At 33.4% G+C, this 1,153,433-nt stretch overlaps 5 protein-coding genes, 2 long non-coding RNA genes and 1 pseudogene across 9 annotated transcripts; 5 read left to right on the top strand and 3 right to left on the bottom strand.

The window, feature by feature from the left end:
• Positions 1 to 229,459: 229,459 nt before the first annotated feature.
• On the top strand, positions 229,460 to 230,678 carry LOC118204231 (uncharacterized; annotated as a pseudogene).
• A 21,390-nt stretch (positions 230,679 to 252,068) lies between these two features.
• On the top strand, positions 252,069 to 782,316 carry LOC118197425 (puratrophin-1-like; the record flags this gene model as incomplete). The annotated part of the gene is made up of 28 exons (XM_085817830.1): positions 252,069 to 252,176; positions 355,093 to 355,128; positions 474,762 to 475,083; positions 477,477 to 477,812; positions 489,894 to 490,076; positions 513,420 to 513,540; positions 531,289 to 531,388; positions 537,635 to 537,733; positions 541,711 to 541,827; positions 561,372 to 561,619; positions 563,591 to 563,729; positions 622,632 to 622,754; positions 716,165 to 716,395; positions 722,368 to 722,571; positions 724,857 to 725,378; positions 731,279 to 731,484; positions 735,811 to 735,999; positions 736,787 to 736,862; positions 741,631 to 741,804; positions 744,108 to 744,197; positions 746,251 to 746,394; positions 751,449 to 751,526; positions 752,285 to 752,464; positions 757,860 to 758,037; positions 767,963 to 768,079; positions 768,201 to 768,407; positions 777,478 to 777,650; positions 780,970 to 782,316. Coding segments are annotated over 28 exons (4,722 nt in total), but the record flags the coding sequence as incomplete, so codon positions are not given.
• Positions 782,317 to 813,300: 30,984 nt separating this feature from the next.
• Positions 813,301 to 985,952, top strand: LOC118196786 (fasciculation and elongation protein zeta-2-like). The gene is made up of 9 exons (XM_085816970.1): positions 813,301 to 813,387; positions 915,829 to 916,222; positions 925,817 to 925,925; positions 929,357 to 929,503; positions 948,225 to 948,321; positions 949,643 to 949,881; positions 967,514 to 967,589; positions 972,640 to 972,705; positions 977,195 to 985,952. Exons 2-9 carry the CDS (start codon positions 915,912 to 915,914, stop codon positions 977,209 to 977,211), a joined length of 1,062 nt encoding a protein of 353 aa, XP_085673096.1. The 5' UTR covers positions 813,301 to 813,387; positions 915,829 to 915,911; the 3' UTR covers positions 977,212 to 985,952.
• Positions 821,917 to 833,610, top strand: LOC146997201 (uncharacterized). The gene is made up of 2 exons (XM_085816969.1): positions 821,917 to 822,437; positions 830,419 to 833,610. Exons 1-2 carry the CDS (start codon positions 822,186 to 822,188, stop codon positions 830,539 to 830,541), a joined length of 375 nt encoding a protein of 124 aa, XP_085673095.1. The 5' UTR covers positions 821,917 to 822,185; the 3' UTR covers positions 830,542 to 833,610.
• On the bottom strand, positions 841,800 to 915,452 carry LOC146997200 (THAP domain-containing protein 1-like). Of its 2 annotated transcripts, XR_015041193.1 has the most exons (3): positions 915,187 to 915,452; positions 913,259 to 913,654; positions 841,800 to 843,433 (listed from the first exon to the last, which is right to left on the bottom strand). XR_015041193.1 is itself a non-coding variant. In XM_085816968.1 (2 exons), exons 1-2 carry the CDS (start codon positions 915,255 to 915,257, stop codon positions 913,411 to 913,413), a joined length of 315 nt encoding a protein of 104 aa, XP_085673094.1. In that variant the 5' UTR covers positions 915,258 to 915,452; the 3' UTR covers positions 913,077 to 913,410. The 2 variants fall into 2 exon arrangements, 1 of the variants encoding a protein (XP_085673094.1); XM_085816968.1 differs by lacking the exon at positions 841,800 to 843,433 and having other exon boundaries at positions 913,077 to 913,654.
• A 20,918-nt stretch (positions 985,953 to 1,006,870) lies between the features above and the next one.
• LOC118196788 (serine-arginine protein 55-like) lies at positions 1,006,871 to 1,043,601 on the top strand. 2 transcript variants are annotated; one of them, XM_035368253.2, is made up of 8 exons: positions 1,006,871 to 1,007,027; positions 1,007,206 to 1,007,336; positions 1,009,967 to 1,010,037; positions 1,028,563 to 1,028,679; positions 1,028,782 to 1,028,851; positions 1,033,664 to 1,033,737; positions 1,035,525 to 1,035,638; positions 1,041,364 to 1,043,601. In XM_035368253.2, the coding sequence occupies exons 2-8, from the start codon at positions 1,007,214 to 1,007,216 to the stop codon at positions 1,041,725 to 1,041,727; spliced, it is 933 nt and encodes a 310-aa protein (XP_035224144.1). In that variant the 5' UTR covers positions 1,006,871 to 1,007,027; positions 1,007,206 to 1,007,213; the 3' UTR covers positions 1,041,728 to 1,043,601. The 2 variants fall into 2 exon arrangements, with proteins under 2 accessions (XP_035224144.1, XP_035224143.1); XM_035368252.2 differs by having other exon boundaries at positions 1,028,779 to 1,028,851.
• LOC146997199 (uncharacterized) lies at positions 1,016,529 to 1,017,081 on the bottom strand. The gene is made up of 3 exons (XR_015041192.1): positions 1,016,898 to 1,017,081; positions 1,016,718 to 1,016,775; positions 1,016,529 to 1,016,607 (listed from the first exon to the last, which is right to left on the bottom strand). It is a non-coding gene; the product is annotated as an uncharacterized LOC146997199 (long non-coding RNA).
• A 1,575-nt stretch (positions 1,043,602 to 1,045,176) lies between the features above and the next one.
• Positions 1,045,177 to 1,153,017, bottom strand: LOC146997198 (uncharacterized). Its single transcript, XR_015041006.1, has 4 exons — positions 1,152,783 to 1,153,017; positions 1,090,953 to 1,091,059; positions 1,056,662 to 1,057,011; positions 1,045,177 to 1,045,310 (listed from the first exon to the last, which is right to left on the bottom strand). It is a non-coding gene; the product is annotated as an uncharacterized LOC146997198 (long non-coding RNA).
• Positions 1,153,018 to 1,153,433: the final 416 nt, after the last annotated feature.

Raw genomic sequence — 1,153,433 nt, 5'->3', positions numbered from 1 at the left:
TAACAAACTCAAGGATTTCAAAGCGAGCAATGGAAACGTTGTGCAGAAAAAACATTTTTATCTCCAGCGCGTGAGTCTCTGTATCGGAAATTCTAAAGATATGCTCGTTTTAAAACTATTTTGCGATATTGCTGTTGCACTGGATCTTATGGTTTAAGTGCGAGGAACATGATATTTAATAAAGAAAGGTAACACACAAAATGTTAAAAAACGCCCCTTTGGACGTAATTTAAAATCTGAAACATTTCAGATTTTTTTTTTTTTTTTAATTTTTGAAGTATCATCTGATTACGAACAGAATTTTCTTTGTGATTAATTGTTTGCTTTCATCCAGTGACCAAATCTATCAAAACAAATGATCCGATCTCGCGGATGAAAAACAAACGATCCTGGAAAACTATATTGATTCAAATCCAAATATACAACGCGTCTGCAAACTTTCAGATTTACTTTTTCTTGAATTCCACTAAATTTGCCAAATGATAGTTCACAGCGTCTACGGCATATGGCAACTTGCGTTTGCGAAAATAATCGTCGTTTATGTTAATGTCATGCATATTGGGATGAAACATGATTTATAACACTAAGCGGTAAAAAAAGTGAAATTTACGTTTAATTTCTTTTTCTTTTACTTTGAATTTACGCTATAAATATTAAATTTATTCTTCAGTTAAATTTACGTTGTTCTTTCCCGTGTTTTATTAATTGTTTTCGGAGATATAGTGAATTGAAGTTAATTGTGGACTCGTGTCCGGTATTACCACTGTTAATTAGGAGTTGATGATGCATAGATTCGGTTAATAATTGTTAAAATTTGATGATATACATATATGGTAAACTGAACTAAATATTATCCTTCTATTGAATATTCCACTTACACTGCGGGGGAAAACAGGGGGGGGGCAGTTCTGTATCTCCTCCTGTTCTACTGAGCCGATTGACAAAATTTAAATTGCGTTTTTCATGTCTCGAAAACGCGACTTAGGATATATATCCGTATAATGCATATATAGCATTGTTCTAACGTAGGTATTTTGACAAAAAATCGGACTTTTTCTGAAATAACATGCCAATTTTTTTCCATATTTTGATTCTACGATTCAAATTATGCCCAGATATCAAATTTTGTAAAATTTGGTGCGAAATTTACGGAGAAATTCAAAAATTTATCTTGACACAATTTTTTCAGTTTTCGCCAAGAATAATTCACTTGGCGAACTTCTTAAAATGTGGCAACCAATTTTCCTTTCCCTTCCCTTATGCCGGAGCGAAAAAAAGTGACCTTGTTCCCACCTTCTTTATTGTGGACGAGGGGGGAAATCACTTCGTTTCTACTTCCAAATAAATTTAGAAAAGTATCTAAACCACATTGGATGTTTTATCGCTTTCAGCAAATATGCCAAATTTCAAAACGCACCAATATATAAATTCACGTATATCTTCGGAAATTTTGAATAAAAAAACTCTAGTTTTTTCCATGTATGCTTAGAAATACGTCTACTTTAAGATGATGGTAATAATTTTATAGATTATAATTCAAATTTTTTTTTCAAAAATTTATCAAAATTATTTAAAAATACAAATTTTAAAAATAAATCATAAAAAATGGGTGAATTATTTTGGAATGAACCTAAATTTCGCAATGTGAAAGGAAGGATCAAATACGTTTAATAAAAAAGAGAGATTAATAAATATATACCAAAATCAATTAACATTGAGGAGCTAAAATTTTGAAATCTAATTTTTTAAAACCTATTCGTGCGATTTTTACAAAACTTGTTAGTTTGACGTAATTTGAGTCGTAGAATTGAAATATGGGAAAAAATGGTATGTTATTTTAGAAAAAGTCTGAGTTTGTGTCAAAATACCTATATTTGAATAATGCTATATATAAATCTAATACATATACTAAATCGCGCTTTCGAGACATGAGAAACGCAATTTGAATTTCGTGAATCGGTCCGGTTGAACGGGAGATATAGAACTGTCCCTTTTTTTGCGCAGTGTACATTACCATCGCATTTTACCGCAATGTTTTTCAGTTAACGTTTGCTTACTCTTTTGGCGCTTTATTGGAATATTTTGAAATTAACTTTTCTGTCTGCGTATTTGACAACGCTTCCACATCCTGACTTCGCAACAGAACAGAAACGAAACTATTTTTTTTTTTAACGTTTTAATGGACTGTACAGTGTAAATCTTACCCCTTTTTCGTTGTGTAAGTAATTATCTTTATTTTTAAACTCTTGGTGGAGTTTTTATGCTGCCATGTAAATCTTCTTTTGATCTGACACGTGATCTTGGCTGACATTTGGACAAAATGTTACCATTCGACTTAGAAAGCAGTAGATAAAGGGAGTTGGGATGGTTGTAATATTCCTGAGTTATAGAAATTAGATTGGTACCTGATATTATCGAGCATGACAGCGGTTATGGAAGAATTTGAAAAAGATGTTACGATCATTATTTCCTAGAATCAATCGTCTGTAAAAGATGCAGACGACTTTTACTGATTTGATTATTTTTATAAATTTTACAGAGAAAGTAATATTTTTCCCTTTTGATTGAAAATTCTGAACTCTTCCAAGAAATTCTGAATTCTAAATCTAAACGACCATTCTATTTTTTAACAAAAATTTTGATTATAAGAAAAATTTATATATAAAAATTAATTCTAAGTAATTTTAAATTCTAATTCTAATCAAATATTTGAAATTCTAAACAAAACAAATCTGGAAAAAAAATCTGACTGTAAATAATTCTTTATGTTAATTCTAATTTTAAAGCACAAATTCCCCATTCTAAAGGAAAATTCCAAAACAAAATTTGACTGGAAACAATTCCGAATTTTAATGTTAAGGAAAAGTTGTAATTTTAAGCAAAAGTTCTAATTTAAAACCAAAATCCTAAAAAAAAAAAAAAAAAAAAAAAAAAAAAAAAAAAAAAACTGATTGTAAACAATTCTAAATTCTAATTCTAGACAAGGATTCTAAATTCTAAACAAAAAACTATATAAAAAAATTTTATTGTTTAAAAAAAATCTGATTCTAAACAGTATTAAATATTTCTATGAAAAAATTGTAATTTTAAGCAAAATTTCTAATTTTTAATTTAAGCAAAAATTCTAAATTCTAGGCAAGGATTCTATATGCTAATTCTAAGCAAAAATTCTAATTTTGAACAAAAATTTTAAAGCAGAATTTCCGCTTTTGAACAAAAATTTTAAAATAAGATCTAAACAATCCTAAATTTTAATTCTAAGCAAATAATTCTAGTTTTAAAGAAATATTTTAATTGTAAACAAAATTTCTGAAAAAAAAGTCTGTTTCTAAAAAATGCTAAATTCTAATTCTAAGCAAAGTTTTTAAATTCTAAACTAGAGTTGGGCGTAATAATTAATTACATTACGATGTTAATTGCATTATAAATTGTATAATTACAGTATAATTGTAATTCCATATAATTCAATTGCAATACAATTGCACAATGTGTAATTACAATGTTTTTGTTTTGTTTATTACGTGCTCCGCCCTCAGGCACTACTCGGAAAGGGAGGGATGCCCCGAGAGGTCTTTTTAAGGGAAACTGGCTCGTATCCACGTTACACATAGGGAAAACCACAAAAACGCCCATGCAGCCAGGGTGTTCGCCGGGACTCGAACCCCGGACCGAACTACCAGTGTTCAGCGGCTTTTACCGCTCGGCCGCTGGTGGGCCTTGTAATTACAATTGCATTACAGTTACTATCTACTACAATCTCAGCTATAATTATACTTTACATATATACCTTAACTAGGATTCCAATCTAATTACAAATAAATTTGTTAGTACTCGCGTTTTGTTACACCTTCAGGGATGCTCATTATTTTTACTTATGATAAAAAATATTGCCCTTAGGAAAACAAAATCTGAAGACAAGATCACACCTTTGGAATTTGTGGACGAAATGAATGCATGTAATTTAGACTCAGCTTTCGCGAAATGCGCAAAATATAAGATCTTAATTAAACATATATGTGCCCTGGCAATTTCTCAGATGGTTGTCATTTGAAAAAGGCCTAAGATCTTTAATTTATCATTAAAAGTTGAGCTATCTTTTGTTAATTGAACAAAGTTGGTGATTCATTGTAGTTAATTTTATCGTTAAAACTATAACTGATGCAGCTATAACTGCAATTATAACATAATGGTATTTAGAATACAGGTATAACTATCTATAATTTCTAGCTTAGTAACCGAATAGTTTTAGCTTAGACCGAGTAAAGTCTTTATTTGAATAATGGTAGATCGATTCGGGTTTGAATTCCGGCGAATAACGTACAAGATGTTTTGGTATCTTCATGGCTTTCATTCCACAAACACAAGCCAATTTTTCTTAAAAGTCCTCCACGAAGACATCCTTACCCTCATATGCTTTGTTGCGATGAATGAAGTAAACAATCAAATTCTATTTTTGCTTATCAAATGTTCATGTATTTAATTTTATCCGAAATATTTCCTGCTTAAGCATCAAGATATACTTTAAATATTTATTCCAAATATGCTTTGTCGTCTTCAGCGACTTCTTAATAATACTGTTGTGTGCGTAAGAGTTCCTAACAATCTGAATGCATACAGGACCGATGATAGCTTGATAAAATTTATTTAAAAAAAAAAAATCACAGTTTTGGAACTTTCCACAACAAATACTCGCGCAGCTTTTCGCAGTATCACAGAGCACAATCATTAGTTACACTTCAAACTACTAAGAATGTTATGCCCAAAGCAATGCAAAGTGCATTTAAAGAGCGAAGCTTAGTTTCCCGGCAAGTTTCGCTTCTTTAGATTTTTAAAGCTAAATTGCCAAAAATTTCAGCAGTTTCATATGTAATTTCACTAAAATTTATTTATATATGTTATAAAGCCCTATTTCATAGTTAATAACATTACCATAAGCTGAATTTCACTCAATAATTATGCAGGATTATTTCGGATAGGAAACAATTCCATTTTTCCGCGTGCAACTCTCCTCTTTAGAAACTTTAATCTTTTTAATATATAATGCTTGTTTATTTGTGCCTAAAGCTGAGAAAACTGGTTCGGGCAGATGCATCCATCAATAAAAAATAATATGTTTTAACTATTTACTGAAAATATTTGTTTTTGTTTAATAAATGTCTATTTTCGAGTTAATATCATTACTGCAAGTTGGAGCTCACTAAATTATTATGCATGATGGTCTCGAATGGAACATAAGACAATTTTTCCTCATAGAATTTCCATCAGCGTCTAGCAATAGGTTGGCTAATACATTATTTCCTCCCCCCCCCCCTCTTGTTTAAATTTCGCCAGATGGGCTGGAGGGATAGGCCTTTCTTGGTTTCCTCCACTGTAATGTGAAAATCAGCAAATTTCTCTTGGAAAGTCCTCCACAAAAGTATTTCTCTCCTTAGGCAGACAGCCTTTGTGCGCTTTGCCATAATCTATATATCCTAACCTTCTGCAAGAACGGTCATTCACAGACAATTAAAAATTATGCTTGTTTACTGAAGAAATAAATGAGCCTAAATAGATTGTAATATCAATGAACATTTTTAATGACAGAGATTAACTTAAACATAGTTGCATACAGCAGAGAAAAAGGGCGAAGAAGTAAGAATGATATACATATACATACATACGTAATAAACAGTTACGTCATCATTCACCGCGCGGATAAACGCGAACGGCGCATGCGTCAGGAGAAGCTCTCTCAAGCTAAACGTCGTATTATAATTTATGATACAACAATCCCCCTTTCGACATTTGGCGGCTGAAAAAAAAAATAAACATTAATCATTTACAGTTATTCCAATCAATTTACAGCACTTAGAATGTTTCGAAGCAGTCAATGTTTTTGTCAGTACATCAGCAGGCATTTTCTCTGTTGGCACACATATTTAATGTCTATTTCATTTCTTTCATAAATTTCACGAATGAAATGATGTCTAATATCTATGTGTTTAGTGCGTGAGTGATAAACAGCATTTTTCATAAGCTTCTGTGCACCTTGATTATCACAATATATAACGGTTGGATAATCAGCAGTAAAATTTAATTCTTTAAGAAAACGACGTAAATAAACTGCTTCTTTGGCACTTTCTGAAAGACTGATGTACTCTGCTTCAGTACTTGATAATGCAACAGTTTGTTGCTTTCGTGATTCCCATGTTATCGGATTTCCAGCTAGCTTGAATAGGTAACCTGTATACGATTTTCTAGTATTAACATCAGACGCCCAGTCGGCATCGGTATATCCAATAAGTGCTTTTCCAGTCTTTCGAAATTTTAAACAATATTTTTTAGTTCCTTTTAAGTATCGAAGAACGCGCTTTGCAGCCAACCAGTGTAATTTTCCAGGATTGTTATTAACTTGGCTCAGGTGACTGACGGCATATGCAATATCCGGCCTAGTAAACACAGAAAGATACATAAGCGAACCAATTAGACGGCGATAAGGTGCATTGTTCATTTCTTCCTTTTCAGTTTCAGAAGGACACATTTCTTTACTTAATTTTACACTAGTATCTAAAGGAGTTGCTACTGGTTTTGCATCTTGCATATTAAACCTTCGTAGAATATTATCAACATATTTCTGCTGAGATAAACTAATAGAATTATTATTTACATCTTGATTAAATTCTATTCCAAGACAATAATGAAGTTTGCCTAAATCTTTAACATGAAATTCTTTAGAAAGATAACCTTTAAGTTCAGCATATAAATCACAGCTATTTGTTGCTATTATTAAGTCATCCACATACAAAATTAGAATTAACTCACCTTGAGATGTTTTCATCCTGTATACACACTTATCTGATTGTAATGGTTGTAATCCAAAGTTTTTGAGTTTTTTGTCTAATTTTTCATACCACTGTCGTCCACTTTGTTTCAAACCATAAAGAGACTTTTGCAAAGCATAAACATAATCAGGATTATTTTGGTCTTCAAAACCTTTAGCTTGTTCCATGAAAATTTCTTCTTTTAAATCTCCGTTAACATAAGCCATAACAAAATCTAGTTGATATAACATAAGGTCTTGTTCAGCACTGTATGCAATCACAGTTCTTATAGAACTTGCTCTGGCTACTGGAGCAAAGGTTTCATTAAAATCAATTCCAGGTTCCTGTGCAAATCCTCTAGCAACCAATCGAGCTTTTCTCTTTTGAACTGTTCCATCTGCATTATATTTCGTTCTAAGAACCCAGCGACATCCTATTACCTTTTTGTTCTGTGGTCGCTTTACTAATTTCCATGCACCATTTTTAACAAGTGCTTCATACTCACTTTGCATAGCCTTATGCCATTCTTCAGCATAACTTCCATTTAATGCTTCTTCTAATGTTGGATTTGTATCTTCTTCAGAAATTTGTGCTTCTTCCTTTTCTATGTTTATATTGTGGTACTCCTTTTTTGGTCTTCCTGGCTTCCCAGTCTTGACTTTCTTTGGACGACCTGGCCCCCTTTTAATCTGCATTTCAGGTATTGCTTCGGAATCAGAATCTTCATTATCAGATGATTCAGCAGATGCTTCTGCCATATTTGAGGGGTCTTCTGTTATTTCATCAGCCGATATTTGCTTTACATTCAGAGGTTCTTCCTTCTTTTTATCAGGAATATTTTCGAGAAATAAAACTTCTAAATCTTTATCATAATTAGTACAGTTTTCAAATTCATTAATGAATCTAACATCTCGGCTTATAACAATTTTTCTGGAATTTTTATTCCACAGCCTGTATGCTTTCGATTCATTTGAGTATCCTACAAATATATGTTCTTCTGATCGAGGATCGAATTTCCCTTTAGACCTTTTATTAAGTACAAAACATTTTTGTCCGAATACTTTGAAGTGAGATACAGTTGGCTTGATGCCAAAAAATAACTCATAAGGTGTTTTGTTTACTCCCAGGCTTCGATTCGGGCAACGATTACGAATATAAACAGCACAGTTCAAGGCTTCAGCCCAAAAGGATTGGGGAAGATTACTTTGTAGTAACAAACATCTGGCCATTTAAGTAAAAGTGCGGTTCATGCGTTCAGCTCTCAAATTCTGTTGAGGAGTCATTGGTGCAGAAAATTCTCGTTTAATCCCGCATTCTTGAATATATTTATTAAATTCTTCTCCGCGATATTCGAGGCCGTTATCAGTCCGAAGGATTTTCATTTTCTTTCCTAGACGATTTTCGACCGCAGCTTTGTATTTAATGAATGCATTTTTCACTTCGTCTTTAGTTTTAAGAAAACTGACTTCGACATAACGCGATTTGTGGTCTATGAAAGTAACAAAATAACGCGAACCAGCATGGGATGGGACTCTCATAGGTCCACACAAATCTGAGTGAATCAAGTTCAGTAATTCATCACTATGAAATTTTGATTTTTTTTGAAAAGGTTGCACAGTTTGTTTACCTCGGATACAGACTTTGCAGTCTTTTAGAGATTCAGTGTTATTAAAATTTAAATTTCTAACCATGTTATCAGACTTAAGTCTTTTCAAATCAGACTCATTTAAATGACCTAATTTAAGATGCCACTTTACAAAATCACTTACCTGTATTGCAGCTGTTTCAGTGCTTGGATGTATATAATAAAGATCACCATGACGAATAGCCTGCACTAGTATAGATCCATTTGGTTCTATTATTCTAGCATGTCGTTCTGTAAAAATCACTGAACGATTATTTGCAGTAGCTTTAGATGTTGACAGCAAATTACATTTTAATTCCGGAACACATAACACATTTTTGAGCGTAAGTTTAATTGTCTTATTTCCGTTAGGTACTGTTATAAGGACAGTTCCAATTCCTGTAATTTTTGCTGTTTTGTTAACTGCTAACTTTATGCTTGAATTCGCTCGAGGGTGAAATTCTGAAAATAACCTTCTGTCATTGCACATGTGAGATGTACAGCCACTATCTAAGCACCATGAGGAGGTCTTCTGATAAGCATTGTTTACTGCTAAACTAATCTGCTCTTCATAATTAGAAGCCATCATAGAACCTTGATTTCCCTTATTTGATTGCGCATATTTTCTATCAGCTATTTTCTTTCTGCATTCAGATGCCTTGTGCCCAATTTTCGAGCAGTAATTACACTTCAAGTTTCGAAAATTTCTTTAAGCTGGAAAATTTTTGTTTGAATTTACCTTCCATTTTTCATTTTTCTTCTGTTCTTGATTTCTTCTTTTATAATCAGTATAGTATGCATTCTGTGAATCTTGAGACGTTTTCTCTTTTCTTGCTTCCCATTCTTCTAACATTTTGATTTTCGGGACTAGGTAACTGATCTCTTGATTCGATGGCGCATCTAAAATTTTCAAAATTTTCTGGAATACTATAGAGCAGAAGAATCGATAATAAATCATCAGCTATGTCAATTTCCATTTGTTTAAGCTTATCAACTAGTTCGAAGAAATTATTCAAATGTTCAGACATCGTTTCGCTTTCCACCATTTTTCTAAATAAAAGCTGTTTTAATAATGTAGCCTTCTTCGCAGGTCCTTTTGATTCATATACGGCTTTGAGTTTATTCTACACAGCATTTGATGTCACACAACAATGCTTTATATGACACAGTTCACTAGGATTAATAGCAAGAATTATATCTGCGCGAGCTTTTTGATCAGCTTGGAGCCATATCTTTTCGTCTTCGGTTCCTTCAGCAGGTTTTAGCACTTTACCGGTCACATAATCCCAATGGTCGTTTTTAATCAATACTGCTTCTATTTGTAATCTCCAACTGTCAAAATTATCTTTTCCGAGCTTTTCTATAGTAGTCAAATGCGACATAATGTAATACAGTCTCTCACAGCCAAAAAAAAAAAAACAAGATTGAGCGCTATAAAAATAGGCTTAACTGAACGCTGATCAGTTCTTACCGTTGATTAGACATAACAGTTCTTGCACTGAATTAAGCTTAAGAGTTCAATGCTCGAAAACTTCAAAATGTTCATTTTAAAATAGGTATTTTGCTAATAAGGCACAGTTGAAACGTTCCTGGGCCCATAACCATTGAAGAAATAAATGAGCCTAAATAGATAGTAATATCAATGAACATTTTTAATGACAGAGATTAACTTAAACATAGTTGCATACAGCAGAGAAAAAGGGCGAAGAAGTAAGAATGATATACATATACATACATACGTAATAAACAGTTACGTCATCATTCACCGCGCGGATAAACGCGAACGGCGCATGCGTCAGGAGAAGCTCTCTTAAGCTAAACGTCGTATTATAATTTATGATACAACATTTACTTTTACCTAAAGCTGTGGAAAATAGATTGTACAGGTGAAATCACTCGTAAATAAATATTTTTAATATCAGTTTATAGAAAATGTGTGTTGTAATTAATAAAGAACTAATTCTCCCACAATACCTTTATAGAAGATTTTTTATAATTTATGGCAATTATGTAGGATGATAATGGATCAGAGTCATGTTTCCATCATATAAGGTAGAAAAAAGGAATACAAATGAGGAGACTAACTGAAATTTTCGTGATTTATTTCCTTTGAAACATAAAAAGTCACCTTAACAAATCCTTCACAAAGGCATCTCATTCCATATGTGCACAGTTTTGTTTGCTTTCCCTTAATCAAATGCACGTATATGTCCTTGAACATTATTAATACATATGTTTGTTTAACAGAGTTATGCGTATTTAGTTCCAATATATTCAAAAGCCAAAACTAGTTCCTATAAATACATCCCGCTTTAACAATCTCTTTTTCCAAAAATTTACTGAAAATATGTGTAGTATTAAATAAAGGATTAATTAATAATTTATGCTGCTATTACAAGTTGCAGTATATGCAGAAATTAAGCAGGATGATTCCTGATTGAACATAATAATTTTCTTATATACGATCGTCGCTTTGTATTATTTAAAAACTCGCTATCCAAAATGGTCAACCATTTTGGATAGTGAGTTTTTAAAATGGTCAACCGTTTTGGATTTACTGTCATTGACTGCAATTTTTAATTACGATCACGATTCCACTAGACTATGTAAAAAAATTACCAGGAGTAGTTACTTTCCTAATTAGGCATCTATAATACCTACTGCAATAGATTATCTAACTGCAAATACATTGTAATTGTAATTAGATTTCCAAATTATTATATAATTGTAATTAGAATACTTTGTAATTATAATTGAATTTCCCAATTATAACGTAATATCATAATTATTATAATTACGATGCAATTCTACAATGTACAGTACAACTTTAATTATAATGTAATTGAAATTACATTGTAATTATAATTAATTAGATTTCACAGTTAGAATGTAATTATAATTTCTTTGTAATTGCAACTGCACAATCTAATGACAGTTACAATGTAATTGCAATTACATTTTGTTCATGTAATTCTATTTGTAATTGCAATTACATTTTGCCCATCTCTGTTCTAAACAAATATTCCAAAAATAAATCTGATGGTAAACATTTAATATATTAATGCTAACAAAAATTTGAAATTTAAACGGAAACTTTAAAACAAAAATTTCAAGTTCTAAACAAAAATTGCATTGAAAAAAGGTCTGGACTTGGACATCGTCCTCGGTGTTCATTCCAGAGAAGCAGGAAGTGAATAATTAATTTCCACAAGGCTAAAAGAAGAAACCGAAAGGATGTAAGATCTTTGAAGAATCGTAGGTGGGAAATTATTTCATCTCAAGGCTGATTTTAAACGCCGCATTTGTAATATTTGGAGCTATTAATCCAGTTACACTTACGGCGGATCTCGGAACGAGGTTATCAAATGTAATCGGAAAATTCTACTGCAGGTATCAAGTTCTCAAAACCAACTAAGGCGCCAACTTTTTATAATACTTTATTTACATTGCAAAGAAAAAGCATTTTTAAGGGGGGGGGGAGATCACAGAGCCAGTTTTCGTGACCAAGCAATTGTTGAAAACCAAATGCTCTTTTTTTTTTTTTTTTTGCTTGCAGATGACCTTTTTAAATATGTATGAACACATTTCAAATAAAATTTTCTAGCCGAAATTTAAAGTTCGTTATTATTTCTCCGAAAGCTAATGAAAAACATTTTTGTGTGTTTGTATGAAAATATATTTGCTTGTTTATTTGCGTGTTGGTACGTATGTATGTTTGTATGGTTCTTTGCATGTCTGCTTGTTTGTATGTTTGTTTGCATGTGATCACAAATGTTTGTTTATTTGTCTGTTCGCATGTATAAAGGTGTATGCATATCACTGTTATACTGTTTGCATGTATGTATGTTTATTTGTATGTTTGTATGTATGTATGTTTTTTGTATGAATGCATGCCAGTTTGTGTGTTTTTTCCTTCGTATGTACGAATTTGTGTTTGTTTATTTGTTTGTATGTATGTACATTTGTTTGCTCGCAAGTATGCTTGTTTTTTTTTGCACTTGCTTGTATGTTTGTCATTATGTTTATTTGTATATGTTACGTTTTGCTTGTATATTTATATATTTGTTTGTTTGTATGTATATGCGTTGTGAGTATGCGTGCTTTTCTTTTGTGTGGAAGTATATTTTCTGTATGTATATACATATGTTTGATTGCTTATTTGTACGTATGCTTTGATGTATATATTTTTTGTTTGCACGTATGTATGTTTATTTGCATGAATGTGTGTGTACGTATCCAAATGATCAGAAGGTTGTTGATGCTTGTTCCTTGATCTATTCCACCAAGATATTTTACTGTACATTTATTTACCATTTATTTACAAGTCGTATGCCACCTGGCATGTTTACAAGCGTTATGCCTCCTGGCATGTACATGATAGACATATTCTGCCACCTGGCATGTGAATTGATACATCATATTAGTTTTCTGCCACCTGACAGATACGATGCAATTACCTCAATTAGCGGTAATACGCCCGACATTTTGGCGTGTCCGCTTCCCTTACGTTCTGTAACGCAACTAACTTTTTGTGCGGTGCGCCCTCTGGGCACAAATCACCGCAATCACCGAGGAGGCCAAAACATCCTCCCCCCCCCGATGAATTACATTCATCTTAATACAATCTTCAATATATGCAAACATGTAAATGAAAAATATAGAAAATGAAAACTTACAAGAACCTTCAAAAAGTATAAAATTACATATTACACTTACCAATCTTCTAGCAAAACATCTTATATCTTACTATATTGAAACGTTAACTATGAGGGTTAAACTAGAACAAACAAATAAAATTATTAGTACAATAAGAAATGAAAATAATAATAAAACATATTCAATATAAACCAAACGCTTAAGGTAATGTTCTTCAACTGGTAAAAGACACAGTTTGGTAATAGGACGTTTAATGTCCCCGTGCACAGTTTTTAGTCTAACCACTCGGACATTATTGTCTCTTCCAGGAAACACTTCTATTACTCGCCCGAGTTTCCAACGTAATGAAGGCATATTATCTTCTTTAATGAGAACCAAGTCATTTAGACGAATATTTCTGCTAGGCTGTCTCCATTTGCTACGCTGCTGTAGTTGGCACAGGTACTCTTTAGACCTCCGTTTCCAAAACCCTTGGAACATCTGCTGTGTTAGTTGCCATCTTTGCAATGGAGACACTCGTACTTCGGTTAAATCTTGTTCCGGAACAGCTGTTAAAGAAGTCCCTATAATAAAGTGTCCAGGAGTCAAAGCTGTCAAATCATTGGGATCACTGGAGACCGGTGTTATTGGCCTCGAATTTAAGCATGCTTCAATTTGTGCAATTAGAGTTAGAAACTCTTCATAAGTCAAAATTTGAGTTCCAACACATTTCTTTAGATGCAGCTTCATAGATCTAACAGCTGCCTCCCATATACCACCATGATGTGGAGCAGCTGGCGGGTTGAATATCCACCTTATGTTTTCATTTGCTAACCACCTTTGAAATTCTGAAGCCTTCCGTAACTCATAGGCGGTAAGCATACCAGATTGCTTTTCACGAGCGGATTTACAGTTGTTCACGAAGCGCAGAACATAAGCCATTATTCCCAGTACTTTGGTTAAATTTCCGTACAGTTTAAGATTTAGTAACGGTTCTGTAGACTCCACAAGTGTTTTCAAAGTAACACATTTTCGTTCTTCACTAACGTTTTGCAAGTCAGCTTCGGTATTCATTTCGTTTATGTGATGTCGAATATCTACTTCTGAAAGCCAGGGTAGCCCAGAAAACCAATCACTATCATTAATTAGAGCTTCAGCATCCATGCCCCTCGTAAGTTTATCAGCAGGGTTTGTCTTCCCACTGCAAAAGTACCAGTTGTTTAAAATTGTTTTCTCCTTGATTTCTACCACACGATTTCTAACAAATTGTTTCCACTCGTTGGCAGATCCCTTGATCCAGTGAATGCAAATTTGGGAATCAGTCCAGTAAAATATATTTCCCTTATCCAACTGCGGAAATATCGATTGCAAATACGAACCTAATCTTGAAGAAATTAATGTTCCCAAAAGTTCAAACCTAGGGATGTTACCCTTTTTGATGGAGCCAAACGGGATTTCGACACTATGAAACTTGTTTTACATTTATTTTTCTTCTTAAATCTAAAATATGCTACGGCACCATAACACTTGGGACTGGCATCAGAAAATATGTGAACTTCTATTAACTTCCAACACATATCACTGAAATACTGCCTGGGAATTTCGAAAAACTTTATTTTTTCAACTTCTTTTAACCATTCCTGAAATATGAATTCTGTATCAAGGGGAACACTTTCGTCCCATTGAATACCCTTTTCCCACATAGTTTGCATTAAGAGTTTAATTCGAACAGTAAATGGATTCATAATTCCTAAGGGATCAAACAGCATACCACATGCTGCTAAAATGATGCGTTTAGTTACTTTGAGATTTTGTAACTTCTCAAACTGAGATACATCTATTTTCAAATTATCATTGACATTGTAGTAGATAAGACCTAAAACTTTCAACGGTACCAAAGAGTCTTCAGATGTTTCACGAGAGTCAATTGCAAGTTTCCATAGTTCATTCAGCTCAGGTGAGTTTGAAACCCATCTACGTAAATTCATACTGGCCTCGCTAAGAATGAAAATCATGTCCTTGCTTAAATGTAAGGCCTTTGCTACATTAACTGTCCCAGAAATTAAATCATATACGTAAAGCTCTTTTAACATACTGCATGCCTCTTCGTAGGCATCTTCATACTTTTTTAAATGCAGTCTTACTGTAGCTGTTAATAAATAAGGTGAGCACTTGACCCCGAAAGGAACTCGATTGTGTTGAAGAACTTGTAAGTTGGAATTACTGTGATCGAGATTTGACCCTTCTTCATTTATCCACAAAAACTTTAAAAAATCCCTATCTTCTTTAGCTAAGCCTACCTCTAAAAATGCACTCTGAATGTCGGCACAAAACGCAATTGAATGTACCCTGAGTTTAATGATAATCTTTAGCAAATCAGGATTTAAATTAGGTCCGCTTTCCAAACAATCATTAAGTGATAAATTTCCCTTACTTTTAGAAGAAGCGTCAAAAACTATTAGAACCTTTGTAGAATCCTTCTGCTTGCGCACTACCGCGTGATGAGGCATGTAATACCCCGTTTTCAAACTACTATTTAAATACGTATCTACCCGTTCCACTATACCATCTCTCAAGTGTTCATTAATTATCTCATTATATTTTAAATATAGCTCGCTATTTTTCTGAAACTTATTATTTAAAAATTGTAAACGCTGTTTCGCGATTTCATAATTGTTATTTAAACCTTCAACACCCTCTTTCCACAATAATCGAGTTTCATACCTTTTATTCTTGTAAGTTGTATTTCGTTCAAATGACTCTAAAATTTCTTTATCTAATAGAGATATTTCTTTATCCGAACTTATCCCAATTGCTTCTAATTCCCATAATTTTTTAACTCTTTCATAATCTAAGTCCTCATTTACAACGGTTATATGATTAACTCTTGCGTCCTTACACTTTGATCCTTCGTCCTTGCCTTGAATCACAAAACCGAAAGTGCTTTCTGTTGCGACTAATTTTTTACAAAGCTTCACGTTTCGTTCTCCTAAAATTTCCCAAATATAATCCGAACCTATTAATACTTGAATTTCGTCATTTGTACCAGCATCTGCTAATTCTATTCCCTTCTCAAACGCTATCTGTCGTATCCACCGAGAAGGAACTTTTACTTGCCCTAGTGTTATAGAATCAATGACTATTGCGTTAATTTTTATCTTTTTATTGGGATGGTTTACATTTTGCAGTACGATTTCTACGATGTCATACAAGCGCTCTTTTGCATCTTTGCATCCAAATGTGAAAATGATAAGCGCTTTATTAATAATTTTCAACCCCAGTGAATCAACCACTTCTCGTAAGATGAATGACTTTGTTGACCCTGAATCTAGCATACAACGTAATACCTTTTCGTTCCCCCCTTTACACCTAACTGCTGCCGAAAACGTCTGTAAAAGAACGGAAGTCGGTAGTTTAATTTTGTTATTATTTTCATTACATAAGAGCGAAAGAGAAGCTTCAGGGATTGGCGTTTGTTTTGTCTGATTGGAAGTATCCGTCTCTAAATCTTTCGATGCGGCGTCACATATTAACGAATTATGTAAACCTTGGACATTGCACAGTCTGCATTTTTCATCTTTATGAGCACAGAAACGCCTTGGATGCCCTTTCGAAAAGCAAATAAAACATAAACCTCGATCCATTAATGCCTTTCGGCGAGCCTTTAAATCAAGTGCGCAATCATGATTCATATGACAAGCAGATAAACAAAATATGCAGACATTTTGATTCTCTTTCTTAGGCGGGGTAGAGAACTTTCGATTTGGATTAAAATGTGAATTTTGAAAGTATTTAGAGGGAGTTTCACTTTGACTAGTTAATACCGAAGCACCTTGCTTATTCGTACTGTAATCATTTCTTTTAGAATGCATGTAAGATTTATTTTGATAACCTTGATGGGAACTTTTGTTTCGTATTGGTGTTTCATTTACATCAAAATTCTTAGAACGCGCTAACATCATTGATGTTTCCCTACATTCCACTTCAGTTTTCAAGAACGTTAGTAGTTCATTAACATCGAAATTTTGTTTATCACTTCTTTTCCTAGTGAATTCTAGAGTTAAATTCTCGGGTATTAACTTTAACAAAATAGGGGATAATAAATGTCCATAAGAACCACTAGTAACATTTAAAGAATTTAAATTCCTTATTTGTATTTCTATATCGTCATAAAGCTTCCTCAAAGAAGCCGTATTTCCGGAATATTTTACAGGTTCTAAACTCAACAATTTATTCATATGCGCATTAATTAGCAGGTCATCTCTGCCGAACCGGTTTTTTAGTATATCAACAGCCACCGTATAGTTTTCACTAGTAAATGTTAATCCACTAATAGCATTTAAAGCTAAACCTCCCAAAAGCGATTTTAAATAACAAAACTTGTCAACCGAACTGAGACTTTCGTTTTGGTGAATGGAATTACTAAACTGATTCCAGAATTCAAGCCAAGAACAAGGATCACCGTAATATTTTGTAATCGTTAATTTTGGCAATTTTAAAATATTAACTTCACAAGTTTTCAACTTCGGAGATATAGTTTCCTCACTAGAATTTCTATATTCAACTTTACACGCGTTTTTTCTTAATTTTTCCTGAATTTTACATTTAAAACTTATAATTCTTTCCTGATATTCCCGCGCGGAAATTACTTCTGTTTCTAACTCCTGTTCCGTAATTATAAGTTTTTCAATCTCAGAATCGTATTGTTTCAACAACTGCGATTTTTCAAGTAACATTTCGAGTAATTCTTTTAATTTCTCATCCGCGGTTTCACCCTCTTCTAACAATGCAGAATCTATTTTACTCATCAACTTGGTAGTTAAGTTACGCGTCACCGTACGCAACTTCTTTGCCTTATTCATAGCCTCCATTTTACCATTAGATTTTATCAACTATAATAATCACCAAGATTTTTATTCAACAATTCTATTCAAAACTGGAAAAAGGGCCTACCTCGAATTTCTTCGCGTTAAATCCTGGCTTTTCAGTCATGAACTCACTAATTTTCTTCGTCCATTCTTCATCTCCACAAATCAAGTCCGGTGTTACCAGAAAAAATGTACGTATCCAAATGATCAGAAGGTTGTTGATGCTTGTTCCTTGATCTATTGCACCAAGATATTTTACTGTACATTTATTTACAATTTATTTACAAGTCGTATGCCACCTGGCATGTTTACAAGCGTTATGCCTCCTGGCATGTACATGATAGACATATTCTGCCACCTGGCATGTGAATTGATACATCATATTAGTTTTCTGCCACCTGACAGATACTATGCAATTACCTCAATTAGCGGTAATACGCCCGACATTTTGGCGTGTCCGCTTCCCTTACGTTCTGTAACGCAACTAACTTTTTGTGCGGTGCGCCCTCTGGGCACAAATCACCGCAATCACCGAGGAGGCCAAAACAGTGTGCATGTTTATAAGTTTGTTCGTGTGGCTTTTTTATGTTTGTTTATTTATTTGTATGTACGCATGTATATAAATATGTTTATTAGTTTGTAATTATACGTTTGTTTGTATGTTTGAATGTATGTAAGTGTACTTCGTTTACACATATGTATGTATATATGTATAAATGTGTGTATCTGTTATATAATACATTATAGAACAAATTTTTTAACTTCAGCTAAAACGTTTTTCTGTAATATTCTGATTGCATTAAGCAAATTGTTAATCGCGATAAGTGTATTGTAATTGTAAATGTCGCGATGTGAGTCGATGTGCACAGAAGGGAGGAACTTCAGCAATTCGATAATAATATCCGAATGATAGCATTAACCGGCGTCTACGTTAACTGGAAACGTGGCGTTATGCGATTTGTTATACGTTTCCGGATATTTACTAACAATCCAAGAACCAGGTGACAGCTTGCTGCTTATTATAATTTCAAACATAAAATTCCTTGCTTCGAATAGGACGTTGTGTAACATTTATACAAGGAAGAAAAGCTTGCTTGTTTATTTATTTATTTATTTATTATTATTATTTCTTTAAAGAACAATAGAACATCCTTTGGATATGGAGTGATCAACTTCAAATTCACAAAACAAACATTCGTAACAAATCACATGATTTTTACCATTCATCTGTTTATTACTGTTTCTTGAAATTTGTTTGTTCGACTGCATGCACATTTGTTCGTTAGTATGCATATGTGTATGCTTGTTCTTTTTTTTTTTTTTTTTTTTTTTACTTTTTAAGCTCGTATGTTTGTTTGTATGTATATTTGCAGGTATATATATATAAATGCGGTCGAATAATCAACCCAGAGCAACAACCACCTTGTTTCATAATTCCAAACAAGAGTCCTTGCTCGGATTATGATATTGTGTAAGGCTTATACAAAAAACATTTTTTATTGTTATAATTTCTTCCAAGAGCAATGGAAGCTCTTTTGAATAAGGAATGATCTATGTTTGCGGAAGGAAATTAAAATGTTTCAAAAGAGTTACCATACATTTAAGCAAATGGGCTCAAGGTGATAGAACTATTAATATCAGACAGGTAACAGGAAATGTAAACTGGTGTTATCATCCTACGCTTTTCTAGGGAGATTGTTGGTTTCGGCTTCGCGATCCAGACGTAGGTGGACAGGACAAGCGATAGCGAGCAAGGTCGAAATTAGACTGAACAAGGCAATATTTTATGTTCCAGTTAGGTTTTGGAAAGAAATAGCTTATTTGTGAAGGTAGAAAGTTGATTTAAAAGATTTAGAAAAATATTTTTATTTTTTTGGGCTATTGAAATTGCATTTTAACCAGAAAGAAAAATTCTATGACACAAAATTTTAAATCATGCTGTACACCATGCATTATATTCTGCATTAAACCAGATCGTTCGGACTATAGAAATGAGTTCATAAAAATACGTAAATACGCCATACCATACATCAGAACTTTCATGCTGTCACTAAAAGTATTACGTCGGACAGTTCACACTGTAGCTGTTCGAATATGACCTTTAATGCTGTGACTAAAAATATTGCTCCGTGCGTACGGGTTCATAATAGACTGAATGCAAACAGATCCGATGATAAAATTTATTTCACCAAAAGAAATATTTTACAGTTCTGGAACTTTCCGCAAAATTACTTGTACAGCTGTTCTCAGTATCGCAGATTTCAATCAGTAGTTACACTTCGAACTACTAAGATCGTTAAACACAACGCAATGAAAGCGCGTCAAAAAGGCGAAGCTCTCACTCAGTGGTTTGAAGTCTCATCTCAGTGGTTTGAAGTGAGCTCTTAACTAACAACTGAGAACTGATGCTCTGTTCGGGCATATATAGTTTTCTTCCGGCCGCCGAGAAATCTCTAGTACCTTCCAGTTCTCGAAATTATTGGAAGGCACTTACGGTTACATATAAGGGCCGGATATGATTACAGTTGCATGTTGGGGTCCATTACAGTTATTCAATTACAATACCAGTTACAGTTATACAGGAATAAGACCAAAATGCCATCAAATGATCCCCAAAGCTGGCGACATTTGGCCATTTTTCATAAATATGGCGATAAAAATCAATCGCCAAAACCATTACCAGCTTGGCGATATCTCACCAATTTACCTTAATGGCAGACTTGCTCCAGTAATCTTATTTTTCCGGCAAAGCCTTGTCACTTTCAAGCATTTCACGTTGCATTACAGAAAATATATTATAATTCCAAGTGTAATTTTGCTATAATTGTTTATATATATGCAAAATTCGTAACAATATCAAATTAGAATATTGACACAGCCGTACTCATCCCATTAAACTGTAAAATCGTGCCGTACACTCTACATTAAACTAGATATCCAAATAGATCGTTCACAATATGACATACCGTACATTAAAATACATTAAATACACTGTACAATAAATCGTAACACTCAGACTATGAATAGATGTATTAAATTACACCATTCAAGTTATAATATACCTTAAATCAGACGATTCGCGTTATAACACCGTACGTACATCTTACATTAAAATGCGCAAGTAAACTGTGCATTAAATTCCATCGTTTGCATGATAACTGAAAAGTTAGTGTACATTTATTGTAAAATCAGTGTATCAATAAGACTATTTTTACCATGATACCATTCATACATTGTACATTAAATGCACTGCACATTAAAGTACACTAACGCTCTTTCATTAAATCAGACCGTTCACGCTATGATCGTAGGTAAAATTAAAATTTATAATTTTTTCAATATGAAACTCTACATTAAATATACCGCACATTAAATCAGACCGTTCATACCGTGACGGCAAGGTTAAATTAGATTACTTGCAATATTACTCTGTACATACAGTATACATTAAAAAAGTCGTACATTAAATCACACCGTCTATATTGTGACCGTACCTTAAATCAGATTATTTGCACTCTGCTACCATACATATACTGTACATTAAATAAATACATTAAAATATACACTGGTGTGCAAAAATTAAGGACGAAGTCGAAAAATTAGCATATCAGCTGAACGAAGAGGCAGAGCGGACAGAAAGACCAATCAGGAGATTAAGTAAGGTGATCTACGGTAGCACATGCGCAGATATGCAGGTAGACGTAATGGGGGAGTGTCTGAGTAGTATAAAGCATGTTGTCGGTGTAAGATCAGTATTTCTGGCAAAGATATTGCACGCCGTATAGCAGTTAAAATCACACCGAGTTGCTGCCTCAGCGAGAAATGGCGAATAATTAATCTGTTAGATGACATCTGGATGCTTTTACCCGAGGTCGAATCATTGGGAAGTTGGAGGAAAGCCGCAGTGTGACAAGTGTGGCTGCAAAGTTCGGAATTGCTCACAGCATCGTTTCACGACTTTGGAAACAATTTCAAACTACAGGAACAGCTATCCGGGGGTTTAGTAGTGGTCGTCCACGAGGAACCACACCCGCAGATGACCCGTATATTGCCTTACAAGCCAGAAGAAACAGGCGGCAGACAGCGGGAGAAATCGCTAGACACACGACACAGGCGACTGGATGACCGATATCGCGTATTACCGTGGCCAGAAGACTGCACGGTGGTGGTCTGTTTGCACGACGCCCTGTACGGTGTGTACCTCTAACGCCTGCCCATCGGAGAAGGCGTTCTCTGTGGTGCCGGGAACACCGGAATTGGAGAGACAATGAATGGGGACGAGTACTCTTTACAGATGAGAGCAGATTCAGTCTGAGTAGCGATTCTCATCGCATACTCATCTGGAGAGAGCGGGGAAGCCATAATCATCCCTCGAACATCATTGAAAGGGACAGGTATGGAGGTGGCGGTGTTCTCGTTTGGGGAGGCATCATGCTTGGTAGTCGTACAGACCTCCACATCTTCGACGCAGGTTCAGTCAACGGGACCCGTTATTGTAACGAGACTCTTCTTCCATATGTGCGTCTTTAGAGGCGCTATGGGTCCGCAGTTCCTTTTCATGGACGACAATGCACCATGTCATCGCACAGTAGCTGCCGAACAGCTCTTAGAGAGTGAGGATATTGAACGTATGGATTGGCCGGCACGATCTCCGGATCTCAATCCCATCGAGCATGTATGGGATTCTAGGCAGACGCTTGGCAGCTCGTACCTTACCACCAGTAACGATTCCGGAGCTTCGACTGGCGCTGCAAGACGAATGGGCAGCAATGCCTCAACAACTCATTGACACCCTCATTCTCAGCATGGGCAGACGCTGTGAAACCTGCCTAGCCGTCAGGGAAGATCATATCCCCTATTAAAGACCGGATGTTTCTTGCTGGGCACCCATCACAGGGATGTTTCGGCCTTCAGTCGCATTGCGCTCCATGCTACTTTTTCAATAAAGCTTCTTTTTATCCCTCTGATTTCTCTTTTAGTAAGTATTGCTTACATTACTCATGTCCTTACGTATTGGGGATCTTACGGTTAAATGTGTTGATTTGGAAAGCTTTCGTACAAAGTTATATTGAAAAAACCGTCTCGTCCTTAATTTTTGCACACCAGTGTATAATCAATAATACATTAAATCATATCGTTCACAAGATGACCGAAACTATTAAATGCCACCAATCGTATTGTAACTGTTCATATATGGCCGTTCATGCTATGACCAAAACTATTAAATCAGACTATTCACGCTATGAACGTATGCTTAATGAGACTATTTGCTCTATGACACCGTACATACACTGTACATTAAATACACCTCACATTTAAATCCGTAAATGCACCGTATTACTAAATCAGACCGATCGCATGATGACATCATACATACAACGTACATTAAAATACGTAAATGCACCTTTCATTAAATCCCACTCATCGCATTAAAACGTCACTTACCTCAAATCACACTGTTTGCACTATGATACTGTAATCACATATTAACGGACAATACATAAAAAGACGTAAATACAACGTACATTAAACCAGACCTTTCAGGCTGTAACTGTACGCAAAATTAGATTACTTGCAATGATATAGTGCATACATTGTACATTAAATACATTCTGCATTAAAATTGGTTAATATTCGTGCATTAAATCAGGGCAATCAAACAATAACTGTACGTTAAACCAGACTATTTGCACTATATACCACACATTGTATATTTAATAACTGCACATTAAAAATACCTAAATAAACCGTAAAATAAATCAGATTTTTCACACCATGAACGTACGTTAAATTAGACCATATATTGGACATTAAATCCGATTTTGCACTGTATGACACTTTACATTAATATACGTATTGTATATTCTCTGTATAATAAATCAAACGATTAACATAATGACCGTTCACTTTTTTTGAACAGAAATATTAAATCGGATCGTACGCTGTACATTACACCAGATTATTAACGATATGACATCGTACATTAAAAATACTTATTTTTTCCCGCCAGCGTTGCTTACTACTAAGGCCAGAAGCGGTGGTCTTTTCTTTATGGAGGTACTTAATAAGTTAACAAATTTGTTAACTTAAAATCATTTGAAATCATTTGGCGACATTTTTATCCGGTCCCTGTATCACCGTAATAGATATAAGTAATTGAATAACTGTAATCGATATTCTGTGCAGCTGTAATCGATATTCTGTGCAGCTGTAACCGTAATTCGGCTCTCACATGTCTTCAAGTAATTTCGAGAAACAGAAAATACTAGAAATATCTCAGCGGCCCGGGAAAACTATATAAGATCGGAGAGAACATCTGCACTCAGTTGTTATTGTGAGTTGTTAATTCCGAGCGACTTCGGAGTATTGAAAGCTTCGCCTTTTAGATTGTATTGCATTGTGTTTAACACTCTTAGTAGTTTGAAGGGTACCTACTGATTGTACTGTGTGATACTATGAACACCTGTACGGCTATTTCTGTGGAAAATTCCAGAACACTGAAGTGTTTCATTTGGGAAAATAAATTTCTTCAACCTATCAATGGACCTGTGTGCATTCAATCTAATGCTATGCATACTTGCATAGTGATTGTGAGCGCAAAGAGGAGTAAAGAATATTTTTTTATATATATTTTTAAATTAGCTAATACATTTTTGCAGAAAAATTAAGAAAGAAACTTAAGCATTTAGAAATTGAAAATGAGTAGAAAACTAATGCTATTTATAGTAGTTTACAGAATTTTTTAAGTTGGTAATTAATTAAACAGTTTTAATAGAGGTAACACATGCAGTGTGCACATAACATTTTTGTAATCTTTTTTAGACCATACTTTGCATGAAAACTACCATAAAACGTTATAAAACAGATTAGTTAATTAATGGTTTTTATTGGTTAACTATATAAGTTTAAAATTCTATCAACTGTTATACCTAGCATTATTTTTCTAATTTTTAGTTTTTGAATTTTTTTTGTTATATTTTTAGCAAAAATTTATTAGTTAATTAAAAAAATGAAATAAAAAAGTTAAAATATTCCTCATTCCTTCTCGAGTTTACAAATCATTATGCAAATATGAATTTATAACTTTTCAATCCTTAAATACGCGTAGCCTAAGCGTTTTAAGCAGAGCATAATTTTACAAAAAACTGAAAAAATACAATTTCGTATTTCCTAAATTTATTTTTTAAGGTGAGCAATGCAAAAATTCTTTTCTACTTAAAGGTCATAATGGTAGATTTAACCAGGTCATAATGTGTGTGTGTGTGATTATGGCAAAGCCTCGAGTGCTACCTGCCTTAAGGGAGGGATGCCTTCGTGGAGGACTTTCTAAGAGAAACTGGCTCGTATACACGTTACACATGGGGAAAACCACGGAAACGCCCATGCAGCCAGCCCGTTCAGGGGATTCGAACCACGGACCGAACTACCAGTGTTCAGCGACTTTCCCGCTCGGCCGCTGGTGGGCCCCAGGTCATAATGAGTTCAGTTTTTAGTCCGAGCGTCTCTGTGCGGAATATTAAATTATCTTCCAGCTGGTAAGTGGACGTGGCAACCACTTACACCATAACAGCACGTATATGGGTGAAAGAAAATGCGATAATTCCTGATAGGCTTAATCACATCAGTGCTCTCTTTAACAAAAGTCGTAAGTTAAGCAATCTACGGTGAGTGAATATAGTGAAGTATCTAACAAAAAATATCCGAAATTGTCTGATTTTAATGAGATTGGATTATGATATTAATTTGCTTTCCCCTGTTTCCCGAACATGGTAGGTTTGCATGTGATGGCACATCCAAAAAAAAAAAAAAAAAAAAAAAAAAAAAAATCATTATTCCAAATTGTTCAGCTCAAATGAGTTCGGATAAAGGTGCTCTATTGTAATGCGCGGTACTGAATTTCCTTTTTCTTTCTATTCCTCGAACGCGGTCCGCAAGCATATGAAATTTTTCGAGTTCGAATAATGGCGTTGTAGTAATGACGCGGTAATGATTTTCCTTTTTGTCCGATGCCTTGAACACGGTGCGTAAGCATACGATTGACTATCCGAAATTTCTCGACTTTACTGAATTCGAATAAAAGTTCTGTACTGTAATCTGCAGTACTGATTTTCTTTTCTTCTTATTCCTTGAAGTGTGATCATATGATGTGCCATCCAAAAAAAAATCGTTATCTGAAATTTCTAGGCCCCATTGGGTTCAGATAAAGGCGGTCTACTGAAGGGCAAAATACTGAATTTTCTTTTTTCTCTTTATTATGCGAATATTTCTTTTTTTTATGTCTTAAAATTATTATGCGAGACTGTTTGGCTCGTTTGAGTTCGGATGAAGGCTTTCTACTGACCTGAAGTATTAGTATTCCTTCTTTCCCTTTTCTAACATGGGGGGGGGGAAGCAGACGATGGAGTAAGCGAAAATATTTTTTCGAAACTGCTCGGCTCAAGTAAGTTTGTATAGAGGCGTTCTATTGTAGTGCACAGTACTGATTTTCTTTTCCTCTTTTCTCGAATATGGAGCATGAGCACATGGTGGAGTTTCCGACAAAAAATCCTTATCCGAAATAACTCCGCTTCTTTAAGTTCGGGTAAAGACGTTCTTTTGCAATGTCTGATTTTCCTCCATCCGCGTATGTTGCAAGTTACACAATATCACACGGTGCGTGAACATGGAGTGTCCGAAAAAAGATTCAGAAATTTCTGTACTTTAATGAGTTCGGATAAAAATGTTGTAATATCATGCACAGTTTAAATTTTCTTTTCCCCTTCTTCTTTAAATATGGAGCGTGAGCGTACGATGTACGTGAATATATGATGCGAGAATGAGCACACGAAAAGAAATCACTATCCGAAATATCACGGTTTCAATGAGTTTGGATAAAGGCTTTCTACTAAACTGCACGCCACCGGACGGTATAGTCGTTAGAGAGCTTACTGTGGTCCCGAAGACCCCGGGTTCAAATCCCGGAGTAGACAGGGACGTTTATAAATGTATAGTATTTTTACGGCATGGGAGCACTCTAAATATATGGCGAGCCGAAATTCCTCTTGCGTTGTTTGGTGTTAGGGAAGAGGGTCGGGAGATCCTCGGACTCCCGGGATACTGTCCCTCAAAATTGGGGTGGAAGTAGAAGTCCAACCTTCTCGAGACTCTGGCAACCATTCTTCCACGAATTACGTAGACAAACAAACTGCACGGTATTGATGTTCCTTTTCTAATCTTTTTTAATATTTTCGAAAATGGTGCTTGAGAATACGATGAAGAAACCCCAGAAAACATTATCCGAAATTTTTTGACTTGAGCTCGGATAATTGCTAGTAGATTTTTCTCGAATTTTTATTCGATTTGACCACCGTGCATCGCATAACTATATTTTTTTAGTATAGTTGCTATTTTTATTCTTCAAGAGTTCTGATCGATTTTTGTTTGGAATATGATATTTCTGATTATATCCGTTGCTTCCCATTTTACCGTCACGTGATCATTTCAAGTTCAGAAATCGAATGCCCGAGGAACTCAGATTTAGGTGAATTCCACCAACCCTTCCCCTCTTTTCTCCGGATAATCACTTTAGGTACGGTTTTGGTTTATCAGATACTATAATTCAGTTCAGTAGCAATTTATGTTGCTCTTGATATCTAAACAACCGGATACTTAAAGCTGATGCTACTTCAGTTGTTTAGTTTTTTTTCTCTTCTTGTCTCGAGTTACAAATTAAAAATTTCCTAAGTGCTGATCTTACGTGTAACAAGTGTATTTCTTATATTAAGGATTCATAGCTCAAAGCTGATACTTGAGATAAATTCATTTTGTTTAATTTTTGCCCTTGTTTCAATTGCATGTTTTCAAGGTGAGAGCCTTTTGTTTTATAGTTTTTTTGGCTGTATGGCTTAATGATTGTTTTAAGACTCGAGTTTCAGATTTTGGTATTCTCTAATTTGTGTGTTTTATCGAATTCTTTGACTGTTATTGCCTGAAGTTGAGATTTTGTTCTCTAGAATCATCTCATAGAACGAGTATCTTCTCATCTCGTACAATAAATAACTTCGAATTATTAAATCACTGAATAGAATAAATATATTTAGCACAGAGGATAAATATGTTCTGTCATAGAATAAATACCTTCAGCACATAGATTCATAGAATCATCTCGTAGAAGAAATATAACCTTCAGCATATAGAATCGCGGAATCATCTTATGCATAACTATAATGTCATAGAACAAACATCTTATCATCTCGGAGAATCATCTTGTAGAATAAATGTAATAGATGCACCTCACAGAAAAAATACCTCATCATCTCACAGAATAAATGTCAGATCATCTCACTGAATCACTTAATAGAACAAATACCTTCAGCGCATAGAATCTTAAAGTCAAATCATAGCATAAATATTGTTACGTACGGGTTCGCAATAGACTGAATGCACACAAAAACCGATGAAAGCTTGATATAATTTATTTCTCAAAAGAAACATTTTGCAATTCTGGAACTTTTCACAAAAATGCTCGTAAAGTTCCTCTCAGTATCGCAGAGCACAACCGATAGTTACACTTCAACCTAAGAACTTGAAACACATTACAATCAAAAGTGCAATTAAAGGTGAAGCTCGCACGAGGTACTCGCTTTCTCAGTACTCCGAATTCGACTTTGAACTGATCAACTGAGAACAAATACTCTCTCTAGTCTTATATAATTTTCCTCCGTCTGCCCAGATATTTCCAGTACCTCCGATATTACGAAATTGCTGAAAAGCATACACAATTGCAGTTACATATAGGACCGGACACAGTTAGAGTTCCATATAGGAATCAGATCAATTACAGTTATACAGGGATCGGACCAAAATGTTAGCCACTTTCGGCGATATTTTTCCAAATCTGGCCACAAACTTTAGTCTTTAAAACCATCGCCAGCTTGGCTCTAGGCATTTACCGTACTAAATAGACCTGCCGCTATAGCCTTATTTTTCCGGCACAGCTTCCCTTTCTCGAGACATACCATATCTCTAAAATTACTCCCTCCCCCCGGGGGTCGATACATAAATAAAAATTCGTAACATTGCCCCTTCCGAAGACCTGCATATCCCAAGCAGTAAGTACAATCCTCTGAAAGGAACCCATACCAAAATAATAATTTAGTTAAATAACATGCAAAAAATCAAATGCTAAATTCATAAATAAATTCACGAATTTACAAATTTAAACACATCTATGACCACGGCCTTAGTATACATTTAAATTGTATAGACTCTATAGACTATAGGGACTACCTATTGTGGTCATGCTGAGGGTCGTGTAGTGAACGAATATAGGTTTCGAATTTCATAAATTCTGAATTTCATGAATCCGATTTACGGCGTGATCATCCTTGGGATATCATCGTATCAATTCTACGCTGTGCGAAACTGTTACCCTGTTTAGGATTGCGTAAGGAACGCTCTATTGTGACTGTACTTTAGAAGGAAGTCTTTGCCTTCAAATCGAATTCCATAACCACATCTTGTCGCCTTCGTAGAATAGACGTCCTGTAGCTCTCGTGCCATAGCAGACTCGCACTCATACTAAATTATGCATCACTTCAAACCGTGCAGAAGATTCTGAATGTTCTCCTCAGGCAATAACGGCTGATCCTGAGGATGACGAAAAAACAGACCGCAAGGCAGACTAAGGTCACGACGACCAAAGAGCATCTCGGATGTGGAATAGCCGGAAGTCTCGTAGACAGTACTGCGATAGGCCAATAAGAACAAAGGAAAGTTCTGGTCCCAGACCTCTTGATTTCTAAAAACCATCAGCTAGAGGTTACTAAGGATGGTTCTATTAAACCTCTCTACCATGCCGTCTGACTGGGAATATAAAGGAGTCGTTTGAATTTTACTTATGCCGAGTAGTTTAGACAGTTCTTTAATTACACCCAAGCAGTACGGCAACGTCTTTACGATGTGCAAACTCGTCGCGGATGTCGTTGCAAAAAAGTTGCAATACGTCGTCTTTAAGACACCCAGATGTCCGCGAAACTCCACTGTTTTGCAATCGGGGCAAAAACGTCTTTATTACGTATACTCAAGTATAAATAAATTTATTCGCGTTTCACAGTAAAAAATATAACCATTAACTTCTATATCTCCAAGATATGCAAATGAAAGACAGTATAAAGTAGTTAATAAATGTGACAAAAATATACCTAAATCTAATAACCTCCCATATTCATACCTAAAATAAAATAATAACCCAAAAAACAACATATATGACAGTACTATTTAAGAAAAAAATCTGATGTGTACACCACGTGACTTCCTTGTACAGAATATTAAATTATACGCATTTTTCTTGCATTTCATTTAAACTTATTGGATTGAATTAAATCTACTTCACCGACAGCGCATAAACCACAATAGAATAAATGCATTCTTTAAAATTCACTCAAGTATTTGTTTACCATAACGACACTCTGGCGCTAGATTCACTTAACAGTATTATATTTCGTTCATATTATAACTCATAATGCACAAAATTTATATCATTTAAAGAATAGAATTATCTAATCGTTGCCACATATTCTATTCAACTACAATAATAAATAATAAAGCTAGAATGATGTATAAAAGAAATTAAGCAAATAAAACAAAAAAGAAACAGTTTTTCACAGACGATTAAGTATTTCTCATTCAATTAATTCAGTTCTCACTTCGCGAAAAGGCAAAAATACATAAAAAACCGAAATATCTATATTAAAAAATTACGAAGTAAATCTTAAACACTTATTTCCTCGAAAAAATTCCAGAAAGGATTAAGCATGATTTAATTGGCAATAATAAATGAAGGCGTTATCATTGTTGTTGCAAAGCTAAGTTTCTCCAGATTGGCAACAAATCCACTAGTCTGCTGTTTCAAATATAAACAATCAATGGCCGCCATAAAAAAAAGGCTTAGCGGCACTTAAACAACTTTAAAATTGTTGATAATTCTAAAAATATTGCATACAGATTTACTAAAGGCATAAAAACCTTAACCGGAAGATAAAAACAACATAATTCAATCATTTTTAAAGCAAAAAATGAACAATTTACAAACATATAAGAGTAAGATACTCTTCATAATATCGTTGAAACGGCAATAATCAACGCAAAATCTAGTTGAACCAATTTTCTTTCTCATCAGGATGATGTGAGAGGGCCACGGATTTGCTGAAGGCACAATAACGTTGCTTTCTTGTGATATGTTTTAGATTCCCTCCTACGTCCTATTTAGCAATTGGCAGACGTTGTGGATTTTTCTCAGTTGGTAGGTGATCTCCAGTATTAATTCTATGCTGTGTAAAACAGTTGCTACCTAGGTCAGAAGATGAGCGGGAGAAAACTTCTTTAAATTCTTGAGTGACATGTTTTGCAGCTTTTCTTTGCTTAGTTGCGCATTCTACAATTATTCTGATGTTGGGCTCTCCAAAGACAAAAACTCTGGAGGGCTATGGATTCGTTTAACGCAAGTCACCGTTTTGATATTCTGTTACAACACTGTATCAGAAATTTGTTTTCATATACGGATCCATGAAGTAAAAATTATGTTTTTGAATTTGCTTTGATATTGTGATGAGCTATTATTTGATGGACAGACTAAACTTCTTTAAGTTTAATTCTGAAGAGATTTATGTTCTCAGAAGCAAAACTCAGTTTGTTATTTTTAAATTCCAAGGAAAAACTGTTTCTTCTTAGAATTTCTAAATCGAGTGTGCAAGGATCCGTAACATCTGCTACATATACTGTCTGATGGCATTCTGCACTTCTCAACGCAATGTTAACGTTTACCATTCCATTGATGTCAATTTTATCACCGGACGCAGTCTGCAGGATAAAGCAAGGCGCGTTCAGAGAAGTTTACCTTCCAATCGTTCAGCCAGATCTTTTTGGATGAGGGTAATATTGGTTCTAATATCGAAGATCATATTGCAATGAACTCCACTTATATGTGGCATGACAGATTCCATTACTGTCGCCACACATTGCAGAAATCTGTAGAGCTTTAAAATGGGGCTTCTTAATATCTGGATGTCTGTGACACGCGAGATGGCCACTAATTAGTTTCTCTCCTCTTTGTTAGAAGCGGTCATAGCTTTCGCGGTGCTAACGCAGTACTTCTCGCCGAAGCGCAGCTCTAGCCTCTGCTTTTCGGGCAAAGTTGGAAGAATATCCGCTGCATCTGCTCTCAGGGAAGCGGCAAGATCATAGGCCTTAGTTTCGTATTCCCATCCATTTGCGTTGTCCACTATAGAGAACTGAAGCTTGTATATCTGTCAGGAAGTCTTCCCATCACACGAGGATGGCTTTACAGACGGTCGAGAAAACATAGGTATGAATTTGAAAACGTCAGAATGGTGTTTAGTTGTTAGTATGAATTTCTTTAGGTTGTCACTTTCTTTGGCAAAACCAGAAACTTTGTCATCAATTTGTTTTTCGACAGCAGAAAGTCTTTTTTCGTTCTGTTGCTCTACAGCAAAAACTCTTTCTTTGGTTTGTTGTTCGACTGCTGAATTGCTTTCTCCAATTGTTTGTTCGGCAGCAGAAACTCTGTCTCCAATTTCTCCAACTTTATTTTCAACTGTGTTTTTCTCCTTTCCTTAGCCTCGAATTTGTTTCCTACTATGGCAGTAATTTGTCTCTCATTTCCTCTTGACAATCTTTCAATCTTTTCTTGAACTGACTTCACGGCCCCTTTCATCTCTTCATGTCCTGTTTTCATCTGTTCTTGAACTAACTCCACGACCCCTTCCCTCTTTTCTTGAACTGCTCTCATCTTATTTTTAACTAAATTAAAAGCACATTCCAGCTTTTCTTGCAATGCAGCAAAGGAATATAGCTGTTTTATTTGCTCCTCAATCGCTCTTATCATCGACACTCAGTTCTACTTATGAGACCAATAGTTGCTGCGTGTGTGCGGTTTCGTAATGGATTAAATGCATATAAAACCGATGATAGCTTGATAACATTTATTTTCCCAAAAGAAACACTTTGCAGTTCTGGAACTTTCCCCCCAAATTACTCGTACAGTTCTTCTCAGTACGACAGAGCACAATCAGTAGTTACCACTTAAAACTACTAAAAAATTTAAAGACAATATAAAATGCCTCAAATGCCTAAATCGCACAGTGATCTCTCAACACATAATTAAGCTCTGAAATCAACTCTGAACTAAACTAATACTTTTTCCGGTCTTAAATACTTTTCCCCTGGCCACGGAGAAATTCCATTACCTTCAACTCCTCAGCATTGCTGAAGGCATACAGTTACAGAAGTGAAATACATAGATTACAAATAGTACACAGAGGCAAATATTGCAAATAGTATATAAAGGCTATATGCGATACAAATGGTCGCCAGGTTTGGCGACTTTCGGCGATTTTTGGCTAGATTTGAATACAGAAATTAGTCAGTAAAACTATCGGCAGCTTGGTATTAGCTCACCAAAAGATTTGCCCCCGTAACCTTCTTTTTAAAGCTTGAGGCCTTTCATGCTATATTATACATGAGATGCTACAGTTTACATTTCACTAAATTTATTTTCGTGTATACAAAATTCGTAGCAATATTTTATGGAAAATTAAATTGAAATGCATAGATATTAAAAGTTGTTTCCTTATTTAATTAATCTTAAAATTTTATAGACGCATTCTGTTACATTAGCTGCACATTAACAACAATTTTTTACAATAACTATAACATTTTTTCTCATTAATGTGCACATATTAATAACAATATTTTAGAACAGTAACAATGAGTTTTGATCATTGATTAATAACAAATCTTTGAAATAATTAAAAAAAGTTCGGGTTATTAATCTGCAAAGATTAACAAATTTTACTAATATTTTAAGAGTAATTACAATAATTTTGGATAATTAATCTGTATAAATTAACAACAATTTTTTAGAATAATTTGGTAATTAATCTGCATAGTTTGGCACTAATTCTTTTACCATAATTTGGGTCATTAATCTGCACATATTGACAACTGTTTTTTATGATGGTTTTTGGTCATTAAGCTGCAGATATTAACAACAATTTTTTATGACAATTGTAACAAATTTTGATCTTTAATTTGCGCATATTAACAACAATGTTTTACAGCATTTTTTAAATGACATAGTTTTTGTTCACAAATGAAGATTTCTTTTAAAATAATAAATATTTTTTAACACTTGAGTTGTCAGTTTAGCAAAACGAAACAATGATTTTGTTAAGCTGACATACGATAAATAGAAATTCCGCACTAATAAGAAAAAATTTGCACTAAGATTTAGAAGCAATCATCGGTAAAGATCGTGGCAGAAGGTGACTCGAATAACCCCAAACTGGTGTTCTCAGCTTTGACAGACGTCGGTTGTACAGTTGCAAGCTAGCAGGCAATAAAACCCGAACACATTCACAATTATAAATCAAATTTATAAATCAAAATTTCGAAAAAAAGAAAAAAAGTCTGATTTTAAAACAATTCCAAAATTTAATTCTAAGAAAGAATTCTAATTTTAAGCCAAAATTTTGAATTCTAAATAAAAATTCTAAAAATAGTGAATATAAAGAATTCAAAGTTTAAATTCCAAGCAAAAAAAATTTGAATGAAAAAAAAATCTAAACTTGATTCAGATCCCAAACAAAAATTATATAAAAAAAAATTATTCAAACTAAGAAGGAATTAAATTAGAGTTATATGCAGATTAACACGGATTAAATACGCATTTTGATATTTTCCTCTGTTTTCAGATACTGAATTAGTATTTCTCTGTGTTAACAATTAGTTCGTATAAATTTTGGGAATAAACATGTCAGAAGAGCAAAATTTTATGTCAGAAGAACAGAGAAGACTAATTTTAAGACTTTACTAAGACTGCATTAAATGCATTATGCTTAGTCTGTTCAGTCGTTCATATAGATGTATCTTGTGATAATATGATCCTTTAGTTCCTTAATGAGTATCCAATCAGATCTCCTAATCAGTTCCTCCAATCAGGATCAAGATCCTTTCTTTTTCTGATTTTTTTCGTTGTTCTTTGAGAAAGATTTTTCGCCAGACTTTCTTGTTCAGACGGTGAGAGAAAAGAAACATTTGAATGCAAAAATAATATATATGATGACTGATCATGCCATCATCATCATCGTCTTATGATCAATCAAACATATATGATCATAGCATTCCTTATCATTGAATTCCTCAATAAAAACGAAAGCAAAATAAAATCAAACAATTGAATCTTGAGCTTATATCAAGCTCTATCTAATTTAGAATTTTAACTTATCCTAACTTTTGCCTTGCATTAATTTTGCGGTATATAACTTATTTTTATGACACTTATTTTTGTAATGCATATAATGCACGGACGCTTGTAACGTTTAAAAATAATATGTTATTGAATGTTTGCTTTTCCAAAGATAACATATACTGCATATCACGCGTAAGCGTCAACAGATGGCGTTATAAGAAAGCCGCCATATGTGTGTGTGTGTGTGTGTGTGATTATGGCAAAGCCTCGAGGGCTATCTGCCTAAGGGAAGGGATGCCTTAGTGGAGGACTTTCTAAGGGAAACTGGCTCGTATACACGTTACACATGGGGAAAACCACGAAAACGCCCATGCAGCCAGCCCGTTCGCGGGATTCGAACCTCGGACCGAACTACCAGTGTTCAGCGAATTTACCCCTCGGCCGCTGGTGAGCCCCAAAGCCGCCATATGAGGGAGCAAATTTGAGAAGCGCCAGATGAAGAGCGAAAATGAATGTGCAATTCATGAGTTTGTACAGTTGCGCGCCTCCTACCTGCACGCAACAAAGTGGTGACTTCTGAAACTGGCAATTAGACAGAGTCCTGAGAAGGGTTTAAGTCCTTTTTTATTCAACTTTAGAAATTACAAATGCGTGCTCTTGACGCTCACAAACTACGCCGACCCGGCGGTAAAATAAAAATAAGAAACTAAAAAGAGATAATAACAAGCGACTAACTACGAGGCTCTCTAAACGTAACTAATCTCACCGCGTTTTACAATACCGCTGATAATTCAGCAAACTCTGAATATCACGTTGAAAGATTAACAATTGGCCGAGGCAAGCACACAGGCCGAAACGCGTGGTTCTTCAATTTCTAACTACCTCCGCGCTCGTGAAGTAAGAAAAGCACACTTCGAACTCGTTTCCTTTCTATTTAACTTAGAATACTTCCGCTGATAAATTTGAATCCTTGCGCGTTCTACTAAAAATTTACATACTCTGGCATTGGCAGTTCCAGGGGAAAGTAAGGCTTGACAAGAAAGATAGTTTAAACTTAAAATAAATGTTAGTTAAAATAAATATAAACCCTACAAGTTGACTGCAAGCATATAGCTAAATGTAAATGTATAAATAATTAGTTCATTAATAAGCTTAGTTTAATAATAATGTGAGCCGTTCTGATCAGTAAAGTTACATCACTCAGCTAATATATTTTCAGAAGTGAGATTACTGTTTACCGAATGATACCTACTTACCCTCCAGAGCAATGAGCGTCGAAGAAGAAGCAAGTTTCGATTTGAAATTCGAATGCTTTCTTGAAGTGTAGAATATTTGTATTGAATTATTTATGATAATTATTTGTATTGAATTATTTATAATAATACTAACATTTAACGATTTTCAATAGTGAACCGACTGAATGTTTGATACATACAGGAAGCAGTATTAGTCTAATAAAGTTTTCAGTAGTATCGAAAACTGCGACTGTTGATACAGCCAGAAAGAAATAAAAATGTTTGGAATCTGAAATGTGAATCCCGCATTTGCGATGACGCTGGGTAAAGATAATGTTTTACTTGGAATATACGGAGTCAAAACAGCCGTGAATTTGTTTATTGTAAATGACGACGCACAACCATATGGCCTAATTTACCGGAAAAGATAATAAACGATAAACTATTGGATTACGGGAAAAGAAAAGACACGTTTAACCTAATGTATGCTAATAAAATTAAATTCGCGCAATTGAAAAATGAAGTAGTGTAAACAGGCTAATTATATGCTAAGAATTCAACGGAATAAAAAGCAATACGATAAATTTTGTGCGTGCCGTAACCCCCATACAAGTAATGGACTGATCTTATTTCGAAACAAGCATGGAAGTCCAGATTCAGGATTAAATTTAATGATGGTAGAATGGTAGTTCCAGTTATGAACATAAGACATAAAAACATCAGGTTAAACGGAAACCACTGTATTAGCAGAAAATAGATATACCAAAAGACTGGGAATTAAAGGAAATAAACATGCCTAATGTAAACAAAAATGAAGAAACGAGACTATGTATATACTATTTCTCAAAAGATTCAACTAGTGATGACAGATGATATAAAATTTGACGAGACAACTACAAATAGCGAAAGAACGCATATTTTAAGGTTATTAAATGAGTTTAGGGATTGCTTTTTTCTTAATTTAAATGAATTGAAATGAAATAGGTTGCACAGATATGATAAAAATGGATATTAAAGAAATTGAGAGTAAACCTGTATTTTCGCGCTCCGACAAAACGAATGCAGCTGAACTTAATGTGATACAAGAAATTGTCAAGGAATGGAATGATAATGGGATAATTTCCAAAACTAGATCCTTTTATGCTAGTTCAGCTATTACTAGCAAAAAAGAATAACGAAGATATAACAATAAGCCTATAAAGATAAAATAATTCCCTTTGCCTCGAATAGATGAGCTTTTAGAATGTTTAGGAGGATATCAAATTTTTACTGCTATGAATTTTGCCCATGCATATTTACAAATACCGCTAAGTGATGAAGATAACTTAAAAACAGCGTTCAGTATCCCAGACGAAACAGGACAATTCGAAAGGATGATGTTCGGATTAGCAAATGTTCCTGCCGAGTTTAAGTGCCAAATGTCACATGTCCTAGGCCCCACATTGAATATTAAGGTATTGTGTTATTTGGATGGCATTCTTATTCTTGCAAAATATTGCGAAAAGATTATCTTGAAATTAAAGACATATGGGAATGCCGAAAAAAGGCAAATTTAAACTCGAAATTATCGAATATTATTTAATTATCGAAATGCGAATCTAGGAGAAAAGAAGCTTACTTTTTGAGTTTTATTATAAACGAAGAAGGTATCAAACCAAGCTCTAGCAAAATAGAAGCCATAACAGAGTGTCCAGAACCAAAGAATCTATATGATGTTGTTGGGTCTAACTGGATTTCTCAGATGATTTGGGCCGAAGCAGTGAAAAGCGATCTATTGCCTATACTGACAGAAGAGTCAAGACTTCGACTGGAAGCAGGAATAAAAGAAGCTTTTTGAACTATTGAAAAAACAACTGACTAAAAAGCCCATTCTCAATCGCATGCAGATACTGAAGTCCACTGTGATACAAGTGCTTAAGGTTTGAATAGAATTCTAATGCAACGTGTTGAAGATGGAAAATGGCATTTTGTTTACTTTGTTAGTAAGAAAATGACAGAAGCAGAAAGTACCATTCTAACGATTTGGAGTTAATAGCAATCATATAGACCTGGGGCAGACTAACACAATCGTAATTGGCCTAAGATTTGCAATTATTACCCACTGCTAAGCTCTTATGTATATGGATGCGAAATAAACTACGAATCCACAAATAGCTCGCTGCTGTAGAATACGCTTATGATTATTTCAAAAATATAACTTTGAGATAAAAACATAGGCCAGGAAAACAACTGACTCACGTTGATGCTTTGAGTAATGGTCCAGTATCGGAAGCTGATGACACGATGATCTTTTAGAATGTTTAGGAAGTAGCGGAAACTATATATAGTATAGCGGAAACTTTTGAAGATTGTTTATTATTAATTAGTCTTAAATTAAATATAATTTATTTTTAACAGTTATTGTTAATATTTTAATTACATTTGATTATGGATTATATTAAACGAGATTAAATAGTTACTCTAAGCAAAATTAGTTAATTTAAACGAGACAGCATCCGATTTCCAAATTCTACTGGTGCAGAACCGTCTAGCCTTAAACTCCCGTAACCGCAGATCCTGTTGTTTCTATTCTGGCAGACCATATACTACACTCTCCCTCTAATCCCCCTTTCATAATGTATTTTTTCTGGCAATACCGCGACACGCAGACGAAGTAAGCACTATTGACTTTTCAGGTGAAAGTGGCAAAAGGTGTATTTGAACGCCACGACCTTGAACTTGCAATGCGAAAGTCGGGGTCAGTGATCCGTTACCGTTTTCTCCTTAAAGGGCGGTCGATATTTTTGTTCGAATCGCGATCGTTATTTCAAGCTCTCATATTTCAAAGACCGATGTCCGTCTGTGTGTAATATTGGCTATTCTGCAACCGTAGCCGCTTCAATGCGTGGGAGTTGTTGATTGGTTGCGCCTGAAGTAGGTAGTAGAGTGCCGGAACTAAACACAGAGCTTCCTAAAGAAATTGTTCTAGGTGAATATCTGTGGGTATTTCTCGGAATGTTTTAACTGCTGGAGGTACAAGCGCATGATAGATTTTATGCTTGGGAGCTTCAGGAACAACTACATAGATTTTGATAGAATCTCTGTGTGTTATGTATATGTATATATATATATATGAAGGGATGGTATGAACCTACATATATACGTATTGTGTTATGCACATGCATGTGTATGTAAATATTCATGGATTTTTATGTCCGCACGTACTATGGAAAAATTATTTGAAACATTCATAATTAAAAAATGAAAAAACCGTTAGAACAATACGCAACTATCAAATTAATAATGCGATCAAAACATGTAAAAATGTGTAAATAAAACATGAAAACGCAAATGTAAATAAAAGAAGTATATCTCAATTACAAAAATACTACAAAAATGTTCAATTAAATTATCTTTTCACATTTAAAATGTTTTTTAATTTTAATTTAGTTTAATTTTAATTTAATTTTTATTTTTATTTATTCTGGCCGATTTTATATTAGGCCAGAATAATTTTAAAAGCTATAATAAACTGACGACTCAGTACATTATACTTTGTAACTAACAATGAATGGGGTTTTTTCCCTTAATTCTAAGGGCAGGCGTGTTTGTCTGCATTTGCCATGTTTAAGAGAATAATAAATATTAGGCAGGTGAAAAACGGAAGTTATGGCATGTCTGGATAGTGCAACCAACTATTAAATCAAATAAGCAATTAAATTCACTTCTAAAATTTCTAGCTAAAAGTCATGAAAAAGAAAATAAGATAGAGATAAAGATCAAAATCTTCACGCAAACGAGCTGTTGCGTGTGTGTTGTTGTTGCTTATGCTCACTTGTCTAACGTAGTCAGCCCAAGCCCTCAAAACTCCTCGTGGCAAAGAACGTAGATTACGCCTGTCTTTGGCAACAGCCTTCAGCACCTAACAGATGATAGTGCGATTTGGCTCAGTTCCGCCCCCAATTTTGATGGAGATAAGCGATAAGCAACGGAGGACGTGGGCACTGTCGCTTTACCAAAAGGTTAATCGGTATAGCACCACGTCCACCTATATCTAGAGCCTAAAGAGGAATCACAAGACGCCACGCACCAGGCGCCCAAACCCAGAGCCAAATTCAACCCGGGGGCAATCCAACAGACCAAATGCCCACGAAAGACAGACAACAGCCCAGGCCCCACATTTATTAAATAAAATAACAAAAGCATGCAGGGCCAAAAAGGGCGAGTTTTGACAATAAGCAAAAATTTTACAAAGGTGTAATACACACAAATATAGAATATACATAAGCTAAAGTACAGTCTGATGTTGATCAGCCCAATAATATACAATGAGTAAAATATAGACAGTAGAATTAGACTTAATGACAATATAACATAAAAATAGAGAACATAGTGACATAATGAATGTAAATGATTACAGCAATACACAGAGGATATACCAAAATAAATAAAAATAAAAGAATACAATATCCATCAGTGTGTGACTGGAAGTACTGATACATGGGAAATGCGTAAAGCATTCAGAATTCGACTTAATTCAGAAGACTAACAACTGGATCGTGATACATTGCATAGCCAAGTACATATATTTGACAAAGCAACATATTGAAAGTCAGTGTAATAAACTAGATATTCGCTATGACAAAGTCATTTTACAATACCGCAGGTAGTGATGTGATACAGAAGAAGTAGGTAGCGTACAATATAATTTGATCTCGGTACGCATTCAATCCCTATAGTACAACAATAGTTAGGAAAAAGGAATATGTTATACAAAATATATTTAGCATGCAACTGTGTTTAAGATATACAAAGGTCGATACATTGGTTACTACCAATTATGGTACAGGATTCGTACCAAACTTAGTAACAGAATGCAATAGCGGTACAATACAATTTATCACGTGGTATTATGGGAAAAACATGCAATAAGGCTAATTATACGATTATGAGGAATAAAAATAACATATTTAGCCTGCATAAAAGTTAACGGATATAGGATACCATACAATACTATACAATATTACAATACAATACAATACAAAAAAAATTAACATATTTAACCTGTACTAAAAGCCAACTGATATAAGATACTATACAATACTATACAATACCACAATACAATACGATACAGTAGATGCCTCACGGGAAGGGGAAAGGGATGAGACCCTTGGACTCCCCCCTCTCCCTTCCACCAAACCACACGAGAGGACTTTCGGCTCGCCGCATATTTAGAGTGCCGCCATGCCACACCGACACTATGCATTTACAAATACCCATGCCTTCTCCGGGATTTGAACTCGGGCCATTGGGCACGGCAATCAGCGACGCTAACTACTATACCGGTTGGGTGGCAAAACGAGCTCTAATTACGACTTAAGAAAATAGATGGCTCTTAGTAAAAGCTTAGAAACTAGAAAAACGATACTATTATATACATTTATACATCGGTACTGTTTACATTTTTATAAATCTTCCAGTCTCAGCCATCCAACTTTACCCTCCTTATTAAAGGTTTCGGATAAATCCTGCTTATCTCCTATACTAAAAGATTAAACTTTGAAATTAATGCCTGCCTTTTTTGAGATAAAAATTAATAAATTCAGAAGGAGCTTGGTCATCCTTGAGTGTGCTAATTAGTAAGGAGATTTCACTTTTAATATCTTGAATGTATGAATAAATATTCCCTATCCTCTTAATAAAAGTATTTTCTATTAACGTTTTTTGAAACATTGGAGTTTAATACATTAACACAGTAGAAGTGAACTTAAATTCTCTTCCTTTGTCAAAAATCTTAATGGTGTGATGATTAATACTTTGAAAGTTAAGAAAATCTATAATATTGTTACGAAATGCCCAGCCGCGGTAAGTCCCCGCAAAGCAGGTTTAGGATTGCTAGATATGGCGCAAATCCATTTGGAGACAAAATTGGCGATATGCCAAATTTTGTTGTTTTGGGCAATTTTGTTGCCATTTGGCGACAAAATTGACGATGTGCCATAGACGGATGGAAAACATTCTGGAACGAATTCATACCAGTTTAGCCAAGAATGATTTCGAAAGCAGCCCAAAAGCTATATAAACCCCGCATGTAGGCGGAGTAGCAGTCGATCGCGAGTCTATCGAGTGTCTGGTAATCTGTGGATTTATCTTCAGTGTACTGCCGAGTTGGTGCATCGAGAATGTACATCGTTGAGGCTATCGTCGAGTGCATCGCGAGTTGTAGCGTGAAAAGCCTCGAGAGTACGTTGAGTTCTGAGAACGACCGAACAGTCTGAAGCTGTACTCTAGTGCTTTGCTGTGAAGCTGTCTTCACCGTTATAGCCTGAAAACTGCATTGCTAAGGTGTCGGCGTGCTCACATCACGAATGAGGCTGGTTGACTTACAAAATTAGGGCACTCCTCACGTATTGATACAACGGTTAGCTTACAAAGGAGCCCGCACTCTCACGTGTCTGTCGAAATTGGTTGACTTACAAAAGATTCTGTCATTCTTCGCGTCTTAATAAAAAAGATGGATAGCTTACAAAAGGTGGCGGCGCTTTCGCTTTACAATCAAGTTGGTTAAATTTTAAAATGTTATGGAACTCCTCACATCTTCATAAAAATGGTTAGCCACAAAAGGTGTCGGCACCGTCACATCTCGATCAAGGTTTGTTGACTTATAAAAAGTGTCGGTACTCCTTACATCTTGATCAACAACGGTTAAACTTACAGAGGGTGGCCACACTCTCACGTCTCGACCAAGATTGATTTACTTATAAAAGCTTCCTGCTCTCCTTACGTTTACGTTTTAATCAACAACTATTAACTTAGTCAATTCCAGTTTTTCAAACTCTAACTGGTTAGTGTATTGGGGGAATACCTGTTCGATTCTGTAGTGAAGTCTCTGGTGTCCCATGCACTTTTACCTGTTTATTTCTTGATCAACCACAGTTGACTTACAAAAGGGCAAGTTACTCTTTACGTTTAGATGATCAATGGTTAACTTACAGAAAGTGCCGGTACTTTCAATTCGGCGACTCTTCAACACGATTTTCATAGGATGGTCCGCGAATGTTGACGAAGACTGTATTGTACTGATCTTCATAAGCGTGCCGCACGCCTTTACGTTTTCGTGGTGGTAAACTTATTATAGTGGCGAAAAATTGTCAACAAAAAGGTGCCGGCACAGTTATGCAAGTTGGCCAGATACTGTTGTCGCACAAAGTATACCTACTTCTGTTACGAATCCATTTCAAAGAAATTCTTTTAGCTATCTCGATTTCTAAAATAACTTACAAAATGGAATGTGGTGACCTATTGATGCGAGATCCAGAGCTCGGCGACTTCGTGAGCAAAATAAAACATATATTTATCTATCTTATCAAACACATACATCAATCTGTATGAACACATATATTTGTTCAGCACCAAAAGTAATCGTTTATTTCAGTGAAGGTTTCAGTTATTGGTCAGTGAAGGTGTGGTTCAATTTATGTTTGACTTATCTTTAGCTAAATCTGGGCGCTATTATTTTTATTTTACTTTTTGCTTGCAGAATGGGTGAAGCTGCACCCATTCCGTTCGACACAAACGACATCGAAAAAAACCCACGCGTTTACCCGTTACATGAAAACCGTTTAGGAAAATTTCGCTTTGTTAACCTATTTCATTACACAATGGAAGCGGTATATTAAAAGCTGCGTTTCTTTCTGAAGAAAAGTGGCGCAAATGCGATGCATTTGACCTCTGCTTGAGTGGACGGGCGAACATGAGATGCATTTCCTAGAAAACTGGGTAGATGATGTGTTTCCTAAAATTAACTTCCTTTTTTTATCTCTGCTTTTAAATAATTGAAAAAAAAAACTATTTATTTGTATACATGTATATGTGTACGTATGCATGTATGTATGTATGTATGTATGTTTATGTGCATGTATGTACATGTATATGCGATCGTATGTATGAAGTTATGTATGTATATTTATGGACATGTAAAAATATCTGTATATATGTTAGTGCAAGTGCGTGTATTTAGGTATATATGTGAGCATGTATTAATGCATGTATATTATGGAGTGTGTCTTTGTATGCATGTCTTGTATGCATGTACATTTGTTTGTATGTTTTTATGAATGTTTATGCACTGAAATAAATTAAAAGAGTTTACATATTTTATCGAATTGCATGAAAAGAACTGAGCTGAAGGAAAAACCACTGCTTCTAGATAAAAATGCAAATCTTGAACGGCAAATACCTAAGCGTACACGTGTGTGTAGGCCGAGTCAGCAGAAAAAAAAAAGCTTTATAAGAGCGTGGAAGGGTAAGAGGAATTCCGTTCGCTAGCACACCTCGGCGAATTTCTTGGTGTTATCTTTCAGCAATCGGTTAAATTCACATCGGAACAGTAAAAATGTGTAACCACCAAACGTTTAGATGGTGGAATGAGGTGGCGAATAGTGGGAAGGCTAGAGGCAGGCCAATCACAAGTCCAAATATGCAAAGAGTTTAATTTAACGCCCAGCCTCGTGTGTAGCCTATGGAAACAGTTCCTGGATACTGGATCCAAGGAGAGAAAGCCTGGGCAAGGTCGTCCAAGAGCCACGACGGCCAGAGAAGATCGCTATTTGTCCATTTTAGCGAGGTGTGACAGAGGGGATACAGCTTCTCAGCCCTCTCGGAGCCTGTATGCAGCCACAGGAACCCGTGTAACAAGGGTGACTGTTTCCAAAACACTGAATGAGAGAGGGTTGTTTTCCAGAAGGCGGGCTGTTTGCGTCCCTCTGAAGTCTACAGACAGGAGAGTCCGATTAGCATGGTGCAAGCAGCATAGTGATTGGAGTACGGAGCAATGGGCAACCGTTCTGTTCACTGGCGAGTTCCGTTTTAGCATAAACACCGATTCTCGCCATACTTTCATAGGGAGAGAGCCAGGGGCCCGCTACCTACCCTCCAATATCCGCGAAATCAACAATTAAGGCGATGACAGTGTAATGGTATGGGCAGGCATCATGTTGGAGGGCCGCACACCTCTCCACGTCTTTGACAGAGGCTCTGTGACTGATGTGAGGCATAGGGATGTGGTCTTGGAGCCCTACGTTCGCCTTTTCCGGGGTCAGTGGACCCCGAGTTCATCTTACAGGACGATAACGTGAGGCCACATAGAGCTCTTCTGGTCGACGAATTTGGCGAGAGTGAGGATATTCGCCGGATGGATTCGCCAGCCAGGTCTCCAGTACTCAGCCATATAGAGCATGTCCGGGATGCTCTGGAGAGGGCAATTGCAGCTCGCAACCTCCCTCCGAGAACCATTTAGGAACTGAAAACAGCGTTGCTGAATGAGGGGGACCAATTGCCACAGGCACTGATAAACTGTCTTATTTCCAGTATGACATCACGCTGTGAGGCCTGTATGGCTGTAAGAGGGGACCATATCCCTATTAACCCATTTCTTTTGTGTCTTCTGCAACCGCTGTTTCAGACCTTCAGACTCCCATGAATGTTACACACGGACATGTGTGTCTATTATAACTGTTGAATGTTTATTTTTATTTATTTATTTATTTATTTATTTATTTATTTTTTTTTTTTTTTTTTTTTTATTTTTTTATTTTTTTTTTTTTTTGTATTATAGCAACCTATGTTCCCACCAAATTTTATTAAAATCTGTCCAGTTGTTCTGGAGATTGTAGATCAAATATGAAAATTCTCGTAATTTATTTCACCAGTGTATTATGCTTGCATGTATATACGTGGGTATAGTATATGTATGTATGTGTGTTTGTATAAATATATGTATGTGTGAATGTATAAATATAGGTCTCTTCTTGCAGCATTATGCGCAAAAAATTTTTAAGACCAAATAGGTCTTACGTCTCATTGCTAGTTAGCTTTACAATTTCTGTTTCAATTATATGTATAAATATATGTATGTTTATATGTATAAATATATGTATGTTTGTATGCATGTTAGTACGTATGTATGTTTGTTTGTATATGGATGCGTATGTATTTATGTATGTATATGTATAGAATAGTATGGTTTTATGAATGTTTGTATGCATGTTTGCATATATGTTATCTGTATGTTCGCATGTATATTTGTATGCAATTTTGCATGTATGTTTGTATGTATATATAAATATAATTGAATATATATATAAGGTGAAAAGATACTTAAATCAAAATTATAAATTAGCAATAGTTCTTAATTCTCCCTCTCTATTCTAAAAATCGTAATAACTTTTGTGGACTGCGTCATTTTTAGATCATTCCATAACGTATGCCTTGTTTAACTCTGATGACGTTGCTAATTCGAACCTAAAATTTTTAGAACTGAAACTTTCTAACCTAAAACAAAACCTTCTCTTGGTGAGCCCTCCATATTGGACAAATGTGCACTTTTTCGAACTTTTTTTTGTTATTGGACAAATGTGCACCGGCCCAAATTTGCCTTCAGAACTGGTTTTCTCTGGATCAGCCGATTGTCCTGGGTCAACACATCTCGGTCCCTGGCTAACACCCATTATCAGTTTTTCCTTGTTTTCTTGAAGAGATTGAACTCTGCTGCTCATCTTGGTTGCAGGAGAGCTCAGCTCTCCTGCATCCAAGATGCTACTTCGTTCCCTATGCTTTGTGCCGCTACTAACTACGCCGTTATCTAAAGTGTAATACTCTATATAAAACTGTAGAGTTGCTTATTGCGCCCACGATCATGTGTGACAAAGAATATATTTCGATAATTAGTTCGTGTCCAGCAATAAAAATTATGTTCCATTCGATCACGTCTGTCTACCGGCGTTAAAGGTAAACCCTCTGAGAAGGCCTTCGTCCTAAGGACAAACCAAGCTGTCTACCGTGGTAAGAAAATTGCGGTTACATTTGTCTTCGAGTGTCATCTTTCTAACTACGCAGTAAAGTTTCTCCAAATTATAACGAAGAGAACTACCGCCAGTCCGTTGCAGCTTTCTCTTATACGTTGAAGTGGGTGTGTGACCTCTTTTCTCAAGATTCGCAACCCTTCTTTTACCACGGAAAACACACTGAATTCTGTTTTATTTTGTAGTCTATTGCATTCTGTTCCAGTAATTCTTTTTCTTATGTTCTGTACGTTATTCTGTAAGGATTTATTTTTAGCTTATCAGTTATTTTATTATAAACAGCTTTACTGTCTTTCTCCTTTTCCGTTTTCCTGCCAGAATGCAAATTTTAGTTCGAGCTTAATTGGTTTAAGTAGAAAGAGAGAGTATTTAAAGAAAGTTTTTAGACCTGTTAATCAGAGCCTGTTCCGTCTTCTGAACGCCACATTTCTAGTTCAATTTCTTCAGTAGCACTCTGCTTATGGCGTTGCCGCATTTCTTGCCATTAGGATTGCCACGCCGGCTTAGATTTGAGCCAGCTTGAGAGTTAATTATTCGATATAGCCTTTGACTAACGTACGATTTAACTCAGCTTTAATTTGAGTTTACTTCTTTTGCGTTACGCTGTAAATGCTGGTTGGTTCTGTCAGCACAAGAAGCACCGTCTGTTAACTCACTGAGTTGTAATAAAAGTGACTTTTAGATCCTTCTAACGTTCTCTATCTGATTACTGGACATAACGATAAGTAGCTTAGCTTTCAGACTGAGTCTCGAATTAATTTATGCTTCTAAAGAAGGTGAGACTCTACAATTCTAACATATTTTATCCTGTTATATATTGTATTTTTGGTCTCGTCCTCCTAGGCTTGGTTCTTTTAGCTGTATCTTCATCGTAGTAGCTGCATATTTATATGAACTGACTGAATAAATAAATGGATAAAGAGATAGCTAAGTAGAGATAAGTTGCTGACGTTGCTAAATAAAAGAGACATTATTTGACATTAATTAATTTATTATTTACATCCCTCTCATACTAACTGAAGTTTCTCATACTTTTCTTTTTTCTAGCCCTTACCTCTCGTACATTTGCTTTTCGAACCAAACCCAAGAACTCACTTTTTACGGTTGCCAAAACTACATATAAAATACAATATTGCCAATGAATCCATTTTCCTTAAAAAAATACTAAATTCATAAATAACTTTCATTTATCCAGTGAATACAAATAACATTTAAATGTTAAGAATGATTTAACAACAAATTTTATAAAATATAAATTATCGGTTTTTTCCAGTTGCTACGTCATTTTTCCCAGAAATCTTTCTTCTCTCACAAAGAAAAAATTCCCAGAACAGTTTTCACTTAGAAAGAACAGTACAATTCCCTCCGGTTTATAATTATTTGACTCTTGTAGAAAAATTGAAACCAAATTTTAAACTGAAGCCACCCAAGATGTGCCTCTCCTCCCGGGAACAGGAAGGGGGACAAAACTGTAAAGCCAGAGGGCAATAAAAAGGGTTCATATTGAGAATCAAAAGTAACATTAAAAAATACAAAACATTAACAGTGCATATATCAAAATTTATTTTCCTAGAATTACAATAATATAAAAAAAAGCATTATAATACCACTACAATTTCTTGACATTTCGGCAATGAACATTTCCTTTCCTGCAGTTCAATAATAAGAAACAAAAGTATTATAATACCAATCCTAACAACTTTCCTGCTTTCGGGTTTCTTTTAATAAGCGCACGTTGCATCACTCCAAATTCTGCATCAGTTTTGTAAAATTATTCCTATTGCATTTATGGGTTATATGTATTATCGCAAAATATTTTGATGAAGATGTTAAACTGATTCATGCGGTTATTTCACAAAATACTAATATGAGGAATTTTCTCACCTTTTTACTCAGGCAGTGTCTATCTGGAGCAAAGTTTCTTGAAGTTGCTATTAATACTTTTGCCTCATCTCCAATCTCAAACTGTATTTTGTTAGACCTCAAGCTATTAAAATGAACATATTATTGCTGCTTGGTTTCCTAATTCTCTTTAGCGAATTTTTCTACCTCCTGTAACCTATTTCTAAGCGAAATTAAATATTCCGTTACTAACTCCTCAACTCATTGTGGTAATACAATCTTATGTACCCAACTTGGTTTAAGTTTCGCCCAAATGTCCAACTGGTACTCGAACGTATGTTAACAAAAATGGTGAGACTTCGGTATTTGAGTAGGGTACCTGTCGATAAACCCATAAAAAATATGGTAACTGCTTATCCCAACTACGTCCTTGCGTATTTATCACTTGATGCAACATTTTCTATGGCAAACACTAGCCGTTTGAAACTTTGGCTATTACTAAGGCAGGAAGCGGTGGTCATTTTAATATGGAGGCAGCTGCGGCCACAATTGCTTTCTTTGGAGGGATAGACAGTTTACATGTATCTCTTCTCCGGGATTCGAACTCGGGCCCTTTGGTACGACAATCAGAATCACTAACCACTTTCTTGTCTGGACGGCTGGCGTGAAGCAATATTGATTTCATCGTTTCAATACATCTTTCCACCAATCTGTTTGATCACGGATAACCTGATAATTTTGGTGAGGGCTCTAATCGACTTTTGGTTTTCGGATTCGTCCCATTATCTATAGCGATCATTCTAGGAACTCCAGTTCGCATGGAAATATGAGTGAAGACATCACATGTGGCTTTCGAGGTCACTGCTTTGAGTGGCATAGCCTCATGACATCTACTGCATTTGATCGACTATACGTAATATATACTGGTGCCCTCGTGAGGATTTTGGCTCAGTCGGCACTAAAATGTCCACGTTTACTACTTGGAACGGAAGTTCTGCCCTTCCTGCTGTTGTAATGGGCGCCCTTTCTTTCATTTTAATTCACTTCAGTACAGGCTTTGCATCACTTCCGGACCTTTCTCGCCAAGCCTTCTGACCAAAATGGATACTCTGCCTTGTCTTTTTTGCTGTGAAGTGTCCATCACCCTTGTAAGCTTTCGTGAGGCAGCATCACAATTTCTTTCCTACGGCATCCAGGCACCACTAATTCACTGCAGCGCTGCCCATTGATATTTCCGATATGATATGAAATCCTCCAGTCTAACCCAGAATGAGTAATAGGCGCCTTTTTCGAGACGTGTTTTTCAAAGAACCATATTCCGCTTGTTAATGCTGGGCTTGAGGATAGGGGCTGGTTACCAACCGAGATATTTCTCACTGCCTCCCACTTCTACTTCTACCTTGTTTTACATCCTTTGCGACGGCGTAATTCCGGCTTTTTCCGGCCCAAATTCGCCTTCAGAACTGGTTTTCTCTGGATCAGCCAATTGTCCTGAGTCAACATTCCTCGGTCTCTGGCCAACACCCATTATCAGTTTTTCCTTGTTTTCTCCCCGATTAAGTATCTCTTTATTCCCTGAGAAGTCTAAAATCTCGAGTAGTCACTAGCGCACATTCGTTAAAATTACGCACCACTGCTGCATGTGCATTTATTTACTTTGTACTTCTTCCGATCCTGTTCTCCTGACCAGATACTTATGGTTAAATGTCTCTTAGGTCCTAATCACATTATGTTACGGCTACGCGGGACTTGACGTCGAAAGGGACAATTCTCAAAACTCGCACAATTCCAAGAATCACACGTAGCTAGGTTACCATTCTCACTTACTACAAAGTCTTGAACGCCAATCAGTAATCGATTATCGCTCAAATTGGGATCACGTGATCATTCAGAAGCAGAACTTTCTTCTGATTGGTTGTCTCTACCCGGAACCCGAGACATTTTCGGTGAGGTTTGAAAAAATCCCGCGTAGCTGCAACATCATTTCCGTAACTAGGCGGGACTTCGCTTCCAGCGGGGCTCTTTTTTCTAGAAATCCTCCCATTCAAACCAGTGCTACCAGAATTTCGTTTCTCAGAAAAGTCACGTCTAGCAGGGACTGTAGCCATATGTGATAACCTCTTTAGGAACATCCCAGCGCCGGGAATCAGTATAAAACCAAACACATGGCTATCGGACTGAGTTCAGTTCAACCAGACAAGGATGATCAGCCTCCCGCCGTGTCAAAAAGAGGGACAAAAAAGTACGCAAATGCAAGCGAGTAAAAAACCACAGCCTGAGTATCCGAGTAATAAAAGACGTTAAGAAAAGGAAATAAAATAAAATCATCAGCGACATCCAGCGTAAATGTCGTAATGTTATCCAGCGTATGTGTAAAACCTGATAATGAAATAAACTAGATCTTGACGGCAAAAAAGGAGAGGAAGAACTTAAATAAATTAACAAACAAAATGCGAGTTAGTAATAATAATTAAAAAAACAAAGAAATAATCAGAGGGACAAAATAACATAGAAATACATGTGAATAACAGTACAAACGCTATAAAATTGACAAAAAGAAAACAAATATATAAACTCAGGCAACGGACATTGAGCCACTGCAAAGCCGAAACCTCAGGAATTCAAAACAGCACACCATAATTGTCGTGTTTTTATCAATCACTCTTACAGTGCTTCTCTCGATATTAAAATAAAATCTTTAAAATGTCAACTGGATTGGATAAAATACTGTTAAAGTTTGAAAATGAATTTTTAATATGATCAGTTAAAGCTAAATTTTCCATGAAGTGCCGCGAGTTGTCCATTACTACAGGAGTGGAATATAGTTGGTTTGTCTGGAGATTAAAACAGGAGAGGTATTCCGGGAAGCGCCCATGTGCAGCAAGGAATTGATTTGCATCTCTGTCATTTATAATACTTTTACGCTTTTATAGGACTTTGCACTTTGTTAAATAATCTTTTCTTCTATCAGAGTTTACTCAATTCTTCAGGAAGGAATTGATTTGCCGCAATGTCATTTATAAAACTTTTACGTTTTCGCAGGACTTTGCACTTTGTTAAATAATCCTTTCTTCTACAGAGTTTTCCCAATTCTTCAGCAGGGAATTGATTTGCAACTATGTCATTTATAATACTTTTATGCTTTCACGGAATTTTCACTTTGTTAAATAATCTTTTCTTCTATCAGAGTTTTTCCAGTTCTTTTCCCATTTCTTACAGCAATAATTTTTGATGTCACGCAGCAAAACGTTTTTTGATTCCTTACTACAGGAGATTGCTGAAAGACCTCCTCGAGAGGTCTGTTTGGAAAGAGCGACCGCCCTCTCATTGCCTTCACTACCGACATGGGCCTTCACTACCGACAAGACCGACCCAGCCAAGATTTACACTGTAAATTTGTTGTAAATCCAACATTAAAAACCTTACATCATTAACCGTAGAATTATTGTTTTGGGGACTATTTAAAGCTTTCAATAAGGATAGACAGATGACAGGTGACAGCAGGGCCGGACACCCGGACGGCTTACAATGACTACTCGGGTGCTGTCCGGACCCCGCAACTATCTGTAGCTGAAACTTTAAATAGACATAAATATAGTAGTTTACAAATAGACCTGATCGTGTAATCGCACAATGCGTCAATGTACATAATGCAACACATGCTGAGCATATATGCTAGCGAGGTACTCACTTTGCCACGTATGTTACAGAAACTGGCATGTGCGGCACCTATGCAGGGCTGCAGAGCTCCTGTCCCAGTACTTCTAAGTGATCCATGATCTTTTTGATTTTGTCCATAAGTCGTGGTTGTTTTAGCACGAATCTTTTAAAGGCGGCCACATTATTCGACGGGAGTTTAACGTGCCATTGTGTGGTGAGTTGACACTCCGTCAGGTAGTGGTAGGGGGCCCCGATTTTTCCGCAGACACATAGGTCTGTGGAGGTTATATTTCTCTCTGCGAAGTAGGTCGGAAACGGCCCATGTCCTGTGATGAATCTTGTTAAGAAGGGCGCAAATATGAGTCGTTCCGTGTCCACTTTTCGTATGAATTCGAAAGTTCGCCGACTCTGTGGCGACGTGTTCCATTCCTGCTGCCACTGCCAAGTCTGCCGCTTGAAAAGTGACTTTGGTAAAGGTGGGTCTATTTGCACCGCATCCCGATCCTGTGTTGCCTCTTTTGCCAGGGTATCTGCGCGTTCGTTGCCCTGGGCACCAACGTGCGCTTTTACCCAAGAGATTTCAATTTTTTGGACCGGACTCGTATTTCTTAGTGTCTCCTGAATTTGGGACACGAGTGGGGAGGTGTGGCGTGGGTCGTTGATGGCGTACAGTGCCGATAGGCTATCAGTATAGATTGTAAAATCTTCTGCTGTGGTAGTTTGTGCCCATTCTATTGCTTTAAGCAAAGCAAGGGCTTCCGCTTGGAAGACCGAATTGTGTGGAGACATATGGCACTTCCAGGTTTGCACTTCAGTGCCATTATGGAAAACTGTATATGCGCTGCCGACTGCATTGTCCATTTTCGACCCATCCGTGTAAATCATGAAGCCCGGGCCCTCTATGGATAGTGGTAATTCAGGGGCGAAGTGAGTCACAACAGGCGAAGTGAGGCGGGCGAAGTCAGGGACGAAGTGAGTCCTTTCCCGTAATCTGAAGGGTGCGTTTTAAGTTTTGAACTTTTAAACTCGAAGTCTGCAGGGTCATAGCTGAGCTCCCCAAATCGTGCTTTTCTATGCAGTTGGGAAACCATTGTAATAAGGATAGACAGGGACAGGGACAGGGAAAAGTGGACGGAGCACCAGAACTTCGTCAGTGACTTTTACAGGTGTTGCTCCGCCGCACTACTGTACCCCGCTGGGCTTTTAGTTGGCCCGCATCGGATGCTAGCCTACCAAGACATTTACATAGTAATTTTACATTAATACTAGACTTACATACTGAATATACAATTACAAAGACACAGTATACAATTATTACAAAGAAATTGACCTATCAACAAAAGTTGAATTATGGCAGATTGAAATAACATAATTATGGCAGATTGAAATAACAATTACTTCGAACATACATACAAACTTTCATTGTACATTGTACTTCATACAAACAATATATTTACATTAGTATATCTAGTTACATCGAATTAAAATAAACATCATTTTAAGGAGCTAATTGAAGTTTTTTTTTTTTTTTTTTTTTTCCTGCATTTTATCATACTTAGTTGAATTACTAAGGCGAATTCTCTTATTAATACATTTCCTTTCATTTTTTTAACTTGTTACACACAAATGCATCAGCACTAAAGTCTTACATTATTATTTTTGTAAATTAATGTATCATAAATACAGAAAATATACATTAGAAAATCACATAATACTTACATTTACACTAATATATCTAATAGAGTCGTATATTATTTACATTATATTTTAATTAATGATTTAATTATTACACTAATACAGTCCAAATTCTTAATGTAACTATTTTATAAAAACTATTTATACCATATTTAGCCTGTTTCAGACACTTGCAATATTTCTGAAATCTTGCATTATTTTTGCAAGTTGTAGAATAAGAGGTATTTATACACATGCGATAGCATCTTGACATATGTCTTCTCTTTTATATGCAAAAAGTTTCTTCATAATCAAGGAAACCTTTTGTTGTAAATGAGGTATCGTTAGCATGCATTTAATGTACTCAGGCGTAATTTGTGACCTTCCTTTGCAGTGTAGCTCTTTTGTGAGCTGGCACTTGAAAATATAGTGCTCTGGGTCTCCCTTTTCCCCACATACGCACTTGTCTGATTCGCTCAAATTTTGTGCAAAGTAGTACGTGGGGAAAGGACCATGTCCAGATAAGAATATGTTGATGAAGAAGTTATAAGAGATTGGATCATATGTGGGTTTCTTGTAGAAGTTAAAAAGCCTTCTACCTACTTCTGCATTTTCCCATTCAGTTTGCCATTTTTTTAATGTAATTTTTTTCAACATATGTTTCACATACGATTTAGGGAATGGGACATTGATTGGAGGTAGAGATGGGTCTTGAGCTGCATTTTTAGCAAGCGCATCTGCCCTTTCATTTTGGGCTTGTCCAGCATGCGCTTTTACCCACTTTATTTTTATAGATGTTCTCTTGCGCTGTGATAATAAATCGTAGATATCTTGCACTATTGATGATTTGTTTCTTGCATCATTGACAGCTTTAATTGCCGCTTGGCTATCACTGTAGATGGTAACATATGTTAGATGCTTTTGATGAGACCATAGAATAGCGTGTTTTATGGCTGAAAGCTCAGCTTGGAAAACGCTGTTGTTGTTCCTTAGGTGTCCTTTCCATTCTGTTGTTTCTTGTTCTGAGAGGAGTGCAAAGAACGCGCATCCTACTTCTTCGTTTAATTTTGACCCATCTGTGTACACGACTGGAAATGAAGGTACACTGAGGGTGTCTTCTTTTGTAGATATTCTGAGTTTTGCATGTACTGCAGGGTGTCTTAGGTAAGGATTTCGTGGCTGTTCAAAATCAAGGGGGCACAGGTTTTGATCTTCTACCTCTATGTTTTTCTTGAGGTGGAATAACGTGGCTAAGTCTGCATCTTCTTTTGCTTTCAGGTGGAGGGGTGGGATTCCTGTTAATACACAGAGAGCTGCCGTTGAGGTAGTTCTGTATGCTTTTGCTATTTGTAAGAGGAAGGGGCGTTGGATCGAAGCTAAGAGTCTTTTCTTTTTCACTGTCATAGGGTGAGTCCATGCTGATGCCCCGTAGAGGATTATTTTTTCGATCACGGTATTATAGAGAATGTTTTGCATCCTCGACTTGAGGCCCCACGTTGTGCCTTGCATCCTTGCGAGGGCTCTAGAAATAGTTTGGGTCTTCTTCCGAATTTCCATGAGGTGTGGGATCCAAGAAAACTTTTGGTCAATTTTCAATCCGAGGAATTTGATTTCTTTTGAGATCTTGATTCTTCTATTATTGATTTTAATGCAAGGTAGCCTTTGTAGCGATTTGCCCGGTTTTGGAAATAAAATAATATGTGATTTGGGCTCTGAAATTATTAGTTTTTGATTGACGCAGAGGGAATGGAATATGGAGAGAGTCTCGTTACTATTCTTTTCTAGTATGTCTCTTGAATGCCCATTTGTTACAAAGGCCACATCGTCGGCAAAGGCGATGAGCTTTGCATGGTCCGACCACTTGTAGGAGGTGATATAATTGAAGGTGATGTTCCACAGGTCTGCACTTAGACAAGAGCCCTGTGGACAGCCCCTCGTTATTCTTCTTTCTACTATACAGTTGTTGCTGATGATTATCGTTGCTCTGTTTGTTAGGAAACTATTCATTAGCTTGAATATGTTCCGAGGGCATTTAATGTTGCGCAAGGCTTCAAGGATACCAGGCCACCACACGGAATCAAACGCATTTTTGAGATCCATGCAGAGTACTGCTGTATGGAGAGCTGAAGATTTATTCCTACGGATCTGCTCTTGAAGTTCTACTATCGCATGTGATGTAGATTTGAGAGGTCTGAAGCCGTATTGGTTGGGGCTTATGGTTTCGTTTTTCTCTAAGTGGTGGCGTAATCTGCCCGCGATTGCACGTTCCAGAAGTTTACCTATTGCAGGTAAGAGGTTGATTGGTCTGAAGGCTTCCGGATCCGTAGGATCTTTATTATTTTTCTTGAATAGTATTGTTTGTCCCTGTTTGAGACAATTCGGGAAGACATAACATTTGAGGCAGAGGTTTAGTAGTTTGTGGAACAGAAAAGGCATTGCGTGGTGAATTATCTTAATAATCCTGTTGTCTAATCCATCAGGTCCCGGAGCTTTATTATTCGGAAGATACTTAATAATTTTTGAAATTTCTTGTGAGTGGAATTCCACATCGTCTGGAGTATTTGGAGCGGTATTATTGTATCTAATGTCGGAATGTGAGTGGCCATCGTCTTCTGCATTATCTTTTAGGAAAACAACATCTAGAATATTGTTGAGAATCTTTTCAGTGACATTACCAAGCTGGCTGTTACGTGAGAGTTGATCTCTCGAAAGACCGATATGTGCGGGACTAAAAACTTTACTTGTAGCCATTTTATACAGCTGGCCGTATGTATCTTTATTACTACAGCAGTAATTCTTCCAGCTGCGTAATTTTGCTTCAGTTATTTTCTTTTTGTAATTTGCTAATTGTTGCTTGTATTTTATCCATATTTCCATTTTCAACCCTTCCGGAGCACTTTTCATTTTTCTACGAAGGGCCCTTGTATGTTGCTTTTCACGTCTTAATTCCTTTGTCCACCAGTTAGTCTTCGTAATCTTGTTGTTGTTACGGAGTTTAAATGTGTTGGTCGCTGTCTCCTGTATTGTTTTGATAATTGTTTCCATTAAATCATGGACTGCATCGGGTGATGTGCATTTATCTATAAGTTTCTCCGCATACTGAAGACATGTGGAGATTTTTCTTCCAAATTGCCTTGCTTTTTGCTTTGAGATTGAAAATCTTCTTAATTTAAGGTCGGGGATTTCTTCTGATAATTCAAATGAGATGTATTTATGATCTGAGTGGCTTGGATCATCAAGAACTTTCCATTCTTGTATTTTATTGGAGATACTCAATGTTGACAGTGTCAAGTCCGGCCATCCTTTACCATTTGTTGTTTCAAATGTAGGAGTGTCTGAAGAGAGGTTATGTATATACAGATTGTGTGTAGCAATAAAGTCAGCTAGTGTATGTCCTCTATTATCTGTATTATTGTAATGCCACATTTGATGGTGAGCATTGAAGTCACCTGTAATCACGTGCTGTGATCTTCTGAGATTACTAAAGATATTTTCTAATGTGTGGAGATTCGGCCCCATATCCTCTCGTGGTGAGCAGTAAATGGAAGTAATTAATAGCTGTTCTGATTTACAGTTAATACTTATCGTCATCACATCTCTATGGCTTAATATAATTGTAGGGGACCATTTGGTATTGGTGACTATAATACTGGCACGTGGGTTAACTAGAGGATCCTTTTCGGTAGATTGAAATATTTGCCAGTGAAGGCGAAGGCATCTAACTTCACCTTTTACGCAATACGGCTCAGTAATGCAAATTACATCATGATTGTTATTTTCAATTACTTCACTAAGTTGTTCTGACGCCTTTTTTCCTCTGCCTAAGTTTATTTGAAGGATTCTAAGCTTGTCCTGTGGAGGCGAATTATTGTGTAAAATTGTCGTAAACAGTTGAGATTGGGGAACTGAAGGGGCGGCGGTAGTACTTGATGGATTCATGTACAGAAAGGGAAGTTTAAATTAACTTAAAAGAAACTAGGTAGTAAGCTAACTATTCTTCTTGCTTTGATGTGTAAACTGCAGCAGCTTTAACTTTTGAGATTTCCCTCTGATATAATGGGCATATGGGGGAGAATGCAGCATGTGAAGTATTGATGTAGGTTCCATATGTGCAGTTGAACAGTTTACAGTTGATACAATCCGGTACGTCTTCTTTGCAATTCCTTATGGAGTGAGGTCCGCCACAGAAAGCGCAATAAGTCCTAAATTTGCATGCACTACCAGAATGTGAGAAACCTTGGCATCTGTAGCATCTCCTCACTCCGTAGAATTCTGCGATTGGGAGAATGCTCCAATTAATTATAATTTTCCTACGTTCAATACATTTTGATAGAGTACGAGGGGAGCATTCGAGAACCCACTTAATGGTGTTGGGGTTTTTGCCTTTTGTGTAAAAGAGAGGTGAAATCTCCTCTTTATCAATCCTTAGTTGGTCAACTAGTTCTTCGAGAACTAATTTTGGTGGTAACGTATTCGGGATATTATTGATTGAGATTTTCGGTTTTTTAACCCTTGGTGTTTTTATTTCTATTAAGTTATTTGCTTCTTCGGAAACGTTTATGGCGTTAGTAATCTTGTTGAGTTCTTCCTTTGAAGTGCTGCTGATCGCGATGCCTCCATTCTTAATATTTGCTATATAATCAATATTGGCATTTATTTCTTTGAGGGGAAGGATCTGATTTAGTTTCTCTGTAATATGGCATTTTAGCTCTTGCTTTGGGTATAGCAAAATAGTTGGGTTATTTTTTCTTGGTACCTTTGCTACAGCATTAGCATATGACATTTTAGGAACATTATTATCCTCTAATAATGACGGCATTGTTTCTGTATTAATTAAGTCTGTGGTGGAATCATCGCACTGACATGTGACGGCGTGGGAGGGATGCGGAATACCTATCGGAAACGGAACGTCGCTTACGTTACTGATCCCATTACTTGTAGCAATATCTCTGAGCTCATCGAGCATCTTTTTAAGCTTTGTGAACATTCCTGGTGGGATGATGCGTTTTCCGCCTCGTCTAGTACTGGCTAGATCTAGACATGCATGATAAAGATTTACGGCTCTTATATGCGTTTCTTGGCGTACTGTTGCTGCTTTTTCCGGTGGTAAAAGCATACTTTCCGAGTTGACGGACACTGGGCTCGAAGGACGTGTAGTTTGAGCCATGCTGGAAGCTGACTATGAGGGAATTACTATTATAAATTGTGAACAGTTATACTGTGATAAGTTGCACACACTCCTGAGAAATGTCGTAGTACAGAGATAATTGAATGGAAATGCTTTCTATACGTAGAGAGCCAATTTTTTTTTTTTTTTTTTTTTTTTTTTTTTTTTTTTTTTGTTTTTGTTTTTTTTTAGGATGAATAATACCAGTATTAATTACTAATCAGATTAGATGAGTTAAATATAAAATATATAACAAAAAACAAGTACAAATATAATAATAGAATGTTAAGAACAAATAGATTCTATTCAGTGCAATAAATGAAAAAAGTAACTAATATAAGAATGTAACTTATTAAGAACATTGGTAAAATGAAATGAAAAATGTTAGGCCGAATATATATTAAGTCAACTGCGTTATTCAGCACTTAAGAAAATAAGGAATATTAGGCACCTTAATTCATCTCTTTAAACACTAAGCAATTAACTCTGTTTGTTATTAAACTATGCAATGCCTGTGGTATAATTAATCAATTACAGAAGCAAGGAGAATGAGAAGCGGGGACGAAAGAGTAAAAAGTCCTACCTTGGTAGCAGTACTTCTTCCGTAGTTTAGACTATCTCCAAGAGAGAAAATTCTCAATTCTTGTTAAGAAAAGAGTGCGAAAACAATGAAACACTAATCTTATCACACAATATAGAGTCTGTACAAGCTGTTACTAAAATCAAAATTTCACCAAAAGCACTAAAATTGAAGTAGATGACCGATAGAGATGCAAAGTTCACTTTTAAAGTACTCTGGAAGACTTGAGAGGGAATTTCTCTGTCCTGTTTCCGTTTTCTAATTGAAAAAAGAGTCACTGCACAATAAGGATAGACAATCAGAATAAACATAAAAGACATAATCGTTTTGAAAATTTCTTTTCCTAATCCATCGTAAGGCATAGAGGACGACAGTGAGTTCAGCCTAATAAACAGAATTAAAAGCACTAAGACCAAGTTTTTCAGAAATTATTTTTTGTCTCAATTTTTTGTCCGGAGCCATCGATGAATATCTCAATGCAGGGGAGTTGAGTCGGTACAGTACTATCTGACTCTTGGCAGGGTGTATCACGTTGATATTACATTGTTTAAAATCATCTGAAAATGCAAAATAATTATCATAATGCAGCACATTCTGAAAACCATTTTTTTAAAAGTCATAGTAAGAGTTAGTTAGTTATTCTAGAGAGTTATTATTTCTTAAAAGAGATTTATTGTAGTAAAACTTATAAAAATTGAGAAGGGAGGCACTCCCGCCAAAACGCACAGCACCTCATTTGAGACTGTTCTGAAGGCTCGACAAATGGCCAACAGCCAACCTCTTTGCAGGAATTCCAGTTTCAACTGAAATTCCTCGCACTGATTAACAAGCAGTCACTTCGTAAGTAACAGCTGGAATAAAATATTATGATAGAGTCTTGTCTATAATGAGATCCCAGACCAAGACAGCACTACAGGAGCCCCGAGACAGCACTTAAAAAATCTTTCGGTAAAATTCAGTATTTTGAAAGCCAGGACTATAGCAAATGATACGGTTAGAAAAGTAATCGCAAGTAATTTTGTAGATATTTTTTGGAATACTAGCCTATTTCGGGAAGGACAGAAGACATGACCATCTAATTGAATCGAAGGGCACCGGAGATTCGAATAAGACAACTGCAACGAGTCCAGTTTGTTTATTTATGTCACAATTAAGTGTATTACTTTGCTTGCCCCTACTGTGGATCTTGAGAGGATAAACCCAAATTGTATATCTGAAATCAAATCATTAATGGAAAGAAAATGATATAATTGCGTAGTAACCATTTTGTTTAAGGTTTCTCCGACGCCCTTGAGGGTACAAATTGGCCTGAATTTGCTTTGACATTTCGGAACTAAGACCAGTCTTGCAGTTTTCCATGGCGCTGGAAAAGCTGAGTAAATCAAGCATTTGTTAAATAAACATGCGGAGAATTCAACAAAAAATTCCATAAACATTTATTTTAATTGGTACAGTGATTCGTCCCTCCTCGGTGCTCTTCTAAGGATTAGAGGTGACAGAGCTGTAGCGATAAATACATGTTGATCTGACTCCAAATGACGACACTTGCGTAAGCAGTTAAATTCTTTATTGAGGCTGAGCAGCTCTTCTTGTACAGAAGTATCGCTCACTTGGTGATGAAAATAAAGGCAACAGAATGAAAAGCAGGTTACTTGAGCACCGACATTATGGAAGTTCCTCAGCAGAAGTAAACTCAACCAGTTCAAATCATTAGCCACTTTTCAAAGTTCGTATGATGCGTGCTGCAGATGCTCACGCTGCAGATGCTCACGCTGCAGCACGCATCGATGCCAAGATGCAATGATAGCGTAATTTTCTGTGATACCTTCCCCTCCCGGGATGAAGAAGTTCATCAGAAATAAAGTTAAATCACATGAAATTAAATTAAGATACTTTTACAAACTTTTAAAGTTCTAAATAATAAGGTAGCTGCACTGGCCTTCCTCAATGTGCAACTATGCACCTTACCATCTCTTCCTTTGTGAATGTCTACAATCTTTCCAAATCTCCACATATGGCGAGGTAACTTGTTCTCTTATATCAAAGCATCACCCATCCTGAACTCATGTGCAACGTCAACATGCTTCTTCAATTGTAGTAAATATTATTTTCGCCGCCTGCGCCAGAAGTTATTCAGTAGACGTTGAGAGTACAAATACCTTTTCAGGATGGCATTTCTGCTGCAGGTAACGTCATCAGTAGATCTAGCTAGATCAGGTAAAGAAGTCAGTTTTTATCTGCCAAGAAATTAGATAGAGGAGATGATTTAAAAGGGTCGTTATGCACATAAGTTTTCGGCTGAGAATTAGCTGTCTCAAAATTATTCGCTGTGTAATAATTATCAGAACTGGAAACTATTTATTATCTTGTAGAGACATTAGGTTATTTTGAGGCCGGAGAGATGAAAAATTAGCAACGCCTTCGCCGGGAATCGAACCAAGGACCTCTGAAATACCGGCTCGTGTGCTGACCACTACACCACGAAGGCACGCTAGGAAAGCGGGAGATATATACTCCCCTAGACTTGGGTTTTTAGGGGACCCAATCGGCAAATCCTGGGTGTTGGTTGGTTGGTTGGTAACGGAGGACGGGGACGCCTGATGTCTAACAGAGGTAAACAGGCATGTGTCCCGCGCCCTCCACTAACCAGGAACAACTCCCTGGGGCCTCAAGAGGCCGCCTCGGAAGCTTTTTAGGATGTTAACAAGATCATTTACATGGCCATACAAGGGCAGATTGCATTCGTTTTACCGTTTTGACATTTGTTGTTGCAATTTGCTATGGTAATTTTGCACATTCACAATAAAATTCTAATAAAAATACAAATTAAATATACAGATACAAAAATACAGTTACAAAATAATAGGATCGAAATACAGGCTCATAGGGAAAAAAAATAAATTTAAAATAAATAAATAAATAAATAAAATAAATAAATAATAAAATAAAATAAAATAAAATAAAAAAATAAAAATAAAATAAATAAATAAAAATTAAAAAAATTAAGTATTATGCATATACAGAAGAGGAAATGTTAAATACATTTGATTGTACATTATTTGAAAGGTGTCTGTAATAGGGACTTATGTAAATTTTAGGAGTAGACTTATGTGTCTGAGAATGTGGAACTGCATGCTGACTTAGTTAGTGTATCATGTCTTGAGAGTTTTGGTTAATGAGGAGAGCACAAATCTTGGCCCATTCTCTTGAGCTTGTTAACAACTTTGCAAATTGTATTTACTGCCGGTTTGTGCTTTATAAGGAAGCGGTGATAAGCTTCACTATTGTTCACTTTGATAGGAAGAGGGAGGTGATTTCCTGCTGTCAGATGGCATTCAAAAACATAGTGGTAAATCCTGGGTGTGGAGAATCCTCATCTAGCACTCTTTTAGTTTGGGCGCCACTGTAGAGATATTATTTTGAGGCCGGAGAGATGAAAAATTAGCAACGCCTTCGCCGGGAATCGAACCACGGACCTCTGAAATACCGGCTCAGTGTGCTGACCACTACACCACGAAGGCAGGAAAGCGAAAGATATACCTTATAATCTAATAAATAATCTATTAACAATTAATAGTCTAACTATGTAACTACTATCCATTACTTGTCTAACTCTAAGAATTGCTTGTATAACTATTAATAATTAATCGCCTTAACTTTCATCCAAGCATCATGACGCCAATGTGAAGATCTAAGTGAATATATGTGTTATATGTTATATATGTATATAAAGTGTTGTATGTCTATATATGTATGCATGTTACGTATGCGTTTTTGTATGTTATATGTGCTGTGTACGTTGTATGTTATATGTGCGTACGTTATGTATACATCTATATATGTGTGCTAAGCGAGTGTGTTTGCATGTTTTGTATGTATGTATGTGTGTAGGTATGTTTGTATGCTATGTAGGCATTCTTGTATGTTATATTACGTATGTGTGTATGTTATATTACGTATGTGTGTATGTTATATATACACTGATGTATGTGTGTTTTGTATGTATGTTTTATGTATGTTTACTATGTATGTACGTTTGTATGAATTTACGTATGTATGTGAGTTATTTATCTATGTATGTATGCATATTTGTATATTTTTAAGTATGTTTTTACTCGTAAGCTCGTATGTATTAAAAGTATATTATGTATGTGTTTGTATGCTATGTATGTTAATGTTATGCTACCGTAAAAGCTTGTTACTTTAAGACAGCTTCCGATATCACATGACTCTTCGATTGAAGGGGAAATTAAATGAGCTAAACAGAACTCAGCCTGGAGGCCTCGTTTTAAAGTTCATTCCGGAGACTTTATAATAATTAGACGAGTCATTTTGTAACCATGAATAATTATAAACCTCAACATTTATAACCATGAATTTAACCAACATTTATAACCATGAATGTATTCTGGCAGGCTGGGAAACAACCAAGCCTGAAACGTGGTTTTTTGAAGTGTTGAATACCCAGTGCTCTGAGGATGACATGCTGTGGAATGCGGTAATACCGCTAGAATTACTGCATTCTGTTCGAGTATATGCCGCTAGAAACTTACTTGGCAAGTTGTTCACAGCATTTTATTGTTAATTATAATTTGTGTTATTCTCCTCTCACGTTTTTTTTTAACTGTGATTTAGACTTAACCGTGGATGACATTCTTTGCATTACTCAAACATACACCTGAGTGCATATAAATGTTTGTTCAATTTGATTTAACGTTTGAAACGAATTAACAAACAATTTACATCAAATATTCATCTGCTGAAACATTAAATATTCGACTACATTTACGCAAGCTTTTGAGCAGGCTGTTACCAGCCTCATCCCCGCATGGTGAAAGCAATAAATAAATAGTCTGTAACAAAACGCAGGGGGAAAAATTCTAAAACACCCCAAGACAAATAAAGAAACTTCCCTAAACCAATACAGAAGAGGAATGCCAGTTCTTTCTATGAGTTCAGTCCGTCGAAAAATCAATTTCTCATCTCGATTCCAATTTTACTCAATATTTACCTAACTCCTCAGATCCCCAAGCGATCCTGGGAGGTAAGAGAACGTTAAGAAAGCAAGTTTTGTTTGCTTTTAGAACATCGCTATAATATGAACTGTTTTCTTAAATACACATATATTTAATACAAGGAAATATTTAAGCCTAGAATTTTTGCAATATAAAGTCTTTGAATTAAATAGAAATTTTCGCATAAATAGAAATTTTGACATGTGCAGATTTTAAGCTTTATTTTAACTAATTTTTTATTAATAAATTCTGAAATGTTTAGATAATATTGTTCATTTTAATAATTTTTTTAATAATCATGACATGCTTAGAATGTAAAATTTTGATTAATATTTATTAATAATCGTAAAATGTTTAGATTGTAAGTTATATTTTAATTAATTTATAAAAGGTTGTTTTAAACTGATTTTGTTAGCAATGAGTATGGATTGTAAAGTTTATTTTAGTTCATTAATGAATATAACATATTTAGATCGTAAGGTTTATTTTAATAGTAATCATAATATGCTTAGATTGTAGAAGTTATATTTATCGAATTATTAATAATCATAACATGTTTAGATTATGAAATTTCTTCAACTAATTTTATAAGTAGTCGTAACATGGTTAGAGTGTGAGGTTTATTTAATTAATTTTTAATGGTAGTCATAACAAAGAAGTTGTAAAGAGAGAAAATGTGAGACTTATATTTATTAATTTTATTGGTAATCGTTATATTTTTGTCATTGCAAAATTTATCATAATCAATTGTTATTGGTAACCAAACATCATTAAAATGTAAGGGTTATTAGTAATCAAAACATGTTTAGAAAACAAGGTTTATTTTAACTAATTTTAATAATAATCATAACTTGTTTAGATTATAAGGTTTACTTCAACTAGCTTTTATTAGTAATAATAACGTGTTTATGCTGAAAAGCTTATTTTAATTTATTAACAAGCATAACATGTTTAGATTGTAAGGATTACTTTGATTAATTTTATTGGTAGTCATAACACGTTCAGATTCTAATGTTTATTTGAATTCATTCTTAATGGTAATTATAACAAGTTTAGATTGTAAAAGTTGTTTTTATTAATTTATTAGCAATCAGAACTTGTTTGGATTACGAGTTTTACCTTAATTTTAAGTTTTATTTACTATTACTAAGTTTATTTTGTAAGGATCTTAAGTTTTACTAACGTTTATTTTATTTTAAATCTTTACTATCACTTCTTATTTTCTACTTCCGGCCAGAATTAAAAGCTTTAACTTATTTATGCAAATTTGTCTGGCGAACGCCAAGTACTTAAGTTGTGGCTTTTTGCAAAGCGAGAGAGAGAGGAAGGAGTTAGTAGAAGCAGGCCGCTTGCCTTAGCAGTTTTACTCGGTTGCTGGTTGCCTTCCAGGCCAGAGGTGTAATCCTCTTGATAATTTTAAACGTATTGTAGTGTTAACAGTTCTCTATACTACATACGACTTCCTGTTAATATACGGCCAATCTTCCACGTAGGCCCTTGTTTATTATTCCAAAGTTAAGTTAGAGTTTAGTTAATATTTTTTATCTTCTTACGTTCAGACCACAAGTGGTTGGTCTCTGTATTCCGAAGTCCGGAAATTATTGTAAAGAGTGAAAAATAAAGGGTTTCGTATACCCTTCCTGCGTATCTTGTCTACTTCCCACATTTATTGAACATAGGTTTAGTAAGCTCCCTGTTCCGAGTCAGGTCTTTGCATGTTCCCAAAGCAAGTAAGGCGGAACATTGAACCTGATAATTTATAAATTTGCAATCTAACTGGAGAAAATGGTTTGGCACGTCTTGGTCTATAACGCAAACGTTTTCGAAAACTGAGTTTGACATCAGAACGATAGTATAATGCTGTCGCATGTTTTCCCTCTAGCTTTTTAGCATAGTTTCTGAAATTTTTTAGATAATTTCCATGAGTTTCGCTTTCTTCTACTGTACATAGGTTTTCTGTCTGATGGCTAGTTTATCGGTAAATTGTATTCCCTTCATTATATATATTTTCCTTTCAAATGGTAGTTGCATTTTTTATTAGCATTTCATTTATTTTAGTTTCTCTAGCATTTATTATTTGAAACGCATTTGTTCTTTGTTCAGATGTCCACTTAAGAAACTTTCCAAACATAGAATTTCGTCTTACTTCTATTATTTACGCTCTAAATCATTGCAGCTTTATATACTTCCGATCAGTTCGATCTTTCGAAATCTGGCTCTTTTGTTTGCTCCCTACTTCTTCGTTAATTCGAAGTCCCTGTCGGGGAATGTGGTCAATATTCAATCACGTGAAGTGCATCTGAGGCTTTACAAGGTAACTGAGCCGGAGAGCAGTTATCGCCTGATATCAGTTCAATATCAGTCAGATATTATAAAGTTAATATTACTGTGCATTCTCATCGGAATGTAGGTTTCTTTTAAAGAAATAATATTGTGATAGTTACCAGTAGTTTATCCATAACTACTTTTCATTTGTTACGTTTTTCCTATAACCGCATTCTGCAGAAATTAAAAGGCAATAAAGGAAAGTTATTACCGCAACAGAAAGAGCTGAAGAAGAACGCAGCAAAGAATCTTTTTTTCTATTAAAATAATTGGGGCTAAAGGTTAAATCTTTCACCTTCAATGAAAAAAATGTGGGTTTGTTTTGTGATTTCCTTTGTAAAAGGGCCGTTTGATGGAAACTTATTGATATGAGATAGACATGATTTACCTATAGGAAAAGACTGCGTTCTTTTTGTTGTTATTGTTTGTTTGTTTTCAAGGAAAAAGGCAAAGTAATTTGATTACGAAAAAGTACACATTACAATTTCTTGAATGCATTCGACGAATTCTGTGAATAGTCTGCTCAAAGGTAATTGCTAGGGCAATAAAAGATGATGATAGTGTTAGAAAATCACAGGAATGCGTAATGGGGAATTACGTAGATTGTACATCTGAGTAAAGAAATTGTCCCCCAAAAAAAAAAAAAAAAAAAAAAAAAAAAAAAAAAAAAACGAGGGGATTTAAACTCGTGTAAAATCTTTTTTTTTTTTTTTTTTTTTTTTTTTTTTTTTTGCGCGCGGATTCCTTAAACTATTGGTACTTACATGTCTGCTGCTAAATAATGGAGAATATGAATTTTTGTATGTTGTATATACATGTTTGTGTACGTTATGTATCCATGTTATGTATGTAATGCATGCACATATCTGTGTGCTATGTATGTATACATTTATGTATGTTATGTGTATGTAATTTATGTATCAGTATGTGTTGTGTGTTAGCATTTTGTATTAGCATTTCATTTATTTTAGTTTCTCTAGCATTTATTATTTGAAACGCATTTTTTCTTTGTTCAGATGTCCACTTAAGAAACTTTCCAAACATAGAATTTCGTCTTACTTCTATTAATACGATTAATTACAAAACATAATATTGACACATATTATGTTTTGTATGTATAAAGTACGTAATGTCTGTATGCATCTGTGTGTGTTTTACGTGCGTATACGTTTTCTGCATATGACGTAGGCTTGAATGTTATGTATTTATGTCTGCTTGCATGTTATGCATGTAATGGATGTGTGTGTTATATGTGAATGTACGTATGTTTTGCACATATGTTTCTATGTTATGCATGTTTGAATGTGTTAGCAATTCACGTTTACATGATACATATATAGTATACATGCTTGTATGTTACGTATGTATACGTATGTTTACATACATAACATATATATGTTTATGTTATGTATGTGTGTGTATATAGGCATGCTAATGTACTATATTATGTATGTATGTTTGCAGAGCCGTTGATAGGCCATTGGCTGCCCGCGTACTTTCCTAGGATTGCCGCCTCCAAAATTTATAAAATATGTTCAGTCATTAATAAAATTTTATTTCATATTCGCGAAGTACTTACATATGACAAATTGTGTAAAAATAATTACATATGACAAGTATTTATAATGAATTTAATAAATTTAAAACATTTAGTCGTAGTATCGCCAGAGTCCGGCCGACCCTGATTTTCGCCGCCCGTGTACTTTTATGCGCTGCATCTCCGCTAGGAACCGCCCTGTATGTTTGTATGTTATGTATGTATGTATTGCAGGTATGCATTATTTTGTATCTTAATAGTATGTATTGCATTGTATGCATATATGTATTGTGTGTATGTACGTTAAGTTCGGTTAGGTTATTTAACTATGGCAAAGCCTCGAGGGCTATCTGCCTAAGGGGAGGGATGCCTTCATGGAGGACTTTCTAAGGGAAATTGGCTCGTATACACGTTACACTTGAGGAAAACCACGAAAACACCCATGCAGACAGCCCGTTCGCGGGATTCGAACCTCGGACTGACCTACCAGTGTTCAGCGACTTTACCGCTCGGCCGCTGGTGGACCCGTATTTATGTATGTATTGTATTTTATGAATGTATTGTTTTTATGTATGTATTGTATTTTATGAATTTATTGTATGTATATGTTACCGCGAAAGACCGAAATTGGAGAATGTCGACTTTCACCGGAGAATGTCAACATTCACCAAATACGTCGGTGAAAGATCGAATATTTCTTTACATTCTTGTACATTCGGACCCTCACCGGTGTATGTCGACAATCACAGATATGCTCTGGTGTAGGTCGAAAAGAGAGGAGTATATGTACACGCTGCCATTCCAAAAGGAAGTGCTCCACAAATAAATGCAGTTGTAAAAGCAAGGGCCTCTTGTGCAATTCTTGTGCAATTATGACACTATTATGCATAGTGTCATAATAGTTTAAGTTGTTGCAATAAGTAAGATTTGAATCACATAATTTGGTAAGTTTATAACTTCTATTATTTTCCTTTCTCATTTTGAATGCACTATGTGTTTTAAGTTCTTATATTCTTAAGTTCTTATTCTGAGTCTCAAGTGCGTTTTTTCGCGAATGAATTACGGAGAAGGAAATATAATATTCTTATATGTTCAACATTCACCATTAGTACATGGCGAATGTCGACATTCACCGGTTTAAGTCAGAAATAAGACTATTTGGAAAACATTTCGGACATACACCAAGCGACTATGTGAATGTTGACATTCACCGGTGAAAGTCGACATTCTCCAGATTTCGGTGTTTCACCGTAACATATATATGTATTGTATGTATGTATTTTACTATTATTTCCTCTAATCTCGGGAGAAAAGATCACAATGCGAAAGCGATTTATTTCCGCGTGTATTCTTTCGAAAACATATCATACTTGCATTACAGGCTAAATATATTATCTCATCAACGTACTATTTTAACAGAAACAGTTGAACTACACCTACTTTTCCATTACTTTCGCCAAAAATGCACCCATTACTTAATAAGGCAAACAGAAATATCACTCCTGCCTCCATTATTTTCGAAAATTACTTTGGAACGAATTGTTTTATATATAAAAATTAAATTAACCATTTCTGGTATCTTGGCTAGCTGACACTATTTTATCTTCTACTAGAAAATAAACTAGTCTGGGTTCGTTTAACATGCTTAATGATAGAAGGTATACCGCCAAACCGCGACAGTAGAAAGCACCTCGGAAACATCGCGGACGAAAACGTCGTGGAGAAAGCAACGAAGCGAAAACGTCGTGGTACACAACATCGTGAGAGAAAAGAAAGCAAAGAGAAAAACATCTCAGTTTAAAAACATCGTTGTCGAAAATATCGTGGTAAAAATAAAGCTCCTACAAATCATCGCGTGATGATAGCATAGTACACATGCGCTTTTCTGGGTTACAATTGAGCTTTCTTCACACTTTCCGAGTGAAGAAAGCTCAACTGTTTGAGGTATGGGGAGTATATTTTGTCGATTTGGTTTATGTGATTGCGGCAAAGCGCTCGCGGGCTATCTGCCTAAGGGAAGGAATGCCTTCTCATGAGGATTTTCTAAGGGAAACTGCCTCGGATACACGTTACACATAGGAAAATCCATGAAAACGTCTAAGCAGCCAGCCCGTTCGCGGGATTCGAACCTCGGAACTACCATTGTTCAAAGACTTTACCGTTCGGCCGCTGGTGGGCAGATTTTGATCTACCTTTGTATTTAAAAGATGGTACAAAAGTGTATATTTCATCGCTTACTTGCACAATGACTCTAGGAGTCTATTTAGAATTGGTATGAAATTTAAGTATGGAGTGTATTAGTCACTCATTGAGTAGAGTTTTTGTACAGTTATTTAGTCTGATAATGCTACGATCTTTAAAGCTTCAGGTCATGAATTGAAATATTTGTATAAATTGTGTAAATGGATGTCCTGGGCTATATAGGAATGTTCCATTAAGCACTTTGGGAGGATGTATTTAGGAAGTTATGGGAATATTCTGGGAACGTCTGAGTATGTAGAAAGTAAAATTTCAAATCCCGATAACATCCCGTATTCTATAAGTGAGACTTAGATAGTATGTCCTAGGTATTTAGACTAGACTGGAAGGATTTGTTTAGGAGATGATCGGGATATTCCGGGATGTCCTGGCGATGTGAGCTTATCCCGTCAGCAGCCACTTCAGGGTATCCTGGGGATGTTTTTGTTCTGCAAAAGAATACTGTCCTTCATTAAAACAATTTTTCTTTCCTTGTTTAATAGATATATTTCATAGTAATAACTACATTTCACTTTACGTAACACATAATAATTCGTTAATATGTTTTACTTATGCCAATTATTGGTTTAATGCCAAAAATTAAAAATTTCGAAATAAGATATAATATTACTTAAAAACACTTCAAAAAATACTGTTACCATTAACATGCTGCACTTCCGAATTTCATACGTTTGGTGATACGCTATATGTTTATAAAATAATATTACGGGTACAAGAAATTCGATTAGACCAAGAAGTTCTTTCGTTGTCTGCTGAGAGACATTCTGTCTGTCAGTTGTTCAGTTCACCGTGAGTTCAGAGTATTGAGATATCTCAGAGAGAGCTTCGCTTTTTAGATGCGCTTTGCAGTGCATTGTGTCTAACGTTCATAGAAGTTTGAAGTGAAATTACTGATTGTGCTGTGTGATACTGAGAAGAGCTGTGCAAGTACTTTTGTAGAAAGTTCCAAAACTGTAAAGTGTTTCTTTTGGTAAAAATAAATGTTATCAAGTTATCATCGGTTCTGGTAGATTCAACCTATTACGAACTCGCACCTACCTAACCTTGTATTAAAATTAATTCTCAGTCTAGATTGGTAGTACCATACTTGTGTTAAAAATAAATAGGAATTTCCTGGTATTAAAATGTAAATATAGTAATTTACAATGTAGATCGATAATAATTTACTTGTATTAAAATACTGTATAAAAATTATATTAAAATTCATAATATAGTAGTTTTCAGTATAGAACATAAAACAGTATGGAACATGGCACATAAAACAAATACTGGCTATATTTATTCACCTCAAGTTTATATTTATTCATATTCTTTCCCATTTGCGACAACAAAATATATGTAAATTCAGTGACACAATTTAAAAAAGCCATTTAATAAATAAGTGATTTTCGTAACAAAATTTCTAAAACTTCAACTAGCTGCACCTAAATTTTATGGATGTGCGTTATCCACACAAGGAATTTTCAAGACAAAAAGCGATTTTTTTAAAAAGAAATTCCTTGCAAAGTGTTGAAAACTTGAGCCATTTGCCCATAAATTCGATAAAAGTCCATTATAAAGCAGAACTGCATTTCATGGTTCGTTCGTCTGATTCGAAATGTCGAAGGTGCCTCAAATGCGAAGGGGTAAGAACATTTAACGATAGAATTTCTCTCATTACGAGCGTACTTCGCGCTTCCAAGACAGATGGCAAAACTCGTATGGGTGATAGCTTTCAATGGATATGTTCTAAAAGTATGTACACTTGTCTTGCAAGGCTGCTTTCATATGGACGCCATACAACAAGACTGATAGCACAGGCGAAATTTTGGAAATTTTAGTAGCTGCTAGGCACATGACTATTCCCTGATTAACTGAAGGAAATTACCAGGAAAAATGTAGAGGTATTAAACCTAAAATTATGATTTTAGGTAAATTTCGTAAAGAGATATTTACATTAAACTATGTATTGAAAAAATACAGAAAACTAATAGTGTTGTCTCATTATAGAAAAATATAAAAGGGTAATAGTGTTATTTATAAAACTATAAAAGAGTAATATTTATATTATAGGAAAAGTAGTGCATAAGAATAATGGTATTATATTACAGAAATACGGATAAGTACAGAATACTGATGTACTATATTACAAAAATATAGAAAAATGAGAACCACTACTAGTGTTATATTGAAGAAGGAAGATAAAATTATAATTATATTTATTACAGCAAAATACAGAACAACAATAGAATAATGAATTCAGAAAGAATAGTAATAGGGTTATATTAATTCAGAACAGTAATGGCGTCATATCGCAGAAACGCAGAAAATAACTCAGAATAATAATAGTATTATACTGTGGAAATATTAAAAGTGCAAAATATTAATATAATAAAAGAAAAATACGTCATATTAAAAAATAAATATAATAATAGTGTTATATTAATTCAGAAAAGTAATGATGTTACATTACAGAAATACAGAATCGTAATAGTGTTGTATTACGGAAAAGTAGAGTAATACATAAATATAGAAATTGCATATATTGCGTAAATATAGAATAATATAAAATAGTAAATAGTAATAGAGTTATATTAATTCAGAATAGTAATACTGTTATTTTGCAGAAATATATAAAAAACAGAGAGTAGTAATGGTATTTATTGTATTAGTACATAATGATAGTAATTCTTAATTGTTTAGAAATAATGAAACTAAGTAAAAATCTAAGAAAGAAAGAAATTAATTCACAATAAATTATATAACGTAAAAAAGTATTAAAAATGTCTACATTAATTTCGCTCAGAAAAAAAGAAAATTTCTTTTACTACAAAATTAATCACTACTTCGTCATGTTTCATGACGTTGAAATATTATTTTCCGCCAATATTATACACAAAATTCCTTTTCAGTGCTGCGCCCAAAGCCTAAAAACACTTAGCAAATCCTAATAACGAGCACATAGTAAATCACGAACTGCACGCAGGAGACGACCAATTAGATTATAGGCTAAAGCCAAAACCTAATAAAGCTCTCTTTTGATTGGTGTGAGACAACGTTAATAGATTTTGATACGCTGTATGCATATTGATGGAAAGCAGTTAAGTCATATTTTCGAAACGGATATAGATAGAGTGATGATCCATAAAGTTTACGAAGATAAGACGGGACCACCCGCTACATTTCTGGGCGTTTGGACCAATTTTCGGAGGTCAGGGAGGTTTTTGAGGCAAATCGAATCTTCGTGCAGTTCTTCTTAATTTACTGAATTCATTACCTTATTTTGGTGAGACGTGATTGTACGTATATATGGGTAAATAAATCTTTCCAAAATTCTGACAGAAACGTGACAAATCAAATTAAATCTTCGTTTATCTCGCCTTATTAAATACAAATATTACTAGTATAAAAGAAATACAAATTAGTAATAGTACAGAAATATAAAAAAATAGTAATAATTACATTACAAAAATATAGAAAAAATAACGGATTACTAATAATAGAAAAAATACGAAATGTTAATAATATTATATTATAGAAATATAGAAAAAATACAAAACGGTAATAGGGTCATAACATAGAAAAAATACAAAATATTAATTGTGTTATATTACAGAAATACAGAAAAAAATTCGCAATAGCAATAATTACAATAATACAGGAACAATACAATTTAGTTATAGTGTTATATTATAGAAAATATCCAAAATATTTATAGTTAATATTACATGCTGTATTACAGAAAAATACAAAATAGTAATAATATTAAATTTCAGAAATATGGAAAAAGCATAGAATATCAATACTTTTCTTAGTTTACTCTTTCCATTACTTACTTTCTTATTAATTTGTTCTTTTTATTAATTAACAAATAAAGCGATTTACGAGTAATAAAGGCAGATGCAATTTAATTTTTATGGATTACCAAATTTGCCCGTGAAATATTACCAGCTGGATTCGTTTAAATCATCTCTCTCTATATATATAAATATATATAAACAACAGTGTTCATTTATTTGTTTTCAGGTTTTGAAATTTAGAAGTGCCGGAGGCCTATGTAAGACCTCCAGGAAAGAGGAACAAGAGTAAATAAATACATAAAACGGCTATTAGAATAATTAATAATATAAAAATTAAACCGATCTAGACGAAATTTGCACTGTTGATCTTCAAGACAAGAGGAAGATCACTCTGTACGATTTCGAAAAGCAACCCCACACTCAGAAAGTTTATATTAGAACGTTACGCTCACATCACCCATCTTAGGCTCCAGTGACCACTGTTGGGTTTCTTCTAGCATTGAAGCACGGTCTGCCAAGCAAGGAATTTATATATATATATATATATATATATATATATATATTGACAAAAAGGAAATATTTCTACGGAGTTGAAATCACAGTAGCATCTTAAGTTCACGTCGCCACTTACTAATTTTCTCTATGAGTCCGTACTAAAACCTTTAGATAGCGCTATATTAATTCTACGCTGTTCTACAGTTTTATTTGAGGTTGGTAAAATTTTCTAAAATTCAGCTCGAACCAAAATAGCAGAAAAATAATTGTGCGCCTGAAAACTATCCCCAACCCTTAAATGAAGTCTCTTCACTCTGCGTAAAACCCGGGCAATGCGGGTATTTCAGCTGGTTTATTGTTATGAGACTTCACAGAAGTTACGCATATATGCAAATTGTGCGCATTTAAGAAATTACTGTATTCCCTCCCGCGTGTTCGCGTTATATGAATAGTTAGAACATCTAACTACCATTGAAAGATGCGCGGATAGAATGTTAGTGCCCGAACCAAATTGTGGGTGAACGACATCTCGTCACACTTTTTTTAGCTCGACTGTGTCTTGTGTCCCTTCTCAGTCGCCTTTAATATGAGGGAGAATTTAAGGAAACACTGCATTAGCTGGTGGTGCAAGTATTTAACATGTCCGGCTATCCATTGGAAGATTTGTGATTCCAATTTCTTGTGAAGAATTAATTAATTTTAATTACTTTAATTAATTAATTTAAAATTATTTCAGGGTTTGCCAGCAAATAAATTCAGGAAACTACAAGTTACTAGACATAACACACGGCTATTTCTCTCGCCTTCTTAGCGAGCCTTCGTGGTAAGTGGTCAGCACACTCAGAGCGTAATTGAGAGGTCCACGGTTCGATTCTCGGCGAAGGAGTTGCTAATTTTTCGAGTCTTCTGCTTCCTAAAAATAACCTAATGTCTCTACACGGCAACTTAATTTATTCCTTGAATTTGATTTTATTGAAAGTACCTCCAAACAAAATGCATTACATTATCATTAAAACGTAATTCCGTTTGATCTTTGGGTTTGAATTCGCTGAAAGTTCATTCATAAATATCTCCTTAAAAATATAAGAAATTTAGAACAAATTTCAGAAAGACCCAAAAGAAATGAAATTCAATACTATTAAATTTCACCATACCCTACAAATGTGTAAAATACGAATTAAAGAAACGTGAAAAACTAAAACCTAAAAAATTACAAAAACCAGAAAAAATACAGAAGAAGAGGAAATCAATAAAATCGTTATCAAAATGGGGATCCATCAGACTTCAGCAGCATATTGCGCGGAAATACTTGGAAAAATTTTGTTTTTAAATAAAAAAGAATTGTTATTCTGCAAAAATATGTATATAGTAAAAAAGAGGCAACCTTTCGAGCTAGAAGTAATTAAACATTTGCATATAAGAAACTCCATAAAAAATGTAAATATCTACAGTGTCATAAAAAAAGAACTCAAATTTCTCTTTGAGTTTAAATTCAAATTACTCTTTGAGCTTAAATTAACTGAACGTTTTCTGGTAAGTACATCCATAAAAGCTTAGATTACTACAATACCATAAAAAGGGAAATTCAAGTTACTCTTTAAATTTGAATTAACTGAAAGTTTGCTCAAAAGTGCCTCCATAAAATGTAAATTACTACAACACAGTAAAAAAGAGCAGTTCAAATTATTCTTTGGACTGTAAATTTGTTCCTAAATACCTCCATAAAATGCATTCCACTCAAAGGCAGTTAATAAAAAGCAATTCAAATTACTCTTTCGGTTTAAATAAAATGAAAGTTGCTCATAAGTGCCTCCATAAAAATGCAATTATTACAGTGTCATAAAAATGCAATTTAAACTTCTCTTTGAAATAACTGAAAATTTGCTCAAAAGTACCTCTATAAAAGTCTGATTACAACGATACCATTAAAAAGCGTAATTCATATACTGTTTGGATTTGGAAAATTTGGTGATTCTGTATGCCGCCGTTCTTCTCACAGTGCGATTAAATTCGAAAAGCAAATATATTGCGTTTCCTTCAATTGCCAACACAGTTCTTCTATATTACTGAGTTTTTTTAATTAAATTTGAATTATAAATGTCTTAACCAGGGACAGGGCTTAAATATTTCAGAGCGGCTAGTGTTTAGCGCCCTCTATCTCCATAAAATAAAAATTTGATAAAAAAATATCTGTCAAAAATTAATTAAAGAGGAAGTCATGATGACTATTAAAAGCTTAAGGAGAATGAGTTGCAATACACTGCTTAGATCACTGTGATTTAGTCAAAAATTCCTTAAATTCACACAAAATATGAAATATTTAAAAAAAAAATCGGAATTTGAAGATTTGGGTTTCCAGATGGCTTTTTTCTTTTTAAGTTAATGTACCAAGCTTTGGCCCCAAACCGCTCAAATCTATAAAATGATCACAAAGAAAATAACGATGATAATATCATGAAAAAAGGCTAATATCTGAAAGAGAATTCAACGATTGTGTCTTCCTGGTTCAGTTTATGATGTCAAACCTTTTCAGACGATGATGAAAAGAATCGGATGTAGCACTTAACTTTCTTCAACTTTTCCATTAATTTTTCTTCTCTCCCCCCCCAAGACGCCCACCAGACAGGCACTTAATAATTCATCAAACCTTTTTAACGGACACTGGGTCATAATAGTTGTTGAACTTTCGCTTCAATTGCAATAAAGATATAAAAGAAGGTTTCCTATTATTTTTTGTTTCCGCTTTTGAGAGTTCCAATGCAGCTTTGGGTCCTCTCGAACTTACCTGAATAACTTAATGTACCTTTCTTCCCCTCCTCTCGTTATAAAAATTTTCGTAACTGAGTGATTCGTGAGTTTGATTTGATTTGTGAGTTTAATTTGATTTCTGTAGCGTAAGTAGTTTTCTTAAGTAAGGAAATTCTGCTCGAAAGGTAAAAGAGAACGGATTATAGGATCGAGTGTAGAACATAATATAACGTAATAGAATTCAACAATATACTGAAAAGAATAAAATAACATGTTGAATAAAACGTTACAATATGATATAATAATATTATTTAAAATAAATTATTATAATTTACAAAAGAAAAGAATATAATAACCTATAAAATGGAATACAAAAATATAGTATAATAATATATAGAATGGAACATAATAATGTACAGAACTGACTATTACACAGAATAGAGTAAAAAAGTAGAATACAATAATATCTAAAATACAATATAGTAATATACAGAAAAATAGAATATAATAATGTTTCGAATAGTATAAAAGAATTAGCTGAATAAAGAATGTAAAAAACAAAAACGACAGGAAGATGAATTCGGCAAATAATTGTTAAATGTGGACATTAAATTTGTTTTCTGGAACATTTTTCAAAATTTTTGTTTTATTGAGTCTCGTACTCTTATGTACATCAAACTACGAGCTGTAAGAGACTGTATGAGGAATTATCCCCAGGTCTTAATTACAACAGAAAGTCAGAAGAAGAATGTAAAGAACGTTTTATTCACTATTTTTTCATTCATTATTTATTTTTATAATTTTACAGATGGCACCACTTTGGGCTTACCCAAAGTCAACATTTCTGGCTTTACTAAAAACAGGTAACGATCAACTTAAATAAAATGTAGTAAATTTAGCCTGACGGCTCGCAGGATAATTTAACGCGCAGCAAGGCTCTGACTTGTAGAAGTCGTCGGAAAAAAGCTTAATGGCTAGAAGCACTCAGCGCCACAGCAATCGCTACCAATTTAAAACAGCAACGTGGCCTTCAAGTAGACATAACACGCTCTCTCTTTAACTAACTAACTGAAATCCCCTTCCAAAACTTTCCCTTGAATAGCACTTTTTTGCATCCCATTTGAATTCAAGTGGGTGAAAAGAGGCTGAAAGGAAAGTTGCTTTAACTAAAACTTAACTGTTAGTTAAGTTTCTCCACAGCTTACTATTCTCCAAAGCTTACTATTTAGAATTTCGTAATTTTTGCATGAAATTTAAACTTAAGAATGCTTCCGAAGTTTTTTTTGTATGGACAGTATGGTTCGGAATGTACGAAGCCCAAATAATTAGGATTTCGTATATCTGAAATCCAGATAATTAGAGCTCAAGATATTTGGCAATCAGATGTTGGAAGATTCGAATATGCCAAGTTTGGATAACTGGATTTCGAATATCCGAACTCTTGATAACTGGAGTTCGGATAATACCCATTCCAGATATCCAGTTTCAGGCTACTTGAAATCTTAATAAATAATTTAAGTTTAAAATATCTGAAATTCAGATATTTAGGGTTTAGAATATTTTGAGTTATTGTAACTGTAGTTCCGAATGTTTGGATTCCAGTTATTTGGCATTTCGTATATATATATATATATATATATCGCAGTGCAAATAGCAGATTTTCAGAAAACTTGAATTTCGGAGAACTTTAGGTTTGTAGTATGTGAAATTGAGATATCTGAGGTTTCGATCTGGAGTAAAGGTAACTGGAGTTCAGAAACTCTAGAGACCGGATAATTTGGGTATTGGATATTTCGATTTCTATTTTTTGAGATTCTAAACATCTTGAAGTCGGGCATTTGGAGTTTAAATTACTTGAACTGGAGATAATTATAGTCCATATGTCTGGAGTTCGGGTGACATTTCGAACATCCGAAGAGGGATAATTTGGTTCTCCGCATGGGGAGGTTTGTAATGTATAGTAAGTAGTATAGGTATTTGGATTTCGAAATACTGTAAAATATTTCAGGTTTGGAACATCTGGCGCTCGGATAACTGAAATGAAGTCCGAATGATTGGAATTCTGAATATATGAATTCTTGATAACTGGAGCTCTGGATATCTGAAATTTGAATAATAGTCACTCTAGATAAACAAATTTTGGATACCTGGAGTCTGGATATATTGGCTTCGAATATCGAGTTCAGATATTTGAGAATCCATTTTGAATTTAAGATAATCTCCGTTAAGAATATTTAGAATCCCGATAATTTGGTTTCGAAAAACCAGAAATTTAGATAATTTTCCCACATCCCGATTTCTGATATTTAGGGTTTCGAATGCTTGGAGTTCCATATGTTAGCAATCCAGATATGTGTTCATGGATAATATACACAATTGACTTGCAAAGAAAAATTAAATATATAACACTTTGAACAATGGCAACACACTGGCGCGTAGAAAATGAACATATTTTAATTTGGGCAGTGGCAACATATTTCTGTTAAATCCCTAGCTATTAATAGTTAGTGACTATTAATATCTTTATCAGTAGATAACGGATAATTTGTAATTTTGCGAATCATTAGACACTGAACAGTTTTTAGACAGTTAATAGTTAGGTAATTATTAGTTATTGGTTTAAAAACACATAATAGTTAAAAATTCATAATTAATAGTTTAATAATAACTAGTTAGAAGATAGTTAAAAGTTTTAGTCAGAGGATTAACAATTAATCAGTTTAATTTTTATATTTCACTAAAATAACACTATTATTATTCCCTGTTTAAGCTATTACTACTACTACTCTATACTTATAAAAACGCTATTAATATTTCGTAATTTAAATTACTGTTATTACTCTGAGTTATTATGACACTCTTTCTGTTCGATATTTTTCTAAACATATAAGTTATTACTATTCTGTATTTTAAATTGTTGTTGCCATAACTCATCTGGATTAATGTAACACTATTAACATTCTGTATTTCTTTCCATACTTCTGTCACATAACACTATTCATATTCTTTATTTTAAATTACTATTACTGTTCTGTATTTTAAATTACTATTACTGTTACTATTCTATATTTACATAACACTATTAATGTTTCGTATTTTCTACATTTGTGTAATTACACGTATTCATATAATCATATGTATTTATATATATATATATAAATATTATTTGGTTTTTTAATTAATAACGGAATAATTTTGAAAAAGAAATTAAATATTATCTTATGCTTTTCTAAACGACAATGTCACCTGGGAGTTTAAAATACTTTTATTGGGGCAGTGGTAATATGTTTCTTTTAAATGTTTGTCCAAGAAGGATCATAACAGGAAAGATATCTTCTGGTTTTGTACGCATATCCAATTTATTTATTTTAAGAAACGCATCCCTTAAAACTGCCATTTATTCTACAAGGCTTGGCTGACCCGCCCAAGGAACTAAGGTTCCATTTTACATCCAATCCCAAAAAGGAAACACTTGGCCTTCTGACCGTCGGAAACTGCATCTTTCCTGGAGTGAGTGCCGGGCACACAAGAGAAAAAAAAAAAAAAAAGAAAGGAGAAGAAAAAAAAAAAATCTGCGTGCTCGTCAGTTCGTTGATGGACAATAAACCCACACGAAAGAGAATTGGTGACACACTTTCTGTAGACCTCCACAACCCTCGCTTTAAATTGTCGGCACGGTGGACGTAAATCAAGCGATTGTTGATTTTCCGCGAGCAATAATCGGCGGGGTCCTCGAGGGCGGTTCCTCTCAAATGCTAATCGCTCGTGACATTGATAGGGAAAACAATAGCTTGAGTGATATCGGTGTCCTTTTTATGCGGTAAAAAAAAAGGGGCCGAGCTTTGCGAAGGGAGAGAATCATAGCCATTTCAACGAATTAGTCGCTCAAGAAAACGTAAAATGTCATTCAATAGAATAGAAAATTCGAATAGATCTGAATGAAACATTGAAGAGAATATAAAAATATCTACGACAGAATATGGGGAAAATGTAATTGTAATAGTTTTTTTTATTGAACAGTTAATTAATAAAATAAAATTTTGGAGTTCGTTTTATTTGGGGCTGTGGATGGAATTACAATGTCATAAGAAGCTCAGCTGAGCATTGGCTAATATTAGGCCCTGAATGCACAGACAACATGCTGTTAAAAAACAAAGACTCTAGTATACAAATAAATAAAGGTAAAACAGTTAAAAGGCCACTAATGAAAATACAGAAAATGCTAGACACAAGTACCATGCCACTGTTTCTATCATTCTCTGTATTTTCTGCAGAGTATGGAAGGAAATTTGGTTAAATAAAAATTTCGTCCAAAATGACGTTTCACTCATATTCCTTCTTCTTTGTCACTCGCGGAGGAATTTCTTCTCTTAACTGGCTTCCTAATCTCAACCCATGTGCCAGATGGGGGGATAGATGAGAGATTTTCTCTGTGTCTGTGCACCTTTTCATTTCTTGTCTCGTCAATCTCTTAATTACTGCCGCTTTTTTTACATCACTAACACATTTATTAATAATTTTTAAAAAAATGATTTCGATTCATGATAGTTCTTTTCTTTTTTAATGTAGTTTAAGGTTTATTTAAATATTGATTTCTTTACATATTGTACAAAATTTTAGATCATAAGCATTCATAAGAGAGTATTCATTACTTAATAAAGTTAGATAAGTGTAGTAACATCATCATTTTCATGAATTAAAGTTCCTCATGCATTAAACAATACTTACTTTTATGCACATTTTTGGTAAGTGGTATGTAACATTTTTTGAATATCGCAATTTAGTCAGTCAATTAATCGCAACTCACTACTCAGCGGTCGAATTGGTCTCCGGCCGGGCTGTTAGCCAAACGAAAGTTTTGATGCCAACTCGTAGGAAAAAAATAGCCCTAAGGCAGTTGGATAAGTTTTCTCGAACTGTTTGAAAATAGCTTGGAAGCGTGTTAATGAAGAAAATACATTTCAGTTTACAGAAGATTTGAGCACGCGAATTACTTTAAGCAATCAGGAAGAGAAAAATTGCAACAGCATTGCATAAACAGAGTGAAATTACAAATAATGTATAAGATAATGTAGAAGACGGAACATCTAAACATATTTTCAGCTAATAAACAAATTGAAAATTCACAAATTAAAATAGAACTATGTACAAAGTTGAATTTGGGTAACATCGTTGAGTATAGAGAGACAGGGTTAAGCTGTAGTTCTACTGCCGTAGGATACGTACGGTGTGGACGTGTTTATGGCAGGCTGAATATGGCTTGACATGGCTGAGTAGGCAGAGGCACAATATGTAACGACTGAGGCAATTTTACTTTGTGCAGATCTCTTACTGCTAGTATTAGCTGCTCACTCTGACCAGTTTGTGGAGGCTGGCTTTTTAAGGTGGTAATTCGACGTATGTGCGCAGTCAAATACGTAGTGGTCCGCTGATCCTTCCCTATCGCATATACAGAGATCTCTGTTGCTCCGCTGGAAGCAGTGCAGATGTGCTTCGAATAGACCATGTGCAGAGCAGTTTTGTGTTACAAAAATGGGGCTGCTGCGTACTTCTGTTTCCACCTTCGGAAAGAAAAGAAACGCCCTGTCACCCTTGGCGGCTCTGAGCTATCTTTCCTGCCACTTTTTGAGCATGTTCTTCTTGAATAGTCCACTTAAAACATGATGACAGGAGAAGAGCTGAAATCACTTCGCCAGATCATCAGCCAGCTCATTATAGGTGATACCTTGTGGTCTGAACCCAACACAAAACAGAACGGTTAAACGAAGGTTTTCGCAAAATTAGATGTAAAATGGCATGCATCAATGGGCTTCTACTACGCTTCCCCGATATCGCCTGGAGACTAGGCGCCGAATCTCTAAAAGTCACGGCATTCGGCGCATGTTTAGTTGCGTATTACAGATAGCAGCTTGTAGGGCAATTACTTCTGCTGGGAAAACAAAATTGTTGATTCCGAGCCTGCGAGTCCATTTGCAATGAACGATGTTATTCTGCAGATGGCAAAAGCCACTGCCAGTACCATTTCCATGTAGACGGCTTTCGCTACCCCAACGCACGGCGAAGGGTCCATAACCACATTTTGCTTCAGGTTTTTGTGCACATGTTGGCAGTAAATAAGAACCTTGCTTTTTTCACATCTAGAATGTACATATGTCATATATATAGAATGTACATATGTCCTTCTAGATGTGTACGTATACACATCTAGAATGTACATAGCCCCAGAGACCACATGTACTGTTAAATGAGGACATTTTCAATGGTAACTTTTCTTTCTACTACCAAGTCGAAAGTAGATATTTTTGTCAAAACCTGATGTGCTGGCGTTGATGTTGTGCGATTTGCCCTGGATATAGTGAGTGAATGTGAACGCTGCAGAGAACTGAGGTTCTGTCTCATTTGAGGGTACAAATTTTTACCCCATACTAAGGCTCCGTAAAGCACAATACGCTGCGTTATTGTCAAATACCATAAAGGAAGGAATCCGGATGATATTCCTAATTTTATAGCGGCTGTGCGGTGAAATGAGTTGGCAAGTTGATGGACCTTTTCTTTAGTGTAACGATTATGAGAAAGCTATGTAAGCCGACGTTCTAGCATTACTCCGAAATATTTCAACTGTGTGACATATTTGATGGTACTATGGAGTTTCATGCTGGAGTTATATTTTAAAATACCATTGCGTCCCACTATCAGAGCCCGAGTTTTATTTTTAAGATTGTAAGCCTATGATCTTTTGCTCAGATTGTGAAGGTGTTCAAACTCACGGGGGAAAAGTTCGTTTTACTAGTCGAATACTATGATTCTAATTAAAACTCTTAATAATGAAAAAGGTCGCTAAAAATCTCTTTACATTTGCCTGAATTTAAAGCAGTAATACCTTAAAAATCCTTGCTTTGGAAAAATTTGACACTATTGTGGACATTTTCGTTCACGACGAGGGCTGTAGTTTCACCGGCCGAGGATTTATAACTACACCTTAGGGAATTGGAGGATACTTTTAAACATTTCGGCTTTGGTTTCATCTTACGTGGCGATTTTAATCCTAGAAATTTTATCTGGGACCTAACACTATTGATGGACGGGGAATTTTAACTTTTGATTTTATTTGCCAGTTTAATATTTGCTTCTTTAACGATATTGACTCTGATCTAATTTTGTTTCCTCGGTCGGCTGGAGATGGACGGTTCTCATTCTCGGATTCTCCTCCATGAGGAACTTCATTAAAATCAATATATTGCATGAAGAAACTCATAGCCTCCGTAAATATGTTTTGATTGATGTCGATGAGAATAAAATTAAGGAACGCACTAAAGTCCTGCTAACTTATAATACAAATAGAATTCGTAAATTTTGTCTTCGGGTAAATCCAGCCATAAGGTATATTACGAGATTACTTTTACAGACAGTAAAGAAGAACTGAACAATTTCACAAATAAGTTTGAAGAATTTCTGATCAAAAATGTAAATTATTACATCAGAGTTGGGAAGCCTCGTACCAATAATGCTGGCTGGTTGATTGGCCGATCTGTTCACGCTGCGTAGAAGGTTCGGCCGTGAGAAAGAACTCTCATTTGCCATATATTAGTGAGAATATCCGACTAAAAAAGAAATTATTATACAAAAAGGAATTTGCTGTACATCGAAAGCTTATGAAAAATGCAAAAGGGCTTCCCAAACTGAAAAGTCCTTAAACGCAAAAAGTTACTATGATTTACCTTTAGAATTGCTAAGAAAAAATTAAAACATAATACTGTATCCCAGACGTGTCCGAAGATAGATCCCCCTCATGATACTTCTAAGCAATTTTTAATAATGCACTCGATTTTGGGGATAGAATCTTACGCTTTTTTAAAACTCAGATGTCACTTTCAGTACAACAGAAATTTTGATTGCTGTTATCACGGAAATTAGTCTAATATCATTTCCGTCTTAGCTCAGCGCAAACATGTGCAACATGCATCATACGAACGTTAAAAAGCGGGTAATGATTTGTACTGGTTGCGTCTGCTTCTTCTGAGAAACTTCCATTATGTCTGTGCTCAAGTGACTGTAACTGCTTTTCATCCTCTTGCCTTTATTTCCATCGTCAACTGGGCAATGCTTCTGTCCAAGGAGAGCTGCTCATCCTCAATAAAAGAATTTAATTGCTTAACCAAGCGTCGTTATTTTGAAACAAATCAACATGGAATTATCGCTACAGAGGAGTGATGACTACAAGAACATGAATAGCGACTTAAAAAAAAAAAAAAAACGAAACAACAAAGGTTCGAAAGCGGGTAAGTAGCTAACTTTTTAATTCCTTTATAAGTAGTAAGGCATTGGATTGAAATTAGTTGTAACTTAAAGAATACTTTTTGAAAGCCGCTTGCTTAGACTGTTTAATTGCTAAAGGAAATGACAGATTCGAATGGAAAATCTTTTGCTATAGAACGAGTAAAGGAGAAACAGGCATTGTTACACATTTAACAAATAAGTTAATTTCAAAAATAGAAATTACTTTAAATGATCCGTTAACAGATACACTTATTAGAAGTGAAAAGTTGAAGAATTATGTGATTTCCCTAATGAGTTAAAAGAAAAAAATTATTCACTAAAAGTTTTAGATAACGAAATTAAGAATCATGTATTTAAAGGAATTAAAAGAAGAAACTATACGTAGCCAAAATTATCAAGACAATGTCACCAAATGGCTAGGGAGAGTAAAGAGAAATATAATGTTGTATTCCGGTAGTGATCGGAGTGTTTATACTTCGCAGAATGTAACTTCTGACAGATTTGCTAGAAGTACAGTGAAATTATCCAAGTTAGGAATTTCCAAATTTTATGGGGACGTGGCTAGACTTTTGTAATAATTTTGAAGTAGAAATAGTTAATGATGAAACATTGACAAGGTCGCAACATTCAACTACTTAATATCTTATTTGTCAGAAAAAGCTCTTACTGCGGTTTCAGGGTTTTCTTGAACTGGGACTGTTCCACAGCAATGCTTAAAAAGCGGTTTGGTCGAACTGATCTTATAAGTTCTCATATAAATAATCTGTTAGCTATCGATCCAGTGAAAAATTCCACTAATGTAAAGGCGTTAAGAGAGTTGCGCGACGACCCAAGTAGCACAGCAACGTCATAACGACGTTGCAAACTCGTCGCGGATGTCGTTGCAATATGTCGTCTTTAAGACGAGCAGATATCCTCGAACATCCACTGTTTTGCAACCGTTGCAAAGACGTCTTTATTACGTCTTTGCAGATGAGGTTTTTGTCGCATAGACGTCGTTATTGCGTCTTTCGCAGGTGATATTTTGGTTGTGAAAGCATCGTATCACGATGTCTTAAAGACGCCTAAATGTTCGCAGAATTCGACCTTTTTGCAACAGTTGAGAAAATGTCCTTATTATGTCCTTGTGTTAAATATTGACTTATGCAGAAAAATAAGCTTAATAATTAATACATTTTTCTTCTTTTTTAAACTTTTGTATTCCTTGTATTTTTTTAAAGTTTAAATATTTTATCATTTCCTTAAAACCAGAAGATAATACAATTTTTTCTCTTTAGACTAAATATGCATAATTAATAATAGCTTTACTTATTTTCAGTACTTGAAAGTTTATAAATTTCTCTTTAGACTAAATATGCATAATTAATAATAGCTTTAATTATTTTCAGTACTTTAAACTATATCTTTTAAATAACTTAAATTCTAAGTTACGATTATTTAAGATTTCATCATTTTTCCCTTAAGTAACAGTAATTATGAAAGTGGTTATTATAAATATATAACACTAATAATAGGTTTTCAGTAAATAAAACTCAATTAGACATAAATAAAAGTAAAGATGTATATGTGGGTAAAAAAAAAAGCGATTCTGATAACAGCATTATCACATTTATTTCTGTTAAATCTCAGAGACATTGAAAATAGCCCCTGTCATGATAAATTAGGAAGCGGTTGTTAAGGTAACATAATTAGCATTTTACCTGAACTCAAGTATAAATAAATTTATTCGCGTTCCACAATAAAAAATATAACCATTAATTTCTATATCTCCAAGATATGCAAATGAAAGACAGTATAAAGTAGTTAATAAATGTGATAAAAAATATACCTAAATCTAATAACTTCCCATATTCATTTCTAAAATGAAATAATAACCTAACAAACAACATACATGACAGCATTATTTAAGAAAAAAACATGAGCTAGTAGTGTTTGAAAGTATAAATAGTAGAAGGAAGGTAACAGAACTAAAATTTCGATTAATAAAAAAATATTTGTGTTTTTTAAATAGTAAGCAATTAAAAGTGCAATAATTATGGATTGCAGTATTTACTAGTAATGCTGATGATTCTTAACACCATTTCTTTCGATCATATGCTAATGTATTTACTTATATTTAGTTTCTACATTTTAGAATAGTGGTAGATTACAATGATTATTTCATGCACTTTTTATAATCAATAACTTTCCTTTTTGTTAGTGTACAGAAGTAGTTGAAATGATATAGTATACGATTGTAAGCTAAATACGTTAATGTAAGCTCTTCGTTAAATAGCACACGATGAAACCTTTTATTTCTATTTATTATGAATTTCTTCGTTATCACAAGCACATAAAAAGTAAGCTAAGAAAATAGAATATACTTAAATTTAATAAAAAATAAAACCTAATTTTCAACATACATTTATTGAGATATTCTAATAAGCATACATAACGGCAATAGAATATACTTAAATTTAATAAAAAATAAAACCTGATTTCCATACACAATGAAATATCACATAATTATGGATTGAAATATTTCATAGAAAAGCTAATGTTTCCTTAACCCTAGTTTTTCCATCATACATTTCATACACTGTTTAAAATCATTAACCTTTTCTGCATACTGTACAAAAGACAATATACTATAGAATGTGCATTATTATTAATTTTAATAATTAATTAATTGCTTATATTATACATATATCCAATTCATCTTCAGCAGTCATATTAAATACTGGTACCAGTTCAATAATTTCTTTGTACACGGACTACCAATAAGTATTTGGACACCTGTGATAGAAAAGAAAAACTAACTTTATTCAAAATCAATAGTTGGTAGAGCCTCCACGAGAGGTAATTACAACGTGGACCCTCCGGGGCATACATTTCACAAGTCTTTGTATGACAGCTAGTGGTATTTTCTTCCACTCGGCTTGGAGAAGACATAGAAGTTCCTTCACCGATTTTGCACGGGTAGTGGATCCCTGAATTCAGCGATGCGACTCATCCCAGAGGTTCTCGATAGGGTTCAGGTCTGGACTCTGGGCAGCCCAGTCCATTCGATGAACTCCAATGGCACCATACCAAGCTTTGGTTAACGTCGAAACATGACAACTGGCATTGTCGTCCTGAAAGTAACAGGGGTCCAACCCGTAAAACTGCCACAACGTAGGAAACACATTGCCATCAATAATAGTGCAGTAGGCATCGGAGTTGAGCTTACCATGAATGGGGACCAAGGGTCCCAGCGCATACCAGGAGAAACACCCCCAGACCATAATTCCACCTCCTCCGAACTTGACTGTTGGCACAATGTATTCTGGCAGGAGACGTTCTCCAGGTAGACGCCAGACACAGACCCTACCATCCGAACGGTAAAGGGTGAACCTTGATTCGTCACTCCAAAGAACCCGTTTCCACTGATCTACTGTCCAATTTCGATGTGCTTTGCACCATATTAACCGAGCAGCGCGGTTGGACTTTGTGATCAAAGGTTTATAGGCAGCAGCACGACCATGAAAACCAAGCAGATGTGCTTCCTTACGGATGGTATTCATTGAAACAATACTCCCGGATGCCTGTTGAAACTCCTCGCGGATGAGGGCCATCGGTTGGGTGCGGTTCTTCCGAATTTCTCTGGACAGCACTTATCGGCCTTTATCTCCTAGTTTCGTTGGTCTGCCGACTCGGGGCACATTCCGACAATCACCGCTCACCTTTCACTTCTTAATCACACAGGCCACTGTCGATTTTGGGTACTTCAGATCGCTAGATATGTCCCTTAAGGATCGGCCACATTTGTGATACCCGATAATTATACCTTTCTCGAAATCAGAGAGCTCCAAACTGCGAGACATCTTGCATGCGACTAAAGCCGGTGCTGTTTCCTACACTATATATACCGGCGGAGTTCGTGACGTACCTTAGGACCGCAGATATCGTCATTTGCATAGGTGTCCAAATACTTATTGGTAGTCAGTGTATTTTGAAAATAATGAACATACCATAACTGCTTGAATTGTTGTTGCTTCTGTATTGATTGCATTTTAAGCAAAACCAGAAAGTGGCTTACCGTTGTATGTTATTTTTGGTTTTATATGAACTAATTCTGAAAGACAACTTTTAATATGAACACAATAATCGATTAATATAAATGATATGCGATATAGCACTTAGGACGTTATAACCGAAGCACAAAACTAATAAGTTTATCCAAATATTGCACCGCTGGAACCACAGCGATCGGAGACAGAGACTGTTTCCACAGAGACACTATTTCATGAACTACAGAGCCGCTATTTCATGAACACTATATTCCACAGACCACTATAGACCACAAAGACACTATTTCACGAACACTAGATTCACCTTAGCAGATATTCACACACAAAATAAGCACAAATTCAGCATTCTCACGATAATTTCACTCGCTGAAGGCAGTTGAAGTAAATAGATACAGAACAATAAGAAGATTCACAATGCGTTCTTTGATTGACAGTGCATTACATTTACTTTTAATATAAGCAATGTTATTTATATCAGCCATTGCTTGATTCAATTTTAAACATGAAGTAAATCTTTTCAAACGCCTTACAGATGGCATCTTTACCCAATGACTTGAAAGAACTGCTAGAAACTGTATTAATTGCGCAGTTGTTCGAATTGGGCAGCTAGCCAAAGCGCGCAAATAATATCGAGATGTTCGTTATATTAAGCATCCATTAAATAATGTACAAGTCTGCTTCTCCTTCCGCCATATATAATGGACAGCCGTGAATTCGTCCTTACTTCAAAAATAAGAAATAAAGTCATATTTCAGTAGTGAAGTAGTTGCTAACACGTGATTTGCATTGATTTCGGAAATATGTTTTTTTAGTATATAAAATGCATAACTTAATAACTTACTTTATAGATGTTTCATTTTTAAATATTTTACTATAATATTTATAAAAATTATTTTAAGTATTAATAATTTTAACAAAATTTTAAACAATTATTTAGCACTTATTTTTAGTACTAATGAAATTTAATAAATCAAAAGTATTTATATTAAATTTACATTTCATTAGATGAATCTACCTTAGATTAATATATTTAGATGAAATAAAATAATGAAACATTGCAAAGTAAATCTTATGCGGACTTTAGATTCTTGAAAGGGCAGATTTAGTCTCTTTTCATTCTAAAAATAATGCTAATGAATTAAAAAAAAAAAAAATGCTAAAATGACTACGTCTAAAAGCGATAATATCATGACGTTTCAGCGACGTCAACAAATTGCCAAGATGCAACGGCAAATATTTTGCGTCTTCGCAACGTTGTTAAGACGTCGTAAAAGTTACCACGACCACTTTGCAACCTCTCGGACCAGTTTGCAACGTCGTGTGCTACTTGGGATGTGCCAACTACAATTAAGAAGCTTACAAAGTCTTAATGTCAACGCCGGTGCGTACGGAAATATATTATGCCCTTTGATTTTGCAAAAATTGCTGAAGATATGAACATCGAACACACCAGAAGACGCGAATCAACTTCAGAGTTTAACATAAATGCACTTTAGGCTTTTTAAGAAATGAAGTAGAATGCAGAGAAACATCTAGCTCGTTAATTCATTCTAATTATAGAAACGTTAATAATGGGGATCGGGAGAAAACATTGGAACAGAACTGCACTTCCATAAGGTAAAACAGGAAATGCAGCAGCATTGACCAATTCACTGCAAGAAGTGCGTATTTTTTGTAGAGTTAGGGAACATGAGATAGAAAATTGCCTGCTGACCATCCCGATGGAAAGCAAAATTGCAAAGATTATGCTTCCGTTGTCTGGAACGTAGGCATGTCGCCAAAACGTTTTGGTGCAAAGACACATGCAACAGGCCACAAAGTTATTTAACTTGCAACAGGCAAGTTAGGAAAAGCGAAACCTCACTTGAATCTGTGAATACATCAGCTTCAGTTTCTAACTTCGATTATTCACGAAAGGAATTAGAAATTAATTTTAAAGGCAGGAAAAATACCAAGAGTTAGCAAGAATTTTGCATTATTTTGGATCTCAGTGTGGCTTTGTCAAAAAGGAAATTGCGGATGTTTTAGAGCTAGAAGTAGTTGGGAAGGAATGTATTAATTTAATTATTGTAGTTGGGAAGGAATGTATTAATGTATGAATTTGGGGGCGAATGTTCATCTTCGTCGGCTTACGAAGTAGTTCGTTTGAATCTGCACAACAGAATTAATCCGGCGAAGCATATTACAATTGAAGGCCTTGTTGCAAAGAAAATCACAAATGGGAAAATAGCAATTCCAACTAAATGTATAAAACGAGTAGCGCTCGCCAAAGGATTTAAATTGTCACATATTGAAACACATACATATGTTGATGTTTTAATTGGAGCCGATTATTTTTGCGAGATTTTATATGCTAAAACAGTAAGATTAAGCAGAAAATTAATTGTTACTGATAGCATTTTCGGATTTGTAGTTCAAGGAAGATCCTTTTTATGAGCAAAGCTCTTCAGCTGTATGTGTAAGTAATGTGACAATTGAACAAGAATGTATTTCTGAACAATTAAAAGGAATTGTACGTGATAGGAATCTAATCTGAAGTGGAAAGTAAACAATGCAGTCAGGATAATTTTTTGAAGGTAACACGGTGTTTAAAGATAAAAGATATGATACTAAGCTTTCGTGGAAAAAGGATCATCAAATTCTAAGTAATAATTATGAGATAGCTAAGTTTAGACTCATTAAGCTAGGAAATAAGTTAAGAAACAATTTATATTATTCCAGAACTATGACGAAGAGTTACGGGAACAGTTAGACAAAGGGATTACTAAAGAATAACAGCTTCAGGTACCGGGAAATTCGATTTTTTACCTTCCTCATCATGCAGTTGTTAGAGAAGAAAAATCCACCACTAAGTTACGTATTACCTAAGACGCATCCTCTAGGAAGTGTCTCTTAATGACTGCCTCGATCCGGGAACTAATCTTCTACCAGATTTTCTTAAGATAATAGTAAATTTTCGCAGATTTAAAGTTGGGTTTGTAGCAGATATCGAGAAAGCGTTTCTGTAGGCAGTAATTAGTTCAGAAGACAGAAATTTCCTTAGATTTCTTTGGCTCAGGGATGACGAAGGGGATTGCCAAGAAAATAACTTAAAATTATTTAGATTTACAAGCATTTAAAGAAATATACGGAAAGTAAAAATGAAGCTTGCCAAATGCTGCATAACTTCATGTTGATTTACGAAGCAGACACTGTGGAGAAGACTTCATTCTTATCTTTGGATGAGCAAGAAATATTGGTGGAAGGCAGCATGCAGTTACGAAAATTTGCCACGAATTCTGAAGAGCTGGAAGACATATGGCCAGAAAAAGATATCGACTGTCAGCCGGCCTCTAACTTTAACGATATACCATTGAAGGTTTTGGGACTTGTATAGAATCTGAAGTTGAATTTGGGACTTGTATAGAATCGATATTCTGAAGGTTGATTTGTCCAATGTTTTAAGTGAGATCGAAGTCTTTCGAGAAAAGCAAGCTACAGAACGTACCGTGTAAGGCGCAAGATTTTCGACTCCCTTGGTGTGACTATACCTTTTACGATCAGAATGGAGCTTTTACTACAGTCAGTCTGCGAAAGGAGAATTAGTTGGGATAAACCTTTACACACAGTCCAGTCACATTAATGTGAGCATCTGTCAAAAGCCAGAATAACCAGCTTTCGCAGAGCGGATCGCTGTCAGACATGCAGGATGAGAGTCAAGTTAAGATTAGTTTAGTTTAATTCTTAGTTTCTTAAGTTCAGGCCCAAGTGTCGGCTTCACTGTACAACTCCAAGACGGAGTTTTGTTAAGCTTTACTTGGAATAATAAAGGGTTATTTTACTCTTCTATCTTGTTGTGTCCTGTCACACCAATTCAAGCGATTATTCGCTTATCAATTCTTAAGGTTCTTCATTTCCAACAGTAACTTAGAATTACACAGTGGAGAATCCTACAGCTGAAATAAAAACGTTCACATGATCGTCCCGACATTTTGATGAAGATTCTAATCTTCGTGGTATAACTTGAACTTTACGAAGGTGTTACGCATCTCATATATTGATCAACAATGGCTAACTTGCGAAAGATGCCAGTATCATTCAGAATTTATTCACCTAGATCTTCAGAGGAACGTCGCGGAATCCGGATGATGGCTCCATTTTTTAAAGGTATAAATTGAAATTCCTAAGGGCTACACTTAAATCGAGGATAATTTATGTGCATCTTTGACTGGAACTTTCCGAAATCTTGATGAAAGTTGCATTCTTAGAAGTATAATTTAAAACTACATCAGGGTTCGAAGCAGTCTATATTTTGATTAACAATAATTAACTCCCAAAAGGTACTGATATGTTATATGCAAACTAAATTTATAAAGGTGGCAAGCGCTCCGTATGTCTTGATGAACAATAGTTATCTTTCAAAAAGTACCGGCTCACTTTTTCATGTCGACGGCTTTTCAGTTAGATTTCCCAAAAAGGGTTCCGGAATCTTCACTTAGGCTGAATTCTTCATGGTATACTCTGATCTTCATAAGCTGCCACGCAGCTTCCTGTCTAAATGCCAGGGCACACTTGTATCTTAGCGAACAATAGCGCACTTGCTTAAAGATTCCGGCACACTTACGCAAATTGGCCACCCCTAACCCGCCTCTGTTTGGATTTATATTGTTTTGAAACCCATTCAACTTGCTCAGGACGTTTTCGATTCTGCTAAGTCCGATTTCTAAGTCCTGTTTCACGAAGACGCATTCGCAAAGATATATCCAGACAGTGAAAAGCGAAAGAGAAAAACAATTTGACAGTGATTCTCTTGGGCAAGATCTTACGAAGAATATTTCTTGACAGTGTTTATTCCAAGTGTGAAAGAAACTAACAACTTCTGTCAGCCATGAGACAAAATCGCCTCCAAAAGGAATCCCGTCTTTTTGTTCCTTTTTACTTATCGATGGTTGATTTGTAATCGAAGCGTTTGCCGTCGGCGATGACCCTTCATGGACAATGACGTTTCGAAGCGATTTCCTGCAAAGAAGCAATCGCTCGCTCACACTTTTTTCGTACATTTATTATTTTTATCAAATAAGACATGCTTCTTCTGTTTTTTTGTTTATTTTTATGGTCTTTGGTACTTTTGGTCTCTGGTAGTGCTAAATTATTAATCTATCGGCCTTAGTTGTGCTCAATTATGAAGATGTGGTTTTTGATAGCGCTTAAATATTAAGGTTTACTGGGTGGTAGAGCATAATTATGGCCAGTAGTAGCACTTCATTATTAAGTTGTGGTCTCTGGTACGGCTTAATTATTAAGGTGTGGCCTGTAGTAGTACTTAGGTTTTAACCTACGGGCTGTAGTAGTGCTCAGTTATTAAAGTATGGTATCTATAGTGCATAATTATTAACGTATGCCCTACGGCAGTGCTTATGTCTTCTGGCACTGCTTAATTATTGAAATATGGCCTGTGCTAGTTCTTAGTTATTACGTTGCAGCTTTTCATAGTGTTTATTATTAAGATATGGCCTCTACTAGGGTGTAACTGTTAAAGAATGACATCTGGTAGCGCTTAATTATTAATTTAGGGCCTCTGGTATTGCTTAATTATTAATTTATGGCGTTTGGTATTGCTTAATTATTAAGGTATGGCCTGTGGTAGTGTTTAATTATTAAGGTATAACTTTTGGTAGTATATATTATTAAGGTAGGACAGTGCTTAATTATTAAATTATAGCCTCTGGTAATGTTTAATTATTGAGGTATAGCTTCTTGTGCTAATTGATTGTTAATATATGGTCACTGGTTATTAATTATTAAACGCGCTGGTCACTTAATTATTAAATGCGCTGGTCATTTAAAATAGTTACTATGAACAAGAACAAACATGCTTTACTGAACCCAGATAATGTCCAACGCTTTAACTTTATCTCCTTAACTCCTCAAACTCAAATTGAAAATGTAGGACCCGAACAGAGCTGATGGGATAATTTTTTCCCTTTAACAAAATGAAAACTTTTTAACAAAATTTTAAATTTCGCTTACTAATTATTTATCAAAACATAACAACTTCTCAATGGAACTTTGTCTTTGCATTTATTATTTTTGTCAAGTGAAACAGTGTCCTCCTGTTTTTCTTTTTAATTCATATAAAAGGTTTAGTTATATCCCAAAACCACATATCTATATTCTAAAAAGATCATATAGATCATATAAAAGATTTCTTAATTATATTATATAAAGATCCTGTTAGATCTTATAAAGATCCTATTAGATCTTATAAAGATTCTTTTAGATCTTATAAAGATTCTATTAGATCTTATAAAGATTCTTTTAGATCTTATAAAGATTCTATTAAATCCTATAAAATCGTGCAAAAACCGATAAGATTCTATATATAGTATTAGATCCCAACAAGATCCTACAGATCCTATAAAGACCATGTAAATATTTCTTAATTATATTATGTAAAGATCTTATTAGGTCCTCAAGGATCTTACGAAATCCTCTAAAGATCCGACATATTGTATTAGATCCTATAAAGATCGTATAATAATTTCTTAAGTATATCACATAAAGATTCTAATAGCTCTTGTAATGATCTTACAGAATTCTATATACCCTAATAGATCCTATAAATATCCTACATTGCACGCTGTCCGAATGCATGACCTAAAAAAAAGCAGATTGTCCAGAATTTTTTTATTCTGTTTTATTAGAATTTAGGAAAACGAAAATTTTTTAATCTACAAAATAAAAAATATTTTAACTAAATTTTAAATTTTGCTTATTAAATATTTATCAAAAAATACATAAAGAGTCATTGAAATTTCTTTCGAAGTCAGGAAACGGAAGAAATCCGCAATGCCCTCGCCGGGTTCGAATTGCAGATCTTCCGAAAGTCCGTCGAGAATGCGATCGATTGGTACGCCGGATGTACTTAAAATTAGTGATCATCTAGCTAAAATCTAGCGATTGAATTATACTCTAGATATTCCTAAAATTAGTGATTATTTAGATAAAATCAAGGGGCCGAATGATACACAAGATTTACATAAATTTAGTGATTACTTAGATGAAATCTAGCAAATGAAATACACTTCAGGTATGTTTTAAATTATTGATTATACTTATAAAATCTTGAGGTCGCGTGATAAGCCGGATCCATCTTGTGTAAGGGATTATTTAGGTAATACTTGATTAGGTTGGGAGTTAGCGATTATGTGGCTAAAATTTCGGGGTCGACTGATGCTCTGCATATACCTTACTTTTGGTGATTATCTAGCCAATACCTAAAGATTGCCTTGTACGCCGGATATTTCTAAAATTAGTGCCTATTTAGATGAAATCTTGAGATTGCCTGATACGACAGATATATCTTATATAAGTGATGACTTGGCTAAAATCTAATTAGGTTGGAAATTAGTGATTATGCAGTTAAAAACTTGGGGTTCACTGGTACTCGATATAACTTACATTAATGATTATCTGGCTAATATAGCGAAGGCCTTATAGCCATATATTCCTAAAATTAATGATCATTTAGCTAAACTATCGGGATCGATTTATACGCCAGATATACCTGCAATTGGTGATTATTTAGATAAAATCTAGATGCGGAATGATAAGTATGGAATATCTTATTATAGTCATTATTTAGCTAAAACGTAATTACTTTAGGAATTAATGATATTTAGACAAAAGCAACGATTATATTATATGGCAGAAACCAGCTAGTATTTAGGTAAAATTTCGGGGTCGACTGATACGCCGAATACATCTTAATGATGATTTAGATAAGTAATTTTTGGATAAAATCTAGAGGCCAAGTATTACGCAAGGTACGTGTATTAATGATAATTTAGCTAAAATCTAGCGACTGAAGTATACGCCAGATCTATGGAAAACAAATAATTATTTAGAAATCTTAGAATGAATCTGAAGGGCAGGATATTTCTTTTATAAAGGATTTATAGGTAAAACCTAATTATGTTGGTAATTAGAGATTATGCAACTAAAATCTCGGAGTAGACTGATACTCCGGATATGCATGATATTAGGGATAATCTAGTGATTGTTTTACAAGCCAACAAGCCAGATGTTCCTAAAATTAGCGATTATTTAGCTAAAATATCGGCATCAAGTTATATGCCGAATATAGCTACAATTAGTGATTATTTTGATGAAATACAGGTGGTTAAACATTACGCAGGATGTACATATATTTGTGATTGTTTAGCTAACATCTAGCAACTGATTTATACGTCTCATATTCCTTATTCCTAAAATTACTGATCATTTAAATAAGGTCGCTTTATACGCCGGATATACCTAACATTAGTGAATACGTAGATAAAATCCAGGGGTCACCTTAATATGCACGGGATATACGTCAAATTAGTGATTATTTAGATAAAAATCTAAGATTCTACTTACAGGACGGAAAGTAAGATACAGTTTCTTTATCTTAAATTGTTTTACAGAAACTTTTGAAATATTTGAGGCATTTAAACACAGCCCTGCGGAACTTCATGCACTGTGTGGAAGAAAAAGAAAAAGAAACTAAATGTATCGTAAACGAAGTGAAATAGCGTATCTAATTACGTTTCCTTTCGTATGCAATAAAAGAAAATTAAGTATTGTCTTTCCACGTATTTTTTATTGCGAAAGAATTAGAGAAAACATTTTTTCACGAATTTAATTTCGTAAGTCAGAAAAAGATACTTGAGGCACGTGATTTGCATTCCTTTCTGACGAAACATACATTAAAAGGACAGAAGACTTGAAGAAGGGAAACGAAGTCTTTCATAGGTTATTGTGTTACGAACGGATGGCAGCTCTGTACACACCTTCAAGACTAATAAAACTTTTAGAACGTTGGCCTCGAAGCTTGGGAACTATGTGCTGTTGTTAAACGTCATTTTTCACCCCTTTTGTTTGATTTTGTTTGATGTTTGTCTGATAAAAAGAAAAAAATTCTGTGCTTTATTTTTTTATCTGAAAACTTTGTTCTGTGTTTGCATGACAAACTTGGGATATTTTTTTTATTTGTGCAGACTTTTGTTTACCTGTATGCCAAGTTAAAAACCGTGATAATTCGAATTCTAACCGAAATGGAAAATTGCGCGTATGAAATGATAATTTTAATGATTTTGCTCAATATTTTTCCTTTTCTCCTTGAATTCAGAAAAAGCATTGATAATAATCTTGATGTCATACGTTTCGAAACTTGAATTTTTAATTGTTATTAACAAATAAAATTTTAAGATTACAAGATTAAATTATATAAACGTCGAATGTAATGTTTCTCCGTCAGATCCTACAAAGGCTCTATTAGATTCGATGCAGATTCAATTAGATACCGTAAAGATACTTCACATCCTATTAGACTCCATACAGATCATATAAAAGTTTTTTAATTACATACGATAAAGATACTATAAAATATTGTTAGATTGTATAAAGGTCATATGAAAACTTGTTTAATTAGATCCTATAAAGATCCTCTTATTTCCCATAAACGTTCTATTAGAGCCTATAAAATCCTATATATTTTACTAGATCCTTTAAAGATCCCATGACAGATTTTTTTTATTTAGATTTCATAAAGACCTTATTCAGTCCTATGAAGATCGTATAGAGATCTTATATATATCCTATTAGATCTCATAAAAAATTCCTTAATTATATCCCATTAGATCCTTTGTAGATCCTATAAAAGATTTGTTAATTAGATCCTATTAACACTTTATTAAATTAAAAATCCTATTAGTTCCTGTATAAGACTGTATAAACACCATATAAAGTTAAACTGAATTTCAGTCTAACGTCTAACTCCAAAGTAATCTTGGTACTTACGTATTAACGACGCCGTTCGGGGCATTTGGCGGTTTTTCACACATGAAAAAGTAAAAGTTATGTATCGGGTGCAAGTCGGTGATTTTTATGCCTTTTTTTAATATTTTCAAACTATCAATATTTATCATGAATTGGTAAACGTTATCAACATATGTAAAAAAAGTACTTACGCAATTTAAAATAAAAGTTTTAATTACTAAATATATATCTTTAAAAAAATAAAACACTTAATATTCTTCTTCAAATCTTTCTCTAATTTTTTTGCACTATTCTTCTCCCCAAGTACACAACGATCTGTTTTCGCTTAAAAAAAGCAGAGAATTGCTGAGAAACGGTTTTGTGCAAACCTCGACAACAGCCGCTGTCTAGGAAATGCATTTCCTCGTTGCTCCCTTTAGAAAATTTTCAACAAAATTCTGCATTCTTGAAGAAATTTTACCGCAGTTGCTTCCATTGTCGGCAAATTCATAAAGCACACATTTTAAAAACTAAATCTTGTAATCTTAACGTATATAGAATTAACTAAATCTTATAATTTTTAACGTTTATAGAATTTAATCTTGTAATCTTAAAATTTTACTTGTTAATAACAATTAAAAATTGAAGTTTCGAAACGTATAACATAGTGATTATCGTATGACATCGTGATTTAAGGTAAAAAAATTACGATTTGCTAATAAAAACTGTTGCAACTTGGAATACAGTATAAAAGAAAGCATATGAAAACGGCGGCGTTGCTTGACTGAAGGAATGGTATAAGCATGGTTGCTGGAGTTTGACACACTCTGATACTTTGGCAATTTTTACTAAGTTGGTTGCAATAACATGCAGGTACCGTTTCTTTACCTGCCGGTAAATTCATCTAAAAGTGAGCGGTTGAGGCAGGAGAATGCTGGGAGTTCAAAGCGAGTTTTCTGGACAGAATTTTGTCTTCTATGGTTAAAAATGTTCATCTATTCTTTTCTATAACCTATTCTGTTCCATTCTGTGCATTGTTCCATACTTTATTCTATTCATCCAATATTCTACTCTACAGTTAAATTATAATAATAGTAAATTATAATAAGATCGTATGAAACTTTCTTAATTATATCCTATAAAGACCCTATTAAACGCACTTGGAAGACTTGTCAGTTTGTGCGCTATTTTTTACATGAACCTAACTGTTTTGGCATTGCTAAACATTGACAATTTATCTCAAATCTTGTTGAACAGTATTAGGTAAATGAACAGGTTTTATCTTGCAAAAGAGAAAAAAATGACTAGAGGTGTCGAATCGTGATTTTCCTCAAATGTAAATGTAAAACCTGAAATATTTTTGAATTTTCGGAACATCAGATCTCTTGAATCTTTAAGATGAGAAACAGAAGCATAAAAAAATTTTCTACTTAGTATTAAAAGGTTTTAAATAAAGCAAAATTTAAAATTTAGTTTAAATAAAAAAGACTATATTTTTCTTAAAATACAGCTATATTTATTAAAAATATACAATTTATCACTGAAGTACATGATTAAAGTCATGAATCTTCAGCTTCATTTCTCAACACGATTTAATAAATATATATGAGTGGCATTTAAAATTTCGATTAACAGATCAAAAGTTCAGCAACATTGGATGCAACAAATGGTAAAAACCTGGAATCTTGATTGCGTCGAAGCGTTTATGAACCAATCCTATGAGATTTTATAAACATACAAGACCTATTGCAGGTTATCTATGTCCAGAATCATCTAGACGAATCGAGAGCTAACTTCAAGATTTTTTTCCAAAGAGCAGCGCACCGATTAATTGAAATTTTTGGCAGATTTTCTTGGATGCCATATTGAAACTGTATGGTAACCACCGGCGTCGCGAGATGATTTTACTGATTCAGATATCACTAAAAATGCATTTATTTTTTATTAAACATTTCTACTAAGCGTTAGTTAAGTTAATTCTTACAACAATTTTCCAAGTTAAAACGTTCAGAAAGTCATTCGGCTAGGTTTTGGAACATTCGAATGATGAAAAAAAATGCTGTAAGATCCGAGTTTTGAAACTTTAAATCTTTCTGAAGATTCGGGGGATCTGAAAATTCAGATATCAAGTACTTAAAATTTAAAAAATTACGATTGATAACCCTATTTGTATCTAAGGAATTAAACTAGTTATTTAGGTCTAGGCTTAATCTCGATATATCGGTTACGGGAAAAGTTGTTACTTTTTGCGTAAGATCCTGAAAATATTGCAGGTTATTTTAAAACAATTTGCTCTCTTGAATAGTGTCTTTACAAGCCAATTTCTCTATGAAAGTCCGCCACGATCCCACCGCTTAAGTAGATAATCTTCGTGTATTTGGCCATATTCAAACAACGAAAAATATTTTTTAACAACCTTTTTTTAACAACAATTTCCTCGCAGCTTATACAGTCCCTGATCTAGTTAGATCTACTGAGAAAGTTAGCTGTAGCAGAAATCCCATCCTGAGAAGGTATCTGTTGAATAACTTTGGGTGCCGGAGGTGCAAGGAATATTAATATATTTTATTTTTGTTTTTTACTGCCTATCGCCAGGAGACTACCGACTAATCCACATCCTAGATGCTCTTCGATCGCAACCTTCGTCTGCCTTCTAATCTGTTTTTTGGTTACTCTACTGATACCCCTTCATTGCGTGAGGAGTACATTAAGGATCTACAGATACGGTTTGAAGTGATATACAATTCTGCACGAGAGATGGTCAGTTTGGCGACGGAGAAAATGAGGACCAGATACGACACGAGAGGTACAGGACATCGATTCAACACAAAGATGATAAGGTGAGGTTACGGAATCCGATTCGACAGAAAGAACATTCTCTTAATTCACCTTGGAACAGTCCTTACACAGTCCTAAACAGGTTGAATGACATCGTAACTCCGATCAGTAAGTCATCAAATTCTAAACCTAAAGTCTTTTGTTATGACAGGCTAGTCCCTTAGTAGGCCATAGTGCGTAGACCCCATAGTATAGCAAAAGTATTCTGAGACTATACATATATAAATTTGTAAATTGATGCATTTGTTTAGTGTTTGATTTGTTGAACGATATTTATTAAAATTATTATTTTAGTATTACATTGATTTTCCTTAGATGTATGTATGGTTTCTTGTCCAGGAAATGTACTGCCCAGGATGTGCAGTCATTCAGAAGGGGGCAACGTTTTGTTGATATTTGAATAACTTTAGCGAAATGATATGTAAACTGTAGTAGCTCTTGTATAATGTAACATGAAAGAAAGAAACGAACCTTAGCCGGACACGTAAGACGGCAGGTCCAAACCTAATTAACATTGAGGTAAACAGCTACCTCCCCAAATTAGCGAGATAGTGCCACTTAATCAGGAATTCTAAAGATATGATCCTTTTAAATATTTAAATATCTCTTTGTAAATAGGAAGGAAAAGAGAGAGAGAAAGCTTCATGATAGGTAAATGTCGCAAAGAAATGAAAACTTTCGAGTTCTAAACGGGAAGATTTCCCATAAGAACAAAGAAAGATCACGTGCTTCAGCAAAAACAGCTTCCGAGATGTAGAAAGCTTACTTGGGTTCTTTTATATTCCAGAAAAGAAGATCAATAAAACTAGAAAGATATTCTCAAGTGAGCTGCAACTTTCCATATATTACGGAAAGACAAAAGAATTTTGAAGTAAATTTCTCACTAAAAGGAATATTTTAAATCCAAGGGAGAAAAATTATTCAAAAATGCGTTTCCAGTCCCTTTCATCTAAAAGTCATCTGCTTCAGTTCAATACACTTCAAAAAAGCATTTAAAGCTGAAAAAAAAAAGGTATTTTTATTTGTTACCTTGGAAATGTGAATTTTTAATTATTTCGTTCCGGTGTTTATAATTTCTAGTTTTTAAATTTTGGATGACAATCTAACTTTGAATGGCAGTTACTAATAATTTAACAGTAATATAATGGTCAAGCAATTAATACTCAAAAGTTGCAAATTAATAGTTTAAAAATAATTAATAGTTCCTAATAATTAGTAGAGAGTTAGTAGTCATAATTAGCCGATTAATAGTTCAATAAGTTGGCAATTAATAGTTACAGTTAGACTGTTAACAGTTAATAGTTTAATCAATGGATAAATAAATAAATAATGGATAAATAATAGTTCGTAATTAGTTTGCACTTTTGGAGAATATTAGTTAATAATTTGTATAATTTTAAGAATCCAATAAATAATTTTGAGACTGATGGGTAGACAGTTAATAGTCAATAGTTCAAGAGCAATTATTAGTTAACAGTTTAACAATAATTATTTACACGATTAATTATTTAATCAGTAGACAATGAATAGTTAATAGTTTAATAACAATAATAAATAGAAATGGTTAGATGACTAAGAGTTTAATCAGTAGATAATTATAGTCAATACTTGCACAGTTAATAAATGTATTTAAAAGATTAATAATTTAATCAATAGATAATTGTAGATAATGGTTACACAGTTAGTAGTTATAGTTAGAATATTAATAGTTAAAGTTTAATCAGTACATAATGAATAGTTTTTTATTTTGAGAATTATTATTTCAGTGAATAATTTTGAAGAATCTCATACTTAGATAATGAATAGTTAGCAGTTCAAAAGCCTTCAATAGTTAAACAATTAATAAATAATCTTTTTACCTTAATTAAATTTAATTAATTTTTTACCTTCTTTTAATTTTAATTAGTAAATAATCAATTATTAGAATAATTAGAGATTAAAATTAAAAGAGAAGACATATGATAGCTAAAAGTTATACAGTTAATAGTTATATTTAGACAATTAATAGATAAAAATTTAATCAATAGGTAATAGCTAACTTATAATTTTCAGGTTCATTAGAGACTGGATTTTCACACAGTTAATAATTTTAAAATAATTGATGACTTAATAAAAATTATTAGGGTTAAAAATAATAGTTAGACGAATGATAGTTTAATCAATTGACAATAGTTAATTGTTACACAGTTAACAGTTATAGTTAGACGATAAATAGTTAATTCTTTAAAATGCAAATAATGAATAGTTTATAATTTTGAGAATCTTTAGAGAGTGAATAATTTTGATATAACTAATAGTTAGGCAATTAATAATTAACGTGTAAGATCCTCACTAGTGAATTTTTCATTTATTGTAGAAAGTGACGAATCTTAAGAACTAGTTAGCGAATAATCGCTTAAATTCGTGTAACAAGAAACAACAAGATGGAAGGGTAACTAACCATTTATTATTCCAATAAGATTTAACAAAACTCCGTCTTGGAATGTACAATAAAAGCCGACACTTGGGCTTAAGAGACTAAAAATTAAACTAAAACTAAGATTAACTAAAGAGATATAACCGAAGCTATCAAGATTCAAATCGAGTTGGCCCCTTAATTCTATTAGACTACGAAGCTTATCAAAGGCCTCAGTACGGCCGAGTGTAATAACAGCTTTGAGGGAGAGAGTAGCCAAAAGGTAGACGCGCGCAAATCAGAAACTCTGATTCTCTTTAACTCTGCAAGTAGACTTCGCGGTTTAAATACCGCTCCTCCTCCTTAAGTAATCATAGTGATTCCAAAAGTTGAAAGAAATACAAGTTGAAGTTAAGAATTTGACAGGAAAGGAACTTAGCATCCGCTGAAATCTCTAGACCTTGTTCGCCTTCTGGGAATTTAAGGACTGGGGCATTAATTAGGCCATTCTTTAGTTGTTCGAAAGCGGTGTTCGCCTCGGCTGTCCAAGAAAATTTACTTTTCTTTCTTTTTAGCACTAGAAGAGGCTCAACTATTTTCGCAAAATCCTTTATAAACATTCTATAATAGGAACATAAGACCAAAAATGAAGAAAATTTTTTTGGCCGTATTTGGGGAAGGATAACTTTTAATTGATTTTATTTTTGAATCATCAGTCTCTATGCCCTTATTAGAAATTTTGTATCCATGGTATCACAATTCCTTTGCCGCGAACTTGCATTTTCTTGCATTTATTTTGAAACCGGCCTCGTTAAGTAAGGCAAAACTTCTTCCAATGTTCTAACTTCTTCCGTGTTCCTCTAATGGCAAAACTTCTAATGGCAAAACTTCTTCCATGTTCCTCTAATATTTCGCTGGTAACTATGATATCGTCAAGATAAATAACTGTACTTTTACATAAAACTGGCCTCAAGACTATGTCCATTGCTTTTTGAAAAGTTGCTGGCGCTCCGCTTAAACCAAAGGGCATTCTTAAGAAGGCATAGACGCCTGATTTTGTAATAAACCCTGTCTTTTGGACATCCTCCGGTTTGATGGCGATTTGGAAGTAAGCTGAAGTTAAGTCTAGGGTTGCCATAAACTTAGTCGAATGAATTTTTTTAATTTATTTCGTCAATTATTGGTAGGGGATACGTAGGATATTTTGTTATACTGTTCAGCTTACGATAAGCAACTGTAAACCTATACGCGTCCGGGTGTTCAGGCGGTAGCCCGTTCTTTTTTCTACAAAGGGCCACCGGACGTGCGTAAGGACTTGTGCTTGGCACAATTATTTTATTTTCTAGCATCTTTTAAATATGTTTTTCAATAATTGCTTCTTTCACCTTGTCATATCTATAGGGCTTCGACCGGACTGTAGGGGCACTCCCTGTATTAATGGAATGGTTAACTGCCTGACAAAAGCCAGGTTTGTCGTTAAACAAAGAATTAAATTTTCTTACCAGTTTTTCAATCTTCTCTTTCTCTTCAAGCTTCAGATGGTCTAAGGCCAATTTCGGCATGGAAACTTCATCTTCTTGTACAGGGTCCATGTGCACCTGAAACGTAGAATTCTGGAAATTAAGATTTGCGCCGGATACGCGTAAAAATCGACCCCCAATATGACGGACGTGAGTAAATTTTTCACGACTAGAAAAGTAACTTTTGAGGTCTCGTTTTTAATTTGAACATACAGTGCGGTTTTCCCCAAACATACGCACTCTTTGCATTGGGCGGCGATTACTTTTTGTTCCGTGGCCTTAAACAGTCCGTGACGACGAAAATGCTTTCTGTAAAAATCTTCTGAGAGGAATGAACATTGCGCCTCTGTGTCCAGAAGTGCAGTGGTTGGTACATTATTTAACCAGAATCTGTATCTGTGGCATAGCTAGATTTTGTACCACCACTGTATTTAAACGAGTTTCTGAGGGGGGGGGTCTTCCCACTCGATGACCGTTGCCCCTTCTGGATCACTGATTTGCGTTTAAATTCTGGTTACCCGCCGCCTCTTTTCGTTGATTTTTTCTTTTCGTCACCCTTAGATTTATCTGCGCTCTTGTTATTGAACTTTTCACTTTTACCCAAATGCCGATACGCGTTGTATTGAACTTGTCGTTTCTTTTGAGGAGTAACTCTTGAGTACTGGCTTAACTGACTTGCTTTTTCAGAGTTCCATTTGCTTTGGAATTTCACCGCGAGCTGGAATAGAACTTCTAATAATAAACATAATCCTTACTATTTCCTTCACAAACAATTTAAAAACAATTAATAGTCAATAGTTAAAAATTTAGAACTAGATGATTAACAGTTAATACTTTAATTAAAGGATAATTAATAATTTGTAATTTTAAAGGATCATTGGCCAATGTACAGTTTTAAGACAGTTAATAGTTTGTATAATTTATTAGTTAAATTAAACACTTATATGTAATTTAGCTTTCACGTAACTTCTCTTTTACTTTCCGAAATAAAAATGAGTTAGAGAGTATTCAGGATGAAGTTTCGGGATTGTAAGGCAGAACGTGCTTTCGGCTCTCAAGGCCACAATGCTTTCCATGTGCCATCCCTGTTAAGATGGTAATTATTCGGCTTTGAATTATTTGCTGCCAACATTAAATTTGTTACCCCGGTTAGAGTTTTAAGCCAACTTCGATTTAAATTTAATTGTGTAGCTTTTGACTACTAGTTTTACGTTTTAATTAAAATTTGACTGTTACTTTAGTTGCGGTTGTTTCAGCGATGGTGGTTGATTTCTATCTTTAAATAAAAAGGTTGTTTTAAACTTTTTTATGTCTGTGTAAATTTGTTAATTTCGAACAGTGAGGTATTTAAAAGCGATTTGAAACCAATAAACGACATTCTTAAGAATATTTTTTCTTCTTTTTAATCTGATGCATTTGAATAAAAAGTCATTTCAATCACGCGATATCTGTTTAGAAGTATTAAATATTTTTATGAAATGATCATTAAAATGTTTCTGGAATTTTTACTTTTTCATGATAACTATTTTGAGGTGGCTGCGCTTGAAAGCGGCTACTAATTAATATCATCGATGTAATACTTCGTAATTTGACGTATTAACTGTTTTTAAAGGGTTCATTATTAAAATTCTAACTATTAAGTATCTCAAAACTACTCTTTGTATAATGATTCTTTTACTGATTAAACAATTACTAAATATTAACTCTCTATTCATAAATATGAAGTGTCTAGCCATCAATTACTATAAAAGTATTAATTATTAATTGTATAGCGTCTAGCCATTTATTATCCTAAAAGTATTCATTATTAATTGCATAATGTCTAGCCATTAATTATTATAAAAGTATTAACTATTAACTGTCTCAAAAGAAATTATTTTCTAATTATTCTCAAATGATTATCGGTTGATTGTACACTTATTAAACTTGTAAGGATTATGTTAATTTATCTAACAGTTAAATTTTCAGTTAAAGTTACTTTCCTATCCTTTCTTAATTTCAAGCTTACAGCTTCCGGCCACAACTTATTTTTTAGAATCGCGTTTGAATGCAAAAGAGCACTGCTTTATAATGTAACAATTATTTATTAACAGGTTTAATTTGCACACGGACATAACATTTAACTTTAAGAAAATTACAGAGCAAGAGTCTGAAACAATCTATCAGGTTAAACACTTGACTTTTACTAAAGTCCTTCTCTGGCTACTCACCAGAGGGCACTTTTGTTATTACAGTTAGTCCAACAGTTTATATTAGCAGCAGAGTTTATTTTAAAGGATTGGTTACATTATTAAATTAATTATTTGTCTAGTTATTAATTATAATTTTAAACCACTAACAATTATAAAAAACGAAAGCTATCTTAATTAAATTCCCTTTTTAAAAGCAAAATTTTTGTCATTTTCCGACAGGTTCCTAAAAGAAAGTGAATAAAACTTACTCTCGTTTTTGCTGTCTCAAGAAAATAGTCTAAAATATAACGAGAACATTCGATTGCAATCGAATTTCTACTTAATTAGATCAGACGAGAAAGAAACATACTCGAAATGCTATATTTTCTCCCTTGAGTTGATTTATTTCTTTGCTACTTTCACTAAAGTAAATTGCGGTATCAGCTATAAGGAAACTTATGAAAGGGAAATTATACCTTATGAAAGGGGGGAATAAATACCATCATTATTTGTTCACGTAAGAAAAAGTTTTATGCTATTTGTACAAAAAATTTCGTATTTTAATCAAATAACGTTGAAATATTATAAAATTGGACAAATTCCTCTTTGTATAGGTAATGCAGGAAGTTGATAGATTTGGTTGCGCTTTTTTTTTTCTATGCCCAAAGCTTTTGCTGTGCTAAGGGATAGGTGGCGAAATTTTGGACGGTGCGTGTAAACATGTGACAAAAGGGCGGCACCTTTATGTTTAACTTGACCATTGTTTGTTAAGGTAGAAGGGTGCCTCGGCATTAAGACACAAAGGTGAGCCCCATCCTTATGAAGCTCAGTATATACCATGTTGAATTCCGGGACATTCCGGGACACTGGAGATTCCGGGACATTCAAATGAAGATTTACGTGAAGAAACGCCGACCTGTATTGTCACCTGTATTTGCCACGTACGGGCACGTTTTTCAAATTCATCGAAACGTAAGGAGTGAATGGCACCTGTATGTAGCTCAGTTTAGACGAAGAATGCAACTTTTGAATGATGAAAAGATGCATTGTCATGCAATACAAAGCATTTGGAATACGTTTTCTGACTGAATAACGTAAGATTAAAAGTCATCTGCTTAATTCTCAGACATTTACAAGTCAACTACTCGGGCAATTACAGAATCGTTTTGATACCTGAGCTTGTAAGACAAACCTAATATCACTGTATTTAAACACTTCTTTAATCTTCCGAGAACATTCCTTCTTTACCACATATTCCAAGAATATTAATTCTGAATCTTCAAATAATTCGACTGAGAAATCATGGGATGTTCCGTTTATGATACAGTATGATGCTCTATGACGTAATTTAAATTTATACAACCATATAGTCGAAAACCAGTCGTTCTTCAATTTAAACTGCAATGATATGGTTTTTGTCTTTTCCGTTAGTACTCAGTTCTGCTATTTTCTGGTGTGCATATCCAAGTGTTTTCTCTTTGAACACCCAAATTTCTTGAAATAGATTCCCTTTAAATTTGCGCTTTTTTCCCCCTAATTTTCTTCTTTACTTCTACATTCGTTTTCAGTGCTGACAAAAGAAAATTAAGATCTTTCGATTGTTACACTTCCATAAATTTTGCATTTTTGTCAAACATTTTAAAATATTCGTTGCATCAAATGCGTTTCAGCTGAAGATAGCTTTTCATTTTCTAGACATTTTAACTATAAATAAAGTTTTAAAGCAAAGTTCAAAGGATAAATATTTGAATTAAAAGATTTTTTTTAATGAGAAAGAAATAAATCACTCCAGCAGAGCTTATCCTGTACCACGGAGTGACCCGATTTATAGTATTATTTACAGCTTTTAAGCCTAATAATTTCTATATTAAAGGACATGTTTTTTATATAATCTACAACACGAGAGAAAATTAATACTTAAAACATTCAAGAGAATTTATGTAAAAATTTATATTTATATACATTTTTTTAAAGCTGGCACATGACCCAAACTTTCAACATGCTGTTTGCTTAAAAACATTGTGAAAATAAACATAAAACGAACTTTATCAGTTTTAGACGATTCAATTTAAATGTAAAGTAAAGCATCAGATGATAAAACAGCGAAGGAAAAAATTTACTCTTACAAATATTAAAAAAAAAAATGAAGGGAGAAAGAAATTTAAAAAAAGTTAAGAATTTGAATAATATCATCTATAATTTTTTAAAAAATATTTCATATAATTAATTTTACTTAAAAATTTATTTGAAATTTAAGGGTAAAAATAGCTGTAGCAATTCACTGTAACAAAAATCCATAAACCACATTTGGCGTTATTATCACTCAAAAGAAAGATGCCAAATTTCAAAACACGAAAATATGTAAATTCGTGTATATCGTAGAAAATTTTCAATAAAAAACTCAAATTTTTTGCAGGTATGCTTAGAATTACACCTACTTTAAGATGATGGTAAAAATTTTATAGGTTATAATTTAAAAAACGTTTTCAAAAAATTTATAAAAATTATTTAAAAATAGAAATTTAAAAAATAAAACACAAAAAATGGGTGAATTTTATTTGGAATGAACCTAAATTTCGAAATGTGAAAGGAAAAATCAAAAATGTTTGAAAAAAGACATTAATAAATATATGCCAAATTAAATTAAGAGCTAAAATTTTGAGAGCTAATTTTTTAAAAACTACTCGTACGATTTTTACAAAACTTGGCAGTCTGGCATAATTTGAGTCGTAGAATCGAAATGAGTAAAAACATTGGTATGTTATTTCATAAAAAGTCTTATTTTGTGTCAAAATACCTATGTTAAAATAGTGCTATATATAAATCTAATATATATTCTAAGTCAGCTTTCGAGACATGAAAAACGTAATTTGAATTTTGTCAATTGGCCCAGTAGAACGAGAGATATAGAACTATCACCCTTTTTTTTTTTTTTTTTTTTTTTTTTTTTTATGACCCGTTCGTAAATGAACTGTTGTGTTTAACACATATGTATAGTTCATAAGCGAACTTTTGCTTTATCCTAATTAAAATGCTCTGAAAAGTACCTGTTTATATGTTTCTAATCGTTATTTAAATTAAATCAATTAAATTCCTTTGCTGCTTTTAAAGGCAACTTTTATCATAATTTACTATTATCAGAGTAGCCATGGACAAATAAATACATCAAAATCACAACAAATAAAGATGCTGAGGTAAAAATTACAAACTATTAATTATCTATCGATAAACACTATTAATTATTACAATTTGTCTAGTTCTGTATAACAGCTATTAATTGTCCAATGATTAAAAGGATTAACTATTATTCTTCTAATTACGCTATGTAGTAACTATTAAAGATTAGCTATTAATTGTGTATCTATAACTGGGAACTGTTAATTGTCGAACTATTTACATATTAAACTTCAAAATGGTGCTCTTGGACTAACGCTCAAATCTGACCCTTTTCAGGTCTTAAGCTTTGTATAGTTGATTGTTTAATAACATTTACTTAATAGTTATATGTAGGAGCTTATATTCTAAACATTAAACAAATAATAACTAATCATTAGACTATAAAGTTATTTTCTCTCTTTTTCTCTCTTTTTTTCCGCATTCCTTCGTGGTGTAATTGGAAGCCCATTCATCGTGTATTCAAAAGGTCCAGAGATCGAGTCCCTCGAGTCCCGGCGAGGTCAATACACATTAGCTGTATTACTGCTATTGATAATAACAGTAAATAATAATAATACTTTTGCTATTAACTGCTACTGCAACTTCTACTATCATCATTTTTTTTTATTTATTATGACTGTTATACTACTGTTATTATCCTAAAATTACCTTTACTATTAACTACTAATAATAATTATAATAGTAATAACATTGGGACACATCATTAATAGTATTACAGCATACTATACTATACAGTAATAATAATAATAATAACAACAATAGTTTTCGGAGATTTACAAAAATATTAATGAATCATTCATTCATTTCAACGTATTGAAGAAATTTCGCTCAGAAAAGCTTTTGCAAAAGCATTTAATTGGCAACAGAGATGTTTTTCACGGACATCCATGAGTCAGAATTTATCGAACTCAACCCTTTATGTCCTGATCTAACGTAACGATGACTCACTCGCGTCGGGTTGCCATAGCGACTGTTCCCAAAACTGAAGTTATTATAGCATTGTGTACCAAATTACCAAACAATACAAATGAAATTCTCGCAATAAAGCTGAGCTAATCGAAACTAGGTTAAAAGGGTTAATACCACTTTTTTTTTGGTCCAAGGTCATTGGAAGAAAGGGGATGATTGCGTGCAAAAAAATGCTTCCAAATGCCGAAGCTAATTAAGGAATTTTAAATTGCATTTTGTTTTCTGTGACTCATAATGACAGTCTTTTTGTTCTAGCTTTCAAAGTTTGCTGTGTGTTTGGATGCTACTAAAAATGTAACTGTGACTTAATACTCGTAGATTTGACTAGTAGCCGTCTGTCAGGAGAAAAATGTTTTACACCAATATTTTTTATAAACCTATAAGAATCATAACAGAATAATAAGAAGTAATAATGGAATATAGAATAGTATACAGAACAGTATACAGAAAACAATAGGTTATAGAACAAAACCGAACGAATATAGAAGAGAATGGAATTGAATATAGTATAGATTAGAATAATGTATAAAACACGATGTAGAACTAAGCATAATTATAATATTATATATTATATAGATTGGATATTCGTAGAATACAGAATAGAAAAGAAAAGAATGTAGAATAAAATACAACAGGATATATAGAAGAGGACTGAATAGAATATAGAGCAGAACTGATTGGAATAGAATATAGAAAAGAATATACAGTGGAACAGAATAAAATATAGAACAGAGCAGAGTACAAGACATTAGAATAATATAAAAATGGAATATAGAGCAAAACACAATAGAGTATGGAACCAATAAGAATAATATGTTAATATATAGAACAGGATATATGAAGAAGCAGATTATATTATTAGATAGATTAGATATAGAACAAAGAACGAAAAAGAATAAAATGCAGAACAGAATGCAATAAAATAATATAGAAAAGGGCAGTAAAATATAGAGCAGAATGCATAAGAATAATATATAGAATATGTAGAACGATGCAGAGTAGAATAGCACACGTAACAGATCAGAATACACGTAGTAATCAGAATATAAAAAAGAATATATAACAGAATATGAGGAGGGAGCAGAAATGAATAGCATATACTAGAGCAGATTAGAATACATGTTAAGTTCCGAGCATAGAACAGAAGAAAATATAGAAAAAATTACAATATGGAACTATCGGACAATTTTTTCCAGCAATTTTTGTTACAACCACCCGCCTACAATAGATGTTATAAAAGTTAAATTCTTTAAAAAACTGAAAGAATTTAGATTTTAATATCGCACCAGAGGATTTGTGTTAAAGTTTTTTCCCCTCCCACTGAGTTCGCAGGTTTTCCAATTTGCTGTTATACTCTCTCCTGCTAACACAATTTTTTGGGGGGTCTTTTTAGCTTAATTATTAAACATCGTTTTCTTCGCACTTATACGCCACATAAAATTCAACAGAAAATAACAAGCGTTTTCAAATTTAAGCCTATGTTTTGAATTCCTGATAGTGTTAGAAGTGATAATGCTTTTTTTTTTTTTTTTTTTTTTTTTTTTTTTTTTTTTTTTACTATAACTGTACTATTTCTTTGAAAACTAACTGCTCGAGCGGCATACTGCGTAAAACAATTATCATAGAAATGTAAAACATGATGTTTTATGAGTCTAGCTCGTGTCGTTTCGTTAAATTATATTTAGTATTTCTCTTTAGACACTGCGTGATTTTATTGAAATTAATCACATTAAAAAGTAGAAACAAAGTATTTTTAAGAGTATTTTTAACATAGGCAAAATCTAAGAGCTGCGTTTATTGCTTTTAAATCGCTTGCATTATTACTCATAAGCCTTGTAGGTTAAAACTGAAAGCGAAATATCTTATTTTACTGAATGGCAGCACGTTTGGGTACGGAAAATAAAAGTATTTTATTTCTTGCTGTGGCAACATTTTGCTTCCAAGTAACCGTATTTGTTGACTAAAATTGAAAGATCTTACATTTTGCCGAATGGCAACAGTCTGGCACTCTAGAGATTAAAATGTTTTATTTCGAACTGCATTCCCGTTTCTCTCTTTCAAATAGCTGAGTTTGTTAAGTCAAAAATTCGTTAAATCTGTCCAAAATAGGAAATTCTTCTGCCTCTTACTAATCCCCCCGATTCATTCACCTTCATGACTTCCAACATGAAATTAGGTTTCTTCAGCAGATCTTCACGCACCAAGGCAACACAACTAATCAGATGTTGCACAGTGGCTAAAATACCAAATAAATTAAAACAAACTAGAAAATTCAAATTTTGGGCTTCCAACTGCCCATGCTTGGATAGAAGACTACGTGTATTGAAAATTGCTGGCGTCGTTTTTCCTCAAAGTGAGAAACATGCAAATTTTTAATTACTTAATTTTTTTCCCCAAAATAATACATAGCGGTCAAATTTGGTGGCAACACTTTGAAAAGTGAATCGGACACTAGTCATATGGACAAAAAGCGAGTTTTCGAGATTAAAGGTACTTAGGGGAAATATTATATATGAAGAAAAACGTCTGACAATTACAGCTTGTCCAGTTATTATGCAAGGTGGTTAATACGCACCCGTTTAAGTGGGAGTTGACTGTTTATTTTTCTAATTTTTTTAATAGAACTAAAAAAGTGGAATTATTAAAATTTTTAAAAAATGACTAACAAAAATCATAACTTGAAAATTTGAGAAAATCGTGTTAATACGCACGCGTTTAAATGGGAGTTGACTGTCTTTTTTCCAGTTTTTTTTAAACTAATTGCAAAACTTGTATTACAAAAACAATATATATATGTATATACTATTTACTAACAAAATCTGAAAATTGGAGAGGGAAATGTTAATACTCAGTTTTTGAAATGGAAGTTGACTTCTTTTACAGTTCTTTTTTGATTTTTAAACAGAACGGTAAAACTGGTGTTATTAAGAAGAAAAAGTGTATTCTAATAGCAAAAGTAAATAAAAAAAATTTAAGTCTCATTAAGCACTCATAATCCCCCCCCCCAAAAAAAAAAAAATTTAGAATTTGCGGATAGCTTGGATAATGTATTCTGATTTCATTTTCTCTTACACACATCACATAAGCACCTGTAAACAGGAAACTTGAGTTGTGCTGCAGTTGAACGGAGGCTGCAACTAAATTAAGACATCTTGTCTCTTGTGATGAGAAATGTGTGTACAGGTTTTTCTTGCAACCCGGTGCTATAAGTTTTAGGAGCTCGGAGATGAAGGAGGTGAGGGGTACGAGAGAAAACTCGGAAATCGTCTCTTTTGGGAATTCTAAGCACGAGTTTACGTTTATCATTTCGCGAACAGGTTCCAGAAACGAAGTTTATTTTAGGTGTCGTTGCGTATACAGAAGGTTTCGTATCCAAATGTTTTTTGTACGTTCTTTTATGGCTGGAAAAATATGACCTTCGATTACATATTTTTTTTAATTACTCGTTTGTTTAAACACTGCCAGTGGATCTGCAAAACGATAATTGATATCATTCAATATGATAACATCTCAACTTGCTTCTTGTAAAATATCGTCTGCTTACGTACATAATTTATGAGTTTAATCATTTGCTTTAACAATTCCAGCTAAACTTCCAAATGATAACTGATAACATTATGTCGTCTGAACTTTTCGTAAAATATCGTCTGCTTTAAATGCATCGTTTGCTTTAACATTTACATCGAACTCACCAAACGAGTTATCCAAACGGCTTAATTAAATGTTAAAATTGATAAAAATCAGATTTTTTCTTAAATTAAAGAAGTAAAAGAACGAAGTAAAGGAAGTATTGTAATCGAGAAAAATTTGGGGTATCATATTTCAAAGAAAACATCCCTCATGACCACTCTCAAATCCATTTGAACGATGTTTTTGACATTTGAACATCTGTATGTATGTACAGAATAAAGGGCTTTTTTTCCAAAATGGATTTAAAATCTTTTCAGAAAAGATTTTTTTTTTTTTCATGACATCCGTACGCACGTACGTATGTATATATCTTTATATCTCCCATAACTAAAAAACGAATAACTTCAGAACGTTGAAGTTTTGTATATAGGACTGCTATAATATGAAGTTGTGCACCTCCTTTATTGCTGTAATAGTTTCAAAATTAGAATATTCGTTAAAGTTAAACGTTGGAATTGATTAAAATCAGGTTTTTCTTTAGAATTTTGATTCAGAATTTAGAATTTTTTTTAATTACAATTTTTGTTTGAATTAAATGTTAGAATGGACTGAAATTATATTTCTTTTTTGAGAATTTGATTTCAAATTTAGAATTTTTGTTTAAAAGTAGAACTTTTGCTTAGGTTGAATGCTGATTTAATTTATTTGAAATTTAGAGTTTTTGTTTTATTTGCTGTTATACTCTCTCCTGCTAACACAATTTTTTGGGGGGTCTTTTTAGCTTAATTATTAAAAATCGTTTTCTTCGCACTTATACGCCACATAAAATTCAACAGAAAATAACAAGCGTTTTCAAAATTAAGCCTATGTTTTGAATTCCTGATAGTGTTAGAAATGATAATGCTTTTTTTTTTTTTTTACTATAACTGTACTATTTCTTTGAAAACTAACTGCTCGAGCGGCATACTTAGAATTTTTGCTTATAATTAATTAAATGTTGCAAAGGATTAAAATCAGTTTTTTTTTTTTTTTTTTTTAGAATTTTAGCTTAGAATTCAAAATATTTTGTTTAAAATTAGAATTTTTGCTTAAAATAAAGTGTTGCAATGGGTTAAAATCAGTTTTTTTTTTGTTTGCTTTAGAATTTAGAATTTTTTGTTTAAAATTAGGATTTTTGCTTAGAATTAAATGTTTGAATGGATTGAAGTCATATTTTTTTTTTTTAGAATTTTGGAATATATAGTGTTTTGAATATGAATTAATCTTTTTATAGTAGCCTTGTATATAGAGCAGACTACAGCAAAGAATAGGACAATATAAAATAGATTACAAAAAAGTACAGTGTAGAAAAGAACAGACTAGAATATAAAAAAGAAGATACGGAAAAAAGAAGCAGAATAGAAAAGCATATAGAATGGAGCAGAATAGTGCAATAAAACGGAAGAGAACAGAATAGATTTGAATATATGTATGTTGATTTCCGCATACAGAACATAACAGAATATAGAACAGAATTGTTGTGAATAGAAAAATAATCAACACATAAAGGAATACAAAATAGTTATCATTCGGTCTCGCTTTCCTAGTCAGCTTCCCACGCTCATGTGTTAAACAGGTGTCAGCTACGTGTCGTGCGTATCAAAATTTTAATTACTCCATTCACTTAAAAACCTGTTGATGTCCAAGACACACCAGCGCTTAAAACTGAAATGTTTCGGGTCTTGATCCGACCTCAACAAGGGACTTAAAATGAGATTTTCCACGCACCCTCATGTGGATTGGAGATGTGCGTTATATAAAGGCGTCACATGAACAAAAATATACTGTTCATCACCTTTACGAAAAAAACAATTTACAACTCAAAGAATACCGTCTGTGTGAACGACTATAACACCCGGCATGAGCATTCACCAACTTGTCTTGAGGTCAAGCCATTCACTAACTGTCCTCCTCCTTGCTGGTGGAGGAGAGTTTACACGTTTTCAAGCAACTTGTTGTTCTTTATCTTGCGGTTCATAAGTGTTAGTTTAATGGAGTGTTGTATCTGATAGTTAAATGAATTGCCCACAATAACAACAGAACATGCCGCTTAATAGCCTGGCCAATGAAAGGATGCTTTTAATTTAAAATACCCATCTTGACAGCTATGCATCCTGCAGGTAGATAGATGGGTAAGTTTTGAATCTAACCATAGTTACGTTGACCCCGTGTGCTTCGGGAAAGCGGAAGAGGCGGCAGAACAAGAACGCAAATGAGATTTAGGGAATTCTAGAAAATGTTTTTCAAGTTTGGCGGTATTTTTTTAGCGCCTGAGAGGCAATCAGTTTCTTGATTCTCAATTTTGTGTCGTTTAATTTTGGGGTCTATCTATCACTTTTAAAATCAAAAGTCGATAACATATATCTTATGCGAATCAGAAATTGGCTTGGTTTCCTGTGAGATGGAGATCGGTGCACACGGAAGGGGTAGATCAGCAATCGAGATTATAAATGAAGATATTGACTTTATTGTAGACTATGTGTCTGATATACTAATAGCCATTACTATAAATGATAGTACCAGTTCTTACGGCCTAATTTGTGTTTACTTCTCGCCATCGGAGAATTTGCATGGTTATCTTATGATTTTAGAGGAATATATAAAGAAATATGAATTGTTTTTAATATTTGGTGATTTTAATGCAAAATATTTTAATTGGGGAGCGAAAATGAACGATGATCGGGGTGTTTTAGTCAATGATTTTATTTTATCGAACTGTTTGATTTTATTTAATAGATTTGATTCATTACCGACTTTCTTTTCTTCGGTGGGAGAAGGTTATACAGATTTGATTATCGGTTCACCTGGAATTGATATTAATGCCTATGAAATGGAAGTTTTGGAGTTCGAGAGTCTGAGTGATCATAGATATTTAGCTCTGAATAGTAAACGAGTCTATGATCTTGAGAAGACACAAATTAGATACCCTAATAGTTCGAGGAGAGTTCAGAACTTTTGTCGAAGAATTAAAAATGAGGTTTTTCGATTGCACAGGAAGTCGATCTTAATTGATAATGAAAAGGGTTTGAATGATTTGGTAGACGAGTTAGAATGCATTATAAAAGAAAGAGCGGATAAATATCTTACAATTAAACATAAGAAATATCCTCTTTCTGATTGGTGGACTGAAGATTTGGAAAGAAGTGAAAGATGAGTTAGAGCATTGAGGAGAGTTCTCAGGTTGTTACAGTTTCTGAAACTGTCAAAATTGTGAGGAAAATATTGTATAAAAGAGAATTGGCTCGGTATAAGAAGCAGATTAAGCGTGTTAAGTATGAAAATAGAATGAATTGTTTTATTAATACTGCGAAATATTATGATAGCTTCTTTAAACATAAGAAAGCATTAAGGTAGCAACCAATAAATTGAAGACTCGTCAGATTTACTGTAGAAAGGATTGCAATCAGATGGAAAATGCTCAGGAGCTTTCAGCTGGAATTATTAAAGAAATTTTGGATTTAGAGGAGGAAGATGATGGTCGGGAAAGTAAAGATATTCTGGATTTTAATAGAGAGGAATTTTTGACTTTGTGTAATGAGGGCGATGGTGATTTTACAGAAGATGAAGTCAGGTCAGCAGTGAAGAGACTTAAGAACAAAATTGCTCCGGGTATTGATAATATAACTTCTTTTACATTAAAGAGTTTGTTCTTAAATTTTACAGGATTTTATTTATTAGTGTATAATGAATGTCGTAAATTATGTGTATTTCCGCGATCGTGGAAAGTCGGCAAAATTATTCTTATACCAAAAGAGAGTAAGAAATATCGTCCGATTTGTCTTCTTAAGATACATGCAAAGGTTTTAGACATCTTGATCTCAAATAGATTGAATCACTTTGTTGTTAAGAGAAATCTGATATCCGAAAATCAATTTGGATTTAGGAGGGGCTTTTCTGCAGAGGATGCTTTGTTTGAACTCAGTACTTATATTAGAGAATGAAGAATAGATGACCATGTCGTTGTGGTATCTTTTGATATCCACAAAGCATTTGATTCGGTGGATTGGCCCTCCCTCCTGCGTGCACTTTCGCAACTTGGAATTCCTCGTGATTGCTATCGTATGATTACAAACTATTTTCAGGATAGGACAATTGGTTTTTCAGTAAGATCTTATCTGGATAGCTACAGTTACTTCAAGATAAAAAAAGGATGCCCACAGGGCTCGAATAGCTCTCCGCTGCTCTGGAACCTAGTTATTAACGATTTATTACATAAGGAGTTACCTACTAATGCGAAATTTATATGCTATGCTGATGATTTAATAGTTTTGATGACTGAGTCCTCCCTCGAGAAGACTGAAAGAACTTTTGTGAAAATTTCGGATATTATAGAAGAATGACGTTTGAATAGAAAATTGAAATTAAATATTACCCAAACCAAGGCTATGTTCTTCTAGCGGGGAGGTAAACATACTAGATATCCCAGATTGCGATATAAAGGTGAGAAGGTAAAAATAGGAAGGAATTTAAAGTTTCTTGGAGTTATTTTTGTATGATAAGTTATCGTTTAAAGATCATTTCGATATGGTCCATAAAAAAACGGATAGTATTTTACAGTTTTATAAGAGATCCTTCTCTGGTGAGATTTTAGCCATTAAGAGTAGAACTATGAAACAAATTTACGAATGTGTTATTGCTCCTATTATAATGTATGGTGTTGGAGCTTGGGGTTCTAGGGCGGCGGAGTTGCTGAGACTAAGGAACAAATTCAATTCTATCCAGAGAGGCTGGCTGCTGGCAATTACAAGACTTTTTAGAAATGCTCCTACGGAAATTGCTAATATACTTGCGGGCATTCCGCCCATCTCGTTGTCCTATGACTTTTATTATAAAAAGTTTTTATTGAGATCAAATAAGATTGACTTTTATACATGTACAGATGATATTGTTTTTAACATTGGTTTTTATATTTTTAATTGTCATCTTTTACATCGAAAGGCAAGAAGATCAATTACTTATAATACATGCATTCCTGTATTTAATTATATTGATGTCTATACGGATGGTTCGGGGTTGGATGGAAAAATTGGCTTAGCATTTGTAGTGTTCTATCATGGACTGGAGATTGAACATGCGAAGTTTAAATTAGAAAAATATAATTCGGTGTATCAAGCCGAACTGATTGCTATACAAAAAGCCTTGGAGTGGCTTGTAAGAAATCTAAATGAATCAAATATAATTACAATATAATCTGATTGTATGTCAGTTCTTCAAGTGCTCTCTGACCCCGAGCAGCAAAATTTAAATATTCAAATTGTTAAAAAATTGGTGATACAATTGGAGGTAAGGCATCAATTGAATTTTAATTGGGTTAAAGCCCATATTGGTTGTTTGGGCAATGAGAGGGCGGATGTCTTAGCAAAGGAGGCAACAATGAGTAATGATATTGAAACTGTCGATGTACAAGCCTCCAGGAGAAGATGCATTAACATTATGAAGTATGACATTGTAGATAAATGGCGGACTCAATGGGAAAACTCTGCTAAAAATAATATGTTCATGAAGATTTTTGTTCCTAAGGAAAATATGAATATTAACAATGACATTGACTTGAATCAGTTAATTACAGGTCATTGGAGATTTCCCTTTTATCTGAAAAGATTCTATGTTCAAGATAATGATTTATATAAAGTATGTACAAAAGTAAGAGACAATGTCCACTTTATTACAGAATGTAAGTTAACCAGATGCATTGATGGAGCGAACATAGATTTTATGAAAAATGGTTTACATAGGGCAAGAGGAATAGCGCATAAGATTATGAAGATTATTAACAACAATAAAGTAGCCATTGGAATTGTGTGATTCGTGTATTTGTATAGTTGTATGGTGATTTTTGTACTGGCGTAGCCCGTATAGGGTCATAGGGCAAACTTTGTTTTGCAAGCTGGACCGGGATGCGCCCTAACAAAACAAAACAAAACAAACAAAACATATATACATACAGAAGTTGGCCAACCTGTGCGATGGAATTGATGTTGTCGTTATTTTCTGTAAATGCTTACACTTTGTCAATTATATTTATAACGTATATTTACATTTTGGACAGTAAACTATTCGCATATAACGCGGGTAATACACATAACGCTTATCGCTTTTGTCATATATAGCTTTTCAAATAACGCATGGACGCTTATAACATTAAAAAATATTATGTTATCAAATAAATACGCAAATAATATTTATGGGATTCCCGACTTTTGCGTCGTCTTACTCTTGTCTCCGTATTCCTTCTCATATCAAAAGTCAATCGCATATACTATATATCTACTTATAACCTTAAAAATATCATATTTTCGGATGCTCGCTTTTCAAGCATTAATATGTATCACTTCTAACGTTTCTAACTTATCCTCAATTTTGATGTGTACAACTTATTTTTATAACGAATGGACACTTATAGCGTTCAAATTATCACTTTGAATATTTGTTTTCCGGGCTATAACGAATACCGCTTATGACGTTGGTAACGTATCCTCATTTCTGCAATGTGTAACTTATTTTTATAACCTTAAAACTGCGTGGACTATTATAACCCTCAACAGCATGCTGTCAAATGTTTACTTTGGGGACGATAACATATAAACCAATATCACTTATAACGCTTATCTTCAATTACGGGATATATGATCTTTCAAATAACACTTAAAAGACATTTAACGCTTATAACACCACAAAATCCTAATTTGAGGATTCAGTTTTCTTGCTGTTATGGAAAATAAGCAGTATTGAAATCATAGCCTAAAATTAAAAACGAATTTAAGAATTCTGTCATGATTTTTACCAATCTGTATTATTAAAAATATGTACGTATATATATATATATATTATATGTTGTATGATCTTACTTAAAAGAATATTATAGGAAAATTAAACTTAAGAGATACAATAATTAATTAATCAATATTATTTAGTAAATAAATTATATATGTATATATATATATATATTCGTATATATTTTTAATAATACAGATATAATACAGATATACATTCTCTCTCTATATATATATAGGTTCTTGTCATTCTGGAGAAACGACGACACCTAAAGCCACCAAATTTTTAATACACGCTGTTATTGTTGTTTGTAATCCCTGAAACTGCCATACATCTTTTCACCAATTCCACGAGTTTAAATATTTCTAAAAAGTCTAGAAACAGAAAAAGCTTCGCAAAAAACCTCGTCCAAGGTAAAATAAAATATGATCAAGTGATGCCTGAGAAACATTACACTTGGTGCAGGTTTTAAAACCTTCTGACCTTGTTTGTAGGAGAGACCCCTCAAGTGTCCACTGGCAAAACGTGATATGCAAGTCTGCTGGCTTCTATTGCCCCCAAAACGTAGGGCGCCACCATTGCGAACTCTCAAGTACTAGTCATGTACTGGAGGGACACTCCAGATATCTTTAAGTGATTTCTTACACTAGGAGACTAATAGGTGCTAAGATTATCTAACTAGGAACTTTCTAAAGCAGCCACCTTTCTAAAGAGTCCGCAATCTCTTTGCCACTAATGCCCAGGTGGGAGGGAATCCGTTGGATGTGCACCTCAAATGCATAGCAAGTAAGTTTAGGATGGGTATGTTAGCTTTGTCCCTAACCTCTGTCCAATCACTTCAATATTGAAATGATGATCAGCTTGTCAATTAAGATACATATATCTACAAAATCAGGTTCAACAATATTCTTCACATCGATAAAGAAGCTTTCGTAAACGATGGGCTCAGATCTGAACACAGAGAAAGAATTTGAATTTTTATTTTAAAGTCTAAAAGTAGGAGTCCTGATGAAGGTTCCGCTACCAGAATAGCAATGATCACTCTTACTGCTATATGTATATACTTGAACAACACATTTCAGCATATGACTGATAGTTTCCAGGGCTATCTGTCTCATGAATTCAGTGTTGCCAGCTTTTTTATGAACTTGGTTCAAAAGTTCGATTTGACAATTGGATGCCACTAAAGTCATAGGCAACGCTAAAGCATAGCCTCAGAGAATGATGTTCAAAAGGGGGAGCAAACTAACAAAAAACCTTGCAAAGTTGCTTGAGAAAAGTTACTGTTTCGCTTCAGTCTTTGGTTATTCACACAGTTCTTCAGATAGGAAGAGGTTCTAGTCTGGCATCATAATTGAGAAGCTTATTGTAATATTTAACAAGACAAGATTTTCTTCAATGGCTGAAGGTCCCATTAAAGTAGAGCTATATCGTGCCTCAAGCCATAAATAATTTTCGCCGCACTAACTTGAACTCTTTTCAGCCTGCTAAGATTAGAATCTGCATCACAGAAATAAATAGAGGAACCATATTCCAAGATAGTTCTTATAAGAAATGTTTCCGCTCTTCACCCGCTCGCTCCTGCTTAAACGTGCTTATTTCGGAGGCCTGATCGACTTAGGGAGACATTGAGGACAGAATCTCCCAACCTCGTGTCTCGTCCAGCAGCCCAGACCTCCAAAGCAGCTGGATTACAGAACCACGCCACCGTATAAGTTAGTTTCAGAGTTGGGACATCTGCTCTCCAATCTTGCACAGAAATATATTTTAGCAGATTTAGCCCTTTCTTGCATCTCACCTTTACAATCTGGATGTGCCTCTCTTAATCCGTTGTTATATTCCCAATACTTAGTATTCTTTTCATAAGTTAAGGTTTGGATATTCATGATAATAGTAGGTTGATAATTACAAATGTGCCTATCACATTTGTAATGTATGGGGGGGCATAAAAACTAGTCACAGATTTGGAAGTATTTAAAGTTAACTTGTGCGCACAAGCGAAAGCACTCACATCTTTAAGAGCAAGGTTAATATTAGCTTCAGTGCAGAGCTTAAATTGCTCCGGAGCCCGGCTTTCCGGTACTCTCAATTTATGGTATAAATCATAATTCTAGCCGGAGGGCACCGGAGCCCTAAATAAGAAGGCTCCGGCACTTCTTTTATGTAATTACGGAACAGCAATTTCAGTAGAAATTTGATCTCAAAAATTTTATTTTCAGTAGCAATAAAATTATATTAAAAATCGCCTATTAAATTTTAATTTAATTTTAATTTACCTCTTAAATTTTAATTTTAATTATTTTAATAAATAATAATCAATCATTAATTAAGCGATTAATTATTATATAATAATTAATAAATATTAATTGTTAATATTAATTTAATAATTATTGATTAATTTGATAATAATTAACTATTTAATTTTTAAATTATTAATGATTTTAATAGTAATTTTTATTTATTTATTTACTCTTGTTCCTCCTTCCTGACGGTCTTTCTAATTTTAGAAATTAAGCCCTGCTTCAGTGTTCTTGATAACAGAGCCAGAGTGCCAGAGGCCAACATCATCAGCAAAAATTCCAACTTTACATTTCATAGATATCACCTTTTCGATTCCATAAAAGAACAGTGAAAAAAGCAAAGGGTTCATGACACACCCTAGGTACACCCTAACTAAGTCTGAAGTCTTTAGACAGGGTCTTATTAAATTTAACCCTGAGTAATGCTCAGACAATAAAAAGTACGAAGTCACCTTTTCAACCGAGCACCACTCCGGTCGCAACGATTAAACTCGGTGTGATGTTCCATACGTTCAGTCCCCAGCAGAAGACCGAATGGAACCAAACCCTCAAGGATAGCTTCAATATCTATAGCAACCCCACAGCTAACAGACAGAGAACAGAGTATCAGTACCTTCCCTGCCAAGCCTGCACCATTCCCGGAATGTACGGATGTTATACGGATGTACAGTGAAGACTGATTATACACCCTTGTGGTTGAGGCTGCCTAAGTACAGATCCTTGCCAGTACGTCCTAGGAATTCTCCTGAGTCACCTCCGGGGAAGAAGCTTTCAAGACAGCATCCAGTTCGTATATTCTGAAGTCAGTCCTAAAAATCCGATCCCCAGGGTCCAAGCTTCGACATTTATGAACCATGAGTGTCGCAATCCTTTAGATCAGTTTGTTATTTTTGTTGAACGTCAGTTTGCTCATTAGCTTGTAATAGCCACCCAGAACAACGGCAGCAGCTTTATCATTGTACAGTAATTGTCCATTTGTATCAATTATAGTATTGCACACTTCCATTTGAGAACATTCTTTACTTAGAGCTCTTGCAAGCTTCCGTAGCTTTGAGCTAGATGCTCTAACGTCAACATCAGAGCACATTTCGCTCCAAGCTTTCCTTTTGTTGATAGCATAAGCACGTTTAAGCTCTGCATAAGTTTTTTTTAATTCTAAGGACGACACCATTAGAACTTTTAAAGCCCTGAAACAGCAAATTATTTTTTTTAAATTAAAGCTGTGATATCAGGGAAACCAAAAGAGTATAAGTTCCTACGCCGTTTAAAATTACCTCTTGGAATGGACGGCTTAGCACAATATATAACAATGCCTTTAAAGGAATTTCTGTCAGCCTCGAGGTATGATCACAAAAATCCTATTCACTCAATTCCGATAAAGACAGCCAGTCAGCTTTGTGAAAATGCCAAAATCTTTCTTTAACGGTAATAATGAATTGTTTACTCTCATTCTCAATCAATATTGATAGATGATCACTGCCTGTATTATTTAGGACAGTCCATTAGCATTTGAGTATAAATCAGCACTTCAAGGGAGACGTTCAGGGCTTCAGCACAATTGTAGCAGAACGAGAAATGAATATGAGAATCGTTATTCAGAAACTAAAGTGATCTGCCATCTACTGCGTATAAGAGATGATTAGTAATGTAAAAATAAAAATAACTCTTAGAAAAATTAAATTAAAATCGTACAAACTGAACATTTTATCTTCCTCTCCCCAAATATATTGACTCAGGAAAAAGTGTTTAAAATGTTACAAATTTCGGGTTTTTATTTTTGATTTTTTTTTTTTTTTTTTTTTTTTGTGTCTACATTTATTTTGATTCTTTGAAAAGGAAAGCATTTCCTCGGTTTTAAACCTGATTTGTAAAAAGCCCGGATGCAAATTATGTCGGGCCTTTCAAACGGTCGAAATTGCGTTTTTTTGTAATTGAATGGATTTGTTTCGGTTCTTGAATGAGATTTTGTTGTTTGTTATTTTTTGAGCATGTTGTTAAACTAGTAATGTTATCGAGTTGGAAATAATAATCCAGACTATAGCAAGTTAATTAGAATTCGTGCGGAGTTCTTTTCTGATAGTATGAAAAAATATATATACCTGATTATTATTAACGTTCGTCTGTAATTTAAAGAAAGCCTCCGCATTTTGAGATTTGTGATCTTGAAATGTCCGAAAATTCCATTATGTGCTTTTATCGATTATTTGCTATTATATCTGTATTCTGAAAGATTGAAGAACTGTATTTTCTGCTTATTTTATTTGTATATTCTTGTATTTATAATTTTTATTTTATTTTATTTATTGATTATTATATTTTTATATTTTCATTTATATAATTATTTATTTTATATCTATGTCATTTATATTATAATAATTATAATTTTATCATTGCATTATTTTTCATATTTCTATTATTTATATTATAATAATTATAATTATATCATTATAGTATTTTACGGATTTATATAATTTATATATTTTCATTTTATGTATATATACATTTTTATTTCATATATATTTTGTACTTTTGTATTATACTTTGATTTTTTTATTTCATTTCTTGTATTATATTTTATTTATTGTATTCTGTATTTTTTATATTTCTTATTTATATACTTATCTTTTTATATTTATATAGTTGTAGGATTTGTATTATAGTAATTATAATTATATTATTTTTATATCTATAAATTGTCTATTTATTTTTTATTTAAATTTTTATTGCATATTTTAAATTTTTTGCATTTTATTTTCATTTTTTATTTTATTTATTGCATTTATTGTATTATTAGTTTAAAGGAACTTTCTCCTTGAAGGACTATTGTTTTCGTTTTGCGACTTTGCGTTGAAATCTTTAAAAGGCTGTATCACTTTTCAAATCGTTGCCACCAAATACTATCGCCCTGTATTATATTTGAAGAAATTAAATAATGAAGAATCTGCATAAATGTATGTATGTTCCTCGCATTGTGATAAAACAGCGGTATCTAGAGCCATCCAATTTTGAATGACGTAATCCTACTGCGAATATGGGCATTTGAAAGCCCAAATTAGAAATTTGGAATTTATTTTATTATCGATTTCTTATTTTGTAAAACTTTAACGAATTTTTGATTAACAAATTCAACGATATAAAAGCGAGCAATGGCAACATTCTACCGGGGGGGGGGGAGAACTTTTTATCTCCAGCTCGCGGAACGTGTATCGAAAATTCTGAAGATAAACTCACTTTAAAATTCTCACTTTAAAATTATTTTGCGACATTGCTGTTGAACTGAATTTTATTGTTTACGTGCAAAGAACATGGTATTTAATAAATAAAGGTAACACACAAAAGGTTAAAAAAACGCCCCTTTGGACGTAATTTAAAGTCTGAAACCTTTCAGATTTTTTTTAAACTTTTATTTTATTTAACTTTTCCTGTCAATGTGTGAAAAAGACCACACCTAGAGCCACCGAATTTTAAATACACGTAGTACCTCGAAGCTTAAATTTTAAATTTCGAATTTGCTTTTAATTTACTTCATTTTTTTAAGTTTAGATTTTTTCAAGTTTCGATTAACAGTCTCAGCGATTTAAAAGCAGTGTGTTGTCACTCTGCACAGCGTTAGATATTTACATGAATAACTTTAATTAATTACATCAATTACTTTTTACATATTTATGTGAATTAACATTTTGGACTTTCCTTCTATAATTCGCAATATTTTGTCACTTTTCAGTCCTTATTTACACGAATAAATTTTTACCAACTTCATGAAATATGTTTTGGACTTTTCTTTCTGTAATTTATTCCTGATACCATGTTTTGAGTCCTAACAACTTAAAAACGGAATATGTTTGCTAAAACTTGCAGAAATTCTGGAATAAAAATACGAAAATTACCAAAAGAGTCTAAATACCGATTTTCATACCTTTGGTAGTTCTATCTATATGTCAGTATAAAATAAATTTAATAGTTACCAACTAGAATAAATGTTCTGGCACCTTTTGGTAGTTTACCATTGTTCATGAAGATGAAAAGAATACCTGTCACCCCTTATTCAGTTTACACCACAAAGAATTCAACTTTCATTCAAAGGCCTCAACGTCCAAGGGAAGACTTAGTAAAGAGTCGTAGGTTTCAGCAAAGGTACCTGCAGTCTTAGGAATTTCAATTTATAACATGAAGAATACAGTCGAGATTTCGAGACATTCCTGTGAAGATGTAGGTCAACAGACTGGCCCTAGGTTAATAGATCTATGGCGATAGAGTGGAACGAAGGTTCCGGCACCTTCTGAAAATTTGCCGCTGCCCCTCGAGATATAAATGGTTCCGGCACCTTAACGAACTACTGTTTATACCAGGAATGATGCAACATTCATTAAAGGGCCGGGAAACCCATATAAAGGTCTTCATTTCAGTGAAATGTAACCGAAGTGAATTAGAATGGCCGTGTACCCTCGTGAAGTTCACTTAAAAACCTGGAGAAAGCTACATCCGCCAAAGTGCTGTAGCTTCATCATGATTTCTTGTCTTGGCGAAATCTCCATCCTAAATGCTTATAATTAAAAATCAGTCTAGATCGTGACGATCAATTTTCGTCGGGGTGCTAGTACCCTTAAAATTAATAATATTATATTAAAAAATAAAAAAAACTGAAAGGTTTCATATTTTAAATTACGTCCAAAGGGGCGTTTATTTAACTTTATAAAGTATTTCTCCCGCCTTCCCAGCGTGCCTTCGTGGTGTGGTTCTGCACTTTGGGCCGGTATTCCAGAGGTCCGTGGTTCGATTCCCGGCGAAGGCGATTGTTAATTTTTCATCTTGTCTGCTTCCAAAATACCTAATGTCTCTACAGCGGCGCTGGAACTAAAAGGGTGTTGGATGATGATTCTCCTCACCCAGAATTTGGCGACTTGGCCAATTAATATTAGTTACAGATTCACTAAAAACCCAGTTGCCCTTTAAAAGGGGGAGTATATAAGGTATTTCTCCCGCCTTCACAGCGTGCTTTCGTGGTGTAGTGGTTCTGCACCCTAGGCCGATTGCTAATTTTTCATCTTGCCTGCTTCCAAAAAATTCTAATGTCTCTACAACTTTATTAAATATCATGTTCTTGGAACATAAACAATAAAACTTAGTTCAACAGCAATATCGGGAAATAATTTTTAAATAAGCATACCTTTAGAATTACACATTTTTACAGTCTCACGCGCTGGAGATAAAAATGCATTTTTTTTCGTACAGTGTTGCCATTTCTCGCTTTGAAATCTTTCAGTTTGTTAATCAAAAATTCGTTGAAGTGTTACAAAATATGAAATCGATAATAAAACCAATTTCAAATTCAAATTAGGGCTTCCATATGAACATATTCTATGGAAGATTACGTTATTCAAATTTTGATGGCTCTAGGTACCGTTGTTTTATCACAATGCGAAAAACATAAATACATTCAGGCAGATTCTTCATTATTTAATTTTTTTAAATATAATACAGGGCGATAATATTTGGTGGCAGCAATTTGAAAAGTGAAACAACGCTTATCATGAATTGACACAAAATGCCAAAACGAAATCTTTTTTCCTTCTGGGCAAATTGCCCCTTTGGACTAATAATCCCATTTCATTTTTAATCAGTGAGAGTGATATCAGTAGTGACAGTGACACGTATAGATGGGGGTCGATAGATTTATCTTAATAAGTATAAATTATTTATAGATAAAGGTTACTAATAGGTAAAGTTTAATAGATACAAGTTAGTAATAGATGTAGGGTAACAGATATAGGTTATAAGGTATTTCTCCCACCTCCTTAGCATGCCTTCGTGGTGTAATGGTCAGTACATATTTGAGAGGCCCATGGCTCGAGTCCCGACGAGGGCATTGCTCATTTTTCATGTCTCCTGCTTCGAAATAACGTAATGTTTCTACAGTGGCGCTCGAACTAAAACGGTGGTGGATGATGATTCTCCACCACCAGGATTTGACGACTGGGTCGCCTAATCCCCAGTCGCTCTCTAAAAGGGGATGTCTATAAGGTATTTCTCCCACCTTCTTAGCACGACTTCGTGGTGTAATGGTCAGCGCACTCGTCGCGTATTCGAGAGGTCCGAGGTTGGAGTCTCGGCGAGGGCAGTGGGCATTTTTCACGTCTCCAGCATCAAAATAGCCTAACGTCTCTACAAGGTTATTAAGAGACATATTTTGCTAGTAAAAGTTATTTGGCTAGTAAAAATATCTAAATTAATAGATATAAGTTAGTAATAGATATTAGATTAATAGATATACGATATTAGTTGTAGTTTAGTAACATATATAGGTTATTAATAGTTATAGGTTAATAGTTATATGTTAACAGATATAGGTTATTAATAGTTATCGGTTAATACACAGAGGCTATTCATAGATATAGGTTATTAACAGATGCAGATTAATAGATAAAGGTTAGTAAAAGATGTAGGTTAATAGATATAGTTTATTTATAAATATTAGTTACAGATTTAGTTTATACGTTAACAGCTATAGGTTAGTAATAGATATAAATTATTAATAGCCTCATTCGAAATGCGATTATTCGATTATAGGTTAATAGATATATATTATTAATAGATTTAGTTTACTAATAGATATTTTTTTTTCCAATGGTAGATTGTGAACAGTTACAGTGTAACCCAGTCCATTAACCTAATACAAGGCCAGATGTGGTGGTCTCTTTATTATGGAGGCACCAAATAGGTGGATCACCATCGCCTCCTATGAAGGGGACAGACAGTTACAACCATGACTTCTCCGGGATTCGAACCCAGGCCCTTCGGCATCGTAGTCAGCTTCCCTAACCACTATACCGACTGGGCGCCTTTCTAATAGATATAGGTTTTCAGCATTTTATACAGAAGTTGCTTAAGCAGTGGGAAAATATTATAGTCTTTCCAAAAACGAAATAACTGGAGCTGTGAACAGCGTGCTTCCAGATTTCAAGTCGAGAGGGACAATCAACTCCGACGCACGTCCGCTTATCTCCCGCTTTAACCGCGTCACCACCTCTCCTCCTTCATCGGAGGCACGCCTTTTCGAAATATAGTTCGGGGATTGTTATAGGATAACAAATATAGGTTATCAACAGATATGGGTTAGTGACAGATATAGGTTATTAAAAGATAGAAGTTAGTAATAGATATAGTTTAACATATTTAGGTATAGATATGGATATAGATAGATATAGATTAATAAACAAAGGTATTAATAGATATAGGATAAGTATAGATTAATAGACACAAATATAATGTAAGGTTCCATTATGTTTATCTAACCAGTTATTGTGATTTAGATCTTTACTGTCACTTCTCCATTCCGTTTCCCTATCAGAATGCAAATTAGTTTAAGAGTATTGAAGCCGAGCTTTTTCTGGATTCTAAGACAGAGAGTGTTTCTGCCTCTCCAGGCCACGTTACTAGATTTCGCTAGTTCTGATAAAAATAAAATTCTTCAGCTTTGCACTATAGTTACCGATATTTAAATTGTTATGCCGGTAAGACGTTTAAGCCAACACCTATTTAAATAAATTGTGTAGGCTTAGTTTTAATTTGAATTTTGCCTGTTAATTTGAGTGACACTGCCACAAATTGTGCTTACTTATGTCAGCCCAAGAAGTGCCAAAAGTTCTGATTTAATAAAAAGATTACTTACAACCTGCTCAAAGTTTTGTCGTTATCTTCAGACACAACGGTTATTCGCTCTACGTCTGCACAGAGTTTAAAATTAGTTTATGCTGCCAAACAACACCAAACTCTATAATTGATAGATGTGTATTAATAGATATTGATATTATTAGAATAGTTAGATGTAGAATAGATATTTACAGATATTAATAGATATAGATATAAATACATACATAGTCTATCTGTGATAGATATACGTTATGATGGAATGATTTTAACTGAAACGGGAATATTTAGTGTACTGAATGCGCTGAGTAGTGTACTGAATAACACATCATCTGATTGCTTTATAAAGTACATATGTTGAATGGCGTTTTTTAATTAATTAGCGATTTTCCATCTTCCGAGGGACAGGAGATTTGGTTACTCATAAATAACACATGTCCTTTGAAAAGAAATCTGGGAAAAAATTATTACGCTCAGTCATAAATAAAATTTGTTCTGTGAAAAGAATCTTTAGAAGGAAATATTTAAAAGGAAATTAAGCTTAATTTTTCAAGGAGAATTGGCATTTCGAATGGGGTTTAGAAGTCGAATTTCCTTGTGCAACAATCAAAATACGAATTAAAAAAAAACTAGTATTATTTATGTTTTAATTTTGTCAATTGTTTTGGCATCATCAAGGTCATTTTAAGTTATCATTACGAACGTTACTATGAAGGTTTTTCACATGCCGAAGATTGATTAGTTTTTAAGCTTCCCACAGATGGGGAAAAATTTAAAGAAATGGAATAATAAAAGAGTTAGAATAGGTTTTGCCTTACATGGAATATTTTGTAAGGTTGCGGTTGCAAAAGATGATGAACAGCATGAAGGTAAGAGTTATTACATAGTTCGTATTAGATTGTATTATTAAGATAAACAATATATTAAGATATATTGTTTATCTTAATATGTGGGGGTGAGATAAAAATATGTAAATAAAAATTATAATTTAAACAAGCAATAGCCTCTCAATACCCATTCTCTATTCTAAAAATAGTAATGCCTTTTTCTGGACTGCGTCATTTCTAGTTCAATCCATTTCATATGACTTGCGTAACTCTGGTAACGTAGCTAATTTGGAATCTGGATTCAAAATTTCGAGGACTGAAACTTCCTCTTAATAAGCAGCGTAAACCTAAACCTTCTGTTGGTGAGCCTCCTTACTAAGAGCCAACGATTTTGAGTCTTACAATGTGGAGAGGAATGAAACATGTTACTCAGCGCGGATTAATCGACCAGGTTTAAAGTTTTAAATACTCATCCCTTGGCAAGTTCTCTCTGAAGCATTAAACAAGGGTGATTAATTATTTTTTTCATTTAGTTTTTAATCTTAATGATTACAGCATTGTTTAAACAAATTATAACTTCCCTTACCAAAAGTTTAAATTTCCAACTTTGGATACAATAAATTTTCATTTTTAATATTACGACATCATAAATATGCCCTACATCGTTTTCCTTCTGGTAGGATAATCAAAATATCCATTGCTTCTGAACTCAGTCTTTTACATACATAGCGTAAAATTAAAACCACGGCAAATATTCTGCAAAGACGTTTCACTGCAGTTCATCGACGACTTAAAGTAACTATGAATTTACTTTACAACAGATTTTCCTAAGTTTATGCACTGCCTAAATTCCATAAAACGCTAGTCAAATTTCGATTCATAGCTAACGGAGCTAGAAATTACATGAAAGAAGAAGACTGCCGTTTTGCTAAAATCCTTAAAAAGGTTCTCTACGTTATTAAAGATGCACAGGAGCAAGACCACAATGTCAACTGGATAATAAGTAATAACGGACCGATACTAGAAGCGCTTCGCACTTTAAAGATTAAAAATATTTTCTGTTGCGACTTTGAGAATTTACACACGGCTCTTCCGTTACAATACGTCTTTGACAGTCTTCTAATTCTACCAGATTTATTTCCACAAATTATTACGGTAATTTCCAAAGAATGGCAGCTATATGCGATCACATTTATGCTTCATATTTGAAACTTAATATAACTATCTTTCAACAAAGAGATATTAATTATACCTAGATTTGCAAATAATCAATTTTAAAGATATCAGAATTTACGACAAAAGAAGAAATTTCGATTTCCCTACTATAAAACTCATTCATTGGCACTCTAATATCTCCAAAGGAATATTACTTAATACCATACATACTCAACTCCTTTTGAAACAAAGTCGAATACTTACAAGAAGAAATCACTAAGTCAAAATTCTCTTAGAGAATAAAACACCTGTGTTCAAAATTTATATAACTCCAAAGAAAGCTGTTATTAATTAATTTTTTTTTAATTTCTCATCTAAACTGATATGATAATTATTACTTAAACCTTAACCGGAGATTATAGTTGGATGACAGCGATAAAAAAATTTAATGTAAATATGTACAACGATCTTCTTTCTTTGCCCTTACAATTATTATTTATACTATCTTTCTCCTATTTTGCAAATTTAATAGCTGGCAAATCTTCTAGTTGTTGCTAAAAAGATGGGGATTCTAGTTTTTTACATATTGTAGCCCGATTACGTAAAGACTTTTATAATATACACTCTTAGACAAACAAAACACACACACACACACACACACAAAAAAAAAAAAAAAAAAAAAAAAAGACGCACCAAGAAGGAGTTATTCGAATGATGTACATGTACAGAAAAACACAATATTACAGTTTGAGAAAAATTGGATGATTTATTGAAGTGATAGAGCTTTACAAAGTGAAAAAGTCAGTAACGCGTTTGTCCACCTCTGGTCCTTATGCAAGCAGTTACTCGGCTTGACATCGATTGATAGAGGAGGTTGCGGATGTCCTCCTGAGGGATATCGTGTCAAATTCTATCCAACTGGCGCGTTAGATCGTCAACATCCCGAGCTGGTTGGAGGGCCCTGCCCATAATGCTCCAAACGTGTTCAATAGGAGAGAGATTCGGTGACCTTGTTGGCAAAGATAATGTTCGGCAAGCAGTAGAAACATGAGCAGTGTGGGGGCGGGCATTATCTTGCTGAAATGTAAGCCCAGGGTGGCGTGACATGAAGGGCAACACAACGGGCCTTAGAACTTCGTCGACTTACCGCTGTGCTGTAAAGTTGTGACGGATGACAACCAAAGGGGTCATACTATGAAATGAAATAGCACACCAGACCATCAGTCTTGGTTGTCGGCTTGTCTGCTGGTAGATAGTCAGGGTCATTGCTGGTAGATACCGCTTTTCGGGGCGTCTTCAGACTCGCCTTTGCTGGTCATTGGGGCTCAATTCAAAGCGAGACTCATCACTAAATAATATTCTACTCTAGTCATTGACATTCCAGTGCAGAGCAGGACAGAACATTTTGAACACATTTTTAAATATTTAGTTCTGCTACTGGACACTTTGAACCTTATCGCATACTTTTTCCAAGAACTACAATATTGCTTCTACAGAGCAGCGTTCAATTCTACAAGGAAGAAACACAGTTTGGTCGTCAGAAGAATTAAGTATATTTTTGTTTAGAAGGTCATCCTAAGATTTCAGTAAGTTTGCGTTTATTAGTTACTGTTGCTAATTGGTTTCCAATTTTCAGCTGATAAAGGCTCAGATTTGATTTTCCTATTTAAAGAACTTTTGAAAAGTTTCTCGTTTTCTTGATATTAAAAGTTTATTTTAGCATAATAGGGGTTCAGCCAATTTTTGAGTGTTGTTTAAATGTCAGTTTGGTGTAAAGTAGAATTGAAGTAGAGATAGAAGAAAGTGAAAATGCGACTGTCAAGTTCGTAGAATCTGATAGTGAAGTTATGAAAACGCAGTCAGCAACTGTTGAACCATTCGAAAGTGCATGTGATGCAGAGCTGGGAGAAGCCGATGTGCAGCTTAAGCAGTGTACTCCAGTATTGCAGGAAAATTCATCCAGTTTGCAAACTGGGTGTGTGCCTCATAGTGCAGGTTCTGCAGATAAGGACTGGATTCTAAACCTGGATTCGTCTGCTTGTAAAGGATCGGATTCTATTCACGATCCTGGTGCAAACATCGGAACTGGCTTTCAGAAAATAGAGGTACATAAGCACGCACCATCTGCTAAAAATACCGATGTGAACTGTATGCAAGCTGCGAATGAACTACAGAGTGGTGTACGAACTGTTTTAAATGTTACTGTGGATGAAAAGTCTGAAAGAACTCAATCTTCAGACTGTGATATGCAAAATAGAAATATATCTGAGAACTGCAATGGAAAAGTATTTGACCCGGGTATAAATTAATGAAAGGTCTGAGACTGAAATTCATTCTAAACTTTAATTTGTAAAAAATTAAATTGTTCTTTGTTTAATTTGTGTGTATAACTTTGTAATGTTGCGCGCTTCCAACCTGCACGCAACAATAGTGGTGACTGCTATGAACTGGAAAGTCTTGAGAAGGGTTTAAATCCCTTTTTATTCAACTTTAGAAATTACAGATGTGTGCTCTTGACGCTCACAAACTACGCCGACCGGGCGGTAAAATAAAATAAGAAACTAAAAATGAATAATAACAAGTGACTACCTACGAGGCTCTCTAAAACGTAACTAACTTAACCGCGTTCTACAATACCGCTGATAATTCAGCAAACTTCTGAATATTACGTTGAAAGATTTAACTATCTACCGAGGCAAGCACACAGGCCGAAACGCGTGGTTCTTCAATTTCTACCAAGCCACCTCCACGCTCGTGAAGCGAGAAAGCACACTTTCGAACTCGTTTCCCTTCTATTTAACTCAGATTACTTAAGCTGACAATTTTAAATATTTTGCGCGTTCTACTGAAATTTACATACTCTGGCATTGGCAATTCCAGGGGAAAGTAAGGCTTGACAGGAAAGATAGTTTAAACTTAAAATAAATGTTAGTTAAAATAAATATAAACCCTACATTTGCCGCTGACAGAATTTGGTAAACTTGGAAGCAGGTCCTAGAAACGACCTGTAGAAAAGTTTCCACAATTCTGAACTAAAACAAAAGGTAGAATAAATTTCTGCAGATACTTATTTAACCCTCTCTTCTTACAGCAACCTTTCCTGGACTTCAACAATCAATCTGTTCTCTTCCTTCCAGCGTCTGGAAGGAATAAGTATCAGTATCTTTCTAAATACATTATAATTTACACTTTCTTGACACTGAATAAGATTTTGTTTTTGATCGATTTATTTTCCTTAGTTACTGCTTAATTCACATTCATTCAAGTATTCAAACATGAATTTAACTTTACCCTGGCTCTCCACCATGTGTGGTGTCAAACGGGAATATTCGTGTTTTAGTATTGCAACACTTCCCCTAACCTCAATGATTTGTTAGAATTCAACACCAAATAGACACACCTTACTCGACATTCTAAAACTCGCTGAGCTATTTTAACATTCTTAAAATTCAAGTGTAGGTGGAGAACCCTACAAAACACATTCATTCTAAATTCCTCCTCATTCATCTTTAGACATCCAGGCTTTCGCTCTAAAGCATGATTTTACCTACAGTTTAATACTTAAATTTGAATTAATTTCTTTTGAGCATTTACTTTTAGCATCTAAAATTTTGTGCTTCTAGACTAAATTCTACTTTTACATAACTTTCAAGTATTTACGTATATTTACAAAATTCTAATCCATATGATTTTTACAATTTACCATAAAATGAATAAAAGAAAATAAATTTTTACTTTACTCATTCTTCGCCAAGCTGGCGGCACTCAGACTAAATTTCTTATTAATACAAGAATACGAAGTTATTTTTATCTTCGGCCAAATTTTGGCTTTAACATAACAGAATTAGTCTTTCGACCAACAGAAACTGCTTGTTCTTAGATTTTATACTTGAAGAAAATAATACTTTTGCCTTAGCTAAATAAAGTAAAACAAAACTAAGTCTCAACCGAGACAAATTGACTTCCGTCAAAACATAGAACTTCGTATTTACGCATAACATTTCAGAACAAAAGAAAAAAATTTTATAGAAGATTTTAACTTATCTTTGAGTTTTCGATGATTGGAACTCCGACATCCTCTTCTGGCAGAACTGCTCCCACGATATGAAATTCATCGACGTCAGTCATCTCCTTTGTGTCCTTCGAGTTTCGTCCATGTTGTTTTTTCTTTTTCGCCCTCTGTATGCTGGCCTCTTGGAATAGTACTCGTCGGGTTGCTGTCTTTTCCGTTTTGCCCCTGGACGGCTGGACTTGGCGTCCTCCGGTCTGGAATCAGGCTTGAATTTCTTCTGTTGGTGGTGGTTTTTTCGTTCCTCCTGCTGTCTTTTCGTTCTCGGGAACGGCGGCCTTGTTTGCACCTGACTCTCTGGCCCTGAAGCGTTTTCCTCGATGCAGAATTTCTACTGCGATACGTTGTAAGTGGTCTTTTCCTCTTTACCAAAGCTTCTTTACGCGGCGGCGTTGCTTTCTTGTATTTCTTAAATGCTGGAGTCTGAACGTTTTCATTTCTTCTTTTCGGTACCGTCGCATGACTTGTAGAAGGGCTAGGTTTCTCTTCAGTTCTCTGCTTCTTGTGTGGTGGAGCAGGTGACGTTACTTCTTGACCTTCCACTTCTTGAGTCCTGCAAGAAACTTTTAAGTATTTCAAAATCATTTTGATTATAATATTTTTTCACCTGGTCGGGACTTGCTTTACAGATTTCCCCTCTCTCGTTCTTAAGGTACAATACGACTCCCTTGATTTCCTGAATTACATAGGGGCCTTCAAATTTTGGAGCTAACTTTGCAGTAAAATTGTCTGGGGCACTTGATAAAGAAAATTTCCGCTTCAACACTTTATCCCCAACTTTAAAATCTGCTTCACGGCGTTTTCTATCATAGTACAATTTCTGTCTATTTCTTGCCGTATCCAAACTTTTAACCGCCTGATCTATGAGTTTTTGCACATCTTTTTGTTTAAATTCTTGCTCTCTTTGTTGCACAAAGAATAATTTATCTAATGGCGTAATTAACTTCCGTCCTAAAAATAATTCTGCTGGAGTTTTTACCGTAGTATCGTGATTTGCCGTTCTTAAAGCATAAGCTAACTCATTTATGTAGCCATCCCAGCGCTTGTGATGTGTGCTAACATAACTTAGAATTATTTTTACAATATTTTTATTAACTCTTTCTGCGACGTTTGCCTGTGGTCTATACGGAACCATTTTGATATAGCGTATGCCAAGTCCAGTGCAAATATTTTCAAATATTTGTCTAACGAATTGTTTACCGTTATCGCTAATGACTTTTATCGGTGCACCGTATTTTAAAATGTATCTGTGTAAGAATGCATCTGCGACTGTTTTGGCTGACGGGCGTTTAAGTGGAACAATTTCTGTCCATTTTGAAAAATTATCTACAATTACTAAAAGAAAACGATTTTTATTTAACTCACTCTGGCGGAAAGGACCAATAAGATCTATGCCTAAAATTTCATTCGGAAATGCAGCGCGAATGCTATTTAAGTGCCCGGCCGGGCTGTAATTAATATCATTTATTAACTGACATTGATTGCAGGACCTGACATACGCAGTTACTATTTTGTATAATTTCGGGAAATATACCGCCTCGCGTACCCTTTTTAAAGTCTTTCTGACCCCTAAATGACCCGCTGTTTTCGCGTCGCGTAATTCCTTCAAAATGCTTAATCGAAGCGAGGCTGGGATGACTGGTTTGTACTCGAGATTTTCGTTTGTTGTTTTCGTATAGAATAATAAATTATCTATTATTTCATAGTTTTCTGCTCTATTTCTTATCGCATCGATATCTGTGTGCTCAAAGCTTTCGGGGTCTTTCAAATATGCATAGATATTTCCAAATTCAGGATCAGCTTTCAATTCAGCAATAATTGTTTCTTTAGAATCTAAAATTTTTGAAATCAACACAGCGCATATGAGTTCATTTACTTCATCGTCCAGTTTTATACGAGAAAGTGCGTCAGCTACATTGTTTTCCTTACCCGGTTTATATTTAATTATGAGATTATATTCTTGAAGTCTTAAAGCCCATCTTATTAACCTGGGCGTTAGGTTTTTCCCCGAGTAAAGTCTACCAACAGCCGCATGATCCGAAAACTGTGTTACTGGCGCTTTGCCGAAATAAACTCGAAATTTGTGTACAGCCATTAATACGGCTAATGTTTCTTTCTCTGTAGCTGTATAATTCCTTTGTGTAGGGTTCAACGTTTTACTAAAAAATGCCAAAGGATGGCCATTTTGCATGAGAACAGCACCTACAGCATAGTCCGACGCATCTGCTGCAATTTCCAGGTTTTCGTCCCCCTCCGGGAATTTCAAAACAGGGGCATTGATGAGCGCTTCTTTTAACCTTTCAAATGCGGTATTTGCTTCTGCTGTCCACGTGAATTTACTTTTCTTTCTTTTAATTACTAACAAGGGTTCAATAATATTAGCAAAATCTTTTATGAATGACCGATAATAAGAACATAACCCAAGGAAAGAAGGAAGTTTCTTGGCGGTGTTGGGAGGTGGGAAATTCTTGATGGCTTTTATTTTTGAATCTTGAGTTTCTATACCCTTTTGCGAAACTTTATAACCCAGATATTTAAGTTCTTTAGTTGCGAACTTGCATTTTGAGGCGTTAATTGTAAGACCGGCCTCTTTTAATAATTTAAAAACTTCTTCTAGGTCTTTAATATGTTGTTCCAACGTACTACTCGTTTTAATTATATCATTTAGATAGATTAATGTCGATTTTCCTAGGACAGGCTTTAGAACAATGTCCATAGCTCTCTGGAATGTTGATGGGGCCCCACCCAACCCAAAGGGCATGCGTAAAAATTCATAAGTGCCCGATTTTGTTATAAACGCGGTTTTATGTATGTCTTCGGGTCTCATAGCTATTTGATAGTAGCCAGACGTTAAGTCCAAAGTAGTCATGTATCTAGTAGATTTAATGTTTCTAATAATTTCCTCTATAACCGGCAAAGGGTAAACTGGGAATTTAGTAATACTATTCAGTTTTCTGTAATCGATAGCAAACCTCCAAGCCCTTTTATCCGAAGGAGGAAACTCGTTCTTTTTCCTACATAGTACGACTGGACTCGCGTACTCACTATTTATGGGCGTTATTATTTGGTTCTTTAACATTTCCTGAATATGTTCTTCTATGATTTGCTCTTTCTGTTTATCATAGCGGTAAGGTTTAGTCCTACAGGGTTTGTCGGCAATTAACTGAATATCATGCGTAATAATTTGACAACTACCATGCCGTTCTGAAAACAAGTTTGAAAAAGTACTCACCACTTGCTGGATGGCTTGGCTTTCATGGTCATTCAAATGGCTAAGGTCGACTTGCGGTTGTTCCACTGGTTCCACCACCCTCCGATCCATCTCCAGCACAATAGAACTTTCCTGAAAATTTGTTTGGCCTTCGCGGCTTTTAAAATCTCCATACCTAAAATAAGTGGACTTTGCAAGTTTTTTACTACAAAAATTAATACTTTAAGGCTTTCGTTTTGAACCTGTATTTTTAAAGATAATTTTCCAATACAGTGACAAGTTTGTCCTTGCACTGCTATGATTTATGTGTTTTTATTTTTAAATAATCGTAACCTATTAAAATTCTTCTTAAAAAAAATATCACTCATAAAATTACCTTCTGCTCCTGTATCGATGAGGGCTTCTACTGGTACATCGCCAACCAAGACTTGTATAATTGGTAATTGTGAGTTTTTTACGATGACCGTATTTAAGTATCTTCTTGAGGGTTTTTTCAAAACTTCCGGGGTCTGGACTCTCGCTTTTACAGGCCCCTCTACTCGTTTAAAGCTTTCCTTTCAACTTCTGCCTTCTGGGTACGCGGACGGTTGTTTTCAAATTTCGTTTTTGGACCTTGACCTTCGAGCTTCGATGAGTTAGCTTGATAGCTCTTTCCCCCATAAGAGCGATTTGCGTTTCTGGTTTGCTCATTTGAAGATTGCCTTCGGATACTTTGAGAATACGATGCCCCTCTAGCTTTTTCCGCTATTCTGCGATTTTGGAACTTGACCGCCAATTCGAAGAGTTACTGCAATGTGTTGGGTTTCTAATTTCGAAGTAATCTTGAACAGCAGGTAGCAATCTTGGTAAGATTATTTCAATAATCTCCGCGTCGGGTTTCTTCCCATACAGCATATCCGTCAGCTTAATTTTTCGCAGAATAAAGTCCGTCAACTCTTCTATATTCCGTTGATAAAAACTATATAGTTCGGCTTCTAGCCTTGCTCGGTCTTTCACTATGGGGAAGGCCTTTAATAACGATTTTTTGAAATTTTCAAATGTATATGTCTGGCCTCCGAATTCCCCTAATAAAAATTTGCTTATATTCTTCCACCATAGCGCGGCCTGTCCTCTTAGTGCAGATGTGGCGATGGCAACTTTTTGTCTTTCAGGCACAGGGTAGAGCTGGAAGTGATTTTCGATGCCTTCTAGAAATATTGCCACCGAATTTTTTCCGTCGAAATTGACGTTTGGCTTGATTGACGCTCTCATCGTCTGGACCAGGTATCCAAATCCTTCCAATTGGCTTGCCATTTCTTGTTGTTGTCCAGCAGCTTCCATCCAGTTTTCGGCCATTTCAGTTCGACAAGTGTTCGGGCGCCAATGTAATGTTGCGCGCTTCCAACCTGCACGCAACAATAGTGGTGACTGCTATGAACTGGAAAGTATACAAAGTCTTGAGAAGGGTTTAAATCCCTTTTTATTTACAGATTACTTTAGAAATTACAGATGCGTGCTCTTGACGCTCACAAACTAAGCCGACCCGGCGGTAAAATAAAAATAAGAAACTAAAAATGAATAATAACAAGTGACTACCTACGAGGCTCTCTAAAACGTAACTAACCTAACCGCGTTCTAAGATACCGCTGATAATTCAGCAAACTTCTGAATATTACGTTGGAAGATTTAACTATCTACCGAGGCAAGCACACAGTCCGAAACGCGTGGTTCTTCAATTTCTACCAAGCCACCTCCACGCTCGTGAAGCAAGAAAGCACACTTTCGAACTCGTTTCCCTTCTATTTAACTCAGATTACTTAAGCTGACAATTTTGAATATTTTGCGCGTCTACTAAAATTTACATACTCTGGCATTGGCAATTCTAGGGGAAAGTAAGGCTTGACAGGAAAGATAGTTTAAACTTTAAATAAATGTTAGTTAAAATAAATATAAACCCTACAACTTGTACATAGTGTAAATATTTGTTTCTTTAGTTATGTTATCTGTATGTTTTAAAATGTTTTGTTTGTATCGAATTTAGCTTCTGACCAAGGGTTGTACTGCCCGGGACGTGCAGTCCTTGGAAGGGAACTGTATTACGAAATGTACAGGCGCGGTGAGATAGCTCTCCCGCAAAGCAGGTGTAGGGTTGCCATAAAATAGCAAGGGAAGGCATGGTTGCCGGCGAGGTTTCGCCCATGTGGCGACAAAATTGGCGATATACCATGGACAGATAGAGAACCTTCTGGAACGAATTCTTACCGGTTTGGCCAAGAATGTTCTCGAACACAAGCCAAAAGCTATATAAACCCTGCTGGTCCGCAGTGAGTAGTAGTATTGTGTGTGTGTCTCTCATCGAGTGTGTCTCGTCTAGCGAGTCAATCCCTGCGCAGTCGATCGAGTTGGCAGCCAGACAGTGAGTGCCGACTGGGTCGCCGAATGCACCGCAAGAGTCTCGTAGTATATCGCGGTTAGTGCATCGTCGAGAGAGCGTGTTGAGCTCCGGGAACGACCGAACCGAAGAGTCGGGAGCTGTGCTGTGTGTGTCGTCGAGTGCATCGCGAGTTTTAGCGTGGAGAGTCTCCAGAGTACGTGGAGTTCCGAGAACGACCAAGCAGAGTCGGAAGCTGTACTCTAGTGCTTTGCCGTGAAGCTGTCTCCACCGTGATAGCCTGATAACCTAGAGGCCGTGTCGCTGATCATGTCAGCGTGTTTATAGTAGTTCATCGACGACTGTAAAATCGTGTTTTGTAGCTGTCCTGACAATACTGGCCAATAAGTGTGTTTCGATACTTCATCAAGTAGTATTGTCATTATTCACACCAAATCCTCACGAACCCCGTACGAACGTTAAGGAAGAAAATAACGTAACAATTGGTGTCAGGAAAAGAAAAACCGCAACAATATGTATACATACAGACATACGTCGAAACAAACATATACATTGCATGCATATACTTATACCTACAAACATATAAAAACATATGTACGAATATGCATACATATATACATAGAAACGAACATGCATACAAGCAAACACACGTACATACTACATGCAAATATACATATGTATATACATACGTGCAAGCATATAGATATTAATAGATATAGACACAGATTAATCGATACAGATGTAACTAGATTAATACATATATATATAAATTTTAATATAGTTTGATACATAGAGATAAACACATATAGATGTGGACAGAGATAGATTAATACATATAGATATGGAAAGATAGATAAATATAGACATCATTAGATTACTAGATATAGTTAGAGATAGATATAATATACAATAATATACACCTATAGAAACAGATCTTAACACACATGGATATAGATATCATATAGATATTGATAAATATTGATAGATTTAGATTAATAGGTACAGATATAGGCAGAGATAGATTAAGACATATACATATAGTTAGATATAGATACACATACAGACAGAATATGAGAGATAAACGTACACAGATAGTTATTAATAAATACAGATTAATAGATACAGGATAGATAGATATAGATTTTAGAGACAGGTGGATAGGTTTGTACGTAGATTTTATTAAACAGTTCTTATTGGACCGCTCACAGTGGCTTTAAAACAAGTATGCGACCAGTTGGTATTTTACCTGAGTTTGGGATAGCTGGTGGTTGGCTTTCTGTATACTTAAACGCAAAAAGCCGCCGTAATGGGCGAAAAATTAAGCTCTATGACAAATTACTGTGGCCCATTACCTAGCCAATTACATCGCGGATGTAGACGCTAGTCTGAACAGGTGATAAAAGTTTTCCGACAGGAAATTTACTGTATTGTGTGTTGCAATAAATTGTAAATAGTAAATGAAATGGAGAGAACCAAAATTATTGATACACACGGCGAAAGAGGCAATGAAGTCATTCGGACTCCACTGTAAGGTCATTACAATTTTTTTATTTGCTTATTTTTTTTTAAGCAGGAGACATAAAAAATGTGCAATGCCCTCGCCGGGACTCGAAACAGTACCTCTCGAATACGCGCCGAGTGTGGTACCGTTACACATCGAAGGCATGCAGAAAGGAGGGAGAAAATACTTTATAGAATGAGTACAAATGAACTGCAATACAATTTAAATGCCAAAAAAAAGAAGATATGAAATATACCCCAAAAATATGCGGATGCGGCCGTAATGTAGCACTGTGATGAATTGTTCATGGGCGTTATTTTCAACTGTAGGATCGTAATAAGCTAATTGAGAAATGTGGCATAATTAGAAGCCGTAAATTTCTTGAAGAAATGAAGAATTTTTATGCAAGTCAGAGTAGTGGATATTTAATAAATGGTATATTAAATAAAAACGTACAATCTGGGGTTTTATTTCTAATAAGCATTTTTAAAGTTTCAGTTAGTTAGGTTATGTATAAAATAAAAATGAATAATTTGAAACATTAAATTCTAAATAATTATTAAACAGTCAGTACTTAATTAATGTGGTTTTTGAATAGGTAGTTTTTTTTACCAAGTCAACTATATTAGGTATTAGTTCTTGAAGATGCTAACAAAATTCGTTGTTTTAGGGGCATATCAATTAATCTTGAACGATATTTTGATTTTATTATGCTCATAATAGAAAACATTTGTTAACAAATATATATTGATCCAAACCTACAACAATATAAAAGGCCTGATCAATTTTCATCATAAAGCCGTATCTTCTGCATATGTGACAATTTTGCTATCCGACTAGACCGCCTTTCTTTTGCTAGACCTACTGCATCAGGAATAATCCTTTTACTTGAGACAGTCTCATTTACTTCTTGAAAAGTTCGGCATTTCGGGGATGACTATAATAGCTCTATTGCAACTGGTAATTTGATTTTTACTAGTTCGTTAAGTTTATTTTTACAAGTTTTTAAAGGTGAGATATATGGTCGAAGGCCTTTTCCATATCAAGGAAGTAGGCCGCTATGCACTGTTTCTTAACGAATGGCTCAGCTACGTCTCTACGACATTCAAAATTTGCATTATAGTGTCTATTGATTTTTGTAATGGATGTCTGAGAGAGTGTTGGGTGCTGTTTGCATTGTACTGAGTTCAGTTTACCTTGAAGTTTTTCAAGTTTGGCATTTTCCCTTTCAAAGCCTCTACTGAGTTTTGTATTAAGTTCTAGAGTCATTAGGATTATTTTGGAACAGAAAACATGAAAAATGAGCAATGCCCTAGCCGAGACTCGAATCTCGGACCTCTCGAATATGCGCCGAATGTGCTGAGCATTACACCACGAAGGCATGCTAAGAATGTCGGGAGAAATATCTTATAAGGCGTCTGTGGTGCGGTTTGCATTGTACGGAGCTCGACTTACAGTTTGTTAAGTTTTCCCAGTTTGTCATTTTTTTAAATTTTGCAACTGATAGAATTAAGTTATTTAAATTAAATTAAATTGTTTAATTAAACGAATCCACTTTAAAATTTAGGAGAATTCGATTTCTGAACGCGTTGAGGAAGGGGGAAGTGATGCGAGTATTTTTTAAATTCCTAGAACCTGGCGCTAACAATGGATATACCGCATATTCTGAATTAAATGCACTTTTATTTCAGTCAATTTGATTGAAAAGTAAAAAAAAATAATAATATTTTTTTAAGAACTGCATCTATTGCTTATAAATAGCTTGCTTTGTTCATCCATAACACACAGATTCAGTTTCAAAGATAATTTTTCCCGAATGGCAAAACACTGGAATGAAAGGTGAAAGAACAACGCACTGACTATGGACGACGCAAAATCGCTTTCGAAACTAAATAACCTTCGGGGCTAACAGTATAAATATTACGCAGATATTTAAAGTGTTTATTTAAAGTTGGAAGAACAATATTTCTTTAACTGTGAGAAACCTGAACTTTATAAATTTTGACATTTAATTATTGATCTCTGCTGACATTTCTCCCAAGTGTTCATTCGATAAATTGTGAAGCAGCTGCTCCTTTAAGACAGCCTAGAAAAGTACAGAAATATGACCGTCGTCGATGATTTTCTAAATATACATCCAGCAACAAACATTTCGTTGTGTAAGTGTCAGTGCCCTCGGCGTCAGCTTCCACTTAAAATGGTTTTCGTTATCATGAAGGGTGAGACATTATTTTAAATCAAGGCATTTTCAAGTGTGCTTGTAGTTAATGTTCGGTTTATACAAGAATTCTCATTTTCTGTTTAGACTCTTTTTTTTTTTTTTTAACGGGAAGAAAAATATGGCGCCTCACTTTGGCTCTTTAGTCGCTATATCAATTTATTTAGTTAGACTTATAATTTATTTAATTTATGATCAGCATGATTTATTTAATTATGTTATAACTGTAATACAATGTCGTTATAATGTTATATGATCTTAAATTCACTTATATATTATAAATCAGGCATGGCCAAACTGTAACTCTCAGGCCCCTCAACTGTGGCTTTTTCACCTCTTAAGTGCAACTTGTCTACAGCAAAGCAGCAAACATTCATTCCATTTTTTTAAATATACAGGGTGTTTATAAAGTCCCGGACCCATTTTGATGTTTAATAACTCATAATAAAGATAGATTAAAATTAATAACATAAATGGTTAGATAGACTCAAAAAGTTTCATGACCCTTGTCAATGAACTTCCACGTGTGCCCCCTTCGTCGCACTGAGAATATCAAGTCCATATTCAATTTCACGCCAGGTACCGGCAAGCATATCGGCATCCACAGAGGCTATTGCGGTTGTAATTCTGGCTTTTAGGTTATCAATGTTCGACACTCTCCTCGTGTAAACTTTGTCCTTTACAAATCTCCAAAGGAAAAACTCCAGCGGCGTTATATCAGGTAATCTGGGTGGCCAAGGAATTGGACTTCCTCGCCCAATCCACCTTCCTGTAAAATGGTCATTCAAAGAACTACGAACGATGGTACCCCAATGAGGTGGTGCGCCATCTTGTTGCAAAAGACATGTGGCTGAAGGTTTTCTAGTTGTGGAAATACGAAGTTTTCCAACACGTCTAAGTATACGACTGATGAGACCGTCTTTTCTGTAAAAAAAAGAAAGGTCCAATGACTCGGTCGTGCATTAGTCCACACCACATATTAACCTTTGGGGAATCCCTTTGTGCCTCACGGTATTCATGGGGGTTTTCAGATCCCTATATGCGCACATTATGGCGATTAACAATGCCAGAAAGATGAAAGGATGCTTCGTCGGAGAACATTATGCGCTTCAGAAATTCAGCATCATCTTCTATCCTCCTTAACATATTTGTTGCAAAGGCCGTCCTCCTAAGCCTATCGTCCGGTTCCAAAACTTGAACAATTTGAACTTTGTATGCATGCAGTCTTAATTTTTTCTTAACAATCTTGTACACCGTCGAAATAAGCAGACGATATTTAGAAAAGTACAGATATTTAAACTGGAAAATGAAATTATCTGAAATTAACCTCACGTGCAGACGATATTTACAAAAGTAGATATTCAAAACTGAAAAGGAAAATATATAAGTTATTCCATCAATAAATGCCATAAGTTTGTTTATATCTTCATTATTTTATGAGTTATTAAACATCAAAATGGGTCCTGCACTTTATAAACACCCTTCGAAAATCGTGCAATGATACGCATCTTTATCAATTAATAATTTATTTTTTTAAAATTAATTTACGTGTTGAATAATTTATTCCATTTCAAATTTTCCGTCGTGCAGTAATCGTCGAAGTAGGAAATAAAATAGTAAGTAATTCGATTTGTGCGAATCCGTAATATCCATATTATTTTAAGATCAGTCCGATGTCTTTTCAGCTGTCCCATCCAGTCAGTTCAAAAGACAAATGAGATGGTGATTTAGAGAATAACACCCCGATTTTTTTCCTCAGATGTTTGCTTTATTTCAAGCAGATTTTACATGCAATTCATCTAGTCTTCCTGCTTCTCAATAACGGCAATTGCTGTTCTTTGTAGGGACTGCTTTTTTACTTCCTTGTACGAAGTAAAGGAAGCATTGTACGAAGTAAAAATTCCGGGCATCCTATTTCGATGAAAATGTTCATTTTGATGGTTATTGAATCCAATTTAATGATGTTCTTGCGTGACATCTGTACGTAAGGACAGAATAAAGGACTTTTACCCCTAAACGAATTAGAAAATTTATTTAAAACGATTTAGAAGAGTTCTTTTCGTGGCGTCTGTACGTACATGTGTATGTATCTCGCATAACTCAAAAACGAGTAGCCTCAGAACGTTGAACTTTTGTATATACAAGTGCTATAACATGCAGTTGAGCACTTCCCTTTTTAGTTGCAATCGGCCATACCAAAAGTATATATATATATGTTACGGCCAAAGCCCGAAGTTTGGCCAATTCCCGAATTGGCCGGCCATTTCGCACATTGGCCGGGGCGTGTGGCCAATGACGTTGGCCGGCCACTTCCCGAAGTGCCCGGAACTCCCTGTGTATGTTCGATGTGCTATATTTTCAATGTATCTGGCATCATGTATCGAATTACGAATCTGGCAACGCGTTATTGTTTACATGCCCGCCAACTGAATAGGTTCGATTGCGGGTTAGTGTGCTTTCCCCGGATACGTAAGCCCTTTCAATATTTGTTTGTTTTTTGTTATACTATGGATCAAACTCATTTTCAAGAATTTGTACATGCTTTCCAAGCACAGCAACTACAATTTTTCGAATAATTTCTCCTAACTCAAACTTCTAATGGCACTAAGGTGCCTCAGTGCCATTAGTGGTGCTCAGTGCCAAAGTACTGTTCAACCGTCCATAAATCCAATTTTACTTCAATCATTTGAAAATTTCGATTCTAAAAAAAAGAGTCATTTAAATGTAAAAGATTTGAAAATTTTCTTGATATAAAAGCAACTAAAAGCAAACAAAGAATTTTGTGCTCAGATGCTTCTTAACGCTTTAAGGACCATTGTTCCCAAATGGGAACATCATATTTAAAAAATTATATTTAAAAAAATGTGATTATCATTAGCATTACGGTATACAAACACCCAAAATTTGCTCATGACCTTTTTCTTCTGACTTTGGCCGATCGCCCTATGCCATTTCGCGAACTTGCTGGCCAAATTCCGAAATCAAGAAAAGATCGGACTTGGCCGGTCATTGTGAGGCGATATTGGTTGTTTCGCGATTTGGCCGGCCAATTCGGAAACTGGCCGACTTCGGGCTTTGGCCGTAACATATATACCTACTCTGTTACCAGACTCCGCGAGGTCAGTTTTTTTAATTCTTATATGCTGGTAAATTGCCCATTTTTTGCTTTAAAAATGGTTGAATTATGCTGTTATTATCTTCTGATTAAGGTTTTTATGCCTTTAGTTAATCTGCATGTGCTAGTTGTAGAATTATCGACATAAAAATTGTTTAGGTGTGGCTAAGCCTAATTTTTCTTACCATAGCAGCCATATTTGTTTGCATTTGAAACTTAGCAGAATAGTGATCCACCTTCAGTGTCTTTTTGCCGAGTGGGACCAAAGGGAAACTTTTACTTTTGTGCAACGAAAAATCTGCATTTTAGCCTGCTGGCCGAATTGCTTTTTTTTTTAACAGAAACTCTAATTGTAATTGTAATTTTTTTTATTGTTTTAACTGTATTTGGTGTTCTATATTTTTCTATATCTTTCAATATTTAATGAAGATATTTTCAGTTTTGATGTATTTTTGCCTTGCCGCGAAGTGAGACCTGAATTAGTTGAATGAGAAAATGTGATCTCTAATGAATTCTCTAATGAATCATCTCTAATGAAATTCGAGGGAAAAAAGTGTTTCGTATTAGCAGCAACTATTGTTGCCAGTCTATCTCGGACAGAGGAGAATGTTTAAGAGTAGCACGTGTGCATTAGGTAAGCGACGTTGAATCGTCTGTGAAAAACTTTTATTTTATATTTACTTATCTTTTATTTTTTATTTGTCTAATTTCTTTTATACATGGTTTAGATTTATTATAGTATTTGAATAGAACAAGTGGCAAAGATTAGATAATTCTTCAGGTGATATAATTTTTGCGCATTCTGAATTATAAAATGAATGAGATTTAACGCTGTTAAGTGAATCTAGCGTTAGAGTGTCGCTATGGTAAATAAATATAGTGAATTTTAAAGAGTGCATTTATTCTATTGTGGTTTATACCCTATCGACGAAGTAGATTTAATTCAGTTCAATAAGTTTAAATGAAATACAGGAAAAATGCGTGTAATTTAATATTTCGTACAAGGAAGTCATGTGGTGTATACATCAGATTTTTTTTTTTTTTTTTTTTTTTTTTTTTTTCTTCCAGTTTTCAAATAGTTTGAGAAGTCTTTAAAAAAATTTCTTTCTAGAAATAAATAAGCAGCCAACAGGAGGACTCTTTCAAACTAAGCTCATATTTAATTGATGAATTTATATTTGATGACTTTATATTAGACTTTGAATGACTGGACTTGACTGGATGACTTTATATTAGGCATTAGATGAGGCAGAAGACTTTAGATGGGATGAGATAAAACTTCTTATTAGTGTTTGGTTGCTATTTTTCCATGTGCATCCTGAAGCAAGTCAGGGGATTTCTGTGCCCTTTTTCTGCAAAATGTATAAGGCATTATTTTCCTTCTTCCTGCATGCCTTTGTGGTGTAACGATAGCACACGCAGCGCGTATTCGAGAGGTCCAGGTTCGAGTCCCGGCGAGGGCATTGCTCATTTTTCATGCCTGCTGCTTCAAAACAACAAAATGACTCTACAGTGACGGCCGAATTGTAAGGTGGTGGGCAATAATTCGTCACCAACAGGCTTTGGCGATTGGTTCCCTAATCTCCAGCCGCACTTTAACGGAAGGAATATATAAGATATTTTCTCCCTTCTTCAAGCATGCTTTCGTAATGGTCTGAGTGTGACTCGGTGCATATTCAGGAGGTCCAGATTCGAGCCCTGGCGAGTGCATTGCTCATTTTTCACGTCTCTTGCTTCAAAATAACCTAATGTGTCTACAGATGTTTGCAGCCACTTACAATAATATGCTGCAATTACACTTTTTCTATCTGGAACTCTATGTTCTATAATGATTCCTCGGCAATCCTAGAGAGAGATCATCATTTATTTTATATATGATATGCATGTCAAAATTTTGGGTGAAATGAAATGAAATCTATTGTTTCTTTTTTTTTTCCTTCGTCTTTCATAACAGTGTTCTTGTTATCATAATTGGAATAGTCAATAAAATAATTTAATGATGTGTCATTCAGTTTTATTTTTGCTTAATGAAAAAATTGATTTCTGAAACAAATTTCTTACATTTAGAAAAATTTTATCTTCATCAAAATGAGCTGCTGTAAAAAGTGAATTTTCTCGCTAAAAGTGTATTTTCTCGCTTCGAATTGGCGCATATATTAGTTTAAAGAAAACTGTTTGGCGCGTGTTATTATATAATTGAAAAAATCCAGAGAATTATCAAAGAAATTTTCAGTAGGGAAATAAAGTTAATTTTATTGAAATTTGAGAAGTATTTGCGTTTTGAGGTCAAAACATCAAATATGTGATGAATTTAAAATAAGGATATATATTGTTGCTTGAGTACGGGTTCGCAATAAATTGAATGCACACAAGTCCGATGATAGGTAGGTTATTTTATCAAAGGAAACATTTCAGAGTTCCAGAATTTTCCACAGAAATATTCGCACAGGTGTGCACATTATCGCACAGTACAATCTCTAGTTACACTTCAAACTGCCAAGAACGTTAAACACAACGCAATGCAAAGCGCATCTAAAGAGAAAGCTAACTAGGAGATATCTCAGTACTCCGAACTCAAGCTGAACTAACAACTCGCAACAACAACAACCGAGAGCAGATGCTCTCTCTGGCCCTATACAGTTTTAACACAGCCGCCGAGATATTTTTGTATTTCTGCTTCTCAAAATTACTGGAAGGTAATATGAGAGTCAAATTACGGTTACAGCTAATATAATGATCAAGTACATTTATCCAAGTATAATACCTTATAACGTTGCGCGCCTCCAACTTGCACGCAACCAAGGGTGACTGTGAAAGCTTGTATAAACCACAGAGTCTTGTAAAGGGTTTAAGTCCCTTTTTATTCAACGTAATAAATTACAATTGCGTCCTCTTGACGCTTACAAACTGTGCCAACTTGGCAGTCAAAATAAAAATAATAACCTGAAAAGAAAGTAAAGACAAGATTCTAACTACGAGGCTCTCTAAAATAACTAACTCACCGCGTTTTACAATACCGCTGCTAATTCAGCAGACTTGAAGCTCACTGGAACAATTGCCACTACTTCCCGCCAAGCACATAGGCCGCAACGCGGGGTTCTTCAATTCTCGCTAACTACCTCCGCGCTCGCTAAGTAAGAATATCTCACACCGAACTCGTTTCCTTCTATTTAAATCAGACTACTTCCGCTGATAATTTGAATCCTTGCGCGTTCTACTCAAATTTACATATTCTGGCATTGGCAGTTCCAGGGGAAAGTAAGGCTTGACAGGAAAGATAGTTTAAACTTAAAATAAATGTTAGTTAAAATAAATATAAACCCTACAACCTATTACGATGATACAGGGACAGGACCAAAATGTCGCCAAATGGTCGTCAAGTCCGGTGGCTTTTGACGAGTTCTCGCCAAGTTTAGCAACAATAATTATTCGCCAAAACCGTTGCCAACTTGGCGATATCTCGTAAATTACAGAGATACATGTTTATTCAATGTTAAACGAAGTAGTCCATGTATTTTAACTTTTATGGCATAGCTTGTCTCTCTAGATTTTTCATATTACATTGCACAGATAAATACAACAGTTTCATATATAATTGCACTAAAATCAGCTATCTATGTACAAAATTCATAACAATATAATGAGCATTTTGCCGCCAGATATTCCGAGCGAAAAATGTTAAATTTTTTTTCTACCTAAAATCAATATACGATCCCTTTAATTATTAATTTATCAGCGTTATTACACTTCAGTTTATCCTTGTAATTATGCGTTGCAGCAAGATACAGTTGCGTCAGATATGATCAGTTTTTTGTGTTTTTGTAAATATAGTTCATTTATTAATATTATATTTATTAAATACTATTTATCAGGTTTTAAAATCTGTCAAATTTCCACCTGCTGACTCCTGGCTATGTTTGCTGATTACTATCAGATCGACTCGCATTGGAACTCAATTAAAATAATTAGTTGCATGGTTGTATTTCGTGATTTTCCCTTATATAACGAGAATATGACTCAGTTTTACTTAGGAAGTCCTCCATGGGGACATCCCTTTCCGTAGACAAACAGATTTCGTTTGATTTGGCATGTTCAAACAATCCAACAAAATTTGTCAAAAAAGGCTAACAAATGCATATAACAAAATTAAAATAAATACGTATAACAAAACAAGGCCCCAAAAATGAAATCACAACAAATTTTATTACTTTTTAATACAAAATAATTTCCTAAATTTTATTTAATTTTTATGTATGAATTAATATATATTTTACATGGGCAAACGCGTGCTTGTGGGGCATATCCATATGATAAATAAATCTGATTTGAAAATACATACACTTACGTGCTATTCTCGTAACCTAAAAAGCATTACTCCTAAAGTTATCTCTGAGAAAAAAAGATAATAAAATTTTATCTTCCTACTCGGGCTGTATAAAGCAGTTTAAATGCGCTTGTTAATTTTTTCTTCTATACTAAAAATAACTCAATTTGTTCTACTCATATGTATGAAAAATACCAAAATATTGCTGTTAGACTTAAGTACCTGAAAACTCGTCTTTTCGTACAAAATTTTCTGTCATATTTTTTCAAGTCAGCAGGTAATAGAGGCCACTATATAATTGATAGACTCGCTGAAGTCTACACTGACCGATTTCACAATCAAAAGACTTTTCTCCCAACAAGTCTACACCACTTTTATCTTTGGCTATGGTTTGTCCGAATGGCTTATGAGAAGCTTCGTATTTGAATGCTTCGAAGCTGGAATGACTGAAAGACTTATTGTTCCATAAGCAATGAGTCAGACATTAATAAATTTGTAATAAATATTTCTGCTCTCTCTCTGTGAATTCTACAAATCCAGGAATGAGTAAAAGTTTATTTTGTTTTCTATGTACAAGAAAACCGCATGTACAGTAAAATAGTCCCAGCCACCCAGTGTGTGTTAATCGTCCTCTCAGCTCTTAGGTTGGATGTAAGAAAAAAAAATTCCCATGTTGTTTTTGTATTACTTGTTGTTATAATGAAACACTTGAAAAAACAGCTTCAGATGGAATGTATTTCTCTGATGAACGAACACAGTTGAAAGCATGTTTCTGCATCTTCACAAAAGGGCACGAAGTATTACTGAATTCTTTTGTATTGTATTGCATTTTTCTAAATTTTTCGATTTTTAAATTTTTCTCTCTCTTTTCTTACAATATACAAGTACGTACTCAAATACGGGTGATCCATCAGCGGTAAGATCCCTAAAGACTGGTTATTTGAACGAGTTCGGATCCCAGCAAATGTGATAATTCACGGAGGTAGGAAATAAGAGGAGAGGCCCCCAACTGGTTTTCCCCACGCACTGCCTTGAAGCAGACTCAAAACATTCAGTGAATTGCTCCTAAGATTAATAGGTATTGGCATGACTGGAAGTAAACATTCGTAATTACGCCATAAATATACGTATTAACAAACGTATATATTTTCTTTTTCTGCAATATTTTGGAATCCTTGTTTGTACGTGAAAGAACACAATTTTAAACAACGTTTCATTCTGAATGGAATTAAATACTATACTTTTTCCTAAACAGTTTTAATTTGAACAAAATATGTTCACAAATTTTCTTTAATTACATTACAAAGATATTATAAGGTAAATCGATTTTTTCGGTTAACGATTACAAAATAAAAATTAAATTTTATTGTATTATTAATATTAGAATTACGCATTATTTCTTTTCTATCTACAGACCTTCTTTCTGAAATACTTTCTCAGATTTGGGATGATTTTTAGCTTCTGAGGCATCTTTTGAAAGAAAAACAAGACTCACTTTAGAATTAATGCTCTGTTCGCTTCATTTCAAATTAGAGCATATTTTATTTTAATAGTTAATTATGTTAAATAATGCTGCTCGTTTCCATGCACTTAACTGCATGGAAAAAGGCAGTAAGAAACAACGTTTGCAAAAAAGGGTTGCCAAACCTTTTCGAACCCCAACTAGTGGGTGTACCAGGAAAGTGAGACAAATGTTTCCCCTAACTGGGAATCGCAACTGTGATCGACAAATAGAAATGAACAAAAAACAATTAAAAAAAAACCCAAGCTTCCTAGGCGTCAGACTATTGGTAGAAATTTGGATGGGGGGTGTAATGTGTGACAAATCTGCAGAACGGCAAAGAGTTCAAAGAAAAAATAGCGTTTTATTTTCAGGTTCAAGTTTGAAAACTAATCACTGAAGATGCTATGTCACCCTACACAATCTTAAGTGTAAATTCTGGCCAAGAGTTCAGGAATACGAAAAAAGTGTTAAAATGGCAAAAGTCTTCACGTAATCGAGCTACAAAAGTCACAGAAATCTAAAAAAGCCCTTTTATTAATGAAAGATGAGCGATGCCAGAATTTAATTGAATGTGCGTAAAGAAAGTAGCACGTTAATTAAAGCCTAGTAAATTTACCCAGAGAAAAAGATAAGACTTTAATTGTATGTTCACATTAAATCACGTGTCATAGCCATCCAACCATAGCCTTCTGTTCAGGTTTGGTTAATAATTATCATATCACTGTAAACAAGTAATTTAAAATATTAACTTTTTATAATGTGTGTGATATTTTGAATTTGGGTATTTGATTTTCTGACAGAAGATTTATATAGTAATTCTTCTTGAAAGTAATCTACTTTATTGCAAACTTTTTTTGATTCCTACTATTTAAATCAGACTACTTCCGCTGATAATTTGAATCCTTGCGCGTTCTACTCAAATTTACATATTCTGGCATTGGCAGTTCCAGGGGAAAGTAAGGCTTGACAGGAAAGATAGTTTAAACTTAAAATAAATGTTAGTTAAAATAAATATAAACCCTACATTTGCCGCTGCCAGAATTTGGAAAACTTGGAAGCAGGTTCTACAAACGACCTGTTGTAAGTTTATCTAATTCTGAACTAACTGGCGAGAACCTCGTTTACACAAAAAAAAAATCTTATGTAACAACTATATATTAAAATTCTGTTACTCGTTACAAAGCTTTCTTCTTACAGCAACTTTTCCTGGACTTCATCAATCAATCTTGGTCTTTCCTTCCAGCATCTGGAAGGAATAAGTATCAGTATCTTTCCACATACATTATAATTTACACTTTCTTGACACAATAAATTTTTGTTTTTAACGATTCGTTTTTCTTAGTTATTGCTTACTTCACATTCATTCAATTTTTCAAGCATTAATTTAACTTTACCCTGGCTCTCCACCGTGTGTGGTGTCAAACGGGAATATTCGTGTTTTAGTCATACAACACTTCCCCTAACCACCATGATTTGTTAGAATTCAACAACCAAATAGACACACCTTACTCGACATTCTACAACTCAATGAGCTACTTTAATATTCTTAAAAATTCAAATGTAGGTGGAGAACCCTACAAAACACATTCATTCTAACTTCCCCCTCATTCATCTTTACACATGCAGGCTTTCGCTCTAAAGCATGACTTTACAGTTTAATACTTAAATTTTGACTTCATTGCTTTTAAGCATTTACTTTTAGCATCTACAATTTTATGCTTATAGACTAAATTCTACTTTTACATAACCTTCAAGTATTTACATACATTTACAAAATTTTATACATATGCTTTTTACAATTTACCATAAAATGAATAAGAGAAAATAAATTTTTACTTTACTCATTCTTCGCCAAGCTGGCGGCACTGAAACTAAAATTCTTATTAATACAAGAATACGAAGTTATTTTTATCTTCGGCCAAATTTTGGCTTTAACATAACAGAATTAGTATTTCGACCAACAGAAAATGCTTGTTTTTAGCTTTTACACTTAAAGAAAATAATCCTTTTGCCTTAGCTAAGTTCATTCATAAAGTAAAACAAAACTAAGTCTCAACCGAGACATATTGACTTTCGTCAAAACATAGAACTTTGTACTTATGCATAACATTTCGGAACAAAAGAGAAAAAAAATTTATAGAAGGTTTTAACTTATCTTTGAGTTTTCGATGCTTGAAATTCCGTCATCCGTTTTTGGCAAAATTGATCCCAAGTTAGAGGTTTCATGCATGTCAATCTTCTCCTTATTGATCTCCGAGTGTCGTCCACGTTGCTCTTTCTTTTGCGTCCTCTACATGCTGGCCTCTTGACGGAGTAATCGTCTGGTTGTTGGCCTTTGCGTTTCTGCCTGGGACGGCTGGTCTTGACGTCCTCCGGTCTGGAGTCCTTCTTGAATTTCTTCTGTTCCTCGTATTTTTGTGCCTCCTGCTGGCGTTTCAGTTTCCGGAACGGCGGCCTTGCTGGCACCTGACTCTGTGGCCGTGTGCGCGTTCTCCTTGATGTGTAATTTCTCCTGCCATCCTTTGTAGGTGGTGTTTTCGTCTTTACCACGGTTTCTTTACCCGGTTCATCTGTATTTTTGCTTTTCTTAAACGCCGGAGTTTGAAAATCATTTTTTCTTTTTGATACCGACGTCCGGGTTGTAGAAGTGCTAGGTCTCTCTTCAGTTCTCCGTTTCTTGGGTGGTGGAATAGTTGTTGCAGTCTCTGGCCCTTCTATTTCGTTTAGACTTGAGTCCTGCAAGAAACTTTTAAGGATTTCAAAATCATTTGGATTATAGTATTTTTTCACCTGGTCGGGACTTGCTTTACAGATTTCCCCTCTCTCGTTTTTAAGATATAAGACTACTCCTTTGATTTCCTGAATTACATAGCGCCTTCAAACTTTGGAGCTAGCTTTGCCATAAAATTGTTTGGGGCACTTGATAAAGAAAATTTCCGCTTCAATACTTTATCCCCAACTTTAAAATCTGCTTCACGGCGTTTTCTATCATAATATAACTTTTGTCTATTTCTTGCCGTATCCGAGGTTTTAAGCGCCTGATCAATCAACTTTTGCACATCTTGTTGTTTAAACTCCTGCTCTCTTTGTTGCACAAAGAATAATTTATCTAAAGGCGTAATTAACTTTCTGCCTAAAAATAATTCTGCTGGAGTTTTTCCCGTAGTATCATGATGTGCCGTTCTTAAAGCATAAGCTAACTCATTTATGTAGCCATCCCAGCGCTTGTGATGTGTGCTCACGTAACTGCGAATTATTTTTACTATATTTTTATTAACTCTTTCTGCTATGTTAGCCTGTGGTCTATACGGAACCATTTTGATATGGCGTATGCCAAGTCCATTGCATATGTTTTCAAATACTTGACTATTTAAATATTTGAAATACTTGAAATTGTTTTCCGTTATCGCTAATGACTTTTATCGGTGCACCGTATTTTAAAATGTATCTGTGTAAGAATGCATCTGCGACTGTTTTGGCTGACGCTCGTTTAAGAGGAACAATTTCTATCCATTTTTAAAAATGATCTACTATTACTAAAAGAAAACGATTTTTATTTAACTCGCTCTGGGGGAAGGGACCAAGGAGATCTATTCCTAAAATTTCATTCGGAAATGTAGCGCGAATGCTATTTAAGTACCCGGCCGGGCTGTAATTAATATCATTTATTAACTGACATTGATTGCAGGACCTGACATACGCCGTTACTATTTTGTATAATTGCGGGAAATATACCGCCTCGCGTACCCTTTTTATAGTCTTTCTGACCCCGAGGTGGCCCGCTGTTTTTTTTTTCGTGCAACTCCTTCAAAATGCTTAATCGAAGCGAGGCTGGGATGACTGGCTTATACTCAAGATTTTCGTTTGTTGTTTTCGTATAGAATAATAAATTATCTATTATTTCATAGTTTTTTGCTCTATTTCTTATCGCATCGATATCTGTATGCTCAAAGCTTTCGGGGTCTTTCAAATAAGCATAGATATTTCCAAATTCAGGATCAGCTTTCAGTTCAGTAATAACCGTATCTCTAGAATCTAAAATTTTTGAAATCAACACAGCGCATTTAAGTTCATTTCCTTCGTCGTCCAGTTTTATACGAGAAAGTGCGTCAGCTACATTGTTTTCCTTACCCGGTTTATATTTTATTGTGATATTATATTCTTGGTGTTTTAAAGCCCATCTTATTAACCTGGGCGTTAGGTTTTTTCCCGAGTAAAGTCTACCAACAGCCGCATGATCCGAAAAGACTGTTACTGGCGATTTGCCGAAATAAACTCGAAATTTGTGTACAGCCATTAATACGGCTAATGTTTCTCTTTCTGTAGCTGTATAATTCCTTTGTGTCTGATTCAATGTTTTATTAAAAAATGCCAGCGGATGATTATTTTGCATAAGAACCGCACCCACCGCATAGTCTGAGGCATCTGCCGCAATTTCCAGGTTTTCGTCCCCCTCCGGGAATTTTAAAACAGGGGCATTAATAAGCGCTTCTTTTAATCTTTCAAAAGCTGTGTTAGCTTCCGCTGTCCACGTAAATTTACTCTTTTTTCTTTTGATTACTAAGAGTGGTTCAACAATATTAGCGAAATCTTTTATGAAAGATCGATAGTAAGAACATAATCCGAGGAAAGACGAAAGTTTCTTGGCGGTGTTGGGCGGTGGGAAATTCTTAATAGCTTTTATTTTTGAATCTTGCGTTTCTATACCCTTTTGCGAAATTTTATAACCGAGATATTTAAGTTCTTTAGTTGCGAACTTGCATTTTGAGGCGTTAATTGTAAGACCGGCCTCTTTTAATAATTTAAAAACTTGTTCGAGGTCATTAATGTGTTGTTCCAACGTACTACTCGTTATAATTATATCATCTAGATAAATTAAAGTTGATTTTCCTAGGACAGGCTTTAGAACAATGTCCATAGCTCTCTGGAATGTTGATGGGGCCCCACACAACCCAAAGGGCATGCGTAAAAATGCATAAGTGCCCGATTTTGTTATAAACGCGGTTTTGTGTATATCTTCGGGTCTCATAGCTATTTGATAGTAGCCAGACGTTAAATCCAAAGTAGACATATATCTTGTCGATTTGATCTGTCTAATGATCTCGTCTATAACCGGCAAAGGGTAAACTGGAAATTTAGTAATGCTATTTAGTTTTCTGTAATCGATAGCAAACCTCCAAGCCCTTTTATCCGAAGGAGGAAACTCGTTCTTTTTCCTACATAGTACGACTGGACTCGCGTACTCACTATTTATGGGCGTTATTATTTTATTCTTTAACATCTCCTGAATATGTTCTTCGATGATTAAGTCTTTTTGTTTATCATAGCGATACGGTTTAGTCCTACAAGGTTTTTCGGCATTTAATTGAATCTTGTGAGTCACGATTTGACAGTTTCCTGGTTTTTCTGAAAACAAATGAGAAAAATTACTCACCACTTGCTGTATTGCTTTACTTTCCTGGTCATTCAAATGGCTAAGGTCCAATTCAGGTGTCTCCACAGGTTCCACCACCCTGTGGTCCATCTCCAGCACCACGGAACTATCTTGAAAATTCAATTTGGCCCTCGCGGCCCTTAAAAAGTCCATACCTAAAATAAGAGAGTGTTGCAGGTGTTTCACCACAAAAATTAATACTTTGAGATTTTCCTCTTTTACCTGTATGTTTAATGATACTTTCCCGATGCAGTGACATGTTTTTCCTTGCGCCGCTATAATTTCCGTATTTCTGGTTTTAAAGAGTCGTATCCTATAAAAATTCTTTTTGAAGAACTTTTCACTCATGAAATTTCCTTCTGCTCCTGTATCGATGAGGACTTCTACTGGTACATCGCCAACCAGGACTTGTATAATTGGTAGCTGTGAGTTTTTTACGATGACTGTATTTAAATGTCTGAGGGTTTTTTTTAAACTTCCGGGGTCTGGACCCTCCCTTTCACAGGCCCCTCTAGTCGTTTAAAGCTTTCCTTTCAATCTGTGTCTTCTGGGTACGCGGATGCTTATTTTCAAATTTTCTTTTTGGGCCTTGACCTTCGAGTTTCGATGCGTTAGCTTGATAGTTCTTTCCCCCATATGAGCGATTTCCATTTCTGGTTTCCTCCTTCCTTCGGGTATGTTGAGAATATGTTTCCCCTCTCGCTTTTTCCGCTATTCTGCGATTTTGAAACTTCACCGCCAATTCGAAAAGTTCCTGCAATGTGTTTGGGTTTCTAATTTCAAAGTAGTCTTGGACAGCGGGTAACAATCTTGGTAATATTATTTCAATAATCTCCGCATCGGGTTTTTTCCCATACAGCATATCCGTTAGCTTGATTTTTCGTAAAATAAAGTCCGTCAAATCTGCTGTATCCCGTTGATAGAAACTATATAGCTCGGCTTCCAGCCGTGCGCGATCTTTCACTATGGGGAAGGCCTTTACTAACGATTTTTTGAAATTTTCAAATGTATACGTCGGGCTTCCAAATTCACCTAGAAGAAATTTGCCTATATTTTTCCACCATAGCGCGGCCTGTCCTCTTAGTGCTGATGTGGCGATGGCAACTTTTTGTCTTTCAGGCACAGGGTAGAGCTGAAAGTGGTTTTCTATACCTTCTAAAAATACGGACACCGAATTTTTTCCGTCGAAATAGACGTTTGGCTTGATTGATGCTCTCAAAGTCTGGACCAGGTATCCAAATCCTTCTAACTGCGTTGTCATTTCTTGGTGTTGTCCAGCGGCTTCCATCCAATTTTCGGCCATTTCAGTTCGATAAGTGTTCGGGCGCCAATATAACGTTGCGCGCCTCCAACTTGCACGCAACCAAGGGTGACTGTGAAAGCTTGTATAAACCACAGAGTCTTGTAAAGGGTTTAAGTCCCTTTTTATTCAACGTAATAAATTACAATTGCGTCCTCTTGACGCTTACAAACTGTGCCAACTTGGCAGTCAAAATAAAAATAATAACCTGAAAAGAAAGTAAAGACAAGATTCTAACTACGAGGCTCTCTAAAATAACTAACTCACCGCGTTTTACAATACCGCTGCTAATTCAGCAGACTTGAAGCTCACTGGAACAATTGCCACTACTTCCCGCCAAGCACATAGGCCGCAACGCGGGGTTCTTCAATTCTCGCTAACTACCTCCGCGCTCGCTAAGTAAGAATATCTCACACCGAACTCGTTTCCTTCTATTTAAATCAGACTACTTCCGCTGATAATTTGAATCCTTGCGCGTTCTACTCAAATTTACATATTCTGGCATTGGCAGTTCCAGGGGAAAGTAAGGCTTGACAGGAAAGATAGTTTAAACTTAAAATAAATGTTAGTTAAAATAAATATAAACCCTACAACCTATTACGATGATACAGGGACAGGACCAAAATGTCGCCAAATGGTCGTCAAGTCCGGTGGCTTTTGACGAGTTCTCGCCAAGTTTAGCAACAATAATTATTCGCCAAAACCGTTGCCAACTTGGCGATATCTCGTAAATTACAGAGATACATGTTTATTCAATGTTAAACGAAGTAGTCCATGTATTTTAACTTTTATGGCATAGCTTGTCTCTCTAGATTTTTCATATTACATTGCACAGATAAATACAACAGTTTCATATATAATTGCACTAAAATCAGCTATCTATGTACAAAATTCATAACAATATAATGAGCATTTTGCCGCCAGATATTCCGAGCGAAAAATGTTAAATTTTTTTTCTACCTAAAATCAATATACGATCCCTTTAATTATTAATTTATCAGCGTTATTACACTTCAGTTTATCCTTGTAATTATGCGTTGCAGCAAGATACAGTTGCGTCAGATATGATCAGTTTTTTGTGTTTTTGTAAATATAGTTCATTTATTAATATTATATTTATTAAATACTATTTATCAGGTTTTAAAATCTGTCAAATTTCCACCTGCTGACTCCTGGCTATGTTTGCTGATTACTATCAGATCGACTCGCATTGGAACTCAATTAAAATAATTAGTTGCATGGTTGTATTTCGTGATTTTCCCTTATATAACGAGAATATGACTCAGTTTTACTTAGGAAGTCCTCCATGGGGACATCCCTTTCCGTAGACAAACAGATTTCGTTTGATTTGGCATGTTCAAACAATCCAACAAAATTTGTCAAAAAAGGCTAACAAATGCATATAACAAAATTAAAATAAATACGTATAACAAAACAAGGCCCCAAAAATGAAATCACAACAAATTTTATTACTTTTTAATACAAAATAATTTCCTAAATTTTATTTAATTTTTATGTATGAATTAATATATATTTTACATGGGCAAACGCGTGCTTGTGGGGCATATCCATATGATAAATAAATCTGATTTGAAAATACATACACTTACGTGCTATTCTCGTAACCTAAAAAGCATTACTCCTAAAGTTATCTCTGAGAAAAAAAGATAATAAAATTTTATCTTCCTACTCGGGCTGTATAAAGCAGTTTAAATGCGCTTGTTAATTTTTTCTTCTATACTAAAAATAACTCAATTTGTTCTACTCATATGTATGAAAAATACCAAAATATTGCTGTTAGACTTAAGTACCTGAAAACTCGTCTTTTCGTACAAAATTTTCTGTCATATTTTTTCAAGTCAGCAGGTAATAGAGGCCACTATATAATTGATAGACTCGCTGAAGTCTACACTGACCGATTTCACAATCAAAAGACTTTTCTCCCAACAAGTCTACACCACTTTTATCTTTGGCTATGGTTTGTCCGAATGGCTTATGAGAAGCTTCGTATTTGAATGCTTCGAAGCTGGAATGACTGAAAGACTTATTGTTCCATAAGCAATGAGTCAGACATTAATAAATTTGTAATAAATATTTCTGCTCTCTCTCTGTGAATTCTACAAATCCAGGAATGAGTAAAAGTTTATTTTGTTTTCTATGTACAAGAAAACCGCATGTACAGTAAAATAGTCCCAGCCACCCAGTGTGTGTTAATCGTCCTCTCAGCTCTTAGGTTGGATGTAAGAAAAAAAAATTCCCATGTTGTTTTTGTATTACTTGTTGTTATAATGAAACACTTGAAAAAACAGCTTCAGATGGAATGTATTTCTCTGATGAACGAACACAGTTGAAAGCATGTTTCTGCATCTTCACAAAAGGGCACGAAGTATTACTGAATTCTTTTGTATTGTATTGCATTTTTCTAAATTTTTCGATTTTTAAATTTTTCTCTCTCTTTTCTTACAATATACAAGTACGTACTCAAATACGGGTGATCCATCAGCGGTAAGATCCCTAAAGACTGGTTATTTGAACGAGTTCGGATCCCAGCAAATGTGATAATTCACGGAGGTAGGAAATAAGAGGAGAGGCCCCCAACTGGTTTTCCCCACGCACTGCCTTGAAGCAGACTCAAAACATTCAGTGAATTGCTCCTAAGATTAATAGGTATTGGCATGACTGGAAGTAAACATTCGTAATTACGCCATAAATATACGTATTAACAAACGTATATATTTTCTTTTTCTGCAATATTTTGGAATCCTTGTTTGTACGTGAAAGAACACAATTTTAAACAACGTTTCATTCTGAATGGAATTAAATACTATACTTTTTCCTAAACAGTTTTAATTTGAACAAAATATGTTCACAAATTTTCTTTAATTACATTACAAAGATATTATAAGGTAAATCGATTTTTTCGGTTAACGATTACAAAATAAAAATTAAATTTTATTGTATTATTAATATTAGAATTACGCATTATTTCTTTTCTATCTACAGACCTTCTTTCTGAAATACTTTCTCAGATTTGGGATGATTTTTAGCTTCTGAGGCATCTTTTGAAAGAAAAACAAGACTCACTTTAGAATTAATGCTCTGTTCGCTTCATTTCAAATTAGAGCATATTTTATTTTAATAGTTAATTATGTTAAATAATGCTGCTCGTTTCCATGCACTTAACTGCATGGAAAAAGGCAGTAAGAAACAACGTTTGCAAAAAAGGGTTGCCAAACCTTTTCGAACCCCAACTAGTGGGTGTACCAGGAAAGTGAGACAAATGTTTCCCCTAACTGGGAATCGCAACTGTGATCGACAAATAGAAATGAACAAAAAACAATTAAAAAAAAACCCAAGCTTCCTAGGCGTCAGACTATTGGTAGAAATTTGGATGGGGGGTGTAATGTGTGACAAATCTGCAGAACGGCAAAGAGTTCAAAGAAAAAATAGCGTTTTATTTTCAGGTTCAAGTTTGAAAACTAATCACTGAAGATGCTATGTCACCCTACACAATCTTAAGTGTAAATTCTGGCCAAGAGTTCAGGAATACGAAAAAAGTGTTAAAATGGCAAAAGTCTTCACGTAATCGAGCTACAAAAGTCACAGAAATCTAAAAAAGCCCTTTTATTAATGAAAGATGAGCGATGCCAGAATTTAATTGAATGTGCGTAAAGAAAGTAGCACGTTAATTAAAGCCTAGTAAATTTACCCAGAGAAAAAGATAAGACTTTAATTGTATGTTCACATTAAATCACGTGTCATAGCCATCCAACCATAGCCTTCTGTTCAGGTTTGGTTAATAATTATCATATCACTGTAAACAAGTAATTTAAAATATTAACTTTTTATAATGTGTGTGATATTTTGAATTTGGGTATTTGATTTTCTGACAGAAGATTTATATAGTAATTCTTCTTGAAAGTAATCTACTTTATTGCAAACTTTTTTTGATTCTAAAAATTAGTGTATAAATAATATTAATTATTACTTTCTTGGAGATGTTGGAGTTCCAATCTATGAATTTAATTGTATGAAACTTAAAATCGCTGCTTTTATCATAAATTTTAAGTCCTTTGTAGTTTAAAATCTGCAAATCATGATAATTAATATCATTCTGTTGTAGGCTAGTTTTGTTAAATTTGTGGCAAGTAGGATTAATATAAGCTTTTTCTACTTTATTAAAGTTGTTGAATGCAATGATGCCATCGACATATCTGTAAATGTTGGAAAAATAAGAACGTAGTTCATTTGTAACAGAACATTGAAACTGATATACTTTTTTGAAGAGGAACAAATTACAAATTACCTAAGAGGTGCTCGAACCCATAGGAATGCCCGATTTGTTTAAAAAGTGTGCTATTAAAATTGATGCAATTATGAAACAAAATACTTTTAAGTTACTTATTCTTCTTTGAAGATTATGGTAAGAATTTGTGTAAACAAATCTGGTAGAGTGAGCAGACTATCATATATTTCTTCTATAGGTAAAATAGCATAAAGATTTCCGAAGTTTTTATTAATATTCTTAATATCTAAAGAGTCGAAAGCTTCTATGATCGGTTCGCTGTTATTGATAATCCAATTGAAATTGTGGTCTTGAACATTAGTACTGTTAATAATGCTGAGAATTCGTTTAAGCTATTTGGCAAAAAGATAGTAATTTTCTTTAAAAAAAATTGTACCATTGGCTATGAATCTGAATTTAACAGGGTTTTTGTGATATTTAGGCAGTGTGTAAAGATTAAAAAATCTGTTGTAGTAGTTGTTATAGTAATTTTCGTTTGTATGTATGATGTCTGCACGCATTTTTGTATGCAAGTACGTACGTATGTTTGTATGTATATATGCATACGTATATATTTATACGAACATATGTTTATTTGTATGTATGATGTTTGTTTGTATGTCTGTCTGTAGGTATGATGTTTGTTTGTATGTCTATCTGTATGTATGATGTTAGTTTGTATGTATGTATGTTTGTATGTATTCTGTCTGTATGTATATATGCTTGATTATAAGTAATTATGTAGAATTTTCAAAAGAATACAATCCAGAACAGAAGGAAATATGTAGGGAAAAAATAGAATGTGGAATGGAATACATAGAATATTTAAATATTAAACTAGAATATTTAAATTCTAGTGAATCTTAGTCGTAATTAAAATTTGTCAAAAAAATTTCTTCTAAGCAGAGCGGGGAGGCGGTATGAAATAGATTTAACAAGTAGTATCTTCTTTCTATCATTTGGATAAGGGGGAGAAGAAACATTCTTATTAAATCCGAGACGCTTTCACTAAGGAATACTTTCCTCAACTCCGACTAAACACAGAGATAGGCTTATTAGCCTGCTCGGGATTTTTCCAATTAGAATAAGAAATTTTCTGCAATCCCTCCGTATCAAACGACAGTAGCCTCTCAACCCCCCAACTCTACTCTTTGCATACCATTCATACGGCAAATTAGAATTCTGTCTTTTCAACGTACATACCCCCGTCCCTCCTTTCAGGACGCCGCTTTCTCGTTTATTCTGAACATTCGAAACAAGGGAGTGAGGAATATTTTCATTCCATTTATTATTATTATTATTATTATTATTATTATTATTATTATTATTATTTTCTACCTATGGAGGAAAGCGATTGAATTTCGCTAGAATCTGGATATTGTTCGATAATGAGACATTTCGTTCTTCTGGACGTTCCATTGTATTTCGAACAGGGTATCTTTTAAGAAACAGATGATGCCTTCTGGTGGACTTTTAAGGAACTGGGTTCATCGACACGCATGATGAAACAATCATTTTGAAGTTTGCGAAGTTTATATCTAACATCGCTAAAATCGGAAACTGTAAGCACGCCTGAGAAATGAATTAAAATAACGTTTATAAATTAACAATACGAACGAAAACGGTGTTTTAATGCGGAAAGTGAAGTAAACAGTTAGCGATTTTTTAAAAATCTAATAGATAACAGTTTAATAATAGCTCGTCATTTTGAGAGTCATTAGAAAATATCACTAAATACTTTCAGGATTATTTGGCAGTAAACAGTTTTGAGCAGTTGATAGTTAGGCCATTAATAGTTAATATTTTAATTATTAAAATCAAATAGTTTGCAGTTTTGAGAATCATTAGACAGTGCATAATTTTGAGACTTTTATACAGCAGTTAGTAGTCAGACAGTTCCCAGTTACAGTTTACAATTAAAATTACAGTTTAAATCATTAGATAATTAATAATTTGTAATTTTGAATATCATTAGACATTGAATGCTTGTACAATTAATGTTTAGTAGTCTAAAAATAATTAGATATTATTAGTTAAAAAATCATAGTTTATTCAGTACACGATTAATAATTCATGAGTTTCAGGATCATTAGACAATTAAAGGTTTGTAGACAGTTAATAGTTAAAAAAACTAATCGTTAATAGTTTCACTCTCTCAGTGATCACTCATTCCAGTTTATCATGGCTCGTCGAGACACAAAGGCGCGTTAACATAAAGACCTGAAAAGGTGTCGGTACTCTCAATGTGAGGCTGAATCGTACAAAAGCTTGAACTTGGTGAACAGTCACAAAGTGCACGAGGGTGTCAGAACCTTCTCAAGCTGCCCAGCAAACTTGCCAGCATCCCTGATGAAGTTCATTACCGTACAAGAAAGAATCCTGTATGTGTATGTTATGTCAAGGGGTCCCAGACATCTCCATAAAGGTCGCTCGCGTAAAAGTCTTAAAACTGTAATTGAAAAGTGTGTGAGAATGCCGAGCCGTTATTTTATAGTACTTGATGCCAAATTATCTATTTCACTTCACTGCCATCATTAAGAAACCGTTTCATTTACATTGTTTGCTTTTACAAATTGTTTTAATTTGTTTCTCGGATTTAGTTGCTGAGTTTCAGACAACATTTCATTAACGCAAGGATCGGAGTGCTCGAATTATTAATTATCTAACTATTAACTATCTCAAATCACTGTGTAATTAATAACTTTATAATAACGCTTAAACTTAAAGCTATTAATTACCTACTAAATAAAATTTTAACTGTTAATTGTGATAATTGTCTAACTATTAGCTATTATAAAAGTATTTATTATTGAAGTATATGTCTATCTCAAAACTATTCATTGTCTTATTACCCTTAAAATTATTAATGCTCTTCTCTAATGACTCTCAACATAATTAACTATTAATAGCCTACTGATTAAACTATTAATGGTTTAATCATACTGATAAACTCTCTCTAAATTATCATTAGAATATTAACTATAAATTGTTTAACTATTAACTGTTTTTAAACTCTTAAGTATAAATTTTTTAATTATTAAATGCCTCAAAACTATTCACTATATAATGATTCTCTAAACTCGAACCTAAAAATTAAATTGTCTGCTAATAACCTAAGAATTAAATTATCAGCTATTAACTATTTAACAGTAGACTGCCTCAAAACTATTCGTAGTCTGATGATCAGTTAATAATTTAATCAAAATTACAAACTATCTATTATCTGCTGATTAAATTATTAACTCTTAATAGTTTAACTAAATCAAGTAACTATGCATATATTCACTATTAATTTTGAACTTCTAACTATTAATATTCTAAATAGAACTAGTAACTGCGTATTTATCAACAATTAATTGTGTAATTAATAGTTATTAATAATCTGACTATAACTGGTAACTATGTGTGTATTGATTATTGCGTAACTATTAGCTATCAATAGTCTAAACCAGCAGTTCTCAACCTCCTGACTAACGCGTACCATCTAAACAAAAATTGAAAACCTTTACTACCACCACTACAAAGTACTACTAATGTCTAATTTTCAAAATTGCAAACTATTATCTATGGGACGGGAAAGTGGTTAGCGATGACTGCCGTACCGAAGGGCCGGGTTTGAATCCCGGAGAAGGCGTGGATGTAAACTGTCTGGAGGCAAAGAAGGCAAGGGTAGCCCGCCTATTAGGTGCATCTATAATAAAGGGAGCACCGCTTCCGGCTTTAGTAATGTCTAACGCCTATAGTGGCTAGTGCCTGTCATTGGAAAAAAAAAACTACGAACTGTTAATAGTCTAACTAAAACTAGTAATTGCGAATCTATTAACATTTAAATGTATAACTTTTAACTATTAGTACTCTAACTACAACTAATAACTATTAATCGCCTAACTATAACTAATAACTGTGTGATTACTAACTATTTATTACCTCACTGTTATTAAACTACTGATAATACTATTAACAACTGTTGAAAGTTGCATTTTCATCGATATTGAGTGTGCGTCCAAAGTTTGAGCGCGACACCTTATTAGGAAGTAGATCAAAAATTAGTGACAAAATTGCAACCGCAATGAAACACATTATGAATGAATTAAAGCATCACTATATGATGCCTAACTATTTACTTCACTTCACTTCTCGCATTAAGAAGCCATTTTGTTCAAATTGTCCACTTATAAAAATTGTTTTACTTCATTTCACGAACTTGGTTACACAGTTTCTGATGACCCCTTGTTAACACATGAAAATAAAAGTTTCTAAAGCTTGTTCTTGTATAATTCCCGGGCGTTGCCTAGCAACGAAGAAAGAGAAGGCTAAACTATTTTCATCTTCGCAGTTGTAGAAAAATTAGCTTCCTTAGGAGGTACCATTTTGAGCGGTAGTAATTCTACTTTCTCTCAAATCATCTTTTTGTTTCGTTCCATCAGTTAAAATAGGGATCTCTAGGATCAAGTTTATCTTTAATAAACTTAGCTTTTCAAAAAAAAAAAAAAAGAGTTAAAGAGAGAAGAAAAAGAGAGAAAAAAAAGAGGACAGTTGAATTTCACAGTTTTTAAGTCAGTACTTCCTTTTCTTAAAGAGAGAAACTTACTACATTTACCACTTAGGTACTTACTTCTCTCTTTCTCACTCTCTTTTTTTTTCTTTATATGTTTATGTGTGTGTGTTAGTTATTTAGTCTAAATTCTCAATTTTCGTCCTTATCACCTTTCAAACGTTGCCACTCAATATTATTGTCATGTGATATTTCTAAATAATGTAAAAAACAAAAATGTGTGCCACTGCAAGTAAAAGGATCTTGCCACACAATATTGTCGCTAATAGAGTTTAATAATCCCCAGGCGATCATAAATTGAAACTAACTAAAAATAGACTAGCAGCGAATTATCGCCAAGAATCAAATATAAATTTAAATAAGCTAGTAGCCAAAGGCTGCGCAAATCAGTTTAAAGCGAAGCTGGCTCACAACCTAACCGGCGTGGAGATTCAGTATCGGCAAATATATGCAAGATCGAAAACTACAAATCTTATCTGAGCTAGCACCTAGTAACACGACCTAGAGAGCAGAACACGCTTTCTCTTGCAATTTAAGAACCTCATCTTAAATACACGTGAAATAATTTGCATTCTGGTGTGGAAACGAAAGAAAGAAGGACAATAAGAGTGTAAATTATAAAAGAACTGATTAATTAACATAAAGGAACCCTTCACGCTGTATATGATTTTTAAAGAAATAATATAACGAAATGAAAAAAAAAAAAAAAAAAAAGGATGCTGCCACCCAGTATTATCTCAATGTATACTCACGTACATAACATATAGCGATGACATTTACGCTATGTACTATTTAAAGGAATAATAAAGCGAATATACAAATCAAAAAGCAGAACAACACTTTACATTCTATCGGAAGTTCTAAAGACTGGCTTTTTTTTTTAATATTTTGTAATTTTCTAATAATTAAGAAAGGCCTATATTGTAAAAGTTTGAGCTAAGTATCAATTATGAAAATATGAATGGGTAATTTTCTCATACAGCAAGACAAACTTTTTTTAATTACAAAATCATAATTTTACATAATGTTTATGTACATTTTACTCACAGAAAAAAAATTAAATTGCAAATAAAAGAATTTTAAATTGCAAATAAAAAATTTTTAAATGCAAATAAAAGATTTGCATTTAAAATATCTGATGACACCACCCTGCCCACATTAGACGACCTATTAAATTATACACATTTTTGCTGCACTTCATTTAAACTTATTTCCTCGAATTTCAAGAGAGATGTAACTCCGTTATCAACTCGCGGCAAGGCAAAAATAAATAAAACTCAAAACAACTCCATTAAAGATTGTAAAATATAGAAAACTTAAAACACAAAATACAATTTTAAAGAATTCATACAATTAAAATTAGAGTGTCTGCGCAAAAACAAACAATTCGGTCAGCGGGCAGAACAACAAAAGTTTTGGTGCACAAACGTGAAAGTTAACTTTTGGTCGTACCTGGCAAAAAGACGCTCCTAACCAGAACATAATAATAACATAATTCAATCACTTTCAAAACAAAATATGCACAATTTACCAGCATATAAGAATTAAAAAGAAGAGCTCAACAAGCCGGTAGAGTGGTAGACTGCAACGAAAATCGGAGATGCACGACTACATTTTACAAAATTTCAAAGTTCTACGACTGCTCGTTTTTGAATCATGCGAGATACATACATACGTACGTACACATATCACGGAAAAATCTCATCTGAATCCATTTTAAATCCATTTTACAATCCATTTTGGAAAAAAGAGTCTTTTATTCTGTCTATGCATACAGATGCCACACGAAAACATCGTTCAAATGGATTAGAGAGCTGTCAGAATGGATATTTTCGTTGAAATATGGCACCCGAAATGTTTTGAGGTTCTAATACTTCCTTTACTTTGTACAAAGAAGTAAAAACGTTATTACTAAGCAGATTAAAATTTCTAATACAAAGAACGTAATTGTTTTTGATATAATATTTCGTCATACTGGAGTTCGCAATTAGTACTTCCTACCGTTAAAGTTGCTTGTTAATGATTATCTGTTATTAGTGATCTGAACTGCGAATTTACATACTTCATTTTCGAAAATGTCTCCCAAATAAAGATAGATGTAAGTACTCCCAAATACAGATATTGACCCCCTTGCATATAATTTTAATTGAGGGCATTTATCTTCCGAGAGATTATTTATAAAACTTAGATTCTTCTCTTTAAACAATATTTTCAACATATCATCATTTTGTAAATCAATAATCTCCAGGGAAAGTCCTCAGTTACACAGTCAAATGGATTTTGAAACATGGAAATATTTTTGAGCTTGCATCAGGATCTATAGACGCTGTTTGTAACTGTAGTAGAAGTTCAGAAAATATATCTTGCTCGAATTTTCTTTGGGAGGAATTCGCATTTCACTAATATTTGAAATTTTTTACAGCATGAAAAATAGTCAGATTTCTGTAACATTATCAGCGTTTTTAAACGATGCAAATTTTCGACGATGTCTCTTGACGATGGAATAATACTCTTACATTTCACATATCAGCACTGCTTTTCCCTGTAATTTTAAACTGAATTTATTGAGATATCCCACGACGTCTGAGGCAACTGCTAATTTCCGTAATCAATCCTAATTTCCTTTTCGATAATAAAGGTTGCGGGTAATTTTTCTCGTTTAAAAAAATACCTATGACTTCGCTCAGTTCGAAGAATCTCAACAAAACTTTCCCGTTCCTTGAGCCATGGAACAGCTTTTATAATAAGGCAAGTCAGGATATTCAGCTTCAGTCTCTAATAAAAATTCACGGAACTGGCTATGAAGTCCATGAGAGTTTACTACTGATACAATAACACATGGCAGATTGAGGCATTTCTCACAATCAGCTTGCTGGTGAATAATACAATGAATTACCAGAAGTTTAATCATTTAGCATCTTCACAAGCCTTAAAAATTTGTCCAATTAATCTTTTTCCCGTTCCATACATATTTTTTCCACCATAAGTTGTGACCCATTTTAACTTATTCCATTGTAAATTGTATTGTGTTGACATTTTCTCGATTTCCTTGAAGATATCTTCACATATAGTTGTTCCATGCAAACTATTCATAGAAGCTCATTCTTCAATCACCGTAAATTTAGCATTGACCCCTCGAATAAATGCCAACAGTTGAGCAGTTTCAGTGATATCTGTCGACTGATCAAGAAGCAACGAAAACCATTTGAAATTTTTGCCTTGTCTTTTACGTGAATTCTTGATGTGGCTTCCGATATCCCGAAATCCTCTAACAATTGTTCTTGCTGAAAGACTAACAGATCTAAACATATCTAATTTTTCTGGGCATATTTCTTCGTCTGCCACAAGCAAACATGATTTAATTTCTTCACCGTCGGTGAATGGTTTAGAGCTCTTCGTAAACTGACTTTAGTTACTGCTTCATTATCTCATTCTTACGAATAAATTGCGCTCTCATGTTAAACTTCCTAATTTTCATGATCGTTTATTTTCTGTGAGGTTTGAATATCGTGTCGCTTGCTTAATTTGGTAATGACAACGTATATTGTACTTTTTTCGCACAGCAATATTCATAAAACTTTGTCATTTAATTCTATGGCAAAATAATTGGCCCTCCGTTCTGCTTTAAAAGCGCGGCATTCGAGATCTACTTTTCTCTTCTTATTTGATTTTGAGAGTGACAGAAGGAACGGTTGGTATAATGAATCAAATAAAATAAAATAAACAAAATATCGCAGAGTACCTTGACAGACTATACCACTCTGGTCGCTATGGCACAACTGTCAACACGTTTACACGGCGCTTTTAAAATACAATGACAAAGGACAAAATACGATAATAGCCCTACTCGCAGTTATTAGAGCTGGAGAGCTGTGCCCACTTTTGGGAACAACTGATAAGTCTTTCTTCTTTGTTCGGCGTTGTCCCACCAGTTCTGCCACTCAGCTTTAGATTTCATGGTTATGATTATTTTAAGGTGCGAACCGAGCCATGGTACTGATAAATTTTGTACATTTTGACCTAGCTGCTTCTTTGTCTAGGATGTCAGCGTCCTCGTTGCCTTTTGTCCCTGCATGTGCCTTCAGCCAAGTGACAAAGAAGTGTTGATTTTGTGATGCTGAAGTTCTTTCTGTAATCTCCTGGATTAATTTTGATCAGTGGCGCGGGTTTGCGATGGCATGCATCGCTGAAAGACTGTCTGTAAAGATATGTGCTGCTTTTAGGGAGTTCGTGATGCTGTATTTTATTGCTTCAAGGAGCGCTACTGATTCCGCTTGGAATACACTATTTTGTTGATCTAGGTGGAACTTCTGTCCTGTTGTCGAACTGGGATCTAGGTAGATTTTGATTGCGCTTCCTTTACCTTCTTCTAGGTCGGAACCGTCTGTAAAGAGTTGGGGTAATTTCTTTTCGCTTACTTCTTTTTTCATGCTTAATGGGATAGGTTTTTTCTTTCCTGGGTGGTGTTCATATGGGTGTGCCGGTGTCTCGTAATTCTCTGCTAAAAGTTCCAATGATTTGTAATGGCTCTTCTTTCGTAGTTGTAGTACTGTTGTCTTATGGAATTCTTGTTCAGCGCGTATAAAAAGTGGAGTGCTGTTAGTTTTTCTGTAGCTTCCTGTATAGTTAAGAAGGAAGGGTCGCTGGATTGTATGAAGCATTTTTTGCTTTCTTTTTGTCATTGGTTCTGCCCATATGGCTGCTCCATATAGGGCAATCTTCTCGATTACTGTATGGCAGATGAGGTGCTGGATTGGTCTGCTCATTCCTCATCCTATTCTGTTCATTCGCTTTAGATTGGTTGCTATTTTGGAGGTCTTGCTTTTAATGTAGTCTAGATGGTCTATAAAGTTAAGTTTTTTATCAATGAGGACACCCAGATATTTTAGGGAGTTAACAATTTTGATTTTAATTCCCTCTATTTCGAATCTTGGAAGTCTTGTTATCTTTTGTGAGGGTTTGTGGATAATTAAGGCACGTGATTTTTTTCTTGAGAAATTATTAATTTTTGTTGTTTGCAAAGAGAGTTAAAAATTTCTAATGCGCTGTTCACATTTCTTTGTAACTCATCTCTGGAGCTACCACTCACAACAAAAGCTACATCGTCCGCAAAAGCGATGCATTTTGAGTGTTGAGGGCATTTGTGCTTTATGACTTTGTCAAACCTTAGGTTCCAAAAATTTGGAACACAACCTTAGACTGGCATAGTTTTAAACATATACCGCAACTCTATTTTTTCCTGTTGCAAAACAACTTATATTTGATTGCCCTTGAAATCGATAGCTTTATTGAAAATTTTTAGTAATCTAAGGTTGATTTTTTTGCTTAATTGTAAATTTTACAGTGGCATATTTCTTCTCTGATTCAATACAATAAAAGGTATTTTTAGGACAATTTTGTAGCTTATACTCACACTTATATTACTATTATAGAATATTAAGACTGTTGTCTTAATTTTGACGAAACAAATTTACTCATAGTATCTAAATGAATTATTTAATTTTTCAAAAATGGGGCCTAAGGAGGAAGGTCTTTTTATCTCGATTTCTTTGATGTTTTACATCAAAGAAATTGTTGAATTATATTTATCTAAAATGCTCAGCTATTTTGTTATATCTACTCTATTATAATTTATATCAGCTATAATACAGCTACTCTATTATAATTTATCCAAAATGCTCAGCTAGCACAAAATCGAATCAATAATTAGCTAATAAGAAGGAAATGAGAATAACAAGCGTTTAACAAAATTAATTCTTATTTGAAATGTGCTTTATGCTATTTACTTCTAAAATGTCATCCAGAAATATTTCAAATCAAAACATATTATATTTAAATGCAAATGAAATAAATACTGCACAGTCGCAATGCAACTACAAACTCTTAAATATTACTTATTAGCTATGACATCCTTTTAAGTTGCTTTCCTTTGGGAAAAAATACATGCATTTCTGTTTAAGAAACGTATCCTAATAAAAGTTCACACTCTGAAAAATAAACGAATTGCATCTCTATTTGCTTCACGGTAATGTAGTCTAAGTTTAGTAATTAAAGAGCCAATTACATCCTTCCTTTTGTACTAATTTGTATTTTTGAACCATGAACCTGCACAAAATGTTTTTTCCTACTCCTTAACTGTGTTCATCCATGAATGGGAAGGTACGTTCAAGCCTCCTAAGGACAATAATTTAACCTATTCTGGATGAAATATTGTTTCATCAGCACTATTTTTAGAAATTATCCCCAATGATTGGTCTTTGTCACTCACACGGTAAGCAATATAACCTGCAGCATATGTTAATGCATCGTTTTTTGCAGTCGAAAATTCTATGGTGGTGGAATTAAATTCGAATTCTCAAGCCACGGGAGAAGTCTTCTCTAGAAATTCCAAATCCAAATAATCCACCGTATTTAATGGAAAAGCGTCTTCCTCCACAGTTTTTAAAGCCTTTTCAAGTATTTCTGATGTAATATCTTTCTTTAGTTATTCACACTTTTGAAGATAATTTTGGTAGCATTTCAGAGAGTAATAGTTGCTTTAAGTATATAGCGAGTAATAATTTCTTTAAGTGTATAACTTCAGTAGGTGATAGATGGTCATTAAACCTACCAAGCCCTCGAATTTGACTAAAAAAGACTTTCAAGTGCACCCTGAGTTAATCTAGGGGTTCGAATGTATTTAATATCATACGATGATTTCAAATCCTGCTGTAGGCCAAAAAAAATGTATTGAAATTATTATTCCTTTTTGGAAGGCAATATGTTAGATTTTCCCTGAACTATTTTGTTTATCTTTACACTTACGGCATTCAGAGATATTTACATTGTAATTTGTGAATTCATTTCAAAATCATTCACATTTAATTTATTATTGTCATCATCGATTTCGTATTCGGCCTCATGAATTTAAATTGGATTTAATTCGTGTAGTCTTTCAAAAGCACCCTGCATTAGTTTTCTTTTCTCTTGTTTCCGATTTATTGGTTTTATCTCTTTTACTGCTCACGGTAAATTTACTTTCGGCACAGCAATGAATTTCAACAGTTTATTTTGCGGCAATCCAAGCAAGCGATTTTTTACGTCATTTTAGTAATCAATGCATACAAATTCTTGTGCTCTTCACATTAATAGAATCCTGACTTCAACATTTATGTGTCCATTCTTTCGTCAAGAACAAATTGTCCTTTGGGAAAGCATGAAATACAATATGTCTTCTTTCTTTATTTCTATAAGTGTTACAGCACATTGTTACAGAGCAAGAAGCCATATATATATAAAGATACTTTACAGCATAGAATTTAAAAGAAAGATGGACTGAAACTATATATACCATTTTTTTTAATATTTACATTATTAAAAAACAAATATATGTGATTAAAATTAATGTGGAATATGCGATCCCTAGAACATTGCTTCGCAGCAGGATAGAACTACAGTTTTAAAAGCGCGAAATCAGAGCTGATGCAGCACAGTGAAGTCAGATTACTTCCGGTGAACTCCCCCTATGAGGATCGCATTGTCAAGGGGTCACTCAAAGAAATAAACTAGCACCTTCTGTTTAACCCTGAGTTTGTGCTTCGTAAAATATCATCTGCTTGTTCACAGAATTTTCTATACATGTAATCTTTATACATATATATACATATATATAAAGTAGTGACAATTAAGAAATTTAGAGCCCATTTGACACAAAGACACCTAGAAAGGGAAATTCGTTCCCAAAAAATTTCGAAATATCCTATAAAAATAGAAAATGGGAATTAAAGAAACATGAAATTAAAATCTAAAAGTTATAAAAATCTGAAAATATATACCAAAATCAGAAAAAAAAGAAAGAAGAGAAATTCAATTAAATCTGATGTAACGTTATCAAGAGGAGGATACACCAGACACAATTACAAGCCCCCTTTCACTTGAAAACCCTTCTGACCGCGCAAGCGACTATTAAAATTACAAAAAATTTCATGTCCAGGCCCTAGCTTCTCTCTTAATTTTATGTACCTTGTATGTCGTGCTGGGGCGTAGGTGAGAGGAAATCTAAATATATTTATATTCCTTAATCTGAATAAAATTCAGTTTAGATCAACGTTCGAAAATCATAAAATCTTTTAGAGGGCAAAACCCTTTCATCGTCTGCTCTATTCTTTCATATTTAAGAACAACCCTCTGACTTTCTTACAAAGTTCCTCATTCCATTTCAAGTGAGAATGCAATTTGCTACTTTCCTGCCTTTTGGAACTCTATATTTAGTAAAAAAATAAATTCCAAAATTCCATCGAAAGCCAAAGAACCTCTTAAAAGTTAGATAGATTTCAAAGTAAAACAATACGAGAAAGAGAACAATGGAAAACGGTCCTGGAAGAAGTCCTTGAACTTCGACGTCGATTTCATTTCGAATGTCTTGTAGAATTCCCTCCCCCCACTAATTCTTCCATTTCGCTGATGGAAGGCAGTGTCACTTTCCCTCGGGGAAGGAGATGACACAGTATAAAGAGAATGAATGCATTTGCCAAACGACAATCCCCAGCACTTGACGATCATTTGACAGCTGGAAAAATGAATGATTAGAAGGAAAAATGGAATTCGAATTTTTTGAAGTCGCGTAAAAAATGGAATGTAATAACACGACCTTAAAAAGTTTACAAGTGATCTGAATCTTAAAAAAAAAAAAAAAAGCGTTTTAAATGGGAGCATCTTTTTTCAAAATTATGGTTATTCACAAATTATAATTACTCACTTTCTTCAAAATTTTGGCTACTTACTCCAAATTAAGATATTCTTCTATTTTTTTGAGGAGAGAGAGTTTGAAATGCAACGAATGATTTATGACCAATTAAAATTGCCAATATGGCGTCAAAGATTATATATTAAAAAATACAAATATTGCAAAAAATATTACATAAAAAATTATTAATTATATATTTAGCGCAAATTTAATGAATTTTTATTTAAGTCTGCTAGTTTAAATGTTCTAATTTATTAATAAATGCGTTTATTGAATTTAAATCGATTAGTTTGTTAATCAGTAAAAGACAGATAAAATTTAAAGAGATTTAAGTTTGTTAGTAAAATTTGAGAGCTAAATAACTTACACTTTGTGGAACAGCAACACGCTGGCATGCAGAATATGAAAGCGCTTCATTTCGAACAGTGTTAAGCATCGGTTTTGAATCATTGAGTAAATAAGATATGTTAGCAATTAATTAGTTCTTTTACTAAAAACACATTTCGTCAAACATTAATTGTTAGTTACTTGCTTTATTCAGAAACATTACCGTCAACATTATTGCTCAAAAACATTACATTTCAAATTATTATCGTTCTGAAAAAAAAAAAAAAAAACTGTTGTTGCCAATCGTGAAAATACATTTTAAATAAAATTAATACTTTGCGTTTACATTCGGGCATCCTGACTTAGTTACGACCTCGGAAAATTAAGAACTTATATTTAAAAAAATTAAATCTGTAATATTAATGTTTATAGTTCGAAAGTCTTTAGCTGTCATATAGATTCAGCGTCGTTTTCGATTCTTTTTCCGTGTCCTAGTTTTAGTAATATGCGGCGTGTTGTTATCGTTATTCTCAGTAACACTAAAGTCATCACCATCATCATCGTCTTCTTCTGATTCAGCTTGACACTGCCATGACTTTAATTGGCTCACATGAGCTGTCGTACTAAAGAAATGTCCTTTCACCTTCTCTTCTAATTGAGTCACTCTATAGGTATCACTTGGTAAAACTTCTGTAACTACCAAAGGTCCTCGATACTTTTGTTGTGTTTTGGTTGATTCTCCAGTTGATTTAGGTACTCTTCTCATAACTACTATTTCTCCTCGTTCGAATGTTAAAGAATTACTTTTCTTCTTGTAATAATTTGCTTTCATTTTCATCTGCATATCTTTAATTCTCTTTCTAGCTTCATTCTGTAAGATTACTGGATTCTCCCATTCATCTGCGTCATCATCTGTAATCATCCTCATCAATCCGTCGTTAAATTTTGGTGAATAACCGTGAAGCATTTCGGCTCACCGTTTTCATTGCGGATGCCAGAATTATATTCCCTTTTCCTTTCGTCTGTTTTATAAAATTTATCTCTCAGATTGTATTCATTATCAAAACTGTTTTTAAAACCCACTTTGAAATTACCATCTGTCTGCATGGAATCTTTAACATTTCTTTGTCTTGAATACTGATTATAGGATCCTTCATAAAATTTAGAACCAGATTTGGGCTTAAAATTATGCCTAAAAGTTTTATTTTCTACTCGAAGTACTTTTATCCCTGCCCGAATATTTTCATATTCATCTAGTTTCTCAGCCAACTCTTCAGGATTAATGAATTTAGACCAATCATCAATGAAATGGTCTCGGATAGCAGCGGGGACCCTCTTCTTTAATTGATCAGTAATAATAAGTTGTTTTAAAGAGTCAAAATCTGTTACATTTAATCCAACAAGCCAATCTTCAAAATAATTTTTTAATTCAAAAGTGAAGTCCTTCCACGTATTACGCAACGTTTTAATATGATCAACGAACTTTTGCCGAAACTGTTCAGGGTTTAACTAAAATTTTCTCAGTAGCAGTTGCTTAACGTGCTTATAGTCGTTAGCTTTTTCTTCTGATTCACGGGCAATTAATTGAGTTATTCCATAAGGCAATAGACCCAACAGCTGAGAAACCCAGTTTTGTTCTTCTAACTCAATACGTCGTGCCTGTCTCTCAAATAAAACTAAATAAAAACTTATATCACCTTCTTTCAAATGATACTTATGCATTAATTTACTCATATCACAAATATTACTTCTACTAACATTAGAAGGAACAGAATCATTTACATTACTACTTCTGATTTCCGCTTCTATTTTCAATTTTTCAAGTTCAAATGCTCTTTGCTTATTTTTTTCTAAAATTTCTAACTTTTCCCTGTCTAAACGATCATTTATAATTCTATCTAGCATTTGTTTAGTAAAGTCTTCATTATAATTCTTACTATTCAAAATCATATCTCTTAAGCCTACAATTTTAATATCAGAAGGGACATCTACATCAAGTTCCAAAGCAAGTTCTTTTAAGTCACATTTCTTGGCTCTTGCCAAATAAGCCATCTTAGACTTCAATTTTCAAATAATAATACAATAATTATACTTAATTCTTTCCGTTTAATACTTAGACATAACATAAACAGTTTATAAATTCACGTACCTTTCTACTTTCAGTTTTGGTGAGCTTCCGCATTCAGTTTAGGCTTAGCGTACGTTAAGGCAATACGTTGTTAAATCTGGTTAATAATTCTAGTTTATCCCACTTCTGAAATGTTAGCAATTAATTAGTTCCTTTACTAAAAACACATTTCGTCAAACATTAATTGTTAGTTACTTGCTTTATTCAGAAACATTACCGTCAACATTACTGCTCAAAAACATTACATTTCAAATTATTATCGTTCTGGAAAAAAAAAAAAAACTGTTGTTGCCAATCGTGAAAATACATTTTAAATAAAATTAATACGTTGCGTTTACAGATATATAAAAATATGTAATACTTTCTAGGTACCGTTGTCTTATCACAATGCCTGAAACATAATACATTTATGCAGATTCTTCATTATTTAATTTCTTTAAATATAAGACAGCGCTCTAATATTTGTTCGCAACAATTTAAAAAGTGATTCGCCATTTATAGTGAGTCAACGAAAAATGCCAAAACGAAATTAATAGCCCTTCTGGGCAAATTATCCCTTTGGGATAAATAAGTTAAAAAATAATAAATAAAATATAAATTAAAAAAAGTGAACAGATTGTTACAAAACTTGATAAGTTAAATGCCAATAAGTTAATAAGTTAATAGATAAAAAATTAATATTAGTAAAGTTAATAGACCATTAAAAAGTTAATAAGTTAAATGTCAGTAAGTTAAAAAAGTGAATAGATGAAATAATAATAAGAAAGAAATAATTACATTTAAGAGACAGTTATAAAAGTTAGTAAGTTAAATGTCAATAAGTTAAGAAAGTTAACAAGTTAAAGAATCAACAGATAAAAATGAATAATAAAAAGTTAATCGACAGTTAAAAATTTTAATTATTAAGTTAAAAGTCAATACGTTAAAAAAGTTAATAAATGAATAAAAGTTAATGGATAATTAAAAAGTTACCAAAGTAAGTTAATTTTTAAATATTTATAATATGCATTATAAATCTTTATGTCAACTATGCTCCACGCTGTAGATATATGTGCTAGACAGTTTTTCCTCCAACCATACCAGACACACGTCTCGAAAGGGCTGGACAAAGACGTGTTCGAACAAAAATGTTCAACTTACTACTCTCTTATTCGTTAGATGCCCCCAAGGGTATGTCCTTCACTCAGCGAACGAAATGGAATTGAGCATTTTGGATACAGTCTAATGGAATTTTATAGATGGAGGAACCATTTCCGAATCGCTGTCTCCTGACGGAAACATTAAAGGCGGAAAAGCCCGCCTCGAGTAATAAAGAATCCGGGTAACTTTTCTGCGCAATATCTCAAGAACAAAAATTTCTTTCATAAAAGCTACCTAAAACAACTAAGCAAATCTTCACTTGTAGTTCTTTGTAACTGTTAGACCTCATGTTTGCCACAGCGCCAATCAGTATTCCAAATGTATGATAAAGAACTATATTTTAGATAGCATTTGCTTATTATGATTACTTTGTGCGATAAATTTAATCTAACTTTTCGTATAATTTTGCTCAGATGATTGTTTGCATATTATTGATTATCCCGTCGATCTAAAATTTCTTAGAATTTGGTTTAATTGATTACTTTGTGATGACTTTGATCTAAAATTTCTTTGAATTTTGCTCAGATGATTATTTCCTTATTATTAATTATCATTTCCATTTAAAATTTCACAGAATTTTGCTTAAGTGTTTATTATGTGATTATTTTTATCTAAAATGCCTTAGAACTTTGCTCAGGTGATTAATTTTTTTTATTACTTTAATTTAAAATTTCGCAGAAGTTTGCTTAGGTAATTACTTCCTGATTACTTTAAAACAAATTTTCATAGAATTTAGTTTAAATAATTATTATGAGATTACTTTAACCTAAAGTTCCTCGTAGAATTTTTCCTCATTGATTATTTTGTGATTATTTAAAATTTCTCAGAGAATTTTACGCAGATGGTTTCTTTGTGATTAATTCAGTCTTAAATTTCTCTTAATTTTATTCAGATTATTACTTTCCGTTTACTTTAATCTGAAATTTTAGAGAAGTTTCCTTATATGAATACTTTCTATTTACTTTAATTTAAATTTTCACAGAATTTAGATTAAATAATTATCCTGAAATAAATTTGACCTAAAGTTAAAAAAAGTTTACAGAATTTTCCTTAAATGCTTCATGATTACATTAACTTAAACTTCTCATAGAATTTCGCTGCGATGATCTCTTCGGGATTACTTTAGTGAAAAATTCATCCCAAACTTCCCCTCAATGACTACTGTGCCATTATGTTTGTCTAAAATTTCTTAGAATTTTTGTGAGATGATTATTTTAAATAAATTTCATAGAATAATTATTTGATTTGATGATTATTAGCTCACATGATTATTTGTTTATTATTGATTATTGCTTCGATTCAAAATTTCGTAAAATTTTGCTTAACAGATCTTTTTATGATTGTTTTAACCTAAAACGTTTTAGAACTTCTTTTAGATGATTGCTTTAATCTAAAATTTGATACAAGTTTACTTAAACAATTGATCCGTTACTATTAAAACTGCTCATGGAATTTTTCCCCATCGATTATTTTGTGATTACATTAATCTAAAATTTTATAGAAATTTGCTTATTATGATTCCTTTGAGGAAACTTTGCTTTTTATGATTCCTTTGAGATGATTGTGATATGATTCCACATTTAGTAGGATTTTGCTCAGATGATTATTTGCTTATCATTGATTATTGCTTCGATCTAAAATTTCATAGAATTTCCTTAACTGATTATTTGTGATAACATTAACCTTTTTATTTTTAAACTTTGATTAACTGACTGCTTCAATCTAAATTTTCATAGAGTTTGCATTATATTTTGAACTGTATCACTGAATGTTTGAATTTAAAATTCAGATTTATAATTATGAAGCTAACATTTATTAAGATTTAGAATCTTATTAATTTGAATTGCATTGTCAAATGTATTAGCCATTATCTTTTTGTAATTTACCGTGGTCAGTTTTATAAGACAATTATGACAAATTAATTTCACCTATTCGGACGATCTTTAACTTAATATAAACTGCTCTTACAGTAGTAACGTTCTCGTCGTTTAAGCGAATGTTTTTATTCATTTATCGTTGAGTCTTTCATCTTGTCGAAAAATTCTACTTTTTGCGAGGAAATAAATATCGCATTACTTTGCCAATTCTTCCGGACTTTCATCTTCTTGAACAGCAGCATGGGATGGCAAATCATTACTCAATGTTTGAAAAAGTTTATTCGAAATGTTTAAATTGGCCAAAGACTAAAACTTGTCGACGTTTTCGCTTTTGCAACAATGATTTTGCAATAAAGAGAAGCCAGCAAATGAATTTTCCCCATCAACGTTTTTAGCTTGGATTAATTCCCTAAACATATAATTGGTATTTCCTATTCCTTAAAGATTTAATTTTCTCATAATCTCTCAAATTATCATCTTTAATATCCTTTAGAAATTTTATTAAGTGTGAATAGAGCGACACTTAGATTAGTGTAACTAAGGTTTATATTAAGCGCAATTAGGGTGTAAAACTGACGTACCAGCGTTTATAATTAAATGTAATAAGGTGTAACTCGTTTAGATCAAGGCAACCAGCGTTTAGTTTGAATTTTATTAAGGCTTTTCTTTTAGATAAGAGTAGAGTTTATACTGAGCATAAATACCATATATTACCATATAATATGTTTAGATTACATGTAATTAGGATATAATTCCTTTAGATTGGTGTAGTAAACGTTTTAATTAAGTATAATTGTGAAATTCGTTTACTTTGGTGCAACGAGCATTGATATTATAATAAAGCATCAGTCTTTTCCATTATTTTTAATTAGAATGTAATTTATTTAGATTAGTTTAACTAGCATTTATATTATATATAATTAGAATGCGTTTCTTTTAGATTAAGCGTAATAAAAGTGTAACACGCATAGATTAGTGTAACCAGCATTTAGATTAGGTATAATTATAGTGTATTTCTTTTAGATTAAGTGTAATTGAAGTGTAACTCGTTTAGATTTGCGAAACTAGTATTTAAATTAAGATTAATTAGGACGTAATTAGTTTAGATTATTGCAATCAACATTAAAATTAAGTGCTAAAATGCCAGGCATGCAGAGGACTGCAACGAGCATTTAGATTAATTATAATTAAGGCATGATTCTTTTGGAGTAAGTCTAATCAGACTAATTCGTTTAGATTTGTGCATACAGCATTTACATTAAAGCATTTAGAATATAATCTTATGAACAAGGAAATGATAAATTGTTAAAAATATCCAAAGCTGTTTAAGCTTTTAAGTGAAACTTCCGAAAGACAGAAAGAAAGACACTTAAAAAGCAATATCTCTTGCAACGTCTTGTTGATGATAATAACTTCTCATTACAACCTCTTTAAAAAGAATAATTACACAAGCATAGACAATGACGGTCATTAACTCTAACAGGGAAATAAAAAAGATCCTTGCAACGATTTGCTACAACTCTAGGAAAAGTTCATAGAATAATTTCCCATTCAAGAGAAGGTGGGGTGAAATGAAAATCAATGGCTTCATCTTCAGATTTGCCAGACAGACAGACATTTGGGAGAGGGAAGCGCAGTCCTCGCAACAACCCCATCCACAACCTTCCAGAGTTGTCACTGCGGCAATTTAATTGAGCTAACAGTCCCGCCACGCTCATCAACCCCACTTCCCGCTTGCCTCCCAAATATGCACGGCATCCCATAATGCCCTGCCACTCATTAAGAGATGAGTACCCACCCAAATACTCTCTTAAGAGTACTCTTAATCGCTTTCGTGGCCAAAAATTTCGCCTTATTAAGCAGCGCTCGTTAGATGAGCTTCTTCTAATCGATAGTTCAACGCTAATTGTTTTCCACGTGGGAAGTTGACATTGGGAGCACGGATTTCCCTGTTTCGATTTTAAAATGACGCTTAATATTTGTGATCACTTTTACGGAGTGTAACTTCTTTTTATAACGCATTTTTTAATTTAATTTATTTTAACTTACGTAACTTATTTTTATAATGCATGCGCCCTTATAAAGCTAAAAATATTATGTTGCCAAATGTTTGCTTCTCAGATGATAACATATTGTTGCCTGCGTACGGTTCGTAATGGATTGAATGCACGCAGAACCAATGACAGGTTGATAAAATTTATTTTCCTAAAAGAAACACTTTAGAGTTCTGGAAACTTTCTTCAAAAGTACTCATTTGTAAAAAAACTTTTTGCGATTAGCCGCCAAATTTGACAACAAAAATTAATCGCCACAACCATCGCCAGCTTAGCGATATCTTGCCAATTAAGCGAGATATATCTAAATGTTAAATAGAGTCACCCCTGTAATCTTATTTTTTCTGCAGAGCTTCGCTTTCCTTGAAACTATTCATGTTGTGATAAGGTCGCTTAAAGGAAGAAGAAACTGAAGATTAATATGGACAAGGATGTCTCGTGAGCATAAGATGAAAATTATTATTATTTAGCTTCCGAATACATTTTCAATAGTTGTTAAAATAGTTCTTATTAAAATAATTAAATTGGTGGCAATGTTAAAAACGCAAACTCGAAGATCCACGTATTGCTCTCGCACGTAGAATTTGATTTTAAGGAAAAAATTTAAGTTTTTCTCTTGTTGGTCGTATGTAGCCATTTTTTGGGCGTTCAATAAAATTTTCATGTGGTGTTCCATCATTAGCGTTTTCATTGAAGTTCAACACCACACCGTTGAAGCATTAACACTACACCACAATGTCACATTGTACAAAATTTCTAACATTACCCGCTTCCCAAAGACTGCAAGTCCACGGCAGTACAAACTTTGTACAGGAAGGCATACTTACAACTAAGGAAAATCAATTCAATATTACACAATAATTTCAATAAATAATACACAATTAAATACTAAATCAATAATTAAATTCATTAATTTACAAATTTATATACAAATAGAACCATGGTCCTAGTATACTATTTGCATTTTTACACTATGAAGAATACCTACTATGGTCATAGTAAGGGATTAACTAGCCTGTCGTAATGATCAACCTTACGAATTTAGAATTTGTTGACATATGTATCCGAACTTTCAGCCTGTTAGGATTCAGTAAGCACCATACATTGTGATTGAAGATTAGGAGAGCGTCCTTTCCGTCGAATCGGTTTCCATAACCACACCTTGTCACCTTCGTTGAATCGCTGCCCTATGGCTCTCGTATCGCATCGAGTCTTCATCTTCTCCCTCGCCAAGCCTCTCTGTCGCGCAGAGTTGCTCATTACTTCAAACCATGCCTGGAGATCTTGAATCTACTCCTCAGGCGATGAAGAATATGGCTTCCTGTACATTTTGTACAATCCGGAAGACTAAACAAGGCAGACGCGGGTAAAAACCGAAGAGCATTTTTAATCTACAAAGAACGTTCAACGGAACGCAATGCAAAGCACATGTAAAGAGCAAAGTTAGCATGGAGATCTCTCAATACTCCCAACTCAACACTGAACTGAAAATTGTGAACTCAAACTGAGAACTGATTCTTACTGCCGTTTAATACCATTTTCCCCGGTAGACGAGAATTTTCCAGTAGCTTCAATTTTTCGAATACGGTTTTGATATAAAGCAAATACGGTTGAAATTACATACAAGGGATCGATTTCAGTTATACAGGGATCAGATGAAAATGCTGGCAAACGGTCGCAATCATTGACAACTTTTGGCGGTTTCTCACTGAATTTTGTTAAAATATTTGGTCACCAAAACCATTGCCAGCTTCGCGGTATCTCGCCAATTTAGCGATATACGCTTTTACCTCAATGTTAAATAAACTTGCCCCTGTAATCTCATTTTTCCGGAAGAGTTTGGCTTTTCTTGAAGCCGTTTATGTTACATAATACAAATCCGTAGCAATATGCAGCTGCTTTTTACGTCGAATCAGCTTTCCGCTATTCCACTTTGCAGATAAAGGATAGACGTTTGTACCATTTGCATTGTGTCACTGTAGCGTTTAATAAGTTTTGAAATAACGCTTATAAGTTATCGTCACTTTTGCGTACTCTTTACAAATAATGCTTAGAAGGAATGTAACACTTATCCTCGCTTTTGCGCAGAATCACTTTTGCTGTGTATCACTTTTCAAATAATGCTAACTTATCCTGACTTTTACCTCTAACCATTTTTGTGACTTATCACTTTTTAAACAACGCTTGTAAAGAATGTAACAATTTCAACTTACCTTCGTTTTACAACTTATCCCCACTTTTTCCATCGAATCACTTTCGCCATGTATAACTTATCTCTGTAACCTTAAAATACACTCGTATAACACAAGAAATGCTGCAGTGCCGAGTATTTGCTTCTAGATGATACGTGTATCGCTTATAACGCTTAACGCTTACAACTTATTTTAATAACCCTTATTACGCATGAATGCTTAGAACGCTCAAAATATGCCGCGTTTTTAAATTTTTGCTTTTCAAACCATAACGTATAACACTTATAACTTCCGCGGCATGTCATTTTCAAATAACGCTTATAACCTGTATTCAATTTTGGGGTGCATAACTTATTTTTAAAATGCTTATAACGCCTATAACTTATTTGTTGTAAGTGTTATAAGACTTATCGCTTATAAAGAACGGACGATTAGATCGCTCAGAAGTATCATACTGTAGAAAATTTGCGCTTCGAGCGATATTTCTTAGAACGCACATAACGCTTATATTTGCTGTGTATCATGTTTCAAATAACGATTATAATGGTTATAAATTATCCTAACTTTTGCGTCGAATCAATTTTTCAGTGTAAAACTAATTTTTACAATGATTATAACACATGGACGCTTAGAACGCTCAGAACTGTCATACAGGAGAATGTTTGCTTTTCGAACGATAATGTATACCGCTCATAACTTATTCTTAGATAGCGGAAACAGGGAAATTGGTCGCTCCAGTATGATTCTATGACCTGTTTATTTTCTTGTTCTAACTAGAGCACGAAAATGTAAATGGAAACTATAAGAGAACACGTATATATTTATTTAAATATCGTTTGATTTATATAATCTGCTTATAGACAGAATTTTCCATGCAGATAATCGTCTGCACAATAATTGATAACATTTAATATGATCACATCTCGACATCCTTTCCCCAAAATATCGTCTGCTTACCATAGAATGCTGTCTGCGCTTTACGTTTTCTTTAGCAAATTGCAGCAAACCTGCTGTTAAGTTAGAATCCTCCTATTTCAGACAGAGGGAGAGAAACTCTTACTTGACCCTCTGGATTCGACTAAGCAGCATGCCAGAAGCATGCACTAGAACCGACTATAGTAACTGCCGTTGATGAAGTTGTTAGTTCTCTTTTTATACAGTCCACTCATCAATTTAGAATTATAGAAACATAGAACACCTACCAAACGATAACTAATAGCATTTATTACTATATCGTCTCAACTTGCTTTTCTTAATGCAATGTGCTGACAGAAAGAATGTTTTAAGCAGTTTGCTTTAACAGTTCCGGCATGCAGTCTCAACTTGCATTTTTACTGAAATATCATCTACCTACGGACAGAATTTTGTATGCAGTTAATCGTTTGCTTTAACAGCTCCAGATAACATGTCAAACGACAACTGATAGTGTTGCTTGCGTAAGGGTTCGTAATAGATTGAATGCACAAGTCTGATAATATTTTAATAAAATTTATTTTCATTAAAAGAACTATTTCAAAACTCTAGAATGTTCCACGGAAATATTCGTACAAGCGTTCACAGTATCACACATTATAATCAGCAGTTACGCTTCAAACTACTAAGAACATTAAATAGAACGCAAAGCTCATTTAAAGAGAAAGCTAACTCGAATATCTCATTTCACGTGGAACTGAACAACCCACAACAATAACTTAGCAACTGAGAGCAGATGCTCTCTCTCTTCGGCATTAAATAGTTTTCAACCGGCCGAGAGATATTTATAGTACTTTCTGCTTCTCGAAATTACTGGAATCAAAACGAGGGCGGAACTACGGTTATAGCTAACATAGTGCTCAATTACATTTATTTAATTTCGGTACAAATTATCGAGATATCCATTTACTTAATGTTAAATGCATGCGCCCCTCTATTCTTACTTTTTTGGCATAGCTTTCTCTTAAAATTTGTCTCGCGCTACATTACACAAAAAATACAACAATTTTAATTATAATTCTACTAAAATTAGCTATTTAAATACGAAATTCGTAACAATAAAATTTATTACTATACCATCTCAACTAGCTTTTGCTAAAATATTGTCTGGATACGGACAGAATTTTGTATTCAGGTAATCTTTAACTATTCAGCTATCCTGACAAACGATAATTGATAATATTTATAACTCTGTCATCTGAATTAACCCTTTGCTGGAATATCGTCTGCGTGAGGAACGAGTTTTTTATGCAGTTAATCGTTTATTTTATCAATTCCAGCAAAACATACCAAACGTTTATTTTTATTTAGGCGTTACGACTCCAAGAGCAGATTGGTAAGCCGCGAGCTCAGCAAGGGTGTCAAACTTTACCTTAAAATCTGAATTATTTCAGATTTTTCTTTTTGGCTGTGAGTCGTCGTTAATTACAATGAACTGTCGATTTCTTTCTGCTCATTTGGAGTTATTATAGCGACATTTACAAAGCCATGTTTGGTAACAGTACTGAAGGATAAGAAGTAAAGACCTTTATTATTTATTCGGTTTTATGTGAAGTACTAGTTCCAAAACCTCCTAAACGCTCGGTGTAATTAATTCTAATTGTGCGCAAGAACGCAAATTCTAAATCAAATCTTTCTTTTAAATCGCAGAGTTTGTTGATTAAATTTGAAATACGACAAGTTTTGAGACAATTAATAAATAGTTAGGTAATAATTAACTAAGAGATTACGAAAGCTGATGTTTACATTGTTAGATAATTGAAAGATTATTAGTGTGAGAATTATTAGGCAATGAATTGTCTGAATAGAATAAATAATTCGAGACTGTTAATAGTTGGACACTTAATTTTAATAGTTTAACAAATAAACAATTAACAGTTTGTGATATTGAAAATCGTTAGAAAATGAATAGTTTTAAATCAATTTTATTTAGACTATTAATAGTTAATAGTTTAAAAATAGTTTGTCATTATAGTTCGAAAATTAATAATATAATCAATAGAAAAGTAACAATTAAATTTTTTTAGTATGATATCCCATAGCACTAACCTTTTTGAAGATGACTAGATCATCAATAGTTTTGAGACAGTTAATAGTTATACAATTAATAGTTAATAGTTCAGAAATAATTAACAGCTAAACAACTAATCGTTAGTAGCTTAATAATATTTCTAATAATAATTTAGCAAAAACTTAACAATGGTTTAATAAGAGTTAAACTTTTAATAGTTAATAGTTTCCCTAAGTAATTTCGTAATTTCCTTTTTCCTAAGTAATTTCTCAATTTTATCCGGTTACCGATGTCGCCAATGCAAAAATTATGCTAAACGATTTCCTTAGCCATCCGAGAAGGCAATAAATCTTGCAAATCTCAGGAAGTTTAATTTCTTTTTTGAAGTCATGTTTGCAGATGGAAACTTGCCTAGTGGAAAACAAATAAAAAAATGTATATATATATGTACGTATAATGCTGACCTTGATTTCATCCGGATATCCGTTAACCGGCAGGCAGATGTTTTTTTCTGTGGGGAAGGGGTTTGTAAAGTGAAGTCGTCTGCCCACGCAACGGCATCATGCGTTTAAATGGCAGGTGGTTTATATAATTGGGCGAACTGGCGTTCATTAAACCAATGCGCGTTATGAGTTTCCTAGGCCTCAAACGTTCTATCGAATGAGTTTTCCAGGATTATAGGAAGGCTGCGACCGATTTTCATCAACCGATCCCGATCATAATTTAAGAAATATGAATCTTGCGGACGCCTTAGGGATAGATTTAAAAATTCTTAGAAATAGACATTTTACGGAATTCTTGGGAATATTTAAGAAATATCTACATGTCTTCTTAGACATGTTTATAAAATCTTAGCATTTTAAAGACATAAAATAAATCTTGCTGAATTCTTCGGGATATTTTAGGGCTATTTCTAAACATTCTTAGTTTTATCTATAAAATCTTAGGGGCATCTTAGGAAGAAAATATAAATCTTACAGACTTCTTATAAATATTTTATAGATATCTATAAAATTCTTAAACGTACTCGTAAAATCTTAGGGAGATAATATAAATCTTATGGCTTTCATAGGGATATGAAAAAGATTTCTTAGGGATATCTGTACCTTAGGCACATTTTCAGGAGATAATAAAAATCTAACGGACTTCTTAGGGATATCTATATAACCCATTTAAGAATATCTATAAATTCTTAAGGATAGCTTAGGAATGTTGCATAAATCTTACGAATTTCTTAGTAATATTTTTCGAATGTCTATTAAAAAACTTAGAAATATCTCTAAAATATTCGGAACATTTTAAGATGAGGATATAAATCTTATGGACCCCTTATATATATATATTTATAGGACCACTCATGTAAGAATATCTATAAATTTCTTAAGGATATTTTATAGATCTCTATAAAAGTTCTTAGACATATCTGTAAAATCTTAAGAAAGCTTAAAGTGATAAAACAAATCTTATGGACTTATTTGTGATATCTGTAGGATTACTTAGGAAGTCCGTAAAATTTTAAGGACATTATAAAGAAATAAATTTTTAGGTCTTTATAGCGATATGTTAGTAATATCAAAAGAAATTGCATAAAATATTAGGGATATCTTTGGGAGATAATATGAATTTTACGGATTTCTTAAATAAATTTTATGATTACACTGGTGTGCAAAAATTAAGGACGAGACGGTTTTTTCAATATAACTTTGTACAACAGCTTTCCAAATCAACACATTTAATACCGTAAGATCCCCAATACGTAAGGACATGAGTAATGTAAGCAACACTTACTAAAAGAGAAATCAGAGGGATAAAAAGAAGCTTTATTGAAAAAGTAGCATGGAGCGCAATGCGACTGAAGGCCGAAACATCCCTGTGATGGGTGTCCAGCAAGAAACATCCTGTCTTTAATAGGGGATATGATCTCCCCTGACTGCTAGGCAGGTTTCACAGCGTCTGCCCATGCTGAGAATGAGGGCGTCAATGAGTTGTTGAGGCATTGCTGCCCATTCGTCTTGCAGCGCCAATCGAAGCTCCGGAATCGTTACTGGTGGTAAGATACGAGCTTGCCAAGCGTCTGCCTAGAAAATTCCATACATGCTCGATGGGATTGAGATCCGGAGATTGTGCCAGCCAATCCATACGTTCAATATCCTCACTCTCTAAGAGCTGTTCGGAAGCTACTGTGAGATTACATGGTGCATTGTCGTCCATAAAAAGCAACTGCGGACCCATAGCGCCTCTAAAAAGACGCACAAATGGAAGAAGAACCTCGTTACAATAACGGGTCCCGTTGACTGAAACTGCGTCGTAGATGTGAAGGTCTGTACGACTACCAAGCATGATGCCTCCCCAAACGAGAACACCGCCACCTCCATACCTGCCCCTTTCAATGATGTTCGAGGGATGATTGCGGCTTCCCCGCTCTCTCCAGATGAGTATGCGATGAGAATCGCTACTCAGGCTGAATCTGCTCTCATCTGTATAGAGTACTCGTCCCCATTCATTGTCTCTCCAATTCCGGTGTTCCCGGCACCACGGAGAACGCCTTCTCCGATGAGCAGGCGTTAGAGGTACACACCGTACAGGGCGTCGTGCAAAATGACCACCACCGTGCAGTCTTCTGGCCACGGTAAAACGCGATATCGGTCGTCCAGTCGCCTGTGTCGTGTGTTTAGCGACTTCTCCCGCTGTCTGCCGCCTGTTTCATCTGGCCTGTAAGGCAATATACCGGTCATCTGCGGGTGTGGTTCCTCGTGGACGACCACTACTAAACCCCCGGATAGCTGTTCCTGTAGTTTGAAATTGTCTCCAAAGTCGTGAAACGATGCTGTGAGCAATTCCGAACTCTGCAGTCACACTTGTCACACAGCGGCCTTCCTCCAACTTCCCAATGATTCAACCTCGGGTAAAAGCATCCAGATGTCGTCTAACAGATTGATTATTCGCCATTTCTCGCTGAGGCAGCAACTCGGTGTGATTTTAACTGCTATACGGCGAGCAACCTCTTTGCCAGAAATACTGATCTTACACCGACAACATGCTTTATACTACTCAGACACTCCTCCATTACGTCTACCTGCATATCTGCGCATGTGCTACCGTGCATCACCTTACTTAATCTCCTGATTGGTCTTTCTGTCCGCTCTGCCTCTTCGTTCAGCTGATATGCTAATTTTTCAACTTCGTCCTTAATTTTTGCACACCAGTGTATATGTAAAAACTGTTTGAGTTATCTGTAAATATTAGGGATAATTAAAGGAATAGTATAAATCTTTAAAATTTTAGGAATCTCTTAGAAATTCTTAAAGATATCTGAAAATATTTATCCACTTACCGATGCTGGAATTATTGGAGATAATATAAATCTTACAGACTTCTTAGAAATACAATTAAAAATTCTTAGAGATGTCTATAAAATCTTACAGACATCTTAAGAAGAAAATATAAATCTTATGGAATTTTTAGAGATATTTTAAGATATTCATAAAAATTCTTAAATTTACCTGTAAAATCTTAAGGATGTTTACGATATCTATAAAATCTTAGATATATTTTAAGGCCATACTGTAAATTTACAGTCTTCAATAGGACCCATTTAAGGATATATTTATATTCTTAAGGATATTTTGGAAGATAATTTTCTTAAGAAATTTGCATATATCTAAGTAATTTTAGTAAATTATGTGTAAAACTGTAGTACCTCTTATGTAATATAACGCGAAGTTCCTCAAAAGAGAAGCTCTGTCAGAAAATAATATTACAGAGGCAAGTCTACTAACATTGAGGTAACTGTCTATCTCACTAAATTAGCGAAATATTGCTAAAGCTGGAGATGGTTTTGGCAACTAATTTTTGTCGCCAAATTTAACGAGAAATCGTCTGAAATCGCGACATACGATGGAACTAAAGAACACCCCATGGCACGGAAAATAAGACCGTTTCCTAGCAAAGATATAGGAAACGAATTAGTGGCCATTTCGCGGAGTGGAGGTTGCCAGATACAGAGAAGCTTCATTTTAAAGTTCTTCAGATTTCTCCAGTGAATGACAGCAATAAAAGACTATTCATCATAGGGCATATAGAAGGCGTTCCTTGCAGTGTGACCATCGATACAGGAGGAAAAATTTACCATCATTCGAAAAGATTTGAGTCTACTATTCGAAGGTAAATTCATCTTCGTTACCCTCCAGCTGTGTCCGCTGATAGAGACATCGACGGGAAGTTAAACGTTAATATCACGTTTAGGAGTGCAGCTTACCATAGCAACGGCATATATGGCATAATATAGATTCTTGCACACTCGGAATAGAATTTCTAAGGAAATATAAATTTACCTTCTACTTTAAAAATAACGAACTTCATTCTGCCTCTGAAGACGTAACGCAATCCCTCTGAGGACTGTCATCCCGGTGAGAGTTGCCAACCTAAGTTTTAAGACGAAAGTCATTAGGAAACGCGAAGTGGTTGCAGCATGTTCTCCAGTACCCTGCGTTGAGTGAGCGAGCCAGTAGTCCTCCACAGGTCTGTGCCTTCGAAGATCCTAAAATCGGAGTTATTACAACTAAGTGATGAAGGCAGTGCTTTCGAAAGTTTTATTCAAGAATTTTAAGACCTTTATTCCGACCAATCTTCTGATGTGGCTGAAGCAGTTTGGCTCAGTATAAAACTCACATGGGAGATCAACCACCATTTAAGAAACATAAAAGACGTCTACCGATTTAACAACAGAATGTAGGAAAAATTCTCGAAAACATGGAACAAAGCCATGAGACTTCAGCAAGTCCTTGTGGTTCTTACACCGTTGACTGCCATATATTGAGAGAGATCATGAAGAAAGACAGCTAAATTCTTCCTAGAATTTATGACATTCTGGACACCCTTTCTGGAAGCAAATGGTTTTCAATGCTTTACTTAAGAGGTGATATTGAAAGGTAGAGATACACCTTGATGACTGAGAAAAGATGGTATTTAGTATCCGACAAGTTTTTTGGCAGTTCAAAGTGATGTTTTCTGCATTATGTATTGAGCAGACAAGAGGCTGAGAGGTCTTTCCTACGAAGCCTGTCTGATGTACTTGGATGACATCGCCATCGTCTGAAAATGTCTGAAGACCATTTGGCAAATATTAGGAAGGTGCTTTAGAAATTGAAGCAAGCCAGTCTAAAGTTAAGTCCTACCAAATTTAAATTGTTCAGACAGGAGCTGACGGGAAGTCTCAGAGATGTCATCTCCGCCGAATTTGTGTGTACAAATTCAGAAAAAGTATCAGCAGTTAAAGATTGTAATTGTCCCGAAAATATCCTTTATCTGAGGCTTCCTGGGCTTTGTAACGACTATAGGAGGTATGTGAATGATTTTTCTTCCATCGCAAGAGCCCTACATAAATTGATACAGAGAAAGCAAGCGTTCTTCTGGACAAAAATATGTGAGGATGTGTTTAACAAGCTGAAAGAAGCTACATCATCTGCGATAAGACTGACGTGTCCTAAGCTTGATAAACCACATATTCTTTATACTGATCCTAACACTGAGAGGATGGGTGCTGTTTTGTTCCAAGACAAAAGCAGTCAAGAAGGTATCGTAGCAAACTAGAGCAACTGTTCGGCTAAACCGGAGAGGAATTATTGTGTCACTATAAAAGAGTTGCGCATTGTAGTCAAAGCCTTAGAACATTTGCAACATTACCTCTATTGCAGAAAATTCCTGCTCCGAACATATCATGCATCGTTGACCTAGCTCTTAAATTTAAAGAATTCCCGAAGAATAGGTGGTTACAGAGACTCAAGGAATACGACATCCCTGTCTGAACGCGAAAGCGTCGCCTTCTGCTAGAAGACACTGCCCAGAAAGCCGCCGATATTGTTCTAGGTAAAAGTGAAACATGAACTGCTTTATCCGGTCGTATGTCAAGTTGCAACTACAAGATCGGCAGATTGAGATCCACGAAGTGAAGAAGAAGTCAGAAAAGACCAGTTGGAAGCGAGATTAAAGCCATAGTTGTCTTAAGGCGGTCTTCAAATAGGAACCTACCTAGCAAAAGATTTCTTTCTATAGGCCTAAGACTAAATAATATTGGGCTCTCTGGCACTCACTCCATATTCGGAACGGTGTCTTGCACCGGAAGTTCGAGTTGGATGATGGAGAGATCTGCTGATGGCAGCTGATACTTCCAAGATACCGGCGCTGGACATCCTAGAATTCTATAGCAGCCCTACAGAAGGCGACATTGGAATAATGAAGATATTGTATAAAGTTCGAGAGCTCTTGTAGTGGCGAAATGTAAGAGCTGACGTGCGGAAATGCTGCCAGTTATGCAATGCCAGGAAGGACAGAAGAAACACAGCCAAGGGAATCTGCAATGTTATAATGTAGCAGCGATTTTTGAACGCATCGCTTTTGACATCCTGGTATCTCTGCCACGAACTGCTGATGGCAACAAATACATCCTTGTTATCATTGACTACTTTAGAAAGTGGTCTGCAGCCTACTCTATTCCTGATCAAGAGGCTGTCACGGTGTCAGAGGTAGTGACACAGTATTGGATTTCCAGACTTAGAGTACCTGTTCAGTTGCATTCGATCAAGGAAGGAATTTTATTTCAGCTGTTAGTAAAGAACTCTCTAAACTACTCAGCATAGACAAAACTTAAACAACACATTTACATCCGTAGTGAGACGGTATGATAGAGAGGTTTAATGGAGCCATCTTTAATAACCTCTCGTTGATGGTTTGCAGAGGACTGAGACAGAATTTACCTCTGTTTTTACTGGCATATCTCAGTGCTGTCCACGAGACTACCAGCTGTTCAAATCCTAGATGCTTTTCGGTCGCGACGTTCGTCTGCCTTGTTATCTCTTGTTAGATCGCACTCCGGAGGCGCGTTGATCGCCTAAGAAGTGCATTCAAGATATCTAGGTACGGTCTGAAATGATGCACTGTTGTGCACGAAAGCTAGTCAGCTTGGTGACGAGAAGATGAAGACCCGATAAGACACGAGAGCCACAGGACAGCAGTTCGTAGGCAAGAAGCGGTTATAGAATCCTATTCGACGGGAAACCTATTCTTAGAATCCTATTGAGACCATCTTAAAGGAGATGATATGAATCTTGCTGACTATATGGGATATCTATAGGACCCGCTTAAGGATATTTATAAATTTCGTAAGCATATTTTATGGATACCTATAAAATTTCTGACAAATGTATATATGTTAGGATGTTTAAGGAATTAATATAATAATGTAACTCACTTCTTTAGGATATTTATTAGATTATTCTTAAAATTTTAGGAACATTACAAGGAGATAAATCTTACGTTTTTCCTAATAATATTTTAGGGATATGTACAGAATTTGTAGAGATATACATAAAATCGTAAGTAATACATCTTACATATTATAAAGGACTTCTTGAAGACATTTTATAGTTATCTATAAAAGTTCTTAGAGTAATCTGTAAAATTTTAGGTACGTTTGAAAAGGTAATATAAATCTTACAAACTTCTTAGGAATACCTTTAAAAATTATTAGAGATGCCCATAAAATCTTAGGGATATCTCTGGAAGATAACGTAAATCTTATGGTCTTCTTAGGGATATTTTTCGGCGATAGATATCCGAAAAATATATCGGAGATATCTGTAAAATCTTAAAGGCAATTTAAGGAGATAATATAAATCTTACGGTCTTCTTAGGAATACTTCTTCAAGATATTTTAGGGGTACCTATAAAAAATATTTTTAGAGATCGCCGGTTCTTCGCTCGGAGTATGTTTCTTGGTGCTTGGCGCTATGGTCATAATGTTGTCACCTGTATTTATGTTGTTTTCTGACAGGTTATGGAACTTAAATTTTGCCCACACATCGTTTTCATAACTTATTAAACAGTAATCGTCTTACCATTACTATTAAACAGTAATTTAATAATAGTAAGACGGTTAATAGTTAAACAATTAATAGTTTAATTAATAGACAATTCATAATTAATCATATTGAGAAAATGAAAGTTTTGAGCCAATTAATAGCTCGACAGTTAATTGCTAACAATTTAAAAAAGATTTTAGTTAAAAATGAATTGTTAATAGTTCAATAATAGTCAGAAAGCTAACAGTTATAGTTAGACAATTAACAGTTAATAATTTACTTAGAAGACAATTGTTATTTTGCAAATTTGAGAATCATTAGGCAATTAATAGTTATGAGACACTTAAAAATTTAATAATAGTTCATTAATAGTTTAATAATATTTAATGGTAAGACAGTTAAGCGTTATAGTTTGACAGTTAATTATTTAAAATAGTTTATAAGGTATTTTCTTTCACGTTTCCTGCTTAAAAAATTTTAAATTAAAAATTTAAAAAAACTTAATGATTTTGCAAGTATGTTAGACAGTTAACAATTTAATAATAGTTAGACAATTAATTGCTAACAGTTTAATAATGATTAATTTTTGACAATTAAGTGTTATAGATAGTTAATTAACAGTTTAATTAGTGTGCAATTAATACTTTTTGAAAATCATTAGATTATTTGGACAGTTAATAGACAGTAAATAATTGCATAATAATTTAATAATAGTTAATAGTTAGATATTTAACAGTTATAGTTAGACTATAAATAGTTGATAGCTTAATTTGAAGCAATACAGTTAAACATTTTGCGAATCTGTAGACATCAGTTACATATATTAATCATTTTAAGAATCATTCTATAATTATTAGTTTTACGACATTTAGTAGTTAGATAATAAATAATATAATTATAATTAGAAAATTAATAGTAAATAGTTTTAATTGATAAAAATTTTATAATAGTTAGAAAATTAATGATAAATATTTTAGTACTAATTAAAAGTTAGGTAGTGATGAGTTATAGCTAGATAGACATATTATAGTTTAGTCAGTAGAAAATTAATAATAATTTACTTTTGGAATAGGAGAATAGCATTAATCATTTCGAAGATCATTAAACAAGTATTAGTTTTGAGGCACTTAACAGTTATACAGTTGAAAATTAATACTGTCATGATAGTATTAAATAGTTAGACAGTTGATAAATAGGTTTAGAAAAATAATAGATAATAGTTTAATCAGAAGACAATAATTTGTAATCCTGAGAGAGTCGATTTTCGCTAAAAAACAATCTTAGGTTTTATAAAAAATAGAAGGGATTTTAAACAGTCCAGCCAGTAACTGATAATAAAAGACTTAGTTTATTCCTTATATATACCAGTAACAGACAGAGTTGAAAGAAAAATTAATTTTTTACACTTTGAGGAATGGCAGCATACAGACACATGGAAAATAAAAATATTTCAATTCGATAAAATTCGACAAATTTATTATATTTTAATACTTGATAAAAATATTATAATTAATTTATGTGTTAAGTATTATAATACATTTGTTTTTAATCGACGAGTTCTTTTATTAAATTTGAAAAACAAATATCTCATTAACGCATTGAAGAATAGCAACACACTGATTTTTTTAAAATTAAATTTGAAACATAAATATTGTACGCTTTGTAGAGTTACAACACAAAGCAATATTAAGTTTTAATCAAAAGGCTCTTAAATTCGCACAAAATACGAAATAAATCAAAACACAAATTCAAAATTCAAAATTCGAGCTTTGAGGTGACCTGTTCGGGTGTAAGACTAACAGTCTAAAATCCATTAATTGTCTAATGATTCTGAAAATTATGAACTATTAATCGTGTAATATAAATATAATTTTCTAAGTATTAATACCTGATTATTTTTAGACTTTGAACTGTCTTATTATAACTAACTATTTTTAAAGTACTTACTTTTAACTGTCTTAAAACTATTCACAGTCTAATGATTCTCAAAATTACAAACAATTAATTGCCTACAGATTAAATTATTAATCGTCTAACCATAAATATTAAACTATTAATAGTCTAACTATAAATAGTAGCTGTCTATTAATTAAACTATTAACTGTTAATTCTTTAGCTATTTTCTGTCTTAAAATTATTCACTGCCTGTTGGTTCTCAGAATTACAAATCAATTATTGTCCATAATTACATAACTCAACTATTAATAATCAATCATCTAACTATTAAGTGTCTCAAAATTACTCATTGTTTGATTATCAAAAATACAAACTATCCGTACCTGCAGATTAAACTAACTGTTAACTATTAAGTATCTAACTATAACTATTAACTGCGTGTTGCGTTTATATACACGTTTTATTTCGTTTTCAACGTATTACAGTTAAAAAAGTAAACAAATCGTTCTTATGTAAACATTCTGTTGCCAGATTTCAAAATTATATCAAGCTCCTGCCCGCAGGAAAATCGTGACTCTGTCGAGAGAGCAGGATATCCTCCCCATTCTAGTCAACCTCAAGAGATATGACCAGCTGCACTGGTCGAGTTCAATACGGAGTAAGCAAGATCTGCATTTCTCATCGAGGCCTTCGATTATCCTTTCAACAACAGCCATTTCCCACATATGTCAAGGCCTTACGTTCTCTTGCAGAAGTATTAGATCTCTTTTCCTATTGGAAACTAATAGGAAAAGAGATATGGTACTTTTCCTATTAAAATCTGGCCTATGAAATCTGTATCGATGAACCACCAGCCGATACATGGCCGTTCATCGATACAGATTTCATAGGCCAAGCATCTTGAGGTTGCACTAGAGACGGTGGTTCTTCCCACCACAGTGCTAAAGTGGAGAGCTCAGCAGGTGAAATACCAATTGAAAGATCATCTGCCGGATTTTGATTATATGGGCAATGGCGCCACTGTGCTAGAGAAGTGTATTGCTGGATTTCAGTAATTCGATTCCACACAAACGCTTTTTAACGGTTGGGATCCCTTCGAATCCAAGTTACGGCTACCGTGAAGCCACTCCAAAGCATTGCCATACTATGGTTTAACTCAGTTTCTGTACAGAAGTGGAGCTAACGAGCTCCGACTACAGTTGCCAACAGCTCTAGTTCAGAAAGAATTATTTTTTTGAGGGAAGAAAGTCTGTTACGACTGCATACTAATCTAACCTTTATAATATTTTGTTCTGTAAAACGTACGTACAGCGCTGCTCCATACGCTCATTCGAAAGCAGCGCAAAATATATTGTTACGAAATTTCCAGGCGCGTTAACATAGCTTCCCCGCAAAGCAGGTTCAAGGTTGCCAGAAAATGACAAGGAAAGGCAGGGTTGCCACATTTGATGACAAAATTGGCGAAATGCCATAGACCAGGGTTTCTTAAACTTTTTTCAGTCGTGACCCCATTTTATCACTGAGATTTTTTCGCGACCCCAGGACCCCATAATATTTACAAAACTTTTGTTGGACCCCATAAGTATTGCATAAATCCGACACATGCGTAAGTGAAACTGTTAATTGTTTCGCTTATACTGCAATAAAATATTGAAGTTTTAGGTCATTAACTTTAATTTCTAATTTTAAGACATACAACAATGTGAAAATTTTAAATAAGTAGCAGACGAAATGACAGCGTCACGTGCAAAGCAAGGAAAGTGAACGTTTATATTATAAAAAGAATGAGTCGAAACGTTTTCGTTTTTTTCTTTGTGTGTATTGTCTTGTCCTCCTCTATTTTCAGATACATTGTGTAAAAATATTTGGTAATTGTAAAATTATTATAATAAAGAAATATCAAAACTGTTAAATTTTTGGCGACCCCCCTGCTTCAGGCCCCGCGACTCCCTTGAGGGTCGTGACCCACAGTTTAAGAAGCCCTGTCATAGACGTATGGAGAACCTTCTAGAACGAATTCTTACTTGTTTAGCCAAGAATGTTCTCGAACACAAGTGAAAAGGTATATAAACCTTGCTGGTACGCGGAGAGTTAGTCCGTGCGGAGTAAGCGTGGAGTTCATCGAGTTGTTAGTCAGTCAATGAGTACCTAGTCGAGTCAGTGAGTGAGTGTCTCGAAGTCTAGTGCCGAGTTGGTCGTCGAGTGCATAGGGAGTATCTCTTAAGCTGCGTTCAGACGTGGGCGTAAAGCGCATAGAGGCATAAATACGGACATCCGTTCACACCTGCGAGACGGGTGTCTAAGCTGTGGCCAATGAGAGAAGCTAAATTTTCGCATGCGTGGATGTGTCTACACCTTTCGCGCGCTGTTGCTCTTTTATCTGCCCTTCTTATAACTCAAGAGACAACGGAAGAAGGTTAAAAAAAGAAAAATAACGAAATGGTCTAGAGATATTTTTTTAAAAGAACAATACTTGGTTGGCACATATCTTTCTGTGCAAAGCAGTATGGAATATTTCTGCATTGTACTGATGTTGTATCTCTCATCATACAGCGAGGATAAGTCTAGCAACAGCTGCAGGAAGAAAAACTTGGCAGTGCTGGAATGGCAACAGCGGATGATATTCTATGGATTTTAATATTTTGATTTTTGAGTCGACGTTTTTCCTTTGCGATACTATCGCGTTAAAACATTTGAGTTTTGGGTGAATGAAATGAATCCGCTGTCCCGCTGCGGATATTAGTAAATTAGATGGACAATTATTAAGTTACTTTACATTTTGGGGTCAATTTAAGAAGATCCATGAGGATAAGGAGCTTAATGACGTTGACAAATTCCATTATTTAGCTCAATCAATGTTACCCGGAACTCGGGCTAGTGAGTTGATAGATAGTTATCCTTTAACGGCTGAAAATTACCCGAAGGCTATTTCTGCGTTTGAGGAGCGTTTTGGAAACAAGGAAATTTTAACTGAGACATATGTGAGGGAATTGTTAAAATTAATTATCCAAAATGTACGCTCACAAGGGAAGGATCGGTTGCCGCTAGTGTCACTGATTGACAAAATCGAATCCCATCTAAGATCTCTAGAGTCTTTAGGCTTAGCCCTGGATACTAATGTTTCCTGGTTATATCCCATGATCGAGTCTTGTCTGTCTGCCAGAGATGCTTTGAGTATGGCAGAGAAGCGTTTTGTTCAGTAAAGAAGGATCACGTCTCACAAATCTCCTGGAATTTTTGCGTAAAGAGGTCGAAGGAGAGCAGAGAGTTAAACTAGCCAGGTCTGGATTTGAAATTTCTTCTACTTCGCGCAATGAACATTCTAAAGATGTAAAAGTTAAGACCAAAAAACCAATCGCTAGCGCAGCAAGTTTAGTTGCTGCCAAAGAACAAAAATGTGTTTTTTTGCGGAAAATCTCACGAAAGCAAAGAATGTTTTACAGCTCGATCGATGAGCTTAAAGGAAAGATTAGACAAATTAAGAGAATTAAAATGCTGCCTCCGCTGTCTTAAACCAGGGCTTTTTGCGAAGAAGTGTCCACAGTTTATTCAATGCTATTTGTGTAGGCGATCTCACCCTATAATTTTATGCCCGGAGGTATCAGAAAACAATGCTGACAATAAGGAAAAACGAAACGAGTCAGTAATGCTACAAAGTACAATGTCCTCTCCCTTATATATGAATGAAGTAACTCTTATGACGTTAATGGTTGAAATAGTTGTAGGCACTATAAAGAAGGTGGTCATGTGCCTCATGGATTGTGGATCCCAACGATCTTATGTTTTACAATCCACAGTTGAAGCTTTAAATATGAAAAGCACTTCCTCTGAGACTTTAACTCACACGTTATTTGGCGGAACAAGGAATGAGTCAAAAATTTACAAGAGATATTCTATAGGTCTAAGCCCGGTGGGGAAAAACAAAGTGTACCAATTTAGCTTTCTGGATCAAAATACCATTTGTGGAGGCATACCAGGCATACCTAAAGGACCGTTATTGAAGGAATTAAAAAGACACAGAATTTGGATTTCAGATGTCGGTGAGGGTAACCCGGAAATAGTTAATTATTAAGTCCTCATAGGGAGTGATATTTATGGGCAAATACTTACTGGTGAAGTAATTCAGCTTGAGGGTGATTTGACAGCCATAAATACTAAACTGGGATGGACGCTGTGCGGGGAATCGAAAGGAACGATTATCCAAAGTTTTGAGGGTACCCCATCTATGTTAGTAACTAATCTTCTTATTCAAGACATAGAACCTTCCTTTATGTGGAAGTTAGAAACTATCGGCATTGCAGATGATGCGCAAAGCATTTTCAGGGTCGCAGAAGATCAAGCAGCGAAAGAGCAGTTTCTTAGGGGCCTTCGCAGAACCGGAGATGGTAGATATTGCGTGAGTTTACCTTGGGCTCTAAAATTCCCTCCTGATATTCCCTCTAACTGGCATATTGCAAAAAAGAGGCTTTTTGCTACTACGAGAAAATTGAGAAAATTAAATAAATTTGATGAGTATAGTACAGTATTTAACGAATGGCTAACGGAAGATGTCATAGAAATTGTCCCAAAATCAGTAAAGAATGACGGAGGGCATTATTTACCACACCATCCAGTAATAAAATTAGGTAGCCTTTTTATTGTATTTATAGTGCATAACTTGCAAATATATGAATAGAATTCTATTAAATAAACATTTAAAATTCTGGAATGGTGTTTAAAATTTTAGATGTAGAGTATTCTCATTGCTATGTCGGAGCCAGTGGCAGTCAGGTGTAAAGTAAAATTGTTTTTGCTCCACGACATAACAACTGTAGTACTTTCTATACTATAAACATGCACATGCATATTTATATACTATAAAAAACCTTCTTCAATTTTTATATATAATTTCTCTTAGGAGAAATACGATATTCTAAGTATGCCTAATTAAAAAAAAATCTTGAGGATAACTAACAGATAGCCTGTATATAACATTTTTCCATTTTGCAGGTGTCAAAGCAGTTAAGCTAAAAACAGTACTTACCATACATTATTATTATTTTTTTTTAATTTTCAATCAGAAAGAACATGTTTCTGTGACAGTGAAACATGTGCTTAGCACTCCTTATTCACTGTCCCTGTCGATCACTATAGTAGTTTGCTGCAATACCAGTATCAATTATCACTAGTACTAGTATCCCACAACTGGTCACAATGACCAGCAACCACAACTAGTACAATACTAGGAAACGTTCACCTAACAATGTATTTTATGCTCAATCATTAAATACATTTTGCTGTCTTGCCAGCTGTTTGTATACATCTATTTTTAATAATTTGCATGTATAAGCCGCACCCCTGAATTTAATTTCAACATATGCTGTCATTTCTATTTACAACCAAATCTCAAAAGTAATTTCACATTGACCAATTTTAGGTACCCAAGTCTTCAAATACATCAAAATTATAAACATTCATACCTTATCCAGGAATTTTTACCAGAGAAATAGCATGAATTTAATGATCAAAACTCCATTCAAATGATAGTAATAAAGAGTAGATAATAATAACAAATACTATTCATTAAATTATAGTCCATGTTATGAATTATGTGTGCTATTTAGTTTCATTAAAAGTAAATTCCTTTCATGGAGAACGTAATTAAAAAACAGAACAGAACTTCAACAAGAGACAAAACTGTCTAGACTGCTGACTGTTGTTTTAAGGATATTTTACTAAATTTTTTCTTTCTTGGAATTCATAAGAGCATTTTCTCAAAAGATTAATCTTTTATTACTTATACAAAGCTTACACCATTGAATTGACTATTGTGACTATTCTTAAATAAGTGAAAATCATTTTTTCTTTTTTTTTAAAGTAATATTTTATACTGTTTAAAAAAAGCAGCAGATTCTTGATATTGATTTGATGTTTTAGTAAAATTAATTCATGAAGTTTGTTTGGAAAGAAAATCAGCATTTTAAGCAAATAGCAATACAATATTTCCAGCTTTTTCAATAAATTTATTCTTAAATACAAAAATAATTAAATAGGAAAAAAATTATAGTAATATTTTTAAAAAAAATTATAGACAGAAAGAAAGTAATAATAATAATTTATACAGAAAACGTTTTTGCAAGCATGCATTTTTTAAAGAATTTTCATAATAAAATGAAAAATATTGGATGGGATCAATCATCTACAGGATCATACACAGCGTGCATAATCCTGAGCTTAACTTTCGCTTTACGAGTTTCATCCATATTTTTCAATATAAATTGAAAAACTCATTAAAAAATGCATTAAAAACTCATTAAAAAATGCATGTCATCATCGTAGATTTCTTGCGAGGTCAACTCTTTGTTTCGTTCGGATACGATCACAACTCATTATTTTGCTCGGATACGATTACAACTCATTCGGATACCATGTGTTCCATATTAAAAAAAACGTCGCCTTCAATGTGACAGCGAAATCGTCTTTCTCTATAACTGTCTAATCATTATTATGCTATTAATGATTAACTGTTAAACTATTAACTCTTTTAAAATTATTAGCTATAAATTTTCCAAGTATTAACTTGTTTCAAAATAGATATAATTTTATATATAATCATTATATAATATTTCATTTCAGACGCTCAGTATAATTAAAAGAAAACGTATCCTAATTCAAATTTTCGGAAAAGGTGATTTCACTCCCTTTTGATTTCCGTCTCGATTTTCCTCTTCAAAACGAAACCTCATTTACAAGAGTCCGTTTATTACACGTTTGTACCGACTTGTTATCAAAATGGGTTAACTTTTGTACTCCAAATGAAGTTGAAAAAAGAGAGAAATTTTTTATAATAACTACATTTGATTAATAGCATTCCGAAAACTCTTTTTGAAAATAACAGAAAAAGAACTTTGGTTACAAGGGTGCAAATTGTGTAAGAAATCTGCGGCACGGCTTATATATATATATTTTATTTTTTTCCCATACGAGTTTCTAGCGTTATATTTTGCTTCTCATTAAATATCTTTTCTTTACAAGGAATCAGATCGGGAAGTTAGATAATCTCGATCATGTATCTTACGCCCACAGGCTCATTATTTATGGAATTGTCTGAAGTTCGGTTTTTGAGCATCGAGCTTATTAAGCGAGTTGGTTAGAAACCTGTGGTCAGTTTAGATACGGGGAATTCTTTGATCAAACCTTTTCGCCATTTTGTGATTACTAGCCACTTCCCTGGGCAGCCACCTAAAACTGTTACGTCATTTATTAAATAATAAAAAAATCTGTACATATGTGTGCATGGGTGTATGTATGTTTGTACGCGTGTAGGACAGTGCGTGCCACGTGTATACGTTTGCAGATATGCGCATGTGTATAAATGTACGTATATACTTATGTATGTGTGTCTGTACATGCATTGAATGAATCAATGTATGTATATATACATGCATGTATTACATGTGCGTATGTGTATATGTATGGCTGTGTGATATGATGAGTCTGTCTGTGTGTCTACGAATGTGTATATATACACTGCGAAAAAAAGCAAAAAGGGTCAGTTCTAATTCTCCCGTTCTAGTGGGCCGATTGACGAAATTTAAATTGCGTTTTCCATGTCTCGAAAGCGCGACTTAAGGTATATATTAGATTTTTATATAGCTTTGTTTTAACACAGGCATTTTGACACAAAATAGGACTTTTCCTGAAATGACATACCAATTTTTTTCCCCCATTTTTCGATTTACGACTCAAATTTGCCTAGATATTCAATTTTGTGATTTTTGGTAAGAAATTTATGAAGAAATTTAAAAATTTATCTTGGCGAATTTTTTCAGTTTGCGCCAAGAATAATTCACTTGGCGAACTTCTTAATTTGCAGCAACCTATTTTCCTTTCCTTTTCCTTCATTGTCCACGAGCAGTAAAAAAATCATCTTTCACACTTTCAAATAATTTTAACAAAGTGCGTAAACCACATTTTCGTTATTATCGCTTACAATAAATACGCCAAATTTCAAAACCCTACAATGTGTAAATTCATGTATATCTCAGGAATTTTTGAATAAAAAACTCTAATTTTTTACAGGTTTGCTTAGAAACACATCAACTTTAAGATGATGGCAAAATTTTTCTAGGTTATAATTCAAAATCTTTTTCAGAAAATTTATACATAAATTATTTAAAAATACAAATTTTAAAAATAAATCATTGAATATAGCCAAGTTTTATTTGGTATGAACCTAAATTTTGAAATATGAAAGGAAGAATCCAATAATTTTAATAAAAAAAGATAGATTAATAAATACATATCAAATTTAATTAACAGCTGAAATGTTGAGAAGCTGAAATGTTGAGAGCTAATTTTTTAAAAACTACTGTGCAATTTTTTCAAAACTTGGCAGTTTGGCATAATTTGAGTTGTAGAATCGAAATATGGAAAAGAATTGGCATGTCATTTCAGAAAAAATACAATTTTGTGTCAAAATACATATATTAGAACAATGCTATATAAATCTAATACATATCCTAAGTCGCGCTTTCGAGAAATGAAAAACGCAAGTTGAATTTCGTCAGTCGGCCCGGTAGAACGAGAGATATAGAACTGTCCCCCCTTTTTTTTTGCAGTGTTCTTACGTATGGGTATGCATACGTATGCGTTATATGTATCGTATGTCTGTACGTATGTATGCGCGTATGCGTATATGTATGGCTGTGTGATGGTGAGTTTGTGTGTGTGTCTGCGTATGTGTACATGTACGTACGTGTGGATATGCATACATATGTGTTATATGTATATGTCTGTACGCATATATGCACATGTGTCTATATGTATGCATGCCTGTACGTGTTATATGTATTGTACGTATGTATGTATTCTAAGTCTGCATACATATGTATTATATGAATGTGTGTATCTGTTTTACGTATTATATTATATGTGTGTATCTATTGTATGTATATATGCAGTGTACGAATCTATAACATGTATTTTATATGTGTAAATAGGTATGTATGTGTGTTTGTTTTTATGTATGTATGTTTGTTTGTTTCCTTACTTTTATTTGTTTGTATGTTTGCTTGTAGGTAATGCACGTGTGTTTGCTTGTATGTTTGTTTTTATATATATATTTGCATGTATGTATGTAGGTATGTTTGAACTTTTATATGCGTATTCGTTTATATGTTTGTAAATATATTTTTGTTTAACTGCTTCTTTTTTCTTTTTTTCTATGTATTTTGTGTCTGCTTGTTTGTTTTTTGTTTTGTTTCTATGCATGTTTTATGTATGTTTCTTTTTTATAGTTTATGCATGTTTGTTTTGTTTATTTTTATGTTTGTCGCTCGCACTGCATAAAGACGACGACACCTACAGCCACCAAATTTTAAACATAAGTGTTCCTCCGCTCTCGAAGCCTGAATTTTGAATATGTTTTTGATTTATTTTATATCTTGTACAAATTTAACGAATTTTTGTTTCACAAAATCAGCAATTATAAACACAGAAATGTCAATACTGTTCAAAATAAAACATTTTTATACGTGTTTATTGAGGTGAATTTTTTTCTTTTTACATTTTTATCACTTACCGAAATTTAGGTCTTGCAAACTGAAACAATGTTATGAAAAACTTTACATTAAAATGTGTGGTTACATTTAATACAAAAAATATTGATTCATAGCATTATGTATACATTTATTTTAATGATAATAACTTTTTAATGAATGGATTTTGTGCAACACACAATAACAGGAAAGTTACAAACTTAAATATACCATATGGGTTTAAAAAAAAAATTATGGTCATTATTTTAAAAGAATATGAAATACCAAATCCTGCAACGAATGTACACATAACAGAAAGCACTGCGACTCCTAACATATTCATCACTTTAGCAACAGTGCTTTGATTATGTTGCATTAATTTTGATAAGCTTGTAATAAAATTTTTACTTTTTTGTGCTTTAGTAAAGGTAATCTCAATAAGATGTCCCTAAGATTTTCTCTAAGTTTATAAATATCCCTAAGTAGTCCGTACTATTTATACTATCCCCTTATAATGTTAAGATTTTATAAATATCTTTTAAAAGTGTTTCTAACATAAGAATTTATGTTATCCGTAATATTTATATTATTATTTGTATTATATTCTTAAAATTTGCCCAAGATTTTATAGATATCTTTAAGGAATTCTACAGATATCCCTAAAATATCACAAAGACGTTCGTAACATTTATATTTTCTTCCTAAGATTTCATAGATATCCCTAAGAAGTTGGTTAGTATCATGATATATCCTTATAATGCCTCTAAGATTTCACATGTATCCCAAAGTAATCCTATAGATATTCCTAAAAATTGTAACCTTAATAATTTAAATGAAGAACAAACTATTTTGTGAAAAAATAAACATATTCACAAACACATTCAATTAATTCTTCTTTCTTATATTTCAATCTTTTCTGCACATCTACTGTTTACATCTAGACCACCAGAGTACTTAAGTGAAGTAAATTTAAAGCAGCAGCGAGAACCTAAGTTTAGGAAAAAAATTTGGGAATAGCAGCCTCCGGTAGTGTAACGCCTTTGTTATTGTCTGTATTGAGCGCAGCATATAGCTGATTTCATCTTTCATAAAAGCTCACCAGCGGCCGAGCGGTAAAGTCGCTGAACACTGGTAGTTCGGTCCGAGGTTCGAATCCCGTGAACGGGCTGGCTGTATGGGCGTTTTCGTGGTTTTCCCCATGTGTAATGTGTGTACGAGCCAGTTTCCCTTAGAAAGTCCTCCACGAAGGCACCCCTCCCCTTAGGCAGATAACCCTAGTGTGCTTTACCATAATTAAATAAACTAAACCAAACCATAAAAAATTAAGCTAGCAATCATAGAGCAGCCGAGCCAGGTTAACAGGCTTTAAATTTTGAATTGTAGATATTTTGAATCATTGTTTTTCATAAATATTCTTAAAAGCTGAAGTTAATTTTGTTAATTTATTGTTTGAATTCTGTACCGAAGTTTAACAAATTCTTTATTTGTATAATCGCTTATATGTATATTTGTGTGTTTGAATAAGTGCATGTATGTTTGTATTTATGTACGTTTGTTTATAAGTCCGTTTAGTATGTATGTTTATATGTTTGTTTCTATGTATGCATGTATGTATGTTTGCTTTTTGTTTGTATATTTGTGCATTTTTATGTATGCATCTATGCTTGTATGCTCGTACTATTTCTGTTATATATTTTTATGTATGTATGTTTGCTTGCGTCTCTTTTTTTATTTGTTTGTGTGTATATTTTTATGTGCGTATGTATGTTTGCTTGTATGTACGTTTGCTTGTTTTTGTTTTGCTTGTGTGCATGTTTTTATGTATGTATATTTTTCTGTTTGTTTATACACATGATTTCTGTATATATCCTTTTTTTTTTTTTTTTTTTTTTTTTTTTGGTATGCATATTTTATGTAAATTTGTTTGTCTGATTGCTTGTTTTTGTTTACTTTTTTCTATATATACTCGTATTTCTGTGTTAGTTGTTTAAACTATTAAAGTTATTTAGTATCTGAATGTAAAGACAAGAAGAAATACAGTTTAGATCAAAGAGAATTCAACTTTATAAATCTATCTTTTAGTAACATTTTTTAAATCGGTCAGGTTTAGAATTTCAGCTAGTAATCAATTTTCCTAAATTTAAAGCAAAAAATAAGTATAATTTACGAATTACATTTCTTTTTAGCAAACTATGGTGAATAAAACATAAGAATATTCAATTTTATTTTTATTTATTTTCTTTCGTGATGCAGTTGTGCCATAAGCTCCCTTTTAGAACTTCATCTCCTAAAAATTATTCCCGCTGTTAAACTGAAAAACTTTCTCAAAGAGCAAAGAAATTATTTATGAATAAAATAAATTAATTAAATATGCTTATTATCATTGAGGAAACACCCTGAAATAAAAGCATCTTGTATTCTAATCTCGAATGAACTTTTCCTCTAAACTTTCACATCTGCGAAAACTGCGAATAACAGAGAATATCCTTTAACGTTCCAGGACCCTTGAATCGACCATTCCAGTGCCGTCGAGTGATCATTTTCTCAACCTTTAATTTTTTTATAATAAAGTTTTTTAATTAAGAGTCTTGAGATAGTTATACAATAAATGGTTAACTAGTGATACGTTACAGTATGGTAATTTTGAGAATCGTTACACAATGAATAGTTTTTAAACATTTAGTAGATAAGCAACTAAAATTATATAGCTTTAAAAATGCTTTTCAGGTCACCATTTATTAGTTAATAGCATAATAATAGTTAGTGAATAGTTAAAGTTAGAAAATTATTTTATAAATATTTCTAAAAAGAACTATCCTTAAGAAATCCTTAAATTATTAAGAAGTCCTTAATATTTATATTATCTTCCTAAACTGCGCCTAAGATTTTATAGATATCACTAAAAACTTCCATTGATACCGTAAAATATCCCTATGAAGTTCATACGTTTTACGTAATTTCCTTTTACGACGTTCCTAACATTTTGCAGGTATTTCTTAAGAATGTTAATTTAATTTTAATTTTTATACTTTAGTTTTTATTTCTTAAGAATTTAAATTTTTCTTAAAGAATTGTATTAAGAGCTTGAAGATACTCCTAAGACGTTTGTAAAACTTATTCTTATTATAATAATTTTCTAACTTTAACTATTCACTAACTATTATTATGCTATTAACTAATAAATGGTGACCTGAAAAGCATTTTTAAAGCTATATAATTTTAATTGCTTAACTACTAAATGTTTAAAAACTATTGATTGTGTAACGATTCTCAAAATTACATACTGTAACGTATCACTAGTTAACCATTTATTGTATAACTATTAACTATCTGAAGACTCTTAATTAAAAAACTTTATTATAAAAAAATTAAAGGTTGAGAAAAGGATCACTCGACGGCACTGAAATGGTCGATTCAAGTGTATCTTAATTTTTAATTTCTGCATTAAGATAATTGTCTTAGATTCTTAGTTTTTTACATTGCTGTTTATCATGTGTTACATACATGGTTGAATTCATGTCTTCTTACTGATGTGTTGGATTACTCCTTACTTTTAAACTAAGATTTTACAGATATACCAAAAAAATTTTAGAGATATCTCTAAAAATATCGTAAGATTTATCTCCTTATAATATCCCTAATTCTACAGATATCACTAAGTAATCGTACGTTTCATAGACAGCCCTAAGAATAGCCATGAAATATACTGACTACCAAATAAGTATTTGGACACCTGTGATAGAAAAGAAAAACTAACTTTATTCAAAATCAATAGTTGATAGAGCCTCTACGAGAGGTAATTACAGCGTGGACCCTCCGGGGCATACTTTCCACAACTCTTTGTATGACAGCTAGTGGTATTTTCTTTCACTCGGCTTGGAGAAGACATGGAAATTCTTTCACCGATTTTGCATGGGTAGTGCACCCCTGAATTCGGCGATGCAACTCGTCCCAGAGGTTCTCGATAAGATTCAGGTGTGGACTCTGGGCAGGCCATTTCATTCGATGAACTCCATTGGCACCATACCAAGCCTTTTGGTTAACGTCGAAACATGATAACTGGCATTGTCGTCCTGAAAGTAACAGGGGTCCAACCCTTAAAACTGCCACAACGTAGGAAGCACATTGTCATCCAAAATAGTGCAGTAGGCATCGGAGTTCAGCTTACCATGAATGGAGACCAAGGGTCCCAGCCCATACCAGGAAAAACACCTCCAGACCATAATTCCACCTCCTCCGAACTTGACTGTTGGCACAATGCATTCTGGCAGCAGACGTTTTCCAGGTAGAATCCAAACCCAGACCCTGCCATCCGAACGGTAAAGGGTGAACCTTGATTCGTCACACCAAAGAACACGTTTCCACTGATCTTCGGTCCAATTTCTATGTGCTTTGCACCACATTAACCGAGCAACGTGGTTGGACTTTGTGATCAAAGGCTTATGGGCAGTAGCACGACCATGAAAACCAAGCAGATGTGCTTTCTTACGGATGGTATTCATTGAAACAATACTCCCGAATGCCTGTTGAAACTCCTCGCGGATGAGGGCCATCGGTTGGGTGCGGTTCTTCCGAATTTCTCTGGACAGCACTCGTCGGTCTCTATCTCCCAGTTTCGTTGGTCTGCCGACTCGGGGCACATTCCGACAATCACCGCTCATCTTCCACTTCTTAATCACATAGGCCACTATCGATTTTGGGTACTTCAGATCGCTAGATATGTCCCTTAAGGATCGGCCACATTTGTGATACCCGATAATTATACCTTTCTCGAAATCAGAGAGCTCCGAACTGCGAGGCATCTTGCATGCGACTAAAGCCGTTGCTGTTTCCTACACGATATATACTGGCGGAGTCCGTGACGTACCTTAGGACCGCAGATATCCATCCTCATTTGCATAAGTGTCCAAATACTTATTGGTACTCAGTGCATAGGATTAAGTGATATATATAAACCCCAAATAACCTAACCACCTAGTTAGTGTGTAGAGACATTAAGATTTTTGGAAGCCGGAGAGATGAAAAATTCGCCGGGAATCGAACCACGGACCTCTGAATTACCGGCTCAGTGTGCTGACCACTACACCACGAAGGCATGCTAAGAAAGCGGGAGAAATACCTTAAAGTGATACATAGATTTTTATAGCTGTCCCTAAGGAATCCTATAGATATCTCTAAAATATCCCCAAGTCCTACTGTAATCTCTAAAATATCCCGAAGACGTCTGTAAGATTTAAATTTAAATGTGCCTTAGATTTTACAGATATCTCTAATAATTCTTAAAAGTATTCTTAAGACATCAGTAAGCTTTTTCCATAAGATTGTACAGATATCTCTAAACATTTTTATAGATATCCACGAAATATTCTTAAGAAGTCCGTAAAATTTTTATTATCTCCCTAAGACTTTATAGATATCTCTAAGGATTTCTATAGACATCTCTAAAGTATCAGTAGGAATTCCTTAAAGGTTATGTTCTTATAATGTCTCCAAGGATTTTATAGATATCCCTATGTAATCCTATAGGTATCCTTAAGACGTCCGTAAGATTTATATTATCTTCTTAACAGTTCTTAAGATTCTACAGATATTTCCATTTAGAGATAGACCTAAAATATTCATAAGAACTCCATAAGATTTATATTATTTCCTTAAACGTCTCGCATGTTTGAAATATCATTAAGAAGTCATATAGATGTCCCTGAAATATTATTCCTAAGATTTTCGTCGTCCTGAATTCCAATTTCCAATCATTGTTTTTTGTAAACGCTCCCATTAGTGAAACGTTCTTAAAAGCTGCGAATAATAGAACATCCTATAACCCTCTATTACTTCCGATTCGCACGTTACAATGCAGTCGAGTGATTATTGTTTCGCTTCCAATGTCAGAAAATTGCTTACAAATACACTGGTGTGCAAAAATTAAGGACGAAGTCGAAAAATTAGCATACCAGCTGAACGAAGAGGCAGAGCGGACAGAAAGACCAATCAGGAGATTAAGTAAGGTGATGCACGGTAGCACATGCACAGATATGCAGGTAGACGTAATGGGGGAGTGTCTGAGCAGTATAAAGCATGTTGTCGGTGTAAGATCAGTATTTCTGGCAAAGAGATTGCACGCCGTATAGCAGTTAAAATCACACCGAGTTGCTACCTCAGCGAGAAATGGCGAATAATCAATCTGTTAGACGACATCTGGATGCTTTTACCCGAGGTCGAATCATTGGGAAGTTGGAGAAAGGCCGCAGTGTGACAAGTGTGGCTGCAGATATCGGAATTGCTCCAAGCATTATTTCACGACTTTGGAGACAATTTCAAACTACAGGAACAGCTATCCGGGGGTTTAGTAGTGGTCTTCCACGAGGAACCACACCCGCAGATGACCGGTTATTGCCTTACAGGCCAGAAGAAACAGGCGGCAGACAGCAGGAGAAATCGCTAGACACACGCACAGGCGACTGGACGACCGATATCGCGTTTTACCGTGGCCAGAAGACTGCACGGTGGTGGTCTGTTTGCACGACGCCCTGTACGGTGTGTACCTCTAACGCCTGCCCATCGGAGAAGGCGTTCTCTGTGGTGCCGGGAACACCGGAATTGGAGAGACAATGAATGGGGACGAGTACTCTTTACAGATGAGAGCAGATTCAGTCTGAGTAGCGATTCTCATCGCATACTCATCTGGAGAGAGCTGGGAAGCCGCAATCATCCCTCGAACATCATTGAAAGGACAGGTATGGAGGTGGCGGTGTTCTCGTTTGGAGAGGCATCATGCTTGGTAGTCGTACAGACCTTCACATCTTCGACGCAGGTTCAGTCAACGGGACCCGTTATTGTAACGAGATTCTTCTTCCATATGTGCGTCTTTTTAGAGGCGCTATGGGTCCGCAGTTCCTTTTCATGGAGGACAATGCACCATGTCATCTCACAGTAGCTGCCGAACAGCTCTTAGAGAGTGAGGATATTGAACGTATGGATTGGCCGGCACGATCTCCGGATCTCAATCCCATCGAGCATGTGTGGGATTTTCTAGGCAGACGCTTGGCAGCTCGTACCTTACCACCAGTAACGATTCCGGAGCTCCGATTGGCGCTGCAAGACGAATGGGCAGCAATGCCTCAACAACTCATTGACACCCTCATTCTCAGCATGGGCAGACGCTGTGAAACCTGCCTAGCAGTCAGGGGAGATCATATCCCTTATTAAAGACCGATGTTTCTTGCTGGACACCCATCACAGGGATGTTTCGGCCTTCAGTCGCATTGCGCTCCATGCTACTTTTTCAATAAAGCTTCTTTTTATCCCTCTGATTTCTCTTTTAGTAAGTGTTGCTTACATTACTCATGTCCTTACGTATTGGGGATCTTACGGTATTAAATGTGTTGATTTGGAAAGCTTTCGTACAAAGTTATATTGAAAAAACCGTCTCGTCCTTAATTTTTGCACACCAGTGTATATTGAAGTTATCCGATTCGCTGAGAGTGCATTTCGTTTCTTCTCACTATGCATTTAGCATATATTTTTTCTTGAAAAATGATGATGTATTCTCAAACGTGATCTGTGTAACGATGGCAATGGTGCTTTTTGTGTTAACATGTTAGCCGTTTTTCCGTTATACTTTGTTGCCAACTGTTATGTAACGATGAAGAATTGATTTGCCCGACGTTCAAGTTCTTATCAATTAAAGCAGCTGAATTTTAAATGACCCAAAGCCATTTTCATCTATTGTTTCGTAGTTTTCTGACCTTCCAGTATCTCGAGTGAAGCTATTAATATCCAAATACGAAGGAGTTCTTTAACTGTCTCTCTTCCTTTCATACTATCTTATTAATGTATTGTATTTCTGATACTGTTGATATGAAAAGCACACGATGGAATTATATGAAAAGGAAAATAGTAATATTTAAAGTGATTAAAATAAATATAATACACTTAAGATGCCTCTAAGATTGTATAAATGTATCTTAAGAGTTCTGTAGGTATCCCTAAAATCTCTCTAAGAAGTCCGGTAGATTTTATATTATCTCCTCTCCTTGTAAGGTATTTATTTATTTTATCTAGCCAGTTAATTTATGTTCAGAATCTATACTGTCATTTTTTTCTGTCCGTGTTCCTGCCAGAATGCTAATTTCAGTTCGCGTGTGTTCAAGTGAGGAAAAAAGAAATAGTAGTATTTAAAGGGAGGTTTTAAATTATTTAATCAGAGCGTGTTCCGCCAACTGAACGCCACGTTATGAGATGAAATTTTGTAATATCACTCTTCTTAGGCGTAGCTTTATTGTTATCAATAATGCTTGTCACGCCGGTATCGGTTAGAGCCAACTTGCACGTTGATAATTCTGTGTAACCTCTGGATAATAACGACTAGATTTTAATTCGAAATTCCTTACGAGTTACGCTATGAATGCTGGCTGGTTTTGTAAATGCCTTCTTTTCAGTTAATTGCGTTCTTAATAAAATGGTCTTTTAAACCTTCTTACAATCTATGTTTTTTTACTGGACATAGCGATAAGTCGCTTGGTTCCATTTCACATTCTCGACTATGTATGTGCTTCTCAAAAGAGTGAGACTCTACATCCTTATATTGTTCCTAAGATTTTACAGATATCCCTAATAAGTCCGCAAGATTTATATTATTTCTTCAAAATGTACTTAAGATTCTTTAAATATTTCTAAGCATTCTGTAATATTTATATTACCTCCTTAAAATGGCCTAAGATTTTTATGTATATCCCTAAAGAAGTCCTGTAGATATCTCTAAAATATCCCTAAGATGTCCGTAAGATTTATATGATCTTCTTAAAATGAGCCTAAGATTTTACAGATATCCCTAGAAATTCCCTACGATTTATATTATTTCTCTAAAATGTCCCTAAGATTCTCTAAATGTCTCTAAGCAGTCTGTAAGATTTATAGTATCTCCTTATAATGATTATAATGAATCCTTATAATGAATGGCTTTGATATTTTACAGATATCCCCAAAATATCCCTAGAAAATCTGTGAGATTTATTTTATTTCTCCAAACCATCCCTATTTTATAGATTTTCTCTAATTTATACTATCTCCCTAACATGTTCTTAAGATTTCATAGATATCTTTAAGAATTTCTAAATTATCTCTAAATTATCAATAAGAATTGCTTAAAAATTATGTTCTTAGAATGTCCCTAAGGATTTTATAGATATTCCTATGTAATCCTAGGTATCCTTAAGACGTCCAAAAGGTTTATATTATCTTCTTAACTGTTCCTAAGGTTCTACAAATATTTCTATTTAGAGATATCCCTAAAATATCCTTTAGAACTCCATAAGATTTATATTGTTTCCTTAAGTGTGTCATATGTTTTAAATATCACTAAGAAGTCCTACAGATGTCCCTAAAATATGCCTAAGATTTCCATCGTTCTGAATTCCAATTTCCAATCATTATTTCTTGTAAAAGCTCCCACCCGTGAAACGTTCTTGAAAGCTGAACAGAATATCCTGTAACCCTCCATCATCCCCGATTCGAATGTTACAATGCAGGCGAGTCATTATTGTCTGTCTTCTTATATCAGAAAATTGGTTACAAATGTATAGATGTTATCCGATTTGCTGAGAGTACATTTCGTTTCTTCTCACTATGTATTCATATAATATCTACGAAAAAAGGTGATGTATTCTCAAACGTGATCTGTGTAGCGATGGTATCTGTGTAACGATGTAGTCCGTAAGATTAACATTATCTCTTTCTAATGGCACAACGATTTTATAGATATTCCTAAGAAGGCCGATGAATATCCGTAAGCTATTGGTATTATTTCTTTTTATTTCACTAAAACGTCCCTATGATTTTGTAGATGTCTCTAAGAGATCCATGCCTGTGGTTGTCGTAAAATGTCTGTAAGAGTTTACAGATATCCTAAGGAGTCCGCAATATTTATATTACCTTCTTATATTGACTCTAAGATTTAGATAGATAAGAAGTCCTATAGATACTTATAATATCTCTAAGATGTCTAAGATTTATACTATCTCCTTAAAGCGTCCCTAGCATTTTTAAAGGTATCCCTAAGATGTCCGCAAGATTTATATTGTCTAGTTATATTTGCCCTGATATTTTATAGATATCCCTAAAACATGCTGTAGATATGTCTAAAATATCCCTAGAAAATCATTAGATTTATTTTACTTCCCTAAAACTCCATATCCTAATATCTCTAAGAAGTTCGTAAGTTTTAAATTGTCTCCTTATATTGTTCCTAAAATTCTATAGATATCCCTGAAAAATACATAAGATACTCAAGATGTCCCTAAACTATCCTGTAGATATCCCTAAAATATCCGTAGGAAGACCATGAGATTTATATTATCTTCTTCAGATGAATTCAGTAAGAAGTAGAAAAAGTATTCTTAAGAACTGCGTTTATTGCATTTAAATCACTTTGTTTATATACAGGGTGATCAGCGAATAACCCCTGATTTCAAAATTAAATATCTCTACAACAAAGATCAATAGAATTATGCGGTAAACTGTACGTTCATTAGCAAAACTGTAAAAATGGTGTACAAAAGTTTAGAAAATTTAGTTACGAAAATCGTTAATAGATAGCGCTCTGCGCTGAAAACTCTTTTCTGAAAAGAGTAAAAAAATAATAAAGTGAAGCAGCCTTTGTAAACAAAATACATTTTTTTTTTTCAAAATGGTCACCGTTCGAAACAATGAGGTGGCGTAAACGAACAATGAAATTTGACATCAAGTTTTGCAATGTCTCAACGGAAATGGAATCACATGCAACACCAATCAACGATTCAAGCTCATCTAGAGTAGCGGGATTGTTTCGATAGACAGTGTATTTTAATGCGCCTCACAGAAAGAAGGCACAAGGACTCAGATCGGGAGAATATGGAGGCCAAGCTATTCCTGTGTCAGTAAATTGCGGATAATTTAACGCAATTACTCTATTCCCAAAGTATTCATGAAGAAAGCGAAAAACTTTATCTGTTCGATGTGGTCGAGTCCCATCTTGCATGAACCAGTCGATACCTGGTCGATCCTCCAACGCTAGCTGAGTGCTGACAAATTGTAACGTAACGTTCAGTAGTTATCGTTTCTCGTACGAAAAAGGGACCGATAATGCCTCTGGCGCATACCGCAGCCCATGCAGTAACTTTAGACGAATGCCTCGCCGAGACGACTTTAGAAAAAGCCTCGCCTAAATGGGGCTTTTTCTTCACACAAATGAGGATTTTCGGAACCCCAAAATCTCCAGTTTTTTTTTTTTTTTTTTTTTTTTTTTTTTTATTAACGATTGCATTAAAATGAAAATGTGCCTCATCTGTGAACCAGATGCAGCTCACATGAAATCTGTCGTTGTCGACCATTGTTGCAATCTGATTCGCAAAGTCAACCCTTTCTTGCACAGCTTCCATGGGTATGACCCGATGACTTTGGATTTTGTATGGAAAAAAACCGTAGGCTATTTTTTAATATTTTTTGCGTGCTCGTGTACTTCAAACCTGTCTCTGATGCAATCCGTCGGATGCTTTTCCTAGGATTTTACTGAGCAATTCCAGAAACTTTGGCTGCATTTTCAGGAGTGACTACAGTTTGCCTAGGCCCAACATTTCCCTTTCGATCATCAGCCACGCTGCCAGTCCGTTCGAATTTTGCGAATGGGTTTCGCATCGGGTCCAACTGGAACATTGAATCGGTTTTGAAAACTACGACGTGTTGCCGTAGGACTGTGTTCTAATCGGTGAAATTCCAGAACCAAAAAAACATGTTGTTCAATGGAATACATAATTTCACTTTCTACGCTAGCCTTTTTTTCACTAACCAACAGTCGTACTGATCACTTTCGAATTCGAAGCCCATTTTTAAAGGCTATTGATAGGTCATTGCGATTACAGCGCCATCTGTTAAAGACTTTCGTAACTAAATTTTCTAAACTTTTGTACACCATTTTTACAGTTTTGCTAATAAACGTATAGTTTACTGCATAATTTTATCGATCTTTGTCGTAGAGATATTTAATTTTGAAATCAGGGCTTATTCGCTGATCACCCTGTATTATATCAAATATCTTAGGCTGTACTGAATGACAATACGCTGGGGTGGGAAAAATAAATGTATTTTATTTCTGGCAGCTGTAACACATTGCTTCCAAATAGCCGAATTTGTGGATTAAAAATAAGAAGATAAATATCTTACATTTTGCCGAATATCAACAGTCTGGCGCGCCGGAGATGAGGATGATATATTCCTAGCAGTGTCGCCATTGCTCGCTTTCAGATCGCTGAGGTTTTTAATCAAAAATTCATTAAATTCGTACAAAATATGAAACAAATAAAAAAAATCGAAACTAAATTTCCGTTTCGAGGTGTCAATGGTCGGACGGAGGACTACGGGTTTTCGCAATTCGGCAACTCTACGGGTCTTCGTTTTTGCACAATGCCAAGAAAATGCATACATATATACGTATATACAGAATCTTCATAATTTAGTATTTATATCATGATTTACAGTTTTTGACATTTAGTATATCTAAACAATTTTCACATAAACAATAAATAACGTTAACTGTTGGTCAGCTATTAACTATTATTTTTTTAACTATTAACTATTTTAAGCCATTATCAGTTAATTGTGTCAGTACTATTCATCGTCTAATGAACCTCAAAATCACAAACTGTTAATTATCTACTGATTAAATTACATATTAATAGTCGAACTATAATTATTACCTGTCTAACTTTTAACTATTATAAAATTATTTGTTATTAATTATATAGGAATTAACTGTCCCAAAACTATTCATTGTTCTTAAAATGACAAATATTATTCTCAAAATGATTAATTATTCATTGTGTACTGATTAAACTATTAGCCTTCTAATTATAACTATTACCTGTATTATTAAACTATTCGTTGTTTAATGACTGCTTTTAAACTAGTAATTATTAATAGGCTAACTATAACTATTAACTATTTAACTTAACTAATTAACTATTATAAAATTATTGGCTAATAGTAAAGATTAAATATGAATATTGTCATTCTGCTTTCCCATTCAAGAATATGTTCGAAAAAATGTTATCTTCGCGATGTTAGCTGATAAGCAGCTGAAGATATAACGATCAGCGTTCACTCACTTTTCTCAGAAACAGTATGCTTACAAATTTCCCGCGCGCGGTTCGTTGAACGTGTTGTTACTCAGAAATGGTTATATGATAACTAACTACTGGTTTCAAAGAGAGTTAAATGGGAAGTTTTAATTGCGTGGTCCAGCCATTTGTGTAAGAATAAGAAACTGAACACGTTTCTTAGTGAGTTTAACATACCGGAACAAACAAAATGATAATTCGAGCAGATTCCAAAATTGTATTTTCGAAATTGGAAGACTGTTGAATAAGAAAAAGTTCTGAAAATTCCGTATTCTACACAGTATGTAAGACTAAAATATTTAAGTTACACTCTACATAAAAAATAATAAATAAATAAAAATGAAAAATAAAAAATAAATGGGACAGTTCCCTATATCTCTGGCTGTACTGGTCCTATTGACGAAATTTAACTTGCGCCTTTTATCTCTCGAAAGCGCGACTTCGGATATATACACAGCAATTGTTCAAAACCTAGATATTTTGACACAAAATCGGACTTTTTCCAAAATAACACAGATTTTTTTTTTTTTTTTTTTTTTTTTTTTTTTTTTTAATATTTCGATTCTGCTACACAAATTATGCCAAAGTGGTAAGATTTGTAAAAATCGCAAGAGTATTTTTTAAAAAATTAAACTTAAATTTTAGCTCCTCAATTTTAATTGAATTCGGTATATTTTATTAATTTGTTGTTATTTAAAACTTTATTTCTTCTTTCACAATTCCAAATTTAGTTTCAATCCAAATAAAATTCGCAGGCAGTTTTCTGATTTATTTTTTAAACTTGTACTTTATAATAAATTTTATAAATTTTTCGAAAAAAATTTTAATTTCTTAACCTATAAAATTTTCAACACCATTTTAAAGTAGATGTATTTCTAGGTATACCTGCAAAAAATAAGAGAAGTGAATTTTATTCAATATGTGCCAAGCTATACGTGAATTTATATAATAGAGCGTTTGGAAATTGGGCATATTTGTTATGAGCGACAATAATGCCAATTGTGAAAACTTTATTACAATCCTCAATGAATTGCAACAGTTCTTTTGAACTTTCAATTTCCAAATTAAATTCTGCTGAAGATTATTCCCACGAAATTGTTTATCTCATTTTTATTAATAATGCCTTAAAAATAATTATTAATAATATATGAAAAGGTATTTTTAATTTGTAAAGAACATTAATCAAAATTTTAAAATTATTTCTTTTTCTTTCATAAGCGTCAATTTTTTGCCTTCGCCATATTATCGTCTGCCATTTTACTTAATTTCATTTTAAAGGCAAAGAAACTTCCTTCTCCTCAATGGCGGGCGCTTCTGCCATTTTAGGCGTTTTCCACTACTGTCTGTCTACGGTAAGAACACCTCCCGCCACGGTGTCTGGTGGGTGGCGGTCGCTATAGCAACAGGGCTAGTATATTTCAAATAGGGACGAACCAAGGGTTGCTTTATTGTTATTTTGTTTTTGGCGACTGTTGGCTGAAGGGAAAAGAGTTTATCATTCGTCTTCTTAGTTTCATTCCAGCTGCACGCATCTTTTCTTAAGCCTTATATTATTACTATTAGCTATTTTTATTCTCGTTGTTATATCTTTTGTACTGGTATTTGTTCAAATTTGCTTCTATTTAGCTTGATTTTCGTAGTGCTTTGTTAATCGCCAATTTTTTAAAATGCCCTTCCAGTTTAAGAAAGGTCAACCTTTAAAGTCTCAGGCACGTCAAATAGTGTACAATGTCGCAGAATTTTGCGCTTCTGAAACTTCGGCGAACTCTTTAGTAGTTCCTCTTCCTCAAGTTTTGAAGAGAACATCGCAAGCTACTGGAGTATTGGAGTATACAATTAAAAAAATTAAGCGCGAAGTATCAACAATGGGGCAAGATCAACTTCTAAATACGCCTGGAAAGAAACGTAAAAGCCCTGCTAATCATAAGTGCGAAATTGACGATTTTGACAAATGCGTTATACGGCAGACTATACAAGACTTTTACATCAAAGAAAAGAAAGTGCCATCTGTGCGGAAATTATTGCCTGTCTTGAGGCAAAAAATAGACTTCCCGTGGCAAAAAGACTCATTGTGCAAAGTTTGGCGTTCGATGAATTTTCGCTGCAAGGAAGTGTGTTAACAAAAGAAAAATTCTTATCGAAAGACCTCACATTGTATTTTGGAGGAACAATTATTTACGCGAAATGAGGAAACTCAGAGCAAGTGGACGCCACATCGTTTACATCGATGAAACATGGATTGACAGCAATTTAACTTTTAAGAAATGTTGGCAGCATGATACGGTTTTGGGCGCACAGATAAATGTCAGTTCCAAAAATAGGATTGTTGTCCATGCTGGCTCTTCCGCAGGATTTATTCCAGGTGCCCAACTTATATATAAAGCATCAGCTCAAAGCGGGGATTACCATGGGCAAATGAACTATGAAAATTTTGAAAAATGGGTGTAGGAAAAGCTTCTTCCAAATTTACGACCTCAAAGTGTGGTATGCATGGATAATGCCCCGTATCACACAAAAATTGAAGATCCGACACCCACGAAATATGCTACAAAGCAAACAATGGTAAATTGGCTGATGAAGAAGACGATATGCTGCGATCCCAAAATGCGAAAAGCGGAACTGTTCAGCTTAATAGAATGCAATCGTCCTAAAAAAGTAATATATAAAATTGACAACATCATAAAAGAAAATGGGCATCATGTTGTACGTCTCCCTCCTTACCACTGTGATCTAAACGCAATTGAATACGTTTGGTCATCAGTTAAAAGACTGATCAGGGAAAGGAATGTGACTGGAGACTTAAGCTTGGAAAATTTGAAAAATTTAACACAAAAAGCTTTGGATGAAGTCACTTCTCAATAATGGCAGGCGCACTGCAACCACGTAGAAAAACTTGAAAATTATTATTGGGACAAGGACGAACTTTTAGAAGAGATAGTGGATGGATTAATAATTCAAACTGGCAGCAGCGATTCTGATTCTGATTCAGAAGAAACGGAATCTTGCGACAGTGACTAGATGACTTTTCAGATGTTATACCAAAGTCCTCCACGAAGGCATTCCTCTTCTTCATCTGATAGCTTTGTCAAGTTGTAAGGATATTTCTAGGTTCAATATTTTCTTTGCCACTATGTAAATGAAAGATTACCAAAAGTGGGCAACAATGAGCCTTCGGCAGAGGCGAAACCCCCCCTGTGGATAATAAAGAACACTGAATGGTTGCTTCATTTCCCATTACTGTGTTCTTGGGGACCCACAAGCCATGGTATAATTTGCTTAAAAAATAATTTTTAATCTTTAATTGAAATTAAATAAGTTTTGTTTTATTATGAAAATATTAATACAAAATTATATTAATGAACAATGCTCACTGCAGTTATAAAAGCCAAATTTTGTATAATTATATAAATTTCGTATAATTTTAAATATAAAATAGGTAACTGAATAATTTAAGAGACCTTAATTTTGTTCTGATTTTAACATTTTATTATGTTACAAGCTATTACAGTGTCTATAAAAAGCAGCATGATGCATAAATGGGCGCTGGTAATTAAGAGGCCCAGCAGCGGCCGATCGGTAAAGTCACTGAACACTTGTAGTTCGGTCCGAGGTTTGAATCCCGTGAACGGGCTGGCTGCATGGGTGTTTTCCCCATGTGTAACGTGTATACGAGGCAGTTTTCCTTAGCAAGCCCTCCACGAATGCATCCCTCCTCTTAGGCATTTAACCTTGGAGGCTTTTCGTAATCATATAAACCAACCCAAACCACTGGTAATTAAGTAAAAACAGTTTTGATTTTAATTTACCTTCGCTTCCTTTCGTCATTCAATTGACCAGCTTTTGGTTTAGTTTGAAGGTATGGGAAAAGAAGAAATGTTCGCAAAAAGTATTTATTGAGAGCATTTTTCTTCAAAAATAAGCACGGATTTTTAAATGCATTTCCCTACAAGTTATTTTGATATATTTTTACTCATTGTACATCTAGAAAGATGGCAAATTCAGCGACTCGCACCTCACTCGGCAAAATCAAAGACCGTTCCTTAACTGCAAAAACTTTATTTACGCCATCAATTTTCATTTTCGGAAATTTAATGTCGGGGTCGACGCAAAGGGTCAACAAGCATTTTACTTGAAACTAAAACAAAATGTGAATATCGCCAAATCATCTTTAAATATGCCAAGTTGGCAAACTGAGAAGTAAATCTTCAAGACACCCCTACGAAAAATGGGTCACGGCTCGTTTCTATGGCAACAGACAGCCGCAGACAAACTGGCGAGAGCTGTTCTTACCGTAGACAGACAGTACTAAGGCCAGAAGCGGTAGTCACTTTATTAAGGAGGCGCCTAATATGTGGTCCGTCGCTGCCTTGTATGAAGGCACAGACAGTTTACATCCATGCCTTTTCCGGGATTCGAGTTCGGGCCCTTCGGTACAGCAGTTAGAGTGAGCAATGAAACTTATTTTGCAGATTTCAAAATTGTGCATCTATGTCTTCAATATTTCTGAGTTTGTCAAATAATGCATAAAAATATTGTAAATAATACGTGCCGTTTTCTACTACAGAAATGTTTAACAGCGGCAAAATTTACTATAATATACAGTGTCTCACAAAAGTGATGGGACACTTGTGCTTTAAGAAAGGAAACTGTAGTAAAATAAATTAAAAAACATGAAAAAAAATTTTTGTGGGTGTGTTTCATACTTAAATTTAGTAACAATTATTACATAACATACATTTTCTCAAAATATTAAAATAGTAATGTAATAAAAATACAATTGTTTAGAACGGAGCAAAAAATGGTTCACATAAGTGATGGGACACTTACTTTTCCATCAAATATTTATCCAAAAATTTTACTTCTTAAAATGTTTTAATATTTTGTTGGATTTCCTTTTACTTTTAAAACATGATTTAATCTTCTTGGGATGGATTCGACTAATTTTTTTGTGATTTCTGGAGTGATTTTACCCCATTCTTCTTGAAGCAATGATTTTAATTGTTGTTTTGAAGAAATGGTGTGTTTGCGAATTCTTGAGTCCAATTCTTGCCAAATATTCTCTATGGGATTTAAGTCTGGAGATTGTGGTGGTGTTTTTATTATTTCAGGACAGTTATACAGCAGCCAGAGTCTAACGTTCAAAGCAGTGTGCTTTGGGTCATTGTCCTGGTAGAATTTAAAATCGTTATGAAGGGTCAATTTTCGGGCTGAAGATTTCAAATTTTGATTTAAAATGTCAATATACTTGTCCTGATCCATTATACTGTCAATAGAAACAGGATTACCAACTCCAGCGGACGACATACACCCCCATACCATAACTCCTCCTCCACCATGTTTTACTCTTGGGCACCAAGTTCTGTTTGCGAAATTCTTTCCTGGGTTTTTTCTACACCAAGATTCTACCATCAGAACCAAAGATATTAAATTTACTCTCATCAGCAAATATAACTTCATTCCAGTAATCAGAGTTCTTATTTATGTCGGATTTTGCTAAAGCCAGTCTGAGTTTTCTATTCTTTTCACTTACGAAGAATTTTTTCCTGGCTGCTCTACCGTGATATCCAGCAGATTGAATTACTCTTATAATAGTCTCATGATTAACAATTACTCCATATAATGCTTGTAAATCAGCAGCAACTTGTAGCAAATCAGCAGCAACTGTAGGAGCACTCATTCTTGGATTTTTTTTTAATATTTTGAACAATAATTCGCTTTATTCCATTGGATAGCTTTGATGGTCGGCCAGGTCTTCTTTTATCCTGAATCATATGATTCTTTTTATATCGTTTAATGATATTGAAAACTGTTGAATGACTCGTATTAACTGTTTCAGCACTTTCTCTAATAGATTTTTCAAGTTCAATATGCAAATTAATAACTAATTTTCGAATTTCAGGCAAAGTTTCTTTTCGTTTAGCATTCATGGCTGCACAGAGCTAAAAAACACAAAATTTCCAAAACAAACTGGAGAGAAAGACTGCAGACGATTTTATAAATTATTGCTAATTGCTTTTGAGTAAAAATAAAAACTCCAAAAAATATTTTTATTGTAGTACGTAGTAGTATCTAATGGTGTCCCATCACTTATGTGAGCCATTTTTTGCTCCGTTCTAAACAATTATATTTTTATTAAATTAATATTTTAATATTTTGAGAAAATGTATGTTATGTAATAATTGTTACTAAATTTAAGTATGAAACACACCCACAAAAAATTTTTACATGTTTTTTTAATTAATTTTATTACAGTTTCCTTTTGTGAAGCATAAGTGTCCCATCACAAAAAATTTTTGTGGGTGTGTTTCATACTTAAATTTAGTAACAATTATTACATAACATACATTTTCTCAAAATATTAAAATAGTAATGTAATAAAAATACAATTGTTTAGAACGGAGCAAAAAATGGCTTACATAAGTGATGGGACACTTACTTTTCCATCAAATATTTATCCAAAAAGTTTACTTTTTAAAAGGTTTTAATATTTTGTTGGATTTCCTTTTAACTTTTAAAACATGATTTAATCTTCTTGGGATGGATTCGTTTTTTTTTTTTTTTTTTTTTTTTTTTTTTTTTTTTGTGATTACTGGAGTGATTTTACCCCATTCGTCTTGAAGCACCGATTTTAATTGTTGTTTTGAAGAAATAGTGTGTTTGCGAATTCTTGATTCCAGTTCTTGCCAAATATTCTCTATGGGATTTAAGTCTGGAGATTGTGGTGGTGTTTTTATTACTTCAGAACAGTTATACAGCAGCCAGAGTCTTATTACTTCAGAACAGTTATACAGCAGCCAGAGTTTAATGTTCAAAGCAGTGTGCGTGGGGTCATTGTCCTGGTAGAATTTAAAATCGTTATGAAGGTTCAATTTTCGCGCTGAAGATTTCAAATTTTGATTTAAAATGTCAATATACTTGTACTGATTCATTATACTGTCAATAAAAACAAGAGTACCAACTCCAGCGGATGACATACACCCCCATACAATAACTCCTCCTCCACCATGTTTTACTGTTGGCACCAAGTTCTGTTTTCGAAATTCTTCCCTGGGTTTTCTCCATACCAAGATTCTACCGTCAGAACCAAATATATTAAATTTACTCTCATCAGGAAATATAACTTCATTCCAGTAATCAGAATTATTATTTATGTTGGATTTTGTGAAAGCCAGTCTGAGTTTTCTATTCTTTTCACTTACGAAGAATTTTTTCTTGGCTGCTCTACCGTGATATCCAGCAGATCGAATTACTCTTCTAATAGTCTAAGGTTTAACAATTGCTCCATATAATGCTTGTAAATCAGCAGCAACTTTAGGAGCACTCATTCTTGGATTTTTTTTAATATTTCGAACGATAATTCACTTTATTCCATTGGATAGCTTTGATGGTCGGCCAGATCTTCTTTTATCCTGAATCATATGATTCTTTTTATATCGTTTAATGATATTGTAAACTGTTGAATGACTCAAGTTAACTGTTTCAGGAGTTTCTCTAATAGATTTTTCACGTTCAATATGCAAATTAATAACTAATTTTCGAATTTTAGGCAAAGTTTCTTTTCGTTTAGCATTGATGGCTGCACAGAGCTAAAAAACACAAAAATTCCAAAACAAAGTGGAGAGAAATACTGCAGACGATTTTATAAATTATTGCCAATTGCTTTTGAGTAAAAATAAAAACCCAAAAAAATATTTTTATTGTAGTACGTAGTAGTATCTAATGGTGTCCCATCACTTATGTGAGCCATTTTTTGCTCCGTTTTAAACAATTATATTTTTATTAAATTATTATTTTAATATTTTGAGAAAATGTATGTTATGTAATAATTGTTACTAAATTTAAGTATGAAACACACCCGCAAAAAGTTTTTATATATTTTTTAATTTATTTTATTACAATTTCCTTTTGTAAAGCACAAGTGTCCCATCACTTTTGTGAGACACTGTAGGAGTTTTGTCTTCTTTTTTGCGTGTATAGAAGACATTAAATAAAAATGTTTCTGAAGATGTTTTATGTCCAAAGATATTTCATGAATTGAAATGCATAATAACTGTTAAACAAACTGTTGTTTACATTTGAAAGGGTTTCTAATATTATCATGGAGGATCCTTTCTTTCAAAGCAAAAATATATTTTTATGTTAATGTAGGATTTAGAATAAACACATTTTTAAACGTCAGATTGTGATTTGTGAAGATCAGAATTCTAATCGTTAATAGTATAATAAATGATGATGATTGTTACATTTATTTACAGTTTATTATTATTTCTGTTACCCTTTCTGTTATATTAGAACTTATGAAAAATGTTCTTGCAAAATTATTTCAAAAATTTTAAAATTTGTCTTTCTCTGTGGACATAATGTTAAATTTATATAAATAAAAGTTTTAACACCTGCACTTTACTCTTTTCGCCAACTCTGCCATAAACTACAAATAAAGTGAGTATACCTAACGGATGACAATCAGAAAGAGAGTATTGATAATTCAACCAATGGCGTTGTCTCTATCACATTTCTTCCCACTGGATAACTTCTGGTTCTTAACTTCTGAGTTTCTAGTTTTCTTAGTAAGTTTAAAAATCACGCATACATAAATTAGGCTAGTTGGTTATTTAAATACGGCAAGGCACATGGATGCTATCAGTCTAAGGGGAGGGATTCCTTCATAGAGGAGTTTTTCATAGAGGTAAAGAAAAGTGGCTCGTATTTCACGTTGCACATGGGAAAATCACGAAAGCCAACCATTCAGACATCTCGTTCGGCGGGGTTAGACTCCGGGGAAAATGACGAGTATTCAGCAGTATTTAACCGCTCGCTACCGGTAGAGCCATTTAAATTATAGGAGCCAGGTTATTACTGTCTAATTTTGCTATTTAAAATTTTGTTAATTTCTAAACTCAAAGTTTTCAAAGCTTTGTTAACGAGTTAGCTTTTAAACTACAAAGCCGTAGTGCAAAATGAATGTTCAGCTGCGTTTTATGTTATTATTGCATCCACTCGGTGTTCTTGGAATCTAAGCTAAAAGAAGGGACGATTTTCTCCCTGCTTTACTTATTCGCCATAGAAAAATTAAACAGGTCTTTAGAGTAAGTGACACTAGGTTTATCTTTCAAGTTGAGGTGTCGAAACAATGCAGCAGTTTTAAATGTTTGACTGAGTAGCTGACCCTTGCATCTTGACATTCAAGTTGCTCATATGACAAAAAAGGTCTGTGAAAAATGCAAAGTTCGAAAGCTATTCTGTGTCTTCTAACATTTCTCACTCCATAGAACACCGTTTCTCATGGAAAAACGACACAATGTCGTCTTTCAGCTGCCAAACTCGCTCGAAAACACATCCTACACTAAGCCACCTTACTTTCGTGTAATACAGTACATCAGAGTTATCAGATTGCACGGACTGAAGAAAATCTCGAAATTGCCTGTGAGTAAGCCCACGAGATCGAATAGTATTTAGAAGCTTCACGACTGCATCAAACACGGGTTTCATATTCAATGCAGATTTACATAGAGCATCTTGATGTAAAACGCAATACAGAAAAACAACATTGTTCCCTGGATAGTTGTGATTAAAGCTTCCAAGAAAGCCAGATTTTTTTTTACTGTCATATTTGGTGCTCCATCAGTCGTAATATTTCATATATTTGCTATAGGCACTTTCAAAGTCAAAAGCTCTTCCTGAAATTCACAAAAAATATCACTTCCCTTTCCAGTTCCTTTTAGAGAACGCATGCACGCCACTTCCTCGGTAATTTCAAAGTTCTCATCAATATCTCTTATAAATAATACTAATTGAGCAGTATCATTTATATCAGTGCTTTCATCCATAGCTATTGAGCAAAATTTAAACTGGCCAATCTTTGACTCTCATTGTGATGTCAAATTTTTACCGATGTCTTCAATTCTAAAAGTCACCGTTTTTCGAGATAAGCTTACAGTTTCAAAATTATTTTTCTTGTCTGGATATAAAACATCACAAACTTGGAGCATGCATTGTTTAGCGAACTTCCCATCACTGAGAGCTTTATTATTTTTAGCAATATTGTATGCTACAATGCAACTTGCATGTGTAGCTGCTTCTTGGATACCGTTTACCTTCTTGAAAAAAAATTTGTCGGCCTGGTAATTTTTACAAAGACTTTCTACATTGTGTTTTCTTTCATATTCGACATTACTTCGTAATTGGAATTCTTATGATTAAATGTGAAATGACGGGAAATGTTATATTTTTTCAAGACTGTTACAGCTTCATTGCAGATGAGACACACTGGTTTATCTTTTACAACTGTCAAAAATATTTCCAGGTCTATTTATCATTAAAAGCACAGCACTCTGAATCAACTCTACGTTTTCAGTACCCATTTTGGGGTTGAAATATTTTACAAATAACTCAAACAAGCACTAGCTATGCTATATTTTTTATTATTTTACCACTATTCACAATCATGCTATATGTCCGAAGTCTTTCCATACGCAATCAATAATATTAGATTTCGCGCCAGAAGAAAAGGCCGCTGGCTGGACCCTTAAAATGCGCAATCTGCTAATTCACCTATATTAGATTCCCATATGTCTGCTCCCCGAGAAAGAAATAACGCTTGTTGGCACCAATCTGCAGCTATAACTAACAAAGAACTTCCGCTTTTAACACTTTACCGATTGAAAGCTGTCTGTGCTTGCTATTTCCGTCGATTTATGTTTTGTAGAACAAAAATAGAGAAAGTTAAAAGATCATCAGTCCTTTGAAAAAAGGAAGAAAAAAATAATATTTAAAATAATATTTTAAGTAGAAAAGGAGATGGATATATAATATATAAATATATATTTCTTTTAATTTGCCTCAGAGCGGCAAATTAAAATTATATCCGCGGGCCGGATAGAAACTTCCGGCGGGCCGAATTTGGCCCGCGGGCCGTAGTTTGTCCATCCCTGCCTTAATGGGTCCATAAAATAAGTTCCAAGTTCGCTTGGAGACTAAACACCGGAGGACCTGCGACAAGTTGAGCTCAGGGCACATGCTGATGCACTTCGGAGCCCAAGGTAAAGAAAGAAGATTTCGGGCACTGCAGGCCGTGGCCCGCTAGGGCTATTGCGTCACTGAGTTTAGTTTTTCGAAAGAAGGAGTTCCGTCATTTTTGGCTCATTGAAACTTGACTGTGTATGTACTGATACTTTGCTTTTATCCATAAAAGCCAAAATCTTATGCATCATATACCAGTCTGCCGATGAGCATTTACAATTTGTCATGAAGATACCTTCGAGTAATTTTCCTTCAAAATTGCAAACTTTATGAAAATCGAAATGCCATGAGGAGTTGTAGCTGATAGGTATAGTAAGAAACAAAGAAATTTATAATTATTTACATACAAATATTACTTTTTCCGCATGCGTCATAGAAAAATCTAATAAATAAAAAAAAAGAGAATAGATTTTATTGTTTATTCTTAAGTTTTGTTCTCTTGTTAAGTTTTCGGTATTTCTTTTGAGTTAAAAATAAGTTATTTAGTAGGAACTTCAATACATTACAATAATTTGCATAAATGTCAATCTGAAGTTCTTAATATTTTGCGGTCAATGAGTTTGAGTTAAAATTTGCGATCAATAGAAATTTCTTGCAGATACCAACTTTTAGATTTCTGGCAGAAAATGAATATAAATTTGAATTTTTTTGCGTTATTTTTATATCAACATTATGAATCTTTTCTTTGTTCCTTTTTTTTTTTTTTTTGTTTTTGTTTGTTTGTTTGTTTGTTTGTTTGTTTTAAATTGTGGTCCATCTGCTATTTCCAGATCGTGCATTTGGCCTGCGTGAGTTTAAGGCCACTGTGATATATATTATTAAACCTAAATTATTAAGTGAAGCATCTTTTACTTGAAATCTGAAACATGACTGAAAATAAAACAGACGGGCATATAAAAGGTTTAATTCTACGATAGTTAGATTTTGTCCCTTAGATTATTTAGTTAGATTTTGTCCTTTAGTCCTTTAAAAAGTAAAAATTTTTAATGATGATAAAACGTAAAGAGAATGTGCTTATAAAGGTTAAAACATGAAGCATACTCAAACTGTAGGTAATAAATCAAATAAAATACGTAAACGTAATACCTAATAAATATCGTAATAGATACGTAAATCTGAACTATGCATAAATACCAACAGTACTTGTAACATGAACAGTGAAATTTTTAAGATTGAGTAGCTGATTTTGTTGTATCAGCATTAACTGTACCACTGTTCAAGTTTTATTAATGATTAATATCAAATTTTATCACTAATTAATCTAATTCATTTGCACTGAATTTAAGAATAATTAATATAATTCATTCGGAGTAATTAATATAATTATTTTGCATTCATTTTTATTATTCATTTCATTAATATAATTCCTTTGTAATATAATTAATTTGGAAATAATATTATAGTGCGATCTGCATGAATTAAGCAAAATTGAATTATAATGCCAGTTGTCTGCAAACTTTTCGTGAAAAAGTTTTTACGAAATAAATCCATTCGATTTAAATCTGAGTAACAATTAAAGATGGAAAATTATTAGTTTAATTAATAGAAAATTAATAGTTAATAATTTAGAGAGTCATTACGCGATTAAAGGTTCAGAGACAATTAACAGTAATATAATTCATATTAATGGTTTAATGATAGTTAACAGTTTTTAATTTTGAAAATCATTACGCAACGAATTTTTTTTCCACGCGTACAGTCTCCCGACATACCATAAATATACAACACGGGCCTTACAGAAGTAGGTTAACTAAAACATTAAATATTACAGGCATAAATAAAATAAATAAAAACAGATAACAGCAGCCTAGACTTCACAAAAATAGATAAGTTCACTCTCCAAGACACGCCAAGCTTTTTCAAATCCTTCTGCAAGCATAATCTAGGGCTATCCAAGGCAGAACACGAAAAATTAAATATTCCATATCATGGGGTACTTTTTTCAACACTCACAGAAATAACTTGATCTTATATTGAAACGAAGCAGGTAACTTGCAAATTTACCGTGATCAGATAAAAATTAAGATACTTTAAAATTAATAAAGAGGAAAGACAACAATCACTTATAATCGTAGAAATTTATGGGCTCTGGAGTAGCTGGGAAGGAGAAAGAGACATTTCCATTAATGCAGTCTTCCAAAGTATCACTTGGATCGAAAATACTATTCTTATATTCTATTCAATTTCGAAATCAGTAGTTTTAAGATAGTTAATTGTTTACACAACTAAAACTACATAGTTTAAAAATTTGTCAATAGTTAAATAACAATTAGTCAAGAGCATAACAGTAGACAGTTAACTGTTACAGACAAAAAATTAGTAGTTAATCATTAGAAAATTAATAGTAAATCATTTTACAATTGAGAGCTTTGAGATAGCTAATAGTTATGCAATTAATAATTAACAGTTAAATATTAGTTAATAGTTAGACTATTCATAGTTATTAGTTTTAATATCCTTTTTAACATCGTTCGTAATATCGTTTTAATATCAATAATTCTATTTAGACAGTTATTAGTTAGATGATTAATATATTAATCATTAGAGAGTGAATAGTTAATCATTTCAGAATGATTAGACAATATTATCTAGAGATTGGGAATTTGGCAGTATCAGTTTCGTCTGCTAAGTGGCGTTATAACTGTTCCATTTTCGGCGTTTACACAGCCATTCTCTGTTCCTCGAAATTCAATTCTGGCGCGGAACAAAGTCTCTTTTTTCATTTTTCTTTTCCACATGCCTCATTTCACACCACTTCTGCTTCTTTAAACACCTGCCGTCAGAAACAATATCCAGGTTAGGCTTATGTTGGTCGCTTTGACTCCAAAACATATGTTCAAGGCTACTTGGAATTTATGCCGGCAGCTTCAGAAGTGGGCGTCAGGCTGGTTTCCTGGTGTGCGGCTGGTTTTTATTTGCGCAAATTTAGGATCTTCGCTCTTTCTTTTTTGCTAATAATGTTATACTACTTTAGTATACACAATATTCATTGTACACTGATGTGAAAGGCGATGATCTGACCAGTGAAATTAGTTTCCATAAAGGTGCTGGAACACTTATGTTAGTTGAAAATCGGTATAAGGGTGCCGCAGCATTAAGACACCAAAGGGTGGCGGCAACCTTTGGAGTTTTTCGGTATTCCATGAAGAATCCTGCATTTCATCAAGACTGTGGAACTTTCCTCTGAAGATCTAAATAAGGAGACTTCCGGCACATTGAATAGCTCATAATGAATGTCCCTGTACTTTTTGAAAGTTAGTCAAATGCAGTTTTATCAAAGTACCGAAAGTACCAGGACGACCACAGGAAAATCTAAGTGACGTATGAATATTTCAGTAAAAGTGCCGGCACTCCGAGGAATTTCAGTTTAAAATATTGAAAAATTAGTCTTCGATGAGATTCCAGGAAGTTCCTATGAAAATCTAAGTGAATAGTCGCTAACCAGAAGGAAAGTTCTGGCACTCTTTTGCAATTCTATATCTCGGGACATTGCGGCTTAAACATCATTACGACGTCATAATGCTTATTTATGAAATACTAAGAACATCCGCAAAGCAAGATCCTCAAAAAGTTCTCAGTTAGTCTCTGCATTTTTTGGACCTAAACAGGAGAATCTGGGAGTATTTCTTCAAGATACCGGGATTTTCTTGTAAAGGTCCAGGTGAAGGAACCTTTTTGAAGTTAGCCATTGCTCGTCAAGACATGAAGACTGCCGGCACTCTTGTGATCCAGGAAAAATGAATCTTCATCAAGAAACTGGGAAACTCACGGTCCGGTCTTTATTTTAATGAATAATCACCGACATGCATAAAGGTGCTCGCACCCTTTTAAAGGTCATTTTAGAACTTTTTTTAGAACTCTTTTTAGAGGAGAAAGCAACTTCCATCAAAGTTTAGTACCTTTAGGACAATTTCTCTGTTGGCGAAATCTCTGTAGTGTGCTGGTACCTTTATAAGAGTGGGCCACTGTTTAATGAGGCATATAGGTGCCCGTACACTTAGTCAATAGTCATTGACTTCAATGAATGTGCGGCACCTTTTTTAAGTTAACCATTGTTCTTCAAGATATAAGTGATGTTGGCACTTTTATGAAGTTCAGTTTATACCATAAACATTTTAACTTTGATCAAAATGTCGGGACACCCAATTGAAGATCTTATGAGAATAGTCGTAGATTGTTTTAAAGGTATCGACACTTCTCAGAGTATTAGTTTATACTGTGAAGAGTGTTGCCTTCGTCAAGATTCCGGTATGTTCCTCTGAAGATCTACGGGAATAGTTGCTGACTTGAATGTATGTGCAGGCACCTTTTGCAAGTTTGCTATTGCTCATCAAGAAATAAGGGGTACCTGGCACCCTTATGTCTTGATTATATATAAGGCTTATGTCATACAAACTGAACTTGATAGGGTTACCCCTTATTTACTATAAATTAAATTCCGCATTGGTGCCGGAACCCTTGTAAGGTTCAGTTTATACCACGAAGAGTGATTTTAATCCATATGCCAGGATAATCCTGTCATGATCTAAGTGAACAGTCGTAGACTGCAGTCAAGATACTGGCAGTCTTGGGAGTTTCAATTTATACCACGAAGAGTGCCAATTTCCCAGAGATTTGGGGACATTCCTGTGAAGATGTAGGTGGATAAAGTTGCCGACTCAACGAAGGTGCCAGCACGAAAGTTCATCAAGACATGACAGACGCTCGGCAACCTTAGGAAGTTCGATTTACACCATGAACAAAGCAACTTTCGTCACGCAAAGGTCTTTATGTGATGAAAGGGAGTAGACATCAACATGCATAATGGTGGCCTCATCTTTAGTGAGTTCGGTTCAGAACATAGAGAAAGCCAATTCCATCCTATCTTTATAAGGAAAAGTGCCCTATCTTTATAAGGAAGTAGATGCCCTAAGGAAACCTCTGTCCTAAGGATGCCAGCGCTTTTAAGCTCGCACGGTGATCTCTCAATACCCTCTGTGTTCTGAACTGAACTCTGAACTAAACTGAACACTGATGCCCTCTCCGGTCTTAAATAGTTTTCTCCTGTCCACCTAGAAATTTGCAGTGCCTTCGATTTCTCGAAATTGCTAGAAGGCGTATAGAGTTACCTATGTTCCGATTCAATTACATAGAAATGGAACCAGTTGCTATCTCATAACTATAGGACCAAAATGTCGCCAAATGCTCATCACGTTTCGCGACTTTGGCAATTTCTCGCCAAATGAGTCGTTTAAACTGTTGCCAGCTTGGCTCTATCTCGCCAGTTTGGTGAGATACCCATTTACCTGAATGTTAAAGGACTTACCCTTGTTATCTTATTTTTCTATCAATGCTTCGCATTTCTGTGGCCTTTCATATTACATTATACGAGAGATACTGCCTTATATACAATACATATAATACACATTATATGTATTATATGTAAGACATATAATTTCTTCATTAAAATTATTAAATATTTAGAAAATTCGTAACAATACGAACATACATATGTGCGTACGTTCATACAAATTCATATTACATGCATACATATGAACACACGCAAGTACCTACGTATATACATATATGCAAATGTATATTATATACATGCATACATACGTATTCATGGATTGATGTACATACGCACATACATATGGATTCTTCATTATTTGCTAATTAGGGATAATAGATATTAATCTTACCTATTTCTCTCTTGTTATGTCTTGTGGCCACAAGAGTATCATAATTTACAAACGAAATCCATCATCAGCGGAATATCGATAGCTAGTAAAAGAGAAGCTGCTATTCTTGAAAAACAAAATTTCATTTTTAATTTACAAAACGCTCTTAACAGTTTCTGAATACATTTGATAATTCGAAACTTGACGTATTCTAAACACACCCTTGCCTTTTTGCTGCTGCTGAAACTCCTATTGGCTAATTTTTTCTTTTGCTTTTATGCCCTACCTTCCTATAATCTGATTGATGACGTAGATAATACTTTGGTTTCACCTTGAGAGAGTCTTTCGGCCCGTTTGTAATGATTGATCACTTGATATTAAGCCGGTATCCATAACATATCTATAACTTTCGGGGTCAAACCGGGAACCTACATTTACAAGGATGCAAATCTGCACCCATAGCAGAGCACTCCACCTCAAGCTCAGAACATAAAGATTGGTGCAAACGATAATATGCTAACAGAATGAGTATAAATAATAATCAAGGTAAATTATGTATAAATGCGCATGCGCGTTCGTGTATAAATATAGATTTCGTTTCTGAAACTTCTAGCTGTCAGATTTTCTGAGTGATAAAGTCGGTTAAAATCGTTTGCTAAAGTAGGCAGCATTGGATGATTTATTAGAATATTAAAATCAATTGTAGGTCATAAATTTTGAGTTAAAAACAGTAAATTATAAATAGTTTATTCTTAATGAGAGTTTTAATACGCATAGCCTATATATATTAAATACTGGAACGTTTCTAGCCCTTATAGAATTGCTAATATAATGGGTATTATTGTAAAATTTTTGTAAGTATTTAAATTCTATCAGTGAACGCTTATAACGCTTATAAATTGTTATAAATACGTTATAATTATAATATTGTATGTTTATAATATTATAATTATATTATGATTGTATTATTATTATATTAATTTCTGTAATCGTGATTATATTATATAGCACTTATATCGCTTATAAATTATTTTATATTCTTTATAATGCTTTAGTTAAGAACGCTCGAAAACTATCCCGTTAGCGAATTTTGTATTTCATACTATAACATATATCGCTTATAATATTTCTGACGTATTATTTTCAAATAACGCATATAACTTATCTTCAATTTTGCGCTGTACAACTTATTTTTGCAACACTTATAACTTCTGTAACTTATTTGTTTGAGCTATTAGCTTGTTAGGTTTCTAAGGCACGAACGCTTAGAACGCTTAAAAGTATTATATTATCGAATGCTTGATTTTTGAATAAAGTGCGTCGTTTATAATGCTTATAACGTGTATAATATTTATCTTCACTTTTGCGTTGAATCACTTTTGTGATAATTCATTCCTATAACGCTAAAATATAATGTTTCCGAACGATTAATGTATATTGTTAATAATGCACCTAACACATAATTTATCCTCCGTTTTACTTGGAATCACTTTTGCGGTGCATAATTATTCTCATAATACTTATAACTTATTTTAAGCTTTTAATTATTAGTTCTCTCAGGATGCTCCACTGTCGGTGGAATTTTGTGATCGATTTTTAACTTACTTCCTAATAAACTATTGAGTTCAAATTTGGTACACATAACTGGAGCCCACCAGCGGCCGAGCGGTAAAGTCGCTGAACACTGGTAGTTCGGTCTGAGGTTCGAATCCCGAGAACGGGCTGGTTGCATGGGTGTTTTCGTGGTTTTCCCCATGTGTAGCGTGTATACGAGCCAGTTTCCCTTAGAAAGTCCTCCACGAAAGCATCCCTCCTCTTAGGCAGATAGCCCTAGTGAGCTTTGCCATAATTAAATACACACACACACACATAACTGTTTATGAATGACAATGTAACAAAATAATAAATAGTTTATAGCAACTTAACAATAGTTTAATAACAGTAAGCAACTAATAATTAATAGTTACGCAGTTAATCGTTGAACTATTAATAATTAAGAGTTTAATTAGTAGATAATGTATAGTTTGTAATTTTGAGAATCAGTGAACAGTTTTGAGACAGTTAATAGCTATTATTTTAAAAACAATTAATAGTTTAAAATAATAATAATTAATGGACAAGTATAGTCAAAAAATGATTAATACCTCTCTGATTAGACAATAAATAGTGAATCATTTCGAGAACCATTAGACAATAGCTTTCATCATTTTAAGGATCCCTACACAATCAATAGTTTTGAGACAATTAATATACGCATAGCCTATATATATTAAATACTGGAACGTTTCTAGCCCTTATAGAATTGCTAATATAATGGGTATTATTGTAAAATTTTTGTAAGTATTTAAATTCTATCAGTGAACGCTTATAACGCTTATAAATTGTTATAAATACGTTATAATTATAATATTGTATGTTTATAATATTATAATTATATTATGATTGTATTATTATTATATTAATTTCTGTAATCGTGATTATATTATATAGCACTTATATCGCTTATAAATTATTTTATATTCTTTATAATGCTTTAGTTAAGAACTTTAGTTAATAATAGTTATACAATTTCTAATTAATACTTTTATAACATTTAGCAGTTAGTCAGTTCACAGTTAATAGTTAAATGGGAGGACAATTAATAGTTTGTAATTTTAGAGAATTATTTGATACTGAATTACAGTTTGACAGTTATACAATTAATAGTTAATATTATGTTGTTGTTGTTGCTAATCCCTTTGAGGTAGGAAAGCCTACATCAAGTCCAAGAGATCTTGCCGCACAAGTGAATCGCTGACATCATCCTGCTCAGCCGACAGTTGTCTGAGGGAGACGTCTAAATAATCCAGTAGGTGAGCGGAAGAGGCAGTAAGGGAACAGTCCTTCGCCCTCCCCGCTGAATTTCACACATTGAATGAATTTCATGGCATTCCATGCCCCCCCCCCGTTGAATTTCATGAAGATACTCGCTTCTGAATCTGGCCATGGCCGTTTGGAGAGTTCCAGTTCTTTTACTCTGTAGTGACAGGCCTGGTTGCTCAGCGATATACCAGTGGTGAGCAGGAGAAAATTTCCACGCCATGTTCGTTTTATATTTGTAGTGGGAATATATTTCAGAAGGGTTTAAATCAGTGGAAGTGGGGATAGGGAGATCACATCCTTTCCTTACAAGATCGTCAACTATTTCATTACCATACACCCCAACATGGGATGGTATCCACTGGAGATATATTGATTTACTCTGTCCAAGCTCAAAAAGTTTAGATATGATATTCTGACCGGTTTTATCCGGTTTGATCATAGCCCAGTTTTTGAGGTACTGAATGGCGCTCCTGCTGTCTGTCGGAATCCATAAAATGTCGCTAGTCAAACAGAGGGCATAATCAAGTGCTTTGCTGGTGGCGATAAGTTCCGATGCGAAAACGGAGCAATGATCAGAGAGGCCTGAGCAGGAATATCATTTATGACTTCAAGAGCCATTTGTCTGAGGAGTTCTGGTGATGGTTGCCCTTGACAATATTAGTCGACAATTCCTGTCGGATGTTAACATGACTAAATGAAGTATCTGGAGCATAACGGCTAAAAGGTAAAAATGCTTCAACATTAAAATTGATAAAATCCGAATTCTGCACATAACTAAGTGGGCTGTCTCGCTTCAGGCGCTTATTGCTTGTCCAATTTAAAATAAAGGCTGAGGTCCGATTATAAGGTTCGAAACTCTTGAGTTTGTTAAAGTACTTGTAGGAATTCACATTAAAACGCATTGCCAAAGGCTAGATGTCCGCCCCATTGCGAACCACGTCGTTTGGACAACTGATTTTAAGGCCAGTGATAATTCTAGCCGCACTGAGCTGTACTCTCTCCAATTTCCTGAAGTTAGTAGTTGTTTGATTTATAGATTTGGTAACCATATAGATTATAGATTTGGTAACCATATTCAAGGACAGGGCGGAGTAGGGTGATGTACGTTATTCTGAGGGTAGAGGCGTCAGAACCCCAGTCCTTACCCGAGATATACTTCATGATCCGAAGTCATTTTATTACTTTATCAGCCGATTTCTCGATATGTTTACTGCAGTTCACTTCGGGATCCAAAGTGAACCCGAGGAAAGTAGGGTGTTTATTGCAGTCCAAGCGCATTCCATTCAGCGAAATATCAGGAGACTAATTATAAAGATGTCTGTTTTTAGAAAAAAGGCAGGTGGAAGTTAATGTTTTAAAAATAGTAAATGGTCTAAAATAATTATATATTAATAGTTAAAAAAGCATAGTTTATTCATCACACAATTAGTATTGCGAAGAATGCCTTGGCATAAAGGTACAGGTACCCTTATAAAACTAAATTTATACTATGAAGAAAACAACTTTCGTCGAGGTGCTGGTATCTTTATGTCACAGCATCTTTATTAAGAGTCTCCGAAAAAAATCTCCCCTCAAAAATAGTTGCACCATTTACAAAATCAAATTTTTGATCAGGAGAAGCATCTGTCATCGAAGTTCTGGAACATTTATATCTACCAAAGAACCATTATGATGGCTTCTGTTATGGTGTATAATCTCTAACTTGCATATAATAGGTGCTGTATGCTTATAGCAGTGCATATAGTAGGTGCTATTTAATAGCAAGGAAGAACAAGAGCTATCGGTAACTCGAAATTTCCCATAACTCCTGATAGCTTAATCTTATTTTTCATAAGATTTATATGAATATCTGGCTGAAATATTAATATAAATCTTATGAAATATTTTATAAATATATAATAAATAAATAAATATAAAAAATCTTTTTAATTTAAAAATGTTGTAAGAATATGTACTTCGATAACAAATAAATATAAAAAACTTGGTTTTAAAAAAATTTACATGTATTTTAATAGTAAATAAGTAAATATAAAAAAACTTGAAAACTCATTAATATTAATAATAAATAACTAGCTAAAAATAATAATTATAAGCATTTTAATAATAAGTATTAAAAATAATAACTACTGTAGAGACATTAGGCATTTTTTGGAAGCAGGAGAGATGAAAAATAAGCAACGCCTTTGCCGGGAATCGAACCACGGACCTCTGGAATACTCGCCCAGCATGCAGACAACTACTCCACGAAGACACGCTAAGAAGACGGGAAAAATACCTTATATACTCCCCCTTTTAAGGGGCTACTGGGGTTTTTAGGGGACGCAACTGCCAAATCCAGGAGTCTAAAAGGGAGTCTAAAAAGGGTTCTGTCCGAACTAAAAGGGGGGTGGAGAATCATCATCCACCCCCCTTTTAGTTCGGACAGAGACATTAGGTATTTTTTGGAAGAGATGAAAATTGAGCAACGCCTTCGCCGGAAATCGAACCACGGACCTCTGGAACAAGCGCCCAGCATGCAGACCACTACACCACGAAGACACGCTAAGAAGGCGGGAGAAATACCTTATAATACAAAAAATTTTATAAGATATAAAAATTTTATAAATATATGTATTTTAATAATAAATAAGTAAATATAAAAATAATAAGTATAACAATCTTAAAAAATAAAACAATCTTATAAATACGTTGGTGAGTATGGGTTCGTAATAGCTTGAATACACACAGAACCGATGATAGCTTGATAAAATTTATTTTCCTAAAAGAAACACTGCAACTTTTCCCGAAAAACAGTTCTGCAACTTTTCGCAAAAAAAATCAACCCAGAGTCCTAAATAGATTGGAATATGAATTAAAGTCATAGTTGAGATAAAAATAGATATACAAAATGTAAACAATAAATTCGAATAGAAACAGAAAAATAACTATATACAATATATACAAATACAAGAGTGCAAGAGTTTACGTTGAAAAATTTAAATCTCTTAGGAGATGTGCAACATAAGGACGTAATTCTCTAACCTGTTGTAGAATTTCGTATTTAAACAACTTAAAATTCATGATATGGTTACAAGTAGTAGCTTTTTTGTAGAAATTTCTATTGATTTTGTTGAGAAACGTATCAGCAGTTTCAATATTCACATCTTCGAGCAATGTTTGATTGCGCGTATAGAAGTATGAGTTAGTAATGATGCGCAGATATTTATTCTGCACTTGGAGTGTGAGCAGGTCATTTGTAGTAAGTCCAAGCCGGTGAAGCATAGATAAGGACTGACACAGAATTGAGATATAAATGAGAAGTTTTTTTATAGTATAATTAAAAATAATTGCCAATAATTGGAAAAAGGCAGTTGATGACTTTTGTTGTTTTATTCTTAACATTTGCGCTGTGATTTTTTTTCAATTCAGTTTGCTAGTGATACCAAGATATTTGGCTTTGGGATTTTTTGGAATAATTTCATCAAAAAGAGTCAGGTTTTTCTTAAGTAAATTATTCATGTGTTTTTTACGAATAATTAACAACTGAGATTTATGGGCGTTGATGGATATTCCCCATTTTGTGCACCAGTCTTCAATTATTGGCATTAACTCTTGGAGCTTTTGGATGACATTATTTTCATTTGCTGATTTGACTGCTAGCGCGGTATCATAGGCATAATAGCCCATAAAATAATTTAAATAATTTACTGGTTTGGGAAAGCTCATCACGTAGAAAAGGTAGAGGTTAGGGTCTAATGTCTGATATAGTTTTGCCCCAGCCGCTGAAGAATTTCCAGTACCTTCGATTTGTCGAAACTACTGCAATACTGCAATGCATACACAGTTATAGTTATATAGGGAATGCATATGGATAGGGATGGTTACAGTTATGTGGTGCTATTGCCGAGATAGCCATTTCTCAATATTAAATGAATTTGCCCCTGTACCCTTATTTTTCCGGCGAAGCTTTACTCTCTTGATATCTTCCATATTGCATTATACAGGAGACAAGAGATAGTACAATTTTACAAAAGATTTTACTAAAATTATTTACATATAAGCAAAATTTCTAACAGCATGTATTTGAATAATAAAAACAATTAAAATGATTAAGTCTAAATAAAATAATAAAAAATTAAAATAATTAATTTTAAATTAAAATAATAAATAAAAATTAAAGGAATTAATTCTAATTTAAAATAATAGAAATTTAAATAATTAATTTTAAATTAAAATAATAAATGAAAATTAAAGGAATTAATTCTAATTTAAAATAATAGAAATTTAAATAATTAATTTTAAATTAAAATAATAAATGAAAATTAAAATAATTAATTCTAAATTAAAATAATAAATAAAAATCAAAGTAATTATTCTAAATTATAATCAAAAATTAAAATAATTAGTTCTAAATTAAAATAATAAATATACAAAAGTCTTGAAATATAAAAAAAATGTAATCTTTAAAAAAATTATATGCATTTTTTTCTGGCCTATCACGAAAAGATTGTTTTTTGCAATGGCATAAATCCTAACAAAATTTACTCTCTGCATGCAAAAGCATGTATAGTTACTTGATCTGGTATTTCAAAGCCGCCGAAATTCATACATTCATACATACCCGATAGAAGAAGCGAATTCCCACGCAATGCTGGCGAACGATTGCTTATTCCCCCATCCCCAACAGGCTGGAATCGACTCGCCCATCATCTTCTTTGAACGATGCCAACGGACGAAAGCTCAATCGCTCAGTTCTTCTATGAGCACTGCGGTGAGAAGAGTCTTGAGAAGTACCGCGGAACAAATAGCGGTTTCATCCGCGGTTGTGTGCAGTTAGTGAACTTGGATTAAATATCTGGATAATTATTTTAAAAGGTGTTGTGTTTTAAAAATATTCCGCTTGATTCCCGTGGAGTAAATTTGGAATTATATGACTTGAGAAGCGTTGTGGAATATATCTGTGTTTTGGAAATATATTTGGTTGTCTTGTCTACCTTTGGATTATTAGGAATTCCTTTACAGATACCTCGGATTGTGTGAGGGTAAGTGTGTTTCTTATTCGGTCTTTGAATTCCAGAATTTTGTGCTCTTAAATGTTTGCGTTTAAATTAAAATATTTATTTAAGTTTGAATTACTTGTTCAGTAAGAGTTAACAAGGCTTTATATTTTTTTCTCTTGATGTTCGTAAATATTATGGATATGCAGAATGGCATCATAAATGTTTTTATTGCCGAAGTAAAGAAACATAGTTTATAAAATTGTAATATAATTTTTCATAAAACTGTAGTAAATAATACATAATAAATAAATAATAATAAAATAAATAATTCATAACAATAAAATAAATTCACAAAACTAGTAAATAATACATAATTCATAAAATTGTAATAAATAAATCATAATGCATAAATGGAAGATAACGTAATAAATAAATAATACATACTAGTTATACATATTTCATGAAATTGTTACATATTTCATAAAATTGTAGTAAATAATATATAAAATAAATAACGCATAATAAATATAATAATAAAATAAATAAATAATTTGTATGTGTAATTGTGGAACCATCAAGAAAAAAAAGCGAAGCTCTTTAAATGATCACACGTTTAAACGATTTTGATCTAGGAATTGGTCGCTTTAGAGAACGTACTGTTATTTTATCATGTTATGAGAAATATTGATTATTTCCAGAATAGAATTTCTCCAGACTTTTCCTGTTTGTACGTTGCTAACAGAATATTGTGAATCCAAAGATAGACTGTTCTTCATATATTTACTATGTAATATTTGGAATATTGGAAAATCGTCTGCCATCATATTTAAGTTAAAATAATAAAACAGGAAAAAATGATTGCCTTTATGAATCTTTTAGTTTAAATAGCTTTTTAAGAAGGAGAAATAAATTTGTGGTAAAATATGAGAAATACTGGCACAATTTCTTCGGATTTTGCCTGTTTGTAGTTTGATATTGGAATACATTCAGGTTCTTTTTGTCGTCTTATTTAAGTTAAAATAATAAGCTCCGAGGGGTGGGATAATGTTCATTATGAATATTTTATTATAAATAGCTTTTTAAAAAGGAGTAATAAATTTTTGACAACATATAAGAAATATCAGCTCTCTTTCTACGGATTTTGCCTGTTTATAATTTGCTAATGCAATACCTTGAATTCTTTGATAGAATATACTTGGAATACAGGAAAATCGTCTGCCATTATTGAAAAATTAAAATAATAAAGAACAAAATTGGAAGAAGCCCAAAAGAAAAAAAATCTTAAAGCTTTTAGATTTTACATTACGCCCAAAGCGGCGTCTTTTTAACGTTTTGTAGGTTACCTTTATTTGTAAAATATCATGTTCTTTTCACATAAACCATAAAATCCAGTTCAACAGCAATATTGCAAAATAATTTCAAAACGAGCATATCTTTAGAATTTCGGATGCAATGTCTCCCGCGCTTTCATAAAGAATGGGAAGTCAGGATTTCATAAAGAATAATTGCATATATTTTTATACTGATTTATATTATTTTTTTAAGGTTAAAGAGTTATTTATCTTTAAAAATATCATTTTCCGTAAATTCTTTAAGTCGTCTTATTTGGATTTATATCTAACTGCAATACTGTTAAAATACTGCATAAACAGAATTTATTTCACAAAAATTTTAATAATAATAATGTGTGTGTAACGCTCGCGAAGCAATAATAATAAGCAATAATAGTGTGTAACGCTAGCGAAACTTTCCTGCCTATAATTCGAGTTGAGTTGTGCTGAAATCAAACTAAACAGCTGATTAAGGAACTATGTGAGTAACGTAAGAAATACTGACGTAGATTAATATTCATTGGCCTCACATGTTTTGTTACTTGGCAGCTAAGATGGCGGCTTCTATTGTTCTTAATGAAACTTTCTATCGTTTCTTGCATAACTATTTTTATTTTATTTTATTTATTTATTTAAATTGCATGAAACGCAAAGAATTACATTTAGTGATTGAAATTGATTTTATTCATTACATGCATTTGATTTTGTTTTCCTGAGTGCTGTGTTTTGAGGAAATTGCATTTCGAATGTCGTAATGAAAATCGGAATTTGAATTCTGTAATAGTGATTCATTTTTATTTCGGTGAATAACTGTTTTGCTTTCGGTTTAATTTTAATTAAAATTTATTTAAAACTAAAAATACGTTTTACGTATGAACTCGGTCTCAAAAGTTAAGTACATGTTTGAGAAAAATAGAAATGTATAAAATTACCCAATTAAAATATATTTATTTGAAACACATCTGAATTACATCTGAGTAAATATTTAACAAAAATATCAATTTCTCTTTTAGGAAAAATATAAATAGAAAATATGTGTGTCTTAAAAGTTTATAGACAAACGTAAATTTATGCAAATTGGTTAGCAACAATGATGGTGGAGAGCTTTGAGCCTTTTATATAATAATGCCCTCATTCAAATCTCCAATTTAAAAAAGAAAAAAGGTCATTTGAACTGCCTTTAAATATGTCTAAAGATACGTAACTTTCTGATGCTTATAGGATTCGGAACTTTAAATTGCACGGTAGGTCTGTTAAAGAAATTTGGAAACTTGTCAATCGATGAGTGAGCATGATTTATCGTGTAATGTCTCATAAGACGCCACATCAGCCAAACACACGTTCAGAAAGACCCCCGAGAGACGGATAGTCGCAACGATAGGTGAATTGCAAATATCCAAAAACGCTGTTCATATGCGAATCAAGGCGTCTAGATATTAGATTCACGTATCATGGCCTATGGAGACGAATCGATCTCTGCAATTTTCAGTAATGGGGAAAAAAAAAAAAAAAAAAAAATACGGAATCTGGTTGGTCCTGACAGGTATTCATATTACTGGTAACATGACTTAAGAAAAGAGCCTCGGAGCTATTTCAGAAGGAACAGTGGAGGTGGATATGTTATGATGTGGGCAGCTTTCGGTTTCAATGGGCAAAAGCAGTTCCAACTTTATAGATGGTTTGCAAGTTCGTCTAAATACATAGAAGTACTAAGAGACCATCTTATGCCATTTGCAGGAAACACTGGAGGACAGAATTGGGTGTACCAGTATGACAATGCTCTCATTCATACCTCTAAAAATGCTACAAAAAATTACTTAGATATGGAAAATGTCACTGTTCGTGAGTGGCCAAAAATGAGAGTCGGTTTCAACGCGATCGAGAATGTGTGGGCTATTATATCTCGGAGATATTACGAGAATGGAAGGCAGTTTTCTTCCGTGAATGCCTGAAAAAGCAGATATCGAGCGTGCATAGTACGGTATGGAACCACAATTACTACAAAACTTGGTTCTGTCGATGAAGAAACGTGTAATCGTCGTCATACGGAATAATGGGGCGACTCTGAAGTATTAACTAATTTGAAATTGATCACAAGTTATTAAAATCTTAATACTCTATAAACTTATGGGGGCATATTCTTCTTTGTTTTTATTTTTTCAAAAATACAAATCGCTATTTTAGTTCAGTATTTACTGGAATGCAAGTCGCGTGTTATATTTCGCATACGATGTACTTGACTTTTTAAATGTCGCTGAATATATTTAGCTTAGGATATACTTTACTTGACAAAACTGTGTCTCAACATAGTCGAAGTCCTCAGTGATTTTACTTATTTATTACATCTTATTTATGTATTTATTCGACTCTGGGTTAAGAATGTAAGAAATAGATTCTCAATAACAAAACGTTTGAGATAATCTCTGTTCTGTAAACGTGATGGCGGCTTCTAAAACTATCTGGAATACTATACGCTGCCCTTATCATCCTAATACTGATAAGATAAATTGAAGATACATTTGAAGATAAATTTTCGAACAGTCCGCTCACAGCTTACTTTTAAGCTCATTTAGAATTTGAGTGTTAAAGTATTCATTTATTATATCATTTAAATTCATATATAAAACTGTACGACAATGGGGATTAATGTTGTATAGCATTACAACTGACTTAAATGTTGATCGAATTAAATATTTTTCGCATATACCTTTTTTTTTCGGGGAGAGCCAAATTTTTATCGTCTAAAAATCGAGGGGGGGGAATCATTTAATTTCCGAATGACGCGGTTACAGTCAGAAAACTAAAAAATGAAAAGTAATCGTGAGTAAACTACAGTTAACTATCCCAATATTATTTCTTTCAAAGAATTTTCATTCTACTAGTAAACATACATAATAATAATAGTTAGACAGATAATGCTTATAGTTAGAACATTAATAGTTAAATTAGTATACAATTAATCATTTTGAAAGCGGGATAGTTATATTAATAGTTTTGTAACTGTTCATAGTTAGACAATTAATTGTTAATAATTTAATAAAGTTAATGGTTAGACTGTTAACCGTGACGATTATATTATTAACGTTTAAAATTTAATCAGCAGACAATGGATAGTTTGAAATTTTGAGAATCATTAGATAATCAGTAATTTTGAGACAGTTAAAAATAGTTAGTTAGAATTATATAGTTTAATAATAGTTGGGGGTGTATAGTTTAATAATAGTCAAAGTTAGGAAATTAATAAATTTAAAACAGTTAATAATTGGACATTTAAAAGTATATGGTTGAAAAGTATTTAATAGTTAGGCAGTTAATAGTTATAGTGAAACGATTAATAGTTTAATCATTAGGCAATTAGTAGTTAATCATTTCCAGAATCGTTACACAATAGCACTCATTATTTTAAGGATCATTAAACAATGAGTAGTTCTGAGACAGTTAATAGCAATTATGGAATTAATAATTAATATATTTTATAAGAATTAAAAGTCACACATTTAAGAGTTATAGTAAGACAATGCGTAGTTAATAGATAATTTACAATGAATAGTTTCAGTACACACTGAATAATTTGTGATTTTGAGAAGTACCAAACATTATGCATTATATTAACATTACAATTTATGGTATTATTACATAGTAATACCTAGTAATATTAACATAAAACATAGTAATATTAACATCATAATGTAATAATACACATAATATAATATAATACGTAATATTAATAATATAATTCTTAATAATATATTATAATGTATTCTTTTCTCAAAAAAATCTGATGAGGACACCACATGACTTCCTTGTATGGCCTAATGAATTATACACATTTATGTTGCTACACTTCATTTAAATTTATTTCTTCAAATTATTCTAACTTTATTAACCGATTTCTCCAGGCAAGTCGAAAATGACAGCAAAAATTCCAAATTTTGAAATTATATATCGCGGTCAATTTTTTGGGGCGAGTACGGGAGTCAAACTTCTTGTAATTTTATTTTTCTCATAATGAATATAAAACTTTCCCAAATATAAGTATAGGAACCAAAAGATCACATTAAAAGTTAGCTATTGTTATTTATGGAAAATTAATTTTTTAAAATTTGACATTGCCAAATGAATACTTTTGTCATTTAAAACACTTCGGTAATTGGAAGTGTATGACTAACCACCAACGTTACGAAAATAAAGAAATAAAGGCTGCGTAAGGACTTTTAAGGCGGGTAAGGGATTGGGAATATATCAAGTTTGTTACTGATGACTAGAGTAAAAAAGGAACGTGCACAACTAGATGTTATAGCAGTACCATATATAAAATTTCACCGTTCTACGGCTAATCATTTTTAGTAATGTGAGATACATATATACTTACATACGTACGTGGAGACGTTACGAGAAAAATCCCTTTTGAATCCAATTTAAATCCGTTTAGGTAAAAAGAATCCTTTATTCTGTCTACGTACAAACGTTACGCAAAAAATCGTGCAAATGAATTCGAGAACGGTCAAAATGGATTTTTCGCTATTGCAATACTTCCATTACTTCGTACAAGGAAATAAAAAAGATGAACTTTAAAAAGTAATTTGCTCATTTCGAAATTTTTTACGAAAATGTAAATTTTAAGTGAGTGTTAACTTAGCGCGCATTTCTATAGCATCGCATAAACGAGGTAAAGTTCGCAGATTGTTTTCTTTCCTCATTGTCGGCGTTGCAGCTCCCTGACAGCCAATAATCCCTTTACGACGTTTGCGAAAACTTTGTAGACGGGGTTTCATAGTAAGGGATGCGTGAAGCCAGGTCCTCATACCGAGCAATAGGACGCCACCTGCACCATACGGACATGGCTGTGCAAAGGTGCTGTGAGCAGTTGCAGTTGTTGCAGCAAAATACTCATTGGCGGAATCAAGGCTGTCAAAGGTTAAGGTGCACGAATGGCTAGCCATCTATCTAACATGCATCAACCTCTTCCGTAACATCCATGACGCCTCTCACCATCTCACGGCTCTTAGCTGAGGCGAGGTTCTGCTCACGGTGGGCTTTAAGACGTCAGCCTTTAAACCGCACGACACCGACAGTGGTGTAGTAGCCGATTATCATGATTTCCAGCCAGTCGGCATTACATCGTGTTGAATCCCACTTCACTTCTGGAGCAGTATTACCTGGGGGTCTATGTGTGGAAGTGCTAGAACCAGCGGTCCAATCAGCCTTTATTTTACAGATAGTCATTACTTCTGGTGTGATCGTGTGGATTGCTAGCTCTCACGACAGCAGAATTACCCTAGGCATTCTGCATACAGCTTTAAAAGCTCAACAATATGTTAATACTTAATATCTTGCGGTCGTTTCCGTTGCCGTTCATGGCACGCCGCCCTGGAGTCATTTTCTAGAATGATAATCTCTAGACTGTTCGAGTTGATGATGCTCTTGGTTAGCCAGAAGTTCAACAAATCCTTCTGTAATAAAACATGTATGGTAAATTGTAAGCCGCCAGATTCGGGCACCCTATTGTCACAGATGTGGAGCAACAACTGAGGAATGCCTGACAGAATATATCGCAGGATGGAATTAGGAATCTTTTATCACGCCTTACCTTAACGTTTACTAGCATGCATCGCTGAAAGGGGGTTTCATCAATTACTGATTCTGAAGATTCAATATGCAGTTGCTAGCTGGCTTTTCCTTGAATTTTTAATCATTTATTTACCTGTGTGTGAGCTTTACGCATTTTGATTTCAGTAAAAACAGTCATTTCCTTCATGGCGTTTCTTCTTCCTCTTCTTTTTAGTCCAAAGGCGCTTTGTCCCTGAAGGACTATTGTTTTCGCTTTGCGATTTTGCGTTGAATCACTATAAATTTCCTTTTTCACTTTTCAAATGTTAAGAGTCATGCATTATATTTGAAGAAATTAAATAATGAAAATCTGTATAAATGTATGTATATTTCTCTCATTGTGATAAAACAACGGTACATAGAGCCATCGAATTTTGAATGACGTAATCCTTCTACAAATATGTGCACATGGGAACCCAAAATTGAAATTTAAAATTTGTTTTATTATCGATTTCATATTTTGTAAAACTTTAAAGAATTTTTAATTAATAAACTCAAGGATTTCAAAGCGAGCCATGGCAACGTTGTACAGAAAAAAGATTTTTATCTCCAACGCGTGAGTCTCTGTATCGGAAATTTTAAAGATATGCTCAATTTAAAACTATTTTGCGATATTGCTGTTGAACTGAATTTTATGGTTTAAGTGCGAAGAACGTGATATTTAATGAATAAATGTAACAGATAAAATGTTAAAAAAACGCCCCTTTTGGACGTAATTTAAAATCTGAAATCTTGCAGATTTTTATTATTATTATTAGTCTGAAACCTCACTTTTTTGTCCTTATCACTTTTCAAATGTTACTACCCAATATTATCGGTATATATTATGTATTATTTTAAATGAAATTTTAGAGTTTGTCTTGCTATAGTAGCATAAACTGGTATAAAAAAACTCCTAACGGATATGGAGTGAATTATTGCTTGTCTGAAGATAACGACAAAGACTTGAGAAGGTTACAAAATAACCTTTTTATTAAAGCAGAACTTTTAACATAAAATACACGTCTCATGCATAGCATATAGTACACGTCTCAAGTCAGCCAAGCACTTGTGGCAAGATAACTTAAAGTAACAGCAAATTCAAATTTAAAGCTAGTCTCTTAGCCAAAGACTATACAAATTATTTAACGCGAAGTTGGCTCAAACTTCTAATCACTGTAAAAATTTAAATTTCAGTAACTATAATGCAAGGCCGAAGAATGAAATCTTATCTGAGCTGGCTAAACGAACACTTGTTTCCGAAAAATTAAGGAAAAATCACAAAAATGGTAATAATTCATTTAAAACTAAGCCAATTCGTATAAAATTTGAATATGTTGTCAAATAAGAACTACTGAATAAAACTGAAATATGCAAATTACTGGCACTGCAATTGCATAAAATTGCATTAGTGGCGCTGGAATTGCATATGCATGTTTCAGAGCAGGCCTGCAAATTTCGCTGTGATACTGAGATAAATCTTGGGACAGGCAATTTGTAACAATGACCTCCAAGCATCGTTTGCCCGAAGAAGTGCGATGGAGAGCTGTTGGGAGACTAGAAGCAGGACATAGTCAGACAGAAGTAGCCAGAAGGCTAAATATGAGTCCTGTGGTTCACAGACTTTGACAATAATTTTTAACCACAGATTCGGCATCCAGGGGGTTCAACCAAGGACGGCCAACCGCTACGACGAGCGCGGATAACCGATATTTGTTGTTATGCACGCGAACGAATAGAATTTCAAATTAGACTCAGAGTCTCCTCTGCTACGGCCACTGGAAGGTTGGTGTCAACGTCAACCGTGAGTTTATAAAAGAGGTCTGTACACGAGGCGACCAGCCATTTACGTGCCGCTCGCGTCACATCATAGATGGGAACGTTTGAGGTGGGCACGTTGTTGCCTAGCGGACAGCTGATCAATGGAGTTAACGTTGTCTTAACGAATGATTCAGGTTTAGCCTCCAAAGTGATAGTAGGCGTTATTTCTTTTGGAGAGGACCTAGAACCCGTTATTTATCCATCAAACATCATTGAAAGAGATGCATACGGGGAAGGCAGTGTCTGCGTTTGGGGTGGCATCTCTTTGAGTGGACGCAGAGATCTCCATGTCTTTCAACGTGGAACCATAAATGCTCAGGTCTATAGAAATTACATCCTTGATGCTTATGTGCAGCCTTATCCCGGGGCAATAGGGGATGATTTCTTGCTATAAGATGACAACGCTAAACCGCACAAGGCTTTTATCGTGGATGATTATCTTCAGGAGCAAAAAATTCAGCGCATGCAATGGTCTGTCTGTCTTCTGCGGCAAACAATTCAGCGCATGCAGTTTCCAGGTCGATCACCGGACCTGAATCCTATCGAGCGTGCTTGAGTTGCTTTAGGAAGACGTTTAGCTGCTCTCAATCCTCCTCTTCAGACCCTTGCCATGCTTGCAACTGCTTTGCAAGAGCAGTGGCTCTCACTTCCTACAGAACTGATACACTGCATAATTGACAGCATCACACATCGCTGTATTTACTGTACTGCTTCTAGGGGAGATTCTCCATACAGAAGGTAATTTTCCTATATGTTAACTGTAACCGTATGTCCCTTCCAGTGGTTTCAAACAAAGAAAGGTGCTCGAAATTTCTCGGCGGCCGGAAAGAAAATTATTTAAGACCCGAGAGAGCAATTTTTTCAGTTCAGAGCTGACTTCGGAGTATTGAGTGATCTCCGTGCAGCTTCGCTAGTTAGAGGCGCTTTACGTTCTTAGTAGTTTGAAATAGTAACTACTGATTGTGCTCTGCCGTACTGAGAAGAGTTGTATGAGTGCTTTTGCAGAAAGTTGCAGAACTGTGAAGTGTTTCATCTGAGAAAATAAATTTTATTAAGCTATCATCGGTTCTTTGTGCATTCAATCCATTACGAAGCCGTACGCACGTAACAAGGTTAATTTTCTAACTATGATTGTGAACTGTCTAACTATTAACCTTTATAAAAGTATTAGTTATTGAAAGTATGATCCTTAAAATGATGAGTGCTATTGTCTAATGATTCAAGACGTGCTCAGCTATTAATTGTCCAGTGGTTAAACTATTAATAGTCTAACTACAATTATCAATTTTGCATCAATTGCTATTAAACTTTTAATCGTTTAACCTGTTGTCTCAAAATTATTCACTGTCTAATCATTCTCAACATTTCAAATTATCTATTGATTAAAGTATTAACTGGTAATAGTTTCGAAAAGAAACTGTGGCCTATGTAAAAATTCCGCGCCGTTAAAATTCGATGGGGGAAAAATTTTTTTTGTAGTAATATTCAGATCATATTATAAGTTTTAGATGAATTACTACACGCACTTAGAAGGAAGCAAATTATATTATTCGCAGAAGAAAATATAGAAGAAGTTTGTTTTTACACTTGTAACAACAGATGGCAAATCGTTTGGCTTACACAACAGGAGAATTGTCGTTTGATATTTCGAAAACTTGTCTCGGGATTGTGGCAGATGTTATGAGTCGTAGTTGTCATTAATGTTAATGTGAATTTGCCCGGATCCGAGTTTCACACGAACGGTAAAGTTTATTATGGATTTCTTGTTAAGTGGCAAGATGCAGCAGTCTCTTTGTGAAAGCAAAATGTTGTCTCAAACTGTATTTTCTTAAAGGAAATCAAGGAAATTCGTAAGTAGTATTTGAATTGGAACCAAACGTTTATGGAAATTACTTCTTGGTAGTTTCATCTAAATAATACCAAATTTGATAACGAAAAAGAACTTGATCATATATCCCATTATTAAATAATGGAGAATCAATGTGTTTATTCATTTGTATATATGGTTCGATGTTTGTATGCTTGTTTGTATGTATTCATGTTTGTTTTTACTTTGTGTGTACGTGTGTATGTATGGGTGGATGTGGATGGATGCTTGCTTATTTGTATGCTTGTATATGTATATGTGCATATGTATGGATGTTGTATGTATGTGCCGTATGTATAGATGTTCTTAGTTTGTGTGTATGAATAATGGATGTTTGCTTATTTGTATGTATGTATGTTTGCTTGTACGTTTGTATGCATGCACGGCTGGATGTTTGTAGTATATTGGTATGTTTCTATGTTTGCATGCATGTATTTACGTACGTGTGTATGCATGGATGGATGTTTGTATGTTTGGTTTTATGTTTGTATTTATCTACAGAGAACCGATAAAAGCTTGGTAAAATTAATTTTCCCAAAAGAAATAATTTACAGTTCTTGAACGTCTCACAAAAATACTCGTGCAATTCTTTTCAGTATGACAGAGCACAATCAGTAGTTATCACTTCAAACTACTAGAAACGTTAAACACAACGCCATACAGAAAACATCAAATGCATGAAGCTTGCAGGGGGATGTCCCAGTACTATCTGAGCTAAACTCCGAACAGAACTCGGAATTAAATTGAAAACTGATGCTCAGTCCACTCCTATATAGTTTTCACCCATCTGCCGAGAAATTTCCAGGGCGTTTCATTTCTCGAAATTGCTGAAAACCATATACAGTTACAGTTATTGAACGGACACAGTTACAGTTACTCAGCGATCGGACTGGTTGCAATTACATAGGTAACAGGACAAAATATCACCAAATGGTGTCGTCAGATTTGACGATTATTAATTACATTATTAAAAATTAGTCATTAACACTATCGTCAACAACTTGGCGTTATATCGCCAATTTGGGGAGATAAACATTTGCATTCATGTTAAATGTACTTGCCCACGTAACCTTGATTTTCTTGTTTACGATTTTACATATAATTTAACTAAAATTATTTACATATACTTGTGTACAAAATTCGTAACAATACGTACGTTTGTTACTTACGTATATTGTAACATTTTTGTTGTATTACACACGTATATACGTTTATTACAAACGTATGTTTCCGTATATACATATACTAAAAAGAAAATAAAGTAAGTTTAATAACAAAAAAGAGATATTAATCAAATTCAGGTAACATTGAGGAGCTAAAATTTTGAAATCTAATTTTTTAAAAACTACTCAAAAGATTTTTACAAAACTTCGCAGTTTGGCATAATTTTGAGTCGTAGAGACTGTTTTGCACAGGCACTACAGTATAATTCAATAAACTCAGGAACAATGGACTGTATTATATCTCACTTTAATTCTCATTAATTTACATAGTTCATGGCCACTCGAAGCCACGAATTCTCTCACACGGTCTTAGCTCACAATCTCATGTCATAAACTCCAAGAGCTCAAGACGCATGCGCCGACGCTAGTAATGAAATGCGCGCGCAGGCGCAACATACCGCCCGCCTTGACATGATGTAATCATTCAAAATTAGATCTTACAATAAAAAATTACACAGAGTGACAATACGAAATACAGGTAAATAATTGTAAATATCAAATAATAACATCAAAAAAATCAAACTACTATAATAAGAAAATACAATAATTAATTACAAACATACTTTTGTTTAATTTGGCATAGGTAAAAGACAAATTTTATTAATTGATCGCTTAAAAATACCTCCTTTCGTTTTCACTGAAACTACTCTAACCTTATTGTCTTTACCTAAGAATATCTCTACGATTCTACCAAGAGGCCAGTTACATAGAGGAACATTATCAGTCTTTAAAATTACCATAGTTCCAACCTTGACATTGTCTTTTTCAAAGAACCATTTAGTTCTTCCTTGCATTGCACTCAAATAGTTATTTCTCCAATACTTCCAAATTGTTTGCACTATTTTAGTAAATTTTTGCCAGCTCTTTAATCTATTATCGTTAACGTTTAAAATATTAGGTTCTACAATAGCCGTGATAGGTCTGCCTATCAGGAAGTGGCCTGGTGTCAATATATCAAAATCCTCTGGTTCGTATGATAAAGGTTGCAAGGGCCTAGAATTCAAAATGCCTTCAATTTGAGCAATTACTGTAAGAAACTCCTCATAGGTTAGTTTCAAATTGCCTACTACGCGTTTCAAATGAAACTTAACAGATTTGACACCTGCCTCCCAAAGACCTCCATGATTGGGAGCTCTAGGGGGAATGAACGACCAATCAATAACTCTCACTCGATAAATAATTACCTAATTCATCATCTGGTTTGCTGACTAGCCTATTCAATTTCTTGAATTCTGCGTTACTACCAACAAAATTGGTTGCGTTATCTGAAAATATGCGTGCACACTTGCCTCTCCTGCTGAAAAAACGCTTTAAGGTTGCAATAAATGCTTCACTAGACAGGTCTGTTACCAACTCAAGATGACAAGCTTTAGTAACAAAACAAACGAAAATGCACACATACACCTTGTTAAGGCGACCTTTTCTCTGATGTGGGTATTTTATAAAATAAGGACCAAAAAAATCAACTCCAACACAATTGAATGGAAAATTCGGGCTGACTCTTTCTTGAGGGAGTTGACCCATAAGTTGTTGACAGGGCACTGGTTTTGCTTTGAAACATACGACACACTCATGTACTATTTTTCTACAAGTGTTGCGCCCGTTTAAGGGCCAAAACCCTTGTCTAACAATAGACAGTAAGCCTTGTGGACCAATATGCATGTATTTCTTATGAAACATCACAATAATTAGATTAGTCAACTTATGATTCTTTGGTAAGATTATAGGAAATTTTCTATCAAAATTCAACTTACAATTAGCTAATCTGCCTCCAACTCTTAAAATTCCATATTGATCTAAAAATGGAAAAACACTTCTTACCTTGCTATCTGGAGGTACCTTACCCTCCTTTTCAAGGCTTGAGATTTCTTTTTTAAATTCACTATCTTGAATTAACTTAATCAGTTTGAGTTCAGCTAATTTTAATTCTGAGCTCTGAAGAGGACCTGAAACCTTGTCCTTCTCCTTGCAGTTGTTTACAAACCTAAAAATAAAACTTAAAACACGAATAATTTTAGTGTAATTGTTACTTAAATTTAAGAAATCCTCAATGAAAGGGTTAGCTTTCACATTAAGAAAAATATTAGAGTCACTAAGGATTTTAAGTTCGTCTGGAAAGTCCTTCACAATGACTTCCACCGGAATCTCTCTATTTGGGTAGTCGTCGTATCTCAGGAACAGAGGGCCTTTCCACCACATATCATTTTGTAGAAGTTTACTGGGATCCAAACCTCGGGATATAAGGTCACTCGGATTCTCCTTTGATGACACATGACGCCATTGATGACCATTAGTCGACTCTTGAATTGTTGCCACTCGATTTGCAACAAATGTCTTCAACTGGTAAGGCTCCTTTTGTATCCATGAAAGCACGATCATGGAGTCACTCCACAGATAAACGTTGTTCACAGAAATCTCTAATGCAGATATTACTCTAACCATCAACCTTGCAAGTAGGACTGCCGCACAAAGCTCCAGTCTCGGAATAGTAACTCGTTTAATAGGCGAGACTCTGGATTTACTCGTCACTAGCCTTGTTTTCACTTCTCCATCTCTCGAACGGCACTTGCAATATATGGTTGCTCCGTATGCTACCTCAGAGGCATCTGCAAATCCATGAAGTTCCACATAGTCTACTTCTGCAATAAGAATAAACCTTTCAATTTCTATTTTACTTAAAACTTCCAGTTCAGTAGAGAACTTCTTCCATTCATCAGCTTCCTTTTTTGGTAGTGGTTCATCCCAATTCAGCTTTAACAACCACAACCGTTGGATGAATATTTTGGCTTTACTTATGATTGGCCCTAGTAAACCAATCGGGTCAAACAATCTTGCAATTGTGGACAATATTTGTCGTTTGGTAACAACTATGTCATTATCGAGTTTCACTCTAAAACAGAAACAGTCTCTTCTAGACCTCCAAGACACTCCAAGTGTTGTAGATTCTGCTTCATTAGGAAAGGAATAGGAGTGATCTTCTTCCGCAAGTTCAGCATGATTACTGCACCACTTGTGCAGTGTCATTCCTGCACTCTTCAGTATTGCAGTTAACTGAGATTTAAGCTCCTTAGCTGTACTCAAAGATTCCGCTCCACTAAGCACATCATCCATATAAAAATTTTTAAGTAAGACTGGCGCAGCTAATGGAAATTTTGGACCTTCATCAATCGACAATTGTTTAAGAGTTCTCATAGCTAAGTATGGCGCACTAACTGTACCGTAAGTCACAGTATTAAGCTCGTCGATTTTCACAGGTGCATCATTTTCCTTTTTCCACAGGATTCGCTGCAAGCATCTCTGTTCAGGGTTAATTTTAATCATTCTATACATTCTTCTAATATCCGCCGTAAATGCGAATGGGTACTTTCTAAATCTAAGCATGATTGAAAAGAGATCATCTTGAATAACCCCTCCATTACGTTGTAAAGAATTTAGCGAAATTCCATTTGATGTTAAACATGATGCATTAAACACTGTTCTCAATTTAGTTGTTGTTTTTTGAGGACGGTATATCCCATGATGTGGCATATAGTACACTACCCTAGGCTCATTTTTCTCTTCAACCTCAGTCATATGCCCTAGCTCTTCATATTCCTTTAAAAAATCCTGATACAAACTCAAATATTCAGGGTCTTTAACTAATCTTTTCCATAGGGAATTTAATCTCTCAAGGGCAACATCCTTTGAATTTCCTAAGCAAATAGGATCTTCCTTTAGTGGCATTGTTAAATGTATCTCCCTTCTTCATTCCGCTTATGAGTTTGCACATAATGTTCTTCACATATTGCTGTTTCTTTATTTTTTGGAATGGCTATTTCAACATTCTCTATTTCCCAAAATTTTCTCATTGTTTGTTCTAAGTCATTAGATGTTTTCATTAACCCACAATGTACGCGGCTCTGTTCTGATGTAACGCTTCCCGACACTATAAACCCGAACACGCTGTTTTGTAAAAAAAGACTCGAGTTTTCATAGCGAATTTGTTCAGATTTTAATATCTCAAAGAAAACCTCAGCTCCTAAAAGCATCTCTATACATTCTGGAACATTAAAATTCTCATCAGCTAATTTTATGTTACAAAAATCCTGCATTTTAATATCAATTTTCCTTGAAGGAATCAAATCTTGCGTGATTTTTGGTACTACTAATAAGTCTAAATGTCTCATGTAACTTTTATCTTTATTGCTAATGCATGCCGAAACTCTATTCCGAATTGTAAACAAGGAATCATTTAATCCGGAAATCGCAATGTTTACCTTCTCATAATCAAAGTTGAATTTATTCGCACAGTCTCTGCTTATAAACGATGAAGTACTGCCGCCATCAAGTAATGTTTTGACTGGATGTAGCTTACCCATACCATCACTAATAAAGCAAATAGCCGTGCTCAGAAGAACACTTTTTTTGGATCTGTTTACACTAGTCGCTGTAAGTAGAGTATTACCGCTGTTAGGCAGAAAGTCTGGCGCTAGGGGGGAAAGCACACTGGAACTACTCGCTGCTTCGTTTTTATTTTTTTCCTTCTCTTTCGATGATTTATTTTCTACCGGAAAATGCAGTGTCATGTGATGTCTTTTCCCACAAACGGAACACGAAAACTTTGATTTGCAGTTTTTGACGGAATGGTTTAATGCTAGGCAATTAAAACATAATTTATGACTTTTGATGATTTCAACCCGATCATTCACCGGTTGTCTCAAGAAATTTGGGCATTTTGCCAAAAAATGATTCTCCTCTCAAAGAACACACTTTAAGCCTTTTACATCGGCAAGGAATACCTTTGAAACATTTTTCGACGTTTTGTAATTGTTGCGGGATTTTTGAAAACTGTCCACACTTGCGGCAAGGGACTTTCCGCGAGATGTGAAAAATAAATCTGCTTCCTTAGCCATTTGCTGAGGCGGAAACCAACTTTCAGCTTGCCTTATAGAAATATTGGCTGACGTTTCTCGATCTAATGTTTCAAACAATTTGTCTGATATTATTAACTGCTTCAGAGTTTCAAAATCAGACACTTTCCTCAATTTTAAGTAATATTCGAAATTTGTGGTTAATCGCGACACGAACTGCACATGGGACTCATTTAGGCGTTGAGCCTTTTTAAAATTTTCTAAAACAATTTGTGGTGTAGGTTCGAATTCTTTTAGAATAATAGCTTTTACTTTTTCATAGTCACTTAGCTCCTCATCTCTAATATACACGATAATGTTCGAAGCCCGTTCCCCTAACAAGTTTAACAATATTTCCGCTTTAGATTTCTCAGGCACATTTTTTGTCGCGAAAGCTCTTTCTAAAGACGAGAAAAAATAATTCCAGTTTTCAGGTTTACTCGGAACCTTCAATGTTAGTGTTCTTATACTTTTAATAAGAGAATCTAAGGAATCGGAACTTTCTCCTTTATTTTCGTTTTGATCGTTATTAACACTTTTGGTTTCAGCTCGCAATCGAGCAATTTCCAGTTCTGTTTTAGATCTCTCTAATTTAATTTGTTCTAACTGTAATACTTTAGCTTCTTCAGATTTACGATGCTCTACTATGGAATTACCCAACTCTATTACCGAATTTGGATCGGATTTAAAAGCTTCACTACTTTTAATCGCTAAATTTAAATCTGTAACAGTTATCTTTTCACTTAACTCTATATTCAGTTCTAAAGCCAATAGCTTTAAATCCTCTTTAAGTGCACCTTTTATCAACATTATACTCTTAATGAAATAACACAAGATAATAAGTAATTCTTCTCAATTACTTAAACACAGTAACACAGTATATAAATACTATAAATTTTCTCAAAACTCTTACACAGTATCTCAAAATAACAAAATGGCACTTTATTCTTAAATCGAAACTGCTGACTTACTTGTTACTTGTATATAACTCATAATCCATAGATCTCTGGCCCATGACGGACCACGATGTTTTGCACAGGCACTACACTATAATTCAATAAACTCAGGAACAATGGACTGTATTATATCTCACTTTAATTCTCATTAATTTACATAGTTCATGGCCACTCGAAGCCACGAATTCTCTCACACGCTCTTAGCTCACAATCTCATGTCATAAACTCCAAGAGCTCAAGACGCATGCGCCGACGCTAGTAATGAAATGCGCGCGCAGGCGCAACAGAGACGAAATATGGAAAAAAAATTCGCATTTCATTTCAGAAAAGCGATGTTGTGTCAAAACACCTATATTAGAACAACGCAATATATAAATCTAATACGTATCCTAAGTCGCGCTTTCGAGACATGAAAATCGCAATTTGAATTTCGTCAATCGCCCCAGAGAACGGGAGATATAAAACTGTCCCATTTTTCCCCCCGCGCAGTGTACATACGTACATTGCGTACATGGATACGCATATTATGTTTCTAACATACGTATACTCCACGTAAAAAAATGTTAGATTAACTTACTTTCTTTAATAAATATTCTTCACTTATGCTAATAAATCTTTATTCTCGCTTTACTTTCATATCACTGAGACGATACAACTGAAAATTCAAAATTACTATGCGCACTTCAAAAAAGCTTTACCGTTCAAATCGGCTTCCATCAAAATACTCTCTGTTGCCACTCGGGGAAAATATATTTAAAATAAAATCAATGCGTTGCGTTTTACATTCGGGCATCCTGACTTTGTTACGACCTCGGAACATTAAGAACTTGAAAAAAATTAAATCTAATTTATGGTATAATTGTATTAAAATTTATGGTTCGAAAATCTTTAACTGTCATATAAATTCACCGTCCTTTTCTATTTTTGTTCCGTGTCTTAGTTTCAATAATATGCGGCGTGTTGTTATCGTTACCCCCAGCAACACTAATGTCATCACCATCATCATCGTCCTCCTCTGATTCAGCTTGACACTGCCATGACTTTAATTGGCTCACATGAGCTGTCGTACTAAAGAAACGTACTTTCACCTTCTCTTCTAATTGAATCAGTCTATAGCTATCACTTGGTAAAACTTCTGTAACTACCAAAGGTCCTCGATACTTTTGTTGTGTTTTGGATGATTCTCCAGTTGATTTAGGTACTTTTCTCGTAACTACTATTTCTCCTCGTTCGAATGTTAAAGAATTACTTTTCTTCTTGTCATAATTTGCTTTCATTTTCATCTGCATATCTTCAATTCTCTTTATAGCTTCATTCTGTAAGATTACTGGATTCTCCCATCCATTTGCATCTGCATCTGTAATCATCCTCATCAATCCGTTGTTAAATTTTGTTGAATATTCGTGAAGCATTTCGAAAGTAATTTTATTTGTAGTCTTATTTTATCATATTGTTTAGATTTTTTTCGCATTTCTTAATCTTTTTGTCCCAGTCCCTCTGATTCGGATTTTCCATACTCGTTTTAATCGTAGCCAAAATTGTTCGATTTGCTCTTTCCACCATTCCATTACCACTTGGATGTTAAGTTGATTCAGAGTATGATTGATTCTATTACTTTGACAGTACTCTTGAAATTCCTTCGCTGTGAAACATGTTCCTCTATCGTTGATAAATTTTTCTGATAACCCAAAATCATCTACAAAACTCTTCAATGCAATCAACACATATTTGGTTGCAGTACATTTCATAGGATATAAGCGTATAAATCTTGTAAAATTATCAATTATTACAAATAATTTTGTATTTCTTCTTGAACTTTTTGCGAATGGTGCTAAATGATCTATATGTATGATTGCAAATAGTCTTCTACCAGGTCTAATTGGATGCAGTACTCCCTGCTTCTTACCACTAGGCACTTTATTTGCTAGGCATTCAAAACACATCGAAATGTGACGCATAACATATCGTTTCATTCCTTTAAACCAGTATGACTCCTTGATTTTGGCAACAGTTCTATCTGCTGAAAAATGGCCCAAAAAACAATTTCTCCTTTTCCTGATCTTTTACTTTACGAAACAATCGATTATTCTTCAAGAAATTAATTTTCAGTAACATATTTCTCTGCATTCGTTCTATCATTTATCTTTGTCTTTAAAATGTCTATTAATTTGCGTAATTCTGGATCTGAATGCTGAATCATAAGAATTTGTTCATCTATCGTTAGCGTTAAACAAACTTCCAAGTTGTTTTCAATTATAGAGTCTAAAGTTTCTTCTGGCTGATGAACTGGCGATCGGCTCAATACATCTACGTGACTAATTTTTTTACCATGTCTGTGCTTTATTTCAAGTTTGTATTTCTGGATCAAATTACTGTACCTGGATTTGAAGTTTTCTTCGCGTTTAAATAAACTAAAGCTTGACAGTCTGTAATTACCGTAAATCGGATTCCAATTAAAAATTGTCAAAGTCGTGTCAGAGACCAAACTATAGCCATTAATTCTAATTTGCTTGAATTATAATTCTTTTTTATTTCTGTTGTTCCTTTACTTACACAATAAACTAAATGCCACTTTTTATCTTCACCTTTTTGCAACAGCATTCCTGCCAGCCCTTTGCTGCTCGCGTCTGTATGCACTTCAGTCTCTGCTTCCGGATTATATAACGCTAGTACTGTTTCATTAGTGAAATGGTCTTTTAAAGTACTGAATGCTTCTTGCTGATCTTCATTCCAACGAAATGTTTCATCCTTCCTCGTAAGTCTCGTTAACGGCTCATTCTCTTGACATTTCGGTACAAACCTTCTAAAGAAACTCGTAAGCCCTAAAAATTGTTTAACTTTATGTTCATTGGTTGGTTTAAGAAAGTTTAATATGGCTCGTACTTTTCTTGGTCCAGGTTGCACACCATTCGATTTTATTAGAAATCCCAAGTACTCAACTTCATCTTTTCCAAATTCGCATTTTGTCAGTTTCAGTGTCAGCTTCGCTTCTGTCTATCAATCACTCTTCTAAGTTTTTCCATCATTTCTTCCTAAGATTTAGCCAGAATTAATAGTATATCGCCCAAATAGGATAATACTTCTTTATTAAGCAATGAACCTAAAACTTGATTCATAAGTCTCTAAAATTTTGCAGGAGCGTTAGCTAACCCAAAATTGACCAGTATCATCTGGAGTGATGAAAGCTTTTTTCAGTTTCGCTTCTTCAGTTAAAGGAATCTGTAAATATCCATGAGCTAAGTCCAATGTAGTGAAAACTTTAACACTCACTAAGATATTCAAGAAGATAATCTATCCTAGGTAATGGAAATTTATATTTAACAGTTTGCGAGTTCATCTTTCTATAATTTACCACTATTCGTAGTTCACCTGCCTTTTTTCTTACGAGTAAAACTGGACTAGCGTACGGAGATCTTGTTTCAGTAAGAATTCCATATTCTTTCCATTCATTTATTATCTTCTTTATAGAAGCACGCTCCTCGGAATTGGTTTTATACGACTTCAGGTATATAGGCTTACTCCCTTCAATTTCTTTAACATCCATTTTTGTTAAATTTGTACACCCTAATTCCTCCGTATTTAATGCAAACAAACTCGATACTCATTTATCAAATATAAAACTTCATGTTTTCTCTCCGGCATAATATTGTTATTAACTTTAATTTCTTCTAAAGTAATCGGTCTCTTAAACTTCTTAATTTCATTTATTATCATTATTTCTTTTTGATTTTAATTTTCAGTTTTCTGATCTGGTCTTGATTCAACTAATTCTGCTACTTCCTCTCTACCGATACATTGATTCTCTTTCAAAATTAATTTTCGATCGCTGTAGTTAGTTATTGATATCACTGTTTCTCCCTGTATTACTTCCAATAATGAGCCCAACTCATCTTCCGATCCACGTATTAAAACATAACCGTTATTTACTTCATCAGTTTTAACTTTCACGAAATTAACCGTATTACTTTCGATTTCAGTTTCTTGGGAAGCCTTCAATTTAATTCGCGGAGAGTTGATGTCATTTTGCAACTGTGAAAATGGGCAGTCATTAGCATAGCGTATGTGCAAGGTATTACCTATCTTGGCGTATGCAATATGTGGTAAATCAATCGATGTTCGACCAACTAATAAGTCGCATGGTTGCGCTTCATCTCCTACAATTAGAACTGTAATGTCTTTTCCTTCCACATTATCAATCTCTAAATTAAGTTATTTTCCCCAATGTTTTGGCGGCTGGTTTATTCTGCTTTCCAAAGCCAAACTATTCCTCCACATCAGGTTTTATAGTAAGATTCAGTTTCCTAGCCGCAGACTGTTTCAATAGACACGATTCTAGAGCCTGTATCTATGATTGCAGTAATTTCTTCTCTATTTTTGATGCGAGCATACTTTAAATATACAGTTGGTGAAACACCTGAATTCTGGTTCACGGATAAATTATTTTTAACATTTGTCAAGTCTGAACTCTTAGACGTACACTTTTTAAAAGTATGACCCTTTTCATTACATTTCTTGCAAATAATTTATTTTTTAGGTTGAGGACAAACCGTCGTTATATGTCCATAATCATCACAATTGAAGCATTTCGGCTCACCCTTTTCATTGCCAATACTAGAATTATATTCCCTTTTCCTATCGTCTATTTTATAAAATGTATCTCTCAAATTGTATTTATTATCAAAACTGTTTTGAAAACCCGCTTTGAAATTACCATCTGTCTGCATAGAATCGTTAACATTTCTGGGTCTTGAATACTGATTATAGGATCCTTCATAAAATTTAGAACCAAATTTAGGCTTAGAATTATGTCTAAAGGTTTTATTTTCTACTTAAGGTACTTTTATCCCTGCCCGAATATTTTCATACTCATCTGGTTTTTAAGCCAACTCTTCAGGATTAATGAATTTAGACCAATTATCAATGAAATGATCTCGTATAGCAGCGGAAACCCTTTTCTTTATTGAAGTCCCCCCGCGTATTACACAACGTTTTAATATGATCAACGAACTTTTGCCGAAACTGTTCAGGGCTTAAATTTTCTCAGTAGCAGTTGTTTAACGTGATTATAGTCGTTAGCGTTTCTTCTGATTCACGGGCAATAATATTCATAAGGAACCAACAGCTAAGAAACCCAATTTTGTTCTTCTAACCCAATACGTCTTAAACTTATATCACCTTCATTTTTAATAAATCTTAATCTTTCATCTTAATAAAAACTTGTATCACCTTCGTTCAAATCATACGTATGCATTAATTTACTCATATCACAAAAATTATTTTTACTAACATTAGAAGGAATAGAATCATTTTCATTACTATTTCTGATTTCCGCTTCTATTTTCAATTTTTCGAGTTCAAATGTTATTTGTTTATCTTTTTCTAAAATTTCCATTTCAAATGCTCTTTTTTATCTTGTCTAAACGATCATTTATAATTCTATCTATTATTTGTTTAGTAAAATCTTCGTTATAGTTCTTTCTATTCAAATCATATCCCTTAAGCCTACAATTTTAATATCAGAAGGGACATCTACATCAAGTTCCAAGGCAAGCTCTTTTAAGTCCCATTTCTTGCCCCTTGCCAAATAAGCCATCTTAGACTTGAATTTTCAAATAATAATACAATAATTATAATTAAGTTTTTTCCGTTTAATACTTAAACATAACATAAACAGTTTATAAATGCACGTACCTTTCTACCTTCAGTTTTCGCGAGCTTCCGCATTCAGTTTAGGCTTAATGTACATCAAGGCAATACGTTGTTAAATCCTAGGTAATAATTCTAGTTAATGCCACTTCTGAAATGTTAGCTTAACTTACTTTCTTTAATAAATATTCTTCACTTATGCTAATAAATCTTTATTCTCGCATTACTTACATATCACTGAGACGATACAACTGAGAATGCAAAATTATTATGCTCATTTCAAAAAAACATTACCGTTCAAATCGGCTTCCATCAAATTACTCTCTGTTGTCACTCGGGGGAAATATATTTGAAATGAAATCAAAATGGAATAAAATGGCGTTTACAAAATAATGGAACAGTTCTATATCTATCGTTCTACTCGGCAGATTGACGAAATTTAACTTGCCTTTTTCATGTCGGGAAAGCGTGACTAAATATATATTTCGGAAGACGTGTGCTGAAACGTTCTGATAAATGCAAACGTTTGTAGAGACATTAGGTCGAAGCCGGAGGCATGAAAAATGAGCAATGCCCTCGCTGGGACTCGAACCTCATACCTCTCGAATATGCACCGAGTGCGTTGACCACTACACCACGAAGGCATGCTAAGAATGCGGGGGGATAGAGAAATAACTTATAAGATATAACTACATTTTAATGACTTATTAAATTAATACAAAGAATTGTGTCTAGTTTAATTGCATTGAATGCTTTTATTATCTACTGACACACTGTTTCTAGACTCGTACGATGCATTTGGCCTCCTTTTGCAAGTGTTTTTTCACCTTTTAACATCAACGTATTCCAGCATATCCACGTATCCAGTGTCATTTTAAATTTTCTTTGAAATTGATATTGGTTTATTGAGAGCACATCTAAAGGTTGAACTGATGGTTACAAGTGATATTACATTCTTTCAACAATTTCTTTGTATTATCCGTTAGATGGGATATGAACGCGCTAAACTAAAATGGCTTTCTAGATTCTTTAATAGTACGGGACGCTGTTGTACTCAAACAAATAGTACGCAAACATTTCTTTTCCACAAGTTCACACTGTTTTCGTCCATCCATCCTTTCTCGTGAGCACGAATGACAGCATCGTTTGGGAAATTGCATTTCAAAATCGTCTGTCTTTTAAAAATAACCATGGATTTTAATTTTGTACCATCCGCTAAGCAAGAAAGCAATACGATTTGAGGTGAGATTTTTCGTGACTTGTTATTATGTGAATCGTTTTTGCCCCATTTACATACATTCTTTTATTTTCTACCATATCAAATCCTACTGGAATTTCATACAGCCTTCGTAGGTCAATAACGTACTTCGGAAATACAAATCTTTCGGAAGCTTTTGAGAACTTCTATTTTTTTCTCGTATAACTAAATTATTCCGTGACGTAAATCAACTACACCAGCTCAAAGCTGCTTTAAAAATTTCACTTTCATTTGCATTCAGTTTTGCCCACTTGAATAAATTAGCCTTTTTCTTGTTACAATTAATCCATTCTGGCGATTTTCTAGGATCGATTTCGCAACACTTTCTTCTAAGATAGACCATTTCATTACGCCTTTACTCAAAGCGCGAGCCCACCAGCGGCCGAGCGGTAAAGTCGCTGAACACTGGTAGTTCGGTCCGAGGTTCGAATCCCGCGAACGGGCTGGCTGCATGGGTGTTTTCGTGGTTTTCCCTATGTGTAACGTGTATACGAGCCAGTTCCCCTTAGAAAGTCCTCCACAAAGGCATCCCTCCCCTTAGGCAGGTAGCCCTAGTGTGCTTTGCCATAAATAAATACACCACCTACTCAAAGCGCATTTATTCTTTGGCATGTTAATTATTGTGATTTCATTTTTCTTCCACGCATGTAACGAGATTTCACCAGCACTAGGCATTCTTGCTGCAGCACGATTTCAATTTCCTTTTAGCAAATCGAATTCCTTTGAAACCAGTACTGTGTTTGTTCTTTTAGCAGGAGCCATATTTACTACTAAAAGGAACTCTAGGTAAACTGCATTTCAACTAAAATGCGATTTCCTCAATTCTTCGATGCCGCTTCAAAATCACGACTTCAAATGACTGTAGAAAAAGAAAATAGCTGATTCCTGAATTCCACAAATTTATTAATGTCGGAAGTCGTTTTTATCCCCTATTGTGTCATCATTTTCTGAGAAATTCTTGTGCACAACTTCATTGAGTACAATATTACTCTTTTACAGAATTATTAACTGCTTCAAGCATTTCCCGAACACGCATATTGTTCTCCTTACTTCCTGCCAGTTCCGTATACCGTTGTTCGAAAAACTTGCGGAAAATCTTCCAATGAATAACTGCATAAGATAAGAGCATCGGACATGTATCTTTCAAGAGTCTTCTTAAAGAAAAGGATGCATGTTATATGGCGAATATATCAAAAAACTCAAAAATATAGTTTGAAATTATAGGTGCACATTATACACCGGTGTGCGTCATACGCTCGGATTATACTCTATATGTGTACGTGCATGCGTATGTAGGTACATTTTTTTTGTATGTATATTGCTACGTGCGTACGGGTTCGTAACAGATTGAATGCAGAATCGGTGATAGCTCTCTAAAATTTATTTTTCCAAAAGAAACTTTCTACACAATTACTCGTACAGCTTTTCTCATTATGACAAAGCACATTCAGTAATTACCACTTTAAATTACGAAGAACATTAAACAGAACGCAATGCATAGCTCATGTAAAAAGCTAAGCTTGCACGGAGATTTAATTCTAAAATAAAAAAACTGAGAACTGACAGGGTTACATAGTTTTCCCCCGGCCGCCGAGAGATATCTCTAGTACCTTCCATTTCTCGAAATTACTGAAAAACATATAAAGTTACTTTTAAGGGCCGGATACGGTTACAGTTACATATAAGGATTAATTACAGTAATTCAGTTACAGTATCAATTAGTTATACAGGAACCGAACCCAAATGGTCGCCAAGTTTGACAACTTTTGGCGACAGAAATTAGTCACCAAAACCGTCGCTAACTTGGCGATATCTCGCAAATTTAGCGAGAAAGCCATTTAAATGTTAAGTAGACTTTCTCATATATTAATATTTTTGTGTCAAAGCTTCGTCTCTTATCTCGCAAATTTAGCGAGAAAGCCATTTAAATGTTAAGTAGACTTTCTCATATATTAATATTTTTGTGTCAAAGCTTCGTCTCTTATCTCGCAAATTTAGCGAGAAAGCCATTTAAATGTTAAGTAGACTTTCTCATATATTAATATTTTTGTGTCAAAACTTCGTCTCTTCAAACTTTTCATGTTGCATTATTCAAGAGATACTAAAATTTTTCATATAAGTTCATTAAAATTATTTACGTGTATACAAAATGGGTTTTAACAGTATATGTGTACGTATGCTCAGTCGTCCGTTCGTCGCACCGTAGGAAAAAGGGAGCACTTGGAGACAACGAATTTTAAACTTCAAATTGGTTTTTTAGTTTATTTCATACTTTGTAAGAATTCAGTGGATTTTTGCTTTACATTTTGAGCGGTTTCAAAGAAATGTCTCGTCACTCGGCAAAGGTCTTTTGAATCCATTGGATGAACACGCCGATTCGAAAGAAATGTGCTGGCATCGCCCGAAATAAAATATTTTTACCCTCCTTGCATCACTTCGGGAAATCGCAAGATATTTAATATTTCCGTCACATCATATCTTGTTTGTCACGTATTAACAAAGTAAGCGCTTTTTGAAATCGTAATAAACTCATCTCGGTTATTTTTAATGACTAGCTTGATTTGTGTCATTAATGTCAATCTATTTTTTTAGCCCAGAAGGGCTGTTAGTCTCGAAACGGCATTTTACGTCGAATAACTTTAAATGTCCGAGTCACTTTTCAAATTGTTGCCAAAAAATATTATCGCCCTGTATTATAATCCTCCATCCGAACTTGAGTACCTGGAAGCCCGAAATTGGAATTTGTTTTATTTTGCATTTCATATTTAATAAAACTCTAAAGAAATTTTGATTTTTTAATTGTTGAGTTTTTTAACTCAACAATTTCAAAGTGGGCAGTGGCAACGCTGTAGAGAAATTTTTTTTTTATCTCCAGCATTCGAGATTGTCTATCGGAAATACTAAAGATTTTTAGAACAATGTGTCGTTAGTCCAAATGCTCTCGAAACATGTATTTGTCTGTAAATGGAAAAAACTCCCGTTTTGGCGTAATATAAAATCTGAAGCCTTTCAGATTTTATTTTTGTTATCTTGTTCTTTTTTTAATAACTGTTTTAGTCGGAGCTCAGTAATCTCTATATTATTAATGCAAATATTATATGTAAATAGTGAAAAATCTGTAGGTATTTATGTATATCTATATCGTAAGAAATCGACGTCACCATGAGCCACCGAATTTTGAAAACACATAGTCCTCCATCCGAACATCGGTACCTCGAAACTAGTATTTTGAATTTCGAATTTATTATTTAATTATTTCATATTTTGTACAAATTTAACGAATTTTTGTTTAACCAATTCATCGATTTGAAAGCGAGAAGTGGCAGCTTTGTTTGAAATAAAACAACACTTTTATCTTCAGCGGACCAGAATGTTACCATTCGGCAAAGTGTAAGATATCTACTATAAGATCTTACTGAGTAGCAAATCAGTGGATCTGAAAGCATTTTTCTTCTATTAAAGCTGATTGAAAACAAAAATACATACAGATCATGATATTGAATTCTCTTTGAGAAGCGAATTGAGTTCTCTTTGAGTCTTCATTGAAACTCGATGAGATTTCTAATCAGAAATATTCAGTACGTTTATGAAATGGCACTAGCTTAAACTCATTGTACACTTTTTTGTTTCTCGAATGGCTAATTTTCATAGAAATAATGTAGCGAGTACTAAAATATTATACGACCACTTTATTGGGAATTTTAGAGATATGCTTTTTAAAAATATTTTGTAAAATTTTCTGATAAATTTTATGTGTTGATAGTGCGAAGAAAGTGATGTTTAATAATAAAAGTTTGAAAATAATAAAGTTAATAAAATAATAAAAGTTTGAAATTTGTTTAATAATAAAAGTTAGAATTATCAGCAGATAGATAAACTGCGAGTTTGCGGTGAGACGTCCTTTCAGACTATTTCGCTTTAAATTATTTAGAGGTATTCAAAGCAATTTTTTCCCCCGAAATAAATTTTTTGAATCATTCAAAACAATTAATATGAAATTATCAAATTGTTTTGCAATCGTGTGTACCGTTAGATCAATAAATAAATTTACGAGCTGATAAATGTCCATTCGAATTCTATTCTATATGTAATTTGCATAAAAAATGGAACGCTTCTTGAATTAGAAAATGTATCCCTCGGGTTAAGTTCGGAACTTACTGATCTGTCAACCGTAATGATATGCAGCCATTACTGTCACACATGCTTTGACTGCTAATGTTGGTGTCTATTTTTTGAACTGTGTATGTCTGCTTCTAGGTTAGAGACTCTCGAGGTCAGCTTATGAAGTAACTCGCCAAATATCAGATTACTTTCCATTAAGCTGTGTATCATACTAAACGCTAATGGGATTTTGTTTTGAAATTTTTTTGCATAAATAACTTAGTTATGTTCGCAATATTCTTCTTGACGCTAAGTGATATTTAGGAGAGAAGCATATTTTTGTTTTTTATTTGTTTATTTTTATTTATTTATTTTTTACGACGAAGGGCTGCGTTCCTTAAAGACGATTTCAGGGACCCCTCCCCCAAAAAAATTAAGACGCAAAAGATGTCTCAGTAGAACGCTTATATATCGCTAAACCCAAAAGCTATAGTTTTTCGTTTGTGGCTTATTTGATAGGTAAAAGAGACCATTACCATTACAAAACAAACATATACACAGATACACACGGAGAGGAAAAACAAAATTCTGTTGTTTTTTTTAGCCAAAGGTGGTGTGGTGTATTTAATTATGGCAAAGCACACTAGGGCTATCTGCCTAAGGGGAGGGATGCCTTTGTGGAGTACTTTCTAAGGGAAACTGACTCGTATGCACGTTACACGTGGGGAAAACCACGAAACCGCCCATGCAGCCAGCCCTTCTAGCCAAAGGAGCAATTTGCGAAGAAGGGCTATTGATTATGTTGTAGCATTTTGCGTTGGTTCACTATTAAGGGCGTTTCACTTTTCAGTTTGTTGCTAAAAGACATTAAATAATGAAGAATGTGCATGACTGTATGTTTGTTGAACAATGGTGATAAAACAACGGTACCTAGAGACGTCAAATTTTGAGTAACGTAATCCTCCACTCAAATATGGGCATCTAGAAGCCTACATTTGGAATCTGGAATTTTTTTATTATCTCTTTCCTATTTTGTAACACTTTGCTCGCCCTCCTCCTATTTCATTTCCCCAATGTCCTGTTCTGGAACTGCTCTCTAGACTCATTCATTCATGTTAGTTGCCCCTGAGGTTTTGCAAGGAAATTCACCCGCAGCGCCACCTGTCTGGCTCATTTACCGTCAGATATCCTGAAGATATTGTAATATTAATATTACTACGTATTCTTATCGGAAAATGAGTTTATTTTAACGGAATAATACTGTGATAGTTACCAGTAGTTAATCCATAACTACATTTCATTTGTTATGTTCTTATTGCAACTACATTTTCGGAATGACTCCCATCATTTTCCTCTCTCTATTTAGTTAGTTTTAAAAGGAAAAAAATTCACTCGAGGAAATACGGTAAATAAGTAAAAAATTCTCCATATTAAAAACCGAATAATAAAGTTCTAATAAAATAATTAAAAATCGAAAATTAGTAAAGAAGTTGCGAACGGGCTGGACTCCGTTCCACCACCGACATAACACTCTTCTGTCACCGTTAATGCAAAACCAGTTTAAACCGCCTGAATCCATTTGCATGAAGTTATTCCGTTCATGATTAACACTTGAGGCATTACACCAACTATGGTCTTTAACGATGATTTCTAATCAGATCGTACTGGAAATTTACGCTCGGCAAGTGCAGCAACTTATTATACATAATTTTTACGTATATTTTATGCATTTGAGTTTACGTTTGAACTTAAATTTTACTATAATGCAGGTTGATTATGACATAATGTTTTTGTATATTTTATGTATTCGAGTTTACGTTTAACTTTTACATCAATACAGGTTGATTATCTTATCATTACTTCAGCTTTTTAAAAGGATATGTATATTGTTGCTAGAAAGCCAACTTCGTAAAAAATTATGATTTTTAATAAAAAAAATAATTTATGTAATTGCATGAAAAAATGCATTATTGCATCATGGCAATAAAATTATCCTGTCATCGTTATTGGAGAACCGCGAAATAAAATATTTTTTATAAAAAAAGAAAAAATATATGTAACGATTGTTCAAATAAGGATTTTGTATAACGATTTTTAATTTATATTTATAATGGTTTTAACGAAATATATGGAGCAATATATATATAACGATTTACTTAATGATTTTAAATATATATAACGATTATTCTTTTAATCATTATACAAAAACACACTTAACGATTTATGCTATGCCGAGTCCAGCTAGTAGCTAATAATAATAACAACATTAGTGGTGCCTAAGAGCGCGTTTACTGCTCTTAAATCAGCAACAGGCAGATTAAATTCGAAAGACAATTTAAATATCTTACGCTATATCGAATGGCAACAGGTCGGTCCGAGAAAGATGAAAATATTATATATCGGGAAGTGGCAACATTTTTTTTTTTTTTTTTTGCTCAGTTTGTTGATCAATTTCGGAATACAAATATCTCACGTTTTGCCACAGTGGTAACCTACAGTGGATGGACAAAAATATGGAAACACCTTGTGAAATGCATGTTTGAAAAGAAAGATTGATTTTAATGAAATATGTAGGTGGCGCTGGCGTTTTTGACTACTGACGCCACCTATACAACTTCGTAAATGTGCTAAACAGTTCAGTTGTTGTCGGAGTACTGTTATGTGAGGTTGTCATTGCATTATGTCAGAGTTAACAGACTTCGAACGTGGGCAAATTGTTGGAGCACGTATGGTAGGTGCTTCCGTAAGCAAGGTAGCCGAGGTGTTTAGTGTTTCAAGAGGTGCTATATCGAAGATTTATTCCGCATATTTGAAAAGCGGAAAAACATCATCTGCTAAATCACAGCGCGGACGAAAGTGTGTCCTGAGTGATCGTGACAGACGATCATTAAGGGCAATTGTGACGAAAAATAAGAAGACCACAGCTGCAAAAGTTACTGCTGAAATGAATGTTGTGTTACCGAACCCTGTGAGTACCAAAACAATTAGAAGGGAGCTTCATAAACAGGGAATTGCTGGCCGTGCTGCAATTGAGAAGCCACTCATCAGTGATGCTAATGCCCGTAACAGGAAAAGGTGGTGTTTAAGTCATAAAGCCTGGACTATAGAGCAGTGACGAGTCTTCTTTCACATTGTTTCCCATTTCTGGCCGAGTTTACGTCTGGAGAACGCCATCTCAAGCCTATAATACAGACTGCTTGTTGCCAAGAGTGAAACATGGCGGGGGCTCTGTTATGGTTTGGGCAGCCATATCGTGGTTCTCTGCTAGCCCCATGATAACTGTGTCAGGGCACATGACTGCCAAGACTTATGTGAACATTTTGGCCGATCAAGTTCATCCCATGGTACGAACTTTGTTCTCCGATGGTGATGGTGTCTTCCAAGACGACAAAGCCCCTGTTCACACAGCTCACACTGTCCAGGACTGATTTTCTGAGCACGAGGATGAGTTGTCCCATCTCCCCTGGCCACCACAGTCACCAGACCTGAATATTATCGAACCTTTGTGGTCTACATTGGAACGGAAAGTGCGTTCTCGTTGTCCACCGCCAACATCGTTATCTGAACTTGCCACCGTTTTGCAGGAAGAATGGTATAATATTCTCTTGGCAAACGTACAGGAACTGTATTTATCCATTTCGAGAAGACTGCAAGCTGTTTTAGATGCCAACGGGTTTCTTACACCATATTAAGCAGAGAAACATGTTTTTTTAAAGGTGTTTCCATATTTTTGTCCAACCCCTGTATATTTTCTTTAAATCGCTGAATTTTCTGTTTAAATTTCAAGCATAAATATTGCGGATTGGCAACACATTGCTCTGAGTTGAAAATGACTTTCCTGATTAAATTTGGAAGGTAAAAAATCTTACGCTATGCCGAGTGGCAACACATCGTTTTTAAATCGCTGAATTTTCTGATTAAATATGAAGCATAAAAGCTACCGAGCTACATTTCTCCAAGTGGAAAACGCTTTGTTTAGTGGTAACATAACAGCTTTTTAATCGCTGCGTTTTCGCATTAAATTTGAAAAGTAAAATACCTTATGTTTGGCCGAGTGACAACGCACTGCTTTTAGATAACGGAGTTTTCATATTAAATTTGATATGTTACACTTTACCGAAGGGCGACATAGCCGCGTGAAGGATAAAAATATTTTATTTCGGGCTGTTGCAACACATTTCTTCTAAATGACGGAGTTTGTTGATTAAATTGGAACACCTGTCATCTTAAGCTGTGCCAAATGGCACCGCATTGCTTTTATATCGCGAAGTTTTCTAATCAAATCTGAAACATAAATATTGCTCAGTGGCAGCACAATGTGTTGAATGAAAAGTGGTAACATATTGCCTCGAGAGAAAATGCGAAATAAGTAATTTGCCGATTGGCAGCAAATTGTTTTCTAATCGGTGAATGTTAAGATTAAATTTGAAAGACAAATGGGAGTTTTCTGATTAAATTTGAAAAGTTAATGTTTTAAGCTTTGCCGAATGGCAACACATTTTTTTTTCCGATTATGTTTATTCGGTTTAGCCGACAATTGTAACAATAATAATAAAATAATTAATAATAACAACAATAAAAATAAGTAGTAATAATAATAATTTTAAAATATAATAATAAAAGTTAATAACAACAACAATAAATGAAATGTGATCGTTCATCGGTGAAAGCAAATCGAGGATTTCACTAAGTCTTCTAAAAATAAAGGTGCTATCGCTTGGCGCTATTCTCGAGAATCAGAGTTTAAATAATATTCTTTTCCGGTCGATAAGATGTCCGTACTTCCGGTGTGCAATTGTTGTCGCGGATAGATAAAAGGCAGGGAGTGCTTCAGCGTTAATAACTTTTGACCGCCGTTAACCCGCGGCTGAGATAGAGGTTTGTGTACGGGCATCGCTCTTAAAATTTATTCAGGAATTATCGGGTGAATGGCTGTCGTATGCGTCGAGTGTAGGCAGCGCGAAAAGGAAAAAAAATAGGCGTTTTTCGAGGATGGAATGTTTGAGTACAGATCGTAGGTGCTTTCGGAGATTTTGCAGACGATTTTGCAACGTCACGATGGAAAGCTCTTGCATTAAAATTCTATATATTCAGTTACTCGCTAATTGAAACTTTTTTCCTTCATTAAACTTAGTTCTTCCAAAAGTTATCTGCAAAATGCAGTCCAATTTAACTTTTGGTAGAACTTTTAGGCGCGTAAAATGTAGTCCAAAATTTATCTTGGACTACATTTTACGCGCGTGATAATTCTACCAAAACTTATATTGAACTGCATTTTATGCTTGAAATAATTCTACGAAAATGTTTTTAGCCCACCTTTCTTGCACCATGCAACCTGTGTTTTATTAATCTACTTAAACTACATTTCACTCCCCCCCCCCATTTTTGATGTCCGAAATGCCATCCTGATTTTTGCCGTACTGTTTTGCATAACAAAAGTCATGAATATATTACCGTAAACTTTGAATCCCAAATATATACTTTAACCCATATATAAAATATAGATATCAGAATATATATATGTAAGATATAACAAAATACGATGGCTGCTTTAAAAAAACTCATTGGCGACCTCAAAATTAACATTCCAGATTTGATGCTTTCTGTCTAAATTCACCTATTCTCCCAAATCTTTCTACGTTATATGACCCTCCTGGAAAAGGGCAATTAAAACTAATATTAACCAATCATAGCTTGTCTCTACAATTACATCAAACATAGTATAAATACCGCTGGCGAGTTAATTACGTCATCATTCTGCTGCATTTCTTTTCTAGCTTCCGGCATTGCTAACGTGTCTTTGTATACTCTGCTTGTCTGTCTTAAAATGATGTCGCCTCCACTAACCTGTGTAAATTGTATATAAGGAATTATCGTAATTTATATGATTAAAGAGAATATTCTCTATGAATAATTTTTCTAGTGTGCCTGGAAATCTGGAAATAAAGATGATAATTGGTTTAGTTTAGTATCAACTTCTTCCTCTCGCCCTACCACTCAGCTATCGCGACTGTGCTTCGAAATTATAACGTATATATATTTTTTATTTTCAGCTTTGTTTAGAATTTTTTTAAAAAAAGGATGACTGTGTATAATTTTCCTTCCGGATGGAATTCATTTAATGTGACCAGATATTGAATACAATTTACAAAATTTTAGAACATAACTGTCCCCCCCCTTTTTTTTCGGAGGGGAGGGTGCAAACCGGAAGACAGATTTCTAAGTAAACCATATACCTGGAACTTGAATGTAGCTAGCGAGTTCTGTTATGTGTACTTTATACTAACAATGTTTGGTGAATTAGTATGTAATTTGCTTTCAGGTAATGGACTTTGCGTTGCTTTCTTGTTCCATTGTTGTATTAATTTTTAGTTGGTGTTAAAAAAAAAGTTTTGCTCTGATAAATTGATTTAAATGACTACAATAAAATTTTTGGCAATACGACATTTAATAATAGTTTAACCATAGTTTAATAATAGTTGGAGAGTAGTTTAGTCATTAGAGATTTAATTATTAGTTTGTTATTTTAAAATTCATTAGACAATTCGTAGTTTTGAGAAAGCTAATAATTAGATAAATATTAGTTTGTAGTTTAATTACTAAACAATAAATAATTTTGAAAACCATTTGACAGTGGAATTTTGAGACATTTAATTGTTAGAGAATTATGGTTAATAGTTTAATAATAATTTATAGACAATTAATTGTTATAGTTAGATTATTAATAGTTTAATCAATAGTTAATCATTTCGAGAATCGTTAGAAAAGAGCACTGATCATTTTAAGAATGAACGGTTTTCAGACAGGTAAGGGTTAAAAGTTTGATTATACTTGAAAGATTAATAATAATTAGCAAGTTAATAGTTATATAAATAAAATTAATAGTTAATTTAGTTCGTAAAATTATTTTGAGAGATTAGTGCCGGGTTTTGAAACTGTTATTAGTTAGACAGTTAAAAATTAACAGTTATAGTTAGGCAATTAATAGTTTGTTATTTTCAGGATAGTTAGGCAATGAACTGTTTTAAAACAGTTATTTGTTAGACAATTAATAATTTGTAATTTTTAGGATGGTTAGCAATGAACTGCTTTGAAACAGTTATTAGTTAGACAATTAACAGTAGACTAATATATTAGACAATTAGTAGTAGATTGTTAGACAGTTAAATATACGGATAATAGTTATACAGGTAAAATTAATAGTTAATGCGGTACACAATTAATCGTTAATGGTTTTGAAACAATAGTATTAATCATGATATAAAATAATTTTAAAACCGTTATTAGATAGACAGTTTACAGTTAGACTGTTAATTATTTATTTTTATCTAGTCTTTTTTTTTTTTTTTTTTTTTTTTTTTTTTTTTTTTTTTTAAGGTGGCCGTTTAGTATAAATATGATTACATTTGATTTGCGTTGATTTATGCTAATCTGCCTAAATATACAATTTATTATAAAAGAGTTGAAAATGATGAATGTATAAATATCATGAAAATTATTCTGCAATTATATTAGCTCTCTGTTTTATATATATGTTATGATATTTCAAATGGAGTGACGCAGAATATGATCAAAGCCAATGTCTAACGATATGTCTGCAAATAATAGCCGGGTTTAATACTTCCTGAATGTTGTACATAACGTTCTTGACAAACACATCACGCCCTTTCTGCAATAGCTATTTGTAGCGTTCGCAAATTTGATAAACACGTTTAAATTTTCGCAATATACGCTCCCATTCTGCAGTACTTTTATTTGTACTGCTGCAAATATATGGTTAAATTGGTGCAATATTTGCATTTGTACATAATTTTAGAGGATTTGAGGTCACAGTCTATACTCAGCTTATAATAAGAGAGATGTTTTACATAAATGATTTGTTTTACGTCAATTTCATATCACTACTTGTACGCAAAATTAATCGCGTATGAGCAGTGATAAATTTACTTAATTGATTGATACGTTTAATACATTTACGTAACTAATTCGTTTGACGTCAGTTTGATGTCATTGTTCATACTCAACATTGGAGTAAAATTTAAAGGCTACTTTTGCGTAATTATTTCGTTTGACATCAGTTTGATGTCACTATTCGTATGAAATATACGCTTTTACATAATTGATTCGTTTTAGGTCAGTTTGATGACATTGTTCATACGGAGCTTTTGGCTTTTACGTAATTGATTCATTTTACGTCAAGTTGATGACACTGTTCATATACAATATACACTTATTGATTGGTTTTACCTCAATTTGATATCGCTGTTCATAGTAGTATGCACTTTTACATAATGCATTCGTTTCACGTCAGTTTGATGTCACTTAATACGCAACACACACTTTTACATATAATTTGTTTTACATCAATTTGATGACACTATTCGTACATAACATAGGCTTTTACATAGTTGATTCATTTTAGATCAGTTTTATATCACTATTTGTACACGCAATATACAATTTAACGCAAGACTCGTTTTACGTCAGTTTGATATCACTGTTCATACGCAGTATATGCTTTTACTAAATCATTCGTTTTACGTAATTTTGATGTCACTGTTCATACATAATATATACTTTTACATAATTGGTTTGTTTTACAATCAGTTTGATGCCACTGTCCTTATGCACCATTGGCATAAAATGAATACCAGTTCTAATATAAATAGCATACGTATATAAAATGCACATTAAATGCACTAACTATTTTGACTGGCCTGTTTAAAATACAAATGTAAGATCCTAATTACTCAATCTAATCTTTTCTTGAATCAATTTATCCCATTATTAGAACGACGCCAAATCGATTACATTGCAGTCAATGGACAATAGAGTGTAACGCTTTCTAAATCCTTTCATCGGATGCTAATGTGCCCAATATCTGATCATATATTGCGAAGCAGTTTGATATATCTGCCAGAAATTACAATAAAAAGAGATATATATCCATAGCGGAATTTCGAACATTACGGTACGTTTAAGGGTTATCAGTGTAGAATCAGCTAAGATATAATCTTGCGATTCTTTCAAAAGTTGCTCCATATTTTGAGGTGCGTACGTTGAACTTACATACATCGTACGCAAAAGAATACGCTGTTATTTTCAGTGAATTGAAAACGTTAAATGTGTGTGGACATTAAATATATATTACATTATATGAAAATTTACAAATATGCGCGGTGAAGATCTTGAGAAAAACCCTCATCAATTTTTATATGATATATAATAAAATGCGGTGTGAAATGTGTGTCATCGGTCTGCGGTAAAGCTTTGTGTTGTTGCCATTCTGCAAAGCGTAAAATATATATTTATGTTTCAAATGTAATCAGAAAACTCGGAGATATTAAAAAAATTACGTTCCACTAGCAGTTTACTATTAGCGTAACCTGTCCGAAAGACAAACATATTGCGAATTTATTCAACGAACTCGGAGATTTAGAAGAAATATCTTGCCATCCCACAAAGCGTAAAATATATGTCTTTCCAGTATCATCAACAAACTCAGTGATTTAACAGAAATATGTTGCTACTACCCGAAATTAAGTAATTTTATCTTTTCATACGCAACGCGTAAGCTATTTTAATTTTTCTTTCAAATGTAATCTGTCAATTATTGACTAGCAAATAAAGTCATTTAAAAGTAATAAACGTGGTTGTTCTTGCATTGTTCCGCAATAAAAAATATTTAGCATTTCATACACAGGAGTCGAATAATTTGAAACCCGATTAATTCACTTTACGGTGAATGCCGATTAATAATACCCACCCCGGTTAATGCGTTGCCGATGTAACCGAGCAGTTTTGTTTTGCGCTGATAGTTTGTAATCGTAACTCTTCCACTGTTCCGCAATGAAAAATATTCACAACTTTTTAGACCCCCCATTTTACAGGCTTCTTTTTCTGGTAATTAATTCGGACAGGTTACGCTAATAGTTTGTAATCGTAATTTTTCCATTGTTCTCCAGTAGAAAAAGTATAATTAGCATTCGTGTTAATCTGTTGCCGATTAATTCCTATAATTTTGTTTTATGCCTATGATTTGTGATTGTGAATTTTTCTTTCTTCTGCAATTTAAAAAAAAAAAATTAACATTTTTTGACAAGCGATGGGTAATCAGCAACCCATTTAATCCGCTTTCGGTTAATTGCCTGTTAACGCGTTGCCGGTTTATTCAAAGAGGCTTGTTTAACGCCAGTGGTTCATAATCGTAATTTTTCCCTTGTCCGGCTGTAAAAAACAGCTAGCCTTTTTTTTTAGCCAGGACCCGTTAAACTGCTTTCCGCTAATCGCTGGTTATTGTGGACAGTTTTGCTTTACGCTTTACGCTAATGGTTTATGATTATAGTTTTCCCATTGTTCCACAATAAAAATACTTAGCATTATAGGACAGCGTTACGGTTAGTCCGCTTTCGTGCTGTTGCTGGCTAATATACTACGCGGTTAATGCGGTTAATTGCCATTGTATCCGGACAGTTTTGTTTTACGCTGATAGTGCGGGATCGTGATTCTTACATTGCTTCGCAATAAAAAAAAAATATTTATTATGTTTTAGACAGGGTCCGTTTAGTTCGCAATCCGATTAATCCACTTAACGGCAGTTGCTGGTTGATACGGGGAGTTTGGTTTAACGCTGATGGTTTAGGATCATAATTTTTTCATAGTTCCGAGTAAAACAATATTTAGTGTTTATTAGACAGGATCCAGTAAAATCTCTTTTGGGGTAATTGCATTACCTGTGTATCCGGCCAAATTTGCTTTATTCGTATGCTTTGTAATCACAATTCTTCCGTTTCTACGCAACAGAAAAATATTTGACACTTTTTAAACAAGGTCCGGTTATTACACAATCTGATTAATCAACTTTCATGCAGTTACTGGTTAATGTGGAGAGTTTTGCTTTACTCTGGTGATTTATAGTCGTAATTTTTCCGTAATAAAATGTATTCAACATTTGTTAGAGAAGGCCCGGTTAATCCGTTATTTAAATCCGCTTCGGGTAAATTCCCGTTAATTCGCATACGGGTTAATGCATGGTTAAAAAGTTGCCGAATAATTTGCACAGTTTTGTTTTACTCTAATGGCTTGTGATCGTAATGTTTCTGTTGTTATTTTTGATAATAAAGAAATCTTATTATTTTTTTAATACAGGGCCCAGTTAATGTGCAGTCCGATTAATACGCTTCCGGTTGATTATGAGCAGACAATATCTGGATAGGATTTTTTTTTAAACCGTAACTGAATGATCTTCCCATAGGAGCCTTGATAATGAAATTATTACATAAAGAAGAAGAAGACTTTACTTCACATTCTCGTCTACCGAACTTATCGTTGATTGAACCTCATAAAAGAATCAAGTCAACGAGACCAAAACCTTCTCTCTTGAACTGTTAAAATTCGAGATCGAAATCACAACAGGAAGAAAAGGACACTGAAGCGTTTCTGAGACCCATTCTCTGAAGTAAACACTTGAGAGCGTCTTAATGATTTTCTTCCAAGAATCGCAGACTTGTATGAAAGTTATGTTTTGTTGTTGCCATATCTTTTAGACAAAAACATATCAGCAATTTGATCGGCCATGGGGGGGAGGGGAAAGATTCTTTCGTAGTTATTTCTGGAGCTGCTTCAATGGTTATTTGAAGATCTAATATTTTTGCGGTCGCACTTGAAGAGGAAAGCAAAATAAAATATTATGAGTGTTTAGAGAAGTGTGAATAGCATATTGACTGGTATCAAAAACTTAGGAAAACAGTAAGTCTGGAAACTTAGGAAAACTTAGGAAAACAATAATGGCTCGTTAATATTGTTTCCGAAGCGGAAAAAAACTAAACATTTAGTCGATTACACTCGTAATACACTAACTAACGGTATAGTATAGTGTGCAGTTCGTTATTTTTAAACAGTGATAGCCGATTTTTTTTAAATAGCGACTTTAAAAACAATGATAATCTTTTACTTTAGAATAATTACTTTCAGTGTAGTAACTGTGTGTCCGTTAGTACTCTGTCACTTTAAAATAGTTACTAAATGAATAATAGAAGTGTCTTATTTTAAAATAGTTGTCTAATTAATAGTAATGGTCCCTTACTTTAATGTAAAATAATTTTGAGTGGAGGAACTGTCAGCCTATTACAAGTTTTGCATTAAAATAGTTAGGTAGTGAATAATAACAGTTTTTTATTTTAAATAGTCGTCTAATGGATAGTAACAATCTCTTTAAAATGTAAGTGTTTAAAATGTTTAAGTGTTTTTAAAGGTTTAAGTGTGTAAAGCCGTTAGGGTTTTGATGCTGGAGACACGAAAAATAAGCAACGCCCTCGCCAGGATTCGAACTCAGACCTCTCTACTACGCGTTGAGTGTGCTTGCAGTTACACCACGAAGGCATGCGGAAAGGAGGTAGAAAATATCTTATGGGGGATTAATAACCTGTTACTTTAAAACAGTTATTTTAAATGTATTAGTCTGTTACTTTAAAAATTGTGTTAAGTGTGTTACTTAAAAAAAATGAAGTGTAATGAATATCTGCCTGTTAGTAGTCTTACTTTAAAAATAGTTACTTAATAAATAATAGCAGTGTCTTATTTTAAAATTAGTCGCCTAATGAATAGTAATAATTTCTTTATAAAAGTTACTTTAAATGCAGTAGTCTGTTAGGTAATAGTGTATTAACTTTAAAAATAGGAAAAGTGTGTTATTTAAAAAGAAAATACTTTATGTATGGGCACTTAAATCATTACTTTATGTATGGGTACTCTTAGTTTAAAATAGTTACTTAATAATAAATTTCTTATTTTAAAATAATTATAGTCTATCATTTTAAAAGTAAAAATAGTAGCAAAGCAATAATAATCTCTTGTTGTAAAATAGTGGGACAGTGCCTTACTTTTAAACGTATTATAGTCCCCTACTGTAAGGATGACTGTAATACTCTGTTAACTTTAAATAGCCATTTAATGAATGGCAATAGCTAGTTTCACTTTAAGCCTACTAATAATCTATTACTTTACAGTAACTTTAAGTATAGTAACAGTCTGTTATTTAATAATGTTTTACTTTAAAATAGTAATAGTCTGTTTCTTAATATAATTAATTACTTTAAGTTTTTTATTTTAAAATAATGACTGTGTTAAAGTTAAAAATTGTGAAAGTAACTATAATAATAGTCTGTTACTTTAAAATAGTTACTTTAAGTATGTTAGTTTAAAACAATTGTCTGTTACTTTCAAATTAAAAATAATAATAGCCTGTTATTTAAAAATAGTTATTTAATCAATAGTAATAGTTTGTTACTTTAAAATAGCAAGAAATTCCAACAACTCATTTCTTTAAATTGGGACTGTGATAATACTTTTTTTGCTTTAACAGTCGTTTAATGAATAGTAATCATTTAATACTTTAGTTAATTTAATGTACTAATAATCTGCTACTTTAAACTAGTTACTTTAAGTATAGTAACACTCTGTTACTTTAATATAGTTACTTAATAATAATCTTTTGCATTCATACTATTAGTGTGGTAATAATCTGTCTGTTACTATAAAACGGTCACTTTTAAGTTTAGTAATAACGTGCTGCTTTAAAATAGTTACTTAATAAATAATAATATTGGTTATTTTAAAATAGTTGTAGTCTGTTAGTTTAAAATACTTAATAATTAATTGTAGTTTATTGCTTTGAAATAGTGACATCTGTTACTTTTAACTGTTAGCAAAATTTAACAGAAATCGTCACTTTTACTTTAAGGTGTGATATTCAAATCATTTATTTATATTTCTTGTGAAATATCTTCTCTATACATATTTTGTGATTCTTCATTGAGTTCCACATGCTGCAGGTTTTCTCCCATTTCAAAAACTTCCCACACATGTGATTTCACTTTACTTCTGTTATTTATGTTCTAACTTATCGTAGCTTTGTGGATAGCTGATGTGTTCGATCTTTCCAAATCCGGGTCTTTTGTTCGCCTTCTCCTTTGTTTTTCCAATGTCCCTCTTGGGAACTGCACTCAAAACTCATTCATGTGAGGTGCTCCTTGGGTTTCACTAGGTGATTGAGCCTGCTTAATGACAGACAGATACCCGCTTAATATCCCTCAGATACTGTAGTGTTAATATTATTGTGTATTGTTGTTGGAATTTAGGCTTCTTTGAAAGAAATAATATTGAGATAGTTATCTGTAGTTTATCCATGACTATTTTTCATTTCTTACCTATTTTGCTGTAACCACATTCTTCAGAAATTACATTACTGGCATAATTTTCCTGTCTCGATTTTCACACGATAAAATTAGTCAAAAGAACGGAAAAAATACGCGAGGAGATACCGATATGATTTAAAATAAGCAATAATTTTAATTCCTATATCTTCCCACTAATATGTATGCTTGTGATGCATAATTTACGCAATGATGTGTAATTTACACATGTAACCAATCCTTTAACATAAACTGTTGGACTAACTGTAACAACACGGCTGGTCTCCGGTGAGTAGCCAGAGAAGTACTTCAGTAAAAGCCAAACGTCCCACTTGATCGGTTGTATCAGACCCTTGCTCTGTAATTTTCTTAAGTTAAATGTGATGTCCGTGTTAACTTAAACCTGTTAATAAATACTTGTTACACTATACAGGACTCTTCTATGACCCTATCTATTAACCATGTAAGCACATGATGTGTAATTTACACAGTAATGTGTAACTATTGTGTAAATTACATATCACGTAATTGTGTAATAAATACTATAATGTGTAATTTAATCTGTAATTTGCACATTAATCATATATTCGGGTCATGTGGAATTCAGACAATAATTTGTAATTTACACATGAACCATACTCGACCATTTTGCAAACTGCTAATTATTAGTCAGTTAATTATTGTCCGAACGCTGCCTAATTATTAACTTTTAATTATATAGAGATTATTTAATATGCCTCAATAGAGCTAGCTATTAAGGAGGCATAATTAATAACCTTTGCATAACTTCATTCCTCTAAAACGCCCATTTAATATTCTTCAAATAGCAATAGAAGATACAATATTTCTGGACGACAGCGCATCCTCCCCGAGAACACCCGTCATCTTTCAACTTCCTTAAAATGCTTGTGCCACCAAAATTGGTCCAAATTTCAACGGATAGTTATTAAAAACCTCTGATACTTCCTGCAGAGTAAGTTTCCTTGTCAGCTCTTTCTTCCAAGTTGAGAGGGTCTGCCTGCTTCTTGTTATTCCAGCATGTAATTGCAGACGGGATCTAGTAATCTGGGCCTCATACCCCCACCCAAGCACCCTGTCATCCAATATGACAGCTGGATGAGTTATCTTTCTCAAGGTCTACCGACAAGATGCAGGACGAGGGGCCCTTCAGAGGACGTTGGAAAGTTTGCCGCGTGATGCGAAATCAAATGTTTTTATTGTTGGGACATCTATGGATTTATGAGGTCAGTCACATAGCATAACTCAGTTGTGTATTTGGAAGAGATTTGAGAGATAGAGGGGGGAAGGGATGTGGTTATGGGTTGGTGAGTTGGTTGAGTTGTTGAAATTCATCTGTTATGGTCTTTGCTAACTAAAATTACGCTACTTTGAGCAAATCCGTACGTTCATTTTTAAAGCAGGCTGGAATGAAAATGTGTGTTTAGTTGATTTATTTTCTTGAAATTAGAAAAAAAGGGGGACAGTGTGATAAAATATGTGTTTAATAATCGTGGACTGCTTTAATTTTTTATCTTGCTTTGCTCGATCGCTGGTAGGATTTTAGTTTAAGTTTTTGATTAATGAATAACGTGACTTGTATTGTGTCGCAGTCCGTTACATTAAAATAGTTACGGTAAGTGAAATAGTCTTTAAAGTTAAGTGGAATAGTATTTAAAATAGTAATAGAAACAATCTATGATTTAAAAAGAGTAATAGTGTGTTCCTCTAAAGGAGTAATAGCCTATTACTTTAAAATAATTACTTAAAATGTAATATAGCCTGTTGCTTTAATAATAGAAATAATCAGTTACTTTAAAACAGGCACATTAAGTGTAAAAATAGTAACAGTAACAGTCTGTTACTTTAAAATAATAATAGCAACAATGTAGTAGTTTAAAGTTGTAATAGTCTTTAAAATTACTTTAAAATAGTAATAGTAACAGTTTATTACTTTAAAATAGTTACTATAGATGTAATGAGATGCTCTTTTAAAAATAGTAATGTTCACTCAGTTTTGAATAGGTTCTGGTACTTTAAAATAGTTGTTTAAAATGTGATAATCAATTACTTTAAAAGAGTGACAGTAACAGTTTGTTACTTTAAAATAATAATACCAACAATATGTTACTTTACAGATGCATTAGTCCCTTACTTTAAAACAGTAATAGTAGCAATCTGTTACTTTAAATCATTACTTTGTTAGTTTACAATAGTGACTTTAAGCCTAAATAGTCTGTTACATCAAAAATAGTAATATTCAGTTACTTTTAAACTAGGTACTTTAAGTGCACTAGTAATCCGTTACTTTAAAATAAGTGCTTTTAAGTTTGCTAATAATCTGTTACTTTAAATAATTACTTGTTCAATAATAATAATCTATTGCTTTAAAGGTAGCAGTAGTAATACTCTAATTTAAAAAAAGTAATATTCGATTACTTTAAATTTACTAATAAGCTGTTACTTTAAAATAATTAATAATTTGATAATTATAAGTAATAGTCTGTTAACTTAAAAATATAATACCCAGTTACTTTAAAAGTAACTTAAAAATATAATTTGTTACTTTTAAAATAGTTATTATAACATAGTTACATAGTATTATTAATTATATGCATATAGTTAATAAAGAATCTGTATGTATGTTCGCTTTTTTTTCCGGCATTCTCGAAAATTTAAAAGCAATCTGTTGTCACTACGCAAAACGCACGATATTTGTTTTAATAACGATTTTAGCCGGCTTGTATATATAAATATTTGATGTTCATGAAACATGCTTTAACTTTCATGAACACATTGAGTTTTTTTTTAAAGATCTTTTTTGGCTGTTCCGCCTTGTGGTTTTTGTATTTAGAGAAATTAATAGCTACGCATGTTGAGAATTCCATTACGGTTTCTGTGAAAGTCTCAATGACATCAATTATGTGGACTCAGTGACATCAATTACCTAGATGATGAGATTTCTCATCATAAATCTTCATTACGATCAATTACGATGTTTTAAATCAGCGGATAAAGGTAGTTTGATTTTAATTTTGCGTTCAAGGAATTGATTCTTCTAGCATTCTATGCTATATTTTTATTTAAAGGGAAAAAAATTACAAATGTTTTTCGAATGCTGGTTTGTTTCTAAACGTGTGCTTTTAACTTTTACTGCTTGATTTCTGAAGACGTAATGTTCTCAAATTTTCTTGATTTTGCGAGAGACTTCACATTTTAATTTTACACACGATACTAAAAGTTTAATTTGATAATCAGCAACAGACTACTAACACTAACTAAAACTTTAGTTTGATAATAAGTTTCAAGTACTAATAACTTTAAAAAAATTAAATATCTTACATTTTGCTGAATGGTAACAGAAGATGGGAATATTTTATTTTGAGCAGTGGCAACACATTTCTTTTAAACCTTGGGGTTTCTTGATTAAACTATGCTTTAAGTAGTTACCTTACTAGATGCTTTAGTAGTAATCTTAGCTTCTAGTTAAGTTAGTAAAGTAAGTAAGATAATAAGCTTAGCTACTTAGTTAAATTAACAAAGTAATGTAATAAGCATTGTTACTAGTACATTAGCGAAGTAGTGTAATAAGCATAGTTATCAGTTAAATTTGTAAGGTAATGGAATAAGCTCAGTTACTGTTACGTTAAGCTCAGTTACTGTTACGTTATTAGTACAACCTTACTGGTAACATAAGCTTAGTTAGTGATTATCCTATTAGTAACATAATAAGCTTAGTTACTAATTAGCTTATAAGTATTATTTGTTATAGTTATTATTATAATTTCTCTTTCTTTCATTATTATTATTATTGTCTTTTACATTCATTATTGTTATTTGTTTTATATTATTGTTATTATTTCTTACGTTATTCTCTTCTTTATAACATTATGTTTTATATTTTTACATTATTATTATTTTTCTTTTGTTATTATTACAATATTATATTTATTTCTTACTTTATATTATTATATTTTATTTGTTACAATATATTATGTTCATTATTTGAGGAGGGAAAAAGTTTTCCTTTTACCTATAGCAATATGCAGTTGCATTTCTCAAACCCATCTGCTAACGAAACTAGAAAAATAGAGGAATCGAAGAATATAGGTTCATACGTAGAATTGTAGAATATAGGTGATGGTGCAGGTGAGCTTTCTGCGTGTGCGTAGGGAAGTTTCGTGTTTATGTGTTCAAATTCTAAAAGTTGGTCGTCAGGATCTTTCTATGTAGTAGCAGGAGTAGGAGTAGTAGGAGTGCTGGTAAGTAGCTCAAGGGCAGCTAGTGAATCACTTGCGATTATTTATTGCCACGAGTAGGTTTTGTCAGTTTCTGCGTTACCGAAGAATCTAAAAATTAAGGATAACAAGTAGGCGAGTGCTTCCTCTGTAACCTGTTCAGAAGAATTACAAGTTTTAAAAATTTGCTTTTTCGTTAGGAATAACTGATACGAAAATCTTAAATTTTTATTTTTGGCAATATGGAATGCGGAAATTGATACTTATTCAGATTTTAAGAATTTTAATTTAGTTTAAACTCTAATTTAGCTTTTAAGAATTGACAACAATAGCTCGTAGTATTTATACTTTCCGATTTGATATTGTAAAGAACACTTTCAAATCAGAAAGTGCAATTAAACCCTTATTCGGCGTTTAAGAATTCTGATTTAGTTTAAACTCTTAATTTAGCTTTCCAGAATTGGCAACAGCTTGCGGTATTTACATTTTTCAATTTGATACAGTAAAGAATAGCACTTTGAAATACAAAAGAGTAAATAATTTCTTATTCTTAAGTGTAGTTTGAACTCGTAATTTAGCTCTTAAAAATTGGCAATAGCTTGTAGTATTTATATTATTCGGTATGATATTGTGAAGAACATTTTAAATTGAAAAGAGTAAGTAATCTTTTGTTTCGCATTTAAGAATTCTGATTTAGCCTTTAAGAATTGGCAACAGCTTGCAGTATTTAAATTTCTCTACCTGGTATTGTAAAGAACATTTTCAAATCGAAACGAGTAAATAATCTCTTATTTTGCTATTAAATAGTCTAGCTTTTAAGAATTGGCAGCAGCTTGTAGTATCCCCCCCGTTTGATGTAGTAAAGAAAAACACCGAAAACAGTATATGTAATCTTTTATTCTGCTTTTATGAATTCTAATTTAATTGGAACTCTAATTTAGGTTCTAAGAATTGGCAACAGCGTGTAGCATTTATGCGTTTTGATGGGAAGAGCACTCCCAAATCGAAGATTTATTTTTATTCTAATTTATTTATTTATTTATTTTTTTCTTTAGAACATTAAAACCACAGCCGCATATTTCACGTAAAAAGGGCAAGATATTTGTTATAATCATAATAATAAAGATTATATTCCTTAAACTATTTAAATTAATTTAACTTGATTTTTATTCGGAATTTATTTTTGATTTTTAGTCATCTAGATATAATTTAAAAACGTGTCTCTGTTTAAAAGTTTTCGGCTGCTCCTTGAAAAAGATCAAAGAATTCACAACTCTTTGTTTTATTATACTACTTTATTGAATTTTTTTAGTTTCATTCCAATTTTGATATATGTTATTCCTGTTAGACCGTTAACCACCAAAATTTTGATTTAATTATTGAATTAATTTCGCCGTACACTGAGCGCATTAAATGATATATAAACTTAATTTTCAAATTTCTAAACTCTTGTTTATTAGATAGATAGATAGAAAGAAAGAAATTATTATAATAACAAATTTTTTATTAGAAAGATTTTCCTATTTTAGGAAAACATTGTTTAGGGTATTATTTAGGCTGCTGCTAATTAGTATTGAAACGTAAAGAATGGAAAAAAATTTTTAAAGAGAAGTTAAAGTTAGAAAAATTACATTTATGGAAGAAACAAATTAAAAACTGTTAATCACCTTCAGCTTAATGTTTCAAATAGAAATTTTCAAGGGGGTTAATATTTAAAACATTAAATCTCCATCATTAATGAGTGCCGAACACACGTTTCGTTCTTCCTGCCACTATGAGATTCAAACCACTGCTAATTAAATGTCCATAAGTGCAAATTAAAATTTCAAAATATCACATATTAACAAAAAGTACTCTTGACGTGCGTCGGGACTCTACTGGCTTAAAACAAACAATGAAGTAAATCCATAATCAAACTAACTTAAATGTAGATTGATTAAAAAACAGAATTTACATAAAGATAAAAACGTTTAAAATCTGTGCACAAAAGATTCGAGACTGCATGAGTTAAAAGCTATATATATACATTATTGTTCAAAGAAAACACTTGACAACATGATATTTTCCAGCATTCCAAGCTTTCATGCGTTGTTTGAAAACTGAAAAGTGAAACATTGCCAAAATCATGATGTTATAAGGGTTATGTGTCTTGTAAGGAGTATTTGAAAAGTGATTAACCACGAAAGAGATTTGACGAAAATATAAGGTATAAGCGTTATATGCATTATAAACGTTATATGCTATATGCATTATCGTCCAAAATTTAAACATCCGATAAAATTTTTTATCGTCATAAACGTCCATGTTAAGGACCATGTCATAAACGTCCATAAGAGTTATAAAAATAAGTTATAAGCGTCATTCATAGAATTTAAATATTAACAGAAATATACACTAATATCGATTATATTTATGATTCTCTAACAGAAGAGTGGTTAATTTATTAATTAAAATTTCTGAAAACGGAAGTATAACACACCAGTGATTAAATACATACAATGATTAAAATTCAGGGAACAGTAATATAACACATCAATGATTAAATTTAGGGAACAGTACTGCAACATATAGATACAAACATACAAAATTCTTTACTATTTAATTGTAGAGATTGATAGGTGTTTATTCCATTCACAAAAGTGCTTTAAGTTAGAAAATGTTCATGAATTCAAGGAACAGTAGTATTACACAATAATGATTAAAATTCAGGAATCGGTGAATAAAATTCAGAATAAATCAGTGAGAAAAATTTACGAGAGAGTAGTATAACCCACCATTGATTATATTCAGAAACAGTAGTGTAACACATCGATGATTCACCCGATTTCTTTTTTCAAAGTTGAGTTAAAATTCTAAGAAGCAGTAATTTAACACATAAATTCAATAAAAAATTCAGCTGTAATGTAGCCATTGCTCAATAAACACAAACGCCGACTATCTCTAAAAGTATTTATTAGCAGACCACGCAGAATCGGGTACAAAGAAAATATACATAAAAATAAAACGTATACGAAGCGGAATATTAAACTTTCGAATTACAGAGGCATCTAATACATGGTAACCTAATATCATCGCGGCTGGAGGTCGACTTTCTTAGATTATTCCACTTCGCCACTGTATAATAAATAGATGGCTTTCAATAAAATAGTTCTGTTACACAATAAATTAATGAATCAGTAAAAAAATTCAGTAAATTCAAAAATCAGTAAGAAAATTTAATAAAACATTCAGGAAACAATAGTGTTACATGTCGGTGATCATAATGAGAAATCAACGGTAAGATTCAATTAAAATTAAAATTCGAGACAAGTTAAACATTACATTTCAGGGAACAGTAGTATAATAGTAGTATAAACATCAATGATTAAAATTCAGTAAAAAAATGAAGGCTAAATCAACATAAAAATTCAGGAAACATTAGTATAACCAATAAATAATTGAATTCAGGAAACAGTAGTATAACGCGTCAATGATTGAATTCAGGAAACACTATTATAACGCAGCAATGATTAAAATTATTTAATTTGTTACAAGTTAAAACGCAAAAATCATTTAAACAGAATTAAAAGTTGGTAAGTGATAGACGATTTTATTTATTTATTTATTTATTTGGTAACTCAGTAAAAAATTCAGAGAACAGTACTGTAACATATCAATGTTTAAAAATTTAGGATAAAGCAATCATATAATTTCACGAAATACAAATAACACATCGATGATCAATATTATTTAATTTGTTATAAGTTAAAAACAGAAGTCATTAAAACGAAAATAACAATTTGTTGCTAAAGGACCGCAGACGATTTCTTTTTTGTAAACTTAAAAATTAAAAAGTTAAAAATCCACAAAAAGTAGTATTTTTATATACTACTTTTTGTGGATTTTTAACTTTTGATGTTTTATCATCAGTGATTAAATTAAAGAATGAATGATTAAAAGTCAATTAAAAATTAGAAATAGTAGTATTACCCATCAGTGATTAAAATTCAGTAGGAAACAGTAGTGTAACACATCGGTGATATAGATGATTTCTTTTTTGAAAGTTGAGTTAAAAAATTCAGGAATGAACGATAAAATTGAATTTAAAATTCATTAGAATCCAATCAAAAAAATTTAGAAAACAGTTATATAGTGCAATAACAATTAAATTCAGGGCAGTAACATCGATAGATACATACAAAATACTTTGTTTATTTACTAAATATATACTTCTATTTAGAAAGATGCATTAAAATAAGAAAAATGTTCATGAATTCAGGGAACAGTAATTGTAATAATCAATAACTAAATTTAGGAATCAATCTTAGGACAAAACCCCCTCTCTAATTAAGTTAAAAGTAACTTTAAATTTCCAGCATTTATTTATTCTTGTTTCATTTATAGCACATACTGTCATATATTAGACATGATACAGATGTTTTTAAATTTTGAATTTCATTTTGAAATAAAATAGTATCATATAATTAAGATTGAAATTTCTTAAAAGTTTCTAAAATGGTTCGACGCGAACTTTACCGAGCAGTGATATGACAGCCTTAGTAAATATTTTTACGAATTTTGTATATATGTAAATAATTTAAGTGAAATTATACGTAAAATTGTGGTATCTGTTGTATAATGTAAGATAAAATGCCTTAAGAAAGAGAAGCTTTGGAGGAAAAATAAGATTATAGGGGCAAATCTGTTTAACATTGAGGCTGTCTTGCTGCATTGGCGAGATATCGCCAAGCTCGCGATGGTTTTAATTTTTCTCGACAAATTTGGGTAGAAATCGCCAAAAGTCGCCAAATTTGACGACATTTTGGCTCGGTTTCTGTATAATTGCAATTGATACTGTAATTGAATAACTGTAATTCTTGTATGTAATTGTAAACGTATTCGGTCCTTATATGTAACCTTAACCGTATATGCTTTACAGTAATTTTGGAAATGGAAGGTACTAGACATTTGTCGGCGGTAGGAGGAAAACTATGAACAAGTGAGCAAAACTTAACGAAGTGATAGAACGCAGTTATACGAGCAATATTCGTCGTAGAATATATTGTCGGAACGCAGGCGATGAGAAATTAAAAAGTAGTTTTCCACTGTCACATTTAAAGAATTAACACAGGAACGAGGGTAGATACTTCAGAAACATGTTGTTAGCATGAAAGTAATTAATGTACACTGCGGGAAAAAAAAAAAAGAGGAGGGTCAGTTCTATATCTCCCGTTCTACTGGGCCGATTGACAAAATTCAACTTGCATTTTTCTTGTCTCAAAAGCGAGACTTCGGATATGTATTAGATTTATATATAGCATTGTTCTAATACAGGTATTTTCATACAAAATCGGACTTTTTCTGTCGCACGAGTAGTTTTTAAAAAATTAGCTCTCAAAATTGTTGCTGCTCAATGTTAATTGAATTCTGTATATATTTATTAATCTCTCTTCTTTTGTTAAACTTATTTGGTTCTTTCTTTCACATTTCGAAATTTAGGTTCATTCCAAATAAAATTCACCCATTTTTTATGATTTAATTTTTAAATTTGTATTTTTAAATAGACAAGTATTATCCTCATCTTAAAGAAGATGTATTTTTAAGTATACCTGCAAAAAATTAGTTTTTTATTTAAAATTTTCGAAGATATACGTGAATTCATATGTAGGCGCGTTTTGAAATTTGGCATATTTGTTGAAAGCGATAAAATATCAAATCTGGTTTAGGCACTTTATTAAAATTATTTGAAAATAGGAACAATGTGACCTTTCCCCCTCGTGCGCAATGTAAAATTGGAAAGGGAAATAGGCTGCCATAAATTAAGAAGTTCGCCAAGTGAATTATTCGTGGCCGAAACTGAAAAAAATGTGCCAAGATAAATTTTTGAATTTCTCCGTAAATTTCGCATCAGATTTTATAAAATCTAATATTCAGGCATAATTTGAGTCGTAAAATCGAAATATGGAAGAAAATTGGCATGTTATTTCAGAAAAAGTCCGATTTTGTGTCAAAATATCTATTAGAACAACGCTATATATATATCTAATACATATCCTAAGTCGTGCTTTCAAGACATGAAAAACGCAATTTGAATTTCGTCAATCGGCCCAGTAGAACGGGAGATATAGAACTGTCACTCCCCCCTTTTTTTTCTCAGTGTATATGCTCAAGGGACCTTCCGCGAGCTGCAATGGAGGTTCCACACCTGCAGGATAGGGATTAACGCACATTTGCGAAGACACCAGACATTTCCTGAGTAGGCGATCCTGGCAACTAAATCCGTATTGGTTTCAATTTGGACAATTCTAGATTATGCTTCTCATGTGGCTCCATGGGAGAAAGTCCAAACATGAGAGATCCGGTGATCGTAATGGCCAAGCTATGGGACCACCTCGACCAGCCATCGCCCTGGAAATTTCGTAGTTCGTATAACCAGCCATCCTCTCCGCAATCCACAGTAGAAAATGCCGTTGGATGCGAGGATAGACCCTTTTTATGCCATTTACAATACCAGGTGGTGGATCGCTGTTTGTGTTTCACCAAACTATGGCGAATATTTCTTGCATAGCTGCGTTCTATCATCCCGTGAAGTTTTGCGCACTTTTCATATTCGCCCTGTATTAGCCCAGAGAGAGCGTCAGTTCTGAGTTTTTTCATTTCGAGTTAGATCTCCGTGCAAGCTTAGCCCTTTACATGCATGCACATTGCTTTGCGTTCTGTTTAACGTTCTTAGTAGTTAAAAGTGTTAATTACTGATTGTGCTCTGTCGTATTGAGAAGAGCTGTACGAGTAATTTTGTGGAAAATTTTAGAACTGTTAAGTTATTTGTGGGGGGGGGGAAGGGGAAAAGATAAATTTGATCAAGTTATCATCAGTTCTGAGTGGATTCAATATTCATTACGAAATCGTACGCACGCAACGATATTATTACTGGGCCGGTAATCTTCTGCTTTTATTTTTGATTGAAACATAATGGAGTTACAGGCTTTTATCGAAAAACGTAGATATCGCTTCGGGGGATTTATGGGTGAAAGGCTGATAAATGTTTAGCAGAGGAATTGAGAAAAGGGGGAGGGAGGGTGAAAATACTGTCATTTGATGCTCGTCAGTGATTGCAGAAGAGGGGAGATTATTAAGTTGGGGTTAAAATTCAACGTAATGCTCATTTTTTAATATCCTGCCAGTAAACCGAACTTTATCTTTTTAATTTTTCCCCCTTTTTGCCACGGTTATGATATTTAGAAAGCTATAAATGAACTCTGTTTTAGCTTTTAAGAATTCTAATTTAGGTTGAATTCTAATTTAGCTTTTAAGAATTTGCACTTATCTGTAATATTAATTTCTTTTTGATCAGGAAGCATTAATGGTTATATTTTCGTGTAATAAAAGCCTTGTTATATTTGCTAAATGTTCTTATTCATCATACAGGATTGAGAAAGCTTTTAAATTTTCTGTGCGTCCCAATTTTTATCGAATCTCCCACTTGCCTGTGCTTTCAAATAAATAAGCACTCATTTACCTCGTTAAAAAGATTATAAAATTAGGAATTTATTAGGTTCAACAAGAGTTTTCTTCTTTACAAACGATTTGTCATCAAGAAACGAAGATAAATCGTGTATACAGGTTATAACCTTGGTTTGTAATGCTTTTAGGTTTTTTAATTTATGATCTTATCGTGACTTGAAATACGTTCAAAATTTCTTTTTTATTTTTATTTCGACAGATGTTGTTTACTGAGGTTGATACTATTCCTGAAAATTTACGACATTTCAGAAAGCAATAAAAAATTTTTAAGTTTATTTGTTGAACAAGAAGAAAACAAGAAGAATTTTGTTGTTTGTCTTCTGAATTAGTAAGAAGAAAACATTCTCTTAATTTTCTATTTTAAATTTTAAGCTTCCTTATTGGCGTCGTTTACTTTGAATTGTTCAAGATAATTTATAAAATGGAATAATGTTTTTGCGACTACTGTTAAAGGAATTCTTCAGCGCGATAGACTGTTGCCATTCGGCAAAATGTAAGGTACTTATCTTTTAATTTTAAACAACAAACTCGGCTTTTGAAAAGCAACTCGTTGTCATGGCCTGAAATAAAAATTCTTTTACCTTCCATGCACAAGCGTGTTGCTATTCACTGAAATTATTGATTATTATTTACTAATTCGAAACTAATCGCTATCGATTTACCAATCAAAATCGGAAAGATTATCCATTATCAATTTCGGAAATTGTCATTTAATATGCCTCTCTAATTCTTGTCAGTATTCTGGTGATACAACTCTATAATTTTCATTAGTATTCTGATAATATAACTGTATATAATTTTTAAGTGTTCTCCAAATATATTTCTATAATTATCATTATTCATCTTCTAATATACTTGTATGATTATTACTTCCTTGTACGAAGTAAAAAGGAAGAATTGTAATCGCGAAAAGTTTCAGGCAGCATATTTCAACGAAAATATCCATTTTGACCGCTATAGAATGCAATTTAACGATGTTTTTGCGTGATATCTGTACGTAAGAACAGAATAAAAGACTCGTTTCCTCCACACACACACACACAAAAAAAAAAAAAAAATATATAAAACTGCTTTAAAATTAATTCTGAAGAGAATTTTTCGTGGCGTCTGTACGAACGTATATACGTACGTATCTCGCATAACTCAAAAACGAGTAGCCTCAGAACGTTGAAATTTTGTATCCACTCTGTTACCCGGCTCAGTGATGTCAGTTTCTTTTCTCTTATATGTTTGTAAATTGTACATTTTTTGCTTTAAAAAAGATAGAATTATGTTGTTTTTATCTTCCAGTTAAGGGTTTTATGCCTTTAGTAAATCTGTATGCAATATTTTTAGAATTATCAACAATTTTAAAGTTGTTTAAGTGCCGCTAAGCCTTTATTTTCATGGCGGCCATTGATTGTTTACATTTGAAACAGCAAACTAGTGGATTTGTTGCCAATCTAGAGAAACTTAACTTTGCAGCAACAAAGATAACGCCTTCATTTATTATTGCCAGTTAAATCATGCTTAATCCTTTCTGGATTTTTTTCGAGGAAATAAGTGTTTAAGATTTACTTTGTAATTTTTAATATAGATATTTTGAGTTTTTGTGTATTTTTGCCTTCTTGTGAAGTGAGAACTGAATTAATTGAATGAGAAATACTCAATCGTCTGTGAAAAACTGTTTCTATTTTGTTTTGTTTGCTTAATTTCTTTTATACATCGTTCTAGCTTTATTATAGTATTTGAATAGAACATGTGGCAACGATTAGATAATTCTATTCTGTAAATGATATAAATTTTGTGCATTATGAGTTATAATATGAACGAAATATAATACTGTGAAGTGAATCTAGCGCCAGAATGTCGCTATGGTTAACATATACTAGTGTGAATTTTAAAGAATGCATTTATTCTATTGTGGTTTATGCGGTGGCGGCGAAGTAGATTTAATTCAATCCAATAAGTTTAAATGAAATGCAAGAGAAAATGCGTATAATTTAATATTCCGTACAAGGAAGTCATGTAGTGTACACATCAGATTTTTTTTTTATTATTTTTCTAATATTCTTTATAATTATTTGTATTATTATTTTAATAGATTTTATTTTAATATATTTGAGTCTTCTAATATACGTCGATAATTCTTATTATTCTTTAACTATACGTCTGTAACATTTATTGTTATTCTTTTATAATAAATGTTATAAACATAAATTTGAAGACTTCTGTAATTCTTATTTCAATTCTCCAAATTTATGTCTATAATTCTTCTTCTTATTCTCCAAATAAAAAAAATAATAAAAAAAAAATATCTTTTTCCTTTTTCTCTCTTCTCCCCTCCCACCTTTTTTTTACCTATTTCCTTGTAGGAAGTAAAGGAAGTATGGTAATCGCGAAACATTTCGAATATCATATTTCAACGAAAATATCCATTACCGCCGTCGATCCTTTTTTTCCTGTGGCATATCTGTACGTATGGACAGAGTAAAGCACTCTTATTCCCTAAACGGATTGTGAAATAGATTTAATATTGATTCAGAAGGAAGTTTTTCGTGTGTTATTAATCTTCCATAACTCAAAAATGATTATTAGCTGTAGAATACGAAAATTTTGTATGTGGGTCTGTTATAACATCTAGTTGTGCACTTCTCGTTTTAATGCTCTCGGCCTGTATTTTGGTAAATTACGCATTTTTTTCTTTAGAAATGATTGAATTATGTTGTTCTCACGTTCCGATTAAGGTTTTTATGCGTTTAATTAATCTGCGTGCAATAATCGTCCAACTACCACCGATTTAAAAGTTGTGATAGGCCTAACGTGGCGGATAACTCTTAGTAGCATTTAAAACTCTTAGTAGCATAATGATTGGTGTGCCAACTTTAGTGTCTTTTTCGTCGACAGTTGCTTTTGAGACCGCAAATTAACGTAAAGGTCTTGTGCACAAAACATTTTGTCTTTGTGCCCGTGGGTCGAATTGTTTGATTTTGGTGCCCGTGGGCCGAATTGCTTGATTTTGCGTAAAATTTTAATTTTAATTACACACACACACATCTCCCCCCAAAAAAACCTGTTTTTAACTGTATTTGCTGTTTTATGTTTTTCTGTATTTTACAGTTTTTAATGGAGATGTTTTGAGTTTTTATATACTACTTTTGTCTTGCTGCGAAATGAGAAATGAAGTGATTGAATTAGAAATATATGTCTAATGAAATTCGAGGGAATAAGTTTAAATGAAGTGCAGCATAAAATGTATAGAATTTAATAGTTCGTAGAAGTAAGTGATGTGGTGCTCACACGAGATTTTTGTATCAGCTCAGCAGTTAGACACTAATGCAGTTAAATCGCTTTAAAGATTTGACTGAAAACATATAACACTTTTTTGAGCTTTGAATTCAAAAGAATCAAAGGACGGAAAAAAATTTAAATTTTCGAAATTTGAATCCTTTACGAATTCTGGGATATTTAAGCCTTGTTTCTAATTTAAAGCTTTAATTTTCTAATTCCAATTAATAAAGGAAAGTTTAAATGAGATTGAATAAACTGAATTTACGGCATTAAGAGTATGAGCATTAAGGTCATAGCACAATTGAATTTTCATCTGAGTTACTAAATGTTAATAAGAATTATAGAGATATATTAAAAGCTGAATAATAAGACTTGTGGAAATATATTAGAAGAATACTGAAAGAGTAATTATAAGACGTATATAGATTTATTTTAGAAAAGTGATAAGAATCGTTTATTAGAAGAATATTGAAAAGAATAATCGGACTTGTGGAATAGTACTGGAAGAGTAATTGTAAGGTTTATAGAGTTATATGAAAAGAGTAATAAGACTTATAGACGTATAATAGAAGAGTAATCAGTCTTGTAGAGGTATATTAGAATAATATTATAAGAGTAATAATAGGACTTGTAGAGGTATATTAGAACAGTTTTGGAAGATGAGACTTATAGACGCATACCAGAAGAGTAATAAGATTTATAGATGTATATTAGAAGAGTAATAAGATTTCTAGTGATATAAAGAATATTACAAGAATAATAACAAGGATTATTAAGATATATTAGAACAATAATAACTTTAATAAGTATAGAAATTAGCAAAATAATAATAATCATATAGATATATTAGAAGAGGAATAAGAATAAGTATAGATATATATTTGCAGAATACTAGTAAGAAATATAGAGTTTTATTAAATGATAAATTTTGGAATTTGTAATGGTGATCTTTTCGATTTCGACTGGTAAATCAATAACGATTACCGATAATAATAATCAGTATTTTCAATGAACAGCAACACGCTTGCATGTGAAAGCCAAAAGTATCTTATTTTGGGCAGTGGCAACACGTTGCTTTTAACTAACCGAGTTTGCTGATTAAAATTGAAAGATAAACATCTTATATTTTGCCAAATGGCAACAGTCTGGTGCGTGGGGATAAACATGTTTTATTTCGAACTGTGTTGCTAGTTCTCACTTTTTCACATGGGAAAGAACTAGAAGAGGGTGTGAGAATTTTATCCCTATTTTCCCCCTCCTCTTCTTAATTTTTATATTGGGTCATAAAAAAATGAAAGAAAATTACTCTGAGGCTAATTCTAACGCATATGTTCGCTACCTAGATTTCTAAATCGGAATTACAGGACACTTTAAATTAAATCAGCTTAAATAGCGATCGATTTAATTTGCTTTTTTTAAAAAGCATAAAATTACCACACATTAATTTGAAGATTACCGTGCAATCGGTCGTTCTCTCGTCCGTCATTTACCTTGATTATTCTAATTTTTTTAATAGCTTTTTCTTTCCTAGAGCAGACGACAGAATAAGAATAGGAGTAGGAAGTCGAGTTTTAAGGACAGTTGGTAATCTTTGGCTGTGGTGAATGCGATTTTTTGTATTTGCTTTTTTTATGTAATAATAATTGCAATAAATAAAAAAAAAAAATCTGAAATGTTTCAGATTTTAAATTACGTCCAAAGGGGCGTTTTTTAACATTTTGTGTGTTACCTTTCTTTATTAAATATCATGTTCCTCGCACTTAAACCGTAAGATCCAGTGCAACAGCAATATCGCAAAATAGTTTTAAAACGAGCATATCTTTAGAATTTCCGATACAGAGACTCACGCGCTGGAGATAAAAATATTTTTTCTGCACAAAGTTGCCATTGCTCGCTTTGAAATCCTTGAGTTTGTTAATCAAAAATTCGTCAAAGTTTTAAAAAATAGGAAATCGATCATAAAACAAATTTCAAATTTCAAATTTGGTCTTCCACATGCTCATATTCGTTGGAGGATTACGTTATTCAAAATTCGATGACTCTATGTACCGTTATTTTATGACAATGTGAGAAATATACATACATTTACGCAGATTTTCATTATTTAATTTCTTCAAATATAATGCAGGACTCTAACATTTTATGGCAACAGTTTGAAAAGTGAACCGACATTTATCCGTCCGACGCAAAATGCCAAAACGAAACTAATAGTCCTTCGGGATTCAAATCCCTTTGGACTAATAATAAAAATTTTTTAAAAAGTAAAAAATCTGGAAGCTTTCAGATTTTATATTACACCCAAAGGGGCGTTTTTTTAACGTTTTGTGTGCTACTTTTCTGTATTAAATATGTCACTTAACCATAAAATCACTTAAACCATAAAATTCACCAGCAATATCACAAGATACTTTAGAATTTACGATACGCAGTCCAACACGCGCTGGAGATAAAAAAATATATTTTTCCCCGTACAGTATTGCCATTGCTCACTTGGAAACCGTTGAGTTTGTTAATTAAAAATTCGTTAGAGTTTTACAAAATATGAAATAGATAAAACAAATTCCAAATTTGGGCTTCCACATGCCCGTCGAGTGGAGGACTGCGTCATTCAAAATTTAATGTCTCAAAGTATCGTTGTTTTTTCGCAGTGCGAGAAATATGCATACATTCATGCGGATTCTCCATTGTTTAATTTCTTTAAATATAACGCAGCAGTCTAAAATTTGATGGCAACAATTTCAAAAGTGAAACGCTGTTTTATAATGGACGACGAAAATGCTAAAACGAAATTAATAGCCCTTCTGTTCAAATCGACCCTTCGGGCTAAAAAAGATATTAACTTGCTTATTTAAAACTTCAGATTTCAATCTAAAAGGATTTAACCATTAAAAAAATTTTAAAACAAATTACATGTATAAAGGTATTTAAAAGCTGTAAGGTATTTTCTCCCTCCTTCCAGCATGCCTTTGTGGTGTAAGGATTAGCACACTCGGCGCGTATTTGAGAGGTCCAGGTTCGAGTGCCGACGAGAGCATTATTCATTTCTCATGTCTCCTGCTTCAAAATAGCCTAATGACTCTAAAAAGCATAAAAAATTTTGACAAATCTTTCTGTCGTTTTTCTTTTAAATCAAAATAATATCTCCGGTCAGTAATCGATGAATCTCTAATATTAAATATCGTATCGTTTAGGACGCTGATAAAGCATATAACGCTTATCCTCATTTTTGCGTCTTGTCGGTTTTCAAATAATATTTATAAATTGTTCTCACTTTTCATTGAATCACTTTTCAAATAACGCATGGACACTTATAACGCTCAAAAATATTGTCGAATGTTTGATTTTTGGACGATAACATATTGGACATAACGCTTCTAATAATGCTTAGGACGTAGCGCTTAATGCTTAACTTATGCTCATTTTTGCGTGGACTCGCCCTTCAAATAACGCTTAAACGCATCTAAAAAGTTTTTACAAAGATTATATTTTTGAATTTTCGCTTTTCGGTTGATAACCTATTCATTTACAACACTTATATGTAATATAATATAGGTAAATGTATACGGTAATATACCGTATCCGGTAAATCTAAATCCTTTCAAATTTTTCTCTCTTCTCACTACAAAATTATCCACTTGTTTCTCATCAAAAGTAGTCAGAAATACTAAACACGTTGGACAGTTAACAAACAGTTGTAGAGTTAAATAGTTTAATCACTAAACAGTTATTCGTTTGTAATTCTGAGAATTAATAGGTAGGCAGCTGATATTTAATAGTTTAGAAAAGTTGTATAATGATAATTAAAAGACAGTTAGTAGTTAGATTTAGACGATAAACACTTCAGTCGTTAGACAAAAACATTTAATCATTTCGAGAACCATTAGAAAATAGCACAAATGATTTTAAGTATCGTGACACAATAAATAGTTTTGAGACAGTTAATCCTGATACAATTAATAATTAATACTTTTATAATAGTTAACAGTTTCAGTTAGGCAATTAAGAACTGGACAATTTCTGATTTTCAGAATCGAGCAGATTAAATAAAACAACTTCAAAGAAGGGCTCAATGCCAGGAGGCACCCTTGAAATGTGTCAGCACATTAAAAATAAATAAATAAATAAAATAAAATAAAATAAAATAAAAAAGGCTTTTGATTTCTGCTTCGAGTTATCTGAGTCATAAGTTTGAGCATGAATTAATTACACCTTAATTAATTACCAACGAGCAATTCGTAATCCGAAAACAAAATGTTGAAATGCGCCGTTGTAATTAAATAAGGGCGTCAAGTGTCAAAAAAAGACAGGACACGTTTAAATATTTTGGATGAGTAAGAAATAAATAAAAAGTTTCCAACTTTTGATGGGCATCTGCTTTATAATGTCCCAGCTCACGAGGTGGAATATAAATTAATTAATTCTAAAGTTAATTATGGCTAGGAGGACGGATAAATTAATTATTCAAGGGGACTAAGAAGTATTTTCTCCCCGATTTATAAAACTAAAAACTTTGGGCAAAACATCCTTTTAATTAAATGTCCCGTTAGCGTAATATTTTTTTACATAAAGTATTCTGTGACATAATCTTATATATTTATTTGTATATGTGTTTGTATGTTTGATTGTATGTTTTTGTTTTCTTGTTTGTTTGCATCGCATGTATGTATGAATGTCGCGAACCATCGCCAGCTTGGGCGATATCTCTCCAATTTAACAAGATAGCTATTTGAGTTTGTTTCTATATTCGCATGTATATTTGTTTCCGTTAATTGTAAATTTTTGTTTTCTTGTTTGTATATATGTATGTTTTTGTTTCTTGTTTGTCTGTATGTATGCGCTTTTCTGTATGCGTTTGTTTGCATATTTGTTCATTTCTGTGAGTATGTATGTTTGCATAGTTGTTTCTATGTTTGCATGTTTGTTATTTTGTAAGAGTGTACGTTTTTGTTTCCTTTTTTGTATGTATTGTATTGTTGCGTGTATATGGGTTCGTAATAAATCGAATGCTGTTCGTAATAGAGGCAGAAACGATGGTAGCTTGATAAAATTTATTTTATCAAAAGAAATACTTTACAGTTCTGGAACGTTCCACAAAAGCACTCGTGCAACTCTTCTCAGTATCACAGAGCACAATCACTAATTACATTTCAAGAATATTAATTGCAAACTCAATACAACAATGTCTTGCAAACTCAATACAACACAATTCAAAGCACAAATAAAAAGCGAAGCTCACACGGAGATATCACAATACTCCGAAGTCGACTCTGAACAAAAAAACTGAGAAACTCATGCTCTCTCCGATCATATAACATTTCTCAGCCATCGAGAGATCTCTAGTACCTTCCACTTCTTGAAATTACTCGGCTATAGGATCGGATATGGTTATAGATGCATACATATAGGGATAAATTACAGGTATCCAGCATCAATTAGTTGCACAGGGACGAAACCAGAATGTCGCGAACCATCGCCAGCTTGGGCGATATCGCTCCAGTTTAACAAGATAGCCATTTACCTCAATGGTAAATAGACTTGCCACTGTATTCTAATTTTTCCGGCAGAGCTTCATGTCTTTCAAGCATTTCATGTTGCATTACACAAAAAATGCTAGAATTTCACGTAGAATTTTACTAAAATTGCTTACATACTACATACTAAATTCGTAACACTATATATATACATTCCTATGTGTGTTTGTTTGCATGCGTTACGTTATCAAATTACGTAATCAAAATTTGCATTTTATCTTGTCGATCGTATGCAAGTATGAGTCCTATGCGCAAATAATGCTACGCTAGTGTGATTTGTACACAATGATACGACTGCGAATCCTGGTTCTACGCTAAGTCGATCCTGTATATTACAAATTTTCGAAGTGTCGATCCTATTCTATATAGGTTCCGCGCAGAGTCGATCGTATGAAGTATCGATTCTTTGCAGCATCGATTTCACGCAGTATCAATTTTATAAAAAGCCTATTCTATGCGGTGTGCATATACGCACGATCGATTTTATGTAGTAACGTTTTACGTAGTTTCGATCATATTAAATCTCGATTCTAAGCATATCCATTCTACGCAGTGTCGATTGTAAATCAATGCCGATCCTGTGCGGCATCAATTGTTCGCCTTGCTGATAATATACCGATTCAATTTCACGTAGTGTCGTTTGCAGCATCAATGTTACGTATTGTCGATCCTATAAAATATAGATTCTACTTAATGTCGATCTTATACAGTGTTGATTCTACACAGCATCGATCGTATACAGCTATTCTGTGCATTGTCGATTCTGTGCAGATTTGTGCATCTTCATTTGTGGGATGCATTGGCTATCGTTTAATGTATTGATTCTGTGCCCTGTCGATTCTATGTGTATCATATAAATTGATCATATGGACTATGAATTCTATGCATCCTGGACCGTGTGAAATTTCGTTTTTAAGTTCTGGCGATCCTCTTAATGCCCTTCATTCATTCATATCTTAGGCACCTTTGATGATTAGTGGATGGATGTCCTTGTCCATCTGTCTGCCTCTAGAAAATCACAATATTTTGGATGCGTAAGCGAAATGGAGTGTTAAAATCCGTCTGCGAAATATTTCCGGCAAGTGTTTAATGGGGTGCTCTGTGGCATCGATGAAATTTGGAGGGTGGTGGAAGGAGGCGCACTTTTGGAGAGGGAGAGCTCAAGGGAGGTATGTATACTAGCAATGGAAACTTCCTCTGCTGATCCGTTATGTTTCTTTATACTTTTTTTTCTTTTTAAGAGAGGAGAGAAATGTTTAACGGCCAGCGTTCGGCTCTGTGAGAACGCTGGGCGTTGTTGAGTGTTTGAAGCACGTTTCTTAGGTCATACTGGTAGAGGGGACGGCTGTGAGATTAATTATGATTGGTTGTTGAAGGATGAAAGCGAAATTTAAAAGCCTCGTTAGGTTGTCATGTCGAAAGATTCACTTAAAAAATGAAGTATTTCTTGCAAGCTTTTATTATTTCGTTCTTTCCTGTTGTTTTGTTTGTCTATGTGGTCAAAGTTTATCATCGATTTTTAATCATTATATTTGTTATCGATTCTGATAAGTTCGTACATACACTGTTTATGGATGACAAAATAATTTAATATTAAGGCAACTAATAGTTAATACTTAAACGTTAATAATTAAAAATTAAATAATTAACTATCAATTAAATGTTAATAATTACACAGTTAATAATAATTAGACTATCAATAATTTTAGTGATCAATTTTGACGCAGTTAATAGTTAATACTTTAAAAACAGTAAATAACTAAACAATTAATATAATTACTAGACAATGAGTAGTTTGTAATTTTGAGAATCATTAGACAATGAATAGTTTTGACGCAGTTAATAATTAGACAACTAATAGTTAATGATTAAAAACAGTTAATAATTGAGCAATTAATAGTTTATAGTTTAAATAAACATTTTGTCATTTTGAGAATGATAAGACAGTGAATACTTGTGAGAGAGTTAATAGTTATGTAATTAATAGTTAATAGTTTAATTACTAGAAAGTAAATAGTTTCTAATTTTGAGAAACTATTATTAGTGAATCAGTTTAAAAATTAAGCTCACAAATTAGAAGAATTAAACCACATTAGACATCAGTCAGCGTTAACTGTTTTAGTTGTGTAACTATTCACTGAAACCATTTTAAGAACCATTAGACATTTAATAGTTTTTATACACTTAATTGCTTTTAGTTAAGTTTCTCTTAATGTTTGCCGTTTTGCCCAAAATTTTGTCACCGATTTTTAACTTACTTCCTAATAAGCTATCAAGTTGAAATTTTGTATGCACATTGTTTGTGGACAACAACATAATTTAGTGGAGGTTTTTTTTTTCTCCCTTTCTTTTTCCCCAAATTCGATTTGCATAGTTTGAAATTTAATGTTAAAATGATTTTTCACACAAATCTTCATTTAATGTAATAAGTAAAAAAATCTCCGAATTTTACCTTTTGCACCATCAGACAGAGAGGAAGGAAGATTTTTAAATGACGTTTAGTATGGGATTTTTAAATATAACATCTGATTTCCTGGCAAAATCCCTGGTTTTCTTAACCGTTTGGCGTTAACATTTGTTGGTTGTAAAACAGTGAATATTCGTTGTTGAGTTTTTAGAATATTTATTGCAGAGTTTTAACTGAATAATTTGATTGACAACATGGAATTGATACTAAAATGATAAAACAAAGTTTTTATAAAATAAGCTGTTATTTAAAACTTATCAAGTAATTTATCACAAAGTTTAATGCTAAGTTCGCAACACTTCGCGAAATAAAACACTTTTTATCTCTAGCGCCCCAAACTGTTGTCGTTGGGCGAAATGCGAAGTAATTATGTTTCACCTTTAATCAACAAATTGAGCTATTTGAAAGCATTGCGTTCCCACTGCCAGAAATATAATCCTTTTTTTCCACGTCCCAACTTTCTTGCCCTTCCGCAAAGCCTAAGATAAGCCTAAGATCTTTCAACTTTAATCTGTCTGTTACTGAGTAACATACTAAAGGTTTGATAAGGTAATGAACGCAGTTGTTAAAAATACTTGTTCTACTTTTTAATGTGACTGATTTGAATAAAACTGCATTTTAATCGCGAGATGCTTAATTAGAAATATTAAATACACTGATGTTTGTGAAAACTGCATCACCATTAAGGAATTGCGCAAATTGAACGAAACTTACAGGAAATGTAAAGTCAGGTAAGACATGCAAATAATTAGAATTACAAAGCGATTGCTTATGCGTAGAATGAGAGGCGGCCTCTTGTTCCATGTATGTAAAGGATTGTAAAGTTGCTTTAAAATCTGTTTACCGTCCTCTGTCTGCGGTTAACGTTTTAATTAGTAAATCAGTATGCCTCGTCAATGGCGGAGGATGCTATACTAACAGCTAACGGAGTTCACATGAGGCCGCGTCGTCAGTATGCGAGAGGGTAGACTTTACTGCCGAGCAATCGCGAGTAATGAGTGAATGGAACAGTGATGCGTGTTTGGAAGAAATGAACCAAACTAGGCGAAATCCTATCAGTGAGGTACACTATAGCACAGCAGCACAGGACGACAGACACGTCATCCGCAGGGCTGTGACGGATTGTACAGCATCCTCTCGTGTGTTTGTCCAACGTTGGGGCTCGGCTGTAGGTGTTATGTTGCCTAATACCACAATTCGTCGCCATCTGCTGCAGCATGAACTGCTTACAAGGGTTCGCCTGTCGCGGAATCACAGACGCCTCCGACTTCAATGGGCACGGCAACACAGTGCATGGCTTGATTTGTGGCAACAAGTGGTTTCTTCCGATGAATCTGGCTACAGTCCGGAGTACATACGCGTCAGACGTTACAGAGAGGAACGTCTCCTCCCACAATGTGTTATCCGTTGTCATACCACATAAATGCCTGGCATCATGGTCTGGGAAGCTATTGGATATAATTGTCGATCCCATCTAGTGCAGGATGCGGGAAGCCTCAACAGTGATCGCTGCATAAAGAAAGTTGTGGAACCAAAGGTCCTCCCCCATTCTTCGACGCATTCCGCGCGCTGTATTTCAGCAGGATATTTACCCGTGCACATATTTTTCTCAGACAGCGCAAGCCTTCTTTAGGTCACAACAGGCTTCGCTTCTTTCAAGGCTTGCTAATTCCCCGGATATGTCACTCATTGAGCATGTCTGGGATTTCATCGGTCGACGACTCGCTCGTGCAACTGGTGGGGAACTCACTAAGACTGAACTCTGGCATCAAGCTATATGAAATGCCATTTCCCAGGATTACATTCAGAATCTGTATGATTCAATGCCACGACGTGTATAGGCTCTCAGCTTGGCTGACACACAATGTACTCATTTCCGTACTTTGTCTTTTTTTTTTTTTTTTTTTTCTTCGGTTCGTGTAAATTTGAGCGTTTATTTGTACCACTATCATTAATATGTGGAATAAGTTTCATTCATTTCCGACAATTCCTTCTTGTTGTTGCATTCTTTGATTTCAGTTGATGTTTCCTATTGTTTTAACTGAATTTTAATGATTAATTTGACCAAAATTTCTTCATTTCATTTTAATCTTTCATTCTTGAAATTAGCCCACCAGCGGCCGAGTGGTAACATCGCTGAACACTATTAGTTCGGTCCGAGGTTCGAACGGGTTGGCTGCATGGGTGTTTACATGGTTTTCGCCATGTGTAACGTGTATACGAGCGAGTTTCCCTTAAAAGGTCTTCCACGAAGGCATCCCTCCCTTAAAGCAGATAGCCCTCGAGTGCTTTGTCGTAATCTAATAAACCAAACCAAACCAAACTATTCTTCAATTTAATCATTGATGTATCATACTACTGTTTCTGAACTTTTAACTGAATTTTAATGACTAATCTGTCCAGAATGTTTTATTGAATTTTAATCACTGATGTGTTATGCTGCTGTTACCTGGATTTTGAATGCAGCTTTCAAAAAAGAAATCGTCTGTCATTATTGAGCAATAAAATTGTTCTTTTGGATTTTATGACTTTTCTATTTTAACTTGTAAAGCATTAATTCTCATCTATGTTATACCCTTTTTTCCTGTATTTAATCATACTGTTTTTTGAATTTGTTAACTCAGTTTTAATGACTAATTTGTTCTGAATTTTTAATTAGATATTAATCATTGATTTCTGAATTTAATTACTGATAATACTGTTTCCTGAATTTTTAACTCTGCTTTCAAAAAAGAAATCGTCTGCTATCATTTAGCAACACATTCGTTCTTTTCGTTTTAATGACTTTTGTATTTTAACTTGTAAGAAATTAAACAATAATTTTATTCATCGGTGGGTTATACTACTGTTTCCTAAATTTTTATCATTGATTTATCCTGAACTTTAATCATTGACTTGTTATTATACTACTATTGACTGAATTTTTAACTAATTTATTGGAAAAAGAATCATCTAATTAGCAAAAGATTTGTTCCTTTTGTTTTAATTATTTTTTATCTGAAAAAAATTAAGTAATTTAATCATTGATGTGTTTCTTGAACTACTGTTTCACTGTTTCTACTGTTTCTTGAATTTAAACTGGCAGTGGAAAATTGAACTACTTGATATAAATCTTAAGCATTCAGTACTAGCTATCAGATAAAAATTAAACTGCCTAAATGGTTTCAACACCAGTATGTATCCGTAAGGGAAAGAGCACTGAAATTGAAAGAGAAGCTTAAGGCCTAAATATAGGCCAAAGTTCCATCGTCTGCGATGCGATAGCTACCATCTATTGTTACGTACGAGAGAGGAAATTTTAACACCAATTGACGGTGATGGAAATTTTGATTAGCGCAATTATCAATCTTTGTGTAAAAACGCTTTGTTTTTCGCTCGTGCTAGGCATTCGTATAGACTCATTTATGAATGAACTCACAATGGTAATGTAGATGTATATTTCAGATTATAGATGTATATTGTTCATCAAGACATAAGGGATCTTCAGCACCCTTATGAAGTTCGGTTTATAAACCTAAGAAAGCAATTTCCATCCTTATCTTTAGAGGCCCGTACCGCTAGAGTAGTTCCTATCTTGACGAAGTATTCAACCTAAAAGTGACAGCACCTTTCCACAAGGTGACCATTGTTTGCCAAGGATATCATTGCATAAAGGTGCCTGTACCCTTAAGAAGACGGAACCTTACTACTTATGAAGTTCCGTTTTTGACTTAAAGAAAGAACTTTAGTCGTAATATTAGTTACCTTTATATCAGGGTATCTTTATATTGATTCTTGGCAAAATCCGCTGTTGAAGGTGCTGACACCCTTATGAAGTCTAATTTCTAACTTGGAGAAAGCAGCTGCCATTGAGGTGCCAGTAACTTTTTATTCTGCAGCATCTTTATGATGGCTTCTGTCTTGGCCTGCAATTCCCGACATGATTAAAGGTATGGAATCTTTAGTGACAATCCGCACTTAAAAGAAACACAAAAACTTTAAATTCTGAGGAAGTATCTGCTATACGAAGATTTGCCTTTTTTCTATGTGGAACCATAACCAATTGTTTTATCGTTCAGCGAAAACGTTCACCTCTTATAAGCGAGTCATTCAAAGTCGGCCAAGGGAAGAGAATAACAAGATGCATGGGACATTCCAAGTGACATTCTCTCAAGCAAAACGTTCCCGCCAATAAAACAAGGAGCTCCTGTGTGGTTTTCTTACCCCTTTCCTTTCTTAAGCATGCCAGATAAAAGTAGTAAAAGGTATTTATTTATTTTTTCTTTTCTTTCTCCCGGTTAGTTTATGAAAGACAAAAGTTGTTATTTTATTAGTGAAATCGAATTGTCTTTTCTTTCTTTTCTTTCTTCTTCTTTTTTTTAAAGGCCATTTAGGAAATGTTTATAGATATGAATGTTGCCAAATCGTCCCCGAAATATCTTTTGTGCCGTGGATAGATGAGCGTACAAAAGAGCTTTTGTTTGCTTATTGCGGTGTTTTATTGATATTTTACAAGAAATTTAGTCCGAAATACACACTTTGAGTTGTAGTTAAAGGCATTTTTGTCCTGTTTAGTGGTTTTTATTGGCACTTTTTATTGTCTCCAGACACAAAATGCGGATTAAGAAACATATCATGCTCTGTAGAACAGCGTGTGCCGAAGTACATAGACATACGTAAGTAGTATGAGACAATAATTTTGACACAGTGAATAATTAGAGAATTAATAATTAAAGTTAGTTATAGCTGGACGATTAATAGTTTAATCATTGGATAATAAATAGATAATCATATCCCGAATTAACAGTACTGGACAGTAGCACTCATCATAATAAGGATCATTAGACAATGAATTATTTTTTGAGACAATTAATAGTTGTACAACTAATCATTAATATTTTTATGACGGTTGGACAATTACAGTTATAGTTAGACAGTAAATAGTTAATACTTTTAAAACAGTTAATAGTTTAATTAATGGACAATTAATGGTAGTTGCGAGATGAGTAATAGTTTAATCAGTACACAATAAACTGTTAATCATTTCCAGAATCATAAGACAGTAGCAGTCATCATTTTAAGGATCATTAGGCAATGAATAGTTTAAAGACAGTTAATAGTTGTACAATTAATAGTTAATAGTCTAAAAATCATTAGACGTTAACAGTTAAAAAAATTATAGTTTAATCAATACACGACTAATAATTCATCATTTTCAAAATCATTGGACAGTTATCAGTTTTTAGACAGTTAACATTTATACAAATCATAATAAATACTTTTATAATAGTTAAACTGATAACAATTACAGTTAGGCAATTAAGCCAAAAGGTGTACTATTACTATTATTACTGTACTGTAATGTACAGTACTATCAAACTATTAATTACCAAATAATTAGTTTGTAATTTTGAAAATCAATAGGTAGTGAATAGTTTTGAGACACTTAATTTGAACTTAACGTATTTCCTCTCGTATTTAATGTTTTTAAAATTTTCAGAATCTGGCGCTAAAAAGTTATGGAAGGAAATACGGCAGGAAGTACGATATTAAAATTACTAAGATCAGATAAATACTTATTCAGATTTCTAAGTTTGAATAACATATTCATTTAACAACTATTTATTAATTAATTTAATTACTATTTACTGTTATTAATTATTTAACTTACTGAGATAAGATTAATTATTATTTAGGTTACTAAGACTGGATTTGTAATTGGTTTATTAATTTCAATTTCTAATTTGTAAGCTTATTTAATTACTTATTAAAATTACTAATTAATTTAACAATATTATTTTTAATTATTATTCATATTGCTTAAACTATAAATTAATTAAACTAATAAGATTAAACTACTAATTAATTTTAAAACATTAAATTATTATTTTTATATCTAATTAGAATCTTGAATATTAATTCCCCCTTATATTTAAAAAAAAAAAAAAATACGTATATACGTTATTATACTCTTCTGTAGTATACTTCACTATACTCTTTTATATACTTATTAGTAATTTTGTATATAAGTTTATATAATTGTGTACATATATTTATACTTTGTTATACTCCTGTATATACGTTTAAATTTTTTTGTATGCTTGTATTCTCTTATACATGCGATTACATTTTATCGTACTCTTGAATATTTTTGTTCTATATATATGTATGCTTTATTGTATCCTTTTATACTTCTCTTGTATATAAGTTTATTGCGGCATTCTTCTATATGCGTTTAAGGGGACTCATACACGTTAAAACCCATAAGATCTTCGAATATGCGAATGTTGCAAGAATTGGGATAACTTATTTATTTTAAAAGCAATTACTTCCAAATTTTTACAGCTGATTACATAATATAGCTGTTTTCTGAAATAGTAATCTGAAAGTTTGTGTTGCCACAAATATTTTTATAATTTAATCCGCTTTGTGACAAAATGTTTCGTCGTGTTTCCACCTTGCGCGCACAGTTTAAAACATTCTGTTGCATAATTTAATTTCATATTTAATATAAAGCTTTTATAACATTTGGAAACTACTGTGAACCTAAAATTCTAAGAATTTCATGTTAATTTTTTATTTTATTTGGAGTTGAGTTTATAAAATTTATTTTATTAAAAAAATCTGTAATGTTTTCGTGCATAAATTTTTTTAAAACTACAATATTCATCAAATTTTTGGTTTAGTTAGAAAATAGTGCCCATATAAAGACTTCCATTTAATTTTAAGTATGTACCATTAGCCATTTTTAAAATATCATGCGCGCAAGGTGGAAACATGACGAAAACTTTTGTCACAAAGCGGATTAAATTACAAAAATATTTGCGGCAACACAAACTTTCTGGTTACTAGTTTCTAAAGCAGCTATATTATGTAGTCAGCTGTAAAAAGTTGGAACAAATTGCTTTTAAAATAAGTGAATTATCCCAATTCTTGCAACAGTCACATATTAAAAGATCATAAAGGGTTTAAGGTGTATGAGCCCCCTTAATATACATTGCGATGTCATAATGCAGAATTAAAGTGCAGAGTCTTTAGCGAATCAAGATCCTCAGAATGTCCTCTGCACAAGCCAGGAGTTTCTGGGACTTAAACAGGACATCTCGCAGATATTCTACGTTGTGGTAAATGCTGTAGATCTATGGACCTACCTGTGTTTCTATTATAATGTTCAATTAGTAAGTTTTAAAATCATCAGCGAAGCAATATACTCAGAACGTCCTCTGTCCCTGGATTTGGGGGACTCAGACTGGCCATTCTGGAGATATTCTGTGTTTCGGGAAGAAACCGTATTTCTACTGTAATATTCAAGTCTTACACATAGATCTGCGAAGCAAAATCCAGAGACCGTCTTCTGTACGTCCCAGTATTTCGGGGACTTATTTCGATATCATACTGTTAAGGAAGCAAGATCATCAGAACTTCGTTGGTAAGTCCCTGAATTTTGAGATGGTGAGTGGTGTAGAGGGAAAAGGAGCGGTATTTATGTCGCTGGAAGAGTTTCGTTAATGAACCAGTGTCAGAGATGGTCACTAAACTGTTTTCCTCACCAGTCTGTGTTGCTGTAAAATAAATTTCTCAAGTCTGAAAAAGAAAAAGTGATAAAAAAGGAAGAAAAAGACCTGCACCCAAGATCTTTAATAATTCATGAACACAATGCTCTAGGGGAGAGAGGAATATTGTGGAGCGCCTGGAGCAGAGCACGTGTTTCCACACTCTGCCCATTCATGATGCTGTCATGATAATGAGCAAGAGGAAATGCTTACCCACCTACCTGTCTGGGCCGACCAACGCTTATAGAGACGCGCGCCTGCCGGAGGCCTAATGGCGGCCTTGTGGCTTCCGATTCTTGCCCCTTAAGTGCCGGTTGTCGATGCTTTCAAAATTTGGGTGAAACTAAACAGGTTGAAGATGATAACCCCAGTGTTCGCTTGGCTTCCTCCCGGCGGAGATGACCCATGGGGCATTTTGAAAATTAAAGTGATATACTGAATGATTACAGAAGTTTGTGATTTTCATAATTAGATATACGCAAGTGATGTTTGATTTTTTACCTTTTGACCCATGGATCATTTTGAAAATTAAAGTATTATTTTGAGTCATTATAGTTTTTTGTTATTTTCATAATTAGGTATGCGCAAGCGACGTTCGTTCAGAACAGAACGAATGTGGCAGGTGTTCTTCCACTTAAGAAACTTTTGAAACATGGTTTTTCACCTTCTGTTATTTATTTTCCAGCTAATTCTAGCCTTATATACTGCTGATGGGGTCCATCTTTCGAAATTCTTCTCTTGTTCTCTGCGCCTTCCTCTTCATTCTTCCGATGTCTCTCTCTCGGGAACTACGGTCAAGACTCATTTATGTGAGGTGCCCATGCGCTTTACTAGGTACCGTCAGATATCGGCTCAATATCCGCCAAATATTGTAATATTAGTATTACTCTGTATTCTTACTTGAATGTAAGTTCCTTTTAAAGAAACAATATTGTGATAGTTACCAGTAATTTATCCATGACAACATTTCATTCGTTATATTTTTACTGCGCTCTTCATAAATTAAGTGACTCGCATCATTTTCCCGTCTCGATTTTCGGCCGATAAAATTAGTCGGGGAAAATAGGTTATGGTGAAGAAGAATTGCTTTCATTGCTTTTAAGTAATTTATTTTGTTTAGCAATAACAGATTAGAAAATTAAATAGCTTACGCTCTGCCGAATGGCAATACATTGATGCATGGACGATAGAATTATTATATAGAGGTAGAATTATTTTATAAATATGTGACATTTGCTTGCGAACTAATTCAAAGAACCGATTCACTGACCGAACGAACGGTGAATCGTCAAAGAAGAGCGGTAACCCATTTAGAGTTCACGCTTTTGTGCAGCTGGTGTTGGAAGCGTGCCAAGAAAATTTGAGAGAAGAACGTTTTAAACTACCGAAGTTGGGATTTCATAAAAATTCAAATCGCTTTTAATTTTTATCGCTTTTTTATTGAAATTAAACTAAAGAAATAAAAAATAAAATAAAAATAAAATAAAAAACAAACTATGCTTAAGTTTTACTTTTGTTAAAAATGGAGAATAAATTTAAAAGATGAAACTCACTTTTAATTTTTATCATTTCTAAACTTTGTAAGAGTTTGTAATATTATTCTTCATTTGCTCCTAATTCCTATTTATTCAATTTCCGGAAAAGAGAATTCCGTGCAGACTAGGCAAATAGTTTTCGTGCTCCCCGCAATTAATCGATACGTAGCCAATAAAAAATATGATAATTTAATTAACATTCTGTTTTATAATAAATATCGAATCAGATTCGCATTCGTCTTCTCAATTATTATCGAATTGCTGCTTTATTACCCTAGCTCAAACAGGCGCCCATGCGTTTATTTATTTAATTAATTACCGCGATATGCGAAGAGCATTCTAAAATTGCAGGTGGAAGCCGATAAGGTTGAAAGTTTGAACACTATCCTAGATGCAGTATCCCTGAATTATGTGTAGTAAAATGTTTTTAGTTCAGTCTATGCTATGTCATATGCAGAGTTGTGGCTAGGGTTTTCACGCCCGGAGAGAACTCAAGATTTCGCGCCCACTTCTTTTTGCTAAGAATGCAAAGTATTTCGTAACATCACTTTGGCGTCCCCTGGATGCTTCACCCGGGAAGGAACAGACGTCTCCGCTTGCCTCACTCTAGCTACGCCACTGGTAATATGTAGAACAAGAGTCGCTTCGATCGTGTGCTACCAGTAGCGCAGCGTTTTCGGTAATTCGCGTCCAAAATATTTTTCTTTTATGTTAATATTAAAAACCAATATACTATATATATGTCTATGTAATAATTTCAAATCATGATTCGCGAGACGCCGAATAAATTGCCTTAAAATTGAAACTATTCCGTTATACCGGGAGCTGTACAGAGCTAAATTGTAAAACTATTGTGTCATAGAAAATTCATCACAAACAGAAGTTCAGCCTTAGTAGAAAGTTTCATCTTTGAAATCTTCAAAGCATTCATCATTATTAATATAATGTGTAAATTCTAATAAGTTAGTTGCATGATTATCGTATCATCCTACTTTATTTCGTAAATTCATAAATGTGCTCTATATAGACAGATAGTTATCAAATAACTTAAAATTTTAGAATACTGCACATGTTTATAGAGTTTAATCATAATCATATCAATACGTAATACTGATATTTACACTGTGTTATTATGTAGAATATTTTGTGCAGAGACGTTGCATGAAAACCAAGCAGACACGCTTGAATTCAAGCACTAGGGAATCGGGCTCATGGGAGGGATATTCCCCAGATTGGGAAGATGGGGACTTAGAAATGATTTGGGAGAATGAATGCTGTAGGGAGCGACAAATCAAGAAAAGGAGGTTGATGAGGTTCATGACCACAATGGGTTACCGGAGGTGGGGAGGGAATTTTGGAACAAAAGAGCATGACCACGGAAAGTTTTAACCCAGGTGTGTAGGCGATAAAACAATGAATAATGCAAAACTTTCTGAATCCGACTCTGCCGATATGGTTCTAGCTATAAAGCAGAATCCGACAAGAAAACAATGTCGTCTGGAATCCGAGTTGTAAACTGAGAACAAAAGTAGGGTTCTGTGCAAGTGAAAATTTTCGTGCCCCTTATTTTATTATATCCTTCCAAAAACTCGACTTTTAGTATTTTCGGGAATTAAAAACACGCTTTTATAAGTATATTGCACTTCCTGGAAAAAAAGCCTTCGACACGTGGTTGGGGATTTATCTACTCTTGAACATCAAAGCGCTAGTTTTCCAGAGAAAGACAAACCTACATTAAGTTAAAATCAATTTTTAAGGTTATTAAAATCAAATTTTCAAAATCCAAAGAATTTCTGCTGAAATATGCTTCAGTTACGTCGAAGAAGTGCCCTCTTCGGCTGCGGAGCACTCTCGCTGGAATTAAGATTTATCTGAAAAACAGAGAAGTAACAAAGTCGGGCGCCGGTGAGCTCCGGCGAAATTTAAGCTCTGCCTAAGATTATTTCTTGTTTGCCTAATGACCTGATGGTCAATGGCCACGCATTTGACAAATAAAATATTATTTCTTGTTTTCCTTTTGTTCTGCTTCATTCTCTACATCGGCAACGTTCTCACTCCGTAAATCCAAGTGAAAATAAACTTTCTTAATCGCTTATCTTCCGCACTGAGGGAGATATAGGTCAAGACGAAAATTACAAAGAGGTGTTCGATTAGTATTTTGCATCGGAATTTTTTTGCGACAAAGTACTTATTAAGGAATACGGAACTCCGTATACTGAAACTTTGGTAGAGTCATAATATTTATTTGTCCTCGGGACACGGATACAGATATATACGCGAGCGAATGACATTGCTTCGTAGCCCCGATCGTTTGGCTGACCAGCTGTTGTCGCTCGGATATATATATATATTTTTAAATATCACTTCCATCCTCAAATAATAGGTTAGCGGTGCCAGAACAGTGTGAGTCTTCGTAATTGTTTTTAATTGAAGTCTTCCATGATCTCATTCTTTAACATTAAAACTTTGCGGAATTATTTTTAGAAAATCATACACGGATTATTGGGGCGGAGACATCAGCAATAACTGGAAAAGCTAACATTTAAGGCTGAAGTTCTGTTCACGAATGGGGGTCTTCAGGGAAGTAACTATTGTTATTGTAATCGTTATTAAGGTTATTTCTGCAACTACTACTATTACTACTACTAATAATGATAATAATATCAATAATAATAATACTGTCACTAACTACTACTGCTACTTCTACTATAATTACTATTATCATTGATTTACTATTACTGCTATTATTCCCTATTATTACTTTACTATTTGTACTATGCCTAATAATAATAATATTAATTAATAGTAATAATAATACTACCGCTGATACTATTGCTTTATTGCAGCTACTTCTTCTACTATAAGTATTATTATTAATTACTTATTGTTACTACTGCTATTTATTTAATGTTACTCCCTCCTATACATAACTTGAAAATACATATATACATTTATTAAGATTTCCATTACTTTTTAATGTGTTTTATAAATTAAACGGGAAAAATATAGAAAAATGTTGGTAAATACCAAACTCGAATAAACTTAGTTTTTTACATTCGTAAACTAAAATTAAATGCTTAACAGCTGCATGGAAGGCTAAAACTGCGAAGTTTACCCCTAGAGGGAACTCTTCCCCCGCCTCAGAACCCCTGTATTATAATGTATCAATTTAAACTAAGTCATTTCAAATGAATCCGTCTCTTGCGATCGTACATAACGCTGCAGTGCCGAATCTTTAAAACAGTGGATCTGTTTAACTACTTTTTGCATTTCTAAATAATGAAAAGATGCCCCCAGAATATTCGAAACTGACTTAGCTATGACTTGTAGTATTAATTCCACATTTCATTTCATTGGACGTTAAAAATTTTGAAATTGCAGATGGTTCTCGTATGAATGTGTTTGCATGCATACATGTTTGTTGCCAAAAACTTATTGTTTTTGTAATACTGCGAGAGCGTCGGGAATGTTTTTTTAAAGTGAGGATCTCGTTTTACTAGTTTAATTCTATTCTTAACGAGTACCTTAAAATAAGAATTTCTTACTAATTTTTATTTTTAGTTTTTGTTTTAGAGAAGTCTTTTGGCTATATTAGAAAGACTAACATTTTTCTAATTTTTAAGTTTTGTTCATAGCTTATGATTAACCTCTAACAAAAATTACTAATTTGATCCTTCCTTGGAAAGAAGGATTCTTGGATCAATTGGTCCCGAATTATTGGTTTTCTGCTTTTATTAAGCAACGGGCTGAGTGGCGAAATTATATTTCCATCGCAAATTCTTTTAAGTTTGTTTTATGTGTGCAAGAAATAGCAAGCGAAAATGCGAAGCCTGTTCCATTGAAGTGCGTTATCTTTTCAGGATTATGTTCGAAGAATGCTAATACATGAGATATTACGAAATTTTCTAGACAAAATGAAGGATATTTATTTTTCCTGGACTTTCGTCATGACAGTTTTGAAATATTCCATTTCCTTAATCCAAGACAGGCTCATCGATTTCAAGTTTTGTGAATCGTGATTTTTTTGTCTGTTAATTTTACCTTTCTTTTCCTGATTGCTTATGAAATCTGTTAAATATTTGCAAGATTCCTTGATTAATGTATTATGAAGTAGATGATGGAAAGTTTCTACATGACTTGAGTAATTTCGTTCCCTTCTACCTTCCTTATTGAATGCGCGTGTATATAAATGCCTGTCTGTAAAATTTTGCTGAATTTCACCCTTAACTTTCAATATACATTCAATCCATCTATTAAATTTTACAAATTATGTTCTCAGTTTTCTGTTTATCTGTAAAATTATTCAGAATATGCACTCAGTTTCTGATTTATAAGTACAGCTTTTCAGAATATGCACACTATTCTTTATTTATCTACAAATATTCAGACTTTGTCTGTAAAATATATAGAATATATACTCAGTTCCCGATTTATTTGTAAAATTGTCCAAGATAAGTAGTCAATTTCCGATTTAATTATAGAATTTTGCAGAATACACAGTCGTCAATTTACGATTTATCATAAAATTTTACAGAATGTACACGCAGTACTCGAATTTAATTAAAACTTTTGCAGAATATGCGGTCAGCTTCCTATTTTACAGAATGTACGCTGAGTTCCCAAATTTATTTATAAAATTGTACAGAATGTATACTCATTTCTTGATTTATCTATAAAATTTTACTGAATTTGTACTCAGTTGCAGATTTTTCTAAAAATTTAAGGAAAATTTTGTATTTCTGTAGAATATCTTTCTATAAAAACTTTATTATTAAATTTCTACATGATTTTATAAAGCGATATTTCAATATAAAATTCTCTTCTGTGAAAGCTTTATGAAACTCCTGTAGAACTTTATACACAATCATTTTTGAGCAGGATTACCCATACATTTCTAAAAAGAATTTTTTTTTTAGACCTCTGTCAGCTTCTGTAAAAATTTTTCTTGAGGGCTTTATCGCTTTGAAGCTTTAAATATTACTTACACAGATGCCTCAACAAATGCCCTACAACTAGACATTATAACCTGTTTAATCTGCTGCAGACGATACCTCATTTTCCCCCTTCCATCTTCAAAAATTGTATAATTGAGGAATCTTCTTTATTACTTCTTTTCAATGCCGTTGAAGAAGAATAGCAATTGGGGGAGGGGGGAGCTGTAAACAGCTACTGTGCGGTCTGTAGAGATTACTTTTTTGTGAATGGTGTTTTGGGATTATTATTTTCGAATAAGGTCATCACGCCCAGCTTGGTATTGGACTACGAGTGGTGTAATGGTGTTAATGATTTGAAATGCGACGTGAATGAGATTTTTAACCGACAGTGAATTAGCGAACTTTTTAACGGCTTGGAATAAAGAGGTGTAATTGCAATATTTTATATTTCTCTCACGAAAAGAGAATAATGTTTCTCAACGCATATGGGTAGTTTATACATTGCTCAATACCATACGAAAATATGTTAATGAATTTATACAAAAAATTCCAACATAAAACTTAAAATCAGTGTTCAGTCTTAAAATATAGAATCCTTCAGAATTACGGTTCAGTTCTTTATAAACTAGGTTAGAGATCTGCTAAAGAATTCCATGAAATTTTAGACTGAGCTTTTATAGAATTATGTATAGAGATTCCTTATAGCATGGTAGGTATTGACCCCCTTGGTATCGATGCTGATCAGGTTTTCCAAAGCTGAACGAATGAACTGTAGTACACTCACCAAGCTATAAAATAGTCTTAAAATTCGTATAAATGAATAAGACGCACGTATAAATGAATAAACTATAACAGACTTATTTAACGATAGTGTAATCTTAAGACTCAAGTGCTAATAAACTAATAAATTAACTAAACTAAACTATAAACTAAACGAAAATGCACTTATTAAATTATAATATAGTCTTAAGACTCACGTATAAATGAATAAACTAGTCTTGGTATGTACAAATGAATAAACTATAACAGACTGACTAAACTGTATTATAAACTAAGCTATAATTTAATCATAAGATTCATGTATTAAAGAATAAACTATAATAACTCACTAAACTATAATCTACTATATCTTCCGTATAAATCAATAAACTGCAAGAAACTAAATTAGAGGTCTATAGAAATTCTATCATATTCTACGTATAGCTTCTGTAGTCCTCTATATAGAGAACTGCGCAGAGACTCTATGAAAATTTATACAGTTTCCAAAGGTTTTATGTGTAGAATCGTGTATTATTTTGTATAATATGTATAGAATTAACTATAGAATTCTACTGAAAATATCAAACCTAGTTCATAGAGAATCTAAAAAAATTTCTTCGCTAGATCTTATAGAATCTACTGGGTATTTAAAAACGTTATAAAATTAATGAAATTTTAGTTTGAGATTAAAGAAGTGTGAATTATTCGGGTTCCGGTGATTATCAAGTGAACGGTTGTCAACTTGAGTGAAGGTGCTGATGATTTTTCTCAAATCCGAAATTCTGTCATGAAGATGTAAGGGGTGCCAGCAACTTTATAAAGTTTACACTATTATGAATGCAACCTTCATCAAGAGATCGAATCACGGTTTTTATTTCAGTAAATAATTCACGTACATAAAGGTGGGGACAACCCTTTTGGAGTTTAACTTAGAACCGTCCAAACCAATTCCGTCAAAAACCATACATTTATGATAGTTCCTATTCTGGAGGAATCTTCAGGTACTGGCACCCTTGTGGACTTAATTTTAAAACCTGGAGACCAGGACATGCTTTCATGATGGTTACTGTGTTGGTGAAATCTTCATCCTAAAGGTATGGGGCTTGGGTATGGATATGGACATGGGGAAGCGTGGTGGACAGCCATTGTTTAACCACTGGCTATGTGGGCTTTGTCCACCCGCTCTAATTATCCAGATAACTACACTCTACAGGGCCCACAAGGGGCCCGCCAGGCGTTGCTTTCAATGCTGTGGATTTAGTGCGTTCCGCACCGCGAGCCCTGTTCCTTCTGGTGAGTATTAAAGCTCTCTACCGCTTGACCAGGTGTTTGTCATATCTGGAAAAAAAAAATTTACATTGAATGCTTTCACAGTTTTTGCCTCTCGAACTTACATGCTGTGGGAAACAGCTCCAGTTCTGTTTTAATTTTTATTCTGTTGCGGTTAGGTGCGATGCATGAGGTTAAATTCTTCAGTTTTGCTTGAAATAATTAGGTTCTTTAATCTGTAATTGTGAGAGTATTAGAATTTGTCATTAAAATATCATTGCTAGCTATACTGCTGAAATGTAATGGCGTACAGCTTCTTCTTACAATAAATGCTATGGCATTTTTAAAAATGCGGTATCAGTATAAAATTCTCATGTGATGTTATATATAAAATTCTTATGATATCAGTGTAAAATCATCTATATCAGTATAAAATTCTCGTGTGATCGTGTGATTTTATTTCAGTTTCACTTTTATACAACGTTTGCGTAGCTCAGTGCCTCTTGTAGGCAGGAAGTTCAATGTGTTTATTATGTCCTTTCGGAGATGGTTGTTTTTAATAGTGTATCTTATAAAAGGATTTATTTCTTTTTCTGAGTTCGGAACTTTTAGATCGTTAAAGTACTGGCTTCTTTATGAACTTCATTCTAGAAATAGTTCCCTCAAAATGCCGTACTTTTATGATAGTTTCAATCTTGGCGAAATCTTTATCCTAAAAGTAGCGGCACTGTTATGAACTAATTTAGAACCTTGAGAAAGCCAATTCCATCAAAGTGCCGTATTTTTATGATGGTTTTCTGTCTTGGCGAAATCTCTGGCGTAAAAGTGCCGGCACCCTTTTAAAACAGGCCGTAATAAGAAATAGATGTTGTTAAATTAATTAGTAGTGTGATCTTAGTAATTTAAATAGTTAATAAGGAATGTAGTGCTAGTCTAAATAATTAATGATTATAAGTAATTGTTAAAAAATCTAATCTTTGTAATTTAAATCATTAAAACAAGTCATTCTTAAATTAATTTGTAATAATCTCAGTAATTAATAATAAAAATATCTGTTATTCTTTCATAACTTACTCAGAAATGTGCACAGTAGTTTAAATAAATAATAATAATAAATTATAATCTCAGAAATCTATTTACTTGGAATTACGCTATAACTAGTTGTACCGAAGGTCAGCGTACTTTCTTGTATTTTACACAATTACATGTCAGTTGGCATTGCGCAATATACAGGTTTAGGTGCAGCTTGCTCATTTGCTATCCGCTAATTCCTTAAAAACGTCTTATTATCGAGAGTATGAAACAATAGGAATTTTTATTTATTTATTTATTTATTAGTTTTTGTCATCTGATTTGAATCAGTAACTAACAAATAAATCAGCTTTCAATGAAAGTAGAATTTTCCAGTCAATTTATTTATGAATTATCCATTTAAGCAATCGCAGTTACGTAGCTTCGAATTTTCCGTATGCTTTTTGTTCAGTTAGAAAGCGTACTTAGGTTTCTTAAATTTTTACGAGTAAATTAAGTAAATTACCGTGAGATCTAAAGAGCTAAAGTTGTAAATAAAGATGCTCTGGTACAATTGCTCTTGTACAGTTCCAGAAGTCGCTTGCTTCAAGTTGTAAGCTGATCTTTGAAAGTGTTGCTGGCACCTTTATGCCAATGCCTGCTCTAGAGGCCAACTTTATGCTAAACATTCGCTTAGACGACGACCCCCCCCCCAAAAAAAAAACATAGTAATGGTACAGCGCTTGGATGGATCTAACTTTCTGCAAGTTATAAACTGAAGTGAAGGGTGCGAGCAATTTTATCTACGTCAACGACTATTCATTGAAATGAAGACCTTCACATGGGTGTCTTGGCCTTTTGGTGAAAGTTCCATTGCTTGTGGTGTAAACTGAACTTCTTAAAAGTTCCCGTCATTTTTTATACATTGATTAGCAATGGCTAACTTGCGAAATGATGAATCCAGCCAGTGTCATTTCATTAAAAAAAAACTGATAATTCTATTAAGCATCATTTTTATTTAAATCATGAGACTGAAAAGTAAAGTAGAAAAAAATATTCTTAAGAATTGTGTTTATTGCTTTTAAATCACTTCTTATGCTATTCATTAACACGCATAGTAAATCTGAAAATTAAATATCTTATGCTTTACCAAATGGCGTGTAAAATATAAAAGTATTTTATTTTGGACAGTAGCTACACATTGCTTTTATATAACTGTGTTGGTCGATTGAAATTGAATGATAAATACCTTAAATTTTACGGAAAGGTAACAGTCTGGCGTTCTGTAGGCAAAAAAGTTTAATTTGGAACAGTGTTGGCAAGGCTCGTTTCCAAATCGCTGTGTTTGTTAATCGAAATTCATTCAATTTGTGCAAAATATGAAATAAAGGGAAAAAAAGCGAATTTAAAATAAAAAATTTAGACTTCGAAGAGTCCGTGTTCGTGTGGAGAGGACTACGAGTATTTGAAATTCGATGGTACTGCTATCATGTTTTCACAGTGCAAGGAACAGAAACCAGCTATAAACATGCGCGCATGCAGAGGTTCTCCATTATTTAACAGTACACAGTATTTAAGAAGCAGTAATTATGCGCTTTGTTTTCATTTTTTTATCTGCTTTTCTCAAATTAACTAACTCATAACGCTTTTTGATAGAAGGCTTTTTAACAATATCGCTACTAAACTGGAAGAATCAGATTAACTGTAGGAAACGCACAGCTTTCTTCGTGATTCGTTTGTGGTAACAGTAAGTCTTTTGAGTTTGAAAGAATAAAAATAAATGTAGCCTTGGCTCAAATATATTGGACAATAACTTTCTTTTGCAGTGAATATTAATTTGTTTAGTAGAAATCTATTCATAACCGTATCTCTTTGTAATATTCTTCTTTTTTTAATGGTGTGCGTGCGACCTCGTTTTGTCGTATTCAGACATAATCTACAACTGTCACGTGAACTTTTGTGGTACACGTTACGTTGTGTAAAGGAAGTAGAAATAACACTTAAGTTTGGAATGGAATTTTTTGTTCCTTTCGTTTTGTGTTGTGATTATCCACTGGTTGTGTTGATTTTGTTTCTGAAAATTTATTGGCGTCATTAAAAAAAAATCTGAAAGGAATCAGATTTAAATGTCACACCAGAGGATTTGTTAGGGTTTTTTTTATGCTCTCACTGAGCTTCGCAGGTTACCAGTCTACCCTTGGACTCACTCCACCTGACTCTCCCTTTTAGATGTATTATCAAATATTGCTTTCTTCTCACTTACGCCGCCTAAAATTCAATAGCAAAATCACAAAATATTTTTATCGGCATAGTTTTAAAATAGCTGATAGAATGTTGAGTGTTATCATGCACATTTTTATATTGCGTATATTATTTTTTTGATAACTAGCGTCCTAGAGGTGTTACCATAAAAAGAAAAACGTGTTCCACTAGGGCCATTTCATGAAAATATTCAATATTTCCGATTTGGCATATCGTGGTTGAAATGCATTTTTATTGAAATCGATCGGATTAAAAAGTAGAAAAAAGTATTTTTAAGAACTGGCCTTATAGCTCTTAAGTCCGTTGATTTGTTGTTTAGAAGATTAAATTTGAAAGTAAATATTTTATGCTTTAGTGAATGGCAACATGCTGCTGCGTTGAGCTAATAAGTATTCTGTTTGAAGTAGTGGAAACGCATTGCTTTCAAATAGCCGAATTAGGGGATTAAAATTTAAAGCTAAATATCTTTCATTTTTCCGAATTGCAACAGTCTAGAGCACTGGAGATAAAAATTTTATATTTCGATTAAGTTCTTTTAAATATTTTTACCTTCAAGCTGAAGTACGAATTTCGTTGATTTTACAATTGTTATCGCTTTGATGGTACTGGATTCTTCTGTTAATATTACTGGATTTTGGATTCTGCTGTTAATTTTTGCGTTAATGGATCCAGCTGAATGATGTATACAGCTGAAACAAATAAATTTGTACAAGCTGAAATACAGATAATAAATATTATAAAATCAATGAAAAATTTGGTTTGGTAATTGTTGATTTTAATTGTTATTATCATTCTGATGTTACCGGATTGTGGATTAAAGATGCAACGAGAGTTGTTTTGGCACTCCCGAAAAGATTGACCCAGTGTAAAGATTAACTGTAATTGGGGTGTAACCTCTAGAATTCCTTTGCCCTTTTTATTACCCGCATCTCGTGTTGGGGAGCCGGAGAAAGAAGATTTGCGTGTTTTTTGTTTTGTTTTGTTTACTCTTTTGGCAAAACCATATTTTTAACTGCTGCGATCTGTAAAAGAGATGTGACCAAAGTTCCTTAAACTCAATTTTGAAGATGTTACCTTTTTGAATGATTTATTTATGGGAACGAGAATTTAAATTACCAACGATTGTTTTGAAAGATTTGAATATATCTTACCTTATAATAGTTTTGGACCTTTGTGTTTCACCGCAAGAAGTTTGCATGGAACTGTTGATGGATATCTGTTTGTTTGCATAGCATATACGCAGAGGTGTGTTAAGAAATGTTTTTAAACTGCCGTTTAAATTATGGCCATTTGAATGAGAGAAGTATTGGGTGAGCTTGAGACCTAGATTTCCTTGTTTTGTTTTGTTTGAGGTAATATTGAGATAAGATGGATTCGTTTTTAATTGGATTCTTTCACATTAAAAACTGTTTTTTCCCTTCCTTGATGATGGAGAAATTCTTTAATTTCCGCGAATTGATGGAAAGGAATTTGGATTTTAAGTTTTATTACCAAATATACAGATTTCAGAATGCGTATCGGATGTTATTACTTGCTGTATGTTTTTAAACCCTAGGTTGGTTCGAACGGTTTTTTCGTGATGTATATTCGTGTAGTTGTGCATAAATGTACACTTCTTCGCATTTGGGAAAATATACCTTCTTGACGTATATAAGCAAATATGTTAAATGATTTAGAGTGAGTATTTAACGCCTGCTCTTTTAAGGCAATGGTTAATAAATTGATTAGGTATTGGATTACTTTTGAGAATTTTAATAAGAAGCAAAATTTCGCGTTGTAGATCTATCGTATCTGTGCGGATATTTTTAATTCGTTGTATTTGATTTATTATTGTATTGTTAATTACTTTTTTATGTTATGTTGTAAATCCAATTTGTTAATTTGTTAGTATTGAAATTGAAGTTTCTTGTTTTGTCAAAAAGTAAAATTTTTTTGTAGTTAATGATTTGAAGATCTAGATAGTCTATGCTATTTTGTGAATTATTAGTTTTATTAAGTGTAAGGCATTTTGGATAAATCTCGGGGTATTCAATTTTATTAAAATTATTAATTGTAATAAGATCATCAATATATCTGTAAGTGTGCTTGTAGTAATTTAATTCTTGTGGTTGTAGATTTTTTTGGAAGTTAAGTTCGTTGATAAATAAAAAGATATTACAGAGCGAGGTACTGGAATGGGACCCCATTGGAAGACCTCTGATTTGTTTAAAAAGTTGATTTTGAAAATATATGTGTGCGTGTGTAAAAAGTAAAGGCATAAAGAAATTTAAAAAGAATTTTTCACAAATTTCTAACTTTATGTCCTTACTGATAATTTTTCAGCAGCTTGATGCGCGAAAGTACTAGGCATGATTATATTATTATTATTATTATTATTATTATTATTATTATTATTATTTTTAAAGTTTTGTTATATATGTATATATAAATAATTTTAAACAAGCAATCCGCGATTAAAAAATTAATGAAATTTAATGAAAAAAGAACATAACAAAAGAGCAATCCAATCAACTTCAATATCACTTAGTCAAGGGGGAGGAAAACTGAAATCAGTTGCAAACTCTCTTCTACAAAAATCTTTGCTTTTCTGTATCCAGATTTAGCCGATAAATCGTTTTAATGCATTTTCATTATAACAGTTCATCCGAAAATTCCGGCCTTTTCCAAAGCAAGGAAAAAACAAAGTAAATTCTAATTTGAATCTTGTACCTTAAATAAAGAGAATTCTATTTTATTTAAAGAATTAAAACCGAAAGTTAAAAATTAAAATACTTCATTGAAAAATATAAATCAAAATTTTACCTTTACACATATTATATTATATAATTTATTATTATAAAAGGTATTTATATATCATCTCCAAGGAAAAGAAATTTAATTAATGCTATGAATTTTTAGAAAAACTTTAGTAAGTATTTTTAGTAGCTTTCCAAGTCAGTGTCCAGAGTTATCTAAATCTATTGTAGTAAAAATTATTTAAAATCTGTAAAGAAAAATCCATTGACTGTGAAAATTCCAAATTTTAAATTCAAAACCCAAAGTACTGAAAAAGTAGCTATTGTTATTGATCGCAGATTAATTTACTTGTCAAGGGGAACAAACCAATCTACTATCAATTAGCAATAACCAAATTAAGTGACAGTTTCAAATAAGTTAATAAAACTAACTATATTACTAAATATTTAGTTTTTCAAATAAGGATCAAATTAGTAATTTTGTTAGAGTAAGTTTATAAGTAAGTACAATACTCGGTTATTAGAAAGATATTGGTCATCTTAAAGCCAAAAAAAAGTTTTTTTATCATAAATAAAATCTAAAATAAAAATGAGTAAGAAATTTTTCTAATTTAAGGTATATGTTAAGAACTGACTTAGACAATATCCTTATTTTTGAAAAAAAATATTTCCCGACACTCATAGTATTGTATAAATAATAAAAAAAATATGGATAATTGTACAAATTAAGATACATAAAAGAAGACGTTAATAGTAAAAATGTATAAATGAATATATTATTTTAAATTAAAACTTTCTTTTATAATCAAAATCAAAAGTAAATTAAAATTTATATAATCTTTAGTATTAAAACGTTAATTTCAAAATCAAAAGTAAAATGAGTATATTATTTTAGGTTAAAAGATTCTTATATAACAAAATTTTCATACAAGGTTTTTATATTCGAATCCCTTTCGAGTTGATTCCACGCTTGCTGTAATCTTTTATTCTTCTTGATATTTTCAATGAATTCAACTTCCCCAAATTTTGTCAAGCTATTCTTCAGTATTCAGAATTAAGCCACAATAATTTACTTGAGTTACCCTTGCATGAACTAGACTTAATGTATCCAAAAACTGTTTCTTGTAATATCAACGGTTGAGTTTCTGATTAGTATCTTCTTAATTTTAAAATCTCAAAGAACAATTCGGCCTGTTTATTTTGTCAGGAGTTTGAAAGTGGGTGTCCGCTAATTGAATGACAATGGGAATATTTTATGACTGCACGTCTAAACTCTTTGATGGGTTACATTGGTAATTTTAGAAATATCCAAACAGTTAACTGATCTTATCTGTTAAACCTTTATTCGAAATTTGTACATCTACTTGATAATAATTATTTCATTTATTCCGGATACGGATGTATAAATTCTTTCTTACTTCATATTTAACAAATTGGCAACTCTTTCTGTTGGAAAACAGGACATGCTGCTATTATCAAGAATGGCGCGAATTTGAATTCTTTTTTTCGTTCTGAATTACAAACATATACTATTGCATTCGCCAAATAGCATTTTTTTTTTCATCTTCGTATCAAAAGACAACTTGATTGATTTTGAGAACCATCTACACTTTTGTTTATAATGCCATCACTCGATTTTTCCGTTTTTGTTTTGTCTAACTGTTGATCGAAGACGCTGTTGCTGAGTGCGCGATGGATTCACGAAGATGGTTTTTTATGGCATTTGGGAACATCTAAATTTAGAATTATATTTTACGATTAAATAGTCCGTACTAAGACGTTTATACACAATTTACTGTTTCGTATCTTTGATTTGGATTTTATTTTTAAAATGAGTCACATTTATGTAGCGGATCATTATTATTTTTATCACACAAGTTTTAGTTTTTTATCACACAAGCACTTTAGGTTTTAACCATCAGAGCCCTCAATTTAACTCTTTTCTGACGGATGTTTCACTTTACTAGCATTACGATTAATGTTATCTAATAATTGACGTCATTTCTTTAAAAACAAAATTAATTCATCAAACGTAGGAACTTCTGTAGCATTGCGCGTTTCATAATTAGTTTCTGAAGGATAATATTTAATAACAGAATGTCCGTTCAATTATTTTTCTCATGCTTTAAAATATTCAAAGGCCTGACATTTTTATAACATTATCTATTACATTTCATACCCCCTTCGAGGATTCGAAAGTTAAATTGCGTAAATCCGTTATTGACTTTATATGCATCTCAATTAAGATTCTTTTATTTTCATACCTATCTTGAAGAGCTTTGAATAGAGAACTGAAAGTATCATCAACACTTTCAAGATTTTGTGCTTCATCAATTAATACAGACTTTACATAACAGAGCTTCTGATCTGATGTTAATTGAGTACTATTCGCAACTTACTTTTCGAACTTCAACTTAAAATTATTCCATTCGATATATTTACGAAAAAATTTAGGAAATATATTTACGAGAAAATTTAATTTTGGCAGATGTATACTACAATAATTTTCGTACTCAGAATGTACAATAGATGATAGAATTTCCATAATTCTTACCTCGAAAACTTCCGTTTTCTCTTCCATATCGTCGATGTCTTCATCGATGGATGCGACATCTTTTTTATCAACACTTTCGAAATATCTATTTCTCAAGTTCCTGATGTCCATTTGATTATTTTGAAGCGATCTATACTTTATTCGAATTTCATTTTTATTTACAGTATCACTATATTCCTTAACTACGTTTTGCTTTTAATGCTGTCTTACGTATGCCAGCATTTTATTCTCTACTCAGGCTTGAGGGACCAGTGTATTATGTCTCTATAATTCTAGACTAAAAGAGTGGATTGCATAATACAGAACTTTAACAACTTAATTAACGGCCTACACGTTACCTTAACCGAAACCAGTGGCCAAGTGACAGTTTCTTTTTCTCTATAATAGGTGGCGCTGTGTTCCAACTTAATATTGTCACGATTGATTTCTTTGAAATTTCCGTCGTTTGAAAAACTTTTCGCTATTGTCTGAATTGTTTAAAATTATCACAACTATCTGAACTGCCTGAAATTGCTAAATTTGCTTCAAAAATTGTCTAATTCTTTTTGTTCTTGAAATTGTCACAGTTTGTTTAAAAATTTCTCACGATTGTCACACTGAATCAAAATATTTGAGTCTTAAACTGTTATCACAGTTGAATCGCGTAGTGTTATGCCCATATTAAAAATTATATCTATGTTTATCAATATCGATTATATCGAAATAACGACCTTATATTAATTGCTTATCTTCTCAAGAAGGATCCATTCAGTTGTATCTCGTTATCATCGACGCAGCCGAATTCTTTTGCCTAAATCTGAACGAAATCGAACAAGTACGTATATTTTTAGAGTACGACAAGGGTGCAGGAAAGACGTACCGCCGCGTGCTCATGCACGCATTATCCTGCTCACATGCACGCATTATACTGGTGTCAACGCACCTGCACGAGGCGTTTAATCGCGAAGATTTAATCGCAGCTGCACCCTAAGCATTGCAGGGACACGGAGTCATTTATAATGGACAATGCTTTTCCTCAATTAGCGCGAGGAGTTAGTGGGTTGTTGCCACTACGGCTTTCGTAATTAGCAAGGATGTTTAACAGGAGAATGTTTATTAACTTTCCTTAGGAGTTAATGAGTTTGCTCTGGATTTGACATACATTAGTGTCTGTCTGGAGTTGTTTCAGCGAAATGGACATTAGAGTAGAAAGTGCTTAGTTCTTGTAATCCTACTGATTTTTATCCTTTGTTAATTTATCCAGAGTTTAAAATAACTTTTTTTAAATAAATAACAACAATGACAAATAACAATAAATAGTTTCTAATTTTGAGAATCGTTATACAATTAATGATTAATACTTTTATAAATTGTTTTAGTTATTCTCCTATTTATTTATTACTTTACTATTATTACTGCCACTAATAATAATTTTAATAATAATAATATTATCGCATAACTGCTAGTGTTACTTCTACTTATAATTACCAATATTATTTATTTACTATTACTAGTATTGCTACCATATTTTTACTTTGCTATTACTACTACTACTGCTACTTATAATTATAACAATAGTAGTAGTTTATGATAATAATAGTATACTATACTATTGCTATTACTAATTTTTCTATCAATAATAATATTACTATCGCTACTATTATTACGATTACTTTATTGCTTCTGCTATAATTACTGTTACTACTATTTTTACCCCACTATTACTTCAGTATTACTACTAATAATTATTATGACTACTACTATTCTAGCATTACATTACTGCCACTCAGTGCAGGATTTACATAAAAGCTACGCAAGCCTTTTTGAGGGCTTAAGGCCCCCCAAAAATTAATAATATAATATAAATATAGTATAAATATAGCTGTGATGACTTCATGGTTTAATAAGGCACCATTTAGCAAGACGAAACAAACATTTATTAAATATATAATTCAAAGCATAATATAATAGTTACTCAGAGCAGTACGTCGCTCCTACCGCGTAGTACAATCTACTACCTTCCTCTTCCGAGGCTAACATGCAACTCCTAATAAATACATTAACCCTTCTCGAAGAAGAGCTACCTGCGCCAAGCATGCTCTGTTGATCGCCAAACAGTCGCCAGATATCACACCCCCGTCGTAAGATTGTTGTTGATATTATTTACAAATCAATCAGCAATCTGGAAACTAAAATCTAGCAACTGTTTGCGATCAACGTGAAAAAGAAAAAAAAACTACATATACTTTTATACATTCTATCCTAATTTTCAAATCTCAATTACTATAGACATACCTCAATTTACTACATAAACATAGATAACACATTTTTATATATAAACATAGATAAATCATTTTTAACTTCACTTGTTCCGAACCTTATTATTATTGTAACAATTTATCAATTCTTAATTCAAAGAAACCAAGTTGATATTTTCTTTTTATAAACATGTTAAAATATACCCTAGTATTATTCCAATGATGACAGTAAAATTATTAAGTTTCTTATATATATATAAAATTATATTCTTAACATTCCTTTTAATTAATGATGCTGCAGCATGATTTAAATCCTTGGGAGACAAATATCTAAATTTACCACTTACCTCGAATATTTGTTATCCAATAATTTCTCTATCTATTTCAAATTACATAAACATCTTATTTGCACAAAATTGTAAAATGATTATGAAAAGCAAAGAAAACTATCTAATTATTAACTATACAAAATGTTCGTGAAGATAAACAGTAAATTAATGTTCAAAGTTCACAAGTGGGAAGTCTGGATAATGCATCCGCGTTTGACAGTTTTTTTCCAGGGCAATGTTCTATTTCGAGATTATATTTCTGCAAAGCTATGGCCCATCGTTGTAATTTGGACGATTGCGGAGCATTTCTCACTATAAAGGCTAGAGGATTATGATCAGTCACAATTTTCACCGATGAACCGAATATCCAAGGTTCAAACTTCTTCAATGCCCATACTATAGCTTCACGCTCTATAGTCGGCCAGCTCTGTTGAGGTTTCGATAATTTCTTGCTCGCGTAGCAGATGGGAAATTGCTTCTCTCCCCTTTGCTGTGACAAACATGCACCTATTCCGATTTGGGATGCATCAGAATGAATGACAAACGGATCCTGCAGTGTTGGGGTGATCAGCTCCGTTGACATCGCTAATCGTTCCTTCAGTTGTTGAAATGTTGACTCATGAATTTCTTTCCATTCGAGTATTTCCGGTTGTTTATTTTTCGTGAGTTCTGTGAGTGGGTAGGCGATCTCTGCATACCCTGGGATATAATCGCGAGAATAATTACATAGTCCTAACAGACTTTTAAGATCTCTTTTCGTTTTCGGCGTTTCCAGCTTCTTGATTGCCTCTATTTTCTCGGGATCTGGTTGATGTTTTCCTGATCCAATGATGTGTCCTAAATATTTAATTTGAGGATTTGCAAACGAACATTTCTTCGAATTGATAGTAAATCCAAGTGACTCTAGTTTGGTAAAAACTTTATCCAGATGTCGGAGATGAGTGTCGAAATCCGTGGAAAATATAGCTATGTCATCAATATAGGCTCTTGAAAATTGTTGAAATTCTTTCAGCGCGTTATTCATTACTCTCTGAAAAGTTGCTGCTGCGTTCCTTAATCCAAAGGGTAGCACTTTAAACTGATATTGACCTCGATGAGTTTTGAACGATGTCTTTACTTTGTTCCTCCATGGGAATTGCCCAATATCCTTTCAGCAAATCTAAAGTTGTTATGACGTTGGCTCTTCCTATACTGTACATTAAATCAATGGCATTTTGCATAGGAAAGTCATCTGGCTTCGTCACTGCATTCAAAGCTCGATAATCTAAGCACAATCTGATATCTCCATTTTTTTTGCTTACACAAACTACTGGATGAGCTATTTCTGCATTACTTTCTTCTATTAGTCCCGATTTCAATAATTCTTCTACTTCTTCATCGACCTTGGGTTTCAATGCTTCAGGAATCCTATAAATGTAAGGTTTCTTCCTCTCCATATTGGGTATTAATCTAATTTTATGAGCTTCAACTTTAGCTATTTTCAGCTTTCCGGTGAATAGTGCTCGGTGTTTGTTGATAAGAGCTATCAATTTTCTTCTCTGCTGCGGATTCAAATTTTCTAAATTCAGATTTGCATCTATTTTAAAATCTTCCAGGGGTTCGAGAGATCTTTTCCTGGTAAAGTTATAATTTCTCCAAATTCTTCTTCATTTTCAAATATCACTCCAACTGCATTGACACTAGCTTGGAATTTTCTAATTTTATTTGCATGAACATGTTTGATCTTTCCATCAGGTAGTTTTACTTTATAGGAATGAGGTGGGCAATGATTCACGATTTCTCCTGGACCAGTCCATCGTGCATAGAGTTTGTTATTTGAATCTGGTATGAGTAAATAAACTTGTTCTTCGATTTTGAAATTTTTTGGTATTGATCTCCGATTAAAGCACTCAGCATATTTTTGTTGTTTATCACTTGAAATTAAATTGGCTTGTTCGGCTGCTTGTTCTAACCTTATTTTTAAAAGTTGTAAGTAATCCACTGCCGATTCACTTAGATTAGGTGGTATAGGTATTTCTCCTGACCATGAAGACTTCAGTACTGCTAAAGGACCTCTTGGTTGTCTTCCATACATCAGCTGAAATGGTGAGACACCCGTGGTGCAGTTTGGTACTTCTCTGTATGCAAAGAGCAGGTATGGGATGTGCTTATCCCAATTCGAAGGATCAGTCCTGATGACATGATGTAACATTTGCTTGAAGGACTTGTTCCATCTTTCTACTAATCCATTTGAAGCACTGTAAGCAGGTGTAGAGAACCTAGGGTGAGAACCTAGTCTTTTCTGGAATTCTTTAGTTAATTTTGAAACGAAGTTACTTCCGTTGTCACTAGCTATTGAATTAGGGATTCCTGTTCTCATGAAAATCTCCAAAAGCGCGTCGCAAGTGGCTTTTGCTGTCAAGCTTCTCAGTGGAATGGCTTCTGGCCATCGGGAATGTTGATCTACCAGACATAACACATATTTATGTTTCCTAGCAGAGGAAGGTTCAATAGGTCCAATAATGTCGATGTTAACTGTTTCGAAAGGTAATCCTGGCCTTCTGACCGGTGTGATGGGAATCTTGTCAGATCGCTTTTCTGGACTTTTCAACTGACAATCTTTGCACGTTTTACAAAAGGTTTCAACATCTTGTGCTAATCCAGGCCAATAAAATGAATATCGTATTCGCTCCTTTGTTTTTCTTATCCCAAGATGTGCACCGAAAATGGAACTATGTGCTAATTCCAACACTTGTGCTCTTCTACTAAGTGGAAGCACTAACTGAAAAACATTCTGTCCTAATATTTTTTCTTGGTGATGTAAAAGATGATCAATAAATAAATAATTTCCTTTTTTTTCTATTGCTAGCTTCCATGCTTCTCTCAGCGAGGGACAGTTAACTTGCTCTTCGCGTAGGCGTTCAGCAGACGATAAGTCTGTGTTTACATAAACACTCGCCTTCTTTCCTTCCTCCTCTTCGTTTTTCTCCTCCATAAGCATTAGCGGGGGGGAATCGACGCTGTCGTTTGACTGTGCATTGGCGAATAAAGTTTGTAAGTTTTCGCTTCCGTAATTATTTCTTTCTGCGTTTGGTTCTTCTGCCGCAGGATTAATCAACAGTTCGTATATTTCTGGAGTTATTAGGCAAGGCACATTTAGCTTATCAGTCACTGCAATTAATGTATCCACAAAATTAAATATATTGCTTCCATGATCTTTATGGTAAATAGGTACACGGCAAACTTTTGCTTCAATTGGTTGTCCGAAAGCAGGTGTTAGCAATATTTTACCTCCTTCTCTCTCCTCTAAATTTGGAATGAGCGATGAATGTACGATCGTTATCTGCGTTCCAGAGCCTACGATAGCTTCGATTTTCTCAGAGTTAATAAAAATATCTACTTTTTGCAGTGGTTGAACGATGCGTTCTGCGAATTCAGATCGTAGATGGGATGAGTCTACTTTAGCTACGATGGCTTCTTCTTTTGATGTTCTGTTTGAATTTTTTTGAGTTTTGGAATCATCCTTTCCCTTCGTATTTACTGCAGTTTCGTTCTTTCTTCGTTCCAAGCAAAAGCTTGGACAATCTCTCGCGATGTGTTGATAATTTCCACAAATATAACATTCTTTTCTTCTCGCGTGAAATCTTTCGTGTTTTGGATATTCTTTTCTCATGGGTGGTGGAATATATTTGTCGTGTGCACATGTTGTATCCAGGAATCTCGGTGATCGCTTAATTCCATTTCGAACTTCGTCGAAAGATTTTCCTTTGGCCGTGAAATAAATATCACATTCTGTAGCTAATTCTTGAGGCTTCAGCCATTTATTTCCTTGGCGTATTGCGACGTGTGCAGCTGTTTCTTCATCTAATGCTTGGAATAATTTATCGGAAATAATTAACTCCTTGAGTGTTTCGAAATCCTTTACTTCTCTTGACTTGCAGTAATAGTCCCATGTAGCTGTTATTCTTGAAGCGAACTGGATATGCGTTTCGCCGGAATAACGTTTAGTTTTTCTGAAGTTTTCTAAACAGGTTTGAGGAGTAGGTTGATATTCCTTCAGAACAAGAGTTTTCACTTTTTCGTAATTTTGCAGATCTTCCTCCTTTATATAAACAAGAACATTTGAAGCTTTTTCTCCAATTAATTTCAATAATATTTCTGATTTGTATTCTTCAGGAACCTTCTTGTGCTTAAATGCTCTTTCGATAGAATCGAAAAATATATTCCATTCTTCTGCTCTCTTCGGTACTGGTATAGTCAGTGTTTCTACTCCTTTGATCAGCTTGTCCAGGGAAATTTCGGTTTCTCGTTCTGTGTTTTGTATTAAAGGTGTTGGACTTCTACTTCCTTCATTTTGAGTTGCTCGAATCTTCGCTAGTTCTATTTCGTGTTCTCTTTCTGTTCTTATTCTTTCTTCTTCCATTTGCATTCTTTCCATTTCTTCTTTTCTTTTTCTATTCTCCACTGTAGTAATCAGAATTTCTTTCACGAAATCAGCATCTTCGATGTATTCCTTGCTATTCTGGAGTTTGTGTTTCAGTTCTACCAGCTTCAAATCTGGGGATGCTTCTTCGCCAATTTCCAATAGAACTGTTACTAAATCCTCTTTCTTTGCGTTTTTGAACATTTTCTTCTATTTTCCTTTAGAATCAAGCCTTTCAAACTCTCGATTAAATAATTCTCACGTTTTTACTCTCTTTTGCATATGAACACTTCTTTCGTTAGTTAGGCTTAACTTTACGCCTCTTCCGTTTTCAACGCTCTAAGCTTCTAACCTCTCTGGTTTTCTCGAAAGAGAGCGTGTTGTGATGACTTCATGGTTTAATAAGGCACCATTTAGCAAGACGAAACAAACATTTATTAAATATATAATTCAAAGCATAATATAATAGTTACTCAGAGCAGTACGTCGCTCCTACCGCATAGTACAATCTACTACCTTCCTCTTCCGAGGCTAACATGCAACTCCTAATAAATACATTAACCCTTCTCGAAGAAGAGCTACCTGCGCCAAGCATGCTCTGTTGATCGCCAAACAGTCGCCAGATATCACAATAGCATAACAGATTTATAAAGGGCCCTATATCTCAAATAGCTTAGGGCCTTAAATCGAGTCTAAATCCGGCTCTGCTGCCACTCCAGCTACTACTATAATTATTTCGAGACTATACGAATGCCTAGCATGCACGAGAACTAACTGTTTTGTGAATAACCGCAATTTTATTGCCTTTCTTTAACCTTTTCGCGACGGCGCACCTTTGTTTAAAACGCTCGTGCGGGACGAAAGAGAATCGAAGGCAGTCACCGTACAGGACGGAGGTTTTGCATCGTTAAGCCTAATTTTATAACAAAAATCAGAAAAACAAAAGTTTCGCTTCTAGCATCGTAATTTTTGGTATCATTTTAGATTATTACTTGAGCTCTTATATATGTTAAAATTAGCCCTTAAAACATTTATTTCTTTATTTTACATGGAAATATACTTAAAAAATTGCTTATCTTCCATAATACTTTTCGGAAGAGCTATTCAAATTATTCTAAAGTTTTAATTGATAAAATCCATCAATAAAGTTTAATATACTAGGGTATTCTTCCTCTGATAAATAGCGCCTCCTTCCCGTCATAATAGACTGGAGGTGAGGCTTTCCTAAATAAAAAAAGAAGGAACGGAAATATATCTGAAGGCAATGCAAAACGTAAAAAAACTCCGCACAGTAACCCTAAAAGACCGTACAAAGTAGAGGAAAAAAAATAGAATAAAAAAGGAATTGGATATAAATCAGATACGAGAATGTTTTCATTAGCACGCAGCGATTTAAAGAGCCCTGCGTTTGTTTACATTACGATTTCCCCCCTCCCCAGCCACAGCTGACAAGCAAAATACCAAAAACAGCCAGAATATAAACAATCTGAAGGTCAGAATACTAAAACTACGTTCAGTTTAAATGTAATGGACACAGAGTGCCATCTAGTGGCTATTAAAAATTGTTTCAGCTTAAAATGCATATCTGCACTGCCCGTTCACTTGGCCAGTTCTCCAGGAGTGCACGGGTGAACCGCCCGGGCCTCACATGCGTCCGTACGAAATGCATATATGATTCGCCCGTCGCGAAGAGGTTAAAGCAAAGCAAACGCCGCGCTTCAAGGAATAATAGCTTTATACGAAAAATAAACTGCAGTTGAACTTGTCCAGTCTGTTAAAGATTTTGTAGGGAAGATGCCATCAGTAATTGTTGATACTTATAGATAACTCTACGATTACTGACTGGCATAGTTTGTCTACAGCGGAAAAGTGTTTTCAAACTGAATTTGTTTTGTGAACTGACGAATATGGTCAGACGTCTTATTCTGATATTGCATTTGATTCTATTTTTGAACATTCTACTGTTGATAAGAGTATACAAATTGACATAATTGGACGAAAAGATAAGATACAACTGGATCTTTTATCAAATCATTCCCTCTCTTCTTCAATGCTTCCGGTAACATCCAGAAAAAGAATTTCTATTATTAAGCAATCTTCAGAAACCACTCCTGGTGATGTTTTATTACTATCTTCCAGAGATTCTTCTAATTCACCTGCAATTATTCGTCAACAACTGACCACTATTGTTGATCCATTGAAATTAGGCATTGGATTAAACATCTGCGTGTTACTAAGGGTAATGAACTTTTGATTAGTTGTGTGAATTCTGAACAACAAGCCAAACTGAAATCTACTATTACTTCTAGTAATGAGGCTAAAAATTTTAAACTTCGTGAACCTCGATCACCAGTGGATACTATTGTCATCTTCGGAGTGCCAGTGCTACTTTAGCGACTATTCGAACTTTTTTCTCTTCGCATTTGTCTTCAGAGCTGCATCAACCATTGCGACTGATTGCAAAGTTTTCCTGGTAAAATCAGCGATTCTGGTACCAAGAACTTTGTTTTAATAATTAGCAGGCTAGATCTTGCAGCGTTTGGCTAGGAGGTCGGATATATATTGTATTTAATACCTGTCCTTTTCGCAAGGATTATCGAATAATACGATGTTACGGATGCGAAGCCTTTGGTCATCATATCAAACAGTAAGCTAATATCAAACAATGCAGCTAAACTTTCTTGTGCACATTGTGCTCAATCTCATATAATCGACAACTGTCCGGAGGACCCTGCTTGTATAAATTGTCTCCATTACGATGAAAAATATGATACTTCTCACAATACTGGCACTATGCTAACTCACGCACTTGTCCTATTTTCCGCCAAGAATTAAATTCTTTCATAAAATCCCAAATAGTTAATTAATAGATTTACTTAACTTACTGATCTGTATATTTCATATAATTTGAACACGAATTCATTTTGTAAAATTAAGCTGCTTACATTGTCTTATAGAATTGTCTTGCATTGTCTATAGAATATACAGATTTAGTTTGTCCTCATTTGTAATATTCTGGCATAATAATGAAAGGTAGTCCATGTTTGCATATAATTTCAATATACTGTCTTAGAATTGTGTATTGAATAGTTTACTAAATAACTTTAACTATCTAATATTTCTTATTGAATTTTGTTTATCTCCAAGAGAATTTTTATAAATTTTATAGTCTACATAGTCATGGATTACCATGTTTGATACCTGAGTTTTAATTCGTTACTTTGCCTGTTATAGATAGAGATCTAACTTATAATGAGCAAATAAATACTAGAATCTGTAAATTATACAATAACTGCGATAAACGTTAGTGATACAGCAATCGTAGACACATGACTTGCCTTATTATAGATACTATTATTTGACTACTAAACTGTAGCGAATTTATTTATCTCTCAATGTCATATATATATGTTTTCTCACTATTCTTATTGTTATTTACTTTTCATATATTATTTAGTCAAGCTCTTTCCCTTCCTCTTTCATAATTTCTTCTTCTATATATATGTATATGTATACTCCCTTCAAACATTAAATGTTGCAATATGCTGAACGCAATGCGTAGCATACAAAACCATTGTGAATAATGTAAAAGCTCAAAGAAGCACGAATTTGTGCACCATGTAATGTTGTATATAACATAATTGTGTGTAATCTGAAATGCTAGAAATTATCACTGCGGATAATAAATGTAATAGTCTTACAAAGCATGTACTTGTGCACCATGTAATATTTTATGTAATTTAACAGTATGTAACCTGCAACGCTTGAATCGGAAAATGTGTGTCTGCCGGTAGCTTCTTCCCCCCCCCCCAGTCGAGATGACAATTAATTCGTTAGGAATAATATTGTGATAGACTTACGCCGGGTGTCATATTGACGACAAGAAGTAATGAGAAGTTCCTTTTTGAGAAGTTGTTCTATTAAGAAGCATTTTCATTTCGAAGCGACTTTTTCGAAGCGGGTTTTTGCTACACATGGCGGATAAATTTCCTATTTGAGCTACGAATATTAAGGAGGGAGGTGTAGATCTAATCTGCAACATGAAACTTGACTGTGACTCATACTTAACTGCCTAGAGATATATACTTTTCTATATGAGGTCACAATTGGTGACTCGTCACGTTAGATAAGACCTTGTGCGACGCGGGAGTTAACCTACACGCAAGGGCATTGGCTGTGACCAGGTGGAATGACCACTTCGTTGTAAATACACTATATATCAATGGAGTGACGGTTAGTGATCTGGCCTTCTGTTTACCATATATTCAGAACGCACGACACCATTTGCGGGGAGGTGGGAATTCTTCTAGTAAATATATCAGCACCTCGAAGAAAGTTGCTTTCAAGTTCTAAACTGAACTTCATAAGGATGCAGGCACCTTTATGCACGTAGGTTTGTTGATGGCAATCTACGTGGTGAAAATTGGACTTGATAAAGCTGCCAGGAACCTCTTATATCCTCACGTCTTTCGAAATCTGGGTTTTTTATTCACCATTCTTTTCCTTCGTTCCTCCGATGTCCGTCTAGGGAACTGCGGCCAACATTCATTTATGTGAGGTGCTCCTGGGGCTTTACAAGATAACTGAGCCAGAGAGCGACGTGCCTGGCTCAGTTATTGTCAGATATCTTCACAATATCTGTCAGATATTTTATGTTAATATTGCTTCGCATTTTTACTGGAATTTAGTTTTCTTTTAGAGGAATAATATAGTAATAGTTACCTGTAATTTACCTACGACTACTTTTCATTTGTTACGTTCCTACCATAACCGCGATCTCTGGAAATTATATGGCTCGAAATTTTTCTCTCTGGATTTTCTGGTGATGAAATAAGCTAAAAAAGGGCAATAATTAACAGTTAAGCAATTTATAATTAATAGTTTAATTATACTTAGCTAATATTCGGTGCCACAATTAATAGTTAATCATTTGAAGAATTGTTAAAAAATGAATAGTTTTGAGACAGTTAAAATTAAGTAATTAATAGTTAATTGTTATTTAATAGTTAAATTGTTATTATCTATAGTTAGATGAATAGGTTTTTCAGTACATAATTAATAGCTAACCATTTTCAGGATCATTAGAAAATAAATAATTCCCATATAGTTACGGTTAAATAATTGTAATTAATAGTTTGATAATATTTAAGTAGCTAATAGTTAAATTTAAAAATCGATTGTTTAATCTGTACGCAATTGCTAGCTAGTCATCTGGAGAATCATTAGAAAATGAATTGTCTTGAGAGTTACAGTTTGATAGTTAATAGTCAATACGGCATTAACTCATATGTACGAAGCCGTCTGAAAGTTATTTTTCCTCTTCCAACAAAACAATTAAAAAAAAAGCACAATTATCTTATTTGTGAAGCTTTATTATATTTTTGCCAATACATGATATATATCCTCAATAGTTCGCCAATTAAATTATTGCTGTGCCAATTTTATTGAAATTATTTCATTATGTGCAGCGTTTATTTGTGAATTTAAAAATGTTCTAATAGAAAATATTATCTGTTTCAGGATGAGAGTCAACAAAGACAGCCTGTGATTATTTATGTAAGTTCATGTTTGAATTTCAAAAACTGAATTTTTACTACCAAACGATAATTAGCAGCATTCACTGTCATATCTTAACTCACTTTTAATTAAATGTTGTCTGCCTTATTATATAGGCAGAATTTTCTGTGCAATTAATCATTTGCACAGAAACATTCAGTCTGATATGATTTAATTCAATTTTTCAGCAGAGTTCACATAGTGAACATCTGCTGTTCGTATTCGAGAGCAGAAAAATTTGTCAAACAGTTGTGCTAATTTCAAACAATATTAACAGTTTTTTTTTTCAAACATATTGCGACAATTTCAAAGAATCGTAACAATGTTTTTCAAACAAATTGTAACAATTTCAGGAAATTCAAAGAATTGTCGCAAATTTAAACAAATCAAACAGTTGTGACCAGTTTTTCAAAGTAAATTGCGACACAGCTTCAAAGAATTTAAAGCAGTTGTGACAACTTTTTAAAACAAATTCGTCAAACAATTTTAAGTTCAAATAATGAGAATTTTTTCAAACGAATTGGGACAATTTGAAACAATTCGAACAGTTCTGACTGGCGTTTCAAACAAATTACGACAGTTTCATAAAAATCAAACTGTTGTATCAATTTATAAAAAAAATAGTGGCGACTTTTAAAACAAACTGACAGTTTTAAATAATTGTGACAGTTTCAAAAAGTTCAAACAATTATAAGATTTTGTTTCGAGTAAATGGTGACAGTTTTAACAATAATGACAATTTTAAACAATTCAAAGAATTGTGACATATTCTTCAAACAAATTGTGACAATTTCAGTCAATTTAAACAATTCTGACGATATTTTCGAATGAATTGCAAGAATTTCAAGTAATTCAAACAACTGCGACAATTTTTTGAACGAATTGTGAGAATTTCAAACAACTGTGACAATTTTTTTCAAACAAATTAAAAATTTTTGCAGAGCTCTGACAATTTTCAAACAAGTTGTTCTTCTAAACATGTAATGGATAGATTTCTGATGAGAGCTTAGCAAGTTAGGCCTGAAAAAGTGTAATCGAAATCTGATTTTATGTGCATGACAATGCACCGGCACATAATTCCATTTTCCTCAGCAGTTTGTAGTGAAGAAAAGTGTCCTGCTTCCCTTTCCGCCTTCCTTTTTCATTGGATTTTGGCATGTGCACACTATTCCTTTCTCTAAAGTTAAAGTCTCGCCTCAAAGATTTTTTAGCAACAATGAAGAAACTCAGATTCATTTTCGATATACACTTTCGATTTTTTTTGCAAAATGAATTCTAAAACTCGTGAGACGCAGAGACGCATTGTCCATAAAATCGTTTTTGAAACGATCTTGACTGTTGAATTAAAATTCATCAGTACAAAAAATAAACATGTATTTTTTTTTTTTTTTTTTTTTTTTTTTGGGTGGGTAATGTTAACTGTTTGTTCATGCAATTGCAATCTTCGCTGAATTTGCAATTGATACTCATGTGGTAAGATTTAATATGATTTCTTGCCAGTTGCATTAAGTCAGTTTGCATTTGATAGAAATACGTTTTAGTTAGATTAGTCCTAAATGGATTTAAATTTGGTGAGAATTAGTTTCAGTTAATTTAGTCCAGTATGAATTTCCATTTTCTAGGATAGCATTTGCATTTCAATTAAATTAGTTAGCTATGAATTTGCATTTGCTATAGCATTTGAATTTCAGTTAAATTAGACCGGTATGAATTTGCATTTGATAGTTTCAGTTAATTAGTCAGATATGAATTTAATTTAATAGGAATTAGTTTCAGTTACATCAGACCTGTATAAATTTGCATTTGATTAGTTTGATATTAATTAGCTTCAGTTACTTCAGACCTGTATGAATTGGCATTTGATAGGAATTAGTTTCAGTTAAATTAGTCCTGCATGAATTTGTATTTCATAGGAATTAGTTTCCGTTGCATCAATTCTGTTTGAATTTGAAATTGGTACCAAATAATTTTAGCAACACTAGTCATTTATGAATTTATAACTGCCGTGGAATTTTTTTTTTTTTTGAATTATATCAGGCCTTTATGAATCTTAGTGACAAAGTTTAAGCAAAATCTTGTGCAGTTTCCAGTCGCTTGGTGGTGGCAGTTGCAGTAGAAATTATGACCATCGCTGTGACTGTAATCATTTCTTGCATCGGGTATTTGTTGCGAATGCACGATTCCCAGAAATGCAAAAACCGGGTCAGAAGATGGTTTTAGGGTTGGAAGTCACTCATCGCCGCCCACCACCACCATAGCAATCCCTTGTTTTATGCCTCTGTAGGCAGACGACTTTTTCCGCGGACGAGAAGGCGTATACCTTTATTCGTTTCTCATTTCGAAAAAATAGGAACTGAACGGCTTCCCACGAAAGCGTTTTAATTTCAATGATAATGTTTTTTTTTTTCCTTACCCTTTCCCTCGGTGGCAGCAGCTGCCGAATCTTTAAAAATAGGTTCCCTTTTTTTACTTTTGTTATTATTATTATTATTATTGTTTTTCTTTCGAAGTAGCTTTATTTAGTCTAGAGCATATAAAACAATGGAGATGTTGGAACGAGAGCGATTTTTTTCGAAGCACTTGTTTTAAACAATTAGAGTGCTGATTGGTTGCAATCTATCTTGTAAAGAAAACTCGAATGTTAAACAGCGGGGCGGAAATTGGGATACTTTTTCTTCCCTCCTTCTCTCTTTAATTTTTCTTTTTTTTTTTTCTCTCTCTTTGACTTCTTTGGCCGTGGAAAAAAAAAATTCAAGCTTAAATTAAAAATTTGGTTGCGTTAAATTTAGATGGATATGAATTTTGGGTGATGTAACGAAATTGGGGCTCTATAAATAGTGAATATTTATTTATTTATTTATTTATTGAGGAGGAGGTTGAGGGGAGGGAGTCTGTATTTGTTTGCTTGTTTTATTCGCGACACATTATTCACTTCGTGCCATTACGGTATAGTTAGCAATATAGGTCAACCCCCGATTTACGTGAATTTACGAAGTTAGCGATGTACTGTGTACTGAAGATTTATGTGGAAGACGATTACGTCATTCCCGATTTATGTGAATTTATGAAGTTAGCAATGTGTAATTTAAAGTTACCAATTTGTACTGGCGATTTACGCAAAGAACAAAAGCGCCATTTAACTTAATAATTGTTAGTAATTTGTTATTATATTGTTAGCCCAGAAGAGGTGTTAGTCTCAAAACGGCATTTTGCGTCGAATCATTTTAAATGTCCGAATTACTTTTCAAATTGTTGCCACCAAATATTATCGCCCTATATTATATTTAGAGAAATTAAATAATGAAGAATCTATATGAATGTGTGTATGATTCTCACATTGTGAAATAACGACCGTACGTAGAGTCACCAAATTTTGAGTAACGTATTTCTCCACCCGAACATGAGCATCTGGAAGCCAGAATTTAAAATTTTGAATTTGTTTTATTGTCTATTCTATATTTTGTGAAACTTTAACGCATTTTTTATTTAAAAATTCAGCAGTTTCAAAACGAGCAGTGGTAACACTGTAGGGAATAAAACATTTTTATCTCCAGCGCGTGGAATTGTCTATCGGAAATTCTAAAGCTGTGCTGTTTTTAAATATTTTTATCACGATGTGGCGTTAGCGCAAATGCTATCGAAACGTGTATGTGTCTGTAAATGGGGAAAAAAAAAAAAAAAAAAAAAACCCTGTTTGGGGGTAATATGAAATCTGAAAGCTTTAGAATATATAATTTTATTAAATTGTTGTACTTGTCTTTGTTAGTAAATCTGTTATCCATTTTAAAATTTTTTGTAGCTCGTTCTCTGAGCACATTGTAATATAGATCAAGCAAAATATATTCTAAGAAATATAAAGCCATGCAAAGCATATATTCAGTTATATAAACATATTCAGACAAGTATAAGTCAAAACAATGTATATATTTAAATATATATATCTCAAGACAAGTATATATTCAAATATGCATAAGTATCTTAGTATACGAAATATACCTAAAGCAAAACATTTTATCAAACTTTGCATACGTGTATCTTCACTTTTAAATAAAATTTAATCAAAATTAAACCGAAAGCAGAGCACTAAGTTCTTCCATAACAAAAATTTAAATAATGAACCATTATAAAAGAATTGAAATTTCTGTTTTTCATGGAATTACGAATTTCGAAACGCGATTTCATCAAAGCAAAATCGAATCAATTTCACCTAATGAGTAAATTCAGTTTCAATCACTGAATATAATTTCTTACATTCCATGCAATTCAAATAAATAAGTAAAATCGAAACAGTTAAGCAGCAGATTATAGAAAGTTTCTTTAATAACAATAGAAGCCGCCATGAAAAACAAAAAAGATGATTTTTAGACGACAGGTATCAAAACATTCGAAGGTATGAATTCTAATCTACGTCGGTATTCATTATATTGCTAAGAAACTTCCGGAATCGACTGTTTAGTTTGATTTCAGCACTACTCAGCTCAACTTAGAGGCAGAAACGTTTGCCGCCGTTGTAAGCAATTATTGCTTTTGTAAAATAAAATAAATATCTGTAGTATTTTAAGAGCAATGCAGTTCAATTACACAATAACACTGTTTGTGGATGGCCAGTGGGTTAACATGTGATGTCAGAAGGAGAATCTTTAATTCCGCATGCAGAAAAATCTGATACTTTGCCCTCGTGGCCATGTACTCTTTTGGTTTCGAAGTGTAGCTTTAGATAGTTGCGGGGTTCGGACGGTACCCAATTAGTCTACCCGTATGCAAGCTGCCGGGTGTCCGGACCTTTTTTCACCTATCACCTGTTTCGGATGGCAACTTTTAAAACTAGTGTTACGAAATATCCAGCCGCGACAAGGTATCTTTCCCGCAAAGCAGATTTAAGGCGGCAAGGGAAGGCAGGGTTGCCACATTTAGCGACAAAATTGGTGATATGCCATAGACGGATGGAGAACCTTCTAGAACGACTTCTTACCAATTTGGACCAGAAGTTTTATAAACCCTGCTGGTACGCGGAGTGCATCGAGTTGACAATCAGTCAATCAGTGCACAGTTAAGAGTCAGTGAGAGAGTGTCTTGTAGTCTAGTGCCGAGTTGGTCGTCGAGTGCATCGACTCTTAGTGTATTGCGAGTTAGTGCACCATCTAGTTTTATCTTAGAATGTGTTGAGCTCCGAGAACGGCCGAACCGAGTCGGGAGCTGTACTCTAGGATATCGTCGAGTGCATCGCAAATTGTAGAGTAGACACTCTTGAGAGTACGTAAGGTTCCGGGAACGACCGAGCAGAGTCGGGAGCTGTACTCTGGTGCTTTGCTGTGAAGCTGTCTCCACCGTGATAGCCTGATAGTTTGGAGGCTGTGTCGCTGATTGTTTCAGTATGTTTATAGTAGTTCTTCCACGACTGTAAAGGTGCTTTTTGAGCTGTCTTGAATAATACTGACTAATAAATTGTGTTTTAATACTCCATCAAGTGTCGTCGTTATTTACTCCTAATTCACGAACCCTTACAAAACGAAGAAAAACATAACAATAGTTAATGGTACTTTAGCAAAAGTTTAATAATAATGAGGCAGTTTATAGTCAGAAGTTACACAGTTGTTAGTTATAGTTAGACTATTAATAGTTAATATTTTAATCAGTAGAGAATTAATAGTTTGCTATTCTGAGAATCATTACACGGTGAATAATTTTGAGACAATTCATGATGAATAGTTTAAAAACAGTTACTAGTTTGATAGTAATTAATAGATAGCATTTATAGTTAGACGATTAATAGTTTAATCGGTTGATAGTTAATATAAATAATTAGTAGTTTAAGCAGCAGGTAATGGATACTTCTTAATTTTGAGAATCTTTAGAGAATGAATAATTTTGTTACATTTAATAGCTATACATCTAATAGAAAACAGGTTAAAAACAGTAAATGATTAATAGTTTAATAATTGTTAATATTTAGATAATTAATAGCTAATAGTTTGATCAGTGGACAATTAAACATTAGCAATTTTGAGAAAATTACACGATTAATAGTTAATAATTTAATTATTAGACAATAAATTGTTTTAGCTACGAAAATCATTATATAGTCAACAGTTTTAAGATAGTTAATAGTTAGGCAAGTCGTAGTGTATAGTTTAATAATAATTAGTGGATAGTTAATGTTTACAGTCTCACGATTAATACATTAATCATTAGACAATGAATAGTTAATCATTTCGAGAATCATCAGATAATACCATTCATCATTTTAAGGATCATTAGACAATGAATAGTTTTGCGACAGTTAACATTTAGACAATTAAAAATTAATACTTTTATAATAGTTAATGGTTATATAATTAATAGTTATAGGTAGAGAAATAATAATTAATAGTTTAATTAGTAGTCAATTAATGGTTTGTAAATCTGAGAATCATTAGGCAATGAACAGTTTTGAGACGATTAAGAGTTAGACAATTAATTATGAATAGTTTAAATATAGTTAATATTTATGTCTACGGCGAATTACAAATTATTACGGCGATTATATTAATTACTAGCCACCTAAAATAATTACCATAAAAAAGAAAAGTATGTAATGATTTTAACGAGTCCAGCTACTGACGAAAACTAGAGGAGATAATCAGGCTTTGCTCAGCAAGGTACTAAGAAATTCTCTCCCTCTCTTGAGAATTGTATCTTCGCAGCATAATTTTAATAGCAATTCAAAATACTACAACAACTGAATATCAACACTAGGAAAATAGCTCACCCCGTAGGATAATAAGAGGACTGTAAGAGCAAAACTATTGTAATGTAAGCATATTATTATCCAGTTTGTATGTACTTAATAAAAATAATATTGTAAAGCAGTTTAAATGATATAGAAAATCTAGTCAATGTGTAAATGAATTACAAGTTTAATTTGATTGTCTCAGTAAAAGTATTGTAAATATGAATTCATATAATGTTTAAATGTACACATAGCTGTCATGATTTTATGTATCTATCACATGTAACTTGTACAAGACAATGATTGTAATCAACATATCTATGCTTATACACAGGTCTTGTATGCCCATGTAATATTTATATGTATATTTTTACACGCAGGAAATTTTCTCTTCTGCCAGGATGACTATTAACACTGTAAGACTTTTACAACAAAGTCAGGTCAGTGGTTATCTCAGGCGGCGCTCAGTCCAGCTACTGTCGATCTATGAAAATATTTTATGTTTGTAATTAAACATCTCATGATTGAACTATATCGTATTTCCGTGCGTATTTTCCCTCTTTTTTTTTTTTTTTTTTTTTTTTTAACTAATTTTAACGTCCGAAGATCGAGAGGAGAAAGTCATTTAATTTCCGAAGGACGCCATTAGAGCAAGAACGCAACAAAAGCGATCAAGGATAAACTGTCGCTAACTGTCATAATATTAAAGAGTGTTTCATATTGAATGAGACAAAAAGAACAGCATAGTATAAATTATGTAATTGATTTATAAAGCAGAAACAAATTAATTATGAAACTACAATTATACAAGTTCTATCTGGCAAGCGCGAAAAATTTTCCGGTTACGAAATCGCCGCTAGAGGCACTGTTAATCAAAACGGCGCCATCCATGCAGGAGAAAAGCGTACTGTGTTTTGCAGTATGCCAAAACATCATCGTTTCTTGCCATTCAAAGAAGCTTTCGAACGATATGTGGTAAAGAACTATTGCATTGTCAAAACATCAAACGACAGGTGAACAGTTTCAAGACACGGGCTGCTTGCTTAAGAAAGCCTGCCTAAACCGAAGTGGTTCAGAAAATTCGTGAAACGTTTTCAAGAAGTCCCACAAACTCAATGCGTCGTACGAGTTCTGAACTTCGTTTCCCTATGCTTCATGTTGTAATGTGGCCTCTGTTAACGGTAACGTCTACAGTTTTGGCCATACATCTTTTGAGATGGTGCAGGCGTTAAAACCTTCCGACAAACCGTTGCATAAAGTTTTCTGTAAAAATTTGCAAGATAAGCTGGTGGTAGATGCTTTCGGGAATAGAGTATGTTTACGGATAAAGCCACTTTTCTTGTTTCTGGCTAAAGCTAATCGCCATAATTTACTATTTGGGGGCACTGAAAATCTGCATAGTGTAACGGAACATGAGCGTGATTCTCCAAAGGTGAACGTTTTCTGCACCATTTCCAACAGTTGTTCTATTTTCTTTGTGTTAAAATTGATTAACAGATGCATTTACCGAGATATGCTATCAGAGTGGTTGTGCCCTGAGTTGAAGGAAGCGGTGGCCGGCTTCATTCTGCAGCAATACGGTGCTTCACCACACTGGCATGAAAACGTACTACAGTACCTGAACTTTAGTCTACATATCGCTGCATTGACCGTGCTGAGTCAAACGATATTGCATTGCTTTATTGGTAACCGAGATCCCCAGATCTAACCCCTAGTGATTTTTTCCTGTGGTGTTTTGTTAAAGATAAAATGCTCGTGTTCGCATTTTTCCAGGACTTACAGCAACTGAGGCAGCGAATAGCTGAAGTGTTCGAATCGTTAACAAAGGATATTCTATCCCGAGTGTGGCAGGAACTGGAATACCGCATAGATGTTCGTTGTGTCACCGGAGGCGCACACATAGAACATCTATAGAAACTTGTATAACTCTAGTTTCACTGTAAATTTGATTTATCAAAATAAAGTAATCACAGCGTTCACAGTGTAGTTTCTTTTTTTCCCCATTCAATATGAACCACCCTATATTTCTTTCAAAGAAACCTACATTCCAATAACAGTACAGAGTAAGATGAACGTTACACTGTCTGTCAACAAAAGATCCGAATTTCGGAAGATCGAACTCATCAGCCGTAGATGCGATTATAATGAGCTGGAACTAAATAACAGAATTAAAGTGAAGTCACAAGTTTGAAAAGTTTCGTAAGCGTGAGATTACCTGCCGCCTCCGCCTAATTCCCTAAAGAACCGGCACAAAATGTGTTTCAAATAATAAATGCAAGAGAAAATGTCTGAAGTAAAAATACAAAAACGTAAACTGAATAAAAATAAATATAATTGAGGAAATCCAATTTACCAATAAACTAGCCCTCAGTGTAAAGACTATGTGCAATGAAGGGGAAAAGAATGCGAATATTTTTAATATTTTCAGCACTTGGCGCAAAATGATCTTTGGCGATCATTTTGCGCCAGGTTTTGGGGAGGTCTTTGGCGAAGAAGTACGGCATATGGGAGGGGGGGGGGAAAAAGTTCTCTCTAGAAATAGAACTCATTTTCTACTTTTCCTGTACTAGCATAACAACATAACTCCATCTTATACTCTCCCGATAGCAATCTCACTCTCCCCCTTAACAAATCTCATTTCGAGCCTTTTATCGTCTGAATATAATACGATAACGAGTCGTTTAACAACATCAACAACAGCAGACGATATGATCTTTATACTACTATTCATCCTTCTTGCCGCTTTATAATTCAGAATGAGTTGCACTAATTCTTTCTTTTGTGAAGATATCGTCTGCCGCACAGTCTCCAAGAGGGGTTGGATTTGGGCTGTCAGTACTTGATGTTTCGAAAGATGGAACACGCGCTGCGCTTTCGTCCCATTCTAAACGACTGTAATTAGGATTGAACATGCAAGCCTAACAGATTGGTTGAGTTGTTTTCTAAAAGGTGTTGTCATTTGATGTCGTAAGGTTATCTTTATCTGTTAGCTGTGATTTATCGTGAACTTGTTCGAAAGCATTCTAAGTTTAGATTTTCCAGGAATTATCTATTTCTTAAATTATGCCGGACAATTATTATGCTTCTTACTCGCCTAAAATAGGTATAAATGTTAACGACCATAATTAAAAGAAACATGTATAATTTTAATGAACCCAGCTAGTAGTTAATTAATAATAATGGTAAAGAACAGTATTGATTTCTTTTAAAGCTCTTAGTTTGTTAGTCAATAATAAACAAATTAGATTTAAAAAAAAATCTGAAAGCTTTCAGATTTTATATTACGCCCAAAAGGGAGTTATTTAACGTTATGTTTGTTACCTTTACTTATTAGATATCATGTTCTTCGAACTTAAACCATAAAATTCAATTCAACAGCAATATAAAAATATTTAAAAGAGCATATCTTTAGAATTTTCAATACACAGTCTCGTGTCCTGGAGATAAATATTCCCCTCCCGCACAGTGTTGCCATTGCTCGCTTTGAAATCGTTGAGATTGTTGAGATCAAAAAAATTCCAAAAATTTGGGCTTCCAGGTGCCTATATTTGAATGGAGGACTACGTTATTCAAAATTTGATGTCTCTAGGTACCGTTGTTTTTTCACAGTACGAGAAACATACATACATTCACGCAGATTCTTCATAATTTAATATGTTTAAATATAATGCAGGGCTCTAATATTTGGTGGCAACAATTTGAAAAGTGAATCGACATTTATAATGAATCAACGCAAAATGCCAAAACGAAATTAATAGCCCTTCTAGGCAAATGGCCCCTTTGGGCTAAAAAAAAATTAAATACCTTACGCTTTTCAAGATGACAACACACCGGCGCGTAGAAGATAGAAATATTTTATTTTGACCATTGGCACACATTCTTATAACTTGTCTAGTTTGTTGATTAAATTTGAAACTCAAACCGCTTATGTTTTGTAGAGAGCAGCCGAGTTGCAACACGTTTCTTTTAAATCCATGTGTCTTCTGCGTAAATTCGAAAGATAGATAAATATCTTGTGCCACTGGCAAATCACTTACTTTAAGCCATAGGTCTTATATTTAAATTCGAATGATAGATAAATGTCTTACGCTTTGCCGACTGGCAACACATTTCTTTTAAACCTAAGCAACTTCGGTTTAAATTCGGAAAATTAATACGTTACACTTTTCCTACTAACAAACGCATGATATACTGCTTAAATTCGAAAGCCAGGTAGATATCTTATGAACTTCTGACTGGCAACACTTTTTTGAAGCCATAGGTCTTCTGTTTAAATTCGAAAAATAAATAATTATCTTACGCATTGACCAATGGCAACACATTTCTTTTAAATCGCTGAGTTTGTTAATCAAAATTTCATTAATTTTGCCTAAAACTTTAAATATGTTTTTTAAAAAATTCAAAATTGAAAATTCAGGCTTAGAGATACATGTGTTCGCATGGAAGACTATGTGTTCTAGTATATTTCTAGCAATTCACAATACTGTATTTCCTCACCTATTCTCATACCCTTGTTCGGAAAAATTTAAAAATATTTGCATAATTTTGCGTTTTTTCTGTTATACATAGTTTTTTTTCTTACAAAAGCTAGTTTATTTGATTATTTTTATATATGTTCAGTGTATTCAATTTTTATGCACATTTTTGTATTAGCATTTCATCTATTGTAGTTTCCGTCTCATTTATCATCCATAATGTATTTCGTGCAAATTCTCCGTTCACCTATCCGGACGTGGCATATGTCGTCCCATTTAAGAAACTTTCCAAACACGTGATTTCACCTTACTTGTGTTGTTCACATTCCAGCTCACTGTAGTCGTGTCTACGGAAATCTCTGGAACGGAATCTCTGGTTCACATCTCTGGAAAGCCGGCTGTTTTATTCATCTCCCCTCTCCTTCCTTCCTTGAATGTTCCTCTCGAGAACTGTGGTCAAGATTTATTTGTGTGAAGTGCCCCTGGGGCTTTACGAGGTAATTGACGCGGAGCGCGACGTGTCCCGTTCAGTTACCATTTAGATTATGTCTGAATAACCATCAGATATTGTATTCGAATTATAACTATGTATTCTTATTCGAATGTATGTTTCTTTCAAAGAAAAAATATTGTGATACATTTACCGGTAGTTTATGTGTGACTTCTCTTCATTTGTTATATTGTGACTGTAGCCGCCTTCTTCGGAATTTAAATGACTGGCATCATTATCCAGTCTCGATTTTTAAAGGATAAAATGAATTGAAAAAATATCAGCACATGACTTCCTTGTATGTCCTGTTAAATTATACACAGTTTTTGCTGCATTTCATTTAAACTTATTTCCTCGAATTTCATTAAAGATATGTTTCTCATTCAATTAATTTAGTTCTCACTTTGAGGCAAAGCAAGAATACATAAAAACTAAAAGCATCTTCATTAATTCAAAAATTGTAAATTACAGAAAAACATAAAACAGCAAATGCATTTAAAAACAGTCAAAAATGGTTTTACAATTAAAATTAGACTTTCTGCGCAAAAAGCAAGTAATTCGGCCAGCTGCAAGAAGACAGATTTTTCGGTGCACCAAACTGAAAGTTTACTTTTGGTCTCACTCGGCAAAAAGACACTGAAAGAAAATGACTTAATTCACTATTCTACAGTGTTTCAAACGTAAACAAATGGCGGTTCGTTAGCCTTAACTCACCATTTAAACTTTTAAATTGTTGATAATTCTACAACTATTGCGTGCAGATTAACTAAAGGTATAAAAACCTTAACCCGAACATAAAAACCACGTGATTCAATCTTTTTTAAAGCAAAAAATGTGCATTTAGGAAAAAAAAACATTTAGGAAAAAAAGGTAAGCTTACCGTGTCAAGTAACAGAGTGGGAATATATAGGAGCGCAGAATATCAAGGGGTTGTTGCAACGACAGAAGTAAATAAATAAAACAACCCGTTTCTGGACGAACAAAGACACAAGTTAAAGTTTAAAATTTAAAAATAATCGGTACTTACGTATTATCGCAACCAGGTTGGCGCGATTTGTAAGTTTGAGTAAAAAAGTATGAATAGAAAGAAAATGTACATTTATTAATTACAGATAATTTTTAATACAGTTTTTTATATTATTTTGTTTTAAAATATAAAATAGCAATTAAACTCTTCCGGTTTCGAATTTCAATAAGTTGCAGAATTATTTTTTCGGCGGAAATCTTTTGGCTATTGCTTTTAGCACTGATTGAAAACCGTCTTCGCCATTAACAGCTTGAGCTTGATGCCATATAAATTCGATAAGGTATGAGTGAAGATGATGACGGTATGAGTTAAGATGATTTTTACAAGTACGTTCGTTCGGTATAATTCCATATCCCTGCAACAATTCAACAGCATCTTTTTCACTCGCAGGCAGATCCCAAATACCCATAGTTAAAGTATTTCAGGGCATTCAATCTAACCCGTAAGAAAAATAATTTCTTTACGAAAAACTACGTATAACACGTAGGGTTGACGTAAGTAGGGTCGCCAAATTTGGCGATTTATGCGAATTTTGGCCTGGTTGCGTTAATACGTAAGTACCAAATAATCTTAGAAAAACAATAAAAGTAATCTGTTTTTATCAGCCAAACGCTACAGGCTGAAAAAAGAAGTGAAAAACGTTTGCCAAATTATAGCATCAAATAAACAGACGAGTTCGAAAAGATCACACTTACAAACACAAAAAGTTTACAGTTCTAGAACTTAACACAAAAGCACTGGTACAGCTGTCCTCAGTATGACAGAGCATATTCAGTAGTTACCACTTTAAGCTGCTAAGAACGTTAAACAGAACGCAATGGAAAGCACATGTAAAGAGCAAACTTCGCTCGGATATCTCTGTTCTTCGAAGTCACCTCTGAACTAAAAACTGATGCTCTCTTCGGTCTTAATGTGCCGTCCCAGACTGAAACATAGTTTTCCCGCAGCAAGAGTAGAGAAATCTCTAGTATCTTCCATTTCTCGAAATTACTGGAATGCACAATACAGTTAAAGTTACATATAATCGCTGGATAAGGTTACATTTACATGTAGAAAGCAATTACAGTTATTCAGTTACAGTACCAAAGGACCGAACCTCAGTGTCTCAGAATGGTGCCCAGTTTTGGCAACTTTTAGTGATTTATCGCCAAATCTAAAGACAAAAATTAGTCTCCAAAACCGTTGCCATTTTGGCGATATCTTGCCATTTGTGCGAGATAACCATTTACCTCAATTTTAAATAGACTTGCCGCTGTAATCTTATTTTTCCGGCAAAGCTTCGTCTCTTCAGACGTTTCATGTTGCCTTATATAAGAGGTACTACAGCTTTACACGTAATTCCGCTAAAATTAATTACATATATATCAAATTCCTAGCAATAATATCCAATACTTGAAAATAAAACAGTATGCAGACTTTTTAATCCAATATTTGAAACACAAAACGATATGCGCATATTGAAAACTTATAGGCCAAGTTAAAAAATAGCATAAATCATAAGTAAGCAGTAAAGCTTAAAAATCTTATAAAAATTTACTATTTTAGTGCATCGAGTCCAAAAACATGTAAAACGGAAGTAATCCAAGAAAAAATTAATGAAATAAATATAAAAAAAGTAAGCCTGATATATAGAACATTAAACATCTCATACGATTTTAAAATCTAAATCCTTTTAGCATTTCGAATTTCTTTTAGGATCAAGGCAGTTAATTTAATTTAGAAAATTTCATTTCGTCATTCAAATGCCAGGAAAGAAGACTCAACAAGATTTTGCGAATGCCACCAATTTTTCCTGCCACAAAAATTTTCACTCTCGCAATGTAGCGGTTAAGTGGTAATAACCGCAGAAATTTGCTCACGCGTGTCGAACACGTCGAGGGCGTTGTCAAAAGAAAACGTTTGCAGTGCAAGCGAACGGCAAAAAATCACTAAACGGTTGTAGCACTTATAAAATGAAGGGCGGGGGAACAGAAAGTGAGGTTGGCGGGGGTATAGAACTTTTCGTTGTCGATGACGTCATAGAAGATCAAAGGTCGTAGCAACATCGGCCATGTGGAAAAATAGTTTTCCCTTTCAGTTTCAACGATGGTATTCCTCTTTTTTGCGTCATTCCTTTCCTACCTCCCCACCCCATCGAACGTCTCATTACGGGGTAAAAGGATGAGTAGTGACTGGGTGTTAAACGCTCGATGTTTCATGTTGTTCTGCCTTTTTTTTTTTTTTTTTTTTTTTTTTTATTTTTGTGCTGGTTGTTATAGGGTGTGGAGCCATTGCCAACAAGCGAAATGCGTATTTTGATTATTCGTTGCCAGCTATAGTGTTTTAAGCGTAAAATACACTAAATTAATAAATTTACCTTTTATGATATTGTTTCCTGCTTACGAGTTCGTAATGGATTGAATGCACACAGAACCGATGATAAAAGTTTTCTCTCTTCACGGCATCATACAGTACAATCAGCAGCAGAACTTAAACTACTAAGAACGTTAACACAAGGCATTGCAAAGCGCATCAAAAAAGCGAAGTTGGTATGGAGATTTGAAGTGAACTTCGTTCCAGGTTCCACTATAGCCGGACTTAAATTGAGAAAAAAAATCAAGTTTTCTGCTGGCAATCATCAGTTGTGTTGTTTGAAGCGATGCAGAGATGCGAGTAGATGATCTGGTCCCGTAGATCGGTACCATGTCACGTGAGATGAATCCAGGCATCTGGTTGGGAGATAAGTCAAAACATATTAGTGAACTTGGATGCTCTCTCTGGTCTTATATGGTTCCCCCCCCCCCAAATCCGCCAAGAGTTTTTCACTTCGATTTATCGAAATTTCTGAAACTGATATTCTGTTGTAGTTACATATAGGAATACAGTTACAGTTATATGTAGGGATCAAACCAATAATAGTTAGTTATATTGTAATCGTACCAAAATGTCGCCAAATGGACGCCAAGTTTGGCGACTTTAGGAAATTTCTTTCCAAATTTGCCGACAAATATTAGGCTTTAAAATCATCGCCAACTTGGCGCTATCTCGCTAACCAGTTACCTCAGTGTTAAATCGGCCTGCTCCCGTAATCTTATTTTTTCGGCCTGGTTTCGCCCTTTTGAAGCTTTTCATATTACATTAAGCGAGATATATTTACAATTTACATATAATTTCAGTACAATTATTTACATGTATACTAAATTTGTAATAATATGGTTGTTTTATAATAAAATATTAAATATGTGTGTGCCTATGAAAATATAAGAAGTTTAAACAAATGTAGTGCGACTGGCGCACTGCACTTATTTACCTAGGGCAATGCTACAACTGCTCCCGTGCATCAGTATGCCTTTGGCTACTATTAGGTAAACGACCCGCTTAATATCGCTCAATAGAAGATAAAGATATCTCAGCTTGCACTTAAGGAATTTTCGAGCGAGTTTCCGGTTTTTCGCGTAATTTTTTTGTAAATTTATGAACAATCAATTTAAATAATAGAGTCAAGCAGCGAAGAAAATGATTAGGATGACCATGGAGGTGATAGAAGAGATTGAAAAGTAAGAATGGCGTTCGTACCCGAGACTTGGCTATGTCGTATCGTACGCCGAGTATGACAGTGTGTATGACTGTGAAAAAACAAGGATCTTAAATGTCAAGTCGACTAGCGTTGCGAATGTGCTGAAATCGACTCCCTGACGAAGATCGGAAACATACGAACGTGTTCCAATGTAGCTTTTGATCTGGATAGCAGAAAAAAGTTTATGTGCAGTACTCGATTTATGCACAGTAAATGGTTCTGCCACTGCATTTGTATTTTAATATTAAACAGTGTTATAATAATGTTACGTATTTTGTGTAGATGTAAATCATTTCAGTGAAATTATATTTAAATATATTCTTTTATAATGCAACATGAAAGGCCTCAAGAGTCGAAGCATCGTCGGAAAAACAGATTTACAGGGCTAAGTGCATTTAATATTGAGGTAAATGGATATCTCGCCATTTTGGCAAGAAAACGCCTAAAGTCGCCAAAATTGGAGATTATTTGACGACATTGCGGTCCTATCCCTGTGTAACTGTAACTGTATCTGACTCTATGTAACTGTAACTGTGTACCCGAATAGTCTAAGTAAGCCGCACGGGTGTCCAGATTCTGCTCTCAACTGTCAACTGTAACTGTGTATGCCTTCCATGGAGGTAAGAAAGGTCTTAATTCGTACCTCCATGATGCCTTCCATCAATTTCGAGAAACCTAAGGCAATGGAAATTTCTTGCCAGCTGGGTGAAAACCATGAGACCTGGGAGAGGATCACTTTAGTTCAGTGTTTAGCTCAGAGACTTCAGCGATCACTGTGCGAACTTACGCGTTTGAGGCTTTTTGTGTTACCTTAGGTTCAATGCTCGTAGTAATTTGAAGTGGAAACTACTGATGGTGCTCAGTTGTACTGAGAAGAGCTGTATGAATATTTTTGTGTGAAAAGTTCCAGAACTGTGAGGTGTTTTTGGTAAAATAAATTTCATCAAGCATATCATCAGCATTACTATATCTGTGTGCATTCAGCACACTACTAACCTGTTCGCACGTAACAGCACTAACTAAGAGAATTAATTTTTAATAAGAAAGGACTCGTTAGTTTACCTTTAATTTCTTATTTGAAAGTTCACTTGGTATACATCCAAGGATCTGGAACGAATTAATAACCTGTACGTAAGTATAATGATTTGAATAAATCCAGCTTTCATTTCGCGAGATTAGTTAGTAATTAATAATAAGATAATATGATGAAGAACTGTGTTTCGGACTTATAAATCATTTAATTTGTTCATCGACATCAGACGGGTTCAGTGGGAAGGAAAAATTCAGTATCTTTACGCTTCCCTGAATGGCAACGCATTGGCGCTTCGGAAGATAAATAAATCACTGACTTTGCTAAATAAATTGCATTTTACTCTTTTTCAAGTGCTGACCCATTTGTTTTAAATCGCTGAATTTTTTGTTTAAACCTGAAGTATTTTAACGATGCTTTACTAAGAGAAAAACAAAAATTGCAGTAATGAAATGCAATAAGAACAACAAAAAATTGCAATAACCCAAGGAAAAAAATTATGTTTATGGTTATTAGAAAGGGCAAAACTCTCAGTGGTTATCTGCCTAAGGGAATGGATGCCTGCATGGAGGACTTTCTAAGGAAAACTGGTTCGTATTCATGGGGAAAAACAACCATGCAACTAGCCCTAATGACATTTAGTGGTCTTAACCACTTGGCAGTGGAAAAAAAAGAGAGAGAGAGAGAGAGAGTGATGTAGTGCGTTAGAATAAATTTTTCAGTAATGAAGTTCAAAAACAACAATAAAATTACAGTAAATGCAATGCTGAAAAACAATAAAAACTGCAGTGCTGGACTGCACGTAGAAGAATAAAAAATCTCTCTGAAATACTGCAGAAAGAACAATAAAAACTGCAGTGATGCAGTGCAAAAAAGAACAATTAAAATTGCAATGGTGCATGCAATGCAAAAAGAACAATTAAGACGTGCAGCGATGCAGTGTAAGAAGAAGAATAAAAATTGCATTGATGCATTGCAAAGAAGAACATTTAAAAAACTACAGTCATGCGAAGAAAAAAGAACAATGCAAATTACAGTAACGCAGTACAGAAATAACAATAAAATTACAAATGGTACAGTGCAGAAAGTACAACAAAAAACTATCGTGAAACAGAGCTAAAAGAACAGTTAGAAACTGCAGCGATGCAGTGTGAGGAAAGTAGTAAGGAATTGCACTACTACAGTGTAAACAGAGCAATAAAAATAAACGTGCGAAAGGTGTCGGAGCCTTCTTTCAACTCGACGTTTTTCGTTTTCGTCCTGCTCTTTTGCTTTGCTTAGGGAGCGATTTCGAAGTTTTTTAGAAAACTCCGAAATTTTCATATCTTGTTTATTTTTAAATTAAATTAATTAAACATATTACAATTATTTGAAATAAATGTCAGTTTGAAAATTTAATATTTAGCTGTCAGTATATTTGAATCACAAAGGGTAACCAACAAAAATGTCTTTCAGGTACCGAACTTTAGAATTCAGGTAGAAAATAAATATAAATCTGATTTTTCCCTTTGCAATATTATTTTTATTATTATTATTGTTTACATACTTTTCGATAAATGTTTAGTAAGCGAAATTAAAAATTTATTTGAAATATTTATTTTATTTTGTTAATAAAATATTTTCGTTTTGTTAAAAAAGGGGGGGAACTTTCAACCGGATACGGTATCAGTTAACATCCGGTCTTGTTTACGTGTTTATTTTCCCTAAAATCCGTCTTTTTCTTGTGCAAGATAAATGCCATATTTATCTGGCAGTTACTGACCTTTTTCTTTCAAAGTCCAAGAAAATCGAATGAAAAGGAAAGAGATGTACAACAAAAATCGTCTGCAAAAAACGATTTCATGGCTTGCTGATCTGAAGATTCAGAGAGAAAACAAATAAATATTAGTGCAAAGGGACTTGAAAAACAACCCCATTCTGAAAACTTTCTAGGAGCTTTTTTGTTATTTGTTTCCTCTTTTTTCCCCCTACCAAATGATTCCCTTCCACTCAAATAAAAAAAAGACTGTTGGTTGTGAAACATAACCTTTCTCCTTCAAAAATAAAAAAAAAAAAAATAAAAAAAATTCCAATCGAAAAATAGTGAATTGGAGCCATTTCCTTTTGATGCCACTGCTTATGAAAGAGAAGATTTATCAATAGGAAAGCGAAAGTGACGCGTCACGCCATTTTTCTCTCTCTTACCGTAGACTAGTTGGACACGCGTGGAGTATCGTGCTATTTGCTTCAAAGCCATATTCATAACTGTATCTGTATAGAGATGTGCGTACATATATGGAGATGTACTGTTTGCATTTTTCTGCAATTTAAATATATTTTATGAAATAAGCTTTTATTTAAAACTCATAAAATAATTACTGAACTAAAAAGAAGAAAAAGAAAGGAAAAAATCTGAAAGGATTCAGATTTTTACTTCGCACCTGAGGATTTGTTGAGGTTTCTTTCTGCTCTCGCAGATCAGCAGTCTTCTCTTGGACACAGTCATGCTATAAAATTAAGCATCGCTTTTTCCGCACTTACGCAAGATAAAATTCGAATCTCAATGTATTTAAAAATAGCATATCTTTAGAATTCCCGATTAAGTCTTAGAGGTTGCCATGCATTTTTTTATATATATTCGCTACATTACTTCTTTGAAAACTAGCCGCCTAAAAGAGTTATAAAAAAAAGTGTGATGCGGACGTCACATGACTTCCTAGTACGGAATATTAAATTTCATGCATTTTTGCTGCATTTCATTTAAAATTATTTCCTCATTTTTCATTAGAGATAGATTTTTCATTTAATTAATTCAGTTCCAACCTCGCGGCAAGACAAAAGAGATATACAAACTCAAAATATCTTCATTAAAAATTGAAAAACATAAAAGCACTAAATACAGTTAAAGCAATTAAGAAAAACAATTTTTACAATTAAAATTAGAGTTTCTATGCAAAAACAGTCGGTTCTGGCAGCAGGTAAGAAGGCAGATTTTTTGACGCGCAAAACTGAAAGTTTACTTTTGGTCCCACTCGGCAAAAAAACACTCAAGGGACAGAAACTGACTTAACTCACTATTCTGCTAAGTTTCAAGTGCAAACAAACATGTCTGCTACTGTTTAAAAAAAAAAAAAAAAAAAGGCTTAGCCGCACTTAAACAACTTTTAAATTGTTGATAATTCTACAACTATTGCATACAGATTAACTAAAGGCATAAAATCCTTAACCGGAAGATAAGAGCAACATAATTCAATCATCTTTAAAACCAAAAAAATGAACAATTTTCCAACATATAAGAATTAAAAACTAAGCTCACCGAATATATATATATATATATATATATATATGTATGTATTTATATACTTTTGGTGCGGCGGATTACAACCAAAAACGGAGTTGCACAACTACATGTTATAGCAGTCCTATGCAGAAAATTTCAACGTTCTGAGACTATTCGTTTTTGAATTATGCGAGATACATACAGACATACATACGTACATACAGACATCACGAAAAAATTCTTTTTTTAATCTATTTTGTAATCCTTTTAAGGAAAAAGAGTTCTTTATTCTGTCCTTAAGTACAGATGTCACACAAAAACATCATTAAATTGCATTAGATAGCGGTCAAAATGGATAATTTTGTTGAAATATCTTACCCGAAATTTTTCGTGGTTACAATACTTCCTATACTCCGTGCAAGGAATTAAAAAAGGAAAACTACATAATGATTTTAGTGAGTCTAGCTAGTGTCATCTTATAAAAATATTTAGTATTTCTAATTAGATGTCTCATTATGAATTGCTTTTTTGTTGAAATCAGTGCTATTAAAAAGTAGAAAAAATATTTTTAAGGTCTGCGTTAATTGCTTTTCAATCACTTAGTTTGCTACCTAATAATAGGAAGATTAAATTTGAAAGATTATGCTTTACTGTCTTACAACAAGCATTTCGAGAAAATAATAAGTATTATATTTGAGGCAATGACAACACATTGCTTTAAAATAATCGAATTAGTGTATTAAATCTGACAGCTAAATTTTGCCGAATGGGAACAATCTGACGCTGGACATAAAAATGTTTCATTTTGAAGAATGTTGCCACTACTTGCTTTCAAATTCTGAGTTCCTTAATTAAAAATTCGTTAAATTTGTTACGAAATAAGAAAGAAATTATAAAAAAACTTGAAATTCATAATTAATTGTCTGACTCTTTATGGAATAGCAACGCGTTGACTCGTGGAAGATAAAAGTATTTGTTACATGCAGTGGCAACACTTTTTTTAATTATGAGTTTGTGAAAGTTAGTTTAAATATGTTTCATTTTAGATGATGGTAACTCATTGCCTTAAAATCGTCAGTTTGTTGATAAAAATTGAAAGATTTGTTGATAAAAATTGAAAGATAAGTTGAAAGATTGAATGTTACATTTTGTCCGGCTCGCCGGAGATAAAAGTGTTTTATTTCGTACATTGTTGTCATGCCTTGCTTTCAAATCTCCGAGTTCGGTAATTAAAAATTAATAAAATTCGCTAAAAACATGAAATAAATAAAAATCAAATTCGAACTTTAAAATTCGTTCTTAGAGGGGGCTCATTATTTTGTTACATTTATTACATATATTATTTATTTTATTGTCACATTTATTATGTGTTATATAATTTTCTTGTATTATTTATTGTATAAAATTTTGTCATTTGATATTCTTGTATCTATATAAATGAACTGTACATAATTTGGCATGTATTTTAAATAATGTAGAACAAAGATATTTCATTTTTTGCCGTAGGTAAAAAGGTAGATCCTCAAAAGGTAGAAAATGAACATAATTCGGTTTTTCCTTTAAACAAACACAGACGCGTTTTTGTATTTTTTGTTTAGAAAGGTGAAAATATGCTAATTCTGGCATATTTAATTAATAATTTGGAACGGAGGAGCTGTGATTTATATGCAATCGAATCAATGGTCAAACCAATCTATCATTATTACAGCATCATTAGGCCGAACACTGGCAATACCAATTTTGTTGTGAATAATACATGGAATTATAATGCATGCCTGGGGTATGTAAAGTAGCTGAAAATATTTGTCAGGTTTTTTTGCTCTTTATTTAAATTTTTTTTTTTTTTTTTTTTGGTTGTTGTTGTTTTGTTTTGTTTTTGTTTTTTCCTAAGACTACGGTTGCAGAGATGGTAGCGAATTGCTGTTATTTGGTTTTAAAAAGTAGAACGGAGTTTCATAATCTATTAAAGGGATTCCGAACTTACATCGTCCTCTTTTAAAAGAATGGTTTCCTTCATCCATCTGCCCGTATATTTTCCAACTACAAGTATAATATACGGTATACGTTAATAGTATATGTCTGCTATTACGTAATCAAGAATCTGTTTTGTTGTATGCATGCATGCTTGTTTGTGTCTACATATTCGTAGGTACGTGTGTTTGTATGTATGCATATATGTATTTGTGTATTTGTATATTGAACGCACGTATTTTGTGTGTATGTATGCATGTATATGTTTGTTTATGCGTATAGACTAAAAGTAAGAAATTTAGAGCCAGGTTTACACAAAAACCCAAAAGAAGTGAATAATTTCACTTTCCAATAAATTTCAAATAAATTCCAATAAATTTCAAAATATCCTATAAATGTGCAAAATAAAAATTAAAGAAATATGAAACTAAAGCCAAGGAATTTTAAAAATATGAACAAATTTAGCAAAACCAGAAAAAAAAAAAAAAAAAAAAAAAAAAAAAAGAGGAATTCAATCAAATCTGAAATAACGTTATCAAGAGGAGGCTACATCAGACTCAGTTACAACCCCCTTCCACTGAAAACCACTAAGCTTCTGATGCTCATCACACAGCTAATTCGGAATCTAAACTCAAAATTTCGAGAACTGAAACCTTTCTCTTAATAAGCAACCTAAAACAAAACCTTCTTCTGTTGATCAACTTCCATATTGGATAATTGCGTACTTTATGTTTGTTCATGCATATGTTTGTATATATGCATGTAAATACGAGCGCGTCACTAACGTTACAAATTATCAAAATTATTGACGTATCAATAGTTAACAAAAGATCAAGGCAACTGCATGAATTTTGCAGTTAAATATTCAAATAAATAAGCAGATCGACACATGCTTTCTGGAAACTTCGAGAAAAACTGCTTCTAGCGCTTTCAGATCGTGCATTCGATCCACCTCCAATTCGGGTTTGAGGCTACAGTGTACATGTTACTTCTGACATTGTTCTGTGTTTCTATAAATGCTTAAATTCCATCCATGACGCTTATAACTTATTTTTATGATGCTTATAAACACATGAACGAATGTTATTTTGTCCAATGTTTGTTTTTCGGACATCGCTTGTAACGTATATAATTTACCATCGCTATCGCAGTGTGAAACTTATTTTTATAAACGTTTATAGCGCGTTGACGCGTAGAAAGCTCACAAATATGCTTCCGAATGTGTACTTTTCGGACGATAATAGTATAAGTCATACTATAGTGGTTTATGTAATCTATATATATTAATATTAATATTATGTTATTTATTTTAAATCCTATATAATTTCCTCCTTTACAAATACGGCACATATAAATACGTGAATAAAGAAATGAATTGGGGGAAACAATTTAATAATTTAATTATTCCAATCTAGTTTCTTTTATTATTATTTTCCTCTATCTGTGTTTGTAGAGCAGGAAATTATAAAGAATTTAAAAGAATAGGAAATTATAAAGAATTTAAAAGAATTGAATTACTTATTATTATTGCTGCAGTTACGCGAACTGATTTTTTATTTGAATGGCGAAATTTGTAATTTGAGTTGGTTTATAATTAGCTATTTGTTCTTATATAGAGAAAGAGAGAGAATGAGCTGAAATTCATTGAAATCGAAAAAACATTTTTCTAATACTTGCCCAATAGCTGCAAAGTAAGATAATAATAATTTATTTAATAAAGAAATGTGTATTATATTATCTTCTAATATAAATTTAGTAGAATGTATATATATCTCCTAATGAAAAATGTTTTCATTATTTACATTAAAATCCCTTTAAAAATTTTTCGGAATTAAATTTCATACTTCTGCGTTGCCTAATTTTTATAATATATAGTAATTTATTTCCTAAAGAAATATTGATTATATTATCTCCTAATATAAATTTAGTAGAATGTTTCAAAAAAGAAGGAACGCATATGTAGGAAATATATATATATACAAAGAAAAGGGTGTTCACACATTTTTGTAACGATTTTGATTTTCTGCATGAATTTAAATATTAATTTTAAAATACACACATGACTGACATCAATTCAAAAAAATGTTTAATTATCGTCTGCAGCATTAAAAATATTCTTTTCTTAAAATGTCGCTGAAAAATATAATAGGCTATATTTTTGTGCTGTTCGATGAGAAATACTCTTATTCAGCTATTAAAAAAAAGATGTGAAAAGCATTGTTTTAATATTTCTACGCGTAAAATAAGTGACTTAATTAATATAAAAGGAAAGAAATGTGAAAATTTTCATCTGAATGGGAAAAGGCAAAAAATGCATACCCAACCAAAGGTAGGTATAAAATCTTATTAAATCTCATGTTTTAAAGGAAAATCCAGCCCCCCCCCAAAAAAGCTGTTGTTAAATGTTTAAATATCTCAGTAAAAACTGTGAACAAAATTATAAAATCTGATTTAAAAGTAATCAAAACAGAAATAAAACATGATGTTCTTCGCCTAACGCCGAAACATGTTTTCTCAGCGTAAAACTATGCGCAGATTGTTGTATGAAAATTATTTGGCAAGTGAAAAATCGAGATATGTAATTACAATTGATGAAGCTTGGATATACTTATTTGATTGCAATAGAAAAAGAGGAGAAAAAGACTTAATATGTTGATTCAGAGAAAACGAGGGAAGTTTTTCTTAAAGTTTTATGGTCATTACCCAATTCTTTTATAACTGAAAACTTAAAATAAGGAGAGTAGAAAAAATGTCAAAATTAATTCGAATTACTGTCAGAAATTTGTTTCAACACCTATTTTTAAAGAAGAAATTCCATCTCTTTATCCAAACAATCTTCACTATGTTAAGTTCCATCAAGATAAGTCTCCAAGCCATACCTCTAAATCTACTGCTCTGTTTTTTGATAAAATGAGAAATGAAAGGAATTGAAGCTGTTCTCTTGAAATGCATCTGACCCGAGTCCTCTGATGTGTCTCCTAAGCATTACTCTGCATGTGGACTTTTGAAACAAGCTCTTTATAAGCGGGATTCCAAAACATCGGATGGAATCTTGGATGATTTTGAAGGAGGAGTAGAATAAAATCATCCTTGGTGTTTTAAGAAATGAACTTTTATCTTGGAAATAAAAATTTAATACGATAGTTCAACAAAAGGGCTATCAGAGTGAATATATTAAAAAATAAAATTCTAAGGTTTGTTTATATATGAATCTCTGAAAAACCTTTACAAAAATGTGTGAACATCCTATGTATATATGCTGCGACTTCAGAATCTGAATCTTTTTTGGGGGGACAGAGCACGATGACCCGGCAATCCGGTTAAAACGCCTCAGCTTAATTTCTAGTTTGATTGTAGGAGTAGCAGTAGTACTTACTACTCCGTTAAACGATGAGGAACTAGTGTTGTCATACATGTTGTAACATAATAACTCGGTCTACCTATCTTTCCGTTTTCTTGTTTCTTTTTGGACAAAAAAGAAGATGATAGGCATAAATGGGTTATCGGGCAGCAAAACTGCGGGTAGTAATTTACGTGTTAGCGAAGGTCGACCCAAGAAATTTCACCTTCTGCGTCGTCTTCAGATTGCATCAACGAACTCGACGCCGTTGTAGTAGCGACCCGCTGAGTTTTTTAACCCGTAAAAGATGGGTTTACGAGAAAGCTAAGCTGGAAGTGCAGTTAATTTCTTTGTTGGGAAAGTCGGGATAATGCTGCAGTTTGATATTATAATGTTTTTTACGAGATACAGTTTGGGATTATGTTAGGCTTCGAAGTGATGCATGAGTCACGGTAAATAACTGTTATCTGAAGTCTTTCTTGTGCCGACTAAGCGGCTGTAAAATGGTACAAAGATGGAAGGGAGGTGTTTTGTGAACAAATTTGTTATTCATAAAAACATTTTTATAATAATTTAAGCTAATAGCTAATCAGTGCTCTAATAGGCCATCAGTTAATAGTTAACTATTTCGAAAATTGTTATACAATTAGCGATTGGAGAGAGATTACACTCATACAATTAATGATTAATAGTTAAATCAGTAATGTAATTTTGCGAATTTATTATTAGTTTTGAGAGAGTTAATATTTATGCAGTTAATAATTAATTAGTAAATAGTTAGACAAATAATAGTTTAATCGGTAGACAATTAAAATTTTGAGAAACATAGTTTGAAACAGTTAATAATTTAATAATAATTAATATATAGTTAGTAGTTTTAATTAGACAATTACAGCTTAATCAGTTGGGGAATCATTTGACAATGGCACTCATTTTAAGGTTCCTTAGAAAATGCGTAGTTTTGAAACAGTAAATAGTTATGCAGTAAACAGTTAATACTTTCGTGCTAATTAATAGTTAGACAATGAAGAGTTTTGAAATAGTTAATAATTAGAAAATGAACAGTTAGTGTTTTAAGTACTACTAACCTGTACTGGGGGAACTTCATGACGTAAATTGGTATTGGTTGAGATGGTTTAGGTTGCGTATTATTTACTGCATACAGAACTAAAATACAGTTTTTATAAATCTATTAAAGCTCTATTAACAGTATATAACAATATTGGCAATTAATATCAAAGGCGTAGAAATAATTATTGTAAGTACAAGTTATTGTCTTCATTATGTGAGGATCTTGCTAGCCTCAAACTTCTTTCTAGGCGAAGGATTAAGAGCGTTCGAATATGTTAATCTGTCTGAAAGAGTCTGCAGACTTAATTAGTTACGCCTTCTTAATTTTTCGATTGCACAGTGCAAAGCGCTCTCGAATGTCTTGATGTCATGACTCTTGTAATGTCAAGTGGAGACGTTACTTAACGAAATATTGCTTCTGCAATATCAGAGCCTGTCATCTCGCACCTAGTAACAGCTCGGACACTGCGACTTGCGGGGAACCCCGCTCACATGGATTTCTTACCTGTGTGAGGTCCACTGCACTTCTATAATAGTTAGACCACGGGTTCTCAACCTTTTTTTTAAGCCTCTTGCACCCCTTTCCTGATTGCTAGACGATGATTCCTCGCCTCCTTCCCAAAATTTTAAAAATACATATATCCATTTATTTAGCTTATTGTCTAACGTATTTTATGAATTAAACAACAAAAATAATATTCAAATTTGGTTAATAACCAAACAAATGAATGAAAATAGCTTTTTATATTCGTAAGTTGACCGCATTCCCTACGTGCTGAAAGTATGAAATTCTTCCGTGATTGAGAACCCGTGTACGATAGACTGCTTGTTTTGTCTTCAGGCATAACCAAAGTATCTTGAGTAAATAAGATTTGTATCTTTCTAATGACGTCATGCAAATGGCTTTCAAGATGTTTTACATAATAACCACTATTTATTATCTACCAGTCAATGTGTTCACTGTTGTCATCTGATATATAAAAGGGAATAACTAATCCCAAGAATTTTCAACTATTATTTACGTATGTTATTAACTATTATTTTATAACTATTATTCTATTGATAGCTTACTTTTATAATGTATCAATTTTCAAATCAGTATTCGATTGCACGCACACAAGTATAAATACATATATAATAACTTAGCAAAGTCTTATTTTTTATCTTACATATGTATATATATTCAGTATAATAATTTGGATACGTGGGAGAGAAGACTACAGTTCTTTTTAGTCATTTTTTAATCATGGACTAGGTGGTTACAGATGGACGAGATGTTGCTGGCATACAGTTAGAATGCGTAGTAGAAGGGTGGAACTTGGGAACAAACGTAGAATTGTAAGGTGCAACAAGCACTATACAATTTCATAAAAGTGATCACATCTCGAGACAATGGATGAAGCGTAGAAGTACGCAATACACGTTAGCACAGAGAGAGGAAGGCAGGAATGTGTCTACGCATTTCAGCAAAATGATATTTACAGAAGAGTTTTCTTTGTTTAAATTTTAAAATAAATTTTGATTAGATAAGAAATATCCGCAGTGTAACTCTTACATAATGATGGAATGCGGATTGATTTTCAGATGACGCACTTTACATTCCAGAAAGGAGATATAGACGAATTAAAATGAGGAATTTGAAGGACTGATGCTAGATTACCCTGTGCCATAGAATCGATAATGTTCTAAATTTCTGTAAATATTAAAATTCTATTAGTGGCGATTAGAACTCATATAACGCGTGTAATTTACTTTTATAACGTTTATCATCTCAAAAATATTATGTTGTCCAATTTTCCTTTCGGACGATAATGAATATTGCTTATAACATCTATAATGCTCATAATTTATCCTCATTTTTGAGAAATAACTTTTATAACGCTTGTAACACTCAATATAGTGTTCTAACTTTTCGGATGGTAATGCATGTCTCATATAACTCTTGTTGCGAGTGAGTCACTTTTTTAAACAACGCAAGAATGCTTATAACGCTGAATAACATCTAACTGTCGAATTTTTGCTTTTCGGATGCTATCTAATATCGCTTATTACATTTAAATGTATAAAACGCTGAAAACTTATACTCACCTCTGCGTCAAATAGTTTTTCTGGCGTAAGAGTTTTAAGTAACATTTAGTACTCATCCTGACTTTTACTTCAGTTCACTTTAGCTATATAACTTATTTTTATAACTTACGGGGCTTGAACGCTTATAACGCGCAATATAATGTTATTAAATGTATGCGTTTGGGACAATAAAATGCGTTTGGGGCGATAAAATGTATGGCTTATAATTCTTTTCCTCACTTACGGGTGTATCATGTTTTAGATCACACTTTTAAAGAATATAAGGCTTATGTTAGGTTCTGCCAGAGACGTTTATAACGCGTGCTCATTATAGCGATAAGCGGTTTTTCATGGCTTGTAACATAATCTCGGTTTTGCATCGAATTCTTTTTCAAATAAAGCATGGGCGCTTATAACGCTCTAAAAAGCATATAACCCTTTAAACGTCTGCTGACTTTTGTAACGTATCAATTTCAAGTAACTTTTGTAGCTTATTGTTACTTTAGCATTTATTTACGTTTGACGTTGATATGGATGCTCATGACTCTCAATTGTTCTCATGTTGTCAATTGTTCTCGTTAACGAATATCGCTTATAACGCTTAAAATGCGTGTAACGCTAATGAGTTACTTTAAGTTTTACGTCGATTCATTTTTGAGGTGTATAATGTATTGTTTCATCTCTTATAACTTAATTTTATAATGCTTACTACTCCTGCACGCTTATAACACTCAATATAGCCAAATGTTTGCTTTTCGGACAGTGACACATAGAATCTTATAACGCTAATTCTCATGTATGCAGTGTATCATTTTTCAAATAACGTTATAAGGCTTATAACGCTTGTAGAGTCATTACGCTTTATGATACTGGAGACGTGAAAAATGAGCAATGCCCTCGCCGGGACTCGAAACTTGGACCTCTGAAATACCCGCCGAGCGTGCTACCGTTACACCACGAAGGCATGCTGGAAGGAGAAAGAAAATACCGTACATATTCCTCCTTTTAAAGGGCGACTGGGGATTAGGGGACCCAGTTGCCAAATCCTGGTGGTGACGAAATATCGTCCACCACCTTTTAGTTCGAGCGACTCTGTAAACGTAATGTCATTAGTTTATTCTGAAGCAGGAGACATGAAAAATGAGCAATGTCCTCGTCGGGATTCGAACCTGGACCTCTCGAATACGAAGGCTACGAACTCGAATAGGAGGGAGAAAATACCTTATACGCTCATAACTTAACCTTGGTATTGCATCGCAACACTTTCCAAGTAACGCTTGAAAGACATATACCGCTTATTTTTATAACATTACAAATGCATGTCGCAATATGCCTATCGACGTAAATATATATATATATATATATATATATATATATTAAAGCTCAAAAGGGGCTTGGTGATTTTGCATTGGTTCTCCATAAATGATGTATCGCTATTCAAATTGTTGCCACCAAATATTATCGCTCTATTATTATTTTTTTAATAATGTTAAATATGCATGTATGTATGTATGTTCCTCGCAAGGCGGAAGAACGACGGTAGAGCCACACTAGATATTGAAGACCGTACTCCTCTAGCCAAACATAGTCGCCTCGAAGCCAGAATTTTGAATTTCGAGTTTGTTTTAGATTCATTTCATATTTTCTACAAACTGGGCGAATTTTTAGCCTACAAATTCAGTCTTTTAAAAAGCAGCTAAATGCCAGAGGTGGTCGGTAAGTAATTTAACAGTTTGCAAAATTTGTTTTTATTGCATTTAATTGACGGTTTCGGGCAAATGAGAACTGTGATTACGTACTCGTTCTTTTCTTTGTTCCATGTTATGCGAAAAGTTAGCGTAACACTCGCAGACAGAGATATAGAGGTCAGAGGAGCAACACAATGATTAATGTTGTCCTTTAAGTGTTGTTTTTCAAACTTGTTTCAATGAAGATAAACCAGCCCTAAACTGTAGGGAAGATCTGCCCGTAAGGTGAAAGCTAAATTGAGTCATTATATTTTTTTTAATATATATATTTTTTGTACAATAGACACCGCTAATTGTAGAAGTATTATTATTATTATTATTATTACTGTTGTTGATAGTAGTAGTAATAATAGTAAATGAATAATAATAGTAGTAATTTAGTAGAACTAGTAGTAGCAATGAAATAATAATTGTAGTTATAGTATAGTTATTATTAACAGCAGTAGTAAAAATAAAGTAACAATACTAAATAATAATAATAATTATAGTAGAAGTGGCAGTTATAGTAATAGTATTATTATTATTAACACTAGTAAGGAATAATGCTGCCCAACCAGTATAGTGGTTTGCGTCGCTGACTGCCGTGCCGAAGGGCCTGTAAATTAATTATTATGTAACTATTAACTATTCAGTGTTAATTGCCTAATGATTAATTAATAGTTGTTTAATATTTAAAATACATATAAGCCTTTACCTATAATTATTAACTAAATATTATTAAACCACAGTTGCCCAAAAGGGCTCTTTAAAAATTTAATATATTAATAGTTAGGCAATTAATAATCGCCGATTGTAGTTACACAGTTAACAGCTAATGGTTATAGTTAGATAATTAATAGTTACTATATATAATTAGACAAATAATAGTTAATAGTTTTAATCATTGATCAATTAATAGTAATTATATATTTTTAGACAAATAACAAATAATAGTTTTAATCGTTAGATAATTAATATTTTGTAATCTTGACCACGGCGGATTTGGGCATGTCTGTTTTGGTAACACAATGATAACATTCAACGATGAGAGGGAACAAATGCCTCTAATAGCTGCAAATAAATTTAACCCATTTGATATAAATAACCCAAAACAAGAATCACATAAATAGGTACTTCCACAGTATTTTAATTGAAAAAAAGACAAAAGTTCATATCTGAACTATTGCTAATGTCTAGGAAGCTCATTTATAAACGGTTCATAACGTTTTTGCAAATTATTTGACCGATACTGTACCCTCAGTCTTAAAACTCGGAAGGCATCCCTCATTCGCTGGAAGAGATCTTTGCCAAAATAAAATTTGGAATTAAGACAAGCAGCAGTCTTAGTTTCGCGTAGATCTTTTTAGGAAAAAAGATCTTCGAGAGGGGGGGGGGAGATCTTGGAGAAGAGGAACCTATGTCTGATCCTTTCAAAATCGATAGAGTTATCGAATAACTTCTTGAAACTGTGGTGGCTTTTTTGTTTAATTTTAAATGGTTGACTGAAATCAAGACCAAGCCGTTTGGCGACTTAACCCCTCACATGGCGACATTTGTCTGTCTCTTGGCAAATTTTATAATTTGTCTTTCATTTGGCGACTTTACTTCGGTTCAAAACAGTATTCTATAATAGTTTGATTCAGTTATCCGAACTGCTGATTCCAATAAGTGATATATATATATGGTCACTTTACTTAACCTGTTCCGCCAAACTGAGTTAATGGCACTACAGGGTTAGGAAGTTATCCTATTCATTGCTAGCAATCTGACGGTTAGGCCGCCTTTCTACATTTTACTTTAATCTGTAGTTTCTTGGATATAATTATTTTCATTCACTTGCTTCATTATCTCTAAGATGCCCTTGTTGCAGTAATAGTCCGTGAACAGTCTATTCACAGGATATGTGATGTAGTCGGAAGGAAACTGCTGTCGAAGGTGCTCTGTCAGAGGGCAGGAGAGCAGGTAATGAAGTGCGTCCGCGTCTTCCCCGCGAAAACCGCAAGAACAGTTGACGTCCCGTCTGAGGAAACGTCTGTAATACTCTGGGAATTTCCCGTGGTTGGTACAGGCTTGGAGGAAGAGTCGGTTGCATTTCAGCCTCTTGAGGGAAGGTATTGGGAAGATGTTGTAAGTAAATCTTCCTGTCTCTTCTTCCTGCCATCGTGATGACCATGTCTCTTGAAATGCTGTCTTGAGGAGCCTTTTTGCAACTTCTGCGGAAAGCGGAACTTCCTTGTCAATTTCTGGTTTGAGAGCTGCAGTCTTAGCTAGTTCATCCGCTCGTTCGTTGCCTTTCTGCCCGGTATGTCCTTTTATCCAGTTGATCTTTAAAGGTATGGAAGAGCCTAACGTCAAGAAGATCTCTCTAAGTGCTGCCGTGTGCGGATGTTTTGGAGGAAAGGAATTCAGCGCATTCAGAACGCTCATGCTATCTGTGAAGAATGAAGTGTGAGCTGCTGGTTGTGTACCTAACCATAGTGCTGCTTCTTTGAGTGCTAGGGACTCGGCTTGGAAGACTGAAGCATGATCGCTTAGACGGAATTGTGCTTGATAAATTTCTTCATTGTTCGAAAAGACCGTGAACGCTGCCCCTACTCGTCCTGAAATTTTTGAACCGTCAGAAAAAATCTCTCTTTGTTGTCCTGAGGGTGGCGATTTGCACCAGGAAAGGATGGGTAGATCTCCTGGGTGTAAGTTAGGGGAATCTTGGAAGCTTTCTATGCTGGCATATGATAGATGTAAATCTTTTTTAGTGTGAAGGTCCTCTTTGTAATGTAGAAGTCGATAGATTGATCTTTCTAATTCTGCTTTCAGGTCGAGTGGGAGCGTGCCAGCTAAGACCTGAAGTGCTGCGGTTGATATGGTGCTATACGCACTGGTGATTTTTAACAGGATTACTCGCTGTATTTGATGTAGTTTTTGACATATTCTTGCTGTGCCATTCATCCAGACTGGGCAGCCGTAGAGGATCATGCGTTCAATTGCATTAAGGTATAGATGTTTTAACAGGCGCCCCTTTTGGCTCCACTTGTCTGTGATTATCCTGTTTAGTTTATTGATGATTCGATGCGTCTTATCTCGGACTTCCGTAAGATGTGATACCCACGTGAGCTTCTTATCAAGCGTGAATCCGAGGTATTTAATGGTATTCTGGCGTCGCAGTGGATGCCCTTCCCACTTTATGCGTGGTGGATTCGCGTCTATTTTTGAACTTTTTGGAAAGACTATCATCTGTGTCTTTTCAATACTGAAACACAGTTTGTTGTCTTGACACCATTTTGCAAGCAATTTGAATCCACGTTTTCGTAAGTAAACGGGTGGGACTTCGGCAAATCGAAACGATATCAAAATGATCACATTAACTGGCGTCTAACCGAGTCACGAACAGCGGCTTCTGTTGCAACCAAAAATGAAGTAGAACATTTCTAAAGCATATATTTCATTCTAAAAATTACAAGCATGCTATATTTATACTTACTATTGTTATATCAGATATGTTTTTGAGGTTTCTGTATAAGTTAAATAATCTCTCCTAAGTGAATTTGTCTTTAGAGATTTTTATGAGAATTTCGGTATTTCTGTGTTTTGTGATGTAAAATTATTGGCAGTTGTTAAATGTTGTAGTTAACCATTTTTAATTCCTTATACTAAGTATTGTTATCGTGAAAAATTTCGGGTATCATATTTCAGCGGATGTATCCATTTTGTCCATTCCCGAATTCATTTGGACGATTTTTGTGCATGGCGTACGGACAAAATAAAGGACTTCGTGATGATGTCTCTACGTACAAACGTACGTACCTCGCATGTCGCATAATTCAAAAACGATTCGCCATAGAACATTGAAATTTTATGTATGGGATTGCTATAATATCTAGTTGTTCACACCCCTTTTTTATTGAAATCGGCAGTACTGTCTGTCTACGGTAAGAACAGCTCTCGCCAGTTTGTCTGCGGCTGTCTGTTGCCATAGAAACGAGCCGTGACCCATTTTTCGTAGGGGTGTCTTGAAGATTTACTTCTCAGTTTGCCAACTTGGCATATTTAAAGATGATTTGGCGATATTCACATTTTGTTTTAGTTTCAAGTAAAATGCTTGTTGACCCTTTGCGTCGACCCCGACATTAAATTTCCGAAAATGAAAATTGATGGCGTAAATAAAGTTTTTGCAGTTAAGGAACGGTCTTTGATTTTGCCGAGTGAGGTGCGAGTCGCTGAATTTGCCATCTTTCTAGATGTACAATGAGTAAAAATATATCAAAATAACTTGTAGGGAAATGCATTTAAAAATCCGTGCTTATTTTTGAAGAAAAATGCTCTCAATAAATACTTTTTGCGAACATTTCTTCTTTTCCCATACCTTCAAACTAAACCAAAAGCTGGTCAATTGAATGACGAAAGGAAGCGAAGGTAAATTAAAATCAAAACTGTTTTTACTTAATTACCAGTGGTTTGGGTTGGTTTATATGATTACGAAAAGCCTCCAAGGTTAAATGCCTAAGAGGAGGGATGCATTCGTGGAGGGCTTGCTAAGGAAAACTGCCTCGTATACACGTTACACATGGGGAAAACACCCATGCAGCCAGCCCGTTCACGGGATTCAAACCTCGGACCGAACTACAAGTGTTCAGTGACTTTACCGATCGGCCGCTGCTGGGCCTCTTAATTACCAGCGCCCATTTATGCATCATGCTGCTTTTTATAGACACTGTAATAGCTTGTAACATAATAAAATGTTAAAATCAGAACAAAATTAAGGTCTCTTAAATTATTCAGTTACCTATTTTATATTTAAAATTATACGAAATTTATATAATTATACAAAATTTGGCTTTTATAACTGCAGTGAGCATTGTTCATTAATATAATTTTGTATTAATATTTTCATAATAAAACAAAACTTATTTAATTTCAATTAAAGATTAAAAATTATTTTTTAAGCAAATTATACCATGGCTTGTGGGTCCCCAAGAACACAGTAATGGGAAATGAAGCAACCATTCAGTGTTCTTTATTATCCACAGGGGGGGTTTCGCCTCTGCCGAAGGCTCATTGTTGCCCACTTTTGGTAATCTTTCATTTACATAGTGGCAAAGAAAATATTGAACCTAGAAATATCCTTACAACTTGACAAAGCTATCAGATGAAGAAGAGGAATGCCTTCGTGGAGGACTTTGGTATAACATCTGAAAAGTCATCTAGTCACTGTCGCAAGATTCCGTTTCTTCTGAATCAGAATCAGAATCGCTGCTGCCAGTTTGAATTATTAATCCATCCACTATCTCTTCTAAAAGTTCGTCCTTGTCCCAATAATAATTTTCAAGTTTTTCTACGTGGTTGCAGTGCGCCTGCCATTATTGAGAAGTGACTTCATCCAAAGCTTTTTGTGTTAAATTTTTCAAATTTTCCAAGCTTAAGTCTCCAGTCACATTCCTTTCCCTGATCAGTCTTTTAACTGATGACCAAACGTATTCAATTGCGTTTAGATCACAGTGGTAAGGAGGGAGACGTACAACATGATGCCCATTTTCTTTTATGATGTTGTCAATTTTATATATTACTTTTTTAGGACGATTGCATTCTATTAAGCTGAACAGTTCCGCTTTTCGCATTTTGGGATAGCAGCATATCGTCTTCTTCATCAACCAATTTACCATTGTTTGCTTTGTAGCATATTTCGTGGGTGTCGGATCTTCAATTTTTGTGTGATACGGGGCATTATCCATGCATACCACACTTTGAGGTCGTAAATTTGGAAGAAGCTTTTCCTACACCCATTTTTCAAAATTTTCATAGTTCATTTGCCCATGGTAATCCCCGCTTTGAGCTGATGCTTTATATATAAGTTGGGCACCTGGAATAAATCCTGCGGAAGAGCCAGCATGGACAACAATCCTATTTTTGGAACTGACATTTATCTGTGCGCCCAAAACCGTATCATGCTGCCAACATTTCTTAAAAGTTAAATTGCTGTCAATCCATGTTTCATCGATGTAAACGATGTGGCGTCCACTTGCTCTGAGTTTCCTCATTTCGCGTAAATAATTGTTCCTCCAAAATACAATGTGAGGTCTTTCGATAAGAATTTTTCTTTTGTTAACACACTTCCTTGCAGCGAAAATTCATCGAACGCCAAACTTTGCACAATGAGTCTTTTTGCCACGGGAAGTCTATTTTTTGCCTCAAGACAGGCAATAATTTCCGCACAGATGGCACTTTCTTTTCTTTGATGTAAAAGTCTTGTATAGTCTGCCGTATAACGCATTTGTCAAAATCGTCAATTTCGCACTTATGATTAGCAGGGCTTTTACGTTTCTTTCCAGGCGTATTTAGAAGTTGATCTTGCCCCATTGTTGATACTTCGCGCTTAATTTTTTTAATTGTATGCTCCAATACTCCAGTAGCTTGCGATGTTCTCTTCAAAACTTGAGGAAGAGGAACTACTAAAGAGTTCGCCGAAGCTTCAGAAGCGCAAAATTCTGCGACATTGTACACTATTTGACGTGCCTGAGACTTTAAAGGTTGACCTTTCTTAAACTGGAAGGGCATTTTAAAAAATTGGCGATTAACAAAGCACTACGAAAATCAAGCTAAATAGAAGCAAATTTGAACAAATACCAGTACAAAAGATATAACAACGAGAATAAAAATAGCTAATAGTAATAATATAAGGCTTAAGAAAAGATGCGTGCAGCTGGAATGAAACTAAGAAGACGAATGATAAACTCTTTTCCCTTCAGCCAACAGTCGCCAAAAACAAAATAACAATAAAGCAACCCTTGGTTCGTCCCTATTTGAAATATACTAGCCCTGTTGCTATAGCGACCGCCACCCGCCAGACACCGTGGCGGGAGGTGTTCTTACCGTAGACAGACAGTACCAAACATACATATACGTATACTCACACCCCTTTTACCCGACCTTTATTTTCGCAGCTGTTGGTCGTAGCTATATACTTCCAGTTATAGAATTTTTAAAACAATTTAATTTGGGACAAACAACGAAATCTAACTTTGAATACGGTCTTCCTGTTCCGTCACTTATATTTGGGAAAGTTCTGTACTCGTTATGAAAAAGTTAAAATACGAGAAGTTTGACTCCTTATAAGATCAAAATTATGCGGGATATTTAATTTTCAAAATTTGCAATTTTGTCATTTTCGACTTGCCTTGAAGGATCGGTCAATTAAATTAGAATAATTCGATGAAATAAATTTAATTAGTTATTAAGTGCAGCGGAAAATGTTTCCGCTATTTTCATCCACGAAAACATCCCTCCTCTTAGTCAGGTATCCCTCGAGTGCGATCAAATAAATGAATAAATAATGCTGTCGCTGAGCGTTGCGGGTGAGCAATATGCTCTTAGACTTGCTCCTGCTAACACAACATTTTTTTTTTTTTTTTTTTTTTTTTTTTTTTTTTTAGCTTTATTATTAAGCATCGCATTTACTCCACATATAATTCAACATCAAATTCCCAAAATATATAAAAACAGCATAGCAGCATCTGTTTAGAATTCCCGAAAAAGTGTTAAGTTTGGGCATACATAAAAAAGCATATCTGTATTTGTTTGAATGCTTCCTCAGTTCATCCCGTAACTGTTCAGTTTCCTTAATGATAAGTCGTCTGTTATTGATTTTTGTCTTTTTAACTTCATATATTAAATATCGCTTTCTTCTCACTTACGCCACATAAAATTCCGCAGCAAAACCACAAAATATTTAAAAACATCATATCTTTAGAATACCCGATTAGTGTTAGATGTTGCCATGCATATTTTTGTATTCGTAATATTATTTCTTTAAAAGCTGGGCGCATATTATAAAAAAGTATGTAATGATTTTAATGATGAAAAAAAGTATGTAATGATCCATGTGATGTCATTTCATAAAAATATTTAATATTTCTAATTAGACATCTTGTGATTTAAATGCACTTTTATTGAAATTAATCAGGTGAAAATGAAAAAATGTTAAGAACTGCGTTGGGCTGCTTTCAAATCGCTTGCTTTCAGCTCAGTAACCTTCCACATTAAATCCTAAAGTTAAGTATCTGAATCTTTGCCGAATAGCAGCATACTGAGGCGTGGAAAATAAAAGTATTTTATTTCCGACACCGATAACATATTGCTTTCAAATAGCCGAGTGGATTAAAACGAAAAGATATATTTAACCGAATAGCAACAGTCTGGCTTGCTGGAGATAATATTTTATTTCGAGCACTGTTGCTAGTTATCACTTTCAAATCGCCAATTTCGGTAAGCAGAAATTTGTACAAAATACGAAATAAATAAATAAAAAAATAAACTCGAAATTGGACATGTTTTACGTGTGTTCAGCATTCAGTGGTTTTGGGTGAGGACGCTTTCTTGCAATGCAAGAAACATACAAATTAGATTCTTCATCATATTGTTAAGAATTTTGTACATGTAATGGATAATTTGGGTGAAACTGTTGTATTCTGCGTAATGTAACATGAAAAACTGAGAGAAAAGATGATCTGCCGGAAAAATAAGAATGCAGGAGCAAGTCTATTTACCATTGAGTAAATGGCTCCCTCGCAAATTTGGTGAGATATCGCCAAGCTGGCAAAGGTTTTGGCGACTAATTTTTATCGCCAAAAGTTGCCAGGCTTGGCGCTTATTTGACGACATTTTAGTCTATCCCTGTATCACCGTAATACGTATTGTAATTGAATAACTGTAGTTGATTTCATATGTAACTGTATCCAGCCCTTATGCCTTCTATTAATTTCGAGAAGCAGAAAGTATTAGAAATATCTCGGCGGCCTGGTGAAAACTAAGACCTGAGAGAGGATCTGCTCTTAATACCGCAGCAATTGTTGTTGCTGATAATTGTTGTAGTTTGTTGAGAGCGACTTTGGGAGAACTTCGCCATTGAGACGCGCTTTGCATTCTGTTGTGTTTACCGTTCCTAGTAGTTTCAAGTGTAACTGCTGATTGTGTTCTGTGATACTGTGGAGAGCTTTACCAGTATTTTTGTGGAAAATTCCAGAGCTGTTAAGGGTCTTTTTGATAAAATCAATTTTATCAACCTATCATCGGACCTGTGTGTATTCAGTCTATTTATTACAATCCCGTACGCACGAAACAATATAATTTTGTTTAAACAATGCATCGCGATAACGTCTGATGGCAACAGTTGGAAAAATGAATGCCGTTATTTAGAGTCTGTTTTTATTTTTATTTTGAATACTAATTTAATTAACGTAATCAGACGAATTTCCACGTCAATTACGTAACCAAAATGGGAATTATAACATTTTTACAGAAGATTGAATTTAATGACGCTGTTTCAAGTTCTTTTGCAATTATTGATTGCTCTTTATGGCCATTCATAATTAACTTTCTTCATTTCTAATGATGTTTATGTGTTCTTTGGTTTGTTTTGAACACTGATTTGATTGCCGTAGCCAAGCTAATTTCGACGTAAATTACATAACGAGAAAATAGTTCTCGCAGACGTTTTGTTGCGAGTTTCTAAAGCAAATATTAATTAAATGTCACTTAAAACGGCGGTTCTTGATTTTTAATGGCGTTTTGATGTTTAGTTTTCTGTTACTGGAATTGTGCTTTTTACTTCCTTGTACGAAGTAAAAAGGAAGTACTATTGTAATCGCGAAAAGTTTCAGGCAGCATATTTCAACGAAAATATCCATTTTGACCGCTATCGAATGCAATTTAACGATGTTTTTGCGTGATAACTGTACGTAAGTACAGAATAAAAGACTCGTTTCCTCCAAAAAAATTATAAAACTGCTTTAAAATTAATTCTGAAGAGAATTTTTCGTGGCGTCTGTACGAACGTATGTACGTACGTATCTCACATAACTCAAAAACGAGTAGCCCCAGAACGTTGAAATTTTGTATATAGGACTGCTATAACATGTAGATATGCACCTCGTATTTTGATTACAATCGGCCGCACCAAACGTATATAAGATCTCAGTTTCTTTACTCTTATATGTTTGTAAATTGTACATTTTTTGCTTTAAAAATAATTGAATTATGTTGTTTTTATCTTCCGGTTAAGGTTTTTATGCCTTTAGTAAATCTGTGTGCAATATTTTTAGAATTATAAACAATTTTAAAGTTGTTTAAGTGCCGCTAAGCCTTTTTTTACGGCGGCCATTGATTGTTTACATTTGAAACAGCAGACTAGTGGATTTGTTGCCAATCTAGAGAAACTTAGCTTCGCAACAACAAAAATAACGCCTTCATTTATTATTGCCAATTAAATCATGCTTAATCCTTTCTGGAATTTTTTCGAGGAAATAAGTGTTTAACATTTACTTAAGTGTTTAAGATTTACTTTGTAATTTTTAATATAGATATTTTGAGTTTTTGTGTATTTTTGCCTTCTTGTGAAGTGAGAACTGAATTAATTGAATGAGAAATACTCAATCGTCTGTGAAAAACTGTTTCTATTTTGTTTTGTTTGCTTAATTTCTTTTATACATCGTTCTAGCTTTATTATAGTATTTGAATAGAACATGTGGCAACGATTAGATAATTCTATTCTGTAAATGATATAAATTTTGTGCATTATGAGTTATAATATGAACGAAATATAATACTGTGAAGTGAATCTAGCGCCAGAATGTCGCTATGGTTAACATATACTAGTGTGAATTTTAAAGAATGCATTTATTCTATTGTGGTTTATGCGCTGTCGGAGAAGTAGATTTAGTTCAATCCAATAAGTTTAAATGAAATGCGAGAAAAAATGCGTATAATTTAATATTCCGTACAAGGAAGTCATGTGGTGTACACATCAGATTGTTTTTGTTTTGAATACTGATTTAACTGTCATAGCCAAGAGAATTTCGACCTGAATTGCGTAAACCTCCACCCACCCGCCCGAAAAATAAAGAACCACGCTATTCAGATTTCGGTTTTAAATTTTGTTCTTTAACGTCCTTTTTAACTTTGTTTCTGTATTTCTAATGATGTTTATTTTTCCGTTATTTACAGTGTGCGTTTTCTGTTTTGAAAACCGATTGAATGTATGTTACGCAATTAAGTTATTTTCCATAACTACGTATTCATGTTATGCGAAAAATGCAGTATATCTTTTCGTAGCTCAAATTTTTCCAGATTTAGGATGGAACAACAATATCTATCGCCCAATTCTTCACTTGTCACCTAGTTTTGTGTCTTTTTAAAGTCGCGGCTTTTTGAAATGCGGTGCCAGTTTCAGCTAACATCTGTCACTGCTCTAATTTTTCTTTTGTATTTTTTAACGCCTCCGCAGTTTCTTTTGGTGCTGTTTTTCAAATTTTTTCGTGTTAACTTGTAATAATACTGAAACTGCGAATAAATCCAGTTGAATGAGGTATTTTTAACTGCTGTGGATTGATAAAGAATTTGCGATTCTCAAATTGAGCAAGTCTCCGATTTCAAAGAAATATGTTGCCACTACGCGAAATAAAAGACCTTTATCTTCAACGTGCCATTGTGTTGCCACTCGGCTGAGGTGTAAGACATCTGTCTGCCTTTCAGATATAGTGAACAAACTGTCATGTTTTGTCAGTACAGAAAATATAATTTTTTTATGAGTCATGTGCGAGTGTGTTGCATTTTGTCATTTCTCAAAGCGTAATATATATGCTTTTCAAATATAATAAACAATCTTTGTAAATTAAAAGCAGTGTTTTTCCATCGCCAGAAATAAAATATTTTTACCTTCCACTCGCCATTTGTTGCCATTCGGGAAAGCGTAAGATACTTAATTTCTTTTCACAATTTAATCTGTCCATTACTGATTAACAAATTAAGCGATTTGAAAGAGAAATTCACTGTTTTATTAAAGACCACCTGGATCCATGAAATGACACTAGTTGGTTATATATATATATATATATACGCAATACTATTTACATATTATAATAAGTATTTCAGGCTGCTAGATTTTTAAAAAATGAAGAACAACAGCAACAACAATCCCCCTACAAAAAAAAGTATTCCATCCCGATGACAAAAAAGCATGATAATCCAGTATCATGCTGGATTAGTTCATGCTGGTATTAGTTATTTAACTATTAACTGTCTAAGAACCGTTAATTGTCTAATGGTTCTGAAAATGGTGAACTATTAATAGTGTACTGAATAAATAATAATTTTCTAACTATTAATGTAATGATTTCAAACTATTAACAGTCTAACTATCTTAAAACTATTGTTGTGAATTTTGTTGATTTAATTGCAGTTATATGTGAAATTGTTGTATTTTTCTGTGTAATGAATATAACATGAAAAATCTAAAGACGATCTATGCTGGAAAAGTAAGAATGCAGGGTCAAGTCTATTTAACATTGAGTAAATTGATATCTCGTAATTTGGATAGATATCGCCAAGCTGGCAACGGTTTTGGCGACTAATTTTATCGCCAAATAAAATTGCGAAACTTCGTGACCATTTGGGGACATTTTGGTCCTGTCCCTGTATAACCGTAATAGGTATTATAATTGATCACTATATTAGCTGTAACCGTAATTAGACCCTCATATTCTCTCCCAGTAATTTCGAGAAGCAGAAAGTACTAGAAATATCTCGGTGGTCGTGAAAACTACATGAGGCCGGAGAGAGCAGCTGCTCTCAGTTGTTAGCTCAGCGTGAGTTCCGAGTTCTATCTCCGGTTTAGCTTCGCTCTTTAGCTGCGTTTGCATTGCTTTGTGTGTAACGTTCTAAGTAGTTTGAAGTATTACTACTCTGCTTGTACTTTGTGAGTATCTACTCAGTATGTATTCTATGATACTGCGAAGATTTATAGGAATATTTTTGTGGAAAGTTCCAAAACTCTGAAGCGTTTCTTTTGTAAAATAAATTTTAACATCCTATCATTGGACCTGTGTGCATTCAATCTATTACGAACCCGTACGCACGCAACCTTCTTTATTATCTAATTATTATCAAAATCACAAATTATAAATTGTCTCCTGATTAAACTGTAACTATTGTAGAAGTATTCATTATTAATTGTATAACGATTCTCAAAATTAGAAACTATTTTATTGTATATTAATCAAATGGTTAGCTATAATCTGTCTAATTAATTAACTGTCTCAAAACTATTTATTTTCTGATGATTCTCAAAATTACAAACTATTATTAACTCTCTTAACTATAACTATTAACGTTCTTAATATTAACTAATTAATGTCTAATTAAGAAGTGTCTCGAAACTATTAATTATATAATGATTCCCAAAATGATTTATGTTGTCTAATGATCCTTCAAGTGATTAACTATTAGTTGTCAAATGATTATTAGCTATTAATCGTCTAGCTTGTAACTGTCTATAAATTATTATTAAATTGTTAACTATTAATTGCCTAACTGCTAGCTGTCTCAAAATTACAAACTATTAATTCTGTGCTGATTAAACTATTAACCATTAATTGTTAATTATATAACGATTCTCAAAATTAGAAACTATTTATTGTGTAGTAATTATTAATTGTGTAAATATTAACTGTCTGAAACTATTAACTGCGCATTAATTCTCAAAAGGATTAACTATTGTTAAAATTTTAATTATTAATTTTGAGATTTAAAAAAAATAAAGAGTAAAATATTCACTCCGTTCCTTAGCAAACCGAAAAGTATCTCAAAACTCTTTATTTCAGAATGATTAACTATTAACTGTCTATCGATTAAAATATTAACTGTTAATAGTTTAAATATAACTATTAATTGTGTAACTATTATCTCTTCATTGTCTAACTACTATTAAACAATTAACTATCGGATTTTCAAAAAGTTAATCTACAGTTATTTTTTTAATCACGCTATGAAAGATTCACCCTGCCCTTAGCAACAAAAAAACCTCAACCTCTTCATAGAAAACCGGCGTCCCACATATTTAAAGAAAATACTCTCGAGAATAACATTCAAAATGAGTCAAAATGCAAAGACAACAACATTTTTTCCCACGACGTCGAAATAACCTGCCCAATTTCCAGCACAAAAAGAGAGGGAAAAAAGGAATCTTCGGGAAGCCAATTACTAGTTGTAAAAGTTAAGTGTGTAACGCGGCGAACAAAAAGGACATTTTTCACGCGATTCAGCCACGAAGAAAACATGCCTCAACCTCTGATGCCCCAATGATAGTGTTAAGAGACTCTGCAGTGAATATATTATTACGCCGCCATGTTACAAGCAACTCGAAATGTTCCTCCACCAACAAAGGAAAATATGTCATAGGCTTTTCAATGCGAGGTTCAAAGGTTTGGAAACGCAGCGGGTAGACAGTTGGATTTGGGATTAAGTGAGAGATAAGTTGTGATAAAACACAGTAAAAAAGAAGAAACTAAATGAGAACGATTCCAAAAAGGGGGGGAAAGTCTGAAAGGACTTAATTTTAAAATCGCATAACATACACTATATCTATTATATATTGCATTTAAGCGCTGTAAGCGATGTGCGTTATCGTCCGAAAAGCAAACCATCAATACACGATATTGAGCTTTAATGACCGTTAGAAAAATAAGTTCTACGTATTGTAAAAGTAAGTTATACACGGCAAAATTGAATCGCCGTAAAAGTGAGGCTAAGTTATGAGCATTTACACGTTTTAAGAATTTTAAGCAATATTTGCGATCGTCCCGAAAAACAAATATTCGAGAGTATGATATTACTGAGCGTTATAAGTGTCCATGCTTTATTTAAAATTTGATACATCACAAAAGTGATTAGTTATCTGAAAAGTGATTCGATACAATACTGAGGCGTAGTTATGAGCGTTGTATGCCTTAAAAGCGTTATTTGGAAAATGATACTCCTTATAAGTGAGGATAAGCGTTATAAGTCTCTGCTTATTATTTGAAAAGTAATATACCGCATAAGTGAGGATAGTTTATAAGCGATATAACGAAAAGCAGACATTGCCAATATTGTATTTATTTATATATATTAAGTAAAAAGGAAATTCTTCAAGCTATTGCTTAAAAGCAAATGTGATACTGTGGTTCCCGTGTAAAACTTTTTTAACACTATGTAATTAAAAATAAAAAATAAATAAATTGTAATACTAAAAGTTAAAATACAAAAACTATGAAATACTAAACAAGAAAAACTAACAAATAAAAAGAGAATGTAACACTCAATTCAAATTTAAAAGTTAAAAGAATGTTGATGAAAGTTTAAACAATCCTAAAACATTTTAAAATTACAACAAAAATTATTTAAAACACAAGTAAAATTACGCAGCGGGAAAGCGGACGCGTTGGGAAATGAAACAGAAAAATTGACACTTAAATTCTATCATCATATAAATTTGTCTGTTTAATACTCAAAAAGTTTTTTTGTATTCAGTCTTAATTCTTCTTTTTGACGAAACGCATTATGGAGTTAGCTGGATTCGGAACTCATTGTGCATTTCCCTTGATAAGTATATTTCCCTTGATAAGTAATGAGATTCGAATTAGGCTAATCTACCATTTACCGCTTCTTAGTAATTTAACTTAAGTTTTAAATAATTTTTGTCGTAAATTTAAAATGTTTTAGGATTGTTTAACTTTCATCAACATTCTTTTAACTTTTAAATTTGAATTGAGTTTTACATTCACTTTTTATTTGTTAGTTTTTCTTGTTTAGTATTTCATAGTTCTTGTATTTTAACTTTTTGTATTACAATTTATTTTTACATAGTGTTAAAAAATTTTACTCGGGAACCACAGTATCACATTTGCTTTTAAGCAAAAGCTTGAAGAATTCCCTTTTTACTTTGTTTTAAAATTTTGCAGCTCAATGCGCAAAATTCTGGACCATACAGGTCTTTTTTAGTTTGTTCTCCTTTCTTCCTTTATTTATATATATTATATATACGATTTGCCAATATTATATTTAGCGTTATAAGCGTGCGTTGTAAGCGCTATAAAAGCGAACATTCGGCATGATATTATGAGCATTATAAGCGGCCATGCGTTATAAAAATAAATTATAAGCGTTATAAAAATACATTGTAAATGTTATGAAAATAAGCTACGATCATTGTAAGCGTTATTTCAAAAAAGCTATATACAGCAAAAGTGAATCGACAAAAGAGTCAGGATGGTAATAAGAGGTACTTAAAATTGATATACCGGAAAAATTTTTCGTCCCAAAATTCAGTTTAAATTCTAAGCATTATATGCATTTTAAGTGTTACGTATCATTCGACAGTATGATATTATTGAGCGTTATAAGCATAGTTTAAAAAGGGATTCGACGCAGATTGAGGATAGTTACAAGCACTATATGCGCTATGCGCTGTTATCCGATTATATGCGCTATGCGCTGTTATCCGATTATATGCGCTGTTATCCGCTGTTATTAAACAATCGACAGCGCGATATTAAGGGTTATAAAAGTAAGTTCTACACTGCAAAAATGTATCGACCTAAAAGTGAGAATAAGTTGTAAGTGTTGTTTGAAATTGATACCCCTTAAAATGAGGATAAATTATAAGCATTGTAGATGTTACAAGCGATATTTACTATCGTCTGATAAGCACAACATAATATTTTTGGTCTTTCTAAATTTAAATGATGTATTCCCATTTTCGCAAATACTTAGACATGTTTAGTTATCTACCCAAAGCCTATGCATCATTAATTGCCCTCCCGTGTGGAACCTCCATGTGTGTTGCCTTAATTTCTAAATGACAAGTTTCGTATCCTCCTCCACCACACACACACTTCTGACTCCCTTCAGTCGGTTTCTGAATTATTGATGATCACTCTTTTCATTTCTGTCGGCATATGTCAGAATTTCTGATAGCACTTACGGTTAATGATTTGACACAACATTTCTCGCTCAGTTAGTTATTTTCTCACGTTTCTGTATTTAGTCAATTTCCGCTATGGCGAGCCGGTTTATAACGAGCACCGGATATAACGAACTAACATTTTGGTCTCTTCCAGTTCCTCAAGTTTTTATTTGTGTAGTATTTACTTTCGTTAGTCTTAATTTTTGTATTTTGTAGTACTTATTTCCATTAGCCTTTTTTTATAGCATAAATTTTCATTCGTTTTTATTTTTGCAGTATATATTTCTATTAGTCTTTATTTTTATAGTAGTCGTTTCCATTAATCTTTATTTTTGCAGTATTTATCTCCATTAGCCTTTATTTTGTTAGTAATCCTAGTTTGAATGTTCGGAAGGCATCCCTCGTTGAAAGTGAACATGTAAATGTAAAACTTTAAGCAAAGCTAAAACGGAACTATCGTTGCCTATCGTAAGTGTAGGTTATCGTTCCATGATATCTCCGGTCGCTCTGGTCGACATCCAAGCACTTTCATGTGAATGTGGAATCAATGGGTCGTTGAGGGTCATACTGAACGGCATGCAGGTCATACTGAACGTCCTCCCATGACTAACGCCAGAGAGGACAGAAATATTGTAAGGTCAGGCCTACAAAACCGTACAACCATATTATGGACCATTAGTCTGGAAATGAGTATGTTCGGAACACTCCCAATATCGGTTCGTACAGTGTGTCGACGTTTGCAGCAGCGTTGACTATGAGTACGGCGAGTATTTATTCGGCTTCCCTTGACAATGCATCATAGATAGAGAGACGGTGACTCTGGTGCGCCAAACGACAAAGCTGAGAAGTGGCACAATGTCGTCTTTTCAATCGAGTCCCGGTTCTGCGTGCTATAATCTGATGGCTGTATACGTGTCCGGAGTCATCGAGGAGACCGCACGTCGCTTGCTTGCATTCGATATCGGCATCAACCACACCCTGCACCTGGTGTGGTTGTTTTGGCAGCCATTGTGTACAGAACACGCACATCTCTAGTTCGAATCGACGGTAATTTGAACGGAGATGGATACATTTCTGACATCTTACATTCAGTGGTCGTGCCCTATCTTCGAGGACCCCAAACGTCATGTTCCAACTAGATAATGCAAGACCACATGTTGCATGTCGTGTTCTGACCTTCCTCGATACACAAGATATTCGATTGCTGCCCTGGCTTGCACGGTCTTCAGATCTGTCACCTACTGAAAACATCTGCTCATGGGTTGCTGAGAGACTTTCACGCCACCCCTTTCCAGCAAATACTGTTGATGCAATGTGGTATAATAAAGCAGCATGGAATGAGTTGCCCATTTCTGTCATCCAAGCCCAGTTTGATTCCATGCCTGATGGGGTAAGGGCCGTTTTAGCTGCCAACGGTGGCAGCTGTTTCTACTAATTTCGCACCCCTGCAAACCTCCAAAATGCTTACAAAATTAATAATTTTTGTCTTCATGCCATATTGTTTACGTGCAATAAATATCTTTTTTGTATTTGCGTTCCTTTATGGTGTTGCAAGTCATGTCCAACAGTGTATTCAATTTTTGGATTTTGTCTTGTAACCCTGATGAATGGTTAACTTTGGATGTGTGATTCTTTCAAAATTGGATTTTGAAGTAAACAGTAAGCACAAAGTTTTGAGTTATAATAATTTTTCAAAGAGTTCTGCTAATCTTAAAACAAATTTTAACTGGGGAAGGAGATTCGGAAAAGGTTCAAATTTTAACAACCGCCCAGACGAGCTGTTTTAAAGTTCAGTGTTGTTTATCACTGGAGATTATCGATCCAGATGACCTAGGTGGAATAGCGAAACATTTTAGAGGGTATTAGATGGATATGCGTTTAGACTATCATGGGAACGTTCTGCACCTTCTATATATTTAAAAAGAAAAAAAAAAAAAAATGTTATTCTATAAAAATATTAAATGCTTTTAATTAGATATAATTATAAATTAAATGCATTTTTATTGAAGTCAATCAGGTTTTAAAGTAAAAAAAAATATAAATATTAAATGTCTTTAATTAGCTATATCATGAATTAAATGCATTTTTATTCAAATCAATCAGCTTAAAAAGTAAAAAGATATATAAATATTGAATGAATAACAGACAGATTAAATTTGAAAGCTAAATATTTTATATTTTGCTGAATGGCAGCAGACTCGAACGAAAAGTGAAACAGCACATTTCAGTGAAATATGTAAAGTTGAGTTTCGAGGACAACAGCTTGGGCTAATAATATTTTGTGTGGCAGAGCTTTCAAGTATATAAACGGCACAAAAAGCTGTCAAGCTACAGTTATTGTATAATTTGATAGATTTATTTACATTTTATTAATCAAATTATTTATTATATTGAATAAAAATAATTAATGCTATATTTATCGTTCGAAATAAAATTTAAAAAAAAGTATTTTTGCTTCTAAAAATTGCGGGGGGGGGATATTTTATTTTGCAAAAATTTTAGGAAGGAAAAAATAATAATGATTCTATAGAAAGGAATTTTTAAAATAAATTTGTGCAGCTAAATTCATTTTTTATTGACTTATCCTTAGACGGAAATTTGCAATTAGTTATCGAAAACTGAAATTAAAATTTTTAATTTGTTTTACTTTTTTGCTTCAGTAGCATTATTATATGGTTTCTTTCTATAAATCGTTCCATGAATAAAACCGGATTCCGTCTATTTAAGAATATAAATGTGCTAACGCAGCCATTTTATTAATTTTCCTTAAAATTAACTTTTCTACATCTTCAAATCATGGAGGGTTCTGACATTTACCTTTTTGTAAGGTATATTTTGATCACTTTATACTTTCTATTATCTCCTTTTTTTTTTTTTTTTTTTCTGAAAAGCCTACGCAGGATATCCTCAGGATGTTCTCAGGTCCCCAGACATGCTGAGGATGTTCTGAGGATATTCCTGAGGTCTTTTTAATCCTTTATGTCCCGAGGTATTCGAGGTCCCGAGGTATAACCCCCTCCTCCATAACACAAAATAACCTCAGGATCTCGTTACGTCTCCAAATATGCTGAGAATCTTTCGACATACTGAGATTATCCGTAGGATCTTGATTCTAAAATCTCCTGAGATCTTAATTCGTTATGTCTCGGAGTAAGCCTACCCCCATGATACAAAATATCCTCAGAAATGCCCTGTTCAAGTTGCAACGTCTCGGAAGATAATGAGGATGTTGGTTCATACTGAGGATGTCCCGAGGATCTTGATTCTGAAACTCGTGAGATCGTTTTAAATCGTTATGTCCCGTCTCCGCACGTCTATACGAGCCTACTCCGCACAGAAAGAAATAATTTAAGGATGTCCTGTTTATTCTAAAACCTGAGTTTTTTTAAGTCGTTATTCCATGAAGTTCTACATAATTTCTTGTAATGTATAACAATTACTCATGTATTATAACAAAATATGTAGTATTATAACAAAAACTCAGATTAATTTGTACGTCGTGTTATCCTGCTCGTCAGAAAATACGGTATATTAATAATTCTAAACAAATCCGCATTTTGTCTTAGGGTTTGATGACGAACAATTCGCAGCCTATCTAGATCAACCCTTTGTCACGTCTAACTAAACCCACACAAAATACATGAATATGTGCCCAACAACATTTCTAGAATATTGAAATAAACTCAGTGCACTATGTCGGGAAAACGATTCAAGCCACGTAAACATGGAGGGCAAAATATATATTGCTTCAGATGCGGCAAATATAAAGATTCGGTATAAGATGTTTATAGAGATGTGGTATTCGTAAAGCAGAACGTAACGCCCACGTTTTAAACTGCTATATATTCTAGCAGTGATTTCATTTTTTCCTGAATGGCAGTGACCTGACTGACCTGATTTATATTATACAGAGGATGTTTACACATTTTTAGAACAATTTTAGGCCGTTTAAAATATAAAGAGTACTTTTTTAAATTGTTCGATCTAAATAGCCTTGTTTCTTGACTAATAAGTCTGCATCGTGATTTCCACCACAGAAAGACTTTTCGTAAAATTTCAAAGGTATTGATTTTCATTCTTCTTTTACTACTTTCCGTAAGCATCGTGGTGGGTTTGCCCATAGAAAGATCTCCTTGCGAGAGATTAAAAGGCATCATTCCCCATAGGTGAAACGTCAGGGGACTTGGCAAGAATGTGTTGAAAGGATACATGTACAATACATTTTCTCAATCCAATGTATTTTTCGAAGTATGACCCGTTGTTTTGTCTTGATGAAGTTTTACTCTTTGGAAGTCTTTGAGCCATTAAGGATGACAATGGGTTTCCGTTTATCTCCTGCTAAATAGTTTTCATACAGGATTCTACAAACTGTTTTGCTTTGCAGTTTGTCGAGCAACATGCCACGGCAAAAGCTGGCGAACATGTTAAGATGTAAATCTTGATTTATCATTTTATTTATTGTCGCTACGGATGTATTTATTTAAAGACTTTGCGATTGAGTTCTGCATCGGCGGATTTTCTCTTGTTTCTGACGATTTAAGTTAAAAAACATTAGAAACAGTACGTAGTACCTTTTTTCGGGTATTTGTTTGGAATCTTCTTTCCGTGTAGAAGTAATGATAGGCCAATGTTCCCTTTCGATTACTAATGTTGCTTATTTTTCACTTAGAAATTTTAATGCCTTGCATTTTACGTTTTTGAGTTATGGAATACAAATATTTCTCTTCGGAAACCTCAAAAGCATGTCTTTCCATTCATAGCTTGTTTTTACATAGGAAATTTTGAAAGAATTAATTTAAAGAAAAAATTGGACATTTGAATGCAAAAAAACATTCGCTACGAAAATTCGAAAATGTGAATATTTATAGAAAATATTTGAGCATTTAAATGCTCCCTTTCCAAAAAATTACAACATTTCGTTACAAAAAAACTCGAATGCTTGACTATCCGTAGAAAAAATTTCAATATTTGAATATAAAAAAAAAATGCATTGTAAAAACCCGAATATTAATAGAAAAATACTTTTATGTTTGAAAACAAAATAATTTGGTTATCTTGAATATTTCCATATTCGCAAGAAAAAAATAAGTATTTGAATATTGGAAAAAAAAAACTTGTATTTTTGTAGAGAAAAAATGAGTATTTCAATGAAAAAAATCGTTATTAAAAATTCCAATATTTGTATATATTTGTAGGAAAAAAATGAGTATCTGAATAAAAATGTTTTCGTACAAAATACAAATGTAATTTCGTTTTAAATATTTGGAATGTTTTTATACTGGCAGGGGGAAAAAATAGAATTTTTGAATACCCTCCCCACCCCAAAAAAGTCATGAAAATAATATTTTTTACAAAACATTCGATTATTTTAATGTTTAAATAAATTTGGATATTTAAAAAACAAAAATTCGAAAATAACACGATACATATATAATGTGATATAGTAATATACCGTGTTTTCTCGCGTATTTTCTACCTGTTTTTTTACAATTTTTATCGTTCGAAAATCGAGAGGGAAACGTTATGGGACTGATTTGATTTCTAAAGGACGCGTTTACAGTAAAAACATAACAAATGAAAAGTATATTTTTCATTAACTACAGGCAAACATTACAGTAGCATTTCTTTTAAGTGAAACCTATATTCCAATAAAAATACGCAGTAATCTTCTAACAGCTATTGAACCGATGCTTTGTTTCAGTTAGGTTGTAGAGCCCAAGAGGCACCTCACATGAATAAGGCTTGACCGCTACACTTGAGAGGGACATCGGACATCTTGAGAGGACATTAATAACATATAATTAGTATTATACTTTTTTTTAATAAATAAAGTGAAAAAACCCTAGAAAGCCGATAAATACCCAAAAACATTGCTCAAAAGAAGGAAATGCAATCAAAGTAAGTTTTCTATTTTATTCGCTGGCAATAAAATTGAGAGCTGAAAGATGGGAGTTCAACAAAATTGAAAAACGTAGAATTGTACTGTATATGCGAATGAAGTCAAACCACGGCCTACTTTCGTTTCGTTGGGAAAAAAAAAAAAAAAAATTTTTTTTTTTTTTTTTTTTTTTGTTGTTGACACTGGCAATTCGGAAATTGGCACAAACCTATATAATTAACAAAACATCATCATATTACAAAAGTTGCTGACAAATGTATACAAGTGTTTCGTCATTCGAATTTTCTTGACACAAAGGAAAGTAATCTGTGACAAAAAAACGGCAACAGATGTTCAAGTTCAATAATGGATGTCATACAGTTTGTATTGTGATATCGGTGACAGCTGCAGGGCTACGTGTCATCTTCCATTGCTATACCTGCATGCTCTCTGTATATTATTTCTTATTGATTTATTTATTTAAATGGATACTATTTATTCAATCTTGATGTTACTTTTTCAGATATGTTATTTAGTACGCATTCCCGCATTCAAGAACATGAGCAATGTATATCGTACATTACGTCTCATCATTTTAAGGATAATTAGACAGTGATTAGTTTTGAGACAGTTAATTGCTACAGAATTAATAGCTAATAATTTTGTAATAGATAAAAATTAGTGAATAGTTATAATTAGGCAATTAATAGTTACTAGTTAAATCAATAGTCAGATAATAGTTTATAATTTTAAGATTCATTACGGAATGAATAATGTTGAGTTCGCTAATAGTTAGAATATTGTAAGTAATATCTAAAAAATAATTAATAGTTCATAGATGACCCACAGCTAACGTTAGTTATTGTTTGTGTAAAAATTGTTTAGGCTACCAAATGTAAAAAATTATAAATAAAAACCTTACTACTAAAAATTAAGTATTGAAGATTTTGTTTATATGTAAGTATGTATGTATGTTCCTCGCAGTGTGGAAAAACGTCGCACCTAGAGCTACCCGTTACCACACGTAGTCCTCCACCCGAACATGGGCACCTCGAAACTTGAATTTTGAATTTGTTTTTTATTTACGATATATTTAATTAGAAAACTCAGCGATGAAGAAAAGTTCTGTTGCTACTCATAAAATGTAAGATATTAAAATGTATTAATTTAGCAATAATTTAGTATTTATTTTTTTTTCAAATTTATTCTCTCATTAATTAACGAACTAAGCGATTTCTGAGCAATCAAAGTAAATTCATTGCAGTTAGTATTAATTTATTAATTACAAGCTGCTAATAAATTGAACATTAGCTGGATTCACTAAAATCTATTCACTAAAATCATTAGTTTTCTTTTTATATTAATTTAATTATTTTAGGCAGCTAGTCATAAAAGGAAACATATATACATTTATAATTAATTGTTTAATTAATAGCTAATGGTTAGACAGTTTCTGGTTATATCTAGATGATTAATTTTTAATAATTTAATCCATAGACTATATGGATTTCAATAAATAATTTTGAGAAATTCAATTATTAGACATTTATTAATTAATACTTTTAAAATAAGTAATAGTTAATATTTAGGCATACTTAGGCAGCTTACATAATACTTAGGCAGCTAACAGTCATATTAAAAATTAATAGATAATCACCTGGAGAACCATTAGAAAACTAATAGTTTGAGAGAGGTAAGTAGTTAATAGTTTAACTAGTAAATAATTAATAGTTAATCATCTTAAGAACCATTAGACAATGGCATTCTTCATTTTGAGAATCATTAAACAATTAATACTTAACAATCGATAATTGTAATTTTAATAAAATTAATTTAGATTTTTTTTTTTTTTTTTTTTTTTTTAATGTGGAAGACGTGAAAAGTGAGCAATGCCCTCACTGGAACTCGAACCAGGACCTGTCGAATACGCGCCGAGTGTGTTACCGTTACACCACGAAGGCATACTAGGAGAAAATGCTTATAAGATAATGAATTGTTAACAGTTTAATCGGTAGCTGAAATCTGAATCAAGTTAATGTTAAATTGAGAAGCTGATAAATAGCTAAATTTCTGAAATAGTTATAACAAAAAAAGAAAGCATATATAATTGATTTTAATAATTCTAACTAGTACCGTAATCTCTCCCCTTTTTTTTTACCAATTGTTCGAAAGTCGATAGAAGAAAATGGGGCGAATCATTCAATTTCCGTAAGTGAGAACAGCGAAAACTTAAATGTAAAGTAGTGGTTGATAAATATCGCATGGAAATATTTAGGATTTTAATGAATTATTTTGCTTTCAAGTATTCCAATTTTTTTAAATAATTGTAGTAATATTTTTTCATTCAAATTGTTGTTACAAATTTTATTTTTTAAATGATTCCCATAATTTTCGCCTCTCAATTTATGAACGACAAAATTAGTAAAAAAAAGGGCGGCTATTCTATATGAGTTTGAAAAACCATGTGGTGCGACTTGAAATCTGAATCTTTTCATATTTTTAATATTATTTTACTAGATCTTCAACTGGGACTTCAGCAGTAAACTCACATTAAACACTCCATTGTACGAAGATGGGAACATTCTAAAACATTTTCTACAACTTTGTTTACCTTTCGTAACGACATTACAAGTATACCACCATTTTCTTATTAAACTATTATTAACATCACTGGAGTTAATAAATTAGAATGATTTTGTATTTAGCCGTTCACCTTAATTTGAGAACATGTAAATCTGTCTTTGATGGCCATCATGGATTCTTATACCGAATTTTTTGTTTTTAATTATTCACACTTTTTATTTACGAATATTCAAATATTCGATTTTTTTGTAACGAATTTTGTTCTTCATGATTTTTTTTTTTTTTTAAATTTATTTAAGTATTTTTTTAAACCAATATACAAATATTCGAAATTTATGTTGCGAATTTTTTTGCATTGAAATACTCACTTTTCCCCCTGCAACTATACAAATTTTCGAATTTTTTATAACATATTTTGTTTTTGTAATGATTTCTTTGTATTAAAATACTCAATTTTCTTCTCTTACTAACAGTCAAATATTCAAGTTTTTAATGAATCATTTTGTTTTCAAATATTCAGATCTTTTCTTTCTTACGAACATTCAAATATTAATTTTTTTTCCTACGCACATTTAAATATTCAAATTTTGTAACGAATGATTTTCTTTTCAAATACAGGTTTTCCCTATGAATATTCGAATATTCGGACTTTTTGTAACGAACTTTTTTATATTCAAATATTCAAATTTTTAACGAATTTGTTTTCAGATACTTAATTTTTTTTTTTCCTTTACGAGCATTCAGATATTAAAAAATTTTTAACATTTTTTTTCTTATGAACATTTAAATAACGTACTGGAACTATAACTGGAATAAGCTTTCATCTGTTCTTTCACCTTACTCTGCGAATATGTAAATCTTACTTTGGTGGCCTGGTGATAATTACCGTGTATTGTAGTCATGTCCTCAATTGAATTCGGCTGTCGGCAACATGACCTTGACCTGTAGCTAACGTGACCTTCAGACAAGGACAATCAAGAGCTTTTTTAGCGTTTCGGGGCTAAGTATTCTTTCAAAATGAATTGTGAGATTCGTTTTGCCTTACCATCTTTAAAGAGAATCTTTTCGGGAAAAGTTGAGGCACGAAATCGTCATTAACGTCGAACATTGATGGAAAAAGAATTATTCTTGTCTATTGTTTTTGTCTCTTATGTATCGTTGTTGAGCATATGTGGGTTGGTTACATTTCGAAGATCTGTTCTTGGGAAAAGAAAATATTTTCGATTTTCTCTCCTGTAATAAAGGTGCCCAACTCCCTTTGTAATAAAGATGCTTTCATATTAAGGTACGAGTACTCCTAATGAATATTATCTGATATAAAAAGTATTAGCCCCTTGAGGAAGGTTGCATTCTTCAAGTCATAATCTGAAGTTAATAATGATGTCAGGTTATGTGAGAGTACTGGCACTTTAATGCTACAGCATCACTAGCAAACCACGGCTCGTGCGTGTAAAGGTGCCAGAATCTTTAATGCTGGAGATTCCCCAAGACAAAATCTATGTGGTTTCATGTCTCTTAAAGGTACGGCACTTTGATGGATGTAAATTTCTCCTAGTTCTAAACTGGACTTCATAAGGGTGAGGCTATCTTTATGCACGTTGATATGACTGACTACTCACTGAAATAAATACCTTTACATGGGCGTTCCGGAGTCTTGACGAAAGTTGCATTGTTCGTGATGTAAACTGAATTTCCTAAGAGTACCGGGCGTCTCTTACGACTTGATGAATTTTTGGTGCCGGCACCTTTTTTCAGTCGGCAATTAATCACCTTTATCTTTACAGGTACATCCCGGAACTCGAAAGCAGCACACATCCTGGTATGACCTGAAATTCCTAAGAGGGCCCGGTACCTTGACTGCAATCCGCGACTTTTCACTTATATCTTGATATGGGTATTCGGTCAATTGGATGAAAGTTGCGTTCTTCGTGGTCTAAACCGAACTTTACTAAAGTGCCTATGTATTGACGAGCAATGGCAAACTTTCAAAAGAAGCCGGCACAATTTTTCAAGTCCACAGCTATTCAGTAAGATCTTCACAGCAATGTCTCGGAATATCGGCGAAGGCAGCAGCACTGTTCATGGTATAAACTGAAATTTCTAAGGGCGCTGGTTTCTAATGCAGTAGACGAAATATTCATTTAAGATCTTTAAATGGGCGTCCTGACATTTTGATTAAAGATAAAATGCTTATGGTATAAGGTGGATTTCGTAAAAGCGCCGGCACACCCTTTATGTCTTGATGAACGATGAGTAACTTACAAAAGGTAACGGAACCTTTATCCAAGTCAATGACGGTTGACAAAGTCTACAGGTACTTTTACACTCTTGAATCTCTCGCAAATAGTGACCGACTGGTATAAAGATGGCATACCGTCATTTTTTCACAGTGCGAGAAACATACATTCAGGCACATTCTTCGTTATTTAATTTCTTTAAAAGTAATGCCGAGCGATAATATTTCATGGCAACTTTGAAAAGTGATTCAGACAGTTAACGGGATACGCCGACAAATCCCCTTTCCAGATTCATAGCCCATTCTGGCTGACGGCCCTTTGAGCTAAAGTTGCAAAAACGTCAAAATTTGGCAAATTACTTTTGAAGTTCCGAAAGTTCTGTATTTGAAACATTATTTTTCAACCCGTTACAACGATGGAAATTCTGCTACAATTAAAATAAGCATGTGAGAGAAAATATCAACACCAAATAACAACAAAAAAAAAAAAAAAAAAAAAAAAAAACCTGCTACAATTTTGAAACATTTCTTTGGAATAGTATACTATTATAGAAGGTACGCGGAAAATTTCAAATAAGACCGGCTGCTAGATAAGTCAAAATCGGTTTCAAGATTTTATCTTAACAAATACAGAAACCAAGCAAAATATAGCTTTGTAAAATAATAATAATAATAATTTATAAAAATGAAGTTTAAAATTTTTATATTATTTATTTGTTAACTATTTGATGTTTTCTTCCATTTGGAACTAGTCTTCAGTTTCTTTATATGCTTGGGTCTCCAAGTGAAAGAGTAGGTAAAGACAAAATTTTAGATAATTTTAGAGTTCCGGAACAAGGTTGCTTTTATGATTCTTCCCATGTATAACATGAATAGGAGCCAGCTTGCTTTAGAAAGACATCCACGAACGCATCCCTTCCCATAGGCAGATAGCGTTTTCTATCCTTAAATAAATATAAAAATCCGATCCCTTATATGCTTCGTCACACTTTTTATGAGAATGATTTATATAGGTTACGGTAAAAACCCGAAAGTCTGGTAAAAGCTATGTTTTTACCGGTAAAACTTAGGATTTACCAGATTTCGGGTTTTTACGATAACATATACGCTACTCGATATTGAAAATGCAACACCAAGAAGGAGTGGCCCGAAAATTATGCAAATTTCAGGCTAGACGCATGTTACCGAGTTCGTATGCGAATGATGTAAAATATACAGCTCTCCTGCGCATCTTGAAGAAGCTATAAGGGAAAGAATCTGCAGGTTGTTCAGTTTTCGTACCATTATTTCTGCTAGGTTCATCGTAGAAAATTTGCTCTTATCTCAGAGGACGCGTGTAATAGCAGAAAATGCCAGGCCGTCGTCAACGCAGGGAGTTCCAGCAAACAGATAATTTTACGAGGGGCATGGTGATCGGACTGTGAAGGGAAGGTTGGCCCATACGGCAAATCTCAGCTGACACACACCTGAACACGTCCACAGTCCACCGGCTGTAGCGACGATGGTTGGAACAAGGAAATGTGGCAAGTTCGAGGGGTGCCGGTGCAGCCAGATTGACGTCAGCACGTGTGAGTCGACGCATCCGCCGATAAGCTGTGACGCCCATGCAAGCCACTTGTACCTCCATTCTGTAGCATGTTGAAGACACCCCGGATGTTCCCATACCGACCAGAACCAGTTGCCATCGATTGGTGGCTAGTGGCTTGCATTCGTGGCGTCCGTTAAGAAGACTACCATTGACCTCACGTCATTAGACGCCAACGTCTGCAATGGTGCCGGGCTCGAGCGAATGGCACACAGAGTCGTATTCTCATATGAGTCACGTTTCTATTTCTCCAATGATGGTCGCCGCATACGAGTGTGGCGTAGATGTGGAGACAGATTCAATCTGGCAGCAACTGTGGAACGCCGCACTGCGCGACAACGCTGCATCATGGTTTGAGGCGCAAATGCATGTGATCCTCTAATTCGTATTAAAGGCACAATGAGGGCCAGCGATAATTAGATGATATGCTGCGGCCGATGACACTCCCCTACCTTCAAGGAGTACATAATGCCCTTTATCAGCAGGATAACTCCTGACCACACATTGCTCGCATCAACCAACGTAATCTGCAAGGTGTACAGATGCTTTCTCGTTCTCTCCTGATCTCTCACAAATCGAACACATTTGGGATGTGATTGGATGCCATTTGCGGACTCTGCCATTGTCATGTTCAGAAGATGAACTGTGGCAAATGGTTGGTAGATAATGGAGAGCCATTCCTCAGGACCCCCTCCATAGTTTCATTGACTCTGTACCGAGACGTGTTGCTTTGTGCATCGCCGTCCATTGTGGTCCTACAACCTACTGAGCCAACGCTGTTCTCGTTCTGTAGTATGCATATCATTTCGAAATGAAGAACACTTATTGTACATTGCTGTCTGCCTCCGTTCGCCGAGTTAAATCACTTTCTGGCCATTCCCTTTTGATGCTGCATTTTCAGTGTCGGATAGTGTATATATAATATTCTTTTCAGGAACTCCTCTACCATGTAAAATTAAAATTTGGTGTGCTTTTATTTTTATTTTTAGAGTTCCGGTATTTTGGAGCGATTAAGCAAACTCTGTTTGTTTATGTTTCTAGAGCAGTTAATTAGCAATCTAAGCCAGATGGGATGCCGGTTTCACATAGTAATATGGCTAAGAATAACAGCAGATCTAGCAGATTCCTGTGCTAACTTTAACGCAGTATTTCTTCCTTTTATGTGAGAATACTAATCTTAAATCCAAATCATTCGTATAAAAATTATTTATTCTTACGAAAAATTATGCTATCATATCCTATTAGTTTCTTTTACTGCATTTCAAATTAATTTTTAAGTTTCCCCTAAAATAGAAAAAATCAATCCTTGTTTATTAAATTTTCTAAACATTGCTGGGTTCGGCGACATCTTTTAAATTTGAATAGTTGTTAATATCTTGAATCATTGACTTTCTGCACTTCGAATTCATCAACCGTGAGTCTAAAATAAATCTTATCCGTATGATGTTTATATTACCTTCTGCTATTACTTTACTATCCAGAAATCTGAATATGCGTGTACAACATTAATAGTGTTGTTGTTATTTTTTAACGCTCGTGAAAGAACATCGTAAAGCACCATGTTTTATGTCATAATATTCTGTCGTCCGCCAGCTCTAAACATTTCCATTAAATTCCAAATAAGTGTAACAACATCTGTCAAATGTTCCAACATCTAAAACGAATGAATTTTAGGAAAGATCTCTAATAATTAGGCGTTTTATTTTTATCATTTCAGAAGATTGGAAAAGATTTTCCATCGGCAGTTTATTAGTAATTTTTTATTGTTAATGGTGTATCATCTGTGCTAAAGATGCCAGACGAGATGTTCAGAAAAAAGGTGCCGCTTTTCGTGATTTTCATGCCTTGGAAAAACACTGGTAGCTCGGTCCGAGGTTCGAATCCCGTGAACGGGCTACTTGCATGGGCGTTTTCGTGGTTTTCCCCATGTGTAACGTGTATACGAGCCAGTTTTCCTTAGAAAGTCCTCCACGAAGGTATCCCTCCTTTAGGCAGATAGTCCATGTGTGCTTTGCCATAGTTGAATAATCCAATCCAATCCAATCCATGCCTTGGAAAATTTTGGGAGATAGAACTTTGGCATGTTCTATCTTTTTGGATACAGTCCTCAAACAAAATATTTTTTTTCTTATTCTATTGTCCGAACTATGTACCACGGGTAGTACTATTAAGTGCTTTGAAAAGAGTAAAAATTTGGCTGCTCACAGCAGTGACTGATGATCGTTTGAATAACTATATAAATATATTCTTATTATATACTTATTGTACATGGAAAACTAGTTCAAGGGGGAAAAATCGAAATATGCGAGAAGTTCGAGAGAGATTTAGCGCAGATTAAAACAGGATTCAAATTATTGTAGTATAGGTTTAAAGATGAAAAAAAAATTTCCAGGAACCTCATTGTTTCCATTTCTCCGACTTCAGCAAACTGCTTACTCATGTGTTCGAGTCAATTTCTTATTTACTCGTTTATAACACGCAATTATTCGATGATAGCTATCAGCCTAAAGAAAGGCATGTCTTCGTGGATAATTTTGTAACAGAAACTGTTTCGTATTCATTTTCTAGGGATGCATGCGAAAAATCATGAGAATGCTCATGCAGTTAGCCTTTTCGCTGCGTTTCGAACTCTTGAGCCAGACTGATTACTGCTGCTGAGCTGTCTTGCCAGTCGACTACTGGCGGAGGTATTCAGTCTAGTTAAATTTCTGATTCTAAACTGTTTTACACCCCTCCTGGTTCAATGCTGACTACGAGCATGCAAACAAGTAATGATTTCTAAAATGCATATGATATTTCTTGCTATGTATTTCGATTTAAAAAAGAATGACAAGAAACATCATATGCCAAAATATTTAAACAAAACTTTCGAATGACCGAAGTTACTGCGTACTACTATTTGAATAAATTATATTATTACAAGGAAATATTTTTATGATGCTTGTTTTGTAACAAGTAAAAAATAGAAATAAAAAAAGTTATCAGAAAAAATTTGAAGTCTGTACTTCAGTATGTAATACAAGATCTGTACAAATAAATTTTGACAATACAGGTGTCTGAAAATGTGAGCCAATCTATGTACTTGATAGGTTATTGTTTGAACCTGTTCCTAAGTCTTATATAAACGGTGTAATACTCGAGTTTCTAGGCACAAATCCTACTTCGAAATTATTTCTTTTTTGCGAATGAAGAGTTCATAAAGAAAAGTTATGTCAAAAACAACTTTTTCCTTTTTGGTGTATGAATTCTTTCGTTACGCGGCACTCAATTCGGTGACTTAACTTTTGACGATTAGAAAACCAGTTTGTGTTGTAATTTTTTGAATTTTTTCAAATATTTTTATTGATAAATGTTATTAAAATAATGATAATATTTTAAAGTATATTTAAGGAACACATTTTTATTTTCCCTGTCACAATTTAAAGTGACATTACTTTCCATTTTGGCGACGTAGGAATATTTTCGGATGCTAAAAAATGAACAAGGTAATAAATGCTGTAAAGCACAGTATCCGAAACACTTCTTAACAAAAGCAAAAAAGCTACTGTAATTATTCTTAAATTAATTTCATCTTACTTTTTTTATATTTTTTCATTATAAGAGTTTTTTTTTTTTTTTTTTTTTTTTTTATATATATATTTTCATTATAAGAGTTTTTTTTCCCCGTGGGATTATATGAGAATAGTCAACAGTTTTCTCCGTTAAAATTCATTACATATATATTATTAGAAAAGGTTTTTCATATATTATCTCCAAGGCACAGAAATTCAATTTAAACCATAAAAAAAAAAAAAAAGAAAATAATAATCAGTGCTGTAATTAGTATTATCTATCCCTCTACTGCAGTAAAAAAAACACTGAAAATCTGTAAAGAAAAATCCTGACTCGAAAAAATACCAAAAGTAAAAGTAAAGTAAGTGCCGCCCAACCGGTAGAGTGGTTAGCGCGTCGCTGACTGCCGTGCCGTAGGGCCGAATATCGAATCCCGGAGAAGGCATGGATGTTTGTAAATGTATAGTGCCGATGCGGCATGGCGGCACTCTAAACATGCTGTAAAGCACAGTATCCGAAACACTTCTTAACAAAAGCAAAAAAGCTACTGTAATTATTCTTAAATTAATTTCATCTTACTTTTTTTATATTTTTTCATTATAAGAGTTTTTTTTTTTTTTTTTTTTTTTTTTTTTTTTTTATATATATATATATTTTTTCATTATAAGAGTTTTTTTTCCCCGTGGGATTATATGAGAATAGTCATATAATCCACTATCATTTATAGAGAGCCGAAAGTCCTCTCGTGTGGTTTGGTGGAAGGGGGAAAGGGGTGGCAGACTTTGGGACTCGTCCCCCCGGGGTGCTGTCCATCCAAATTGGGGGCGGAACTGAGCAAAATCTCACTGTCACCTGAATGGTGCTCAAAGTTGTTGGCAGGCGTATTCTAGCGGTCCTTGCCAGGAGGTATTGCGTGGGCTTGGGCTGTCTACGTCAGACACGTGAGCATAAGCAACAACAACAACAAAAACTTTAAGTACTGAAAAAGTAGCTAATGCCAATGACTGGAGATTAATTTATTTGACAAAGAGAACAAACCAATGTACTGTCAATTAACAATAATTAAATTAAATTAGAGTGTTTCGTCTTTTTTCCAATTAAGGACGAAATTATTATTCTGCTAGCGATGGATCGTAAATCTCCGTAGAAAAAATCATCTTTGCTCACAGAGTTCGTAGGTATAAATTTTCATTCGGAATTGAAATCTTGCATCTCGGAAGGCCTAGAAGGATCTAAAGGGAAAGTGTATAGACGCACGTTTCGCAAAAATCCTAGAAACATATGACAAAATGAAAAATCTCTTCATGGTATTAACATGTAATGGACGTGTTTCATAGGAAATTTGGGAGGATTTTTTTTATTTTTTGGAGAATTTTTGGAAGAGCTATGAAAACACAATTATTTGAATTTTCTAGAAGTCCTATCGTCAACATATTTATCTTTCCTTTATTTTATTTTATTTTATTTTCACTAGATGCGAGCACAGAAAATTGCAACAAATGTTTCTAATCTTGTCACTTTGACATGTATGTGTAATAATGTGTCACTTTGACAAGTATCTGTAATAACTCAATTACGTATACTTATCACTTTGACATGTATATGTAATTCAGTTTTACTATTAATAAGGAAATTGAAGATGTACCGTTTAAAAGATTCGTCTTATATTTATCTCGATACACCATAGACAGGTCATTTTTCTGCTTGGTGCAATTTCTGTGGATCCTAAATTCTACTGCCCAGTGCCTATCCTAAACTCCAATAATTTTACCATCCCCAAATTTTGCTTCTCGGTGCTTCAGTAATTCTAAAATTCTACCACATCGGCTCTGTTTCCGGTCCGAATCATCTATCATCTCATAGTTATTCTCCGTGCACATATTAGAAAAGAAATAAAACTAGCAGTTTCCTCTACACGTACTAAATATGTGCAATTTTTTAGAATGACAAAAATATTTTAATAAGTGTAAAAATTCTAAAATTAAGAATAAACTTATTAAGGTAGGAATGGATTACACAGAAAGAAAGGAAAAAGCCGTATACATGTAATGTAATAGGTATAGACGTATAAATGTAATATATACATCGTAATAGACGTATACGTAATACGTACGCAATAGACGTAATGCTTCTAATGTGTAATTATCATCCGAAATCAATGTCATAAATTATATTTTTGGTCTAAAGAGGCAATTTGGCCAAAAGGACTATTAATTTCGTTTTGGCATTTTGCTTCCATTCACTACAAGCGTTGTTTCACTTTTCAAATTGTTGCCACGAATTTGAAATCGCCCTGTATTATATTTGAAGAAATTAAATAATGAAGAATCTGCATAAATGTATGTATGTTTCTCGCATTGTGATCCAACAACGGTATCTAGAGGCATGCAATTCTGAATAACGTAATCCTCCACCGAATATGGGCATCTGGAAGCCCAAATTCGAATTATGGAATTTGGTTTATTATCAATTTCATATTTTGTAAAACTTTAACGAATTTTTGATTAACTAACTCAAGGATTCTCAAGGAAACTCAATCGAACAATGGCAAAGTTTTACAGAAAACCATTTTTATCTCTAGCGCACGAGAGTGTTTATCGAAAATTCTAAAGATATACTCGTTTTAAAATTATTTTGCGATATTACAGTTGAATTTAATCTTATTATTTAAGTGCGAAGAACATGACATTTAATAAATAAAGGTAACACACAAAACGTTAAAAAAAAAAACGCTCCTTTGGACGTAATTTAAAATCTGAAACCTTTCAGATATTTTTCTTCCCCTCTGTTGGAAAGTAGCAGTGATGGCAATAGCCAGGCTTCTGTTGCGATTCTTGCTAATTATAATTTTACTTTGTAACAAATGAATATCGTCAGCAACGCGCTCTACCGACGATATGGAGAAAATACTCAATTCCACGCATGCGAGCTGCAGAAGTGAGATGTGATTGTTTGAACTCACACTCTGAACTTTTAAAAATTATTTTTAATGTTATTGCATTTTTCAGTTTTGATCGTTTTCCTGTATGTTGTTAGGTGTTAATAAAACGTCATTTGAAATTAATCCGAATTAACAAATTGATTTTGATTTTTAAGCACTGATACAAAGAATTTGGTGCCCAACTCGCGGCAGCACTATAGGGTTGCAGAACGCGTTGAATTCACTGTTGTTTCAGGATACTTCATATAGATCTTATGATAGCCATTTTAGTAGTTGCCTTATGATGAAAGGAATGGATCTTCTTATCCATAAATGCATTGGTAACATCTACCCCGATGTGTATAATTAAGGTAAGTAATCTCGACTTAAAACTATTGAATAATATTTGATTTTTTGTAGTATTAGAATTTTAATTGATACTAAGTTTTGACAAATGCGTGAATTGTAAATATTGTGAACCAGTAGTGTTTATTTCCAGTTATTGCGAAGTTTGTTTCTTTTGTATGACCCTAAGTACTTAAAATTATCAATGATATCTAAGGGCTGAAGGACGAATTTAAATACATTTAAAATTTAAACAAGTATCAAATTAGAATATTAGGCTTTAACAGCTATAGTGTGAACTTTAAATGAAACATTACGACTGTGTTTAAATTTCGCAAAAGACAAAATGTTCTTTTTTGGGTAGGGGGAGAAAAGAAGATTTAAAACTTCTTGCGCTTGAACTGGATTTAGTCTTGGCAGACAATCTAAAAGTGATATAATTAAAAGAACTCATAACGAAATCCGATAATTATGATGAAGACTTAATGAAACGTATGTTAATTAATATATTAGAAAAAAGACTTGAGAAAGCTCAAGAAGCTGCTAAGGAAGAGAAATTAGCCAAAGAAGAAGAAGCTGTTAAGGAAGAGAAATTAGCCAAAGAAGAAGAAGAAGAAGCTGTTAAGGAAGAGAAATTAGCCAAAGAAAGAGAAAAAGAAGCTGCTAAGGAAGAGAAATTAGCCAAACAAAAGGAAGAAGAGCGAGCTTATGAATTAGAACGATTGAGACTTCAACTTAAAGCTCACTCCTCTCCACAACAGCAGGTCCTGTTAAGATCGAAAAAAACCAGTTGGGATCTTGAGAGAATTTTACCTAAATATGATCCTAAGGATAATGACATGGCCTTGTTCCTAAATCTTTTTGAAAAACAACTGAAGTTTTTAAAGGTTCCAGAAGAAACTTGGATTCCGTATTTAGTGGGATCGTAACCAACAGAAATTGGAAAATTAATTGCTCGTGAGCCAGAAGAGGAATCAAGATATTACCAAAAGATGAAGAAAATGCTTCTAAAGAGATATAAGCTCACCGCTGATAAATTCCGACAACTGTTCGCTCTATATCGGAAGAAACCAGAAAGTACTTGGCGTGATTTCTACTTTGAACTGACCAGTTATTTTGAAAGTTCGCTTAGAGAATGAAACATTACAAAATTTGATGATTTGAAGCAGCTCATTATAGCTGACAAAATGAAAAAGAGAGTTTCTCAAGAAATAAGAGATCACTTTTTGGAGATTTGGCGGATTTTAAACTCGCCTGCAGAATTAGCAGAAAAGGTGGACACTTACAATTGTTTGCATAATAATCAAAGCAAAGTTGCAATCTCACCAACTCGAAAGAAAAGTGCCAATTCGGAAGGTGCTATCCCAAATTCCAAACCAGTGAAGAAGACATATAGCAGTGTAACAGATAAAACTAACCCTCTCTTGCTATGGTTGTAGCAAAGTTGGATTTTCTAAATCAAAATGTCCAGATTGTCAGCACGAGTTCAGCCTCAGCTCGTTTTGACAATATTTGTGTACAAAAGTTAGGCAACACTAAGGCAACTGCAGTGATGAATATCACCATCAATGGAATATATTATACAGCTTGTGCGGATAGTAGAGCAAGTCATTCAATCGATGGGGGAAAACTGTACCAAATCTTAAAAGAAGATGGGATAAAGTTCGAAAATTCCTCTTGCACTGTTTGCCTTGCTGATGGCAGCCAAACAACGAAAGATGTTTACACAACTTGTGGGAAACTTGGTTTTGAAAAGCGGGCTTTCCCTTTGACACTGATAGCTCTTCCTGATGCTACAGGTAATCGAATACTGCTTGGAGAAAACTTCCTAAAAGAAGCTGGAGTAGTTCTAAATATTCGTGAGCAAAAGTGGTTTTTTGATGACAATCCAAATAAATACTTACCATTTGCTGAAAGAGTTCAAGTCCAATCCTGTGACATGTTAACAAATCCTTCCCTACTAAGTCCAGACGAAGGTGAAAATCTAACTGAAAAGCAGCGAAAACTATTGGATGCTTTATTAGAAAAATACGAAATTACGTTCTCTCTGGGGGAAGAACCAACTCCTTACATCGAGCACCGAATTGATACAGGAGACTCACCTCCAATGGCTACAACCCCTTACAGACTATCTCCAGCAAGAAAGGAGATTTTGAAGAAAGAAATCGATGAACTTCATGCATCATACCTAATCGAAGAGTGCGATTCACCATATGTAGCATCCGTTATTTTAGTTCCCAAGCCGAACGGTGAATTTAGATTATGTATTGACTTCAGGAAATTGAATTCTGCGAATAAGTCTGATCCGTGCCCGCTGCGATGTATGGATGAACTTCTTCATACTGCAAAGCAAACCAGATACATGTCTACCATAGACTTAAAATCAGGGTATCACCCAGTTAAGATGTACCCTTCGGACAAAGGCAAAACTGCCTTTGTATGTCAGTTTGGAGTCTATAGATTCACAAGGATGCCTTTTGGATTGAAGACGACTCCAGCCACTTTCCAAAGATTAATGGATGTTTTCCGGAATGGGTTAAAGGTCAACACTCTTCGTTATCGTGACGGTATCATTGTGATGTCTTCTACTTTTGAGAAGCATCTTGAAGTTTTGCCCTTAGTGTTTGATCGACTCTTCAAATTCGAGCTTCATACCAATCGAAACAAATGTCATTTTGCTTGTTCTAAAGTGAAATATCTCGGACATTATATCACAAGTTCTGCAATTGAAGTAGACCCTGCCAAAGTAAAAGTCATTCAACAAATTCCTTCCCCAAAGAATGTGAAGCAAGTACAGAGTGTCCTTCAGACTTGCAGCTGGTATCGATTCTACATTCGTAATTTTGCAGAGATCTCAAGAACATTGAGCAATCTCACGAAGAAGCACTCCACTTGGAAATGAAGACCAAGAGAAAACATATCTAAGAATGCTGCGCAAAAGAATCAACAAGACTAGTCTTCCTATGGCTACTCGCTGAGACGCCTTCGCAGCCGCGGGGGGGGGAGAGACTGTAACAAATTAATACCGTCGGCAACGCGCTGTACCGACGATATAGAGAAAATACTCAATTCAACGCACGCGAGCTTCAGAAGTGAGATGTGATTGTTTGAAATCACACTCTGAACTTTTAAAAACTATTTCAAATGTTATTCCATTAAGTTTTGATCGTTTTCCGGTATGTTGTTGTTATGTATACATATATATGTTAAATAAACATATCTAAGAAATGTTAAATAAACATATATATGTATACATAAGCCATACAAATATGCAGTCATACTGAATGCGTACAAATATGTATTCATACATAGATAGCTATACACAAATAAATTGAACGATATGCATGCACACATACGTAAACATACCTATACACAAACATACCAACATGTATTCATACATATATGCATTCCTGCGTATACACAACTCGTACAAACATGCATTCATATATACAGACGTACGTGTACATAACATAAAAACATGAATTCATAAGATATAACAAAATACGATAGCTGCTGTAAGAAATAATTGGCGACTTCAAAATTAACTATTCTAGATTTTTTGTTTATTTTGTTATATCTTACATTATATGCATACAGAGTCTTCCTTATTTTAATAATGTATACATTTATTTTTATTTTACTTAAATGAAACTATACTGCTATAGAGAAGAAATGCTCTGTTTTATTCTTCTTCTTCTTCTTTTTTTTTTTTTTTAAATTTTTATTTATTTTTTATTTGACACTGACCGATTGAGGCCACAGACCCTCAAAGTTTAGGTATTTGTAAATCGGATTATGACACTTCTAAATATTGCGGCTTGAATAAATGAGAATTAATTCTTAAGTAATGCAACAGGTCAAACCCAGAGTTCGAGTTCACACTAAATCGCTTGGCAGGTGATCATAACTGACAGAAAAACGAGTCAATCCAAAATCCAGATATGTTAACCTGTAGTCACAAAAGTAGGACAAAGTGTCTCAAATGTATTTCACTCTGATTATGTCTACCGATGCACAGGAATCTCCTTACTAACTATGGCAGACGAATAGGAAGAAATAGACATTTTATTGAAAGAAATCTCAGCTAGTACAGCTAGGTAAACTATTGTAAATACCTAAAGAACAACGACATGGCGGATTGGGGAAAGGGTCTGATCGTCGGCATACTTCCATAAGTGTGCTGACACTTTTATGATCTAAATGTGAGCCGGCATATATGTAAATATGCTAGCACCTTTATGATCTAAGCAGATATACCAGCATATGTTTGATTTAAGTAAATGTACTGACATCTGTATCATCTAAGTAGGTTCGTCAGCCTTTATGATATCAGTAAACATACAGGCACCTTTACGTTGTAAATAAATGTGCCGCGCATTTGTGATCTGAGTAGGTGTGCCGGCACATTTATAATCTACTTAAATGTTTAAGACATTTTTATTATCTAAGTAGATGGGACAACGGAGAGCCTGGCACTCTTATGTGGTTCAGTTTATATCACGAAGAATGCCAGGACACCCATATGAAGACCTAACTGAAGAGTCGTCGATTTCGGAAAGGGTACCGGCATTCTTAGGTATTTCAGTTTAGACTATGAAGACTGCTGTCTTCGTCGACCATGAGTTAAATATGACCATAAATGTCCCAAAGAAAAGTGTACCATGAACGTCCCAAAGAAAAGTGTATCTGCAGTTGTTTGATTGTCTTAGATGATAAAACCGCTGATTCTTATCAAAAGACATCCATCTTTGAAATACATCTTTTTTTGTGCATCGCTATCACGATCCAGTGAGTGGAAATTACATTTTGATATGCTTTGAAACTTTCCAGTTTTCTGTCGTTCTAAATACACAGGCGTAATTTCTGACTTGCTCGTTGAAATAATTTATCAAAACTGGTCACATGCCGTTGCGAACAAGACATGGTGTCTTTCAGAAAAAGTGCAAAATAAAAATAGTCCCCCTCCCCGCAAAGATCATTGTGCAGCTCCTACTGATATTTGACCTTTAGAAGGCAGATGATGGAAGACAGTTTTTCTTTGTTTGTTTGTTTCGTGTTGCAGTTTGCGAGTTTAACGATTTATTGCTTGTTGACAATTTATATTTTCGTTTTGATGTTGTTTTAAATAAATATCTAATGTTCTTTAAAAGTTAATCGTCGCGTTGACCTAGTCTTCATTTAAAGGAAAGATTGTGAAGTAAGATTAAAATCTCTGAAGTTGGTGCAGAATTTCCAGTAGGTGTTTATGGAATGTTATTGACCACTGTTTTCCCTTCCTCTCTGCGGGGATTAAAAAAAAATACTATGAAGAAAGTGATATAAAAATAAAGTTTAGAAATTAAATATTACTATGGAATTAATAGCTAGATTAGGTTAGGAATGTTTGGGTATGGCAACTCGGTACATGTTAATGAGCCGTTACTTTCACTCAAGTCAGCGACTAATCTAGATCTTCACAGGAAAGTTCCGGAATAATGACAGAATATCCTCAAAATGTTCAGTTTATATCCCTAAAATCCAGAGACTTACCGAGGACGTTCAGAGGATCTTCTTTAGGGGAATAATACATAAAGATATTTATACGCATTTAGGAACCTAAATATATATAATTATATTTAGGGCTTCATAACTGAACATTATGATGTCGTAATAATGTTTAAGCAGCAATGTTCTGGGATGTAGGTTTGCAAAAATTGCTGGAACCTTTCTTGAAGACGGCGATCTTCACGGGAACCTTCCGTAATCTCGACAAAGACAGCGTTCTGCATCGTATAAACTGAAATTCCTAAGAGTGCCGATACCTTTAGTGAACTCGACTATGTTTCTCCTGGATCTTTCCATGGACGTCCTGGCATTTTGGCGAAAGTTGCATTCTTCGTGGTGTAAACTGAACTATACAAGGTTGCCTGCACTCCTTATGTTTCTGTGAACAATGGTTAACTTTCAGAAGGTTCCAAAATCCTTTTGCAAGTTAGCTGCTTTGATCATAAGCACCGCCATCCGCCCTTGAATATGCATGCAGGTGCTTTGTTCTTTTCTGTATAATAACGCCTTAGGGTGTGTTTTGTTGCAGCATTTTTTTTGCTAACATTTTCTGTCGTGCAGAAGTGCCGGTGAATGCCCAAAGTAAGTTGGGCGGCACCCAAAAACTCACCCAAAGTCAGATCAACAGCTGTTATGAATAACCTGTATACTTAACTACCGAACGCTTTTGAAAAAGATTCATTGTTTTATCTAAAAGTGTCATCTTTTGCTTTGATTGGTCTATCAAATGGGTGTTTGCGGTCTGAATTTAGAGCTTTTTTTCTTTTGGTTTTTTGTAGGCATGTTTTAGATAATGAGGGTTCGGAACTATTCATAATAGGGAAATGTTACAGCCTTTGATTTTTGATCTGACGTAATAGAAATCGGGTTAGTGCAGTGGTCTACAAATTTTACATCTTTCTTTCATACAACATTATAGTTAGTATAATGGCTAACAAACTACCTATTTACAGTTAGGATAACTCAACATTTAGGTTTAGAATTTTGTTTTTGATACACGCGAATCTGGAATTTATATAAGGTCTTAAATAATTAATACTTTAGACATCGAAATGGAGAATTCAATAGTTGTCAAGTTCTTTTGTAAATATTCTTTTTTAATTGATTTTTATAATTTAGTTTTCATCTTAAGTTTCTTCATTTCTAATGGTGTTTCTTCTTCCGTTATTTATTTTGTTTTGAATTATTATGTTTTTGTTTTGGATAGTGATTGAATTCACGTAACGGAATGAATTTATTTTAAGTTTCTTCATTCTTAATGATGTTTATTCTTCTGTTACTGACGGTGTGTTCTTTTTTGCTTAATTGAAGTAACGAAATGATATCATTTTCAAATATCTTAATTTCTAATGATGTTTATTCCTCCGTAGCTGACGATGTCTTCCTTTTTGTTTTAAATACTAATTTAATTGACGTATTCAAAAAAAAAAAAAAAAAAAAAAAAAAAAAAAATTCAGTTTCTCCATTTATAAATTATTATATTTATTCTTTCGTTATTGACGACGTGTTCTTTTTTGTTTTGAATATTAATTTAATTGACGTTTACAAATGAAATCATTTAAATTTGCATTTCTAATTATATTTATTATTCTCTTATTGACGATGGGTTCTTTTTTGTTGTAATACTAATTTAATTGACGTACTCAAATGAAATTATTTAAGTTTCTCCATTTCTAATCATGTTTATTCTTCCCTTATTGACGATTGTACAGGACATTGTCTTCCCTTACAGGATATTGAGATTTTTTGAAAGCCGGAAAGATTAGAAATGAGCAACGCCTTCGCCGGGAATCGAACCACGGACCTCGCAATTACGCATTGAGCGTGCAGACCACTACACCCCGAAGGCACGCTAAGAAGGCGGGACAAATGCCTTATATACTCCCTCTTTTAAAGGGCGACTGGCGTTTTTAGGGGACCCAATCGCCAAATTCTGGGTGTGGAGATCATCATCCACCACCCTTATAGTTCGGACGCCACACTAGAGACATTAGGATTTTTTTTTAAATCAGGAAAGATTAAAAATTTGCAACGCCTTCGCCGGGAATCGAGCCACGGACCTCTCAATAACGCGCACTACACCCCGAAGGCACGTTGAGAAGGCGAGAGAAATACCGTATAATTGTTCTTTTTTGTTTGAATACTAATTTAAATGACTTAACCCAAATGAAATTATTTAAGTTTCTGCATTTCTAATGATGTCTGGTCTTCAGTTATTGATATTCAAAAAATAAATAATCCGTAGTTCATTAGTAGTTACAATTATGAAAATTTTATAAAAATTTCAATTTTTAATGTAAGCAAATGCTTCAGAAAGAAAATTAAGATGATGCTTATTTAATCTACGAAAAAAAAATTATGTTTATAAATATTGGCAGTCTTTGTTTAATTAATCATGCTTCAACATTAAAACCGGTCATGTGCAGTTTTACGTTCACCAGTGTTATCGTTATCGGTCTTCGAGCTTCGTGGTAACATCACTTTTTTTACGGACTCTTACCATTCACAACTTACTAAGCTCATTCATATAATCATTATTTATAATTATAAATAATGATTATATGAATGAGCTTAGCTTATCTGAAAATTTTCAGATCTACGTAAATTAATTCGCTGAAATGTGATTTTTTTGTAACTGTTTATCTTGTTGGTGTTTTTGTCCATAATAATGTCCTTATAAATTTTCGAAGCTTCATTATTTGTATAATTTCCATATCCCATATCATTCCAATTTCCATATTCCACATTCCATATCCACTTAAATATTCATATACACTGAAGTGACAAAAGTCATGGGATAGCAATATGCAAATATACAAATGGCAGTAGTATCGCGTAGAAAATGTATAAATGCGAAGTGCTTTGGCAGGGCTTTCATTTGTGTTCAAGTTATTCATGTGAAGAGGCTTTGACGTGATTATGGCCGCACGACGAGAATTAACAGACTTTGAACGCGGAATGGTAGTTGGAGCTAGACGCATGGGTCATTCCATTTCGGATATCGTTAGGGAATTCAACATTCCGAGATCCACAGTGTCAAGAGTGTGCCGAGCGTATCTAATTTCAGGCATAACATCTCACCATGGACAGCGCAGTGGCCGACCACCTGCACTTAACGACCGAGACCAGCGACGTCTGCGTAGAAATCAATGTGGGGTACGAGGGACGTGTCCGATAGGACAGTGCGGCGAAATTTGTCTTCCTTGGGCTATGCCAGCAGAAGACCGACTCGAGTGCCTTTAGTGGCAGCACGACATCGCCTGCAGCGACTCTCGTGGGCTCGTGAGCATATCGGTTGGTCCCTAAACGAATGGAAAACCGTGGCTTGGTCAGATGAGTCACGATTTCAGTTGGTAAGAGATGATGGTAGAGTTCGAGTGTGGCGCAGACCCCACGAAGCCATGGACCCAGGCTATCAACAAGGCACTGTTCAAGCTGGTGCTGGTTCCATAATGGTCTGGGCTGTTTTTACATGGCATGGACTCGATCCTCTGGTGCAACTGAACCGATCATTGACTGGAAATGGATACCTTCAGCTACTTGGAGATCACTTACAGCCGTTCATGGACTTCACGTACTCAAACAACGATGGGATTTTTATGGATGACAATGTGCCATGTCACCGGGGCACAATTATTCGCGATTGGTTAGAAGAACATTCTGGACAATTCCAGCGAATGACAATTCCACGTAGATCGCCCGACATGAATCCCATCGAACATTTATGGGACATCATCGAGAGGTCAGTTCGTGCCCAAAACCCTGCACCCTCAACACTTTCACAATTATGGACGCCTATAGAGGCAGCATGGCTCAATATTCCTGCAGGGGACCTCCAACGACTTGTTGAGTCCATGCCACGTCGAGTTGCTGCACTTCGCCGGGCAAAAGGAGGACCGACAAAATACTAGGAGGTATCCCATGACTTTTGTCACTTCAGTTTATATCAATATAATTTTATGTATATGTAATTCTCGTATTTTGTATCTGCCGAGTTTCCATATTATCCTATACATAATTCCCACTCTCTGTATCCGCATAATTTTTTTATTCGATAAACATATAATTTCCATCTTATGTAGTAGTACAAGTTCCGTATTATTCTATGTATAATTTTTGTATTCTGTGTATGATTTCTATGTAATGTATCCATATATTTTCCGTATTCCGTATCCCTAAAATTTTTGCAGTATTCTTTGTATACTTTCCCTTTTCCTTATAATTTTCATTATATGCGCAATTCCGTATTATGTATCTGTATAACTTTTCGTATTCAGTATCCGTATACTTTTTGTATTTTTGTTTGTATAATTTTCATATTATCCTATGTACACTGCTGGCCACCCAAATTGCAACACCAGGAAAGACAAGAGATATCACAACAAAATTTATTTAGTAGATAACATGTTGACCAAGTATCAGATGATTAAATTTATAGACTTTTGTGAAGTGTGGTTCCTTCCAGAATCAGTAGCCGCCATTGTTGGAGATCACAGCTTCCTCACGCCTCGGTATTGATTCAAAGAGCCTTTGGATGAGGGTACAGCAGACTTTGGGGTACAGCAGACCAAGCAGCTTCCACATGTTGCCAAAGTTGACCTGGTGTGGCAGCTTGGGATGTAATCTGGGTCAATCGTTCAGTAACCATGGACCACGTGGTTTCTATCGGCGAAAGATCCGGAGAAGCGAGTCTGCCAGGGAAATGAATTCAATCTGGCGATTGACGAAGAATCCTTGGACAATGCGTGCCACGTGTGGTCGCGCATTATCTTGTTGAAATATGGCTGTGGGCAAGCCCTGAAGTTAAGGAAGGACATCTGGCTCCAACACCTCGGAGATGTAGCGCTGGCTGTTTAAAGTACCAGCAATGCGTATTAGAGGAGTGCGAGAATACCGCCCCATAAGCATAATACCGCCCCATAAGCATACCAATACCGCCCCATAAGCATAATACCCGGTGCAGGACCAGTGTGGCGTTGCATAACGCAGCTGTTCAGCATCCTCTCTCCACGGTGTCTCCAGACGAATCCGACTATCGTGGTGTTGCAGACAGAAGCGTGACTCGTCAGTAAAGACAATTTCATTCCATTCAGCCGTCCACATCCTTCTTTCATCGCACCATAGGCGGCGGAGACGTTTGTGGTTCTGCGTCAAGGGTAGACGAAGCAATGGACGTCTTGCGGACAGACCACTTTGCTGTAAACGGCTTCGAATGGTACGCGCAGAGACTAGATGATGCGTTACAGACGGAATGTGCTGTGCTGTGGTTCGTGATGTAACTGAGCGATCCGTCACTGCCATGCGCACAAAGTTTCTGTCATCACGTGAAGTGGTGCACTGAGGTGGATGCGATCGAACACGTCGGTCCGCCGTACCCTCCTGCATCCAACGGTCACATGTCCGCATTACAGTTGTTTGGTTTCGTCCAACCACGACTACCGATTTCCTTGAAAGATAATCCACCCTCTTGGTAGGCCACTATTCTTCCTCTGTCGAATTCGGATACTTGATCAAACGATGATCGCTGTTTACTACGAGACATAATTGATCCCAAAAAAAAAAAAAAAAAAAAAAAAAAAAAACAATTGCCGAACTTGGAATCGTCGAAAACTCCAAGCGCTTTGAAGTGGCGCCACAGGCGCGCGTGATGTGCGTCTGCGCTGAAATTCTAATCATTTACATATCTCACCTCCGCTAATGCATGTTGTAAATTTCATGTTATTTGCATGCTTCCTTCAGGGTGTTGCATTTACGGTGGCCAGCAGTGTATAACTTCGGTATTATGTGTTCGTATAACGTTTGGATGCGGTTTCCGTATAATTTCCGTATTCTTAAAATGTCCATATTATTCTTTGTATAATTTCCGTATTCTTAAAATGTCCATATTATTCTTTGTATAATTTCCGCATCCGTATAATTTCCATATTATGTTATGTATAGTTATATTTGTATTATGTATAATTATATTATGGATTTGTATAACTTTCATATTCTTTATCAATGTAATTTTCGTATTATCGTATGCAACTATCCATGCGATTTTCAAAATAGTTATTTTTTTTATAATTTTCATATTACGTATTCTTATAATTTCCGTATCCGTATAGTTTCTCCTATCTGTTGGTTTCCGTAGTAACTGTTGTAGGTAGCCAGCCACCTGTAGGCACGTACTTTATGGGGCGCAGAATAAAGTCACTCATCAGACCTACCCAAAGAAAGGGGTTATATTTTTTTTTTATTTCGTTTACGCTGCTACGTGGATATGTAAAATATAAAACGTGTTTTAAAAGTGTTACAGAACTGCTATCAGCTCGTCTGCACATCCTTTGATTTATTATAATGCAACCTAAAATTAGTATGAGCTTCCTCAGCTATCATTAAAATCGATTGCTTCTGAGATAGCATCGTTGGCCTATCTGTAAAAGCTCTTCGTGCATTATTAAAACAATTCTTATTGGCACATAGATGAGAAGTTACGATAAGCCTAGCATGTGCCCACCCCCATGTATAATTTACAGTCTGCTGTTGTTGTTGTTCGTTTTAATGTATTCTGAGACTTTTTTTTTAGATGCTTTTTGAAAGTGGGTTTTAAAAGAAGTCTCATTACTAGAATGCTTATCCTTGCAGGATAATGAATTTAAAAAGTTTTTTTTTTTTTTTCTTAATGTTTAGCGCTGCTCTATGTGTATGTTGATTTGGTTTTTTGTTTGTAAGAAAACATAGGTTATGTAGGTAACCTAAAATGCATTTGCTACTGCATTTTAAAAGTAGTGCACTAGATTATTATTTTTTCCCTGTAGATAATATCTTTGTATCAGCTGAAAATTAAACATTATGTAGCGTATGTTACATTAATTGTTGATTTATGCAAATCTGGAGTCATGTTAAAATGTAAGGAGAAAAACACGTTAGTTTAAAATTTAGGAAAAAAATACATACGGATGTAAAATTTAGGAAAGAAACATGTTAGTGTAAAATTTAAAAGAGAACACTAACTTGAAATTTAGAATACAAATATACTGATGTTTTATAAAAATACAAATACAAATATACTGTTGATGAATACAAATACAAGTATACTGATGATGATTTAGAAAAGAAACATGCTGATGTTAAATATAGAAGAGAAGACGAACCCATTTATGCAAAGTGTAAAAGACAAATATGCTAACATAAAATTTAGACGTGAAACAGGCTAATGTAAAATTTAGAAAATAAATAATCTAGTGTTATAATTAAGCATTAATGTGAAATTTAGAAGACATACATAAAAATGTAAAATTTAGAAAAGAAGCCCGCTAGTGTAAAATTTAGAAGAAAACACTAATGAAAAATTTACGAGAGGAACACCTTGATGTAAAATTTAGATGGGAAACACGCTGTTTTGAAATTTACATGAGAAGAGAAATGACCCTGCGTGAAGATAACAACTCTTATAAAAGTGAAAGAAAACATACTTTTTGTAAAATGTAAGAGACGTATGCTAATGGAAAACTGAGAAAAGAAGCACAGTCATTAAAAATTTAAGAGAAATTTGCTAATCTAAAATTTAACGCAGATATAAAATCTAGAAAAGAAATGCGTTAAAATAAAGTTTAGAGTTGAAACACGCTAATCTAAAATTTAGAAGAGAATACTTATGTAAATAATCGAAGTGAAACAGGCTAATATGAAATTTAAGAGTAGAAAAATGCACTTGTGTAAAATGTGAAAGAATATGTAATAATATATAATACTTATGTAAAATTTAAAAGAATAACACGTTCATGTAAAATGTAAAAAAGAAATATGGTAATGTAAAATTTAGAAGAAGGATACGCTAATACTATGAAGTTTGCTAATATAAAATTTGGAAGAGATAGGGAACTTAAGTAAGATGTCAAAGAGCAGTATGCTAATATAAAGTTTTAGACGAGAAATACACTCATGTAAGATTTAGAAGAGAAACACGCTCAAGTCAATGTTTTTTTAATATAAAAACTTTTAGGCAGCTGGCGAAATGATTCTTAATAATAATAATACTGATTAAGAACTGTGTTCTTTGTTTTTAAATCGGTTAATTTAATCAGTAACAAACAGATTCTAATTTTTAAAAAAATTAAGTTTACATTTTGCTTAATGGAAACACACTGGCGCATGGGAGATAAAAAATATTTTATGTCGGGCTGTGACAAAACATTTCTTTTAAATCCCCGAGTTTGTTGAATAAATTCCAAAGAGAAATATCTTAACGCTTTGCGGTATGGCAACGCATTTTTTTTTTTAAAAACGCTGAGTTTGCTTATTAAATGTAGACGCTTTGCCGAATTCTAACATTCTGTTTTTAATTTGTTGAATTGTTGAGTTCACTGGAAAGCAGTAATAATTTTTGGTCCTCTTCATCCATATGGGAGTTCTGTTACTTTTGGAAACGGTGACCTGATTTTGTTCAGTCAGTTCGGTCATAAATACAAGAGCTGTTATAATTCTAGGATTACCTTCTCGTGGATCTTGTTTGCTTTCTAAATATAACCTGTTCTCGGAAATTGGTATTTTGGGTTTAATCCTTAATCCTTCCTGAACTTTCTCCACCTCAACTCTTCAATGTAATGCGTCGCGCTAGGGGTCCTGGCCTTAATCTTTTTATGTGTTTATAGTGTTGGGATAATTCGAAGATGAAGATTATCTTTAAAAATCCTGTTTCCCAAAGACCTATATTTCAAAATATAGATAACTTTGTTATAAGTCAGAGTGTAACATTTGTACAAATATATCTTGTGGCGCCCTAATAGCTCTCCTTCAATGGTATCTATTTTTAGCATAAAATTAATCTTACTTATTATTAAACTATTAACATTTAATTGTTTAACTGTTAACAGTTTTTAAATTATGTATTAAATGTCTGACTATTTATTAACTGTCACAAAATTATTCACTATTTAATGATTCTCAGAATTACAAACTATTCATTATCCACTGATTAAACTATTAACTATCAGTAGCGTAACTGCCATTAATTATTAGCGCCTCACTGTCATTAAACTACTGTTAAGTATTATTAAATTTGTATTGTTATTCAAAAATTGTGTGGGTGCAAAGTGAATAAAAAAAGCATAATTCTTTTTTGCGGACTAAAGTTTGAGTTATCCGATCTGAAATTTTTCAGTGATGTTGAAACAAGGTCAAAACTCTTGATTTACTTTTCTAGAATTTACGGAATTATGAGGCTAAAAGAGACTGAAAAAGAGGGTTATAGCTACGAAAATACGCAAACTCTTTCTTCACGTAGCATATTTGAATTTTCTCGGAAATGTCTAGATAAATTTTAATTTTATGTATTGATTTATTTATTTTTGCTGACAAAAAATTCACCGAATGTCGAAGACAATCATCGAAATACAATAGGCCTCGTTTAAAAAGAATCTGCTTCAGAACTGTGGAAAAATTACTCTTGCAAATCATATAATACGAAATAAAACTGTCTGCGGAAAGCATAATAGCAGTGTAAAAATACCTAAGATAATAGCAGTGATTGTAGATGATGTGATAATATTTAACACTATTTTTTATTAATTTAATTGAACATAAACGCAGTAAAAAAGCATTTTACAATAAGAAAAATAAGTTCTAATAACCTTTTTTATGTGACTTATATACTGAGAATGTTCAAGTTCTCTTGTAAATATTGTTGTTCTTAATGCCATTTATAATTTACATTCTCCAGTTCTAATAAAGATTATTCTTCCGTTATTTATGATGTGTTAGTGTTTTTGTTTTGAGTGCTGATTTAATATACTTAAGCTAACTTTCACGTAAATAGTTCTAACCGACATTTTTACACGAGATTGAATTCAATGACGTTATTTGCGTTCTGTTGTAAATATTATTCTTCAATGCCATTCATAGCTAAAGCTTTTTCATTTCTAATGATGTTTATTTTTCCGTTATTTACAGCGTATTGTTCTTTTTGTTTTGAATACTGATTTAATTGGCATAGCCAAAAGAATTTCGACGTAAATTACGTATCGAAAAAAACAATTCTAATCGAAACTATTTTTTACGCAAATTTGAATTCATTGAAGCTATTCAAGTTCTGTTGTAGACATTATTCTTTTATGCCATTTGTTACTACGTTTCTTTATTTCTCGTGATGTTTTTATATTTATTCTTCCCTTATTTACAGTTTGTCGCTTTTGTTACTGATTTAATTGACATATAGCCTAACGAATTAGTTGCAGAAACCGAAAAAGTTTTAACCGCATTATTCAGATTCCTGTTTTAAATATTTTTCTTTAATATTGTTTTTAACTTTTTTCTCCATTTCTAGTTAAGTTTATTATTTCGTGTTTACAATGTTTCTTTTTGTTTTGATTTACTTAACGAAACGAAATTATTTACGTGTCTTCATTTCTGATGATTTTTACTCTCCCATTATTTGCATTTTGTTGTTTTTGTTTTGAAGACTGAATTAATTGGCATAACCAAGCAAACAGTGACGTAATATTAAAAAAAGAGGGATTCTAACTGCTTTATTCAGATTTCTCTTACAAATATCAAACTTCAATACCGTTCATACCTTAATTTCTCCATTTCTAATAATGTTTATTTTTCCATTATGTACAATTTGTTCTTTTTATTTTGAATATTGATTTAATTGCCGTAACTAAAAAGTAAAAGCATTTCCTTAGCTCTAAACTTCCGTCTGCAAAAGTAAAAAGAGCGAAAAAAGAAGTACTTAATAATGCTTATGGATGGTGAAACTCCCATCTTGTTTAAGTGTCTTTTATTGCGCTACGCCCTTATACGCCTCGTATATGTCCCCTATTTCGTAGAATACTGTCGAACTGCCATCTTATCTAACTTTTTTCGAAGCCTTTTACACCCAATAAGGCGATGTAAAGCTTTTTACATTCGATTCACCCAGTAAACTTTTAACTCTTCATGTCCATTTCTGTTCGACGAACCAGTTCCACGAGTTGTTAAACCCGAATGTGATTCCATTCCTGTCGATTAGAATTCACAAACATTCGTTTCGAACCGTTCGGGCAATTTATCACCCTTCCGCGGGCAATCCATCAGAGCCCGCCTAGAAACGCAGCATCAAAAGTCGGCTGTCTCATTTGTCACGAAGGCTTCAGAGCGCAATGTTAGGCTTAAAGGGAAGCCAGTCTTTTAAAAGAGAAATGATATCTTATTTCCTCTTGTATTTTTCCCTTGTATAATTTTATAGTCCAAAAACTGAGAAGGGGAAATTATGCAAATTATTTAATTTCCGAGGTACGCATTCAATGTAAAAACGTAACAAATAATAAGTACTGGATAAACTACATCTACTTATCACATCATTATTTCTTTAAAAGAAATTTACATTCCTATAAGATTGGTTTAGGTATGGTTTGATTTATTTTGTAAAGACATTAGGTATTTTTTGGAAGCAGGCAAGATGAAAAATTAGCAAACGCCTTCGCCGGGAATCGAACCACTGACCTCTAGAGTACCGGCCCAGCGTGCAGAACCACTACACCACGAAGGCACGCTAGAAAGGCAAGAAAAATACCTTATATACTTCCCCTTTTAAAGAGCGACTGGGGTTTTTTAGGGGACCCATTCGCCAAATCCCGGGTGAGGAGAATCATCTTCCAACACCCTTTTAGTTCGGGCGCCACTGTAGAGACATTAGGTATTTTTTGGAAGCAGGCAAGATGAAAAATTAGCAAACTCCTTCGCCGGGAACCGAACCACAGACCTCTGGAGTACCGGCCCAGCGTGCAGAACACCTACACCACGAAGGCACGCTAGGAAGGCGGGAAAAATACTTTATAATTTAATTAGGGCAAAGCCTCGAGGGCTATCTTTCAAAGGGGAGGGATGCCTTTGTGGAGGATTTTCTAAGGGAAACTGGCTCGTATACATGTTACACATGGGGAAAACCACGAAAACGCCAATGCAGCCTGCCCGTTAACGGGATTCGAATCTCAGACCCAACTACCAGCGTTCAGCGACTTTATCGCTCGGCTGCTCATTCCTATAAGAATATATAGGAATATTAATATTACAATACCTATATAACGTGATATTTTCATTTCTATTTTCTGGTAACTTGAACTTTCCCTTTTCTTATAGTTGTATCTGCTGCTCCTTGGGCCTGAAATCATTCATGAATAATTAATTGTGTAACTATGTCAAAACTAATAACCTATTCTCAAAATTACAAGTAACCTATTCTCAAAATTACAAGCTATCAATTATTTACTAATAAAGCTTTTAACTGTTAGTCGTATAACTCTAAACAATAAATTCTTTAACTAATAATTGTCTCCATGTGATTCTGAAAATTACTACCTAGTAAATAATTAGTCTATTTGTAGTCAATTATTATTGTTAAATTATTAACCATTAATTTTTAACTATTAATTGTTCTTAAACTATTTATTATCTAACTATTATTAACTATTATGAAAACTGTTCTCAGAATTACAAATTACAAGTGGTTAAACAATTAATTATTAATAACCTTAACTATGTAATTTTTAACTATTAATTGCCTCACTCTTACTATTGTTGAACTATAGCAACCATTATCAAAAGTTTTATTTTCATCCAAAAACAGTGTGCGTACAAACTTTGAGCACCGTAAACTTACCAGGAATAGTTTAAAAATCGATAACATCTTCCGACCCCAGTGACTAACACTAAGAGTGAACTAAAAATAAAAGCTTATAATTATTACGCTAGTAGTTAATATAGACTGACACGGTAACTAACACGGACGGAAAAATTCTACATACATACGTGCAAGCATAAGAACATGCAGATTTTTCGTTAATGAATACCAGTGCTGATTAAGGAAATTTTTTTGATATCAAACCTTTTTTCTGACATATCCAATTACTTTTCCGACACTTCCAACATACTGTTGTATCTATCACTTACATTTTTTTTTTTTTTCATTCAGTGCACGTTTTGTAAAAGCTAGAAATTAAAAATTCTAAAGAACTTGATTAAAGAAAAAGAAGTCCGAGTCATTGTCGAAACTGGTTTTTCAACACTTTCCGAACTTATATCTATAACCGTATCTAATTAAACAAACTACTCTATTTAAATGCAATAATGATATTTCATCTGACATTATTCTTTCATAAAGTCGTCGAATCGTGATAAAATAATTACTTTTCCTAACTCGTTCTTGTTTTGCGCACGTGACTTAAACCACGTCAGGTATAAACGTAAAAATTAAAATCAGAAACAAATGTTTTCACTATGCGTGTCTAAAATGCGGAAAATTAAGCCTAAATATCTTTACATGGATTCTTAGAAATCATTTTTTTTTTTATGTCCTTGTACGAATTTAAGGGGAGTGGACTTTAAAATAGCTAAAAATCAACCAAAATATTGAATTTGATTTTTTACTCTCGTAATATTCCATATACGGAACTACATCGTATGCAAAAAAACCGAATTCAAATATTCGAATTTTTAAAGAAGTTACAAGCATTTAAAATGTATAAACAATGTAAACCTTGCCCTTTAAATTTTGGAGAAAAATGTAAAAAAAAATATGTATTTCAGCAGTTATAATTGATACATTTGTCCAAAAGAAGTGTTTATTTCTTTAAAAAAACGGCTAGAAATGTAATGAATAATTTATAAATTGTTTCTCCCTATAACTTTGAATCACATACCAATTTGAGATATGTTTATATTTGTCATATTTAATATTATGAGATTAAAATAGTTAAATGATGCGAGAATGTTATCTAGTGTTTACAAATTCATATTTAAAGTTAATTTTCTGTTTCTTACGACCATGTATTAAAGGTTAAGTTTGAAGAAAAACTTTAAATTTCGTTTTCACAAAACAAATTTTTTGGCAGTCCCTATGTCTTGAAAATGCTCCATGCGACTCAATTTTAGTTCAAAAGGAATGATATTTGGAAGAAACTATCTTGTTATATGTTACAGTAGAACTGTGTGTGCATTTTTCGATATGAGGTTATTAAGAAGTTTAATGTGATAATGTATAATAAAAGGTGATATTTTTCCGAAAACTGGGTTTAAGTTCACAAAATTCCTTTTGAAAAATTTTTGATTCAACATATTGAATAACGGATGCACAAAATCTTTTGTTAAGTCTTCATAACTAACTTAAAGGGAAAATTAGGGAAAAATATTGGAAATTAGAGCATTTTTAATCTTTAATTAAAATAAGTAATTATTTAAGACACATTAACACGCCGAACAAATACTTATTCAGAAGTCAAACAACAAAAATTATTCGAAATAATTTAATATTCCGTACAAGGAAGTCATGTGGTGCACATACCAGATTTTTTCCAAAACGGATTATAAAATGGATTGGAAATGGGTTCAAACTGGATTTTTTTCGTGACGTTCCTACATACATACGTATTTCGCATAACTCAAAAACGATTAGCCGTAGAAAGTTGAAATTTTGTGTATGGGACTGCTGTAGCATCTAGTTGTGCACCTCCCTCTTTTACTGCAATCACTTGTATACACACACCTACACCCCTTACTCGACTTAAACGAGCCTTTATTTTCGCAGTCATTGGTCATAGTCATACTATATTTCACAGAAGTGTTTTATATGACGAAAACATTTGTGTTTGGGCAGTGATAAATAAAAGAAAAAATAATAAATAAATGAATTTAGGACAAAAACGTTACGTAATTTTTATTTCGGGTTCCCGATTCCTATACCTATATTGGTAAAATGTTATGCTCGTTATTTAAAAAAAAATAAGAAGAAGAATAAATAAGAAGTTGGGCTTGCGAAGTTTGCGTTTTTCATGTCTCGAAAGCGCGAGTTAGAATATATATTAGATTTATATATGACATTGTTCTAACGTAAATATTCTGACACAAAATCGGACGTTTTCTGAAATAACATAACTATTTTGTTTTCCATATTTCGGTACTACGACTCATGTGAAAGTGCCAAGTATTGTAAAAAATCGCACAAATAGTTTTCAAAACATTAGCGCTCAAAATTTTAGCTTCTCAATGTTAATTGAATTTCGTATATATTTATTGATATCTCTTTTTTTTTTTAGTAAACTTACCAGATTCTTTCTTTCAGAATTTGAAATTTAGGTTCAATCGAAATAAAATTCGCAGATAATTTCTGATTTATTTTTTTAATATGTATTTTTTAATAAATTGTATAAATGTTTCGAAAAATTTTCTAATTATAAAATTTTTGCCATCACCTTAACGTAGATATACGTCTACGTCTAAGTATACCTGCAAAACATTAGAGTTATTCAAAATTTCCAAAGCTATACGTGAATTATATATTAGCGTATATTAATATTAGAGCGTTTTGAAATTTGGCATATTTGTTATAAGCTATAATAACGCCAAATGTGCTTTACGCATTTTGTTGAAGTTTAAAATTATTAAATTAATTATTTGAAAACATGCACGATGCACCTTTTTTTCCGTTCGTGCGCAATGAAAAAAAGGAAAAGAAAATAGGTTACTGTAAATTAAGAATTTCGTCGAGTGAAATATTCTTGGTGCAAACTGAGAAAAGTACGCCAAGATAATTTTTTAAAATTTCTCATAAGTTTCACACCAAATTTAAAAAATATCTCATTTTAGGAAAAGTCCGATTTTTGTGTCAAAATCCTTATGTTAGAACAGTGCTTTACATAAATTTAATATATATCCTAAGCCGCGCGTTCGAGACATGAAAAACGCAAATTAAATTTCATTAACCGACCCATAGAATGGCAGATAGAGAACTGTCCCATTTTTTTATGTGTGTGCAGAGTGTACGTATGTGCATTCACACACAGATTCTACATACATGCATCTCCGTACATGTTGCTGAACACTGGCAGTTTGACATGGGTTTCGATTCCAGGCGAATGAATTTTCTGCATGTGTGTTTTCGTGGTTTTCCCCATTGCGCTCGGTAGATATTAGCCGAATTCCCGTTCAAAGCCCTCCACGAAGGTATCTGTCCATTTAGAAAGACAGCTGTGGCATGCTTTATCATAATGACATCAGCTAACAAACAATCTGCATTCATATATGCCTTCATCCAACCGTACACACATACATACTTGCATACGTACATAAACTTTAGCGCCAGGTTTTGGAAATTTGAAAAATATTTGCTTGATTCTTTTCTTGCTCACTGCGTTAAGAGAACAATCTCCCCTAAATTTTAAAACGGTTCAACGTAGTGATTATTTTCGTCTTAGCTAAAACAAATTCTCGTAAATAACCTGTGAAGGACGCACCGAGGCTTCTAACCGTCGAACGTTATGCCAGCCTAATACAAGAACAGACTCATCACAGCGAACGCAACACGAACCGACGTTCAGTTGATGATTTTGCCCAATCACCTTGTCTGATTATTTATGGATGCTCTGAGGCCTAAGGAACAGCACAGACAACAACAAGAACGGACGAGATTCCAGTTACAGGGAATTATAAATGAAGATATCTTATTAGATATTGTATGAAAGTAGGGTTCTGTTAAAGAAATAATAATGTGATAGTTACGTGTATTTTATCCGGGACTACTTTTCATTTGTAATGTTCTTACTGTAACCGCGTACTCTAGAAATTAAATTTTTCTCAAAATTATCTCCTCCTTGTTTTCAGATGATAAAATTAATAGCAAAAAAGGGAAGAAATACGTGAGGAAATACGGTATTTTAATTAGCGCATTGTTTCGTATGTTAAAATCTGTCCTGCGCTTCTGCTGTTTAGGCTTCTCGATCAGAATTTGTAAACAAAGGGTTTTAAAAAATTAATTTTCGAACAGGAGCGAGAATCTAAATTTAGGGAAGATGTTTGGCAACGGTATTCGCCGGAAATATCGTGTTGAAAAACTCCTCGTACAAAACATAGTAGTTAAAAAAATAAAAATAAGCAAGGAGGAAACTTCATAATTCTCAAACATCGCTATGCAAAAAATCATCGCATTGGCGACAAAATTTCGCAATTTAAAAATATCGTCCTATTGAACATCGGGTAAAAAATAATGGACCTACAAAGCATCGATCGAGATCAGAAATTTTTTGGCGAGTTGGTTATATTTTTATATATACATTAGAATACTAGAGGAAGTACACGATGCCAGTTAAGCTAGATTGAAAGTAATGTATCTTACAACAGAGAGAACGATACCGTTGTAATCTTCTGTCTAATAGCGATACAAAAAATACGATTCATAGTCATACATTTTTCACTCTGATGCGATATGGAACCCACATAAAAATATCGATAGAAAAATAAACGAATTCTCTCTCATTATTAGCAGCAATGGCACACAATTTTTAATGATTTTTGTCTTTCTAACCAAATGGTCGTAAAAGTTCAAGTTCCATCCAATATTTCACCTATATGCAATTACAGTCGATTAAATGTGGCAAAAAATTGATCGTAATTGATCAGAAATCAATAACGCGAATAAACACACAAACATATATTCTTCTTTATGTATACAGATTTTGTAAAACTTAAATTTTTGATTAACAAATTCTACGATTTGAAAGCTAGGGGTAGCAACACTTTTCGAAATAAAGCATTTTTATTTCCAACGCACGAGACTGTTACCACCGAGTGCGCTCGGCTGATTAAAGTCGCACGAAGATGGGAACAGTCAAAATGGCTTCCCACGAGTTTTTAATCCTTTTTTTATTTCCCACGAGTTCCACGGAATCGGGAATAATGTATTTAATGTTTGGCAATGCTATTTTTATTTCATCTTAAAACTTAAATATTTTATTAACTAATTGTACGGTTTGAAAGCAAGCACTGGCAACACTTCTCGAAATAAAGCAGATTTTTATCTCCAGCGAGCGAGTCTGTTGCCACTCGGAAAAATGTGGGAAAAAAGTTATCATTTTCAGAGTTTTTAGTTAATATCTGCGATTTTTTTTTTAAGTGGATGTCGACCTTTACCAGGCCCCAGAAAAGAATTAAAGACAGTTTGGTGACGATAGCTATACTAGTGACTGAGTTAATCGCAAACGAATAAACACACAAAACACAAATATTCTTCTTTATAGAGAGATAAGAACAATAAGTCATAGAAGAGTATGTTTTTATGTGAGTATTAATAAATGCATTGCAGAATTGCTTAAAAAGCTGAAAACTATGAATTAAAAATATAAATTTACTATATAGAGCTTGATGTTGATGTGTAACTGTGAACTACAGGTTAAGCAACACTATTTATAGCGAAAGACATATTATCCTCAACATTCATAATGAAAATTTCAAACATTATAAATAAAAACTAAACATTAGTGTAATTATTATAATTTTATTTCGGAAGAAACTAAGGAACAACATTCCACAAAAAAAGTTAAAAACATTGTTATTTGACATTATGAGACTGAAAAGTTTTTTAAAGAAAAGTACTCGTAAGAACTGTATTTATTATTTTAAATCACATAATTTATCAATGAGTAAAAGGTTGATTAAATTTCAAAGTATTTAGGCTGTCTTTGCCGAATGGCAATACCGTGCCGTGTTGAAAATAAAGTATTTTATGTGGTGCAATGGCGACGCATTGCTTTTAAATAGCTGAGTTTGTTTATTAAATTTGAAAGAAAAATGAATATCTTACGCTTTGCCGAATGGCAACACATAGCCATCGAAAGATAAAAACATTTTATTTCGAGCAGTGGCAGCACAAGGCATTTAGATCACTGAGTTTGTTAATCAAAAATTTATTAAATTCGCGCAAAACATCAGAAATTTTTTTTTAAATCAGAATTTTGGCTTGGAGGTTCGGTGTGTTCAAAACTGAGTGGCTATAGTAGCCAAACGTTTATCTACACCACGAGTTGCGTAGTGACATGGCGTGGACAATTAACAATTAATCATTACACAACTAAGAGTTTCGATATAGTTAACAGTTGTACAATAAATAATTAATAGTTTAATAATAGTTAAACTGAGCAATATGCTTAGATGATTAAATGTTAATACTTGAATTAGTCGACAATTAAAAGGAAGGTTGCTATTTATATTTCTGGCCTTCACAACAGTAACTGTTACTAGGCGACCGCAGACGATTCCAGTGGAAAGTCTGATATTTTTAACCGTAACTTCTTCAGAACATTTTGCCATTTTAGCGTTATTCGTGTTGTTTACAGTGAATTGAAAAATTCGTCTCGGGCAAAAAATGGAATTGACTCGTGAACATTTTCGTTCGATTATTTTTTATAACTTTCGACGTGGATTATCAACACAATAGTTCTCCGATGAACTTAATTCTTTATACAGCACCATCCTACAGCACTGTAAAAAAACTGGTATAGTAAATTTAATCTTGGTCGACGTTCGCTCCAGGACGAACTCGGTGAAGGTTTTCAAAAATCTGTTGTTGAGCCAGAAAACATCGATGCTGGGCGTGAACTGATAAAGCAAGATCGTCATGGGATATACCGTGAGACTGAGTCATATTTTAGGAATTAGTATGGAAAGCATCAATAAGATATTACATGAACATTTGGCCATAAAAATGATTTGTTCGCGTTAGATCTCGCATAATCTGACAGACGCTCAAAAGAAGCTGGATGGTCGATTAGTGCAAGGAAAAGAAGATGTCGATTAGTGCAAGGAAATGCTAGAAAAATACGTTCAAGGTGCATCAAATCCTGTGTATAACATTTACACTGGTGAAGAATCATGGATCTATGCATGTGAGCCTGAAACAAAATATCAGTCGACTGTATGGATCTTCCAAGACGAGCCAAATCCAACAAAAGTTGTTCGCAAAAGAAGCACATCGAAGCAAATGGTTGTCATTTTCTTCGGCATTTTTAGTGACGTGGCGACAGTGGCATTAGAGCAACGCAGAACGATCAGTTCCGAATGGTACACGACCATTTGTTTGCCAGGAGTCATTGGAGAAATTCGAAAAAAGCAGAAGAGGCGAATCATTCCTCATCATGACAATGCAAACTCTCACGCATCGGCTCAAACAAAGGAATTTTTGACCGGCCAAAACATCGAATGGATGGGTCATCCGCCGTATAGTCCTGATTTGGCACTCAATGACTTTTTTATTCCCTCACATCAAAAATAAATTACGTGGTCAGCGATTTGCGACACCTGAAGAAGCGTTTGATGCATTTAAAACGCATGTTTTGGAGTTACCTCAATAGGAGTGAAAAAAGTGCTTCCCATATTGGTTGAAACGAATGCAAAAGTGTATTGATCTTCATAGAAAATATTTTGAAAAACAATAAAACCAATTTCTATCATAAATATATTTTTTCATTATTAGGCCAGAAATATAAATAGCAACCCTCATACTATGTAATTTTAACGATCATTAGACAAGGAACAGTAAAAAATTGAATAATGGTTTTAAAATTAATTATTAACTATGTACACAATTTATAGTTAACCATTTCGAGATAGTAGTACTTATCATTTCATAATTTATAGTTTTGAAAAGTTTGAATTGTTATACTATAAATAATTAATAGTTTAACCATAGAAAACATGCTTGTTCATAACATACATAAACATCTATATATATACAAAAAAACTAGAATACAAACATACATGCAGATAGACATATACGCATGCATACATACATGTAAGCATAAATTCATGCATGCTTACATACACGCATGCATACTGTATAAATATACATACGTTCATGCGTACGTAGAAACTAACGTACATGCATAATGCGTTAATCGGTACATGCGCACATACTATGTACAAATATATATAGAAAAATGCGTGCGTAGATATGTATATGCAGAAATTACCGCGCATAGATTACTTTTTTAATAATCTCCTTCTCTAACTTCAGACGCCGTTGTATGTGTTCTTCCCCATCTCTAGGGCGACTGAATTTTCTTTCCATGGTCAAGTGCGCTCGCAGAATGTTAATGCACCATGCAATTTCCGTTCGGAGTACCTTCCTCGCCGATTTCTACTCCCGTTTGACCGATTTCCGACCGCTCAAGTCCAAAATCATTCACTTTCCCTCCTTCCCCCTTGCGTGCTTGTGTCACTTGTGATGACATTTTGTGGAATTTCACCTTGAACTTATTTTTTTTTTTAAATCTTTTTAGTCAATGATTCTATCGTGTGTGTGATTTCAAGGAATTTGAAACTATGGGAAAGGATTGGTAGTGATTTGCATGTTAATAATAGTTAGGCAGTTCATAGTTTGTAATTTTGAGAATCGTTACACAATGGATAGTTTTCATACAGTTTATAGTTAGACAATTAATAGCATATAGCTTAAAATAGTTTAAAATTAAACAATTAATGGCATAAAAGTTAGTTCATGGCGTAATAATAGTCAGAGAGTTAACAGTTATAGTTGCAAAAATATTAGTTTAATTAATACACAATTAATAAATCATTAGACAATTAAGAATTTTGATACAGTTAACAGTTATACAGTTAATAATTAACAGTAGAATAACAGTTACAGTGTTAAGAGTTATAATTAGATAATTAATTATTAATAATTTAATCATTAGACAGTTAATATTATGTAATTTTAAAGATCATTAGGCACTGAAAAGTTTTCAAGCAGTAAATAGTTAGACAATTAATAGTTATTATTTTAAAAACAGTTACTAGTTAAACTATTAATAGTGTTACGAATTTTTTATTTAATTAGATATTTTTAGTAGAATTATAATTAAAATCGTGTTTCCTCGTGGAATGCAGCGCGAGATAAATTTTAAGATTAAAAATATAGAAGCAAGCGCATTTAACATTGAGTAAATAAATATCTTTTTATTCGTATTGTAATTGAATAAATGTAATTGACTATTGTGTTAGCTGTAACCATAATTCCATCCTCTTGTTGGTTTCCAGAAATCTCGAGAAGCAAAGAAATTACTAGAATTCTCTCGTGACCGACTCTAGCTTTCTCTGTTCTGTGCTCTGCGTTCTATTTAACGTTTTTAGTAGTTTAAAGTATAACTACTGATTATTATTCGGTGATATTGTGAACACTTGTACAAATATCTCTGGGAACAATTCCAGCGTTCTGTTATGTTTCTTTTGATAAGAATAAATTTTATTAACCCTTTATCAGACTTGTGCCTTGAATCTGTTACAAACCCGTACGCACGCAACAATAGTTAAAAGTTTAATAATAATTATAAAACTAATAGATAACTGAGTTCACAATTAATAGTTAATAATTTCTTGGTAATAGTATTGATTATTACATAATTAAGGGTTTTGAAACAATTAATTGTTAAGAGTATTAATAACTAATAGTTAAGCAATGTTTCATAGAATTAACAGTTATAATTAGACTACTAATATCAATAGTTTATTAATAGTTTAATCTGTAGACAATTGATAGTTTGTGATTTTTTAGGCGATGAATAACTTTGAAACAGTTATTGTTAGACTATTAATATTTAATGTATTCAAAATGTTACATATTATAGTTGTAGTTAGAAAATTAATTGTTAATCAGTACACGATTAATCTTATTGTCAAGCGAGAATAGAGAGCAGCAATTCAGTCTTTTGGGGGTATGAATAAGAATTTATGCGTTGTTACATGGAATTTTAGGGTTTCTTTTTTTATGAAACAGGAACATTTTGTTTAAATATGAAAGTTTTGGCCAGCGGTAAATAGATATATAAATGCAGAAGTTTTTCCACAGTATGTTATAAAATCGATATTGCTATAAATTTCTGTAAATTCTATAAAAGACGTTTATTACGGTTATAAAAATATAACTTATTTTTTAACCCTTATCACGCATGAACGCTGAGAATGTTAAAACGCATCACGCTGTGCATTGTTTGCTTTTCCAGTGAAATTGTTTTATCATTATGTGCTCCGTCGTTAGGCACTACACGGAAAGGGAAGGATGCCCCGTGGAGTACTTTTTAAGGAATATCTGGATCGTATCATCATTACGTATGGGGTAAACCACGAAAACATCCAGCCAGCCCATTCGCCGGAAATCGAACCCCGGAACCAAACTACCGGTGTTCAGCGACTTTTACTGCTCAGCCTTTCTCTTGCTAATGATCTCATTAGATATCGTCGGTATATCGTCCATGTTGTAATTTTATTGTCAGAAACTCAAGAGTCGAAAATTATACGATAATTTAATTTCCTGTGAACGCTGGTACAATTACAACATAACGAAAAATTAACATCAATAGTTTTGAAAGTTACCTGTGGTCATGGATAAACTACAGGTAACTATCATAATATTACTTCTTAAAAAAAAAACTTACATTACGATAAGAATGGTTTACAGTATCTAATACGATATCTTCATTTATATTTCCCTGTAACTTAAATTTGGCTGCGCTGTTTCTTAAAACCGAATCTGAAGCAATAAATATATTTATTAATAACGCCCGTGGCATACACGAATTTAACAAGCTTAATAATCTCTCTCTTTTTCTTTTCTTTTTTTTTTTTAAATAATTCTTGAATTATGTTTTACATTTCTTGTTTGGCAACTTCCTTTAGATCTAGGTCATTTATAGGCATGAGCAGACTATCATGCACTTCAAGATGGTTATTGTAGTGTTAAAACGTATCCGCTGATGTAGCGTTTTTACAACCTGGTCAAGTTAAAGAATAATATTTTACGTTGTTATTACGTCTATTATTCCCCGCCGTTGAAAGTTTCCCAGAACATAAATTCATTCTTGAGCTTTCAGCCCAGATATGAGAGAGAGATAGGGTCAGAAAAGACGTTAAAAATTTTTGGTCTCATTTTATTTTGATGAAGTACAGCCTAAGGCGCAAGTATGTGAAGCTTTAGTCTTGCCTAAGTTGCTTGTTAAACCTTTGCTTTGCTAACCAGCACTAATAGTTGCACAATTATAGTTAATGGTTACATAATTAATAGTTATAATTATAGTATTAATACTTAATATTTTAACTAGTAGATAATGGATAGTTTGTAATTTCTACAATTATTAGCTAGTGAATAATTTTGAGTCAGCAGTTAAGCAATTAACAGTTAGTAGTTTGAAAATAGTAAATAGTTAAGGAATTAATAATATACAGTTAATAATTATAGATTAACTATTGGTAGTTTAATCGGTAAACTATTAATAGTTAATCATTTCAAGAATTATTAGACAATAGCACTAAACGTAAGGATCATTAGACAATGAATGCTTTTTAGACATTTAATTGTTGTGGAACTAATAATCAATGCGTATAGTATAATGTTTATACCGTTACAGATAGATTAAGGCAATTAATAGTTAATAGCATTATTAGTAGGTAATTAATAATTGGTGAGTTTGAGAATCATTAGACATTGAATATCTGTGACATAGTTAATAGTTAGACAACTAATAGTTACTAATTTGAAAACCAATAATATTTAAACAATTAATAGTTTACTAATAATTAATAGGCAGTTTATATCTATAGTTAGACTAAATAGTTTAGTCGGTAAACAATGAATAGTTAATCATTTCGAGAATCATTACAGAATAGCACTCACTTTAAAGATCATTAGAGTGAATAATTTTGAGGTGGTTAATAGTTATACAATTAATTAATATTTTTATAATAATTAATAGTCAGACAGTTGACAGTTATAGTTAGACAATTAATAATTTATTGTTATTGATGTAATAATAATAATTAATAGACGTTAATAGTTCTGGTTAGACGGTTATGCAATCTTCTCTACTTTTGAATAATGACATCATCTTTGCATACACATAAGACCTACATTACGATAAAGCCATAAGCCACAACCTGTGCCTTACTCTGATCTAGATACATCAGTGTAGATGGAATTACTAGTGAGAGGAGATGAAGAAAATTTGGGTATCTGCAAAGTCCTGAAGATTATTAGCACTCGGATGACAGAGAGGATCCGAAATTTTTGCCTCATAGTCCAGCTGCGAATTTGTTTTATTCCGGAGTGTACTAGTTTGCCTAAGACTCATTACTCTAGTAAGGATTGCTTCGCGTTCAGGTATTAGGGTGTTTAACTATCAAGGGGGGGATATTCTAGTGAGCAATTACTATGCCGATATAGAAGTCGTACAGTATCCCTTGCTAATTTGTAAGATATGAAGTCTTTGCACTGTATTAAAATCTACCTTCATTTTTTGTTGGAACTTTAGTCCTAATACCAGAGCCATAAAGCACGATACTTTTAGTGAATGTTTTATACCATATCTTAAGTAGAGGAGAAAAAACTCCCCAACCTGAGGTGGTTCGTTTCATATTATTATTCATAATGCCTAGTTTATTTTTGATACCTTTCAAATGCGGAATCCAAGTAAGCCTTGAATGGGTAATAATGCCAAGATATTTGAATTGTTCGACAGCCTTAATAGAGGAACCGTGTAATTTGATCGTATGTTTCCTTTTAAAAGGTCTTGTAGATGAAACTGTAATTTTATGAGTACTAATTACCAGGGCTGTGGAGTCGGAGTCATGGAGTCGGAATCGGAGTCGAGTACATTTTTGGGCAAAAGGAGTCGGAGTTGGATTCGCTAAAAAAACACGTTGACTCCGACTCCAGTTTTTGTTGAACAGTTTGAATTTGACATGAAATTAAAGTGAATTGAACAAAAGTTAATGACAAACTGAGTTAATGTTTTTTATTTATAAACTATATACATTAATAAATAGTTATTTTTCATTTTATTGACATATAAGTAAATAAATATAAGGAAGCAGGATGGACGTGATATTTGCCCTTATTGATTAAACTGATTCATTTAGTTACTAATCTCATTGATGAATTTAGGTAAGCAGTAAGAACTCCCAAAATTGGTGCCATTCTTAGGAAGCGAGCAGGAATAGGAGCAACACATTGGAGAAGTACATATTTGATGATATAGTGGTTGTTACTTTTTCAGAAGATGTAAATAGCCCTAATATTTCACTCACAGAAAGACTGTGTATGATATTGAAGAACTGAAAACCCTTTTTTTCTATACCGTATATAAAAAGCTACAATCTGAAGAATTAACAAGAGGCAAGACTGGAGGAATGTGATGCTTGTTCTTTCAGAAATGAAGAGTTTATTGCAGAAAGAATCATTTCTTCAATGAAGAAAAGAGAAACTAGTTTGCTAGACAATAAGATCGTGCTGGGTTCAATATAGTATGTGGATTCAAAACACCGGATTTTGTTGGATGACAAACAAATTAAAAAGGCAAAAAAAGCCATTTATGAACTTTCATTAAGAGTGAAATTATTCTCAGAATAACTGGGGTATTCAAATCAGGACAGTCAAATTGCAGATTTTGCAACTGAGTCTCTATCATCTTCTTCCACTGATGAATTAGATTCTGAGAAATATTTGGATAATATTGAAAAGGCTAAGGCAAAGCGAATGAAAATAAAAAACCAAGAGCCTTTAGATATAAAAATGAAAAAATACAAACAAGATTTCTACACGGCATTTGAAGAAATAGATAAATATGATTGCTCTTGCAAGACACCTCTTTTAGAACTTATAAAAAATCTATCCTGAAAAGTTAAAGGAAGTATCCCTAACAGTAACAGCTCTTCTTCCTACTCAAGTTAGTGTGAAAACTCTCTTCTCAGTTCTGAAGTTTAACAAATCGGATCTATGGCCCTCTAGCAAAGAAGATCTTGCCAAAGTTTTACTGTTTCTTTAGAAATTACTAATGCCAGTTTATCCATTTCATAGTAAATGCTAATTAATATAAAAAATTTGCTATACCATCAATTTTTTTCTGTAGCATCTATTACTTCTCTTATATTAAAAAATAAGCTGTAACCCATGTGTATATATTTACATATATATGAAGGAGTCGAAGTCGGAGTCATTAAAATTCCAGGGGTCGGAGTCGGTAATTTTCCCTACCGACTCCACAGCCCTGCTAATTACTGAACATGTTAATACTATAATGCTGCACAGTCGATTCTATTCGTGACTTGCCGTTAACAATTAGAAGAAAGTCATCAGCGTATGAATCAACTCACAGTCTGAATAGTTATTAAGTTCTTTAAGGATAGAATTAGCAACACCAGTTCATAAAATCCGGCCTAAGCAGGACCCTTGTGGGCAGCCTGTAAATAGTTGCTGTGTAAGGATGCCAGAATCCAAGTGACCTGTACCGAATGTTGTTGTAAATAGCTTCTAAGTAGATCCAGTAAACTCCTGGACAGCTCACGATGCCAGAGAATCGATAATATCTGCCCACTGTAGGGAGTCGAAGGCTCCCTGAATGTCAAAACTGATGACCAAATAGTGTTGGTTATTAGCTCTATTGTTACGTATCACAGATATTAATCTAGAAATAGCATGTTCCGTAGACCGTCATTTTAAAAAAGCAAAACTGTGTAGTTTCGAGACTTTTAGAATGCAGTAGAAAGTATTGTAATCTGCCCAAGAGCACTCTGTCCAATAATTTTTCGAATAAACCTATAGGTCTGTAGGCTGTTGGAAGGGTGGAATCTTTATCTTTTTTTTTTTTTTTTTTTCCCTCGAATAAAACTACCTTAGCCTTTTTGGCGCCCAAGGGAAACTATTTCAGTCTCCAGAAAGCAAGAAAAAACGACATAATTAATATAGGTGCTATTTTGAAAAACTTTTACTTCGTTGTCTAAACCGTCTGCCCCAGGGGCTTTTTTGGATTAAGGTACTTAATATATCTTGCTAATTCTGACTCTGTTGGTGAGGATTCAGTGAAAGATTGATTAGGAGTACAATTATCAAATTTGTTCCTTATTATTGTATGAAGCATTGTATCATCATCAATTGGATCATCTTGAAAGAGTGAAAAGAGAACAAAACTCATTACTTCTGCCGGAGAGTTTGCTGAAGGTAGAATATCCACTGGAAGAACAGTTTTGACGAAAACCTTTGCCTATTGCTATTGTGAAGACTTTACCGTGTGTATCAAGAAAGTGAACCTTGAATGAATCGTTTTACGGTGTCGTGAAAAATTTCCAGAATTCTCGATAGCCCAATTTTTTTCTCTACGCGTGCATTGATAATTGGAAAGCGGAAGAAAATGAACTTGAATTCATGGGGTCATAAAAAGTAATAGGTGACCATTTGTTTTACTGTGAGGAATCGGTTACCAAAGGGAAGAGAAGGAACCCTTGAAATTTGTTCTTTTTCCTTATTTCGAGCTTTAAGTTTCTGAATGACACTTTTCATCTCTCATGTCTGATGTTTTATAATTAAACAGACGTCATTTGGAGTAATTCATAATTTTTTAAGCTCTTGTAAAATACAGGACGTAGTGAATAAATTGAGTTAAATCTGTTAATAAATAGTAAAGAAGGTTTATGTATGAATTGGTTAGAAACATAAATCTTCTAAGTGATTACGGAAATGATACTGGAATCTTTTCCCGGATGAGCTTGGAGGACAAAAGTTGTCTTTTAGATAAATGATTTATTAGTTTGTCTTTCCGAGCATCAGGTTCATGTTCGTGAGATGATACCCCTTGATAACCCAGTAACTTTATGAATGGTTATCAGGTCGCGCTGTAACCATCATTCATTTCTCGCTGTTTAGGTTAAGATATAGTAAAGGTCAAATAGTAAACCCTTTGTCTCGGGGCGGGGTTTGCGTTGTGTGAGGCTATTATGCAAATTCTGTATGCGTGTTTCATTTAGCAGATTATTAATGTCATTTCCTCTTAAATGCCTTTTCTCCGTGTTTTTTTTTTTTGCATCGGCATGATGAAACTTCCTTTTTGAGAATTATTCACTTCCTGTTGTTATTGGAGAAGAATATATTTGAAATCAAATATTTATAATCAACTCCCGAATATTTGGAAGCAGTTTAAACGGGTTGCGGTGTATCTCGATTAATCTACTGCACTTAATTTATTTATAGGTATTGTGATTGTTTACTTCGGTTAATCTGATTGTTCATTACGGTTAATGTGATTGTTTACTTCAGTTGTAGTTTTTATTTACTCAGGGTATAATGTTTGTTTACTCTGAATATATTTATTATGATTGTTTACTGCGATTAATATAATATACTATACTTGGAATGTAGTTAATTTTAAGGTATAGTTATTTAAACGTGTTTACTTACGAGGGTCAGTCTATAAGTCAGTCTCCCGTCTTCTTAGCATGCCTTCGTAGTGTAGTGGTCAGAACGCTGGGCGCGTATTCCAGAGGCGTTGCTCATTTTTCACATCTCTCCTACTTCCGAAAAATAGCCTAATGACTACAAATACATGAAATATACTTATTAACCCGTGATTATTAATGTCACTTGAATCCATCATATTTTGAATATAGTTATTATTAGCCCTCTTGTTTTTTTTTTTTTTTTTTTTTTTTTTTTTTTTTTTTTTTAACCCCGGTTAATATACTATATTTTTAGTCCAAAGGGGAAATTTGCCCAGAAGGACTATTAATTTCGTTTTGAGATTTTGCATTGAAATGTCCGTTCACTTTTCAAATTGTTGCCAGCAAATATTAGAGCCCTGTATTATATTTAAAGAAATTAAATAATGAAGAATCTGCATAAATGTATGTATGTTTTTCGTATTGTGATAAAACGACGGTACCTAGAGCCATCAAATTTTGAATAACGTACGTTTCCACCGGAATATCGGCATCTGGAAGCCCAAATTTGGAATTCGAAATTTGTTTTATTATCTATTTCATATTTTGTAAAGCTTTAACGAATTTTTGATTAATAAACTCAACGATTTCAAAGCGAGCAATGGCAACACTGTACGGGGGGGGGAGACAAATTTTTATCTCCAGCGCGCGTGAGTGTGCATCGGAAATTCTAAAGATATGCTCATTTAAAAATTATTTTGCGATATTGCTGTTGAACTGAATTCTGTGGTTTAAGTGCGAAGAACATGATATTTAATAAACTAAGGTAACACACAAAACGTTAAAAAAACGTCCATTTGGGCGTAATGTAAAATCTGAAAGCTTTCAGTTTTTTGTTTGTTATTTTGAACCGGTTAATCTAGAAAAGCGAAGATTGTCGCGTTAATATTTTAAAAAATTGGCGGCCCTACGATAGACAGGTCCTTTAAAGTAGTTTGAAATGTTTTCTTGTGCTGAGCATTCTAAAAGAAAAACTCAGCAGCTATTATGAATACTTTTGATATTTCTGAAACATGATGATAATAAGAATGCCCATTACATAAATGCCTGCTGCAAAATACTAAAATTGGTAAAACTACGTATATAAGTTCTACGAAGTATTAAATTAGCGCTGAAATTATTTAAAAATATTAAATTAGTACAAAAAATTGTTGCAGAATACTAATATTAGTTCTAAAATTGCTATAAAATATTAAAATTGTTGCTACCAAAAAATTATACACGTTTTTTAATTATTAAAACGATACCAAAATTACTATATTAGCGTACTAAATTGCTACTAAAATATTAAAGCTGCGTAAATACTAATATACTAAACTTTACTAAAATGTAGCTCTATAAGCAATACTATGCGAAAATGCTAAAATATTTGCGGTAAAAAAATTACTACGAAGAATTTAAATTCCTACCACAAATTATCAAATTACTTCTAAAATTTCTGCGAAATATAAAAATCATTATTATAAAGTATTAAATTACTATAAAAGATAAAATAACTGCAACAAATTGTTAAATTAATTCTAAAACGTCTATAAAATACTAAAACTACTACTGCAATACTCCAGTTTTACTAAAAATTTTCAAAAATATATTTTCTACTAAATGAAATCTCTTAGTTTGCTTTTACTACTCTAAATATGAATCTTCTTTTGTGTGCTTTCGATTTATTTTCGCGACCACTTGTTTTACGTGAAGGTCAACAACCGCTGACCACTTCTTCTCTCTGATGATTATGAGAGTTTTAAGGCCTTCCCAAGGATGACAATTGTCCGGAAGTTTTCGTTCCGGTCGTTGCCTCTATCCCCATGCTTCTTTCTATCACCCACAACAAATTGGCCGCTATAACCTATTCCTCAACTTGCATTGTCTTACAGCTGTTCGACCGCGAGGACATTGGAAGATGTCGTGCTCTTTTAGCATTCAAAATGAATACCGATAAGATTTCGTTTTGAGTAGGGCCATCGTTTGTGGTAATGGTGGTGGTGGTAGGTCCTTGGAAGACCCGTCTAATCTCTAATCTGCCTTATGGAATATTTATTAGGTACCTCATGATAATGCCCTTTTCGTGTTGTTGACAATAGGATGCCGTATCTTTCTTGCGTCAAAACTTCATGACCCCTCTGGTGACCTATCAGCTGAAAAAACAAATACCGAGGTGACCTATCAGCTGAAAAAACAAATACCAATTAGATGCTGAAGTACGTTTTAAGGATTAGCAACGATTGATGCAATCAAACCTTGCTGGAACGAACTTGAAGGAGCATGAAAGTTTGGATCGCTTCTGGAAAAGCAAATGCTAATTCGGTTATACGTAACGTAACTTTGTGATACTTTAGCGAAAATCTTTTTTTCTTCCTTTCTGTGTTTATAAAAAGAGGAACATTTACTCCACCAAGATGACTTCCGACTCAGGTCCGAACGCCACACGGACTCTGAGCGTCATCTCAGCGGATGCATCTATAATATCTGTTATACCACAATTCAGCTGAAAATAGCTGACCAAATATCAATTGATGCTATGTTCAGCTGATGCAGTTTAGAAAAAGTGTTACAGTTTTTAACGCCATGGGTGTTACAAAGAAATTAGTACAGTAGCCACATTATATTACAAGCAGGAATAATTATATAAATATATTATACACGCACATCTATAAAAATATATTTAAATCATGGCACGAATCCGTGATGTAATGAGAGTGCACACAGGCATACTGTAGTACCTAGAGGCGAACTCATGTTGAATAAGTTCCACTACCACTCATTCCATCCATACATAACCTGAAGCATCATACTTGCCTATGTGTATATTACCTTAAGAAAAACACATACGTACACCTAAATATGTTATACTCAGATATTCTAAACTGCAGTAAAAATTGAAAAGTAAATAAACAAAGTCGTAATGATACATACACATAAATATGCTACACACGAACTTTCTAGAATAGAATAAAAATGAATAGAAGAAAAGCAGAAGAAAAGAAATATTAACTGAAGTGTCATATATATAATAATAGTGCACTGAATTTATTCAAAGGAAAAACTGTGACTGCAAGTACCGAAACATGTATGAGCATTAGAAATCAGTGGAGTAAAACCCTTCAATCCGTTCATAGTGTCATTGATATTGATGCAATGACACTGGTGCCTTGGTAAGCGACATGAACCCTGGAAAATTGGAGTCTTGAAAAAAACTAGAAGCGGTACTGATGGTCTGAGCTGATGCTGAGCTGTAGGATTATTTATTGTGTGTTGGGGCCCACGCCGAAATGTGAGTGTCTGTCGGGTTCTTGAGGTGCACAGAGTTTGTGTAAGGACACTCAAAGAGCTGCCGATGTCACCATAAGGGCGTTGGTCTCTGTCTCTGCGCCGAAAACGGTACGAATAAGTGCCAAATGGCGCATAAAATATGTGTGACGGCTGAGCTGGTACTTACTTAGTGGATTGGTGCTGACTTAAGGAAAAAATTTGAATGCTCTTCTCCCAGTTAAGTCTGGATTCTATCTCTTTTGCCATTTGTCAAGATAAGATACTGAAAAGTCACTTTTTTTAGATGGGAGACAAGGGCAGGAGCGACTCTTTTAGGAGTATCTGGGGATGTGGCTGCAAGCTTGCTTATCTCATCAGCCTTTTCTTTGCCCTATACTCCAATGTGAGCCGGGAAACTCAGGTGTGGCTCGATGGAGATTAGAAAGGCAAGAAATTGGAAAGGAAAGTGATTGGAAATTAGATTTTTAACTCATAACTAACTTCTAATTTAGAAAATCCTATGTACCTATGTATATATGTATGTAAAAATCATATGTATTTGTTTACTTTTATGTTTAGTGTGCTCTTTGCCGATAGTGCACGGGTTCATTGTTTACATTTTTTTAATCTAAACCCCAAAATATAGAATTCACGATTTTAAGCCGTGTTTGCTTCTAGTAAAGTGTAGAAAACGTGATTAGTAACGCGCCGAATCGATTAGAACTTAAATGACCTTTAAACCAAGAGGTCACATGTTGTAATTACACATACAAAATGAGTTTCTATGCTTTCTTTTGATGTTGCTTAGCTGTTGTATTAGCTTCTTGTATTATGTAGCATAAGGGTGGAAAATCTCTTCTCTCTCTTTTTTTTTTTTTCCGTCTTTTTAATTATTTTCCCATTTTTTTTTTTTTTTTTAATTTAGGTTAATTAAATTCACCTCCCCCCTCCCGAATTTTTAGTGAGCTTCGTAAAAAATTATTTTCTTTTCATTTGGTGGTTTAAACGAGAATTCATGTCACTTTATATATGGTAAAGTACGCCGGCAGGGGTTGGTGTAACGTTGGAAATTTCATTTATTTTGGTTTAATGAAAAATATGTGCAAACCATGAATAAAAAGGAAATAACTGAATTTGCCTACGTCTGCAACGTTTTTCGCAATAAACTATTTCCATTTATTACACACGCACATATATAATGTTGAATCCTTAATGACTATGAAATGTGGCAGCCGAGTAATATTAAATATTCATTTTTATTTCAATTGACATTTGTGGCCACTATTTACTTCGCACTCTAATCGTGCCTATTAAGAACATTTACGTTATTTAAGACTCCTGCGATAGGAAGAGAGCGAAGGAAAAAGCGTCTTAATCGGAAAACAGGCAGAAGCTAAAGTGCGCAAGTATCCAATATGGAAGCTCACCAAGAGAAGGTTTTGGTTTAGGTTAGAAAGGTTTCGGTTGGCAAAATTTTGAGTTCAATCTCCGTATTAGATACGCCATCAGCTTTATTCAAGCCATATGTCATAGGCTGATCTAGAAATAACGCAGTCCAGGAAAGTTATTGCAATTTTTAGAATACAGAGAGGAAGTACCCAAATTAAAAATGAGGAATTAGGCTATTAAGAAAATTAAATTATAAAGCTGATTTACACATTTTTTACCTTATATATATATATATGGGGGTTGGCGTAATGATAATTTTAATTCGTTGCAAGTAATTCAAGTAATTTGATATTAGATGAGTTCTTGAGTTAAGTTTGGTTACCGAACATACCTTTATTATTTTTGATTATTGTTAGGTAATAATATTACTCATTGATACCTTTATTACTTGTTGATTGTGCTGTGCATGGTACAGCACAGTGGAGGCTATCTGCACCCCACAGTTTTTATTATGACGCATTATATTTTTAGTAATGAGTAGAAACAGCCAAGCAAGAGACGACCTTTATCTGACAAGCGTAGGCAGCAAAAGAGAGTGCCTAATAGTTTCAGTAGTATTTATAATCTCAGAGCTCTTTGTTTTATTCCTGTACAGTGGTTGTGCAAAAATTTTCACTTTGCGGACTGCAGGAAAATGCAGATACTTTGAAAGGGTTGTATTTTAATTAAAAATAAGTAATTTAAAGGTCCATTTTCAATTTGCTTCAATTAAGTTTAATTTGTCAATAAATTTCTGTTTTAAATATTTTTATATCGTACACACACAGATATATATAATGGGGAAAAAAAAAAAAAAAAAAAAAAGGCCTTCTCAAGAAACCAATAATAAATCAAATTGTGAAATCGCATTAAATTACAAATGAGAAAATTAATAAACATATGATCCGTTAATTTTCAAACCATGAAACATTTTAACAAGTAATTAAAATAAAATAAGAAATTAATTGACTTTCTATCTATTAATTATTACTAAACCATCAACTAGTAATTGCTTCGGAACAGTTAATTCCCTCAAAATTAAAACTGTCTAATGATTAATCTATTAGGCATAAATTATCTAACTATAATTAGTAACTATTAATTGTCTAATCAGTAGCTGAAAATTGCCTAACTATTAAAGAATATTACGCTATTAATTGTTTATAATTCCCAAAACTAAAAACGTTTTATTAAGGCAAGATGAAAAATTAGCATACGCCTTCGCCGGGAATCGAACCACGGACCTCTGGATTACCGGCCCAGCGTGCAGAACCACGAAGGCGCGCTAGGAAGGCGGGAGAAATACCCTTTGAAAATGCGACTGGGGTTTTTAGGGAACCCATTCGCCAAATCCCGGGTGAGGAGAATCATCATCCAACACCCTTTTAGTTCAGACGCCATTGTAGAGACATTGGGTCTTTTTTGGAAGCAGGCAAGATGAAAAATTAGCAAACGCCTTCGCCGGGAATCGAACCACGGACCTCTGAAATACCGGCCCAGCGTGCAGAACCACTACACCACGGAGGAACGCTAGAAAGACGGGAGAAATACTTTATAATCTAATCATTAAAATTGCTAACTCTTATTTGCTTAACTATAATTAAATATTAACTGTGTAACTATTAATGTCTCAGGATAATCAAAACTACAAATTATTAGTGTATAAATGATTAAAGTATTAATTATTAATTATCTGACTATAACTAATAAGTATTAATTTGTTAATTATAACTAGTAAATATGAATTGCTAACTATTAACTATTATTACATTATTGTCTAACGATTCTCAAAATTACAAATTATTATTATCTAATGATTAAAATTTTAATTTTTAATTATCTAACTTTTACAGTAACTATAAATTGGCTAACTATAATTAGTAACTATTAATTGAAAATTAACAATTGTTATTGCACTATTGATGAATTACAGCTTTTAAAAATTTACAAATTATTAATCGTTCAGTGATTAAAACTATTTTTTTTCTATTATTTTTCTAGTAAACAGTAACTATTATTCGGCTAACTATAACTATTAATCGTCTAATGATACTTAAAATTACAAGCTATTGATAGTATAAATCTTCCTACCACAGCTGACGCATTTAGCGGCGAAAGTTAATAGCACACAGTCAGTCTCATTAAAAGTCCCCGACGCATTTGCAAATCGTATTATACCTGCGTAAGTACACCTGAGACTCATTCCATCTCCAGGCCGTTCTCCAGTCCTAAAGAAAGTCCTTCCGAGCCACCGTCACGCGCGTGCAACAAACCTTGAAATGACGATGTATGGGGCAAAGGAACTTCATAAAGTACGTTATGATGATTCACCGACGATGATGGTTAATGATTTCGGGAGGGGAGTGAAAAAAAATGCTTCAGAGCTGGGCAGTCGTTGGGCCAGTTGGCGTGGCCTTGAAAAATGCTTTCGACCTTGACGAAAATGGAAGATGGAAGGCCAGGAATAACTCGAGATCCCAGTTTTAGGTGGTGTGTTCGTCGCCTCAGGAACGTGGTGGCGTTTATGGAAAAAAGGTAGTATTGGTTTCGGTAAGAAGTTGCTGTTGTTTCGTCACCTGCAAAGGATTTAACATGAGAATGGGATGTTTTGCGTAAGTAACAAAATGGTTTGACATTTCAGTGGTTTTTCGTGGTCGTTTTTCTTTCATGCTTTTATACCGCTGCCTCGTACATTTTTATAAACTTTTACGTTGATGATGTATGGTGTTTTTCGATTTTCAAACTGTCTTCCTGATAAGCTATAAAATTCAAAATTTGTACATGCTTTGTTTGCCGATGACACTACAACTTTTAATAACCGAAAAATGTAGTTTAACAATAGTGCAATAAACAGGGAAGCATTTAACAGCTATTAATACTTAATTACTAGCTTTTGATATTTATTTTATAACTATTAACTCTGTATTATTGTAATAAATTGTTACTGTAAGTATAAACTGTAGCTATTATAATCAAACAATTAATTGCTTAATAATAATTAATAGATGATTAATAGTTAAAGTTAGACGATTAATACTTTAATTATTAGACAATGAATAGTTTGTAATCTGGAGAATTATTACACAGTGAATAATTTTGAAACAGTTACTACTTAAATAATTAACAATCAATAGTTTAAAAATACTTAATAATTAAACAATTATTAGTTAGACTATTACGAGAAGTTTAATCAGTAGATAACAGATAGAGAATTATTACACAGTGAATAACTCTGAGCAGTTAATAGTTATAATTAGACGATTAATAGTTTAATTAGTATATAATTCATAGTTCGTAATTTGGAAGACTGAATAATAATTTTGAGACAGTTAATAGTTAATCGTTAAACAGTTAATAGTTAATCATTTAGTAATAATTAATAGACATTTAATAGTCATAGGTAGACGAATAATAGTTAAGAAAAAATTAATATGTACTCTGTAATTTAGGTAATATGTACTTTGTAATTTTGAGAGTGACTGTGAATAATTTTGAGATTGTTAAACAATTAATAGTTATTAGTTTAAAAACAGTTAATAATCAAACAATTAATTGCTTAATAATAATTAATAGACGATTAATAGTTAAAGTTAGACGATTAATACTTTAATCATTAGACAATGAATAGTTTGTAATCTGGAGAATTATTACACAGCGAATAATTTTGAGACAGTTACTACTTAAATAATTAACAGTCAATACTTTAAAAATACTTAATAATTAAACAATTAATACTTTAATAATAATAATTAAAAGACAATAAAAGTTAGCGATCAATAGCTTAGTCAGTAAACAATAAATAGTTAATCTTTTCGAGAATCATTAGACAATAGCATTAATCATTTTAAAGGATCGTTAGATAATGAATAGTTTTGAAACAGTTAATAGTTATACAATTAATAGCGAAAACTTCTATAACAGTTTATAGCTTAATACGTAGCCAATTAATATTAATCATTTAGGGAATCATTAGACAGTAAATAATTTTGAGAGTTAATAGTTAAACAATTAATAGTTTAAAAGCAGTATAAAAATAATTAGATACTGATAGTTAGAAAATCATAGTTTAATTAGTCCCCGGTTAATAATTTATTTTCAGGGTCATTGAGAAATTAACGTATTTTAGACAGTTAACAGTTAAGTATAATTAATAATTTTATAATAATTAGTAGTTAGGTAGTAAGCGGTTATAGTTAGACATCTAATAGTTATTAGCTTCGAGAGAGTTAATAATTAGATAATTAATAGTTTAATTACTATACTAAATCATTTCTAATGTTATGGATGGAATTTCGCCCCCCCCGGCGGGCACTCGCTTTTCTAGCATTGAGTACTTCTAAGGCTGGAAGATCGATGCATAAGTGCATACATAATCTACGTACATACATATGCTACATAACATATACATGCATACCTACATCCATACGTAACGTGCATGTGTTACGGTGAAACACCGAAATCTGGAGAATGTCGACTTTCACTAGTGAATGTCAACATTCACATAGTCGCTTGGTGTATGTCCAAAATATTTTCCAAATACTCTTATTTCTGACTTATACCGGTAAATGTCGACATTCACCATTTACTAATGGCGAATGTTGAACATATAGGAATATTATATTTCCTTCTCCGTAATTCATTCGCGAAAAAACGCATTTGAGACTTAAGAACATAAGAACTTAAAACACGCAGTACATTCAAAATGAGAAAGAAAATAATAAAAGTTAAAAACTTACTAAATTATGTGATTCAAATCTTATTTATTGCAACAACTTGCAACTATTATGACACTTTGAATTGCACAAGAGGCCCTTGCTTTTACAATTGCATTTATTTGTGGAACACTTTTGCAATGACAGCGTGTACTCCTCTCTTTTCGACCTATATCTAAGCATATCTGTGACTGTCGACATTCACCGGTGAGGGTCCGAATGTACAAGAATTTAATGCAATATTCTATCTTTCATCGACGTATTTGGTGAATGTTGACATTCTCCGGTGAAAGTCGACATTCCCCAATTTCGGTCTTTCACGGTAACACATGCATAAGATAAATATGTAAAATATACATACATACCTACGTACGCACATTACACACGTACATACATCCATACATAATGCACGTGTATAACATGTATGTGTAACACACATACGTTCGTAATATACATACATAGGGTAAGCTTGCGTAAGTCGTACCCCATAAGAATAAATAAGTCTAAATCGCAGGATCTACGTAAAAAATGTTATTATCTGTAGTAATAATATCTTGTGTTGTCGTTGCTGATATTTATTACAATAAAATTCCATACAGTCGTTTCTCTTGGATAAAATTTATGAATACAAATTTAATACGACTTAGCCATCCAGCCTTCTAAAGTCGTACCACCTATAGCTTAAGTCGTAGTAAGTTTAAAATTAAACGATTATAATAAAACTTCGTTTTTCTCAGTGAATTTTTCTATGCAATTAATTACAACAATCATCACAAAAATATGTTTTCATTTTCTTGTCAACTCCAGCACATAAGTGGTGTACCCATACTCTGCATTTTAGGCACTGAATCATATTCTCTTCGCGGTGTTCCTCACAATTATTACAGTGAGACGAACACGATGTAAAACAATTTGGTTGACAAGAGGATAACTCGTTTTGCCGAAAGAGGCGGAGGTGGCGTAATATAACGCCTAATATTTAAAAGGTGTGACTTTCGCAACCTTACCCTATACATGCGTACATTTATGTTTTCGTTATTTTTAAATAAAAGAATTTTTTTTCCCTGTAAAACACTAAATTCAACTTTTTATGAGCTTATTAAGCGGTTATTTTTTACGTAGCTACCTGCTTTTTTTTTTGGGGGGGGGGAGGGTGGCATTTTTCTAGCATTATGTTTATTGAAAGTTAGCCTACGACAGGATTTCCATTTGGCAACAGGGATGCTCGTGAATCTTTTAACGACCAACGTCGATATTTTTGTTTATTGGTTTTATTAATTATTAGTTTGTGTAAACACATATCTCATATGCTTCCGCCTTAAACTGGATTTTAAAGTGTACGTATGTGGCATTTGCCACCAATGGAGGAAACTGCCGTAAAATTTCTCCAGGACATTGTTGTTACAAATAGCTAAATGGAACGATCACTATCTATTTATTCTTTAAGACAGTGGTCTGAAACTGAGGTTGCATGCGGGCTGCAAGAACGCTCTGAAAATAATTGACGAGCCAAGATTTTTTTTAATATTAAAATTTAATTTTATATTTCGCTTACTAAGCATTTATTGAAACGTAAAATGAACGATAATAATAATAATATCATAAAAGAAAAAAACTCAAATTTATATTAGTTTTCTAACTGAAATCTAAAGTTTGGTATCTGCAAGAGATGTTTGTTGGTTACACAATTCAAACATGACGACTAAATATCAAATTCTTATATTTTATCTTTATTCCTACATTATCTTGGCATTTCTTTGAAATAATTCTAACAGGTTTATTTAATCATTAAATAATTTAATTTAAACTAAAAATAAACAAATTTCAAGCTTTCTAAGTTTTCAGATAAATTTTTCCAATTGGAACTAAACTTGACAATAAATAACAACCTAGTCTCTTCCTCTTATTTATTAAATTTTTCTTTGGAGCATAAATAAAAACACATATGTTTGCATGTAGTTTGATACTTGATAGTGTTTAGATTCTTGCAAACTCTGTAGCCTTGGAGAGAAATTACTGGAAATTACCTTCATCACGGATTCTTCGGTCAATCGAGTTCTTTCCATATCAATTTTCAAATGTGAAAAATGAGCTGTTCACATATAAATGTATTCCCAAACGATTATTTTTAGCTCAAAAATTCGTAACTGAGCTTATTTTTTAACAAGTACGAATAAAAATTAATGAAATCTTTATCTTCAAATTTTGAATAAGGTTTAAATCACATTGTGAATTAATTAGCTCCATTTATAGATTTTCTGGTGCGTTGTTTATGCTAATTTTAAATCGAAATGGAAATGTTATAAACTCGAACTTCAAATAATTAAAATTTTGAAATCTTTGCAAATCCTTATTTACGGGTAATACGTAATTGAAATGTCTGCAAAGGACGCATAACATTTCTTTCGCGTGAGACTTGCGGCCGACGGTTTGAAATCGCTGTTTTAAAGGATCTTTACCGAAACGAGAAGAAATTGATTACAAGAGGAAAAGAACGCAAAAACCCGTTTTTAAGTAAGTTACATGATTCATTTTTAGAATAACTGTATGATCCAAGCATGAAATATATATGTAATAAATATTTCTCAATAATAAGTCAGCGTTTTCATCTAAAAAAAGTCGCCAAACTTCGCAGAGATCTTTGTTTTAATATGCAAGTAGCAAAACAATTTCAAGCTGTTAGAATTTCAATAGCTTTGGCCTAGGATTGTATTTTATATTGATGTATTTTTTTTTAGATTTCTGTGTAAATATAACATTATGTAATAAAGACACATACGCTGTTAACAATTAAATATATTTTTATTTTATTATTTATTTATTTATTATTTTACTTTATTATTTATTTATTTTTATTTTATTTTATTTTTCGGTAATGATTTAGTTTCAATTGTTTACTAATGCCTGAAATAAAATACTTTTATTTTCCACGTTCCAGCGTGTTGCCATTAAGCAAAGTGTAATTCAATTCCAAATTTAATCTAGAATGTCACTGAGTAAAAAACTCAGCGATTTAAAAGCAATAAACGTAGTTCTCAAGAATATTTTTTCTACATTTTAGTATCATTGATTTAAATAAAAATGAATAAAAATCACGAGATGTTTAATTAGAAATATTACATATTCTTATGAAGTGACACCTAGCTAGACTCATCAAAATCGTTATATCACTTTTACTTCCTTGTACGAAGTAAAAAGGAAGTATTGTAATCGCGAAAAGCTTCGGGCAGCATATTTCAACGAAAATATCCACTTTGACCGCTTTCGAATGCAATTTAACGATGTTTTTGCGTGATATCTGTACGTAAGGACAGAATAAAAGACTCTTTTCCTCCAAAAAAACTAAAAAACTGCTTTAAAATGAATTCTGAAGAGAATTTTGCTTGGCGTCCGTACGAACATGTACGTACGTGCGTACGTACGTATCTCGCATAACTAAAAAACGAGTAGCCTCAGAACGTTGAAATTTTGTATATAAGACTACTATAACATGTAGATGTGCACCTCGTATTTTGGTTTCAATCGGCCGCGCCAAACGTATAAATATATTTATAAATATGTCCACTTTGTTACCCGCCTCAGTGATCTCAGTTTCTTTACTCTTGTATGTTTGTAAATTGTACATTTTTTGCTTTAAGAATGATTGAATTATGTTGTTTTTATCTTCCGGTTACGGGTTTTATGCCTTTAGTAAATCTCTCTGCAATATTTTTAGAATTATCAACAATTTTAAAATTGTTTTAGAATTGTCTAATTTGATGGCGGCCATTACTCTTGTTTACATTTGAAACAGCTGAGTAGCGGATTTGTTGCCAATCTAGAGAAACTTAGCTTCGCAACAACAAAGATAACGCCTTCATTTATTATTTAAATCATGCTTAATCCTTTCTGGAATTTTTTCGAGGAAATAAGCGTTTAAGATTTACTTCGTAATTTTTAATACAGATATTTTGAGTTTTTATGTATTTTTGCCTTGTCGCGAAGTGAAAACTGAATTAATTGAATGAGAAATACTCAATCGTCTGTGAAAAACTGTTTCTTTTTTGTTTTGTTTGCTTAATTTCTTTTATACATAGTTCTAGCTTTATTATAGTATTTGAATAGAACATGTGGCAACGATTAGATAATTCTTTAAATGATATAAATTTTGTGCATTATGAGTTATAATATGAACGAAATATAATACTGTTAAGTAAACCTAGCGCCAGAGTGTCACTATGGTAAACAAAGTGAATTTTAAAGAATGCATTTATTCTATTGTGGTTTATGCACAGTCGAAGTAGATTTAATTCAATCCAATAAGTTTAAATAAAATGCAAGAAAAAATGTGTATAATTTAATATTCCGTACAAGGAAGTCATGTGGTGTACACATCAGATTTTTTATTTTTCTGTTATAAGTCTTCTAGGTAGCTGAGCGAACGAGCAGCTAGTTTTAAAGAAGTTATAAGGTATTTCTCCTACTTCCCTAGGGTGCCTTCGGGGTGTAGTCGTCAGCACACTGAGTCGGTATTTCAGAGGTCCGTGGTTCGATTCCCGGCGAAGGCGGCTGCATATTTTTCATCTTTCCTGCTTTCAATTAACCTAATGACTCTACAAGTGGCGCCCGAACTAAAAAGGGGTTGTCGATGACAATTCTCCGCACCCAGGATTTGGCGATTAGGTCCCCTAAAAAGAGGAGTATATAAGGTATTTCTCCCACTTCCCTAGCGTGCCTTCGGGGTGTAGTGGTCAGCACACTGAGCCGGTATTTCAGAGGTCCGTGGTTCGATTCCCGGCGAAGGCGGTTGCATATTTTTCATCTTTCCTGCTTCCAATTAACCTAATGACTCTACGAAGTAATATAGCGAATGTAAAAAATATATATCGCAAAACCTAACACTATATCGGAAATTCTAAATACACACACTGACCAGTGAATTAGAAACCCAAGATCAGTATTTTATTGGACCACCTTTTGCACGGATAACTGCTCTGATTCGTTTGGGCATCGAGTGTACATGCTTCTGGAACTCATTTATGTCCAGAGAATACCATACATTGGCTATGCAGCTTTTTAGATCTTCTAAATGAGGTAGAAGAGGAGAGTTCTATCGGATGCGTCTTTCCACCATATCCCACTCATTTTCGTTAAGATCCGGGCTATGCGGGCGGAAGTCAGACTGATGTTCAGCGAACCAATTTTGAACACTTCTGGCAGGATGTATAGTTGCATTATCGTCCGTGAAGTGCCCGTCGCCACCAGGGGCAAAATGCAACATTGCAGAGTGCACTTGATCTGCCAGTAAATTTAGGTATGTCAAGGCTGTTTGTTTATACTCAAGGAACACCAGGGCACCACTTCTATGCCAGCAGAACATGCCCATATCATGATACTCCCACTAGACCCTTGCACAGTAAGGCAAAATGGATTCGTGGCTTCATGGGGTTCTCGCCAAATTTGTCGTCTTCCATCAGTTCAAAATAAGGAGTAGTGGGATTCATCCGACTACATTACTCGTTTCTAGTTCTCAGATGTCCAATGTCTTCTTTGCCGACACCACTGCAGACGAATTTTTGCATGGCAGGCAGAAATGAGTGGTTTTCTCACACGCACGCGACTATACATTCCTATCTTCTGCAATTCTCTGCGCATGGTTCGAGCAGAAATCTGTTGGGAAGGGCCTTGGTTGACGATCTGTGCCGTTTGAAGCACAGCAGAGTTCGTGTTCTGCCCTACAATTCGTCGGATACGACGCCGATTACTCTCTTGGAAAACTGTGCTCGAACCGCAGTTATGTCTTCTATAGAGAAGGACTGTGTGTTGGGATTCCACCTTTTGAAAACCTTTGATATGGTTGCTTTTGGGAACTCAGTGAGATTTGCTGTCTTCGAAATCGAGGCCCCTGCTAAACGGGCACCAACAATAAGGCCTTTTCTGAATAGTGAAGCAAGGAATGTTGTGAGCGTTTAAACTCCTTCTAACGATATTATCAGGAGATCCTAGAAATTCTCCCTAGGGCATCCTCCGGTGGGGTTAATCTCACATCTTAGTATATCTCCACTATATCGTAAATAGAATCTCCTTGTCACTGTACAGGATGAACGAAGATTCAAAATCGAACTTACCACGTCCTTTGTGAGATTCCCACGAAATGTAAAATAATTTAGTCAAATATTCGTGTTTTTTATAACAATTTTTTTATTAAAATACTACTTCCCCCCCCGTCCCGCGAGTATTTAAATTTCCGCCCCTGTTTGTCAAAGTAGAAACGGTGTTAATAGCGCAACGGTGCTAATAGCACAACGGTGTTAATAGCACTCCAAAAGCTATTGAACTATATTATTGATTGTATGTTTTTTGATACTAGAAATCATCTGGGAACTTATTTGTTTTGCGCAGTTAGAAAAGCGTATCGGAAGTTTGTCCTTTGATGGAATTTGTCAAAAGTGTAATAAATTTTGGTATAATGTAGAACTTCTTTTGTATTAATTTCCACGGATTTTTATTAACCGGAACTGTAACGGCAATTGAAGAGAGGGGAGGAGGAAAAATCCACTGTTTGGGGTATGAATTATCCTATTCCTTCTTATATATTTGTTTATTAGTCTGGTAATAATTTGCTATTATCTTCAAGTTTCTTAGCATGAGGAATAAATAACCTGTTGGCGAGGTCGAACTGGTATTAAGGCAACTAGGCTTCTATGATTTTTTCCTTATTTTATTGCCAGAGTCTTCATAGAACAAACAGTCATTTCCGCCGACGGTATTAGATTAGAAACATAGTTCTCGTCGGCGGAAGGAAGAATAAATAAATCAAAGCTATTTTCCGCGTTCGAATTGTTTCTTTCGTCTACCATTTCGTCGGACGTATATTAGGTCTGGTTTGCAGCGCGTTATTTATTTATTTTTTGCATTAATGGGTGGCAACGCTGATGTTGCTTTCGTCCGTGTGGATTTTTTTCTCTCACGAATAGAAATCGTTTGAAGTTCTGCTTGAGTTGTTTGTTGTTCGCTTATGGTGGTGGATTATGGGATGTCTTCTGCGTTTCCATTCATATGGTGCTTGGAATTTGAAGAATCTCTCGTGTTTTTAAGAAAACCATGTGCCGGCTTTCGTGGAAATCGAGAATGTTTTCCCCGTTTACACAAGGAATGTATTTCGTGGTTGTATATGTAGGTGATTAATGTAATTTAATTATTTTAATAATTGTTTATCTGCTTTTTGCTGGTTTTATAACCTATTATAATAGCTTTATCGAATTATCGTTTATAATTATTTCGTAGAAATTTGTAACTACTTTTTACTTGCTTTAAAATCGTTTCTAATCTTTTGGTAGAATTTTGGTATCTACCTTTTTTCTTGCTTTATAATCATTTCCAATCATTTCGGAAATTTTTTGTAAGTACCTTTATCGTGTTTCATAATAATTTTGCGCAATTTTGTGTTTATTATGTTCTTTTTTTATAATCATTTTGTACAAGTTTGTATCTATTTTCCCCCTTGCTTTTATAATCATTTTGTACAATTTTGTATCTATTTTCCCTCTTGCTTTTATAGTCATTACGTAAAGTTTTATACCTACTTTTTTCTTGCTGCCGCCCAGACGGGAAAGTGGTTAGTGACTCTGACTGTCATACCTAAGGGGCCCCCACCATCGGCCGAGCGGTACAGTCGTAAACATTGGTAGTTCAGTCCGAGGCTCGAATCCGTGGCTGCATGGGCGTTTTCGTGGTTATAATATTTATTATATTATATTCCGACTCGGTGAGCTAAGTTTTTTTTTATTTATTATTATTATTTTTCGCAAATTGTGCATTTGTTGCTTTAAAAGTGATTGAATTGTGTTGTTCTTATTTTTCGTTTAAGGCTTTTATGCCTTAAGTTAACCTGCATGCAATAGTTGTAGAATTATCAACAGCTTAAAAGTTGTTTAAGTGCTCTTAAGCCTAACGATGCTGCTGTTTGTATACATTTGAAACTCTTAGTAGAATAGAGAATTGAGTCAGTTTCTACACCAACTTCAGTGTTTTTTTGCGGAGTGGCACCGAAAGTACAGTTTTGTGCACAGAAAAATCTGCCTTCTTGCTCGCCGCAGGCCGAATTGCTTGTTTTTCGTAGAAATTCTAATTTTTAACTTGCATTGTGTATTTATTTCTTTTGTACTACTCTTTTTGTGTACTCATCGTCATAGTAAGTGTTTGTTCTGTTGCTGTTAAGATGTTGTTATTATTCTGGAATTAATTGCTGTGTATGCATTTAAATTATGTTTTCAGTTTTTTTTTTTTTTTTTTTTTTTTTTTTTTTTTTTTTTTTTTTTAGGAAAGGAAATTTTAGGGAGTTTCAAAACTAAAGTATCAGTTCAGGGAGTTAGCGTTTTATTCAGTTGATTCTTCTGATCCCTTTTTACTAGTCGTTCGATTGTTTCCGCTGTTCACTCTAAACTCTCTAACCGTTCCTGATCCCACTGCTCACTCGATTCTTTCCTTTCTTCGCTGTAACATCTCTAACCGTTGCTGATCTCAGTAGTCGTTTGTTTCTTTTGCTTCTTTGCACTAACCTCTCTAACCGTACCCGATCCCATTGACCGTTCGATTCTTTCCATTCTTTGTTTTAACATCTGTAACCGCTCATCATTCCACTGCTCGTTGGATTCGTTCTGTTCTTAGCTCAACTCTAACCATTCCCGATACCACAACTCAATCGATTCTTTCTGCTTCAACCTCGTTAATAGTTTCCGATCCCCCAGTTCGTTCGATTATTTCTGCTCCAACTTCGCTAACCATTCCGCATCACATAGCTTTTTTGATTATTTTCGCCGCAACCTCGCTAACAGCTCTTGATTCCTTCGTCGTTCCCGATGTCTTTCATCGAGAGCGGTAAGTCAGAAAAAAGAACCGATTCAGTTCTGGGAGCAAACGCTTCTGATCAAATCCCATCAAAGCAATTTGTCCATCTCTACCATACATGTATCATTTAACAGATGTTTTCAATTACATAGGCTTATTAATTAAACTAATTAATAAACTAATTAATTAAACTTTATTAAATAAAGTAATTAATAAACCTTTTTTATTTATTTTTTCAGGTAACATGCTTTGGTAAACTTTGTCGCCAAGAGATTCTTTATTTTCGACAGCCTTTCTTTGAAGCGTCCTTAGTTGTTAACTTCTTCTGGAGTCTATGTAAGTCTGCGACTTTGTGTTTTTGCATTCCGGTACCGAAAGCCTTCGTCACCAGCGTCCGTCAAAGGGTCATTGTGGACAGTAAGTGGAGGGAAGCCCGTATAGATGACCAGAAACTCGTATCGCTTACCATGGACTGGATGCGGGCTTTTGGGACTGAAGTCATGATCAGTGATGATCAGCTTACCAGTGCTTTACAGCATCTCCTGGTGTCGGTTGAGAAAGGTAAGGACTTTCATTCATTTTAAACACTATTGACAAATGCTTTGGCATCTGCTGTTGTTGTTGCTGTTATTGTTATTAAAACGAGGGATGGATTAGGAATCTGGAGAATTTCCGAGTGCGCATATGTAGGTTCGCCCTATGCCAACAAATATATGCCAGTAACTCGGCAATTATTTCCCAAGACAGAAGCCATCATAAAGATGCCGCTCTGACTTCCTGGACCTCGAGGGTAGTTTAGTTCCCCCAAGTTAGAAATTGGACTTCATAAGAAAGTGGTTATTCTTATAATGTGGGAATTTTCGCCGAGACAAAGAATAGAGGTGCTTTGATACGTATAAAGGTAGCAGCACCTCGACGAAATTTATTTTCTTCAAGTTATCAACTGATATTTATAATGGTGCCGCCGTAATGAAGGTGTTAGAACCTTTATTGTCAGCATATCTTTGGCAAACAATGGCCGACTTCCACGAAGGTGCCGACACTTTTAAGATGGAGATTTCGGGAATAACAGAAACATGGTAAATTCACGGCAGTTCGGTGCAACTAGCTTTGTCCAAGCTCTAAACTGAACTTCATAAGGGTGCAGTACCTCTAGTGTACATCGGTGAGTATTCACTGAAATAAAGACCTTTACACGTGGATCCCGATATCTTAACGAAAGTTGCTTTTTAATGAATTAAACGAAGATGAAATTAATAAAAGTGTTTAAGGGGGAATTCTCGAGGAAATATAGTATTTAACTGAACTGTGATTCAGGTCAATTTTGTGTTACCAGTAAGACTTAAAAAGTAGCTTATTAAAATTTTCATACCATTAACGGATTATTTAATATTCCCTTTGATGAAAAGTGAACTTAGTTTTCCTATTAAAGGTGGCTGATATGAATTTTATTTTATTGAACTGTGATTCAGGTGAATTTTGTGATACATATAAAAATTACACAGTAGCTTACTTAAAATTTTCTGTAGCTAAAGAATTGTTTAACGTAATACTTTATTTAAGGGGAGATTTTAAGATTATTTCAATTGAGGCTGATCTAATTTAAAGTCAGTAATATTCTTCGGAAAATTTGAGTTTCATTTACTACTGGAAAATACTTTAAATATAAAAATAACTAATTGAAAACTTGACCATTAACTTTTATTGCATATTTTGCGGGATATATCCTGAAGTTCGAAGTTCCTGAACATTAAATGTTATGTTCTGCATAATATCCGGAATGTATTTTGAATCTGGACATTGTGGCATATTAAATGTCTTGAATATTTTCTGGAATATATGCTGATGCTCGATATGGTAGCTCATTAAGCGTCTTGCTTATTTTCTGGAATATGTATCCTGATGCTCGACGTTGCAGTAAATTAAACGTCTTACATATTTTCCGGAATTTATCCTGAAGTGCGACTTTACTGTCCATTAAATGTCTTGCATTTTTTGCCTTGTACTATATCCTGAAGCTCGTCGTTGCGTTACACGAAACGTCTTGCATGTTTTTCGGAATATATCTTGAATTTCGACGTTTCTGTATATTAATTATCTTACATATTTTATATTCTGAAGCTCCTCGTTGCGTTACATGAATCGTCTTGCATGTTTTTCGGATTATATCTTGAATTTCGACGTCTCTGTATATTAAATATCTTAAATATTTTTCGGAATACATTGTGAATCTGGATGTTGTGGCACATGAACATATTTTGCATATTTCCCTGCATATGTATCCTGATACTCCACGTTGCGGTGTTTTAAATGTCTTGCATATTTTGCGGGATATATTCTGAATCTCGGCAATGTGGTACGTTAAATGTCGTACATACTTGGCGAGATATATCTTGGTATTGCAGTATATTAAATGTCTTACATGTTTTCTGAATATATTCTAACTAAAGCTCTGTGTTGCGGTACATTAAAAGTCCTGCTTATATTCCGAGATATATTCTGAGATGCAAGATATTTTATGTACTGCTCGATGGTGCGGTACATAAAAAAAAGTTTTGCTTATTTTCTGGGATATACTCTGAAGCTGTACCTTGCGGTTTATTGAATGTCCCTTTGCATAGTTTCTGAGATATATCCTGCAGCTCGACGTTGCGGTACATTAAACATTCATTTTCGAATTCCATTTTTAGGTCTATGTTAAACTAACGTATTTTTCAGTAACTGGTTTGCAAGCTAATTGCGTTATTATTATTATCAGATTTCTTATTATTTATTATATTATATTTATTATATTATTCTTATGATTATTATTATCAGATTATACTTATTAGCGCTTGATTATTTTCGTAGTAGAACTTAAATGTTATTCAGTGTCGGACACGTGTTTTGAAATACCCGTCTCTCTTTACCATAAATTTCGAGAATTTTGAGTATTTAATCATTTTCTTTCCTAGGTATTGAGAGACTAGAGTGGAATGGTATTCCCAAACCGTGGGCTACTTCTCCGAGTTCCGGTCAAGGGTCCACATTTCCTAGATGCTGTCACGTCAACGGTTCTTCTGTTGATACAAAGGACAGTTCCGTCCAAACCAGCCTTGAAGAGGACAGCAGTCAAGTAAGCGAAGTCATTCCTGAAGCTGATGAGGGTCCAATCTCAAAACCTGAAGACAGCCAGTCCCATGCGAGGGAGTTTGTCTGCGTCCAGAGTGATTCTCAAAGCATATCCGTAGTTGAGAAGGTTTATGTTCCTCATTGTGAGAGTATAGCCACTCAGACGTCGTCGGAGTTCTGTAAGTTCTTTTTTGGTTGTATATTTTAATGTCCGTTATGTTAATTATTCGGATTTACCGAACTATCTCGTAGCTGCTAATTGTTCCTGTTTTTCTGTATTTTGGTCTTCCGGTGGATCACTGAATTTCCCTGGCTTGCGGTTTTATTTTTTGTTAAAGAAAATGTTTTTCGGCAAAGTACAAGACGTTTATTATTATTTATCGTCGTATTTACCGTATTTCTCTCTAGTGCCAGGGCCTGAAAATTTTAAAGATATTTTTAAATGTTTTCTGCTTCCTCAATGCGTTTTCAAATAGGTCCGACCGCCTAGTGATTTTTTCATCTCACTAACAAGGTAATCACAGATTGCCCGCGTAGATCACGCCAAACCTTTCCTTTCTAACCATTACACTTTATGCCATCCTAATATGAGAACCGACCCATGACGGCGAAGCCACGAGAGGTGACATTCTGTCTAAGATTTCGCCCAGTCGACTGCATACTCACCATCTTAAATTATTTATGAATGCTGGAGGCCTAAGAAGTAGCAGAGACAACTATAAAAATAGGCAAGATTTAAGTTACGGGAAAGTAGAAATCATGGTATCTTATTAGATGTTGTGATGTTAATATTACTGTGTATTCTTAACAGAATCTAGGTTTCTGAGAAAGAAATAATATTTTGATAGTTACCGGTACTCCAATGGCTACCTTTCATTTGTTATGTACTGACTGTAACCGTTTTCTTTTGACATTAAACTTATTCTCGTGATTTTCCTTTCTCGATTTTCGGACAATAAAATTAGTAAAATAAGGGGGGGGAATACGATATATGCTAAAAACCCGTATTTCTCGTTGCTAGGGTTTATAATAGATATTGTGTGATGTGAAATAGAACATTTTTTCCTCTCCAACCCACACCTTAAAATAAAAAAATAAAAACATTTTATGTAATCAAAAGTAACTTCATATATCAATTTGGAAAACCTTAAACACGTAAATTCATAGGTTATATTTGTTTGTGTATGATAGTCAGCCTTTCTTTTCGAAAAGATGAAATAATGATCAACGAATTTTTTTCGGGGGTATTCAAATTTTCGTCGACTGTTATAATATTCGAGTTTTCTGAAATGAATTTTTTATAACGAATTTCCTTTCTTTTCTTCTTCTCTCCCCCCCTTTTTTTGTATTGAAGTATTCAATTTTTTTCTGCGAATTTTCAAATATTCGAATTTTTTTGTATTGAAATACTCAAACTTTTTTCTACAAATATACCAAATTTTGGAATTTTTTAACGAGTTCTTTTGTATCTAAATTTTTTCCTATGAAGGTAGAGTTACTCAAATATTCAATTCCCCCCCCCCACACCACACACGAATAATCAAATGTTCAAATTTTTTTCTGACGATTTTCCCCCATTAAAATGCTCAGTTACTTTTTTTGGAAATTTTCTAGTTTTATTTTTTTTACGAATATTCAAATATTCGAATTTTTTAACAAATTGTAGTAATTTCTATTAACGAGAAAATACGATATATGTCAATAACCCTTATCTTTGGAAGTGGAGGGATTTAAAATGGATATTGCGTGATGTGAAACAGAACACTTTCTCCTTCTCCTCTCCCAAAAAAAGAAAGTTCATGTAATCTAAAGTAACTTACTTAGTCTGGAAATCCCAAACATTTTAAGTTCAAAGATGTTATTTGTTTGTGTATGATGGTCGGCATTTCTTTGAGAAGTCGTAATCAATCATCGGGGCATTATAGCTAATTCTCTTTTTCTTCCGTCGGTCCCCCCCTTCATCGTTATAGCTTTTTTCTTAGTCATTTGGAAAACACTAATAAGTATCTAGAGACTTCCTAGAAACCCAAAATCTGAACAATGTAATCTTCTCTCGCTGTGTTTCTGTCTGTTCAGAAGCAATAACGACTTCGAATAAAATATTGGGTACAACCGAAATGCGTCTTGATTAGTTTTTTTTTTTTTTTTTTTTTTTTTATGATCATTGCTGGTTAGTTGTGTCATCGTCGCTTTCTCAACTCAATAAATAGGAATTTCGTGATGCGGAAATGGTTCCCCAAAGCATTGAAACCAGACGAAAGAGACAGACGAAGAATACCCGCGCAATAACATCTAATAACTCAGCGATTTGAAAGCGAGAGTTGGCAACACAGTTCGAAATAAAACATTTTTATTTCCGGCGCGCCAGACTGTTGCCATTCGGCAGAATGTAAGATCGTTGAATGCAACATGCTAATCTTTGAATTTTAATCCACAAATACGGCTGTTTGAAAGCAGTATGTTGCCATTGCCTCAAATCGAATACTTATTATCTCCATTCGTCATCGTGTTGACATTCCATAAAGGTAAGATATTTAACTTTCAAATTTAATCTTTTGTTACTGGGTAACAAACCCAGTGATTGAAAAGCCATAAACGCATAAATAAAGTTCTTAATTTTTTCCCTGCTTTTTAAACTGATCGATTTAAATTGTCAATTTTATTCACGAGTAGAAATATAAAATATTTTTATGAAATCATAGTACTAAAATTAAAACCATTACATATTTTTTTTTCCATTTTTAAGATTAATTCTGTCAGGCGGCTGCTTTCTGGAGCGACTAATTTTCAAAGAAATAATATAGCGAATTAAAACAAAATGTAATGTAACCCCTGACGCTGTATAGGGAGTTCTAAAGATAGGCTATTCTAAAATACTTTGTGATTTTGCTGTTGAATTTTATATGACGTAAGTGCGTGGAAAGCGACAAATAAAGCTAAAAAGACAAAGCGATCGCAGGGTTCTTCGACAGCAGATTGGTAACCTGCGATGCTGAGAGAGAACATAAAAAATCTTCTAACAGTTATAGTTAGTCTGTTACTGGTTATAATAGTTAACACTTAACAGTTATAGTTTATTACAAGTTAAGACAGTTAATAGTTAGCAGTTAGATTAGTTTATAATAATTTATAGTTTAAACGTTTGACAATAACTAGTTAATCATAGTGAATAGTTTGGGAACAGTTAATAGTTATATAATCAATAATGAATACTTTTGTAATAGCTAATAGGTAGACAGTTCACACGCAATAGTTAGACATTAAATAGTTTGTGATTTTGAGAAACATTAGAAAATTAGAAGTTTTTATGTAGTTCAAAACTGCACAATTAATAATTAATAGTTTAATAATGGCTAATGGTTAGACAGTTAAGAGATATGGTTAAATAATTGTTTGTCGTTTAATCAGTAGACAATTCATGCTATGTAATTCTAAAAATCATTAGACAATAAACAGTTTGATATAGATAATAGATAGGCAATTTATAATCAATAGTTTAATAATAGTCGTACGGTTAATATTTATAGTCAGAAAAAGTGTAATTTGTACAGAATTAATTGTTAATCACTTTGAGAATCGTCGTGGAACAATATTAATCATTTTGAGAAGGATTAGAAAATGAATAATTTTGAGATAGTTAATATCCAGTACTTAATAGTTAGATAATTTATAATTAAAGAGTTAAAATAATTTAATCATTAGAGAATAAATAGTTTGTAATTTTAAGAATCGTGACGCAATTAATAGTTTTGAGGTAATTAATAATAAGGTAATCAATAGTTTAGAAATAGTCAGACAGTTAATGTTTAATTAATTTTTACGACGACCATCTAATGCAACATAAAATCTGAATCCTTTCAAATCTTTGTTTCTTTTGCTTTTTCACCCCTTCCCCCCTTTTTTTTGGTAGAGAGTTTTATTTTAAGCTGATTGTTTCTTAAAAGAATTTTTGCATTGCTCCGTAAATAATAAAAATTTAAAAAATTTTAAGAATTTTTTCGGTTAATCGAGAGTTGTCTCTCTAAATTTTAATTTTGTTTTACTTTGCTGTAATAAATCAAAATATTTTTTTTAGCATTGCGTAAAAAGGTGCAGAAATCTGGTAATTTATCACTTTGCTTTCCTCCAATTTAAAACATCTCAACTTAATTCGAACACTTTGACACTTGTAGCAGGGCGATAATATCTCAGGGTGGTTTCTTGTGAATTGCCTGCGTGTGGCGGCATAAAAAAAAAAAAAAAAAAAACACCAGGAAATAACCGCAGTTTCAAAATAAAAAGCGTAAAAAAAAAGTGACTTTATGTATCCGGCCACTAGATCCCCCAGGGCATTCTGCGTTTCAAGTTTCATCGTGAAGGAAATAATTTTTTGTAGGAGGTCGTTTGGAGAAGCGTCCTTGAGGCATGGAGCATGCAAAATAAAAAATAAAAAAATCTGCCTCCGATGATGATTCATCATCGTTACCTGCGTATTTCACGCTAAAACGTGAATCACGGGTGCGTAGATTCTCTCGCTCTTTCAGAAGAGAAAATATAAGTAAAGGGAATAAAAAGAAAATGAGTAGGAGTTGTTTTGTTAATTCCGTGGCAGTGGACGAAGTTGGGATCTTCTGAAGACGATCGCCATTCTTAAAGCACGCGTTTAATTTATGTACATAAATAAGCGTTCGGAACTTGTAGTTAGTGTTTGGTAAATATTGATTTGTAGTACTTTAATACCCTTTTGGATTGCCATCACGTGTTTCGTGCATTGTTAGTATCGTTAACGTCTGTGGAACCTCGTCAAGAAGCGGGGGAGGCGGTGATATTTTTCTCGAGTTTAACATTATTTAGCTTTCATAAATCAAAGATGACTACATCGTGGTGACAGCTATTGACGATAATGTGTTCCATAGTCTGTCCTGTTCTTTTCTCAGCTATAATGTAAATTTTTCTAATCTGTTGCACTGTAAATTCTATTTTATTCTCTTCATGTATATTCTATTGTAGTCTCTTCTACTGTGTGTTCTTTTCTGTTTTATTTCATATTCTTATTTCTGCTCTGTATTCCATTCTCGATTTGTTCTCTACTTTATAATCTGTTCTGTTATGCTTGGTTCTGTAGTTTCTTCTATTCTACTCTATATTCTTTTCCTCCTTGTTCTGTATTATATTCTACTTGCATTCTATACTTTTTCTAGATTCTATTTTATTTTATTCTTTCTTTTCTGTATTCTATTCTGTTTTGTTTTATATTATATTATATTCTCTTTTATTCTATATTCTATTGTATTATGTTCAATTTTTTTTTCTTATATTCTGTTTCCCCCTCCTGTATTCTATTCCATTTTGTTTTATATTCTATAATCTTACACTAGTCCACGAAGTGTTCACTTCGTGGCCAACTGTATTAATTGAATGAAAATATATCTCCATAGAAAATTGAGGAAACAAATTTAAATGAAATGCAGTAAAAAAAAAGAATGAAAAATGAAATGTAATGAAATGCATCAAAAGACGTGCAAGAGATAATTTAATTGGCCGTGCAAGGAAGTCATGTAGTGTCCACTTCAGATTTTTTTCTTCTGTATTCTGATCCAGGGATAAATAGAAAAGGCTAGCTCATTTCTTTGTTCGACTTCTCGCCGACGCGAGCCTAATGGGGGAACTTAACAGGCAGTAATCTGACGTCACTGTGATGCCACCTGTTCTGATTTCCCGCGTTTAAAAGTGTAGTTTCATTCAGCTGCGAGACGAATTTCTAGAGAGACGAATTACATATCCCCAAATTAATTTTAATCATATATATATGTATATATTTATCTGTTTTCTAATAATGTATATATTTAAAATAATTTATATATATGTAATTTCAGTCAGTTTTTATTTCAAATTCTATATTGTAAAGTGTCGTTTACGTAATATGGCTTTTTGCGCTGTAGTAACGGGCCGTAGCACTTACAGAAGTACGAAAGGATGAGATATTTTATTTCATGGGACCAAAGGATCCAAATGAGATTTTGCTTTTGACGAAAGAATGGATACACAAATGTCAAAGACAAGATTCTATTAATGTGAAGAGCGGAAAAATCTGCAGCGAACATTTTCTATGCAGTGTTTATGCAGATGATATGAAAAATCGCTTGTTTGGATAGCCACAAAAAAAAAACTGTTGAAATGGAATGCTGTGCCGAAAGTAAATTATGATGACAATAATAAATCGAAATTGATGATGACAATAATAAATCAAATTTTAATGATTTTGAAATAAAACTCACAAATGAAAATGTAGATACTCCTGAATTCCCTGAGTTTAAGGATAAACAAGAATGCATTGATAGTTTGAAGAACAAAATAATATCCTTAGAAAATTGTATTAAAGTATTGAAAAATAGAGAAAAGAAAAATTTTAGAATGTTTATTCAGCGGCAAAGAAGGTGGACGACATCTAGACAGAAATTGGTATCATAAATTAAAATCTCAAATAGCGAAATTTTTTTTTGGGGGGGGAAGAGCACAAATCGGAGAATTTGGAAAAATGTCTAAAGCCTATTTTTATAAAGACGCAGATTAATGTAGTACTGAAAAAGAAGGAAAAAAGTCAGGTGGACTAGTGAAGATATTTCACTTTGCATTGTCATAAGAGCTCTGTCATCTTAAAGCTATGATTTTTGGAAAGAAAAAAAATTAAGAAAAAATTGGAATATCTTTACCTAGTATTAGCAAATTAAAGAAATGGTGCGCTAAATTTTAGTGTAGTCCAAGAATTCAAAGTGATGTTCTTATTCTAAAGAAGGAAAGAGGCGAATATTTGTATTCTGTAGAAAAAATATGCGTTCTCAGTTTCGACGAAATGCATATAGATTGAAAACTCTGCTGTGACTCTAAACTGGACCAAGTTCTCGGTTCTTTTCAAAATGTGCAGTTTGTTTTAATCAGAGATCTCATTTCGCGCTCTGCCTCAAATTACTGAGAAATCACGTTTTAGATAAAGGATTTGGTTTAGAAGATGGAACTGTTTTAAATTTTGATATTATTAAAGAGGTTTTAAATAGAGATTGAGAAGAAATCAAATTGTGTCACAAACTAAAACCGAATTATTTAATGGTCACGGGAAATGAGAGACAGAAAGTCGCTCCAGAGAAAACATTATTTTCAAAAAGTACCGCAAAAGGTCCCCCCACAGGAAATAAAAAAGCATCTGACTGCTATGAGTTAATCGATAATATTTTCGGTATTATGAATAGTACCAACAAGAATAACAAGTATTTAATAAACTAATTTTGTTAATTACTTGTTAAAATTATTCTTATTGTATCCTTTGTAACTAATTATTGATTAGATTTTGTGCTAGATTAGCATTCTAGATAAAATATAATAGTAATAAAACATCAAAGTAATTAGCATAAAAAGACCTGCTTCCTTTACTCACACTTTCGAAAAATTAAATAACTGTATTAGGTACTCTGAGTAGCTATTTTGTCAAAATTAAGGTAACAAACTTACATACATTTATTTAATTGTAATATAGATATAAGTATAAATTACAAAATTATTTTAAAAATATCTATTATTATATTAAATCGGAAGAGAATTATAACAATGTAAAAGTTACAATTAGGCAAAAAATCAAACGTAGGTTAACAGAAATGTGGCCATATATGTCATATATGTTTAAAACTATGTCAATGTAAAATTGTTTTCTGAGTAAATTTAAATAGCTGCTATTATACTTATCTTAGAAGCAGTATAAAAACTCTCTCAGTTAACATGCAGATAAAGAAATTATTAGAAATAAACGTGCATTAAATAAAAAACCTGCAAATAAAAATTTGAAAAAACCCACGTTATGTTAAAAGAGTAGCACCACGGAACTTTTTGTTAAAAGAGTAGCACATTTTATCTATTATTTTAAAATTGAGTAAGTATTATTAAATTTTTAATGGTTCAGTGTAAAATGCATAAAGCAGTAACATTGTCTCTTCCGAATTATAGTTATCTTTTACACTCAGCTCATTTTAAACGCTGGTTCAAAAACGCTAATTTCCAAGCTGTGAATTGCATCTGCGCGCTCACTGTCATCATGACTACGTCATCACTTCTCACTTTCTGCTTCAGGGGGAAAAGCTCTATGAGCTAGCCTTTCTCTTCTAAGTCCTGATTCTGATCTGTACACGTTAGAGCATCGAAGATAAAAATGTTTCATTTAGACCAGTGTTGCCACTGATTTTGTTAGTAACAGACAGATTAAATTTGAATGCTTTACGCTTTACAGAACGTGGAAAACATAGTATTTGATTTCAGAAAACAGCAACACATTGCTTTTAAATAGCCGAGTTTGTTAGTAAAAAATTCAAAGATAAATAAATATCTTACGTATTTTTGAATGGCAACAGTCTGGGGTTATACAGACAAAACATTTTCATTTCGAACATTGTTGCCACTGTTTGCTTTCAAATCGCAATTAAAAATTCATTAAATTTGTATAAAGTATGAAAAAAGTCGAAAAAAAATTGAAGTTCCAAATTCTAGCTTCGATGTGACCATGTTCGGATGGAGCACTACGTGTATTCAAGAGCCGTTGTTTTCCTACGATGCGAGGAAACATGCACATATACCGATTCTTCATTATTTAGTTATAAAGATTACTGATTTAACGACGAATGGCCGCGAACTCCTTGTTTTATTTCCAGGCAGTGGTAAAAATCGAAAAACAAAATCTACAGTTTATCACATTTTGGCAACTGTCACCGGGATGACGGTCCTCGATATGTTTATAAATGGAAAGGCTACTACTACTCTTTTCGGGCTCTTACAGTTCGTAGGATATTCCATTGTGCCGTAGCGCAATTATTGTTTTTGTCTAAGGATCCAGGAAGTAGAAGTTCTGTTTTTGCTGTACTGTGATATCGTCTTTTGCATTTATTTGGTGGATGGATTTAACTCCGTCATCTTTAATTCCGAGCAGTATTATTTCCTTAGAGACAAAACGCACTTCATTATTTTTAAATTTCAAGATTATGTTTCCTTAGAAAGTCTAATTCTAATATGCAAAGGTCTGTACTATCTCTCACATATGCCGTGTAATGGTAAGTAGCACTTCGAAGCGTGATGTAAACGTTTCGTTTTCCATCGATGTCGATTTTATCGCTGGACAAAATCTTCATAGTTACTCAGGACGGCGTCCAGAGAAATTTACCTTCCAGTCCTTGAGCCAGATCTTTTCGGATGGCGGTAACATTGGCTCCTGTGTCGATGGTCATATTGCAAGGAACTCGATTTATATGTCCCATAACGAAAAGCCCATTACTGCTGCCACTCATTCCAGAAATCTTGAGGTTTTTAAAGTGGGGTTTTCAATATATATATCGAGACGGCCACCAATTTTTTTTCTGGGGAGCGGTCTTTGCTTTCGTGTTTTGATGTTCTACCCTTTCTTTTTAATTGGTTTTCACCACCCGCAATTTCAGCGTTTATTCACTGTCTTCTGGACTTGAGCAGCTCTGACTGAATGGCGGTCTCTACGCGTTGCTTGCTGGACTTCTTGAATTTTCATGGTACACTAAAGGCGCTTTTTAAATCCTTTACATCCGCCTTTCCCAGTGCTTTCTGAATCTCAAAATCTTAAATGCGATCGAGGAAGTACTGCAGGGACATGATTTTCTTTATTTCTGATGGGCAGTCCGAAAAGGCGAGTTGAAAGAGCCTTTCAAAATCCGTAGCGAGCTCCTGGAGTGTTTCCACGGGCTTCTGTTGTCGAGATTTCAATTAAGTCTTTTAGGTACTTCTCGACAAAGCGCAACTCCAACGCGCCGGATAGACCATCTAAGATCAGAAGTCTAGCTTTTGGTTTTCGGGCAGAGTTTGAAGGATGTACGCTGCGTCTGCTCTCAGAGAAGCAGTGAGATGGCAGTCCTTAACTTCTTAATCCCATCCATTTGCGTAAAGAATTAAGTCTTGTATTGTATTCTTGCCAGAATATATTTTTATCATATGTGGATAGCTTTAGATAGGGTCGTGAAATAATAGGTAGGAATTTAAATTCCTTGTAATTGTTTTCAGTTGTCACTATGGATTTCCCACATAACCGCTGATAGCTTGATAAAATTTATTTTCCCAAAAGAAACACTTTACAGTTCTTGAACTTTTTGCTAAGGTACTCGTCAGGCTTTTCTCATTATGCCAGAGCACACTGAGCAGTTACCACTTCAAGCTGCTAAAATCGTAAAACACAACGCAATGCAAAGTGCATTTAAGCGAAGCTCGCACGGAGAGCTTTCAATACTCTGAACTCAACTCTGAACTAAACTAACCCGATGCTCGCGAGGAATTTCCAGTTCCTTTGTCTTCTCTGATTTGCTGGAAGACATATGCAGTTACACTTGTATAGTGCTGGATATGGTTATAGTTACATAGTGATAGGACGAGTTATAGTTACACTAGGGTTGGAGGAAAACGTCGGCACTCACTTTCCCATCTAACCTTATTTTTCCGGCGAAACTTTACCTTCTTGAGGCCTTTCATATTACATTATGCATGAGATACTACAATTTTACGTAAAATTTCCCTAAAATTACTTATAAATATATACAAAGTTCTTAACATTGTACTACATATCAGCATTACGAGCGATATGCCTTACACATTTGCGTTATAAGCAATCTACCGAAGAGGGTTCTCAAAGCCTTTAGTATTATTTTAAAAGTCGGAATCCTCAATGATTAATCAGAATTTATTAAGTCCTAGATATTTCCACGGTTTAAATATCTTACGTTCGTTTTACTGCTGTTACATAAAGAAAGGGCGAAAATCCAACATTTGATGGTAAACGTACTAGAATGTGAAGAATTTATGAAATATGAGAAAAATATCGTACAAAAATACTAAATAATTGTACTGATTGTGTTTGTAAAGAAGAATTAAAAGCCTAAGACTCTGTATTTTTATGTATTGCTTGTTGTTTACGCTACACGACTGCGTGATAAGAAAGATGTAAAGGTTTGCGTCTTGCTTGTTATCTATTTGGCATAAAAAAGAAATATTCTTACGTGTTTCGTGTAGATAATTTATTTGATAAGACAAAAAGGAGTGATTCTGTGGGGAAAGCAAGAAGCATGATGTGAATGAGAAAATCAGGTAAGAAATTATGGACGGATCATCTGCCGAATTCCAAATCGAGACCAAAAAGACGTTTCCAGACTCATTTGTACTCAACCGCATCTTCGTGTCTTCCTCTTAAATAACGCCAGTAGTGTCTGCGATTGGAATCCGATGCGTGAAAATGGGACTTTTCCCCCTCATTCATTAATACATACACATGCACACAAAAGAAAAGAGAGGAGGAGGAAAAAAAAAAAAAAAAAAAGAATTGCTGCTTTGTGTAAACCTCCAATGAAATGAGGAACGTGAAAAACAGAAGAAATAAGGTTCTCTCTTAATTTAACTATTTTTCTTTCTTTCATAAAACGAGTGAAGTAAGATGATTTTGAGTTCACCCTTTTCATATGACACTTTACCTCGGCCAAGTAAATATTTTGTTTGACGAAATTTATCTTTCTGTTTTGTCAGATTCTATTGATAATATTTTGTCATTAGTATTTAAAATTTTTTTTGATTAATGTTGAAAGTAAATATACATTTTTCCAAATGGCAACAGGGACGGACGCTGGATATAAAAATGTTTTATTTCGAACATTATTGGTACTGAACAGCTTTAAATCTCTTAGTTTATTAAAAATAAATTCGATAAATTTGTACAAAATTTGAAATAAATCAAAAACAAATTCAAAATTTGAAATTCAGGCTTCGATGAGCCTATGTTCATGATTATAACTTGTAACATTCACTTTTTTTAACATTATTTTGACATTTTTAACATTTTTTTTTTTTTTTTTTTTTTTTAGTAACATATTTTCTCCTTTTCGAACATTTATTTAACTGTAACATTATTTTCAAATTTTTAACAGTTATTTGACTTTACGTAATTTTACTTAACTAAAAAAGTTACATTAATTCATATTGGTAATATTTCTTTGTTTTTTAGTAATATAATTTCTATCATTTATTTTACTTTGGCAACATTATTTTGAATTTTCTAACACGTATTTGAATTTCGGTAACATTCCTTTCATTTTTCCTATGCGGTCAATTTTTTCCCCTTGTGTTTATTTTACTTTTTATTTATTTATTTGAAAATTTTTGTTGAAATTTCTGGCAAGCTTTATGATTACATTAATTGCAAAAAGATGCTAATTATATGTTTTTTTTCTCCCCCCCCCCAGCTTCGGGCAAAATAACCGAGCTCGGAAAAGCGAATAATGAACTAATGTTCAGTTTACCGCCGGTGGTATCACCCGGAGAGGAGGAGCCCGACGACGGATACTGTGAACACGTGCTCACACAGCCGGCTACCATAAGCCAGGTGGATCCCGATCTTCTGCATTCGCAGATAGCCTTACTGCCGGGTAAGAGTTTTTTTATTAGTATTAGCTCGCTTGCATCTACTATATGTTGCTTTTTATCGCTATATCGCATATCGTGTTTTCGTTATTTGAATCTACCTCTATCGTAACGCTCATCTCTCGCTATAAATCACGGTTTAAATAAATAAATTGATGTTATGACTGAGCGAGGTTTTACTATATATATTATTATATAGTAAAACCTCGATATAAAATTTTTAATTAACATTTTATTTATTGAATTTCAAGATTGTTTTTATTAACATTAGCTTGTAATTATCACTATCTTGTTTTTAATAGCATTTTATTAGATTGCATTTTATTAGCATTTTATTTGTTTTATTCGCATTTCATCAGATTGTTTTTTTATTTTTGATGCTTATTTTTGTTTTATTAGCATTTATTTTATTAGAGTTTTACTAACCTTATTAGTATTTTATTTCTTTTCTGTTAATTCTATTTAATACATCTCAATATTGTTTTTCATTAACATTAACTTATGAAAGCTAATGCATCTGCCATCATTGTTTTTTATCTCTATATCGGAAATCTTATTTCTGTTATTGAATTCTCCCTGTATTGTGACGCTCATAGATCGCAATTTATTATGCGGTATTCACGTCTGTTATTATTTAATACTAAAGAATAATTTAGAACTTTAGTCTTATTTGTCGTAAGTTTGGCTAATTACTTTTTGTTGTATTAAACTTTCTTTTGATTTTAATTTTATTAATTTTTAAGCATCACAGAAACATAAAATTCTGCTTTCCCATTAAGCAAACAATGCATGTTTCAATTATTTTAGCATCCAGAAAAGTATTCTGAAATAAATATTTTATACCACCTTTCCATTAAGTATTTGTTTTCACTTCAGAGGCTTTTAAAATATCCAATAATACCCAGTAACAGTAGAATCACATTGGTTAAGAACTCCCACAGAAAAGGGGTATAATATTAAAACGTCTCTTAACATGACATGTATAAATTCTCTCTCTCTGTGTAATATATTATGGCCCCAATCGCGCCTTGTTCCCAAAGAACGTTTGACACCAGTGCAAGTAAATTTGTGAAATGTATTTTTTGAAGAAGGTAAGCAGCAGAACATACTAGTAATTCAATAAAACCTACCAAACAATAATCCAAGCGATCTTGAAGCGCAGAAGAACGAGCTAGTAATTCATTAAAACTTATTAAACAATAATACACTACTCCAAACCATTCAGAAACAGTGACATAAATAGGGGTATGCAAGGTATGCAGCTGAAGAGGGGCCCTAAGCCATAGAGGGCCCTTAGCTGTTCTGGTCAACTAAATTTACATAATTTTGGGAAGTTAGTAAAATTTTTTACTTTTGCTGGTAAAACTTAAAACATAAATACCACAATGTAGCCGTTATATAGTATCAGATAAAATATATATAGTGAAACAGACTTGGATGTAATGATGTAGAAAAGTTGGTGTGCACAAATGTCGATTCGTAATGAAGAGCAAACTTGGCAGCCGAGACAGGTTAAATATTCATTTATACTGACTGCAATTGACATCTGAGGCCGCATTTCACTTGGCACTCTAATTGTTCCTATTTTAAACACTTTACATTTTTAATAGCTTTGCGTTAAGAAGAGAAGCAGCGTGACAGAGTCATGGTGGTAACGGAAGCAGAAGCAAAGTGCGTAGTTATATAATACGGATGATAATACGGATAGTAAATACAATATAAACAAATAAAAACTTACATAAAAGTAATTAAAAATATTTTAAATCCCTTTCTTTCTGCAAAATATTCTAACTTCTTCTTTTCTATTTCTGCAACGCCTAATTATCAGAATAGCGAATTAGTTAGTTTTATGCAGTAGTCTCTTCCAATTATCAGAATAACTGATTAGTGAAATATTTCGTAATGCCCATTTATTTCAATATTTAATTAAATATATTTAATTTTAAGAAAATCACCTAAGTTCTTTGTCTAATACGAAATATAATTTTTAATGACAACATAATTTTAATCATTGTTTTATTATGCTGATGATGCTCCTAGTAATTGGCCCTCGCCTCTAACAGAAATAGTGGCCACTACAGCAAAAATTTATTTAATGTGTGTTTGGGTGCTTTTTGTACCGGTCTTTGTAATGGAATGTTGTTATAACGAGTATCGATTATACGAATGCAACGTGCTTGTCTTAGAATCTAGATACACAGATATTAACTTTCAAAATCGGAGGTAAAATTAAAAGGTTAGTTATTTATATAAAAATTTTTTCATGAAAATGAAGAGACCTTTAATAGGACTTTTTTAAAACAATCGAATGATTCACGTTCGTTCAATATTTTAACACCTTTCCTCGTGTAATATAGCTTAGAAAAAATCATAATAGTTCTTTTAGCACGGGTTAGAAAATTTCATTTAAAAATTAATTGACTGCATGTTAAATGTAACATTGAGCTGAAATCAAAGTTTAGTGTTTTTAAATAATAAAAAATTGCAATGTTCCGAGAGTGAACTGTAAGTTCTGTGATTAAAATGGAAACTTTTTATTTCATTTCTATAAATTATGAATCATTAAATTTTTCTAAAAATTTGAAGTTTCTCGGAATTTTTCTTGAGTAAAAATGAATTATTACCCACATCTCTAAATTAAAAGCACTTCCAAACAGTCAAATTACTTCCTTGTTCTAACTACTCAATTCGAGAATTTCTGCATGCATTCTAAGAATTTCGTGTTATTTTCGATCTGGCATTTTGTTTAATTAGTTTTTAACTAATATTTTGTATTTTTAGAGTTTGAAAAAGCTTTTACAATTGCTAGCATTTTACCGAAGTACATATACGCAATTTTTTAAGCCAGTGGCTTTTTGATATTAAATGAAAAATAGTATAAAATAAAAATTTGCTATATGACGGACAACATATTCAGAATTCTTACCGTAATTAATTCATTAAAAGTCGTAAAATCGATTACATTAATACCCTTTGAAAGTTATGCGTTTTTCATATAGAAACTTTTAGAGATCACGCATTATTTTCTCATGAGACATAGATGGGTCATGAGTTTCTAAGGGGCCTGAGTCGTCTGTAAATGTATGTCTTTTTCTAATTAAAAATTAATAAAAATTATTTATTGCAATTGTAGGCTTTGCGATATCTCGCCAATATTTATTTATTGCAATAGATAATTGCGAAAATTATATTTTGCGATATCTCGCCAATATTTATTTATTGCAATAAATAATTGCGAAAATTATTTATTGCAATAAATAAATATTGGCGAGATATCGCAAAGCTGACGAAGGTTTTAAATGATAATTTTTTCCTCCAAATCTGGCAAGAATAGGGCAAAACTCGCCGGACTTGGCGAAGATTTGGCATTATTTTTGTCCGGCACCTGTACAACTATAATTGGTACTATAATTGAACTGTAATTTATCCCTTTATTTTATTCTAACCGTATCCAGCCCTTATATGTAACTTCAACCGTGTATGCCTTCTAGTAATTTCGAAAAATAAAAAATACTAGATATTTCTCCGCGGCCGGAAAGAACTCACAGGAGAGAGCATCACTTCTCAGTTTTTCAGTTCAGAGCAGACTTCGGAGTATTTAGAGAGCTTCGCTGTTTAGATGCGCTTTGCTTTGCATTGTGTTTAAAATTCTTAGTGGTTTGGAGTGATAACTACTGATCGTACGTACTCTTTCATACTGAGGAAGAGCTACAAGAGTACTTTTGTGAAAAGTTTCAGAAATTATTTCTTTGGTAAAATAAATTCTATCAAGCTATGATGGATGTGCATCCAGTCCATTACCAATCAGTAGGAACGCAATAATATAAACATATTCGTCAATACATTTCACTTAGAAGTAACAAATCCGAAAAAGAAACTGACGTCTTAAATTTTGTTGCATTCTCCCATGTGCTTATTTTTTCTGTTTTTATAAATTGTGTGTTGATATTTTGCGAACACGACCACCCGTAATTCCAAACAACTTTGTTCTCCATGGAGGTAATCGCCTGAGACTACATGGTTACCAGTGATGTGCGAAATTTGCTCGTTTTCGAATAAATATTGGTTATCTTTAGAGCTTAGGGTTGTGGTAATCTTTGTTTTTTAATGCTTTTTGATGAGACGTATAGCGTAAATGATTTACTGCGCCTTTCAGGTGAGTTTGGTGGCACTGCATACGAAAGTTATGAATGATTATAAATTAAACGCTGTCGTTTAGCTCTAACATAATGCTTCCGTATTCAGAGCGCTTGTGTTGCTGCAGTTGTTTCTTCAGAAATTTTCATTATTTAATCTCGCTGTCTGCCAGAATACTGTAACTATTAATCAAGAGGTTTGCCTGTATTTCGCATCTTTTTTGTATGATGACGTGTTTTTTTACATGCAATTTATTTATTTTCTCCTGAGAATCTTCTAGGTGATGCTTCCTGGTGAACGTTATTGTGTATATTAGTGTACATTTCCTGGTACATTACTCTAAATGATCTGATGACACGTGCAAAAGGTTCTCGTACCCGCCTACTTATTTAATGTAGAATCTTCGGTATTTATTTCTTCTATTTTAGAGACATTAGGTTATTTCGAATCAGGAGAAATGAAAAATGAGCATTACCCTCGCCGGAACTCGAACCAGACCTCTCGATACGTCCCGAGTGTGCTGACCACTACACCACAAAGGCATGCTAAGAAGGCGTAAGAAATACCCTACAGTATCACGTTTCGTACATTTTGTTTGCTTTTATTTCTACATTTTTATTACCCTTCTTATTTATTTATAGTAGTACATTCTGTATTTCTTTTCTTGCATTGTATAATTTTTTGTACATATAGCCCATATCTGTTTTCCGTTTTATTTTCTTACTTGCATTTTTCATCGTCACTTTGTAGAGACATTAGAATTTTTTTGGAAGCAGACGAAATGAAAATTTAGCAACGCCTTCGCCGGGAATCGAACCACGGACCTCTGGAATACCGGCCCAGCGTGCAGAATACACCACGAAGTAATTCAATAAAACCCGTCAAACTATACACAAACCTGCAGACTATCCGAAAAAGTAGAAGAGTATATTATTTTTTAATAAAATTCGTTAAATCATAACACACACCTGAAAACGATTCGGAGAATCTATGAGCATAAAAACAATTCATTGAAATCCTCTATCTGGCCTCTAACTAAATCCTAAATCTGCAAAACCTCTTATCTAATGTCAGATCTGCAAACCATCCGGAAGAATAGAACAGCGTACTAATAATTCAATAAAACCCACCAGACGGTAACACAGACCTTCAGATGATCCAGAAAAATATAAAAAGCTACTAATAGTTCATTAAAACACAACAAGGGATTCACATACTTGCAGACTATCTGGAGTAGAAGAATATATTATTATTGAATAAAAAAAACTACCAAATGATAACACACGAATGAAAATGATCCGGGAGAATGGATGAATATACTAATAATTCAGTAACACCTACCAAACGATAACACAGACCTGCAAACGTTCCAGAAGAGTATAAGGAGAAACTTTTTTTCCTTAAATTGCGGGCACTATCCGGTTTTAGACTTTCGTCACTACTGAGGTCAGAAGTGCTGGTTATTTTAGCATTGAAGCACAAATTGGCGGCTACTGTTACCTCCTATGAGGGGACAAACAATTTACGTGCATACCTTCTTCGGGATTCGAACCTGGGCCCTTCGGTATCGCAGCCGGTTCCCCTAACCACTAAAAGAAGATACTACATTAAAACCCGTCATCCGATGCACAAACCAGCAGACTATCCGGAAAATTAGAAAAATACATTATTATTCAATAAAACTCGTGAAACAGTAACATACGCCTGAAAACGATGCGGAAGTATCCATTAAAACCTTCCAAACCATATTAGTTACCTGCAACAATGCGGAAGCCCGTATGATAACATTTCAAGTAAACATGCCAAACGATAACACATAATTGAAAAAGATATTAGACTCGAAGAACATATTAATTTTTCAGAAATCCTGCCAAGTAGAACCCGCGCCGACAAATGATTTGGAGGACTAGAAAGATGTACTTATAATTCAGAGGCGCCTGCCAAACGATAATATACTTCTGCAAAGGACCTGAATCCTGAAACATACTAAAATTTCAAGCAAAACTGGCAAACGATAGCACAAACCTGCAGACGATATTGAAGTTAGAAGAATATACATATAAATCAATAAAACTAGCCGAACGATAAATCATGTCTGCAAACGATGCTGAGAAGACCCTTTTATTCAATCATAAAATTAACAAATGACCCAACTTGGTTTACAATAAGCCAAGCACATTTGGCTAAACAAAAATGCGTAACTAATAATAATTGTAGGGTGTGATAGGTTTGCCTAACGGCTCACAGAATGCTTTAACGTGCAGGAAGACCTCTGGTCTATAGTAACCGGCGAGACAAGCTTAAAGGCGAGAATACATCCACGCCGCTACTGCTAATAATCGCAGCACAACGTAGCCTGGAATAGGCAGACACGCTCTAAAAAATAACTTCCGAAACTCTTGCTTAAATAGCACTTCATTCTACCTTTATCTGAATAAACTCTCGCTATGTCATTTATGTTCTGGTATGAAAAGCGTGGGTGAAAAGAGGGTAATATGAATGAATAGCTTTTCAACTTAAAATGAACTATTAGTTAAAGATAAATAAGTTATTTTTAACTTCACAAGTTTAATGTTAGTAAAATATCGTCTGGTTATAGACTAGCTTTTCTAAGCAGTTGTATTCTGCTGAATCAAAGCAAACGTTTGATCACGAGGATGTAAAGCAAACGATCAGAAAGCCCAGGAGAATAGATTAATAATTCGAATCGAATTATGAATGCAACGTTTCCACAATATTTCAGAATATCTTTTATCAGTTCTCTTAAAGTTGCCAAAAGATGATTGACAGTGTTCATATTTATGACATGTCCACTAGCTTCTGCCCAAATATTGTCTACGTACAGAAAGAATTTTGAATGCACTTTGTTGTTTCCTCTGATTTAGTAAAGATCTACCTTTAACGAAAGGATGTAATCTCGCAGCTCAAAGCAAACGGTTCGGAAGAGCATACTGGAATTAGAATTCAAAATTCAAATAAAAGTAGTAACATAAATACAAATACATAGTTTCTGTAAAAGGTTTCACTGCTTCGTTTTTTTCTTTCAGTGTTTAATGCCTGTAAAATCGCAAACGAGAATTGACTGTATTTTCCCCATAACATATGAAATTTTACGAAAATATCGTCTGTTTGCTGAGAGAATTTTCTGCCTTAGTAATCGAATGCTTTATCGAATTTCAACAAACCTGGCAAAAGTCAAATTAAAACATTTATTACTATGCTATATCAACGTACCTTATATAAAAATCGCTAAAATATCGTCTGATTATGGAAAGAATTTTTCGTGCATTTAATCGTTGCTTTAACAATTTCAACTAACCTACCAGACGATAATTAATATAATTCATTATTAAGCCGTCTCAACTTGCTTTTGCTAAAATATCGCCTGCTTAAGTAGTTAATCGTAGATGCTATAGAAAGATTGCATATCCATCATAAATTAATAAACAAACAAGTATATTCAAAGTAAAGCAGCATTTTTCGGCTTCGTTTAGGAAAGAATTCTCAAACACTCTGGTCTGCAAACGAAACATTTTCGCAAAAGCATATGGGTGGGATTGTCAATTCTGTCAGTATTTCCCAAAGCGCGACGAGGCCTGACATGGTGACATTCCAATGTAAAACCCCCACCTATTATTATTATTTAAGCAGAGGATGTTTTAACTGCGTAGAAAATTGTGCCCTTAAGTAAACGGTATTTTGCAGAGAGCAAGTTCAGATGTGCTGCTAATTATCATTTGGCAGATTCTTTGCAATTTGTTATGATAAAGGAAACTATTAACTGCATAGCAATCTTTGTAAGCAGACATTTTACAGAAAGCAAGCCATGGTGATAAATGGTATCAATTATCATTCGACAGATTTACTGTGATCTGTTAAATTTAACGATAGTCTGCGTAAAAATTTCGGTTTGTAACCAGGCAATATTTTACGAAAAGCAAGTTGAGATGCCATGATTTTAAATGCTGTCACTTATCATTTGCCATTTGCTGGAATTTGCCAAAGCAAACAATTTTTTGCATAGAAATGTCTGTCCTCAGGCAGACGATATTTTACGGTAAATAACTTGAGCTGTCTGATGCTAAATGCTGTCAGTTATCATTCAGTGGTTTTGCTGGAATTGGTCAACATTTATTTGCATTGCAAATTTCGCCCGTAAGCAGATGGAAAACAACTTAATAAGTGATAATACTAATTACTGTCAGTTATAATAGGGGGACCGGAAAGTAATGTCGCTTTCTTACATTAAATTCAAACGAATAAATTTGTAAGAAGTTTTTATTTTTAATCAATAATATAATCACCTTCGTTATCAGCAACCTTTTGCCATCTAGTATGCCGATTTCATTCCCAGACCGATAAAAATCAATTGGTTTTTTAATAAAATATCTCGAGATGGCATTTTGGACATCATCCAAATTTTCAAATTTTTTGTCACTAAGAAAATGTTGTAGGGATAGGAATAAATAGAAATCCGAGGGTGCGATATCGGGCGAATATGGTGGGTGAGGCAGTACCTCCCACCCCAATTCATTATATTTTTCCAGTGTTCGTCTTGCACAGTGCGGTCTTGCATTGTCGTGTTGCAGAATGACGCCTTTTCCGTTGACAATCGCCAGATATTTTTCGACTAAATATTGGTTCACTAGATCCAATTGTTCACAATAAAGGTCTACATTAACAGTTTTTCCAGGTTTCAGCAATTCAAAATGAACAATTCCGCGAATACTCCATCAAACGCCCAGAAGCGCCTTTTCGGGATGTAAACCCTTTGTAACCCCTATTAAAACTGCTTTTTGAGTTTTGGATTATCATATAGGACTTATTTTTTTATCCCCACTAATCAAACGATCAAAAAACGGTTCTATATGGTGCCGTTGAAGCAATACGTTGCATGTGATGGATAGGTTGGCTTTCTTCTTTTCAGACGATTATAGGGAACTCAAACACCTGCTTTGCTTATTTTTCCATTCTGCTTTAAATGTTCTTGGATGGTCGACCAAGGTTGGTTAAGAATGTTTGACATGGATTTGCTTCCACTTCTGCCCTTAGCATGTTGTTGTCGACATGCGCAGAAACGACATTACTTTCCGTTCCCCCTATTAGTTTGAAAGCTGCTAAAATTTGTTAGAGCAAATGATTAACTGTATATAATTTTCTTTTCGCATAAGCTGATGGTACTGTACGAAAAGAACTTGAGATATCAGGCTTCTAAGGTTAGTAATCGTTTGGCAGTTTGTTGGAATTTGTTAAGCAAACGATAGTCTGCGTAGAAAATAGCACTCGAGGGATATTTTATGGGAAACATTGTGATCTAATCAGACTAATTCCTCTTACGTCGTATTTACGCCAATTTTCAATTCGTTTCTGCATCCGAATAGCTGCTTGGCTCAAGTGGGAAAAAATTCGCTCTCGTTTTCAGTACATTCATTCAGTAAAGTTACTGAGGCGTTGCAAAAATTCTCTGAACCGTTTTCCCTTTTGTGTCGTTGTGAGAACCGAATAAAAAAAGAATGTTACCTAGAAGACGATTTTGTTGGACGTACGTTGAACCGTTTTTCTGAAAATCGAATCTCATTCATCATGCTGAGGAATGGTTGAATTGTATCATAAGTACAAGTTATGAGCATTTACTTTTAAACCCATCACAGCTGTGGGTGGCAACATTAAACGTTTTTACGAATTCGTACGTGAATTCGTCTACTCAAATCCACGTGACCGGAAGTCAAAGACGACGTCTATTCTTGGTTTTTAAAAAATGTATCTTAAATGGTATCCGATTTATTATCAAATATCAAGGTAAGTTATTTAACATTTAACGCATATTTTACTGCATATTCCGTTTAAAAATGTTGCACCAAATGCTGTCCCTACTCATTATTTTTAAAATATTAAATAATGAATCTTTATGTATGTATGTTGTGGACAAACGACAATACGTACAGCTAACCGTATTTTGAATATTCATAGTCATCCACGTGAACACTTGCACTTCGAAACTCAAATTTGGAATTTCTTTTTGGTTTATTTAATTTTTTGTGAGAATTTAATTAATTTTTTTAAATAAACTCCGCTATTTGGAAGCGAGTAGTGGCAACAGTATTCGACATAAAACATTTTCATTTCCGGCGCACCTAACTGTTGCCTTTCAGTTTTGATCAGTCAAGGAGGTTAGAATAAATGGAATAAGCCTCCTCCGTATGTCCCTTGCAATAAAAATGAAACCATGAAGCGTAACGTTGTGACGTCATGGCTTATCATGGCCGCTGCCATAGGCGGACTCCTGTTTGGTTTTGTTTGCATTCGAATCGGTGTTGTGTACATGTTAGCTATTCATCATAATATTTATAAGTGTCCAGTTAAAAATACTTAATGATTTTCTACTTAGTACATAGAAAAATCACAAGGACTGCAAATAACTGTTTCAAATTTAATAAAATCTAGTACAAATCTAACTCAACGATTTCAAAGCGAGCGATGGCAACATTGTACGGAAAAAAACATTTTTATCTCCAGCGCGCTAGACTGTATATCCGAAATTCTAAAGATATGCTAATTGTGATATTGCTGTTGAATTGAATTTTATGTGGTTTAGGTGCGAAGAACGTGATATTTAACAAATATAACACACAAAAACGTTAAAAAAGGTCCCTTTGAGATAAAAAAAAATCTAAAAGTTTTCGGATTTTATGTATAAGATTTTTTTCCTCTCTTTCAAAAAAATTACTTTAGGCGGCTAGCCGATTGTTAATGCTATGAAATTGAAATAAATATCTCATTATAAAAATATAAAAAATAGGAAGGCTTTCAGGTTTTATATTATGCCCAAAAGGGCTTTTTTACGTTTTGTGTGTTATCTCTATTTATGAAATGTAATGTTCTTCGCTCTTAAACCATAAAATTAAATTCAGCAGCAATATCACAAAAATAATTTTAAAAGAGCATATCTTTAGACTCTCCGATACACAGTCTCGCACGCTGGCGATATATATATATATATATATCCTCTTTCCCTCTGTAGAGTGTTGCCATTGCTCTCTTTGAAATCGTTTAGTTTGTTAATCAAAAAGTCGTTAAATTTTTAAAAAATATGAAATAGGTAATGAAACAAATTCCAAATTCCAAATTTGGGCTTCCACATGCCCATATTCTAGTGGATGACTACGTTATTCAAAATTGGATGTGTGTAGGTACCGCTGTTTTTTTTAATGCGAGAAACATACATGCATTCATGCATAGATTCTTCATTATTTAATTTCATTAAATATATTTTACGCAACAATTTGAAAAGTGAAACAACACTTGTAATGAACCAACGCAAAATGCGAAAATGAAATTAATAGTCCTTCTGGGCAAATTGCCCTTCTGGCTAAAATATTATCTCATTGAATAAGAAGGGAGAGGGAAGATAGCTCAAAATAATTAGTACGAAAATATTAACAATTCGAACGTGAGAAAACACCTATGAATATAGGTATGAAGAAATTAACCAAAAAATAGTAGCTAAATTAACTGAGAATTAATTAAAAGGAGAAATGAAGATTCTGACAATGGAAAATTAGCAATTTGGTTGTAGAATTTTCGTCAGATTAAAGTATTTTTAGTGAAACGATGAGAATCGAATTTCAGAATTCCCATTTATATTACTGGTTAAAGAAGTACTGAATTTCTATTGTTCGTCATAAGTTTATAACCGTCAAGGAAAATGACATGACCTCTGATGTCGCGTGCTGCTTTTTGTTATTTTCAGTACTTCTCTTGCTACTTTGAATGGAAAATGTATGGCAACACCGCCTGGGAGACTGAATTTGCGACTACATCAACGTGAGCTTGCGAACCTCTGATGTCATACAGCTGAATTTGTGATGACATTTGAGATCATGTGAGATTACGAACCTATTACGTCACAAAATAACGCAATCTCGGACGTCACGTGAGGCTTTTCGATTCTTCTCTTGCTACATTAGTTCAAAAATTTCCTGCAACACTACATACATCTCAGCTTTTCAGTCTTTAAGAACACCATTTAAGTCTTCGGTAACTCTTTTTTTTGTATGTCTTCGGTATTATTAAAATTAGGCGAGATATTTACTTAAATAGCCTTGAGGTTTTTAAATCTGGAGGATAAGGCGGATGGGTTGGAATTGCGACATTTTTCTGTGCTAGAAACTCCTTGAATAGAAAGAATTGAGTGACTGCGCATTGTCAGGTAGTAGAATGCAGGCATAGCACGCTGAACTTCAGAAATCTGCTCCATCTGTCTCTCCTGAAGACATTTCTTGCGAATTATACTTTTGGGATCGAAGGAAAGTCACCAATATGAACTTTATTCGATATTTCTGTAATCGAAATCTGTGTGCTCTTGGTGAACCTTGCCCATTCCTAGAAGACGACTGCTTTTTGTCTCGGGATCATAAGGAAAGAACTAAAATCTTCTGCAGTCGCAATTTAATTGAAAAGCTTTGCTATTTTTTGTCGCTTTACATCAAGGCTTTATTCTGTTATTACTAGCGCCACTGAATCAGAGCAAACTGTTAACTGCGTAAAAAATTATGTTCTTAACATACGATGATTTACGGAAAGCTAGTTGAGATGAAATGATAATAAATGCCGTCGTCAATAATCGTTTGGCAGTTATATTGAAATTTGTTAGGACAAACAATTAACTGCGTAGATAATTACGATCGTAAGCTGATTTTGCGAAAAAACAACTTGAGATGTAATGATAATAAATGCCGTTGAATGCACTCAGTCCTTCACTCGAACATGTTCACCTCGAAGCTAGAATATTGAATTTCGAATATGGTTATGATTTATTTCATATTTTGTGCAAATTTCATGAATTTTTTATGAGCAAACTTGCATTTGTAAACGAGCAGTGTCAACATTTTGGGAAATAAAATATTTTTATCTCCAAAGGGCGAATGTGTTACCATTCGGCGGTATGTAAGATATTAGTCTTACGGTTTTAATCAATACACACCACTGCTTAAAAACAGTGTGCTATCACTGCCCAAAATAAAATATTTTTACCTTCCACACGCCGACATGTTGCCATTCTGTAAAGCGTAAGGTAGTATTTCATCTTCATATTAATCTGTCTGTTATTGACTATCAAACGAAGCAGTTTATTTACCAGAATAAAAATGCATTAAAATAGTAAGTTATTTAATAAGAAATATTAAATACTTTTTTAAACAAATTACTAAAGTTAATTAACTCGGAATGCACAAAAAACTTTTATACATTTAGTAATATGAGATCTCCTGCCTTTTTCTTCTCCGGCTTCCGATGGAGAAACGCTGCGGTGTGTCCCCTTTTCTGTCGCTTGAAAAATCGATTTCGAACATTCACGTCTATTTACGTTTATCTTCCTGTCATGCTCAGGTAATATTGACGTTTTTCCCTTCCTTTTTAAAATGTTCTGTCGTCCTCTCGTCTGCGTAGGTATAACCGCCATTGATATTTAGGCTGAGGAACGTGTACTTTCAAATAAAAATCACTCTTAACTAGGATAAATTCTATCAGTTATCGTTTGGTGGTTTTCCTGCAAGCGATTAACTGCGTAAAAATATACGTTGTCAGTTATCGTTTGTTGCTAGTTGTTAAAGCAAATGATTATCCTCATAAAAAGTTCCGTATGTCAGCAGACGATATTTTAGCAAAACCAAGTTGAGACGGTATAGTAATAAATGCTTTCTTTTCTTTCTTTTTTTTCTTTTTCTTTTTTCTTTTTTTTTTAAATTCGTTAAAGCAAACGATTAACTGCATAGAAAATTCTACCTATAAGCAGACGATATTTTATGGCAAGCCAGTTGAGATATCATCGTACTAAATGTTCTCAATTATCATTCCCCAGGTTTTCTGGAAATTATTATTGCAAACAATTAACTGCATAGAAAATTATGCTCGTAAGCAGACGGTATTTTACGGCAACTGACATGTCGTGATATTTAATGTTTCCAATTATCGTTTTGCAAGTTCTCTGGAATTGTTAAATCAAACAATTATTTGCATAGCAAATTCTATCCATAAGCAGACGATATATTACCGAAAGCATATTGAGTGCGAAAGGCTTTGAATTATCGTTTACACTTTTATTGTTGAAATTATTAAAGCAAATGTTTAACTGTGTAAAAAATTTTTTCGTAAGCAGACAATATTTTATGGCACTCAAATTGACATGTCATCATACTAAGTGTTTTCAATTATTGTTTAGCAGGCTTGTTGGAATTTTTTAAAGCAAACGATTAACTGCAGAGAAAATTATTTCCGTAAACAGACGATATTTTAGTAAAAGCCAGTTGAGACGGGATAGTAATAAAAGCTTTTTATCGTTTGGCAGGCTCGCTGGAATTTGTTAAAACAAACGATTAATTGCGTAGGAAATGTGTCCGTAAGGAGATGGTATTTCACAGAAGACAAGTTGAGATGTCCTAATAATTTGTACTATCAGTTATTGTATGGCAGATTTGCTTGATTTTGTTAAAGCAAACCATTAATTACATAGAAAACTCTGTCTGTAAGCAGACGATATTTTACGGAAAGATTTTTGCGGAATGTCAGTTGTCATGTTGCGAAATGCTGACAAATTATCGTTTTGTGGATTCGCTGGAATTTCTTCAAGCAAACGATTAACTATGTAACATATTGTGCCCGTAAGCAAATAATATTTTACGGAAAGAAAGTTAAGAGGTCATGGTAATGAATGCTGTTAATTATCGTTTGACGCATTGGTTAAGTTGTTAAGTTAAAGGAAAAAATTAACTGTATAGAAAGTTTTGTTCGTGAGCAGACGACATTTTACAGAAAGCAAGTAATAGTGATAAATGCTAGCAGTTGTTGTTTGGCACGTTTTCTGTAATTTGTTAAATCAAACACTTAACTGCGAAAAAATTTTGTCTGTAATTTATTGAGCTTATGACTGTACTATTCGAAAGTATGATTTTTTAGGTTTGCTTCGATAAATTAAAATTAATCTTTTATAGATAAAAGATGTTCACATGCATTTTTGAAGTCATTTATGCTTTATTAATGTGAGCATTTCTAAAATTTATATTAAAATTTTATTTAAACTGAATCGCATTCATTCGAAATCTATGTTATTATATCTAAAATTTAAGTGTTTATAGGCGAAAGATTCAACGTGTTCGTATCTATTTTTTGAAAGTTCATTACTGAGCGCATTTCTAAAATTCATATTCAAATTTCATTTAAACTGAGTCATAGTGATTCGAAACTCATGTTATTAAGTGCTTTTCGGGAAACTAAATTTTAAATCTTTCTAGGTGAAAGATATATGTTCATGTGCAATGTTTGGAAAGTCATTAGTGTGTGCATTTCTAACATGCGTGTTCAAATTTCTTTTAAACTGAATCGCACTCAATGCAAATAGATGTAATTAAGTTTGTTCGATAAATTAAAATTTAAACCTTTCTAGGTAAAAGATACACGATGTATATATACACTAAGTATTGTAACATAGACGTCCTAATGGTCCATTGTCTATCTTGGAAACGTGTTGGACTGATGAAACCCCTATTCCTCATGGACAACTAAGTTCACGTGTTGGAGTGATGAAACCCCTATTTCTCATGGACAACTAAGACTGATTACTTGAATGATTTGAAGATTACAAAGCCGGACATACAGCTGTTGGAAAACAACAAGCTTATGCATTCTACCATAACCGGAAGACTCGTCATAAAGAATTTAAGGAAAGTCACAGCAGAGTTATAGTCTTAATCCCTGATAGTGAAAACAAAGTTTGTGCGAGATGAACTGGGCCTGCTGCGATCATCAGAAGCATACTGATTATTGGCAAATGTCTAATGATACTTCGCAGCATGTTCACGGAAACAAGATAGGAGAGTTCAAGACTGCTGTGAATTATGTCGGTGTGATATATGATACAGACATTGATTTCGGAGAAGTAAATAACGTTCCAAGAATTGTTCCACTGAAAGCAGAAGAACACTATTCCGATGAAGAGTTTGGTCTTTCGCGCTTCGAACCACACAAGAGAGAACTCGTGGAAATTAAGAAAGCATGCCAGTCTAAGATCTGGTATTCCGAAAATTGCCAATATTGGAGAACATTTCATAAAAATTTCATGAATATTGCTTTTATTAAAAATTATTTCAACAAATGTTTGTATGTGGATTTGACAGGTCATTCAAAGGCGCAGTCAAATCTTTTAGAGCGGATGTGTGATGAACACTACGCATGCGTACTTTAGTCGATGGGCGCGCGTTTTCGCTCTCTCTCACGTGACACAGAGTCGAGAATATAGAACTAGAAGAGAATGTTATAGATTGTTACACGCAGTACGCCAGCTGAATACTATGTTACTAACTTTATGTAAATTATATTTGTTTTGTTCAGGTTATAATAAAGTGTTTGTCCTATTTGTACTTACGTTATATGAAAATGTTCACATCAAGCCCACGTTAAATATATCTAGAACCCCTCAAGACATGTAAGAGAGTGCGCACTTCTCAAATTTGTATTCAAATTTCATTTAAAAGAAAAATAATGATTCGAACGCACTTATTAAGTCAGTTTCGTTAAATTAAAGCTTGAGTCCTTTTTGGTAAATTACATCATGTTATGTGCAGTTTTTTAAAATTTATTCATATCAGCGCTGTCTTGCAAGAAATGTTTTTGTTTATCTGAGCTTCGCAGAAAATAAACATAGTTTTAAAAAAATGTGCCAGAGAATTCGATGCCTCTGTGAATATCGCAGAGAACAAACATAGTTTAAAAAAAAAAAAAAAATGTACGAGAGAATTTGATATTCCTCTCTCCCCCATTAGTCGTGATTCTGGGAATTTCCTCACAAGCCTGATTGAGACATCCCTTCTGCCCTCCGTCTAACAGATTCAGAATTCTATGGCTTTGTTGGAGCCAATCTGCTGATTCAAAAAGATGAAAAAAAATTTTTTTTCTTTTAAATCTAAACTACACATCAACTTTCCTTGGATGAACTGAAGAATAAATTACGTGTTACACACCAGCTGTTGTGTTTTTCCATGTGTGTACACGACTTTCTGTAGATTCTTTAAATATACAGTCACTTCTTTTATAACCCAAAATATAATTATTTAAAAAAATACTACTGCTAATCATAATAATTAGATCATTTATTTAAGTTAATCTGGAATTGATTCGAAAGTATAAATTTATTCGATTAGAGTTAAGGTCTCAAACGCAGGCATCCTGGTGTCTAACGCCATTCCACCGGAGAAAGTGAAGAAGAATACCCCCACTCTCACATTCACTTGTTTCGAGACTAAAAAGGAATTTTTCATCGCAAGGCCCGCAATGGGATTACCTCAGTTTACTGGGAAGTACTGCCTAGCGCAGTAGAAAGCCATTATAACCATCTATGTATCAAGGTATCTGAAGGAAAATGAAAGTTAGGAGATACTTAAACGCCTATTGTAACCTTTAATAGACATATATACATAGATCACCACTGTGAATCTGTTAAGGCATTAATTCGTGCAATGGAACCGGTTAGTCTACAGACACACCTTCTATTGAAACGAATGCATTCGGTTGCGGTTAACAACTTATTCTTAAATTGTGCAAACACAAACGGTGCTGTGTAGGGATTTATTTTATTATTATTTTTTTATTTATCCATTGAAATCTATTAATCGAGCTCATTTTTATTTTGTAGTCAATGGTCATTAATATGATTTCAACCAATTAGAAATAACATGTCTTTTTTTTCCCGTTATATAAGCCGAAACATTTTATCGCATGTTTCCGTGTATAAGAAATAGTGCATATTTTCGTCTGTAAACCGAAATAGTTGTTCATGTGTTTTTATGTATAAACAGAATTTTTTTTACTGCGTATTTGCGTGTATAAATTAAGAATTTTTATCAAACATTTGTGACTGAAGTTCGGAAGTTGAAAATGCCTTTTTCTGTGTATAAGAAATACCACATATTTCTGTGTGTAAGCCAAAACCTTTTACCTTATATTTTCGTGTATGATGTATATGAAGCATCGTATATTTTCGTGTATTAGCTGAAACGTTTGATAGTATATTTCTGTGAATTGTAAGAAATCTTCTTCTTTTCTACTTTGTATTCTGTTGTGTTATTCTGTTCTGTTGCTTCTTTTCACATATAATCCGCTATGTTCTGTATTTTATTTTGTACTGCAGTATTTCTGTTCCGTTCTTTTCCGTTCTACATTCTATTGAATTCTTTCTATTCTAATCCGTTCTCTTTTGATATGTATTTTATGCTGTTCTGCGCTATATTTCGTTCTGCTTTATTCTACATTCTATTTTCTTGTGTTATATAGTTTGCTCTTATATATTTCGCTGTGTTCCGTATATTATACAAGTTCCCTATATTTCTCTTTCGTTCTATATTTTATTCTGTTGTGTTTGTTGCAGTTATCTTCTATTCTATTCTACATTCTACTGAATTACTTCCATTCTGTTCTGTTCTTTATTTCATTCCGTTGTATTAGGTCTTCTATTCTGTTTAGCCATAAGTAGCATTATTATTATTTGCAAAGTCAAATAATGTTATTAGTGATTAAAAAATAAAATTTTAAAATGATTTTGTGATTGCCAGTAATTTTTACCCGGCCCCTGTTGGGTTTGTTTGTATGCATAACTTCAGAGAGGCTGTCGTCTGTCTTCAGAAAGTCTGTGCAATCATTTAAGCTTCAAAATCCTGTTATAAACAAGCCTTTAACTTTTTTACTTCCGCATCGGTAATTTAATCCGTTTAATGACATTAATACTCAAACTATCGTTTGGCATTTTCCGGATACGGCTATCCTGTTGACTGCTGCCAACATGCGAAAAGAAAACTCATTATTTGCCCGTTATCCGTAATTCAGTATGGAATTCGACTATTTACCTAGCGTCTCTGCTTACATACGTTGTGTTTGTGTATGTTTTTGTAATATAAGCTGACATTATGCTTGATTCGGATTATAATTATTTTTTTATTATTCTCTTTAATATTTTTAATGAGGATTAACAAGTTAAATATTTTATGCTTTTCCCATTGGCAATATATTGCTTTTGAATCGCTGAGTTTGTTAATCCAAGATTCACTCAGTTCGCACAAAACATGAAAGGCAAAAAAAAGTCTGAACAAACTTCAGATTTTAAAGTCGCCCCCGAGGATTTTAAAACTTTAGTGAGACTCTCTTTGTATATTTTTTTATATTAACAAATATGCTTGTTTATGTATTCATATTGCAAATATATAATCCCTTGAAAACCACTTACTAACCCATTGAATTCGCTTTCATAACAGGAGTTGGTTTACATCTACATCTCAGAAATTTTTCACTTGTAGTTTACAAACCCAATTTATTGAATCAATGTAATGAATAATTACAAGCTAAAAGATTGTAAATTAAATTCTAAAAGACAGTTCAAAAACCTAATTCAACCCTGCACTGATATCTGCAACAACTGATGATAATACTGTTAAATAAAAATCTGGTATGGACACCGCGTGACTTCCTTGTACGGCCTATTAAATTATACACATGTTTTGCAGCATTTCATTTAAACCTATTTCCTAGAATTTCATTAGAGATATATTTCTCATTCAATCAATTCATTTCTCACAAGGCAAAAATGCATAAAAAGCTCAAAACATCATTAAAAATTTGTTGTAAAATACAGGAAAACCTAAAACACTAAATACATTAAAAAATTTCTTTTTTTCGATTAAAATTTGAATTTTTACGTAAAAACAGGCAAATCGACCACCGGGCAGGAAGGCAAAAATTTCGGTGCACAACAATTTGGAGTTAGCTTTCGGCACCTCTTGGAGAAAAAAGACACCGAAATATGTGCATCAACAGACTTAATTCACTATACTTCTAAGAGTTCCAGATGTAAAGCAATTAGGTCCCACGTTAAGCTTAGCGAGACTTACACTTTTAAATTGTTGATCATTCTACAACTAAGGCATTCAGATTAACTAAAGGCATGAAATCCTTAACCGGAACTTAAGAACAACGTAATTCAATTACTTTTAAAGAAAAAACGCACAATTTACCAATGCATGAGAATAAGAAAACAGGACTCACCGAGCCTGGTAAGAGGTGTATATGTTACCGTGAAAGACCGAAATCGGAGAAAGTCGACTTTCACCGGAGAATGTCAACATTCACCAAATACGTCGGTGAAAGATCCAATATCTCTTTACATTCTTGTACATTCGAACCCTCACCGGTGTATGTCGACAATCACAGATATGCTCTGGTGTAGGTCGAAAGAGAGGAGTATATGTACACGCTGCCATTCCAAAAGGAAGTGTTCCACAAATAAATGCAGTTGTAAAAGCAAGGGCCTCTTGTGCAATTCAAAGTGTCATAATAGTTTAAGTTGTTGTAATAAAAAAGATTTGAATCACATAATTTAGTAAGTTTTTAACTCCTATTATTTTCCTTTCTCATTTTGAATGTACTGTGTGTTTTAAGTTCTTATATTCTTAAGTTCTTATTCTGAGTCTCAAGTGCGTTTTTTCGCGAATGAATTACGGAGAAGGAAATATAATATTCTTATATGTTCAAATGGTGAATGTCGACATTCACCGGTGTAAGTCAGAAATAAGAGTATTTGGAAAATATTTCAGATATACACCAAGCGACTATGTGAATGTTGACATTCACCGGTGAAAGTCGACATTCTCCAGATTTCGGTGTTTCACCGTAACATATACACTGGTTATCAGAATTAAAGGATGATGAGAAAAAATATAATCCGTAAGTTAATGGTTCAGCTAATTGCCCAATGCTATAATTATTTATGTTTATTAAATAAAACTGAACACAAACTTGCACTCCGTGCATAGGTTAGCGCCGGAAATATGCAAATTAGATGATAGACAATGTGGTGTGTAATGGACGCATGTTAGAATTCTGGTCTGGAGTGTTGTTTAAAGTCAATGTGGTTTCGGAAGTGATCGGTATTCAGTAGTTATGGCTCAAAGGCGTCATGTAAGTGAAGGTCAAAAACTGGCGAATAATTGGTAGAATCGAGTGAGGTCAAACACTGATGGAGGTCGCCGAAAATTTAATATCGCTCAAAATGTCACGTCAAGAGTTTGGAGCCGCATTTTAAGCTTTGGATCAGTTGAGAGACAGCCTGGTCAGTGGCGACCAAGAGCAGCAACTGCATAAGAAGACCGTTTTCTGTTGTTGTCGGCTCGAAAAAAACGCGAAGCTACTACAAGAGATTTGGTTTTAGACCTTTGGGCTTTCCTTTATGCCACAGGGAGCTCGAACTAACCGTTCTACTAGAGTTTTTGCTTATGGGTGACAGTACTTGGCCTTACCGAGCATATGCGGTGTCTGCATAGTTGCAGTCAGAATATACCACTTGAATGGATTGGCCGGCTTACCTGACTTGCACCCGATTGAGCATCTGTGGGATGCCTTAGAGCTCCAAATTTCAATACACCAAATTCCTCTCTGAACCCTCCAGGAACTGAATAGTGCACTTTTAGAAAAGTCGCGTGCAGCTCTACAAGACTTGATCATAGACTTTAACTACAAGACTTGATCATAGACTTTAACTACAAGACTTGATCATAGACTTTAACAAAGTCTATGAAATCAAGAAGTGAGGTGTGCATATCTGTCCAAAGTGACCATACACCATATTAAAGAAAAAAGAATTTCCAAAGGGGTGACTTAATTTTTCCATCATTTTCCAATTTCTGTAAATTTGCTTTTAATTTGAATATTTTGCGAATAATCAACTGCCGGACATCATAATTTATGTTAACTAATGCTTTTGTGCAAATTTCTATGAATAATTTTTCATTAAATATCAGTTACGTTTCATTTCTGTCATTATCCTTTAATTTTGATTAAATTATTGTTAATCGGTTATTTTTTGATTAAAAATGTTAAGATAAAAAATATGTAAATTAAAAATATTATATTTACTAGCGCTAAGCCCTTAATTCTCCCTGTCTATTCCAAGAACAGCAATGCCTTTTTCTGGACTACGCCGTTTCTAGATCATTCCATCTCATATGACTTGCGTATTGCTGATGACGTAGCTAATTCAGAATTTAATATTTTAAGAACTGAAATTTTTCTCTTGGTGAGCTTCCATATTGGTTAACTGCGCACTTTTTCTTCAGCTTTCTTGCCGTTAAAGCGCTACTTCGCTCGCTGACGTGTCGCTTAGCCTCTGCTACCTACTGTCCATTGTTCTAAAAATATAATCTGTATAAAATTGTGGGGTGCATAGCCCACCCACAATGATTTACAATGAAAAAGAATATGTGTCGTGAGAATTGATTATCAAGGAATAAAATTATCAGTAAAGCCTGTCTAAGTTATTACAACGTAAAGAACCATCGCCATTCCGTTGCAGCTTTCTCCAAGTCATCCAGACACACATGCGCACACCATCAGATACACATACACCTAGATGTGGGTGCATGTTTTTGTTTCGACAAAAATGGAAGGTGCTGAACTAGATGTTACTGCAATCCCATTAACAAAATTTCAACATTCTACGGCTAATTGTATTTAAATTATGCGGCATACGTACATACGACCATAAAGATATCACGAAAAAATCCCTTCTGACCCTTTTAGCATCCATTTTGAAAAAAAAAAAAAAAAAGGTGACCTTTACTCTGACCGTACGTACACATGTGACGCAAAAAAATCGTTCAAATTGATTCAAGAGCAGTCAATAGTATTTTAGTTGAAATATGATACCCGAAATTTTTCGGGGTTACAGTACTACCTTTACTTTATACAAGGAATTAAAAATAAAACACTTTTAATCCGCTTTTAACACTCAGCTTGGAACAAACTATTAGAAATGATACCGAGAAGCTCAGTCATTAATTGCATGGAAAGGTGCAAATACACTGTAAATAAAAAATTAGAACAATGAAAAAATAAAAGCTATTTACATTCTTTCCCACATCATCGTCAGGGCGTGAAATTAATGAAACAGCCTTTTTCTGAACTGTTAATGACACAGATTTATAAAAAATAAGTAAAATATTTTTTAATTGACGAACATATATGCCTACGACAGGCGATTGGGGAAATAAAGGTCGAATCAGGACTTTTGTGTTAACGCTATTATACTGAAAAGTATTAGAGAAAGAATTCTAATTCTCTGAAAGTTTTGCATTTTAAATGGTTTATTGAACATCGTTTTTGTTTTTATTTTGTTTTAGGTTGCCGCGATGTTAAAGGACGTAGTGTTGTTGTCATCTCCAGCGATGCGGTCAAAGATAGCCTTCAGTTGTCTTCTTGTCACTTGGCTCAGTTGTTGTTGTACTTCCACACCATTCCCAAGTAAGTACAAAAGTAAAGTTTATTTCACATTTGGTAATATTCCTTTGACTTTCCTAACATTTATTTAACTTGAGTAACATTCAGTTAACTTTTCTTACTTTCGTTTCACTTTTTTAATATTTGTCCTTGCTTTCAATTGCTTTCACTTTTTATTCTATTTTCCTAGTAGTTGTTTAACTTGTGATATTCCTTTCACTTCCGCAACATTCATTCCATTTTTTTATATATTTATGTGACTTTGGCAACATTCCTTTCGCTTTTAATTTCATTTTCTAATATTTATTTGGCTTAAGCAACATTTTTCTTGTTTTTGACACATGATTGAATTTTCTCAGGACTGCAGTGATTCTTTTTGGAGCTTAATCTTTATTAGTAGTTAGTTAGTTAGTTTCTGTGATTAAATAAAATCAATTACATGTAAAAAAAAGAAGCTCCAAATTTGTTAATTGGGTCCTTAGTTTTCATGATTAAGTAAAATCTTTCGCATTTACAGAAAATAAAAAAAATAAAAAAAAAAAATCCCTCGAAGTTTGTAAGTCAAACCCTGATTTTTATCTTAAAATCATTTTCAGACAAAAAGAAAAAAAAAAAAAAAAGAAAAGAAAAAGAAAAGAAAAATATCGCACTTACTTTGTGATTCTCCTGTTTTATAAATCAAACTTTGGATTTGTGATTAAGCAAAAACGTTTACATTAAAAAAAAAAAAAAAAAAAAAAAAAAAAACAAAGGTATCTGAAAGCTTTCAGATTTTATATTACGCCCAAAGGGAGTTTTTTTCACATGGAATTCAAAACGGGATTTAAAAAGTAATACAGACAGACATTCGACGCAAATTACCGTTAGACATTGTAACTTTTTGCGTTTCTACGCTAAAATACCAGTAAGAAATGTAAAAAACCTCACGCATAAAATATCCGTGTCTGAAGATGTATACGATATTATTAATGTTAATGGAACGCTCTGAAATGTTTGAGTTTGTTAATCAAAAATTCGTTAAAGTTTACAAAATATGAAATAGATAATAAAACACATTCCAAATTCCCAATTTGGCCTTCCAGATGCCCATATTCAAAACTTGATGTCTCTAGGTATTGTTGTTTTTTCACAGTGCGAGAAACATACATACATTTATGTAGATTCTTCATTATTTAATTTCTTTAAATATGATGCTGGACTCTAATATTTGGTGGCAACAGTTTCAAAAGTTAGTCAGACTTTTAGTGAACCAATGCAAAATCTCAAAAGGAAATTAATAGCCCTTCTGGACTAACGACCTTTGGGCTAAAAAAGTGAAAAGGAAAAAATCACGCTTTTGTAAATTGGGGGCCTCGTTTTGTGATTGAGTTATAACCGTTTACAGATAAAGTAAAAACAAAAACATCATAGTTGATTTGTGATTCTCCAGTTTTATAAATTGAGCCCTGGTTTTGTAGTTGAATGTAATCGTTTTCAGATAAAAAAGTAAAAAGAAAACATCGCAGGTAATTTGTGATTGTTCCCAGAACTCCGTTATTGTTAATCCAATTTTATGATTAACTCTTTTGCAGATAAAGAGAGTATAAAAACAGAAACATAGTTCCGATTTCGTAAATTGAGCCCAGGTTTTGTGATTGAGTAAAATCGCTTTCATGTAAAGAAAAGTTTTTAAAAAAAAAGACATCTGTGGTTTTTCTAGGTCTCTGGTTTGTTAATCGGACTGTAGTTTTCGTGATTAATTAAAATCCTTTACAGATAAATAAAAAACAAAAAAGTCGCCCCTGTTTTATAAATCGGGCATTTTCTTTTGAGATTGAGTAAAATCCTTTACAGATAAAAAAAAGTAAAAGAAAACATCACATTTTTGATTCTGCAGTTTTGAAAATCGTACATTTGTTTTTAGATAAAGAAATTAAAAAAGGGAGAAACGCAGCCTTTAATTTTTGTGAATAGATCCCTAACTTTGTGACTGAATAATAGTTTTTATGAATAATAAAATTAAAAAAGAAGCACATTTGTAGGTACTTTGTGAAATTAGGAAAGAAAAAAGAGTAAAATCACGTCAATTCTATTAATCGGGTGGGTGTATTCGAACTGCGCTAATGAAAATCCCCCCCGGGTCGAGCCATAGTCCAACTGCGCCAATCAGAATTTCTTTCCCCTGCTGCCTACAGGGTTATAATTTAACTTTTCGAAGCCAACTGTAGCCAAGAGGAAAATAAAAAGAAATAAATAGAATTACATATCACATGACCAAGTAAAAAACTATCTAACAAGCAGGCTAGTTACTTGAATAACAGTAATAAATGCGAGAGCTAACAAAGAAAATAAAAGGTATTGGTAAACATACATATTAGCATTACAAACATCTTTCATTTATGATAATAATATCATAAATTAAATAATTATAAAGCATACAATTTATATTTTTAATAAATTACATCAATAATAGTCAAAATGTCTGAACTAGACTGGAAAATTTAATAGAGTTCACTAGCGTGCAAAAAATTATTTCATATCAAAGTGTGTTAAAGTGTGCTAAAAATATTTTTTGTTAATTAAAGTAATCATGTAAATGTTTGCAGAAATTAAATTTAGTTAAATTTAAAAAAAGCTTAGCATGAAATCTATTATAACAACATTACTATGCATTTGGAACACTGACCTATAAATTGTAAATAAATTTAAATTATTATGCTTAGAAGTTTTTTCTAAAATTTATCTAGAAGAAAGGAATTAGATAAACAATACTGCAATTTAATATAATCAGTCAGGCCTCTCAATAAATAAAAGTTTATTTTTTTAACCAAAAATTAAAAATTGCGATGCAAAAGTTTGAGTAATATACTTGGAAATATCTGAACATATAATTAATTAGAAATGTATAATTAAATTAATAACAAGCTAATTAACAGTAACATTAAGCTTAATTTCATTCAATCTAAAACAAGCAATCGATCAGGAGCTCCGCATAACTGAAGTTTTAATGCTATTTTACGTAGATTTGCGTATAAAATAAAAGTTGCACTTGTGAAACAAGTGAATTAATGTAGTGATAGCCAACAGGAATTAAAATACAGTGGTTAAAAATATAGCAACTTGTCAGAAGGTATGCAAAGTTGCCATGGCTAGAGAAATTGAATGATTATAGAAAACTCATAAAGTTAAGCGCTACAGTGTGAAAAGAAAATTCTGGAATAAACATGATGGGGAAATAATCCTTAATTTATTGATATCCATATAAAATCTATGCTTTTGGAAAAATGTTACATATAATTTGCACCGAGGTATCAATCACCGAAACTGAGTTAATTTCTTTCCTTATTTTTTCTTATTAGAGGGATTTGTAAAAAGATATGCTAAGGTAAAGGTAAAAATTTTTGCAATACTTTTAAAGAATAAACTAAAAAAGTATTTTTACTTCATGAACTGAAATTTTTACGCTACATTTTTATACAGTAAATAAGTACAAAAAAAGAAAGAGCTGGGGGATCACTGGGACTAGAAACTCGGGTCGAACTACCAATGTTTAGTGGCTTTTCCACAAGACCTTTTGAAATTAGGCTGAACAATATATCAAAGAAAATAGAAGATACAGCACAGGTAAGAACAAAAGTGGGCTGAATTAGAGATTTACATGTTTGGTGAATGAGTTAAGCTTACCTGTATGCCATTATGAAATTTTAGGAATGTAGCATAAAAGCATGAGTGAAGAAGGCAATGGCAATCTAAATCATTGTAATCTAAATTTATATTATTATGAGTATCTGCTATTAATTTCAATACTGCTGAAAAAATTGTAAATGAATTACATTATAAATCACATGAACTCGTTGCATTATAAATTAAAACAGAAATATTATTAGCGTGATTTAGCGACCATCTTTGTTAACAAATAATTTCAAGTAATTAATTTTACAAATAATTCAGCCTGAAACTAGGTTGGAAAATAAGCTACATGCTGAAGATTAAGCTTTGCCAAGTATTAGAAACATCTTCTGTTAACTAGAGTTGTGATGCAAGAATTTGTAAAAATTATCATTTAACTATAATAATTACATAAATAATAAATAATACAATACAAAGACAATACAAAGTATATAAATTCTACATGCAGGAAAACTTATGTACAGTGCAACAATATGTGAAAAAGGAATGGATTAAAAGGGAACTGAAAATCCCAGGATATGAATATAAGGGAGTTTATTTTTAAAAATTTTTTTTGTTAATTATGAAAATTCTGCTGACGCTCATAATTATTAATTTATTAATTAAATGTGTATTAGAAATTAAATGTATGCCAAAGTACATCAGGTGGAAAACAGAATAAATATTTAAACGTTTCTAGTATTAAAATATGGAATTTGTAAGAAAGTTAAATAACCTTAAAATAACTTCAATAATTAAATATGGAAAGTTTAATACGGGAATATATTGCAATAATATTAGTGTGAATTTAGAACGACTTAAGAAGTCCAATTTTTAGATTTAATAAAAATAATTTTTATAATTAAATTAGAACTGTTTACCTAAAATGGTAAATTTGAAAGTTAAAACCATTCTGCTATCTAAGAAGATTTGTTAATATTTATCTAGACAAGAAACTTATTTAAGGTGAGCTACAGCTACAAATCCGATATTTGATACGTTGATTATGTATTAGTTTTGTGTATGTCATTAATCTATCAATTTAATCGATTCAAAACTGATATATATTATCAGTTTTGATATATATATATATATATATATATATATATATATATATATATATATATATATATATATATATATTCCTAAACAGTATTGATTAATTGATTATATTATCTCCTAAGTTTAATTAAAGTAGAATTATTTTAAAAGTGTGCATCCATACTGGTAAGTTATATTTTGAAAGATGTTTTGAAGTTATTTGAAAGCAAAATGTTAATAATGTTTTAACGGGGACTGGAGTTAAATCATCACGAAGAATAATATTACAATTGTAAAAGTAAAAATTAAAACATGTAATTATTGTCATTGATCGGAAATTAGTTGACTTTTCAAGGGGAACAAACCAACTCCCGTTCAATGATCAATAATTGATAAAAATACGTAAATATGAAAGTGTTTCGTCTTTACTCGAGTTATAAGTTAAAGCCAAACCGGCAATTCTAGTCAGGCCAAATATTTCCGCGAATAGTTGTTACTCAAAGAATTTATTCTCATGAAGCATTTTAGTCAATTCAATTTGGAGTAAAAATCAATTACTGTAGAGAAATCCTGTAAAACTCGAGTAATCGTCCCCGACACTATCATCTTTATGTATTTGAGTACTATATTATTTGTAGAAATTAAACATTGGAAATTGTCATTATGAAATCGAAATCAAAGTAAAGTTGAAATAAACATTATATATATCAGTCAGATATTTTTTCGTGCATTCGCATGTCTTCCAACATTAATTTTAACGGTTTTTTCGCGTGTTTACAGTTTTTTTCCAGTTTTTCCAGATAATTTTTTTTTAAAAATTCTTCTTAGTTCATATTTTAGTAATACAACGTGAGCTATTTCGTGGAGCTACAGCTCCTGGTAACTTTTTAGCAAGGTCGCTGCAATGTTTCTACCTACTATTATTTCGTATCTTTTCGCAGCATTATGCGCAAAAAATTTTTGAGACCAAGTAGGTCTTGCGTCTCATTACTAGTTAGCTTTACAATTTCTATTTCTATTATATATATATATATATATCAGCGACTAAAATCTACAACTTGGAAAGTTTTTAATTCTTATAGAGAATAAAAAAGATCTGGCTCATCATTCCTTTAAGCATCATAAAACTTTAAAATGAGTGTAAAAGAAATTTATTTTTTAACACACGCCAGACTTTAAATTAATATTTGTTTTACATGCACAGTTTTTACAATATTGATAAACGAAAATAAAGGCTTGCAGTCTCAACAGGATGTCCCATTAATGGCGATAAACGACTTTTTGTAGAACTCAATCTTCCTGGAAAGAAATGGGGGACAGGAAACGTCGCGCAGTTCGTGCATTAGAAAAGAGGGGGACGGGGATTTTCGATCAAATTCGGCGCAGTTCGTACCCTACCAATCGGGTGTTAACTTTTGCGATTAAGTAAAATCCTTAATGGATAGAGAAAGTAAAAAGAGAAATATTGCAGTTACTTTGTGATTGTTCCGGTTTTGTTAATCGGGCTTTATTTTCGCGATTATTAAGATCAATTGCTCATAAGAAAAGTAAAAAGAAAACATCACAGGTACTTTGTGATCCTCCAGTTTTATAAATCAGGTCTTTGTTTTGTGATTAAGTAAAATGGTTTATAGATGGAGAAAGTAAAAAAGAACAACATCGTTCCAGTTTTGTAAATCGGTTCCTAGTTTTTTGATCGAATAAAATTTTTTACAGATAATAAAAGTAAAAAAGAGAAACACATTTGCAGTGAATTTCTGATTTCCTTGATGTTTCTTTAATTAAAGCTAGGCTTCAGAAGCTAAACATTTAAAAAACGAAAAAAAAAAAAAAAAAGGAGAGAGCCTACTATTTTTCGTTTCATAATTGGCCCTGACAAGAAAAATCAGAAACTACATTCCTTCTGCGAGATATTCTGCCGTTGATTGGACAGCTGTTCCCCATATTTGCTCCAACTTTTAACTGATGAGGCATTTTGTAGCCTTGTGTTTAACGTCTTAGAATTCGCGCTGATGATGGTTGGGTGTGTCCTTAATTATTACACTTTTCTGACATTGATTTGCATTGATAGACAGTGGAGTCCACCACGTTGCAATTAGAACAATAGGAAAGTCGTCTGCGAACCCTTTACTCCCATTTATGTTGCACCCTTTGGTTCTTTCCTTTTGCATGTAAGGGGAGTTTGGGAAAGCCGAGCATCTGAAGGCGATTGTGTATTTAACCTGTTGGCATCTCAGACAAGTCAACTGGAACTAAATTTTTTTTTTAGTTTATTAAACGTCTAAAATATTTTGATTGAATTTCAACTACTGCATACTAAAAAACGGCATTTCAAGGTCATTGACTATCAGGCCGCCTTTACACTAAAGGTGCTGGCACCTCTGTGGAAGTTGGCAAATGTTTGCCGAGATAGAAATCATCATAAAGGTTATCTAACATAAAGATGCCGACACCTGGAAAGCATGTTCTTTTCCCCATGTCAGAAACTGAACTTCATAAGGGCGGCGGTATCTTTATAGGGAGAGTTTTGATAGGACGCAGAATAAGGATGCCGTGATATAAAGGTGCCGGCACCCCCATTCAAGGCAGCTACTATTCACTAATATTCATGGGAACGTGTCGGAATTGTAAGAAATGCTGCATTTTCCATGGTATTATAAGTGAAAAATTATAAAGGTTCCTTTACGTTTATAAGGGGATTTCGCCAGTGCTCGTAATAAAGGTGCTCTGATGTAAAGGTACCAGCACGTTGTTGTGTAATTTGAAGAAAAAGGCTAGAGGGCGCTGTTGCTCGCTTAGTTGTAAGAGAATAAAGTTTGTTCATGTTGAAGGCGGCGGCCTAAGAATACGCTCTGTATATAGTAATTAAAATATTGTCAAAAATGAAAAAGTGTTAAAATTAGTGAACTCACTGAACCACCATCATCTGATTTGGAGATGCACAAAATTATTACACGTCAGCGAACGTTATTTTCTTCAAGTTATAAACTGAACTTTGTAAGACTACCGACATCTTGATATCCTTTGCAAACAGTGATCCACCTGTATAAAGGTGCCTTTAGGATGGAAATTTTGGCAAGAACGAACCCATTATAAAGGTATTCTAAACTAATGGTAAATTTCCAGCAGTATCCAGGATTCTTGACGAAGATATTAAAGCTTCAACTATTCACTTAGATCTTAGCATGGGCGTCGCGGTATTTCGATGAAAGTTGCATTCTTTGTTGTCTAAAATGAACTACGTAATTGTGCCGGCAACCATTATGTGTTGCGGGGAAATGATTAAGTTGCAAAGAGTACTGGCATCTCCGTTCAAGGCGCCGACTTAGAGTCACATAAGCGTCCCGAATATAAATGAAGGCTGCATTCTTCGTGGTATAAAATGAGACTAAGTGTGCCGGTAGCTATACTGAATCGGCGACTATCCACTTAGTCTTCATGCGGGGTCCCAGAAATTTCACGAAATTTGCATAAAACTGAACTACATAAATGTGGCAAGCACTTCTTACGTCTTGACGAGCAGTGGCTATCTTACAAATGGTGCCGGCACTTTTTTCAGGTCAGCGTCTGTTCACTAAGATGTTCGTATGTGCGTCCCCAGAATCTTGAAGGTTGCATTCTTCATGATGCAAATTAGATTTTAAAGAAAAATTAAATGTGTTATGCTTTGTTGAGTGGCAACACTTTGCTTTTAAATCGCTGAGTTTTCTGATTAAATTTCTGGCAACTCATTGTTCTAAATAGTTGAGTTTCCCGATGAAAATAAGCACAAATATTTTATGCTTTGTCGAGTACCACTACCTTGCTTTCAAATCACTGAGTTTTCTGGCAAAATTTGAATACTAAATTATGTGATGCTTTGCCGAGTGCCAACGTGTTTCTTTTAAATCTCTGAATTTTCTGATAAATTTTAAAGATTACTATCTTATACTTTGCTTAGTGGCAATGCATTGTGTTTAAACCGGTGAGTTTTCAGGTTAAATTTGAAATTGAAATAACTTAAACTTTACCGAGTATTGCTTCTAAATCCGTGAATTTTTTGTTTCGGTGATAGTTTTATTGATTGATATTTGATGCTTCATATTGGTCTTAATGATGTCCACATTGATGCCATGTTACCTAAATTAGTATTCGGTATTCAAAACAAAATCAAAACATGTAAACAACGGAAGAATAAAGAGTAATAAAATTCATTTAACCAAGTTATGTAAATAACGGGAGTAAAAGGAGCAATAAAAATAAATAAACTAAGTTATGTGAATCACGAAAGAATAAACAACAATAAAAATAAATAAACCAAGTTATATATAAAGCGAAAGAATAAACAAGTTATGAAAATAACGAAAGAGCAAGCAACAATAAAAATAAGTAAACCGAGTTATATAAATAACGAAAATATATGGAACAATAAAAATGAACTAACCAAATTGTGTAAATAACGAAAGCATAAACAAAACAAAATAAATAAACCAAGCTATGTAAATAACGAAAGAATAAACAGTAATGAAAATAAATAGACCAAATTATGTAAACAATGAAAGCAAATAAATAAACCAAGTTATGTTAATTACGAATGAGTAAACAACAATAAAAATATATAAATTAAGTTATGTAAAAAGCGAAAGAATAAATAAGTCTTTGAAGTAACGAAACTGCAAGCGACAATAAAATACAGTGTCTCAAAAAAGTGATGGGACACTTGTGCTTTACAAAAGGAAACTGTAATAAAATAAATTAAAAAAACATGTAAAAATTTTTTGTGGGTGTGTTTCATACTTAAATTTAGTAACAATTATTACATAACATAGATTTTCTCAAAATATTAAAATATTAATTTAATAAAAATACAATTGTTTAGAACGGAGCAAAAAATGGCTTACATAAGTGATGGGACACTTACTTTTCCATCAAATATTTATCCAAAAAGTTTACTTTTTAAAAGGTTTTAATATTTTGTTGGATTTCCTTTTAACTTTTAAAACATGATTTAATCTTCTTGGGATGGATTCGTTTTTTTTTTTTTTTTTTGTGATTACTGGAGTGATTTTACCCCATTCGTCTTGAAGCACCGATTTTAATTGTTGTTTTGAAGAAATAGTGTGTTTGCGAATTCTTGATTCCAGTTCTTGCCAAATATTCTCTATGGGATTTAAGTCTGGAGATTGTGGTGGTGTTTTTATTACTTCAGAACAGTTATACAGCAGCCAGAGTCTTATTACTTCAGAACAGTTATACAGCAGCCAGAGTTTAATGTTCAAAGCAGTGTGCGTGGGGTCATTGTCCTGGTAGAATTTAAAATCGTTATGAAGGTTCAATTTTCGCGCTGAAGATTTCAAATTTTGATTTAAAATGTCAATATACTTGTACTGATTCATTATACTGTCAATAAAAACAAGAGTACCAACTCCAGCGGATGACATACACCCCCATACAATAACTCCTCCTCCACCATGTTTTACTGTTGGCACCAAGTTCTGTTTTCGAAATTCTTCCCTGGGTTTTCTCCATACCAAGATTCTACCGTCAGAACCAAATATATTAAATTTACTCTCATCAGGAAATATAACTTCATTCCAGTAATCAGAATTATTATTTATGTTGGATTTTGTGAAAGCCAGTCTGAGTTTTCTATTCTTTTCACTTACGAAGAATTTTTTCTTGGCTGCTCTACCGTGATATCCAGCAGATCGAATTACTCTTCTAATAGTCTAAGGTTTAACAATTGCTCCATATAATGCTTGTAAATCAGCAGCAACTTTAGGAGCACTCATTCTTGGATTTTTTTTAATATTTCGAACGATAATTCACTTTATTCCATTGGATAGCTTTGATGGTCGGCCAGATCTTCTTTTATCCTGAATCATATGATTCTTTTTATATCGTTTAATGATATTGTAAACTGTTGAATGACTCAAGTTAACTGTTTCAGGAGTTTCTCTAATAGATTTTTCACGTTCAATATGCAAATTAATAACTAATTTTCGAATTTTAGGCAAAGTTTCTTTTCGTTTAGCATTGATGGCTGCACAGAGCTAAAAAACACAAAAATTCCAAAACAAAGTGGAGAGAAATACTGCAGACGATTTTATAAATTATTGCCAATTGCTTTTGAGTAAAAATAAAAACCCAAAAAAATATTTTTATTGTAGTACGTAGTAGTATCTAATGGTGTCCCATCACTTATGTGAGCCATTTTTTGCTCCGTTTTAAACAATTATATTTTTATTAAATTAATATTTTAATATTTTGAGAAAATGTATGTTATGTAATAATTGTTACTAAATTTAAGTATGAAACACACCCACAAAAAATTTTTACATGTTTTTTTAATTAATTTTATTACAGTTTCCTTTTGTGAAGCATAAGTGTCCCATCACTTTTTTGAGACACTGTAAGTAAACCAAGTTAAAAGATAAAAGTATGAGGAATAATATAACCAAGTTACAAAAAATAAATTAACTAACTAAGCTATGTAAATAACGCAAGACCAAATTTAAAAAATAAAACCAATTATGCAAATAACCAAAGCGTGGACAATAAAAAATAAATAAACCAAGTTATGTAAATAACGAAAGAGTAAACAGCAATAAAAATAAATAGACCAAATTATGTAAACAACGAAAGATTAAACAACAATAAAATTAAATAAACCAAGTTTTAAATGATATTTTTATCCATGATAATCATTAAGCTTGGGTTATAGTTTTATCATTCGAATCCTTTGTTATCATTAATGACCGAGTACGCAATATGTTAGGGTTTTGTAATTTTTAATCTGTATGCATTTCATCATTTCATTTGATCATTTTAATCTGTATGTGTTTATGATTCTTTCAAGAAACAAAATTGTAGAAGTAATTCGCTAAGATATTTAATCTTAGTTTATCGTCTGGTAAAATTCAAAATACGTTTCGTTTTCCATCCCGTGACCTTGTGACATTGTCAAGGTCGATTTCTTTTTTATTTCAAGGGAGGGGGCATGGTTATTGCTGAAAAATGATTCTCATTGTTTCATGGATGCTGGATGAAATGACGAAACAATGAAGTGAAATTTTTTATGGTATTATTTACTATTGTTAAAAAACGTTTAAAATGAAATTGTAAAGATGGTCTCGTATAGAAGATACCAGCACACCTATGGAAGTTGATTTCTTCAACTTATAAAGTTAACTTTACAGAGATTCTGATTTTGTAAGGGTATGAGCACCTTTATGGACGGATATTCGTGGCAAACAGAAGCCCACTTTTGTAAAGTTTCCGACACCTTTAGGGTGGAGATTTTGTCAAAACCGAAACTATCGTGAAGGTACGGCACTTTGTTGGAAATTGCTTCCTCCAAGTTCTAAACTAAAGGTTTTCCTTTTTTTAGGTGCCGCACTTTTATCCTCGGACACTTTTATAGAGCACTGTCCCTCGAATAGTGACGCATTTGCATAGATGTGCGCCACTGTTTATGCGGAGACACTGATGAAACATTCTGTCTTTTCGAGCAGTGGCCGATTCGCGTGAAGTGCCGCACTTTTAAGCTAGGATGCCTCCTTTAAAAAGAATTTGGAAAAAAAAAAAAAAAAAAAAAAAAAAAAAAAAAAACATAAGTGAATTTTATGAAAATATGACATAATTTAATGATTCATATGAATAGCTACTATTCATGCAAATGGCTGCCTACTGTTCTTACAGATAGTTAATATTCATATGCTGCGGCATTCTTTTAAAAATTTCTGTCTATTCGGGAAGTGGCTAATTTATGTGAAGGTGAGGCCTTTTTTTTCATACTTAGGCACCCTAATGAAACTGTCTTTTCGAACAGTAGCTAATTCCATGAAATTGCCGCACTTTTTTTGTTGAGGCACCCTTTTAAAGCTTTCTGTATTCTGGAACATTGCGCGACTGTCGTGAAAGTACCGCTTTTTTTTTCACTAGACACACTTATAAAACCTTTTCACTTTTAGAGCTGTAGGCGATTTACATAAAAGTGCCGCACTTTTATGTGGGGCACCCTGATGGAACTTTCTGTTTTTAGGACAATGGCCGATTTGCGTATGGGTGCCGCACTTTTATTCGGAGCATAGAACTGGAACACCAAATAGTGAATTGTAAATACAAGTAAATAATGGAAACACTTTTAAATGAAATTCGACTTTATTCCACTTTGCTTATCACTGAATCATAAACAGAGATATTATCTCGCAGCAACAACAGCATGATAAATCTCGACTACCAGTCTTTAATCTTATTTCGAGTACCATTTTCCTTTTTCTCCCAAGATTTATTCGATTCGAAACAACTGTCACTCCAGCTGTCACCCAACTTCTTTTTCTCCCATTTCTTCTGCTTATATATATATATATATATATGCGATTTTTTGTTTATAAGAATAACTCTCAGCTTTGGAAATCATCCAAAGACTGTTTATCGTTTGCGGTATTATTCCATAATTCAAAACACACACCTGCTGAATGCACAAAGAGAAATGGAAGCGCCTTATGAATCGTCGTTTAGTGTCGTTTGCAGCTCGTGTGTGGTCCTTTGCATGTAAATCTTGTCACTTATAAATCATCATAATCGTTTGCAGAAGAAGAAAAAAAAAGGAGGACTGGTGACTGCAAGACATCGAATTCACTGAAGCATTTGAAATTGGATTGGCTGAAAAGATATGCACAGAAAAAAAGTAGGGCGAGCTGCATAGTGAAAATTAAGAGCTCCTGCAAGACTGCTTGTAAAGATGGTCTCGTATAGAAGACACCAGCACACCTATGGAAGTTGATTTCTTCAACTTATAAAGTTAACTTTACAGAGATTCTGATTTTATAAGGGTATGAGCACCTTTATGGACGGATATTCGTGGCAAACAGAAGCCCACTTTTGTAAAGTTTCCGACACCTTTAGGGTGGAGATTTTGTCAAAACCGAAACTATCGTGAAGGTACGGCACTTTGTTGGAAATTGCTTCCTCCAAGTTCTAAACTAAAGGTTTTCCTTTTTTTAGGTGCCGCACTTTTATCCTCGGACACCCTTATAGAGTACTGTCCCTCGAATAGTGACGCATTTGCATAGATGTGCGCCACTGTTTATGCGGAGACACTGATGAAACATTCTGTTTTTTCGAGCAGTGGCCGATTCGCGTGAAGTGCCGCACTTTTAAGCTAGGATGCTTCCTTTATAAAGGTAATAAAAAAAATATTATTTTAAAATTTTACGTTGACGTGTTTCTCTTCTAACTATACATACTGTATCGATTTCGAGAGCGACTGACATAGGCTAAGGGTGGTCTCAGTGCTGCGGATTCTGCAAGATGACCATTGATCGCCAAAGTACAAAGGCTCCCAGCATTATGTCACAAAGCTCCGTGGTACACTTATGAAGTTGCAACCTTCACCAAGATTGCGTGACGTTTCAGTGAAGATCTAGGTAAATAGTTGCCTACTCGAATGAAGGTGCCGGAACCTTTCCCAAGTTTGCCATCGATCATCAAGATATGCCGGCACCTTCAGAAATTCACTTTTATTTCAGTGAATAGCCACCGACTTGCGTAAAAGGTGTCTGTACCCTTATGAAGTTCAGTTTAGAACTTGGACTAAGCAATTTCCATGAAAGTGCCATACATATACGATGGTTTCTGTCTTGACGAAATCTTCATTCTAAAGGTACCGGCACTAATAACCGTCACTATATAAGCGGACCATGTTTGCTAATGGTGGTCCTGACATGAAAGTATATGCACACTTATAAAGCCGTGTCATTATTAGGTTCAGTTTATAACTTCGAGAAAAGCAGCTTTCGTCGAGGTGCTGGTACCTTTATTGGGATTCTCGACGAAATCTCCCCTTAAAAGTGCCGGCATCGTTACGAACTTCAATCTCTAACTTTGGGGGTTGAGCATGTCGTCGCAGTGCCGGCACCATTATGTCAGAGCATCTTTATGATGACTTCTGTCTTGGGTAACGCTTGCCGACTTAAAGGCGCTGGCATGTTTAGTGACGAGGTGGACATTTCTTTCGAACATTTTCTAGAATTCCCACAAGCCGCATCCGCTCCTGACACAAGCCTTTCTTTTTCAGGATGGAAAAAAAAATTATCGATGACGGTTAAAATGCAATGCACCGTTTGGAGCTAATATCTTTGAAGAGTTTATTTAGAACGAGCTCGAGGATTTTTTTTTTTTTTCCTCCTCCTGGAAAATGTCTAAAAAGGTGATGAAATGGCGAAATTACCTTGCCGCTAGTATGATAATTCTTTTTTTTAATCGATGCCTATTATGAAACTCTTTTCAACACCTCGATGGAAATTTACTTGGTAATTATTTTGATTATTGCTTCACTAAATAAAGATTCACTAGTAAAATATTAACTGATTTTTTTATCTATTTATTTGCCGTAATTTCTTGTCTTTATATAGCAACACCATTTCATCATTAGGCTTATTCAAATGAGGTCTTTAATGAGATGTGGCAAGTATTAGATATGTTTGATCAAGGAGATAAAAGAATTGATTAATGTCTTATACCTTTGACGCAAAGAGTTGAGACACACCCTATAGACATCACCAAATTAATGTGAAGTATAAATCAGTTCTATTCGTTTGAGCATTGTGTGGTTTCTAAATGATATAGCGTATAAATTTTATGTGTCAGTTATGTACATTATTTACAAAGACGATATATTATCATTTAAATCTAGGTCACTGTTTTATAATATTTTTCTTTTTAGTTACTTGTTTCTGATCAGAATTAATGGGCTGTTATTGTTGCCGAAGTATCATTAAGAAGTTATAACTATTATTATTAGTTTATTTATAATATAAATGCGGTAAGATGTATCATCTGTCGTCTGTAAAGCCTTGTGTTGCCATCCTGCAAAGCGTAAGGTGTTTATGTTAGCAAATTTAATCACAAAATTCGGCGATGTAAAAGAAGTGTATTGACATTCGCAATATATTTGTGTTCGAATTAAATCAACAAACTCCGCTGTTTAACATCGGTGTGTTGGCACTGCCCATATTAAAAGTTTTAGCAGTTTTAAATTTAAAGAAATCACTTTTATAAAAATCATAAAATCTGTCGTGCATACATATACCATGTAGTTTTTACATATATATAATATAAGTAGTACATAGAGTAGTAAAAACTATATTGTATATTATATGATATATTTATTATATACTACACAGTAGATTCACTATATACTTTATATACTATGCAATATATTCACTATATACTATAGTACATTTAGTATAAATTATTCAGTATACTTCATGCACGGTATATTTAGTATAACACAAGATATTTACTGTGCACTACTTTATAGTATATTTATTATGTATATACCTATATAGTACCTATATATTTACCCTGTATTACACTCTACATTTAATATATACTGTACTATGTACTATATAAATATGTAACATTGAAGTCATTGATTCGGAGAAAGTCTACCGATTATTGAATATGAACTACTGCTATTCTATATATTTTTATACCAACCGCCTAAAATAGTTATTATGAAAACAAAAATTTGGATGATTTGAATGAACCAAAACTTTAAGCACTTCTGTGATTTTGCTTTTGCAATCTGTGCAGCGTAAATGCGCTGAAAGGGATGCTTAATAATAAAACTAAAGCGACAAAAAATTGTGTTAGTAGGAGTAAGTCTAAGAGCAGATTCGAAAGAAGCTTAGCAGAAGCATGAAAGACCTAATCAAAGGCTCCAGTGTGACGTTAAAATCTAAATTCTTTCAGATTATCGTTTTTCTTTTTAAGCCCAAAAGAGACGTTAGTTTCGAATGGGATATTAGTCTCGAAACGGCGTTGAATCACTATAAACGGCGTATCACTTTTCAAATTGTTGTTACCAAATACTGTCGCCCTGTATTATATTTGAAGAAATTGTATAATTAAGAATATGCATGAATGTATGCATGTTTCTCGCATTGTAAAAAAGTAGCAATACCTAGACTAATCAAATTTTGATTAACGTAGTCCTCCACTCGAACATGAGTGCCTGGAAACCGGAATTTTGAATTTCGAATTTGTTTTACTATCTGTCTCATAATTTGTGAAACTTTAGCGAGTTTTGATTAACAAACGCAACGATTTCAAAGCGAGCTGTGCCAACACTGTACGGGGGTGGGACATTTTTATCTCCAGCTTGAGAGAGAGAGCTTATTGGAAATTCTAAAGATATATTGTTTTTAAATATTTTCTGATTTTGCTGTTGAATCGAATTTTATATGGCGTAAGTGTCAAGAATTTCATATTTAACAAAGTAAACATGCAAAACTTTAATAATAAAAAACAGAAAAAAAAAAGTTTTGTCAAACCTTCTTAGTAAGAAAATTGAACATTATGATGAACTGAGAAAGGACTTTAAGAAATAAATAAATAAATAATAATTTTTAAAAAAAGGCAGAAAAGTGTATATCAACACTTAACGCTGCATCGGGAATTCTGAACGTATACTGCTATGCTGCTTTTAAAATTTTTGTAATTTTGCTGCTGAATGATGTAAATGCGAAGAAAATAATGCTTAATAAATAAAGTTAAAAAGAAAAAAAAAGTGGGTTAGTAGAAATAGCATATCTGTAAAATTCCAGGTAGTATGTTAAGTATTGCTCTAACCATAAAGTGTAACACTTCAGTAAATACAGGAATAAGTGTAACAATCCCAAAGTGTAAAGCAAAGTATAACACACGCAGAATGTAACACGCGCAAAGTAAATGTACATAAAGTGAGTGTAACGGTTCAGTAAGAAAGTAAGTGCAGTTTCAGTCAAAACAGTGTGTTTAATTAAGTGTAGTTTCAATATTAATTAAATCCTAAAATTCTTATTAAATCTTTTGAGAATAATGCTATTTTCTACTCCTGGTAAAGCATATTAAGTACTTTTCTAATGGCGATCTTGACTACCACAGTAGATTACTGAACATAAACGCGATCTCTATAATCACCCTTTTTCGTAAACACCTCAATTAACGGACCTTTTCGTAAGAGCCAGAGCAATTAAATATGAATAATGAAGAGTTAATTACACGCTTTGAGAAATTAATATCAACTAGTAACCGAAATTGAAATTTCTCTTCTAGGAAAGAAGTCATTTCCAGAGGTTTCTTGATGTTGATCGATGCGTCCAGACATTCCGAGGAGTTCTGGAACGCCCTAGATGAAACCTTCTGCCTGATAGAAGTAAGTCCACATCTCATTAATTTTGCATTGTATTAAGTCTTCAAGCAATCTTTCATTGCAAATCCGCTAAGTTTTGCAAAAGACTTTGGCAAAGAAGGCTACGAGCGGATTATTTTTCACTTTTCAAGATTGTTATGTCATGAAATGATATTTATTGTTCATGAATACTAATGGATGTCAAGGATTTTTATTTTGTTTTGCTGAACAGTCAAAAAAATTAAGAAAGCAACATGTAATTATTTTATTGCATATACATAACCGGAAATTTAATACATATTTTATTGCCTTGAAATACATAGTTATGAGATTACGTATTTATCGCTCTCATCTAACAATGAATACGATGAGAGATGTAATAATTAGTATTTAATTACCATATATCAACTCTGCTTTTAGCCAAGATTTTGAAGTTTTAGGCTTGGTGTATATACGATTTCGAAATGTTTTCTAAAATAAATCGATCATAAAAGGGATATCTTAGGTTTAAATAATTGAAAAATATATTATTTTTACAAAGTAATTCAGCCAAAGATCATTTTAAATTAGTAACTTGTAATTAATACTAAAATTAATTGCTAATTAATTTAAAATAATTGAATAAAATATTAGTTTCACCAAGTAATTTGGTTATAAAAGTGGTATTATAGGTTTAAATAATTGAATAAAGGAGATTTTTACAAAAGAATGCGATCATGAAAATTATATACGTTTAAATAAATAAAAAAATTATTATCTTCATAAAATAATTCGATTATGGAAATGTTATTATGGCTTTAAATAATTGGAAAAAGATATTTTTACAAAAGAAATCGATCATAAAAATGGTATCAGGATTTCTAAAACTGTGGGTCGCGACCTCCAAGGGGGTCGCGGGACCTGCAGCAGGGTGTCGCCAAAAATTTTACCAGTTTTAATATTTCTTTAACTTATTATAATAATTTTACATTTACCAAATATTTTTACACAATGTATCTGAAAATAGATAAAGATAAGACAATACAGACAAACTAAAAAACGAAAACGTTTCGACGCATTCTTTTTATAATATAAACGTTCATTTTCCTTACTTTGCACATGACGCTGTCATTTCGTGTGTTACTTATTTAAACTTTTCACATTGTTCTATGTCTTAAAATTAGAAATTAAAGTTAATGATCTAAAACTGCAATAGTATATTACAGTACAAGTTAAAAAATTGACAGTTTCACTCACGCGTTTGTCGGATTTGCGCAATACTTATGAGATCGGTCAAAATTTTTGTAAATACTATGGAATCCTGGGGGTCGCGGAAAAATCTGAGTGATAAAAAGGGATCGCGACTGAAAAAAAGTTTAAGAAACCCTGGTTTAAATGAATAAAAAAAATTATTAATTTCATAAAGTAATTCGATTATGGAAATGATATTATAGATTTAAATAATTGGAAAAAAGATATTTTTACAAAAGAAATCGATCATGAAAATGGTATAAGTTTAAATAAATAAACAAATTATTACTTTCACAAAATGATTCGATCATGAAAATGATATTATAGGTTTAAATAATTGGAAAAAAGGTATTTTTACAAAAGTACTCGATCATGAAAATGATATAGATAATAATTGAAAACTAATAATTAAATAATTGAAAAGGAAAAGTATTTTCTACAAAATAATTCAGTGACGCAGGTTCAAACACACATTATTATGTCATGAAGTGATAATTACTGGTTGATGAATACCAGTGGATATCGGATTTTGTACATGTTTGCTGTAGTTATTAGGATATTTACCCTAATAACTATACGTAATAAATATACGTAATAAATATACGTATTAAATATACGTAAATAAATATACGTATTTATATTGAATTTTTACACGTGCTTGATTGCTTTTATCATAAAGAAGCTGCTTTGTGAAGTTTAGATATTTATTTTAAGGCTTTAAGTAGTCCTTTGCAGAGACATTAGGTATTTTTTGGAAGCAGGCAAGATGAAAAGTGAGCAATCGCCTTCGACGGGAATCGAACCACGGATCTCTGGAATACCGGGCCTGCGTGCAGAACCACTATACCACGAAGGCACGCTAGGAAGGCGGATGAAATACCTTTTAAAAGTGTACCTTGCTAGACACCTGTACTAATTTTAAACATGTCATATTTCAGAAAATAATTGTTCTGAGCTTTTAAATGCATTTGCATCAACCGTGTTTTTTTTTTGGGGGGGTTACTTGTTGGAAGTATTTTTGCATATGCATTTAATTAAGACCAGTTTACTATTTTAAATTGCTAAGCTTAACGGGGCAGCCATTATTTTGCAGCATACTGATATTTTTAGCTTAGAGATGTTTAGTGCACATATTCAGTCTTTCTACCCCGTGCGTCTCTGTCATCCAACCTTTTTTTATATCTCCCTCTTCATGTTGCCTTTCTATCCGTTAGTCAATTTATTTAATATTAAACGACCGAATTAACACGCTCGTAATTCGCTTCGACACTGGAAAATTTTCGCCACCTTTTCTGGACAGTCTTTTTAGCAGGAGGTGGCGTTTCCGTGTGATGATCCTTTCCGATGATGTATAATAATGTTTTATTCCTGGTGTCTCTGTATCCATCTAGCTATTTGGCACTCGGGAGTTCACGTTACATGATTTAAAAAAAAAAAAAAATACAGTTTTACATTATAGTTCACTAAAATTATTTAACATATGTACAAAATTCGTAACAGTACCTGTATACGTACGTATGCATGTACATATACAACTTGCACCAAAAAAAAAAGGGGGTTAGTTCTATATCTCTCGTTCTACTTAGCCGATTGACGAAATTTAACTGGCGTGTTTCATATTTCGAAAGCGTGACTTAGGATATATATTAGATTTTTATATAGCGCTGCTCTAACACAGGCATTTTGACACAAATTCGGAATTTTTCTGAAATGAGATGCCAATTTTTTTGCCATATTTCGATTCAACGACTGAAATTATGCTTAAATATGAAATTTTGTAAAATTTGGTGCGAAATTTACGGAGAAATTTAAAAATTTTATCTTCGCGCATTTTTTTCAGTTTGCGTCATAATTCACTTGGCGAACTTCTTAATTTATAGCAACCTATTTTCCTTTCCTTTTTTTTCATTCATTGTAAACGAGCAGAAAAAAGTCATCGCTCATTGTTTCAAATAATTTTAACAAAGTGCGTAAACCACATTCGGCATTATTACCTCTTTTAACAAATATAGCAAATTTCAAAACGTGCCAATTTGTAAATTCACGTATATCCTAGGAAATTTTGAATAAAAAACTCTAATTTTTTGCAGGTATGCTTAGAAATACATCTATTTTAAGATGATGGTAAAACTTTTATCGTTTATAATTCAAAATTGTTTTCGAAAAATTTATAAAAATTATTTAAAAATACAAATTTTAAAAATAAATCATAAAAAATAGGAAATTGGAAGGAACCTAAATTTCAAATTCTGGAAGAAGGAATCAAGTAAGTTTAATCAAAAATGAGATATTATTAAATATACATCAAATTCAGTTAGCACTGAGAAGCTATAATTTTGAGAGCTAATTTTTTAAAATCCACGCTTGCAATTTTTACAAAACTTGGCAGTTTGGTATAACTTGAGTCATAGAATCGAAATATGGAAAAAAATCGGCATATTATTTCAGAAAAAGTCCGATTTTATGTCAAAATACCTATATTAGAACAATGCTATATATAAATCTAATATATATTCTAAGTCGCGCTTTCGAGACATGAAAAATTCAAAAGTAGTTTCATCAATCGGCCGAGTATGGGAGATATAGAACTGTTTCATTTTTTTTTTTTTTTTTTTTTTTTCCCCCGCAGTGTACATGGTGGCTGTGTTGAAAAATAGAGGGCAGCTGTACCTTTTAGCTGCAAATAAAAAATTTGTTGAACCTATGCGGTCTTTTTATTTACAACGAAACGGAAGTGAGATTCCGAATTGCCCTTGTACATACATACCATAAGTTCCCAACAGGGGAAGTAACAGATCCGAAAGCAAATGGGGGGCGTAAAGACAATCAAAATGGGCGGCCGTTCGTGCTGTTAAAATTAATATTTTCGACATGATGAATTAATATTTTCGTCAGTCAAAGAAGTAATAAAAACCGTTCCTTATCATTCGATACCGTCAGATATCATCAGAAAAATTTCTCTGAATAATTAATTGAGCGCAATTGTTACTCAGTTAAAGAAGAATAGATGAAATGGCTAAAGACGTTGAAATATCATTATGCGATTACTTGCAAATTTTCCATTCAGCTTGGTGAATCAACTGTACCAAATATCGCACACAGAAATTCGTTGGTTCTCGAAGGTATTTATCTGAATCGTTTTTCAATCAGTTTGACTTAGTATTGGACTTCCATAAAAATAGAGACGGAAAATTGCGCGAAAACCTGATTACACTCAAAAGTGACATTGCGACCTGTTTAAAATATTCAATGAGGTAAATTTACAATTGCAAGGTGATGAATTGAATTTTAATTAAAAACAAAAAATATCATTTCTGATTTTGTGGAAAAACATGTTCCGTTCAAACGATATTTAGGTAGAAGTGAATGTAGCCAGTTTTCCACGTTATTAGGAGTTTCTGCAAAACAGGAATATTTACTTATTGCCATCACTTCCACGTTCTTCATGCTGATTTTGAGTGATTCCAGGATATTTTAAACATTGATATACGAAGTTCGGTTTTATACTCTTTCATTTAAATGTAGACATATCTTTAGTTGTGAACTCGTACAATTCACAACCAACAAAGAAATAAAATTCAGAAATAAATACCGAGGGTTTAGGCTTCAAAAATCAGTACCAGCTCTATACCGTGGATTTTGGGTAATAGTACAGAAGTTTTAATTGCTTTTCCTTTATCTTATTCGGCTGAACGGTGGTTCAGTGCAGTAGCTAATTTACTGTCTAAGAAAAGGAACAGACTGCTTATCACTGAGGAGAATTTACAGCTCATGTTAACGAAATTGGAAACCGACATTAATATATAGTTAAAATTCCACCAACCTCTAATATCTTATTTATTTTTTATTGGTTTTGTGTTTATTTTAAAATTTTTAGTAAACAGTGTACTGTGTTTGATAGTCGTTATAATTAATTTCTACTTTGTGATTCTTAATAAATAGACAATATTAAATAGGTATGAAACAGTGTATTTAATATTTCATATAATTACTAATGTGGAAGAGGGTCGTTGGAACTTTTTTTTCCTGTAAAGGAGGCGGGGATCCAAAAAATGTGTCGAATAAGTAAAAGAAAAACAAAATATAATTTTAACAAAATAATTCGGTCATAAAAATGATATTATGAATTTATGTAATCGAAATAATAATACCTTTACAAAATGATTCAGTCTTAAAAATGTTATTTTAAGTTTTTAAGTAATTCAACAAAAACATTAGTTTCATTTTATTTAATTCTAATGTACATTAATTAAATTTCTCAATATTGGTGTACAATTCGGAATTTTTTAGCAATTTTCGGAAATCTCTCTTTGCTTGAAGCAAGTCCATTAACATCGTTATCATCCATCTCTTAAATAATATCGTATTCTATTTCGCCCATAACATTACTCAGCAAAAGTGACAGTTTTTACAAGTTACTAGCTGCAAAACAAGAAGCTTACAACTAGCTAAATATGCAGGCTTTTTTTTTTTTCTTTCAATGGGCAAATTTTACTATATAAACAGAAATGGATTGGATTATTTAATTATGGCAAAGCACACGAGGGCTATCTGCCTAAAGGGAGGGATGCCTTCGTGGAGGGCTTTCTAATTGAAACTGGCTCGTATACACGTTACACATGGGGAAAACCACGAAAACGCCCATGCAGCCAGCCCGTTCGCGTGATTCGAACCTCAGACCGAACTACCAGTGTTCAGCGTTTTTACCGCTCGGCCGCCGGTGGGCTTATAAACAGAAATGAAAATTGTATTTTAAACTTGATTTCGTAACTTCGGAAAAATTATCAGAGCTCATATCCAAAATTAAAATTTTCAACGATGTTACCAAAACGACAAATGACACGCGTGCCCTAAAGTTGTAATAATTGACAAGAAGCTATTCGCATTTTATGTAATTTCTACGTCCTTAGCATTATGTAAGGATCATATGACATGGTTTAATTTTTAAAATGGGCAGAACGAGGTAAAGTTAGCATTTATATTTACTTATTTTTTATATTTAGCATTGGAATCCTAATTCGGAATGCGTAATTTTTTCAGGCCAATCTATCCAATGTGATAAGTGAAGTTCTAATTTTGTATGAAGAAGATGACAACAAATTAGAGCGAAGTGCTTTGTTTCCTACAAGCAGAGTTCAGGTACTGTATGAAAATATTTTTTCCTATGCTTCTTGTTTTATCTATGAACTATACAGAAAAATGATGTTATGTATTATCTCTGATTCATACGGAGTTTGTCTAAAATAATGAAAATAAATGAATTTATATAAACTGAAGAATTCTGTATTTACTATAATAGACCGTATTTCCTTGCGTTTTTTTTTTCGCCTGGCTTTTTAGCGCTACGTTCTAAAAAGTAAAAAAATATTCGCATCATCTGTCGCCTGCGCTATTGGTAGGAGGACAAAAAACAAAAAAAAAAAAAAAAAAAAAAAAAAAAAAAGACACATCACTCTGCAATTCCCAGCCTAGACCTGACTCGCTTTGGTGGCCACTCACTTTGGTGACCTTCAACTCTCCAAGCTCTCAACAACCTAGAATGTCCAAATAACTTTTACCTTACTATCAAGGACTTTCTCAATAACAGAAATAGCTTCATTCACTTCAACGACACCGTCATCTCCGGCAAAAAATCAAGAGGCTGCCTCTAAGGTTCCTGCATGAGTGCAGACTTATGGAACATAATATTTAGTCTCATAATCAACCATAAATGTGCAGAAAACACCTTCATTACAGCTTTCCCCGACAACGTCGCGTTTGTGGTCAAAGGACTCAAGACGTTCTTGAAATAAGTTGAAAGAAACATTAACCGAATGTAACTGTCTTTGTGCAAAATATAAAGTAAATTACAAATATTACAAAGTAACTGTCACTCGAGATCAAAGGAGGCCACAAGAATGTCAAAACCATAAAATACCTCAGAATTCACATCGATCATAAACAAAATTACATCAACCATCTCGAGGAAACCAAAAATAGAACGCACCAAATTGGCATCATCCTCAGAAGATCTACGGATACAACCGAGGATTCAACTCACATATTACCAAAATTCTCTTTCTGACGATAATAGTGAAAATGGTAACATACAGAGCCGCCATATGGATACTTCCTTGTGACCGAAAGGAAATAGAAAATCCAAACTTCCATTTACAGGCAGTTCAACCTGTATATCATTTGCGGCTACCGCACAACATCAAATGCAGCATTATCCTCACTGTCACCTGTCTCAACCTACTAGCAATTCACAAAACCTTTTACTCCACAGTCCTACAACTGAAAATGAACAAACATCTCGATTGCAGACAAGATTTTTTTTACTGCAGAAGAGTATGAATTCCGTTCTCCACCGTAGACACCCAGCCAAACCTCACAGCAAAATTAATATCAAGAATGACATCCTTACCCCAAGGAATGCAATAATCGCTTATACTGACGGTTTCAGAATTCAAGAAAACGTCGGCTGTGGTGTTCACATTTCTGCCTGGAATACAGTTCAGAGCTTAGTAGACTGGAAAGGCCATCTCAACTAATTTAACAGCATTCACCAAGCTGAATTATGTGCAATCAAAACAGCAATGTATTTAGCCAACTTCGTAATGTACAGGTTCTAAATATAAACTCCAAAAGCCAAACTGACATATTCTCCATATTAAACCCAGATAGCCATACCATCTGAAATCAGTTAATCATCCCAAAACTTATCAAACCCCAACACCTCCATCTCTTGGATCAAAGGCCATAATAATGATGTGAGTAACGACCATGGGGAGAGAAATTGGCCAATGCAGCCGCCCAAAACCAAGAAGAAACACCCATATCAGTCAAACTCCTGAAATCTCATTCGAAATATTATTAATAATAAAATACACGACATCTGTCAGCAGGAAAGGGAAAATGCCACTACAGGACGCAGATTCTTCGCCTTTTACCCAAAAGTCAGCACAACAACAAGAAGTGTTCAGTTCCACCTCACTCAGTACTTAACAGGACATGAACTTTCCCTGATTATTTCATGAAAAGAGGAGTTACAGCTACAGATATATGCTTATACAGAGATCACGGAGACACCGATCACTATGTCTTCAGCTCTCAACTAACCCAAGACCTTCACCTATGCCATCCGTCTTCAATTGCCCCAGCATTCATATGTCTCCTAATCGCACAACACAACTTCAACCATAAGATAAAAAAATAATAAAATTAAAATTAACACATATGGAACAGAAATTGTTCAAACTTCTCTCAATACCACAGAGCAATGAGACACCTCTTAGCAAAACAGCAAGAATAGAACCTACGTACCTTAATAGCCAAACGGGTTCAAATATGCGTTCAAAGATTAATGAACTTAATGATGAACAATGAACTAAAAATCCAGGAGCTCTATACCAAGATTAAGTGTCATCGCGCAACTCGGATCATTGTACATCTCCATAGCACGGGCATTTCTACAAAACAGAAACACCAATCCCTATATTTCCACCCCCGTTTAACATGTTCCTGAAATCACCGAAAACAAATCCCAATAAAGAAATTCTGTCATTTTTTGTATTGTTATAATTTAAGGTACCTTATTTTATTTAATATGTAATTCAATTTTTTATCTCAAATGTGTCGTATGAATTATCTGTATTGTATGTATAATAGGTGCATTCAATAACCCAAGTAAGATCTATCAAGTTATATAAAGAAATAGCAAAGTAATTGTTCAGTCTGTTATTGAAACCTTATCCTGCTTATGTATTTAACTTACTGCCTATGTATTTACAACTTAAGCAGCAGTATTACTGTTACACCACAGAGTTATGTCGGTGCTTCTGCAAGGTTGACCCATATCAATGGAGGCTATTTAAAAAAATTACAGTGGACTATGTGTAACAATCAAATCAGATCCATAAAGATAGCGGCTGTGTGGAACGCGATGTTACCAGTTTGCGCTAAATCACCAGTTTAAACGCCCAGTACCTCAAGATTTCACATTTCGCCCAACAGGACGTTCTTTCTTCTAGATATTTACTAGTAGGAGGGAACAATACCTGTAAAATCCCATAGTGAAGTTCGGGTGTTCCCCACCCTTCACCTATCTCGAAAGATGCAATTACTAGTAGGAAGCAGTGTCTGTGCCATTGAATGGACATGGTTACATAGTTACCGGCTCATGAAAGGTGCAGTTACCAATAGAAAACTTTCGGCACCATTAAACGGACCTGGTTCCGCTATATTGAAACACCGCTATCACCGCTATATTGAAAGATTGAGTTGCCAGTAGGAAACAATGCCTGCGCTATTACATAGTCACTGCTGTCTGGAAAGATGGTATTACCACCAGGACACAATGTCTGCACTTTTGAATGGACGTAGTTCAATAGTCAACGCTATTTTGAACACATTTTAGAAATAAATAATCGGCAAAACAAGTAATAGCTATTTTTAAGTTGCTGTGTAATCGAATGAAACAAAATGAACTTTTTTAAAGCATAGTTTTCCCATCATTTTGGCCACCTCTCCTTGACGTAGCATTTCTAAATGGATCGTATTTTGTTCACTATGTGCAATCTTAATTGAGTATTGTATGTAAAAAATTTGTCTTCGTTCTTTTATATGTATCGCTTCCTCATTGTGCTCAAGTCAATAGTCGTAAAGTGTTGTGGGTATTTACGGCCAGTTTGTATAGAGTTGTGGCCATAGAAATAAAATAATGTGAAATTGTGAAATTTTGTTTAAAAAAGTTGTCTTATGTGTTTTTTAAATTGTCACAGTTAGTTTGGAAACATTGTCGCAATCATTTGAAATTGTCACAATTTGTTTGAAAAAGTTGTCACAATCGTTTAAAATTATCACACTTTGTCTGAAAAGGTAGCCTAAATTGTTCGAAATTGCCACAGTTCATTTAAAAAAGTTGCCAAAATTGTTAGAAATCTTCGCAGTTTGTTAAAAGGTGCCACAACCACTTCAAATTGTCACATTTAGCTTGAAAAAGTTGCTAAAATTGTTTTAAATTGTCAAAATTTGTTTGAAGAAGTTGCCACAGTTGCTTGATTTTGTCACCATTGGTTTGAAAAAGTTGCTGCAATCGTTTCAAATTCTCATTTCTTTTCTTATATTTCTTTCAGTTCGAGGTTTTGCCCTCGCAAGATAAACTCCTGAATTACATCCAGAAGGAGCAATTACTGTCTAAGTATGGTGGGGTGTACGTGTACGACCATCAGGAGTGGATCAGTTTCAGAAAGGTAATGAAATTTAAAAAAGGTCTTTTCTTTTATACTGCAAAAATTCTACACTGAATTTGTTTTCATTATTTTTGCTTAAAATGGCTTGCATTACGTGTCTCAAAACTGCACCTAAAATTTTTTAGATGAGCTAGAGAACATTGATATGAACTATTTTCCCCTGCCGACATGAAAACAGTCAAGTGAACAATAAACCATGTTTCTATGACACACAGTTTATATGGTTGTTCATGTGAAAATCGGTGAGAATCATTCAATTCACATGAGAATCATTCAATTCAATTCACAAATTCACATGAGAATCAATATGACTTTCATATGTTTCACTTCTAAGAGACAGAAAAGAGATAACAAGAGTACAGTACAGAATGTTAACATGACCACGTGTCATGTGAACAATAAACTGTTTACGTAACCATTACTTAATCTAATTAACTATGGCACATATAAAAATTTATGACACTAGTTTTATAAAGATAAATTATATTTTAACATCATAAATATAGCAGGAGTAATATTTCAGTAATTTTGATTTCACCGAATAATTTAATACATTTTGACCGAAACAAAATAATTTCGAAAAATGTAAGGCCGTATATTAAACTGCAGGAATCAGAAACGGATGCAAAGGATTTCCCACAGTTCAGCATTTGCGGAGTAAATGACGCTTGATGACCTCCGTTTAATTTTCGATGCAAAAGCGGAAATGTACGAAGGTATTTCATACATGTTAGTTGGAAACACGCTTAATAAATGCAGGCTGATGAGTGGAATAGCAAATCAATTTGTAGTTGATTTGGAAATACTGCTATTGAGTTTGGGGCACTGATTTAATTATGGATGCGTAATATTGTTGACTTCGGATTTCAGTGATGAATCTTTTCATTTTTCTTCATTTGACGCTTTTTCTTTAAAAAGTCTTCTCTGTCGCTAAGTTTTTTCCTCCTTGAAGAGAAGAATATGTAAGAAAGATAAAAAATATAATTTAGAAATAGCCTCTCACTACCTAAAATTTGGGTATTTCCCGTTTGTATTATAAAAATAGTAATACCTTTTTTGTATTGCGTCATTCCGAAAGAAATCCTGGGCCATCAATATCATTACTTTTAAAACATCATTACTTTTAAGTCTGTTTCGTTACATATATACAAACATATCTGCAAAAATATACCTACCTATATAAAAACATACATATAAATATGCATATCGTTGCATGCGTCCGAGTTCGTAATGGATTGAATTCAGACAGAACCAATGACAGCTTGATAAAATTTATTTTCCTAAACAAACACTTCACAGTTCTGAAACTTTTCACAAAAATACTTGTACAGCTCTTGTCAGTATCAAAGAGCAAAATCAGTAATCAAACTGCTAAGAAAGTTAAACACCGCGCAGTACAAAGTGTACCTAAAAGGCGAAACTCGCACGGAGTTAATGCTCCGAACTCAATTCTGAGCTAAAAAACTGGGAACTGATGCTCCTCTCAGGTCTTATCGTTTTCTTCCGGACGATGAGGAAATTCCAACACCCTTCCATTTCTCCCAATTACGTGGAAGGCATATACGGTTAAATTTACATGTAAAGGCCGGATAGTGTTACAATTATAGTTATTCAATTACAGTACCAATTACATTATACAGGGACCGGACCAAAATGTCGGTTTCTCGCCAAATTGTGGGGGGGGGGAAAAAAAACTAAACCATCGCGCTAGCCTGACGCTATGTCGCCAGTTTCGCGAAATAGTCATTTACCTCAGTGCTAATGGACCTGCCGCTGTAATCTTATTTTTCCAGAAAAGCTACCCTTTTCTATACATTTCATATCGTATTAAATTTCACCCATACACTGCTGGTCATTAAAATTGCAACACCATGAAGGTAAATTTCAAATACAGAAAAGATATTTATTGTAAGTAAATAATATGACACGAAAACAAAATGAGTAAATTTGCAAGCAGTTTGGGTGTTTACAGGGTTGCGAAATTAGTAGAAACAGCTGTCGCCCCTTGCAGCTAAAACAGCCCGTACCCGGTTAGACAAGGAGTCAAACTGGGCTTGGCTGACAGAAACGGACAACTCATTCCGTGCTGCTTCAAGTCTATGCCACACTTCATCAAACCTATTAGTTGGAGAGGGATGGCGGGCCAATCTCTCAGCGACCCATGAAAGATGTTTTCAGTGGGAGACAGATCTGGAGACCGTGCAGGTCAGAGCAGCAATCGAATACCTTGTGTATCAAGGAAAGCAGAACACGATGTGCAACATGTGGTCATGCATTATCTTGTTGGTGGCGTTTTGGCAGGCCTAGGCCACAACCACTGGACGTAAGATGTCAGAGATGTACCGATCTGCGTTCAAATTAACGTCTATCCGATCTTGAGATGTGCGTATCGTGTACCCAATGGTTGTCCAAACCATCACATCAGGTGCAGAGCCTCTATACCGATATCGAATGCAAGCAGAAGGCTTGCGGTCTCCACGGAGCCTCCAGACACGTATACAGAAAAAGACGGCATTTTGCCACTCCTTCATCCAGTTTTGTCGTTCGACGCAGCTGAGTTGCCATCGCTCTCTCTATGCTGCATTGTGAAGGGAAGCCGAAGTAATGGCCGCCGTTCAGGTACTCCACGCTGCTGCAAACGTCGACGCACCGTACGAGCGGATACTGGTCGTGCTGAAAACATGTCCATTTCCTGATTAATGATCCGTGATGTGGTTGTACGGTTTTGCAGGGCTGACCTCACAATATGTCTGTCCTTTCGGGCATTAGTCATGGATGGGCGTTGCGATCCTGCATGCCGTTCAGTAAAAATCTCAGCAACCCACTGATTCCATATTCGCATGATACTGGTTGGATGTCGACCAGTGCGACGTGCGAAATCATGGAACGATAATCGGCACTCTCAATAGGCAACGATCCTGCCTCTATCGAATTCCGGCTAGTAAGCAGTTCTTATCATTCGAGGCATAACACGATATTCTGAGCAAACTCCGACCTTACAAAGCTCTTTCCGAGTGAGATATCCACTGCACAACTTTTCTTTTGTGCATAGCTTCAGATGTCGTTTCTCCCTCCTGCGTCGTCTAAATGCGCTGAAATATTACTAATCATTTCCATATCCTAACCTTTTCTTAGTTTCATGTGATTTTGACGTTCGTCAGATCATTTCTTCCTGGTGCTGCAATTTTAATGGCCAGCACTGTAATTTCTCTCAAATTATTTACGTATATACAAAATTCGTAACATCTCCCCTTTCCCAAGGAGTGCATGACACATGCAGTACAATCTTTCGACATGAAGCCGTACTTAAAGAAAATCAATGCCATACTAAAATAAAAATTTTAATAAATATTGTACAACAAATCAAATACTAAATTAATAAATTAATGCAGAAATTTGTATTCACATAGGGCCATATTAATTTTAAAACTATGTACATTATTTATACAATAGGGACTACGTGCTATGGCCAAAGAAAGGGGCTAACCTGTCATAATGATCAACTTAAGGTTTTGAATTTGATGATTTACAGATCCGAATCACGACGTTGTTCAGCCTCTTTAGGATTGTGTAAGGACCGCCCTAAGGTTACTATAACACCGGGAAGATAACTTCTGTCCTAGATCGTGCCGTACGGAATTAAACGTCATTTCTGCGAAAATCAGTTACGTTGGCATACAAGGCCTGTTTTTCATTACATTTTTTTTTTTTTTGTTTTGTTTTGTTATTGTTACAAGATATTTTGAATAACACAGTATTACATATAAGCATTCATATTACATAATTGAATACTGTATATAAGGGGAATTGAATTGTATGTATAGATATATATGAATATGGCAGTGCATTAAATGAATACTACATTTGGTGTATAATTAAGTCAAATATGCTTTATTTAAGTGATGAAAATCAATGTGGAAGGAAGATTTTTACACTACAGATATACACTCATTGGCATAAAAATTTGCGCACCAAGAAATAATTCTGGGATCGTAACGAAACTTGGCATGAAGGTACATGTCGGGTAGATATGCAAATGATTAGAAATGCAACGGAATTGCGCATTGCGTAATGTCACTAGAGGACGTTGAACTTATGAAACAGGTAAGCAGAGCTTGTTTGAGTGTACTTAATCATTTTCTAAGGACACGCTGAGGTAGACAAGCCGTTACGCTGCCATCGAAGCCAATATCAGCAGCTGTCAGAGTTCGAGAGAGGAAGAATCATCGGCATGGTGGAAGCTGCATGGTAAGATCGGAGAGTAGCTCGTCAGGTAGGCCATTCTGATTTTACTGTGAGGAGGGGTTGGAACTAGAAGAGACGTTATTTACACGGCGACCAGGCCCAAAACGCCCTCGACAGACCAGTCGTCGAGAAGACCTTCACATCATATGACATGCACGCGTAGAGCCAACTGCCTCATTGGCCGCTATCCAGACACAGGCAGCAGCTTCATTACGGCCCCATGTGTCTTCCCAAACCATCGCAAGGCGCTTGGTTGATGGACATCTGGTATCGCGGCGCCCATTACATGTGCTGCCAATGACACCTACTCACCAACGCCTGAATTTGGAGTGGTGTCGCGCATGATAGGATAGGACTTTAACGGAATAGAACCAGTTCGTCTTCAGCGACGAATTTAGATTCAATTTGACCAGTGATGACAATCGTGTTCGTGTGCGGAGGCCCCGTGGTGAACGCCTAATTCCTGCCTTCGCTTTACAGCGACACACCGTTCCCACAGTGTGTGTGATGGTATGGTGTGCCATTGCTTACGATACACGGTTACATAATTGAGAAGGGTATACAACGCACAATTATGTACCCTTCTCAATTATGTATTCCAAAGCATATGTAAATTTTAAACGCCCCTGTATGGCCATGTAGCATCCATTGTTAATGAATCAATAAATACTGGACCCGGGCAATTTGGACGGGAGTCTGCCCGGTGGTATTAGGTGGCAATTGGTTCGTAGAACTGCCAACCGGTTGGGTCTGAGCGTCCTGTGCAGGCCGCACATGTGGCCCTCTGGTCAAACTCTAGATAAGGGTGGGCGTGGCACTATGCTAATTAACTGATTAGTAAAGGGGTAGTGGTCACGTCCTCCGTCGCTTATCGCTTACGATACACGGTCACCCCTAATATTGATCCGTGGTACAATGACAGGCCAGCGGTACGTTCATGACATTCTTCAGCCACATGTGTTGCCACCCATAGCAGGGCTCCCAGGAGCCTGTTTTCAACAAGACAATGCTCTGCCATACACAGCACGGATCTCACAAGACGCCTCCACCACATTTACACCTTTACCTGGCCTGCTCGATTCCCAGATTTATCACATATCGAGCATGTCTGGAATCATTTGAGACGGCAAGTTGAACAGCCTACGAGATTGGCCGAACTAGAGGTGCGGTTACAACAACTGTGGAACGAGATGTCTTAGGATACCATTCGGGAATGTCAATGCCCGCTGGTATCGCATCGTGCATTCGCGCTAGAGGTGGTCCAACAGAGTACTAAAACTTCCGTCCATGTGTACGTTTTTCTGCAATAAATTATCCTTTTTTTCTTTGATTTTCTAATCACTTACTTATATCAAAATAATACTTACATATGTAAAATTTCGTTTCATTCTGACAACTTTTTCTTGGTGCGCAAATTTTTATGGCAATGAATGTATATAAATGACATTATGCAACACTATTTTTAGTATTTCGTGTGTTAAATTTGCATATTTACAGTAACGGAATAACCACTTATATTACAAGAATTAGATAACTATATATAACAATGTATTACATCGGATGAGTACAAATATATGTATAGGATGAACTTGATTCGATGGAACAAAGATTTTAATATCAAAGAGTTAAATAGGTATATAAAATATACTTATATTACAGGAGCTGGAATCGAAATTTAGCTACTTGGGGAATGACTGTGATGAAAGCTGTTCCAGATTAATGCGTTTTTGCAGCGCAATATGTAGTGATAGCATGTAGTTTCGATAGGGCAACATTGTTATTTTGAGTATTTTTGCCCCACTCTGCGCAAAACATGGGTACTGGCATTTTTAGATGGAACTTCGCCGTCAAGCAACATTCAAAGTAATAGTAGTCTAGGAACAAGTCGAATCGAATCGGATTCCATTCCTTTTCGTCGAATCGGATTCCATAACCACTCCTTGTCACCTTCCTCGAGTCAATGTGCTGTAACTCTCTTGTCGCATCGAATCATCATCTTCTCCATCACAAAGTTACCTCGCTGTCGAACAAAATTGTGCATCACTTCAAACCATGCCTGTAGATCTTCAGTGTACTCCTTAGGCGATGATGGGACATCCGTAGAGCGACCAAATAACAGATTGCAAGGCAGACGAAGGTCACGACCGAAGAACATCTGAGATGGGAAATAGCCGGTGATCTCGTAGATAGTATTGCGATAGGCCAGTAAGAAGAGAGGTAACTTCTGTTCTTAGTCCTGTTAGTTTCTGGAAACCACCAGCGACAGGGTACTTTCTGACGCGTATAGGCGTCTCAAGATTGGCGCCACTTTTGCACGTCAGCCCTTGCATTACTCCAGTAGAAGCGCTCTCGAACTCTAGGAATGTGTCCTCACCACAATCCAGCCCCTCACTCAAGCACAGATGGCATAGGAGTCTGCCTCTTCACCGACGGTTCAAAAATGGAGGAAAAATTCGGAAGCGGATTTTTGGCATTCCGCTTTGGGGAAATGAAACTGGAAAGGACATTTTGGCGCTGGTAACTGTCTTCCAGGCGGAAGTCCTGGCGAAATTAAAAGCTATAGAATGATCCAGTGTATCTCAGCTAAGTCAGGAGCAGTCTTCACAGATAGTCTGACGAAATCGTCATCCGAAATCTACGTAAACGCAGCCCAATTAATAACAGAGGGCCAAGCAGCGCTAAGACAGAGCATTCGCACTACAAGCATACACATCTCCTGGATTGAGGCCCACGCTGGGAATTTAGTGAATAAGCGCGCAGATAAGCTTGCCAAACATGGCCGCAGAGCACGTTCATATCCTACTTCCGAAATCCCATTTGAAAAAGGAGACATGGTTCAGGCCCAAAAATACTGGCAGGAGAACTGAGACACAACTCAGGAAGGACGAATCACACACGATTTCTTTCTTAAGCTAAAGACAGAACGGGTAATCTCGGCTCCATTTCTACCTCATTTTATAACAGAACACGACCCATTTCCTTCCAGCTTTAAGGAACCGAGGATATTGGCCACTTGTATTTATTGTGGTCTTTGCACCCCCTTACACAAGTAAGGCGCATTCGTCTCCCCAAACAACGCAGAAATTGCGTTCAAGCGTTCCCTAATCAAGGAATTGGCCTGACTAAAAGCATAAGAAACATAATGGGTAAGTTGGAAACACTGGGGCAGGACATATGTAGTTCAGAAGAGGCTCCCACTAATTTTAATAAAGCATGCAATATACTACACTTCAAAGGATAACTCATAAAGGTTCTTATTCGTATTGTATTCAGTGTCTAATGTTTAATGTTTAATTTCTATTGCATGCAATTGTATGTCAGTGTTTAAATAATTAATGTTATTTACTATTAAAATTAATATATGTACTGCATGTTAACGAATATAATGTAAGTGAACTCTAGGACCACTATATGTGTAATGTAACTTAATCATAGCACTACTATATGCCTTTCTATGGCCGTGTTTGTATTTGATTTCCAATGATGATAATAAACTCCCGATGTGGTCCTCGTAGGGGGCCGGGAGCGAGTTTCTCTATATAGTTGCAGGATCTGGACAATACCCGAATAGTCTGTGAACCGCCTGGGTGTCCGGATTCTTCTCTCATCTGTCACCTGTCAGATTGCTATGCAGCTGAAGAACATCTAGGATCCGGGATCTTGGAAGTATTAGCTGCCGTCGGAATACCTTTTCATCATCCAGTACGAATATCCGGTACAAGGCGAAATTTCGAATAAGAAACGAATCCCGGAAAGCCCAATTTTGTTTTTAAACGTATACTTCGAAATCTTTTGCCAGCTAGATTCCTATTTGAAGATTCTTTTCAGACGACTATGGATTCAATGTAACCGTCTTCCACCTGGGCTTTCCTAACTTCTTTCTTTACTCCATGAGCCTGGGTAGAATTTATAACTCCACGTACGACCGGATTAACACGCTCGTATTTCGCTTCGACACTGGACAATTTTCGGCACCTTTCTGGACAGAGTCTTTTTAGCAGGAGGCGGCGTTTCCGTGTGATGATTCTTTCCGATGATGTCTAGTAATGTCTGATTCCTGGAGTATCTGTATCCATCTGGCTATTTGGCATTCGGAGTTCATGAAATTTAAGAGCCAGGTCAACGATGCAGGATATGTGCGGAGTAGAAATTTTCTGTCATAGAGATAATGGTGGAAATGTTTTACTGCTCTAACTATGACTATCAAATCTTTTCTAGAGACATAGTAATTCCTAAAGCTTTCATCGCTTTCTTAAATGCATCCTCACATTCTTTTGTCGACAAGAAGTTTTCCTTCACAGTTCATCTAAAAGACGAAGCCCCGTGGAGATTTCTTATGTCTCCGAACTCAACTGTGATCTTAATAGCTCAGAACTGTTGCTTTCTGCGGTCTTATATAGTTTTTTCCAGGCTGCTGAGGGTTTTCCAGTACCTTCGATTTCTCGAAATTAATGGAAAGCATATACAGTTGAAGGTATTTAAAAGGGCCAATTACGGTTGCAGTTACATGTAGTGATCAATTACAATTAGTAAATTACAGCTCCAAGAACAGTTACAGAGAGACCTAACCAAAGTGTAGCCAAAGGATCACCAAGTTCGGCAGCATTTGGCGATTTCTCGCCGGCAAAAATTAATCGCTGAAACCATCGCCAGCTTAGCTATTTTTGAGATAGCCTCAGTGTTGAAAGGACTTGATCCGGAATATGAAAATAAGACCCTGCAATCTTATTTTTGCGACGGAGCCTTTTCAATCATTAAATTATGCGAAAGATACTACTATTGCAAATATAATTTCACTAAAATTATTTACATATATACAAAATTCGTAACATTATGTACATACAAACATACGTACAAATATATAATACTTACGTATTAGCATATATAGACATAAGCGACACAGCCTTCACACTATCAGGCAATAACGGGGGGCGACAGCTTCACCGCAAAGGACCCGAGTATAACTCCCGACTGTGCACGATCGTTCTCGGAACTTCACGTACTCTCGAGATTCTCCACGCTACAACTCGCGATGCATTCGACGACACACGAGCACAGCTCCCGACTCTTCGGTTCAGTCGTTCCCGGAGCTCAAAACGCTCTCTCGACGATGCACTAACCGCGATACACTAACCGCGATACACCTTCGATGAACTCGACGACCCACTCGGCACTCGCTGCCCAGCTGTCAACTCGATCGACTCCGCACGGCTCGCTAGACGAGGCACACTCTCTTAGACACACTCCCACTAACTGACTGCGGACCAGCAGGGTTTATATAGCTTTCGGTTTGTGTTCGAGGACATTCTAGACCAAACCGGTAAGAATTCCTTCCATAAGGTTCTCTATCCGTCCATGGTATATCGCCAATTGTGTCGCCAAATGGGAAATTTCTCGCCAAATGTGGCAACCTTTCCTTCTTTTGCCATTTTGTGGCAACCCTAAAACTACTTTGCGGGGAAGCTATCTCACCGCGCCTGTACATTTCATAACAATACATACACGTGTACGTATTTACAAATATATATAGAAAAATATATGTACACCTTGCACACACACACACACATACGCACAAAAAAAGGGGGGCAGTTCTATCTGATATTATTCTACTAGGCCGATTAACGAAATTGTGTTTTTTATGACTCAAAAGCACGAGTTAGGATATATTAGATTTATCTATAAGGTAGTTCTAACGTAAGTATTCTGAAACAAAGTGAACTTTTTCTAAAATGACATATATATTTTTTCCAGATTTCAATTTTACGACTCAAATTATTTCAAAGTGCCAGGTTTTATAAAAATTCCGCGAGTAGTTTTTAAAACGTTACTTCTCAAAATTTCAGCTCCGCAGTGTTAATTGAATTTGGTATATATTAATTAATGTCTCCTTTGTTATTAAATTTCCTTGATTCTTTCTTTCACGGTTGTAAATTTAAGCTCAATCGGAATAAAATTCGCATTTATTTTCTGATTGTTTTTAAAATTTGTAATTTTTATAATTTTTTGGAAACTTTTTGAATCAATTCTGATCAAAACCTATAAACCTATGAAATAAACCTAAAAATTTTACCGTCATTAAAAATAGAAGTATTTCTGGAATAGAAAAATAGAATTTCTACTGAACCTATAAAATTTTACCGTCATCTAAAGTAAATGTATTTCTGGGGATACCTGGAAAAAATTAGAGTTTCTTATTTAAAATTTCTTAAGATGTGTGGGAATTTATGTATTTTCTCGTTCTGAAATTTCGTATATTTGTTATAAGCGATAATAACGCCAATTGTGCTTTACGCACTTTGCTAAAATTGCTTGAAAGAATGAACGATGCCCCTTTTTCTCCGTCATGCACATTGAAAAAAGGGAAAGTCAAATAGGTTGCTATAAATTAAGAATTTCGCCAAGTGAATTATTCTCGGCGCAAACTGAAAAAAGTGCGCCTATAAAAATTCTTTAATTTCTCTGTAATTTTCTCACCAAATTTTACAAAATTTAATAATTGGGCATGATTTGATTTGCGGAATCAAAATATGGAGAAAATCGGCATGTCATTTCAGAAAAATTCTGAATTTGTGTCAAAATGCCTGTGTTAGAGCAGCGCTATATAAAAATCTAATATATATCCTAAGTCACGCTTTCGAAATATGAAACACGCCAGTTAAATTTCGTCAATCGGCTAAGTAGAACGAGAGATATAGAACTACCCCCCTTTTTTTTGGTGCAAGGTGTATATGTACATGCATACGTACGTATAAAGGTACTGTTACGAATTTCGTACATATGTTAAATAATTTTAGTGAACTGTAATGTAAAACTGTATTTTTTTTTAAATCATGTAACGTGAACTCCGAGTGCCAAATAGCTAGATGGATACAGAGACTCCAGGAATAAAACATTACTATACATCATCGGAAAGGATCATCGCACGGAAACGCCACCTCCTGCTAAAAAGACTGTTCAGAAAAGGTGGCGAAAATTTTCCAGTGTCGAAGCGAATAACGAGCGTGTTAATTCGGTCGTACGTGGAGTTACAAATTCTACATCGTCTGACCCAGGCCCATCCAAAGGAGTTAGGACGTTCATTTGGAAGACGGTTACGTTGAACCCATAGTTTTCTCAAAATAATCTTCGAATAGGAACCTAGCTGGCAAAAGATTTCGAAGCACACGTCTACGATAAAACTAAATTGAGCACTCCGGGATTCGCTTCATATTCGAAATGGCGCCTTGCATCGGATGATGGGAAGGTATTCCGACGGCAGCTGATACTTCCAAGATCCCGGATCCCAAATGAGAGCAGGGTCCGGACACCCAGGTGGTTCATAGACTATTCGAGTGTTGTCCGGATCTGAAGAAACGGAGGTAAGACTCTAATATTGAGTAAATGACTATTCTCGCTAAATTGCCTAGATATCACAAATGTGGCAATGTTTTTGACGACCAATTTTTGTCGATAAATTTCGCGACAAATCGCTAACATTTTTCAAACCTGGCGACCATTTGGCGATATTTTGTAAAATAAATTTAGCAAACTATTATCGGTTGGTTCCCTGTGCATTCAGTCTATTTACTGTCCGCTCGCAACAATACAAATATGCTAGAAACGTTACGTACAAAAATATACGTATATGAAAGCATACATGCAAGCATATATACACAGGAACATTCGTATAAAATATACGAACGTATATAAAAGTATACATGTGTACATATAAACATAAATACATACATATTGTTACGGATTTTGTATTTAATTTGCTATTTTTAGTAGAATTATAATTAAAATTGTTTTATATCCCCCTGCAATGCAGCACGAGACTTATTTTGAGAGAATGCTACGCCGAAAAAGTAAAAATTCAGAAGCACACGCATTTAATAAATGGATATCTCGTACTTTTACTCTTTTGCTTTCCTGAAATCTCGAGAAAATACCAGAAACTTCTCGTGACCGATTAAAAAGCATATAAAAGCTGGAGAAAAACATCTCAGTTCAGTTGTTTAGATAACTGTTGTTGCCTACTGTAGCGAATTCGCGGTGAGATCAGATTAGCTTTCTCTGCGCTTTGAATTGTGTCCTATTTAACGTTTTTGTAGTTTAAAATATAACTACTGTGTCATATTGTACGAATATCTGTGAGAGAAAAAAATTCAGCGTTTTGTTTTATTTCTTGTGATAAGAATAAATTTTATTAACTTTTCATCGGACTTGTGCATTCAATCTACTACGAATCCGTACGCACGCAACAATATATACAGACAAATATACATACATATATGCATACAAAGAAACATACATAGCATATACGAAATGTGCATATATATATATAAATGCACATTTCGTACATACATAAATGTGCATAATATTTAATATATGTTTTAATTCATATATTAAAACTTAATTATGTGTAAACATACATACATATACGCACATACAAATCATATATACATGTGTGTGTACACTGAGAAAAAAAAAAGAAGGACAGTTCTATATTTTTCCCTTACTACTGGGCCGATTTACGAAATTCAAATTGCATTTTTCATGTCTGGAAAGCGCTTCTTGGGATATATATTAAATTTATATATAGCGTTATTCTAACATTTTGACACAAAATCGGACTTTGTCTGAAATAAGAAACACTTGGTTTTGTTTTATAATAAGTAAATAAGTATTTTAATAGAATTTCATAACTGTGTACTAGAAATATTTTTATTTATATTGATAACAGTTACTTTTCATGAAAGATTTTGCGCAACACTGCAAGAATTTCTTATGTGATCTTCCAGCCACCTGAAGAACTTTACAAATTTATATTTTAGAAACTTTCGGATTGGACTCTAAATGTAATTTACAAATCATATTATGTATTGCTCTGATGATTCTAAATTACATATTGAAACAATTTATTGGCTTTCATTGGAATTACATGTATTGTACAAAATTTCTCTTCTTGTGCTTTCATTCTAATGCTTTTTTTTTTTTTTTTTCCTCAAAAGTCTTTTGTCTCGCCAAGCTTTTCTCTCCTTAAACTGGAGCGAATATGTAAAATATGAAACAAAATTATTGAACTTAATTGAAACCGATTGGCAATAGATCTTTAAATTCATAATTTTTAATTTAACACATCGCCGTTTCAGGATGCCCCATTTTGCGTCGTTTTGCAGCAAGATATTATGTCACTCTTTCGTTGCAATTTCTCTGTTGTGCGAAATTATTAGTCCAGTCGCTGCTCAGGATTAAAACAAAGACTATCCGAGCTATAAATACTGCTGCAGTTATTACGCGTCACTTTTTTGCTTGCTTTCTCTGCCAAGGAAAATCACGTCTATCTAATGTTTTCCCCGAACGGCAGGCTCTTGTCTTTTATCAACATTGGCCACTCCAAATGGTGGCCTTTTAACTGTGAAGGCACCTAATAGGCGGCCACCGTCACCTCCTACGAAGGGACGGCCAGTTATAATAATGCCTTCTCCGGAATTCGAAACTGTGCCATTCGGTATCGCAATGTCGGCTTAGAAATTGTGAGGCGTCTTTAGCATCCCCAGTGTTGGATCAGTTTAATCAGAAATATATCTATGAAGGATTTTTCCTGTTCAAAATGAAAATGATGTTTCAACCAGCAAGCCAGTTGACGATTTTCGCTCCAATCAGATCTACGGAGCTGTTTTTATCGGCCATGACTGAAAAGTGACTTGGTTTCATCTTCTGTGGTCACTCTCCGCTAAATTCTGTCAGCGTACCACGACTGCCCGAACCTGTAAATTATCACATACATACAAATATATATCCATACACATACATATACGCACACATATCTACAGATACACATACATACATATCCTTCGCTATTTACTGATAAAAATTTACTGTATATAAAAAGTAAATTCAAGCACAAAAAATTACTGTAGACAGGGTTTCTTAAACTGTGGGTAGCCAAAACTTTTAGCAGTTTTGATATTTCTTTAATTTATTATAATAATTTTACAATTGCCAAATATTTTTACACACTATATCTGAAAAGAGATAAGGACACAATACAGACAGAATAAAACGAAAACGTTTCGACGCATTCTTTTTATAATATAAACGTCCATTTTCCTTGCTTTGCACGTGACGTGTTTCATCTGTTACTTATTTAAAATTTTCACAATGTTCTATGTCTTAAAATTAGAAATTAAAGTTAATGACCTAAAATTGCAGTAGTATATTAGAGTACAAATGAAAAAATTGACAGTTTCACTCACGCATGTGTCGGATTTGCGCAATACTTTATGGGGTCCCACAAAATTTTTTAAAATATTATGGAGGTCCTGGGGTCGCGAAAAAACCTCAGTGATAAAAAGGGGTCGCGATTGATAAAAGTTTAAGAAATCCTGTTGTAGAATCTTAAAATGCCTATCCAAAACTCGTAGTGGAAATGTCCAATATATTTTCATGATAATAGTCTTCCTAAACTTCGTAGCTGGCAAAAAGAATCACAATAAAATAAATCTCCATCATTATTATGCAACATAAACATCATAACTCGCATTATCAACCTCAGACTTGGATTGATTTACCGATAAACGCATCACTTAAACGCATCACTCGGGAATGAAATGATTGCTGTAATGAATCACTATTGTTAGAATTTTATTCTTAAGCAAGATTATCATTCAAATCTTGTATTTTTTTAAGATCCTTTTTTAATTTCTTTTGAAAGGTGATAGGTTCCCATTTATTAAGACAGGAGGCTTCAAGATGACATTTATTGAGACAGTAAATTAATTTGGATGCTCAAGTTTATTATTTCCGTAACAAGATTTTTCGATTTTATTCTTCCGTCAGTTTTAATTGATATGCTTCTCACACTGTATTTTTTTATGCATCTATACTTAGCTTTATGTATATTATTTTTCTTGTCATTACTTAGTGTAGATATATTTTTTATCAGATCCCTGAAATATTTGTTATAAAAAAGAAGAAAAAATATGTAATGATATGATGAGTAATATCTGAAAATAATTAATGATATTAATGAGTCCAGCTAACGCCATTAATTAATAGCTAGCTAGTTAGATAGTTCGCAGTTACAATTAGACGGTAGTTAATAGTATAATCTATCTGTAGACAATTAATAGTTAATTATTTTGAGAACCTTTAAACAATTAAGAATTTTGAGATAGTTAACAGTTTACAATTAATAATTATTCGTTTAATAGTAGTTCATTATATTATTTAGAGTTCTGAGATACATAACAGTTGTATAACTAATGCTTAATACTTTAATAACAGTTAATATTTATAAGTTTATAGTTGGAATTTAATAGTTTGAATTTGAGAATTGATATGCCATGAATAGTTTGCAGACAATTAATAGTTACATGATTAATAATTAGTAGTTTTGAAATAGTTAATAGTTAAGAAATTATAAGCTTATAGCGTAGTAATAATCACACAGTTAACAGTTATATTTAAGTTTTGTGATCCTTCCTGAGCCTCTGGTTTTGTTTATTGATTTAATCAGTAAACTCTTAATAGTTAATAATTTTGAGAATCATTACACAATTAAGAATTTTGAAAGAGTTAATAGTCATGTAATTAATAATTAATAGTTTAAAATAGCTAATATTTAGACAGTTAACAGTTTGTGACTTTGAGAATCGTTTCACAGTGAATAAAATAGTTTTCAGACATTTAACTCGGTAGCCCACTCGTCTTAACGTTCATTGTCCTTCACCTTGAAGCCAGAACTTTGGATTTCGAATTTGTTGTTCTATTTATTTCTTATTCTGTAGGAATTTAACGAGTTTTTAGATTAACAAATTCAACGATTTCAAAACGACCAGTGGCAACAAACACTATTCGAAATAAAACATTTTTTTGTTTCCAATGCCCGAGAATGTTGCCATTCAGCTAAATTCGGTAGATATTTATCTTTCAGTTTTAATCAACGAACTCCGCTAAAAACAATGTGCTGCCACTGCTGGAAGCTCTTCCACGCACCAGCATGTTGCCATTCAGTAACGCGTAAAATATTTAACGGTCATATTTAATCTATTTGCTGTAGAATAACAAAATGTAAAATGTAAATGACAAAAGATTATTTAAACACAGTCAACGCAATTTTTAAGAATATACTTTTTCTACTTTTTCGTCTCATCGATTTAAGTAAAAATGCATTTCAATGACGAGATTTCTAATGAGAAATATTAAATATTTTTACCAAACCACCCTAACTGGACTGATTAAAATTACTATACCCTTTTTTCTTTTTTTATAACTCTTTTAGGGGGCTCAATAATGTAGCGAATATTAAAAAAAAGTATGCCAGCTCTGTCGGGAATTCTAAAGATTCTCTTTAAATATTTTGTGGCTTTGCTATTGAATTTTATGTGGCGTAAATGCGAAGTCAATAAAAAGGTAAGTAACCTGCGATGCAGAGCGAGAGCTTAAAAATCTTTCTTTTTCTTTCAGTTCAGTGCAACTTGGTTAATCTTTAGGATAGATAAAATTTTCTCCTTTGCAGAGTACATAAAAAAAAAATGATTTTCTTATGTCTCATTATTTTCTCATTATCTGATTATATTAGTTAATTAGTTGTTACGTGTAAATTATGTTTTATGTGTTATATTTATATGTTAATTATTTATTCATATCTAACGATTCTAGATTTTTTGACGCAATAGAATTATACAGTAAGTTATTCGCAGAAGAATTATCGAAATTGAGAAGTGGTTAATGCCACTGATAATGCTTAATTACCATGTTGTGGCATCTGGTAGTGCTTAATTGCTGAGGTATTATTTTTTATAGTGCTTAATTGCTGAGGTTTGTCCTCTAGTAGTGCTTAATTGCTGAGGCCTCTGGTATTGCTTAATAATTAAGGTATGGCTTCTAATAGTGTTAAAGATTTGGCCTTTGATAGTGTTTAATTATTATTAAAGTGTGCCCTCTGGTAGTGCCTAAATTATTAAAATCTGGCCTTTCGGTAGCGTTTAATTATTAATTTTTGGCATCTGGTAGAGCTTAATTATTGAGTTATGACTCATGCTATTACTTAATTATTAAAGGCTCTAGCTACCTGAAATAATTATTATAAAAAAGAAAAATATGTAATGATTTTAGTTATTCCAGCTAGTATAATTTCATAAAACTATTTAATGAGTTTAATAATAAATTAAAGGTATTGTTTTTTTATTACACTTATTGAATCCGTCGACCCAGCCGAAAAAGTCTAGTCTTTAGATGCAAGAGAAATTATCTAATGAGTTGTAGTAAATAAATACTGCAGCTCTTTGTAAAACATTTTCTTTAATATGATAATTAATTTTAACTATGATCCGAAAATTCTCGGAATAAATGTTTTTCAAAGCATTTTATTTTTCTGTGCACAAAAGCTCAAATTATTTTCAGCCTATTAACTATTTTGAAACAATTAACTATAATTTTGAAATCTATTAACTGGCCCAAAACTACATGCTTTCTAATGATTCTCAAAATTACAAGCTTTAATTCTCTACTGATTAAACTTTTAACTCGTTAACTATGATTATGAACTGTCAAATCATTAACTTTAATAACAGTGCTAATTTTTACTAATTGTATAACTATTAACTGTGTCAAAACTAATCATTGCCTTATGATCTTTAAAAGGATCAATCTAAGAATTCTCGAAGTGATCAAATATTAATTGTCTAATGTTTAAAATATTAATGGTCTAACTGTAACTGTTAACTGTATATTAATTACTATTAACTATTATGTCGACTAATTATTAACGTATTAAGCTATTATTAATTGTGTACCTATTAACTGTCTCAAAACTATTCATTGTCTAATGGTCCTTAAAAGGATGAATGTTCTTTTCGAATGTTTCTGGAAACGATGAGCTATTATCATTTCGCTATTATTAACGAATTATTAACGTTTCGCTGTTATTAACGAGCTATTATTAACAGTTAATACTTTAAAACAGTAAAAAGCTTAAAAATAATTGTGAGGTAATATACAGTTGTAGGGTATATTTTAATTTTTTAAAACAGTTATTTTAATTTAGTTCACCTTTCCTATCTCTTCTAGCTTCAGCTTACAATTCCTTACCAGAATGAGTTATTGTGGACCTATTAAGCTATTAATCGTCTAACTATTACCATTAACTGTCTAGTTATTGTTAGGCTATTAAATATTAATTATCTGTTAACTGTCTCAAGACTATGATTCTCAGATTCTCAAACTTACAAGCTATTAATTGTCTACTCATTAAACTGTTAACTATTTACAGTCTAACTATTACAAAAGTGTTAATTAATAATTGCATAATTATTGATTGTCCCAAAAATATTCATTATCAAATTATCTGTGTTATTGTTTAATAATTCTTAAGCTGATTCTTCTTCTGTTATTAATTATCTTCTGATTAAACTTAATAGTATAACTATAATTAATTATGCAGGGTTCCTCACTTGTATTCAATTAACTAAGTGTTGAGGAACAGAAATGAATCAAGAAGGGTTAATTACCCTTTATTTTCTCAAAATAAAAATTTACAATTTTTCCCTTTCTGAAGGCGTACAAGAAAGCCTTCACTTGCGCTTAAACTCAAAATGTGAGAACTAACTAATGACTAACTAAAGAGATTTAGTCGAAGCTAATACAATTCAGTTGGCTCGTGATATTAAATTAGCCAGCGAAGCTATCAAAAGGCGCGTAATACGGCCGAGCGTAATAACAGTTAGAGAGACGTAACCAAATGACAAATTACGCTATTCATGAATCCTACCTCTCTCTTTCTCTTTAAATGTTTAGGTCAAAGTCAGGAATTTTGACCTAAACATTTTTACTTTGCATTTGCATTTAAACGATTCTAAAAACTCATTCTGGTAAGGAATTGTAACTGAAGCTAGAAGAGATAGGAAAGGTGAACTAAATTAAAATAACTGTTTTATAAAATTAAAATATACCTTACAACTGTATATTACCTCACAGTTATTCTTAAACTTTTTACTGTTTTAAAGTATTAACTGTTAATTGAACCATAACTGTGAACTATCTAACTATTAACTATTAAAATCTTAGGAGAAACAAATCTGAAAGTGTTCGGATTTGTAGCTGTACTGTTTATGATTCCAACTGTAGTGTTTATGATGATATGGTATAATTTCTTTTAAAATACGCTTCGAAAAAAGACCTGGAATAAAAAAAATTTAAAAAAAAAAAAAAAAAAAAATGTTTTTAATGCATTTTATTTTTCTGTGCCCAAAAGCATTTTATTATTTAGCAATTAAATAAGTAATATTTCTAAACGCGGTATCTTCTTTTTGTAGTTCTTAGAACCGTTCATCAATGGCTGTCGTTTATCTGGTCGTCATTTGGTTTCGCTCCTAGAAGAGCTAAGAGGAAGTCGTCTGCCAGTGTCGTCCAGCCTCACTCATCAAATGATCGAGCAGCAGAAAAGAAATGTCAGTCACACTTTCCGCGACGAGCAGCTACGACACCTGGAGGAGGAAGGCGATACCATCCTTAAAGAGCTTCAATCCTACAGAACGCGGTCTCCTCACAATTACGATTATAGGTGATTAATTTCGTTGTAAATCATGTACGCCGCATTCTTTACTGCACACTCTCATAAGTCTTTTGAGAACTGTTGTTTTCTTGATATGATTTTATAAAACGCGGTTTCTACACGATTACGATTACAAGTGATTAATTTCGTTGTAAATTGCGTCCACTGCATTCTTTAGTTCTCAATCTCATAAATCTTTTCGGAAGTGTATTTTTCTTGGCATGATTTTATGGAACGTGGTCTCCACACAATTGCGATTGCAAGTGATCAATTTCGCTGTAAATTGCTTCCACTGTATTCATTACTAGAACTCTAATAAATGTTTTGGGAAGTGTATTTTTTGACATCATCTTTGAAGACATCAGTTTGATATCATCTTGTAGAGCACGGTCTCCACACAATTACGATTGCAACTGATTGATTCCGTTGTCACTGCATTCCTAGTCTTTTGGGAACTGCTTTTTTCTTATGATATTTGAAGACTTCATCTTATAGAACGTGGTCTCCTCTCAGTTACTGTTACAGGTGATTAATTTCCTTGTGAATTGTCCACTGATTCATTACTGCGCAATCTCCCTAGTATTTTGGGAACTGTATTTTTCTTGACATCATCTTACAGAACGCAGTCTCCAAAACTGCGATAACCAGCATAGAAATCAGTTTTTTTCTGTGTAATTTAAAAACAGTGGAACAGTGTGTAATTTAAAAACAGTAGTTTCTTGACACCACCCTTAAAGAACACTAAGCATATGCAGAGGGTATTTACGCATTTTTAGAGTGATTTTGATGCCGTTTAATTAATGTTTAAAATATAAAAAGTACTTTTTAAAATGTTCGATATGATAGCCTTTTTGTCTGGACTATAAAGTCTGCATCATTATTTCCATGATAGAAACGCCTTTCGTAAAATTTCTAGGGATATTGATTTCCATTATTTTCCACTACTTGCCATAGTCCATCCATCATGGTGAATTTGTGCTTAGAAAGAGTACTCTCCTAGAGACCAAAGGCACAATAATCCATACTCGAAACGTCAAGGTACTTGGCGGGAATACATTGAAAAAGTCTTGCTTTGTCTCGATCAAGTTTCAGTTTTGAAAGTCATTGAAATTGGAATTTTTTCTGTTAATGCCGGGCGCAAAACTTTCTGTTAATAGTATGTGAGTTTATTTTAATATTTTCCACCGGTCTTCTTAATTTCTGGTTATAGGAGAATCTTACGATAATCATGAACACCTTACTGAAACTTTTTTTGCATGGAAGGAACCAAGTTTGTACACTTTTTTCCCCTTCGTTTTCGTTAATAAATAGACCTTTTATGTTGTCATTTAAGTAAACCCATGCTTTATCAAGAATCATAATGTATTTCCATTTATGTACTGCTAAATAGTTTTCACACAGGTTTCTGCAAGTTGCTGTGCTTTGAGCCACATGCCTTGGCAAAAGCATTCTCTTTTTATCTTTTTTAAGTTTTAAATCTGTGTTTATTATTTTATTTATTGTTGCTGCAGATATATTTAAAGGCTTTGTAATGGATTTCTGCGTCGGCAGATTTTTCTGCCGTTACCAACGATTTAACTTTAGAACCATTAGAAACAGTACGTACCTTTTTCAGATATTTGTTCGGCGTCTTCTTTCCATGCAGAATTAACTACTGAACGGTTTTCCCTTTCCGATTAATAATGTTGCTTATTTTGCACTTAGAAATATTAACCATGCATTTCACAACATTTTTAAGTTAGGGAATTGGAATATTTCTCTTCCGAAAGCGCAAAAATATATCCTTCTTTCCACAGCTTGTTTACACGCGACATTTTGAAAAGAAGAATCAATGGTGCTATTTCTTATTTTAAATAATAAGCTGTTTCCAGACATTTTTAATGAAAAACATATTTTTTAAAATTATTTATCGGAAGATGCAGACAGACAGATTCTTCATCGTTAAAGAAGGAAGGATAAATTTGATCACTTTTTTTTCAGGGAAAATTTGGAAAGAACGAGTAACCTGTATGACGAACTTCGAACAGCAATATCTAAGTTGGCGCGCCTAGCTGACAAGAGACTGAGTCGTTTGGAGGAGTGCCTACAGCTTAAGACCTTTCAGGAAGAATCTAGTCAAGTAAGCTGGAGGTGTTTTTTTTTTTTTTTAATAACACCGCTAAAAATCGTTTGAAAAATGGTGATTCGGTTCTAGCTTCAATTTAAAGGTTGAACGAACAAAACGAATGATTGAAACATGCTTTTAAGTAATTAATCTATTTTCGAACTATATATTTAAACACTACTCATTGAAACTCTACAATTTATATATAGTCTCAAAGATTATATAGTTATTAAAATTAATACATCAGTGTTATGTGAGACTACAGAAGTATGTATTTTTACATTGCTCATTGAGATTATATACATATTGATAGAAGAATATATTATTAAAAATAATATAATTAATATTAAAAGCAATACGTCGATGCTGTATGAGACCATAGAAGCATGCATTTATACCACGTTGAGATTATATAATATACATATTGATAGTCTGGAAGAATACATTATATTCTATTTAAAGAAATACATCGATGTTTTTGAGACTATAGAATATGTATTTAAACGCTACTCATTGAGACTATAGATTATAAATAAATATATTGATAGTCTCCAAGAATATATTATACTTTGTGAGAATGAATAGATCAGTATTTAATGAAAACTATATATATATTTAAATACTCCTTCAGACTACTGAATATAAATTTCGATGGTCTCAATATATTATATTCTATAAAAATGAATAACTCAGTATTCTGTGAGGCTATGAACTATACATCTAAACACCACTCATTGAGGCTATAGAATACCATCACCATTCTCTTGTGTTGCCAAGTATTTATTTCTTCCCTTTTTTTTTTTTTTTTTAAAGAAGTGTTTTAGTAAAGAATTTATAATAAACATCATATTGTTACGAACTTTGTGTACATGCAAACAATTTTAGTGAAATTGTACGGGAAAGTATAGTATCTTTTGTGTAATGTAAATGAAATGCTTGAGAGGGCGAACTCTGCCGGAAAAATAAGGTTATAGGAACATTGAGGTAAACGGCTATCTCGCTAAATTGCTAAATTAATCTACTAATTATATTTTTTATTATAGATCGCCAAGCTGGTGATGGTTTTCGCGACTAACTTTTTTTCGCTGAATTTCGCCAAAACTCGCAAAATTTGGTGACCATTTGGCGACATTTTGGTGCAGTCCCTCCATAACTGTAATTGAATAACTGTAACCGTATCTGGCTCGGCGGCCGGGGTAAAACTGCATAAAGGCCGAGAGAGCATCAGTTCCCAGTTTTTAGTTCAGAACTAACTTCTAAGTATTTTAGACATTGTGGGAGCTTCGTCGTCTGGCTTTGCATTGTCTTTCACGTTAATAGTAGTTTGAAGTGGTAACTGCTGACTGTACTGTGTTATACGGAGAAGAGCTGTCCGACTATTTTTGTGGAAAGTGTAGAGACATTAGATATTTTGGAAGCAGGAAAGATGGAAAATATGCAACGCCTTCGCCGGTAATCGAATCTCGGACATCAAAGCGCTGAGCGTGCAGACCACTACATCACGAAGGCTCGCTAAGAAGGTGAGAGAAATACTTTATAAAAGTTCCAAAATTGTAAAGTATTTCTTTATATCAAGTATTTTCTTTTTTAAAGCCTTTCTTTTGGAAAAATAAATTTTATTAAGCTATCATCGGTTCTGTGTGCATTCAATCCGTTACGAACGCGTACTCACCCAGCAATTGTTACCAGTTGTATTCTTTCTTTATTCTTTTAACTTAAAGGTGATGGCAGATGATTTTGCTGTATTTTAAATGTTACATAGTAAATAAATATGTGAGGAACAACATTCTTTCAAAGATTTAGCTGTTTTGAATGATGTTGATGGACGATTTAATGACAACAAGGAGGAAATAACATCATCATCTTTCATCATTCTACTTTATTTTTCATTTTACATAACCTAATTCTTGTGATATATTCCGTTTTTTTCTGTTTTCTGACATTATTGACACCATCATTGAGAATTTGTGTTGCCAGTTTTCATCACAAGAAACGTCAGCCATTGTTTAGAGTCATAGTGTTTTAATTGCCACTCTAAAATTAAAATCCAAGACTGGGTCAGAGCTTGAGTATAAGAATTGATTTCAGTCCAGCTGGTTACAAAAATAACGGTTATGACAGAAAATATCTGCCTTTAGGCAGATAATTGTTTAATATCTCTGTATCGTACTGTTTTTGTTTTTTATTTTTCTCTATCTTGTGTTAGGGGTTGAAGAGATTAAAAACCTTCCGGCTAAGAATCTTTTCATTATCACCTTGAAAGAGGCGATGATAAAAAGAAATGCAATTATTGTGAGATAATTGGATGTTGTTCCTTTAAAAGATTGGACTTGTTGCTTGGTTTTTGTCGGTGTGGATTTTCCATCTGCCAGTTAATAATAGACTGAAATTGCCTAGAGTTATTTGTTGCGTATATAGAATCATGAAGTTTGCGAATTAAAAGAAGTTTAATGCCGGGAGGATGTCGGAATTTTAAACCTGCGTTATATTGAAAGCGGAATTTACTATTATACCGCGTTATGTATGTGCTACGATATATTCGCATTTTTTTCTACGAATGTTTCGAATTTTTTTAAAGATTGTTTATTTTTTTAATTCATATATATGTATATATATATACTGCAAATATAAAAATATTGAAAAATTTAAATGCTCATTTTTGTTCCTATAAATATGCTATTTTTTTTAATTCCTTAGCAAGTTATTAGCCCAAAGGGACACTTTGCTCAGAAGGGCTATTAATTTTCTTTTGGCATTTTGCGTTGGTTCGCTATAAACGGCGTCTCACTTTTTAAATTGTTGCCACCAAATATTAGAGCTCTGCATTATATTAAAAAAATTAAATAATGAAGTATCTGCATGGTTTTTGGTTTGGTTTATGTGATTACGGCAAAGCCTGGAGGGTTATCTGCGTAAGGGAAGGGATGCCTTCATGGAGAACTTTAACGGAAACTGACGTTTACACATGTGGAAAACTACGAAAACGCCCATATAGCCAGCCTGTTCACAAGTTTCGAACATGGTCCTGAACATGGTCATGAGCGACTTTATCGTTCGGCTGCTGGTGGGCTAAGAATCTGCATTAATGTTTGTATGTTTCTTGCACTTTGAAAAGCAATGGTAGCTAGAGACATCAATAACGTAATCCTTCACTCGAATATGGGCACCTGGAAGCCCAAATTAGGAATTTTTTTTTTTTTTTTTTTTTTTTTTAAATTTTTACTACTAGTATTCCAATTTTTTTATAACGAATTTTAATTTTGTGGTATTTTTTTAACCCATTTTTTATTTTATTTTTTTTTATTTTTATTTATTTATTTATTTACCAAAGGGGCTTATTACCAAAGGGTAATTATTTATTTATTTATTTATTTACCAAAGGGGCTGAAGGACTATTGTTTTCGTTTCGCGATTGTGCGTCGAATCACTCTGAATGTCCGTTCCACTTTTCAAACTGCTGCCACCAAATACTATCGCCCTGTATTATATTTGAAGAAATTAAATAATGAAGATTCTGCATAAATGTATGTATGTTTCATGCATTGTGATAAAACAACCGTACCTAGAGCCATCCAATTTTGAATGACGTAATCCTACTGCGAATATGGGCACCTGGAAAACCAAATTTGAAATTTGGAATTTGTTTTATTATTGATTTCATATTTTGTAAAACTTTTACGAATTTTTGATGAACAAACTCAACGATTTAAAAGCGAGCAATGGCAACACTCTACGGGAGGGAAAGAAACCTTTTTATCTCCAGCGCCGCGAACTGTGTATGGGAAATTCTAAAGATAGGCTCATTTTAAAATTATTTTGCCACATTGCTGTTGAACTGAATTTTATGGTTTAAGTGCAAAATGCATGATCATAAATAAATAAAGCTTAAAAAAAACGACTCTTTGGACGTAGTTTAAAATCTGAAACCTTTTAGATTTTTTAAAAATTCTTTTTGAGAATTTAAATGTCAAATATTTGAATTTTTTGTAATGAATTTTGTTTTTTTTGTCGAGGTATTTTATTCTTTTTTATGCATTTAAGCATTCAATTTTTTTTTTTCTGCGAATATGAGGAATTCGAATTTTTTGTAACGAACTTTGTTTTTTCTGTGACGAATCTTTTGAGGGTTTTTGAATTTCTTTCTATGAATATACAAATACTGGAATTTTTATAATGATTTTTTGTGTATTGAAATATTCACATTTTTTTCCCCTATGAATATTCAGTTATTAGGAATTTTTAAAACGATTTTTTTTATATTTGGATATCGAATAATTTTTTCACGAACGATCAAATTAAAAAAAAAAAAAATTGTATTAAAATTCGGATTTTTTTCCCCTTACCTATATCGAAATTTCCTATTTTTTGTAACGAATTTTTTTTCTATTCAAGTATTCTTGAGTTATCAAATCAAATACTCGTATTAACTCAGTTATTTAAATCAAGAGCAGCAGAATTTTAATCCCGCGTTATATTGAAAGTAGAAAGTTGCCCCATTTGACTACGTGTAGTTATTCTACGAATTTTTAAATATCCGAATAATTCTGTAACGAATTTTTAATGAATTTTGTTTATTCTAGTGAATTTTTTTAATTCAAATATTCATTTTTTTCCCTACGAATATTCAATACGAATACGATTTTTTTAATGAATTTTTTCTTAATTAATATATCCAAATTTTGTCTTATGAATATGGAAGTATCCAAATTTTTATTAGGAATTTTTTTTGTATTGAAATATTCAAAAGCCTGAAAGTGTACCAGAATTTTAAACTCACGTTATCATGAAGGTGGAATATATAAATGTACCGCTTTATGTTCAAATTTTTTTCCACTAATATTCAAACTTTTTGTAACAATTTTTTTTATATTCAGAGTTTCAAATTTTTTCCTCCAAGTGTAAAAAATTCAGTTTTTTTCTCGAATGAATATGCAATTTTTCGAACTTTTGTAACATATTTTATATATATTTTTTTACTTTTTATTTTATTTATTTATTTATTTATTTTGTAAAGAATTATTTTTTGTTCAAGCATTCTGTTTTTCCCCCCCTGCGAGTATACACTTTTTCGAATATTTTCTAACAAATTTTGCTTTTTGTAACGAATTCTTTGTATTCAAATATTCAGACGTTTTTCTGGGAATAGTTAAATATTCAGGTGCTCTCTAACGAACTGCTGTAATTTTACTTTTTGTATTCTAGTATTCCAATTTTTATCCATGAATGTTCAAATATTCGAATTTTTTTAAACGAATATTTTTTGTAAAGAATTTTTTGTATTAAAATACTGTTTTTTCCCCCTACAAATAATTATATTTTTCAGTTTTTTGTAATTTTTTTTTTTTTTTTTTTTTTTTTTTTTTTTTTTTCAAGTATTCGAATTTTTCTTATTCAGATACTTGAATTTTTTACAACAAATTTTATTTTATTTTATTTATTTATTTATTTATTTATTTTTTTTTTCTGATTTTTCTCCCTCTGTACAAATATTTAAATTTTTTTCCTAGGAATATACAAATATCGAACTTTTTATAATTTATAATTATTTAGATATGTTTTTATAATGAAATATTCAGATTTTTCAAATTTTAGATTGAAATTCTGAAACTATTGTCAAACTAACGTCACGCCGAACCTTTTCCATCTAAATGTTAATTTTTTTCCTCCCTAATATGAGAATCGACCCGTTGACGATTATGTCATATTCCTGGAGTAAGTGTATCCACCTGGCTGTTTGACCCTCTGGATTCTTGAAATTCAAGAGCTAGGTCAACGATGCATAATCTGTCCGGAGCAGAAATTTTTTGCCGTAGAGATAATGATCGAAATTTTTTACGGCTGAGAAATATGGCGAGCAACTCTGTCCTGCCGACACAGTAATTCTTCTTCGGTTTAGATCGACACTTACTAGTATGATACAACATGTTCTTGACCATTTATTTCCTGGGAACAAAACAGCACCGACACTCTCATTGCTCACACTTATGTAAAGAATAAATGGTTTGTTGAGTTGAGGATACGTCATGATAGGAGCAGATGTTAAAGCTTCCTTCAGGTTGTTAAATGCATTCTCAAATTCTCTTGTCCACAAGAAATTTTCATTGTTTTCTGTGAGCTTATAAAGGGGTCTTGCGATTGAAGTCCCTTACAAATCTCCTATACTATGTGGAAAACCCCAGGAAACTTCTCAGCTGATGCGCATTTTCGGCCGTCTCCACTTTTTAACTGCTGGCACCTTTTTCTGAATCTGTACACCTACCTTCGGCAGAGATGACATGTCCGAGGTAAGTCACTTACTATCTGAATAATTTACATTTGGCGGGACTTAAGATTGATTTCTCTATTTTCTGAAGCATTTTTTAAGCTTTTCTAAATGTTCTTCAAAACTCTTGACGAAGATGATGTCATCCAAGTATATGAGTGACAGTCTTCTTAGGAAAGACCTCTCTCAACACGGTCTTCATGAGACGTTTGAATGCTCCCGGCGCATTACACAGACCAAACGGCATCACCTTGAACTGCAAGTTGGATTAGTCCTTCTCCGGTAGCAAAAAGTAACTTTTCTCGGTCATCAGGATGTGTCTCTCTCTATCTGCCAATATCCATTCTTTAAATCAAGCTTCAAAAACCCACTTTCTTCTAGAAAGAGTGCCCAGAATGTCGTCAGTTTTAGGAAGAGGGTAGCTGTCTTTCTTAGTAACCTCCATTGATATGTCCGATGATGAAAAGTCCATTACTGCCACCACTCATAGCAGAAATCTGAAGCGCTTTGGAAAGGGGCTTCTCATTATCTGGCTATCTCCGCCCCGCGATTTGGCCACTAATTAGTTTCGCTGCTTCTGGCTGTGAGCGGTCTTAATTTCCGTGCCCTGGGGTGTTCTGTAATTTCTCAGCACCTCAGTTCCAGCTTTTACAGTCGGTTTCTTGTCACTTCTTTTCAGTGTCAAGGCGTTGACTTGTCTGTTTAAATCGTCAAGACGAGCAGTCACTTGATCCACTGTCTTCATGACTTGAGCAGCTATGATTAGAAGGCGGTTTGTACGGGCTCCTTGCTGGACTGCCTCAAATTTCATAGCGTACTCTAGACCCTGTTTGAATCCTTGACATCCGCCATTCACTGAGCTTTCTGGATTTCAGAATCACGGATGCCAGAATGAAGTATTATAGGGACAGGATTTCCTTTTTTTCTGTTGGACACTTCGAAAAGGAGAGATGAGACAGCCTTTCAATATCCGTTGCAAGTTGGATTATTTCCGTGGGCTTCTATTGACAGTATTTTAATTGAAGCCTGCTGTAATCCTTTAAACACTTACTTGTCTGTAAAGCGGAGCTTCAACGTGCCGGATAAAGCTTCGGAGACTAACCCCTGGTTTTCGGGAAGAGTTTAAAGGATATCCTCTGCGTGTGTTCTCAGAAAAGTGGCGAGATGATAGGCCTTAGCTTTGGAATCTCATCCACTCGCGTCCGCCACTATAGAAAACTGTGTCTTATACACTTGCCAGGATTACTTATACACTTTCCCTGGATGTCTTAATCATGATATGTGGATAGCTTTAGAGAGAGACGAGAAGGCATGGGTAAAAATTAAAAGCCATTAGAAATGCTTCGTGGTGTCGCTATGCATTTCGTTAAGTTGTCAACTTCTTTAGAGACGGCAGAAACTCTCTCTTCGATTTGTTCTTTAATCGAAGAAACTCTTTCTTCAATTTCGCCAACTCTATTTTCAACCGTGTCTATTCTTCCTTTCAAATCTTAAATTTGCTTCCTATAATGCTGGTAATCTTTCTTGATGAGCCCTCATCTCTTCATTAACAAATTCTTGATCAGCTACCATCTTTTCTTGAAGAGCTTACATCTCTTTTTAAGAGATTCGTGGCGAAATTCTGTATCTTTTTTAATAGATTTTTGGCCAGCTTTCATATCTTCGTTGAACGTAGCAAAGGCTGCCACCAGTTATCTGAATTACTCATCCATCGCTCTTGTCACTGGCATTCAAATCCATTTCTGACACCAAAAACTATTGCGTACTATTACCCACGATAGACTGAATGCGCACAGGTCCGATGATAGGTTGATAATATTTATTTTATCAGAAGAAACACTTCAGAGTTCTGGAAATTTCCACAGAAATAGTCGCATAGTATCACAGAATGCAGTTAGTAGGTGCACTTCAAGCTATTAAGAAAGTTAAACACAGTGCAATGCGAAGGAAATCTAATAGCCGAAGCTTTCAACACTCCGAAGTCGCTCGGAAAGAACAACTTACAGCAGCAACTGAAAGCAGATGCTCTTTCCAGTTTTATGTACAGTTCTCACCCGGCTGCGGAGATATTTCTAATACTGTCTGCTTCTCGAAATTATTGCAAGGTATATGAGGACCTTCATTTGCTATACATATCACAGTGATACAGGGACTGGACCGAAATGTTACCAAATGGTCGCGAAGTTTGGCGTTTATCCCCCAGATTTGGGGCGGTTTCCCCCAAACCGCAAAACTTGCCGGTGGTTTTCCGCCAAGTTTGGCGGCAAACATTAGTCGCCAAAACCGTGTGGCCAAAAAATTAGTGACCAAGACCTGGCGATATCCCGCCAAATTAATGTGATAGCCATTTACTCAATGAAAAGACTTGCCCTTGTATTCTTGCTTTTCTGGTAAGCTTCGAGTCTTCAGATTTTCATGTTACATTATACAACAGAAATACAACAATTTCACATGTAATTTCACTAAAATTATCTACCTATGTACTACAAAATTCGTAACAATACATACATACATATAGATTCCTCATTATTTAATTTTTTAAATAATACATAGCAATAACATTTGGTAGCAACAGTCTGAAATTTCATTTCTGACACAAAAGTGATAGGCTCAAAAAGTTCGTTTCGAGATGTATAGCACCTTCGGTGCAATTATTGTAAGGCATATGAGGGCCGGATACGATTACGGTTGCATATGAAATTTGTTACTGTTTCTCAATGACAGTATCTATTACGGTGATAGAAAGATCGGACTAAAATGTAGCCTTATGGTCGCCAAGGTCTCCCCAGTTTAGTGAGATAGTAATTTACTCAGTATTAAATAGACTTGCCCCTATATTCTTATTTTTCCGGCAGAGCATCGTTTCTTTCAGCTGTTCATGTTACATTATATACATAAAACTACAAGAATTTCACATATAATTGCACTAAAATCATGTAACTATGTATTAAATTCGTAACATTTTTTTCCCGAATTTACATATTTTCGGATTACGTATGAGGAAAATAAAATTTAAAAAAAAAAAACTTAGCATTATTTTTTAACTTCCGAGTTATTTATCCATAATCAAAATTATTTTTGTTATTCTTATATGTTAGTTTACTGCTTTTTATTTAGTTGAAATGATGTGGCTTTATCAAATAGGGTTGAAGTGTGTGAAATCCATATATGAATATTTAAATTTTTGTCCCCCACCTTCACCCCCCCCCAAAAAAAGAAAATATAAATGCTTTGCATGCATGAAGATTTAGTATATTTTTCCGCGTCTCTGGAATTTCTGTTAAAGTTAATAAATATTTTGGCAACACTTTTCACAGTTCGGGAAATATTGAAGAAACATCTGACTCATAATACAAAAATGGGGGGGGGCGTTTTTATCCTCCTCCAACCTGAGATGGCACAATTTTTTTAGATGTGATGATTACTCGTGATTACACTCAATGATTACACATCCAGACGATAACTTTTTAGGTCTTTATTGTGGCAGAAATCTATGACAGTGTCTACCTCCCTCCATTATCCTTTATAAGTAATTATTTCTTTTATACCGTCTGCTTCTCTTCATCCCTTCCTCCACGTTTTGGACCTCAGAAATATACACTGATACTCATTTTGTCTATTTTTTTTCGTTGCCTCCTTTTTTTTTTTTTGGGGGGGGGGTAATTTCTCTGTTTTTTCCTGTGTGTAGAAGGAGGAGAGGAGAGTTTTTCTGTTTCTTTGTCTTCACAAATACGAATTCGAACTATGTGTGAAATATATATTATTAAATAGTGAAGAATTTGTATACATATAACAAATTGTATATGTGTATATGAGTATACGTATACTTATATGTGTGTGTATATATGTAGTGTACTGTAGCTGCAAAATTTCCTGAAAATTGCGCGAAAACATACGATAATCCTACCCGCATATTGATTTCACACCAAAAAAGAAACAATAAATTAAAATACTTAAAAGTATGTCATCAACTGTAAATGTAGCTGTAGTTATTTAGTATGCTCAACTTTATTGGATCGGAAGATGCAATTAGAATGGCACATCATATTTGCATATTTTAATGGGGGAGGGTGCATTCCTTTTTGGGGAATGTCTGGGTGTGACAAATATCTTCATGCTTCGAGAGTCATCTACAGCCGTTTGCATGTTCTAAGAGAGAAAGTCTCTTTCGAAAGGTCGTTGATCGGTGTCAGCTCCACCCAGAGTATATATTTACTGCAGGAGCGTCTTCGGTGGGGGTCAAAAGTCAACACGTCCCGCAGATGCTATCCAAAGATCCTTTTTTTCGTGCTATATCCGTGTTGTAGGGGAACTTGGTGCAAGCGAAGAACATTTTGTTGGTTATGAGTGCCTGTTTCACCTAATATGAGTGTAATCATAATAATACTTTCTACTTAATGTACGTGTAACCTATATTGTGATAATAATAAAACATAATGTATGTTTGCAGATAATAATAAATTTCTTTACTAGAAGGAGAAAGAACTCTGGACTTACTATTACATATACTACTATTATTGCACTCATATTAGGTAAAGCAGAGATTCTTATTATTACATGCACCATTGTTATTACATACACTGTTATTACTATTATTATTACACTCCTATTAGGTGATTATTTTTTTAATATTAACATTATATATTATGTATGAATTTGTAGTTAAAAAAAATTTTTTTTTAATAATGTGAAGTGAAAATCTAAAGTAGCGAAGCTTTGTTGACAAGTGCAGTACGTAAGAAAAGTAAGGATACAGGGCAAGACTATTTAACGTTGTGTAATGAGCTATGTCGCTAAATTACGGAGATATCGTCAAAGTGGCGGCCATTTGGCGACATTTAGATTCGGTCCCTATATAAATGTAATGATTGTTATAACCGAATATCTGTAGTTGATGCTATATGTAGCTGTAACCGTATCCGTCCCTCATATGCCTTCTGTTAATATCGAGAAGTGGAAGGTACTGGAAATTTCTCGGTGTCCGGAGGAAACCCGTGTAAGAGCAGAGAAAGCATCAGTTTCTAAGTTTTTAGTTCAGAGTTGAACTGGGATTATTGTGAGATTTCCGCCCTGGCTTCGCTCTTTTGATGCGTTTTGCATTGTGTTGTGCTTGAAGTGGCAACTACTGATGGTGCTGTCTCATACTGAGAAGAGCTGTACGAATACTTTTGTAAACAGCTTCAGAATTGTAAACTGTTCCTTTTGAAAAATAAATTTTATCAAGCTATCATCGGTCGATAGATGATTTTAATGAAATTGTTGCATTTTTCTGTATAATGTAACGTGAAAAGCTGATAGAAATGATGCTCGACGGGGAAAATAAGAATACAGGGGCAAGCGTATTTAACATTTTGTAATGTAACATGAAATGGCTGAAGAGGTTAAGTTTTGCCAGAAAAGTAAGATTACAGGGACAAGTCTATTCAACATGAAGTATCTAGCTAAACTGATGAAGTATCGTCATGTGGCAGTGGTTTTTCAGTGTTGTCGCAAATTTTGGCGAAACAATTGTCAAAAGTCACCAGTCTTGGCGACCATTTGCCGACATTTTGGTTCGGCCTATAGTTATACAGTATTCAGCCCCTGTATAACTGAACAACTGTAATTAATACCTGTATGTAACTGTAACATATCCATTCCTTAGATGTAACTTTAAACATATATGCCTCCCAGTAATTTCGAGAAATGGAAGGTGCTAGAGATTTCTCGGCTGCGAGCTCAAAAGTTTATAAGCTCGGAGTTTTTAGTTTTTAGCTCAAAGTTAACTTCGGAGTATTGAGATATCTCCGTGCGAGCTTTGCTCTTTAGAGACGCTTTGCACTGCGTTGTGTTTAGCATTCTTAGTAGTTTGAAGTGTAACTACTTCGTACCTAAACCATAAAATTCAATTCAGCAGCAGTATCGCAAAATAATTTTAAAAAGAGCATATTTTTTAAAATTTCGTATGCACAGTCTCGCGCGCTGGAGATTATTTTTTTTTAAATAGTGTTGCCATTTTTCGCATTCAAATCGCTGAGTTTCTTAATCAAAAACTCATAAATGCTTCACAAAATATGAAATAGATAATAAAACAAATTCCAAATTTGGGCTTCCAGATGCCATATTTGGGTGGTATTCGGCCGAATATGTACGTTATTCGATACGTACGAATGTACGTTATTCAAAATTGGATGGCTCTAGGTACCGTTTTATCACAATGTGAGGAACATACATGCATTTATGCAGATTCTTCATTATTTAATTTCTTTAAATATAATACAGGGCTCTAATAGTTGATGACAACAATTTTAAAAGTGCCAAAACGAAATTAATAGCCCTTCTGGGCTAATTGCCTCTTTCGGCTAAAAATAATGAAGTTCTAGTCAACATTTTTAAGCCAGTTTGCTTCCAGTGACAGTATTCAGCTTAGTTTCTTCAGTTCTAATGATGTTTATTCTTCCGTTATCTACTGTGTGTTCTTTTTATTTTAAACGTTTAATTTATATAACCAAATGGACTACCACTTAAATTACATAATTAAAAAAATTTGTAATATTCTCTTTTATGCGATGTTTCATATACTAATGTTCTGTTTTATGCAAACAGTATAATATTGTTCAGGTTTTCTATAAAAAATAAATATTTTGTATAACTTAATTTCTTCATCTCTAATTATGTTTATTCTTTCTGTTATTTACAACTCATTGTTTTCGCTCTGAAAACATTTTATTTGCTTAACCAAGTAGACTACCATGTAACTTATGTAACCAAAAATTTTTTAACTGACTTTACGCGAGTTTGAACTCAAATGATATCATCTGAGTTTTATTAAAAATGTTGTTCTTTAAATGCCATTTATGACTTAATTTTTTCATCTTCACGATGTTTGTTTTTCTGTTAATTACTATGTGTTCTCTTTGGTTTGAAAAATTATGTAATTTGCGTAAGGAAACAAATTTTTACATAAATTATGTAATAACGAAACAGAACAAAAAGTTCTTACCAACATTTTTACAGGATGTTTGAATTTAGTGTTATTATTCGATTTCTTTTGCAAATATTGTTTGTTAATGTCATTTAAAACTGTTTCTTCACTTATAATGACATATATTCTTCCGTTATTTACAGTATGTTCTTTTTGTTTGAATACAGATTTAATTTGCGTAACGAAAAGGACCCTCTCAAAATTGTACTCGACGTTTTTACGCCATTTTGAATTTAATGATATTATTTCTTCTTCGGGAATGTATATGAATACGATTTATACCTGAACGAGAACAATCAACTCTCTAATTAAAGTGAGCTGAACTTTTCGCTGCGTTTCAGGTATCGTTAAGTTACGTTTAAATAAGATTAATTTTTCTTTAATTTGGTTGGTTAATATAGAACAAATTAGAATGCAATTTTAGATAAAAAGAAAATGTAGAGTAGAATAGAATTAGAACAAAAGAAAACATACGAATAGTTGAAAATGTTTGAAAAATATGATCTTTGACATTATCATTTGAAAATATAGAACAGAAGGGAATATAACAAAATTTTAAATTGGAAATTTTTTTTTCCCTGTTGTGTACAATTCTTACAAAAATAGTAATTTCTCTATTGCTTTGAAGTTTCCTCTCCGAAAAATTCAACCTATATTTCTTGAAACATTCCTGTTATATGTTGAGTAGCAGTAATTAACATCGAAAAATCTCAACGAATGAGACTAATTAAACAGACCTTTGTCCTGAATCGGAGTTTTCTGAACAGGAAAAAAGACTAAATTAACTTCCTGATTTTGAAGAAATTGGTAATTAACTCATTTAATGACCAATACGGTGATTTCTAAATAATGATCCCCCCTCCTCAGACAAGTATGCAAGAAACTCCAACTTCACTATTGTTCTCGAACATCATTTCCTACACAGTATTAGCCCCTTTAACGTGATGCCGTTTGTCCACCGTTATTTTGATAAAATTCAACAAGTAATGACATTAAACGATGCCCTTCAGAACAGTAGTTGAATTTAACTGATTTGACACAAATAGAAATTGAAGCATATAAATAGGTGCTTTCACTGAATTTAAAATAGGAAAACTTCACTTCACTTAGTAGTTATAGTTAGGTAACTAATATTAAAAAGTTTAATCATTAGACAATAATAGTTTGTAATTTTGAATGTCATTAGGCAATTAATAGCTAATAATCGTAAGGCAATTAATTGTTTGTAACTTTGAGAATCATTAGATAGTTAAAAGTATAATAATAATTAATAAATTAATAGTTTATAGTTAGAGAAATACTAGTTTTAATTGTTTGACAGTTAGTAGTTTGTAATATTGAGAATCAATATAGAACAATGTAATAATAATCAGTAGTCGTGCAATTAATTGTTACTAGTTACACTTAGATAATAAATAATTAAAGTTTAATTATTAGACAATAATAGTTGGTTAATTTGATTACTATTAAACAAGTAATAGTTAATAATTAGATAATTAATATTTATAGTTAGAGAAACAGAACCTAATAGTTTTAATTATTAGAATATTATTAGTAGTTTGTCATTTTGAGAATCATTAGACGATTAATAATGTAGTAATAATTAATAGTTAGGTAATTAATAGTTATTATCTGTAGTTAGATAAATAACGGCTTATAGAGTTTTTATCAGGAGAAAGTTAATAGTTACTTTTTATAGTTAGACGAATAATAATTAATAGTTTTAATCATTAGACAGTTAATAATTTTGAGAATCATCAGACGGTGGCACTAATCATTTTAAGGATCTTTAGACAATGAATAGTTTGGCGACATTAATGGTTATGCGATTAATAGTGACTTCTTTTATAATAGTTAATAGTTAGACAAAATTTGATGGCTATAGGTATCGTTGTTTTTTCACAGAGCGAGAGACATACATACATACATTCATGCAGATTTTTCATTATTTAAGTTCTTTAAATATAATACAGGCGATAATATTTAATGACAACAATTTGAAAAGTGATAAAGAGATTTATAGTGAATCGAAGCAAAATGCCGTTTCGCGAGACTAATAGCCCTTCTGGGCTTACGCTTCTTTCAGCTAATTAAATATCTCACGCTCTGCCGAATGGCAACACACTGGCGTGTGGATGATTAAGATATTTCATTTCGGATAGTGGCAACACTTTTTTTTAATCGCTGAGTTTCTTAAATTCGAAAGTGCCCACACATTTCATTTAAATCATCGATTAAATTCGAAATGGACCTTATGGATGGGCAACGCATTGTTTTTTAATCGCCCTTGGTGTGTTAATCAGAATTTCATTCAGCACAAAACATAAAGTAAACGAATTTTTAAAATCTCAAAGAATTCAGTTTAACGTCGCACCGGATGGTTTGTTATTTCCATGCTTTTGCTGAGCATCTCTTGTTATCAGTCTGCTCTTAGATTCGGTACTGCTAACACTTTTTTTGTTTGTTTTTAGCTTTGTTATTAAATTTCGCTTTCGTCGCAAATGCGCCACATAATTCAAGGTCAAAATTGCAAATATTTAAAAACAGCCTATCTTTATAATTCCCTACAGAGTGTTAGGGGTTGCCTGTATGTATATACCTAAAAACTATATGTGTATGTATTGTGTTCGTTTTGTGATTTCTGTGAATACTAGCCCTTCGAACGACCAGCCGCCTAAAAGCGTTATCATAAAACAGTGAATATGTATATAATGGTTTTAATGAGTCCAGCTACTGTCATTTCAAATAAATATTTAATATTTTTAATTAGACATTTCGCGATTGAAAAGCATTTTTATTTAAATCTGTCATATTAAAAAGTAAAAAAAAATAATAATTTTAACAATTGCGTTTATTGCTTTTAAATCGCTTAACTTGTTAATCAGTAATGGGCAGATTAAATCTGTTAAATACCTTACACATTTTCGAATGCCGGTGCCTGATAATAAATATTCTATCTGAGACAGAAGGAACAAATTGTTTTTTAAATAGGCAAATATGTGAATTAAAATTGAAAGATGGATATCTTACATTTTGCCGACTGGCGAGTTGAAGATGAAAATATTTTTGTTTCGAGCAGTGTTGTCACTTATCCCTTTCAAATCGTTGAGTTTGTTAAACAAAAATTCCTTAAATTTGTACAAAATACGAAATAAATAAAAAGCAAATTCAAAGTTCAAAATTCGTGCTTCGAGCTTCCCGTGTTCGGAACTACGTGTGTTCAAAATGGAGTGCTCTAGTTCAGTGTTTCTCAACTGCCGGTCCACGGACCGGCACTAGTCCGCAAGAAATATTTCCTGGTCCTCGAAATATCCAGCTATATGTCCAAAACCGAAAGTGTCATCGGCCGATAACCGATATTACAACAGCACCTACATTACAATAAGTAATTACAATACAATAGTGCATTTACATTACAATAGTGAGTTTACTAGTTTAGAAAATAATATATGATCGATAATGAAAAATATAACAAATTGGCAATTATGTACCTAATCGCCTTTCATAAATTGCCGTGCCGTATACCAGTTAGTGTACCCTGTCTGCCTCGAGTATCGCTGATTACTTGAACGCTGAATATCTATCGTAATGTTTAAGGCATCTTAGGTTAGGTTTCGCTTTTTATCTTGCTTACATTCTTCTGCCCGCTTCGACTACTGAAACTATCCATAAGCGTAAGTTTTTAATAACCACTGAATTTAATAGTGTGCTATAAATACTATTTCTTTAACTTTAGGTAGATTAAAATTCAATAACCAGGATGAGTAACATGTATTTAAATATGATTGTAGACAAATGGTAATAAGAATATTACAATTAACTTATGTAGTAATTCTTGAATACCTTGTAAAGTTTTTTCTGGGGGGAGGGTGAGGGGAAAAAAAACCACCGGTCCGCAGGCCAAAAACCAAAAGAGGTTGAGAATCACTGCTCTATATGACGTCGTTTTTCCTGAGTACGGGGAAATTACATATATACATATCTACAGATTCTTCAGTATTTAAATTTTTTAATTATCCTTCTCGATAGTATAGCAAGAATTTGAAAAGTGATACAGAGAAAAAGTGAGTTCCGGGACTAATAAATGAACTAAATAAACTAAATTTTAAATTTCATTTCTGTATATTTATTAATTATGATTTTTAATGTGTATATGCCTAAAACAAAGTACTTTACTATAGTACTTTACTATAATACTTAGTTTAAGCGAAGTAAGAAGTAATTAAGTAAAAGTCGATGAATTTTGAAATTCTTGCTGTTGCCAATTTCCACTCCTTAAATGACAGTGTAAAAAGGAAACGGGGCAGGGGTAATGGTGTTATGTACTATTTATTAATGAAGGTTTCCTCTCTTGAAAGCTTGTGTTGTCAACGGATTTTCATTTGATTTGAAACTGTCATGTAGCTTCATGTTTCGTTAGCAGGCTGTTATTAAAAAGCAGTTTATGATTTGTTTCTAACTTGAAAGCAGCCATATGACAGCCTTCTTTGGACATCTGGCAATAATTTGTGTTGGGGTTTTTCATTCCTAATTAATTAAGGGTCATTTTGGAATTCTAAACACAGTCCCACTCATGCTAGATGTAATGGATGTAGCTGTATGTGGACTTGGTCACGTGCTTGCTGCTTGCTGTGGGATTGTGAGATATTCGCAACTCCCTAGGATATTTACTTTTTTTTTGGGGGGGGGGGGAGAAACACAATTTCTGAATTAGTGAATTAATTATCGGACATACAAAACTGTCGCTTCATTTTCTTCTGCGAAATTTCTTCTACGTCATTTGGCGGCAGAAATAGTAGAAGAAAATGAATGGCGCTACCTTCTGTGCTGTCTTTACTGCTTTTGAGTATAAGTACAATGGTGGCTTTCTGTTCGCTGCAGTTTGTGTAAAAATTTGTAATTTTATTCTACCTGTCTATTGTTGGTGTGATTTTTCGCACTTGCTCACCATTGTTCTTTTGTACCAGCTCGACGGCTTTCTGATGCTTCTTCCCATTTAACTATTTTAGAAAGTATTAATACAAATTTTAATACTTTTTATGTTATTATACAGAAAAAAAATAAACATTAGTATAAATCTCTATTTATAATTTTATTATAATCAATCTTAAATTAGCTGAGATCTATTTAATATATCTCAGCTAATTAGCTGCATATATTTAATTTAACAAAGGAATAGAAAATATAAACGAAAATTATCTTCTAGGAAATTCGAAGCGAAATTTAGAAAGCAAATGTGGACTGTTATGGTAATAAATAATTGGAATTTGTAAATAAATACATTGGAATTGCCAATTAAAATGTAATAGAAAATCCCGATTTATCAAGGGGAATTGGAACCTTTCGATACAACTATCAATAATTTATAATAAGCGCGTTTCGTCATTTCGTATATGTGAACAAATATCTTTTCAATGTTATATTTGTATTCAATTTTAGGATATCCGAATTTACATTGTACCGATTCAGACATGTAAGAGCCCTATATATATATATATATTGTTACTTGTGAATAGGTTCGTAATGGATTGAACGCACACAGAAACGATGGTAGCTTGATGAAATTTATTTTCCGCAAAGAAACAGTTTATAGTTCTGAAACTTTTCACAAAAGAACTTGTACACCTGTTCTCAGTATGAATGGAGTACAGTCACTTCAGACTGCTAAGAACGTCAAACACAAGGCACTATAAAAAACCTCATATGCGGAAGCTCGCGAAGTGATCTAAATACTCTGAGCTAAACTGTGAACTCTGAACTGAATTCAAAACTGTCAATTCAGTTCTACGGTCTTATATTATTTTCTCCGTCCACCGAGAAAATTCCAGTACCTACGATTTCTGAAAATTTCTGGAAAGCCTGAGAAATTACGTATAGGGCTGGGTACAGTTACAGTTACATATGGGGATCAGGCCAGTTACAGTTATCGGACCAAAATGTTGCCAGGTAATCATTAAGTTTGGCAACTTTTGGAGATTTCTCCTCAAATGTGGCGAAAAAAATCAGTCGGCAAAACCAGCTTGGCGCTATCGTTTACCTCAATTTTAGGTGTTTAACATTTCGACGGTGTTTCAAAAAGGGGGTAAAAAAAAGAATGGTCAACCCAAAAAGTAAATTAAAAAAAAAAAAAAAAGGAGCAAACCCCCACAGGGAAGCATTTCCCAGTGCGTGCATGATTACGAAAGAATGGCAAAAGAAAGTTGGATACGCTAAGAGAATATCATGAAGTGTTTGTCTTTTACAAAGGACGGTAATTAAGGTCGAGTGCCGCAAAGTTTCTCATCACATGGTTTTTCTGACCTACTAAGAGCTTTTTCAAAAATTTATTATGTCAAGTAAAAGTTCGGTGCATAAGAACATACTTCGAACAAATTTATTTGCACTCGAAATGATGGTAAAAAAAAATCTGATGCGTGTATCACTTGACTTATTTGTACGCCTATTAAATTACACACATTTTTTGCTGCACTTTCATTTGATGATGAAACTCATTTCTCGAATTATTATAACTTTATGAACCTATCCCTTAAATCGAAAATGACACCAATAATTGCAAATTTTCAAATAATATCATTTTATCCCTGTCCTTTTTTATGAAAAAGTTAAGCCTCTTGTATTTTTATTTTTTCATAACGAGTACAAAACTTTCCCAAATATAAATATTGAGTCTGAAAAACCCCATTTAAAGTTAGCTTTTGTTATTTGCCAAAATTTATTTTTCCTTAAATTTGAAATTGCCGAAACATGAATATTTTCATCATTTTTTTTTCCTTTGAGAATATACAGACTCCCCGTGCACCACATATGTACAACACGGGGCTTACAGAAGTAAGTTAACTAGAAATTAAAGGTTACATGTATAAATAAACATTAAAAATTACATGCATAAATAAAGCGAACAAAAGCAGAGAACAGCAGTCTGGACTTCACGAAAACAGATAAGTTCACTGGCCAAGTCACTCCGAACATTTTCAAATTGTTCTGTAAGGATAATCTAGGGCCATCAAATGTAGGGCACGACAAAATCAAATGTTCCACATCCTGGGGAACTCTTTTTGAACATTCACATAAATTGTTTGATCGTAGATTAAAACGAAACAGATAACTTGCAAATTTATCGTGACCAGATAAAAACTGAGACACTTTAAAATTTAACGAGAGGAAAGACTCGGAATTCGGCTATGGTAAATAGAAGGAAGGAACTTTTCGGTGACTTCAGCATTTCACAAGATGAAATGTATTCCTCATTCCACATAGCTAAAAGCTTTTTATAATGAAAGGACTTCCAATAACTCTTTGGAATGCTAATGTTGATATCAATGGGTAAATTTAAGGCATCTTTAGCTAAAAAATCAGCTCTTTCATTTCCGTAGAAACCATGATGAGCACGCACATAAGCAAAGCAGATATCAATACCTCTAATTCTAAGTGAACTAACAGTTACTAGGGTTTCGATAACTAATTTATCGCAGCTGGTAATACTGTTCAAAAGTTGAAGAGAAGAAAGAGAATCAGAACAAATAAGGTACTTTGAGGATGTTGTCCCATGATCCTGGATCCATTTGACGGCAAGATAAATGCACAGAAGTTCTGCTTGAAAAACTGTACATTCATTCCGTATACGGTGTCTAAGAAAACAAATCTCGGAATGGCCTTGAAAAAGAACAAATGCAAGGCTAACCTTGTTGTTCATCTTGCTGCCATCTGTAAAGAAAACCATATGAAAACTTATTTCATCAGTCTCTTTATAATCGCAGAAATTTATGGGTTCTAAAGAAGCGGGATGAGGAAGATCAGTGAAGGGGACAATTCCATTAATACAGTCTTCCGAAGCATGAGTTGCCAATGACTCAAAAATATTTAAAACACTTTTTTGTTACTGGAAGTATATGTCTACGACCAACGATTGCGAAAATAAAGGTCGGGTAAGAAGAGGGAATATAGTATGTATGAGGTACGGATGCGGACATCTGTATGCCCGTCGGTCACTATTCACTTAAATAAAGACCTTAACATGTGTGCTCTGGCATCTTGATTTACATTACATTCTTTGTGTTTTAAACTGAACTTTATGACGTGCCGGCACTCCTTATTTCTTGATGAGCACTGGCAAACTTTCAAAAACTGCCACCACCTTCGTTCAAGCTGGCAACCATTCACTTAAATCTTCACAGGAACGTCCCAGAATCCTGAGGATAACTGCCTTCTTCATGGTATAAACTAAATCCTCAGGAGTGCCGGTACCTTTGTTGAAATCGCTGACTATCATTTAGATGTTTGCAGGATCTCTCGAGAACCTTAATACAAACAACATTATTCATGGTATTGATGTTTTAAACTGAAATTCCTTAGAAGGCCGGTACTTTTGCTGAAATTGACGACTATTCACTTAGATGTTTACAGGAACGTTCCGGAAGGCTGTTATGGAATAAACTAAAATCGCAAGAGTTCCAGTCCTTTGCTGAAAACGACAACTATTTTCTTATATCTTCACGTGGGCATCCCGGCATTTTAATGAAAATTGCATTCTTCGTGGTATAAATTGAACTTATTAGAATGTTAGACACAGCTTACGTCTTGATGAGCAATGGTTAACTTATAGATGGTGCCAGACTTTCATTCAAGTCGGTAACTCTTTACTTATATTTTCACACGAGAGGTCCGGAATCTTGACAGAGGTTGCATTTTTCATATGTACTTATCTTCATAAAAGTTCCGCGCACCTCTATGTCTTCATGCTGGAGCATCTTTGCACCTTGGCGAACAATGGCCAACTTGCATAAGGTGCTGGCATATTTATGCTAATTGGTAGCACCGGTCAGGCCACCTCCAACATAATGACAGCAAGCATTCGTAAATTGCAAGCGGCCTTTCGTATATTTGGTTAAACTGAATAAAAAAATATCAAAAAACTTCCGATCGAAATAATATTAGGTATTTGCGTTTCAGTATGCATAACTTCATTATACGTAAAATTTAGATTTATTTTATGCAAACCGTAGATTTTTATGTATAAAAAATTGCGTTGAGAATTTGAATGTGTAAAGGCTGATAATCTTTATTATTAAATAATGTAGTTACACTATGCAGTCTTTTTTGTAATAAGATTTCATGACTGTTGCCAGCCTCTGTCCCATTTGGTATCATCAATCGTGTCGTCATCACCGTACAGTATTTATTTTCTCCACGTCATCTGGGTTGTATTTTAAGTCAGGCTTCATACATGCGCTTTTCGTGAAACGAAACACGCTAAACGGAAATGAATTGATGTAAAGAAATTAACTGACTTGCTCTTTTTTGCGCAGCTATTGTTATCATGGTTACTAGTTAAATCAAGAATGGAAAATAACACTAAGGTTCCAATTTTAAAGTAACAGACCATAGTTATATGAATAAGCGAGTTTGCAAGTACTTAATCTCACATTCTAATATACCCTTGGGGTATCCTCATTAAGTCTTCTCGACATGTACCGGATGTTGCGAGGATTTAAAAATCTTGCTAACCTCATCCTCGAGACATGATATAATTTTTCCCTATGCATTCCTTCATTGTGCTTAATGTCGCATTCTGGTATATCCCCAACACATCCTCACTAAATCCCGGTCTTATGTCGGTTATTGTGAGGATTTAAAGTCCAGTTTAAAACATCTTTAAGACGTCCTGAAATATCTCCAGAACTCAGCAAACTTAAATTTATAGAAATACTATAAAAACTTATATTTATAGAAAATAAACATCCTCAGGACATTTGACTACAGAAATCTTTCTGTAAATGCAGTACGAATATCAAGACGTTTTATGATGAGGTCCTTGAAACGTCTGGTAATCAACACCATGAGGACATCTACGAATATCCCGTGACATTGCGAATACGTAAAATAACATTACGGTGTTATAATGTCAAATTATGAAGTCATAAAGCCATCCACGAATCAAGATTCTCAGGATGTTCTCAGTACGTCCCCAGTCATTGGGACTTCAGTAGAATCTTCTGAGGATATTGTGCGTTATGAAAACTATTTTACAGCAAAAAAAATTTGCCCCTGAAACAAAAGGAGCCGTATTTCTGTTGCTGCTTTGCTGAAAGTGTCTGAGACGGTCGCTAAATCCTTTTCTTCCTCAGGACATCATCGTATATCCCGGGACAGCGATATAAACAAGACTTCCATCTCATATTAAACTGCAAACTCTGCAGGACATCTCAGAACGAAATCCTCAGAATATCCTGAGTACGTCCCTGGACGTGGGAATTTAACTGGGACGTTCCAAGGATATTGTGCGTTATATGGAATGCTTTACGCGAAAATAAGCCGTATTCCAATGGCTGGAAGAACAAGATCATCAGTATATCCTCACAATGTGCAGACACCCTTCCACTTATACAAAACATTCTTAGGATATTCTGTTTTATGCAAGTATCTGCGTAACTTAATTAAGGTTTGCCCTGTGCATCTACTCTCACTAGTTCTCCCCAGAAGATTGCAAAGTCGTTATTTTACACAAAACTAAAGAAAGTGAAGCATGTCAACACTCTGGAATAATAATAGACTCAGGTCTGATGTATGTTAGTCGTGCTGTTGGAAGCAAGCGGGGATTGTTAATTTCGTAACCAAGCATACAAGAGGACAAACGAGAGCAACAGCTCGTCTTGTTACGGCGCGAGGAAAAAAATAAAATTAATAACTGCAAAATTCTCTTGCAGAGCGCGTTTGCAGTCACGAAACTCAGGTCTTGTTTATGAGCGAAACATAACTGCCGAAAGCGATTAGTGTTAATGCATGTTTCGGTAGCGGGGTCAACACTGGAGGTGGAGGGAAACTTTTAATTTGGGGTTAATCACACAGAGAGGGGAAATAAAAAAAATAAAATAAAAATTTTCCCTTTATTCCTTTATTGCATTTATTTTTAATTCACAAATATCTAATAAACTGAAGGTAAAAGAGTAATTTATCTCAAAGCTCAATGGAAACAAGAGATTAAATTATTCTCTTTTCAAAATTCCCGAATAACAATACGGCTGGGCCTTTAATAAAGTAAAAATGAATTTGAAAAAAAAAAAAAAAAAAAAAAAAAAAAAAAAAATCTGAAAGCTTTCAGATTTTATATTACACCCATAGGGGCGTTTTCTTAACGTTTTGTGTGTTACCTTTATTTATTAAATATCATGTTCTTCCCACTTAAACAATAAAATTCAATTCAACAACAATATCGCAAAATAATTTAATATTATATCACACTAAAGAATAAACGTGATTCTTGCATGAGAACTATGTTGTCCAAGTTTTTCTTATTTTTATTCACAACACACCTCGTACATAAACATATGAGACTGAAACTATCCAAGTATAGTTAATCAAGTAATCTTAGATAAAGAATAAGGAATAAACTAACCTAGTGAGCAAAAAATATCCGTTACATTACAAATTCTAAATGTTTGTTTACATAAACATTTGTTTGTTTGTTTACATAAACAAAGGCCTGCCATCAAAAAGTTATCAGACGATTGCAAACGCACGATCGCCAGAGATCACATGTTCATTTTATTTTCGACAATTTCACAAGTGAATTGACGCAAAATGCCAAAATGAAGTTCATAGCCTTTCTGGGCAGACTGCCCCTTTGGGCTAAAAATTCCCTATTTTCAAGGGTACTTAAACTGAAGTTGGGGAAACAGAAGAAGTTTATATAAGAACAGCATCAAGCAAATGGTTTATGAATGTTAAACATGTATCTGAAAATAAATAATAATTGAAATCATGATCTCGGTATTTACGAAAGCTTAAACTCTGTCCAGAAAAATAGAAGAAGCAAAAATTTAGGTAAGGATACTTAAAACGAATGTTTTTCAACATAAAGCATGCAGCGAATGATGAGAATAAACAATAATCGAAATAAAAATTTCCGTATTCTCGAGGTGCTTAAATTAAATGTTGCAAAAGAGAAGAAGCAAAAGTTTGAACAAAAGCAGGCATAAAGCAAACATTTTTTAAACAGCGTGGGAAAGAAAATTCAAAAGTAATTTGAAATGTGATTAGTTTGTACCAGCCGTAAAAAACAAAAATCATTCCAACTGTTTATTAAATGTTTTCAACATAAGAAATATATTTATAATGAACAAATATCGTATATAAACAAAATAAAGCCTAATAATTTTATTTATTTAATAAGACATATTAAAGGTAATTTTAAAGAAATAAAACGATACTTCTTTTTTACTACGCTTTTGTCATTTTCATCCGAAGGGTGTTTCAATAAAAATCTGTCAAAACAGCTTTGTTTCTTTCTCCCTTTTAGAATGTTTCTGAAATGAGTTAGGCAAGTGTCATTAAACAGCGTCGCTGCACGACCAGTTGCAACCTTTTTAGGGTGTTTATAAAAAAAGTCCGAAACTTTTTCCCGCACTGCCAACATATCCTACATCTCACTTGAAGAGATAGTCTCCTCCAGTTTTGGCTCTTCTGCAATTTCCTGCTGCAATTTCCTGCAGAAATTGCATTTGTTGCTGCATCTGTGGTTCCATCAACTCCTCCATCGGATTGTGCGGTGACAAGCTCTGTGATATCTCCCTCATCCACTTCCAGTGCCATGGACTTTTAAAGGTATACAGTTTTCTCCAGCACTCTCTGTTCAGGTGTAAATTCCTCAAACTCACAGTCACAACGTTAAAATTTTCAGTCACAACGTCAAAGCACAGCTTTTTCCATGCAGAGGTCAAGGTTCTTTCTGTAACACCAGCTGGGCCATATGTATAATGGCATATGGCAATGTATGTAGTGGTCCTTCCAGAAGTCTCGAAGGATGAAGTTTGTATTCTCCGTAGAGATCACCAGTTGCTCCATGGGCTGTAGAATTGGGTGGAAGGTAAAGAATCGTTATAAAGCTAAACTTCTCGAGGATGTCGTGCTCAAGATTTGGTAGGTGGTAACCAGCGTTGTTAAGGAGCAAAAGGGCTTGCATTGGTAAGTCATTGACCTCGAGGTATTTCTTAACGGCAAAACCAAAGACCGAGCTGTTCCACTCCACAAAAAAACTTCTGTGATCCATACCTTTGGATTTGCTTTTCGCATAACAGCATAACATAGTTACTTTTTTAAAGCTTTATGTGGCCTTGAAACCTCTAGGATTTTCTGTGTGGTATACGAGCAGCGGCCTGACCTTGCAATCGCCATTCGCATTTGCACACAGTGCGAGAGTCCACCTATCTTTCATGGGCTTATGACCTGGAACTTTCTTTTCTTCTGCGTTATGTATGTGTATTTAATTATGGCAAAGCACACTAGGGCTATCTGCATAAGGGATGCCTTCGTGGAGGACTTTCTAAGGGAAACTGGCTCTCTGCGTTATGTAAGTTTTGCTTGATACCTTCTTCCAGAAGAGCCGTGCTCGTCGCAGTTGAATAGTGTTTGGGAGATGTATCATTTGGCTTCGACCAATTCAGCAAAGGTTTTTGCAAATTACTCAGCTTGCTTACAATCACAGCTCGCTGACTCACCATGTCTGACTGCGGAGTGATTGCCAGTTCTTTTGGGAATATTCTCGAATTACCCCGGACTGACTTTGAACTGCTTCTGTGAAGCTCCGTGTATTGAAGTACGTGGACTCTGCTACAGCAAATCTGAGTAAATGACTGGTGCCTTCTCGCAAATTATAGCCTCTATCACAGTGCCTCCAGCGAGCTCCTTCTCTGTCAACCACAATAACAGAAGATTCTCCATCTTTTCATTTTCACGGACAATGTTGCGAAGGCTTTGAAATAATTTTAACACCCTTACCTGGAGTTATAGCCTTTATCGAGTTCTTCTATTTCCGAATAGTGTACATCGTAGAAATTGTACGATGGTATTGTATTGCCAAGTCTTTAATGCCTTACTTATGTTTCTCTATTATCTCCCGCTTTAATTCTGTAGATGCCACCCTTTTTTTTCTTACCACTATTCTTTATCATCACATTTTGGGGACTTACGGTTACATTAGAAATAAATTCGCTGAATAAGTATATGCCAATAAAAAACATAAAATTAAAACAATACAATATAGAAATGCTTCTATGGCGAGATGAACTCAAATAGCTTGTGAGTTTAAGCTGTAGTGACGTCACAAACCGAGCGGTAAAGTTGCTGAACTCTGGTGGTTCGGTCCGAGGTTCGATTCCTGTTAACGGGCTGGCTGCATGGGCGTTTTCGTGGTTTTCCCCATATGTAACGTGTATACTATACTTTCCTTAGAAAGTCCTCCACGAAGACATCTCTTTAGGCAGATAGCCCGTAATCCCATCAAGTCATAACCTGAACTTAATAATGAACCTTTCTGATGGAGATTTTGTCAAAACAGAAACTGTTATAAAGATACGGCACTTCAATGGAAGCTGCTTTCTTCAAGTTCTTCATACGAGCGTCCGACAATCTAAATATCTTCTTTATAAATAAATGTCTAAATGCGTTCATATTTGTGAAGAAAATCCTAAGTTGAAAATCATTTAAACAAACGACGGGACTACTTTTAAGTGGTTTAGGAAGTAACTATTACCTTTGAGAACTGGAGGAAGATAAATAATTCTTAGATTATTTCGGGGGGGATTCTTAGAGATCAGACACTCCTTTTATACATGTTAGCTTGTTTCAGCTGTCTTACTTTGGCTCTCTGGCACACACACACACACACCCTCAAAACGAACTATACTCTCAGCATGCCAGCGAGCATGCCTTGATAATGTAGTTTCCCACGGTTCCAGCAACGAAAGAAAAAGCAAAGTTTCAAAAAACAAAACGTCCTTTGCAAATGCAAATAGAATAGCATTTGTTTCAGGTTAGCTTGGCAATGCATTAACGCAAGCATTAACAACCCTACTTGGTATATCTTTATGTTAATGGGTAATTCTTGTTTTTCTCGATTTGTTTTTCTTCAGCTTTTTAATATTTAAAATATGCGTGCTCAGAATTAAAATAATAATAATGAATAAACTATTTAAAGATAGACTAAGATGGATTTAAAAATGAAATAAGTTATTTAAAAATAGCAAATAATTTAATATATGAAAATTTTTTAAATATATGTAGTTAGTTCTTAAATATCATTCCTCTTGCGATTAAATAAATACCTTTTACTTTAAATACCTTCTACTTTTTAATATAAGTGTCAACATAAGAACTCTAAAATCCAGATTCTTAACAAAATTCTGTTTTAAAAAAAATCTTAAATTGCTATAAAAAAAGAGTATTTATTTGTTTTTTGGACCTCTGGTTTCTCAAATATATACCTCCGATTCAAATAAAATCCGTCTTAAAAATGATAAATGGCAAGACAAAAAGAATATTTTTTTTAACTTCTGTGTGCGAAGTAAAGTAAGTAATGCAGTCACGACAAATTTCGGGTATCATATTAAGGTTCCCGAATAGATCTTGACTAATTTTTTGGTTGAGGTCTGTACACACGGACAGAATAAAGGACTCTTTTTTTCAAAATGCTTTCTTAAAATGGACTTAAAATGGATTTTTTCGTGACGTACGTATCTTCCATAACTCAAAAACGAGTAGCCGTTGAACAGTGAAATTTAGTTCATCGGATTGCTATAACATTTAGTTGTCCTCCCTTTTTTTTTATCGCAGTCAGAAATACAAGAAATATATATATTGTTACGTGCCTAGGGTTCGTAATGGATTGAAATGTACTCAGAACCGACGACAGCTTGATAAAATTTATTTTCCCTAAGGGACTTTCCACAGAAGTATTCGGACAGCTGTTCTCGGTATGACAGAGTACAGTCAGTAGTTACCTTTTCAAACTACACAGAATGGTAAACACAACTCATTGCAAAGCGTATCTAAACGGTAAAGCTCTCATGGAGATTTCGCAATATTCCGAACTCAGCTCTGAACTAAAAGCAAAGAAACTGATGCTCTGTCCGGTCTTAGTTTTCCTCCAGCAATCGAGAAATTTCCGGCACCTTCCATTTCTCGAAATTGCTCGAAAGCATATGCATTTATATAGGGCCAAGTTACAGTTCCAGTTATAGTGGCGTTTGTGTCAATTACAGTTATACAAGGACCAGACCAAAATGTCGCCAAATGGTCACCAAGTTTTGGCGACAAAATAAGTCGCCAAAACCATCGGCAGCTTGGCGTAGCCGTTTACCCTCAATGTTGCTCATGTAACCCCCTGTAACCTTATTTTCTGGCGAAGCTGCACTCTTGAGGCCTTTTGTGTTACAGGAATTACTACAGTTAATTTCACTAAAATTATTTACATATATATATATATACAAATTCGTAACTCTTTTTCTCTCTCTCTATATATATTAATAATTTATTTACCAACGGATTATTGAGTATATTATCGCCTTTAAGAAAATTAGTAGTTGAATGAAGTAACGTACAGCATTTAAAAATGAATCTTGGAAAAAAAATTTAAATGACCATCAAAAATGAATCATGAAAAAAACTGAAATTGGAAACTTTTAAAAATGAAAAGTTAGTAATAAACCAAGTAATTATCGACAATAATCGGAAATTGGTTGACTTTTCAAGGGGAACAAACCAACCCCCAATCAAGTAGCAATAATTAATAAATGCGAAGGTGCTTCGTCCTTTACTCAAGTAAGATTTATAATAGGAAACTTTTAAAATGAAAAATTAATAACAAACCAAGTAATTATCGTCATTGATCGGAAATTGGTTGAATTTTCAAGGATAACCAACCCCCGATAATAATAATTAATAAACGCGAACATGCTTCATCTTTTACCCAAGTAAGATTTATAACTGGAAATTTTAAAATGAAAAAATAATAACATAATTTCATTTCAATGTAAGTAATTATCGTCATCGATCGGAAATTGGTTGACTTTTCAAGGGGAACAAACCAACCCCGATCAATTAGCAATAATTAGTAAATGCGAAGGTGTTTCGTCTTTTATTCAAGTAAGAATTATAGTACCAAACTGGTAGGATGAGTTTAAGCCAATTAGATTTTACGTGAGATGAATTAAAGTGAAGGTACTATATAGAATTCATTATGAATGTGGCAGTTCCGTTTAGTTTATAATTTTTTTTTAATCATGAGATATTATTGCTAAGTTAAGTAGTAAAATTAGTAAAATTTAAAAAACAAATTAATTTAGTAGTAAAATTTTCTCAGTTGAATAAAGTGGCCCCCGACATCCTCGCTTTCATGCATGTTAATTCAAATAATTGTATCACTTTCTATTAGTACCCCTTAATATACCGCTATTTATATATATAACACACACCGTGTCTTTTATTTTCGCAAACGTTCTTCATACACATACACTGAAGTGACAAAAGTCATGGTATACCTCCTAATACTTTGTCGGTCCTCCTTTTGCCCGGCGAAGTGCAGCAACTCGACGTGGCATGGACTCAACAAGTCGTTGGAAGTCCCCTGCAGGAATATTGAGCCATTCTGCCTCTAGAGACGTCCATAACTGTGAAAGTGTTGACGGTGCAGGGTTTTGGGCACGAACTGACCTCTCGATGATGTCCCATAAATGTTCGATGGGATTCATGTCAGGCGATCTAGGTGGCCAGATCATTCGCTGGAATTGTCCAGAATGTTCTTCTAACCAATCGCGAACGATTGTGGCCCGGTGACATGGCGCATTGTCATCCATAAAAATCCAATCGTTGTTTGAGTACGTGAAGTCCATGAATGGCTGTAAGTGATCTCCAAGTAGCTGAAGGTATCCATTTCCAGTCAATGATCGGTTCAGTTGCACCAGAGGACCGAGTCCATGCCATGTAAAAACAGCCCAGACCATTATGGAACAACCACCAGCTTGAACAGTGCCTTGTTGGCAACTTGGGTCCATGGCTTCATGGGGTTTGCGCCACATTCGAATCCTACCATCAGCTCTTACCAATGAAATCGTGACTCGTCTGACCAAGCCACGGTTTTCCATTCGTTTAGGGACCAACCGATATGCTCACGAGCCCACGAGAGTCGCTGCAGGCGATGTCGTGCTGTCACTAAAGGCACTCGAGTCGGTCTTCTGCTGGCATAGCCCAAGGAAGACAAATTTCGCCGCACTGTCCCATCGGACACGTCCCTCGTACGTCCCACATTGATTTCTGCGGTTATTTGACGCAGTGTTGCTTGTCTGTGAACATTGACAACTCTACGCAGACGTCGCTGGTCTCGGTCGTTAAGTGCAGGTGGTCGGCCACTGCGCTGTCCATGGTGGGATGTCATGCCTGAAATTAGATACTTTCGGCACACTCTTGACACTGTGGATCTCGGAATGTTGAATTCCCTAACGATATCCGAAATGAAATGACCCATGCGTCTAGCTCCAACTAACCATTCCGCGTTCAAAGTCTGTTAATTCTCGTCGTACTGCCATAATCACGTCAAAGCCTCTTCACATGAATAACTTGAACACAAATGAAAGCCCTGCCAAAGCACTTCGCATTTATACATTTTCTACGCGATGCTACTGCCATCTGTATATTTGCATATTGCTATCCCATGACTTTTGTCACTTCAGTGTATACTTCCAATTACCGTGTTTCAAATGACGAAAATAATCATGTTTTGGCTATTTCAAATTTAAAAAAAAAAAATAATAAAAATAAGGGAGAGCATAACGAAATTTAACTTTGAATGCGGTCTAGCGGTTTCTACACTTATATCTGGGAAAGTTTCACATTCGTTATGAAAAAATAAAATTACAAAAAGTTCGATTCCCATATGACCAAAATTGGCCGGTATATTTAATGTAGAATCGGTACTTACTGTCTAGGAATATGATGTCTGTAAACTTACTTCTTTTATGGCTGTCTAGGGGCTAATAAACTAGTCCAATTTACAAATAACTTGAATATTTAATAGAAAAATTAATAGTTGCTACAAACTACAAAATGATTAATGTGTAGAAAGATGAATTTACATAGATGATATATACAGATGAAGAGAATCGACTGTCTTTTACATGTAAACATCTTTCAGTCGCGTCATCGTCTTAATGGCGGAATCGTCTGACTTCCATCCTCGAAAAAGTAAAAGATTTATTCTCACAGCTTGTCGCGTCATCCGATTATAATGAACGATGCCATCCCACATTAATTTTAAAGTTTGTAATTTTTGATGTTATTTCAACTGGAAGGATCGATGCATTAAGTCAGAATAATTCGAGGGAATGTGTTTAAATGAACTCTGAGGAAAAAAAATGTGTATAATTTCCGTGCAAGGAAGTCATGTGGTGTTTACATCAGACTTTTTAAATTTATATTTTGAATACCAAGTTTCTAAAATATTTTAAGCGGTTTTTGTTTATTTTTCTTACCGGGGACATTATAAAATATTTTTTTAATGAACACACTAAAGTACAAACTTCAAAAGACTGATTCAGCATAACTAAAACTCAGTGTTAAAAAATATTTAGGGGCAGTTAGAAAAGAATTTTGTATTACATTTTATTGCATGTTTTTATTCATGTATACATTAATTTTTTATTACGTTAGAAACTCATTTTTTGTCCGTATCATGTTTGTCCGATTCAGTTTTTAAATTGTTGCCTCCAAATTTATTATTTGAAAAAATTAAATAATGACAAATCAGTATGTATGTTCTTTTCCTCGCATTGTGAAAAAATGAAGACAACTAAAAACACCGAATTTTTACGACGATGTGGAGGTAATTGCAATTAATTTTCAAAGGCATTCCGTAACCAAAACGCCTTGGTCCGAATTTTTTATTTGCACGTTGTCCTGCACCTGAACATGTACACCTCGAAGCCCGAAATTTGAATTTGATTTTGATTTATTTCATATTTTGTAGGAATTTATGAAGCAATTGATTAACAAAACGATTGGAAAGCGAGCATTAACAGCACTCTTCGAAATAAAATTTTTTTTATCTCCGATGTGCCAGGCTGTTGCCATTCGGCAGAGTTTAAGTTAGTTATTTTTCCAATTTAATCCACAAATTCGGCTATTAGATATCAATATGTTTCCACTGTTCAAATAGATATTTATAATCTTCATGCACTAGTGTGTTGCCATTCATTAAAACTTAATATATTTATTTATTTTTCAAATTTAACCTGTCTGTTATTGAGTAGCAAACCAAAGGATTGAATAGTAATCAACGCAATTCCTAAAAAAATTTTTTTATATTGAGTAAAAACGTGAAATTATAAGCTGGCTCATTAGAAATATTAAATATTTTTATGAATTGACACTAGCTGTTCTTATTAAAATCATTATATATTTTTCTCTTTTTTATAAGTTTTTTAGGTGGCTGTCCTCTCGAGCGGCTAGTTTTCAAAGAAATAACATAACGAACATAAAAAAGTATATATAGTAACCCTTAACATTTATAGAGAAATTCTAAAGCTACGCTGTTTCTAAATATTTTGTGATTTTATTCTTGAATTGTATGCAGCGTAAGTGGGAAGAAAGCAATACGTAATAAATAATAAAGCTAAAAAGAGAGAAAAAAGTGTTAATAGGAACGAGTCGAAGAATTAACTGGTCACCTGCGATACCCAGTGAGAGCATAAAATACATCAACAAACCGTCTGGTGCGACATTAAAATTTGGATCCTTTCAAATTTTTTTTTCTCTCTCCCCCTCTTCTTTTTCCCCGAACAGTCAAATTTTCAAATTTTTATTGTCGAAACAATACTTGCAATAAGAATAGTCTCTTTTCAGGAAGAATGCTGGTTTCTGAATAATCACCTAAGCTCTCTTACCATTGGCTGTCCTCGAAGAAGCTGTTTTTGTTTTTTAACCATTAAACGTAATAGATAGTTAAAATGTTGCCGCTAATGGCACAGTAAAATGGAGCGAATATGCGAATATGAGTAAGCATTGTTGTTATTTTACCGTAATGTTATAACAAATTCTTCCATCGTCCGAAATAAGCACGCCCGTAAAATTAATCATTTTACCGTATGTTTTTTAAATTAACACAAATTGATCTATTCAAGAACAATAAAAATTGCACGCTTTTGCATGATATATCAATATTAATGCATTAAAAAATAATAAAAGTTAAACTTATGGTTAGGTCTATTCTTTCAGAATGTTCTCGTGTCTTTTCTAGAAGTGTAACCAAGTTGCATTAGCTTATTTTTGATCGTATTATGATAAGAAAGATGGTGTTCAAAAAAGTCACTTAATTATTAACTGTCTAACTATTTTAACTATTAATTATCTAAGTATTAAATGTCTCAAAACTATTAATTGTATAATGATTCTAAAAATTACAAGCTATTCCTTTTGCAATGATTAAACTACTAGCTATCAATTGCCTGACTATAAATGTTGATTATTTGATCATTATAAAAATACTAATTATTAATTGTGTAACTATTATTAGCTATGTTAAAACTACTCATTTTCTAATTGTTCTCAAAATGATTAACTATTAACCGTGTACTAATTAAACTATTATTTTTACTTCCTTGTACGAAGTAAAAAGGAAGTATTGTAATCGCAAAAAGTTTCAGGCAGCATATTTCAACGAAAATATCCATTTTTATCGCTATCGAATGCAATTTAACGATGTTTTTGCGTGATATCTCTACGTAAGGACAGAATAAAAGACTCGTTTCCTCCGAAAAAAATGATAAAACTGCTTTAAAATTAATTCTGAAGTGAATTTTTCGTGGCGTCTGTACGAACGTATGTACGTACGTGCGTACGTACGTCTCTCGCATAACTCAAAAACGAGTACCCTCAGAACGTTGAAATTTTATATATAGGACTGCTATAACATGTAGATATGCACCTCGTATATTTCAACGAAAATATCCATTTTGACCGCTATCGAATGCAATTTAACGATGTTTTTGCGTGATATCTGTACGTAAGACAGAATAAAAGACTCGTTTCCTCCAAAATAATGATCAAACTGCTTTTAAATTAATTCTGAAGAGAATTTTTCGTGGCGTCTGTACGAACGTATGTACGTAGTGCGTACGTACGTACGTATCTCGCATAACTCAAAAACGAGTAACCTCAGAACGTTGAAATTTTGTATATAGGACTGCTATAACACGTAGTGCACCTCGTATTTTGGTTGCAATCGGCCGCACCAAACGTATATAAATACTATATTTATACATATATCCACTCTGTTACTCGGCACAGTGATCTCAGTTTCTTTACTCTTATATGTTTGTAAATTGTACATTTTTTGCTTTAAAAATGATTGAATTATGTTGTTCTTATCTTCTGGTTAAGGGTTTTATGCCTTTATTAAATCTGTATGCAATATTTTTACAAATATCAACAATTTAAAAGCTGTTTAAGTGCGGTTAAATTTTAAATAACATGGACATATTTGTTTACATTTGAAACAGCAGAATTGTAGATTTGTTGCCAATCTAGAGAGACTAAGCTTCGCAACAACAAAAACAACGCCTTCATTTATTATTGCGAATTAAATCATGCTTAATCCTTTCTGGAATTTTTTTGAGGAAATAAGTGTTTAAGATTTACTTAATTTTTAATAATGAGTAATTTAATTTTTAATAATTAGTAATTTTTAATACAGATATTTTGAGCTTTTATGTATTTTTGTCTTGTCGCGAAGTGAAAACTGAATTAATTGAATGAGAAATACTCAATCGTCTGTGAAAAGTTGTTTCTTTTTTGTTTTGTTTGCTTAACTTCTTTTTTACATCGTTCTAGCTTTATTATAGTATTTCAAAAGAACATGTGGCAACGATTAGATAATTTTTTAAATGATATACATTTTGTGCATTCTGAGTTATAATATGAATGAAATATAATACTGTTAAGTGAACCTAGTGCCAGAGTGTCGCTATGTTAAACAAATAGAGTGAATTTTAAAGAATGCCATTATTCTATTGTGGTTTATGCGCTGTCGGCGAAGTAGATTTAATTAAATCCAATAAGTTTAAAAAAATGCAAGAAACAAATGCGTATAATTTAATATTCCGTACAAGGAAGTCATGTGGTGTACACATCAGATTTTTTAATTATGAATATTAACTGTTTCACTTTTATTAAATGTTAATTATTAATTGCCTAACTTTAAACAATGAATTATGTAACTATGTCACTTAATTGTCTAACCATTAAACATTATTAAACTATTAATTATTAATTGTATATCTGTTAACTACATGAAAACTCTTTAATTTTCTGACAATTCTTAAAATTACGAACTATTAATTGTCTACTGATTAAACTATTAACTATTAATTACTAAGTGTTAGGCAATATTTAATAGTTTAATCAGTAGACAATTAATAGTTTGTAATTCTGAGAATAAGTAGAGAGTGAATAGTTTGGAGACGCTTAATAATTGTACAGTTAATACTCTTATAATAGTTAATAGTTAAACAATTAACATTTACAGTTAGGCAATCGATAGTTATTAGTGTAATCAGATGTCAGTTAATAGTTTGTTAACGTCTACTAATTAAGCTGTAGAGACATTAGGTATTTTTTTTAAGCAAGAGTCATGAAAGGTGCCCTCTTTGGGAATCGAGCCACGGATCTCTGGAATACGCGTCGAGCGTGCAGACGACTACATCACAAAGGCACGCTAAAAAGGCGGGAGAAATACCTTATATAAACCCCCTTTTAAAGGGCGACTGGGATTTGGCGACTGGGTTGGGTGGAGAATCATCATCCAGCACCCTTTTAATTCGGGCGTCACTTTAGAAACATTAAGTATTTTTGGAGGCAAGAGTCATGAAAAATTAGCAACGCCTTCGCCGGGAATCGAACCACGGACCTCTGGAATACGCGCCCAGCGTGCAGACCACCACACCACGAAGGCATGCTAATTAATTGTCTAACTGTGTAAACTATTAACTATTAATTGTCTAACTGTGTAAAATATTAACTATTAATTATTAAAGCATTAAGCTGTTAACTGTAGCTATGATTTTTTTAACTGGTAATTGTGTCAGAACTACTAATTATCTAAATATAACTACAAACTATTGTACGAGTATAATTATTAATTTTCTCAAAATTACAATATCTGATTAAACTATTAATTGTCTAACTACAATTATTAAGTATTAATTATCTTGCCTCCCTTAGTTATATATATAGGTTGGCGGGAGGTTAAAAAAAGAAAGACTTTAAGGTCGTATTATGTATGCAACAATTTCGACCTGCTGCCACTTTTACGGAAGTTCTGACATCGTTCTATAAGATCATTTGCACAATGGTTCGAAAAAAAAGATTCCATAAAACTCTCACGCGTGATAACAGTTACAGAGCGGCATTTTTGACTCGGAGGTTAAATCGTAATAAATATCTTTTCCAAGAGCCCCTCAGGGAGGGACACTCCAACCCTTTTTCCGGTCGGTTTTTCTCGCGATTCACTCGAACAGATGGAACATTTTGCATCCTAGGGGCAAGATCTGTCGTCCGCTGACATGAGGGTGGACTTGGGAAAAGTTCTTTAACAGTCGTAGTTAAGGCCCGATGCCCCAACCGGAGTCATGCCAATGAGGAGCCTCGGCCCAAAGCGAATGTGTAGTCGAGAGTTAACTGTGACCGCGGAAAGTCGAGATACCAGGTCATGGGAGTGGTGTAACCGCGACCGTAAGGTGTGTTTGTTGGTTCTCCCCCATTTTGCAATAAAAGACTCATTAAGGAGGATTTCTTGGGTGTCTAGGATTTTTTTCTTTTAATGAAATGCTATGAATATGTGGGTCCGAATATCTGTAATTTCTCTTAATGGATCTTTGAATGTGGAGAAAACTGTTTTATAACGGTTCTGGCAATGGATCGTAGATGATGTTTGCTAAGCTTTCGCTTATAGTTTCTTGCTAAATGTTACTGTTATAGGATTGGTAAAAAACGGTTATAAAAGTGGGTTATAATGTAGAGAAATGAAGGTTATAACGGGTTGATCTTCCGTGCAATATAACTGATTCGTAACTATGCAAACAGATTTTATTTTTAGTAGTAGTATAATAATAAACCTTTTTTTTTTTTTTATAGAATGCATTTAGCGTTCTATGGTTAAGATTTATTTTCTGTTCTATTATGTTTTATATTCTGTTTTCTTCCATATACTATTCTATATATTATTTTTTTCTGTTTATATTTTTTCCTCTCCCCCCCCCCCATATTAGATTCTGTTTTATATTCTACTTTGCTTTTTTTCATATTCTTCTATATTCTGTTCTTTTCTATATATATGCTCTTCTGCTTGTTTTCTTCTATATTGTATTCCATCCCATTCTATATCTGGTTCTATGTATTATTGTATGCTATTCTACATATTGTATTTTGTTTCATATTCAATTCTGTTATGTTCATATTCCATTTTATTATGTTCTATTCTAATCTGTTCCGTGTGCCAGTGGACTAGCGGCTTGTGAGCCGCACGCGGGCTCCAACTACATTTCCTCTGAACTTTTCTTTGTAATAGCACAGCACCCAAAGCGTAATTACTAGTATCCGTCCGAATAATGTAAGGCTTTGTTGCATCACTTTGCTTGAAATGGGAGGGCTAACAAGAAGTCGTTTTAATTTCTGGAAAGAATTTTCTTGCTTTTTTCTCACGTCCAGTTTACATTCTTCTTAGTTAAATTGCTTAGTAGCTATTTCTGAGAGTTTCAGTATGAATCTTCTTTACTAGGAACAGGTCTGCAAGAAAGACTGCACTTGTTTCACGTTTCTTAAAGCAGGCATCTTCTGTATAGCACAGGTTTTCTCTGGATTAACTTCTACTCCTTCACTAGTGATCCAGTGCCTAAGATATTTTACTTAACTGCAAGCAAAACTGCTTTTCCCGCGATTTGCATTAAGTTTAAATTGCAACAGTCTCTCGAAAACTGCTTCTAGATCAGTTACATGTTTTTCAAAAGTCTCTGACAGTATTATAATATCATCTAAGTAAGAGAGAGCAAACATATCTTTCAATCCGCTTCAGAATTTATCCTTTAATCTCTGAAAAGTGGCCTGAGCAGTATTCAGTCTGAAAGGCATTCGAACGAACCAGAAAGTTCCAAAAGAGCAAACAAATGCTGTTTTGTCTGCGTCTCTACTCTTTATCAAGTTAGCGTCTGTAGGACAAACGCAGACTTGATGGTACCCAGGTCGTAAATCAGTGGTTGTCATATATGATGTATGTTTAGCAGCGTGCAGTAAGTCCTCCATCCCAGGTAATGGATATGAGTCTGACATCGTAACAGCATTCAGTCCTCGGTAATCAATGCAAAGTCGGACTTTTCCTTTTCTTTTGGGCACAAGAACCACTGGCGCAACTTATGGAAATTTACATTCTTCTCTTATTTTCTTTTCCAGCAGATGATCAAGTTCCTTCTTTAAAATATAATTTTTAGCTGGAGACATCCGGTACGGGATTACTGAAACCGGAGGATTATTCGCGGTATTTATGTGGTGTTCAATATACGGAGTTGCTTCTCCCCCTGGTTGGAACACAATCTCATATTTCATTACTACAGCATTGAGTTTTTCCTTTTGGTTTTCAGTTAAATGTCTTCCATCATTTTCTCTTAATCGCAAGGTATTGAACTCCACATTATTTTCTGGACGTTCGACTGTTTTGAAAACATTGTCACTAAAGCTAAATATCTGTTTAGGATCGTCATGGAAATACCATTTATTATTTGGAAGATCTAAAACAATTCCAGCTTTTCGCAAAATTTCAGTTCCTAAAAGCATTCTATTCTCTTTTGCTGTAGGTAACGCAAATAAAGTTATTGGAAACGATCGTTCTACCGATCAGTATCTATTGCGTATAACTTCTGTTTCCTTCTGGACACCACCGACGACGATAACATTCATATTGGTTTTCCCAAATTCTATTCCTCTTTCTCTCAAAAGATGATAAAATGTTTCTTCCGCTATAGTGCTGGCTCCAGTGTCAGTACATACATTCATTTATATTTACTCTCAAAAGAGTCATCTGGTGTTCCTCGACAGAGAATGTCCGAAGGTGTATAGCTTTAAAATAAGCTTCTGCTTTTTTGGGAGGAGGGGAGCAGACGGGCCATTTAGCCTTAATAAAGCCTGACTTCCCACATCCATAGCAACTAACAGGTTGTCGATCATCATTTTTTGCATTATCTCTTGATAAGGTGTTTTTAGTAGGCTAAAGGTTACCTGTATAATTTTTGGAAACATCTCGTTGTTGAAACTTAGTGGTTGCCCTACTAACGTTTTTATTTCATGCATGTTTAACTTCTTCATGCATATCTAATTTGTCAACAAGCTAAAGTAGGTGTTCCACCCACTCCAGTTCTCCAAAAAATTTTCTTTGTAACCTGAAGGGCCTTTCTTCTTAATCAGATCTGCCAGTATCAAATTCTTTAAGTGCTCAAATGTCATGACTTTTGATTCCTTAAGCCGCCCATCGAAGCAGTTTTGTAAATCAAAATAGAAGTCCCTCCATGTGTTTTCAAGATTTTTTCTTATGTTGGATAAACAGCTGTCGAAATTTCTCAGCGCTCAATTTGAAGCGCTTTAAGAGAATTTGTTTAATTTTCAGATAATCCTGAGAACCATCAGAGGATTCTTTTGCAATTAGTTTTGCAATATCGGTTGGCAGAAGACAAACAAGATAAACTACTAATTTTGAAACTGGTATCTTCAGAAGGGTTAATTGCCTCACAAACAAGTCCAGATCTAGACTCATATCGGCTCTTTTAGGATCAAAATTAGAAATTAGCTTTTTAAGTTCTAACTTAGGCATTTCTGCGTCTGCAGAAGAAGATACCGTTGCAGACTCCAATCTGCTAGCAGTACTACTAGATTGTAATTTAATTTCTGTAGTTCAAACAACCGTTCATTTTCTTTCTCTCTGTCAGCCGCTGTTCTATTTTTATTTCTTTCCTCTCATTTATGATGCGGTTCTAACATTCTTTCGTAACTCCGCGTCATACGTGGGACTAGTGATTATAGCATTAGTTTTCTCAAGAATTCTAAAATTTTCCTATATTACTATGCTTAGTGTCTCCGCTAATTCAATTAAATCTTATTTCTTCCCTTTTGCTAAATAAGCCATGCGTAAATGAAAGTGATAAATTTCTTCAAAATATACACCTATAACTTTTAGTATGCTAGCCTATATAGGTTTTAAAATACTTTTATATGGATTTAGTGCTTATCAAATATACATATTCAAAAGCAAATCATGAAATAAAGTAATAACTCATTTTATATCATTTTCTGTTGATTGCTTGAAATAACATGTAAAATACACAATCCTCAGAACATAAACTGTTATAGAATTACTTCCAGTAATTTACATTCATGCAAAATATAGCTACTTCAACTGTATATTTCTATACTTTTCCTACTGTTCTGTTTTCAAAACAAAACTATGAGTCGTTTATTATATTTGACATTTATTTCACTGCTTCACATGAAAACTTGGACAGAACAAAATACTTGAACTTTGCATGAAATTATTCATTCAAATACTATTTTTTAAAAAACTGCCAAAGTAGCGGGCGCTAACATAAATTTCCTCATTTAAATTTCAGCAATACTTCCAAATATATCTTTCGGTACTAAAAAAATTATGGTGTGCAACAGAACTCATACATTATGATCAGGGTGATCATACTTCATATAAAAGTATTCAAATTCAACAGAACATTTAACTGATTCGAATGATCAGCGAAAACAAAATTAGATCATTCTGACCAGAATTCTTCGTATATTTAATTGATCCCGGTGGTGATCAGTTAAAACGAGTTAGGTCAAGGCGACCACAATTTTTTACTTTTCCTTTAGTTCCGAATTGATTTAATAATCAAACATTAAAAGTTTACGTATCTTTAACGTATCCATCGTCATCAGTTTTGGTTTTGATATATCCATATGGGGATTTTTAGTCCCATAGTTGGGCTGCCAAATTTTTATTACACATATTGTTTCAATATATAACTGAAAGATATCTAGGGGCTAATTATTACGCAATTAAGTATGACGAATACCAATTTATTAATTAATTAACACAAAAACAAAGAATACAGGTGAGAAAGTTTTTTAAGTTGCATAGCTCCTGCCGAGAGTTCCACTTTTAACTCCAGTTCGTTGTAACATGACCTGCAAAAAAAGGAATGTTTGTATTTTGACGAATCTCACAGCGACCTAGAGCAGATGCTACCTTTTAAGAATGACTCCCGCCAATACGCTGCAGAATATTTTTTAAAGTTGCTTTTTTGCCTAATTTTAAATTTTAAGTTCGCAAGTCCTCTTCCGATGAGGGATATACCCCAAATAGTAAGATTCTGGCTCATCGGTGAAATAATTTCCAGAAACGTTATGAACCGTTCATGAATGAACCGTTGCATTGCGGACGTTATGAACAGCTCCTAAAAGAAAACTTTTGGTTTTTCCTGCTTAAGATGCAGTTTAAAGGATTTATTTATATATTTCTTGTTATTTATATTAAATGAGTTAAGTTCCATTGCTATTTTGAAGGCTTGTTTTTTCTCGTAGTTTAATGATATCCTTTGGTTAAATTACCAAAATAGCCGTGGATAAACGTTATTACATTAAGCGGCGCCTGTACTTCAAACTCATCTATAATCTTCGGAATAAATGCTTCTATGATTGGTTGAAGATCATTCCGTCTCACATAACTCACGTGACCTTGCAAAAGAAATGGGTAAGATTGTCTTAGTCATATCTTAGAATTCGGTTACATGCCTTATTCCGACGCTTATTAAAATGAATTTTTTTTAAACTGCACTATTTACAGTTATATATAGAGATTTAAGTATTTTTTCCTCCGTTGTGAAATAAAAGATCGATTTTGAAAATTTGAGATTGAAGTTACAGATAAGGAATTGATAAGACGTAAGATATTTCATTTGTGAAGGGTTTATCCCAGCAAACTCGAACCTAGAAAACAAGCAAAAATATTAAATGTGGAAGTTGAGAATGAAAAAAAAAAAAAAAATTCTTAAATTATTCAGATTTTAACTTTGCAGCAAATAGTGGTATGGTTTAACTTCTTTTTAATAAGTTTTTTTATTGTGTCTCTGAGCCCGCAGTTTACCTATCTCCCTGTTAACACACTTTTTTTCTTTTTAACTTCGTTATTAAACATCGCTTTCATTGCACTTGCGCCACATAAAATTCAGCAATAAAATCATAAAATTTTTAAAAGCAGCGCGATAAAGGCCGTTTTTGATAAAGGGCTGCCATACATATTTCTGTCTTATTGGGTGTGCTTCGTTAACCATGCGGCCGATTATTATCGGCCAGGAGGGTTGCAGCATACTCGTATATTACATTACATATTTCTGTCTCTTCTCAGTTCATCCTTTCAATGTTCACTTTCCTTTTTAGCTTTATTGACATCGGTAAATCTTAAAGACTTACATAATTTCTTGTGAATATTTTAAAGTGTTTTGTATTTCGGCTAATGCAGTTCTGTGACAATTAAAAGCTAATAATTACGCAATTAATAGTTAATAATTTAATAGTAGTAAATAGTTAGATAATCAATAGTTAATAATTGTAGCTAGACAATAATTAATCCATTAGACAAATAATCTGTTGTAATTTCGAGAATCACAATGGACAAATTTAAGAAAATTAATAGACTAGTAAATAGTTTGGCAATTAGTCAATAGTTAAGAGACTTAAGATAATTAAAAGCTAATACTTATAATTGTTAATAGTTCAAGAATAGTAAATAGCTAATTAATAGTTTAATAGTTAGTATAATCTTTAGACAATACTAACAATTAAAAGCTAGCAGCCAAATAATTGACAGTTAGTAATTGTAGTGAATAGATAAAAAATTAATAATTAATATTTCTCGTTAGACAATTAATGGTTGAATCGCTGCATTTTAAAAATTATCTTATATCTGCTTTCAGTAACGTACACGCAAGTTAGGTGTATGTTCTCGCAGAGAAATCGAATTTTGAAACGAAAAGAAGTCACCTTGGAATGACTTGTGTAATGCCATTAAAATAGCAGTGGGAGGTTTTTTTTCACGTCATGAAATTCACCTTGCAAATTGCACTGAAAGAACGCACATAATGCCGCTATTTAAACATCTTGTTGCCATCTTCTTTTTTATAAACTAGTTATCAAAATAATTAACTGAAATTTTAATCATCTGAAAATTTTTGTGTTGAATAGTTGGTTTGTAAATGGTATTCTTTTGCTAAGTATCTGTTTCATAATCTTCCACAACTGGAAGTCGAATACCTAATTACAGATGGCCCGTCAGATGAGGTATTGAGGCCATATATGATGTTTAAAAAATAGAATTCTTCATTCATGGTTCATATAAATAATTGCTCTTAAAATATTCCTCACAAATTATTAATTAAAATATTTCTTCATAAATTTTTCATTACTCTTAAAATATTCCTCACAAATTATTAATTAAAATATTTCTTCATAAATTTTTCATTACTCTTAAAATATTCCTCACAAATTATTAATTAAAATATTTCTTCATAAATTTTTCATTACTCTTAAAATATATCTTCATAAATTATTCTTCACTCTTAAATGCTTCATAGAATTCATTATGAAATATTTTAGTGTTTTATTTTATTCTTTCTCTTAAAAATATTCCATCATAAATATTAATTAATTAAAATTAATTCTTTTTCACTCTTAAAAATATTTATTCATTAAAATTTATTCTTCTCTCTTAAAATATTTCTTCATAATTATTAATTGCTTACTTTTAAAAATATTTCTGCATGTCAGTATTAATTGTTCTTCACTTTTAAAATTTATTTCTTCAAAAATAATGTTTCTTCTTAACTCTTCACTATATTTCTTCATAAAAAAAATACTTCTTCACTCTTAAAGATATTTCTTAATATTTATTTATTCTTCTCTCTTAAAAATATTTCTTCCTAATTATTAATTATTTACTCCTAAAAATATTTCTTTGTGTCAATAATAATTATTATTCACTCTTAAAATTAAAAATATTTCTTCATAGATATTTAAATTCTTTACTCTTAAAATATTTCTTTACAAAAATTAATTCACCTTACTAATTATTAACTTTTCGTCACTTTACAAAATATTTCTTTATAAATAATAATTTTCTTCTTTCTTCTTAAAAATATTTCTTCATAATTATTAGTAATTCCTATCTCTTAAAAATATGTTTTCATAAATATGAATTCTTTGCTGTTAGAAGTATTACTTTATAATTATTTATTCTTAACTGTAAAGAATATTTCTTGATAAATATTAATTCTCACACTTAAATATATTTTTTCAAAAATAGTAATTCATTATTTCTAAAAAAATTCCTTCGTTCCAGTATCAATTATATTTCAATCTTAAAATTATTTCTTCAGAAATATCAATTCTCCTTCATTCTTAAAAACATTTCTTTGCGGAAATATTAATTATTCTTCGTTATTAAAATATTTTGGAAATCATATTCTCGGCATCTTGCAAAGCATTTTTATTAGTTCTCTTTATATTTTTAGTCTATTAATTGCCAATTTTAAAACTATTATTTCTTTACACATAGCTTAAACTATGCACAATAGAAAAAAATTCTTTCTTTGGAAACTGTCAAATTAGGCCAAATATCGCATTTAAAATGAATAGAAAAAAACAACGCAACAAATTTCTTCCTCCTCAACACAGGCCGATCAGTTATGCTACCTATGGCATAAAAAAGTCGCGGATCATTAAAATATTATATAACCAAGGGCATTACCTTATTCAGTGGAGTGAGAGGCGATAGGCTTTATTGTTTTCTAACACCAGTTTTTCGCCTTCACTTTTATAGCACAAGCACGATAAAAGACAAACAAAGGCTGTTAACGATTTGGACTGAAACAATACAAGTCAGCCCAGTTCATTTTTAAACTGACGTGATCCGATTAGAACGCAGGTGTGCTCGCTTTACGAGTCTTGTTCTCAAATTATCACCTTGGGCAGTTAGTTTGCTTCAGGGGCGGTCTGATCGGCGCGATACATTCGCATGAATGTGCCAGCACTTTTACTTAAGTTCATCGTTGTGATCTAAATAAATGTACCGGTACCTTTATGATCCATGTAGATGTGCAAGCACGTTTATAATCTAAGTAAATGTACCGGCTTTTTTATGATCTAAGGAAATGCACCAGCATCCTTTATGATCTTAAGAAGTGTTAGCATCCATGAGATCTAAGTAGATGTTCCGGCATCTCTATGAACTAAGTAAATGTCTCGGCACTTTTATGATCTAAGTAGATGTACTGGCACCTTTTCCAAGTTCCCCATTGTTCGCCAAGGTATAAGGGTGCTCGGCATTAAGATAGAAAGATGCGAGGCACCCTTATGAAGATCACTTTATACCATGAAGAAAGCAACCTTCGTCAAGATTCCGGGATGCTCGTGTGCAGATCTAAGTAAACAGTCGCGGACTTGAAAAAAGTGTGCCGCCATCTTTTGGAAGTTAATCATTGTTTATCAAGACGTAATGAGTGCTTTGAACCTCTACGTAGTTCATTTTAGACCAAAAGAATGTAATTTTCATCCAAATACCGGGACGCCCATGGGAAGGATAAAAATTAACAGTGATCGATCTCCGTACAGCTAGAATTTCAGTTTATACCATGAAGAATGCTGCCTTCCTCAAGATTCTGCGACATTCCTGGGAACATGTAGGTGAATAGTCGCTTACTTGAAGGAAAGTTCCGGTGACCTTTTCCCGTTTCCTATTGTTCATCAAAACGTAAGGAGTGCGTGGTACTCTTATGAAGTTAAGTTCATACCATCATCATGAAGAACGCAAATTTAATCAAAATACCGGGACCTAAATGAACAGTCGTCGATTTAAATAATGTTAATTTTTTTTTCCAAATTAGAAAAATAATGTGCAGTTAAATTGATCTATATTAAAAATAAAAGAATTATGCTTAAAAATTATTTATTTATTAGAAGTAGTATTATTAATATTTTTTACTTTCGAACTCCAAAATCGTTTTTTTTTTTTTTTTTTTTTTTTTTTTTTTTTTTTTTTTTCCCCTTTACTTTTTGAAATGTTTAGGCGAGACGCATAGAAATTTTCTAATTTTAAACTAACTTTCTTTTTTAATACATCTCCAAGTTGTAATTAATATTCAGGTAATTTGGATTAACCATTTACTGCACTATGAATGAACGCTATTACTTTCGAATTTGCATTAATACGAAATTGTCGATACCCATTGTTTTGTTAATTGCTAATAGTATTGTCTAGCTATTAGTTGTTATAAATGTATTAATTATTAATTGTTTAACTATTAACTGTCTCAAAACTATTCATTTTGTGATGATTCTCAAAATTACAAGCTATTAAAATGTGTACTGATTAAATTATTAACTATTATTTGTCTAACTGATAATTATTATTTGTTAACTGTCTACCTACAAACTGTTATAAAAGTATTAGTTTTAATTTTCTAACTATTAACTATCTCAAAAATATCGATTATAGATTGCATTTAGATTTTTTAATAGAAGTGAAATTTATTTTACGTAAAAGTTCTAAAAAGAACTCGGGGAGGGGAGGCGAACTAATACACATAAAACATTGAAAACGACCGTCTGAGCACGAATGGATACTACTTAAGATCATGTAAAAAAATCACGAGTTTGATTGTTTCGGCAAGAAAGGAAGTGTAACTTGTTGTCCATGACTTGTTACATTTGTTAGAAAATTTCATGCTCCCACACGGATGATGTACGCAAATGCTACTTGTGTGGAATTGCAATGTGCACATCATCTTCCGTATTCCCAGGGTTCTATTTTTCTTATATTCTGGAATACTCTTTATTGTGACATGTCTGAAATATCTGAAAGGCAAAATGAATGAAGAATGTTATGAATTCGCAAAATTTAACTTCGTAAATGTTTAGAATAAGAATCGTGTTACCGAATATGTTGATATAGTTTGTGTGTGTGTGCTATGTATGTATATATGTTATGTACAAGATCCCGTTTGTGAATCCCATTAATGTGATCCCATAGTGGTAGTAATAATAAAGTAATAACAGCATAATTGTAGTAACAGTAAATAAATAATAATAATAGTAATTATAATTGAAATAGCAGTGGTAGTTATATTATTATTATTAGTAGTAGTAGTACTAGTAGTAGTTATAGTAAAGTAATAATAGGGTAATAATAGTAGTAACAGTAAATAAATAATAATAGTAGAAGTAACAGTATTAATTATTTACGGTTAATCCATCCGTGGTAAATTTGAAATTGATTTTGTTACTCATTTCACTCTGATAATTTCTTTGTTGTGGAGATTGTTAATCGTTTTTGGTCTTGTATCGAATAAGTATCTTCCGCACTCCTGGGGCTCTATTTTTCCAGGTTTGTTTCCTGAATTATGTTCTGGAATATTCTTTATTGCGATCTAGGATCTGAAGTAGCTGAAAGACCAGCAGGTGAAACCGTGACTCATCCTTTTCAGCAGCGTTTGAGGACAATATTTTGACGCAACGTCTTCAGTTTCCCATTGACGCCAGTGTCTCAGCGTGTTGTCCAGGCGCCTCATTCCTTAATGAGTATCATCCTACCTTCTTGGGCAAATTTAATGAGCAACTGCGGTGACATTTGCATGTTTAATGTTTTGCTCGTTCGTCCATTTGATCGTGCCGCAAAAGGATGCTGTGATAATGTACATGTAGATTCAGAAATGTTGCCGTTGCTTATTGGTGAGTCATCACCAGTCTAGTTTCAGGCCTACACCCGAAAGGATTGTTGAAAATTGTGGAAAAATGTGCAGACTTTCTCGTTTGCTTTTGGAATCGGAAAATGGAAAACCTCCTCGCAAAGCTCCAGATGGATCCCAGAGGCAGGTTAGTTGTAGTTTTTCAATTAATTTTCCAGTATTCTCTTTTCCAGACTGGAATTAAGCCTTTTTCCCAGTTTTATCTTGAATCTTGAACTTGATAGAACTTTTGTGCCATTTGTATTTGATATTTTTAGTATCAGAAAATGGAAAATATCGCCAGGGTCCACATTTACTACAGAACTCGTTAACTTCGCCTAGGCTCAATTCACCCCTTTGACGAGAAGGATTTAAATATTTATCCTGAATTTTATCTTCAATCTCGAACTATATTTGAGGTTTGATATAACGCCATTCGTAAACTTTTGCAATCAGAAAATTTGAAATCTCTCAAGTTACCGCAGACAATGGTTGGTTGTAATTTTCGATGTGATTTGTGCCCAGTTCTTTATCTCAACCAGAACTGAGTTAAAATTTGCTCTCTAATTTTTTTTTTTCCAAATTTGAGCAAATAGTTTACATAGAAATCAGAAAATGAAGGGTCTCGATTTACCCCCGATTTAGGTTATTTGCACTTTTACAATGATTTGTTTCCGGTTTTCTCTTAACCAGATTTGAGTTGTCCCAAGTTTTACATTAAAATCAGAAAATGATAAATTTTATAAGGGCCCTATTTACACAGATTCTGATTAGATGTAATTTTTGCGGTGATTTATTTTTAAATTTTATCTTAATCCCATTTCAGTTAAACCTTTATCTCCAATTTTATCTTGAATATCAAACCAGATCTGATATTTCAGATAATCTTATACTTATTATCATACAATTAGTATAATATGTATTCCAATTATAATTATTGTAATATACTTATTGCTATAACATATTTATAATCTTATTACTATTATGTTACTTTTGAAATCAGAAAACGATAAACCACGCTAGTGTCTCTAGCTTCAAATAGTGTGATTGTGTTACTTGAATTTTTAGCCCAAAAGGGACGTTAGTCCCGAATGGTATATTAATCTCGAAACGGGATTTTGCCTTGAATCATTACAGTGTACTCTCGATTATCTGGGTGCGTATTATTCGTGCTTGGTAATGCCCTTGCCTACACACTCAACGCTGAAGTTTGTAAACAAAAAAAAAAAAAAAAAAAAAAAAAATTTGCAAGTCCGAGCTTGCTCAAAAAAACAGCTGAATTGCGTCCTTAGGTTTAATTTCAGCTACCTCATAGAATACATTCTGCATGTCCAAAGTGAAAGGCATCGTTTCGGTTGATCACTGCGATTTCTTTGTTAGTTACGTATTTTCGTGCTCATTTTCTTTAGATTCTTTTAAAAGTTCGTTTAAAATGTAGAACTGAAAAATGAATTATGAACGTGATACAAGTACTAAGAACAAGAAAGTTGTACTCCAAACAAGTTATGAAGTTGTATGTCAAAAAAACAAAAATGTAAATTCTTCTGAAATGTCGATTGGGGAAACATCGAGGAATGGTGCGATGGCGATTCCACTTGAGCTGGGCTTTGGATGCTCGAGTAATACGGATATTGTTTCAAATGTCACGAGAATAGACGAGACAATTTCAATGATATCGAAAATACAAGCGAAGAAGATACCGACAGTTACATTAGTCCCGAGACAGCAATTAATCTGTTGAAACGCTGTTGTACTTCGCCAACCAAAGGGGATTTCAATACAATAATAAAAATAACACTTCAAAAAACACGCAGTGAAATTCGACAAATATTTCAACGTTCTCAAAAGCCAAAATAAAATTATTGATTTTTTTAAAGAATTAAACAATTAAATACATGCAATATGCCTGCAACTTGATAGTTTACATTATCCGTGTTTTTCAATAATCCGTGATCTACTCCTCCGGCATTAGCCGGAATAATCAAGAGTACACTATAAACCAAATAAACAGCGTATATCTTTTCAAATAGTTGCCACCAAATGTTATCGCCCGGTAATATATTTAAAGAAATTAAATAATGCAGATGCAGCATGAATGTGTGCATGTTTATTGTAAAAAAACAACGGTACATGGAGCCATCAAATTTTGAATAACGTAGTCCTCCTCCCGAACATGGGCGTCTGGAAGTCCGAATTTTGAATTACGAATTTGTTTATTTTGTAATCGAAAAATGGCAGTCTACGCAAAAAGTAGATAGTTTGATTTTGTTAAAAGTGTGAGAAGAAAAACTTGCTGCTTTTTTTTTTCCCCCTGGGAAAATGATGAACTTCGCAGAGGTTCGGATTTGACACAATATCAGTTTAATTTCACTTTTTGCATTCATTTGTTTTAAGTTTTATCTTCACCAGATTAGACTTAAAAATGCACCATTTATATTTTTTACTTTTGGGACCAAAAAGTGATAAACCTCATAAGGGTTTTACACCAGAATCAAACTAGCTGTAACTTTTATGTTGATTTGTCACTTTTATTTTTGGAGTTAAACCTTTTTCAATTTTATCATTATTTTGTTCAATTTTACCTTGAGTGTTAGACCAGATTTGAGGTTTCAGATAGTCTTATTGTGCCATTTGTATTTTTTACTTCTGGAATCTGGAAATGATAAACTTTGCATTTTTTTAAACATTTGGCCTGAATGTTATGTTGAAACTCGAACCATTAGATTACTATTACTTTCTATTTTGAGTTAAAGCTCAAGTGGAGGCGTCTTGTAACCACGAGAGGGCCCATCTGTTAATTCATTTTGAGTTGGAATAAATGGTAATTTAACCATTCTCCGGAGTTGTTACTTTCGCTACAAGAACTCGGCGAATAGTCGCTACATAGTTCTTCAGTATCCTAGCTTAATAAGAACTCTAATTTAGCTAGTATATTACATATTTACTACTGTTAAACTATTATGTAAAGCTTATTTTACTATTAACTATGAAACCATAAATTTATAACTACGATTATTATCTATTAATAGTCTATCTACTTATTATTTAAAACATTAACTCCTAATTATTTAAAGATTATTATGCAATTAAGTATTAATTGTCTAACTGCAACTATTGACTGTTAATTTTTTATCTATTTACTACTATTAGTTATAAAACTGTTAGCTTTTAATTGTCATAGTCTATTTACTATTATTAAACTATTACTTGTCTAAAAGATTATGATACTATTAACTATTAAACTACTAGTTGTCTAACTGCAAGTATTAAATGTTAATTTTTTTGCTTATTTACTACTAGTAAACTGTGAACTATTAATTATGTAACTGTCTGTTTTTAGTTGTCAAATTCTATTTACTATTATTAAACTATTAATTATCTATTATAATTATTCTTTGTCCGTTCGACGCTAGTATTGTATAGAAAACAACAACGAAAGATTATACTGCACAGGCGGATGGGGTCGTCTGATCGGCGTGGCTTATTTGCTTAAGTGTGCCGGCACTTTTATAAAAGTTGGCCATTGTTCGCCAAGAGGACCCTAGCATTAAGACACAAAAGTGCTCGGCCCACTTATGAAGATCACGTCTATTTCATGGAGAATGTAACCTTTGTCAAAATTCCCTGATGCTCCTGTGAAGATCTAAGTCAAGAGTGGGCGACTTAAACAAAAATACCAGCACCCTTATGTAACTTGAATGTTGTTCGTCAAGACATATGGAACGATGACACTCTTGTATAGTTCGATTTATACCAGCAACAATACAACTTTCATCGAAATGCCTGGATTCCCAGGTGATGGCCTAAGCGAACGATCTCCAAATTCAGCACAGGGACCATGAAGAATACTGCCTTCATCCAGATTCCGGGACGAGATCTAGGTGAATAGTCGCGGGTATGAAAGAAAGTGCCAGAACCTTCTGCAAGTATGCCATCGATAATCAGAAACATAAGAGTTGCTGGAACCTCATTCAAGTTCATTTTCCACTCCGAAGAAATCAACCTTCATCAAGAGAACGGGACACATATGTGAAGGTCTTTATGTCATTGAAAATTTAAATCAGCGACGTGCAGTAAAGGTGCGCGCACCATTATGAAGTTCAGTTTAGAACTGAAGAGAACTGAACACCGTTATGAAGAGAAAGGCGTATCCATCAAAGTGCCGTATCTTTAGGATGGTTTTTGTCTTTGCGAAATATCCATTCGATAACTTTGCCGTTAACTTTATACAAGTGGTCCTCTTTTTGCCAAGAATGTTCAGCCATAAGGATATCGGTACCCTTATGAAGAGGTCAGCATTCTAAAATTCAGTTTATAGCTTAAAAAATATTAAAAACTTCGAGATGCTGGTACCTTTATATACTATTAGGGCACCTTTATTGAGAGCCTAGGCGACGTCCCCAAGCCATAAAGATACCGACACTACCATGAAGTTCGGTTTCTAATTTGGAGAACCCATCTGCCGTGGACATGCCAGAACCTCTTTCTTTTTATGTGAGCACTTTTATGATGGCTTCTGTCTTGTCAAACAGTCGCCAACTTACATAAAAGTGCTGATGCCTTTAATAAGCTTGAGAATTTTCCGATTCCCGATAGCCCCATCCTTGGAGTTCGAACTTCACAAGGGTGAATGAACATTCCAAGAATGGTGGCAACCATTTTGTCTTACCGAAGAACTTCCATCTTTTAATAGGTACCGGCCTCTTTATGTAAGTTGACCATGCCCATTAGACAAAGTTCGGAAAAGTGGTCCCTATTGGAAAAAAGTTTGAGAAACTCTGAATGCATTTTTAATCGGAATTTTCCAGTCAGTGGCTGTCCTCGAGTTCGCCGCTTGCGGTGGTCCCTGAATTTGCTGCCACTCTTGATATACTAACAAATAACTGCCAAAAATGTGAAAACGACATGATTTCTGAAAGGAAACTAATTCTAACATTTTAAAAACTTTTTTTAGGGGGGGGGTTGTTGTTTCCGAAACCATCGATAACACAATTGAGGTCTATTTGATTGCTCCATTTATTGTTAGTTTTTTAAATGCAAAACAAACTTTTCTAATTCTTAACTACTATTAATTTAGAAGTCAAACAACAAAAATCAGCGTAATATTTTTCAAATTTTCACAGGACTAGTTTCGATGGTTTTACTGAACCATCATCCTCAGCTGCAAAAGCGCAAATGAACGAGATAAGATAAGAAAGCCTGGACAGGAGATAAGCTACTGGCGCCATCTATTGATGAAACCAGAAATAAAGCATAATTTCTTTAAAAGCTGAAGGCAAAGATGGATTAGAATTAGGGTAGTTAACTAGAACAGAAAGATTTTTTTTAATGTAAAATGCCTCTTGTTGGTGATGTAACTACTACTATAATGCAGTAACAACATTTATAGTTTTTAACTACTTCTTAAATGCGAAATAAACATTTATAATTCTAAAATGTAACCTAAATCATATTTATTTACTGCTACGACTATTACTCACGACTAGCAGTACTTACAGCAACTGTGAGAAAAGTTCACGATTGTATTAGAATATTTGCAACTTTGTTCTGGATATTGTATTTTAGAATAAACTGCGAAAATTCAAAAAGACCGCCCTTTCATGTTCCTGTGTTGATTTCCCGAGCGATAATGGAAATAAAATTCTGGAATATTTCTCTCTTACAGGGAATTTTTTTTTTTTTTTTTTTTTTTTAACATTGCCATGATCAAAATTCAGTGAACGTTCGTAGTTTGCATTGAAAAGTTTCGACGGAATGAAAAAGGTATAAGAGTATATAGCTGATGAAATCACGTGATGATTTTTTTTTTTTCAGAAATTTAACTAAAGTAAAAACTCTTTTTCTTTTCAATTCTGTAGTAATGCAAATAATAATTAAGAGGTTAATGGTTAGATAGGACATGTACGAATTAAATAATTCATTATTAATAGTTTAATCAGTAGGCAATGAACAGCATGTATTTTTAAGAATCATTAGACAATGAGCAGCTTCAAGAAAGTTAATATTTAGCCAGTTAATAATGAATAGTTTATTAATAGTTAAAGTTGATAGTATAGTTAGGAAATTAATAGTTTAATTAATACAGAAAGAATAGTTAATTAATTTAAGAATCATTAGACATTTTATGAACATTTATAAACTTAATAGTTTTGATATAGTTATTAGTTATATGATTAATATTTAATATTAATTATAGGCGATTAACAGTTAGGAGTTTAGTTATTAGAGAATTAGTAGTTTTTAGCTTTGAGGACCTTTAGACAATTAATAAATAGTTAGATAATAATTAATTAAGAGTTAATTATTGCATAGTTCAGAGTTATAATTAGGCAATTAAACGTTAGTTGTTTGTAAGTATGAGAATCAATACATAATGAATAGTTTCAAGAATGCTAATAGTTTGGCAGTTAATAATTAATCGTTTAGTAAGAGTTAAACATTTAATATTTATAGTTAGAAAATTAAGAGTTTAATTAGTACACAGTTCACTTTGAAAATCATTTGACAACAGGACTTTTTCATACCATTTCAGACATAGCGATATTTCGGTAACCTGTCTAGTAGGGTTGTAGGAATTAAATTCAGTTTCCGGATCATCTACATCTTTACAAAGTGAATTCCCACGATTTTTAAACGCTTCTCTTGGATTAATCCTTGTCCTGGACGCTTGTATTATATAGAGAACAACAACAAGAGCGGCAGATTAATCTGCTCCTAAGATCCTAAGAGGCTGTACAGCTTCACCCAAAGACCACCTCCCGTCATGTTAGGTGCTGCTGCAACGACTTCTTAGGTATGCTTCTTCGTAACAGAAGATGAGTAATTAAAGCAATTATTTGTGGCTTATCGAGGGTAGATCATACTTCAGTTGAGATATCATCGGTGCCGCCTAACACCTCTTTGCCACTCACGATCTTGCGTCTGTGTCTGAACGTTGAACCCTCTTTATACATTGTAAACGAGAGTATGATGAATTAGAATACTATCCTAAGACACAATTGGTGGTGGTAAGAGTTTTTTTTAAGAAAGAGAATGAAAAATTAGTTCTCGAGTAATAATCTGCTGCAGAAATGAAAATGCGATGATTGGGTCCTCCCCTCCTTCTCCAAAGCGGGGGATGCCTCATACTTTTCATTCGATTCCTATCTCAAGAAAGTTTCATTGCTGACACCCCTTCCCGAAAGAAAAAGGCATAAAGTTAATTTTGATGTGAATGAACAGCGTAAGTTAATTGGGGATATTTTTTATTGGAAAGGCCGCTCATTTTTGCGTTGCTGAGAGAGATTTCACCTTAATTTTTGAAGTCTTTCTAAACGTTTTCTCTGTTCTGGGTTTTCTGAATGACAGTGTTATAGCAGTATAAAAAAATGCGAATTAGTAATAATAGATAAATATAGAAAAATACAAAGTAATAATAGTGTTGTAGAGTGTAGCACTACATAAATAAAATACAGAGTGTTATTAATAGTAGAGAAATATCGAAAAATACTAATATTATTACAAATTAAACATTATTAATACAATTAATATTTCTCTACTATGAATATAGAAATGTTAATAGTGGGTAGGTGGATGGATGGACGGACAACAAAGCTGCGGAATAACCGATTTAAACAGGGACATATTAACCAACTTTCAGATTAAGCCAGGAGCATGTTACAAACATGTTAGCATGTTAAATTTTAAGTCAAATTTGTTACAAAATTTTATCACAATCCGTGTAGTAATTCCAAATATCAGTTTCAGAAGCAGAACAGCGTTGAATTTAGTTGCTGTGTTTGTTTCAGAAACAATACTGCGTTGTGGATACTCATATTCTTAGTTTCAGGAGAGAAATATTACGTTATGTGCAGTCACTCAAAATGCCAGTTTCGGAAACAGTATTACTTATTATACATATTGCGTTATATAATCGAAATACTAGTTTCAGAAGCAATATTGCGTTATGTGCAATCACTCAAAATGTCAGTTTCGAAAGCAATATAGTTCTGTTGCTGATTTTTGAAACAATATTGTGTTATATATTGTCATGTTTCGTTTCAAGAGCAATATTGCGTTATGCTAATTAACTATTACTAGAAAAGAGTAATCAAATATAGCAAACAGAAATCGAGTATCTAAAGCATTTATTACTATAAAACAAGAATCAAATATATAATACAGTTATCAAATACATGAAACAAAAAAAATCTTAAAGGTTTCAGATTTTAAATTACGTCCAAAGGGGTTTTTTTTTAAACGCTTTGTGTGATACCTTTATTTATTAAATATCATATTCTTTGCACTTAAACCATAAAATTCAGTTCAAGAGCAATATCGTAGAATAATTTTAAAATGAGGATATCTTTAGAATTTCCGATACACAGTCTCGGGCCCTGGAGATAAGAATGTTTTTTTCTGTACAACGTTGCCGTTGCTCACTTTGAAATCCTTGAGTTTGTTGATCAAAAATTCGTCAAAGTTTTACAAAATATGAAATCGATAATAAAACAAATTTCAAATTTGGGCTTTCAGATGCACATATTCGCAGGAAGATTACGTTATTCAAAATTGGATGGCTCTATGTACCGTTGTTTTATCACAATGCGAGAAATATGCATACATTTATGCAGATTTTTCAATATTTAATTTCTTTAAATATAATACAAGGCAATAATGTTTGGTGGAAACAATTTGAAAAGCGAAACAACGCTTGTAGTGAATCAACTCAAAATGCCGAAACGAAATCAATAGCCCTTCTGAGCAAACTGCACTTTGGACTAATTATTATTATAAAACTATAATCAAATATCTAAAACAAGAATCAAGTATATGAAATAATAATCAAATATCAAAAACAAGAATTAATATATAAAATAATAATCAAATATCTAAAACACGAATTAAGTATATAAAACAATAATCAAATATATGAAACAATTATTACTATGAAAGAAAAATCAAATATATGAAACAAGAATTAAATATATAAAATAATTATTACTCTAAAACAGTAATCAGAAATTTCAATCAAGTATGTAGAACAATTATTAATATAAAACAAAAATTAAATAATTAAATTATATGGGTTAAAATAAATTTAATTGCTAATTATAATGATTGTTGGAAGTACTGAGGGAAAACTACAGCTGAAGGTTCTATATTTAAGCCTTCGAAACTACTACTGCAAATTGATTACGCTAATTCTCGTTGCTCTAATTTCAGTATAATTAATATAGAACAATAATCAAATATGCACTTAAATATCTATGCGTATAGATATATATTTTTATGTAGCTATATTTTTATGCATATGGATATTTAATTGTTATATATTTCATCTCAGGCGGGCCCATGAAAATCCGTTATGATGAAACTTGTCGTTACATTACGTAATAATAGCGAACATTTTTTCTATAAGTTTGGTATTTATATCTAATGCCATTTTAATTTTCCAGTATATTCGGTATATCTCCTTATATCTTATGAAATACATTTTAATTTTCCTTCTTTCTTTTTATTTATTTTAAATAATTTCTTTTAATATATAATTTGTTACTGTGCCTGCTTAATTTATTTTTATCAAGTTTATAAGTCATTTTCATCCTCGTTTCCGCATGCCTTGGTGGTGTGTAATTGGAAGCATACTTGACGCGTATTCTAGAGGTCAGGATTCGAGTGCCGGCGAGAGCATTACACATTTTTCACATCCCCCCTCAAAGAAAAACCTACCTAATGACTCTGCAGTGGTGCCTGAACGAAAAGGTGGTGGACGATAATTCGTCACACCAGGATTTGGAGATTGGGTACCCTCATTCCCAGTCGCAAAAGAGAAAGGGGGAGTATAATAAGGTATTTTCTCTCTCCTTTCCGAATGCCTTCGTGGTGTAAGTGGAAGCATACTCTACGCGTATTCGAGAGGTGCAGGATTCGAGCCTCGGCGAGGGCAGTACACATTTTTCACATCTCTGCTTAAAATAAAAATATAAATAATGTACTGTGTAATCTTGTAGCTCATTGTACAAATTTAAAAAAAAAAAAAAAAAACGTTTATTTTTATAAATTCTTTCTTCTCTTTTCATTAGGTGCTTTCGTGGCTGTGTAGAAAAGGGAATGAGTCTTTGGAAAAGCACCAAGCTATCGCAGATTCCTTGGGAGCTATCAAGCAGCAAGAAGAAGAATTCGAAAAGTTCTATTTCTTGGCCATGGTGAGTCTTTTATTTTTACCCTCTTTTCGCAAAAATCATTTTCTTCAGTCTGGACAGCGCAAATTCGAAATTTGAACAGATATTGGAATTTAAAAAGAAAAAGAAAAGAAAATCTGTCCAAAGGGGAACGTTTTTTCAAACTTTTGTGAGTTATATTTATTTATTAAATGTTCTTTGCAGTTAAACCATAAAATTCAATTTATCAGCAATATCGCAAAATAATTTTAAAATGAGCATATCTTTAGAATTTCCGATACACAGTCTTGCGCTATGTCCCCCCGTATATTGTTGCCATTGCTCGCTTTGAAATCGTTGAGTTTGTTAATCAAAGTTTCGTTGAAGTGTTACAAAATATGAAATCGATAATAAAACAAATTCCAAATTTGTGCTTTCAGATGCCCATATTCGAGTGGAGGACTACGTTATTCAAAATTTAATGTCTGTAGGAGCCGTTGTTTTTTCATAATGGGAGAAACATACATGCATTCATGCCGATTCTTCATTGCTTTATTTCTTTAAATATAATGCAGGGCTCTAATATTTTATGGAAACAATTTGAAAAGTGAACCGACATTTAAATAATGCCCTTTAGGCTGAAAACAAAAAAAAAAAAAAAAAAAAAAAAAAAAAAAAAAGGCGAATAAAGTAAAACAAAAAGAACGAGAGGAATTCGATAACGCATTCCTTCAGACTGCAGATTAATGCTTGAATTGGGTCATACACTTTGAATTTTCTTGAACTGTGTCATACACTGTCATGGTTTAAAGATGAAATTTAATTCCATTCATAAAGTCGAGTTTTTTTACTAATGAAATATATTTACTTGTAGGTATGTATGATAAGTAAACTAAATGCATAGATTGAAGTGGGAAGATACCAAATATTTCGCTTTTCTTTTGAAATAAAAATAATTACTACTGTTGCCCTAAATTCTATGTCAAATTAAACAAGGATTGTAAAGATCGCAGAATTCTAAGAACCGGATTTAAAACTCTAATCTGGCTCTGCAGAAAAATCTCACAAATATTTCGTTTCTCTTTAAAATAAAAATAATTCCTGTTGCTGCCATCCTTTACTGAACTAAGTTGGAATTGTACAGATTGCAAAATTCTAAAAACGGATTTTAAAATTGTAGACAGCGCAAAATCTCACAGATATTTCGTTTCGCTTTTTAAATAAAAACAATGCCTATTGTAGCCATTTCTACCGAATGGACTATGAATTAAAAAGATTGTAAAATTCTGTGAACAGATCTTTGCTGCAATACAGATCAGCGGGAAATCGACAAACATTTCGCTTCTCTTTTTATATAAAGTAATTCCTACTGCTGTCGCTAATTATTTGCCGAATTAAATAGATATTGTAAAGATCACCAAATTCTACTTTCCTACATAATAAATCAGTCGTAAAAATATTTCGTTTCTTTTTTTTTTTTAATAAAAATAATTTGCCACTGATTCTTTAGCCAAGTAAACAGAAATTGTGAATGTTTCAAATTGTTAGCGTTCATTTAAAAATAAATAAATAAAATAAAATAAAAATTACTTCATTTCTTTTAAATAATTGTTCAAGTCAATAATAAAAGCACGTCGAAGATTTCTGCCGTCGACACTAATGTTTTTCATTTAATTTTTTAAAAGTTTTTGATTCTTTGAAATAATTTGGCAAGTCCTAGTTACAAATAATTAAGTTCATGAAGAAGATTTATACTGTTGCATTTAACTAACTCCTAGCATTTCTCTAAATCTTTCGAAATTCCCCAGGAATTGTAATAGCGATTAATGATCAAATGTAGATTCTAGAATATGCGCGTTGATCGGCAATTTTCCTTTTAGGAATTCGTAACAATATATTTGCATGAAGAATAAGGTTGGGTTTTCCACCATCAATAACGTTGTGTTCTCAGAAGGATAAAGAAAAGTTTACAATGGTTTATTTAACGTAAACCTTGAGATCCAATGAAATAACAATGATTAATTTGCATTACTGGTATGTTTCGCCGTGAGAGAATTATCATTATACATTACACATCATTGACTGATCTGTCATGTATATTAATTCGCCCGGAAAGTGAATGAAATAAATTTTGTTTAGCATTCCATTGCTGGTATTGTATTTGAGAATCGTTCTTGGGCCTTTTTCCCGTTTCTGTAAACATTTGAATATTATACGAGAAAATAAACTAAATTGTCAACATTTGCAAATATATACAATTCCAGAGCAGAATATGGAACACGTAAAATACGTAGAACATGCTATAAAACAGAGTAGAATGTAGAATAAAAGTACAGTAGAATAGAACATTTGTCTCAAAAACTATTAATCGCTTTATGTTCCTCAAAATTACAAATTCTGAATTGTCTATTAATTAAACTATTAACTATTAATTGTCTGACTATAGTTGTAAACTAACTGTTACCTATTATAAAAGTATTAATTTATTAATTATATCACTATCAAGTATCTCAAGGCTCTGCATTGTCTAATGATCCTTAAAATGATAAATCCGATTGTCTAGTTCTCGAAATGATTAATTATTCATTGTCTACCGATTAAACTACAGCTATTAACGTTTTTTAAATAGTCAGACCTGCATAAAAAGTGTTCATGAACTGCGACTAAGGTTTGTCTTTTAAAACATTTTTTATATGGTTGACTCGTATTAAAAGTGACGATGACTCGAAATCGGACGTTATACTCTGAAAACCTAAAGTGTATTTGAAAATTGACGAAAACATAAAACTTGACGTATACTGTAGCTTAAGCCCGTCATCAGTTAGCACATTTTGTAGTGAAACGTACATAAAAAACAGGTCTTGTAACTTGAAAAACTGAAGTATACTTAAATGGTGACTACAGCATAAAACCTGACGTATACTATAGCTTAAAGCCATCATCTCTAGCGCAGTTTGTGTTTAATGGTACGTTGTGACTTAAAACCTGAAGTATATTGTTACGTGCGTACGGGTATGGGATGGATTAAATACCCACAGAACTGATAATAGCGTGAAGGAATGCATTTTCCCAAAACACTTTACAGTTCTAGAACTTAACACAAAAATACTTATGCAGCTCTTCTCTGTATAAAACCACAGTTAATATTTACCACTTCACACTACTAAGAATGTGCAACTTAAACAGTGCAAAGAGCATCTATAAAGCGAAGCTTCCGCGAAGATCTCTCAATACTCCGAAGTCTACTCTGAACTATAAAACTGAAACCTAATGCGCTCTTTGGGCTTATATAGTTTTTCCCCGGCTACCGAGAATTCTGTAGTACGTTCCATTTCTTGAAATCACTGGAAGCCATATACGATTAAAGTTATATATAAGGGCAGATACGGTTACAGTTACATAGAGGAGTCAATATCAGTATCAATTATAATTATACAGGGACCAGACCGAAATGTCGACTAGTCGTCAAGTTTGGCTACTTTTCGCCATTTCTTTCCAAAGTGACAAAACTTAGTCGCCAAAACCATCGCCAGCTTGGCAATATCTCGCCAGGTTAGCGAGAACCTCAATGTTAAATAGACTAACCCCTGTAACTTTATATTTTCGGCCTAGCTTGCTGTTTTTCAAATATTTCATGTTATATTATACAAAAGATACTACAATTTTACATATAATTTCACTATAATTGTTTACATGTATACAAATTTCTTAACAATATTTCAAAAGTGAATATAATATAAAACGATGTATACTGTAGCTTAAGTCTGTCATCTGTAGAACAGTTTCAAATCAGCCGTACAGAGCCTGAATTGCGCTGGAGCCCTTCACTTCTTTCATGTAACTGAAGCACAGTTTCAGCAGAATATTCTTTATGTCTTGAAAATTTTATTTTAATAATAAGTTTACCTTAAAAATCGATTTTAACTGAATATATGCCTGTCTTTCTCTGGGAAACTAGCTCTTTGGTGGTCAAGAGTAGAAAAGACCTCACCCACACGTCAAAAGCTTTTTTCTCCAGGAAGTGCAAACTATTTATGGGAGCGAATTTTTAGTTCCCGAAAATACTAGAAGTCGAATTTTTAGAAAGATATAATTAAATAAGGCGGACAAAAATTTTCACTCGCACGAACCTTATTTTTGTTCTCAGTTTACAACTCGGACTTCGGAGGATTTTTTTTTTTTTTTTTTTTTTTAATTCCTGTCACGTTCTGCTCGACAGCTAGAATTATATCGGCAGGAATTGTGTTCAGAGAGTACTATATTCTTCTTTCTTTGTTTTCTCACCTACACATTTGCGTTACAATTTCCTGTGGCCCATGGAGGTAAGAAAGTTAACTTCCTACCTACATGCTTTTTTCGCCCCAGAATTCCTTCCCTCTTCGCCGGTAAGCCATTGCGGATCCCTTATCAGTTCCCCTTTTGGTGATTCTTTCTCTCCATCTAGTTCTCCTTCTTTCGATTCTCTTCTAATAATATGAAGGGGATTTCAAATTCTTTGGTAGGAGATATCCCTCCGATAGTAACCCTTCCTGCGTAGTTCTTGAATTCAAGCATATCTGCATGATTTTCTTACAACTTCTTTGAGTAAAATATTCTACATAACAATGCAGTGTAAATATCAGTAGGCTGTATGTTGGTTATGGTTAATAGTTGGTTGGTTTGGTTATGGTTAATGTATTGATATGGTTATGACTGAACTCTACAAACTCTTTTTACTCAAATTTAGAAAACTATATAGTATTCTAAATTTTAAGTTCTTTGATTACGAATTTACGAAATAAAGTACCGTTATACGATATTTAGCAATTTACTTTATTAGCAATTTATGTATTATATTAGTAATGATGAATGCTTTAAAAATATCAAAGATGGAGCTTTCTACTGAGGATGAATTTCTGTTTCTCGTGAATTTCCTTATGAAACGATAGTTTTTCAATTCAGTTCTGTATAATTCGCGGTACAACAGAATAGCTTCAATTTTAAGACAATTTATTGCTGCGACGTTTTTCATCTTGTGTCTCGAGAATCATGATTTTAATTCATTACATAACCATTTATTTATTATATCGGTTTTTAATATTAAGTTAAAAGGAAAATATTTTAATGTGAGCTACCAAACACGCTGCGCTGACCTATTGGTGGTTCACAATCGAAGTTTTGGCGATGCTTGTTCCATAATAAATAGAATACTTATCACAGTCTGAACAGAAAAAGTTTTATTACACATATTTCAGGTATCTTGGATGGTGTCTACGCTTTAAAACGTATCGGCATTTACCTGTAACTGGAGAATGCTCTGGGCATATGGATGTACACTGACCTGTTTCAGCTGAGGCAATAAGAAATAATTCGATAATATTTAAGAATACGAATGCGAATCTGATTCGATATTTATTATAAAGCTGGATTTTAATTAAACTGTGATTTTTTTAGTCCAAAGGGGCAATTTGCCCTGAAGGACTATTAATTTCATTTTGGCATTTTGCGTTGATTCGCGATAAGCGTTGTTTCACTTTTCAAATTGTTGCCACCAAATATTATCTCCCTGTATTATATTTGAAGAAATTAAATAATGAAAAATCTGCATAAATGTGTTTCTCGCATTGTGATAAAACAGCGGCACGTAGAGCCATCGAATTTTGAATGGTGGTGGTGTGGTGTATTTAATTATGGCAAAGCACACTAGGGCTATCTGCCTAAGGGGAAGGATGCCTTTCTAAGGGAAAGAGGAGTGGAGGACTTTCTAAGGGAAACTGGCTCGTATACACGTTACACATGGGGAAAACCACAAAAACGCCCATGCACCCAGCCCGTTCGCGCGAGAATTTTGAATGACGTAATCCTACTGCGAGTATGGGCATCTGGAAGCCCAAATTTGAAATTTAGAATCTGTTTTATAATCGATTTCATATTTTGAAAAACTTTAACGAATTTTTGATTAACAAACTCAAGGATTTCAAAACGAGCAATGGCAACGTTGTACAGAAAAAACATTTTTATCTCCAGCGCGGGAGACTGTGTATCGGAAATTCTAAACATATGCTCAATTTAAAATTAATTTGCGATATTGTTCTTGGACTGAATTTTATGGTTTAGTGCGAAGAACATAATATTTAATAAATATAGGTAACACAGAAAATGTTAAAAAAACGCCCCTTTGCACGTAATTTAAAATCTGAAACCCTTCAGATTTTCTTTTTTATTTTCTATTCTTTTTTATTATTATTATTTATTTATATTTTTATACTCTCTCTTTCTCTCTTTTTTTAATGATGTGGAAAGAGATGTAAAGTAGAAAATAAATATGCTTGAGTATTTTTTAAACCTCTAAAAATTACAAACTTTGTTACTCGATTCCTTATAGAAGTAATCGTTTAGTGGGTATTATTTTATAGTTTGCCTCTTTGCGTTGCCATAGTTTCCATTGGTAAGTTCAGTCACCGTGTCCTTCCATTATCAGTAAAAGCACTCCGGATACTGACCACAAGGGGAGTTCTTGGTACTGGAGATCAGGACTATTTATCCCTGCTCCAGATTGTATCGTTTGAAAAATGATGTGTAAACAGCAGGAGACCACCCCGCTGTCTCTAGCCAATCTTCAATCTCTGGCAGGTCAATATATATTGGTCTCTCTTCACTATTCCTCCCCCTCTGTTTGAACAAAAATTATGTGCAGTTAGTATCTTCATTTTGTCGAACTCTCTCTCTTTCTTTCTTCGTCTATCCACCCTGGATTAATCCTATATCCTTCCCTCCTGTTGTTGTTCAGCATTATGACCACTCAATTCTCCTCTTTCAATTTTAGATCATTAATGAATTAAATTATACATCTAGTTTGTAATAGGATGAAATACTCTATGAAACTCGACAGAATGGAAAACAATACAGTAAAATATTTAACAGAATATAGAAAAATATAGAGTAAAATTTAATATAATTGACAACAACATAGAATGGAATATAGAATAAAATAGAATGGAATAGAGAATAACATAGAATAGAATATACAATAAGATGGAAAAAATAAAAAATGAAATGGAATATAAAGCAAAAATAGTATTGAATGTAGACCAAAAACTGAGTAGTATAGATGCTATCAAACAATAATTGATAACTTTTATTACCATGGCATTTCAAGTTCTTTTGTTGTAGCAAATTCCAGGGAATCTGTCAAATGATGATTGACAGAACTTTGTATGATGACATCTGAACATGCTTTCCGTAAAACATCGTCACCAAACGAACAGAATTTTTATGCCATTAATCGCTTGCTTTAACAAACTTTTCAAACGATAATTGACAGCACTGACATCGCAACTTGCTTTCCGTAAACTATTGTCTGCTTATGAAATACAAATTTCTATCATATACAGTTTATATTAAGCGTATTCAAGGAAGTTCTCATGATTTCATTTTGATTGTGTAAGGTTTTTGGAACTATTTAAATTTTGTACCACGTAAATAAGAATAAATATATATATATACCGTCATATACCAATAAATGTATCAAAAGTAACGCTGTTTTATATTCATTTAAATCGTTTTTGTTAAAATATTAGTACCCAAAATACTGTAATATTCCAATAGCGGTACATGTACCATAATTTCATATACTTTGACCTAATGGTTTCTGCAAATTTAGACCATCTATATGTCCTATTCAATTTTTCATCAGGTGGGAACTAAGTATAGAAACTTACCATCACAATTAATTAATCAATTAAAGATAATTGCAATAAACTGATTTCTTTTTAAGACTATTCATAAATAATTTCGATGATTCTTTTTCTTCCAGGCTCGTCTGACAGTCTACCTTCGAGTGCTTTGCAGTTGCTTAATTAATGTAATCTAGCCTAACCTTAAACTGGTTCCTTTCAAGGTTTTCAGGAATATATGAAATGACTTCCCTTCCCTCCCCCAAAATGCACGCGCACCCACACGCACATACACATACACAAACAAAACAAAACAAAAAAGTTTGACCAAAAATAGTATCAGAACAAAGTATCTGGTATTTGAATAATAATTACAACAGTGAAAATTCATTATTTAAAGTTCTGGGTGAGGCTGTGTTATGATTTCATTTTGATGCGTTTCTCTGAATATTTAGTTCAAAGCCTTGATTAATTCATCTAACCAGATATGGTTACGGGCAGTAATATTTAGGAAAGTAATAAATCGACTGAATTAAAAAACGTATTTGTTGTTCTACATATACCGTGAGTGATATTTTTTGAGAATGTAATAATAATATCTTTTAAGTATTTTCTGCGTAGCATTATAATTTAGTTAATAATTTTAATTTGATCTCAACGCTGTTATTATTACTATTTCCCGTGACTATTTATTCATGAAATCAAAGCTACATTCGAATTTTGTTTATATTTTTAAAACGTGCGTTTGTCGCTTTGTTGAACGATGAAATCAAGCCTATACTGCAATTCTGCTTGTATATTTAACGTCACTGTGTTTATCCATGAAGTCAAAGCTATATTCAAATTATGCTTATATTGTGTGCATACGAGTTCGTAATAGATTGGAATGCACACAGACCCGACGATAGCTTGATAAAATTTATTTTCCCAAAAGAAAGCTTTACCAGTTCTGGAAATTTCCACAAAAGCACTCGTACAGCTCTTCTCCGTATGACAGCGCGCAATCAGTAGTTATCAATTCAAACTACAAAGAAAGTTAAACACAACGCGATGCAAAGCGCATCTAAAGAGCGAAGCTGCGACAGAGATTTCTCACTGCTTTGAAGTCAACTCTGAAATTAACTGAGAACTGATACTCTCTCCTGTCTTATATAGTTTTCTCCCGGTTTCCGAGAAATTTTTGATTTCTCGAAATTACTGTGAGGCATATACAGTTAAAGTTACATAAAAAGGTCGGCTACGTTAGAGATACATCAGCATTTAAAGCTAATTACAGTTTTACAGGGACTGGAACAAAATGATTACCAGTTTTGGTGGCAAAAATTACTCCAAAAAAAAATCGCTGTCTTGGCAATATCTCTCCAATTTAGAGAGATAGACTTTTACCTCAATGTTAAATAAACTTGTCCCTGTAGTCTTATTTTTCCGGCAAAGCTTCGATTTCTTCAGGCCGTTCATAAAATTCATAACCTTGCTTCCATCATCCCTGTACTTATAACTAGGGAAAATCAAAATGCAATACTAAAATAATAATTTCAATAAATAACCTACAACAAATCAAATACAAATCAATAAATAATGCACTAATTTACAAATTTGTTTACAAATAGGACGATGGTCTTAGTATACTAATTACATTATATACAGTATGGGGACTATATACTATGTCCTACTAAAGTATGGGGACTATATACTATGTCATAATGATTAGAATTTGAATACTTACTGATCCGAACTACGACCTCGTAGAGTGTAAGGACCTTCCAGTGTGACTATAGTTTTAGGAGGCCTTGCCGTCGTATCGGATTCCACAACCGCTCCTTGTCACCTTCGTTAAATCGATGTCCTGTAGCTCTCCTGTCATCTTCTCCGTCGCCAAGTTGACTCGCTGTCGTGCAGAATTGTGCATCACATCAAACCGTGCTTGGAGATCTAAGATTTACTGTTGAGGCGATGAAGGCGCATGCGGATGGAGCCCAAATAATAAATAGCTTATAAGGCAGACTAAAGTCACGACTGAAGAGCATTTGGGATTGGAACTGGTAGTCGCGTGGACATGATTGCGATAGGCTAGTCAAAACAGACCTAATTTTTGGTCCCAGTCGTGGTAATTTCTGGAAGCCATCAGCAAGAAGTTATTAAGGTTCGATTAAAACTCCCTACCACGCCGTCTGATTGCGAATGTAAAAGTGTCGTTTGAGTTTTGTCTGGTCTGCCGAGTGCAGAGATCTTTAATTAACAGCCGAGATAAAAATCTCTTCCTCGTTGAGAATGTAACTGAAGGGGAACTTCGAACCTGACAATGCCATGCTTTATCATTACCTCTGCTATTGTGACAGCCTCTTGACTAGAGATAGGATATGCTTCAAGCTACTTTGTGAAATAATTAAGAGCAACGAGAATGTATTTTTTGCCGTCAGGAGTTTGTGGCAGAAATACCAGAATGTCAAAGGAATGCGTTCAAAAGACGCTCCTGCATTGTAACGTTGTAGCTTCCCACGGCCGCGTTTCTTCTGTTCTTTCCAACCCCTACAGGCATCAAAATATTGGCGCCACTTGCACGTCTGTCCTTGTTTTCCTCCAGCAGAAGCGCTCTATGAAAGTCTGCATTATTCTAAAGCGGTCTCCTGTTGAACTGCTATGTTGTTAACAACGTCTGGCATCTTGGAAGTAGCAGCTGCAATCGGAATGCCTTTCCATCATCCCGTTTACCGTTTCGAATTACCGTTTCCATAGAGCCTAATTGTTCTGTTTTAAGATTATAGATCGATATGTTTGTTCTGCCAGATACGTTTTCTGTTTGAAAATTCCGTTAAGTTAGTTTCATGGGTTTAATGTCGTCGTCTTTTAAGTAGTCTTTCCTGACTTGTTTGACACTTCATGGATTTGGCTGAATTTATAACTTGATGCTCGACCGGATTAACCAGTTCGTATTTTGCTTCGACCCTGGAGCAATATCTGCAGCATTCTGGAGAGAGTCTTCTAGACAAGGCGTCAGCATTTCCATTTGATGATCCCTTCCGATAATGATGGTGGTGTCATATTCCGGGAGTATCTGTATGCAGCTGGCTATTTTGCTTTCGTGATTCTTGAAATTTAAGAGCCAGGTCAGCGATGCATAATCTGCAGGGAGCAGGAATTTTCTGCTGTAGAAGTAATGATGGAAATGTTCTACGACTCCGACTATGGCGAGCAACTCTTTTCTAGTAACACAGTTATTCTTCTCTGATTTAGATAAACACTTGCCCTATTATGCTATGACACTTTCTTGAACGTTTATTTCTTGGTACGAGCAGCCCGACATTGTTATTGCTCGCCTCTGTGTCAAGAATAAATGTTTTTTCGATATAAAAATGCGTCAAGATTGTCGCAGATGTTAAAACCTCCTTTAGGCTGTTAAATGCATCTTCATATTCTTTTCTCCACAAGAATATTTGCTTGCTCTGTGTTAGTTTGTGAAGGGGGTCTTGAGGTGAAAGGAAAGCCCTTCACAAATCTCCTATAGTAGGTGAAAGGCCTTAGGAAACTCTCACCTGATGGTAATTTTCGAGGCGTCTCCAATCATTTTATGGATCATTTTAAGCGCCAACACATTTTATGGGTCCTTACACACACCTTCGGCAAAGATGGCCTGTTTGAGATGAGTCATTTCCTGCGTGAATAATTTATATGTGACGGGACTTTAGATTCCCTTTCTTCAGTTTCTTAAGCACCTTCCTAATATTTTCCAAATGTTTTTCAAAGCTTTCCCGACGATGATGATGCCATTCAGGTGTGTCTGACAGGCCTCATACGAAACACCACCCAACAGGGTTTTTCTTCTTACATGTCCTTTTAAAATTTTTACTATCTCCTCCTGTTTAGCAATCGGTAGACATCTTGGATACTGTTTGATTGGTGGATCTTCTCTCGTATCAATTCCGTGCTGAGCCAAACTGGTTCGACTGACGTCAGAAAATGAGCGAGAGAAAACATCTTGAAATTCTTGAATGAAATGTTCCCGGACAGCACTCCTCTCTTCATCACTTTGTGCATTCTGCAATAACCCGGATGTTAGTCTCTCCGAAGGCAGAGATTGGTCTACTACTAGTTTAGCACAGGTCACTGGAGTATATTCTGCAAACACATCGCCTTTCCATTTCTCTCTTCATCGCTTAATTGTGTATTCTCCAATAACTCCTATATTCGGCTGTCTGAAACCACGGGCTCTGGAATGTTACTGTTTCGCTTAATGCAGATTACTGGAGTATATGCTGCAAACACATAACCGTTCCTAATGACTTTCGCTTATCACTGATTTTGACAACTCTGACCGGGATGATGCTCGTGGATAAATCAACGAGGGTCGACGCCACGAATTAAGGCAGTTCATTATTTTAGTATCCAAAAAATGTTTTTTCTTTGAAAGCCTAAACCAAATATTCAGTGATCTGTAATATTGATATATATATGCTGTGTGATGGTTGGTGATGCTTCCAAACCTGATATTAACGTTTCACTTTCCATCTACTTCGAGTTTACAATCGGGTATAGTTTGATGGGTAATGCTGGGTGGCGCCGAGATGAGTTTACCATCCAACTGTTGAGCCAGATCTCCTTGGATGATGGTAACATTGGTTCTTGTATCGATGGTCATATTGCAAGGAATTCGATTTATGTGTCTCATGATAAAAAGTTCGTTAGTGCCGCCACTCATTGCAGAAATCTGAAATACTTTAAAATGTGACTTCTCAATATCTGATAATCTCCGCTTTGCGAGGTATCCACTAATTTGCTTCCTACTTCTTTTCTGACGCCAAAATCTTCTTCGCCAAAATTGTTAATGACGCCAAAATTGTTGCGTGCGTACGGGTTCGTAATGGATTGAATGCATATAGAACCAAGAAGAGTTTGATAAAATTAATTTTCGTAGCAGAAGATATCTCAGTGCTCCAAAAGCTACTCTGAACTTCAGCGATTTTTCACTAAATTTGGCGAAAAAAACTTAGTCGTTGAAATCATCGCTAGCTTGGCGATATATTGCCAATTAAGCGAGATAGCCATTTACCACAGTGTTGAATAGACTTGCCCCTGTAATATTATTTTTCGGCCAAAACATCGCATTTCTCTTTTGAGACCGTTTGTGAAATTCGTAACACTATTTTTAAAACTTAAGTTTTTCTCTTTGTTGATTCATTAAATCAAGCCTATATTTTAATTTTGTTTACATTTTTAAAAGTTACCCATGTCGCTTTGTTGAAATCATTGAAAATGAAATCAACCCTATACTGGAAGTATGTTTATGTTTTTAATGTCACTATGCTTATAAATGAAATCAAGGGTATATTTATTTTTCTTTATATTTCTAACATCACTATGTTTATTCATGGAATGTATATTGATTTCATGTCTAAACATAGTGATATTTATATCTTATATTGAAAAAAAAAAAAAAAAAAACTGTATTGGAATTCTGTTTATGTTTTCAAAATATATGTTTGTCGGTTTGTTGATTCCTGAATATTTTTAACGTGACTATGTTTATTCATGAAATCAACTCTGTATCTGAATTCTGTTTATATTTTTAAAGCCTACGATCGTCGCTATGCTTATTCAAAAATCAAGCCTATGATATTTTTTAAATCACTACGATGATTCATGAAATCAACCCCAGTTGGAATTATGTTTGTTATTTTTAAAATGTTTAATTTCCTTTTTATACCGTATATATCTTTAAAAAAAATTCTTTAATCGATGATGTTTTTCGAACTACACAAAACGCAAAACATCTGGATGGGGGGGGGATAATGGTGCAGATATAAAAGCGAAAATCGCTTGACGGTTGTAAATCTTCATTCTGTGATATATCAATGACGTTAAAGGTAAGTTGTTTGCTATGAACATTCTCATCAATCCCGCTTTCCCTAAGACCTTTGTGTTATGGCTGCATCGCATGTCTTACATGCCTTTTCGCAGAATGGCCCACCTGGGGGGAGCGAAGGTCTCTCCCCAAACCCTCAGGGGTACTTCCATTACTGATCTGGATTATAGTTCACTATACCTGGACTGTACTTTATGTTCGTGCTGTGAAGGGCTGTATTGAGTTTAATTTCTTTTTCACACAGTATTCGCAATTTGCTGTCGATTGTAGTAGAGAAACCTGTAAGTGTTTTCTTTCCAAATAATGATCTAGTCATATAGCTGCCAAGTTTTCTTATCAAAAGTATTTTTAGTCCAAAGGAGCTTTGTCCCTGAAGGACTATTGTTTTCGTTTTGCGATTATCCGTCGATTCACTATAAACGGCGAATCACTTTTCAAACTGTAAAGTATTATCGCCCTGTGTTATATTTAAAGAAATTAAATAATGAGAAATCTGCATAAATGTATGTATATTTCTCGCATTGCGATAAAACAACGGTACATAGAACCATCGAATTTCGAATGACGTAATCCTACTGCCAATAAGGACATGTGGAAGTCCAAATTTGAAATTTGGAATTTGTTTTATTATCGATTTCATATTTTGTAAAACTTTAACGAATTTTTGAGTAACAAACTCAAGGATTTCAAAGCGAGCAATGGCAACGTTGTAAAGAAAAAACACTTTTATCTCCAGCGCGGGAGACTGTGTATCGGAAATTCTAAAAATATGCTCGTTTTAAAAAACTATTTTGCGATATTGCTGTTGAACTGAATTTTATGGTTTAAGTGCGAAGAACGTGATATTTAACAAATAAATGTAATACACAAAATGTTAAAAAAAAAACACCCCTTTGGACGTAATTTAAAATCTGAAACGTTTCAGATTTTCTTTTTTTATTTTTTGCTTTTCGTTTTTTTACCTATGTCTTCTGTCATTCTTTTGAACTATTGTCGAATGTAAAAACAACGTCATTTTTTTTTAATATCTAAATATTATGTTGAAAGCATAACTGTTTACTATATTTATTAATTTAATTTGCTAAATTTAACTAGTATATGTATTTTTGTAACTCTTATTTAGTAACTCTAATTGAGAGCTATTTGCCATGAAAAAAGAGGTGTGTACCCCCCTCTTATTTTTAGCATCAGTGGTGCTATTAATCTCAGAACTCATTTTTTTATCCGAATCACTTTTCAAATTGTTGCCACCAAATCTTATCGCGATGTATTATTTTTTTTAATAAGAAATGAAGAATCTGTAAATATGTATGCATATATATGTTTATCGCATAATGGGAAAATTACGGCACTTATAGCCGCCTCATTTTAGACACATAGTTAGTTCTCCACCCGGGGGCCTCGAAGCCTAAATTTTGAATTTATTTAATATTTTCTATAAATTTAATGAAATTTTGGTAGACAAACCCAGATATCTGAAACCGAGCAGTGCCAACATTGCTCGAAATAGAACATGTTTAACACGGCGCGCCGGACTGTTGCCATTCGGCAAAATGTAATATTTTATCTTTCAATTTTAGTGCATAAACTTGGCTATTTGAAAGCAGTGTGTTGCCACTGCCTCAAATAAAATACTTTTATATTCCACGCGCTTGCATGTTGCCATTCAGTAAACAATAAAAACGGTGTAAAAGCAATCAGTGCAATTCTTAAAAATATATAGTCACATATAGATGAAGTTATTAATACAAATGAAGAGGAAGGTAGTCAAGTCTCAAGCCTTTATTATTCGAACTGAATAAGTAACCATTTACATACACTTAATGAACTAACTGGAACATTCAGACGTAGAAGGTTCTAGAAAATGGAAAACACTCTCATAAATCGAACTTAAGGGAAATAAATTAATAAAATGCAAATTTTAACTTAATTTCATTTTCAGGCGACTTGCCTTTGATGAGTTTCGAACTCGTAACCTTCCGTTACCAAATCGGACTGATTAACCCTTTGAGCTACGAAGTAGTTCGGGCTGAGCGAAATAATTTTCTTTACAGTTTTTTTTTAAACTTTTTAATCTAGTTGATTTTAATTAAAATACATCTAAATCACAAGATGTCGGAAGAAATATTAAGTATTTTTATGCGGCTAGCTGGAATCATCAAAGTCATTATTAAAAAAAAAAAAAAAATTATGATAGTTATTTTTGGCAGCTGGCCAAGCAAGCAACTAATTTTTAAAGAAAAAATATAGCCCTAGAGATTTATTTATTTATTTATTTTTATGTATGCAAACGCTTGTCGGGTGTCATGAACATTTGTTGCTTTTAAAAATGTTGCGATTTAGTTCTTGAATTTTATGTGGCGTAAGTGTGAAGAAACGATGCTTAGTAATAAAGCTTAATAAAAGTTTTATTAGCAGGAGAGAGGGGCGATTGAAAATTTACAGGCTCAGAGAGAGCATAAAGAAAACCTTAATAAATCCTATGGTGTGATGTTAAAATCTGAAACCTTTCCAATTTTCTTTCTTTTTCCCTCTTTTTTTAGCCTAAAGGAGCGTTAGTCCAGAAGACCTATTAATCTCGAAACGGCATTTGCGTCGATTCACTATAAATGTCCGTTTCACTTTTTCAATTATTGCCCTGTATTATATTAAAAGAAATTAATTGATTAAGAATCTGCTTGATTGTATGTATGTCTCTCGCACTGTGAAAAACAAGGGTACCTAGAGCTATTGAATTCTGAATAACATAGACATTATAATAAAGGCACAGCCCCAAGTACATGAACGAATATGTGTGTATAAGAGAAAAAAAAAAAAAAAAACGCACATTCGGGCGTAATATAAAATCGGAAAGCTTTCAGGTTATTTTTTCCCCTGTCTCTCTCTCTCTCTGTCTTTTTTTTTTTTTTTTTTTTTTTTTTTTTTTTTTTTTATATACGTCTGAACGTTATTGTTAAATCATGCACAGAAATACAAATTAAGAATTACGTATAGTTCAATCTGTTTTCTTTTCCATTTTTTATAGCCTTCCGAATCATTTAATTTAGAACGAAAGTAATGTGAAAGTAATCACGTGTTAACTGACTGTACCAGTTTTCACCATTTTTGACCTTGTATTCGAAATCACTCGGTTATAATAAGTAAGCAATCAATCACGGTGATTAAAATTCTTGAAAAATTTCGCGTTCGTATTCATTGAACCCGTTGATACATTATTGTTTTGGTTTCACTGATTTTTCTAAAATTCATTTGAAAAGCGCTGTTTCGATTGAATCACCTAGCTAGAGAAAAGAAAATTGTGAAATTTCAAATTTAGTTAGAGCTGATATTACAAAATTAATTGATTAAAAATTAGTTATTTCATCTATTCTCTAAATTCTAAAATTCGTATTTCTATTGGGGGAAAAAATATTTTTGATTTATAAGTATTCTGTCTATATTGGGTATTTTAGCTGGTGCTGCCATCTGCTGAACATCATATGAACTAACATATTTTGCTATTTGATTTGGTAAAGATATCATTACTTATATTATTGCTACAATTTTATTAAAGCTACATTTTTATTAAAGAGCTTATAGGTATTGAAAAGACAAAGTGAATTTCATTTTATTAAAAATAGCTTTGTCCCTTTTTCTATATGTAATTTCTTTATTATCTGCACTTTACATCAATCAATGCGAAAGACATTAGAGTACGAACAGTTGTTTTTAGTTCTGTAAATATTTAAATTCTGTTAGAGATTCTAATAGCACATTTAATGTTTTTTAGCTTATTTTTTTCTTTTTATAATGGTAAAAAAGTATTTTCATGTAGAATGTTTGCCTTTCGGAGTATAACGTATATCACTTATAACGCATATAACTTTTTTTTATTTATTTTTATAAATCTTATAACAAATCGATGCTTCTAATGTAATGTCAAATGTTTGCTTTTCAGACTAAAGTAGATCTCTTATAACGCTGAAAACGTTTCTTACTTATTTTTGTAACGCTTATAGCATGTGGTCGTTTATAATGCTATAAAATGTCATGTCGAATGTTTGCTTTTCGGACTATAAAGTATATCGTTTATCACGCACATAACGTTTCTTACATATTTTTGTAACTTTTATAACGTATGGATGCTTCTTTATATCTCTATAAAATGTAGTGTCGAATGTTTGTTTTCCCGCCTATAACGTATATCTCTTATAACGCCATACATCGTTTCTTAGTTATTTTTGGTAACGCTTATAGCATATGGACGTTTATAACGCTATAAAATATTTTAACTAATGTTTGCTTTTCAGTCTTATATATAACATATGTTAGAAATGCTATTTCTGAGTCTTTACTTATTCAACTGTAGGAATCTGGCAATAAAAACTGTGTTTGGGAATTTTGTAGTTCCGTTTTAGCTTAGGACGTGGAGATCGTCTCTAGCCATTTTTATAACTTCACCCATTCTTGTGGTTGTCTCTGCTACTCCTCAGGCCTTCAGCCATTCATAAATAATAAGAGAAGGTGGATGGGTAGTGAAATCGTAGACCGAATGTTAGTTTGTTTGGCTTTGCCATGATGGGTCGATTCTTGTATTATGCTGGTATTTAGCTCAACAGTTAGAAGGGCAAGATTCAGCGTGACTTTCACAGGTACTATGCGAAGATTTGTCTTTCTTAGTAAGACGAAAACAATCACTACGTTGACGAATTTGATGTAAAATTTAGAGGAGCTACTTTATTCTCAACATATGAAAAAAGGGGAAAATTACGCGAGCATTTCAAAATTTTTCAAAGTCTGGTGCTTTTGAGAATTTTTTTTTACCGTATATAAAAAATGCATAAAGTTTCGGTTCCCCCCCCCCCCCAGAAACCAAAAAAAAAAAAAAAAAAAAAAAAATGCATATAAAAACAAAAAAGATTTTTTTTTTCAAATAAAAGATTTTTAACATGAAAGAATGATTAAAATATTATAAAAATAGTTTTCAGATATAAAAAATTTGGAAATTTTTTTCAAATATAAAAAATACATATGAAAGTTCAAATTTTTGAAATATAAAAAAATGCATGTAAAAAATTCGGAATTTTTTTCTGTTTAAGAGATTTAAAAAGTAGAAAAAGGTGATAAAAAGCTTTTTAAGTATTAAAAACTCATAATTTTTTTCATATTATAAAATTATTCGTAATTTTTTTTCGGATATAAAAAGATGCATATTAAAAAAGACCGAATTTTTTTCAGTCATAAAAGCATGTATTTAAACCATACGGATTTTTAATATAAAAAATGCTTATAAAAAATTCGGAATTTTTTTCAGGTACAGAATATATATATAAGAAAAAAAATTTTTTTTTTCAGATAAAAGATTCAAAAGGTAAAAAATAAAACGTTATAAAAAGATTTTTCAGCTATTAAAATGCATATAAAAATTCGAATTTTTTTAAATATAAAAAATGCATTTTGATTTTCAGATGAGATTCAAAAGACAAAAAATTTAAAGATTAATTATAAAAAGATTTTCCGGATGCTAAAAGAAATCAATTTTTTTTTCATAAAAAGATTTACAAAAAAAAAAAAAAAAAAAAAAAAAAAAAAAAAGAGATTTTTCAGATTAAAAAAAAAAAAAAAAATTCCTGTGTAAAGATTAGAAGATTATAAAAAAATCGGAATTTTTTTCGGAAGCGGAAAGCTTTTTATATCTTTATATAAGCTTAAAAAGATTTTTATATAAAAAGATCTTTCAGGCATTAAAAAAATTGGGATTTTTCTTTCATATAAAAGATTATAAAATTTTCAGATATAAAAAAATCGGATTTTGTTGTTTTCAGGTATAAAAAGATGCACATTAAAAAATTCGGAATTACTTTAAGAAGCAAAAGCATGCATATAAAAAAAAATCAGAATTTTTCTTTTTTAGGTGAAAGATTCAAAAGACTAAAAAAAGAGATTAAAAGATTATAAAAAGATTTTTTGAGATATAAAAAATGCAGATAAAAAATTTTAATTTTTTTTTCAGGTATAAAAAATGCATATAAAAATTCAGGATTTGTTTTCGGATATAAAGTATGCATATAGGAAATTCGGAATTTTTTGTTTTGGATAAGAGATTCGAAATATATAAATACAAAAGTTTTTCAGATGTTATAAAAATTCAAATTATTTTCCATAGAAAAAGATTTGAAAGATAAAAAAAAGATTAAAAGGTTATAAAAAGATATTTCAAATATAAAAATTCAGATATAAAGCGATGCATATAAAAAAAGATAAAAAAAAAGGGAAAATAAATAAAAACATTCCTCGAGTACTACGTCAAGGTCGAAGGCTTCTATCGCCTGCAGCACTCTTGAATCGAAACCATGCTTAGATGGAGGGAGGGCCGAAAGATGTTATAATCGCTTGTGGACAACAACAGAAAACATTTTCCTTGCCCGATGCCCCTTTTATAATCCCCATCAACATCAGCCGTCGAAACTTTTACTTTTCACGACGTAAAAAACAGTAAGACGATCGCAGCCGACGCAAATATTCGATCTTTGTCTAATTTACGTGATGTTCTTCACGCAGGTGTTCCTTATTCACCGTTCTGTCTTCCCCCTTCCTACCCGCAACACACCACCACCATGACCTTTCCAATTGACCCGCTACGACCAGTTCTGGAGAAGTCAGCTGTAAAGCTCGAGAACAGGCGACTTTTAACGGATCGCTCTCTTGTTTAAGTTCACGTGGAACGTGACCCTACATTTTCCAAATTCCATAAAAAGAAAACTGAAAATGCAAACAACAAAAATGCGTGTTTGATACGTCTGAAAGTTTAAGGACTAATTTTAAAAAAATGCTTTCGAAATCGGCCAAATGCCTAGAAATTCCAACAAACCTACCAAACGATAATAAACAGCATTCAATGTGATAGCATCTCAACTGTTTGCTTTCGGACATAACTTTTCTTGCAGTTAATCGTTTCTTAACAGATTTCAGCGAACCTGCCAAACGATATTTAACAAAGTTTATCACCACAATATCTCAACTTACTTTCTGTAAAATATCGTCTGCTTATTGACAGAATATTTTATCAACGAATCTACGAAATGATAATTGTTGGTAGCATTTTTATTACCATGGCATCTCAAGTTTTCTTCCATTAAATATCGTCTGCTTACTGACGGAATGTTTAATGCAATTAATCGCTTTCGTAATAAATTTCAACAAACCTGCCAAATGATATTTGACAGCATTTATTATCATGACGTCTCAACTTACTGTAAAATTTTGTCTGCGTACTGACAGATTATGTTATGCAGTTAATAGTTTGCTTTAACAAATTTCAGCGAACCTGATAATTGATAACATTTTTATTACCATGCCATCTCAAGCTGTCTTCTTTAATATGTCGTCTGCTTGCTGTTGGAATGTTTTATGCTTTAACAAATTTCAGCGACCCTGCTAAGCGATAATTGATTGCATTTTTATTACTGTAACATCTGTAGTTGTCATCCGTAAAATGTTGTCTGCTTATATAAATTATCTAAAACAATGTAATCGTTGCTTTTAATAGATTTCAGTAAGTCTACCAAACAATAATTAATAGCACTTAGCATGATGACCTCTTCAACGTTTACCTCAAAACATCGTCTGCTTGCAGACAGAACTTTTCATTCAATTAATTGTTTGCTTTAACAAATTCCAGAACTTGTCTAACGATAATTGACACCATTTAATATAATGGAACTCTCAAATTGTCTTCCATAGCATATCGCCGCTTGCGAACAGAATTTTTTCATTTGGTTAATCGTTTGCTTTAGCAAAATCAGCAAACCTGCCAAATGATATAGCATTTAGCGTGCAGACTTCTTAACTTGTTTTCCTTAAAAAGAAATCGCCTGCTTTTGGACGGAAATTCTTATGCCAATTGACTGTTAACAAATTCCAACAAACTTCCCTAACGATAATTTATAGTATTCAGTGTGCAGACATCTCAAACTCAATTCCAAAAAATTTTGTCTGCAGAACTTTTTATACAGCTAATCATTAGCTTTTACAAACTACAGCTAACCTGCCAAACGATAACTGATAGTTATTATTACTATAAAGTTATTTTTCGCGAAATATCGTCCGCTTACGGTCAGAATTTTTTATGCAGTTTATTTTTACAAATCTGCCAAACGATAATTGATAGCATTTATTATCATGACGTCGTAACATGCTTTCCATAAAATATCAGCTGCTTATGGAGAAATTTTTCCATGCAGTTAATTTTTTAACCATTTATGATAAATTAATGGTTTTGCTATATATAACAAAAGATAAAACTGAACAGTGCTTTTAAAAATATTTAGACTTTAAAATGGTTAAGTGCTAAAAGATCGATTTTCAAAGATCTTGAAATCTTTATAGATTAAGTTTTTGCGTTTAATTCTAGATTATTGGGGATGGCAAAAAATTTTTAATTTAGAAAACCATCAGAAAGAAACATTTAGGCACGGCAAAATTTTTAGATTTTAAAGAAAGCACTGGACAGCCGACTTTAGAAGCTACGAAGTTTTTTAGAATTATTCAGGCACAGCGAAATAGAATTTAGGATCCGGAGAGATTGCACCGGTTGTCAAAATTCCTAGTAAACAAAATAAAACATAGAACAGAGTAGAATGAATTAGAATAAAAGTAATAAAATTGAATATAATACTGCATTAAGATTTTTATAGAACAGTTTCAGATTTAACTTCAAATCATTATACTTTTTCCCCCTCCAGAAGAGAGGAAAAAATAAATACGATAGTAATTTTGAGGAGGAATTGAAAAAATGATTTGTGAAACTAATGAAAAAAATTTAAAATCAATTAAAATTTTGAAAAAATAATTTTGGCTAGCAGATTTTCAATAATCCAAGCACAGTTATCCAAAACATTTTTATCTCTCTCCAAAATTAATCCATAAACCAAAAAAAGGACATCTGGCATCATTATTGTTACCACTCCAATCTCTTTCCAAGCGGTCACGTGACTTCTATTATGTTGCAACCGCAACCCTATCCACGTGTTCTTTTTTATTTCTGAGTTCTAAGGGGTTAGCAGTTAATGTTGACCTATACGGATTGCTTCTTTTTTAACCCCTCTTCCCTATGCAACAGATGCGCAAGAGGTTTCAAAACACGTGAGTGGGCATTCGTCGATTTTTCTGCCGGATTGAGTAACGAAAGGTTTTTTACAGGAGGTTGGTTACCCGTGGCAAACGACAATCCCAGGATACCCCTACGCGTTACCCGAGGTGTGTGGGTTGGAGTATGTGTATATCTTTGTGGTTTCGTTTCGCAACGTTCAAGTTACGTTGTTTACAAACAGCCTACGTAATTAAAAATCATTAATTATTATGAAATGAAGTGGGTTGCTCAAGTCGGTAAAATAAATTTTTTTGCAGGTTAGCTTGTTACTGAATGCGCTCGGAGGACAAATACCCCTTCCCCAAGGGGACAGTTCTGTTTCTGTCATTTGTCTTTCTTTTTTATCCCCGCCCTTAATCATCTGCGATTACTAACTATCGTAGTTGTTAACTTACTTAAACTAATTAAAAATAGATAAATTTCTAATTTTTTTCCTATAATTTTGAAAAATAAATTAAAGAAAGAAAAAAGTGTCACAGTTTTCTTCCAGTAACTAAGAAAAATAAACTAAATAAAAAACACAAATTTCGAAATTTTTCTTCTTTAATTTTGGAAAATAAACTAAATGACTAAATAAATCTTATGTGGACAACGGGTGTACTCCAACTGCGCTAATGAAAATCCCCCCCCCCGGGTCGAGCTATAGTCCAACTGCGCCAATCAGAATTTCTTCCCCCTGCTGCCTACAGGGTTACAATTTAACTTTTCGAAGCCAACTGTAGCCAAGAGGAAAATAAAAAGATATAAATAGAATTACATATCACATGACCAAGTAAAAAACTATCTAACAAGCAGGCTAGTTACTTGAATAACAGTAATAAATGCGAGAGCTAACAAAGAAAATAAAAGGTATTGGTAAACATACATATTAGCATTACAAACATCTTCCATTTATTATAATAATATCATAAATTAAATAATTATAAAGCATACAATTTATATTTTTAATAAATTACATCAATAATAGTCAAAATGTCTGAACTAGACTGGAAAATTTAATAGAGTTCACTAGCGTGCAAAAAATTATTTCATATCAAAGTGTGTTAAAGTGTGCTAAAAATATTTTTTGTTAATTAAAGTAATCATGTAAATGTTTGCAGAAATTAAATTTAGTTAAATTTAAAAAAAGCTTAGCATGAAATCTATTATAACAACATTACTATGCATTTGGAACACTGACCTATAAATTGTAAATAAATTTAAATTATTATGCTTAGAAGTTTTTTCTAAAATTTATCTAGAAGAAAGGAATTAGATAAACAATACTGCAATTTAATATAATCAGTCAGGAATAAACATGTTAAGAAAATTAGATGGAGAAATAATCCTTAATTTATTGATATCCATAAAAACTCTATGCTTTTGGAAAAAAGTGTTGCATATAATTTCCACAGAGGTATCAATTACGGAAACCGAGTTAATTTCTTTCCTTATTTTTCTTATTTGAGGGATTTGTAAAAAGATATGCTAAGGTAAAGGTGAAAATTTTTGCAATATTTTTAAAGAATAAATTTAAAAAGTATTTTTGCTTCATGAACTGAAATTTTTACGCTACATTTTTACACAGTAAATAAGTACAAAACAACAAAAATAAATAAATAAATAAAAGCTGGAGGATCTCTGGGATTAGAAACTCGGATCGAACTACCAATGTTTAGTGACTTTTCCGCTTGATCGTAAGATCTTTCGAAATTAAGCTGAACAATATATTAAAGAAAGTAGAAAATACAGCACATGTAAAAGCAAAAGTGGGCTGAATTATAGATTAATATGTTTGGTGAATGGGTTTAACATAGATAAGTATGCCATACAAATAAGTATGTCATTATGAAATATTAGGAATGTAGCATAAAAGCATCAATGAAGAAGGCAATGGAAATCTAAAACACTGTAATCTAAATGTATAATATTATCAGTATATGCTATTAATTTCAATACTGCTGAAAAAATTATAAATGAATAATATTATAAATCACAGGAACTCGTTGCATTATAAATTACAACACTTAGAAATATTATTAGCGTGATTTAGCGACCATCATGGTTAACAAATAATTTAAAGTAATTAATTTTACAAATAATTCAGCCTGAAAGTAGCTTAGAAAATAAGCTACATGTTGAAGATTAAGCTTTGCCGAGGTGTTAGAAACATCTTCTATTAACTAGAGTTGTGATGCAAGAATTTGTAAAAATTATCATTTAAATATAAATTCGCATTAATACAATACAAAGTAGTATATTAATTCTACATACATGAAAACTTGAGTACAGTGCAACAACATGAGAAAAAGGAATGGATTAAAAGGGAACTGAAAATTCCAGGATATAAACATAAGGAAGGGAGTTTGATTTTTTTTTTTTTTTTTTTTTTTTTTTTTTTTTTTTTTTTTTGTTAATTATGAAAATTCTGCTGACTCTCATAATTATTAATTTATTAATTAAATGTGTATTAGAAATTAAATGTATGCCAAAGTACATCAGGTGGAAAACAGAATAAATATTTAAACGTTTCTAGTATTAAAATATGGAATTTGTAACAAACCTTAAAATAACTTCAATGACTAAAAATGGAAAGCTTAATACGGGAATATATTGCAATAATATTAGAGTGAATTTAGAACGACTTAAGACGTCCAATTTTTAGATTTAATAAAGAGAATTTTTTTAATTAAATTAGAACTGTTTACCTAAAATGGTAAATTTGAAAGTTAAAATTATTCTGCTATCTAAGAAGATTTGTTAATATTTATCTAGATAAGAAACTTATTTAAGGTGCGCTACAAATCTGACATTTGATAGGTTGATTGTATCAGTTTTGTGTAAGTCATTAATCTATCAATTTTACTATTCAAAACTGATAGATATATATATTATATCAGCGACTAAAATCTACAACTTGGAAAGTTTTTAATTCTTAAATAAAAAAGATCTGGCTCATCATTCCTTTAAGCATCATAAAACTTTAAAATGAGTGTAAAAGAAATTTATTTTTACTTTAGCACACGCCATACTTTAAATTAATATTTGTTTTGCATGCACAATTTTTACAATATTGATAAACGAAAATAAAGGTCAGTCTCAATAGAATGTCCCATTAATGGCGATAAATGACTTTTTGTAGCACCCAATCTTCTTGGGAAAGAAATAGGGGACAGGAAACGTCGCACAGTTCGTGGATTAAATAAGAGGGGGACGGATATCTTCGATCAAATTTTGCGCAGTTCATACCCTACCGTGGTTAACACCTGACTTCCTTGTACTGCCTATTAAATTATACACTTTTTTTTTTTTTTTTTTTTGGCTGCGCTTCATTTAAAATTATTTCCTCGAATTATTCTAACTTGATTAATCGATCCCTCAAGGCAACTCAAAAATGACATAAAAAAATGGAAATTTTGAAATTAAATGTCCTGGTCAATTTTAATCGCACGGGAGTCAAACTTCTTATAATTTTATTTTTTCATAACGTGTGTAAACATTTAACCCGCTATTAACCCGAATTTACATTTCTACTGACTCCCTTTTCAACCAGCAATCTGTAGTGGTTTTTTTTTTTTTTTTCCTTAAGCTTTCAGTTTGGATTAAGTACAGTTTTCATGAATTCTTTTTGTATTTTGACGCGAATAAGTTCAATTAGCTGAAAGTTTAACTTCATTAAATCCAGATTGTATAATAAAACGCTTTTTTTTTATTATACCATTGTTTAACTGATTTTCATGCATTGGCATGATTTTCTTATTTAACGAATATTTGTTTCATTAAATTTATATTTGAATAAGTACAGCTGATTTACTTTTGTTTTGGCAGATTGGTTATGTAAAGCTAACGCTTTTAATTTTCGGAGGTACAAATAATTTAAAATAATTAATTTCAACTAATTGGAAGCGAGCAGAAACATAGTTATGCCGGAAAAGAGGTGATATCCTCTTCTACCTCTTGAAAAAGTTTGAATCAAACAATAATACAGCTTTTCCCTATTTATATTGTGTATTTTTACCCATTTTTAATATTTTTATATTTTGACATAATTACTTTTCCAACTCAGTCAAGGTTAATTTGATAGACTCCACCAACTCCTTTTTAAATTATTTTTAATAATTTCATTAAATTTCGGCTTTTTAGTTCAATACATGCCTGTTTAGTTTTAGTTTAACGTAATTAAATTCATTTAATAATGAAGTTATTATCTTCTTATTTAATATTGTTTCATTATGCATCACTTTCTTCTAAGTCTTCTATCCTTTCAACTTCTTTTTAAAGAAAAAGTATATTTCTGAGTCACTTGCAAAGACAGCGCGTCAAAATTAGTTGTAATTTGTGCTTGTGTCACAGTATTAAACAGTTTGTGACAGTGACAGTGAACTCTCACTACCAAACGATTTTAGTGTGATGATGGATATTTTAGAGTAAGGTGATGATGGATATCTTAGAGTGGTGAATTAAGTAGTAGTGAAACTTTGTGATATTCTCGAAATCTCTGAAAATTCCTCATAACTCGTGCCACGATTATGAAATTTAATTAGTTACTAAAATTAATCTAATGATCCAAATTAACTAACTAGAATTAACATAATAAGCACTTTTCCAAGCTTAAGATTGAAATTAAAAAGTACTGGCATGTTTGAAAGTTTTATCATGATAATTATTCCCCCCCCCCGACTTTGTTTAACAGTTTTTTTTTTTTTTTTTTTTTTTTTTTTTTTTTTTTTTTTTTTTAATTTCACATATTTTAGTCGAATGTTTGTAAATAAGGATCGTTTTGTATACTTGCATTTTCAAAAATTTTATCAGCTTTGAAGTTTCGTTACGGATTTTTCTAGCAGAAGAATCTAATCTGTAATAGCATCCTCCTGCAATGTTATTTGTTTCTAGTATTCTTCGACACTTTGATTAGAGTTCTATAAGCAGTTTTGAAAACTGTAAGTTATTAGTTAATATGTCATAGCGTTGACTGTATAGTTTTTTACGTCTTTATGGTAAATTTTAGGAACTAGGATGTTTTCTTCTTTAGCTCTTGTCTCAAATATTTGTTTTTTACTTTTTTGAAAAAAGGAAGTGTTGTAATCGCGAAACATTTCGGTTAACAGAATTCAACGGAAATATCTACTTTGACCATTCCCAAATCCATTTTAACTACTTTTTTTTGCCTATCGTGTGTACTTGCGGACAGAACAAATGACTCTTTATTCCAGAACGAATTGTAAATTGGATTCATAGTGGAATCAAAAGGGTTTTTGTCGATACGTCTGTACGTATATCTTGCATAACTCAAAAAGGATTTGCTGTAGAACGTTGAAATTTTGTATTTGGAACCACCCGACGTATGTTTTCGTAATCATATACTTCCAACCTACATAAATGTTCAAAATGGGGGGGGGAATCATGTTTCGGGAATTTCAAATTAAAAACAAATAATTTGGGACAAATTGTAGAGACATAAGGTTATTTTAAAGCATGAGAGATGAAAAATGAGCAATGCCCTCGCCGGGACTCGAACCACTGACCTCTCGAATACGCGTCGAGTGTGCTGTATACTCCATTCTTTTAAAGGGCGACTGGGTTACCCAATCGCCAAATTTTGGTGGCGGAGAATCATCATTCACCATCTTTTTTAGTTCGGGCGCTACTGTAGAGACATTAGGTTATTAGGAAGCTGGAGTCTTAAAAAATGAGCAATACCTTCGCCGGGAATCGAACCACGGACTCTCGAATACGCTCCAAGCGTGCTCACCACTACATCACGAAGGCATGCTAAGAAGGCGGGGAGAAATACCTTATAAAATAACGAAATCTAACTTTGAATGTGGTCTCCCAGTTCCTATACTTATATTTGAAAACATTTTATACTCGTTATGGAAAAATAAAAATACGAGAATTTCACTCTCGTACAACAAAAACTAACCGGAATATTTATTTTCAAAATTTGAAATTTTTTATGTCATTTTCGACTTGTCTCAAGGGACTGATTTCATTAAGTTAGAATAATTCGAGGAAGTAAGTTTAAATGAAGTCCAGAAAAAATATTGTGTAATTTAACAGTCGTACATAGAAGTCATGTGGTCTCCACATGAGATTTTTTACAAGAATTTGCTGTGTCAAGTTGACATGAATGAAATGTTTCTTCTAAAAATGGTCAAATCTTTGGTCTTAAGTGCACAGTTTATAGTTCTTCCACTCGTGCAAATCTAGTAAACTACATTTTCCTTACTTCTGTGCTGAATTCGATATTGATAACCTTTATAAAGGGCTAATGAGTTTTTGACTTTGTCAGATGACAATCACAGCAAAATCAATGATGATAATCATAGCATAGACGCTTGTAAACAAATATGTAAATATTATCATCTTAAACGTTATGCAGTTGCTTAATCATTGGGCGATAAGAAAACCGGTTAATCTCACTACGAACGAACGTAAAGTATTCTTTTGAAACAATATTATCTATTAAAAATATTTTTTAAAGGGAACCATCACCTTTATATTTTAGAAAATCGATTTTTATATTTTTGTATTTTTAGGAGCTGTAGACAATTTTGAGCCTTCAGAATTATGAAATAAAGGAAATAGTTCCGAGGTGAACATTGCCAGATCGGGCACTTAAATTATCATCAAGTGTTTGTTTACATTTGCAATTGCTTTCATTTTTGCAGTTTTTATTTGTTGTGACATTTATTATTTTTACCGATTCTTCTATGAATAAGTGGGATTAATACAATTCAACTTTTAATGCGTGTTTTCGAGTATTTTATTTATAATTCACGTAATTGGTTTTGACTTGCTTATTACCCTAATCTTTCATTTTGCTTGGGGCCCACCAGCGGCCGAGCGGTAACGTCGCTGAACACTGGTATTTCGGTCCGAGGTTCGAATCCGCGAACGGGCCGGCTGCATGGGGTGTTTTCGTGATTTTCCCCATGTGTAACGTGTATACGAGACAGTTTCCCTTAAAAAGTCCTCCACAAAGGCATCTCTCCCTTAAGGCAGATAGCCCTCGAGTGCTTTGCCGTAATCTAATAAACTAACCAACCAATAAACCAATCATTTTGCTTGTCTAGATTTCATGCATTTTTTAATATTATAATTTATTAATATGGGAAATTCTTCCGTTATTTACTGTGTGTTCCTTTCGTTTCGAATTATTGAATTATTATTCAAGTGAAATTTAGATGGAACCAAATTAAATTCTGTTATTTACTGTATGTTCTTTTTGTTTTGAATTATTGATTTCATTTACGGAACACCAGTTTACTAAGAAATTGCGTATGTAAGATACTTTTACTTGCATGCGCTAGAGTGATATTAAAATATAAACACGCTATAGTATACATACGCTACAATAATTCTGTTAAAAATTTCTATTTTTTACTAGTTTCACAAAAACCTTAGGTACTCAATTTATTCAATTTGATTTCATTTTTTGGACACGTCAATTTCTATTTTCGCATATAGCTAGAGAGATATCTCTTATTTTTATAAACTACATTTAATTTGAGAAACAGAACATTTTTAAATTTAAATTACAAAACTTTCCATAAGTCAGGGAATTATTACTTTTCAAACCAAGAAATGTTTTTAACAGTTTTTAAAATATTTTCAGGAGGGATCACGTATTTTAACTTTTAAACAAGCAATTTGAAATATTATACTTCAAAATTTTTGAAACTTGAGGAAAATAAACTAATTAAAGAAATTTCCAAATTTTTCTTACTGATAAATAAAATAATATAAAAAACATAAACTTCCAAATTTTTCTTCCTGTACTTTGGAAAATAAACTAAATAAAAAAAAAATAACTTCCAGATTTTTCTTCCTGCAATTTTTTCCAAATTTTTCTTCCTGCAATTTTGGAAAATAAACTAAATAAAAAAAACATAAACTTCCAAATTTTTTCCCTGCAATTTTGGAAAATAAACTAAATAAAAAACATAAACTTTCATATTTTTCTTCCTGCAATTTTGGAAAAGAAAAAACACAAAAAAGAGGGCATAAGTTTTTAAATTATAGCCAAAACTGCGTCAACACCTTTGGCTTCAATTTAAGAAACCCGGCAAATTCAGTGAACTTTCAGGGGCGATCACTATCCTTCACATGTGGGCTTTCCTTTTCAAGGCTGCGCAGCCTGACGCTGACATAACGAGAAGGGGGTAGGGGAAGGAGAAAAAAAAAGTGGTAAAGGAAGAAAAAAAAAAACTACTTCGAGACCTCACACCTCCCCCCTCCGGTCCCCCATGCGCAAGTCGGCATTGGCCGCCAAGTTTTTAACTTGACTCACTTCCGCTCCAGCTTGCTTTCACTGCGCTATCCTCTTCGTATAGTAGAGTTAGATCTTGGAGTTGACCTGCAACGTACCGGTTTGTCTTTCTATCGCTATGAATGAAGCAAGAGAAGGCATTTCACACGTGTGTGAAAACGCGCGAGTTATGGCTGTAGCTGTTGAGCATCCCATCAGTCGTTTTCTGTGAGTAACAAATTTACAAGAGCCGCAATAGACAAATCAGGTAAAGATCTGTGTGTTTGCATTTGTTGCTATATGACGAAAATCCAGCTGTGAGAAGTTCTAAACCATCGACTGTTCTTTGTGATGTGTTTTTTATCCAAGAATTCCTGAATTTTCTACGTTTTGAGCCATTCGGTCACTGAAATTCAATAATTTACCGCTGCAATTATTGAGCTGTAAATTAGTGCTGTAGATTTACCTTTAAGAATTTTCATTCATTACAGTGGAAATTCTGTGTGTGACATTTCATTCAATAATAGTGGAGATTCTGTATGTGATTGTCTTCCTATGCTTTTTATTTGCCAAGAATCCACAACTGTCAGATGTTCTAAAGCATCGTATACTGTTTGTGATGTGTTCTTTGCGAATAAATCCGTGAAATTTTACTGCGTTTCAAATCATTCAGTTGCTGAAGTTGAATAATTTACCACAGTGATTATTGAATGATAAGTTAGTGCTGTAAAATTACCTTTAAGAACATTGCATTTCTAATAATAACAGCCGAAATTTTGAGTGTTTTGATTTCGTTTTTTGTGCTTGTTTCTTGCCAAGAATCCAGTGTCAGCCATGTGTGAGAATGTGGTGTTTGTGATGCGTTTGCGAATTAATCTGGGAAGTTTTATTGCGTGTTGAATCAATTTAGCATAAGCAGACAAGGTTTGTGCTGTAAATTTGTGTTTTAAGAACACAGAATTTCGTTTAGTAATAGCTGGGATTCTATATGCGATATTCGTTTTTCCTGATTTTTTATTTACCAAGAATCCATTTTCAGTTATTTGTGAGAAGTTCTAAATCACCGTGATGTGTGTTCTTCGATGTTTAAACCATTTATATCTTCTAGAATTTAACAGTAGTCAATTATAAGATTCTTGAATAAATTTGTGCTGTAGGAACATTGCATTTTGTTCAGTGTTCAGTTTTTTTTTTTTTTTTTTTCTCTAGTCAGTTAACCAATAAACTTTCTAGTCTTGATTTAACTTTTTAATTTTTTTTTTTTTTTTTTGTTAATTAATATTTATCAGGACTGATTTTTATCATCTTTCCTTGATTAAACTTTTAAGTATTTAATTTTTTCTAGTTAACATTTATTACTTTACATTAGTTAACATTTATTATTTAGGTTCATTTTTTGTTTTTTTCATCGATTTAAATTTTTTAGTAAACTTTGTGCTTTTAAAAGTAACTGTTTAATTTACTTTTGTAAATTTTTAACTTTAATTTTTTTTTTTTTTTTTTTTTTTTTTTTTTTGTAATTATTTAATGTGTGTCAGGACTTTATTTTTCCCCTTGATGTAACTTTTAGGTCGCTGGTTCGTTCAACTTTTCAAGTTAACTTGATTTAACTTATTTAGTTATTTTTTTTTTTTTTTTAAATTTTTATCTAAAAACTTCTGGATTTGACGTTTCTTTGATTTAACTTTGGATTTTAGTGCGTATCTCAGCAAACATCAACTCGGGGTTTAGTGGCTCAGTATCTTTGCATACACATATATATGTTTGGATGATGCACAGTAACAGCATTGTTGATCAACTTTTTGGAATTGATATGAGTGTGACGGAAGGTTGAAGTGTACGTCATGACGCTGGACGGTGGTTTCTCAGAATCCGAAGTTGAAGCAGACGATCGTGCTGAAGAAATCGATAGCTTCGCTATTCAGAACTCAAATCAGTTGTGTGTAACTCTGCCCGAGAGAGACTTGACAGAAGAAACGGAACTGCCATCGACTAACACTTTGTTTACAAAAAGCAAACATATTAGTTCGAAATCGACAGACAATGTTGAACTTCCTGAAGCAAGTGTAAAAATACCCGTTTTGGATGCTAAGCAAAAAATCGAATGTGCAACGTGTAGCGAGTGTGTTACTAATGTAAAAAATGGATGTATTACTGATTGTATTGAACATGAAGATCACAGGCATAAGAGTGGCAATTGCATAGTATTTCCGTTAATGGATATTTCCATCGAACAAAGTAATCAGGTTAGTATTATTCGCTATCTCAAATTCATCGATTATTAATTATTTTAATAGCTATTTCAGGTGCATCTCATCATTTTTATATTCATTAAAATAATCATTGCTTTTGCTATTAATTGAATATTCATCAATTTTCGTATTTCAAATGCATCATGTCATATATTCATTATCATCAAAATAATCATTGCTTTTGCTCTTTCAAATAGGTCATATACTCATATTCATAAAAATCACTACTTCTGCTAGTCATCGATTTTTTTTATTTCAAATAAATTATATAATCATATTTATCAAAATAATCATTGCTTTTGGACCCACCTGCAGCCGAGTGGTTAAATCGCTGAAACTGATACTTCGAGTTGGGTTCGTTTCCAGGCGAACGGGCTGCATCGGCGTTTTTGTAGTTTTTATCATGTGTAACGCGGATACAAACCAGTTTCCATTAGAAAGTCCTCCACAAAGGCATCCCTTCCCTTAGGCAGATAGCCGTAGTTGTGCTGTGTGATAATTAAATAAACTTTCATCATTGCTTTTGCTATTTCAAATAAATCGTATATTCATATTCATCAAAATAGTATAAAATCGTAAGTTTGGTTTATATGATTACGGCAAAGCCTCAAAGGCTACATACGGGGAGGGATGCCTTCGTGGAGGACTTTCTAAGGGAAACTGGCTCGTATACACATACATGGGGAAAATCACGAAAACGCCCATGCAGCCAGCCCGTTTACGGGATTCAAGCTTCGAACCGAACTATCAGTGTACAACGAACTTCGCTCGGCCGCATTTGGGCCAAAATCGATGGTATTTATTTATGTTCATCAAAATAACCGTTGCTTTTGCTTTGCATAGATATTAATTTATCGAATATTCATTTTTTGGGTCTTTCAAATAAATCGTATTGTACTTATTTAACTTAAATTTTGTCAACTGTAACGTATAAGTTAAATATTTCATCTTCATTAATATTCCTAATTAAAGAACGAGTTTCTTCATTTCTAATGATGTTTATTATTTTACAGTGCTTTTGTTTTGAAAAGTAATTTATTTTACATAATTAAACGAATTTGGTAATATATTACGTAATGGAAAAAAAATTCTAACTCACGATTTTACGGGATTCGAATTCAGGAACATTTTTCAAGTTCTTTTGTAGATAATAGTGTTTATTCTTCTGTTATTTATGATGTCGTACCCGTTTTATTTGTTTAGTTCAGCTACTTTCTTCGTTACTAATGATGTTTATTTTACCGTTATTAACAATGTGTTCGTTTTGTTTTTAATACTCATTTATTTTTCATAACTAACAAATTTGCACGTAAATTGCCAAATCTAAATTTTAAAGGATGATTATACAGAACATCGTTAAAGTTCTTTTATAGATAATGGTGTTTACTCTTCCGTTATTTATAATATATTCTTTTTGTTTTAAACAGTGATTTAATTTACGTAAGTAGTGAATTTCCACGTAAATTAAGTACGAAAAGTAAAATTCTGTAGAGTTTTTTCGAGACTTTGAAATCAGCGACATTATTCAAATACTCAGTAAATAATAATGGCGATGATTCTTCCTTTTTACTTCCTTGTACGAAGTAAAAAGGAAGTATTGTAATCGCGAAAAGTTTCAGGCAGCATATTTCAACGAAAATATCCATTTTGACCGCTTTCGAATGCAATTTAACGATGCGTTTGCGTATTATCTGTACGTAAGGACAGAATAAAAGACTCTTTTCCTCCAAAAAAATTACAAAATTGCTTTAAAATGAATTCTGAAGAGAATTTTTCGTGGCGTCTGTACGTACGTACGTATTTCGCATAACTCAAAAACGAGTAGCCTCAGAACGTTGAAATTTTGTATATAGGACTACCATAACATGTAGATGTGCACCTCGTATTTTGGTTGCAATCGGCCGGGCCAAACGGTTATCAATGTGTTTATATATATATCCACTCTGTTACCGGACTCAGTGATCTCAGTTTCTTTACTCATATGTTTGTAAATTGTACATTTTTTGATTTAAAAATGATTGAATTATGTTGTTCTTATCTTCCGGTTAAGGTTTTTATGCCTTTAGTAAATCTGTATGCAATATTTTTAGAATTATCGACAATTTTAAAGTTGTTTAAGTGCCGCTAAGCCAAATAATTTTTTTGATGGCGGCCATTGCTTGTTTACATTATTTGAAAGAGCAGAGTAGTGGATTTGTTGCCAATCTAGAGAAACGTAGATTCGCAACAACAAAGATAACGCCTTCATTTATTATTGCGAAATAAATCATGCTTAATCCTTTCTGGAATTTTTTCGAGGAAATAAAGATTTACTTTGTAATTTTTAATACAGATATTTTGAGTTTTTATGTATTTTTGCCTTGTCGCGAAGTGAGAACTGAATTACTTGAATGAGAAATACGCAATCGTCTGTGAAAAACTGTTTCTTTTTTGTTTTGTTTGCTTAATTTCTTTTATACATCGCTCTAGCTTTATTATAGCATTTGAATAGAACGTGTGGCACGTTTATACAATTCTTTAAATGATATAAATTTTGTGCATTCTGAGTTTAATATGAACGAAACATAATACTGTTAAGTGAACCTAGCGCCAGAGTGTCGGTATAGCAAACAAATAGAGTGAATTTTAAAGAATGCATTTATTCTATTGTGGTTTATGCGCTGTTGGCGAAGTAGATTTAATTAAATCCATTAAGTTTAAACGAAATGCAAGAAAAAATGAGTGTAATTTAATATTCCATACAAGGAAGTCATGTCATACACATCAGATTTTTTATTTACATTTTATTAGGATTATGAGATATAATCCAAATTTTCTTGCAAATAAATAATGGTATTTCTTCTTCTGTTATTTGCAATAATGTATGTTATTTTCAATAATATAAATTACGACTTCCGTTACAATATATTTACCGTACAGTGTATTCTTTTTTAATGTTAATACGGATTTAATTTACGTAATCACATGTATTTCCACGTATGATTTACGTACCCCCCCCTAAAAAATTCTAACTGCTTCTTTATGCGAGTTTGAATTCAAGTTCAACTAGCATAACTTGAATTCAAGTAAAATTTCGGTTAGGAAAGCTCACGTCGCTTAATCATCATTATTCAACGTTTCCATTCTTCTTTAATGCTATTTATAATTTAATTTCTTCATTTCTGTTTTTTCTTATGTTATTTGCAGTGTGTACTTTTTGTTATGAACAAACAATACATAAAAAAATGTAATTAAATGTAATTAATGTAAATTAAATAACAAAAGAGACTAAGGTTTTCATTAATTCATGGGTTTTGTTACTTCAGATAAATCATATACTCATATTCATCAAAATAATCATTGCTTTAGATATTCATCGATTTTCTTATTTCAAATACGTCATATAATATATTCATTTTATTTTGCGCGTACCGGTTCGTAGTAGATTGAGTGCACACAGAACCGATGGTAACTTGACAACATTTATTTTGCCAAAAGAAACACTTCACAGTTCTGGAATGTTTCACAAAAATCTTTGTAAAGCTCTTCACAATATCACAGATTATTATCAGTAATTATACTTCAAACTGCTAAGAACGTTAAAGACAACGCAATGCAAAGCGCAACTACAAAGCGAAGCAAACACGGAGATACCTCAATACTCAGAATTACTTACACTGTGTTTTCTTACTTTTTGAACAGATTTAATGTACGCAACCAAACGGATTTTGATATAGATTGCGTAAACAAAGTTCGTTTTTACAGGCTTTTGACTCTGAAATATAACTCAAATGTTTTTCTAAATGATGACATTTATTCTTTCATTATTTACAATTTTTTTATTTTAATAATGATTTAATTGATCAATATGTATTATTACCAATGTGGACAAATAAAACATTTTTATCTCCGGAGCGCCAGACTGTTGCCATTCGGCTAAATGTAATATCTTTCAATTTTAATCCACAAATTCGGCTATTCGAAAGCAACGTGCTCCCAGTCCCTAAAAATACGCTCCCACGCTCTAGCGTGCAGCCATCTGCCAAAGCTTAAGGTAACTTTTAAATGCAATCTTTTTGTTACTGAGTAGCAGAGGAAGTGATTGAAAAGGGATAAACGCAGCTCTAAAAAATATTTTCCCTACTATGTCCCTATGGTAAACAAATACTATAGTGAATTTTAAAGAGTGCATTTATTCTATTGTGGTTTATGCGCTACCGACGAAGTAGATTTAATTCAGTCTAATAAGTTTAAATGAAATGCAAGAAAAAATGCGTATAATTTAATATTCTGTGCAAGGAAGACGTGGTGTATACATCAGATTTCTTCTGATATAGATTTTGATAAAAATGCATTTAAAACGAGATGTCACAGTAGATATGTTAAGTATTTTTATGAATTGAAACTAGCGTGGACTGATTCAAATCATTATAGTTTTTTTCTTTTTTTATAACTTTTTTTCATAAAGGCGGATAGTCTCCAAAGAAATAATGTAGCGAATATTATATATATATCAGTTTTTAACACTGTATTAGGAATTCTAAAATATTTTATACACTAATTTTTCTGTATTTTGCAATTTTCCCGTGGGTTTTTATGTGGTCTCAAGTGTGAATAAAGCGACGCTTAATATAAAAGCTAGTAAGACGAGGGGAAGATAGGGAAAAAAATCTGGAAGCTTTTAGTTTTTATATTATTACCTTTATTTATCGACTATCAGGTTCTTCGTACCTAAACCATAAAATTCAATTCTACAGCAATATCGCAAAATAATTTTAAAATGAGTGTATCTTTAGAATTTCTGATACACAGTCTCTGGCGCATTGGAGTTGGTGTTTTTTTTGTTTTTTTTTTTACAGTGGTGCCATTTTTCGCTTTGAAATCGCTGAGTTTCTTAATCAAAAACTCATAAATACTTTACAAAATATGAAATAGATAATGAAACAAATTCCAAATTTGGGCTTCCAGATGCCCATATTCGGGTAGAGACATAAGTTATTCAATATTGGATGTCTCTAGGTACCGTTTTATCACAATGCGAGGAACATACATAAACTTATGCAGATTCTTCATTATTTAATGTCTTTAAATATAATACAGAGCTCTAATATTTGGTGGCAACAATTTGAAAAGTGAATCAACGTTTAAAATGAATCGGCGCAAATTGCCAAAGCAAAATTAATAGTCCTTCTGGGCAAATTGCCCCTTTGGACTGAAAAATCTGAATCCTATCTTTTATATTTTTGAGGTATGTTTTATTGAAAATTTAATAAGCGAAATTTGAAATGTTAAATATTTTTTATTTTGCTAGAAAGGGGGGGGGATTGTCCCATCTCCTGTTTTCATATCGTGCATTTGGCCCGCATGCAATTAGAGTTTGAAAACACTGCCCTACATATCAAGGCGTTTTAAATCAGCGCTTTGCTTAATTATGCATACGAAAACAGGACTTTCAAATCGTTAATATCTATAGAAAGACTGAAAGTGAGGAGTTAAGATGAAACAGAACTGGTTTATGCTAAGAGAGCTGCTGAAAAATGAAATGAATATTTCGTTCACGTCGTATGAAAAATGTTTGTGGTGAGCGTTATATTTTCATTCAAGAGGCAATGGAATGCGGAGATAAATTTCTTTAGAAAAAATTTATGCTGTGATAAAAAATTATGTCGCACTGTATAAATCATAGCTCACTTTTTTATAGTAACTAATAATAAATTATTATCAATAATACATTTTTATAAACCTTATTTCCTCGCGTATTTTCCGTCCTTTCCGTTCGAAAATCGAGAGGGGAAAATTAGGCGATTTATTTAATTTCCAATGGATGCGGTTGCAGTGAGAACAAAACAAATGAAAAATGACAAAACATGGATAAACTGCTGCAAAATATCACAGTATTATTTCTTTAAAAGAAGCCTCCATTCCAATGAAAATACATAGTAATATTAACATTACACTACGTATATAATGCGATATCTTCGTTTCTGTTTCCATTCGTATTGTTGTGTGGGCCATTCCTTAGGCCTCGAATCATCTATAAATAACTAGAGAAGGTGAATGTGCAGTTGTCTTTGCAAAATCATCGACCGAATGTCCATTTATATTTGCTTCGCTGTCATTGTCGATTTTTGTCGGGTTTCATAAAACACAGCAGCCAGAAGGAGAAGGTTCAGCGTGACCTTCGCAGAGTAATTTGCAAGAGTTTATATTTGTTATAAGACGAAAAACCGTCACTCTGTAGACGAATCTATTTTAAAATTTAGAGACGTTCTCTGGAAGGGGGAAATAATGCAAAGATTTTTAAAATTTTCAGAACTAGACACTAAGAAGCTAGGGGGAAAAGAGCCAGGATATACGGTTTTAAATAATGCTAAAACCTTATAAAAATTTTACCCAAACAAAAAGATAAATTTTCTCAAATATATATATATATATATATATATAGTGATATGAAAATTATTTCGCAGAATAAAATTTTTTGTTTGAGGAAATTCATCTTTTTGTTTTGTCAATTTTTTTAATTTTATTTTACCATTAATTAATATGTAAAAGTTTGTTGATTAAAATTGGAAGATAAATATATCTTATATTTTGCCGAATGGCAACAACCTCGCGTGCTGGAGATAAAAATGTTTTATTTCGAACAATATTGCCACTGCGCGTTTTTATATCGCTAAGCTTGTTAAACAAAAATTCATAAAAATTTGTACAAAATATGAAGTAAATTTTAAAAAAATGCAATATCCAGTCTTCGAGGTGCCATGTTTGGGTAGAGGACTATGTCTTAAAAATTCGGTGGCTCTGTGTGTGCCGTCATTTTTCCATAATGCGAGGAAAATAAGAATATAATACTGATTCTTCGTTATTTAATTTGTTTTAAATAATACGTTTGGTGGCAGTAATTTAAAGAATTAAACATATGGAGAAATCATATGGACAAAAAGTGAGTTTAGAGTGTAATACATTTTTTTTTTATATAAATGCAATGAAAACATATAGTAAAGTGTAATAAAAAAATATTTTCTATTGCCACTTAAGATACTATCGTTTTTCCAGATATTGTAATGTCAATTTTACTATGTATCCTTATAGGAATGTAGTTTTCTTTGAAAGAAATAATATTGTGATACTTAACCTACAGTTTATGCATGACTGTCTTTCATTTGTTATGATCTGACTGTAACCGCGTCCTTCGGGAATTAAATAATTGTCCTAATTTTTCCCTCTTGGGTTTTGAACGATAAAATTAGTTAAAAGGGGGGGGGATAAGCGAGGAATTAAAATAATTAAATGTTTTCGAGAAAATACATCAGTTGGACTCATTAAAATCATTACATATATAATTTTATTTTTTATAATAACTGTGTTAAAACTACGTTTAACTATGTTATAGCTATGTCTAACTACTCTAAAAAGTATTACTATAATAAAACTATTAATTATCTAATTAGTAATTGTCTCAAAACTGTTAACAGTTCTCAAAGTTACAAACTATTAATCGCCTATTTTAATTCTCTGTTACCTATTATAAAGCAAATGCGAATTGTATAATTATTAATTATCTCAAAAGTATGTATTTTCCAGTTGTTCCCAAAATGGTTAATACTTGTCTAATGTTTTTCAAATTTATTAATTGTTAATTGTGTTAATTTTCTAACTGTAACTATTAACTGTTTAATTATTATTAAACTATTAACTTTCTAACTGAACAGTCCATAATTATACAATGTACTATAATTATATAACTGTCTAATGATTCTCAAAATTACGAGCTATTAATTCTGTAACGATTTTAACTATTAACCAGATGCTTAGTGAAGTGCTAAATCTCTTATGCTGGATTATGAAGTAGCTTTGCGATCAGTCTGGGAGTTATTTTATGACATTTATTTAAGAGATGCTGGCTTGTCGGAGGAAGTATTTATCGTTTTGGATAACGAATGTGTCTAGAAATAATCTGCATTTCTTTGCCTCTCACTAAATTGCGATGCATTAGTCTTTCACCAATCCCGATCCAATCCGAGGGATAACTTTGAGTTTAACCAATTCATTTTCCATTTTCTACGCTCGTTACTTCTGTCAAGAACGGAAGTGGGTACACAGGTGTAGACCGGAAAAAGTCGTTTACCGGGATGGGGGTCGAACAATACCTGCAGGTTGGGTCCTTTTTTCTATTTGTCTCCTATCTGTACTACAAAGCTTTTCCGGCGCTTTTGTTGACGTGGTTGGTGGTGCTTTGCTGATTGAGGATTGTGGTGAATGGTTATTTGAAAGGACTAGCCATCTTCTACGAATTCGGAGAAATTCTTTCTTCCTTTTCTTTCTTTTCCTCGCTTGTAGAATATAATTTGAATTATTAAGAATGTTTTCGTTTTAAAAGCATGATAGTCATAAGTAAGTAATCCCGGATATAGAGTCAATGCCGGATATAGTTCCGATTAAGTATGTATTAGTTAAAAAAAAATAATTGAGCATGTTGTTTTTGCCCACAGCAGTATACTTTAATTTCTATATAATCCATTTCATTTGTATATGTCAAATAATCCGGCTCTACCCCATACTTCGACATTTACACTATGTTGAATTAATGATTTAATTTACGGAACCAAATGAAATTTTTCCGCTACTTACAGTGTGTTTCTGTTGTTTTGGATTATTGATTTAATCCAAATGAAATTCTTCCGCTATATTCCTTTTGTTTGGAGTTATTTATTTAATCCAAATGAAATTCATTCATTATGCACAGTGTGTTCCTTTTGTTTCGGACTATTGATTTAATTTATAGAACCAAATAAAATTCTTCCCTTATGTACAGTGTGTTTCCTTTTGTTTTGAATTAATGATTTTATCTAAATGAAATTCTTCCGTTATCTTATATACAGTGTGTTCCTTGTGTTTTGAACTATTGATTTAATTTACACAACCAAATGAAATTCTTCCGCTATTTACAGTGTCTTCTTTTCACTTTTTCGTAATGATTAAATAATGAAAAGGAATGAAATCCTTCCATTATTTTACAATGTGTACATTTTAAGAAATACTTAATTTATATAAAAAATTAATTTTTTCCTTTCTTTTCAGAGATTTTTAGCCCAAAAGGGCTAGTAGTCTCGAAACGTGATTTTATGCTGTTTCACCGTAACGCGTTATATCACTTTTCATTGGAGTGTGTTGCCATTCCGAAAAATGTATGATATTTACTATCTTTCAAGTTCAGTCTGCCTGCTATTGATGAATGCTTGATATCTGCCCTAATTTTAATGCTATAATTTGTTTTTAATTTATTTCGTGTTTTTAAGGAAAGTTTGATTAAAAATTCAGAGATTAAAAGGCTTTGCGTTGTCACTTGATAAAGCATGTGATATTTTTGTTTCAAATTTAATAGAAAACTACATGATTTAAAAGAAATTTGTTGACATTGCCCGAAATGAAATGTTTTTTCTTCCGTGCGCCATCCAGTTGTCAGTTGAGAAAGTGTAAGATATTTTTCTTTCAAATTTAATTTTAGTGTTACCGATGAACAAACCAAACAATATAAAAAAAAGTTTTTTTTTTTTTTTTTTTTTTTTTTTTTTTCCCATAGAATAAAAGTACCAAAAAGAAAAAAAGACAAACATTTTAAGACCTATTATTACTTTCTTATACTGCTACTTATTTTGTTAGACTATTGTACTATAATCATTATGCTATTATACTATTTCTTATATTATAACTTGCATAGACTAGGCTAACTGTTCAGTTTTGAGAAAGTTCTTTTTTTTAGTATCTTCACTTAAGTTTATTTAATTTTTAAATTCAGTTTGTATTTATTATTATATTATTTGTATTTATTATCTATTTATTAGTATTATTATCACTCTTCTCCGAATGTTAAGATAAGGCGTTAACTTTCATTCAACTTTTCTCTCGTCACGCTGGCGTCAGTTTTAAATTTATATTATTTTTCAATTTTTATAACGGTAAAAAATAATTGCGAAGTTTATTGTTTCGTCAATCATTTAGGTGTTTAATATTCTTTTCATTGATTTTCCTGTAACTATTGAAAGTTAGAAATTTCCTCGAAACATCTGATAATGATCTCCTGAGTTATTAAACTTTCACTTTTCAGAAGCAATTACGAATTTCCTCTTGAATAAAAAAAATATCATGTACGTGTTTTAACCTTCGAACGCTATTGTATTGTTCCTAACATCATCCGATAAAATAAAAACGTATGTAATATACGTCATATTTGAATTTCAGGTATTCTTTCAGCAGATTCTGAACAAATCGGACTTTATCAGCTGTGTTCCACAGAATGATGTCAAACTTTGCAGTTTGGACTTGCTGGCCTTTTCTAATTAAAGTAACAGCGAGGCCTTTTTGATTTCTTATCTCAATTATTTTTAGAAGTTTGTAAAATTTTTTTGCCATTGTAGATAGATATGTATTTGTCACGCACAAAATTATTGTGGAAGAGATAAAAGCTACATGGATTGCTCTTGGACTTTGTTCATAGGATTGTAAACATCCGATGCAAGTGAACTCTGACGTAGAAGTGTTTGACAATCTCTTATCCGTGTAGGATCCTATATACTTTGATCATTTATTGAATGAATTCTTTTCCGCTTGTGACTTTGTACTGATCACCTCATAGTATGATTTACTGTTTTGCTAATGCTTTTGGCCTTTAAAATCTAGTGTTTTGGAGTTCTAAATGGTATTTCAGCATGCATATCATCAAGTTGCTACTGTTGAAAAAGTAATTCGGAGCTGAAATTTTCAACTGCTATTACAGTATTGAAGACCCATCTTCGATTTTGTTGTTGGATTGAAATCTGAACATTCCTAAAAGACTGTGCATTTGATAATGTATTCTCTAAAGAAATAAGTTTGAGAATTATCTCTTAGCTTTATTTTTTCATCTGTGCCTGTGTTAACTTTGCAAGTGTGATATCTTGAGCTTCGTTGGTGGACATGGAATTGATACTCTTATGCAGTCGTCTCATAGCATCATTAGTAAATCGTCTTTAGCTTCGTTGGTGGACGAGAAATTCACATTTCTTAAAGCCTGTGCAACAGTCGTATGAAGTAAATTATTTTCAACTTCGTAGGTGAACGGATTTCCTGTGATCGTATTCCTAAAAGACTCTGGGACAGTCTCTTCAGCTTCATCGGTTAGACGGATTTCCCGTAATCACATTCCTAAAAGACTCTGTAGCAATCTTCCCAATTTCGTTAGTGGACGTATTTCCCTTGATCTTATTCCTAAAAGACTGGCAACAATCTCTTCAGATTCGTTGATAGACAGAAAATTAATATTTTGTACAGAATTCTACAACAGTCTTCATTTTGGTTGGTGGTTGGACTATAAGTACTTTTCAAGGGCTCTGATAACGAATTTTGTGTCCATTTAAGAAGTCAATTCCAGCGACAGTTGATTGTTTCGATATGTAATTTTCGAAAGGGTGTAAAATGAAATACTTACGTTTTTCTCGTAGTTCCAGAATGTCATCAGCTCAAGAAATCAGAACCTCTGAAGAGGTACGCTCACGAAAATGGAGTTCATATTTCACATTTTTCCTCGTGAAAGAAAAGAAAGAAAATCGCATGGAAAATTATATCATCGATATAGTTCATCAATCTGAGATTTGCAAATACAGTCCCTTGCTCAAGAAACTTATAATCCACAACATCCGGGTGTGTTTTATAGTTATAGAAACTTCTAGCTCGCAGTCGCTGAAAATCATATGCACTTCCACACCGTATCTTTTAACGCTGATTTCCAAGAGAAATCCGAAGCTGAAGAAAGTGTTGGAGAGTGAAAATGTCATTGATTATCTTCGTAAGCTTCGAGAGTGTGACTTGAAACCAATTTTCGCCAACATACGTGATGCAACTTTAGTGATACAAGAAGGAGTGCGAAAGTGTTACCCAAGTTTTGTTGTCCACCTCGCTCGAAACTCTCATCTTTTTGGTGATTTGACAGTGGAATCGTTGCTAAGAGCTGTGGTTAATCTTCTGATATCAGCATTCAGATTCATTTATGAGGATTTGTCCCCGATATTTCGCGTCTTTTGTGCACAAAACTACTCTGCAGTCAACAGTTTCTTAAAAAATGCGCCTCCTTTTCTTATGATCGTGGCTAAAGAAGTTAGGACCTTAATCATGTTTGCAAAGAACACTTTCCTCATCTTTCTCAAGTGCGTGAAGTGGATGGTAACTTTTCTGCATCATGTGCTCAGTGACACGTGCGTCGGGAGCAAAGTATTTAATCTCTTTAAAAAATGTCTCCGCCTCTTAAAATATGTTGTAAAATACATCTTGTACCACGTTTTCTGTCAGAGAAATGTCCGTGCATGTACCCAGCTTATCGGTAAAAGTATACCTTACGCTCAAGGTATTCTTTTCGAATGTTCCCAGCGTTATTCGACCTTCATTCAAGAATCTGCTCCAGATGTATACAGACAAGTACGGTATGCTCTTCTTACAGGTGTTTCTTTCTTAATTAAGTTAATTAAGAACAATAAACAAACGCTTATTGATCTGCTTAGGATAGCAAAGCAGGATTTTAAAATTTGCATCAGTCATTTAGCTCCTGTTTGCAGCTCTGTGAGCTTGTGCACAATGTCTTCCATTGTTTGTGCCCAAGAGACTGGACAATTTGTTTTACCACATGCTATCAAATTTTGTTCTTACGTTTTTAACTATTTCTATGACTTGTGTCGGTATGTAGCAGAGTTCATGTATAGTTTGCGGCATGTATTTGGCTGTCTTAAGAATGTTTACCCAGTGTTTGCTGATGCTGTAGTTGCATTGTCAAGTACCTTGTGTAAAACCACAGCTGTTATGGCTAGGATGTCCCTGCGACCATCTCGATGCATCGTTGTTATTTCCCATCGAATTATTAACGATGTAATCGAAATGGTGGTCGAAATAGCTCCCGTCTTCTGGTATATCACCTTGGAAATGAACTCGCTCATCTTCGACACCTGTACTACAGTTGCGACGCAAACATTCCATGGCATAAGATGCGCAACACCCTCAGTTTATTGTGCTTTGAGAACTGTTACTCCAGCGACTTTGCAAGCCACTAGCGAAGTTGTCAGATCGTCTAAGAATTCTATTGTTCTAGTATATCCAGTTGTAGTTCAAGCATTACTAGTTGCCCATCCTGTGGTACGTAAAGGATTGTTAGTTGTACTGACTGATGGAAATAAGGCTTTCATGGAAGTTGCTGCAGCATCTTGCATTGCCTCTCGTGAACTTCAATTCGCTGCAAACAAAATTGCTAAGGAAATGCCCATTCTCCTGCAAGCACTAGATGAGATATCATCTGCAACTTTTACGGCCTTGGTTGTGGTTCATAGAACGTCATCGAATGCACGGTCAAAAGTTGTAAGCGATTTTAAAAGAGCCTTATATGTTACGGGTACTAGTATTCTATATGCGCATTTAGAAATCATAACTACATTCACGGATGTGGTCATGGAAGTTCGTTCCGTTATCCTTGACTCCGACGAAATATATGAGTTGGTAACACTCGTTGCGGGAACACGAAATGTCTTACTTCAGAGTGTTTGCCGAGGTGTTATACATTCACTGTTGTTCCTAGGTCGTAAATTAAATAATGTGAAGAACATGATTTTGCTTTTGCAGAAATGGCCTACGCTGTGGAAAGGTTTGTTAAACTCTGTTATTCTTGCCATCATCAGTAGAGTAATAACTAAGCATTTAGGTTTTGTAAAATGTCAAAAGCATGCGAAACTAATTTCAATCTATCTTCTAAATTTCATAAAAGAAATCATAATGCGAAGTTATTGTAAAATTTTGACATTGTTTCAAGGAGAGAATTCTGACGAATTTATTTCTTGTATGTCGGTGTTATATGAACGTATTTTAAATTGCACATGTTCTGCTGCTGTTCTTTTATATGAATTTTCTTGCGATATGAAAAGTAATGTTATGCAGAATATTTGCCAAGTCACTCATATTTTGTGGCAAATTTTCAAAGATGTAATATCTTGCATGTGGTTAAATTTCATCACGTTAGTTCCAAAAGTATGGATTGTATTGGAAATTTCATCATCAAGGCTTTGGTGCATTTCTTGCCTATGTATTCCAGAAACTTGGTTCATGTTCAAGACTCTATGTAACAAAAGCTGGCTGTTTTCGTGTGACGTCATACCTGTAATATGGGAGATTCTGATTCCATATGCTCCGATATTGTGGTCTGACATCTGCTGTGTTATTCAGTTCATTTGGAACCTCTTTCTTCAAGTTTGCTCATGCACTTGGTGTTGCAGTCAGTGTGTTTCATCAGAAATTTGGGCACAGTCTTGTTCTACGTTGCCAGGTTTGTGGATCACATTTTGTGACCAGTCGGAGAATAACTGGAATCGCTTTTGTGACGTGATGGAATTCAACTGGAATGTGATCACAACTGCTTGTTCTTTATCTTGGTATGTTTTCCAGAAATCCTCTTCAACATCATGGAAGTTTGTAGTTCGACCTTTGGCAGTATCAGTCAGTTGCAGAACTTGTTTGGCATTAACCAAAAGCCTTAAAATTTCTTATACTACATGCACCTCCACTCGAAGCGCTTTGTGTTTAATACTTGATGAGTTTTTGAAAATACGTCTTTTGGTAACGCGTTATTCATCATTGAATCGTAATGTGGAAAGTGATGATTCATTTGAACGTTCCACTTTAAAAAGACAAAGCTTAAATGTGGAGAAGTTGCTGTCTTTTAATAAAGTAGCTCTTTTGAGTACTTTGCCATTTCACTTAACTAAACGTTATTTCTATTATATTAAATCCAAGCAAATCGTAAATGATCTGAAGTCTGTTTCTAAATCTGTGCCATTTTCTGCATCTGTGTCATGGGCGTATTCAGAAAACTTGAGAAAAAGATTGACTGCAACTTTTTCAGCCATCAGTACAAGCGCCAATTACATAAATTACACTAATTTTTACCCCATAATTTGAATTGGGAATTATAGCATAAATGTAACAGAGAATAAGCTGATTATATACTGTATGTTTTGTGAGTAATATTATTGCATATTTATTCTATTAAGGAAAAAAAATTTCTTTAATTGATGTATTTATATGTATTTTATGTTTGTGTGAATAATATTTATTGCGTATTTTCTATTAAAGGGGAAAAAAATCTTTAACCAATGTATTTACGTTGTATTTGTTTTTAAATATTTATTTTATTGAGAGAATTTCTATTTTTTCCCCCGCATCTCCTGCCAGCTCTATCATGTTTTGTTTTCTAAATTATGTTTAATATTTATTCTGTTGAAATTTTTTGGTCATCTGCTGATTGTACTATATTTTGTTTTCTGAAATAAATTTATATTTGTTCTGTTGAGGGAATTCTTAATATTTGTTTTAACGTCTGCCATTCTACCATAATTTGTTTTGTAAGTCATAGTTATATTTATTCTGTTGAGAGAGAATTCTTACTTTTTTTTAACCTCTACGGCAAGTTGTTTTAACGTCTGCCATTCTACCATATTTCGTTTTCTAAGTAATATTTAGATTTTATTCTAATATTATTCTAATATTTTATTCTAATATTATATTATATTTTATTCTAATATTATATTATATTTTATTCTAATATTCTATTATAATAGATATTCTGCGAAATTCATCATATTTTGTTTCCTAAGTAATTAGTTCTGTTGAAGGAATTCTTAATATTGCCAGTTTATTTTGTGTGCCAGATTATCATATTTTGTTTTTTAAGTAATATTTATATATATTCAGTAACATTGAATTTTTCAGTATCTTGGTTTAGATCTGTTTTCAAGTATGTGTCTTAAAAATAAGCAATAACCCTGTGTAGCGTCACTTAAGTTACACCTGGGGGGGGGAGAGAATGCAGATTTTTGAGGAAAATGTTTCTTTTTTATTTTATCGGTATATTTAGATTTATATTCTGTTATCATATAAAGTATATTATTATAATTGTGCTACTGTTATTTTAAAGCGTTATGTTTTTTTAGATTTAACAATTAAATCACTTTAATCCTTAATTAAAAAATATTTTTAAAAAAGTTTATTAAAAGAATGTGAGCTATATGAAATTAATGTAATAGTGTATTCAAAAATATGATATTACAAAAACACCCAGGTTAATAAAATAACAATGTTATAAATAAACTGGAGAAAGGGGGTGTTGTTATAAAGATTAAATTATATTTATATGGCAGCAAATATATGTAAAATATAGCAGGTGGTTGAAAGGTCGTTATAAGGGATGGCATGTGGACATCTGCCTTTATTACATTTTTCTCATCTATGTCAGTTTGCTCTCAGTAAATTGTTCATACATTGTGTTCCAGAAGTAAGTATCTGTTTTAGTGAAATGTACTTTAAAAAACTCAAATATATAATGTTTCTCATGTTTAAAATGTGCTAAATTTTAGTTTGGTACAGTAAAAAAAAAAAAAAAAAATCTGAAATGTTTCAGATTTTAAATTACGTCCAAAGGGGCGTTTTTTTAACGTTTTGAGTGTTACCTTTATTTATTAAATATCATGTTCTTTGCACTTAAACCATAAAATTCAGTTCAAGAGCAATATCACAAAATAATGTTAAATTAAGCATATCTTTAGAATTTCCGATATACACAGTCTCGCGAGCTGGAGATAAAAAGTATTTTTTTTTTTTTTTTCTATATAACGTTGCCATTTCTCTCTTTTAAAGCATTGAGTTTGTAAATCAAAAATTCGTTAAAGTTTTACAAAATATAAAATCTATAATAAAACAAATTCCAAATTTGGGATTTCAGATGCCCATATTCGCAGTAGGATTTCGTCATTCAAAATTCGATGGCTCTATGTACCATTGTTTTATCACAATGCGAGAAATAGACAATCATTTATGCAGATTTTTCATTATTTAATTTCTTCAAATATAATGCAGGACTCTAACATTTTGTGGCAACAGTTTGAAAAGTGAACCGACGTTTATGAGTCCGACGCAAAATCGCAAAACGAAGACAATAGTCCTTCAGGGACAAAGCCCCTTTGGACTAAAAAAAAAAAGTTTATTTGAAACTCGGATATGATTAGGGGGGGGGGAAGTAGACATTACTGCATAAATTCTATGATTTAAAAGTAAAAATATTATAATCTGTTGCTAAGTTTTAAAAGCTAAATTAGAATTCAAATGTAAGCGCTGTTCTTTTTTGCGATTTAAAAGCGGTAAATATCAAATATGGACCATTTTATTATAAGAGAAGGCTTCATTGTGGAAAAGCATAAATATTACAAGTTGTTGCCTTTTCTTGAAAGCTAAATAAGAGTTCAGCTCTAAGTGTTTTTCTTTACAATTTAAAATCGTTATTTATAAAATGTGTTTCATTATACTGCAGCGAAAGTATTCACAATAGAAAAGCATGAATATTTACAAGCTGTTGCTACTTTTTAAATGCTGTATTAGAGTTCAAATCTAAGAATTTTTCTTTGCAGTTTAAAAGCGTTAAATATAAAAAATGCAGCATAAAACTCCATGATAAAAAAAAAAAAAAAAAAAACCGCAAATATTAGAAGTTGTTGCCAGTTCTTAGAGATTAAATTAATGTTGAGATTTAAGAGCTCTTTATAATTTAAAAATATTAACTATCAAATATGCACCAAAAAAAAACAGCAAAAGGCTCTAGCCAATTCATATAAAGCTAAATTAGTGTTCAAATTTGAGAATTCTCTACAATTTAAAAGCGATAAATATCAAATATGCATCATTATACTATATGATATCAAATGTGTTAAGTCAATGCATTAAATATAGAATGTGTATCATTATACTAAAGCAAAAGGCTTCCTAATCGAAAAGAATAAATATTCGTATTTGCTGCCAGTTCTTAAAACTAAATTAGAGTTGATGTAAAGTATTCATTTCTTTAAGCAGCTGCATTATTTAGGTACTTTTAAAGATTTTTTTTTAGTTTGAATTTTTTTTTGGGGGAAGGGGTATTCTCTATAGCCGAAGGTAGGTAAGATATCACACAGAAGTTTCGTTGTAAGTTTCGCTTTCAGAATCTTTTCCTCATTATATTTCAGGCGTCTGAGATGAAATGGAAGTCAGATGTTGATAAACGTCCAACTGTGACGAACAGCGGCAGATGTTGAATTAATTGTTGGAGGGGGTAAGGGGTAGAAAACGAGCTCTGCCAACTTTGCGCGTGACGACGGGGCGCCGAACTGGCACATGTGTGTTCTGTCTTTTTTAAAGTTTCCTACAATTTCTCCCTTCTCTAGCACCTTCCTATTTTTTCGTGTTTGTGCTCGGTTGCATCGAGATTGAAACTCTTAGATTAAAATCATGTCATTTGTATTTTAAAAATTGCTTTGTACCAGCACCTCGATGAACGGTCTTTTGATCAATTCTTACACTGAATAATGATACCGGCTTTATAAGGGTTCTGGTACTTTTATTTCCAGGATATCCTTGACAAACAGTGCCCCATTTCTATAAATGTCCTGGTCCCTTTATATGGTGGAGATTTTGGAAGGAATAAAACCATCTTAAAGGTTTTAAAGGTACGGCACTTAGATAGCACTGGATCTCTCCAGGGGTGGCGACACAGTAAATTAATATAATAGAACCCAAAATATTTCATGTTATCCTGGTTCAAGAAACATTATTTAATTTAAATCACACACAATTTCACCAAGGTAAATGAACATTCGAATCAGGTTTCAAACTTTAAAGTTTATTCAAGTCTAACACGCATTCAACTGGCACTGCCAGATCCAAGAACAAGAAGTATACATCATGAAAGATTTACGCCCTCTTCGGCGATTAAAATATATTTTCACATAAAATTTCTTACAATGTCGGTGACTAGTCACTGAAATAAGGACTTAATGCATGACCGTCTCGGTCTCTTGATCAACATGACATTCTTCGTGGTGTGAGCTCAACTTTATAAAGGTACCGGCACTCCTTATGTCTTGATGAACAGTGATTAACTTGCAAATAGTGCCGGCACCTTTGTTCAAGTCTTCGACTTGTAGTATACTATTACACTTAGTTCTTCACCACGGTATCTTGAGAGAGATTGTATTCTTAATGGTATAAACTGGAATTCCTAAGGTTTCCGGTACCTTTATTGAAGTCGACGATTATTTATTTAGATCTTCTTATAGGCGTCTCGGAATTTTGATGAAAGTTGCGTTCTTCATCGTTAAGTGTGTATTTTATAATCCAATTGTTCATCAAGCACCTTTATTCAAGCCGGCGATTATTTACTCAGATGTCCACAGGTACGTCCCGGAACCTTGAGGAAGGCTGCATTCTTCGTGAATGCCAAACTGAAATTTGGCTACGTGGCCTTCGTGGCGTTCACCGAAATTCTTCGTGGCATATTCGAAATTCATTTTATACGTTTTTCTTTTTGTCCTATACGTGGGCGTCCTGGCGTGTGGATGAAGATTGCGTTCTTCGTGGTGTAAACGCAGCTACTTGAAGGTGCCGACACCAGTTATATCTTGATGAAAACCGCCAACATTCAGAAGTTGCTCGCACCAGTCATATCTTGCTGACGTATGACTGACATTCAGCATCAGTTATATCACAGTGAAAATGGCCGACATTCGTAAGGTGGCGGCACAAATCAAATCTTGTTTAAAAATGACTGACATTCAAAAGATACCAGCATCTTGAAGAATGGCTAACATTCAAAAGGTAACTGGCCTTTCGTTCAAGTCAGCTACTTTTCACAGGATCTCCAGCCTGGAATGGCTGGAGTTTCGATACCTAGATCTTCACAGGAACGGCCCGGAATTTCGACGAAAGCAGCTTTCTCCATGATTTAAAATGAAAGTTATAATGCTGGTACCATTACTGAAATCGATAACTCTTTACATTGCTGTCTCGGCATTTCCATGAAAGTTCGTCCTATAAACTGAACTACGTAAATGTTCCGGGACTTCTTACGTCTTGATAAACAATGGTTAGTATGTGCCGCAGCTTTATTCTAGTCGGCGACTTTTCACTTAGACCTTCACACGAACGTCCCGAAATTTTGACGAGGTTACGCAGATTTTCATAAGGGTGCTTTGCACCTTTATGAAACCGCTCCATCGTGCGGATTTTCATAAGGGTGCTTTGCACTTTACCGCTCCATTTTTTGTACCTTTGAGAAAAATGGTCAGCTTGCATAAATGTGCCGGCACATTTATACAAGGTTGGTCGCGCCTGTCTGACCTTCGTCGGTTTACGCCAATGGGAAACACGTACAGAAGATTTAAGTGAATATTCAAAATGAATGCCTCTTTTGGTATATGGCGGTACATATATTTTTTATCCTTATTTACGCGGTACAAAATTTATAGACAGAAGGCTTAGTTTGCTTTGCCATAATCAACTAAACTGAAACCGAAACGTGGTACAAAATTTAAATTGTCTGAAAAGCCGTACACAACGAAAATGAAATCATGAGAATACACTTATATTTCATTTAGCAAATCGTGAGAATACACTTAGAAATTTCAATTTATACCATATTCTCGCTTCAATACACTAAATAGAAATTGTATAGAAAACAAGTTCAGATGTCATTGCTGTCATTGGAATTTGTTAAAGTAAACGATTAACTGCATATCTTTTTCTGCCCGTGAGCAGACGATATTTTACTGAAGGTAACTTGAGACGTCCTGGTAACAAATGTTATCATTGATCGTTTGAGAGCATGTATCTATACTATTCTATTTTGTTCTGTATTCTACTGCATTTTGTTCTATATTCTGTTGTATTTTGTTCTGTATTCTATTTTTTGTTCTGCATTCTATTGAGCCCACCAGCGGCCGAGCAGTAAAGTCGCTGAACACTGGTAGTTCGGTCCGAGGTTCGAATCCCGCGAACGGGCTGGCTGCATGGGTGTTTTCGTGGTTTTCCCCATGTGTAACGTGTATACGAGCCAGTTTCCCTTAGAAAGTCCTCCACGAAGGCATCCCTCCCTTTAGGCAGATAGCCCTCGAGGCTTTGCCATAAACACACACATCTGAATTCTATTCTGTTTTACTATATTATGTTTTTCTCTACATTATATTCTACAATATTTTATTCTGTTTTCTATTTTGTTCTGTTTTCTTTACGTTGTGTTCTAGTTTGTATTCTGTTTTATTTTTTTACGTTGTATTCTAGTTTGTATTCTGTTCCATTGTACTGTGTTCTATATTATATTCTAGTTTCTTCTGTACTGTATTGAACGGTGTTTTGTTCTGCATTCTATTCTGTCCAATTTTGCTTTACCTTCTGCTCTACTTTATTTTGTTCTGGATTCTATTTTATTGAAGTTTGTATAAAACTTTAATAAAACATAGACTGACTAAATTTGTAGAAACGACAAGACTAGAGTTCTTCAAACTGTGGTACATGTACTGCTAGTCGTACATTGCATTATTTTTACGCGTACGATTTTTGTGCAAAAGATTTAAAAGAATGTTCAAAATGAATTTACAGTGGTGTACTTTTTGGTATATATATATATAGATACATAGATAGATAGATAGATATTGTTTCAAAAGAATAAATTGAGTTTAATTAAAAAATTAAATTTAAATACATATTTAATTAAATATTCTTTGCGCCATTGCTGCAAGGAATGAAATTTAAATTTAAACAAATTTAAATTCTAAACAAATACGTATAAAAGTAAAAAAGTAGAAAAGCAAATTTAAATTCTAAAAAAAGGAAAAAAGCCAAAATAATTTAAAATAATTTAAAAATATGCAAACATGTAAAAGATTTAATTCTCGAACTAATCTACAATATCATTTAAATTCAGAAGCATAAGCAAATCAAGTGTAAAATCTATCCATGAAAATAAATCTACTAATTTAATAAATTAAAATTAAATTAAACATTTTTTTTTTTTAAATGCATATGTGAATGATCGTAGAGTAGGCAGGAGACAGACTTATCAAGGGGAAGTTGTCTCCAAACCTAACTCTCGAATCATTGAATTCGTGTTTCGTCATTCATGCAGGCAAGGGTAAAAGTCAAAACCAAAAGTAATTCCAATAAAGTAGTACCCTTAGAAATTAACATTTAAGTATTAACATTTAAGAATTAAAGTTCAAAAAGGAAAAACTAATTAAGTCTTTTGAGAAACAAGCAAGTAAAGTCAAGAATTAAACTTTTTCTTAAAAAATGAAATTTTTTAAAAATTAATTTTTTTATAAAATAATAAAAAAATTTAGAAACCAATGTATTTTAGAAATCCTTGTCTATAGAAACTTCCCCTACACGAATATGCATATCAATAAAAAGAAACTATAAAAGAACTATACATAATCCATATAAACCAATAAGAAACAAAAAGTAACAAAAAGAACTAATTCACAATTTTTAAAATAAATATATATTTAAAAATATAATTTCATATTTAGAAAATACTTAGATACTACATAAAAATTTTTTTTTAAAAAAATACTTAAAGCAAGTAAATAGTAAGTTTTAAATTTGCTTTTTACTTTTTAAAATAAATTTAATTTTGCTTTTCTACTTTTTTACTTTTATACGTATTTGTTTAGAATTTAAACTTGTTTAAATTTAGATAGATATACACCATTGTAGATTCATATATGTCATTCTGATATATTTCTTATGTATGTGGGACAAAATTTAGTTTTCACAGCCCAAATTTAATTTTTACATACAAAATTTCATTCTCAAACTAAAATTTATAAAATTTGGTTTGAGATTTTTTTTTGTTTAGCAGTCCCTCATTTGAAATATGAACGCAAACATTCCTGTTCTCATCTACGACTAAAAGTAAACAAACAGTGCGTTCATTAGTCCTTCACTGACATCGGGGAGAAATGGAGGGGGGGAGGTAACTAGTCTCGTTCGACGCCATGTATGGAAGGGGTGGTCTACAATCATGTCCCTGTTGCCGTTGCAGAGTGGAGCAACTGGGCCAAGGCAGGGTAATCGCCAAACGATAAATGGGTGCTTGCTCTCTTGTGAAAGCTTTTTGTCCAGCGGAGGGAGTGTAAGAGTGGGTGCAGATTTCTTTCAAATTTTCCTTCCAATATGTTTGTGAATTTATCTTCAACCCTTGCCGTTGTCATGAGTTGGAGGAAATGAACTTGAAGGGCGGTTAAAAACTTTTTGTTCTGAATGTCGGTTGGAAATTGAAACAGAGAGTTATTTGTTCGTTAATTTGCATGTTCTTCGCATGCAATTTGTTTTATCTGTTTTTCTTTTGTTCAGATTGCAGGGAATTGGATATATTGTATATTTTCTTGTATAAGCAGGGAATTTTAGTATGTTTTCTTATTGCTGAAATTTGTAGATTCCAGCTTACACTCAAGGTCAAAAGGATTTGCAAATAATTTAATCACACATACACAAAAATCATATTATAGAACACAAATTAAAATTTCAAACGAACAAAACAAAAAAAAGTTTTTATTTCGAACTGTGTTGCGAGCTTTGTAGTGCATTTGGTTTACGCGTACTTTAAATTATTACTACAAAGACTACGTGTACTTTAAAATCGGTGCCTGTAGATGTCGTCGCTTTTCCACAATATGAGGAACAAACATACATACTTATACATAAAATTTTCATATTTTAATTTTTTCCAAAATAATACATGGTTGTACCGTTAAGTGGCAACAATTTGAAAAATGATTCAGACATAAAAGCGATACAGACGAAATGAGTTTCGAGACTAATAGCACTTCTGGTGCTAAAAAAAGAAAGAAAAGATAGAAAATTGTCGCCTCCACAGATTAAAGCTGGGTTACCAGGTAGTCGTAAATGGTACTTATCCTGACTCACGCGTTATTTTAATCTCGCTCGTTTTCCAACTTGTGCGAAGAACTGATGAAGATGCTTTCCTCTGCCTCCCCCCCCTTTTTCAGGAGCATGCACACTTACTTTTCCGCTATCCATCTGCAGTAGAGCTGCTACAAATGTGTCATTGTTTGTTTAATTTATGATTTCTTTGCTAGGGATCTAAGAAAGCTGAGCTTAGACCAGCGTCTTGATGTCTGCGTTTGTTTTATTGCTTGGTTTTTCTTAAAAACTTCCGAAGGGTTCTTTATTTATGCTTGTGTTTACTAGTGTTAAACTGCAAAATGTACTTGCTGTAGTCACATCTAAAACTCTTTGACTGAAAGGTAAAAGCTATCTTATGATTTTTTACGTGCGCGATTTCCCGTGCTAGTGTTACCATTTTCATTTGAACTGAAGTGCAGATTGCAATCAATTCTTCAAAACACCTGTTTTGCTCTCCTTTTGCTAGAAAGGAGAAAGCTATTTAGCATTGTATACTTATGTAATTTCTCGTGCCGGTGTTACTATATTTGAATGACATACAAATTTTACTTGCTGTGATCATATCTTCTAAAGCTTGTGTTTTGTCCTTTTGATTGGAAAGTAAAAACTATCTATTAATCAGGTATGTTGTCCTGTGCCAGTGTTACCATTTTCAAATAAGCTGAAGTGCAAGCTTTAGTAAAATCTTAAAAATTCATAGTTTGCCCTTCTTTTGATTAGAAGGTAAAAGCTATTTAACGATTGTTTATGTACGTAATTTGCTGCGCCAGTGTTACCATTCCCAAATGAACTCTTGTGCAGACTGTTTCAAATCTTCAAAACTCGTGTTTTGCCCTTCTTTTGATAGAACGATAAAAGGTATGAGGCGATTGTTTACTTACGTATTTGTCTGTGTCAGTACAACCATTTTTAAAAAAGTGCAAATTGTTCTTGTTGTGATCGCGTCTTCTGAAATTTTTTGTTTTACCTGTGTGATATATTGACAGAGATAATCGCTACCAAGTAATTGCTTTCGTACATACAAGAGAAACTCAGTGTTACTTGTTTTCTTCAATGGACGTTATTCATGTCCAAGTTTCATTTGACTTCAGAAACTGTGCCCTTTTTTTATATGCACCAAAATTTTATCCATCACAGTGGATCTCACCCAAATCCACTTCATTAGATTTGAAAATCAGTGCACTGTTTGCTTCAAAATTTTAATCCAGCTCAGTGGACATTATTCATATTCAGTCATTAGACATAAGAAAAATGTTAATCCTTCTCAAAGGACGTTACTCATATCCAGGCATTAAGCTGTAGATTTGAGAAAAAGAGATTTGAAAAAACCATTTTCTTCAAGATTTTAATCCTTCTCAGTATACGTTATTCAAATCTAGTCGTTAGACTTGAGAAAATATGCACTATTTGCACCAAAATTTCAATCCATCTCAGTGGACATTACTCAGATCCAAGCCATCAGACTAGTGAAAAAAGAATGCACTAGTTCTTCCAAGACTTCGGGAAAAAAATGCACCAGTTGCTTCAAAATTTTAATCAGTGGAAGTTATTCAAAGCCAAGTCAATAAACTTTATTAGAATTGAGAAAAGTGCACTATTTGCTCTAAAATTTTCATCCATATCAGTGGAAAGCGCAGTATTTATTCCAAAATATTAATCCATTTCAGTGGACATTATTCAAATCATGTCATTAGACTCCATTAGAACTGAGAAAAAGAGCTCTGTTTGCAACAAAATTTTAATGCATATCAGTGGACTTTATTCGTATCCAGTTATTAGATTTGAGAAAAAGTGCACTATTTGCTTCAAAATTCCGTCTTAAGCACCAAAACTTTAATCCATCTTAATAGATGATTCTCTCAATTTTAATTCATCCACGCCTTGAAAATTACCATATATTCATTGAAAAAACATAGTTAATTGAAAATGAAGATTGCTTTGTCGAAATTCAACAAGATTTTCGTGAAAAGTTGTTGGCCAGAGAAAGAAATTTACAAATTGGTGAAATAGGGTCAATTGCTCTCTCATGCATCGCAAACAACGTTCTCAAACTTCTCTTGTGCCCAAAGACCGTGCGAAGAGATTCAAATTCCGCACTCCAGTGTCGTCAGCGGCATTTGATTTAACTCTTTTCTTTGACCGTTTCCTGGGTAATACAAGGATATGCCAGCTGCGAAAATGGCGGGTAAGTACTTTGATTTGTCGCCATATTTTCAGTAGCGTGCATTTATGCATTAATGGTAGTTATTTCATTAACGCACAAGATATTCCAATTCCATTCCCCCCCTTAGGAAACAATGTTTTTTTGGGGGGGGCATGCACAGCAAAACACGTGTGAAAGATTTTTCGGGGGCCTAGATTAAAAATAATAATAATTCTAAACAGAAAACCAGTTCATTAAATTTTGCTATTAAAATAGGGCAAAATCATGTTTATTTTTTGTATAGATTTTTAACAGGGTTTTATTTGTTTATATCAGCACAAGAAGGGCTATTAGTCTCGAAATTAACTTTTTGTCCATACCACTTTTCAAATTGTAGTCACCAAACGTTATCGCATTTATTATTTTTAAAAAAAATAAATAATGAATCTGTATGTATCTATTTATGTAGGCATGTATGTGTCCTCATCGCATAACGGAAAAACGACAGTGGAGCCACCGAATTTTCAACATACATATAGTCCGTCGCCCGAACATGGGCACCTCTAAACCGGAATATTTAATTTCGAATTTGTTAGCCCAAAGGGCGTTTGCCCAGAAGAGCTATTAATTTCGTTTTGGTATTTTGCGTTGAAAACATTAAATGTCCGTTTAACTTTTCAAATTGTTGCCACCAAATATTATCGCCCTGTGTGGAATTTACTGTTGTGTGTGTGTTCTTCGAGTGTGATCTTGCTAACTATGCAGCAAAGTCTTAAATTTAAAGGGCCCACCAGCGGCCGAGCGGTAAAGTCGCTGAACACTGGTAGTTCGGTCCGAGGTTCGAATCCCGCGAACGGGCTGGCTGCATGGGCGTTTTCGTGGTTTTTCCCATGTGTAACGTGTATACGAGCCAGTTCCCCTTAGAAAGTCCTCCACGAAGGCATCCCTTCCCTTAGGCAGATAGCCCTCGAGGCCTTTGCCATAATCACACACACATTTAAATTTAAAGAAATTAAATAGTGAAGAATCTGCATAAATGTAGGTCTGTTTCTTGCATTGTGATAAAACAACGGTACCTAGAGCCATTAAATTTTGAATAACGTTCCTCCACCGAATGTGGGTATCTGGAAGCCCTAATTTTGAATTCTGAATTTGTTTTATTATCGGTTTCATATTTTATAACACTTTAACGAATTTTTGATTAACAAACTCAGTGATTTCAAAGCGAGCAATTACAACATTGTACGGGGACCGGGAAAATAAAATAAAATAAAAACATTTTTAGCTCCAGCGCGCGAGAACTGTGTATCGGAAACTCTAAAGATGTGCTCATTTTAAAATTATTTTGTGATATTGCTGTTGAATTGAATTTTATGGTTTAAGGGCGAAGAACATGATATTTAATAAATAAAAGTAGTACACAAAATGTTTTAAAAAAAATGCCTCTTTGAGCGTAATGTAAAATTTGAAAGCTTTCTGATTTTTTTATTGCTTATCCTGTCCTTCCCCCCATTAGAAAGTCCTCCACGAAGGCATCCCTTCCCTTAGGCAGATAGCCCTCGTGTGCTTTGCCATAACTGAGTAATCCAACCAATCCAATCCTTTCCTTCCCCCCATTTTATTTCATATTTTGCACAAATTTAAGAAATACTTATTTAACAAACTCAGCGATGTGAAAGCGGGAAGTGGCAGCACTGCGCTGCAAACAAAATATTTTTATCTTCGGCGCACCATATTGTTGCCATTCTGCAAAATCTAAGATCTTCCAATTTTGATCCAAAAATTCGCCTATTTGAAAGCAATATGATGTCAGTGCCTTAGATAGAATACTTATTATCTCCACGCAAAACTAACAAACAAATAAAATAATAATGGCAACATTTCACACTGTATTGGGAATTCTAAAATTATAAAAATTATCTTGGTTTTATAAGTTTTATGTTCTTACTGTTGACTTTTACTGAGTGTAAATGAGGGGAGGGGGATAAGCGGTTTTTAAAAATAAAGTGAAAAAAAAAAAAAGATGAAGAAAATTTGAAAGGATTCAGATTTTAATGTAGGGTTTGTTAAAGTCTGTTTTCTCTGAGCATAGATTTCCAATATACTCTTGGACTTAATCTTGCTAGCATAGTTTTTTTTGTCTTTTTAGCTTTATTATTAAATATCGCTTTCTTCGCATTTACGCCACATTTGCAGTTCAACAGCAAAATTACAAAATTTTTAAAAGCAACATATGTTGAGATCTCCCATAGAGGGTGTTGTAGCACTCTTCAACTGTGTGAGAAAAATTTCGATTTGAGAGAGAGTTGGCCTGTGTTTTTGAGAATGTAGTGTGAAGAGCCGTGTAATGCGTATTTACTATGTAACTGTACTATGTAAAATAATGTAATAAAATGTATTTATTTAAAATGTGGAGCAATTCTGAAGGAGCATACTTCACATTTTTTTTACTTCTATTTTCCGATACTTTTGAAGAAAGGCGTTTTGCCTTTTTATTATTAATTTTGTCATTAATTGAGCATATTATAATATCACGTTCTTCGCACATACCTCACATAAATTTCAGCAGCAAAATCACAAAATATGTAAAAACATCCTACTTTTGGATTTCTTGATTGAGCGTTAAGTATTGCCAGATTTTTTTTTTTTTTTTTGTATGTGTGTGTGTTGTTCGCTATCTTATTTCTTAATACATGACAATAACATTCGGTGGCAACATCCTTTTATGTATGTTACCATACTTTTATTTTATATTCGCTGTATTATTCCTTTAAACACAATATATAATAAAAATTCTTAATAATATATGTAAATACTATAGATAATTATATAAAATATATGTAATAAAACTGTTCCATTAGATGTAATAAAACTGCGTTATTGTATTGTTGAAGTAAGACTGCATTATTGTACAAGATGATTTGATGATAGAGGAAAGTTGCAACGGATTGGCATTGGAGAGGACTGCGTCGGAACTTGAAGACTTTGCTGCGTAGTTAGCAAGGTGACAGTCGAAGAACACACATACATAACGGTAATTTTATTTTTCGATAAGGCACATTATCACTGTGGTTGCGCTATGCTTCTGCGAATTTCTACAGCTCACATTCCTTGAAGAGTAGACTAAATTTAGAAAAGTAAACTGTAGGATGCTAGCGGCAATGCGAAGCAACAATACGAAGCAAGAGAAAAAACGGAAGAGAGAGAGTTTTTGTGACGCAATTGACCTTTTATCATGGACTTTATAAGAAATAGACCAACCCAAATGGGTTTTCTCCCTCGTCTGACGCGTTCGCGGCTGTCACCTTGATCACATCCGGAGGAGTAGGGATGACTTGCAGAAATTTAAAAGTGGTTGCCTATTGCAGCGTGTATAATTGTCAAGAAACAGCTGGTTGTAGCACCTCATTTCACAAATTAGAATTTCTCCATATTTTTTTGAAACTGAGATTGATTTTTTAAAAATGTAGCATATTTATCAAGCATAATTAGCGTGCCAAATAATTATAAAGCTTTCAGGGCTGGACTACTTCTTTTAGAAAATAATACTTTAAACCTGAACTAATAGAAAATTTCAAACAAGTAATTTTTTCTTGCAATTTTTATGCTTTTTATTGGTATAAATAAGTAAAAAATACTAAAATATTTAAAAACGAATTTTTGAAAGTTTTGTTTAAGATTCTAAATTGTGCTGCTTTTTTAAAATTATAGATGAGTATTATAGCACAATTTCTATAAAGGAATTTTATTTCAATTATATTTCATAACACATCACAGTGATAAACACTTTTGACTCCTTAATTTTTATACATTCAATTCTAATATTAAAATTGTATTTAACCGTAATAATAAATTTTGCTTGTATTTTATAGTGATTATTTTTAAAATTTATTTTCAGTTCTGCATAAGATTTTTTTTTTAATTTAATTTAATTTATTAGCTCGAAGCGGCATTTTGCGCTGTTTCGCTATAAATGTCCGTGTCTCCTTGCAAATTGTTGTTACCAAATATTATCGCCTTGTATTATATTTAAAGAAATTAAATAATGAAGAATCTGCATGAATACATGTATGTTTCTCGCACTGTGACAAAAACGACGGTAGTATCTAGAGCCATCAAATTTTGAATAATGTAATCCTCCACCCGAAAATGGGCATTTGGATGGCCGAATTTCGAATTTGTTTTAATCTATTTCATATTTTGAAAAACTTTACAAATTTTTGATTAACAAACTCAACAAGTTCAAAGCGAGCAATGGTAACACTGTACGAAAAATAACATTTTTATCTCCAGTGCGGAAATTCTAAAGATATGCTGTTTTCAAATGTATGCGGTTTACCGGCGAAGAACATGATATTCGATAAATATAGATAATATAAAATCTGAGTGCTTTTAGATTTTATTTTATCTTTTTTTTTTCTTCTCTTCATTACACTCAGAAAATTTTATGCTCCGAATTTTATAAATTACTAAAATAAATAATGCACTTTAATGTTAATAATTTAATGATGATATAATCAAATAAATAATCGTTTTGTAATGTTATTATAGTTTTGAATATCACTGCCTGAAAATCTTTATTAAATTTTTTAAAAAATTATCAAATCTTGTTTAATTTTACCTTATTTATTTCAAAGCATCACGTACTATCAATCTTATTTATTTTAATTTATTTTTACGCAAAATTAAGTCATAAATTTTGTGCTTAGAGTTTTTACCGTTTTAGCCAAAGTAAAGATAATTGTACAAGAATTACGCGTGAAAAAAATGCGCGAAATGCAGCAAAAAGTGCTTAAATGAGATATATTAAATCCTATTTGAAAGAAACTGTGGCTTTTGTAATCTAATCACAATACAACGTATCACATTTAATAATTAAAAACAGTTATGTGATACAAACGCCATAGGTTTCAGTGTTAAACCAGATCGTCTCTACTCTTTCTTGCGGACATGTCGGTGACGCGCGCCCCGCCCACTGCATTAGTCTATCTCTTATATAAGGTCCATGCCTTTTATACGAATTCCATTTCAGATCACATGACAGTGTAATGTACAGGATTTTGGGTACAGATTTCATCGGTAAGTGCGCATCAGAACTGCAGGGAGGAAACTTTATTGCTGTTATTTTTAGAAGGAAACGGAAGTTGAAGGGCATTTAATTTATTATTTAAAAGCTAGGTTTTATATTTTACATATATATGAATAATATAATATAATGTAAATGACGTAGACAATAATATAAATAATTCTTTAAAAGCAGCATTTGAAAAGTGATACGGATTACATGCGCCAAAATTTCAACTCATCCTAATGAGCGAATTCAAATAAAAGCTTATTTTAATAAAACATTAAACAAAAAAACATTTTTTAATGTAAAATGTGAAAATAAAATCAATTCTGTATTAATTGGTGGTTACTTGAATTCTCCTGCTAAGTTAAAACTGCTGATCATCTTAAAAATATCCTTTCACTTTTTTTTTTTTTTTTTTTTTGTGTGTGTGTGTGTGTGTGTGTGTGTGTTTATGAAAATGTTTTAAGAATTGCAAGCATATGAGTGTCATATAATTCAAGATCCCATGCTATTTTCAATATTCTAAATTGACCTTTTACTTCCTGGAAATGAGTTGAAGCTGAAGCTAGTAATTTCTGTCTCTGAAACCGATTAGAAGAGAAAAAAAAAGTTTTCTGAGTTAGTATCATTTTTATCTAACCGCTGTAGCAGTTCTGTGAACAATTTCGTTCCACTGATAATAATTTCTTTTATTTTTCATCGTCCTTGAGAATGATGATTATCCTATTTTAACCCCATCTTCTCATCTGGCAACCGAAATGCTCTTTAAGAGTCTTTACATTGTGACGTCAACCCTCAGCGTAATAAAATAGTTCGTTTGAATTGTGGAGAAAGTTAGTTCGCTGACCTTAACTGTAACCGATTTTTTTTTAATTAAATTTCATCCACTTCGACCATGATATTTATCTTTTCTTTGGGGGTATTTATGCTTGCTACTTTCATCAATTGTTAGAGCGCCGATGTGTTGATGAAATAGGCGAAAAGAAAATGGCGGCCTTGGATCGTCTGTTGTTATTGTTATGGCTTTATTTCGGGCTCTTAATAAAAGTTTACTTGCATTTCGTAGAATCGATTTTTATAATTCTCGAAACTATCTTATCTAGAAAAAATATTTTTAGTGTATGAAATAGAAATCGTGTGCTTCCGCGTTTGTGTGGAATTCGCTATACAAAAAAAAGTGTTGCAAAGGGATTCCCGCGAGATATGCAATTTTTTTTCGTTGCAGTTATTTGTTAAGTGGTTGTAAATTATTTATCTTAAATTAATGGTCACCGGGAAAAAAAAAAAAATTTTTTTTCAATATTTTAATACAAAAAAAATTGTTAAAAAATTTCGAATATTTGAAGAGCCACGGAAAAAAATTTCAATATTTAAATAAAAAAATTTATACAAAAAAAATGTGTAACAAAAAATTCGAATATTTAAATATTAGTAGAAACAAATTCAGCGTTTTCATACAAAAAATAATAATAATAATAATAATAAATAAAATCGAATACCTGAATATTCATTCGAGGAAATTTTAATATTAAAATATTTGAATATATGACTATCCAAAAGAAAAAATGAGTATTTAAGTACAAAAAATTTTGTCACATAAAAAAACAATTCCAACAATTTGTTATAAAAAAATGAATAATTTAACATTTGTAGAAAAAAAAAATTCTGTGTTTTAATGCAAAAAAAGTTAGAAAAAATTCAAGTAGTTAATATCAGAATATAAAATTCTAATACGAAAAAATTCGGTACAAAAAAAATCGGTATAAAAAAATTTATTGAATATTCGTAGAAATTATACCGTATGTATTTGAATATTCGTAGTATTATTGAAATAGTAAATATTTGAATATTCCTAGAAAAATAATATCTGAATAGAAAAAAAATATTGCTGCAAAAAAAGTAAAGTTCATTGGAAAAAAATCAAGTATTTGATTACACACACACGCACACACACACCCCCCAAAAAAAAACCTTAGAACAAGTTCCTTATAAAAAATTTTAATATTCCTTTAAAAATATTACAATATTTCAATAAAAAAGTTCGTTACAAAAATTTCGAATATTTAAAGAGCTACAGTAAATATTCGAACATTTAAATATTGATAGGGAAAAAAAATTCAGCACATTATACAAAAAAGAATTCGTTAGAAAAAATCGAATACTTGAATATTCATGAATGAAAAAAAAAATCGATACAAAAGACAAAATTCGCTGCAGAAAATTTGGATATTCAGAAAAAAAAATTGAATATTTGAATGCAAACAATTTTGTCCCCAAAATTAATTCCAACAATTTGTTACCAAAAAAATTTAATATTTCAATATTCATAGGAAAAAATTCAGTGTTTTAATGCAAAAAAAGTTAGAAAAAATTCGAGTAATTGAAAGCAGTAGCTAAAAATTTGAATCCAAATACACTGGTTATCATAAATTAAGGAAAAATCACAAAAATCACGATTACTGAAAAAGTTACGTGTAGAATTTTATGAAACTTGCCCACAATATACAACACAAAGTAAGGTATCAAATAATATAAAAATAAATTACCAGACAATTATGGTAGTATAGAAATTAGCACATGTATAAATGAACAAATCGAAGGTGTCAGTTTGCTATAGGAAAAGTACCTTCAAGAGGGAATATGGTCGCCTCTAGAAGCAATACAGCACATACAGTGATGCGTGATGCTTTCAATTATGCGGTCTGTCAGTTTCATAGGAAGCGAGAGCCATTGCTCTTGCAAAGCTGTTGCAAGCGCGGCAAGGGTCTGAGGAGGCAGACTGAGAGCAGCTAGACGTCTCTCTAAATCATCTCAAACGTGCTTGATAGGATTCAAGTCCGGGGATCGAGCTGGCCACTCCATGCGCATAATTGGTTCCTGTTGAAGATAATCAACTACAGTGCGAGCCCTGTGTGCCCCAGCACATGGGCGCACATAAGCATCAAGGATGTCATCTCTATAAACCGAAGCATTCACGGTTTCCGTTGGAAAGACATGGAGGTCTGTGCGTCCACCCAAAGGGATGCCACCCCAAACACAGACACTGCCTCTTCCGTTTGCATCTCTTTAACGGATATCTGACGGATGATAACGGGTTCCAGGTTCTCTCCATATCAGATAACGCCTACTATCGCTTTCTAGACTAAACCTGGACTCATCCGTAAAGAGAACAGCCCTCCACTGATTCAAGCGTCCAGTGGATATGTTGTCGTGCCTACTGCAAACGGTCCCCTCTATTGTGTGACGTGAGCTGGTCGTCTCGCATGCAGACCACCTTCCTGAAGCCTTCTACGCACAGTTGACGTTGACACCAATCCTCCGGTGGCTGCAGCAAGGGAGGATCTAAGAAGAGTCGGAGTAGCGGTTCTATTCCTGCGTGCACATAATGTCAAATATCGGTCATCAGCGCTCGTCGTAGCAGTTGGCCGTCCTTGGCTGAACCTCCTAGAGGCCGAATCTGTCGTTTGAAATCGCCTCTAAAGTCTGTGAACCACAGAAGACTCACATTTAGCCATCTGGCCACTTCTGTTTGACTTTATCCTGCCTCTAGTCTCCCAATGGCTTTCCATCGTAGTTCTGCAGGCAAATGATGCCTGGAAGTCATTGTTACGAATTGGCTATCTCAGATTTCTAATGTTACTATCACAGTGAAATATGTGGGCTTTCTCTCAAACATGGACTTTTATTCTCCTCGCAGATTACGTATTACGAGTGTAGCGCCACTAATTTGCATATTGCAGTTTTACTCAGCTACTCTTACTTGGCAACATATTCAAATTTTACACGGTTTGGCTTATTTTTGAGGGAGTTATCGCTATTTTTGTGAATTTTCCTTAATTTTTGATAACCAGTGTATGTTCGATACAAGAAAACAAAATTTACCATAAGAAATTTAATACTTGAATAATAGTAGAAAAATAATTTGAATATCTGAATAAAAAAGAAACAGTTCATTGCAATATTTTCGTATGTTTAAATAGCAGAAAAAATTTTAATATTTAAATATAAAGCCATTCGTTACAAAACATTTGAATATTCGGATAAAAAAATTTCACCATTTGAATAAAAAAAAATGAAAATTCGAATAATATTCGCGGAGAAAAATTTCAGTTTATGAATTGAGTAAAATGCATTCTAGAAAAAATTTAAATATTTCTACATAAGAAATTTAGATTCACTGACATTTATTAAATTTCTTGTTAAACGAGCTACGAATTTGTTGATACCTCTTAAAATTTAATGTTCCAAATAAAGAGGAAGGGACTTACAGTTTAATTTATAAAGTATTTTCTCCCCCCCCTTTCTTCATGACTTCGGGATGTAACACACTGGCGCATGGAAGATAAAAATATTTTATCTTGGGAAGTGATAACACCTTGCTTTCAAATAACTAAATTTGTTGATTAAAATTGAAAAATATTATCAATTACATTTTGTTTAATGGCGTCTTTTATTTCGAACAATGCTGCCACCGCTCATTTTCAGATCGCCTAGCTTTGTTAATCAAAAGCTCATTAAGCTCGTGAAAAATATGAAATAATTCAAAAACCAATTCGAAAATCAAAATTTGGGCTTCGAGTTGCCATGTTCGTTGGTGCGTTCAAAAGTAGGTGGTTCGAGGTGTTGCCATTTTTCCGCAGTGCGAAGAATACACAAGCATGCAAACAGATTTTTCGATCTCATACCATAAATTACAGAAGAAACTACATTAGATGTATACAATCAAAGTATGTGGACTGTACTTATCTAATTCTTTTGCTTGGAAAAACGAGTACAATGAAGATAAGAGAGAGTGAATGAAAAAGATAACAGCCGAACCAAGATGCCGAGAGCATATTTCACAAGTGCACATCTGTGTAGCCACCGAGGGAGTGGCTTCTTGGATGGACCAATGGGAATCTAGTAATATTTCTGTCATGTCACATGACCTTTCACCAGCTTTAAGATTCAAGCAAGATGGTTGAAAATATCTTGTCACGCAATTTTCTGTACAAAAGCATCGTCGATTTCTTCTGAAAAATTTCATTGCGAAGTTAGATCAAATATAAGCAATTGTGATGATTTCACTACCTGGTTGAGAGAATTTGAAATAAATACTAACACATGTTGGATACTCCGCAAAAGTATTCATGTGAAATATTATTTAATAAGTGGTAAATAAAATGAAGAAAGAAATATGTGATAAACATCTGAACCCAAATGCTATCTTTACATAAAAATATGCATGTGAGAAAAATATTTACACCAATTATATATGTAAATAGAAGTCAGCAGTTTTTATTGCAGTCTATACGAAAAAGATGTTCTATAATAATAGCCAATGCAGAATTTTAATTAAAGTGAACTTTATTAATTTGCATTCGTGTTCATTTAGTGTGTTAAATTTCACATTTAATAACTACTCATTCTTAAATGTACTGTTTACACAAGAAATACTCATCAAACAGAATGAATTTATCTTATTCACAGCGAATATATTCAATTTATTCACATATAACTTTTAATGTTAACAATAGATATAATCAGATCAAACACAATTTGTATTCTGAATCTTACACTTTAAAAACCAAAAGAATGCAAGCACTGAAATAAGAAAACACTAGATTCATTGTAACACTTCCAGTCCTTCTTAGCTAAATTAAATATATATTTATACGCTTGAATTCTCTTAATCCACAAATGATAGTAAATGCATAATATTCGAGGCTAATTGTAGCTTGAGTCATTTTTTCGATGTAAAGAGCGATAATATGCCGTAAACATCAATCCAAATATTAATGCGTGATAAAAATCGCGAAAGTAAAATGTCAGCGATTAATTAAACTCATAAAAGCGAAAGAACTACGAGATTTTCTACTATTAAGCCATACATTTATAACTGGGAACCAACCAAATGCAAATTAAAACGTAACCTTACAATCCACATGCATGGAGTTTAGCGTCACAAGAGTGATAGAAGCTCACTGGTCTATTTTCGAAACCCCTCCCTCAGTGGCTACGCTGATGTGCACTTGTGAAATATGCATACCGAGACCATTTCTAATGACCTTGAAGAATCTTGGAAATACTGTTTTAAATAAACATGATTTCTGATAAATTAACAGATCCGAATAAATAACATTTTTTAAACCCCTCCACTTCGCTTGTTTGATTTTCGTTAGTCTGATTTTCTGGGACTGTAGGTTGAATTATAGACTATTATTTGTAAACATTGAATAACATTAAGTGTAAAATCACCGTTATTTTCGCATTTTAGCTTAAAAGTATGCGAAATTTTAAATCTGCTGCCTCTAACAAAACATTTCTGCCTTTTGAAATATTTTCTTGCTGTTGCCACTCCATTGTAACCAAACATTTAAATACAAGTCAATAAAATAAATTATAAGCGATATAAAAATAAGTTGTACAAAGTAAAAGTGATTCAGAACAGAAATAACGATAAGTTATAAGCGATACATTCGACAAGCAGACTTTTACATTCCGATAATTAACATTATAACATCTTAATATACTGACTAGAACACGTCAGTTAACTCCGTAGTCACCTCACATGAATGAGTCTTGTCGTTTTCTCGAGAGGAATATAGAAGAAACAAAAAAGAAGGCGGGCGAAGAAAAGACTCGGATTTTAAAAGATCGAGAAGGTTGCAATGAGCTGGAACGTAAATAACAGAAGTAAAGTGAAATCCCAATGTTGGGAAAGTTTCTTACGTGTGAGAGCACCTGCCGGCTAGCTTAACGAAGATTCTGTGCAGATCTGCACCCAGTCTTGTTTCTCGTTGCTCGTTTGTTTCATAGGAAGGACTTTGAATTGTGCGTATCCCCGAACGTTTTCAGTCTTGCTTCTCCTTGATCGTTTGTTTCTGAAGCTCGTGATGCCTTTTCCTTCGTGCTTCAGGTGTAGATCGAGCAATCGATTTTCGTTTTAGTCGCATAATTGATTTCACAACGAAAGTGATGCTTACAATTTCACTTTCAAAAAGCAAAGAAAATGCGTGTGATGCAATATCATGCATGCTAATGCGCGAAAAATGAAATATTTTACGCTTTGCTGAAAGATAACGTACTTATAAAGAAAATAAAGAAAGATAAAAGATTAGTACGTAAAAAAAAAAAAAAAAAGTGAAAAGCTGAAAGATAAATACTTTAAAAGTGAAAATATTTTAATGTGGGCAGTGCCAACACATTTCTCTTAAATAACCTAGTTTGTTTATATTAAATTCGAGACAAATTAATATAATTGTGTTTTCCCGAGTGACAACACAAATTTTTTATATCGCCGAGTTTTCTGATTAAATTTGTAATATGTATATCTTGCACTTTGCAGAATGGCAACGCAAAGCTTTTAAATCGCTGAGTTTTTAATCGAAAATTGTTAAATTAGCGTAAAATGCAAACCCCATGGCCTTGTTTTTGAGAAATCTTATGTAAACAGTTCACAGTGACCTTCCTCCTGTTTCGAAGGTCGAATGCGGCAAGTTTCATAATATCGGAATTAAATTGCAGATTTGTGTTAAAGATAAATCATTATTAGCCACATTTTGTATATAAAAATATATGTTTTTGAAATCATTATTAGCCACAGTTTGTATGTAAAATATATGTTTTTGGAGTTTTATATTTTTATTATTGTGTATAATCAACAGAGAATCAGAGTTCGCACCTCATTTAAAAAATGTTTTACCATTTCATTTGATTTATATACTGTCCTAAATGTTCCCGGCTTTTAAAATAATTATATCCCATCATATTTTAAATGCAGTACTTGAGGACTTGTGTTTTGTGTCATTATGGAGTTCAAGTGTAGCTATATTCTTATTTTCCAGTGCTCCGTAAATTTTAATACAACGTATTTGATTCTATGATTTAGCTGGCTTGACTTAAATTGTCCTAAACGTTAAAATTGTCCTAATGAATTCGGGAACGGTCAAAATGGATATTTCCATTGAAATACGATACCCGGATTTTTTTGCAATTGCATTTCTTTCTTTTCTTTGTACAAGGAAGTAAACGTTGCTGAAAATTCCTTGGTCTTTAAAAGTGAAAATAAAGATCTGATGTTAAAAAGAGAGGGGAGTTAAGAAATAGGAGGGAAGTTTGATAAAATGAAAGTAATAAAATCAAGAGTTGAGATGAGTTTCGTAAATGTATCCTGTATTTTACAATTGAAGATGAAATTGCTGGTGATTATAAAAGTAGCGCTAAAAATCTGAAATTTAACTAGAATTAATTTCGTCACCATTAACAACAGAAAAATTAAATGTTTAAAAATTCATTTTTGGAAAATAATGTGTAAGTTGGGGAAAGAAATTTAAAACGGATTTTTTTTTTAAGAAAAATTATTTAAATTCATATAAGTAGTGTATATTAAGTATCGATAAAAAAAACTGGAAGTAACTGTGAAAAAGTTGAGTAAATTGAATGTGTATATGAAAGGAATATTAAGAAAATATGGCGCGAAAGAAACTGCGTGGTTAATGGTTAATTTATTTGTTTCGATATGCTTAGAGCGGTAGCAGTGGCAGTTCTTTTTCCCATAAAAGTACAAATTCATAACTGAGCTTTTTTCGTCCCTCGACAGTTTCCTCAACCGAATCATTTGTTCTGTAAGCCTTTTTAAAATCTATTGAAACCATGGGAAATATTCCACATGAAACTCCCTTGAGGACTATATATCTGCGTGTTCGAACTATGTGCCGTATTCAACCCCTTGTCAACATTTGGGGCTATTGTTCCTCGCGTGGGGGAGTGCGGCTGTTGCCCATCTGTCAGACAATTGAAGTGAGACCCCAGAAGCAAATCGCCATTTTGTTTTTTAACCGAGAGATTATTTATTTCGATAGACAGGGCAGAGCCGGTGCCCCGGGCGGCAGAATTTAGGGACAGAACATTTTTAGAATTTAGAGAAATACTGAGTGACAGAATTTCGGGATGGTATAATTTTTAAAATTTCTGGGCAGCAGACGGGCAACAAAATGCCTAGCGCCGGGTTTATCGTCAGATTTCGTTTTTCTGGAAATTATAAAAAATTTTAATCTCCAGCACACAAGACTGTTGCCATTCGGCAAAATGAGCCTTTCGGTTTTAATTAACAAATTCGACTGTTTAAAAACCGATATTTTGCTACTGCCTGGAAATAAAATAGGGAGTTCACGGCAATTAATCGTAAAATTAATAATCTCTATTAGTAAATTATGTAGAATCGATATATATGTATGCAAGTTTCCTCGTATTATCAAAAACGAGGGCGAACCACCGAATTTTCTATTGCACCTTCACGCGAACGTGGTCAATTCGAAACCCGTTTCGAATTTGGTTTTGATTTATACACTGGCAACACTAACCGAAATAAATAGTAAGACTGTTGCCACTCGACAAAATATAAGATATCTTATCTTTCAGTTTTTATCAACATATTTTATACGTTAATTAATATTAAAATATCAAAAATTAGGGTTTAAATGTTTGTTTGAGAAAATTTATCTTTTTGTATGAAATTATATGCTTATGGAAAATGTATATAAGAATACATAAACGTTTAATCATCAGTAAACATTATGCCGTTTAAAGCGGTATGCTATTACTGTCCGAAATAAAATACTTTTTTCTTCCACACGCCAGCGAGTTGCAATTTAGTAAAACTTAAGATATTTTTATCTTTCAAATTTAATCTGTCTGCTATTAATAAATCAAGCAATTGAAAAGCTATCTACGCAGTTCTGAAGTAATTTTATTTTTCCGTTTAATTCGTGTAAATAAAAATGTATCTAATTCATAATATATGTAATTAATAATTTTTATTTTTATTTATTTATTTATTTTGTGGCAAAAGAATATTCACTGAGAGTTCCTTAGAAGAGTAGGTACAAATATTAACTAACTTTGTAAGTTGAATGTACAGATGGTGTTTACGAATATTTTAAGCGATTTCTGGACCGATTCTGGATATTAATGTAAAGGGACCGTTTTAAAATGTAAAGAGAAATTTTTTAAAATGTTTGGTCTGATAGCCCTTTTTTCTGGACGGTAGGTCTGCATCCTGTTTTCCATGTTAGAAGGGCTTTTCGTAATATTTTCAGAGGTATTGATTTATATTCTTCTTCTACTTTCATCCATCGTGGTGGGTTTGCGCTTAGAAAGAGCTCTTTTCAGGAGACCAACACACATAGATGAAACATCAGGGGACTTCGCAGGAATACATTGCAAAAGTACATATGCAGTATATTTTTTCAAGGAATGCAGCGGTAGTTTTCGAAGTATGAGCTTTCACTTTGTCTCGATGTTCGATGAGGTTTCATTTTTGAAATCATTGGGATAAGTGGAATTTTCTGTGTAAATATCGAACGTAAAACTATCTCTTGATAGTACGTTCAATTGATTTTAACATTTTTTTCCACTCTTTTCATTTTAAATTTCCCATTGTAAGAGAATCCTGCAATCATAAAGCACTTACTGAAACTTCCCTTCAACTAGGTTTGTGCATTTTTGCTCTCTTCGTTTATGATAATAAATAGATCTTAGTTTGTTTCAGTCATTTAGGTAAACCCGTGCTTCATCGAGGTTCGCGATTATATCCCTTTGTCTCCCAATAAATAATTTTCATACAGGGTTAGTTATTTTGCGTTTGAGCCTCGGCTTTAACATTATATTTTTTAGCTGTTTTTAAGATGTAATTCTTGATTATTTTATATATTGTTGCTGCGAATGTGTGTAAATACTTTGCTACTGATTTCTGCATCGGTGGATTTTCTCGTGTTACCAACGATTTTAGAAACATTAGGAACACTACACGCCTTTTCGGAATTCGTTTGGAGTTTTCTATGTAGAAGTAATGGTTGATTGTTCTCTTTTCCGAATGACAATCTTGCTTATTATTTTGCACCTAGAAATTTTAATAACTTGCATTTCACAACATTGTTTAATTATGGAGCAGGAATATTTCTTGTCGAAAAGCACAAAAACGTGCAACACTTCGGAAGAAGAGCCCAATTTAAAAGTAGCAGACAATAATTAACATTTCAAATAATAAGCTGCTGCCAGGAATCTATTCTGAATATATGTTTTTTTAATCCAAATGGGCTTTGTCCCTGAAGGACTATTGTTTTCGTTTTGCGATTTTGCGTTGAAACTTTAAAAGGCTGTATCAGTTCAAATTGTTGCCACCAAATACTATCGCCCTGCATTATATTTGAAGAAATTAAATAATGAAGAATCTGCATAAATGTATGTATGTTTCTCGCATTGTGATAAAACAACAGTACCTAGAGCCATCCAATTTTGAATGGCGTAACCTTACTGGGAATATGGACATCTGAAAGCCCAAATTTGGAATTTTTTTATTATCGATTTCATATTTTTAAAACTTTAACGAATTTTTGATTAACAACTCAACGGTTTAAAAATGAGCAATGGCAACAGTCTACGGGTGGGAAGAAAAAACTTTTTATCTGCAGAGCGCGGAACTGTGTATCAGAAATTCTAAAGATAGGCTCATTTTACAATTATTTTGCGACATTGCTATTGAACTGAATTTTATGGTTTAAGTGCAAAGAACATGCTATTTAACAAATAAAGGTAACACACAAAACGTTAAAATAATTGGCCCTTTGTACGTAATTTAAAATCTGAAACTTTTTTTTTAAAATTTATTATCAAAATCGTTTTAAATGTGTACGGAACCTCTGTATTTTCATTCGGAAGAAATACTTCATATATTAGGGGAAGAGCGTTCCTTGAAATGCAATAGTTATCTTTAATAATAATTTTAGAGTAATTATTTGATTAGTTTCCTTTCTTCTACGTTGCGTCTGATGTTGTAAAATTACTTCTGAACTACGTTCTTCAGAATTCCGTAGACCTGTCTTGTACTTGTTGAGTTAAAAAACTGTGTAACACGTTACTACGCTTTTAAATTATTTTTATTTTTGCATTTTCAGGCAATATTGGCAACACAAACTTCATAATTTGGTAATCAAGCCATATTCCTTTCTGAAGTCCTTGACTTCTATTTACATAATAGCTGCCCTAAATGCATTGTGAATTAAGAGGAATGGCAGTATTTGCTGGTTGTTTTGCATGTACTTGTAAATTATGACGTCAGGTGCATGTGACTGCATATGTATGCGCCTGACTGTTTTTATGTCTTGTGGATTGATAAAATTCGGATATGGATGCTTCATAATTGACTTCCCCCCCCCCATGTGTTTCTCTTAAAAGAAGTTCCCAATTTTTAGTCCAAAGGGGCTTTGTCCCTGAAGGACTATTATTTTCGTTTTGCGATTTTGCGTCGGACTCATAAACGTCGGTTCACTTTTCAAACTGTTGCCACAAAATGTTAGAGTCCTGCATTATATTTGAAGAAATTAAATAATGAAAAATCTGCATAAATGATTGTCTATTTCTCGCATTGTGATAAAACAATGGTACATAGAGCCATCGAATTTTGAATGACGAAATCCTACTGCGAATATGGGCATCTGAAATCCCAAATTTGGAATTTGTTTTATTATAGATTTTATATTTTGTAAAACTTTAACGAATTTTTGATTTACAAACTCAATGCTTTAAAAGCGAGAAATGGCAACGTTATATAGAAGAAAAAAAAAAAAAAATACTTTTATCTCCAGCTGGCGAGACTGTGTATATCGGAAATTCTAAAGATATGCTTAATTTAACATTATTTTGCGATATTGCTCTTGAACTGAATTTTATGGTTTAAGTGCAAAGAACATAATGAAAGTCCCCTTTGGAAGATAGTCCCCTTTGGACGTAATTTAAAATCTGAAACATTTCAGATTTTTTTTTTTTTTTTTTTTTTCTTTCTTTTACGCATTGATTTTGAAATCCCGCGTTTATGTGCGATTCGTTAGAATAGCATTCCTTGGAAAAATTATTATTGTTGTTATTATTATTAATTATTATTAGCCCAAATGGGCTATAAGTCTCGAAACGCTTTGCGTGGTCCACTGACAGTGCGTTGTTTCAGTTTTTATTCGAATCTGTTGTCACTCAGTAAAACGTAAGACGTTATTCTTAAATATTTTTGTAGATTTTTTTATTACATATATTTTCACTTTCGAAATATACAGAAGGTATATACCATTCTTTCATGAAGTGCATGAGGACAAGGCAGCAGCAGCAACAATAGAATACATGTAACGGTTCTATTATAGTCTAAATACATATTTATCTGCTATCCTCTAAAATATTTCGATCTTCCCCCTCTATCGATAATCTCTACTGATAATACATAGCAAATATCCAAAGAGCCCTTTTAAGCTATCGTTAGAACCTGGAACATTTCAGATTTATTTTATTTCATTTCGTTTATTAGGAGAAAAGGGCTATTAGTCTCAAAATGCGATTTTGCGCTGTTTCTCTTTTCATCCGAGCCCTTTGCCATTCGGGAAAGTGTAAAATATATATTGTTCAGATTGAGTATGTCTGTTATCGATTAACAAACTAAGCTAGTGAAAGCAATAGATGCACTTAGGAATGTTATTTTTTGAATTTCGAATGGGATTGATTTAAATGGTTTGGTTTATTTAATTATGGCAAAGCACACTAGGGCTAATCTGCCTAAGGGGAGGGATGCCTTCGTGGAGGACTTTCTAAGGGAAACTGGCTCGTATACACGTGGAGAAAACCACGAAAACGCCCATGCAGCCAGCCCGTTCGCGGGATTCGAACCTCGGACCGAACTACGTGTTCAGCGACTTTACCACTCGGCCGCTGGTGGGCCTTATTGATTTAAATGAAAATGTTTAACATTTGCTTTTCGAATGATGCTGCTTACAACTGCAGAAAGCGGAAGTTAATTTCGTTAATTATTTTAATTTTGTACTTCAAACTGAAGTTTATTTTTAGTTGTTCTATTTTATTAGATTTGTATTTATTTAGTATTTTGAATGAGTTCGACCCTTGTTCGATCCCAGGCGAACAAGCTGGTTGCATACTGTTTGTATATACGCGGGAAATTATTAAGAAACCTCCAAAAATGTTAAAAGGAAAGGAGGCTAGATTTTTAAATGCAGAACAGGGTGCGCACCATTTTGTATTTCATGTTTAATGAACCAAGTACACAGAACGGAGTCAACTATCAGCCGTTATATTCCACATATTAAATGACACAGACGACAACTGTGTGTACATCAAATCCTGTCACGTGTCAACATTTACATTTCTCATATTAAATAAATTTAAAAAAAAAAAGAACACATGAAAGTTGTCATACAATATACGCCGCGTAATGTGATCGCAATTGTTATCATTCTGATATTGTGACTGAATTGCCAAAGCTCCACCCGTTTCTATAAGAAAACGCGGGAATTAACTTCACGTGTTAGGATTAGGGTAATAGGATCAAAATATGTAGTTGTAACGAAAGTTTTCTACCAAAAAACTTTCTTAATAAATGGTTGAAGGGTAAGGAAACAATCAAAGCAGTATCTTTAGTGCGGGTGGTAATCACTACCCAAATCTATGTTTTTCTGCCAACGTTTTGGTAGTTCTTCAAAGCCTTCGGCCCAGAAACTTGGTGGCCGCGAGTTCAAAAACAGATCAACCTCATTTCGGATGTATTGTGCAGAAACAGAAAGCAAGTTTATTCCTTTCAAATGCCGAACATTGTTTGACAAAATATGATTAAGCACGCCAACGCGAACTGTTTGCGCAGAAGATATTTGCGGTGACGGGAAACTTTCGTTAAGGCCTAATATGAACTTGATTCTAATAGTTTACGTGCATTCTGAACGCAGACAAATTTCCTTCTTCTAATTTCACTTTTCTGGAAATTTAATTAATTGCGTTTTACATTAGTCTTTCGAATTATATAGTTTGAATATTCTCTTGAGACTGAAAGTAAACTTGTGCCTAAATTTCTGCCATAAGTCTTTATAAGGTATGGAGAGGTCCAGAGTTCGAGTCTCGGCCAGGGCATTGCTCATTTTTCATGTCTTCTGCTTCAAAAGACCGAATGACACTGATGTGACGCTCGAACTAAAAGGTGGTGAGCGGTAATTCGTCACCATCAGGATTTCGCGTTTGGTTCTCCTAATTCCCCAGTCGCCCTTTAAAAGGGGAAGTATATAATGCATTTCCTCCCTCCCTTCCGCATGCTTTTGTGGTGTAATTGGAAGCATACTCGACGCGTATTCGAAAAGTTCAAGGTTCGAGTCTCGGCGAGGCCACTGCACATTTTTCACGTCTCCTGCTTCATAAATAACCTAATGACTCTATACCTTTAAGATGTCCATCAAACCTCTGCGAAATTAAGAAGAAAAATATCAGGTAAGAAATTCTTCATTCCTTACCTGATATATTGATATTCAACGACACCTGAAACCAACGTTCTTTTAAAAAATATCTCCCTTTATGACCTCTAAGGGGAGATATTTAGCACACCCATTTTCATTCTCCTTTGTAATTTATGACATTAGACCTCATTTAAAACGACACCATAACATCGGTGAAGTAATTTCCAGAAATGCTATAAACAGTTTATAAATAAACTATTGCGTTAAAGAGATTTTGAACAGCTCAGAAACAAAGTTTTGCATTTTCCCAATTAAAATGCTGTGTATGTTGTGTTTGTATGTTTCTTGTATTTCTATTAAATTATCGTTTAATGTTATCAAAATAGCCATGGACGAGACCACCTTGTTACGTGACAAAATTTACATTTTCCTTATGAAATAAATGAATAATGTAAAGTAAATGAAATAAATAAAGCAGGGGTATAAACAAAGAAAGAACGTAAAAAAATGAATTTGTGTTAAAGAAAAATAAGCATAGAGAAAGAAAATAAACAAAGAACGGAAAAAAGACAAAAAGAAAGGAAATATATAATAAATTGTACAGTGTAAAAGTATATAAATAATAAGTAACAATCTATAAAAAATATATACATTGTTGTAAAATAAATAAACAACACATGAATGTTGTTATGCAGAATATATTGCTCCCTGTTCTCTCTTATTTTTAGAATCGACTTCCGGCGCGACACGGCCGAATGCTATTTTTAGGAAAAAAAGAGCGAAATTAGTACAAACATTCAAAGCAAGTCACGTGTTTCTTGTGTGCCTCCTCCCATTTTTTTTTCCCTCGCGTTCGCTTCTTTAACTAATACCATCTGCTGGAAAGTGTGATAAAATGCCAAAATGTTCTTGTTGCCCTCCCCCCCCCAAAAAAAAGTCCTCCGAAATGAATCATGCACTTAGGATTCTTTTTTTTTTTTTTTTTTGTGTGTGTGTTTTTGGTAGTTTAGATTATTTATTTGGACGCTTATAAATCAGTATTGCCAGATCTTGCGATTTTTCGCAATTTTGCGACTTGGGACGAACTTGTACTACTAAATTTTAGTATTGCGATTTTGCGAAATTTTTACGACATTCATCATTTTCTTATGCTACTTTTTGCGACTTCAAAGATTTTTTTAATATATCGTAAAATACTTTTATGTTAAATAATTTATATTAAAAAACGTAGTTAGGCTTACATAGATAGAAGTTGGCATCTGGCAATCTGATTTACATGTGGGCTTTCCTTTACGAGGCTGCGCAGCCTGACGCCGGTATAACGAGAAAGGAGTTAAGGGACGTGAAAAAAGTGGAAAGAAAGGGGGAAAAAAATTGCTTCGGGAACCTCTCACCACCCTCCCTAGTCTGTCTAGTCTGTGCAACTATAGCCGAAATGTTGCGCGGCCGCACAACTTGTCCGGCTCTTGAAAATAAGCCCAAAGGGCACATGACGTTGCAGCTTCTTGACAAGTTTAGAGAGGTCAAAGGTGACTACAGGGGGCGACCATGCGTCGCAAGGCCGTAAAGGCGCGCACAAAAGAAAATCGCAGAGCTGGAGCCGTGAGGTTCTGTGTGAAATGTTTGTGTTGTACACAAAGAAACACAGACACAAATCCAACAGTTTCAATCATGACATTTGAAATTATGACATCAAAAATAAACATATCATACTTTAATACATATATATTACAGAAACGTAAGAAGGAAATACATAAAATACAATTGAAAAATAAAATGAAGATAAAAATAATTACACTGTATACAATATGTACAAGAGCAGTGAGTACCCATCATGAAAAATTCTTACGTAGGGAAATTTGAGTCCCTGGCGAGGTGGGCCGCAAGTGGTCTTCATCAAGAATCATGTAATCCAATACATTGAGATCAGTCAAGTGTGCACAATCCTGAGCCTTATTAAAGAAATTGTTGTTAGCATTATGCAAATACATCTCAACGGGGTCAGTTTTCAAGTCACGGTGCAGAGTGTGATTTGACACGTAATAGTGTGCATTGGCAATCATTCGAAGAGCTTTATTTTGTAATATTTGTAGCTTCTCTATCTCCTTCTTCTGAACAGTAGCCCAGGCGGGAGAGGCATATGAGAAGATAGGACGAATGATAGATAAGTAAATGTGTCTTTTCCTTTTTAAGTCTAATTTGGAAGTCGCAGATAGAAGCGGCGTGAGACTTCGTAAGACTCCGATAGTTTTTCCTCTAATGCTGTTAATATGTTCTTTCCAGAGGAAATTAGGACTATATTTTAGTCCGAGGTACGTAGCACTTTTAACAACAGGCACTACAGTGTCAAATAGTATCAGTTGTGTTGTCAATGGATGATTCATCTTATTTTTCTTAAAGATTAGCAATTTGGATTTATCAGCATTAATTGCTATTTTCCATTTGGCGCACCAATGTTCCAGTTTAGGCATAAATCTTTGCAGTTTCTTTAGTGCAAAATTCGGTGCCCCAGACTTTACAGCGAAAGCTGTATCATCTGCGTAGCACCCCATGAAGAAGTTCTGATCAATGTGTTCAGCAGGTAGGTCTGCTACGTAAAAAAGATAGAGTACGGGCCCTAAAAGATACGTAAAAAAGATAGAGTACGGGCCGTTGTTGGGCAAATAAGTGTGCTCACTCGGCACATGTAAATAAACCGGGTAATTATTAATGAACTCCGACAATTTAATACCGTTATTATTAGTCCTCCTGCAGTTCCATTCTTGGTTCTTTGCATTAAGGTCACCCGCTAAAATAACCTGTTTGTTAATATCCAATATCTTAGCTAAGTAATTGACGTCGAGAATATTCCTCGGAGGATTATACAAGGAGTTAAAATACACATTTCTATAGTGCGGGAGATGGACAGATACCGTGACCAGCTCGTGTCCATTAAATCGCTCGTCATTGATAAGACAGGACTGTAGGGAGCTGCGGACAAAGATTGCGACCCCCCCCCCACCTCAGTGACTTAGTCGATCGCATCTATAATAAACATAATTCGGGATTTTCATCTGGGTACTTGGCGTAGCAAAAGTCTCTGTTATCATCGCCACGTCAATATCATGATCTCTGAAAAAGGTATAAAGTTCCGTAGTTTTATAAGCAATGCCTCTAGCATTCCATGTCATGATCCTAATAGGAGCAAGCGTAGGTCTAACTTGACCCATTAACGATTGTAGTGGAAGTTTTTATCTCCTGATTGTTTTCATGAATTCCTCTTACCTGCTGCGAAATTTGAAAACCAGCAGTTTTTATAACGGAAACGAGTTCCGCCAGGTCAGTGAAGACTTGCTTGGCTTCACTTAAAATATCCATAAAGTCCAGAAGACAACGCCTGTGAATAAGTTTTGTTTTCAATAACCCTAGTAGGGAAATTGATTATTTTATCAGTTTTTCTTTTCGGGAATTTCTCACACCCCCTAAAACTGGAAGTGTGGGAACCCCCGCAATTTACGCAGACCGGAGGCTTTTCTCTATTATTTCTATCAGGACAGTCTTTCACATAGTGTTCTTTGCCGCATCTGACACATTTGGGTGCATTTGGGTGCGCCTGTGTATGATTGAACCCCTGACAACGAAAACATTGCAGGGGGCCTTGTCTTCCCAAATACTCTTTAACTTTGATTTTCATATGGCAAAGAAATCTCTCATTATAGATTACCCTCCCTAGTCCCGTGCATTTTGCTTTTAAGTCAGTTCTTCCCCCCCCCCAGTTCTGTGGTGATAATGAATCGAACTAGAGAACTTGTATCTTGCGCGTCGTATATTAGATACCCAAACAGAGAAAGAAATAAAGTCCATACTCCTGATTATAATATTGCTAAGAACTGAGCAATGGAAATGAATCAAAGCAACGGCATTTTTCTTAATAACAACACGAATAAACTTAACAGTTAAAGAACAAGACTTTTTTTTTAAAATAATCAGACTCTGAAACAGATCCACCACACAAAATGGAAATCTCACTGAAAAGCATTCCTCAATTAAAAGGTTCACGATTAAGGGGGGGGGGGAAGAAAGAATTTATAAAATTAACTGCCAACTCAAAAAATTTAGTACAAAAGCGCTGACAGTCTAAACGTGAGGAATCTCTTAAGAATGGATGTCTGCAAATAAATTTAAAAATAGAAGCTTAAATTAAATAAGAATTAATTAAAAAGGAAATGGATATTTAAACAATTGAAAATGAGTAACATAGTTTTAAAATTTTTCGTTAAAGCTAAGATACATAATTAAAAAGACTAACAATCGAAGAGTCTGTAATTTACAGACCCAATAGACGGAAAATTTGTGATGACGTCAGAGGACATGTGAGCATGCGAAACTATGACGTCACAACAATCACGTGATCTCAGACGTCATTTGCGATTTTTGCTACTTTAGTTTAAAATTTTCTGGCAACACTGTTATACATTGTTTCGTTCTTTCCTCCCCCCTTTTTTGGTCCACAGTTGGTATAATTATGTCCCTTTTTTTAGTTTTTTTTTTTTTTTTTTTTTTCCATTTCTTTATTATATCCACAGAGAAAATGATAAAAGAAAATGATAGTTTGATAAAATTTATTTTTCCAAAAGAAGCACTTTACAGTTCTGGAACTTTTCAAAAGAGTACGCATACATTTCTTTGACAGAGCATGTCAATATTTACTACTTCAAACTACTAAGAATGTTAAACACAAGACTATGTAAACCTCAAATGCGTAAGCTCGTGCAGTGATCTCTCAGTGACATCAAAAGTGTGAGCTAAACTCCTGAACTAACTAAAAATGGACACTTTCTCCGGTCTTATATAGTTTTCCTTCGTCCACTGAGAAATTTCAAGTACCATTGATTTTTCGAAATTGCTGGAAGGCATATATAGTTACAGTTACATAGTGCCGGATACAACTATAGTCACGTAGTAATCGAACTAGTTAGTGATGAAAAATGATTCGCAAGCATCATCGCCAGCTTAGCGCTATATCCCCGTTTACCTCAGCATTAAATGGAACTTGCCCCTGTAATCTTATTTTTCCGGTAAAGCTTCGCATTATTGAGGCCTTTCACGTTTCACTATGCAAGAACAATTTACACTTAATTTCACTAAAATTATATATATATATATATATATATATATATATACGTATATACAAAATTCTGAACAATATATTAGTTTGAAAATTCTCGACTTTTTTTTTTTTTTTTTTAATATACGCACACAAACACATATATAAAGCTTTTTTTTTTTTTTTTTTTGTGTGTGTGTGTGTGTCTAATTTGAGAATGAAACAACATAGAAACAAGAAATTTACAGGACATGTTCACTAAACAGTTCTTTAATGAATGCGACATAAGATGTTTCTAAAGTTCATCACAAACACAAATTGCAACAAAAATTTGCACTCTTGGCAGAGAAGTCTTGGATAAAAGTCTTAGAGTCTTAGAGAAGCAGTATATCACATTTTTTTTTAAAGGAAAAAGGGATGGTAGCATTACAGAAATGGGTTCTAATTAAGAATGTGTCCACCCCTAGCTGCAATACTTCGACGGCAGCGAATGCTGTCAGTTAAGTTGTCGGTCAGTGAAATGGGAAGCAACGATCAGACACGAAGTAATCCTTGTTTAATCTCATCTTACGACATTGGAGGAGGACTTAAAGCAGCAACCTGTTTCCCAAGGTAGTCCCAAAGATGCTGTATCGGATTCAGGTCTGGGATTGAGCTGGTCATTCCATCCGCTCCATACCGTGACCCTCAAGATATTCTTCAGCAACCCGAGCTCGGTGCGGTCGCGCATTGTCGTCCATCAGACGAAATCCAGCACCAATAGCAGCAACATATTGATCAAGGATCTTTTCTCGGTATCACACCAGTCAAAATTCCTCCATCGAATATATGCAGGTTCGTGTGACTACCGAGAGAGATCCCAGCTAAACCATTATTCCACCACCTCTCTAACTGTGTCTTTCCACAATATGGGATTGGTTGTATCTGGTGCGTTGTTCCCTCGATCAGCTGACGACCTGAATGCGCATGAGCTACTAATTAATTCAGTTCTCACTTCGCGGTAAGGAAAAAATACATCAAAATTCAAAATATTTTCCTTAAAATTTGAAAGATATAGAAAAATGTAAAACGCCAAGTACAGTTAAAACAATTAAAAAAACAATTTTTACAATTAAAATATCGGTTTGTACGCCAAAAAAAGGAGACGTCCTTTTGTTGTTGCGAAGCTTAGTTTCTCCAGATTGGCAACAAATCCACTATTCTGCTAAGTTTCAAATGTAAACAGATATGGCTGCTATTGTAAGCAAAAAAAAATTAGGCGTAGCCGCACTTAAAAAACTTTTAAACTGTTGATAATTCCACAATTATTGCATACAGGTTAACTAAAGACATAAAAATCTTAACCGGAACATAAGAACAACATAATTCAATCATTTTTAAAGCAAAAAATGCACAATGTATACAAACATATAAGAATAAAGAAACTGAGCTTACTGAGCCAAGTAACAGAGTGGATATGTAAGAAAAATAAAGAATATGTAAAAGATTAAATTAGCAGTGTAAATTGATTTTCCATTCTCTTTTCTAAAAATAGCAACATCTATTTGCACTGCGTCATTTCGTGGAAAATCTATGTCATATGACTCTTACGTAATTCTGGTGATGTAAATTGAACTGAAACTCAAGCAGCCAATAATAAACTTACAGCAATATTAACTATCCAATCAAAATGCTTTGAGAACCAAAACTAACTCAGTTTGACTTCAGATTTCATCCTGAACATTACGCACTTTCTACGCTTTGCCTTAGCTGGACTGCATTCTGTCTGCTTCTTTTTTGCTGAAAATCTATCAAAAATGTAAGCCATTTGGAGCAGGCATATTTAATGTATGTAGCTATTATTGTGTGCATCCGTAGCATGTCGCTAAAAATAAAACTGAAGATTTAATCTGCCTTCGCCTCCAAATTCCTAGTCAGTATGGATCAACACTTCTACGCCATCAAAATTCCTGCTCCTGAATATATTACATATATACATATATTTAAATTTAACAAGCATTCTCTATTCGTAAAAAGCAAATTTAAAGTTAATTAAATTTTAAATGAAATTGAATTACAAATAAATGATTAATTATTGCTGCGAACTAATCTACAATATCATTTAAATTCTGAGAGCATATGTGAATCAAGTGCAAGTATGAAAATCTATAACTTTACTATACATATATTTATATATTTTTGGTGCGGCCGATTGCAACCAAAGTAAGAGCAGGAGGTGCACATCTACATATTATAGCAGTCCTATATACAAAATTTCAACGTTCTGAGTCTATTCGTTTTTTGAGTTATGCGAGATGCATACGTATACATACGTACCCGAGTCGTTTATTCTGTCCATATGTGCAGATGTCACGCAAAAACATTGTTAAACTGCATTCGATAGATGTCAAAAGGGATATTTTCATTGAATACGATACCCGAAATTTTTCGCGATTACAGTACTTCCTTTCTACCTCGTGCAAGGAGGTAAAAAATGAGTTTTTTTTTTTTTTTTTTTTTTTTTTTTTTAAAGTCCAAAGGGATTTGAATCCCGAAGGACTATTAGTTTCGTTTTGGCATTTTGCGTCGGACTCATAAATGTCGGTTCACTTTTCAAACTGTTGCCACAAAATGTTAGAGTCCTGCATTATATTTGAAGAAATTAAATAATGAAAAATCTGCATAAATGTATGTATATTTCTCGTATTGTGATAAAACAACGGTACATAGAGTCATCGAATTTTGAATAACGTAATCCTCCAACGAATATGAGCATGTGGAAGACCAAATTTGAAATTTGAAATTTGTTTTATGATCGATTTCCTATTTTTTAAAACTTTGACGAATTTTTGATTAACAAACTCAAGGATTTCAAAGCGAGCAATGGCAACGTTGTGCAGAAAAAACATTTTTATCTCCAGCGCGTGAGTCTCTGTATCGGAAATTCTAAAGATATGCTCGTTTTAAAACTATTTTGCGATATTGCTGTTGCACTGGATCTTATGGTTTAAGTGCGAGGAACATGATATTTAATAAAGAAAGGTAACACACAAAATGTTAAAAAACGCCCCTTTGGACGTAATTTAAAATCTGAAACATTTCAGATTTTGTTGATTTTTTTTTTTTTTTTTTTTAACGAATTTATTTCAAAATTCTGAGAAGAGTGGTAATCGCTATATGTGAACAATTTTTGTATAATTGAAACCTCGTGAGGCGGAAAATAATTGTAGTAAGAAATAAAGGAGTTTATTTAACATGCAAGTATTTGTGTTTTTACTATGTGCTTCAAAGAAAACTTTAAGAAATAAAAGAAAGATAATAAGTTAGCATTACTTATTTTCAAATTTTGTCCCAATTGGAATGTTTTTGTGATCTGTTTATTTTTAGCAAGTTGTTTATTGGGCAAATTATTTGACATAAATGTCAGTCTGAAAATTAAATATTTAGTTGTTCATACGTTTGAATGACAAGATGTAGCCACCAGAAATGTCTTGCAGGTTCCACCTTTATATTTCAGACGGAAATAAATAAATATTGCAATTTTGGGGTTTTGCGTTTTTATTATTAATATTTATGTATTTTTCGATAAATATTTTTTAAATCATATTTAATTAAAAAAGAAGTTTTGCTAAACAACTTTTTATTTTGGTGAAAAGGGAAAAAATTTCGGTCCCCATGTAGTTTGAGTTCGAGACCACTGAATTATGACAGCCGAATTCATTAAATCAGCAAGAACTGAGTAACACGAATTGGGCCTTGTGTAATATTAACAGAGCTAGATTTTTATTCTTAGAGTAATAAAAGACTGTTTAATGGAATAGTAATTTGATAGAGAAAGTATTTTTCTTGGAAGAGGAGAAATAATTAAGATTGAAATAGAGATAAGGCATATTTTGGTAGATGGGGCTAGTCTCACCGTCACTGCCAACTTTCAACAAGTGCGCCTTCACCTTTATGCAAGTTAATCAGTTTTAGCCAAGGGTGTGCTTTTAAAGATCAAGTAAACCATGAAGAATGCAGTCTTTGTCAAGATTCAGGGATGCTCTTGTGAACATCTTAAGTGTTTAATTAAGGTTCCGGAACCTTGCGTTAATTAACCATTGTTCAACAAGATATAAGGAGTGCTCGCATCTGTATGTAGTTCAGTATAGACCGCGAAGAATGAAACTGTCATCCAAATGCCGGAATGCCTATGGGAAAATCTAAGTGAATAATCGTTGATTTCAGTAAAGGTACCGTCAGTTGATGCCACGAAGAATGCAACCTGCGTCAAAATTTGGGGCACTCGGGGAAAGATCTAACTGAAGAGTGGTCGACTTCAATAAAGCTGCCAGCACCTTTTGAAAGTTAATTGTTGTTCATCAAGGCATAAGGAGAGCCTGGGATTCTTACGTAATTTCACTTCGTACCATGATGAATGCAACATTCATCGAAATGCTGGGACCCCTATGTGAAGATCTAATATAACATTATTTGGTGAAGGTGAATTCTTGGAAATCTCACTTCGTACCAAGAAGAATGCAGCCTTCGTCCAGATAACGGGACTTTCTTGCATATCGGCGAGTAGTCGCTGACTTGAACGAAGGTGTCGCCACCTTTATTTCAATCAAAATGCTACCTTTACGGTGGGTTTTGTTTTGACAAAATGTACATCCTTAAGTTGCCGGTACCTTTATACAAATGAGCTACTATTTGTCAAGGATGCCTTGGCATAAAGGTGCCTGTACCCTCATAAAGCCTCACCATTTATGAAGAAAGCAAGTTTCGTCTAGGTGCTGGGGTACTTTTATATCAGAGTACCTTTATTTAGGAGTCTCGGCAAAATCCGCTCGTAAAAGATCCTGATAGCCAGTGCAGGATTTACGTATAAGCTACACAAGCTTTAGCTTAGCCCCCGCCCCCCAAAATTAAAATATTATATCAATATAGTATAACAGACTTATAAGGGGCCCCATATCTCAAATAGCTTAGGGCCTTATCAAGTCTAAATCCGACTCTGCTGATAGCCTTATTAAGTTCAGTTTATAACTATGTCGGCACCTCGACGATAGGTAGCCTGTCATCGAGGCCGGGACCTTTTATGTCTGGTAACTTTTATGACTGCTTCTGTCTTGGCAAATAGTCGCCGACTTGCGTAAAGGTGCCGAAGCCTTTAGTGACAAGGCAGACTTACAGTTATTGACCGCACCATTTGACAAGGATGTCCTATAAGTCGTAAAGGTACCAAAACCAGTTTGATGTCGAATTTTTAACTTGGAGAAGGCGCCTGTCGTGCCACGTGCCAGAACCTTTTTTTAAAATTTTATTTCATAGCACCTTTATGATGTCTTCTGTCTTGGCGAACAGAGGCCAGTTTGCATAAAAGTGTTGCAGTCTTTAGTGCGAAGGCCCACCTATAGCCACCGAACGCCTTGTAAAATATCAATCAAAGGCGGATTAGAACCTCGATGTAAATGCAAAGCACCGGGTCCGCTTTTAATCGTGATCAAGCTACAGTCTTTGTACACGACGCACGTACAGGAACATTACTTCCATGTAAATCGTCATTTCAAGTTCATTTTTATTTTCTAAATAACATGTCAAGTGCTTAAAGACGGGACTGCAATAAAAATTGTCACAATTCGGATGTTTATTGACTTGTCTCCCATCTTCGTATGATTTTCTTTTAATTTTGTCGTACCTGTGGTCACGTTTCTCGCAGAATTCTTTCGTGATAGTTGTATAATAAAAGACGCCTACATGCACGCGTCCGTGAAATTTATTAGGGAACGTGGGACGGCAACCCACTTGAATTTCGAATCACGCCACCACACCTCTGCACCGGCGCCACTGAAGGACAGATGATGTGAAAAACGAAGCAATATATGCGTCTCTGGAGCGCGAACACATACCTCAGTCTGAAGAAACAAAACAAACATTCTTCTTAAATACGTAATTTTATCTTAATTTCCGCCAACCATCTATAAAGAAAGAAATCAAATGTAATTAAAAATAGGATTTCTATGCAACGAGACTTTACTTAAAACGGATATCATAATTAATTCTAAAAAATCTGATGTGGACAACTCATGACCTTCTACGGCCTATAAATTAGATATATATTTTTTGCTGCACTTCATTTAAACTTATTCTAACTCAATTTAACCGATCACTTCAGGCAAATTGAAAATGACATCAAAAATTACAAATTTTGAAATTAAATATCCAGGTCAGTTTTTTAGAGCAAATATAAAATTTTCCAAATATAAGTATAGTAACCGGGAGACCACATAACAACGCATGAATATTTTCGTCGTTTGAAATACTTCTTTAACTGGAAAGAAATGATTACTAGCAACAATTGCGAAAATAAAGACAAGGTAAGGGGGGTTGCAATAAAAAAGGGAGATGCATAACTAGATGCTATAGCAGTCCCATATATAAAATTTCAGTATTCTATGACTACTCGTTTTTGAGTTATGCGAGATATCTAGGTACGTATATACAGACGTCACGAAAAGTATCCATTTTGAATCCGTTTTCAAACCATTTTACAATTCGTTCTGGGAAAGGGAGAAGGGGGGGGAAAGAGTGCTTTATTCTGTCTGTACAAATGTCACACACACCAGAAGGGGTTTCCGAAGGGATATTTCGGTTGAAATATGATACCCGAAATTTTCTGCGATTTCTTCCTTTACTTTATAAGAAAGTAAAGAGTATTTTTATGCCATAAATTTTCATTTAAAACGGATACTCTAATTAATGCAATAAAAGAGGGAAAATAATTTATTGTATAATATAATGGAAATAATAAATTCAATAATTCCATTTACAAAATTCATCTGCAATTTTGTACACTGAATCGATCATAGAGAAGCGTGAGACGCCTAAATAACGAAATGTCTTCATTGAATTTTATAGTCAAATGTATAAGCCGCTATCTTTTAAAATTTTCTATTAATTAAATTTATTGTAGTTTAATTACTAACCCACTCTTTGTAAATTCATAAAAGTGCATCTCGGTGATAATCGGTAAACTTCAAAACGGTGCCGTCACACTTATTCAAGACGGCGACATTCACTGAAATCTTCACAGGAGCGTCCGGGAATCTTATCGAAGGTCGCATTCTTCTTCTGGTATCTTCGATTTTAAATCCCACCTTTTGCCCCGTATAAACTTTACTAAAAATGAAATTAGAAATTCTTCCGAACTTTACAGAATTTAAAAGAAAGACACTAGAAGCTAGAAGACAACTACAAGTGTCAGCATGGAACGCAATTGTATTGATCTGTAATTATATATTATTTCTAAATTATCCTATAATTATACATTTTCGTATTAAAATTATTAAAGGTTAATAAAATAGAGGGTGAAAGAAATCAACAAATACTTATTTTTAATTATTATGTGCTCCTTTATAAACAGAGTAATTTATCTCTTTTAGTATTAATACTTTGTATCAAAAGTATGTCGTAATTGGTCAACGATCATAGTTTATCGCAAGAATTATTGTTTGTGTTAACGTTGAAAAGTTATCTCGAATTTCGCATCATTTGAACTATAACACTTGCCTTCAAGTTGTTTATTCTGTAGCGGTTTTAAATCAAATTGATAATTTATTTTCATTTTCTTGCGTATATAATGCTTATTTTTAAATATAATATTTTGTATGTTTGTAATATTTTTTTTAATCTCAGCGGATGTGGAGGTAAGTCATTTTTTTAGTAGCTCAGAATGACTCCCTCCCCCCCCCCAAAAAAAGAAGTGTTATTGAATGTTCTTTTTTTGAGTATTTCTGTCAAATAAGAAAGTATTAATTACTATTTTTGGAACTTATCTACAACTCTCCCCTCCCCTCCCCACCAATCAAGGAACAGTAGAGATTGGGAACTTGATTTGAGAAAGGGGGAGAATAAAAAAAGAAAGAAAAAATAATACTATTGTATTTAATGTAACCTGAAATGGGATTAACTGATTTACATGTCGACATAATAATACTCCTCTCAACCCTACAGCTACTAAAAAACATGACACTGAAAAGCATTTAACTGCATTTACTCTAGTACATGTAATACATGAAATCTAGTTTTCATAGGGCAAACTAAGAATGATCTTAAAATTAGAATAAACAACCATAGATCCCACATTAAAAAATTTTCAGACAGCAAAAATAGTATTAATTCCACTAGCTTGAACATTTTAAAATTCATGACTTCAGATTACTATCAAAATTTTAGATATGGGACCTACTCTTAAAAACATATTTTTTTAAGGAATCTCTTTATGTTTTGCAGTTAAGAATGCTTTATGCATTTGGATTGAACTCTTCTATTAATAGTAAACATGTATTTGATACAACTGTATAAGAACAATTCAGTCTTTTTAGTAAAAAAATGCAAAGAGGTACTAGAGGAAATATTAAAATTTAATACTATTATGTGCTCTTAGTTTAAAAGTAAGATTTCGATTTGAATTTTTCACTAAAGTATTATATTATTTCACTTGCATTTTCAATTCTTTGTAATTTGCTTTTTTTTTCCTTGCTTTGGGAAGGGGCCAGAATTTTAAGGTGAATTATTATAATTAAAATACATTGAAATGGTTCATCGGCTAATTCTGGATACAGAAAAGCAAGGATTTTTGTGGAAGAGAGATTTCAATTGATTTCAGTGTTCCTCCTCATGACAAATTGACATTGAAGTCGATTGAATTCTTCTGCTGTTATGTTCTTTTTAATTTAAATTTCGTTGATTTTTTAATTGGGGTATTGCTTGTTTGGAGAATTTAACATTTATTACATTAACAAGGTTTTAACATTTATTAAATTCTTTATTGTATTTATAGGATAGAATTTAATTATGAATTTAAATTTTGGTCTTTGTGAAAAATTGTTTCTAAATTTCTTATTTTCATGTCTTTACTGATAATTTTTCAGCAGCTTAAAGCACGAAAATTCTAGACATGATTATATATTTTTTAAAAATTATTTTGTAATTATATATATATATATATATATATATGTTTGTTTTTGTTTCTCTATCAGCGTCAAATTGAAAAAGGCAACGACTTACTAGAAGAAGTGTCAACTTTCAATCATGAAAGTTATCTCCCGAAAATCCGCGAGGAAAATCCATCCGAGGCCCTTGAAGAGGAAGGGGGAGTTCAGGAACTGGCCACCTCCCTGCGTCAACACCTTGGATCGTTCACCGAAAAACTGGAAGGCACAAGAGAGCGCATTGAAGACACTGCCAAATGCTATCAATTGATGGATAAGGTATTTATTGTGTTGAAGTATACATATCCATATCTTCATGTTATTTGACATTTTAAAATATTTTTATTGAAATAGTTTTCTAGGCATAAAATTTATATGCATTCATGTAATTCATAGTTATAAAACTCAATACTGGCTATCTCTGAAATAAAAGTTTGCATTTATTAAAGTTCACTTTATTCACAATTAGTCACTAACTCTGGAATATAAATTGGGTATTTATGTATTAACATAACCATCTCAGCACAGTTTGGTGACTTTTTCAGATAAAAGTTAACTTCAGATAAAAGCAATTTTTGCAACTTTTGTAAAATTGTTTCCATACCATCGATATTTATGATAAGTCATTATTTGTGGTGGTTTCTGGACCGCGAACTGTAATAATTACTTCACGTATTACACTCTTCAGATTGTTTCTTTTCATGACAGTGTTCTAAACTATAGAGTAATAATTACTTCACCTATTTGTTTTATTGATTACAGATTGTAATAATTATCTCATTATTTGATTTATTGATTACAGACTGTTATAATTTATCAATAACACTTTTCAAACTGCTAAGAGTAATAATTACTCCATTTATTTAATTCTTCGATTATAGACTGTAGCAAAGTTGCCAAGTCACCCGATTTCTGACCATATTCCCGCCAACTCGATTTGTAACGTATTTCTCCCAACTTTATCTTATTCTCAAAATTTATCACAGTTTTTATATAGCTTGGCTTAATACTTTCTTATTTTCACCCCCCCAAAAAAAAAAAAAAAAGTCTGATGTGTACACCACATGACTTCCTTGTACGGAATATTAAATTATACGCATTTTTTCTTGCATTTCATTTAAACATATTGGACTGAATTAAATCTACTTCGCTGACAGCGCATAAACCACAATAGAATAAATGCATTCTTTAAAATTCACTCTAGTATTTGTTTACCATAGCGACACTCTGGTGCTAGATTCACTTAACAGTATTAATAATTATATAACAGTTAACTTATATATTTCGTTCATATTATAACTCATAATGCACAAAATTTATATCATTTAAAGAATAGAATTATCTAATCGTTGCCACATGTTCTATTCAAATACTATAATAAAGCTAGAATGATGTATAAAAGAAATTAAGGAAACAAAACAAAAAAGAAACAGTTTTTCACAGACGATTGAGTATTTCTCATTTAATTAATTCAGTTCTCTCTTCGCGAGAAGGCAAAAATACATAAAAACTCAAAATATCTATATTAAAAATTACAAAGTAAATCTTAAACAGTTATTTCCTCAAAACAATTCCAGAAAGAATTAAGCATGATTTAATTGGCAATAATAAATTAATGCGTTGTCTTTGTTGTTGCGAAGCTAAGTTTCTCTAGAATGGCAACAAATCCACTAGTCTCCTGTTTCAAATGTAAACATCAATGGCCGCCATAAAAAAAAAAGGCTTAGCGGCACTTAGACACCTTTAAAATTTTTGATAATTCTAAAAATATTGCATACAAGATTTACTAAAGGCATAAAAACCTTAACCGGAAGATAAAAACAACATAATACAATCATTTTTAAAGCAAAAAATGTGCAATTTACAAACATATAAGTGTAAAGAAACTGAGATCACTGAGCCGGGTAACAGAGTGGATGTATTTATACATGTTTGGTGCAGCCGATTACAACCAAAATACGAGGGGCACATCTACATGTTATAGCAGTCCTATATACAAAATTTCAACGTTCTGAGGCTACTCGTTTCTGAATTATGCGAGATACGTACGTTCGTACAGACGCCACGAAAAATTCTCTTCAGAATTAATTTTAAAGCAGTTTTATAATTTTTTTGAAGGAAAAGAGTATTGTACAGATATCACGCAAAAACATCGTTAAATTGCATTCGATAGCGGTCAAAATGGATATTTTCGTTGAAATATGCTGCCTGAAACTTTTCGTGATTACAATACTTCCTTTTTACTTCGTACAAGGAAGTAAAAAGCGAGTTTTGGCATCTGAAAGTGCTTGTTTTTTCTCTAGATACACATGAAAGAAATCCAAAGTTATTTTGGTTGATCTTTAGATTATGGTAACTTGGCGATTTTGTGGCGAAAATTTGGCGACCAACTCTGCTACAGCAACTCTCTATTTTTTTTTTTTTTTCGCAGCCATTTTGTCTTCACGAAGTAAAGACATGTTTCTTTTCTTTTTATTTACTGAACACTTTTTCCAACAATCTACTAGCCAAATTACACTTATGCTAGAAATTTTATGTAACAAAACTGTTTAATCATGACAAATATTAACTGCAAAATTTGGAAAAAATGCACAATCGCAAACTCCTTGCGCGTTTTTCAGAATAGCACATACATAAACCATTTACATGTCGACTTATTTTTACTTAAAAAAACATCCCAGAATTGCACAAAAATGGCATTGCACACACTCTTAACTTTATCCATCTACACTGCTATTTTCTAATAAATTAAAAAAATTTGCACGAAAATGCAGGAAAATTTTCTTAATCTTTAAACTCGGTAAAAAAAACATATATGAAATTACCTGATCGCGAAAAAGTATATACCCTTTCCAAGGATGAACATTTCCACGTATAAAATAAATAAAATATCCAAAAACTTTTACCTCTAAATTATCTATTATATTATAAATGTCACCAACAAATTTATACGCAAACATTAAAAATAGTTACAAATACTTAGTGTCAAATATTTAAATTATTTCCATACATGTTTACTTCAACTGAAACATATACCAAATTCCTACAAACATAAAATTCACAAAATAACTATCATTTAATTAAAATATCACTAAACCATGTACACGTCGACTTATTTTTACTTAAAAAAAAATCCCAGAATTGCACAAAAATGGCATTGCGCACACTCTTCACTATATCCATGTACACTGCTTTTTTCTCATGAATTAGAAAAATTTCACAAAAATGCATGAAAATTTTTTGAATCTTTAAATCCGGAAATTACCTGATCGCGAAAAAGTATATACCCTTTCCAAAGATGAACATTTCCACGTATAAAATAAATAAAATATCCAAAAACTTTTACCTCTAAATTATCTATTATATTATAAACGTCACAAACAAATTCATACCGCAAACATTACAAATGGTTACAGATACTTAGTGTCAAATATTTAAATTATTTCCATGAAGGTTTTTCCACTCAAACGTATACCAAATTCCTACAAACATATAATTTACAAAATAACTATCATTTAATTAAAATATAATTAAATTCAAAAACACTACTTAAAATACAAATAAGCACATACATTAAATTAATACAAATTAGCTTACAATCCTAATTACTTTAAACTAAATCATTGCTAATAACAATTTTCCAATAATACCATATTACTTTATTTACTCCTTACATTTAGAACAATGCATAAAAATAATATCCTCAAATAATTAAAAATACTAACTTACCTAATCTTCTTCAGAATCTTGATTACATGGCGGATAAACTTTTCATATTTCCTCCACTAAATAAAAAGCAATCGTATGTGCGCCTGTTTCAGGATCTTTAAAATCATACTTATAGTTCACAGCAAGGTACCACGTAAAATAAATAACTTAATAAAACATCTTTACTTCTATCTCGCACAACCTTAAAAAAACACTTATTACTACCCCTTTCAATCCCACTAAATACCCATTTCGAATTCACTTTAATTAGGGCCATGGGATCCAAAAATTAACCAACACTGTTTCACACAACACAGAATAAAGCTAAATACAAAATTTCCAGATTTCCCCCCTTTTCCGATTAAAGAACTGTAATTCGTTCATTAATGTCACATGACATATCTCATGATCTCTCATTTCCCTCACACAAAATAATGCGTAATCGGAACTCAGTACTTCTCACATTATTACCAAAGTCCTATGTCGCCAAACTACCAGTTACCATATTCCAAAGATCAGCTGTCATTTCATGTGTAAGATATGACTTATTTCTGCTTTGTGTATGAGAGTCCAAAAATGTTGTCTTATCTGTGAAAAATATAAAGTACTCATATACTGTTCAAAAGTCGTACATGCACGACTTTCCTTCTATTGTTTCGTCAAGGAAATGTGATATTGCAATGTATATTGTTTGTTGTCTCTGCGATTTTTTGTAGTCTCATGGTGGTAAGGCCGATGTTCTTAAATGTGTGTAACATGGATAACATGAGTTGCATTGGGGAAAAGTTAAAACTTAGCTGTGGAAACAAAAGAAAAAAAAGTTAATAATGCAGAATGCCCATTCTCTGCCTTTTTCCTCAGCACAGCCTGCCTCTGAATGCATCGAATCATGCTGCAAGTTTATTTAGAAAAACGTTTCATGGAAGCGAAATCACTAAGAAATGCTCAAGTGTAAGAATAAAAATGGCTGAAATTGTAGAAAAAATGGGTTCAAGAAATTGGTATGAAAAAATAAATCTTCAGTTATTGATTGCATTAAAATAGTTCAATTCTGCCTCTCTACAGATGGAACCAATAGTACTGATGCAAAACTGTATCCATTTGTAGTCTTCAGAATTTGAGTGTAGTTTACTTTATGCCCCTACTTTGCGAGAACGTTTCACAGGCTTCAGTATGTCACACAGTTAATTATTAAAACTTTAAAAGAAGTGCAGTTCTTGAGGATAATTGCTTAGCACTTAGCGCCAACAATACACCAGGAATGGTAGGCTTAAAGACTGATGTTGCAGGCATGTTAAAAAAAGAAAATTCAGATTTGCAAATTACGATGTGCATCTGTCATGTCTTAAATTTAGCAGTTGAAATAAGGTCAATAAGTGTGGATGAACACACAGTTGATATTTATTATTATTATCTTGAAAAGATTTCTAAAAAGATGGAAAAATTGAAACAATTTCCAACAGCTGCATACTACTGAAATAAGAAAAAAAATCTGAAATGTGTATGTATATGCTAGATATCTTTAGTGAAACGTTATCTAGAATCATCGACCAATAAGACCCACTTCTTACATTTCTTAAGGATGAAGTAAATGCGAATAGAGTCAAGATAAAAGGCTCTATTGAAAGTTATAAAAATGCTTTAAGTAAATGGACAAAATTTTGTGAAAATTTGAAAATATAATGCTGATTTTTGTTGTTTGACTTCTAAATTAGTAAATTTATTACTTCTGGTGTTAAAAATAGTTGTGAGAAAAATTAAGTAATGCACCTGCAAGCAATTTAATTGGCAATTCTCAAAATAATACTACAAAGTATGAGCGTAAAGCTTTCCCCAAATTAAAAAAAAAAAAAAAAATCGTTTGACAAGGGACACCATTTTTCGATTATTGTATGTTTATCTTGTGAAGAACAAATATTTATATTTTTGTCTTTGGGCGTTAACAAGGCTTTTTTCTTTTCTTATGCTCTATTTTGCCATCATTTGTTGTTCTTAACATGATTCTACAGAGCACAATTCCATCAATTCATATTTTGCAATCAATGATTAGATCTGGATGTATTATTTAATGATTAGGGAAATGGATTAGAGTAATTTGCTGTTATTAGAAAGTGATAAAAAATTTTCTCTGCATTTAAGAAATAGAAACTGAACTTTTAGATATTAATTAATTACCATTTAAAGTTAATTCGTCATTAAAAATACATTTTCTTTTTATGTACTTTTATTAATTGAAAAATCCTTTTGCCCTTGGAAAAATTCTCCTGATTTCTTAAAAAGATCTGATTTTTGAGTGTTGTAGGTTGGTTAATTTGCTGTAGTAAGTACAGTCTTCTAACTGCTATTTTTCATGACAGTATTTTAAACTAAAGAATAATAATTACTTCATTTATTTATTCTTCGATTACAGACTAATAATTACAGTCTTCAAATTGTTACATTTTCCTGATGTTATTTTAAACAAAAGATTAATTAATCCTTCATTTATTTAATCCTTTGATTACGATTTTCTAATTGCAATAAAATTATTCTTGTTTTTCCAGTCATATGAATGGGCTTTAGATGCCATGAGGTTCGTTTCAAATATGGGTATCTCAAACACCGAAAGTCCTGAAGGCGTCATGCGACAGATCAAATGCCTACAGGAATATTCGGATAATCATTTAAGAGTACCTGAAGAAACTTTCAATGAAATGATGGAAATAGCAATTAGGCTTGGAAATGAAAAACTTCTAGAACAGTGCAAGGTAATAAAGAATTTAAATACTAATTTTTGTAAATTTAAATTTTAACACATAATTTTTATAATGTGATTTTATTAAAAATATGTGCCATCAGATTTAACAGCTTTGTACACTTGAGTGCTTAGAAGTTATAAGAAAGTGAGTTCATTCTATGCAGGCAGTCGATTGTGGCTAACTTGAAGAAAATGCCAACCTTCAAAAAGAGTGCAAACTTTCATCAAAATGGCTGGGGTGCCCAAATGAAGTGTTGCTGACTTCAGTGAAAATGCTGGCACATTTTGGAATTTAACTATTGTTCATCAAGATGTAAAAAATTCCTGGCACACTTACATAATTCATATTATATTATAAAGATGTTAAATTTCATTAGAACGCAGGGGTGCCCATGTGAAGGTCTAAGTGAATAGTTGTGGACTTTGGTAAATGTTCCGGCATCCTTAGGAATTTCATTTTATACCACGAAGAGTGTATCCTTTGTCAACGTCCCGGGGCGTGAATTTCCGAAGTGCACATTGGCATCGAAACCAGCAGAGTGGTAGCTAAAATGAACCAATTGCTTCATTTGCAAATTCACTTACATGATGTTTTGTAAAATGAGGGGGGGGGGACATTCTAGAACATTCCTGTGAAAACCTAAGTAAATAGCCACAGACTTGCTTGAAGGTGGCATCACCATTTAGAAATTCCTTTTACACCACGAAGAATGCAACCTTCATTGAGAGGCTAGAATGCCCATGTAAAGTTTTATATTTGTGAACAACCATCAACGTACATAAGGTGACCACACCTTCATGAAGCTAGGTTTAGAAGTTGGGGAAAAGCTGCATTCATCAGTTTCATACCTGTATGATGGCTTCTCTCTTGGCGAAATCACAGTCTAAAGGTGCCAGCACCTGTATACAACAGGGCCTCTCTCTGCCAAGGGTCCCTGACATAAAGGTGCTTGCACCTTTTTGAAGCCGGTATTATGATAAATTTAAGTTTATGACTTAAATTTTAGGACTTTCTTCAAGGTGCTGGTAGCTATATCAGAGCAATTTTTTTATAGAGTTTTCCCTCTCATAAAGATACTGGCACTATTCTGAAGCTTATCTTTATAAGTTGGAGAAAGCATCTGTCATTGAGAGGCCAGACAGAATCGATGGCTACTGTATTGCCTTATCTCTAAAGATGCCGACACCTTTATGCAAATCAGCGATTGCTTGTTAAGACAGAAGGCCATCATAAAGATGCTCTGACATAATGGTGCTGCACCTCAAAGACGTGCTTTTTTTTTCCAAGTTAAAAATTGGACTTCATAAGTGTACCAGTACCTTCATAGGAGGATTTTGATCTAATAAAGATGCTCTAATGTGAGGGTACCAGCATCTGGACAAAAGTTTCTTTAAGTTATAAACTGAAATTTATAAGAGGGTTGTCTTCATAAGATGTTCTAGCATCTTTACGAAGATCGTACTCTTCATGGTGTAAAGTGAGCTTCATAAAGGTGCCAGGAAAACTTTATATCTTGATGAGTGCTGACAAACATTCAGAATGTGGCAGGACCTTTTTTAAATTGGTGACTATCACCCTAGATCTTCCTAGAGTTTTCTGCAACTTCAACAAAGCCTGTATTCTTCATGATATAAACTAAAATTCCTAAATGTGTCAGTACCTTTACTTAAATATCGACAACTATTCACTTAGACTTTCACATGGGCATCTGGACATTTTGATGAAAGTTGCAATCTTCGTGGTAAACTAAACTTCATAAAGGTTCAAAGCACTTCTTGTGTCTTGATGAACAATGTTTAACTCACAAAAAGCACCGAGACATTATTCCAGTCAGCAACTTTTCATGTAGAACGTCCCATAATCTTGATGGAGGATGCATTTTCCATGATGTATACATATCTTCTTAAGTGTGTTAAGCACCTTTTTGTCTTATAGTGTTGTCGCATCCTTGTACCTTGGCAAGCAATGTGTAACTTGCATAAAAGTGCCAACACTTAATGCAAGTTAGCGACATTGATCAGACACACCCCTGAATATGAATGCAATATATTGCATTCTTCAGACAAGAGGCTTTCAGAATTTCAGGTTAAAATAAACTAATGAAACTTTTTTTAATTTAATGGATTTCTTTTTTTTAATTTAACAATTTTTCTCATTATTATTATTATTTTTAATTTGATGATTTTAAAGTTTTTTTTATTTCTGATTATTTTGTATTTATTTTAAATTCTTCTTTGAACTTAATAAACTAAACAATTTAACTCTACCTCTGTCTCTTTTTTATATTTATTTAGATTGTTAAGCTTCGCTGTGAAGAAACAGTGGAATTGATCCAGACAAGGCAAGCCACTCTGCAAAAAGTCAAACAGCAGATGGAAGTGGATTCACTACGGGGCCCCTTTTGGGAAGCGGAGGATGCCACCCAGACACCTCGTACAATGCGATCACATTCGCAACCTATGAACTCTTGGATCCCGGGAAGTGTCAGTACACCATACAGCTCTTCGGCTTTGTACAGCCATCAGCGGAGACGGTCCACAGGTGGGCCGATGGGTGTAAATACATCTCAACGATATGGATCTCCAATAGGATCTTATACTTCTTTTCCAAGTAGTTACTACCCATGTGCAAAAGAGTCCTATCAGCTTGATTCTTATATGCAAGAAAAAGAAGATCAGCTTCTTAATCATGGACTTATAACAGAAGATTTGACATCCCAAGGACCTGTTGCTTCCATATCAAAAACTCTCTTAGATTCAAGAGCGGCACATAGAGATTCCCATTTATCATCTTCCACATATTCTAGTTATAGCAAAGTAAGTGCTTTTGTAGTGTACACTTTCTTGCACAGCTAATTATATCAGTTTTATATCTGTTAACTTCATTTATTAGATTTTTCAGTGCTCCTCTCTCTCCAGAGTGTGGATACATTCCACGATCCAATCCTCTTGTCTTTTTTCAATCCGTGTCATCTGGATAAGGTCCATCCAGTTGTTCCTTCCTGAGATTTCTTAATATGTAATTTTTTTACTGGTGGAGGTTGCCGACCTGACACTCAACCCCCAAGTTGGAAGACCAGTCTCCTGATATAATCCATTGGGATGGGGCACCTGGCTATAACCCCCCCAACACTGGGTATCTATTTTAGTCTCCTTTGGTTTAGGCTACATGGTGACTCTTCTTTTGCACCCGATCATCCCAGAAAGTATTTTTGTGCTAGGATGCACACTAGGATGATAAAAACGGTGAACTTTTTAATGACAAAATTGAAATACTTAGGAGATTGAGAGAACATTTCAAGACTGCTCTTTGTGTAAAAGTTGTGTTGGATAAAACTCGAGAGAGAATCAGGTGACACTTCTCAAAACCATCAGTATGAAGACTTAGAACCACTATCTGTAGATAAAGTGAGAGCAATAAATAAGTTAAATAATAACAGTTTGGCAGGACCAGATGGTATGAAGGCCGAACTTTGGAATATCAAGTAGCCTAAACTGACTAAAGAAATGCACTCCATTGTTTGGACTTTGGAAAAAATGCCCATAGAAAAGTTCCATATACCCAATGTGTAAAAAAGGAAATAAGCTGGAGTATAAGAATTACAGAGGAATCACACTATTAAACACATCTTGTAAGATATTATGAAATATTCTATGAAAACAGCTATCTGCTTTTACAAAAATAATAATAATAATAATAATAATTGCAAAATACCAGCATGAATTTCAAAAGGATAGATCTGCTACCTACCAAATTCATAGCATTAGGCAAATGCTTGAAAAAATAAAAGAATATGTTATAGCTACATACCACCTTTTCATTGATTTTAAGACTGTGTATGTTACCATTAATAGGGAGAAATTATCTCAGGTGATGCAGGAGATGGTAATACCTAAAAAATTGGTGTCTAAGTAAGTCAAGAAATAAAACGGAAGTAAAAAGCTAATTTTTTGCTAAAGAAATTAAAAAGCAACTAGATTCTCTTTCGTGCCAGTTGTTTGATATCACCTTTGAAAAAGGAATAGGAGACTCGGCCACACAAATGATTATATTCATAAAATGTCTGCAGTTGTTGGCTTTTGTTGTTGACACTGACATCGTTACAAGAACAAATGCTGCAATAGTTGAGACTTTTTGTGTGCTTGAGTAGGCAGCAAAAAATTTTGGTTTGACTGTCAATGAAGAAAAAAACTAAGTTCATGACAGTTAACAAACAGAAGTCATAACCTGATACTGCTGAAAATAAATGGCTGTTTTTAAGGAGGTCGAATAACTTAAATATTTGGGTAAAATTGTAATGATATAACTATTGAAGTAAGAATCAAATTAACATGGCTAGCAGATGCTATTATGGATTATAAAACCAGTTTAAATTAAACTACTTAAGCAGTAAAACTGAAATACAGTTGTGTAAGACCTATAGTGTTGTAAGGAAATGAGGGCTGGACGATGAATAAAGCAGATGAGGATAGAGTAATGACATCTGAGCAAAAGATTTTGAGAAGAATTTTGGGAACAGTAAGGGAAAATTGAATGTTGAGAATAAGATATAATTTTGAACTAATAACAAAAATTTAGAGAATCAAATATAATAAAAGTTATTAAATCCTCTTAACTAAAATGGCTAGGTAATATATACAAATATGGAGATGAGAACCTAGTAAAGAAATTGACATTCCAAAAGTCAGAGGGCATGAGAAGGAGAGGAAGACTATGAACGGTGTGGCTAGACATTGTGGAAAAGTGGTCAAAGAAAACTGATGTCAATAGGTGGATGACTGTGGCATGGATCGAGATGGCATAAGCTGCTTGAGCCAGCCTTGGATATCAGCTGTAGAGCATAAGAGGAAGAAGAAGTATACACTTTGATACTTAAGTCTTATGTTTTTATTAATGCAGTAGATGTCACTTTAGAATGGCAGTTAATCTCACTTTAAGTCTAACTCTTTTAGTAAAACAATGGATGCCACTTAATATAATGACGATTAATGTCACTTTATGTCATACTCTTTTATTAATACAGTTTATGCCACTTGATGTGGGGATGATTAATGTCACTCTAAGTCTTGCTCTTTTATCCATACAATAGACGCCTCTTAATGTGATGACAATTCACTAATTTTATGCAAGTCACCGATTGTTCAGCAAGCCATTGAAAAGGTGCTGGTGCCTCAATGAAAACTGCATTCTCCATGTTATAAATTGAACTCGATAATGGTACTGCTATCGTTATGAGGAAATTTTTTGAAGACTTAATAAAGATTTTTTGATATAAAGGTGCCAGCAACTTGACAAAATTAGTTAAACTGAATTTTGTAATGGTGATGGCTCTGCAACTTTACGCCAGAGAATCCTTGGCAAACAGAAGTTGGCTTGTATAATGTTGCTGATAACTTTAGAATGAAGATTTGCCAAGACAGAAACTATCATAAAGGTACAGTACTTTGGTGGATGTAGCTTTCTCTGACTTATAAAAAAAAATTTCACTGAGACAGACGCCATCATAAAAGTTAACCATTAATAGTTTTCCTATTACTGTAAACTGTCTATCAACTGTTATTTAACGACTAATTAAGTATGTAACTATTAACTGTGTGATGTTTCTAAGTGTCATCAAATGTTCAAGTCCTAATTGTTTACTGTATTATATTAACGAAATTCTTGGAAGCTAAAAACAAATCTGCTCATCGCCGTGCCACATGAATTCCAGTGGACGTGTTGAGAGTTCCATCACTGTCATAAACAGAACATTAGATGGCATATTTCTGTTCACAGGGTGATGTTATTCCTACTGTATTATTAGGATTAACAGCGACTTTGAAAAGTGGACCTAGGTTCTTCCAGTGCTGAATGGTCTACCCTGTCAATTGACATTTACCTGAAGATTTTATAAACCCCACAAAAAACTGAAGCAATATCATATCTTGTGTCTTACTCAGACACTTGTACAAAAACAGGGCTACATTATCTCCTACATCCACCAGTGTACATTCTTGAAGACCTCTTTTTACTAAAGAATTCGCTACATCCTCGCCTGTGTTTTTAAGGTGTGATGCATCAAAAAAAAAAAAAAAAAAATCTTTGGAGCCTACTTATACAGGCCCACATCTAGTTCTATGTCACATGCTTAAAACTCTCGGATACTTATTGGAAACAAAGAGACAGTGGTGAACATTGATTGTCTCAAACCAGCACCAGAAACCCTCAAGACACACCTCTTACAAGGGCATTACACCTCCAGCTGTCACTGCATCATCACCTGTGTCTGGATTCCAGAAGCCTTAGCATACATATTCTCGATATAGGATCTGTTTTAATCCTTAATACCTGTAATTGCCTTGACACTAGAGGGGGAATACTGTGGCAACACTATGTGAACTTATATTTACTTGTAACCAGGCGCCCATATTTCTAACTGTAATCGTAATGGAGGTTTAAGACAAAACAATAACACTTCATGTTTGATTGTAGCTGTGGTTGGTCGATTTTCTCCTCCGACACAATTGCCATCTATGTTAATTTAATGTGTAGTAGTTATAATTAAAGGTTTTATTATTTAAGCCAATGGTCGTCAAACCTTAGAACTTCGCGGACCACTACATATATAATTTTATATTTGGCAGACCACTAATATGAATGCATTTTTTTAACATTTTGTCTGTTACCTTTATTTATTAAATATCATGTTCTTTGCACTTAAACCATAAAATTCAGTTCAACAGCAATATCGCAAAATAGTTTTAAATGGAGCATGTCATTAGAATTTCCGATACAGAGACTCACGCGCTGGAGATAAAAATGTTTTTTCTGTATAACGTTGCTATTGCTCGCTTGAAATCCTTGAGTTTGTTAATCAAAAATTCATTAAAGTTTTACAAAATATGAAATCAGTAATAAAACAAGAAATTTGAGCTTCCACATGTCCTTATTTGAAGTAGGGTTACGTCATTCAAAATTCGATAGCTCTATGTACCGTTGTTTTATCGCAATACGAGAAATATATATAAATTTATAATGAATCAACGCAAAATCGCAAAACGAGAACAATAGTCCTTCAGGGACAAAGCCCCTTTGGAGTAAAAACACCATAAATCAGACCTTAAAAACAACATATTAATACTCAAAAACAATATTCAACTTTCCAATACATGTAATTCTAATTTTCATTTGTTAATAGAATTTTCGAAACAACTGGTATTCAGCAGCATGCCTTTAAGGAAAATCAGGCTACGTCCCTGATTATGAGTAACTATTAAAACGCTATTAACATCTCGCAGATACACATATTTCGTTCACATTAAAAAAGTTATATGAAAAGTACAAAAATCTTACATTCTTGTATAGGAAGCTTCACATTTCTATATCACTAAAAAGGAACTCCACGAAAAGCAAGAACAAACCGACAAACACAAAGCAATAGCAATAAACTGAAAGCTTTATACCGGTCAATTTTTAATTACTGTAAAAATAATAATCATCGCTTACTCAGCAATGGCGCCATCAATCAACAGTTAGACAAAACAAAAATGGAAACTTCCAGTGATGCAATTATAAACAAGAATGCAGAAGTTCTCATAAAAATCCATCAAGTTACCTATTGACACAGAGAAAAGTGTTATTAACGACTGCAATAGCATATGTTTGTAATTCAAAAGGAAAGAGAATTCCAGTTCACGCTATTATTGATAACAACATGGATGCCAACTTTCACTTTCAAATGTCACTAATTACACCTGCAAAAGTAGCAAAAAGTCGCTAAATTCAGAAGGAATTTTACTAATAGTAGTAGCTAAAATTATTTAAAAAGTATAATCCATATTCCATAATAGGTTTTGTTACTCGTCATTTTTTAATCTGAATCTTCATAAAGATATAAATAATGTCACAATTTTTCTGCAGACCATCGAAAAGTTTTCACGGATTACCTGTTGGTGACCTATTGCTTAATTGGTTTAGCTATTGCTTCAGCTGTCTTGTTGGATCATACAAAAGTCTAGTCATGCTTCTACATATACTTATTGTAGAAGCCAGCAACAGTGAGCTGCACAATTATAGTAAGACTGTTAATGGTTAATAGTTTAATAAGTAGAACAGTGGGAATTTTGAAAATAATTAGACAATGAATAATTTTGAGACAGTTAATAGTTAATGTTTTAAACTTGATCATTGATAGTTTTTACTTCTCTTGCCTATGTATGTAGGTTGATGAGAAGTAAAAAAAGAATAGTCAACAAAGAAATGAGTGATAAAATAGTTAATAACTAATAAATAAAACTAATAACTATCTAACTGTATATCTGACATTAATTGTCTAGCTGTAGTTATTAACTATAAATTGTCTAACGTTACTTAAAATTATGAAGTGTTGTCTGTAACTATTAATTTTCTAATAATTCTCAAAATACGATGCCTAATTTTTTAAATGTTAATTCTGTCTGAACTACTATTTGTCTAATGATTAAACTATTAATATCTAACTGTAACTATTAACTTTATTGGCAGGAGGTAAAAAGAATATGTAACTAGAGGTAAAATGAGAAAATTACGTATAATTTCTGCAGTTTTATCTTGAATTTAAATTTTTTCCTGTGCAGCATTTTATACATAATGTATGTAATTTATTTTTCATTAAATGTGTTTTTCATCTTTATTATTAACAGTATGATTCAAGTTGAATATTTAGATACTTGTGTCTTACTTAATATTTTTTAAACAGGATATTACAAATGTATTACGGAGTTCTGGTCGCAGTTCGTCTTCTGGAACTGAAGGTAAATGTACAAAAAGACTGATGAAGCGTTGCCAGATGTGGCAGCTGAGAGATGAAGCTCTCGAGAAAGCCAAAGCTGAAGTCAGAGAACAGACTGCTTTGCTTCGTGTAGAAAGGCTTCAGAATCCTCCTATTGACTGCAATCTCAGCAGGTAATTTTGAAGATTTCTTTATGATTTACTATTTATGGATGGTATAAATAATTTATTGTGGGTCATTCAGAAATTTCTGCTTTATATAGGAATTGAAAAGCTAATAAGTATTGTATTGTAAGACCTATTTGGTCTTAAAAATTTTTTTGCGCAATATGCTGCAAAAATTATGAAATAATAAGAAAAAATATTGTAGTGAGCTCGCCAAAAAGTTACCAGGAGCTGTGGCTCCTAGGAATAGTTCAACGCAGTATTTTTTAAAAAATAATAACATTGAAGGGTGAAAAAATAGCCTAAATGCGAAATAAAATGCAGAAAATAAAACTGTTAAAATCAATCGTTGGAAACATGTGAATAGCAAAAAAATACAGTAAAACCTATCGATGTGATAAGTGAAAAGTTAACATATATAAAAAACTGAACGACAGAACAAGTTAAAACAAAAACAAAACAAATGAAAAACATAAATTACAAAAATTATAAAAATTACAAAGCGGAAAATGGTAAATTAGCCCAATTAGACTTCCAACCTGGCTTTTCAAGGGAAATTTCAGTTGAAAGTCGAACCAAGTTAACACCATTACGCGTTTCGCCAAAACAGACAATTGAAGCTCTTGTGTGACAAAAAATTTTTTAAATAATATGAATTGTCCCAAAAAATCTTTTGGAGCTTCAATTCTCTGTTCCAATTTCCTGACGCGTCCGCAAAAAATGACACATTAAGGTGTAAAAAAATGTAAATGCAACTCCGAGAAATGCTAAAATAAAAATAAAATAAATTAAATAGTGGTCTGCTATTAGTCAAAGTATACAATAACATACAGGCTGGACCTGCAAGCTTAAAGAATAAAACTTTTATGAATTTTAAAGTTCTGAAATTAAATTCAAATGAAAACAAACGCTGTGGGTCTTGCTAAGATCAAGAAAAAAAATTAAAAAAAAAAAAGAAAGAAAGAAACAGACCTGTGGCTATGCTGTCCTCCTGACCTCGAAGCAAATTTGAAAAGGGGTTGTAATCTTTCAAAGCCATCCCTCTCGTCGTGTGACGTAAGCGGGTGAAACAATGTCACTGCGTATCAGCCAAAGCGATTAGATTGTCCTTTCGTGGGAACTCGTATCCCCCCCGAGTTAAAGAGGGGTTGAAAGACTCGAAAAGACATGTAAAGAATCCAAAATGGCATCAGTCAAGTTGTTAGAAGAAGAAAACTGTTTCAATATATATATATATATATACTGGTGAAGCAGTACAAAGCATAAGACATAAGATAATTTCATTGAATTGCATAATCACCATTTTGTTCCATGACTTTCTGTCATTGCTGATGTAGATTAAAAATTACTTTTTTAAGCTTTTATTCAGCTCGCTCATGCAGTTTCCAGGGCACAATTTCTGAAATTGGAAGCAATGGAGACCTACACAAGTCCACTAGAAAAGGAAAACAAAGCAATAAAAAATAAAGTAAATAAAATAAAACAAAAATAAATAAATAAATAAATTTACTATTAAAATAATAAACAATGAATTAATAAAATAACAAGAATTAAACTTAAAATTCAATAAATAGAGAGAAAAAGTTTAATAAATTATTAAATTTGTAAGGAATAGTAACAAAATAAATTACAAACAATACACAGCAAAATGTGTGTGTATATAGATATATAAATGGATGTTTGTTTGTTTGTTTGTCTTTGATACAAATCTATAGTTTAATTCCAAGCTTTTTGAAAATTGCCACATTCTGCCTTCAAAACAAGAGGATGGTCCCTGTCGTCATAAGGGCCCACTAGCGGCCGAGTGGTAAAGTCGCTGAACACTGGTAGTTCGGTCTGAGGTTTGAATCTCGTGAACGAGCTGGCTGCATGGGCATTTTCGTGGCTTTCCCCATGTGTAACATGTATACGAGCCAGTTTTCCTTAGAAAGTCATCCACGAAGGCATCCCTTCCCTTAGGCAGATAGCCCTCAAGGCTTTACCATAATCACACACACTGTCATCATAAGATTTCTCAAAATCCAACCCATGCCGTCCGCGCTGTTTACATACATATATTTTACATTAATTTAACAAACTTTTGTTTAAAAAGTAAATGATTTAAAAGCTTTGCATTGCCACTCTACAAAGTGTAAGATATATATGTGTTTCAAATTTAGTCAGAAAACTTGACAGTACAAAATGTGTTGCCACTCAGGAAAAGGCAATTAATTATATTCATTTATTTTAAATTTAATAAACAAACTCAGCTGTTTAAAGGAAATATGTTGCCAATGCCAGAATTAAAATATTTTTGTTTTAGTTAAAAATATTTAATTTCTGATACATTCACATGCGAGAATGACTCACATTTGTAATGACCATCAATAATTCACAGGGACAATCGCTAAAAGTTTGTGGACTAAATTTGGAAAAATCCATGCTTTCCACATGGGTAGCAATTATATGTGGCTTGCTCATGCATCGGAAAACATTTGGATTTATTTGTGTAGGCATTGGATGCAAAAACAAAAAATATTGTGAATCCAAAAGCACTTCAATGAGCAGAATAAAACACAAATACTTTCTTTTCTTAAAGCACTGCAATGCAGTCAGATAACAGTTAGTAGACACATACAATTTCATAAGAAAAACAAAGAGCTTAGCCGAGTTCAGTTTGAATTTATGACCTGAGTAAACATTATTTCAAAGATGATAGAAAAAAAAAAGGACCATTCATTTTCTAGGACACCAATGAAAAAGATAAAAACCATTGAAGCACCACTATAAAAATAAGACAGAATGCTAGAAACAGTAACAGAATATAGTAGGAAATATGATTGCCTCATCCTTTCCTCCAAAATGATGTTTTGCTTAATTTCCCTTTCCCTGTGTCTGAACAGTGATTCTAGATGTGTTTTGATCTGAAAAGAGGAAGAAGCACGCAACTTGCCTTCCCTTGTCCATGAAATATTCCGTTTCACCAACTGCAGGTTAATAGCTTTGGGAAGAGTCGTGACAAATGGCCTCAGCAAACTCCATAGCTTTCAAGGGGGTTCTGTAACCTCTCAGAGATATGTGAACGAAGTATTGGAATCCCACATTAGACAGTTTTGTGTGCTGCTGGCCCAGAGCTTTTGCTTAATGGATGACAATGGCAACACACACTAGAACAGTCAGAGGTTGGCACAAAGGTGAGTGACATTTCAGCACAGGAGAATTTGTATACTTGATGGTGTTCAAATTTTGTACTGCGATTGAATAAAATTATCTGCAATGCTTTTGTTACATAATGGCACAATGGGGATTAATTATCAAGTGACTGTACATGTTATGTAAGATAAAGCAGTATCAAACTCGAACTTATTAACTTTAGCAATAGTCCTTTTTTTTTTTTAGTTCCTTACTTCAATTCTATGTCCTCTTCAAAGAATCTGTATCGCATCACTTATGTCAATATTTCATCTGCAGTGATCTGCAATGCTGTTGACCTCTTGTCCAATCACTGTTCAAACCTGAAACAAAGAAGCTGAGTTTGGTATCTCTGCCAGTCTTATTTTTTGTGTGAAGGATGAGCGGAATGAGAAATTCTTATATGGCAAGTTTCAAATTTCAGAAGCTGAACGTTGTAACTGCAGTATGGCTATATGGCGCAGAAAACAATTTCGAGAGTTGTCTTGAATCAGCGAAGATGCCCAAATTCCCAAAGGTCATTTTGTGTTAGCTGATTGCAAACATGAGATTTTTTTGTTTTGACGATGACGCAACAAATCAGCATAGTAAACAATTTTGAAAATTAAACAATTCATTTTCAATAATGAAATGGTATACTCTATTTAAAATTAATGTTTTCATAAACTTAAGAAGTGTAAACTAAAAAAATAAAAATGTGTGTGAAATATACTTTTTAAGACAAACAACACAAGAGACATTTGCAAGAGCAAAGCAGAGAAATGACGCATTAAGAAGAAAACCTGGGAGAGATTAAAAAAAAGTTTTGGTTCTCAAATATTATTTAGGGGATTGGATAAAAGGCATCTGCAATGAAGCATTATGCAAGTTCTTATGATGCAGATTTATTTTGAAATCATGTAGTCTAAATTGGTATATTATAAATACTTAACTCTTTTTAGGATAGAAAGGGGAAAGACCCAAATTAAATTGAAGAACAGAAGATACAGTTGCCAATTAAAATTTCAAATTTGTGCTCATATTTTTTCTTATATACATGTGCTATATTATGATATATATTTAACTATATTAAATTATTTATGCTGTATCATACTACTTATTATAAACTATATTGTTTATAATACTGTTCTATTTTTTAAAATCAGTATTATAATTTACATATAGCCCGGGAAGTACTGATTCAAGCAACTCAGAGAATGCTTACAAGAAATCCGCTACACAAGCAAGGCTGGACACTGCCCGAGGACCTGTTCCTGTAAACTCTCACCTCATGTCTCCAACATCTCCCGCAAATGTCCCAGATATCAGCAGTACCAATGAAACTGGAAATGACACAGAGGCTAAATCTAAAAAGTTTGTGAAATTATTTAATCATTTTATTTTATTTTAACATGGGTAAAATATAGGTTATCCATAATTCAGTGAAACACTGTATTTCTGCACCTATTTTGTTTTTGCTAATTTTATTGTCCGAAAATCGAAAGGAGAAAATTATGTAAGTTTAATTTCTGAAGAACACCAAGAACATCACAAATGAAAAGGAGTTGTAGAAAAATTACTGGTAACTATCACAATATTAATTCTTTGAAAGAAACTTGCAGTCCAATAAGAAAACTTAATACTATTAATATCACAACATGTCTTCGATATTGAGGCAATATCTGATGGTAAAGGGTGCCCACCAGCGGCCGAGCGGTAAAGTCTCTGAACACTGGTAGTTCGGTCCAAGGTTCGAATCCTGCAAATGGGCTGGCTGCATGGCTGTTTTCGTGGTTTTTCTCATGTGTAACGTGTATACGAGCCAGTTTCCCTTAGAAAGTCCTCCACGAAGGTATCCCTCCCTTTAGGCAGATAGCCATTGAGGCTTTCCCATAATTGAATAACCTTACCTAACCTGATGGCAAAGGAGCTGACTCAGTAATCATGTAAAACCACAGGGGCACTTCACATTCACACAGGGTCAGCCTTGACTGGAATTCTAGATAAGGGCATCGGAGAAATAAAGAAAAAGGAGCCAAACAAAAGACCTGGATTTTGTTTGGCATGAAATACATTAGCAGTAGATAAAAAGCTAAAATGAAGTCCTGATTTTTTTATTTCAATCTAATTTGTAATTATTTATTTATTTTTATTTATTTAGGACTCTAATGCTTATTATGAAGGAACTGATTCAGACTGAAAGGGACTATGTGAAATCGCTCGAATATATTATTGAAGTAAGTTCTAATAATGTAATGATAAAATAATTATAAATGTATAATAATTTACTAACAAGGCAATCCATTGTATAGTGAACTGATCATTTTTAGAAAGGATTCCATTTATTTATTATATGGATATAATACAGAAATTAACATTTGTTGATCTTTTTAAAATATTGCAACTCTAAAGGTCTCAACAAAGTGCAGCATGGCATAGTTATGACCATAATATCCAGTAATTTCTGAAATTAAGCTATAATATTTCTTCAGCATCAGTGTTCTGTCGTAGTGAAAGAATAAAATTTTAATGTTTTTTTTTTTTTTTTTTTTTTTTTTTACGCATTCATCTTTATTTCTCTCTTGAAATAAATTTCACTGTGACCAAAAAATAGGAATGTATTTTGGTTTGCAGATTTAATTTTTTAGATTTATTATAAATTATTTTGAAATCTAAGTGTGTTACTTAGAAACTTTATTGCAGCAATGTCATTTAAAGAACATAATTTTGAGTTGCCAGATATTTTGAGTAGATTAAAAAGAGGTACAATAAATAATGGTTTGTGTGCTTGCTCAATAAATTATTTCTGGTTTTGACTGTGTATCTTATCAACTTTATTGTGGCAGTAACTTTTAAAGAATATTGTGTACATTAAAAAATAGTAGAAAACATTGCTTTGTGCATTTCAACTTTTGAATTAATAAATTATTTCTAAATTTAATTATATACAGTCAAAAGCCGTTAACTTGGACACCCATAATCCGGAATGATCTATAATCCAGACCTCAAAGCTAAAAACTTTCTGCGCATGCGCCACGTTGACACATGCGCATAGGCGTTTACGTGTGCACGTAAGACCTTTACGACTGCGCATATGCGTGTGCGCAAGCGCAAAATACGTTTTGCGTGCGCGTTTAATGTATAACGGACGGTATAAGCTAAAATTATCTAATTATCTATTTCAGTTAATGGTGATAATTGCATTGTTCCTTAATCTTTGAATTGGATCCGGCTTATTATTTTTTGCAGACTGTAAGAGCAATTTTATAAAAGTAAGCTTTAACTTTCGATTATGTCAAATAAAATTTCCGATGCTGGAGCTCCCAAAGGATATACAAAACGAAAGTATGTTCCGATGTCCATCAAACAAAAAGTGGAATTGCTGCAAAAAATGGATAAAGACATGAAGAAGGTGACAGAGAAGTTAGTGAAAACGAAAAAATTTCAATTGACAAGTTAGTCGGTATCATAGGACTTGAACAGCGGAACTTTGTAACTGAACAAGAATTTATATCTGTTTATAGAATTAAAGAGAAAGTATTATCACATAAAAGGAAGCAACGTAAACAACTTACATTGAAAGAAATGTTTAATAAAGTAAACAAATAAATATTAAGCTTTCTTTTTTTTGTAAATTTTGATACCCTTTAGATCATAATTGTTCTTTATTTCATAAATTACGGTTTCATATTTTTAATTTTAGAATTTCTGCATGCCATCTTACGAGATTTAAACTGATGATCTATAATCCGGAATCGCCGAAGTTCCGACGAGTCCGGATTAACGACTTTTGACTGTACTTATTTTTTCTTCACAAAGAGGACAAAACTTTTGTCTTCTGCATATATTATATTACATGCTCACAAATTCATAATCGATTAAATGCACACAGAACCGATGAAAGCTTAAAAATTTATTTCCTGAAAAGAAACATTTTACAGCTGTGGAACTTTCCACAAAATGTGCTTGTACAGCTCTTCTGAGTATGACAGAGCACAATTGATAGTTACTACTTCAAACTACTAAGAACATTAAACACAATGCATTGTAAAATGACTAAAGAGCGAAGCTGGTGTGAAAATCTCAATGCTCAGCAATCAACTCTGAACTAAAAATTGAGAACCGATGCTATCTCCAGTCTTATATAGTTTTCCACTTGGCCACCAAGAAATTTACAGTACCTTCAATTTCTTGAAATTGCTGAAAGATATATTGTTACACACAGAGGCAGATACATTTACAGTGTCACATAAATTAGACTAATTATACAGAGATGGGGCCAATATGTCGCTAGATGGTCACCAGATCTGGCAGCTTTTGTCTATTTATCATAAAATTTAGTTACAAAAGTTAGTTGCCAAAACCATCACTTGACTGGTTTGGTGAGTTTGCGCAATTTAATATCCAATTTGAGATAAAAATTAGCTGCCGAAATCATGGCCAGTTTGGCGCTATCTCGCAAATTTGCCGAAAGAGCCATTTACCATAATTTTAAATGTACTTTCTTTCCCCTGTAACTATATTTTGCTGATGAAGCTTCATTTTTGGCTTCATCACACCTTCATTCATTCCTTTCATGATTATATTATTAGACAAGAGATACTATAAATGTAAACATAATTTCACCACAATTATTTACACGTGTATTTAAATTACACGTACTCATGCGCATGCACTTTGGGAGGATGTGGCTCCAAATATGTAAAAAAATGATTGGCATAATTTATGGCCAGCTACCATATTTCATGGTGAGGACGATGAAGATCATAGGCGTGAATTTGAATGTTTTCGGACATCGCAAACTAAAGGTGAAATTTTCCAGTTATTGGATTCTGTAAAGAAATGTGGAGAAGTGGTAATAAATGAAGATGATATAAGAGAAGTTTTTCATTGTGACGACAATGCCCCAATAATCAATCAATTAACGGACAGTGAAATCTGTAGTATGGTTCTAGGTCCAGGAAATACCACTTCTGATAATGAAAAAAGTGACAGAGAGGTTATTGAAAATGAAAAAATTTCAATTGGCAAGTTAATCAGTATTATCGACACAGCAATTACAGGTTTTGAACAGTGGAACTTTGTAACTGAACAAGAAATTATGTCTGTTTATAGAATTAAAGAGAAAGTATTAACACAAAAAACGAAGCAGCTTAAACAACTTACATTGAAAGAAATGTTTAATAAAGTAAACAAACAAATATTAAGCCTTTTTTTTTTTTTTTTTTTCTTTTTTTGTAAATTTTGATACCCTTTAGATCATAACTGCTCTTTATTTCATAAATTACGGTTTCATATTTTTAATTGTATAATTTCTGCATGCCATCTTACCAGATTTAAACTGATGATCTATAATCTGGAAAAAGCCCTAATCCGGAATCGTCGAAGTCCCATGAGTCTGGATTATGGACTTTGCACTGTATTTAAATTACATACACTAAATAGATTACATATTATGGGCATAGTAAGTCAACTCTGAACTTAAAAACTGGTGCTCTCAGCAATCTTACATAGTTTCCGCCAAGAAATTTTCATTTCTCGAAATTTCTGGAAGGTATATACAGTTACATAGGGCCAGATACAGTTACAGTTACATAGGCATTTGAGCCAATTATAATTACATAGGACGGTAACAAAATGTCACTAAATGTTTTCGATTTTTTGTCAACAAAAATTACTCGCCAAAACCGTCGCCAGCTGGGCTCTATGTTGTCAGTTTTGCGAAATGTTAAATGGACTTTGAGGCCTTTCTTGTTATGTTATACAAGGGCTACTACAATTTTAAACATAATTTCACTAACATTATTTACAAATATACAGAATTTGTAACAATATGCATGCTTAAAGTAGAATTTTTAATATCTGCTATATAATTTACCTTATAGGGTTTTTTATTGTATCATTTGTTTTTTCAGTGACAATTATATGATTATTTAATTTGGTTTGGAAAAAAGGAGTGTTTTTATAAGCTTTTGTTTGGATCAGTCATGGTGTTTCACTGTGATTGTAATTTTGTCATAAATTTTTAACCTACTTCCTAATAACCTTTCAAGTTCAGATTTTATTCGTACACTGTTGGTTGATGACAATGCAATTTGGTGAATGGATTTTCTTCAAAAATTTGTTTGTTTGACATTTAAGAAATTTTCCGCACATATCTTTGTTTAACAAACAAATTAAGTATATCAAAATATTACTATTTGCACCATCAAATAGAGGAAAAAATATTCATGAGTCTTGTATGAAACCTGTAACTTCATTTCCGAATTTTTGACGAATTACTGAAAATTGCACAATTTTTTCAATCATTTGGTGTTCAGGATTTTAAAATTTCAACATAAAAAGGTATCTGAAATTTTTACAGAATATAAAATACTTTTTGGCCTCTTTTAAAACATGAATATTAAAAAAAATATTAATTGAGCGATTTTCTACATATTAAAAAAAAATGTGTTGCAGTCGAAAACAGATAGTGAAAAAAGGTTTCTTGAGGAAAAGCTGATTTTGAGTTTTGCCATCTTAGTGCACTTAATGACGAAGTTTGCTATTCTGGCACACTTAATGAGGGAAAATGTTCATTGTAACATTTTATTACATCTGGAACTGAATACTCAAAGTGATTTCTTCATTTTCTGATTGCAGTTTAATTATTTTTCTTTATTTTGTAATATTATAATTTATCGCTTGTGTTCTTATAATGAATAAAAATTTCATCATTCATAACGTGTAGTTGAGACTAACAAACAGAAAATAAAATATAATTAAATAAAAAATTTTATACGATGAGCATTTATTTAAATTGGATATGATAATGAAGTAAAAGGGAAAAAATAATTTTGTATATAGTTTAAGGGGAATAATAAGTTTAAATAATTCTATTTTCAGAATTCTTCTACAGTTTTATATATAAATCAGTATTATTTGGTATAAAAGATTAAAAATTAATTCTTTCAATTCATTACAGTTATTTACTGGCATTTTTAACTGTATCTTTCAATTTTTCAGAATTATATTCCTGAATTTCTAAGGGAAGACATACCACAAGCACTACGAGGTCAAAGAAATGTTGTGTTTGGAAATATTGAGAAAATATATGAATTTCATAATCAATATTTCTTAACTGAACTTGAGCACTGTGAAAATTCTCCCTTCACCGTTGGCCAGTGTTTCCTTGATTTTGTAAGTACTTAACATTATGAGTACTGTTCTAAAATACTTCATAAATTATATGTATATTACATTAAGTGCTGCTTGATGTGATTCCATCTGTCCATGAGTATTTTAATAACTGCAACTGAATGATAACATTAAGCAATGAGAAAAATATTCTTCAAAATAGCAATAAGATTCAGCTAATTTAATATAAAAAGAACTAAAAATATATAAATAAGTACTTTCACAGGATTTTAACTAAGAACATGCAAAAGTTTGTTTATGAACTGTTTGCAGTATCTTTAATAGAGAAGTTCATTAATAAACAGTTCATAACATTTCTGGAAATTTTATGATGCTATACCCCTAATCTTTATACTTAGGGCCTCATTTGAAGAGAACATGCTTGTGTAAAATTTGAAATTTGGCAATAAATAAATAAAAACAAAAAATAAATTGAAAGTTTTCAGGTTTTATATTACCTCCAAAGGGGCTTTTTTAATATTTTGTGTGTTACCTTTCTTTATTAAAAATTATGTTCTCCACAATTAAACCATAAAATTCAATTTAATAGCAATATCACAAAATAATTTAAAAAGAGCGTATCTTTAGAATTTCCAAAACACAGTCTTGTGCACTGGAGATTTTTTTTTTTTTTTTTTTTCAATACGATGTTACCACCGCTCACTTTGAAATCATTGAGTTTGGTAATCAAAAATTCATTAAATTTTTACAAAATATGAAATAGTTGATGAAACAAATTCCTAATTAGAGCTTCCAGATGCCCATATTCGGGTGGAGGATTAGTTTATTCGAAATTTGATGGCTCTAGGTACCATTGTTTTATTATAATAGGAAAACATACATTTATGCAGATTCTTCAATATATAGTTTCTTTAAATATAAGACAGGCCTGTAAAACATTTGTGGCGACAATTTGGAAAGCGATACACCGTTTATAGTGATTGGCCACAAAATTCAGATGCCTGTATTTGGGGGAGGATCACATTAGTCAAAATTTGATGGCTCTAGGTAGTGCTATTTTATGTAAATGCAAGAATCATACATACATTTATGCAGATTCTTCATTATTTAATTTCTTTAAATATAATGCAGGTCTCTAACATTTGGTGGCAACAATTTGAAAAGTGATATGTCGTTTATAGTGATTCAATGCAAAATGCCAAAACTGGGCTTTAAAAAAAATAATAAAAAAATCTAAATTTATCATAGATTCTTCTCTCTCTCTCTCTCTCCTTTTTTTTTTTTTTTTTTTTTTTTTTTTTTTTTTTTTTTCCCCCTGCTTCTGAAGAGAAAAGGGATCCATATCTAACATGTCTCTAAAAATCCACTCCAAACTAAATTAGCTTTTTTTGCCTAATTTTAAATGGTTGATTTAAAACTGAAATCAAACTGTTTGGTGACATCTCGTTGTCACTTTGCAATTTTTCTAATCTATTTTAACCTTGTTTAGTGACTTTTATTTGATGGTATTACTTCAATTTAAAGCAAATTTATTCTCTAATACTTTGATCATATTAACCAAATTATTGATGTTTTGATATACAAACAGGCAAGACTTCCGCAACTCATAATAACAGTATCAGAATGATTTAAGCAATAACAGTACCCAAATGATAACATTAAGAACGTAAACTACATGAAATAAAACTTGAAAATTCAGTTAGGAATTTCTGATTATTAGCTAATAAAAATATAATATCATCAAAACTTTTGTGAATGAGCCTTTCATGAGCTACAATATGCATCACCCAAATAAAAAAAAACCCAAATAAAATAAATAAATACAAAAAGGAATACAAAAAGAAACAAGCAAAAAATACAAAGAGAAAAATCTAAGAAATTAACAATATAACCAAATCAAAATAAAGAAGAATCAGTACAACCAAACCAAAAACAAATACAAACAATAAAAACCAAGAAATGACCAATTTAAAAAAAAAAAAAAAAGAAAGAAAGAAAGAAAATTTGTTCTTTGGATAATTAATCTCATCTGCGAATCAAAATGTAAACTATGGTAAATTATACCTGGTAATCAAAAACGTAAGCTTTTGAAAATGTGATGCCTGCACCACATATAGGCAAATCACGCTGCTCACAAAAGCATTACCCATGTGAGATATGGTCAAAACTGTTTAAACAGTTAAAAAAAGGGAAACGAAATTCCAGTTTTTACAGAAATTCAGTGTAAAATTTTTTTTTCTTATCTGTATCCTATTTACACATTATTTGCAAAATACAGTTTTCTGTAAGGAATGTATTATAAAATTTTGCATGAAAATTTAATATTTTATTTTCTATTTTTGTAGCAACCTCAGTTTTACTTGTATGCTCTGTATAATAAGAATAAGCCAAAATCTGATGCCCTTATGTCTGAATATGGGAATGTATTTTTCAGGGTGAGTATGCTTAATAATATACAACAGTTTGTTATATAACATAACATTCTTTTTCAGGTTTAATATGTAACACATTACTTGCCATTTGTATCATAATATGCACACAACATATATTAACACAACAAGCCACTTGTATTGGTTCAGATACTCTGACAAGCATTCAGATTCAGGTATTTCCACATATTCTAAAGCAGGAAGCAGGGATATCTTTTTTTTTTTTTTCCATTGATCCCTTTTAAAGGAATGGTTTCCTTCATCGAACCCGTTACATTTTTCTTTATAATATGCAATAATATAACACAGTATAATTCTTTAATAGGCAATACAATACATTCGCAATATAATATAATTCTATAACTTAATGCAATACATTCTATTACAGTCAAAAGTCGTTAATCCGGACTCGTCGGGACTTCGGCGATTCCGGATTATCGATTTTTCCGGATTATAGATCATCAGTTTAAATCTGGTAAGATGGCATGCAGAAATTACAAAATTAAAAATATGAAACCGTAATTTATGAAATAAAGAGCAGTTATGATCTAAAGGGTATCAAAATTTACAAAAAGAAAAGGCTTAATATTTATTTGTTTACTTTATTAAACATTTCCTTCAATGTAAGTTGCTTCGTTTCATGTGATAATACTTTCTCTTTAATTCTATTAAACAGACATAATTTCTTGTTTAGTTACAAAGTTCCCCTGTTTGCTGTGTTGAGAATACCCACTAATTTGTCAATCGAAATGTTTTCGTTTTCAATAACCTCTGGGTCACTTTCTTCACTATCGGACCAGGAACTTGATTTAAATCATATCAAAGACTGAGTATATGGAGATGAAATACTACACTTAGTACCGAATTATAAACCAAATAAAATAAAAACATCTGCTCTGAAGATAAGGATAGTGCTGACAGATCATCTTCCAATCCACAGCGTGAAATTGATAAACAGATTTCGGATTTCAAAACATACTTTCGCTTTGTAGATACAAATTACATATTAGTAAATATATATATGGGAAATTCTATTTGACATAATCTTTCTAATCTATCATAATCTAATAATGACGTTTCTGCCCCCCCCCCTCTGCGGCAGAGCAGCGTGAAATTGATAAACAGATTTCGGATTTCAAAACATACTTTCGCTTTGTAGTAAATATATATCGGAAATTCTATTTGACATAATCGAAAGTTCAAGCTTACTTTTATAAAATTGCTCTAACAGTCTGCAAAAAATAATAAGCCGGATCCAATTCGAAGATTAAGGAACAATGCAATCTGCAACATTAACTGAATTAGATAACTTTAGCTTAGCGTATAACTCCGTTACACATTAAACGCGCATGCGCACAAACATATTCGCAGCTGTAAGGGTCTTATGCGCTCTCGTAAATGCCTGTGCGCATGCGTGAACGCGACGCATGCGCAGAAAGTTTGTAGCTTTGAGGTCCGGATTATAGATCATTCCGGATTATGGGTGTCCGAATTAACGACTTTTGACTGTATATAATTTAATTATATAATACAATAATTATAATGCTATACAGCATAACATATAGACTTGTAACTCTAACTTGTACAGCAATAACTTATAGATAACAATCACATTAAAATATGAACACTAATTTTGGAAAAAGGGTTTATTTAATTTATTTTAAACTTTTTTTTTTGTATCATTCATTATGTTATATAACATATAATATAATTAAATAATTCTATACTGTAAAAATCAGAATGTATCAATGACTTAACATTTGATTAAGAATGTGAACAAAATTTTGGGAAAAAAAAAACAGTTATTTTTCTCATTTTATATGATTTCTTCCTTAATACATTATACAGCTTTATAACAGCGTCGTTATGACCTACGTATAACCCATAGAATATTGATATATTTATAAACCTTGATATAGTTTATAATCATGATTATTTATAATATTGATATATTTATAACCAGTTAAGTATTAATATATGTATTATAACCTATTCAATATCAATATATTTATAACCTCTTCAGTATTATTAGTAGCAGTACTTAATTTTGTTGTTTCAGAAAAAACAGCTCGAGTTGCAGGATAAGATGGATTTAGCTAGCTACCTTTTAAAACCTGTACAAAGAATGGGGAAATATGCATTACTTTTAAAACAGCTTTTAAAGGAGTGTCCAGAGCGAGAAACAGAGCACAAGGCATTAAAGGTAGGGGGGGAAAAGATTAAAAACCTGGTTTTAACTGTTTTGTTTTAATTTTTATTTATTTGGTATTTTTTGTCTTTGAAAGTTAACTGCTGGTACATATTAACCATTTTAGTCTAACACTGAAACTACAATTAACCCTTTGACGTGCACGATATTATTTTTATAATTTTTTTAACTAAAAACTCTAGAAATGGAATATTATGATCCTAGAGACAAATAATATATGACTTAAAAAAATCTACTCTTGCCCATTGTTCTGTGGGTGGTGGTCGCACTGTGAAGCCACCGCGCGTCTAGGACTTTGAAACTTACCTAGCTAGTGTGTGTGTGTGGGGGGGGGTTGCAATAAATGACAAAATTTACGAATTTTAAAAAAATGTATGTAGAAACTGCATAATAATATATAATTTTTTTTTACAATATTTTACAAATTAAATCGTCAGGAAAAATTTAAAAATAAACATTTATGTAATTTTTATATAGCAGTGAAAATATAAGTACCTACATAATAAGGACATTTGGCTAAATGGATTAAAAATCTCAGTAAAATAAGGTTTTTTTTTTTTTTTTTTTTTTTTTTTTTCCCAAAAGAACAAATGTTTTTGTGACACTGTTCAAAGCATGTTTTGTCTTTTGGGTACATGCATAGATCCACATTGCACGTTTCGCACATGTATCTTCTTCTATGATGTTTCTTTCTTGTGCTACTAAATGTACACTGCCTGGATCTAAATTTCACTGGTATATGTCCAGCATTATTTAGTTTCTTTTCATCTGGCACATGAAATTTGTGTTTTTTTTATCTTAATGGGAGGGTGCTTTAGTCTTTTTGGGCTTTGATACAGATCATTCGTTTCCCATTCATGCTTATTTTATTTTTAATTCGGTCCAAAATATTCAGAAAATATTTTCAATTTAAATAAAGCTTTACGCAATTTCTATTCTTAATTATAGCAAAGTATATTTACATTAAATTTAAACCGCAGAAAATAATTTATAAAATCACAATACTAGCTTTGGGAGCAAGTGTGTTGAGGTCAGAGAAAAGTCTCTGGAAAAGAAAGAAAGATATTTTTACTGGGCAGGTGCATGTATTGTTTAGTAATAAAATAACTCTGTGGTTTCAAAACCCCTTATCTATATCTGAGTAAAAATAAACATTTCTATTTGAGAAGCAAGCAAACGCCATTGTGAAGAGCAGTGGTTTCAAGGCGCGACCACCGAGCCTCTAGAGCATTGTGAGCACGGTAATACAATGCTCTAGTGGTGCAGTGGTCGTGCCCTGAAACCACAAAGCAAATGCCATACATACAGAGGTTTTTTTTTTATATATATATATACAGTTTAATTATTGCTATTTTTTATTTTTTAAGATAGAATTCATGATGTGCGATAAATAACTTTTGAAATTTAAAGTTGTTTATATTAATAAAAAGAAGTTATTTTGTCTCATTGAAAACGAATTTTAAAAGGCATCTGATTTGAAGTACTAAGACCTGAAACATGTATGATTCTGCAGTCATTTTGTGTTATTTAGAGGTAAAAGATCAGTAATCAATTGATTTTCACTCAAAAATTTCAGAAGAAAGAGGAGGAAAAAATTCGAAAATTGGTGGTTTCAAGGTGCAACCATTGCGCGACAAAGGGTTAATTCAAAATTCTAATTTTCTTTTTTTTGTAGATTAAGAAAGTCATACGATTTTGAATTCTGTGTAATTCAAAATTCTATAGAAAATTAATTCAAAGTTCTATAGACTTTTGAATTCTATATTCCAATTTCAGTTTAAAATTTATTCAAAATTATACAGAATGTAAGCCGATGCTTTCTAAAATTCCGAGTGGTTAAATTAAAACCTCACAATAATTTTTTCTTCAGCGCTTCAGAATTTAATTTATAGTTTTATTAATTTTATTCTTTCTCTGCATTTATGTTATTTTCATTTGTATTTTACAGTTGTTAAAGCAGTTCATCCTTTATTTTTTTGCACTTTCTAAAATTATTTTAAAATGAGTAAATAACCTTACAGCTAATTACTCATTTTTATAGATTATTGTTTTTATTTATTTATTATGTTATCATCACCATTACTCTGTCAGAATATTTAAAACAAATCTTCATTTTGTTTTCGTGCTTTCTAAAATTACCAAGTTAGTTCAATTAAAACTTTACAATTATTTATTCAATTTTTCATAGTTTATAGTTTTTAAAATTTTATTGTTTATCTTTATTTATATGTTATCGTCATTAGTATGCCAGAATTTTTAAAGCAAATCATCGCATGTTTTCTAAAATTATCAAGGTAGTTAAATTAAAACCTAACAATTATTTTTTCATATTTTCAAAGCTTTAATAAAATTTAGTTTATAGTTTTATTAATTTCATTCTTTTTTTGTATCTATATGTTGTTCTTGTTCTTAATATATTTGAAATTTTAAATCAATTTATAGTTTGCTTTTTTGCATTACAAAATTAATTGGTTCCTTAAACCTTAAAATTACTTATTCATTTCAGCTGTGTTTTGAAGTTCAGTTTACAATTTACCTACCATAATTTCCGGAAGAAATGCTGCTGCGTTTACATGTTTAAAACTTAAATTTTCAGCGGGTGCGGCATTTCTACCCATGCGGCGTTTAGGTGCACTAAAAATAAAATATTTCCTATGATGGTCGTTGTACATAGTTTGGATGGCCTTGTCATTGTGCATAGACTGGTGCTGTTCCCACACAAAAGTCCACTCAGTTGCTTTTAGCGAACGTTATTTTGTTTACATTCTTTCCCTTGAACGGACCTACATGCCTTATTCACCCTAAACAAGATCTCAGAACAATAACATTCTTCCCCCTTTCAAATCAACATTCTCATCAGTTCGAATAGTCTCTCTCCTCTGCCATTCGATGAATCTTCCAGGACCCATCCTCTCCCCACCCCTGCCTTTTCTGCAATTTTTTTCAAAGGCGGACACGACTCCACCTGCCTCGCAATAACGAACTCTGACATATTTCCCCTTCAGCATGAATGGATTTTTCTTGGCATTCTGCCAGATACAGATCCCATCAGTTTGAGTACAAGTACTTGTTGAATAGTTTTTAAGTAAGAAGGGAGTGGAAGATTTTTGAAAATGTCCCTAAACGGCACAGAAGCTATACTGTTGGTTTTAAGCTTAATGTAATTTCACGTGCAAATTGGAAATCAAGCAGCAGCTTGAGAGTTTGAAGTGGACGACAGATGTATTCGACATTGGAGAACTGAAAAAGAACTTCTTAAAAATATGCCACAACAGAAACGAGCCAAAAGAAGTGGTACTGTAAGGTGGCCAAATCTAGAGGACGACCTTGCAAACTGGATAAAGGAGCAACGAGGAAAGGGAATGGCAATTTCGACTGTAAAAATTCGTTTACAAGCAAAATTTATAGCAAAACGAATGAACATAAATGATTTCAAAGGAGGTGTAGCAGATTTATGAAAAGAAAAAATATTTCTGTGCGTACTAGAACAACAGTCAGGCAACAATTACCAATGGACTGGCAGTATAAAAAGTCATCTTTTCTAAAATATGTGACAGCTATTATTGACAAAAAAAAAAACTTCTTCGGTCACAGATAATAAATATGGATGAAACGCCATTAGCTTTCGACTCTCCTGCAAACAGAGCTGTTGATGAAACTGGTGCAAAAACTGTATCTATGTTTATGACGGGGCATGAAAGTACGTCATTTACATGTGTGTTAGCTTGTGCCGCAAATGGTGACAAGCTAAAGCCGATGATCATTTTTAAACGAAAAACTATTCCGAAGGAAGATGGTATGTCATATATCAGGACTTAGGTTGAGTTTTTGCATCTATACGGCCCACAACGATGTCACGCTCAATTTAATCTATTGCGGCGTTTCTGTGTGATTTTAATTTTTTTCTCGCCATTTTTCTTGAGTGCGGCATTTACGCTGATGCGGCCTTTCTTCCGGAAATTATGGTAATTAATAATTTTATTGTTTTACTTTATTTATTTTTAGTGGCATCGTTGTTACAGTATTTCCCTACATATTTTCCTCCTCTCTCTGCCCTCCTTTTTTAAAGCAATTTTATCATCTGAAAATGAAGAGGGGGCAAATTATGAAATAATTTTAAATTCTGAAAGCCTCGCTTATAATAAATAAGAAATAACATATCAATAAAAATATACAGTAATATTAATATTACAATATCTAATGGCCTTGATTATAATAAGTAAGAACCAACATACCAATAAAAGTACACTATAATATTAATATTACAATATATAATGGCCTCGGTTATAATAAATAAGAACCAACATACCAATAAAAATATGCAGTAATATTAATATTACAATATATAATGGCCTCGCTTATAATAAATAAGAACCAACATACCAATAAAAATATACAGTAATATTAACATTACGATATCTAATATCATTATATCTACTTTCTTGTCACTTGAATCTTGTTCATTCTCATTGTTGTTTCTTCTACTGTTAGGTCGCTAGTCATCTATAAGTAATCAGAGAAGGTAAATAGTGCTCAGTGAAACCATAGATCAAATGTCCATTCATGCTTGCTTCACTGTGATGGGCTGCTTTGATTAGGCTGGTATAAAGTTCAGCATTTAAGAGGGAAAGGTTCAGTGCAACATTTGCAGGTCCGAGGGTTTGTTAGTATAACAAATCCATTTAAAAATTTAAGGGAACTCATTCTCTGAATGCATCAAAGAAAAAAAAATTACACGCATATGTTTTAAATTTTCAGAACCTGGCACTAAAAAACTAGGAGGAAAATATGTAAGGAACTATCAAAATTTTTAAATAAAATCATAATTTGTTTTTATGTTTCCTAAAATTAATATTCTTTCTAACTGAATGAATGAACAATTAAATGTAAGGATTTAGTTTGATTTCCTTACAATAACTATTCATCCACTTTTGCTATATTTTCAACAGTGTTCTTAATTTTATTTGTTTTTCATAATGTTTACATTGTAGTCATCATTTGGTTTTTATGTTTTTAAATATATATATATATATTCTTTATTATTTCAGGCTGCTGAAGAAATGGTCAGATTTCAGTTAAGACATGGAAATGATTTGCTTGCCATGGACGCTTTAAAAGATTGTGATGTATGTATTTTAAATTAGCAAGTATTATGTACTTTTTTACAGATTTTTGCATTTTAAATTTTGGTGTTTGCCCAAACAATGATACAAAGTAGGAGCAATTTAATGTGATTATTATTATTTTATTTATTTATTTAAATTCAATATATTGCAGTAAAATTTTGAATATTTTTTTTTCCAAAATTGCAGAAAGAGAAATTTGGAAATTTATGTTTTTTTATTTAGTTTATTTTCCAAAATTACAGAAAAAAATTTAATATCTCCACCTACCCCCACCAAAAAAAAAGTGTCTTGTCAGCTGATATGCCTGTTCAATCAACCTGCATCTCTGTGGTCTACTATACGCCCCTTCTCAAAGTCCACAAACTGTTCATACTGCTCTGATTATGTCTCAGAGCCATTTCTAGCCACAATACAATCTGCCCAAGTTGGCAAATTCGTTTGAATAAACCTACGGCACGAACAATCATGCTTTTAAACTCTATCAGCTGCACATTTCATATGCTCATAGCCTGCTTACCCTTGTCTCATTGGCATTAAAATTTAAATCATTTGCATATCTCTTACCCTACTACATTTCCAATGAGTTTCATGATTATGGCTCGATTTCTTCTGGGTGCATATATTTTTTTTTTTTTTTTTGTGACAGAGTGTATAATGAATGTATTATACATACTGTATATAATGTATGACTTGTTGTATGTATAATAAGTATCAATATTTCAAAATATTTGCTTTCTTCTATTTGTTTAATATTCTAGGTAAACGTAAAGGAACAAGGTCGATTACTCCGCCAGGATGAATTTATCGTTTGGCAGGGTCGATCTCGGAAGTGCATGCGACATGTATTTCTGTTCGAAGATCTCATACTCTTCAGCAAAGCACGTAGAGATCCACAGCGCAAAGGATATGAGATGTATCAGTACAAGCACAGCATAAAAGTATGCACATCTTTATTATTTTTTCTTCAAAATGTGGTTGAAATACATTGTTATTTATAAAAAATTAATAAGTGCTTTTATAAGTAGTTATCACAGTTAGACAACGAATATTTTAATCAGCAAACAGTTGACAGTTTTTAATTTTGAGAATAAGTAGAAATGAATAGTTTTGAAATAATTAATAGTTAGATAATTAATAGTTTTAAAACAGTTAATAATGAAACAATTGTTAAGTAATTAATTAACAGGTATAGTTAGATGGTTAATACTTTAATTATTAAATAATGAGTAGTTAATTGATTCGAGAATCATTAGAAAGTAGCACTAATCATTTTGTTTATCATTACACAATTAATATTTTTGACAGTTAACTGTTATACAATCAATAATTAATACTTTTACAACAGTTAGATAGTTCACAGTTATATTTTGATCAGTAGACAGTTAACAAATTGTAATTTTGGAAATCATTAGATATTGAATAGTTGTACAATAGTTAATAGTCGTAAAATAATTAGAAATTATTACTTAAAAAATCATATGGCATGATTAATAATAGTTCATCATTTTCATGCCAATGAAAAAAGTTATGTATGTCGATTTCTTCAAAATTACAGAACTGTTCAAACCCATCAAGCTTCAAGGACAGAAGATAGTTGCAGGCTAACTGGTGCACCACTGTCATCCAGAAATTCTTCAAGAAGTGAATGTTAGAGGTCGCATGCTCAACAATAACAATGCATCTTCTCGTTCAGCAAGATTGACAGTTGAGTTTCTTCAACTAAAACACTTCAGAATGATAGAACATCCACCTTATTCCACCGATCTAATTATGTATGGCTTTTGCCTACTTTTTAATATAAAATAGAACTTACACAGACATCATTTTCATTCAGAAGATGAGTTTTATGAGGCCATAAGTGCATTGTTTTCATCAATCCATGAAATGAATGGCTTGAAACATTTAATCTTCAGAAAATTTGCCTACAGAAGTGCATTGATGCTGGAGAAGACTATTATGAACACTCCTAAAATTTCAAACTATAATTTTAAAAACATATGTAAATCTCAAAAATTTTAGAGTGACCCTCGTAGAGTTAATAGTTTAAAAAAACATTAATAATTGAACAATTAATAAATTAGTTGATAATTAAACAATTAATAATTTAAATATAATTAGCAGACAGTTAACAGTTATAGTTAAATAATACTTTAAGCATTAAGCCATAGCACTCACCATTTCAAGGCAATGAATAGTATTAAGACAGTTAATAGTTACACAATTAATACTTTTATAACAATTAATAAATATACGGTTCAAAGCTATAGTTTGGTAGGCAAATAATAATTTATAATTTTGAGAATAATTAGGCATAGTGAATAGGTGTATACAAACTGGTAATTGTCTAAAAATAATGAAATATTTTTAGTTAAAAAAAATCATACTTTTAATGGTACACAATTAATAGTTCATCTTCCCAGAATTATCAGACAATTTATGGTTTTTAGATAGTTAATTAATAGTTAGTACTTTTATAGCAGTTAATAGTCTAATTAGTAGGTAAATAATAGTTTGGAATTTTGAGAGTCAGTGGCAGTGAATAGTTAAAATGATTAGATAGTAATAACTTAAAGATCATAGTTTATTCAGTCACTAATAGCTCGCTTTTTTTCAGGATCATTAGAAAACCAATCATTTTTAGACATTTAGTAGTTAAATAATTAATAATTAATACTTTTATATTAGTTAGCAGTTAGATAATATAATTGGCTAATAGTTTAATCAGTTGATAATGGAAATTTGTAATTTTGAGAATTAAACAATAAATGGTTTTGAGAGAGTTAATAATTAGACAGTTTGTATATAAATGTTTTAAATTCTTATTCTATAGATTCACAAAATGTGTGTGCAAAAAGAATACTTGTAGATATACTGTATTTCCATGTGTATTTTTCTTCTTTTCCTAATTAATTTTTATGTTTGAAAATGGGGAGCATAAATTTATGTCCAGAGGACACAGTTACAGTATAACAAATGAAAAGTAGTTGCTAATAAACTACAAGTAGCTATTACAATATTATTTCTTTCAAACAAATCTAACTTCCAATAAGAATACAGAGTAATATTAACATTACAATATCTGATAGACATTGAGCTAATACCTGACAATAAGCTGAACATGCAATGCCCAACTGAATTATCTTGTAAAGCCCGACGATGACTTCACGTGAGGCGCTTTGTTTACTTACATATCCATGTACTAAAAAACAATAATTATTAGTCTTCATGTAAAATAAAATTTCTGGACCCTTAGAAAACACAATGCAAAGTTCGGCATCAGGTAACAGTTTAGAACACAACAAATCACAGTTACAAGTAATATTTGAAACAGAAAATTTAAAAAAAATAATACCAAACATAATATCATAAATTTTGCTTTTTTAAAACATTATTTATAGTTAATAAATGGATATGATAGGTTATTTAATTATGGCAAAGCCTCAAGGGCTATCTGCCTAAGGGAAGGGATGCCTTCGGGGAGGACTTTCTAAGGGAACTGGTTCGTATACACGTTACACATGGGGAAAACCACGAAAACGCCCATGCAGCCAGCCCGTTCGGGGGATTTGTACCTCAGACCGAACTACCATTGTTTAGCGACTTTACCACTCAGCTGCTGGTGGGCCTAACAAATGAATAAACACACAGCTTAATTTATTTTTTAGTCCTGTGAAAATATATATATATAATATACTTTTACAGGTATATACAGTTAAAAGTTGTTAATCCGGACTCGTCGGGACTTCGGCGATTCCAGATTATAGATCATCAGTTTAAATCTGGTGAGATGGCATGCAGAAATTATAAAATTAAAAATATGAAACTGTAATTTATGAAATAAAGAGCAATTATGATCTAAAGGGTATAAAAATTTACAAAAAGAAAAAGCTTAATATTTATTTGTTTACTTTATTAAACATTTCTTTCAATGTAAGTTGTTTAAGTTGCTTCGTTTGTGATAATACTTTCTCTTTAATTTATTAAACATACATAATTTCTTGTTTAGTTACAAAGTTCCGCTGTTCAAGTCCTATAATTGCTGTGTCGAGAATGCCGACTAATTTGTCAATCGAAATTTTTTCGTTTTCAATAACCTCTGTGTCACTTTTTTCACTATCGGAAGCGAATTATAATGACGAGGAACTTGATTTAAATCATATCAAAGACAGAGTACTTCGAGATGAAGTACTACATTGAGTAAGGAATTATAAGCCAAATAAAATAAAAACATCTGCCCTGAAGATAAGGATAGTGCTGACAGATCAACTTCCAATTCATTGCGCGCCGCGTCGTTTCCCTCCCCCCGCAGAGCAGCGTGAAATTGATAAACATATTTCCGAATGATTAGATAATCAAAGGATATGCCTTTATCCATTTTTTGCAGCAATTCCACTTTCTGTTTAATGGACTTCAAAACATACTTTCGCTTTGTAGATCCTTTACATATTAATAAATATATATCGGAAATTCTATTTGACATAATCGAAAGTTCAAGCTTACTTTTATAAAATTGCTCTAACAGTCTGCAAACAATAATAAGCCGGATCCAATTCGAAGATTAAGCAACAACGCAATCTGCAACATTAACTGAATTAGATAATTTTAGCTTAGCTTATACCGTCCATTATATATTAAATGCGCATGCGCACACGCATATTCGCAGCCATAAAGGTCTTACGCGCACGCGAAAACGCGCCTGCGTCAACGCTACACATGCGCAGAAAGTTTGTAGCTTTGAGGTCCGGATTATGGGTGTCCGAATTAACGACTTTTGACTGTATTTAGTATGTATAATTAATAAATGAATTACACACAGTTTAATTTATTTTTTAGTCCTGTAAAGTGATTACAATTTTTGCATGCTCAAGCGATTAGTGCTACCATCTCATGGCAGATGCCTGTCCTAACAAGAACCTACATACCAATAAGAATACATAGTAATATTTACATTACAATATTTTATTGATATTGAGCCAATATCTGAGGATAACTGAGCTGGATACATTTCACTTTGTTGCCTTCTAAAGCCACAGGGTCATATTTCATGAATGAGGCTTGGCTGCAGTGCTCAAGAACGACAGCTGAGGAATGAAGGAGAAAAGAGATGAACAAAAAGTACGGATTTTGAAAGAGCGAACACATTGGCAATGGATAAAGCTGCTGTGAGTTGGAACATAAATAACAGAAGAGAGATGAAATTCCATGTTTGTAAATTTTCTCAAATGTGGAAACACCTGCCATGTCCCGAAGGATCAACGAAAAAGTTACACAAAGTGTGTTTCAAATAATAAATGCAAGAGAAAATGAAAATGGTTGAAATGATGACACAAAAATGCAAATATAAATTGAATGAAAGTTAAAATAATCAAGGGAACCAATAAACTAGCCCCCAGAAGGTTGTACAACAGAGGAAGGAGAAAATAATGCAAGTATTTTTTATAGGTAATCATGTAAATATTTTTTTAAAGTGCCGGAACATTTCAAATCAGTGATGGTTCATTTAGATCTTCAGAGGAACATCCAAGAATGATGAAGGCTTCATTCTTTATGATGTAAACTGGAATTTCTAAGAGTGCTGGTACCTTCATTCAAGTCTGTGACTGTTCACATAGGTGTTCCAGCACCTGGATGAAAGTTGCATTCTGTGTAGTAAAAATTAAACTTCATAAAGATGCTACACACTCCTTATGTCTTGGTGAACAAGAGTAACTTGCAAACGATGCTGAAACATTTATTCAAGTCGTAGACTATTGACATCATCAAAGAAGGGTTCAGAAAGTATATAAACAAACTGTTGCTAGGACAACTACCTGAATTTGGCTAACGGCTGTCCATATAAGCATCATTATTAATTTTGCCTACAGTGATGATGTCACAAGGTCTGAAGTTTGTTTATATTCATATGTTACTAGAATTATTTTTAAATTGCCAAGAAGATTTGCTATTGCCAAGAAGCTGCATTCATGACAAACGTCATAATTCATACTGAAACTTTTGGATCTCTTTGCTATTTATCCTATCACACTACAACCAAAACATTTGCTGCTAGCTGGTTAGTTTGTAACATTTGAATCGAAGAATGCAAAAGCGATATTTTTGTAATCTGTAACTTCGCCTGCAGCATCGCTGTTGGCGGAGTTAATAGTGATGCTTACCTGGTCTGTTGATCAATTTCAGGCTGTTGTTCTGGCAATGTACACTTCGCTTGTTTTCATTCTAGAATCTCATTTCTACAATTTGTATTTGGTTTTTTAGTTTATTTTAATATTTATTCAATGTTTTAGTTATTTTAGCATGTCTAGTGTTTTAAATGCTTTAGCTTTTATTTTTCAGACTACAGATTTAGGAATGACTGAACAGGTTGGTGATAGTCCTACCAAATTTGAGATTTGGTTCCGTAAAAGGAAGTTAAATGACACCTTTTTACTCCAGGCTCCAAATCCAGAAGTTAAAGCTGCATGGGTGACAGAATTACGTAAAATACTTGTAAAACAGGCAGTTAAAAACAGAGGTAAGAATTTCATGGAAATTATTTTAGAATTTAATAATTTAGTATAATTGTTGCTCTCTCTTTAATTGATGTAATATATTAATCATTAATACTATGATCGGTCGATAATAGAATAATCCATCAATTAGTTGATAGTATTGATTGATATAATTTGATGATTGATGTAATACTGATGGTATAATAGTATTCAGTGATGTAATATTGGTGACTGACTGATTAATTAATAACAGACTAATATAATGTTATGAATTTTATATGTGTATGTAAGTAAGTTTAGTGAAATGATAAGTAAATTGTAGTATTTCTTGTATAATGTAACACAAAAGACTTCAGAAATGCAGAGTATCGCCAGAAAAATCAGATTACAGGGGTGTAAGTCCATTTAAATGCCAAGTTGATAAGTATTTTTGTGAATTGATAATTTTGTAGCTCAGTTTTCATGACATAGCCAAAAAGTCAGTCGCAAAAATATTTACTAGCTTGTCGCTTAAATGGACAATAGGATTAATCCCTGTAATCCTATTTTGCTGGCAGTTCTTTGCATTTCTGAAGTTTTTTCATGTAACATTATACATGAAATACTACAATTGGTTTTACAACCATTTGGGAACTTAGCTACATTTTAGTTCAATCCTTATGTAACTTTTACTGTATCTGCCCCTGCATAACTGTAACTGTGTATACCTTCCAGCAATTTCAAGAAATGGAAACTTCATCAGACACAGGAAATCTGTATAAAATTGGAGAGAATATCATTCAGTTTTAATTCAGAGCTGAGTTCAGAGTATTGAGAGTATTAAGCACTGTGCAAGCTGATGCATTTGATGCTTTTTATATTGTCTTGTGTTCAACATCCTTAGTAATCGGAAGTGGTAACTACTCATTATGTTCTCTCATACTGAGATCTGTAAGAGTACTTTTGTGTGAAGAGTTACAGAACTGCAAAGTGTTTTTATATAAATAAATTTCATCAAGCTATCATTGGTTTTGTGTGGATTAAATCCATTACGAATCCATGGGCATGTAACAGTTTTTGTTGTCAGGAGTGGGATGGATTGAAGCTGGTGCCAAGAGTGGTGGATGAACGACTAAGATAGCTGATGACAGTATTTGCTGTATTCTAAGAAAAGGTGGAAGGGGTTGTCAACTCCATTAAAGCAGAGATGAAAGCATGTCAACAAAAGATGGAAGGGGCCATCAAGTCTGTTCAAGAAAAGACTGAAGCAGGTCAGGAGGAAATGAAAACAAAAATTACTGCCATAATAGAAAACAAATTTGAGGCTAAGGAAGGCAGAATAGACATGAAGGAACTGAAGAAAGATTTTCTGCTACTAAGTAGCAAATTGATGACAAAGTTTCTGCTGTTGTCGCCAAGGAAGTGGACAGCTTGAAGAAATCCATACAGACAGCTACAAACAATTCTGACAGCTTTAAATTTCTATCTATGTCTTTCTATAGCTATCATTTAAAGTTAAGTTGTAAGAATAAATGAAAAAAGACCTATGTGGTCAAAATCTTGCGCACTGTGCTGCAAAACCAAGGAAACCAGAAGATAAATCCCAGTACGCATGCTAAAAAGTTACCATAAACTGTGGCTCTGTGTAAACTTCAACACAAGCATATTTAGTTGCTATAAAATGTGTGAAAGAGGAGAAAAATTCAATATTTGAATATTTACGAGTAAAATTAATAAAAAGTAAGCCATATGCTAAATGAACCAAGTAATTTTTAACACAGTAAAAAACAAATCAGTTGAACGAGGTAAAATAAAAATAGCAAGCCATATGCTAAACGAATAAAGTAGATTTAAAACCCAGTAAAATACTAATCAATTGATCTAGTTAAAATAGAAAATAAATATTAAAAATTGAGAAGCGGTAAATGGTTAATCAGCCCAATTCGAAGCTCATTTTGGCTCGTCAAAGGAAATTTTTGAAATGAATCTCGAACTAAGCCAACTCCTTTGGAACAGAGAATTGAGACTAAGGTTTTTGACGTAGTTTATTTAATTCATTAAAAAATTGTCGCACACAGTTTTAATTGTCTGTTTCAGCGAAACGCGTAATGGAGTGGCTTAATTCGAGATTCATTTTAAAAATTTCCCTTGATGAGCCAAAATGAGCTTTGAATTGGGCTGATTAACCATTTACCGCTTCTTAAATTTTAATATTTATTTTTTATTTTAACTAGATCAATTGATTAGTATTTTACTGGGTTTTAAATCTACTTTATTCGTTTAGCATATGGCTTGCTATTTTTATTTTACCTCGTTCAATTGATTTGTTTTTTACTGTGTTAAAAATTACTTGGTTCGTTTAGCATATGGCTTACTTTTTATTAATTTTATTTGTAAATGTTCAAATATTGTATTTTTCTCCTCTTTCACACATTTCATAGAACTAAATATGCTTGTGTTGAAGTTTTCATGGAGCCACAGTTTTTGGTAACTTTTAGCATGCATACTGGGATTTATCTTCTGGTTTTCTATAGCTATCCATATATGATGGAAAGACCTTCTGGCAAGTGTACAAAATTCTGTTAAAAATATGTGTATATGTGCCAGTCCTAATATTTACTTTATGAAAATTGGCAACAGTATTTTTTGTTGTCATTCAGTCCCTATCTGGTGTGCATTGCTGTGGTTGCTTGTTCCCATGTAGCCTAATATTCCCAATATATTTTTTATTGTTCAACCTGGACTATGTCGTTTCTTTAACCCATGAATAACTCACACTTTATCACGTTATCAGCACGAAAAGTTCAAAAGGAAACGCCATTACGATCAAGGATTGAAGATCGCACCGAAGCTTAACCTCGCAGATTGCCGAAGCCTAACCACGTTGTGAATCTGAAGTGAGCGGATAACCATCCTTTGACGAAGTAAACAAAAATATTTTTTGTGAATTTAGCTCGATACATTTACTTGAAGAATGACATCTAAAGATTATAAAATGCCGAAACTAAACGGCGATAATTATCACACATAGTGTATCCGTTCGCATGCCGTGCTGGTGCAGAAGAGATGTTGGAAAGCAGTGGAACCCGGACATGGAATAGAAATGAATGAAGCGGAGAGGAAAAAGAATGATGAAGCTCTTACCCTATCGTTCCTCATAGTTGAAGATACATTTCTAGATGATATCGGAGATTGTATTAGAGCCAGAGATGCCTGGAACTGTTTAAAAGAAATGCATACAAAATTCGGTCTGCTTCATGTACTGCAACTTATGAGAGAATTCTTTAACATAAATATGAAGCCAAATGAGTCCGTCCAATCCTATCTAGCAAGATTAATGGACTATGCTCATCCTAAGTTTGGAAAAAGATGAAGCAAATCTGACAACAATCTGATCATGAAACCAAGGCTACTTGTAGAAGAAAAATGTATAATTAGAAATGAGATTTCAGCCAAAGTGTATCATGAAGAACAAGCTCTTCACACTAAAGGTTTTGCCGCCAACCAGAAGAAGCCTGCATTTTGAAAACCCATGAAGAAGTACGCAGCTAAAAGGCCAAATGAAGAAGAAACTAACAGAGGAAGAAGTACTAAATGCTTCAGCTGTGGCCAGTGGGGGCACATATCTAAAAATTGTGAAGAGGGCAAATATCAGAACCAAAACTGCAGTTGACCTTAAGACAAACATTGCACTTCTGGCAAATGAAGAAAAATCAAGAAAAAGTAATCTGTGGATTTTAGACAGTGGAGCTACAGAACACATGACCTCTGATAAAAGAAAATTCTCAGACCTTAAGAAGTACACATCTGAAGTTGAAGTTGCTAATTCAGAAAGAATAAAGGTCACTGGAATTGGAAATATTTCATTTTCTTTTGGAGAAGAAGATGGAGAAAAAAAGGTCACTATTGAAAATGTCCTACATGTTCCAGAACTAGAAGGAAATCTATTATCCATTGGTAGAATTGAAGAAAGAGGTTTAAAAGTAGAATTTGCTGAAGGAAAAGCCAAAGTGATTGGTAAGAATGGAGGTACTCTTTTATCTAGTGAGAAAAAAGGAAGACTATACATAATTGAAGAAAAGATGGCAACTGCCTACACTACAAAAACTGAAAGTGCCGACTTGCTCCATTGTAGACTTGGTCATCCACATTTTTGTACTACAAAAAATATTGTCTCCATCGGCAGAAACCTGAAATCAACAGTATTAGTAAATGAACCTTTCCAAGTTTGTATTCAAGGAAAAATGAAAAGGAAGAAATTTCCAAAAGCCGCTAGTAAAAAAGCTAAAGACATCCTAGAAGTTATACATTCAGATGTTGGTGGTAAAATTTCTCCCCCTTCCTTTGGAGGCTCAAATTACTTTGTGACTTTCATGGATGAATTTTCTCACTATACCACAGCATTCCCTATGAAAGCCAAAAGTGAAGTACTAGAAAATTTGAGGAGTACTGTTGCATGGTAGAAAATCTCCAAAACAGAAAAATCAAATTCTTGAGAAGTGACAATGGTGGGGAATACATAAGTGGAAAATTCGACAAGTATCTCGCTGCGCATGGGATCCAAAGACAACTAACTGTACCCGACACACCTCAACAAAATGGTTTGGCAGAAAGACTGAACCAAACATTGATAAACATGACAAGATGTTTACTTATCGAGTCCGGAGCAGATTACAGGTTTTGGGCTAAAGCAATGGCCACTGCAGCCTATCTCCACAACAAGCGCCCATCTATGGAAATTGATGGCGATATTCCAGAAGAAAGATGGTCAGGGTCTGAAAGCAAAACAGACCACCTCAGAGTTTCCGGATGCAGAGCCTGGAGTCATGTTCGTTCACACTCAAGAGGAAGCAAACTTGATCCTAAAGCTACAGAATGTGTTTTTGTGGGATATCCTAAAGACGTTAAAGGCTATTGTGTGACATGAAGAAGAAACATTTTTTTGTCAGCAGAGATGTCATTTTTGAAGGAAATGTTTTCCCCTTAAAACTAAGCAAGTGTGACAATCCTGCAAAAGAAGCTGCTCTTAAAATTGAAGACTTTGAATCAGAATATCCCTTGGACCTACCTGAAACAGAAGCTTGTGGCTCATCTCTAGATCACATAACACCTGAACTAAATGACTTGAATGAAACCGAACGTCTAAATACAGATCCTATTGACCAAAATTTCGAAAGATGCCCAGACATACAGCTTGGAAATACTCCAGATTACGAAGATGAAGGCCAATCAGTTACAGAGATACAAGACGTTGCTAACAACCTAGACCCTGAAGTCGAGGCAGCAGCCAAAAACCCTACCCATGGGAGTAAGAGAGGTGAAAAAAAGAAAAACCAAAATTCCTAAACATTTCAAAGATTTTTATCTGTACGATGCCCAAGAGATAAAACAATCTGAAGAAAAGGATCCAGTAACTCTAAAAGATGTCCTGAAATCACCCGAAGCTGACATGTGGTTGAAAGCCATAGAGGAAGAAATTCAAAACCTCACTCAGGCTCAAACTTGGGAGCTAACTACGAAACCACAAGGAGCTAAAGTAATACCATCCAGATGGTTGTTTCATAAGAAAAAAGACGAGATTGGGAAGAGCAAAGTTCAAAGCTAGATTGGTAGCAAAAGGCTATCTGCAAATACCTGGAGTGGACTTTCAAGACACCTTTTTAACCAGTCATCAAACTTAAATCTATAAGGTTACTGCTTGCCATAGTTGCAGAGGAAAACCTAGAGGTTCACCAAATGGATGTGACAGCTGCATACCTTAATGGAATCCTAAAAGAGGATATATACAGTCAAAAGTCGTTAATCCAGACTCGTCGGGACTTTGGCGATTCCAGATTATCGATTTTTCCAGATTATAGATCATCAGTTTAAATCTGGTAAGATGGCATGCAGAAATTATAAAATTAAAAATATGAAACCGTAATTTATGAAATAAAGAATATTATGATCTAAAGGGTATCAAAATTTACAAAAAAAAAAAAAAAAAAAAAAAGCTTAATATTTATTTGCTTATTTTATTAAACATTTCTTTCAGTGTAAGTTGTTTAAGTTGCTTCGTTTTATGTGATAATACTTTCTCTTTAATTCTATAAACAGACATAATTTCTTCTTCAGTTACAAAGTTCCGCTGTTGAAGTCCTATAATTGCTGTGTCGAGAATACCGACTAATTTGTCAATCGAAATTTTTTCATTTTCAATAACCTCTGTGTCACTTTCTTCACTATCGGAAGCGAATTATAATGAGGAGGAATTTGATTTAAATCATGTCAAAGACGAAGTACATCAAGATGAAATACTACATTTAGTAAGGAATTATAAGCCAAATAAAATAAAAAGATCTGCTCTGAAGATAAGGATAGTGCTGACAAATCAACTTCCAATTCCTTGCGCGCCGCAGCGTCCCCCCGACACAGAGCAGCTTGAAATTGTTAAACAGATTTCGGAATGGTTAGAGAAACAAAGGATTATGCCTTTTTCCATTTTTTGCAGCAATTCCACTTTTTGTTTAATGGACTTTGAAAGATACTTTCGCTTTGTAGATTCTTTACATATTAGTAAATATATATTGGAAATTCTATTTGACTTAATCGAAAATTCAAGCTTACTTTTATAAAATTACTCTAACAGTCTGCAAAAAATAATAAGCCGGATCCAATTTGAAGATTAAGGAACAACGCAATCTGCAACATTAACTGAATTAGATAATTTTTGCTTAGCTTATACTGTCCGTTATACATTAAACGAGCATGCGTAAACATATTATGCGCATGCGCGTAAGTTTGTAAGTAAGAAAGTTTGTAGCTTTGAGTTCCGGATTAGAGATCATTCCGGATTATGGGTGTCCGAATTAACGACTTTTGACTGTATATGGCACAGCCAGAAGGCTGCATTGAGAAAGGGAAAGAACACCTTGTCTGCCACCTGAAGAAAAGCATTTATGGTCTTCGACAATCAGGATGTGCATGGAATACTTGCTTGAACGACTTCCTGATCCAGTATGGATTGAAAAGATCAAGTGCAGAACCTTGTATTTATTTTTGTCATGAGAAGAACATCATAATTGGAGTTTATGTTGACAACCTCCTGATAGTTGGAAACATGCCAGAGATAAATGAATTCAAGGAAGCGTTAAGAAAAGGTTCAGTGTCAAGGACCTAGGTCCTGCAAGCCAGATCTTATCCATGCAAATATGCAAAGAAGAAAATGGATCATACACACTAGATCAAATCCTTTATGTATCGGAAATCCTAGAAACGTTTAAAATGACTGAAGCAAAATGGGCATCCACGCCATCGGACCCCAGCATAAAACATAAGAAGGTAGATGAACAACAGTGGGAGGAAATCAAAGAAAACAGCAAGGAAATCCCTTACGGACAAGCTATAGGAAGTCTCCTTTATCTGACCTGTGTTACTCATCCAGACATGGCTTATTCTTCCACCTACATAGCCAATTTAATGAAAAACACACTGAAGAACACTGGAGAGGTGTGAAGCACATTCTAAGATACCTAAAGGGAACACAACACAGAAAGTTGAGATTCCAGAAGACAGGTGAGCCACTTCAAGTCTACTCAGACGCTGACTGGGGAGGTGGAAGAACTGACCGTAAATCTTACAGTGGTTATATAATGCTACTCTCAGGTGCTCCAATCTCATGGTTGAGCAAGAAGCAATCCACAACAGCTTTATCCTCGACAGAAGCAGAGTATGTGGCAATGTGTCACGCTGCCAAGGAAATCCTATGGATTAAAAATTTGATCAAGGAAATCTGTAGTGAATTAGCTACTTCACCTCAAAAAGTGCTAGTCGACAACCAGGGAGCAATCTTCTTAGCCAAGAACCATGTTACTTCTGAAAGAAGTAAGCATATCGATATTTAATTTGATTTTCTGAGAGACCTAGTGAAAGAAAATGTGATTATATTTGATCATGTGCCATCCAGCGACAATCTCGCTGATCTCTTAACTAAGCAGACCTCGAAAAAACTTTTACATGACATGAACTATGCCGGGACTTGCATGTAAAAATGATCTCCTTTGAAGTTTGTGACTGAACATAAACCATTATGATAGTGATTGTGTAGAGACTTGACTTAAGATTTCAGAAAGAAGCCTAGATATAAATTTTCTTAATTGTTTTCATATAAACATTGTGTTTTCTAGTATAACTTAATATGTGTTCATTTAATAATGTAATTCATAAGTAGAGGTCGATAGTGTTTATGCATGTAATAGCACTACATTGTTTTTCTGTAAATGTGTACAACCACAGCGTGATTAATTTTTGTGAAGTATGTAAATATCTTGCAAATAGTGTGACTGGCAAGGGGGCATGTTAAAAATATGTGTATATGTGCCATTCCCAATATTTACTTTATGAAAATTGGCAACAGTAGTTTTTGTTGTCATTCAGTCCCTATCTGGTGTGCATTGCTGTGGTTGCTTGTTTCCATGTAACCTAATATTCACAATATATTTTTTATTGTTCAACCTGGACTATGTCGTTTCTTTAACCCACGAATAACTCAAACTTTATCAAATTCAGTGTTCTATAGTGGTGAACACAAATAGATGGAATTTTCAAATTAAGGCCTGCCATCTTGCCGCTTTGAGAAAGATGCAATGGATATGCTTGAAACTCTACTTGAAAATCAGAGGCTAGACTTTGGAGCTCTATTTAGTGTGTCTGTTCTTTGGCAAGAAGTGTTTAAAAGACTGTAGTAGACTTCAGCTAAAATCTCGCCAACAGAGGCCTACAGAAACACTCCGGGAACTTGCCACAGATGTTGAAAGAATTGAATGATGTTCATTGAAACTTTTCAGACTACCCAAGGGAAACAAGGGAAATCAGGTCACTACAGTACTTCATTGATGGCATCAGGAATCCTGAGTATAGAAAGCTCTCTAAATGGCAGATGTCAAAGATCTAAACATGCTGTAGTGTATACCATGAAACCAGCAACAAACTCTTTAAGAGACTGCTACCCAGTCAGAGCTGTTCATGTCCAGGATACAGTAGATCAAGTGACTGCTAGTGTAGATGATTTAACTAGGCAAATCAATACATTGAGATGGAATATGAGTGGAGACAGGTTGATCCTGAAGTGCTGAAACTGTGGTGCAGTATGATCCTAAAGTGCTGAAACTCATGCAGAGGAACTGCAGAACACCTCAAGGTACATGAACTGAGACTGCTTCCAGCTAGTAGGAGAAGAAAATGATTAGTCACCATCTTGCAGGACAGAGGCTGCCCAGATATTGAGAAGCCCCATTTTAAAGTTCTTCATATTTCTGCAGTGCGTGGCAATAGTAATGGATTTTTCCTCATGGGACATATAAATAGAATTCCTTACACTATTATTATTTAGTACATTAATAATTTTGATGATTCTGAAAATCTGCAAAATATTAATTGCATACTGATTAAAATATTAATTCTATAACTATTAAGTGTCTAGCCATTAATTATTAATGGTATAACTATTAACTGTCTCAAAACTGTTGATTGTTTAATGATCCTCAAAATGTTGAGTGCTATTTTGTAATGATTGTCGAATTCATTTTCTATTAATTGTCTACTCTTTAAGCTATTAGTCATCTAACTGTAACTATTAACTATATATTAATTATTATTAAACTATTAAAGGTAAATTGTTTTTAAACTATTAACCATAATTTTTGTAATTATTAACTGTCTCAAATTTATTCATTGTCATTCTGAAAACTAGAAACTATTGTATAGTAATTAAATTTTTAGCTATTAATTTTCCAACTGTGAACTGTCTCAACTAATTGTATAATGGTTCTCAAAATTACAAACTATCATTTGTTTACTGATTAAACTATTTACTATTTATTATCTAATTATTAATTGACTCAAGTAATCAGCTTTCTGCACAAGTGGATAGTCTAATTTATAAATTTAATTAAAAAATTTTTAATTTAAATTTTATTTATATTTATATAGAAAATCGCCTTGCCGAAATGTCATCCATGGGAATCGGAAACAAACCGTGTCTCGATATTAAACCCAGTGAAGACCAAATAAGTGATAGATCTATCAGCATTCATCAGTTAGCAAGAGGTAAGTGTAAAATAATTTTTAGCAATGTAAATTCTAATAGAAACATAAATTTCCTTGAAAAATTACCAGTGTGTAAGATATATGTGTTTATGCTTGTGTAATTCGAGTCACTGCTTTTCAGCTCCTCGATTCAGAAATTCCATCGCAGTGTCGCCTTATGACATTCATAATAACAGGAATTCCATCATATCTGTGAGCTCGTCGTCTTCTTCGGGTAGCAGTCAGTCTTCGTTTTCATTCTACGGAACGCTGAATCTTGGGTTCGAGCCTGGAGACAGTCCTAGACCTCTGCACAGATCACTAACACAACAGTCTCAGTGCTCTACAGGTAAAGGACTTTTGTTGTTTTGTTGGCTATATAAATGCAAGACAAACTAAACACAAATCTAAACAGTAGCAAAGAAACCAGGTACCAGTCTAAACAATAACAGGAAAAACAATCTAAATACTGAGAAAAAACATTTAAATGCAATCTATTTTGTTTGTTACTCAAAACGTCTCATTTTCAAAGTTCGAAATTATTTATCGTCTAGTAATTACACTATTCATTGTTAATTCTCTATTCCTTAGATCTCTCAAATTATTGTCTAATAATGCTCAAAATGGCAAACTATCAACATTTTCCTGATTATACTAATAACTATTAATTGTCTAACTATTACTAGTTATTTTCAAAGAAAATTAGCTTAATTCAAAAAGTATGATTGTTCACTTAGGTATAATCAAAGCAAAAATGTGCTATGTTTTTATATGGTGTTAGTGATACCCTTCATATTCAGTTAAACTTTGGTTAAATCTTCTGGGTTTCCACCCTTTACCTTAAACTAGTGGTTTATGAATTTAGGTACTTACGTAATATCGCAACCAGGTTGGCGCGATTTGCAAATTTGAGTAAAAAAGTATGAATAGAAAAAAAATGTACATTTATTAATTACAGATAATTTTTAATACAGTTTTTTATATTATTTTGTTTTAAAATATAAAATAGCAATTAAACCCTTCCGGTTTTGAATTTGAATAAGTTGCAGAATTATATTTTCGGCGGAAATTTTTTGGCTATTGCTTTTAGCACTGATTGAAAACCGTCTTCACCATTAACAGCTTGAGCTTGGCGCCATATAAATTCGATAAGGTATGAGTCAAGATGATGACGGGCTGTTCCTCTGTGTTTTTTGTTGCGCCATTTGGCTGAGCCCCACATGCGCTCTACTTGTTGTGTGTGAACGCCCGTGTTGGGATCCACAAAGTTATATTTGTGATTAACAGTTCCATGCAGAAATCCAGCATTTTCGAACTCACTTGTATTGTATCCTTTCCAGCAATCCGAATAAATGATGATGCTTCCTTCCTTTATATTTTCGCAAATTTTTTTCATGAGGGTAACGGCGCTTCTGTTAGGTATAGTAACCAAAAAAGTCTCTTTCTTTTCTCGACAAATTCCGCCGAAAACCCATTGCTGTAAAATACTCATAGTTAAAGTATTTCAGGGCATTCAATCTAACCAATAAGAAAAATAATTTCTTTACAAAAAACTACGTATAACACGTAGGGTTGTCGTAAGGAAGGTCGCCAAATTTGGCGATTTATGCGAATTTTGGCCTGGTTGCATTAATACGTAAGTACCTGAATTTATTTTTAAAGTTAACAGTTACTTTATAAGTTTTATAAATTTATTTCAAAAGTTAACAGTTACTCTTTACTGTCTAATTGTTAAATATTATGAAAGTATTAATTATTTGTTGCTGTTAAATGCTTGAAAGCCATTTAGTGAATTTTTCTGAAAGTGATGAACTATTAATTGTGTACTGATTAAACCAGGGTAACTGATTAACCAAATATTTTCAGTATGCTACACTCTACTGGTTATTTTTTCATGGTGGTCTACTTGCAGTGTTTCTGTCGTAAGGTTAATCAGGCACAGAAAGAAAAACAGCATTTTATTGAAAATGTATAATAATTTTAATTGATAAGAAAACATACAAATCAAATACAAATAAGAGAAACCTTCAGTAACAAATTAGAAACTCATTTAGAGGTGAGCTTGTTGATTCTCTTACAGTTTTTCAAATCACGTAAGATGGCTTGATACACTTATTCTAATTTCTTGCTCCACACTGATTTTTGAATCTTATTTGGTCACTGATTTTCGAATGTTATGACACCTGAAAACCAAGCTTTGTGTAGATAGGATGTTGCAAAAGGACTTTAGAACTTAAAGTTGGAAACTCAATTTTGATTGAAGTCCCAAAACTCTTATTAATTCTGAGCAAATACTTTTTATTTATAGGCTGTTGCAAGAGCATCCAATAAATTCTCTTCATCTTGTGGATGAAAAGGATCTTGGATTAACGTAAATTTCCCTACATTATCTTTTGCAAAGTATTTTGCAAACCAGTCAGTAAAGTAATAAGCTTTGAAAGGTATTCCATGAAAAGGAACAGCACTTCCTATACAGGGTTCGTAGCGATACTTATAAGTGCTTATAAGTCCTTATATTATATTTGAAAATAAAATATAAAAGCCCTTATAGGTGCTTATAAAGCACTTAATTTTTTTTTTTTATTTATTTATTTATTTATTTATTTTAATGAATGCACATTTTTCCCCCGTACCAAAGCCGAAACTAAATAACTTTTCTTCCTTATATGGAACGTCAGATGGTGAATCATACTCCCAGAAATAGCTTTTCGTCCCTTTTTCTGCATTAACATAATCTTTGGTGCGTCCGAGTACAGACAAGTGCACATCGTTTTATTGGTAAACAAATTGCGAAAGCGGTAGAAAATTCTGGTACATTCTGTATTCTTTTGCTCCTACCCAATACTACACGCATTTGAATTTCTATCAAGATTTTAATAATTTACATTCTCATTCCGCCTGGCCAGTTCATATTCGCGTTTATTATGATCGGTATGCTTATATTATGAGCATATGTGTGAATATTTATAATAATATATTTACAGTAATTGCTGAAGTATAGATAAACTTCAAAAATGGTAAGTGTGTTTTAACACAGATTAGTTCTCTAAGGAAATGGCATAAATAAAGTAATCAAATAGTCAAAAAATATTTTTACGCCAATGCATTATACAGTAGGGAAGTTGGGGGTTGTCTTTCTCTGCAAAATCTCAAATATTGAAACCATTACAGTTCGCAGCAAATCAAGCAACGGACCTTTTTTTTTTTGTCACTTTCAAACTTGAATTGAATAGGACTAAAAGTTCTGTGGTTTACCAACCCAAGCGAAGAATGATTCTATTCTGGAAATTTAACGCAGTCTGTTCAAAATTAGAATGAAAAACACCCCCAGATTGCTAAATCTCTTTATTAATCAATATGAGTATGGCAGGGATATCGCGTGGAGCACAATGTGTCCTGCTCAATGATAAATATGACACATGGGCGCATGATGGTTAAAACCGGACAAAGCAAAGGGGCGTTTTCATTTATTTAGTTATTTATTCTCCAAATACCGAGAGCTGTTGATTCCAATTGCATAATATTACGTGTCGAAGAATTAAAGCAGACGTATTGTGCAATATCATTTGCGATAGTTTGCAGAGATAAGAGTTTTACTGTGCTTGCTAAGCAGATTATTTTTCAGTTCCATTGCACCATTTTTTATATGATGACATATCAAAATGTCAAAAGCATTATTTAGCTGAAAAGTCTAAAGAACGGCTACAATCTACCCCCTTTCCTCTTTTATCAGTTACCCTCGACTATTCGGAATTTTCAGATATTCGGCAATTTCCAAGTATGCCGGTTAGTTAAGCTTTTACTGTTAAAAGATGACTGCTTGAAGCAATTTCCCATCTTCCGATTTCAGAAATGTTCCTTTTCTTACTTATTTTTACTGAAATTACTTTGCTTGCAATATCTAAGGGAAAACTGCTATACAATGAAAATTTAGAAAATGTTCAGAATTTTGATTTAAGTTAAATTATTTAAATATTAATATGAGTTGAAAAATAAATTTTATAAATTTTATTTATTTTTAGGTGCCAAGCGAATATAATAAATATGGCTTATTATTATTTATTTTCTCTATTTTAAACTGAAATTTCATCGTTAAGTCTTGTAATATAATTTAGTTCTGCATAGTTTTTCCCCCTCTCATTGTAAACTAGTTCTGTAAATTGAACTGTTATTAAAAATTTAAAAAAAAGAATGTAATTGTTTTTCATGGCTGAGTAATGCTCATTCTCTCTTAATAAATACTGAATTTCTCATATTTTAAATTACAAGTCTAATTTTTCTTTTAAGGTTATGCAGTTGTGTATAATGTAATTAGACAGGTGCTTATTTTTTTTATTAAAATTTGCTTGAAAAGTGCTTATAGGTGCTTATTTTTTTAACTAAAATGTGGCAATGAACCCTGCTATGGAATTTAATTTTATATATTGGTACACTGGAGAAAAACAATCTCGAGCACCATCATCATTCAATTTTTTTTAATCCACAACTGCAGCTTTTTCCTGAGCACTGAAATCTTTTCTAATATGTGCATACATCGCCCTGTAGTGATAGATTCAAGACCTTTAGATTGTCACAAATGCTGCCCTAGAATGCTAGTGTCAGCAGAAAATCTGATTTGCAAAATACTTAGCAATCACATGACCTTGCTGTTGCAGAAATGTTTGGATTTTTTTATGCAGTTCAAATACATAAGATATGATGTTATCATGTGAAATCCATTGTGAACTGCAATAGTATAGCAGAGCTGTGGGTTCAGCTTTTATGTCGTAGCATTGTGTTTTAAAAAGAACTTACTTTCAACTGTCTAGTTTTTATATATTTCTATATGTCTGATGCATTCTAATCCTCAATTGCTTAGTCATAGTAATCGCTTAGTTCTCAGTTGAGTTTTCAATTGAGGACTAAGTGACTTCGATGCAAATGCTTCCCAGTAGATAATGCAGTGGGTTGACACAGCATGCAGTGTTTTCCTGCAAATAAATACCTGCAGTCTTCTATAGTGCCCAGACATTGATCAAGCACCATCAGTATGTACACAGATACACTTTTACCGATTTAGATCATTTTTCCTTATAAACTTACCAAGAATTTTGAACAAATTCCTTTGCATTTTCGATGATGCTCTTTCAGAACAGAAGATTTTCAATTATAATATCATTCAGGAAGCGTACATAATGTATGATTTGCATCTTTATTGCTGTCAGTAACCTCATCTAGCTGCAAACCGAGGTCATTTTCTCTATCAACTTATCATTGAGATTCTCAGCTATACATTGAATTCTTCATCTAATAGTTTTGTTGGATACAGGTACTTTAAAAACGAGTTTTCCCACCATAATATTTACTATATTGAGAGCACCTCTTCTGCAAATGCGTACGGTACTGTACACTTTGCCACTCTGTGAGCTACCTTGTAAGACAGTAGCTGTGCATTACTCAAAACTGACACTTGTTTAGCGAGCACACTGCTTTGTTTTTGTAAATCTTGCAACTTCCTACTGAAAGATAAGTGAGATTTCTCGACCAAGGTTAGGGTGGATGGTCTCAAGATGTCGCTTTAGCTTACTTGGGTGCATACTTAATGCAAAGATTTTTTAAAGAGACAGCACAGCTGTCATCATTGTCTTTCATCATTGTTTACTTCTACTGAAGTAAAACAAAATCAAAGTAACTTTCCTTGTAGTTATGATATTTTTGCCTCATTTTTTTCTCAGCCAACTGTTGAAGCCTTGTCACTCACTTCACTACTAATCCACTTAAACCCTGTTTGTTTGTTTAATAAAAATCTTTTCATTTTGTGAAATATCACTAAGGATTAGTCAATTTATGCAATATTTTATCAAAATCAGACTTTTTTTTTTTTTTTTTTTTTTTCCCAGAGACTTATAAGAATATACTACCTTCCCATCCATTCTTGAGTTTGATACTGACAGTCACAAAAACATACAGAAAAAAGAAACGCCAACATTTGCCACTGCTGAGAAGCCAAATGTAGCAGCAGTCTTGTGACAGGAAGTAATAGGTGCAAAAAATCTGTGAGAATAAATGAAGTACAATCTGCTGCAACAACATAGAATTATTGAAAATTGGAAGAACTAAGTGATAAAATAAATTGGCACTTTAAAAAACAAAATTGAGAGTAAGAATTACTTTAGATTAAAGGAAGAAATTTATAAATATAATTTAAATGGAATTAGATGACCAATTGAAATATAAATATTGAGAAAAAATTGAGGAACTATTAACATATAATTAATAAAATATACTGCTAAACTTTCAGTTCAAGTCTTGTCTGTCCATGAAGAAAGAAAGGGGTGCCCTGGGCCTTACATCACGACACCCCAAGGTGGCGCACACTTTGAGGACCCCTTGAATAAACTGTGATAACTATTAATATGTAATTAATTTTAGGCTATTAACTATTCTTAAACAATTAACTGTTAATTGTGTAACTTTTATAGCCTAATGAGTTTTAAATTTACAAAGTATTAATTGTTTACTGATTGAACTATTAACTGTCTAACTATTGTAGTGAAACCTGTTCCTTTCGACCAAGCACATTTGTGCCTCAGTAGGTAAGACATCAGATTCTGAAAGCAAAGGTCCGGACCCGATTTCGAAATCCGTCAAAAACAAATAACCTAAAAACTGATTTTGTTTAAATTTTCTTCCTATTAATTTATTAGACCAGAAGGGCTATTAATTTCATTTTGGCATTTTGTAATGATTCACTATAAATAGCAAATCACTTTTTAAATTATTGCCACCAAATACAGTACAAAGTCCATAATCTGGACATCCATTATCCGGAGTGATCAATAATCCGGAGTTTAAAGCCTCAAACTTTTTTTCTGCATGCTTTACACATGCGCATGCACTTTGGGAGGATGTGTCTCCAAATATGTAAAAAAAAAACCATGAAGATGAAAGGTGCGAATTTGAATGTTTTCGGGCAAGGCAAACTAAAGGTGAAATTTTCCAGTTATTGGATTTCGTAAAGAAATGTGGAGAAGTGGTAATAAATGAAGATGATATAAGAGAAATTTTTCATTGCGACAACAGTGCCCCAATCATCAATCAATTAACGGATGGCGAAATCTGTAAAGTATGGTTCTAGATCCAGAAAATACCGCTTCCGATAGTAAAGAAAGTAACAGAAAGGTTATTGAAAATGAACAAATTTTGATTGACGTTAATCGGCATTTTTGACACAGCAATTACAGGACTTTGTAACTGAACAAGAAATTATGTCTGTTTACAGAATTAAAGAGAAAGTATTAACACAAAAAAACGAAGAAACTTAAACAACTTACATTGAAAGAAATGTTTAATAAAAAGTAAACAAATAAATATGAATCTCTCTCTCTCTCTCTTCTTTTTTTTTTTTTTTTTAAATTTTGATACCTTTTAGATCATAATTGCTCTTTTTTTCATAGATTACGGTTTCATATTTTAATAGTATAATTTCTGCATGCTATCTTACCAGATTTAAATTGATGATTTATAATCCAGAAAAACCCCTAATCTGGAATCGCCAAAGTCCCGACGAGTCCAGATTACAGACTTTGTACTGTATTAGAGCCCTGAATTTTATATTTAAAGAAATTAAATAATGAAGAATCTCCATAAATGTATGTATGTTTCTCGCATTGGGATAAAACAACGGTACCTAGAACCATCCAAGTTTGAATGACTTCCCTCGAATATGGGCATCTGGAAACCCAAATTTGGAATTTATTTTATCATCTATTTCATATTTTGTAAAGCATTTATGAGTTTTTGATTAAGAAACTAAACGATTTCAAAGCGAGTACCGGCGATACTGTATGAGGGGAGAACGTTTTTATCTCCAGTGCAGGAGACTGTGTTGGAAATTCTAAAGATGAGCTGTTTTAAATATTTTGTGATATTGCTGTTGAATTGAATTGTATGGTTTACACACAAAAAACAAAACATTAAAAAACGCATCTTTAGACATAATTTAAAATCTGAAACCTTTCAATCCCCCCCCTTTATGTTCTATTTATTAGAGAATGAACTCCATTTTCTCGAACCTTCTAAGTCTGTAATATTCCAGCTCATTCATCAAGTATATGTAAGTTGTTACTTGATCAGTTGCAATAATAAAATCTTGAGCTGAGACTTGAGTACTTTCCTATTAATTTGTACTAATCACTTCATCTGTGCGACAATTTGGTGAAAGTGCTGGGTAAATCAATTGCTATGGAAGAGTTACACTGAGGCTTACATATTCAAGGACTTCTTTGAGTCTTGTATCCTACAAGATTCTAATAGAAGATTAAGGAAGGTGGTTGATGGGAAGGAAACCAACCAGAAGGCCTCAGCAAGAGCTAGCTCTGCTCTGAGTAACATCATACCAAATCTGACTTACCAACTACCCAGAAGCCCCTGTATATTCACTGGGGACAACCAATAAAATACCTACAGGTGGCTCAAAGACTTTAATTCAGTCACTACCTATAACCACTGGAAGATCAAATGTGATTTGTGAACAGCATTTTTTACCTCGCCCATAACCAGTCATTGAGCTGTAGTTCAATAATAATGAAGACACTTTCATTGGTTGAATTGTTTTCAGAAACACTCTGAAAAACAAATTTTGTTGTATAGCTGCTATAAAGCATCAAGCTGAAAGACAACTACTTACATGTGCACACCAATTTGATGAGATATCTGAAGCTTACCTTCAAGATGGACTTGCTCTTTGCCGAACGACTAACCTCTTGATGCCTGAAGACGAGAAGGTGGCCCATCTCATGAAGGGCATTGCCAAGAACTTGGTCCTGTTGTCTCAGCAGTATTGATGACTTAAGGTCTATGATGAATGGCATCATCAGGGAAAAGCTACAGAAGGTCCTGCTACAAGTTCAGTGGACAAGGCCGACAAACCGAATGAGCCACCAAATGACATCGCATGTGTGGTTTGGGAGGAAGTTGTAGAGGCTCACATATGTAGGAAGCAATACTACTCTGTAACGCTGTAGCCAAGACATGAAGGCAGCAAGAGTGCCACTCCACAACATAGGACAGACATGTGGAGGACAAATAATAATGCTCCTCTCTGCTACCATTACTAACCAAATAGCCTATTTACAGTTAATTGTGTAACTATTAGGAATTAACTGTTGTTTTCATCGGCAAAGAGTAAGTGTACAAAATCTGAACTCGATGGCTTATCAGGAAGTAGGTCAAGAATTCTAACCAAAGTGAAACATTCTAAATTAACTAAATAAAAGCTTAAAAAAGATAAGCATGATAATGTTTTTCGGATAGAAGGTGGGTGACCCAAATTGAAAAAAGGAACAGGAAGAGATGAAAGCAAGTGGCTTTTTACACATTAGAATATTATTTTACATATATGTAAGTATTTATTTATTTCCTTCTTTGTATTTTTCCAGAAAGTGGCTTCTGTACAGATGCCAGCACTGCCGGTGACACTCCTGAAAATGAACACCTCCATCATAAGAGGGCTGAAAGGAGTGACAGCCTATTGTCAAGTGATTCTTTATCGACTAATGTATCCCCCACCGAAGCTCCTTATATTATTAAATACGAGCAGTCATTAGAAGAGGTATGTTTGAAATTTTAATATAATTGTATTTTTTTAGGCTGTTTAGAATTGGAATTTTGTTTTCATGTAAACGTGGTTAACATGGTCAGTCTTCTGACACAACATCTTCTAAATTTCTTTTTTGGGGGCTATGTTATAGACATTACCTACAAAACAATGGTTCCTGATGTTTTGAGCTTGTGACAAGACATCACAGATGCCATTTGGAGAATGAAATCAGAAATGTTGAATTACGTGCTGTGTGGAACTAAATCTTTGCTCTATATTGAGTATATTAGTATTATGCATTATAAGTATATTATTAGTTATAATGGTACTTCATTATTATACCGGATCTCCAAAATTTAATCCCTATTCAACACGTAGTGAGGTATAAGAGCACATGGGTAAGATTTTGGTGAGATACCTTGGCTGATTAGTGATTCAACATCTATAGTAAGGAAGTACCGTTATATTAATGTTGTTATTAGTATATTATTGTATGTATTATTAGGGTATTATTATCAGTAGTATTAGTGTTATTATACTAGGCATTTTCCCCAAAGGCATGAAAGAAATTCCAAACCAATATAAAATTTCCCTAAATATGTAAAAATGAACCAAAAATCATCAAACCAATAGAAATACAGAGAAAGAAAATACAAAAATAAAAACGTACAGCCAGAGGAAGGCAATTAATATCCGATTCATTTTTATCAAGATGATTTAGACCAGATGTAATTAAATTCCTCTTCATACACAATAAAATTTATATGCTTTTAAAAGCTTTATGACACATTTACTAGATAATGCTTTATAAGAAAGATATACTGTATTTGACAGCATATAAGACGCACTTTTTTTCCTAAATTTGGTCTCAAAAAAGTTACCTGCATCTTATGCGTGAAGGACGCAGGTTAAGTTTCAATACTGAATGCTATTTTTAGCCTGGATAAAGATCTAGACACACATAACGTTTTCTACATCTGCCATAGTTATTTTTCGCATGCATGAAATATCTGTCACCAAAAAGTGCCAAAGCTCGAAGCTGGTGTCGAAGTTCAAACAAGTTCGATGATCACATTATGTCTATGGAGCCTTTCCTTCTTTACATAGACTTTCTTTGACTCAGCCGACACATGTTCGGTATTGGTGCTACTGTGTATAAACGTGTTGGTAGCGGTGCTTAAAACTATCTGTTTAAAAAAAAAAAAAATACCCTGTAAAATATGACTACAGGAAACAAGAGATTAAGCTATACAATTCAGTATAAACTAGGAGTGTTAAATTACGTCAAAGTTCATGGAAACAGAGCAGCAGCAAGGCATTTCTGAATTACCGAAAAATTGATATGTACTTGGCGACTGCAGGAAGGTCAACTGAAGACTGCTAAAAAACAAAAACATAACCTTCGATGCCCAGCTCCATCGTGGCCTGAACTTGAAAATGCCGTAAAAATGTGGGTGGATAGATAAGAGGAAATCTGGGATAAGTGTTTCAACCAAAATGATAATCAATGAGACCAAAGGATTTGCAGAAAAACATGGGAATCAGAACTTTTCAGGGTCTGAGGGCTGGTGCTACAGGTTCATGAAAAGACAAGGCTTATCAATGCGCACAAAAACAACCATTGCACAGAAAATGCCAGCAGATTATGAAGAAACAATCCTAACATTTCATAGGTTTGTTATAAATGCACGCAAGAAAACTTCTTTTGAGCTTGGTCAAATAGGAAATATGGATGAAATTCCACTCACATTTGATGTACCATACATCAAGACTGTGAGTATTAAAGGGTGTAAATCAATAACCATAAAAACCACAGGTCATGAAAAAAAACCTGATATACGGTAGTTCTAACATGTGGTGATGGCACAAAACTACCGCCATTTTTCATATTCAAAAGGAAAACTCATCCGAAAGAAAAACTTCTAACGGGTGTAATTGTTCATGTTCATCTGAAAGGCTGGATGGACGAAGCTGGAATGAAATTGTGATTATAGAACGTATGACCTGGTGGTCTCTTAAGAAAACCCTCTGTTTTGGTTTTGGATCAGTTTAGCGCCCATAGAACTGAAACCATAAAGAATAAAGCGAGAGAATTAAAAACCCAGATAGCTGTCATTCCTGGTGGACTGACTAGCTAATTGCAGCCTTTTGATGTATCGGTGAATAAATCATTTAAGGAAAAGTGCGAGAACGATGGAACAAGTGGATAGGAGAGCCACATCACGCTCTCACACCCTGAGATAGAATGAAGTGGCCCTCTATTTCACAAGTGTGCGAGTGGGTAAAAAGATCTTGGGAAGACGTAAAGGCTGAAGTAATTGTTAAGTCCTTTAAGAAGTGCGGAATCAGTAATGCTCTTGACGGAACTGAAGATGACGCATTATTCGAAGAAGGTGATGCTGGCGATGACGGAAACAGTAGTGATGACGATATTCTCGTTTTCGATTATGATGATAGTGAAAAGGATTTTTATGGTTTTGAAAGTGATTAAAGTCTAATTTCATGATAGGCAACGTTTCCTTGAATCTGTGTTTTTTGTTCTTTCTGCTTTATTTTGTATTATGTTTGATTGCTTGCCGTTCATTCATTTATTCATTATTGAAATTTACATAAGTTCAAAATAGCTTGCCGTTTGTTAATTTTCCTTAATAAAAATATGTTTGGTAATTGCATTCAATGATTGTTTATTTGGCTTTTACGAAACATGAGAACTAAAAGAACCAAAACTAAACCAGATTAAGTTATTGTGGACTATTGAAACTTTTTTCCCTTGTGTGTGGCCTTCTAAATAAGGGTGTGTCTTATATGCCGTCAAATATGGTAACACTTTAAAAAGATTTTTGACATACACAAGACACTTTTATTTGATTAGTACACTTTTATAAGATGCACATTAAAAGATATTATACTTTATTAGAAAACATTTGTATAAATAAGATTTATAACTCATGTGACGCTTTTATGACATTAATGCATTTTGATGTATTTTTAAAATTTGAACAATCAACTTTCAACAGATCATCTAGCAATGCTTATACTTCCTATATTATGTATAATTAATTTACATTCTCTCTCTTATAGATGAAAACAATTCCCATATAATATGACACCATCTGCTTTCCCTTTTGTTTGTTCATGCAACCACTGTTTGTAATTTTACAATAAACAAACTTTTCATTTTAGAATTTACTCAATTAATACAATCTGAAATCTACTGTATCATAAATCGAGCCTGCTTGTTGAAGTTAATAAATTTATGTTGAAATTCAAATATTAGTTAAACATTTGCCAAAGCTGTGTGCTTATGTAATCCTTTTTATTATTATTTCAGAGTCTTACGACTTCCATGTGACCTGTTTCCTGACTTATTTATTTTGGACTTGTGATTTGCCATTCTATCAAATGTTTTATAGAATACTGTGGTGGTCCTTCTGGAGCAAGATTTGTGCCATACAGAAAAAATGATGAGCTTTGTTGTGCTCTGGACTTTATGACTTAGCACGAGCATGACCCTACGAGCACGGGTTTATAGAATTTAAAAACTTAATTTATTAAGTTGATATATATTGCACTATAGTATCGAAGTAATAAATATTGTGCCATTTTTTGGCTGTATATTTAATTCACTGTGTATAATACTACCTCCCCAGTGTATTTCAAGAGTTCTATTAAGGAAATTCCTTTTGTGAACAGTTGTTCACTCACTGACCTCTGTGTCCTATTTGTTAAAATCATTCAATCAAAATTTGTTTACATAAAATAACCTGATTTAGTTTTGTAGCATATTTTATAACAATATTACTCACTAACCTCTGTGTCCTGTCTGTTAAAATCATTCTGTCAAAATTTGTTTACATAAACCTGATTGTTTTGTAACATGTTTTACAAGAATACTACTCATTAACCTCTGTGTGATGTCTATTAAAATCATTAAATCAAATATCATTTATATGAAATAATTCGATTCAGTTTTGTAACATATTTTACAACAGACTCGCTTATCTCTGTCTTTTATTTGTTAAAATCATTCAGCCAAAATTTATTCAGTCATTCAATCAAAATCTGAGTAACCTGATTCTGTTCTGTAACATGTTTGATTGAGAGTTTTTCTCCTGGTGGTGTAACATGTAAGTAACTGTTCTGAACTTTTATATATCTGTCACTCATACCGTGAAGTTATTTTTCAGAACGTGTATTTTTTTTATGATTCGAGTGGCATCCTTTTGGATAGAACAAAAAATATAAGCAAGCAAATATTTAATGATTGAGTAAATAATTATTGTTTAATTTATTCAAGATGTAAAAATTTTCTTCTTTTGTCTGCTTTTATATTTTGCAAAGCACAAAGAAATTTTCCAAGTGCAATTTTTTTAAAATATCGTATGATAAAGGTGCAATAAAAAGATTACTCTTTTGACAATCCATTAAAGTTCAAGTGCTTATATTTAAAAATATCCTTTGGAGCCACTAATTTGTAAATAGAATAATTTGTACATAAGATGTGCTTTCTATTCACCATGCTCCCTCGAATGTTGTGGTCTTTTTTAACTAGTGCCATTTGGTGTTCTATAATCAATTATAATAATTAAGGAGCACATATAAAGTTGTTTTATGCAGCTAATTGTAAATTTATTTCTGTAATAAATTGCAGAATTAAAGTATTTGATTATTTGAAAAATATTTGTGTTATTTAATTAAATCTTTTTATATAATTCTGTTTTTCTCAAACTACACTTAATGCATAATTCTGAGTTTTTTATACATAAAAATAAAAGTACATAGAAACAAGCCTACGAGGGCTATCCAGAAAGTAGATTACATTTTGGAATAAAAAAATAAACAAAGTATAGGAAACAAATTTTATTATATACAGATGAAAGCCACACTCAAATACTACTTTTCTACATAGTCACCATACAAATTAAGGCATTTATCGTAGCGATGTACGAGCTTGGAAATTCCTTCGTCGAAAAATTCGGCCGCCTGCGCCTTCAACCACTTCGTTACCTCTTCTTGCCTTCCATCTTGCACAAAACTTGTGGTAACCAAACTTTTCGCTGATGATTTCGCGCAACAAACTTCGCGAAATTTGTGGAAAACTCAAAGAAAGTTCCGTTATTGTGAAATTTCGATTTTCACGGACTTTAGCATCGACTTTTTCGAGAAGTTCGGCGGTCACTATGCTGGGTCTCCCACTTCGATCTTCGTCGTGAACATTGGTTCGGCCATTTTGAAATCTTATGACCCACTGACGCACTCCACCTTCAGTGATAATGTTGTCCCCATACACTTCACGAAGCTGCCGATAGATTTCTATCGGTTTACAGTTTTTTGCAGTCAGAAACCTTATTACTGAGCGCACCTCGCAGCTCGCGGGATTTTCAATTAACGCAGACATTTCAAACCGTCAAGTATCTGAACGGAGCACAGCACGAACCTCTCACTAGCACGGCTAGATGCAGACTGAGCTGCGCAACGCTCTGACCCCAAGATGGCCGCGCTAGCCCCGCCCCTAGCGGACACAGACGGAAACGTAATCTACTTCCTGGATGGCCCTCGTACATGCAAACATTGAATAGTTAATAGTTTAAATTAATTATGATGGTGAAAAGCAGCATGTTGCATTAAAAATATGATAAAGCTAGGGCAATGTATAGTAAACTGTGAGCGAAATTTTGAACACTCTTAGAGAATGCAAATGAAGAATTTAGCAAAAACATTAAAAACTATAAGAAAAACAAAAGAGAAAAATGCAGAAAACAAAAAAGTTATCAAAATATTACAAGCAAAAATGTACCTAAAAAAAAAAAAAAAAGCAAATACATACACGTATACAAACAAAAGTACATAGAAAGAAGCAACATGCATACAACATATATGCAAACACATACATACATACTAAGTACATAAAAACAAGAATGCAAACATGCATGCAAGCAAAAGTACCTAGAAACAAGAATGTATACAAATACAGTTAATAGTTTAAAATAGTTCTAGTGATGAAAGGAAGCATGTTTCATTAAAAATGTGGAGACAGGTCAGTGTCTAGTAAAACCATGAAGAAAATTTAAAGCAATCTTAGGGAATGAGAACGAAGACTTCAGCAAGATTACAAATTATAGGAAACCTAAAAGAGGAAAGTAGAAAATGAAAAAAGTTGTCACATGTTGCAAGTAAAAGTAATTAGAAACAAATATATATGCACATATACATACATAAAAACACACATACAAACAAGCAGATACACATCTATATATCTTTATATATATAAGCGGCTAAAGTGTTTGTTGCCGATAGTTTATTGTTGGCACTTGGAAAAGGAGCGCTCAAATTAACATTTCTGCAGTTTTTAATTAATATCTCGGCTGATTAAAGTCGTATGAAGATGAGAATGGTATTGATGGATTCGGAGCATTTTTTGAAATTCGAGGATATGCGTCTTGAATTTCAACTTGGCGCCATTCCGTAGATATTCAAGAAAAAACAATTTGCCACTTAGCCAAATCCCTCTAATAAGGAAAACCCACATAGGAAAGTGGAAAACGTAGGAGAAAATTAGTTTTTAATTAAAGTCCCACGAAGACGCGAATGGTCAAAATGGCGTGCCACAGACCTCCAGAAACCAACGTTGTGTTCGCTAAGCTCGGGAGCCAGCCGTTTCGAAGGAAATGATGTTACTTCACCCCATATATATATGCGTCTCAAGTTAAATGACCACATTTTTCACTGAGAAAAAGCGGGACAAAGCAAGAATTATAATTTAGTTATGAAAGCAGACCAATAATTCAAAAAAGTATATTTTATTATATACATTCATGTATTTGTCTATTAAATATACAAAAATATATTTATTATTAATTCTTTGTAAATATAAAATATTTGTAAAAAACAATAATTTGAACATTATAAATTTTAATTAATTTACATTTTTTAAAATTATTATTAATTAAAAAATTTTAAAAATTAAGATTTTCTTTCACGATCATATTTTTGAGCCGAGTGAATACTTTGCAATATGTTCGGATCGTTTAGTAAAATGTCATGAAATTTCTCACATGAATTGGTCAAATCAATTAATATAGATTTTAAAGTTTTAAGTTCAACTGCATTTTTTCAGCTGTCCATATTTTAATGGTACTAAAAAAAACTTTCTGTTGTTCCATTTGTTCCTGAAAGAGAGAGTGTGTATTCTATAGTTTACAAAATATTTTGATAAGGAACATTATTCTGTTTAAAATGAAGGAATAACTCCGTCCATTTTTTGTCCGTTTGCACATTTGCAGACAACCAATATTTAATGTAGTCATTAGTAACGTATTTTCTTACCAATGACACCTCAACAAAAAGATCATTTTCGCAAATATTACTTTTTGGAAAATGGTTACTAATATATTCAAAAGATTTTTCCACATATTCCCATAAAATCTCCTTTTTTTAATGTCACCCAGTGAAAATTTTGAATATCCTTGAAATGAACTGTCCATTCTTCAAGATATTTTAAGCAGTTATAAAAATTTCTGGCTTCTTTCAGAAAATCCAGTCGTTTAATGGCACCTTTTTCTTCCAACCTAGTGATGTCCTTTCGAATAACTAAAGGAATGTAATCGTTATCAATACTTTTTCGCAATTTTGTTTTTAAATTATTGATTTCATTTGACGCTTCCATAATTGAAATTTTGTCCCCTTTAAAAATTTTCACAGCATTATGAAATAATACAGCTTGGTTGTGGATGAACTGAAGCCAAATTTGTGTAATGTCACTTTAAAAAAAAACAGCTGCAATATTCTTGGACATTTATCTTGTGATAAAAAGTATGATTTTAATAGTTGGTATATTTTAAAAATATTTTTTACTGCTGTTAAAAGAGCTAACCGTGTTCACAAAATTCCTTCAAACTTTCAACACGCACAGAACATATGTTACTGTGAAAGACCGAAATTGGAGAATGTCGACTTTCACCAAAGAATGTCAACATTCACCAAATACGTCGGTGAAAGATCGAATATTGCATTACATTGTACATTCGGACCGTCACCGGTGTATGTCGACAATCGCAGATATGCTCTAGTGTACGTCAAAAAGAGAGGAGTATATGTACATGCTTGTCATTGCAAAAGGAAGTGTTCCACAAATAAATGTAGTTTTAAAAGCAAGGGCCTCTTGTGCAATTCAAAGTGTCATAATAGTTTAAGTTGTAGTAATAAATAAGATTTGAATCACATAATTTAGGAAGTTTTTAACTTCTATTATTCTTCTTTCTCACTTTGAATGTACTGTGTGTTTTAAGTTTTTATTTTAAGTCTCAAGTTCATTTTTTCGTGATTGAATTACGGAGAAGAATATATAATATTCTTATATGTTCAACATTCACCATTAGTACATGGTGAATGTCTACATTTATCGGTGTAAGTCAGAAATAAGAGGATTTGGAAAATATTTCGGACATACACCAAGCGACTGTGTGTATGTTGACATTCACCAATGAAAGTCCGCGTTTTCTAGATTTCAGTGTTTCACCGTAACATATTGTTGCATGCGTATGGGTTCGTTATGAAATGAATGCATAAGTCCGATGAAAAATGAACAAAAATTATTATTATCACAACAAAAATCCTTAAATTTTCGTAAATTATCATGCAGTATTACAATATCTCACAGATCAGTCAACAAGAGCAGTTTTCTAAACAACAAGTAACTAACTACAAAGTAAACTAATAAGTAGTAGTAACTAACTACAAACTGAGAGGTTTTCCTCCTTTTATAAGATTTTTAAATCGCGTGCGAGAATTTTCTGGTACTTTCTCGAAATCAAAAAGACATTTATTTATTTAATGTTAAATGTCCAGGTATATCGGACAGGCTTCGTAAGAAAGACCTTTCAAAACAGTCTCCATGAGGCGTTCGAATGTTGCCGGCGCATTACACAGTCCAAACGGCATCACCTTGAATTCCCAAAGCCCTTGACCCGTAGTAAATGCTGTCTTTTCACGGTCTTCAGGGTGTATTTCTACCTGCCAATACCCAGTCTTTAACTCAAGCGTTGAGAACCACTTGCTTCCAGAAAGAGTGTCTAGAATGTCATCGATTCTAGGAAGAGGGTAACTGTCTTTCTTCGTAACCTCATTCAACCGGCGATAGTCAACGCAAAATCTTGTTGAACCGTCTTTCTTTCTCACTAGGACGATGGGAGATGCCCATGGACTTACTGAAGGCTCGATGACATCGCCTTCTTCCATATCTTTTAACAGTGTTCGCGCATTCCTCTCTTTATCGTTTAATTGCGCATTCTGCAATAACTCCGATGTAATGCTCTCTGAGGACACGGATTCTTGGATGTTACTCTTTCTTTCAACGGTGGTTATTGGAGTACATGTTGCAACCACTTCACCTTTCTTAATAACTCTCGCCTTCTCAGTTACATTGGCGACTCTCACCGAAATAACAGTTCTGGATAGGTCGACGAGTGTTGGGCTTCTAGTACTAATTTCGGGCTATTACAGTTATTGGGATATTCTATGATGGCGTTGCGGAAATTTCTATTTTCGGCTATGGATCCAGGAAGTAAAAACTCGGTTCTTTCGGGTATTGTGATATCGTCTTGAGCTATAATTTCGTGGATAGATTTCACTCCATCATTAGTTCCGAATAGGGCTATGTCTCAGATGTGGAATGCAATTCGTTATTTTTAAAGTCCAAGGGAAAATTGTATTTCCTTAGAAAGTCCAATCCGAGTATGCAAGAATCAGTGATTTCTGCTACATAGGCCGTGTGATGGTAAGCGGCACTTCAAAACGTGATGTTAACGTTCACTTTTCCGTCAATGTCAATCTTCTCACCGGACACAGTCTGGAGGGTAACGCAGGGCGGCGTCCAGATAAGTTTGCTTCCCAGTTGTGGAGCCAAATCTTTTCGGATGATGGTAACGTTGGCTCCTGTATCTATCGTCATATTGCAGGGAACTCCATTAATATGTCCTATTACGAAAAGTCCATTACTACCGCCTCTCACTGCAGAAATTTGAAGCGCTTTAAACTGGGGCTTTTCATTATCTGGCAACCTCCGCCCCGCGAGATGGCCACTAATTAGTTTCCCTGCTGCTTGCTAGGAACGGTCTTAACATTCGTGCCCTGGGGTGTTCTGCAGTTCCGCCGTATGTGTCCTTCAGCTCCACAGTTGCAACATTTTAAGGTCGGTTTCTTTTCACTGATATTTCTTCTTAAGTCATTGAATTGTCTGGTTATATCGTCTGATACATTAATTTACAAAAATAATAATGTAAGATTTCAGTGCTGATGCATTTGTGTGTAACAAGTTAAAAAAAATGAAAGGAAATGTATTAATAAGAGAATTCGCCTTAGTAATTCAACTAAGTATGATAAAGTGCACAAAAAAAGAAAAAAAAAGAAATCCTTCAATTAGCTCCTTAAAATGATGTTTATTTTAACTCGATGTAACTAGATATACTAATGTAAATATATTGTTTGTATGAAGTACAATGTACAATGAAAGTTTGTATGTATGTTCGAAGTAATTATGTTATTTCAATCTGCCATAATCCAACTTTTGTTAATAGGTTAATTTCTTTGCAATAATTGTATACTATGTCTTTGTAATTGTATATTCAATACGTAAGTCTAATATTAATGTAAAACTACTATGTAAATATCTTGGTAGGCTAGCATCCGATGCGGGCCAACTAAAAGCCCAGCGGGGTACAGTAGTGCGGCGGAGCAACACCTGTAAAAGTCACTGACGAAGTTCTGGTGCTCCGTCCACTTTTCCCTGTCCCTGTCCCTGGTTATATCGTCTAGACGAACAGTAACTTGATCCCTTGGTTCCTGGACATGAGCAGCTCTGATTGGGCGGCGGTCTCTACGAGTTGATTGCTGGGCTGCCTCGAATTGCATGGTGTACACTAGAGCGCTTTTTAAATCTTTTACATCCGCCATTCGTAGAGCTTTCTGTATTTCAGTATACCGGATGCCGTCGATAAAGTATTGCGAGGACAGGATTTCCCTTGTTTCTGTCGGGCATTCCGAAAAGGCGAGATGGGACAGCCTGTCAACATCCGTGGCGAGCTCCTGAAGTGTTTCGGTAGGCTTCTGTTGACGAGATTTTAATTGGAGCCTGCTGTAGTCTTTTAAACACTTCTGCCTGAAGCGCAGCTCCAAGGCGCCGGACAGAGCTTCGAAATCTAATCTTTTGTTTTCGGGAAGAGTCTGAAGGATATCCGCTGCGTCGGCTCTTAAAGAAGCGGCGAGATGACAGGCCTTAGCTTGGAAATCCCATCCATTCGCATCCGCCACGATACAAAACTGTGTCTTATACACCTGCTAGGAGGTCATCCCATCATATGTCGATAGCTTCAGAGAGGGACGAGCAGGCATGGGTAGAAATTTTAAACCATCCGAAGTGCTTCCTGAAGTCGCTACGAATTTCTTTAAAGTGTCAACTTCTTTGGGGACGACAGCAGAAATTCTGTCTTCGATTTGTTGTTCAATATGTCCTTGGACGCCAGAAACTCTTTCTTCAATTTGTTGTTGGAAGGCCGAAACTCTTCCTTCGACTCGTTGCTCCACAGCCGACACCATTTCTATTTCATCTGTGAGAAACCTTTTCTTCAATTTGCCCGACTTTATTTTCTACAGCTCCTATTCTGTCTTCCATAGCCTCAAATTTACTTTCTATTACGCAGGTTATTTCTCTTTTCATTTCGTTTTGACCTGCTTCAATCTTTTCTTGTACAGCTTTTATGTGTTCTTTAAACGTTACTTGACCAGCTTCAAACTTTTCGTGAACGCCTTCCATTTCCTTTTTAACGGATTCTTCCATCTTTTTCTGACCAGCTTCCATCTTTTCCTGACCATATTTCATCTCATCTTTCATTTCTTGCTGGCCCGTTTTCATTTCCTCTTTAAATGCAGCAAAGGCTGATATCAGTTGTCTTAACTGCTAATCCATCGCTCTTGTTATTGGCATTCAAACCCCCACTTCTGACACCAAAACTTGTTGCGTGCGTACGGGTTCGTTATGAAATGAATGCACAAGTCCGAAGAAAAATGAACAAAAATTTATTATTATCACAAAAATCCTTAAATTTTCTCAAATTGTCATGCAGTATTACAATATCTCACAGTAGTTATCTTTTAACTACTCAAATGTCCAATAGAACGTAATTCAAAACAGCTAAAGAAAGCTAATCCGCGAATTCGCTGCAGTCAACAAGAGCAGTTTTCTAAACAACAACAAACTAAGTAACTAACTACAAACTTTATTTATTTATTTATTTATTATTCACCGCAGGTATACAACTACATTGAGTTTTGGCCTGTTCAATCTGTGCAGCCTATGAAGGCCATTCACGGTTTTTAGTAGATTAAGGTGCTACTGCACCTCGCCCGGGGGCGTGACATTAGAACAAGGTGCAATCATTCCGTGGCGAAGTCAAGCTGAATATACGAAAATTGGGAAATTAGTACTTGGAAAACAAAACCATCCAGCATTCAAGTCCATGCATGATGCATTCGGTCAGGATAGTAGCGTAAGGTCACTGAGATAGGTTGCGCAGACCAGCAGCGAATCAGGAATAGAACCACAGCAGTGGACGTGGTGAGATCACACAATACACAGTCCTTAACACATATTATTTAATTCAGAGTCTCTAGCCTGTGTAACGTCGTCAGCTATTTTCTCATGGACTCCCACGAAGTCTGGGAAAAGGAGACTTCAAATGGGCGCCAGATGACCACCCTGATGACACTTAGCGAATTCTTGAGGTCGAACGTGACCCCCAACAAAGTGCGGAAAGCATATTGTTTTTACGAAAGGAGAAAACTTTCATACAAGTTCTCACGGGTTGTGGAGTGTCCATTGTGTGTATGCGACAGACTGTCGCCAACTGCCTGTTTCTCGAAATAATTTAGATAGACCTCCCAAAAAGACGTTCTGAATTTTCCCACGGAAAATTTCAGTTTCTCAGGCTGTCAAGACAGTATCTGAGAACAAATCAGCGCCTGTTAACCAATGGAGAGATGCTCCGAAAAAGACGTTTAGCGAATCACTGCAGCAGACGCACATGACACGCCCAGAAAACCTGGACATAAAAACAGTGAGTGAAATTAATTAGAGAGATTAGTCTGAAGAATACGCAGTCGTTGCGTAGAGAAGAGAGAGCCTTTCTCTTGTATTTTACGGCTCGTCCCGAGTCGCTAGTAAGCTTTAGAGAGCCCTTTCTCTCTTGTGTATTTTACGGCTCGTCCCGAGTCGCTATTAAGCTCTGTCAAGAGCGGAAAAAGAAACTCTCAAAGAAGCGTAGCCGGACTTTTTCTCCGCTACCTTTGTTTGGACTTTGTTTGAACTCAAGTGATTATCGTTTCCTATGTAAACGGACTATTTTGCTAAGCAAACTACATTGTTATGATAAGCAGTTGAGCTTACCTTAAAATTCAACTTGTGTAATTTAGCACATATCCTTCAGTTAAATAAATATTTTATTTACGCTACCCAAAATAAAAATCTGACTGTTCTCAAATCGCTACAGCTAGAAGGTATGTGTTAATTGGTGGCAGCGGTGGGATGCGCAGAAGGAGAAAACCACTTACCCCCCGGTCGAATGACGAGCCGATGAATACTCTATTAGGAGTGACAAAGGAAGATTTTATCAAGGCTCAAGATGAGTGCAATACCTTAAGCGATCTCCGAAGGCAGGTACAAGAACAAAGGACCGCTGGAAAACGGGAGTTTGTCCGAGAAGACGCTTTGTTTTTTCAAATTTCCTAAGATCACCATGGGAATAAAAGAAAACAGGTAATCATTCCTGAAAAGCTGCGGGAAAAGGTAAAGGTTTTGTGCCATGAAGGAACGGCTGCAGCACATTTAGGGGTTACGAAAACGAAAGATAAACTCTTAAGGTATTTTTATTGGCCAGGTTGCTTTAAAGAGATAGAAGAGCATGTTCGCACGTGTGACCCGTGTCAAAAGGTGGGAAAACCCGGAGAAAAGAAAAAGGCACCTATGAAATTAGTGCCCATTATAACTGAGATTTTTTCTAAAATCAATATCGATGGCGGACCCCTACAGTCACTCCGAACGGAAATAAATATATCATAACTGCCATCTGTATGTCCTCCAAATATCCTGATGCAGTCCCCGTTGCAGATATCAGTTCCGTGACGGTAACGGATGCGTTGATGAAAATTTTTAGCAGAATGGGGTATCCCAAAGAGGTCCAATGTGATCAGGGAACTTCCTTCACGAGCAACCTAACAACCGAGTTTTTCACAAAATTTGGTATCAAAGTGACTCACAGCTCTGTTTATTACCCGCAGTCGAACTCCGTAGAGAGACTTCACCGCACAATCAAGACACTCTTGCGAGTGCTGTGTTTAGAGGCCGGATCGGAGTGGGAGAAACATCTCCCATCTGTTCTGCTAGCATTGCGTACGGTTACACACGAAAGTATGGGATTTAGTCCCGCCGAATTAGTCCATGGTAAGAACCTAAGGACCCCAGAAACACTATTGTATGAACACTGGGTTGAGCCCCAAGAGGAGAATGTCACTGTTACGGATTATGTTCTCTCGTTAATAAATAGACTGAAAAGGTGCCAAGTTCTAGCTTTTGAAAGGTTAGGAGAGTTGCAGGGAAAACGTAAACTCTGGTATGATAAGAAAGCAGTTAAGAGACAATTTAAAGAAGGGGACTGTGTGTTAGTCGCTGCCCCCTCGAAAGCAAATCGATTATCAGTTCAATGGTTCGGCCCTGGTATTATTGAGAGTCAACTCTCAGAGACTAATTACGTAGTGAAATTACCGGGAAAAAAAGAGCGGTCTCAGATATATCATGTTAATATGCTGAAGCCGTACCATCAGCGGCCGGAGACAATTAATCTACTATTGCAAGAGGTTGATGATAAAGGTTTAGAACCGGAAGTTGATATTCCATACTTCACTGCTGATCCAAATGTGTACGACTTTGAAGATATAACTCGAGAGAGTAAACTAGAAGAAAGGTTGAGTTCTGAACAGATAGCTCAGTTGCAGACTTTGCTAAATACATACATGTCAGTGTTCTCTAACGAACCTGGGATAACCGATTTAGTAGTTCACGACATTGAATTAATCAATAATCAGCCCGTGAGATCGAAGCCATACCGCACATCACCTAGGAGAAATGATATTTTAAAGTCAGAAATCCGGAGAATGCTGGATATGAAAATAATCGAAATCGGCGAATCGGATTACACCTCTCCTATGATTTTGGTGGAGGCTCCGAACAAAGACCCCCGGCCTTGTATTGATTACAGACGTCTGAATCAAGTAATTAGGACCGAATTTTTCCCGTTACCGAATATTGAAGAAAGGGTCGAGACGGTAGCTTCAACTAAATATATTACTATATTAGATTTAGCAAAGGGTTATTGGCAGATTCCGCTCAGCCCCAAGGCCCAGCGTCTTGCCGCGTTTGTAACTTCCTTTGGCATTTACCGTCCGCTAAGAATGCCCTTCGGGCTTAAAAACGCTCCGTATTTCTTCAGCAAATTAATGGCACAAATACTTCAGGGATGCGAAACATACGCAATTCCCTATCTAGATGACATCGCCATATTTTCAACTGACTGGAGTGAGCATTTAAAGCACTTAGGCCAAGTGCTACAACGAATATTGCACGCAAATCTTAAAATTAAATCGTCAAAATGCAAGTTTGCACAAAATCATGTAAAATACTTAGGGCATGTGGTAGGAAACGGTTTCCGAACGCCTACGGAAGTGAAAACAGAAGCGATTCTGCAGTTTCCTCAACCCACAACAAAGGCTCAAGTCAGAGCGTTCCTTGGTTTAACAGGATATTACGGACACTACATCCCCAAGTACTCTATAATAGCTGCACCCCTCACAAACCCACTGAAGGGGAAATCTAAGAAAGGAGCTATAGACTGGACTGAAGAATGCGAGCGAGCCTTCCGGGAGTTAAAAAGGCTATTAACCGAAAAACCTGTGTTATTCGCACCTGACTATACAAAGGAATTCATTGTACAAACAGACTCCTCCGATGTTGGAATGGGAGTCGTTCTTTCGCAACGGGATGATCTCAACAAGGAGCACCCGATTTTGTATTTAAGTAAAAAGTTCTCAAAAGCAGAACAAAACTACAGCACTACGGAAAAGGAGTGCGCGAGTATCATTTTTGCCATAAAAAAATTGCATCATTATTTAGATGGGCAAAGGTTCAAAATCGAAACAGATCATAACCCCCTGCTGTGGCTAAACAAAAACGCAAGTTCAAACCCGAGATTAATGAGGTGGTCTCTAGTGTTGCAACCTTATAACTTTGAGGTAGTTTACCGCCCAGGCAAATTGAATAAAAATGCCGATGGGCTGAGTCGTTTCGAATCGGGCGAAACATAGAGTGTAAAGAGGTGATCATGCCAGTTTCTTATCTGAATAAGTATTTTGTATACAGTAAAAGTGTAATATAAGAATATATCATCAATTATTTTGTCCCTTTGTTAAGAATATTTGTGATGTGTATATGTATATATATATATATATATATATATGTGATTCTGATTTTAAATATCCTATTAATTCTCGCCTCTAAAGTTAATGCCTTATTGACTTATATGTGAACTTTTCAATAGTGACATTGCTAGTACTGTTATTAATCAATGTAGCTGTGTTCCTGTAAAGGTGTGTTTGAAAGTGTTATCGAGAGAACAGTTTATTTCGTGTCATTTTTAAATTAGTGAAATAATGAGGAGAACTTTCCTCTTCGTTTCAACTCGAGAAAAATTCTTCCGAAGGGGGAAGGAATCTATAGCTGTAACGTCGTCAGCTATTTTCCCACGGACTCCCACGAAGTCTGGGAAAAGGAGACTTCAAATGGGCGCCAGATGACCACCCTGATGACACTTACGAATTCTCGAGGTCGAACGTGACCCCCAACAAAGTGCGGAAAGCATATTGTTTTTACGAAAGGAGAAAACTTTCATACAAGTTCTCACGGGTTGTGGAGTGTCCATTGTGTGTATGCGACAGACTGTCGCCAACTGCCTGTTTCTCGAAATAATTTAGATAGACCTCCCAAAAAGACGTTCTGAATTTTCCCACGGAAAATTTCAGTTTCTCAGGCTGTCAAGACAGTATCTGAGAACAAATCAGCGCCTGTTAACCAATGGAGAGATGCTCCGAAAAAGACGTTTAGCGAATCACTGCAGCAGACGCACAAGACACGCCCAGAAAACCTGGACATAAAAACAGTGAGTGAAAATAATTAGAGAGATTAGTCTGAAGAATACGCAGTCGTTGCGTAGAGAAGAGAGAGCCTTTCTCTTGTATTTTACGGCTCGTCCCGAGTCGCTAGTAAGCTTTAGAGAGCCCTTTCTCTCTTGTGTATTTTACGGCTCGTCCCGAGTCGCTAGTAAGCTTTAGAGAGCCCTTTCTCTCTTGTGTATTTTACGGCTCGTCCCGAGTCGCTATTAAGCTCTGTCAAGAGCGGAAAAAGAAACTCTCAAAGAAGCGTAGCCGGACTTTTTCTCCGCTACCTTTGTTTGGACTTTGTTTGAACTCAAGTGATTATCGTTTCCTATGTAAACGGACTATTTTGCTAAGCAAACTACTTTGTTATGATAAGCAGTTGAACTTACCTTAAAATTTAACTTGTGTAATTTAGCACATATCCTTCAGTTAAATAAATATTTTATTTACGCTACCCAAAATAAAAATCTGACTGTTCTCAAATCGCTACACCTGCTTCCAGGCAAATAGCCAATTTTGCCAGTAACACAGTACTGGTTAAAGAAGGTTAGATAGAGCACAAAACACAACTTTATATGTACACTATTTACATATTTACATCACCACCGCGCATTATGGTGAATTGACCGAGGTCTCTTCACCACGCTGTCCACCGTAGGGTCATAATTACCGAGTTCTCTTAGCGTGTGCACTAGAGAATTATCCATTTTTTCGAAGAAGTTGTGCGCCTCCATGAGGATTTGTTCAGGAATGGGCTTTATTTTCAGGTCTGCATGAATGATGCTATTTCGTACAAACCAGGGCGCGTTAGTGATGCCTCTCAAAATTTTGTTTTGAAGGATTCTAGTTTTCTCTTATCCGTCTTATTGGCAATTGCCCAGGCTGGGGCGGCGTAGAGCATAACTGGCCTAATCATAGTGAGATAGATCATGCGTTTAGCTTTTAAGCTCAATTTCGATTTTCTACCTATAACAGTATAAAGCGACATGAACACTCCGTTTGCTTTATTTAGTTGGTTGGTTAAGTGCTCTTTGAAGGTGAGCCTATCATCTAGGGTAACTCTCAAGTACTTTTCGGACGAGCAAACTGGAATCACATCATTCTCTATCTTGATATCCGTGTTCGTAGTGACATTTCTTCTGTAGCGACGGAATTGGACAATTTTACATTTCGCGGTATTAATTTTAATTCTCCAAAGTTGATACCAAGCAGCTACTATGTTGATGTGAAACTGTAGGTTATTAAGAGCAAGTTGGGGGCTTTTAGATTACGATAAAATCACCGTGTCGTCTGCATATTTCAGGGTTTTAGCATTCAGTGGGTTGGGTAAATCATTAACGAAAATGTTGAATAATTTTGGGCCAATAACAGACCCTTGCGGGACGCCGCTGGCAATGATTTTCCTTCCGGAAAGGGAGTCTCCAACTCTCACCTGGAAGGTTCTTCTTTTTAGGTATGAGATGATTAACTTCACAAGGCTAACAGGAAAAAGAAAGTTATTTAGCTTGTAAATTAGTCCTTCGTACCAGACCTTGTCGAAGGCCTTCTCAAGGTCTATGAAGCATGCTGCCACACCAGTCTTGTGGAAAAAAGCTCTCGTGATAAACTCAACGATATTTAGTACTTGATGGGTTGTACTGTGGTGTTTCCGGAAACCAAATTGGGCCGGGTCTATCAGATCCAATCTTTCTAGGTGGTCTGTAATTCTGTTGTTTAAAGCTTTCTCAAATATTTTTCCGATAGCCGGAAGAAGGCTAATAGGACGATAACTGTCTGCAAGTGAGGGGTTTTTCCCCGGCTTCAGTATAGTGATAATAATCGAGTTTTTCCACTGCGAATGGTAATAACTCGTCCTGATGCAAGCATTAAAGATGTTTGTAAGTAGCACTATACACCTTGGAGGGAGGGCCTTCAGAGCACGATTGCTGATCCCGTCAAACCCGTGAGCTTTCTTGGTATTGATATGTTTAATGATAGTATGGACTTCTTTCGGGGAGATGAATTTTATATAATCCGTATTATCCCTGTTTTTGAGCATGTTAACGACATTTTGAACCTCCTCTTCGTGCTGAGGGTTGGTCGAGGGGTTGGGCCTAAACGTCTCCTCAAGTTTCTCTGCGAACACATTGGCTATGTCTTCTTCAGAATAGTGGGTGGATCCCATGTGACTAATTGGAGCAATGTGATACGTCCTATCTTTTTTCATCGCATTCACAATTTTCCACACAGATCTTGTATCAGTGCTAAAATGCTCTAAAAGATCATCCCAATTACTTGACCTGAATTCCATGATGCCGGCCTGAATTTTCCTCTTGAGGTAGTTTATAGTCCTTTTAAGTGAAGGGTCTTGCGTAACATTAAACCTTTTCCTAATTCTATTTCTTTCGTTTATGTCGCGAGAAATATCTCCAGGGAGTTTATTCCTCAAGGTATCTCTGCAAGCATACGAAGAACTCTTAATCGCATTTTGAATTTTGGAAGTCAGCTAATAAATTTCACTTTCAATTTCCCCGCTGTCTCTCAGATGGGGATTACGAGGCATGTTCCGTAGTTTATCTGTAAAGCTGGTCCAATTCACTTTAGTGCGTTTCCTTGGAGGGTCAGGGTAAAAGCCGTGAAAATCAAACACTACTGGATAGTGGTCTGACGACAATTCTTTCTTGACTTCTAAGTAGGGAGTCTGACTAATATTTTTAAGTAATGCAATATCTAGTATGTCTCCGCCACTTCGACAGTAGAAAGTGTATTCACTTGGAGTGACTAACTGTAAGTTATTTGCATAGATATAGTTTTTAAGCAGACTACCATTTCTGTTACCCATCCTGGCTCCCCAGGAGCGATCTTTTGCATTTAGATCACCCGCAAGTATGGTAGGGAAATTCGTCGACATTATGATGTCTAGTTCCTGTAAGTTGCTATCCTGCGGGGGGTTGTACGCTGCTACTATAAGGTAATTCTCATTGGTCGTACTGCTAGCAAGAATTGCAGTGTTTTCTAATCTCGTCGTCGTCGGGAGCTTGATAGTGTTGAATTTAATGTGATTCTTGATCACAACTGCAGTACCTCTAACTACAAACTGAGAGGTTTTCCTCCTTTTATAAGATTTTTAAATCGCATGCGAGAATTTTCTGGTACTTTCTCGAAATCAAAAAGACATATTTATTTATTTAATGTTAAATGCACGTGCTCTTGTATTTTTAATTTTCCGGCTTAGCTTTCTTCTTTTAATATTCGTCACGCGCTGCACTGCGCGGAAATAAAACCATTTAATTTATAATTGAACTAACATTAGCTTTTTAAATACTATATTCGTAACAATAGATATATAAATACGAATAAATTTTTGCAATAATATCCTCAACATCAACTGAAAGTAAGTCAGATGCTGTTTGAATAGTATTGTGTAGAATGTGCGCTGCACAACCTACTCCAATAATTTTTTCGTTCAAATGTTAAGTTTCGTAAAAACTTTATTGATGCCTCTTCTAGCTTTTTCACCAAATTTGCGTTACTGTTATCCGCATAATAGGCAATAATATTATTGTTCAAATTAATCTTTAATAAAATAGTACTTATTGAATCAAAAATGATTTACGAAGTTTCACCCGGCAATGAAACAAAATGTAATAATCTAATTTTAATTCCTGTTTCTGAATAAAAAAATTCTAACAATTGTGGGAAATAATTTTAAATCTTTGTAATTGGAAGCATCAGAATATATGGATATAAATGTGAATTTATATAATTCTTTCTGCAATTGTGAAAGCGAATATGGTGAAAAAACATTTCAAATAATTGCTTCGGGTTTTGTCCTTCTACGTGCAAATTTTTTGTTGTACAATGTTTTGATCATTTGCGACATACAATCCATTGATCTGGTTTATGGTGCCGAAAGCAAATAGTTCGTCTCCTACCATACTATTTATATTATATACACTATGGGGACTGCATACCATGGCCATAGTAAGGGGCTAGCTTATCGTAAGGATGCTTAGAATTTAATGACTTACAGGCCCGAACTACGACGTATCTCATCCTATTCAGGACTGTGTAAGTACAGTAAGTAGTTTAGGAAAAGTCCTTACCGTCGAATCGGATACCATATCTACACCTTGTCACCTTCGTTGAATCGATATCCTGAAGCTGTCTTATGGTATCGGGTCGCTCTCTGCTCCGCCCAGAGTGGACTCGCTGTCGTATAAAATTGTGCATCACTTCAAATCGCGCCTGGATATCTTGAATATACGGCTCAGACGATGAAGGTTCATTCAGAGGACGACCAAACAAGAGACAACAAGGCAGACGAAGATCCCACCGAGAGCATCTGGGATGGAGAACAGCCGGTAGTCACGTGGACAGCACTGCCATAGGCAACTAAAAACGGAGATAATTTCTTGTCTCAGACCTGTTGGTGTTTGGGAAGCACCAGAGAGATGCTATTAACTTTTTCAAGACCAAAACGCTCGAGATAGCCTTTCATTCAAACGACCACAACCGCCCGAAACAGCCGAGATTGCGATGTTGTTTTCTTCCCTTCTCCTAAGGTATGCAGGAACAGGTACAGTTTACCGAAATGCATTATATCAGTTTATTGCAGACAGCCTGTCCTAAGAGGATTTATTTGCGGTTTCTTATCTTCATTTGTTAAGAAGAAAGGATGTTATTTGAAAACTTAATACCTCTTTGTGTGTTAATAGATGGGCAAGAGAGGAAATTGCTGTGAATCTCGAAATCGAATCGGTGTTTTAAACATGCAGGTTAGCGAAGGCTTCGTTTTTCTAAGAGTTAAGGATGGTTCGATTAAACTTCTTTACCGTGCCGTCTGACTAGGGATGTAAAGGTGTCGTTTGAGTTTTGTCGATGTGGGTAGCTCACAAAAATCTTTCATTATAGCAGAAATAAAATTTCGTCCTTGATCGAAATGTAACTGAAGAGGCACTCCAAACCTGGAAATCCATAGCTGTATCATTACCTCTGTTGCCTTGATAGCATCTTGATCAGTAAGAGGATACGCTTCAGGCCACTTAGTGAAGTAATCAATGACAATAACTATATAGTTGCAGTTTCATTGTAAGTTGTAATATTGTAGCTTCTTTCGGTTGCAATACTTTGGTCCTTTCTGAGCTACACAAGCATCGCAAGATTGGTACCACCTTGGCAAGTCAGCCATTGTTTTACTCCAATAGAAGCTCTCTCGAACTCTCTGTAAAATCTTCGTCACTGCAATGTGACCTGCTGTCGGACTTGTTTAATAAATAATTCAACGACATCTGGAATCTTGGAAGTATCAGCTGCCATCGGAATGCCTTTCCATCATACGATGGAATTTCCGCACAAGAAGCCCTTTCGAATATGAAATGAGTCCCATAGAAACATAACACTGCAGCTGGATTCCTCTTGTCCTTTTCGACCCGTGCAGGCATCGCAAGATTTGCACCTCTTTTGTACATCAGTCCTTGTTTTATTCCAGTAGAAGCACTCTCGAACTCTGTGCGAAGTATTCATTGTTTTGAAGTGGCTTCCTGTTGGACTGCTATGCAATTCTTTAAGAGTGTTCGGCATCAGGAATTTTGGAAGCGTCAATTGCCATCGCAATGTCTTTCCATCGTCCGATTCCAACTTCTGGTACAAGACACCATTTCGAATAAGAAGCGATTTCCAGATAGCCCAATATTGTTTCGTCGCAGGACTATAGCTCGAAATATCCTACTAGGTAGGTTTGCTATTTGAAAACTCCACTGGGTCTATCATAGAAAGAGTAATAACTTACGGAGCAGCAATCTGGGGTGGCGAACTTACCTCTCATATAAAAAGATCCCTGCTCTCTATTCAGAGACAGCAGCTACTTCAAGTATAAGGGGCCTACCGTACCACGTCAACACTAGCCCTACAACAACTGTCAGGAATTCCTCCCCTAGATTTGATAGTAGAAAGGGAGGCAGCTATCATAAGGGTTACTAGGCTGGGTCAAATTTCAACACTTTGGGGTCATAGTTATTACCACTCGGACTACGAGGAGCAAAACAACTGCATTAACTTTCATCTCGAAGCTTTTAATCTTTCCGGCGGTATCAGCATAAACGACCAACCAATTCAGAGGAACAGTAATAACCTTTTCACAGATGGCTCCAAAACTGAAGACGGCACGGGCAGCGCCTTCTGTAGACTGGAAAATGGAGATGTAACATTTGAGTGGAAAAGGAAACTAGGCTTGAACAACTCGGTATACCAAGCAGAGCTTCTAGCTATCAGTGCTGCAATTAGATATGCGAACACATGTCAACAGGAGAAATTCACCATACTCAGTGATTCGGAATCAAGTCTGGCGGCTATCGCAAGTCAAAACAGCCGGAGTCCTTTGGTATACAGAATTCAGAAACAGCTTCTGACAATGCCTATTTCGCAAAGACCCACTTTAAAATGGGTTCCCGCTCACACAGGGATTCAAGGCAATAAAGCCACTGACCTACTGGCCAAACAGGCAGCCAACAGCACGGATATATTAGAAAGACCAACTAAACTTCCTTGGTCTCATATTAAGCGAACAACTTTGACAAGTCTGCTACAAAATTGGCAAAATAGATGGACAGAGGCAGAGGTAGGACGAAGGACATTTCGCTTACTGCCAAAAGTTAACATGGAAATAAGACCCAATGTGCTAGCCTAACACAGCTCTTGACAGGTCATGGACCATTCCCAGTATACCTGAACAGATTCAGACTTAGGAATACTCCTTCCTGAGAATGTGGAGAGGAAGGCGACACGACCATTATTACTTCCATTGTGTACATACAAGAATCTGGCACTTGAAGAAACGAGCGGACTTTGTCTGGGCAATGTGGACATCCAACACACTCAAAAACAGAATAGCCCTTGATAAAATAGAGAAAATCTCAAGACACTGACTAAGCAGAAACAACCGTGAATAATATTTTGTTTCAAATGTTCAGAGCTTAAAGCAGATAACCAGAATAACTCTTAGTGCCTGCAGTTATCAATATGTAAAAACTGTTATTAGTATGTAATATTCAACCTTGTTACTTAGGTGTCTTCCCCGCCGTGATGGTATATAATTCCGTTTGGTTCATGTCCGTGGTCGGAAGCCATCATAGCGGTGCACTCACTCACTCACTGGGTCTATCATGGGTTTAATGTCGCCGGTATTCTAACAGGCCTGTCTTGACTTCGTTAGCCCATGGGTCTGAGTTAGACGATGTTAAATTCGTAACTTGATTTACGTCTGGATTAAATAGCTCGTATTTCGCATATTGAACCTTCATAAAGAGAACGTTCTAAATTATAGGAAACAACTTTCGTCAAGATGTTCGCATTTTTATATCAAAATATCTTTATGAGGAGGTTTGGCGAAATCCCCTCAAAAAATAGCGTCACTATTATAAAGTATAAAAATTATTCAAGGCTGAAAAAAGAGCGTCTCAGTTCAGTTGCTTTGTTGCTTATCTACTGTTATTGCGATTTGTTTAGCTCCGCGTGAACTAAGGTATCTGAATTAGCTTTCTCTTTAGATAACGCTTTGAGTTGCGTTAATTTTTAACATTTTTAGTAGTTTGAAGTATAACTACTGATTATATTGCGTGATATTGTGAACAATTGTACGAATATCTCTGAGGAAAATTCAAGCGTTCTGATATATTTATTTTGATAAGAATAAGTTTTATTAACCTTTTATCGTACTTGTGCAATCAATCTATTAAAAACCTGTATGCATGCTACATTATTATAAACTCTATTCTGTTACCACTCTCTAATTCTGTTATTACCAATGCTATTATTTTTATTTTATTATTATTTAAATACCTATTTTTATTATATTTACTATTTTATTATACATCTATATTATATTAGTACATTATATTTTTGCCTGCGTACGGTTTCGTAATGGACTGAATGCACAGAGAACCGATGATAGCTTGATAAAATTTATTTTACAAAAAGAAATACTTTATAGAACTGGAACTTTTCCCCCAAATACTCCTACAGCTATTTTAAATTTATTTTACGAAAAGAAATACTTTACGGCATTGGAAAGTTTCGCCAAAATACTCCTACAGTCCTTTTAAATTTATTTTACAAAAAGAAATACCTTACAGAACTGGAACTTTCCCCAAAATCGGTAGTTCCCCACAATCTGGAGTTACACTTCAAACAATTAAGAACGTTTTAAATACAACGCAATCCATATCGCATCTAATAAAAAAGGAAATCTCCTACGGAGAATATTCCGAAGCTTACTCTGAACACTAAACTGAGAGCTAATGCTCTCTCCTGTCCTATATAATTTTTCCGCGGCCTCCGAGAAATCTCTATTATCTCTCACTTCTCGAAATCACTGGAAGACATATAGGGTTAAATTTACATATAAGAGTCAGAAAAGGTAACAGTTACATATAGGGCTCACTTACATTTATACAGGGACCAATCCAATTCCAACTGCTTTCGCTCGCACTTGGTTTCAACTACAAAGAGTTATTACCAAATGTTCAGAGTTGCTAAAGGCCAATCGCAGTAGTAAAATAAAAGAGATGTACTTTAGGTACATCTGTCACCCGGAGGCGTAAAAAATTTCAGAGCTTGGGTCTGGCATTCCTGTTCGTGGTGGCAAATGTTGCATTCAAAAATAAGAACAATAAAAAGGTCGTATTTGAAACTTAAGGAGTAAGAGTAGCATTTTAGAATTGAGAGCACTATAGTCACGCAGATACACTTAGTAAGCGTTCACACCAGAACAGTTTCATTCAGAAAAAATTCCTTGACATTTAACAGAACGTACAAAGTTCATAAAGTAGCTTTCGCAAAAACTCAAAGTCCATGCGTAATAGAAAAATTTAACATATTTTGCAAATCAAAATTTCTTACACGTCACTTGAATAAAAGAAGGCGCACCTTGAATTTACGTTTTTAGCACACAATTCACTGCACATCTTGGTAAACATGAAAAACCATAAAAATCAAACGTGACCGGGAAGTGGTCCAATGATAATTCTTCGTACACTTCAAGTAGTGGAGTCGTACTAATGTTCTTGAGTAAGACAATGTCCAAGATATCTCCCACTCTATTATTGTGGATGTGAGTAGGTAAGTGAGGGGCAACTAACCTGACATCATTCCTAAGTAAATAATTATTTAGAATTCTTCCGTTCGGGTTATCCTTTCTGGTGTGCCAAGTATGAAATTTAGAATTCAAATCGCCCGCAATAATCGTGGGATAATTCGTGGTCGTTAAAATGTTGAGATCCTGAACCTGAAGAAGTCTATGTGGAGGGTGATGGACTGCTATGAAGAGGTAGGCCTTATTTGTGGTGCTATATACTAATACTGCTGTATGTTCGATAAAAGCTAGTATCAGGGAGGCGGAAAACTGAATGCTTGATGTGATTCCCGATGAAAATAGCGGCGCCGTCACCACAATTCTGCCTTCTTTCATTTCTAGCGATGGAAAAGCCCGGAAGTTTGATTTTATCATTGAGTTAAAGTTTAATCTCATTGTTGAGCATGATATCAATTTGATAATTATCGAGGAAGTTTCCAATTTCATGGAGTTGACGTTTTATGCCATTAGCATTAAAATAAGCAATTTTCATAAAGCCTTCGTTGGCTGCGATCACTGTATTTATATTCTGCGACGTATTAAAATTCATAGTCTAGACTAGTAAAATATTCAAAGGCTATATAATATAACTATTCAGATCTAATACATGCTCTGGCATGTTGCTTAGCCGAATCCAGATGGCCAAGTTTCTCTCCTTGTCCAACAGGCGGCGCTGTATTCTAACTTAACATGCAGCCGCCCGTTGAAATTACAAATTTCAACATGTAAATTACAAACAAACATACAATTTAACATTCCAAAAATAACTAATTATACAATACAATATGAAAGCTAATAGATAATCTTTCATCATGAATATAATATAAAATAATGTAACATTTAAGAACATAAGCATTCACTATGCTACAATCGAACTTATTCTTTAAACCGTTTCATTTTAATGTAAAGCACAATTTTCAATAAGAACATAATGTAAACTAAGCATTATTATCCTGGATAGGTAATAAACATATTTTACTAATACATCGAATATACACACCATTTGATGTTTTCACTTTAACAATTCTGGCCTTATTATCTTTACCAGGTAAAACTTCTAGAATTCTAGCTAAAGACCATTTGAATGGGGGAAGATTATCTTCCTTTAACACAACTAACATACCTGCCTTTAAATTTTCTTTATTAATAAACCATTTGGTGCGTTGTTGGAGATGATTTAAATAATCAGTTTGCCAACGTTTCCAAATAACTTGAATAAACGTGGTAATAACTTGCCATTTAGAAAGTCTATTATCTGTAAGATGAGATAAATCTGGTTCAGGATTATGAAGTAATGGAACGTCCAATTAAAAAATGACCCGGAGTTAAGGCTTCAAAGTCATTTGCATCTGTTGATAAAGGTAAAATTGGACGAGAATTGAGAATACCTTCAATCTGTGTGACAACAGTCCAAAATTCTTCTAAAGTTAATTTATAACTGCTGATTGTACGCTGAAGATGATATTTAAATGAGTTAATACCTGCTTCCCATAAACCACCAAAATTTGGCGCTCTAAGGTGGAATTAGTTTCCAATTTATACCTTCAGATGTTAAGAAATCCGCTATATCAGAATTAGATTTAAGGACTAAACTATGCAATTTTTTCAGTTCTCATTTTGCAACCATATTAGTACCGTTATCTGACATTATGGTATTACATTTTCCACGTCTAGCAATAAATCTTTTAATAGTAGCAAGTAATGAATCTGTGGTTAAATCAGTTACTACCTCTAAATGTACTGCTTTAGTAGCTTGCATAATTACCCTTTCTCTGATTTTTATACTTAATGAGAAATGGACCAGAAAAGTCGAGTCCACACGTATTAAATACAAACCCTGGTTAACTCTCTCACCAGGTAAATTTCCCATAAGTTGTTCACATACAATTGGTTTAACCTTAAAACATGTTACACATTCATGTACAACTTTTCGAGCTATATCTCGACCATTAATAACCCGAAATTTACTACGAACCTGATGCAATAGTGCTTGAGCACCAAGATGTAAATATTTAACATGGTAATACTGAAAAATTAATTTAGTAAATACATGATCTTTTGGCATTACATAAGGAAACTTTTGGTTGTAATTAAGATTACTATTGGCAAGTCTGCCTCCTATTCTCAGAAGAGAATCATTATCTAGAAATGGACATAAAAATTTTAACTTACTATTGGAAGAAACACAATCCTTGCTAAAATGTTGTAACTGTATATACCTGATAAGGATTTTCTCAGCGTCATCCAATTCTTTAACAGTTAGAGAACCTATTAATTTTTTCCCCTTATAATTGGCTATAAATCTACAAACAAAACTTAACACACGAATAATACGAATATAGTTATTACTGATGTTAATATGATCTAAAATAAGGGAATTAGAGTTCACATTTAAATTAACTAAGTCATTATCCTTAAGTTTGAGTTCTTTGACGTATTCCACATTATCCATATCAGATGAAATTGATTCACAAAGATTAGTCAAAAACCTCTCCTTAGTCAAGAAAGTTGGTCTGTACCACCATAAATCATTATGAAGAAGATCTTTAGGTTCAGCTCCACGTGATATCAAATCAGCTGTATTATTGTGAGTGCTAACATGGTACTACTCATGAACAGCAGTCATGCTTCGAATAACAGATACTCTATTAGCAACAAATGTCTTTAGTTGATAAGGTTCCTTCTTAATCCATGATAACACTATTGACGAATCAGTGAAGTAATACACTTTCACTATAGGCAGCTGAATGGCCTCTAATATTCTTTTCATTAGTTTTACTAATAGAACTGCACCACAAAGTTCCAAACGAGGAATGGTAATTGACTTCAGAGGTGACACACGAGACTTGCTGCACAGAAGTCTAGATGAACATTCATTTGAAGATGACATACATTTCACATAAATTGCAGCACCGTAAGCTTTCTGACTAGCATCACAGAATCCTATAATTTCTATTTGCTATAATCCATTGGTTAGAACAAATCTAGGGATGCGATAATCGTTGACTATTTTGAGACTATGCAGAAATGCCTTCCATTCTTCAGAGTAATTTTTTAGGAAGAGGTGTATTCCAATTTAATTTTAGAAGCCAAAGTTTTTGTAGAAATATTTTAGCCTTTGTCGTAACAGGTCCAATCAAACCTAACGGATCAAAGAGGCGACCTATCGTTGATAAGATATCTCTTTTCGTGCCTGTTTCTTCAAAGTCAGGTATCTTTAAATCGTAAGAAAAAAAGTCTGTAGACGTATTCCATGACATTCCTAAGGTTTTTGTAATCTGAGGCTTATCCGTAACTTGAAAGGAGTAATCCTGAGTAGCACTCACTTTATTCTTCAATAATTCTGGATTGTTTGAACACCATTTGTGTAACTGCATTCCACCACGTTCTAGAAGACAGGTTAACTGTGTTTGCAACTCTTTGGCTTCTTGCATCGTATTAGCTCCAGTGATAATGTCGTCCACGTAACAGTCCTTCAGTATGGCTCTTGAGGCATGAGGAAAGTCTGTCGCTTCATCCATTGCTAACTGCTTCAGGACCCTTGTTGCAAGGAATGGTGCACTTGCTGTTCCGTATGTTACAGTCCTTAGACGGTAAGTCTGCACAGGACTACCAACTGATTCCTTCCACAAGATCAACTGCAGGTTTCGTTGAGATGGTTCAATAAGTATTTGTCTGTACATCTTCTGAACATCAGCTCCCAATGCATAGTTGTACTTTCGAAATCTAATAATAATACAAAATAAATCTTTTTGAGGTATTCTCCCTTTCATTATTATTGAGTTCAGTGACTTTCCATTGCTAGTAGCCGCGGATGCATTAAACACAACGCGATTCCATTGGTAGAGGCTTTCGCTGGCCGATAAACTCCATGATGACTAAGATAATTGCAAGTCGATGTTTCAATTTCTTGAACTTCTTCCATGTGATTTAGATCCTTATATTCTTTAATAAAATTCTTATATAATGTTTTCATATTCGAATCACTTTCTAGTCGATTCCACACTTGATGCAATCTTTTCTCAGCCAGCGTTTTCGATTCTCCTAATTCTACACCTTCCCTTATGGGTAAATGAACTACGTATCTTCCATCATTTTGTCTATAGTGAGTACGCTTGAAATGTTCTTCACAGTATTTTTCTTCTTCACTCAAAGCATCCTCGATATTTTCAATGGATTCAACTTCCCAAAATCTTTGCAAAATTTCTTCAACTCTTTCTTCACTATTTAGAACTAAACCACAATAATTTACTTCTGAGTTACTCTTGCATGCACCAGACGCGATATATCCAAAACTGTTTCTTGGAATATCAACGGTTGATTTTCTAATTGAAATTTTCCTTCTTTTAAAAGAACAATTCGGCCCCTGGTAACTCTACTTTGTTAGGTGTTCCAAATTGTGGATCCGCTAATTCAATATCAATGGGAATATTTAATGGCTGTACATCTAAACACCTTGATGGAGTTACATTGGTTATTTTAGAAATAACCAAGCAATTAACTGATCTTACATATGTTAAATCCTTATTCCAAATCTGTACATCTAGTTGATAATTAATATTTATAACGTTCTCATTAATTCCGGATACAGATGCATAAATTCTTTCTTTCTTTATATTTAACAAATTAGCAACTCTTTCACACAGGAAACAACTCATGCTGCCGTTATCAAGTATTGCGCGAACTGGGATTCTTTTTCCTTCCGAATTGCAAACATATATTATTGCAGTCGCCAATAAGACGTTTTTTCTGATTGTCAAAAGACAACTTGATTGATTTTTATTAGAGACATCTGCATTATTGTTTATAATTTCGTCACTCGCTGCTTCCGTTTTTGTTTTGTCTAACTTATGTTCGATGGCGCCATTTCTGAGCAAGCGATGTATTAATGAATGGTGTTTTTTATGGCATTCCGAACATCTGAACTTAGAATTGCATTTTGCGATTAAATGTTCGTTACTGAAAGACAGTTTAGACACAGTTTATGGGTTTTAACTATTTCATATCTTTGATTTGGATTTAATTTTAAAAATGAATCACATTTATGCAGTGGATGATTATTATTTTTACATATAACACAAATCGAAACACTATCGGTTTTAACCATCAGAGCCTTTGAATTTGAATTTTTTTCTAACGGATATTTCATTTTATTGGCATTACGGTTAATGTTATCCAATAACTGACATCTTTTCTCTAAAAACGAAATTAATTCATCAAACGTAGGAACTTCCGTAGCATTAATGCTGAGTTCAAATTGTTTGCGCGTTTCAAAATCTAGTTTCTGAAGTACAATATTTAATAACAGAATATCCGATAAATGATTTTTCTCATATTTTAAAACATTCAAATCCCTAACGTTTTTAGTAACATTATCTATTACATACCTTATTCCTTTAGACGATTCGAATGTTAAAGTACGTAAATCCATTATTGACTTTATATGCATTTCAATTAATATTCTTTTATTTTCACACCTATCTTGAAGAGCTTTAAATAGAGAACTAAAAGTATCATCAACAGTTTCAAGATTTTTTGCTTCATCAGTTAATGCAGCCTTTAAATAGTAGAGTTTCTGAACTTCTGTCAGTTGAGTGTTATTCGCTATGATGTTTTCGAATTGAAGCTTAAAATTATTCCATTCGGTATATTTACCAGAAAACTTAGGAATTGGTAATTCTGGCAAACGTATTTGTACTAGAATCAAATTTATTACAATCATTTTCATTTTCAGAATGTGCGATAGATGATAGAATTTCCATAATTCTTACCTCTAGAACTTCCGTTCTTTCTTCCATTTCAGCGATTTCTTCATCGATGGCTGTGACATCTTTTTCATCAACGCTTTCGAAATATCTATTCCTCAAGTTTCTAATATCCATTTGAATGCTTTGTAGCGATCTATACTTTATTTGAATTTCATTCTTATTCGAGCTATCATCATATTCATTCACTACATTTTCTAACCTAGTTAGTTTCGCTTTTAACGAAGTTTTATTTCTATCTAATGACAGCATTTTGTTCATTTCTCCGGTTCTACTGACCAATGTACTATGATTCTAAACTAATAAGTGGACTGTATAGCAAAAGAACTAACTAATTTATTTACAGTAATTAACTATTCGGATCTAATACATGCTCTGGCATGTTGCTTAGCCGAATCCAGATGGCCAAGTGAGAGTTTCTCTCCTTATCCAATAGCTGGCGCTGTATTCTAACTTAACACATGTTTATACTGTTTGTTGTTAATTAACAAATTAAGCTATTGAAAAACAATAGATCAAGTTATTAAAGATATTATTTTAGCTTTTGAGTTGGCTTGATTTAAATAAAAATGCGATTAATTCATTCTAAATCTAATAAAAAACATGAAATATTTTTACACTTTTTACTTCTGAATCGGATTGATTGAAACGAAAATGAGTTTACTTCATGATATATCTAAAAAAATTAAATATTTTTCTATATTTTTACTTTTGAATTAGATTGATTTAAATTAAAATATGTTTAATTCATGATATATCTATTAAAAAACATGAAATATTTTTTAATCAACCCCAAACAGTGTTAGCGGGAATGGGGTATTAGTCTCGAAACGCGATTTTGCGTCGTCCACTCTAGACGGCGAATCACTTTTCAGATTGTTGCCTCTAACGGTATAAAAATAATACAGGGTGATAGTATACTAAATACTATCACCCTGTATTATTTTTCAAGAAATTAAATTGTGAAAATACGACGGTATCTAGAGCCATTAAATTTTGAATAACGTAGTCCTCTACCCGAACATGTGCACCTGGAAGTCCGAAATTTGAATTTCATGTTTTTAAAAAATTTGAATGATTTTTTTGATTAAAAAACTTAACGATCTGAAAGTGAGCAATATTGTACGGAATAAAACATTTTCATCTTCAGCGCGTGAGACTGTCTAACGGAAATTCTAAAGATATGTGGTTTTTTTAAAGTATTATATGATTTTGCTGTTGAATTGAATTCTGTGGGGCTTTAAGTACTAGGAACATGATATAAACACTCAAAACGTTAATAAACACACACACACACACACACACACACACACAAAAAAAAAAAAAAAAAAAAAAAGTTTACAAGCTATGTTAATGAGAAAACTGAACGTTGACAGGAGAACATTGACCTGAGATAAGACTGGAAAAAAATAGAAAATTGTACGGGAATACTTAACACTGCATCGTTAATTCTAAACATATGCTGTTGTTAAAATTTTTGTAATTTTCCGTTGAATTGTATATGGCGCAAGTGCGAAGAAAATGATGCTTAATAATAATAAAGCTGAGAAGAAATGGATTAGCAGGAGTGAATGGTTGGCAGACTGGTGGACTGCGAGCTCAGCGACAGCTTAAAAAAACCTTAACAAATCCTTTCGGGAAATCGAACCCTTTCAGAATTTTTTCTTCCCTTTTTCTTTTTTCCCTTTTACTTTTGAATCTGTGTGATGTAAATAAAAATACGTTTATTTTATAGTATATCTAATTCAAAACATAAAATATTTTTATAGAATATAGAATTACATTATATATTTTTAACTTTTTATATAGACAGAAAATATAGAACGTTTCCGTGTTAAGCTAAAATATCCCCTAAAACGTTTCGCTAAAATGTTAAACCTAGGCCATCTCTATCGATAATCTCTACCGATAAATCCTATGAACTTTAAAACAGCCCTTTAAGGCGATAGTTAGAATCTGAAACCTTTCAGACTTTTTCATTTTATTTATTTATTTGTATTACCTGAAGTACCCAATGTCAGTTCAGTTAGATTGAGGGTAATTATTATTTTACTCATGACAACATTTGAAAAATCGTATAATAGCATAGTACACGTTATAAGGAATATGATGCGTCATTGTAATGCATGAAAAATGCCAAAGAAACGAAGTAATATTCAATACATGCACCACAAATGACTATGTAATCACAGAATCATATGATATACCCATATGACACAGGGAATTACCATTTGGATCAGCAAAAATAAAAACAAATACATCATTATTTTGAGAAAAATGAATAATTTTGAGCGATATGGAACCCACATAAAAATTTCGATAGAAAAATAAACTGATTCTCTCTCATTATATCAGTAACAATGGCACATAGCCATTGTTGCTGATATATCACTGTTGCCATTGTTGCTGATATTAGCACTGTTGCCACTCGTAAAAATGAGGGCAAAAATTAGCGTTTTAAGTGTTTTTAAATTATATTTCTGATTTCAGCTTTAAAAAAAAAAAAAAAAATAGGACGTCGACCTCTTCCAGGGCCCAGAAAAGAATTGTAGAAAGTTTAGTGATGATAGGCTATAGTAGTGACTCAGTTATTAGCAAACAAACACACAGACTTTCTTCTTTATATATATAGATTATTAGCCAAGGGCTATTAATTCCGTTTTGGCATTTTGTGGCGTTTCAGCATAAACGGCGTTTCACTTCCCATATTGTTGCCACCAAGTATTATCGCCCTGTATTATATTTAAAGGAATTAAATGATGAAGAATCTGCAGAAATGTATGTATGCTTCTCGCATTCTGATAAAACAGTACTCAGAGCCATCAAATTTTGAATAACGTAATTGTCCAGCCGAATATGGGCTCTGGAAATTTGGAATTTGTTATATTATCAATTTCATATTACAATTACATAAATGCTTTTACTGATTAAGAAACTCAACAATTTCAAAGTGAGCAGAGGCAACGCTGTAGGGGAGAAAAATTATTTCCAGCGCGTGTATCGGAAATTCTAAAGGTATGCTTTTTAAAAATTATTTGATGATATTGCTGTTGAATTGAATTTTATGGTTTAAGTGCGAAGAACATGATATTTAATAAATAAGGGTTAAAAAAAGCTCTTTTGGGCGTAATATAATATCTGAAATTTTCACATTTTTTGTTATTATATTTTAGAAGTGATTTATTTATTTTATTTATCTGCTTCTTATCGCCAGCTCTTATTCTATCAACCATTACTCTTATATCCTTATTCTATTGCAACTAAATTTAGACCTATTTTTATTTATTTTTTTTTTTTTTCTTTTTAAATACAGACAGAACAACAAAAGAAACTCGCTATTCAATATACATTTAAAAAAAGGGGGGACAGAATTATTCTTGAAAACGAAACTTTCAGAAACGAACTGTTTCGTTCTGCTTCCACGCTCCTGAAAATAGCGCACCCGATCAATAAACGGCGGAGTGCTGCTTCGAACACACCTGGCATTACAGGAGCACGTGCGCACCAATGAGATATTCGCAAACGATTTTTTAGTGGCACCACTCGGTCTTCCCCGTCTCGGTTACCTGGCGCCACGAACAAGACTTGATTATTAAAAGAATTTTCAGCAGCATGAACGGTAAGTTCTTTCTCTTTTTCGTCTTAAATTAGAACTTAATTTAAGAATTTCTTCTTAAATTACAGTAAAATGCTTTGGAAACGTTGATAAAAAATTTTCGTTTTTAAGTATGAAATATATATAGAAACAATAATATAAGATGTTATAAATGAATTAAAAATAAGAAAAGAAACGGAAAAATGTAATCTTTCCAAAGCAGCTACAATTTGAAACACTAAAATAAAAAAAACAAAGTTTCAAAAAATAGAACGAGAATATGTCATTATATTATGTAATGAATTCTTTATATTGTATTCTTATGCAATTCGTCGTCGAGAATTATATAAAAATACAATATAAGGAATATAAAAAATCAAAAATAAAAGTGGGAAAGAAAATGAATAAAATTGTGTTTAACCAAGTAAGGCTAAGATGTGTTTAACCAAGTTTAAGGCTTCCAAACACTTTTCCTTTAACAAGTTCTGTTTTAACTAGAGGATATTAATATAAAATTATTTTGTTATGTACAATGTTCTATAATTTTTAATAAAGTTTTCTCTTTTCATAATGTAATTTGCATGTAAAGATTCCGTTTTTGAAAGTTTCATCAATTTGCGTCTATTCAGTTTTGTAACTTTTACCGGGAGAAGAAAGGGAGCTTCATACAGAAAGAAAGTAATTTTATTCATTTTCGCTCCGACTTTTTAGCCCAAAGGGCGTTAGCCCAGAAGGGTTATTAATTTTATTTTGACATTTTGTGTTGAAAACTTTAAATGTCTGTTCACTTTTCAAATTGTTGCCTCTAAATATTAGAGCACTGTATTAAATTTAAAGAAATTAAATAATGAAGAATCTGCATAAATGTATGCATGTTTCTCGCATTCTGATAAAACAATGATTGAATAACGAATTTTTGATTAAGAAACTCTACGATTTCAAAGCGAGCAATGGACATTTTCAAACAAAAAACATTTTTATCTCCAGCGCGCGAGACTGCGTGTTGGGAATTCTAAAGATATGCTGATTTTAAAATTATTTTGAGATATTGCTGTTGAACTGAATTTTACGGTTTAAGTGCGAAGAACATGATATTTAATAAATAAAAGTAACACACAAAACGTTAAAACAATGCTTCTTTGGGCTTAATGTAATATCCGAAAACTTTCAGTTTTTTATAATTATTTTTATAATTTTCAATCTAGCAGCATACGGGCAGATTCATCTGTTTGCTTTTTTACTTTTTTAAATACTTACTTAAGAACTGTTCTCAATAATATAAGGAATATATGAATATATATATATATATATATATATATATATATACAAAAAGAAACATAACAAGAGGTTAAAATTAAAAGCAAATTTTTTTACCCGTAGCTGTAAGATTGAAGCAAAACAGACTTTAAATATTCTAAAGTTAAAAGTAAATTGGAGTTAAAGCAAGGTTATTCCTCAACGATATTAATATTAGCAATCGTGTAAAAGAGGTTTAACACAAAATCCAAACATATCAAAATTGAAATAAGAATTCATAGTAGTACAAACTCTAAAAATAAAAATGAAAAAAATGCAAGATTAAAAAATATTAAAATAATAATTAATCTGCGTCTATTAGTTATATATTTTTATCTTGTATTTATTCCTCTTTTGGTCGTCCGCTGGAGTTGGTAATCTTGTTTTTATTGACAGTATAATGGATCAGTACAAGTATATTGACATTTTAAATCAAAATTTGAAATCTTCAGCACGAAAATTAAACCTTCATAACGATTTTAAATTCTACCAGGACAATGACCCCAAGCACAGTGCTTTGAACGTTAGACTCTGGCTGCTGTATAATTGTCCTGAAATAATAGAAACACCCCCACAATCTCCACAATTAAATCCCATAGAGAATATTTGGCAAGAATTGGAATCAAGAATTCGCAAACACACCATTTCTTCAAAACAACAATTAAAATCGGTGCTTCAAGAAGAATGGGGTAAAATCACTCCAGAAATCACAAAAAAATTAGTCGAATCCATCCCAAGAAGATTAAATCATGTTTTAAAAGTAAAAGGAAATCCAACAAAATATTAAAACCTTTTAAAAAGTAAAATCTTTCGATAAATATTTGATGGAAAAGTAAGTGTCCCATCACTTAAGTGAGCCATTTTCTGCTCCGTTCTAAACAATTGTATTTTTATTAAATTAATATTTTAATATTTTGAGAAAATGTATGTTATGTAATAATTGTTACTAAATTTAAGTATGAAACACACCCACAAAAAATTTTACATATTTTTTTAATTTATTTTATTGCAGTTTCCTTTTGTAAAGCACAAGTGTCCCATCACTTTTGTTAGACACTGTATATTTAGTAGAATGTATCAAAATGAGGAAACCCATAATAGGAAGTTTAATTCTGAAAATTGTTTTTTTAAAGGAGCTTGAATGTCAATCATGAAAAAAACTTTTTAAGGGGACTTGAATTTAAATCATAAATAACAAAATTTCAAACTTTGAAAACGAATGGGTTCCCTCATTTTGATACATTCTACTAAATTATTGTTAGGAGATAATATAATCAATATTTCTTTAGTAAATAAATTATTATTGTCTTACTTTGCAGCTATTGCGCAAGTATTAGAAAAACTTTTTCGAATTCAATGAATTTTAGATAATTTTTTTTTATTATATATACACACACACGTACATGTTATATATAAGGGATATATATATAATATAAATATGAGGAAAGGTATCTATAAGGAATAAGAAATACAATACATATAAGTATATAAGAAATATGTAAGGAATCTATAAAGAATATAATTTATATAAGAATTAAATATAATGAATGTTTAAGTATACTGAATATAAGTATCAGGAATATATAACATATATAAGGAAGATAGTATGTATAAGGAATGTACACAGAATGTAATATATATTATTTGGTATAAGAAATGTGTAAGGAATATAATTTATACAAGTGTATATAAGGAATTTATAATACATGTAAGCATAAGGAATATAATATGCATAAAAAATTAGGAATGTGCAAGATATATAAGGAATATAATGGGTCATATATATATAAGGAATATAATGCATAAGTATATAGAACATTTAAATATAAGGAATCTTTATATATATAAGCGGCTAAAGTGTGTGTCGCCGATAGTTTATTGTTCCACTCGGAAAAATGAGCACGGAAATTAATGTTTCTGCAGTTTTTAATTAATATCTCGACCGATTAAAGTCGTACGAAGATGAGAATGGTATCGATAAATTCGGAGAATTTTTTGGAATCCGAGGATACGCGTCTCGAATTTCAACTCGGCGCCGTTCCGTAGATATTCGAGAAAAAAGAATTTCTCACTTAGCCAAATCCCTCTAATAGGGAAAACCAAAGAAAGAAAGTGGAAAATGTAGGGAAAACGTAGGGTAAAATTATTTTTCAATTAATATCTCGGCTAAGTAAAGTCCCAAGAAGATGCGAATGATCAAAATGGCGTGCCGCGGACCTGTGGAATCCAACGGTGTGCTCCGCTAAGCCCGGGAGCCAGCCGTTTCAGAGGAGATAATGTTACTTCACCCCATATATATATATATGCGGCACAAGTGTCTGTTTGTCGCCGATAGTTTATTGTTTGCTTGCGTAACTGTACTAGCCAATGGGATGAAGTTGCCACGGCACAGGGTTGCCGTTTCAATTGAGACGTAGGCAATTTCCTGTAAAACTTGCCTTTTGTATGACGATCAATAAGTCTCAGGGCCAAACGCTTAAGCATGTTCGCATTTTTTTCCCTGAGCCTGCATTTGGACACGGTCAACTTTATATGTTGCCTGTTCAAGAGTTCATGAAAAATCGGACATAAAATTAAAAATAATTGATGGTCCTCTGCAAGGCGAGCTTAAAAATGATGGAAAGATCTACACAAGAAATGTTGTGTACAAAGAGATCTTTGACATGTGAATTAACATTTCATTATTTAAATCACTTTTATTGATTGAGCTAGTGGTGGGCTATTAAGAAATGTACCGCCAGTGGTTTCGTTCATTGTACTCTGCTTTGAGCAAGTAAAAAGGGGAAACCCGTGGGGCAGTAAGCAAAGGGGCGCCCTCGCCGCCTGCCCTGGGTAATTCAGTTTAAATTAGCACACACCTTTGCACAAATCATTTTAATTACAATTTATAATATCTACAACAGCGGTCATTTCGTATGACCTCCGAGCTTTCTAGTATACATATATGTGATGATAAGATTTAGTACGTGAAATGCAGTAAATTGATGAAAGATGAATGTTTGACTAGGGAAGACATTATTTTGCAGTCTCGAGTGGATTGACGATTAGAAGATCACTGAAAATATTAATTAACTGAAAATATTGATTAACAATTACGTAGCAGAAGATGCCGGGAACTTTTGAAAAATCACAAAATCACTTGATATTCCAGATATATCTTTACTAATTGTTGCGCTTCACAATAGGGGCCAATCTGCATGGAGGTAGGAAAGGAAGGAGGGGCCAGTCGGCACTAGAAGTGAAGCACTACTTTGAAGCTTGGGTCACCAGATGGGGTGTTCTTTGTTTACATTCAGAAGCTCTCTTGAAACGGTTCTGATAGTATTTCGACACACGACAGTTCCATACAAATCGAAAAAGGGACACTTTCGCATGAAAGAAACATTCATAGTGTGATGGATAATAGCAATTTGTATAGTTTAGTGACATTTACGCAAAAATCACATCAAGGTTATTTTTCGATAACTAACAACAGCGCGATTTTGATTATGAATTTGTTTTATAAAATTCTAAGCTGTTGAACTACAAAAATATAGATTTTAAGAAAAATGTTATGCTTAAAGAATAAAAAATAGCTTACGGTACATTTAAAATTGTATAAGTCTTTCGACACCTTTGATAGAGAATTCGCTACTTTTATTTTATTTTCCAAACGCCAAAATGTTTTAAATAAAACAAATTTTTTTCACATCCATATATTATTGTTGCATATTATTGCAAAAAGCATGTATCTGCCTTTGACAAAATACGTAAATATTCATTAAATTTTTTATAAATGTATTTGAAATGAAGAATTTATTCACTTATAAACAACTGTGAAAGTACTGTGAAGAAATCTAACTATTAAATGTATCTAATTTATAATGATTTTAAATGTTATCTAAATATATAATAACCTTAATATTGAATTGTAAACATAAATTGAAATCCTGTTGACAAGTACGTTATAAAAGTATTTAAGCAAGAATTGTTCGTATTGGAAAGCAATCTGTTAAAAGGTATTGTAAAGCAAATGCTATGAGATGCGCACTTAAGAACGTAATAAAGAGTTTTGGAATATGTATTGTTGAAATAAAGGGTAAAAAAAATCTGATAAGTATAATTAAAAGAATTATTCCCCTTACATTTTATAATAACTCAGTTACAAATTTTAAATAATACTTTAAAAAAAAAAAAAAAAAGACTTATTTTATTCCCTTTCAGAAATGTTCAGAGAAAGTCAAGTACAGTAAGACCCCGCTTAACGCTGTTTCGTTTAGCGCTGTTTCAGTTTAGCGCTCTTTTATTTCAACCCGGGGATTCCACGAAATCGCTCGCAGCATACGGGGATTCCCCGAAATATTATGCAGCGATAGGTTTCAAATACATATCCGAAAGAGTGTACTTGTATTTCTTGTTTGATGCGGTATTGTACAGACATATTTTGAAGGGGTAAATGTGGAAGATGTCGAAGAAATAATTCAAGAAGCAGCGTCTAGTCTTTCTAATGATGAGCTCAAGGAATTAACTGAACAAGAAGAAAACAAAAATGTTGACAGCAGTGATTCAGAAGAAGAGCAAAAAGAACTTTCGATGGCGTTTGTAAAAAGGAGTTTGTCTACCATAACTGAAATAATGGATCAATTCATTGAAAATGATCCGAATTTTGACAGGAGCTCAAAAGTAAGGCGTGGTGTTAGAGATGCTCTATCCGTTTATGAAGAACTTTTAAGAGAACAACGCAAAAGAAAAAGGCAAACAACATTAGATGCTTTTGTCACAAAAAGGCAGAACACTGAAAACGCGGAAGGCTAACTAAATATGACTGACTTAGAATTTTATTTGTTTTTTTTTTTTAAGAATATTCGTTTTGTTATTTATATTTTGTTTTTATTTTTGCAAGAAATAATAATGTGGTATTAATTTGGGCTTTAAGAAATAAATGTTTGGTTTTATTTTTATTAAAAAAACATACTTTTTAAATTTAATACCTAACCAATTTCCTAGCCATCTTCCCCTAACCCCAATATTTACATCTAAAGATAGCCTCGTTTAGCGCTGTTTCGCATTACGCTCTACTTTGATGGAACGTATCCCCCGCGTTAAGTGGGGTCTTACTGTACTATTTAAAGTATTTCGCTAATTCCTAATAATTCTCTAATTTAAAATGAACCGAATAGAGCATTAATTATAAATTGACTTACATTTTTTGATTTAAAAGATGCCTCAGAAGCCAAAAAATCATGTCATATTTAAGAAAGTATTTTAGGAAGAAGCTCTATAAATAGAAAAGAAATAATGCATAATTTTAATATTAAAATACAATAAACTTTGATCTTAATTTTTTTACCTTAACCGAATAAAATCGAATTATTTAAATTTTTTTTTCTAATGTAAGTAACGAAAACTTGTGAAAATATTTCATTCAAATTAAACCATTCTGAGAAAACTGTCCTGTGAAAAGTATAGCATTTAATTCCTTTCAGAATGAAATGTTGTTTAAAAATATGTTGTTTTCATATACTTAGGACTCTGAAGTGTTGTAGAAAAAGAAAATATATACATTTATATGTATATTTACATCCGAATGCGTCAAATCCTATTGAACTCAATGGTAAATGACCCAATGTTTTGGTCACCACGTAGGGATCGCCGGTGCTTCAGAGCAGGGTACGGGAGAAACTTGTTTAGGGCAACTCCATCTTACTTCCTACCTCCATGCCAATCTGCACCCCACAATTCTGATGATGGCGTATTATATTTTTTAACAAAAGCAGCCAAGCAAGAGACGTCCTTCAGCCAGCAAGCATAAGCAGAGAAAAAGGCAGGATAGTAGGATTGCAACTATATTTGTTGTAAAAATTATCGTTAATCTGATTGGCTAAAACGTATGAGCAATGCAGAAGTTTCAAGGTGACATAATGCGGAATACGTTTTCAGATAAGACGCAGTTTAGAGAAAATTATTACTAGAGAAAAAGTACACAAATTAAAAATGAGCAATTAAGAGGCATTTTAAATTATAATTTTGATTTGCATTTTTTTCCTCTTACATATCCCCCAGACCAGTACTTTCGAGAACATTCCGGCATGTTGCGTAACCGCTGCTTTAAATGAAGAGTTCGCGCCATTTTTCATCAGACTGCTTTTCTCTGCTTGCTGGCTTTTTTCTTTGTTTGAATAGTATGATGCAGTAAATTTAAAGTTAATCGTATTCAGTCTAAATTATTATCGCATATGTAAGCCTGAATGATCTGCCATTTGCATTGAATAAAAATATAGAGCTAAAAAAGTTAAATTCTGTTGTGTCATCATTTCGTGCAAAGCTGTATATATAAGCAATGTACAATATAAAGAATATAAAAGTATGAGGAGTGCTTGCATCTATATTGTATTATATAGATACAAGCAACATAATTCTGCACCCGGATTTATAAACCTCGAAGTCAGAGTTGTGAATTTCAATTTTTATTCTATTTCTTTCGTATTTTGTACAAATTTAGTGAATTTTTGATTAACAAACACAGCTTTATGAAAGCGAGCAGTGGCAACACTATTCGAAATTTAACATTTTTATCTCCAGCGCGTTAAATTGCTGCCATTCAGCAAAGTGTAAGACATATATACCTTTCAGTTTTAGTCAAAAGAACTGCTTTTTAAAAGCAACCTGTTGGCACCGGGGGGGGGGAGGGGGAAAGGTCGCCGCTTTTTCAGATGGCCCAGACTTTCCTTTTACTATCGATAATTAAATGGCCGTTGTTTATCGATTAGGAAGGTTTTAATGTTTTGATTTCGTGTATGAACTTTGTCAGAAGGAAAATGAATATCGCGAAATTTTGCAATTTAAAGGAATACTTTGCAGACACGAAGTAGAAACTGTTAAAAAAATTTGCTTACTACTATAGAAAATCATAATCATTCGATGATAAGAGTATGTTATGTATGATACGAGTTATGAAAGTAAATGTAAAGATAATGTGTGTATGTATGTGAAGTAAATAAAATCCTCTAGACCGCAAATGCTTTATTTGGTTATCTAGTTGAAAGTTTGGCCATTTTGTTCTTAAGTACTTATCAACATAAATTTTTATTAATTTTACTGCCTAAGATCTAGTTGATGTTTCGACATCAGGTTCAAGTTAAAAAAATGTTTATAGACGTTCATATTCATTAATTTTGTTGCATAACGTGTAATAGAGTTCTGTTTGATTTTTATTTGGTTTCATTGTCAGCTATTGCATGCTTTTTTTTTTTTTTTTTTTTTTTGGCGCATTTTACGCCAACGAATCTCGCCAAATTATCGCCTCCTACGATTGAGGCAACAGACTTGAAGAAGAAATCTAACCGGTCTGACGTGAGCAATTACTTGTAACCGAAGCTCACAATTAAATTGTATTTTGCTTCACTGTAAATATTTGTATATGATGGTTTTCTAAATAAAATAATTAAAAACGAAGTAGTGAAGCTGGTCCGTCGATAAAAAATAACCTTTAAGAAAAATAAGTGTAGTCATCTGGCTCCGTCGACCCTGGAGCCTACTTCAGCGGTATGGATATATTTATGAAAAGCAAAGCATCCCTAAAGGGGAAAATAACTAGATTCGAAACTTTTGTGCAAACTGCAAATAATGATGTGGACTTAGTTGAACTTAAAGTTAAACTAAAGAACATTCAAGCTCTTCAAAAGAAAGTTGATGAACTACGAAGTGCGTGCTACGCACAAAGTGAAATGAAAGATGATGATCTGACCAAAATTGATGACGACTTAAACCAATGTGATGATCGTCTGGAAAAATTGGAGGTAAGAATTGAAATTCTCATTAATTTTTACAATAAGTTAAATTCTGCAAAAGCAGTAAATGTTACTGAAAGTAATGTAGATGAAAATTTTCAAATCAAAACTAAACTCCCAGCGTTAGTTTTGCCTGAATTTTCAGGAAAATATGAAGAATTTAGTTCATTTAAAACTCAATTTGATGATTTGATTACAAATAATGTTCAGCTGAGTCATTCACAGAAATTATATTATCTAAGATCTTGTCTTACTAATGATGCTAAGCATTTAGGTAGTAACTTTGATAATTTTGAATCTTTGTACAATGCTTTAGAATCTCGCTATGATAATGAACGTCTGATTGTTGACATTCATGTGCAGAATATTTTAAATTTTGAAAAGATTCAATCCGAAAATGCGAAAGATATCAGAAGTATGATTGATAGTATACAAAAGAATTTACGCGCTTTGAAAGTATTAAAATATGAACAGAACAAGTTATGTGATGTTTTTCTAATAAATATTCTTCTTCAAAAACTAGATAAAGAATCTAGAAAAAATTTTGAATTATCTCACAAATCGAAAGTAGTTCCAATATTTGACGAGTTTATTAGATTTTTGGAACAGCGTGAATCAGTTTTGTTATCTATAAATAGAAATATTACACCCGGAAGTAGGGTTAATATAAACAAGAATTCCACTCCTTCCCATAAATCGAAGGTTCTTTTGACAAATGAAAATAAAAATAAAAACTGTGTTGTGTGTAGGAGCCTTCATCCTATTTTCCTTTGCGATACATTCTTAAAGTTAAGTGTTCATGAAAGATTAAAATTAATTCCTTCACATAAACTCTGCGAATTATGTCTAAAGCAAAATCATAAGAAAAGTCAGTGTCTTTCGAAATTTAAATGCGCTTGCGGGGAAAAACACAATAAATTAATATGCATGGATAATGAAGGTCATTCGAAGACTCCTTGTCGCTCGGTGACGCCACTTAGACAAAACAAAAGTGAGCTCGATGGCGCCGCTGGAAAAGGTGACTCAGAATTGAAAGCGTTGAGTGTTTTAAGTAACAAGAATAAACAAAAAAGAAAAAGTGTACTTTTTTTCTACTGCAGAGATTTATGTCCGTGACGCCAATAATCGAAGAATAAAAATCCGTGCGATTTTAGACAGCGCATCTAATATATGTGTTCTTACAGATAAAATAAGTGAATGCTTAGGAATAAAAAGGGAGAAAATTAAAATGCCTGTTACAGGTCTTAATGGATCAATTCAAAATATTAAATGGAAAGTGAATACATTTATTTCAAATGAAGAATGTACCTTTAATGAACCAGTTTAATTCTTGATTGTAAATAAGATAATAGGACTAACTCCGTGTACTACATTAGATATTTCGAAAGTAGAAATTCCACAATTTTTAAATTTAGCTGACAAATCATTTTATGAAGCTTCAGAAGTACATGCCCTTATAAGTGCTGATTTATTTTTTAAGGTTTTGAAAAATAATACGTATAAAATAAATGATGATTTATTGTTTAAAGAGTCTGAATTCGGATGGATCGCATGCGGGAAGCTTAACGAAATACAACCTTCTTATCAGGGACATTGTTTTCTTGTGCAAAATGACTCTCTTCAAAATACTTTAAAACTTTTCTTTGATTTAGAGGGACTTGCCATTCGTGATGATCCAGTTTTGCATGAAAAGGATCAGGCAATGGAAATTTTTAATGACACCGTTGAATTTAAAAATGGACGTTATGTAGTACAACTACCTTTTAGGAAACATTATGAAGAATTATTTGATAATTATTCCTTGGCGCGGCAGCGTTTTCAGAATTTGTGGAGAAGATTTAGTCATGATCCTGAGTTACATCAACAATACCGTGAAATTATTTGTGATTATTTAAAAGAAGGCATAATCAGCATCGTAAATCCTGATACAAAAGAAAATGCTTTAATTAGGCCTATATATTATTTGCCTCATCAGGCTGTGCGGAAAGAAAGTAGTTTAACGTCGAAAACTAGGATCGTCTTTGATGCGGGTAGCCATCAAAATAATGAACTTTCTTTAAATGACTGCTTGTGGCCAGGGGTTAACTTAAATCCAAATCTTTTGGATTTACTAATTAATTTCAGATTGAACAAAATTGCATTTTGTTCAGATGTTAAACAAGCTTTTCTGCAGATATGCCTCTCTGATGAACATAAGGATGCAGTTCGTTTTCTTTGGAGTAGTGATGATCCAAGTGTTGATAAAAGGCGCAATTTACAGATTTACCCTTTCAATCGAGTAAATTTCGGGGTCAGTTCGAGCCCATTCCTGTTAGCAGCTACTATTAGACATCATATTAAAAAATACAAGGAAGATTTTCCCGAAACAGTTGAAATTTTAGACAAGTGTTTTTATGTAGATGATCTCATTTCTGGAAGCGAGGATTTTGAAGAAGCACTTGAAGTATCTAAAAATGCCAAGAAAATTATGGAAGAGGCTGGAATGGTCCTCAGGAAGTGGATTAGCAATAATGCTGAATTAATGGAGCAATGGAAGAATGAAGAATTCGATACCTATCCTGCAGACGCTACTCTCAGCTTGGGCGCACACCAAACTAAAATCTTGGGACTTTCTTGGAAGACGCACGAAGATTATTTAACTATGGATACTAAAAATCTTTTGGAATTTCTTTCTATGGACAAAAATACGAAACGCTTCTTACTTGAAGCAATAGGGAAGATATTTGATCCTTTAGGATTAATTTCGCCTTTCACCATTCGAGTTAAATGCCTCATCCAAGATCTCTGGAATGAAAAAATTCAGTGGGATGAACCTTTACCAAAGGAAATTGAAAAGGAATAGAAGAAGTGGTGTGCTGAACTTCATCACTTAGAAAATTTGAAAATACCTAGGTTGGTTAATGATTCTGCATCAAAGGAAGATACTGTTGAAATACACAGTTTTTGCGACGCAAGTAAAAAGGCATATGACGCTGCCATATATTTGAAGGTGAAGACACTGAGTGGAATATCAGTGAAACTCCTAACTTCAAAAAGTCGTGTGGCTCCATTAAACAGTGTAACCTTACCAAGATTAGAACTATTGGGTGCTCTAGTTGCAGCTCGTCTTGGTTCTAAGGTTAAGAGAATCGTGAATCTTAAAAGATCTTCTGTTGAATACCATTGGACAGATTCCAAGATTGCACTTTTTTGGATAAAGGGTGCAAAACCCGATGGAAACCGATGGATTTTTTTTTATTTTGGATAAAGGGTGCAAAAACCCGATGGAAGCAATTTATGGCAAACCGAGTGAACGAAATCACCAGCTTGACAGATCCCAACTCTTGGCATCACTGTGCAGGTAAAGAAAATCCTGCCGATCTTCTCTCACGTGGAATGAATGCTGATTCCTTGGTGACAGATTCTAGATGGTAGACAGGTCCAGAATTCTTGATGCAGCCTGACAGTTTCAAGAACTTGCAACCATTTATTCCTGAGATTGAAACCATCGAACAAGTCGAAAAAGAAACTTTGCGGCGAGAAAGGAAAATTCCTTTTGACGATGAGACTTGTAAAGAGACAGCCCTGCTAAATGACAGCTCTCAACATTTTATTGTGGACGACCTCTTAGAACTTTCAAACAATTATTATAAAATTAACCATGTTTTGTCTTATATTTTCAGGTTTATTTTCAATTGCAGGAATAAGGTAAAAAACACAGGACCACTGTCAGTGGAGGAGGTAAGAGAAGCCGAAGAAGTGTTGATTAAGCATGAACAACGAGTTCTTGAAGGAAAGAAACTGCCAAGTAATATTTCGAATTTATTTCCGTTTTTTGATGACAAAGGAATAGTACGTGTAGGAGGAAGGCTGAAGAATGCTTCAGTGCCATATTCTCAAAGACATCCTCCTATTTTACCTAAGGGTTCAAGATTAAGTAAAATTTATTTTGAAAGTTTACACAGGAAAGTATTTCATGTTGGACCACAAGGTCTGCTAAATGCAGTGCGCTTGAAATTTTGGCCTTTAGGTGGCCGTAGTCTCGCACGTAAAACAGTACATCAATGTGTAACGTGCTTTAAATGTAAGCCCACTCTTTCTTCACAAATTATGGGTAATTTGCCTAGTGAAAGAGTTAATGTTTCAGCTCCATTTTCTATTACAGGTATTGATTTATGTGGCCCTTATTTAGTGAAATTTAAAAATCAACGTAAAGGTATTCTGAATAAATAAGTATATTTGTATTTTTATATGTTTCGCAACAAAAGCCATCCATCTTGAGACATTAACAGATTTGACTTCCGATGCTTTAATTGCAACACTTAAACGTTTTACAAGTAGACGTGGCAAATGTTTCAAAATTTATACCGACAATGCTACTAACTTTGTTGGAGCGAATTCAAAATTGAAAAAATTGTATAAGCTCATTAATTTCCCAGACAAAGAATTAGCTAATAATTTTTCGCAAGAAAATATAGATTGGAATTTTATTCCACCCAAATCGCCTCACTTCGGTGGACTTTGGGAAGCTGGGATAAAATCGGTGAAGTACCATCTTAAACGTACGATTGGCAATTTTCATTTCACTTACGAATTATTCGAAACGATTGTCATTCAGATAAAAGGAATATTAAATTCGCGACCACTTACTCCTCTTTCTAGTGATTCAGAAAGTTTCGAAGTTCTGACGCCAGGTCATTTCTTGATAGGGCGACCTATAACAGCAATTTCTGAGCCGTTTTTAACGGATTTAAAGGAAAACCGCTTAAGTCGTTGGCAAAAAACTACAAAAACTATACAACTTATTTGGAAAAGATGGAAGTCTGATTACTTGAATACTTTACAATCTAGATCAAAATGGATGGTTGAAAAAACTGATCTGATAATCGGCCAAATGGTTTTGATTAAAGAAGATTTTCTGCCAATTAACAATTGGCTTTTAGGGCGAATAACATCATTGTACCACGGTTCTGATGGAAAAGTCCGTGTTGTAAAAGTTCGTACCAAAACAGGGGACTTTAAAAGGACAATTAATAAAATAGCTGTATTGCCTATTGAAGTTTAGCAAGTTGTGAATTATGTTACTCAGTTGTCAGTAATTATATTGAAAATTATTTTTCTCAATAATTTTGTATTCATGTTTTGTTTACTTATTTTATATTTTTCTATACATATTTTATTGTTTACATGAATAACTGAAACTCTAATACTGGTAATAATTAAATTTATGTTAAGTTCTTGCATGTGAACATAGCAAGGCCGGGCGGGATGTTGGCGCATTTTACGCCAACGAATCTCGCCAAATTATCGCCTCCTACGATTGAGGCAACAGACTTGAAGAAGAAATCTAACCGGTCTGACGTGAGCAATTACTTGTAACCGAAGCTCACAATTAAATTATATTTTGCTTCACTGTAAATATTTGTATATGATGGTTTTCTAAATAAAATAATTAAAAACGAAGCAGTGAAGCTGGTCCGTCGATAAAAAATAACCTTTAAGAAAAATAAGTGTAGTCAGTGTAATAGAGTTCTGTTTGATTTTTATTTGGTTTCATTGTCAGCTATTGCGTGCCTGCCTTTTTTTTTTTTTTTTTTTTTTTTTTTTTTTTTTTTAATAGCTGATGCTTTACAAAACCTTCCGTACTGTGTTAGATTTGAAAATTTTTACTGTTTCTTCAGAAACTCAACAATTGCCTCAATGACTACTGTATTTTTCATCGTGTCTTATTGTATAATTGCAATCTGTTGATTTGAAATATAATTTAACAGTCAGTGTGTAAAGAAAATTCATTCTTTAGTTTTATCAGGAACAATGTTTTTCAAAATAATCGTATAATTAAACAGAACCAATTAAAAAAAAATTCTGTTTTAATTTAATAGTTCACCATAAAATTACATGCATTGAAATATCAGGCAGTTATAATAATGAAGATATTGACAGTTTTGGAAAATAGGAAAGTTTTCTGAAGTTTATTTATTTCTTGAGTGATGTATAAGTCAATGCTACTTAGCTTGTATAATATTACATTACTGTCTATTTTGACTTTCACCAGTAGACTAGCAGATAAGATAGCTGAACACTGGATGTTTGATCCAGGTACAAATACTGGTGAATGGGATAGCTGCATGGGAATTTTCCTGTTTCTCCTCATGTATTATGTGAATACAAGTCAATTTATCATAGAAATACCTTCTCAAAGGCATCCCTTTACCTAAGGTAACATAGCTCTTACTGTACGTTACCTTGCTTTGTGTAACTTAGCATAGCCATCAACACCTTAATAATTTTAATACAAAATAACAAAAAAAAATTTTTTTTTGCAACCATATTACGACAACAAATTTCGCAGGATGCACAAAACTGTGTCAACCATGTGTATGAGCATATAACAATTCTTCAGTTTTTAATAAGCAGCATCACCATTTTTGTATGTTTTTTCCCCCTTTCTTGTGTGTATTTGTCCAAGTTACAATGATTTTTATAACTCATTTTTATTTTTATAACAAATCATTTATAAACAAATCATACTTTTTTAAATGTGAAATTAATTTTAAAATATGCACTTGTAGAATTTGTCTGCAATGGATGAAATAGTAGTATGAATAAAATTCTGAAAAATTAAAGCTGTATCAAATTATAAAGTTACAGAAGAATGGTATTTGCTATGTTAGTTGAATTTAAACTACCCAGAATCTTTCTCCCTTCGCTGTCGCTATACCACCAAAAGAAAACCAATTATGAACAGCATCCTGCAAACAAAAACTTGCTTGTAATAAGATTTATTGATTGATTGGTACAGACTTTAATGGCATATTTGTTACCAAATGAATCTTAAGCAAACCAGCATGAAGGGTAGTTTTACAGGTTAACTTGTTTTCAAATTAGCAACTCTGTAAAAGGGATCATCTAGCTGTACTGACACTGCATGTTCTTTCTCATATCTAGTTATTTGGTTGTAACAGGCAATTAAGATAAAAACACTTTTAACACTGCTTAATTTTTATGTATGGTAGCCCAGTTACATAACTACAACATTTTTCCATTACGTTTTTACACTGTTAACTTGGTTTAGAAAGTTATTTACCAAAATTTTGGGATGTTGTATAGAAATATCATATGGAACAACTACAGTCAAATGTATTGTTTCGGAAGAGAGTATATTCTCTTACTGAATCTTTTTCTGCACTTATTGTTTGATTTAATATTTCCAGTATAGTGGAATGACCATCATGAAAACATAGCGTCCTGTAGCTCTTTCTGTATAATTCCATTCAAATATTCACACTTTTATTTTTGTAAGTTAATGCAGAAGACAATACATTATTCATGGGAGTTTAACAATATTCATGGAACAAAGGAGCTGAGGTTTATTGCACTTTTAACAATATGTTAAAACTCGTACAAGCATTTATTTCTTTTTTTATAGATGTAAATCAATGACCAGTTCCTAAAGTACCGAAAGATAAAAGTCAATGAAAAAATTCTCAGTTCATAGCGCCAAAGTATTTTGTTAATAATGATAAAATTCAATTAAAAAAGATTACTCATGTTATTATGTAGAATTGATGCTAAAATTCTATATTGGAAACAAGTATCAATTGATTGTGTTAGGTAGAATTAAAGAATAAACAGTCAGGCGGAAATTTATTAAATGCATAAAACATAACAAAAGCCAGCGCTGTATTTATTAATCCATTTCAAAAATTGTGGCTTTTCTATCCAACTTTCTTCAAATATGTGAAATCAGAAAAAACTCTGAAATTGTAATTTTTTCCAGAGAATCATTTCCATCCTCAGAAAAATAAATATTAAAAAAGAATTGAAATACAAAATTTGTGGATTTTATGCAGAAAGTGAAAAGAAAATCATTACTTCATTATAATTTTAATCATAAAAACAGATCTGCTTAATATTATTTTTTGTAACAATAACAATAGAATAAGAAGTATTTCTTTAAGTATGTCCAGTGATATTAAAAATAGTTTAAAATTTTGATTTTGACTTGCAGATGCCACAGAGGAGCTGCATGAGATCTAAAATTTCTCTGAAACATAGTTTGAAAACCTACTTGCAACTACTTGCAAACTTCAAATTGTATGAAAAAAAGGAATGTGGATGTAAACAGCAGTGATTAAAAAGTTTTAATCACCAAAATATTTTCATTCCATCAGATTGTTTATTATAAAACATCAAATGTCAAATGAAGTGGTGTCCCCCCCCCCCAGTATAATTTTTCCGATGTGGAGAAATGGAAAACATGATTTTTTTAACTAGCAATCACAGGCAATGCAGAATTTATGAACTTCTTTTCTTTGAACATAATTTTATGTTTTTCAGTACAAAATTTAGGACACGCATCTCTGCTGTTTGGAGGAAACTTAAAATAGAACTCTGTGAACATAATTTAAAAAAAAAAAAAAAAAAAAAATACATATCACTAAAATAAATAAAAATTTTTATTCTTTCTTCTTCATATGTAATTATTACTTCAGTAGATTCTAATATTTATTTTATAATCATGCATTTACAGACATATATAAATTTCACTATTTTTTACTGTTATTACATGCACAATTGCTGTTTTTTATTTACAAGAGAAGTGAACAAAGTATATCAATACTTTTGTATCATCAATATGAGCAAGTTTTTGTTTATTAAGACTTTTAAAGTTCTCACGATGAATTAATTCAAATAATGGAAATAATTGGCTGTAGCACAGAGATTTATTCGTATTACGTCCACTCTCGTATACAGCAAGAAAAAAAAATTAAATATGAAGAGCGGCCCTTATCAATTTCGTAAGATTTTCCACATACCACAATTCCGAATAAAACGTAAACAAAGTATCGAGACTTCGTAATCGATTACAAAGCGCAAAGCTATCAGCTATTCGTCATCGATGGGGAAAGGAAAGTCTGGGCCATCTGCAAAAGCGGCGACCAGGGGGAAATATTTTTATCTTCATCAGCTTGTTGCCATTCCGTTAAAGCATACGATATTCAACGCTCAAATTCAATCTGACTGTTAGTGAGTAACAAACCAAGTGACTAAAAAGCAATTAACGCAATTCTTCAGAATATTTTTTCTGCTTTGTAATCTGATTGATTGATTTGAATAAAAATGCACTTAAATCACGAGATTTCTCATCAAAAATATTAAATATTTTTATGAAATGACACTAGCTCTACCAATTAAAATCATTATACATGTTTTTATTTCTTATAATTATTGTTTAAGGTTAGTAAACAAAAAAATTTTAAAATATAGAGAAAATGTATAATACCACATTCTATTTTTTAAATTCGATTCTTGATTTTATTACCCCTTATACTAATATTCTTTCTATACAGACTATCTTCAATTCCGTTCTCAAAATGTTTAATACAATTTGTTTTCTCGCAAAATTTCTTTTTAAGCCAGATTACGAAATTTCAAAAATATCGGCGTAATTTTCTGCTTCCTCGATGCGCTCAAAGAACAATTTCTCCTAAATTTAAAAAAAAAAAAAAAAAAAAAAAAAAAAAAAATGGATACTACCACGGCGTAGCAGTTTTCGTCTTGCTAACAATCGCAAACTATCCAACGAAGGTCACGCATAACCTTTCTCCTTCTAATTTCAGAAACTAAATCTTATCTAATTAGTTATGAATGATTTGAGGCCTGAGGAATAGCAGAGACAACAAAGAGAACGGGCGACATTCCAGGTACAGGGTGGTAGAAAAGAATATATCTCATTAAATACTGGTAATGTTAGTATTACTATGTATTCTTATTGGTGTATAGGTTTCTTATAAATAAATAATAATATGATAATTACCTGTAGTTTATCCACGACTAATTTTCATGTTCTTACTGTAACCACGTCCATAATGCAAATAATTCCGTAATACAATGCCTATAAAAATTTGTACACAGTTTAAAAATCCCACGTTTAGAATCTTGTATAATAGTGTTGTTTACAAACGAGTTCGTAATAGATTGAATGGACACTGATAATTTTACAAAATTTATTTTATCAAAAGAAACACTCCACAGCTCTGGAATTTTCCACAAAAATATTCGTACAGCTCTTCACAGTGCCACAGATAACAATCAGCAGTTTCACATAAAACTACTGAGAACGTTAAACGCAACGCAATGCAAACGCATCTAAAGAGCGAAATTAAGAAGAATATCTCAGTACTCCGAATTCAGTTGAGATCTAAAATCTAGTAACTGAGAAATTAATACTCTCTCTGGTCTTATAGAGTTTTCCCCCCGTCCGCCGAGAAATCTCTTTACTTTCTGCTTCTCGAAATTACTGGAAGGCATATAAAGGTCGGATGCGGTTACAGCTAATTCAGAAATCAATTACAGGTATTGAATTGCATTAGACTAGACAGGGACCGGATTGAAATGTCACCGAGCTTTCTCCCCAAATTAGCGATATAGCCATTTACTCAGTGTTAAATAGACTTGTCCATGAATGCGTGCCCATGTATTCTTATTTTGTCGGCAAAACATCGTTTCTCTCAAGCTTTTCATGTTACATTATATAGATAAATACAACAATTTCACATAGAATTTCACTAAAATTGTCAATCTATGTACAAAATTCGTAATTGCTCCCTTCCCAAAGACTGCAAGGGGAGAAATTATGAATTTTCTACATAGATCTTACGAATTTTCTACATAGATCTTACGAATTACGAATTTTCTACATAGAGCAATTACTTGCAGTCTTTGGGACTCAGGCAGTACAATCCCTGGATAGGGAGCCATACTTACAGCTAAGGAAAATCAGTGCAATGCTAAAACAATAATTTCAATAAATAAGAAATCAAACACAAAACACAAGTCAACAAATAAATGCAAAAGTTTACAAGTTTCATATGCACATAGGACCATGGTATTAGATTACTATTTACATTATATACAATATGAGAACTATGCACTATGACCCTCATAAGGGGCTAGCCTGTCATAATGAATAAATGACTTTACGCTTAGAATTTGATGACTTGCGGATCCGAACTACGACCTCGTTCAGCCTACTTAGGACTGTGTAAGTATCGTCACAGGATGTCCCTTTCCGTCATACCACACCTTGTCACCTTTGCTGAATCGATGTCCTGTAGCTCTCGTGTTGTATCGCGTCTTGAGCTCGCTCTCGTGCAAAATTGCGCATCACTTCAAACCATGCCTGGAGACCTTCTACTTGTTAAGCGATAAAGGCTCATCCAAAGAGTGATCAGATAAGAGATCACAAAGCAGATCACAAGTTCTGACCGAAGAGCATTTGGGATAGTGAATAGTCGGTATTGTCATGCGCAGCACTAAGATAGGCCAGGTAGAACAGCGGTAACCTTTCGTCCCAATCATCTTGGTTTCTGCAACCCATAAACGAGAGGTTATTAAGGATGGTTCGATCAAACTTCTCTACCATTCCGTCTGACTCGGGATGTAGCACATTCGATGGGTATTCCAGAAGTCCAGGTTCGAGACCCGGCGACCTGTGCATTTTTCACATCTCCTGCTTCAAAATAAACTTATAACTCTATACAGTGGCACCCGAACTAAAGATGGGGGTCAATGATTCGTCATCACCAGGATTTGGCAATTCGGTCTCCTAATCCTCTGTCGCTCTTTAAAAGAGGAGTATATAAGGTAATTTCTCCCTTTTCAGCAGGCCTTCGTGGTGTAACGGTATCATACTCAGTGCGCATTCGATAGGTCCAGGTTCGAACCCTGGCAAGGGCACTGCACATTTTTTCACGTCTCCTACTTCAAAATAGCCTAATGACTCGAAAAGGTGTCGTTTAGTTTGTTTCGATGCCAAGTAGGTTGCAGAGTTCTTTAATTACAGCCCAGTAAAAATTTGCTCCTTATCGGAATGTAATAGAAGAGGCATTTCGAACCTGGAAATTAAGTATTGTATCATTACATCTTCTACGGAGACAGGCACTTAGTCAGGAATAGGATAAGCTTCAGGCCACTTCACGAAGTAAGCAATGATGACGAAGATTTGTTTCTGCCATCAGCAATTCGTAGAAGAGGTCCCAAGACCTAAAACACGATACATTTTTAAAAGGCTTTCCTACATTAACGTTGCAGCTTTCTTCGACGGCGTTACTTCGGTCCTTTCCAATCCGCACAGGAATCTCAAGATTAACACCACTTTTTCACGTCATCCCTTGCATTACTCCAGTAGAAGCCCTTACGAACTCTGTGCAAAGTCTTTATTATTCCGAATTCCTTCATTATTCCTGTTGGTCTGCTAAGTAATTCTTAAAGGACGTCCGAGATCTAGGATCTTGGTAATATCAGCTACCATCAGAATGCCTTTCCATCATCCGATTCGAACTTGTCGTACAAAACGCCGCTTGAAATATGAAGTCGGTCCCACAGAGCCCAATATTGTTTAGTTTAGGACTGTATATGGAAATGTCCTGCCAGGCAGGTTTACTATTTCAAGATTCTATTAACTCAATTACGGGGTTAACATCGCCGTCCCCTAATTGATCTTTCATGACTTTGTGTCCCCAGGGGACTGGATCAAACGATGTTGAATTCGTAGCTTGACATACGACCGGATTAATCGGCTCGTATTTCGCTTCGAGCCCGGAACAAAATCGGCAACTTTCTGGGCGGGGTCTTCTAGACAGGGCATTGGCGTTTTCATGCCTTTAACTATGACAAGTAACGTTTTGTTTGTGACACAGTAGTTTCTGTCTGGTTTAGATAGGCATTTACTCCAGTATGCGACAACACTTTCGCGACATTTATTTCCTGAGACAAAACAGCAGAGACAGTCTCGTTTCACACATCTGTGCCGAGAATAAATGGTTTGTTGAGTTGAGGATACGTCAGGATTGTTCCAGAAATCAAAGCCTTCTTCAGTTTGTTAAATGCATCCCCATATTCTTTAATCCACAAGAACTTTTGCTTGCTCTCTATGAGCTTGTGAAAGGATCTTCTGATGGAAGAAAAGTCCTTCAAATATCTATTATAGTACGCGAAGAAAATATCAAGAATTAAGTTTATCGGTAGCCAATATTTCAAGAATAAAGGTAAAAATATTACCTTTTCAGAACATCACCTTTCATTTCCTAATCCAAGGAAACCGGGAATATTTGATTTTAACAGAAGACAATCTAAGGCATGACTCATCAGAGAAAAAAGACACCTCTATAATAATAACATATTTTAATTCACTACACATGCTACTAACTAATTATTTACACAATACACAGAAGAGGTCACATTTCAAAGAACAGAAGAAGTCATTATATGAAAGATCACATCTTCCATTACATCGTCCATTACTAGTTCTATGAAAGTTTTGTTTCAAGAAGAGGCGCGTGCGGGGATCGTGTTATGTGAATCGTTTGGCAAGAGTTTTAACATACTTTCACTTTTAAATCTGTTGACCACTTAAATTTAAAACTGTAACCTTTGAACAGGCTTTACCTTTCTATCTCTTTTTGTAGTTATCGATGGAATCTTTTCGTTCTTGAGTTCTCGAGGTGATTCATTGCGAACATCAGGATCGGAGTAACTTACCGTATTATCAGAAGAGCTCCTTGTCATATTTCTAAATTTAGACTATTTATCTGAAGATGTTATCTTCAAAGGATATAAGGGCTTGGTTGGTCGTAAAACTTGTCAGCCTTAGTCTTGACCTTAACTAGTATCACATGCCCATCCTGAGATTTGAAATTCTCGGTTACTTTCACCAACAGCCAATCTGTTCGCTTCTTATCATTGGACACTAATACTTAATCTCCTATTTTCAGAGGTTGTGAGACTTTTATATGTTCATAGTTTTGTCGCAATTGACTTAGATATTCGCCTCAGAACATTGAAATTTCGTACATAGGACTGCTATAACATGTAGTTTTGCACCTCCCGTTTTGGTTGCAATCGGCTGCACCAAAAGCAAAAAAGAGTGGGTATATATATATATATATATATATGTCATAATAAAAACACAAGGAAAAGACGGAACACTGTAGATGCGTGATTAGATCCATATTGAAGAAGAATTTTGATTGCGTAGTATTTAAAGAACTTGGCAGTCGAAGCAGTTTTAATTCCATTTTTATTTCCAATTGATATTTGTGACCACAATCACTTGGCACTCTAGTCGTGCCTTTCCACAGAAGATTTACATTTTTGATATTGTTGGGATAGAAAGCAAGCCAGCGAAATTACATCTTAGCAGAGTAGAGGGCAAAAGCTGAAGTGCGTAGTTATGAAAGATGGAAGCACGCGAAGAGAAAAGTTTTGGTTTGCAATTTGGTGATTGGTCGAGAGGGATCTGCATTATGGGTTAAGTAAGATCGCATGATTAATTTGAATGACGCAGTTTAGACTTAAGCGCTATTTTTAGGACAGATAGAGGAAGTTCTCAAATGAAATAAAAAATAATGGAAGTTATAGTGAATTAAGTTTAGAAGTTTGCTTTCATATTTTTTATCTTACATATCCCCCCTTCAAAAAGAAAAAGGCGTAGCGACAGTGAAGCCTTTTTAAAGAGAAAGAGTTAAAGCACTAGCAAATGTAAAGAAAAAAAAAAAAAACACATAAGTCATCAAATTTTTGTTCTGTAAAGTATAATTTATAAAGATCAATTTTTTTTAATAAATTTTTAACTTTTAGAGTCCTATTGAATTTTTCAGCATTTCAGTCCAAAAGTCTTTTTGTTTGAGAATTAACATAATCATAATTCTTCAGGGAAGGTTCTTGTTATTACAGAATATCACAAAATAAACTTTTACTTAATGATTACTTATAAATATTTATGATATTAATTTTCATACTGATAAATTATAATTTAACATCATAAATAATAGGATTAAGATTTTCAGAATTTATGGTTTCACCTTTATCATCTTTCCATTTACAATTCCTGATTTTACCAAACTGGAAGCCTCGCAATACTTCTAAACAAACATATTCATCAATAGGGCTGTCCTCTTGAGCTAACCAGTGTGTTCTCTGCACTGGTGGACCAGGGTGCCTAGACAGTTACTTGAAAAGGCCTCCGTTCCTTGCATTAAGTAACTGGCCTTTGAGAACTGCACTAATACATTCCATAACAAAAAATATAATAATAATAATATAAAAAAATTACACACGCTCATAAAATGAGAGCCTCCAACATTATCTTGCATGAAGAGGGTAAAAGAAACAACTGTACAGAGGTAATTACAGGCCTCTGTTGAAGGAACCAGTACACCCTCTGCATACTATACTTAACACACAATAACCCATAAATTTTAACATGCATTTACCATAATTTCATATTACTTATCTGTACTAATTTCACTTATTTTTAACATCTTTATTTTTAGAATAATTATAAAATTCGTATTCAAAAGTCTCAACAAAATTTCAAAAACATAAAAACTTATCTTAATATCCTTCCCTATGAATAATTTAAATAGCTTAAATTTCGTTACTTAATTTGCTCACACATAATTATGAAAAATTAGAAAAATTAATGAACAAGAATTTCAAATTTTCTCAAAACATATTGCAGAAATTTTAACCAAAGTTGAAATGAAAACTATAGAATCCGCAGCACATTAAATAATTTAGTTCCTGAGCTAGGTTCACACGAATGTAATAATTTTTGAGCTGTTGAAAAAGCAGAAGTGTAAATAATTTTCTGTCGCACATACTTGCAAACACTAACTCAGATCGACCTTGAACCCGCTGTATTGCTGAATTCCTAAACGGTAATTCACTGATGATTTCCTTTTCACTAGGCATTCGAACTTCTCAATTTATCGACATATTACTTTCAATCTGTAAACACTACGCGTGATTATTTTTTTGAAGCACTTGCAAAACACCACAGCAGAAGAATGATCTGTTATTTTTTAAACACTGAAAAAACAAATTTGATGATTCAATTCTTTCACATTATCTTGGATTTATCACAAAACGATGATTTGAAGAGCTGAATTAAATTTTCCATTGAGGTTTCAGGCTGCAGGAAACTATCCTGTCGACTTAATTGTCATAATAAAAACACAAGGAAAAGACGGAACACTGTAGATGCGTGATTAGATCCATATTGAAGAAGAATTTTGATTGCGTAGTATTTAAAGAACTTGGCAGTCGAAGCAGTTTTAATTCCATTTTTATTTCCAATTGATATTTGTGACCACAATCACTTGGCACTCTAGTCGTGCCTTTCCACAGAAGATTTACATTTTTGATATTGTTGGGATAGAAAGCAAGCCAGCGAAATTACATCTTAGCAGAGTAGAGGGCAAAAGCTGAAGTGCGTAGTTATGAAAGATGGAAGCACGCGAAGAGAAAAGTTTTGGTTTGCAATTTGGTGATTGGTCGAGAGGGATCTGCATTATGGGTTAAGTAAGATCGCATGATTAATTTGAATGACGCAGTTTAGACTTAAGCGCTATTTTTAGGACAGATAGAGGAAGTTCTCAAATAAAATAGAAAATAATGGAAGTTATAGTGAATTAAGTTTAGAAGTTTGCTTTCATATTTTTTATCTTACATATATACCCACTCTTTTGCAGATAAATGCTATATATATGTATATAGCTTTAGTTTATCTGCATGCAATAGTTGTAGTATTATCAACAATTAGAAGGTTGTTTAAGGGCGGCTAAGCCTAATTTTTTTTTTACTGTAGCAGCCATATTTGTATCCATTTGAAACTGAGCAGAATAGTAAATTAAGTCAGTTTCTGCACCTTCAGAGTCTTTTTGCAGAGTGGTACCAAAAGTAAACTTTCAGTTTTTTGCACAGAAAAGTCTGCCCTCTTGTCCTCTGGCTGAACTGCTTGTTTTTGCATAGAAATTTTAATTTTAATTGTAAAAAAAAAATAATTGTATTAACTGTATTTAGTATTTTATTTTTTCCTATATTTTTCAATTTTAATGAAGATATTTTGAGGTTGTATTTTTGCTTTGCCATGAAGTGAGAACTGAATTAATTGATGAAGTGAGAACTGAATTATGCGTGTGAGAACTGAATTAATGCGTATAATTTAATATTCCATACAAGTACGTCATGTGGTGTCCACATCAGATTTTTACTTCTTTGTACGAAGTAGAAAGGAAGTATTGTAATCGCGAAAAGTTTCAGGCAGCATATTTCAACGAAAATATCCATTTTAACCGCTATCGAATGCAATTTAACGATGTTTTTGCGTGATATCTGTACGTAAGAACCGAATAAAAGACTCGTTTCCTCCAAAAAAATTATAAAACTGCTTTAAAATTAATTCTGAAGAGAATTTTTCGTGTCGTCTGTACGAACGTACGTACGTAGGTATCTCGCATAATTCAGAAACGAGTAGCCTCAGAACGTTGAAATTTTGTATATAGGACTGCTATAACATGTAGATGTGCCCCTCGTATTTTGATTGTAATCGGCCGCACCAAACATGTATAAATACATCCACTCTGTTACCCGGCTCAGTGATCTCAGTTTCTTTACACTTATATGTTTGTAAATTGCACATTTTTTGCTTTAAAAATGATTGTATTATGTTGTTTTTATCTTCCGGTTAAGGTTTTTATGCCTTTAGTAAATCTTGTATGCAATATTTTTAGAATTATCAAAAATTTTAAAGGTGTCTAAGTGCCGCTAAGCCTTTTTTTTTTATGGCGGCCATTGATGTTTACATTTGAAACAGGAGACTAGTGGATTTGTTGCCATTCTAGAGAAACTTAGCTTCGCAACAACAAAGACAACGCATTAATTTATTATTGCCAATTAAATCATGCTTAATTCTTTCTGGAATTGTTTTGAGGAAATAACTGTTTAAGATTTACTTTGTAATTTTTAATATAGATATTTTGAGTTTTTATGTATTTTTGCCTTCTCGCGAAGAGAGAACTGAATTAATTAAATGAGAAATACTCAATCGTCTGTGAAAAACTGTTTCTTTTTTGTTTTGTTTCCTTAATTTCTTTTATACATCATTCTAGCTTTATTATAGTATTTGAATAGAACATGTGGCAACGATTAGATAATTCTATTCTTTAAATGATATAAATTTTGTGCATTATGAGTTATAATATGAACGAAATATATAAGTTAACTGTTATATAATTATTAATACTGTTAAGTGAATCTAGCACCAGAGTGTCGCTATGGTAAACAAATACTAGAGTGAATTTTAAAGAATGCATTTATTCTATTGTGGTTTATGCGCTGTCGGCGAAGTAGATTTAATTCAATCCAATAAGTTTAAATGAAATGCAAGAAAAAAATGCGTATAATTTAATATTCCGTACAAGGAAGTCATGTGGTGTACACACCAGATTTTTTTTATTGTAAAGCTGTTTTTTCTCGTGCAGTTGATTGCTAAGAAATCAATAGCATTAAATTGTATAAATCATATTTTAAACTTTCTCTTTCTTGCTTATTCTATTCAAGGATTAAATCAGATGGAAGGGATTTAAGAAGAATAGGGAATAGAATACTTCCGTAAGTATTATCAGGTTCAGTGTTTTTCCTTACTTGCTTGGGGAACATTCAAGAACCTGACTCGGAACAGGGAGCTTACTAAAGCTATGTTCAATAAATGTGGGTAGTAGACAAGATACACAGGAAGGGTATACGAAACCCTTTATTTTTCACTCTTTACAATGATTTCCGTACTTCGGAATACAGAGACCAACCACTTGTGGTCTGAACGTAAGAATATAAAAAAAATATTAACTAAACTCTAACTTAACTTTGGAATAATAAACAAGGGCCTACGTGGAAGATTGGCCGTATATTAACAGGAAGCCGTATGTAGTACAGAGAACTGTTAACACTACAATACGTTTAAAATCATTAAGAGGATTAAACCTCTGGCCTGGAAGGCAACCAGCAACCGAGTAAAACTGCTAAGGCAAGCGGCCTGCTTCTACTAACTCCTTCCTCTCTCTCGCTTGGCAAAAAGCCACAACTTAAGTACTTGGCGTTCGCCAGACAAATTTGCATAAATAAGTTAAAGCTTTTAATTCTGGCCGGAAGTAGAAAATAAGAAGTGATAATAAAGATTTAAAATAAAATAAACGTTAGTAAAACTTAAGATCCTTACAGTATTAGATGCAAAATTTAAAGCTTCTAAACTGCTTTGTCATATGAAGAAAATATCAAGAATAAGGATTATCGGTAGCTGATATTTCAAGAATACAGATAAAAATCTTACCTTGGCAGATGATCTTTTCCTAATCCAATGAAACCGGGAAATTTTTACCTGAAGACAATCTTTATATCCGTTTGTTGAAGGTGTTGTTTCTAGTTTGCGCTGGCGCAGCCCGCAAAAAGGCCATAGGGCGAAGTAAAGTCTCCCAGGAGGGTCGAACTGCGTCCCTCATATCATACCTTAAGACAATCTAAGGCGCCACTTATCACAAAAAAGAACACTTCTCTAATAATAGCATATTTTAATTCACTACACACATTACTAACTATTTATACAACACACAGAAGAGAAATTATCGGAGGTTACATCATTACATTAATTTCATTACATCGTCCATTACTAGTTCTATAAAAGTTCTGTTTCGAGGGGACGCGTATGCGCAGATCAAGTGATGTGAATCGTTTGGCAAAAGAGTGTGGTGTTGCGAGAGTTTCAACAGTAAGTGCAAAACCCCAGCAAACTTTTCAGCTGATGGATATTTTCGAGACATCTCCAGTCTTTGACTGCCGACACTTTTTGTGTATCCGTAGACACACATTCGGCAGAGATGACATATCCAAGGTACATTTGGCAAGACTTAATTTTGCACTGGCTTCTTTCAATTTCTGGAGCACCTTCCTAATATTTTCTAAGTGTTCTTAAAACTCTTCCCGACAATGGTGATCCATCCAGGTATATCAGACACGCTTCGCAGGAAAGCACCGTCTGTATGAGGTGTTCGAATGATGGAGCATTTCGTAATCCAAATGGCATCAGCTTGAATTACCAAAGTCCTTGTCCGTTAGTAAAACGTTGTCATTTCTCGGTCAATCAGAATGTATCTCTGCCAATACCCACGCTTTAAATTATGCGTTGAAAACCACTTGTTTCCAGGAACAGTATCCAGAATGTCGTCAGTTCTAGGAAGAAAGTATCTTTCTTCGTAACCTTATTCAACCGGCGATAGTCAACGGAAAATCCTGTTGAACCGACTTTCTTTCTGACCAGGCCTATGGACTTGCTGAAGGCTCAATGATGTCGTTTTCTTGCATTTCCGGTAAACGTTTTCCTACGTCTTACTGTTTAGCAATTAGTAGACGTCTTGGATGTTACTTGATAGGGTTCCGTATCAATTCTATGCTGTTTCAAACTGGTTTTTAATTCACCAGAAGATGAGCAGGAGTAAACATCTTGAGATTCTTGAATGACACTTTCGGCAGCATTTCTCTCTTCATGGCTTACTTGCGCATTCTGCAATAACTCCAATGTTAGGCTCTCTGTAGGCACAGAGTCTGGAGGGTTACTTTTTTTATTTTTCGCAGGTCATTGGAGTACATGCTGCAACCACGTTACCTTTATTAATGGCTTTCGCTTTATCAGTTACATTGGCATCTTTCAGCGGGATAACGGCCCTCGATATGATGACGAGTGCCGAAGCTACTAGTACTCTTTTGGGGCTGCTACCTTGAAATATTCGATAACGCCGTACCGTAGATTTCAGTTTTCAGTTATGGATTCGGGAAGTAAAACTTCTCTTTTTACTGGTGTGATATTACGTGGAGCTATTATTTGGAGCACAGTTCATTATTTTTTAATTACAGGTAAAAGTTATGTTTCCATCGATAGTCCGTTTAAGAATCGTTAATATCTGCTACATATACATTTAATGGTAGGCTGCACTCTGAAAGGTGATATTAACGTTTAACTTTTCATCAATGTGGATTTTATAACCTAACACAGTCTGGAGGGTAGCGGAGGGCAACACCGAAATGAGTATACATTTCAGTTGTTGAGCCAAATCTTTTCGGATGATGGTAAAATTAGCTCCTATGTCGATGGTCATATTGCAAGGAACTCCAAAAAAGTCAAAAGTATTCTGAAAAAAAAAAAAAAAAAAAATTCATATACAAAATAATATCTGCTTGAATCAATATATACTCTCTTACATATACAGGCAAAAAAGTGCGCTTTGCATTTATGTATATAATCATGCTATATATATGTTCGTAAATGTATTGTTATCAGCTATATGTATGTTATATCTATGTCATTATGTACCAATATGCTACATATTTACCTTTATGTTATATATTTGCCTTTCTGTTCTGTATTTATCATTATGTTCTATATTTACCATTATGTATTCGAGTATGAAAGTCACCATATGTCACAAACTATATTGTAATCATATGTAAAAACTGTAAATATGGTCAAAATTCTTCCAAAAAATTATAATGCTCAAATAAAGAGATAGTGCAGTTGGACAATACCCGTATTACCAATGGTTAACCAATGGGTGTCCGCTGCACTATAACCTGAATTTGAACCTCCAAGGAACTCCAATGATATGTCCCATGATGAAAAATCCATTAACTGCTGCCACTCATTGGGGGAATCTCAAGCACTTTAAAATGGAGCTTCTCATTATTAGGCAACTTCCGTCCAGAGAGATGGCCCCCAATTAGTTTTCCTGCTTCTTGTTGGGAGCGGCTTTAGCTTCCGTGGCTTAAGGCGTTCTGCATTTCCTTCGCACCTGGCCTTCAGCATCGCAGTTCCAGCACTTAAGGATCGGTTTCTTGTCACTCTTATTCCACCTCAAGGTATTCACTTGCTAGGTTAAATCGTTTGAACAAGTAGTCATTTGATCCACTGGCTCATGGATTTGAGCAGTTCTAATTGGTAGGCGGTCGGTACGAGTTGCTTGCTGGGCTGCCCCGAATTTCATGGCATACACTAAAGCGCTTTTTAATTCATCGATATATGCCACATTCAGGGCTTTCTGTATGTCAGGCTCCAAAGTACCATCGAATGAAGTATTGAAAGGACAGTATTTCCCATGTTTCTGTTGGGCTGTCCAAAAGAGCTATATGAGATAGCCTTTCAACATCCGTGCCGAGCTCCTGGCATTCGTGGCGTGTTTCCTTGGGCTTCTGTTGGCGAGATTTTCATTGAAGTGTGCTTTAGTCTTTTAAACACTTCTCCCCACAGCGCAGCTCCAACGTGCCCGAATACTGCTCTTAGAGAAGCGGTGAGATTGCAAGATTGCAAGCTTTAGCTTCGGAATCCAATTCATTTGCGTTTGCCACTAAAGTGAACTGCGTCTTGTAGTCTTGCCAGAAGGTCTTTCCATCGTAGGTTGGATAGCTTTAGAGAGGAACGACATATGCCCGAATTTAAAGAAATTAGAATTGTGACCAGCTGTCGTTATGGACTTTTTTAAACTGTCAGCTTTCTTGGCGACAGCAGCAGAAACTTTCTGCCTTCGATTTGTTGTTAAACAACAGAAATTTTTTCTTGAAGTTCTCCAAGTTTATCTTCAACCGTGTCTATTCTGCCTTCTTATAGCCTCGAATTCGTATTCTATTATGAAGGTAATTTCTCTTTTCATTTCCTCTTGACCTGCTTTATTCTTTTCTTGAACTGATTTAACGGCTTCTTTTATCGACCTTTTTTAATTATTAATTATCTATTAACTATCTGAAAACTTCAACTATTAATTATATAACGATAATGCGGGAAAATGAACTATTAATCGTCTACTGATTAAACTATTAATTTTCTAACTACAACTATTAACATATAACTACTTTCAAACTATTTACTGTGAACAGTCTTACTATGACTATCTTGAAGCTATTCTTTCCCTAATGATTCTCAAAATTCCAAACTATTAATTATCCAGTCATTAAACTATTAACTATTAGTAGTCTAATTATTAACAGTATAACGATTAACTATTAACTGTTATTAAAGTATAAATTTTTTGTCTGACTGTTAACTGTTTTAAAACTATTAATTATGTAATGATTTATACCACTATTTCTAAATGATAACTATTAATTATGGGCTAAATTAACAATTAATTTTATAGCTATAATTATAAACTGTCTAAGAATTATTAAACCGTTAATTGTATAGCTATTAACTATTTTTAAAATATTAACTATTAACTGTTCAATTATTAAGATAGTTTTCTATCAATTATTAAGATAGTGAGGTGTTTATAGCTGAAAAATCTCATGAGGGTGTGTTTTTTAAAATTCATTTGCATACATCTTGTACTAAGTAGTAAAACGCAGACTTGACTATTTTTCTAATACTTTATTTTTTCTCTAATTTAAGCCTTGTTGTTTGTAAAATAAATATCATCAAAGTACTTCTTGTACTAAAATACCTTGTTCAAAAGTGTTACGAGTCGCAGTTTAGTACATATACATCTGAATTAGTACATATACATTATCTGTTTAGTACATATGCATTAAATATTGTATTTTTATACGAAATAATACGGATGAGTATATTCTCAGTGAAAATCTGAAAGCATGTTGAATAAACCTTAAAATGCAAAACGATCCTAATCATATCTAAACTAACAACTAAGGATATACGACCCTAAACATAAAGCCGTAAATGTTCGCTTGAAGTTTATTATACAGCTCTACTGAAAGTATCCAAATTTTTCCGTATTCTCCGAACTTAATCTTATGGAATATGTATAGAGAGAGTTAGAGAAAAGAATAAGGAGCCTGATAATTCTTCGAAGGCTCTTAATAAACGCAGTTCTTAACGTAGCAATGGAATATTCTAACATGACAAAATTAGTTGAATCCATGCCAAAGCGCACAAAAAGTGTCATTTTAGCTAAAAGATATCCAACGAAATAGTGAATGCCTCCTTATTTTCATGTTTTTGTTAAATATAAACTATTTATTTAAGTAAACATTTTTGATAACGTTTAAAAATTTTTAAATGTTCAAATATTTTTGGTTTAAAAACATGTTTGTTTTTGAAAAGCTGCTTGTTTTTAAAAACAAACAGGTTTTAAAAAAAGATGATCAATAGCTATATGAAAGAAACGTAAAATCATTTCGCTAATATTTAGTTGCTGATATTTGCAAATAAAGCTGAAAAACACAAGTGTTCGAGAGAAAAAATACCGCTTACGAGTATTATATTCCTATTTGATTTAGTAAAGCTATATTTCTGCAGAGTTATATTATGAGAAAGCTTTATTAAATTTGTACACAATTTTACATAGAAATATTTTTACAGAGGATTACTTGTAAAGTTTTATAAGAATGTTTCTCTATCAACCTATATAAAAAAGTTTTTTTTTTTTGTTAAATGTAATATAAAAAATGTTTTTGAGAACCTCTTTACACTTAGTTTTCTTTTTACCTCTAAAATCGTATCTGTTAAAGCAATGGCCTCAAACTGGAGGCCTCCAAAGCAATTTTATGCGGCTCTCCAATACATTTTCTGTAGTGAGCATTATTATGGCAAAAATATGCAAATCATTAAAATCATCATTGTTGAAATTTTGTTGTTGAAATGAAGGGTAAAAAAAAAATCTGATAAATATAATTAAAAGAATTATTCCCCTTACATTTCATAATAACTCAGTTACAAGTTTTAAATAATACTTCAAAAAAAAAAAAAAAAAAAAACTTATTTTATTCCCTTTCAGAAATGTTCAGAGAAAGTCAAGTACTATTTAAAGTATTTCGCTAATTCCTAATAATTCTCTAATTTAAAATGAACCGAATAGAGCATTAATTATAAATTGACTTACATTTTTCGATTTAAAAGATGCCTCAGAAGCCAAAAAATCATGTCATATTTAAGAAAGTATTTTAGGAAGAAGCTCTATAAATAGAAAAGAAATAATGCATAATTTTAATATTAATAATACAATAAACTTTGATCTTAATTTTTGTACCTTAACCGAATAAAATCGAATTACCTTAATTTTTTTTCTAATGTAATTAACGAAAACTTGTGAAAATATTTCATTCAAATTAAACCATACTGAGAAAACTGTCCTGTGAAAAGTATAGCATTTAATTCCGTTCAGAATGAAATGTTGTTTAAAAATATGTTGTTTTCACATACTTAGGACTCTGAAGTGTTGTAGAAAAAGAAAATATATACATTTATACGTATAATTTACGACGTAATTACAAAATATTTACATCCGAACGCATCAAATCCCATTGAACTCAATGGTAAATGACCCAATGTTTTGGTCACCACGTAGGGATCGCCGGTGCTTCAGAGCAGGATACGGGAGAAACTTGTTTAGGGCGACTCCATCTTACTTCCTACCTCCATGACTGGCGTAGCCCGTATAGGGTCATAGGGCAAACTTTGGTTTGCAAGGTGGACCGGGCTGCGCCCTAAGCTCATAAGCTCACATACTCATCCCGTTTATCTTTTCTTCTGTGAACCAGGAAATAAAACCTGATCCTTTGAACAGTGGGCGTGATCTCTGTTTAATGATAAGACATCCCCCTCCCACTGTAGTATAAAAAAATTTGTTTTGCTAGAAAAAACTTTTTCATTTCGGTAAAAGGAGAAAAATAATCTACCAGTCCGATTTTATCAGATTGTGCACTCCCCGCCCGCATGCAAACTGCGTTTGAGACCCAGAGCTTAAAGTGCGCCGGAGCCCACCGGAACCGGGCTCCGGTACTTCTTAGTTTTTAGGATAAATTATAATTCTAATTTCGCACCGGAGCCCTAAATAAGAAGGCTTCGGTACTTCTTTTATGGAATTGAACAACAATTTCAGTAGAAATTTGATCTCGAAAATTTTATTTTTAGCAAAAATATTATATTAAAAATTACTTATTAGATTTATTAAAATTAGAGATAAATTAAAAAAAAAAGACATAAAAAGAAAATCTGAAAAGTTTCAGATTTTAAATTACAACCAAAGGGGCGTTTTTTTAACATTTTGTGTGTTACCTTTACTTATTTAATATCCTGTTCTTTGCGCTTAAACCATAAAATTCAGTTCAAGATAAATATCGTAAAATAATTTAAAATTGAACATATCTTTAGTATTTCCGATACACAGTCTCAAGTGCTGGAGGTAAAAATGTTTTTTTTCTGTACAACGTAGCCATGGCTCGCTTTGAAAATCGTAGAGTTTGTTAATCCAAAATTCGTTAAAGTTTTACAAAATATGAAATCGATAATGAAACAAATTTCAAATTTGGGCTTTCAGATGCCTATATTTGCAGTAGGACTACGTCATTCAAAATTGGATGGCTCTAGGTATCGTTGTTTTATCACAATGCGAAAAACACACATGCAGTTATGCAGATTCTTCATTATTTAGTTTCTTCAAATATAAAACAGGGCGATAATATTTGGTGGCAACAGTTTGAAAAGTGAAATGGACATTCAGAGTGGATTCGACGCAAAATCGCAAAACGAAAACAATAGTCCCTCAGGGAACAAAGCCCCTTTGAACTAATCTAATATACTATAATAATTATATTTAAAATCACTAAAGAAATAAATTTTAATATATTTCTTTAATTATTAATCACTTCAATCATTAATTATTTTAATGATTTTATTAATTATTTAATTATTTTATTTATTTATTTCTTCTTCTTCCTCTTTCATGAGGGTCTACGGTAGGGCTTCGGCTCTTCTAATTTTAGAAATTAAGCCCTGTTGAGATCACTGTCTTAAAGGATAAAATCGTTTGTCTTTATTCCAGAATTGAAGGCCCACCAACACACTTTAAGGCTCCTCATCCTCTCTCGCTTCGTGATTCGTGACAACAAAACATCCACGGGTGATTTAAGTTCGTTCCTCCTTTCCATCCTTCGGCACCTCTTTGGAATAATATTTACTTCGGTGTGCGGGAAAGTATTTTCTTTTGCAAAAAGAAGCCATTTTCCTGGATTCTTTATAACAAACATCAAATTATTGAAAACATGCTTCTTTTCTCAAAAGTTCATGGTGCCTTAGACTTAAAATCACTACAGATTAAAATAAAAAATTAAAATTAAAAATTAATAAAAGGGGAGAAAGAAAGAAAAGACATCTGTTTTTTAAAGGAGACTGAAGACTTATGAAAATGTATGCAGAAATAAATTGTATGATAAAAGGAATATTTGTTAAACTATTAAACAATTAACTAATAATTACCTTAAAACAATTAATCGTCTCAAAATTAAATTTAGCTAACAATTAAGCTATTATGCATTAATTATCTATTTATAACTAGAAGCTATAGAATAATCTGTTAACTATTTTTACACAAAAGCACATTTTGTCTTAATACACATTTTGACTAACGATTCTTAAAATTACAAACTATTAATTATCTAATGATTAAAACTACTAATTATAATTTGTCTAACTATAATTAGTAAATATTAATTGTCTAACTATTAACTTTTAAGGTACTTCTTCCGCTTTCCTAGCGTGCCTTCGTGGTGTAGTGCTTCTGTACGCTGGGCCGGTATTCCAGAGGTCCGTGGTTCGATTCCTGGCGAAGGTTTGCTAATTTTTCATCTCGAGGACTTTTCCAATTAACCTAATGTCTCTAAAAACTGTCTAATGAAACAGTAGACGCCAGTTAATGTTATCGCAGTTAAGACTATCATTCGGATATTGTTATCGGACTGTCGAAGTCCTGCTCGTTCGTGCGCGAAAACATGGAAAATGCATCACTTACTGGGATAAAAATTTTTATTAATGCGAACAAGATATTACGGAATAAATATTTGAACTGAAGTAAAGTCGACGAGTTAGTTTTAAATGCATTTTAAAATCTTGCAAGTGACAGAGAAATGTCTCGAAGTTAGGGATTAAATAGCCAAGATGCTTGGTTTCTTTAGTCAACATTTAAAACTAGACGAAAAAAAAACAAAAAACAAATGTGAATTATAAAATTCAGAATTACGTTAAAATATAGAAAAAATATCTGAAAGCTTTCAGGTTTGATATTACGCCCAAACTGGCGTTTTTTTTTTTTTTTTTTTTTTTTTTAACGTTTTGTCTGTTACTATTATTGAGGAATTGCTTTGCTTTGACTCCAATTGACTTTTAACTTTAGATGCTATATACACTTTACTTATGCTATATCCACTATATAAGTTGAGATGCTGTATGTATATAACGAACATTAAAAAAAAAAAAAAAAAAAAAAAACGGGGGGGGGGGGGAGCAGTTTTATATCTAGCGTTCTACTGGGTCGATAGACAAAATTCAAATTGCGTTTTTTAAGTCTCGAAAGCTGGACTTAAGATATATGTTAGATTTATATATAGCATTGTTCTAACATAGGTTATTTTGACACAAAACTGGACTTTTTCTGAAATAACATGCCAATTATTGGCATGTTTATATATTTCGATTCTACGACACAATTTATACCAGCTATGATTCAATAAGTTTTGTAAAAATCGCACGAGTAGTTTTTAAAAAAACTAGCTCTCAAAATTTTAGCTCATCACTGCTAATTGAATTTGGTATATATTTATTAATATCTCTCTTTTTATTAAACTTTTTTTATTCTTCCTTTCACATTTCGAAATTTAGTTTCATTCCAAATAAAATTCAACCATTTTCTGTTATTTATTTTTAAAGTTATATCTAGCGTTTTAAAATAATTTTTATAAATTTTTCGAAAACAAAATTTGAATTTTAATCTATAAAAATTTTACTATCATCTTAAAGAAGATGTTTTTCCAAGCATACCTGCAAAAAATTAGAGTTTTTTATTCAAAATTTTCAAAAATATTCGTGAAATTATATATTGGCGCATTTTGAAATTTGGCATATATTTATAAGCGATAATAACACCAAATATGTTTTATGCCCTTTGTTAAATTTATTTGAAAGAAAGAACCATGCCTTTTTTTCCGCTCTTGCACAATGAAAAAATCTGATGTGCACACCACATGACTTCCTTGTGCGGAATATTAAATTATATGCATTTTTTCCTGCATTTCATTTAAACTTATTTCCTCGAATTTCATTAGAGATGTATTTCTCAATCAATTCATACAGTTCTAACTTACCGGCAATTCAAAAAATGCATTAGACGCAAATTATTTTGATTAAAAATTGTAAGGTATAGAGAAACAAAAAACACCAAATACAGTTAAAAATTGCTTTAACTAAATTTTATGGATTAACTTTATTTTTTATTTAATAAATTTAACTGTATTTTTGTCACTCAAATTTCAGTTTCTACGCAAAAACAAGCAATTCGGCCAGGAGACAAGAAGACATATTTTTCGGTGCATAAAACTAAAAGTTTCCTTTTCGTCCCACTCGGCAAAAAAACACTGAAGGCGCAGAAAGACTTAATTCACTATTCTGCTAAGTTTCAAATGTAAACAAATATGGCTGCTACGTTAAAAATATTCAGTCTTAACCACACTTAAATAAATTTTAAATTGTTGCAGATTAACTAATGGCATAAAAACCTTAGCCGGAAGATAAGAACAACATAATTCAATAATTTTTAAGGCAAAAAAATGAACAGTTTACCAACATATAAGCGTAAAAATCTGAACTCACTGAGCCGAGTAACAGAGCGGTTTTATATTGTTACCAATTTGGTATTTAAAAAGCTAATGTTAGTTCAATTATAAATTAAATGGTTTTATTTCTCGCGCAGTGCAGCGCGTGACGAATATTAAAAGAAAGCTAAGCCGGAAAAATTAAAAGTACAAGAGCGCGTGCGTTAAATAAATAAATATCTCTTTTTGATTTCGAGAAAGTGCTGGAAAATTCTAGCGCGTGATTTTAAAATCTTATAAAAGGAGGAAAACATCTCAGTTTGTAGTAGTTGCTTAGTTTGTTGTTGTTTAGAAAACTGCCGTTGTTGATTATAGCGAATTCGCGGATTAGCGTTCTTTAGCTGTTTTGAATTACGTTCTATTGTACATTTGAGTAGTTAAAAGATAACTACTGTGAGATATTGTGATACTGCATGATAATTTGAGAAAATTTAAGCATTTCTGTTGTGATAATAATAAATTTTTGTTCATTTTTCATCGGACTTGTGCATTCATTTCATAACGAACCCGTACGCACGCAACAATTTTTGGTGTCAGAAGTGGGATTTGAATGCCAATCACAAGAGCGATGGAAGAGCAGTTAAGACAGCTGATATCAGACTTTGCTGCATTTAAGGAAGAAATGAAATTGGGCCAGGAATCCGTTAAGGAAGAGATGAAATCTCTTAAAAATGAGATGAAAGCAGGTCAGGACGAAATGAAAAGAGAAATTACCTGCGTAATAGAAAATAAATTTGAGGCTATGGAAGGCAGAATAGACGCGGTTGAAACTAAAGTTGGACAAATAGAAGAAAGAGTTTCTTCGGTAAAAGAACAAGTAGAAGAAAGAATTTCTTCTGTAAAAGAACATATAGAAGAGAGAGTTTCTGCCGTCGAACAACAAATTGATGATAGGGTTTCTGCTGCCGTCGCCAAAGACGTTGACAGCCTAAAGAAGTGCATAGCGACGGTAGGAAACAATTCTGGAGGTTTCAAATTTTTATCGATGCCTGCTCGTTCCGTTCTGAAACTATCGACATATGATGGGAAGACCTCCTGGCAGGTGTATAGGACACAATTTTCTATCGTTGCGGATGCGAATGGATGGGATTCCCAAGCTAAGGCCTGTCATCTCGCCGCTTCTCTGAGAACAGACGCAGCGGATATCCTGCAGACGCTTCCCGAAAATCAAAGGCTAGATTTCGAAGCTCTATCCGGCGCTTTGGAGCTGCGCTTCGGCGAGAAATGTTTAAAAGACTACAGCAGGCTCCAATTAAAATCTCGTCAACAGAAGCTCACCGAAACGCTTCAGGAGCTCGCCACGGATGTTGAAAGGCTGTCACATCACCTTTTCGGAGTGCCCGACAGAAACAAGGGAAATCCTGTCCCTGCAATATTTCATCGATGGCATCCGGGACCCTGAAATACAGAAAGCACTGCGAATGGCGGATGTTAAAGATCTGAAAAGCGCTTTAGTGTATGCCATGAAATTTGAGGCAGCCCAGCAAGCCACCCGTCGAGACCGCCATCCAGTCAGAGCTGCTCAAGTCCAGGAGCCAGGGGATCAAGTCACTGCTCGTCTAGACGATTTAACTAGACAACTGAACGCCTTGAGACAGAATATTGGTGACAAGAAACCGACCGTAAAGTGCTGGAACTGCGGTGCTGAAGGACACATACGACGAAACTGCAGAACACCCCAGGGCACGGATGCTAAGACCGCTCCTAACAAACAGCAGGGAAACTAATTAGTGGTCATCTCGCGGGGCGGAGGTTGCCAGATCATGAAAAGCCCCAGTTTAAAGCGCTTCAGATTTCTGCAGTGAGAGGCGGCAGTAATGGACTTTTCATAATAGGACATATTAATGGAGTTCCCTGCAATATGACGATAGATACAGGAGCCAACGTTACCATCATCCGAAACGATTTGGCTCAACAATGGGAAGCAAACTTATCTGGACGCCGCCCTGCGTTACCCTACAGACTGTGTCCGGTGAGAAGATCAACATCGATGGAAAAGTAAATGCTAACATCACGTTTGGAAGTGCCGCTTACCATCACACGGCATATGTAGCAGAGATCACTGATTCTTGCATACTCGGATTGGACTTTCTAAGGAAATACAATTTTTCCTTGGACTTTAAAAATAACGAATTGCATTCTACATCTGAGGACATAGCGTTATTTGGAGTCAATGATGAAGTTAAATCTGTCCATAAAATCACAGCACAAGACAATATCACAATACCGGCAAGAACAGAAATTTTACTTCCTGGATCCATAGCCGAAAACAGAAATTTCCGCTACGGCATCATAGAATATCCCAATAACTGTAATAGCCCATAAGGAGTACTAGTAGCCTCAACACTCGTCGACCTATCCAGAACGGTTATCCCGGTGAGAGTCGCCAATGTAACTGAGAAGGGAAGAATTATTAAGAAAGGTGAAGTGGTTGCAACATGTACTCCAGTAACCACCGTTGAAAGAAAGAGTAACATCCAAGAATCCGTGTCCTCAGAGAGAATTACATCGGAGTTATTGCAGAATGCGCAATTAAACGATAAAGAGAGGAATGCTGCCGATCGCGTCATTAAAGATCTTCAAGTTGTTTTCTCCCGCTCGTCTTCTGACGTGGGTCGAACTAGTTTGACACAACATAGAATAGATACCGGCGATCATCCCCCGATCAAGCAACATCCAAGACGTCTACCGTTTGCTAAACAGGAAGAGGTGCGAACACTGTTAAAAGATATGGAAGAAAGCGATGTCATCGAGCCTTCACTAAGTCCATGGGCATCTCCCATCGTCCTAGTCAGAAAGAAAGACGGCTCAACAAGATTTTGCGTCGACTATCGCCGGTTGAATGAGGTTACGAAGAAAGACAGTTACCCTCTTCCTAGAATTGACGACATTCTAGACACTCTTTCTGGAAGCAAGTGGTTCTCAACACTTGATTTAAAGAGTGGGTATTGGCAGGTAGAAATACAGCCTGAAGACCGAGAAAAGACGGCATTTACTACGGGACAAGGGCTTTGGCAATTCAAGGTGATGCCGTTTGGACTGTGTAATGCGCCGGCAACATTCGAACGTCTTATGGAAACTGTTTTGAAAGGCCTTTCCTACGAAGCCTGCCTCATATACCTGGACGACATCATCATCGTCGGAAAGAGTTTTGAAGAACATTTAGAAAATCTTAGGAAGGTGCTTCAGAAACTGAAAGAAGCCAATCTGAAGCTGAGTCCCGCTAAATGCAAATTGTTCCGAAAGGAAGTGACTTACCTGGGACATGTCATCTCTGCAGAAGGTGTGCGCAGGGATCCTGAAAAGGTATCAGCCGTTAAATCCTGGAAACGTCCCGAAAATGTCCATCAGCTGAGAAGCTTCCTAGGGCTTTGCACCTACTATAAGAAATTCGTGAAGGACTTTTCTTCCATCGCAAGACCCCTACACAAGCTGACAGAGAGCAACCAAAAGTTCTTGTGGACAAAAGAATGCGAGGATGCATTTAACAACTTAAAGGAGGCTTTAACATCTGCTCCAATCCTGACGTATCCTCAGCTTGACCGACCATTTATTCTCGACACCGACGCGAGCAATGAAAGTGTTGGTGCTGTTTTGTCCCAAGAAATAGACGGCCGAGAACGTGTAGTGGCATACTGGAGCAAGTGCCTGTCTAAACCGGAGAGGAATTATTGTGTCACCAGGAAAGAGTTGCTCGCCATAGTCAAAGCTGTAGAACAGTTCCATCACTATCTATACGGCAGAAAATTCCTGCTCCGCACCGATCATGCATCATTGACCTGGCTTTTAAATTTCAAGAATCCTGAGGGTTAAATAGCCAGGTGGATACAGAGACTCCAAGAATATGACATCACTATCCGTCATCGTAAGGGATCATCACACGGAAACGCCGACGCCCTGTCTAGAAGACCTTGCCAAGAAAGCTGCCGATATTGTTCCAGGGTGGAAGCGAAATACGAGCTGCTGACTCCGGTCGCAAGACAAATTACAACATCAACATCGGCTGATCGAGAACCGTGGAGTGATGATGAAGTCAGGAAAGACCAGCTGGAAGACCTCGACATTAAACCCATAATTGATTTAATGGAGTCATCAAACAGAAAACCTACCTGGCAGGACATTTCTATCTGTAGTCCTACAACCAAACAATATTGGGCACTCTGGGATTCACTTCACATTCGAAACGGCGTCTTATACCGGAAATTCGAATCGGATGATGGGAAGACGTTCCGATGGCAACTTATACTTCCAAGATCCCGCATTCCTGATGTCCTTAAAGAGTTACATAGCACACCTACTGGAGGTCACTTTGGAATAATGAAGACCTTGCAGAGAGTTCGTGAGCGCTTTTACTGGAGTAATGCAAAGGATGACGTGCAAAAGTGGTGCCAATCTTGCGATGCCTGTGCAGGTCGGAAAGGACTGAGGAGACGCAGCCGAGGCAAGCTGCAACGTTACAACGTAGGGGCGCCTTTTGAACGTATCGCCTTTGACATCCTGGGACCTCTGCCACGAACTGCTGATGGTAACAAATACATACTCGTTGTCATTGATTACTTCACCAAGTGGCCTGAAGCTTATCCTATTCCTGATCAAGAGGCTGTCAGAGTAACTGAGGTAATGATACAGCACTGGATTTCCAGGTTCGGAGTGCCTCTTCAGTTACATTCCGATCAGGGAAGGAATTTTGCCTCGGCAGTAATCAAAGAACTATGCAAACTACTCGACATTGACAAAACTCAAACGACGCCATTGCATCCCCAGTCGGACGGCATGGTAGAGAGGTTCAATCGAACCATCCTTAATAACCTCTCATTAGTGGTTTCCAGAAACCAACAGGACTGGGACAAGAAATTACCACTCTTTTTACTGGCTTACCGCATTGCTGTCCACGAGACTACCGGCTATTCTCCATCACAGATGCTCTTCGGTCGTGACCTTCGTCTGCCTTGTGATCTATTGTTTGGCCGCCCTCCGGATGCTCCTTCATCGTCTGAGGAATATATTCAAGATCTCCAGGCCCGGTTTGAAGTGATGCACAACTTTGCACGAGAGCGAGTCAACTTGGCGACCGAGAAGATGAAGACCCGCTACGACACAAGAGCTACTGAACATCAGTTCCACGAAGGAGACAAGGTGTGGTTGTGGAATCCGACTCGACGGAAAGGACTTTGTCCGAAATTACAGTCACCTTGAGATGGCCCGTATACAGTCCTAAAAAGGCTGAATGACGTCGTGGTTCGGATTCGTAAGTCTTCGAACTCTAAACCTAAAGTCGTTCATTACGACAGGTTAGTTCATTACTATGGCCATAGTATGTAATGTAAATAATTGTAAATAGTATCAGACCATGGTCCTTTTTGTTTATAAATGTGTATTTGATTTGATTTGTATTTAGTATTTGATTTGCATTTAGTATTTGTTTTGTATTTAGTATTTGATTTGCATTTAGTATTTGATTTGTATTTAGTATTTGTTTTGTATTTAGTATTTGATAGCATTTGATTTGTTTAAGTTAGTTATTGCATTTATTGTTTATATTGTTTGATATTGTAATGTAATGTTTATGCCTCAATTGCATTTATGCCACAGTTGTAAGTTTAGCTTCCTGTCCAGGGATTGTACTGCCCGGGACGTGCAGTCCTTGGGAAGGGGGCAGTGTTACGAATTTGGTATTTAAAAAGCTAATGTTAGTTCAATTATAAATTAAATGGTTTTATTTCTCGCGCAGTGCAGCGCGTGACGAATATTAAAAGAAAGCTAAGCCGGAAAAATTAAAAGTACAAGAGCGCGTGCGTTAAATAAATAAATATCTCTTTTTGATTTCGAGAAAGTGCTGGAAAATTCTAGCGCGTGATTTTAAAATCTTATAAAAGGAGGAAAACATCTCAGTTTGTAGTAGTTGCTTAGTTTGTTGTTGTTTAGAAAACTGCCGTTGTTGATTATAGCGAATTCGCGGATTAGCGTTCTTTAGCTGTTTTGAATTACGTTCTATTGCACATTTGAGTAGTTAAAAGATAACTACTGTGAGATATTGTGATACTGCATGATAATTTGAGAAAATTTAAGCATTTCTGTTGTGATAATAATAAATTTTTGTTCATTTTTCATCGGACTTGTGCATTCATTTCATAACGAACCCGTACGCACGCAACAATATATATATATATGAGTTCCGTTTCATAATTCCAATTAAGATTGCCACTGTTTAATTTTTATACAAATAGTTTTGAATAAACATGCATAAAAGCGAAGGTGTCGGAGGACATTTACTCAAGTATTTAATAAATTTTACTACATAAATTACCTTTCATTCAAAATTTGTATTAGCGAAAATGCTTAATTCAGAATGAGTTCTTTGGTACTCTACTTTGGTTCTTAATCCCATCACTTCACGGAACTATTTGGCCTAACTTAATTTGCCAGTTTGGCATAATCATTCTTACTTGAGTAAAAGACGAAACACCTTCGTATTTATGAATTATTGTTCATTGAACGGGAGTTAGTTTGTTCCCCGTGAAAATTCAACTAATTTCCGATCAATAGCGATAAATTACTTTCTTTTAATTTAATTTCTTTTTTAAAGTTTGAAATTTTATTATTCATGATTTAATTCAAGTCCCCGTAACACACTTTTAATAATTTACATTCAAGTTACTTTAAAACACGATTTTCGAAATTAAACTTCCTACATATGGGTTCACTCTTTTTTGATACTTCTACTAAATTTATATTAGGAGATAATATAATCAATATTTCTTTAGTAAATAAATTATTATTATGTATACATATAGGTATATGGATATATTTTTGGTGAGGCCGATTGCCACCGAAATGGGGAGTGCACAACTACATGCTATAGCAGTCCTATAAACAAAATTTCAACGTTCTGAGGCTACTTTTTTTGAGTTATGCCAGATACATACATACGTAAGACGCAACAAAAAATCTCTTCTGAATCCATTTTAAATCAGTTTTATAATTCGTTTTGGGAAAAAAATCCTTTATTTTGTCCTTAAGTGCTGATGGCACACAAAAACATCGTTAAACTGCATTCGATAACTGTGAAAATGGACATTTTCGTTGAAATATGGTACCCAGAATTTTTCGTGATTACAATACTCCTTTTACTTCGTGCAAGGGAGTAAAAAGGGAAAGGAAAATTGGTTAACATACATGAAGAAGTTCGGTAAGTGAATTATTCTTAGCGCAAACTGAGAAAAATGTACCAATATAAATTTTTAAATTTCTTCATAAATTTCTCACCAAAAATTAAAAAAAAAATTTAATACTATCTAGGCATAATTTGAGTCGTTAAATCGAAATATGGAAAAACATTGGTGTGTTATTGCAGAAAAAGTCCGATTTTGTGTTAAAATACCTATGTTAGAATAATGCTATATATAAATCTAATCCATATACTAAGTCACGCTTTCGAGACGTGGTAAACGCCAAGTTAAATTTCGACAATCAGTCCACTAGAAAGGGAGATATCGAACTATCCCATTTTTCGTGTGTGCAAGGTACATTTATAACACTTTCTTGTGTCTATTTTGTGTGCATTTGCACATAGCATATATGTAAATTATACATACATAATATGCATACACACGTGCATAATATATATATGTAGATACATATTTACATTCTTAAGCACACATTTGTTTTCACACAATTTCATTCTTAAGTAAGTACTCTTCTAACCAATCGATATCTTTATTATGGAATCGTTTGCTACTGAGAAACTTTCATTCGGACGGCTTCCAAAGGTCAGGAATCGTCCCTCATATGTCACATGACTCATCAAGTGTAGTGGTTACTTCGTGTCCCATCCTATCCATCCGGCGAGTTATCATCTGGATGTGTTTGAGTCAGCCACTTGGGAGGAGGAAGCTACTCATTTGCCTCACCCCTCTGCGCTCCTCTGTCTTGTTAATCGCTTCCGTGCTGAGACAATCATGCGCCAATTTTTTTTAAGCGTAGGTTTAGTGGGAGACTTGTTCGGGTATTTTGCGTGCTTTGTTATGGGTAATGGGACGGTGTCTTTGTTGTTAAATAGATGTTATGAGTTTATTCTCACAAAAATATTTTCCTTACCTTACGAACAATTTTTATAAAGGATCATTTATGAACAATTTTTATAAAAGCTCCTAAGACTCGATAGAAATCCTTATTAGAGCACAACAGATAATCCTGTGTTTATGAACAATGCTTATAGAGGCTAGCAAATCTCTATAAAAATTTCTGTAGAACTTTGTAGGTAAGCGTCTCTTTACGATCCACTTTTACAAAGGCTTATAGATCTCTACAGAAATTCTTGTAAGAGTTTATAGGAAAGACTCCATTTAGGAACAATTTTTATAGAGGCTTATAAATCTCTATTGGAATTCCTATAGAACTTTATAGGTAAGCCTCCTTTTACGAACAATTTTTACAAAGGCTCAAATCTCTCTAGAAATTCCTATAGAACGTTGATTTTATTCTAGGCTTTTTGGCTATCATAAAATCTGACTAGATCCACCTAAGTGTTAATAACTGCAAATTCTCGCACAGGCTTGAAGTTGAACACAACCAACACCTTCTAAATAGTTACAAGGCCTGAGCGCGAGAACGTGACGTCTCAGCAGAAGACCGGTTGTTCGTATGGCTGCTCCTTAGGCCCCGTTCAGACGAGGGCGTAATTTATTCACCCTTGCTTAGCTTGCATACTAATTTAGCTCCTGCTTTTTTTCCTTTTTGTTTCATTTGCTGTTTACGATTTATAATTTGCAATAAAATTCATAATGGAATTTTTAAACTTAAAAATCTTCAGTATTATTCCAGGAAGAAAGAAAATTTTCTTTATTTTTCATTGCACTGAAATGCATAGGAACTGACAGCTGATGAAAAAGTACGAATTCTAATTTGTTCTTTTTATTGATTATTAGTACCAGGTGATTAATAAAACTTGATCTGTAATTTTCTGTTAGAACATAGTTGAAAGAATTTATCTTAAATTCTGTTGATTAAACAGGTGAATTATTTCTTATGAAGCGACGTTATGAGATATATGCATTTTTAGATTTCATAAATATGTAAATTTCAGAATGTATTAAACTAATATTCATCTATATAATTTAGTATTAAAGAAGACTAAAACTGATTTTTATTGTTTTGCTATTGTTGTTCTCTTTTAACCATTTCATTTCAAACTTGATACTGTAATTTAAAAGACAGCGAAAAATCTTTTTGGAAGATGATAAACCATTACTTCAATAAAAAGTGAACAAAAATTATGATGTTTTTAACTGCTCAAAAATTGATACACCATTACATTTTATAAAAGTAATAAATAATAGTTTACTACCAAAGGTAATTAATTTTTGCGTCAATTTAAACAAGTAATTGAATGCAAATAAATGTAATATACTACGAGTAAACAATTTTTCGTCACTAACTACAAAATATTACTTAACAATTCTTTAAAATAACTACTTGAGTCAAATAAAATAATTATTAAAATTTATCAAAAGTTAATAAAATGTCAGAAATAATTTTTTAGCGAAGCATTTGAACAAACACTTCAAAAACGTTTTATAATGACTTCAGTAATGTGTCTCGATAAACATAAATCTAAATGATCGAATATTTCTGAAGAAGTTAACTAATTAATAGTAGTTGAATAAACTGTCTGATTTTGTGCTTTTGAAAAGAATCATTCATATTCAGACCAAAGAAATTTTTGAACTGCATTTTTAGATTGTAACAGTAGCTGACAATGTAATTCAAAAAGCTGATTGAATAACAATTGAAAACTGTTACTGAATCCGATATCACAATCAGTAACGGTTTTCAGTTGTTTGATTATATTGCAATTTTCTGACTTACGTAGCTAGCAAATGTACTGAGTTCTTTTAAAGATTAACTTTTCTAAATGAATTGAATAGGGAATTCAAAATAGTACATCTGAATTGAAGAGAGAAATTAACGGGTACGTAAACGGGTTTCTAGACGTAAAATCATCAAAATCATGAATTTTAGGTGCTATTTTACACACACACAAACGCTTATATGAATACATAAAAATAATGAATAATCTTAATGCAGATTTTTGCCATAAATTTCGCTGAACAGAAAATTTGTTGAAAACATGTCAAATGAAATTCTAAGTTTTATCAACAGAAAAAGAAAAATTTATTTGCAAAAATGACGCAATAAACGAAATCTTTACGCAATTTAAAAAAGCACACTTCAGTCAAAACACTTTGACATTGTTGAATATGACGCGATGTGTAAAACGGCAAAACGTGTGTGCGCGAAATTTTCCGACGAAATCAGTGCCCGACAAGAAATATTCAAGACGATTGGATTTTACAAGAATGCTGCAGATTACATACAGGGTAAGTGCGGAGTTATTTCTAAAATTAAAAATAAGTTTTCTGTAAAAAATAGTAATAAGCGTAAGAATGATATTTGTGAAATGGATTGTAATGATAACGATACTTTCAGAAAGCCGACTAAAACGGCCAAATCTAAATTAATTAAACCTGTGCCTGACTTAACTCTTCAAAATAGATTTGCTAATTTAAATGTTGCTGATTCATGTATGCATGCTAATCCTGTTATATCTGATAATGCTAATGTTAACAGCCCTGATTGTGATGTTAATAATGTAAACACTGGTAATGATATGGAAACTGCTGATAGCATTGTTAATCCCCAGGCAGGTAACGCACAGCAGCAGCGGTTATCCCCTCGGGCCCCTCCGATTATGGTTCGGCCCCCTATTGATATCAAATATTATGATTTCTTAAAAAATTTAAAAATTGCCTTTCCTGACTGCAACTTCTGTGGCCGAGTTAGCGGGGAATTCCTCAAGGTTGAACCCGCTACTGACAACGATCACCGATTCCTAACCCAACATTTTCTTGATCACGAAATTGAACATTATGTTATTAATCCGGCGCACAAAAAACCTATTAAGGTGATAATAAGAGGACTGCCTATTGATGCCGATGTGGATATTATTAAGGACTCCCTTCGTCAGTACAATATCAATGTACACAAAGTCGTACAATTAACTAAGTTCAAAACAAAAAAAAAAAAAAAAACAATGCCGTTGTATCAGGTTCAGCTTATACCCGATAAGAATACAGATGAAATCTATAGTCTAAATTACTTAATGTATTTTAGCATTAAAGTTGAAAAATATATTGCAAAAAATCAGATCCCCCAGTGTCACAATTGCCAGAAATGGCATCACTCATCTGAAAACTGCCACGTCGCACCGCGATGTGTCAAGTGCGCGGGGTTCCATCGAACTGGCAATTGTGACTACCAGGGCCGAATAGAAACTCCAAAGTGTGCAAACTGCCTTGGGCCTCATATCGTGGTTGCCCGAAATTTCCATCTGTCAGAAAACCACTCAAGAGTTCTACTACCAAATCTGGGCTCAGTTACGCCCAGGCGTTAAAGCCTACAGCACCAGTTAATATGGAAGTACTCACTGAGCCTGATACGGCAAATGCTAACTCTGACTCCCCAAATTCTGTACAACCGTCTGCTGCTGCGCAGGATAATAGTCACAAACAAAAAATTCTTAATAATCAGGCTAAAAGTAAACATACTGGCAATACCAAAAGTAATGAATATAATGTAGATAATAACAGTATTTCTGATATTTCTGAAATATTTAAAATAATGACAGAAGTACAAAATATTTTTGGTTACGGCCTAGGCCGAGTTATAAAAATTTATAAAAGCAAGCTTCCTGAGTTAAGGAAATGTAACAATTTACTTGATAAGATGCAAGTCTTGCACCTTATCTTCGAAGAAATTCACGGGCTAGCGAATTGATTAGATTATGGCCTGTAACTTCCGAGTAATAACATGGAACGCAAATGGCTTAACCCACAAAATTGATGAATTACGTCTGTTTATAAATGAGTATAGCCCTGATGTTTTCCTCGTACAGGAACACAAGCTTGGTCCTGCAGTGTCATTTGAAATTGCCAACTATGTGCTCTATCGTCTTGATCGCAGGAGAATCAACCGTCACCCTGGAGGGGGGTTAATTATCCTAATTAAGCGCTCCATTGCCCACTACCAAACAACACTGCCACAGCTTTTAGGCCTGGAAGCCCTAGCTATCACAGTCACACCACTCACCACACGACCAGTCACTTTTATCTCTGCCTATGTCCCTTCTAACAGCAGATCACATGTAAACATTGTGCAAGATTTTGACGCACTTACTAAACTCAACAGTAAAGTCATCATAGGCGGAGATCTTAATGCAAAACACCGCGCGTGGAACTGCACTCACAACACATTCCTTGGAAACGTGATACACCGCTTCGCTACTAAGGCCGGTATCACTATTGCAGCTCCACAAACCCCAACACGTTACGACGAAAGGTCTGCCTCAATCCTTGACTTTTTCTTGCTCAAGTGCTGTACTTTTAAATCCGTTGACAGTTTGAATGAATTGTCATCGGACCATAATCCAGTTCTGATCGATCTTGACCTTACCGTCTGTAACACACCACACAAAAAGGCCTTTATTACTAATTGGTCTGGATATACCAAAGCCTTAAACAACACCACAATACACATTCCAACAGCACAAACAGGCGATGAGTTAAATGCTATAGTCAGTGACTTCACCATGCAGCTTCAGAATGCTCTGAAAGCCAATAGTAAACCTGTATGTGATAGTAATAAAACCAAAACAAACAACGAAATCGAACAACTTTTTCAAAGAAGAAATGCTGCAAGGAGAGAGTGGCAGCGATCAAGATACCCTCCCGATAGAGCACTACTCAACCAGCTTAACCGCCATGTCAGGGCCCTTACACGTAAACAAACAGACCACGACTGGGCCGTTTACCTTTCTTCACTCTCCTCTGATGAAGATACTATTTGGAAAGCTACCAACCAGCTTCTGAGATGCCACACAAACATTCCGCCCCTTACTGGCCCTCAAGGAATTGCCTACACCGATACTGAGAAAGCTGAGTCACTCGCTGATCACTATGCTACTCAGTTCTGCACTAACAACATATCCCACTCTCAAACAGAACACCTTGTATCACAAACGCTAACAAAGTTCCTCTCAAAACCACACACAATCAACACTCCTCCTGTCAGGCCTTCAGAGGTCTTTGAATACATCACAAAACTCAAGACCAAGAAAAGTCCTGGACTCGACTCTGTGAGCAACAAGATGCTAAAAAATATGGGCATCCTAATGATCATCAAACTGACAAAAATCATCAACAGTATGCTACACCTGGGGCACTTTCCTTCGCCATGGAAGACTGCTGTCATCTCACCAAATCATAAGACTGGAAAACCCATCACAGACCCTGTGTCATACAGGCCCATCAGTTTATTATCATCTACAAGCAAAGTAGCTGAATTTTCATCCAGCAACGTTTGCTACAGCACCTGAATGAAAATAATCTTCTCATTAATGAACAACATGGCTTCAGGAAGCTGCACTCTACGAACCACCAACTCTACAGAGTCACTGAACTGGTGTCTCAAGGCCTACAGGACAAGTCCATCACAGGAGCTATTTTTCTTGATGTTTCCAAGGCCTTTGACAGAGTCTGGCTGGAGGGCCTCATATACAAAATCATAAACCTGGGCTTCCCAGATTACATCACACACATCACACACTCTTACTTTATGGGTCGACACTTTCGTCGTTCGTGTTAACAACACCATCTCTACCCCCAGGCCTATCAGGGCTGGGATCCCACAGGGGTCCATTTTGGGCCCGCTCTACTTCAATATTTACACGAACGATATCTCACACACACCACACACCACCCTAGCCATGTATGCGGATGATACGGCAATTCTATCTCAAAACGCATCTCACGGCTCAGTCATACAACAGCTACAAAACCACATTCACACACTGGAGTCCTGGCTAACGGCATGGAAAATTAGCATCAATGTGGAAAAGTCAGATGCCATCCTCTTTACGAGGAAAAAGAACATAGACTATGACATCCACATTAAAATGTATGGCACGCCCATCCCCTGGACCAAGCAGGCCCAATACCTAGGTGTCACATTAGACCAAACTCTCACATGGACCCCTCACATTACAAAACTTATTGCAAAGTTCCGGGTTCGTAAAGCTACACTTGCCCCCTTAATTGCCCGGAACAGCGTTCTCTCTATTGATAACAAATTACTCATTTATAAAGCCATGTTACGTTCCATCATCACCTATGCCTGCCCTGTCTGGGGATATGCTTATGATACTCATGTGCAAAAACTGCAAGTGCTACAGAATATTGTGCTTAGGCAAGCGGCGGGTTGTCCGTGGTTTATTAGAAACGCGGCAATCCACCGCGAATTTAATATACCATATTTAAAGGAATATATGGCCACTCTGGCCCTCAGATTTTATCAAAAAATCCCCACTGTCTGTAATCCCACCATCCCTGTATTGGATTATAATTATAATAGCCAGGCCTTCAAAAAAAAGGCCTCGGGCCGTACTGAGACATCTAATATAACCTGTTGTTTCTAACTAATGCTTTCTTTATATACAATATCTCTGATTTGCAATTGTAAATATTTAAATTCACAAATTACCACCCATGTTTAACATATTATACTATTTTTTTCATTTCTGCCTGTATGTACCCAATTTCTCACTATGCTTATATTTTTGTGTGTTGTCATCTCAATAACTATGTGTGTCACACTGGACTCTCTGGACTTGGTTACAAAAGGCGTCTCTTTTTCTTACTCCGCACTTGCCCTCGCCCGGTGGGGCGTGTTAGCCACCGCGGTGGCTAGTCTCTTGGGATCTCACTAGATTATCGCCATCTTCATGCATGTTCATACCTGCTCCAAATTAGGAGCTGTATATGATCGAAAATCGTTTAATATGATATTCTAGGGTAGCGCTTCACGCGCGGCTACCTGACTGCAACGTACTAACGTACTGTCGCTTGATCCGAGAAAAAGTGAAGTTCGGAAATACGTTTTGAAGCTTCAATAGACAATTAAGTATTTGGTTTAAACCTATGTTGTTGATAGTAACTGCATAATTTTTGCTAATGGCGATACAATTATTAGTTGAAAATAACTAACTAATTAAAAATTTTTTAATATTTTTAAAGCTGAAAACAACTAATTGAAACTGATTTTCCTGAATTAACTAGACGCAAAATTAACTTTCATGAATTACTAAAGTTACTGGGTAGAAGTTTAACTGAAAATATACATTCCGTATTATATATATATATAGATATATATATATTTATACAGTACAAAGTCGGAGGTCTGGACTCGTCGGGACTTCGGCGATCCCAGATTTGAGATTTTTCCGGATATTAGATCATTTTAAATCTACTAAGATGGCACGTAGAAATTATAAAATTGAAAATATGAAATCGTGATTTATGAAATAATGAAGCATTTATGATTTAAAGGGTATCAAAATTTACAAAAGAAAAGAGCTTAATATTTATATGTTTACTTTATTAAACATTTCTTTCAATGTGAGTTGTTTGATTTGTTTTCTCTGCTAATACTTTAGACTAATACTATAGACATATAATTTCTTGTTCAGTTATTAAGTTACATTGTTCAAGTCCTGTAATTGCTGTGTCGAGAATTCCGAATAACTTGTCAATCAAAATTTTTTCTCGTTCAGTAACCTCTCTGTTACTTTCTTCACTATCGGTAGCTGTATTTTCTGGATTTAGAACTATACTACAAATTTCACCCTCCATTAATTGATTGATGATTGGGCATTGTCATCGCAATGAAAAACTTCTGTTTAACTTCGCTAAATTCTGCCGCCTGTTGCGGCCATGCGATATCTGGCGCTGGTTCTGGCTTTATGTGAATAACAAATCAGTTATTCTTAATTCAAATAGCACTAAATATAATCGTTTGCCCTATGAGTATCATTAACAAAATCTATTTTTAGCATAAGGAAAGAAATTTCTGCTAAATTTTCCCTTGTCAACATTTTAGCGCATTAAACTTAAATCTGTAATCGGATAATACTCTGTTATTTGGCGTCGCTGCATGATTCATCACTCAAGTTGTCATCCGTTGATAAACATGCGGCGATGAAAGCAAAATACAATAAATAATGATTCGCGATTTCGGCATCAAGGATATAAAATATTAGTTGGTGTAAAATTAACAAATATTTCGGTTTGAGATTATGCCAAGCAGATGCGCAGCTATGGAGTCAAGTTGCTAATCACACAAATTTATGCTAAAATAATTATTTCTTCAATAATGAGATATTTTATTTAGCGCCAAACTGAGATTAAGAATCGGGATTTCCGGCATGTTTTTTTTTTTTTTTTTTTTTTTTTATGATAAGGAAAAAAATCTAATGCGCGTGCGTAAAGCATAGCCTTCCCTTCAAAAAAGCCCTAAAAAATTGTTTGGTGGTGGCTTTGAGGTCCGGATTTTAGATCATTCCAGATATTGGATGTCCGGATCTCGGACTTTGTACTGTATATATATATATATATACATCTTTCAAAATATAACTTACCAGTATGGATTCACTCTTTTAAAATAATTCTACTTTAATTAAACTTAGGAAATAATATAATCAATTAATCAATATTGTTTAGGAAATAAATTATATATATATATATATATATATAGTAAAAAATGTATATTTTCACTATTCAAGTATTCACTGTGACAAGTATTCTTATCTTGTCACATGAACAGGCCTCTGTGGAAAGGGGCTTCTCTGTAAATAAAGCAATTGAAATTGAAAATTTAAGTGACTCATCATACATTTTTCAACGCACAGTATTTGATTACATAAAATTTTCTGGAGGTGTTCTTAATATCGAAATTAATAAAGAAATGAGATCAGCAGCAGCTTCTGCAAGAAGTGGAGTTCGTTATTTAGAAGTTCAGTATTTAGAAGAACAAAACTCTTTAATTAAATCTGAAAATTCAAAGAGGAAAAGAAATATTATTGAGGAAGAAATTGATTATATAAAGCAGAAGAAAAAATTTCTTCAAAGGCACATTAAGGATATTAATGAAGAAGTAGATGCTTTAGCAGATGAAGCTGAGACCAGCAGGAACATTGATTTGTTTATCAAAGCAAATGAACTTAGAAGAATAGTTAAAGAAAAGGTGTGGTGTGGTGTATTTAATTACGGCAAAGCACACTAGGGCTATCTGCCTAAGGGGAGGGGTGCCTTCGTGGAGGACTTTCTGAGGGGAAATGGCTCATATACACGTTGCACATGGGGAAAACCACGAAAATGCCCATGCAGCCAGCCCGTTCGTGGGATTCGAACCTCGGACCGAATTACCAGTGTTCAGCGACTTTACCGCTCGGCCGCTGGTGGGCCAGTTAAAGAAAAGGAAATAGACATAAATAAATTAGATGTTAAAATAGCTGAAAAGATTTCAGATTTAAAAAAACCACAAATGTTTTGTATCTTTTATTGTACAGTTTATTATTCTAGTATCTTTCAAAAAACCAAGGAAATAAATTGTATGTTTACAAATCAGTTATTTTAATCTGCAAAATATTCTTACATTGTGATTATAATAGTAGTTGACTGTGTTTAAATAAATATCAAATAAGTTAAATAATAATCATGTAAATCTCTAAAATAGTGACTGTTATTAGTGTCAAATACACTTATACATGTTTTTCAAGAAATTATGTTCCTAATTTAATGTTATCTACTTCATAACTTGTAGGGAGTTAGTTTAATCTTCAAAATTGTTTTATGGTAAGTATTAAATTGAATTTAATAATAGTGCATAATACACACTTCTGTTAGTTTCTTAGAGTGAAATTACAAGCATGAAGTCGGTTCTATGGATAATTGCTTTATTCTATTCATTTTTTTGTTTGCTGATAGGTCCTTAATTTTTTCTTTGATGGTCCTTAAAAGTCCTTAATTTTCATATAAGGAAATGTGTACGAACCCTGTCATGGTTCCAGTTTGAACATGCAGGTCAGTTCTGGAACCCAGAATAATTCCACCCCAAACGAGCACTCCTGCACCACCGTAACGGTGTCGTTCAATGATGTTTTCTTGGTGGTAACGGGTACCTGGAGCTCTCCATATGAAAGTCCGGCAAGCTAAACCTGGACTCGTCGGAAAACATCACACAAGCCTACTGTTGCGGTGTCCACAATGCATCCTCTTTACTCCAGGCTAACCGCAGGCGACAGTGAATTGCAGTAAGTGGAACGCATCTGACAGGTCTACGAGCATATAGACCAATCTGCCCCTAGCGTCTGTACACGGTCTGCCTTGAAATTGTCGTACCAGTGGCTGAAGAGAGCTGACGAGACAGGTCAGAGGCTGTGCTCCGCCTGTTTCTTTCGGCAGTAACTGCCAAATACCGATCCTTATTCGGCGTTGTAACTCTGGGGCGACCTGTGTTGTAACGTCTACTCACATTACCATCATCTTGGAATCGTTGCCAAAGCCTGGAGTTGACACTCTGGGCAATTCCAAGTTCGTATGATACTTCCAGTTGGGTACGCCCACATTCCAGACGGCCGATAATTCTACCACGTAAAAAATCATCCAAATGCGTCCCTTGTGTCATAACTATTCAGTTATTGCACTGAAATGCTTATAAAGCGCCTGTGAACAATTTTACTTCTTTGCCTGTATTCCTCATATATCACTCTCTTACACTCTCGTCATTGTGACGTACCATCGGTGTCATCTGGTTACTTCCTGAAATTTGCATATGACAGGGGTGTTTGTGCTCCGGGGAAACCCCGGAATTCCGGGGATTTTGAACTTTGATACCCGGAAATTCCGGGGATCGTCTGTAGTGGCCCAGTTATTGCATGAGAAATAATTATTTTTTTATTTCATATATTTGTTCATGTGTTTAATTATTTTATAAAATTAACTTTAATATTTTGTTAATATTCATATTTATATTTAAATTTCTTTATGCTGAATGGCAACTAGTTCTACTTCTGATTCATGATTGCTAGGTTTTGGTTTCAAAACGTTGCTCGTAGCGTCGCATTTCGATAGCTGGAAAATAAAATGCAATAACTTAGCTATTTGTTTATAATTCATGCTGTTACTAGTCATAAATTAATTTTAAACATTAGTAGCCAAGGCTACATCGTGGTGACCCTGATTAATTTTCGAAATGTCAACAAATGACTCTTCTGAAACTGCTATGAAAGATACGATGCAGTCACCGGAGCTTCATAAGGTGAGTGTAAAAATACCTCCTTTTTGGATTGATAAACCGGAAATATGGTTTTTTCAAGTTGAAGCTCAGTTCAAAATTAGTAATATCGTTTCAGAAGAAACGAAATTTAATTATTTAGTTTCACAGCTTGAACCTAAGTTCGTCGAAAATATTTGGGACATTATAACGAACGACAGTGCCACAAAATATTCGGATGCTAAAATTAGGTTATTACATTTATTCAAAGAAAGTGAAAATGTACGGATTAAACATTTGATTACTGGTATCGAACTTGGAGACATGAAACCAAGCCAACTTTTGCAGAAGTTGAGATCAGTTGCTACTACAGATGTGTCTGAAAATCTAATCAAAACTTTATGGCTGGAGAAGCTACCTGACTCCATAAAAAATATATTATTAGTTAGTGATGAAGATGTAACCAAGTTAGCGTCTATGGCAGATAAAATTAGTGATATGAATCGGAAACCAGAAGTATTTAGTACTAATGCTTCTTCCGTTCCCGCAAATGATTTGTTGCAAAGAATTACCTTTCTTGAACAAAAAATTGATCAAATAACCATTCGCTCAAGACGCAGGGACTCGGAGTTACGTAATTCACGTTCACGATCTCGAAGCCGATCTCGTAAACGATATGACCCTACTGGCAAATTTTGTTTTTATCACTTTCGTTTTGGAGCAAAATGCATTCCAGAGAAATGCAAGCCTCCGTGTGCTTACCCATGAAGAACACGAAAATCACCTTAAATTAGTTTTCGAAAGATTACATACATTTGGGTTAAGAATTAATGTTTCAAAATCTGTCTTTGCTGTTCCCCAAATCGAGTTTCTAGGCTACCTAATTACACCTAAGGGTTCCCGTCCTTTGCCAGAAAGAGTTCAAGCTATTACTAACTACAAACGACCAGAAACAATTCATGAACTTAGAACCTTTCTTGGAATACTTAACTTTTATCGTCGTTATATAAAGGATGCAGCGAAGAATCAAGCATTGTTACATGCGTATCTCAAGGGAGCTAAAAAGAGGGACAAACGTAAAATCGAATGGACTGAAGAAGCTGAAAAACAGTTTGAAACGTGCAAGAATGACCTGGTGAACACGGCACTGTTGTCTTTTCCCAATTCTGAATTATCTCTGGCGTTATTTACAGATGCTTCAGATATGGCGATTGGCTCAGTGTTGCAACAATATGAAAACTCCTCGTGGAAGCCAATAGCATTTTTTTCTAAAAAATTAAGTGATACTCAGCAAAAATATAGCACCTATGATAGAGAACTATTAAGCATATATCTTTCAGTTAGACACTTTAAGCATTATCTAGAAGGAAGAGTATTTACAATTTATACAGATCACAAGCCCTTAATATTCGCCTTTCGTCAAAAACTTGACAAAGCAGCACCTAGACAGGCTCGCCAACTTCAATACATCTCCCAGTTTTCGACTGATATCAAATATGTAAAAGGTGAGAATAATATTGTGGCGGATACATTATCTAGAGTTAATGAAATTTCATCGATAGATTATGATAAAATAGCTGATGAACAAACTCAAGATGAAGAACTTAAGAGTTTGCAAACCACTACTTCCTTGAATTTCAAGCAATGTTCTCTACCTTCGGGGAAATATTTGTGGTGTGATATATCAACTAAACATGTTCGGCCGTATATTCCTCAGGCTTTCAGAAAACACGTCTTTCAACGAATTCCTGGTTTATCACATCCAGGAATAAAATCGACTATGAAATTAATGACATCAAAATTCATTTGGCCTAACATAAAAAAAGATGTACAGTTGTGGACAAGAACCTGCATTCCTTGCCAAAAAGCTAAAATCAGTCGGCACACCAAAACAAAATTAGGTGAGTTTGAAGTACCACCAGGAAGATTTTTTGTCATCCATATCGATCTCATAGGACCACTTCCACCATCTAAAGGGAATATTTATTGTCTTACTTGCATAGATAGATTTTCGAATTGGATGGAAGCAATTCCTTTAGAAAATATTTCCGCTGAGAACGTCGTAAGAGCCTTTTATAGCAACTGGATTGCGCGTTTCGGAACGCCAAGTAAACTCATTAGTGATCGTGGATCCCAATTTAAAAGTGATACATTACGAGCTTTGTCCAAAATCTGTGGCATCAATTTACAACACACTACTGCCTACCACCCCTCGTGTAATGGCAAAGTTGAGCGCCTTCATCGAACATTAAAAACAGCATTAAAAGCCCACAACAACATATTTTGGACGGACACGTTACCAACAGTACTTTTGGGTTTGCGTACTGCTATTCAAGAAGATACCAATCATTCTATTGCGCAAGTAGTTTATGGCCAGAGTCTCAGACTTCCTGGAGAGTTTTTCAGCGAACCAAGTATCCAGACAGCATCGGAGACTTTTGCTAATAAACTCCAGAAACAGATGGAAGTTGTTGGACCGAGACTAATTCGTAAAAATTCATCTGAGCAGATATTTGTCCATAAAGACTTACAAACTTGTTCTCATGTGTTTCAGCGAATAGATCGGGTAAAAAAAACCTTTGGAACCTCCTTATGAAGGACCATTTCCTGTTATTGATCGCAAGGACAAATATTTTACTATTAGCATAAAAGGAAAACATGTTAATGTATCCCTGGATCGCTTGAAACCAGCATATATTTTAGCTGAGGAAAATTCTCAGTTGATACAACCTGACTACACTAATTTGCAGAGACCGGACTCACATTCGGATGTGAATCAAAAACATTCTCGCACAGGCAGAACTATACGTTTACCTGTTAGATTCAAGGACTGACTAAATTATTTTGATAGTGGTTAATACTGCAATACTAGTTACTACCTATTTCTCCATCTTCGTAACGTAACTTAGTTACTGGTGGGGGAGTAGTGTAGTGGCCCAGTTATTGCATGAGAAATAATTATTTTTTTATTTCATATATTTGTTCATGTGTTTAATTATTTTATAAAATTAACTTTAATATTTTGTTAATATTCATATTTATATTTAAATTTCTTTATGCTGAATGGCAACTAGTTCTAGTTCTGATTCATGATTGCTAGGTTTTGGTTTCAAAACGTTGCTCGTAGCGTCGCATTTCGATAGCTGGAAAATAAAATGCAATAACTTAGCTATTTGTTTATAATTCATGCTGTTACTAGTCATAAATTAATTTTAAACATTAGTAGCCAAGGCTACACGTCGTTCAAAAGGAAGTAGGAATAATAATGAATTATTTATTTTGATCTGGGTAATTTTGTTTGCTTTGAAAGCAGAAAACGCAAGGTCAGTGTGTGTGGTGAAAACTTTTCCTTTCTTTCTCCAAAGGCAGTGATAACGCGTGAAAAGGGGGGAAAAAACTTCTTTTTTGTTCTTTCCTTATTGCGAGTTATGACTCATTCCCCCGGTTCTCGGACATTCTCTTCTGGATTCTTTTCGGCAAGTAGGCGCGGCAGAAAAAAAAGGGAGAGACTTCGTTCGACCAGATGTGCGATCACGTGACTCTGGGTTCAAAAGTCTTATCTCTCCTGGCGTGGCGCCAATAAGTAGAGAAGGGGGATTTTTCGCCGTATTAGCTATTTGTCATTGATTGCTTCTCAACTTTTTTTTTTCTCCGCTGTGTAAAATTTTCGTTTCATTTATTGATGCACGTGTAAATTTTTCGTTTCGTTTATTGAAATATTTTTTTATTTATGTACGCAAGAGAATTTCACTATGAAATTTCTCGATATAAATAGTGATATTATACGATTAGAAGAAGGTGTCCGGAATGCATTTAGATGGAATTGGATTGAACGGAGAGATGGTAATGGGGATACAATCGGCACATGGTGCAAGAAAATAAATGTTGCTGGACAAGCATATTGTGTTTTTTGTAACTCACTGCTGAAGTATGGTGGGGAAGGATTCAAGGCTTTCACAAATCATTCTAAAACTGTGACGCACATAAAATATTCAAAATTCAAAGTGCATTAGACATTCAATGACTTTAAGTAATTATGCTAATTCAAAAAATACTGATGACTTACTGGAGACTGATGCTCGGCCATTGGATATAGTGACAAGAAAAGCACGCCAAGAGGTATTAATAACTTCGTTTATCGCCTAGAATTCTCTTTCTTTCAATGTAGCTCCCAATTTAATTGAACTCTGAAAACAGTTGAGCCGCGATCAGACGGCACTAAACTCGTTGGAAATGTCCAGGACTACTGCATGTTATAAGATGAAACATGGGTTCGCAAAAACTATTAAGGAAAATATCATTAAAACTTTAAAGGAGTCTCCATTTTCTCTAAATTTAGATGAAAGTACTAGCAATGCTCAAGAAAGTATACTGGCAATATTCGTGCAGTTTTATGACAACAATCAAAATGAAGTTGTAGTTCATCATTTTGCATCTCTAAAGATGGAATCTTGCAATTCAGAAGCTGTTTTTAAAGCAGTTGTTAATACTATTGAAGATAATAATATTCCATGGGCAAACTTAATTAGTGTATTAATGGACTCATGTAACACCATGCGTGGAAAAAAAAAAAGAATGGTGTTGAAACTAGACTACGATCAAACAAAGCACCCCACTTATTAGATATTGATGGTGACACATGTCACACAGCTAATAACTGTGCAAAAAAATTTCCTTCATGTTTTGATAGATACTTAGAAGATTTGTTTGATGACATCTATTTTGATATGAAAAGCTGCAGTAAAAGAGAAAATTTTTTCAAACTCTGTGAATCCCTTGCCATTAAAAAACTTAAGCCCTTGAAGAGACCAGACCATAGGTGTGTGTGACCAGACCATTTTATGTGTTTTAGAAAGAATCAAAGATCTGTGGGATGCTCTTATTGCATTTTATTTTCACTACTTGGATAAAACTGATAAAGGGGATTATTTTTCTTATGTTGAAACTGTATACAATAAAAGAAATATTTCTACAACTCAGAAAAAAATTGTTGAAGGGGTGTATTCTTGCTTGCATTCCCAACAACTCACAAAGGATGCTTTAGCTCGGAAAAAAAAAATACTAAATGGGTTATTTGTTATGCAAAACAAAACTTTATTGCATATGGCATTATATTCAGCAGTATTACCAGAGTTCAACACATATATTAAATTATTTGAAACAAACAAACAAACAAAACAAAAAAAAAAAAAAAAAAAAAAAAAAAAAAAAAAAAAAAAAAAAAAAAAAAACAATGCTTCATTTAATACATTCCAGTATTTATAAATTGATGGCAAAATTTTTCTCTTTTTTTATGAAGCCAGAAAATATAGAGTGCACATCTTATAATGATTTATTAAAAGTTGATGTCACAAATCCAGAATTCCATCTACCTAGCAAAGTAATATTTACTGGTGCAGAAGCTTCCACTCTCCTGAAGAAATTATCAAAAAATCATCCAATAGCAAAAGAATTCCAAATTTCTCTGACGAAAGCTTATACTAATACAGCACAGCATATAAAACAGAAATTACCCGTTAAAAATTCATATCTAATTAGTTTTACAGCATTAGATCCAGAGCTAAGAGGTAAAACCAGTACAATATGGACTGGGTGTAGTTCACATGGAAAAAATCACGAAAACGCCCACGCAGCTAGTCCATCCCCGCTAATTAAACCCCGGACAGAACTACAAGTGTTCAGTTTCTTTACCGCTCCGCCGCTGATGGGTTACTTTTTTAAAAAGAAAAATGGCTTTTATTCTAGATAAAGTATTCAAAGAAATCTCCACTTGATTTCAATAACTACATGCACTTGTTATACCTTTTTTTATTCTGTCAAAACTTTTGAATGCAAATTTCGAATATCAAAACAAGTTTGGTCACGCTGACATAATTAAAGAAGAATTCCTCATCAGTAGAGAAATATTTCAAGAGTTTCACTTCCGTCATTGCTAGGGAAAACGAAACAGGAACGTGCAAGGGCGACATTTTCGAATTTTTGGAGTTTATTCTAATATGCAATGTTTAGAATAAAGTTCCAAATATTGTTATATTAGTGCTAACTTTCACCTCTATTGCTGCACGTATTCTTGGTTGTGAGAAGCATTTAATAAATAAAAATCACTTAAGAAATATTTTAGAACAAAAAATGTACATTTTGCATTGAATAAATCTTTCTCTACTACCTATGTAATAACAAGAGAAACCGAATAGATCTCTACAATATCATTGATGGTTTCACGTGTAAAAATAATAATAATAATATAAATTTTAAATGTTGAAATTTAAAAAAAAAAAAAAAAAACATTTCCTGAAAAATAAGCTTTTTTAGGTGTTTTGCACTTCTGCAGCTGAGGAAGCAGCAGATTCTGTATTTAAAATTTCGAAACTAGTCTTGCAATTTTATGAGTATTACGCTGATTCTTGTTGCTTTAACTAATCCAATAATTGATATTCGGTTATTATTTAAACTCAAATATTAAATTTATTTTTGAGTTCGCAAAATGAGGCTTAAAAGTGAGTTTGTTCTCAGGTATGTGATTTCTTCTTTAAAGTGTGTTTCTTCTTTGAATAAAGCGGTAATCCGTGGTCAGTTGAGTGAATGAACTTAGCGAAATAGACTGGCATTTGATTAGGACCCGTTTATGAAGCTTCCCTTTCATCTACGAGACAGTGTCTAAATGTGCGCTCGCCTTTAGTTTGCTGGTCAAGCACAGATTGCCATGGCAACTCGAGGACATTGCCTGTTAATTTTGGGAAGCATACTTAGGATAACATCTGGGTTCGTATGTTTATAAATAGCTTAAAAGTTAAGCAGTCCGTTCCAATCGCAAGCGAGTATTCAGTACAATCAATTACAGCCAGCGTCGCTTAATGGGATTTCGTCTGTCCATTGCAATTTTGATAACACTAAACGACGAAAAAAAATATCATTCAAAACAGCAATGGAATTAAACTAACTTAATACTGTATTTCCTCGGGTATTTTCCACCTTCATTTAACAATTTTTATCGCCCGAAGATTGCTGGTGGTTTAGTCCGGGGTTCAAACCAGGAGAATGGGCTGTCTGCATGGACATTTTCGTGGTTTTCCTCATGTGTACAGTATATACAAGGCAGTTTCCTTTAGGAAGTCCTCCATGAAAGCATCCTTTCTCTTAGAGTGATAGCCCTCAAGTGCTTTGTTGTAATCAAATAAATCAAACCAAACCAAAGCGTCCGAAAATGAAGAGGAAAAATGATCTAATTTTCGAAGGACGCGGTTAAGGTAAGAAACAAACTACACGTAACGATCATAATATTACGTCGTTTAAAAAAACCTGCATTCCAATAAGAATACACAGTAGCATTAACATCCCAATATATAATAACATGTCTGCATTTCTACATCCTAGTAATTTCTACATCTCGCCCGTTATTGTTATTCATCTCATATTGTCATCTATGCTACTTCTTATGCCTCAAATCATAAAAAAAAAAAAAAAAAAAAAAAAAAAAAAAAAAAAAAAAAAAAAAACTGAAAATTTTCAGACTTTAACTGCGGCTCAAAAGCGTTTGTTAAGGTTTTTTACACTCTCGCTGAGCTCGCAGTCTACCAGTTTGCCTCAATCCTGCTAACTCCCCTTTTTTGTCTTTATAGCTTTATTATTAAGCATTGTTTTAAAAGCTGCATATGATTAGAATTCACGATGCAGTTATTGTGTTGGTATATATTTTTATATTTTTTTTCAGTCTTTTCTCAAGTTATTGTATCAATATTCAGTTTTCTTCCTAAGATAACTGACAAAAATTGCTTTTTAGTTTTTTTTTAAGTATTAAATTTTTATGTGTTAACTTTAGTTAGTAAATATCATGTTCTTCGCACTTCAATTCAACAGCAAAATCGCAAAATATTTACACACGCGATATCTTTAGAATTAACGATAGAGTATTAGAAGCCGTCATACATATACATAATCACTGTATTATTTATTTGAAAGCTCGCCGCTGATCCGAACAGCCAACTAAAATAGTTATTATAAAAAAGAAAAGTAGATGATGAATTGATTTGAATGAGTCCAGTTTGTATAATTTCATAAAAATATTGAATATTTCTAACTAGGCATCACATTTTAAGCATATTTATTTAAATCAATCGCTTTAGTAGAAAAATGTATTTTTAAGAAATGTGTTTATTGCTTTTAAATCATTTAGTTTATTACTCAGTAAATCCCAGCTTTAATTTGACAATATCGGTTAAATGGCAATATGCTGGAGACTGGAAATTAAAAGTATTTTATTTCTAGCTGCAAAAACACTTTATTATCATACAGCCAAGTTTATTAACTGAAAATCACGAGCTGAAAATAAAAAAATCAAACAGTGTTGCCACTTCTTGCTTTCAGATCGTTGATTTTGCAAATCAAAACTTCCTTAAAGTTTTATAAAACATGAAATAAATAATACAACAAATTTGAAATTTAAAATTCGGCTTTCAGGTGCACATGTTCGGGTGGAAGACTACGTTATTCAAAATTTGATGGCTCTAGGTATCGTCATGTTTCACAGTGCGAGGAACACGCATTCATACATGTAATGCATGCAGGTTCTTCATTATTTAATTTCTATAAGAGTAATACAGGGCGATAACTTTTGGTGGCAACAGCTTGAAAGGGAACATGCCGAGAAGAGAAAGACTAGTTCATATAGCTTTCCGCCCTGAAACAGGAAGTGAAGAGTCTTGAGGTAGTCAAGTTAATACTGACTGCAAAGACGCAATTCGCAGCAAAGAAATAAACGTTTTAAATTTGAAAAAACAGCCTTAAAAAAACTGTGCGTGAAAAAATAACTTTAATTTAGAAGAGAAGATGTCATTACTGAAAACATTTATAAAGTTTAAAAAATTAGTAATACTTATTTATTGATTAGAAAATAATAGATAAAATACGCTATGTTTTCTTAAAAGTTGTAGGGTTTTCCCCCCCCCATTGTGCATTTATTATTAAACGATTAAAAAAAAAAAAAAAAAAAAAAACACTATGGCTGTTTCTAAGATAACTAAAGTAACAGCTTTTTAAAGTTGGGCGGGGGACTTAGTTTGAATAGTTTTTACTATATTTATTTATTTATTTTATTTTATTTTTTTTCCTGAAGCTAAAGAAGAGAAACTTAAGTTTGACTGCCCTTGAAATCGATTGTTTTATTCAAAATTTAAAAGAATCTAAGATTTTTTTTTTCTTCTTTTTTTTTAACCTAATTAAAGATTTTACATCGTCGTGTTGCTCTTCCAATTTGATATAATAACAGACGTTTTAAAAATAATTTTCTATGTTGTACTCACATTTATACATATATATTACATTTAAATAAATGCAAGATCGTTGTCTTAAATATGACAAAATAACTTTGATCACGGTATCTAAAGAGAATTAATTACTTAATCTTTCAAAAAATTGGCAAAGGAGAAAGATGTCTTTTATACGAAATTACTTTGACAGTTTATACAATTATAAATTAACTAAAATGTTGAGCTATTTTTTTGACAAATTATTAATGCATTCGATTTTAATTTTACAGTCAGGATATTCAGCAATATTTACATCTTCATCTATTTTAAAGTCACTAGTCTTTGATTTATTTTACCTATCATCATTTTCGTAATCGGCTTAAATGAATTTTCTTCAAATTTCATGCGTATAGTCTTTCAAAATCTCTCTGCATTACTTTTCTTTTCTCGGCACAGTATTGGATTTTAACAGTTTCTTTTGCGGCAATCTAAGCCGGCCATTTTTCATATCATCTTCACAATCACTGCAAAGAAAATATTCGTTACAAATCCTTGCGTCCTTCACATTAATAGAATCCTGTCTTCAACACGTGTATCTATTTTTTCGCCCAAAGCAAATTGTCCTTTGGAAAAATATGAAATACAGTATCACTATCTTTCTCATTTCTATGAGTTTTATGGCACTTTGCTACAACGCAAGAAGACGAAGACATATTACATAAACGATACTTTACAGCAGTGGTCTCAAACCTATATTGCATACGGGCCAATGCACAATTTGAAAGTAGCTGATGGGTAGCAATTACACATACACACACACACACATACCATGGTTGGGCTATGGTGGAAAACGAGACATATGCTGCCACACCACCAAACTGAGAACCCTATGAAGGAATTGGAATTTTGGAAATCTTTTTGCATCAAATTCTTCATTTAGCTTCAGAATAATGATACAACTCGTAAAATTTTAAAATTTCTTTTATTTAAAATGTCCATAATTTGCAAGGAAGGTGAGGACGTTATATGCACACATCCTCTTTTGGTTGCAATAAATAAACACAGCTGTGTGATTGTCCTCTTTTGATTGTATGAATAAAAATGAATGTGTATATTCTTATATCCTCTTTTGATTGTATGAATGAAGACGAATGTGTGTATTCTTATGTCCTCTTTTGATTGTATATACAAACACAACTATCATTAACTGACTTTTTTTTTTTTTTGGTTGTTTTAAAAATAAACACAAAATATAAGATGTTTAAAATCTTTATAACGCATTCCTTTAAATCATTTTGAGATGCACGATTTACTGATTAAAATAATGAAAGGAGTAATTTCACACACACACACACACACACACACACAAAAAAAAAAAAAAAAAAAAAAAAAAAAAAAAAAAAAAGGGGGGATTTATTATTTTAACAAATTAAAGTTTGTTAATTAAATTTTAAACTTATAAAAACGCACGAATAAAAATAAGGCAAAGAAAAATATCAAATTTATACTTATATTTTGCTTGAAATCTAAAAGTTGATATCTGTAAGAAATTTCTGTTGGTCACAATTTGGAGTTCAAACAGACAGCTAAGTATTAAAATTTGACTGCTAAATATTGAAATTTTCTGACTGCCATTTATTTAACTATAGTAATATATTGGACTACTGAGAAACTTTTAATTTACTAAATTAAAAAGAAATATACTAAAGCTTCCTCAGAGGGACAGAACTTGAGAATAAATAATGATAACCTAATTTTTATATGACGAAAAACAGAGAAAATAATAGTTTTATGTAAATTATCTTAAACATTTATGTTTTTTACTGCACCTTTCAGCTCCACCACGTCATGACGTTTCGATTTTCATGAAGTTTGTAATCTTGGAGGGAAATTACTAAAAAGTATCGTTACAAACTGTAGATACTCATCGGCAGTCTGGTTCTTTTCGTAGACTTATTAATTTTCATCTAGGGAAAAAAAAATACTGTTCTCATGTAAACGTATCTCAAAAACAAACGAGTATTTTTATTGCAAAAATTAATTTATCTTTTGAAAAGTACTAATAAAAGTTAATCGAATTTATACCTTAAAATCTTTTAACGAGATTTATATCTCAATGGAAATTAATTAGCTCTGTTTCTAGATTTTCCGGAGAATTACGTTCGTTTTGGACAATGAATGTAACGTAAAACTGGGCTGCAGACCATTACAATCTTTAACTTCTTTTTCAAATTCTTGTCATAACAATACTAATTAATTTACGGGAAATGTGTTCGCAGGCAACATAAAAATTACTTCGGGGATCGCATGCGGCCTGTGGGCTGCCAGTTCGCAACCCACGGGCCACGGGTTTCCATTCAAAATTTATCTATTAAAGAGATGAAGTCAGAGCAGATGCAACATAGTGACGTCAGATTACTTCCTGTTAGCTCCCCTAGGAAGATCGCGTAGGCGAGGAGTCGTACAAAGGAACGAGCTAACCCTCTAGTGAACTCACTCAAAATCCCATTTCGACTAATAGCCTCTTTTGGACTAATAATTAGAGAAGGTGAACGTGCAGTTAGCTGAAACCGAACAAAACTGTCTTCTTAGGCAAATTATCAATTCGCAGTGGTACATCAGAAATCAAAGAATCCACGAAGAATTAAGGGTAAGTTTGGTTAGAATCCATTACTATAAGATTGCTAAAAGATTTCATGAAAAGCAAAAAACACTTGATAATCCTGCCATCAAAAGTGCCACATATAACCCTAATGATCTTACTAATATTAACAGGCCATTAGCAGTGCTAAATTCCTGGATAATGTTCCGCCCCCCCCTGCAGTAATTTGTCCTAACTAAAGCCTATATCTGTTTGTTATTCTTACATTTATTGTCATGATGCATCTTGTATTTCCATATGTAATTAATAATAACCTCAATATCTGTATATATATATATATATGTATGTTTTATTGTATATTTCTCTTTGTTTTGCTCCCCTACTAACGGATTCGAGGTACCATCATATTCACGATTACTAATTTCAATTGTTATTAATTTACTCGCTAACCCATTCATTACAGGCCATGCCATCAGCTCGACAGCTCTGCGTCTCAGATTCTTATTCTTATCACACGAATAATTCTGGCTTATTATAAACTTTCCAAATAAATTATTTACTTAATATTTAAAATTTTAAAAAAATGAGGATTAATTATGTTATAAGGTATTTCTCCCGTCTTCTTAGCGAGCCTTCGCGGTGTAGTAGTCTGCACGCTCAGAGCGTAATTGAGAGATCCGCGGTTCAATTCCCGGCGAAGGCGTTGCTACTTTTACATCCTGCCTGCTTCCAAAAATACCTCATGTCTCTACAATGTTAATATTTGTTTATAAGGTTACTTTGAGGAAATTTATTCGCAATGTCTCAAAATATTCCACATGGAGTAGGGCTTTCAGCCCAGGTACCCAGGTGCTCAGACGCCGTTACACTGGAGTGAATGCAACTAACTGACTCGGCAAAATCATCATGGAGGTAAGAAGTAAGAGCAGAGCCCCTGACTGGTTTTCCTTACCATCCCTAACTGGTCTTCCTTATTACTGATGCAGTAATTATTCTCAAAATACATAGCGCGTATTCGCTACCTCGTCTTCTACGTAAAGCCTAGAGTCTATGTTACAAAAAAAAAAAAAAAAAAAAAAAAAAAAAAAAAAGACTATAACTATTTATCAACAGAATTTCGATTTATGTTTACAATTAAATGTTAAGTTTATTATACATTTAGAGAGTATTTATGATCATTATAAATTTAGATATATTTAATAACTAGATTTCTTCACAGTAACTTTCACAGGAATGAATGAATAAATCTTTCATGTCCAAATACATTTGTAAATAATTTTATAAATATTTACGTATTTTGTTAAAGGCAGGTATTACAATCATATGCATAAATGTCCATATACACTCTTAGACAAAATAAACGACGCACCAAGAAGGAGTTACCCGAATGGGACGAAAATCGGAAGAAGTGATGTACACATACAGAAAAACAAATTATTACAGGTTGAGAAAAATTGGATGATTTATTGAAGTGACAGAGTTTCATAAAAGTGAAAAAGTCAGTAACGCGTTTGTCCACCTCTGGCCCTTATGGAAGCAGTTATTCGGATTGCATCGATTGATAGAGGTTGCGGATGTCCTCCTGAGGGATATCGTGCCAAATTCTGACCAACTGGCGCGTTAGATCGTCAACATCCCGAGCTGGTTGGAGGGCCCTGCCCATAATGCTCCGAATGTGCTCAATAGGAGAGAGATCCGGCGACCTTGCTGGCCAAGGTAATGTTGGGAAAGCACTGAGGCAAGCAGTAGAAACATGTGCAGTGTGGGTGGCGGGCATTATCATGCTGAAATGTAAGTCCAGGGTGGCGTGACATGAAGGGCAAAACAAATGGCCTTAGAACTTCGTTGACGTACCGCTGTGCTGTAAGTTTGCGACGGATGACAACCAAAGGGATCCTACTATGAAATGAAATGGCACCCCAGACCATCACTTCTGGTTATCGGCTTGTCTGCTGGAAGACAGTCAGGTTGGTATCACACTGCTGTCCGGGGCGTCTCCACACTGGACTTCGCTGGTCATTGGGGCTCAATTCAAAGCGGGACTTATCACTAAAGAATATTCTACTCCAGTCAGTGACATTCCAGTGCGAATGAGCCCGACACCACAGCAAACGGGCTTGACGTTGTACAGAGATCAATGGTAATCGGTGCAAGGGGCGCTGTGACCTTATCCCCCTTTCCGTGAGCTGTCTTATGAATGGTCCTTGCGGTCACTGAAGCACTAGTTGCACGTACAATCGATGATAATGATGCATTTGGGGCTGTGAGTGCCGCTCCGACGATTGGTCGGTTTTCACATTCTGTCGTTTCTCTAGGCCTACCGCTTCCTTCTTGATGCTGTGTGCGGCCATGGTTCACCCATTCCTGCGAACATCGTCTAATAGTGGCATCGCTCCTGTTCAAATGTCGAGCTATTCGCTGCTAAGACTAACCGGCTTCTTTGAGCCCACTACACGACCTCTCTCAAATTCTGATATCTGCGCATATCATTCGCGCACCTGTATGCGAGGCATAGTTACTGTCTACCAGAGTACACGGAATGAAATTCGTGAAGAATTTATGACCTGAAAACGTAATTTCTCCTCTTAAATATCCTGCCAGTTGCGCAGATCAGATGCTCTGTAGCAACAACCGTTCATTCATTGGCAGCCAAAATGTAAAATTTTGCATTTTTCGTTGAAACCTGTATACATATTAATTTGTGTCCAATTTACTTTATATCTTCTAGGGCTATCTTTTCCGAGTAAAGTAATTGACAATAATTTAGTATATATCAGGACTTTTTACATAAGAAATATGTATAAATATAATTTAAATGAAAATTACATGCCTTATTTTTAATACCCACTCAGTCAGTTTTTTTTTCGAAATTCATCCACGACGGCATCTCTCCCTTTAGGCAGAAAACTCTTGCATGCCTTAACTTATATAATGAAAATTTAACCTGACCTATGAGTTCTGATTACAAATATTTTAATATGCATAGCTTTATATTTACATCTAGTCATCAAGTTTCAAACTTTTGACTTAAAACACCTTTTATCATACATTCATTATCGAATTCAAATTTTTTAGTAAATATATTTTGGCAGAACATTCAATATCTCTGTTAGCGATTTTACCCAGTTTAATAGTTCTCTGATAATATAATAAATAATAACTATCCATTTCCCATTCTCACTGTCATCAGATCGCAATCTTGATCTGCATAATATTACTTCATTTTTTTAAAACAGTTAAAACAACTAATTGATCTAAATTCACAAATACATGCAATTTTCATACTGCGAGGTAATCCTGAAGGTGCAGTATGCAAGTATATTGACAATATGCAAAGTATATTGATCTACCGATTAATAACATTGATGATGTTTTTTTCATATCTTGAAACTTTTTCAAAAACAGCAGACCGCTACTCAAGTATATGCATTGAATAACAAAGATTTTCATTCATAATATTCTATTACATTTAGTCATCAATTAAACATCTTGCTAAATAAAATTAAAAGGAAAAAAGAGAGACAGAATTTAATTTTTTTTTTTTTTTCATTTTTTAGTTAATCCAAGGTGTGAACACAAAGTGATTATTTTTCAGTTATATAAAAGTAAAATGGTAATATGTGGATGACAAAACGTGTATTTTATTTAAAACATTTTGGTGTTTGGAATATAAAATAAAAGTAGCGAATACTTTAGCAAAGGTATCGAAAGAAGTATACAATTTTAAAAGTACCGCAAAATTGCTATTGCAAGTTATCAAAAAAATAATCAAGATGTGATTTTTGCTTAAATGTCACTAAACTCTACAAATTTCTATTATCCATCCAACAATGGGTGTTTCTTTTATGCGGAAATGTCCCGCTTTTCGATTTGTATGGAACTGTCGTGTGTGAAAATACTATCAAAGGGCTGTCAATGAAGCTCTGGGTGTAAACAAAAAACACTCCATCTGGAGACCAACGCCTGGGAACAGTGCTTCACTGATAGTTGGTTGGCCCCACCTTTTATTTTTGCCTGCATGAAAATCGTAGATCGAAAGTCAGTTCGTGTTTGCTTCGCCGTGATGTGTTGCCTCTCGTATTAAGCTGAATTATATTCAACGGTTAGAATGGAAATATTAGGCCTGATCTTCCCAAGTAGTTTGGGAGGTTTTGTTTTTGTTAGTAAAACGATAACAGTCCCCACCTGGACGAATTCGTTTCTAAAATTTATTTAGGAAAGCTCATTCTCTAAACCCATTGAGGCAGAGGAATATAAAGAGAATGTTTCTAGAACTTGGTACTAAAATGCTAGAGGGAAAATACGTATAGAAGTATGGATTTTCGAATTAATTTATTTCGGATTCGAATTGATAAGCTAATCACTAATTAATTCGAATTAATCGAAATGAATGAAATACTTGCTAAAAGAAGAGATAGAAATAATAATTAAATTATTCTGAATTATTGGAACCAGAATTCGGACCAATCGAGCTAATTATTAAGTCAATTCGAATTAATGGAATTAATCAAATTCTCTCTGATTAATTGAAAGTGGATTTCAGTTTATTTGGATTAATATTAACTAATTTTAATTAATCCAAGGAACGAATTCTTATTTTATTAGAATTAATGGAATAATTTATAGAAGTTATACAACTAATTGTAAACTATGGAAAATAGATAAAACTTATAGAAAATTTGAGATTTTGATGTTTTAGTGATGTAAGATTAGAAATTATTTAATTTCTTTTCTTTATTATTTACATCTAAGTCGAGTGACGTAGATGTGATTTTAGTTTTGGAGTATAAAGATTAAATTTCGATCCATTAATTGCATTTATTGCTTCAGTCAAGAAGAGCTCTTATAGCTTATTGAAAGGAATATTGAGGGTTGTGAAGCTGATTTATTAACTGCTTTTTAAATTTTTTACATCTCATTGACGTGAAAGAACACTCACGAGTAAAAACTAGCATCCTCTACAATTGCATAAAATGCTGTGGTAAGTCTCAAAATCAGATGCTAGAACTTAAGAAAGAACAACATATAACTTTAAAAGAGGGGAAAAAAAAAGAGAGAAACCCACTCGTAAATGAAATCATATTTAAAGATAAGTATCTTCGAAATGACGGGAAAATGAAACCACCGCTTTTGCTACACAAAAAACGTTATTTCTGCTTTCTCTAGGAGAAAGCCCTTCGGTTTTCGAGCACTTTATTCTTCATTTAGTCTTATTTTGGCTAAGGAAGAGGCTTGCCTCCCCTCGCATTTGAAGTGTTGTAGGGTCCGTTTCACAACCAATCAGCTATCAGAGCAGAGAATATATGTAATATATAATATTTAATTGTATCAAAACTTAATTTACTCTAAAATTTGGAGGTTTTATTATTTACTTAATACGAGGTAATTTGGTATGTTCTATAACTTGGAAATATTTAAAGAGACAGTGCGAATCGTGAAAAAAAAAAACACCTTCAGTATATTTAAAAAACACTGATAAATTTATAAAATAATCTGAATGAATATAAAAGATTTTCTTATATGAAATTATCTAAGTACATTTAGTTACAATATTATTAACGCGAATATCGTTTTGTGTAAAGGTAAATAAAGCATTTTTTCGCTCTAAATTAATTAATGGATTATTTATTTTGAGAGAAAAAAAAAAAAAAAGCACGAAAATCCGAGTTTAAATTATCGTGAAAAGTCAAAGAAACGTTTTGTCAAAGAAGGATTCATCTTAACCCGTATTCCTCCTATAATGCCAAAGAATGTCATAATACGTCGCGGAAGAGGAAAATCTCGGTAAGGTCCGGTACATTACAGAGGGGGAAATTCTCGCCAACAGGTTCCGTCGCCAAATGTTCTCTCTTCTTTTTAGCGGCGCAAAAGGTAAACTGGTTTACATTACGTCTATGGAACTTTTCCTTCTTTACATAGACATTTTTTGGATCAGGTTTTGGCCACTTATAGACCTTACCAAATGCGAACCCCCCCCCCCCGCCAAATGCGAACTTCCAAATTATAAAACTTAAGTAGAATCAGACGTTAACTTTTATAAAATTTCTTATAGGCAATCGTGGGTAAACTAATCGTGGCAAAGTGGGTCCATATGCTGCCCGCGAATAGATTTATTTGTCTATTTGTCGCAAATACGATGTTCCAAAGATTTCAAGATTTTAGTTATTGGAAGTCCGAACTTGCATTATTTTTATTACAACTAAAAGCGAACGTGAATCACGCGTAAGAAAATGTATATATGTACCTAATTAATTTATACTTTGATATAAATCTTCCTCAAATACTTGAAGATGTAGATTTGATTGTCTTCTACTAGAACTTATGCAGAAATAAATATGCTCAGTCACGAAATTTTTTCACTGAGAATAATCACTTTGTTTAAGAATAAATGTCTATGTGAAAAGTCTTTTTACTTAATTGTACGAAGTAAAGGAAGTATTGTAATCGTGAAAAATTTCGGGTATCATTTCAACGAAAATAACCGTTTTGACCGCTCTCGTATCCATTTGTTTTTGCTTGACATCCGTACGTATGGACAGAATAATCGACTATTTCTTCCAAAACGGATTGTAGAATGCATTTAAAATGGATTTTTTCGTGACGTTTCTACGAATGTATGTACTGTCAACAATTTCAAAATTTAAGGGGCGCTAGACGTAACGAGACCGCCATTTGTTTACATTTGAAATTCTTAGTAGAATAGTGAATTATGTCAGTTTGTGCACTAATTTCAGTGTCTAATTGCCCAGTGGGACCAAAAGAAAACTTTCAATTTTTGCACCGAAAAATCTGTCTTCCTACCCGCTGGTTGAATTACTTATTTTTGCGTAGAAACTCTTAACTGTAAAAATTGTTTTCCTAATTGCTTTTAACTGTATTTGGTGCTTTAAGTTTTTCTGTATTTTAAAATTTTTAATGAAACTGTTTTGAGTTTTTATGCATTTTTGCCTTGCCGTGAAGTGAAAACTGAATGATTTGAATGAGAAATATATCTCTATCGAAATTCGAGGAAATAAGTTTGAATGAAAAAGTATGTATAATTTAATAGGCCGTAGAAAGAAGTCATGTGGTGTTCAAGTCAGCTCTTTTCAACATTTTAAAACCAATAAGAAAAGAACCCGATTGACTGAATGAGCATGACCAATATCCGTGATGAAAATAATTTCTAGTAATTTTAATCCAGTGTACGGTCATTATACAACCAAATTTTGTATTTGCGTGCTGTATTACTCATGAAAATCAAGAGTTAATTTTAAATAACGTTTTATTAACACCTAATATTAATATATAAAAAAGGATATTATACCTAATATTAATATACACAATATATACAAACTGGACATAGAATGACATAAAACAAAGTTTAGGGAGTGAGTTCAAACAGTATAACAGTTCAGGTCTGCAGGCTCGCTTCGAGCTGATTATTTTCCCCATATCATCGGAAAAGGGCGTTGCTGTCGATATTCATTCGTTACAATGCAAAATTTTATAATTATTTACGTACAAGCGATGTAGACACACTGGCCAATGAATTAGAAATCTAAGATGAATATTTTATTGCACCACCTTTTACACGGATAACTGCTCTGATTCGTTTGGGCATCGAGTCTACATGCTTCTAGAGTACATTTACGTCCAGAGGATACCGTGCATTGTCTATGTAGCTTTTTAGATCTTGTAAAAATAGATGGAAGAGGGGGGTGCTGTCGGATGTGTCTTTCTACCATATTCCATACATTCTCTATGGGGTTAAGATCTGAGCTATGCCGTGGCCAGGGAATGTGTTGGAAGTCAGATTGATGTTCGGCGAACCAATTTTGAATACTTTTGGCAGGATGTTTAGTTGCATTATTATCCATAAAGTATCCGTCGCCATCAGGGTAAAATTGCAGCACTGCAGAGTGTACTTGATCTACCAGTGTTTCTAGGTACCTCATGGCTATTTGTTTACCCTTGTGGAATGCCAGGACATCACTTCCATGCCAGCAGAACATACCCCATATCATGATACTCCCACCAGACCCTTGCACTGTGCGAGGTAGGCAAGATGGATTCATGGCTTCATGGGGTTCTCACCAAATTCGACGTCTTCCATCCGTACAAAATGAGGTGTAACGGGATTCATCCGGCCACATTACCAGTTTCCAATCCTCAGATGTCCAGTCTTATTTTTCCCGACACCACTGCAAACGTATTCTTGCATGCCGGGCAGAAATTAGTAGTTTCTCACAGGCACCCGACTATGCATTCCTAACCTCTGCAATTCTCTGCTCATGGTTCGAGCTGAAATCTATTGCAAAGAGCCTTGGTTGACGATCTGTGTCAGTTGCAGAGCAGAAGAGTCCCTGTTCTGCCGTACAATTCGTCGGAAATGACGAATTGTGGTTGATTCCAACTTTTGAAAAACCTTTGATATGACTACTTTCGAGGCCCTTGCTAAACGGGCACCAACAATAAGCCCTTTTTTAAGTGGTGAAAGATTTGTCATTTTTTCTCATTTTACTTCATTCATCGTGAAAAGCACTCTTACACCTTACTTATACTAGCATTCTAACCACGTGTAACCCACGTCATTAAAACATTTACATACTTCATCCCTATCACGCATTCAAATGAAAATCTCAAAGGTTTCTAATTCATTGGCCACTGTGTGTACTTAAATTTTTGACGAAGAAAAATTTAACAAATAAGAGGAAGAGATCAGGTTGTTATTACCTATTCTCAAGCTGTGTCTCTCTTAAAACGTTTTCATAGCTTTTTTTGTTAATTTTAGATATTTAATTTTAAAATTTGAAGTTTTTGATATTATTTACAAATTGTCTCGAAAAATCGAATGATTAAGTTATTGAATGATTTGGGGAAACAAGTTTAAATGAAGTGCAGTAAAAAAGATATGTAATTTAATAAGGTGTACAAGGAAGACAATGTGGTGTCCACATCAGGTTTTTTTTTTTTTTTCCAAAATGAACCAATGAACACTTTCTTGTGCATTATTTGCATATAGCTCAAATTTTAAATAAATTAGACATAGTACCTCCTTTGCTTTCAGTCAACTCTGAGTAACAAATTGTAACAACTTTGAGTTACATTTTGTTTATATATACTTGAAATTTGTGCGGTTTTTTATACTGTATTGCTTATATTGTGGTACCTTGATATACATCATTAATCTGTTCCAGATCCTTAGACATATACCAAACTAACTTTTTCAATAAGAATCAAATGGAAAATAATTAACCCATTCTTATAAAAAATTCCCCATGACACTATTTAGTACTGAAATACAAATGCAGTAGGTGAAATAAATATGCAGCGTACATAAAGCACAGTACAGGTACTGTTCATGTTTTTCTGCCATCCGGGATCGAAAGCGCATTTTTTTAATGAGATGCGACGTCTTCGATCTTGGCCCGGTAATCGATTTCACCCCTATGCAGCGTTAGCCAATTGAATAGCATCTCTGCTTTTCGAAACAATACACACCATCGTATTCTGCATACGGTGTGGAATATCTCTTTTTTCACCTTCATGGTGATTCTAACCATTTTCTTCGTTGCTTGAGTCTTCTCGTTAACTTTCCTTAAACTCATAATTCATAGATTTACCAAAATTAACACGAGGAAACACAAAATCACATGAAAATTCAGGGTTTATAGCTTAGGTTGGGCCCTGAATAATAGCAAGAAGAATATTGACGCTCATAGGCAGTCGTAGCATTATCTTGAAAGAAGTGAACATGTGAAGTGTTCGCAGTCGTGAACTTGAATCGTATTCCAAACAAATGGCGTGTATCGAACAGTTTTTGCATCTAAATAGGACGTATAGTTGGACGTATTTCAAAGCGCACATATAAGGAGATTAAGTTAAAGTTAAGATGAGTTAAAGGAGTAAATTTATGCAGTTAATTCTTGAATTCTTTTATTTAATTTAAACGTACCCTCTAATAAGAGAAATGATTTCTTAATTTTAATTAAACTTAATTGTTATTTAAAATTTATTTATTTTTATTTATATATTGTTTTAAAAGTTTTTATTCTTCCTCCCTTCTATTTCTCAAATATAATTTCAAAATTAATATTAAAATTTTTATTTAAAATTCGGTTTCTAATTCCAAAAGAAAATTCTGTTGATTTTATTAGAAACTTAAAAGTTTCTGTAGGATCTTGTAAGTTATTTTCTTCCTCTTTAACCACGTGCCTTCTTGATGTAATGAGATATATTCCGATGACCTCAGAAGACAGTGACTTATGTATAGCTAATGTAAACGTACGAAGTCATTGTTCCTCTCCTTCTCTTGCGGAGTGTATCTCATTGGAAGTAGTACGTTCAGCTAGGAACTGAAACTATCTTCTAGCTAACTTATGGAATTCTATGGTAGATATTTCTGTTTATAGAAAAATGTAGATCAGTGACTTGCGTAGTGCATATGACCTTATATTCTGATTGGTGGACGCAAATCTTTGGGCTTCACGTGCTAGTGATTTTCGAAAACTTCAGCGAGTTGTTATATTATGCAGCATACATTCTTTATGACTATATAACGCTAAATGCTTTGCTATCCCGACTCGATTGACAAGCCGACCCATTTTTTTTTTTGTAGTGGCCGGCACTTGCCTATGTCGGCATCGGCCACTCTTAAGTGCCAGATGTGGTTGTCTTTTTATTATGGAGGCACCTAATAGGTGGGTCACCATTGCTTCCTTTGAAGAGATAGACAATTTTTACATTCATGCCTTCTCCGGGATTCGAACCCGGGCCCTTCGGTATCGCAGTGATGCTCTCTTAGGAGCAGTAAATGACCTTTTTATTTTAATTATTAACTGTGTACGTGATTGATATAAGAAAGAATTCGAAAATTCACCAAATTCTCTGTTCCTGAATTATTTACCTCTGAATCACAAGTTACACAAAGGCAGTTCTTTTCATAAAGAAACATAACGCGTCAAAAATTCCCAAATAAAGCAGTTTTTAGTCACAATATATAGTCTTTCAGAGAACCCAAGAGAATATGATATTCAGCATTCTAATACATAAAGGAATCAAGGAATCATCTCTTCGATTATGGTCTCAACTACGACAGACTTGTTACCATTAGTTCATTAGTGCCATTGGCATTTCGCGGTTGTTTATAAAATCAGTGGTGCGAAGAGCACCGCGCCCGCAGACGTCTAAGGCCCATATCACACGGCGTTTGTTTCACACGAACAACTGTTTCGGACAATTTTTCTGCCTGGTTTACTATTGAAAGAAAGACGCGCGACTTTTTCCTTCCTTTCCAAAAAAATTGCAGGTTGTACGTTTTCAACCAATCAGCTATCAGCTTCGATTGCTATCAGCTTGTTTGTAGTGGGGAACCAGGATCAAGGATCAAGGAAGTGCAATTTACGGAGTTCATAGGCAATTACGCCTTTACCTCCACATCTTCAAAGGAATTTAAATCATCCGAAAGAGGGTATTGTCAAATAGGGTAAAAATTTTGATAAGCCGAATGACTTGGAGTAAGTGCCTTCACACTGAGTCAAAAAAAGGCAAAAAACTCAGAAGGTCTTAATTTTGCGCCGAAAAAGGGCCAGAATAATTTAGATAGGGGCAGCCAGATAAATTTTGACTAGAAAAATAAAAGGTGAAGTTTCCTTGAACCTTGATAATCATTTTCTTTGCATACGTCAGATGAAGAATACGCAGGGGAATTCCGATGCGCGTTCTTCGAGGTGGGAGGGAGGGGGTAACCTGTTTACAGGTCGAAAAAGTAGTTCTGTCAGTGATCAGCTGGGAGGGAGAAGTTTCAGTTTTGACCGCTATTCAATGCGGTTTTTAAAAGCCAAAAGGACGCTGTTAAGCGCCTAAGAAAGTTCCTTTTTAAAGGAAGAGAGAAGTTAAAGTTTAAAGAATCTTTTTCAATTTAAAATATCTTTTTCAGTTTTATTGCAGTTGATAGATTAAAGTATGTTAAATCAGTCCTATTTGACTGTGATGTTTCTTATTAAAGAAACGTTAAGGAGGTTCCTCGAGTTAATGCCGTGTGCATTAAAGAACTTTAGAGGCGGGGGGGGGTTAAGGAACGAGAGGTAGTTATTCACGTGGCTATCAGTGTGCTCATATCTAGCCCGTTTAAATGGCAGAGCTGAATATTCCCTGTTAAGAACCGCTCTGGGTCTTTTTCGGGTAGAAGCAACAGCAGGATCGTATACGGGTAGCATATGAAGCACAGGATTTGCAACACGTTGAATATTTTTGAAAAATTTTTCCGAAAGTCGCTGTATATAGCGATTAATGGGCATAATTTTGAGGTCGTTATGAATCTCTTCGTTCCGTACAAACCACGGAGCTTTTAGAATTTGCCGAAGCATTTTAGATTGAAAAATTTGGACATGTTTTCTGTTAGTCAGTGCACATGGGCCCCATACGGGACACGCATACGTAAGAACCGGCCTAATCATTGATTTGTAGAGCAAGATTTTGTTATCAGTTGACAGGTCGCTATGACTAGCTAAGAGGGGGCGTAGGGCGGTTTTGACAGCTGTCGCACCCGCTATGATTTTGCGGATGTGAGGCTGCCAAGTTAATTTTGAGTCTAGTAAAACACCTAGATATTTGTAAGAAGAGACCCAGGGAATGGGTTCACCGAAGAGCATTAAGTTAGGTAAATTTGGGATGTTTCTTCGGATGAACATAGTGGCAGCACATTTTGCGACGTTAATTTTGATTTTATACAGACCGAGCCAGAGTTCTAAGGTCGAAAGGTAACTCTGCAATTGTGAGATTACCTGGAGGGTGTTGGAGTGTTGTGAAATGATGGCTGTATCGTCTGCATATAATGCAAGATGGGGGCGAGGAGACTTCCTTGAGCCACCCCAGCATAGATTGGGCGGGGAGAGGAGAATTCGTGGTTAACTCGCACGCGGAAACTGCGTCCGGTCAAGTACGAGTTAATAATTTTAATGAGATGAGCCGAAAAACCAAGCCGCATGAGCTTGTAAATAATCCGTCATGCCAAGTCCTGTCAAAGGCTTTGGCAACGTCTAGATAGACAATTCCAGTTTTCTCTCGCTTACGAAAGCCTTCATGAATGAATTCCACTACACGGAGTAACTGGTGTACCGTGGAGTGTTTAGGTCGGAAGCCGAATGTTTCCGGGATTAGTAAATTTTGATCCCGACAGAATTCATTCAGGCGATTAAGTAAGACAAATTCATAGATCTTAGAGAGAGAAGATAACAGACTGATGGGTCTGTAATTGACGGGCAGGTTTAAATTTTGTCCCGGTTTTGGAATGGGGACGACTGCTGCAATTTTCCAGCAGTCGGGGAAATAGCTTCTCCTGAGCATTAAATTTATGAGTACCGTGATCCATACGATAAACATAGGGGGGAAGTTTTTGATCATGCGATTCGAAATAGAATCTATGCCAGGTGCTTTGTCAGGTTTCAGTTTGTCTATGAAAACCATGACTTCAGAAGGGTCCGTCGGCCTGAGTTCAGGTGTGGTAGGTTGTGTTAAAAAATCTTTAACCCGTGCTTGTATGCGCCCCTGTGTAACCGGGCGGTTACAGTAGGAGTCGTGGTTTGTTGTGAATTGAGTTGCAAGGCTGTCAGCTATGACATTCGCCTTTTCTGAGTCAGTGTAGGCCATCTGCGCGCCATCGGCCGTTTGAAGGGGCGGAATGTGTGTTTTATGTTTGCGTAATCGGGCGGCTGCGCGCCAAATCGATTTGTCTTCAGTCGTTAGGGGCTCAATGAATGTTTTCCACTCCGCTTGTTTTAATAAGCGGGTTTCGGTCCTTATCTCGTTCTGTATCTTGCGAAATTGGGCACGGATATTGGGATCTCGTGACCTTTGCCAAATTCTTCGCAAGTAATTTCGCTGCTTAATTTTGAATTTAGTCTCAGGTGGGAGCCTAGCACCTGGATGTTTGCGTGGTTTTGAAGCCGCAGCTCTCGCTTCTTTCAGTAAAGACTCCAGACTTTTGATATGCCTGTCAAAGTCCGAATTTCTGGAAATTTTGATGGGAGAGAGTGAAGTTTTTTCCAAAATAAATCTAAAGTCGTCCCAATTTGTTGAGACTTGCTCCTCTAATTTTGAGTATCGATTTTGAATATCTAGGGATATCAAAACGGGGTAGTGATCAGAGTCCAATTCCTGAATCACTTTTATCTCATGCCGAAAAAATACATTATAAAAGGCAGCCAGATCAAGAACTGCAGGGGACCCTCTAACAGGGTAAAAAGTCGGGAGGGTAGGAGCTATGATCTGTACATGGTTACTCTGGCACCATGAATTTAGACTAATACCATACCTGTTCCTATTAGAACAAAACCATGCGGTATGGCGTGAATTTAGATCACCAGCAATTATTAGGTGATTTGAAATATTCAAAAGTTTATCAAAATCACTGACAGGAAAAGCTGGCCTTCCACGTGCTGTAGACAGTGGAGGTAGATAAGCTGAGACTATTGTCAGCGGGGAGGAATTTTGAGGGAAAATTTTGATGATTGTCGCTTCCAAAAAATTTAAATCAGGGGACGGTATCATGTGGTGCTTTAACGAACGCTTCACATAGATACAAGTGCCACCACAGGGATTTCTGCCCTGTGACACCCTGTCAGTACAATAAATGTCATAATTCCCAATTTTGGGAGTATTCCCTGGGGTAAGGTGAGTCTCTTGGACTAAAAACACGTCAATATCGTGCTCTACTACAAAATCACGAACTTCATGAATTTTTGATGTTAATCCATTGGCATTCCACGTGCAAATGGTCAGTTCTCTGATGGTATTTGAACTATTATTCATACAATTGAATTTTAAGCCGTTATTAGAGGTTCATCACTGAAAAACAGAAGACATGGGTCTAAAAAAGCCGAATTAGGTTGAAAGCTCAACATAGCTTTCATAAATATAAAATGCCCTCGTTAAAGCATCTGCTTGCCTGAGTTTAGGCATTGCTTTTTTGAAGGCAAGGAGCAGAATATGCTTGTCTACCGCTGGGTCGCGGGAGATTTCGATTAAGCATTTTAGTGTAGATGAGAAGACATCGTCTGAATCATTGCTACACTCTGCTGTGGCTGACACTGCTGGGGCTGCAGGGGCTTCTGCAACCGGCAGTCTTGGATTCGTGGATTTGAATCCGTGCTCGGTGGTGTTCTTCACCATCTGTGCATAAGATGGTGAACTGACGTTGCTTGGGGGAGCAGGCATGGGATGTCTTGTCTCAGCATTTGCTGGGGGCTTAGAAGAACCCTGCGGGGGGCTGTCTGAGCAGCTGCCCTAGTCCTAGGCGCGGAATTTTTACCGCGAGCCCGTTTATTACCTGGGTATAGGGGACAAGATTTATATGAAGCTGGATGATCTCCACCGCAGTTGCAGCAAGTGGCAGGTACGTCTAAGCCTTTGGTACACTCACGTGCCCAATGGGGTCCAGAGCATCTGACACAACGGATTGGAAGGGTGCAGAGTTCCGAAGAATGGAAAAAGCCCTGGCACCGAAAGCACTGAGTAGGGCCCTTGCGGCCGCGGTAACGTTCAATGCTGATCTCTGTGCCCCACATGTCAGTGACGGCAAACAGATGATCGAGGAAGGGGTGTGGGATAACTTGTAAATAAACAAGTGGCATTGGGTGTCTGGAGCCAGGCTGAGTAAGCCGAACGATGCGATGCACTTTAAATCCCATCGCCTCAACTTCCTCTTTGATATCCCCGATTTCAGTTTCAACAGGGAGGCCTCTGATGACAATTTTGACTGGCCGGTCCTGCTTTAGATCGAAAGTTTTGAACTGGATGCCGGCTTGCTTCATCCAGCGGGTGACCTCCCTGAACTCCAGCTCTGTCTGAACAAAAATTTTGAGATAAGGTCCAGTGGGGAACTAGTTTCCCCTGCGTTAACCCCAAAGCGATCTGTTTTGATTGGCTATTGTGACAAAGCAGAAAAATTGTTCCAAACAGTTGTTCTTCCGAAACAAACCGACGTGTGATAGTCCCTTAAGGTGGCCAAGCCGATGAAAAAGGCCTCCACAAACAGTCGAAAATCATTCGTCGAAACCAGTCACGTGGGAGGTCACCCTCCCAAGGGTCATGTCGTCATGCTCTCCTCCCAAGGACTGACCCCGCTCGATGCTGCTTGCTGATCCTGAGATGCTAGATGTTAGAAATTTTTGAAAATGAATTAAAAGTCCGGAAAATTTCTGCATGCATAACGTGAAAAACCATCTAGTCTTCAATTCCTGCGATCTGGACTAGGCACATGGCTGCTTTAAATCCTGCTGTTAATTTTGAAAAGTTAACGTGTTTACCATACTTAACAGGCAGACGAATATGATAATGTATCTTTAATTTAATCATCATTGTAGGAAGCTTTGTTCTATCCAGAAACATGATGAATGTGAACTTACTTCCTAGGTGGCTGTCTAGGGGCGTGAAATGACTAATCTAATTTATGGAAAACTCGAATATTTAATAGAAACACGAACAGCTGCTACAAACTACAAGGTAATTACATATGTGGCAGGAACTAATGAATATTATTTACAGATGAAAAGAATTAACCGTCTTTTACACATATGGTTCTTTGAATACCGTTCTTTATATGTACACGTCTTTAAATGCCGTCATCGTCGTCGTGCATTAACATTCTTCTGCGAATGATTGCGCAGTTCACTCTGTCGTAGCACTCGGAATCCAAAGGTCCTTTCTCTATGGCTTGGCGCTACATCTACTCGATGACGCATTCCCATAACTGCTCGTTCCATCCTGATAGAATGCGGCCACGCATTCTCGTAGTACCACCATCTACATCTAGGGGGTCTGTAAAATAAAACTTAAAAACGGCTTTAGGTATTCTTGAGTGCTCTTTCAGTACTCCTTTATCTTGAACAGTCTATCTGAATACTTGTATTTCAGAAACACGTTTTCCTTTCATGTTGTCTGGAACAATTCGTCTGGATTCGTCTTCGTATTTACGTCTTCTGAAACATCGTCTGAATACGTCTTCTGGATGCGTCTTCTTAGATACCATCTGGATACGTCTTCTGAATGCGTCTTAGACATCTCAAGATTCGTCATTCGAATGCGTCTTCTTAAAATCATTTTCTTTAAGCCGTCTTCCTTCATACATTTCATCCTTAGACATCATCTTCATTCTTCTTAAAATAGTTCATTAGTCAAATCGGGAATCATCAACATTGGTATTTCATTATCAAAGCATTTTGGTTTTCTTCCTGGATTCTTCCTGGATGTTCTGAATCTGATTTTTCGCTTCTTTTTTCTCACCTTCCTTAGTTTCTTTTATTCCGTTTTTGCTTTCTGTATCAGCGTCGTTGTCATCAGGTTTTCTAACTGACTTCTCCTTTTCAATATTCTCCTCTTCTTGGATGGTCTCTGTAGTTTCTTCATCTCCAGTGGCTTCTTTTGCTTCTCTATTGTAAGGTATTTCACTGAAATTGTTCTATTGGAATTCGCATTTAATTCATCATCTCTAGCAACTGACTCTTCTTCGGGAAAATGCTTCTCTTCAGAATCTCCTTCTGCCGTGGCATTTCTCCTTGTTGGCTTCGAATCTGAATGCATTGTGTCTTCTTGAGCTTCTTCTTCCACTAATTCATGGTTCACAGCGTCACTATCATTCACCACTCTATAAAGCCCGTCATTTTGTAAACAATAATCTCCATATGGCTTAGACTTCAAAATTTCTTTTATAACTTTTATATTTTCATCAGTTTCTTGAGCTTGAATTATCTTAAATGTTATACCATCTTGAATTGTCATACATACAGGATTTCGACTAAGAGCATCCCCATGTCTCATACGGGTACCAGATCTGTGTTCGATTGTGTAATCGTAATCTTGTAACATTAATGCCCATCTAGATATTTTAGTACAAATGTCTTTCTTACTCATAGTTTGTTTGAATGCATTACAATCTGTCACGATTTTAAATGGTATGCCTAATACGTATCCCCTGAATTTTTTATAACTTCTACGACTGCTTTAACCTCTAATTCGTAGCTCGAATATTTACGTTCAATGTCTGTCGTCTTCCTACTCATATAATAAACCGGATGCATCTGCTTATCAATTAAGGATTTCTGTAACAGAATCACACCATAACCGTCAGCACTAGCATCAGTGTGTATTTCGATTTCTGCTTTCGGATTATAAATACACAAAACAGCTTCAGATGTCAAGATGCGTTTCAATTCGTGAAAAGCATTATTTCACGAATTATTTTCGAATTTAAATTTAGAATCTTTCTTCAGTAAATCACTAAGCGGTTTTGCAATTAATGAATAATTAGGTATAAATTTTTTGAAGTAACCAGTGAAACCCAAATAACTTTGAACATCTTTTACACATTTAGGTTCTGGAAAGTTAATTACTGCTTTCGTTTTAGAAGGAGAAGGATATAATTTCACATCTTTAATTTTGTGTCCTAAAAATTCGATTTCGCGCTTCAAAAATTAATGCTTACTTCTAATCCATATTCCGATGCAGTCTGTAATACGCGTTTCAATTTTTGGATTCCCTGAGCTTCATTTTCGGAAGGAATAATGATGTCGTCCATATAGATTACAACAGTACTGTCCTTTACAAGATCACGAAATATGTCGTAGATGTATCTTTGGAAAACAATTGGGCTGTTAGCGAGACCAAACGGGACTTTCAAAAATTCATATTGTTCGTTTTGTGTCACGAAAGATGTGTACTTTCTACTTTTTTCGTCTACTTCAGCATGAAAAAAACCGTTTTCAAATCTAATGCTGTAAATACCATTGCTGCCTGTAATTTATCAATAATATCATCAATTAATGGCAGAGGAAAGCGATCGCGAATTATTTTTTTATTCAGGAGCCATAAGTCTAGGCATAATCTAAATGAACCACATTTTTTTCTACTTAGTACGATATTACTTGCGTAATCAGAACAGCTTGGTTTAATGATTTGTTTCTCTAACCATTCCGAAATCTGTTTATCAACTTCACTCTGATCTGCGAGGGGAAACCGTCGCGGCGCGCAATGAACTGGAAGTTAACCTATCAGCACTATTCGCATCTTCAGGGCAGATGTTTTTATTTTATTGGGCTTATAATTCCTTACTAATTGTAGTATTTCATCTCGATGTACTCCGCCTTTGATATGATTTAAATCAATTTCCTCGTCATTATAAATATCAGGAATACACATCAAATAGTTTTCTGGTTGCAATTTTCTAATTTCGACTCCTTTTTCATTTACAGTTAATTCCCCTTGCCTTATAATATCAGTACCAATGATCGCTTGTAAAAACATTTCGTTTTTTGCGATCACATAAATATTTGATCGAAATGAAGAACCATCAATTTCGAATTCACCTTCAAATCTTCCTATAGACTTAATTTTCCCATTACCAAACACCGTTAACTGTAGATCTGCCGACTTAAGTTCAGGAGAACCTATCTTCTCGGATTAGCGTTACTTGACTACCAGTATCTATTAAAGTATCAATTTGCAAATTACCAGTTTTATACATTTCTTTCTGTCAAGTTTGAGTTATTGGTGTTACATTTTTGGAATCTTGGATATTTTTAGAATATGTTTTGGAACAATCTGCGGCTTTGTGCCCAAAAAAATCGCATTTAAAACACTTAAATTCTTTACTCTTAGTGTTACACGAGTTAGATTTATCACCTATACTTCCACAGTTATAACACCTTGATTCTTTACCCTTACTAGGTATAGCGTGTGCTTTATTTTGTGCGTTATTACTTGAATAACCCTTATTCTTTGTATCTGGAACGCGAATTTTTTCATAAATTTTTAATTTCTCTTTGAAATCAGAAATAGTTTTACATCCATGCAAAACCTTATCCAATAATTTTGTTGCTACTCTGATCTGGTATCCCATTGATTACATATTCAAGAATTAATGAATCATCAACAGAACCGCGACTGGCTATTTCACGCATGGCAATTAAATATTCGGGAAGAGATTCACCAGGTTTTAAGTGTCGTTTCTGTAATAAATTATGAAATTGTGTACTGTTTATTTTAGAACCAAATTCAGATAAAAGATTTTCTTTTAATTTGTCCCATGACATTATACCTTTCAAAGACCGACTAAATACTTTAACAGAACCAATAAGCAATTTTTTAGCAAACACAATTTTCTGTAATTCCGATAACAAGGGGTCTCATACCTTCTAAAGAGTCGTGATGCATGCTGAAAGTGTGTCTGTCTCGACTAATCATAAGATTTTAAATACTTTTTCAAATTACACAAAAATTTAAATGCCATTTAAGATATGTTTCAATTCTAAGAAAATCATAAAATAATCCCCTTCATTTAATTACAAAAAATAATATAATACATTTAATATAAGATAACTTAAAAAATTATGTTACTTAAAAACTTAAAAAACACAGCTTAAAGTTAAGTTATGGAAAAAATAAAATCAAAATAAACTTAACATCCCTAAAATTTGCCAGATTGATAGGAAACACCTTCTCCTAATAATAATCGTTAATTTTTTCTTAATTGTTCTAAGTATTTTTCATGGAAGCCCTTAATGTTTGGAAATCAGCACGAATTTCAACAGTTTGAATGTCATTTCAAACTGTTGAAATGATTAATGAAGAACTTTCCATGTCAGCTTACCTCACGATCCGTAAGATAACTAAATTTAGAATATAAGTATTGGCTCATGACTTGCTTTAAAATGATCCCCAAAGTGAATTCTATAGAATGAATTAACAATACAAAAATTATTTTTACATGAAGAGTTTAAAAATCATGGAAATTTCAAGAAGAAAGAAAAATATAAATTTATAGTTAATCACTAATTAAAAATAACCTAAATGTGTAAATATATAAATGATAATAATTCATTCTATAGACAATATAATTATATATACACAGGAAAAAAAATTGGACTTATACATGCAATAATTTTTTTTAATCTTACGGATCGTCATGAAAATTAAGATGCATTTTATCAAAACACTAAAGTTTATAATTATGAAAAAGAAATTAAAATAAACTTACATGACTACAAATCACCAGCTTGATAGTAAACACCTTCTACTGATAATAATTGTTCATTTTTTTTAATTGTTCCAAGCGTTTTTTTCTGCGAGCCTCTAATGTTCGGAAATCATTGCGAATTTCAGCAGTTCGAACTCTTTCTATGTCGGCTAAATTTGCAGCAGTAAATGCAAGAGTACCAGGATTTATGCCCAATTCGTTTAATGTATCCATGCGACCTCTATATCCATCATTAAATGCTATGACAGCTTCAAAAACTGCAACTTCTGCGACTGTCTTTCCACAACCAGAAGTTTTTGGACAAAATTTCCAAACAATCGAGTTGAAACTCTCATTTTGATTTTGAGTCTTGCCGCTGAGACACCGTTTGAGTAAACTTGGTGCAGATAAATCTGCATACACAGTTTTAATTTTTTTCATCACTTCTACAGGTACAGCAGGTTGATGATGGAAACTCTCTTCATTTGAATCAGAACAGGTCACATGTTTGTTATATTTGCACCACGAGTTTTCCTCTTGTGGGCAAAACATATGCATGGGCTCTTCATCAGTAGAAGACATATGGCAATATTTAGCCCATACAGCTTCTCTCATGCTCTGTAGCGAATGGGTATTTGAGCGAATAGCATTCCCATAATAAACAGTAAGTTTATCAATTATGCTATCCGTCAAACGACCTTTTCCACTAAGAGTCTTTCCATCATTCAGCTTTATGCCACGTAACTGTTGTTTCAATTTTCTCAAACGTGTACCCATTCGCTTCTGCACATGGCCTACACATTCAAGTTTTTCCGCTGGAATTTTACCATATGGGCACAGTTTCGTTATTTCCATGAAGGTTTTGGTATCCCCATCACCGAGATATTTGACATATCGCACATTCCTAGTTTCTTCTGAACGTAAGAAAATTCTTTTCATACCTATAACCTCCATGGAACCCGAACTTCCAGCATGATTCTTTTTGCAATCATGATTTGATGCTGTAGAGCTTTTACATGCTTTGCAAAACGAAGAGAGTATTTCCACATCAATTACTTTCCCACTTTCCAAACCAATCACACTGCATACTCCAATTTTAGATGTACGCCCACGAGTCTTCCATGTACCATCTCCACTCACACTTATATCAGTAGCACCGCTAATTGCTCTTTCTTCTTCAGCAGCAGTTTTCATTGACCGCATGGCAACAGTGTGGGTGGCTTTTTTTATTTTTTTTTTGGTGATGACATCGAAGCTCTTTTGTGCAACTGGTGGTAACATATTCATAACACCACAAAATGTTTTCAAGCTGGCTAATCCTTGGCCTATACACCTCATACCATAAACTAACCTAATGTTAATTTCAGGCACACTGTTCTTATATCCTTGCATGGGGCAACTGTTTATTTTTTGCACAGAATTGCACTTCAAACAGTTTACAGAAAACACTGATGAGCTACCACGAATTGATTCTTCAGTAAAACTTACTTCTGAATGGCATATTTTGCAGCACAATGATGTTGCCAAGAGCTGCAAATAAAATTCCAACATCGATATCTTTGCAAATTACTGTGATTATCTGCATCATTCACATGATTAGAAGTCTCTAATTTCAGCTTTTTAGCAGATGCTGACGTGCCTTCATTCACAACAGAATCACTTTTCTTATGGCCATGATATCGGCGTTTTTTGCTTCTATAGCCGACAGATCGATTATACTCTTTACCCATCTCAAAAGGATTTAAATAATTAAAAAAGTTAAAGATAATAATACAAAAAAGCAGTCAAAAAATCAAATATATCGCTGAGCACATGCATATACTGATCAGATATCAGCACGTTTCTAGCATTTAAATTATTTCACGATCAAAATAAAGCAGAGTTGAGGAATTTTCTTCCTTCCAGCGAGTTGAGGAAAAGAATAATATGGTTGTGTGGCTCATTATCTAGCATTTCGCATAGCAAAGATAACGCTTTTCACAGATAAAGCTGAATAGAACAGATGCGAAAGTAGTAAACAGCTGCATCGGCCACGCCCCCCTCCAATGTAAACATTGCCTTATCAGTAAAGTGTGTCAACTTGTTTTAGCTATATTTTTGGTTCTATTGCGAATTTTTTAATGCGGTTTTTTTAATGTGTTCAGAATACAATACAGAATAAAATTAAGTCATAAAATTTGTTTCGTTTTTTTGATGGAGTTACAAGGTATGAGACCCATTAAATAATTTAAAAGATTCTTCTAAATCGCCAATGGATTCAACTGAATATGTATCAGTGCCATTAAATTCAGAAACAGTTTCTAAGATATCAATAAAATTTAGGGAAATATTGCTAGGCATTATAATGTTTTCATCCTCTGACTTATTTATGGGAGGTGATTCTGACCGAACAGATTAACATCATCATTTTTATCAGAATCATAAACACTTTCGTTTCCAGATAACTCATCATCGTCATCATTTACGGATTTTAGAAGCTTTAAATCACAAAGACTATTCAATATTAAATCACAGTTTTTATCAGGATTTGAATCATAATTAAGATGTAACAAATTACACACAGAAATAAAAGCATTTGCAGTAAGAGTTTTAAGTAATTTATGGAAAACCACAAGAGTTACGCAATCTCGCTCTATTTTTTCGATCACCCAAAGTTCCAAACATAATTTGATGTAAAAGTTTAATTGACTTAGTAGGCCCAGTCTTTAAAGAATTTGAAATTCTAGGAATAGAATTTAAGGTAGTCATCTTAATTCACAGTATCGTAGAACACAATTCTTAGAAGCAACAATGTGGAAATAATCGAAAAAAACTTACTTCTTTACTTTTGTAATATTCATCATGATTCTTCCTAGGCTCATCGCGGCTGAAGCACCCATGATTGTAGGAAGCTTTGTTCTATCCAGAAACATGATGAATGTGAACTTATTTCCTAGATGCCTGTCTAGGGGCGTGAAATGACTAATCTAATTTATGGAAAACTTGAATATTTAACCTTTTACACGCTAATGTTCCATAAATGGAACATCCAATTTAAAATTTTATAAAAAACACAATTTTATTAATATTGCTTTGTATAAATTATTACATGGAGAGTAAATATGGATTGATGTTTTAGTAGCAATATAATTCTTCTAAAAGAAAAATTATCTTGATAAAAAAATTCATTATTTCACCTTTTTTCCTTCTTTTCTAAGAGCAAAATTCAGAAACTCATATAAAATTAAAAATTCAAGAAATGTTTTTAAAACTCAATGAGGATATTTAAAAAGGATCATTTTATGCATAAACAGTAAGTTATCATAGAAAGATGATTATTATTTTTTACTTTGAGGTAAGAAATGTGAATGTTCCAGAAAGGGAACATTGGCGTGTAAAGGTATATTTTTTAACATGATAAAATTACTTTGATTGCCGTGAATAGAGGCATGGAGAACGATTTTCCAAATGTGAAAATTTCCAGTAAGTGTGGAAAACAGATGTTTATGACTGTTAATCTGTTTTTGACTCCTGTATATTCCCCTCCTCTCCTTTCACACATTCCCATAAGGGTTTTGGTGTGAGTTACTCACAGCTGCTAGAGAAAAGCACGTAGCGTTTCTTGATAGGCTAGACGCTAGAGGTTTTTTATGACTTCAGTGAAAAAGGCGTATATTTTGGAGTGTGGATTTCATTATTTTTCCATTGTTTGCATTTTTTTTTTTTTTTTTTTTTTTTTTTCAGTTTGTGAAGATACGCTGCGCTGATAAGATGGGCCTTTCAAAACCATTTCAGTCTATTGAAGAAGCATTGGAATATTTTTATACATTATCAGATGATGAAGAGTGTATTGATATTCGTCAACTGCCTCCAAAAGAAACTGGATGTTTGACAGATGAGGAAGATGTAAATGAAGATATTTTTGAGCCTGTTCTGCCAGCGGATGTATGTGAAAAAATCGAAATTTCTAATAAAATAGATGATGATGAAATATCTCAAGAAATTTCATTTGGTCCTCAGGAACCTTCATCTTCAAAGGGAAGGAAGAATTTGAAGCCAAAACTAAATGCGAAAGAGAAAAACATTCAACATCCATACGAGAAAATTTTTAATTTTAACAAAATTCTAAAAACTGGCAGCATTGAAAATATTTGCGAAGTGTTTCCTGAACTAGTTACTTTATCTCCAGTTGAAATTTTTCACAAATTCCTAACTAGAGAATATTTGCTGCATTTAGCAAATATGACAGGAATGCAGAAAGGAGAAGTTTTAGCAGTAGGTGAAAACGATATTGGACAGTTTTTTGGATTTCTGTTGTTTAGTGGGTATCATGGAGTACCCGGCGAAGATTTATACTGGAGCACTCAAGAAGATTTATCTGTCCCAGTAGTTTCTTCTGCAATGCCAAGAAATAGATTTTGAAAACTGAAAAAATATTTTCATATTATAAATAATACGAAGTTGGCATTAGGAGATAAAACAGGAAAAGTTTCTCCTTTTTATGAAGAACTGGAAAAAAGCTTTCAACATTTCAGCATCTTCCATTCCTGCAGTGTAAATTTTTGTATGGAGATTATTTGTTACTTGTTTCTACAACTCTTTTCCTTGTTTCAGTATATACTGCTAACAATTAATGTAGAATTCGTTTATACATTCTTTCTTATCAACTATGTAATTTTTGTTTTAATTTATTACGAAAGCTTTTTTCTGTGGAAGCTTCATATCTTCTCCTAAGAAATTTTGGTGAAGTAGCTTTGCGGTTATAAATGTGTAGGCTTCCTATTTTTCTGCTTAATCTATGTTACTTCCGAATAACGTTGACAAATTCACTTGCTAATGCTGAAAAAGTGCAGACAAAAATGAAGCTTCGAATTAGAATGTCGATAATCATGTTTTACAAAAATCATGTAAAAAAACTAACTGTTTATTTTTTATTTTTTCATAATTCTTATGTTTGAGTTTTAAATCGATTTTTCACAAAAAAAAAAAACGTTTATTTTACTTTCGCATCATAGTTTGGCGTGTAAAAGATGTACACATATGCTTCTTTGAATACCGTCCTTTATATATACACGTCTTTAAATGCCGTCATCGTCGTCACGTCATAGACCTTATAAGACGTCACGCTCTTACTAACGTCTCTCTGCGAATGATTGCGCAGTTCACTCTGTCGTAGCACTCGGGATCCGAAGGTCCTTTCTTGATAGCTTGGCGCTGCCTCTACTCCAGGGATGTCAAACTCATAGGTACACTTGGGCCAAACAAACAAGGTTTAACTTTAGGTGGGCCGCAAAAAAAATCAATATTTACAGAAACGTAGATTTATTTCGAATAATACAATAATAAACATATATATTTATATAGAAAAGAACAAAAAAAAATTTAATGTTTACGTCCTGATACTTGACATCTCTTCTCTGCTATTATCTTTCCTATTTCGGGAGAAATTTTGTTTGCAGTGATAACTTTCAACCCTGACCCAAGGTGAGCATCATTAATACGGTTTCTAATAGGAGACTTATTACCTTTCATGACTGAAAATAACTGCTCGCACCGATAAGTGCTACCAAACATGTAAATAATTTCATATGCGAATTTTCGAGTATTTTCAAACTTGGCTGGTAAATATTTGTAAAATTCAGGCACGCCCACTTCAATGAATTTTGCTTTCAAATTTGAGTTGCATTGAATCTCGATCACCTCCATTTGCATATGGCTGGGTACTGAGTCAATACTTATTGAGAAAAATCGATAAAAACAAAAAAAAAAAAAAAAAAAAAAAAAAAAAAATTGTCTTCGAGGGAACTAAAATATCATTAAACCTCGTTTCAAATTCAGTTGTTAAATTTGCAATTTTTTCTGCGCATTTTTGATACGAACAAGTATCATCTACACTTGATTTATTCATGCTGCACGTCGGGAAGTGCGTCAAATCTTCATTTTTAAGTTGTTTTTCCCAAAGAACTAGTTGACATTTGAATGCTTTAATTATGTCAAACATTTTCGAAATGATATGATCTTTTCCTTGTAACGATAAATTAAAATCGGTTAAGTGTTTGGTTATATCAACCAAGAAAGATAAATCTTGTATCCATATTGGATCGTAAAACAAACTTACGTCTTGATTTTTCGCTTTTAAAAACTGACATATTTCTTCTCTCAAATCCCAGAATTGTTTGAGAATCTTGAAGCAAGATAACCAACGTACCTCGGTATAGTAGGACAAACCCGAATATTCACTATCTAACTCACTTAAGAAAGCAGTGAACTGACGCTGATTTAAACCTCGAGATCTTATAAAATTTATAACTTTTTTTATATATGACAAAACATTCTCCATATTTATTACTTTCGTGCATAGAACTTCTTGATGTATAATATAATGGATATGATGAATGTTTGAACCGTGAATTTCACTGAGTTTTTTTCTTAGTAATGCTACGAAGCCCTTGTTTTTCCCGGTCATTGATGGAGCGCCATCTGTAGCTACAGAATTTAATTTTGCCAAAGGTAGATTGTATTTCTGCAGAAGTCCAAAAACACAAGTAAATATATCTTCTCCTGTGGTAGTACCAGGCATCGGTATTAGTTCCAGTAATTTCTCAAAAATGTTAAAATTCTTGTCACAAGAACGAAGAAACACTGCTAATTGAGCTTTGCCACTAATGTCCGTGCTCTCGTCACAGGCTATGGAGAAACTTTCGAAACTAGATGATTTTGCTTTGATCTGATCACTTAAATTCGCGGCTAAATCAGTAACTCTTTCCGCAACTGTATTTCGAGACAATGAAAAACCTTCACATTTCCAGGACAAACAATTTCTCCAGCTTTCATTAGGCATTCCTTGATGAAATCACCGTCAGTAAAAGGCTTCGAATGTTTAGCTATCAACTCGGACAAGACGTAGCTTGCATGTACTGCCGCTTCACTTTCTTGCAATACTTTACTAAACATGGACTGTTGCTTTTTCACTCCTAACTTAAGCTCTTTCAACTTTTCTTCTCTCATTAATCCTTCGTAATTGTTATATTTCGATTTGTGTTGTTCGTAATGACGTTTAATATTATATAACTTTGGTACATTAATAGTATTATTACATATCAAGCAGATTATTTTATCTTTTATTTCACAGCAAAAATATTCTAATTCCCATTTTACTTGGAATATTCTATGTTCGTCAGAGATTTTTCGTTTAATTTTACTACCGCTTGGTTTTGATATAGACATACTGAATACAAAGGGCTGGAATAAACACGGTTAACGTTAAAAAGTTAACGAAAATTTCTTTCCACAAGAGATAAATCAAAATGCTGAAATATTTCTTCAGAGATATTCTAACAATATCACAAAATGTCAAACGTTTAGCAAAATTCAATTCAAAATAGAGAAACTAATTTTTTCTCACAGCGAAATTGCTACAAATCAATCACAGCATTAAGTAAACAAACAGTTCGCTAGAACTACAGCTACTACTGAGATGAGTTGTTTGTTCTCGGCTTTTATAAGCTTTATAATTAATTTCTCAAATATACTGGAAACATCTATAAATATCTGGATTTTTGTGGATGGCAACAGCAATTACGAGATATTTATTTATTAGGTATTAAATGCACGCGCTGTTCTATTTTTAACCTTCCAACGCAGCTGTCTTTTCAAAAGTCGTCTGCGTTGCTAAGGCAACATGAAGCAAATCTAATTACAATTCTAAATAAAAGAAAATTAACTAAATAAATAACTATGAAATCCGTAACAATATGAATTAAGTAATAATTAATAATAAAGCAAAGTGCATGCACATGCATGCACCAATATATCGTACAAAACTATGATTGGAAAACTGAGACCATGAGTTCGGCTATCGGGGGATGCGTACAAGTTCTGAGTGCACCAACGACTTCATATAACAGGTAGACGGCTCACCCCACAGAGAATTCGTCTGTTAGGGTGTCTCCAACATATACCACGTGACTAATGCTCTTGGCGCTCTTGGGGAGTGATAGCTTAGGCTGTTCATCGCCAGTTTGGCCCGCTTTCGATATGGCAGGTAGTGCTTTTTATTTCCGTCTGCTAGCAGTCAGCAGACAACGGCCTCGAATTAGGTTGTTCGATTTTTTACAATTATATTTAGATATAACTTAACCCCTTTTTTCCTGAATATTTTATCTATATTTTTAATAATCGCTTTAAATTATTTGCACCATTGTTTAAGATGTTTAGGTTAAATAATTTTAGGAAGAAAATCTAAAATAAATAATAAAAAATTGAGATTATATACTTACAGACTATTGACTTTCAGCTGGAACTATAAACTATTACTGCCCAAACTTAATATAGTATATAATACAAAAAGATAAATTATACTGAATTAATTAATTAAAATTATGTTTACTTAAATATATGAAAGTAAAATATTAAAGAAAAATATTTTCTTTCATATATTTAAGTAAACATAATTTTAATTAATTTAAAGTCAGAAATAGTTTTTGAAAGAATTTCATTTACTTTTGACCTCTCGGTGTTACCAACAGTACTTGCATTATGGAAATGTACAATAGTAAAGAATTTTTTATTTTTAAAAAGATCTTTATTAAGTAATTGATTATGCCTATTTTATTCAGTTACTTGCATATTAAAGTGCTTATAAATTCAGCAATGTCCAGAAAATAATTTAATGCAAACTTGGAAGCTACTGCCTTAACTGTACATTAAATTTAGTAAGATTTCATATTTTGCAGATCAGCTGTAAAATGTACATTTCCAAAATAAAATTTTCTTTCTGAGTTATAAATTCAAACATGACAATAAATGTTCTATTTTATTCCTGTATCCCAATTAAATAAACACATTATGAAAATGTGCATTTAAATATAGTATTTACTATAAAGTAAGTGGCTTAATTACAAATAAACACTCAAAAATTAAGTAAAACAAAAATATACTACTTTGTATGAACACCAATCTTTTAAACGCGAGCAGGACGCAGGTTTTGAATAAAAAAATTTTGCTCTTCACCAGCTGCAAAGGATCCAACTTGCATCTGATGAAGAAATAAAGCTTTTCGTTTGAAAAGCATGTCCTGCTCATATTTAAAAGTTTGGTGTTCATACAAAGTAGTATATTTTTATTTTAAGTGGATTAATGCTTTATTTTTTTAAATTATTTTTTCTAAAGTATATCAAGAACAAATACTAAAAATCACCTACTCAAAATGGTAGTCAAGTATATTCCAAATTTCCTATTTTTGATATGTGAATAAGTAATGAGCTTTTTAAAACAAAAACACACAATTTGGCCAAAATATAGAAACTAGTTACTGTTATATACTACATAAATAACTTTATGAAATACAATAATGCAATATAATATGAAATACAAAAATAATAACCTCTTTTTTCCTGAATATTTTATCTATATTTTTAATAATTATTTGCACCGTTGTCCATTGCACCCTATATATGGCTCTGATATGAAAAATTTGACTTATCAAACTTTATTTATTTATTATTATTTTTGGAGATGGTATAAATTTTAAAAAAATTAGCTTGTCGAACCATTGAATCTTTTGGACTTTCGCTTGTAAACTTTTTTTTGTAAGTGAGAAGGAAAATTAAATAACGTTGGAATTGCTGTGGCCTTTAACCAGGTGCCTCCAAACTTTGTTCTATCGAAGCAGTCTGATGTAAAATGTTTCGAACATAACTTTGAATACTTGGTTACTCTAAAGTTTTCCCGCCGCAGTTGTACTTCCCATTGTTTTTGCCTTTCTGGATCTTTAGGGAAACTATAAATGGAAAAAAAAAAAAAAAAAAAAAAAAACCTTAATTGTACTAAAGTAGCAAATGAAGTATTAAATTACACACATATATGTATGCCAGGTCATACTGCAGAAGAATGGTAATTTTCAAAATCATTTAAGAATTCTTTAAGTACATGCTGAAAAATATCATGAAATTTTAAAAGTGTAATAATTTTTCATTGGAAAGAAATGTAAATATACCTACAATTAGAGTCAAAACAATAATATAATTGTCTGTATATGAGGGGTGGCATTTTTCCCCTTAGCCTTTTATTACATGAGAATTCTTATTTCGTGATTCTGTATTGGAATGGAAATCAAAGGGTCCTTTTGGACCACCTTAAAGTTCTCTTAAAATTATTTTACAATAGTACGTACATTCAAAAACACAATTTGTATTACATCAACTTACTGGTCAAAAGGTGCCTTCTGGAGAAAAGAGGGTCAAGTGAAATTTAAAAGAAAATGAGTCACTTTCAAATTAGATTGTTAATGATGGGAAAAAATTTGTGCTCAACGCAAAGTTGAAAAAAGTTACTTTGATTTTGCCATCAACAATTCTTCCTTCATAAAAATCTATTAACAAAATTATATTTCACTGCATGTAGGTTAAACTTCTAAAATGAGCACCACCTCTCTTTTCTTGAGATTATATTACTGGAACAAAATAATGCACTCTCTTTTCTTGAGATTATATTACTGGAACAAAATAATGCAATCTTAATTACTGATTTCCACACTCATGTGTATGTCATGGGGGGATCAATATTTCTTATTAACTATAACAAATATTTTATATTGAATATGTATCAAACGGTAACAAACTTCAACTCAGTATTTATTATTAGGATCAAAACGATATTACAGTTAAAAATTCTCTCACTCTCCTTTTTTTTTTTAAATACTATTTAAAAATATGGTAAGTTTTTCACATCACATTTTTTCAATTACAATAAATTTCTAACAGCATCGTAGATGAGACAGAATTATAATCCAGATTATTTTTATTTGAATTGATTTTATAGAAAATAATGATAAAGCATTGAGCTTTATAAAAGTAATCTGATTTTTAAAATAATGCTGTTTAACTGTTTATGTTTAATGTTGCATGAATCAAGATCTTCAGCTTTTTTTAACAAAGTAAACATATCGCACAGTCTCAATAATTTAATGCTAATAATAACATTTTTCTTTTTTTATCGCAGGTAGTAATTGTTTATGAAATCAAAACGCGTACGACCTGGCGAAAAAAGGTTAACGCCAATTGGCGCAGTTTTCTATTTCAACGGAATACACGGAAAAAACATATAAAATTCAATTATTTGTAAAGGGTGATTCCAGTAAATAGTATCGCAGTATTTAATACATTTTGATGCTAATAATACATGCTGAAAATGTCATATACGGCGGCAATTTTCTTACACAATATGGCTGAAACTTTCCAACCAATTTAACAGAGATAGTAAAATGACAAAAATACTGAAAATAAAATAATAAATCATGCAGTTTTAACTTACCTATGAAAGGTTACAAGTCCTCCTTTCACGAAACTTTCTTTACATCCGTAGGCGCTGCAGCGAACAGCCATTTTTACTTAAATTTTATGTGACCAAGCAGAGCAGCAGTCTTTCGTTCCATAGAAAGCAATGTAAAGTATTTCCGGACTTTCGGAATTCGCGCAGCAGTCACGTGACACTAATGTTGGAATCGGTTGAAGGTTGCAGTACGCTCTCTACCAGTATATTATCTCGTTGGAGTGCACGTGTTCCCCAAAAGCCGAAGGTAGCTGAACGCAAGCTACTCACACGCATTTGTAATTTAAGTAGTGTGTGTGTCAGCTCGCTGTGAGTAATCTAACAACACTGAATAAATTATCGTTAATTACTTAGCAGTAAACATTTCATTTTTTTCTTCGGCGATATGTTATTTTATTATTATATATTATTATTTGCCGATATATTGGCCGGGACGCAAAAATATTTGTTGTGGGCCGAATGCGGCCCGCGGGCCGCGAGTTTGACATCCTTGCTCTACTCGATGACGCATTCCAATATTATTTCCAGATAATAATTTAAAAGTAATCTTATTATTTTTTCTAATTTATTAATTTAACAAAATTAGAACGTAATTTAATTTCCTTCTATTAAATATTATTTTAGGTTGTGGCAACAAGGCGAGTTGACGTCATATCGAACTGATGTCGCAAATTTCCGTCTGTAACGAGAACTGAAGTCAGGGAAGAATGAGAGATTGGAAGATGGCGGAGCTCTCCGTGGAGGCTCCGTTAGCAATGACAGAAGATTGGTCGGATTTTAGTGACTTCCAAAGCTCCGAGGATATTGAAAATTCAAACAAGAACGATTTACGTAACAAAGAAACCAACGAGAATGGTTTAGCAAATAATTTCAATGAAACATTTTCTACGTCTTTGGAGGATCTAGTCAACACATTCGATGATAAAATCACAAAGTGTTTTTGCAATTACGAAGAAAAAGTGGAGAAATTTGCCCCAGTTCAAGTTCGCACACAAGATGAAATTATGAATGAGTGCCAGTAAGTATATTTAAATTATTATTTTCAGAAATAAAACTGTGTTGATTGTTTTACTAGTATTCATGTTTACTATTTGTGAACAACATGGTAACCCTTCTGATGTGTTTTAATTTTACATTATTACAAGGTAAAAAGAATACGGAACGAATCGATTTTCTGTGCCATTGTGGTCCATAAACAATTCATTTTTCAGTTTTAATTGTAACATCAAATGTCAAATTCCTGGTATGAATTTGTAGTTATAAATTGCGTGGGTGCAATATAACACTGTTTTCAAACTTTGCATGCGAAGTGAAGACAGGTGATGGGCCAAAAAATATTTTAAATAAATTAAACACTTTACTTAATAATTATTAATTAGAACGTATAAACAATAATAATACTGCAAAAAGGAGAAAAATCTAGTTTATGTTTATTTTCTACCTAAAATCTAAAGTTTGGTGCTTGCAAGACATTTCTGTTGGTGACACTTTATTATTCAGTTATAATGACAGGTAAGCATAAAATTTTCGAGCTGACATTTTCAGGCTCTTTGACATGAAATAGTTCTAACGTGTTTAATTAATCATTAAGTAATTTACTTTAAACTAAAAATAACAAATTTTGAAAATTACAAAGTTAATCAAGTGGGATAAAACTTGAGAATAAATAATAACAATCTAGTGTCATTCTTTTATTTATTATTTTTTTCCTTTCGCATATAAATAAAAATACATATGTTTGTATGTAAATGAAATTTATTTCTTATGACAGTTTGGCATTTTGGTTCTGATAAATTTTGTAGCCTTGGAGAGTGATGATAGTCTTCAGAGATTGTAGAGGCACATCGGTCAGTTGTGTTCTTTTCTTATTTACTTTCAACTTTTTGGGGGTGGGGAGCATTTCACATATAAATGTATTCCTAAACAAAGTGAATATTCTTATTGCAGGTTCATAACTGAGTGTGCTTACTTTTTTGGCAAGCTTGAATAACGCTTAATTAAATCTGTGTCTTCAAATATTTGAATATGATTTATATCACACTGTAATTTAATTAGCCTCATTTATAGATTACTTTGTTGTTACAGTCATGTGTACTAAACACAGTATTCCTTCAGATGCATATTATTTATTTTAGGTTGCTAACAATTCTTCTTTTAGAAAGGAAATTCTTTAGTAAGCTTTCTTGTCTTTGACATTTTCTGCTTCAGAAAAAATCCCAAATGTCCTTTATTTTGAAATTAAATACCCGTTAAATTCTCATATCGTAACCAGACAAAATGATTTTCTAAACAGTTGGAAAGAGGGTCAGTTTGAACACCTAGCAGGCACCAGAACACTTTTCTAAACAGTTATTCAAAATGCTTCTAATTGAGAAGAATTCTATTGAAAGCACAGATTATTGAAATATATTTATTGTTCTTGCAACATTTAATGTCGCTTTCAAGTTAGCCATTGAAGAACTAGAGAGGGAAAAAAATTTGGTGTAGATATTTTCACTATTTTGACCATCATGAGTTTAAATCAAATACGTTTAAACCTCGATATGATGAGAAATTTGTTTTGGCTTTCAGGTTCATTAAGAAATAAAAGTAGATAGTGCAGCATCTTGAAGATTGTTGCAGACTAAATTATTTCTTTCTGTCAGCTCTTTCTTATTTAGAACACTATTATGAATATTGTACATCTGGCAAACTGTCAGTTTAAAATCTGTTAAATAATTCATCTCCAACATACCAGAAATTTGTTAAGATCTTGAAGATTGGAAGCCGAAAGAAAAGCTAGATTTGAATACAGATTACCATTTTGATGAAGAAATATTAACTCAAAAAAATCTTTTCAAAGTTACAAAATTTAAACAAAAATATTTACAATATTTTACAAAATTTAAAACATCAAGTAGCAAATCACACACGATTTTAAAAAGTGCTGGTAAGATACGTGAATATTTTGGTACTCTTCTGTTATGAGGACTAGATTCAGAAATGTATGTATGTGTGTATATGTATACACACATGCACATATATGCATGTATAAATGAATGCATACATTTCTGAATTTAGTCCCAATAACAGAAGGGTACCAATATTTTTAAATACTTTTGTATGTGTTTTCAGTTTCTGCAACATCACACTCTGAAAAAATTTTTAGTATCACGTAAACTAAATAAACAAAACAGTTGTTGAGTTGAATTTATAAAAAATTAAGCATTTATATATTTTAATTTAAAGAAAATTGTTCAGAATTTACCGAAAAAATTAAAAGTAATGCATATTTTCTGGTCTGCCAAAAATCAGGACAAATATAGTTCTAAAAATTAAAACTTTTGTTTTAAAAGTTTAAAATTTTTTAAAAAGTTTTTCTGCCTTTTTGAATTATCTTTTTTTTTAAAATGAATTCAAATGACTGTTCTAATAATCTGTCTTTTATGTTTAATAAGTCAATACAGTGCATAATACAAAATCGGGATTCGTTGGGACTTCGGCGATTCCGGATTAGGGTTTTTTCTGGATTATAGATCATCAATTTAAATCTGGTAAGATGGCATGCAGAAATTATACAATTAAAAATATGAAACCGTAATTTATGAAATAAAGAGCAATTATGATCTAAAGGGTATCAAAATTTACAAAAAAAAAAAAAAAAAGCTTAATATTTATTTGTTTACTTTAGTAAACATTTCTTTCAATGTAAGTTGTTTAAGTTGCTTCGTTTTTTTTTTTTTTTTTTTTTTTTTGTGCTAATACTTTCTCTTTAATTCTATAAACAGGCATAATTTCTTGTTCAGTTAGAAAGTTTCACTGTTCAAGTCCTGTAATTGCTGTGTTGAGAATACTGACTAACTTGTCAATCGAAATTTTTTCGTTTTCGATAATTTTTTCACTGTTACTTTCTTCACTATCGTAAGCGCGCATGGGTAAATGCTTTACTGGCTTTACGCGCATGCATAGCGGACGCACGCATCAAATGCACTTGCGTAAGTTTGTGGCTTTGAGGTCCGGATTATAGATCATTCCGGATAATGGACGTCCAGATTACGTACTTTGTACTGTATTGTGTATCAGAAGTGTTACTTCTTGTCTTAACGAGTCTTTGCACATCATTCAAAGAAGGCATTGATGGTACTTGTGCCGAAGTGGTCTATGGTGCAACCCACCGTCTGCCTGGTGAGTTCTTTCATCCAGAATCCATATCGAGCATCGATCCTTCAATGCTTGTGTGATACTTTGAGTACCATCTCACCAACTCTTGCATCCACGCACAATGATCAAGCTATTTTGTGCATCTTGCACTAGAGACATCTTCCCATATGTTTGTGCGCAATGGTGATATTAAACAAACATTGACACTTTCATATGATAGCCCATTCAGAGTTGTTAAATGCATACTTAAACGTTTCACCATCCTGTGCAATGGCAAGCAATCTGTGATTAGGATAAATCGTCTCAAGCCTGCATTTCTGATGCAAAATCCAACAACGTCTCCATCAACATTGCCAATGGAAGATGCCTTTAATCCTCTTATTGAACAGCCAAGAAACTACCAGATCTGGAATATAGTTAGGTTTAACCCAAAATATTTGTAACATAGCAGTGGTACTTTGGGATGGGGGTACTGTGACAATTTTGGTTACACCAAAGAGGTAGTGCCACTTCACAGGGAGAGAGTAGGCATTGGTAAGCAAACAGATCCAAGGCAGACCAGTTCTAGCCGTGCAATCATGGATGTCGTACTCTTGCTTCTGTCCAACTTTATGTAACGTGAATGTATGTTTTTTTACTTCCTTGTACGAAGTAAAGGAAGTATTGTTATCGCAAAAAATTTTGGTTATCATATTTCAAAGAAAATATCCATTTTGACAGCTATCGAATGCAATTTGAAAATGTTTTTGAGTGTCTGTACGTAAGGACAGAATAAAGATTGTTTTTCCCAAAATGGATTCAGAGGAAATTTTTTCATGATATCTGTACATAAATACATATCTCGCATAACTGAAAAGCGAGTAGCCTACGAATTTTGAAATTTTGTATATAAGACTGCTATAACAAGTAGTTGCGCACCTCCATTTTTGGTGATAATCGACCGCACCAACAGTGTGTGTGCATACATATATATGTATTATATACCGTTATGTTACTCGGCTCGGTGACCTCATTTTTTTCTTATTATTATATGTTGGTAAATTGTGCATTTTTTGCTTTAAAATGATTGAATTATGTTGTTCTTATGCTCCAGTGAAGTTTTTGTGTCTTTAGTTAACCTGCATGCAATAGTTGTAGAATTTTCAACAATTTTAAAGTTGTTTAAGTGTGGCCAAGCCTAATGGAGGAGCCCTATTTGCTTGCATTTGAAACTTAGAATAATAAGGAATTAAGTCAGTTTCAAAACCTTCAGTGTCTTTTTGCCGAGTCGGAGCAAAAGTAAACTTTAAGTTTTGTGCACCGAAAAATCTGTCAAATTGCTTGTTTTTGAATAGAGACTCTAATTTTAATTGTAAAAATTGTTTCAATCGTATTTGATGTTTTATGTTTTCCCATATTTTTCATGAAGATATTTTGAGTTTATTTTTCCCTTACTGCGAAGTGAGAATTGAATTAATTGAATGATAAATATATCTCTTAAAATTAAATTTGACGAAATAAGTTTGAATGAAATAGAGCAAAAAATGTGTGTAATTAAATGGGCCGTACAAGGAAGTTGTGGTGTCCACATCCGATTTTTTTCCTTAATTGTAATGTTATATGGCACTAATGTCTTAACTCCTTAGCAAGTTCTCGATTGGTTGCATACTGATCTTCCACAAGTTCTTGCAAACAGCCCTCATCAACATCAGTAAGCCAGCCAGTGTGCACTGCTGTTTGAATATCATAGTCCTTGTTTTTGAACTTTCGGTAACATACCTTCACAGTGCTATATGATACAACATTAGCTATACACATGATTTGGTGAGATTCTGTAGCTGACTTTTTGCAAAAGAACTAGAAGCAAATGATGATTCTAATCTGGTAGCATGATAGTTCCATTTCAGATAACTTGTATTTAATGATAACTTTATAAATTTCGCAACTTAGTGTTCTAAGGCAAGTCTCTTTCTTTCAAATGCCGAAAATCATTTGACGAAATATCGTGAAGCACATCAATGCAGTTGTGCAGACAGTATTTGCAGTGGCGGGAAACTTTCGTTAAAATCCAATAATTTCGCTGAGTCTACATTTCCACCAAACACATAGAATTTCACTAAAATTATATACATGTATACAAAATTTGTAACATTACCCCTCCTCAAGCACTGTGTGTGGCAGGCACTACATTTCCTGGACAAAAGTCACACCTACAACTAGGGAAAATCAATTCAAGTATTAAAATAATAATGTCCATAAATGACCTACAAGAAATCAAATACTAAATCAATAATTAAATGCATGAATTTACAAATTTATAAAAATAGGACCATAGGCTTAGTTTATTATTTACATTACATGCACTATGGGGATTATGTGCTATGGCATAGTAAGGGGCTAGCCTGTTTTAATGAACTACTTTAAGCTTAGAATTTGATGTCTTATGGATCTGAACAATGAAGTCTTTAAGCTTGTTTAGAACTGTATAAAGACCATTGCATGGTAACTGTAGTTTAAGAGAAAATCCTTTCATTTGAATTTTATTCTGTAACCACACCTGCCACTTTTGTTGAATTGATACCCCATACCTTTTATTTCATATCAGGTGTTCATCTCTATGTCAACTAGTTGACTCGTGCACAATTTTGCATCACTTCAAATTGTGTCTGGAGATTTGGAATGCACTCCTCAGGCAACGAATTTGCATCCTGAGGAGAACCAAACAAGAGATCACAATTTCAACAAAGTTTATGACCGAAGAGCATTTGGATGGGGAATAGCTGGTAGTTTCATGGATGGCACTGTGATGGGCCAGTAAGAACAGAGGTAACTTCTGATCCCAGTGGCTGGTGATTTCTGGGAACCATCAGACAGAGAAAGAGATTATTAATCTTGTTTCGATTAAACCTCTTTGCTATGCCATCCGATTGCAGATTTAAATGTGTTTATAGGTTTCATCTCTGTCAAGTAGATTGTACAGTTTTTTTTATTATAGCCAAGATAAAACTCCTTACTTGATCAGAATGTAACTGAATAGGCACTACAAACCTGGGAATCCAATTCCGTATCATTACTCTGCTATCGTGACAACCTCTTGATCAGGAATAGGATATGCTTCAAGTCTCTGTGTCAAGTAATCAGTGACAAAAGAATGTTTATGTTGCCATCAGCGGTTTGTGGCAGAGGTCTCAGGATAGGCAAAGTGTTCGAAATTCGCTCCTACATTAAAATGTAGCAGTTTCCCTCAGCTGCATTTCTTTGGCCTTTCCCATCCTGGACATACGTCACAAGATTACCACCACCACTGCACATTAGCCCTTGTATTACTTCAGTAGAAGTGCTCTCAAACTCTATGCAATGTCTTATTTTTTCTGAACTGGCTTTCAGTAAGACCTCTATGTAATTCTTTAAGGAGGTCTGGAATCTTCAAATTCTGGTACAAAATGGCGTTTGGAATATTGAGCGAGTCTTAAAGAAGCCAATATTGTTTTGTCTCAGAACTGTAGATCAAATTGTCCTGCCAGATAGGTTCCCTATTTGAAGACTTCATTAAGACTACCCGTTTAACCAGCTTATATTTCACTTCAACCCTGGGACAATTATCAAAAGCTTTTTGGCAGTTTCTTCTAAACAGGGCATTGGCATTTCCATGTGATGATTCTTTCTGATGATGAATAATTATGTCATATTCCTGTTTCTGTATCCACCTGGCTTATGTGGCTTTTGGAATTCTTGAAATTTAAGAGCCAGGTCAGCAATGCATAATCTGTGCAGAGCAGGAATTTTCTGCCATAAAGATAAAAGTTGAAATGTTCTATGGCTTTATCTATGACGAGCAACTCTCTGCCTGTGACGCAGTAATTTTTGTCTGGTTACATAGACATTTGCTGCAGTATGCTACGACACGTTCGTGAGCACCATTATTCTCAGAGCTCGCATCCATGTCAAGAATAAATGGTTTAAAATGGTTTGTCCAGCTGAGGATAGGTCAGGACTGTTGCAGATTTTAAAGCCTCTTTCAATTTGTTAATAGATCCTTTTGTCCCTAGGAACTTTTGCATGCTCACTGTCAGTTTGTAAAGGTGGTATTACAATGGAAGAAAAATCATTTATAAGTCTCCTGTAGTAGGTGTAAAGCCCTAGGAAACTTCTCAGTTGATGGGCATTTTTTCTTCTTTTTTCAATGTTTAACTCCCGAAACTTTTTCCGCATTTGCACATGTACTTTTGACAGAGATGACATGCCCGAGGTATGTCACCTCCTGTCTGAACAATTAACATTTGGCAGAACTTAGTTGAGTTGGCTTTCTTCAGTTCCTGAAGCACCTTCCTAATATTTTCTAAATGCACTTCAAAACTTTTTCGAAAGATAATGATGTCAACTAGGTATATCAGGCAGGGTTTGTCGGAAAGAAATCTCAATGCAGTGTCCATGAGGCATTAAAAAGTTGATGGTGAATCACATAATCCAAAAGACAAAACCTTGAACTGACAGTCTTTGACCAATAGTAAATGCTGTCTTTTCTCGGTCATCGGCATATATCTCTACCTGCCAGTATGCACTCTTTAAGTAATGTATAAAAAACCATTTGCCTTTAGAAAAAGTATCCAGAATGTCATCAATTCTGGAAAGAGGGTAGCTGTCTTTCTTTAAGATTTTATTCAGCCTTGAATAGTCAGCACAAAATCTAGTTGAACCAGCCATCTTTCTGACCAGGAAGGTAGGAGAGGCTAAAGGACTTGCTGAAGACTCAATAAGTTCATAGCTTTCTTTCATTTCCTTTAGAAGTTTTCTAGCCTTTTTCTATTTAGCAAGCAGGAGACATCTTGGATGTTGCATGATTGGTGGATGATCCTCTGTATCAATTTTATGCTATGTCAAACATTTTCGACCTACATGAAAAGACGTGCAGGAAAAAACATGTTGAAATTCTTCTAAGCCACACTCTGCAGCACTTCTTTTTTCTCAGCTTAATCATGCATTGTGTGATATTTCCAATTTTATGCAATATTTCTGATTTTAGACTCTCTGAAAACGCAGAGACTCGTGAACTATATGTTTAATGCAGGTCAGTAGAGTACATGTGCAAACTTTGCCTTTCCTGATGACGTTCACCTTATCACGTTGGCACCTCTCTCTGGGATGATAGTCCACAATTAGGTCAACGAGTGCCAAGATTACTAGTACTCTTTTTGTGCTCTTATAGTTCTTAGGATATTCCATTATGCCACACCAGAAATTTCTGTTTTTAGTTAGTGATCCAGGAAGTAAAAATTCTGTTCTTGTTGGTACTGTGATATCATTTTAAGGTATGATTTGCTGGATAGATTTAACTTCGAACAGGGTTATTTCCTTAAAGGCAGAATGCAAATCATTATTGTTAAAGGTCTAAGGAAAAATTGTATTTCCATGGAAAGTCTAATCTGAGTATGCAAATATTTGCTATGTATGCCACGGGCTGGGTGAGTGGGATTTAAAAATGTGGTGTTATTGTTTAATTTTGCATTGATTTTTATTTTATCACCAGGTACCATCTGAAGCATAATGGAGGGTGGTGTCCAGATGAGTTTACCTTCCAATTGTTGAGCCAAATCTTTTCCACATTGGCTGCAGTATCAATGGCCATATTACAAGGAACTCCATTGATATGCCACATGATAAGTCCATTACTACTGCCAGTTATTGCAGAAATCTGGAGTGCTTTAAAATGCATTTCTCTATATCATTCAAGGGTTGTTTTCTTGTCATTCCTATTTCTGCTTCAAAGCATTGACTTTTCTGGTTAAATCATCTAAATGAGCAGTCAGTTGACCCACAGTCTTCTGGACGTGAGTCTGTATCTCAGGATCTCGGCTCCATTGATGAAGAATTTCCAGGGCAGGATTTTCCTTGTTTCTGTTTTGCTGTCTGAAAAGGCGAGATGAGACAGACTTTCAACATCCGTGCCGAGCTCCTGAATTGTTTGTGTGGATACCTGCTATAGTAGTTTCTCGCCAGGTAATAACAGAAGTGCTATTGTTTTAGTATTAACGGTTGATTGTGTACAGGTTACAAGAGATTTTACTACACATAAATTTGGTGTGGGGGACATAGCAAACTCTTAGTATAAATTGAAATGAAAAGTTCAGTTCTGAAGAAGAAGAAAAAAAAAAAAAAAAAAAAAAAGGAAAAGTAAACCATATTTATCTAAAATTTAAACATCGGGTATGTATCTGATTGAGTTTGATTAGGATCCTTTTGCCCCTATTTCTACTATGCTCGGCAAACTTTCTTATTTAATACTTTTTTTTCTATTACAGTTTAAATTAGCATTAAAAAGTTATTTGAATTTTTATATTATTGAATTATTATTCTAGGTCTGTATATATTTCTTAGTCGTGCCATCTTTTTGCAAAGATTTAGTGCTTTTTATTATTTCTTAAACTGTTTTATTATGTTCCTGCTTTTTAGTTACTTTTAAATATTTTACTATTTATTGCTTTTGTAATTGCAGAATGTGGTGGACCTTGACAGGAAATTTCGGTAATATGCTGCCCATCGATTGGTCGAAATCTTATGCACGCAAACTACAAATAAACTGCCTTAATTTAAATGACAAAATAGTAAGTATATTTTTCTAAGATAATTTAATTAACATTTCTCTAGAAATTATGAAGCCCCTGATTTTTTAATGAATTGAATAATGCTTTAAATTAAAATGACCAACTAGTGTACCTGTACAGTATTCATCCCTCATGTTCAGTATCCAGTAATCTGCATCAAATAATTTTTTGATGAGTTGATAATGATGATAGCTCGGTGAGTTGACTTATATGTTGATGTTAACTCGAGCATACAGAGAGAATTAAAATATTTTTATTGCTCAATGATCTGTCTGGGATTAATTTTGATTACTCTCATTTTTGAAAAAATTAACATGTAAACATAAATATTGATCAGCTGAATCTGTCCATGCCACACATATTTTTTTCTCTTATGTTAATGATATTAACTAATATATACCTTTCTTAATGATATTAACTAAAGTCCTGATATCATTGCTGATGCTGCAAATAATAACTAAAGTAACAATAAATAATAAATAAAGTAGGCATTATGTGCATCAAAACTGATTCACTCATAATATCTTAAAACAAACATCAAAACGGTTCACATAATGCAAATCATAAAATTAGATCATAATAATAAGGCTTATAACATCCTATGGATTGTATTTTTGGAATCTTAAAATTCGTGATTTTAAATATAAAAAAGTAACATCTATTTTGAAAAATAAATCTTCAAACTTATAAATCCATTTTAAATTGCTTCATGAATTATTGCCATCCTCAGCTTCACAACAAAGGATAATTAAATTAAACATTTTGAATGAATGAACCAAAAATTTGGAACTTTTTTATTACATTTTTTTGCCTAACAGATTTATGTAAGATAGCGACCTTTGGCTTACAGCCTTAGCATCGAAATACTCAAACATGAAGGATGACAGAGGTGAAGGATGCTTTTAAGTGAACCACATAATGCAATATGTATGCAGAAAACTAATATCAAGATTTTTACAGAAGTGATGAAAACTTCAGTATGTAGTCCATCTCTATGGTAAAATACAGAAATTGCCCTAGGAAGGATTACAATAATACAGGCAAAATTTTCTGGAGATGTAGAAAGCAGTCTTGGAATGCATAGTTTAGATACCATATAAATATCTTTTGGCAACATCATAGATCACAACATTAATACTTTTTAGCAACATGCTGTGTTATCTCAGTAGCATTTTTTCACTACATATTGGGGATTTGGATAGTCAGAAAGTACCATTTGTGGTGCTTGCGTAGAATGCAATCAATTAGTTTTAGTTAGTTATTTCATAGATGGCATCACTGAAATGCTATTTTTAAATATAGAAATAAATATGAAAACATAAATGAAGATGATTCCATTAATTAATTTAATAACCCATTATTTTTTTATTTTACTTAATTAAAAAATTAAAGTTATTTATGTGGGGCAAATTGGCAATTTAGACAAGTTTTTTTTTTTGATGATATCTGTGATAACTCAGCAAATGTTACGAATGTATTATGAGAAAACAATTAAAAATATAGCTTAAAATACAAAAACGATGATTAAAAACACAATTTACAATTAATATCATAATGCATATTAAAAATACAAAAATAATACATTAAACATAACATACGATACATTACTTTTGTTCTTCCCATATTCATTCTGGATTTAGTTAAAAAAATCAAAGAATTGTACAAATTCAACACTGTGCATATTAAATAATATATATATATATTATTATATACCTTATTCTTTTCACCCAGTGTATACAGCAATCCATTTTCATTTAAAAAAAAAATAAGAGAATTGCACTAACTCTGCATTTTACACATTAAATATTATATATATATAAAATTCAATTCATTAATACTGTTCAAATGTCCCACAGTACCCTTAATTCTGGTTCTGTAAAAAAAAAAAAAAAAAAAAAAAAAAAAAAAAAAAAAAAAAAAAAAGAAAAACATTTCCAGAATAAAATCTTTATTAAAAAAGTAGGGTTGCTGTGATAAAATCATCATTTAATATGGAAATGTTCAGATTTATATCCATTAGGCTTCATTTCAGTTAATTTAAAATTTTAAGTTTCTTAATTCATTAACATTCAGACAACTTTATTTAATATTATTTCACATTCAAATATGCAATAAAATGAAGTCAAAGAAATAAAAGCAATAGATTACATACTATAGGATTACCCCATTCATTTTTAATAGCATCACCATGCAGCAAAAGAAAAGTCTCTTTGTTTTTGCACAAGAGCATCTTAATTTTCCATATTTCAAGCTTGGTGGCCAAGGGCAGATGTAGGAGATTTGACCGGCACAGAAAATTTTGCATAAATATGACAACAACTTGACCATTGTTTGCCAAGCTACTAGTTTACCTCAGCATTAATACACAAAGATGTTCCGTACCTCAATGAAGTTCAGTACCATGAAGAATGCAATCTTCATCAAGATTCCGGGACATTCCTTTGAATATCTAAGCAAACAGTCTTTTGCGAATCAGTTATTTCATTGATAAAGAGTGCCTGGCTTTCGTATGAAGTTCAGTTTTTACCTTGAAGACTGTAACTTTCAGGGTGCGGGACACAAATATGAACTTCTAAGTGAATAGTTATTGACTTCAAGAAAAGACTGGCACCTACAGGAATTTCAGTTTGTATTACAAAGAATGCAGCCTTTGTTAAGACTCTGTGACATTCCTTTCAAGATCGAAGTGAATAGTAGGATACTTAATAAAAGTGCTAGCACGCTTATGCAAGTGGACCAATGTTCGCCGAGGCATAAGGTGTGTAAATACTCTTTGGAAGTTCTGTTTACACCACGAACAATGCAGCCTTTATTAAGATGTCTGGACACCAATGGTTGGGTCTTTATTTTTAGTGAATAGTATCTGACATGCATAAAGTTGCCAGCAACTCTCATGAAGATGTGTTTAGAACTTGGAGAAAGCAACTTCCATTTATATGGCATACTTTTATGCTTGGTGAAATCTCTGTACTAAAGGTGTCGGCACCTTTGTACAATCGGTCACTGTCTGCCAAGAATACCATGCCATAAAGATGCTCGCACTCTTAGGCTGATACTATTATTCAGTTTATGATTTGAAAGCAACTGTCGATGAGGTTCTGGTAGCTTTATATCAGAGCATCTCTATTAAGAGTCTTGGTGAAATCCCATTGTAAAGATACCAGCACCATTATGAAGTTGAATTTATAACTTGAAGAAAGCACTTTTCATGAAGGTTCTGGCAACTCTCTAACCCAACTTCTCTTATGATGGCTTCCGTATTGGCGAACATTCGATGACATTTTTAGTGAAAGTGGAGATTTAGCCGTCACTGGCTCAGGAATTTTTCATGTTCCCGATAGCTCTGTGCGCTCCTGTCTGTTGCTATGATGTATAATTTGCAGTTAAAATGCATGTGTAAGTTAAAGTTGCTTTGCTCTTCTATATTGCAGGATCAAGACTCTGGAGATGAATTAGACATCTCTGATGACGAAATGGCCAAAGATCTGGATCTTCATTCTTTAATCATATCCAGTCTTCAGCAAGAACCTATGTTTACGGCGGAACAGGTTTTGGAAGAGATAGAAGAAATAATGCAAGTTAGTATTTTATTAAAACTCTTGATGATTTATTAATATCATTTGAATATGTTGAAATCTCTGGATTGTATTGAATCTTTAGATTATATTTACCCATACATGCAGAATTTTTCCTCGAGAGAATAACTTCACTTTCCAGCACTACAATGCGACGTGTTGTGTAACTAGGAATGTACACTGCGCAAAAAAAAAGGGGGGACAGTATATCTTCCGCTCTGCTGGGCCAATTGACGAAATTGAAATTATGTTTTTCATGTCTCGAAAGCGTGACTTAGGATATATATTAGATTTATATATAGCATTGTTCTAACATAGGTATTTTGAGACAAAATTGGACTTCTGAAATAACATACAATTTTTTTCCGTATTCTGATTTTACGACTCAAATTATGCCTAAATATTAAATTTTGTAAAATTTGATGCAAAATTTATGGAGAGATTCAAAATTTATCTTGCCACATTCTTTTCAGTTTGCACCAAGAATAATTCACTTGGTGAACTTCTTAATATATGGCAACATATTTTTTTTTTTTCTTCCATTGTGCAGGAGTGAAAAAAAGCCACATAGTTTTTACCTTTTTACATTGTTCACGAGTGGAAAAAAGAGTCACATCTTTCCTACTTTCAAATAATTTGACCAAAGTGCCTAAACCACATTTGGTGTTATTGATACAAAAATAAAGTTTAAAGTTATAGATAACATTTAGCAGAAATAACTATAGCAGTAGAAACACCCTAACATTATGTATTATACAGACATGGATGACGAAAGTTTTAAACTTGACCAATTTATTAACAATATATATAGAAATAAAAAATACAATAAATAAATTTGATAAATACCAGAAACTTAAGGCTAATATTGTAACATAATCATTGCCAAAAATTGCACTTAGTTAACTATTCATTAAACCCCAAGGATTTTACTTTTAAGAATATTACACTATTAAAGATACAACAAACATATTCCTGTTCTATGAATACTGGCATTCAATAACTCGTGTAAAACATATCACAGAACAAAAACTGCACGATTAATTTGAATTTCACTTGACTGAATAGGTCTATGCTTTTGGCCAAGAAGGCACCTGAAAAATTAAACCTTGAATATACTTCAGTTTATAGATGCCACTCACTGCAATTGCTTATGGGAAGCCACAGCTTGGCAAAACATTGCTTCTAAACCTGAAAAACACTTGGGTTAACGATGCCGCCCACAGCAATTGCTCACAGGAAACCACAACTTGTAATATATCCCCGCTTAACCTTGAAAACACTTGTGTTAAAAATGCCCCCCACCATGGAGGTAGGAAGTAAGATGGAGTCGCCCTAAACAAGTTTCTCCCGTACCCTGCTCTGAAGCACGGCGATCCCTACGTGGTGACCAAAACATTGGGTCATTTACCATTGAGTTCTATGGGATTTGACACGTTCGGATGTAAATATTTTGTAATTACGTCGTAAATATACATATAAATGTATATATTTTCTTTTTCTACTAAACTTCAGAGTCCTAAGTATGTGAAAACAACATATTTTTAAACAACATTTCATTCTGAACGGAATTAAATGCTATACTTTTCACAGGACGGTTTTCTCAGAATGGTTTAATTTGAATGAAATATTTTCACAAGTTTTCGTTAATTACATTAGAAAAAAAATTAAGGTAATTCGATTTTATTCGGTTAAGGTACAAAAATTAAGTTCAAAGTTTATTGTATTATTAATATTAAAATTATGCATTATTTCTTTTCTATTTATAGAGCTTCTTCCTAAAATACTTACTTAAATATGACATGATTTTTTGGCTTCTTTTAAATCGAAAAATGTAAGTCAATTTATAATTAATGCTCTATTCGATTCATTTTAAATTAGAAGTATTTCGCTAATTCCTAATAATTAAATAGGTATTAAATAGTATTTGACTTTCTCTGAACATTTCTGAAAGGGAATAAAATAAGTTTTTTTTTTTTTTTTTTTAAAGTATTATTTAAAACTTGTAACTGAGTTATTATAAAATGTAAAGGGAATAATTCTTTTAATTATACTTATAAGATTTTTTTTTTACCCTTCATTTCAACAATACATATTCCAAAACTCTTTATTACGTTCTTAAGTGCGCATCTCATAGCATTTGCTTTACAATACCTTTTAACAGATTGCTTTCCAATACGAACAATTCTTGCTTAAATAGTTTTATAACGTATTCGTCAACAGGATTTCAATTTATGTTTACAATTCAATATTAAGGTTATTATATATTTAGATAATATTTATCATCATTATAAATTAGATACATTTAATCATTAGATTTCTTCACAGTACTTTCACAGTTGTTTATAAGTGAATAAATTCTTCATTTCAAATACACTTATAAATAATTTAATGAATATTTAAGTATTTTGTCAAAGGCAGATACATGCTTTTTGCAAGCATATGCATAAATACCCATACATATTTCCTATTTATCATTTCTGGCATGTGCAAATCTTTAATTTCAGTGCATTCACTATATTTTTCGTGTAAAGTAATTTACACTAATTTAGCATACACCCGAAAGTTTTACATAAAAAATATATATGAATATAATTTGAATGAAAATTATAAGTATTATTTTTAATACCCACTCAAAAGTCAGTTTTTCTTCAAAATTCCTCCACCATGGCATCTCTCTCTTTAGGCAGATAGCCCTTGCATACGTTACTCTATTTAATAAAAACTTAATCTGACCTATGTGCCTGATTACAAATATTTTAACATACATAATTTTATATTTATAAAACGTGTAAGCCCAAAGTGATTATTTTTCAGATATATAAAATTAAAATGATGAGTTTAAAATGAGTAGCAGTAAAGCCTCTCCTCTAAAAAATTTTAAAAGGTACATGTTACAATAATATATGGATGTAAAAAAAATTTGTTTTATTTAAAACATTTTGACATTTGGAAAATAAAATAAAAGTAGCAAATACTCTATCAAGGGTATCGAAAGACGTATACAATTTTAAATGTACCGTAAGGTATTTTTCATTCTTTAAGCATAACATTTTTCTTAAAATCTATATTTTTGCAGTGCAACAGCTTATAATTTTATAAAACAAATTCATAATCAAAATCGCTGTTGTTAGTTATCAAAAAATAACCAAGATGTGATTTTTGCGTGAATGTCACTAAACTATACAAATTGCTATTATCCATCACACTATGAATGTTTCTTTCATGCGAAAGTGTCCCTTTTTTGATTTCTATGGAACTGTCGTGTGTCGAAATACTATCAGAATCTTGTCAAGCGAGCTTCTGAATGTAAACAAAGAACACCCCATCTGGTGACCCAAGCTTCAAAGCAGTGCTTCACTTTTAGCGCGGGTTGGGCCCTCCTCCCTTTCCTACCTCCATGCCGCCGACAGCAGTTGCTCATGGAAAACTACAACTCTAATTTCATTGCCGTTTAACCTTGGAAAGATGCCGCTCACAGTAGTTGCTCATCGGAAACCACAACTTGAAATTCATCGCCGCTTTACAGAATCCAGGAAATCAAACATGGCCTGGAACCACAGCACTGAAGAGCGATTTAACACTGGATGAAACGGATCTCAAGAATGTCTCTAAATGCGAGCCGGAACAGCACCCAAAGAGAAAAGGAAACAGGAACAAGAAGGACTAAGCCAGAGCAATGGACGATATTTATGAAATTAGTTGACAAAACGTTATAGTACAGCAGCCAATCTGGTGTCAGCATGACCCTGCTTTCCAGATGACATAACCTCGAGCTTCGTTTCTGCATATTAATTAGCATTCTGTTTGTAATACAAACGGTGACCGTAAAATCGAAGTAGGGAAAATTGCTATATTCCTTAAAATAAAAACTAAACCTCATGTAAAAGTTAGAATTATTTTAAGGAGGAGAGATGATGCAAACGGGGTTACAATAAGCCATATTTGCAACAGTTATTATCGCTTTCTACAAAAATGCCAAATTTCAAAACGTGCCAATATATAAATTCTTGTATATCTTTGGAAATTTTGAATAAAAAAAACTAATTTTTTGCAGGTGTGCTTAGAAATACAACTTCTTTAAAATGATGGTAAAAATTTTATAGGTTATAATTCAAAATTTTTTTGAAAAATTTATAAAAATTATTTAAAAATACAAATTAAAAAAAATAAATCATAAAAAACGGGTGAATTTTATTCAGAATGAACCAAAATTTCTAAATGTGAAAGGGAGAATCAAATAAGTTTAATAAAAAAGGAGAGAATAATAAATATATATCAAATTCAATTAAGATCTGGAGCTTTTTGCTTTTATTTTGAGAGCTAGTTTTTTAAAAACTGCTCGTGCGATTTTTACAAAATTTATCAGTTTGGCATAATTTAAGTGGCAGAATCAAAATATGGAAAAAAAATGGCATGTCATTTCAGAAAAAGTCCGATTTTGTGTCCAAATACCTGTATTAGAACAATGCTATATATAAATCTAATAGATATCCTAATTTGTGCTTTCGAGACATGAAAAAGGCAAGTTGAATTTCGTCAGTCAGCCCAGGAGAATCGGAGATATAGAAATGCCCTCCCTTTTTTTTTGGTGCTGTGTATATGAGAAATTGATAGTACAAGGAAATACAGTAGGTGCCATTAATGTGAGCATGTTTGTCCATGACTATTTTAATGACATTAACCAAATGATAACATTAAGTGAGGAGAAAAATGTCTTTCAGACTATCAGTGGACTTTAATGTAAGCTAAAGACATATAAGTATTTCCTTTAACAGTATTTTATCTGGGAAAAAGTCTTTAATAATTAATTATCTAGAATCTTACACAAAAGTTCATTTATGAATGGCTCATACTCATAATGTTCTGGAAATATGTTTTAGAAAGCAACAGGCAGGTATCTTCTTCTGCCACTGATATCACTATTTGAGTTTTTTTATCAATATCTACCCAAGCATCTAATTCTTCACTACTCATATTAGTCGCAGATGTTTTTAGTAATTCACCTTCTTTCACGATGTATAAAAAAGGGTTGGCATATCTAAAATAAGTTCTTTTTATCCAAGTTAAAAATGGAGATTCTCGGCGACTCTGTTACTTGCTGACGATTCTCCATCATTTGAAAATTTCTGTATTATGTTTTGATTTTGTGATTTTATCTTTTATTTGTTGGCATTATTTACAAAGCAATGTATTTTCTTTGCATTTAGGAACAAGTGGGAGCTGAGAAATTTGATAATATCCAAATGGTAGTGTTAACTGCGATCATATCAAACAAAACCTATTGCACAATATCCAAAATTTCTCAAATTTGGTATTAAAAATTGATATGCGATTGAGAACAACATATTAAATGTTGACCATATGTGATAAAATGGAAGTGATATTTAGTTGAAGCATGGAAGTGATGAAAAACCACTTCAAATTTTTTAATCTTTGTAATGAAATCTAAATACATAATACACTTTGAAAAAAAATTCTTAATAATTAATTACAATAATTGTATTCTGACAACTGATTATTATTGTTATTGGAATGAGTTGCACATTGTGTGATACTTGTTTTGCACTCCAAAAATTCTAATTCTGTGGGACCATCTTGATTAGGGTTTTTGATTGAACCTCTCAACACTTGCTGAAGGGTACTCTAGTCACTATGGTTCTCTATTCCTATATCATTTTAACCACCGAATACTGGAAGTTTGATCTGGGTTTGGTCGTGGGCAAATGGGTGGTTGATTTCCATTGATTTCCCCATGTATGACATAAATATGAGCCCTTTTCCCTTAGGAAGTTCATCTAGGTGTCCTTCCCTTTAGGAAGAGGGGCATTGTGTGCTTTGCCGCATTCAAATAACCTAACCATCCATGTCCTTTTGAAAACTTTTCCACAGCTCATTGTGTCCCTTTTGTTCCACTTTGCACATGGCAGTTATTCTGCGTGCTAAAAGATGGTTACATTAATATGATTCTACTGCATATTTTGAGAGAGAGAGAAGTATTTTATTACATTTACTTAAATTCCAGAAAATAGAATTGTAGCTCATTTACAATTTACGCAGGGTTCCCGTTGGAAGCATACTAGTAATATAGGTGTGCTATATTGATTCACCATTCGATTCACTTTATTGAGCAAGCACCTGATTCACGAGAAACAGCTTAACTGTCATCAGTAACATGCTGAAATGGGAAATTTTATTTTCATTTAAGGTCAGAATGAATGTTGATCCTCTCATGTTAAAAGTGAGTTTAATTTTTATCACTTACCAGCTTTTCGATTTTTCTTTTTATTCTAGAATTTTATTTCTAGCTCTGTGTAGAAAGGAGGTTTTCAGGAATCTCAAAACTGGAGCTGAAAGAAATCTGTTCTGGGAGTTAACATTTTATCCAGCCAGTTCTTCCAATCCAATTACTCGTTTGACTCTTTTTGCTCTTTCCTTCGACCTCGCCGATTGGTCTTGATCCCTTTGCTTGTTTGATTCTATCTGCTGTTGATTCACTTCTCATTTTGAATTTATTGTACTTATTTACGTTTTCTTATTTTTAACATTTAACAATATTTGATAAGAATATCTTTCTGCTCACCTTCCTTGCTGAAGATTTACAAGACGTTTGGAATTCTTTGCCATTTTTTTCACACATAAACTTTATTTACAGTTATTTACAACAATTGTATGTTTACATTAGAACGTTCATCATTTTTTACTCTGGTTGCAACTACATTTATATCAAAATCCACAATGTGGTAAAAAATATATAAGAAGCATGAAAATAAAAAGGCCACACCTTCTCGTGGCCAGTAACATTAAACTGTAACATCGTTCCCCTCGATGAACTCGTGGTTCATCAAAGGATTGGATTCTGAAGTTATCTTAAACCATAAATGTTTTTAATGTTCTACAAGTTTAAATGTTCATAGACACAGTGTTCGCAATTTAAATTCACTGTGTTCAGTTCAAAGAGTTCAAGTCATTTCTAATAGGTACAATAACTGCACAGGACGACGAAGATGATTTCCATTAGCTAAACGGATAATGCAAGCCCTAATCTTTCCATCTCGTCCTGGATGACACTCCTGTACAACTCCCATCTTCCATAATAATCTCGGTAGTTTTTCCTCATGTACTAAAACTATAGATCCCTTCAAAAGATCTGTTACAGCATTACCTCTCTGAATTTGCTTTAAGTTTCTAATTTCAAGTAAGTATTCTCTTTTCCATCTTTTCCCAAAACCTTCTAATAATCTTAGCCGGTATTTATATCGCCTTGTTAAATTTTCTTTAGTTGAATCGGGTTCAAGAAATTTGCCAGATGGTAAAGATGTCAGTCTTCGTCCAACTACAAAATGAGCTGTCAGCGGTTCTGGTTCTCCAACGTCACTATAAACATAAGTCAGTGGACGTGAATTTAATATTGCCTCAATTTCAATTAAAACTGTTTCCAGCTATTCAAAATTAAGTGAAGCCTTCATGTGTATTTTCTTCAAACATGACTTGATAGATCTAACAAGCCTTTCCCAGAAACTGCCCCACCAGGCTACCTTTTCCTTATTGAATTTCCATTTAATACCTTTATTACCAAAATAATATTGAACTTCTGTGTCCTTGATGGTATTCCACAGTTTTTGTAAATCCTTGTCTGCTCTTTGGAAGATCTGAATATATCATTTGACATACTCCTCTTCTTGAAATAAATCTTCTAAAGAACGGAAGACAATTTTTTACTGTTTGGTTAGACACTAGTTCTAGATGCACAGGTCTTGTTACAGCACATGTATACAGAGCAATACAAGCCTTCGTAGTTCCAACCTTTGTACTTATAGGACCAGCGAAATCAACTTTGAAGGGATTTGCTTCTGTTATTCTTTCGGTTGGTAAAGGAGCAATATCCTGACTTTATGGCTTAGCTTTAAATCTGTAACAAATCACATACTCTTTACATGCTGCTGACCATTTAGTATCCAAAACTTTTCTCTAACTCGAGTTAACCCTCTGGCTGCTCATCCCGCGATTTCCACGGGCAACTCAAATGTAGCAAAATCTGCTCATCCCGTGATTTCCGTGGGCATGTGTTTTTCTTCCTTTATTGAGGAGCGCATCCCGTTTTTTCCTGTTTAACCATTGAAATAAATTATATACAGTATTTGACATATAATTTACGTTTTGGCCAACATATATCGTTAGTTGTCCACTAAATTGCAGGATTTGAAGGTATGTGGTATTACAGCTCAAACTTCACTTTTTGCCGCATTTTTCTTACAGAAATGGCTGCTAGAAAACGTTCAGCGATTATCTTAATTATTTAATAAAATTGTTGAATATTAATTTGATTTATTGATTAGATTTATAATTAAATTGATTATTAATTAGATTTATTGAATCTGGCGCGAAGACTGTGAAGTTGGACTTTGCCTTGAACTCTGTTGTACTAAACTGCATTTCTAAGGTATTTTTTCCTCAGTGCTTCAATTTTCTTAAAATTTATACATTTTACTTTTTTATATTATGTAATAAATAGAAATTAACTGTAATTCGATTGAAATTTATTAAAAAATGTTTTTTTGCTGATTGCACCTGAAATTGTTTTTTCTGGCAACTTAGTTTCTCATGATAAAAATCTACGTAAAAGTGTTTTCTAGAAAGAAAAAGTGCATTTTTCAACTTTCCAATATATATAGATTTAAAATATGAAAAAAAAAAATTACACATTTTTTGAAGCGATTTCGGACCACAAATTGAGCAGTCAGAGGGTTAAAGTGTCAGCTACACTGGCGTGTCCTTGTGTTTCTTGACAATCTTTAATCATATGATCTGTCTAATGAAACTTCTTATATTGCTGGGTGTGTTTGATTATAGCTTAACTCAGCATTTTGAAGCCTTCCACCTACTCTGAGTATTCCATTTGAGTCTACAAATGGATTTAATGTAAATATTTTCGAACTATCCGTGCTTTGTTTGATCTTTAATTTCTTTGTTTTTTCTCTAAAGTTTTCTCCCTGAGTTTTCTTGATCCAGAAATTCTCATCTTCAGTCACCTGTTCATCCTTGACAGGTCCATTTCTTTTTTAGTTTTGGGTTTTTCATATTCTGAAATCATCAGTCTGAAAACATAAGATGTTATTCTATATACTTTCTTTATGTCACTGAAGTTCTCAATAGGAAGGACAGGTTCGTTTTTTCAACAATACAGTTTGCTGTTAAGATTTCTTGTTTCTTTCCTTTTCGTTTCTCAGAATTTGTTCTTTTATCATCATCATTAAATTTCTCGAAGATCTGGGCCAAAAGTTATCTTTAACAAGCCAAGGTGGGCCATACCACCACAGTTCTTTTTTGAAAGGGTTTCTACCTTTAAAAAAATCTGATATGTACACCACATGACTTCCTTTCATGGAATATTAAATTATATGCATATTTTCTTGCACTTCATTTAAACTTATTGGATTGAATTAAATCTGCTTCGTCGATATCGCATAAACCACAATAGAATAAATGCACTTTTTTAAATTCACTATATTTGTTTACCATAGCAACACTCTGGCGCTAGATTCACTTAACAGCATTACATTTCGTCCATATTATAATATTATAACTCTAAGAAATCTTTATATATGATATAAAATCTTTATATGCATCGCATATAAATTTATATCATTGCACACATTTAAACCTAATTGTTGCACATGTATTCAAATACTATAATAAATCTTAAACAATGTATAAAAGAAATTAAGCAAACAAAACAAAAAAGAAACAGTTTTCACAGACGATTCAGTATTTCTCATTCAATTATTTCAGTTCTCACTTCGCGACAAAGCAAAACTACATTAAAACTCAAGATATCTGTTAAAAATTATGAAGTAAATCTTAAACACTTATTTCCTTGAATAAATTCCAAAATGGATTAAGCATGATTTAATTCACAATAATAAAAGAAGACATTATCTTTGTTGTTAAGAAGCTTAGTTCCTCTAGCTTGGCAGCAAATCCGCTATTTTGCCAAGTTTGAAATGTAAACAAACATGTTTGCCATCGTAAAATTCATTAGGCTTAGCTGCACTTAAACAGCTTTTAAATTGTTGATAACTCCACAAATATTGCATGCAGATTTACTAAAGGCATAAAAACTTTAACTGGAAGATAAGAACAACATAATTCAATCATTTTTAAAGAAGAAGGAAAAAAAAAAAAAAAGGACAAACGTATAAGAATAAAGAAACTGAGCTTACTGAGTTGAGTAGCAAAGTGGATATATATATATAATTAACCTCTCGTCAATAAGTCCGAAGGATTCTCATGGCTGGGACAATAATTCCACCAATCTGGATCAGTTTTCTCGTGGATTTCTTTACTTCTATTTCATACAAATTGTTTCCATTTCATTGGATCAGCCTTGACCCAATGTAGTACAATTTCTGAATCTGTCCACATGTAAATCTTCATTTCTAAGTTATTCAATGAATGTCGAATGTATGTGATGAGTCGAGCTCCTAGGACTGCTCCTAGAAGCTTCTCTTTGCCAACATACTTGCATCATCATTTTAGATGCAACAACAAAGGGAGATTTGAAACCAATAGGTTTGTAAAGTTCACCTGCAACTTGAAGAATCTTCTGTTTTGTTATTTTGTGGATTTGATGAATAAGCGAAATCGAAACTGATCAACCAGAGCATTTCATAAGTGAAATAAAGGCTTATTTTGGTCTTAAAAGAAACAGCATATTTATTTTTACAATTTCCATTTTTGTTTGCAACATGTTACTTATTTTTTAAATAAAAATATAACAAACTTTTAAGAAATAAAGCTTACACAATGCTTATCAAGGAACACTCCAAGTAACGACGTTTCTAGCTCGACTCATTGTTGCCACACGGTGAATCTTAATAACTATTCAAAACATTACATCGTGTTGCCACTTAGGAAGTCTTAATAATTATATATAAACATTAAATTATGTTCCACTACAATTTCCTCAGCAGGATCTTTGAGTAATTCATTTTTGATTCGGAATTTCAGTCTATCTGCTTCATAATTCCAAATATATCCTAACAAAGTGGTATTCATTCTGTCTCCATTAAGCTTTCTATTTCAGCCACATTCCAAATCACATGTAATTGGGCATTATTTGCACCTTCACTTTCTCATTTTGAAACTAGCAAGCATCATAATCCTTTTCACATCTTCATAAATTTCTGCAGCTTCTTAATCATCTGTAGTACCATGAATCAAATCATCCACGTAAAAATTTTCTTCAAGAAGCTGATAGATCTTCGAATACTGTAATTTCAACTTTGTTGCATGATGCTTTACAGTTGCTGCTAGTAAAAAGGGGCTGCAGGTTGCTCCGAATATTACACGCATCATTCTAAAAATCGTTTGTTGCTCATTTTCTTTTGCATTCCAAAGAAATCTTGCTGCATTTCTGTCCTCAGGCTTCGACAGAATTTGTAGAAAAGCAGCTTCGATATCTGCAGCAAATGCTATTTTGTGTTGATGAAAATTAATCAGCTAATCTAATAATTCAGGGTTTAAATTTGGTCTTGAATATAAGTAATCATTTAAAGATAGACTGCCATGAGTATGTGAGGAAGCATCGAATATGACCCTTAACATTGTAAAATCGTGATTTTCTCCGATTACACAATGGTGTGGCAAAAAATAGATGCTTTCTTCAAAATTCTTCAGAGCCTTTTCAACTATTCCTTTATTTAGATAATCTTCAATTATTCTTGACTACTTGTCATACATTTCAGGATTTTTCTTAAACCTTCTAAGTAAACAGTTCCATCTGTTTAAGACTATGTGAAAATTACTACCCATTTTATTGTCATTGTCCAAGGTAATGAAACTTCATAACGATTGGTTTTATATTTAATTCTTTCTTCAAATCTCCACATAACTTCAGTGTCATTTTCATCTGTTGTATAGTCAAGTATTCCATTTGCATCTAATGCTTTTATCACATCTATAGACACGCACGCTTACCCGGGACAATTCCGAGAAACGAGATTCTAGTAGCACGGCTTTAAGCGGCAGGCTTCCGAGAAATGTTTCGTCTAGCTAGGAGGAACGTGTCCCGGCTACGAGCAGCATTTTAAAACTTTTCCCAAAATGTTCGGGCTGGAGACATGTTCCTCGAACATTCAACCAATCAGACGAAAGGTCAGCTTCTGAAGGATCACGGGTAACTTTCAATATGGCGATGGCTCTCACTGTGAAGTGATGGACAGTGGAAATAGAGGCCGGTTTAATTATTACTGTTTTGTTGTAATACAAATGCCTGAGTCATTTTTAAATGTGTATATATTCATTAAATATATAATCGTGGAAATTTCAGAGTTGACAGTATTTTACGACGCTCTTGCATTTCGGATTTGTTTACAAATTGTTGGTAGCCAAAAGTTCGCCAAATTTGTCGTATTTCGTGCTGATCGTGTATTATAACACTGTTATATAATAGAATTTTATTTCTTATTTAAGTTCAATAATTTTTTAAAATCCGTTTGTATATGTGCGGTTTTTCTCCTAATTACTTATCTTTTAAATTGTTAACTGCATAATCAGTGACATATTTTAAACAGCATAAAAGATGCATAAAAAAGAAAAGCATAGCTTATGTAATAATGAGAATACTCATTAAATTTGTCTATTATTTTCATGTTATTAATGAAATACTTTTTGGATTATAAATACATTAGAATTTCCCCATGTGTAACGTGTATACGAGCCAGTTTCCCTTAGAAAGTCCTCCACGAAAGGCATCCCTCCCCTTAGGCAGATAGCCCTAGTGTGCTTTGCCATAATTAAATACACCATAAATACATTAGAAACTATACTTTTATTGTAAATGCTACATATTGAAACATTGAAAATTTATGGGTTTATTATTATGCATGATGCAAAACATTTGTATATACATTCATTAATATAAATCTTATTCATTACATTAATACTAATAAATATATATTAACAACTTCTAAAACATCGCATCTCTCTATCTGTATATAAATATATGACTTATTAGATGTGTATATATATATGTATGTATGAATACAAAAATGAACATTGCCAAGAAGTTTATTTGAAGTTACTTTTAATTCAGATAACGATTATGTAATTGGCAGCAACTATAGTTATCAGTTCTTTGCAAATTATTATGGGTATGTAATAATCAGTTGAAAAATAATTGATGAGTATTTGAGTACTAAAGAGTGTACACATTTTGTTATTGGGTTAATTCATAATTATATCATACGTATGATCTATGTAATAAAAATATGACTAATAAATAATAAGAAATGTAACAGCTGTGAATTTATAACATTTGATTACTTAAAACAGCGCACAACTGATTATCACCTTTATGTCTGTTTACATAATGAATTGCACTTTCCAATTAAGTGCACGGGCCTACTAGTGGCCGAAGCGTCGTTGAACACTGGTAGTTCTGTCTCAGGTTAGAATGCTGCGAACGGGCTGGCTACATGACGTTTCCTTGGTTTGCCCCATTTGTAACTGGTATACGAGCCAGTTTTAAAAAATCTTCTACAAAGGGATCCCTCCTGTTGTTATCCCTCGAGGCTTTGCAGTAATCACATAAAACCAACTGAGCCCACCAGCGGCCGAGCGGTAAAGTCGCTGAACACTGGTAGTTCGTTCCGAGGTTCGAATCCCGCGAACGGGCTGGCTGCATGGACGCTTTCGGGGTTTTCCCCATGTGTAACGTGTATACGAGCCAGTTTTCCTTAGAAAGTCCTCCCCGAAGGCATCCCTTCCCTTAGACAGATAGCCCTAGTGTGCTTTGCTGTAATCTCAATAAACCAAACCATAAAACAAACTCATGATGTGAACACCTAATTTCTAGAGTTGGTATAATTAATGTGTTTTAGGTATATTACCGAGTGTTCTATGGGACAGTAAACAACTCGCACATGTTTCGATTGCTCATGTATTCATATGCTTTATTTGATCTTCATTTTGCTGAATAGTATCTGCTGGCTGTGAGGAGGTAAATATCAGCCATATAGATTTTTGTCATTTGAATGGACAGAACAGTAATTATGAGCCATAAAGTTAGTCAGAAAATGCTTTCACCAGGTCACAAATTTTCCAGTGAGCCATAAAATTTTCATTGAAATGCAGACAACAGAAAATACACATAAGCAATGTGTGAAAAATAGACTTATCCAGCATATGTTTTTAAACTATTCTTAGTGTATACAGAATTTGGCTATTACTGATGTAATTGATTGCTATAACCAGAAGTGTGTTTATCTGTTACATGAAGTGCCAGAGTGGAGATCAAAGTGATTAACTTTATAGCAATCACCTTTCTATTATTATCTATTACTAACAATAAAGTTTAAAACGAAAAGCGTGTGAGCGATACAAAACAACACGAAGAAGCGAATGTCACTTGAAAGGAAACGTCACTTTCGCCAATCTGAGCGATAACTGATTCTTGTTTGGCTTTCAGCCTGTTTGCCAAGTGAAGATGGTAACCCTATTTCGCCAAAGGCCGTTTCTCAGAACTGTTGCTACAAATGTTTTGTCCCAGCAACAAACAGCTAATGTGATAACGCTTTAAATTCCATAGCCTTTTTACAGCTTTACTAGTTTCAAAATCATGTGCATGTGAAATACAGTAAGACCCCGCTTAACGCGGGGGATACGTTCCATCAAAGTAGAGCGTAATGCGAAACAGCGCTAAACGAGGCTATCTTTACATGTAAATATTGGGGTTAGGGGAAGATGGCTAGTAAATTGGTTAGGTATTAAATTTAAAAAGTATGTTTTTTTAATAAAAAATAAAACCAAACATTTATTTCTTAAAGCCCAAATTAATACCACATTATTATTTCTTGCAAAAATAAAAACAAAATATAAATAACAAAATGAATATTCTTAAAAAAAAACAAATAAAATTCTAAGTCAGTCATATTTAGTTAGCCTTCCGCGTTTTCAGTGTTCTGCCTTTTTGTGACAAAAGCATCTAATGTTGTTTGCCTTTTTCTTTTGCGTTGTTCTCTTAAAAATTCTTCATAAACAGATAGAGCATCTCTAACATCACGCCTTACTTTTGAGATCCTGTCAAAATTCGGATCATTTTCAATGAATTGATCCATTATTTCAGTTATGGTAGACAAACTCCTTTTTACAAGTGCCATCGAAAGTTCTTTTTGCTCTTCTTCTGAATCACTGCTGTCAACATTTTTGTTTTCTTCTTGTTCAGTTAATTCCTTGAGCTGATCATTAGAAAGACTAGCCGCTGCTTCTTGAATTATTTCTTCGACATCTTCCACATTTACCCCTTCAAAATATGTCTGTACAATACCATACCATACAAGAAATACAAGTACACTCTTTCGGATATGTATTTGAAACCTATCGCTGCATAATATTTCGTGGAATCCCCGTATGCTGCGAGCGATTTCGTGGAATCCCCGGGTTGAAATAAAAGAGCGCTAAACTGAAACAGCGTTAAGCGGGGTCTTACTGTATTCTCAACAACATTCATTACTCTAATTATGGAATGAAGGGTAGAAACATTACTTAATGCTTCAGTTCCACTTACAGTGTAACCAAATAGGGTTTCAGAGGCAACATGACCCTTTGGTAATCTTTTTACCTTCCGGGTGACTATTTTCCAATAAAAATCCTTACCGATTAATGCTGATATTTGAAGATTATGGCCACCTATATTTACAGTATCAGCAAGTCTTATCGAATTTTCCTTACAATAATCAAGTATTTCCTTTCCTGGCATACCAATAACAGCTTGGTTAATTTCTGGAGTTTCAAGAGCTTCAATTATTATTTTCCCAGGTCCACATATATCTTTAAGAATAACCTTAACCTTCTTTAGCTTTTTAAGTGTAGTCTCAGTAGAGCTGAATGTGTAAATTTGAAGGTCTTCCCCCTATAACTTTTAATTTTAATTGTTTTGATACTTCTGTCAGGATGAAAGATTTATGAAAGGCAGAATCAAAAATGAGTCTTACATTTTTTCTTCTATTCTGACCTAAAGCTATTGCATTTGCAGTTTGTAAATAAACCCTATTTTTGTTATCTCTTTACGAAATCGACGACACCACTATGTCTGTTTTAAGCTCACCTTTAGTTTCAAATTTATTATTATGTAAAGTAGTATCATGCCTTAATGAACATAAATCACAGCGTATATCCGAGCTGCAACAGGCTGACGTATGAGCCTTACAAAAACATAAATGCCATCTGCCAGCCATTTTTAATTTCTTTCTTTTCTCCTCAATTCGAATTGTGCAACTTAGATTGGTTTCAAAGATTCATATTCTATCTTCCCACAAAATATATAATCAGCTGTTGATGTATTCGTATTCAACGACACAACCACTCGGACAATATGTTTATTTTTTAAGGCAGTATGATGTTTTTCACTTTTAATAAGGTCTTGCGATTGATGTTTGTGTTGTTCGGTTCTGATGTCAAATTCAGAATAATTTGGTGATGTTTGGAAAAATGTATGCTCTCTGCTTTCAACTTCTTTCTTCAGAAATTCCAAAATGTTAGTCATTGTGGTTTTTGTGTCAGGGGTTAATGATCAATTGAACTCTAAAAGTAATTCGCAAGGAAGTATTCTCATTAACATGGCATGACAAATAGCTGTAAGAATTCGAAGTAACATTAAGGGAATCAAGGCTTCTAATTTCAATTTCTAAACTATCATATAAGTTATGTAATGTTTTAATATCATCAATTTTTTTTATTGGCTTTAAATTCAGCAGGCAATTCCTATGTGCGTTTATTAAAATTTCCATTCTGCCAAACCTTTCTTTCAGAATTTTTATTGCCTTAGCGTAGTTTTCGGCAACTAATGGTAACTGATGATTTCCTCGTTTCTTTTTTAGTGCTTTTAACGTATCCATCTTGGTAATCAATATTCAATCACTCATCGAACAATAATTAAGTACTTAAATCCTAATATATCTAAAGATCATTGTTATCGTGGGCGTTAGGCACCATTTAGAAATTATTGTACTTTTTTCTTATTTATATTTTCTTATTCTTATTTTTAACATTTAACAATATTTGATAAGAATATCTTTCTGCTTCCTCACCTTCCTTGATGAAGATTTACAAGACCCTTGGAATTCTTTGTCCTTTTTTCCCCACACAGAAACTTTATTTACAGTTATTTACAACAATTGTATGTTTACATGAGAACGTTTTTAATTTTTTACTCAAGTTGCCACTACATTTATATCAAAATCCACTATGCGGTGTAAAAAAAAAAAAAAAATATATATATATATATATATATATATATAATGAGCATAAAAATAAAAAGGTCACATCCTCTCGTGGCCAGTAACAACACCTCATTCTGAATCTTTTTCATTGAGGTTATTGTTAGTGAGCTGCCAGTCATAAAAAAGTACTGATTCATTTCAGTGAGCGAATGGTTCTGATCTGATCCTTAAAAGTATGGTTATACAGCATTCTTTTCATGAAAAGAATCCTAATAAAAACTTCTAGTTTCTCCTTTTCTTCTTCTTCTTCTTCTTTTTTTTTTTTTTTTTATGAAGAAATGTCCCAGTTTTTAAAGCATCAAAACTGGCACCTCTGCTAATGTGACTCAGTTTTGTATATTTCAAGAAAGACAAATATTTTATTCTATATATGTATAGGTGCTTTTGCAGATGTGAATAAATTCATTAATTTACTTCTTAGAATTAAATTGATAAATTATTGTTACAAGTTCTTACGTAACAACTTTTTTTTGTGTTTTTAACCTAAAATGGGCGTTAGCCCGAATGGGCTAATAGTCTCGAAACAGGATTTATCAATGTATCATTTGAAATGTGCGAATCACTCTTCAGATTGTTGCCACGAAATATTATTGCCCTGTATTACTTTTAAAGAAATTAAATAATGGAGAATCTGCATGAATGATTGTATGTTTCTTGCATTGTGAAAAAATGACGGTACCTAGGGCCATCAAATTTTAAATAATATAGTCCTCCACCCAAACATATGCACCTGAATTTTGAATTTGATATATCATATTTTGTAAAATTTTCATAAATTTCTAACAAACTCAATTATTTGAAAGCAAGCAGTGGCAGCACTTTACAGATTAAAACATTGTTGTCTCCAGTGTGTGAGACTGTATATCGGAAATTCTAAAGATATGCTCTTTTTAAATATTTTGTAATTTTGCTATTTGTTTGAATTTTATATGGCATAAGTGCGAAGAACATGGAAATTTAATTGTTAAATTTAACACAAAAAATATTAATAATAAAAAGACAAAAAGGTTTGCAAGCCATCTTACTTAGAAAACTGTACATTGATATAATAAACTTAGAAAAGACTGAACAAATTCAAAAATGTGTGCCAACAGTTAACACTTTATTGGGAATTCTAAATACATGACTCTTAAAATTTTTGTAATTTTGCTGTTAAATTGTATATGGAATAAGTTTGAAGAAAATTATGCTTAATAATAAAGCTAAAAAGCCAAAAAGAAATAGGTTAGCAGGAGTGAGTGCCTTAGCAGATTGGTAAACTACGAGCTAAACAAGAGCTTAGAAAAACCTTAATAAAGTCTTTTTGGTGACAATCAAAATCTGACCCTTTCAGTATTTTTGTCCTCTTTTGAAAACTTATTTTTGTTTATTATTATGTTGTTGGAGGAAGAAAAGACGTTTTTATTATATTTTCTTTTCAAACTTATTCATTCAAATATTTTTAGGAAGATGAAATTCCTATTGAAGAATCTCAAGACGAAGTTGATGGGGAATGTGAACTTAAGGAAAAGAATCACATTTCATCTATTCTGTATGAAGAAAGTTAGTATCTATCTGTAGATATATAAAGATTTTGATAAATAATTTAATTTAAAACATGTTTACTAGGAAAAATTACAGTTCAGAAATTTACACTATTTTAGCAGATTAGAATTGGATATTTATTTTTTTACATTTTCTCTATATTATGCTTTCTGCCACTGTTGTTTTTACAGCTGGTAGTTTACAGTAAGCATCTTAGCTTGTTTAAGCTCTATGTATGTAAATTTTCTTTCATTTTAAAATTGAGCTTGATGTGGTTTTTTTTTTCTTTTTCTTTTTTTTCTTTTTTCTTTTTTTTTTTTTTTTTTCATGTTTACATTTATTTTCAGGTATCATCTATATCAGTGGTTTTTAAACTGTAAGTCATAACCCCAGAATTTATAATGAGGTTGCAAGGTGGAAAAAAATCTGAATTGATTATATGTAACTAAGGGTTGACTGAATTGATGATTTATAACTAAAGGTTGAAAAAAAATCTGAATTGATGATATGTAACTAAAGGTTAAAGATTGATTGAGGTTGAGATTTTTTTTTTTTTTTTTTTTTTTTTTTTAAAGTTTTTTGCATTTTAATGGAATTGTAGTGCCATAAAGTTTATATATGACTGATCTAGATTATGCTTTCAGCAATTATGTTTTTTTTTTTTTTTTTTTTTTTTTTTTTATGTTGAAGTCCTTTGCAATTTCAGGGAAGGAATTGTGACATGACTAATATTACATATTGTGTTATAAAAAATTATTTAATCTTATTAGACATGTACATTGTATTGGATTTCTTACATTTGAGCCCGATTAATTGTGTTGAATTCGCCCTTCCCTGTAATTACCAACAGATTAAAGACAAATTTCCATTCAGAGTTTCATAGCTTAAGTTCAGTTGTAGTTATTACAAAGGCTTATTTCCTTTTTAAAATTAAAGTAGTTTTTGTATTATTTTCCATATAATTTCAATTCTTGTTTATGATTATATCTATGTGTGTACTTTTGGCTAATGGAAAGTAGGAAAAGCTTAAAGTGTTTTTATTTAAATTACTACCTTTTTAATTAGTGATGGAATTTCACTTGATCATATTTATTCTTTGAAAAGTCTAAATCTAATTTTATTAAAGTAACTTAAGTTTCTTTCATTATATTAAACAAACTGTGGTGTGTAAGTTTGTAATTATTGGCTATTATGAATGTTCTCAGAATTTTAAAGTATAAAAAAAAAATGGTTTCAGTAAATCGATGATGCATTAGTAGTTTTATTAATGTGATTTGCTGTTTGTTATACCTTTATAAACTTCTTTTCACATGTAATTCCCCCCCCCCTTTCTGTTCAGAGTTGAAAACATTGACGAATTCCCAACTCAATGAAGTATATTTGGAATTGGAAAGAATGATTCAAGAGAACTCTGAAGTTTTGATTCAAGAGCTAGCCCTACGAGACGAACTTGAATTTGAGAAAGAACTGAAAAATACATTCATTTCCTACTTACTAACAATTCAAAATAAGAAACGACAGCACAGCACAGAGAAGAGGAGAGGGAGATCCCATGGCGGAAATAGCATTGATGCTAAAGTAAAAATGCATTTCTTTTATTATTCCTAACAGGACATAGGTCAGATATCTCATATGTTTACTACTTCTATATTTATTGAAAATTCTCATTTGAGTGTGGCTTTTTACAAAAATATATTGATCAATTTTTAAGAATTTTTTATATTAGTTATATAATGTTATACTATAGTTTCATAATCTCTGTATAATTTTTTCCCAAACTACTATTTTTCATAAAACTTGTAAAATTTATGCCCATTGAGTCAAATTTGCATTTCAAGTCCATATACTCAACACACATTCAAGTTGCAGCTTGAATTTTCCTGTGAAAATGTGTTGTTGAATTCTATAGATAAAAATCCAGTATTAAACTTCTGTAGAATCAGATTGTAGTTTTCTCTGAACTAATCAGAGATCTATGGAATTCTGCAAAATTTTAGATATAGCTTCTATATATACAGTCACGTAAAAAAAATTCTGAAGAAATATGTGCAGATATTCTATAAAGATTTGTGTAGAGATTCTTTAAAAATTGGTACAGTTTCTGAGTATTCCCTTGTTTAGAATTTTATATAATGTACTCAGAGTCAGTCATTAAAATTCTACCAAAAATATGAAATCTAGTTTATAGAAAATCAGGCCATCATTCTAAATAATTCTAAACGAGTTTCCTTCCTTTAATTTTCTAGGAAAGATACAATAAAGCTTCGATGTACTTATAAAAGCATTATAACAGCAATAAAATTTTCGTTTTTTGAATAGAATTGTTTTAACTAAATTTTGAAATGATTTATAATGTGAAGGAGGGCGAAATAAAAACTTACAGAACTCATTTTCTTTTCTGCTAAAAATTTCAATAATTTTGATTTGAAAAATTATTTAAATAAATACATTATAAATAATATTTAAGTTATAAAATTAAGAAATTTTTTTAATCGAAGGGAGGTATATACAATAATTAAAAGCATAAATTAAAATACTTGAAGTCTAACTTTACTAGCATAAAAACAAAGATTCTAATATAAAAAGCTTAATTAGACCCATACATTTAATAAATAAATTTAACATCTGTTTGTCGCCTATAGTTTATTGGTTACTTGTGTAACTGTTTATTCCCTGTGCAGTGCAGTGCGTGATGAAAATTATGAGAAAGCTAAGCTGGCAAAATTAAAAATGCAAGAGCACATGCATTTAAAATTTAACACCTCTTTGTCGCCGATAGTTTATTGGTTGCTTGCATAACTGTAAATTGTTTTATTCTCCGTGAAGTGCAGCGCGTAACAAATATTATGAGAAAGCTAAGCCCGAAAAATTAAAAATACAAGAGCATGTGCATTTAACATTTAATAAATAAATTTAACATATATATATAATAAAATTTGGAAATATGCAACTGGCAAAAACCGGCAACGATGAAAAAACAAATAAAATGAAATAAATAAATATCTTTATTAAGTGTCTGTTTGTCGCCGATAGTTTATTGGTTGCTTGCGTAACTGTACTAGCCAATGGGGTGATGTTGCTACGGCACAGGGTTGCCATTTCAATTGAGACGTAAACAATTTCCTGTAAAATTTGCCTTTTGTATGACGATCAGTAAGTCTCAGGGCCAAACGCTTAAGCATGTTCGCATTTTTTTACCTCAGCCTGCATTTGGACACTGTCAACTTTATGTTGCCTGTTCAAGAGTTCATGAAAGAATGGATGTAAAATTAAAAGTAATTGATGGTCCTCTGCAAGGCGAGCTTAAAAATGATGGAAAGATCTACACAAGAAATGTTGTGTACAAAGAGATCTTTGACATGTGAATTAACATTTCATTATTTAAATCACTTTTATTGATTGAGCTAGTGGTGGGCTCTTAAGAAATGTACCGCCAGTGGTTTCCTTCATTGTACTCTGCTTTGAGCAAGTAAAAAGGGGAAACCCGTGGGGCAGTAAGCAAAGGGGCGCCCTCGCCGCCTGCCCTGGGTAATTCAGTTTAAATTAGCACACACCTTTGCACAAATCATTTTAATTACAATTTATAATATCTACAACAGCGGTCATTTCGTATGACCTCCGAGCTTTCTAGTATACATATATGTGATGATAAGATTTAGTACGTGAAATGCAGTAAATTGATGAAAGATGAATGTTTGACTAGGGAAGACATTATTTTGCAGTCTTGAGTGGATTGACGATTAGAAGATCACTGAAAATATTGATTAACAATTACGTAGCAGAAGATGCCGGGAACTTTTGAAAAATCACAAAATCACTTGATATTCCAGATATATCTTTATTAATTGTTGCGCTTCACAATAGGGGCCAATCTGCATGGAGGTAGGAAAGGAAGGAGGGGCCAGTCGGCACTAGAAGTGAAGCACTACTTTGAAGCTTGGGTCACCAGATGGGGTGTTCTTTGTTTACATTCAGAAGCTCTTTTGAAACGGTTCTGATAGTATTTCGACACACGACAGTTCCATACAAATCGAAAAAGGGACACTTTCGCATGAAAGAAACATTCATAGTGTGATGGATAATAGCAATTTGTATAGTTTAGTGACATTTACGCAAAAATCACATCAAGGTTATTTTTCGATAACTAACAACAGCGCGATTTTGATTATGAATTTGTTTTATAAAATTCTAAGCTGTTGAACTACAAAAATATAGATTTTAAGAAAAATGTTATGCTTAAAGAATAAAAAATAGCTTACGGTACATTTAAAATTGTATAAGTCTTTCGACACCTTTGATAGAGAATTCGCTACTTTTATTTTATTTTCCAAACGCCAAAATGTTTTAAATAAAACAAATTTTTTTCACATCCATATATTATTGTTGCATATTATTGCAAAAAGCATGTATCTGCCTTTGACAAAATACGTAAATATTCATTAAATTTTTTATAAATGTATTTGAAATGAAGAATTTATTCACTTATAAACAACTGTGAAAGTACTGTGAAGAAATCTAACTATTAAATGTATCTAATTTATAATGATTTTAAATGTTATCTAAATATATAATAACCTTAATATTGAATTGTAAACATAAATTGAAATCCTGTTGACAAGTACGTTATAAAAGTATTTAAGCAAGAATTGTTCGTATTGGAAAGCAATCTGTTAAAAGGTATTGTAAAGCAAATGCTATGAGATGCGCACTTAAGAACGTAATAAAGAGTTTTGGAATATGTATTGTTGAAATAAAGGGTAAAAAAAATCTGATAAGTATAATTAAAAGAATTATTCCCCTTACATTTTATAATAACTCAGTTACAAATTTTAAATAATACTTTAAAAAAAAAAAAAAAAGACTTATTTTATTCCCTTTCAGAAATGTTCAGAGAAAGTCAAGTACAGTAAGACCCCGCTTAACGCTGTTTCGTTTAGCGCTGTTTCAGTTTAGCGCTCTTTTATTTCAACCCGGGGATTCCACGAAATCGCTCGCAGCATACGGGGATTCCCCGAAATATTATGCAGCGATAGGTTTCAAATACATATCCGAAAGAGTGTACTTGTATTTCTTGTTTGATGCGGTATTGTACAGACATATTTTGAAGGGGTAAATGTGGAAGATGTCGAAGAAATAATTCAAGAAGCAGCGTCTAGTCTTTCTAATGATGAGCTCAAGGAATTAACTGAACAAGAAGAAAACAAAAATGTTGACAGCAGTGATTCAGAAGAAGAGCAAAAAGAACTTTCGATGGCGTTTGTAAAAAGGAGTTTGTCTACCATAACTGAAATAATGGATCAATTCATTGAAAATGATCCGAATTTTGACAGGAGCTCAAAAGTAAGGCGTGGTGTTAGAGATGCTCTATCTGTTTATGAAGAACTTTTAAGAGAACAACGCAAAAGAAAAAGGCAAACAACATTAGATGCTTTTGTCACAAAAAGGCAGAACACTGAAAACGCGGAAGGCTAACTAAATATGACTGACTTAGAATTTTATTTGTTTTTTTTTTTTAAGAATATTCGTTTTGTTATTTATATTTTGTTTTTATTTTTGCAAGAAATAATAATGTGGTATTAATTTGGGCTTTAAGAAATAAATGTTTGGTTTTATTTTTATTAAAAAAACATACTTTTTAAATTTAATACCTAACCAATTTCCTAGCCATCTTCCCCTAACCCCAATATTTACATCTAAAGATAGCCTCGTTTAGCGCTGTTTCGCATTACGCTCTACTTTGATGGAACGTATCCCCCGCGTTAAGTGGGGTCTTACTGTACTATTTAAAGTATTTCGCTAATTCCTAATAATTCTCTAATTTAAAATGAACCGAATAGAGCATTAATTATAAATTGACTTACATTTTTTGATTTAAAAGATGCCTCAGAAGCCAAAAAATCATGTCATATTTAAGAAAGTATTTTAGGAAGAAGCTCTATAAATAGAAAAGAAATAATGCATAATTTTAATATTAAAATACAATAAACTTTGATCTTAATTTTTTTACCTTAACCGAATAAAATCGAATTATTTAAATTTTTTTTTCTAATGTAAGTAACGAAAACTTGTGAAAATATTTCATTCAAATTAAACCATTCTGAGAAAACTGTCCTGTGAAAAGTATAGCATTTAATTCCTTTCAGAATGAAATGTTGTTTAAAAATATGTTGTTTTCATATACTTAGGACTCTGAAGTGTTGTAGAAAAAGAAAATATATACATTTATATGTATATTTACATCCGAATGCGTCAAATCCTATTGAACTCAATGGTAAATGACCCAATGTTTTGGTCACCACGTAGGGATCGCCGGTGCTTCAGAGCAGGGTACGGGAGAAACTTGTTTAGGGCAACTCCATCTTACTTCCTACCTCCATGCCAATCTGCACCCCACAATTCTGATGATGGCGTATTATATTTTTTAACAAAAGCAGCCAAGCAAGAGACGTCCTTCAGCCAGCAAGCATAAGCAGAGAAAAAGGCAGGATAGTAGGATTGCAACTATATTTGTTGTAAAAATTATCGTTAATCTGATTGGCTAAAACGTATGAGCAATGCAGAAGTTTCAAGGTGACATAATGCGGAATACGTTTTCAGATAAGACGCAGTTTAGAGAAAATTATTACTAGAGAAAAAGTACACAAATTAAAAATGAGCAATTAAGAGGCATTTTAAATTATAATTTTGATTTGCATTTTTTTCCTCTTACATATCCCCCAGACCAGTACTTTCGAGAACATTCCGGCATGTTGCGTAACCGCTGCTTTAAATGAAGAGTTCGCGCCATTTTTCATCAGACTGCTTTTCTCTGCTTGCTGGCTTTTTTCTTTGTTTGAATAGTATGATGCAGTAAATTTAAAGTTAATCGTATTCAGTCTAAATTATTATCGCATATGTAAGCCTGAATGATCTGCCATTTGCATTGAATAAAAATATAGAGCTAAAAAAGTTAAATTCTGTTGTGTCATCATTTCATGCAAAGCTGTATATATAAGCAATGTACAATATAAAGAATATAAAAGTATGAGGAGTGCTTGCATCTATATTGTATTATATAGATACAAGCAACATAATTCTGCACCCGGATTTATAAACCTCGAAGTCAGAGTTGTGAATTTCAATTGTTATTTTATTTCTTTCGTATTTTGTACAAATTTAGTGAATTTTTGATTAACAAACACAGCTTTATGAAAGCGAGCAGTGGCAACACTATTCGAAATTTAACATTTTTATCTCCAGCGCGTTAAATTGCTGCCATTCAGCAAAGTGTAAGACATATATACCTTTCAGTTTTAGTCAAAAGAACTGCTTTTTAAAAGCAACCTGTTGGCACCGGGGGGGGAGGGGGAAAGGTCGCCGCTTTTTCAGATGGCCCAGACTTTCCTTTTACTATCGATAATTAAATGGCCGTTGTTTATCGATTAGGAAGGTTTTAATGTTTTGATTTCGTGTATGAACTTTGTCAGAAGGAAAATGAATATCGTGAAATTTTGCAATTTAAAGGAATACTTTGCAGACACGAAGTAGAAACTGTTAAAAAAATTTGCTTACTACTATAGAAAATCATAATCATTCGATGATAAGAGTATGTTATGTATGATACGAGTTATGAAAGTAAATGTAAAGATAATGTGTGTATGTATGTGAAGTAAATAAAATCCTCTAGACCGCAAATGCTTTATTTGGTTATCTAGTTGAAAGTTTGGCCATTTTGTTCTTAAGTACTTATCAACATAAATTTTTATTAATTTTACTGCCTAAGATCTAGTTGATGTTTCGACATCAGGTTCAAGTTAAAAAAATGTTTATAGACGTTCATATTCATTAATTTTGTTGCATAACGTGTAATAGAGTTCTGTTTGATTTTTATTTGGTTTCATTGTCAGCTATTGCATGCTTTTTTTTTTTTTTTTTTTTTTTTTTTGTTGGCGCATTTTACGCCAACGAATCTCGCCAAATTATCGCCTCCTACGATTGAGGCAACAGACTTGAAGAAGAAATCTAACCGGTCTGACGTGAGCAATTACTTGTAACCGAAGCTCACAATTAAATTGTATTTTGCTTCACTGTAAATATTTGTATATGATGGTTTTCTAAATAAAATAATTAAAAACGAAGTAGTGAAGCTGGTCCGTCGATAAAAAATAACCTTTAAGAAAAATAAGTGTAGTCATCTGGCTCCGTCGACCCTGGAGCCTACTTCAGCGGTATGGATATATTTATGAAAAGCAAAGCATCCCTAAAGGGGAAAATAACTAGATTCGAAACTTTTGTGCAAACTGCAAATAATGATGTGGACTTAGTTGAACTTAAAGTTAAACTAAAGAACAATCAAGCTCTTCAAAAGAAAGTTGATGAACTACGAAGTGCGTGCTACGCACAAAGTGAAATGAAAGATGATGATCTGACCAAAATTGATGACGACTTAAACCAATGTGATGATCGTCTGGAAAAATTGGAGGTAAGAATTGAAATTCTCATTAATTTTTACAATAAGTTAAATTCTGCAAAAGCAGTAAATGTTACTGAAAGTAATGTAGATGAAAATTTTCAAATCAAAACTAAACTCCCAGCGTTAGTTTTGCCTGAATTTTCAGGAAAATATGAAGAATTTAGTTCATTTAAAACTCAATTTGATGATTTGATTACAAATAATGTTCAGCTGAGTCATTCACAGAAATTATATTATCTAAGATCTTGTCTTACTAATGATGCTAAGCATTTAGGTAGTAACTTTGATAATTTTGAATCTTTGTACAATGCTTTAGAATCTCGCTATGATAATGAACGTCTGATTGTTGACATTCATGTGCAGAATATTTTAAATTTTGAAAAGATTCAATCCGAAAATGCGAAAGATATCAGAAGTATGATTGATAGTATACAAAAGAATTTACGCGCTTTGAAAGTATTAAAATATGAACAGAACAAGTTATGTGATGTTTTTCTAATAAATATTCTTCTTCAAAAACTAGATAAAGAATCTAGAAAAAATTTTGAATTATCTCACAAATCGAAAGTAGTTCCAATATTTGACGAGTTTATTAGATTTTTGGAACAGCGTGAATCAGTTTTGTTATCTATAAATAGAAATATTACACCCGGAAGTAGGGTTAATATAAACAAGAATTCCACTCCTTCCCATAAATCGAAGGTTCTTTTGACAAATGAAAATAAAAATAAAAACTGTGTTGTGTGTAGGAGCCTTCATCCTATTTTCCTTTGCGATACATTCTTAAAGTTAAGTGTTCATGAAAGATTAAAATTAATTCCTTCACATAAACTCTGCGAATTATGTCTAAAGCAAAATCATAAGAAAAGTCAGTGTCTTTCGAAATTTAAATGCGCTTGCGGGGAAAAACACAATAAATTAATATGCATGGATAATGAAGGTCATTCGAAGACTCCTTGTCACTCGGTGACGCCACTTAGACAAAACAAAAGTGAGCTCGATGCCGCCGCTGGAAAAGGTGACTCAGAATTGAAAGCGTTGAGTGTTTTAAGTAACAAAAAAGAAAAAGTGTACTTTTTTTCTACTGCAGAGATTTATGTCCGTGATGCCAATAATCGAAGAATAAAAATCCGTGCGATTTTAGACAGCGCATCTAATATATGTGTTCTTACAGATAAAATAAGTGAATGCTTAGGAATAAAAAGGGAGAAAATTAAAATGCCTGTTACAGGTCTTAATGGATCAATTCAAAATATTAAATGGAAAGTGAATACATTTATTTCAAATGAAGAATGTACCTTTAATGAACCAGTTTAATTCTTGATTGTAAATAAGATAATAGGACTAACTCCGTGTACTACATTAGATATTTCGAAAGTAGAAATTCCACAATTTTTAAATTTAGCTGACAAATCATTTTATGAAGCTTCAGAAGTACATGCCCTTATAAGTGCTGATTTATTTTTTAAGGTTTTGAAAAATAATACGTATAAAATAAATGATGATTTATTGTTTAAAGAGTCTGAATTCGGATGGATCGCATGCGGGAAGCTTAACGAAATACAACCTTCTTATCAGGGACATTGTTTTCTTGTGCAAAATGACTCTCTTCAAAATACTTTAAAACTTTTCTTTGATTTAGAGGGACTTGCCATTCGTGATGATCCAGTTTTGCATGAAAAGGATCAGGCAATGGAAATTTTTAATGACACCGTTGAATTTAAAAATGGACGTTATGTAGTACAACTACCTTTTAGGAAACATTATGAAGAATTATTTGATAATTATTCCTTGGCGCGGCAGCGTTTTCAGAATTTGTGGAGAAGATTTAGTCATGATCCTGAGTTACATCAACAATACCGTGAAATTATTTGTGATTATTTAAAAGAAGGCATAATCAGCATCGTAAATCCTGATACAAAAGAAAATGCTTTAATTAGGCCTATATATTATTTGCCTCATCAGGCTGTGCGGAAAGAAAGTAGTTTAACGTCGAAAACTAGGATCGTCTTTGATGCGGGTAGCCATCAAAATAATGAACTTTCTTTAAATGACTGCTTGTGGCCAGGGGTTAACTTAAATCCAAATCTTTTGGATTTACTAATTAATTTCAGATTGAACAAAATTGCATTTTGTTCAGATGTTAAACAAGCTTTTCTGCAGATATGCCTCTCTGATGAACATAAGGATGCAGTTCGTTTTCTTTGGAGTAGTGATGATCCAAGTGTTGATAAAAGGCGCAATTTACAGATTTACCCTTTCAATCGAGTAAATTTCGGGGTCAGTTCGAGCCCATTCCTGTTAGCAGCTACTATTAGACATCATATTAAAAAATACAAGGAAGATTTTCCCGAAACAGTTGAAATTTTAGACAAGTGTTTTTATGTAGATGATCTCATTTCTGGAAGCGAGGATTTTGAAGAAGCACTTGAAGTATCTAAAAATGCCAAGAAAATTATGGAAGAGGCTGGAATGGTCCTCAGGAAGTGGATTAGCAATAATGCTGAATTAATGGAGCAATGGAAGAATGAAGAATTCGATACCTATCCTGCAGACGCTACTCTCAGCTTGGGCGCACACCAAACTAAAATCTTGGGACTTTCTTGGAAGACGCACGAAGATTATTTAACTATGGATACTAAAAATCTTTTGGAATTTCTTTCTATGGACAAAAATACGAAACGCTTCTTACTTGAAGCAATAGGGAAGATATTTGATCCTTTAGGATTAATTTCGCCTTTCACCATTCGAGTTAAATGCCTCATCCAAGATCTCTGGAATGAAAAAATTCAGTGGGATGAACCTTTACCAAAGGAAATTGAAAAGGAATAGAAGAAGTGGTGTGCTGAACTTCATCACTTAGAAAATTTGAAAATACCTAGGTTGGTTAATGATTCTGCATCAAAGGAAGATACTGTTGAAATACACAGTTTTTGCAACGCAAGTAAAAAGGCATATGACGCTGCCATATATTTGAAGGTGAAGACACTGAGTGGAATATCAGTGAAACTCCTAACTTCAAAAAGTCGTGTGGCTCCATTAAACAGTGTAACCTTACCAAGATTAGAACTATTGCATGTTCGCATTTTTTTACCTCAGCCTGCATTTGGACACTGTCAACTTTATGTTGCCTGTTCAAGAGTTCATGAAAGAATGGATGTAAAATTAAAAGTAATTGATGGTCCTCTGCAAGGCGAGCTTAAAAATGATGGAAAGATCTACACAAGAAATGTTGTGTACAAAGAGATCTTTGACATGTGAATTAACATTTCATTATTTAAATCACTTTTATTGATTGAGCTAGTGGTGGGCTCTTAAGAAATGTACCGCCAGTGGTTTCCTTCATTGTACTCTGCTTTGAGCAAGTAAAAAGGGGAAACCCGTGGGGCAGTAAGCAAAGGGGCGCCCTCGCCGCCTGCCCTGGGTAATTCAGTTTAAATTAGCACACACCTTTGCACAAATCATTTTAATTACAATTTATAATATCTACAACAGCGGTCATTTCGTATGACCTCCGAGCTTTCTAGTTTTTACATACTCTGATGAGATCTGGGCAATGACAAAAAAAGCTAAAAGTATCATTTCTGTCTCTTTGAAAGAAAAATTTTGAGAAGTATTTTTGGTGGCATAAAAGGTAACAATATCTGGAGGAGAAGAACTAACTATGAACTCTATAAATCTTTTAAAGAACTAGATATAGTAAAATATATAAGGACTCAGAGAATTAAATGGGCTACCTGTACAGAATGGATAAAAATTGAATGAATTGAATGATGGAATTTAGAAAGTATTATAATTATATATATATATGCTGTAATATTTATTTGTTTACTTTATTAAACATTTCTTTCAACGCGCGCATGCGTAAAGCATACATTACGCATAGTCGAAATTAGAAAATTGCAACCAGAAAACTATTTGATTTGTATTCGTGATATTTATAATGACGAGGAATTTGATTTAAATCATATCAAAGACAGAGTACATCGCACCGACGCTATACATTTACAAACATTCATGCCTTCTCCGGGATTCAAACCTGGGCCCTTCGGCACAGGAGTCTGCGACGCAAACCACTGTACCAGTTGGGCGGCTCGTATTTCAAATCTAAGTGCATTTGAGAAGTGAAATGCAAAATTTTTTTTCTTGTAGTAAAGTTTTTTTTTTTTTTTTTTTTTTTATGTATATATACAGTCAAATGTCTTTAATCTGGAATCGTCGGGGCTTCGACGATTTTGGATTATCGGTTTTTCCGGATTATATATCATCAGTTTAAATCTGGTAATATGGCATGCAGAAATTATAAAATTAAAAATATGAAACCGTAATTTATGAAATAAAGAACAATTATGATCTAAAGGGTATCACAATTTACAAAAAAAAAAAAACTTAATATTTATTTGTTTACTTTATTAAACATTTCTTTCAACGCGCGCATGCGTAAAGCGTACATTACGCATAGTCGAAATTAGAAAATTGCAACCAGAAAACTATTTGATTTGTATTTGTGATATTTATAATGATGAGGAATTTGATTTAAATCATATCAAAGACGGAGTACATCGAGATGAAATACTACATTATAAGCCGAATAAAATAAAAACATCTGCCCTGAAGATAAGGATAGTGCTGACAGATCAACTTCCAGTTCATTGCATGCCGCGACTCCCCCCCTCCACGCGCAGAGCAGCGTGAAATTGATAAAACAGATTTCGGAATGGTTAGAGAAACAAAGGAGCCTTTATCCATTTTTTGCAGCAATTCCACTTTTTGTTTGATGGACATCGAAACATGCTTTCCCTTTGTAGATCCAGCATCGAAAATTCTATTTGACATAATCGAAAGTTCCAACTTTCTTTTATAAAATTGCTCTAACAGTCTGCAAAAAATAATAAATTCAAAGATTATGGAACAACTCAATCTGCAACATTAACTGAAATAGATAATTTTAGCTTAGCTTATACCGTCCATTATACATTAAACGCGCATGCATAAACGTATTATGCGCTTCCGTACACACATATGCACATGCGTAATACAAACTTTCTGCGCCGTTAATCCGGACACCCATAATGCGGAATGGTCTGTCATTCCGCATTATGGGTGTCCGGATTAACGACTTTTGACTGTATTTCACAGCTTTTTTTATTTACTGTTGAAATTTGATGAGAAAAAACCAGAGTTGCTGATAAGCATCAACAATATGTGATAAAGATAATGTCTAGTAATTTTTCACTGTTCATTATGCAAATAAATTAAATGTTTAGTAGTTCAAAATTTAAAATTGCTGCCATACAAACATATGTATTTTAATTTATGTATCAAAAAAAAAAAATAAGTCAGAAAAGCAGACTAGATTGTCATATTTATTCTCAAGTTTTATTGCACTTGAAAAGCCTTTTATGCTGACCTAAAATTTTTTCATAATCCCTTCATGATTAATCTTTTCCCGGTGGCTGGGACATATTTGTCCCATACTAAGGATACAGCAACTGGGGGCTTCAAGACAGTTTGCCGTTGATGGCAGGGGTAGGAATTTTAGCACTTGAGGCTTGATGACTATTTTATGACACCCGGGAGAGTGCGTTCTTTTGTGGGATTCCGCTAATGGATTGGGGAAAATTGTCCGTGTTTTAAACCCACATGGCTTGTTTTCAAATTCGGTATCTTCCAGGAAATATTTTGTTGAGAGGAGAAAATAAAAAGAAGAGTTTGTTACTTCGATTCTCACGCCTTTGCGTTTTCAGGTTTTTTCCTATACAAATACGGTTTGGAGGTCAAATATAAAAAAAAATGTTATTTTCGGAAGCTCGGCTGCTAAAATTCTTCGGAAATTTTTTAAAACTTTGAATGTATTTAAAATTTCATGATTTTTTCAGTTATTTGTAATTAATTTTTTTTTTAATTTGGTTTCAATTCGAATTAACTGTCTTCGTTTCATTCTTTTCATTAGTCTTTTTATCATTTCATTCCAATTTTTAGTATAAGGCAGTTTGTAATATAAATGTTTCAGGTAATGAAAATTAATTTTAATGTTATTTCTAAATGACATGTATTCCACAACTACCGCATACTTGAGTGAAATTTTGGTTTGTTATGTTCTAAATGATAACTAGCGGTCGAGCGAATAATATTTCTTTAACTCTGATAATTTGACCTCGATTCAAATTCCGATGAACGGATTGACTGCATGAACGTTTCTTGTTCTCTCACAAAATTCAAAATTTAAAAAAGTTTCAAAACTTATTAATTTATCCTTTGTTATATGATTTGCGTCTATAATGTCATGTCTGTATCAATTTGTTCAAAAATTAGATACGTTAGTTTAGGTTAATTGAATATTTGAAAGCATATGAAGGCTACCTACCTAAAGGAAAGCATGCCTTCGTGGAGACTTTTAGGAGAAATTGGCTCATATTCACGTTTCATATGGGGGAAACAACAAAAACCAACCATGCTCGATCGACTGATGTCGAACCTATGTCTAACTACTAGCATTCAACGGACTTAACATCTCAGTAACTTTGTAGTGTTCAGAAAGTAATTAATTTTACGTGAGAATGGTGTTTTGGAGGGAATCAAACAAGATATTGGAATACTAAGCATGTATACAGGAATTCAGATGTGTACTACTTTTTAGTTCCCTGAATTTAATCCTCAGTGCGAATCTTCATAAACTCAGTACAAATCTTCATTCCCAGCTTCATTACTTCCATAGAAAGCAACAGTAAATAGCTTGAGATTTGAAAATTTTGCATAACAGTTTGATACCTCAAAGGCGATTTTAGCGTTCTGAAAATGTAGATCATAAAAAACTGAAGAAATATTTCGCCATTCGACAAAGATGTTTACATTTTGAAATTTCAATGTGTATGCAATTTTCATTCCTGTATATGCAATTTTGCATTCAAAGAAAAAATGGAGTAGCAATATAAATCATGGAACAACTGTTCCCTTTCTATTCTAAGGTAAAAGCAGTATCTTACATCTATCTCTAAGTGATAGTAAAAGTAAATTTTTGAATACATTAAAACTCAACAAAGATTTTATTTTCTAAAGCTCCAGGGTTTGCACCTGCATTTCTTTCTTGAACCAAAAACTATGAAGCGATTAAATAAATAAACGTCTTATATCCCTGATGTAAAGGCAGATCAACTCTGGGACCGCTATTTTCTATGCCACATGGAAAAAAAATAAATAAAAATTCTTGGCTCATGCATTGTAAATTTTTCTTAGTGCTGGCGTTGTTCAATAATAATTTAGTGCAGTACAAACGCAGTAAGCAAGTTCTATTTCTCCAGGAATGAATATTACCAGAGGTGTAAAAGTATTAACATTTATTTTGGAATCCAAAAATGCTTTTTAAATGGCACTTGCAATAAATAAACTCCATTTAATTTGCTCTTCAACATCAGAATAATAATACTATTAAAAATGAAAATGCATATATTGCTTGAAGGTAATGTTTGAATATATTAAATCATTGAATTTTCGATATGATTACAAATGAATATATTTAACACTGATTATTTCGCTAGTTTTTTAGTACATAATATAGGTGCAAGTTTAAAAAACTATTTTAATCGTAAAATGGAACACTTTTTAGAACAAAATTTCTAGTTATAGCATACATTTCATTTGAAGGTAAAATAATACTTTTTTTCCTTGGGGAAACTGTATTCATCTACCTGCAGTGTGAAAGCGATTAGAGTACATCCCGCATTCTAACGCCTTGAGCGTTGGAACTAGATTGAAAGGAAATCCTGAAAGCGTTTGCCTGACTGCCGACAAAAGAACACTAATCACCCAATCGTTAAGGACTCGATTCGATAATTTTCCCCCCTTTCCATAACCTCTGAGCCAAGAGCTCCCCAGTGAAGGTACACAACTGTTTTTCGAGCCCACGGGAAAAGGTTAAAGTAAGCTATTTAATGACAACTAAGCATATTAGAATTATTTCAAATAAATGTCAGCTTAAAATTTAATATTTAACTGCCAATGTGTTTAAACATGAAGACCCAATCTTTAGATTTCATTCCAAAAATGTATATAAATTGGAACTGATTAATATAGATTGATAACTGCCCAACACGAGATAATGCGTATTAGTGCTGTTTTTCAGGACAACCAATATGAGTTATCTCGAAGTTTCTTGCCACTTTCGCGCCACTTACTCGCTTAGCGCTTGTTTTAGCTGTACCGAGGCGACAATTTGAAGCATATCTGTATGAATCAACTCAAAGTAGGCTACTGCGAAAAAAAAAAAACCCTGTAAATGTTTTAATGATTGTTACGAATTATAATTAGTATTTTTAATAATATTATATGATTAAATTAATTTGGCTTCTCGGATCAAAATCCGAACAATTAACACGGCAGGCAGCGTGTTAATTGTTGCGTACCATAGGCAAATTTTTGAATGAAATAAACAGCACTTTAGCATATAATAAGCTCCTATTATTTTTCTAACTGCCATAGCATGGTGGAGGAAAAACAGGAACGGTAGTCTTCAGCTGTTCCTGATCTTCCGACCTACTCTTGGATCCTTTAACTGTTTCCAGCTTTCCAACCTATTCCTATACCTTTCAGCATATTCATGGATCCTTCAACCCTTTCTGAGCTTTTGGCATGCATCTGGATCATTAAGCCACTGCTGGTCTCCTCGACTGTCTCTGATCTTTTCTTGATTTTCTGGCCAGTATCTGATCCATTGATAACTGGCCTAAAGGAGGCTGATTAGTAGAGAATATTTTTTACATTTGTTTAGCAGTGTAGGTACCATCTTTATATTACGAATTTTTTATTTAATGATAAGAGATCATTCTTCACTTTTCTTTTGTTATGATATTTTTTTAGCCCAAAGGTGCAATTTGCCCAGAAAGGCTATTAATTTTGTTTTGGCATTTTGCTTTGATTCACTATAAATGCCGGTTCACTTTTTAAGTTGTCGCCACCAAACATTAGAACCCTGTATTATATTTAAAGAAATTAAATAATGAAAAACTTACATGAATGTATGTTTTTCGCACTTTTAAAAAACAGCAGTACCTAGAGACATCAAATTTTGAATAATGTAATCCTCAATTCAAATATGGGCATCTGGAAGCCCAAATTTGTATTTTGTTTTATTATATGTGTCATATTTTGTCAAACATTAAAGAATTTTTTTATTAACAAATTCAAACAATTTCAAAGCGAGCAATGTCAACACAGCAAGGTTGAAAAAATATTTTTATTTCCAGCATGCGAGACTGTGTATCATAAATTCTAAAGATAATATTTTGTGATATTGCTGTTGAATTGAATTTTATGGTTTAAATGCAAAAAGCGGGATATTTAAGCCTTTCAGAACGGGTGTCGCATATACGCATTTCCTAAGAACGTCTCTTACTGCTAGCATTCCATCCACGCATCATTAGAGATTGCATTCAGAGGACGGGTGATGTGTATATGCACTTTAAGCTGAAACGTTTTTCTGAAGACCACTAGATGGCATCCTATGTTCATTACTTTTGAAATGAACACAGTTTTATGTTCCTGACCTTGAGTTTGATATCTTCTGCCTGACTTTGGTATTTTACTCATCAACTGTAGCGAAGGGGGGAGGGAAAGCGTAAATAGAGGTGGGCTTTTTAAATCTCCACATTCTAATATAAATATTCGCATGTCTGACTTATATCCAATTCCTTTTTATATTCTATTTTTTCCTGTATCATATACGGTCTTTTAGGGTTATTATGTCGAGCTCTATTACGTTTTGCATTGCCGTCAGACACATTTCAGGTTCTCTTTTAATTTCGGAAAGCCTCACCTCCAGTCTATTGAAGTGAAGGCACTATTTTTCAGAAGAAGAATACACTCGTGTGGTTAATGAACCATTTACTAACACAGATGAGAGTGATGATTCATTTTCTAAAGGGTTAGAAAGTGATACTTTTTCTAAGAGTTAGAAAGTTATACTTCTCTGTGCTTAGAGATGTACCACAGTCTTCATTTTAAATTGTGTTACTTTGTACTGTAAATAGTCTTTAGTGTATTATTAATTTAAACTTTATTTATGGATTTTATAAATTAAAACTTTGGAATAATTTGAATAGCGCTCCCGAAAATTACTTTACGAGGTAAGCGATTTTATAAATATATTTTCATGTAAAATAAAGAAAAAAAGTTATTAAATGCTAATTTTAACATATATAAGAGCTCAAGTAATAATCTAAAATGATACCAAAAATTACAATGCTAGAAGTGAAACTTTTTTTTTTTTTTCTGAATTTTTTTATAAAATTAGGCTTATCGATTCACCCCCTCCCCCGTCCTGTATGGTGACTGCCTTCGATTCCCTTCCTTCCGCGCAAGCGTCTTAAACAAAGGTGCGCCATTGTGAAAGGATTAATAAATAAAGGTAACGCAAAAAACGTTAAAAAACACTCCTTTGGGCGTAATATAAAATCTGAAAGCATTCAGATTTTTTTTTTACTGTGGTGGGTTTAAATAAATCTTGTTGAGATGCCCATAGAGTGTCTTATCTAGCAGTAACTTCTGTTTGAAACAGAGTTACATGGAATGGAAGGTTGTTTCTTGCCACATAGGTGTTTTTTAAATGCTAAGGCATTTACAAAATATTGTGTCTGTACTGTAATGGCCTTTTATTATTATTGTACATCTGTCAGGGCAATTTTTTCTATGTTGTAGACGTTGTTGTTTACATTTTGATTTTGCATGAAATTATTTCCCTTTTTAATTTTTGGAATGTTTCAGTTTCTGACGACGGTGATCCCGTACAGTGTAGAAAATGGACCACCCAATAATCACACATTGCAGATTCTCATAAAAAGTGAGTATAGTATAATAGGTTTTATATTGATTGTACTGTTTTTGTAACCTTTTTGGTGTAGTACTAGCGTAATTCCATGTGTGTAGTGCAACCAGGTGTGGACTGTTGAAATTCTGAACTTTTATTTTCTGAAATCCAGAAAGAAAGTGTATAATAAATAAATATTTAACTAGGCAAATCTCCTTGATTATTTTTTATTAATGCAGAAACTGAAAATTATTTTTCAAATTAAATAATAATTAAATTATTAACATAATTAAATAAGTAAATGATTATGGTAATAAATTTATAATAATTATTAGTTTTAATGTAGAAATTTAAATTATAAAATAGATAACTAAATTTAATTAGATAAATGACCGTGATTAATTTTTATTAGTGCTGAAGCTTCAAAAATTAATAGGAATTCTGGAATGGTTAATCTGTTAAAAGAGTTTAAATGTATTTTAAAAGAGACATACGTAGAATGGGCTCATTGCATGTAAAAATAAAGGCTATCCTTAAAGAATCCTGCCATAAAATTTAATGGCATCAATCTTGTTCTGCATTGTAAAACTGCTTTCATTGGTTTGATGAAATTAGTAGATAATTTACCAAATGTTATTTCAAAAGCTGAAAATATTTGTTTTACCGCAGAATTGAAAACTGTCAAATAATTAATTTTTTTTGTTATACAGAACAGAAAAACTACTTCTAAACATTTTAGCAGATATATTAGACTAAAAGAATATGAAAAACAGAATAGCCAATTATTGGCAGTTGAATTTGTTTAAGCATCTTTCCTTCGACCCACTGTTAGAAGTATATTTAATTTCATGGGTGATGTTATGCTAGAAAATTTTTGAATAGTGACAGCATAGATGCTGTAAAAACAGAAATATTTATTCTCATTAAACAAAAATATGTGTGAAATTTTTGCCTTGCAAGGCCCTATTGTAAAAATTTTAGAGATAATTTATTGACTATTTCGACAGCTTGTCAGAATTCATTACTTAGCACGAACCATGCTCTTCCTATCGGCAGTTCCTCATCTGGTAACTTCCGCATCTGTTAATATGCATACTTCTTGAAGGCTAAGAGTCATTGTCTATATCAAAATGATTTGCTAATTGTCTCCCTTTCCGGAATTCACCAACCCCATCTCTAAAACCAGGTTAAAGCTTAGTAATTATTTTAAAGAAGTGTTGAGAAACCAGAAAGATAACTTTATGGAACAAAGAAAAATGAAAATTTATGAAACAGTTAAATTCAGAGAAACATAAATTAACATTTAATAAATTAAAAAGCATTATAATTTTCACTTTGCTAATCAAATTGTTTTAAAATTTGCATGTATGTATATGTATCACATTCATATTTATTTGAAATTATATTACATTTTTACTCCAGGGTAGTTTCAAGATTTCTGAAATGGGCTGATCCTGAATACTATGTAATTTTTGCATTTTTAGGTATAATTTCAGTATTTGAGTGGCTGTTTCTCTTTTCCTAGTGGTTTACCCACACCCTCGTCGAAAAATCTTTGGTGACTTCAGGAAACATTCATGAACTCATTGCCAGTTTTGGAGAGAAAATGATTGGGCTATCTTTATCGCTGTTTCAATTTCTGCTGTCTTTTGCAGTCTTTTCCCATGCAAGACATTTTCTTTTTTGTCAGTTCTTCAATTTCCATCAGTTTCTCAGTTACGTTCTTTTTATCAATTTTTAGCAGTCTCCTTTTTTTATAGAACAGTTTTCCCAGTTCCATCATAGTTTTCTTATGTAGTTTCCCAGTTTGAGTTCATTGTGTAATAATCTATTTTTGCTGTAAAAAAAAATCAGAAAATGCATTGCTAACATCAATACTGCACACTGACCATGACCATGATCGTGATCGTCCAAAAACAAACCTCTTTGCTCCTGCACATTTTCCAAGCCCAAGCGCATTTTCCAGTTATACGTAACGTGCAAAAATCTATGCTATTAAAATCTGTGCATGTCTGTCTGTAACATCACCTTCTCTTGAACCAACTAAGCATCGCTCGCTTCTGAGCTTAGCGAAACACACCGTTGGATTCCAAAAATTCCTGTTAAGCCATTTTGACCATTCCCATCTTCGTACGACTTTAATTAGTCGAGATATTAATTAAAAATACTTTTCCAAATGATAAATTAAACACGAATTTTTCACTTCCTTTGTTGGGTTTGTCCCTATTAAAGGGATCTGGCTACGTGGTTTCCTTTTTTACAAATATCTATGGAACAGTGCTTAGTTGAATTTCAAAAATTCGTCAGAATCCATTGATACCATTCTTATTTTTATATGACTTTAATCAGATGAGCTATTAATTAAAAACTATGGACACGTTAATTTGAATGTGACTGAATAGCTACTTTAGGGATTTTTTCTTGGGGTTTTTCCCGTATGGCTCCGTGTTTTGAAAGACATAGGAATTTGTCACTGTCCCAATATGTTAAAACCTATATACCACTGCTTTAGGGATTTTCCAGTTATACGTAACGTGCAAAAATCTGTACTATTAAAATCTGTGCATGTCTGTCTGTAACATCACCTTCTCTTGAACCAACTAAGCACCGCTCGCTTCTGAGCTTAGCGAAACACACCGTTGGATTCCAAAAATTCCTGTTAAGCCATTTTGACCATTCCCATCTTCGTACGACTTTAATTAGTCGAGATATTAATTAAAAATACTTTTCCAAATGATAAATTAAACACGAATTTTTCACTTCCTTTGTTGAGTTGGTCCCTATTAAAGGGATCTGGCTACGTGGTTTCCTTTTTTACAAATATCTATGGAACAGTGCTTAGTTGAATTTCAAAAATTCGTCGGAATCCTTTGATACCATTCTTATTTTTATATGACTTTAATCAGATGAGCTATTAATTAAAAACTATGGACACGTTAATTTGAATGTGACTGAATAGCTACTTTAGGGATTTTTTCTTGGGGTTTTTCCCGTATGGCTCCATGTTTAGAAAGACATAGGAATTTGTCACTGTCCCAATATGTTAAAACCTATATACCACTGCTTTAGGGATTTTTATTTTTAGAATTTTTTGAGCAATGAAACTGTTCTAGCTTAGAAAATCATTTGTTATTTGATTTTTTACTGCCAATTTCTTAGTAAGTTTTTGTTATTAAAACATTATTTTGAAGTCTGATTAAAAGATAAAGTTTTACATTAAAGCATTAAAATATCAAACATCTCCACAAATTTAACATGGGAACTCTAAGACATGAAAAATGAATAAAGCGGGCTTGCCCGCTAGTAATCCCTATAAAACTTTCTTTTTATCTAAACATTTGGATTCTTGCATATTTTATTTCTTGTTATATAAACAGAAAATCCTAACACTTAAAATAAAAATTCAAAATAAATTAAATTGCAGTATTAATAATAATGATTGTATTTCCATATTTAAATTATTTCTGTACATTAATGAAGTAAGAAACTTAAGAATTTTAAATATCAGTGCTTATTATATATTATTACCATATTTACTTACAAAAATTTTAAGATGCTTTCACTGGGCAAAATGTTCCTAAATTAAGGAATGTGTGTTAGCTTCATGAATTTTACTTTTGTAGAATAAAATAATAAATAATATTCACCAAAACAATGCTAACAATCTAGAGATTTTATTCACTAAGTTTCTGCAGCATTCTGAGATAATTTGTGCACATTTAAAATTTGAAACAGAATGTTCTGTTTCACCATATCACATCTGATATGGTGGGAAACTGAGCTGTATCATATATGGTACACCAGGAACAAGAGGATTATACTTCCTCAGACACTTTAGCATTATGAAAGTAAAGAGGGCAAACACCACAGTTCCATTTTGATTCATTACAACCAAAAAGAAATGTATTTTATGCAAAAATAAATACTAATCAGAAGAATGACCGCAACAAAAATCTTTGACATCGTGGGTTGCCAAATGAATACTTTTTGGCGACACCTTGGGTTGCCACATAAATACCTTTTGCTAACATTGTGATTTATAGCATTACTGCCTTTTGGTGACATTGTGGGTTGCCACATTGTTCATTTGGAAACCTACCGCTGCGCACAATTTCGAGGAATCCCCGTAGTTCATGCTGCGAGCAATTTTGGGGAATCCCGAGGTTGAAATAAAAGAGCGCTAAACGAAACACCGTTAAGCGGGGTCTTACTGTATATATATATATTAGCACGAGATTTTAAACAAAATTAAGATTTATATTATTTAATATAAACACATTTATATATTTTTTTTATCAGTTTTCAGAGGACCACTGCAAAGGGCATAACCTAAAGAAACACTTTTGTTTTAATTTGGCTATTGTTATTTCATAATGGATTGGTTTGTTCCTCTTGACAAGTCAATTAATCTATGATCAATGATAATAGCTACCTTTTCAATACATACTTTTTCTATACAGCTTTTAAATAATTTTTACTACAGTAGAAATCTAAATAACTTTAAATACTTACTAAAATTTATTTCAATAATTCATCACTTTAAAATACTTAATATATGAACATTGTGCATTTTTTCATGAATACTTTTTGTAGAAGATTGTGGATGATCAGAAAGTGTGCATAATTCTTTAGCTTTTAGAGGAGTAATTTATTGGCAAGCTACTATATACTCAAGAATAATGGGTTGCTTCATACTCAATACACACATGGTGAAAATTCAGTTAAAAATTAACACAAGATGAACAAATTTTGCCCTGAGAATTTTTCCTCTAGCATAGGATTATCGAATTAATGATGCAGTGCAGAAATGCATTTGCTGCAATTTAACACTAATACTGAAATAAAATAAAAACCCTTTTACAACTTCCTTAACCCCCCAAAAAATTAACAAGAAAAGAAACAGTGATAAAAATCTCATCTTTCTAGAAGAATCTAGAACAGATTCTAGAATTGTCAACAACTGACAGCAGTCAGTCAGGAGTAATATTTCTGGCAATGTACAGGCAAATACCAACTAATAAACAAATAATATATTTTGCTTAAAATATATGTCTGCTAATGAAGTTATTCTTATTTCTTTTAGTTCTAAAGGCAATTAATGAAGATAATCCAGCTGTACCAGCTTTACTTACTGACTATATTCTCAAAGGTATGTTTTCAAACAGTTTATCATTGTAATATTAAATTGTGGCTATGCGTACTTTTAATATGATCTGTTAGAACTGGTTTATTATATTAAATATTACTTTTGTTACTTTATCTTGATGATTCGTTTGAAGACTTCTGTACTTGTAGAAGTAATGATTGATGGTTTTTCCCTTTCCGGTTAATAATCTTGCTTATTTTTCACTTAAAAATTTTAATACTATGCATTTCACAGCAATTTTTAATTATGGAATAGGAATATTTTTCTTTGGAGACCTCAACATATTTAAGTATCCATCTCTTTATATGAGAATACATTTATATGTGAACCTTTTTTTTTAAATTTGGCTGATGATGATAAATCTTAACCAGGTTCGATGATCATCTACAATTTGTGATAAAGATAGTTTCTTATCATTTTTCTTCAGTATAACAAACTTTATTAAAATCATAATGCCATGAGGTGTCGTAGTTGGAAGTTGTTATAAGAAATAAAGTTTATAATTGTTTACATACTTACATCCATTATATGTAGGTATGTATCTATATATTATTAGAAAAGATTTTTCATATATCTCTCCAAGAAGCAGAAATTTAATTAAAATGATTGGAATAAACTTTAATCAGTATTTTAAAGTGATGAATTATTGAAATAAATTTTAGTAAGTATTTAAAGTTATTTAGATTTCTACTGTAGTAAAAATTATTTAAAAGCTGTATAGAAAAAGTGTGTACTGAAAAGGTAGCTATTATCATTGATCATAGATTAATTGACTTGTCAAGAGGAACAAATCAATCCATTATGAAATAAGAATAGCCAAATTAAACAAAAGTGTTTCTTTAGGTTATGCCCTTTGCAGTGGTCCTATGAAAACTGATAAAAATATATATATAAATGTGTTTATATTAAATAATATAAATCTTAATTTTGTTTAAAATCTCGTGCTAATATATATATATATATACAGTAAGACCCCGCTTAACGCTGTTTCGGTTTAGCGCTCTTTTTATTTCAACCTCGGGATTCCCCAAAATTGCTCGCAGCATGAACTATGGGGATTCCTCGAAATTGTGCGCAGCGGTAGGTTTCCAAATAACATATCCGAAACTTTGTAGTTATGTTTCTTGTTTGGTGCGGTGAGGTGCTGTACGGAAGCATTTTTATCATTTGAAACATTTGTTGACATTATTGTATGTATAAATTTACATAATACTATAACGATTAATACAGTGACAAATATTATGATCTTTAGTTTTTATCATGGGTGATAATAAAAAACAAGAAAAGATAGCAACCAGAAAAAGCATTTCACTAGAAACTTAAATGCAAGTGATTGGAAGATTAGATTCTGGTGAGAGTCAATCTCAAATTAGTGCTGCATTGAATTTGGCAACTTCAACAATAAGGACAATTCTTAAGAATAAAGAAAAAATACTGTCATCGGCAACTGCAAATACGTCAAGCTCTGCAACTAGGATTACCCGTTCTAGAAATAACATTATAGAGGAAGTGGAAAAACGACTGTCTATATGGACTGACAACGAAATTGAACGCAGTATGCCATTAAGCCAATCTTTCATAAAGCCTTCTTGACAAAAAGGCAGAAAATTGGAAACACAGAATAGACTGAATGATCTGACTGGCTTAGAATTTTATTTGTTTTTATAAGTATATTCGTTTATATTGTTTTTATTTTTGTAAGAAATAAATGTTTGGTTTTATTTTTATTAAAAAAACATTAAATTTAATACCTAACCAATTTTCTATCCATTTTCCTCTAACTCCATTATTTACATGTTAAGATTGCCTCGTTTAGCGTTGTTTCGCATTACGCTCTACTTTGATGGAACAAGCGGGGTCTTACTGTATATATAAATAATTCCTTTTCATTTTAACAGAAAGCAAAATTTTGATTTAATAGCTATATATTAAATACATTTCATCGAAAATAAGTCATCAATTTTTTTTTTTTTTTTTTTTTCTTTTCCATATGGTTAAAATTTTTCAGTATTAATTCTTTATATATAATTTTCCTCCAATGGAAAAAGGAATGAAATACCTTATCTAATGTACATATGTATCTGTGTAGAAAGCTTATCCAGAAAGTAAGTACTGTTTGGGTATTGAGAAAGATTATTGATTTGTTTTTATTTGTATTTTGTTACAGAAAAATCTGCACATCTTAAACTAATTTTCAACATATTGAGCATGTGAATTAAGACTATCATATCATGGCACTAATTGCAACATATCCGCTTTATAGAATTCGGTTGCCTGCAACCTGAACCGGTTCTGCATGTTTCTTTACCTTGATATCATTACCATTTACAAAGTGCTAGCCAACGGGAAATTTCTTGAGATGAGAAAACAAAGGAAGTCACTTGGAGCTATTCCAGATTATAAGGAGGGGGACAGAATTGGTCCCAGTGAAATGAATCAAGCAGCATCATCGTTACATGTGTAGTATGCGGGCGCATGTTGTCATGCATGAATACAATTCCAAAAGTCAGTAATTCACTCCTTTTGTTCTGTATCATATGGTGTAACTTTTTCAGTCTCTCATTGTAATCTGTAGCATTTTGGCCCTCTTTCCATCCAGTCCACTAAAAAAATTCTTTGACAGTCCCAAAACAAGGTGTATATGATTTTTCTTGAAGAGGTGGCTCTGCTTTCTTCATTTTTTGGGAACCAATATGCCACTATTCCAGTGACTCTAATTCTGTTTCAGATGTCTTGTAACAAATCTGTGTTTCATCGCCTGTGGAAATCCTTCTCAAAAAATCATTTCCTTCTGATGCATAACGCTGCAAAAACTCCCAGGCTGCTTCCATGTGTTTTGTTTCCCTTTTTGAAGGCCTGTTTGTGTTTTCGGTACCCATTGCAAACATAATTTTATGTTGTGCGAATTTTCAATCACCATTTCATGTAATAAAGATCTTGACATGTTTTGAAAATGCATTGACAAACCAGAAATCGTAAATCGCCTATTGGACGAACTTTTCTGTTGATGCAGCACATCAATCCTCTCCTGATCAATAATGGTTTCCATTGTGCTCCTATCTGTGAGTATTTTCCCTTCCTTCATTAAACTTCCTAACCCACTTTGGCACCATTCCTTATTGTGTTCTCTTCATAAATTTCACTTATCTGACAATAAATTTCACAAGGTTGAACATTTCTCGTATTTAAAAACTTGGTAACGGCTCATATTTAGCACCTGGCAGGCAGATTGATTGTTTCAAGCATGATTATCAGCAAACTGTCACTTCAAAATGTAAACTATACTAATTCATTCTCGAGTTGAACGATGCAACTATGCATATGCGATTTTTGTGCTACAAACAGATGTGCAGGGTATATGTTTAAACTGTACTTATTTTCTGAGTGGTATGTATGCATATGTATTTAAATATACAATCATTTGTATGTCGTAGAATTATAAAAAGAATACCAAACTGAAAAAATTTCATTTATTAATGGCAGATATTTTTTGTATGGTAAACAAAAATATTTTCTGGTTTTGCAGTTTTTTTTAATTCTATTTGAATACATACATTTAATTTTTATTATAAAAGCTTAACACAAAGCAATATCATTAATTTTGTTTTATGTGATAAAGTACTCAAATTAATTGGTTCCTTTTCAAAGAATATAATCTTTTCCTCTTGATAAGTTTGCACAACTTTTGTCATAAAGCAATAATTTTTCTTCTTTGGTATCCTATGCATTAATTTTATATAATAAATAATAAAAAAACTGATTTTAAATACGTTCTTTATAAATTAGTATTGAACGTGAAGTACCGATGTCAAAATCAAAGATGTTGAGAATGCTAATTGCATTTTTTAATTACCAAGTACTTTTCACAATGAATATTTTCCTAAAAATCAAACAGTTAGTCAGTATTTTTGCAAAGAGGTGCTTCAATTAAGAAACTGAATAAGGCCAATAAGAAAGAACTTTTTGAGTCTGGGCTATGGCATCTTTCACATGATAATGTTAAGCTCCATACAGCATTGTCTGTATAGCAGTATCTTGCTTAAACTTTCAGTTGCAGAGATAAATCACCCACCGTATTCTTCTGACATATCGGCAGCAGATGTTTTCCCCTTTTTTTTCAAAGTTTAAGATGATCCTGAAGGGACAGAGATTTGAAAACATTTTAGATATTAAATCAAATGTTATGCATATTTTCCGAAACGTTTAGTTCCACTATAAACAATGTTTTGATGACCTGAAAAAATTGCAGAGACTCCTCTGGCAATTATTTGTAATCTTTTTCTCATTTATAAGAAATTATCCAGTTACTTTATCCGCATATATATCTTGTATAAGAATATGCAATTATTTGCACTTAGCAGTTTTGTGCATTAAAAATGTACAGTAGCTGTACATGAAATATACCAGATTTTTAAAATCTTGCCATAATTCACATCAATGAGTTTTCCTTAAAAATGATATATTAACAAAATTTTTGTGTTTATTTCTTTAGTTCTGTGTCCGACATGAAATTGGATCCTGCAACTGAATCATGGAAGTTCACTAGCATTCAATTAGTGCAATCACAGCATCTCAGAAAGGATATGTTTGTTTATCAGATGCATTCACATGAACATTTTGTTACCACCAGGTTGTAGTTGACTTTTATTTTCCTGTAAAATGAACTGTGAGGCGTTGAGTGCTGTTAATCGACAATTTGTAATATTCATTGTACACATGTTTAAAATTATTTATTAGTATCAATTTGCATATATGGAGCTTATGATATTAGAATTTTTGCACTTAGCAGATTCTTAAATTTTACCTCATACTTACGAAATTTATTTTTAGAATGAATTACAGCAGTTAAATTATATGTAAATAAGTATTGAGTAATTACCACGTCTTGCATTGTTGATCTCAGTTTCTAAAGGGCTATCCTGACGAAACAGCCTGGATTTAACATGCCCAAGCCGGAAAGAGCTGGGAAGTACAGGATTTATTATCACCAATAAAATACTTTATTTTTAGAAAATAGGAAATATTTTTACAGCTCTTAAATGTTCCAATTTAAAAATAACATAAGGAATATTTCCGGACTTACTCTGCAGCACTGCAGTCTCTCGATGCAATTTGTAATCACTTTTCACATAATATCTATCTATTGCATAATGACACATTAAATTTTTTTCACGACTAAAACGCTCAAAGTGGCCTTTCATTCAAGCGACCGATAGCCCCTCGAAAGACAGAGATCTTATGCTCTATTTCTAACCTCCCCTTGAAGTACACAATAGTCTAAGTTGCAGTTCCCCAAGTGCATTGTATCATTTCATCTTTATTGTAGACAGTCTTGTCATAAAAGGATTCTTTTATTGTTACTTATATTTAGATTAAAGGTGACTCAATACTCAGGGGCTTATGGAAGCTCCTTTCCTTTCTTAGAAACCAGAAAACATATATGAAATCTTCACACCTTTTTTTTCCGTTAATGAATGGGGAGAGGGGAAGAATTACTGTGAATCTCAAAAGGAGTTTTAGGTGTTTCAGTTTTTTAAGCAAATAGGTAGCGAAGGCCTTAACATCCTGAGGTTTAACCCTCTGACCTGCAAGGTTTCAAATATGCAGCCTAGAATATTTTTTATAATGTCTTTAAGAAAGTATTTATATGTATGTCTTGAAATATATCCAAGAAATTAAGACAATATATAAAAATTACATAAAAATGGCCAGGGGCATATTGGCACTAAAATTAAGAAAAGATCTGTTTCTCATGACGGTTTTGAGAAATTTGAACTTTTTTCATGAAACCAGTCAAAGGGTTAAGTTCCTTTGTCGTTTCTCTTTAAATGTGGATTCTTTGGAACTTGCATTAACTCTATCAAACAATAGCGATATTTTCGACAGACTAAGTGAATTGAGGATGTAGAAATTTAATATGTGTTGAACCTGTATCCTCAGATTTCGTTATCCATTTGTGAGCTGTTGTTTAGATGCACTTTCATTTCCAGAGATTGCTCAAAGTTCCCTAATAGTCTGTGCATAACATTCACATTTCTTTTAATGAATTTTCACTATTAAAATTTCCTTTTTCTTATGTGTAACAGTCTTACAAAGCTGCAATGAAGCTGTGAAATTAACGGACAATGATGAAATGCCAGTGTTGCAAAGTCAGATCAAACTCCATACTTTTAAATTGAAACATTTACCCATTGCAAATATGCAAAAAATATTTTGTTTTCTAAAAATAAAGTATATATTGGGGCATATTAAATCTGTGGCTTTCATCAGGACACCCTATATTAAATCTGCTCACTTTGAAACAAGTCACCAATCTTGCAAATGTCTTGAGGGGCATAAGCATATTTAACAAATATTGGTTGTCTACTTTTGTTAATGCTGTAATCTTAAAAGTCGAAACTCTAAAATATAGTGTATATTATAGTCTCTCTCTTGTAAAGTTCAAGTGACTTTTGTAAATTTTTCTCATATTTCTCTATTTGTGTTATGATCGACTATTTATTTATTAATGTATATTCTTGTGTATAGTACATAACTGTCTGTGAATTCTTGACCTCAAACTTCCTTTCTAAGTATTTTTATTTTCCCAAATTCATGTAAAGTTATGACATGCTTATTTTTTTAAAGGAATTTTATTATTTGTTTTGATTTAATCAATTTCAAATTAATTTTGTGTAGTTTAAAATGTATGTAATGTGTATGAAATCTTGTTCTTTAACTTGTATAAGCTTGTAAGACTACTTATGTGTTAATGGAGAAGGATTAGCTAATTTTGGTAGTAATATGATAAAATTAGTTTTTTATTTACTTCAAGTGGAAAATGTTGGGCAATAGTTTTGGAGAGTCGTCTTTTTTTTTTTTTTTTTTTTTTTTTTTTTTTTTTTTTTTTACTCCAACTTTCTGCCACCACACAAACTCTGCTAAGTATGACTTTATATGGTGTTTAGCTGTATCCTTTTGTTTCTTGTCCCCCCCCCCCATTTGAAGAACCCCATACCTGCTCAATATTTTGTTTATGAACTTAAGAATCAGGATCCATATAATTGAATTTGTGATTCACTTTGAAAAGCTCAAAACCAGCTTTGTGGAATATTCTATTTTATAGGTGTTTCAAGGTCAGAATAAATGGTCAAATGTTACCTTGCACTCTTTTGTTGACTCGAATAAAACTTCATTTTGTGCAGATTGGAACATTGACAGTTAGTTACCTGTTAATGCAGGGCTTCCCAACCATTTTGTTCCAAAGAGTGCATTCTAGAATATCTGTTGGAGGGTGGCCACCATTTATGTTTTCTAGGTGAATTTGTAGTTGAATAGAATCAATAATACATGTACATAAAAGGAGATCAGTCACATTTTACTTTGTGTTGGTATCTGTGTTGAATGCAATTTCTCTTTCATTAAAAACAAGAAACAATCGGTGGGTGCAATGGTGTCTACCAATAGAGTTGGGAATTCCTGTGGTAATGTATTATAATCTTGTGAAAAACTAATAGTGTCACCTTCATTGTTTGATAAATTTCATAGATCCATGATCAATCTATAAACTCAAAAAAGTCCATTCTTAAACATAGTCATGTGTTAAATTTGTAGTGGTGTATAATTTGTGTTATGGTGCCAAAGTTGGCAATTATTCACTCCTTTTTGGTGAATTTTCGCTTTTTCTCCATTAACAGGTAAGTAACCTTCTAACTTCAGTTATTTTGTATGAGAATATGCATTTATTTTGAAAAATATTTTTTCCTTTAAAAGATTTTAAGTTGATAAATAATTTACTTTCCGGATATCTTAACTCGGTGTTATTGAAACTGTGGGTTGTAACCCCATTTAGGGTCACAAAATTTTATACTGGGATCAGGGATAAAAATACTAAAAACATCTAAATTGATGGTATATAACTAAGGGTCGACGCTCTGATTTGGTTTGTAAAATTGTTTTTTGGGCTTATTTGCATTTTTATGGGGTCAGACTGCCATAAGTTTTAAACACCAATGTTTTAATTAACTAGTGTATCAATCAATATTATTTTTGTACCATAATTTGTTGTCATGCCCTGTGTTGAATATCTGGATATGGTTAATTTCCTTATGCAATATTTTAATGATGGTGCATCAAAGAAGAAATCCTTTATAATATACCTCCTATCATTTTTTTTTTTTTTAACTCTTTTACTTTTCCATTGAAAATGCTGCTTTCTATTTATAAATAAGAAAAAGTGTGATTAAAACTAAATGTTTTTGTCATCTAGAAGAAGAACTGTATAGTGTGAACCCATTATTTATATATGTATATTATTTATCCTTGTACATTATTGTTTGCTGCTGCTGCTGAAAATGCTATTTGCTTATTATTCGTGTGTATGCATTCCTTATTTTTGCCAAGATAAGATATATAATTTGATGTATATTGATTATGAAAGTTTTTCCCATAATGTTTTTATGAATGCATATTAGAATGTTAATGTCCCATTGTTACCTTTCTCTCCTAATTTTTTGATTCCCGCTTTGAAGCTTGTTTTAACCTGGGGCAATTGTGCTATCAGGAAGTTGACCGAAGAGCCAATGGCTATGGGTCTGCTTTGTTACCAAAGATGCCAGCGATTGCTCACCAAGCGAGAAACCATCAGAAATGGGTTGTAAAACACTTCAATGACAGGTACTTTCTCCAAGTCATAAACTGAACGTCATAATGGTACCTACTTCTTAAGGGTGCCAGCACTTTGTACCAGGACATCCTCGGGTAGCAGAGGCCCACCTTTATAAAAGTTCTGGCACCTTTAGGATGAAGATTTGACTAAGACAGAACCCATCTTAAAGCTTTGCACTTGATGAACGTGGCTTTTTAAGAATTTCTTAAACTCATAACTGAACTTCATAGGAATGGGGGCTTCTTGATATATATTGACGACTCTTCACTGAAATAAAGACCTTTACATGGGTGACCTCATGATGAAAGTTGCATTTTTTGTGGTTTAAATTGAACTTCATGAAGGTGCCCCTTATATCTGGGAGAGTAATAGCTAGACTTGCAAATAGTGCCATCACCTGTATTCACCTTACCACTACCTCTTCACCTAGATATTTACAGGAATCCAGGATGATTTACAGGATGATTTCTCCATGGTATAAACTAAAATTCTTGAAAGTGCTGCTACATTTACCAAATCAAAAAGTATTGATTTGAATCTTCCTGTGGGTCTTCTTCTGGCATTTGGATGAAAGTTGCATTCTTTATTGTATGAAGTGAATTTTTATAGGGATGCCAGCACTCCTTACATCTCAAGAACAATGGTTATCTTACAGAACGGCCCTGCACCTTTATTGGAGTTGGGGGCTATTCTGTTAGGTCTTTGCACAAGTTTCCTGGAATTTCAAGAAAGGTTGCATTCTTCATGTTATATGCTGGTGTATGATTATATGTCATTTATGCAGGGTTCACCTTTCCACCTGATAGTAATGGTTTAAAAAGGGATAAAGTATCAGTCACAATCACAAAATAAAGAAAAAAAAATAATTTTAAGAATTATTTACATTCCCCCAAAAAACATAAGATAAATTAATGATAAATATGCTATAAACTCTTCGTCTTAATTGCATTGTCATAAACTTGTAGGCTAGATTTAATTCTTTATTAAATCACACTGAAGCATTAAATTATTATGTCATGCCACAGCGAAGATTTCATATAGATACCAACTCTTTTTTGTAAATTAGCAACTGTTTGCGAAGATAAAAGCTATTATAAACTGTGCTGTAAGAGTCACCTTCACAAAAATTATTCCTCCAACTTATAAATTGAACGTTGTGATGCTGTGAGCACACTTGCAATGAGGCTTTCAACTAAGACAAAACATGATGCAGCTGTTCTGACATAAAGGTACCTGTATCTTGACAAAAATTGCTTTCTTTAAAATATAAACTGAGCTTTTATAAGGGTGTGGGCACCTTATAACAGGGCATCTTTGGAAAACAGTGACCTACCTGTTAAAAAGTTACTAGAACCTTTAGGATGGGAATTCCACAAGACAAAATCTATTGTAAGGGTAACAGAAGCTTGATGAATGTTTGTTAAACTTCATAAAGGTGCCATTGGCCAATTTGTGAAGACGCTAAACAAGTTCACTGCACTGTGCAAATAATTGTTCACTGAACCCTTATTTGCACATCCCTGATTTTAACTATACATGTTAAGAAAAAGCCCCCTTTGCAAAAGTTGAGAATTTTGAGGGAACAAAGAATTGTATATTGTAATTTCATTATCCACAAAATTTTAAAAACTTTCCATTTAGTTATTATCAATGAATTTTTAATCTACCAGATTCTTTTATGTATTACATGCCACAAAAATTTTTAGAATGATCTGTTTTAATGTATCAAGTTCTAATCTGTTATAATACCTTAATCAGAATTAATATTCACAGCATATATGTATTATGTGATTACTCTTATGTTTTATATATGAAAAATTACATGTATTAGTAAGAATTTAAAAGCTAAATCTTTATCACCATTCATAAATCAGAGCTTCAAATTTAGCTGACAGTATTTGAAGCGATTGAATACTACAGTACATAGAATGTATATAGGTAGGAAGCATAACAAAATTTTTCTGCTTTCAGTTAAATACTTGTATTGTGTTAAATATTTTTTATACTTAGGCAGAACTTAACTGATACCCGTATTTTTCCCAGTGTATCTAGTATGAAATGCTAGTAGAAAGATTTAGAGAAAGTGATCGATTTATGTAAAATAATGTATAAAGTTTTTTTAAAATTTTATTTTAACAGGTGATTGTAATTTTGTTTTATTTATGAAGAAGCTTTTACTAGCTGATATACTGTTGAGATTGATACTGTAAGTCCCAAATAAAGTACTAGTGCTCATTACTGTAGAGCAAGGGTTCCCAAAAAAGCTGATATTGACACCCTTTGGGGATTGATGAAAATTATAAAGGAGATCGATGGCCAATTATGCACCGGCAATTGAGTGGGAGAATCAATATCACACTGACTAAAAAACAAGAATTTTTCTATTAAAATTAATAATTAATTGTATTATTAATATAACACTATATCATGTAGTATAAAATAAATATAAGGGAAAAAAATACAGACAATTTTTCTAATATATTTTAAAACCAATAATATTTTGTTAAATGTATAATTTTTAATGCTATAAGTTGAACATAAAAAAGAAAAATACACAAAACACAAAAAACTGAAAAAAAAAAAAAAATTTTCTTAGAAGTTATATTGTTGTATAGAAATCACTTGCAAAATTGAAAAGAAGATTTTTATGTTCTCTTTGGAGACATTGGAAATTTGAATGCAACAGCATGGCTCATAGATCTGCCAAACTGCGATATATCGATCTTGAGCATTATGATGCAAGAAAAGCTGATTGCATAGAAGAAGGATATTCAAAAAATTAAAAGTAATAATTATACAAAAGTAATTCAACATAAATCTAATAAATCTTTTATTTATTTTTTTTTTTTAAAGTTTGATTCATATTCTTAGTCTAATACATATTTTTAATTTAGTCATGTGCCAGTTGTTTGTATTATGTTGTATGTGTATATTATAGAGAGAAACTTAAGGGAGTAGCTGAAGAAAAACGATTCTTTTAAAAGGGATCGATGCAAGAAAAGGGTTGGGAATTCTTGCTGTAAAGAGAAATCTGTGCCAATTTTAAAAGTGATAATTATTTGTTGTTTCTTTTATCCTTAAGATGTAGGTTTGCTTGTGTAATTGAAGTATCATTTTGAGATATCTTTTATTTCCTCAATTTTGAAATAAATTTTAATACAATAATGAGCTTTTCCGAAAAGTTGTGCATGTATTATGTGTAATATAGCAGAACCATACTTTTCAGTGTATAACTTGAAGTTTTAGGCCAAAAACATGCTACTCAAATGTCTAATTAACTTATACGTCAGGTATAAAATATCATTGATTCACTAATTAACTCCCTAATGTATTAAAATATACTCATATTTTGATTTTGACAGGCTTTCTAATATATATTTTTTCACCACTGTGAAATAAGTTGTTTTTTAATACTGAATTTTCTAGCAGCTTCATGCTGAAGATCAAATTATATTCCAGAACTGAGGAAATAGGATGTAGTTTCATAAAATATTCAGCTACTTATGTGATATAAAGGTGCATAAAAATTAAATGCTTCAGAATGCTATGAATAAAATATTTCTTTATTTATACCGCTTAGTCTTTTTGACAGTTTTTAATTTTAAAAAATCTGCACTGTTTTTTCCAAGACATTATTATTTGTATAATTTTTATTAGACTTGACAATTGCCGAATGTGCATAGTTTGTGTATAAATGTGTGTTTCAGTTGTTATACTATGTAGTTTTATGTCTCAAGTCTAATTAAAAAATTTCACTAAACAAAATATTATTGATATTTTCATTGTATTTTATTTGACAGTATTAGATTTAATTACAGTAGCATTAAGTGTACTTTAGTTTAATGCGATTGTCACAGGCTGTGCTTAAATTGCCCAGTACAGATCAATAAAAAATTGTACAGGGGTTTGACATACATGTACCTGCAGGACAAATCTCTGTAAAACCATTAGACAAAAACTCATAGACCTATACAGGTACCTGTCAGCAAGTCCTTGTAAAAATCAGTATTGTTCGGCATTAAGAAAAAGGTGTTTGAGTCAAGTGGTTTCACATGATTCCATTCTTCAAACACGAATATTTCTGTGACAACATAACCGTAGTAGTTTTCTGATTTTGCACGTTTAAGCCTGTTTTTGTGGGGGGAGGTTAAAAATTGTAATTAAAATTGAGGATAAAAGCTCTGCTTGTAGCATTATTAACCTGGTAGCCCCTACTTAAAAATGAATAGCTTCAAGGTCATATGCCAGCTTACTGCAGTCAGACTGTATACTTCTATATTTAGATAAGGGTACCCATAGGACAAATCCCTGGCCGATTTCGCTAAAAAGGTGTACACAAAAATCTGCAGAAGTGCACAGATACCCATAGGCTGAATCTCTGTAAATAAAAACATAGAATTATATGGGTATCCATATGCACAATTCCCATAAAAACAGTGCACAAAAACTAATAGAATGCTAGCATTCCTGTAAGCTAAATCCCCATTAACCACAAAAGTACACATTTAGCACAAAATGAAATGTACATAACCATGTAGAATAATTTTAAATAAAATTCAATGAAAACAAAAAAAAAAAAAAAAAAAAAAAAAAAAAGATGAAATTTTAAATATTTATCAACCTACATCTCATGTTATATTCTATGTATGTCAGTACAAATATATTATAAAATATTTGTATAAATTACCTTTGCAAAATTTTAAACTCACCTTGTAAAATTTCATAAATGAAATTGAAGAAAGATAATAATGTCATGATTCGCAACCATCAAATAATATTCACACAAGACCAAAAACATTATTAAGATCTACTCAGTAACACATTGTATGACCTTTGGCCTGCAAAACAACTGCAACTATCATCTTTACATTATACAACTATCATCTTTACATACTATGCCCATAGTAAGGAGCTAGCCTGTTGTAATGAATAATTTTAGTCTTTAGAGTTTGATGACTTACGGATCCGAACTACGACGTCATTCAGCCTGTTTAGGACTGTGTACAAACCATCCCAAGGAGTTTAGGACAGAGTCCTTTCTGTCAAGTCGGATTCCACAACCGCATTTTGTCTCCTTCGTTGAATCGATGTCCAGTAGTTCTTGTGTTGTATTGGGTCTTCATCTTCTCTGTCCCCAAGTTGATTCACTCTCATGCAAAATTGTGCGTCACTTCAAACTGGGCCTGGACATCTTGGATGTATTCCTCCAGGTGATGAAAACGCATCCAGAGGGCGACCGAACATCTGCCAGAGATCACAAGGCAGACGAAGAGCATCTGAGATGGAGAATAGCCGGTAGTCTCGTGCACAGCCCTGCGGTAAGTCAGTAAAAACAGTGGTAACTTTTTATTCCAGTCCTGTTGATTTCTGGAAACAAACAATAAGATGCTATTAAGGATGATTCGATTAAACCTTTCTACCATGCTGTCTGACTGGGGATGTAACGGTTTCGTTAGAGTTTTGTCAATGCCGAGTAGCTAGCTGAGTTCTTTAATTACAACCAATGTAAAATTCCTTCCCTGTTCAGAATGCAACTGAATGGGCACTCCGATTCTGGAAATCCAGTACTGTGTCATTACCTCTGCTACTGTGACAGCCTCTTGATCAGGAATAGGATAGCATAGACTCCAACTACTACGGATTCTCCGTAGTTTCTACGGAAATTCATGAAAAACTACGAGCTATGAAAAGTATGGAAAAAACTACGGATTTTACAGAAACAAGAGCAGGAGAACCAGTACACAAAACGGAACCAACTAATTCATCCGATGATTGGCTGAATACTCGTGTTATCATATATCACGTGTTGAGTGCGTTCCTAGTTTTGAAGAATTAGCCAATCGTAGATCAGTAACTCCAACCGTTAACGACTTATCAATAGTTCCACCCAATTGTCTGTCTCCCAGGTTCCTCGCTGACGCGTGTTTAGGCTGCATTCGGCTGCATTGTGTAGTTTACGGCGAGAGCTTAGCGTGTGTCTTGTGAACTGTGAATCAGGTGAAAGATTTTTAATCATAATGCTGCCTCGAACGAAGAAGCCAAAATTATCAAAGCAGAAGTTTAAAGATTCATATTCTTCAGAATTTCCATGCATTAAAGCGTCCGAAATTTCTGTGAATCACGCACACTGCAGTGTATGCAACAAAGACTTCTCAGTTGCTCATGGCGGAAAAGATGACTGTAAACGGCATGTGTTTTCTCAAAAGCATATAGAACTTGGCACCGTAAAATCTAAAGAAATAACAAATTTCTTAATAAAAGATGATGAAACAGATCCTATAAAAGCCGAATGCTATTTTGTTCGTTTTTTAATTGAACATAATCTACCGCTTTCTGTTTCGGATCATTCCAAAGAGCTTTTCAAAGCAATGTTTCTGGATTCTGCCATAGCAAAAAAATTTAGCTGCGGTCATACCAAAACTGCTGCTATTGTGAAAACGCTTGCAGAAAATACTGTTGCTGATATTATAAAATCAGTGTGCAGTACATCATTTTCTCTAAGTACTGATGGAAGTAATGATAACAATGATAACAAACTGTACCCATTGGTTATAACATACTACAGTAAAGAAAAGGGAGTGATAATTACTTCATTGATTTCTATTTTAGAATGCACGAATAATACAGGAGAAGGTATTTTTAATTGTATAAGTGAAAACTTTAAAAACAAAGGTTTAGAATGGAAAAATTGCTTATCATTTTCTTCAGATAATGCTAGTAATATGATTGGAAAGTTTAAAGGTGTAGCATCATTTATCAAAATGCATCAACCAAGTATAATCACCCGAGGTTGTCCGTGCCACCTCTTGCATATAGCTGCAAAAAAAGCTACTGAAAAATTAATTGGCTCAGAAATTGAAATGTTGATAATAGATATATATTTTTACTTGGAGAAAAGTTCGAAACGGAAGCATAGCTTCAAAGTTGCTCAACAAATTTTGGGACAGAATGCAAAATCTCATAAAATTTTGAAATATTGCAGTACGAGATAGTTGTCTCTTTTAGAATCTATAACAAGGATTTTGGAACAGTGGGATGCTGTGATAAATTTTTTTGGAGATAAACCAGATAACAGTGAGAATGAAGGAAAGAGATTGCAAAACATTAAAAAAATTTTACAGTCACCGACCACCAAATTGTACTTGTTATTTTTGAAAAATACTTTGCCTTTGTTTATAACAGTAAATATTAATTTGCAACAACAAGCTCCTTATATACATAAATTGAGAAGAAAACTTTTTGAACTTTTAATGAATTTATTTGTTAGATTCGTAAAACCATCAGTAATTTCTAAAGAAAATGATAATGTTACTCTAACGTCTATTCCATTTCAGAAGTATAGTAAACAAAAAGAAAATGAAAATTTAGTGATTGGTGCGGAAACAAGACTATATTTAAAAAATGCCAAGTTGAATGAAAGTGAAGTGAAATCATTTTTCAATTCTGTGCGAGCTTTTTTTGTAACTGCATGTTCATATATAATTGATAAATTTCCACTGAGTGATCCATTTCTAAAACATGCTGAAGTTGCTGACATCAACTTGAGAACTGAAGTCTCATTTTCATCTGTTCTTTACTTGATGAATACTTTTCCATCCATTATTGACGAAAAATGTCTTAATCAAGTAGAAATTGAATTTTCCATGTATCAAGTAGATGATTTGAAAGAAATTGTAGATTTGCGTATTGATATAGCATGGGGAGAAATTGCCAAATTAAAAAATATGAATGGGTGTATTAAATACAAAGTATTGCCTTCTGTAATGCTTGCTGTCTTAATAATACCTCATTCAAATGCAGCTTGCGAAAGAATTTTTTCTATTGTTAAAAAAAAATCAGACGGAATTTCGACCAAATTTCGGTCTTAAAACTCTTGAAGCAGTTTTGATTGAAAAAATAAATATGCAGGCAAATGAAGAACTGTGTTATAAAAAAACATTCTCAAAATCAGAACTTAAGCTTGCTAAGCATGCTACATATAAATCTTTGCATTCATAAATTATGCGTATTTTGTTTAATACTTATATGTATCAGTCTTGGTTATTTAAATTTTATTTCCCTGTAGAAATCATATCCAGAATAAAGATATGATTTATAGCTTCTGATTTTTTCTATGATTAGTAGTGATTTGAAGTACTTTTTATTAGTGAATGCTTGAGGAGTTAAAAGAAAATTTCTAATTAAATGTGCATATAATTTACAAGGTATATTTTTAATTATTCAGTTTTATATGTATATGGATTTTAAATGTAATAAAATTGATTACAATTAATTATTAATTTAAAATTAATGAATGGTTAATTACAACATACGCTACGCGCACATTTTCAAAGTTGTAAAAATGTCGTTCGCGCGTTGACTACTGACAAGGTTTGCTGAAGGTTGGAGTCTATGGGATAGGCTTCAGGCCACTTTGCGAAGTAATCTATGACAACAAGGATGTATATGTTCCCATCAGCTGTTCAAGGCAGAGGTCCCATAAAGTCAAAGGTGATACGTTCAAAAGGTGATCCTACATTGTAATGTTGGAGCTTGCCTTGGCTGTGTTTCTTCGATCCTTTCCGACTTGCACAGAGATCGAAAGATCGGCACCCTTTTTGCGCGTCATCCTTTGCATTGCTCCAACAGAAGTGCTCTCAAATCCTCTTCAAGGTCTTCATTATTCCGAAGTGGCTGTGTAGTTTTGTGAGGATGTTCGGGATCCGATTCGAATTTCTGATATAAGACGGCGTTTCGAATGTGGAGTGAATCCCAAAGAGACCAGTATTGTTTTTTCGTCGGACAAAATGTCCTGCCAGGTAGGTTTCCTGTTTGATGACTCCATTAAATCAGTTATGGGTTTTTAATGTTGCCGTCTCCCAGCTGGTAAAGTGACCAAATTTTCACTGAGAAAAAGTGGGACAAAGAGAGAATTATAATTTAGTTATGAAAGCAGACCAGTAATTCAAAAAAGTATATTTTATACATTCATATATTTGTCTATAAATATACAAAAATATATTTATTATTAATTATTTGTAACTATAAAAATATTTGTAAAAAAACAATATCTTGAACATTATTGAATTTTAATTAATTTAAATTTTTTATTGGAAAAAATTATGATTTTCTTTCACGGTCCTATTTTTGAGCCAAGTGAATACTTTGCAATATATTCGGATCATTTATTGAAATGTCGTGAAATTTCTCACATGAATTGGTCAAATCGATTACTATAATGGTCAAATCAATTTTAAAGTTTTAATGTTCAAGTGCGTTTTTTCAGTTGTCCATATTTTAATGGTACTATAAAAAACCACTTTCTGTCGTTGCATTTGTTCCTGGAAGAGAGAGTGCATTTCTACAGTTTACAAAATATTTTGATAAGCAATATTATTCTGTTTAGAATGAAAGAATAACTCCGTCCATTTTTTGTCTGTTTGTACATTTGCAGACAACCAATATTTAATGTTTTCATTAGTAACATTATTTTCTTACCAATGACACCTCATAAAAAGATCATTTTTGGAAATATTATTTTTTGGAAAATGGTTACTAATATATTGAAAAGGTTTTCCACATATTCCCATAATTTTTTTTTTTTTTTTTTTTTTTTTTTATGTCACGCAGTGAAAATTTTGAATATCCTTGAAATGAACTATCCATTCTTCAAGATATTTCAAGCAGTTATTATAAAAATTTCTGACTTCTTTCAGAAAATCCGGTCATTTAATGGCACCTTTTTCTTCCAACGTAGTGATGTCTTTTCGAATAACTAAAGGAATGTAATTGTTATCAATTCTTTCTCGCAATTTTGTTTTTAAATTATTGATTTCATTTGACATTTCCATAATTGAAATTTTGTCCCCTTTAAAAATTTTCACAGCATTCTGAAATAATACAGCTTGGTTGTGGATGAACAGAAGCCAAATTTGTGTTATGTCATTTTCAAAAAAAGAGCTACAATATACTTGGACATTTATCTTGTGATAAAAAGTATGATTTTAATAGTTCGTATATTTTAAAAACATTTTCTACAGCTGTTAAAAGAGCTAACCATCGTGTTCACAAAATTCCTTCAAACTTTCAACACGCACAGAACATATGTTACCGTGAAAGACTGAAATTGGAGAATGTCGACTTTCACTGGAGAATGTCAACATTCACCAAATACATGAGTGAAAGATCGAATATTGCGTTACATTCTTGTACATTCTGACCGTCACCGGTGTATGTCGACAATCACAGATATGCTCTGGTGTAGGTCGAAAAGAGAGGAGTATATGCACACGCTGTCATTGCTAAAAAAAGTGTTCTACAAATAAATGCTGTTTTAAAAGCAAGGGCCTCTTGTGCAATTCAAAGTGTCATAATAGTTTAAGTTGTTGTAATAAATAAGATTTGAATCACATAATTTAGTAAGATTTTAACTTCTATTATTTTCCTTTCTCATTTTGAATGTACTGTGTGTTTTAAATTCTTAATTTAAGTCTCAAGTGCATTTTTTCGCGACTGAATTACGGAGAAGAATATATAATATTCTTATATGTTCAACATTCACCATTATTAGTACATGGTGAAAGTCTACATTTACCGGTGTAAGTCAGAAATAAGAGGATTTGGAAAATATTTCGGAGATACACCAAGCGACTATGTGAATGTTGACATTCACCGGTGAAAGTCGACATTCTTCAGATTTCGGTTTTTCACCGTAACATGTATACGAATAATACGAAAAAAATTTTGCAATAATATCCTCAACATCAACTGAAAGTAAGGCAGATGCTGTTTGAATAGTATTGTGTAGAATGTGCGCTGCACAACCTACTCCAATAATTTTTTGGTTCAAATGTTATGTTTCGTAAAAACGTTATTGATACCTCTTCTAGCTTTTCCACCAAAATTTGCGTTACTGTTATCTGCATAATAGGCAATAATTTTATTGTTCAAATTATTCTTTAGTAAAATAGTACTTATTGAATCAAAAATTATTTATGAAGTTTCACCCAGCAATGAAACAAAATGTAATAATCTAATTTTAATCCCTGTTCCTGAATCAAAAAAAAAAAAAATCTAACAATCGTGGGAAATAATTCTAAATCTTTGTAATTGAAACCATCAGAATATATGGATATAAATGTGAATTTATCTAATTCTTTCCGCAGTTATGAAAATGAATATGGTGAAAAAACATTTCAAATAATTGCTTCGGTTTTCGTCCTTGCACGTCCAAATTTTTCGCTGTACAATGTTTTGATCATTTGTGACATACAATCCATTGATCTGAAACTTTGACTGTGGTTTATGGTGCGGAAAGCAAATAGTCCTTCAGATAATGCTAGCTGTTCCTCTGTGTTGCCATAGCTCTGCGAAAAAAATGTTCCATTTTAGACGAGGAATCGGCATTTTTCAAAAATCTTCTGTGTCCTCTAGATGTTTAGTAATATTTTTTTTCCGCCATGTGAGGCCGAAAATTCATTTATCACAACGTACCATATAGTCTATTTTGGTTTTATTAATAAGTGGAAATTCTCTGCTTAGCTCCTCATTACATTTACATTCTCTTTTATTTTATGGGTAAATACTATAAATAATTTACTACAAAAGCTAAAAATAAGTACCAAATTTTACCTTATTGACTGTTACGCTGTGGCTGTGTTATTATTTCCCTTCCTTCGTCAATCAAATAATGAGTCAGACGTCAAAGTGAAAAAAACAAACCGCACTGTCTAACGACAGTCCACTTATCTGTATTAAGACAAGACCAGTCGCCCAGACGGTATAGTGGTTAGAGGAGCATACTATGGTACCGAAGGGCCTGGGTTCGAATCCCGGAGAAGACATGAATGTTTGTAAATGTAAAGTGTCGGTGCGGAATGGGGGCACTCTAAATATGCGGTGAGCCGAAAGTCTTCGTGGGAGACCCCATGTTCCCCCCGGGGTGCTCTCCCTTAAAATTGGGGTAGGAAAATAGAAGTTCAACTTTTTTTTCGAGTAGGCTCTGGTTACGATTGTTCTATGCAATATGGATACGACAACAACAAGGCGAGACCAACACGGATTTGATTTAAGTCGATACAGAAGGGAAAAAAATGTTCACAGAAGTATGAACTCTTTACAAACGTGACGTTCGGCCTTCGACAACTATTTCGCACATGCACAAAATGGTATTACGGTTGAATTTGCTTCGACAGCTATTTCGCACATGCGCAACTGCTTCCCGCCTATTTTAGTTTACTCTGCATGCATTTTATGTGTTTTTGTTTATGTATTTTTTATTCCTTTATATTCAACTACAATTAATAAATAATAGGTAGTACATTTAAAGTAAGAAATACAAATACTTTTTGAAAAGCAGGACTTTTTAAAATTCGGCGGGGCGCGAGACAGTCCTCCAAAAAGCGGGACTCTCCCGCCAAAATCGGAACGTGTGGTCACGATCAGCCGATGTTGATGTTGTAATTTGTCGTGTGACCGGTTTAAGGAGTTCGTATTTCGCTTCGACCCTGGAATAATATCAGCAGCTTTCTGGGCAGGTCTTCTAGACAGGGCTTCGATTTTCTGTGTGATTATACATTCCAATGACGGATAGTAATGTCATATTCCTGGAGTCTCAGTATCTATCTGGCTATTTGACCAAGTATTCTTGAAATTTAAAAGCCAGGGAAATGATGCATTATCCGTACGGAGCAGGAATGATCTGCCGTAGAGATGGAAATGTTCCGTTTAACTATGGCAAACAACAAACTCTTTCCTGGGGAGTTAGTAATTCCTTTCCGGTTTAGACAGGCGTTTGCTCCAGTAAGCCACGACACGTTCTTGGGACAAAACAACGCCGACACTTTCTTTGCTCTCATCCGTGTCGAGAATAAATGGTCTGTCGAGCTGAGGATACGTCAGGATTGGAGCAGATGTTAAAGCTTTCTTCAGGTTTTTAAATTCATCCTCACATTCGTTTGTCCGCAAGAATTTTTGCTTGCTCTCTGTGAGCTTGTGAAGGGTTCTTGCGAAGCAGGAATCACGTAGGTGCAAAGCCCCAGGAAACTTGTCAACTGATGGACATTTTCGGAGCGTCTCCAGTCTTTTAACTGCTGACACTTTTTCGGGATCCATACACACACCTTCACCAGAGATGACATGTCCAAGGTAAGTAACTTCCTGTCTGAATAATTTGCATTTGGCTGGATTTAACTTTAGAGTAGCTTCTTTAAGTTTCTGAAGCACCTTTCTAAGATTTTCTAGATGTTCATCAAGACGATGATGATGTCATCCAGGTATATCAGACAGGCTTCTTAGGAAAGACCTCTCAACACGTCTTAACACTTTGAAGGTCACTGGTATATAATATATACCGGTTGTTTGTCAATTTTTTAACATCCGAAAAAATGCTAATTTTTCTACACGAAAAGCTATAATCGTAAGTTTCTAGTGTTTGCTTTTGATTCTAAATGGCAACATCACCCTATGAATGCTCAGTATTTTTCAGTTATGAAATTAATATACCTCGTCCCAAGGTATCATGTTGGAAGACTAATAAATTCTATTAGAGGGAAAGAAAAAATTCAAAATCTGCAAATATATGATGTACACATGCTGAATCTTACATATTTACTTCATTTCAGTCAGAAGTGATAATTAACAAAAGATTATTTATACGATTTTAAAACCGGTATATAATATATACCGGCGCCCACACTGAGGGTACCACGCCAATAGATGACAGCACCAGTCTTCTCCTTTTCTACTCTGTGACATGACAGAATTTCTTTATTATTATAACAGTTTATGGTGTAATAATTTTTCATGTTTAATTTATAAGTCGTTTAGGATTAAATAGTATGTTCATGAAGGAATAAGGAGTTTACTGACCCTGCGCTAGGACTGAATACAAGTATAATAGTTTCATTTATTCTTTGTGTGCTCAGCTCAAGTTTCATCAGTCTGCGTTTAGTTAAAATTTTTATTTCAGCACTTATCCCTTTCCCAAGAGAAAGACTTGCAAAATTGCCTTGCAAGATTTCAAAATTGCCGTCTGGAGTCAAAACTTTACACAATTGTGGGGGTTAAATGTGGCATGCTAGCCCCCGAAAGACACCCGTTGCTTCGTGTTCTCCAAAATCCTAGAATGCCAGGAAAATGAAAAGAGGTGATTGACAACCAATTTTTCATTCGGGAGTCACGCCTTCTTCCTTTTGTGAGGTGTGATAAGATCATACAAAGGGAAAGCTCGCATAAAATGGAAATGTACTTAAGTTCTATCTCATAGTGTAATCACAAAAACTGCTGGTTTGAAGGAATGCTTTTATTCTTTAGGGAAATTCTTTTTAATTCTTTGTTAATTTCAGATGAAAGACTATAGAAATTTGCCCTCTGGTTGATACAAATAGGTTGTTTCCGAAATAAATTTTCACAGTTGTCGAAAGGAGGGAAAATATTTCTAAGGCCCGTTTTAGATGCCTTGTTTATCCAAAAGTTGAAAAGGAGCCCCTAGGAAGCCAAAGGGGTTAAAAATCGGAATAAGGGCCAAAGAATAGCTTTGAGGTGTATCAAATAATAAAATTGTTTAACAGCGTTTCTTCCTGAACAAAAAGATATATTACAACCTATATTTACAAAAAATAAAAAAGGGACGCTTACGGTCCTCAATCATCTAAACTGTGTAGCGTGGAGGGGGGGATTCTTCGTATCATAGTATGAAGCATGGATTTTTTCCACATATTATCTAAAGCATAAAATACAACTTCAAAAATGCAGCATACTTTCTCAGCTGAGTCATAGCGTTTCATTCTTCAATTTTTTAAATTTTCGGCTGAGTTACATCTGCTTGTAATATTATACTAGTTCAGTTACAGCATGATACGATTTACGCATGCAGTGTTATATATATATATATATATATATATTATAAAATAATAATATTGAATTTAAATCATTTTGAAAAGCTTTTTAACCATATTTTACGAAGTATGTTCAGCTGGGTTGCATCCTCAAAGTGCATAAAAACATAAATTTTATTTTTAAAATTTTAAATTTCTACCGAAATTTTAAAACTTTTTCTCTTCAGACTTACATAACTATATTCAAGCACTCATCACTACAGAAGCACATAAAAAGTACGCAAAATTAATTTAAAAAACAAAAATTAGCAGTTGGCAGCTACCTGGAAAAAAATGTCTTAGAGGGGCGCTGGTATAAAATATATACCGGCTCTTAAAATTCAGGATTTCGCTGTAGATTTTTTTAAGTCTCAATACTGTGTCCTTAGGGTCCATAAGTTGTAGTTCATGCAAAATTTTACTACAATTTAAATTATTTTATATACCGCCCCTCAAAGGGTTAATGAGGCGTTCGAATGTAGTTGGCGCATTATACAGTTCAAACGGCATCACTTTTAACTTACAAAGTCCTTGTCCGTTAGTAAATGCCGTCCTTTCTGGGTAATCAAGATGTATCTCTAATTGCCAATATGCACTCTTTAGGTCGATCTTCGAAAATCGCTTGCTTCCAGAAGGACCGTCCAGAATGTAGTTAGTTCTAAGAAGAGGGTAGCTGTCTTTCTTCGTAACCTCGTTCAACCGGTAAAAGTCAACGCAAAATCTAGTTGAACCGTCTTTCTTTCTGACGAGGGTGAAGGAAGATGTCCATGTACTTGCTGAATGCTCGATGACATCGCTTTCTTGCATGTCCTTTAGGAGTATCCCTACATCTTCCTGTTTAGCAATCAGTAGACGTCTTGGATGTTGCTTGATTGGAGGATGATCGTCGGTATCGATTCTATGTTGTGTCAAACTGGTTCGACCCATGTCAGTAGACGAGCGGGAGAGAACATCTTGAAATTCTTGAATCACACGTTCCGCAGTATTCCTGTTTTCATCGCTTAATTGTGCATCCTACACAATTAAGCGATGAAGACAGGAATACCTATATAATGCTTTCTAAAGACACGGATTTTGAAGTGTTATTGTTTTGTTTAACGCTGGTTACTGAAGTACGTGCTGCAATCACTTAACCTTAATAACTCTCGACTTCTCAGTTACATTGGCGAGTGCCACTGGAATAACGGTCTTCGATAGGTCGAAGAGTACTGAAGCTACTGGTACTAGTTTCGGACTGTTACAGTTCTTGGGATATTCTATAATGCCGTGGCGGAAATTTTTGTTTTCGGTTATGGATCCAAAAAGTAAAAATTAGGTTCTTGAGGGTATTGTGATATCGTCTTGAACTATGATTTTGTGGATAGATTTCACTCTTTCATCAATTATTTCGAATAGGGTTATATCCTCGGATGCAGAATGCAGTTCGGTATTTTTAAAGTCCAAGGAAAGTTTGTATTTCCTTAGAATGTCCAATCCGAGTATGCGAGGATCTATAATCTGTGCAATATATGCCGTGTGATGGTAGGCGGCACTTCCATACGTGATATTAACGTTTAATTTTCCATTAATATCGATTTTATCACCGGATACAGTCTTGAGGGTAACACAAGACGGCGTCCAGATGAAATTACCTTTCAATTGTTGAGCCAAATTTTTCCGAATGATGGTAACACTGGCTTCTGTGTCGATGGTCATATTGCAAGCAACTCCATTGATGTGCCCCATTACTTCTGGTGCTTTTCATTATCTGGCAACCTCCGCCCGGCGAGATGACCATTAGCTAGTTTCCGTCCTTAACAGGTGCGATCTTAACTTCTGTGCCCTGGGGTAGTCTGCAGTTTCCTCGTATGTGGCCTTCAATAGTACAGTTGCAACACTTTAGTGTCGGTTTCTTGTCACAAATATACCGTCTCTAGCCATTCAGTTGTCTCGTTCAATCGTCTAGACAAACAGAGATTTGGTCCTCTGGCTTTCGGACTAAAAAAGATCTGATTGGGTGGCCATCTCAGTTGCTTGCTGGGCTGCGTTGAATTTCATGGCGTACACTAGAGCGCTTTTTAAGTTCTTGACGTCCGCCATTCGCAGAGCATTCTGTATTTCAGGATGTCGTTGATGAAGTATTGCAGGGATAGGATTTCCCTTGTTTCTGTCGGGCGCTCCGAAAAGGCGAGGTGAGACAGTCTTTCAACATCTATGGCAAGTTCCTATTGTGTTTCCGTGGGCTTCTGCGGACGGGATTTTAATTGAAGCCTGCTGTAACCTTTTCCACATTTCTCGCCAAAGCGCAGTTGCAACGTGCCAGATAAAGCTCCGAAATCTAGTCTTTGGTTTTCCGAAAGAGTCTGAAGTATATCCGCAGCGTCTGTTCTCAGAAAAGCGGGGAGGTGACAGGCCTTTGCTTGGAAATCCCATCCATTCGCATCCGCCAGTATAGAAAATTGTGTCTTATACAGTTGCCAAGATATCTTCCAGGGCCTTAGTCTGGACACCGTCGAGATGGAAGAACGAGTCGTTTTTTGCGATCTACTCGACAGAGAGCGAGTCTGGTGTCATCGTCTCGATCATTACAGAGATCGACGCGTCGGAAATTTTCCCGTCAGCTGGATAACTGCCGTTTAAGTTTCTGACTGTCGTTTTAGAGCTGAAGTGAGGACGGCGGATAGTTTCTGGAAGTGTACTTAATGGATATTTTAATTTCTTAAGATTTGTGAAAAACTCGAATATTTCGCTATAGAAATATCGCATTTGATGCTGACGATTCTAGATTATTTATGTATTCTACAGTAGCAATTCCTTAATTAAATTTTAGTGAAAATAATAAATTTGGTGTTTTCCTATTTCACTTCAGTGCATACTTTTAATTTAAAATTTTTAAATTTCAACTAATGTATATATCAATATACTTAATTTCATGTTTGTATGAGTAATTTATAAATGTTGAAATTTTCTGTTTTAAATTATAATGTATTTCTCTCTACTTTTATTTTAATTTGTAGTGTATAAAAATTTAATACATTAACACGTGCATTAAAGAATATGCAGTGTATAATTCAAATTATTCACATCCTAAATTCAACATTTACATTAAATTGCTTTTGAGTTAAAAAAATTATTTAAGTAGTTTTAACTGTACTGATATGAATGTCAGTTTCCAAAATCTCCTGTATAAAACAAGTTAAATTCCTATAATTTTTGGTTAAATTCTTGTAAATATTATAATGCAAGATAATTATATTAGTTATCAGATTTTTTAATGTGGTCTGCTTTTAGATATTACATCAGTTTTGTATTTTTATTCAGATCATAAAGTGCTTGGTTTTGGTTTTATGTAATTACGGCAAAGCCTCGAACGGTATCTGCCTAAAGTGAGGGTTGCCTTCGTGGAGGACTTTCTAAGGGAAACTAGCTCGTATACACGTAACACATGGAGAAAACCACGAAAACGCCCATGCAGCCAGCCCGTTCGCGGGATTCCAACCTTGCACCGAACTTCCAATGTTCAGGGATTTTGCCGCTCGGCCGCTTGTAGGATCGATTTAAAAAGGGTATAAATAAGAATATGTACTGCAATTTCTTTCGCTGCATCTGTTAATATATTTATCATACAGTTATATATATATACATTTATTTATTTAAAACAGATTTTGCGTGCCTTAACCTTCTATACTTCTGGAAGTTACCAATGATATGTTGGTAATGAGGCCCATGCAGCCAGTCCGTTCTCTGGATTCGAACCTCGGACCGCACTACCAGTTTTCAGAGATATTACTGCTTGGCCACTAGTGGGATCGATTTAAAAAGGGCATAAATAGGAATGTGTACTGCAATTTCCTTTCACTGCATATATTTATTTATAATACATTTAGTTACTTATTTATTTAAAACAGGTTTTGTTTGTCTTAAATTTTTATGCTTTTGGAATTTACGAGAAATATGTTTGTAATGAAGCCCATGCAGCAAGCCCGATCGCGGGATTCGAACCTCGGTCCGAACTATCAGTGTTCAGAGATTTTACCTCTCGGCCGCTAGTGGGATCAGTTTAAAAAGGGTATAAATAGAAACATGTACTGCAATTTCTTTCACTGCATATGCTGATAGATTTATAATACAGTTATATATGTATATAGTTATTTATTTAAAAAAGGTTTTGTACGCCTTAAATTTTTATGCTTTTGGAAGTTACCAAAAATATGTTGGTAATGAGAAATATATTAGTAATGACAGATATATTGATATATTGTTTATTAGAGATATGTTGGTAATGCAGCCAACTCGTTCGCGATATTCGGACCTCGGAGTGAACTACCAGTGTTCAGCGATTTTACCTCACGGTCGCTGGTGAGATCGATCGATTTAAAAAGGGTATAAATAGGAATATGTACTACAATTTCCTTTCACTGCATATGTTGATATATTTATAATACAGCCCCTACTGCCGCTAAGAATTTTCGGACACCCTACACTTCTGAGTCAGACACGAAGAGAACGCTTTGCCAACTCCCCCACTAGAAAGAATGTAAGTTACTTAATACCTTTCTGGCCTTTATATCTTCATGTACATTCACTGAGATTATTTATATTATTTTCTATATTATTTTTATGTTTTCTTTGATTTGTTTTTACAAAGTTTGCATTATTTATCTTTTTTATAATCTTCTATGTTTATTTCAACTTTACTTTGAATTCGATTTCATAATGACAATTTCCAATGTTTAATTTCTACAAATAATATAGTACTCAAATACATAAAGATGATAGTGTCGGGGACGGTTACTCGAGTTTTACTGGATTTCTCTACAGTAATTGATTTTTACTCCAAATTGAATTGACTAAAATGCTTCATGAGAATAAGTTCTTTGAGTAGCAACTATTCGCGGAAATATTTGGCCTGACTAGAATTGCCGGTTTGGCTTTAACTTATAACTCGAGTAAAGACGAAACACTTTCATATTTACGTATTTTTATCAATTATTGTTCATTGAACGGGAGTTGGTTTGTTCCCCTTGAAAAGTCAACTAATTTCCGATCAATGACAATAATTACATGTTTTAATTTTTCCTTTTACAATTGAAATATTATTCTTCGTGATGATTTAACTCCAGTCCCCGTTAAAACATTATTAACATTTTGCTTTCAAATTACTTCAAACATCTTTCAAAATATAACTTACCAGTATGGATGCACACTTTTAAAATTATTCTACTTTAATTAAACTTAGGAGATAATATAATCAATTAATCAATACTGTTTAGGAAATAAATTATTATTAACTAACTTTGCAGCAATTGCGCAAGTAATAATAACTTGTATTCGCACTAAATGGATTTAAGTTCATACAACATTTGATATGCTAAATAGCAGCTTTTAGCGCTATTTATCTCTTACCTAATGTACCCACTTTATATATTATCTCCATCCTTTTTAAGTTTTAAAGTTCTTATACAAAAACTTTACTGTATTGAGGGTTAGCAGCCTCCTTACTTTTATATCTTGCTAGTTTAACTCATATTGAAATCACTAAATGTCATTCCACTAGATGACAAATTTGAAAATTTAACGCTATGCCTGCTACAGGTAAACCCAAAAAACAATTTCTATGAAAAACATTTAACTGTATTTACATGATTACATGCGGTACTTGACATATTAAATATATAGGACAGACTAAAAACAATCTTAACTTTCGAATCAATAACCATAGAGCTCAAATCAAAAAATTCAACGCACAAAAAAAATAGCATTAAAATAAGTACACCATCACAACTTAATACAGCAGAATTAGAACACTTTAAACACCATGACTTCAACTCTATTCAACTTCAGATACTAGATATAATACCCAATCACAAAACACGAATTTTTCAGGAATCTCTCTATATACTAAAACAACGTTCACTTTATCCATGTGGACTTAACACTTATATACATAGTCATAGAGATACTTCTAAGAAGTCTATTTTCAGCCAATTTAAACTCTACAGCATCAAAACGCAGAGAGGAAAAAGAGGAAGCAAAATAAAAAATAATGCGAGATTTTTATCCACTTTGAATACACTTGCATTGAAAAAACAATTGAAATGTTTTTTTGACTCAGACTGCTTTCCCAAGAAACTTCTCAACTGGTTACACTCCTGTACTAATACATTCCTTATCAAACTAAAAAAATTCATTCAAGAAAGCTACGACGACATACAAATCATTAAAGACATGATTCTTGATTTTAGTCTTTTCAGACTCTCTAATAGTCTCACTCAACGCAAAATTTATTTTAAAGTCAATTTTCTGCATCCGCAGTTTGACAATATTCATTTCTCAAGAATCATCAGAGATTGTAAAGATTACTTCCCCGCAGTTGACACAATACCAATGATTGAATTTAAATATCAAAGGACCTTAAGCAACTTGCTTACTAACCACCATGAAATAGATGAAACTGCAGAATGACATTGTAAGACACCAATTTACAGCAATTACGTAGATTCTCATCACCAGCACACAATTACTGGCAACCTGAATATCATACAAAACCATCAACTAAAAACACTAATGAGTTATGGTACAAAATTTAGACCAGTCAGAAACATGACTACAAATTACTGTTACAAGATTTTCGAAAACAACATCAACGAATTTATAGTTAAAGCAAGCTATCAACTGAATTTACCCATAGATACCTTCTTAAAATGGAAAGCTAAAATTCTTCAACGCATATCCACAGAAATCAGTCACCTCAAATTTAAAAGTACACTGAATTGGTCGCAACTTACATCAGATATTAGTAAATTAAAACAGCTTTTTACTATTACAAAAATAGATAAAGCAACTAATAACTTTAGCATTATATGAAAACAATTCTACACTGAGATTATTCATAAAGAACTTCTCAACGCAACTACTTATCAATCAGCCAACCTTACAGAAACATTTATAATAAACAGGATTAAAACTTTTCATAAGAAACTCAATATTACTTTCAATGCAAACTACAACAGATTTACTAATCTTTATGCGATTCCCAAATTCCATAAAACACCATTAAAATTTAGATTTATAGCTAATGGAACTAATAATTACAAGAAAAATATAGACTATTATTTTTCAATTCAACTTAATAAAATCTGTAAATTTATTTTCAATGATTGTAACACTAATCATAACTATTGCTGGATCATTCATAATAACACTCCTGTCATTAATACCATTCATACCATTAACATTCAAAACATTAACTGCTATGATTTTGAAAACTTATGTACCTCACTTCCTCTAGAAGAAATCTATACCAGTCTACTTGATCTACCAAAACTTTTCCCTAATATACTCAATATCATGACTCTTGACAAATGGAAAACTTACCTAAAATGCACACTTTTTCATAACTACATCAAGTTTCAAAATCAACTTTTTAAACAAGTCAGAGGATTGCCAATGGGCTTACCTTCCAGCACCTCGATCTGTAATATCTTTTTATTTGTCAAAGAATTTAACTTCCAAAAAAATCTACAACCACAAGAGTTAAATTACTACAAACACACCTACAGATATATTGATGACCTTATTACAATTAATAATTTTGGTAAAATTGAAAACTCCGACATTTATCCGAATTGTCTTAAACTTAATAAAACTAATAATTCACAAAATAGCATAGACTTTCTAGATCTTCAAATCATTAACTACAAAAAAATTTTACTTTTTGACAAAACAAGAAACTTCAATTTCAATACTAACAAATTATTAAATTGGAACTCCAACATATCCAAAAAAGTAATTAACAATACTATAATTAATCAAATACAACGAATTAAAACTATATGCACAGATACAATAGATTTACAACGCCAAATTTTGATCCTTATCAAAATTCTCAAAAATAATCTAATTCCCTTTCAATTTATCAACCATTGCCTTAAAAGAGCAGGCGTTAAATACTCACTCTAAATCATTTAACTGATAGGGATATGATAATTTATTCCTAAACCTGAGAAGGCGGTATAACTTGGATGACTGTCAGTTGGAAGATTTGTATATAGTGTAATTACTCAATTGCATATATTGTCAAAAGCTAATTGTCTTCAGACATATACTGTTACTATACTGTTACTAAAAAAATGGGCCTATTTCATGCCTTTAGTCTGTCTATCAGCTCTTGGACAATGAAAATTCCTTTTTCCTTTCTTAAATTCTTAATCATTGCGACACGACAATTAGCCAGAAATTAATTAATTTCCACTCACTAGTATTTTCAAAAAAATCTTAACAGACGGTCTCTCTCAAATAAGAACTCCACATAATACATCCCTCAAGAATTCCAAGTCCCACCCACTACCATAAATTACTTCACCCAAGTCTTACCGACTGATTTTATTCAAAGCCCCTACTGCCGCTAAGAATTTTCGGACACCCTACACTTCTGAGTCAGACACGAAGAGAACACTTTGCCAACTCCCCCACTAGAAAGAATGTAAGTTACTTAATACCTTTCTGGCCTTTATAACTTCATGTACATTCACTGATCTTATTTATATTATTTTCTATATTATTTTTATGCTTTCTTTGATTTGTTTTTACAAAGTTTGCATTATTTATCTTTTTTATAATCTTCTATGTTTTTTTCAACTTTACTTTGAATTCGATTTCATAATGACAATTTCCAATGTTTAATATCTACAAATAATATAGTACTCAAATACATAAAGATGATAGTGTCGGGGACGGTTACTCGAGTTTTACAGGATTTCTCTACAGTAATTGATTTTTACTCCAAATTGAATTGACTAAAATGCTTCATGAGAATAAGTTCTTTGAGTAGCAACTATTCGCGGAAATATTTGGCCTGACTAGAATTGCCGGTTTGGCTTTAACTTATAACTCGAGTAAAGACGAAACACTTTCATATTTACGTATTTTTATCAATTATTGTTCATTGAACGGGAGTTGGTTTGTTCCCTTTGAAAAGTCAACTAATTTCCGATCAATGACAATAATTACATGTTTTAATTTTTCCTTTTACAATTGAAATATTATTCTTCGTGATGATTTAACTCCAGTCCCCGTTAAAACATTATTAACATTTTGCTTTCAAATTACTTCAAAACATCTTTCAAAATATAACTTACCAGTATGGATGCACACTTTTAAAATTATTCTACTTTAATTAAACTTAGGAGATAATTTAATGAATTAATCAATACTGTTTAGGAAAGAAATTATATATATATATATATATAGTTATTTATTTATTCAAAACAAGTTTTGTTTGCTTTAAATTGTTTTGCTTCTGGAAGTTACCAGAGATATATTGTTAATGACAGATATATTGGGCTGAGAAATAAATGTCAAGTTGGTGCATTTGAGAGGTTACATATGCTATTTGTTCTGGTATTTTCACCAAATAGATAAATTTACATAGTTTTCAACAAAACAAAATCAAATTACGATTCAATCGAAAGTTTGGATTTTCTGGTGTCATCAGCACTGTAGGATGGTACCCACGTATCTATAATTGCACCTACTGACACGGAAGAATGCCAGAGTTCATTTATATAAACAGAAAAATCTTTTCATTATCTTAATATGCAGCTGTTATGCAATTTCCCCTTCCATTTTATATAATAGATATATGGTTATGTGTGTGTATTTATATGCAAGATGATATGTTTTGTGATTTAACCTATAGTTATTTAATTCTTTTTATTTTCCTTTCCATTACTTTTGTTAAAAATTTCTTACATTTTTACTCACTAGTAAATCGTCTTTTAATGCATCAATCCAAAGTTTTCTGCTTATTGGTATTTTCGATACATGGTATATTTGTAGCTACGTGATAAGTAGAATTCCTGAATAAATAAAATTATTGATATTATCATGGGCTGCTAAAAATTGAAAAAAATTTTGATTCAAATTAAATAGGAATATTAAACACGCGTACGCGATGCTATATTTTAATGATTTAATTTAGGACACTGTTACATAACTTTTTAAGACAAAAAATATTTTAACCATAAAACTGTTAACAAATAGTTTACAAACATGTAACCTTTTAGAAAAGTTACATTTTGCAAAAGATCATACGTAAAATTATGCTTACGCTCTTCACATATCTGCAGTTTTGTGTAAAATATCCATTGACGCTTCCCATTTCTTTTTTCTGTGCTCTTTACTAAATGTTTTATCAAGGTTGAATCTCCACTTCATTTTCCGCCGACGGTATTAAGGGGTCAGACTCGCTCTCCCGTTTGCTGTCTAGTGGAAAGAGAATCCCGACTGGTTTTCCGATATCAATCTCGACAGGTGTTCAGACTAGTGACCAGACTCGCTATCTGTCGAGTAGATCGCAAAAAACGACCCGTTCTTCTATCTCGACGGTGTCCAGACTAGGGCCCTTAGAGGTGAGACAGACTGGTTTGCTATGCGATAAACGTCACTTCCGGACGGAATTTCCACTTCATTTTTCGCGGGCGGAATTTGAAGTGGTCAGGCTCCTATATACTAGGGGTCATACTAGTCAGACTCGCTGTCCTGTCTGCTGTCGAGAGGAAAGAGGATCCCAACTGGTTTTCCGATATCGATATCGACCGGTGTCCAGACTAGAGCCCTAAAACTGAGAAACACTTGTATCTGGCAGGGAAAAAAAAAAAAAAAAAAATGGTAGCTGTTGTATTACAGTTGCCATGCGACATCTCAACTTGGTTGATTATCAAACTTTCGCCCTTTAAAACACAAAGGAAACCCCGTAGGTTTACGTACCGCGTATACTGTTTTGTCGTTGGATCTAATATTTATGTATAGGAGTAAAGTAATTGATATAGCGTGATTATTAAGTAAGTCTAATTTTGATTCGTAACTTAAAATTCATTTTGAAGTTTCGAGCTTCATATTTGCATATTTCAGAATTTCGGTATATTAAGTAACTTGTTTAATTTTGTGATACGGTGTAAATTTCAGCCATTTTTATGATTCATATGTATTATTTTTTAAACAATTATTTACATTTTGCAGGCTTTGCCATGAGTACTAGGATCTATATAGGACGTTTGGCTTATGATGTAAGGGAAAGAGATCTTGAAAAGTTTTTCAAAGGTTATGGGAGAATTCGAGAAATATTGATCAAGAATGGTTTCGGATTTGTGGTAAGTAATTTTAAAGGGAGATTTTATGTTCAAATTTGAAGTACGGAAGAATTGTGTATTATCTTATTCATCATTCATCATTAAACGGTATGTAGGAGGAGTAAAGTAATTGATATGTAAAGTAATTATAGTGATTACTTCACTGTTGGAAAAGGGCCCACCAGCGGCCGAGCGGTAAAGTCTCTGAACACTGGTAGTTCGGTCCGAGGTTCGAATCCCGCGAACGGGCTGGCTGCATGGGTGTTATCGTGGATTTCCCCATGTGTAACGTGTATACGAGCCAGTTTCCCTTAGAAAGCCCTCCACGAAGGCATCCCTCCCCTTAGGCAGATAGCCCTATTGTGCTTTGCCATAATTAAATACACCACCATCACTGTTGGAAAAATTTATTGATATTGGAAAAATCATATATAGCTATCTGAAACAGATACTGTTTTATGCATTTAAAGGAAAGAGTACAGAATCACTCACTGCTTGGCTCGTTTAAGAATTGCGCATACTCGGTATGCGTGTACACTACGACATATTTTCACTTAAAAAACATCCGAGAATTGCACAAAAATGGCATTGCGCATACCCTTGACTTTATCCATGGACACATCGACCTATTTTCACTTATAAAGTCAAAATTGACAAAAATTCAGTTCTTACTCTTGTAAAAACTGCCAAGCAAATAAATGGGCGATTCTGCACTTTACCCCATTTACGAGTATTTTACTATATGCAGACGAATTGAAGTGTAAGGTAGTGATTCATTTTGTAGCACAAAATGTAAAACGCGGACTTTACTTCCCGAAGCTCAGTCGTGTAAAAGGTATATATACCAAATTTCAAGATGATAATATTTAGAGCTTGCAATTTTGATCAGCTTTCTAAAAGTATTCAGAAAATTAAGATTTTTAATGTTAACTACTTTTATTGATAAATCTAGCAATCAAAAACTGAATACTAAAACTGGATGCTTAAAATTAATAACTAGTATGATAGGCAAAATATGTTTTATATTAAACAGCTTCGAACAATGCAATCACTTTAGTTTGTATGGTGAAAACTTATCGGGGAACGTGCAGAATTTTTAAGAATTGCACAAACTTGGTTTCCATGTGCAAATTTCGCATTGCTACTCCCTTGACTTTGTCTGTGTATGTATCGATGTATTTTCACTTAAAAAGACTAAGGAAATTGACAAAAATTTTAATTCTTCTTACTCTTGTAAAAAGTGCCAAACAAGTGGGCGATTCTGCACTTTACACGGTAAAGCTTTTATAATTTTCTTTCGGAGGAATCACTATGGAGCAGCTTGTAACTGAGTGAATAGAGCTTTTTGATCCTGTCAAAATAAGGAAATATGTCTCCTGTCTATTACCCAGCCATGTAGAATAAATTATTCATTAATTCTCTTTAAAAAATGTATTCGTGTAAATCTTGTATGAAATAATGAAACACATGCTTCATGTTTTTTCCCTCCCCTTGAGATATAGTTTTTCCCATACTTTTAGCCTTGCTTATTACAAAACAAATATCGGTTAATCTTTGGATTATGGTAACTTGGCGAAAATTTGGCGACCAACCCTGCTACAGCAACCTGCTAGTTTTGTTTTGGACGCCTTTTTGTTTTCACGAAGTAAAGGCATGGTTTTTTTTTTAACTCAACATTTTTTCCAACAATCTGCTTGCCAAATTACGCTTATATTAGAACTTTTATGGAACAAAAATGCTTAATCATGACAAAGATTAGGTGCAAATTTGGGAGAAAGAGCAGAATCGCAAACTGCTTGCCGCATTTTTAAGAATTGCACATACATAGTATAATCCATGTACACGTCAACCTATTTTTCCTTAAAAAACATTCCAGAATTTCACAAAAATGTCATTGCGCACACTGTTGACTTTATTCATGTATACTGCTAAAGTCCTAGCTAGTAACCTTTATCGCCTTACCAAAATGTTCCCAAACTACCATCTGTTACCATATTCCAAAGATTAGCCCAAATATCATCAAAATAGCTTTTTAATAAAATAATTTGTTCAAAAAGTCTTAATCAGTAACTCCTATGGAAATGAGTCAGACATTTAAAATTTTTGTTATACATTTTGTTTTTGATCCCCCCTTCCAAAGAACCCATTGGCGACAGTGCCTTTTTTTTATTGCCATTCGTAATGCTTTTAGCTATAGAGATAAGTTTTAAAATAAAACAAGATAAATAGCATATATGAATCAAAATTCAGCATGATGTTAAGCATATGTATGTTAAAATTAGCTGATTTATCCTAACTAAGCAAGTCATATTTAGTTTGTTAAACACAATAATTAGTGCAGTTAAGTTCAGTTAGCAGAAAGGCATTAATTTTGATATTAAGCATATGTATTTAAAAATGATATTTTGTAGATTCAGGTATAGAAAAAGCATTGTGTTAATCAAGTCAAAATTAGCATAAAAAAGAGTAAGAGGAAATGTTAACATTGTTAAAATACATTTTAAAATAATATCTATTATTAAAGAGTTTTAAAAATTTGTGTTTATATCTTGAAGTAATCTGCTAGTTTAGGAAATATAGATTTACCTTTTTTATTTTTAAGTTATACATTTGTGTGAAATAATTAACCAGGATTTAAACATTTTTTACAGGAATTTGATGACTATCGCGATGCCGACGATGCAGTTTATGAGTTGAATGGTAAAGAGCTTTTGGGAGAAAGGTAAAGAAATTATACTTTTTTAGACTGTATATATTCAAAATAATACCTGAAAAGTATTTCAATGATGAGTTATGTAGTTTAAAAAACAAAGTACGTGCTTGCTAACCTTGGTGCATTTGAGTAGTTTACTACGAAAGAATAATAATTGCTGAAAATTATTTATCATATATATACATTCTGTTTTAATTGGCTATTTATGCCTGAAATCAATACATAAAGTAGTAGTATAAGTAGATTTTGTTTGTTTTGCCGTGAATGAAAATTTTGCGATGATTGCTTTAAAATAGATTTCTACATTTAATTCTTGCAACAAGTGACCTGCTGGGTCAGATGATCTACTCTGTATTTGCCTTTGCTTATGAATTAATATGAAAGCATGGAAAATATGTTGCTTGTTGTGATCAACAATTTAATTAATATGATTAAAATAGTGTAGAATAAAGTTTTTAAATTGAAATAATGCCACCAAATAAAAAAATAAAATTGCTGGATAAGGTCACAGTATAATACTGAAATTTTTAAATGCGAGACGTGTTACCAAATAAGAAATACAGTCAAAAGTCGTTAATTCGGACACCCATAATTTGGAATGATCCATAATCCGGACATCAAAACTAAAAACTTTCTGCGCATGCGCCGCGTTGACACATGCGCAGAGGCGTTCACGCGTGCGCGTAAGACCTTTTACGACTGCGCATATGAGTGTGTGCAAGTGCAGAATACGTTTTCGCGTGCGCATTTTATGTATAATGGACATATAAGCTAAATAATTATCTATTTCAGTTAATGTTGATGATTGCATTGTTCCTTAATTTTCGAATTGCATCCGGCTTATTATTTTTTGCAGACTGTAAGAGCAATTTTATAAAAGTAAGCTTAAACTTTCGATTATATCAAATAGAATTTCCGATATATATTTGTTAATATGTAAAGGATCTAAAGCGAAAGTATGTTTTGAAATCCGAAATCTGTTCATCATTTTCACGCTGCTCGGCGGCGGGCGCGTAATGAATTGGAAGTTGATTTGTCAGCACTATCCTTATCTTCAGCACAGATGTTTTTATTTTATTTGGCTTATAATTCCTTACCAAATGTAGTATTTCATCTCGATATGCTCCGTCTTTGATATGATTTTCTTTGATATGATTTAAAACAAGTTCCTCGTCATTATAATTCGCTTCCCATAGCGAAGAAAAGTGACAGAGGTTATTGAAAACAAAAAAATTTCGATTGACAAATTAGTCGGTGTTCTTGACACAGCAATTATAGGACTTGAACGGCGGAACTTTGTAACTGAACAAGAAATTATGTCTGTTTAATAGAATTAAAGAGAAAGTATTATCACATGAAACGAAGCAAAACTTAAACAACTTACATTGAAAGAAATGTTTAATAAAGTAAACAAATAAATATTAAGCTTTTTCTTTTTGCAAATTTTGATACCCTTTAGATCATAATTGTTCTTTATTTCATAAATTACGGTTTCATATTTTTAATTTTGGAATTTCTGCATGCCATCTTACGAGATTTAAACTGATGATCTATAATCCGGAAAAATCGATAATCCGGAATCGCCGAAGTCCCGACGAGTCCGGATTAACGACTTTTGACTGTAAAGAGGCCAAGAATCTTGAAAGAACAGCTTTAAACGTGCGTACCTTTTACTAAATGATGAAATAAAGAAGATGAAATAAAGAAAATGAAATAACTGAAAGCGTTTCCAAATAACATTAATTATGAGTTTAACACTTGGTTGGATATTGATAAGAAAACTCAAGTTGCAGTGTTGGGGATCAAAGAAGATATCTGCCTGCCGCTTTCTGAAAACAAGTTTCCAACGTGATGAATATAAACAGTTTGTGTTGGGAATTTTTGCAGAGGAATTCTATATACTCCAACTGTTAATGACTTTTTTGTAAGTAAAATACTGAGAGAGAAAGTATTTGTATGTTTGTAGTTATATTTAAAGTCCACTGATAGTTTAAAAAATATTTTTCTGATCACTTAGTGTCATTTGGTTAATACCAAAATAATCTTGAAGCGACATGATCACATTAAAAAGTGCAGGTTTGAGTAATTGAAGGGTGCCTCTTAGATTATCATTAAGGTCTTGTTTCATTTATGGTAACCCAAGTAGTTAAATACTATGGAAACCCTATTATGACGTAATTGGTTGTGTGAATGAGGTGAATTTGAGTGATGGGATGGATTTTGGTACATTGTTAGGGTAAAGTGCAGAATTGCCCACTTATTTGTTTGGCTCTTTTTACTATTATTTATTTGAGTAAGAATTGGATTTTTGTCGATTTTCTTTTGACTTTTTAAGTGAAAATCAGTCTATGTGTACATGGATAAAGTCAAGGGAGTGCACAATGCCATTTTTGTTCAATTCTGGAATTTTTTTTAAAGTGAAAATAGGTCGATGGGCACATGGATACTGAGTATGTGCAATTCTTAAAAATGTGCGAAGTGGAGGATTCTGCACTTTTCCCTATTGTTATTCTGTGGTTTACACAGTGGCTAAATGTTGTGAGATTAATCTGAAGTTTCTGTATGATTTCGAACGAAGGGGAAAAATCATTAACTTGTGTGTAAATGAAGGTTTACTTAGTTGCCATCATAAGTGTCCTGTTTGTGGAAATGTGTATGGTTGAACGACAAGATATTTTTGACTCTTACTTTTATGAACTCGTGTGGTGACGCCAGTTTACAAATTCTAGTTCAGATAATTTTAGGAAATTTTTGGATGCTGTTAAGGAATTTTGTTTGACTGAAGACAGGGAAATTTGCAAATAAGATAAGTGGATATTTCTATTGTGTAGTGCTAAGATGAATTTCTTTTTTTGTTATTTCATTGTTTGATTTAAAATGTAGTTTATTGAGATTATATATATTTGTTGTTGTTGGCTGCTTTTTTGGCTTTTCAAGTGAATATAGATTGATGTGTACAAAGTCAATGGAGTGCACAATGAGTAGTTTGTGCAATTCTGATTTTTTTTAAGTGGAAATAGGTCGATGTGTACATGTATGTCGAGTTTGTGTAATTCTTTGACTTATTATTTTGGATTTGTAGCTGCGATGTGTGAATGGATACTGAGTTTGTGCAGTTCTTTGACGTGTTATTTTGGATTTGTGTAGCCGATATTTTTTGTGCAAAAATCACTGCTACAGAAAGATAAAATAACTAGTAAAAAAATTGCACAAACTCGGTGTCCATGTACTGCCAGTTATTGCCAAGGGACATCCACAAATATGTTTTTACCAACAGTGCCTGCGGCTCATTTCGGATACCCGGCTCTTGGCTGAATTTGGCGAGTTTTTGGCCGCCATCTTGGATTTCAGAAATGCGCCAGAAAGCGCATTTCGAAATCCAAGATGGCGGCCAAATATTGTTTTCCCTATCCGAGGGAAGTGGACAGGGAAAACAATTCTGAACTGCCAAAAGGAAAAATTGAACTTACCCTTGTTCATGTTGACATGATGACGCCTGACATTCCCTATTTCTTCAATGTTGTACAACATAGTTAATGTTATATTACTAAGCATGATATGATAACTTACTAATTGTAATTAAGTCTAAAGTAATAGAACAAGAAATTTTAATTAACGTGTACTTTAACGAGTGAAATGTTTTGCATGAAACGCTATAGGGCGAAGAAGTACTTACGCTCAAACTGTAAACAATCGATTTAAAAGAAAGCTTCCAACCTAAAAATTTGACTTGCATGTAATTTCGGCATTATATTATTTGGCATTTAAATTAATAATGAATTTATATTTAAATTAATTATGTTATGCAGGTAAGTGTATGATAGTTAAACGTGATATATATGGATGAGAAATGAAAAATTAGAACATTTATTAAGGTATTTGTAATATATGGTAAGTTCTTTTTAAGAAACTTATTTTTCAGTATATAGCACTCATTTTTTTTTATTAATTAATCAATTTGAACATATATAGAATTTCAACTTTTTTTTTAATTAATCAATTTAAACATACATTTCTTAACTTATTTTTCAATATGCAAGAATTTCAACTCTTTTAATTAATTAATTTCTTAACTTTTGTTTCAGTATGTAAGAATTTCACCTTTTTTAATTAATAAATTTAAACAAATATTTCTTAACTTATGTTTCAATATGCTAGAATTTCATATTTTTTAATTTATCAATGTAAACATATATTGCAAAATGAAGGTACTTACCCCTAGATGACATTGCTTGTACAATCTTTGTCTTCTTAAATTATGTTATTTATATTTATATAAAAATTTCACTTTTTCACAAGAAAATTTTTATCCAGGTTCTCACAGTTTCACCTTTTCACAAGAATATTTTTATCCAGGTTCTCACAGTTTCATCTTTTCACAAGAAAATTTTTATCTAGTTTCTCACAGTTTTGCAAGAAAATATGTATCCAGGTTCTCACAGTCAACAAGTTCACAAGAAACTGTGTATATGATAACCAGGGCTAGAAAGGGGTCATATGTTCGTGGGCACATCATCCAAGGGAAGCCAAAATGATGTTACGAATTTTTAGAGTTGAATGTTTTCCATTTTTGGCCAGTAGTCGGGAGGGGCACAAAATCTTCAGTTTTCCCTGGGCGCTGAAAACAGTAACTATGACTCTGCTGATAACTTATAAAATTTCATTTTTTCACAAGAAAAACTGTTATAGATTCCTTCCTTGTTAAAATCCAATACTTCGTTTCACTGAACTCCACTCTTATAGATCGAGGCCTGTTCATCAGATCTGAAAAAGAACAATTTTTACAAGCATTTTGCATTTTGAAATTAGAAATGATTCCATTTCCACATCACCTTAAGACTTACACGTACTTAAAAAAAGAAAAATCTTTTCTTCTGCTTTTTGACTATTCATTTTAATTGAAGCATTACCAAATTTTGTAAATTAGTTTTTATAATTATATTTAAATCAATTATTTATAAAAAATATTTATGCGGGTATTATCATATAATTTCATTTAAAAAATAGGCACTATTTTCACATTACATGACGTTACATGCAGGTTAAAGTGATTTTTAATTAAATCTAAATTTGATAAAAAAAATAGAAACAGTAAGAAATGTGATTAATGATATTAGTGAAACAAAATAGTTACAAATAATCCCAATTTTTAAGCTAGTACGTGTAAGACTAGGAGGTAGGAATCCTGATGCGTTTTTTTTTACGAGGTTTCGCCAGGAGTCATAATCCTCTAATTTTAATGTGTACACATATATTTTATATTACTTACCATTCAGCACCACATTTTGCAGTTTTCAGCAGTATTACTTGGCAGTTCACTATTTGGAGTTTTTTGTAGAGAAAATATCCATGTTATATATGCAGAATACAAGATAAATAAACAAGATTTTAAATTTCATGATCGTCGAGATTTCCTGTGGTGGCAGCAGTTGCTCAGTTCCTTCGCTTTCAGGTGTGGCCCGCATCAGTCGTTTCAACTCGGATGTGTTTCTTGAAAGAAAAACCTGGCTATACCCCCAGGTACTGGGTTTGTCATCAGAGTTGATTTCTCCATCTGCTTCTTCCCTCGTCTAAGTGGCAGCAAAATGTTATTTTTGAAGTCCCTAAACAAAATATCCATATTATGCATATTCATAATACAAGATAACTAAACAAGGTTACGATAATGAAAACATAAGTTAGCGTATATATAAACACTTTTATTAAATGTTTTAATATTTTTTCTAAAAGTGTTCTTTCTGTTGTTTAGTTTTAATCTTTTGTTAACTACATACTCTTTTTAACTAGAAAATAATAGTTGAACATAGTACAAAAATACACAATTACCACAAAAGGGTGGCAAGTTTAAGAAGTTAATAATGTAAGATTGAATCCTTATATTTAAAATAATAAATAAACGGTAAAATTAAAATACTAAATGTAGTATGAAAATACATAATTAAAATAAACAGGCTGGAAACATTAAAAGTAATGAATTCACCTGTATATTTTCTGACTGAAGATTCATTTCTTTCCATGATTCATTTCTCATTTCTGCAATATTCTTTACCTGAAAGGGGTGATAAATTATCCTTAACAATAAAATGTTTTCTGGTAAGAAGTAGGCTGGAAACCTTTAAATTAATCAACTCACCTCTATGTTTGTCAATTTATCTGTCAAAATTAGTTTTCTTCTTTCTTTTATTTATTTTTTGGATTACCTAATTTGCAATAAAGTTTTTTTTACTGAAAAATAAGTAGGTAAACTTATACTAATAATAACTAAATAAATTTTACAGTTGCTTTTACTGAAGGAGTAGTATTAAAATAAAGTGAAGCACTAATTTGAAACATAAGCTGTGAATGGTTAAAATTTTGTCTTACCTCTGTCATAGTATTTCATGACATTTTGGATCTGCAGCTGTGAAAGAAAGTTTATTTTAATGAAGGAATAACAAAATATATAAAGAATAGCTCTCACATCAAAATAAAAGTTGAGAATAACTGAAATACACATTTACCTCTTTCTGTAAAAGATATGCTACATTTTCGCAACATTTCCATCCTTTTGTTTTCTGGGCTCTGTTTTTTGGTTGAATTCTAAAAGGAAATAAAAAAATAACAATTTCATGTAGTGAAAAACAAAAAGGTATTAAATCAAAATTTGTGGACCATCTGAACATTTACACAAATTATAGTAAACAATTTACTTGTATGCTTTTCTTATCATTTATTCCAGTTTTAAAACTTGGTCTGTGTTCCCTTACTCTGAAAAATAAGCACATAGATTATAATGGTATGTAATTTAATATTTAAATGCAATTTTTGTATGTATATATATGTAAATAAATAAATTATGTCAAAAATAAAGTTATATTTGTTGCTTTTACCCCATTTATCATCATCTTCCTGAATGAATGGTATATCATCATCTTGTCGGGCTGATTTCTTTGGAGGCATCAGGTCCTCAATTCCTTCGCTTTCTGATGTTGGTTCGTCCAACATTTTAAGTTCAAGGCCGACTTTTCCATGGCCTGGATACACAGCTTTAATGTCCTGTAGAAACTGAGCAAGTCTTTCTTAAAGGGCTTCAAGCGGAACCGCCTGTAATAATGTACAGCCATGTACTGCGTGCAAATATCATCTGTTCTCTTGCTCTTTATAGACCTCTTAAAAAGTTTGTTTTCACCCTCAAGATCATTTATAGTGTTCTGTTTATCATCGGGATCTACGAATACGCCTGTAAATAAAGGATTAATGAATGTTAAGGATGGAAAAAAAAATGTCACTCATTAAAAAAAAAAGACACATATTTACCTTTCTTGTGATTGGTAGTTTTATGTGTTGCTGCCGGAAATAAATTTTCTATCCTGTTATATTGTGGAGCAGAGTCAGTGTATATGAAGGTGGTTTCTGGGTGAACATGACGTTTAATGTAAGGCCACAAATACCTTTTACTTTTTCCTTTAACCTTGAAAAATAATCCTTCTTTGTCTTCTCGAAAGTAGATGCCTAAAACTACGATGGTCATATTTTTGGTTACCCTGCCGCGGTTGTACTTGCGGCGGGTCAAAAATGTTTCATCAATTAATATAGATTTTCCTTTACCACCTAACATTCTGCTATGATGAGAGGCAAAAATTTCACATACCTCACTACAATATGATAAAAAGTCAACAATAGTCTCGTTTGCAATTACTGGTAATTTTTGCTTTTCCCTCCATAGCTTTAGCTGCTGATTTATGTAACTGAAACTGTGATCTAGAACAAAGTACACAGTTATGACTAAAGCTTCCCTTATTGGGATTTTTCTACCCTCAAAAAATGTATTTTCAATGGGGTTAATCATGCCAGAGCAGTTGTTGCGATTTCTCAGGCTGCAGACCCAACGCCATCCGAGCTTTGATTCCTTTCTCTTGTTGCTTCTCATCGGTGCCTGGCACTTGGGGCAAGGTGGTGCCTCATCCTCTCTGGGAAGAAGTCCAGCATCGGTGGCAAACTCGAGTGCAGCTGCCTCTGTATTAATTAAATGCATGTCAGTAATTAAACAGAAATATTTCAGTTTTTCATGCAAAGAAGCCATATTCAAAAAAGTCAGTACAGTGACAGAAATAGTTTAATGAAATTTATTGTTAGAAATTTCAGAAACTTGGTAATTATGCAAAAGTCAAAACTATCAGAAATAAAAAAGTTTAATAAAGATGAAAAGTAATTATAAATTTAATTAAACAATATTAGTTCATTATAGGAAGATAGAGAAGTGAAAAGTTCAAACTAGAAAGTACTGTTACAAAAAAAAAAAAAAAAAAAAAAAAAGAAAATAAAAATAATAGTAATGATATGTATCTATGAAAACAAAGTATTAAAACAAATTTTAAGTGAAAAATAATATTAAAAAATGTAATGGATGAAAATAGATTAAAAGTAAACTTAGTTTTGGCAAAGTCCAAACCACGTTTTCACGTAAGTACCGAAGTACTGATTTTTTTCAGTACCTGACAGACAGACAGACAGCTGCACGGGCTTAACCGCGGCAAAATATGATCGCGAAAAATCTTCTTTTTTAAATTTATTTAAAATATTTTCGAAAAAAAAATATTTTACTTTACAAATAAATGTTTTTCGGTACATATGTTTTTTTAAAACATTTTTAAACAGAGATGCAGAAGAATAATAGGTATTGTTATTTTTGTGTGCAGATATGTGTGCTTGATGAACTAAAAAATGATTTTGAAGGTTTCGTGGCATATTTATCCTCTCAAAAATATGCAACTTGCTCAACTTTTCGATTTTATTAAATTAAATAAGGCCTATCGTTTTTTTTTTTTTTTTTTTTTAAGCACTGACAATGAAAGCTGTTATGTTCTATTTTTGCGTTTTTATCCCAAAGCGCGTTAGCCCAGAAGGGCTATTAATTTCGTTTTCGCATTTTGCGTTGAACTGTTTCTACCGAATATTATCGCTGTGTGTTATATTTTAAAGATATTTAATAATAAAGAATCAGCATAAATATACGTATGTTTAACGTACATAACATTTATGCAGATACTGTGATAAAACAACGGTACCTACAGCTATGAAATTTTGAATATGTACGTCACCACCCGAATATGGGCATCTGAAAGCTCAAATTTGTAATTTGTTTTATTAACTATTTAACATTTTGTAAAGCATTTATGTGTTTTTGATTAAGAAACTCGACGATTTCTAAGCGAGCAATGGCAACACTGTTCGGCACAAGACTGTCTATCGGAAATTCTAAAGATATGCTCTTCTTTTAAATGTTTTGTCATATTGCTGCTTAAGAGAGAAGACAGTTCGGATGTACAAAATTTAAAGACCGCATGTCTGTTGATTTTGAAAATTCATTTCCATTGAATTTAACAATTGTTTTCAGTTGGCGAGAGGTATACATCTCTGTTGTACACTATTATTGGTAACCTTTAATTGTTGGTTATTTGTTACATTTTTTTGTCTTTCATATTGCCCTGGCTGCATTGGAAATTTCGTGGTTTTCCTCGTGTGTATACGAGCCAGTACAATTACACTAATGAATCATATCACTTAAATAATGTGAATAATTATAGAATTATTATATAAGTGTAGAATAATTGGGTTGGTTGTTATGTTCACGAGTTGTGTGTAAATGCGTGGCTTTGTGTGATTATGTAATTAATTAATGAAGATTTCAGCAGCGGCCTGGCGGTAAAGTGTGTGAGCACTAGTTCTGTCCGAAGTTCGAATCCCGCTAATGCGCTGGTTGCTTGTTATGTTCAGGAGTTGTGTGTAAATGCGTGGCTTTGTGTGATTATGTCATCAATTAATGAAGGGTTCAGCAGCGGCCTGGCGGTAAAGTATGTAAGCACTGGTAGTTCATCTCATTACACATATACTAGCTACGCATATATACATTATAGACAGTGGTGTAACTAGAATTCTTGGTCCCGTATGCAAAATAATTTCCTGGGTCCCTAAACCAATAAATTTAGTGTGCTTAAAAATAAAAATTAAACTAAAGAAAAAAAGAAAAAAACGTGAAAAGTAAAAAAAAAAAAAAAAATCAAGGATTCCTGGAGCCAATGTTTTCATGATTTTTATCACATCTGGATTAATTGTTAAAAAATAAAAGCACGTTCTCAGGGAACCATTTGAAAGTTATGTAATATGAAGAAAGAATAAAAAGGAAAATATTTCCCCTTTGCTAACTGGTGAAATGCAAATTTGCTTTAGTCTGGGTATTTGACGTCAGATGATTTTAATTCTGTAATTTAAGACTTTTTGTGTGCGTGCGTGTGAGTGATAGATAATTGATATTGACAGACAAGATAATTGATAAACGTACAGAAAAAATATTACATCAATAGATAGTACTCTGTGATTTTACTCAACTTACGAACATAATTTATGCAATAATATACAAGTACATTTGTTTAAATATAAAACATATTTATCATAAACTTCATAAAGAAAACTATTTGAATATACAATTTTAGTAGAAAATATGTAATATTTTTGCTGTCCTTTTAAAAATCCTTTTGGTACACTAAACTACTTGAATACATCATTTTTATAAAAAAACATGAATGCTAAAGATTTTTCCTGTTTCTTTTTAATTTTCCCTCAGCCCGTACTGCTGTTCTTCTCTAATTCCCCCCCCCTCAATAAGTGTAAATTATAACACTGGTGACCGAAATTCATCATAAAGACAAAAATCTTTTTTATTAAAATTTGCGTCTCCTAACCTTCATTTCCGCAAAATTATTTATCAATACCTGGACGTCCATTTTCACAGCCAAGTCAACTTCAACGCTCAATAGTGATAGGTTTAACAACCGATCTTGTATCATAGTGTTTCTTAAATATGTTTTTATTATTGAAAATGACCTCTCGCTCGTGGCTTTGGTTACAGATAATGAATGATAAATACAATATAAGTTAATTGCACTCCCGATTAACTGCTTGTCATGTCATAGTATTTTACCATTGCTAATTTAGCTAAATCCTTAACGGATTTCAAATTTTGGATATCTGTTCTGAAAGTATTTATAAATAATAAAAGTTGTACTTCCAGTACATTAGCAAAGTCTTCTTTATATTTTTTTCTGTATTTTTGAAACATTATTAATAATTTCCGTATTTGTTAACAATGACAAATATTCGTGATTTTCCGCATGTGTAACGTTTATGAAGTATGTTGTGGATGCATATGTGAATAAAGCGGGTGCAGCCCGCTTAGACCGCTGAACACTGGTAATTCGGTCCAACGTTCAAATCCCGGCTAACGGGCTGGCTGAATGCGTGTTTTCTTGATTTTCCGCATGTGTATGATGTTTGCAGTATCTTCTGGATGCATACGTGAATAAAGTGGGTGCAGCTCGCGCAAAACCGTTTAACGCTGGTAGTTCGGTCCAACTTTCGAATCCCGGAAAACAGGCTGGGTCCATGGGTGTTTGGGTGATTTTACGTATGTGTACCGTGTATGCAGTATCTTCTGGATGCATAGGTGAATAAAGCGGATGAATCCCGCGAAAAACCGTTGAACGCTGGTTATTCGGTCCAACTTACGAATACCGGCTAGCGGGTTGGCTGCATGGGTGTTTTCGTGATTTTACGCATGTGTATTGTGTGCGGAGTATCTTCTGGATGAATACGTGAATAAAGCAGGCGTAACCCGGTCAAAACCGTTAAACGCTGGTAGTTCGGTCCAACTTTTGAATCCCGGCCAACAGGCTGACTCTATATGTGTTTCAGTGATTTTCCACATGTGTATTGGGAATGCAGTATCTTCTGGATGCACAAGTGAATAAAGCGGGCGCAAATCCGCTGAACACAGGTAGTTCGGTCCAAAGTTCGAATCCCGGCGAGCGGGCTGCCTGCTTAGGTGTTTTCGTGATTTTACGCATGTGTGACGTGTATGCAGTATCTTCTGGATGCGCATGGGAATAAAGCAGGGGGAACCCGCGCAAAACCGCTGAACCCTGGTAGTTCGGTCCAACTATGGCATAACGGTGATATTTAACATAGGAACTCTTATACACGTCAACAATTAAAAGCGGGCTTCAGCCCGCTAGTTATTAATAATTTCCGTATTTGTTAACAATGACAAATACGGAAATTTAAGTTCCAAAAATGAAAACATCATTGCGATTTTTGTTATTCCAGTCATTCTGTATTTTAACTGAGTATTTAAAATGTCGAGAGCAGCATAAAAAACTGTTACTTTAAAAGACATTTCGGAATTTTCAAGGCCTGTTATCCTCACATAACTCATCAATATTTTCTTGTTTTTATTTTCTTCTATTTTTCAAATTTAGTTTCTATGTCCCATTTATTTTATATACAAAAATTTGTATATAAAATTTGTATATAAATTTGTATATTTGTATTTTTGTGAATATACAAGAATTGTATATTCAAAACTCTGCTTCTTTCATAATGTCTTCAAACTTCTTTCTCATATCTTGCATATTAATAGAAACGCTTTTTACATGTTGGTGAGCTCCATTCAAGTCGATTGATTTTCGATTGTCGAGTCGATTGATTGATTGATAGATCCTGCAGATACAGCGCAGGACGTGTTTAAAAAATTTTGTTTTTAATTTTTGGCATTTTGCCAGAAATGTTTAATAATTTGTAGTTAAGCTCATCGACACAACGTATATTTCAAAATGAGAACTCACACTCTGTCACATGGATTTTAAAAGTAGTACACATAAATACTTGTTTTATACTTCCCTAAACAAGTATAACGTTTAGTTAAAATAAAGTTGTATGAAACAAGTTTTGCGTACTTTGCAGAGAAATGCGCAAAACTTCATTTAATGAAAATAGGTTTGTGGTGGATCAAAAAGCAAAAATCGATTAGGTTATGCGGATATATTTTAGGAGCATTAATATTTATGATTATTGTTATCTGCTTTATTTGCATCTTGAAAAACTATTAATGTCTCGGAAATTAATGACCTCAGATTTCCAGTTTTTACGCTGCTTATAAATTAAGCAGTATCAATTTTTTTTATCTATCTATCATTAATTTATTAAAGACAAAAATATAAAAAAATAAATATAATGTATGGGAACATATATTAACGGAAGCTATTTATGTCTTAGAAAAGTTATGCAGTGGTTCTGAAATGAAAGATAGTAATGTACAAAGGGATTATATGAGTGAAAATCGCTTCATTTATTATTAAAACGTATTAAATAAATTTTTTAATTTGCGAAAATTATTGAAATATTGTAATAACGGGGGAGAATTCTTTTCTGAAATATTCCATTCGTTTGTGTGGTGAAAATAGCAATGTAATTCGCGTTCTTTCAAATGTTGAAATGCAACTTAAAACTATTAGGTCCAACGCTGCCATTGATATGCTTAATATTTTCAGTAATTAATTTATCGAAATTTACGAAGTAGTATATACTTTTAGTTGTGTGATACCATTTTTATTATCATTATTATATTATTATTGACGGTTTCACGTACTGTATTGACGGTGATTGACGGTGCTGTAGAAAGTAAATTAAAAGTAAAAGTAAAGTAAATTGTAAAATTTAATTTCAAATAACAATTAGAAAGGCGTTCTTGCCCTCCCGCTTATTAGTGTAAATAACAGAGAAAAAATCTATCTGCCTTTAACTTTGCCATTTGGTAATGTCAATCGTACTTCTAAATCCAAACTTTTTCTGTCCCTAACCATGCCTCTTCGTGCGACTGCACAGGTTGCAAGTACTGTCGTTTATTACATTGTGAGAACTATACATTTAAACCTGCAATTTCTTCCTTATTTAATGATAGTAAGAGATTCAAGATATGAAAAAAATTAAACGCTACGGAATGACTTGCAAAGTTCATTCCAAATTAAGTATCAGAATCCTGCCTAGTTACTTCTCTGATTTATAATTTTCGAGTTGTGATTGCAAAAAGAGGAACATTTCCTTAAAGGGTGGGTCGCCTTTTTATTTGCGTACGCTCCGATCAAGTAAGAGACACCGAATTTACATACATTAATTTATTATTTACATTAATAATTTATCATTTATTTAATTATCCGTTTTAATTCTAAAAATAAAAATGAAAAGCAAAAGGGAATTAAAATTTTTTTTTATTGAAACTCCAATTACGAACAATATATGTAAAAAATGAAAAGCAAAAGGGAAAAACATAAAAATAATAATTAATCTTCTTATTATATTTAATTACCCGTATATATGTAAGAAATGAAAAGCAAAAGGGAAAAAAACATATAAAAATAATAATTAATTACATTATTATTTATTTATAATTATCGGTTTTAATTCCCATTTAACATTATTATTTATTTATAATTATAGGTTTTAATTCGCATTTACCATTATTATTTATTTATAATTATCGGTTTTAATTCGCATTTACCATTATTATTTATTTATAATTATCGGTTTTAATTCGCATTTAACACTATTATTTATTTACCTATGCTCCGATCAAGTAGGAGACAAACTTCTCAACTTCTAACCACGCAGCAGAAGCGAAGAAAAATGGTCACGTGACCTTCAATATGAGCACACAGAAGTTTTCCCTAAATCCCTCCCGATACTCCGGATTCTACAGTAACCTAAACGTCAGCAGAAAGTTGTCGAGGTGGGTAGCCCGGGTTTGGCGGAAATCGCCACCACCACCGGCCGCCGTAGCGAGGTCGCCAAGAGCCGGTTATCCGAAAACTGCCGTGCCTGCTGTACAAAGATTTCACTTAGCAAATATCTTAATGCCAGCAAAGTACTTCATACAGCTAATGAGTTTTAGCTGTTTAGACTAGAGGTGAATGATTCGATTCACTCTGGAATTGATTTAAAGAACTAATTCAGCGAATGAACACCGATTCCAAAAAATGGAATTAAGTGTTTTTGCTATTCACAGGAGCTTCTTGTTGGAAGGATGCCAGGAAATATCGATTTTAGGAGAGGAATGTTATCCTCTCGTGTTAAAAGTGAGTTCAGTTTTGACCATTTCCCAACTTTTTGAAAAATTTAATTAAAGTCCTTTACTATTAGTTTTGTGTACTAATGAGATTTTAGGAAATCTCAAAATGGCAGTCAAAAGACATCAATTTGAGTACTTGGCCTTTAATTGAGTCTATTCTTCCTATCCCACTGCTTGTGCAATTCTTCGTGGTTTTCGCTGCATCCTCAGTATCTGCCCAATTCACGTCCTGGCGTTTTTCATCAAGATTATTATTAGAGTTGTGAGAAGTATTAGAGAACCATTTTAATTCAGTGAGCGAATGGTTTTGATCTAGTCCCATTAAAGAGTTAGTTTGCAGATCAATAGTCTAGACAGGTACGTAGTACACAATCTGCATTAATAACGTATGTGCCATGTATTAAGAATTCAATTTTATGAATGTGGTTATGATGAAGTAAACATATTTTGAAAACAATGATACAGAAAAAAGTGCTCAATGTGTTCTGAACCACATTGCTGTTAAATTTAACTGTGTGAAGTAGAAATCTAATTATTATATCACTTGTTCTTTTCTAGGTTGAGTAGAAGATACCTAGGTGTATCTTATGGAAGCCACAGTAAATTATTGGTAATCTCAGGCATTTGTGATGGCTCAAACATCAAAGTTGTTATAATCAGTCATAAGTGGCTCGTAAACTTGATGTAGGGTTTATGATTTAGGAAGTGCTTGCGACTTCCAAGGCTGTTTTAGTTGCCAGTGATTTGTGTGTAAAGGCTGCTGCTCAGAAATACCCATCTATGCTTTTTTCAAGATCCTCAGGGGAATCTACATGTTGAAGGTTATTTAAGGTCAGTCAGTGGATCACCAGTATGAGGCAAAACAGTAAATTTAGATAAAGCTATAAATTAAAATTATTTGGAAGTACAGTTATATCCTAGTAAGGCTGATACTGACGAAGTGGCAGCTGATGGTTATAATGTGACCTACAGACTGAGGACCATTGATTACCAATGAATCACTGGTATAAATCAGTGCCGTAAATTCAGATCGATTTTTTAACAGGGTTGCCACGCTATCTGGAAAACCGGAAAAAGTCAGGGAATTCGAAAATTGACCAAAAAGTCGGGGGGGAATATTTTGGTCAAAATCTGGAAAAGTTGGGGACTGTCATGTGGTGATCCCCAAAAATGTGACGACGTCAGAAATGATCACTGTTCGAGAATTATGTATCGTGTATTCGGGCAGCTGGCATATAGCCAATTTTCGCAGCTCCAGTCAGATTGTCTTTTAGAAAAGCCTGACTTTCAGCATCTTTGGTTTCCAGTAACTTCGAGAATCAAGAGAGTACAGTGCATGTTGAACTAAAGAAAATGGCTTCCCATTCTCCTATAAAACAAAATAGGTTTAATCCAAGTATACGGTACCCCGAAGGCTTGAAAAGCCTGCATGTACAGGATTTGGCGACATTATGAAGAGCAGTGATAACATGCCTCTCTGTTTCGACAATTTTGCAAAATCGTGCCAAAACTGTAGCATAGACTAGCTTTTTTAGACCAGGATCTTTTAAACATTTTTTTCCTTTGTAATAAATGTCTTCTTTTTTTATTTTGTAGTCAAATAAAATAATAATCAATCATCTAAGCTAACAATTTAATATAACTATGTTCTCCGAAATATTGTTGGTTATTGTAATTCAGTTTTTAAGTAATTAATTTTAATATTATTCATATATTTTAATATTGTTTCTTTCTTCTAAATTTATTTATTATAAGTTAATAAGACTTTCAAATTTCAGGCAGTTTTCTCTGCCATAATTCTGAAACTAATTCTAGCAGTATGATATACTATCACGAAATTTAATGAACATAATTTTTGTTTATGAATCTGCTAAATAAATACAAAATACCCAAATTTATTTTAAAATATCATTAAATAGATTTCTTTTTGTTTAGCTGCAAAAGAAGTCATTTTTTAATTCAGATTAAGCAGATTCTACTCAATTTTCAGTGGAAAGAAACAACTTTTATAGTTTTGATAGTAATGTGTAGAGGATTTTGGAAAATTTTTGTGTTTTCGAATGGTACCATTTGTTCCCATGCCATCTTTGGGATAAAGTTTAAAAATTGGGACAGCTTGGGAAAACCTTCATGCCAGTTTCTGTGGCATTGGTGAGAGGTCTAGTTGCTTAACAGCAGAGTAGTTGTGACCATCACGTAAATAATTAATAGTATGGCAATGTTGTCTTGTAGTTTTGTATCTGCTTATGAGACTTTTTATCATAAAGTATTGGTACTTGCTTATTAACACAATTAATTACCTTTGCACAATTTCTTGATGTTTTATACATGAAAAGAAAAAAATGCATAAACCAGTGTTATAGCTATTCATCATGACTTGTCGATTTTGGTGACTATTTGAGAAAATTATGAAACTATTAATATTTATCTTAAGTTGGTGAGCATTATCAACATAAAAAAGAAAATATGAAACACATTTTAGGAATATAAGATACAAATTTGAACTAGTAAGATTTTCCTGTGAACTTCGATTCCAATATAACTATTGAATATGTACACCCTGATAGGAGAAATCGTTCTTTATGAAATAAACATGACTGTTATTTAAAAGGTGTATATTTTTATTTTAAGTATTTTTTAAATCGTATTGAAAATTTTTGTTAGAAATAAAATTACAATCTGTGAAAGACTAAGGTCTTATTTGCCTAATTTTAAACTTTACATTGTCATCTTCCAGTGAGAGAAGCCCTCGTAGTATTAAGTTTAGGAGTACAGCATCAGTAAAATAATTTCTGAACTGTGTATAAATGAAGTTTTGCATTTAAGACATTTTGAACAGTTCATAAATGAGTTTCTGCCTTTTTGTAATTAGAATGTTCTAAAAGTTTCTATTTATATATTTCTGGTTATATTTATATTAAATTATTTTAAGTCCATCAGTGTTTTGAAGGATATTTTTCTCATTTTGTAATATTATCAATTAATCTACTCTGCTGTTAAGCAACTAGACCTCTCACCAATGCCACAGAAACTGGCATGAAGGTTTTCCTAAGCTGTCCCAATTTTTAAACTTTATCCCAAAGATGGCATGGGAACAAATGGTACCATTCGAAAACACAAAAATTTTCCAAAATCCTCTACACATTACTATCAAAACTATAAAAGTTGTTTCTTTCCACTGAAAATTGAGTAGAATCTGCTTAATCTGAATTAAAAAAAATGACTTCTTTTGCAGCTAAACAAAAAGAAATCTATTTAATGATATTTTAAAATAAATTTGGGTATTTTGTATTTATTTAGCAGATTCATAAACAAAAATTATGTTCATTAAATTTCGTGATAGTATATCATGCTGCTAGAATTAGTTTCAGAATTATGGCAGAGAAAACTGCCTGAAATTTGAAAGTCTTATTAACTTATAATAAATAAATTTAGAAGAAAGAAACAATATTAAAATATATGAATAATATTAAAATTAATTACTTAAAAACTTCAGCCTACGGTACAGTAGTTTTTCTATTTCCTTTTTAAAAGAAATATTTAAATAACTTATGATTGTACATAACCTTGGCATAAGAATTTATTACATATTGCAGAGTAACTATTGAACATGCCAGAGGATCTCCGAGAGGAAATGACGTATACAGAGATAGAAACCGGGGTTATCGAGCTCCAATGCAAAATCGTCGCCGCCAAGGTGGAGGACGGGATAAGTAAATATTTTATACTGCTATTGATATAATTTATTGCAATGCCTTCAGTTCTATTCATTTTTGTCAAATTTTTCTTTTGAATCTTTTCCACTTTTACTGAAGGTACGGCCCACCCACGAGGACAGAATACCGACTAATCGTAGAAAATTTGAGCAGCAGAGTGAGCTGGCAGGTATGGGTAGCTCTAACAGTTGCTTTTTTTTTTTTTTCCCCTTGTCTTTAATATTGCACACTTTCTTAAAGGTTAAGCTAATTTTAAAAGTTTGTTTGCTATAACTGTGTGACATTTAAAAGAATTTAATGAATTTTTTAATATTTAAGTATTTATAATAATAAATAGCTTTAACCTGTTAATTTTTTCAGATTATCTTATAGGGCAGCATGCACCAGATTTCTTTTTAAAGGCAGATGTTTCAGTTTAATACAGTAAAAGCCAGACTATCCGGCATTCAACTAACAAAAATATCTTAGAATGTTAGGAAAGAGTTTCTCAGAAAAATGTAATAGATAATATTTTAATTCCAAATTCCGTTATATAGCTCATAATATTAATATATATATATTGTTTCCAAATAGTGCAGTTTGTCACAACTAAAGCATGACATCTCATCAGTCACAAGTTCATTTTGGTTTACTGTAAACTCTATTAATTCTTGGTAAGCCTTTAATTTTTGTGAAGAAGGATATACATTCTGTTTTTTCTTTGCATCATGAAAAAATGATTAATATTTTGGATAGGGTATAGGTAGAGAAATAGGCAGGACACCCGAAGTTCACCATTTGGTGAATACGTATTGTTTTCCTGTGCTAACTGTGTAGTTCACCGCAATTTTTAGGGAGACCATCTCAGGAGGGAAAGCTCTCCAGGGATCTCCCACCCGTCTTCTACTGACCTCTTGAAAGGATTTGCGTCCTGCCGTTTATTTTGGGTGACCTTTTTCCACACAGATGCAATACGCTTGCAAGCGTTCATGCCTTCTCCAGTATCGGAACTTGTGCTTATCGGTATGGCAGCTAGTATTATTAAAAAGCAGTGTACTATCTGGTTGGCAATGTATATATTTGGGACAGCACAAACTAAAGTATTTTAAAAGTTATGGGATCTAGGCATAAAAGAATCCACGATATGCTACTCAAAAATTGGATAGTCAATGTATGTAATGTGAAAAATTTTGATTATATCTAACTTGCATCTCCAAAATCTCAGTAAAATATAGTCTGTTGTTTAAAATTCTGCAACATCACCACCAACTTTTATGTAATATAACAGTTGTCATACTTTCATGTTAAAGGCTTATAAATTACATTGGCTTTTATATCTGAAATGCATGTTTATAATTTTAAGTAGAGGCTCTTGGTGTTCAAGCTTGTAACAAATAAGATGATTATTTTTATAATTTTAGGGCAGAAATTTTTCCCATTTGTATACCTTTTGTAATACAAATTCTATTTTTTTAACACTCAACTATCCACAATTTGGCATTTCCTGAGCTTTCCGGATGGTCAGGCTTTTACTTTTCCTCCAACAACAGAATATACTTTCCTCGTCATATCATTTCGGCTGCACGGTTGAATTTTTCTAAGCACAACATTTCTTAACTCTCTGACTGCTTAATTTTTTTATTCACATTCCTTCAAAAATTTGTGTTTCAAATCTACATGTATTTGAGAGTTAAAATATTCAGCACTTTTTTGCTACCAAAATTTTTTCGATACAGATTTCATGAAAATCAGTTTTGAGAGTAATCTCACAAAGACAAATTTTCTGAAGAAGAATCCTGATAAAATTATGGTTTACTTTATAGAATACAAATGTACAGTATTTATGCTAATAAAAATATTCAATATTTGCACAAATTACACTAAGTTAGGTAAATTTCAAAACAAGGTTCCAGCAATTCACATTCTTTGTGCCAAATTCATGTATCTTAATTTTTTATAACGGCATACTGTCTGCAAAGCATTTTTTTTCTTTTTATGAGATTAGGAGGTGTGTGGCAAGCTGAATATAAAAACAATACTAGGCTAAGCATTTGCAAAATTAGTCACAAAAAAGTCAGTATGGAAATTTAGGTGACACTAATGCCATTTCTTAACCAAAACATGATTCAAAATTCTAAATATTTTAGAAGATGTGATTAAGCAAAAGAAAAAACTGGAAACTCTTTTAAATAGAGGGAAGCAAATTGCAGCAGGAGCACATATTCTTATTCCGTGTTGTCCGGGAAATTTGTGGAATTGGCAGTCAGAGAGTTAAATTGGATAATTCAACAAATAAAGATAAAAGCAAAACAACTTATTGGGTGAATCATACCTAGTAGACAGTGCCAGTTATTATATGCACCAGTTGACAAAACTTATGGATGGCCACTTGATATGAAAAGCAGGTAACGGTTGTAGACCAATTGGAAAAAATTGGTATTGCCAGAATGTTAAGTATTACATGAAATCAGTTTTATTGTGCATCTTATAAAGATAAATTGATAGAAATGATGATTATTAGCTCACAGTCCAGATGTACAAAGAATGCCAGTTATCCACTGTCATGAAGCTCTCCATAGAGAGATGCCAATATAGGATATGGCCACTGTAAAATATAATGCAAATTTTCATTTAATATCTGCTTATAGCACCCAGGAGCTGTTAAGGCAAGTTGTGCATTTTTGTTACATGCAGAAGTATGTTTTCATATGTTGGAGGATATTCTTGAGCAGCAAGACATCACCTGAAGCATCCCAATCAATTTTCGCTGAGATTTATATCCAAGGAGCATAATGTCCATTAAAGTGTTGATTTGATTATCCTTGCTGTCAAGGCAACGTGCATGATGATATGGCGCATAGCCTCAGAAATGGAAAATCATATCAAAACTATCATTAGAGACAGCAGACCTTCAGTAATATATCGAGTACTGGCCCAAGCACTTGTACTGGTGTGCAGCCTCTGAACATTATGTCCTATACACCGATGCTACAAAAACCATATCATTCCCTGTATTAGTTATTTTCTGCACGATAAGCATTACTCATCATCGTTTGGCCAGATGAATCGGACAAAAGGCTGAACTGACTCTCATCCGAGAAGAGCATGCATGCTGATGAGATACCAGTGACACCATTGCTAATACGTGAACTCTTCGATGTTGAGATGCAGATCAGCATTTAGACATAATCCTTGTTACAAAGTTTTTTTCAAAAAATCTTGAACATGAAATTAACTTCCCACCTTCATCGACAGTGGTAAGAAAATTTGTTTTGACTGTGTCAGTATACCTGTCTTTGTGGGCCATCTCACTGGAAGGACAACCTCCTTGTGTGCGGCTGCTGCGAATTTTACTTGCGTGAAAGAGAAAAAGGAGTATTTGTGAAAAATCATGATAAAATAGCTACATTCTTTCAAAACCAGGAAACTGCATAGTGGGCAATACAAATTCTCCTCCAACATTTCATATTTGCTGTCCTACCATCTTTCTGATAAGACATCCAGATGCAGATTCCTGCGAGTTGTATATACATCTTCGCAAGTGCCAATTGACTGCTTTGTTTTCAAGTTCTCACTTTCAGCTGTAACTGCGTGTTTACACCATGCATCTTAAATCACTCAATTGTCACGAGGCCGCATGTATGCAAAAAGCAAATTTTACTGATTATGCTTTGCTCTGTACTATGCAGATTTCATCCCTACATCGACAGTGACATCCTTTTTTTTTGTCTGCTAGTGTATCTGCTGCAGGCAATTGGTGCATGTTGTCCTATACAGAAATTTTTCCTTTATTTAAAAACATTAAATTTATTTAAAGCATTTTAATAATTTGCATGATAGTTTTCAGCAAATAATTCCGAATATAATGTTGCTCAGCAAAGCTGTCTAAAAATTGTCCATTTCTTTCATAAGTTACCATCCATCCATCCAGCCCGAGATCCGGTAAAGGGTTGCGATGTGCGCTAAGGGGTGAAGCAGGCAGGTCCTGCTTATCGTCCTTCCATCAACCTTCGTAACGATGGGACCACTCGTTGTGGCGCTACCAATCAGTCGACCCGTTGGACCGTGCGATGAATCTCGGATGAAATGCACTGTGGTTGGATCTAAAGGCAAGCCAGAGGCTTATTGCAACCATTAAAATACATCTTTTTATGACCTAATGGAAGCTAAGTGCCCTAGCACAGCATGTTCTGGGTTTCACCAACCCACCGGTGTCGGGCAAGTGTGATCGATGTGTGGTGGTCGTCCCTACGGACGATATTCTTCCTACCTCTTTCTACTTGTAGACGTCACTGTTTTGTCATTCAGGTAAAGCATTGATTTTGGGTTTGTTTTAAAAATAATTATTATTTTTTCAAAAAAATTAAATTTCAAATTAATAATTAGAATATATTTATATATAATATTTTTTTATTTTGAAAAAAAACCTTTTTTTGTTAATGTTAACATTTGGAGTTTGGACGAAGCCATTCTGGATTGATTTCAATGGACAAAGTGAAAGGACGATGCTCATCGAGATAAAAGGTTGAGTGTTCAGATATAGTTCCAGTGAAGCTTTTGATTATCTCGAATGGATATCTGATAAGTACATGGAAATGCCATTTAAATATCGTTTGAAAAGTAGTTGCGAAAAAGATGGAGAAAGTGTTTTCAGAAAGACGGACGTCAAAGATGACTCAGAACGATTACGGAGTGATGAAGATGCTTAAAATATTCTAAGAGTCTTGCTGCCTGACATTGAAAATTATTAAAAGCTCTTCTGATATAAATCAAAGAAGAAAGCACTTGTATATGCAGTATGGAAGTGCCACGTTATGAGCAGCTTTTTTATCATGTTGTAATTAATGTGAAGTGTTTATTAATTGCCATCTCCAGTTTTTAAAAATAAGAGACTAATAATATTATATTTAAATAGTTCAGATGTAAAATGTTTTGTGTTTTAGTTAAATTTTATGTTTGTATTTTACACATTAGAATTAATATATACATGTTTATTGTTTAGGATCTCAAAGATTATATGCGGCAAGCCGGTGAGGTAACTTATGCAGATGCCCACAAGCAGAGGCGTAATGAAGGGTAAGACATATACATATTTTACTGAAGTTGGTTTGTGATATATTTTTAAACAGTTTCAAAACAGATTTTGTCTTTGAAAACTGAATTCTCAGGGGTGCATATGCATGAACATTTAATGCTGCGTGGGGGGAATGCATAAAAATAACAAGCACCCTCAAAACTGAGAATGATCTGAAAACTGCTGAATTGCATCTTTAGGTTTAGTTTCAAGGATTACCTTATATAGTTCATTGTTCGTGTTCAATTTTTGTTTGATTGCTGGGATTATTTTTTTTGTTCCATACATATTTTCGTGCTATCATTTTAGAAAATTGTTTTAAAATTATAAACTAAAAATGAATATGAAGAACACGTTAAATAATCAGTGCAAGAATGTTGTATTAACCTTAAAACAAAAGCTTTTATCAAATAAATGCATACTCGTTATTTTTTGTTTCTTGCATATTTTGTTTTCCTTTTAAAAATTGATACAAGTACCAAGTGGAAGAAGATTATTTTAACTTTGAAACAAAAACACACTTTGATCACAAGATTTGCCAAAAAATTGGAAATTTAAAATTCTCCTATGAGGTTGATAAGAAAAAACATTGAGAAATAATTCAATGACGAATTCTACTGGTCAAGCTTTCAGTACTCGAGTGATATGGATTGTTCCAAATGCCGCAAGAACAGAAGTAGAGAGTAATACTGAAAGTATAAACGAAGGTACCGACAGTTACAATGGTCTCAAGAGAGCAATAACTTTTGTCGAAACTGTTGCAGGAAAAGGGATTTGAATACTGTAATATATATCAAAACTGGACAGTGATATTCAACAGTTATTGAAACATTCAAAAAACAAAGTAAAATTACCGAGTTTTTAAGAAATAAACACATGTAATATGCATGAAAATTTATAATTTGGATTATCGGTGTTTTTGAATTGACCATTCGTTACATGCCTTCAGCTGACATTAGCTTGGATAATCGAGTGTACACGGTGCATCAAAGTGTAGGAGGTTATACAATACAATACTCTAGTTCTTTGATACATCAATTCTTTTCTTAATTTTTGTGTTTTTTTCTTTTACTTTGATGTATCCAGAAACATCGTAGAAAGATTTTTTTACTGTATTGTTGAATCTAAATTTGAGCAGCTTTAATCTGTTTAGTTCATTGATTTAGATGAGCTTATTTCATTTACTGTATTTTTATCACATATCCCCCCTTTCCTTATTTTTAGCTTCCGTTCTTTAGAAATATTCGTAATTTCCCACTTCGTTAGTGCAATCAGATAATTGGTTTTGGTCTCTCTCACGAATACAAACACTCACAAACTACCTGTGAACCTTTCTTTCTTATTGTTGAACTTCTTGCCAGCCTAATACATGAATCAAATCATCATGTTGAAGCAGACACCAACTGAATTTGGTATACGATTTCACAAAGTTTGCTGCTCATTGACCTTTTCTAATTATTTATAGATGTTTGATGGCCTTGAGGAGTGAAAGAAATGATAGTAAGAATAGGCAGGCTTGAAGTTCATGGAAGTAGAAATCAAGCCTTCTTATTAGATATTGTTATTGGAATGTGGGTTTCTTTAAAAAAAATATTATAATTACCTATTGTTTTCCATCACTACTTTTCAATTGTACTTTCTTTCTGTAACTGTATTCTTTAGAAATAAGATTATTCACATAATTTTTCCATCTGGATTTTCAGATAAAATTTAAAAAAAAAAAAAAAAAAAAAAAAAAAAGGTAAATATTGATCATTTTAACCAAAATTTTTCTTCCTTTTCTTTTTAGAGTTGTAGAATTTGCTAGTTTTTCGGATATGAAAAACGCTATTGATAAGCTAGATGACACTGATTTGAGTGGTCGACGTATCAAGCTTGTCGAAGACAAATCGAGACGCCGACGGTGAGTCATATTTTCTTGTAGATACCATTCTTTATTATTAATTTGAAAATGATAATATTCCCATTTATGCGGAAAGTTAAGGGAAGTATAGACTTTTTTCATAAAGTCAAAAGTTGAAGGTTGTGAGAAATTTTATTTTAGGCAACATCTAGCCTCTGAAACAGTGAAAAGTTTGCTTCAGATTAATAAATAAAAAAATTTAATGAAAATGGCTTCTGTTTCGAAAGAGCAGGTAAATTATTACCTTTAAATTTCTCTTACAGAGCATGTTTTACCCACATCGTATCAGATAACAATGATTCTCTTTTCAGTTTATTATTAAACTATTATTCCTGTTGTTAGAAATGTAACAAATTTATAATACTCTGCCCTCTGAAAGTGCGATTTTATTTTATATATCCTTACGTTCACATCACTGAGTAATGCATGCAACTAATGATAATGAACATTGTGTATAAGACACTTGTATACATGTTATTTAAGTACAGTCAAATATGTATTGAAAGGATTACGAATATGTAGGCACTGTATACTGTACTTTATTACAAAGTAAGTAATGCAACAAATATGTCATAAAGTGCTGTCTCTGTCATACATGCAAAAGTAAAGGATTCAGGCATTTTGGGCCTAAAAATGTAGTGTGAATTCTTTATTATTGCAGAATATAATGTACAGTACAAAGTCCGAAATCCGGACTCGTCAGGACTTCGGTGATTCCGGTTTTGGGTTTTTTCTGTATTTTAGACCATCAGTTTAAATCTAGTAAGATAGCATGTAGAAATTATAAAATTTAAAATATGACATAGTAATTTATGAAATAATGAAGTATTTATTTATGATCTAAAGGGTATCAAAATTTACAAAAAAAAAAAAAAAAGCTTAATATTTGTTTGTTTCCCTTATAAACATTTCTTTCAATGTAAGTTATTTTTTGTGCTAATACTTTCTCTTTAATTCTGTAGACAGACATAATTCTTGTTCAGGTACATTGTTGGAAGTCCTGCAACTGCTGTGTCAAGAATTCTGACTAACTTGTCAATCGAGATTTTTTCGTTTTCAGCAACTTCTCTGTCACTCACTTCACTATTGGTAGCGGTATTTTCTTGATCTAGAACCATACTACAGATTTCCCCATTCATTAATTGATTGATGTGATAAGCATTGTCATCGCAATGAAAAACTTCTTTTATGTCATCTTCATTGCTTCTCGACATTTCTTTACAAAATCTGTTAATTGGAAAATTTCACTTTTGTTTTGCAATATGAAAACCTTTAAAATTAGCAGCTATCATCATCAAATTTAGCTATCCTTCACTATACATATTTGGCTATGAATCATGAGCTTGGCAACTAACGACAAGTTCTGTTAAATTTTATCTTGCTACTAACGTGCACTGAGACAATTAAGCCAGAATCATATTAATTTAGTTATTTATTATACTTATATGTATTTTTTGCACATACTTAAGGCTTATCAGAGTTCTGAGTAAATTCCCACATGTACTAAGCCTTATTAAGGGCTGGCACTAGATATCTTACCGCCTCTGTGGGTCCTAAATTCTGTGACTTGGTGCAGCCATATGAGACCTGATGCTGGTTCTGGGCTTATATGAATAACAAATTAGTTATTCTTAATTGACATAGCCCCAAATGTAATGTTTAGGTGTACAATTATCATCAACAAAATCTATTTTTAGCATATGGAACGAAATTTTTGTTAAATTTTCCCTCGTTAACATTTTTTAGCGCATTTAACTTAAATCTGTAGTCATTGGCAAGCACAATGTCTACATAAAAGGTAACCATACTTCTTTTATTATTCAATTACTAAAAGCCCGTTTCGATTAGTGCGTTGCGAATGCATAGCGTCATTGGGAGAAACTCGGAAGACTGTTTACACTATTGCGTTTTATTTACGCATATGGAAGTTCGGTGGTTGATTGCATTTATTGCTACCAGATGTCTCTATTTAAATTATGGGATTTGGATTCTTAAGATATTTAAATTCCATGTTATTGGAAATTTTTATTTCTGCTTGTGAACTGTGAAAGTAAAGTACGCTAGCAAATTTTAGGTAAGTAAGGTTATAATGCATATTATAAACATCACTAATTGCATAGAAGCTGAAGTAAATTTTTTTAAATTCTTTGCGTTTCTAGAAGTTTTTAAATATTTAAATTAATAATTTCTAGTTTTTAAATATTAATGAAATAATATATATTATTAAAACTAAAATGTACTGTTACTGAAAAAAATAAAATTAAAAAAAAAAATAAAAAAGAAACAAATTAAAAAAATAGTTGGTACTTTAAAAATACAGACCAGCTGTAAAGAAAGGTTCACAATATTTATGCAAAATTTGCTATGCTTGTATTCTGCTGACTGCCTTGTGAGATTGTATATCTTTAAAATATGCCCAAATTTAGGGAGAATCTATTTCTTCATTTTTAATTTCTTCAAAGTCATAGCTGGATAATTTATTAGAAATCTCGTTTGCTTTAAAATGTACTATGTGCAGTTATATTTTATGCATAGTCCATAAAATATTATTTTTAATTCATATCTCTTTATAGAAGTTATAAAAATAAGCTTTTTCACCTTATATATATATATATATATATATATAAATATTAGGTAAAGAAAATGGATTATTTAAAAATTCCTGCGCTTCTGCTGGAGAGGCCTGAATTTAAAAGCAATTATTATAGTAAGTTTTTAAAATATGTTTAGGACATTAATAATACTGTCTCATGTTAATTAATAGTGAAAGTTTAGAGTTAGAAACATCCCAAAACCTCGGCACATGTATGTACATTCACATAAAAGTGAAACTATATATATATATATATATATATATATATATGTACAGCGAGTATGCTTTAAATTTGTATTGTATAATTTTTTGCATGGAAAATTTAAATAAATAAGAGCATAAATGAAACATTATATTTTATACATATAATAATAGAAATAAATTATAAAACACAAATATATATCAAATTGGAACAAGAAGCTAAGAGAGTTCCAGACAGAGTAGAAATCGTGTAAGGGATCTGACTCGCGACCCCAAAAGTTAACCATGTTACTGTCAATTTTATCACTAAGGTATCATACAGGCATGGTATGCAGTTTTGGCTTATATACATCATCAAGTAAATGAATTCTTAAGACTAAATTTTTGTCCTATTTCAGTTAAATTTATGTCCTATTTCAGTGTGTAATTGTCTGAAAAATTCACCAGAGTTTGTTCTTCAGCTTCTATGACATTTCCGTACTATTCAGTTTTGAGGACCGTAAAAAAAATTGCCATGAAAATGTATGCGCAAAAGCGCCAAATCTAGCAAACGTGCCCATTTAACAGAGCGCTAAATCTAGCATATGCGCTGATTTCAAATTGCATAAGATAGTTCTGTATTACTTAAGATGCTGTTGAAATGCTAGTTTTAATTTTTAAATCCTTTTTTGATAACGCTAGGAATTTTAACAATTTGGGAATTGCCCAGTGACGAAAGTACAATAGAATTTTTTCAAAGAAAAGGCATCATTCATTCTAAAAAATTATGTTTGAACAACCAACGAGATGAAATTGTGCTGTAGCGAAATAGCGATTCAGGAATCTATTCAATTATGTTAGCCTTTTTTATATAAATTATAATAATACAAAAGTATTATATGAAATTAACATTTATTCTAAATGAAAACAATATTAGATAGTTATTTACTATTGTACTTCCTTTCTTGCACTAGGGTTGCCGCAGTTATTTTTAGCAGCACTAGCATCAACATTTTTTACGATCCTCAAAACGGAATAGTACCGAATTTTCTTACAAAAAAACATTGGCGTTCTGATTGAAGTTAAATGAGCTGCTAAAAATATATTCCATGTGCTTACAAATATATGTTAGCCGAAAAGGTATATTTATAAATAGAAAAATGCAAATTTAATATACTCTGTAATTCAGTGGGATGTTTAAAAGACTGTCGAAGTTAATTTATAATTAACATTTTTAGTTTTTACCTGTTTCAAAAGGGAAAAAAATAACAAATCTTGTAATGCCATATCTGATTTGCTATAGCAGTTTGATATAGAACTGGTGCTGTACTTGCAGTTATCTTATTTTTTTTAACTAAATTCAGCTGATTGCTGTTTTTTTTTTTTTTTTTTTTTTTTTTTTCAGTACACAGATTTCTTGCTATAATGTTAATTCTTAAATAAGTATTTTTTAGCAAAACATTCTTTTCCTAAGCCAGCATTCATCGCTATTTCTGCCACTATTGATTTTTGGTGACACCTGATTACTCCTTTTTTTAACCACATGACCCCTAACTGATCCACAGACATACGGATAGAAGTTGAACTTCATCCGTCCATCACCACACATCAACCGGATTACAGATGTCAGTCAAAGTAAATTCGCTTGCTGATTGAGGAAGCGCATAATGGGCCTTAACATAAAAAAATTGTTTAGGCATTGCTACATGAGTCATTACTCAAGTTGTCATGCTTTGATAAACATGCAGTGATGAAACGAAGTATAATAAATAATGACTCGCAAGGTTGGCATCAGATCAAAGATGTATCTGTGAGGAATGTTTCGGCTTGAGATGTGTGACAAGCACATATGAAGCAACGGAGCCAAATTACTGATCATACAAATTTATGCTAAAATGATTTCTTCAATAGCAAGGTATTTTATTTAGTGTTGAAGTGAAATTAAGAATTGGGACTCTTCGGATGTTGTATTATGTGCGGAGGGGGGGAATGAAATGTGCATGCGTAAAGTCTGCGAGAAAAATATTTTTGGTGGTTTTGAGGTTCAGATTTTAGATCATTCCGGAATTCGAACTTTGTACTGTATTAGATGTTGCCGGATATGATCACGATTAGTTATTTCATTATTGTTATTGCTTTGCTAGTGTCCAGTTTTTCATATGAAGAAATATAGAAAATACTTGCCATATTATGGTAAACAATTTGGTTAATGTGATAATATTGTAAAATAATTTTTTTTTAACTGAAACAAAGTGCCCAGATAATTTTAAGATGTATTCTAAAAGTAGTTGCAGAAAAATATCTCATAGTGATGGATTAAGTCACCAAAGATCTTGGTTCTAATTTTAATCAGCAATTTTAGGGGAAAAAGTGACCTTAGTTTGATAACTTTGTTCTTTATTTCTCTTTCTGAGGATGTCAAACATAGCTTGTTCTGCAGTTGGGTTATTAAAAAATTAGTTCAGAAATATCTGCCATGTTTTCTTTTATCTTTGACTGCCCCTAAAATAGAAAAAGGGATGAGGGTGCACGGGAAAGTTTAATTGGTTATTCTCTTAAGGAATTACCACCACCTTGTCATATAATAAAATCTTTCCGATAGTCTAATCCTGAAGATAACGAAAAGTGGTCATCTGACTCCTATTAGACATTCATTTAAAATAATCAAAAATAGTGTTATTTTGGAACAGAACAACAAAAGGAACATTGCCAGTTGATGTTCTTATAGTCCACACACAAAAAAGAAACTTCTCCTAAAACAATTCCTGTATTTTAATGGGGAACCTTGAAGTTAATGCTTTAGTTTACAAAAAAAAAAAAAAAAAAAAAAAAAAAAAACTTGTGTATTTTCATTGAAAAGCTTGAAATTTTCCATTTTAAAGTCTTTTGTATAAGTCGCTATGTTGTTGTACCTTAAAACAAATCTTTAGCTGTGATATATTTTCATTTCAGATCCAGGTCGAGGTCTAGGTCCAAGAGTCATTCTCGTTCTCACAGCAGGAGCAAGAGTCAAAGCAGAAGCAAATCCCGTTCCATGTCGAAGTCAAGGTCCCGTTCCAAATCTCGCTCCAAATCACGATCCCATTCCAAATCTCCTGTGAAGTCAAGGTCTAGCCGCTCCCAGAGCCGGAAGCAGTCGCGCAGCCGCAGCAGAAGTGCCAGCGAAGACAGGAATGACAGAAAGAGCCGAAGTCGATCCAAATCCCGCAAAAGTAGGTCCAGATCCCGATCTCGCTCTAAATCTTCGGAAAAACGTTCCGACTCTCCCATGCAGAAGGACGATGATGTCAGCAATTCCGCCGACGACAAAAATTGATCCAGACTGCCATTAGAAGGCTAAAATAAGCTTTTTAATTTTTACCTCAGGTGCATTAGAGGTTTAATATAGTGTGTTTAGTAAGATGTCCTTGTATTGAATAAAAATGTGGTCTTATGTCCTGCCGGGAGTTTCTTCACATTTGGAAGTGTTATTTTATCCTTTTTTGATGATTTTAGTTTTCATACCAACTTTCACAGAGACAAATGGACTTGACGTTTTTTGAGTGCTGGTGTGGATGCATGGAAACTTTTTTTAACCGATCTGTAATTTTTGGTTATGAAAAGAAAAGGTACTTATGTATTAATGCAACCACCTTGACACAAATGAGTAATTTTTGACAGGTGAGTTTGGTGGTTTTTGCGAGCTTTTTAAAAAAGCTTTGCAAATTATATATTTATTGTTAAGTTGGCAAACATTATCAACTCATGAAAACAAAATCTGCTTTATAATTTAAAATACAATGTTTAATTATCAGATAAGCATTATATGATAATGGGATAAATAAACAGGCTGCAGATCGTTCTAATTTTTTTTGCACTTTTCTTCTCTTAAAATACATAATGATCATATTCACTTAAAAAAAATAAGAGAATTGGCATATCACAAACACCAACCTTCTGCATTTTGTACCTTTTAGGCATTTTACAGTAAAAAATAATCCTTTTTTAAAATTTGGAATACAACAAAAATTGCATACGTAAATTCCCACTCGGGGTGGTTGCTATAACAGATAAGTGCTGAAGCAAGTTTAACCACTTAACTGTTTCATTTTCTTGCCATATTGTCACCGAAAATAAACATATTTTTTATAAACAATTTTGTAATTTAGTCGATTACATGAATTCAGATCAGCAGTCAAAAGTGTTACAAGTATTGCATTTAATAATTTTAGATATGGTGAAATTAAGGCATTTTTACTTAATTGACCTTTTTTTTTTTTGACAAAACTGGAAAGAACAGTTTACAGGAGTTATGTGTGAAAGAAGTAAATTTGGATGGAAGGAGGATTACTAGTTTACAAAGGTTCTGAACCTGAATTGGATCATCTGAGCTTTCTGTTTCCTCATCGTCACTAGGGAGTTCCGATTTAGAACTTAGGACTACCAGAATCATTTATAAAAAATTCAGATTTCCTGATCCAGTGTCAGAATTATATTCTGTTATGAGCCATTTACGGACCCATTGTTCATGACAAAATTGGGAAGAAATACTATTCCAATACCCTAAACACAGAAAACGTGCAAACAAACCTGCAGAATTTCTTTACGTAATGAAAAGTGATAAAAACCTGTCCTTGAACTGGTTTTACAAATCAGTCTCTCCTATATCCCTAGATGTCTATTAGAAACACCGCAAAGTAAAAAATGTGGAAAAGCCGGGAAAACCGCAAAGTAAAAAATGTGGAAAAGCCAGGAAAATACACTGCCTTTGAGTGGTGTGCGGGCAAATAAAAAATCTTTTTGCAGCACCCAAAACAGTTAAGTGGTTAACAAATATGATATTCTTTTTCTTTGCTTGTTATGATCAGTGTATCATTTCATTTTTATATTCATTGTGGTGTAAGTATTTTTCTTTCCAGGTAGTTATGTTTTTATCTGTGAAATACTCTTTGATGCACATTGTAAAATTCATAAAATTATGTAACACACGGTAATCTCTCCCTCCCTTGCAAGTACTGTATTTACCTAACTATATATGATTTCCTGAGAACAACCCAGATTCCATCTTTTTATTAATACTCAACTTCATATTTAAAGAATTGTAATTGTCGAGTAATTATTTTCACTTTTCTTGTATTCAGTGTCGGATACCTAAACCCTGCTTTTTAAAGCAGTTATGTATATAATATCAATAAAGTAAATTCCATAGAATGATTGTCTTTTTGAGTCACTAATATTGATTTGTTATTGGTTGTATTCAGATGATCTTATGAGGGATCTTCAAATATGATCATAAGTTTAATCTGATAAGATTTATTGTAGCTGCTAGTGTGTTGAACACATTTCCCAATAAGTTCATCAAATCTGTCTTTTTTTTTTTTTTTAAGGTTTTTTCAAAAGAAAAAGATCTCCCCCAATGAAATTTATTGAATTAATAAAACTTGTGTTGTATAAATTGTATTCCCTCACCCCCCTAGTGAATTAACTGAAAAATTTTCCTATTCAACAATATTTTGACTACTTGTATTATATATTTTTTGTAAGAAATTTTGTTTATATTAAATTTTTTGTATTTGTGATTCTTGGTCAGACCCCCCCCCTCCCTGAATTCATTCTGTATCCTGAATTCAAAAATGCAAAACATGTTTATATATTCCCCCTCATGAAACTACTGGGGATAATGCATGCGATCTCCAATTTTTCCTAGCAGTGTATCCAAATTTTAAGTAATAAAATCTTTTATGGACATCAGAATGACTTCTTGTATGTCTCTGAAATTATATATGTTTATGCTGCACTTTATTTAATACAATGACTGCCATGGGGGTCGCCGGTGATGGTCACTCGGCTACAGAACTGTGGGTGCCACTGATGACTGCCCACGCGACCAATAGTAAAATACATAATTAGAGTAAATATGGATACTGATAAATTTTTAAATAGTAACATTGTTACTGTAATGGTTTGAAGAATGCACAATAATGGTCTACAGAGTCTTGGTGAGACACCACGAAAAATGCATTAAGCACGATTATGCAAGTTGCATTGTCTTCTGTAGATATTTCAACATAATATACATCGCATAATAAAATTTCCATTTGGTGTCATGGGCAAATAATCTGTAAAATGAGTGCTGCAGTCAACGTGTTAAACTTATTTCCTTTAAGTATTCTAATTTAACCAATCCCCAAGCCAAGTTGAAAATGACAAAAAATAGCTAATTTTGAAATGAAATATTTCATTTAGTTTTTGTTTTATAGGAGTCAAACATTTTCATGTTTTCATAACAAGCATAAGAATTTCCAAAATGTAAATTTAAAAACCAGGAGACTGCATTCAAAGTTAGATTTAATTATTTGTCCAAAATCAAGTTTTCTTTCCAAGTTTGAAATTACCAAAACATTAATATTTTCATTTTTCAAAACAGTTCTGTAATTGGAAGCATGTGTCCGGGTAAGGGACAAGATATATATTTAACTACATTTTTTAATTCTGCCAAATGCTATAAAAAGGGAAGTGCATACCTAGGTGTTATGTAGGTCCCATGATCGAAATTTTTGCATTCTACTGCCAATTGTTTTTTATTTATGAAAGATAGATTTGTGTACAGATTTCATGGAAAAAACTAACTGCGTAAAAAGAACTTTAAAGGTGTGCAAAAAATGTTGAATGGCAGCATAATGTGGTGTGAAAAATCTGCTGTATGTGCCAAAAATCACCAGTTTAAATTTTGTAGTTGGCAACTACAGCAAAGATAAATTTTAAAAAGTCTAGAATTTCTGAAAGTCAACTATGTTTTTATTTTAATCAACCATTTAAAATTAGCCAAAACATTTATGGTGCAGATTTTAAGAACTTTGTTCAGAAGGTATCAGTCGGGGCATTCTAAAACAAATCCAAGGGCCATCGTATAGTAGACTCTGAAAAACAAAGATGAAATTTGTGAATTACCTAAAAGAATCGCCCTCTGAGTAGTAACATTAGAGGTACAATAATATCAGGCTAATATTTTCTAGAAACTAGTCAAAAGTAAAATTTTGTGTGATGCCTTCAGGCAATCCATTACTAAAGAATTTTTTCTTAGTTATGGTGCTGTGAAAATAAGCATATGATGAATGAGTAAGTTTCTACTTGTATTAAGTTACTGTATATTTTCGACTGCAAGCCAATATTTTTTTTTTTCCAAAAATATATCCACAAGAGGACGAAAATGCATGCATTATTTTTAATTCAAATCTTTGTTATGTAAAACCCCAGATGAAAAAGACAGTAGCTAGCTAATTCTTCCCAGTCATGTATACAGTCTGTGGTGTCTGCGCTAGTCTTGTTTTGCCTAAATGATGAGAAATTCTTATATGGCAAATTTCAAACTGCAGGTGATCGATCACCTTTGATGAAACAATAGTATGGCTGCCTGAAGTTTTTCAGGTGTTTTCTTAAATGGAAAAGACATTTGAGAATGGATAAAGCAGAATGTAAATTTCAACGAAATCCGATTTTTCATGTTGCTGATGCACGAATAAACAACTTCAAAAATAAAACAACACATTTTCATAAACATTTTCATAAACAAAATAAAGATAGGTATTAGGTTACGATTGCTTGGTCATGGCCAACGGTAAAAGTATCTGCTATTTTAGCCCAAAGGGGGCAATTTGCTCAGAAGAGCTGTTAATTTTGCTTTGCAATTTTGTGTCGTACACTATAAAACTGTGTTTAACATATTAAATTATTGCCACCAAATATTAAACAGCCTTGCATTATATTTAAAGAAATTGAATAATCTGCATGAATGTATTGCATTGTGAAAAACAACGGTACCTAGAGACATCAAATTTTGAATAACGTAGACTTCCAAATTAAGGCCATCTTGAAGCCCAAATGTGGAATTTCTTTTATTATCTATTTCATATTTTGTCAGACTTAATTTTTGATTGACAAACTCAACGATTTCAAAGCGAGCAATGGCAACACTGTATGGGGGGAGGGAATCTCTCCAGCGCATGAGACTATCGGAAATTTTAAAGGTATCCTATTTACAAATTTTTTGTGATGTTGCTATTCAGTTTTTGGGTTTAAGTGAGAAGAGCATGATATTTAATAAAGGTAACCGACAAAACGTTAAAAAAAGGCTCCTTTGCGTATAATATAAAATCTGGAAGTTTTCCGTTTTTTACTTCCTTGTACGAAGTAAAAAGGAAGTATTGTAATCGCGAAAATTTCAGGCAGTATATTTCAACGAAAATATCCATTTTGACCGCTATCGAATGCAATTTAACGATGTTTTTGCGCGATATCTGTACGTAATGACAGAATAAAATACTCTTTTCCTTCAAAAAAATTATAAAACTGCTTTAAAATTAATTCTGAAGAGAATTTTTCGTGGCGTCTGTACGAACGTATGTACGTACGTATCTCGCATAACTAAAAAATGAGTAGCCTCAGAACATTGAAATTTTGTATATATAGGACTGCTATAACATGGATTTTATGCCGTAAACCTGTGTGCAATATTTTTAGAATTATCAGCAATTTTAAAGTTGTTTAATTGCCGCTAAGCTTTTTTTAATGGCGGCCATTGATGTTTACATTTGAAACAGGAGACTACTGGATTTGTTGCCAATCTAGAGAAACTTAGCTTCACAACAATAAAGATAATGCCTTCATTTATTATTTAAATCATGCTTAATCCTTTCTGGAATTTTTCCGAGGAAATAAGCGTTTAAGATTTACTTCGTAATTTTTAATATAGATATTTTGAGTTTTTATGTATTTTTGCCTTGTCGCGAAGAAAGAACTGAATTAATTAAATGAGAAATATTCAATCGTCTGTGAAAAACTGTTTCCTTTTTGTTTTATTTGCTTAATTTCTTTTATACATAGTTCTACCTTTATTATAGTATTTGAATAGAACATGTGGCAACTATTAGATAATTCTTCAAATGATATACATTTTGTGCATTCTGAGTTATAATATGAATGAAATATAATACTGTTAAGTAAACCTAGCGCCAGAGTGTCGCTATGGTAAACAAAGTGAATTTTAAAGAATGCATTTATTCTATTGTGGTTTATGTGCTGTCGGCGAAGTAGGTTTAATTCAATCTAATAAGTTTAAATAAAATGCAAGAAGAAATGCGTATAATTTAATATTCCGTACAAGGAAGTCATGTGGTGTACACATCAAATTATTTTCTGTAAGAAATTGGCCAATTCATAACTGGTATACCAATTGTCTGTGGTGTCTTCAGGATTTGTATGATGGAGCTAGGATGCGCTTTGCTATTTTACTAGAACTGCTGACTTTCTTGTACGGCCCATCTGGTTGCTGACATGCGTAAATTTCCTTGTTGAAAGCGTAAAAGGTTCTAGAATCAACCATAGCAAATATCTTTATACCATATTTTGCAGGTTTCTTAGATATATACTGCCGAAAAGAGCATCGTCCTCGAAAAGGTTCTAGCTTTTTGTTCAAGGTAACATATTCCCCTGCATGATATAATTTCTGTCAATTCTTGACAAAATTTTCAAATAAATCTCTTATTGGAACTAATTTTTATCCTTTCCTATAAAATAGTCAGTTTGATCACAAGGAATGTCTTCTGAAGAGTCACACTCTTCTGATTTAGACTCATGATCACTAAATATATTTTCATTATCTAAATCTTCTAGTTCTTCTTCTATAAAATCTTCATCCGACGAAACCCCCTCTAATAATTTTTGAAGTCCTTTCATTTCTAGATCATACGTCAAATGACGAAAAGACGGAACAGAGCGACTTGCACACGCCATAGCTCACACTGAAAAACAGTAACACGAAAGCGCGCGTGGGGTGTCGGCACACCCCAAACTATTATTTAACTCTTTCGCATCGAAGTCGCCCGTAACGCCCATTCATTCAGGAACGGCAAATCGCCCCAACGCCTCGTTTATTTTCTACCTAATTCTTTCCCCTCCCCGTTAGTGTATGGCTCATTGGTTTTGCGAGTTGTTAAAGATATGTCAATCATTCTTTTGAAGCAAATAAAGGAGAAATACGGAAAGGTATTGACGTTCGCAGGTGCAATCCGTCCCTAAGGTAAAACCGCACACAATGGATGAAACCGCAGGGGGAAAGGAAAACTATTCCAAGACAAATTCGTAAACATGGGCGTTTTCGATGTTTGTTGAAAATAGATTTGGTCGTCTCTCGATGCGAAAGAGTTAAACAACTATAAATGCTCGGAATTTGCCGTTTCCTCTCGAGACGTATAGAACATGACCTTGAAGGCAGCTACTGATGGACCTAAGCAATTCGGATTATAGGGGAAGATTGCCAGCGAATTTTTGTTGAGCGTGTGGTGCCGAAAGACACCACGCGCGTCTTCCCGGGTTAACGAAATGAGTCTTAAGACTGGTTTAATCTACCAAATGCTCTTCACAGATTAACTTTACGATAACATCACAGGCAGGTAAGAGAACAGGATATCTGAAATCCTCTTTTTCAGGACAGTCTTCAGGTTTGGTTCTTATTCTCAGAGGCCCCTTTATCTCAAGAAACTTCCCATCTTGAAAAGTCCTTAACTGTATGGACTTGGAAAAAAGAATTTCTGCTTTTTTGAATTCTTCAAAGCTCAATCCATTCTTTATTTCTTGTCTTGAAAAGTCCTTAACAGTGTGGACTTTTTGAATTCTTCAAAGTGCAGGTTAGCTTGTTTTCGATTGAAATGTTTTGGAGAAAACGCAGAATCCGTGCCGCTACTCTGATATTTCTGCTATAAGTGGAAAAATAATCACTCGAGATTTCTGTTACTTGAATATTTACCATCGAAGACATGATTTCTCTTTAAGCACTTCTTTATTGACATCTATTCTGCTATGTCTAGCCCTACTCGCCAGATTCCTAATTTCTATAAAACTTCTGAATATATACACTTTGTGAGTCTTTTATCTTAAGCCAAGCTAATAATACTGTGGTAGAATCAGTTCAGAAATAAACGTATGTCTGAAACGCTTTCAGGACCTTCGAGCAAAGGCGAGCAGAAATAGTAGCACCAAGAAGTTCCAAACTAGTAATTGTTGGTTCAATTTTACTCTGTACCAGTTGTACACAAGCAATGTTTCCTCTACCCAACTTGCAGAAAGTCTACACTTGAATAAGCAAGTTTGTTTTCATCACTGAAAAAATGTTCTCGAGTCCTTCATCACAGTGGAACCATCTTTGCACCTCAACATGTTGCAAATATTGAAAATCATTTCGCCATTTTAAAAAATCTACCTTTTTTTATATCAACTTCTTTTAATTCCCACAAGTTTTCGATGCAGTATCACAGGACCAGTCATGCCTAGAGGATCAAAATGTGCAAAACAGCTAAAATATTTCTTTTGGTGATTACTACGTTCGCAACTTCTTTCACTTCAGGGATATTTATGGAAAGAGTATCACAATATCTGCCCCACATCATTTCTAGAACATTTGTTGGACTTGCTATTAAATGCAATATACTCCCACCCTCGTAACTCAAATTTTCTCTCGACCATAATTTCAGTCACTACTTCCATAAATTGCGTCAGTTCTGATTCACTTTTGACGCTAGTCAAGCAGTTATCTACATAAAAGCTGAGCATCAGTTGTCGGATAATATCTTCCAAGATATTTTTCATTTCCTTGCTTGACTTCATCTAGTTTCCTTTCTAAATGGTATCGGATAATTGACCCAAGCAAGAACGGACTACAAGAAACGCAGAAAACAACTCTGCGATGAAGATACTGTTTGAGCTTCCCATCTTCATTGTACTATAGAAATCGGAGGAAATTTCTATCTGTGTAGAGACTTATTTGCAAAAACGCTTTGCGTATATCTGCTGTTGTACCAAATTTATACAAGCGAAACCTCGTTAATATGGAAGGAATTAATTCTATAAAATTCAGCCCCTTTTCAATACAATCATTGAGACTGGGAGTTCCTTTTTATTTAGAATAAGCATTAAACACAGGCCTAACCTTAGTCCTACTGTTCGTCTTCACCACATGTCGATGGAGCAAATAGTGACAAGATGACTTAATTTCTACAATTAACAAGATGCCTTCTCGCTCCCTATTCTTTGAACACTTCTCCATACTCCTCATATAAATTCTCAATTTCAAGCTTATGAGTGGTCACATGTAACCCTTTTAGTGCCCGATTAAAATTGCCTGGCAAAGGTAAATGAATGTCAAACCATGGTAAACTAACAGGAAAACGTTGATCTTCATCAACTTTGATGGTCCTTAAAAAATATCCCATAAGGTTCTTCAGTTTTTTTGTTCTGAAGGATCTTGTATCCCTAAAGAGTACAGTTTCCACATTTCCAGAAATATCCATTTCTTTTACTAAAAGGGAAGTTACCAGCATAGCATAGGTTGAAGATATCTTCTCTATCATGAACCAAGTAAAGTTTCCATTGCAACAATTCAATATTTTACGTTGACCTGTCATAAGTTTTCCTATCACGTCAGCTCCAAGGAATATTTGAACAGCTTGTGGCTCATTACCCACATCTGACTATGCTATCTCCATTTCTTAACTTCTTTGATCCATGGACTTGAACTAACAGGTATCATGCATAATTGGCCGGTCGAAGCTTCCATGTCACAAGTTACATTATTTTGTAGATTTCTTAATCTGATTCTATACCGTGTGTTCGCATTTTTCAGAGTTTATTCCTCCAAATACAGAGTGTATAAAAGTTTCTTTTATCACTATGCTATATCCCATTTCTCCTGAAAAATTTTTCAATATTGTTACTAATTTTGTATTTGGTTAGGTATTTTTTGGTACATATATATATATGGACAGCCTTTCCCAGCTGTTTTGGTACATATATATATGTAAGATAAAAATATATGAATCAAAATTATAGTTTCACTCTATGTTCCGCGCAGCTCTGATGACGTAATGATTGGGAAGTGAAACTGCCTTTGTAAACCAAAACTTTTCTCTTCGCCGTGCTTCCATCCTTCATAACTACGCACTTCAGCTTTTGCTCTGTACTGTGCTAATATGTAATTTCGCTAGCTTGCTTTCTATCTTAACAATATCAAAAATGTAAATCTTCTGTGGAAAGGCACGACTAGAGTGCCAAGTGATTGTGGCCAAAAATATCAATTGCAAATAAAAATGGAATTAAAATCGCCTCGATTGCCAAGTTCTTTAGATATTACTAAGTTAGCATTACTATCATGCTACGCAATCAAAATCTTCTTCAATATGGATCTAATCATGCATCTACAGTGTTCCGTCTTTTCCTTTGCTTTTATTATGACATATATATATATATGAATCTAAGTATTTTGTTTTTGAGAAAGATGTCTTTTAAGAAATGATGATTTCATACTTTGATTGAATAATAATTCACCGCAAACAACACACTGAGGTCGAGGATCCATTTCATCTCCATTCCAAGTAAAACCAAATGATAAATAATTTGCTTTATATTTTCTATAAACATTTTTTTTTTTTTTTCAATATTCTTAAGTGCTAGTAGATTGTCTTGGATCTATCATCTAGCATTCCTGGAATCATCACTTTTCCGCTTAGTTCAGACCTAGCCATTTTTCTATTTTGCAAATCTAGGTTAGTTTTATTATTTTTTCATACAAATTTTATATTTAAATGCGCAGTATATTACGAGTTCTTCAGAAACAAGCGACGATATTCTCAAGTCGCGTAGAAAAGTAAGGAATACAAAGCAATAAGAAGTCAGAATACCTGCTGTTAGAGATAGCAAATCGACGTAAATAAATAATCAGATAATAAGAACTTGTTTTTATTTCCTTATTAAATACAATATCCATTTCTATTATTTCTTTTAAAAACATCATTTATGACAAATTTTGTTATGGCTACGACTAAAAGAATGTTTCTGAAAATAAAAACGGATTACCTTGCTAACGTCTACGTGCGGCTATTGACGTTGAACAAAGCTCAAATAGCGTTAATTTACGAGTGTTAGAGAAAAAACTTAGACAGGATGTTGAGGTATTTAATTTTTGAATTTAATAGCTAAAATTGCTTTATTTCTTTTGCGTTCCACTTATTATTTTTTTTAAATTTTATTTATTTATTTATTTATTTATTTATTTTTTTTTTTTTTTGCGTACTACCGGTTGAGATCTACACATTTATTCAAAATGTTGGATAGCGAAACTCAGCAGCGAGAGTAAAAGAATTTACGCAGCTCTAAGTAAAGGAAACCCGAGCTACTAATTAAAATCATCCCTGCCTGAAACCTCCACACAAAATTACAAGAATCATATTTCTTAGAAAACCAACCTTTCCTCGCAGCACCGGATAGCTTGATTTCGTTCCTCCCAAACACAGAAAAACAGAAGTGAACATGCATGTTTCCTCTCGTGATTGTGTTGGGCTGTGTACTGAGATAAGGCCTGATGGTACAGTGTTTCGGTCGAAGGAACATTTAATTCTATTCAACTATTTTTTGTACTAAAAATTAAAAATAGCCTAGAATAAATACTTTAGAGCCAAAGATATAACATAAAAATTTGTTTCTAAGCAACCTTTTCTTATATCGCAAAAAACTAACTATACAAAATTTCTTATGAATACCAGGCTTTTAAGTAAAGCGTCACAGCTGAAGATCATAATTGCCTTCTGTAGTGATATTATCTATCATTGAAAAGAGCACTTTTAAAAGTAAATGGTAAACCCATTTTCAAACATTTATAATTGAATTTAACTGCTGGAGTAGTTAGGCGTTCTCTGTATGGGAACACTGAACAACAACAGGTTAAACCCGCATTTTAAGCAGTTTGCTCTATTTCTACACGATTTCTAAATGTGATATATTCGAAAACAAATAAAGCACTTATTTTCGTTACGTAACTCATACTTTTTTTTCTTTAATACTTTTATCAAAAGAAAATGAATTATTGGGCTTTTCGCAGAAGATGCATGTGCGATTATCAGCAGCATTAAAAGTAGTAGCCGTAGGCTCATTTCTATGAAATTTTTCTAAGCAGACTAAGCAAATTCGAAACGTGGAGGCAATGTATTTCTTTTTTTTCTTGCGTCAGTAAATTTGACATTTCACGACATTCAATTTCATGTTTTTATGAAGTCCAACAAATCTACTAGCCTAATTTCTTCGTGTGATTTTTTCCTTTGATTGAATTTCAGAACGAACTCTTCTGGAATACATTTTGCATTTAACTGACCAAACGAGCCTTTTCGTAACACAATGCGCTTCCAAATTCCGATCTGCAAATTCGATTCCGTAATATAACGTTGTAGAATTATTTGAATTCTTTACTGGTACTAGATTTCATAACTTGTTCATGAGTTGACTAATTATTATTTCTTTTCTCCCATATATTTCCTTAATATTTTTGTTATAATTCTTTTTTGTTTAATTCTAATGAAGATACTACATCACTCGCGGCGCATATGAGTAATGTTTTCAGGTACGTGCATTTTTCTATTATTAAGACCCTCGTCTTTGTTTATAGTATTTTAGAAAGTATTGTAAAACTCCATGAATTTTTTTTTTTTTAGGATCCCCTGAATATTTTTAACACTAGTTTTGGAAGTTTTAAAGTAAGTTAACTCTCTTAATGCTGTTCTCTTCCGTTTCAATCTATCTACTAGTTCTACCATTATCGCGTTAATGCGTAAATTTAGCCGAGACTGCAAATACTTCTAAAATTTAATATTAATCATGCTCTTACCTATTTCTTAGGACATGATATGGACATATCCATCAGCATGAAGTTCACGTCTTTATTTTTTACAAATCGAAAGTTTCCGGTTTAAATGCTCCATATGAAAATAGCATGAAAATAAAGGCGGCCTAAAGAGGGGCACAAAGCACCAGATGGTTCTTTATCATTTATATAAACGGAAGAGCCAAAACGTTACGACCATCTACTCAACAACGAGTTGCGCGACCTTTAGCTTGCAAAACAGCTGCAACTCGTCTTTGGATAGATGCCACAAATTCTAGGTAGATGACTGCAGACCAGGCAACAGTGTTCCACTTATACATACTTCAGTCTAGATGTTCCCGGAACCACTGCAGGCGTAGTTGACAATGACGCTTGGTCAACAGAGGCACACGAGTATAACGTCTGCTGCACAGTCTCATATCCAACAGTGCTTGCTGAACGGTGTGTTCTGAAACACTTTCATTTGGACCTACACTGCATTGAGCTGTCTGGCGCCGATTTTGCTGTACCAAGCGGGATAATGTACGACGTCCTTTCTCTTCAATGACGCGTGAACGTCCAACACCTCGGCGTCTATTGTTGGTTTCACCGTCATTTATCTACTTTGCATAAATACTACCTACGACAGATTGTGAAAAACTTACCAATTGTGCAGTTTCGGAGGTATTCGTTCCGAGTCTTCGGGCCATTACAATCTGCTATTTATCAAATTCGCTTAGATCAGCAGCCTTTCCCATCACTCGCAAAAGTAAGTGTAAAAATAATTCCTTAACTTCTCCAGCAGCATATAAATATTACTCCCACTTAATTACTGCCCTCCACGTGATCCAGACCGAATTCACTGAAAAATGTGGGATGGTCATACTGTTTTGGTTCGTCAGTGTACATATATATACATTTGTTTCATTGTATGGTGGACCAACCCTTTAAATGAATCATAGTGCCTAATTAACCGATGCGTGGTTTCCTTTTCGTTCCTACATTGCATGCATTTTGCTGCAAAGCAGCGCCATCTATTTTCAACACACATGAAAACAACAGCGATAGGCGATGAAAGTTGTTTGATCTCAGGATTGCCAATGCCAACATCTACTTAATCCTAAATAAATTTCTTCATATATAATAAATTAAATTTAGTAAATACATTACTTTAGCATATAAATAACCGATATACTTGTATTAAATTATGTAACTTGCGATATATTAAAAATTTTGAAGTAGCATATGGAAATGAGGGTGTAGCAAAATTGCATACATATAAATTTTAGTACTACAAATTTGATAAAAGCAACATATTTGGGGGGGGAACGCGCGATATGGTAACATTGCAGGGATATATGTTATTCAGTAAGCATAGAATCAATGATATTTCGGTTTGATACGTATGCCGAATAAAAAACGTGGTTACAGAGACAACCCATTCATCATACAGATTTATGCTGATTCTTTCAATATGGATTTATTTTATTTACTACCGAAATGAAATTAAGACAAGTCTCCACACTGTATTATGAAAATATATCAAATATGCATACGTAAAGCATACAGTAAAAAGGAACTGACACCATTTTTAATAAGCAATTAGTATTTGACCTGCTTCGCTTTTTGCATCGTTGTTAAAGATTGTACAATAATTAATATCGTTATTTAAACTTAGCTGCTAAACTAAACTAAACTCAGTGGCGCAAACAGCCCTAATGAGCCAAGGCATGGAGTGCCCGAAATCTGTTTTCTTGACCGTGGGCTCTGGGGTGCGTAAGCATATGCCTTGAACAAGTGGTTATCTTGTCGCAGGACTCCCAGTGTTTAGTCCCCAAGCGAACTTGGTACCCAAGCGAACATTTTATCGACCCAAGAAACTTAACTGCTACTTCACCTATTATTTTCAACTTATGTTTTTGTTATTACTTTTCTTGTTGTTGAATGGCAAGGATTATTAAGTAAAATCTTTCGTTTTTTACGTATTATTTAGAACGCAGTTTTTAAACTATCGTATCAGATTTTTAAACTATCGTATTCATTCATCTGGATAACTTGTACTTCATTTGGCTGATTTAAACGGCGTCCGCAACTTTTTGTTTGCAGTTTTTTTTTTTTTTGAACATTTCCTAGTGTTTTGCGTCAGGACATTACTTCTGATTCGAAACCTGAGATTAAACTGCGCAGGAGCTCGGCTCCGGTACTTCTTAGTTTTGAGGATAAATTCCAACTCTAGCCGGAGAGCACCGGAGCCCTACATTAAGAAGGCTCCTACACATCTTTTATGTAACTGAACAATTATTTCGGTAGAGATTTGATCTCGAAAATTTCATTTTTAGCAATAAAATTATATTAAAAATCGCTTGTTAAATTTTAATTTATCTCTGTCCATGTATATAATTTTAATTATTTAATTACTTTAATTTTCAATTATTTTAATAAATAACAATAAATTAAGTATGAATTAATCAAATAATAATTAATAATTCAATAAAATAATTAATTTGATACTCATTAACTATTTAATTAAAAAATTATTAATGATTTTAATAATCATTTTATTTATTTATTTACAGCTGTTCCTCTTACCTGATGGTCTTCCATAGAGCTACGGCGCTTCTACTACGCTAAATTAAACCCTGTTCGAAACAATGTTTCAGGTAGTAAAGGAATTTAAAAAAGAGGACTTGTATGTCGTCGAAGAAATTCGTGCCACATTGCCACAAAAGATCACAATAGCGGAACTGACAGAAATTATTTTGCAGAGTTAGCAGGAGGATGAGCAGATTTCGTTACAGATTTCGCGATTTCATGTGAAACCGCCATGAAATTATCAACAAAATTTTAGCATATAAGGATACCACTGAGCTGAGATGTTTCTCTCCGGCTTTTTAATCGGCCACGAGAAACTTCTGGTAATTTCTATTTTCTCGAGATTTCTGGAAAGAGAAAGAGTAGGATTACGGTTACAGCTAACATAGTATTTAATTATTAACATAGTTAATAGTATTTAATTATAAAATTGAACATAAATTCCGAAATAAACTTTTATTCAATGTTAAATGCACGTGCTCTTGTATTTTTACTTTTCCGGCGTAGCTTTCTTTTAAAATATGTCTCGTGCTGCATTGCAAGGGAAAATAAAGCAATTTTAATTATAATTCTACTAAAAATATTTAATCAATTCAAAATTCGTAACACTGCCCCTCTCCAAAGGACTGTACGTTCCGGGCAGTATAATCCCCGGGCAGGAAGGCATATTTACAAATAAGCATCAATGCAATAATAAACTTCACAATACAATAAGAAATCATATAAGCAATAATTACAATAACTAACTAAAAAGAAATCAAATACTAAATCAATAAATGTGCGCACATATTTACATATTTAAAAACAAACAGGACCATGCTGTTACACTATTTAGATTATATGCACTCTGTACTATGGCCATAGTAGGGAGCTAGCCTATCGTTATAAACGACTTTGGGCTTAGAATTCGATGACTTACGCATCCAAACCAATTTGTCATTCAGCCTGTTTAAGACTGTGTACGGGCCATTCCAAGAAAAGTCAGACAGAAGTCAGGAAAGACCAGTTCCAGCTGACTTCTGTGTCACACCATGGGTCTGGATCAGTCGATGTCGATGTTGTAATTTGTCGTGCAACTGGATTAAGCTGCTGATATTCGGCTTCGACCCTGGAACAATATCAGCAGCTTTCTGGAAAAGGTCTTCTAGACAATGTGTCGGCGTTTCCGTGTGATAATCCCTTCCGATGACGGACAGTACTGTCATATTCCTGGAGTCTCTGTATCCATTTGGCAATTTGACGTTCAGGATTCTTGAAATTTAAAAGCCATGTCAACGAAGCACGATCCGTGCGAAGTAGGAATTTTCTGCCATAGAGATAATGATGGAAACGTTCTACGACTTTAACTATGACGAGCAACTCTTTTCTAGTGCCACAGTTAATTCCTCTCCGGATTTGATTGGCATTTGCTAGAGTAGGTTATAACACGTTTTTGGCCGTTTTTTTTCTTGGAACAAAGCAGTATGGACATACTCATTTGTCGTATCTCTGTCCAGAATAAATGGTTCGTCGAGCTGAGGATACGTCAGAATTGGAGCCGATATTAAAGTTTCCTTCGAGTTGTTAAATGCATCCGCACATTCTTTTCTCCAGAAGAACTTTTGTTTGTTTTCTGTCAGTTTGTGAAGGGGTCTTGCGATGGAAGAAAAGTCGTTCACAGATCTCCTATAGTAAGTGCAAAGCCCCGGAAAACTTCTTAACTGATAAATATTTTCGGGGCGTCTTCAGTCTTTAACTGCTGACACTTTTTCTGGATCTGTAGACACAACTTCGGCAGAGATGACATGTCCTAGGTAAGTCACTTCATGTCTGAATAATTTATATTTAGAGGAACTCAACTTTAGATTTGTCTCTTTCCGTTTCTGAAGCAGCTTTCTAATCTCCTATACTAGATGCAAAGCCCCAGGAAACTTCTTAGCTGATGAACATTTTCGGGGCGTCTCCAGTCTTTCACAGATAACACCTTTTCTAGATCTGTAGACACACCTTTGGCAGAGATGACGTGTCCCAGGTAAGTCAATTCCTGACTGAATAATTTATATTCAGCGCGACTCAAATTTAGATTTGCTTCTTTCAGTTTCTGAAGCACCTTCCTAAGATTTTGTAAATGTTCTTCAAAATTCTTCCCGAAGATGATGTCATCCAAATATATCAGACAGGCTTCGTAGGAAAGACCTTTCAAAACAGTCTCTATAAGGCGTCGAATGTTGCCGGGGCCTTACACAGTCGAAACGGCATCACCTTGAACTGTCAAAGTCCTTTTCCTGAAGTAAATGCCATCTTTTCTCGGTCATCAGGATGTATCTCTACTTGCCAATATCCACTTTTTAGATCAAGCGTCGAAAACCAGTTGCTTCTAGAAAGCGTGTCCATAATTTCGTCAGTCCTAGAAAGAGGGTAGCTGTCTTTCTTTGTAACATCATTCAACTGGCGATAGTCAAAGTAAAATCTAGTCGAAACATCTTTTTTCACAAGGACGATGGGAGATGCCCAGGGACTTGCTGAAGGCCCCTGACATTGCTTTCTGGCATATCCTTTAAAAGTGTGACCTCTTCCTGTTTAGCAATCGATAAACGTCTTGGATGTTGCTTGATTGGTGGATGATCACCGGTATCGATTCTATGTTGTGTCAAACTGGTTCGAACCACGTGAGTAGATGAGCAGAAGAAAGCATCTTGGAAGATCTTAAATGGACCACGTTCGGCAGCATTCCTCTCTTCATCGTTTAATTGCGCATTCTGCAATAATTCTGCTCTAATGTTTTCTGAAGACACGGATTCTTGGGTGTTTACTATTTCATTTAATACTAGTCACTGGAGTACATGCTGCAACCACTTCACCTTTATTAATAACACTCGCCTTGTCAGTTACATTGGCAAATCTCACCGGGATAACGGTCCTCGATAGGTCGACAAGTGCTGATACTACTAGTACTCCTTTCCCGCTGTTTCCGAGACATTCCAATACACCAAAGCTGGTGTATTGGAATGTCCTGGATCCATAGCCGAGAACAGAGAAATCTCTGTTCTCGGCTATGGATCCAGGAAGTAGGAATTCTGTTCTTGCTGGTACTATGATATCGTTTTGAGCTGATTTCATGGGCAGATTTAACTTCTTCACTATTAATTGCGAACAGGGCTATGCCCTCAGATGCAGAATGCTATTCGTTATTTCTAAAGTGCAAGGAAAAATTGTATTTCCTTATAAAGTCCAATCCGAATATGCAAGGATCTGTAATGTACGCCACATATGCTGTGTGATGATAAGCGGCATTTCCAAACGTGTCGTTAACGTTTAATTTTCCCTCGATGCCGATTCTCTCACCGGACACAGTCTGGAGGATAACGCAGGGCGATGTCCAAATGAGATTACCTTACAATTGTTGAGACTAACTTTTTCGAATAATGGTAATATTGGCTTCTGTGTCGATGGTCATACTGAAGGAAGTATGAACTACTAGTTCTAGTTGTAAGGAACCCCACTGGTACGTCCCATTATGAAAGTTCATTACTGACGCCACTCATTGCAGAAATCTGAAGCGCTTTGAACTGGGGCTTTTCATTATCTGGCGCAAATGGCGAGATGGCCACTAATTAGTTTCTCTCCTTCTTGACAGGCGTGGTCTTAACTTCCGTGCCCTAGGGTGTCCAGAGTTCCAACACTTTAGGGTCGGTTTCTTGTCACCAATATTCCGTCTCAAGGCATTCAGTTGTCTTTGATCCTCTGACTTTTGGACTTGAGCAGCTCTGATTGGGTTGCGGTGTCTACGAGTTGCTTGCTGGCTTCCTAGCATTTCATGGCGTACACTGGAGTGCTTTTTAAGCCATTCCAGAGCCTTTCTGTATTTCAGGATCCCGGATGCCGTCGATGAAGTATTTCAGGGACAGGATATCCTTTGTTTCTGTCGGTCTCTCCGAAAAGGCGAGATGATACAGCCTTTCAACATCCGTGGCAAGTTTCTGGAGTGTTTCCGTGGGCTTCTGGTGATGGGATTTTAAATGAAGCCTTCTATAACCTTTTACACATTTCTGGCCAAAGTGCAGCTCCATCGCCCTGGAAAAAACTTCGAAATCTAGCCTTTGGTTTTCCGGAAGAGTCTGAAGGATATCCGTAGAGTCTGCTCTCAGAGAAGCGGTGGGATGGCAGCTCTTATCTTGGGAATCCAATCCATTATCATCCGCTACTATAGAAAATCGTGTCTTATACACTTGCCAAGAGATCGTCCCAGTATATGTGAATAACTTCAGAGAGGAACGAGCAGGCAATCGCAAAATCAATTATCAATAATTTATCCTCAGGGGCAATATCATTATCTTTATGAATTTGCTCAAACTGACTCCAGAAAGAAAGCCAATCTTTAATATAATCCCCAAATTGTCTAAATTCTAATTTAGGCAAAGTAAACTTTCATTTCGAACTATTTATATCAGAAACAGATATAGGTGGAAGAGACTCAGGTGTTAGAAACACTTGTTAACAGGCACACGGGTAAAAACTACATCCTGTGTAAATAAGTGAAAATTACTCACTTTCATTCTGTGCTTGGATTCTTGCCAATTCCAGTTCATAACCCATTTTTTTTAAGTGCTTTTGTCTTTTGAAGTCTATTCTTATTTTTTGAAGATCATAATCCAGCTTATCCTTTTCAGTTTGTCTTTGCTCTAACTATTTTCGATCCGAAATAGCAGTTGCTAGTAAATCTTGAACAAATTCAGGATCCTTTTTACATTATGCACTGTTTAAAATAATTTCTTTTAACCTGCTATTGTAACGGTTAGTGATAAACATTCACCGATTTCTTCCACAACTTGTTTCACATCTTCTTTTTTAAAACCTTTTATTACTTGAAACATCTTTAAATAAATACGAAGATAGTCCTGTCACGGACGCCAGTAATGTGAAAGCTTACAAGAAAAAAGTATCACTGACTTTTTCAGCTTATAAACTGGAATTTGGACGGCATATACATCAGACATTGTGCAAGGTTTAAACAAAAACAAAGTAAAAATTCTACTACAGAAAATCAAATACGAATAATAAGTAGAAAACAAAATGACAAAATGAAATACAAATGCTACTTATTAAAAAAGTATTTCTTAAAAATATATAACCTAAAAAGGTATTTCTAAAAATAGAGAAAACAAACAGCAGAGCAAAAATACGATGCTTTTTTTGGAATTACAAACTATAGCAATTCTTTTGAACGACAGTATCGCGAAGCACGATCTCCTGATGACGACAACACTCACTGTTGCCAGAACTTATCTAAACTATATATTATATTATTATTATTTTTATTAACATACTTTAATACTTCCCCTTGTAAAAAAAAAAATAATAATAAATTAAAAGAAAAGAGTCACAAAAGTCCCATCTTGTCACAAAGAATTAACAGTCTCGGTTTAAATAAAGGTTTAGTCATTATGTCAGCAACTTGCGCCTCTGTAGGTACCTGCTGCACAATGATTTCCTTTTCTAGAACTTTCTCTCGTATGAAAAAGTGCTTGATATCAATGTGTTTTGTGCGTCGATGAAACTCCGGGTTTTGTGACAGTCTCACTGCAGCGGCGTTGTCTACTTGAATTACTGGAGTTTCACGTAACTTGGTTACATCACTAAATAGTCGCTTTAACCAAATTACTTCTCTAGAACATTCACTAGCTGCAATTACTTCTGCTTCAGTCGTCGAAGTTGCAACAACTGATTGCCTTTGGCTAATCCATGATATAGCTCCACCACTATATAATATCACTACTCCACTCGTTGATTTTCCTGTTTCTGGACAGCCTCCAAAATCTGCATCACTATAGCATTCTAGAATTCCTGGTTTGTATTTATTCTTGTATGTAACACCTTTAGTTAGAGAACCTGCTATGTATCTGAATACACGTTTCACTTTTTTCCAATCATCTTTCGAAGGATTTTCTAGGTAACGTGATAGAATGTCAACACAGTAAGCTAAACCTGGTCTTGTGCCTAACATAAGATACATTAAAGCTCCTACAGCTTCTCTATAAGGAAAAATTTCTCTGTTTGATTTATCTTCCTTTTTCTTTTCAGTTAGACCTTCCTTCAGGATAGGAGTTGACACTGGCTTGCAATCTTCCATCCCAAATTTTTGAAGAATTTTTCTTGCATAAGCTTGCTGACTAATTTTAATACTTCCATCTTCAAGATGTTTAATTTCAAGTCCAAGAAAGTATACTGCTGGTTTAGTTGTGATTCTGAATCTCGACTTCAATTCTCTGAGAAATTTTTCAGATTCTTGTAGATCTGTTGATGCTATTAAACCATCATCTACATATAAACATACGATTAGCTTCTTGCCGTTATTGTTTCTTATATATAAGCATGGATCATCACTTGTCTTGAAGCCCAGCTGTGACACAAAATCTCCAAAATATTTATTCCAGCAGCGTGATGATTGTTTAAGTCCATACAAACTGCGTTTCAACTTACAGACTTTCTTCGAACCGTCACTATATCCTTCTGGTTGCTGCATGTATATAGATTCTTCAAGTTTTCCATATAAAAATGCTGAACCGACATCAAACTGAGAAAGATGCATTTTCTCATTGGCTGCGATGCTCAAAACTGAACGAATAGTTCCTAACTTTGTTACTGGACTAAACGTTTGATCATAATCAACTCCAAAACGTTGAGTACATCCTTTGGCAACAAGTCTAGCCTTGAATTTATCAATAGATCCATCAGGATTTCTTTTGATCTTATGAACCCACTTGCATGGTATAGCTTTAGCATCTTTTGGTAATTTTTCTAAACTCCATGTTTCATTCTCTATCAATGATTTCATCTCTGAATCCATAGCTTCTTTCCAATTAACACTTTGCTTACAGTTGATCGCTTCTTCATAAGATTCAGGTTCTTCAGAATCAATAATAAAAGCTTCACTTATCATTATATAATCTTCAAAACGCTTTGGCTTTCTCAAGTCAGCTCTATCTCTTAGGAATCTTGACTGTGCATTATTTTGCAAATTAATATCTTAACATTCTTCTCTTTCAGAATGTTCTTCTGATATATTTCCAGATATTTCTTTGTTGTACTCTTTTTCTGAATTATCTTCTTCACAAAGAAACTTTTCTGACTTATCTTTTTCTGAATTTTGTTGATGTTCAGAGCCAGAAATTAGGCTATCTTGATCTTAAATAGGTAACTGCACCCTTTCTTCACAATTTGTGAGCTTTTCGTTAAATATAACATCCCGTGAACAGATCACACTATTGGTTTCTTTGATCCATAGTCGGTATCTTTCGTCTCCATCATAACCAATTAAGCTTTTGTAGCCTTATTATCCATTTTCCTTCTTCTTTGTTTAGGAATATGGGCATAGCACACAGATCCTACTATACGAAGATGCATAATTCGAGGTTTCTTTTTAAACCATAGCTCATAAGGACTCATGCCTTCTACTGATGATTTGACAGTTCTGTTTAGTACATATATGGCAGTGTTGACTAGTTCAGCCCATATTGCTGCAGGAAAATGAGCTTCAGAATTTGAGTACTTAAATTTTCTTGCCATTTCGATTATTGTACGTATGTCTCTTTCACTAGAACCATTTTGTTCAGGAGAATAAGGTGCTGTTAGTCTTTGAGTTATACCTTCAGAATGCAAAATAGCACGCACTTTGTCATTGTCAAACTCGCCTCCATTATCGCTGAGAAATTCTTTGACTGAATGTCCTAAAATTTTAGCGTGTGCAAGCATGTGTTGTAACATATTTACAACAGCAGATTTTTCCTTGATAAAATACCCATAACGAAACATTGTGTAGCTATCTTTAAACACAACTAAGTATCTTTTCTTCTGGAAAGATTCATCAAAAGGTCCACAGACATCAGCTGAAATTAATTCACCAGGCTTGCTGGCTGGCTTTCTTATGCCAAATGGTAAACGGTGTGCTTTGCCAAAAATGCATGGTTCACACAATTTTCTTTCAAATGGGATTTTAATTCCTAATTCTTTCTCAAGCATGTTCTTAATGTGACGTTTATCTTGATGTCCCCATCTCTGATGATATAACTCTAACAAGGAATTGTCTGCTTCAGCAGCATGCACTTCTATAATTTTATCAGGCATAATAGGTTCGATAGCTGCCTTGTATAAAGTACCATATACTTTGCGAGTTCCAAAAAGCACTACTTGACCATTAACCTTTAACCAGCATTCTGTAACTGTTGAAATAAATTTACTATTCGGATTTCTATCTTGAGCAGCAAGTAAAGAAAATAAATTTCTGTTTATCTCAGGGACATACCAAACATCTTTAAGGTAAATTCTTTGGATTTTACTACCAATAGTTGTTTTGACACATACTGTACCTTTACCAAGAGCAACTAAAGTTTCTTTTCCAGCAGCCTTGATGCTACAGGGACTATCAAACTTCATAAAGTCAATAAAGTATGTGAAACAATTCATAATATGTCTTGTAGCTCCACTATCAATCCAAAAAGATGTTCGATCAGTCTTAGCCTCTTCGTCAATGGACATCAGTGTTACACTGCCTGTATTTCCTTCATTGGTTTTCGTCAACCTATTCTTAAGTGGTCTTCCATCAGCAATCCACTGTTTACAATCTTTTACCCAGTGTCCTTTCTTTTTGCAATAATTGCAAATATCTTCTTTTCTTGGTTTTCTTCTGAATTTGTCTTTTTTATATTGTTTTTGTTTTTCAGATTTTGACATTACTAATGCCACTTGTTCATTTGTATTGCCTTTCTCATGACTTTTAAATTCTCTTTCATGAGAGCAAAGCTGTGCTGTTAACTCATCAAGTGTTCTTTTGTCTTCACCCAAGAGTAACCAACTTGACTTAAACAAATGGTATTGTTCTGGTAAGACATCTAAAATCTTGCAATTGAGTAGCATGTCAGGTAACTTATTTTCATTTTTCTTTTCAAGTCCTGAATTCAACTCATTCCATAAGTTTTTTAATTTGGAAAGATGAGCCGCCATATTATCTTTTTCATTCCACTTGAATTGAAAAAATTGCATGCATATATTATACAATTGATATTCTGATGATGCTTCAAATAACTTATGTAATTCCAACCACACTTCTCTAGCAGTCTGAAATCTCATAACTTTTTGCAGAGTTTCTTCCGTCATGGAATTCGTTAATACCATCATAGCACTAGTGTTTGCATTTTGAAACTTCTTAACAGCTTCATTATATTTCTCTTGTTGAGCAATCGGAGCATCTACAGGAAGAACTTCTGGTTTCACTATAGTTCCTTCTACAATTTCTAAAGCACCAGGATGATAATTTAAAACAAATTTTATCCTGTATTTCCATATAAGCCAATCGCTTTCACCTGATAAAGGCTTTACTTGGACCTTAGATAATTCCATACTTTGATTTCTAAACAACTTTCGATTGCTATAACGAAAACAAAACACTTACTTGATTAGGCTTAACGAGTTCCGTTTCTTCGAGAAAAACATCAATTCAAAACATTTGACGCAATATGGGCGCTTGCTTGACCCATAACCTAAAAAAGTATTTCTTAAAAATACATAACCTAAAAAGGTATTTCTAAAAATAGAGAAAACAAACAGCAGAGCAAAAATACGATGCTTTTATTGGAATTACAAACTATAGCAATTCTTTTGAACGACAGTATCGCGAAGCACGATCTCCTGATGACGACAACACTCACTGTTGCCAGAACTTATCTAAACTATATATTATATTATTATTATTTTTATTAACATACTTTAATACTTATCTGTGATCCGAAGGATAAAAATCGATTTTATCTATAAGTTCTGGTTTGGAAGTATTGAGGTGGCGTTTCGTTAAAACCGAAAGTACTTGCGAGCTGCTCGTATGGCATGATTTAGCGAAGTGCAGATGTCACCAATGTGGTAATCGTTGTAGATCCTACGGAATTCTAGATGCCTATATTGCATTAAATATTCTCACTGTATTCATCAAGAACTTTCAGCAGACATATCACAGTAAAAATTGATCTTTATTTCGAGACTTCAAACATGCATGCTCCTCGAACAGCCGGTCCCTCCTTTCTTTTTAGGCTTTTACCTAGAGTTGCCGTATTTATCAGCACAGACGCAGGAGCGCAAGACGCGTTCCTTATCACTATCACCACATGTCCTCATAGTTTACGGATTATCGATGTGTTCTGAAGGAAACATCGTCTTCAAAGCTGTCATTTTCATTAAATTTATTATAAATTTCCAAAGCTTCCAACTGCCATAAATTTCTTATTAAAAATTATTATTTCACTTTTAAAACCTGTTTAACTTGTGTCAAATTATCCATGATATTCAATGTTTCTGATCAGAAACACGCTGAATATCAGACAGAAACATTTGATACATCAGAATCATTAAATATTGTTGCGTGCGTACGGGTTCGTTACGAAATGAATGCACAAGTCCGATGAAAAATGAACAAAAAAATTTATTATTATCACAAAATGCTTAAATTCCCTCAGATATTCTTTCAGTTTTACAATATTTCGCACTAGTTATCTTCTAACTACTCAAACGTTCAAAAGAACTTAGTTCAAAACTGCTAGAGAAAGCTAATCCGCGAATTCGCTGCAGTCAACAAGAGCAGTTTTCTAAACAACAACAAACTAAGTAACTACCACGAACTGAGAGGTTTTCCTCCTTTTATAAGATTTTAAAATCGTGCGAGAGAATTTTCTAGTACTTTCTCGAAATCAAAAAGAGATATTTATTAAATGTTACATGCACGCACTCTTGTATTTTCAATTTTCCGGCTTAGCTTTCTTTTAATATTCGTCACGCGCTGCACTGCGCGGGAAATAAAACTATTTAATTTATAATTGAACTAACATTAGCTTTTTAAATACCAAATTCGTAACAATATGGTATAGAATTTGACGCAAAAGATAGTATTAATTTCAGCTCTATTATTTCACATACTAACACATTTTGATGTATTCCCTTAAAATACTGCTACTTTCATAAAATGCATGAAGTTAATGAGTGACTGAAATACATTTAAACAATATTAGGTACTTTTCCGTTTCGCCGGCGCTGGCGAAGTCACTAGTAATGGTACAAATGATGCCAAACGGAATATCCTCGCTGGTAACCTTTCACGCCTCATTTTCAAAACAAGTAGCAGCCATTTCTCATTGATTGTTTCTTTCAATACTGAAGTACAATTGCACAGAAATTTTACCCAGGTGGTTCAGTTTTTTGCCCTAAGACCATTCGCAGTAATTAAGTCAATTAGGATGCAATCACACAGCTCAACCGAAGGCAAAAATATAGAAAAGGCAAACTCATAGGTTAAACTCATCAATTCTAATCAGAATGCACTAGCTGTTATAAATTGATAGTTTGCGCCGTTAGGTGGCGCTCCGAACGTCTTGTCTGTTTTGATATTCTATAACTTACTTTAAGTTTTGATGGAAGAACGAAGGTGTTAAGCCTAATAATGATGAAGGCGTGTGCCTAATAATAATGCTTGTAACTCTTGTATTATATTGTAAATAAAACGTGTGGGTATTAATAACGAAACGGAATGATCACTTACCTCTCGAACTAATGCTCTCTGATAGCAACCGGAATTAGTTAATACATATTTATGATGCTAGAGATCCCGGAATTCCATTGAAAGAAAAAGAGGTAAGTGAAAAATTTTGTATGTGATAATGAATAAACTTGAGAAAAATATAAAGAAGCGGACAGAGCTAAGAACAGCAACAACGAGAATTATTAAAAAATTAGAAACAGAACTGAATGTTATTACTCCGAATATTGAACTGATTGAAGAATTGTTTTCAGTGTTAACGGAGCAAAAACGCAATATGTTAGAATTAAATAAAGAAATAGAAGATGATATATCAGACGCGAATCAATTAGAGAAGGACAAAACGTCTACTGAAAATTATAAAGAAGAGATTTCAATTTGCAAATCACGCGTAAATAGATATTTAAAACAGGATACGTGAAAATAAAGTGCAGGATAATTCTACGCATTCTAACTCGACAATATCGGGTTTGGCATCAGGTTAACCAGGTTAAACTTCTACGTTTAGTATCAGTTAAACTTCTACGTTATCAGGTTAAACTTCTACGTTTAGTAATCGAAAAATTCGATGGCGAAATACCAAAACGTCCAAATTTCTGGTCACAGTTTAAAACTATTCATGATAACGAATCGCTAAATGATGTAGAAAAGTTTAATTATTTAAAAACATATTTAACAGGTGATGCCGAAACTTCCATTGGAAGTCTATCATTGACTTCAGAAAATTATAATAAGGCAATCGAGATATTGAAATCGCGCTTTGGTAGAAAAGAATTGCAGGCTGACGTTCGTATGTCTATATTACTCAATCTGACGCCGTGTAAATACTCGAAAGACATAAAGTCATTAAGAAGAATTTACGACAATGTTAACATCGAAATACAAGCGTTAGCGAGCCTTGGCATTGAGCCAAACTCTTATGGAATATATATTTTCCCTATTTTAATTACAGCATTACCAACTGATATAGTTTTAGAATTTAACCGACTGCATGATTCCGAAGAAATTAAAATAACGGATCTCCAGCACATTTCTACCTCCACGAGAGAAAATTTCTTTCAGGTTTCTACTCTGTCAGGCCCCACATGGGATCACATCAGGAACTGGCAAGAGCAGGACTTTAATTTCCTGCTGAAAGCCAGTATAACCGCAAAGTTCCAAAGTTCCAAAATAACGGATTTATTAAACTTTTTAAAAAATGAAATCGAAGCTAGAGAACGTGCATTTCTTTTAACTAAATCGATGGGTTGCGATAATATTTATTCAGGAAATACAGATAAATACAGTGGTGGCCAAAATTGTGGACACTTTTGGAAATTTTTATGTTTTTTAACTTTGTATGCTTATAAAAAACGTTACGTTTCACAAAATGCAAACTTGTATATATCATTTTAAAGAAAATTTATTACTGAATTCAATACAAAACACAAAATTCAATTATTTGCAATATGAAAAAAGTTAAACGATAATAGTTATCGATATACATTAGATAGTGATGATTGCAGTGAGTTTCAGTGCTTAGTAGGGTACCCTTTATTTTTGATTACAGCTTCACATCGAAGTTTGAGCTAACATGAGCTTTAAGCTCTTCTTTTGTTATTACATGATACCAGGAAACAATTATAGCCTCAATTGGTTCCCCTTTATTTGATGGGCGCCTCATTCGGACAAGAGTTTTCAAACAGTGCCACAAATTTTCGATAGGATTAAGGTCAGGACTGTTTCCTGGCCATGACAACAATTTAATGCTCTTTATACGAAACCACTCTTACGATATTTTGGCCGTGTGGCAAGGAGCAGAATCTTGCTGAAAAATAAACGAAGAATTTTTGGAAAAGAGATATCTGATGGAAGGTAGAAGTTTTGGTTCTAGAATAGTGTCAATGTATTTTCTGGCATTCAGTGTTCCATCGATGACATAAAGGCGACTAATACCATCTGCTGACATGCATGACCAAATCATAACACTAACTGGGTTCTTCACAGTTGCTTGAATGCAGTCAGGATTGTTGTGTAGCCAATTTAATGTAATTAAACGAATCACAGAAATCAAAATTTTAATTTGTAAATATTCAAAATTTTAGCTATACAACAAGTTTGGATATATTCATTTATTTGGCTATTATTAATAATTATATATAATATAATATTAAATTATTAATTATTGCAATCGATTTGGGTTATTTGGTTTTACGCAAACAGCGTCTTCAAACTTGTACACTCAGACAATGGATATAGGTGAATTTTCGTGTAATAAACTCAGTTTTTCATGATAAAAATTAAGTTAAACTCTTAGTATTTAATATCAATAGTTGCAGAAAAATTAGCTCTTTAATTTGAGGTAACTTTTATTTTCCTAACTTCAATTACATTTTAGTTATGAGCTTTTAATTAATAGATTTTTACCGTTGTCATTGTGCTTTATATTCTGGGGGAAAAAATCTCCCTTTTCCGATAGAATGGTCGTTTTTTTCGAGTTTTCAGTGCACTTTCACTGGAACCTCTCCAGGGTTATTGAGATTCCCACGTTTCTCCCCTCTGTTAGGCGTGGCTGGTTGGCGAGCTGGAAAATCCGTTGGGGTTTCAAAGTGGTTGTTTTTGCGAGATTGTTTGCATGAAGGAATGTTGAGTGTTGCAACTGGTTTCCTCTTGGCGGGGCGTGAGCGATGCCAAGTTGGTATTCCCGCGCGTTCCTTTTTAACGGGCGGTTTTGAGAGACAAGGTGACTTTTTGCACTTCTTGGACTTTTCACTTGACGTGGGAGACTGCTACTCGCAGGCCGCGAAGTAAGTGGGAATTTGGGTAAGAAGGAAAAATGGAGTACCGACCGTTGGATCTACGGGGTTGTTGCCCGTGAGCAATGAAATGATGAGCTTAGCGTCGGCAACATGTCTTCGTCTGATTTTTTTAACTTCGGCGTTTTCTTGAATCGTTTAATGTTTAACTAGTATAAGAAAAAAAATGGAAAAGAAAAGGCTTTCAAAATTTGTACTGTTAAAATTATGAGCTTCTACTCTCCATGTTGATGCTGAAATTTCGTCTCTTCCGCTGAAGTGCTATTTCTCAACTATATAATTAAACTTTTCAATACTAGAAAATTCAACTGATCTCTCCTGGGACGCCCCTGCAAAGCAGATGCTAATTCCGTATAATTTGATGCTGCTACTCTCCGTGATGGTGCTGTATTTTCATCGATTCCGCTAACGTGCTATTTCTCAACTATATTATTAATCTTCTCAATGTTAGAACTTTAAAGACCTGTGGCTTCCCTGCAATAGTTTGGAAAATTTTTGGCTTCGTGTTCACCTAAAGAAAATAGTTTCATATAATTAATCTTCTCAATGTTATAACTTTAAAGACTTATAACTTCCCTGCAATAGTTGGATTTGGCTTCGAGTTCACCTAAAGAATATTGTAAGGAAGTCGATACTTTTCTTCCGAGCACTGGATCTGATGATTGCTCTTCTTCCAACTCGCCCTCCTGCCAGCCCGCTGTTCAGATAAGTTTTTTTCCCTCTCTTCAATAGTTTGGTTGTTAAAGAAATACTTCAGTTGGTAGTGATAAATTAGCTTAATTAGAATGAAATAAATTTTGTAGTAGAGGTAAATTAACTTAATTCGAATGAAATAATTTTTGTTAGTTGATAAAAGTAACTTAATTAGATTGGCTAAGGAAATATATACTTAATTAAATTATTTAATTGAAACAGTGAATTTCTTTCATCGTTAAGATTGTTATGTAAGGTCCCATTAATTGAGCTTCTTTGCTTCGCTTAGGGATTTAATTGTTTGTAAAATGTAAAAGCCTGATTTTATTACTTAATATTTTTACCCGGTTTAATTTTTTTTAAGTAAAACAATTGATATAATGTGCAATAAATAACCTTAATACCATTGGATTCTGTACCAAGTTCATTTATAGCTTATTCAGTGTGAAATGATTTTTTTTGAAAGTGTAAATTGTTAAATATTCTTTTTTTTTCTCCCCGGGGAGGGTATTGTTAATCTATCCAAAAGTTTTATTTGATTATGCTTACCTGTATGAATTTGAAACAACTGTTTGATATTATGGATTCTTAAAGAAAATGTGAGATTATTTAGTAAGAGTATACATTTTGTAATAATCAACATAGTCACCTTAATAGGTTAAGTTCTGCTTGAATATAAATTGCATATAAATTTAATTAATTAATTAACTGTTTAAGAGTTCAATAAATAGGTCTACTTTTCTGGATCAGTTAATGTTTATTTTTTTTATGTGTGCTCATGTCTTTCACCAGTCAACTACTTCGATTTTTATTTCAGGGTTAATCCGAACACAACGCAATGTCCTCGTTTTGTTGGTATTAGTATATATAACTGTTGCTAGAAAATTTAAGTGTTACTTGTCAACTTAGTAGGCACATAACAAACATTTTGGTGCCACTCAAAAGTACGTAACAGGATGTAGCTTTTCTCCTATTCTACGTCTTACATATTTTCGCCCATAACTACCGAATAACGATATCTTAGTTTCATCACTCCATATAACTTGTGACCACTGTTCATCTGTCCAATTAATGTGGAGATCATCGACGATCGATGCTGAATTAGAATACCAGCGTGGTGACGTCATCCCAGCTTAGGGCAGTTCGGAGCAGTTAACACAAGGCCAGATAGCGTCCAGACGTGGAGAGTAGCAGATGCGAGCGGATGGCTTGCTTGTCCTCAAGAATTAAAGAAGACAGAGACAGTCTTCTTTGGTGTTTAAGTGCCTTAATAACGTATTCTATCAACGCCGGTGGAACTAATAGTGTGTGTGAATTGTTCATCATTACATGAATCCTGTGGACTGATTATTTATTCCCTGCATTATCAATTCTTACTTAACTTACCTTTGTTTACTTTTATCTATTTCTCATTAGTAAAATAAAAGCATTTAAAAATGCAATATTCAAGCTCTATTTGAAAGTAAAACCTGCAAACTTTGGCGACCAACCGTGCGGCAAAGAACTCATCAACGAACTCGAAAGTGTGCCAGTAGTATTTTGAACTGTGAATTGAGTAAACTGTTTTTACAAGTTGCTGGAGTTATTGGATTACTGTTTAAGTGTATAGATTACCCCAATTGAAGACGATCATCTGTCGGGTGAGTACACAACTTTCTTTCCAATATGAAGTTAGTAGAAATTCCAGAATTGGAAGCAGCTTTAAAGAACAGTAAAAGTTCGGAAATCAAAAGTTTGCATAAGCTTATTTTTAATACTGATGGAGATCGAAATAACCGGAAAAGATTACGTGAATTTTCTGGCTTTATATTTAAACCAGATTCTGAAGAATTTAATAAGAAAATAGATACTGTGCAGAATAGTTTTACTTTTAATGAGTTAATTAAACTTTGCATTGTATTGTGCATAAATTCAGAAGGTTTAAAATCGGAAGTCGTAACCCGAATTGTCTCTTTCCTATGTGATTTGTCTGTATTATTTGAAAATATTTTGCATGAAGAAAATAGTGATATTGAAGATGAAACTATTAATAAATTTCTGAAGTAATGCTTGGTGATAATCAAAGAGACAATCCTGGTCTTAATGAGTCTCAAGTAAATAACAGTATGCAGCTTCCATTTCAAGATCATTTTAAACCACATCTTAGTTTTTTGGATATTGAAAGTATTGTTAATCCTTTTTCTGGTAATGCATATGAAAATGTTGATAAATGGATTGATGAATTTGAAGATGTTATAAATTCTTCGAAATTGAGTGATTTGCATAAATTAGTTTTTGCTAAACGATCATTAAAAGGTAAAGCGAAACTATTTATTCAGAGTGAACCTAAAGTTAATGACTGGTGTAAGTTAAAAAAGCTTTTAAAATCTGAATTTGGTAAAGCTCTTAATTCTGCTGAATTGCATGAAGTGTTATGTAAGCGTAAATTAATGCCTAATGAAACTTTAGATGAGCATTTTTTGAAAATGAAAGAAATGTGTTCGCGAGGTAACATTGAAGATGCTTCATTAATTAAATATGTCATAGATGGTATTCCCGATTCTGTGGTGAGGAAAACTATACTATATGGTTGCGAAACAGTATCTGAATTTAAACAAAGGCTAAAAATTTATGATAAAATGAGATCGGACAATGATAAGTTTAAAAATCCGAAACCGAAAGGCCAGATACAAGATAGCGAAAGTAGACACTCAAGTTAAAGATAGAAGTAAGCTTGCTTTATCAAACCGAAATCAATCTAACGTTAATAAGGTCAAATGTTTTACTTGCGAGGAATTTGGGCATAAGTCAACTCACTGTGTAAACAAATTGAAGGGGATAAAATGTTTTCAATATAAAACGTTTGGGCATAAATCAACTGATTGTCAAAGCCAGAACCCCGAGAAACAAGGTTTAATACGTACAACGAATTTCCGATAAAGATAGAATTATGAAGACTGTAGAAATAAATAATCATTTAGTTGATAGTCTAGTTGACGCTGGTTCAGATGTCACGTGCGTGACATGCAGCGTGGAGTCCCACAATCAGATTGGTTCTCCAAGTTTAAATTGTAGCGATATCACATTAAACGGAATTGAATCAAAGCAAACGTATCCCATTGGCTTTTTTATTTCTGATATTTTAATTGATAGTTTTTCACTTCGTACGAAAATTTATGTAGTCAAGTAGTTATGTAATCAAATTGTATTAGGTTTGGATGTAATGAATCAGTTTAACTTCTCTTTTACCGAGAAAGACCTTCAAATAATTTCTCATCGGAATAAAAGTAATGTAAACTTGATAACTGCTGAATCATATCGAAATGCTAAAGTTCGTTGCGTTATGGGAAATTTGAATATTGCTGTGTCTTTGAAGAATGTTTATGATCTTTCTCAATCGCCTGTCGTCTCCGTTAATCTAAACAAAAACCCCGAAAGCGGAAGTGGCTTGAAAATTAATTACCTTTCACATCTGGTAAATGCTATTTCTGCCAACGAGATTGATTTATCGCATATTTCGAATGTGGAACATAAAGAAAGACTGTGTAATTTAATTAATTCGTACCAGCCTCGGAAAAATAGACAATCGGACTTTAAGATGCAAATAAGTTTATGCCATGAAATTCCTGTCTGTCAAAATAGAAGATACATGTCTTTCGCGGAACAAAAAATTGTTGACGATCAAATTAATGACTGGTTGAAAGAAAAAATAATAAAGCCTAGCAACTCTAACTATGCGGCACCTATTGTTTTGTGTAGCAAGCGAGATAATTCTAAAAGATTATGCCTTGACTATCGGAAATTAAATAAGAAGATTATTAAAGACAAATTTCTACTGCCTTTAATTCCGGAAATTCTTGATCGTTTAGAGCAATCAAAGGTCTTCACGACACTAGATTTGAAAAATGGCTTTTTCCATGTAGACATAGATGAAAAGTGCACGAAATACACCGCGTTCGTAACACATAATGGTATTTATGAATTTCTTAAAGCTCCTTTTGGTTTATGTATTAGTCCAAATGTTGTTCAAAGGTATATTTATTCAGTATTTCGTGACTTGTTAAATGAAGGTGTACTAGTTATCTATATGGATGATATAGTCATACCGGCGAATGATGAAGTTGAATGTTTAGACAAATTAGAAAGAGTATTCAAAACTGCTTTGGAATACGGATTACAAATAAATTTCAAAATGTGCCAATTCTTAAAACGGAAAATTGAATTTTTAGGACATGTAATTGAAAACGGAACTATTCGACCATCACCTTCCAAAACTGTTGCTGTTCAAAAATTTCCACAACCGCGTAACTGTAAACAATTACAAAGCTTTTTAGGACTAACAGGTTATTTTCGTAAATTCATTCCTCATTATGCTAAAATAGTTAAACCTCTTAGTGACTTACTTAGAAAAGGTATTGGTTTTAAGTTCGATTCCGAACAACAGGAAGCTTTTTGGAGTTTAAAGAAATTCTCTCTCAAGCACCTGTTCTACACGTATTTAGGCAAGGATATCCATTAGAACTTCATACTGATGCTAGTAGTCAAGGCTTTGGTACGGTACTACTCCAATTGGCTGATGATGGTAATTATCACCTAATCTAGTACATGAGTAAGAAGACTTCACCGCAGCAAGAGAAACTCTGTAGTTACGAGTTAGAAGCCCTTGCAGTTATAGAAGCTCTGAAGAAGTTTAGAAACTATTTGTTAGGGTTTAAATTCAAAATTGTAACTGATTGTAGTGCTTTTCAGAAAACTTTAGATAAGAAAGATTTAACTCCCAAGATTGCAAGATGGGCAATCTTTATTGAAGAATTCGATTACGAAATTGTACATCGTTCAGGAAGCCAAATGAAACATGCTGATGCTCTAAGTAGAAATGCTTTAATTTTAACATCACACACCTCCGATGTAACTGAGAAGATTCGGTTAGCACAACAACAGAATGAAGATGAACATGTGAAATTGATAAAGAATTTAGTTGAGAAGGGAGAAGAAAATGGATTCTTCGTGAGAAATGATATTTTGTACAAATTTGAAAATGTTAAAGATCTGCTAGTAGTGCCAGAATCCTTACAGAACGAAGTCATACAGAAGGTACATAAAAAAGGTCACTTTGCTGTAGATAAAACTGTGAATGCTGTAGAGGAAGACTTCTGTACTCCCAGACTGAAATGCAAAGTTAAAAGAGTAATTGCTAACTGTATAAAATGTATACTGTACAACAAGAAGCAAGGAAAAGCAGAAGGATTTCTTCATCCTCTACCGAAAGAAAACGTTCCCTTGAGTACGTATCATATCAACTTTATTGGACTTTTTCCATCAACGAACAAGAGATACCAACACATTCTAACCGTGGTCGATGCTTTTACGAAATTTACTTGGTTCTATCCAGTGAAATCACCAACTACGCAAGAAGTTATTTCGAAATTGAAGCAACAACAGACTGTATTTAGAAATCCAACCAGAATCATTTCAAATCGAGGTAGTGCCTTTACATGGAAAGAATTTTCAGCTTATTGTACAGAAGAAGACATAGAACATGTTAAAATTACTACCGGTATTCCAAGAGATAACGGACAGATTGAGCGAATCCATGGAATTTTTATTCCTGTTATGTCAAAATTATCACATGAGGATTCAACGAAATGGTTTAAGTATGTTCCGGATGTCCAAAGAATAATCAACAGCACAACTACGAGAAGTACAAAATATTCACCGTTTGAACTTCTCATAGGCACGAAAATGAAGAACAAGGAAGATCTAAGAATTAGTGAGATATTGAATGAAGAATATCTAAAGCAATTGATACAAGAACGTGATGACATGAGAGAGGATGCGAAAAACAACATTTTGAAGATACAAGAAAATCGTAAGCAATTTAACAAAAGACGTAAGAAACTGAAACTGTACAAGATTGGCGACTTGGTAGCCATTCAGAGAACTCAGTATGGAGCTGGTTTGAAACTACGACCTAAGTTTTATGGACCGTATAAAATCATAGTTGTTAGATCAAATGACAGATATGAAGTCGAAAAGTAGGATGCCATGAAGGACCGAATTTGACATCTACTGCGGCTGACCATATAAAGCCATGGTCAAATTGATTGATGTTTGTATCAGCTCAAACCTAAGGACCTGATACTCTTTTTTCTTTTTTTGGTTTTTTTTTTTTAATTCTCTTTGCAGGTAGATGATAGTGACGTCCACTCAACAGACATCGAGGACGATGCCCCCTCAGGATGGCCGAAGCTGTGGAGATCATCGACGACCGATGCTGAATTAGAATACCAGCGTGGTAACGTCATCCCAGCTTAGCGCAGTGCGGAGCAGTTAAGACAAAGCCAGATAGCGTCCAGACGTGGAAAGTAGCAGATGCGAGCGGATGGCTTGCTTGTCCTCAAGAGTTAAAGAAGACAGACGGTCTTCTTTGGTGTTTACGTGCCTTTGATGCTTAATAACGTATTCTATCAACGCCGGTGGAACTAATAGTGTGTGTGAATTGTTCATCATTACATAAATCTTGTGGACTGATTATTTATTCCTTGCATTATCAATTCTTACTTAACTTACCTTTGTTTACTTTTATCTATTTCCCATTAGTAAAATAAAAGCATTTAAAAATGCAATACTCGTGCTCTATTTGAAAGTAAAACCTACATTAATGTGTTCCTTTGCCCGCTGTAGTCTTTTTTTTCGTTGCTAAAATTAAGATAAGGCTTTTTTCGTGGAATTCTACCTCTCAGTCCAACATCTGTTAATCTTCTCCTGATTGTTCTTGAACTGACAGAAACACCAGCATCATTCAGATCACTTCTGATGGCCGCTGATGACATTTTTCTATCTTGAAGACATAGTCTTTTTATTCTTCTGTCATCAATAGATGTGGTGCACCTTTTTCTTCTTTGTTTTTTATTGAATTTGTCTCCTGATATCGTAAACAAAACTTTCGGACTCCAGATGTAGTCACTGAACCACCCACCTGTCTTGCAATTTCAGCATAGGAAAGACCAATTTCTCGTAAAACAATAATATTACATCTTTCTCTAGGTGTCCAATCTACTCTTTTATTTGATGTCATTGCTTCTTGAATAAATATTAAAAATTTTTACAAAAATTCCTACTTGTAATTGCAGTATATAAGAAACAGGTCCTCCTTCTACAGAAAAGCAAAATAATGAATTGTTTCAAGTGTAAACATGATGTCAGCTTCTACTGGCAGTTACTAACATTTGATTGGTTCTGTGAACAAGAACAGTGATTGGTCAGGAAAGCTAAACATTACAAACCACTTCCTAACTGTGTTTTTTTTATTTATATTAAAGTACATATAACTTTTTTTGTATTGCAAATAATTGAATTTTGTGTTTTGTATTGAATTCAGTAATAAATTCTCTTTAAAATGATATATACAAGTTTGCAATTTGCGAAAGGTAACATTTTCTATAAGCATACAAAGTTCAAAAACATAAAAATTTCCAAAAGTGTCCACAATTTTGGCCACCACTGTATATTCACGCAAATAAACAAAATAAAGAAAAGTTCGTATCATACGAAAATAAAAATAAAAATCTAAGAAAACAGTCAACAGCTGTGGCTTTAAACATATTTGTTGATAATTTATGTGATTTTGTGATAAAGTAACAGATCATTTATCAGACGATTGTAATAAATTTAACATAGCACAAAAGAAGGATATTCAGAAACGAAATGGCAAATGTTTCTTGTGTTATAAAAAGTTCCATACTAAAAAATTATGCAGAGTTAAGGTTGAATGTAATGTATGTCATAAAAGGCAACAACACAGAAAGGGGGTTATGTGAAAAGGTCTATCCAGTTGTAAATGATTCTTTATGTGAACAGGTTAATTCTATTAATAACTCTCAAACAGTATTGGCGTCAGTAATGCCAGAAAAGAAAGAAATTACAAATGGTAAACAAATTGTTTTTCTACAGACATTTCGAGTCATTGTTCGTGGTACAGGAATGAAAACAAAAGTTCGTTGTTTACTTGATTCAGGAAGTCAACGAACATTTATTCATGAAAATTTATCGAAGAAATTAATTTTGCCAGTCGTAGGTAAAGAAAAAATACATTTACACACTTTTGGTAATAATGCTGCAGTGAACATTACAAAATGTAGGGTTAAATTCCAATTATGTAAGTATCGAAAACGAAAATACTGACTAATTTGACTATTGAAGCATTAGAATCCCCAGAAATTTGTAATGCTTTAATAGAAATTCCTAACCAAGAACTGTATGACCAGATCCAATCTTTAAATATTATCTGATTATGAAGATGGTGAACGTAATCATCTTAAAATTGATATTCATCATAAAATTGTCCGATCAGATTATTTTGGGGAAATAGTTTCTGGTAAAACAAAACGTTTAAGTTCATCGGTGATGTTAATAGATACACTGATGGGATGGTCAATTCAAGGTCCAGTTACACATTCCTCTTTAAACATAAAACCATCATCCGTTGGAGTTTTAAACTGTTCTTATGAAGGATTTGGATGAAGTTCAGTTAACGTCGTTTCATTTAAAAGCATTTTGGGAATTAGAATACCTAGGTATCCATAATGACTTAAAAGTGTCCACTTCGGATGAAGAAACTCTTCGAAGTTTCGAATCAAGCTTGACTTTTAAAGAAGGCCCTTATGAAGTACAACTTCCTTGGAAACATAACTTTGATAATTTGGAAAATAATTACGATAATGCTAAGAAAAGACTTATTTCTTTGGTTAGAAGATTTTATAAGGATCCATTTTTGTATGCTGACTATAAATCTCTGATAGAGGAATACTGTAAATTGGGAATCGTAGAATCAGTAACTGAACAAAATGATACAGATCAGAATCCGATATATATTTACCACATCACCCTGTAATTCGAAAGGATAAGAATACAACGAAATTGAGGATTGTTTTTGATGCTTCATCGCATCCTCCTTATGCTCCTTCGCTAAACGAATTGTTACATCCTGGACCAAACTTAAACCCAGATCTCTTAAAACTTATACTTAAATTTCCAATTAACCGAATCGCATTTATTGCTGATTTTGAGAAGGCATTTCTGCAAATTAGTTTAGTAAAGACTAAGCGTGATGTTGTACGATTTCTGTGGATAGATGATTTGCCAGATAATGTATTTGATATTGAACCAAAAATTCTACGAATGACTAGAGTCCGTTTTGGTATTACTTCCAGTCCGTTTCTTTTAGCTGCTGTAATTAAATTCCACTTGAAGCAATATTCCACTATGTATCCAGATACTTGTTTGATGTTAAATGAATCGATGTACGTCGACGATTTTTTATCAGGAGCTCCGAATTAAGAAGAAGCTTTCAGGAGATCCAAAGAAGCAGACTCCATAATCAAAGGAGCAGGAATGAAACTTCGAAAATAAAGAAGTACTTCTGTAGAGCTCGAAAACTATGGTCTGATTATGGATTTGAAACTAGTACATCAGACGGTACAGATATTTCATCAAAGGTATTGGGAATGTTATGGGATACTCAAAAGGACGTTTTTAAATTTGATGTCAAAAATCTATTAAATTTTGTTTTGAATTATGATACTAAACGTACAATAATAAGAACTGCGGGAAGAATATTTGACCCAGTGGGTTTTCTTTCCCCCTTTGCTGTCAGGCTGAAAATAATTTTTCAAGAATTATGGGAACGAGGAATTCATTGGGACGAAGAATTATCTTAAGAATTAAAGGAAACCTGGAAGAACTGGTGAAGTAGAACTCCTGAAGGAACTTCCAGTTGCAAGGAAATACTTTCCGACTAATGTGGAGATAATTGCAGATACATTGCAGTTACACATATTTTGCGATGCCAGCCTTAAAGCTTATGGTGCTATAGCGTATCTCAGATTTCAAGGAGAGAACATCAGCATTAGTTTTGTGATGGCTAAAACCAGAGTTTCTCCTCTAAAGAAACTGACACTACCGAGATTAGAATTAATGAGGGCAGTGATTGCAGTCAGAATTGCCGATTACCTAAAAGATGTATTCAAAGTGAGCAATATTTTACTTTGGTCAGACTCATCCATTACATTGCATTAGATAAAAAGAACGGTGAAGGACTGTAAACCATTTGCATCCAATAAGGTAGCTGAAATAAATAACTACACCGATCCTCAAAACTGGAATCATTGTAAGGGATTGGATAACCCAACCGATATACTCATGAAAGGAAAAAGTGTTTCAATTTTAATGAAAGACGTTAAGTGGTGGCAAGGTTCTCCATGGTTAATGTTACCAGATTGTTCATGGCCTCGAAGCAATTTCAGTGAAGTTAATTTTGAAGACCTGAAAAGTGAAAAGAAAACTACAGTTCAATTTGCATGTAATGTCACACCAATACCAGAACCAGTTCTCGATATAGAAAAATATAGCAAGTTGTCAAGATTGTATCGAATTACAGCTTGGATAAAACACTTTATACATAATGCGAGAAAATTTGGTGAGAAGAAAGAAGGTCCCCTAGCAGGTTTAGAACTGTCAGAAGCAGAAATTTATTGGGTAAAAACTATCCAATCAAAGTATTTTGAAGAAGAAAGAAATCAACTGCTTAATGATCAGCCAATAGCAAAGGTATCGCAACTTATTGAGTTCGATCCAGAATTAGATGAAAACAAACTGATGTGCATAAAGGGAAGACTACAATTTTCAAAATGTGAAATGAAAGAAAAACACCCATGGTTAATTCCTGGTGGGAACAAGTATGCAGAACGCTTAATTATGGATGCGCACAAAAAGGTACTACATTCAAGAATAGCTGACACATTGGCTGAACTACGGAGCAAATTTTGGATTCTCAGAGGAAAGCAGAACGTTAAATCTGTGCTCAATAAATGTTTAATATGCAGGCGGTTCACCCTGCAGTGCAAGTCATAGCTTCGCTTCCAGCAGATCGTGTTCAAGAATCTCCTCCATTCGATGTGATTGGCACTGACTTTGCTGGCCCGTTGTTTACAAGGGAAAACAAAGAAAAGCACTATATTTTATTATGTACGTGTGCAGTTACAAGAGTCATTCATTTAGAACTAGTTCCTAATTTAAGTACAGAAACGTTTTCACTTGCATTTCGAAGGTTCATTTCACGACGTGGAATATGTATATCTACTCCGATAATGCGAATACTTTCAAAAGAGCAAATCTAGAACTGAAGGAAATTAACCATCAAGAAGTTAGAGGGCTTTTCGGGAAAACTAGAATTCACTGGAAGTTTATCGTTGAAAAGGCAGCCTGGTGGGGCGGCTTTTATGATCGTCTAGTGAGAACTGAAAACATGCCCCAAGAAAATAATTGGGAAGTCGTCTCTTACAACCGAAGAATTGAGAATAGAAATAATTCTTAACAGAAATAGAAGCCGTAATAAATTCAAGACCGATGACCTATGTGTACAGTAATTCACAGGAGCTATCTCCTTTAAGTCCTTCGCATTTTCTTGTAGGGAAACGTTTGATTTTTTTACCACCGGTAAAATACGATGGAAATGTTAATGCAGATAGAAATAATATGATAAAGCGATACAACTATCGACAAAAATTGTTAGATCATTACTGGTAAAGATGGGTAAGCGAATATTTGCTAAACTTAAAATCTGCAAACTGTGTAACACCAACAAAGGTCAAAGGAGACTTTAAGGTGAATGATGTAGTCTTAATCGGAGACAACAAGTTACCTAGAAATATCTGGAATTTAGGAAAAATTGTGGAAACGTATATTGGACGCGACGATAAGATACGATCATGCAGTGTAAAACTTAAATCTGGTATAGTGAAACGACCAATACAACATTTGTATCCATTGGAACTTTCAAAATAGACTGTATATGCTGATAAAATAAGATAATTGGAACTTTAATATTTCATTTAGAAATTTATATATTATTCTTATTCTTATTATTAGTAGTAGTTATTGTTTTGTTATCTATTATTGTAGTATTAATGTAGTATTTTCCTTATGTTGTTTTTTGATATTAATTGTAGTACTGATAATTATTATTGTAATTGATAAGTAAGTATTGTATAATATTGATTAGTTAGACTTACTAATTCAGAAGTCAAACAACAAAAATCAGCGTTATATTTACAAAATTTTCACAGGACTAGTTTCGATGGTTTTACCGAACCACCATCCTCAGCTGCAAAACCGCAAATGAACAAGATAGGAAATAATGATTAGATAAGATAAGAAAGCCTGGACAAGAATAAGCTAGTGGCGACATCTGTTGGTGAAACCAGAACTAAAACATAATTTCTTTAAAGGCCGAAGGCAAATTTGAATTGGAATGAGAATCGTTAACTAGAACAGAAAGATTTTTATGAATGTGAAATGCCTCTAGAAAATCCAGTTCTCCAATGGAAGATGTTTTTTGAATAATTTTGGCAGCAGAAAAATTGAAAGTGTGATTTTCGGACCAACATGTTGATCAACAGAAGACTTCTGTGTTTCCTTTTTCTAACATATGCCTCATGTTCCTTGACGCGAAATTTTAAGGCTCTCTTAGTTTGGCCACTGTAAATTAAACCACATTGGCAAGGAATCCTATAAATACCCCAGGAATTCATATCCGGAATGGCGTCCTTGAGTATGGAACTCGGAATTTTATTGGTGGGAGAATAAACAACCCGAAAGTTAAATTTCTGCAAAGTATTGTTACGAATTTGGTATTTAAAAAGCTAATGTTAGTTCAATTATAAATTAAATGGTTATATTTCTCTCGCAGTGCAGCGCGTGACGAATATTAAAAGAAAGCTAAGCTGGAAAATTGAAAATACAAGAGAGCGTGCATTAAATAAATAAATATCTTTTTTTGATTTCGAGAAAGTACTGGAAAATTCTAGCGCGTGATTTTAAAATCTTATAAAAGGAGGAAAACATCTCAGTTCGTAGTAGTTGCGTAGTTTGTTGTTGTTTAGAAAACTGCTCTTGTTGACTGTAGCGAATTCGCGGATTAGCTTTCTTTTGCTATTTTGAATTACGTTCTATTGGACATTTGAGTAGTTAAAAGATAACTACTGTGAGATATTGTAATACTGCATGATAATTTGAGAAAATTTAAGCATTTTTGTTGACATAATAATATTTTTTTTTTTTTTTATTTTTCATCGGATTTGTGCATTCATTTCGTAACGAACCCGTACGCACGCAACAATATGTACAACTTTATAGCTAATTGATGGAAAGAAGGGAATGACAACAGAATTTTTATAATCTCCTAAAACAAGACTGTGCCTTTTAGTGTGTTGAGATGAGAATTTTTTAACTGTTTGATTAATAATGTTGGGTGAAAAGCCCCTGTCAATAGCTATTGCTTTTAAATAATTTAGTTCTTCATCAAGGACTAGTTTGGAGGAGCAAACTTGAAGAGCACGGAAAACATAGGAATAAAATGAAGCTAACTTTTGTTTAGTCGGATGACATGATTTAAAGTGTGGTGGAAGGCAAACCGATGAAGGTTTACGGTAAACCGTAGTACCGAAGTTGGATGTGTTATGTGTGACCAGAATGTCGAGAAACGAAAGAGAATTGCAAGTCTCAAGTTCAAAAGTGAACTGAATAGCAGGATGCATAGAAATCATTGTTGAAAGAACTTTATTTGAATCATCTTTATTACCTTCAAACAGGGTAAAAGTATCATCTACGTAGCGGAGCCATGCCGGGAAGTTTAAAGTTTCAAACAATTTTGTTTCATGATAATGCATGTAGATATCAGCCAGGATGGGACTGAGGGGGCTTCCCATGGCTAATCCCTCAGTTTGCTTGTAATATTTATTTTGGAAAACAAAATGTGTTTGTTTCAAACAGAGTTGAGTGAGAGAAATTAGCTCATCAATTTCGATGCAAGAGAAATGAAATTCGCTAAAAAAGTCTGGTTTCTAGACATCTTAATGCACCCTCCACTGGGACATTGGTGAATAATGATTTTACATCAAAAGAAACCATGAGTAAATTACTAGGAGAAGGGTTTTTAACCTTTTTTACAAACTCTATTGAATTTTTTATGGTGTAAATGTTATTGTCTAATAGAGTTGAAAATCTAGAAACTAAATATTTAGCTAATGGATACGAGGCAGTACCTAAATTTGATACAATAGGGCGGAAAGGAATACCACTTTTATGAATTTTGGGAAGAACATATAATCTGGCACAATTCGCAACAGATGGGATAAGCGAATGTTTTAAGTTACTTGAAATGATTTGCGAAGATTTGATCGCAGTTTTTATTTTTGACAAGTCCGAAGGTGAAGGATCTTTAGGGATTCGTTGCCAGTGTGGTTTAATTTACATTGGCCAAACTAAGAGAGCCTTAAAATTTCGCGTCAAGGAACATGAGGCATATGTTAGAAAAAAGGAAACACAGAAGTCTTCTGTTGATCAACACTTTTGGTCCGAAAATCACACTTTGAATTTTTCTGCTGCCAAAATTATTCAAAAAACATCTTCCATTGGAGAACTGGATTTTCTAGAGGCATTTCACATTCATAAAAATCTTTCTGTTCTAGTTAACGATCCTAATTCCAATCCAAATTTTCCTTCGGCCTTTATAGAAATTATGTTTTAGTTCTGGTTTCAAAAACAGATGGCGCCACTAGCTTATTCTTGTTCAAGCTTTCTTATCTTATCTAATCATTATTTCCTATCTTGTTCATTTGCGGTTTTGCACCTGAGGATGGTGGTTCGGTAAAACCATCGAAACTAGTCCTGTGAAAATTTTGTAAATATAACGCTGATTTTTGTTGTTTGACTTCTGAATTAGTATTTATTCGGCGTGTTATTGTGTCTTAATTAGTTAGACTTAATTGATGAACTTGCAGTTGATGTGGGGCAGGATGCTATAAATTGATAGTTTGCGCCGTTAGGTGGAGCTCCGAACGTCTTGTCTATTTTGATATTCTATAACTTAGTTGAACTTTTGATAGAAGAACGAAGGTGTTAAGCCTAATAATGATGAAGGCGTGTGCCTATTAATAATGCTTGTAACTCTTGTATTATATTGTAAATAAAACGTGTGGGTATTAATAACGAAACGGAATGATCACTTACCTCTGGAACTAATACTCTCTGATAGTAACGGGAATTAGTTAATACACTAGTGAAGTAAAGCACTGCGGTTTTGCATACTTTCTAAGTAAGCTATTGGTACGAATTGAAATAATTATTGCATTTAAACTTGTATTCCAAATTAAGATTTAATTTGAAATTAATGTAGATAATTACTGAGAGAATCAGATTATGTATCGTAGTTTACGTGAGATGAGAATCACTGGAGGTCACGTGTTATAAACCGACGAATTAGGATGCTGAGCCGTGAAAGCATAGTAAATTCTTAAATTAATGTCTTTTTACAAATTTATTGTCTTTATTTATTGGCTTTTTACAAAATTTTAAACGATATTAAAATGTTAATGCCTTCAAAATAAAAAACTCTTAGAACTAACATTTGTTAATATTTTTTATGTGTATACTGCGTGTTGACGCCAATAAAGTCTGCTTGGCGAGATTTGCGCCGGCGAAACGGAAAAGTACCCAATATTATGCGAGAGCTAAAAATAAAAACAACTGTTATCAAACATTAAACAAATGCCGAATAAATTTCAATCATTGTACCGAAAATTATTTCTATTTCAAAACTAAAGCAAAACAAGGGGGGGGGGAAATAACAAAAAATAATATATGTTTAAAAAATAACTGATCTTACGAACGCAGTGCTTTTAAAACTATTATTATATCCTAATATCTCTAGATGCTTCGAAATAAAAGAAAATTATGGTACTTAGGTATTATCTCGTTGAACAACCTAGTAGAGCTATTTGGCACCACTTTGACAACTTCATTTAGAATGCTGAAGTAATGATTGGCGAATAATAATAATATAAAATTTCCGCCAGTGGTCGACGGGATAATACTTTAGTACGAACGTTCCATCTAACATAATATTAAATCTTAAGGTATCCGACTACGTTCTGATCGTCAATTTTGAAGAAATTTTTCAAAAAATTTTTATTACTTTAATTTAAAACTTATATGTTTAGCTTCAAAAAGCTATTTTTGTTTTGTCTCTCCGGTGATTAGAAGTAGATTATGGCTGTTTTTGTTCTACACCATGAACCGGAAATTGCTGTTTAAAAGGCCGGAAGTTGCTGTTTAAATGGCTGGAAGTTGATGTTTAAGGGGCACAGACTGCTCTAAACAAGATTATTTCATTTGAATACTGTTGGCGATATTCAAAAGATGAATTTGAAATATATGTATTATTATTATGTGCTTAAAAATAAGATTACTTTCGAAATTTCAGTATCATATTTGGCAAAATTTCCGTTTGTGTTTACATTCTGATTTGATTACACTCTGAATTAGCGAGCTTGCCGTTATTCAGCATTATTTTTTTATCTCATTCTGCTTTGTTATTTTAACATTGTGATAAAAATATTTTCACTTTATTTAAACGTCGTAATGGGTCGGCGTGGAACTTTTCGTTCTAAAAAACGGCGATTTGCTGGAAACAGATATACTGTGAAAGCTTCTATCAGTGAATCGAAACTAGGAAACAATAAAACATTTTCTGAAAATTATAATGAAGCTAATAATGCTGCTGGTAATGAAGCTGGTAATAGAATATTCGATGTTAAAATTCTAAAATCTTTATTTTCTGCATTATCCTGTCCAGTGTGTTTCGGAACTCAAAACAATAATGAGAGTTTTAAGAACATATCATACCAAAACAAGTGTTTGTTGAGTTGACAACATTGTGTCTTGGTTCCTATATAGGAGTAATACAATTTAATAATGGATTTTTGGATATGTTAAAAATATTGGGAAACTTAATATGAAACATGGGCAATATACTGTCAAGGGATATAACTGTATTGATAAAACTCGGATTGTCGATTCAAAACGGCATTCTTTACATTCCGCAAAAATCACAAGAAAAAATTTAAGAGTTTCTTTAAAGAAAAAAATCTTCTAAAATAGAGTTAACAGAAGGTGCAATATACAAAACAGGGCACTTTTAGCAATGTAATATATCAATTTCTAATATATTTTCTAAATATAAAACTTTAAATTTGTTTTTTGAAAAACTTGTTTTTGTCAACATTTCTAATACGAAAAACACCGTAACTTAAAATATTACCATAGCAATTTTATAATACTTCCCACACATATTCTATAGAATATTCGGAATTAAATGGACTAAAAGTTTAGGTTTATATACATATTTAAGATTTTTGCAGACAATTTTGTAAATGAAGAGAGAAAAGTTTCTCGAAAAATAGCTAGTGTATGTACTCAAACAGGTATATTTAACAGACATTTTGCTTTATGACTTAGATTTTACTTCATTTTATTCCTTATGCTTTAATAAATATAAGTGAAAAAAAATAAAAGTAAAATATTGATAAATAATTTTTAGGGAACTAATCTCGTGATACTGAAATTTGAATACATTTTTGATCCAAAATGTGAGAAATAAGTAAAAATTACATTTTTAATAATATGTTTATAAACTGTTTCTATCCTTTTACGTAGCATTCTGCTAATTAACACCAAAAATGAATTTATTTGTACACTTTTTCAAAATTAGGGTATCGAACGTAGTCGAATACCTTAAAACATAAAGATAAAAATTAATTAATTTCCCAAAGATTGGGACTGGCGAAAGTAACCCCAAATAGCAGTGATATATTTTTTATAATTTTTGCCAAAGAATATTTTTAAGAGATAAAGAATATATCCATTAGTATGGCCTAAAATATTTATAAATATTGCCTGCTCGTTATAAAATGATTACTTCAGACAGCTGATGAATTGTTCGCAGTCCAGTTTTTCTACGGCAGCTTCTCACATGCGTTTACGTGAAGTATCTCTTAAAAAATAAAACATTCTTCTTTTAGATAACAAATTAGAGTTTTGCTCGCAAGTTACAACCCATAGCTACACGACACTGAACAATTTTCCTTTTATGTACTTTTCGAGAGTAAACTTGTAATACTTTTAGTACTTATATGTACTCTTCTTTTTACGTAATTTTAGGAAGTAAAACAAGAAGTTATACTCATTCAAATACACTTTCCAGTGTCAATGTAAACTTATGTCCGTATCACATTATGTTTCGTCTAGGCGGGACTGAAAGTCGAACGGGACATTTCTTGGAACCCGCATTCCCGGAAAAACCTACGTAACTATGTTACCATTTTCACTTACTAAACAGACCCTGAACGCCAAACTAATCGATTATCGCTCAGATTGGCGAAAGAGACTTTTGATTTCAAATTTCATGCTGTATCGCTGTTACGGAAGCATTTCAGTAATTTCTTTTTGGACATTTTAAACTTGTTTGTTATTATTTAAGATAATAGAAAGGTGGTAGCTATTAAGTTGATCACTTTGATCTCGACACTGGCGATTCTGAAACCTAAAGACAAGAAACGTGCAGCAAAGACGTGAAGCAGTGTTTGCTCAAGAGAGTTAGCACTGGAGGTAAGAATATTTTATTTATATTTTTCAACACTTTTATAAACTTCTATTTCAATTTACTATTTGTTAAACTTTTTAATAAATTTCAATATTATGAACTTTCTTTTATGTAATCTAATTCCAAAATGTTTGTACTAAACAATCATGTTTCAAGATTATAATAAATTCTAATTATATATTGCTTATGTAATTAACATTTATTTTTAATAATAGTGTTACTATTAAGCAGAATTAAATTCGAAATTTAAAGTTTGAGAAACACGTAATTCTGTGCATATATTTGTTTTTGATGTGAACTTATTTAATTTTAAATACTTGGTGTGTGTATAAATATGTGGATGCGTGTGTGGGTGTTAAGTTTACACTGTAAGTATGTTATTATATCAATTTGTTTATAGTTGAAAATTAAGTTTATATATAGTTAATTATCCCAAGGCTATATGGTGACATAAAAATACTTAAATGTTACATACGTTTAAATAAAATTTTAATGTTTTCAATGAATACTCTGGTTGTTTGTGATTTAAAAATTTAAGCAAAGCTTGCACCTTCAACTACATGATGTCCATCTGCATTCAATAACAACAATATTAAATTATTCCAGTAGTTTATTATAAATAACTTTCTTGATATCTTATTTTGCTACCTAAAAAGTTGCATATATTTTTAGGTTTCAGAGGGATATCGATGATAGATTAGCATGGATATCTGTGCATTTGAGATTTTACACAATAGCATATCTAATCAAATTGCCAAAAAATAATACCAGATTTAGAGAAGCAATTCCACCAGGAGAAAGATTAGCTGTCACTCTTAGCTTTTCGGCCACAGGTATAGGTAATTTATATATCTGCATGTCATTCAGTTACCTAGCTGTTAATATATATATATATTATTATAAAGAATTATCAGATTTAATTATATTTAATTACAATACAATTTTTTAAATGTAATGTAATCATATCTAGCACTTTCGTGCATTAAGCTGCTGAAAAATATCAACAAAAACATAAAATAAGAAATTTATAACCAATTTTTCACAAATCCCAAAAACTGAAATTCATAAGTAATAATTTTCAAATATTCGTATAAATACAAAAAAGAATTTAATAAATGTTAAAACCAAAACAATCTTTGATGAGAGTATTGCCTTTAAATTTATCTTTGACAAAACTGTGAATGATAATAAGATGTCTGTGAGGTAGTGAATGAAGGTAGTTAAGAATATTTTTCTTGAAATTTGGCTCTTTAAATAAATCTTGAAATTTCGACTGTACAATATTAGTATGAAGGAGAGTCTTACCTTTCTTTCTGTTCCCTCTAGTACCTCTGCGTTTTTTTACTAAAAAGACTGAATTGTTCATATACAGTAGCATAAAAGGCAGATTTACTATATGATAATCTTCCATCAGTTTAATACGCAAAAATACTAGGCATTATGTTTTTAAAAAGAATTCTTTTGTAATTAAATATATAAATATATATTGGTGTAAAGAATTATCAGGTTTAATTAAAGATAAATGTATAAATTCAAAATTCCTTATGATAGAAGCGTAAGTTAAATAACATTAAACTATTATTTATTGAAAATATAGTAGACATTTAGTAGACATTTTGTAGATATATTTTATATTTATCACTGATGGTTATACTTTTTTCTTTTAGGAGAAGCACAAAGCTCTTTATCCCATAAATGTGGCTTCTTTTGAATTTCGTCAATGAAATTGGCTTCTATTTCCACCGTCCACGATCGTACTGTTCTCGCCATCGCCATATTGGAAGTTACCCGTGATCCTGCAGAAGCAGAACTTTCGTCTGATTGGTTGACTCTATCCGGGACCCGAGACATTTTCAATCAGGTTTGAAAAAAATCCCTCGTAGCCGCAACACTGCTTCCGTAGCTAGGCCGGACTCCGCTTCAGGCACGGCTCTTTTTTCTAGGAATCCTCCCGGTTAAATCAGTGCCTCCAGAATCTCGTTTCTCAGAAAAGTCCCGTCTAGCAGGGACTGTAGCCAAGTGTGATAAGGGTTTTAAGCAACAATGTATATGCGATCTGAGCACCCTCTGCGTAGCCTGTAACCCTTATCACATACGATATTTGTTGCCGGAACAAAACGTTTGCAGCAACAGTTCTGAGAAACGCCCTTTGACGAAATAGGGTTACCATCTTCACTTGGTAAACAGGCTGAAAGCCAACAAGAATCAGTTATCACTCAGATTGGCGAAAGTGACGTTTCCTTTCAAGTGACATTCGCTTCTTCGTGTTGTTTTATATTGCTAATACGCTTTCCGTTTTAAACTTTATTGTTAGTAATGGAAGATAATAGAAAGGTGATTGCTATCAAGTTAATCACTTTGATCCCTACTCTGGCACTTCAAGTAACAGATAAACACACTTCTGGTTATAGTAATCAATTACATCAGTAATAGCCTAAAACTAAAAAACTAAAAATAAACTAAGTATAGTTTAAAACGTGTGCTGGATAAGTCTATTTATCAGACATTATTTATGTGTATTTTCTGTTGTCTGCATTGCAATGAAAATTTGATGGCTCACTGGAAAATTTGTGACCTGGTGACCACCTTCTGACCTTGACTAACTTTATGGCTCATAATTACTGTTCTGTCCATTCAAACAAACAAACAGAGAGAAAAAAAAAAAGACCTTTTATGACAAAAGTCTATATGGCTGATATTTACATCCTCACAGCCAGCAGATACTATTTAGCAAAATGAAGATCAAATAAAGCATATGAATACATGAGAAATCAAACATGTGCGAGTTGTTTACTGTCCCATAGAACACTCGGTAATACACCTAAAACACATTAATTATACCAACTCTAGAAATTAGGTGTTGCACATCATGAGTTTTTTTATGTGATTACGGCAAAACCTCGAGTGATATCTGCCTAACAGGAGGGATCTCTTTGTAGAAGATTTTTTAAAACTGGCTCGTATACCAGTTACAAATGGGGCAAACCAAGGAAACGTCATGTAGCCAGCCCGTTCGCGGCATTCTAACTTGAGACAGAACTACTAGTGTTCAACGGCACTTCGGCCACTAGTAGGCCCGTGCACTTAATTGGAAAGTGCAATTCATTATGTAAACAGACATGAAGGTGATAATCAGTTGTGCGCTGTTTTAAGTAATCAAATGTTATAAATACACAGCTGTTACATTTCTTATTATTTATTAGTCATGTTTTTATTACGTAGATCATACGTATGATATAATTATGAATTAACCCAATAACAAAATGTGTACACTCTTTAGTACTCAAATACTCATCAATTATTTTTCAACTGATTATTACATACCCATAATAATTTGCAAAGAACTGATAACTATAGTTGCTGCCAATTACATAATCGTTATCTGAATTAAAAGTAACTTCAAATAAACTTCTTGGCAATGTTCATTTTTGTATTCATACATACATATAATAAGTCATATATTTACATACAGATAGAGAGATGCGATGGTTTGGAAGTTGTTAATATATATTTATTAGTATTAATGTAATGAATAAGATTTATATTAATGAATGTATATACAAATGTTTTTCATCAAGCATAATAATAAATCCATAAATTTCCAGTGTTTCAATATGTAGCATTTACAATAAAAGTATAGTTTCTAATGTATTTATAATCCGAAATGTATTTCATTAATAACATGAAAATAATAGACAAATTTAATGAGTATTCTCATTATTACATAAGCTATGCTTTTCTTTTTTTATGCATCTTTTATGCTGTTTAAAATGTGTCACTGATTATGCAATTAACAATTTAAAAGATAAGTAATTAGAAGAAAAGCCGCGCATATACAAACGGATTTTAAAAAATTATTCAACTTAAATTTAAGAAATAAAATTCTATTATATAACAGTGTTATAATACACGATCAGCACGAAATACGACAAATTTGGCAAACTTTTGGCTACGAACAATTTGTAAACAATCCGAAATGCAAGAACGTCGTAAAATACTGTCAACTCTGAAATTTCCACGATTATATATTTAATGAATATATACACATCTAAAAAATGACTCAGGCAGTTGTATTACAACAAAACAGCAATAATTAAATCGGCCTCTATTTCCACCGTCCATGACTTCACAGTGAGAGCCATCGCCATATTGAAAGTTACCCGTTATCCTTCAGAAGCAGAACTTTCGTCTGATTAGTTGAACGTTCGAGGAACAATTCTCCAGCCGGAACATTTTCGGACAAGTTTTAAAATGTTGCTTGTAGCCGGGACATGTTCCTCCTAGCTAGACGAAACATTTCTCGGAAGCCTCCCGCTTAAAGCAGTGCTATTAGAATCTCGTTTCTGGGAATTGTCCCGGGTGAGCGCGCGCGACCATAGAAGTAATAGGGCCATAAAGCTTTACAGAAAACATCGTCAATTATTTTTATTATTTGATGTGTTTCCTTGAAAAAATATTTCAGAAATGTGATATTGTAAATCAAAAACTGTTTCAAAATGTTTTATTATTCGATAAGAAATAACTTCCGTCACACACACACACACAGATCGTATTTTATTCTCAAGTGTCAAGATGTAGAAACATCTTTTTACTCGGCTTCTGATAAAGATCGGGTGGGGGGAGAAAGAGAAGGGTGAAAGGAGTGTGGGAGGCGGATGAAAGAGAGAAACGTAAATCGCTGTAAAGTACTTGTGTTTCAAAATCGTAACACTGGGATAAATTTGGGAACTGCAGATTTTTCTGGATGATATTTCATTTTATAGACTTTTTTTGCCGAGATTTATCTAAGTAAACAACGATAATAATAATAGTAATAATAATAATAAGAAGACGAACATTCAACGCTATGGTCGGGTCAAAATGTAAGAGAACTAATTAACCCAACCATTACAACAAATTGCTGAGAAACAGTAGTTACCTAATAATCTTTCTGTAGTCTTTACCTCTAGCCCACGAGAGCTAGATGTACGAGTTAACAGGGTATTATTTACTTAAATCCATGGTTTTTGTTTTTACCTGAATGTGGCAACAACGTTTTTGTGTCTTCATTATCGTATGTTTGAATCAAAGGTACGATTACGACGAATATTTGTTGCTGTATTGCTCTATACTTCATGTGTTAGAATAAGGATTGCCTAAATTGCTAAAGACTGACTATTACATCGTTGTTTGAATTCGTAAATAAAGGGTGTATGTAAAATATGATTGCCTAAATTTGTAAAGAGTGAAAATTACATCGTTGCTTAAATTCGTAAATAAAGACGTATATTGCATCATTGCTTAAATTTGTAAATAAAGACAGTTTACATCATTGCTTAAATTTGAAATTGTGTATGCACTTGGACAAAAAATCATACTTGTGTGAAATTAACAGTTTTTAATTAATTGTTTGTGGAAATCTTGGCATAATTATATCACAGGATGGCTGATACTCCTTAATGATTATTAATATTGTTTACAAAGATGATTCCTTGTGTATTTGCAGCGGATACCAAGTTACAAAATAGTAAAAAATATTTGACAATAAATTTGGACAAGATTTTATTTAGCCAACCACATTTATTATCATTAAGAAAATAAATATTGTGAAGTATATACCAAATTTCATGACATCGAGGTTGGTTGAAATAAGGTCATATTTATTTATGCAGAATTTATAAAAAGTTTCATACCTGCGAGAGATAAATTAAGTGATTTAAGATAGCTGTCAAGCAAAACAAAGATTAGATTAATTTGTAGTAATAACTTATTTACAAACTTAAATGTGCATTTTCTCAGAGGAGACAAACTTTTTATCTTTTAAATGACTAAAGAGTTGTGTATTTAAAAGAAAGGGTTGAGGTTTCATTTGCTGATCCACAAAGCGAAACCACATGAGTATGCATGGGCCATGTAACCAATCATCTAAAGGAAAGTGTAGATTTAAATTTGAATATATTTCTGTATCCACAAAAGAAATCACAAATGTGTGTGTGTGTGTGTATGGGCTATATAACTAATCGTTGAAAGGAAAGTGTTGATATTCATATATTTATTCTATCCATAAAGAGAAATCGTGTTCTTGCACTGGTTATGCAACCAGTCATTTAAAGAAAAATGTTGATTTAAATATATATATATTTCTTCACAGAGAAGAAATTCATATGTATTGTGAAGTCAACTAAACCAGTATATGTTTGTGAACCAGGAAGAGAAACCTCATGTGTCTGAAATGTGTGAAAGTGATGTGAACGAGAGAACAATATGGATCTACATAAACTTGCCAATGAACAAGTGGAAGGTAAACATGTAGACAATACAGACACAAAAGTTGCTTAAAGTGAACCTACATTTATCCACGCTAGAAAGAAACTTTATATGCACAAGATGTGTAAGAAGACATTTGCAAAATAGAAGTTACTTAGGTATATATACTAACATTCACGTGGGTAAAAAGACCATAGTGACTCGGAGGGAATTTTTGAGCAAAGGCTATTTAAGATGACACATGTGTATTCACACAGAAGAGAAATCATATATTTGTGAAGTATGTTAAAAATCATTTATAGTAAAGTGTAGTTTGAATGCATACATTTGTATTCATACATGGGACAGATCTAGTGTTGCCACCTCTTGGCTGTCAAAATTCAGCAGAGAAAAAAAGTTTCCGGGAGAAAAAAAAATTTTTTTTTTTCAGTTGCAACTGAAAGAAACTCCGCCTCCTTAATCTCGTTTAAAAATATTTTTTGAGCTGCAGGAGCAAGCACACTCTCGCAAATACAGTACATTTTGTTCTACCACAAGAAATCATTTTTGCCAAAGAAGAATCTGGAAATAGAGTGCTATACAATTTGTGCAATCCTGGCTATTAAAAGTGTGATGATGCTTAATCCTATGATACGCTGAAGTAATTTCAATTGCTGATATATTGTTCTGTTCTGAAGATTTCTTCACGAAAAAGTTTGAAACCGATTGCAATGAACCCTATTCAATATTAATGACTGGTGTTTCTTGCTTTGGGAATGTCCAGTTAAAGCTTTAACATCCTCGTACTTAATATTAACCGTTTTCCTACATACTTTACATTCTCCGTTAAAGTTGTCTCTCTTTATAAGCCAATCTGAAACAACGTCGAATATTTTGTCTTTGTGGCACTTGTTCACTTGCAGAATCAGATTCGTTTTTTTTTTCACTAGACATTATTATGAAAGCATTTAAATAATTTCAAAATATGCACTTGTTTGTGGATAGCTAGTTAATTGCAGACTAAATGAGAGGGTGAGGGGAGATGAGGGCGCGTACGCACGATACACCAGCGTGAAACCACTACTCATCCTGTAAGGCACTTATTTACCGCTTGCTCTTTGCATGCTGTGTGCGGTCATGTGATTTTCGATGCTCTCAACCATTTTGTCCATGTGCATTGTGTCGTTATTTTTGAGAAATTTGATATTCCGGGAGAGTAATATTTATTTTAAATTCCTTCTGGGTGATTTTAATTTTCACGATTCAATTCCGCGAGAATTCCGGGAGAGGTGGGAACCCTAGGCAGATCACATGTATGCATAGAATGTAGCCAGGCTTTTTAAAGTGGGTTTTTCTTAAACAAGCATATGATGAACCACGTGCAAGAGATACTTTATGTGTGCGAGTCGTTTACAGAAGAGAGTTATATAAATGAACACATGCTTGTTCATGTGGAAGATAAACCTTATGCGTGTAACATGTGTATTAAATCATTTGTAGATGAGGATACTTTGAAAGCCCATATGCTTGTCCATACGGGAGACAAACCTTATGTGTCTAATGTGTGTAATAAGGCACTTGTTGATCAGGATACTTTGAAAGTACATACACTTGTTCACACAGAAGACAAACCTCACTCTAACATGGGTAATAACTCATTTGTAGATGAGGATACTTTGAAAGTGCATACGATTGTTCACTCGGAAGACAAATGTCATGTGCTTAACATGTGTGATAAGTCGTTTGTAGATGAGAATACTTTGAAGGCACATTTGCTTGTCCATTTAGAAGAGAGACAGTACATATGTGAAGTATGCGACATGTCATTTAAACTAAAGTTAAATTTAAGTAAACATATGTTAATTCATGCAGAACAGACATCTCATGTATGCGAAGTATGTAAGAAGTCATTTACAAAAAAGACTTTCTTAGATATACATATGAACATTCACACAGGAAAAAGACCTTTTACATGTGAAGTGTGTCAGAGGGAATTTTTGAGGAAACGTGATTTAAAATTGCATTTGCTCGTTCACACAGGAGAGAAACCTCATATGTGTAAGGTGTGCAACAAGTCATTTGGACAAAAGACTAACTTGAGGAAACATATGGGTATCCACACAGGAGAGAAACCTCATGTGTGTGAAGTCTGCAATAAGTCATTTACACAAAAGTGTAATTTGATCACACACATGGATGTGCACACGCACGGGGTCCCACATGAATGTTTAGAATGTAATATGTCATTTAAATGTAAAGATGATTTCAGCCAACATATGCTTATTCACTCAAGCGACAAACTTGCAGATAGGAGTTTGAACACAGACATGAGGCCATACATATGTTTAGGATGTAACATGGCATTTAAACGTAAGCGTAATTTATGCAAGCATAAGCTCTCCCATGCAAACAATAAACCTCATGTGTGTAAGGTGTGTGACAAGCAGTTTGTGTACTAGGGAAGTTTGAAGAGACACATTCTACGAGCCCACATGGAAGAGAAACAATATGTATGTGAAGTATGTGGCAAGTCATTTAAAAAGAAGTTACGTTTAAATAATCATATGCTTAATTAAGACACAATAACACGCCGAATAAATACTAATTCAGAAGTCAAACAACAAAAATCAGCGTTATACCTACAAAATTTTCACAGGACTAGTTTCGATGGTTTTACCGAACCATCATCTTCAGCTGCAAAACCGCAAATGAACAAGATAGGAAATAATGATTAGATAAGATAAGAAAGCCTGAACAAGAATAAGCAAGTGGCGCCATCTGTTGGCGAAACCAGAACTAAAACATAATTTCTCTAAAAGCCGAAGGCAAATTTGGATTGGAATTAGGATCGTTAACTAGAACAGAAAGATTTTTATGAATGTGAAATGCCTCTAGAAAATCCAGTTCTCCAATGGAAGATGTTTTTTGAATAATTTTGGCAGCAGAAAAATTGAAAGTGTGATTTTCGGACCAGCAATGTTGAGCAACAGAAGACTTCTGCGTTTCCTTTTTTCTAACATATGCCTCATGTTCTTTGACGCGAAATTTTAAGGCTCTCTTAGTTTGGCCAATGTAAATTAAACCACACTGGCAAGGAATCCTATAAATACCCCAGGAATTCATATCCGGAATGGGGTCCTTGAGTATAGAAGTTGGAATTTTATTGATGGGAGAATAAACAACCCGAAAGTTAAATTTCTGCAAAATATGTGCAACTTTATAGCTAATTGATGGAAAGAAGGGAATGACAACAGAATTTTTATAATCTCCTAAAATAAGAGTGTGGCTTTTAGTGTGTTCAGATGAGAATTTTTTAACTGCTTGATTAATAATGTTGGGTGAAAAGCCCCTGTCAATAGCTATTGCTTTTAAATAATTTAGTTCTTCATCAAGGGCTAGTTTGGAGGAGCAAACTTGAAGAGCACGGAAAACATAGGAATAAAATGAAGCTAACTTTTGTTTAGTCGGATGACATGATTTAAAGTGTGGTGGAAGGCAAACCGATGAAGGTTTACGGTAAACTGTAATACTGAAGTTGGATGTGTTACGTGTGACCAGAATGTCGAGAAACGGAAGAGAATTGCAAGTCTCAAGTTCAAAAGTGAACTGAATAGCAGGATCAATAGAATTCATTGTTGAAAGAACTTTATTTAAATCATCTTTATTACCTTCAAACAGGGTAAAAGTATCGTCTACGTAGCGGAACCATGCCGGGAAGTTTAAAGTTTCAAACAATTTTGATTCATAATAATGCATGTAGATATCAGCCAGGATGGGACTGAGGGGGCTTCCCATGGCTAATCCCTCAGTTTGCTTGTAGTATTTATTTTGGAAAACAAAATGTGTTTGTTTCAAACAGAGTTGAGTGAGAGAAATTAGCTCCTCAATTTCGATGCAAGAGAAATGAAATTCGCGAAGTCTGGTTTCTAGACATCTTAATGCCTCCTCCACTGGGACATTGGTGAATAATGATTTTACATCAAAAGAAACCATGAGTAAATTACTAGGAGAAATGTTTTTAATCTTTTTTACAAACTCTATTGAATTTTTTATGGTGTAAATGTTATTGTCTAATAGAGTGGAAAATCTAGAAACTAAATATTTAGCTAAAGGATACGAGGCAGTACCTAAATTTGATACTATAGGGCGGAAAGGAATACCACTTTTATGAATTTTGGGAAGAGCATATAATCTGGCACAATTCGCAACAGATGGGATAAGCGAATGTTTTAAGTTGCTTGAAATGATTTGCGAAGATTTGATCGCAGTTTTTATTTTGGATAAGTCCGAAGGTGAAGGATCTTTAGGGATCCGATTATATGGTCCTTCGTTTAAGAGTTTAGTGACACCATCGATGTAAGAGTTCTTATCCATGACGACTATCTGGCCACCTTTGTCGGCCTTTGAAATGATAATATCCGGGTTAGAATGAATTTCGCGCATTGTAGCTCTTTCTCTCGCAGTTAGATTTGGTTTCAAAGGTTTATTATTGAATTTCACATTATGAGCGATAAGATGCCTAATCATTTCTTTCTGTGAATCTGAAACTTTACTGAACTTGAAAGCTTTTTCGATAGGAGCCAAAATCTTTGGAATCGAGGGTTTACAGGTTTGTGAGAAGTTAAAATTATATTTTAGAATTCTCTCTTGTTCTTCTGAAAGACTAACATTAGAAATATTAACTATTGGCTTGATGTTTACAATGGGAAGATTTTTTGAACTACTTGAACTGGAAGACTGTAAAAGAAGTTTTTCGAATTTAACTGCAAGGGTGTTTTTATGACGGTTAACTGCATTCTCCGTTCTAGACCAAGACTTTTGTTCAAGGGCAGTGAATTTTGGATATGATTTAGCGAGTTCCAGATGGAGCTTATAGAGTTCATGTTCAATTTTGGACAATTGTTGACGTGTATCCCTTATCACGGACCGAAGTAAGGCAAGCTTGCAATTTAACAGAATTCTTGAAACGCGACTCGAAGGTTTTTGATTAGATTTGATTTGAATAAAATTGGGGATCAATTTTTTACATTTACATTTAAGTAAAAAGTCAAGATGATTCAGGAATTTTTGCCGTTTCAGGCGTAATTTAGTGAAACGATTAACGGATGAAGGCATGATAAACAATGCAGAAAATCAAACTAAATTAACTGAGCAATAATAATGTACACACGAAACAGCAGAAAAATCCCTCAGTGAAATGAATAGAAAACAAAACGTTTGTAAGCAAAATGCATGAAATCAGACAGGCAAAGCACAATATCCAAATGTACAAAACATAAACATAAATTGAAAAGTGCAAAAATGTACTCACCGAAACTCCTACAATCACAAAATGGCCAAACTAATTTACATTGGCCAAACTAAGAGAGCCTTAAAATTTCGCGTCAAAGAACATGAGGCATATGTTAGAAAAAAGGAAACGCAGAAGTCTTCTGTTGCTCAACATTGCTGGTCCGAAAATCACACTTTCAATTTTTCTGCTGCCAAAATTATTCAAAAAACATCTTCCATTGGAGAACTGGATTTTCTAGAGGCATTTCACATTCATAAAAATCTTTCTGTTCTAGTTAACGATCCTAATTCCAATCCAAATTTGCCTTCGGCTTTTAGAGAAATTATGTTTTAGTTCTGGTTTCGCCAACAGATGGCGCCACTTGCTTATTCTTGTTCAGGCTTTCTTATCTTATCTAATCATTATTTCCTATCTTGTTCATTTGCGGTTTTGCAGCTGAAGATGATGGTTCGGTAAAACCATCGAAACTAGTCCTGTGAAAATTTTGTAGGTATAACGCTGATTTTTGTTGTTTGACTTCTGAATTAGTATTTATTCGGCGTGTTATTGTGTCTTAATTATAGAAGCCCCAAACAGGCTTACATTTTGCTTTCTTTTTTGCACGTGGTGTGGCCGCCATTTTGTGATTGTAGGAGTTTCGGTGAGTACATTTTTGCACTTTTCAATTTATGTTTATGTTTTGTACATTTGGATATTGTGCTTTGCCTGTCTGATTTCATGCATTTTGCTTACAAACGTTTTGTTTTCTATTCATTTCACTGAGGGATTTTTCTGCTGTTTCGTGTGTACATTATTATTGCTCAGTTAATTTAGTTTGATTTTCTGCATTGTTTATCATGCCTTCATCCGTTAATCGTTTCACTAAATTACGCCTGAAACGGCAAAAATTCCTGAATCATCTTGACTTTTTACTTAAATGTAAATGTAAAAAATTGATCCCCAATTTTATTCAAATCAAATCTAATCAAAAACCTTCGAGTCGCGTTTCAAGAATTCTGTTAAATTGCAAGCTTGCCTTACTTCGGTCCGTGATAAGGGATACACGTCAACAATTGTCCAAAATTGAACATGAACTCTATAAGCTCCATCTGGAACTCGCTAAATCATATCCAGAATTCACTGCCCTTGAACAAAAGTCTTGGTCTAGAACGGAGAATGCAGTTAACCGTCATAAAAACACCCTTGCAGTTAAATTCGAAAAACTTCTTTTACAGTCTTCCAGTTCAAGTAGTTCAAAAAATCTTCCCATTGTAAACATCAAGCCAATAGTTAATATTTCTAATGTTAGTCTTTCAGAAGAACAAGAGAGAATTCTAAAATATAATTTTAACTTCTCACAAACCTGTAAACCCTCGATTCCAAAGATTTTGGCTCCTATCGAAAAAGCTTTCAAGTTCAGTAAAGTTTCAGATTCACAGAAAGAAATGATTAGGCATCTTATCGCTCATAATGTGAAATTCAATAATAAACCTTTGAAACCAAATCTAACTGCGAGAGAAAAAGCTACAATGCGCGAAATTCATTCTAACCCGGATATTATCATTTCAAAGGCCGACAAAGTTGGCCAGATAGTCGTCATGGATAAGAACTCTTACATCGATGGTGTCACTAAACTCTTAAACGAAGGACCATATAATCGGATCCCTAAAGATCCTTCACCTTCGGACTTATCCAAAATAAAAACTGCGATCAAATCTTCGCAAATCATTTCAAGCAACTTAAAACATTCGCTTATCCCATCTGTTGCGAATTGTGCCAGATTATATGCTCTTCCCAAAATTCATAAAAGTGGTATTCCTTTCCGCCCTATTGTATCAAATTTAGGTACTGCCTCGTATCCTTTAGCTAAATATTTAGTTTCTAGATTTTCCACTCTATTAGACAATAACATTTACACCATAAAAAATTCAATAGAGTTTGTAAAAAAGATTAAAAACATTTCTCCTAGTAATTTACTCATGGTTTCTTTTGATGTAAAATCATTATTCACCAATTTCCCAGTGGAGGAGGCATTAAGATGTCTAGAAACCAGACTTCGCGAATTTCATTTCTCTTGCATCGAAATTGAGGAGCTAATTTCTCTCATTCAACTCTGTTTGAAACAAACACATTTTGTTTTCCAAAATAAATACTACATGCAAACTGAGGGATTAGCCATGGGAAGCCCCCTCAGTCCCATCCTGGCTGATATCTACATGCATTATTATGAATCAAAATTGTTTGAAACTTTAAACTTCCCGGCATGGTTCCGCTACGTAGACGATACTTTTACCCTGTTTGAAGGTAATAAAGATGATTTAAATAAAGTTCTTTCAACAATGAATTCTATTGATCCTGCTATTCAGTTCACTTTTGAACTTGAGACTTGCAATTCTCTTCCGTTTCTCGACATTCTGGTCACACGTAACACATCCAACTTCAGTACTACAGTTTACCGTAAACCTTCATCGGTTTGCCTTCCACCACACTTTAAATCATGTCATCCGACTAAACAAAAGTTAGCTTCATTTTATTCCTATGTTTTCCGTGCTCTTCAAGTTTGCTCCTCCAAACTAGCCCTTGATGAAGAACTAAATTATTTAAAAGCAATAGCTATTGACAGGGGCTTTTCACCCAACATTATTAATCAAGCAGTTAAAAAATTCTCATCTGAACACACTAAAAGCCACACTCTTATTTTAGGAGATTATAAAAATTCTGTTGTCATTCCCTTCTTTCCATCAATTAGCTATAAAGTTGCACATATTTTGCAGAAATTTAACTTTCGGGTTGTTTATTCTCCCATCAATAAAATTCCAACTTCTATACTCAAGGACCCCATTCCGGATATGAATTCCTGGTGTATTTATAGGATTCCTTGCCAGTGTGGTTTAATTTACATTGGCCAAACTAAGAGAGCCTTAAAATTTCGCGTCAAAGAACATGAGGCATATGTTAGAAAAAAGGAAACGCAGAAGTCTTCTGTTGCTCAACATTGCTGGTCCGAAAATCACACTTTCAATTTTTCTGCTGCCAAAATTATTCAAAAAACATCTTCCATTGGAGAACTGGATTTTCTAGAGGCATTTCACATTCATAAAAATCTTTCTGTTCTAGTTAACGATCCTAATTCCAATCCAAATTTGCCTTCGGCTTTTAGAGAAATTATGTTTTAGTTCTGGTTTCGCCAACAGATGGCGCCACTTGCTTATTCTTGTTCAGGCTTTCTTATCTTATCTAATCATTATTTCCTATCTTGTTCATTTGCGGTTTTGCAGCTGAAGATGATGGTTCGGTAAAACCATCGAAACTAGTCCTGTGAAAATTTTGTAGGTATAACGCTGATTTTTGTTGTTTGACTTCTGAATTAGAATCATATGCTTGTTCACACGGGTGAGAGACCTCACATATGTGATGTATGTGACAAGTCATTTAGACTTAAGGGCAACCTTAGAGCACACATGCTTGTCCACACAGGGGAAAAACCTCACATATGTGAGGTGTGTAATAAGACATTTAGTGTTAAGAGTAATATGAAAGCACATATGTTGGTTCACTCAACACAGAAACCTCATGTGTGCGAGACGTGTGGCAGGTCATTTAAACATAAAGGTGATTTTAAAAGGCATGTGTTTGCCCATACAGGACTCAAACCTTACACATGTGAGGTATGTAAGGAATCATTTGCAAAAAGGTGTAATTTAAACCAGCATATATTACTTACTCATAGGGAACTGAAACCTTACGAGTGTGAAATATGTTATGAGTCATTTACGAAAAAGAATGAACTACACCAACATAGACTTGCTCATAGAGAAGCGAAAAACCTTGCAATTTAAATGCATCTTTTAAAACACAAAAAAATAACTGTAAAAAATATCAAAACACGTAGAAAAATAACTTAAAACTCTACAACTTCTGAAGGAGTACTTTTATTCTAACATATTAAAATTATATATTATGTTTGTTTTCCTGTTTGGGAATTATAAATGCCACAGTAGTGGTCTGCTGTATTGCTTCTGTTGTTGTTATGTAGACAGTAAAGATACGTTTCTTAAATTCATAATATGCATTTGTAGTTCTTAAGTACTTTTTAAATGATTTTTATTTAAAAAATGCTTCTCATAAATATCAACTTGTATGGCAATTGAGAGGAAAGTTGGCACTAATGTTACGCTATTTGGAAATTTGTACTGGAGATTTTATTTTGTAACAAAATGTAAAAATCCAATATTCCTCATATGGGGCCCACCAGCGGCCGAGCGGTAAAGTCGCTGAACACTGGTAGTTCGGTCCGAGGTTCGATTCCCGTGAACGGGCTGGCTGCATGGGCGTTTTCGTGGTTTTCCCCATGTGTAACGTGTATACGAGCCAGTTTCCCTTAGAAAGTCCTCCACGAAAGGCATCCCTCCCCTTAGGCAGATAGCCCTAGTGTGCTTTGCCATAATTAAATACACCACACCACCACCACCAATATTCCTCATATGATTTCCGTAGCCATGACAGGAATAAAACTCTTAAATATTTTTTTTTAATGAGAAATAACTCTGAAATACTTTTTTCTGAATGAGAAATTCTTGTATATGAATGTCATTGTGATTATAATTTAGTTTATGTTCGTAATTTTATTCAAAATTTTGGTGAAAAAATGCAACAAAAATATGTAATTGTTGAAATCATGTAATGATTTCTTTGAATACTTTATCTAGAGTAAGAATTTTTTTCTGTCAATTTGGAATCTAATTATTCATCATTTGCCTGAATGTTCCATCTGACTAAATCCAATAAAATAATGTTTTCACACAAAAAAGTTATTCTTACAAATATGATCCCCTGGGGCAGACTGGACTTCTAGCTATGCCACTGCATCAACACTTTTTAAGGGAATGGCTTTCTTTATCGACCTTCTTACATTTTTCTGTATGGAAAATTGAAAATTTGAGCAAGGAAACTTATTTTGAATTCTTTAGAATTACCTCAAAATGTTCTTGTAAGCTGGATCTGATATTTTCCGGAGAATACTGTTACGGATTGGGTATTTAAATAGCTAATGTTAGTTGAATTGTAAATTAAATGGTTTTATTTCCCGCGCAGTGCAGCGCATGACGAATATTAAAAGAAAGCTAAGCCAGAAAATTGAAAATACAAGAGCGTATGCATTTAACATTTAATAAATATCTCTTTTTGGTTTCGAGAAAGTTCTCGCGCATGGTTTAAAAATCTTATAAAAGGAGGAAAACCTCTCAATTTGGTGATTTTAGTTAGTTACTTTATTTGTTGTTGTTTTAAGAGTTTGTTTAGAAAACTGCTCTTGTTGATTGTAGCGAATTCGCGGATTAGCTTTCTTCAGCTGTTTTGAATTAAGTTCTATTGAACATTTGAGTAGTTAAAAGATATCTACTGTGAGATATTGTCATACTACATGATAATTTGAGGAAATTTAAGCATATTTGTTGTGATAATAATAAATTTTTGTTCATTTTTCATCAGACTTGTGCATTCATTTCGTAACGAACCCGTACGCACACAGCAATACTATTAGTTAAATCTATACACATCCATATAAGATCCTATATATGAGAAATTTAGTGTACAAATTTATATATAATCTGTACATAAATCTCTATAGAATGTCTACATATCTCTAGCGCCTGTACATAAATATCTATAGAATTGTTTTACATAACTCTATAAAAGCTATGTATGAAATTTTACGGAACCGTATATAAAAGATCTCTTGACCTAGTTTTCAGAAAACTGTGAAATGATTTTAAAGGATTTTGTAGAAGTTCAACATTGTATTTTGTTTATAGAGTATGTGCACATCAATACTACTACAGTCAAAAGTCGTTAATCCGGACTCGTCGGGACTTCCGCGATTCCGGATTATAGATCATCAGTTTAAATCTGGTAAGATGGCATGCAGAAATTATAAAATTAAAAATATGAAATCGCAATTTATGAAATAAAGAACAATTATGATCTAAAGGGTATCAAAATTTACAAAAAAAAGCTTAATATTTATTTGTTTACTTTATTAAACGTTTCTTTCAATGTACATTTTTAAAGTTGCTTCGTTTTATGTGATAATACTTTCTCTTTAATTGTATAAACAGACATAATTTCTTGTTCAGTTGCTTTATTTGTTTCGCTGTTCAAGTCCTATAATTGTTGTGTCGAGAATACCGACTAATTTGTCAATCGAAATTTTTTCGTTTTCAATAACCTTTGTGTCACTTTCTTCACTATCGGAAGCGAATTATAATGACGAGGAATTTGATTTAAATCATATCAAAGACACAGTACATCAAGATGAAATACTACATTTAGTAAGGAATTATAAGCTAAATAAAATAAAAACATCTGCCCTGAAGATAAGGATAGTGCTGACAGATCAACTTCCAATTCATTGCGCGCCACGTCATTCTCCTCCCCACCCGGGTGCAGAGCAGCGTGAAATTGATAAACAGATTTCGGAATGGTTAGGGAAACAAAGGATATGCCTTTATCCATTTTTTGCAGCAATTCCACTTTTCGTTTAATGGACTTCGAAACATACTTTTGCTTTGTAGATCCTTTACATATTAGTAAATATATATCGGAAATTCTTTTTGACATAATCGAAAGTTCAAGCTTATTTTTATAAAATTGCTCTAACAGTCTGCAAAAAATAAAAAGCCGGATCCAATTCGAAGATTAAGGAACAACGCAATCTGCAACATTAACTGAATTAGATAATTTTAGCTTACCTTATACCATCCGTTATACATTAAACGCGCATGCGTAAACGTATTATGCACATGCACACATGCATATTTGCAGCCGTAAAGGTCTTACACGCATGCGTAAATGCCTAGGCGCACTAACTTTCTGCGCATGCGTCAACGCGTAATGCGTTGACACATGCGCATAAAATTTTACTCATGCACGTTTCATGTATAACAGACGGTATAAGCTAAGTTAAAATTATCTAATTATCTATTTCAGTTAATGTTGGATCCGGCTTATTATTTTTTGCAGACATTTAGTGCAATTTTATAAACGTAAGCTTGAACTTTCGATTATGTCAAAAAGAATTTCCGATTCTGGAGCTGCCAAAGGATCTACAAAGCGAAAGCGTGTTTCGATGTCCATCAAACAAAAAGTAGAATTGCTGCAAAAAATGGATAAAGGCATATCCTTTGTTTCTCTAACCATTCCGAAATCTGTTTATCAATTTCACACTGCTCTGCGGGGGGGGAGACGTCGAGGCGCGCAATGAACTGGAAGTTGATCTGTCAGCACTATCCTTATCTTCAGGGCAGATGTTTTTATTTTATTTGGCTTATAATTCCTTACTAAATGTAGTATTTCATCTCGATGTACTCCGTCTTTGATATGATTTAAATCAAATTTCTCGTCATTATAAATATCACGAATACACATCAAATAGTTTTCTGGTTGCAATTTTCTAATTTCGACTATGCGTAATGTATGTTTTACGCATGCGCGCGTTGAAAGAAATGTTTAATAAAGTAAACAAATAAATATTAAACTTTTTTTGTATATTTTGATACCCTTTAGAACATAATTGCTCTTTATTTCATAAATTACAGTTTCATATTTTTAATTTTATAATATCTGCATGCCATCTTACCATATTTAAATTGACGATCTATAATCCGGAAAAACCGATAATCCGGAAATGCCAAAGTCCCAACGAGTCCGGATTAAAGACTTTTGACTGTATATGCTTTTTATAAGAATCTGTATGCATGAGGTCTTTAGAAACTCTATACAGTACTTTATTAATATCTGCACAAATCGCTATACAATATGCACATATATCACTATTGGATCTTTTAGTATAACTTAGTAAAAGCTACATTTAAATTTTACAGGTTTCCGTAGAAGCTATTTGACCTAGTTTATTGAAAACTGGGCCATGATTCTAAAAGACTGTAGAAGTTCGATGTATTTTTTCATAGAATACTGTTACGTATTTTCGTAAGTGTCTGAAGAATTGTATAAAATTATTGTAAAAAAATGCCTACATTAATATTAAATTAAAATGTGTATACTTATGTTAAAGTCATGTTTTTTACAGTAATTTTTAATTCTAAAGAAATTTTGTAAATCTTTCACAGATTGGAATTAGGATCGTTAACTAGAACAGAAAGATTTTTATGAATGTGAAATGCCTCTAGAAAATCCAGTTCTCCAGTGGAAGATGTTTTTTGAATAATTTTGGCAGCAGAAAAATTGAAAGTGTGATTTTCGGACCAACAATGTTGAGCAACAGAAGACTTCTGTGTTTCCTTTTTTCTAACATATGCCTCATGTTCTTTGACGCGAAATTTTAAGGCTCTCTTAGTTTGGCCAATGTAAATTAAACCGCACTGGCAAGGAATCCTATAAATACCCCAGGAATTCATATCCGGAATGGGGTCCTTGAGTATAGAAGTTGGAATTTTATTGATGGGAGAGTAAACAACCCGAAAGTTAAATTTCTGCAAAATATGTGCAACTTTATAGCTAATTGAGGAATGACAACAGAATTTTTATAATCTCCTAAAATAAGAGTGTGGCTTTTAGTGTGTTGAGATGAGAATTTTTTAACTGCTTGATTAATAATGTTGGGTGAAAAGCCCCTGTCAATAGCTATTGCTTTTAAATAATTTAGTTCTTCATCAAGGGCTAGTTTGGAGGAGCAAACTTGAAGAGCACGGAAAACATAGGAATAAAATGAAGCTAACTTTTGTTTAGTCGGATGACATGATTTAAAGTGTGGTGGAAGGCAAACCGATGAAGGTTTACGGTAAACTGTAGTACTGAAGTTGGATGTGTTACGTGTGACCAGAATGTCGAGAAACGGAAGAGAATTGCAAGTCTCAAGTTCAAAAGTGAACTGAATAGCAGGATCAATAGAATTCATTGTTGAAAGAACTCTATTTAAATCATCTTTATTACCTTCAAACAGGGTAAAAGTATCGTCTACGTAGCGGAACCATGCCGGGAAGTTTAAAGTTTCAAACAATTTTGATTCATAATAATGCATGTAGATATCAGCCAGGATGGGACTGAGGGGGCTTCCCATGGCTAATCCCTCAGTTTGCTTGTAATGTTTATTTTGGAAAACAAAATGTGTTTGTTTCAAACAGAGTTGAGTGAGAGAAATTAGCTCATCAATTTCGATGCAAGAGAAATGAAATTCGCGAAGTCTGGTTTCTAGACATCTTAATGCACCTTACTCATGGTTTCTTTTGATGTAAAATCATTAGTCACCAATGTCCCAGTGGAGGGTGCATTAAGATGTCTAGAAACCAGACTTCGCGAATTTCATTTCTCTTGCATCGAAATTGATGAGCTAATTTCTCTCACTCAACTCTGTTTGAAACAAACACATTTTGTTTTCCAAAATAAATATTACAAGCAAACTGAGGGATTAGCCATGGGAAGCCCCCTCAGTCCCATCCTGGCTGATATCTACATGCATTATCATGAAACAAAATTGTTTGAAACTTTAAACTTCCCGGCATGGCTCCGCTACGTAGATGATACTTTTACCCTGTTTGAAGGTAATAAAGATGATTCAAATAAAGTTCTTTCAACAATGATTTCTATGCATCCTGCTATTCAGTTCACTTTTGAACTTGAGACTTGCAATTCTCTTTCGTTTCTCGACATTCTGGTCACACATAACACATCCAACTTCGGTACTACGGTTTACCGTAAACCTTCATCGGTTTGCCTTCCACCACACTTTAAATCATGTCATCCGACTAAACAAAAGTTAGCTTCATTTTATTCCTATGTTTTCCGTGCTCTTCAAGTTTGCTCCTCCAAACTAGCCCTTGATGAAGAACTAAATTATTTAAAAGCAATAGCTATTGACAGGGGCTTTTCACCCAACATTATTAATCAAGCAGTTAAAAAATTCTCATCTGAACACACTAAAAGCCACACTCTTATTTTAGGAGATTATAAAAATTCTGTTGTCATTCCCTTCTTTCCATCAATTAGCTATAAAGTTGCACATATTTTGCAGAAATTTAACTTTCGGGTTGTTTATTCTCCCATCAATAAAATTCCAACTTCTATACTCAAGGACCCCATTCCGGATATGAATTCCTGGGGTATTTATAGGATTCCTTGCCAGTGCGGTTTAATTTACATTGGCCAAACTAAGAGAGCCTTAAAATTTCGCGTCAAAGAACATGAGGCATATGTTAGAAAAAAGGAAACACAGAAGTCTTCTGTTGCTCAACATTGTTGGTCCGAAAATCACACTTTCAATTTTTCTGCTGCCAAAATTATTCAAAAAACATCTTCCACTGGAGAACTGGATTTTCTAGAGGCATTTCACATTCATAAAAATCTTTCACAGAATTGTATAGACAAGATGTTTTACGAAAACCTATAGAACTTTTATAAAGCTTTTATAGAATAGCAGGTTGTAAAATTTTCTCCTAGGTTTCGCAAACTGCAATTTAAATTTTTAGTCTCTAATGTGATATGCTGGATATAAGAAAGCAAAAATGAATGCTTATAATTTATAAATTTTGAATAATTTTTTAATGGAAATTTTTGCTTTTTTCCCTCTAGACAGGGATTCCTAACCTTTTCTTGGGTTGATCCCTTTTAAGGGATTATTTTATTGATTTTCTTCATCAACTCCCTTACATTTTTATCTATAATACATATAACATAATCATAATACAAATAACTGCATATTGGATAACTAACATTGGGTTAAAGATAACAATTAGATTAAGAATGTGAAGAAAAGTTTTGGATCAATTGGTTATTATATATATGTTTAATTATTTTTAATTTTACAATTATAAACAAATTGTCAGAAAAATGAAATCACAGACTTTGATTGCACAAAAATTCAATTTGTATCGCTTGTATAGACGCATTTTAAAAAATATTTCACATCAAATTGCTTAATTTAGTTTTTAAATCGCCTCACTCAAAAATATTCAACCTGTTTCTTGTTTTCCATTCCTTATTTTTTATTGTATTTTTCTGTGTTCTAATTTTTTATATTGTACGTATTGCACAAAACATTTATATAGTTAAAATTATTATTGGTTTTTAAAATAAATTAAATAATTTTAGTGTATTTCCCCCCTTATATTATTTTATTTTATTTCTCCCTTAGTACAGAATATATTATAGCAATAAACAGTTAATTATCAATTTTATTTATAATTTTTTTCGTAGTCAATTGGATCTTGATTATTCGATCTTTTGCTGGTGCATATTCGGCTACTTGATCATCACTGACCGCCTTAAAAATTTCATCCTGCTCCCAAGGGTAGATAAAATGACCCCGAGGGTTAACACTGAGCACCTCTATTTTAAAGTCAGATATGCTAGTCCATTTACAAAAAACCATATGTACTGGCAATGTATGAAACAGGGACACTGTACACAATGAAATGATGAAGGTGGCTTGTAGCCTGAAAGAAGGATAATTAGGTATTCTCGCAGCCACTTTAGTAAAAGTCAGAAGAGTTTCAGACTATGCCAAACTCTGTTAACCACGTGAACATCAGGCAAACATGCGCATCAAAAATATTCAGTTTCCAACATCGCAATTTTCGTCTGCGTTCTTTTTGCTATATTCCAATTTCCTAAGCCTTTTATAGAAAAAATATGATTATTATTTTCATTTTAAACACGATTTTAAAATTCATGCTTGTTGTATTTTCCTATAACTGAAGTGACATTTCTGCAGGAATACGTTATTTTGCCGCAAAATCCCTAAAGGAATAATGGTTCGAATCTTTCTAAAAGCTATCGCTGAGAAATTTCAACTTCAAGAAAATCAAAAATATGTTTGTAACAAGGTTTACTGACGGGTTTTCGGGACAAATAAGTGGTTGAAATGTAAATATGTACGTATGTAATATATACTTTTTTACAATAAAAGTAATCTTTCATGCTTAAAATTCGACAAACTGCGCCAAGGTGGTTGCGATAATATATAAGTTCCGAAGGAAGTATGTAGGTTGAACAAATTATAAATATTGAAAATTTCACCAAGTCCGCTAACTTAAGATTAAGTCAGCAAACTGCTTGGCTTTTATTTTAGTGAAATTAGGCAAAAATCTCAAATTTTGACACAGATTTTGAATATCTTGGCGATTGACATGGCTGTCTCCTTTTTAGACAGGAGAACTTGACAGGAAGTAACCTGAGTAAAACAAATCCACGCAAATTGCATAGTAAACTTTCCGATGAACGGGAAGATGAAATCGGCTAATTCCTCATAAATGTTGATATAAGGGACACCCTCCGAATATTAAGATTAGGCATACGGTATCAGTTAAATGATTTCAAGAAACATTAAAAACGGCACCAGTAGCGATATTTTTCCTAGTTAAAATGCTGCGAAAGTAAGTATATATTTACTTTGTTTTCCAAAAATAATGGGAAAATCACAAAAATAGGGCTAATTCGTTCAAAAGTAAGCCAATTCGTATAAAATGGATATATTATCAAAAAAAAAAAAATATTGCTGAGTAAAACTGGAGTATCGGCGAAAATTAGTGGCTCTGCGCTCAAAATACATCATCTGCGGAGAGCGTAAAATTGCATTTTTCATGGCAATCCTGCAAATTTTGCTGTGATACTGAAATAAGAAATCTGGAATAGCAAATTTGTAACAATGAACTTCAGGCATCATTTGCCCGAAGAACTGCGGTAGAGCTATTGGAAGACTAGAGGCAGAACAAAGTCAGACAGAAGTGACCAGATGGCTGAATGTTAGTCATTCTGTGGTTCAGAGACTTTGGCAGCAATTTCTAACCACTAATTCGCATCCAGGAGGTTCAACCAAGTACAGTCAACCACTACGATTAGCGCTGATGACCGATATTTGTTGTTATGCACACGAAGGAATAGAATCTTAACTCCTACTCAACTCAGTTCTTACCTTGCTGCAGCCATTGGAATGTTGGATTCGACGTCAATCATGGGTAAAAGGCAATGAAGGAGGTCTATACGCCAGGGCGACCAGCCATTTGCGCGCCTCTCATGTCATGTCATAAAAAAGGAAGCGTTAGAGGTGGGCACGTCAACGTATCCACTGGACATCTGATCAATGGAGTGTTGTTCTGTTTATTTATGAACCCAGGTTTAGTCTCCAAAGCGATAGTAGGCGTTATTTAATTTGGAGAGAACCTGAAACCCGTTATCATCAAGCATTCGTAAAAAAGATGCATACGAACGAGTCTATGTGTGGGGCTGGATGGACGTTTTCGTGGTTTTCCCCATGTGTAAAGTGTATACGAGCCAGTTTGCTTAGAAAGTCCTCCACGAGGCATCCCTCCCTATAGGCAGATAGCCGTCGTGTGCCTTGCCATAATTGAATAATCTAATCCGATCTGTGTGTGGGGGTGATATCTGTTTAGGTGGACGCACAGACCTCCAAGCATTTCCACGTGGATCCATGAATGCTCAGGCCTATGGAGATGACATCTTTGATGCTTAAGTGCACCCTTATGCCGGGGAAATAGTTGATAATTTCCTGCTACAGGACGACAACGCTAGATCGCACAGGGCTCGCTTCGTGGGTGATTATCTTCAGCAGCAAACAGTTCAATGCATGGAGTGTTCAGCTATTTGTATAACACCGCAGTTGTCTGGTAATTTCTTTTCTAGTTATTTCATATCTCACTACAGGATTGTCCAGCCCGCGACACACATGCTACATTGTGACACTTCGGAGTTTTAACAGTGGCATGCGAAGACTCATTGAAAAATTGAAAGATCTGAAAAAATAATATCGTCTGTATGAATTCCGTCGATAGATACATACATAAACACATTAGAATGAATACTATTTTTTAACTCTTTGAAATTTAGTTTAGGTTTATTTTATTATACCGACAGTCCGTCGCTATACTCTGTAGGCAACAATTATTATTGGTCATAATAACACAACTACTTCTACTAGATAAGTTTCAGTTTAGTTTCGAAGTGTTGTCATGGCTGAAATCAGCAAAGAGTTAGCGAGCGCTACAAAGAATAATAAAAATCCTTCTTAGGAATGATGAATTTCTATCGTAATTACATAAAAAATGCCGCAGAAACTCAAGCTCCTCTTCATGAACTTTTGAAAGGACCTGCAAAAAAAGATCGACGCAAAATACTATGGACCAATGAATATTAAACAGCACCAAATACCATCAGGAAAACTCTTATATTGCGATATCTCTACTTCTAATATCAGACCATTCATACCTAAAACTTTTCGGATGAAAATATTTAATGCAATTCATGGTTTAGCTCACCCTGGAATTCGAAGTACTGTAAAAGAGATTACTAAAAGATTCATTTGGCCGGATATAAAAAAAGATGTTAAACAGTGGGTCCAAACTTGTATCGATGGTCAGAAAAATAAAGTAACTAAACATACAAAATCAGAATATTCTCAATATCAAGCACCAGACGAAAGATTTAGTGTCGTGCACATTGATTTAATTGGGCCTTATTCACCTTCTAATGGATACACGTATTGTGTGACGTGTATTGATAGGTTTGCCTCTTGGAAGTGGTACCGTTAACAAATATCACAGCAGAAAGTATAGCAAGAGCCTTTTATGAACATTGGATAACACGATTTAGTATACCTTCTTGTGTTATTACTGACAGAGGAACTCCATTCATTTCAGAACTGTTCCGAAATTTGGCCACGCTATGTGGAGTAAAAGTAAACCACACAACTTCTTACCCTCCTCAGAGTAATGGGAAAATTGAACGTCTACAACGTACTTTAAAAACAGCTATTAGATGTCATAACTCTCTTCATTGGACAGAAACATTACCAGCAGTTCTTATGGGTTTGCGAGCTGCTCTACATGAAGACTGTAAGTATACAATAGCTGAAATTGTTTATGGCAACACTATTAAATTACCTGGCGAATTTTTTGAAGAATCAAGCATGCCAATATCTAATGATAATTTTGTAAGTAATCTTCGAAATCAGATGGCTCTCTTAAAGCCCTATCAATCCAAATCCAAATGTAAACAAAAGATTGTCATCACAAAAGATTTGTACACATGCTCGCATGTGTTTCTGCGGGTTGACAGAGTAAAAAAAAAAAAAAAAAACCTTTGGAGCCCTCATATGAGGGACCCTTTTTGGTACTGCAAGGAACTCCGAAATATTTTCTTCCATCAGTTAAAAAATAAACAAGTTAGTATCTATGTGGATAGGTTAAAACCACCTTACGTGTTACAACATAATGAACTTTTGTCTCCAACTTGAAAAAGTGATTATACATCTGTGCCAAGTAAGCAAACATCTATACCAAGTCAGCAACTAGAACAACCTAAAAAATGAACGAGCTATGGAAGACAAATAAAACTTCCAGTTCGTTTCAATGACGTTATTGACTCTTCTTGAACTTATAACTATTTCATATTAATTTAAAACTTAAGTACGTTTTTCTTTGTGTACACAATTTCAATTTATATATTTGTATCAGTGTTATTTGTATAGATATTTGTCTCTTCTCTGCCACCATGTTTTCAGAGTAACGTAACTTTGTTACTGGTAGGGGAGTGATGTAGGCAACAATTATTATTGGTCATAATAACTACAACTACTTCTACTAGATAATAACTACTACTTCACCTATAGTTTCAGTTTAGTTTCTAAGTGTTGTCATGGCTGAAATCAGCAAGGAGTTAGCGAGCGCTACAAAGAATAATAAAGATGTTATATATGAAAAAAATTGATTCTTGCTTATGTTTTTTTGCCTTTTAAATTATTATAAAAAAGAACTTTGCAAGCAACTACAACTCCATATTCAGTTACATATAGAAGTGGAATGCACAAGAAAATACCACACATGATGACTTATCGAATCGTTGCTGCATGATCGATGCAAATACCATAATAAACTGCAATGATATAAAACAGAAATTTAAACAACTGGAAAAAAGGATATTCACAAACACTTGAGTGATGCTTACAATTAACACATACGCGCCGCGTCGCTCTTAAATGTTCTCTCATTCACACAAACTGGGGACATATTCCTTCGCTATTTTGTTGACTCAGTTGATTTTAAACTGCGGAACAAGCCGTTAAGCTTTTGTCAACTGTTTTTAGATTTTGGCGTTGAGCGTCGTTGTTCTAAAATTTTTGTTTTCACTACGTCCGTGAGTAAGCATTCGACATCGAAAATAAAATATGAAGAGGATATTGGAATTCGTAATTTTAAAACTGTGTGGGAAGAACAATTTTTGTTTACGCATCAAAATACTTCCAAGCCTGCTTGTTTGATATGTGGAATTTGTGTAGCATTGCTTAAAAAATTTAACCTGGACCGACATTTCAGACAACTTCATTATGATTTCAACAGCAAATATCCTGTCGGATCACATTTGAGAACGGAATTTATCAATTAAATAAAATTAGGAAATATAGTCGGCCAAACAATCTTTGTTCCAGAAGATAAATAACGAAATGGAAACTATATTGAAGTTTTCTTACGAACATTCTCTGTTAGCTGTCACGAAAATCCGTATGCTGACTGAGAGCAGATAATAAAAAATAACTTTTTAATATTTGCCCAAAGTGTCGATGAAACGAGTGAGTGATAAACGTCATGAATATGGTTGATAAAATAGCTTTGTCTAGAAATACCGTCATGCATCTTATAGATGACATGGGCCAAGATGTTTCCATACAAATTGTCTCTGGATTACAATATTGCGAATACTGTTAACTTTGGATGAAAGCTGTGACGTTAAGCATATTCGTGTGTTACACGAACGATAATTTTCATATTGAGGAAGAACTTGATTTGCGCCAACTAGTTATAATTACAGCTGCAGTAATTCATTTTTAAGGAACTTAAAAATGTAACTGAAGTTAAAAAATTTGGCTAGACAAGAGTGGGATAGTGTTTGCACAGATGGAGCGCCTTGCATGGTTGCCAGGATAAGAGGTTTTGTTACACTGCTTGAAAATTATTTGGGAAGAAAAGTTTTTATTAGCCATCAAGAAGTGACAAGGACTTAAGACTGCCTTCTGTTGTAGACCCTGTAGCGCGCTGTACCAACAAAATACGAGCTCGAGCTCTGAATCGATGACGATTTCGTGAGAAACAGAAAAAGATGGCTAGTTGCTCATTCACTGTAGCTGGCTTTCCAAAGGAAGCGCTATAACGTCTGAACACCCGTGTTGGATGAAAGGAAAAGAGCAGTTGTCTTTTAAATATTTATTTTAAAACTTAATAAGAATGTCTTGAATACTAATAAGTAAATTAATCAAAACATTGCAGCCATAATATAAAACAATGGACGCTGGATACGGCAACGACGCGGGTTGCGTCTTCTTTCAAGTCTTTCACTGCATAAAAAACTTACACAAAAGGACCTCTCTTTCGTTTTGTTAAACGTATTGTCGGAAATGCCTTGGAATGGTGTAAAGTACTAAGTCCCTTGTATCCGGAAACCGCACCAGGGTATTTCCGCAACACCTTTTTTCAAGGTTCTAACTGACAATTAGTCTCTGGACAAAACAGGAAGTTCTTCTCATTAAGCAAATGTGTGTTAAAGGCGTGCATATTGTTACGACACTTCTCCTCCCCGAGGGGGGTGTCAGAACTCCAATTCTTCGTACCCTTTACCCCAGCAAGTTCTCAAAAAGTAAACACTAATTAATACATATTAACACTAATATATATTTTTCTCACAACGCTGGGTTAAGTACCAAGGATAACACAGCAAGAATTTATATTGAGGCTAGTAAATAACATATAAGCAGCATAATACTGAGAACTAATCTTAATCATACACATACAATAAGAAGGTACAGTTTCCTGAAGTATGTAATATACAATATACATTCTTGAGTCTAATATTAATTATATATCTAGCCAGGCTGAAAAAGAAACCTTGCAGTATTTAATTTTCAGTTTGTGATAATCTTTCAAAGGTAACCCCACACCTGGTCCAGAACTACTATACTTGACCTCAAAATAAATATGCACATTTAATTTGGCATCAACATCATAAAAAAACTACTTCATTACAAGTTGAATTTACATCATTCATGAAGTCGCTATATTTAATCCCTTTTGACCCTTCAGTATAAGGCACTAACATATATAAATGATGAATTGGTGATTCTTCTACTTTCCCTGGTAAATTTACACTTCTCGGTGTCTTGGGCAATTCTCTTATGGAATTTTTAGGTATTTGCAAACCTACCGAGTCTGGTTGGTACGAAACATTATTTGGCATATCCACAGTTTCTTGTTCGAGCCGAACCGAAAGGGAAAATCCTAATTTGTAAACATTTCCCAGAGTTACTTTGATCTTCTTTCGATAATGCGAGGAGAATTTTCGTCTGAGTGTTCACGTTCAGACTCCTGCTGATAACGTCCTCCGATTTCATTCTTCGACTGACGGAGTTTCGGAACGTGAGCACCCAACGTGCTTACTTGAAATGAAGATCTATTGAGTTGATCTGCTTCCAATTTTGCTGCGGTCTGGTTCCCTAGGACATACCGCCCTCGCCCAACTCGTTACGAATGACCGCTGCTGCCTTTGTTATTATTCGTCCAAACTCACCTTCTATTTTGACATATACTAAAGGTAAGCAAATTGAAGCGGCATCAAACGGTTGTTTTACGCAGATAGTTTCGCTCGTCAGCATCGAAGGAGTGATGTATTTGTTGCATATTATGTCAATGTATGATCCGTTATCGCTCAAAACTGGGAGATCGAACCTGTTCTCTTTAGCCATCGTTAGGTACGGGAATAAACAATCTTCTTCAATCTCCTGGATTCTATTTACAATAACTGGTGATTTGAAATCCTTTTTAACTTCCGGGCATTGAGGCCTTAATTGTTCGGTTGATTCACAAGAATAACACTTAAGTGGTCTTCTTATATCAAACTGACGCCTATTCTGATAGTCCTTTTTTTCAGAGGCATATCTAACTTCCCCTCCAGACAGGTGATATTTTTGCGACTTTCTTGAATTTGAATGATTTTTATTGCCATTTTGTGATTCCGAACTATGAAATCTTCTTCCGGGGTTCACCGTATATTTTCATTCTCTTCTAGCATTTCTACTAATTTATCTGGAGTCGTTATCTTCGACCATTCGTCAATAAAATGCTGTCGCACTTCGACATTTACACGACGCTTCATTTGGTCTGTTATCATGAGATCCTTTAAAAGTTCAAAATCTATAACTTCCAAACCTGCAATCCATTCTTCAAAATAATTCCTTAATTCAAAAGCAAAATCTCTTTAAGTCGTTTGAGTGTTTTTCTGAGATTCTGTTAGACTGCTGCTACCTTGCGGCAAAAGCAGGGATTATTAGAACCTTTCAAACTTTTATGTAACCACCATACCGTACTCGTACTCTAAGGGAAGATTTGCCGACCTCACCAGCAAATACCTTTATTAAACAAATCATTTTACAAAACAGAATAAATTACTTCATTTACAATTTCTCTCTCTCTCTCTCTTTTTTTTAATTTTTATTTTTATTTATTTATTTTTTTATTTTTTTTATACAAATAATACAAAGAAAGAATTCAAACATAACAATTCATCTTGAATTTACTTAAATTAATATTTATAAGATAAACATAAAATGATTTACAATAGATTATTTGTACACATATTATTTCTTCTGTTATAACAATAATAAATAAGTTACAGTGACAGCTGAAATATAACATTTTCAAGCTCAGTAATAATTTTCATAATTTCTATTATTCCTTTTTTAAATTTTTAAATTTGAAATATTTTTACAATATCTTTTTCTCTATTCAAACATGGTAAGAATTTTAACCACTTATTTTTCAACAAATCACATAAAATTACATGCTCAACATCAGCTTCTTGTTCACCACATAGACACTTCAAATATTTAATATTAAATCTACTATAATACAATGGTACATGTGCATGATTTGTTAAAAATTGGGCCAAAAACCCATTACCAATACACCTCTTTTTATTAACTTTTTTAAAGAATCTATAGGTATACCTTCCTTTTGAATCTTTATCCCAGAAGTCCTGCCAAAGATCAATTATACTGTTCTTTAAAACATTTTTAAAAGTTTCTAAAGAAGTAGGAAGAAAAATGTCAATCGAGTTCTTCAACGTGGCCTGTTTAGCACAAATATCAGATAATTCGTTTCCTTCGTGTTCAATATGACCTTTAATCCAATGAAGATTGACCTTTCTTTTCTTTAAATTTTCGATCAAAAGAACATGAGTATCATAAACCAATTTAGTAGATGATTTACCAGAAACTATAGCAAGTAATGCACTTTGACTGTCCAAATATAAATCAACATCATTTTTTGTATCTTTCCCCAATATCCATTCTAAAGATTTAAAAATGGCAAAGACTTCTGCCTGAAACACTGTTGAGTTCTCACTTAATCTAAACTTTTGAATACATCCAATTTCACCGATTGAATAAGCTACAAAAGAGCAGCCAACTTTTTCACCTATCTTTGAGCCGTCAGTAAAAATTTCGTGTCCTTCACGAGTAGGGAGCTTCTTGTCCCAATAATAATCAGTAAGCAAAGCAGGATGAACTTCATTAACTATTTTACAAATCTCAATATTTGAAAAATCCATTTGTAAATCAAAAATTTGATCAGATCTTCTACCATGCTTTAAATGAAATAAAATACAATCTCTTTGAGCAATCAAATAGATTGGCTCGCAACCAGTTAAAGTAAGCAAACTGGCATTAGAAACTGTTCTGAAACATTTAGTAATACTTAACATAGCAAGCCTTTGAATTTGAGTTAACAAATTGTTAACTCTAACATTATTTTTATACCATACAGCACACGAATATAAAATTTTTCTTTCAATCCCTCTCTTATAATAAATTTTCTTTATATCACTATTAAGACCTTTTATTGCATATAATTTATTCAAAATAATAGAGCACAGTAACTTGATCTTTTTCAAATGAGGAATGAAAGTAAGTTGATCATCTATTAAAATGCCGAGATAATTTAATTCTCGAACACTCTTTAAAGAACACCCGTCAATGTGTCCTCTCGGAAGAGTAATCATTTTACCTCTTTTAGCTATTCCCATAATAGCACATTTTTTATAATCGAATTTTAATTTAACTTGTTTTGACCAATTACTAATCAGATCCAATGTATGATCTATATCAGCATCAATAGTATGCCTTCCACTTGCTGACACAATAATAATTATATCATCCGCATAAGCTTGCACCTTTACATTGTCCTTAAAAGGTAATTCAAGCATTGAATGACATAAAATATTCCATAATAAAGGTCCTGAATTAGAACCTTGAGGACAACCTCTGTCATAAAATCTTTTAATGCATAGATTACCATCTTGAAAAGAAACAGAACACTCATAAAGATAATGTTCAAATAACTTAAAAAGATTAAAAGGACATTTAAACGTTTTTAACTGGAACAAAACAAAAGGCCACCGAACACTGTTGAATGCACTCTTGACATCCAATGTAACAAGTGCTGTATGCAATTTCAATCTTCTATTTTCTTTTACTTTGTCCAATAAATCACAAATAGCTAAAGTTGTACTTTTTCCTTCTATAAACCCATATTGAGGTTGATTCAGTATTTTATTTTTATTCAAATAGAACCAAAGTCTATTCGTCATTAATTTATCTAAAATTTTGCCAAAAACTGGTAATAAACAAATCGGTCTATATGAAGAGGGATCCATTTTATCTTTTCCCTCTTTATTAAATAAAACTAAGGAAGCATTTTTCCAAATCTTAAGAAAAATACCATGCTTCAAACAAATATTATATATTTTACAAATAAAACAAGAATCAATTTTTATTATTTCTTCTATTATATCTAGACATAGTCCATCATAACCTGGAGCTTTTCCTTTATTCATTGACCTTACCACATTCAAAATTTCTTCTTCTGTAAACTCTAAATCATTGAAGTCATTTTCATAAGTCCGAAAATTTTGTCCTATTTCTTTATGCCAATCCAAGATCTTCAACCGAATCATCCAAAAAAATGGAACTTAACCAAGTAATCCAACGAAACTTTTGTTGAATTTGTTTCAGAACCATCATCTCTTTTTAACCGACTCAAAGTAAGTGCAGATTTACACTTTCCCACAGTAATTTTATATGGAATACCATATAGTTGATCCAAGTTAGTTTTCATACATAAGTCATCACACGATTGACTTTTAGCAATATTAATTTCTTTCTTATAGATTCCTCTTATTCTCTTATATTTATCCTCCAAAAACATTTTATCTTCCAAATTAAAGGCACTAAGAAATTTTCTTCTTGCAATCCTGACTTTAGACCTCAAAAGATCCAATTTCTTAGTCCACCAAACAGAGGACCCTTTTGTTATAAACTTCTTTTTGATTTTATTCTTTTCGCAAATATTTACAATTTCATCAGTAAATCTTTCAACTATTTCTTCCAAATTTTTTTCATCAATTTTTAATTTGTTATATTGTAACAAAAGAGCAGAAACATCTCTTTTAAAATCAATCCAATTTAAGTTTTTTAATGAAAATCTCTTTCTCATCACAGGAGAATCTTTCTCACCAAGATCAATTTCTATATAGTTATGATCACTGCACGAGATATCTGTAATAACTTTCCAATCAATATTTATGGAAGTATGCACAAGAGTAAGATCAATCCAGGAGGAACCTCTTGCTCCTTCAAAAGTAGGAGGAGAATCTGGATTATTCAAAATACAAATCCCATGTGAATTAATAAATTCCAATACTTGTTTTCCTCTAATATCTTCCTCTTGATCACCCCAGACTTCACTTCTAGCATTAAAGTCTGCGCCAATTACAAAATCGTTACTTAGATCTTTATTCAAAACTCTTGAAATTTCATTCAAGCAGAAAATCAAATCAGCTTTAGGAGGACAATAAGCAGAAATCAACAACATATCTTGATCTCCAAAGTTTATTTTCAGAACAACCAAAATATTTGAAATTAAAATTTCAATCACATAAATTGTCTTATCAAATATAACTATTCCTGCTAACGGAATATCATTGTCAACAAAATAAAGTCTAAATTGAGATGAAAAACCCTTGACTTTATTTTTAATATAATAAGGCTCTTGTACTAAAGCAAATGAATAATTTTGTTCTAATGTTCTTTGTTGGAGTTGAGACACTGCGGCACGAGCGTGGTGAAGATTAATTTGAACTCCTCTGATTTTTAAAGAGGAACTAAAAACCATAATTTGTCCTCCTGATTAGTAGATCAAATTGTCTCTTTAAACATGAACAATCTTTATCCAAGCTAGAATGCCGCACGTCTAGCCCCATTTTATACTTGCTATTCGCATTAGTACAATTTATACACACTGGACTGTTTTTACAGCCCCAGTGATCATGTCCTTTCTGTACACAATTAGCACATATTAAATCTTTAGTACATCTTTTGTGAAAATGCCCAAATTCCTGACATTTGTAGCATCTCACTACATTCAAATATTCTTTAACATTTATACGAAACCAATTAAAATTAATCTTTCCTCGATTAATTACATTTCTAAATTTATCAGGTTGGATTTCAACCACCCAATGAACCTTATTTTTCTTTCCTTTTATTTAAAATAGTGGATTAAAACCACTATCTTCAAATATAGAATTCTGTTTAATAACAGCTTCTTGTAATTCCTCTTTTCCAACTTCCAAATCAATATTATATAATATAATTTTCGGATTTTTCTTAATCGGAGCTCTAACCTCAATATCCTCTTTTAACAATTCATTTGTTTTAATTTCCTCTTCTAGTTTATCAATTTCTTCATGGTTTAAACATTCAATGACAATTCCACCATTATTTATTTTTCTGACATTTCTAATCCCGATTTTTAACTTTACAGGGTCAATAGCTTCAACAACTTTCATCTTTACTTCCTCTGAAGACACTCCTCTCACTTTAGGATAAATAAGTGCCACATGTTCATCTTTCCTCTTAATTTTATCTTTCTTTGATACAACTTTTTTCTCCATTTTTTGTTCTCTAATAATATCTGCAAATGACTTTTTCTCTATTTGTGGTTTTTGAACCATATCCAATCTTCCTTTTAAATTTTCTATTTCTAACGCTTGAGAAACTATAAAATTAAATAGCGCTTTTTGCGCTTTAAAAACTTTCTTTCTTAGAGGAACTGTTACTCTAGTTGCCTCTTCCAAACAAGTTTCAATGTCACTAATTAGTGATCTAGCTTCCTCTATCAGTTCATTTTGAGGAACAGTCACTGTCTGTACATCTTTATCCATTTTTGACCTAAATCAATTGGGACCCTGGGCTTTCCCCAATTGAATTTCTTTGGAGTTTGGATTTCGACCTCCCCCCTTAGGAGGAGGAGCCCTCAGACCACGACAAGGTACCAAACTCCTGGGAAGTTTTTTCTATTGGCTTTCCAAAATAAACTTTTATCAAAGATAAATTACTTTTTCAATTTTCACACCCAATCACTGATTATAAGCCAATAACTTCCCCTGAGGGGAAAAAATTTTTTTTCTGGGATTCCGTAAATTTGATGCGAAATTTTCTTTACGTAAGCGTAGTCATAAGCCTGCTGCTCTGGTTCTCGCATAATTCAGCTGAACTATGTCAGTTGGCAAAATTGTTAATAGAACAGAAACCCATTCTGGTTTCGCACGCTTTGCTCAAACATAACTAGATACAAACTAATATCGTTCTCTTCAAGATCAAATTTTGGAATTATTTTTTACAGATCGTAACGGCTTTTCTTAAGTCCATTTTCTTCATTCCCGCCAGTTACAGAGTCATTTCCGTTAGCAGCTAGTAATCTTAATTTCGATAATTCAAACTCCATTTCTTCTCTCCTAATTCTATCCTGCTTCTCTACTTCTTCTACCCTAAATCTTTCTTGCCTTTCTTCTTCCTCCCTAATTCTCTCCTGCTCCTTTTTTTCTCTCTCAAGTCTCGTTGAAGTGATATTTTGTGACAAGCCTTTCACTAGTTCTTCCTCATAGGATTCATTTCCCATAATCATCTGTTTGTGATGTAGCCGTTCCTCAATAGACACTAATGCCGGCTAGCTTTAAAAGGATTTATTAACAGAGCACACAGGAACGGTTACAAACAAAAGAAATATACATAAAAATGAAACATATACCAAATGGAACATCAAACATTGAGAATAACATAACATAGTAAGCTATCATCATGGCGGCTGGAGGTCGACTGACGTTTTTTCATATCGCCACGAGATGGCGTTTAAATAAAATAGTTCGGTTACAGTTCATGAGTTCATGGCGTGAATAAAATAGTTCAATTACCCTTAAATAGGTCTGTTACATCCTCCCCCTCTGACTTCGTAGACGTCTCGGCAAGAAGTCAGGAACTGACCTTTGTCTACTTTGTGCAGCGGGCGGAGAATCAGATGAATGGGCTCCAGTTTGACAAGCAGTAGATTTTGCGTCACCAGCACCTTCTGCAACAGGTGCAGATTCGGGCGGTATTACACGTTTCGGGCGTCCTCTTTTCTTAAGGGAACCACTGAAATTACACGAGCTGAGTTTTGCTTATTTCGATCTTGATATGGTTTCAAGGCTGAAACATGATACTTGCCGAGAATTTTGTCTGGTTCATGAGAATCGGCAATATCATAAGTGGTTGGAGATCTTGTAGTCACTATTACATAAGGACCATCTCTCTTGGGCATGAATTTAGCAGTTTTCTTCAGTGGACCTTTGCTGATTGGGTGGAGGGTGACCCAAACTTTATCTCCAGGAACAAATTTCGGTGTTTCTCTTCGTTTTTTGTCAGCATATCGTTTCTGTTTATCTTGATGCAATTCGACTCTTTCTCGTACCTGTTGTACATTTCTTGCAAAACGTTTCAAATATGGAGTAATTTCGGGAACAAAATTATCGTTCTCAATTACGGCTTTTATATCATGCTTTACATCATCTAAGGTTCGTAACTCTCGTGCAAATTGAAGAAAAGAAGCAGAATGTCCAGTTGAATCACATTTGGCTGTATTCAAAGCAAACCTTATTAATGGCAGTTTATCCTTCCATGACTGATGGTCGTTACCAACAAGTATTGCTAAACGTGGTTTCAGATCTCTATTCTTCCTTTCAACTGGGTTAGATTGTGGGTGATAGACAGGAGTAAGACTTTGATCAATGTTCAAGATATAGCATAGTTGTTGCATAACAGCACTAGTAAACTGGGTACCATTATCACTTATTATTTTCCTGGGTAACCCGAATCGAAGGGCGACTTCCTCCAAAAGAATAGTGGCACATTCTCTGGCCGTGGCTTCCTTTAAAGCAAATAGTTCTGTCCACTTCGTAGCACAGTCCTGCACAATAAATATCCATTTTTCACCAGACGGTGTTTCAGGAAGGGGACCGAAAAGATCAATTGACAAGGTTTCAAAACGTTGAGCATAGACTGGAATTTGAAGTAAGCCAGATGGCTTTTGATTAGTGGTTTCTCCCCCTACTTTGAAGACAGTGTGATATTTGTTAAGCAATGCATCAGTTGCAAGCCGTTGGGCTGTAGTTAATTGTTGTCCTTCGTTTTCTCGTAGTTGGCAGTTGTTTACAACAACTGGGGTTTCTTCCAGTACTTGGGATTGATGAGGTTTCACGAAGCTATATTTTCTTCGAGGTTCATCAGAAAAGTTCCACTTATTTTCAGCAAGATTTAAAACAATTTTAGCTTTTTGAAGAAAGTCAGTTCCTAACAGAGTCGAGTTATTTTTGGCATCAGGCAACACAAGGAGCGGAGTTTTGAACTCTCTGCCTTCGAGAAGAATGATTTGTTCGGTGCGAAGTACCTCTTTTTCAGATACCAAACCATCAGCGAAAGACACCTCTAGTGTTGTCTTTTCAAATACTGCATCTTGTTTCTGCAGAATATGATAGAGGGATTCACTTGCAATTGAGTGACTAGCACCAGTGTCGGCGAAAGCTGTACCGGAAACACCACCAATACTAATTGGAAATACAGCAGTCAGAGTGGAAGATAAACAGGATCGGATTTGGATAGTGCCAAAATTTGATGAATTTGAAGTCTTTGGGGGGTTACAGTCTGAACATTTAGACTTGATAAAACCAGTTTTTCCGCACCCATAGCATGTTAAAGGGGGTCGCTTTTCCTCTGTTTGTTGCTGACTACGATTTAAAAAGGTTTTATGAGTTCCCTGTACGTCACTTGTTCGATTTTCTACTTTGTGTTTGGGCGGTTTGTAAGAATAGTTCCGCCTGCCAGGAAGTTGAGTTTTATAGTTCGTATTTTTAACACGTACAGCTTCATAATCATCCAATTTCTGTACTAATTCAGATGAGCTCTTTATTTTCCCCCAAGTATCAATAAAATGCTCCTTAACGTCACTACTGACTCTTCTTTTAAGCTGATCCGTCAGGACCAAGTCTTTGAGTGATTCAAAGTCTGTAACATCGAGACTATGGAGCCACTCTTCGAGATAATTGTTTAATTCGTAAGTAAAATCTTTCCATAAAGACCCAGGGTGTTTTTGGTGTGTAATAAGTTTAATGCGAAATGATTCAGCATTTAATTTGAATCTTTGTAGCAGAATCTTCTTGATGTAAGAATAATCTTCTAATTTGTCTTTTGGTTCTCTTAAAATAATTTGCGAAATGTCTATAGGCAGAAGAGGTAGGAGATGAGTGATGTAATCTATTTGTTTTATATTAACTTTCTCACATTGTCTTTCAAAAATTTGCAGGTAGGTTGCAATGTCAGAAGTTCCTGTAAATTTAGGGATTAGGTGTTGAATATTTGTTCCAATAGCTGCATTTGAAGCAAAGGCGGCATAGTTAGGGTTTGAGCTAGCAGCTGCCAGGTTTAATTTTAAACGTTCCAATTCTAATAAAAGTTCTTGTTCTTTTCTTTGACGTGTCTCCAGATCGTTGCTTTCACGTTGTTTTTGTTGTCTAGTTTCGATTAAAGTTTCCAGAAGATTCCTGGTAAAAGCCTCATCATAAGTGTCAGAATTGACAATAAGATCTTTAAGATCTATTACTCGCATAGTGTCGTTTACAGTGAAACCCAGTTCTGCAGCGAGAGTTTTTAAATCCTCTTTTCGTGCTTTGGCAAGGTAAGCCATAATTATATGAGAGGTCAGGGGGGAGGGAAAAAATGCAGTTGAATTTGTTGTTATTTCGATTTTATTCACAATACAGTATTTTAGAATTAATAATTATACCTTTAAGTAAAATGTATATACCTCTAATAAACAGCATGTATGAATGTAAACAATGTTACTCGTACATTTATATACCACTATTAAACAGTATTTATAAATGTAAACAATAATACTCACAAAGTTTATTATTTCGAAGTCGTAAAAATATCATAAAATGCCCTCATAAATTCAACTTGTATCAAGAAAATAACATATAATAAATTGCTCAAAAATTGTTTACTACTTAGCAAAACATACAAAAACATAGATAAATGTCTTACCATAAGCTTTTATATTTAAGCTGAATTCTTCGAAATCTTAATCTTAACAAAATATTAAGCTGATTAAGCAACACACACTTAGTAACTCTTTTACTTTATTTAAATAGTCATTCGATTTTATTCATAATTATTTTCTTTCGCTTCAAGAAATATTTTCAAGACATGCATTCATTAAAGGAAAACAATCGTATTTTCTTAAAGTATTATACTATAATCATTTTCTCAAAATGTTCGTCGAAAGATAAATCAACAAGTACAATATTTTACTTTATGTAGAATAAAACATTTAATAAGGAACAACAGCACTCAAAGGAAATAAAAATAATAAAAGATTTGACGTAAATACATCATAAATCATCGCTAGTCTAAACATTTCCGCGGGGGGAAAACATCTGCTGCTGTATGTCAGAATCGAAACTAATAAATTCTAATGAACAAACGTCCATGAATATATTCAAACTTTAACATCAAAACATGTATTCAGTGAAACAATATTATTCACAAATTAATTTACTATGCGAATTAACATTTTAAAATAACAAATTACAATTCAAGAAATAACGTTTGGTTAACAGAAAGCTGTTTGCTTTCGTTTAATACTCTTATGTAGTATCAATAAATGAGATTTCAGTAAAGAATTTACATTTGCTTTAAGAAGCAGCTTATAATAAATAATCAGTTTAAAAGAACTTTAAACTCAGATTAAACGATAATGTAAACGAAACTTATCTTTTCCGTTGAAATTGTCCAGTTGATGATTCGATGTGCTAGCAGCACGGTATGACAATTTTAATTCCAGAATTGGTTTCTAGAATTTTTGACCAGCAGTCCAAACCTGAAAAGAAACTGAGCCGATCTCCAGCAACTAAAAGTTAAATTCGGGAGTAAGAACTTGTTAAAGCCAAACAGAAATTCTAAACATTTTGTTGCGCCATTTTGGATTCAAATTTAGTTGGGCGCCAATGTGATGTAGCCGTTCCTCAATAGACACTAATGCCGGCTAGCTTTAAAAGGATTTATTAACAGAGCACACAGGAACGGTTACAAACAAAAGAAATATACATAAAAATGAAACATATACCAAATGGAACATCAAACATTGAGAATAACATAACATAGTAAGCTATCATCATGGCGGCTGGAGGTCGACTGACGTTTTTTCATATCGCCACGAGATGGCGTTTAAATAAAATAGTTCGGTTACAGTTCATGAGTTCATGGCGTGAATAAAATAGTTCAATTACCCTTAAATAGGTCTGTTACATGTTTTAAATCCAGTATCCTAAGTTCAGGACTAACTTTTTCCCCTAACTCTTCAGCCAAGGTTTTAAGATGCTCCTTCCTAACTTTTACTAAGAATGCCATGATATAAGCCAAAATTATGATAACAACCTAACAATTTTAGCTCCCTTACCTATATATAAGACTACTTTAAACAAATAACATTTTCACAAAGAGAGAGTAAAATTGAACCCTTATTTTTTTTTTCACAGCATATTCTATAGATCTAAACACAAATGCAAAACAATTTACATCATAATATGCACATTATAATTTGTTACTTAAGAGCTTCAGATTACAAATACTGTTAACGTTTTACGAACTTAAAATTCAGTTGCGTTAAGTCAGAGGCTTATGATAATACCGTATTCTTTCATCAAAATTTGAGATATATTAAAACTAGAAAGCCTTTCGGTCATACGAAATGACCGCTGTTCTAGATATTATAAATTGTAATTAAAATGATTTGCGCAAAGGTGTCTGCAAATTTAAACTGAATTACCCAGGGCAGGCGGCTAGGACGCCTCTTTGCTTGCTGGCCTACGGGGTTTCCCCCTTCTACTTACTTATTGCTTAAAGTAGAGTGCAATGAAGGAAACAACTGGCGGTACATTTAAGAGCCCACCGCTAGCTCAATCAGTAAAGGTGATTTAAATAATGAAATGTTAATTCACATGTCAAAGGTGTCTTTGTACACAACATTTCTTGTGTAGATCTTTCCATCATTTTTAAGCTCGCCTTGCAGAAGACCATCAATTATTTTTAATTTTACGTCCGTTCTTTCACGAACTCTTGAACAGGCAACATAAAGTTGACTGTATCCAAATGCTGGCTCAGGTAAAAAAATGCTGACATGCTTAAGCGTTTGGCCCTGAGACTTATTGATCGTCATACAAAAGGCAAGTTTTACAGGAAATTGTATATGTCTCAATTGAAACGGCAACCCTGTGCCGTGGCAACTTCGGCGACAAGCAGACAGTTAAGCCGCATATATATATGGGGTAAACAACATTATCTCCTCCGAAACGGCTGGCTCCCGGGCTTAGCGAAGCACACCGTTGGATTCTGCAGGTCCGTGGCATCCCATTTTTACCATTCGCGTCTTCTTGGGACTTTAATTAGCCGAAATATTAATTAAAAACTAATTTTCCCCTACGTTTTCCCTATTTTTTCTTCTTTCGTTTTTGCCTTTTCCCTATTAGAGGGATTTGGCTGCTTGCCAAATTCTTTTTTCTCGAATATCTACGGAACGGCGTTGAGTTGAAGTTTGAGACGCGTATCCTCGGATTCCAAAAAATTCTCTGAATTCATTGATACCATTCTCATCTTCGTACGACTTTAACCGGCCGAGATATTAATTAAAAACTGCGGAAACGTTAATTTCCGCTCTTATTTTTCAGAGTGGCAACAATAAACTATCGGCGACACACACTTTAGCCGCTTATATATATTTAAAGATTTCAAAAGTACAATGAAAAAGTACAATATAAATTACACAACACATATTCACATGCTCATAATTAAACATTGATTTCGCACACATAGTTGAAATAAGATACGGGGGGTTTCTAGTTTGCCCTTATACCAGTTTAACAGAGAATCAAAAAGAAATGTTCAGTTTTTAAAATAAAATTTTAAGCCTTACTGAAAATATTAACATTTAAAACATTCAATTTTATAAGCTTAATAACAGCACAACGTTTAACCTTAACATATTAACTATCTATGAACACAGATAAAAATAAACCAAACAACACTTTTCATTAAGCTTTACAGAAACCAGTGTCGACTGAACAGTTAGTTAATTTACAACAATACTTAAATTAAACTACTTCACTGCCTCAATATAAAAAATCCAAAGTACTTATCCGCCTGGATTTGTAGACACTTGTTGCACTGGTTGAATACTGATGATATTCCATTCGCATATCACTTTTATCACTACACTATCAATTCACAATAATCTGATGATCTTCGGACAATGACTGTCCCACAAACTTCGCTGCACTAAATTTTCTCGGACATAAGACGATCGCACGAATTATAAAAATTGCTGACGATATCTGCACACAGCCGAAATTCAGTAGATCGAAAATCTTCTTCCAACGCTCTGGCCGTCCGTAACTTTTCCCATGGATTTGCTAATACGAATTGTAACGAATAACTGTATTCACGTTTTTCGAACTGATGTTCGTAACTTTTCGTGGATTTCTAATCACACCGGCTTAACGAATAACTGTATTCAGAACGGTTCGAGCTGAAATTCAGAACCTGCACCAATTTAATAAGGCTGTAACGTCTGAACACCCGTGTTGGATGAAAGGAAAAGAGCAGTTGTCTTTTAAATATTAATTCTAAAACTTAATAAGAATTTCTTGAATACTAATAAGTAAAATAATCAAAACATTGCAACCATAATACAAAACAATGGTCGCTGGATGCAGCAACGACGCGGGTTGCGTCTTCTTTGAAGAATTTCACTGCATAAAAAACTTACACAAAAAGCCCTCTCTTTCGTTTTGTTAAACGTCTTGTCGGAAATGCCTTGGGGTAAATTACTATATCCCTTGTGTCCGGAAACCGCACCAGGGGACAGGTGGATTTCCGCAACACCTTTCCTCAAAGTTCTAATTGACAATTAGTCTCTAGACAAAACAAGAAGTTCTTTTCATTAAGCAAATGTGTGTCAGAGGTGTGCATATTGTCACAGCGCACTCGCGAGGTTTTGGAATATGAGGAAGTGTGTTTTAAATATCTGGAAGAAAACAATAAACTGGCAAGTGAGTGTTTGCTACTCAGAAATGAAGACTGGTTATGGGATTTAGGTTCTCTCACCAATATTACAGGACATTTAAATAATTTAATTTTCGTGTAAAAAGAATTTAGAGAGACATATGAAAGCTAATAAAGTTACTGTTAATTGTAAATTAGCTCAAAGATATTTAGTGAACCTAATAATTTAAAACAACATGAAACTTTACCTGTTAGATATTGCACTGAATGTTAGGACGTCTTTTTCATTTAAGAAGGATTTGAAGAGATACATGAAATCTCATGAAACATTTGTAATGTATCAGGCTGCCCAAAACGATTTATTAATGATGATGCTTTGAAACAACATGAAACTTCTGATCTTAGAAATTGTAACCAGTGTTCACAAGTGTTTAAAAGAAAAAGTAATCTGCTGCGCCATATTCGAATGGAACAGGGTCTGACACGAGCCCTGCAAATACTAAGAAAAGTTGATCTGTTGATGCATGTAAGTCTACTAAAATCACAAGTCTTAATGGCATATTCTTAACTGAGTCGATTTTCTCTAACACAGAGAATGATCAAGTCTTAGATGTGTTTCTTGAATATATATAATTGCAACTTGTAGAAAAATTGAGTTATGATGTAGACACATATCGGCGTCTAAAATGGTATTTAGTAGTTACCGTTAAATTGAGTCATGAGTGTGAAAACGGAGAAATTGAATACATTTATCCACATTTTCTTAGCAACTGCTTGCAATTATTTAAAGGGTATGATATAGAAAGAGAGATTGACGAAGCAATCAAAAATTAAAAAAGAGCTTTGATGAATTTAATGAACGTGGCTCAATGAATTTAATGAATGTGGCTCACAATGCACAAAAAAGTTGTTTAATGTGAATTAAATATTGTAAGATATGGACCTCTTTCTCCCAATAGTTAAATATTCAGCTATAATAAAGACTATTAAAATTTAATATAGTATATATATATGTATTGAATGATGATATTACATTGATTGATGTAAATAACTGATGATGCATGTATTAACATAGTGAATGCTTTTATGAAGCTCTAAGCATTACTACAAATATCATTCACAAAAGTTTTAAATTAATTTTATTTGATATATATAAATATAACAATATCTTATAAGGTATTTTCTCCCTCCTTCTCGTATGCCTTCTAACTGGGAGCACAATCGATGCTACTTGAGAGGTCTAGACTTTGAATTTCGACGAAGGCATTGCAAGTTTTTCATGTCTCCAGCATAAAAAAAAAAAACCTAATGACTCTACAGTGTATGTAATTTTTGTCTATATTCGGGAATGCAGAAAAGTTTAAATATTTTAGAAATATAATATAAATTGGGGTAAAATATCTCTGTCTCTGTCTTTCTTCAGTTCAATCAGTAATGTGTGTATGCTGGTTAAATATATATATATATATTTGATATACTGTGTCACGTTTTTGACAATTTTTCGTTGAGAGGAAAATAATCTTAGCTAATAAAAGAATTATTGAAATCAGTAAACTAATAAAAGCCGACATTATGGAAAGAAAACTATAGAAGTATTTATATTTCCAGAAGTATATCAAAGTTCCTTTTCTTAAAAAGTATCAAGTGTATCGCAGTTTCTATTTCTATATTTCGTTAAAAGCTCAACTTGTAAAATTAAAATTCCCTACAATGCGTTGTCAAATAATTCAGTAGGAAATCTATATTATGAATGAAAATGATGTCTTACATCGGATTAAAAAAATATATTCTGAATCTAAGTGTTTATGCATAGTTAGCATAAAACTTTGTAATATGCATTATAAATTTAACTAAAAAATTCCTTATAACAGTATGTCTCCTTTAAATTGAGTAAAAATGTCAAGCATATTTTCTGATGGTACTGAAATATTTGCGAAAGAAGTTCTAAAAACCTGAAATGTCGAAAGATGTTTACAAATGAACAACGTATGATGAGGCACCTTTTGTATCCCAAATCAGTTATGGGGTTAGGGGGTGGGTTTGAGTAGAAGAAGGTAATGTTTGTGAAAAATATACTAGTTCCATTTTGAAATGACTAATAATTTAACATTCAATTTTTTTCACGAAGAAAAATTCTGTTGTTGTAAATTAGAATGTTATAAATTAAAATGTAAGTGAAAGACATTGCCGTTGAATGGTGAATTAAGTTGATACTGTAATGAAATTTGAATAAGCAAATTAAGGTTATACGCTAGAATTAAAAGAAAAAGTAATTCAAGAGAGGTCTGTTAGAATTAAAAGTAAGATGTTAAAATAAAATTTAAAAAGATGCATTTGAATTCACATTTGAAAAATGGTAATTTGAATATGGTACTGAGAAAGTTGATTTTAAGAATTCCTTTATCCATGTGATGTAAAAAATTTTTAATTTCTCTTAAACAAACGTTTTCCACGAGTGTAGATATAGATGCAATTAGTGCAGAAAAAAGGTCAAATTACCATAGTCAGCGCATTATGAAAAATAATGGTACGAAAATTATAATAAATAAATTATGAAAAATAATGGCATTATGAAAAATAATGGTTTAAAGTAATCCAAAATATTGAAATATGATATATACTAAATATCAAAAGTTTTAAGAAATATTTCGGTATGAAGGAATGAAACAGTGGAAATGATTGTAAAATTAGAAGTGAAAATTATGAATGCATTTAAAGAAAATCTGTATTTAAAACTAAACATGATGTTAGAAACATTTTAAGACATTAAAACTGTATGAGAAAGAAATACTCACATTTAGATATAAATGATATTAAACTGTAAAGTTGTGAATGGAAATTTCTGAGTAAAACTAAGTCAAATAAAAAATCTTGTAGATGATCAAGCATGATTGGAGAATATAACAAGTATTTTTAAAATTAGAAGGAAATGTCTGAATACGCAGTGTATTAAAACAATTCAAATTGTTAAAAAAATTGTGCTATTGACTGAAATAGAATAAAATGTTGGAATTACGAATGGTGAGACTATGACAAATAAAAACAGTACAATAAGTAAGTGGAACTATAATTATGAAATATAAACGAAGGGGCAAAATGATAAACGTCAGAAAAGTAATTAAAAGTAATAGATTTAAACTGCTTTATTTTAAAAAAATGTATTGGGTAGGATATGGAAGATATTGTCAAACACGTGAAAGGAATTAGAAATTCTGTATAACATTAAGTAAAATAACAAGATTATGAAAAATAAACGTTTCTTTGTAAGTAGAATATATAAAACAAATAAATTAAAGTGTGCACAGAAAGCTAGTAAGGTAAATAAAAAATAAAGATGTTAAAATTGTGTTTAAAATTAAATGATATAATAAACAGTAGTTATTATGAAAAGAAAATATAAGAAATAAATTAAAAGTTCAGGGAAAACTAGAAAAGATAAAAGTATGAAAATAAAATTAAGTAGAATAATAAATTTAAAAAAAAATATCTTGTAGTTTCATTTTCGTGACATTTTCAATTGTCATTAGAGGTAAGTCGTTTTTATATTTTTTCTCCCTTATATTGTTTCCTGAGACGCACACTGAATGGTTTTAACGAGAGACTTTTAAAAAATTTCTAAAATATACTATTTGTTTTTTTCGTTTATACAGGGCAGCATGAACATATCTTTAAAATTAAGATGTAGAAAATATTCACTTGATTAAAACTACTAAGCTGATGAGATATTTTGTTTGAGGGTTCGATCCTATACATTGAATGACAGAACATTAAAAAAAAAATGATTTACAAAATAGATTATTTTATTTTTTCATCAACAGAGGGCAGCATGAGTATTTTTTCCCCCAATCTCCTCTTGGCCAATTTTGAAAAACTAAATTTAAATGAAAAGCAGGAGGCTTACAGCTCAACTCGTGACGTCGTTGGCTACGTTTCCTGGTATGATGGCAATAATGACGTTGCAGGTTGCACCTGTGACGTCATTGGACCCGCTCTCAGCTCCTCTTGCCGCAGAACTGTCATTATTATACTACTAGTGCACTTTAACATCATTCTGGTTACAAATGCAATATGTGTATCCGGTTTTTAACAGGAAAAAAATCTGAAAAACATCTCTTGCCTTTTCCAACTTTATATTTATTTGAAGTTGCTTTTAAGCATTTGTAGATATTAAAGTCGAAAAAAAGGAACAGAATATTGGACGTGGAACCATATCTCAGATTAAAATTAACAACCAGGGAACTAAATTATGGCGATCTGTCACCTCAGCACAAACAGTTTCATCCTTCTCATTAATCCAAATAAATGTTATTTATAATATACCTTATATTTATATTTTATTATGAACTAGCAGCTTCGCTGCCAGCTTTCGTCTGGCTGTTAAATGCACCGGAAAAATGGTTGAAGGGAACACCAAACGTTAAATTTAAAAACTGCTTAGAATTTTACTCTGCAGAGCAACTTCATAAAAAAAAGTTATTACGTATAACAAAATTACAATGAAATAAGCAATATCCCTTAAAACAAATATTAATTATCCTAATAAATAAATTAACCAACTTCCGTTTGCAAAATCTTAAGAACTCAAATGGTATAAAGGAGGTTAAGAACTTTGTTTCCTAAAAAAATTACTCAAAACTTTTGAATATCTTAAAGACAGTGAATGAGCAATAAATAACATAAAAGAATACAAAAAAAAAAAAAAAAAAAAAAAAAAAAAAAAAAAAAAAAAATTCTGAAAAGCAAAGTATAATTAATGATATTTTATCTTATATTTTCAAGAGAAAAAAAAATTACAGTGAAATAAGCTATAACCCTTAATACAAATATTAATTATCCTAATAAAAAAAATTAACCAACTTTCCGTTGAAGAAAAAAAAAAAAAAAAAAAAATCATGCCAAACTTTTCAATATTTTACAAATAGTGAAATAAGCAAAAAATAACATGAAAGAAACTCAAAAAACAAAAAATTCCGCGCAGAATTTTACTCTGCAGAACAACTTTATATATATATATATATAATCAATAAAAATGTATTATATATATAAAAAAATCTGATGTGTACACCACATGACTTCCTCGTACCGGAATATTAAATTATGCGCATTTTTTTTTTATTTTTTTTATTTTTTGCATTTCATTTAAACTTATTGGATTGAATTAAATCTACTTCCCCGATAGCGCATAAACCACAATAGAATAAATGTATTCTTTAAAATTCACTCTAGTATTTGTTTACCATAGCGACACTCTGGCGCTAGATTCACTTAACAGTATTATATTTCGTTCATATTATAACTCATAATGCACAAAATTTATATCATTTAAAGAATAGAATTATCTAATCGTTGCCACATGTTCTATTCAAATACTATAATAAATAATAAAGCTAGAATGATGTATAAAAGAAATTAAGCAAATAAAACAAAAAAGAAACAATTTTTCACAGACGACTGAGTACTTCTCCTTCAATTAATTCAGTTCTCACTTCGCGAGAAGGCAAAAATACATAAAAACACAAAATATCTATATTAAAAATTACTAAGTAAATCTTAAACACTTATTTCCTCGAAAAAATTTCAGAAAGGATTAAGCATGATTTAATTGGCAATAATAAATGAAGGCGTTAACTTTGTTGTTGTGAAGCTAAATATCTCTAGGTTGGCAATAAATCCACTAGTCTGCTGTTTCAAACGTAAACAATCAATGGCCGCCATAAAAAAAAAAGGCTTAGCGGCACTTAAACGACTTTAAAACTGTTGATAACTCTAAAAATATTGCATACAGATTTACTAAAGGCATAAAAACCTTAATCGGAAGATAAAAACAACATAATTCAATCATTTTAAAGCAAAAAATGTACAATTTACAAACATATACGAGTAAAGAAACAGATCACTGAGCTGGGTAACAGAGTGGATATGTATATAAATATATTTATATACGTTTGGTGGGGCCGATTGCAACCAAAATACGAGTTTCACATCTACATGTTATAGCAGTTCTATATACAAAATTTCAACGTTCTGAGGCTACTCGTCTTTGAGTTATGCGAGATACGTACATACTTTCGTGCAGACGCCACGAAAAATTCTCTTCAGAATTAATTTTAAAGCAGTTTTATAATTTTCTTGAAGGAAACGAGTCTTTTATTCTGTCCTTACGTACAGATATCACGCAAAAACATCGTTAAATTCCATTCGATAGCTGTCAAAATGGATATTTTCGTTGAAATATGCTGCCTGAAACTTTTCGCGATTACAATACTTCCTTTTTACTTCGTACAAGGAAGTAAAAATGACAATGAAATATGCCAATCTCTTAAAAACAGTGACATAAGAAATACGGTGAAAAATTGTTGCCAAACCCATATTTCTAAAAGAATGAAACTATTCAAAATGATGCGATTTCATCAAAAATCTATAACAACAATAAGAAAGGAAAATTGTTGCCAAAATCACATTTTTAAAGATGTGAGATGTGAGAAGTGTACTCGGAAACTTCATTTAAAAATTTTTTAAAAAAATACAAAATATTATCATTTTTCCAAAATTCTTTTCGTAGAAGCAGTCGTAATGATGAAAGTTTAACGTGTCCAAAAATCAAAGAAAAATAAACTGTAAATTTTTAAAAATAAACTTTTTTAGAAAAAATCCCGTTGAAAGGGTGTTAAGCTATTTTAAGTTATTTTAAGTTCATAAAATAGCTAAGTACCTACGTTTCATGACGATGTGAAAATGGAGTGTGTAGAGTAAAATCTCGCTTTCCTGTAGCCCATTATGTCTCAAAATGACGCGATTTCGTCACAAAACATAAAATTAAAAAAAATTCGAATTCGAATTTTGAAAAAATCGCTTCGAGGTGCACTGGCTCTTGTCTAGATTCACCTATGTACCAAATTTCGTAGCCGTGGGTTTATTAGCTTGCGCCGCAGCGCGAATGAAAGACACACACACAGACAGACTCTTTCTTTTATTATATGTAGTGATTATGAATGAATTATTTTTCTTTTCTTATTATTTTGTGTACATCACACACACAAAAAAGAAAAAATAAACGTATTTCGATTGTTATTAAAATACATTCATTTTTTGAAGAGGGGTACTCAGCGTTACGAAAATTATAGAAGGGGTACACATATGTCAAAAGTTTGGGGAACATTCTCCTAGAGCATAGAAAGTGAAGTACCACCTCTGGTTGTCCATTAAGAACTTGTTATGGACTTTAAGTGAAGTACCAGTTCCAGTTGTCCAGTTTTACCCCAAATCTAATCAACTTTTTATATGAAAGCAGGAAGTTTCAATACGAAAAATAGAAACTTTTGGAAGTTTGATGCAAGAGCTATCGTGGGCGAAATGATCGGCACACACATGCACACAGACAGATATCCCTATAAAAACTGGGGGGGGGATGTTCGTATTTACTGAACGAAAACTGGAATTTTTGAACCAAAAAGATTACCTCCCTTACTTATGTTATATAGGTTGATGGGAGCTTGAAATTTAATAAACTGTGCAATTTAATTACATTTTTTTCTAATGTAACATGAGATTAGTTTAACTTTCTTGTACAATCACGGAAATAATCAACTTCAAATTAGATGTTTCGCATGCGAAAGACGAAACGAACTTCCCATAATCTCAAAACACTCTATCTATATTTTTTAGATGGATTTCTCCATGAGGATTTTCCCACGATAGTATTTGATTTTCGGTTACATAAAAGTTAATCGCTTAATGTAATTCGGGTAATTATCCGCCTAATTTAACTTTGACCGTAAATGCGACTTTGCAAACACTCTATGTGTCAATTAAAACCTATCGGATGGAACAAAAGTGAGAAACGTTCGAAAAGAGGGTTAATGAGAACGAAAGAAATATTTTCCCATCTATCTCAAAACACGTCTCTATCTGGGCCACGAGTTAAGAAAACTTTTAATAAAACAACTCGGCGTTTAAAAAAAAAAAAAAAAAAAGGCTTCCATCAGCACACCAGAGCAAGTTGTCTGACCTTTTTCTCAAGCTCGCTCTTAAATTTAGAGGGGAAAAACAATCTACATGCGTATTTATTTTTTATTTCTCTCTATTCTCTATTATTAACTAACTAGCCGCTTGCGGCTAAAACTATTTATTATAAGAAAGAAAAAGACATGATGGTTTTAATGAATCCAACTAACGCCATTTCACGGATACAAATAGTAATTCATAATAATTGAAATGGATCTGCGTGGATTTATTTTAAATCGCTTAGTTTGTTAATTAATAACTGAAAAAATTGAAAGAAAATTAAATATTTTACGCTTTGCTGAACGATAAAGAATTGCCATGTGAAATATTAAATTAAAGTTAAATATGAAAGTTTAAAATATTTTAATTTGGGCAATGGCAAATCTCGGAGCTCTCTTAAATCGCTGGGTTTGCTGATGAAATGCCAAAGACGTATACACTGGCTTTAGCTTAGATTCAACACAATTCTTTGACATCGTCGAGTTTTCTGATTCCATTCGAAACATAAATATCTCATGATTTTCCGAATGGCAACAGAAAACTTTATTATTGCTGAATTTTTAATTAAAAATTCCTTAAATTTGCCAAATGTATGAAAGAAATAAAAAGTTAATTCCAGTTCGAGCTTCGAAGTGCACATGTTCGGCTGGAGAATTACGTGTGAGCAAAACTTGGATGTCTGTATAGTAACCGTCGTGTTTTGCCAGAAACACACGAACATACAGATTCTTCATTATTTAAAAACGGACCTGACAAATTTGTAGGTATGTACGTTTTATGAACGTTCCACGCATTCTCCAAACCGAACATGTGTACCTCGAAGCACGAGAATCGAGAATTGGTTTCAATTTATCCAATTCAATTTTTTACGTTTTGTACCAGTATAATGAAACTTTGATTAAAAACTTCAGCAATTTAAATCTGATATATTACCACTCGGCAAAACGTAAGATATTTATGCTTCAAATTTAACTTGAAAATTTCAGCAAGTTAAAAGAAATTTGTCGCTACTGCGAGATACAAAATATTTTATCTTTCATGTACCAGTATTTTTCTGCTTGAAAAACGTAATTTTTCTTTTCTGAAAATAGCTGCTTTAGAAGGGTACATTTAAAATATTAGAATTGTAAAACAATTTTTGGGAAACTGTGTAGTATGAAGATTCACAGAGAATAATAGTCCTTAGTAATTCAGCTCCTTTAATAATTTTCTAATCTGATAGACGTTTCTTGCAATTAGTGAATGAGATAGGACATCTGCGTAAATAGTTAAGCCCGTTCACACGAGTACGTAAAAAACACTTGCGTCTTTTAGTTAAAAATAGTTACGAGCATGCTTTTCAAATGTTAGTAAATTCTAAAATGGTTCCATGCGTGAAAATAATTACAGAGCTGCTTTTATATTAAAAAAAAAAAAAAAAAAAAAAAAAAAAAAGCAATAAATGTAAAGACTTTTTCGTCTGGTTTTAATGGATGACATAAAGTGTTCAATTTTTTTTTTCCAATTTTGATAAACTTTCCTTAAGATAAATCCTTTTGTTTTATGCAAGAAAAATGCTACGAAATAAAAATGTATTTCACCTGTCTGGACAGACGGAGCATATTATATTTTGCGTTTTTTTTTCATTAAGGTGTGGTGTATTTAATTACGGCAAAGCACACGAGGGCTATCTGTTTAAGGGGAGGGATGCCTTCGTGAAGGACTTTCTAAGGGAAACTGGCTCGTATACACGTTACACATGGGGAAAACCACGAAAACACCCATGCAGCCAGCCCGTTCGCGGGATTCGAACCTCGGACCGAACTACCAGTATTCAGCGACTTTACCGCTCGGCCGCTGGTGGGCTTTTCTTCGTTAAGAAAGTATTAAGTTTTTTAGGGAAAACTTTCCAACTGTAATATAAACTTACGTTATTTACATTTTTTAAAATTTTAATCTCAGTGATAGATAACTGCGCAACAAATTTAAAAAATCGTAAAAAAATATATTGATAGAACGATTTTTTAGGTATATTTCAAAATTAGTTTTTTTTTAATATTAAGGCACATTTAAAAAAAAATAATATCCGTAAAAAAACTTAAATTATAGTTTATAATGTTACTTCACTAAATGTATTAAATGAGCCTATTCAAATCACTTCCGGGAAGACCTTGAATTTCCTTAAAAATATGCTACATTTTTTTAAGAATTCTCTTGAATTAAAATATTTTTCTACATTTCTTAATTGTGCATGATAGAATGAAAATACGCTCAATAAAATTTCCAAACATATCTGTAAATATCAATGCAAATTCGAAGGGATTCTATCCGTAAGAAAAATTTTTGTATGTACCCTGAATTCCATCCTCTATCGGCAATCCGTCATTTCAAGGACCTATTTTTTTCCTGAAAATATAATACTGAGGGTAAGAATTGAAATTTTTCTTCAGCATAATTATAATAATACGCAGTTTTTATAAATAAAATTTTTTGAATCTACAATGGTTTTATGACGATGATAAAAGATTAATTATAAGAGAAATTTTGACGTTTTTCGCTGATGAAAAGGTCTTGCTCGAAAGTATATATAATTTAAACAAATCTAGCTACCATTGCAATTAAAAGGAGAAAACGAAGCAAATGATAAATTGAAAGGATTTTTATTGCTAGTTTATAAGTATGTGGTTTTTTATCCAAAAGGGGTAATTGGCTCAGAAGGGCTGCTAATTTCGTTTCGGCATTTTGCATTATAAAACGGATTTTCACTTTTAAAATTGTTACTACCAAATATTAGAGCCCTGTATATTTAAAGAAATTAAATTATGAAGAATCTGCATGAATGTATGTAAGATTCTGCCATTGTGAAAAAACAACGGTACCTAGAGACATCAAATTCTGAGTCAAAAAAGTAACATAGTCCTCCACTCGAATACGTGCATCTGGAAGCCCAAATCTGGAATTTGTTTTATTATCTATTTCATGTACTGTAAAACTTTAACGCATTTTTAATTAACAGACTCAAAGATTTGAAAGTGAAAAATGGCAAAATTGTGCGAGAGAGAAGAAAAAAAAAAAAAAAAAAACACTGAAAACGCGTGAGTTTGTGTATCGGAAATTCTAAAGCTATGCTGTTTTCTTAAATATTTTGTGATATTGCTGTTGAAATGAATTTTATGGTTTTTGTGCGAAGAACGTGATACTTAATAAATAAAGGCAGCACACAAAACGTTACAAGAACTGAAATAAAATCTGAAAGCCTTCAGATTTTTTAAAATTTTTATTTTTATTTTATTTTATTTTATTTGTTTATTTATTTTGCCATAGACAATGATTGATGCAACTTTTAAGTTTCGAGAAAAGCAGCGCATTTTCAGTGCAGAGTTTCCGCCGAGAAATTTTATCTCATTTCTCAGGCTGCTTTCTTCATTAGGGCCAATTTCCATCGCAAATTCTTGTGTGCTATTCTTGTAAATTGTCCAACAATTTGTTTAAATTTCTAATAAATTAAAGGAGATTTAGTTTCTTCATTATTACCGTCAGCTAATGTTACAAGATTTTCCAGTTCTTCATTCATCATTTCTCGATGAATTCTTTGACATGATATATGAAAATTCTTCACCACTAATTGCGTTTGCAGTTTGTACGATGCAAGCAAACATTCTCTGTCGATGAATGAACGTCGAACAGCATGCGAATGAAATTATAGAGTTGGAAAAATTACATGGATGTAATTATAATCTATACGAAATCCGCGTTTTAATACTAGAGATCGTTTACTTTGTTGATCAGTAATAGACAGATTCAGTAGAAAAGAAAAATGAAACACGTTACGCCGGTGTTCTGCTACCCTTTTACTGGTGCGAACCACTTTTATAAATTATATTGCTCTTCGCACCACCTTACTCTGGTCCCATTGGAAAGCAGTTTTATAGCATAAGTTACAACCAGTACACTTATATTTATAAAGTGCAATTAATTAAAATTCATTTAATTTTATAATGGTATTAATCAGTTAAGTTAACAGAAAGAAAGATACAGTTGCTTTTAATAACTCAAGGCTATTTGAATTTGGATAATCTTTTTCTTAGTGATTAAAAATGAAATAAATATCGACACTCACATTTATTTAATTAATACACGGATGATCTACCGATTCTTGCACTAGTGTTCTACGTTTAAATGTACGCTTGTATCTGAGATGTGTTCATACAACGAGTTGATTTCGCCAGTTTGTTTTTATTTGAGTCAGGATCTATAAAATATCTATACGTATCCTCTATAGAACCTGTATACATAACAGTGTAGAAGCTATTTCTAAAATTTACAGAATTCTATAGTAGTTTGTTTATAGAAGCTTTGTTTACAGATTACAGAAAACTGGCCCACAATTCTAAACGAATACTAAAAAACCTTTTGCACACAGATGCGTAAAAGCAAAATGAATTATAATTTAAAACGCCAATTGCACATTCTACTAAATTTGATTTTCACTGGTACTGAGGTCCAGAAATTGCGTAGGCTGTTACGTGTGTGCGGGTTCGTATTTCCTTGTAGGAACACAAAACCGATGATAGCTTGATAAAATTTATTTTTCCCAAAACACTTTGCAATTCTGAAACTTTTCACACAAAAGTATTCGTAAAACTCTTTTGAGCGCGACAGAGCACAATGAATAATTATCATTTCAAACTGCTAAGAATGATGAACATAAGGCAACACAAAAAGACTCAAATGTGTAAGTTTGCACTGATCGCTCAATACTGAGCTAAATTCTCTCTAGTTTTATATAGTTCTTTCCCGTTCGGCAAGAAATTTTCAAGGCTTTAGATTCCTCAAAATTGTTGGAAGACGTACACAGTTACGGTTATATAGAGCCGAATACAGTTACATAGAAATCTGATCAGTTACAATTACAATGGGCCAAAATGTCACCAAATGAAAGCTTAGCGATTTTTGGTGATTTCTCCTCAAATTTGGAGACAAAAAATGAGTCATTAAAACTATCCCTATTGTTTACTTTCCTATATATTGGAATGGCGCCAAAATCGAAAGAGTAGTTTCGATTCGAAATAACATTAATATATTCAACTACTCTCAGTTTATTCAAACCAAACTGTAAACACATAATGATGAGGTATTCGTACATAAACACGTAGTAATAATTCTATAACGCAGTTAAGTTTTAAAATAAGAATTAAAAAATTTATAGGTCAGCTTCATTCTAGTGACCGACTTCTATCGACGAAAAATCCAAAGCGTGTTGCCAACGCAGGGCAATGAAAAAGTGTAAATTAATCGGAGAGGTGTGGAAGCAAACAGCTATATTATTGGGATAGCGATATACCTCAGTGTTGAATGGATTTACTCCTGTAACCCTGTTTTTCCGGCGATGCTTCACACTCCCGAGGTCTTTCATTTTATACAAGGTGTGGCTATTAATTTTCAGGACTGCGGTAATAACACCAGAACAGATGATGAGAAAAACTTAACCTTTTAATATGTTTCGAATTATTCCCCATCGGCCGTAACACACTTTTGTGCTCGACTGTATAAGTTGTGGAAGCAACTTTTAAAGTCCTCTTTCGGAAGGCTCTTCAATGTCGACGTCACGTTATTCTTGATGTTTTCAACATACACAAAGCGTGTTTCTTTGATCCCAGTTTTGAGTTTGGGAAACAAAAAGAAGTCTGCGGCGGGGACCAAAAGTTAGGAGAGTATGGTGGATGATACAGCTCCACGACCTCATGCTTGGCCAAAAACCTTTTCATTGGCAACGCGATGTGGGGGGCGGGCGTTGTCATGCAATGTGACGTTGACATTGAAGAGCCTTCCAAAAGAGAGCTTTAAAAGTTGTTTCCACAACTTTACAGCCGAGCCCAGAAGTGTATTACGGCAGATGGGGATTACTTCGAAACATATTAAAAGGTTATGTTTTTCAGATCATCTGTTCTGGTGTTATTAGAGCAGTCCTAGAAATTAATAGCCACACCTTGTATTATAAAAAAGATACTACAGTTTACGTATACCGTATACGCTCACGTAATGTGCGCACTTTTTTTTACTAAAATTACATCACTAAAATGCAGTTGCAGACATTACGCGGGTCATTCAGATGTCGCGCTTTTTCTCGTGAGTAAGTTTGGGTGTAAATTTCATTTCAAACAGCCAACTTATATTGATAGAACGATTTTTTATTTTTTCTAAGGGGAAGAAAATGGCATAAGTAATAAAAGTTGTAGAGACATAATGTTATTTCATGAGAGATGAAAAATGAGCACCGGGACTCGAACCACGGACCTCTCGAATACACGTCGAGCGTGCTGACCACTACACCACGAAGGCATACTAAGAAGGCAGGAGAACAAATTTAAAGTTGTCTAATAGCTACCTAAAATTCACAAATTCACTTTCTCCCATCCACATATATAATATAAATTACCCCGTTTACGTTATCAACACTCGGCGCGTATTAGTTCGCACAGGAGCACAATATAGAGTCACAAATTAACCAACACTTGCAATTTTAATATTTACTTTTACACAGATTAAATAAATGTTGGCTCTTTTAACATCTTGCACACATTATATATATATATATATATATAAAAAAAAAAAAAAAAAAAAAAAAAAAAAAAAAAAAAGGTGGGGGGGGGGGAAATCTGTTCTGACGTACTGTATGAAAATTTTGGTTTTTATGTCTGCGTGTGCGAATGTAAAATCCTTCTACTGCAAACAGTAGCATAAAAATATACAAGATGGCAGTGCAGGCATTGTAGTGGCAGCCACATAGTGGAGAATCAGTGAGCGGTATTATTTTTAATTTCAAGCAACCCCCAAGAAAGAAGAAGAAGAAGGAAAAAAAAAAAAAAAAAAAAAGCATTGTGAACATTACTCAATATATGAGTGCAAATAAATTAATCAGTATACATTTTTTTATCTCACCTTTATTTTGTCCTTTCAAATTATTCCCAATGACATCAGCACACGCTAATTGTTAACACAAACACAATGCGTACACATTAAATATTAAAATTCAAATTCTAAGCAGTTTTAAAAACTTATCACGAACAATTTTCAACACACACGTAGTACCAGAACTTTTTTTCCTTTTTCCACGTATTAGGGCATCAGCTTATCTTCATAGTCATTGGCATTTTTTGACATATTGTCGAACGCCGGCGAAACGAAAATCCATTTCATTTCATCATTCGCCGCAACTAGCCTTCACTTGTCTTGAATTGCGATGTAGGAATGTAGGAATGTCTTCTCGTGTCGGCAGCAAGCGCATTTCCCATGTTACTGCGTACCCTTGAGCACCCATATCACGAACATACGCAGTTACTTTTTTTGTTCCTAAGTTCGGAAACTTACTTTTTGAACCACGAAACGCAGGTCTTGTTTTGTTCGTTCCATTTTCCAGCTCAAGTTCTACGACTTTCAGTTTAAAAGCCGCTGTATAGCTGCTGTATTTTCCCATTTCAAGCACGCTAATTGCTAACTATCACGAATTCCAAATGATACTATGAATGAAAAGAGAAAGCTTGAAATATGCGAATGCCCCAAGGAGGAAGGAGGGGAAAGTAATTTCATTACAAAACAGTATTTCCTGGAAGCCAGTGTGGTGAAAACTGTTTAGACTGTATTCATTTACTACCGCATCTGCCGAGTGGACTGCTGACGCCGATGTTATGACTGATTAACAGCTGCACCAGAATGCAAGGAAAGTTTCTACTTTCCATCCTGGCGCCAACCAAAGACAAAACAAATGCATATTCTTTCTTTAAAGATGTTTATTGATTGATGTTTTTGACTGAAGGGAAAAAGGCCATGTTAAAAAATATATTTTAAAGTAAGAAATTCTTTAGTTTTTGGGGTGCGGACATTATACGAGCGTATACGGTAATTTCATTATATTTACATATATATATTTCACTTATTTCATATATATAAAACTCATAACAATACCTTCTGCATTTTAAGTTCGGTGTCATTAGAATGTTTCATCAACTGCTCCCATTCCTTCAGTGATAGTTTGCTGTTTTCAAACTCGCAAAGGAAAGCATCAAAAACCCCATGGTTCTTTATATCACCCATTATTCGTTATATCAAGAGCACCTGATTTGCCACTCGGAAAATGTTTCCAACCATTATCTCATCGTCATGATATACGAATATATGTCACTGAATCATTTTCTAATATCGATACCAGTTTCTGCTAAGAATATTCTAACGTTGGAAAGGGTGAAAACTTTCTCTTTTTTTTTACACAGCTAACCGTAAACCAAGTTTCTTCTCAAACCCCTTTAATTTCTCATAGGTATTGAGAACAATCAAATAATTATCTTGTAGACAGGGATTTAGTTCATTTAGTTTTGAAATACTTCTCACGGATATGTCAGTATATCTAATTTCATCAGCAAGAAGGGACGTAAAATTTTGTTAATTTTTATTACAAATAATAGTATATTTTTGAAAATCTAGGAGGACCTCAAGGATAGGCTTCGAGGACTGCAGTTTGAGAAAAGCTGTTTACAGAACTGTGTTAAAAAAATGCCATTTTAAATTTTTTTAGAGTCCTTTAGAACTGTGGTTCAGTTTTCTATAAATAAGATTCGAGATCTTCAATAGAATTCTGTAACGTTTTTGATATAGCTTCTGTCAAGTTATGTATAAATATGCTTTAGAAATATGTGTAAATATTCTATAAAAATCTGTACAGTGATTCTATAGCAATTTATAACGGTTCCTCGTATAAAAGTTAATATACTTTGTATAACAGTAATTAATAGAATTCTACTGAAATTAGGTCAGGTTACAGAAAACTGGGCCGTCATTCTAAATAATGATGTTTCTTTGCTTAGCTTTCTATAAAAGAATCTCATAAGAGAAAATTATATCTTATAATATATGTATTTTATATTATTATACGTTAATTTAGTTTACAAACAACAGGACAATTTCGCGTATCTAAGTGGACAACAACTGCAGCCTTCGAGGACAGGTTGAGAAACACTCTTAATGTTTTGCCGAATTTAAATATGCTAACTGAAAGATAAAATGGCAACATATTTCTTTCAAGTCGATGACTTTGTTGATCAAATTCGAAAGCCAAATATCTTACGCTTTGTCGAGTGGCAAAGCATTTTTTAAAAATTGCTGAGTTTCCTGATTAAAAAGTTGACCCGTAAATATATTTTTTTAGTGGCAAAATACTTCTTTTAAATAGCTGGTTTGTTGATCAAAATTTTTAAGTTGCACGAAACGTAAAATAAATAAATTTAAAAAAAGTCGAAATTCGGATTTTGAGGTGCGTGCGTGTATTTGGGCGCGCAATGCGAGGAACATTACTTGCAAGTTATTTTTTATTTTAAAAAATAGGGAATTATCAACTGTTGAGCATTTTCATTTATTGCTGAATCTTTAAAATTTTCAGTTTTTAAAATCTTTAAATCTTCTCGTTCTGTAAATTATTTGAACATATTTATTTCATGTATATTTTTGTTATTTACCCTGATTTTATCTTATTTTAATTTTTGTTCACTTGTAACCCGAGTGTAGTTATATTCACTTTTTCCAAATTTTTTAATTTTATTATCAAATATCGTGTTTTTTTTTTTGTTTATTATTAAGCCTATCCATTTCAGTTTTTAAAATCTTTTAAGACATAAGAGTTTAAAGATTTTAAGAATTTAAAGTAAACGTCCGTAACAACGTTCCGATACTTCTAATTTTAGAAATTAAATTTATTCTCTTTTCATTCGTTTATTATTTTATTCATCTTTTATCATTTTATTTAATTGTATGTATATATTATTTAGGTTGATCTTTACATTATGGTAACTTGGCGTTTTTTTGGCGAAAATTTGGCGACCAACTCTCCTACAGCAACCCTCTATTTTTTTTTTCCCGCCGCCATTTTGTCTTCACGAAGTAAAGACATGTTTCTTTTCTTTTTATCTACTGAACACTTCTTCCAACAATCTACTAGCCGAATTACACTTATGCTAGAAATTTTATCTAACAAAACTGCTTAATCATGACAAATATTCACTGCAAAATTGGGAAAAAGTGCAATATCATACTCCTTACGCGTTTTTCAAAATAACACATACACATAAACCATGTACACGCCGACTTATTTTTACTTAAAAAAACATCCCAGAATTGCACAAAAATGGCATTGCGCACACTCTTCACTATATCCATGTACACTGCTTTTTTCTCATAAATTAGAAAAATTTCACGAAAATACATGACAATTTTCTCAATCTTTAAACCCGGTAAAACGAACATATATGAAATTACCTGATCGCGAAAAAGTATTTACCCTTTCCAAATATGAACATTTCCACATATAAAATAAATAAAATATCCAAAAACTTTTACCTCTAAATCATCTATTACATTATACACGTCACCAACGAATTCATACCGCAAGCATTACAAATACTTAGTATCAAATATTTAAATTATTTCCATGCACGTTTACTTCAACTAAAACGTATACCAAATTCCTACAAACATAAAATTCACAAAATAACTATCATTTAATTAAAATATAATTAAATTCAAAAACACTACTTAAAATATAAATGAGCACATACATTAAATTAATACATACATAAATACCCATTTCGAATTCACTTTAGTTACGGCCATGGGATCCAAAAATTCACGAACACTATTTCACACAACACAGAATAAAGCCAAATACAAAATTTCCAGATTTTTTCCCGATTTCCCCCCTTTTCCGATTAAAGAACCGTAATTCGTCCATTAATATCACATGACATATCCCATGATCTCTCATTTCCCTCACACAAAATAATGCGTAATCGGAACTGAGTACTGCTCACATTCTTACCAAAGTCCCAGGTAGTAACCTTTATTGCCTCCAAAATGTCGCCAAACTACCAGTTACCATATTGTAAAGATCAACCATTATTTATGTTATTGTTTTATTCAAGAATTAATTTCTGAAGTTTTTGTTAAGTGCTGTAGATTTATGGAATACTGTCAGGAAAAGCACATATAAATAAATAGATAAAATAATTAATTACTAAAATTAAAAGTAAAATGCAAAGAGATAAATAAAAAATGAATAAATTAAGTAATGACAAAGATTTAAATAATAAACTAGAATACCAGAGCTCATCGGCTGGAATTACAGTTTCTTTTTTATTTAAGCTTAATTACTCTTTTTTAATATACTGAGGTTTTATTTATTTTTATTTAATCTGTTTATTTTTTTTACTGGTTCTGATGACGTTTT

The sequence above is a fragment of the Stegodyphus dumicola genome, chromosome 5, assembly GCF_044657685.1.
Source record: "Stegodyphus dumicola isolate Sdum_Otavi_A_Nest chromosome 5, ASM4465768v1".
Classification (NCBI taxonomy): domain Eukaryota; kingdom Metazoa; phylum Arthropoda; class Arachnida; order Araneae; family Eresidae; genus Stegodyphus; species Stegodyphus dumicola.
Note: the sequence above shows the minus strand (reverse complement) of the source record. Positions and strands in the feature narration are given on the sequence as shown.

What these genes read in the sequence shown, in the direction of transcription:
- LOC146997201 (XM_085816969.1), top strand. Translation starts at nt 822,186, where the DNA reads ATGGATATATTTATGAAAAGCAAAGCATCCCTAAAGGGGAAAATAACT. An exon ending in ATCGTCTGGAAAAATTGGAG is followed by an intron (nt 822,438 to 830,418) that starts GTAAGAATTGAA and finishes TTTGACTTGCAG; the next exon opens with ATGCCACAGAGGAGCTGCAT.
- LOC146997200 (XM_085816968.1), bottom strand. Translation starts at nt 915,257, where the DNA reads ATGGCTGTTCGCTGCAGCGCCTACGGATGTAAAGAAAGTTTCGTGAAA. An exon ending in GGACTTGTAACCTTTCATAG is followed by an intron (nt 913,655 to 915,186) that starts GTAAGTTAAAAC and finishes TTCCATTTATAG; the next exon opens with TTTCCCTAAAGATCCAGAAA.
- LOC118196786 (XM_085816970.1), top strand. Translation starts at nt 915,912, where the DNA reads ATGAGAGATTGGAAGATGGCGGAGCTCTCCGTGGAGGCTCCGTTAGCA. An exon ending in ATCTATTCTGTATGAAGAAA is followed by an intron (nt 948,322 to 949,642) that starts GTTAGTATCTAT and finishes CTTTCTGTTCAG; the next exon opens with AGTTGAAAACATTGACGAAT. An exon ending in ATTGCAGATTCTCATAAAAA is followed by an intron (nt 967,590 to 972,639) that starts GTGAGTATAGTA and finishes TATTTCTTTTAG; the next exon opens with TTCTAAAGGCAATTAATGAA.
- LOC118196788 (XM_035368252.2), top strand. Translation starts at nt 1,007,214, where the DNA reads ATGAGTACTAGGATCTATATAGGACGTTTGGCTTATGATGTAAGGGAA. An exon ending in CAAGGTGGAGGACGGGATAA is followed by an intron (nt 1,028,680 to 1,028,778) that starts GTAAATATTTTA and finishes CCACTTTTACTG; the next exon opens with AAGGTACGGCCCACCCACGA. An exon ending in AAGCAGAGGCGTAATGAAGG is followed by an intron (nt 1,033,738 to 1,035,524) that starts GTAAGACATATA and finishes TTTTCTTTTTAG; the next exon opens with AGTTGTAGAATTTGCTAGTT.